The following is a 923,269-nucleotide window of genomic DNA, read 5'->3' as shown; positions in this document are numbered from 1 at the left end:
TTTAAACGTCAAAACTTCTATGAAATTATGACGTATAAATAACATTTGCACTAGTTGCATTCATTCACCAGTCAAGCCAACATGTAGATACAGGGTCAACCAAAAACGCGAGCGCAGCGAGCGCGAATTTTTTGTTGACAATATCGCAAGGCCGGGTACCGATCTACTTATCCTGAAGGATAAGTAGTTGAGCACAGACTCCAACCAATGTCCATTGTATTAAAAAGCGAGATATTTCCTTGAGCGCTGGTGGCCTAGCGGTAAGAGCGTGCGACTTTCAATCCGAAGGTCGCAGGTACAAACCCCGGCTCGTACCAATGAGTTTTTCGGAACTTATAGGTATACGAAATATCATTTGATATTTACTATTTGCTTTTCGGTGAAGGAAAAACATCGTGAGGAAGCCGGTCTAGTCCCGATAAGGCCTAGTTTACTCTCTGGGTTCGAAGGTCAGTCTGATGGCAGTCGCATTCGTAAAAACTAGTGCCTACGCAAATTCTTGGGATTAGTTGTCAATTGGACTCAAGGCTCCCATGAGCCGTGGCAAAAATTCCGGGATTACGCGAGGAAGATGATGAGTTTTCTTATTATTCCTTTGCCCAGGCCCAGTAACATGCGACAGTGCTATCTCATTTACTCCGATACAATTAGATAGTGCGCGCGTTATAGGTATTAACAGCCTCTTAAGACTGCGTCGACCGTCTAGTGGCGCCCTCATTAGTGGAATTGTGCTTTATAATAAACCAATTAATTTCTGTACCTATACATGAATCAGTATATGTAGGTGCTAGGTACATATTAATATTGTTGTCCTACTTATTCCCCAACTTTTGGTCTATGTCACATAGTTTAGTTTCATAGTACGAAGTAACATTTCGTAAGTTTCGGCCCGGCCGAAAGGTTCGGCCGTTTTTTGGCCGAAACCGAAACTACAGCCGAAACATGATTTTTTGGCCGAAACTGGCCGAAACCGAAACCGAAACCGAACCTTCGGTCGGACACTATAAATAATTTATAACAGTGATTGTCAAAGAGAATTAACCTCGTAAGGCCCAAGATCCTACAGTAGCGACCAAAAGTATTTTGACAATGATTGAGTTGAATGAGTTTTTTCAAATGAATTTTTGATAATTTAATCAATGGCTTAAAAGCTTCTTGAAAGACGTAAAAAGCTTAGTTTCATCGAATGAAAATATAAACTTGGCAACAAAAAATGACAATTTACGGGTTCAAAAGTATTTTGACACGGTTCTTTTTCACAATTTTTTTGAGAAGAAGAGAGCCGCAGAATTTAAATATTTTGGAAGTAATTACATCTGAATACTTCTCTTAATATGCCAAACATAAAGCATATTCGAACGATTTCAAGCAAGCTGGTGCGGCTGCACTTTAGAAAGATAAGTAGCAAGCTGAGGTTTCGCGGACTTTTGGTGTATCACTGCATCTGATTCGCGAAAGTCTCGCAGCGCATTAAGGTTACAAACGGCACGCGGTCTTCCTCAGGAGTCTAAAGAAGACCACGGTGAGTGGCGCTCTAGCCAGGCAGGCAGCTTCGCTTTCGCTCGCGTGCGTATACCTTACTGTATCGTCCGATATACACCTACTCTGTCGTTAAAATCACGTGTAAAATTGTAATAACGGCGAAAAAGACTATTGATTTTGGAGTGTAGTTTTATTTAGTGGGACCTAACTGTAAAATATTTTATCTGGACTACAGTCCTCTAGCATATCCATCTGTCAACTTTACTTCAAGTTCCGCCTCCAGGGGAGAGGGAGAGAAATTAGGATTAGAAATTAGCCGCCTACTGACACAGACCGAAATTCCACGCGGGCGGAGCCGCGGGCACTGCTAGTCTCTAATATTTTTCTTGTATAAGGGTTATTTTATGTACTTTTAGTCGTTTTATTTTCTTGAACCCCCGATTTACTGCTGTGAGGAAAGCCAGAGGATATGCCATTAAATATTAAGAAATGTTTTTTTTTAACCGTCTTGCCAGTTCAGCAAAAGCATTTCATTAAAGTGTCAAAATACTTTTGATCTACCTGTAGCGCAAATTATCAGTTTTAATTCTAAGTCTGTTGTTTAGTTTTAGTAATCTAAGTGGAAACGTAACAAATGAAGGGTGAATAAAATATAATCGTAACGTAATGAATAAATATATACCCTAATCATAACCATATTGAAAGAAGTTCGTTTGTCCAAATACTTTTGATCGCTACTGTACCTATAGTACTTATTCAGTTCGATGAAATTTAAATCATATCCAATTGGAACAGAGTTGCATTTGTTTTCTGTGCGTCGTTCAATTTTTATACAAAGCAAAATCAACTCTGTTTCTTACACTATAGGTTCAAATTATTGCAGTGGCAAATTTTGGATTATTCATTTGTATGGCTGGGCCTTAGGAGGTTAAAGTTTGCTGATTTTTAAACCTGCATTTTATTGGTTTACCTTTGTAACTTTCTTAATACTCGTACATGTGATGTTGCATAAGCAACATGGACATAAGTCCATGGGCGACGATGAACGCTTACCAACAGGCAGCTCATTTGCTGACTAGCACATAAAAAAAACATTTCTCGAAAAAAGATATTTATAATATTTACACATGGCCGGGATATCCCTATTATATGCCTGCCGAGTATGATATTAAACAGACAGCAAAGAAAGTATATTTTATGAACATAATCCCGGCAAATGTTATCGCGATTGAAATAATATGTATGTAAGTACTTCTCTCAAAAAATGCGAGTAAATACCTATATAAAAGTTCAAATAATGTAATGACCTAATGACAATATTTCCACGCATGTTTGGGAAAACATAATTTACTTAATAAACTAACATCATTTTAATAGGTAACAATGCTAAAAAACTAAATAGATGTCTCGACGACCCAGAACAGGTACGCCTGGCGAAGAAAGAAGAAAGAATGAAGAGAGCCGACCCCAAATGATATGGGAAAAGGCTAGGCGAAGAACAAGAATCCTAAAAATGTAATGGTTTCTGAATCAAACTATATACCTACCTACAACATAAATTGCCAATGTTGATTAATTAATTATTATTTTTTAGGTATCAAACTTTATCAAAAACGTAACATAAGTGGAAATATTGTCATTACGTTTGTAATAATAGGCTGCGAAATACCGTGTTGCGCGCGCTAAAGCGCGTCACAAGTCACAACCAAATCAACTTTCTGCCGTTATTTAATCTTTGGCCACAATAACTCCAATTTTATTGCACTTGGGCTCAGCACAAGCATGCAGAATACAAGGAAGGCACGGAGCGACGAGCGACACAGCCTCATCGTCTCAAAGCTAGCACACGACTGCCGGCCACGCCTTTTTCGAGCTAAATACGCACGAAATGTTGAAATATATTCGATTTCTTAAAAAAAAATTGATTGATTAACATTATTCTACGTTGCATTTGTAGTGTCGGTTAAAACATTTATTTTAGTTTAAAAATAACTTTAATCGAATAAACCGTTTAGTAGAAATAGGCAAAGTCAGTCGCAAAACGGCCTATCGTAATGATCCTTTATTGGAAAAATTACAAGTCACAGGAAAAAAGTCAAACGTTACAAATGTTGTACATAAAACGTAGATTCATATATATTTTTTTCATAATTTTTTGTTGAACCGTTAAGAAGATATATACTCTAGAAAGTAGGAGTTTACGGCCAAAAACGGCGCGTAGCGCCTTAACGAATTATACACGGACGAAAACGTAGGTACCTACTGTAACCTTTAGGTCAAATACTGTTGAGTGTGGCTGGCCATCACATTGGGGATGCTTACATATTGATTAGTTTTTAGACAAACACTTATTATATTTATATATGGTGTTTTTTTATGTAGAATGACAGGTAGTCTCTATGCCGGACTACTCATACGTATAGTGATTTGATTTTTGTAAATTTTAATTGGAATATCTCAAAAATATCCCTGGTTTTAAAATTAAACATACAACCTCACATACAGTCAGCATCATAATATATTCGATAACAATCCAAGTGGCCAACATCCTTTCCTACCGTCATACAACTAAAAATAAAGATCTGTTCCGATATATTTAGCAACTTTGGTTGCCACTAATTCTATGACGCTGACTGTACTTCCTACCTACCTGAAGACCTATGTAAGTGCATAACTCATACTATGAATTGGTAATTTTTTGACATAAAGTTTTTGGTTCATACGCCATTTCACTTTCAGTCAATTGGTGTGACAGAATAACAGTATATGATAAAATAATAGTGAGATTTGGTTCTACAGGTACATGATAGGTATGGAGATAATACGGACTAGGAGACAAAATGCATGGAATAAAATAAGCGTAGCAACAAAAACGTATAGAAATTCAGGCGTCCGAAAAAGTAGCCTAATAGTGACACAACTGCATAGGAAAATAAAAAAGTGGGGAAAAACGCGAATGGAAGAAAAAATATTGGGGAACAAAAATTTTGGGTAGCTATACTATACACTCAAAAAAGCGAAGCATCCCCCATTCTAACACCCCAATTTTTTTCAGAGAAAGAAAAGGCCCAAGCGTCAACGCTGCCCCGCCCCGAGCACAGAACGCCCGAGCGGGAGCGGGGTCGCCTCGCCCCTCATTCCTCCTTCTCCAAGTTCGAGGAGAAGCGGCTACGGCAGAGCGAGACGCTCAAGAAGGCTAATCTGCTCAAGTTTAGCGTGTTCAAGAAGAGCAGCACAGGTTAGTTTGAGAAAGAAAAGGCCCAAGCGTCAACGCTGCCCCGCCCCGAGCACAGAACGCCCGAGCGAGAGCGGGGTCGCCTCGCCCCTCATTCCGCTTTCTCCAAGTTTGAGGAGCAGCGGCTAAGGCAGCGTGTTCAAGAAGAGCAGCACAGGTTAGTTTGAGAAAGAAAAGGCCCAAGCGTCAACGCTGCCCCGCCCCGAGCGAGAGCGGGGTCGCCTCGCCCCTCATTCCTCTTTCTCCAAGTTTGAGGAGAAGCGGCTAAGGCAGCGTGTTCAAGAAGAGCAGCATAGGTTAGTTTTACTTACTTACTTCGTTGGCGCGATGACCCAAAATGAGTCTTGGCCTCCAACACAAGAGCAAGCCACTTTGATCGGTCCAAAGCGGTATCCCGCCAGCTTTCGCTGACGCCGAGCTCACGGAGATCTGCCTCCACTCTACTCTATCTGCATGCCTACTTGGGTCGACCAACTGGACGCCGTTGGGCAGGTTAGTTTTAGTTCCATTTCGTGCCATCACCCACACTGTTAACTGTCCATCGGTGGACGATTGTCGGTTAAGAGTTTTGCTGTTTGTACAGTCGACGTCAAAGATATGTTTACAGTTTTGCACCTAACTCCTTTGTAATAAGGCGAAAAACGTAAACATATCTTTGACGTCGACTGTACCAGAGAGCCTACCGTGAACCACGTTCGTTCGTGTCGCACTTGTAAATTCGTACGTACGAGTACGTGTGACAGGGAGGCAACATGTCGAACGTGGTCGGCGGTAGGCCGTCTGATGTTCTTAACGATTGTGCAGTCCAGAACAAGCTGTGGCTAAGCTAGTGTTGGTACTCTAGCAGGGAGCTTCACAAGATAATATACTATACGCGCGTGCGCCTATAAATATTCGAATTATCTCGATTTTCTTGGTTTCCAAACTTACTAAATAGAACTGATTAGTGATTACTTAATAAAAATGATTGTCTTAAAAATCGAAAACATAAATAATCGAGGGTAATTCCTCAATGACTGGCCACTGTTTAATAACTAGCACCTTATACTAATAATAAATTCTAGTCACCTATAAACAGAATAAGGTGGCTATAGTTATTGAAGGGTGGCCAATTATTGACACCTTATACTAAAATGAATTCTTTTTATAGGTGGATATAATTCATCTTTAGTATAAGGTGGCCAGTTCTTAAGGGGTGGCCAGTAATTGATGATTTACCGTACTTATAAAATGATCCTGACGAATTATGCAATATTTTTGAAGTCGATTAAGAAATAATTGCCTTTTTTCAGACGACCATGACGCAGCAGAAAAGCGTGTAGAGTTCAAAATCCCAACATCCGTGTTCGAAAACATGAAGCGAGATTTCCGCCAGCGATTCCCCGAGTTATACGCGCAGGCGCCGAACGTAGAGCGCGACGCACGCTCAATGGTGGACAAGCTGGTGCATGACGTCATCAAGTGTTCCGGGTTCCTGTCCGTTGATGAGCTGTCAGAGAGAGTGCAGCGACTTTACCAGGTTAGCTGTCCTTGTCTTACATGTACAAAGCGACTGTAGGAATGACAAGCGGTAATGGTGGACAAGCTGGAGCATCTCGTCATCACTACCAGGTTAGTTGCTGCAACCCATTTTGGACCCTACTTCTAGGACCCAGTTTCTACAGTACTCAGCAGCAGAAGTTGCTAAGCGGACTTAAGTTCTAGAAATAGCGTAGTAGCGTAGCGCTGTTAGGTAGAATGCCGTTGTAATTTTTTTTAAATTCCAAATTTAAAACTAATTTTGTTCTCCAAAGTAAAAACAAAGAGGCTAATTTAGACGGTGCGAGAACTCGCACGCGAGTTTCATTACATTGCGGTATTTGATCGGTCGGCTGAATTGTTGTAACCTCAATAGTCCGCAATGTAAGGTAGGTTCTCTGTGCCGGTACTATACGTTAGTAATAAAAGTTCAATGGAAAGTAGCAACAACATTTGTCTATTCTGTTTCCACGAGAAGAAACAAAGTATCTTCTGTTTCCGAAAGTAACTAGGTCTTTTAAACGTTTGTTTTGTCTTCAGCGCTACATGAAACACATGGAGGCCCACTACACGAACGTGGATTCCGAGATGAAGGAGGTGCTCATGGACTTTGTGGAGAAGCACGCCATGACATACTTACACGAGTGAGTGTTAACATTCCAAAGATTCGTCTCAAATTAGCGTTTACCCGATTGCATCCTGAAGAATCCTACTGATAAACCTTACCGTTAACTGATGACACATGAAAACACTATCAACTTGGTGCTATCGTAATATCTGAGAGTAACTTTTAAGGTAGACATTCACATTTACAAAACGCCTATTGCACGCGGCGCGTCATCGTGAACCTTGTCTTGCACGAAGGTTGATATTGGGCTGTAGCTCCACGCGTCAGTTGACTTATTATGCGTTCAAAGGGTTAAATTCTGGGATTGTATTTGTCATGTAGATGCTTGCTTTATGTTGCCAATTGCCAAGACATTCAGATATAATATCACACCTAACTTTAACCAATGAATTACTTAGCGCAGGGATTTTGGCCATGTTGCACGCAGGGATACCAGCAGTTTCGAACGCTTTATCGTGACCGGTAAAATAGAGGGAAAAGGCCTAGGGGTAGAAGTCCCAAACGATGGTCGGACCAAATAGCGGAGGAACTAAAAATACCTGTCAGCGACGCACTCCACCAAGCTACAGAACGGGACCGATGGAGACAACTAGTTGACGGAATCAAACGGAGTCACGATCCTCAGCAATGAGGGACCGATTGAGGAGAGAGAGCGCAGGGGTCGGCAAACTTTTGAGAAGAACCAATCGCAGTAAAAATCACTAGTTTTATGAACCTCAAAGAGCCGCAAACGTTGTTTTCCTTGGTCTTGATCCAAGTCCTCCAAGTGTTCATATTTTGAGTGACTAAAGAACCGCAATTGCACCTCCGAAGAGCCGCATTTGAACACGATTTTTTTCTTACTTTTCTTTTACAATGACATAATATCATGATAAATAATTATTATAGGTAATTAATGTTTATTTTTCAGTCTGCCATCGATAGTATTCTCACCCTACGGTACTGACGATGAGCGCCTAGACAGAGCACTGTCAGAAAGGATCCAACAATTAAGTTGGGTTGGAGAGAAACAACTAGAATGCCGCTTAGCGGAGCCGGCGAAATGCCGTCAACTACTCTATCGTGCTATAAATGGTTAGTATCAAGATACAAGATATTTATTGAGTAAAGTCAGTAAATAATAAATTAATAATAATAGTAGGTAGGTAGGTAGGGCAGCTTGTGGCGAGCTGTTGGGAAGTAACGATCCCACGGACCCGAGTGCTCCCGAGAGTCGGTCAGGGTCTCCGTCTCCGGCGTGTCTTCGTCGGTCGGAGTGGACCCCAAGGGGACCCGCAGGACTCTCAGCTCTGGCTTGCCTTAATTGGCCGTCCAGAGAGGAGTCGTTAGAGCTATATGCTCCAGGGGTGGAAGTGAAAGATGCATAAGACGCGAGTTGGCACAGTGGCTGTTAACAGCCACTGGGTAGAAAGCGACGCACACCTCTCGACACCCCTGAGCCGCTTACACCGATGTTGCTCCTGGTCGTCTTCGCGACGGCAGTTTCAGGGGCCCATCTAGTGCGCGGCAAGTCAACACCTGCCTCGATAACTTGTGTAAACATTGTTATGGCAGGTGTCCGTACGTCTTTGTAATAACCCAGTCTCATTGTCCACCCAAACTTCAATCCATAGGCCGGTATACTGTTCTCTTTTTCTACAATAGTCCCAATGCCTGCTTTGACCGGTTCATGGGTGTCTATTGTTGCACCTGTGAACGGGTTCCAGCAGGCGTTCTACATGACATAAAAGCTCTCCAAGGGGCCTCTACGTGTTGGATCTGTGTCCCCACGCAAGCCTATCAAAAAACCGGGATTATAGGCCCGTGATATCCAAGGAGATACAAATAATAGTAGGTAGGTTGGTACAGCATTTGCACTGTAATTTTTATATCACTTATTAATCTATAAAATAAACAACATATTTTAAGCGAAACAAATGAAGTAAACAATCAGTAGTCAAATAGGATCGCATTATAAACAAACATAAGTTGTTAAATTATTAATTCATAAAGTATGTATACATTTGTTTATAATTATTAATTATGTATAATTATAGTAGATTACTTAGGGTCAGTGCACGTTTCAACAAATTCGTCGACGCTGTCGCATGCTAAGTCAATTAACATTTTTTTAAGATTTCGGTCAAACATTATATCAGTTTTACAATTATTAGCAAGTTATACAATTTTACGCCTAAGATGCCAAGAGACTTCCGAGCCCTTGCAAGCCTGCACCCCGGGACGATTAACCGGTTTTTTCTACGGGCCTGCGAATGGGTAGCGTATCGATCCACGTTGGCCCTAACATACTTACAAGCAGTTAAAATGTAAACACTTGGAAGAGTGAGTATCTCTTTCTTTCTTGCAATTTTCCGTAAACATTTACCCACACAGGAACAACTTTATCTCGTCACATGTTACCATGGTTACGTCTGCTGGCCCACTATTTAAATCTATGGTTTTAGTTCACCATTAAGCCCGTTGTATAATAGGTCATCTACTAGGAGTACTAGGTAAGCATTACATCATTAATAGAATACACTGTTACAATTTTTGAATCGTTATCATCAAGAATCATATCAAAAGAGATCTTGTTGTCGATTGCGTCTCGACTCAATGAATTATTAGTCGTAGCGTAAAGCGTCAATAATTTTTCTTATTTTTTTAGAATTGTTGGGCATGGATAGCGCACCATCTCCAGGTGGCAAACTAGCCCGAGTCCGCCGCTGCTGCCGCCACGTGCTGGCCCTGTGCGGAGCCCCGGCCTCCGCTGACGACCTGCTGCCTGCTCTCATATTTACTGTGAGTCCATTAATTGCATGAGGTATTTTTGAGAATTTGAATGTAAGTATATATATTTGCATCATGTCTTGCTGTTGAAGCTCAGTGGTGCCCTCAACTCAATAAATTTCTAAAATTTTAATATACCATTATACTTCGAGTATTGTTTGTGTGTAGGTTTTGAAGGCGAATCCACCCCGTCTCGTGAGCAACATCAACTTCGTGACCCGGTTCTGCAACGCGCAACGTCTCATGACAGGGGAGGGGGGCTACTATTTCACCAATCTGGTAAGTATTTACCACCTTTCTCCGTGACCCGTGACTCTGTCCTCATAAAAGGTTAAACTACGTCCCAAAAAAAAGGGTATGGGTAGAAATTCGGGTGGGAAAAAATGAGATGGAAACTTTGCTACGCGGTATTAACGATTTTGGGGAAAAAATCTATACACTCCTTCTTACGCTGTGTTTTTAGTCTTTTTAGTGTGAATTCTAGAAAGTTAGATAATGCAATACTTTTCCCTCTAGTGCTGCGCGGTGTCGTTCATCGAGAACCTGACAGCGGAGTCTCTCAACATGGACAAGAAGGAGTTCGACGGCTACATGGCCATGCCGGCCTCCATCGGGGGCAGCTCATGGGTACTTAGATAATCATAACTGGTAGATTTGTAACATGGGTCCCTGGGGGCCATTTCAAAGACTCTTTTAACTATCACTCGCGCAGAAGTCTTTTTTAAATGTCCATTTGTTGAAACTTTCAACAAATGGACATTTAAATTATGCAGCTTGCTGTACCTTTCAACAGTTGAAAGGTACAGCAAGCTGCATAATTTAACTTGCGATCTTTGTAAGTATATGTATGCATGTTCGGATCAACTCTTGCTAATTTTGAACAAGCAGAAACGTCTCCGAGCGATCTTTAAATCTTGCAAGCTAAATTAGACCTACTTCCCATAGGGAACACGTCCCATGAACGTGGCCCATTTTTCGCACAATTTTTACAAGAACTCTGTGATAAAACAACGCAATCTAATTGTGTTTGGTTGAATTATCTCCGTGAGTATTAGTTGCCTGTTGAAAGAAAAGTACAGTTAGCCATAAAAACTTTGTATCAAAAATGAAAATGACAAAAAACGTATTCGTCGTCAGGCCGCGGCGCTCTCACTATCGGCTGAACTTCGCGAGGCCGAAGAGCATATGGCACTGGCGAAGAAATTACTCGCGCAGGCGCAAGAGATCGAACGGGGCGCCGACGAACTTGCAGCCAACGCTGAAACCTTCGAGGTAAGGCCTAAAGTACTTTTTTAGTTATAGAACAAAGGGGCTGTCCATAAATTACGTCATCGATTTTTGGCGATTTTTGACCCCCCCCCCCCTATAATCATCCAAAAATCATGCACCAAATGACCCCATTTCCTCCTACTTCATGCTACCGTCATCCGATGTCCAGACCCCCCCCCCCTAATTTGAAATGACGTAATTTATGAATAGCCCCAAAGAACAATCTGACGCAAATCGACCTAGTCCACAGTAAGCTCAACAAAGCGTATGTCTAGACGACGTTATATAAATATTTATCTACATACAAAACATCCATAAATCAAGAAAAAATATTTGCGATAAACACAAGTACGTATACAGGGATTAGAATCCGGAACCTCCAGCTTCGTAGACAGGATCACTACGACTTAAGGCCTCGGCGTTTTCAGCGGAACTGGGCGAGGCCGAGCTTGAACCAACGCTGACATCGAGTTAACTATAAAATATAATGAAAGCTGTAGGTAGACGCACAACTTAACCCAATTGTCTGCCAAACAACAACTAATTTGAGTGTATTTTTTTACTAAATAACTATGGTTATTTCCCTGTTTAGGTATTCATTTACGCAATATTTTTTCAAAGTGCTTCTTCGCATAAATGTATGTGTGTTGAATACGATATGACTTCCGTGTTTCGTTTAATGGTTAGGTAATTTAAAATATTGTTTATTTACAGAAAGAGATAGCGAAGAAAGTGCAAGATGTCCTCACGAAGACACCCCTCGAGATAAAACCACGTCGCACTCTCCCAAAATTCGGGAACTTTAAAACTTTCAACTCTGAGCCACTTGTCGACTTGGAGATACCATCGCCACCACAAGATAATATATCTGAAGAAACAAAAATAGAAGCTGAAGATTTAAAACAGGATACCAAAGATGTCTTGGATGGAACATCAGAACCACCAAAACAGGAAATCGTTCAACCTTTGATACAGACAGAACAAGCATCTAACTCAGAACCTGAACCGAGAGAGAAACTTAACATATTAGGCTTTGAAGAGCTGAACTCTCCTCCCAAATCGCCGCATTTAGATCAGACCTGGGACTTAAAGCAGACAAGCTCTATGGAACTCCTCACTCCTTCACCATTGGGATTCACACCATTCGACTCAAGATCTATAGACGAGTTGATGACTCCAGATGAATTCGGTTCCGAACACTTAGCCCCTGGCTTGAGCAATATCAACTATGATATAGATTTGTCTGACTTCAGCGGAGACAATAGTATCGCAGAAGATGCTCCTAAAGAGAAAGATCCTTTCAGCCCAGACATGAAGAAAGACACATTTGACCCATTTGCATCGAGAGATCCATTTAGCCCAGTACAAGAAATGTTTGATCAGTTCACTCTTTTGGACTCAAAGAATAAACCGTCTGACCCATTTGAAATGATTTCTAAAAAGGATCCATTTGCCCCTGTTCCTGCAAAAGATCCATTTAGTCCTGTGGTCAGTACAGTTACTAAGGATCCGTTCAGTGCAGGTAAGGATCCTTTCAGTGCGGGTAAGGATCCTTTCAGTCCTGTAGTCAGTACTTCTGTGACTAAAGATCCTTTTAGCCCCTTAGTCAGTGCTGCTAAGGATCCATTTAGCTCTGGTGTCAGTTCTCAAACTAAGGATCCATTTAGCCCTGATGTCAGCTCTCAATCTAAGCACCCTTTTAGCCCTGAAAATAACGCTTCTATTTTAGATGACGGTGACTCTCCAACGGCAGCTTGCCTTTTGCCCTCGCCGATGTTACCCCAAAGTAGTGGAAAGAAATCATAAATATGATTTAAGGTTATTTCTGGAATCCTTTAATCTAATTGATCATAATCAGATACTACAATGGCCAATTGGACACATGTTGTTGTAGCAGTTCTTGGCTACTTTATTACCTACATAAGAATGGAAATTAGATAATTGGTGGATTTTATAAAATATTTTGTTATTAGTACAAAATTACAAATTACTTTTTGGTGCTCCAACATAAGATTCCCTTATAATGGTTAATTTTATTTTTGAATCTTGCACACTGTGATTGTTGTGTTTAAAATTATAAATCGTTATTTATTTTTAATTTATATTATATGTTAATAAATCTAATATGAAATAAGTGATTTTATTGCAAAATTGTATTGTATGCAATATCATCATATACATATATTAAATTTGCTGATAAAATGGCACTGAATTTATTTCTCTTCAATCATAAAAATAGATAACATAGGGATCGTCAAATGCCAAACAGTAACATTTTTACTATTTTGAATTGAACCTTAAAAACTACTGTTCCAATACTGTGTACTGTTCCAACCTTAGTTACTTAAATTTTAAACAAATTCTGCATTCATATCTACTTACAAAAATTGTTATGTAAAAAAGCAGTTATGGTAAACTATTCATAATAAAAGTGGTTTGATTGAAACTAACATGTAGTTTGATTTAAAGACTAAAATGAAAACCAATAATTATGTTACAAAATGTTTATTTAAACTAGAATCTTTCGTATTTTTTACCAGGTATACCCTAAGAGATAGAAGAAAGATTAAATAATATTAAAGTATGCTACCGTCATGGCGGCATACATTGGAAAAACTTATGGAAGGGTAATCAAGTACAGAAATAGGAGTGCATTTCGGATCGTCCGTTAGCTGGCGCGGGTGCACGCACGTGGGTGGCATTGTAGGTAAAATCCGTCACGAGTCCGCGCCAGTTAGCGTTGCATCGCTAAGAGCTATTTCCCAGGATCCCGTTTTCTGTAGTATGCATGCAGGATTCCGCAAACAGAATCCTCGTGTGAAAGTTACTATATTAGCACCTATACTACTAAAACGGGATCCTGCAAAAAACCGTACCCGCAAAAAACGGGCCGTCAGTGGGAAACAGCTCTAACGCGCGAAAAATACTATTTTTCGTTAACCCGCTCCGTGCAACCGTGCCAGCTAGCGGACGCACTACAAGACAATATACCCAAATGCACCCTTAGCAATTACACTATTATTAAGTAACATGGTCTTTGTATAAATAAAGGATAAATCTAAAACAATTGATCATAACCAACCAATGCCCAGAACTGGCTACATTCCGAGTTTGAAAGTGCCAGTATTCAAGACGAGATAACCAGGTTTATTTCATTTACTTATTTTATGGTTTACTAATAAGATAGCGGGTTCATTAGTCACTGAATTCACTGAGCTTTGTGACGTCAGGTCACGATAAGTATCCAACAGTCTAATTTGAGTATTTTTGTGATATATGTAAGACTTTAGCCTGAATAAAACCTAGTACACACAGCCTAGTAGTCACATCGGCGGATGGTTTTGGTTTGTGAGGGGCGGCATCAGGATTTTTTTTTATGAAATAGGAGGCAATCAAGCAGAGGAATCCCCTGATGTTAAGCAATTACCGTCGGCCATGGACACCTACTACACTAGAGGGATTAGTGCTTCTGGGTATTTTCCGCAAATCGACAACCATTGTGTCTATTTTGCGTGAAACGAGGTAGCGCTACTCTAACCACCCCAGCTCTTCCATGAAGCCTAGCAAAATTTCAGGTTGCTAACTGCCTCTTTTAGTGTGCACGGAGTCCCTAGGTATTTGTTCCTGTATACTTACACCAGAGGGATTGCAAGTAATGCATGTGCGTTGCCAGCCTTTAAGATGGAAGTACGTACTTTTCTTGAAGGTCGTATTACTCGTATTGGTCCGGAAATATCAGGGGTGACAGTTAATTCCACAGTTTAGCTGTGAAGAAGTTTCTGGAGAAGCGCACAGTTGAGGACTGCCAACCATATAAGTGGTAAAGATGGACATTTTGTCGCGTATGTAGTATGCGTAGTGATGGCCGAAAGAAGCAGCAAGGTTTGGGAAGGGCTTGAACCCAATGAGATGCTTGGTGGTGATGAGAGGTTCTCAAGAGGATCTACTTTCTCACTTTTCTGTGGGTACCAGATTATACAATTAGAAATAGTTGATCAACCAAATAATGAACTGGGTTTGGTTATCAGTCCATGTGACCTGAGCTCAGTCAATACCAGCACTAAATTAAGGTGCTAATAGACTTGAGCATTCACTGTTTTTAAGCAGATTCGGCAAATTGATCGACAAACGCTAGTATGGTGGGTGCCCCAACTTAAGTACCCACATCGCCATACTAATTATATAGAAAAGTGCATACTTATGTTAGAGAAATGACTGTACATTCTGTTAGCGAGAATGCTCCTTACAAGTGAATGCCCAAGTGTATCAGCACCTTTTGATTCAAAAGCAACCACACAGTTATAATTGCATAGAAATTGCTCAAACCTCTTAAAATTACACTATATACAAATGATTAAATGTTAACAACACAAATAATATTTGTTCATATTTTGGAATAAAGTAATCACTTTCCCTCACTGACGAGAGGTCATAATTTGTTATAATTTATAATCTATGTTTACAAGGCGTTTCGGAAGCGTTTTGCTCCGATTAAACTTTCCACTACTTAACACTAAAGTGAACACACATATACAAAATGATAATGAAATAAAAAACATTTGGCTTATGATGTCCTATCAAATATAAACATGTCAAAGTCAGGGAACTGTAAATAATGCAAATTGCAACAAAGTATTTAATCCAGTTTGATAATTTCATACACTGTCTATACATAATTCATAAGAGATCTTTTACACTTCTATTTCACTGACATTTTAAATATAATTAGATTATTATTTATAGCCAATGAAATAAGTTTTTCTGGCAGCTTTCTATTTCTAATGTGGCAATATAAATTTTAGGCAATAGATATTGTGACATTTATGCCAAGGTTTCCATTGTCAGCAAAAAGCTGGGCCAGTGATGTATCAAAGACGAGGCAGTCAGAGTTCATGATAGCAGAGGAGACACCTTCATGTATGGAGCGCGGCATCGCCTCCCAGGTCAGCCTACGACGGTGGCCGTTCAACTCTAACCTGTATGCAAAGTTCTCTGCCTCCTTCCTAGAACCTATAAGCTGCACTATAGCAAAAAATTGCTGATGCCCGTCAAACTTCTCCTGCTTTTCCAGAACTAACATGAAGTGATGATTAAAGCAAGACTGCATCATCACCCAATCTACTGCTCCAGGAAGGTTTATGTCAGTAGCCAGAAAAACTATGTCTTCGCCTTGTAGGGTTGTGATGCTTTTGTGTGACATCATAAGGTGAGGCATCACTTGATCGAGGCCACCCTGCCATTTGCAGGAGGCCCCGGGACAGGGGCAGGAGTAGGGTCTGAACTCGCAGGCTTCCTCGTGCTCGGCCTTCTCGGTGTGCACCAGGGTCACAGTACAGCCGGTGTTGGAGTGTTTGCAGGGGAACATTACATTGCTAGCAACTTTCTCCATGGCGAGGTTGCGAATGTTGCCGAGGGGCCCGCGGCACGTCGGGCAGCACGACAGCTTGGGTCGGCAGCTCGAGCACACCAAGTGCCCGCTCTGGCACTGCAGGATGGGCGGGAGAACATAGTCGAAGCACACAGGGCATTCAAACAGCGACGCGAGGTCGGCCGACATGGCGGTGGGCACGGTGGACACGGCCAGCGCGGGCACCCCGGGCACGGCACAACTGCTAGCTCCTCCGCGCCTCTTATTCGTGCTCATGTCACCGTTACGCGCATATAAAACGTCGACCAGCGTTCACCGATCAACCGACGTATTCACGAACTAGTTTAACAACAACATAACTCACTTGTAGCCCTCCAGAGCCGATTTCTTTCGTTTGGAAGTCGCTATGAAATAAGATTCCATTACAAGTTTGGAGGCCACTGCTATTATTTTTCTTGCTTGACAGTCAATGTTACCTATTTTCCATATCTTTCAAATCACTCACATGCACATTACGAATAAAACCATGTCTTTCAGGAAGAATTTTATTTAGAAAACCGATTATTAAAGGATTACGATCGTTCTTTTGTATCAATATTATAAATGGTAGAAAAATTATATATTGTCGCACGATTCAATGACGACCAATCCAAAGAGCATATAATCACTACGTTCTAAGAGGCGGAACTCCATAGTACGTTTTTGTCAAACGGTTCGTTTTGACAGGACTTGACTGACGTATGACTGATGAGCATCTATTCATACCAACATAAAGAAAATTGTTTATAGCACAGATAAAGAAATATATTATCTATATATTTATCTATGGTTTATAGAAAGCAGTGCTGTGAAAAATCGATAATAGTGAGTTCTCGAAACGATAATAACCGACATGATAGAAAGTAGTGCTGCGAAAAATCGATAATAGTGACTTCCTAAACCGATAAAAACCGTCCTAAACTCATTCAAAACTTTTTATCGTAGAAAATAAAACACCTGTGAGTTTATTACAAACTTTATTAATTTCTTAAGTTCATACTTGGTATATACAAAAACTCATTTATTATAAATAATAAGTGTTCTAAAATGAATATAAAACTAAAATTAACTACAATTAAGATAACTGAAGCTTAAAATTTTGCGCCCTTGGTAGGGTGCCCATCACGCAGGCAGCGTTCCCGCGCTGGATTGCTATGGCCAATCTTTGCGCGAGAAAGCTGCCTGCGCGAGGATCACCTGTGGCCTCCCTTAGGAATTTACTGAGCACCTTGTGGAGTCCCCGAGCCCCCCTACCCCATGGACCTAGTGTCTCGACGCCAAAGGCTACATATTCGTAGTATGCGCCGAGACAACTATATTTATTCGCCTTGAAGAGTTCTCGGACGTCAGCCGCCGCCCCGGCCTGTTTGCTGGTGGCTAAAATGTAGGACACCGCCAGCGTATCTGCGCAGGTGGCGTCCTACACCAGCGCCCGGCCCATCCGCCAGGGGATCAACGACATCCCGTCGGGGCGTTTGCCGTCATCCCTTGCGATCTGGGGCTCCAGAGCCGCAGGGACGTCGGCGCTGACGAGCGCTCTCCTCAGGATGTCGTTGAGCGCGGCGTGACGGGATAGGCGGCCGGCGCCCGAGGAGCAGGCGAGTCCGTGGTGGCCAAGGCGATCAACAGGGGCCCCACTAGAGGCACAGCTGTGGTCCACGCATACATCGGCCCCGACCCGGAGTCCGATAGCAATTCTGAGTGTTTGGCTCGATGAAAGTGCCGTTGTTGGGTGATGGATAGGCGTGCAGCCATAACATTAGTAAAATAAAATAATTTATTTACCAATAAACTATGGTTTACATATTTACCAGGGGCCCCCGCACTAGGTGAGACCTGGGCTACATATAACCGCGAAAATCGAAGTTCGCAAATTGCGGGCATTTTTCTCTCTCACTCTAATTACACCTTCATTGGAGTAAAAGAGAAAAATCCCCGCAATTTGCGAATTACGGTTTTCGCGGTAGCCCCTCTGTATCGTAGCCTATCTCATTCTACCGCATGGCTGCGTCTCTTGGACTGGCCGGCGCTGGCCCATTGTGTACAGGGGCCTTTAGATTTGTACAGTATCTGGATTTAGTTACTTAATAGGTATAGCATGCAAGTTACAAAATTACTAAAAATTACACTTAAATATTTGCGTACATTATAAAATATTACTTAGTATAGCTTCTAGCGGTTTCCACGTAGTTAAGTGATTGAAGAAGAGTGTAGGTAAGCTTTTTGGCCTCAATAACTGATCTGTCTTCGATTTGAGATAACAATGCTTTAGCAGGACACTGTAGGTTGAAGCCTTAAGGTGGTCAAATCGTTTACCGAAGGCGGAGAAGACTTTTGGAACAGGCAGGTTAAAGATTCGGTTTTTGAGAAGCGAGACGTAACAAGTCATGAGTGTAGACGATTTGTGTGTAAGCAAAACGATACTGTGCAAAAATAACTGCCGAACAGTCAGGCCATAGCTTTAGCGTAGAGTTCAGAAGTTGGAAATCGAAAGGGTCATTGTCCAGACTCTGGAATGGACACAGCTAGGAGCCTTGCGTGGTCCCTTCCCGACGAAGTGTCAATTGGGGATTTTAGAACGGCAGTGGGGGCTAAGTTGTCCCAGGCCCTTTGCCTCTCGGGTCTAGGTGGAACATCTGGCAGTTTAGCTAGCCAGGCTTTCTTGGCCTCATCCAAGCACGCGATCTCGCAGTTTGTTATTTTAAGGATTTTACCTGCGAGATCAGACGTGCTATGGATTGAGGACAAGAATGCCGGCAGAGCAATACTCGATATTTTGCGTGTTCCTAAACCGCCAAACCTAATGGGCAAAGAATCTTGGGTCCAAGCCGGTTCATTAAAACGGACATTCAAAATCGTTTCCAGTTGTGACTTAAGGAGACTATCGATAGGTTGGACTAAACTAGCGACTTTCCAGATAGGGCAGCAATGGAGCAAGTACGTAAATTTGGGAACCAACAAACAACATTTTAAAATAGATAAGGCCGAATGGCTACTAATTTTGACTAAACGATCTGAATTAACATAAAATTTAGAAATCGATTTGGCCAAAACAGACGGAATAGCTTCATCGAAAATGAGGGAGCCGAGAAGGTGGAGATTATCCTTTGATAAGATTTTAATGTTTGGGGCTAAACTCGAAAAACTTTGAAGTACCTGGGCTGCTAAAGAGGGTTCTAAGTTTTCGGAAATGTACAATTCACATTTGTCTAAGTTAATAGTAAAAGAGTAATAATAACGGGAAAAGTTGAAGGCACGACACCTCAGGGCCCTCCTCCTACTAGATTGGTGTGCTCAAATTACGGCACCTATGCTATTAAAACTGCACGAGGCCATGCGCTTGGCGGAGAACAGAACCCTATGGAGGAACCTGGTCTTCAACAGAATGATATGATGTCACGATCCTCAGTATTGAGGGACCGACTGAAGAGGAGGGATAAGTCTGCCAGGACCGTTTTTGAGTCTCCGCTGATGGTGCCGTCGTCCAGGTACCAAACATGCAGTATGAACGTGAGACTATGAATAGCTGAATTAATGGCCAGACTGAATATATGGTATATATATATGTATATATATATACATATTTGTTCTTATTGCACAATTTGAATACTGAATGTACAAATATGCTGTACCTATGTTTTTAAACACTGAACTGTACAAAATATATTCTGGTAGAATTTACAAACGGATACACTGTACTCGTTACAAAATCTAACATGTTTTTCTAAAGATTTTTCAAAAACTAATCTTAGAATTAATATATTTAAATAGGATAAGGTAAACAAAAATATAACTGTAAAAAGGAAGTAGGAACTAACTGAATTACCGTCACACACTCAACTCAACAGTGGAAATTATATATACCTAGCTATAACTTTAAGCCGTATCAGCTGTGGACTGTGTGTGATAGTGTGTGTGTTAATTATTACGCTATGAGCTGATCCTCTGCATTAACCCCTGACGCAGAATGGCTACAGAATCACAATCTCCAAGTTAATACGCATAAAATTAAACTCATTCAGTTAAGACCCTACCAAAACGAACCCATAGATCTAACTTTAACCAAAATAATAAGTTTATGGCAAAAAAAAAAATTTTAGTACAAGCTTTTATCGCTGACTGTACTTTTATTCCACGGGCAACTAATACTCATCGAGACAATTCTATAAACCCCAAACACAATTAGGTTTCGTTGTTTTATCACAGAGTTCCTATGGCCACCTCCTGTCTCGCCTTACTTATGTATACAAATTTCCAGCTTCATTGGAAGTCGGGAAGTGGGTCAAATTTAACTTGCAAGATTTGACCCGTACAAACATAGTTACATAGTCTGTACTAAATAATATAGTGTGCATTGATACCATCAATGAAAATAGAGTGTATAGAGGCGGATTGTCAAAGTAAATTATGTAGCCACTGTACATTTACTGCCAATATCTTTCGACAGAAAATTAAAACTGTTAGAACGCCATTTGACTTTGATCCATAAGGCTGATTAAGACGGCGCGCGAAGCGTATGCGATTTTAGCTACATTGCGGACTGTTGGTTAAGTCCAATTCAACCGACCGATCGAAAACCGCAATGTAATGAAACTCGCATGCGAGTTCTCGCATTGACTAAATGAGCCCTTTTATTCTTTCACTGATATGTGTAAATTTGTTACATATTGAAATTAACGCCATCTACTCGACTGTAGGCCAAAGGTTATGGCGCCATCGCTAGAAAAGATTGCACCATACCTTTGGCTTACTCTCGAGTAGATGGTGTTAATATTAATATTTAACAAGTTTACACATATCAAATACTATTACTTATTCTGTGATATCAGTGAAAGAATAATGATCAAAGTCAAATGGCGTTCTAACAGGTTTAATCTTCTGTCGAAAGATGGCAGTAAATGTAGAGTACTGTAGCTACTTACATAATTTACCATGACAGTAACTCTCTATTTAAAATTCTCTTAGATACCATGTTTTAAAGATGGATTTAAAAAACAATTTATTTGGTTAAAGTCCTAAGCTACCTATTAGGCAGACACTTAATAAAGTAAACTCGATTTCACTTTCATGAGCTTCTTCAGCAATTCTTTCTTCGTTGTATTGTAATCTGTAACAAGTAAAATTAATTTAAATGTAACTCCGTAGAAATCTTTGGTCTCTTAAATGCATTCGTACAATGCAAACATAAGTACATCCGCGCAAAAATTAAAACATGTATGAGAACATTTTACCAAGTGGATGAAATTAGGCTTGTTTTAAGCAATGGTATGTATGCAGGCAGAGATTAAAAAGTATTATTTGGTACTATTCCGCCGTATACCTACATCCTTTAAAACGAAGATGAGATAATAATATGCTGTGCGTAAATATTAACCAATAACTTTGGAATTAATTTTCAAACTGCTGAGAGATAAACATATTTTTTTAATACGAGTAACAATACCATATTCACTTACCTAGTCTTTTGATTTGCTCGCTGCGTTTTTCGATTATCAGAAGCAAGAACTAGAGTATCCCTAGACCCGCCAGGTTGTTTGTCAGCAAAGCGGGGGCGTTTCGCTGGTATTGACGCTGAAATCAAATAATCCGCATAATTATAGAGGTACTAGCTGCTCGCCTCTTTATTAGTAGTATTAGTACCTACCTACTTAAAAATGGAGACCTATAAGCTCTAGAAACCACGGACCGGAAGACGCAGCGTGGGAAGGCCCTCTACAAGATGGAGTTGTATGGGGTCGGCGCGTGACCGGCCGCTGTGGAGATCGTTGAGGGAGTTCTTTGGCCATCAGTGGACGTCTTTCGGCTGATATGATGGATATGATGATGATGAAGCTTTCGGAAACCCGTCGCGCGAGTAACTAAAAATACGTAAATGCTCTAGCCATCCATGCAGTATCATACCATGCCCGTGCTGTCGTGAACGTATCAAGCATGGAATGTAAGTTAGTGATAAATAAGAGCTCGTCAACATAGGTAGAGTTTTTTTGATACTCCCACGTCAGCAGCAGATGTTGCTAAGCGGACGAGGTGTTCAAAATTACCTTGATACCATCTTGGTACGCACTTATTCTCTTAACAATACAAGTCGCGTTAAGATCATTTTGAACACCTGGCCCTTATAGTAAATAACCTTATAATCGGTCAAGTCCTATAAATTAAATACCTTTGTACTTAAATTACATACTTCACTGCAGGCTTCACTTATACGGACTCTACTTGTCTGGTCTAATGTATGGTTTTGAACCATAACCATTTCTTGTTCGGTGGACAAGTCGCATGCTCAATAGGCAATAGCATTAATTGAGCCAATAACATTTTTTTTCTCAATTCTACGCTTACCTTTTTCCGGTCGAATGCTTATTCCAGATTTCAGACAAGCTTGGCCTGTACTCGTAGATGCAGTAGCTGAAGTTTGTGCTGGAACATTTCACACGTTAAAATAAGTTTTAAAAATAAATTACAAACATAGGTACCAACATAAAACATTAATAGTTAGTACCTTCACTTATTTTTATTTGTCAGTCGTAGTTAGCTGTTAACCAAGCAGGTAAGACTTAGACCGTTTAAATACCTTACTTTGAACTTCTTATCTGTTTTATACCGATCTATGTTTTACCTAGTACATAATAGCTGATACTAATGACCTGCTTGAAGACATGCATATCGGCGTCCGCGTAAGAGCAAATCTCGCATACTACCGAATACCTAGTAGGTAAAGAATCCTCAAGTAAACTATTAAAAAGCATGCGAAGACCATCTCCGTATAAATCCTTAAGCGGACGCACACATTTAACCGGTTTCGATGAAACTTGCATGGGGTATGAACTTTAAGATTTTTTGCCCCGTTTCTTAATTCCCAATGATACCACACTCGTAGTTCGTAGGTACCTATCAATAAGCGAGATTATCATACTAATACGTACACGTACATAGAACGTTATGGATAAACCGGTTTTGATAAAACTTCCACTGAATAACCTACTAAGTTGAGATAAATGTACCTATGCCAAAAATAATATTTAATAGAAAAAAACCGACTTCTCAAAACAGTCTGAAATGCCATATATGTAAATTATTGGCTGGCATTTAACTGATCACCATATATAGCTAGTAATCCACTTCGTCACCTTTTTCTAGTAGCATTTCGTTTCTGTAAGGGTCGCAGTTCTTACCTAACGTAATATTAACCTTACCCACTTTTATAGTAGCATTTCGTTTCTCTAAGAAGCGCTAGTCGCCTAGCGGTAAGAGCGTGCGACTTGCAATCCGGAGGTTCGCGGGTTCAAACTCGGCTCGTACCTACCAATGAGTTTTTCGGAAATTATGTACGAAATATCATTTGATATTGACCAGTCGCTTTTAGGTGAAGGAAAAAATCGTGAGGAATCCGAACTAATCCCAATAAGACCTCGTTTACCCTCTGAGTTGGAAGATCAAATGGCAGTCGCTTTCGTAAAAACTAGTGCCTACGCCAATTCTTGGGATTAGTTGCCAAGCGGACCCCAGGCTCCCATGAGCCGTGGCAAAATTCCGGGACAACGCGAGGAAGATGATGATGATGATATAATGATGATTTCGTTTCTCTAAGGGTCACAGTTTTATCCTACCTAACCTAACCCACAAAATCGAAATCGCCAAATGTGTATTATGCGTCGTTGAAGAGTTCTGTTCTGATAATCATCAGCAGTTCCACTTCATCAAATGTGACAGTTTTTAATGTAAATGCTTGATTTTCTGATTAAAATACATAAATCTCTGTACGTATGCCTTTAAAATTTGAGGAGTTCTCTCGATTCCTCATGGATCCCATGTTCAGAACTCGAGCTTGACATAAATGTGGATTAAAAACGTGAGCTATGCGTCGTTGAAGAGTTCCGTTCTTGACCATCATCAGCAGTTCTACTTCATCAATTGTCACTTTTTTCAATGTAAATGCTTGATTTGTTGATAAAAACACAAAAATCACTATATGTATGCCTTTAATTAAAGATTTGAGGAGTACCCTCGATTCCTCATGGATCCCATCATCAGTAGGTACTCGAGCTTAACAAAAATGTGGCTTAAAACCTTAACTTGCTTAATAGTAATTTTGAAGACCTATCGAATGATGTGCTTATGTTGATATTTCTCAAGAAAAAAACAATGTTAGTTTCATACGACGACGACCGGTCTGGCCTAGTAAGTAGTGTGACCCTGCCTGTGAAACCGATCGGATCCCGGTAAGGGCATTGTATGATGAACACAAATATTTGTTCCTGAGTCATGGGTGTTTTCTATGTATATAAGTATGTATTTATCTGTATAAGTATGTAATGTATATCGTCACCTAGTACCCATAGTACATGTCAACGGTAAAAATATGGGTGTAGACAACTTACTCAAAAATATGTCCCATAGTTCTTAATTCACTGACATAAGAGTTATGGGACATATTTTTGAGATGATTTGTAAACCCATATTTTTACCGTTGACTGTACAAGCTTTGCTTGGTTTTGGGCTAGGTTGATCTGGTGTAAGATGTCCCCTAATATTTATTATTTATTAAATTTATTTACCTACCCATGGAGTGTATTTTAAACAACGTACCGAAGCATAAAGTACATCAACACCACTTAATTAACGTCCATTAATGGACGGCTGGCAGTCCTCAAGTATGAGTTTCTCCAGAAACTTCCTACCTCGCACAGACAAACTGTCGAATGAACTGCCGCGTGCGGTATTTCCGGACCGTTTCGACCTTCAAACCTTCAAGAAAAGAGGCCAGCATCGAGATTACAACCCCTACGGTGTTGCGACTGTAATGTTGCGGGTATCCATGGGCGACGGTAATCTTATCATCAGCTAGGTGATTCATGTGCTCGTTTGCCTCCTATATCATATAAGTAGGTACATATAAAAAACACAATCTTATAGTTTTGGAGTAAAATTACTGTATAAGTGTTTCTTTTTTTGCTATTTTGGCTACGGAACCCTAAAAACGTTCACAAATCGGACTATCGGTTTCGAAGAGGAACGTGGATAAACTACTTGAGATCTGTGTGAAAACTAAAATACTATTACCTAAAAGCAAAACTAGCATAATTACCATTTTCACTGTTTGATGTTGACAGAGGTACTCTGGCATGTGTAGATCTGATCTGAATCTGGTTTGCAGCTGAAATTTAAATTATGTTAAAAGAAATAAGGTAGAAGTACTAGTGCTTGACGCTCCACTAGTATTCGACATGGGCACTTTATGTCAAAATAATATAGGTTAAATTTGAACGGCGAAGATTTTTCTGTATTCAAATTTAATCTTTGTCACTTTGGCATAAAGTGCCCATGTCGAATACTAGTGCAGCGTCGAGCACTAGTACTTCTGCCTTAAGTTAACATTTTTAGATTAAGTACTATTAGGTAACTCTATACGCCGTGCACCGCAATAACGCGGTTGGGAGCGGCAATTTATCTAGATAAAAAAAGATCTTCATGGACTTTCCATGTGCGACGGTAATCGCTTATTTACCATAAGGTGATTCGTGTCCTCGTTTGCCTCCTATATAACTTATATAGAAAAGCCTATGTTTATTTTAATATCCTTATATCTTATAGTTCTTGAGTAAAATGGCTGTGATCTACGGACGGACGGGCGGACTGACCGACGGACATGACGAAACTATAACGGTTTCATTTTTGCCATTTTGGCTACGGACGGAACCCTGAAAACGATCACAATTCGGACTAACCAATTCGAAGAGAAACGTGGGTAAACTGAGGGCCTATCGCGAAACACGTTCGCCGTGTTACTTCTCTGTCGCACATACGTACGAATTTACAAGTGCGACAGAGAGGCAACACGTCGAACGTGGTTCGCGGTAGGCCCTCTGAAGTCTGTGTGAAAATACTTTTAAAGATAACTACAGGCCTATTCGGATTTCGAGATAATCACAAGATCTTGAGACGATTTAGAGATCAACTAGATCTACATTAGATATCGACTAGATGTGACTTGGATATCTAATTCATAACTTGTCGATATCGTTCAAGAGGACCTCCAGAATCGCGGAAACGTCAAATTTGACATATCTATCTTACAAATATAGTAGTATACCCTATAATGGACACGGAACCAGTAATGGGACAAAAAAACACAATTCCTCTAAAATAAGTATATAAAAGTAGTTTATAAACACTGGATATATTTTTATCATAAATAAGAGTCCTAGAGCTGATTATGTTTGAATTTTTATTAAATTCGGTTAGTTTTTAAGAAATGTGCGTCAACCCAAAAGTTGTCGTGCCACTGAAAAAAAATATCACTAAAAATTCTTAACAACTTCGCTAAGAGAGGTGAGTTAATTTATTAAATTTTAATTAATTAATACTTGATGAAAACTAGAAAGTGTTTTGTTAATTGCATTTACCATGAGATAAGGTATACAACACACTATGTTGTGACTCCACAGATGTAAAAAAATAGTGGTATTTGGCCCAATCCCATTATAGGAGCTGTAAAACTGCATACCTCCTATGATGGGACAATTGACATAATGATGCTTGCCATGCCATAATTTCATGTTTTAAACAATACCGAAGTAAAATGTAGTTACGAAATATGTCAACCAGGAGGTATTCTCGGACTTAGGATAAATTAATATCGTTTTTCCAAACTTTTATTTAACTTGCCTTGTTAGTTAGTGTGGGTCAAATCTTGGTAGCTGAATTTGACCCACTTTTCGATTTCCGATTCAGTTGAAATTTTGTGTAAGTACGTAATTAAGTATGCAAATCGGATGATAATGCAATATTATGATAACATGGACTTGATCTGATGATGGAGACAGGAGGTGGCCATGGGAACTTTATCGCAATAAACCCTAACTAATTGTGTTTGGATATATTAGAATTGTCTCGATGAATCTAATACAACAATAATTGGCTGTGGAAAGAAAAATACATTCAGCGATAAAAGCTTATACCAAAAATTGATTTTTTTGCCATAACTTATTCCCCATTTCAAAATTTTATACTGATAGAGCAATGTCCATAATAGGGGGCCCATTACTGGATTCACGTCCATTACCGGGGGCCCATTACTGGAGCTTTGGTGTCCATGACTGGAGAAAAAAAGCATAGTTTTAATTTGTTAATTATGTGGAAACTCATTGCAGTATCTTTGATACAACACGCCTAAAACATGAAAGGCGGATAGGACTTTCATCTTTTAACACGCTAAGCGGAATACCATTTACATGTACAAGGGAAATATCATAAATACTCCAAATTTCCTCTTAAATGTCCCATGACTGGTGCTGTTACTATATCTTTAAATTATCCGTATCGTAACTTGTTGAAGTCTAGTAGAAATCTAATTCATTTTCCGAATCGAGCCGCTAGAATAAATACCATTTACCTTCACTGTTCGATGTCGATGGTCTGGCATGTAAAGATGCATGGATCTGGTTTGCAGCTGAAATTTAAAATTCTGGTGAAAAATTGTTAATATTTTTAGATGATCTATTTTTTATGGGTAATCAAATATACCTACTGTTACTGTCTGTCTTTCGGGGCCCCCTGAGGATGGGGGCCCTGGGCACGAGCCCCGTGTGCCCTTATGGGAAAGACGTACTGACTTATATATTAAACCACTTATTCATAAAACTTAGCATCTACCTTAGTTAAATTTGTCCCTTTCTAACAAACACAAATGACAAAATGACGGATAAAGATAATCGATTATCAAGGGCTTAAAAGCGTTTATGAATAAAGTCATAAGAATACTGTTGTTGAAATTGAAATAAGTACCTTCAATTCAATCTCTCATAGCATAGCATACTTAGTACCTATGGATTGAAGTTTCTTGTTAGATGGACATTGTTTCCATAAAAAAAAGGTAGGTAATACTAATAAGTAATTAAAAATAATGAAATAGCTGTAAGTACCTACTCTGGACTGGAATAACCGTGATGTGCACAAAAACAGGCGAATTCGAACATACACTGAAACCAGAATAATAATTTATTTTAATCATCATTATGCATTCATTGTTAAATTTAGTCATCGTGCGTCTTGCCCGCACCAATACATGTACGGAAAAGTACGATATTTGAATGACATTAGTTAGATGTCATTATGATCCAACCTCACAAACACCCAATTATATGACAAATTGTTTACAGTACCTATATTAGGTACTTACTCAGTAAAATTCCTCCTCCTTAGAAGGTAGGTAGTGTATGCCGTTTATACATGTTTTAGGGTTCCGTACCCAAAGGGTAAAAGCGGAACCCTAATATTACTAAGACTCCGCTGTCCGTCCGTCTGTCTGTCTATCACCAGGCTGTAACTCATGAACCGTGATGAACCGTGATAGCTAGCTATATACAGTTGAAATTTTCAAAGATGATGTATTTCTGTTGCCGCTATAACAAGGAATACTAAAAACAAAATAAAATAAATATTTAGTGGGGCTCCGATATAACAAACGTGATTTTTTTGCCGTTTTTTGCATATGGGCACGGAACCCTACGTGCGCGAGTCCGACTTGCACTTGGCCGGTTTTTTAAATTATAATATTAGGTCTTGGTTCAAAGTTTGTTTGGGGTTAGCTGGATGAAGGGATAACTTCATCTTTATAATTTAAAATGTATCTGTTGCTGTGCTGGACTGTTTTAAACTTACCTACGATAAAATGTTTATTATTTACCTAATCACTTAGTGCCACTTGCACCATACCACTAACCCGGGGTTAACCGGTTAAACCATTAACCTAGTGTCAAATTGTACTGGTAACCATGGCTACTCTAGGTTGAATCAGTTAACCCCGGGTTAGTGAATGGTGCAAGTGGCCCTTAGTGGGCTACAACTAAGGCTAATTACTAATTATGGCTAATAGAAAGTTACCTTGTCTACTTGCAGCATGTTGAGGAAATTCTCATAATAATTGGTATTCCGACAGTGGAGGTGCGGAAAGATTTTTAACTTTGAATAGGCTCTTTTTAGGGTTTTGTTGTCACCTAGAAACCCTTATAGTTTCGCCATGTCTGTCTGTCCGAGGCTTTGCTCCGAGATCGTTAGTGTTAGAAAGCTGCAATTTGGCATGGGTACCTACATATATCATGCATTGCGGCAGCGATAAAATAAAAACTATAAAAATTTTTTTTTGTTCCAATAGCGTGGGGTACCGTTGGATAGGTCTTTCAAAACGAATAAGGAGACCCTTTTTTGATATAGTTAATTTTTCGGAAATAATCGCTCCAAAAGAAAAAAAATATGTGCCCACCCCTCTAACTTTTGAACCATGGGTCCAAAAAGTATGACAAAAATCGTGAAATAAAAGCTTAATAAATAATTTCAATGAAAACTATAGCAAACATGATCGGTCCAGTCGTTTTTGAGTTATTACTAAAAATCTCCTTTTTCTTAGTAAAAAGACGTACAAAGCGCTGCAAATAGGTACTCCCTGTAATTTATAATGTACCTACATGATACTTACGAATATCCCCCGTTTGGCTTATTTTGACAGAATCGTAACTACGAAACTCTACACTGAGCAATTGAGCATGGCTCGACATGTAGCTTATTTCCTGTCTTGCCAAAGTCTCTCCGTTCAAAATGATCGCCACAAACGTGACGAGCGAATCTCCTGCAACTTTTCTATGGGTAAATGAACGAGATCTTCTTTTCCAGTCTAGCTTGTCTAACCCAAGTTATACACCTGTAAGCAAAGTGGTTTTGGCTTCCTTTTCATTGTGTACTGTAAACATAATATTGAGGGACACAAATGATGCAAATTAAATCAATAAGTATTGCAAACATAAGAGGAAGATAGTAGTAGTAAGTATGTGCTTTAAAGTGATTGCGACATTTGGGTTCATGCAGGACTACTTTCAGATAACTAAAATATGAAATTGAATAACACGTAAGCTTTTATAGTAATAAAAGGTCATATTTGAAAAAGAAATGGAGATTATAGAGATTCGATGATGATAAACAACGTGGGTTGTGTCGGTCTAATAAGTACCTACCCTGTGCCCTAACTATTAGAAGAGACTTACAGGTAGCAAACATAGCAAATTCAAATAATACACCGCATAAGTAGCAAATAACATTTGAAGGAATTTATAAATTGAAATAGACGTCATCTTTGAATGCCTGGGAAGTATTTGACCAACAACTTTGATAACTAGAGACTGATGACCCCACAGTCAAACTCATTGTTGAGTTTTGCTGGGCTATGACTATTTTTAAGAATACCTCTGTATTTTATTAAATAAATAAATAACTAAATAACATTTAGGGCGAGCAATACGTGCTTGTTCCTCCTATTACGGAGTGGCGGAGACCGGATTCGAACCGGCGTCTCGGTCGGTCTTTAGCTTGTTACGCGGCTAAAATCAAAATGTTTAATAAAATAATTTGATTTGTTCCCTGGTAGTTGTATTTCGGAACTTGTAGACTTACCGCTGTTCATCCTTGAGAAATCTGGCAAAGAATTCTCCTCGAGTGATTTCTCAGACACCGCATATTACACAATATCGGTTTTGGCCGGCCATTGTACTATTTTACAACAGTACGGGTGTCTGTTTCAAATCACCACAAAACTCAGGAGAAACAAACTCAACTTTAGAAAACTGTTATTATTTTGCAAAATTTGCACACGAATTATGTCAATTTTGTATTTCAAAATGGTTGCCGCTCGTATACGCATAATGTCAAGTTGGCATTTCAACAGTGCTGCCGCCAATGCCACGCCGCTGAACTAATTATGACAAATATCTTTGCTATACGTTTGTTCGTAGTAAGAGAGTTTCTCGCCACTGGACCAATCGAATGCAGAATAAGAATTGTCAAATGACAGCAACCATGATGTCATAGATTATAGAAATATAAAATCATAGATTAATAATATACTTAAGGCCGTAACACACTATCGCACCGCACGAAGGTCATTGTGCGACGCACCGATAAGTAAGAGCGAGAAAGTTATATCGCTTTCTCGCTCTTACTAATGGTTGCTACGCACAATGACCTTGGTGCGGTGCGATAGTGTGTTACTACTATTACGTAGCTAACACACTATCGCACCGCACCAAGGTCATTGTGGGACGCACCCATAAGTAAGAGGGAGAAGGCGATATCTCTTTCTCCCTCTTACTCATGGGTGCGTCCCACAATGACCTTGGTGCGGTGCGATAGTGTGTTAGCTACTAGATGACGCCTCAGTGAGCTGTCACTGTTGCCAGGGCTATAACCGCGAAAATCGAAGTTCGCAAATTGCGGGCATTTTTCTCTGTCACTCTTATCGCGCCTTCCTTGGAGTAAAAGAGAAAGATCCCCGCAATTTGCGAATATCGGTTTTCGCGGTAGCCCCTCAGTTTTGTTTAGCCCCCATACGCACGAGAGCTTTTTCAACGCGCGTTAAAAAAGCGCTTGAATCTGTCCGCACTCTAATTTCGACTTAACGTCCAAGGCTTAAAGTCGAAAGTCCAACAACGCTTGATAAAAAGCGCCACCGCTGTCGTGTGAATAAATACACACGTATCCATTTGTGTCATTCAAACGCTTTTTTAACGCGCGTTGAAAAAGCTGTCGTGCGAATGGGGGCTAATGTACGATTAAAGCCCCCCATTCACACTCCTACCGTGTAGGCCGCCTCGTAGTCCGCCTCGTTGGGTAGGATTGTGTATGGGGGTTGCGGACTACGAGCCGTCCTACCGTTTAGCCGTTTGTAGGACGGCTAAACGGCGGACTACGAGGCGGCCTACAAGGTAGGAGTGCGAATGGGGGGCTTAACAATGTGGTCCACCTTACTGTAGCCATGTCGATAAAGTCATATCGATAAACTATCGACATTTCTTGCAATTTTAATTTTACTTCAAAGGTTTAACGATACCTAAAATTAACAAAAACGCTTTTATTTTTTATTGTGGTTATCAGATCACAATTTTATCGTCACGCCCCAGCAGGGAACCAAGGGAAAGTTCAGATATTTAATTAAAATACATAAATACCTACTAAAATATGTGAGTCGCTTAACTTCAAACTCGGGTAAATCCATCTGTCAAATTATGCGATTTTGGTATTAAGAAAAGATAATAGGGTAGATATTTGCTGAGAGGGTCGAATGGATTTACCCGAGTTTGAAGTTAAGCGACACATGTGTTCCGCAATAATTGAATTATTTTATTACATTATAATATATTAATAAAATTATCCATTAGCATTTCAATTATGTTTGTGTTTAACGAAGATATTAAAGCTTCAATTAATCGCTATTTCGTTCCGCTGTGTAGCGTTTATCGATATATAATATGATTAAAATCGACTTTTCACACCCCTAAAAGAGCACACATATACGCTTTTACGCACTCATACACAACCTGGTTCTACCAAAAAAGGCAACACTTTGATTTGAAGTTCATCTTGTCAACAGTATGGTTGTCCTTTTTCGACAAACGGCATTTTTAAAAGAGCGAGGAGAGAGAAATGATACTAGTTGCTGCGCCGTCAAAGAGAACAGAAAACGTTGGGGCCTTGCATAGATTTAATATATAAAGATCCCGTCTCAGCGAGCTGTCACTGTTGCCACTTTTGTTTAGTGTACGATTAACAATGAGGCCCACCTTGCTGTAGCCATGTCGATAAAGTCATATCGATAAACTATCGACATTTGTTGCAATTTTAATTTTACTTCAAAGGTTTAACGATACCTAAAATGAACAAAAACGCTTTTATTCTTTATTGTGGTTATCAGATCACAATTTTATCGTCACGCCCCAGCAGGGAACGAAGAGAAAGTTCAGATATTTAATTAAAATACATAAATACCTACCAAAATATGTGTTCCGCAATAATTGAATTGTTTTATTATATTCTAATATATTTATTATTCATTAGCATTTCAATTATGTTTATGTTTAACGAAGATATTGAAGCTTCAATTAATAGCTATTTCGTTCCGCTGTGTAGCGTTTATCGATATATAACATGATTAAAATCGACTTTTCACATCCCTAAAAGAGCACACATATACGCTTTTACGCAGTCATACACAGCCTGGGCGCATCAAAAAAGGCAACACTTGATTTGAAGTCCATCTTGTCAACAGTATGGTTGTCCTTTTTTGACAAACGGCATTTTTAAAAGAGCGAGGAGAGAGAAATGATACTAGTTGCTGCGCCGTCAAAGAGAACAGATAGCGTTGGGGCCTTGATCTAGAATATACCTGGATCTGGCATGAGTGGTGGGGGTAACTGACAGAACGGGATAGTATTATGTATCTTTAGCACCCTCCAGACTATGCGCGTGAATCGCGGGCGAAACCGCGAACGCGAGTGTGGAGTCGACTTCGCTGTCTGCGAAAATCGACTCCACACTCGCGTTCGCGGCTTCGCGCCGCGATTCGCGCACGAGTGTGGAGGAGGCTTTTCAGTAGGAGTAGCAGCGAAAGGACTATTATTGTTTGTCCTTGTCACAGTCTCACACTTTATTTGTTCACTTCACTTCATTTGCACGCAGTGGCACGCGTATACCACTTCTATACGATCCTACCTTCTATTTTCTATGGTTTTGTCCCTCATAGCCGGTTTAGACTCTCGTCTCGCGGCTCGGCTCGCGGCGCGTCTCGTGGCTCGCCTCGAGTGGCCTTGAATGCATGAGCCCGTCGAGCTAATGATTACACTCTCGCCTCGTGGCTCGGCTCGAGGCTCGTCTCATGGCTCGTAAGCTCGTCGAGCTAATATATTTTAAACACTAACGGCACGCCATAAGGTTTATAATCGAATGACAAGCCGAACGCGAGTGTGAACGCAAGCGCGCGTCCCGCGCGAGCCCCTTTGGCTCGTGCCCAAAAAACCGCTCCTCCACGCGAGCCAGGCGAGCGCGAGCCGAGCCACGAGACGAGCCGCGAGCCCACCGCTTACACTCGCGTCTCGTGGCGTGGCTCGCGGCTCGTCTCGTGGCTCGTGCGAGAGTCTAAACCGGCTATCACGGTGGCACGCGTATACCACTTCTATAGGATCCTACTTCTATGGGTCACATTCATTCATTTCTGACACTTGTCACACTTGCAATGCAAGATACCATGGTATAATAATATACTCCGCCTGGTACTCCATTCCGAGATTCGCGTATGACCTAACTGACACGCGCCTACGTCATCATGCTGTTTACAGGTTCTCAAACTTTGAAATGTGGGAGAATTTTAACCAACGGTGAAAATTATTTTAACGGCATTAATTTTAAGTTATTCATGTAGAAACATAGTAAAAAAAAACAAATCTAATGTATTAAATTAAACTTTATTTATCTATACAAGACAAACGTTTAAAAAACTAATTCACAGTTACACATTAATTACCAAGCTTACGACGTGAAAAGTTTGGAAAACACTGCGACTGCTGACACTGAGCGAGAAGGAAATAACAATTAACACGCGTTCGACAAGGATGACGGTCAGGGCATGAAGTTATCTAGATCCGAATTGTCAAATGTCCACAGAGCTATCCTGTGTTGCCAGTAGTATAAACAGAATAACCCGAAAGTCTGAAATTTCTTTCGTGAATCGGAAGATATTGCTAACGAGTAATTAAAAAAGATGTGTTATTGTAAAATTTAAGCTAAAATACATATAAATGAAAATTATAAAATTATAAAGAAATATTTTAACTTATTAACCATAGGTATAATGTACCCATGTAACATGTTATGTTGAAATAAAGTGGCAATGTTATTGTGACGTAATCGCGTGTCACTCTGGGAATGGAAGACCATGTTTTATTAGACCATGCAAGATACTTGTTTGTTCATGAACTCGCTGACTCGCTAGAGATGGGCGAAATGTGTCAGTAGAGGGAAAAGATTGATATATATCTTTTTACCACTGGGATATGTATCACTCTTTTATATCTTTATATCCGTGTGTATCAGTTGTCCCGCTCGTAACTGTATCGACGCTTACTGACTTTGCGTCATCTTATGAATGAGAGAGAGACAGAATTGTTATTATAACGTGGCGACATTTTCATTTTGTATCATGATGGATATAGATTGTTACATTCACAAGGAAGCTTGATTTGGTTCGTATTGTCATGCGCAAGAATATATTTGCCTAATAAAATACCTTATTGCTTTTTGTTTACATTTTATTAGATACAATGCAATTTAACTCATTAACCGAATTAATAACTTATCATTGCAATTTGCATTGCATCCTGCGCGAGCGAGAAATACTATACTATAGTATCTACTTCTCGTTCCCGCGGAATAGCGAATGACGCGTCCGAATCCGCCTGAACGACCGCTGTCGCTCGTTCGTGTTACTTCGGTCGACGCGCGACCGAGTCATCGCTTTCGCTTTAGTAAATCGTTGCCGAGGGAGTGAGCGGTACGGATATACTGATACATTCGGATTCGTAAAGACAAGAAGAGTGATTCATGAAACGAGAAAGATATATATCTTTTTTATCTATCACTCCTGAGTTACCCATCTCTATGACTCGCTCACATACACTCGTTCCTCGCGTTTGTTGTTGTTATTGCGTTTTGCATTGCACAACTTTTATACACTTTTTACAAATGCGTGTATTTACTTTTATATAAACATAGTGAATTAAGTTTTCTTAGTTTCCTAGTAATATTTAAAGCAAATATGCAGGACGAGCACCGAGCTGCGATACAAAAATGTTTCACCTCCTTGGTGGAACAGACTGACTTGGAAACAATGGTGTCTGCCCTCTATGAAAAAGGAGTGTTTTCTGAAGCCATGATCGAGCCATATAAAGTGAGTGGGATTTTGTGACTTATAATAAGATATTCTTCATAGTTTTCTGAGTAGAATAAGTGAGGTTTAAAGTGTAAATGAGTCATTAAGTTGGTATGTGACACTGACATCATCATCACACTGAATAAAACACCTTGTGGGTATTACCGGAATACCAGCAGCACTTTAGGTAGCTGTGTAAAAACATGTGCCTCCTATATCATAAAAAAAACAAAGACATACCAGTACCTACTCATTAGAAGACTTTGGATTGAACACTACTATTCTCTACTAGCTTCTGCCCGCGACTTCGGCCGCGTGGGATGATTAAAATATAAACTATCCTGATGTCCTTATTTGATTATCTCCAAACCAAATTTCATCTAAATTGGTTCAGCAGTTTAAAAATGTTGTCAATATCTAAAAACGAAAATTTATTTTAGGACATAAGCAGGGAGCCTAGACTGCGCAAACGCCAGCTCTACATGGACGTGATGCGCCGAGGACCTAATGCCTTCCGGCACCTGGTGGAAGCGCTCATGGAGACAGGTGCTTGGATAGTGGCTCGAGAACTGGATCCGGAGTTTCTACCAATGCGCAGACCTGAGCGGCTGGCTCCCAACCCACGTTAGTGCAATCTTTTTTTTCTTAAAAAGTGCAATATTTTCTTTAAATAGTAAAATAAGGTAGGTTTTGTTTTAAAATAATAAACGTTCTGTTTTAGGCCCCAAATCAAATGACAGCGAGTATGTCAGTTTAAAAATAGCAAAAAAAATGGGATCAGGAGGAACTAACACAAATACTGAACCAAGTAAGTCACTGTGTTCAAAATTACTTTGACACACTCTTATTCTCTTAATAATAAAGTCGCGTCATGATCATTTTGAACACCTCGCCTGATTAGCAACTTCTGCTGCTCACTGTACAGTGGATGGAGATATGTGTCCTTGTAGTCATTTTTTTTCTAAGGCAACTTTATTTGAGAAGCCCTGAAAGGTCCCTATTTTCCCAAAAATTACACATCCCTACCAACCAGTACATTCATTGGGTATCTAACCTATCTACACCGTGTTTTTTTTTATTTCCGTTAATTTCAAGGGTGCATTCCTGAGCTTAAATCAAGTAACTTTCTCAAAGACACTGATATTCTAATTAACTCCATTTCGGAGATAATCAAAAATTTATTTTTTCCTATAATGCCGCTACAAGCGTGTACACTTGCCTTAGGGCCGGTTTACATATTGATTAGTGTTTATAATGAGTTCATAGATTTGCTACTAAACTTAAGTACAATCTCGGTCGATCGATGTTCGAAATGACTTTGATATGTCACAGTTTTCAATTGTTTGGTTGAGTTAAATGTAATGCCCGTGTTACAACAACGCTATGTGCTACGTTTAATTACTTTCTAAACTAATTTTTTTTCTTAAAAAAAAGCAAAAAAATATTCTTTTTTTGAAAATTAACTATGCCATTTAGTTCTCTTAAACTTACTTAACCATACCCCGAAGTTAACGGAATTCAATAAAAACACGGTGTATACCGTACCTACCTACACTAGTTGCTTTGTGAGCTGGAGAACTCCCTAACACTCACAGCTCGGTCATTTTGGAAAAAAAATCAAAAATTTAATCGATAATATAGTATATAGGATAATTCGCCAGTAACTGGCCACCTGTTAGTAACTGGCCACCCTAAACTAAAAATGAATTCTATTCACCTATAAACATAATTCATTTTAGTATAAGGTGGCCAGTTATTGAAGGCTGGCCAGTTATTGAAACCTTAACTAAAATGAATTCTGTTTATAGGTGAATAGAATTAAATTTTAGTTTAGGGTGGCCAGCCATTGGCCGGTGGCCGGTTACTGGCGAATTACCCTAATTATGCAATCTGCTCATCATGAGAATTCTTGCTCGCTATTGCAAGCTCATGCAAGCCAAACCAAACACCTCTGTTCAAACGCTTGTGGTTGTTGATGCTTGTCAAGACTTGCCAAGCGTGTAAATGCAGCATTAAAGATATTTTATATTTAATACTTTAAACTCTCGCGTTTTGTACACATATTTAATTACACAAACGGGTCTACCGCAATATAATTTCATTGTTTTTACCTTAAATTCCATAATTCCGTTCTTTATTTAACCCCCCTATTCATAAAACTTTACGGGCCTGATTTAGTTAAATTATGTTTTATCCCTTTCTTACAATTACATAAGTCAAAATGACAGATAAGGACAAACGATTATTAGCTAATTGAGGTTTGTAGTGCGTTTATGAATAATGGGGCAAGTCTTTCCGTGACCACAGCTGGTGCAACTCAGCTGAAACGTCGGAATTTAACTCGGGAATTTAAGGTAAAAACAATGAAATTATATTGCGGTAGACCCGTTTGTGTAATTAAATATATATAATATTTTTCATTTTGTATTCCCACAGAGCCTCCGATACAGCCCCCGCCGATAGAACCCCCACCAACGTTACTTACGCCGCCGTATGATACCCCAGTAATTCCCAAAATTAATGTTATAAAGAGCACTAAGTTTATGGATGACAATGGAAAAGGTAAGTCTGGACCTGTCTGGTCTACCGCGAACAAGTTTTCGTCTATTTGCCTCTTTCACTCTTGCATATGTGAGTGATAGAGAGGGAGAAAATGATTGATTATTCAATGGGATTGGTAACTGTCAAAGGTTTTAATAGATGGCGCCAGCATATAATAGGTTTCTTTACATCACATTTAGTTTGGCTGCAAACTCGGCGGCACGTACGTTTCTTTTCTTAAGCCGAATAAATCTGTTTTGGACGACAGTGCCGCCGGTCGCGAGCGTCCAATTCGTGGCCTTACACTTTACTTCATTTGTACAATCAATATCTCTTTGAAAAGGACCAACGATTATCAACTATATTTTACATAAAACTGTAATTTTTTTATTCCACGTCGGTTGCAAACAAGCATACGGCCCGCCTGATGGTAAGCAGTCAGCGTACACTATGAACGCCTGCAACACCAGAGATATCAGTACTACACCTTATAAAACAAAGTCCCCCGCCGCGTCTGCTTGTGTGTATATATGTTCGCGATAAACTCAAAAAGTACTGAACGGATTGTCATGCGATTTTCAATAGAGTGATTCTTGAGGAAGGTTTAGATGTATAATTTGTTAAGGTTTTGTGTAAGTTGTGTAACCCGTGGGAAGCTAGGGCGGGTCGCTAGTTATTATTATAAACTTTAAATAAAATGGCTCATGCATGTGTTCGCAGATATAAAGCTATACCCAACCCGCGGCCGGCGGCGCGGCGTGCTAGTGGTATTCAGCTACATCGAGTTCCGTGCTCAACTGGAGACGTACCGGCGGGGAGTAGACGTGGACTGTCAGATGTTGAAGAACCTCTTCTCCGAGATCGGCTTCGAGGTTATCTCTTTCCAGAACCTTACCAGAGATGTGAGTTACTACTGCCGGCATAAAAGTCACACGCCTTACCACACCACTAGGCTACCAACCCATTTCATTTACTCATACACACACAGACGCACTATACTCTGTAATTTTAGGTACCTAATTACATACATACATACATATAATCACGCCTATTTCCCGGAGGGGTAGGCAGAGACCACGGATTTCCACTTGCTACGATCCTGACATACCTCTTTCGCTTCCTTCACTTTCATAACATTCCTCATACACGTTCGCCGGTTAAGGGTGCTCTTGACCTGGCCTTTCTTCAGGATTTCCCCGATCTGATCAGAGAAAGTCCGCCGAAGTCTACCCCTTCCAACTCCCACTTCCACTTCTCCCTTATACACTCTCTTTGTTAGCCTTCTTTCACTCATTCTTTCCACATGTCCAAACCATCTCAACATACCTTTCTCAATTTTTGTCACTACATCTACATTCAGTCCACACTTTTCCCTTAAATGAATAAAATAAAACTTACACTTACTTTTAGACCGGGAGACAGTGACACATTTTACTGGGTCATTTGTACCAGTATGGCGGTTCGTCAGGAGTCTAAGTACGTAATGAAGGAAAGAAAAACCGGACAAGTGCGAGTCGGACTCGCCCACCGAGGGTTCCGTACTTTTTAGTATTTGCTGTTATAGCGGCATCAGAAATACATCATCTGTGAAAATTTCAACTGTCTAGCAATCACGGTTCGTGAGATACAGCCTGGTGACAGACGGACGGACGGACGGACGGACGGACAGCGGAGTCTTAGTAATAGGGTCCCGAAACCCTTTGGGTACGGAACCCTAAAAATGATCGTCATAGCGCTGGTACCGGCGGCCCAATCTCGTGGGCGTTAGTCGAACGTGTCGGATAAAATACGAGTGTCGAACGATTTGTTCCACAAAAATCCTCGTATTTTCCGATAGTCCATAAAAAAGAAGTAGGCGGTAGCGTAATGCCATACTTCTCCGGTGTGACTTACAGCCCGCCATACTGAGGCGAACACATTAATTTTAAAAAAACAATTCAACCATTTGTGCCAAGCTAATTTTTGATTTGAAAGTAAACGAAATCTAGGGTAGATTGGCTCCTTAAGCCAGTTGAGGGTAGATGAAAACATTACATGATCAAAATAAAGTATGTTAAAGTGAGGTTGTTCAGTGACAGATCCAGGCGGTTTTGTATTTGGTTGGTCAACCAATAAATATTATAACTACCCGAAAATGTACAAATTGTTTGATTGCTTTTATTTAAATACCTAAAAATACAGAGTATAATACTTCTTTGTCATTGATACTAAACTAATCTATTTGTTTCAGGAAACTCTCACCCACATGAAAAACCTCCCCTTAAAAGGCGCCGAATGCGTGTTCATAGTGATCTCGTCCCACGGATACGGACGCGACGGATCCTGGGACACGGATATCCGGTGCTCCGACGGCGGGCTGATATCCGCGCACGCTGTCGTCGACCACTTCAATAACCAGAACTGTCCCGCGCTCATCGGGATACCGAAGGTGTTCATATTTCAAATGTGCCGGTAAGTGTCCTCTAATATACAGTCCCCGTTATTCATAAACGCACTATAAACCTCAATTAGCTAATAATCGTTTGTTTTTATCTGTCATTTTGATTTATGTATTTGTAAGAAAGGGATAAAACATACGTAAAATTTTATGAAAAGGGGGGATAGTCTATAATTGAGTTAAATACTCGCTGCACGCGTAGCAAGTAAAAACAGAGACAGAATGTAGTCTCCCGCAGGTAGGTGTGACAGAGAGTACACTATTCGCGTGAAGCGAGTGTTTGATTCAATTATAAAAGTTTTGATACAAACTTCAGAACTGATTGAAACTTACGCTGGCGCTATCCGTAAAATTTTTCGACCGGCCGACCAACCCTATTAATGTTAATTTCAGGGGCGAGAACCGGTACTTGGAGCTGGCGCTGGCGGAGCAGGGGGTGGGGGGAGCAGGGGGGGCGGCGCCCGCCACGGACGGCGCGCCGTACGGCTCGGGCGCGGCGCCGCGCAGCAGCCGCGCCGGCCGCCGCCGCGACCGCGTCTACTCCGACATACTCATTGCACACTCCACGTTGCCAGGCTTCGTGTCCCATCGCGACATGGACAAGGGCTCGTGGTTCATCCAGGCTCTGTGCGAGGTGTTCGCGGCCAACGCCCACGAGTGCCACGTGGTCACGCTGTTCACGCTCGTGGACAAGGCGTTGCAGGAGCGCTTCCGCGTTCAGACGTCGGTCGTCGAGAATTGGGGGTTCAACTGCAAGCTTTACTTGCATCCGGGACTCTTTGAGGACTAGTATCGTTTGTGACGACGATTGTGTTCAAAGTTGTGGACGAGGTTTGTTCAAACCTATGTTGTCGAGAATTGGGGTTGAACTGCAAGTTTATACCTGCATCCGGGAGTTTTAGAAGGATTATTCTCACGTGTGACGATGTTCGAGATCGTGAACGAGACATAGAAGAAACTTTATGTTCGAACGTTGGCCGTAGAGAATTGAGGGTTCAACTGCAAGCTGTACTTACACCCGGGAATTTATGAGGACTAATATGTGATGGTGCTCAAGGTCAAGTGCTTCCATGTGTGCTGTTTTGTGGGCAACTGGGAATTCAACTGCAAGTCGTAGGTCTTCCCCGAAAATTTAAGCGGCCGTTTGATTATATTGACGTTCGAGAACTAGAATAGTATGAATTATAGTTCGTAGGTTTCTAATAGAGCCCGACGGCTAATCCTATTGTCTATTGTTAAGTAAAACCGCATGTGCTACTTACCTGCAAAAAAGGGTCGTAATTATTCTATTTGGCACCTGAGCGCGGGCTAGGCCAACGCTCAAAAAACCAGTGTAGGTGCGCTCTCCGATAACGCGCCTTTGTTACGCATCTCGATGACACATTTTAGACTGGTTCTGTAGGGTTCGACTCGCCGGCACTCGGTAACCGAAGTACTGTACTTTTTATGCAGGTGGTTGTGGCACGTGGCACGAGTGGTTTTACTTAACAATAGACAATAGGATTAGCCGTCGGGCTCTATTAGAAACCTACGAACTATATCTCAGATGATTTTTTCGGGCTCGGACACTAATCTGTGAAACAAAAGCCTTTGTTTCTTTTAAGAGCGGTCTGCAGCACGTGACAAAGTAACTATGTCGTTTAAAAAGCAACTATTGTGATAGCATTAAGGTTCAAATTTATGTGACAGCTCATTCAGAGAACAATCAGGGTGGCCTTTTCTTTGGAGATAACAAAACGTGTTATCACCAAATGGGCTGTTTCACGAATTTGAACCATATAAATATTAAGGGAAATTTGCTTTTTAAACGGGCTTCTTCCTGTTACTTATATCAGCGCTATTAGGAGTAAGCAGTGTAACCACTGCCTAAAGGAAACAATACCTTTTGTTTAACAGATTAGGCCCCGAGCCCGAAAAATCATTCTGATATAATTCATACCATGTGAACAAGTTACAAAAACGCTCTACTTACAAACCTATGCCGTCGACAATTGCCAGAGTAGGACAATTTCGAGCTAGGTCACGTTCTGAGGACGTTATTTTCAAAGTAGGATAATTTCTTAGAACGGAGTTTCTAAGGACAATTTATAATTTTTTCTCTTGTTCTATATGTCTGTGAACACGATGTTAGTGAAATTAACTATTATATCGAAATTTTAATCTATTTTTAGACTTTATGCGTAAGTGATTAGAACAAAATGAATTATATTAGGAAATGTTTCTTTATTCTTCCAAATTGTATAAATCTGTAATATTTATTAAGTATAATGTAAAGAACGTAACATTGCCAACAAAATAATTATTTGATGTCCTTGGCCATCTTTCGTAATATCTTTTACCTGTGATAGTAGTTAGTAATAGTCGGTATAAGTTTAGTTACCATCGACTGTTGCGTTCCATAGATACTATATTTTTTTTAAATATTGTAAGTAATACATTTTCTAACTCTGAAGAATCTCAACTAAAGGACGCTTAGCTTGAGGAATCTCGTACATTGACCTGCCTGTTTCTATCTCTATCGCTCACGCGTAATTAAATTCTGTCCCGTCCATGATGACGGCGGTTATTTACACTGTGCCATAGAGAAAAAAAATACATAGAGCGCTCACTCCATACATCAGTTTTAGTACCAAAATGACTATTATTTTCGTAGTCGACACCTAGCATCGAGTAGCGGAATTATCAGTACTTCTACTTGACAATAGATGTTGCAACGAGCGAAAAATCTATGCTCAACAATTTTTAGCTACTATTATAACCGGATTAACCGGAAATCTGTTTACGACTCCTGCGTTTAATATTAGTTGTAAATTGTTGTTCAATACAATTTACGTGAGTCGCGACACTAGAGCATTCTAGTATCAAGCAGCGGTACTGATAATTCCGCTGCTCGATGCTAGACGTAGATTGCGAAAATAATAGTCGTTTTGGTACTAAAACTGATGTATGGAGTGAGCACTCTATTCTTACTATATTTCTCTATGACTAATATAACTATGCGCGTGCGATAGAGATAGGAACAGGCGGGTCAATGTACGAAGTTCCTTGTGCTGAGCGTTCTTGTGCTGAGCGGTTTTGACTCTGGCCAGCGTGTCGTCTGACAAAAAATGTGTTTATTTTTCAGCAAAAGCTTTACCTGGCAATACAATTATTATGAAATGAAACGACAACTTGAAACTGACAGATTATATGGTACGCAAAAAAGTTGCCATAAAAAAATAGCTTGTGTCGTGACTCGCTGGCCAAGATTTATTGGCACATTGGCTGTGTGTATAACTTTGACGCCCGACAGGCGTATTTTTTTTTACAGTTAATTCGTGTGTCAAATAAAATTTTATGAAATTTTGACTCGGTGCGCTGTTATCGCTTTTTTAGTTCCCCCACCACTAAGCGCACAGAATTTTACTTTTAAGCACATCAATTGTTTAAGGATAGGTAGATTAAGTTTCGATCCTCATGTGAAGAAAAAATGTTGTTTAGTCAATTGTATACCTATTAAGACATAGGTAATTCGCCAGTAACTGGCCACTGTTAGTAATTGGCCACCCTAAACTAAAAATGAATTCTATTCACCTATAAACAGAATTCATATTAGTATAAAGCGGCTAGTTATTGAATGTTGGCCAGTTACTGAAACCTTATACTAAAATGAATTCTGTTTATAGGTGAATAGAATTCATTTTTAGTTTAGGGTGGCCAATTACTAACAGTGGCCAGTTACTGGCGAATTACCCTAACACTAATATTTTTTTTAATTTAAACACGGAATTTCCTGGCTACGTGCAAGTTTCAAAGCTTGTGTTTATTGCCATGTAATTTTATTTAAGTTCTGTTTTTTTTTTTCGAATGTACGAAATTCTTATGCCGTTTTAAAGTACATATTAATATCTGGGAGACCGAGCTTTGCTCGGAAAACATATAAAAACTCAATAAAAGCGCGTTTTCGCAGAGATATGACATACCTAGATCGATTTTTCGCCCCCGAAAGCCCCCGTATAGTCAATTTCATCGAAATCGTTAGAGCCGTTTCCGAGATCCCCGAAATAAATAAATAAATATACAAGAATTGCCCGTTTAAAGGTATAAGATTTCCTATCGCTCATGGTATCCTCAGTTAGAAAACTTAGAAATATGCGAATACGAGTACTAACCTGCTAAATTAATTATACTTTTACTTTAATAATCAAAACTGTTTTGTATCTTATTGAAGTTATTGATCTGCAAATGCATTTACACGAAATCAAGTTGTGTTATACCTACTTATATTAACTTAATATAAATACATTTTAGTAATGCTGCCGAAATAAATTGTTATTTTTAGAAATTGTTTTTATTTTGTTATCTAATCTACTTCTAACAGACGTATTTTGTAAAATAAAGCGGCCAGTGTGTAGCGGGCCCCGCATAATCGAGGATTTTTCTTATTCAGCAATTTTTCTTTCTTTTCAAATATTTATCCGCCCGTTTCAAAAGTTGGGAGGAGAAGGGGCATATTTTTCAGACTTTCAAAACAAGTATTTTTAAAAGTATTCATTCATTAATAAAAAAATGTTTTAGAAACATTGAAGTAAGTAAGTAAATAGGTATTCTTTATTGTGGACCACACAGTTAAAAATACAATTAAAAGTTGAAGTTGTTTTTAAAGACGATGTTGATTTTTATTATTGAGATGTATGGATATATCAGTATACCCACTTTCTCAGTAGAAAAAAGCGCACACGGAAGTCAACACTTCGCACCTTTTGCCGCCTTCTCCTACTGACAAAGTGGCTGTGCCAGAGTATTTTTTTTTTTTTTTTTAATATTTATTTCATGACCATGGATACAAGTCCTTCAGTCGTATTCATAAACATTACATAAAAACCATAAAAATACACAATAATAGCCATAACAACATAAGATAAACTAGTACACAGAAGAATAACAATTTTATAGCAATTAGCAAACACAACTTATTTAACCTTAACTCTTTTGAAACTTAATATACAAGTAATTTATATCTGTTATGACAATGAAATATATACATTTAAATTAAATTAAATTTCTTTTACAGTATTTAAAATAAAATTGAATACTGGTATAAAATAAACAGGGTTAGATAATAAATCTTGAACGAGGCGGGGAACACTTAACGAGTTATCTTCAGCAACATCACTAATGACACTGACAAGTAACAGCCTTTGCATGGCAAACGATACACAGTCAAATATAACGTGTTTTATGTCCGCATTTTCTTTAAAACAATAAGTACACTTATCATCAGTAATAATATTCTTCCTCTTGAGATGTGCTGGGACCAAACAATGACCAAATCGCAGACGGTTTATGCACGTTATGAATTTCCTGCTGGTATATTTAAAGCGATAATACCACGGTGTTGTTGGTAAGTCTTTTTGTATATCTGCGTACCATCTTCCTTTATCCAGTACTTCTGTGTTATGTCTCCAATATTCTTTCCACATTCCCTTAGTAATAATTTTGAAGTAATGGTAATAGTCGGTAAATGGTACTTGAAAAGATTCTGTGAGGTCCAGGTCGTGGTCCCGACGAGTCGCCTGATCCACCACCTCGTTTCCTGTTATGCCACTGTGGGAGGGCACCCACAAAAATTCTACATTTTTCTGTAACTTACATAGCATATCCTTAATCTGACATATTATATAATTTTGCTTATATTCTAACGAACTATTACATAAGGCAGCTAAAACACTCTTAGAGTCACTTACAATTAGAATATTTACATTATTTACATTACTATTTACATATGTTAAAGCTTCTAGTATTGCCCAAGCTTCAGCTGTGAATATAGTACAATTACTATTGATTTTGATACATTTTGTTACTTTCATTTGTGGGTCATAATATGCAGCTTTAACATGTTCATTTTTGGAGCCATCAGTATACATAATATAGAAGTTATGTTTATCATTTAAAAATTCAAGAAAGTCGAATTTGTTTTTAATCAAGTCTAAGTGAGATTTAACATCAAAATAACTTAGTATAGTATTATATGAGTACTTATAAATTGGCCACTGGTTATTGATGTACATATTTTTTGTCACATTTTTGGTGTTCATCATTATTACGGATATTTCAGGCAAAGAACCTGTAATCAGAGTATTCGCTGAGATGTTAGCTGGCTGCGCAATTTCTACAGGGTGTAGCACTTTATCCAAGACAACATGATTCTCACAAGACAACTCCTTTAAACAAAATCTCTCAGCCAGCTGTAAACGACGCAAGGACAATGGAGGTATACAATTTTCAATTTCCATTGAATTAATGGGAGTGGTGCGCATGGCTCCACTTATAACTCTCAAACCAATGTTCTGTAACACATCCAGCTTTCTTAAAATTGTGCTACTTGCATTCATGTACGCTAGGGAACTATAGTCAAAATGGCTTCTGACTATACTCTTGTAAAGCATGTTTAATGTTTTTGGGTCGGAACCCCAGAATGTTCCTGCTAAGCTTCTCATTACATTTATGCTTTTCATAGCGTTTTGACTTATGTAGTCTATATGTTTATCAAATTTCAGTTTATCATCTATAACAACACCTAGAAATTTGTGATGATTGACAATAGGAATTACATTATTATTATAACTAATATTTACAATGGACTGTGCATATGGGTCTCTACTAATTACTAAGACTTTACTTTTATCAGGACTAACTTCTAATTTCAAAATGTTGCTGTAGTATCTTTGTAATTGAGTTAAAGCAGTGTTCATATTCTCAACAGCCATATTTAGATTTTGATTTTCACTGTATAAAAGCAAGTCATCAGCAAATTGCAATATTTTAACTCTGGATGTATTTACAAAGCTAAGGATTTGAGATGTGTACAGGTTGTATAATAAGGGTGATAAGGTTGCACCTTGCATTGTTCCTTTGTTAGCTGTTGTGGGGCCATACAGCTTATTGTTGAATTTTACATATACTGTCCTATTGTGTAAAAAACCAAAAATCCAGTTTAAAATTTTAGCAGGGAGATCTAATTGATGTAATACATAAATTAAACTTTCAATATTAACATTATCAAAGGCACCTTTTACATCTAGAAAAACACATATAACATTTGTATGACTAAGTTTAGCCTTTTTGAGGTCACTAATAAATGAAACAAAACTTTCAGTGCAGCTTTTGCCTTTTCTGAATCCAAACTGAACATCTGGTAGCTTTCCTTGAGTTTCTGCGTAGTAATCTAAACGTAACTTTAACATATTTTCAAAAAGTTTGCCTAAACATGATGACAATGAAATTGGTCTGTATGATGAAGGACTATTAACTGGTTTATTTGGCTTTAAGATGGGAATGACACATTGTGTTTTCCATGATTCTGGAATGACTAAACAATCCCATAATTTATTATAAATATGCAAAAGTATTTCTATAGCATTAGGATGCATCTTTTTAATTAACATATATGGTATATTGTCTAACCCTGGTGTTGTGTCTTTTCTACTTTTGAGTGATATAAACAGTTCATTAAGTGTAAATGGTCTATTTAGAAAAGTGTTACTTGGAGTTTCATCTGACTGATTAATGATGTTATTTAAATTATTTTTATTTAATGGAGATGAGTCTGATAATTTATCTAAAAAACTTGGCACCCATTCATCATTTAAATATCTATTGTGAGAAGAGCCAATTCTTTTAAACTTTTTCATGTATCCCCATATTCTAGAAACCGGTGTCATTCTATTAAAACTACTGCATAACTCATGCCAAGACCTCACGCGTTCCTCTTTTAATGTTCTTTTTTTCTGAGCATCAACCTTTTTGTAGTTAATAAAATTAGCAATGCTGGGTGATATTCTATACTGACTTAAAGCATCTTTAGATTTTTTTACAGCCTCAAGGCATGTTTGGTTCCACCAGGGAACAGGTTTCCTAACAACTTTCATGGATTGTTTAGACTCTAGTTTTGGAACTGTTTCTGAACGAATGTCATATAAAATATTTACAAAATTATTATACAAATTAAGAGGTTCTGTATTATCATCAATGTCTAAATGAGAAAAACAGGTTTCTGATAAATTATAATATTTGGACCAGTCTGCTCTATTATAAATATATTTTTCTTCCACAGGTCGGGCTTCATATATGGATGGCTTCACATTTACATCAACCAGAGTTGGATAGTGGTAACTGCCCATTGGGTCATCATGAACTCGCCATTCACAAAGAGGAGCTATCGTGGGACTGACAAGAGTTATATCAATTGCAGATGGATTCCTATTTGGATATTGCACTGTTGTTGGACTACCATCATTTAAAATACACAAGTCAAATTCATCAATAATATTGTATAAACTATTGCCTCTACTGTTATTTGATTGACAGCCAAATAATATGTGATGACCGTTAAAATCACCCATGATTAGACATGGCTTGGGGGTTTCAAGTAACACCTTTTTCATTTTACGAACATCAAACCTGCTACCATTGGGTGGAGAATAAACACAAAGAATGTATAATTTACCGACTGATGTTTCTATAGCTACACAGATATTCTGAATGGATTCATAAAAAGTTGTGTTTATGATACTATATTGTAAGTTTTGTTTAATAAGTATACCTACTCCATTTTTGGCATTTTTTGAAATTTTATGTATAAAGTTGTATGGGGCAAAGTTAGGAATTGTGCTTGTACTTTTGAGCCATGTTTCATTTAATAAACAAATGTCTATCTGTTGCTCTGCAAGAAATGTATTTAATAGGGCTTTCTTATGTAACAAACTTTGAATGTTAAACTGTGCTAGATGTAAAAAAGTGTCCATGATTTAATTTAATAAATTTGCTTTGAGTATTTCTTTTATTCTTGTATTATTAATTGGAGTATCACTTCTGTCGTTCCCAAGCATAACCAAAGATTTGATTAATGCATTAATGATGGTGTCGTCATTCAGTAGTTGCTCAATATTCAGGGAAGTTTGGCTTACGCCTACAGTATTATTTGGTTTGGTTATGGTTGGAAATACTTTTGGATTAGTAGTAGGTACAGGGGCTGATGGTGCAGTACTACTCACCACAGTGGCAAAACTTCGGCCGAGGTTTTCATACTTAGCTTTCTTTTCTTCCATTTTCCTTTGTTTCACAGGGCAATCTCTGGAGATCGCCAAGTGATTGCCTTTGCAATTAATGCAAGTGATTTCATCTACTTCACAATCTTTATATGAATGCTGTCCGGAACAAGCTGAACACATTTGTTCGCCTCGACAAACTCTTGCTGAGTGGTTGAATTTTAAGCATTTATAGCATTGCAGCAGTGGTGGTATATACATGTGTATGGGGTATCTGTACATTTGCATGTATGCATATTGGGGTAAAGTCGTAGCCGCAAAAGTAACAGCAATCGTAGCTATGGGTAGCAATTTGCCGTCCACTTTTCTCATAAATCTCTTAACCGAGATCACCTCCGTGTCACAGGTAATGTTTTTATAAATCTCCTCATTACTCATCTCCTTAGGCACGTAGCGTAACACGCCTGTCGTCTCTGTAAGGTGTGCTGGTACAAAAGCTTTTAACTTATGTTTGCCCAAAAAATTGTCCATTTTGAGAAAGTTATTGGCCGGTGCAGGTTTTTTAAAAGTGACGCCTACTTTATGCGCGTTCACTCGATGCACGCCGACTATTCCTTTAACATTGTCCGTGAATAGTTTAGTCAGAGCAATGGGATTCCTATTGCCCAACTTATCATTTTCCTGCGATTCTACATACACGACGCACTCTGCACTGTGATTGTCTGGGAATTGTCGCTTGTAATTAGGCTTAACAAACATTTTATAGTTCGTGCTAAGGTCCGGAGTCGCCAACTTTCGTTTCTTTCTTTCTTTCGGTTCTTTATCACCGGGGGGCTGGCCCCCGCCGGTGTTTTCACCCATTTTTATTAACACAATGTTCTATGTACACAAACTTATTATTTACACCTAAATTAAGCTAATATATACAAAGAAATCAATTTGTGAAAATCTGGGAAAATTAAATCGCCCGCTTTTTTCGACTTCCCGCCAAAAAGTCCCAGAGTATTTTTATATTAACGTAGTGTTTCCAGTTGATAAATAGTGTCAATTATATTATCCTGGCAACATTGGTCAGCAGCTGTCAGCTCTCAGCTGAGATGAACTTGTCATTGTCAGTTGGTTGAGTGTCGAAGCGCGCGCGTACGCAGGCCGTAACACAATAGATTCAAAATATACTGAAACAGTGTACGTATAATAAGAATCGGTGCAGGAGTGCCTTGGATACTGTTGTTTGCTTTTTTAGACTATTCCTCTTAGTTCAAAAGGGTGAACTGTCGTGGTGATTTACACATATGGCTGAACTACTTAACCTCGGTACGTAATTTTATTTTCATTATCAGCAAAGTTAGAATTTTTACACAAAAGTTACTCAAATTTTTAAGTTCACTGCTTAGAAAACTTTTTAGCACTGAATCTTCCTATAAACACGCATGTTTTATGATTATCTTAGAAATGAAATAGCATTCATCTTTTTCTTTGAGTTTTTGTCGAGTCTTGAAGCCGATTACGGAAAACTTTTGATTCTAATAGGCATGAATTACTTTTCTTTAGTATTTTGAGAAACATGGGATATTGCATGATGTAGATAGATACAAACTAATATTTTTACCAACGTAAAATGACGTCACGAAACTTGTTTAGCGTCATGTGCATGTGCGTCTGAAAGAAAAAGTGTAAAGTGAGATTAAGACGTGATTGTGTTCTTATTATTAGTTAAAAGTTTACATAGTTATTTCTTCATATTAAAAATGATATTAGATCATTCAATCTTTCATAAAAGTTCCATTGATCAGTATCCATATAGAGTCATGCTCTATGTAATTACAGTACATAATTAGGTCAACTTTCAAAAATTGCTATTGATCAGGAACTACTCTTTGAAAAGAGTACTAAATGGATACCAAGATTCAAGCTTTGTTTTGAGTAGGTAACTGGGTCATACACAGGCAACAGCAAGGACATAAAATACACTACAAATTCTCTTTATTGCACACCTCAAATAATACTTAATGCATGCTGTGATTGCCTGTAAGTGGGGGAGCAATAATAAATGTGCCCTCTTAGTATGTTACTTATGTTTAGTATGTAAATTGTATCTTCTGTTGGTGATCCTAATAAATAAATAAATACAGAAAATGATACAAGGAATACAACAAATCTAGAAGAGGTTATTAAGCCAAAGGGCTATTAAGTCCAATTTTCTGATTTAACCCTTTATTATCTGCTTTTAAAGATATGTACTTCTTTTCTATTAATTTGTAACATGTGTAATTAAAATTGCTTACCACTTTGCCAGTGTCCACAGCTGTTAAGTACCTATTGTCAAAAGCAGTGACTTCTTTTGTTTTCTTCCTTAGGTTGGTATTCCACCTGTACAATTTCTTTGTCCAATGTCCATTGCGTCTCACTCTCTCAATATGCAAAATGTGAGATGCAAATAGACATTGGACAGGTGAAATACCACCCTTACCTATGCCTATCCTCTAGCCGCCCATACGTCAAATCTTGCCAAGCAAAATGAAATTTTATTTTGTCAATACAAAGTTCAAATTAGAATGGAACATGAGACCTTTTTATAGGTCTCTGGGCGGCTAGAGGTTATATGAAAATCAAAATCAATTTCTAAGTCAAATTAGATTGCCTTTAGTAAAATTTAATTGCAGATATGGAGAGTGAGAATGGACCATACAATGCAGTAGGACTACAAGAAGGTTTATACCCATTAGAAGAGCAGATGAACCAGAATAGTGGTCAGAAGGAAAATTGTGCAGTGGCACTGACTGAACCTAATGAAGTGAGTGTTTTGTTATAACTTCACAGCTACAGTATATTGTTTTTTATCATTACATTTTTGTTTGAATAATATGTTTTATTTTAAAAACCATGGTAATCAAGTATGGAACTGCTGCAAGCATCATGGGCGCCTTTGCACCAGGAATAGCAAAGAGTGGTTGGTGTTTTAATTTTCTATTTTATTGTGTTACAATAAACATGTACTTATGATTATATTATAGTAGTAGTAGTAACATAACAGTTGTTAGTATTAGTAGTACTGGCTTTGGACAGAGTAGCATGGCGGTCTTTGGTGTCGGAGGCCAAGATCCACTTTGGGTTGTTGCGCCACAGCAGTAAGTGTTACGATAGTTATGTGAGCATACATTCAGACTTTAATAAGTATTTATTAACGGGTTAGTAATCATTGTTAACTTAATGTTATTCGTGAAATACTTATAACTAATTATAAATTATGTTTTAGGACGAAAGTGCAGAACAAAGACTGCTGATGCAAAAGGGGATTGAGCCTGGAGACTTGGAATATAGGGAACTTTTCAGCACGCCAGGGATCACCGATGGCCCCCTTGGTCTATGTTAGTATGTTGTTTGTTTACTGGTTTAAACCAATATTGTATTATGGAACAATAAGTCAGCTGAAAATATTTTTGTATTTTTTTAGGCGTCAATGACAATGATGTCCTTGATAGAAGTGAAGAAACTACAAATAACCAGAATCAGAATATAGAAGAAGGTAAGTTATTGAAATTGTCATCTGTGCTGTATTGTCTTATCATTATCAGACAGCATAATGTAGATATGTATTCCAGTCCAAAAACAACCTTTTTTAGAACTTCAGGTGGAAAGTCACACGCTTTTACTGCTAGGTTACCAGCACTCTCAAGTTATAAGAAATTGTATGGGAATTGGTTTGGTATAAGTATGTTAATTATTCTTTGTTATTATATCCCAGTAAATCCTTGTTATTATACCTATACCTACAAGATGTTGAAATACATTATAATATATACTTATATTTTTTATTATTTCATCATAAAATTTTATTTTTCATAGAATTCCCACCACCATTGGAGCTGACACCACTTGCAAACCCTGGAAACATAAATGTCATTAGAAGCACCAGGTTCATGGACGATTTAGGAAAAGGTAAGAGGGGTACTTAATTAATCAAAAATATTTAATTTAAATTATATAGTTGTGGTTTACTGGTAGAGAATGCCTTATGGCATTAAGTCCACCGTTTGTACTTATTATTTTATGTGCAATAAAGTATAAATAAATAAATATACTTACTATAAAATTACTAGGAACAAATTTATTTATTGTGAAACTCCCAACTATAAATATACAACATTAATAAAAACTTTATTTCAATTGTTTTGTTATAGAAATAAAGCTGTACCGGACTCGCAGCCTGCAGCACCGAGGGGCGTTAGTTTTGTTCAGCTACTCCGAGTTCACCACCGGGGAACACTTCAGGGACATTGCTAGCGACAGCGAGATGTTGATGGATCTGTTCAGGCAGATCGGCTTTAGGCTCAACCTGTCCTATGAGAACAAGACTAAACGGGTAATGCGTCCATTAATTGAGTGAGGTGTTTTTGAGTATTTTTGCCCAAACACTCCGGGCGGAGAACAGATTCCCAATATTACCAAGCTTAAAATGTTTTATCTTCACAGTAGAGTCATCGATAGTAAAAGGAGTAAAGTCTAAAATAATCGTTCCTCTGAGTATGACAGCTGAAGTATATGGCGTCGTACGCTGAAAACAGAGTTACCGCATAATGTTCGGAGCCATACCTAGCGTCATCTGCATCAAGAAGTTTTCTTATATAAGTTATAGGTAATTCAACAATCGGGCACTCTTTTGCAGGAAACATTGGACTTAATAAAGGGCCTCAAGCTAGAAGAGTTCGAGTGCGTTTTCTTCGTGGTTTCGTCCCACGGGTACGGCCGGGACGGCATGTGGGACACCGAAATCCGCTGCACGGACGGCGGGCTGATCTCTTCCCATGAAGTTGTGGACCTTTTCAACAGTGAGAACCACCCGACGCTGGACGGGGTACCTAAGGTGTTCATATTTCAGGCATGCCGGTGGGTGCAGTCTTTGTTTAGTTTTCTTACAAAGCATACTGATAAGATTTATTTCATTACCTACAATGAATCTGTTTTTGTTGATTAATTTTCGCATACCATTCATCTTTCTTAGACTCGGTTGTTGAACATAAGCTTGTTTTTTTCTCTTTCGGTGTGCACATTTCTCGCGTAACAATTCAAGGCTTCAACCGTTTATAATTTTGGAACTTCTATAACTTATCTGGAGTTAGGAGTATAATATCACTGCTTGTAACGCAATTACAAACCACGAAATGATTAGCAGTAAACCGACACAGTTTACAATATATTCGCAACGGAAGGCTATAAGTTGTTTTAAATCGACACGAGTTGCGAATTACCTTTTCGCACTTGTATTGTACAACATTTTTCAGTACATATGGCCCTTTAGTTTGTTTACATATGAACGTATTGTCCTTAATCCCGCCCTAGGGCGGTAAAGTAGCACCATATGTATACTGTAATAGTACATTACATACCTAGGGAGGTAAATTCGTAAATCCTCCAGATCGCAGGTGAGGGCCATAAATATGCGATCTGGAGCTTTTACATTTACCGCCCGTGGTTTGTATAAAGTTTTACGTCTTGCCTTGGCCAGGAAGTGAGATTTTCTTCCCGTCCCGTGGGAAGAAAATCCCACTTACGGGCCTACGGTGACGTAAATTGATTTTCGTTGTTGCCAGCGGTAAGAAATTGCCGCCGGAGCTGCAGGGAGTGATAACGGACGTCTCCAACTTTACCGAGGCTAGCGAGCCGCGTGACTCCGGCAGCCGCGGACGTAGCTACTCCGATATACTTATCGCACACTCCACCCTGCCAGGTATGAAAAGATGCCACAGTGCTTAACCCTTTAGGCGTCGTCCAAATATTACATCACACAAAATTTCGATTTTTTCGACCCAATTGATATTGGTCCATAATTTCCAATAACTATTCGCATGCATACGTACGTACTCGTAACTCCATAATGGAATTAAAGGTTCGAAGTTAAAACCCTAAACACTTGCTAAATTTCAGGTTTCGTCTCACCCCGCAACGAGGGTGACAACAGTGGCTCCTGGTACAAGCAAGCGCTGTGCTCCGTATTCGCCGCGCACGCGCACGACCACCACGTGCTCGAGCTCTTCCAACTAGTCGACGAGGCGCTCAAGCGACGTTGCCACGCCGCCACCACCACTGTCGAGAGCTGGGGCTTCAACAAGCATCTTTACTTGCATCCTGGCTTGGCTGAAGACGCCAATGGGAATCCTAAACCCATGTAAAGTTCAAAAGACCAGTTTGCTCAAGCGACGTTGCCACGCCGCCACCGTCGAGGGCTGGGGCTTCAACAAGCATCTTTACCTGCATCCTGGCTTGACTGAAGACGCCAAATAACTCTTTGGTGTTCACAAATACTTCACAATTTACTACCCAGTCATCATGCTTTGGACTACAGTCAGCATCAATAAAGCAAGGACGCTAATTACGAAGAATTTCGTACATTGTATCGCCTGTTTGTATCACAGGCACGCGCGTAATTATATTGCTTTCCTTTCTCGCCCATGACGCCGGCGGTCAGTGACACTGCGATCGGGACACCAATATAATTAAAATCGTCTAAATCGCGATGCGAGAACTTGCATGCGAGTTTCATACCATTGCGGGTTTTGATTGGTCGGTTGGATTGGACGTAGTCCACAGTCCGCAATGTAACTAAAATCGCATGCGAGTTCGCGCGCCGTCTAAATCAGCCCATGCGCGCGTCATAAATATAGGAAGACGCAGGTCAATGTACGACATTCTTCGTACTTAGCGTCCTTATTTTAGTAGCGTGAAACAATGTACCAAAAGTAGCTGCCGCCTTTTCCGAATATCTGTATATCTCGAGTATCTCGACAGTTCGCGTTCAAAAGTATCTACAACAATTTTATTGTTCTATATATAGATGTAACCACTTTTGTTAGGCTGTCAGAGAAAAATATAAAAGTGACGCTTTTTTATGCTGATTGTACACAGACAGATTTGGACAATCAAGCTCAATTTTAGTAACTAGAATATAAAAAAATATTATGATATTATTATAGTAAATTTAGAAAAATATACTTAATAAAATACCCGACTGATTAGCTTTAGCTAACGTTACCTCTATAACTCAAACATACGTAACATAAAGTTAGTAAAACTATTTGGGCTCTAGCTGTACCAAAGAAGTAATAGGCTAATAGCATACCTAAGACGTAGGTACTCGTGTCCAAAAACCTACCGTCCTATGGTGGGGTCACCTGTTGAAAATATTAAAATATTCTAAACAATCCATTAAATATAACTGTTTCTTAATTAATCAATAAAAATAATCTATTACTTACATGAGAATAACAAAACTTATAAACTATTATTAAAATTAAGTATAAACTAAATAAATTAAAACTAATAAAATAAATAAATAAAACTTACCCATCTATCTTAGATCCCCCAGATCTGTCCCCTGCGGAAGGGTACCCATAAGGCTGGTTACATTCCCACGCTGAATAGATATGCCTATTCCTTGGCCTAGGAATGAGCCAGCCCTAGGGTCACCCGTCGATGTAAGGATATAACACAAAACAACAATCGACATTACCTCAGTTAGGCATTTAAAATAACGTTATATTCCGTCTATATCGTGAAGGCTGTGTGTGTTGTGTTTCTTCGTTATTTAACACACTAGTCCCTGTGATACTAGTCGCTCTAAGTGTTGAAATCATTGTGTTGTATTCCTAATATTATTATGAAGTTGCATTGCTCACGTATTTTTGTACTTAAATTATTTTAAATCATGACAATGAATTATAAAATGTTATACTAAATTAAAAAAAAAAAATTAATGTGAAAATGTAATTTTGGACGTAGTATCTGAATCATTTGTTGTATTGATCTAATTACATATGAGTATGACTATCTAACTATATTTTATAAAAGTTGATAAGTATTCTAACAGGGCTCATTTAGACGGCGCGCGAACTCGCGTGCGATTTTAGTTACATTGCGGCCTGTTGAACTCAGCCGACTGATCAAATAACGCAATGTAATGAAACTCGCATGCGAGTTCTCGCACCGTCTAAATGAGCCCTTAAATATAGTCAAGCATTGAGGCATTCCAAAACCGGAGCACGGGGGTAATGATATTTACCAGTACCAGTCGCTTTTCGGCGAAGGAAAACATCCTGAGGAAATCGGACTATCCCCAATAAGGCCTAGTATGTCCTTTTATGCTGGAAGGTCAGATGGCAGTCACTTTAGTAAAAACTAGTTCTAGCTCCAATTTTTGCGATTACCTTGTTTTATACAATGTAACCGCGAAAGTGCTAATACTCGTAGCATAAGATTTATGACTGTAGTAACTCTTTATTCAATTAGGGTCTTAGGTTAGGGTTTTACAATGTGAGTATAAAAGTAAAATATAAAAACACTTACAAAACATAACAAAAATATATAAACACATTATAAAAAACCTAACCTAGGGTGCCGCCGGCAGCGGGGCAGGGTCCAAGCTGCCGGTGGTCAGGGCCGCAGAGTGAGGAATCGACGTACTATACGCGCCGTGTCCAAAATTACCGCCTTCTGCATCTGACCCTTGATCCAACCACCCAGCGAGAGTCTCTCTAGGTGTTGGTCGAGACTCTTCGCTATGAGACCGTTCGCTGACACGACTATAGGAACAATGATCGTCGAGTCAACATCCCACATAGCGGTTATCTCGTGGGCTAAGTCTAGGTACTTGCTGGACTTGTCCTTCTCGGCCTTCACGAGATTCTCATCATGGGGGATGGTGACGTCGACGAGCACGGTCCGGCGCTGCGATCGATCTATCAGCACGATGTCAGGCTTATTGGCTACAATAGTCCTGTCAGTGATGATAGATCGATCCCAATAGAGCGTGGCACGACCATTTTCGAGAACTGGCGCAGGTGAGTACTTGTAGTACGGCACTTCGCGGTCCACAAGGCCGTATAGGAGGGCAAGCTGCTGGTGAATAATTCTGGCTACGAGGTTATGTCTGTGCAAGTACTCGCCGTTAGCAAGATGAGAACAACCGGAGATAATATGCCTGAGTGACTCTCCGGGACGGCGGCATGCCCGACAAATGTCGACCGTACCGTCCTTCAGGATATATTTCCGATAGTTGTTCGTCATCATCACTTCGTCCGCAATTGCACAGGCAAAACCCTCGGTTTCTCCGAAGAGGTCCCCGAATCGTAACCAGTTCACCGACGCGAGCAGGTCCACATCGGGTCCCGTGAGGGCCTTGTAGAACCGCCCGTGTAGCTGCTTATCCTTCCATACCGCCTTGCGGTCCTCGGTGCTTAGTACTACAGGTTTGCGCCAGTTCTCGTTCGCCAAGGAGAGCGGCGTGAGGCCCTTGTCAGCTGCCACCACATCACAATGCATCCCACACTCGTTGTTGAGGAAATAATTCCTGAGATTGTACACCTCACGGTTGTGGAGATTTTTGGCGTTTAGAAAGCCGCGACCTCCACATTTCCGTGGGATGTACAATCTCATAACAGACGAGCGTGGGTGCAACATACGGTGAGTGGTGAGCAGCTGTCGGACCCTCCGATCCAGGGCATCCAGCTCGGTCTGAGTCCACCTTAGTATGCCAAAGGAGTATGTGAGTAGAGGCATTACCCAGGCGTTGAAGGCGCGCACTTTGTTGCCTCCTGACAAAAGACTGTTGAGTACTTTTGTGAGCCGACTGAAAAAGCGCTCCTTCACCGACCGTCTAATACCTTCTTCCTCAATACCCAACGACTGTGACATGCCAAGGTATTTATAGGTTTCTGATTCAGAGATGGATCTGAAAGACATTGTCTCAGAAAGTTGTAAATTTGTTGAATTTACAACTTTCCCCCGCTGTACATGCATAACCGCACATTTATCGACACCAAACTCCATGTTGATGGCATTACTGAAGACTTCGGTAGTTTTCAGTAGCTCCACCAAGTCTTGGCTATTTGGTGCAAATAATTTGAGATCATCCATGTACAGAAGGTGAGAAATGACTTCACCCCCTCTCCGAAGCCGGCAACCTAGTTCTAAATCCTTCAGCAAGGTACTGAGAGGATTCAGAGCTAGGCAGAACCACAGAGGACTCAGACTATCACCCTGAAATATTCCTCGCTCAATCCTTATAAAATCCTGCGGGCCAGGGCTCCCATCCCCGCCTCCTGGTTGACGAAGGACTGTGGTCCATTGCCTCATACACGCGCTTAGAAAGGCTCTTAAAGCTGTATCAACTTTATACAGCTCTAAGACCCTCTCCAGCCATGAGTGAGGCACCGAATCATAGGCCTTCTTGTAGTCAATCCAGGCTGCTGAGAGGGCCCCCCTGTTCCGCCGGATTTGTTGGCAGATGGTCATGTCTATGAGGAGGAGCTCTTTAGTACCACGGGACCCAACCCTACATCCATTTTGAGCAGAGGCCAAAATATTGTTTGCGACAATGTGCGCGTTGATTTTTGCTCTCAAAATGGATGTAAGGAGCTTGTAGAGTGTAGGCAAGCATGTGATGGGTCTGTAGTTCTTCGCTTCCGTGGTACTACCGGACTTATAGAGCAGGAAGGTGACACCAGTTGTTAAGGAAGGTGGGGGAGAACCAAGCTCGAGGGCTTGTTGAAATTGTGCTGCCAAGCAGGAGTGTGAGCATCGGAACCATTTTAGCCAGAAGTTGTGCAATCCATCCGGCCCAGGACTTTTCCAGTTCTGGGCCGTGCGAATGGCACAACTTACGTCATCGGGGCTGATGGTGACTGCCCCCATAGGTTCGATGGACTCGCACTCACGCTCGACAACACTCATCCAACTCCCCTCGGTGTGTCCGACAGGCACTGACCAGATGCTACGCCAGAAGTCATTCATGACAGTAGCCTCCGGTGGCTGCGAGTCGGACGCACGAGGGTTGGTTTCCTCCCACTTTCGGTACATCTTCCTTTGGTCACTCTGGAAAAGACGGTTCTGCTGGAATCGGTCCACACGCTCTCTGTAGCGGCGAATACGGTTTGCCCATGCATAGACTTTCTGCTTTAGAAAGTCGATGCGCTCCGTAATGTTGGCCATGTAGTCGCGGGGCCTGATATCCGTCCCCGCGAATGCCTGGTTTACAAAGCGCATTACTCGGGGGCGATTGTTGCCCCCCCTGAAGCAGATCAGCTTTGCGATAAGAGTCCTAAAAGAGCTGATACGTCGCTCGATCCGTATTTGCCATGCGGGGGCACCCCCGGCGGTCCTAGGTGCACGTTCAGAGTCCGGAAACTTGACTCGTGCAACACGGCACGCCGCGATGGCTCCGCAATACATGATCGCGTGCGTATCATCTAAATCTTTACTAGTCCGCAAATATGGCTCTAGTAAAGCGTTTAGGGCTCCCATTAGCGCTAGATTGTGTCTATTCATAGGCAAACGTGGTAATCGTGGCCTAATATTGGGTGTGGAGCGATACTGCGTAATCGCCTCATCCAAAGTCCTCCTCAGTTGCTCATTGGCTGTACTACTCACACTCTGCGCGAACTCCTCCTCGTCGGCACAGAGATCTACCCGCGGCGCCTCCGGTGCCTGGTCGGGTGCCGGCACCGGATCCGGCGATGTGGCGGGCGGGTCTCGCACCGAGGTGGAAGCTGCGCGAGTAGAGAGAGCCTCCAGGCGAAGCCGATCAAGTGTCGAGTCATCCAACCGCTTTAGCCGCTGGATGACTCGCACCTGATCCGATAGCCGTTGCGCAGTCACGTCTATGGTTGGTTCGAGGGCCTGAAACAGTGGAAGCATTCGGACACGGTACGCGCATAAGTCGGTTCCCCCCTCTGTAGCCCCATAGTAGGCGCGCATGACGTTCTCATTCATTGTTTGAGACCATCGCATGCGACGCACTACACCACCGGCAGCGGGAACCGTGGGCGGAGCATGATGTCCCGCAGGCCCCAAGCGTGCCGGCAGCGGTGGCCGCCCGCGTCGCGCTGGTGGTCGTGGCGGCGGCGGCGGCGGCCCGCACTCGTCGCTCGACTCGCTGGTATCGGGCGCAGTGGCAAATTCATCGCCCGATGACGCTTGTGAGGAGACGGACGAGACGGGCGAGGGTGGTGGGCGTGCGTTAGTTGTGATAGACGCTTGTGAGCGCGTTTTACTCCGTGTGATCATTTCCTTCTGTCATTCGATCATTCTTTGTTGGCTAGCTTTGTACATAGTTACATTTTCGCGGTCATGAATCCCTTTGCGAAGTGTCGCATTAATGTGTAGGTAACTTTTCCACAAAAAAAAATTCAATAAAAATGTAATAAAAGCCAGTAAAAAACATATTTGATCACATATAAAAGGAAAATTTAGTAAAAAACGCGTCTGACGTTGATTTATAAGATTTATGACTGTAGTAACTTATTATTAGACATTTATGAAAGTATTTTCATACACCATTTTGTATTTCTTAATTTTATAATAAACTTTAAAATTAAAAAGTTGTTTTTATTTTCCTTGGTTAAAGAGATGAGGCAGTTGACGAAATTTCGTTTTTCACGGTAGGCCATCGGCTTCTATCGCTCTCCTATAGTCGCGCGATAGAGAGGCAGATAATGAAATTTCATATTTCGCCTTCGTAGGCCATTAGGCAAAGAATACAATACCCGCTCGGCTATCTTCAGGTCTTGTTCGTCTTTGCACACGATGCGAGTAAAAGCGTTAACAGACTATCGCACCGCACCGCGACCTTGGTGCGGTGCGGAGCATTTATCGATAGTGTGTAAGCTTCCATCGCACATAATTATTATTAATAGCGGTCGGTGGGCATGCACGTCGCACCAACTGACAGGTAATAATAATACTGGTGCGCTCCGCACCAATTTCCCTAGTGTGTAAGCTGCATCGCACCGTTTGACAGCTGTCATCTTCAAATTATGACAGTGGAATAATTATTCTGGTGCGCTCCGTACCAATTTCCCTAGTGTGTAAGCTCCATCGCACCGATTGACAGCTGTCATTTTCAAATTATGACAGTGGACGGCAATGTAGCCAGCCGATGAAATAACAAAAACGCGGAAGCAGTACTTTAAAAAGACACATTTTTTAAGATTTTCATGGAAAAAGGTGCATTATATTACCTCACGCCCTTCATCTACCTCTAAAAAAGCGGAACCACATTCATTGAAATTCAATCTTAAAGGATTCCATTGCAAAAATTCATTGAAAAACACGGAAACATGGGACACTTGGCAACACTGGCGCACGTGTGCGGCAGTCTGTAAGCTAGGATCGCACCGTTTTGACGGTTCGGTGCTATAGTGTGGAAGCCCACGCCAGTACGAGCTATTCCTAGAACCGCTCCAAGGTCGCGGTGCGGTGCGATAGTCTGTTAACGCTTTAACTGAGCAGTTATAGCCGGTCAAACAAGTTTGTCAGCAGAAAAAGGCGCGAAATTCAAATTTTCTATGGGACGATAACTCTTCGCGCCTACGTTTTTTTAAATTTGCCGCTCTTTTCTACTGACGGAAATGACCGCATGTACTACTCATTACAACATTACGGCCACATTACCTATATTACTTACTTTACTCTTTGATTACGGCTAAGTTATTTTGTGTTGTATTAGGCCCCATACGCACGAGAGCTTTTTTAACGCGCGTTATAAAGCGTTTGAATGACAAATGGATAACCATTCACACGAAGGCGGTTTTTAAGCGCGGCGCTTTTTTATCGAGCACTGTTCGATTTTCAGCGTCGAGCGTTGGCCGTTAAATTGAATTGAGCATACGAATCTCCGTGTATTTGTTCCCACAAGCGTTAAAAAAGCGCCGCCGCTGCTGCCGCTTGAATCCAAAGAGGATATAACCACTACGTTTCTTGAATCCTTCCATATCCTAGTGAGTATTATATTCTTTGTTCCATACCCTAAATTCGATTGTTACGAACGACCAACGCTTCAGGCTAAGCGCGCACCACGAAGCGCGATAATTTAGTCGCAGAAATGTAACGTATGAGTTTATATGGCAGTGCGCGCATATGCGACAAAAAAATCGCAGCGATTTTAAAATTGTGATTTGTCACATTTTTCCGCGACTGCTCGCGACGCGATTGTCGCAAAGTGAATTGCAGCATACGGAGTTGTATGGCCCCGCGCGCACTGCGATAATAAAATCGCACCCGGACCTCAGTCGGCATTTCGCTCTCCAAACGTCAACATGTCGGAACCTGCTGCTGAAGACGCTAGATGTTGACCATTTAACTAGTGGCTCTGTGAGCTGTAGACCTCGCGAGCAGAGCTTGAAATAACATGGTGCTAAGAGCTTTAAATATGTATAGTAAATTAAAGAAAAACAATACGAAATTTATGTGTAAAAAAATACAAAAAGTTATAATATCCCAGCATACAATTACTGGGGATCGAACCCAGACCCTCTGTGCAAACAGAAAAAGCGAACGTTTACAAACTGAGCCAAATAGTTCATAGATGGGTTGACGAAATTTAGCTACTCCTTCTCAAATTAAAATTAGTTAAAATTAAATATCTAAATACCGCCTAAACCAGCGATAATTTTTTTCTGCATTTTTTGCTATTAACTCTGTAAACATGTTTCAAAAAGAAAAAAGTCTTATGATATCGATACGACTATTTGTTTAGGCGCCAGGTATCACGACTCCGCCATTTTTAAAAATTTCCAAAAACCGGATTGACAAAAAAAAATTATTTAGTCATAAAATTCGGTTACAAAATTTCACGAGAATCGGTTAAGAATTGCGACCTGTAGAGGAGAACATCCGGACATACGAAAGCAAAATGCCCGAGTCAAAACGTAGACCTTCGCTTCGCTTCGGTCAATTATGGAAATAGAAGATCACCTTTGTGGTATAAATACTCAAAGTCATACAGCGATCGCATATTACAGACAACGTTTCATGACAAACGACTGGTACGAAATCCATGTTGAGAATGAACAAATCGTCGACTTTTTCATCGCAGTGCGCGCAGTGAATATTCTGCGATATATTACAGCGCGATTCTAAAATCGTGTTGCAAAAACTAAAATCGTGGTGCGCGCTTGGCGTAAAGTCGAAAATCCACCAACTCTTGATAAAAAGCGCCACCGCCATCGTGTGAATAAATAAATACACATTACACATGTACATTTTGTGCCATTCAAACGCTTTTTTAACGCGCGTTGTAAAAGCGCTCGTGCGCTTATTCATTAGAGTTGGTCAAACCAATTTGGCAGTCAGTAAGAACCAGGAAAACTATACTCATCCTTTTCTTTTGGGTAGTATGTATGATTCTATGAAAGATAGTATGATTCTCTCTGTCTATGATTGAAATGAGACAGTCCTTTGACAAACATAATAGTAGTTTGTGTTACAAGGGATCAAAATGATATATTTCCTTCAAGGGCGTACATTGAATCCTGAGCGTAATGAGGGATTCAAGTGTTAACGCCCAAGAAGAAATAATTTTGATACCGTGTGACACATACTGCTTTTCACATCAACTATGAGGGAAATAAAAAAATCTTAGTGTTGACACAATCTGATGCTAAACAGATTATTTAAGCTAAAAAAATAATGTGCAAAAAAAATTAAAAATAGTGTTCTAGAACAGAAAAGTGCCACTTTGATCCCTCCTAGCAGGGAAGAAAAGTGCCACTTTGATCCCCCCTAGCAGGGAAGAAAAAGCTCATTTCCGAATAGGTGGTGTGAAAATGTTATTTTTCAGAGTGCTTTGCAATAAATCACACTTTATGAACGTGACTTTGTATGGAATTCTTGCTAAGGCGCGAAAAATTGACAACGTCAATGTCAGATTCAAGATAGCCTTCGCTCATCCATCTGTGCCTGCTGTTATTTTATTATTTATAATTTTTGTATTATTTGTGTTAAATGAGCGTTATTTTAACTATATAATTAAATAATCAGAAAATATATCGCTATGCCGGACGTAATGATATGTGGTATACCAGTGAGTTTCCCTTTTGAGCCTTACGATGTGCAAAAGGCCTACATGGAAAGAGTTATTGAAAGCTTGCAAAACAACTCCAATGCCCTCTTGGAGTCTCCAACAGGTACTGGTAAGACGTTGAGCTTATTATGCTCCTCATTAGCTTGGTTGTTAGTGAAGAAAGCCCAATTACAAATGAATGCACAACTTGGGAACTTCTCTGAACATAACGAAGCATTACGAGATTCCCTGAAACAAGGAGCAGGAAAGAAAGATAATATGACTTGGGGTATGCCGAAAATTATATACTCATCACGCACACACTCACAATTAACTCAGGCAATGCAGGAATTAAAGAGATCAAGTTACAAACATGTTAAAGCGGCAGTTTTAGGGTCAAGAGATCAAATGTGTATCCACCCGGAGGTTTCTAAAGAAACAAATAACATGAACAAAGTACATATGTGTCAGTTGAGAGTCAAATCGCGGACTTGCCATTTCTACAACAATGTTGAGACAAAGAAAGAAGATAGAGCTGTGAAGGATGATATTTTGGATATTGAAGACTTGGTTACTGTGGGAAAGAAATTAAAAGCCTGTCCTTACTATTTAGCAAAAGAGTTAAAGCAAGATGCTGATATTATATTCATGCCATATAACTATTTGCTAGACCCAAAATCTAGGAAAGCAAATGGTGTTGAACTGACAAACAATATAATTATATTAGATGAAGCTCATAATGTAGAGAAAATGTGTGAGGAGTCTGCGTCATTGCAGATTAGATCGACTGACATAGCCCTGTGTATTGAAGAGATTACTTATGTCATGAGGTCATTTGGTGATACCAATGATGAACAACTTGATGCTACCATGGACAACAATCAACCTAAAGACTTTACTTGTGATGATCTTTGTGTTATGAAAGAAATGATGCTAGCTTTTGAAAAAGCGATGGATGAAATCACTGTAGGCAATGAGGGTTCCACTTATCCTGGTGGGTTTATATTTGAACTACTAGAAAAAGCTGAGATAAAAGACCACAATCAAATGGCAGTTATAACATTGCTTGAAAATCTAATACAGTACCTATCAACTGCGAGCGCATCACCTTTTCAACGGAAAGGTGTTGGGCTACAAAAGATAGCAGATCTTTTGAATGTTGTCTTTAGTGGCACAACTCACGCTCACAAAGAAAGGGTGAAGATGTGTTATAAGGTGCATGTTCAAGTTGAAGATAAGAAAAACAACAAAAAGACAGACAGCTGGGGAGCTTTGAAGACAGCTAAAGCTAAATCCTCAGAAAGAGTTCTAAGCTACTGGTGTTTCAGCCCAGGTTTTGGTATGAAGCAGTTACTTGAGCAGAATGTAAGAAGCATCATCCTAACTAGTGGCACCTTGGCCCCACTTAAACCTCTAATATCAGAGCTTGGGATTCCAATTGGAACACAATTAGAGAATCCCCATATAATCAAAGCAAATCAGATCTGTGTCAAGATTATCGCACAGGGGCCTGACTCCACACAGCTAAATTCAAATTATCAGAACAGAGACAACCCAAAATATATTTCTTCCCTTGGACGGACGATTTTAAGTTTCACCAGAGTAGTGCCTGATGGTCTCTTGGTGTTCTTTCCTTCCTACCCCATCATGAACAAATGTCAAGAAATGTGGCAGTCAGAAGGCATATGGTCAAGTATTAATAACATAAAACCAATCTTTGTGGAGCCACAGAGGAAAGACACCTTTAATGCAATAATGAGTGATTTTTATAGCAAAATCAGTGACCCAAGCACTAGAGGGGCATGTTTCATGGCTGTTTGCAGAGGAAAGGTGTCTGAAGGCTTAGATTTTGCAGACATGAATGGTAGAGCTGTTATCATAACTGGTTTGCCTTTTCCTCCTCTAAAGGATCCAAGAATAGTCTTAAAGAAAAAGTATTTGGAAGAATTGAGGGCCACTGATAAAGACTTCTTGTCTGGAGATGAATGGTACTCTTTGGAGGCCACTAGAGCAGTCAATCAAGCTATTGGCAGAGTCATTCGGCACCAGAATGATTATGGTGCCATATTACTTTGTGACAGCAGATTTAACAGCCCTAAGCTAAAGGGGCAGTTGTCAGCATGGCTAAGAAATCACATAACTGTTTCCAATAAATTTGGAGAAACTGTAAGTGAAATCTGCAGATTTTTCAAAACTGCCGAGTCAGCTTTGCCCGCTCCTAAATTGAAACCTTTACTTCCTACTGAGGCGAATACTTTTAAAGCAAACCAAGGAAATGTTACTGGAGTTGCTTTCCCGACTACTCAAACTAGAATAGTTAGTAAAACTACTAAAAAGTCAGTCAGCCAGTACCCGAATTCAAATGAAGTGTATGCAGACTTTGCCATGGATTTTTACAAAAACGCACAATCATCTGCCTATGTCAATGAGTTCAAACCTAAAGAGACCAAGGATCTTTTCAGTGCAATTGATAGTAGCAATCAGTCGTGCACTAAAGCCGAGCCTTTAGTGACTATTCATAAAAGGAATATTGAAAGTCAGGAGGCAACAATTTTACCGCCTATGAAAAAGAAACTCAAAATTAAACCATTTGGTTTCGATGAGAACTTAATGGGTAGCAGTGGAACAGCCCTTGTTGATAGAGAACCACCTTCATCACTTATCGACTTTGTGAAAGAAATAAAAACCCTTTTACAAGCTGACCAGTACAAGCAGTTTCAGACGTCAATATCAAACTACAAGAAAGAAGGGAATTATAGCAAGTTTTTAACAGTTTTAACTAGTTTGTTAGAGAATAGGAAAATGTTTTATTTATTTAAAGGCATGAAGAGATTTTTAAAAGAGGAACATAAAGATAGTTTCCAGAAATATTGTGATAATGTGAAATTAGAGAATTTATCAAATTGACTTTTAATTTAATAAATTGTTTTTACTACCTTGGTCTACTTAATTTATCCTCAACGGGCCCAGATGGGAATACACCAGATTTCATTCTACAAAACAGGATACTTAGAGAAAAAATACTTTTTTAGTTTATATATTTCTATATTACATTAAACTAACAACTAAAATCTACCAATTTAAAAAACATTCTTTGGGGCCTCATTAATCTTATTAGCTATCTCAACAGAGTTAATCCTCAACATCGTCTGTTCAGCCCGCTGGAAGTTAATTCTCATATACTGCTTCCTCCTCTTCTTCTTGAAATGCACGCGAGTGTGCGACAGGCCTTTAGATATTACTGTAGCAGTGACATTGACCAAGCCGGGCTGTACTAGTGGTCTCCCTATTAGTGAGAAATCCTTAGTGGCCGCAAGTAACACTTTGTCTAGTTTTATCTTATCCCCGATACTTGGTGGCCAGTAACCTTCGACAACGAGCAAGTCCCCGTCTGTGACACGCCACTGTTTGCCCAGCAGATGCACAATAGCGAAGTTTCTTGAGGATTTCTGCTCTATAAGTTTGTTACATGTTGCTATGACATCTTTCTGCGTGTCAGCTGTGTTCTCTCGGGGTATTAAATTACTCACGAATCTTGATATAATGCCTCCTGAAAGGGAAAGTACTTAGAAATTTCGATACACATTTAACATAAGACGATATACTATCGTGGTGATAAAAAGGATACATTACCTTGGCTGCCAGTAAAAGCAGTTGCAAGTTTCTGCAAACCTGCCCTGATCATAGCCATAATTTTAACAATGTAATGGTCAATGTAATGTTTTAAAGAAGGAACATTTTTAACATATTTTTAACAAAACATAACCTAAAATAGCGTTTGACAATTGACATTTTTAGCGCTCCGTTCAGAAATATGACATGTATAATATTCGGTTCGATTGGAGCCAATCCAGACGGGATGATCAAATCGACTGATTTGATCAGAAAAGATATTGGCGTCAATCTCCAATTTTAGATTTATGGTGACATTTGACCGCTCTAAATTAAAAAATGCCCCCAAACGCGAATACTAGTGTCACAAATTGGTATTCTTGCGTCCGCACTTCCTTTTTATCGGTAATATCGGCATAATCGGTGGTTGAAATCGACGAGCCAAATTGGCGTTTGCGACCGCACGGCCTGATTTGATCAGACAATTTAATCAGATTGGCGAAAACTTGTCCCGACTGGATTGGGCTTAAGGCGCCGATTTCAACTGCCGATTATGACTGATATCAAACCGATATTATCGATTAAATGGAGGTGCGGACGCAAGAATAGCAATTTGTGACACTAGTATTTTCGTTTGGGGAGATTTTTGTTAATTTGTGGTTAATTTAGAGGGCCATAAATACCATAAATGATAATGATGATGGTGATTAAATTGGAGATTGACGCTGTTTAGTATTCCACCTAAATGCTATGCTAACTCTTTTGAAGTAGCGCGGCTACTGGCCGGTGACACAAAACGTCTACAAAAAACAATAACTGGCATCAGTTCAGTGCCATCCGAATCGCGAAAGAAATTATATCTTAATTTCCAATATATTCAGAAAAAACAAACTTATTAAGTGTTTCCTAGTTATTAATAAAGAAAGCCGCCAGCACCAGCAGAGGCCTCGGATCTGCCAGCAGCATACCGGAAACCACCGGTAAGCCAAGTTAGTTTCTTTTGGGTTAGTATAGCACAACCACCAATACAGTCTAGGCTTGATCAAATCGGTCGGTTTGATCATCCCGTCTGGAATCCACTTTATTTCTCACTAGAATACTTAATAGAAAACGTTTCTGTACTTATATCTGTATCTTAGGTATTTAAACAAAAGTAAACAAACAATTTGCAAATATTCGGGAAGTTATATCATTTATTGGTTAACCTGTCAGTCACTGAACCTACATTATTTTTGATCATGTAATATTTTCATCTACCCTTTTTTCTATTTTTCGATGTTGGCGGTAGGCTGTTCTTTGTTCTGTCACATTTGTGCTTGCATGCGATGTATGTTAGATGCTCTCCATCAACACTCCCTTCTCTGTAAATTGTAGCTGTCACGTGGTACCACAAATTCGATCGGACACAAGGAATCTACCAACCTAGGATTTGGCCGACCACTTTTTTTTAACTATCCTACCATACAAGTTTCATTCTATTTTTCGATGAGGTTTTTTTTGATGAATTTTGGTACTTTATTGCCATTTGCGCAAAATTTGCCAAGTTAAGCCGTGGCCGACCATGAGCTACTAAAAGTCAGCTACCCCTACAGAGTAGGTATTTTCTATTTTTTTATCAGGTAGAATTTCACGCAGTAGGCCACCGGACTACTGGCTAAGTCATCATAGGCCTTTTCGTCTATTGCAGACGATTTATGGTGTAACACCGGAGAAATATCGTTTTTGGTGGCTGAATAGACCGATGCGAGACCGACATGGTCTACCACAGGCCCGACAAGAGAAGTTTGCGGAAACCGGTACTGAGACACCTTGTCGTTTTTGGCTCTTGTCAGCGAGTGCGGCGAACCAGGTCTCATCACAAAACTTCCGACCCTCCACAACAACACGTAACACATTGGCTAATAAAGTAGGAGCAACGAATTCAATCGATTGACCAAATGCCGCGATGTATTGCAAATCTCATGTGACGTTTTGGTGAAGCCATTAGTGGATGCGGTATGAGGCCAATTCAAACTTACATTGTGACTTTAAAACAGTGGTGGGCAAATTTTCCTCATGAGGGGCCAAAACTTGGAGGAATTTCAGAGGAGGGCCAGATTTACAGCAAAAATTGATTTTTAGGGTTCCGTACCCAAAGGGTAAAACGGGACCCTATTACTAAGACTTCGCTGTCCGTCCGTCCGTCCGTCCGTCCGTCTGTCACCAGGCTGTATCTCACGAACCGTGATAGCTAGACAGTTGAAATTTTCACAGATGATGTATTTCTGTTGCCGCTATAACAACAAATACTAAAAACAGAATAAAATAAAGATTTAAATGGGGCTCCCATACAACAAACGTGATTTTTGACCAAAGTTAAGCAACGTCGGGAGTGGTCAGTACTTGGATGGGTGACCGTTTTTTTTTGCTTTTTTTTTTGTTTTTTTTTTATATGGTACGGAACCCTTCGTGCGCGAGTCCGACTCGCACTTGCCCGAATTTTTTATTATATCGCTGTTCATAATGGTCATATACACATTTTTTCGCAGGACCGCCGGCGGGCCAGATAAAATCCTTTCGCGGGCCGGACTTGGCGCGCGGGCCGTATTTGCCCACCACTGCTTTAAAATGATATAAATGATGTCAGTCGCGCATAGATTTCGCTCGTAGATACTTATCCGTACATTTGTATTGGTGCGAGCGAGACGCACGGGCGACTGACATCATTTTGATGTCGCAATGGGGAGACACTCCTGACTTCGGGCAATATCGGCTCCGTTCGGCTCAGCATTGCTCCGAGCAATTATTAGGGTTGACACAACTTGACGTCCCTTTGCGTGCACGACCACAGATAAGATAATTACTTGAATTTTGACAACCCTAAATAGTCGAAAGGGATAGTGCCGTTAGAAAGGGATATCATGATTCGACCCTGAACCGGTTGTCAAACTTCGGTATTCTAGGAAGTGTCCTTTCTGTACGGTATAGTACCTACTATTATATATTACTTATTCTGTGAGTTTGAATTAGCCTCGGTAACGTGCATAAAGTTCCATTTCATAATATGTAAAATAAAAAATTATACATCAACAGCGATTGTTTTTGTCCTCCATTTTGATCCCGTTTTAAGCGGTTAATTTGGTGGGAGTGCTTCACAGGCTTACAATGGCGCCTAGATTAAATTAATACAGACGCCATTTCGCTAAGTGGCCCAGAAGCCTAGGTTTATGAAACGCGTATCAATTGCTGCGGCGTTTATGGGCTGAGTGTATTGCGATGAGTTTCATTTTTAGGGTTCCGTACCTCAAAAGGAAAAAATGGAACCCTTATAGGATCACTCGTGCGTCTGTCTGTCTGTCTGTCTATCTGTCTGTCTATCTGTCTGTCTGTCCGTCTGTCACAGCCTATTTTCTCAGAAACTACTGGACCAATTAAGTTGAAATTTGGTACACATATGTAAATTAGTGACCCAAAGATGGACATGTAACGTAAGCAAATTAATTTTAAACATGGGGGCCACTTTTGGGAGGTAAATAAGAAAGTTATAAAATACAGTGAGTAAATGAGAAAGTTAAAAACTACCTATATCATGTTATATATAAAATGAACGAGAACATCTTGAGAATATCAAATATATTATTTTTGTAATTTTTAAATACATACGTTAGAAGTTATTTTAGTAAATAGCTAAAAAAATGACCAGCCCCCCCCCCCCCCCCTTATCTCTCTGAAACTACTGAGTCTAAAATTTTGAAAAAATACACAAAACAGTTCTTTACCTATAGATTACAGGAAAATCTATTAGAAATGTGCAGTCAAGCGTGAGTCGGACTTATTATACGAAACCTTTGGAACGCGAGTCCGACTCGCACTTGGCCAGTTTTTTTTGTTGCCATCGGTATGTTGGATTAAAAATTGGTTTAAGCGTTTCATAGACTTTCCAATTTATAAAAACAACGAACAGAGACGTAGCTTTAGAAAAAACCGGACAAGTGCGACTCGGTCTCGCCCACCGAGGGTTCCGTACTTGTTAGTATTTGTTGTTAAAGCGGCAACAGAAATACATCTGTGAAAATTTCAATCACGGTTCATGAGATATAGCCTGGTGACAGACAGACAGACGGACAGAGGGACAGTGGAGACTTAGTAATACGGTCCTGTTTTTACCCTTTGGGTACGGAACCCTAAAAAGACATGAATAAGAAAATATTATTACTTACTTATGCTGGTTTTTACATGAAGCCTACTGACAGACGGTTGGACAATAAAAATATTATTATCGCGAAATTTCTAATTTCGAGGTAAACCCTCTCTCCTCTGCTCACAAACGAGAATCAGTTGAGAAATGTGGCATGTAGAGAAGAACATCAGCCCTATTCGGATTTCGAGATAATCACAAGATCTTGAGACGATATAGAGATTAACTAGATATCGACTAGATGTGACTTGGATATCTAAGTCATAACTTGTCGAAATCGTTCAAGAGGACCTCCAGAATCGCGGAAACGTCAAATTTGACATATCTTACAAATATCTTTAAATTATCCGTATCGTAACTTGTTGAAGTCTAGTAGAAATCTAATTCATTTTCCGAATCGAGCCGCATTAAATACAATTTTCACTTATCATGCTCAAAAAGTGCACCTTTATGTCGTACGTAGACAACATAAAATCGCATTTTATGCTCTAGAGCATAAAGTAAACCCATCTATTACGACCCTTATTGACTTAGCAATAAAGTCCAAATTCTGCCATACAAAGTGCCAGCCCTGCCGGCGCGTCCCCGACCGGCGCTCTCCCGATCGGCGTGCCCCGCGCCTCCGACCGGCCCAAGAACAATTTTCTTTAGTCTTGAATAAATACGTTAAAATAACCTAAAATATTTGATTTCTTGTATATTTTCCTCGCAATCGAAGTGAAAAGCAGAGTGTACAACAAGGGCATAAATGTCAATTTTTACCCTCGTCTACTATTTTGGTCTTCGCTTCGCTCAGACCAAAAAATTGCCTCGGGTAAAAATGGGTCACTTTATGCCCTTGTTGTACAATCTACTATTATACAGCTGGACAGACATACGAAAGTATTTTTGCCCAAGATAAAATTAAAGTAAAGAGGGAACATAAATAAATAAAATATAAAATAAATAAAAATAAAAATAAAAAAGCCTTTAATCTATCATAAAACACTTTACAATTTAAAAATACTACATTAAACTTAAAAATATTGTACTGTGATTTTTGGATTATAAAACTAACTTAAAATATAATATATATATCTATATATAAAAAGAGGGAACAGATATGTAGGTATTATTTTAAATTAAAAAATATTCACCCGCTACTCGATTAACTGCGAGCTATGGACAATTAAAGTATGTACATTATGTAGAGCTATATACCGATACGTTATATTTCAGTATTAGTCGTCTATTGAAATGCTGTTGAAAGAAAAGTACAGTCAGCGATAAAAGCTTGTATCAAAAATGAAATTTTTATCACAAAACTTATTTCGATTAAATATGCCCCCTAGTACTTACGGATGTAGTGTATTTATACCACATCAGTGGAAAACAAGCACACGGCCCGCCTGATTGTAAGCAGTCACCGTAGCCTATGGACGCCTGGAACTCCAGAGGTGTTGCCGACCTTTTAAGAACCTGTACACTCCTTTTTTGAAGAACCCCAATGAATGAAGTGTATAATTATTTTCCATCGTATTTTCACGGAAACGTACGAACGTGTCTTGCTATTTCAGTCAGTCTCGGTAAAAAAGTTCAGAGGTTGACTGACGTAGCATGACAAATACGAACGTTTCCGAGAAAATACGATGGAAAACAATTATGCATTACATCAGTAAAAATATGGTTTCGTCTGTTTAGGGACCATCCGCAGCCCCACAAGTTAGTAATTGGAGCCCACTTTTGGTCGCGAAGTGAGCGCTAACCTCGTTATCGGGGGTTAAGTGGTCCTCACCTTAAATTACTGTTGCTACGCGAGCGCGGGCCAGTCCAATTCTTAACCCATTCAGCGCTAATCACGACACATATACGGCTCGATTCGGGAAATGAATTAGAGATTAACTAGATACGATATAGTAAAGATATGTGACGTTCTACGGCAAAAGGTACCTTATGGCGGCTGGCGCCGCGATTCGGGAAATGAATTAGAGATTCACTAGATATGAAATAGTAAAGATATGTGACGTTCCACGGCAAAAGGTACCTTATGGCGACTGGCGCTTACGTCGCATAGCGCCGCAATAATATTGGAGCGGTGTTAATAGTAGCGTAAGCGCCAACCGCCATAAGGTACCTTGGGACGTCACATATCTTTACTATATCGTATCTAGTTAATCTCTAATTCATTTCCCGAATCGCGCCGGTTGTTGTTTTGTCGAGTGCCAATATGTAACATAACACATGTATTACACATATGTAAGACAAGTACGAGCGATATGAACACGCGAATGATACCTAATAAATTAAATCATTTTGATAATCGGAATGAAAGCTGCCCTCCTGAGGCCTATTGCATAATAAAATACAAACTAATAATATTAGTGATTAGTGATTTTGTATGTAAAAATCACTAATAGTATTAGCTTGAAATTTATTGTGCAATCCGGCCCTGGCCCGTATTCAAACAATGAGATACGTCATATACTAGATATTGAAACGATATGGATTGGATATGTCAGTGTCAAAAGTGTCGTTTTTGTTTGAAGAAACATCAATTTTGACACTGACATATCCAATCCATATCGTTTCAATATCTAGTATTTGACGTATCTCATTGTTCGAATACGGCTGTGGATCGCTTGGCAAGCGGGTAGCGGAAGGGGCATTATAGCGCGCTACGACGCGTAGACGTGCTACGGTTGCTACGGCGTAGCCATTGATAGCTTTTTGTGTCATTCCCAGCGTCTGCTACGCGCTACGTAGCCAATAAGATGCGAAACCCCGTATGTAGCGAAAAGCGACTACGAACAGAGAACCCGCTAGCAGTAAATTATGCGTTAAAATAAATACTTAGGCCGATTCAGATTTAACGATATTGTGTACGTTTTGATTTTGTTATCAAATCAAATCGTATACCTTCCATAGATTATTACAGACCTTACAACATACGAAAATTTCCAGAGAATTTGAGTTAAAAAAAGGAAATGAAATAAAAGATGACAAGTAGGACTATCTGCCCGATTCGAACTTTATGATACGTCAATTAATAGATCTAGAAACGATATGGATTAGATGTGTCAGTGTCAAAAGTGACGTTTTTGTTTGAAGTAATGTCACATTTGAGACTGACACATCTAATCCATATCGTTTCTAGATCTATTAAGTGACGTCACAGAATAAATAATAGTACTAGGTACAGAACACTAACTCTCTAACAAAACGCGTCTGTTACGATCAGCACAGATATGGCCGCTAGGTGGCGACAGCGCCACGCGCGGCTTATGGCTTTCCCCAAAATTGGGGCGGAACGGATGTACTTTTAGCTACCTGTAGCAAACCGACGAAATCGCGGCGTGAGCCACGCCTGGTGACGTATCTTAAAGTTCGAATCGGGCCGTATTAGCTTGATTTCAGAAAAAGAAACGCATTTGTAACAACAATAAATTAAAATAGGCAGTCTTACGGTTACTTTTATAACATTAAACTGAGTTGTCTGACTAGAAACTTTTTGTAAAATGTTTATTCCACTTGAGTTTGATCCCATTTTATCGAAGCATAAACTGCTTTACTAAAGTTGCTTAAAACCTGTTCAACCCAAGTTTCAACCAATCACAGCGCGCTTACTACCATTCCATCCAATCAGAGCGGCCAGTAAAACAAACGGTGAGCGTTATCCAGGTTCCATTTTCGAAATCCAGGTCTACGTCGGTCGCCGGCCGGCCGAGAGCGTTCGGGAGAGTCCGGAGATGCTCGGGCGAGTTCGGCGGCGTCTGGGGCGCGTTGTCATGGCGACGGGCGGGCACGCGGTGCCGAGAGCGCCGCCACCGCCGCCGAAAACAAACACGGGAGCGGAGGCTCGCCGGCTGGTAGGGGAGCTTGCTTAAAAGGGCTATTTTTGTAAAACATGCTCGATGAGCATATGAAATACGCGCTTGTAACACCTCTGGAGTTGCAGGCGTCCATAGGCTACGGTGACTGTTTCCATCAGGCGGGCCGTAAGCTGGTTTGCCACCGATGTGGTATAAAAAAAAAGAGGATATCCTTAAATAGATTTTATTTACAACTATACTCTGTATCTTTAGGTATTTAAATAAAAGTAAACAAATAATTTGTACATTTTCGGGTAGTTATCATTTATTGGTTAACCAACCAAATACAAAACCGCCTGGATCTGTCACTGAACGACCTGACTTTAACCTATATTATTTGATCATGTAATGTTTTCATCTACCCTCAACTGGCTTAAGGAGCCATTTGAGGGTAGATTTTGTTTACTTTTATTTAAATACCTAAAGATACAGACTATAAGTAACAGTTTCTTAACCAATGATCCGGTTCGAAGGACCATAATATTTTACGTCATATTTCTGTCTTAATCTACTACTAAACGGAATGTTTTTTTATCATGTACATCTTTAATTTGCTAGAAACATTGGTTTTCTTACTTTTATTACATTTTTTGTGGTTGCGATTTTTCCAATTAGTTACGTTCAGCCCCAAAAGAAAGTTTACCAACCCCCATACACGGTAATCGCTGAGGTGCAAACTTGGACAATTTTCAGCACCGTGCGGCGAGGCGGGCGTCCCCGGCGCAGGGCGGGAGAGGGGCGAGGCGGTGCGCGGGGAGGGGCAGCGCCGGAGCCTGCGCGCGCACTGTTCTCGCGTCAGTCGCTGGGCGGCGGTAGCCGGCGCACGGTCGATATCGCCTGGCCATGCTGCCTGCACGCGCTTCCGCGCTGTGAAGAGACCAGAGGTCAGTGACATGTGTGTGTAACAGGGTCAACTCATCATGTGCCTTGGGGAACCTGTACCGGTTGTAATGCGAATGCTGCTTTCATAGGTACGTGGTAAGCATGGGTGTTATTGTCATGCGCTCGGCTGCTGACGAGATGTCAGCCTGAAAACGGCAGGTTAAGGAGATACTTCGCATAACCTTTTTGAGTGAAGACTTTTCCTTAAGGGTGATAAAAAGATACATAACCTCTTTAAAATCAGGATTATTTTCATACACATCACAAGCTTCGCATCAACGTAGTATTTCATATAGATGATCAATATAGCTTCAGTCATAGATTATATATACAGCACACGGCTAATCAAGAATCCATTACACACAACGTAAATGAGAAATGACTATTTGATGAAACGGTTTCCCGGAGATACATAATAAATTCAGTTCGTAGAACCTTATTTGTTTAGACTAACCTCTGGTATGTTTCTTGGAAGTGTATGGCATTATTTTGTGGGGTTTGCGCGGTTTGAGTGTCAGCTGATTGGGATGTGTGACCAGTGTGACAGATTTGACAGTTGCCCAATCGTGAAAGAGACGGTTTTAGCAGTCTTAAGAGGAAAGGGGACGTAGTCACGTGTTCACCGCTCCATGCAAACGTAGTCCCCATTAAAAAAAGTGTATGGAATTTGTTTTTTGCTCCTTACTCTATAATAAAATCATAGAAATGGTCAAACATAGAGGCATAGCTATGAATTTATCATAAAGGAATATATTATGGACTACGTGAACAGAAGATTTTGCTACTGCGAAAACCCACAATCATTGGAATTGCCTAACAGAAATGATATTTTTAAGTTATCGTATTCGGGTCTAAATTTCAAATCCTGACAAACGTACAATCGAAACTGGCCTTAATGGTTTAAGAAAAGGATGTTTCGGCTGTGCATTTGTTTTTGACTTGGCGTAGGCACTACTGTACCCCTAGACCATAGATGCCGATGCGTAATACCTACTAATTAGTAATTATATCATTAGTGCAGAAGTAACTCTGTCTGTTTGTTACCGCTTAAACAGCTGAACCGATTAAGATGAAATTTGGTATGGAGATAGTTTCAGGCCTGAGGAAAGACATAGGATAGTTTTTATCATATCAATCATCATCATCCCATATGATTAATCGGTTTGATGTCAGGTGCATGTTTTAATTGGCCTGTGTGAAAGATACTTCGCGAACTGTGTTACTCTACAATATCTAGAGCGAATAATATACAGGGTGGCCAAAAATAAGTGCATTCCCGTTGCCAGGGATGTTTTGGGATTATACTGAGCAACTTTTACTATGGGACCAACCCTGAAATCGCGAAAAAAATTTTTGCTGTTTCATACATTTTGGCCGGTCCATTTTCTATGGGAGGGTAAATTTTTTTTCGCTATTTCGAGGTTGGTCCCATAGTAAAAGTTGCTCAGTATAATCCCAAAACCTCCCTGGCAACGGCAATGCACTTATTATTTGGCCACCCTGTATAAAACAAAAACAAAGTTCATCCGGAAGTCTAAGAACTTTTATATAACTCCATTTCCTAAATTGGTCCGTTCGAGAATCGAACTTGAAACAATCTATAAATTGCAGCCAACGAAAGTGCCTCGGTCATATCAATTTCACTATGCGTCTAAAATAGACGTGTTGACACGTGGATTTCGTTCGTACAGTCCGTGAAAAAGTTTAAGCGGGCCAGTTGTCCAAAATGATCTGAACACTTTATTAAAAAGAAGTTGACGACCACGTATAGTCGCCTTTCAATAGTAGTCCTCATTTTCCTCTCTGGATATCAACATTTATTGAAAATATTTTGACACAATTTGATGTACAGTCAACTGTAAAAATATGGGTGTAGAAAACTTACTCAAAAATATGTCCCATAGTTCTTAATTCTTAATTCACTGATATAAGAGTTATGGGACATATTTTTAGACGATTTGTACACTCATATTTTTACAGCTGACTGTACCAGAAAACAGAGTACCCTCGGTTTGATATTATTCGAATTTTTTATTATTATAAGAGTTAGTTTAAAAATTTGATTGAAAATTATTTTTCGCTTTTTATTCTTTTGTTACCTGTAGGTAACCAAATAATCAAAAAAACCAGCTATGGTTAATATACATCAAAAACTGTAAACATATTTTCCATAATGTCAATATCTAGAGAGGAAAATGGGACTACGTTTGTATGAAGAAACGGTCGTCCCTTTTCCTCTTTAACTCATTTTAACATCATTTGCAGTGCAGTGTATCTTTTCCGTCGAGAAGGATTTAATGCAAAAAAGGTTAAGAATTCTTGACTAATGAGTATTCCAAAAGAGACCTTATGCATGATTTGTTAACATTTTAAAAACTCCCTGCTTGGTTAATTTTCTCTAAGTTTCTAAGTTGGTATCCGGAAAATTGAAATGTTCGTTCAGGTGTAGTGAAAAAATTAGATAAAATAATGAATATCAGAAAAACTTTTTTTCACTCCTCTTGTGCTTAAGAAAAATCTAATAACGTGTTGCTGTTTTCTTTTTGAGCAGGCTTTTCTGTAGCCTATTTTTTTCTTGTAAAATATGTAAATGGAATATTTTTGTTTAGACTACATACATAATATTTAGGTTTAAATTGTATATCCATAAGCCATTTCATAAACACGAAAGCCTAGATTGAAAGTATAGTACCTAAATTTGTACATATTACAATGCCCGCACTTAGCTTAAAATACTTCATAAATACAACTCAAACGCCAATGACTTTACGTTAAAAAAATACGCATTATCGGAAACATCTCAAACACACGATTAATCGTCCTTTATTGATTCCTTTTCAAATGGCAGAGCGGCCGACTTTTATTAATGGCCTGTTTAGTTCCGCCGCCCCGCCATAGATGGCGCCACACGACGAGATAACACGAGTATCGCCAAGTGTCATAAAGTTTCCCTTTTCGCCGCGTGCAGTTTATTTTTTATCCCTTTTATAAAAAGTGTGGGACGTAAAATAAATCAGTCTTATGGCGTTTTCGATAAAAATTGGGGCGCGATTTTCCAAACTGGTTAGTTATGTGGGAAGTGCGATTTAAGAGGAATTTCCTCCCGCGGACGCTCCGGCTGTGGAATGAGCTCCCTTCCGAGGTTTTCCCGAGGGTCTACACTCTACAGTATGGGGTTCTACAAAAAAGGAGTGTACAGGTTTTTAAAAGGTCGGCAACGCGCTTGTAACACCTCTGGAGTTGCAGGCGTCCATAGGCTACGGTGACTGCTTACCATGAGGCGGGCCGTAAGCTTGTTTGCCACCGATGTGGTATAAAAAAAAAGTCTGTCGTGATTTTTTGTAAAAAAATATTTATTACAGTACACATGGTCCTATTTTCCCGCACTAGTGCGTAAAATAACTTTTCGTGCGTATGTCAAAAGTTTAAAGGGCCATATGTACTGTAAAACGTTGTACGATACACGTGCGAATAGGTAATTCGCAACTCGTGTCGATTTAAAACACTCCCTTCGGTCGTGTTTTAATTTATCGCCACTCGTTTCGTATTTCCTCTTTTCCGCACTTGTATCGTAAATAACTATTTTAATTTAAGTTTGTGCGATTAATTATGATAGAGGCTTTATATTAAACAACATATAGTTGAATTATTATACAAGTTTAGTTTGCCTTGTAATTATGCTACCAATTATATGCTTCGTATGTCCAATCTCGATGTGTTTAATTAGCGCTAATTACATAAATTAGAATTTTGCCCTTAAGGTGAAATACAATATGTCATAGTCTGTATACCTTATGTAGATACTCTCATATACCTGAGTGCTGTGTAATATATATGTATAGCTGTGTGATGTAAAAAAAGCAAGCGATGACTTAACATTAACATTCCATTAGGATTAGCGGAACGATTGACCCATGTGTTTTTTTGTCTACATTTGCATTATTTTTATATGAGACTAGGCGGGCCCGCGGCTCCGCTCGCGTAAATGAAATAAAGAGTTTGTCTTATGTTTCGTTAATTACCGAAATTATTATGTACCTATTCAACCCTGCCAGTGTTCATAACTCTGTGATAGGGACTTCTTATTTGTAACCGTTATTTATAAATTAATTCGCAAATTTCTCAATAAATGATGTCATTTGATAAGATAAAATGATGGCAGGATTGTATTTTTTAAAATTATTATTTATTTTTATAAGCCCAGTCCAGTCAGCAAAAATGTTCATTAGATTAATTTCCGCCTTAAGACGAATTCGGACGACCACCGCCCATATATCGCCTTTTCATACAAACGTAGGTAGTCCCCATTTTCCTTTCTGGACATAACAATACTTACTACGGTGACGCAACGATCCAAAAAGAGTCCTGGGCTCCGATACCAGATCACGCCATGTTTCTCGGTCTTGCGATAGCTCTCGCCAGTCGCTATGGCCGAGGTTGAGCAGGTCTTGAGCAACGACGTCGTTTCTGCGGTACCTAGGACGTCCAATCGGGTGTCTCCCATTTCGTTGTCCCAAGTACGCTCTCTTCACGGCAAGATCCTCTCCCATTCTCTCTGTGTCCGAGCCACTGAAGCTAAGCCGCTTTGGTCTCTCCAATACCCAAATATATCGGAACACATCCTTATTTCTATGGCAACAAAGTTATATTACGATATATTTGGCTACTTTAGCCTGATCTATTTCATACTGACTGTACATTGGCTTCATGAATGTGTAGTTGCCATTAGATATATATCGTAGCCACCAAGGTCGCTCAAAAATATCTGAACATGCACTTTAAAGTTACATTATAATTTACATTGTTCAGACTTCAGATATTTGTGAATACCTCATCCACTCCGATATATCTGATGGTGACTTTCAGTAAGAAGAAAAATCTTACCTGGTCGAGTCGTATCGTATTACGCGAGAAAACAGTTTCCAAATTGATTAAGTATACCTATCTCTAAAGTCATCCCTTGAACTGATGGACTTCATATTAACGTATCCACTTTGTATTTCTGGCCTATCTCGGCAGTCCGTTCCCCGGACGAATGGCAATGTTTGCCGAAGTCGAATTTCTTTTTGACTTGATTGACTGTGAATTCAAATTGACTCCGAATAATATAACTCAAAATAAATTTAAAACAACAAAATACAAATTATTAATAATATGATAATATTAATTTGATTGATGTCATATTTGGCATAAGTCACTCGTATGGGCGTACACTAAGGTTGAGGTTGACATCACTTTTTATATTACTTCGTATAAAAACACGTAGGAATAACTGTATACCAACATGACAAACATAATTTAGATTACTTTACACCGAAACGAAACGAACCGAGAGTTGCCGAGAAATAGCCGATGTTCATCAAAATGTTCATACAATAAAGATGGTTATGAAAATTTCTTTTCCTTTTTGTAAATTAAATACGCGTCGAAAGCGGTAGTTTTTACGTTCTAGTTCTATTCCCATATTTAGATAATTGATTTGAACAGTTTTTTCTTATCATACGTGCGTCGTATTCGAGAAACGTGTCAAAAACTTTTTTAGAAATTTGTAAGGCGCCATCTCGCTTCTTCCCTCGTTTTTTATCCCGTTCTGGTTTTTCAATTTTATGATAGGATAGACTATATCAGGTAACTTCACATAAACACTTCTTTGATACTGTGAAGTATTTGAACAAATACAATAGTATTTGGAGGCCTTGGTCACTTTTTCTTAGTATATGACATTTATTTCAGTTTATAACACTTCTTTGAATTTCTTTGGTATTTTCCTCACAATATTACATTACATTAATTTATGACAGAGAATGGGTCTGTGTAGTATTACATTAATTTATGACAGAGAATGGGTCTGTGTAGATCATTATGCTTGCAGGTGCCTTCTAAGACTTCTGTTATTTATTTACCGAAATTTTATTATTATTTATTATTTGGAGCCTGGCGTGTCTCACTGCTGGGCAAAGGCTTCCCCCAGTGCTGTATCTGGCCACGCCTTCAAGGAGTTCATTTTATCCCGCCATCGCGTTCCACGGTTTGATTATTCGAATGAGTTGTGGGGCAAAATCACTAAGTGGGAACCCGAACCGAAATAAAATTGGCTAAATATTGAATAATAAAAAATACATTAAAATAATTTGTTGGTTCATCTCATAAAACTGCATAGTTGCTAGTTGTACTCTCAACTGTATAAAGCCCCTTTAAGTTGAAACTCGTAAACCTGCCTGACTTTTATCGCATCACGATTTACGAGTGCAGTAACCGTTTCCGTCACTAGAAAGACGAAAAAATCGCGGAAGCAATGGAAATTGGTTTGATAACCGCCGTTATCCTTTGTTATGGCGTGATAATTAATGCAACTTGTTGAAATATTATACAGATTTCCAGTCAGTCCTAAGAAAAGTGATAATTTAATGTTTTTTTTTGGAATTTTATGTCCTAGATGTTTTCACTTGACTTAAAGGGCTAGACTTTCAGTCAAATCTCTGAACCAAACTAGAGACAGGTAAAACATATTTACGACGGTGCCATCTATACAAACCTTTGACAGTTGCCAACCCCATTAAATAACTAGCAAAAAGCAGAGCTTTGTAAGGGCTCGCGGAGGTTTTCTATCTAAACGTACCGGACCGCGATTTTGATCCAATCCGAGGCTTATTGTTTCATGTTTGATCGAGTGGGTACGTAATAACGCAGCTTTAAGTGAGAGCAAGAAAGAAATATACTAACCGGACCCCGGTTGCTGTCCGGTACGCCTGTCTGTTACAGCTTTTACTTTGTCCTTTAAAAACGTGTCCAGATGACAAAATCAAATTGCCAATATCATCCACACGTAATATACAATTTCATAAGTGCTTATTACATCCTAAACGGCCGCCCAGTACATTTTGTAAGGAACCCAACTGGCTTTCCTACATAATGTTGGGTCAGCGAGCCAATGTTCTTGAATTTATTTTTGCGTCCACTCCACACAATTGATCGAAAAATTATCCCGTCTGGACACCTACTGGCGGTAATCACGCTGCTCCGCACATAAACTAACACACACAGTTCCACTAGGTACAGCCAGGGTCCAGCATCAGCTCTATCTTGGGTACTGCTCTTCCAAGTGCTCATTATCAGATGACCAAAACAGCTTGTGCCTATGTTGCACCAAACCTGAGTTCCACTAGCTACAGCCAGGGTTTAGCATCAGCTCTTTCTTGGGTACTAATCTCCTAAGTGCTCATCAAGACGAGTCGGATGACCAAAATAGCGTGTGCCTATGTTGCAACAAACCTGAGTTCCACTAGGTACTGCCAGGGTTCAGCATCAGCTCTATCTTGGGTACTGTTCTCCCAAGTGCTCATCATGACGAGTCGGATGTCCAAAATAGCGTGTGTCTATGTTGCATCAAACCTGATCGAGTTCCACTAGGTACAGCCAGGGTTCAGCATCAGCTCAGCCTAAGTTCTCATCAAGACGAGTTGCATGACCAAAACAGCGTGTGCCTGTGTTGTATAAAACCCGAGCTCCATTAGGCACTGTCAGGGTTCAGCATCAGCTATCTTGGGTACTGATCTACCCAGTGATCATCATGACGAGTCGGATATCCAAAACAGCGTGTGTCTATGTATGTTGCATCAAACCCGAGCTCCACTAGGTACTGCCAGGGTTCGGCATCGGCTCTATCTTGGGTACTCCTCTCCTAAGTTCTCATCAAGATGAGTCGGATGACCAAACCATAATGTGCCTTTGTTACACCAAACCTGAGTTCCACTAGGTACTGCCAGGGTTCTGGGTCAGTTTGCTGAACTGCACGCCGACGTTTCGATTGGCGTGCAGTTCCCATACAAGTTGCAGTCGGGTTGTAGTCCGTCTGTATCGGCCCTAAGTCACTGAAGTTTGCATTAATTATGCTTATCTTTATTTATAATTTTAGCAGTTCCAAGCAATAGTAATACTAAAGGCGCCATTCATTAATTACGTAAGACAATTTTTGCCAGCTTTTGACCCCCTCCCTCCCCTATGTAAGAAATAATAAGAATAGGCTGACCCCGTCCCCCTCCCACCAATATAATTTATTTTCAAAAAAATATTTTAAGAATGTTTATTTGTACCTGTACAAAGGTACTTGAGCTCGTTTAAGCTAACTCTGCACCGTGTTTGATAGCATAGAGTGTGGAAGTATTATTTTAAACGTCATAATTTCATAGGAATTTAAAAAAATATCGCATCTTTGTGATCTTACGTAAGAACTATGAAAACCCCCTCCCACCCCCTTGTAAGAAAAAAATAAGATATGTTCGACCCCCCTCCACCCCAAAATCGTCTTACGTAATAAATTAATGGCGCCAAAACTGTACCTCGAACTGAAAATACCCGATTTAAGTTTGCTAACACAACATGACTGATCATCACATCATCAGCGTCACAAAACATACGAGTAAATTGACCTCCGCAGTAAATATACAGCAAGAATAGCAAGATTGATTGTTCTAGTAGGTATTCACAAAAACTTAATGGCTAAAATGGGAATCAAACCAAGTGAAGCGAGGTGGGTTGAATCCAAAATTGTACCCACTTTGGTATTCATCGTTGTTAATGGCGTAAGCGCCATCGACATTATTGAACTTGAAAACACCACATAGGTATCGTATTGTCTGAATACCCACAACACAAGCCTTCTTGAGCTTACTGTGGCGCTTATGCAATTTGTATAAGAATCTCCAATATTTATTTATTTATTTATTACTAACGCCATCTGTTAGAGAAAGAAATAATTAACATTAGCACGAATGTTAATTCATCATTTTGCCAGCAGATGGCGCTAGTAGTAATACAAAGTGTTATTACTTTATTTTATTTTTTTAGGTTTATAAAATGATATTTTTATGTTTGATAACACATCTAGACATGAATTTAAATTACTATGTTAAATTTCAAACCTAACAGTGCAGTAGTTTTTCCGTAAAGTGTACCACAAGAATGCATAGTTCGTCGAATAGTGATAGGGCTCGCTTCGCTCGCCCTAATCAAAGTTTTTAGCGGCCTCCTAGTCTAGTCGGTAGTTAAAAAATTCAAGTTTTGGAGATTGTTGCAATTCATTAATAACTTTTAGGTGTAACTTGTCAAGGTTCGCACACTGATTGTCGGCAATCCCGTTTGAATTGATACTGATAATTATTTAATGTTAAGGTGGGGAAGACCGGCATATAAAATTTATTGCAGGGAAGACCGTCATAGGACAAGAATTCTCGTATTTGTATACGTACATCGCTGACACAGACAGAAATGAAGAGCTTCATTCCTTCTACTCTACCGAACTTCTGTAAGCGGTGTATCTGTATTTACCAATTGAGTGGGGATTTAAAAAATCTTCTCGCGTCAGAAGTGTAGGGTTAGATCCGGTGTATCTTTATTTGACGTTCAGCGCATTGTAATATGCCTACTTGAATACTTAATAAACTATCTATATCTTTACGCAAAAGTTAATAACGACGAAAGTGCTTTGAAGATGGTACACGCATTGACCTAAAAACAAAAATTCTACGATTGAGTAAAATTGCTACAAAATAAAGGATACATTAGCGAAACATTTCAGATAAACAGGCTATTTTCTCTTCAGTGTGATGAAGCATTAGACAACAGGTATAGTATAGGAGGGCCCTAAGAGCTTTGCGCAGTTAACCACGCCCCTGCAAATGTTAATGTAACTCTTTTGTACGAGTATTTTACTAACAGCACGTAACTGACCTTTGGAATTTTTGCACTCAAAATGGTAAACGGTGGAAACTAGAGACTTGTACGGCTACCACCAGTTTTGACATTGACATAACGCTCACGTTTACGTAACTTATTTTCTATGCATCTCGCTCGTACTCGCATATGCGAGCAATAGTGGAAGCGAGATGTACAGAAAGTAAATTACGTAGACGTGAGCGTTATGTCAATGTTAAAACTGATGGTAGAGGCTCTTGAGGCTTAAACTTACATTTTGATATCTAAAGGGGCCCACTGATTACCAGTTCGCCGGACGATATCAGCCTGTCAGTTAAACGCAAAATTTGACAGCTCCGAAAAACTGACAGTCTGATATCGTCCGGCGAACTGGTAATCTGTGGGCCCCTTAAATGATGTAATTTTGTTATTTCGCGTGCATCAGAATGACGTCTAAATTATGTCATTCAGTGAATGTTTTGTTAAGTTTTGTGTACTTTTAATTTAATTTGAACTTTCTGTCAAAAAGAAGTCATTAATTTGAATGAAAAATTTTTGAGGATGAATCCTTTTTCGCTAAACTACGACTCGGAAATTGATCGGTCCGGGCCGGAGCTTCCGGCGCTTCGTTTTCTATGGAAAGCACCACGTGATCAACTGATCACCGATCAGCCGTTATAGAAATGACATGTCGGACCCCTCGGCCCGGGCCCGGTCCGGTCTAGCGTCATTCATCCTTTACACGGAAGACACGCCTGACACAAACTGCCCCTAAATATACCATAACCTACACCCGAGAAGCTAAGCGTAATAATAAAATAGCAACATTCACTAAAACGGGAGATAGCGGGTTATGTCCCTTCAGCACGCGACCTGCGGGAGTACTTGCTGTAGACTAAGAGCTAGCACCGGGAAATAGTACAACGAACTCCTTCCAGTTTATAAACTGACTTGCGACCCGCGCCAGCATCGCACGGGTTACAAAAAATGGTGACACGGGTGACATGCAGACAGACAGACTCGGCGGGGGACTTTGTTTTTTAAGGTGTAGTGAAATAGATGTTAATAGGTATGCTAAAGAAAAATTGACTATTAATTTTAAACCCTCCGGTGACCGAGGCCAGTATCGAACCAAAGTACAGTAGAATTAAGATAAAAAACCAAATAAAAAAAAATACACCTTCAAATAAAATAACCCATGTTAGGTATGTTTTTTTGGCAGGAAACGGCGCAAGATCGGGAAAAGTGGCGTGCTCTCGTTTCGGAGGCCAAGACCCTCTTTGGATCGCTGAGCCATATTAGTTAGTTTAGTTAGGTATGTTTTTCGGGGCTAACTCTTAGTTCAGTTTTATTTTACGAGTTGGACGGTTCCGCCGCGGCCGTTTCGTCAATTTTAATCATTCTTCGCCTTTACAGGTTATGAGGCTGTCAGGTGGCGTTATAGTGGAATAAAATAGGTTCATGTAAAAATGTTTTAACTCCGGAGATCGAGGCTCCATTCGACTGGTTTGATAATTGCTTGAGACACGACTACCGTAATAATTATGTGCTTAAAATTATGTCCACCAAACACCACACCCCACATTACAATACCCCTGTTATAATAAATATCAATTCTTCTTCTTCTTCCTCGCGTTATCCCGGCATTTTGCCACGGCTCATGCTTGGGGTCCGCTTGAGAACTAATCCCCAGAATTGACACAGGCACTAGTTTTATAAGTAAATATCAATTAACCTTTCAAATTACAATGAAGTATTTATTAGGTTTTATGCCAAAAATGCCTTACCTACATAATTTTGGGAAACAGTTGATACTCTTCAAACTGCTAGATCGATTCTTATCAAACATAGCTAAGAACCACCGCAAGGAAACTCGCTTGATTTTAAGTAAAAACCGCATCGAAATCGGTCCGTCCACTTTGAGAGCTACAATGCCCCAGACAGACATATAAAAGAACATTGGCGTCAAAAATCACACCCCGCTTTTTCAGGGGTTAAAAAGTGTATGCGACCGTGATACTCTGATAAGTGAATATGAATGGTTGCTGTTTGCAGTCCCAATATTGTGTATAATTTAGAAATCCAATATCCTTGTGCACGGGAAGCATTCATTTCAATGTTTTGTTCAAATAAAACTAACCTTTTTGCGTTTTGCTGTTTGATTTGGTGGATATTTGTTTTTTTGTAGTTTACCATTGTGTGTACGGCATAGAGACATGAGTAAAAAGTTTAAAAAATTTGACCCAAGTATGGATTTTTTCATAGTAACGACGGCTCCGGACGGATTCCATCGCTTCTGTCATACATAATGTATATATAGGCACATTGAAAATGCGCTCCGGCGCGGCCAGACTCCAGCCGGTCGGTGGGAATCATACATTAGCCTCCTGGTTAACGGTAGCCATTTATGTGTGTCGATTCAGTCATCGTATACGCTTCACAATGCAAATTCTACGGAAGGAAACCTACCCCACGACGCCTACAAATCCCGCTAAAATAAGCTTCGCGATCTAAATCCGAGTGTCCGTAAGGCGGCCGTGACCGCACTTAAATCCCACTCAAATCTGAGCCTTAAGGCTTCCCAAGAAAGTCCAATTATGATTGGCGGGCTTTAAGGCCAAGTGTAAGCCACTATGGCCTACTATAAGCCAACGAACTGGGGACATTCGATGCAAATTTAGAGGCCGAATTTCACTGAGAGTGAATTTTAGCGAAATGAGAGTGGAGCAATGTTAAAAATAGGTTCTGGTATGGAAATTGGATTTTGATGTTGATCTGTGATACGTTTTAGATGAGCTAATATTTTTTTAATATAATATTAATAATATTCTTAAACGTTAGTTACCCCAACTTTTTTGCTTCAAGTGATAAACAATTTTTATGTATGATATAAAATCTAAGAGTAGGTATTCTTAATTAGTAAGAGATTTTACGCCGGCTTACCCTTTCACTACGTTCCAATTTGGAAAATACATTAAAAGAATACCTCGCGGTGTTCCAATATTCAAAGACATATTCAGATGTATCAAATATGAGTCTAATTTAATTTCATATTCAAGTTGTCACGCTCACACTTACCTATTACGTAATCGTATTAACAAGTATGATTCGCTAAACTAATGACGAACTGGAGATAAAATATACGTCTACCACTGGAGTAGGTAACTTGAATTACCAATCTGGATCCAATTTTTACAGTAACGCTCTTTTATATCATATTGGTAGTATTTGGTAGCAAATAAGTGTACAGTACGGCTGATGGTAAGCGGTTACAGTATCCGACGCCTGCAACTCCACAGGTGTCATATTTCCGTTGCCGGAATCTTAAAAACCGGCACTTATTATTCTCGGCCTAAAATACAAGCGAATAATAGAACCATGTTTAAGAGTACCTACCTAATGTTTTTATATCCACGATAAAAGACTGCAACAAAACTCAAATGGCAACATCGAGACGAGACGATTATACTCTACTACACAGTAAAATAAACATTTGTCTCCTATAAAATACCTAGATAAAGGACCGACTCGGCAATTTGAATATAAAACCGAAATTATTCCGATGCTCGAATTAAACTGTTCAAAGTTTATATTCCTTACAATTCTCTTAGTTTTTGTAAAACTAATAAGTGTTTTCTGGAAAAGTTTTTGCAAATTCAATCAACGTTTAGCACTTGAGATGATTATGTAAAACATACTTCGAAGTTTACTTTGCAAATTTAAGTGAGGCCAGATAAATTTTATTAAGAGAGCAAATATTATCTCTCTGACAAAAAAAGTAGATATTAAAAAGTGGTAATACTGTAGGGTCGTTCCGTTTTCTTATGTAGATTGATTTGAAAGGGACGACACTACAGTATTGCCGCTTTTTAATTTCTACCCTTTTTTGTCAAACTGTATTAAAGTTTGTCTCTCTGTGTGCTTATGGAGAGCAATACAAACTTACATTGTGACATCAGAAAGATATCTTAATGATGTCAGTGGCGCGCGCATTTCGATAGTACTTGTCCGTACATGTACCTATTGGTGCGAGAGAGACGCATGGGATGGGCGACATCATTATTTAGACATTTTTATATTGTCACTGAATATATTTTCGATTTCGAATTGCAAAGCTTCACATGAACCTCATAATCCGATGCGGAAAATCATAGGCTTACTTTATAAAACCAGTTTGCCGCAAAAATGTATTCAGAATTCGATATGTGCCTTGGGATTAGGGAGGTAAACTACTTATAGTAAAGGGCCATAAAGTTTGCACATCGGTATTTAGAAAGAGAATATTGGAGGCAACGAGAATGAAAGAGACAACGCTCTACGAAGCCGAAATTCCGATGTGCAAACTTTATGGCCCTTTACTGTACAACGAACTGAACGTTGAACTGTTGACATACTGTGATGGAGTTTGTTAGAATTGTCTCGACGGGTATTAGATAAAGATAGTTTATTATTTATTATTCAAGTAGCCATATTAAAATGCGCTTATGAACGTCAAATAAAGCTACACCGGCTAACCCTACACTTCTGCCTCGAAAAGATTTAAATCCCCCCTCAATTGGAGGAGGGATGTTGCGTATTGTAACGTAGTACATTATATTGAATCTTATATGGTAATTCTGGGATTATTTCATAATTTTAAAATAAAATACCTCTTCTCATTTCAATGATTTTAACGATGTCCCAAACAAGCTCTAGATGTATTAAATATATTAAGAACGGGTCACTCACGTATTTTAAGTCGAAAAACGCTCGACATGTTTCACTCCGTACCGAGGAGTGTCATCAGGAGCTTGTGTTCACGGTGGCGGCGGCGGTCTGCTGCTCTAGATGGTTGCATTCTGATGCACTTTTGATGCTTATCTGTGTCGGGGGAAGTAGCGGTACCAATATGGGACCCGCAAGAAACTCAGCGGGACACATCTTTTCAAAACACTACATCTTACAATTAACATGCATTAAGAGTAAATAAGAAAAAATACAATTTAAATTACTATTCGTTGACTGTTATCGAAAGAAAAGTACAGACAGCGACAAAAGTTATCAAAAATAGACTAAAATCTTCAAAACTACGTTACATAAATGACTGGAGTAACCATGACGATACAAGCCCGGCCCTCGCTGCATCTCTGACGTCACGCCGACGTCACCGCGGAACTGGGGCGCGGCGGGTGTGTGCGTGCCGTGACGTCATCGCCTGATTGAGCTGCAACGGTCACCTGCCGCTTGCATGGCAAAGTTTCATTGATTGTATTACATGTGTATAGTATAACCTTCTTATTCATGGACTTAGCAAACCTAACGATATAACTCCCGTGAGACATTTGCAATTTTTAATAATTACTCTGACATTTGTATTTATTACTTTTTAATTTAGTGTAAGTCATGTATTTTTAATTTTAATATTATTTTGTATTGTATATTTTGACATGTGTTTTTGACATTAAAGATATTGAAATTGAGACTCGTCGAACATGTTAACATTATTTTAAATGAATTACCTACTCACGTTTTATTAAGTCGAAAAAAAAACCGGGCAAGTGCGAGTCGGACTCGCGCACGAAGGGTTCCGTACCATAATGCAAAAAAAACGAAAAAAGAAGCAAAAAAAACGGTCACCCATCCAAGTACTGACCACTCCCGACGTTGCTTAACTTTGGTCAAAAATCACGTTTGTTGTATGGGAGCCCCATTTAAAGCTTTATTTTATTCTGTTTTTAGTATTTGTTGTTATAGCGGCAACAGAAATACATCATCTGTGAAAATTTCAACTGTCTAGCTATCACGGTTCGTGAGATGCAGCCTGGTGACAGACGGACGGACGGACGGACGGACGGACAGCGAAGTCTTAGTAATAGGGTCCCGTTTTACCCTTTGGGTACGGAACCCTAAAAAACAAGCGAAGGAGCATACCTCGGCAGCCTATGGTTAATAATACATCAAAATGTGTAAAAATATTTGCCATAATGCAAATAATACAGTAAAATTATACATTTTGCGTTTGCGTCAAATCCGGTAGTTCTGATTTTTTGCAGATTTGTTTATGATGTTGGCCCAATGAATAATCCAAGTTTGTGACCTCGTGCGCCGAACGCAACTTTGTCAAAAATCGAATAAACCGCAACTTTTTTTAGATTTGGGCGATTATAACCCTAAAGTACTAGTTTTTGATAGTAACTTCCTAGGCGTTCTTAAAGCAGACTAAATTTGCTACAATAAGACACTAGAATTGTCTCTGTACATCTAATATTTTCCGAGATAAAGTCTTTCAAAATGTATAATTTTTTCGAACTTGTATTCGTAGGCTAATTAAGTGCAGTGAGTATACACGTCTCAGGCGATGCCGGTTGGCACAATTGTTTCTAAGGTCAATCAAAGCTGATTTGACCCGGTAGCCCCCGGTAAGATCGTACCCCCCCCAAAACAGGGTTGACAAAGTTGCGTTCGGCGCTCGAAGTCACAAACTTGGATTATTCATTGGGCCAACATCATAAACAAGTCTGCAAAAAAAAATCAGAACTACCGGATTTGACGCAAAAGAGCCAGGTTACAAAATACGACAAAGTTACTGGATTAAAATATCCATAGAGGACAATCCACTATCCTCTTAAGCAGATATACTGAGTTACATAATACGCACACAAACAAATATTATCGGTCCGGGAGCTGACGGGGGGCTCCGACATGGCAGAATTTATCGGAAGCGCCTTTCCGATATCGGATATCGGAAGGCGCCTATGACAAAAACAGCTGCAGGAGAGTGCCATTGGCATTAAGTCCGCCTTTTTTGTGTTGTCTATCGTCTATCTATAAATACAGAGAAACACATGTTTCTTACATTTTACTTTCTTTCCGACATCCGATATCGGATCGAATAATGTGAAACACTCTTAGTCATACTTTATCTTTACTTATCTATACGTTTATTTTACACACAGTACGTCAGCATCACGAGCAGGATTTAAGGCCGTTATACACAGCTGTTGTCGTCTAGACACAGTAATCAGACTTGCGTTTCATAAGCTGTCCGGGGAATAAGATGCGACTTTGGTGCTTTATAGCTTTTAAAATTACGTTTGTATAATAAGGCGTATCTTGTGGTTCACCATAAACTTACTGTTTTTGTTTCTTTATTTATTAATATACAGTACAGGGGCCTTACCATGATGTCCTTATTGCGATTCTGTTTATCGCTAAAGGACATCATGGTAAGGCCCCAGAGCTTAAATCTGACTTTCATCTGCGTTGAATGATGATGATCAAACTATCTGCATACCTAATTTCATTGATATCGGTTCAGCGGTTAAAGCTTGAAGAGGTAACAAACAGACAAACTTTCGCATTTATATTTAATTACACAAACGGGTCTACCGCGATATATCTTCGGACCAGTGTACGGATACTGTGAGTGTTGCGTGTCGTGCCGTGGACAATAAACATTAAACTTTAACGGGTAGCTGCAATTTCTTTGTCTACCCCAAACATTTTTATAAACTAATTTCGGGTAGTTTAGTGGTGTTTTATTAATATCTCTGTTGACATTTGTTGGGACGTCAGTCTTTCCGTGACCACAGCTGGTGCAACTCAGCTGAAACGTCGGAATTAAAGGTAAAAACAATGAAATTATATCGCGGTAGACCCGTTTGTGTAATTAAATATGTGTACAAAACGCGAGAGTTTAAAGTGTTATTTCGCATTTATAATATTAGTAGCGCGACTTCGTTTGAGTGGGATGATGACGATGATGATGAGGATTGATAAAAACTACCCTATTTCCTTCCCCGGGCTTTTAACTGTATCCACACCCAATTTCATCAAAGTCGGTTCAGCGTAACAGATAGACAGAGTTACTATCACATTTAGAATATTAGTAGGGATACAAATTTTATATATGATCATACAAAATTTCACATTTATAATAGACCGATAGAGAAGGTCTCCGTTTCAGCTTGGGGCAAAAATGCTTTCTTATGTCCGGATGTTCTCCTCTACAGGTCGCAATTCACAACCGATTCTCGTGAATTTTGTGACCAGTGCCCAAAGGCTTGTAACTTGTAATACAAGCGGATGTCACTTTTGACAGCTTTTGTTAGAAAGGGACTTCCACTTGTATTACAAGTTACAAGCTTTTGATAAACGGGCCCCAGGTTCGATGATTAAATAGAATATGATTTATAGAATTTTAGTCGATTCAGATTTTGTTTTTTTTTTTTTTCAATATGGCGGAGACATACATTATTTCAGTTTTAAATTGTGCCCGCCAGGTCTACAGCTCACAGAGCCATCAGTATAAACAGTAGGTCCGATGATGTAATTAGCTAAATGACCCGTATGATGTATAGACGCTAATTTATTGGTAAATAAATTATGGCCGCTCAACCCGCGCCAAATTTAGGGGCTCATAAAACACGGTACCTTAGTAAATGTGTCTTCATTTGAGACTCGAGTCTAAGGAGAGGTAATGACCGTTAAGGTGGAGTTATTGATTGTGGAATGAGAAATATAAACTTGGAGGCCAAATCAAACTTACGTTTGACTTCAATATGATATCTAAATGATGTGATTTTGTCCTCGTTCGTCTTTGCGTCTCGCTCGCGCTAATATATGTACGGACAAGTGCGAGCGAATTGAACGCGCGAATATGGCCCGATTCGAACTTTAATATACGTCAAATATTACGCCTAGATACGATATGGATTAAATATGTCAGTGTCAAAAGTGGCGTTTCTTCAATCAATACGTCACTTTTGACACTGACATCCGACCCAAATCGTATCTAGAGCTATTTTTTTACTTATATTAAAGTCCGAATCAGGCCGTAAATGTCATGATACTCCTAACATTTGGCTCCGTACCATCATTACAAATCTAAATGACATAGCGAGCGTAGCATTCGTAGCAGCATCCGCGCGCCGTTCGTAGCGCGCTACGAATACCGTAGCCCGTAGCCGATTCACACACGCAAGGAATGTCGGGCGTTTCGCAGTTTTTTGTGCCGACGGCAGAATTGCCTGTTTTTTTTACTTTTTGGCGACTTTTGGTGTGTTTTTGCCTTGTCTGATTGCTTGGTGTGAAGTTTTTTCAGCTTGGAAAAGATTTAAAATTTTAAACCGACTATCAGGTCTATTCAAACGTACACTGACATCAGAATGACATAGTCTAACTGATGTTGAGTTATCGTGCAGTTCGCCCGTTTTTGTCAAAACGTGTATAATGCACGATAATTGAATGACATCAGTTAGATGTGATTATCATTGTACGATCTAATTGGTCTGATAGCTTTGTTCAACTTCTCAGTAAAGCTTCCTTTTTACATGGTGATTAAGTGAATAATATTGCTAATACATATCTAAGCATTCTCAGAAAAAATGTACTTACCATTTTTTTTTAAAGTCATCAACTTTTGGGCTACTCAGAATCACGAGGACTATCGCTATAAAGAGTGAAAAAAAGTGTCCAAAACAAATTGTTAGTTTTGTGACGCATTTTCATATGAATCGTCACAAAACTAACCCTCAAAATTTGTATGAAAAACGGGAGACACTATTTCGTCGGGTGACAAGCAAAAGTCACTAACTAACACCATTGAAATTATTGGACAACTAACCGTGTTACAAGTGTAATAAAGTGCATTGTTACTTAAATTTTTGATAGTACATACTTCTAATGACTTGCTTGTCACCCGACGATTTTTTTTGTTTTAATCAATGATGAAATAAAAAGTATTTTTTTTTCAGAAAACTCCCGTCTACGCTTCCTGAACACAATTTTAGACAAAAAAACCTCCTAAATCAATCAAAACACAAATCCAATTTTGCTCACATAATTTCCGAAACACATTTACAAAATACTCGGCCGTGAGGTACCAAGTATTTGATTGTAGCGGAGCAGACGGCGGCGATAAATCTTAATATAAACAATATTAGCGGGGCAGATGCCTGCTACCTGCCGGGTTAATTACCTGGTATGGAACAGGTATAAATACTCGGTAGTGTTAAGAGTATTGTAAATACCTAACTATATAAATGATTGAAGGTGAATGATTTGCAATCTACACCTCTAATCTATATAGAGCTATAAAGGATATTTGCGGAGCAGATGCCTGCTACCTGCCGGGTTAATTACCTGGTATGGAACAGGTATAAATACTCGGTAGTGTTAAGAGTATTGCAAATACCTAACTATATAAATGATTGAAGGTGAATGATTTGCAATCTACACCTCTAATCTACATAGATCTATAAAGGATATTTGCGGAGCAGATGCCTGCTACCTGCCGGGTTAATTACCTGGTATGGAACAGGTATAAATAGTTGGTAGTTTTAAAAGTATTGTAAATGTAATAGGTAATTATGTGATTTTAATATAAAAAAACCGGACAAGTGCGAGTCGGACTCGCCCACCGAGGGTTCCGTACTTTTTAGTATTTGTTGTTATAGCGGCAACAGAAATACATCATCTGTGAAAATTTCAACTGCCTAGCTATCACGGTTCATGAGATACAGCCTGGTGACAGACGGACGGACGGACAGCGGAGTCTTAGTAATAGGGTCCTGTTTTTACCCTTTGGGCACGGAACCCTAAAAACCGGCCAAGTGCGAGTCGGACACGCGCACAAAGGGTTCCGTACCATTACGCAAAAAAAGGCAGAAAAATCACGTTTGTTGTATGGGAGCCCCACTTTAATATTTATTTTATTCTGTTTTTAGTATTTGTTGTTATAGCGGCAACAGAAATACATAATCTGTAATAATTTCAACGGTCTAGCTATCACGGTTCTTGAGATACAGCCTGGTGACAGACAGACGAACAGACTGACAGACGGACAGCGGAGTCTTAGTAATAGGGTCCCATTTTTACCCTTTGGGTACGGAACCCTAAATAAAAATGATAAGAGAGCAGATGTCGACCTGCTACCTGCGGGCTTATTTACCTGGTATGGAACAGGTATAAATACTAGATAGTATTAAAAGTATTCTAAATGTAGTAGGTAATAATTATGAGATATTAATATAGTACCTATTGTAAATGTATGAAGGTTTGTGATCGTAATGTAATCAATATCGGCGCAGATGCCGACCTGCCGCTACCTGCCGGAGTACGGAACAGGTATAAGTACTAGGTAAATCGGGTTCGAAGGACCATAAGACGAGTCGTATTTATTCTTGATGTTTGATTGTACATAGTCTTAAAGCAAATGCTGATACGGTGTATTTATTTATTTATTTATTTAAACTTTATTGCACAAAGTATATACAAAAATGTACAAATGGCGGACTTAATGCCAAATGGCATTCTCTACCAGTCAACCATAGGGCCAAACAGACATCTACAATTGGTGCAGAGAGAGAAATATACCTATTCAGTGAATATAAAAAAGCAAGCTATACATATAAACTACATAAATAAATAAAATATATATAAACTACTACATATTTATACAATACATACTATAAATATAATAATGATGGATATTATTCGAACTCTTGTTTTAGCAAATGCTTACGCAACAACCGCTTAAAAGAAAACTTACTTGGAGCTTGTCTAATATTTAGATGGAGTGAATTCCAAAGACGACTAGCCTGGACGGCGAAAGAATTAGTCATAAAACCAGTACGGTGAGAAGGTATGGTCAGTTTGAGAACGCGGGAGGTACGCAGCTCACATCCTGGACGAGGAGTATCGAAGACGAATTTACTTTTGAGATATCCAGGAGCAGAAGGCTCAAACAGGATCGAAAATAGGATACAAAGGATCCGAAAGGACCTACGACGCGACGGATGGAGAGCCAGTTGAGCTGCTGGCGGTAAAAGGAGACATGATCGTATTTACGAAGTCCAAATATAAATCTAATACAGTTATTGAGTAGACGGTCTAGTTTATTGAGTGATTCCTGAGTGGCATTAGTAGTACACACATCCCCGTAATCAATTATTGGTAACACTAAGGACTGCACTAACATTTTTTTCGTGCTTACAGGCAGAAAGTTTTTAAATTTATATAGAGTTCTAAGTGTACCTGTGACCTTCCGACTTGTCTCCGAGAGCTGACCAGACCAGGAAAGGTTGGAATCTAAAACTAATCCGAGATTCTTAACCCGACTGCTCACCGGAATTACAGTATCCTCAAAAAGGATCGGAGTGTACCTACTTATTGATAACCAATTAAGTACTACGTAGAAGTAGCTATATAGTAAACTATGGCATATTTTAATTGCCTTTCCAATTAAATTCCAAACGGTTAATACTGAGCCGATAGTACAAAGCAATAACTAAAATCTATTACAACTCCACCAACATTTGATAACCTCAATGTTCACTGATTTAAACTTTCACGATTATTAAACATTATCAAACTGCACAACGGGACTTAATCGCGTATTTAAGTTTTAAGATTTACCTCCGACGTTTCGAGGACGGCGTTGTCCCCGTGGTCTCGGAGAAGACTGGCTCAAGTTGACATCAACATCTTCTAGCCGCGCGAGTTTTTCGAACTACCCGCACTTGGTCTTGTTTATCAGTTTGAACGTTTTGCGCACTAGGGATGTCACTCTGTCGACACACAACACTAACGATATTCGATTTATCGACTGTCGATATTCGTTTCCGCTTACATTTACTAATGACTGGATTCCATGTGGATGAGATCTTAAAACCCTCGTCCCGATTAAAATTGCAATGTTTTTTGATTTCAATGGCTTCCCGCACTTTTCTACTGTAGAAATGGCGATCCGTGGAGAGGATTTTAGGGTTATGCAGCTCAATCCAGTGGTTTGGTCCTGACTCCAGCAAATGCTCAGCCACCGCAGACTTGTTGACCTGACGATTTTTGACAGCTGCGATATGTTCCTTAACTCTTTCTGCTATGGTGCGCTTAGTTTCTCCGATATAGGAACTACCACAACTGCAATCTATTTTATAAACGCCAGGTGACTGGAACGGAATAACGTCCTTCGGTGACCTTAGGCTCCCTGCTACTTTGGATAAAGGTGTGTACACCGTCTTTATAGAGTACTTTCCAAGTACTGTGCCAACTTTATCCGTTACCCCTTTTACATACGGCAAAAATGCCGGCTGTCTGGAGACATCAGGACGTTTCCGCGTTGCCTTTCGTCTGGGTTGCCACTTTTTTACCTTGTACCCGTTCCTCCTTAGTACCTCCTGAATATGCGACATCTCACTCTCTAAATATTCAGGGTCACACAGATCATGTGCTCTGTTTACTAGCGAGGTAACCACCGATTGTAAGTGACGAGGATGGTGGTGGTGGTGGTTATTCCGTTCCAGTCACCTGGCGTTTATAAAATAGATTGCAGTTGTGGTAGTTCCTATATCGGAGAAACTAAGCGCACCATAGCAGAAAGAGTTAAGGAACATATCGCAGCTGTCAAAAATCGTCAGGTCAACAAGTCTGCGGTGGCTGAGCATTTGCTGGAGTCAGGACCAAACCACTGGATTGAGCTGCATAACCCTAAAATCCTCTCCACGGATCGCCATTTCTACAGTAGAAAAGTGCGGGAAGCCATTGAAATCAAAAAACATTGCAATTTTAATCGGGACGAGGGTTTTAAGATCTCATCCACATGGAATCCAGTCATTAGTAAATGTAAGCGGAAACGAATATCGACAGTCGATAAATCGAATATCGTTAGTGTTGTGTGTCGACAGAGTGACATCCCTAGTGCGCAAAACGTTCAAACTGATAAACAAGACCAAGTGCGGGTAGTTCGAAAAACTCGCGCGGCTAGAAGATGTTGATGTCAACTTGAGCCAGTCTTCTCCGAGACCACGGGGACAACGCCGTCCTCGAAACGTCGGAGGTAAATCTTAAAACTTAAATACGCGATTAAGTCCCGTTGTGCAGTTTGATAACCTCAATGTTATCAACGCTAATTCAATCCAAAATGAACTCTACCTAAAAAATATAAAGTTGAAATTACAACATAACGAGGATACGACTTAGCAAAAGTTATTAAACTCCTAATCGGTGGCGGGAAGCTCATCGAACTTTCAAATCAGACAAATGACGATGAATCGAATCGAATAAATTCCGGCGAATTAATTCTATCGGTTGATTTATATCGGAAAAGCAGTTGGGAAGTAGGCCGGTAATTGTTTATTAATTGTTTAGAGATAGCCGGTGGTATGGCGCGTGCTTGAGAACTATTTGTTTGACTTAAGAGTCGGACCTAGCCGAAATGACCATCCCCCACCTCTGAATTTACTAGCCTAAAATATTTAGCCGGAGAGCTAGCCACGGAAATAGGTATGCAATTTATAGAGCAACGAAATTCCTCTAGTTAGTGTGCCATACTATCATTATTAATTAATTCGGGCGCCTGGCAGCTGTTCAGCGGTGGGTGCGGGAGTGGATAGGCAACAAAGTGGTTGTAAAATCAATTGAAGGTGTGCAATTTATAGAGCTCTGAGTTTGGTGTGTAGCTAATAGACCAGTAGCTCTTAGACCAATTGAAAAAAAACGAACTAATGCGTCTTTTATGCTCTGTCCAGTGAGTGATCTGTGGGACCCTTAGGTCATAACGCGAGATCAGAGAGTATTAACCTCGAGTTTGCGTCGGAATACAATATGGACTTGTTTATATACAAGCAAAAATTATAAATGGCTATTTTATATTTTATTATATTTTCATTTTAAGCACGTTTCGCGGGAACCGAACATTTTACTTGAAATACGGTGCATTTAACATTTCGTGTTAAATTAAATAACGGTATTTTATTACTGTATAGTCATCAATGTCATCATATACGTACATGAGCTTATCAAATTTAAGGTAAACCGAGCACACTGGATTTGAATTAAAATTAATTTATAGCGTTCTTTAATATGTTATATGTATGTTGTAGGTATATAAAATACGAGCTTTTGCCCGCGACTTTGTCTGCGTGAAATTAGTGACAGCAGCTAAAGTAGGTATAGCGCCTGGATAATAGTAATAGCAATCATTCAATTCGCGCATTGCTTACTTCAATTATTAGGCAATTCATTAACTCTTTCAACTTTTCAACCCCCTTTGCACTCTCTTCCGGGATGATTTCCGACATAAAAACTATCCTATGTCCTTCCCCGGGACTCAAGCTATCTCTATGCCAAATTTCAACTATATCGGTTCAGCGGCTTAAGCGTGAAGAGGTAACAGACAGACAGATAGACAGACAAACAGACAAACAGACAGACAGACAGACACACTTTCGCCTTTATAATAATAATAGTATGGATTACAGAACTGTACAATACTGTATTTTTAAAGAAGTTGGTCCCATATTTATCTAATCCAGTTCTGATGATGGGGTTAGGGGTATAAGCTCAAGAAATCACCTCAGATAATTCCAACTAGGATCTCCTATTATTGTTACTGTGACAAAGTTTCAAAAACAGACTTGACAAACACTTAAAACAAAAAAAATGAACATTAATCGTTAAAAAAAACAAGTGCAGTGATATACACGCATCAGCTTTCAGCTGATAGTGTATTAAACAATATAATATAATATAATAAAGTGCGAAATTGTACAAAAATAAAATTCCCTGATCATAAGTGTGAAAGTCAGTAGGTATATAACCAAATATTATTTGTTTCTTCTCCAAAACCAAACCAAAATCTTCATTCCCAAGCTCATTGTGTATTCGCAAGTCAGATATCAGTAGATTCGCATTTCTATTTTTCCCCTTATCAATCAATCCGCGAGTCAACTTGTCTGGCAGGAGCAAAAACCAGGCCCCCGGAGACCACATTACCGTGCGTTACTTTACACGTGCGGTGATAGTGTGGCGTTCCTCAATAGTGGATAACTATAGATAGGTTACACTCATACATAAGGAATACAAAAAATACTTTCATATCTATTTCATTTCATTATCTATGAATGAATTTTGTTGATTAATTTTCATAACATTCATCTTTTTTACACTTATTGTTGAACATAAGCCTGTCTCTTTTTCTCCCACATTGGCTGTTATAAAATGTTATAACGGGTGTGGCCTGTAACACGAGCAAATAATTAAAACATAGATTGTACTCCTCAAACGGTGACACTTTTGTTCAACAACTTTTAAAAATTATGAAGTATTTAGACTCCCTATTTTTGATACAAAATAAATATTATCTTCAATGGACGCCATCGCCACGCCATATCATTGTGATTGACGTTGCTTGTCACGCCTTAAACATAACAAAATTCGCAATACATTGCGTCTTAGAATAAACTTTAAAGTGTATTATAAATCAAACCACAAGTTATTTTTAAAAGTCGCTGAACAAATGTTGGTCAGTATGAGGAGTACATAACAGCCTACAGTTTAATTTTTTGCTCATGTTACAGGCCACACCCGGTATATCGTGTGACAGGGACAACATAATAAAACACTATCAAATCTATCATGCTGTCCCTGTCAGACGATGTTATAAGTATAACATTTTATAACAGCCAATGGTGCTCCCCCATTATAGCCTGCCTAGGCCCTAGGCGCGACTAAAGAGCAACTGTACAATGTTCACAATTAAACGCTTAAATTTTGGAACGCCTATAATGTCATTGGTGTTTCTGAAAAAAGGGAGTTTAGATTGTGTTGTCTTAACCCTTTATAGGCCACTCTTAGATAATTATTATAATATGACAAAAATGAACACCTTAAAACATAATCTTTTAGTTTTTTTTCTTGTGCAGAAATTTTAAGATTTTACGAGGCGATGAGGGTTGACTGTGTATTTTTTTATCCTGAACCATGAAAGTGCTCTGTTGTGTTTGGCTTTTGACTTGATAATTAATTAAGACAGGGCCAATTATATTGCTTTTCCGCTCTCTGGCACAGTGGCATTGACCGCCGACATCACCGAAAACTTGTATCATTTATTGGTGCTTATAGCTTTTTGGAAGCAAGTCAAAGACAAATCACAGAAACTAGCATTACAAAACAGGCATTATCCCACATCGAATTGGCAACTTTATTCGTCTACAAAACTTCTTATCCTACCCGTAAATATTCGCGAAACCTATGAAGTAAAATATATCGACAATATCGGAGACCGGAGAAACTAAAATCGTTTTGCAGATACGCAAATTGAATCAATTTTTCGTACGAAATTGTATCCGCGGAGGCCCGGAACGTAAGCACTTTGGAAACGCAGGCGTGGGGCTGATTCCAATTTAACCATTTGATATGGTTTTGATTAGAGATGCAACGGATAGTTGTTTGGCCGGATACCGGATACCGGATATTCGGCCGATGGACAGGCCGAATATCCGGTATCCGACCGCCGAATATTCGGCCGGCGGAACTATACCTACATTTCGGTTTTCAGGTGCGCATTATGCAGATTTTTACCTGTTTCGCAGAGAACGTTCGCACGGACTCATTTCTAGGTTCGAAATGAGTGCGCGCGCATGTCTGTGGAATGATTAAATTGTTTTAAAATAATAACGAGTACGATTATGACCGTGACTGTTTCTTAAATCCAATTTTGTTTACTCCGAAATCAACCAATGTTACTATCCGGTATCCGGCCTAATAGTAGGTCACTATCCGGTATCCGGCCGGATATTAAAATAATGGCCGGATAGGCCGATTACCGGATAGTAACCGAATATCCGGTGCATCTCTAGTTTTGATCTTATTTTATATACGACCTTGAGTCGTGTCATCAGGACAAGATTCTGATTTAAATTTTTTGTTCTAAACAGTTATGGATTTGAACTGACATGTCAAAAGGGACATTACTGGACCAGAAGCCTAGCCGAGATAGGAATCGTACATCGACAAATGCCGATCTAAAATAAAAATGTATCGGGGTGTGGTAATAAAAGTAGTCAGCGATAAAAGCTTGTACCAAAAATGAAATTTTTGCCAAAAACATTAGTGGTCCACAGGAACAGATCATCTGCATTGTCGCCTACCACTACCAACGCCGTTATAAACAGTATTCGTAGCCAACTCGGACTTAAATCCTATTACTTTACTGCTCCGAATACAAAATACGGGTAATTCTCTTTGCGCTACAGAGCTGATAATTGCAGCTAGTCCACTGTATTCAGACTTGGTAATGAGGTTAGCGTTGAGCCGGTCCGAAATAACGTACGTTTAGTGTTGGTAAAGAATCTAGTCCTTCGAGTCTCTGCTTTAAGACTCGACACAGTTTTACCTCTTATAATTGAGCCGAAACTCGTGTTCTTTTCAACTTCTCAGAGACCAGGCCCCATAGACAACTTGCCAATCGCTAACGCTCCGTAGCGATAGAAACGCAACTGTCACTGTCGCACTAATATGGAAGAGCGATAGAGAGACACAAAGCGTTTCGTTGTCGAAGCGATAGCGATTGTAACGTTGGCTAGGCCGGCAGTACCTCTAGTGTTAATTTCATACGATAGCGTGACGTGACGTACGCGTTTGCGTTAAGTGTCATGTCGTATGGGATTTTGAGTTGGTAACGCTTGGCGCGCTGTTCAAAATCCCATACGAAAATAGACATAACGCAAACGCGAATGCTCGTCACGCTATCTAATGACATTTAACTACACTTGGGTTCCGAGTCTTTTGTGTAAAAAAATACCTCAGTCACAAAATCAACACAACTTTTGGAAACGAACTAAATTATTTTTATCGAATATTTTGATTTGTGTTTTGTAGTCACTTTTTAAGTACCACTGTATAAAATGAAATAGATTTCATATATTAAAAGAAAAAAAGACGAAGCCCTCCAGTTGTATGTTGTACCAGTGGTGAAGGCCGGATGGGACATATTTTCTATAATATTAATATCCAGACAGGAAAATGGGGCTACGTTTGTATGGTCAACCAGCCGTCCCCTTTCCTCTTAAACGCAAAATTTGCCATGTCTAAAACGGCCTTAAGGGCCACCCTACATTAGCGTCTTTTGACCGTCGGCGTCCAGTCAGCGCCATAGAAGAAGCTGCGCAGTTGCGCCAACGTTGTGTCAAGCAGCAGCCATAGTGTAAGGCCTGAGTGGACGCTCGAGTTGGGCGTGCAGCGCGGCGGGGCGTGCGGCATGCATGATAAACAAATGAAAACGTCAAGGATCGGCCTTAGTGCACGCTGCTCAAATCACTTGTGAGCTCGACGCCACGCTGCCCGCCCCGCCGAACACTCCGCTCCGAGCGTCCACCCAGGCCTTACACATAGAGTTGGTTAGACGCCATCGCTCGTGAGACGCTAGGTGGGGTGGCCCTTAAGGCCATTTTAGACATGGAAAAATTTTGCATTTGAGAGGAAAGGAGACGGCTGGCTTTCTGTCGCTATCCGACAACATTAGCTATAGTCGTACATTATAGCGCGGTAATTTACGGCAGTATATTGTTTTCAGCGCCGACTAGAGGCTGATTGATTGTTTCCGTGGCACGCGGCCAGGAGCCCGGCTTAATGGATGCGGCATCTAGGGGCGTTGTTCTGTATTAAAAATCTAAACACAGTGTCCAGCTAGGTTCTCTGTTCGTAGGCGCTTTTCGCTACATACGGTATTTCCAATGTTATTAGCTACGCTCGTAGCGCGTAGTTCGCGCTGGCACTTATGCGTAAAGGCGCCGTGGGTTCAGGTCCTTCTTTCTTCGAAGACAGCTCGCTGAGCACTGAGCGGATGGCTGCGCGTGGTTGGGATCGTCGATATCATTGTTATTGAATCGAAATTTTAGTTAGTTTTAACAAAAAAAAGGTGTATTTTAGATCTATGTTCGTGATTTTATTTCTATCGACAGAAAGTGTTTTCAAATCAATGAAGTTACTAGAGAAATGCCTCAAGATTGCTATTCATATTCTTTGGCAACGTATTATGATCTAAAAAGCGCTACGATTTTTCAAAAACTCTGCTGGCTGGATTCACTGCACTTTAAATGCCATATCCATAGACGGATAGTCTCGGTGTGGCAACAGGCGCCGACAAGGCACAATCGCTGGGCCGATCGATTTGCGGGAACATATCTAATGTGAAAGGCTCGCGGTCTTATCTCCTTAATGTACATACGTCATCAGGTCATCACCTCATACTTACGCCGTGCTGGGACTGGCTTCATCATCATCATCATCATTTTAGCCTCCTGTCGCCCACTGCTGAGCACATGCCTCACTTCGTGTACGTGTATGCTCGAATAGATGGCGCCATTTCGTGATGCACACTTATTGATCTCTTCTTTCCTTGCTGTTGTCTGTACATGTTCGTACATGTTTTGTGATCGTCACGAATTTTTTTTTTATCTTTATCTTTATCCATACCTTTGGCCTATACTCGTGTAGATGGCGTTAGCGACACCGTTTGATACCTTTTTAACAATTTAAACACATATCAGTGAAAGAACATGGGTCAAAGTCGGGTGTGTAATGATCCGTATAACAACTTTTGATATATTTTCAAAAGATATAGGTAACAACTTTTGATATAATTTCATGGTGTATAATCACTTAAGCGGTATAATGAACTTTTGATATAACAACAAAATAACTATTTTCATGGGGTATAATGCTTAATCGATATAAAAGCTATTCGATATAACGTTTACTGGATATAATGAATATTTGTTATAAGTAGTCATGGTATAATGTATTCAAATGTATAAAAATAAGTTGAGGTTATAATAAAAAAGTCGGTTCTGGCGCTTCGCCGGCCGCTACCGCGGCACGCTCGCTTCGCTCGCTCGGCTCGCGCGCTGTAGGGTCGCAGTTCTACCTAACACTCCTCCTCGCTTCGCTCGTCGTCGTACCTAACTGAGACCTGCCTTAAGTTCGAATACGTAGGTTGTTATAATAGTAGTAAATATTACAAATTATACCAGTACTACATTATGCCAACTGAGCGTTATATCGAACATAATTATATGACATATACGTTATACGCTGTTAATGTTAGATTAGAAGTCGTTATATTACAAGTTCATTATACTTGACGTTAGTTAGACTCTCTAAGAATATACCATGTATTGTTATAGCGAAAGTGCATTATGTCCCTCAATCGTTATATCGATTAAAAATATATCAAAAGTTGTTATATGGACCGTTACGCACCCGTCAAAGTCATATGGCGTTCTAAAAAAAACACTTAACCATATACATAAAAGGGATAAGTTCGCCTTTGTACTAATAATTTATGTTCTTTCATGTTTTATGTTTCTTTTTGTACAATAAAGTATTTTGCTACTACTACTACTACATATAATATACATAATTTTTTTGATATTTTTATACATTTTCATTTTTAGTTTTAATCCTATGTCGATAGATGGCTGTAAATTTACTGCGACTACAACATTTACTATGACAATAACCCTCTATACACTCTATCCTATTTGATAGTATTTATAGTATTGCCCACTGTTGTAATATTCTAATTTTCGATTCGAATGAAACTGTTAAGGGGCCCACTGATTAACAGTCCGCCGGACGGTATCGGCCTGTCAGTTGTTCGGAACTGTCAAAATTTTGTTCCGTCTGACAGGCCGATACCCTCCGGCGGACTGTTAATCAGTGGGCCCCTTTAAATAATTTCATCAGTAAGAAACACCGCGGTACCTTGCCCTTGATGCACTACTCGTATGCATTAGTATTCAGCACCGGCGCCGTCAGTTACCCGGTGTGTGGGTTCAATCTAGTTAATTAAAGCCAACTTGGCGTTCAACTACTTTATCTACTTCCTGTTTCTATCTGATACATATGAGAAAGAAGAGGAAAAACGTTTTTTTTATACTGCTCAGACTTTTATATCTGTGAAATAAATAAATAAAAATATTTTTAGACAATTACAGTCCATAGTTGTTGGTGTTAACTTACAGGCTATGTTACGTTACAGTTTACAGTACACTTACACTAAATTACACAAATACCTAATTAAAAGGGATTTTTGCCGAGGTTCAAGTTCTTAACTCTAGAAATTAGTCTATTTACAGATGTGCATAATTATGTTCCTTCGTATTTTTACGGAAACGTACAAACGTGTCATGCTATTTCAGTCAGTCTAAGTACAAAAAGTACTGAGGTGGACAGAAGTAGCATGATAAATATATGAACTTTTCCGAGAAAATCCGGACCTCGAATACACGGAAAAACCATTGCAGAGCCATCTACAGCAAACTTTAGGTGACGGTCGGAGTCGGATGTCAACAAAACATCCTCCAGACTAGCATAGTCGCGCTACCCCCTCTGCCACGCATACGGTAATTTTACTCCATGTTCGAGGCGTTGTTACCGCCGCTGTATCTGTCAATTTCCTTAATGAAATGGGTGACAGAATAAACGTCATAATCGCGGCAGCAATGCGGCTGCGGCGGCGAAAGTCACACATTTTATCAAGAAAATTGACAGATGCAGCTGCAGTTGACATTCTAACGTCACCATTTGCGCCTTTATCCAAATTTATTAAATGTCACGTCCAAAACTGTACTGTAGGGGAGACCGAGGTGAGTTGTGACAGAGGAGAGTTGTGACATCGTCGATTTTTTGGAATCTATTAACTAGAAACTAGGTCGCAACAGTGTGCGTTTGTTAGCTCGTAACTTGAACTTGACTATAAATTGACGAGAACACGTCGCCATCTGCCGTCTCAAGACATAAAACAACCATTCAATATTCCACATGCTCTTTACTGTTGACGACTTACACATTTAAAGCGCGGTTAAAACTAGCGCCGGACTGTACTGCAATTAAATTTATGACATTGCCGTTTTGTGAACGTAAAAATTCACTCTTACGGTGTGCTCTTTTGTATCTTTGGGGGTAAAAGTGGTGCTATTCGAGTGTTTTTTTATATTTTGTGACATCTCTACGATCATTCGAGTTTACGTAAACTTGTTTATTATTATTACAATGTTTTATTTAACTTGTATATAAAGTTAAATTAGACCACTTCCCATTTCGACTGTACTGAAACTTCACATATCTAGGTACTTACATATGCAAGTTGGGTGATAATGCAATATTATGGTATCATCGAGCTGAGCTGATCTAAAGGGGCCCACAGATTACCAGTTCGCCAGACGATATGAGCCTGTCAGTTAAACGCAAAAGTTCCAGGCTGATATCGTCCGGCGAACTGGTAATCTGTGGGCCCGATAATGATGGACACAAAAGGTGGCCATAGGAACTCTGTGATAAAACAATGCAACCTTATTGTGTTAGGATTTGATAGAATTGTCTCGATAAGTATATCAGTTGCCAAGAAAAGTACAGTCAGCGATAAAAGGTTGTTTCAAAAATGAAAAATTTAACAATATACTTGTTTTTATATCAAATACCACTCCGTGTCAATCAATTCATCAATACCTAAACAACTGAAAGTAGGTATTAAAGTTATCTCTTAAGTGCTCATAGATTTTGTAAGGTGAAAGGAATCTTAAAGGATGACTCACGATAGACCGGGCCGGGGCCGGGCCGGAGCTTCCAGCGCTTCGTTTTCTATGGAAAGCACCACGTGATCACCGATCAGCCGTCATAGACAATGACATATCGGACGCCTCGGCCCAGGCCCGGCCCGGTCTAACGTGAGTCATCCTTAATATTAAGTACCTATCTTTAAAATGATTAAAGATTCTGTAAGGTGAATGAAACCTTAATTCCTAATTAAATCGTTGAAAACTTTACTAGCGCAGCAAACTACTTAAACTAACTCAGTTTTAAAGGTTCAAGAAAATTATTTTGCTTAAACTCCAAACTTTTCTACTTACAATTTGAATGAGTAATACTATAAAAACGAATATGTACCGAGACTAAATGCCAAGACTGGTTTCTGAGCTTAAAAAGTATAATTCCAATCTAATATTGCGTAATATTATGTGATGTATAAGTGCATTTTCACACATAAATTACGTGTTTGTGAAACGATGTTTCATTCATTCACTCATTAAAATAAATTTTTATTCATTCAATCATTGTCATCAGAGTAGATTTTTTCTTCAAATAAAAACTACTACATACTAAGTAAAACTACTACTACTACTACTTGTACATGTAGTTAGACATGTACAAAGGTTTTTAGTCTTAACTAATCTATCTACTTATATTATATTTTGATATAACGGTGTGTTCAACATCAACTATAGGTGTAGGTACAGTCAGCAGCAGAAGTCGCTATACACTCCAGGTGCTCAAAGAGAGGTAAACGTTTAAACTGTCAAAAAGTTGTTGACTGTCATGGTAGTATTTACTTGTGAGCGCTCAAAGTGTCACAAATATCTTAACAGTCGCTATTCATTAATTTCTACACTTACAACAAGTCATTGATACCTTAGCTGTCAAAAAACCACTGGTATCTAAGCGGTCAACGTGTCAAATATATCTGAACAATATGGAAAAATAGACGTTTAAAGCATACAAGTATGGTCGAATATTGAATGAAAAATAGCCATGCTAATTTCAGGTAAAGCGTTTTGACAATCATCGAAAGCAGTACAGTCTTGTCATCACATACATCTATCTCACGTTTTGCCCTTCAATCATTTGACAGGGGCCTCTCGGTCAACTTACTGCAAACTATTTCTTTTAGCAGAATCGTCAAAACGAATGACACATAGCGAAAGCTAACTGAAGCCGAATTTAGAGCCAATTGTCAAGGCACGTTGTGGTCTCAGTAACAGGCGTTGGCTTTTCAAAGAGACCGCGGGTTCAAATCTCAGTCGCACGCACCTATAGATTACAGCTTTTTATTTTTTTTGGGTTTCATTTCTATTATTAATTTGTGTCTTCTGGTTTTATGTTAATATATGTCACATGTAGCGTATGTACGACTTTCTAACAGGACGTTGTAGGTTTGAACCCGCAGTGGGCGTTCATTAGATTACTCCTGTGCGGAATGCCATTCAATGTTTACTGCTAGCAGCTAGCTAACAATAAGTTCAAAGGTATATAATTATAACTCCGACCTTTCCGAGTGCACATTGGCACTAACAATGTTAAAAACGGTCAAAATTCATGAAAAACCTTAATTTGGCATTACCTCGAAAACCGTGGCACTTTTACTGGGGTCATGTTGAGTTGGTTTGGGTCCTCTTGGCCTGGTCTACCTCCAGTGTCACTGTGACGTGTCACTTATGGGACACCCTGTATAGAAGAGGAGGCACCGTTCTTGCGGATCATGAGTCCAACCAACAAAATAAAGAGAGAAGTCATAGTTGGATAATAATGTGTTTAACACCTTTACTGCCCGTGCTCCTCACGTGGAGCCACGGTTAGCCTCTATTACAAAGCCATAAGGTTTACATGTCAGATTGGGACAGTGAACGTGTTACGTTTCAATTCAATTATTTTCTCCTTCGTAATTTGATCGATTCGGAGCATCGTATTTTAGTACTATGTTACAGATCCCATTACGTAGCCCATTTAGATCGGTCAGTATGGGAAAATCTAAAACTATAAGACATGCACCGATCTCTTCTTAGGAACCATGTCATCGATTATAGTAACAAGAAAAACTGCATTCATTTATTAAAAAAATGTATGTAAAATATATTGAAAAAAATGGTGGTCTTTTCGAAGACTTACTAAAATAAATTAAAGGATATGAAAACAATGCATTTTATTCATTTCAGACATCATGTTTCATAGTAACATTTACTGCTACACAATCGATATCTAAATAGAAATAGTCTTAGTTTTATTTTTCAAAACGTTTGGGGTTCGATTCCCGAGCTGAGTAGGTACACATTTTTTTAAATGTATGAATGCAGTTTTTCTTGTTACTAAAATCGATGACATGGCTCCTAAGACGAGATCGGTGTATATCTTATAGTTTCAGATTTTCCCATACTGACCGATCTAAATGGGCCACCCTGTATAGTATATTTTAGTACAATAAGAGGGCTAAATAAATATATTAACATATATATGCTCTACGGTTGGGAAGAACGGCCGCCTATGACAGTTAAAATAGAAAACCGATCATTCTCGTAGAACCTACTTATTTATTGTCTAAGTTTGACACTTGACGATAAAATACTTCTTTAAGAAAGGAGGTGTCAATTCGTAGCTGCTACAGTATTTTTTTAAAAGCTAAACAGATAAAATATTGATGCTTAGTTACCATTGAAATAACAACTGCTTAGCAATTGGTGGCACCCTGGCTGGTGACGTACGTGATTGGCAGTGCGTGTAGGTATTAATGACGGCAGCTTGAATTTGAGTGCTTAGTTACCACTGGCTTTCTAACCGTTATTGTCATTGTGATTAAATAAGGGTGTAGGTGTTAAAGAAAAACTCAGAAGTTAAGATATATGTGACGAACTGAAAGCCTACGTGAAAATGACAACTTAGATGTCCTTATTTTTGTGACGATTGAAGTGTATATGTTTTCTTGGACACCTTGCCCGCTCAGGTATATCTGCTGCTGACTGTACGTGCTATAAGGACCGTGCGCTTTGGAGGCTCTGCCATCTTGTGATCTAAATCGGAAACATAAACTTGACATTTACACTGCGCCAATAAACAAGGAACTCCTGTGCTACCCCCTACAGTTCATGTCTGCTCCCTATACATCATCCCACCCCCCAATCAGTCAAGAACTCGGAACAATAAAATCGGAAAGTTTTGTATCTTGCGCGTTAATTGATAAACTTTCGCCAGCTTTTTATGGAGCGGCCCGTATTTATCTCGCCAACTTCTAAATAAGGTGCTCCGTTTTTAGATTGACAATGTTTCATGGTCATGACTTTACTGTGAACAATGCAGAATTTGCATTGGGGTGATTTGTATAGAGACAAATGTTCTGTATTTTGCAAGATACCTAACTACTTGGAGTTTGGTAAGCATCCTAAAGGGGCTTACTTTTCTATGACATGACAGGCGATTACGTGATGCTTTCCATAGAAAATGATGCGCCGGAAGCTACGGCCCGGACACGGTCCGGTCTAACATGAGTCATCCTTAACTCTTTGTGTTCACAGTGAGATATGTTTAAGGAAACGTGTATATTACCTAAGTATTTTTACCAACATACCAATACGCTGTATTTTGTGACTGTTTCTGTTTTATCTCTGTGACTAAAAAAGGTTTTCAGAGAAAGTAACATTTCTGACATTTTCGATAAAGTGGATTTGGAGTCACATAAAAACCGAGTTATTGCTCACTAACAGTAGCTATTCAATGAACTGCAACACTGATAACGGAGTTTGATATTGAATTTATTAACCTAACAGTCCAAACCAACAAGGAGGCCAATTCAAACACATGATATCTAAATGATGTCATTTTGTTCTCACTCGCCCCGATAGTACGGAAGGTACTTAAGAACGAAATGCACGCGCGAATGACCCCCGAAAACTTCAGACCGCATCGTTCCAAACCACGTACGAGTATGAATTCTTAATAATTAATTAATAAAAATAAAGTGTAAGATTTGATAAAACCTGATAAAATACTATATTTTAGGTATTTTATTGTAAAATTAAAATAATGAACTCAAAAAATACACAGATTATCACGCAAAATTAAATATTTTACTTTTAAGAATTTCTACCATAGTTGACAAATAGTACGTATCCGCACTTCGGACCGTAACTTACAAAGTTTTTTTTTTACAAAAAAAAAAAGTTGTCGATTGAAGTGTCAGTTGATGTTTGTTATTTCCATATTATTTTACTGAAATTTATTATTACGTTTTGTTTTTGTGTTTGATTGCGGTAATTAAACTTAATTGTTTGTATATATTAAGAAAACTTAAGTGCAGAGCCTCTACCATCAGTTTTAACATTGACATAACGCTCACGTCTACGTAATTTACTTTCTGTACATCTCGCTTCCACTATTGCTCGCATATGTGACTACGAGCGAGATGCATAGAAAGTAAGTTACTTAAACGTGAGCGTTATGTCAATGTCAAAACTGGTGGTAGCCGTACAGGTCTTAAGTGATGAAGAAGGATTACATTTTTCAAGTATGTTCTCACTGCTCAGGTGACAATTTTTGTGTACTACACGAGATCAAAGTTATTTACATCTCGTGCGCGTTTGAGTCCCTTACTACGCTCAAGATTCTAAATTAGATTCACTCGCTACGCTCGTGAATCTATTATAGAATCTTTCGCTTGCACGGGACTCAAAATAAGCACTCGAAGAAATATCAAACTTTGATCTCTTGTTGTACAAATAACTATATAAACCTCGCATTGACGACAGACAATAAACATGCATTATGCTTCTACCTACTAATACAAGACATTTACCGATTCTAAACACATGTCGGTTACGACATTGTGCTTATGAACTATTATTTTATGACCACGTTAATTTATGGCCATGTTTGCTTTTACAACGGCGTTGAAGTTGAAACGTTAACCGATGAGACTAAGTCGTAATGGCACAATTTTGACTTAGAACGTAAAATGTATGGGTTTGTAATCTGATGTTCGAGTTATAAACCAAGAGGCCAATTCTGACTTACATTTTGCTATCACAATGATGTCTAAATGATGTGCGAATGACAACTAGATGACATCATCTAAAGCTTATTATTGTAAATATTTTTAATTATATATATAGAGAGATTTAGGGATCGCGTTCCCAGACTGTACCTAACAGGAGCGCTTATGTGTGGTGATCTCGAACGTCTTATGTGGTTCGTCAAGTATTTGAAGTAGTATGTGCAAATAAATAACGTGTTTTCTTTTGTTTCAGGATTTTTTTACAATAATGCGGCAATCCAATGGAGTCTAGCTTAGGCAAAACTAAAGCCGGTAAGTACCTACTATTTTCACTATTTCATTTTACTATCCCACAGATTCCACAGTGCAAACTGGCTGTCAGACACATTGCCGTTTCTTTTTTTAAGTAAAAAAAAATTGTAGCCTGAAAATTAACTAGTTTCTATTTTTATAGAAATGCGAACATGAATTTTATACTAGCGTTTAGAAATAGTTTTATTTATTTTTACGGGTGAAACTACGAATGTTAGGTAAATGGAGTTTTTCGTGAACATATGTTAAATTTGAAAAGTTGCAAATTGCCAGTTACTGTTAACTATTGTTAACACATTCACTGCCCCCGACGCACATGTGCGTCCACCGTCATACAAGTTTGTTCCTAGGCCACGCCCTCTGGCAGTGAATGCGTTAAGTACTTATGTGTCGCTTAACTTCAAACTCGGGTAAATCCATTCGACCCTCTCAGCAAATCTCTACCCTATTACCTTTTCTTAATACCAAAATCGCATAATCTGACAGATGGATTTACCCGAGTTTGAATTTAAGCGACTCTTATGTTGTAAAATAAGTTTTTGGCAAAAATTTCATTTTTGGTACAAGCTTTTATCACCGACTGTACTTTTTTTTCTACAGGCAACTAATACTCATCGAGACAATTCTAAGAACCCCAAACACAATTAGGTTTCGTTGTTTTATCACAGAGTTCCTATGGCCACCTCCGGTTTCCATCATCAGATCAGCTCGATGACATCATAATATTGCATTGTCACCCGACTTACATATGTATGCAAAATTTCAGCTCAATCGGAAACCGGGAAGTGGATCAAATTTAACTTGCAAGATTTGATTACACACAGACAACGGTCAGGTGAAACTAAATAAAAGCTTGTAAAAACATTGAGTTTATACTTTATAATACTTTAGACTCTCGCGTTTTGTGCACATATTTAATAGGCTAGATGACTAATTTTCATTTATGGTATCAATCGATCAGGTTTATTTTTAGGATCAAATGTCTATATGGGACCCATTGCATTAAAGCAATACAAAAGTCAGAAATGATAGTCAAAGTCCGACAGTCGTACTTCACTCGCGAAACGCCCCGAACAAAACGATATGTGACCGTGACGTCAAGGTCACAGGGAGTCCATCTTGAAATATGAGTGGTATGAACAAAACAAGAAAATTGCGATTTTGTCGGTGAAATATTGCGTTTATGTATATAGTTTCCATACAATCTTTTTTTGGATAAAATGTGAGGAATCTAATGGTATCCTTATTATTGTCGTTTTTGGAAGTTGTGAAAAAAACTAAATAATTGAAACTTTCAGGTGCTGTACTTTTGTATTATTTCCATATATTTTTTTAATATCCACAATATTGTGATATATTGCTCATTTGCTATCTATTTTACTAGATTTTGTTGTAAAATTCAACATGTGTCATCATCCCTATTACACAACGTATATTTATTTTGTTATTTATTTAAGGCTGCTATTTAACTGATCACCAGATTTAGTAAAATTTAATACCAAAAAAATCTATTTTACCACCCTAAAATCATGAATGATCACCAAAATTATAACACCATTTTAATGTGAAATGATTACCAATTTTATTACATTTTATTGTCCTTTTAAAGGAAATGACACCAAACTAATCATTATTAACCCAAAAATAGTCAATGATTACCAAATTTCAAACCCCATTTTAATTCTTTATTCTTTATTCTTTATTCAAACACTATGTATAAGTTTACAGCTCCAGCCAAGGCACTTATACTGTTAATTAGGTACATATGTTGTCAGTATCAGTCAGTATCATAAAATTAGTAGGTACACTTATTGTATTACACACTTATCTTTATAATTGAACATACATATTATGTATTACTAAGTTACATAGAGATAAAAAAAAGAATCTGATATTAAATAACATAGGTAGAGTTTAAAAAAATCCTGATACTACGTTGTAGGGACGGCCACTTGTCTGCGAATATGTCTGCGTTTTGGACTGTAGCTATGAAGTTATTTAGTAATTCTATTGCTCGGTACGTGGGTGCGTTTGAACCGTGATAGGTGCGAACATTTGGATATGCAAAAAGGTTTCTGGCTCTACGTGCGCTACGCCCTACTGCAGCTATGTAGTTGTCTGGGGTAAAAATACGCATACGCTCCAGAACGGATGGGTTGTCAATACGATTTCTTAAAAGCAGACAATAGTGTAAGGCAAGCGTTTGCTTACGCCTTAGCTCGAGAGACTCTAACCCTACCATTCCCAATACAAAGGATGACGGAAATAAGTACGGGTAGTATCCGTAATACCTTTTGTAAAGATGTCTAGCAAATTTACGTTGGACGAGCAAATTTACGTTTAATGTGAAATGATAACCAAATTTATACATCTTGCTATCCTATTAAAGAAAATGACAACAAAATAATCATTGTAAACCCAAAAATAGTAACTGACCACCAAAATTAGAACTCCATTTTAATGTAAAATGATAACCAAATTTTTAAATCTTGCTATCCTACTAAAGCAAATGACTTCAAAATAATCATTGTAAACGCAAAAATAGTAAATGATCACAAAAATTGTAACCACATTTTAATTAAAAATGTGCAAATATTTAATATATCGTTATCCTATTAAATTAATTAATCCACTTCGTCACCTTTTTCTAGTAGCATTTTATTTCTGTAACAGTCGCAGTTCTAACCTAACCTAACCCACTTTTCTAGTAGCATTTTGTTTCTGTAAGGGTCGCAGTTCAAACCTAACCTAACCCACTTTTCTAGTAGCATTTCTTTTCTGTAAGGGTCGCAGTTCAAACCTAACCTAACCCACTTTTCTAGTAGCGTTTCGTATCTGTATGGGTAGCAGTTGAAACTTAACCTAACCTACTTTACTAGTACCATTTCGTTTCTGTAAGGGTCGCAGTGCTAACCTAACCTAACCCACTTAACTGATAGCAGTTTAACTTACTCTTCTAGTAGCATAACGAAATGCTACTAGAAAAGTAGATTAGGTTAGGTAGATATGCGGTGCGGGCAAACGAGGGGTTGAGCGGGAGGGGCTAGTAATTTTGGCATCAGTTTACTTTATTTGGTAATATGTATACATTTTTTGGTAATCATAGTGGTTTATTTAGGTGAAAATATCGCATTAATTTGGTCTTCAAGATTTGGTGATCATTAATGATTTTTGGTGATAATTCAATATATTTGGTATTTGAATACAATTTGAAGTGCAGTCGTAATTAAAATGGTGGTACTTTTGTATTTTTAGGCCTTATTTTTTTGGTGTTCAGTAATTTTTTTTGGTAAGCATGATTTTTTTATTTAGGGTACCAAAGTATTTTTTGGTGGTCATTATATTTGTAGCCTTTATTTAACATGTAAGTATAGCTGGTCAAGCAAATCTTGTCAATCTTGTTACTCAGCTGAAACGTCGGACTTTAAGGTAAGAACAATGAAATTATATCGCGGTAGACCCGTTTGTGTAATTAAATATGAGTTTATACTTTATTGACTATTACATAAAAAGTTTCTATCTTGCTAAGTAAGTAATGAACATGTCACTTTCCTATTACCAATTAATAATAACTTCTAAAAGTGAATGAATGATTTTTGTTTATACATAGGTATATACAGCTTTTTGTCTAACCTCTCCTAAACCTTTTTGAAAATCACAAAACACCAATAATTCTTCAATATTACGCTTTGAAATTATCCTCTTTTTGTACAAATGACTAGTTTTCTTACCGGCTTATTACAAAAATTACAATTTTTAGTGCACCGTACAAAACTTTGTTCACGGTGCTCTTATGGGATCACTTCGGTCTTGCAAATCGGTTAAATGCGTTTTTCTCAAAGACCGTTTGATGTAGGTACCTGAAATTTGGAATAGTTATGGCAAGTACCATCACTAACACTGTGAATAAGTCGAAACTGCTTATTTGTGATTTTAGGGGGAAATTTAGGGGGTTAGAGGGTTAGGCTGAATTATATTTTCAATTGTAAGAATCGTGTGAGGTACCATTAGAAAGCTTGCAAAAAATTGAGTCGATGGTCTGATTTTGACTTCATTTTAGAATGCAATAGTTTCGATAAAAAATGCATTTAAAGTTGCAAGTTTTCATACAAAATTTTTCACCTCTGTCCTGTCGATTTTCGGGAAAACTATAGCTAACAGGCAGCTGACCAGTCAATATCCAACTAAAACAAGTATGGAGACGGCGGGAAAATTATCAGGTTAACTCTATCTTTATTAGTTTTTAAACTGCAGCCTGATCTTTGGTTGCTTAGGGCTAGCTAACTGATGCTTACACTGGTCATTTCATATTAGGAAGTAGTTTTAGTGAGAAAGATCCTTACTTAAAACTTTGGCATTGAAATTTATGACTTATGTCTTTGATACAAAGTTTAATTCTACTTACTTACTTTTGTGAGATATTTCATTTTTTTTCTGAATAGCCTACTATAAGTATGAGAGAGTAAAAGATTTGCAAAATGCAACCTTGTAATAAAGCAAATAAGTTTAAATTTCGAACGGGCTTTCCAACCAATGGACTATCGCAGTGTGCTCAGTAAGAATCATATTTATTATTGGAGTTTATCAGTACAAATTTAAATTAAGAATTCCGTTCTTTACTGTCGTTGTGTTTTTTTTCACATTAGCGCCTATGATCTTTTATACAAAGATGTGTTATACACGTTCCAAAATTGAAGCACTCACCTCGTGTCATGTGTACGAGTTTGTCTCAGTCTGCCTGACGCAAGCGCGAAGGTGTACACCGGTTAATACTTTTCCACAAATAACGTGTATTAAGCAACAAAATGCCGACCTGCGTTATGTTGAAATGCTCAAATTATCCGCGGAAGCGCCTAAAAATTGACGGCGTCACATATCATTTGTAAGTAAAAGCTGAAATAATCCGTTTTTCTTCGGTTTAATCTTGAATTAAATAAACCCAGCCGCCATTTTCGCCGGCTGACAGAAAGAGATAAGTTTATGTTCTTATCAGCAAGAATGACAAGGACGCACCAACTGCGTACATAGATTATCATAGCAGACGACGCGTCATGGTAAGTTGCATTCATTGTTTGGTGCTTGTCGTACAAATAAGAGAAATATAAATTTCAACTTTAATATTACAGTTTTTTACTTGAACGCATTTTTTCTTGTAATTAAGTACAACAATTGGCAAATTAAACATTATTATTCGCCATATTATTGTCCGGGTCGCGTCAATTAAATAAATAGGTATATTGCTGTTTATACAAAGATTACTACAAAATTAGTATTTATTGTCAGGCATTTCATTTTCTCACACAATAACAATTATTATAACATAAAATTGTTAGTAAAATAAAGGATTTTGTTGTTATTGAGTTTGCTTTTTGTCATAATGTTTCTTACTTTACTATTGAAGAAATTGATTTGACTAGTAGTAAACTTTAATTTAAATATTAATTCTATATAATTTTATGTAAATTTGGGAAAAAAGGTGTTTGAGAACGTTTCATTACCATTAACCAATTAAACTTAACACATTCTATACCACTAAGTGCTACGGGTTACGCTCGTAGCGCGTAGCCTAGGTTTCGTCGTATGTAGCGCGTAGTCGCTACGAACAGTGTACCCGACAGTCGGGTTCTTGGTGTTGAATGTGTTAATGGGGTATTTCATACCCCGCCTAAGTAACCCACAGTGTCTCGGGTAAAGAAAAAAGTCTCAATGTGTACAATTATTATTCTATTAAAAAAAACATACCTAACAAAAGTAACAATGATAAGTATAGTATTAATATCTTTTATTTACATAACTAAATGTGAAAATATTTTACTTCGGTAACGAGTACATTACCACATAGAACTCACTGAAATGATTTGCACCTTCTGTCAAACATCTTATTCTTTGATATTTCTTTTTCTTAAAAGTTTTACGCTTCGCGCCATATTCACTGTTTGCCGTCGTGTTATGGTGGTATCATTGATTTACCAAATTCACGCGCAAGTGACAAACACTAGCCGTCTCTTTTTTACTTAGGTATTCTTTTAATTGTGCCGTCTCTTTTACGCATTTGCGTATGAAGTTGTAAACAAATTGTAACTAATGCTGCCGTGACGTTGGCAGCATTGGTTGGCATCATTTTTAGGGTTCCGTACCCAAAGGGTAAAACGGGACCCTATTACTAAGACTTCGCTGTCCGTCCGTCCGTCCGTCTGTCACCAGGCTGTATCTCACGAACCGTGATAGCTAGACAGTTGAAATTTTCACAGATGATGTATTTCTGTTGCCGCTATAACAACAAATACTTAAAACAGAATAAAGTAAAGATTTAAATGGGGCTCCCATACAACAAACGTGATTTTTGACCAAAGTTAAGCAACGTCGGGAGTGGTCAGTACTTGGATGGGTGACCGTTTTTTTTTTGCTTTTTTTTTGTTTTTTTTTTGCATTATGGTACGGAACCCTTCGTGCGCGAGTCCGACTCGCACTTGCCCGGTTTTTTTCGCTTGATATGTTAGTGTATGGCATATCTAGTATAAAAGATCATAGATTAGCGCACATAGAGTTAGTAAAGCGTATAGAGATAATAAAGTCATTTAATATTTATTAACAGCTATGGCGTCATCTACCTATAGATTTTACTGAGAGTATCTGATTCGTCGAAACAGTATTCCTTCTCATTAAGTACCATTACATTTATGTATTAATTGTATACAGTATGTATATTTTTGAACAGATCGGTGAGAGCAGCATGTTCTGTTACGAAAAAATAATTTTGGAAGACCGGGCGCAGCACGGTTGCATTTTTATCGACTATTACTATGCGCGTCCCTTTTGCACTAACATACTTGTTAGAACGTGACAGGCATGGTGACAAGCGATAAAAACGCGACCGTGCTACGCCGCCTGTATTGTATATGACAGTTAAAATTCACAGGTTTTGGAAACAAAGGTAAAGTTGACGAAATATAAAGTAAGCCGATCTTGATCAAACTTGTTTTTTTTTCAAATTAGTATAAGTATCCAAACATAAAACCACCTAGGGATGTGTCGTACGGTGCTCTGAACACCGTAGTCTTGACTTCGTGCTTGGCCAATTATTTTTTTTTGCAGCCATATCTGTATTGATGCTTGAAATGTATATATCCATATGCTTATCTAGAAGTCACCATTGCACCACTGGAGACACGTAGATCCTAGCATTTGGCTGCCCATACAATATTCCATATCGCAACCCATATAGTAATATCAATATAATTCCAAAACGTACCATGTCAATATGTTAAACCTACATACATGTGACGTTTTGGTTTCGAACTGGCGAAGTCTGTATGGCTGCAAACGGCCACGTCTTGGTACTGATCATAGTTTATTTACAATTCGAATGTGGACCAGTTTTGTACACGTTCCATCCTCACTGTTAACCGAACGTGAACCTTATTGCTAAGAGATAAGGTCTACGGCTGGTCACTTAACAGATAAATGAGAATTGCTCTGAAAGTAGTGTAATGTTTGGTGCTGCGTATGAATGAATGAAAAATATGAGTGTACGTTGCCATAGTAAGTAAGCTTCATGCATAGATAAAAATACATTTAAAATGATCAAACGTCAGCTTTTGTAATTGCAAAATGTATCCTGGAGCTGTACAACAGCGCCATCTCGTTTACATGTCAAATTAGAAGCACGAAATTTTCTTAGATTTTACGCATCTTACTTAACGCATTCACTGCCACCGACGCATATATGCGTCACCGTGACTTTCACGCTGTGCCTTTGACGCACAGACGCGTTCATAATATATAGTGACAGCAAAGTGCGGCACGGCATCTGGTGAATGTCCAGGAAAAGATGGTGGCAGTGAATGCGTTAATGTATCTTTGCTTTCAATAATGATGTGACAGATTTGGCAGTTCTTTCTTAACTCTAACTTTAAGTGATTGTTTTTGTTTATTGTTCCATAGTCCAAGAAATTTCTCTCTAAGCCTATAAACATTGAAAACGTAAATAAAGCCCGACCACACGAAAACATCACAAGCCTGTCAAACGCAGCACTCAAAGTCTCTCGCGATCATAAAAGCTGAGGTGGAATTTGATTTTGCGAGACGCTTTAAAAGCTTGGATGATTGATTGTCCCACGGGCTTTTAATTACCTGTGTAGGGTAACTTACCCCGGGTAAGGAGGGATAATATTTAATTTGGGAAGTCTTTGGATATATTTAGTAATAAAATGTGGAGAGCGCGGTTCATGGTAACACTGACACTGACACCATTCAAATTTTAGACATTTATATTGGACATAGAGCATTTAATAACCGGAGTAGACTTTAAGAGCTTACTCCTCTGCCGAAAACCTTGCACAATTGTGCATACTTATGTATGGATTGACGTTTATATCGTTGTACGTTACGTACTAATAGCCATACATTTGACGTGCTCCTCCCCCGCAAAAATCGGCAGATTGTTTTGTACAGAAAATGACAGACAAGGCGTCTCCAGTTACTAAATGGTCTAAGATATTGGATCAAGGGGCCCACAGATTATCAATTTGCCGGACGATATCAGCCTGTCAATTGTTCGGAACTGTCACCTTTTGCGTTTAACACTTTTCCAGGCATAGTAAGATATATCGGCCACATACGCGACAAAAGAATTTCAACTTTATCATTCCGATTTAAGGTTCAAATTAGATTGCACTTTCGGGAAATGTGACTTGCCTTCAAATGAATCATCAAAGCTGGATTAGTTGCAATATATTTGGATTTTTTCGGAAAACCTTGTAGATTGGTGCGGCCTGGAAAAGGGTTAACTGACAGACTGATATCGTCCGGCGAACTGGTAATCTATGGGCCCCTTTAGGGTCCGTACAAATATAGTCCTCATTTTCCTCTCTGTATATTAACATAGTTGAAAATATTTTGACACAGTTTGCTGCATATCAACCACGGCAATGCCCTTTCGCATGATTTTTTTTCGAATTTTTATTTATTATAAACCGTTAGGATTATTAAAAAATTGTATTATTTTTTTTATAATCAAAAAATAAAAAAAAACAAACAAAGGGGCATTGGTTAATTTACATCAAATTATGTTCAAATGTTTGTATGGAGAAGCGGCTGTCCCCTTTCCTTTTAAGTACAGTCACGTGCAATAATACTCTTCAAATTCCGCAAAAATATGTGACACGCTCTTCTGGCTCTACAAATAAGATCGTGTCAGATATGTTTGCGGCCTTCGAAGAGTAACATATTATTGCAGGTGACTGTACCTATACTGGTTTCCTAAAGCTTTGCAAGTCTCAAGAATAACGGCCCAGCAGACAAAGTGTCCACGTACTAATCCCCCCTCAGCTATAATCCGGCCATTTGTAAAGCATTAAACATGTAATACTGATTTGGGTCGCAATACCTCGGATTTCTGCCTTTTTAAGGTACCGTTCAAATTCAGAGTACGCCAGCGTTACTGCAACAGTATTGCAGCGCAACATTACTGCCAACTGCCGCAAATGTCAAAATTCTGGGCAGCAACATCGATTTTATTGCAAATTTAATGTCCCGAAAGTTAATGCGAATTGAAAATGTTGGCCATTAACCATTATAAATTGAACCTTAAACCGTAACGGACGATTACAGTTTACGATTCAATTTATAATGGTTAATGGCCAGCATTTTCAATTTGCATTAACTTTCGGCCAACACTGGTAGGAGATCCCACATATATGGTCGACCTTCACCAATCTGTCTGACGGAAGAAACTATGAAAATATGAAAGAAAATATGTTCCAGAACATAAATAAATAGGGTTGCTTAAAGAAATATGGTCAACGCTAATTTTAATAAATTTTTGAAAAAAAAAAAAATTTCGGAAAATTTCACCGATTTGTCTGACGAACGAAATAAGTTTCAATGGAAAGTATACAACTTGTACAACATAAATCAACGAGGTTGCCTATCTTTTTCCGGTCACTATTATGTGGTTGCCGTGTTTAAAGAGGTGATTTTATATCGATAATTGCACTCATCTGTCTGACGCTTGAATTATACATCAAAATGATGGTAATTTTATTGCAAATACAATGGTGTAGGGTTGCCTGCGAAAATCCTTCAGATACATCGGAGCTGCCGAGGTGCTCAAAAATATCTGAACAAGCACTCTAACGCCTTGACAATAGAGGCGTGTTCAGCAGATATTTGTGAGCGCCCTGGCCGCTCCGATATGTCCGACTGTACCTACTAGCAGTACCATTGGTGGATCTTATGTGTTTGATGGCTCCTCTACACGATGGGCCAGCGTCGGCCACTCCAAGGGACGCAGCCATGCGGTAGAATGAGATAGCAATATCACTTGCTCCCTCTAACGCATAAATGCGTCACTTGGAGTGGCCGGCGCTGGCCCATCGTGTAGAGGAGCCATGAAACAAGGTTTACCTATGATTCGGTCAAATTGTGTTTTTTGAAAAACTAATTATAGCCAGCCTTTTATGAATGTAGTATGATACCTTAGGGTATGGTGCTTTACGCACACTAGCGTCCCTTCCCCTGTCCCTGACGCAACCCCCCCTTTTTGCATGAAATATGTCCCGGTTCACAGTTTTTTTACATTTTTTGAGGAAAGTATACATTTTATGAAAAAAGTGTCAATGAAAGAAATAATCCTTAATATTTTTTTTATAAAAAAGGTCATATTCATTTTTTTTATATGATGCACCATATTCATGTATTAGCTTGTCAAAATTCGAAATAACATAGTTTTTACTTAGGGTTCGAAACTGATTTATTATACACGGTGTAACATGAGGAAACCGAATAATTTTAACAGCGTATTTCTGATCATATTTAGAGACAAAAATGTCCTATAAACTTTTTTGAAATTCGCCTAGTTTCAGCGTTAATACCAATAAAAAAAAACAAGTTTTTATTGTTACATAGTGCATAACGCCTTTTTAATGGCGATGTTGCTACTATGGGATTTAGTCTAAATATCCTTATTGATAGATGTCAAAAAGTGACAAGTAACACTTTGCAAAAACTAAGTTTTACGAAAAAAAAAGTAAAAATCCATTTTAAGTGACAAGTTTACCAATAGCATTTAGCTTTTTATGTACAAATACATTCAAAAAATTAAAAAAAAACCAAAAAAAAATTTTTTTTTTGCGAAATTGACCTAAACTCATATTACATCTTTTCCTTTTTTTGACATCATGTATACATTTTAGGAAAAAAATGTCAATGAAAGAAATAATCCCTTATTCAATTCTTAATAAAAAACGTTATAGGTATTCATTTTATAAGACTTATTAACTTATTATATAAGGTGTTCTCAAGAAATGCGAAAGATTTTATTTCTGAAGTCAAAAGAAGGAAAAAATGTAAGTAATATGAGTTAAGGTCAAGTTCGCCAAAAAAAATTTTTTTGTTTGTTTTTTTTTTCTATTTTTTGAATATATTTGTACATAAAAAGTAAATGTTATTGGTAAACTTGTCAGTTAAAATGGATTTTTACTTTTTTTTATTCGTAAAACTTAGTTTTTGCAAAGTGTTACTTGTCATTTTTTGACATCTATCAATAAGGATATTTAGACTACGTCCCATAGTAGCAACATCGCCATCAAAAAGGCGTTTTGCACTATGTAACAATAAAAACTTGTTTTTTTTTTTAAATTGGTATTAACTCTGAAACTAGCCGAATTTCAAAAAAGTTTATAGGACATTTTTGTCTCTAAATATGATCAGGAATACGCTGTTAAAATTATTCGGTTTCCTCGTGTTACACCGTGTATAATAAATGAGTTTCGAATCGTAAGTAAAAACTATGTTATTTCGAATTTTAACAAGCTAATACATGAATATGGTGCATCATATAAAAAAAATGAATATGACCTTTTTTATAAAAAAAATATTAAGGATTATTTCTTTCATTGACACTTTTTTCATAAAATGTATACTTTCCTCAAAAAATGTAAAAAACTGCGAACCGGGACATATTTCATGCAAAAAGGGGGGGGTTGCGTCAGGGGGAGGGGAAGGGACGCTAGTGTGCGCAAAGCACCATACCCTAAGGTATCATACTACATTCATAAAAGGCTGGCAATAATTAGTTTGTCTTCCCCATACATTAGAACACAATTTAACCGAATCACTACGCCTGCTCAACTAACAGTGGACCGAAACTCCAAAAGCGCTGTCAATTCTTTTCCCACATGCATTATCATGAGATTGATGGCCCGAGTAGCCCCCGCCTAATAGGTCTAAACTAAAATGATCAATGTGGGCAGAAAACTTGGAAAACCTCGTCTTGTTCACGACTTTCACCGAGAGCTCTTCTTACAGACCAGTATAAGAATGAGCCATTTTAAATCTTTGTAAGGACGAATTTCAATGGAAATTTTAAGAGTACATCGCCCACACTGTTAACTGTACATCGGTGGACCTTATGCTTTTTGTAATAAGGTCCACAGATGCACAGTTAGGAGTGTTGCTGTTTGTACTAACTACATAGTACATAGTTTCATTTGTTATTTTACTTTGACAATGTTTAAATAAGTATGTAAACTGATAAACTGCCTGGATGGCTAATGTATGCTGTATAGATTTAATTAATAAAAAATGCATTTTACAATGCAAACTGATTACAAGCTCTTGATAGTTTCCGCATAATGTTCGGGACCGTACGGCGCCATCTACTTTAGCTGTCAATTTTGAGGCCACAATATTATAACACTACCTACCTGGATATTACTAACTCATACTTAAGCGTCTCGGCTGTGCTGTTAGCTTATGTATGTTATTGAATAAATCTTTTGCCTTTTAATCTTTCATCTTATGATTTCGATACTTACGGCGCGATTCGGGAAATGAATTAGAGATACACTAGATATGAAATAGTAAAGATATGTGACGTTTCACGGCAAAAGGTACCATTGCCCCGGCTGAATATTGGAGCGGCATTAATAATAGAGCGTAAGCGCCAGCCGCCGTAAGGTACCTTTTGCCGTGGAACGTCACATATCTTTACTATTTCATATGTAGTGAATCTCTAATTCATTTCCCGAATCGCGCCGTTAATTCATTGTTATATATCTAGGCCAGCTTATAATAGGCACTACAGCCTCACAACACAGAGTGCGTTTGGCGAACGTCTCCGCCACGCTGTCAATAATTGATAATGGATGACGTCATTACTCGGTGATTGATGACGTCACGGTCTGTCTGCGGTGACGTTTTATTAGCACGCTGAATTTTTAATTTGGGGTCCGGTTTGTTGGGAAGATTTGTCACAAATTTGATAATACTTAGTTCTGCATTTGATATGGTTAACCACGACATATTGCTTGGAAAATTTGAGCCGTAGTGGAAGGAAAGTACTGAAACTTTTTCATTCGTATTTATTAAATAGGAAACAATTTCTTCAAACACAATGGACAGAAAATAATTATATATAATCCCACAAATCTAATACCTTGCTAACATACTCGTACATAAGGGAGTCCCACAGGGTTAAATTTTGGACGCAATATTTTAATTCTGTTATCCTGTTTTTTCTTATTTGAGTCTCGGGTACTGAAAAAAAATTATACCACCTGTAAAGGTGCAGCGTAAAAAATAGCTTTACATTCCGTTAACTTAGGGATGTCTACAGGAAAGACACGAACGAGTTTAGCATACTACAAAATGTGTATGACCCAAACGTCGTCGTCGGTTACATGTTGCAATGCATTTATTTAACCAGCCGCCAAACAACGTTCGTGTTCTCAAGAAACAAACTCGGAACAAAACCAAAATTCCTCGATATTTACTTGCACGTATATATTGTAAACGGTTTCGAGCGTTGGTTTGAAGAAAGTTATTGGACCAACCGACCCCAGTTTTGCGAATTTAATTCAAACATTAGCGAACTTGGATAATTTTATGAATTTTGGAACGTAACTTTTAGAACCTTGCGTACGGATCGAGTTCAAAAAGCAACTTTAAACTGTCGCTAATACGGCTCAAATTTGAGGGCAATTGGAACACCGGTCAGTTATACGGGCGGTGTCCAGCCAGCGTTTAGCACCTCGTTTGGGCGGCGAGCCCAACTTAGCGGCCCGCGTATCGTCAGTGACTTTCAAAAGCTCGTATCTAACTTTTTATATCTAAACAATTATCAGCCGTATTGCGGCCGATTAAGGTCCAAATTAAGAACGATCGAATGAGCGTTATAAGATGCTCTTGAAAGTTAATTTGTTTTTAAATTCGGAACAATTGCGCCGTGACCACGGGTTGGCCTGGCAATTACGAATTTCATTTGTTTTTAGAATTTGGGGGCATTGAATTAAAATGTTTATTACTTAAAAGCCTGTTTTTGGTGAGCAACTTGTCGGATTCAAAAGAAGGAAAAATCGGTCAGTTATTATTCAATAGCGCAATAGTGATCTATCGCACGCTTGTAATTCTAAGTTGAAATTCGCACTGGCTCGGAGGAGTAATTATGAAAAGCCGAGCTAAACCGAGCTTGTCAAATCGTGCCTTAAAACCAGCTAAAAGTGTCCGTCATCTTTAAGACGTTTAAACGTGTGTCCCGAACGGAATGAAAGCTATCGCGCGGGAGCTTTTCAACAATATCGCCGAGGCTTTGTGCCGTGATTAATGTGCCACCGATCCGCGGCGACACTGCAACGGGTCCTTAGTATATATTCTATACTATTACGATTGGTAAAAAGAACAACGAATTTTTATACGTTAAAAGAAGACTGTTTAGACTTGAAATTTTAAGTGTAAACAGTCGTATAAGAACTATGCTTCATTATAAAAATATAACTGAAACCTATTGTTCTTGTTGTTTTTGTCGTGACACGAGCCCTTTTTTGGGGTTTTTTAGAGCGAGCCTTTTAATTGGTCTTGAATGAGTCCTGTAATAAACGTAATCAATTTTACTAACCAAACGACAATTTGTCACAAACATCAACGCTAAATTGACTGAACGCTGTGCAAAACGTGAGGGACGTTTTGCACAGCGTTCAGTCAATTAATTACACTCACATTGGCTCTCCAGCCATGGGAATTGAGTACTTATCGCTTGCAATCCTTTGTGCAGTGATGGATGCCCCGCAGATCCGTCCGCCAACCGTAACGTTAAGTATGTAAAAACCATAATATAAGTAAAGAAAGACTGGTAACTCCATACATCAGTTTTCTTACCAAAACGCGCGTTATTTCGTAGTCGACATCTAACGTCAAGTAGTGGAACTATCAGTACCGCTACTTGACACCAGATGGCACAAGTGTCGCTACTGACGAAAAATGTACTGCTAGAACAATTTACAACTAAAAAAAGCAGAAGGAGTTGAAAATAGAGTTTCGAGTAATCCGGTTATAATATTAGCTGAAAATTGTTGAGGATTAGAGTTTTTGTTCGCCGCGACATCTATTGTCGACTAGCAGTACTGATATATTCCGCTACTTGACGCTAGATGTCGACTACGAAATAACGCACGTTACGGTAAGAAAACTGTTGTATGGAGTTACCACTCTTTCTTTACTTATATTACTCTATGGTAAAAACCTAATTCTATCTCATCTTTCTTTACTGGTTTGTTATTTACCATGCACGTGGTCGGCATGCGATTGGATTATAACCTTAAAACTCACAAACCTGATTTCAAAAGGACGAAACTTAATTGCTAAATCATGTCTGTTATGATTGTTAGCAATTAAAACCAAATTGAACTTTAAAAACCGGGCAAGTGCGAGTCGGACTCGCGCACGAAGGGTTCCGTACCATAATGCAAAAAACGGCAAAAAAAAACGGTCACCCATCCGAGTACTGACCCCGCCCGACGTTGCCTAACTTCGGTCAAAAATCACGTCTGTTGTATGGGAGCCCCACTTAAATCTTTATTTTATTCTGTTTTTAGTATTTGTTGTTATAGCGGCAACAGAAATACATGATCTGTGAAAATTTCAACTGTCTAGCTATCATGGTTCGTGAGATACAGCCTGGTGACAGACGGACGGACGGACGGACAGCGGAGTCTTAGTAATAGGGTCCCGTTTTTACTCTTTGGGTACGGAACCCTAATAAAAAAGGTCTAAGCGCCGTAGGATATGAACACTGCTAATGCGTTTTATAAAGACTGTAGCAAAGAGTAAACATGTTTACCCGTCAGCTACGGATTCGTTGAAGGAAATATGAACTATTGAAGTTTTAACCGTTTCAAAAGTTGCATCAAGATGATAAAGATGTTGAAAAGTTTTGGATGATAAATATCTCTAGTATGTCCTGCGTGTAGTCTTTTTACAAAAATATACCTAATAGTTTATTTAACAAAAATGTAGTCTTAAAGTCATTCGTTTTGACTATTTACTTTGGAATAACAGTCTGTTACATTTACATTTTAGGTGTCCAAATGTTGACCCTTTGACCATTATTTTTTTATAGCAATGAATCGAGAACTTTAACGATACGCACAGCATGAATTTTTTTTTTATGATTTTTGAGAAAGAGATGTATATATACCGGGTGTGGCCTGTAACATGAGCAAAAAATTAAACTGTAGACTGTACTCCTCGTACTGACCAACATTTGTTCAGCGACTTTTAAAAATAACTTGTGGTTTGATTTTTAATACACTTTAAAGTTTATTCTAAGACGCAATGTATTGCGAATTTTGTTATGTTTAAGCCGTGACAAGCAACGTCAATCACAATGATATGGCGTGGCGATGGCGTCCATTGAAGAAAATATTTATTTTGTATGAAAAATAGGGAGTCTAAATACTTCATAATTTTTAAAAGTTGTTGAACAAAAGTGTCACGGTTTGAGGAGTACAATCTATGTTTTAATTCTTTGCTCGTGTTACAGGCCACACCCGGTATATTATTTCGGGGTTTCCCAATTATAAGACGGCAATATGTTTGCCGCTATCAGCCAAGGGCAGTAAGTGACAAGACCGTCATGTCAGTTTGCCGGGGGAACTACGGGTGGCATGAAGTATCTAAAATGAATAAATTAAAAACCAATAGAATGATAAGAAATAATTAAACCCTTTATTTAACTTAAAAAGATTTGTTTATTCTATTTTTAATATATACTATTATATGTAGGTATTGTATATTATTTCCAAGTAGGTATTGTAATCCCACCAAAACTGTGGATAGGTTGCTAGCATGTAATAATTTGAAGTATTGAATTTCGCTATTGCTCCATATATAAATCAATAACAATAGTAGCCTAACCTTCCCTTTCCTTTAATAAACACCAGACACTTAACGGATAGTGGCAAATATATTGCCGTCTTCATTTTTTTAAATTATCAAATAACAGTTTATTTTTCTTTAAACTTTATATCGCCAAACTTGTCTCTGAAACTCGAGAATTGTGACTATCGGATAAATCCAGCAAAGAAAATTTTATTTACAAACATATTTGTTCAAATGTAGGCAATAGTTAAAAATCTAAGTTCAGGCCTAAGAATCATCATTTAACAAGGGATGGAATAACGTTTATCAGCTCTCCTTTTTTCGTAGATTGGTACGAGTATATTCTCTTATGCGAACCAAAATTTATATTAACTAACAACACGTTCATTGAGAAAAAAAATAAAATATCTCAGTGGTATGACGGCAAATATCTTGCCGTTACCCACTAAGCGCCTTTTGCACCATCCCACTAACCCGGGGTTAACCGGTTAAACCGTTAACCAAGTCTCAAATTGTACTGGTAACCATGGTAACTCCAGGCATAAATGGTTAACCCCGGGTTAGTGGGATGGTGCAAGTGGCGCTAAAGGGTTAAGTATTCCTGCAATTCGGCCGTTTTTAAAACCGTTATATTCTAGAATTTTGTTCGTTTCTAAACTTCAAATAGGTTTCTAGAAGAGATAATGCATAGGTGCGTAATTAATAGTTAGGTATATTCATCTGGTTGAGTTTAGATTATAATTTGCTTTATTTTGTTATCGGATGATGTAATTTTACTAGTTATACTACTAATACTATAATAGTAATACTTTTTTGCCAACTAATTTTGATACTTGTAGAGTTTTTAAATTTTAGGAGACAGTAATAACTACATACTTTTTAGGGTTCCGTACCCAAAAGGTAAAACGGGACCCTATTACTAAGACTTCGCTGTCCGTCCGTCCGTCCGTCCGTCCGTCTGTCTGTCACCAGGCTGTATCTCACGAACCGTGATAGCTAGACAGTTGAAATTTTCACAGATGATGTATTTCTGTTGCCGCTATAACAACAAATACTAAAAACAGAATAAAATAAAGATTTAAATGGGGCTCCCATACAACAAACGTGATTTTTGACCAAAGTTAAGCAACGTCGGGCGTGGTCAGTACTTGGATGGGTGACCGTTTTTTTTTGCATTTTATTCGTTTTTTTTTTCATTATGGTACGGAACCCTTGGTGCGCGAGTCCGCTCGCACTTGCCCGGTTTTTTTTACACAAAAGACTCGGAACCCAAGTGTAGTTAAATGTCATTAGATAGCGTGACGAGCATTCGCGTTTGCGTTATGTCTTTCGTATGGGATTTTAAACAGCGCGCCAAGCGTTACCAACTCAAAATCCGAGAAACATGACACTTAACGCAAACGCGTACGTCACGTCACGATATCGAATGAGAGGTACTGGTCTCTAAGAAGTTGAAAAGAACTCGAGTTTCGACTCAATTATAAGAGGTTTTTTTTTTTGAGTAATTGATTTGAGTCAAACGGTCCTCGCTATAGATACGGGCGGCCGTTTGCTCTTTGTTTTTATTTTAGTAAGAGCTGTATTGGTAGTGGATTGCGGTGTCTGTTTAGTGGTTTTGGACAGGTTCCCACAATAGTACGGGTGAACCTGCCCCAAGTTTTAGGTAGGGAGGTATTCGCCATGATGGGCAGCAGAACTGCTGCAAACCAGGTAAGGGTAATAACCCTCAAGAACTTCAACAAAACATAATACAGGTAATAACCTATAATATATTATAATTATGCGTGCGCGAGTCCGACTCGCACTTGCCCGGTTATTTATTATAATGTACTTATTGAGGACAAAATATATCTACATCTTTTCACATGACAACCATGGCAGAGATATATTGAGGCATAAAAATTCCTGGTTACGTGGCCAGTAAACGTTTCACGTAGATATATACATATTTTAGATATATATTTGATAAGATTACTATCTCAGAATAATCGTTTGGATCTTATCATTATTTGTGAATAACAGTAGCTCTTAAATACTATTTTAATATGAAAACTACTGATTAAGATAGTGAGTACTGAGATATTTAAATGTGTGGACACACAAGAAACCCAACCCTATTACTACTAACCCAATCTAACTTATTACGACAACACCTAATAATGTTATACGTTTTTAGATATACTTAGACTTTATTCCAGAAACATTCTAGACTAGTATTTTTTATAAGATTTTATTTTATGTTTGACGATCTTATAGTGAAATTCTTATTATTAAATTAACCATCTGTATAACAATTACAAATTTTAAAAGATTTTAATAATTATACCATTAAAGTGTCAAAAGGGGCTCTACGTGTTGGCTACGGTTCCGCGCAAGCCACCAAAATGTCTGATTCACCATCCTAGCATGTTCCTTTATGGGTAAACACATATCAATCAAACACGTGACATTTCCGTCTGTCTGTCTGTCCGTCCGAGGCTTTGCTCTGTGATCGTTAGTGCTATAAAGGTGAAATTTGGCATGGATATTTGGATTTTAAAATATGTAGCTATTGAGTACTGTAATAAGCTTTAGTTATTATATTAGTAATGAGTTTCTGCAGTAGGTAATATTTCATTCATCACATTACACATATGAGTAAAATATCATTTTGCAAATGAATTTTTTGTAAAAACATTGGCAATAAAATTCGAAAATTGGCCAACCCTACATTTCTTATACATTTACTAGGACTTTCGAGACTAAAACATTTCCATAGCAGATTCATTAAAGGATTACTTAAAAACAGCACGAAAAAGCGAATAAATCATACCTACAATAACGCAGAGTAAATTTACGAGCTATGTATAATTCCTTTTTTAAAACCTTTTTGTTGGAATAAACATATTTTTTAATTAAAATTCGGTGACCTTTTTCTGCACGGAAATTGAGCCATCGAATTATAAAAACAGAAGAGCAACTAATATTACCTGTCGTAAAATATTTGATACGGCGATTAGATTGGGATCGCGCACATATGTCATTCTGGAAATAATGCATGAAATGATATTGTCAACGGTATAGTAGGCAGATAAATATAATTACATTTTTCAGTACAATGTCGTTACAAAATAATATAATACTATAAAGCCTAGTTATATAGGTACGTCCCAACGCTAAAATGATTTACAGCAGCATGTGCTGCAACTAAATAACTGATGTCATTGTTCGTTGGCCTGTTACATTGTGACATAAAAAGGATATCTAAATATCCTGTCTTGAGAATATTGAATAATAAAATGCAGATTTTGATGTCATCTGATGATGTGAGTCGCGCGTGTATATCGCTCGTACTTGACCTTAAATGTATTGGCGCGAGTCATCAGATCAATTAGATATCATTTCGATGTCCCAATGGAACTTTGCATTGGCGTCAGGTCATTTTTGTTTGGCGTTATTACTGCTCTTGACTTTCTGATGTTGATGGTTTTGGCAGATCACCGACTGCCTACGCCAGACATTTGATGTAATGAAATAAATCCACAACCTTGGTTGCTATTTGGCTTCGAGCGCGTGTATTATAAACGAATAAATATATGACAGAAAGGCAATAATACAAATTGAAAGCTTCGTAGCCTTAGTCTACAAATTGAAAGCATAAATAGTCTTGTGAATTCTGTACATTTTCAAGTAGCTGTCATCTTATTTATTTGAGACAAACACAGACATATTTAAATAAATATAACAGGTATTTTCTTTTCACTGTTACTACTCTATCTATTTTTAAGCTTTGTGATGAAGATACAATGTTACTAAAAATTCTGTATAAAAATACCTTTATTTCTTTTTCAGGTAAGAATTTATGACAAATTAAGTCCGATTGTACTTTTCGGATCACATGTTTAAGGTAATTTTAGACGTTACCTACGACCTTATTTAACCCGAGTAAGTGGCCTTTGAGTTTGAACAGTTAAAAATATATAACATAGGAGTAGGCCCTGAGCAAGACAAAATACTCAAAAATGGAACTGCGCTCTAAACAAAATTTAGTAAGAACACAAACACAGCGTCCATCTCCTAAAACCTCTTGCACGATATTAACACGTGTCGTGCACGTAAATGCAATGCATTCGTGCATTATTGAGCACACCTGGGCGCACTGCCGTAAACAACTTTTATTCCGAATGCACGTGTCTTGTACGACCAACCCAAAGAGCCTAACCACCATTACCGTACCTAAGTAACCAGGAAGGAGTTACATAGGTCGATACAACTTTCTGCTCTTGCGCAGGGTTTATGCAGCTGTGCATTTGGGCGCTACTGACACGGTAGCAGGGAGAGTAACACTTAAGTGCGAGGTATATTTGGGACACGTAGAAAATGTCCTATGTACAGAAGGAATTGATAATTTTTTGTGCTGAATATTGCAAGTCGTTTTGTGGGTATTCGTGGCCGAAAAATGTATTTAGCGGAGTCTGCGTTCGCCGGTCCATTAATGGTATTGTGTCCTGTATAATAGTTGGTCAATTGAAATTTAAACGGTAATACATTGCTATTGAGGGTTAATGGCGGATATCCAAACGAAAAGATTTCTTAGCGAGGCAAGTGTTTCTAAATGAAGCTAGATTTGGCTTCTTGGACATTATGAATACTACGTAGGTGAATACTAGTTTTTGGATTACTCCTTTCCATGAGTTCCGACTTTTGCTACTACGAGTACCTACCTATATGACAATAAATAGATTTGTACAGTCAGCAACAAAAGTAGCGGATGAAACAATCTGCTACCCTCGAATACTTTAATAATTAAAGATAACCTATAGTTCGCGTTCAAAAGTTGCTGTCATCACAGTCTATATTTTGTACATGTACCTAGAGATAGTTATTAGAGAATGCTCATCTCTGCCCTCTCATCATACAAGAGCGTGAAGGTTATTATTACCTCTAGCCTAGCCTTTGAATTAACAACTCATCTCACAAATCTGAAATACTTTCCAATATATAAAACCTTCTCACAAAGGAATCAATCTTCCCTCTAAAACGACTGGCACGTCCGGTGTGACAGGCGCCCTCTGGCGGCTCCCAGATGAATTATGCCAGTTACCAGCACAATTCTGACAGGCCGGCAATTTTGACAGGCCCGCCAGGCCAGAAAAGTTCAGATTTCCCGCTTGGAAATAAGAGCACAAATTGCCGTCCAGTTTGATTTCTCTTTGATGTTCACACGGAATTTTACAGATGGAAGGTGCGTTTGACGTGTTTTGATTTTGAGCGTTACTCTTGTGTTGCGATGGTAGGCGGATATTTTAGGGGATATAAAGCTCTGTCCAATTTGTTACCTAGTATTCCTGGTAGCTGTCACTTCAACTACGGATTTGTAGTTACTATTTTAACTGAAATTAAATTCTAATCCTGTGATTTTTAAATTTCACCCTTGTTCCGCAATGGATGCCAAGATTAAAAAGGCATTGTATCTCCATAATAATAGAGACCATTTTTGATATTACCTGACGTTTTCTACTTTTCGGAATTACCCGAATACACGTTATTATACATATGTATAGTCTTTTACGAAATGGTATTTAATAGTTGGAAAACCCCGGAAGTTATGACCTGTGTGTCGGCGAAGCTTCTTTAATCTTATTATGGCGGGAATAGATCGCATCCATGGCTGTTCCCTTCGTTTAGCGAGATCGAGTCAAGGGCGGTTCCAAATTATAATTATTTTTCGTCAAAATCTAAATATCTACTGTTGTCCTAGACCCAGCCCAGGGCCTAGGGTCATGACCCCGACCCTCATGACCCCCCCCTGTGTCCTATAATATATATATAAAAAAAGTATTTCTGATTTCTTATACTTATAAGATCTTGCTACACGCTGCGTCTAAGGGTGCGATTACACTGGGTCGTTAAACTAAAGCAGGCGTTGAACCAAAGTACCTTTAAGGTAGCCAGGCAATCGACATTCTGTGATGCGGCATACGACCCCGAATTGACGCAGTGTACCGTATGTTAGACGGTATTAAGTATAAAATATCTGGGAGACCGAGCTTTGCTCGGAAAACATACAAAAACTCAAAAATGCGCGTTTTCCTGGAGATAAGACCTAGCTAGATCATTTTTTCGCCCCCCAAAACCCCCATATAGCATGTGTCTATCGTATGTACCATGTTACGGGTATTTAGGTAAACTATTTTGCAACTAGTCAGCATATATTATCAGATCAGTTCGACTCCTTGGCACTGAGAGATGTGGCTTCGCTCTGTATTTTCTCTCGCATATATAACGGGGAGTGCTCAGAGGAATTGTTCGGATTAATTCATGCCGCATCTTTCGGCTATCGCCAAACGCGACAACATTTCCAACTTCACTTCATGAACGTATATCTCAGGACGGGCACTAAAATGGTACTAGTTCAGCAGTGTCACTCATGAATTCGAGCCAATCGTGCAGTTTAACGCAACTAGTTGCGACCAATCGCGCGCGTGATGCGAACTCATCAACCAATCGCATTGTAGCGGTGTCACATCCATTCTTATTGCCCGTAAGGCCAGTCTTGAGATATACGTCAATGCTTTCACTTAGATGGTTGGTAGTCCTGTGCGTTTCTCCGGAAACTTCCTGCCTCGAACAGCTAAACCGTGGAATGAACTGTCGCCCGCGTTAATCTAATACTCTCTTGTGCTCAGTAGCGATGAGAATGGAACCAGGATGCATTTTATGCTCTTCGCTTCCGAGTCACAGGCCGTTCTATTTATGGAGTATTTAGCTCAGTCAACCGTACATCTTGATACTAAAGCTCACCAGGATCGCTTTCTATAAAATTGTAGTTACGTGGTTATAGTACTGGGCTATAACCGCAAAAATCGAAGTTAGTATGTAGGTAAATTTCGAGCTACTATCTCTGTACTATAGTTACGGCTTTATTAGAGTAAAAAAGAAAGATGCCCGAAATTTTCGAAGTCGAGGTTCGCGGTAGGCCATCTGTTCCTTTTTTTAGGGTGCCGTACCCAAAGGGTAAAAACCCTATTACTAAGACTCCGCTGTCCGTCTGTTTGTCTGTCTGTCCGTCTGGCTGTCTGTCTGTCACCAGACTGTATCTCATGAACAAATACTAAAAAGCACGGAACCCTCAGTGGGCGAGTCCGACTCGCACTTGTCCGGTTTTCTTATTCATGTTGTGTGGTCGTGTGTCATGACATGACTTGACATGTCAAGGTGTACGTTCGAATTGATCTCCCTCGCGTTCGTCAGATCTCGACTCATCGTAAAAACATAACTTAATTTTTGGATTTGCTGCATGTCCAATTTAAGGATGACTCATGCTAGACCGGACCGTGCACGGCTGATCGGTGATCACGTGGTGCTTTCCACAGAAAACGAATCGCTGGAAGCTCCGGCCCGGCCCCGGCCCGGTATAACGTGAGTCATCCTTTATTCTAACAATGTTTTATCCTTTATCCCCGCAAGACATTAACCTTTTTTCTCAAACGCCTTAAACTCCATAAAGTATGAACCTCGCCACTTAATGACACAAGTTTTTCTATTTAGAACTTAGGCATCGCCCTCTGTTAACTAATTCGCGAAACATTTTCATCTTCCGTGTGTCGCTAGTGTATCTTGAGCTCTAGCTCGGGAATAATTTAAAGTAATAAGAGATCACTCGTAAACTGGTTTTCCTATGCGCTATGTAATTGCGGCTATACAGAACGTAGGAAATAGTGTTGGTAGATACGAGTCTTTCGGTTCCTCGATTTTAAATAAGACTCGAGTCAGTTTGTGGTTTTAACACAAAAAAGCTTTAATCCTAGAACCGAATAGCCGTATATCCGACTCGAGGGACCATGAACAGGGTCCAAAAATGACACCACACTGTATATAACCACCACTTTATTTACTATTTACACTACTACACACTGTCAGCCATATTCGAACTTTAAGATACGTCAAATAATATATATGTCAGTGTCAAACAAGTGTCAAGAGTGAGGTTTCTACAAACAAAAACGTCACTTTTCACACTGACATATTCAATCTATATCGTTTCCATATCTATTATTTGACGTATCTTAAAGTTCGAATATGGCTGTGTATATAACGCTCACTGCTTGGACCCTATATACAGGCTGGAACATTTCTAGAGACTGAGCTGAAAGGATAGTGTTATCTAAGTGATCTACAATCGAGTTATTATAATCGTAAAGCTGAATTAAAAAGTAAAACAAAATCAGTGATAATCCTACAAAGCTATTTACATTTTAAATTGACACATGTCATGTCATTTAATAGGATCTACTTGCTAGCGTTGAAACATACAGATTTTTGCATTAATGGTTAACAAACTGTATCTCGAAAACGGTTAGAAATATTAACTTGATTAATAAGTGAAAAATAAAGTACGTAACCTAAACAATTTCCCGTTTGCGTAAAAGTTTTTCGTTCTGTTCCACCCGATATAAACCCGGAATTTTTTTAACACCGCGTTGTAGAAAATACGCGTTGGGAACAAAGTGACATCTTTTGACTCATTTGGTAATGAATTTTCTTTAACAACAAATGGCTAAATTGTGACTTTAAATGCAAAATATTACATACACGTTATTCAAAATAATTTTACAAATATTTTAGTGTTAATTGCCAACAAAAATAACCATAATAAATTTCTAAAATCGCTACTACTAACGCCATCTATCGGTGAATTAAGTCAAACTGTGAAGTACTAAAGAATTTCATACACATTAAAACATAAGGTTTGGACAACTATAAATACATTAAGTCGGTGCTCTACATTTTGTAAAAGAACATTGGAAACTATACAAACCTTGATAATCGCAAAAACCTTGATTTTGAGTAACTCCCGACGCACTCGTTGTTACAAGTGAAATTAATGTAAAATTATAAGGACCCTCTCATTTAATTTAATTTATTTATGTATTTATATATAAAGAGAAGGCCCGTAATGTTTCTCACATGATAGGATCTTGTCTTGTTTGCGCATATAAATTGATTGAAAAATAAGCCTGAGCACAAAATCGAAATAAGTAATAAATATTTATACGGAGCCCTTTGAGCGGCGTTCTAGTATTGCCACAGAAATAAATACATACAGTGTAGATATCTGACTTTTACTACAATATATGAACAGATGTGTATTTGTGCGGGTGCAAAAATGAGGATAAATACGCGTATGCTAATTTTAATTATAGGATATGAATTTAATTTGCAGGCTTATTATGGATGGCTTTATCCACGGGACAAAAAATCCGTCACTTTTTAACAGAGCGCGATTGAAAGTGATGGATACCGTTTTATCACGCTGTCACGTAGACAAGAACGACCATCATATCCGTAGGTATCTGGATAAGATATGGATCGGATCTGTCACAGTGTCAATACTTTTGTTTATGCTCGAAGATGGTTCAATAATGCAATAAAAAAAGTTTATTTAACGTACTTCTAGTAGCCGTATCGAATTAAAACTTTGCAAGTATATATAGAACAAATGATAATACAATAATTTGGTAGGTATAGAGTCTGTTCGGAAAGAGAAGAGTTGAAGAACGTATGGGTTCCCTTACATTCCACGACTCTTCTCTTGCCGCACAGACTCTAATTAGAAATTTATTTAAACAAGTTCTTTAACTAGGTTAAAGTATTTTATCAGACTGATATTTGACCGTCCCGTTATTTAAGTAATTAACACACTCGCATACTCACAATCTTGATAATGACCGATACTACTACCAAATATAATTAACTAAGCTATTGCCATCCCAACTGATAAGAAATCATGCTTTAATTTAAAAAAGTCTCAACTCGCATAATCTACATTCGAATTTCAACAGTAAGTTATAACTAATACGGCTTAAATAAAAAAAATATACTAATTTTCAAATCAGTAATCGTATTACGTATGTAGTGATTTGAATACGCTCATTGACTCCGATAATGTATGAATTATTTTTCAGTAGCTCATATCTTGGTTCATTGTGTAATGTAAAAAGTGACCTAGTTTGGAAGTCTATAGAGTTCACATTTAGATGTAGTGGGGATAGAGAAATTTGCGGTTTGGTAAGTATAAGTATTTTAATAGGTTAATCTCTAAAGAATGTGTTGTTTAGTGCCAATGTTAGTATATAAGTCATAAGATTTGTGACAAGGCATTTGCTCGAGTTGACCAAATTCCAAAATATTCGTAACAATACTAGAAACCCCAACAAATATGTGAAATATTTTCATTCAAGTTAATTTGAGTCGTAAAGGGTTCAATACAATTATAGACCGTAACCGTACCTTTCTAACCATTTATACCTATTATACGTATATAATTTATCACCAATATTTTACTCGCAGAAATTTTCCCAGCATCACTTTCATGTTATCTCTTATCAGAGACTTAAAAAAGTCTTATCGTGTTCGCACAATACGGCCATGTCAGTCGAGATAACGCATCGGCGCTGATAACTCGATAACAGTCAGTGTACTACCACTATGACCACCGTAGCTGTCGTGGTCGCCGCCGATAGCAACCTCGGTTACCAAGTCCTCAAAAAACTAACAAAAACATACAAAGGAAAAATATACTTCACTACAGAAGACGAATCTATCGGCTACAATATACTTCGCACCTTAGAGAAAAATGCTAAGAATCTACACTACTATCGCATGGACATAACTTATACGAAAAGTATTATCAACTTCAGACACTACATACAAGATCAAGACGAAAGGATAGACCTGCTGATCAACAATACGGATTATGTACAAACTGAGAAGAAGCTGTCCCATGCTGAGAAAGTGAGAAGAACGCTAAGTGTGAATTTTTATGGATACATCAATTTCGGGAAGCTGATATATCCTTTACTAGTTGAAAATGCTAAAGTAGTGAATGTGTCTGGACCAGCTGGTCTTTTAGCTACGATCGAGAATGAAGCGATTAGAAAAAGGATTAGTGATCGAAATCTTACTGAAGATGAGTTAGTAGCTGTTATTCAAGATTATGAAGAGGCGTGTAGAAGAGGCATTGAGAAAACTGAAGGCTGGGGTTTAAGCGTGCAAGCTGTAAGTAAGGTAGCTCTAAATGCCGTTACCTTTTTGCAGCATAGAGAATGGAGTAGCAAAGGAATCGTGATCAACTGTGTCAATCCTGGCAGTCTCAAAAGTAAAGACGAACGAAAATCAAGCAAGGTTTTCCAAGACGGCGCCAAGGCAATTTTATATCTAGCACTAGAAGCACCTCTATCAATAAAGGGCAATTTTGTGTGGAGCAATTACTCAGTTATAGAGTGGAACTGCGACCCTTACGTTGAAGTGACAACAGTTTGAACAGAGAACAGAGAACGGTTAAACCAGTGTTATAACAATATACCCAGTTATCGGATTTGGCCGCAGAAATTTTGCAGTTTGCGGTGAAATAGCTTCGTGCGTGATATTCCGAGATGATTCCAATTTATACATTTCTGTGTTGCAATGGTACTGAAGTATGCGAGCCACGTTTCCTCGTCTATGATAAGATGGGAATAAACTAAAAACAATAAACCGAAGCCGGTGCCTCATTTTACCTTCATTAAAATATGTTAGAATACTTAGACAGTGGGTGTACTAAATTGTGTTTTACCGCTGACCTTTCTATGGCAAATATTAGTGGGCTCTCAGAATTTGCATTTATTCGTGCTTTTAGTAGGCCATTATTTACGTTTGCCGTGGAAAGTGTACCGTTATGAATAATAATAAATATCACAGTTACCTGGCACGGGCACGTTCGTAGTTCGAACGTGCTTTAATTTGGAACTATCGCTATTATAAATGTTCAAGACTGTTTCGTTTGGGGCGCGACAAAACAAGATGACGTTAGTAAACAGTATTTTGTGTATTCAATTTTTGATTTTAGGTAAACTATTGCTATTACATATTCTATACAATTTAATTTATTAAGAGCTATAAAATAAGGTGGAGATAAAAATATATTATTGTAAGTTAAGAGTTTACTTTTTATTTAATAAATGCGTAAGCATTAGTCATTTTCTCTCATTTTAGATCTTGCACAGACAACGATTGATATCGTTGCTCATCTTATAGTTGTATAAATTGAATCAACGTATGTGCAAAATTGTTTAATAATTTTTTGGTTATTAAAAAAAATGCAAAAGTATTTATACAGACACAGACAGGTTCCGAAACTGACAAAATAAATTAAAACCCACAATATTTTTTTGTACTTACACTGATCTAACAACTCTCACAATTTTTTTTAGATAAGTACACTAAGTAGAATTCTAGTGTTGTCTTTATAAAATTTTTTGTTGTAACAAATTCATCTTTGTATCAATTTATATTTTATTTTAGCCCTGATTTCTAATAAAATACAAAAATATAACATGACTTTGCAGGCAAGTGAGGCAAGCTACAAAGTTGATCAAACTTTTTGAACCCACGAAAAATGTTTGTTATGTTATTTCTTATACAATCATATATCTAACCGATATACTCTTTCGGCTAGTAGAACTGCTACTAGTATTTCTCTGATAACTTTTTTGTTTTTATTTTTAACCAAGTCACCTCCTAAGCTAGAAATAGAAGCAAGGTGCCGCCCAATCAGCTCTCGCCGGTGGAGCTCAAAGGATTAATTGTTAGATTGCAATTTGAGGTGCCACCAGAGACGCAATCTGGGGAGATTTGCCGGGCCAATTTATTTTTCCATTGTTGGCGAGTTTGTTTCGTGGTAACCGTTGCAATCTCGCTTCGATGTCCACCAGGGTCAATTTTTATGCCAAGAGTTTCTAAAAACTAGCATACTGGAATTTGCTTCTAGTTAAGTGCAGTACGTTCAGCCAGCAGAGATTAAAAAAATCGTAGCCCTTCTTTAGATCACAATACTGTTAAAACTTAAATTAGCAATCTTGAGGACTTTCTCTAGTAATTTAATCGAAGCATGATTTCTTGACTTTCGTTCAACAGAAAAAAAATCCGCAGCCATCTCGCTCACGCTTACGCTCAGTGAGAGTGACAGAAAAATCTGTACCCACAGGACCTTAATGAACACGGGCGACTGACACAAATATCATTTTGATGTCACAATATAAGTTTGAATTGACCTCATTATGCCTTTGCAATACAGTTTTGAATTGTTAAGTAGACAAATCTTAAATACGTACATGATGTAAAGCCTGACCAGTAATATATGATTGCCATTGCCAAGAGGGCGCTGTTATTCTCATGTATAGGTTGACAGTTCCGTATAGTAGGTATGACAAAATTAGTTCCAGTGAAATTCCGCAATATGGCGCGTGATCATATATTACTGGTCAGGCTTTAACATAGACCGGGAAGTTGTGCAAAATATATAACACAATTAACTGACATTTATGGCCTGTTTACATTTTTTGTTATTAATTATAACCCCTACTTTAAGTATAATTCAATTCAATTCAATTCATCTTTATTACAGATAACAAATGATCCATATTACATTAAAATCACGAACACAGTTAAGATAATAATAAATAGGTAGGTACATTTAAAAAAATTTCAAACAATCAAATAAAAATAAAATAACAATATTAGTCAGATTAAATTAAATTAAGATATTAATTATAATATAACATAGTATAAAGGCTAAAATTCAGTCAAATCACTACATGAAGGCTATTCCAGTGTCTCGCTATGGGGGAGTCCAAACTGCTAGCGATCACGCCCAGAATGCTGTTGCTACTCTCACGTACACGGCGCATGATGGAGGCGACCCGCTTCCGAACAATAGCATGGAAGCCGTCTACTCGCGCTTCCGCAAACATGCCCGATGCGCTGCAGTACCTGGGCAGTCCCAACAGCATCCTGAGCGTGTTATTATATTGCACTCTCAGGGCACTAACTGCCCGCTGAGTATAGTTCACCCACAGGCAGCACGAATAAAAAGACTGGCAAAACGCCTTAAACAAAGTAATTTTTACTTCCTTACTGCATCGCGCAAACCTGCGGGCCAACATATTCCCCCGAACAGCCAGTGCCCTACGCTCCCTCTCAATGTCCAGGCTCCAATTTCACCACGGTGACAGGTGCGACAATTGTAAAACATCACTGTTGCTGACGTCACAGGCATCCATGGGCTACGGTTACCGCTTACCATCGGGCGGGCCGTATTCCTGTTTGCCACCATCATTGTTTTATTAAAAAAAAACTTTATTATATTGGAAATAAACAGATATTTCTCTTGCTAAGTTTATGACAATTGTCACAAGAAACACTACAATTGTCACGAAATTCCGACATATAACTCATTACCTGTCAAGAATTACCTACAATTCTTCTAAATCTTGACAATTGTCAGAAACTTCGCAAAAGAAATATCTGTTTTTTTCCGATATAATAAAGTTTTTTTAAATAATACAATGATGGTGGCAAACAGGAATACGGCCCGCCCGATGGTAAGTGGTAACCGTAGCCCATGGATGCCTGTGACGTCAGCAACAGTGATTTTACAATTGTCGCACCTGTCACCGTGGTGAAATTGGGGCCAGGTCGTCCGAGAGACACTCCGTGACCCAGTGACCCAAGTACTTAAATTTAGCGGTTCTTTTTAGTGGTACTCCATTTAACATAATATTCGGGACCATATGCACTTTAAAACCGCGCGACTGAAATACGAGTACCTCACTCTTCGTCGTGTTGTACTTAAGTCCATGAGCCACCGCGTACCTCTCACACTTGCCATGCAGCCTACTAACTGCACACGTAGAGGGCCCCAACAGCACCATATCGTCGGCATAGCTAATATTGTTCACCATTTTACCCGCCACACAACAGCCAACCCTGGTGCTACTGAGATCCCCTATCAAGGCGTTCATATACAGATTGAAGAGTCGAGGAGATGATAATCCACCCTGCCTCACTCCACACTTCAAACTGTACTCCTCCGAATAAGACAACCACCATGTTTCAATTCATTCCACAAACACGCCTCGTTTACCTGCCAACACACCGCGAGGTAAGTCAATATTCAGACTAATTGACTACATAGGTATGAGCTAGCATAGATGTTAGGAAACAAGATATACTTGGTTGGTTTAAGTGTCAATTTAGATTATCAACTGTAAAGAGCGTGTTACAATTATATTGGTTTGACATTTGAAATGTATCAGATTCGCAGGTGGTAGTCAATTAAAGTCTAACCCCCTTATTAAGATTTTTTGAGTCTTGGTTAGTTCTTCAATTTTGCATTTGTGAAATAAATTTTTACCTACCCAATTCAGAGAAAATCAAAGAAAACTGCCCTGTTTTCTCCATATCCTTAAAACGGGGTCGATAGACACAAGAAAGGGGTGAATAGAAATATTAAGTTTTAGTTGTCATAGGCATCGAATTTGGTCATTATTATGTGGATACTCTATTGGCAAATGGTATATATATCAGTTAAACAGCTATTTGACACAAAATTATTTTTTCGTGTCTTTTAACCCCCAAGGCGTGTCTTTACACCCCTTTGTTGTATCTAATCACCCCCTGTGGCGTAACTGTTCACCCCATACGCGTGTCCACTGACCCCTTTATCACGTAAATTTGCTTGTTATTGGTTTTTTACAAAAAAATGCTTTATTATAGAGAAAATTAGTGATATTATATATTATTTAGGTACTACAGATACTATATTACCAGGTTAGCTAACTTTTACTTAGTTAATTTCAAAACATTTGCCGCTAGAACAAAGTTCAGACAGGCTTCATTTCTTACCTCGGCGAAGCCTTACTTTAGAGTCAAAAAAATCTAACTTTTAGGCAGTTTGATTAAGTTCGTTTGGTATCAATGTAGAAAATAAATAGTCTACTATATACGCATTCCAAAAAATCTAGTTTTAGAGATGTACGTTTTTAAATATAACAACTTGAAAGAAAAAGTTCAAAATTTCTCTATTCACCCCGCGATTTCTGTTGACCCCGTTTTACGGTATTTGTAAGAAAGGGATAAAACATAATTTAACTAAATCAGGCCCGCAAAGCTTTATGAATAAGAGGGTAATTTGATTTGATAGCTGCTGGATGAACCCACTAGAGCTTATAGAGAGGCATCGCTTTTTTGGTACGTTGGTGTAAGGTGAAGGTGTAAGGATGTTCAGAGGAATTCACGATGTTCGGAATAGCTTTGTTTTGAGCTATTTCACAAGCGCTTTGGATACGTTTGGATGTAATATTGCTCGTATATTTCACTGTAGAGATGTGAATATAAGAGAAACTAGACCTGGGACAAGTACAGATGGAACACGACTTATTTTCTTCTTACTCTTACGTATCGTTATAATATAGTTCGTTTGTTTCGGATAGAAGTAAGTTAGAGGAAATCTTTGCAGTTAATTAGATATGGTAAAATAAATGTTAAGTGGGTACCTCAAGATTCTCAACTACCATGATTAATGATTATTCCTGATTTTAATTCTCCAAAATTTTACCGCATATAATTCCTGATCTAGAACCCCATGCTTACTTCAGCAGATTTCTTTGAATTCTAAAGTTCATCGCTATTAAACAAGTTCAACGTCCAATTCTCATTAATAATGTACATAGGTTGACAAGAATCAAAATTGTTAATAAATGCCACTTCAAATCTTGTCGATTAAGATTAAGTATCAAGTTAAATAAATGTCCAAATCCGTACCTGAGAGGCATAACACTGTAAGTCAATTTTATGTGATTTTCGGTTTTTTACAGTATCGTACATAATTTCTGATGCTATCGATAATACTACCAATTCCAAGTTTTTCAAATGCATTTTACTGTAAGTGTATAACCATAACATTTTGATGTAAGTGAAATACAGTAAAATGCTACTAGGTTCATTTTAAGGTATGTCCAGAGAGTTTACGGTTCTGAGTGCACATACACTATATTGTAAGGCATTTTACTGTATGTCCTGACTAAAACTGAATTTTTTTATATTATAATCAGTTTAAGTTGATTACATTGGTCATTTGCATTTAAACGGACTTGTTATTATTATAAAAATGATATAGCAGTAACTTATTTTTAATCTCGTTAAGGACCTTTAATATTACTGTAACTCCTCAAATTGGAAATAAGCTTAGAAGCAGAATACTAGTAGTATATAGTAGTAGTAGTAGTTCAGTAGTAGTAGTTTAGTAGTAGTTTTTTTAGTTTTATTGAATAATATATCTTATAAGTACAAAATGATAACTTGAAAGTAACACATTATAATGTCAAATATATTTTCTGTTGATTAATTTAAAAAATTGTGACATAAACCTCTTGTGTGTCATTTTATGTTGTTCGAAAATCCTTGTAACACAAATTTTGACACAAAATCGCTTCTCCTGTAAAATTCCTAAAATGACACTTACAGTGTTATGCCTCTCAGGTACGGTAATTAGTTCAAACTCGAAATAATCCATCATAATTCTTCACATAAGAGAAGACAGAAAATTGCCGGTATATGCAGTGGCGTAGCTAGGGGGGGGCGGCGGGGGCGGCCCGCCCCGGGTGTCACCCATTTGGGGGGTGACCGCGACCGTGAACATCAGTAGTGCCATCTATAAAAATTCGTAAAACTGGGGCAGATTGCACAACCGCCATTAAGGAAATAATATACAACATGCCCACGAGGAACCCGAGAGATTTTGACAGAATATTCCTGATCATATTTAAAGACTAAAATGTCCTATAAACTGTTTTGGAATTCGCCTAGTTTCATAGTCCAGTACCACCAGCATAGCAATGTACAAATTGCAGAACATTCCCAAAAAGCGGAAACGTTCTCGAGAATGTTCTCAGAACATGGAAATTATTGTTCCGCCATCTTGGATTTTTTCCAAAAAAATTTTTTTGTCATAGGTATCTAGAGGCCTCTATCTCCCGCCATGCCAAATCTCAGCGCGCTCGCACCAATATGAAAAAATAAAATAAAAAACTCGGCCATTTTGTATTTTTTTAATGCAGTTTGTTTTGTCTCGGGGCCCTCTATGACATTTGGTCGAGCACCCCCCACCTATCACGCACCGTTTAAAAGTTGCCATACAAAATAAAAGTGGCCAGTTTTCCCGCAATTGTAGTATTTTTCCAAAAAAACAATTTTTCATAGGTATTTAGGGGACCCCGAGATTCCGTGGCCAAAATTTCAGCGCGCTAGTGCAAACTTAAAAAAATAAAATAAAAAGTCGGCCATATTGAAAAAAAAAAACATAGCGGCGTCAAAAACTACCAGGGTCCCTCTATGACATTTGGTCGACCACCCCCCACCTAGGTCTGACCGTTTGGCCGGGCCGTCATACATTTTTCTGACCGGAAGCGGTAGACCAAAAGTCGGAATTTTCTGGGGGTAAGGATACTACACCTAAACTATCGTGAATATTCATGGTATAAACTACGATAAATAAATAAATTCCCGTTCTCGAGAACATTCTCATGTGGAAAGTTTCGCAACTTTGGAAAGTTTTTTTTTAATTATGTGATTATTTCTGTAATTGACAAAAAAAAGTTAAAATTATTTTTGGGTGACAGTTTTACAAATTATAGCATTTACATTTTATGTACAAAAAATCGAAAAACGAGAAATTCTCATGTGGAAAGTTTCGCAAATTTGGAAAGTTTTTTTTTTAATTGTGTGATTATTTCTGTAATTGACAAAAAAAAGTAAAAATTATTTTTGGGTGTCAGTTTTACAAATTATAGCATTTGCATTTTAAGTACAAAAAATCGAAAACAATTTTATTTTGGCGAAATTGATTTTTTTGGCCTCAGAAATGAATGGTTAAAATCTCTCGGGGTTCCTGGTATGTAACAATAATATGTTGGTGCCTCGTAGGTTTTTTTATTCAGAAAGTTTTTTTTTATTATGTGATTATTTCTGTAAATGAGAAGCTATGTCACTTTCTAATTGGGTGACACTGGACTATTTGAAATTCATTGTGAAATGGGATTTTACAGAATCTCTTTGAAATCGCGCACTTGGCAATGATGACTCGGACCTTTGGGAGGCGTGCGCGGAGCCCAGGCCAACATGTAGACCCTTATGACACTTATGAAATGTGGGTTACACCGAGCGGATGCTGTCCTTGCCCGTGTCATAGAACGCGCGCAGAGGCAACACCCGCCAGGGTGTGGAAAATGAAAGCGATGGAGTAAATTGTGAGCTATGGAATATTAAACGTAATTTTATAATTGTAAAATATGTTTAATATTTTGATTGAATTTTGGGGTGACACCCACAATTTCCGCCCCGGGTGCCACCCATGCTAGCTACGCCACTGGGTATATGGCAGACATACTAGACGATTTTAGTTACATAGTTTAGTCGTGATCCTGAATGTCAAAAATGTGTTGGTCATAATAAACAAATTTGCCCATGGGACTAACCACATCTTGAATCACACGATACTGACTTTTAATGCGTCGCGGCGCCGGCGTGTCAGTTAAAACGATTCCCTTTTTTCTACGGGTGAATTTTAAACGAGTTAAAAATAACCGTAAGCTGGCGGGGGTGAAATATTGAAAAGATGAAAGAAGTAACGTGTCGTGTAAATGTACCAGTAAAAATTGATTTGGCTGCGTTAGTGCTCCAGAGCGATGGCGCTACCATCGGTCTCTTTTACAGAATGTTCAATCGAAATATGGAAGCCAGGGGGCCGTTTTTTGAATTCTGACCGCTCGATTTCGTGTATTCCGTTCAATATTATCTTTATAGTAAGCATTTAAATTCTATTAATAGAATTGAAAACGAGTGGTCAATAACATGAAATTCCAAATGTCTATCACTCGTATTTCAAAAATTAGCATTTTCCCGTCTTCCACCGACTTTCGAGTGACGAAATCGAACGATCGAAATTCTAAGCAATTATCAGAGGCAGAAAATGAAACTAGATTTAAGTTGAATACATCCCTATAATACGCATACTCGTAATCTTTGTAAATACAGTACCTAGTAAGTTTAGCATAATTGACACTAACGAATATGTTAGTGTTAATTATGCATCATGCCCATGGTTCATATTTTATATATTACTGAATGAATTAATGCCTGAAATTAATAATCACCAGGTGGGGAGTTCGTTCACCAGACTTAGTTTCATACATGGTCGGTCATTAATTATACTAAATAGCCAATTAAAACAGAAGGAACGTAAGGACATTGTATCCTTGTCTGTTGAATGGGCTATCGAACTAAGTTCTGTAGAATTGGATCAATTTATTGTTGTCTGTGTGTACAGACCGCCATTAAGTAACTTTGAAGTTTTTAATAGCATAATGAAAACTGTGCTATTTAAAATATCGCCTTCTAAAAAACAAATTGTTTATATGCGGCGACTTCAATGTAACTATTATGGAAAAATCAACAAATAAGTTGTAGATTGTAGAATATTTTCAAATCGTGTAATCTTATCTACATTTTATGTAGCCTAATAGTGTGCCTAGTGCTACTTGTATAGATTATATTTTATAATAGAAGAATATTTTTACGGATATTATTCGTACTACCAAAAGTGTAATTAGCAATTTAGAATGAAATCACTTAGGCCAATTAATGGTATTTGAGACATTAAGGAGTTCCTATCTTAATAAAACAAATAACTTTTGTACCAGTAACCTCGGACCGCGTGTAACGAATGAAGCAAAGTCTTCGTTCGCTATAATAAGAATCATCATTAAACAATCATTCACAGTGACCAGTTGAATGCATACTTTCAACTGGTCACTGTGAATGATTGTTTAATGATGATTCTTATCGCGAACGAAGTATAGACTTTGCTTCATGAACTTGACTTTCTAATTAGGAACGATTTGATTGGTTAGGGGCGTGGCTAAGCCGGCGGGTTAATGATGGATTCACTGCATTCATAACGCTAACGAACTATAGTCCATAGTAATAGACTAGAGATGATAATGAACTTGATAACATTTGAGATGATAATGAAGAGCTGGCCTTAAACAAAAAAAAATTGGTTCTAGATTTACAATCGAGAACCCGTAGTGGCGTTCAAGTAGATTGTTTCGCATTTTTGCGTAAACACGTCGCGCGGCATTACCTGCGCTGTATTTATTGATTTATGTAAATACGCTGTGTTTATCGCTCCTCAGTTATTAAAGGTTCGCGCCAGCTAGGCCAGGAGCCGGACGGAAGAATTACAGTTGGTTTTATAGTGTGTCTTGGCCTATTCTGAGTTTTTTAAATTTCGGAAACTGAATTGATGTACTAAAGTAGTTTGTAACATTATAGTGATATTTTAGTACGTACATTGTGTCAGCAAAGTTTAATTAAAACGTGAAACGTGAATTGAAACGTAAATATATGAAATGTTTGTCAGTGGAGCATAGGCACAAATATTCATATTATTTTTCTTACGCTTGTATTATAAACCCGAAGAAAAGGATAAGTATGGTATGGTTTATTCTATTGTGACAAAACTTGGTTGTTTATCAATGTAGGTTACATTTACATAGGTTCATTCAGCTGCAAAATTACAATTCAAATGCAATCTTGCAGCTGCCTGAACATGAAATCAAACGATATAATATATGATACATTTATGCTTTTAATGCACATTATGTTGATTATAAACTTACAAATCTGCACATTATATTTAACGCAAGCAAAGAGGATAGATAGTATAGAGGGGTCCTGTCATTGTCAATTTTGTAGTCACGGTACATTTACTGCCATCTATCGACACACGATTAAAACTTAAAATAAAATTGAAAATCACTGATTTAAACTTTCACGATTATTAAACATTATCAAACTGCACAACGGGACTTAATCGCGTATTTAAGTTTTAAGATTTACCTCCGACGTTTCGAGGACGGCGTTGTCCCCGTGGTCTCGGAGCAGACTGGCTCAAGTCAAGTCAAGTCAAGCCATTGAAATCAAAAAACATTGCAATTTTAATCGGGACGAGGGTTTTAAGATCTCATCCACATGGAATCCAGTCATTAGTAATTGTAAGCGGAAACGAATATCGACAGTCGATAAATCGAATATCGTTAGTGTTGTGTGTCGACAGAGTGACATCCCTAGTGCGCAAAACCATGGTATAATAATATACTCCGCCTGGTACTCCATTCCCGTCTTTTCTAGGTCACCTAACTGACACGGGCTTACGTCATCATGCGACAGCGCTATATGATAATATGCGATAGCGCTATATATAGCGGCCATGTTGTTGTGACGTAGCCCCGTGTCACTCTGGGAATGGAAGACCATGTTTTATTAGACTATGCGCAAAACGTTCAAACTGATAAACAAGACCAAGTGCGGGTAGTTCGAAAAACTCGCGCGGCTAGAAGATGTTGATGGCAACTTGAGCCAGTCTGCTCCGAGACCACGGGGACAACGCCGTCCTCGAAACGTCGGAGGTAAATCTTAAAACTTAAATACGCGATTAAGTCCCGTTGTGCAGTTTGATAAAATTGAAAATGTATAAAATAATCAAAATATGTTTACGGATAAATGATTCTTATTTTTTATTGTTCCATACTGACCCATGTTCTTTCACTGATATGTGTTAAAATTGTTAAATACCAAACGGTGTCGTTAACGCCATCTAGCCGAGAATAGGCCAAAGGTAATGGCGCCATCTATTCGAGAATGACTTTTCCTTGGCCGTCCGAGGCACGTTTTTTTCTTAGACTTTATTTATCTTATACGGAGTTATATATATCTCTGACGCAAGCAAAGAAAAACATAATACATGTGCTACAATGTACTGAGTAAGGTTAAAGTAGTCAATCTTCCTTAAACAAAAAATCTTCAACATTGTCCTCCATTGCCCTAGTATTGTATATTACAAGGAAATCCACCAGAACAAAAACTTGTGTCGAAAACATAGCTGTAACTGGAAAGTATTATGAAACAGATAAAAATTACTGTTACATTCCAACGGACAACTTTAAAAACAATGAAGCTTTATAGTGATGGAATAGTGTCACTACGCGCCACGTTTGATTGTGAGGACAGTCCGCTTTTTTGACTCGTTAAATACAAAATTAACTTTGTATCGGTGCATGGTATCGTTTGCAAAAATAAAATTTCGTGAATATTTGCGTTTCTCGTGGTAAATAAGTGAAATTTATCTATTATTATTCTTTGTACATGTTTTCAGTTAAAAGCTATATTGAGGTTATGATGTCAGAAAGCATTCCTGAAAACATTGTCCAGCAAATATTTTCCCGTCGGTATTTGAGACGGATTGTACTGCAATTCCTATTGAATATGTATTTCACGGTATTCAACGAAGCGGCTCACTTTTTTATCTTCTCGTATTATTTTAATACACAAAAATATAAAATGCTTTTAGAGACACGTTTTATAAAAATCTTGGAAACTGTAAACGCTATTTGTCTCTCTTTTTTGATAAATATACTTAGTTAGTGCAACACAAGTAGACAAAAGTGGGGGTAAAAGTGCTTCTATTGAACTCATAATATTCTCCTAAGGCCCAAAGTCCTACCTAAAGTACTTATTCAGTTCGATGAAATTTAAATCATATTCAATTGGAACAGAGTCGCATTTGTTTTGTTTCGTTCAATTTTCAAACAAAACCAAAATCAACTTTACTTCCTGCACTAAAAGTTAAAATTTCTGTGGCAAATTATGGGTTTTTCATTTGTATGGCTGGGCCTACGAGGACAGGAAACAGGAATAACTAAATAAATACTAAATTAGCATATAGTAAAACTACTCAAAAGCTTAGCAAATACCTACAACTACATAAAATTTAGATAAATATTAAATAATTGTTGTAGATGTAGACTCTTCCATCAAACCATTCGTGAATTGGCGGACATGTTTGTACATATTTACTTATTATTTTTGAATAAGAAGAAAAACTACATAACATTAATAGTTATTACGCATCACTGAAAGGTACTACTCAGTTCGACATCTACAAAACCCTTTGTTGGATTGGTTTACACTTACCCATCATCTTTTATATATTTTTCTTAAGCATAATTTTTGGGACTTTAAGGAGGCGATGAGGTTGTAACATGGCAAACCTGCATAGTGCAGCCACCGCGCGCACTGGCTGGTTGTAAATAAAAAACTAAGCGATCGCCTGTCTTTTGTTTTAATTTTTCTCTGGAAATGTTGTTGCAAATAGCACAATTCTGATTTTATTTATTTTCATGTGACTCTATGCTTATGATTTGTGATAAAAGTTAATACGAGGGCTGTCACTGTATTTTTTTAAATCTTGACCGCTAAAGGGTTAAAAGACTATACTTTCTAGTCTACCCAACTCGGCTTGCAGCTCCTTCGTGTCTGTTTCACGAGAGCTCCTACTGTAGGTAGTTTAATTCTTTTTACACACTGAGTTAGAACGTTTTCTTTAAAGTCAGAAGATCAGAATAATCTCTTGGGACTGGCGCATGACACATGACATATATCTGAGTCTACCCTCTAATATAAGTAAGTAAATACACTTTATTGCACCACAAAAGAAAAATTCAATAACAGATTTACAATGCAAGTAAAGGTAGCAACAGGCGATCTTATCGCTGTAAGCGATTTCTTCCAGACAACCTTAGGGCAGCAGGATATAAAGAACAGAAAACTTGAAAAACAGGTAGTGCACGAATAAATTACAGGAATAAGAAGATTACACATACATATACCATTAATATACCTACATCACTACACCTTATAAAACAAAGTCCCCCGCCGCGTCTGTCTGTTTGTGTGTTTGTATATTTGTTCGCGATAAACTCAAAAACTACTGAACGCATTTTCATGGGTTTTCACCTATCAAAAAGGAAAAAGAAAGGTTTCTTGAGGAAGGTTTAGGTGTATAATTTGTTAACCCGTGCGAAGCCGGGGCTGGTCGCTAGTAATAAATAATAACCGTGGTTCAAGTACTCTACAATTCCCCCTCAACAGTCTCAACACAGGTAACGCAATATCCCATGGGCATAAAATCTCAGCTTGGAAAAAAGCATGGCCACCCTCAAAATGACCTTTATGAGCTCGTAAAATAAACGAGGGCATTCCGCGGAACCCATCGAGATGTTTACGGTGTTTCGTCAGCCTTGAGAAATCAATTTCGGGACTTATGGGGCATTGTGATGAAAATGAAAAACCGGCCAAGTGCGAGTCGGACTCGCTCACGATGGGTTCCGTACCATTACGCAAAAAACAGCAAAAAAACACGCTTGTTGTATGGGAGCCCCACTTAAATATTTATTATATTCTGTTTTTAGTATTTGTTGTTATAGCGGCAACAAAAATACATCATCTGTGAAAATTTCAATTGCCTAGCTATCACGGTTCATGAGATGCAGCCTGGTGACAGACAGACAGACGGACGGACCGACAGACGGACGGGCAGCGGAGTCTTAGTAATAGGGTCCAGTTTTTACCCTTTGGGTACGGAACCCTAAAAACCATGAAGTTTTTTTTTTAATCGTATGGCATGCATGATTTGGCAATCAGAGTTTGAGGTTGTTAAGCCAGGCAACTACGTCGGGTGTCAGGGCATCCAGATCCTCAGCTGGGCCAGGATAGGAGTGAAGAGGGCAGCGCCGTAATATGTGCTCAGTGGTTTGTTCTTCTTCGCCGCACTCGCAGAGGGGAGATTCCTTCCAACCCCACTTATGTTGGAAATAATTACAGCGGCCGTGACCTGTTCTCATCCTATTTAGACGGCACCAGGTCTTACGAGGTAGGTGAAACCCTTTTGGTTTTCTCGTCGAGTCTGAAAGATAGGGTGTGTCTTTTCCAGCCGTAGCAGTAAACCAGTCAGCTTTCCACCTATCCGAGATGTTGAAGTTGCTTAGGCCTGGTGCTATAGCACAGGGTAGGTGTCGAGAAACCAAACGTTGTGGAGGAGGGTGGCAGAACTCTTGATGTACTGGTAGCGTTGGGTTTATCAAAATCTTCTCCACTTCTCTCTTCAAAGCCTGAGCGCGTCGGAGATGAGGCGGGGCTATTTGGCTTAGTACTGGCAGCCAGTGGGCCGGAGTAGATTTAATAGTACCAGAGATGCATCGCGTGGTCTCGTTCAGCTTGACGTCCACTTTGTTGGTGTGTGCACTACCTAGCCACACTGGTGCGCAGTACTCGGTCGCAGAGTACACAAGCGCGATACCCGAAGTGCGTAAGCAATCTGCCGAAGCTCCCCAGCTGTGCCACAGAGTTTATGGAGGAGATTATTTCTCGTTGCTACCTTTTGCGAGAGCTTGGTTAGATGTTCCTTATAGGTCAGGGACCTATCCAGCGTAACACCGAGATATGTTGGGCAGGGATTGTACTTGAGTGCTTCTTTATTCAGGTATACAGATGGATGATAGCTGGCCATCTGGTTGTATAGATGAAAACAGGAGACTTCAGTCTTACTTTGGCTGGGTATAAGTCGCCACGCGCTAAAGTATACTGTCAGAGCTTGTCCGATGATAGTGTTTGGGCACCAGATTCAAAATTTTTGCTCTGTGAGATAAGTGCGATGTCATCGGCATATATAAACTTTGTAGCTTGTGTATGCGGAAGATCTGAGATGTACAAGTTGAACAACATTGGCGCTAACACCGAACCTTGAGGAAGGCCATTGTTCAACTTGCGTTTCCTGCTCTTCTTGTTTCCCAAGAAAACTTCGAAGGTGAAAGGACCTTCGAAGTTTTCTTGGGAAACAAGAAGTCAGCATGTTGGAGATGAGGTCTACTAATTCTCTGCTTGGGATTGCTGACATTAACTTATAAACCAGGCCGTGCCTCCAGACTGTGTCGTAGGCCGCCGTGAGGTCGATAAAAACCGCGGTCGATTTAAGGCGTTTTTTAAATCCGGCTTCTACAAAGTTAGTGAGAGCTAACACCTGATCGACACAGTTCCTGCCCTTCCTGAAACCGGCTTGCTCGGGCGGTGTGACAGCTTCTATATAAGGCTCAATGCGGCCTAGAAGGAGACGTTCTAGCAGCTTGTGAGAACAGCTGAGGAGAGCAATAGGTCTAAAAACCATGAAGTGGGTGGGGATTATACACCGTGGCCTCTAGTAACTCGACAGATTTTAGAAGTCGCGGGCAGAAACTAGTTTTTAACCCCCGACGCGAAAAAGAGTGTTATATGTTTGACGCCAATGTCTGTCTGTGACATAATAGCTCTCAAACGGATGGATCGATTTCGATGAAGTTTTTTTACGTGAGAGCAAGTTTCCTTGCGGTGGTTCTTAGCTACGTTTGATAAAAATCGATCCAGCAGTTTGAAGAGTATCAGCTCTTTTCCAAAAAAATTAAGGTATTTTGGTATAAAATGGTTTTTGAAGTGAAAACTTATTTAGCGGCGCTGTGCAATTTTTGTGATGGGGAAAAAATGTTAAACTCGCGACAGGTCACGTGACCATAAGATCCGTAAGACGTGAGACGGACACGTGACCTGATCGAAAAACTGTTACAATGTCATTGAGTTTTCACTTCTGCCGGCACTCCTGGAGTGCAACCCGTTGTTTTTTTTAACATATGCGTAGAGGGTTTTATTTTTTTTATTTAATAATTATTACATAGATAAATACGCACGAAGCAAAAATATTTTGCTCTTCGTAATTCTGAACATCAGTGTAAGAGCTTCATTGTCGCTTCGCTTATATCAATCGATATGTTAAATCAAGTACCTACAGGTAGGTATGTGTAAATTAGCTCATAGTTCACAGATCACTTCACTATTAAATGGAGCATATAAGACAGCTCGAATGCTTAATTAGTATCGGTGTACAACTGAGTGGACGCTCGACTGAGGCGTACAGTGCCGGTGAGTACCGACCTATACGTAGTAGGTAGCTACTCGTGTAATTTACAAAATAAATGGAAATAAACTTGAGTTTTAAAAGCAAACTTTAAGCTTTATTCGAACCTTAAAACCTAAGCTGTCCGTATCCGTATTTATATCAATTACAAGTTACGATGCATTTTAACCGACTTAAAAAAGAGGAGGTTCTTAATCCGACGGAATCTTTTTTTAAATGTAAGTATGTTCATCGATTATTCGGAGACTATTAGACCGATGTAATTTTTTCTTTATTTAAAAGTATACTAGTTAGTAAGTCCTATTATCATCAAGTTAGGGTCTGATGAAGAGATCCTGGTGGCAACGAGGGAATTCCTCTGATTTTAATATGCATACGTTGTAAGTCCCCGCTTGTTTTCTTCTCAAATACAAAAGGTTTTTATTTATTTATTATACCTATTAAAAATACCCTAGGGCCTGTTGTAGTATGTAACTGTCTATAAAAAGGCGAAGTATGCGATTGGGATAAAAAAAATCAATTGTAAGTAATCTATGGCAGATGAACGCGAATCAGTATACAGACAATAAAGTGGTACCCAGGAAGCGCACCTCGCTTCCGTTCTGCGTGGCTTTATTGGTTCCCATTGTATTTATGTATGTAGGTGTGTTCAATTGTTTTTCAGTGTTTGTGTTCGCCGGAACACAGTGTATTTGGAAATGTGAATTACTGTATTTTGGTTTACAGTCAGCATCAAAAGTAACGGATCAGACTACGTGTCAAAAGTTATCATTATCAAACTGCTTATTAATTAGTTAGACAATCAGTCTGAAACAGATACCTTTTACTTTTCATTAATAGTATACTAACTCACACCCTGGTGCTTTTTGAAGGTCCCGTTTTTCGGTTTTTTACTTATATCTCAGAAACTATGCGTCCTAGAGACATGATGTTTTCTACAAAATTAAAGCTTATTAAATTTGCTACAACTTCTACTCATCAAGTTTTTCGATATCTTGTATAGTTTTCGAGATATCCGCTCTTGAATGTTTGTAATAGGCAGTGGCAGGAAGAGGGACCATCTTGTGACTTAATAGCTTTTCGGCCTGATTTTTTTTGTGATGATGTGCCACATCATTAGTAAAGTTTATACTAAATTTCAGCTTTCACCTATTCTTATTTTTGAAGAAAAAAATAAAATAAAATAAAAATATATTCATGAATATTTTCGTTTCCATGGAACGAATTCTTTCGTGCTTTACACGTATGTACGTACGTACGTACACTTAATTAAGACCTACAATATGTCATTATAAACAAGTTAACACTTCATACAAAAAAAGAAAAAAATACATGTGTCAATATTTTTAGATATTTTTTTTATAACTTATTAAACAGACACACCTCCAATTTTTTTTACGAATAATAGCCCTTTTAATGAACTATAACATATATTGCATCTAGAGGTGGTATGGGGCTCCAGCGAAAGAAGTCTCTCTCAATGCCTACAGGTACAAGTCATTCTTCAATCATCATGAAGCCTGATATCTCTTGTCTTCCTTGTATTGGAGGTGTGTCTGTTTAATAAGTTATAAAAAAAATATTTAAAAATATTGACACATGTATTTTTTTCTTTTTTGTATGAAGTGTTAACTTGTTTATAATGACATATTGTAGGTCTTGATTAAGTGTACCATACGTGTAAAGCACGAAAGAATTCGTTCCATGGAAACGAAAATATTCATGAATAAATTTTTATTTTAAGTTATTTTTTTCTTCAAAAATATGAATAGCTGAAAGCTGAAATTTAGTATAGACCTTACTAATAATGTAGCACATCATCAAAAAAAATCAGGCTGAAAAGCTATTAAGCCACAAGATGGTCCCTCTTCCTGCCACGGCCTATTACAAACATTCAAGAGCGGATATCTCGAAAACTATACAAGATATCGAAAAACTTGATGAGTAAAACTTGTAGCAAATTTAATAAGCTTTAATTTTGTAGAAAATATCATGTCGCTAGGACGCATAGTTTCCGAGATATAAGTAAAAAACCGAAAAACGGGACCTTTAAACCCCTCCCTCCCCCCCAGCACCAGGGCTAAGGGCGGGGACTTTTGATATGTTCACCTCCTAACTACTCCAAACAAAGTTACGGAGTCAAAAATTGTGTTCCTAGTATTTCCCTCTACAACCTTTTTTGGGCATTCATTTCCTGACGTATAAACTAAAATCATCAGTTATTATAAATTATTTCTAATTCGCCATACTTCCAGTCCGTAAAATGATTGTAGTATAAGGCACTAGGGAGTAGGGACCCGCCCCGCCCCGGCTTACCCGGGTTACACAAAACTTTAACTAATTATACAAATAAGCCTTCTTCAAGATTCACTTTATTAATAGGTGAAAACCGCATGAAAATCCGTTCAGCAGGTATAATACATGTTGTACAACCAGCCACACTCTTAACTGTCCATCGGTGGACCTTATGCCTTTTGCAATAAGGTCCAGCGATGGATAGTTAACAGTGTGGGCGATGGCTATCCTATATGAAAAATTCCCGTACCACAAGGTGCACACTGCGCCTCCATAGAATTCATTATTCATTACAACGTCCAATCCACTATCCACTGGGACAGAACAGGAGTACCGCATTTGGATTTTAAAGGCGAGAGCACTTACACACACTTGGGAAGATATATTAATATAATTTTATAATAACTTTTTTATAGGACATCCTTAGACAAATTGACGTCCCACACAGTAAGCTCAAGAGGGATTACTTCGGGGAACATTTTAATATTTTAAGGTGCAGTCGGTTCAGCCAGCAGAGTTTTTGAAAAATCGTAAAGTTTTTTAAAACGGCTGCCAGAAAATATAAATATATTGAGGCTTGCCTCTAGTAACTTTTTCGATTGGAAACATTGGAAACTCTTGCTCTTCGCAGTTTTGGTACGGAACACTTTTTAGGGTTCCGTACCCAAAGGGTAAAACGGGACCTTATTACTAAGACTTCGCTGTCCGTCCGTCCGTCCGTCCGTCCGTCCGTCCGTCTGTCACCAGGCTGTATCTCACGAACCGTGATAGCTAGACAGTTGAAATTTTCACAGATGATGTATTTCTGTTGCCGCTATAACAACAAATACTAAAAACAGAATAAAATAAAGATTTAAATGGGGCTCCCATACAACAAACGTGATTTTTGACCAAAGTTAAGCAACGTCGGGAGTGGTCAGTACTTGGATGGGTGACCGTTTTTTTTTTGCTTTTTTTTCGTTTTTTTTTTGCATTATGGTACGGAACCCTTCATGCGCGAGTCCGACTCGCACTTGCCCGGTTTTTTTGAAATCCAAGGTGTTTAGGGTTGACATTGGCGTTCAAAGTTTTTAACTTGTACGCGGATGAAGTCAAAGAAATTGCGAGTAAAGGATGACTCATGAGACCGGGCCTTGTCCGGACTGGAGCTTCCGGCGTATTCTATGGAAAGCATCACGTAGCTCTGGCCCGAACAGGGCCCGGTCTAACGTGAGTCATCCTTAAAATCGCCTATTTCCCGTTGTTGCAACGCTGCAGCAGTAACCTGCAGTCACTATCCGAATGTAACCTTAACCCATAATAGCTAGTGACATGAAAATATTTAGCAACATTTATGTATAAATACAATAATAGCTAATACCTGGGTAAACTTTATATTATAGTACCTAATGAAATAGTATAAATCTCTATGGTAAATCATACATTCAGTTTGGAGGTGTAAAGACTCTCCAAGCGTCAAAATGAAAATCTATGAAATAAGAGATTCGTGTCTGGACTCATAAGCTCTGACTATATATAATAATGCTACACTCGATAAACCCCACATCCTATAAGATATAAAAAATCTACAATCAGACATTATAAGTCGATGAGGATGACTTTACAAAACCTACAGTGTGAAATTACATTAATATGCCGCTTTGGGAGGCATTAAGCACTCGTCGCGGCCATTTTTAAAACCTCGCATTAACGTTCATTAGCCTCGGAGTTGGCAAGTCTGCTACATCAACTATTCATTATTTGAACCGCTATTGAGACCAATTTAAACATACATTGCGACATCAAAAAAAAAAATATCGCGCGTGTATTTCGCTCGTACTTGTCCGGACATGTATTAGCGCTTGCGAGACGCACGGGCGGCACGGGCGATTAACATCATCATTACGATGTCACAATGTAAGTTGGAATTGGCCTTATTGTCTGCGTTCTTGGTGCTGTGGGCACGAATACTCGCAACGACATTAGGCGTGCTTGGCGACCAAAGGGTTGAAACCGTATATAATTCAGCCTAGATACGTCCCAATGATGGGCACAGGCCTCCTCTCACTCGCAAGAGGGCTTGAGCTATAGTCCCCACGCTAGCCCTATACGGATTGGGGACTTCACATACACCTTTGAATTTCTTCGCAGATGTATACAGGTTTCCTCACGATGTTTTCCTTCACCTAAGAGCAAGTGGTAAATATCAAATAATATTCCGTAGATAAGTTCCAAAAAACTCATTGGTACGAGCCAGGATTTGAACCCGCGACCTCCGGATTGAAAGTCGGACGTCGGCCACTCGACCACCACCGCTGCCAAAACCGTATTTATAAAACACATTAACTGTACAACTGCTACTACGCTACAAGGCGCCGAAGCACACTTCATCTACTATTCATTACTTGCGGTAACTTTGATTTTAGTAACTCCGTCGACACAGACTGACCAAAATTAGAGCTTACTGCAATTGAATAAGGGCTATCGATGGTCAGAGATAAATCTCTGCTAGTGCTGTGTGCCACACACCACAGGTCGTTTGTAATTCATTTCTTGAGACTATGGTTCTGTAATCAAACTGTGACTGATCGGGCGTAGTGATAGGCAGTTACAAAAGTGAAACTTTCATGTAAGTTACAGTAAGTTTAAAATGGAAAATTTATGTTAAAATTCCGTAGTTTTCAGGTGTAAATTATCTGTTTGTGTGTAATTTTAAACTTCCTGATAAACAACAACATTCTTATTATTTACCACAGCAACCACTTTAACATAATTCCTTTAAGTGTTTTATTTTGTGTATCAACGACACTGTTTTTAAATATTTTCACAAAACAGCAAAGTCTCAAAAGCATATAATCATTAGGTATAGTATACTGCAGAGGCATAAAAAAATAAAGAAAGTACTTCTTAACTTGGTCTTGAACTTCCGACCTTCGTATAACAACTGGAAACAGAAACCCCTAGGCCAAGCGGCCACCGGCCACTGACATATAGTCTCGAATTTTATAATCATAACCCGTTCTACTGACGTCAGAAGTAGCGGAGATGTGACATGAAATTAAATTAATAATTTATTCAGTAACATTTCTGTCAGAAACGTTTCTTGTCAATTATGTAATTTTCAAAAGTTGAAATACGTCACAGTTAAGGTAATATGTGAAATGTTTCAGAAATTGCCCATCGCTGGTCGGGCGGGAAAGGTAAAACACAAATGTACCGTTTTTGCCTTAAGATAAGACATATGTACGTGTTTGAATTTTCTTGTGAATATCATTAAAATAGCTATAATTAGCTTTTTAATTAGCAAAAAATCCTATTCTCTATTGTAGCTTTGACGTTAAAAATATTCACTGTAATTACTAATTGCATCAATCAAAATATACAATAAAAACAGTTGTGTAGAATTGTCAGTCTTTTAATTTAATGAAAACTGATGTAAAAATTTAATTAACTAGGTACCTCTTTCTTTTCGAGCTTAAAGTACTGGCGCACTCGGTAGGTTTTCAAGTTCATTATTCACATATAGGAAAGGAGGGGAGGCCTTTGCCCAGCAGCGGGACACTAAACTGGGCTAACAAAAAAATACACATACTTATGATCATTATTAATTAATTGATTATTTTAATTCTGTTTTATACCTACACACATAGAGGAGGGAGAGAGTTTTACACAGATTTTAATTTTTCGTTTAGTTTCTTTACATATTTCTTTCTTCTTTCCTTTACCTTCGATTTCATAATATTCCTGTTCATACCCAGATATATCAGCAGTATCAATTACTGCATCGCAAAGCACGCCCGTTTCATTACTCCCGCTAAAAACTTTCGGAAAGCCCGGCTACAAAACTTCCGTTGACAATATCTTTGAAAGCCTCCGCGATTGCAAAGTTTTGGGCTTTTTGGCTCTGTGTAGTTGTAATTAAGCTTCTAACAAGCCAAGGGCTGGATGTTTAAAGGGAGTTTCAATTCTACAACTAAGACGGCAGCTCGTTTGGAGTTCGTTTGCGATCGGTGTACGCCTTTGTTAATAAGGTTGTATTCTCCGTTTTATGTAGTTCATGGTGTTGTATAGTAAACAATGGTGAACCTTGTTTGATCAAATAAACTTTTGAAAGGTTGGTATCAAGCTAGACTTTTGACTTAACGTAATTGGAACAGTAAATAATTAATGATTATTATGAAACAAAGTTAACCTCACTAGCGTACACTCAAGAAATTGGGACAGGTTTTGCGACCGTGTGGGCCCAGAGATTGTTCGAATCTGTTGTTAGAGGGCTTGGTAATTGTCTGTTAATACATCTATTTTATTTTATAACTGACACATCACAGTGTGCCTACTTAATACAATACAAATCAAAGTATTTATTAAAATAATGCGATTCGTTCCCTAGCTTCTTACGATAGAGTCTACTTACCTACTCGTGAGGAACTATTAAACTGCTGACACTTAAAAAACACTACAATTTTGGCTGTCCCGCCGACTTGTTGCTCATTAAATTAAACTTTTAGCAGACTCATAAAATGCTTCATTACAATACATCCAATAGAAAAGGGAGCAAACAACAGAATCTAACACGCAATTAAATAGCACTTCTTAAAAATCCACGGTATGCAAACAAAATCTGAGAAGGAAGAGTAGTCGAGTTGAGAGCCAAGTTGTCAAAGAAGCTTGTTAACAAGTTTTATATGGCCGACGCTCCGCGGATGAAGTGCGCCCGGCGTAGATCATTGAAATGTACGGATGAGATAAAATATAAAAGTTCATCGGGTCGGATCGATGTGTAGTTTATGTGAGTGAACCTGGACAAGTGGACACCCTAGGTAAATGTTATTAATTACTTCGCTATTAGTACATTACGTTACAAGTTCGAAAAGAAGGAAATTCGCAACAAGTGGCGATAAATTCGACACGAGTTGCATGTGTATCGTACGTTTTACAGTATAATTAATTATGGCCCTTTAAATTTTCAATATAGGTTTTACGTAATGTGCAGACATCGGCTTTCTTATTACAATGTCACCTCGTGTGTAATAACTAATGACCAACATAACGCCCTTGTATTACAATGTACTATTTACAGTACATAATATGGTGCTACTTTTACAGTACATACCTACCTATTTAGATGAAATTTGGTATGAAGGTAGTTTGAGGCCCGGGGCCACATTTATGTTTAATTAATCATCATCATCATCATTCCACGCAGACGAAGTCGTGGACATAAGAAAGTACGCAATATAATCCGTTGGAATTGTTTTACTTCATGAATGATTATCGCGCTAACTGAAGACAGTTTTTTGTGAAATTTAAATCGGATGCCAATAATACCACTCGCGTACCTAGATAATTAGGGTTCCGTACCCAAAGGGTAAAACGGGACCCTATTACTAAGACTTCGCTGTCCGTCCGTCCGTCCGTCCGTCCGTCTGTCACCAGGCTGTATCTCACGAACCGTGATAGCTAGACAGTTGAAATTTTCACAGATGATGTATTTCTGTTGCCGCTATAACAACAAATACTAAAAACAGAATAAAATAAAGATTTAAATGGGGCTCCCATACAACAAACGTGATTTTTGACCAAAGTTAAGCAACGTCGGGAGTGGTCAGTATTTGGATGGGTGACCGTTTTTTTTTCTGCTTTTTTTTTGTTTTTTTTTTTTCATTATGGTACGGATCCCTTCGTGCGCGAGTCCGACTCGCACTTGCCCGGTTTTTTTATAACACTTTAAACTCTCGCGTTTTGTACCTACATATAATGAATGTCATTAACGGGTCTAAGGGCCAACACACATACCCACGATACGACGTCGTATCGTGAGACGACGCGACATCGTGTAACGTTACGACGTCGTATCGTGGCGCGATGCGACGTCGTGTCGCGGCACAATACGACGTCGTGTCTGAGCATTTTACGACGTCGTATCACGTTGCGGCGCCGTAACGTGGAAATCTACGATATAAATTGATTGATCCACGACACGATATCGGATCGTAGTATTAGTCGGCCACAATCAAACTACGATTCGAAAGTACCGTTAGCACAACAAATTGAGACTGACACAAAGAGAGAGAGAAAGATTTCGAAATGTGGTGTTGGTGTTGGCGGAGAATGGAAGGGATTAACGTTGGACGGAAAAAATATCAAATGATAGGGTTCTCGATAGGATTGACGAGAAAAGAAATATAATAAAGACCATCGAAAATAGGAGAGGAGTACTAATTGGACATCTGCTACGACACGACATGTTCCTAAAGAACATCATAGAAGGAAAAATAGAGGGAAAGAGAGGAAGAGGAAGTCTCGGTCTTCAATTATTTCAACCAAATAAAAGAAAAGGTTCAGGTCGTGTCATACCAGAAGGTTAAGGAGTTGGCAGAGGACCGGACGAGTTGGAGATTGCTCCACCGACCAGAGCACAGCACTTAAATATAAAGAAGAAGAAGACTCATATGTCATATGCCTTCATACTACAAGTCCAGGCACTTTTTTTCATAATGGCGTGACCATTGGGCTCGCAAGACAGCTCGCAAAGGCTCGAGTAAATAATGGAAATGACGGTAAACAGCTTTACTACCTGCATATATTTTAGTGTTAGTCTTAATACATATTATGATTTTTAGGGTTTCGTACCAAAAAGGTGGTTCTGTACAAAAAACCCTTATGACTCTGTCCGTCCGTCTATCTGTCACGTCTTTCATAACATATGAATCCATCTGTCAATAAAATAGGAATCTGGGAAAATTATTGATTAAGAATTTTCCACAAATATAGAATTATTTGTATAAAACCGTTTAATACAAGTAATTAAATATTTGTGTAGTAAATAACATTTTTGTTTTCAAAGTTTTAAATCTTCTTACCTCTTATCTTAAGTACCTACCTATTTTCATTTATCTGCACACTCTACCATAAAGGGCCACTTGCACCATCCCACTAACCCGGGGTTAAGCGGTTAAACCGTTAACCCAGTGTCAAATTATACTGGTAACCATGGTAACATTTACGGCATGTTACTACCATGACGTTAAAAATGTAAAAAACTATCGCAGTTAATCAAGATAATTATAAGGATTGCAACAGACATGTTCTTGTTTTGCTGCTATTACCTCTAAGAAGTCGCAGAAAGTTTACTTACAGTTTACGTCGCAGGTTTTTACGACACGATGTCGCAACGTTATACGGCATTGTATGGTGCTCACGATACGACGTCGTAGATTTGGGTGTCATTCTGAATCCCTAACAACGTTTGTCCTAAAGTCACTTGCCCTAACTGGTTTGTCCTAATGGGCACATGCCCTAACGATCAATTGTCATAACGATTATTTTCCATAATGTAATGGTTAGCCTAAGACTCATTTGTCCTAAGCATTTGTACCATAACTATCAAGATCCCTAATGTTTTTTACCATATTCTTCGAAATCCCTAACAATGTTTGGCATAAAATAATATGCTCTAACTGTTTTGACCTAATGGCTATTGCCCTAATTATCAATTGTCATAAAAGTTACTTTTCCTATTGATCAATTATCATAACAATTACCTTCCATAATGAATGGTAACGAACTGTTGCCACAAAAGTGGGTTAGGTTAGGTTAGAACTGTGACCCTCGCAAAAACGAACTGCTGCCACAAAAGTGGGTTAGGTTAGGTTAGAACTGCGACCATTGTAAAAACGAACTGCTGTTAAATCTAGGTTAGGTTATAAATACGATCCTTGCAAAAACGAACTGCTGCCACAAAAGTGTGTTAGGTTAGGTTAGAACTGCGATCCTTGCAAAAACGAACTGTTGCCACAAAAGTGGGTTAGGTTAGGTTAGAACTGTGACCCTCGCAAAAACGAACTGCTGCCACAAAAGTGGGTTAGGTTAGGTTAGAACTGCGACCATTGTAAAAACGAACTGCTGTTAAAACTAGGTTAGGTTAGAAATACGATCCTTGCAAAAACGAACTGCTGCCACAAAAGTGGGTTAGGTTAGGTCAGAAATGCGATCCTTGCAAAAACGAACTGTTGCCACAAAAGTGGGTTAGGTTAGGTTAGAACTGTGATCCTCGCAGAAACGAACTGCTGCCACGAAAGTGGGTTAGGTTAGGTTAGAACTGTGATCCTCACAAACACGAACTGCTGCCACAAAAGTGGGTTAGGTTAGGTTAGAACTGCGACCATTGTAAAAACGAAACGAAATAGGGAAACCAAAATTAGGGCATACGAGTGTTAGGTCAAGCAACGATAGGCTAAGTAAAATTAGGTAACATGATGGTTAGTATATATAATTTTTAGGCCTAACAATAATTAGGCAAAAAAATAATTATGCTATATAACATTAGGATAATTACTCAATATGGAAAGTGCCATTAGGGAAAAACATATTAGGACAAAAAAAATCGGCCATTCGATAATAGGGAAACCAAAATTAGGGTATACGAGTGTTAGGACAACTGATCATTATGACAAACAATATTAGGGAATACAAAAATAGGAGAAAATACTTTAGGGATTCAGATATAGATCGGTAGATTTCTACTACACGACGTCGCAACGTTACACGACGTCGTATAGTGGGTATGTGTGCCGGCCCTAAGTGTGCGGATATTGTGAGTGTCGCGTGTTGTGCCGTGGACAATAAACATTAAACAAAAACAGGTAGATCTATTTATTGGTATTTAAACTAATGTCGGGTAGTTAGTGTGGTTTATACCAATATCTCAATTGACATTTTGCTGGGACGTCAGTCTTCCGTGCCCACAGCTAGTGCTACATGACTGAAACGTCGGAAAAAGGTAAAATAATGAAATTTAATCGCGTTAGACCCGTTAATGACATTAATTAGATAATTTTAGCCTAAATTACAATACTTAACCTTTTTCTAATCAACATTCAGCCACCTGCGACCGATTAGACGGTTTAATTTATCCGTTTGATTTATCTGTTTCGTTTTTAGTTAACTGAAGTAATCAATCGCGCAGAGACAGGCCAACTCGCGATTGTCTTGGCAACTTTTACAGCACTTTGTAGTCTTAGACGGGAGGTAAGAGTAGTTGTTTGTTTTGGCTCTTGCTGTTTATTCCGTCGAAGAATTGTACACAGAAAAAAAAATGTTCACAGAAAAAATAAATAAACAAGTTACATGTACTCCTACCTTGGACTAAGATAATCTCACTAACGGTTCAAGGATGTTAAGTTATCAAAATTCAAGATTGAAACTATAAAGAAAAAATATTTATTGCTTAGATTGTATAAATGTATAATCATCATCTTCCTTGCGTTATTCCGGCATTTATAAATGTATAATATACATTTTATGTTCGTGTTTAATTTTTTATTAAAATTACAATTTTCAACGCACAGCGTAACTAAAAGCTTTTCACCTGAAATAGTTTTGACTTTGACGTTGGCAAATCCAGTCCAGATATGTATCAAATTTTATAAAAAATACCTTTTCAAATATTCAGCTATTTCCAAGTTTAGTGAAAAATGTTGTGGCACAGTAAACTTTGAATTAAAAAAAAGTAAAATAGGATTACGAAATGTTTTTTATTTGTAAAATGTTGGATTGAAAATTAAGTTAAAAATGAAATCTTCTATTTTTTTAACGCGTTCAGCGTACAGCGTAAAGCCGTACCAGCTACAGCGGTACCGCGAGTAGGCAGTAGGCAACTCATTTTGCGTCGCCGTAAGAATCAAACAGGCGTTTTGTATGAAACTGAATGCAGCAGAAATTGAGCAAACGAAATTACGCGTCTCACAACTCAAAATATTACGCTCGTCTGCCTTCACCCTAATAATTATGTTATTGGCGTTTTCAAGGATCGATTGCTTTTACTTATATTTACAAGTAAGTAATACTAAAAGCAATGTCACAGCACTCAGACTACACTTAGCCAAAACGCTCTTGTAGCGAAAACATACTAGTATAATATTTACATATCAAAATATCAAAGAACACCCCGGTCCCAATTTATCGGTCGAATTGCCGCAGCGCTCAAAGGGCCCACTTGTACTGTACTAGGCAAATAATTTGGTGGAAACATTTGATATCGATAGGTTTTAGGTCCATTGCTTTATATTTTTAATACTCTTTTACGGTTCCGTAGTCAACTATGAACCCTTATAGTTTCGCCATGTCTATCTATCTGTGCGTCCGCGGTTTTGCCCCGTGATCGTTAGTGCTAGGAACATGCACATGCTCATGGCCGAGCATGTGAGCATGTGAAGAAAAAAAGAAAAATCTTTGAATGCATTTTTGTTTCTTTTTAAAAATAAAGGAATGTCTCCTTTAAGTAAAATGAGTCAGCTTAAGGATTTAAGGTAGTTTCCCTCCAGGGCCCGACTTATCTTTCCACACTGTATAGGCGGCATCAATAAGTTGACTAGCCTTAACGTGTGATTATAGAATAAATAAGAAGTATTTAGGGACCCAAAAAGAACCTATAAACCTCACCTCACCTAATATTTCGTACCCTATAAACCTCTAATGATCATTAATGATCATCGAATTAATGATCCATTCCGATGTTTTGTAAACAAACACATCCCGTATGCATACTCGTGGAACCCGGCCAACGCATTATTATACAAATGTGATCCGCGGAAACACATCTTAGATTGATGTACGACTTACACTCGAGGACAAAATAAAGGTAGCTTCATAATGTTATAAATTACTTTTTTACGAACGGAAATAGATTTCAAATATTGTCTGTATATTTAGGTACCTATTTAAATAAAAGTAAACAAACAATATGTCTATTTTCGGGTAGTTATAACATTTATTGGTTAACCAAACAAATACAAAACCGCCTGGATCAGTCACTGAACGATCTGATTTTAACCTACATTATTTGATCATGTAATGTTTTCGTCTACCCTCAACTGGCTTAAGGAGCCATTTGAGGGTAGATTTTGTTTACTTTTATTTAAATACCTTAAGATACAGAGTATAGGTACGAAAGAAAAAGTGACCAAGGCCTGCATTCGCGGCAGATACCTCAACCACTCGGCCACCCGAGTCACAGTTGTATGGGTCGAATTTTCTCTAGTATATGGAATCCCTTAAAGGCGCTCTTTGGCCAACTATAAGGTACAAAGGTATGGTTTGTATCTCCTGGTGGTCGAGTGGTTGAGGCATCTGCTTCGAATGCAGAGGACGCTGGTTCGATCCCAGCCCTGAGCACTGGAGACTTTGGTCACTTTATCTTTTGTATATGAAATCTATTTCAATTTATAATTTATATAGGTAGTAAGTATATTTACTTGAAATCTTCTTCTTAGTCGATTTCTCATGACTGAGGGTCGCGACCACATGAGGTCGTTATTTTGTGCACCAAGGCTCTCCACTCTGCACGATTTTCCGCCTTCCTGATTTACTTGAAATAAAACAAATGAAAATATTTTCATAAAACATGATTTGGTTTGTTCCCTAGTAATACATATTTACGTCTCAAGTGCAACATACATTCCACGGCTACGAGAGTATGTGTTATTTTAGTTTATCAGCCACACTTGTTCAAGCGTCCAAGACAACAAGAGAGCCAGGCGGCCTAGGCAAGATGACGATCGCTTGCGCTTCCATATTAGTGACAGTGACAGTTGCGTTTCGTTCGATACGGAGCGTTAGCGATTGGCATGCGATTGGCAAGTGATTGGATACGGGGCCAGGATACACCAAAATGTCATCTTGCTCGAATTTCGTGGAGGTGTAGATAAAACTATAGGTAAAGATTAAAACCACAATTATAAAAAAAACAACGGGTTGCACTCCGGGAGTGCCGGCAGAAGTGAAAACTCAATGACATTGTAACAGTTACATTGTACAGTTAGTTGCGTCTTACGTCAAAATATTAATAACAGCGCCATCTAGTGCAAAATGTCTGCAGCACTGTGTATAATTGAGGTTAACGCCATCTAGCGTTATTTCGTCGCATTACTTGAAACCCCTAAGCACATGTACTAATTAAAACGAAAATATTACTTTGCTAATCCGCGAAAAGATAACGTGCTAGTCAATCAGTGCTAACCCGTTATACTTACTTGCGTATTTTTACATGCAATTAATATTCCCACCCTCCCACCGCAAAAATAAATACGCAAATAAATATAACAAACCACCACCAAAAGAATAATCCTCGACACGTGTTTCGCCTCTCTACGAGGCATCCTCAGGAGTTGTTGACGGTCTGACGCCCGGCCGGTTTCCGTTGCCGGGCGCACTAGCACTGATTGACTAGCAAGTTATCTTTTCGCGGATTAGCAAAGTAATATTTTCGTTTTAATTAATATGGATTTCCGCAAAGTAACGCCTGATTCTATTCACATGCACTAAGTAAAGTTTTTGAAAAGTTAATGTTAAATGATCTACTGGATCACTTCAACAGACATACTTTACTTACAAGCAATCAGTTTGGTTTCACAAAGGGCCGTTCCACGACCGATGCTGCTTCGGTACTTATTAAACATATTTATGATATTTGGGAAAATTCTTGTGATGCAATTGGCATATTTTGTGATCTTTCTAAAGCATTTGATTGTGTGGATCATGGAACGCTCATTTTGAAATTAGAACACTATGGTCTGTCAGTAAATGCCCTAAACTTTATGTCTTCTTACCTTAGCAACAGAACACAAACAGTTGTTGTAAACAAAACCCGGTCTAGCGGTACTGTAGTCCAATTAGGAGTGCCACAAGGTTCTATTTTGGGTCCATTCCTGTTTTTGGTTTATATAAATGATTTGCCATGTGTAGTAGAAAATCTTTGTGAAATTGTTATTTTTGCTGATGACACATCATTACTTTTTAAGGTTGATCGGAAATCTACCGATTACAGTGTAATTAACAGCACACTTGTTAATGTACTTAACTGGTTTACTATGAACAATTTGCTTCTTAATGCTAAGAAAACTAAATGCATTAGATTTTCTTTGCCGAATGTTAAACCAGTCGATACTAAGATGCTTTTGAATAATGAATGCTTAGAAACGGTAGATAAAGCACTGTTTCTTGGTTTAACATTGGACAAAAATCTACAATGCGAGTCCTCATATAAGAACACTAGCAAACAAATTAAGTTCGGCCGCTTACGCTGTGAGGAGAATTAGACAATTGACTAATGTTGAAACAGCTCGCCTTGTTTATTATAGTTATTTTCATAGTGTAATGTCATATGGTATTCTGGTTTGGGGCAAAGCAGCTGACATACAGACTATATTTGTCTTACAAAAGAGAGCCATTCGTTCTATATATAATTTAAGGGTGCGTGAATCATTAAGAGAACTTTTTAAAGAAATTAATATTTTAACTGTAGCTTCCCAATACATATATGATAGTATTATTTATGTTGTTAAGAATCTAGACTTCTTCACTAAGAATTCTGATGTCCATAACTATAATACTAGAAATAAAAACAAGCTTGCTATCAGAAAGTTTCGTGTTCGTAAAGTACAGAAGTCATTCGTTGGGCAATGCGTTCATTTTTATAACAAGTTACCTGAGGATGCTTTAAGATTACCCTTTCCAGCTCTTAAGAATTACTTAAAAAAGTCATTGATGTTGAAGGCTTATTACAGAGTCGAGGACTACTTGACAGACAAACATGCATGGTCCAAACCAGAAACTGTAATAACGACAAGTAGCAATTAAAAGCATTGTATTATGTGTAGAGTTAAAGGTGACTCAGCTCAGGTAAGAATGCACATCAAATTGTATGAAAGCATTTCATAACAATCAGTCAGATTCATATAATATGTATTCTCATTTCTTTTATTGATTTTATTTTCTTTTCCTTTTGTAAGAATTTGATATGTTTTCTGAAAGAGCTACGTTTTTGTATAAAGTTATGTACTCACTGAGTATAATTGCATGAATTCTATAGTAATTTAAATTGTATTTTTCTTAATTACTCGTAATGCATGTTAATTATAAGATGTAATAATGTTTTGAAAAGATGTGTCCCGCCGAGTTTGTTGCCGGTCCCATATTGGAATACCCTCCTCCAATTGAGGGGGGATTTAAATCTTCTCGGGGCAGAGGTGTACGGTTGGAGCCGGTAAAGGTTTATTTGACGTTCATAAGCGCATTGTAATATGCCTACTTGAATAAACTATTTTTTATCTTATCTTTTATCTTTATCATCACTGTTAGTACTCAAGTTATATTAGTACCAGTTAGAGGGAAACTCACTAGATGGCATTTAAATCACGTAACGTTCGTTACGTGTCCGTCACACGTGACGTCACGTCTTACGTCTTACGCTCGCGCGAGTTTAACATTTTTTCCCCATCACAAAAAGTGCACAGCGCCGCTAAAGAAGTTTTCACTTCAAAAAACAGTACCCACGTTTTGAATGTCAAAGCTTCAAATTTATTACTTATACAAGATATACCACGTCATCCTTTTACAACATAGGTACGCTCCCATATTTTGCCACCAAGTGTATTTTCAAACATTCGCAATCCTCGTATAGGCTGATCCTTCTTAATATTTATTTTAGCCATAAAGCACAATTTTTAGGGTTCCGTACCTCAAAAGGAAAAAACGGAACCCTTATAGGATCACTCGTGCGTCTGTCTGTCTGTCTGTCTGTCTGTCCGTCTGTCTGTCTGTCTGTCCGTCTGTCACAGCCGATTTTCTCCGGAACTACTGGACCAATCAAGTTGAAATTTGGTACACATATGTAAGTTTGTGACCCGAATACGGACATGTAACGTAAACAAATGAATTTTAAACATGGGGGCCACTTTTGGGGGGGTAAATGAAAAAATGAAAAAAAAAATTTTTCAAACTATATCATGTTACATATCAAATGAAAGAGCTTATTGTAAGGATTTCAAATATTTTTTTTTTATAATTTTCGAATCAACAGTTTAGAAGTTATTCAAGAAAATAGGCAAAAAATTTTCATTCCCCCCCCCTTATCTCCGAAACTACTAGGTCTAAAATTTTGAAAAAAATACATAAAATAGGTCTATAACTATAGATGACAGGAAAACCTATTAGAAATGTACAGTCAAGCGTGAGTCGGACTTAATTACAGTTTTTAATCCGACCCCTATGGTTTTTCACTCACGTTTCACATAAAAAATACATTGTTAACAGTGCCGGATTACTTAGAGTAGTAGTTTTCTTAGAGTAATTGGTGATAATTTTCTGATAAGATAATCATTTTAAATATTTAACGGTCTTACCTACTTACGAGTAATTGTAAGGTCAAATTAAAAATAATGTTTAAAAAAAAAGTTAAATTGAGAGCTAGCTTAAAGTTTTTTGTACTCGTCGACTTTAATGGTTGAATTAATAAAGACTTTGTAACCAATAAGCAAAACAAGCACGTGCTTAGGGCACCACGTTCAGGAGGGGCACCAAAATGCCAGGTTGAAAAAGGTGAACAAATTTTAAAATTAGGGACAGACACATCGTTTTTACCACACGATTTTTTTTAGCTGTCCAAAAGCTAATTTGCAAAAATAATGGCGCGTAATTCTTTGGGAAACAATCGGTAGCAGTAGAAGAGTCGTGATTACATGCATAGATTCGATTTCAACCCACTCTTTTGCGGTTCGGCGTTAGGTCTTATGCGAGGCCTTCTGCCTTAATTACACTTGGGCGTGGATCCAAATCCAAGCTTTCCTCTTTCGCAGCTAGGCCTACTGCCTTTCTCACACTTCGCCAATTCAATTCCAAGCTCTGCTTTCTTGCATATTTTATGCATGAAATCAACCTCGAATATCGAAGCCTAAGAAATATCGAGCCCTATGCGAAGCTAGGCTGATAGAAAACTGTCCCATCCCTTCTCTGTATGAAATCCTGGATTCGCGCCTGGTTGGGACTAAAAGTAAAATTGCGTTTGTATATCGAAAAATTTTCGCGCTCGCTTCGCTCGCGTTTTCAATAACTTTATAAGGTATGATAAAGGTGACATTCGGGTGGCGACTGCAGCAACATTACTCTGTTGCAACGTTACTGCTGCAGTACTGTCAACTTCCGTGATAAAATGATGTGACTGATTTCCATACTAAAAGTAAAAATTTACAACTGTCTATCATATTGCGTTTTTATATCGAAAAATTTCCGCGCTCGCTTCGCTCGCGTTTCTATTACTTTCTAAGCTATGATAAAGGTGACATTCGGGAGGCGACTGCAACAGCATAAGGTACTCTGTTGCAACATTACTGCTGCGGCACTGTCAATTTTCGTGATAAAATGATGTGACTGATTTCCATTCTCAGCTGTAACGCGGCAATGAACTTCTCTCAATTTACCAAAAAATCAATGTAATCTTGATGACCCGAGGGAGAGGGGGCACCTAGAAATCCTTAGGGCATCAACATATCTTAATCCGGCACTGATTTTTAAAAATTTTGTAATATACGGAACCCTTGGAACGCGAGTCCGACTCGCACTTGGCCGGTTTTTTTACGAGGACCCACCGTATTAGATACGAGTGATTTTAAGCAAATAATGTGTGGTTGTTTTATACCGGTCATCATGACTCTAATGTAGCAAAATATACGTAGTGATACTATGTGAGGTGTGCAATAAAGTGTAGTGTATTGTAGTGAGATTTATTTTTAATGAAAATGCAATTTTGTATTTGATTTACAAATATCATTTGATATTTATTTACCAGTCGCATTTCGGTGAGGAAAACGTGAGAAAACCAGACTAATCCCAATAAGTCCTAGTTTCCCGTCTGGGCTGGAGTTTCAGATGGAAGTCGCTTTCGTGAAAACTAGTTCTTACGCCAATGCTTGGGAGTTGCCAAGCGGACCCCAGGGGCCCATGAGCGGTGACAAAAAGCCTGGACAATGCGAGGAAGATGATAGTGCCTATTTCCCGGAGGGGTAGGCAGAGACCACAGATTTCCACTTGCTACGATCCTGACATACCTCTTTCGCTTCCTTCACTTTCATAACATAAATAAATACGTAACACACTGACAACAGCTAGTCTTCTCCGAGACCACGGGAACAACGCCGTCCTCAAACCTTGGAGGTAAATCTTAAAACTTAAATACGCGTTGTACAGTCACCTGCAATAATATGTTACACAATCAAGGCCGCAAAAATATCTGACACGAGCTTATTCGTAGAGCCATAAGAGCGTATCACATATTTTTGCGGCCTTCGAAGAGTAACATATTATTGCCGGTGACTGTACAATTTAATAATGAATAAATACGTAGTCATCTTAAAATACGTTTCCAAAACGCACGTCAAATATCCATTTGCCACAACAGCGTTCAAAGAACACTAAGCGCCGGCTTAGTCCATAACGTGTATACTTATAACGCGTTTGTCGGCAGTTGCGACAAACTGCGCGGACGTGGCACGTGACTGAATCGAAAAAAATATCTCTGGCCACAGAGCAGTAGGGCTAAGATGGTCGCCTTTTTATCATCTGTCACCACGCCTGTCACGTTTTAATAAATATGAAAGTGCGAAAGTGATGCATGACATGACAGGTGATAAAAATGCGACCACGATATCTGTGCTGGAAGATGGACAGAGGTTGCTTAGTAACATTTAAACCTTTCGCATTTTGGACACGTATCTATCAGTGTCAAAAGTGATGTTTTTTGGTTGAAGTAATGCCATTTTTGACAATGACAGATCGGTATCGTACTGCTGTGACTTCTTATGAGCATTGTTCGAATCGGGTCGTATTAAAACATAACAAAAACAGCATGAACATGTTTTAAAGTAGAGATTGCTTGAGTATACATGTGCCATTGGAATTAAGGTTTGTAAATATTGCGCGATTTCCATATGCAATTCGGAAACTTCTGATATTTCCCAAATGGAAACTATCTCTGCTACTTCTGAAATTTTCCTGAACTTTCCGCGAAGTTTATTAACTTATTGAAAATTTTCTGCAACTTGCACATATTATGTATCTGTCAAAAGAAAGTAGAAAAAGCGGCAAATTTAAATAATGTAGGCGCGAAGGGTTATCGTCCCATAGAAAATATGAATTTCGTTCGCGCCCTTTTCTACTGACCGGCTATACAGGGTGATTGGAAATTCGCCGTATTACTTAAAAGGGATTATTCTATGGGTCATTTGCAATGATTTAAGTCCAGTCAACCAGGGGTCAAAACTCATTGGTTTTCAAATTATTTGAGTGTTTAGTTTTTTGTTTAAAAAACCCGCCTTTCGACTAAAAAGTGGTAATTGTGAAAAAACTACTCAAATTTGGAATTTAAAAAAAGCATTCATCTAATAGCCAATAAACTACTGATTACGTGAAATAAAAAAAGGTTGCCAAAACTTTCCAAAACTTTCAAAAAAAAAAGGATTTGAAGTCACAATTTTTTGTAATATTCCCCAAACTTTGTAACATTTTAAGGCATTACTTTAAGAAAAAGTATGACACTTCGCGTAAAAAATACAGAAATGAGTTCGTCAGTTCCTCAGCTTTCCAAAAAAGTACGAATGTCGACATTACCTCTTAATTTTTAGAAAATAAAAATAATAATAGCAGAGCAGGCGGAAGACTTGACCTAGCGTATGTGATCATTAATCGGTTTGTTTGTGTCACTTTATTATCTCCATGGGCTTTATTTGTCCCTTAATCGGTTTGTTTGTGTCATTTTACTCCATGGAAAGCACCCCCACCCCTTGAAAATAAGATTAGATAAGGATACCAAAGACAAAAAATGCTTACGTAGAAACTAATTACTGTAATGACCCTTAATTAGTTTGTTTGTGTCGCCGAAGGCAACCTGACGTGACCCCTACCCCAAGAAAATAAGATAAGAAAATATTCTCAGGGTGTGCTTGACGATCTTCCATCCGTTATTAATACTACAAATATTGATTTAGAAAACATTTTAGACTGGAGTCATCGCTATGTTCTCATTGTCAATCCATCTAAAACGCAAGCAATAATTATAGGTAGTTCAAAATTAATCTCCCGAATAGATTTTTCTAATTTACCTACGATTTTATTTAACGGCACACAGATTCCTTATTCGTTTTAAGTTAAAAATTTAGGCATAATTATGGACCGTACTCTATCTTGGATTCCCCAGATCAATGAGGTTAGTAGGAAAATGTTTGCTGCTGTAGGATCCCTACGGCGGCTTCGTAACTTTCTACCGCTCGCTACCAAAATTGCGCTTGCTCATGCTCTGCTTCTCCCCATTTTAGATTATGCGGATATCAGCCATCCCGATCTTTCTGTAGAGCAACTAAATAAACTCGAACGTCTTCAAAATCTATGCATCCGGTTCATTTATGGCTTGCGAAAATATGACCACGTCTCGTATTACCGTTCGGAGCTCAAGTGGCTCCCCATACGTTTGCGACGCAATTCTCACATTCTTGCTCACCTGTACGGTATTCTCTTCAACCCCTCTACCCCTATCTACCTGAAGGAGCGTTTCAAATACCTCTCTTCTTTAAGATGCTCCCAGAACTATCTGCTTGCCCAAATTTCTTCTTCTTCTAAATTCTATAACGGTTCTTTTACCTTCCAAGCGATTCGGTTGTGGAATGCTCTGCCGTCTGAGCTAAGACATGCTAAATCGCTTCCCATTTTTAAGGCTCAACTCAAAATTCACTATCTGTCACTTCCTCAAACTCGTTAATAATTAGATTCTGTCTGTCTGTCTGATTCTGTGTTGTGTGATATATGTATGTATATATGTATTTATTTATTTATATATTTATTTATTTATATATCTCTTTGTGTAATGTATGTATTCATATTGTTATATATTTAGTTGTGCTGTTTTTTTTTTTCCTGTTCTTGCACTTCATTTATTTTTGCTACCCTTATACTTATTTCTTCCCTTCGATAATTTCTACTACCTGAAGGTTGTCTGGAAGAGATCGCTCTTTAGCGATAAGACCGCCTGTTGTTGCTTAGTTTTTTATTTATGTTAATTTGCTGTATTTAATCATGTTTTCATTGTGCACAATAAAGAATATTATTATTATACTCTTTATTCAATTAGGGTCTTAGGTTAGGGTTTTACAATGTGAGTATAAAAGTAAAATATAAAAATACTTACAAAACATAACAAAAATATATAAAAACATTATAAAAAACCTAACCTAGGGTGCCGCCGGCAGCGGGGCAGGGTCCAAGCTGCCGGTGGTCAGGGCCGCAGAGTGAGGAATCGACGTACTATACGCGCCGTGTCCAAAATTACCGCCTTCTGCATCTGACCCTTGATCCAACCACCCAGCGAGAGTCTCTCTAGGTGTTGGTCGAGACTCTTCGCTATGAGACCGTTCGCTGACACGACTATAGGAACAATGATCGTCGAGTCAACATCCCACATAGCGGTTATCTCGTGGGCTAAGTCTAGGTACTTGCTGGACTTGTCCTTCTCGGCCTTCACGAGATTCTCATCATGGGGGATGGTGACGTCGACGAGCACGGTCCGGCGCTGCGATCGATCTATCAGCACGATGTCAGGCTTATTGGCTACAATAGTCCTGTCAGTGATGATAGATCGATCCCAATAGAGCGTGGCACGACCATTTTCGAGAACTGGCGCAGGTGAGTACTTGTAGTACGGCACTTCGCGGTCCACAAGGCCGTATAGGAGGGCAAGCTGCTGGTAAATAATTCTGGCTACGAGGTTATGTCTGTGCTAGTACTCGCCGTTAGCAAGATGAGAACAACCGGAGATAATATGCCTGAGTGACTCTCCGGGACGGCGGCATGCCCGACAAATGTCGACCGTACCGTCCTTCAGGATATATCTCCGGTAGTTATTCGTCATGATAACTTCGTCCGCAATTGCACAGCCAAAACCCTCGGTTTCTCCGAAGAGGTCCCCGAATCGTAGCCAGTTCACCGACGCGGGTAGGTCTACATCGGGTCCCATGAGGGCCTTGTAGAACCGCCCGTGTAGCTGCTTATCCTTCCATACCGCCTTACGGTCCTCGGTGCTTAGTACTACAGGTTTGCGCCAGTTCTCGTTCGCCAAGGAGAGCGGCGTGAGGCCCTTGTCAGCTGCCACCACATCACGATGCATCCCACACTCGTTGTTGAGGAAATAATTCCTGAGATTGTACACCTCACGGTTGTGGAGATTTTTGGCGTTTAGAAAGCCGCGACCTCCACATTTCCGTGGGATGTACAATCTCATAACAGACGAGCGTGGGTGCAACATACGGTGTGTGGTGAGCAGCTGTCGGACCCTCCGATCCAGGGCATCCAGCTCGGTCTGAGTCCACCTTAGTATGCCAAAGGAGTATGTGAGTAGAGGCATTACCCAGGCGTTGAAGGCGCGCACTTTGTTGCCTCCTGACAAAAGACTGTTGAGTACTTTTGTGAGCCGACTGAAAAAGCACTCCTTCACCGACCGTCTAATACCCTCTTCCTCAATACCCAACGACTGTGACATACCAAGGTATTTATAGGTTTCTGATTCAGAGATGGATCTGAAAGACATTGTCTCAGAAAGTTGAAAATTTGTTGAATTTACAACTTTCCCCCGCTGTACATGCATAACCGCACATTTATCGACACCAAACTCCATGTTGATGGCATTACTGAAGACTTCGGTAGTTTTCAGTAGCTCCACCAAGTCTTGGCTATTTGGTGCAAATAATTTGAGATCATCCATGTACAGAAGGTGAGAAATGACTTCACCCCCTCTCCGAAGCCGGTAACCTAGTTCTAAATCCTTCAGCAAGGTACTGAGAGGATTCAGAGCTAGGCAGAACCACAGAGGACTCAGACTATCACCCTGAAATATTCCTCGCTCAATCCTTATAAAATCATTATTATTCTCTTTATTCATTTCTCATCTTAAGTTAGGTTATTTTATAATATGAATATAAAAGTAAAATATAAAAACACTTACAAAACAATAAAAATTAATATAAACACATTATAAAAAACCTAACCTAGGGTGCCGCCAGCAGCGGGGCAAGGCCCAAGCTACCGGTGGTCAGGGCTGCAGAGAGAGGAACCGGCGGACTATCCGCGCCGTGTCCAAGATCACCGCCTTCTGCATCTGACCCTTGATCCAACCACCTAGCGAGAGTCTCTCAAGGTGTTGGTCGAGACTCTTCGCTATTAGACCGTTTACTGAAACGACTATCGGGACGATGATCGTCGAATCAACATCCCACATGGCGGTTATCTCGTGAGCCAAGTCTAGGTACTTACTGGACTTGTCCTTCTCGGCCTTCACGAGATTCTCATCATGGGGGATGGTGATGTCAACGAGCACGGCCCGACGTTGCGATCGATCTATTATCACAATATCAGGCTTATTGGCTACAATAGTCCTGTCAGTGATGATAGATCGATCCCAATAGAGCGTGGCACGACCATTCTCGAGAACAGGCGCAGGTAAGTACTTGTAGTACGGTACTTCGCGGTCCACAAGGTCATATAGAAGAGCAAGTTGCTGGTGAATAATCCTGGCTACGAGATTATGTCTGTGCAAGTACTCGCCGTTAGCAAGATGAGAGCAACCGGAAATGATATGCCTGAGTGACTCTCCGGGACGGCGGCATGCCCGACAGATGTCGACCGTACCGTCCTTCAGGATATATTTCCGATAGTTGTTCGTCATCATCACTTCGTCCGCAATTGCACAGGCAAAACCCTCGGTTTCTCCGAAGAGGTCCCCGAATCGTAACCAGTTCACCGACGCGAGCAGGTCCACATCGGGTCCCGTGAGGGCCTTGTAGAACCGCCCGTGTAGCACCTTACTCTCCCATGCCGCCCTGCGATCCGCAGTACTTAGTACCACAGGTTTGCGCCAGTTCTCGTTTGCCAAGGAAAGCGGGGTGAGGTTCCTATCTACTGCCACCACATCACGATGCATCCCACACTCGTTGTTAAGGAAATAGTTCCTGAGATTGTACACCTCGTGGTTGTGGAGATCCTTGGCGTTTAGGAAGCCTCGGCCTCCACACTTCCGTGGGATGTACAATCTCATAACTGACGAGCGTGGGTGTAGCATGCGATGTGCGGTGAGCAGTGATCGGACCCTCCGATCCAGGGCGTCCAGCTCGGTCTGAGTCCACCTTAGTATGCCAAAGGAGTATGTGAGTAGGGGCATTACCCAGGCGTTGAAGGCGCGCACTTTGTTGCCTCCTGACAAAAGACTGTTAAGGACTTTTGTGAGCCGACTGAAAAAGCGCTCCTTCACCGACCGTCTAATACCCTCGTCCTCAATACCCAACGACTGTGACATACCAAGGTATTTATAGGTTTCTGATTCAGAGATAGATCTGAAAGACATTGTCTCAGAAAGTTGTAAATTTGTTGAATTTACAACCCTCCCCCGCTGTACATGCATAACCGCACATTTATCGACACCAAACTCCATGTGGATGGCACTACTGAAGACTTCGGTGGTTTTCAGTAGCCCCAACAAGTCTTGGCTATTTGGTGCAAATAATTTGAGGTCATCCATGTACAGAAGGTGAGAAATGACTTCACCCTCTCTCCGAAGCCGGCAACCTAGTCCCAAATCCTTCAGCAGGGTGCTGAGGGGATTCAAAGCTAGGCAGAACCACAGGGGACTCAGACTGTCGCCCTGAAAGATTCCTCGCTCAATCCTTATAAAATCCTGCGGGCCAGGGCGGTCATCCCGGCCTCCTGGTTGACGAAGGACTGTGGTCCACTGTCTCATACACGCGCTTAGGAAGGCTCTCAAAGCTGCATCAACTTTATACAGCTCTAAGACCCTCCCCAACCATGAATGAGGCACCGAATCATAGGCCTTCTTGTAGTCAATCCAAGCGGCCGAGAGGGCACCCTTATTCCGCCGGATTTGTTGGCAGATGGTCATGTCTATGAGGAGGAGCTCTTTAGTACCACGGGACCCAACCCTACATCCATTTTGAGCGGAAGCCAGAATATTGTTTGCGACAATGTGCGCGTTGATTTTTGCTCTCAAAATGGATGTAAGGAGCTTGTAGAGTGTAGGCAAGCATGTGATGGGTCTGTAGTTCTTCGCTTCCGTGGTACTACCGGACTTATAGAGCAGGAAGGTGACACCAGTTGTTAAGGAAGGTGGGAGAGAACCAAGCTCGAGGGCTTGTTGAAATTGTGCTGCCAAGCAGGAGTGCGAGCATCGGAACCACTTTAGCCAGAAGTTGTGCAATCCATCCGGCCCAGGACTTTTCCAGTTCTGGGCCGTGCGGATGGCACAACTGACGTCATCGGGGCTGATGGTGACTGCCCCCATAGGTTCGATGGACTCGCACTCACGCTCGACAACACTCATCCAACCCCCCTCGGTGTGTCCGACAGGCACCGACCAGATGCTACGCCAGAAGTCGGTCATGGCAGTAGCATCCGGCGGCTGCGTGTCGGGCGCACGAAGGTTGGCTTCCTCCCACCTTCGGTACACCTTCCTTTGGTCACTTTGAAAAAGGCGATTCTGCTGAAATCGATCCACACGCTCTCTGTAGCGGCGAATACGGTTTGCCCATGCATAGACTTTCTGCTTTAGAAAGTCGATGCGCTCTGTGACATTGGCCATGTAGTCGCAGGGCCTGATATCCGTCCCCGCGAACGCCTGGTTCACAAAGCGCATTACTCGGGGGCGATTGTTGCCCCCCCTGAAGCAGATCAGCTTTGCGATGAGAGTCCTAAACGAGCTGATACGTCGCTCGATCCGCGCTTGCCATGCAGGGACACCTCCGACGGTCCTAGGTGCACGTTCAGCGTCCGGGAACTTGATGCGAGCAACACGGCACGCCGCGATGGCTCCGCAGTACATGATCGAGTGCGTATCATCTAAATCTTTACTAGTCCGTAAATATGGCTCTAGTAAAGCGTTTAGGGCTCCCATTAGCGCTAGATTGCGTCTATTCATAGGCAAACGTGGTAATCGGGGCCTAGAGTTGGTTGTGGCGCGATACTGCGTAATCGCCTCTTCCAAAGTCCTCCTCAGTTGCTCATTAGCAGTTGTACTCACATTCTGACTCGCGAAGTCCCCCTCGTCGGTACAGAAATCAACCCGTGGCGCCCCCGGTGCCAGGTCGGGTGCGGGCACCGGATCCGGCGACGTGGCGGGCAGATCTCGCACCGAGGTGAGGTCCGCGCGAGCAGAGAGAGCCTCCTGGCGAAGCCGATCAAGTGTCGCGTCATCCAAGCGCTTTAGCCGCTGAATGACGCGCACCTGGTCCGATAATCGCTGCTCCGACACGGTGATGGTAGGTTCAAGAGCCTGAAACAGAGGCAGTATTCTCGAACGATAGGCGGACAGCTGTGTTCCCCCCTCTGTAGCCCCATAATAGGCGCGCATGACATTCTCGTTCATGTCTCGAGTCCATCTCATGCGTCGCACTATACCACCGGCAGCGGGAGCCGTGGGCGGGGCAGGATGTCCCGCAGGCCCCAAGCGTGCCGGCAGCGGTGGCCGCCCTCGTCGCGCAGGTGGTCGTGGCGGCGGCGGCGGCGGCCCGCTCTCGTCACTGGACCCGTCTGTGTCAGGCGCCGTCGCGAACTCGTCGCCTGACGACGATGTGGACGAGGACATTATTATTATTATTATTATAAGATAAGGTAACGACGACAAATGAAGCCCACGATGATACTAAAATGACACAAACAAACCGATTAAGGGACAAATAAAGCCCACGGAGATAATAAAGTGACACAAACAAACCGATTAAGGGTCACGTACGCTAGTTTAAGTCTTGCGCCTGCTCTGCTATTATTATTATTTTACAAAGTTTTAGGGAAAATGTCGACATTCGTACTTTTTTAGAAAGCTGAGGAACTGAGGAACTCATTTCTGTATTTTTTTACGTGAAATGTCATACTTTTTTTTAAAGTAATGCCTTAAAATGTTACAAAGTTTGGGGTAATTACAAAAAATTGTGACTTCAAATCCTTTGTTTTGGAAAATGTTGAAAAGTTTTGGCAACCTTTTTTTATTTCACGTAATCAGTAGTTTATTGGCTATTAGATGAACGCTTTTTTTAATTCCAAATTTAAGTAGTTTTCTCACTTTAAATTTAATATAGTTTAATTTTTGTTTTTATTTTAAGTGAGGCCGACTACAGGATTTTGTAAAAAAAGTAGTTCCCAATAGACTTAAAAAATAACTACAGCCTAAAATAGCCAATAAAGGCTGACCATTGGCGCATAGCTGACCACTAGAGCCTTTACCCTACCTCTAGAAACCGAACTAGTACTACAATTTTCACAAAAGTACACATCCGCCGATCTTAAAAATCTAAATGGCTACATTGACGACTTTTGCAAGCTGCACGGAGTAGTTACCGCCAATACTTGACCCCATTGACTTGCATGTACAATACCACGATGCTATCTAGACGGTGCACCGGCCACCTGGCCGCATGCATTTAAATCGCCTATTACCGGTATCCGGTTATAACCTCGTACCGGTTCTTGGACCGGTTACAGCTGATGTGGGGAACGGAAAAATGGAATTGGCGCTGAGTGCCGCGGGAATAATAAATGGCCGTGATTCTGCTGTTTTTATATACACTCAGAGATAACGGAATAAAAGAAATGGAATTAATGATATTTGGCGACACGGCAAAAGGATTGAGCGCACCAGAACTTAATGCTCATAACATCTACGTGTCTTATGCGTTGCGTTGCGCCATATCTTTGGCAATGTCAACAGTGTGACACATTACGCGGTTATGGCTGCGTTTCCACCATAAATATGCCAGGATGTGTATGTTAAGAACCATTAGAATATTGCCCATTAGAGCTGCGCTGAGCGAGGATAGGAAAATCATTAAATTAAAACTATTGATTCTTGAACACAGCCCTCGCTACGCATCCTCGCACATCTCTGGTAGAAACGCTGCCTTAAACACTGATGCGGATCCACACTCCGTTCCGGTGTTTGAGTGAGACAGTGCTTCGCAGGTTTACAGTGATGTCGCGCTCGCACACCAGACCCGCTTGCGAATCTGCATGCGATTTGAAGATCGCCTAAGAACAATTACCTTTTATTTATGTAGACGTGTGACGTTCATAGTTGACAAAATTAAAATTTGATCCAACGATTGTGACAACTTGACACGTTGGCGTCACCCATACGACTTGCTCAATATAGGTTCCGTAACCTATATTAAGTGGTTCACGATCGTGCGCCTGGTACCGTATCTACCTCATTTTACTTACATCTATGCCTAAGAAGCAAAATGTTTGACGTGTCTTTAATTTATTCCTGCAATTTTATTTTGCAAGTTTTGTTTTGGAGGGACGCATTATTTCTCTTTCTGACCTTCGCCTTGTTCTCCAGACTCGATAACAGAGCTTTTGATTATGTCCAACGACTACTTTAACTTTTTGAAGGTCGTTTGCTTACCAAACTACTTCAAAATTGTTTAAGTTATAACATTACAAATTCAGCGTTCACCGCTAAACCTCGATGAGTAGTCTCGAGAATTTAAAAACGCCCGAGGGACTAGTGTTGGCAAAAGTTGAGTCTTACAAGTGCTTGGCTCAGACTCGTCTTAGATTTGAACCCCCTTATATTTTTAAAACTTTACAAGCCTTGATTAGTTAATTTATGTTTTATCCCTTTCTTATAAATACATAAGTCTAAATGATAGACCAAAACAAACGTTTATGAATCATTAGACTTTCAAAGTTTGAAATCTATTTACTTGTTAAAAAGTTGAGTATTTTATAAAGTTTCGTGAACTTTCTTAAAAATATTCAAAATTATTACAATGTATACAAAGTTATTCCAATGCGGGATGTCTAAGTCTACAGTTTCTGTTTTAAAAAACACGAACAAGGTATTGAATAGCGTCGTTGGCCCTTATTACGAGTAACTAATAATAATTATTGATTTTTATATAAGATTTGGAATAAGCTAGTCCTTTAAAAAGATCGTGTCCTCTGTAAGTCGTTCGTTTAAATAAACGCATAATATCGTCACACTGAACAGAATTATAGAATCGAATTTAAACTGTCGTGAGAACATTAAGGTAATTTTACGGTTTATTAACTCACGTGTTTTAACTAGTCACACGCGCGACATCTCGCGCGCGGCTGAACATTGAACGCTACTCGCCTACTTACCCACTGTTAGTGCTTGAAAAATTGAGACCCTAGACTCTTCGAAGCATGTCGCACGAGTAACTGCAAACACGAGAGTTAAACCATTCAATTAGCTTAACCCTTTACCAGGCTAAGGCCCACTTGCACCATCGCACTAACCCGGGGTTAAGCGGTTAAACCATTAACCCAGTGTCAAATTGTACTGGTAACCATGGTAACTCCAGGTTTAACCGGTTTACCCCAGATAAGTGAATGGTGCAAGTGGCCCTAAGAGATATAAATTTCGCACATACGGCACTTCAAATATGTGCTCTGTTTTCGATGAGTAAGACTTTTTCTTCTTCCTCGCGTTATCTCGGCATTTTGCCACGGCTCATGGGAGCCTGGGGTCCGCTTGACAACTAATCCCATGATTTGACCTAGGCACTAGTTTTTACGAATGCGACTGCCATCTGACTTTCCAACCCAGAGGGAACACTAGGTCTTATTGGGATTAGTCCGGTTTCCTCACGATGCTTTCCTTCACCGAAAAGCGACTGGTAAATATCAAATGATATTTCGTAAATAAGTTCCGAAAAACTTATTGGTACCTACGAGCCGGGGTTTGAACCCGCGACCTCCAGTTTAAAAGTCGCACGCTCTTACCGCTAGGCCACCAGCGCTTTTTGCGGTGAGTAAGACTGACATTCGAATGACATTTTTGAACTGTCAGGCTGTTAAAGGGTTAATGTTAGAATTAAAGAAATAAGACTCGCAAGGCTCGATTTCTCAACACTACCCGAGACTATTTTGTGAAACAAAAACCGCGAGCGACTCGTAAAACGGAACTTTTAATCAGAAACGCATAAGACGCCCGTGGCCCACCTGAATTTTTATTAAACAGAAGGAAAGTTAGCGGAGTAATCCGGAATAACGTCGCCGGAATTGTGAATTTTGTTCCAAATGGAAATTGATAAATTATGTGTGCCGCTTTGTGCGGGAATCTAGCGCCAAATGTATACTTGAACGTCTTTAATCTTTTTGAGGCAATATTAATGAGCGTGTACGGAAATCTGATCTACATAAAGATAATGTCTGTGTGTATTGAACTGGTATTTGAGGAATTATTGCATAACGTCCGTTTTCTTGCTACAAACTGCTACCTACTTATACTTGTATCGAAAATATAATTAGAAAGAGTGAATTGGCAGGTTGCTTTTTTTTCATGGAGTTAATTTCGCGGCCCACTGGTTGATAAGTGGCTTCATATTTTTTCAAACATGTTTTTACATAAATACACCGAATTAAAAATCTTTTTTTAAACTGTCGTCAGTTTAATCTTCCTGATAGTGAATTCTACGTGAGTATAGTTAGAGTGTAATCATGTTTTTTATAATATATATGCTTTGTTTTTGAGATTTATAGTGACGTCAAAATGAAATTAGTGACATCCATTTGTGTATTGACGAACTCAGAAAGTGGCGTTCGCAGAAAGTGACTTACATCAATATGACGTCCTCACAAAGTCTAATAAATCAAAAGAAACGTCCTCAGAAAGTGACGTGACTCAAAAGTGACCTCCTAAGTGACCTTGCTTGAAAGTAACCTCCTAAGAAAGTGACCTACTCCTAAAAGGAAATTTATTTCTGAAATTCGAATGCTGCATCTGTAAAAAATACATACTTCATAAGTCACAGATTAATGTATGTACTTATACTTACAAGCAAGTGAAGCAAGTCACAAGAGCAACTGCATTAAAACGCTCGTTTAAACCATGGGAAACTCCAAGAGTTCTCAGACTCGATTCAGAGTTTAGACCCGCAGGTAAATAAATCACTGGTAACGTACGTGCATTATTAAAGTGCGGGCAAGTTTGTCACATTCGATAATTTGCAAGTTTTTCCCGCGCGGGATGTGGGTCAAGTGAGAACTGAGGGAGCTCTGTTAGGCTGGCGGTGCACGGGCACATACAATTTTAATCTCTTTAAGAGGAAAGGGGATTACCGCTTCTCTATATAAACGTAGTCTCCATTTTTCTCTCTGGATATTAACATTATCTAGTTTTCCATAAGACGAGAGTGGAGGACCCGCGCGAAATCGCCTTTTCATACAAACATAGTCCTCTTTATCCTCCCTGAATATTAACATTATTGAAAATATTTTGACACAATTTGTTGTATACCAACCACTATGCCCCTATGTTTGATTTTTTCTGATTTTTTTATTATTATGAAAGTTAGGAGAATTTAAAATTTTGTATGAAATCTGACTTTCCCTCCTAATTTTTGCTATTATCAATAAATCTAAAAAAATTCAAACATAGGGGCATAGCTATGGTTAATATACATCAAATTTTGTTAAAATATTTTCCATAATGTCAATATCCAGAGAGAAATAATATATCTTCCATGTTTTACACTAATTAACTAGGGTGCCATATATGTCCAGATAGCGAAAAAGATGTGTTGTGTGTGTTGTGTCTCTAGTTAATAATGTAAAACATGGAAGATATTTCGATTAGTTGAAATTATCCCGCAGTCGAAATTGGCCCCCTGCACCTTAATAATATATATTTTTTTTCTTGACGACGTTCTTCGTGTACCCCCAGGCTTACAACACACATTCAAATGACTGCGCAGTGTACTTACCTTTGTGAATGTGTGCAACGCAAAACACGTGTCCACGTGTGCATTGTTTGTTGTTGTGTGTGTGATATACAACAGTAAGCGGCACACTGATGTAAATCTGTGGTTAAAGTACAGTCGGTGATGAGATCAGTATCATAACTTTATACATTTTTAAAATTTCCTTATTTAGCATATCTTTATCTTCTGTAAGAATTATTGAATGGTGTTTTAGGGTGTGTAATGTTTAGTATAATTATAAAAGAACTATCATTTACTTGCCGTAATGCCACTTGGTACGTATAACGTTATATGGTATAATATAGCTAATTTTTATTATACGATTGTTTGTTATATTTTGACTTGATCTAAACCGTAATGGATATATGTACCTAATGCCTAATTCAATATATTTCTTAAATAGTATTAAAGACATGTTGTATAATACCGTTAGTTATATTACATTTTATTATAATTTAATAGTTTATACAATTTTCAATGAGTAAAAACATATTGTACAACAAACTTAATCGTGTTGTTTGTACATAAAATAATGCTGAAAGTTGCTTACTAGATTATTTTTATTTTTATATCAGTTGAGATTTTCTCCAACGTTACTGAAGAATGTGCCTTTATTCTTTATTCTTTATTCTTTATTCTTTATTCAAACACTATGTATAAGTTTACAGCTCAAGCCAAGGCACTTATACTGTTAATTAGGTACATATATGTTGTCAGTATCAGTCAGTATCATAAAATTAGTAGGTACACTTATTGTATTACACACTTATCTTTATAATTGAACATACATATTATGTATTACTAAGTTACATAGAGATAAAAAAAAGAATCTGATATTAAATAACATAGGTAGAGTTTAAAAAAATCCTGATACTACGTTGTAGGGACGGCCACTTGTCTGCGAATATGTCTGCGTTTTGGACTGTAGCTATGAAGTTATTTAGTAATTCTATTGCTCGGTACGTGGGTGCGTTTGAACCGTGATAGGTGCGAACATTTGGATATGCAAAAAGGTTTCTGGCTCTACGTGCGCTACGCCCTACTGCAGCTATGTAGTTGTCTGGGGTAAAAATACGCATACGCTCCAGAACGGATGGGTTGTCAATACGATTTCTTAAAAGCAGACAATAGTGTAAGGCAAGCGTTTGCTTACGCCTTAGCTCGAGAGACTCTAACCCTACCATTCCCAATACAAAGGATGACGGAAATAAGTATGGGTAGTATCCGTAATACCTTTTGTAAAGATGTCTAGCAAATTTACGTTGGACGCGCTCGACCATTATGGTATATTTTGCTTCCCGAGGGTCCCATGCGATAGAATTGTACTCAAGCTTGCTGCGAACATAGGCATTATAAATAATTATTGCGATTTTAGGGTCACGAAATTCAGAAGTCGTTCTAATAATGAACCCTAAAATTTTGTAGGCACTTTTGCAAATATTTATAATGTGTGAGTGCATGTTTAGCTTAGTGTCGAGTGTTAACCCTAGATCCTTTATTTCTGTTACTCGGTCAAGGGGAATGTTAGTAAGAGTATATGTCTGGAGGATATAATCTACAGACCGGCTAAAACTTATTACTTTGCACTTAGATTCATTTAGGTACAAGCGGTTTGTTTTACTCCAGCTGTCAACCATGTTGATTGTTTGTTGGAGTACCGTACAGTCGGATGGATTTACGACCGGTTGAATTATTTTAAGATCATCCGCATAAAATAGTGATTCCACGCCTGATATATTACTTGGCAGATCATTGACCATGATTAAGAAAAGAGTAGGCCCCAGAGTGCTACCTTGACTAACCCCGGAACGAGTGTAATACCTTTCAGATTGGTAAGAATTTAATTGGACATATTGTGTGCGATTCCTGAGGTAGTCAGAGAAGAAAACAAGAAGTTGAGGGGTGAAACCTAAGGCTGACAGTTTGCATAGGAGAGTATCGTTGTCAACTAAGTCGAAAGCTTTCTTGAAGTCGAAATAAACAACATCAACTTGTCGTGCAGTATCCATTTGGCGCAAAACGCTATCAAAGAAGCAAATGTGGTTGGTAGTAGTGGATCGAGAAGCGCGGAATCCATGTTGACAATCTACTAATTTACGATTTATCTGATTAAGTAAGCAGTGGTTTAGAATGGTCTCAAACACTTTTCCAAACACGGACAATACAGCAATGGGCCTGAAGTTTGTGATATCGGAGGACTTACTTATCTTAGGAATTGGGGTCACTCTTGAGACCTTCCATTGGGATGGATATACGCCCAGCTTGAGTGATAGGTTGTATCTTAGAAAAACCTAGTTCTTCTGGGGACTAGAAAAAGAAAAGTATAAATAAGCGATACTTAGTTATTACAGTCATAATACTGTAAGGTCTGTAAGCTGTTTATTGTGTCATGGAACCGTTTGAGCTGAGGGGTGCACTGATGGATTGTTTTTCTCCTGTGTGCGGTAAAAAGTTGACTGTCATCGTTTATTACATGCTTCTAAATTAAATCGGTCCTGATTAATTAGCTGATCGGCACAGTTTTTTTTCACCTCACCTATTCGGAAAAGGGCTTTTTCTTGCCTGCTAGGAGGGATCTAATTGGCACTTTTCTTCCCTACTAGGAGGGATCAAATAACTTTTCTGTTCTAGGACACTAGGATTAGGACACTAGGATTTTTGTCTTTTTGGCATACTATTTTTTTTTGCTTAAATAATGTTTTGGGACATATTAATTAGCTCATAGGTGATGTGAAAAACACTAAGTGTCACATGGTAGAAAAATTATTTCCACCTTAGGCGTTAACACTGGAAGCCCACACTATGATCAGGATTCTATTATAAAATACCTCGCTACGCCCAGGATTCAATCATATAATACTTCTCTTCGTTCAGGATTCAATATACGCCCGGCCCCAATTTCACCACGGCTACAATTGTCAGTGACATATGTCGAGCGACAATTGTCAAGCGACAGGTGACATATTACAATTTTATAAAATGTTTCTATAGAAATACTTACAAACATGACAGGCATTTTGCTACAATTGTATGTATTACAATTATGTTGTGAAACAAGAATTATGTTTTCTAGTCGACATATTTGTAGAATTGTCGGTGAATCTTGACAGGAAATGAGTTAAATGTCGGAATTTCGTGACAATTGTAGTGTTTCTTGTGACAATTGTCATAAACTTAGCAAGAGAAATATCTGTTTTTTTCCGATATAATAAAGTTTTTTTTAATAATACAATGATGGTGGCAAACAGGAATACGGCCCGCCCGATGGTAAGCGGTAACCGTAGCCCAGGATGCCTGTGACGTCAGCAACAGTGATGTTTTACAATTGTCGCACCTGTCACCGTGGTGAAATCGGGGCCAGGGCCGTAAATATGTAATTTTACTCCCTTGTGACACAATGAGCTATTTCAGCTTGCAACTAGGAGGCCAATTTTAACTTACGTACATATTGATCTCTCTCGTGTAGTGGTTCACTACGCCCACAATAAAAATTGTGTACATAAGAAATAACGTTAAATTTTAAAATCTTTAAGTGTTTTGTGACTATGACACTAACGATACTATTTTACTTGTTTCAGATTCATGTCATGCGCTGATTTCCAACGCTATGCTAACTTTACGTGAGTTATTAATTATAATATATATATTTTTTTTATTTACCTAAACGAAAATAACTAATATTTTAGATACCGATTCGACGAAAAAAAATACTAGTGTGCTAAAAATGGTAACACCGCGCGCCTGCGCGAAAACTTTCCTTAAACCTTGTAAGGTTGTAGGTACTTTGATACCCACAGAAAATAAATAGGTGTATTTAAATCAAGTTTAACTTTTTTTAATAGTCCGACGGTAACTCACAACGAAAACTTTAAAAACATATTCCAAGTTTTGAGTTAGAATGGCTTTGTGACGAAGTTCCGAGACGCGATAATTCGCTTCATTACAGTTCAGCAAGTCTATTAGTAGCTTTATTAGTGCTAGTAACCTCAGGTCTAGTCTGCTCTGGGTTCATAATACACTTGGTAATAAATATGACCACTTTGTATTGGAGCTGAAGTGATCACGGATTTTAATTTTGTGTTTAGAAATCAGTATTTGGCTCAAGAAAATGTGTGCTTCGCCATTATCCCCTGGAGCGCCCCAGAATTACCGTAGTATGGAACTTCTATACTAGTTACCAGCACACGTGTCTGTTTAGGGCGCTCCACGGGTTATAGCACACATAAATATGTCAAGGAAATTCAAACTTTCAACTTTCATTTAAAAGTCGGTTGAACAATGAAGAGGAATTAAGGACCTTTCCCCTTTTGAACTTTGAACAAAGAAACTTCCCTTTTCATCGCAACCCGCACCACTACAAGACACTAGTGACGTTCATAATTAACAAACGACAAATTCACTTCCGAAGTAGGTCAACTCACAATTTCTTTAATAAGAAAGGTCGTAAGCGCCGTAGACACTTATATGGCTTTACGACGTTTTTAAGTTGAGAATACTGTCTGCCTTGGGAGCTCATTATGATGTCTTAACCGTTAGACGCCATCTCATAATCGTCAGCCTGATTAGAACGTGTAACGGATGAATGAAATAATAATTGGGGTAGTGTTCGAAAGTGTTCATAGAGGGCGTTGAAACTAGATTTTCTGAAAGCGCTTTGAGTATTAAGTATGGTTTTCGTAAAATAATTTTCGTGTTGTAAATAATTAGTAAATAATTAACATACGTCGCACTCCAGCGGGCAGTTTGGGGGCAGGTTGGTAAGGTTACAAAAAAACAATCTTAACTGGTGCCGAGGACGCTGGCAGCATTTCCCCGCTGTATTGCGAAGCTAATACGTTGAGCGAGAAAACTGCCAGCTCTTCGGTCACCATTGAAATCGATAAGCCTTTTTGAAAGGTCTTTAAAAAGTTGTAGGGCATTAGGACCCCACGGGCCAAGGGTCTCAACCCCAAATGGCATAAAAATATACTCGGGGCCGAGACCCCTGTACTTATGGAATTTGAGCTTTTCGGCCGCTTTAGCCGCCGCACCTGCTTGGTGACTGGTTCCCGTGAGGTGGGAAGGGGCCAGAGTGTCAACGCAGGTAGCGTCCCACACTAGCACCCTTCCCAAACACCAAGGAACCAGGGACATACCGTCCGGTCTCTTGCCGTCGTCTCTAGCCATGCCAGTTGGCTCCAGTAGAGCTGGCACGTTGACGGATGCAAGAGACCTTTCTTTCTTTCTTTATTTATTCATAACAATAAAATATTGTGTTGAACATAAGCTTAAAATTAATAATTAACACTACATTAAATTAAATTACACGAAATTAAAGCTCAATTTAGTGATCCCAAGCTGGTGATATTAATGAAAGTATAAGTATATATTAAAATTCAAATTGTAATTGTTTTAATTAAAATTGTATAATGTCAAGGAATAAAATGTAAATAAAAATAAATATAATAATAATTTAAAATTGACTAACTAAGATATGAGCAAAAAATAATATCATCACTTTGGTATCGTCATAGAAAAATACAGTCACATTAAAACATAAATCAATTAAAAGACATGTATATATATAACAAACTACTATTAACAGCTATCGGCTATAAAGTCAGTTATACAATAGTACGACTTTTTTAATAGATGATTCTTGAGTCTTGCATTGAAAATTTTACTGTTTATAATTGTTTTAAATTCAGTTGGTAATTTATTGTAGAGAAAAACGGCCTGATAACTTGTGGCGTGCTTCATAACGTTAAGCCTCGGGACTACAGAATTTTTTATGTCTTTTCGCCTAGTAGACAGCCTGCTTTCTCTCTCGGTCGTGCTCTCATACTTGTGTAGGTGTTTTACTAAGTCCGTTAAAAGTACAAGTATGTAAAGACACGGTGCGGTAAGGATTCTGAGTTTGATGAAATGGTCTCTGCAAGAAGCCATTTGTGGTATGCGTACAATCGTTCTGATTGCCCTTTTTTGTAATATAAAGGCAGCATTTACATTATAGTTATAGCTGTTGCCCCATAATTTGATGCTATAACGAAGCTTTGCTTCTATAAGAGCGTGATATACCATTTTTAGTTGTGCGGTATTTATAGAATCTCGCAGACAGCGTAAGGCATAACAAGAGGAACTAATTGTATTGCTCAGTGCCTGCATTTCGTGCTTCCAGTTAAGTTGTGCGTCAATATAGACCCCCAACAATTTAACAACATCAGCTTGCATAATTTTGTTGCCGTTTAAACTTATTTCCAATCTATCCGATTTTTTTGCTGTCGCTGAAAATAGTAGGACACTGGTTTTGTTGCTGTTTAGTCTTAGATTATTTATTGCGAACCACTCATTAAAAGCTAATACTGCAGCATTCCCCCTTTCATTTAACTGCGTCATATTTTCAGCAGTTATAATAGCATTAGTGTCATCTGCGAAAACAGCTAACTTGGTATGAGGTTGTGAATTTATTATATATGGTATCAAATCGTTCATAAACAGTACAAAAAATAATGGGCCGAGTATTGAGCCTTGTGGAACTCCGCGTCTTATAGTAGCAGTCTTTGATTTGACCACTTTCTCAGTGTCTCCATCTATTGTTTTTAATTCAATGTACTGCTTCCTATTATTTAAATACGAATCTAATATCTCAAGGAATTTTCCTCTAATACCATAGTGCTCAAGTTTTTTTAGCATTATTTCATGGTCTACAGTATCGAAGGCGGAACTGAGGTCGAGAAAGATGCCAGCCACTTTCATCCTGTCATTCAGACCTGTTACCACGTCCTGAACCAAGGTGCCTATGGCCTCTCCAGTACCTACTCCTTTCTGGTATCCAAACTGTCTATCGCTTAGGACATTATGAACAATCAGATGTCTTTGCAACCTTACCTTTAATAACTTTTCAAATATTTTAGACAGCGTAGGTAATAAGGATATCGGTCTATAATTTATGGGGTCGCTACTGATGCCTTTTTTGTATATCGGCAGTACTTTCGCAACTTTTAATTGATCAGGGAAGACACCTAATTGGAAGCAGTTATTATAAAAGAGCGCCAGTGGTTCCGATAACAAATCAATGTTACCTTTAAGTACGCCTATGGGTATCTCGTCGTGTCCCGTTGAAAATTTCTGTTCCATCTTTTTCACGATCCCAAATACCTCTTGTGGGGTTACACTCTCACAACTCATGGACTGCTTCACCCTTATTGAATTCTGCCTCAGGATGTGCATAGCAGATGTAATATCAGCGGTTGAAATGCCTTTACTATGATCAAATACACTTGAGAATATTTCGGCTTGTTCTTGAGCATCTTCAACAACCTTCTCTGTTTTGAGGATTAATTTGGCATTTGACTTAGCCGTTGTCCTGTTGCTTTGTCTGTTTACAATTTTCCATAATTGTTTAGTTGAGTTGTTAGCCTTGCTTATTTCAATACTTATGGCTTTTTTCTTAGCGTATCTTACTACTCTATTATAGATAGTTAGATATCTTTTACGATATGCATCAATTGAATCAGTGGTATTGTCTTTATCTACGCTATTTAAAAAGCGTTTCATTTTACTTGAGATTTTGATGCCTGTGGAGATCCATGGTATACTAGGTTTATTTCTAACCATTTTCGTTCTCTTTTTCTTGAAACATGAGTCAAATAGGCCACTAAATTCACTCAGAAAGTTATTAACGCCAATATTATTCCAATTCTGCTGTGATAATCCTTGTCTAAAGGCAAAGTTGTTATTCATGTTCAGTATGCGGCGTTCGGTATAAATCACCGGGTCGTCTCTCTTGCCACCAGAACAATCTAATACCATTTCACAGCACAAACCTGCGTGTCCGTCAGCCAAACCATTATGATCGATCCAAGTGTTTGCTATCTTGTCTTGAGGAATATTGGTCAAAATATTGTCAATGCAAGACTCGGACTGACTTCTTTTAAAGGTAACATCTTTAATGAGAGGAATAAAATTGTAACATTTGAGCAAAGACTGAAATTCAATAGATTTTTTATCATTTTTATGAAGATCAATGTTAAAATCCCCACAAATAATACAACTCTTACCAATAGAGAAATCAAGTAACCGTTCTAATCTTTCAAGGAAATTAGCTAAATTGTTATCGCTAGGACTCCTATAACAGCAAATTATAAGGACATTAGTGTCACAGTCTTTAACACCACACACTTCAAAACTTCCTGTCTCATATAGTGACTTACAGAAGGGCAATTCTTCTGATTTTCTGCTCGAACGCACTAGAATGAGGCTGCCTCCTCTTTTTTTGTTTGTTCTAACATTGTGAGCAGCCATATTATACAATGACATATTGAAAGCAGGTACTGAATCCTTATTTAAAAAATGTTCACTAATACAAATATAATGAAGTTCGTTGGCTACAGTACTAAGATAAATCTCTAGCTCATCTTTTTTATTGGATATTCCGCAGACATTCTGATGGAACACGTTGAGGTTGCAGACATTACCTCTTAGTTTCCCAGCGGTTGCACAACTAGTGCTTGAGCTATGCCTAAAAAATCAACCACGGTATCACTTACTGCCTCTTGTGGTGTACCATTTATTTCAAAGTTATCTATTAACGAGTTCACAGTAGTACTACTGCGTTCCATACAATGTTCGTACTCGAGGCAACATTTCAAGTCATCAAAAATCCGTGATAAGCCAACATCGTTTATTAGGCCTGATCGTTTCCAAAACATTTTGAAAGTATATTCCAAATTACAGTTAGAGTCCATTAGGTATGCGTATTTATGCTGGAGAATATCCGAATATAGAATTTTGTTAAATAATTCGATTCTACTGTTAAAGAGAATGCTATTAGACTTCAACTTGTAAGTCGGCGCACAAATAACAATGTTCGTGCTTACTATACAACTAAGTTTTTCTCTAATTAGGGTTACAATGTTTTCACAATTATTTGTTTGTAAAAAATCTTTGTGCCCTATTAAGATTATACATAAGTCATCCTCGGTATAATGTTGTAATTTTTTATCTATTCCTTCTAACAAATCCGAAACTCCTCCGTGGGTGAAAAGGTGATGGCATACTTGATACTCGCCAAAAATCTTCTCCGCTGTTTTTAACACCGCATTGTCCCGGTAGCTACTCACTATACATAATTTTCGTAGTGCCGGCTTCGACGTCGGCGCGGGCTCAACCACCTGTGGCGCAAGTTCAGACACAGGCCGCGCGGGCTCAGACAGAGGCGGCTCATGTTTGTGTGTATTTAGTGAGATGCCATCTACCGGCGAGTTGCTACCATGTCCCATCCGGTTGTCTTCACGCCTCTCTTGTGCCACCGTAGCCAAGTTTCCGGTGCAATTTGAGCGATGAGTTTCAACGCGTGACAACGTGTATATTTGTGCCTCAAGGTGAGAAATTAGTTCCTTGTGCTCTTTTAACTCCGATTCTAGACTTTTTACTTGGTTTTTTAAGCTCAGTAGTTCATCCACGTCCTCAGCTTCTGTTTCCATGGTATTATTCAGCAATGAAGAGTCCGATAAAGAACTCGGCGATGTCGGTGATGTTGGAACAGAGTGTTTGCTAGCCATGTTGTGTGTCGATGTCGATCCTTGGCCAAAGTTAGGAGATTGACACAGATTTTTTAATGTTCCATTTTCTGTTTGTAGCCTTTCGATTCTTCTTTTTAGGCCGTTATTTTCGATACTTATTTCTTCAAGCTGGTGTTGGGTAGACGCTAATTCAGAAGTAATTCGGCTTATCTCTTCTTTCATTTCCAGTGCTGTTAGCACCTCGTTTACTGAGTAGTCCATACTTTTCGATAATTTTTCCTGTGACGGAGCAGCGTTTGTGGAAAGCTCAAGTTCGGATATAATTTTGGAGTCCGAATCCGCATGAGAACCCACGTGTGGTAGAGAGCAATCCTCATCGGGAAATATATTCTGTAGTGCGTTCAAGTCAACCGGCGAGGAAATAATCTCGTTTGTTGTCGAAGATATATTCTGTAGTGCGTTCAAGTCAACCGGCGAGGAAATAATATCGTTTGTTGTCGAAGATATATTCTGCAGTGCGTTCAAGTCAACCGGCGAGGAAATAATATCGTTTGTTGTCAAAGTGGTATTAGGAGAAGACTCCGCCTCCGTAATTTTGCACCCATCTTTGTCACTTGGCGTGCTTGTCCTTGGACAGCTTTCAGAAGTCTCAGAAACCAATGGTGTATGTGTGGTTTTCATAGGGGGGCTTTTTTTATTTCGAGTTCCTACTGTCTTAACTACTGCAGTCTTACTTTTGCTACTTCGAGTTGTAGCTTTGGATGCTGGTGGTAGTGTTACTTTTGTTGTATATGGAACTCTCCGAGTACATGTCTTGCATTTCCATTTGGCTCTCTTTTGGGGTTCCATCATCCTATATAGTTTTTCTGAATAACCCGCACAATCGAAGTGGAAAGACAATTCGCATCTGGAGCATAAAGCGCATGTTCCTGGTTCTATTACCAGATCGCATTTGCCACAAGTCACTGTGGATTTACGACTATCCGAGCGGGAATTATTTTTATTTATTTTCTCCATGTTATTCTCGTATTTATGTCGAAATATTAAAAAATAAAATAAAAGAAAAAATAAATAAATGAAGAAAAGTCTGAATACCACGAGAATTGAACTTAGTCTGCACGTTACATACAAATACTTAAAAACAAAAAATGCAAAAAGTTTATCCGTTCGTAAGATTCGAACCCGGTCACGCCGTTTCACAGTCTCGATCTTATGCACACAGCCATATACGCATAGTTCCTGTAGACGAAATTATGGATCGATAGGTGTCAAAGACAAATAGAAACAAAGAGCGCAAATATGCGAGATCTGGCGGCTGGGGTCAAAGTCCAAAGCAATTTAAACATTGAAACGGTCACTTTTGCTTTTTAAAGCGTTCTTATAATCGTATTCACTTCACGGTTATTGATTATATTACAGTATTTGAGTATTTTAACACTTTGGGTTCTTTCTTAAATCACTGTTTAGCTAAAAATTACACTTACAATTTGACATTGGTCAGTCTATAGTCATTTGTTAAAATTGTAACACTTATTCTTCATACTGCACTTAGATAACATTCTCACAGGTGACACGAACAACTATTTACATGTTGAGCTTATTTTATCTTCATATTGCCGGAATTTACTATTTTTAATAAATAAAAAATCGCAGAGCACTTGTTTACATGACAGCTAGCGCCATCTATTCCGCCGGATTATGTCATTCAGTGCGGCGTGTCTTGAAAAGCGGCCAGCACTTTTTTGACAGGATAGCCCGTGGTGTCCTAATTCATCGACTTCACTGCCGCAGGGGCACCTGTGTGGAGCACAGACGCGGACTCCAAGCCGAAGACAGGTCGCGATGCGGAGAGTGTCCGGCGTGAGGAAGGTTCCGGTGTTCGGTGAAGGATAAGCCCGGAGCCAATCACCGGACTCCCTCGACGCCGAAGCCAGTAGTCTGGCCCGTTCGCGGCCTGTACTACGGCTTAGGAGGGAATTCACTGAAATTTGGCACATGATGTCATCCCAGCTCCTTTGACAATTTGGATGAGTTGGGAAATCCTTGTTCGGGCAAGCACTTGACCAAGCTTTCTTAGCTTCGTCCAAGCCCGCAGTCTCATAGTTTGAGGGAAGTCCCCGTAGGATTTTACCTATGAGATTTGCGGAGCTGTGGACTGAAGACAAAAAAGCTGGCAAGGATACACTAGAAATTTTTCTGATCCCTAGCCCACCATGACGGATGGGTAGGGATGCTTGGGTCCAGGAATCGTCGCTGAGCTGAATATTGAGAATGGATTCCAAACTTGACTTAATAAGGTCATCTAAATGTAAAATAATATTTTCGAATCACCAAATAGGGCTGCAGCGAATGGCGTATGTCAATTTAGGGACAAAAAGGCAGAATTTAAGAATTGTAATTGCGTAGTGAGGACTTATTTCAAGAAGGCGGGTTGAAAAGATTTTGAATTTGGAAATTGAATTTTGTATATAGTTTGGAAAAGACTCTTCGAAAATAGGAGATCCTAGGAGGCAAAGTGACTCGTTGTTAACTGTTTTTATGTTTGGAGTTAGGGTGTTGAAGTTTTGTTCAATATTGTTGTGATTAGGGATGGAATTTGGAATGTACAGTTCGCATTTGCTAAAATTTATTTCAAGGCCGATGTTGCTAAATTCGGTCTTGATTGTGGACAGGTCGGAAGTGACAATATCTACGTCACCTCCTAGGGTTCCATCATCTAGGTACCACACGTTAAATTTAGAATTTAGTTTTTTGATGATAGGGTTAATTGCCAAAGAGAATATTGCCGGCCCGAGCGGGTCACCCTGCTGACAACCAACTTCTGAAGAAAGCACGTTTTGGCGATATGATAATTTTGTAGCATCTGCGTAGGATAGAAGGAGATAGTTGTAAATTTCGGGTATGTTATGTTTTGTTTCTGTCAGCAGGGTGTCTCTGTTTACTGAATTGAAGGCATTTTTAACATCAATTTTGATCAACAGCTCGGACGTCGTGTTAGAGAGGTAAGTGCGCAGGGAGTGTACGGCTGCTTCGCACCCCCCTTTGGTGCCAAATCCTAGTTGTATTGGTTCGAAATGAGGTTAATTTAGATATTATGTGCCGGACTGCTAATTTGGATGCGAGACGCCGAAGTGTTGTACCAACGGCTATTGGTCTCACCCCTCCGTCTTTCTTGTTTAGAGCGATAAGGTTGGCGCCGAAAAGAATGGGGACTATATCAGGGTTAATGTTTCCTGTATACATTTTATTGATTAATTTTGTTATGGAATTTAGTAGCTGTTCGCCAGCATCGCCTGTTGAATATGAAATGAGGTCTTTCAGATGTTGGGGTGAGATTCCGTCTAGGCCTGGTGCGGATCCATTTTTAAAAGAAATGATGGCCTCGAGGGTTTCTTTACTATTGATTTGAAGACATACCTGGCTAGCCGTTGGCGGGTCGAGAAAATATGGGGTTGAAGGAGCTGGAGGGTGTTTAGTCTGTAAGGCCTGAAGGGTGTTTAAAATTGAATGGATATAAAAAAAATATACCTAACTAACGTACAACTTTAGTTGCTAAGGTATTTGGAATTGCACATTACAAATACTAGGTACCAAATACTAAGTACAAATATTTTATTCTGACAACTCGAAAATTGATTTGTGAACCTTACCAATGACATGCCCGCAAAATGTCCGCTGAAGAGCGACGTATGATTAATAAAGAATATTACTATTTCTTGTTGATGGGAATAAATTAGAGAATGTTGTTTCCTTTTCATTTTTAATTTAATAGCTATTAACTGAAATATATGTCATGTATTGGCGAAGGCCAGTCAATGCCGGATTCAAACCGGCGTCTTTAGCTAACAGAGTTTGGTTATTTCCAAATTAAAAACACATTCACGCAACCCGATAAAGTTCGCAATAACCTAAACTCCAACTCAGTGCAAAACTTACCTGTGTGGCAATCAAAGACGAAATTTGGAGCTCGAGGCGCGCGCGTCCACCCGTGAACGGGCAAATATTTTAGCCCTCATTACTTGTTTACTTGGCTTCGGCGGATTTTTTGAACGTTATTTTAAGCAGCATCACGACGTTTTAAGTAAACACGCCGGATCAGTGGTTTCTGATGCAATTAGCGTTTTTCCTGCTGATTTTCTATTGCAATGAGAAATTTATTTTCATGAAAATGTTAATGTCGAAAGTGTAAACTAAGTACCTAAATATCTTGAAATATATTTCTTGAAATTTATCTAATATGAGTAGTAACGAGGAGTAGAACAAATGAGTTGCCAGACAACGGAAACAATCTTGAAAAAAATTAACAAGTTTTCAGACAATGCTACTAAGATGATGTTGATTTGTTAACATTTAATAATATGTGCCATATTTAACCAAAAGTTGTTGTCAGTTGTCAATAAGGCGCTATTTCCATATATCTCCGATTTAATGCCAACCTTATCGACAGCCGACAATGTGGTACCTCTTGGTTGAAAACGTCATATATAATTTAGATTTCGCGCCGCGCGGGGGCAGAACTGGAAATCATAACACAAAATGATATTATGTAATTTATAAACCGATAAATTATACTAATTAAAATAATAATTGCGGTCAAAGTAACAAAGTTATAGTAACCATCAAGGTATGTCCAAAATAATCTTGAATGTGGTACTTACACCTAATCAATATTTCAGCTAATTCCACTCAAATCGCTGTCGGCGGTAAGTCCGCCCCGGGGGACAGATATCCTCAGATGATGGATGTCGATGAATATATTATGCGGCGGTTAATCGATTTTGGGAAGTTTGGTAATTGTCTTAGGCGAGGATTTGTAAGTCGCATTGTGGATACAGTCTTAGTGCTGAGATGAAACGAGACGCGGCATTCGGAATTTATAAAATTGATCTCAACTATTGAGAATATTGAGATATTTATTGATGAAATAATATATGACTCTACATGTCACATTTCACTACAATCACTATACTTGTGGAGTGTAGACTGTAGCTTTTCGTGATGGGGGTTCGTTGGGAGAAGCGTAGAAACTCGCCGCTGGAACGCGCTGGCCGCTGTGCTGTCTCGAAGTCCGCTATACCTCCATTTACCGCTATATGTGTTGTGTGAAATGAAAACACATATATTTGATTTATTTACTTGGAGAGTGTTCAGGCTGGTATGAGTGAAGCTCTCTTGATGTCTCTGATATCTCTGAATAAGCCACGAAACGGCTCTGCTGGACTGGATATCATTCGATACCTCTCTATTAATAGAGAGGTATGGGAGGCCGTGCCCGCCTTTCGGCTGCGACGGCTGTGGCGGGTCGCTCCCCACCGCGTGGGGAGGTCAGTGGACGTCAATTTGTGGACGTCAGTGCTGCTGGTGTAGGCCAGCTTTTTCGCCACCGATCGTTTATCCAACCCCGCGACCCCTAGCCCGGTGATACCGTTTGAGCGGGGCCGGGCATCGGGGACGCAGGGAAGGCGACCGGCAGCTTAGGCTGGCGTGTGTGGCGTGGTGTATCCGATGAAAGTTGGGACTTGGCTTGGCTCCGCTACTGGTGTAGCAGAGCTCGGGGCAAGTCCCGGGCCCACCGTTCCGGTGGTCTGGTGGGGTGGTGTGGCGCGATGTTCTTGAGGTGCTCGTGCCCGCTGTTGTCCGCGCGGTCGTACATGGACCGCGCGAGACGCTCGATGAACTCCTCCAGGCCGCGCCACTTCAGTGTCTCGGCGAGGGATGCGTTGCTGACGTAGCGTGGACACTTGACGATGCTCCGCAGTGTGAGGGTCTCCTGACGCCTCATCTTCTCCTTGTTGGACCTGCAACGGAAAGAATGCCAGGCAGGTGAAGCGTATGTTAGTCTAGAGCGTACGTAAGCTTTGTACAGACCGAGTTTGGTCCGTACAGGAAGCTTACTACTAAAGACTGGGCGTAGACACATGCGAGCGACTTTCGCTCGGCTTACTGTGTCTCTGGTGTGGCGATCCATGTTGAGTCTCCTGTCTATGGTCACCCCCAGGTATTTCACTGTGGGCGACCATGTGAGCGGCTGACCTAGAAGGGAAGGAGGATTAGGCAATTTGATGGCTTGCCCTGTGATGAGCGCTTGCGTCTTGCCCACATTGACCGATAGTCTCCATTTGGAGAGCCAGTCAGGGAGGGCGTCAAGCGTCGGCTGGATCTTGGCGACTGCGTGCGGCATCTGGAAAGAGGAAGCAAAGTAAGCGGCGTCATCTGCGAATAGAGCTAGTTGCGCTTGCCCGACGACTGGGATGTCGTCGGTGTAGCGTACATAGCATGCGGGCGACAGGCAGCTCCCCTGGGGGACGCCTGCCTGTATCGGGCGTTCCTGTGACTGTACGCCTTCCACTTGAACGTGGAAGCGCCGGTCTGCCAGGAATGACGCGATGACTCTCACGATGCGGCGGGGGGCTGTGGACAGAGAAAGTTTATATATTAGACCTTCGTGCCAAACTCGATCAAAAGCTTTCTCCATGTCTAGGAGGACCGCGACTGTGTACTCCTTCTTGTTGAGCGACATGCCCATGTGGTGTAGGACACGGGTGAGCTGCAGCGTCGTGGAGTGTTGAGACCTGAAACCAAATTGCTCCGGCCTGGGTGACAGGTGTGGCGAGAGGTGCCGGAGCAGCAACCTCTCGAACACCTTTGATAGGTTGCATAGCAACGTGATGGGCCGGTAGTTCTCCGGCTTTCTTCTGTCCTTTCCCGGTTTGGGAAGGACTATGACCCGCCCGGTCTTCCAGATGGCGGGGAAGTGGCCCGACCGCAGGATCCCGTTGAACAGGCGCGCCACCGCCGCTAAGGTGTTTAGCGGCAGGTGGCGGAGCGCCATGTTCGGGATCTCGTCGGGGCCCGGCGCTTTCCTCGGGTTGCAGTAGCGTCTGATGGACGTCTGGACCTGTGAAGGAGAAAAGTAAAGTGGATCATCGTGTGGCTCGACTGGCACGTTGAGATAATCTCGAACGTGTTGTACGATGTCCGCTGTGTGTTGCGGGTCGGTGACGGGGTTGGGCCTGAATTGCTGCTCAAGGCTGCGAGCGAGTATTTCCGCTCTGTCCTTGGTCGCGTATTTCAGCTCCCCGTCCGTGTCGTCCTGTAGGGGCCGGATCGGCTCGGGCGTCGCGCTGAGTTGTCTGCATAACCTGTGGATAGAGGGAACACTATCAGTTATGCTGTCGATGTGGTTTTCCCAGCTTACAGCTCTGTGTTCGCTGAGTTTGTCCCTCAACAGTCGCTCAAGACGATTGAGCTCAGTCTTGACAGACTGAGCCCTAGTCCTTTGCCACTGTTTCCTGTACCAGCGCTTTTTCTCCAAAAGCGCTTGAAGCGGCCTCGGGAGTGGCGCGCGCCGGTCCGATTGCGGGATCGTGCGGCCGGCCTCGGTGAGGGCCGCCTTGATGTCCTCCGTGATTGTTGTTGCTGCTGCGTCGACCTCTTCTGCGGTCGAGATGGGACCTGTGCGGGGAGTATTTACCATGGCTTCCGAAAAAGCCTTCCAGTCGTAGCGGCGTCCGGGTCCCTTGCTGTATCTCGTCGTCGGCTGGTCTGCGATGGTCAGGAGCACCGGCCTGTGGTCGGAGGTGAGATCGTAAAATACCTGGTGCCGCATAAGGGCATTGACTCCGCGAGAAATCGCAAAGTCGATGGTGGTGCCTCTGTTGTACACATTGGCGTCGTGGTAGTGTGTGGGCTCGTATGGCCCGCCCACTACTAGATCGAGGTCCTCCACGATCTGGTAGATGGTGTTGCCCGGCAGGGAGTGGGCGGACGAGTTCCAAGCGGGGTGCTCGGCGTTGAAGTCCCCGGCCAGGATGGTCGGCACGGGGGAGTCCACCAGCAGCCGCTTGAGGTCGTCGCGCATCTCTGCCGGCCGGCAGTGTCCGCAGGGCCTGTAGATAGCAAACAGGCGCAGATTATGTCTTTGCAGTTTGAACGGCTCTGCCTTATATAGTAAAACACAAGGCCGTTTGGTACCTTCTTCAACTAGTGGGTGTATCATGCAGAGTCAGTAATGTATATTTTTGCCAATCTCGTTAATTATAAGCACGTATGAAAGGAGCATGAATCCTAGACTTATAAATAGGTACAATATTAAGCACGTATGAAAGGAGCATGAATCCTAGACTTATAACTAGATATAAAACATTCCACGCAATTCATTTGACATAATATACGAGCACAAAGTAAAACATGATATACAAAAGTAAAAATAGTAACCTAAACGTAGAGACTAATTAAACACATACATGAACCCTAATAGCTATTTACGACAGACTCCCCCACGTGTGTCAACACCGTCTTCATGCGCGGAGTAAATGGGAATAAGTCTAGAAACTGGGCGGCGGACGTCACCTGCGCGTGTGCGAACAATGGCCACTCTCACATGACCATCTGGGCCAGGAAATAGCTGGGCGATTACGCCTCTGGGCCACGTTCCTCGTGGCATGGAGCTATCCGCAATGATGACTACGTCACCTTCATGCAGTTTTCTCACGTTATGGTGAGCACCGGGCCTAGGGAGGAGGCTGGGTCGGTATTCCCGCTGCCAGCGCCTCCAAAATTGGTCGGCTAGCGTTTGCGCTGTTTTCCACGAAGAGAGCGACATAGTTGCGTCTGTGAAGACACCCAGTGGCGACATGGCACTTGATCGACCGATTAGAAAGTGATTCGGCGTCAGAGCTTCGATGTCTAAATCTGGATTCACTGGTGTCAGCGGTCTGGAATTGACTATGTGCTCTGATTCTAGCAGTAAAGTATGTAGAACTTCTTCGTGGGGTGCTCTTTCTTTCAGTACTACTTTTAATGCGGTTTTAACGCTGCCCACGAGCCGTTCCCAGGCACCGCCAGCGGAGGGGTTGCCGGGTGGAATTTTCTTCCATTTTATGGCTCGCTCGGTCAAGAAGGGCTTGAGACTGTCGGGCAGCGTGTTTTTGGCCTCTGCCAGTTCTCTTTCCGCGCCGTGGAAGTTGGTGGCGTTGTCGGAATAGAGAACTGTAGGCGTGCCGCGTCGCGCTATCATTCGGCGTAGCGACAGTATCATGGAGGATGCCGAAAGTGAGGCGGCAAGCTCCAGATGTACTGCGCGAGTCGTGAGGCATGTGTATAGTACACCCCACCTTTTCTCGCGGCGGCGGCCTATAGTTATGTGCATGGGGCCAAATAGGTCTACGGCTGCAGCGGTAAACGGCGGCTGATTCGCTTTTAGCCTTTCTGGCGGCAAGTCACCTATGGGACCTTTGATTGGCGTTCCCCTATAGGTTCTGCACCATTGGCATTTAAGTATTAGTTATATAGCGAATGCTACCGCGCAGCCCGATAATGTAGTACCTTTGTTTCAACTCGTTGATGACGGTCGCGTGGTTGCCGTGATTGTAGAGTGCATGAAAATGCTGTACTAATAACTTGACGAAATCTTCTTTCGCATGTAAAACAGGCATGTGCGTGTTTTTATCGATTCTAGCATTTAGTACGATGATTCCGTTTTTGTCAAGTTGTACAGCGATTTTGTATAGCGGAGATTTCTTCAGGAGTGGCCGCCCAGTTTCCAGAAGCTTGATTTCCTCCGGAAATGCAGCATGTTGACTCCGTCGGATTAGTAATATCTCTGCTAAATCTAAATGCCCCTTATTTATCTCTATGTCTGTTTTCTTAGCGAACAATGCGGCTTTGAAAACCTCGGCGGCAACCAGAATACTAGCGGTGGCGCGAACTAATCGTACGTTATTAATAATGAACGATCGCCACGCGGGTGCGAGTGAGACGGGTATAGGCGAGTCCCAATCGATCCCTGTCCACCAAACGAAACGTAACGTATCGCGATCTTGCTCAAATATTTCGATCTGTAAAGACTCTAACAGGTCGGGGCCAGCCAACAGCGCGCTGTTAAACGAACGTCTGTAAGCTGTGGCTGCCGTGTCCCAAACTAATCGCGTTTTCCCGCTTTGCGGCTGAAAAGTTGGGAAGTGCGCCAGAGGCCACGTCCGGGGTGCCTCGGGGGGCGGCGGCGAGTTCATTTTCTCCGCGTAACCTTTGTCAAGTAACATATGCTTTGCGTATTCGGCTTTAAGTTTCGCATCGTGGTCTAGCTTTCGTTCTAGACTGTACGGCCGTTGCAATGCTTGCGCTCGGTTATCGGGGAGTTTCTCGTCATCTGATCGCCACAGTAAGCCCGAGTGATACCTTTGCTCCCCCGGTATCCTCTCGCAGGTGGCTTCTAACAAATCTAGCGCACGTTGGCCGGGGTCGGCCCGAGGTACCTTCTGCGAAACGCTTAATGATTCTGTCTCAGAATGTCGTTTCGCAAGTTGTAAGGCCTCGTCTTCCGCGGTATTAGGCTTTACGTGCCCAACAAATTGTACCGCAGGTGCGATGCTGTCCGCAGTTTCGTGTATCGTCAAAGCCATTGCCGCGCCTTCGTCAAATAGCGCGAGGGTTTGGACGGTACCTAACGGTTCCGACACCTCTTCAGGAATGACTTTGAGACACGTCTGCGGCAGCCTAACATTGAGTACTGCAGGTGCCGCTGGGACACTATTACCGTTCGCGGATGCGGCCGCGCTTAATCCGTGTAATAGTTTATTATGTCCGGCTTCGCACTGACTCATGCCACACGCGACATATTTACATTTAAAACGCGCACGGTGACTCGCGCCTAAACATCTATAGCACAATCTAGTACCCTTTACCAAGTCCCATCGCTCAGATATAGTCGCGGCTAGAAATTTCGAACACTCGCTAACTTTGTGTTCTTTGCCGTTCTTACATATGGCGCACGCATCGCGCGAGACAGAGACAGACGATATCTCCCGCTGGGGCTTAGCTCCGGTTGACGCTGGCTTTTTTAAATTACCATCGCGGCGCTTTACTTGAGCTATAGTTGATTTACTAGTACGCGATCTATTTCCCGTATCACGTGTGTATGATTCGCGGGAATCTGACTCCGAATCCGAACTATAGTCGCGAAGGGACGCGGGGGCGCGGGACCTAGCGAGAGCGTGGCTCGATCGACTGGGCTCGCGCACAGAGGAAACCGCGTTTCGTTCATTTCGCGATCTATCATACGTATCACGGTAGAACGCGGGGTCGCGAGACCTAGAGAGAGCTTGGCTCGATCTTCTGGGTTCGCGCGCAGAGGAAACCGCGCTCACTGCATTCCGTGACCCGTTAGACGTATCACGCGTGTACGTTTCGTGGCAATCTGCCTCCGAATCAGAACTAACGTCGCGAGAGTACGCGGGGGCGCCGGACCCAGCGAGAGCGTTGCTCAATCGACTGGGTTCGCGCACAGCGTTTACCGCGTTTCGCGATCTATTAGACGTATCACGCGTGTACGTTTCGTGGTAATCTGACTCCGAATCCGAACTAACGTCGCGAAAGTACGCGGGGGCGCCGGACCCAGCGAGAGCGTTGCTCAATCGACTGGGTTCGCGCACAGCGTTTACCGCGTTTCGCGATCTATTAGACGTATCACGGTAGAACGCGGGGGGACGAGACCCAGAGAGAGCTTGGCTCGATCTTCTCGGTTCGTGCACAAAGGAAACCGCATTCACTGCATTCCGTGATCGGTTAGACGGCTTATGTCGGTTTACGCGCTTGGCCGCAGTACTAATTTCGTTAAGAAACTCGGAAATTGCTACTAACCCGGGTGATTCTACGTTAGACTGCCTGTATTTGGCCCATTCATAGCGCACTATCAGATTCAATTTATCCACGATTTTATTCACGAGCTCAGGCGCGTGCAAGTATTTCTCTTGACGCAAGGATCTAATGGTGGCGACGGCATTCGCTACATGCGCGGCGAATGAGGCTATATTCGAATTGTCTTCGGATAAACGCGGCATGCGTTTAACATTATGAATTTCCGTAAGAACAATCTCCTCAGGGTCGCCGAACTGCCGTTCCAGCGCTTCCATTATCTCGTACGGATCCTGAACTGTGTACATTATTGATTTTACGGCCGTCCGAGCTTCGCCCTTAAGTGCGCGCCTAATCCGACTGACGTTATTGACGGCACTAAACATGGGCGACGTATCTTCGAACTCTGCCCTAAATGATATCCACTCGGTGATATCTCCGCCGAATGCAGGTAATTCCGGCGGTTTATGGTACATTGGCGCGTAGGTACCGTGCGGTACCTCTAAAACGCGCGGGGGCGGTCTGCTAGCCCGGTCGGCGGCTGCACGCGGCGGCGGCTGCGCGGTCTTTTTCGGCGGCGGGAATTTAACGTTTTCTTTCGCGACCTCGTGCTGTAACCTAGCTTGTCGTTCTACCCAACTTCTAGTACGTTCTTCGACGGTCGCGTCACTGCTGCCGACAGACTGCGCCTTCAGTTGCGCAACCTGCGGCCGTAAATTTGCAGTGTCGGACCCTGTCTTAGAAGCTTCGACGGTCGCGTCACTGCCGCCGCGAGACTGCGCCTTCAATTGCGCAACCTGCAGCCGTAAATTGGCAGTGTCGGACTCGGTCTTAGCAACGGCTAGACGGGCTTTATGAACCTCGAGCTCGGCCATTAGCACGGACAATTTATTGTCGCGTTCCCTAACCGATTTGCGATTCTTTAATTCGCGATTAGACGGCGCCCGCGACGGCGGCGGCGGCGCATCGGTGTCTTTATTCACTAGCGTATTCGACCTACTACGATTTACTACGGTGGCATCTAACGTCTCCGAGTGTACCGACTCGGTTCCACCGGTAGCATTCGGGTTGCCACTGGTGCCCTTGCTCCTCGTATTAGTCTCGTTGGACGTAGTCTTACCAGACGAGGGGGTAGGGGTATCCATGTTCGGTGCGGGCGCAGGTGGGCCCTTGGTGCGTGATCGTAGGCTCCTTTCTTCCTTTTCGGACATCTTTCTGGCTGGAACCACTTCACTTAACACACGCGGGGGGTCCCTAACTTGACCTGCCTATGCCTATGACTGACCGTTGCCGTGCGCAACGTCAGTGCCCTAAGCGTGGATCCCTCGTGGCACTGAATCTCCCGCAATGGCAAAGTGCTATGCCTAGAACGTTCGAAAGCAGTGTGTGGGCATCAACCATGTGACACTTGCAACGAAAGTTGCCAGGACACGTGAGCGGAGGTGGTCCTACGACGCTGCACGGTCCGTCCGGCAAGCCGGTAAATGGGTTACGGAAAGGTATAGGGTTTGGGTCTAAACCGAAGCGAACTTCTAGGCTCAGCGCGTCCTTTATTCTTTCTTGCCGTCTGAGTCAAGCAACGTTCGCTTAAAACTCAGCGCGTACTTGTTTCTTTCTTGCTGTCTGAGTTAAGCAATGTCGCTTGAAACTCAGCGCGTACGTTTTTCTATCTTGATGTCTGAGTTAAGCTATGTCGCTTGAAACTCAGCGCGTACGTTTTTCTATCTTCATCCGGCTTCAAAAAGACCAAACTGTGGAGTGTAGACTGTAGCTTTTCGTGATGGGGGTTCGTTGGGAGAAGCGTAGAAACTCGCCGCTGGAACGCGCTGGCCGCTGTGCTGTCTCGAAGTCCGCTATACCTCCATTTACCGGTATATGTGTTGTGTGAAATGAAAACACATATATTTGATTTATTTACTTGGAGAGTGTTCAGGCTGGTATGAGTGAAGCTCTCTTGATGTCTCTGATATCTCTGAATAAGCCACGAAACGGCTCTGCCTTATATTGTAAAACACAAGGCCGTTTGGTACCTTCTTCAACTAGTGGGTGTATCATGCAGAGTCAGTAATGTATATTTTTGCCAATCTCGTTAATTATAAGCACGTATGAAAGGAGCATGAATCCTAGACTTATAAATAGGTACAATATTAAGCACGTATGAAAGGAGCATGAATCCTAGACTTATAACTAGATATAAAACATTCCACGCAATTCATTTGACATAATATACGAGCACAAAGTAAAACATGATATACAAAAGTAAAAATAGTAACCTAAACGTAGAGACTAATTAAACACATACATGAACCCTAATAGCTATTTACGACAATACTAGAATGGATTTGATTTGATTTGCTACTCAAATAGTGTGACTTGGCAAGTTTTTACCCATTCGTTTCAAGTTTCATACTTGCCAAGTCGCACTATTGAATAGCAAATAAAATAACATAACAAATCATTTAAAGCAATTGAAGAACGTTATGCATGACAGGCGCTATGGTCTAAAGGGATTTTGAAGGCTTGCGGCCGTATTTGAATAATGCTTATAAGATATCACAGCGATACGATACCGATCTGTCAGTGTCGAAAGTGACCTTTTAGGTTGGAAAAATATTGATCGAATACGGCCGTTGGTTTCCAGTTAGATCTCATTTGTTTTATTAGCTATAGATAGTTTAACACGTAGCTTATCGCACCCAATGTATTGTACGAGCGAGACTGCGTTTTATGACAAAATGATATCAAATGAATATCTTGTCCTCTCTTGCAACTCAAATGCCGCTTTAGTTTCGTATTTCATGGTGGGCGGAATGTTAGTCACAGCTGTGCTAGCTTCTCTATTGCAGGTAAAGGCTCCCATTTGTCTCTGATAGTTAATGGCATAGGAACATTTAATACCCGCAAGTTTTGCGCAGGCCTTATTGAAATTGGGAGCAGCTTAAGACTGTTAAGAGGTTATACTTGAAACTTAAAGCATTAGGCAACATATTAGGTAGGTACATTTTACCAATGCTTATATTGCTCGGTAGAATGGTACCTAATCCGTTAAGTATCATTGTTCACAGAAAAGATGCCCGTTTTTCGCAACGCATTTGACCCTTCTGTTCTAATATAATATAACCTATTGACTGTCTTAAGCTGCTACCAATTTCAATCACGCCATAAATAATACAGGTTTCAAGAAGAAGGTTTGAACATATATTCATAAATGATTGATGATATAGTCTGTTCGGAAAGAGAAGAGTCGTGGAATATGCGTAGAATGTATTGGACTATTTGGACCCCATACATTCCACGACTCTTCTCTCACAGACTCTAATTGTGGACATTTTCGGTCGTTACTATTGAACCCCTTTCGGCTCATATGATTCGTTCCGAAAGTATAGTCTGAAATAAATAAGTTTGTTTTAAGAAATGAAAATATTTTATGCAAAAATAATCTCAGGGTGTCCAGCGGAGATTTACGATTGAGATAATTTAAAGTGCGGGGAAGACGCGGGGTGGTGTTTTAGTTTCGTGAGTGTTGCGGGTTGATTAGTAACAATATCAATGGATCGCTCGCCAGCAGAGCAGCGTGCATATTATGCTATTGAGGCGTATCTAACTGGGATTTTCACAGAGCGAGCAAGGCACATATTGCATTAATTTCGGAATACGCGGAAAAGTTTAGAGGACTGTGTAATACAAATCCGCATTCATCTTTAATTGTTTATGTTTTAGTTTTTTTTTAATAAAATTTTGATATCCGAAAACTGCTGCTGGACACCCCCTACCATTCGCTTTATTCAAAATGCCATCGTTAACGAAATATGTCGAACACACCATATTTTTAAATTAAACATCTAAAACGCTTGCTCGAACACATTTGAGCAGACAGTAAACTACGCCCACAGATCACTACTAACCGCTAGATGGAGCATTTAAAAAAAAAACAACTAAGGGGCTATTCATAAATTACGTCATTTCAAATTAGGGGGGGGGGGGGTCTGGACATTGGATGACGGTAGCATGAAGTAGGAGGAAATGGGGTCATTTGAAGCATGATTTTTGGATGATTATAGGGGGGGGGGGGGGTCCAAAATCGTCAAAAATCGATGACGTAATTTATGGACAGCCCCTAAGGCGCATACGGAATTACAAGAGATACCTACAATTATGCGTCCGTTTCATCGAATAATTTATGCTACAACGTTACCATATTTGCTGACTTAAAATATTAAAAAAAAATTATATCAGTGCATCGTGCTCGCAATATAATGATTTAAGGTGCGTAATGCGTCTTCTGAAATAACATTTTTGTTCTATTTGTATGTTACTACTTTGGACTACCATGTGTGTGAAACATAAACTTAACTGTAAAGAGTGTAAAGGAGAGCAGACGGACAGACGCACATACGAAAGCATTTTTGCCCACGTTGAAACGGAAAAGTGCTTGCGCTTTGCGCCCGCTCGTTAGGGCTCATTTAGACTGTGCGAGAACTCGCATGCTAGTTTCATTAAATTGCGTTATTTGATCGGTCGGCTTGAGTTGATGTAACCTGAATGGTCCGCAATGTAACTAAAATCGCATATGAGTTCGCGCGCCGTCAAAATGTGCCCTTATATGACCATATTTCAAAATACTGAACGTGCCTTCTACTATATTCTAGTGTGAAGTAATCTACGAGCACGCCTCACACGCCCGAACGTCGCGCCGGAAGCGACGTCGGGCCCGGAAATCGAGTAGGTCACGGCAGCGCTGTTCGAAAATTTAACAATCCATCAGCTTCTTGGTAGGCTGAGATTTGATGGCACAATTGTACGTTGCGAGATTTTGGAGCCATGGGACATCTACTGGCGTTATACAATGTCGTTATTTATGATCAGTATATCACTTTGATATTTATATAGGTATAAGAAGGTTTAGGTGCTAATGCTTCTGCGACAATTTGGTTCCGGAGATCGGGTGGGTCACGGCAGAAATTGCTCGAAAATTGAACTATTTATCAGCTTTTTGGTAGGCTTCGATATAACGGCAAATTCGTACGTTGCGATATTCTGGGGCCGTAAATACGACATGTTACCTAAACGTTTGTATTTGGGGCCAAGATGGCAATTGTAACTCGTGAAATTCAATGTAAAAGTATTTTTTTGCATGAAATGAACATATGAAAATTAAAAGTCACGTGGTCATTTTAAGTTTGTATTGTTATTATTTATTAAATATATGTCGGAGGAAGCTTATGTCCAGAAATGGACGGCTTTAAGCTGATAATGAAGTTGAACATAAGTTTTTTATAGCTGCCCATCTTGGACATCTAGTCCTCTATCGTCGCCCTTGGTCTGATTGTAGCCAGTTTATTTTATTCCTAAAAGTACCTAGCTGCGCAAAAAGAAAAGTAAAATAAAACTACTAACTTTTGTTTATCTAATATTAAATTAGGTAAGTTATATTATAAGTTCAACTAAAACATGCTCATTTCTGAACGTAGACGAGATCAATTATTCAAACAAACGTCAGAAAATAAGAAACTGCTAGGTACTCTAAACATTTGTTATGGAATGAGGCAACGTTAGGTAAACTTTAAAGCTTGTTTCACACACATCCGAAATTGCGTACTTAATAATGAGTTTGTATTTTTTTACATATTTGTCACTTTCTTTTTGCGCCACTTTCCTAAATTTTGGTCAGTCAGGCCAATTAAAAAAATACACTGACATCCGAATGATATCTGAATGATGTCGCTTAGCTATCGTGCGTCTGGCTCGCGCCAATACATGTACGATCAAGTGCGATCGAAATGCACGATAACCGAATGACATCATTTAAATGTCAGTCTGATATCAATGTACGTTCGAATTGGCCTTAGTTTGTTGTCCGTCGAATTTCATTATTACTAATTGATTTCATAATCAGGGATTACGATCGTTTGTAGCTTTTGCGAAATATGGTGGTAGCAGCAAACCGTCTGCCATCGTAATATCATTAAAATTTGTTTGTAGTAAAAGCTTTACAAATTTGTGTCGACAAAAGGTGACTTTCGGGTGTCAATGCAGCTGCAATACTGTTGCGGTGTTGTTGTAGACGCCGCTGTGTCTGTCAATTTCCTTGATTTTAAAATGAGTGACGAAATGTATTTCATAATCGCGACAGTAATGCGGCAGCGAACGTCACCTTGGTCAGTTCGCCGATTGTGCGTATACTGGTTTAACATATATTTAGTGTGTAGTGGCCATAATACTTGTACAACATAAATAATATCGCAAGGAATTCTCTAGACATTGTTATCTACCCAGAGGTACGTACGTTATTTTTGTGTTTAGAGATGGAATATTATTTATTAAAACTACTATACGAGAAAATGGCGGCATAAATACATACAACAATGTTCTTTATGGATCTTGATGGTGTATGCGTTATGCGAGTAGACTGCCGGTGACAAACATAAATAACTTTTTAATTACGAAAAAAATTAATATAATTTCCTTAATGTTGAAATAAAATAATTAAAAACAAACAGTTTAATCCGCTTAGCAAGAAATGGAAGATTATTTATATTTTGTACTCAAGGTAAAAAGCGTTATACCAATCTTTTAAAAATAGCTTATAAGCTCAACAGCCAGCTTCATTATAAACTGGAATAGATGTAATACACTAAAGAAAAAGTGACAGAATCGAACAGGCGCATTCAGCTTACACGGCTAACGTTCTGACCACTAGACCACCCGGCCATAGTTCCCAAATTCTCTTATTGTATCTTTGAAAGGCTAGGCGTCTTTGACCAACTCTAAGAGCGAGCAGTACGTGCTTGCACCTCCTATACGAATCCTTTACTGGATTACGGCAGCCAGCTTTATGCTTTATTTCGTTGCTATACGCCTTTAACGCATGTCGAATAGCGACCACCTCAAAGGGCGCGGAAGCAACTCTTTCAGCCTCTCCACGGATGCGCGATCTAATAAAAGCGGCCATTGTCTAGCCTCTCGAATCGAGCACCTCGCCAGGATGTGAGTCGAGTGCTTTTTAAATACGTTACGCTATGATTTTGTGAGGGGTTTGTGAAAGGTGGTTAGAAATAAGGGCATCAGCTAGCGTGGGCGGGTGCACGGAGCGGGTTAACGAAAAATTGTATGAGCAACGCTAACTGGAGGGCTACCGCGAAAACCGAAATTCGCAAATTGCGGGGATCTTTCTCTTTTACTCCAATCAAGGCGTAATTAGAGTGACAGAGAAAGATGCCCGCAATTTGCGAACTTCGATTTTCACGGTTATAGCCCTGGCGCGGACGCGTGCGACGAATTTTAGCTACAGTGCGTGGTGCCCGCGTGCGGCCGCTCCGTGCACCCGTGCCAGCTAGCGGACGCCCTCAGGATTTATTCGAAGGAATAATAGGTGTTTGTTGATATGGCGAAGATGAAATCGTGAAATCATAAAGTCGTCAATTTCGCGACCGTGAGCGAGATGACAATGAAATTCAGCAATATACACCAAGAAATGTAATCGGCGATCACTGTGATCAGGAACCAATTTTTCTAATTCAGTCATCGATGGCGATCACATTTAACTATGGAACCAACCTCGAAATCACAAAAAAAAAATTGCCTGTTTCATACAGTAGGGCTGGTCCGATGTTGATATTTTCTATGAGAGTTTTTTTTCCGCGATTTCGCAGTTGGTTTCATAGTTAAATGTGATCGCCATCGATAACTGAATAAAAAAAATTGGTTCCTGATCACCGATTAATAATCATCGTGTATATAATATAATAGGCAAACCACTTTCAGCCAAAAATCAACAGCAAATAGGTATTGATTTTACAAACATAAAAACACGTCGTCATTAGTAGGTTAGTAAATTAAACTCAAGACAGGCCAGGGATAATTCACATACCCATATATTTTGAAATAAATATGTGCCTATATTTACATCGGTAACTCGCAGGCAAGTACCTGGACCGGCCTCCATACATTATGTTTCAAAGGAAACCCACGTCATACTAAAGGTGAATTTAGGGAATCTACAGGGTTGAATAAAATTATAGGTACTTGTAAGTATTTGCTAAAATTACTACACGCGTGTGAATCGATAGACTTAGGTATGCTATAAGCTTACTTATAAAAGAAGTACCCAGCTATCGTAACGTCCGTCTTCAGGATCAACCGTTTGCTATCCTCCGCCCGTGCGTCTCGCTGTGGCGTATAGGTCACGTTATCACCAGGCCCCAATTTCACCACAGTGACAGGTGCGACAATTGTAAAATCACTGTTGCTGACGTCACAGGCATCCATGGGCTACGGTTACCGCTTACCATCGGGCGGGCCGTATTCCTGTTTGCCACCATCATTGTATTATTTAAAAAAACTTTATTATATCGGAAAAAAACAGATATTTCTTTTGCGAAGTTTCTGACAACTGTCAAGATTTAGAAGAATTGTAGGTAATTCTTGACAGGTAATGAGGTATATGTCGGAATTTCGTGACAATTGTAGTGTTTCTTGTGACAATTGTCATAAACTTAGCAAGAGAAATATCTGTTTATTTCCGATATAATAAAGTTTTTTTTAATAAAACAATGATGGTGGCAAACAGGAATACGGCCCGCCCGATGGTAAGCGGTAACCGTAGCCCATGGATGCCTGTGACGTCAGCAACAGTGATGTTTTACAATTGTCGCACCTGTCACCGTGGTGAAATTGGAGCCAGGAGAGTTGAAGTCACGCACACAACAGCAATGTATGTACCTCATGTAGGTACCTAATTATGACAGGGAGATTTTGAAATTAACATTTTTTTATAACGATAGTTGAACCGCCAACCTCAATATAGACATAAAGTTTCTTCAGAGTTTTTTTAGCTTAATATCGCGCGCTTAAGTCACATTCATTCAATACTGTTTTTGCGATTTGTACTCCATGTAGGTGTGTGTAATCATTCACCTCATCTCTCCTGGCGATACCTATAGATAAAAGGCCAAAAATGACTCAGTATTAAAATTAAAAATACCTCTTGTTATAACGTTAAACTCCCGCCTGAAATATTTTAAATTTTCATCCCGTATCAAATTATATTATTAAATTAAGGTCGCCGAGCCCGAAGCTGGCTCTAGGGACGGATTCACTATGTTACTTTAGTATGCCACGTAATGTAACTCAATTGGATAGTAATGTTAACGTTTCTACGTTAGTTGAACTCAAGCCACAAGTAGGTAGGTGGGTAGGTACGAAGGTAATTATGTATCTCTAAAATTAAAATGCTACAAATATGGATATTTGGATATTGAGATAATTGGGGATTTTAACCGTTTTAGGAGTGTTTTCATGTGAGATAATATTGTTTGGTTTTAATAACCCGGTTAGAAATACTTAGGGCGTCCGCTAGCGGACGCGGTAGCACGAAGCGGGCGGGTTAACGAAAAATAGTATTATCAAAGTGATGTTTTTACGAAACTCGCTTTCAGCTCGTTTTATAAACCCAAACTCGTAATTTAATGCCTTTCATTATGTTCACATAAACTACTACAAGTACATATCATATAAGTGTTATTAATATTTTTCAATTAATCCTCAAGTGTGGCGCTAGCCGGTCATTTTCCATTGAAAAGTTTAAATTAAATCCCTCGGCGGTAAATGCGCTTCATAAAGTTTATGTCACAGCACGGCTCGTGTTGATAATATTGTCGTGACTCGTGACATTAACCATTTTATGAAATCATACAAACGATTAAAATTGTCTCATAATCTAAGACAAGGATAATTAAAGAATATTTACCGTAAAAACACCCAACTTTGTTTGTGGTCTAAGAGCATATAAAATATTGACGTTTCTACTGTGTGTGTAAACAGAGAACGAGTTGATATTTTAAATATTACAGAACTTTTCCATAAACTATTTTAAAACACGATTAAATATTGTTTCGCAACCATGAAACCGTTTCTAAATATGCTAAAACAGAAGGACATCTGATAAACAAAACAACAGGGATGAAAACTAACTTTTATAGCAATGTAACTTTCACCATAATGCAAACCTTTGCAACAGAGGTGAGTTTGCTCTGGCCGGCGGATAGTGTATTTGAATATTGTTAATTTCTTTTTAATTACTTTGGAACTACGTGCACTAAGTTACGCTTTGGAAATGAGCTTTTACAGTGAACGTATTGTACAGTCAGCGTCAACAGTAGCGTTATTTAAGAGCTTTTTATAAAATACATAATTAATAGTACCGTAATGTACAAAAAAAGGCTACATTTTTTTTATGGCTTAAAGTTCATTTAGACTGTGCAAAGACTTATACTTGCCGACATAAATTGTTTCAAATTCAATCGATCGATCAAATGCCGAAATGTAACTAAATTCGCATGCGAGTTCTTGAACCGTCTTTAAGATAAATAACTAGAATAAAGAAGAAGACTTGACTTGATAAAGAAGTACTTATAAACAGGCATTTTAAACAAACAACCAGAAAATATTAGCCTCTTTCCTCACTAAGTTGGGTAAAATAGTAGATCGTGTCACAAGGGCGCAAAATGTCATATTTACGGAGTGGGCGTAAATTCTAAAATAGAGGAAATTATTATGTTAAAAATATTATTTAAGCTAAAAAATAGTATGCAATAATAACAATAATAGTGTCCTAGAAAAGAAGTGTTATTTTGATCCCTCCTAGCAGGGAAGAAAAAGCCCTATTCCAAATAGGTGATGTGAAAATAAACATACTGTAAATTTTGGAGCCGATTGCGCTGTGTATGTTCGGTAGGTATTAGTTTTGCAGTTCAATCCAGTCTCAGTGACAGGCTCACTGATTGGACAATAGTGCACGGAGCGTTCGATTGATTCGTGTACAGTGACTCATAAAGTCCAGACTGGTCGTCGATCTAAATTACATTACTGTTATGTTTGAAATATTATTTCTGTATATCAAGTGCTTGGAAAAAAGCCGTATCAGACTTAGGTTACAAAATACCGAAACCGGACAAGTGCGAGTCGGACTCGCTCACCGAGGGTTCCGTACTTTTTAGTATTTGTTGTTATAGCGGCAACAGAAATCGTTATCTGTGTAAATTTCAATTTTTATGTTTTACACACTTACTAATATTGTTACAAGTTATAGTAAACAATGATAAGTTTTTAAATTTGAGTCCGTGCACTATCTTGTTATGATGAAAGTATCTACTTATGTAGATAGGTATTCACAAATTTATTTTACAGTAGATATGGTCCTATTTTCCCGCACTAGTGCGTTAAATAGCACTTTTCGTGCGTATGTCAAAAGTTTAAAGGGCCATATGTACTGTAAAACGTTGTACGATACACGTGCGAATAGGTAATTGGCAACTCGTGTCGATTTATCGCCACTCGTTTCGAATTTCCTCTTTTCCGCACTTGTATCGTAAATAACTATTTCTCAAACATACAATGAAATATTGATGTTATGTTCCTTATAATAGGCTGCGAAGTATGACGTTTCAGGTGCGGCTAGGACAAAAGGTCGTTAATGGAATTTCATACACATCTTGCAGGCTGTAGCATTACCTTCCTTCCTTTTTCTGCGTACTATATTCCAATTCCAGCAATTAGCTTTCCACGTCCGATCATTCTGACTTGCTTATTATGTCTGCGATCACATTACGATACTTCGTGAATTATATCTGAAATTTACAGACGTTAATAAGACTCTCGAAGTCCTTATCAACCCTCGGGATACATGGGAAGACTGGGACTTCTGCCTGGCTTACTTTGAGCTATTATTTCTATGACTTTCAATATGCAATGCGGCCCTAAGCCACCTCAATACATACCTTTAGGTTTTTCCAATTATTTTATGTAATCTTAGGGAAATTTCATTATTTTTAATGGTGAAAATTCCGGGATTCTTTCATTGTTTACATTTTGCAAGATGATTGACGTAACCCGTCAATCACTCTTCAACTGTTCGGATTTCACCATTAAAAAGGCTAGTCTGTATATTTTTGGCAAAGGTTATTCTAAATTTCGTTACAATTAATAACTGGTACTCAACTAATTTTAAATTTCAAATTATGTAATTCTAGTTCTTAAGTTCACCTATAAAAGCGGTACAACCGACATTCTGACAGAGTTTGTCGCCAGCTCTCTTCTGAGTAGATTCTAAATTAAGGGTCCATGCGGGGCCAAGTGAGGCCCCGCACCTTCAAGAAACCCTCCTCTTCCTGGCGTAACTTCTTAACATAAATACCACAACTATAAAATACGAACAACGTGCGCCACCTCGAAGTCGTTAAGCCTCCCAGATTTGGTGGCCCTCGCCGCGTTCCTGTGCGCGCCCTCCTTGACGCCGCGTGCCTGTGCGCGCCCTCCTTGACGCCGCGTGCCTGTGCGCGCCCTCCTTGACGCCGCGTGCCTGTGCGCACCCTCCTTGACGCCGCGCGCCTGTGCGCGCCCTCCTTGACGCCGCGTGCCTCTGCGCGCCCTCCTTGACGCCGCGTGCCTGTGCGCGCCCTCTTTGACGCCGCGCGCCTGTGCGCGCCCTGCTTGACGCCGCGCGCCTGTGCGCGCCCTGCTTGACGCCGCGCGCCTGTGCGCGCCCTCCTTGACGCCGCGCGCCTGTACGCGCCCTGCTTGACGCCTCGCGCCTGTGCGCGCCCTTCTAGTTACCACGCGCCTAAACGCGTGAACGCGTTTCTCCAGGCGCCGCATCCCGGAGCATCGGTCTACCTACTACGCTACCACCGCTACCCTGTGTTACTGGACGATCCTAAATCTCAGAAGTGCCATATTTGACCCACCCATACAAACCTGGAAAATAAACGTTACCTACCCCTGAGTCCTTACTTTTATCACTTCTCACCTTCTCCAACCTTCAACCTCCCAGCTGCTCAGTTGCGTGCTCTACCAACTCATTGGCAGAGCACGTAACGCGACAGTTTTGGCGCCCAACGGTAAATATCTTCCAGGTCTTGAGCTTTCACAAAATTCTAAATTAAAGACACCATCCGCGTCTATAAATTTTTAATCTTTCGGCATAATTTTCTTAATCTAAATTTTTCCTACTCTCTTTTACTCTATTAGTCAATATGGCACTTAGCATCTAAAAACTAAATAACTTAGGCGAGACTCTCTTTTTATCACTTTTATTTATTTATAACTTGTATTTTTTATAGTTCTTTAACTTTGTTACTAATCATATTTTTCTTTCTTCAGCCTTCTACTCGGCTCCTTCTTCTCCCCTTCCCCTTCCTCAAGCTCGCCCATCCTTCATCAATCCTCATTCTCCACGTCTTCATTTTCATCAAGTGTATGTGTGTATTCATCTTGTAAATAGTTCTCCATATTTTTGGGTGGCTTATCAGCCAGGTGCCCCTTTTCTTTTTTTTTCTCTTCATCCAGAGCGGTAGGCCAACTCTGTCAAAAAATAAGCCTCATGGTCATTTTTTTACTCTACTGTGGTAGGTCTACCCCTACCACAAACTTAAGTAGGCTCTAAACCTACTCTTTACTCGGCTCTAAACCGACTAGGGTATTTCTTGTATATATGTGAGCGGTTGACTACTCGTTAAATAAGCCATAGGTCATCTTCATCTTATCATCTTTTCCAGTGGAGCGGCTGACTACTCCCTTCTATAAAAAAGCCTAGGTCATAGCGAGGACTTCTTAGGAGTGTGCGTCATTGAATGTGAACCACATCCCCTTCCTTTGAAAGAGACTTACGAATGTGTGATTATGACAGGTGATGTATGAGTGCAGGGAAGTTCCTCGATCTTTTCATCTTCTTCTCCCATTACATCACTCATTCTCTCATCTCATTTCTTATACTCACTACGAGCTTGCTTTTCCTTTCCCTCTCGACCCTCTTCTCTGACTAACCTACTTACTTGACTTACGTACCCTTCCTACTTTCCCCCAACCTCTCTAATTTACTCTCTAAACAAAAAAAAAAAACTTTGCCTTTAATAAGACTACGTCAAAGTTTTTTTTTCCGAGGTTTTTGGGGTAATGTAGCATTACCTTCCTTCCTTTTTCTGCGTACTATATTCCAATTCCAGCAATTAGCTTTCCACGTCCGATCATTCTGACTTGCTTATTATGTCTGCGATCACATTACGATACTTCGTGAATTATATCTGAAATTTACAGACGTTAATAAGACTCTCGAAGTCCTTATCAACCCTCGGGATACATGGGAAGACTGGGACTTCTGCCTGGCTTACTTTGGGCTATTATTTCTATGACTTTCAATATGCAATGCGGCCCTAAGCCACCTCAATACATACCTTTAGGTTTTTCCAATTATTTTATGTAATCTTAGGGAAATTTCATTATTTTTAATGGTGAAAATTCCGGGATTCTTTCATTGTTTACATTTTGCAAGATGATTGACGTAACCCGTCAATCACTCTTCAACTGTTCGGATTTCACCATTAAAAAGGCTAGTCTGTATATTTTTGGCAAAGGTTATTCTAAATTTCGTTACAATTAATAACTGGTACTCAACTAATTTTAAATTTCAAATTATGTAATTCTAGTTCTTAAGTTCACCTATAAAAGCGGTACAACCGACATTCTGACAGAGTTTGTCGCCAGCTCTCTTCTGAGTAGATTCTAAATTAAGGGTCCGTGCGGGGCCAAGTGAGGCCCCGCACCTTCAAGAAACCCTCCTCTTCCTGGCGTTACTTCTTAACATAAATACCACAACTATAAAATACGAACAACGTGCGCCACCTCGAAGTCGTTAAGCCTCCCAGATTTGGTGGCCCTCGCCGCGTTCCTGTGCGCGCCCTCCTTGACGCCGCGTGCCTGTGCGCGCCCTCCTTGACGCCGCGTGCCTGTGCGCGCCCTCCTTGACGCCGCGTGCCTGTGCGCACCCTCCTTGACGCCGCGCGCCTGTGCGCGCCCTCCTTGACGCCGCGTGCCTCTGCGCGCCCTCCTTGACGCCGCGTGCCTGTGCGCGCCCTCTTTGACGCCGCGCGCCTGTGCGCGCCCTGCTTGACGCCGCGCGCCTGTGCGCGCCCTGCTTGACGCCGCGCGCCTGTGCGCGCCCTCCTTGACGCCGCGCGCCTGTACGCGCCCTGCTTGACGCCGCGCGCCTGTGCGCGCCCTGCTTGACGCCGTGCGCCTGTGTGCGCGCGCCCTCCTAGACGCCGCGCGCCTGTGCGCGCCCTTCTAGTTACCACGCGCCTAAACGCGTGAACGCGTTTCTCCAGGCGCCGCATCCCGGAGCATCGGTCTACCTACTACGCTACCACCGCTACCCTGTGTTACTGGACGATCCTAAATCTCAGAAGTGCCATATTTGACCCACCCATACAAACCTGGAAAATAAACGTTACCTACCCCTGAGTCCTTACTTTTATCACTTCTCACCTTCTCCAACCTTCAACCTCCCAGCTGCTCAGTTGCGTGCTCTACCAACTCATTGGCAGAGCACGTAACGCGACAAGGCCTAGGCCGGCAAAGTCCTCTTTTTTAATTTTCATTTCACGGATATTTGTGACACAGCATCGTGGCATTCATCCATAAAAAAAAAACTAGAGGCAGTATTTGCTTTATGGTTCGTATTGACACTCTGCCACTACGCCTATAAAAAAAAAACAAAAAAACAATGTTTGCTATAATTTGCAGTTTTATTTGTATAAAATCAACATGAACTTAATAAATAATACATTCTATAATTTTATAATTTTAAATTATAAATTTAACTACACAAATAAAAACATTTAAAATATTTCATCTAAACGTTAGCGGTAAAAAGGTCTACTCAAACACGCGTAGTTATATTTTTAACCGACTTCAATTTCATAGAAGGAGGAGGTTCTGTATTCGGTTGTGGCTATTTTTTTTTTTTCTATGTACGTTCACCGATTACTCCGACATCCGTAGTCTGATTTGAGTAATTCTTTTTTTATTTGAAAGGAGCTACACCCGAGTTGGTCCCATTTTAATTTGGTTCTGTTCTGATGATGGGATCCATGAGGAATTGAGGGAACTCCTCAATTTTTAAAGGCACATGCATGGTGTTTTGGGCGTTTTCTTAAGCAACTCGAGCATTTTCTCCCGAAAACCACCAATTTGATGAAGTAGACCTGATGATGATGATTATTTAGATGATAATGATGATGATTTCTTTAAATGTAAGTATGTTCAGCGATTACTCCGGCACCTGTGATCCGATTTGAGTAATTCTTTTTTTGTTTGGAAGAAGTTACCTCCAAGGTGTTTCCGTATTATTTTTGGTTCTGGTCTGATGATGGAATCCATGAGGAATTGAGGGAACTCCTCAATTTTTAAAGGCACGTGTTATGTGATTTTGGGGTTTTCTAAGGTAACTCGAGCATTTGCTTCCGAATACCACCAATTTGATGTACTGCAACTGTAGCCTTACCACGAGTTTGACATTGACATATTCGCTAACGTCTTATGCATCTTTTTTCTAATCGCTCCCCCATTGCTGAGGATCGTGACTCCACTTGCGCTTTATAAATTGCCTCCAACTGTTTCGGTCTGTGGCTTGATGGAGGGCGATGGTAACAGTTAGCTCCAGCTGTTCGGTCTCGCTCACACTAAGGTTAGTACGAGCGAGATGCATAGGAAGTAAGTTACACACATGCTAGCGAATATATCAATGTCAAACTCGTGGTAAGCTGGTAAGGCTACTGATCGGGGGTTAGGGTTAGGAGTTAAGGGGTCAGGGATTAAGGGGTCGGGGAATGGCGGTTGAAGGGTTGCTGGTTCAGGATCGAGGGGTTCCTGGATCAGGGGTTGATGTGCTGTGAGGTTGAGTGATCGGGGGGCTGAGGGATTGGGTCAGTGGCGGTGCGGGCGGATGGATTTCGTTGACAGGAATTATAATTTCCCAGACGGACTCGAGAAAATTCCTGATTACATATTTACTAAAGTAATAGGTACACAAATTTAGTGTTAAACATGATTTTGTTTTTTATTCATGCGTCGCGCTCTTAACAATGCGTTAAAACTAAAAATGGTAAAATAAAAACTTTTTACAAAAAAAAATAAAGCGACTTCAAAAAGGATGAAATAAAATATTATCCTTTTTGATGTCTATGCGTTACCAACTGATATGTTTGAAGTCGGTGCCAAGCCAAGTAGTAACAATACCAGTCAAAAATAATCAGCTTTATGGCTATAAATCCTATTAGAACTGTACTAACAACTATTATAAATGTGTAATGAATTCTGTCTGCCTCTTTGTCGCCTTTTCATGGCTAAACAACTGAACCGCTTTAGGTGAAATTTGTCAAGAAGGTAAATTCCTTGAATTGTTTTATATTTTGAAATGTAGTCCTCTGGATAAGGGAAATAACTCAGTCCCAATCCCACACTTGCGTGATATAGACTGCTCGAGCATTAGTAAGAAATGCTCTTTAAAAAATACGACGGCAAAAAAATGCATTTATATTTACACTAATGTGCCGACAAACATGGTACGGACTGCGCCAAAAAGGTTTGATCGTGTTCTGAGGTGTGTTCTTAGGTCCAGTCGACGTCAATGATATGTTTACACTTTTGCACCTTACTCCTTTGTAATAAGGCGAAAAGTGTAAACGTATTTTTAACGTCGACTGTACCTACAGAAAGTACGTTCATCGTTCGTCGTGTAAGGCAATCCAACGTAGGTAAATCCTTATCGAATCGCACCAAAGTCATGGTATGCTTCAAAATTTGGCTTGGCACCGACTTCAAACATATCAGTTGGTAACGCATAGACATCAAAAAGGATAATATTTTATTTCATCCTTTTTGAAGTCGGTTTATTTTTTTTTGTAAAAAGTTTTTATTTTAATTGTTATGGAGGTAAAGTTGAAAAATATTCATTCTGTTTTATTGGATTTATGGTGCGTTGTTAATTTTTTGACTTTAATATGAGTTCCGACGAAATAATGAAATTAATATTAATTGTAATCGTAGGCGTTGGAATTGGCAGCGTAAGCAGAATTGATTTTAATAACTTGCTGCCTCTGCCGCCAAGTCAAAGACGAAGTATGTATATGGTTGCTTATGGCAAGTTTTTATTTGAGAAACTAAGCAAAATGGCTTACAGTTTATTAGAAACAGTTTTGTGGCATATTTTAAATGAATGTAACTACAAATTCGTCAACACTGTGGAAATTATACTTATTTACTCCGTGCATAAAGCAACGATGTATGTGAAACATGATATCAACATGAAAGGCTATGTAAACTTATGTGACGAAAACGACAGTCAGACGGATACAAGGCGAAAACATCAAAGATACATGAAAATATACGGGTAGTAAAAATACACGACTCGTGTAAAACATACGCGTGATAATGATATAGGTACGTGTTGGTTATATTTTGGGTGTAGGTACTTTACTTTTAGTTTTTTCTATAAATAAAACTTGGGTTTCGTGGATTTTTTATTTTATCGGCGGGAAATGGGGTTGCCCGCGCTCAGACCTATCCGCCGGCCGGCCGAAGACATGTCTATATGTCTTCGGCCGGCAACCCCTTTCGTCCCGGCCTCTGTAGTAATGTACTATTATAGCATTAAATAAAGTACTTAGTATTAGAAAAAAAACCTTATATTTAAGTATTAACTAGACTGCGCAGTATAAGATAAAACACATAAAAACCTTCGTTCGTTTTCATGATAAAATCTACCAAATAATTAATTTACCAACAACGTAATCGTTAAAAGTGAAATAAAGAACTTAAGACGAGTAGGTAAAATAAAATCCCCGAAATTTGGAAATATCAAAAAAAAAAAACAAAAATTATTTATTTGTCCAACATAGGTTATAGGGTGTTACAGTTCAGTCAGTTTCACTATGTGGCGCCTTACGGCATACAAATGTTGAGAGCATGCATGTCAAAATATAATAGGTAAATACAAGTCCTTATCATCTAAAAAATCTTATATTGAGTAGTAACTCTTTCGAATCAGTAACAGTTTCAAGGCTTTTTTAAACTGGTTGAGCTCTAGCAATTGAATGTCTTGTGGTATTTTATTAAATATTCTTGGGGCCATTCCGACCACATTTTTTTGGAATAGCATCGTTTTGGGTATGACAGAATGTAATATTTTACCCCGTAATCGTGAGCTTCTAAAGTTTAAGAATAGATGGGAGTTACATTTTACAAAAACACACATTTCAAATATATATAGGCTAGGAAGAGTTAGAATCTTGAGATTTTGAAAATAAGGCTTACAGGATTCTTCAAAGCTAATACCGCACAAGGATCTTACCCACTTTTTCTGAGCTAGAAATGCCATTTCTCGGTCTGTAGAGTTGTCCCAAAAAATTATGCCGTATCTTAGAGTGGATGTTACAAAGGCATGGTAAGCGGTAAGCACTGCAGATGGGTTCACCCTTTTTCTTAAATTATACAATGCATATGACTGTTGGTTTAGTTTCTTACATATAGAGTCAATTTGATATTTCCACGTCAGCTTATCGTCTACATTCAATCCTAGAAATTTGGTCATGTCAGTCTCATGAATTCTTTGTCCCTTATAAGCTACATTTAAATTAGGTGTATAATTAGTCCGTTGTTTAAATGTCATAAGTTTTGTTTTGTCCAAATTAATTTTCAAGTTATTATTCGTCAGCCAATCTATAATTTTACTTAATGTTTTGTTTATGTCAGCCTCATAAGCATTCAAAATGTTCCCAGAGAATATAATTCATAATTCATAATTCATAATTCATAATTCGTTTATTGTCTGTAGAACATGGGTATATACAATGATGGAACATGATTTAATATGGAATCACCATGGTCTTGCCAAAAGGCGTACAAACAGTCACACTTATAACTACTTACTACTACTTAAAACATAAGTCATGCAAATGCAAATTACAATATTATTTACAAATTTATGATTTAACAGAAGCGGTCTCATATCTAATATTAATTACGGCGATAACGTTAATATTTGTCACAGAGGTACTCTTGAATGGAGTAGTAGGCTTTTTTTGATAAAAAGTCATGCAAAATTTTCTTAAAATGTTGTAGATTATTACAGTTTAAGATGGGTTTTGGGAGGTTATTATATAATTTAGGTGCCATTCCGAATACACTTTTGGAAAGTAAGGCCGTTTTGAATGGTTTTGCGTATATTTCTCCTTGATGTCTAATGCTATTAAGTTTTGTAAATTGACCTATGTTTAGTTTCACGTGTATAGCTACTTCATAGATGAAAAGGCAAGGCAAAGTTAGTATTTGATGTTTTGTGTACAGGGGTTTACAAGACTCTAAAGATTTTTCATAACATGCTGCTCTAAGACATTTCTTTTGTGATCTGAATGCTCTTTCTCTATCTGTGGAGTTTCCCCAGAATATAACTCCATACCGTAAAGTTGACGTTACATATGCGTGATACGCTGTAAGCACAGTTGCCTGATTAGCTACTTTCCTTAAGTTATATAAAGCGTAGGAGTATTGGTCTAGTTTACTACATACTATATCGATTTGATTTTTCCATGTCAATTTACTGTCTAAATGTAATCCTAAGAAGCGCGTCATTTCAGTTTCGTCAATCTGTGTATTGTGGTGCTGTCGTCAGCAAAAAGAACCATTGGATGATCAATAGCATTTGGCATATCATTGATGTAAATGAGAAACAACAGGGGACCTAGAACGCTCCCCTGTGGCACACCATAAGAAACTTCCTTTACATCTGATGAGTATGTTAGTTCCATTTTCGACGTAGGATACAGTTTATTAATTTGAGTGATTTGTTTCCTACCGCTTAAATTAGATTTTATTAAAGTTCGTTCGTATATCGTTTTTCATTTTACAAAGAAAGTCCCCTAATGTAAGGATTCGAGTCCCGCAGCTATGGAAAATCCCTACCCTTCGGACGTTGACCGAGCTCACAAGCCAATTCGAACGTCTGACATCAGAATGATATTTGAATCACGTTATTTAGCTGTCGTGCGTCTCGCCCACGCCAATACATATAACGATAGGTACGAGCGATATGCACGATAACTGAATGACATCAGTCAGACGTCATTCTGATATCAGTGTACGTTCGAATTGGCCTGTAAATAAAAAGCAAATTAGCGCAAACGAGGTATTGGCGTGACCCTGGCTATGCACAGATAGAGTTTTTGCAGTCTAGTCTAGGTTTTGTTGCGCGTGAAAATTGCTATCGTTTGAGTTGTTGTAATGTCATTGCGGTTTTGTTTGTGATGATGGATGCTTGTGCAATGCAGATGGTTTGGACAATGTGGTGGTTAAGGTGGTTCGCTTTCTATACAAAAAACAAATGCGTTATATTAAGTAATTACACACTATTACTACATAAATATGTGCGCATCTATCTACTTTCGAATGTTTATTTGCGCTAAATTGATAGTAAAACTTTGTTTTATACAGAAATCACGCAAAAAAACGTTTTATTTTTTATCAATGCAATACCAAAATAACATTTTTTGCGTGTATTTCTGTATAAAACAAAGTTTTACTATCAATTTAGCGCAAATAAACATTTGAAAGTAGATAGATGCGCACATATTTATGTAGGTAGTAATAATAGCGTGTAATTACTTAATATAACGCAATTGTTTTTTGTATGGAAAGCGAACCACCTTAAGAATATAAAATAATACTGGTACAGTCATCATCAGATCAGATATCGAAATGCGACTCTATATATCAATGCGTTAGGGTACATGTTTAGATATTTTACCTGTATATGTAGTGATTGTGACTGGACTCGGCTGGAAAGAGCCAGTGGAAGTAGCCGCTCAAGATCGTGACAAATGGAGGATTCTTCTGCGAGCCCTATGTCCCTAATGAGGGATAACAGGAATGCATCATCATCATCATGTAGTGATTGTAACGGACAGAAGAAAAATAAAACTACGGCAGTTTGAAAAACCATAGTTATGTGGTTTTAAGGTCAAGATAATGCTGAATATTTATATGACCATACAACACTCAAAATTCAAATAAATTAAGGTTGCATTTCTGGCCCACCTGTAATTTATATCAAGGATAAAAATGTCTGAAAAAATTGTCATTAGAATCACATGATCGGATATTCGCGGCATGGGCCCGGGTCACGTCACGGGCACGGCCGGAAGCAATCGCGATGCGTCGTACGCAACTTCCGTTGCGAGAGTTGCTCGGTGCCCTACCCGGTTCGAAATGTATTTCGGGAAATGGACACATAAAATACTTGATGAAATTTGCAATAAAACAGGTATTCTATGTGTGCAGTTGAATTATATTCTACTAAATTTAAAAAAAGTTTATTTTTCACGGGGTCCCTTTGTTTCCCATAAAGTTATAAGTTAAACGGCGCGATTCGGGAAATTAATTAGAGATTAACTAGATACGATATAGTAAAGATATGTGACGTTCCACGGTAAAAGGTACCTTATGGCGGCTGGCGCTTACGTCCCATAGCGCCGCAATAATATTGGAGTGGCGTTAATAATAGCGTAAGCGCCAACCGCCATAACGTACCTTTTGCTGTGGAACGTCACATATCTTTTATATTTCATATCTAGTGAATCTCTAATTCATTTCCCGAATCCCGGCACCAGCCGCCATAAGGTACCTTTTGCCGTGGAACGTCACATATCATTACTATTTCATATCTAGTGAATCTCTAATTCATTTCCCGAATCGAGCCGAGAATGTATTGTTTGCCCGCATTTTCGTCACTTTAACCTAAATATCTATATGATAACCGAAAATCGACGACGAAAATCCTGAAAAGTTTACGGTTTCAGTTTTATGACTAATGATAATCTGACAAACAATACATTATGACTTAAAACTTTATGGGAAACGAAGGGGCCCTATGAAAAACAGACTTTGTTCTTGATGCTACGTTGCATTGTTCAGGTACTGCATTGCTGCCGCAAATGTAAAAAATCCAGACAGCAACTTCAATTTTGACATTTGCGACAATCCTTTTTGTCATTTATTTATTTCACCCGATATTATGAGCGTAAGTGTGCATTCTTAAATCGACTTTCGAACAACTTTATGCTTTGTTACTGATTTCATAAACTAGACGTCATTAATTCTTGCTAATGACAACCTTTGCTAGATATTGCTAAATGTGTACAATGCCGCGACACAACTGGGTCGAGTGGCGTCGGGTATTGCGGGCCACGTGTCGCGAAATATCACGACATGACATTCAACTAGCGTACCGCGTTATACTTGTAGGAGTTGTTGTAGGTGATACGATAATTCTAGAATTCATTTGATATTAAACCTGTGTTTTAATATTCCATTTACTAAAACTATAGTTGCATTGTCCTAGTGCCTGATTCTCGAACTCAATTTCGACCAAAGTGTCACTTAAACGCCTTTCCAGTCATTGATTTCAATTAATAATTTTCATTTTAACCCATTTCAGGTCTTCAGAACGTACATTTTCTTCTGAGGTTATATTAAGTCACACAAAGTGCCTCTTGACATTCCCCTTTGTAGATTTTAGGTTTATTTATTGTTTAGTTTTTACCTAGTTATTAGACTTATTAGGCATCATGGTAATTCTTCTTATCTTATTAAAATATTTAGAGTAATATGCATGCTGTGTTCGCCTGTAATTGGTGGCGCAATCATAATTGAATAGTGTGTGTTAGTGCATATGTTGTTGTTGCCACTGTTGGTGAACCTTAAGAAAATAAAAAAAGCGTAATAAAAAAAATACTTTTTCATATAAACATGACGCCGTTTGGCATCACTAACGTATGGGGTAATTTCACTCTATCTGCTCCCACTAAGCCTGTCTATGTGTCTCTCTACCTGTCATGTGTATGTATTATGCTGCTTTTGATTCAGTCCAAAACACGAAAATAAATAACAGTCATAATTAAGTACCGTTATCATTTCGTCAATTTTCCCTAGCATTTGAAATGACCGCACTAGACCTGACCGTGGCACGTTTTCCAATCCCTCGGCTCGGGACGGGTGCTCGATTCGATTTCCGCCGCCGTGCCCCTGCTCTATCGATTGTGCAGTAAGTAATTATTGAGCGGGGAGGTATTCATATACGGTACAATTTGATCATGAGGTGGGTTGGTTGTTCAACGGACTGCTGGCTTAGATGGTAGTGACCATGAGGCTTTTTTAAAACTTACATTTTGATACCAAAAAGAATTCATTATGTTCTCATTCGCCATTATGTTATCATTTAGGTATTAAAGTGTACATCGGCATATAAAAATATATATAAATTAAATTAATCCAGCAGTTAGAGTATCAGCTCTTTTCCAAAATGGTGTAAGGCATTTTTGTCAAAAAATGGTTTACAATAATGATTAGCGTATGGGGTGTTTTTCATATTAAATTTATTAATTATTATTTATGTCGTCCTGGTACGTTTTAGAATTCCGGATAACCCAAAATATATTTTTCTCAAACATGCAATGAAATATTGATGTTATGTTCCTTATAATAGGCTGCGAAGTATGACATTTCAGGTGCGGCTAGGACAAAAGGTCGTTAATGGAATTTCATACACATCTTGCAGGCCGCAAAGTCCTCTTTTTTAATTTTCATTTCACAGATATTTGTGACACAGCATCGTGGCATTCATCCATTAAAAAAAACTAGAGGCAGTATTTGCTTTATGGTTCGTAATGACACTCTGCCACTACGCCTATAAAAAAAAAAAACAAAAAACAATGCTTGCTATAATTTGCAGTTTTATTTGTATAAAATCAATATGAACTTAATAAATAATACATTCAATAATTTTATAATTCTAAATTATAAATTTAACTATACAAATAAAAACATTTAAAATATTTCATCTAAACGTTAGCGGTAAAAAGGTCTACTCAAACACGCGTAGTTATATTTTTTAAATTGTTATGGAGGTAAAGTTGAAAAATATTCATTCTGTTTTATTGGATTTATGGTGCGTTGTTGATTTTTTGAATTTAATATGAGTTCCGACGAAATAATGAAATTAATATTAATTGTAATCGTAGGTGTTGAAATTGGCAGCGTAAGCAGAATTGATTTTAATAACTTGCTGCCTCTGCCACCAAGTCAAAGAAGAAGTATGTATATGGTTGCTTATGGCAATTTTATTATTTGAGAAACTAAGAAAAATGGCTTACAGTTTATTAGAAACAGTTTTGTGGCATATTTTAAATGAATGTAACTACAAACTCGTCAACACTGTGGAAATTATACTTATTTACTCCATGCATAAAGCAACGATGTATGTGAAACATGATATCAACATGAAAGACTATGTAAACTATGTAAACGAAAACGACAGTCAGACGGATACAAGGCGAAAAAATCAAAGATACATGAAAATATACGGGTAGTAAAAATACACGATTAGTGTAAAACATACGCGTGATAATGATATAGGTACGTGTTGGTTATATTTTGGGTGTAGTTTACTTTTAGTTTTTTCTATAAATAAAACTTGGGTTTCGTGGATTTTTTATTTTATTTATTTCATTGCATGTTTGAGAAAAGAACTATACATACCTCGGCGGGAAATGGGGTTGCCCGCGCTCAGACCTATACGGCCTCGCTTCGCTCGGCCGTCTATATGTCTTCGGCCGGCAACCCCTTTCGTCCCGGCCTCTGTAGTAATGTACTATAATCAATAAAAAAAATTACAATTAAGACTTGTTCCCGAAACTACAGTAAAATAGTCATTCGTAACTATGTTATCAATCAATCAATCAAAGAATTTATTTTCACGCTACTAAGGCCCATAGATATACCTTACAAACTAACATATATTTATACAATACCTAATAAAAATCTTAAATACTAAAAAATCATTTTTGTGACGCAGTTTTCTGTGGCGGCGTCGGCTGCCTGCCTGTGTTATATCTCTCAGTGTAATATAAGATTACAGTATGTATTTGTGTAATATATAACTTAGCCAATTATTTGTTGCACGTGTCGAGCTAATTGCGCTAAGGGCAGTGACTCGACGCAGTCACTGGACTCGATCGTTGACTTGCTCAATGCACTGGAAACGATGGATAATCAGCTTTTATAGGGGCGCTATTTAGAGGATTTACATAAATATTTCTAGCATGACTCAACATTTCGTTCAAGTAAAATATTGAAAAAGCTTTATATCTGCGGTGTATGAAATAGTAGGTAAGTTTATCACGAAAAAATGCCATGATTTTTAATATATGTTTTTAAATTAACCCTTTCTACTAAGTATGTAATACAATATAAAAATTTCAAATTATTGAGTCTGAGATCAATCCAAATTCTGAAATAACATACAGATGCTTAATACTGCCCCCATAATTTAATATATATTCCTATCAATAGAATTGAGTAATGTATTAAATGAAAGAAACTGATATTTACGTGCTGCTGTTAGAATGTGAATATTAAATATTATATTATATTATATTTGCTGTATTTAATCATGTTTTCATTGTGCACAATAAAGAATATTATTATTATTAATTTATCATCTTAAGTTAGGTTATTTTATAATATGAATATAAAAGTAAAATATAAAAACACTTACAAAACAATAAAAAATAATATAAACACATTATAAAAAACCTAACCTAGGGTGCCGCCAGCAGCGGGGCAAGGCCCAAGCTACCGGTGGTCAGGGCTGCAGAGAGAGGAACCGGCGGACTATCCGCGCCGTGTCCAAGATCACCGCCTTCTTATTATTATTATTATTATTATTAAACAATGTTTTATAAAAGAGCAAATCTTATTGACACAAGATAAAAAACCGTACAAGTGCGAGTCGGACTCGCCCACCGACGGTTCCGTACAAATTTAACTTATTTTATTTTTAATTGTTTAATTTTTACAAATTTTTAATTTCGAGATTTTTCCTGTTTTGTAGTGTATGACGTTATTACTTGCCTTTCATAGTTCTAGGCCAACGGGAAGTACCCTATAAATTTTGATGAGAGTGTCGATATATACGTATATAAAGGGCCATATCTTTTTTTACGTTAACTTTGAAGTTTGATTATTTCACAGCTTCAAGGGACCATAGACCTGAGCATGGTCTTAATTTAACTCGATATCCCCACGTGTTCCCGAGATAAAGGGTTTTGACAGACAGACAGACAGACAGACGGACGGGTGGACGAACGGACAACCTGATCCTATAAGGGTTCCGTTTTTTCTTTTTGAGATACGGAACGCTAAAAATGACACATTGCTGAATCCTTTTTCAACGTCACCACAATTTCATTGTTCATTTTATAAACCACCGTTTTCCTCGTATTGTAAACGAAAACTTAAAAGCGTAAACATCTCGAAACACCGGCCCCCATTTTATTTCCCTGAAAAACATTATTTCACCGAATCAATCGGGAAATTTGAAATTTAAATGAAAAATTACGAGCGCGAAAAATGATAACCGAAAACAAAGGGTCCGTTTGCAAACGACCCGGAGCGCCTGAATTTTAATATAGCTATCGATTTACTTATGAATAAGAGTTATTGGGAATTGGGAATGTTCAGAACGTTACGCGGGCCTGCATTACTTAAACCAATTTGGCTTTTTTAGGGTTCCGTGCCCAAAGCGTAAAAACAGGACCCTATTATTAGACTCCGCTGTCCGTCCGTCTGTCTGTCTGTCACCGGGCTGTTTCTCATGAACCGCGATAGCTAGACAGTTGACATTTTGACAGATTAGACGTATTTCTGTTGCCGCTATAACAACAAATACTAAAAACAGAATATAATTAATATTTTAGTGGGGCTTTCATACAACATTCCTGATTTTTTTGCCGTTTTTTGCGTAATACTACGGAGCCCTTCGTGAGCAAGTCCGACGCGCACTTGGCCGGTTTTTGTAGTAACTGCCCGCAAATTCCACGCATCAGGAATAAATATTCACGTTCATCACACAACAGCGTACATAACGATGATACACAATCATGTAGGTATGAAAATGAAATGAAACTGTTTAATTCAGAAAAAAAAAACCATATGTAGAATAAAACTGAACGAATTTAAATTTGGTGTTGAAACTCTAGGTCCATGGGGTCCCAGCGCGCATAAGTTGTTCGCAGAAATCGCGAAGCGTCTGGTTGACGTAACTGGTGACCGAAGAGCTGGCGGCTACCTCGCACAACGTTTCAGCATTGCGATACAGCGAGGAAATGCCGCCAGCATCCTTGGTACAATGCCTCAAGGGCCTATTTTAGATTTAAGCTAGTTATTAATTTCGTTTAGTAGTACCACTGTATATATATTGTATGTAAATAAAGATTTATTTAAAAATTAAATTAAACTAAAAATGTGCGCGCTTTTTATTGTGAATTCAATGGATATCTATAGCTCGATAAAATTGTAATTGTAATATATTACTTAAGCAAACTAATCAATTGTGAAGCCCAGTCACATTTACCTCTATGCCACACTTACCTGTATTGACGTAAAGTAGGTAATGGTTATTTTTATTTCCGATCCGAAATATCGGAGAACCAATATTTCTGTAGCCACGTACCTTTAACCATTTTTCCGCACTTGAAACTTGGAGTTAGAACTATAATAAAGTTTTCCGAGCGTCCTGCTCGGGCCAAACATCGTAAACCTCTTTATGATCACGTCAGGTAAACGAGAATTTAAAATTCTGCCACAAATCGCCGAATGGCTGGCATTAAATATACTAAATATCCACGAGACCACGACTAAAATGAAGCCAAATTCTATTTCTTTTTGATATCTTAGGAACAAATTGACTCAATGACATACCCTCTTGAGACCCAAAATCAGTTGTTTTGTTTTTGAATATGGAATTCATTCTATTTAGGTAGATTGTGGAATATGTACGCAGGGTCCTAAAATAGTTATTTGTTTTACAAGGGGGCAAAGTGGTTGTTTAACCGCTCGTGCTAATATTGATACCCGAGTAAGCGAAAGATTCCAAAATTTAACCACGAGTGTAGCGAGTGGTTCGAAAAATGGAATCTTGAGCGTTGCGAGGGTTTCAAAGCACGAGGGTTAAACAAAATTTGCCCCCGAGTGAAACACAAAATTTTTCACCACACCAACCCGAAGCAAATATTAAATGTAAAATATCAAACAAAATCAAATCCAAATGAATGTTATTAAATATTTATCATCCAAAATCATCATTTAAAAGTCAATTCTACCAGCAAGCATAACAAAAACAACTCAAAATTTGCATTTGATTACTTTGCCTCACATGTGAATAAAATGCAACTTTGCTATCAGTTTTTGAAGTACAAAGTAAGCCTTTCCGAGCTGGTGTGGTGAAAATATTATTGTTGTTTGTAGTAAATGCCTGCGATCATATATAACCATGGATACCGCCTTTAGGAACATTACCGTTCAAATTCTCGGGCCAAATTAGCACACATACAAAATTACGCCTGCATTCAAATAAGACGACGCGTTTACAGAGCCTGTAATCAAAGCTGGTAAACAAAATAAGAGTCATCTTTATTACACTAATGGTACATAGCTAAGTGTAGATGAAATGCATATAATGTCAATAACTACCAATCAGCGACATTAATCCGCTAATAACCTTCTTGCTGTACGTACTGGCCGCTGAGAGTTCGCGGTTCATATTTGATTAGAATATGACTTGGACAGGGATAGGTTTATGCCATACAGTGAAGAACCAGTCAAATAATTCACGTATAATAATTTAATGCAGATTAAAAGATAACTAGTTAAAATGTTGTTATGACATGACAGACTAACTCAACATAAGTAAATATATCATTGTTGTATAAATGTATTCCGCTATAATAAGTATTTTGTATATTTTATTATCAATCTGCATGGCAGTGCGAAGTCACGTTCAGGTATAGTCTGTCCGTTTTTCTAAGATCAAGTACGCCATAGTAAATGTATGGCGAACTTGATCTTAGAAATCGGACTGGCTATACAGTCTGCAAAATTTACATGGGTACACGAATCGGGTCAAAAATATTTGAACAGGCGGAGTCACAATAAATCCCCACTTTCAGTTCAGAATATTTTATATGTATATAGCCGGTCAAGCAAGTTTGTCAGTAGAAAAAGGTGCAAAATTAAAATTTTGTATAGGACCACAGCCGTTCGCGCGCTTAGATTTTCTAAATTTGCCGCTCTTATAATATTTTAAACTTTCGCATTTTGAACACATATTAACTCACATTATACGAAACGAAACTGATTTACGTCGGTAAATCAAGGTAATTGAATATAATTCGCGTTAGACCCGTCTATAATGTGAGTTAATATGTTTGCCGCTCTTTTCTACTGACGGAAATGGCTTGAGAGAGAACCTACATATATGTGAAAGTAGAGGGTGGATTCAAATGATCAACATTTTCAGATAATGTGTGTATTTGTTAAATTAATTCAGTGAAAGCATGATAGGAAAAATGTATCTACATATAGGAGACCGGGTATGATTATCTCACGGGTCATATCTCATGAGTAGAACATATTCTAGATATCTTGCCAGGCTTCCACTCAATTTCATGTCTCTCTAATTGGACAGCTTTTTTCCATAGTTCTCTGCGAATAGCATCTTGTGGGAATCTGAATGGAAAGTAATGTAAAATGACAATACCAAATTTGATTATTAATTTGAAATAACTTGGTAGTTTTTTTATAGCTCCATCTCATGAAATAAAAAAGGAAAATACAAATCTGTAAGAAGGAATTTATTACTACATTTATAATTATATAGAAAATACCTAAACCAAACACAAGTTAATAAAATAGTCTACTTCATTTAGCATAACACCATCTCTATTATCCTCGCAATTTAAAAAGTCGTATGTTGTTATGAAAGTCGTATGCAGTTGTTACGTTTTAGCTTAGCACGGTAGTATTGAAAACAAATCGTCATGTTTTTTCCAAATTCTACTGAAGTTATCTGTTTACTACAAGTGAAAAGTGATTCCACTGTCCTTGGTATGAACTAAAATAACTTCTGCACCACTTCACGACACATGAATATATTTTTAATTACAAAAAAACGTTGTTTTTATAAATCAATTTAGCCATTTGTCACTGACTGTCATCTCGGTGGTACTGAGATTGCCAATCGAGCAGTTTGTAAGTACCGCCTATCGCGGGGTAGTTTGCGTTGGGTCATAATTGAGCGGACAGAATACTTCCATGTATAGCATTTCGCTGGTAAATGCATGTACCGTTACTTTGCGATGGAAATACGACGTACATTCGATTTTCAAAATTTTCATCCTTGTTTATATAATTATAAAGTCAATAAAACAATCATACGATTAGGTGGCGCCGGAAATCAAATGGATTAAGTCGATAGTGACCCTGCCTATGAACCTATGAAGCAGGAGGTCCCGGGTTCAAATCCTGATAAGGGCATTTATTTGCGTATTCATCACAGATATTTTTTCCTGAGTTATATCCGTAACTCAGACATCCGTCACTACACCTTATAAAACAAAGTCCCCCGCCGTTTGTGTGTTCACGATAAACCCATAAACTACTGAACGTATTTTCTTGCGGTTTTCACTTATCAATAGAGTAGTTCTTGAGGAAGGTTTAGGTATATAATTTGTTAAAGTTTTGTGTAACCCGTGCGAAGCCGGGGTGGGTCGCCAATTCTCTATATATTTAAGTATTTATCCATATCTATCTATAATATAATTATATATAGTCGTCTAGTATCCTTAACACAAGCCTTATTTAGCTTTCTGTGGGGCTAGGTGGATTTGTGTAAGATTGCCCCATATCATATCATATCATATCAATAGTTGGCCCCTTGAGTTAGGTAGCATCGAATTGTTTGACTGCGAAGCCAGAGTTCGTGGGTTTCATTGTTGCCAGAGGCACTATTATATCACTAATATTGACGTTTCTCTTAGGGTTCAGTCTGTTTATCTTTCATCGGACTTATAACCGTTGTTTTAACATCTAAAATTTACAGTATACAGGGTGATCAATCCAAATGGGTCAGTATGGAGAAATCAGAAACTATGAGAGATAGCGAAATCTGTTCTTAGGAACCATGGCGTCGATTTTAGATTTAATAATAATGGCATTAAAAGTTTTTTTTTAACTCTCATACATAACCGGGAATCAAACCTAGTCAATACATACATACATACATATAATCACGCCTATTTCCCGGAGGGATAGGCAGAGACCACGGATTTCCACTTGCTACGATCCTGACATACATCTTTCGCTTCCTTCACTTTCATGACATTCCTCATACACGCTCGTCGGTTTAGGGTGCTCTTGACCTGGCCTTTCTTCAGGATTTCCCCGATCTGATCAATACCTAACCTAATCAATAACCTAGTCAATATTCTTTATGTAATCGAGTGTAGTATTTGTTTGTATAATTGATCCTGAAAGTATGAGGACCAAATTTTACTATGAAATCTTGTGTAAACATTTGAAATGCCTACAATTTAAATAATTTGCAAAATGTTGTCATTAATATGAATCGGTCATCGTTATGAATCATTTATCTGGATAGACCACTTATGCATATCTTATATCTGCATCGACATTATGCATTACAAATTGCGTTTATTTAAACTTAGAACGCATTCGTTCAGCGGGCGTGCCAATTATAAATTTGAAAATGGAACACTTAATAACTTTCAACAATAACAACGAAAAAACTTGCAGAATTTATACCTAACATTGTTTACAAAGACTTCGACCAGGTTCGATTCCCGGTTATGTATGAGTATAAAAAAAATGCCATTATTATTAAATCTAAAATCGACGCCATGGTTCCTAAGAACAGATTTCGCTATCTCTCATTGTTTCTGACTTCTCCATACTGACCCATTTGGATTGATCACCCAGTATATTGTATTGTTTTGTAAATTTAAATAAATTTCGTATCAGAAGCTCTACCATGAGTTCCGTGAATGGCAGTCGATAGTGAGAAAGTTAAGGAAAATGTATGGAGTAATTGTACAGTGCCTCTACCGGTCACATAAAGAACTAAAAATTTCAATTGGTACCATGAGTTACAAACGTTTTTACGTGAGTTTTCCATACGTGCCTAACTTCACACCTAAAACGCTCTCTTTCTAACTATATAATGAAAACTGAGCTAGAATTATTCTACGTAAATACTTTACGCGAACAAACGTGACAGAAGTCATCGAAAAATACTTGCGTTTCCGACATGACATTTCTGTCAACTTGTAAACACAACAAATACACAGATTTTTCACAATTATCCATGCAATTTTCAACGTAATATCTATTCATTTATAACAGTACGTGAACTTCAAGCAAAACTTTAAGGGATAAATCAATTAACACATTCAACACCAAGAACCCGACTGTCGGGTACCTACACTGTTCGTAGCGACTACGCGCTACATACGACGAAACCGTGGCTACGCGCTACGAGCGTAACCCGTAGCACTTAGTGGTATTGAATGTGTTAATAGCTCGAAAAAAACTGATTTAGTACAAAGGTAATGAGTTATACTTGACATCATATTTTCCTATTATATATTTTACTGTTACATTTGCGAAGATCACATTGCTTACGAGCAGTTTTTGATTTTAGGCAAGAACCTATGATTGAACACAACATTTCCATGAAAACCCGGATGTCATCCAGCGCTACATGCATGCAAGAAGATCGTGTTCATCGTGCGTATGCATGTAGAAGTTACATAATAAGAATTAAGGCTCAATACAAGGAGCGGTACATAGACATGTTGCTGTTTTTGTTGCTGGGTGCACATAACACATAGTAAGAACATACCGCAAGACGTATTATAATATGTACACAAGAATTCCTACGTATTTTATTAAGTATAAAATAAAACATGGGTACAAATGTTCTGTGAGTTTATTTATTTTTCTTTACTATGTATAGTTCATTTTCCAATGTTCAAGTTCTTGTGTTTGGTAGGTAAACAATCGTTTTTCATGTTAATTTGGTAACACGAAATATAAAACTTTCTTCAAAAACTTTTGGTGGTGGTTCAGAATATGAAAATTTAAATAAGGTTTAAACACATTTACTGCCAAAAACCCGCTGCGTGGGTTCATTTTGCATTGGAAATGGGGCGCTAGGCACTGAAATCATTTACTATAAAATTAAGATCGCTATTAAGGTCATACGTAGGGTCTGTGCGGGAAGAGAAGAGTCGTAGGTATAATGTATGGGCTCCCCTACATTTTGCGACTCTTCTCTTTCCGCACACTCTATTAGATAACTTAGCAGTAGGAGACGGCCGCTGTCATGATGCGGACGGAAGCGGACCATAATATAATACATACCTATTTTAATATTTTAAGATTTCTTCTCATGTGTGTACTATTTTCATCTTCGAGCAACACCGGCTTCCGACACATCGGAAGGGAGGGGCCCAAGCGATATCTTACTGTACAAATCTTTCTGCAATTTTTGGCGGGGGGAAAGGTGCACACAGTCGCACTTCACACACACTTACATACAAAATCCAATCTGTAATGACGACACGAATACATAGAAAATGACACACTTCAAAGACAAATCTTACAAACCTCGATCTCTTTTTGTGTACGGACGAGTCACAAGTGTCACAACACGCACACTAACACATTTTCGTCGAAGTGTTCTGACAGATGAGAAGTCGGATTTGTCGCTCGACCGATCCGCAATTTGTACTGGGCGAGCAAAATCAATAAATCCAACAATTACATGAGACTAAAATATAATAATTGTCTTTAAATGTAATTAAACGTATGATATGTAAAAAAATAATATACAAGTGAAATGTAACACCTTCTTTTTGTAAATTTGATGTCTCCGACCTCTTTTTACGACAAAAAACCGAGCAATTAGGCATTTTTACTGCTGCTGTGTTCACGCGCGCGTCTGGACTCGGTCTAGTGAAAAATCCGAGCGCAACTAGTTTTATTACCCGCGCTAGATCAATTGATCTTGTACCTAGGCAGAGGGGAAATAGTGCGAATGCCGCCTCCCTTCCGTGTTGCTCGAAGATTTTCATCATAGGTAATATGTAGCCAAAAGTAGCCTGTATAATCGCGCCGTATACTTTGCTTCCTATTTTTTAACACGCAATGTTATAATTTTAACTCGATTATTAATGATGTTTACGTAATTATCATATTTTCCAATTTTTTTCTTGAATATATTTTATTTTATACATAGTTTACTAACATTGATGTGTTTATTATTTTCGTAACTATGGCAACGTAAATACTTTAAAAATTGTAGAATGAAGGTTGAGTTCGTAACAAAGTGACAAAATAGGTCTTAGAGCATTTAATAACTAAAGTGGCCATTGAGTGCTCACTGTTAGGATCAGGGTTCCAAGCAGGAGAGAAAAGCTTGTTTTAACACCAAATAATGTTTATTAATCATCATACAGCAGGACTTAGACCGCATTCTACAATGGACGAAAGATTGGCTTATAACCCTCAACGCAGACAAGTGCACTGTACTTCATATTGGCAAAAATAACCCTAAGCACACATATAATATTGGCTCCAAAAGTTTACAGAGTGTTGCTTCCCAGCGCGATCTTGGTGTAGTTGTAACTAACAATCTTAAATGGGAGGAACATATTTTAGGGTTTACCAAAAAGGCAAATTCGGTTTTATACATGATCAGGAAAGCTTTTCGTTACATAGACAAGAATCTCTTTATTAAGCTATATAAGACATATGTAAGACCCTTACTGGAATATGCCTTCCAAATTTGGAATCCATATTTTAAAAAAGATATAATTCTTATTGAAAAAGTCCAAAGAAGAGCCACACAATTGGTACCGTCTCTTCGTAACCAACCATATGAAGATAGACTAAAGGAATTGGGCCTGACAACCTTGGAGCAGCGAAGGCAACGCGGTGACCTGATAGAAACGTATAAAATACTCACAGGACACTACAACGTACCCGGGTTAAGCGATATTTTTACTCGCAACATAAATGACAGACTGAGAGGACACTCTCTGAAACTGACACGGACGCAGAGTAGTAGCAACCCCAGACGACACTTCCTGTCTAACCGCGTAGTGAAAGTGTGGAACGGTTTACCCGAGTCAGTGATCAGTGCACCTTCGATAAACTCTTTTAAAAACAAACTCGATGAACACTTTCGTAGACTACAAAACACAAGTGGACATTGATGTGCACGTATCAGCTTTAAGCTGCCTGTGCATTTACATATAATAATAATAATAATCTCAAGCAAGACTACATAGTAATGGCGTCTCATACAAGAAGAAAGAACACCTACATTTGTTTTATATTGACAACCGAATAAATCAAATATCATAGTTTATACTCTTTATTTTTTTGTTGACATTAACACTTACCTCTCTGCCGAAAAACTTGCACGATTGTGCAAACTTTTGTATGGACTGACATGGCTATTTGTACGTTACGTACAAATCATGTAGAAATAGCAATACATTTGACGGTCCCCTCCACCGCAAAAATCGGCAGACTGTTTTGTAAAGAAAATGACAGCGATGACATCTCCTTTCTAAATGCTCTAAGTGGAGGGTAGAGGTAGCAGGAGATCTAAGGTCCACCACCTTGCATTTTGGAGACAAAGCAAACCGCTTGGAACAGGTGTTCCTGGGGGTGATCTGAGCTGATTAAGCCCGGTTGCCAAGAGGTTCCCCCCAGCAGGTGGGCAGGGGGGGGGGGGGGTAAAAGTGCCTCCGGCGCGCCTCACTCTAAGCTTTATATCTGCATACATCTCGCAACTATATCAAGTTTGGTGTCTTTTTCGTGTAATTCGAGGATGAAGAATTCAGTTCTGTGACTAAATTTTCACTCACCCATACAAAAAATTCGAGATATTCAAAATTAAAAAAAAACTTTTAATTTTTTTTTCGTAAATCCTCTAAAAATTTTAACTATGAGGATTTGCTCTAGAAAAAAAATACCTGTGAATAGCCCAGTTATCCTACTATACAGAATAGTAAACTTGTCAAACATTTTTTTTCATAACTCTGTTAAAAAAAAATGTTTTGTGTCGCGCGGCGTACCTGCATTGTAAGAGCGGTATGCAGCGTTTAGGATTTTTAAGTATGTTTAGATGATTTCTGATAAGTTGTTATTCTTCTGGTTGTAGATTACATTAATAAATTACTTCTGGAAGTGATATATATACAAATATAAATTAAATATATAAATAAAGATGTTGGGAAAACTTTCGCCAACAGAGTTAAGTATTATAAATGTGATAAAATTAACATTATTATTTGCATGTCTTTTCCATATCTCGGGACCATGGGGTCCCGGACCTTTGGGAGGCGTACGTGGGGACGAAGCCAACAGCGCAGAGGCCCTTTAAGGCACGTTAATCTAAAAGCAAGGGATACATGTGGTGGATACTATCCCCGAACGCACAATGTGATACATCCGGAGATGGTCCCCGCCAGGTGCAAAGACTATTACAGTGCAGCACTTTTGTGCTGCGATGGGAACTAAGGTCATGGGCTATAGATTTGAAAGTTGGATGGACTGGATAATGGGCTATGGGAGAGACTAGCCGACACCTGCCGTGACAATCAGTCTCAAAATTGTAAATGACAGGTGGTGACTCGCCAACTCATTGAGTGGGCCCCGCAATGGCCGCACGCACAGTGCGACAACAGGGCAACACTTTGGAGTGGCTGTGAGGTTGTCGAGAGGTGAGTCTGCGGTAGCCAGATCCCGGTAATCCGTTCAGCAGGCCGCCGGCGTTATGACATTTTACACTTCGAACCTGGAGCATAGGTCCCGCTCTTGCGACTCCATTCTGGCCGGCCAATCAAGGCAAGCACAGAGGCGAGGGCCAGATGACAGGGCCCTCTGGAATAGGGGTCCGCGGTGTCGTCACTCACTGTCAGCTCGCCACAAGCTGCCCCCGCGGGACATTATTATTATTATTGTGGTGTTGTGGGCCTTTGAGTGTCGCATTGACCAGCATTGATCTATTGTGACGGCCCTTTAAGTTCATTACTAATGCCCGTTGCATCCAGAAAGTTCCAGATTCTTTGGGCCGTAATGTTATGTACCTCATAGGGTTGCACTACGTGTCGCCCTAGGTAGGTACTTCTTTTTGACATTAGTAGTCCACAAGAACAGAGAATGTGCATTGCAGTCTCCTCTGACTCCTGACAGAGCCTGCATGTCGCATCTTGTTTCTTGCCAATTTGAAACATATATGTTTGTTCAACTTGCAGTGTCCAGTCAGTATTCTGGTCACCGCGCAGGTTTTGTGCCTTTTGAGTCCTAAAAGCTCCTTAGCAGTTTTGCTGTTGAACCCTTTGATCAGAGCTTTCGAGTGTTCTTGTCCTTTAACGAACTTCCACCAATCGATTGCTCTCGTTTTTTCTAAGTTGCTGAGCAGAGAATATGCATCTCGTTTTGTGCTTCCACAGAAGGGTTCTGGGCCGACCAGGGGTGTGTCTGCGCCCTTTCTAGCAAGTTCGTCCGCTTCTTCGTTTCCGTTAATGTCGGAGTGCCCTGGTACCCATCTAAGTGTAACTTTGTTGGAGTAAACCAGTGCATTTAGGTTTGTTTTACAGTTCTGGACTAGTTTTGAGTTTGACTCAAGGGATTCTAGTGCCAGCGGAGCAGCCTGGCTGTCTGAGTTGATGTAGATAAGCTGGTGTCTTAGGTTTCTATCCAGGTTGATCTCCGCACATTTGTTGACGGCGAAGACTTCTGCCTGGAAGATTGAGGCCAATGTGCCCATGCCGACGCTAGCTCTGAGCTTAGATCTCTCACCATAGATCCCACATCCTACATTATTGCCTTTCTTGGAAGCATCTGTATACCAGATGTGGCTTCCCTCTTCGACGTACATTTGGTTGTTGATCCATTTGTCTCTAGGAGGTATTTCTACTGTGTACAGTTTGGTGAGATGACATTCGGTGTGAGCGTCATCAGTGGGCATGCTAAGGGCTCTATTCGCAAAAACCCAGGCCTTTAGATTGGTTAATGCCTGAGAGCGCCATTTTGGCCTGTTTAGCGTGCATATTCTGTAGACGCACTGCTTGGCCTCCTTTTGCACCTGCAAGTGGAGTGGTATGAGGAGTAGGCGCCTGTTACTGTTAAACAAGCCGTGCGTTGCAGGCTGTTTAGAGTGTCTATTGCTGTCTTTTGGCTGGTTTTGTTACACCAGACTGCGGAGGCCGCTGTGTATAACCACATAGCAATTTGGATCTTAAGCCCCATCTTGCTCCTGCCATTCGACAGCATGACCACAAGGCCATTTTCACTTTTTGTATAATGTTTCTCAGGTGAGGGTTCCAAGTTAACTTTTGGTCAAAGGTGACCCCTAGATACTTGACCTTGAGTCTTGGTTTTGTGAGTTTATCGAGCTTCCGTTTCCTTGTGAATGGTTAAATGGCTATTACAGTCTTGCTCGGATTAATGGACAAGTCATTTTCTCTACACCATTTGAATATTGTGTTTAGAGCTCCTTGCATTAGGTTGGATATTGTGTTGAGGCAAGGGCCTTTGACGATGACTACAAGGTCGTCGGCATATCCTTGTGTATCAAAGTCTTGGCCTGACATGATTGCAAGAAGTTGGTCCACTGCTAGGGTCCATAATAGTGGGGATAAAACGCCTCCTTGTAGGCACCCTTTAGTGGTATAAAATTCATGCTCTATATATAGTATTGATGGTCAGAGTGGCTACTCTGTTTGAGAGCATGCTATGTACCCATCTGGTGGTTTCGTCTACTCCCTTTGATTTCATACCATTGAGTATGGTCTCTGTGGGCGTATTGTCGAAAGCACCTTCAACGTCAAGGAACGCACATAGAGCGGTTTGCTTTGCCTCTAGGGTTTTCTGCACCTTGTCAACCTGGTTGAAAATTATTTCGGCGACACGGCGGTTTTTGGCGCACGGCGCGATTTGGTCTATGTTTGGGGACAGATTATAGCCCCTCAGCAACAGCCATCATGCCCTGCTAACTGGGGCTGGTCCAAACAACAAGGTTATTGGGAGCCCATATGGACAAGCCTACCTGCGGCGGCTGCTGCTTGTTTAGAGCTTATTCGTTGTCGCTGCAAAACAAAATGCGCACGGAGGTGCAACTGCGTTAAAAAAAACCTAAAATGCACAGTCCCATGGGCATGTAATGGCAATTACGAACAATATAATATCTTATTTTAACCCGCATTTTTTGTCAAACATCTCCTATGTTAATTTTATCACATTTATAATACTTAACTCTATTAGCGAAAGTTTTCCCAACATCTTTATTTATATATTTCATTTATATTTGTATATATATCACGTCCAGAAGTAATTTATTAATGTAATCTACCACCAGAAGAATAACAACTTATCAGAAATCATCTAAACATACTTAAAAATCCTAAACGTTGCATACCACTCTTATAATGCAAGTACGCCGCGCGACACAAAACATTTTTTTAACAGAGTTATGAAAAAAAATGTTTGACAAGTTTACTATTCTGTATAGTAGGAGAACTGGGCTATTCACAGGTATTTTTTTTCTAGAGAAAATCCTCATAGTATACATTTTGTAGAGGATTTTCGAAAAAAAGATCTAAAGATTTTTTTTGAATTCTGAATTTTTCGAATTTTTTGTATGGGTGAGTGAAAATTTAGTCACAGAAATGAATTCTTCATCCTCGAATTATACGAAAATGACACCAAACTTGATATAGTTGCGAGATGTATGCAGATATAAAGCTTAGAGTGAGGCGCGCCGGAGGCACTTTTACCCCCCCTCCCCTGCCCACCTACTGGGGGGAACCTCTTGGCAACCGGGCTTAATCAGCTCAGGTCACCCCCAGGAACACCTGTTCCAAGCGGTTTGCTTTGTTTCCAAAATGCAAGGTCCCCTTAGAAAACGGGACCTTAGATCTCCTGCTAAGGTAAGGAATACAATCTCAATGCAATTAATTAATGAAAAAGTGTCCGTCACAAACCTTAAGAGGGAAGTATACTACCTACGTAATCGTCCATACAAAAAAAGAAAACGTTTTTCCACTTCTAAATATTTTCCATTCTCCATGATTTTAATAGTACGGTATTGACACAATGAAAAACTAGGTTTATGGGTTTTCTTTTTTTCGCTACTCTGGAGAGTTAGAACAATTATAATAGCTGACAGCGTGCCCAGCTTTTGCAAATATTCTCCCATAAAGGAGTTTTCCCATAAAGTCATAAAGGACTCTCCTTACCTCTACCCTCCATATTGCTAAGTTCAGATTTCGATAGGTAATTTACCGTTTACTCGTACTAATTATAGATGGTCAAGCAAATCTTGTCAGTAAAGGCGCGAAATTCAAATTTTATATGAGACGATATCCCTTCGCCCCTACATTTTTCAAATTTGCCGCCTTTTTTTACTGACAAGATCTGCTTGACCAAGTATAAATAATAATTAGTGCTCTTTTTTTAGCATACTTAGAAACGGACAGTATCGTTTGGAGTGGAGTGAAGTAAGGCACATAAGACCGTAAAGAAACGTAAAACGTGACACGTGACATACGGCACGTTTATTCACTGAAAGTAAGTGAAAAATACACTGCCAACTGATGGTAGAGGCTCAGGGCCGATTTTCATTTTGTTGTTGGTTTGAAAAACTTCTCATTTTAGTCGGACCAAAAAGGAAAACGAAAATTGTCCCGAAAAAAATGTATATAATTTACCGTTGAGTTACGAATGTAGGTACCAATATTTTCGTAACGTAGAGGATTTTTTAGGACATATTTAGCAAAATTACGCTTATATTGTACAGAATAGAGAACTAAATCCATCCACAACATTTTATCGAAATCTACGAAAAAATAACCGCTCACAAAACATCAGCTCATCAAATAAAACCGTAATTAGGCATACAAACAATAAAATTGTTTTCAACTGGTCGATACCAGGAGACCATAAAGCTATAACAATTAAAACAATTGGCATAACAGCTTCATGCATGAACGTGGGCGACTCCCACTGGCTCCCTCCCTCTCGAGGCAGTGGTAGGGGGTAGAGGGAGACAACTCCGTGTTCCATGTTACACATCGTTTTACATCGCTGAATTGATTTAACTCGCACTTTTACGCCATTGTGGTGCTCTTTGAACGTTTTTTGGATTTATTAACTCGATGTATGGAACGGCTCTTTTATGGGTATTGTTAATTTATTCGTTCGGTCGAGGATTATTGGCTTTTCTGCCCGATTCCAACTTTAAGATACGTTAATGAATAGATCTAGAAACGATATCGTTTCTAGATCATATGGTTTCATATGGATTACATGTGTCAGGGTCAAAAGTGACGTTACTTCAAACAAAAACGTTACGTCTATATCGTATCTATTAGCCGTAATATTTGACGTATCTTAGAGTTCGAATCGGGCCGTATATCATCATGGAGCTGAAATTTCCGAAGGATTAGTTTAAATTAGAGATGAATTATTAATATGTTGACAGCAAAAATTACATAAAATATCAATACGATTTTTACAAGACTTTGCTCGCGAATCCTGGCTCTTATTTAGCATAGAGAAATATAGTAAGACAAGAGTGCTCACTCCATACATCAGTTTTGGTACCAAAAAGACTATTATTTTCAGAGTCGACATTTAGCATCGAGTAGCGGAATTATCAGTACTGCAGTACTGCTACTACACTACTGCTACTACTACCAAGAATAAGTAAGCGTGACACTAGGTCTGCTAAGAGAATAAGATTGACACAACCGTCAGCAAAAAACTATTATGGTCGAAGAACAAAAGAATACTTGATCCCCAAAATTTATAACGAGTACCCTCTTTTACTTGAAACACCTAAATTGAACATAGGTAGATTGAAATTGAAATTTAAACAGACTTTACTACACAAATATGAAAATTTAACCTGGCTCTTAGCATAGCGAAATATAGTAAGACAAGAGTGCTCACTCCATACATCAGTTTTGGTACCAAAAAGACTATTATTTTCATAGTCGACATCAAGCATCGAGTAGCGGAATTATCAGTACTGCTACTTGACAATAGATGTAGCACCGACCGGAAAGTCTTATTGCTCAACAATTGTCAAGTTTTTTTTTTTTTTTAATTTAACAGAAAAAATACAATATTTAGTACCTTAATCTAATGTTTCGCCAAACTGTGAGACAGTTTGTTGGCGGTGCGCTCTAAACTTATCTTAAGCTAAATAGGTACACTAATTATTAAGTGACAAGTTAAGTTATCATTAAGAACATATAAATTTACCTATATGTATGTATCCTAAATCTATCTTGCGATAATCTAACATAGTACTAATAGTGACATTTCATAACACGAACGTAACAGGAAGAATTCTTATAATATTATAGCGGCACAAAGGCTTTGTTAACAAAAGAAAGTAGGTAGCTAGGTTAAATTTTCATATTTGTGTAGTAAAGTCTGTTTAAATTTCGATTTCAATCTACCTATGTTCAATTTAGGTGTTTCAAGTAAAAGAGGGTACTCGTTATAAATTTTGGGGATCAAGTATTCTTTTGTTCTTCGACCATAATAGTTTTTTGCTGACGGTTGTGTCAATCTTATTCTCTTAGCAGACCTAGTGTCACGCTTACTTATTCTTGGTAGTAGTAGCAGTAGTGTAGTAGCAGTACTGCAGTACTGATAATTACGCTACTCGATGCTAAATGTCGACTCTGAAAATAATAGTCTTTTTGGTACCAAAACTGATGTATGGAGTGAGCACTCTTGTCTTACTATATTTCTCTATGCTAAATAAGAGCCAGGATTCGCGAGCAAAGTCTTGTAAAAATCGTATTGATATTTTATGTAATTTTTGCTGTCAACATATTAATAATTCATCTCTAATTTAAACTAAACCTTCGGAAATTTCAGCTACATAATGATATACGGCCAAAACTCCATAATGATATACCAAAACTGATGTATGGAGTGAGCAATCTATGTATTTTTTGCTCTATTCTTTTAGCGTAATTGCACTACTTGTTTGATATGACATTAAAGTACGTTTAATTATCTTTACAATGATATATTTTTTGTTGACTAATAATATTATTTTTTCTAATTGTAATATTATCCGTATTAAAAGATTGTACACAATTAAACGGATTAATTCGGAAACTATTTGATTTTATTCAAATTTAATCTAATCAGTACATTGAATTTTCATATGAGGCAATTTCACAGTGTTTAGCAATAATGTATGTTTATTGCCAGTGTATATCTAGCTTAATGTCCAATATACTCTCGTGTTTAATAACTATGGTGCATTGATAATAGTGAAACGTTTGTAATAACTTTTGGACATTTACCTAACACTAGGAGTATAATGTTGCATATATTGCCACCAATTCAGTATGTAATCACATGATGAACAGGTATTACGTAAAACGGGCACATATTGCTACAACATATAGTTTGGAAATGCGCTTTGAATAGCTAATTGAAATTTTATTGCACATAGCCGATTTAATATGTTTGTGATGCAATATTGGAGTAATTTGGTTTGGAGGCGCGTAATTTGGTTGTTATTAGGTCTTAAATAATGGCCCACATGTATTATTTGACACTGTCACAACAAGCAGCTAATTCGAACTTACTACCTATTCCACTTAATTTTATTATGTTAAATGTCACATTTTTTTAATACCACGTCAGTGGCAAACAAACATAGGGCCCGCCTGAAGGCAAGCGATCACCGTAGTCTATGTACACCTGCAATTCCATGGGCGTTGTCAACCCTTTGAAAACCTGTACACTCCTTTTTTGAAGTACCCCCTGATATTATCTAGTTTATTGCAGATCCTACTTACAGATAAATAAAAATATCCTTTTATTTGAAAACAATTAATTCCTTTTCATTGGTATAAGTATGTATATCGTCGCCTAGCACCCATAGTACAAGCTTTGCTTAGTTTGGGGCTAGGTTGATCTGTGTAAGATGTCTCCTAATATTTATTTATTTATTTATTTATAAATCGTTAAAAAAATGAAGTATAAATTAATTTGCAATTAAGAGCTAGGGCGCCCTCAAAGTTAACACAAATGTAAAACGTGACAGAGGCAGTTGACCACAAACCGAGCTGCTGGCGACAGTGGGTCAGGGTCAGAAAGGGCTTGTCAAACGTACAGCCTTGTGACATGTTGTTAGCTAGCTACAGATTTACCCTTCGGACGCTGAAAGCTTCAATGCATGGCGAGAAGTGGGTAGTGGTTGGGATTCATCACTCAAATTTGTGCCTAATGCTTGGCATACATGGGCAGTTGTGGCTAGTTGGGAGATATTACAGGTTGATTTGTGCATTGGGGCAAAACAAGGAGTATATCGGTGAGCGTAGGAAGTGTTCAATTGGGTATGTCCTAATAGTAAATAATTACATAGTGTACTTAGATAGAAAGATAGGTACATAGTTAGAAAATATTAGTAACTCAGGAACAAAATATTCGTGCTAATTCACAGGTTGATGGCCTTACCGGGATTCAAAATCAAGCCCTACGGCTTAGTAAACGAAGTCACTATCAACTTGCATAAGAGACTGTAAAATGTTATAATATTTGCTTGCCGTAAACTGTGCCTACTTTGCTTCCCAGTGGGTAATTGTGCTCCAAAAGTTTTTATAAATGAAAACTACTTATATATCATGGCCTCAGTTAAGTGTTACAACATGACAGTAGTGCTGGTCTTCTTTAAATCAACATCTTCTTCTTCCTCGCGTTATCCCGGCATTTTGCCACGGCTCATGGGAGCCTGGGTCCGCTTGACAACTAATCCCAAGAATTGACGTAAGCACTAGTTTTTACGAAAGCGACTGCCATCTGACCTTCCAACCCAGAGGGGAAACTAGGCCTTATTAGGATTAGTCCGGTTTCCTCACGATGTTTTCCTTCACCGAAAAGCGACTGGTAAATATCAAATGATATTTCATACATAAGTTCCGAAAAACTCATTGGTACGAGCCGGGGTTTGAACCCGTGACCTCCGGATTGCAAGTCGCACGCTCTTACCGCTAAGCCACCAGCGCTTGTCAAAAACAACAACATACCAACTACAATATCGTCAGGTGACAACCAAAACTCGCTAATTACCAAAAAATAGTTAAACAATAATCAACCTTATTTAGGTATTAATATGGTTCACTATGGCTATTAACTTGTGGTAGTAATTAGTAAGTTTTGGTAGTCACCTGACGATATAATAATTTCAAAATTAAAATTAAAGTTCACATTTTGGGGTAAAGCGGGCACATTTTACTGTACCACTTAAGGCCAAGTTTACCTCTACATTTCCAGTATTTATATCAAAGCATAGCTGCTCGTAAGACCGCATACCTTTTTATACAGGTTTGATTTATCCAGCCTAAACCGAAACGCAGGTAGCCGGTAAAAAGCATTATTTATGACGGTTCAACGTGCTACTGGGATAGGAATCTTTTTCCGCCTTTTATGTACAAACAGCAACACTCCTCAGTGGACCTTATTACGAAAGGCATAAGGGCCATCGATGCACAGTTAACAGTGTGGGCTATGGTACCGCATTTTATTTCCTAAAAGGACATGATAATCATACACATTAGTTATTTTGTCGTCGGTTGATGTGAATAATGTTTGTTTTAACTTACATGTTTAGATACTTGATAGAAAATATTCGTCAGGTGACAACCAACACTCACTAATTACTACCACAAGTTTAGAAAATATTCGCCAGGTGACAACCAAAACTCACTAAATACTACCATAAGTTCACCGCCATAGCACGCCATAGTGAACCGTACTAGTACAAAAAACAATGTTGATTTTTGTTTAATTATTTTTTAGTAATTAGTGAGTTCTGGTTGTCACCTGACGATATGAACTAGCATTTCGTAGGTACAAAAACTAGCATAAAAAGTGGTTTTAACAAAACACATAATCTTATAAAAACATTTATCAGTCATCAAATAGAAATAAAAATTTGTTTCATAAAAACTCACGCCTTTAGATTGTACGCGTAACAAATAGATTGAATTCGAAGATACGATGGTACAGTCGCCCACACTGTTGGACAGTTAAGAGTGTTGCCGTTTGTACACACAATAAGAATAGGTACAATCATACACAACATACGTACTCCACTTAAATAGACTGTTGAACTTATATCCCTTGCCTTTATCTTTAGCGGCGCAATAAATTAGGCCTGATAGAAAAAGACTTGTATATATTTTTTACCCTTTTCCAGGCCGCGCCAATATACAAGGTTTTCCCAAAACTCCAAATATTTTCCAATTAATCCAGCTTTGCTGATTCATATTTAAAGACAGGTCACCGTTTACTGAAAGTGCAATCTAATTGGAACCTTAAATAGGAATGCTAAAGTTGAAATTCTATAGGCGCTTAATGTGGTCGATAAACCGTACTACTCGTATGCTTAGAAAAGGGTTAAACTTATGTACGTATAACACTAATTACTACAATGTTTTTTTAAACTTTAAACAATCGTGGCCAACTAATTTAGACAATATCGGTATAACGTATTAAAAGCTGAATTTCCACAACTGAATAATGTTTTAATGTAATAAGCCTGCTGTTAGTATGTTAAAGTTTTCCACAAGTACGATTACTAGGTAATTAATATTCCCGGTACGATTTTGTGTTCGCCGTATTACTTAAGCCGTCCACGTGACACACGTGGCTACCACTAAAGACATATGTAACTCCGTATAAGATGAATAAAGTCTAAGATAAAAACGTGCCTCGGAAATCAAGAAAAAGTAATTCTCGGATAGATAGCGCACACACCTCTGGCCTATGGTCGGCTAGATGGCGTTGACGACACCGTTTCATATTTAACAATTTTAACACATAGGTATCAGTGAATAAACATGGGTCAAAATGATATAAAAATAATAAAATCATTTATCCATACATATAATTTTTTTCCATAGTTTTATACGTTTTCATTTTGAGGTTTAGTCGTATGTCGATAGATGGCAGTAAATTTACTGTGACTACAAAATTTACTATGACAGGACCCCTCTATACTATCTATTCTCTTTGCTATCACTAACCTACAATGGATCATTCCACGGGCTGTCCAGTACAAACGCATTTTATTTCCTGTGTTGAGACTTTTTTTTTGGCATTTTATGTAGACGATTATTTTTCTGTGCATATTTTTGACCATTTGTCATAGAAAAGGAAACTCTTATACCTGCAAATCTTCAGAAAATTCGCGTCTGTACGGGACAAACGGTAGACAATTTCATGGAATGCTCCAATAAACTTATTGTGGGTGTAAATCTTAGAGCCTAAAATCAATTTTATATCCTTAAAATGTGAAGCTTTATTATAATTTATTATATATTATAAATTATTGCAATTTAAAATAATGGCATCTAGCTAAAATGTAATGAATATACATGTGTACTTACGAACACTTTTTTATGAATAATTGTCACTATATATATTTAATACGTTTTTTTAAATAAAAATATGAAACGAAATAGGCAGGTACCTTAAAAGTAGTTCAAGCGATGTAAGTAGTTTACACAAAATTACACATCATAAAGCATTTAACATACTTAACACGTTATAAATAAAAAATTCATAAGGAGCAAAATTACACGATACGTATATAATATACTTATGTCATTCTGATATCAGTGTACATTCGAATTGGCCGGTATGTTATGGAGTGACAAACCGCCGATCGAGATAATTCAGATACGGAATATCTAAAAACGTCACAAAACGGCCATTATTTTGTGTAAATAAAAATGAACACCATATAAACAAATAACTAAAATATAAACTCCAACTTGTAGTATACAGTGCGTCATGTTCACTTAATTCAAAATACAAAGTCGAATCTTAGCACTCGCGTGCACCGAGCGAAATTGAATCGCGTTCAACTTTTTTCACAAAATTCACTTATGTATATCTTACTATATTGCGTCGCTTTGTGAAATCAACGTGTGTTGCGAATTTTATTTGTACTACACTTGTCCGTGAAAGTTTAAAAATATCAAATAGGTCTAGGCTCGCCCCGGGAAGGGTGGGGCCGCGCGCATGCGTACGACGCTTCCACCCTGTTGTGGGGGGAAAAATACCCGGTATATCTGTATTTTCGTATGAAATCTATTACAAAAAAAAATATTTTAAGTCTTTAACTACAAATTAATAATAGTATTCATTAAATTTAAATATTTTTTTAAGGTTTTTTATTACAAAAATATCGACTGCCTCTAGCTTTAAAAGAAAAAAAAAATGCTTTTTTTTCACTTATTTGGAATTCCCACATAAAACTACTATGACCTACTGTTATTTTAGATTTTTTTGGGGTATAGTAGAAAATGGTAGAAATTTTCCCCGACTAGTAACACTCACCGCTCAAAGCAGTCGGCGGTTGGCCGCGGCGCGCGTGCCTGTGCGTCATGCCTCCCTTATGACGGACGAATCACTCGCGATGGATCGCTTCACAGTGAGTGCTTGAATCGGACATATAACTTTAGTGAGGATAATGACATATAATGTTCGATTTATGGTTTTATAGTGATCATCGGTGAGTAGTGAATTTTAAGTTAGTTTTAGTTAAGTGCGCGGTAAGTACAATTAATATTTAATGAAAAAAAGTAAGATTCTCTAGGTGTGTAAAATAAAACTTTTGTAATTGTACTTTTGTAAAAAAATATAATAAAAAAAATATTAAAAAACTAAAAAGGCAAGCGAGTTTCCGTCAAGCTAAGCTGAGAGTACTAGGACCGCAGAAAGCGTAGCAATTAACCTACGCTCTTTGCCGTAGCGGGTCTACGCGTTGCAATTAGTGCTACGCCAGCAGCAGGGTTATATAATTATGGCCGTTTAGAAGGCGCAGGAAAAATGGGACGCTGATTTAGTTGGGACTTAGTTTTAATTTTTAGTTTAGTTTTAATTACTGTTTGTGATTAATGTTTTTTTTAACTGGTATTTTAAATTTGCGTTTTATGTAGGTTTCAGGATTATTGATGTTAAAAAATTTATAAAATAGTAAATTTTTAAATTATTAGTAAATTATATTTTGGTGAAAATCATTTTATTTAACTAAAATAATGCTACATAAAAAATAACGTAAGTTTCAATTAATTTTTAATTTGGCAAAGATTAATGTTTTTTACTGGTATTTATAAATTTACGTGTTATGTTATTAATTTTGAAAATTGAATGAAATAATAGTAAAATTTTGTATTTAAGTGAAAATTATTTTATTTAAATAAAATAAAGCTACAACTAACTAACATAATTATTTAGAAAAGTACTTTTTTTGCGTGTTAAATATTTATAAACATGTTAACATATATATAAAAAGCTTAATATATTATCTTATTCAGAACCCGAAATCCCTGAATTTCAAGAAAATATGAGCTATTCAATTCTCTCACATTTGATGTAAAGTTATAATTATCCCTTTAAATGATCTTGTTTTAACAATCATTGAGAAAAGTCAAGCATAAACTTAAATAATCGGTCACATATTTTATTAAAAAACTAAATTGTTTGTTACACGATATTCATCCTTAAAACAAAAACTTGAAAAAAGAAACCTTAACAAAACCTCATTATTCAACAAAACAATCCCGGACTAATCTCCGTAGCGATTAGTGCTACGAGCGTAGCACCCTCTACGGCGTAGCACGGTAATCGCTACGAGCCTTAATTACATACGATTTTATAGCGCTTCTAAATGTCACTAACGATTACGTTAGTCGCTGTTAGTTTTGACATAACATTACACTTACACACGGGGACAAAGAAATCCATCTGTTCAAAAATTAAAATTCCATTAACATTTTTTTTTCAGTTCCATATTTATTAAAAAGGGTATTTTAATTCTCATGAATAAAAGAGAAAAGAGTTTAAAGGGATTACTTATTTTAATATATTCATTATGGCCATTGTTTCAGATTAAATTAATTACTATTTTTTCTATGAAACTAACAACGTAACCTTCATCATAGATGAGATATAATATAATGTCATAACAAATTATAAATCTTCGTCTTTTCTATCCCTAGTTTCTTGATTTCTCTTTATCAATAGAAAAAATCAAGCAGAAAAGCGGACCCTAACAAAAATATACATAATTTCTAATCACAGCACGAACATAATAATTAATAATAAAGATAGAAAAAAAACTATAACAAAAGTTAACTAGTTCACCGTCTTTGATTGAGACGTGAAAATAATAACTTAATAACTAACAATTACAAGTAATTGAAGTAAACTTACAAGTAAATTACGAACACGATAATTTGTAGTGTAATAAAGTGAACAATAAGATAATGAATATTATTCAACATTCAGAACTGGAACGGTAACGCCTTGAACGCTTAACAATGCCGTTAGTAGCATCAGCAGTTAAACGCTCACGAGCGCTAAATATCTCCTAGATTACCGTGTGTACTATACTATGGCTCTTACAATGGGTATTGTTCAATTTATTGCACTACGAATTATCTTGTTCGTAAGTGCAATAAATTATTCTGTCGAGGGACAGTAAAAACGCTCTAAGGGCCACTAGCTCGTTCCAAGGTTAGCCAACTAACTGGGAATTAACCGCTTAGGCCCACTTGCACCATCCCACTAACCCGGGGTTAACCGGTTAACCTGTACAATTTGACACTGGGGTAACGGTTAACCGCTTAGTGAGATGGTGCAAGTGGGCCTTATACAGTACAGTTTAACCCTGTATAAACGTTTAACTCCGAGCTAGTTGGCTAACCCTGGAACGCGCAAGTGGCTTTATGACTACTTACATTTTTGGCTTTTGTAGCTCAAATAAAAAAAAAAATTTTTTTTTAATTAAACAGAATCAATTAACTTATTACTAATCAGTTCGTTTGCATGAATGAACATTTTTTTTAAATACTACAGTATCCATTCAATTTAGATATAGAAAATTGGCTCTGCAATTGCGACTGATACATTTTATTAAAAATACAAAGAAATTAAATTAAATATTTGGTTTGTTAAATATTTGATCATATTACGAAATGAAAATCAGCCGACACGGACACAGACACGGTTTACGTGGTTGTAATACAAAGCCATGCCCGAAGGTGCCGTTAAAATTTTAGCAAAAAAATATAACGAACAAAAAATGTTACCAAAATTGAAACAAATTTTACTGCATTGCGTGAAAAATAAATAACGCACAGAGCATGATAAAACTGGTAAATAATGAATTTGTGAAATAATGAAAGGTATAAAATATAATAGACAGAAAAAAATTGAACTCTAATCATTTAGGTACTTTTTTTTCAGAAAAAGCGACACGCCCTAAAAAAAGTTATTCACTTTTAAAAATATACGGTACCACTTTTGTTTTGTATTAGGCGTTACGACAAAAATGGTTAGTTTTAGATAGCCTAAATTCATAAAAGTTGTAGTAGGAATTATACAATTTGAGTATAGGATTTATGTTATGTATTTCCTGTTTTTGGTTTGTGGGTAATTAATTGCTGATATATAAACATGGGAGCGGTGGTGGCCGATTGGATATGACGTCCGACTTTCAATCCGGAGGTCGCAGGTTCAAATCCTGGCTCGTAACAATGAGTTTTTCGGAACTTATGTACGAAATATAATTTGATATTTACCACTAGCTTTTCGGTGAAGGAAAACATCGTGAGGAAACCTGCATACATCTGCGAAGAAATTCAAAGGTTTATGTGAAGTCCCCAATCCGCATTGGGCTAGCGTGGGGACTATAGCCCAAGCCCTCTCGCGCATTAGAGGAGGCCTGTGCCCAGCAGTGGGACGAATATAGGCTGAAATTATTATTATTATATAAACATGCCTTGATATAAAGGTTCGTGTATAATGAGGTTAGTACTCAACAACGTTATTATATTATTTTAGACTTACTTTATGTAACTATATCCTTAGTTAATTGACATTTCTCGTCTATTAAACAAATTCCGCTTTGAACAGTATCCTTTGAAAAGCTTAATTAGTCTCCATATTCTATTAAATTGATTATTTCATAATCAATTACGCGAGCGTGTAATCCAATAACCGAAGTGACGCACTCGTCTCGTCTAAGTCACGGTGAGATGGAAACAGTGCGGTGGCATCAATCATATTATATGTGTAGTGTACATCGTGAAATGTGCCTACTTTGCTCCAAAAATTTTAAAAATAATAAAAAAAAGAACTATGTATATATATTGTAAAAAAAGAAAAATAAGCCAGTTTGAGCTCCTATTCGTTCCTCCTTTTACACCCACATATGAAGTATTCCACGATATTGTCTACCGCGATCCCGTACAAACGCAAAGTTTCAGAAGATTTACAGATATGAATTTTTTTCACCACAATGATTGTAAAAAGTGCTATTTTGGTTTGTGAAAAAATGTGCCTACTTATTTAATATACGAAAAAAATGTGTTTGTATGGGACAGCTCATGGAATGCCATACATATATACAGATAAAATATTCAAAAGATTGACAATGCACTTAATATACTGCCCAGAAAACAAACCTATAAAAAACAACAATAAAAAAAGCAATCCGCAATCCCCAACAAATCTCTGCCCACACTAGATTCCCACAAAACCTAAGCGTGCCAAATAAATCACATCCCATACTGTTCGTCGTTTTCATAACGATCTCGCGACGTAATAAAAGATGAAGGGCCGCTAATACGGCCGCTCGTAAATTGTCAACGTGGAGTGTACGGGTGAGGCTGTACGGCCTGATTCGAGCTTTAAGATACGTCAAAAATTTGCTAAAAATACGACATGGATCGGACATATGATGTTTCTTCAAACTGACATACAAAACTGATGTTTCTTCAAACAAAAATGTCACTTTTGACACTGACATATCCGATCCATATCGTAACTTTAGCAAATTTGTGACGTATCTTAAAGTTCGAATCAGGCCAATAGACGGTTTATTGCATTTGGGCCGATTTATATTTCGTTTTTTTCGTCATCGTTCGATTTTGGTGGACATATAAGTATGTTGAGTTCCATATTCTGTACAATTTAAGCGCAATTTTACTGTGTGTCTTACAAAAAAAATGCTCTGATTTACGAAAGCGTAATTATGGTATTTATGAAACTCAAACGCAGTAACGAAGTGTTGCTAAAATATGATTTTTTCATACATATCCCACAATTGAAGGGATGTTTACAAAAACAACATAACTGCTTAGAGCGGTTGACACTTTTTTAAGAACATTGTTAATCGTTTCAGGTGTCAACCAGTGTAGTCAGTTATGTTGTTTTTGTAAACATCCCTTCAATTACTCTCTCTTGACATTGTACATGTCATCTTAAAACTTAGTACAGCAGTATGTCATGTATTGGGTATTAGGACGTTTCTTACCTTACTGAAAAGTTAACCATTTATGAAAATAATCATTGGTAACCAAATGAAACACCGGACAGAAAACCTTTTATACAAAAAGTTTGAATTTGCGAGTAGGTACTCGTAGCTCGTATGGATTGAAAATATAATTTGATAAAACCAAATATTATTTATACATTTGTACGTCAACGTACTCGTTGAATAAATAAACATAAAAGGTTTATAAATAATATTATTATCTCTTTGTTTGAATACGCGAGTTGATTACTTATTCCATGAAAATATTTTTAAGCGCTATTATTCCGACTACGATTATATTCCATTAAAAGTACATAATATATTCCAGATATTTATGTGATTTATTTTAATTTTATGTAACTAACAGTCAAAAGGGGTCTAAGAATTCAACCCCTTTTTATAGCGTTGTAAGTACTTCGAAACTATCACAAACGATAATATTTTCAATTATGGGGTTGTATGTAGACTTGATCCAATATCTGCCCGGTGGAGCCCTGAAGGTTTTACGACTCCTTTTATTGCGGTACCTTATGTTTTTATCTCTTATTGTTATTAAAAAGTTTGCGAGATCTAGTGGACTGAATCGTTTCGGTAGTCGCTTGCGTGGTATAAGATTTGACAAATCATTTACTGAGTTTTTTTACATAATATTTAAGACTTAAGGCTTTCGGTTCAGTTTAAATTACCTTTAACTCTTACATATCGTTGATTGCTTTTTTAAATGACTAGGAAAAGTAAAGATTTTAGCAGTCTATGTATGTTAGTATATTTGAGCATGCTATTTCTCCTGCTTTTTGCTGACAAAGTGGGTTTGCGAGAGTATAGTTATCTATAAATTTTCCGTATAAGGGTTTAAGTTTTTTAAACGTTTTTCTTGTAACTGTGTGAAATGCGAAATGTACTGTTAAATAGGTTCGATGATTTGACATTTGATTATGTAATATTCACAAGTAGATAACTTGCGGCAGCAATTAAGGTTTAATAAATGTCATGACAATGTCATGTTTGACGTGCAACACGCTACACCCTTTATCGATCACAGTTTGGGGGCCCTCACCGAGTGATAATCGTATAATAAATGCCGACCAAGACTTAAATATCTAATGTAATGATTACGTATATTTTCTTATGTAGATTACATAGTACATATTATTATTGGGAGAATTGTAATCGAAAATCGTGAAAGTTTAAATCAATGTGAAACGGAGTGTACAGTCGACGTTACAGATATCTTTACACTTTCGCCTTATTACAAAGGAGTAAGGTCCAAAAGTGTAAACATCGTTGACGTCGACTGTACATTGTAATGCACATATGGCTTACAAGGTTGAGATACTAACAGCGACACTCAACATCTGTGCCTTATATTTATTGCAAACAAGTCTACAAATCATTAGTCAGTCGTAACGCGTATTCTGATTTTAATAGCTGGTTATGAATTTGATCCGGATTTGTTATTTATAAATATGACCAGTCAGCGTCAATAGCGGTGTTTCTGGTTGAAAAAGTGGCTCTTTTGAGACTGACAGGACCTGTTAAACCTGGACAAACTCAACAAATTCATAACCTGCGACTAAAATCATAATACGCCTCCGTGTGGCAGACTACTTCTCTATACGCATTAATGGGCCTACACTATCTAAATGATTTACTGCAAATGAGATCGAGTACCGTCATTAGATGCCTAAACCTGGTTATCGCGTGTGCGCAATATGTACGTTTACCGCAGTACCGGTATTTTGGTACCGGTACCTTAGTATTGTTGTAGTTTAGAGGAAGGTGGTGATTTTTTATTAGCTTTCTTGTAGTTTAGTGGAGGTGATTTGGATTATACATAGATTGTTTATATTGTTGGTTTTAGCTTCTTTAGTTTATATATTTAAATAGATACTACTATATTTTCCTCCTAAGTCCTCTGAATATCCAAAAAATAACGCGAAGAAATTAGTATAAAATATTTGGAAACTAATCATTGTTAAATGTACCTTCTCCAAAAGTGAATACCCACTTTATGAATGAATTCCATCCATAAAGTCGTACAAAACACACTAAAATGCTCAAATACTCAAGTCAACATAGATTTTAATACACAGACAAGGCCGGCTATCATGAATCTCTGTACCATCCTCGATGCATAAAGCGATATACAGGAGAAACGTCACGAACATGTACTTATACAGGGTGGAAAGGCACGACGATCCTTTCCGGAAATGGGAGATAGTTTAGCCTAAGCTCTATATTTTCTCCATAGAAACTATGTTAATATGGGCAACCGTTTCTAAATTATGACCTTTTAAACATCCACGCAAAAAACTACTTTGTTCTAACCCTAACACGTGACAGGGTCAATGAACTTACTTGTAAACAATCAGTATTCAACAGGAAATTATGCTAATTTGTTGCCATCTAACCATTTTTAGGTCTGCTTACAGCACGGTAAGAATCATTGCAGGATTTTCGCTTTCTTAGTGGTTCCACTTGTTCAATACTTGAATGAAATAGTTATGTTATTCCTTAATATTAATAATACTAACCACAACATTGTTTACAACGACAGTTCAAATGGTGACATTGACAACCACTCAAAAGTACGCAATCGTCTTATAAATATCTCTGGTTTCCTTGACTGATAAAAAGGTTTTAGTTTCTTAACACGTTTCACAAAATTATTTTCGAATAATTGGAAACTATCTAAAATAATTAAAAATAACAAGTAGGTTGTGTTAGTTGCACCAAATGAACTTGCAAAAATGAAATACTAAGAATAAATCAAGAATAAATACTTCTTCAATACCAAACTAACAAACCTTCTTGCGTGGTAGGAAATAGACAAGACGTCTGATGTTTGAAATTAAATTTTCATTGAACTATACTTATTGAATGTCATATTCTTCAAATAAAAATGTTAGATGCTCGTGGCTATTTAAATTTGTGGGGCTGTGTAAAAGATATGGTGTACCAAACCAAACGGAATGTGAAACTGCGGACGAAATGAGACAAAGGCTAATTGGTGCTTTCTGCGGAGGATAAATGACGAAGAGCATACACTATATCGCATGTGCATCGACATACTCGGGTACGGGCTGCGGCGGCGTTGTAATACACGGAGGTACATTTGAACACCGTATGTGAAAAGAAGATAGTATTAAATATTGGAAAAAAGTAATTATCTAAGAAAGTAATAAAATTGTTTGTAATATTTTTGCATGCATTTGATTTATTTGACATTTATGCGTCATTCATACATCATTGCGATACTGTCAACGATCGGAAAAAAGTGTAAAGTCCCGAGCTTTCCCGACGGAGATCCTTAATCTAGCCGTCATGTGCACATGCTATAGGGTTATCACCACAGTTAAAAAGTAGTATTTTTGCAATTTTTATTTTTTACTCAATTAACGATTCTTACCATTACCAATAGTCTCTGTATCACTTAAACGACCTAATACTTCCGGGAAGGATCGTCGTGCCTTTCCACCCTGTATAGTAGTCTACAAGCGAGGTGCTCTCAGGGCAGTGTTTTTAAGCGCCACCTGACGGACTGGCTTGTAGACCGGTGATACTATAGCGAAAAGGCGTACTTCGACCACACTTATACTCTGTCAAGCAATTTCCGTCAGTAGAAAAGAGCGGCAAATTAAAAATAATTAGGCGCGAAGCGTTATTGTCCAATAGAAAATCTGAATTTCGGGCCTTTTTCTACTGACAAACTTGTTTGACCGGCTATAGTTTAGTTTTAGGTCAATAGTGTTTTTTGATTAGGTGCCTCTACTCTAGGTTAGAACTAAAAGTAGTTTTATAAATTGGTAAGTATATCTTGAGCTATCATAATTAACATGTGCTTAGAAATTTATATTGAGCTCCATTGTTATGTTATTTGAATTTTGTCATTATGTACAGTCGCCATCAGATATATAGGAGCGGCCAAGGTGTTCACAATATCTGAACACGCGCTCTAACGCCCTGACAATAGAGGCGTGTTCCGATATTTGTGAGCACCTTGGCCGCTCCGATATATCTGATGGCGACTGTATTGCACGCTCCCATGCAGGCAGGATAAACAGTATGCATTATCTAATACCTTTAAACGAACAATTCTTGTTTATTTATATATTTCTCGGAAACGGCTGTAACGATTTCGATGAAATTTGCTGTATGGGGGTTTTCGGGGGCGATAAATCGATCTAGCTAGATCTTGTCTCTGGGAAAATGCGCATTTTTGTGTTTCTATATGTTTTCCGAGCAAAGCTCGGTCTCCCAGATATTAAACGATATTAAGTAACAACCAAATACTGTATCTAAGTAAATAATCATTTCTGATTTCACTTCGTTCTGTAATAATGTAGATTTTATTAAGAATGGCGGCTGAATTTCTACGGTACCATCTTCAACCGAAGTAATTTATTTCGTTTGAGAAGCTGTGTATGATCAAGAAACCTTACAATTGAAATAGAATATGAAATATTTTTACAACCAGGGGCCCGTTTCTCAGAAGCTTATAATACAAGTGGAAAGTCCCTTTCTATCATAAGCTGTCAAAAAGTCACATCCGCTTGTATTACAAGTTACAAGCTTTTGAGAAACGGGCCCCAGATACTTTGGAACATACTTAGGGGGAATCCAGTACCACTACCACCAGTTTTGACATTGACATTCACGTCTAAGTAACTACTTTCTATGCATCTCGCTCGTACTAGCATATTAGTGCAAACGAGATGTACAGAAAGTAAATTACATAGACGTGAACGTTATGTCAACGTCAAAACTGGTGGTAGCCGTACTGGAGACTTACCCAGTCCGGATGTGTATCGTTAGGTGATATTGGAGTGCTGATAAACTTTATAATTTGATTTTGACACTTTTTTAAATAAAATGGTTCAATTTTCCCACCTGGCCAAGTCTCCCAGATTTCCCCTACTTATAAAAAATTATGAAAAAGCCTATCAAACCAAAATCGTCTTCTTTTCTCAATGCCGTTAAAAATAATTATTCAAATACCAACACTAAACTTTCTTCATGGAAGGGTTTTGTGGAAAACTCCCATCCCAATCACATACATCACAAAGACCTTGTTTCAAAAAGGGCATAGTATTCCAATCGTTTTCGATGTGCAGGTGAGATTGTTTCATGCCCAAATAAAATTGTTTAAGGCGTAGATAACCTGTAAAACTCCTCCTTAAACCCATGAATATACATAGAACTCGCCGCCCGCGGGCGTATTCAAAGTTAATAACTCTGTTTATAATTTTAAACGAGCAGATTCGGGATGTGTTAAGAAATTACCAATTTTTTCTAGAAGTGCCTGTGAAAATAATATTTTTACATGAGATAAAAATTCCATAATGCTTATTTGAACAGTTTTTGATATAAGTACTTATTAGTAATACTCGAAACTGTTTAATTAGAGTTTTGAAACCGGTAAAAATAGTACACAAACATTCATAAGTAAAAAATACTTTTATTACAAATTTTGGCCAATTCCAAAATATTACAGATCTGCCATCAAAACTCGTCCCCCCATATAAAAAAGCTTGCTCACAAAACACCGCAGGTCTAAAGTACGGAAAATGTGGTTCCAGATGTCCTGGGATTTTGATACGTTATATATTTTTGCCCAGCAGTGGGATACACACATAGGCATAATAAAAAAAATAGATTTCAGTGCCCTGAACAAAAATCTCAATGAGTGCCTCCGAGTCCCTTTCAAAGTTTCAAAACAAAATCCCAGAAGTTCTTCTTCTTCTTCCTGCATTATCCCACATTATGTAGGTCGGCACAACATGTTTTTCTCTTTCATTCTTCTTTCGTCACCTCAGCCCTCACTCCTTTCTTTCTCATATCCTCTTTCACACAATTCATCCATCGTTCCGAAACATGTCGCCAATAGCGACTAAAAATTCAAGTGAGTGAAACCGTTGTCGTATAAACAATTCATCCATCGTTTTTTGGGTCTACCATCCGCTCTCCGTCCATCAATTGTATTTGTATTTGAAACTAAAACCACATTATCCACACTTTGGTCTCGGGGTCCTCTAAGAAATCTCAAGGTGTCAGTTACATTGGCCAACAGCACCTTTGCTAGGTAAGCCGCAATCACAGCGGTCAACGAATTACCTGACACGCCCTTTGTTCTTTGGGTCTCGGCTCTTAACGTGCGGTGATTGCGATTGTCTTTGACATGGCGTGTTGACATGTGAGGGCTGTGAGACGGGCGTGTTTGTAAGGACAATTATCGGTTTTGGTTTATGTAATATGTATAAGATATAAGTAAAGACATTGAGAACATATTTTTTGTGTCAATCTTGTTCAAATCGAATACTTTTGAAATAACTATTCCTTGCAATCTCACGCTGTGAAAAATAAAAACCGTTTTCTATTCCCCTGCTCTCCAGATAGTAATGACATTACACTTGTATGTAATACAAAGAAAGTAGAGCGCGTAGAAGTTTTGTATATAAAATGTTTACTCGCTCTATTTTATCTGTATTACAATTTCTTCTTCTTGTTATTATTAAGTTGCCACTACGAACGAGAGCGCGAGCATCGCGAGCACGAGAAAGCAACGAACAAGGTGGGCCTTTGATCTTGTCAAAATTGCAGAGAGATCTTCGAAGAGGGTAACGTACCGCTGGTCAATGTGGAGGTCCTAGGGGGGTAGGTCTATGTCAAACAGTAAATTTTCTCCTGAAATGATGTTCGACTTTGGTCCAAAAGTTTCTCTAGAAAATAGCAAACCTTTAAAAATGTAACACTCGCTGTTTACAAGCCCCTAGGAGGCATTTTTCGTGTCGCGCGTTACCGAAACTGTTATGTCACGGTAAGTAGCCCCGTTTCGGACACTTTGGATCCAGTCCAAGTGTCATTCCATCCAGCCAATTTGATTTGAACTCCCGCACCTTTTCCGCCACCTACGAAACCGAACGGTCTGATAAAGTCAAGTCGATGCGTGGTTCCAGTTATAGTGGTGGAGGGGGCACTTAAGACTAAGTGGGAGTGGGATGGCGTGACATATTGTATGTTTCCGTAATCGTAAATACAGAGCTAACTGTTGACAGTCTGGGAATATGTTATTTGTTCTATATGCTGGGAGCTGGGATGGACGGAAATCGACAAAGCATTTGTTATGAAAACGAAAAGGAATACCTTTGGTATAGTTTTATCCTAGCAAATTGTATAAGTAAGACCTATTTGTCTAGCGAATGAGGAGTTTTGGCCGAAAAGTGTCTAGTTCCGGCGCTTCCGCGGCCGGCTCCCTGACGCTGCGGGGTTGCGAACTGCATCGCAGCCATACAGGCCTATTCGGATTTCGAGATAATCACAAGATCTTGAGACGATTTAGAGATCAACTAGATCTACATTAGATATCGATTAGATGTGACTTGGATATCTAAGTCATAACTTGTCGAAATCGTTCAAGAGGACCTCCAGAATCGCGGAAACGTCAAATTTGACATATCTATCTTACAAATATCTTTAAATTATCCGTATCGTAACTTGTTGAAGTCTAGTAGAAATCTAACCCATTTTCCGAATCGAGCTGATAATTGTGTTTTTGTTTTAAGATGATATTTTATAATAATGTGTATGCTAGTTTTAAGGAATTTACGAGTATCTATGGGCCAATTTTTGCCTGAAAAAAAAAATACGTTTAGGTGGGACTATTATTTGAATGTAATAGTTCTATGGCTAATTATTTTTATGAATGGAAGTGTTACTTATACTTAATTACGTCTTGAAGTTGTCGAACATAGTAGTATGACTGGACTATAGTTAGGTCGGTTTACGGTATTCAATATCGCACTGGCTATAAGTAATATAAAGATAGCATATAGGTAGTGGATTATACGAAATATATAGGTACAGGGTCCGGATATATTCGCTGGTGCCCTAAAACTTCTTTAGCCATTTAAGAAAAGGCAATAATAAATTAACATTTACATAACTTAAACTTACTGTAATCTACTTTCCTTATTCATACCCACATTTACCAAGATTCACAACTATTCCTTATGCATTTTTCAGCAACAAAACCCACCACAATCCCGCAAAATTTAATCTAGACGACGCCAAACACCGTCTTACGTACAAAGGGAATATTTAAATTCAAATCCATTCCGCTTATAACCAGATCTTACCGGATGAATAGCAAACCGTATCTACATGGAAATACAAAGTCTATTATTTCTTACACAAAGGGCCGCTTTGATACAATAGAAAAAAACTTGTTTACGTTTAAGAGCGGATTGCGAATGATGGGAGGGAGCTGCAATCGTGGGATGAGGCTACAGCGGGTGTATTCAGATTGTGCTTTGACAGCAACATTTCATAGATTGTACAAATGTACAGTACGGTGGACTATGAGTACGAGTATTTTGCTTTACCTATAGAGTCTGTGCGGAAAGAGAAGAGTTGTGGAATGTAAGGGAGCCCAGACATTCTACGACTTTTCTCATTCCGCACAGCGTTTGTTTGAGTACTTGATGACTCATTGCAGAATAAATAAATACTTGACACATACCCATGAGATACACATGAGAGTGGCTGAAAGGTGGCATAAGGAGCCAAGTTCTAGTCAGGATAAACTGAAAATCAAACTAAAGTGGAACCTCGATAGCACGAATCTAACTGGAAACACCAAAAAGTCAGCGTCAACGAGTTTTCGTCTTACAGAAAGTATGGACTTTGAGAGGGTATTATAGGGTTTAAATATTCCAATTTGTACTTTAATTATATCTTCAAACCGTATATTTTTACTTTAAGCTGCTTCATTAGTCGCCTGTCATATTTTGCACTTGTAGGTACTTTGATGATTATTAAAAACGCCGTATCCTCATAAGAAAAACGGCCTTTTACGCCCTTTCTACGCGAAAACGCTGTAACCTCATGTTTGTATAAAAAGGCGTTTGGGTTTTAAGTCTTTTTATGAATGACTATTGGGGTCTGTTGATTACGCTCTTGTAACTTGGGGGCGACATCTATTTAACTTCAACTTGAGGACTGAAGCTGCCATTTTACAAGTACTTTCTTGTTAAAAAGTTGAATTTGGATTATTTTATAGATGGGAGTTTTCTGAAAAATATATAATACCATTGTATTCGCATAATGTATTTACGAAACAAATCTAAGTCCCAAGAAAATGACTGTCAATTTGCTATAATTCTCAAACGTAGCTTTAAACAATGGAATGTATTAATACCAAGTGCTAAAATTGTAAAATCACTATTTAATTCTATACTCGCCGAAATACGTAAGTAAATGCAAACGCGACGCTTTGACTTTAAAATTAATTTGGTAATGCCTAACTATATAAATAAATCCAAATACATCTCCGAGTTAAATGCTCACAACACAAACGTGTATCCCTAGAGATATCGAGATATCACATATAATACCTTTATATGTGATATCTGTGTGCTACAATAATCAAATGGCAAATCTAATTATCCTTTGAGGTTTGAAAGCTGGCCTTTAATTAAGGCAGTATGTCATTAACGATCACCCAAGTTGATCAGATGCTCATAACGCTCGAGTTGTGGCAATTAGGGAATGTCGCGAGGGATACATATTTATATCATGTGATAATCTACGAGTTATGCAATTTTTTTTATAATATTGAAGGCAAACGAACGGACGAATCAACTTATAGTAAGCAATCACCGTCGGCTAAAGACAGACACCTGCAACACGAAAGGAGCTGCAAGAATGTCACTCTAAATTTTGCGAAACTTGCGAAACAGCTCTTAAGGCCTACTTACAGAAATTTTTTTTTAATAAATCTAGGATACTGTAACTGTATATCGATTGGCAGATTGTATGCGTGTTTGCCACCGGCATTTCTGATGCAATCGATGACTTGAGGCACATTCAGAGTGTACGTACAGTCACCTGCAAATATGTTACTCTTTGAAGGCCGCAAAAACATATGACACGCTCTTATGGCGCTACAAATAAGATCGTGTTCGATACTTTTGCGGCCATCGTTGTATAACATATTATTGCAGGTGACTGTACTGCGTCGCGCGCACACTTGCTCATGTACCTAAATATATCACAAGTACCAAGAAAAGTGCTATTTTAAACGTCAAACTTCTATGAAATTATGACGTATTAATAACATTTGCACTGCGTGTGCTATCAAAATCGTTGCAGACTTTACTTGGTCTAACTCTAATTATCTGTGGAAGTTCTTGAGTGCAAAACATAATTCGCGATAAAGAATTATCCCTTGGGTTTAAAAAGTACATTATAACCACACCTTGTAACAGCTCACGAACTGCAAGTCATTTCAGTAAAGCCATGTGCAAGCCATTCTAGAATCGTTGTAAGACAAAGATTGTGGTCTTGATGCATGCAGAGTTCGTTGGCTCCACAATCAGTTTATACTGACGATGTCTTTGCGACGTGCAAACTGGTCTGTAATCGCCATCGCTTCGCCACGTTCGTCTAACCAACATAAATGTCATCTCTGGTTGCAAGTTGTTGTAAAGAATTCCTGGGTCTTGTTTTATTGGTTTTATTGTGGACTGATTGGGATTAGCAGCTGTTTCTCGCGATGTGCTGAATCGGCATCGTTTCGCATGCTCGTTTCTTATCTTCTAGCTAAAATTGCTCTACTGAGGCAACCAGAAAGGGATTACTGAGCGTTTGCCAGAGTAGATTGTGAGGTGATAGGGTTGATTTAATTTGTTGTACGTGGAGATTTAAGTACCGATTTTACTTGAATAAAGTATTAATTTTTAAAATGGAATTTAGAGATATACATATTTCGAATATTAGGTATTAGATATTTGGTCTTTTTTGTTCCTGAATGATATGTATTTTCTCTATTTATTTTTAAATTACACTTAAGTCATTGGTATTCAATATGAATCAATAACGTTGGCTTCTTGGTAAAATAGAAATAAAATTTGTAATTATTTTAAAACCTGATAGGTCCGAATAAAGCATTTAAACATTGACGTGATTCGTCTTACGTTTATTTATTTATTAATTATAACGTTTAAATTAATTATATCATATTTATTAGGTTGTAAATGTGCCAAAGAGCACATTACACTAAAAATAAATAAACTACCATCCCTTGTTTGTGTTCGATAAATAATTAAATATGGATTAGGCTAATTTCGCTGACAGCCTAAAACCGGGCCTAAACCTTTGCTTCCGGCCTACCGCCTTTTCCAAAGGATCTTAGCGAAATAGTAAAGTTAATTAAAACGTAATCTAACGGGCAAAGGTGAAACACATTCACCTAAGATAAAGGCTCTAAGAGGTTTCTAAGTCTAACCATTCATCCAAGCAGAAATACAAACAAGCTTGATTACGATTTCGCACCAAGCGAAATCAGGACGTTTGTTAAGCTTTGCGCACAGTCCAACGCTGCTCTAGTTCGCTGATCGATTCCTTTGATTAGCGGCAATGCATCGATGAATAACAAACACCGAGACGCGACTGCAGGGATTGAGCCGCGGGAATATTGCGTAGTAAGTACTTGGAGTATATCGCTCAAAGAGCTGAACATGTTCTATTTATAGAAGGGGTTTGGTATCCTCATATTGCGTGTTATTTGAGTTTTGCTGCCGTATATTTAATCTGCGCGCCGTGATCTGAGCATGTTGGCTTTATAAATATTTCAATTTTGTGTCATATAAGCCGTATACTCTACTTTATTACACGATTTTACCATGTATTTTTTCATGATATTGTGTTCCATTTAATTCTGTAGGTACAAGCGCCATGTTCGCGGTAAGTATAATACTAGGGTAACTGTTATAGTTATTGGTCACTACATATTAATTGGCCACTTCTAATAACTCAGAAAGAAACAAGCCAATTGAAGCCTTATTGAGCAAAATTGCATGTATTAACTTTCAGTGGAAACTGTTTTGGATAATGTGTTAAAATATCTTTCTTAGGCTATAAGAATTATATATGCTGTTTGTTTCCCTAATCAATAAAAAAAAAAAAAATGTTAAGAGTGGCCAATTACTATGTAGTGGCCAATAACTATAGCAGTCACCCTATTAGGGTAAGGTTAGGTGAGGTAGGAGAAAATAGTTTCTTTTGCTCGGGGCAAGGGAAACAGTACCTATAGTAGGAAAGTCCTTCTACGTAAGTATTTTACAGTAAATGTTATCTATGCATTAGTTTTATTTTTAGTACTTATTATCATTTAATTTAATTTTCAATATCTTTAAGTTTCACTAACTGTTTATTTTCCTTATAAGGGTTTCTCTTGCCTCAGTGTTTCTCTTACTCCACCTAATCTTAAAGGTATTATTAGGATGAAAATTAATATGTATATGCTATTGCAAATAGCAAATGCACACTGCTTTTTAAAGTGACAGCTTGCATTAAGGATTTTACAGTATACTGCCTGTTATTCATTAGCACAACTAAAACCTAACAACAAATAGACTTATCTTCTTTTATACAGTGGTTAATACTATTGTAGATCGTTCAATAAACCGTCGAACAACCCCATTAACCGCACTTAACGCCGGGCATTCGTTAATCTGTAATGCTTATTGTGAACGGGAGTTATAGTGGGGCAAAATAGTACTTTGGTATCGCGTTAATAAATAGAAGCTGTTGATAAAAAACATACATTCAACAACTTTTAATTTCATGCATATATGTAGATATATGTCAAGTCAAAGTCAAGTAGAGATTTTTGATTGTAATTGATTACTGTCCTGTATTACGCGACTATTGCTATCCTTGCTTCCTTGCTTCGTTCCCGTCAGTGCTGAGGGTCGTGACCTCCTGTGTGGACCACATAATTCCGGATGGCAAATTTCCAGGCCTTTCGATCTCTTGCGACATCTAAAGCATCATGATTTGCTAACCTGGTTGGACCATCGCATTGGACTGCGGCCCATTCCTCTCTTTCCTTCCACCGAACCAGTGACCATAAGTTTTTCCAGGTTGTCTCCAGTCTTTCTGGCTATGTGTCCAAAATATTCAAGAATTCTCCGGAGAGATGTGGTGGACTATGTCTATACTTAAATTAATATCTAGATTCGACTCCAAAATATTAAAATTTGAACTCAATTTCAGTGCAAAGTGCTCGCACATATTTGGTTTCCTAAAGCTCAAGGCATAATTTTACTATTGTAGTGTTCTGGTAATACTCGTAATCTGTACACACGAAGTATTAAGGCCGATTGCGAGGGCGGAGCTACGGAATTGAGATGGCGGCCTGAGGGCGTGTGCGGCGCGAGACATAAGCTGACAGTTTCTTAAGGCAAATTTAGGAACGTCATAATTATCTTAGAGCTGCCCGGATTTATTCCCAAAGATTGGCACAGACAATCCGTTTTTAAAGACGTGAATGCTAGGCTACCAGACCCCTGTTTCACCACACTGACATATTTTGACGGACATTACATCAGCAATTGACACTATGCACCTTTGTTACTTTTCGACCCAGCGATGTACAGGATGCGAAGAAAGATGATAAAATGAGAATGCGAGAAAGCAAATGCCATTTGAACTTTCAACCCAGAGAGAAAACTACGCATCCAGTGTGCTCAACAAGCCACGATATTTCACCAAGAAGTGACTGGAGTAATAACGGTTGTGAAATACACTAAATTAAGAAAAATGCAACCTTCTTTTGTTACTATGGCTCTGAATTTGTGGTATTATTTAGTGAGTTTTGTGTCACCTGACGATACATGTAATATGCCTTGAAATCCCATTGTTAAGACCTGGGTTTCGAGCCCATGAACTTAAAAGGGCTCCAGGCGAGTATCACTCTTCAGGAACCCATTAGTATGAAATGTTATTGTTCTTGCAAATAAATTTTATCCAAAATAACTATTTTGGCTCAGCGATCCAAAGAGAATCTTGGCCTCTGAAACGATGAAACGAGAGCGTGCTACCTGTCCCGATCCTGCGCAACTTCCTGCCAGTTACTGACGCGAAGCTGAAACAGATCTGCCGTCACACTTCCCAGCGATACCTGGGTCGACACACCGGACGCGGCCACCAGTCGGTCGTCCCAAGAACGCCCTCTTGACAGCCTGATCCTCTCCCATTCTTATTTTAAATTATATCCAAACCTAATAAAATCCAATCTAAATCGCAGTCCGCTCCGCTCGTCCCCCCGCTACCGTCGCCACTCGACCCGCTCTCGAGAGCCTCGTGATTATGGCGCGGCACGTGCTCTGCCCGGATTATTATGTACCGTGCCGAATTGCTTGAGGTCACTGTTTTTCACAAGAAATTGCGATTCAAGGTGTGTAGTGCTTGGGAAGTTAGATTCCTAGAAATGTGATTTTGTTTGAATTTAAACACGACACGACAGAACATGTAAATGTAGATGTAGATGTAGTGTAAGGACGCTCGGCCGAAAGCAGGCGGGCTGTCGATCGCGTGTCGCGTTCAGTCAGCCCTGGCCTCGTAGACAACATGCCAATCGCTAACGCTACGTAGCGAACGAAGCGCAACTGTCACTGTCGCACTAATATGGAAGAGTGATAGAGAGACACAAAGCGATTCGATGGCGAAGTGCAAGCGATCGTCACCTTGGCTAGGCCGCCTGTTCCCTGAAGTTCGAGCTGCAGGTTACTGTCCCGGCGGCATTCCCATACTATTCTCCTCAAATCTTCTTGTTTTCCTGCAGAACAGAAGGACATCTTTACGACAGAACATACCAACCATACCAACATTAACATTAGGCGTTAGGCTATCGTGACCGCTACTCATACGCTGTTAGTGCTTGATAATGGAGACCTAGGCTCTCCGAAACATGTCGCGCGAGTGACTAAAACTACTTTAGTAACTGTAACAGTAAATTAGCTAAGTAATTTAGCTATCAAATAGTTAACGATCGGAATACTGGGCATCGGCGAAAGTAATCGTAATTTGCGCTCGCGATGATGATTTATTTGAGTCACATTTTAAAAGAAAAAGTTAATGACATGGAATAACATTGATTTTACACTAGATAAAATGGCGCTGACAGTTTTTCTATGATGGTGTTTGAAGAGAGTCTGATTTTGATAATACCCGCAACGTACTTAAATACTTAATGTACCTATATTACCTCTAGCATCGAATAATGATCCCCATGACAGGTCATTTTCATATGAAGTAGCTGTCATATAAAATGTTTCTAGATAGACTTTGGAAGTTTAGCACATTAATTTATTTAGAAATGTGGCATTTAAGTACTAAAAATATGATAAAAACGTATTTCTCCAATTATTTTTAATTTTAATTAGCCCAACCAAATGAGACCTGAAGTTTGCTTGAAGGAACTGTCATATGGACCACAATTTTACGCGAGATAGTGCGAGTGAATTGGGTTGCGATAAAATTAAAATTTCGTCAAATGCAACGTACTCCGTCGCTAATTATCATAAAGAGTAAACACGACAATTTAATTTACCAACGTGCCCATAGACACGAACACCAAACATTTGCCCGTGAACCGAACCCACAACCTGTGCGCTTGAATACGCACGCCCGGGCTACCTAGAATATTTACCAAATATCGGGGCCTTTGTTAACGTCAAATAGTTGCGTCCATTAGGGCGGTTTAACCCGGTTGAAACTGGATGTGCTGTGATTGAATGGTGAGTCAAGATTTGGGCCAAACTAGATTAAGAAGATATATAAGCCGAATCGAACGTGCACCTGGGGCCTGATGACACTTCTACAGTCAGCAGCAGAAGTTGCTAAGCGCGCGAGGTGTTCAAAATTACCTTGACTCACCCTTATTCTCTTAACAATAAATTCGCGTCAAGATCATTTTGAACACCTCGAGCGCTTAGAAACTATTGCTGCTGACTGTACATCGACAAACGCCGAACGAACAGTAAAAATGTATGTGGCTGATAGATGCTACGAAAAGTCAAGTGACTCTTCCCATTAATTATTAAAATTTTGATTGGCGCTTTTTATCAACGATTGTCATCTTGGCTTGCCCCCTGACACCAAAATGGTGTCAGTTAGATAAAGTTCGCGTGTTCATTTCGCTCGGACTTGTCTGTACATTAATTAGCGCGAGTGAGACGCACGAACGTACGAGCGAAATGCTAGCATGAATGATAACAAAATGACATTTTTAATATCAAAATGTAAGTTCGGATTGGCCTCCTAATTGCTTGAAACTGTGATCGGTAAGCATTTGGAATGAAGCTGGTTCGGACTCGAGGGAATGTGCCAATCAATGCGACGTTAGAGCGTTTGGGGTCAAACAGCCAAAAATGGCTGCTTTTGCGGCTTTATTTATTTGTATCTATTTGGCTACTCTTTGTAATGTTTGAGATGTAAAATGCAATGGTGCTGCACAAGAGCTACTAACTCGAACTTCGCTTGGCAACGAAGGCAGTGGGCGGACAACAGATCTAGAATACAGCTGCAGCCACAGCTAGCAGTTCTTAAAGATAACTGAAGCGTGTAAAAGAGAAGATATCACATAGTTGGCGAACTGGAAAATGCATTTAGTTATATCTTGGAATATACTGATAGAAAAGCAAAGAAACGTAATTTCTTCACATATTCATAATCACATATTTAATTCTGTATTAAATATTTCCAATGACATTTGACATTATTCCGATTTCGGTCGCGCTTTTGATTTTTGACAGACAATCTTGTACATATTAGACCTGTGAGTGGACACGTTACAGCATTTACCTACGGAAATAGTTTTACCCAGTGCTTATGTGATATGTGTATGGAAGTTCTTATTTTTTTCTGCGATAGGTAATTGGTGTATCCCTTAGACTTTACTTTTGCCTAAACCTATCGAAATATTGTAATTTTTTAAATTCGTTACGATCACTACCTATCCCACTTCTGGGCTCTATTTGAATCAGGCTAAAGTGGCAAAACGTCCAACGAACTTTTGACTTAAAAGTTTTCTACCCTTGGTAAAGTTATACGGACAAACTTGTTGAAAGCGTGTATTGGTAGATAAAATCAACGCAGTCAAGAGGTTGTATGGAATAATTAATCTATGGGTACAATTAAACGTGTATATCGGATGCGGGCCGGCGTTTTTGTACCTGCCTTAACCCTTTACTGACGAGGGTTATACTAGTAGAGACAAATGCAGTAGGCAGAAGAGTTAAAGAATGGTCGTTTGAAGAAAATACTATTGATATTGTTGGAATAGCGGTAGTGTGTGACTTTGAAACCAGAGATCGTTTGTTCGAAATTTGGGCCGTAGTACTAATAAGTGTTTTTGGATATGTGCGGAATATCATTTGATATTTACCAACCGGTTATTTTTACTGGTGTCCATGGACGATAATTGTTTACCATCAGGCTAACCCCCGCCCACCTGGGGCGCATAGTGGTTGTCGCGTGTGTGGACGGACGCGGGATCCTCTCGCATATTAATATACAGCCACGAACGCAAGTGTCGTCACCAGGATACTGCTTACATAATCTGACACAGATGAAAAGGCCTATTATTAATACATCCAAACCCGCTGTACGCAGTACACACTGTGGCTAAGCCCTGGGCAGGTCGCGCGGGGCACGCTCCACGCAGATTATGTTGTCTGTCGCCGGTGCCCGGTATTCCGACAGGTATTTATTCGTTTGCGTGCGTAAAAGGTTACATCGATCGTTTTTAATTTTGGAATTCTTGTGTGCACGCTATGTTTATCCGAGTATGATTTACGGATCACCTTAAACAAGATGGAGCTTATAAAAATAAGTGCTGGGTTAAGCAGTCTAAACGCGACAGAAATGCGGCAACGAAACGCTATTTATCAAGGAATTTGACAGAGACATCGCCTGCGTCAACGCTGCTGTATTCGTGATCTGAATGTCGCCTAATGAGCCGCCCAAAAGCCTACAAAAAGGTATTTCGTTCCATTCTATTTTGAATCTATTTTTCGACAAATCAACATTTTTGCTTTTGTTTTGGCAAGTTTTAACGTGTGTGACGTGTGTGTGTTTTGAAGGCTGGAGGTTAAGACAACTCGTGGTCACCATACTTTAAGTGTTCTCTTAGGTACTGATTTAGTATGACAGCGTGATGTGTAGTAAAATAATCTGGCATGCAATATACATACTAGAGCTGTTTGCGGCGTGACATTTTATAAGTAAAATTGCATTCTTGTGTATTGACTTGACATCACATTTTGTAACTCTCCATTATGCCGTAGTCTGTGAAGTAATTTCATTCGTTCACCCTTCATTCCAGATTAAAATTTCCAAACCTTATAAATTAACCTCCTTTTTTGAATGCTTGCTGAATAAGCACTATGCTATGGTAATGCGTAATGCCACTCAGCCAATCGTGCATATGTCGGAAGTCGCGTTACTCGCGTGAGATTAGTGGCTGTAACACGAATGTTACCGTAAATTGCGTTATGTTTCCGTGACAGAACGCAACCACCGATCTGGAATAAGGCTGTGGCTTATAATATAGCGGTACATGCATTTAGAAATCGCCATGCATCACCGAAAGGATGAGTTCTTAGAAAAAAAGGATAGATATACAACTTTATTACAGTTTTGATACAAATACATCGCTGGATGATATAAAATTAACATTAACATATTAGTACTCGACGAGTTTAGACTGAGAAGAGAAAAAAAAGATAAATAAACGACGTGATTTTGGTAACAAGTTTAATAGAATTATACAAATAGATTACTTATAAGGGTTGTGCGAAAAAAAAATTCATCTTAATAAATATTTAAAATAATATATTTTATTCCCAGAAATTAACACTCGAATGATTTAACTTTCCGACCTTTATTCAGGCATCTCGTGAAACAAAATATAAAATAACAGAATCACATTTTAAGTAAGTATAACCTCAATCTCGCTGCCACAAACACCATATCTCAAAGCATAACACCACGCGAAATCTCATATTCTCGCCGCGGCTTGCTTTGATGTGCTCCTAATGAAGACACCTCATGAGCTGAAGGCGTTGGTTACGCGAAGAATCCAGTATCGGCTTTCAGAAACGGGGATTTTCGCGTGCTTTGAAAATACCCTATTTAATTAGCGGAGCATTTTCTCTAGGTTTTCCCGAGACCTTAAAAATGAGAGAACATTTTGAAGATACTTTATTAGTAACCACAAGCTTTGTGCAATGAAAGTTAACCTCCAGATAACGAGTTTAATGGAATTAGAATAAATAAACACATTCCTTTGAGTATTTTTAAGATGGTTATCTTTACTTTCAAATATTATGTAAAATATAAAACACTTCATGGCGTCTGATTATTAGTTCATCCTAAACAGAAAAAAGCTTGTAACAAAGATTATGATCACCTGTTTAGATTGTGTAATATTCTACCAGTGAATGAAAAATTCAAGTTATTTGTAGCATCTCATAATTATAGTACAAAGTCATTTCCATGTAAAACACAGAATAAAGATAAAGTGACAAGAAGAAAACCTAAACTATTTTTAGAAAATTTTACTTCCATTAATTACTATGGAAAGCGAACGTATCAATATTTTGTACCTAAAATATTTAATGCACTTCCAGAAAAACTATTTGCTAAAGAGATAAGCCCACATACCTTTAAAATAAATGTTAAAAAATATTTAATAGATACTTGCCCACAGGAGCAGTAGAGAGGGGTCAACTTATTATGGAAACATATAAAAGTGGACCCGTCTTTGCTGGCCCTGAGGCCTATAATAGAATAATTAGATTTAAATTTGCATGCTTAGTTATTAAGTTAAAATAATACAGCATATTTATAAATATTTAACTGATACAAAAATGTATATCAAGAGCTTTACTAACTGCCATCAAACTGTTTTGCAGTTTGGCAGTCCTATTTCAATGTAACACCTATGTACTGTGTCTTATGAAAATAAATAATAATAAATAAATAAATAATGATTGAGCTAAAATTTGTTAAAGAAAGCCATAACACCAAAGAGCTCATCAAAAAAGTTTATAAGACTAATTAATTGATAGATATGTACGAGATACCTAGTTAGCAGTCAAATACGTGTACCTACTGTAACATTTTGCTTATGATTGCAATTTGTACTAAATTTCATTTTTTTTTCATTTTAAAAGTAGTTACGTACTTACATAGTTAAAAATAATTCGCATGTTTTCTTACGGTCGCTGTGTTTAAGTCTTTGTTCACGTATACGTCCAAAGAGGAGTATTTGCAAAAATAGGCCGTAGAATTAAAAAAATAAAACCTTTCTTACCAGGGGTCCTAAACATGTCTGAAAAAGTAATGTACGTGCACTGAATAAACTGACGGATATTTAAAGGAAACCGAAGAAAAGTGAATAATAGATACCTATATCTTTTCAGAATATTTCTTTCAAGTGCCTTATACTTAGTTTTTGAATTTGAACTGTGTAAATGAAACATGGTAAGATTTTTTTCAAACTTTGGTAGTCCTAGTCAAGGACCAATTTGAAACACCATGCAAGTAAACATTTCTAATACTTAGAATTATACCTAGACAATTTTTATAGCATGATGGTTTTATAGTGTTAGATATATTTTTATGGTAACGTTTCAAATTGGTGCCACGACCAGGATAATCAAATTTTACACTAATTTTAAAATTTTAACTTTATACTGCGGGTGTTATGGTAACGTTACATTTTGGTGATGTAACTGTTACTAAATATACCTAATGCATTAAAGGACCATGGGCAGAAATGTCCCCACCCACCAACAGAAATGAAACATGTCTCATTTAATAGATCTTAGCAACCTGATGATTTTTTACTATGACGAGGATCGCCATATGTATGGGGTTTTCTTGGAAAACCGTGTTTTGTTTTTACATATTTTTTGCTCATTTCATTGAAAGTTTTTGTTTTTTTATTATACTAGTTGATTAATAAACAAGCATGCGGGGCTGCGTGATGGTAAACAGTCACCGCAGCCTATAGACGGATGTAACAACTCATGGTTATCACGTAATACGCATTACCGACCATGTGACGTAAAGATCTTATGCCACAATACCCAGTAATTGCACTGCCATGTCTCACCCTTCAAACCGGAACACCGCCATGAAAACATAACTGCTTAGGGACAGAAAAAAACCCCATACATAGGGCAATTCTCGTCATAGTAAAAAATCATCAGTTTGCCAAGATCTATTAAATGAGACATGTTTCATTTCTGTTGGTGGGTGGGGACAGTGCCCATACAAATTTGCCCATGGTCCTTTGAATTTAATGAGCATGCAGGTCTATCAAATTCAGATGTTTTTTAAAATATATCAATGATATTTCAAGAATCAAGAACCGTTTTTTCATGCAAAACTACATTCCATACAAGCGTATTGTGTTATAAAAAAATATATTTAAACAAGGTATATAGTTTACCACGAAATTGTCCCGCCTCAGCATAATGCACACTTAAAGTCAGCGCTGATCTTCCAGCGAGACCATTTGAAAATAAAAAGGTTAAACCATGCAATGTTACTATTGAATATAGAAATTTGATATTGGCTGATTAGACTGCTGTCATAGACAGCGCTTTAGTTTTTATGTTTAGTTACTAAACTGGCCATGTGTCGCTAGTAGTACGATGGTAGACGTTCGGTCGCTTACGTTTACTTACCGGTGTTGTTCGATATAATATATTAATTATTTACGAAAGTCTTCTTGTTTTTCTTATATCGCCAAGTGGTTATGGGCTGTCTGCTCACGCGAGTGATAGTTAAACAAAGAAATAGTTATACGGTAAAGTAAATTCAGTGAAAAAGTGCCTCGAAGAAAAAACAAAACACGGCGGCGTGTGAACAAAAATGGAGGTTACTGGAAAAGTCGAAAAATTCGATGGAACGAATTTCAAGCAATGGAAGTTTCAAATTATGTGCGCATTACGAGCGAAAGGTTTAGATATAAATGAGGTTAAGCCGGAATCGGATGCCACAAAATGGAACAAAGATGATGGGATGGCGATGTTTATCATGACATCGGCCATGCATCTTAACCAAATTGCGCTTATTGAAAATTGCGGGACCGCACTAGAAATATTGACCAAACTCGAATCTATCTATGAGCAAAAGTCTGAGCTTACGAAAATGATGATTCATGAGAGATTTTATCAATACAAAATGAGCCCTACGGATAGCATAGCTCAGCATATCGCTAAAGTTGAAAGCTTGGCCAAACAACTCAAGGAGAGTGGAGAGACAATCAGTGATACTGCAATTATGACGAAGATTTTGAGTACTCTTCCCCCGAAGTTCAGATCTTTACGTCAAGCATGGATGTCTCTTGATCCGAAGTCACAAAGTATAATAAACTTGACTGCACGTCTACTGGACGAGGAGGCGAGCTTAAATGTGGAAGAAAATGTTGAAACCGCTTTATTTGTTTCAAAACAGATAAAAAAAAAGGTTACCGCTTCTAACTCAACTCCTAGTTCAAGTAAGAAAGATTCAAGTAAGGGACAAGGGCATCGTTACCCTTGTTACAACTGTGGCGTTCGTGGTCACTTTGCAAAAGAATGTCGAGCTCCGAAGAAAAGTCAGGGAAAAGGTGACATGTTAGCCTTCAATGTTACTCACTGTGAGTGGAAAGAACCCGATGTAGATGACAAGTGGCTATTGGACAGTGGCGCTTCTGGCCATATTTCTTTCAAAAAGGAATATTTTACAGAAATACATGAGTACAGAGGTTCCCCATTGAAATTGGGCAATAAAGAAGTTGTAGAAGTTGCTGGACAGGGAGACATCTTGTTGAATAAATGGGTTGATGGTCAGTGGGAGACCAGTATCTTAAAAGGTGTTTTATATGCCCCTAAAATGCATCGAAACTTGATCTCTGAAGGTGTGATAACAAGACAAGGTTATGAAATTGTGAAAAAAGACTCTGATGCGTTTATTTATCTGGACGGTAAAAAAGTTATGTGTGCTTCCTTAAAAGGAAATAACTTATATGAAGTGAAAGTGAAGACTGTATTAAATCAGTGTAACTTAGTGCAAAAATCGGACTTGCGTACGTGGCACGAGCGTTTAGGTCACATGGACATTAAAGAAATACAGAAAATGTGCAAGAATAATGTGATAAACGGTGTGGACCTAACTAATTGTGACAGTTTTGTGTGTGAGGGTTGTGCATACGGAAAACAAGCCCGGAGACCATTCCAGAAGTCCAGCAGAGGTCCACTGCAGCCAGGTGACATGGTTTATAGTGATCTCTGTGGGCCCATGAGCGAGCCCTCAGTACAAGGTATGAAATATTTCATATTATTCAAAGATGCTGCCACAGCTTATAGACATGTGTACTTTCTTAAGAACAAGAGTGATGCTTTAGAATATTTCAAGAAGTACAATGCTATAATAAAGAATAGATTCTTGCACAGTGTGCGTGTGTTGCATACTGACAATGGCGGTGAATTTAAGAATAAAGCTTTTAAAGAATATCTGGATAAGTGAAGGCATCGTGCATGAATTGACTGCACCATACACACCAGAAATGAATGGAAGGGCCGAACGTGAGATGAGAACGATTATGCAGAATGCTCGGTCTATGCTATATGCTCGTGACATATCCCTTGATCTTTGGGCAGAAGCAGTTAGTTGTGCTGTATATATATTGAATCGCACATCTTCAAGTCAAACCCCAAATGTCACACCTTATGAACTATGGACTGATATGAAACCAAGTTTAGATCATGTAAGAGTGTTTGGATGTGTGGGTTATGTTCATGTACCAGATCAATTAAGAACGAAGCTAGAGAGTAAAAGTCGGAAATTGATGTTAGTGGGATATGAACACACAAATTACAGGATGTATAATCCAGAAACGAAAAGAGTGACTGTGTCAAGAAATGTTATATTTGATGAAAATAACACACCAAATTTTCAGAAAAGTGAAGCTGAAGTGTCACTTCGATTTGGTGATGATGCGGAGAGTGAAAATAATTCTGAACAAGTTGAGATAGAAAGGGTGGCACCAGAAGAGGCTGAGGCTGATGATGCTGTGGATACCTCTTATGATGATGCTAATGAACAGGATGAGACTTATGTGCCACCTCATGAAATTGAACAAGAAAATTTAAGCCATGACATGCCATACAACTTGAGATCCAGGAGAGATTGTAATTTTGAAGTGAATCTGTCAGGTAGTTTAGATGTACCAGTGACTTATAATGATGCTATCAACAGCCCAGAGTGTAAAGAATGGCTGAAAGCTATATCTGAAGAGCTGGAATCCCATCGTGAGAATAACACCTGGAGTTTTGTTGACCGAGAAGATCATAGAACCATAACGTCTAAATTCAACATTAAGAGAAATAAAGATGGTGAAGTAGAGAGATATAAAGCCCGCCTTTGCGCTCGTGGCTTTACACAAATTGAAGGTCTTGATTACTATGAAACTTTTTCACCAACCACCAGATATGAATCTATTAGAATATTGCTAAGCATTGCTGCTCAATTGAATTGGAATATAAGACAATTGGATGTTAAAACAGCATTCTTATATGGAGTCCTAGAAGAGGACATATTCATGGAAGTGCCTGAAGGTGTTAAAGCACCAGCACCTAATAAGATATGCAAATTGGAGAAGTCCCTCTATGGGCTGAAACAAGCGTCCAGATGCTGGAATAAGAAATTTACAGATTTTTTAGTGAAATTTGGTTTCAAACAATCACAGGCAGATAGTTGTGTTTTTGTAGGTAATTTTGAGAAAGTGAAAGCACTGTTAATCTTGTATGTTGATGACGCTCTGGTTATGTCTGAGTCTACTAGAGTTTTGGACCTGATTGTTGGCCATTTGAAGACAGGTTTTCAAATTAAAGAAATTGATTTGAACAAATATGTAGGATTAGAAATAGTCAAGAGCAATGGCGCTATCTGTGTCCATCAGAAAAGATATATCGAGCAGATAATAGGTAAGTTCAATATGAATACTGCTAATGCATGCAATACACCTGTTGATGTTAACGTGCCTATTCAAAAAAATGAAACTGAAAATGATAGGATTGACTTTCCATATCGTGAAGCTATTGGCTCGCTATTGTTCTTGGCAAATGCAACTAGGCCTGACATATGCTTTGGTGTCAATGTTTTAAGTAGATATATTAACAATCCTAGTTTGCAGCATGTAGCTCAAGTAAAAAGAATAATCAAATACCTTATAAAAACAAAAGATGTTTGTATTAGATATGAAAAGCAGTGAGACTTAGTTGGTTATTCAGACTCAGATTATGCCGGGGATTTAGACACTAGAAAGTCAACTACGGGTTACTTGTTCATGTTAAACGGTGGGCCTATTTCTTGGGCTAGTCAGAAGCAGCCCTGTGTGGCCTTATCGACATGCGAAGCTGAATTTTTGGCTGGTTGTGAAGCAGCCAAAAATCTTTTATGGCTAAAGCAGTTTTTTAAAGACATAGACTTTGACATGAATTGTACAACTTTGTGTATGGACAATCAAAGTGCTATAAAGCTGATAAATAACCCAGTGTTTCATAAGAAAAGTAAGCACATAGATGTAAAATTTAATTTCATTCGTGAGAAGGTCCAACAAAAGTTGATTGATATTAAATATGTTCCTAGTTCAGAACAACTTGCGGACATTTTTACCAAGGCTTTACCGGCTGTTCAGTTTATGAACATTAGAGATCAGATACTTTCAGTATTGTAATTTTATTTGTTTACAGTCAAGAAGTTGTTCTGTTAATGGTTTATAGTTTTGTTTTAGTTAAATATGTACTGTGAGTAATTGTACTAAATAGCATTAGCCATTTCAAATTTAGTGGGAGTATTGAATATAGAAATTTGATATTGGCTGATTAGACTGCTGTCATAGACAGCGCTTTAGTTTTTATGTTTAGTTCCTAAACTGGCCATGTGTCGCTAGTAGTACGATGGTAGACGTTCGGTCGCTTACGTTTACTTACCGGTGTTGTTCGATATAATATATTAATTATTTACGAAAGTCTTCTTGTTTTTCTTATATCGCCAAGTGTTACGATATGATGAATTGGTGCCTTGACCAGGATTATCAAATGTTATACATTAAAATTTAAAAATTTAAACCCTGCGGATGTTATCCAATTCAACGGCTATCAGTTAACGTCCGCGTTAATTGCGCGCAGGTGGCGCCCGCGCGCCTCCGAACAAATACCTCTCTATCAATCTAGCTCCGTCGGAATTGTTTTTGCAGACAACTCGAGTGGTTTGTTTACACGGATAGCGTGCATTAGAGAATTGTTTAATTAAGCTGCTAATTAACGGGAAGTAATGAGGAGTAATGGGTTAAGGTCGTGATGTCGTGATAGGATATTGTATAATATTTGACTTATATTTTGTCAAAAAAAAAAAAACAGAATAGAACTTAGCCTAGCAGTGGTGTTATACAAGGTAGTAGATATCAACAAGATAGTAGACTCATGCTTTACAAATAGAATAAAACTGCTTACTTTTCCTTTGAGTATCTACCAACTAATCTCCTTAAGGACATTGCACACAAATTACTTATACAGGTACCTGTGTTTATTTTTGTACCTGGATCGAAGATACAAATCCCGATCCCTGATAATATTAGGATTAATGATAATTAAGGCATGTAGAATATATATAGGCGAAGCGTTTGTTAACAGATACATTCATTCATCCGGTAAATCTATAATTGAATTAGCATATTTGAACCATATTTACAGTAACTAGAGTAAGATGCTTTTAAAAGTCACACACAAACGGCGATCAAGCAAATTATTCCTTATTGTTATGACCCAAGCTGCTCACCCAGCACACTTAAGATGTTGTCTTAATTACGCTCGTAATATCTGCTTTAAAAGCCAAGCCCTTTAAATTATTGTTATTCTTATATTCTTGTTTATTTTGCAACAGGGTGGTGTTGGTTTATTCGTATATTAATTATTAAACTAAGTCTCGTTAGGGAATATATGCGCGTCTGGTTTAAGCCGTGTTCTTGGTAAAATCAAACGGTTATATGTGTAAACGTCTGATGTTTATATATTACAATGTTGTGATATAAAGTGAAGACTTCAAAAAGGGCTGCTATTTTTATATAACATGTTTAAAGGACACAGGTGTGATTTAGGTTGAATACAATGACATATTTTTATTTATGTCTATGGTTTGAGTGTTCGATTGACAATTCATTCGACGGGCAATATTTGCACCTACAGTTTTTGCATTTCGTGTCGATTTAAAACACGATCGACATGAAATGCGAACTTCCTATCATTTGCACTTGTATCTTAATGTACCATTATAGGGGCACCTAATACTATATCTCATATTTTTCACATTATATTTAAGAGTAGGTATGTATAAGTATCTCAAATTTTAACAGAAAACCATCTTAAACAAGAACCATTCCTAAATGCTTAAAAACATCACATTCACTATTACATCAGCACAGTATATTCCTCGGAAATTCCACACCGTTCCCTTGCGTACAGCAAACATATTTCCACGCCAGTTATTCTTAACGAGAAAACTGCATTCTAATTAAGTAGGTAGCCGAATTCGCGTGGCTGCAGAATGCACGGGATTCATCACCGGTGTAAGGGAGAGGATACATCGCTAGAGTTAGACCAAGCTGAGTGGGCAGCGATTTTGATAGCCCAGACGGTGCAAGTGTTATTTTAAACATCAAACTTCTATGAGATTCATCATCATCATTTCAGCCTATATACGTCCCACTGCTGGGCACAGGCCTCCTCTCATGCGCGAGAGGGCTTGGGTTATAGTCCCCACGCTAGCCCAAGGCGGATTGGGGACTTCACATACACCTTTGAATTTCTTCTATGAGATTATGACGTTTAAAGAACACTTGCACCTAGGGACCCAATGCCGGTATATTTTTCATACACATAAACTGGTATTCAATTTCGGTATCACGGTTGTTTATGTGTATTTATGCACTTAATTTAGCTAATGTGAAATATTGTGAAGGAATGTGATATTTCGATTTTTAGTTATACCGGTAACGGTCCTTGCTTGCACCGTCTGGGTCTAACTCTAGCGTGCTACTATCGTTTCTAAATAAGCACAGTTAACCATTAATTCACCTTAATTGACCGAACTGTATTGGACGAAGTTGTTACGGATGCTCTTTGTTCACTTTGGACGAAATCCGAGTTGTGGATTCAGTTAATTAAAACTGAACTGTATAGGTTATACTAGTATGCCGTCGTGTTTCGAAATAATACATAACAATGTGGTCGCTGAACTTAATTACGGCTAGCAACTAATAATTACAGGCTTTTGTAGAAACTATACTGGTTTTCTGCAAATTAAATTGTACTGCATTTATTATTTGTTCAAAAAGTGGTACCGCATGTTTCCTTATTCAATTTCAAACGATTAATTTTTAAATGCACACTGCATGCGTAATAAGTTAATAACACTAATAACTGTAATAGAATTGTGCCCTAACTTATCGCGTCTCTTAACATGATGTGACACTAAATACATCATAGCATTTAATATACCTATCTAAATACATGTACTTGTAATAGATACTTATAAGTGTAGAAAGCCTCCAAAAACATACCAATCTGCACGTCATACGAACCGAAACATTCCTTTGAAATCATAACGACTGTAACTTCGTAAATAGCAGATCGTTTTTTGTTTCAATATCGCCACAGCCCCACTAAGTTCGCTACCCCATTCATTTCTCTAAATACGCGCGAATTTCAGCGCATCGTACGTGACGCCATGATATATTAGTTGTTTCATTGAACAAGGAATTTTCTTAGCGTTGACGGAAATGCTTGCTCGTGCTTTTATGTAAATGGCTGTGCAAGAGTTTTGCTGTGTCTACAATTTTGAAATATATCTTAATTTGCGTGAAGAGTTTTTGTTTATGGCGCAAGGAATATACGATGACAGTTTCAAGATGATTCTGAGTGCGGTAGCTTGGTTTGTTATAGATATTTTAAATATTACTATGAATCTAAATTTATTTTTATTACTAAATGGTCTGATTATTTAAAATGAATTTGTGACGGTTTGCTAGGAATTTGTTTGAAATTTAAAAGTTTAGCCGAGTTCACAAACATATTTACAAACCAACGTTTTTGCAATATACCTACGATTATTTATACGATCAAATTTGTCAGGGTCTTAGAGACGTGTAAATATATTTTTGCAACGTGCTAAACATCTAAATTATTATTGAAGTCAATCGATGTATGTTTATTGATTTTAGAAACTTAGCTGTGCCATTTAATATTCATTTTTAAGCTTCTAGAGATGAAGAAATTATACTTAAAACATAAACAACAATATGTAATTAGCCCGCAAGATAGTTAAGAGGCTTGAAAATAAATTCACCGCGAAACGTTTTCACAACCTCCTCAAGACAGTTACTACCTTACCTTTACCATTTAATTTAACCGTACAACATTATGAAAGGGGCAGAGCAGTTAAAAAACTTATTTATTAAGGCGGCGAGCATCGTTTGCGGAATTAAGGCGATCTTTGCATGCGACATCTTTAATAAGCTTACGGATTGTGGGGGCACTGAACGAGCGGTCTACGGGTAAATTATTAGTCGATGTTTATAATTAAATATTACTTTATTACATCTTAACAGTTGCCTTGCTTTTATGGGTGCATGTAACATGTGCAATTGTTTTGTGAGCGTCTGTGAAAAACCTTTCATGTAGGATTTTTTTAAATGTATGTTAGTAACATATATTTTAAACAAGATTTACAAGATGTAGGTACGTAATTAATAAATAGAATGTATAAAAAAAAATATCCACATGTTTAGAAGTCTGATAAAAAGTGTAACATATTTTGAATGGGTCATAAAGTCAAATCGATTGATAGCTTATAAAAATCTTCTTAGTAGCTAAGTCACGACGGTGGGACAAACGAACATATCCAAGCTTCAAAATACATTTTACCTGAAACTCAAGACCGCGTTCGGTAAATTATAGAAATAAGCCTCTATTTCATAACAAAAGGTGCTTTAAACAAAAACAAATGAACATTTCGTGGCCACAGCTCAATTCCGCAACGGAATGGAATATTTTAATCGGATTATTAAGATAAATAAGACGCAAGTGGATTGGAATTAAGCATTATTTCGTGCGTCACCGCCCTAATGCCGGACTAATTTTGTTTATTCACCAAAAGCCTCTTCGAGTTGCAGACGGGGGCCGGTTCTGTATTAATAATTTGATGTGGTTTTCACTTTATTTTGATACGACCTTGATTGTGAGCACCAATCAGCGTTAATGGCTCACGCTGAATGGTGCTGTTGAAATGCTTTCGTGTCGCCATTTAAGGCATTTCGCTTGCACTTATGAATGTGCGAGTTATTAATTGCCACGACTTAAGGTTGTATCGAAGTAAGATAAAAAATCAAATCGTGAATTCAGAATCGGCCTTGCAAACTGTTAGTGTTATAGCCGTTTATTCCATTCCATTGCCATATCATGTTTTCCGTGTTGCATAATTAAGCAGTTCCTGCTTTTCTGGGCGTAAGCGGGTACAGAGATCAAGTGTGTGTGTGTACAGTCTGTTCGGAAAGAGAAGAGTCGTGAAATGTATTGGGCCCATACATTCCACGACTACTCTTCTCTTTCCGCACAGATTCTAATATACTTTCACTGGATATAAATATCTAACCGATTGAGCTGGAAAATTAATTCTTTTATGCTATTTTATTTTTCACAATGAAACTTAACAACAAAAATTTTGCAACAAGTCGCGAATTATTATTAACCTCTACGAAGAGCCTAGTTTATGAAAACTGTATTTTTATAAAAAAATAAATAAACTGTTCAAGATAGGTATACTTGTAAGACGTGTAAAATAAGAACAAATTCTCTTAAACCTTTGAAATCTCTCTACAATCATCTTACATAAAAACGACTCAAATCACAAAAGGTTTTTAAAATACATAGTTATACTTTTTCGGAAGTAAACTTTGACCAGCCCTTGCGGAGCCACCGACACCCCCAGATCCTTTTATTCAAATGCCGAAATCTCTACAGAGTCGTACAAAGCTGCGAAAGTCAGGGCTTTTGTACCGTGTAAATTATTATTGAGGCAAAGCGGGGAACGATCGATTTAGTGAGAGATATCCAGGGATATATCTCCGGCACTGAGCCGTGGAATAAATGACCATTGTTGAAGCGGTAACTGGGTTTCACCGACTGCACCAATCCGGGAGTGTATTTTGAATTACCGTTTTGTTTAGCCAAAGCGGCAAAATCCGTCTGCGGGAAATTCCGTAAGTATATGAGCGGTTTTTCAATTAATACCTAGTACCTACACGATTGTTAACTTCATCGACCAAGCAGCGATTGTTTTTTCACTAGTCAAAAGCAGATTTGCATGCGGCACTGTTAAAACAGAAAGAATGCTCGAGGTTAACTAAGGATGTGTGTCTGGACACAGGTATTCTTATTAAATTTTTTAAGTGCCTATACAATATCCTACTGCTGGGGAAAAGCCTCTCCCTCGATCTTCGTCTCAGTTTTGAGCAATATTTTAGCAATACTTTGTGCAGAGATAATATTTTACCGAGTTTTGTTAATCATCATTTTTCTGTTATAACAGAACAGTAACTAAGAATATTCATTTTGTGCAGATAAAGATAGATTTTGCGCGTGTTAGTCCTGGTATTTCCCTGGTATTTGGAATGTTTTAGCGAAAGCTTCAACATGAATTAAAACTCTCTCAGCCGTTAAACTAACTTCTACAAGTTCTACATAGCTTACCAAACCGCAAAATTATAATGGTGTAGATACCTAGCTCAAAAACCAAGTAGTCTTGAAAGTTTGCCTTCAATAATTGAATTAAATAGGTATGACGTATTAATAACGGTAACAAAATTGTGTCAAAAAATTTAGTAAGTTATGTTTTCTTCACGGTTGAGAAAATTGACCAGATATGAAACAAGGCGAGACACAAAAGCACGACAAATAGGTATGCAAATCGTCTTGATCCTAAGTGAAGAACAGGCATAAGATGTAATGTTGAATCAGAAATTATCCAGTATCATAGACTTTTCTTAAAGCGGGCCAATCAGCATCCCGCGTCGAACAGTAACACCCAATCAGGACTCACTTTAACTCGAACATCCAGAGACATCCTACCCTCATCGCTCATGGAATTTGCGTAATTTAATAGAAAAGTTCCCGGGTTGACACCATGCAAACACCTTCTGGCTCAAATTGTAAACAAAATTACAAGTTTCGCATAACGACGCGTGTACAAACGAGACGAGACCCCGAAAAACTTGGCGACGTTGAAACAATGTTGTTAAATTATATTTTGTGGTGACACGAAGTATTTCGGTTAACAAACGTATTTGTTTTAATAAGATTTGAGTTATATGAGATTGTTGTTTTATTTAACTACGTGTTTGTTTTCACAATTAGGTACTTAGAAGAAATAATTGAATGTTATTATTGCAAGTAATCGTAAATAAATTGCTCGGCATTACTACATAATATTTTTTGGGGTAAAGGCGGACTAAAAAGGAGATGGCAGGATGACTTGGACGCATTCTACACGTAATGGTGGGAAATGACAAGCGACAGGGCTGAGTAGAGAAAAAGAGGTGGGGCGGGCATTCAAATAGGCTAGTAAAAAAGAACCTAGGTACAAACTAAACAGTAAAATGGTAAAAAAGACGAATGGTACAATAAAACTGATGCAATAAATAAAAACAGCGTGGTTGATAGTACTAGTGAAAATATGCCCACAAGTAGGACACTAGGCTTCACTCAATATTATTTATAGAAAAGAAAATAAAAAAAACGGCCTTTTCAGAGGCGGAGAATGTCCGACGCTCGTTCGCTGTGCTCAGGAATGCGTGGTTTTACTTCACATCTCGTCTTTCTTGAATGGTAAATTTTATGCTAAAAAAATATCAGTGTAGAAACACTTGCTTTATGGTTATTTTATTTGTTATCAGTGTAACTGTATCTTTGTTATCATTATAGTAGCCCAAAAATCTTTTATTACTGAAAATAAGTCTCTCGCAACGATCAAAATAACGATCCGTTTGGTTTCAAGCTAACATTGTAGACTCGATTTGCATAAATAATAAAAATAAACCAAACTGCATTCATATTTAATGCAAACTGCACCTGTCTTATAGGTACGTGAGAAGTTTTTAATAGCACGCAACTAGTAAGAATGCAGTTTTGAATAAATTGTCGAGAACAAAGGAGGCGCATATTAAATTAATTAGTTAACTCGTTAACGTGAAAGTACAGCGAAACTCTTTTCAAGTTGGTTAGTGCTTGTGAGCATTTGATCTGGGATGACGTTGTTAAAACGAAGGTACCTAAGACTATAGCCTTAATAACACTATTACTTACTGCCTTTTTTTAAATAAAGTAAAATATATCACCGCCTCAATCGAAATTTAAACTCGGAAAATTCTGGAAAATCTGTTCGCCATTCTATCACTACCACTTTTTCACCATCGCGAATTGACCCATGGTTCAAATGTTAGAGGCATGTGTCCCCTTACATTTTTTTTTCTTTCGGAGTGATTGTTTCCGAAAATATTCACTGTGCCAAAAAATTGTTGAAGTCTATTTGTTTTGAAAGGGGTGCATTACATTTATTATAATTACTTTTCATATATTATAGTTTGATATATCGTTATTTTGAATAACGTAATAAATGGCATACTACCGTAATACCTAATTAACGGAATGCTTAATGTTATTATTGGTATAATGGTCATAAGGTATATTTACACTTCGTCTAATATACATTGTCATAATTATTACATACTCTAAAGCATATTATTTGTTATAACAAGTGACATCACATAATTATTTGTGTGGCATAATAGTTGCATGACATAAATGGGTTAGGTTAGGTTGGAACTGCGACTCCGCATAAACGAATAACTACCTAACAAAAGGAGGGTTAGGTTAGGTTAGAACTTTGACCCTCCGTAGAATAAAATACTCTAGCAAAAAAGTGGTTTAGGTTAGGTTTGAACTGCGGCCCCCGCAGAACGAAAAGTTTGAAAAAATTGGTTAGGTTAGGTTAGGTTAGAACTGCGACCTCCTTAGAATAAAATAGCTAGCAAAAGCAGTAGGCTTGCGTACTAGACGTACTAGTTATAATAAGTATGTAAAACTTTACGTTATCAGTAAATGAAATAGGACAAAAAATGTTATACAATATATGTATTTATACTTGATAAAATTGTATGAAGTATTATGTTATACAAAAATATAATATAACAAATGTCATTATAAAACATGTATATTTACTATTTGAACATTATATTACATTAGGCATTATATTATTGACAGTTTAGATGAAATCACAATATAATAAAGGAAACGTATAATAAAAATTACATTATAACATACAATAATATATCAAATGGCGTTATAACAAATGTATGATAGTTTTTTTTATAATTATATTAAGCATTACACACCCTTTTGAAAGACCTAAAAAAATTGTCATCCCCACTTTACGTATAGAGATGAGACCCTAATAATATTTTTCACCACACCAGCTCGTAAAGACTTACTTTGCACTTCAAAAACTGATAGCAAAGTTGCATTTTATTCACATGTGGGGCAAAGTAGGCTCGTGGTTCAATTTTGGAATCTTTCGCTTGCTCGGGTATCAATATTAGCACGAGCGGTTAAACAACAACTTTGCCCCCTTGTAAAACAAATAACTATTTTCTAGTTATATTTTCAATTTGTCGGCATGATTGATTTAACTATATATCCGCGCCGAATTGCAGCTTTCTAGAACTAAAGATCACGGAGCAAAACCGCGAATGGACAGACGGAAATGGTGAGACTATAACGGTTAGTTTACTACGGAACCCTAAAATTAATAATTTAGTATCATTTCATATATATGTAGTGTTTCATATGCATTTAGCTTAGTGACCTATTACTAAAATAACAGTGTGTTGACGCAATACAATGACAGCATAGTTAACAGTGGTTACAACTTAAATGAGGTGCCAAACGCGGCAATCCGCTAATGGTCGCAGAGCCATCTCTTGAATAATGTAGGGAACTGGCGCTTTGTGCAGCGCCCGCGTTTTACGTAAGCGTCTAATTTGTATAATAAGTACAGTGTAGGAAAAATGGCGGCGTTAACGGAAGACTGGTTTAAATGACAGGGCAGTGGAGATTGACATTATTAGACCGGTGCAAAAATTAATTCAGTATTTTAAACAGTCACTAGCAGTATGAGCACATTTGAAGCATAAATATAACCTATTATCGATTGGGTATGAATAATGGAATAAATATGCAATTAAAAGTGGAAATTATAGACAGCCGATCGTATGGATTATATAACTTTTCTAAGGACATATCACGTCATGGCAGGGTACAGAAGAAGGGATTTGGTACTTACTTTTATTTCTAAGTGTCTAAATGTGAAGCACTGTTACTAGTAATACTCGTACATATTTCTATGATAATTTGAACGTCATTTATAAAACTAGACTTTATAAAGAACGCAGTTCCAAGTAATGTTTAATTTAGTTTTTTATCTCATTTACTGTCTGAACTGAAGTAAACTATACTAATATTTGTTTTAATAAACTATTTGTAGACACATTCTACTAAGGTTTTCTCTATTCGCAATCCCCAAATCCTTTGGATCGTTGAGAAGATTGACATAGGTAATAAATTGAAATTGTGATGATATTAGAGCACTTTGTGTCATATTCAATTTTGTAGATCTCGAAAATTGTTCACATAAAACCAATAAAGTTATATTTGTTCAACTTGTAGTACCTACAAGTGGAGAGTTGATACATATAATGTAATGAAAAAATAGCTTGAGTGCTACAAAAAATCCGATAGATTAATATTACATGTAGGTACTCGAAGACAAATATCCAGACTATTGTTTTTTTTTTGACTAAGCGTATTATATGTATATTAAGAAATTACCTTTGATCTAAATATAATAGAAATAACGTAGAGTTATACCAATACAAGTCTGCAACGATTTTGATAGCACACGCAGTGCATGTGTTATTTATACGTCATAATTTCAAAGAAGTTTCACGTTTAAAATAACACTTGCACTGCTATGCTATCAAAATCGTTGCAGACTAATCTAGGACTAACTCTATCTGAAAAATCAAATGAACGTTCCACGTTTGAATTTAAACGTACTTAATTCAATAAGTTATATATAAAAAGGGATTTATATCTTAGTTTTTTTGTTCGTATCTTGCTTTAATCACACACACACACAAATACTTTACTATTTGTTAATATAAATTAAAATGAATATTCAAACGTATTTAACTTACATTACATTTCCATCTAATTAAGATAAGGAGAATGCTTACTGGATTTAATCACCCAAAGATAATTTAATCAGTAGAAAAAGAAAATTCAATAATCTGTCCCACGCTATCTACCAGATAGGAGCCCCCAACTTTCCTGAAGGCCCTAGTCGCTTATCTAGATGGTTTCAAGAACTTTCCCGATGGCCGAATTGTCTCCCACTTTTGTTTTTACCGACACCGGAGGAAGTTTCACGTTAACTGAATATGAATTAGGAGAATCGGGTTTTTGGGTCGCGGATGTATCGATTCGGGGGACGGTATTGTTTTCGAGTTGGGATTTTATGGATGATGTCAGGTTAATCGATTTAAATAGCGGAAAAACAATAGTTTGAATGGTTTAAGTTAGTTAAGAAGCGTAAATATCGTCTGTGTTGAGTAAAAACAAAAAATCCAAGACTTATAATTATGAAAGACAACAGTGATTCAATATTAATTGTAACAGGAACTTACAAGTTTATAAATTACCACCACAATTACCCATTAAATATAAACTTTTAAATAAGAGAATGAACTCTTAGAAGAATACAGTACCGCTCTTTACACAATTTTGTATCTTATCTGAATCATAAGTAGATAAGTTATACTCATTAATTATTAAAACGAAATTACCAAATGTTAGCATTAATTTTAGAATTAACTTACCAAAGTTAGCTCATAAAATCTAAACAAAAGACGAGATAAATTCACAATTAGTAAAACTTCACTTTAAATGAGTCAATTATGATATTTCACTCGGAATAATTTTATTTCAAACCATAATTAATACATCAAAAGCAAAATATAACAAAATCAAATAATATTTGCGTGTTAGTTATCTTGATAAAAATGGACTTTAACGAGTCACGACAAAATGACGTTTTTTTGGATTTGGCAGCTCCAGGCTTTGGCTGATGTGAATTGGATTGGATGGAATAAATAAGTGGATCTGACATGCCCTTTTAAAATAACGCCAACACCAAATGTCCAAATGTTAGGAAAATAATCTAGCTGTGATCAACAACAAGCCTTCTTTGAAGATAAGTAAGGCGTTCTTAAGTTTATAATAATTAAAATTTCTAATTAAAGGACTTCCTTTCAATTTCCGTCAGTTTAGTCAGTCAGAACAATAAGACAGGAGAAGAACTCTATTGATACCATGAAACATTGTATTCGCATTGTGATATCTACATCCATATTTAAACACATAGGTACTTGAATACTGTTTTAAACTTTAGTGTCCTTTTTTAAACATTACATAAGTAGGTAACATGTTGCCAATAGCGACTAATAATCCAAGTGAGTGTAACCGTTGTGATCTAAATATTTTAAAATATGTCTCACGAAAGTTTAATTTCGATTAAGTAAAGTGAGGAATATCACCAAAAATGCCTCCTTCGTTCAACAATTCATAGGCAAAGACACCGCAATAACCACGGCTTTATCCGCGAGGGACAGGTGCAGGCTCCTTTTGTCACCTAATGAATGGCAGCGCTCGCAATCACGGTAAAACGCAGTAGAGTAACGTTCTTGATATTAGTGTCGGTAGGGAATGCAAACTGCAATGCAAAGTGATGACCAATAGCATGGTACTTAAAAATTTAGGTATTGAAATAAAAGGTTAGCTCAGGTAAAGTTTATTGCCGTCCTTTGTCTTTGTGACGGCCGCCATTTGCAAATTAAGATAATGAATCCAAAATGCATTCTAATTGGTTATCTTTATAGGAAGGCGAAGTTTAGGCTAAACAACAACCACTAATAAACTGTCCTTACTACTTATTGTTTGTCTCATTAGCTGTGTTTACCATTTTTAACCGACTTCAATTTCATAGAAGGAGGAGGTTCTGTATTCGGTTGTGGCTGTTTTTTTTTTTTTTATTTATGTTCACCGATTACTCCGAGACCCGTGGGTCGATTTGAGTAATAATTTTTTGTTCGAAAGAAGGTACTTCCAAGGTGGTCCCACATTAACTTAGTGCTGTTCTGATGATGGGATCCATGAGGAATTGAGGGAACTCCTCAATTTTTCAAAGCACATGTATGGTGATTTGGGTGTTTTCTGAAGCAACTCGAGCATTTTCTCTCGAAAAGCACCAATTTGATGAAGTGGACCTGATGATGATGATTGTTTTGATGATAATCATGACGATTTCTTAAAATGTAGGACGTTCAGCGATTACTCCGAGACCCGTGGTCCGATTTGAGCAATTCTTTTTTTGTTCGAAAGAAGGTACTTCCAAGGTGGTCCCACATTAATCTGGTGCTGTTCTGATGATGGGATCCATGAAGAATTGAGGGAACTCCTCAATTGTTAAAGGCACATGTATGGTAATTTGGGTATTGTCTTAAGCAAATCAAGCATTCCCTCTTGAAAATCACTAATTTGATAGAGTGGACCTGATGATGATGATTGTTGATGATAATAATGATGATTTTATAAATGTAGATTACTCCGAAACCCGTGGTCCGATTTGAGTAATTCTTTTACCGTTTGAACGAAGTTACCTCTAAGGTGTTCCCATAACATTGTTGGTTCTAATCTGATGACGGAATTCATAAGGAAATGAGGGAACTCCTCAATTTTTAAAGGCACGAGTATGGCGACATCGTTGTTTTCTATAGTAACTTAAGCATTTCCCCCCGAAAATCACCAATTTGATGAAGTACAACTGTAGCCCTACCAAGAGTTTGACACTACTACATATTCGCTAACGTCTTCGTAACTATCTCGTTCGCACTAATAGGATGCCAGCACGACGCATAGAAAGTAAGTTACGCACACGCTAGCGAATATGTCAGTGTAAGACTTATGGTAAGGCTACTGAGGAGTCGGGAAATGGCGGTTGAAAGGTTGGTGGTTCAGGGTCGAGGGGTTCCGTGATCAGGGGTTGAGTGATCGGGGGGTTGAGGGATTGGGGGGTTGAGGGATTGGGTCAGTGGCGGGGCGGAGAATGGATTTTGTGTTTGTGTAGTGACAGGAATAATTTCGAATTTAGTGATACGCATTATTATGCTTTTCATTCATGCGTCACACGTCACTCATAAGCTTTTAACAATGCCTTAAAACTAAAAATTTAAAAATAAAAACTTTTACAAAAAAAAAAGAAAACCGACTTTAAAAAGGATGAAATAAAATATTATCCGTTTTTAAGTATATGCGTTACCAACTGATATGTTTGAAGTCGGTGCCACGACAAATAGTAACAATACCGGTCAAAAATAATCAGGTTTATGTCTATAATTCACATTACAACTTTACTAATATTATAATGGTGAAAGTAATTCTGTCTGTCTCTTTGTCACCTTTTCGGCTAAACAACTGCCATGTAAACTGGTGAAATTTGCCATGCACGTAAAAAGTTAAAGCCCTGTAGATGGTCCTTGGATTGTTTTATATTTTGGAATCAAGTTTTCTGGATAAGAGGCGGGAAATAACTCAGTCCCAATCCCACACCAGAGTACTATGGACAGTTCGAAAATTTGTAAAAATTGCTCTTTAAAAAACATATCGGCAATCGCATTGGTTTTATACTAGTACCGACAAACATGGTACGGACTGCGCCAAGGTGGCTTGACGGTGTGTTCTTAGGTATCTACAGAAAGTATGATAATTGCTGTCGTGTGGTGTAAGGTAGGTAATCCAACGTACATACACACATACATTCTTACACGTACATTCTTATCGAGTCACCCTAAAATCATGGTATGCTTCAAATTTGGCTTGGCACCGACTTCAAACATATCAGTTGGTAACGCATATACTTAAAAACGGATAATATTTTATTTCATCCTTTTTGAAGTCGGTTTTCTTTTTTTTTTGTAAAAGTTTTTTTATTATTAATACAAAGAATCCTAAATGCATCGTAATTGGTTATCTCTATGGGAGGCGGAGTTTAGCTCGCTCGTAGGATCGAGGTAAAATTTTTCTGAAGTGGTTCACCGGACATGCCCCCGATTGTACCTATTTAAGTACTCGCGATCATGTCGACATGTCGGTTCTTTATTATACTGTCATCCAGTGTCCTGTGGCTAGTCTCCGCGGGTCTCTTTGCAAAGACAGTTTATTTTGATAAAACGAACCTGCGATATTGAGACGGGGGGCATAATTGATGGTTCGAGCCGCAATTGTGCTTTGTATGGAAATGGGGACGATATTTAAATGGCTGCCGAATTGTGCTCGAATATTGTTAGTGATAATGCTTAGTAGTAAGTTAGGAAGGGTTGGCTTACAATTGGGGCCAATGGTGACATCGGGTGACAATGGTGTAGCGGTTTATGATGTATTGTCGATAAACTGTATCTTAATATGACTGATGACTAAGATGACTTAAATCAGTTTAACAATTGTGTCTGAAACACAATTTTAAGTTGTCATTTTAGTTAAATTGTGAATTAATAATGCCGGAGGTACTATGAGGGTACGGCACGTGGCTTATTAATTCACAATTCAAGTAAAATGTCCATTGTTAAATTGACTTAAGCTTAAACCAAAGAGGAGGTTGCGTATAAAGGTGCCGATAGGTTTGAGCATTCAGTGTTTTTAAGCAGATTCGGGGAATTGTTCGACATCGCTAGTAAATTCTTTTGTTCGCAAACATGCTCATTACAAGTGAATGCTCAAGTATATCAGCATCTTAATATTAATGCTAGTGGCTTAACCTCGAATGATGTCACGGTAATGCTGCGATGATGCTAATACCGTTTATTTCTTGCGTTTCTTGGAAGTTTCTTAGGTAATAGATACTTTCAAGACAATATACCTTAATGCTTAATTTCAAGAGAAACACTGCAGGAGCAAGATATAGTGTGAAGCATTAAGCATGTTTCCCCTTACTTTTTTTCTTATGTGCAGTTTTCAACATGTCTTTAAGCTTCTGGATCTAAGTGATAACACTACACATACGCATATACTTCGTAAATTTGGTAATAAGATTTAAAATGAATTAACCCAAAACAGTCTAAACAAATACATCTTTCAAAGTTCACTATCAACTCCAAGTTATCAAACGCTCGGAACCGATTCAGTAACTTGTCCCCAAGCAAACAGTCGCCCCGTTAGTCTTGCTCGCTAATGTAATTGCAACTGAACACTTCAATCAAACTTATGCGGAGTAAACCGTGATTTAAGGACGTTGAGATATACTTACTGTACTTCGAATTGGAGCTTGAAGAGGAACGTTCTAAACTGAAGTTAAGAGAAGCTTAGTTCACAGTTAATGTACAGCAGAAACTTCTGCTATTTATATTATATATTTATTATTAAATATTTTCACACACTTGCCAATGCGCTCTAAGCCCATTTCAAACCATGTTCTTCTGTTAGAAATAATAAAGTTTTGTGCGGTACACTAACAATAATCTCACGGATAACCATTGACGGAAGACAAGGCCTCGGGCAGGGTCGCCATGTGATTGTTGGAAATCGGTTGAAACAGTAAAATTACCTGCCTGGCATAAAAGGGCATTTAATTAATTGAAACATTTAACGTATAAATACATAGGTGTAGTAGTGAGCTCAGCGTCGGCGAAAGCTGGCGTGATACCGCTCTGGACTGAGTAAAGTGGCGTGCTCTTGTGTGGAGGCCAAGACTAATTTTGGGTCATCGCGCCAGCCAAGAATGTAGTAGTAGTAACGCGTGTTACATAACATAATATACTGTATCTCTGGGAAAAGATACAAAAATCTTCTCTTCTTAATTTGCAGCCCATTTGCTACCAAATTCTGAGTGTAGCCCTCTTCTAATGCACTCCATTCTCTGCTGTCTCATACAATTCGGCGAATCATAATTTATGTCAATGTTTTCTATGAAACAGCAGATTATTTTCGCAATACAAAATCAAACATATACATAATTATATCATTGTGTCATTCATTCATTCAAAACATCTAACAGTAGAGTAGGTATATACAATATATCAGTGATACTGATCTCACTTATTTCCAAATACAATAAACTTTTTGCAGTAGGTACCTACGTTATTGTATTCAGAAACAGTCCTGTTAAAATACCTTCAAAACGTTTTGAAGTACATTCGTATAAAATGTCGGCTTAATCTGAGTACATTTTGGGGTACACTCAGACGCAGATAAGGGTGGAACTTTTTCTATAAAATATCTCGCGCAAATCTTACGGAATTAAGTCGGGGCAGTTTGAGAATCTTTTCTTTTTTACGTGGAGGTGATTTTCGTTGGGGTCATTGTTGAATGTGGCGCAAGTGATAAAAGGTTTCAGAGGTTTGGTTCTTATTTACTAAAACAAAGAAAATTTTAAAGTAACATATTTCTCATCTATTTCCCATTATATCTGTTTCCGATATGATACTGATCTGTCATCGTCAAAAGTGACATTTCTTCAACCAAAAACACTTTTGACACTGACAGATCAGTATTATATCGGAAATAGATCAAATAACTGAAACTCGAATTGGCCTGTATGTCAATTCGCACTCGTGTCATGTTCTCAGGCTAAATGTACCACATTTTCTGAAATTGATTATATCTTTGTATCAGCAACTTGTTATTAACAAATTAGTACCTTTTTTTGCTTGAATAATGGCACGTATATTGTGCTCATTTGGTTGACAAACGTAAAATGCCCTTTTGTAAGTAAATCCTATTATCACTGTAGCTGTGGCGCGTCTGGTTGTGAAAACCCGCTTCAATCTGTTCTTTAAGGCACCGCCAGGGACCGGGTACTGTCCACGCGGGTCCTATAAACTGACAATTCAATTACAAATAACGTAAGGTACGGGACGTGGAGGGACCCACCCCAAGTTTCGACATTACAATTGATTTACTGCTGTTATTCTTATACTGTGGTATTTTCGGATTTTCCTTTTAATAACATGTTTAGAAAAAAATACGTTGAGAGTATTATGATTGAAAGTAATAGAGGAAGTTTGTGGATGACAATAATATGAGGTTCTGAAAATATATTCGTCACCACAGTAGAAATGGCGTTGTATGATTACAAAAGTGTAGTTGTTTGTGTTATTGTAGTATTTTTGGAGGCGTATTATGATTGTCATCTGATTTATTGCGAAACCTAGTTTTGATTGGAAAATTCCAGTTAAAACTAGTTTTCACCAAAGCCTTACTGAAAATTAGTTTTAAATAGGGTAAACGCATTTTCACCGAGGCCATACGGAAAACTAGTTTTAACTAGGGCAAAAGCGTTTTCACTAAAAACGGGTTTTCACGGTAACATTTTTACACTGAAAATGTGATAACTCAGGCTATTTGTTGCCGTGGTTTATAATTGAGTTTCCACCTTTACCAACATACTTTTAAAAGTTTAGGCTTCACAAAGCCAATATCCTGACACAGAATTGAAATACAAGTACCATAAAAATTCATAATCGTCAAAAAAATTGTTCATCCGTCGTAATAAATCGAGGTACGATATTAAAATTCAAAATGAAATGTCTCCAACGAATTAGATTTTATTAAATACCTAGGAGTTTTTTGCGGGAAAAAGACAAATATTCGTATCCGTTGTGGAATATTGTGCGCTGTTCTTGTTTGTCAGCTTTATGTTTTGAAATGTAAACACAGTTCGAAAGTTTAATCTGCAAATGGTCGCAACGTCCTCGGTGTGTATTTGTATACGTATATAAAACAGGAATATGATTCCATGATGACGTCGCCTTCCACATACGATACCCTCGTAGCGAGCAAAACCAAATGTTACCTTGAGTCATATTTGAAGTGTCTCGGTTTCTCCAGGATCCCATTATCAGGCGATAATGGGTCCAACTTTGCCCTGTCAATAAATATCGGGTAACAAACAAAAAATCTAAGATTCTGACGAATGGGGATCTTTCTACCTTTTTATGTCGATTATAAATGAAATAAGTGCCTCAGAATTGAAGCACAATGCTGAGCTTGGGCCTTTTTGCTGCAATTAATTATTTGTTTGTACTTATTTTTTTATGTGCGTTCGCAAATAAAATACTTTTCATTCTATCTTTCTTTAAAAAAAAAGAGGTAATTACAATTCTTAAAAATCTTAGTAAAATAAAATACATTAATCTATTTTAGTGTGACGTGAGAAAACAACAAGCTTCTAGCTTTCGTAAATATATCGTGTTATTTACCAAACCTTCATTATCAGTTTTTTCTTATTTTGTAAAGAATACGGCGTAGATTTATCTCGAAAAATACTCAGTGGTACAATAATGGCGCCTGCCGCTTCAACGACACCGAACAATCGCAACCACTGATTACTTGATTAGGATCTTTTAAATGATTCTTAGTAGGTATTTCGCAATTTTAAAATTTTTCCTCTTGAAAATTTTTGTGTTATATCTTGTTAATAGGTACAAAATACATTAGGAGCGAAATAAGGAGGGTACCTACTTAAATATTTATTATGAGAATTCTATAATTAATTAATGTTTTAAGAATGTTTTTTACTTACTAACTAACTAACGAATATTGCTCAGCGACCCAAAAAAGACGGTCTTGCCCTCCGAAACGAGAACACGCCACTTTTACCGATCCTGCGCCGTAATTGATACCTAATAAAAATTTAAATACCTCATTCGGGTGATTCTGAATCACTTCCAAATATAAGTAAATTTGAAATCCATGTTATCCTGGACGTCCTCTTGCATTAGTTAGTTTTTATTTATGTCTGTCTGTAAGGCGCGATATCCAACTAAGTCCAGCTACGGCATGGTCTGCCGCGCAAAAAATGTTGATACTTAACCAAGGGATCAAATGGTGCCTTTCACCCGAGTTAAACTCACATGTGTAAAAGAAAGGAGGAAAGTAAATTACTTACATGTGTATATTATTAAAAAAAACATGACCAAGTATTTAGACTTTTATAGTATTTCTTGAGCCTACTTTAAATTAACAATTAAGGGAAAATTATCGTTATTTATGGAATGTAGAGTTAAATACCAGAATGGGAATTGTACAACAAATTCATTTAAAACCAAATTTTAATTGCTTATCGATATCGTAAAAAATAAATAATACGAACTTTTAAAGCAAAAAGCCCTAGAGCAGAAACGTATCACTTACTGCATTCTTCATAGACCTACCTTCAGAGCATGAGAAATGAAAAAGTAATAAGAAATGTTTGTCCACCAGGTGAGGGGTACGGCGGGTGTGGGCGGCGGCGCGGCGCGGGCGGGGCGGGGTCGCGCGGCATGCGGCGGCGCCCGCTGCTGCCGCTGCTGCTGCTGGCGCTGCTGCGCGCGCACGGCCTGCTCGCCGCCTCCGGAGGTCAGTGGATATTAACTGCAACTATTCACGCAGACTATATAGTCTGTATCTTTAGGTATTGAAATAAAAGTAAACAAACAATTTGTACATTTTCGGCAGTTATAACATTTATTGGTTAACCGATCAATTACATATTCGCCTGGATTAGTCACTGAAGGACCTGACTTTAACCTACATTATTTGATCATGTAATGTTTTCATCTACCTTCAACTGGTTTAAGGAGCCATTTGAGGGTAGATTTTGTTTACTTTTATTTAAATACCTAAAGATACAGAGTATAGATAATGTGTTTAAAATAAAAGAGATTACCAATCAAGCACACCAAAGAAAATCGTTTAATGGCCGATTGCATCATACGACTCGCCCTAAGTCTAGTTATTTTGACTTGCCCATCCATACTGCAATGGGTTGTTAACTCGACGTTTTTATATATGAATGGATTAGCAGATCAACCCTTGAGACTAGGTTTACTAGCATGCAACAAAACTCGAGCTTTACTGATTTTACGGTTACTAGTCCACTCCTCAAAACTAAAGCACTAAACATTTAAAGATGATGAATAAATAGATCGATCTAAATTAATGCTTTTTAATACCTGCTGTGTGCACGTTATTCTTATTTCAAATCTGTGGTTGTTAAATATAGTACACGATTATTTTGATCAAACACTTGTAACTAGGTCAAATTGACGTGCCTTGCGCTTTGCATCGGCAACACCATCGTATAATTTCTAACCTCAAATCTCTGCGGATCAGATTCTAATTGCATGGATGTCTAAGAGACTATCCCATAGTGCATTCAACTTGTTAACTAGCCCTTTAGCTGGCTTCGAACGTCTCGGAGCCTCAGTGATGTATGCCTCAACGTAATCCGGGCAAGTCGCCTTCAATTAATATAATGCCTTGTGAACTGATAGGGATTATCTCCGTCAGGCCTACGGAGGTTTCGTAGGAGGTTGCATTGCATCTTTGAGTATCTACTAGGTGATATCTACGCTATCACTTGGCTCGAGAGACTTATAAAAAAATAAAAATAAAGCGTTTATTCACAAATCTTGCTTAAAGTGTCATTCTATGGAACTTGCTAACTATGTAAACAAAGGTCACTAGTAAATTCATCATTCACAGACAATTTTAATATGGCCATTTGTTTACATAGTTAGAAAGTTCCATAAAATGACACTCTACAACTAATTACATAATTATATTCTTCTGCCAAACCACAGAGTGATAATAGCCTATTTATTTGATTTGCATAATCACTAAGTTTTACAAACGCAGCTTCCATTTTGTTTATACTTTACTACGTCCAAGTAAAATATTAACAAAATTGAGCATCAACGGTGAAGTTAGGGTTATAGTTTCGAAATGATTCCAATATTGACAAAGAGGTTTAGTTGAGATACATCACTCGGGCGACTGACGTGTCGCAAACGGTTCAACGGTCGCCTGACAGGACACGATAGGCGACTAGATCGATGCGACATTTCCTTGTCACCTGCAATAATATGTTGCATAAATATCTGAAAAATATCTGACACGATCTTATTTGTAGAGCCATAAGAGCGCGACACATATTTATGCGGCCTTCGAAGAGTAACATATTTTTGCAGCAGTATAGGATGGTCGGGCTAATCGACATGACAGTGCGACAATTTTACACAGATCGACCTAGTCAAACCGTAGGCTCAACAAGGCTAGACAGGGTTGAGTGGAGGAAGCGAGGGGAGGCCTTTGCCCAGCAGTGGGACACAAAACTAGTCTAATAAAAAAATACTTATATACATAGAAAACATCCATACTCAGGAACAAATATTTGTTATACCACACAAATAAATGCCCTTACCAGGCTTCGAAGCCAGGACCTCTCCTGCTTCGGCTAAGAGGCCGTCAAATAATAATAATAACAGTTATATTTTTAATCGCACGGTCAGTCTGATTCAATTAGTTTACCTATTCAAAATTGACTTCGAAATAATATGCTGCAAGTGCTGTGCTGTGTCTATGTATACGCTATACAAGGAGGTATAAGGTATAGGTACTTAGAGACTGTGCGGAAAGAGAAGAGTCGTGAAATGTATAGAATCCAATACATTCTACACGAGTCGTACGACCGACTCTTCTCTTTCCGCACAGACTCTACATGCTTTTAACAAAATTCCACTTCCATTCTCCATGACATATAAGTAAAAAGAATCTTTGAATAACTTAAACCGCTATCGAATAGAATCGATTATTCTTAACCGAATGTGATAAATGCTTCTTTGGGTAGTTAATGATGGTTCCACTCTCAGTTTTCTCAAACCAAATGGGAGTAAATACAATTTATTCTCAAATGCACATAAAACATTCTGATAGAATGTACGAAGGGACATATTTACTTGATTCAGGAGCGAAAATGCGACCTATTGATTTTGAAAGAAACTAAGTTAGTATCAGAAGGTAGTATGCGAGATCGATGCTCGAGTGTAGATAAGGCTTTTCGTAGATTACACTGTGTATTGCTATTCGTTATTTCTGTTCAGCGAATCAAGTTCTTGGGCGAGCCACCTTAATATGAACTTTATTAGAATATGCATAGCTATACGTTGTCTGGTCTAGTGGGTTGTGACCCTGCCTATGAAGCCGAGAGTCCCGGGTTCAAATCCTGGTAAGGGCATTTATTTGTGTGATGAGCACGAATATTTTTGTTCTTGAGTCATGGATGTATTCTGTATATTTTACATAACATCGTTGTCTAAGTATCCACAACACAAGCCTTATTTGAGCTTGATGTGGCACTTAGTCAATTTGTGTAATAATGTCCTATAATATTTAGACTTATAGTCGGGGAAAAATGGTTGGACATTTGATACGGCACGACAACTTCTATAAATCCATCATTGAAGGCGAGATAAAAGGAAAGAGAGGCAGGGGCAGACCAAGACGTAGCTACGTAGACCAAATAAAAGAAGAAGCTGGCGTCCTGCCGTATCATCAAGAGGTCAAGGATCTGGCATACGAGAGGGAGAAATGGAAAGTACTCCACCGACAAGAGGATAACTCTTAAATAGAAGAAGAAGAATATTTATTTATTATGCATAGTCAAATAGAACTTATACAGGTTGATCCTTACTGACGCTTAACAAGCACTGATACATCAGCCGGCGTTATCGCGGTGTAGTAAATGCGTTGCGGACGACGACAAATGGGGCCGACGTCCGCGCCGTACCATGTCAGCGGTTTGGGCTTAGGTGAGCTGATGGATTTGGATGACGTCAGCGCGTTCAGTTTGTACTGGAGTCTGTCTAGATCATAAAAAACGACTGCTGGAGTATAAAACATAATTAGGCCGTGAAATGCCCAACACGGTTTGTTAAGGCATTTTTCTAACTGTATCAGTTAGAAAAATGCTTTCATTACGATTCTAACTAAAAATAATGTCTTGTTGTCTTGAACGTTGATTAAACCAATAGCTATCAATTTGTATGTATTATCATATATATTCACACTTACAATGTATCTTATCGTGAAGAAATTCTTGGTTTTACTTAAAAAGTAGAGGTATTCGATTATTTCAATAAATATTTTCCACTCCGCCGTGTTCGAATTTCTGAAACCAGCAGGCAGTTTTATTGTAATCTGCAGTTTTATAACGTATAACAAATCAATGGACACCCTTTCGTAAAAAAGTTGAAAGAGATACGTCTTTTGCTTCTCAAAGTGTGTGACATAATTTAATACCATTGTAGAAAACAAATAACACCAAATTACTCTCCTAACGAACTTTTGTATTCAAACCGATCGTCCAGGCACCTTCTAAAATTCAAGGCAGTTAATTAAAAGAAAATGAAAAAATTATGAGGAAAAGTATGCAAATTAGCTCAGGAAATTATACCCTCGGATTTATTTTAGAAAAGTCCAAATAACGCTTTTTACGCGGGAGCCGTTTGAATGAAAATATTGGCCAGTAAAAGTAATTTATATACGAAAATTTAAGAATTATGTAGACAGAAAGTTTTGAAATCTTTGGCTTTATTTTATAAACAAATTTTATAGATTTATGTCACACAAAATGGAGGTTCATCCCAATACTTTTATCAAAGACATATGTAACTTCATATAAGATGAATAAAGTCTAAGGAAAAAACGTGCCTCGGAAATCAAGAAAAAGTCATTCTCGGATAGATGGCGCACACACCTTTGGCCTATGGTCGGCTAGATGGCTTGACGACACCGTTTCATATTTAACAATTTTAACACATAGATATCAGTGAATGAACATGGGTCAAAATGATATAAAAATAATAAAATCATTTGTCCATATATATACATTTTTTTGATAATTTTATACGTTTTCATTTTGAGTTTTAGTCGTGTGTCCATAACTAGATGGCAGTAAATTTACTGTGACTACAAAATTTACTATGACAGGACCCCTCTATACTATCTATTCTCTTTGCTTTTATTAACGAAATATTGTACTGTATCTCTATTTGTGTAGTTTAAGCCAGCCAACACTTACAGTCGGTTTTTTAAGTGAAATTATGTGAATAAAATCCACTGTGTATCTATCTAACACAGTAGCCATTCCTTTTCCCAAAATTTCAATCCAAGACGTGTTTGGACGTCCGCCAGGCGAGAGTGGGGGCGTGCCAAAATGGAACACAACAAAATTTGCAATGTAAGTGAAAACGTTAAAATGTTTTAATAACTTTAGCGACGACTTTACGACCTATTTGTTGGAAGGCACTTAATATAAACAAGTAGCCTTACGAGTAATGCCTTGAGCGAGTTCGTTTCTGGGAACACGCTTTCGACTCTGAAATTCTGAGCTTTTGTACGGAATTATGGGTTTACTGTTTAATGTTTGGAGTACCTGTTGACTTATGAAGCATGTCTATTTATTTTCTAGGTCGTTAAATAATCAATTATTTGAATTATAACACGCAAGTGCAGACAATTAAACGTAACCACGCCATTACATCGTTTATTAAATGGTGAATTGTTTTAATTAATTTTTTTAACTATAAGGTATTTGTAATAGGTCTTTTTGCCTGAATCAAAATTAAATAAATAAGTGCCACAGCGGACATTCTACTCTTACTTTTTATTTTTTAAATTTAATCTCCAAAACTGTTCTTTACAAGTATTTAATTTATAAGGTTCGATAAAAATAATACAGTATAATGAGTAACATAAAAAGATTAAAAACTAAAATTTATTAGGCAATAACTAAAGTTTAATCTGATTTTAATATTTTTTGGTTTTAAATGCACCGCCTACAATCTTGTTTGCTTTGCCCTAAGGTTGGCTGGAGAATGCCGCATGGTGTCATGGTATTAAATTTGCCTTTTGTTTAAGTTTTTCCTTTGTGCAATAGGGTATTTTCCTACTAGTCAAATCAGCTACTTTTTTAGAACTGTCAAAACGATTTGCTAACATGGAATTTATATGAAACATTACATCGTGACGTCACGGTCAACTCACCTACTTTTTATATTTCTATCCGATTTATTAAATAGAACTTGTGTTTAAAAACAACTCCTATCTGTGTTTGTCTAATAATTAACTGGTGCTTTATTTCATGCACGGTGTAAAATAATTTATTTTAAATACAGTATAATACCCTATTATAAATCAACATTTAATCTATTAAAACCAAATGTTTCAGTAATATAATATATGAATTCATTGTATTGTAGTACTAGTGAATTGCTTTCGTACATTAATTATTACATAAATCTAGATTAATAACCAAAAAGCCACATAATTCACTTTAATACGGAGCCTAGATGCTAAACCTAATTAAAATAATGAGCTCCAGCCCTCGCTTAGTAAAACTAGATGCCGGATTTATTCAGGGTTTTCGGGGCATATAAATTAATTGTGTATATTTTTAGTGGCCCGATATGCAGATGGGAGGGATAGGGCTTCGATACGTTGGGCTAATGGGCAATTCATAGTCCCCGGGAGCGACGGTACACGTCGGTGTAAATAAATTGCCTTGTGCTTTTAAGGATGTATGAATATATCAATTGGAATATAAACTTCGTAGGTAGGTACTTTCAATTATATATTTATTTATTTAGTTAAACTTTATTGCACAAAATATATACAATGTACAAATATGTCTGCTGTAACCAATTTTTTTTACAATAAAATGTGTATTACTTACTTTGAAAACAATAACTATTTAATATGAGGACTATGAGGAGAAATATATACGTTATTTATAAAATGTTACCAATAAGCAGATGTACATACTTTACATAAGGTTACTAATCAAGGTTCACCTTTTAGGTTTCCGTGGTCAACTGGAACTTAATTTCTCAATGACTGTTTGTATGTCGTCTGGAACTTACCTCAAAGATGACCTTTATTACCGGAAAGCTGTTATTTGCTATCATTTAAAATCTCGTAACCTAAGGGTGAAATTTTCGCTTCATTTTCGTGATAGTTTTTATATAAAATATTCTTATAAGAAAATGTTATCCCTGCATCCTAATAAAGTGGCAAAATTAATAAAAAGAAAACTAATTCAGGACGTCTCGTTCACACTCTTAGTCTCTAAAGACGCAACTCACAGCATTTTCACATTGTTTGTATAGCTTACCTGCACATTGATTATGGCGCTACAATAGCCAGGGTTCGTAAACATAAACGTACCATACGAGTAGCTGTCGCATCCATCTTCATGAAAGGCAAGTAACATCAGCGGCTTGGGCTATCCGTCGTTAGTTATTTACATCGGCTGTTCGGCACGCATAATGCGGCTTCATCAGAATGGTAATAGCCCGAGGGTGTGCATAATTATTGAGTCCATTATTTGGCAACGGTGTTGAGAAAGTGCTGTCAACATCTGACCTAAAGTATTCTTAGTCATTGGTTAAGGTAAAATAATTAAATTACCTAATAGGTAAAATTGTTAAGGTAGCACCCAGGTCTTTATGAAAATGTATTTAAATCAAATTATTTTTAGTATTAAAAAAAAAACGAGACACACTCCGCATTGTATGTTGTAACGGCTAGAAGTAAATAATACACACAGTTGAAAAAATGCATAATAACCCACTTCATGAATGGACTTTATTCATAAAGCGGGTACCTATGCACTTTTACGACTGTCTGTACATGCACCACCTGACCAGTTAGGTTCTGAACTTTTAGGATTGGCATTGGCACACTGCTATTATGATCGCGTTTAGAATAAAAAATCACCATAAAAAATATTTTCCATGAACCATTAAATAGCGGAAAACTAATTATAACCATCAACCAAAACAGTACGTAGGTAGGTACCTAGTGTAAAACAATTACTCTAACAATAGTCTATGATTTTAAAAGGCTACAAATATAATGACCACCAAAAAATACTTTGGTACCCTAAATAAAAAAATCATGCTTACCAAAAAAAATTACTGAACACCAAAAAAATAAGGCCTAAAAATACAAAAGTACCACCATTTTAATTACGACTGCACTTCAAATTGTATTCAAATACCAAATATATTGAATGATCACCAAAAATCATTAATGATCACCAAATCTTGAAGACCAAATTAATGCGATATTTTCACCTAAATAAACCACTATGATTACCAAAAAATGTATACATATTACCAAATAAAGTAAACTGATGCCAAAATTACTAGCCCCTCCCGCTTAACCCCCCGTACCCCGCACCGCATACCTACCTTACCTAATCTACTTTTCTAGTAGCATTTCGTTATGCTACTAGAAAAGTAAGTCAAACTGCTATCAGTTAAGTGGGTTAGGTTAGCACTGCGACACTTACAGAAACGAAATGGTACTAGAAAAGTAGGTTAGGTTAGGTTTGAACTGCGACCTTTACAGAAACGAAATGCTATTATAAAAGTGGGTTAGGTTAGGTTAGAACTGCGATCCTCACAGAACCGAAATGCTACTAAAAAGTGGGCTAGGTTAAGTTTCAACTGTTACCCATACAGATACGAAATGCTACTAGAAAAGTGGGTTAGGTTAGGTTTGAACTGCGACCCATACAGAAACGAAATGCTACTAGAAAAGTGGGTTAGGTTTGCTATCCTATTAAAGCAAATGACTCCAAAATAATCATTCTTCTAGAAACGAAATGCTACTAAAAAAGTGGGTTAGGTTAGGTTTGAACTGCGCCCCATACAGAACCAAACTGCTATCAGAAAAGTGGGTTAGGTTAGGTTTGAACTGCGACCCTTACAGAAACCAAATGCTACTAGAAAAATGGGTTAGGTTAGGTTTGGACTGCGACCCTTACAGAAAAGAAATGCTACTAGAAAAGTGGGTTAGGTTAGGTTTGAACTGCGACCCTTACAGAAAAGAAATGCTACTAGAAAAGTGGGTTAGGTTAGGTTTGAACTGCGAACCTTGAAGAAAAGAAATGCTACTAGAAAAGTGGGTTAGGTTAGGTTTGAACTGCGACCCTTACAGAAACCAAATGCTACTAGAAAAATGGGTTAGGTTAGGTTTGAACTGCGACCCTTACAGAAAAGAAATGCTACTAGAAAAGTGGGTTAGGTTAGGTAGAAACGAAATGCTACTAGAAAAGTGGGTTAGGTTAGGTTTGAACTGCGACTAGAGATGGGTAACTACCCGGGTAAATACCCGAGAGCGGGTATTTACCCGGTAAATACCCGATATTTACCTACCCGCGGGTAAATACGCGGGTATTTTCGTTTTTCTTCTAAATTTGATGTGTTTAATGGTATGTGAGTATAAATAAGATTAATTTAAGTATTTTTTTACAATGTTAGATAAAATGTATGTTCAAACTAATTACGAAAAGGTTGCTATGAGGTGAAGTTCGATTTTAACATATCAGTCCAATTATGAAAATCGTGTAAAATCATTCCCTGGCTTCCGGAAATGTTTTAAAATGCTTTTAATATACATTAGAAAGATGAAAATAAAGAATACTTATGAATGATAATAAAAAAAAATTGTGCAGTATCCCAACTTGTGAAGCTTATAAGTCAAACACAGTTAGTTTTAGGACAAAAATGTATATAACCTTTTTTGTAGAAAATTATGTCTACTTAAGTTTGTACATACAACACTTTTCGATATTAATGACAGATTCCAAGAAATATGAAAAAGTTCACTTTTTCCCCCCTCCCCCCAACCGCACCCCCCGCCGACCGAAGTTGGAATGTGTATTATCAACGTATAAGTACGATAATTTACTCAAGTCTAATAAAAATACTCTTATGACGGCCTTTTTTAATATTTATTAAAATTGTACTAAAAATTCCTAAGTTACAACTGCAACTGCAACTAAACCATTTCTTTTTAAATGACACACAATAATTACAGCCATTAACTCGGTTTATATCTCCACTTTAACACAAATCGACATGTGCAACAAGAAATGAATCTACCCGTCCATTTGGGTAGATACGGGTAAATACCGGGTAGATGGGTATTTACCGGGTATTTACCTGGGTGGGTAAATTGGGTAAATACCCGCGACCCATCTCTAACTGCGACCCTTACAGAAAACAAATGCTACTCGAAAAGTGGGTTAGGTTAGGTTTGAACTGCGAACCTTGCAGAAAAGAAATGCCACTAGAAAAGTGGGTTAGGTTAGGTTTGAACTGCGACCCTTGCAGAAAAGAAATGCTACTAGAAAAGTGGGTTAGGTTAGGTTAGGTTAGGTTTGAACTGCAACCCTTACAGAAACGAAATGCTACTAGAAAAGTGGGTTAGGTTAGGTTAGAACTGCGACTGTTCCAGAATTAAAAATCCTACTAGAAAAAGGTGACGAAGTGTAATAAATTTAATAGGATAACGATAATTATATTAAATATTTGCACAATTTTAATTAAAATGTGGTTACAATTTTGGTGGTCATTTACTATTTTTGGGTTTACAATGATTATTTTGGAGTCATTTGCTTTAATATGATTTAAAAATTTGGTTATAATTTTACATTAAAATGGAGTTCTAATTTTGGTGGTCATTTACTATTTTTGGGTTTACAATGATAATTTTGGTGTCATTTTCTTTAATAGGATAGCAAGATGTAAAAATTTGGTTATCATTTCACATTAAAATGGGGTTTGAAATTTGGTAATCATTTACAATTTTTGGGTTAATAATGATTAGTTTGGTGTCATTTCCTTTAAAAGGATAGTAAAATGTAATAAAATTGGTAATCATTTCACATTAAAGTGGTGTTATAATTTTGGTGATCATTCATTATTTTAGGGTGGTAAAATAGATTTTTTTGGTATTAAATTTTACTAAATCTGGTGATCAGTTAAATAGCAGCCATTTTAAAACATGTGTATTACTTTGAACATCTAGCACATAACACGATCTGAAAAGCTTTTTATTCCACCCCGCTTTTTCGAGCCGATCGCCAATTATGCTATCGATCGCTTGTTCTTTCCCGATCCATTAATCAAGTGAGTCGATGTAGGCCGCAATGGAGTGCGTCCATTACTTTATTGCATCGCAGGTGCGCGCTCGGGAGGATTCCGTGGTGCCGCGGAACATTTATCAATTTCTATCTTTGGGTGTCTGAAGCACTGCTGGCCTGATGATTTATGTGGAATTTGGTGGTGATAGGGGTGTAATAAAATAGGGTGACTTTGCTGGAGGGGTTTATAGATAATCCGAAATTAATCTATCGCTAACTATGTGCTTGACCCTTTAACGGACCAGATTAAAAAGAAACAATAATTCAGGCCTCATCGCCTCTAACTAGTCCTAAAAATTCACTATAAGAAAAAAATATGCAAAAAGATTAAACAAATACGAGTTTGAGTCCCGAGGAAGGAGAAAGGATAATTTTTTATCACGAAATTCATCATTCTACGCAGGTCCTGGTTAATAGTTAGTACCTAATTATATATTTATAAATTGCGTCTGTATGTACGAGTATCTCTAAAATGTGTATTAACCTTAGTTTTCTTTATTTCCTCAAAGTGAAATAACTCAAAGTAAAACCATTTCAATTACCGGTATAACAAATCAGAGATGGGTGCCAAACATTTCAATGCACGCACATATGTTGTGCCAATACATTTGATTTTGTACCTATTACCTCAAGCTGTGGGTAGATGGTAGCACTTTTATTGTTTGGACTATACATTCCAACAAGTGTAATAAGAGTGACGACGATAAAGAAGTGATATGATGTATGACACGATAGACGATTTGAACTCAACCATCATATACGTACTGGAGGCGCATTTAATATTCTAATAAAAAATACTTTTTTTGGTGGGTTACTATCAATTCAAATTTTCGCATTAAAAAAGAAAATAATTCGTTGAAATTAACGATTAACAAGTATAAAATACTTAACGAGTATTTTACTAAAATTGTATCCTGAATTTTGTGCTACTAACAATTGGCTGCACAATCATTGTACTTGCTGTTTAAAATTTCGTACAAGCAAAATTGACCTCCTTCCCAAATTCAACGCTTGCTTAATTATCGAGCACTGTTGGAAAATTTCCATGCTAGAATTTTGTACGTCTATTTCAGTCATTGACGACGTCCCACAGACAGCGTAATACGCCAAATTTACGGAAAAATACTCTTATATTGAGCTTATACTTATACTATTAGTACCGTGCACAAAGCCAATGAAAATCTGTGCTGTGCTACAAGCTATACGACTAAGTTGAATTATATACATATGTACGAGTACGTATATATACTATATACTCATACCTATAATAACCCCTTTAAGTTGATTTTTGTAATTTATGTAAAACTAGTGCAAAGTCGTCGTGATGCAGTCGACATGATGCAGCAGAAAGGTACATGTCTTACCAGCGATGAAATAGCGATTACAATTCCCTCGCGAAAACAGTATGCTCGTATGTGCAGGTTAAGGTCTCATATATCATATATATCATAGAATAAATAAGTTTATCGTCGATTGCTCGCTGGCTACCGAGACTTTTGGTAAGACAAAACCCGCAAAGAAATCAAGCACTAGCTCATTGCTACTCGCTTTTCGCCACTCGGAGCGCGAATAAGAGCGACGTCGGGAATATGATCTATGATTTCAGTCTTCGGGTAATATTTTGCTCTTGGGCCTAAAGTGGCCGGAGCCGTAGCCGGGCGGCGATAACGGGGCAGCCGATCGTTGGTTATGCGATTAGGGGTTGCGTTTCGCCCAAATTTAGAGCGTTATTCGTATTTATGTTTGGGTTTGGAAACACATAAAGGACTTGGTTATTTATGTGCGCCATGTTTGAACCGTCAGGATGAACATAATTAAAAATATAATTGCACATGGCAAGGTTTCTAAAAAAAGTTAAATCATTAAACTATAATTCTGTTTTAAGATTTAGAAACTTGTTGGTTTTTTTTATTTAAAATTTTAAAGTCAAGGTATTTTTTGACGTACAATTAATTACACATGTTTCGGTCAGCAAAATAATATATCATCAGCACGTGACGGTAACGAGACAGGGGTTAGTGCACGCGCTGATCCAGTTAAAACAAATTATTGTATTGCTGTAGATTCAGAATGTAGTATTACGTTTACTAGTTAATAAGAAATAAATTAGTCTAAGTTACCCGCCAAAAGTACCTTTTACTCATCCTGTCGTGGCCCTTAAGTGCGCTGATAATATTTTACTGACCGACAAACACAACATCATCGAAAATCTCCCCAAAATACCTCTTTGCACTAATCCTCGATTGACTCCTAAAATTCCTCCAACTCTACTTTACCAAACTCCCATTGTACTCCACTTCCCTTTTAATTTCAATTTGCAGTCAATAGTCTATTAAGGCAACACCTTTACTACTTCAAAATGGCTGCCTATCCGCTGCCGTTATCCCATTTGCATAATTTTTCACTTGAAATTTCAATTATTTCATAATTAACACGTTGGCAGCGCGTCCGTGTCTGCGTTAATGTGATGGCGTTGGTTACTTGAGGTTGGCGAAGTATCGAGCGAGTTACACGTGTTGAACAATGTACATTGTTTGGTGTAGTTCAAGAGTCCACGTAACTACGTAAATTATAAGTTAGTTTTATTATAAGTTGTTTTCTGAAAAGTGTATATAAAATAAAGTACATACGTTATAAAATATGGCAAATATAGCACGTAATATAATTTATGTGGGAAGGTAATTTATCGGTTAATAAGTAATATTTCACTATATGAACACAACTACTCACCCTTAAGGTGAGTTCAGGGCCTTTCCCAAACGTTTGCTGAACTATGTTCGTGATTTTTATCTTTCGAGCGAAATTTGTTTAGTCGGGTTTCGAATAAATGCCTCAAGATTGCTATTCATGTTTTTTGGCAACAGTATTAAGCGCCTTATTCTAAAAAGCGCTATACGATTTTTCAAAATCTCTGCTGGCTGAACCCACTGTGCCTTAAAGTCGATCGCTCGCACTCAGATTGTTCAAATTGAAAAGTTTGCACAAACTCCGGGATGTTATTAAAACTTGCCCCGTTGCACAATGCCGTCCACTGATAACTATTCCAGGGGAATCATAAAATTATCCACGGAACTTTACGGAGTTGATGAGGGTCTTATAAAGAATGAGGGGAAATATTTTTATGCAATTTAAACTGATAAATTTCCTTAAATAAAGTTAAAATGATAATGTCTTACAAGTACTCTACTTTTCTTATTTAAATACTGCACGCTGTATCCATGTCGATGGTATCCCAAAGTTAACCGTTTTCTACGATCCCATTCAATTATAGCTTTAAGAGGAAATACCTAATATTAATTTTATTTTATACTTCTGCCATTTTATTTCTGTTGTTCTTATTCCACAAAAATAGAAACCTACGGCCCGATTCGAACTTTAAGATACGTCAGTTAATAGATCTAGAAAAGATATAGATTAGATAATATGTCGATGTCAAATGTGACGTATCTTCAAACAACGTCACTTTTGATACTGACATATATATCTAATCCATATCGTTTCTAGTTCTATTAATTGACGTATCTTAAAGTTCGTATCGGGTAGTTAGATGTTTAAAAATATGTCGCGCGAGTGTTTGTGACAAAGTGAGTTAATCTGCCAAATTAATTTAATATTAGTACCTATGTCAGTTTAAATTTGAACATAGATCAAAATTTGCTTGAAAATATCAAACTGAATTGTTCGCTTCATTAAGCGTTATTGCGAGTCACAATCATAATCAAATTAAGTATGAAGCAATAACCGCTTATTAATTGTCAACTTAATAAGTAAGTACTTAGGTACCTTATCCTTGACTAAATTAAGTCGTCCTTGATGATTCTGTTTAAAAATCTCGTATGTTTTTAATTTGAATTCGTATTATGTAAATATGAATGACGATCATAATATAAATTCATGTAGATTAGTCTAGCATACTCGTAAATGTAATTTAATATTATGAGAATAAATATCTAAATCTAAATCTAAATGGCCAGGCTGTGGACAGACCTACTAATTACTGTAAAGTTGCTCAAATGCTTAATAATGCCTACTTACTTCAAACTATCCAAGATTGCCTCGTTAGAAAAGTGTGATTATCAACCAAACAATTGTCTAGTTTATAATCACAATTTATTTATAAAACAGTGGCGTTATATAGTTACTGCCAGGACAACACACAGTCTAAAATTCTAAACCATAGTATAGGAACTTGAAAGAAACATATAATAGTTATTTACGATACAAGTGTGAAAAATAGGAAATCCGCAACGAATGGTGATACTGATAAACTAAAACACAACCAAAGGGAGTGTTTCAAATCGACACGAGTTGCGAATTACCTATTCGCACGTGTATCGTACGTTTTACAGTACATATGGCTCTTTAAATTGTCGACATATTTTATGCACGGAAAGTGCTTATTCCCGCACTAGTGCGGGAAAGTAGCACCATATGTACTGTAAATGTTTTCAAAGTTCCAATAAGAAAGAACGTTTGAAAATGTTACCCCTGAATGGGTAAGAAAGGGGTTGTTACCTCTAAATTGATAAGAAAGGGGTTGTTACCCCTAAACGGGTAACAATCTCTAACGATGTCGCGGGTGAAAGTTAATTTCTAATACTCCTAATAGAATTAAGACACCTACGCAATTGACGCAGTGCAGAATATGACTTTGCAGTACATATGGGGCTACTTTACCGCACTAGTGCGATAATTAGCACATTACGCAACTCGAAAATTTAAAGGGCCGTATGTACTGTAAAACGTTGTAAGTACTATGTGCGAATAGGTAATTCAAACTCGTGTCGATTTAAAACAAATTCTTCGGTCGTGTTAAATTCATCGCCACTCGTTTCGGATTCCCTATTTTTCGCACTTATATCGTAATATACTATTGAAATATACCTAATTATTATGATTAGGTATGATGAAGGAAATACAACATTACTCACAAACAAGGGTTGTAGAGTCAAGTAATAATTTATTAGTCGAAAATGAAAGTGCTTTCGTATAATAATAATATTTTAGCTGCTTACTTACGACGTTTTCTCTTGGGAATATACTGATTTCAAATTTACTTTAGCCGAGTTCTTTCATATTTTCCTTGGTATTTTTTAATATTTTTTTGTGAACAGGTTCGATAATTATGTAGATTTTTTGAAGTGAAAACTTCTTTAGCGGCGCTGTGCACTTTTTGTGATTGGGAAAAAATGTTAAACTCGCGAGAGCGTAAGACGTAAGACGTAAGACGCTTCGTAAGACGGACAAGTGACCTGAAGCTCTACCATGAGTTCCGTGAATGACAGTCGATATCGTGAAAGTTAAGGAAAATGTATGGAGTAATTGTACAGCGCCTCTACCGGTTACTTAAAGAACTAAAAATTTCAATTGGTACCATGAGTTATAAACGTTTTTACGCGAGTTTTCCATACTTACCTAACTTCACACCTAAAACGCTCTCTTTCTAATTATATAATGAAAACTGAGCCAGAATTATTCTGCGTAAATACTTTACGCGAGTAAACGTGACAGATGTTATCGAAAAATACGTGCGTTTCCAATGTGACATTTCTGTCAACTTGTAAACACAACAAATACGCAGATTTTTCACGAGTATTAATGCAATTTTCAACGTAATATGTATAAATTTATAACAGTACGTGAACTTCAAGCAAAACTTTAAGGGATAAATCAATTAATAGCTCGATAAAAGGCTGATTTAGTACAAAGGTAATGAGTTATACTTGACATCATATTTTCCTATTTCTACTGCTACATTTGCGAAGATCACATTGCTTACGAGCAGTTTTTGGTTTTAGGCAAGAACGAACATTTCCATGAAAATCCGGATGGCATCATGTATGCATGCGTATGCATGTAGAAGTTACATAATAAGAATTAAGGCTCATTACAAGGAGCGGTACGATATGTTGCTGCTTTTGTTGCTGTGTGCACATAACACATAGTAAGAATACCGCAAGACCTATTATAATATGTACGCAAGAATTCCTACGTATTTTATTAAGTATTATCATCTTAAATAAAATAAAACATACAAATATTCTGTGAGTTTATTTATTTTTGTTTACTAAGTATAGTTTATTTTCCGATGTTCAAATTCTTGTGTTTGGTACCTAGGTAATCGTTTTTCATGTCAATTTGGCAACAGGAAATATAAAACTTTCTTCAAAAACTTTTGGTGGTGGTTTAGAATCTGAAAATTTAAATAAGGTTTAAACACATTTATTGCCAAAAACCCGCTGCGTGGGTTCATGTTGTATTGGAAATGGGGCGCTTGGCACTGAAATATGCTCGAGATCATTTACTATAAAATTAAGATCGCTATTAAGGTCATACGTAGGGTCTGTGCGGTAAGAGAAGAGTCGTAGGCATAATGTATGTGGGCTCCATGTGGGCTCCCCTACATTTCACAACTCTTCTCTTTCCGCACACTCTATTTGATAATGGTACTTAGCAGTAGGAGACGGCCGCTGTTATGTTGCGGACTGAAGCGGACCATAATATAATACATACCTATTTTAGTATTTTAAGATTTCTTCTCATGTGTGTACTATTTTCATCATAGGTAATAAATATGTAGCCAAAAGTAGCCTGTATAATCGCGCCATATACTTTGCTTCCTATTTTTTAACACGCAAAGTTATAATTTTAACTCGTTAATTAATGATGTTTACGTAATTATCATATTTTGCAAATTTTTTCTTGAATACAATATATTTTATTTTATACATTGTTTACTAATATTGATGTGTTTATTATTTTCGTAACTATGGTTTCGTAACAACGTCAAATCTTAAAAAATTGTACAATGAAGGTTGAGTCAGTAACAAAGTGACAAAATTGGTCTTAGATCATTTAATAACTGGAGTGGTCATTGAGTGCCTACTGTTAGGATTAGGGTTCCAAGCAGGAAAAAAAAAGCTTGTTTTAACACCAAATAATGTTTCTTAATCTCAAGCAAGACTACATAGTAATATCGTCTCATACAAGAAGAAAGTACAACTACATTTGTTTTATATTGACAACCGATCGAATAAATCAAATATCATATTCCCGATTCGGATTTTGAAATAGACATCTATTAGATATTTTTTAGACATCACCATCAAGATACTCGAAGAATAACGATATATTAGATATTTAAGATCTAACCTGTCAAATTTGACATTGGCGTGATTCTGGAGATACTCTTGAACGATTTCCTCAGGAATTCAGGATATGACTTAGAGATCCAATTCACATCTAATAGATATCTTACGCTATCTAACGTAAAAGTGACATTGGTTGCCCGAATTGCGCTGCAAAAGAGAACTAGTTGATATCTAAACTATAACGTATCTAGAATGGATCTAGTACGTGTCGTCTCTTGTGAATATCTTGAAGTTCGAATACCGCAGATAGTCTATATTCTTTATTTTTTTTGTTGACATTATTACTCACCCCTCTGCCGAAAAACTTGCACAATTGTGCAAACTTTTGTATGGACTGACATGGCTATTTGTACGTTACGTACAAATCATGTAGAAATAGCAATACATTTGACGTCCCCTCCCCCGCAAAAATCGGCAGACTGTTTTGTAAAGAAAATGACAGCGATGAAATCTCCTTTCTAAATGCTCTAAGTGGCGGGTAGAGGTAAAGGAATACAATCTCCATGTAATTAATTAATGAAAGAGTCTCCGTCAAAAACCTTAAGAAGGAAGTATACTATAGTCGCACCGATAAAAGTCTGCAGCGGATTTGATAGCCCACGCAGCTAGTGTTATTTATACGTCATAATTTCATAGAAGTTTGACGTTTAAAATGACACCTGCACTGCGTGGGCTATCAAAATCGCTGCAGACTTTTTACGGTCTGACTATACGTAATCGTCCATACAAAAAGAGAAAACGTTTTTGGGTCAATTTTCAAATAGGCATTTTTTGCTGTCCCACGGCTAAAACTCGAAGTCCATAGGACTAAAAGACTGGGTATGTATATATTTTCATTCAATGTATTATAAGCTTTAAAAATCATGCACAACTGTACCTAATATGTTATTTGTTCCTGACAAAATCGCATTTTAAGTTCCAAAAACGGCGAAATTTGCTGTTTTTCGCGTGTCCCAGGGGCGGCATAGCGCAATAAAAAAAATCATAACTTTGGATGTAGGCAACGTATGAATAAACAACTTTGTATTTTTATAAAGAGCATTTTCTAGAGAATTGATTTAATCATATTGTTAAATTAATGCGTTATTTAATAAAACAAGGGAAGCCTTTTTATCGCTGTCCCGCGAGGCACCTGTTTTGTCATGACTTAAATGTACTCCCTATAATTTTCTTTGACTATTGAGTAACGGTTAGATTAAATTTACGACGCAATAGTGCGGTTAGTTGGGCATCGTTTGACATCGAATGTAGACGCGGAAACAGTTTAATTTATTTTAAAACAGGTAAGAATCACTTTCGATATATTTTGGTACGACTGCAATGACATTTGTATGGATGTTGAAATAAAAATGTTAATTTTAAAATATTAGTTGCAAATATAGTGTTTAAATATATAGTAAAATAAATAAGTGAATCGGTTGTATTGCGTAGGAAATATCGCTAAAAAATATTATTGGCGAATGTCGCGACATTTGTATGGCGACATTTATACGGCCATTTTGACCATAAAAATGTCGATTGTGGCATACAAATGTCGACATAGTGTCATACAGATGTCGAGAAGGTGCCATACAAATGTAGTCAGGGTCTTATAAATGCAACAAACATAATAAATAGTGGCATATACATGTTGATATTGCCATATAATGTCGAAAAAATGCCTTATACATGTCAAAAGCGCCTTACAAATGGCTAAATAGTGTCATACAAATGTCGACCTTTTAACGTCCATATCTAGCTAACTATAAAAAGTACAGAGGTGCCTCCTACATTATATTTTTTATTGTTAAGAACCCTTCCTAAAACGATGATTATAAATCAGATTTTTCAAAAATAATAAATTGCCATACAAATGTCGAAAAAACACCCTCTTCAAAAATTGGCCCTTTTCCACTTCTAAATACGAGAAACTTCCATTCTCCATGATTTTTAGTACGGTATTGATACAATGAAAAACTAGGTTTATGGGTTTTCTTTTTTTCGCTACTCTGGAGAGATTTACAAAAATTATAATAGCTGACAGCGTGCCCAGTTTTTGCAAATATTCTCCCATAAAGGAGTTTTCTCATAAAGTCATAAAGGATTCTCCTTACCTCTACCCTCCATATTCACGGCTACCATCAGTATATGTTGGTATATGTAACATTACTTTCTGTGCATCTCACTTGCACTAATATGCGAGAGCGAGATGCATAGATAGTAAATTACGTAGACGCGTAGACGTGAGAAAATGTGTCAATTTTGTTATTTAGTTCTTTAAGTGAGTCCTAGAGGCGCTGTATAAAACTCCGATATAACTCTTGCTCTGTTTTTTTAGAATACTTAGAAAGGGACAGCATCGTTTGGAGTGGAGTGAAGTTAGGTACATAAGACCGTAAAGAAACGTAAAACGTGACTCACGGCACGTTTATTCACTGAAAGTAAGTGAAAAATACTCTGCCAACTGATGGTAGAGGCACTGATCGAAACACTGTTACAATGTCATTGAGTTCTACTGCCGGCACTCCCGGAGTGCAACCCGTTGTTTTTTTTTTATTGAGTCGGTTTTTGGAAAAGTTTCAAAATGTAGGAGACCTCACGAATCGTGAGGTCTATAGCTCACAGAGCCACTAGTTTATTGAGTAAATATAATTACATGTTAATTGTGTTTTTGTGCTGAAATAAAGGATTTGAATTTCAAATACCACACTGCCCGATTCGAACTTTATTAGACACACTGCCCGATTAGCGTTTTTGTTTGAAGATACATCACTTTTGACACTGACATATCTAATCCATATCGTATCTAGGCGTAATATTTGACGTATCTTAAAGTTCGAATCGGGCCGTCAGTTTTAAATGTTTTTTCAATGATAAATATGTGCTTTCATATACGTAAGGTATTCAGAGGTTGATATCCCTGTTCTATTATAAAGTCGTTTCGATTTATCCAGAAGAAACGTGTTCGTATCGCGTTTTCCATATTTATTGGTTCTTTGATGTTAAAGCTAAATGTATCGATGGAATATTCCAGGTATCTAGATTGTTTTTAGGGTTCTGTACCCAAAGGGTAAAAAGGGGACACTATTACTAAGACTCTGTCTGTCTGTCCGTCTGTCTGCCTGTCACCAGGCTGTAACTCAAGTACCGTGATAGCTAAACAGTTGAAATTATAAAAAAAGTCACAGATGTTGTAGGTACTTATTTGTGTTGCCGCTATAACAACAAATACTAAAAATAAATTAAAATAAATTTATATATATCATGAATTTAACTCCAGAGAATTAATCCACTTCATAGCAATAAAATAAATATTTAAGTGGGGCTCTCATACAACAAACGTGATTTTTTTGCCGTTTTTTGCGTAATGGTACGTTATAATCCAAATATTGTAGATATATTTTAGATGAAAAAACGACCTATTTGAACTCTAGCTTTTTTATACAGTTTAAATCAATTGATATTTCTTCAATCTTTCAAAAAGCGTATTTCTCTATTCTGTTTTGTAACTATTTGAATAGATACAGATCAATTAAGTACTGGCATAGAGCCGTCTATTCGGGATTCCTATCGGTGTCATATAGTTTTCCGACAAGGCGGGCGATTTAATCTTTAGGATTTATGTCATTTAGATCTTTTCTTGACTCGTGCATCTCGCTCGCGTCAATATATAATTATGAGCAATATGCATTGCAACTAATAACTGAAACATAACAGACTTCTATAATCTGAATGCTTGCTCGTTTAAAGATGACTCACGCTAGACCAGGCCGGGGCCGGGCCGCAGATAACGATATGTTTAAGATCTAACCTGTCAAATTTGACATTTGCGCGATTCTGGAGATAATCTTGAACGATTTCCACAGGATATGACTTAGAGATCCAATTCACATCTAATAGATATCTTACTCTATCTAACGTAAAAGTGACATTGGTTGCCCGAATTGCGCTGCAAAAGAGAACTAGTTGATATCTAAACTATAATGTATCTAGAATGGATCTAGTACGTGTCGTCTCTTGTGAATATCTTGAAGTTCGAATACGGCAGTAAGTCTAACCATAAAAGCGGCCTTACGTTGTACATACGAACTATCTTGTCTACATTATTAAATTGTACAACGGGACTTAATTGCGTACTTAAGTTAAATACGCGATTAAGTCCCGTTGTACAATTTAATAATGTGTAAAAATCGTGAATGTTTAAATCAGTGTATCTTGTCTACAATTTAACCCAGCAAGAGTAGTCCTTTACGTGAAATGTTATGCTCTCTTTATAAAAACAAAGTGGTCCTTAAGCTTACCATTTGAACTATGAACATAAATATTCAATTCTACATACAGTAGGATAGGGTTGATTTTTGAATGAAGTGGTTAGAGAAGAAAATTTTAGTGTATCATAAATGCGAGTGGCCGAAAAATGGATGAATAATCGACGTGAGATCGACTATGGTAACCACAACTTTGCTTCTTTTCTGAGACAGTGTCCATTATAGGTATTTTTTAGAGTCCGTTTCTAGTACCTACTAGCTGAATCGTATTTTTATCTCGGCTATAAATGATCCAGTAAGTTAACTGGCAGCGACATAAGTATCCTTAAAAATTCGTCTAAATTTGCGAAACAAGTACTTTTTTCTACCCGGGAAAGTTTCTCTTACCCGGGAAGCAGCGGGATCTTAGCGGGATTTTTCTGTTTTGATGAATAAATGAACGTGTTTAATTTTCCTTTGGATTCCCTACGGGACTTACAGCGTAAGAATTTGAATGTGTCTTTATGTAATTATATATGTAACCAGTCGGGTTTTTAATTCTACCTTCCAATTTAAAAGCAGGACCTTAAAAAATTAGGTGCTGATAGTACCTAACCACTTGATATAAGCATGTATTTAACTTCTTTAATTTTGTGTTCACAGTAAGATACTTTATGTATTTAAATATGTAGCTAAAATTTGGTGTTGTCTCATTGATAAATAAAAAAATATTTAACAGAAAAAATATTAAATACTGTGTTATTTTAAGGAAACCGAGAAAGATTAAGACGCTGGCCTATTTCTAGCCCCGGGCACTGTAGGCTTTGGTCACCTTTTCTTTCATATATTCGTATACAATTTATAGCAGTCGAGTCTAGGTAGGTAGATGGAGACAGTCTCCACTCTCTAGAAACGCGAGGCGTCCCACACACGAAACGACACCGTTTACGCTCGCTCGTTACGAACCGAGTATTATCCTTTATGGGCTCGGTAATGCGGAGTATAAACTGCTGGCAACTAGTGTTTTACTGGAGATCTGCGTTGCCAAAATAAAGTTCTCTTTGGAGCAGTCATAAAGCATCTTGCAAGGAAGTATCATGCTTCTTATCAGTAACTAAACCGTCACTTATTAGAACCTTCCCAATTACAATTAACCACAAAATTACACATGGAAGGAAAATAGGACAAATCAATTTCCATTTTAGTAAAAATAAGTCGTTATTTTTCATCCTCACGCAATCCTTTATCCAGCCTAATTATTTTAAAATTGAAAACTTATTAAAACCGTGTCTACTTTTATCGTAAATTAATCTACGTTTCGACGTAGGCTTCACTGACCACGACCATTGGTTTGTATTACTATAGAGAAGTCATACCAAACAATGAAATTGTCACAATATCATCCTGTACCACGCGCCCAAAGCGTCGTAAGTGTCGTAAAATTCATGGTGTTTACGCGTTTAGGTCGCGAGATTCATGCTCCGCTTCTATGGCTTGCTGTCAAAACAACAACAACTCATGGCGCAAAATACTGGTTCTTTGTGCCGGTTCTATACGTTAGTAATAATAGTTCAATGACCACGACCAGTGAAACCTGCGTCGAAACGTCGGAAATAAATGTAACAAAATAAATTCGCGATAGACCGTGTTCAAATATGTTGTAATACGTGTTCAAATCGCGAAAGTTTTAAATGTTAAATTAAAAACTTGTATCCAGTACAATTGGTTGGGTTGTAATCATTTTCTCGTTTGCTCTAGGCCTGGATTAAGAAGTTAATTCAGGACGCAATCGCTCGGCTAATGACAATTCCGACTCAGAATTTTCTAGATCTTGCCTCTGAGCAATTTAATATTTCATGACTTGTTTTACTAAGTTCAGCAGTAATTAAAAAGATGAGAAACTGAATGAAATTATAATTTCAATTAGGGGAATTGAGCGGAGAAGTTTATTTTGTCTAATATTAAACGCACATGTTACACTGAGCGCTAGAGAATACCATAGATATTATGTTTGTGTAGGGAATGCTATTTGGCATTAAGTCCGCCAGACATTGTTGTATTATTTTGTGCAATAAAGTTTAAATAATAATAATATAACACTGATGCAAGTATGAGGGTGTTTTTCAATAAGTATACTCCGCGAGGTTAACACTTAACATACTTACCTATGTCATATTTAACGACTTACTTTTTAGACCATCCACGTAATAATGAAAAATAATTAACATCCCATACAAAATTTCGAGATCTAATCAGCCATAAATGTCGTTATATATGAGAAATAAAAAGATTTCAAGATCCATAGAAAATAATCGAGTTACAACAAACACAATATTCTGTAACCTGATGCATAAACAAAATTCGTTTTCGCTTAGAAAAAGGAATTCTCCTCGTAACACAAAAGTCATTAATGTCTTCATTACAGTGGGTCTCTCATTGTGAGCATTACATTGCTCGCTCCTTGAGTGGTCTGCCGTCAGTTTCGTGTTCTGACGAGGCAGTTTGCAGCGAATGATGGATGCTCCCGTTTCTTTGAAGGATGCTTTGTAATGTTGGGGTGTGGGTTGTTTGTTGACTTTGCGTGCGTTCTCGTTATACTTATGTTGTGGGTAGACAAAGTCGGTTTAAATCAAGTTTTTGCAAGTTTTTGAAAGGTATTCAGGTCATCCGTCATATCGTCTTTTATTTCGAATATTTTTTCACAAATCGTGTAGTTTGTGTTTTAGTCGCAGCTTTTGACTACAATTTTTTTTCTATGATATGATTTCTATGTAACGACAGTGTTACCACGAACTACACTACGTTCGCACTCAAGTATGGTATTCAAGAACATACCATGAACACATTTCTAAAGTGCAAAATTTTCAACTGTAAACCAGTTTGCTTCAAAAGCCACATGTTCCTTTAATTTAGTTTGCCTACATTCACAAGCTAAAAATAACCCTCCCTAGTAAAAGAGACATCTAAGCAACATCACTCTCTTTTAACTCGGCGTCCCATGCACTCAAGGAAACCAGACGGAGCAAAGTGAATAGTGTCATAACACCCATTAAACAAGGTTTATGTTGGCTTACGCACATCTCTGGACATTATGTCCTATATGGGTGTACTCGTAATGAAAGAAGCTCTTTGGCTAGTTAGGGTTGTGTATTGTTATAGTGGGACATGAGATACACTGATATTCTAGGGCTGTTCGTGATTTACGCTAATATAGAGTTTTGTATTCTGCTGTCGTCGCTTGGGTAGTACGATCATGACTGTTATACCAAGTGCTACATTAAGTATAACTACTTATAATTATTGAGATAAATGTACCATGTTAACATTAACTATGCTAGTTTTGAGGTGGCTATGAAGTAGTTCATCGCTATAGTAAGTACTCCTATTTATGTACAGTCGCCATCAGATATATCGGAGCGGCCAAGGTGCTCACAAATATCGGAACACGCTTCTATTGTCAGGGCGTTAGAGCGCGTGTTCAGATATTGTGAACACCTTGGCCGCTCCGATATATCTGATGGCGACTGTACACAGACACACAAAGGTAGCAAGAGACAAACAATATAAATTGATTTACAAATTAGAGGTTTGTGTTTAGCACCTTTTCGGCTGATATGCCAATTTTTAATTCATTTACAAACACCTAAAATTCATCCAATCTTGTAAATTGATTAAAACGATATTGGGTTTATATTAAAGGGAATATATACTGTTAACATGCCTCTTTAATTTTACTTAAATTTGTTGTTAATCGATTATTCCAACTTTCACTAGGAAAACTATACCAAGTTAAAAGTTTTTTTTTAAACATCTAGATATGAACTTGTAAAATGTAAGTAGGTCTTCATTACAAATGACATTTCCTACCCACACATTATTATAATTATAAATATATTATGGTGAATAAAGAGGTAAATTTATTGAAACATTAAACAAATAAATATAAATATTGTATACATACTTATAAACTAAAAGTATCTAACTATTCTAAATAAATAAAAATAAATCATCCCTAAACCTAAACTACAATAAAAAAATCACCCGTAGACGCTGGCAGCATTACCTCGCTGAATTGCAATGCTTATGCGCTGTGCGAGGAAGCTGCCAGCCATTATGGTTAGATGGGGTAAGAGAAATAGGTACATGTAGGGAAACCACGTACATGTAGGGAATCCACAATGGTAACCTACTGTTTTTCTTGCAAAATAAACTATGTTTCTTACTAATAAAGTTTGTCCCTTTTTACCGTAACATCATAAAACCAATCTGAAGTAGGTACCACAGATAGGTTTTTACCCTCTTGAAAATAAATTATCCAAATAACCAGATTCACATAACCAAATCTAACTTTATAAGTACTCCAGGCTACCTTTCATAACTCAGAAAGTTTTAATCACAGAATACCTGAAGTAATTTCCATTGAAGGCTTACTCAGGCTCACTAACAAGTGGATTTCGAGTTTCTAGGTAAAGTGCTTATATTATAAATTATAAAGGGAGTAATATCAGGCTTCGTTTACGTAGCTGTATCAAATTTTAATTATATCAGTAAGGGAATATCCTTGTTTAGTTATAATTCCAGTAACGTGATATTGCTAAAATTGTTTTACGAAGAATGTGGTTGGGATAGCTAATTCTTCGATCACAGCTAACACTGGTTTAATACGAAGTTTTAAGAATTTGGTGGATAACTTACCTATTGAGATTTTTGCTTATAAAATTATATGTCAAATAACTAAACCAAAAACTATTGGCGTAATCATAGCCAACTGGGTCAACAACTGAAAAACAGGCGACTTTCCGATGGATAGCACAAAAGCGATTTGGGTACATTTTACTCATAGAAGACTTTAATCATAAATAATAAGAAGTTGAGTTGGTGGAACATCCTCTAAGGTTTAGCAACAAAATTAGGCTTTGAAGTCCATTTGTTCAGAGGAAAGATGCATAATCTTTACTCATACTAAAATGTTTTTGAAGCAATAGCAATAGAAATAAATGATCGTAACAAGTAACAATATTTTTATGCGACAACATTTCCATTATCACCACTTAAGTGGTTGGCAGTCCTCAACAGTGCTTTTCTCCAGAAACTTCCTGCCTCACACAGCTAAACTGTGGAATGGACTGTCGCCTGCGGTATTTCCCGATCAATACGACCTTCAAACCCTGAAGAAAAGAGCGTATTCCCATCTTAAAGGCTCGCAATGCAATTACAACCCCTCTGGTGTTGCGGGTGTCCATGTGCGACGATAATTGCTTACCATCAGGCGACTCGCCTGCTCGTTTGCCTCCTAACTTAAAAAAAACAGAAATCCATAATACGAGTAGTTTTCAATGTAAAAGTAGGTGAACGTCATTAGTTACAACTGTCTCCGACCTAAACAATCATTCAAAAAGATAATAAACAAAAACTAAAAGAATATCCTTCCAAGGCACAATGAAGCTGTTATAATTTTAACAGACAAGAAGGACCAGTGGACTTGACCCCTCACGTGTATGAGGGTTCTATTTGTAGGCCTTGAACACCGGGGGGTCAAGGTAGACTGGTGTTTCTCAGGCACAAGACAATGGGCGCAAACATTAATAACTTTCTTTGTTCCTACTTTACGTTTTGGAGCAAGTCACTAGAGTTTTTCGGGTTATTAAATAACGGCTATGATGGTTCTTTTGAAAGAATGCAAGGGTAAAGGGATGCAGTTTATGTTGTCAGGTCTGTTTTGTAGTCTGTATTTATGCGAGTTATTTATGCGAGAGTTAAATGAAAGAAGTGAAATAATAGAATAAATATATAGACGTAGGTATAGTTGTGTTGTGTATTAAGGGCGGTAAACAAGAATTTACGAACTCGTGTTAATTAAGCCTTCGCCTTCGGCTTTGGCTTTTAATTCACACTCGTTCGTAATATCTGTACCACCCGTGGTACACACAAAGTTTTTCATCACACTTGCGAAGAAAAAACTTTAAAGCGAAATAGGTAATTCTTAAATGCAGTGACATTTCAAACATTATCATTTTTTGTCAGATTAGCCCTGAAGGCACATACAATACATATCCAGCATTCAGTAACGATTGAAAATCTAAAATATTGTTTTAACCTTGCACGCGTTCGCTCAGCCAATGGGGACTCACCGTCTCTGAAAGGGACAGACGTGTTTCTACGCTGCTCTTGCATCTGAATTTCAAATGCGTCAATACATCTCGGTTCCCATTTTGTTCCAGGAGTGAATAATTTCCAATAACAAGTTTTTGTTTACGGTTATTATTCTTTAATGGTTAGTCTGTAGAACAAGAGGCGAGATTTTATTTTGTTACAGCTTTTGTTCTTCAGATATGAGTGGGAACTTCAAGTTGGAGAAGGTAAAATTGAAACAAATAAATGTTTTGTTTTAGAGCAAAATGTGAATAATTGTGGTTATCAATTATAAATGACACTATTAAAAATTATGTATGAAACACAGTCACAGAGTGAATTATGATCGATAACCGACAAAATTTTTGCTTGTAAATGTCATATTTGACTGGTATTCATAAAATTAAGTTTTTATTCCAAATTCGGACCGTCTAGATGTATGTCGAAACATATTTAAGAAAATCACGTATAAAATATAAAATTGTGCTTTGTTACTTTATATTGTTTTTTAACTTTGCAGACTATTACAATCTGTATTCTATATTCACGAACGGGTATTGCTTTAATGATTCCCTCTTCTGTAACGTTAGCCCATTCAATTCCATTTGTGCCATATAACTCTTTAGATTCACACAAAGCCGTAAATATGTTTACAAATTTGTACCCTCTTCCCTTGTTATTAACCTATAAATTGTTTACATGACTTTGGCGCCGAGTGTATGAAGCCTATATAGCGTGAAGCGGCAACATACGGCCTGAAAATCCGCCTTATTACGGAGCGGCTAATAAGCTATGCATCGCAGAGTCAATATGGTGCCTACGAGGCTCCTTAATAACCCGATCAATGTGGTTAGCGGATTTCACTTTCCTGTCCATTTAAAAACTAATAAGCGGGCGACTTTATTAACACTAAAATAACACAACTTATATTCATTAAAAACACTGAGAAAAAAAAACATTAAAACAAATTGAAATTGCATTAATGTTTAATGTCTTAAATTAAACAGTTCCAAATGAGCCTAATTATCGAACAAAGCAGTAAATTTTACCGTTCATACGTTACGTACGTACATACGTGTACATTTGTTGATATTGTATATAGCAGTTACCTAATCTTAATGAAATCACTTTAATGTGTGCTCGATAGATCATATTTTTTTCAGTGAAGTTGTAATAGTACCTACATTGTGTATTAAGGGCGGTAAACAAGAATTTACGAACGCATGTGTATTGAAGCCTGAAGTCGAGGGCTCAATTAACACGAGTTTGCAATTCCTGTGCCGTGGCAACACTCATCACACTTGTGAGGTAAAAATAAATAAAACTTCTGCCTTATTTCGTACGCACATTACAGGCCTAGGTCAGAATTTAGGATTTACGGCCCGCATCGCCTGCATGTAATAACACCTTTTACGAGCAAGTGTGATGAAAAATATATTTAAATAATTACTTGAAGGTAACACGAATGCTATATGCAAGGTAGCAGAAGTTACTTACTGAACAGTCGTCTGTCTTCAGAATAGTTCAGAATCATAAATTAAGATCTTTTACGAAGACAGTAAGGAAGTCTTTGTCAAATATATGCCGATCAGATCTGATTAGCCGTAAAGCTATCGTATTCGTAAGACAATTGGCGCTTGCTCTTATGACTCACCTGTAGGTAGATAAATAGATTATTAAATATGTATATATCGAATCACTCTCGGTTTTTAATGTCAAAAAATGGTCGACATTGTTTCGCCTTAAAAAGTGAAGTTTTATCAACAGCGGATTACGTTGGCTAACTGTGAACTCTCTCGCAAATGTAAATAAGTGAGATTTATTTAATTACATATATTTGAGTCTCACTGTATTTAAAAATGTAATTAATGTATATTCCTAACCCTTAAACATAATAAATTCGTCGGGGTGAAAGTGAATACCTAGTAGAGAATAGATAATTTTTAATTTGCAATTCATATTAATTTGTTCACGCTGCACTTTACCGATACGGTAAAATTTCCCGCAAAGGATTATGGTCGGGTCAACGCCCTAATTGACTGGACTACAATTACCCCTAAGCCCATCTGCCGTAACCACTGGACATTGTGCAGCCGGCGATATGGAGATTCATTTCGACGTAAGCTCTGCATTATTGCGGTTTTGCTGCAGCTTTTTTGCAGCGTCTGTGTCAATGTTGACTTTTTTTGCACCAAAAAAAGGAAAATCCGTTTCGGAGCTTTAAGTAAAAATAATATCGGTGGAGAGTTTTTGAAGCGTTGCTTTTCAGATGTTTTATTTTGCAACATGCTCTTTATGTATTTAGGAACAGTTCCATAAACCTACCGGCTCAATATAAAAAATGCACTGGAAAGTTAAGACAAAATGAGACTAAATTAGCCTCCGCATTTATATGTATGGAATAAACACATATATTTTACCCCAATCACCCTATTTCAATTGAATACCTATCCTTTTTACATAAAGAAAAGTCGCCGGGGCTCGGACATATTACAAGGGCAATCCTTTATTCAACGTCTCGGCAGACAAAATCCAAGCAAATTCCGTTCCAAATCGCAAACTCAATAAATATACCGATAAGGTAGAATGGTGAAGGTATCTGGTCCGTTGATTACGGCCGATTCTCGAACTACTCGGATAGTTGAAGTACGTGCTCGTAAGTTTGAGTATCTTGGCCCGGCGAGCGTACCTGCTAGTTTTGACTTTGAGGAACGCTGGCTACCGGAGGGTAACGTAAAGTTTTGATGACAGTTGGTCTGGTTCTAATCATTTCATCAAAAGTATAATTTTACTGATGGATATGTGTTTTTTTTCATTAGCTAAATATAGTTGAATCTGTCTGTATTGTAATAACAATAACCTCCAAAAATGTTGTTAACACGATTGGTGCAAGCGGTCATTGTCACAATTTTTTTATTAAAGGAAAAAAATGGAAAAAATTACGGTTCCGTACGGAAAAATCGGTCATTATCACGTTGTTACTGAATTCTTATTAGCAAACAGTTTATGAAAAAATTGTTAGACATATGTTCCCATGGATAGTTAGTGGTGGATAACCAAACCTGGAGCTAATTTGGCTTTCTCTTTATTCGAGAACTATACAATGTGTTCTTAGACGTTCTTCTTTTAAAATAAGTAAGTCGATGGAAATCGAGTTCTATGGACACCCCCCAGTACTGACAAAAATAACCGACTTGGTTGAACAATGCTTCTCAAAACTTTTTTGAATCTTTATGTACCTAGCTGATATACATATAAAATATTAACTAGTATACGATGTGAAAATAAAACTAGCGACCTCACTTTAAATATTCAGATATCCGGAATATCATTCAATTTAATTTCAATGCCTATTAGATAGGGACAATAAGACCTTGCCCCCGTGCAAGGCAAGCCTTTATTAGATCTCACATCTCCAGTTCCATTTCCCTCCCTCATCTCCTATTCTCAAAAGTGCCGACTCGCTGTCTGCGTCTAGGATTTACCCTAAGACCTGGTTTTCTTTTAAATTTATATTCAGTACACGCCACTTGTGGGATTCAGTGCTTTTAATGTTGAATGCGAGAGGTTCGCGTGTTGAAGTTGTGGGATTTTATTTTAAATGATAACGTTTCGGGATAGTACCGTCATGTGGGGTAACTGGGGACATTAGCTAGTTACTAATAATATAGCTAGTTGAAAAATTGACCCTAAGGCCGGTAAATCCTGAATTGAAGAGTTTAAAAAGTACAATGCTGTCACCCACGTTCATGTAACTGGGGAATATTTCCTTTATCGAATGTTTGTATGAAGATGCGTTAATAAGCGGTCGTCTACTTTCCTCTTTACTATATGGTGAGAGACTTTTATAATATTTATTAAAACCAAGCGACCGACAAAGCTTTAAAAAGAAATACAGTTGTACTATCAATTCGAGTAGGTAAACTACACCGCTATAACCTAGCCAAGTTCTCAAATCATCTAATTTTATAACCCAAGCTTATTTTAAACTCACAATTCGCCATCCAACTAGATTTTACAAAATGGCGCCCTGTTACTCTGGCATCGAGAACACTCCAGATCTCGTAAGATAACCCTTTGCTGGAGTGCCCTTCGGACTCCCGAGGCCCCTTTAAACATGCTTTTTTCCTTTACGTTGGCTATATGTTTTACAGGCGATAAATTGCCACATTGATGAGGTGAGTGCCAATTTTAGATTGGCGGTGGGGGAGACTGGGCAATTGTGAAATGTTTTCTTTTTAATTGGGATACAGAAGTGTATTTTTGGCGCCCAACGTGGGACTTGGATTTCTTACGAGCTTTCTTCTTCTTCAAACCCAAAGGATAATTTTAAAAACGCTACGCTCTTTGTAGCAGTGGTTTAACCTAGTTTCGTAGCAAATATTTATTATATCGGTGAACGTTTTTTCATAAGCCCTTTGTAGGTACTTTCAAGGAATTTAATTTCAGTACCATCTCGTACTTTGTCACAGTTACAAAAATATGAGGTCTCTAGGTACGTATCATTGTATCTCAGGTCAGATTTGATCGGACTGAAAATAATTCTGATAGTTATACAAAAAAGATTTAAGGATGCTATGAACTATTAATAAATAATTATGTTATGAAACAAGCCCGTCAACTGTCACGCCGGTCGCCTTACATTATTCATTAGCGAAGTTAAAATAACTTAGTTCGAGGGTGAAAATTAATTTATAAATTTTTCGTTAGCATATTTCTGCTTAAGTACCGTGCATAATGTTAACTGACAATTTAAAAATCTTATTGGAAATGCAAAAGGTCCACCGATGGCAAATCCAAAGTGTTGCTGTGAAGAAAGATGTTAAAGGCGAGCAGAGTAATAAACATTTATTAATTGTGTATTAATATAATGTTCATATTAGCCTACTTACTTATATCACTTAGCTACTTAGATAGTTGGCAGTCCTCAACGGCGCGTTTCTCCAGAAACTTCCTGCCTCGCACAGCTATCCTGTGGAAAGAAATGTCGCCTGCGGTATTTCCGGACAGATACGACCTTCAAACCTTCAAGAAAAGAGCGTACTCCTATCTTAAAGGCCGGCAACGAAATAACAGCCCCTCTGGTGTTGTCCATGGGTGACGGTAATCGCTTACGATCAGGCGATTAGCCTGCTCGTTTGCCTAATATTACATAAAAAAATTGGCCTATTCTTCCTTTTGTACTAGATCATTATTCAGACCCGGGCGCGTAGCCTACGTGCCAATCGTTAACGCTCCGAAGTGTATCGTGGTCATCTCACACTTCCAAACTAGTGCGACAGTGACAGTTGCGTTTCGTTCGCCACGGAGCGTTAACGATTGCACGTTGGCTACGCACCCTGTGACTCCGATATCCATCTCCAGTTCACAATTACTCCCACCGCCGCAGGGCCGACCTCGGCTTAAGACTGAAATGGACGAAAATAAGCAAACAAACGCAAGGACGTAAACAACCCTCAGACGGATCATGTATCGTGTACTTGAACCTTGATATTTGTCGGAAATATTTTGATGAGATTCTAAAAATAAATGAAGATTTCTCAATAAGCGAAAAGGACATTGTATTTTTTTGTTTTTCGGGAATATTAAATGAGATGGGTATTTATGTAACGTCAAAGTGTGCTTATTAGAACGACCGACGCTTAAAATCTCGGTATGAATAAGTGGCTTAGACAGTTATTTTAGGTTTTTATAATGCTTAACTCGTGATTGATCACTGTCAAAACTGAATACATTTGTCAAAATCTATGCACCGTAGTAAAAGTTCCAAGAGCGTACTGACTCTATCTTGCAACACAAAATTACAGCGTTCCAAAGCAATTAAACAATTAAGCAAATAATTTTTCACTCAACGCAAAACGGGCTTAAAACCGCCTTCAATTTCCAGTGGCGGCCATTGAAATTGGTGCACCGAATAATTACGTTGCTACAATTATTATTACACACCGTACCGTATTGGTAATATTGCCGGGTAATATTGCTCGGTAATATTCGGTAATGCGGTGCGATTAGTGGAATCGACGATAATTACCGACAGGTTTCAATAATGGCTCCCCATTTTGCTGTGCGCCGTGAATTTGGGTGGACCCTGTAACTTTCACCGAGGAATTTTGTTTAACTCGTTAAGTTATATCTAATATGTGTCATTATATGCAAAAATAAAAACAGGTAAAATTACATAAACATATAAAAACGAGTAATTCAAAAGTAGAGTTCGGCAGAAAACTGAGTGAAGATTATAACGGTTGTGCTTTTTAACAAAATTTTCATACAGATTAACCTTGATTCAGTTTTTGTGTTTTAATTAATAAATCACATCAAATAAGTAACAGATCAAGATAAGTTGTTACAATAGCAAGTAAATATAGAAATCATCCATTTAAAGCTAATCGACACCAATTCAACACCGTTTGTTTTAAGTACGTATCGACAGGAATGCCATTAAATAGATTTTCGTCCTCAAAATGTCGATGAGCTTTCACTGAGTTTCCATAAAATCCCCAATCACTTACCCCGAAAGCCACCTATTTGAGGCGGTACAGCTAAATTATAGATAGCACTGAAATGAGAGGAACGGGACTGAAATGAGCAAACTCATGAGTGGCGTCCAGAGGTGGAATAGTAGCTTACAGGCTACCTACCACACACAGCTAAACTCACGCACGATACAGGGGGATAGGGGGGTCGTTTTAAAAAACGCCAGCAAACTGTAATAGTTTCCTGTAAACTGCCATAGAAGTATTTGTTAGAAAGAGGGTTTCGCTTGCATTAGCGGTTACATGCCTTATTATTATTATTGAGTACCCTGCGATAGAAACTAATGATGCCAACACGATTAGCGACTGAGAGTTTGCTCGGCAGAATCAGAAAGCTGAAGCAGATGATTCGAGTTGATATTGGTTAAGGATTTCGGTTTAGGTTACATTGGTTCTCTCAAGGCCATGTGTTGTTGATGCATGCCTTGCTGCGTTACTTTCGATTGATATCATCATCATCATCATCATTTCAGCCTATATACGTCCCACTGCTGGGCACAGGCCTCCTCTCATGCGCGAGAGGGCTTGGGCTATAGTCCCCACGCTAGCCCAATGCGGATTGGAGACTTCACATACACCTTTGAATTTCTTCGCAGATGTATGCAGGTTTCCTCACGATGTTTTCCTTCACCGAAAAGCTAGTGGTAAATATCAAATGATATTTCGTACATAAGTTCCGAAAAACTCATTGGTACGAGCCAGGATTTGAACCCGCGACCTCCGGATTGAAAGTCGGACGTCATATCCACTCGGCTACCACCGCTCATTCGATTGATATATTGAAGAAAAAGATGCAAAAAGCCTTGTAACAAACCAGGAATTTAATGTAAGAACTTGGCTCACCGACGCTCGCGCAGCAATTGGAATACGCCCGGAAAATTGGCCGTCCGTTGCGGCTTCTGTTTCTGACGTTGTGCGGAAATGAATATTGCTGCACGCTTAACTTGGACATTTTTGTAATTAAATGGTAATAGATTTAGAATAAGAGTTAGGTTAGTAATAAATGCACTCGAGGGCAAAGAGGAAGCTGGCGTTTAGCTATCGCGCCACTCGGTCACGGCGTCAGCCGTCGCAATTTCTCAGTGCAATGCAATCTTGAGAGGCTAGGCGTCTTTGACCAGTAGGTACTCTAAAGGCGAGCAGTACGTGTGTGCTTGCTTGAATTAATGAATTAATAACGAAAAAAAGAATGTCAATTAATAATAAGTGTAACAAGTACTCACTTGTTCACTTATGGCTCCTTAACAAATTCTCGTTCGTGGCTCGTTGGGTGGATGACATTCGGAAGACTACGGGTCACTTCTGGATAAAATTAGCTCAGGACTGAGACAAGTGGCGTACTTTAGAGATGCCTATGCTCAGCGGTGGGCGATAAAGGGCTGATATGATGACGATGAACACAGGTTTTGTTACAAATATAAATTTCAAAAGAATCCATATAGGTTTAGCTATAAAATTGAATTCGGAAGCTAAAATATTCAAAACTATATTCGTTCACCAAAGCACGTAAAAATGCAATAAAAAATGCGTAGCTCCCCGCAGCTTTGTTGAATTTCATTGTTGGACTTTAAAAATTGTAAACTGCGCGGTGTGTGAAATAGATGTGTTGGTACAGTTAGGTACCTATACTAACATTATATTATTATGCAGACCAAATAAAAAACACTTCACACACATATTCCGCTTTTAAAATAGGATTAATGTTTACTTAAAAATTATTTTTATTACCTGTTAGCCTTTGCCCGTGATTTTGTTATTTTGAAGAATATATGTTTCTTTGTCTTTTTTAAGTTTAATTGTTAAGTCTATGAGTCTGTGTGTTAGTGTTGTTGTTGTTATGTCTATGTTAGTTATATGAGATTGTAGTAGTTAATTAGCTAGTAAGTAAATAATTGTGTATATTATAGATACTAACATTAGCCTTAAGATAAAAACTGTCACTAACACTATTGATCCAAGTTGGTCGCGAATAAATGAATTTATTTATTTTATTTATTTATGCGTAGTCAGTCAGGACATAGAGAAATATAGTAAGAATAGAGTGCTCCTCCATACATCACTTTTGGTACCAAAACGACTATTATTTTCGCAGTCGACATCTAGCATCGAGTAGCGGAATTATCAGTACCGCTACTCGATACTACAAAAGCAGAAGTCGTTTAAAATAGAATTCGGGTTAATCCGCGGTTAGCTGAAAATTGTTGAGCATAAGAATTTTCGGTCGGTGCTACATCTATTGTCAATTGACTACGAAAATAATAGTCTTTATGGTACTAAAACTGAAGTATGGAGTGAGCACTCTATGTATTTTTTTCTCTACGGTCAGGAAGCGAAGGTTTCACTTCCACCACCATTCACTTGATTTTATAACTTTTACTTGGACCTGGAACATCTTTTTTTTCATTATTATATTTCTCTTTTGCATCGACGATATTTATTATATAGGCTTCATTATTACACACATAGAAACAGAAATCCAGAATTCCCAGGGAGATCCCACAAACGCTCAAGCAAGCGATACGCGAAATTACTCTCTGAATTATTAAGAGCATATTTGAATTTGACGCATCAACTTGTCACTCAGAGCGCGGTAATCTTTTACACCCCATTTATATTTTCAACTGGCGTCATTTAGGTATTCCGTTCGACAGCCTGCGAAATACTTGTCCTTTATATTTGATTCCTAAGAAGTGAAGGATCATTAATGTTCCAGATAATTCGATGAATATCTTGGTTGCTTTGTTTTTTAAACGTTACATAGGCACAGAGTTCTGAGATGTAATTGAATGGTGTCGTCTGAATCTTGTTTTAAATCTACAGGCGTATTATTGATGGCTTTATCCGTGATAACTGACACTTTTTTACACCGCGGGATAGAAAGTGACAGATACCGTTTTATAACGCTGTCACGTAGACAAGAACGACCATCATATCCGAACTGATTACAAACCAAAGAGAATAGAGTGTATAGAGGCGGATTGTAAATTTACTGACATCTTTTGACAGAAGATTAAAACTGTTAGAACGCCATTTGACTTGGATCCTTATTATTTCACTGATATGTGTTAACTTGTTAAATATTAATATTAACGCCATCTACTCGAATGTAGGCCAAAGGTATGGTGCAATCTTTTCGAGCGATGGCGCTATAACCTTCAGCCTACTCTCGAGTAGATGGCGTTAATATTAATATTTAACAAGTTAACACATATTGAGTGAAAGAATAATGGTCAAAGTCAAATGGCATTCTAACAGTTTTAATCTTTTGTAACTACATAATTTACATATCATAACACCTTAATTTACATATCATAACACCTTAATTTACATATCATAACATTTAAAATTAATTTTGTATTAAGCAGAAATGCAAACGATGTACCACAAAGCTTAGAAGTTAATGAAAAGTGGAAAAATTCATTCTCACTCGAGACTAAATTTTACCACTGTTCATTTAGAAATAAATGAAAAACTGAAACATAATTTTTTTGTCGGTTAAATAGTTTCAATACAGCTAAAATCTATAACAGCTAAGCTATCGCCGGAGTTCCCTTCTTATTTCTCACCCACTAGCCCAGTTTTTAGCAAATACCCACAATAATATTGGCAAACGCCTTTCAGTCCGTCTATTGAACGAGCGCCATTGGCGGCGGCTTAGCGCGCACCAATGTACACACACCTTCCGTTTTGTGTGTTTACGTTGTGATAGACGCCGGCTTATATAGGTTTAAAAAAAAATAAGTTCACTTGCACGCCCATTGCAAGTTTATTTTGTTTCTTATGTCTGAACTGAGAGGTAAATATTCACCTTGATTGAGAAAAAATCAATTGTTTAATTGTTTAATTGAAAAAATACATTTAGTCAAGCCTTTGTCGATGGTTTGGCTGTAGTGCAGCTGATTTTGATTTTGTTTCACGATTTTCTTCAACCAGAAATGTCACTGTTGATAACTGGCAGACCGTATGCATAATCATTTTATAACACGATTTTTGATTCGAATAGTCCTCCAGGTTTTTGGTAATGATACTGCAATGTAGAAATTTACATAGTACCTAGCTTTTTTTAATCCATTTTATAAACCAAACGTGCGTTTGTTTCTAGACTTTTTTATACACAAATATAATCAAAATAATATCCTGGATATTGTTTAATATGAAACTTTTAATGGAAGTAAAAAGAACAACATAAAAGGATTCACACTTCACTTTTATTTTGTGTAACTTGCACCTTCATTTATTTTTAAAAGCCTTTCGTCGGCCGGCTTGCCTATGCCGTATCGAGCACAGCCTCAAATATTTTATGTCGGTATCAAATTTCCACCTCTTTGCTTGCAACAGCATACCTCCGTTACAGAATATCTTTAGATTCCACAATGCGAGCAGAGAGAATCCATTGATGCAGAAAATCACATTTTCGATACGTTTTATTGCAAAGAATATTTTTGGTCACATAATAATATTTTGCGTTGGAAATTTTGATTATTATTATGTCTTACAATACGAAGTCCGATTTAAGAAAGGTATTGTTTTAAAATAAGTGAAATGTAAAAATATGAGAAAGAAATAAAAAAAATTAATGTTTTTGAAATGTACCTATAAGCAAGTATGTGTACACAGGTTTTTGTTAAAATCAGATCAATAAAATTAGGGATACCTAATACATTAGGGGTACCTTCTTAGGTACCTACGTATTTGTTAACTAGAAGAGATCCCTCTTAGGGATAAGTTCGCTCTTGTACTACATTTATGTTCTATCTGATGTACCTTTATTCCTTAAAGCGTTTACTTACTTACATTATTTACACGACTAAAGCGGCACTTAAGTTACTTAAAGAGATAATTTAAGAAGAATTGAATAAAATTGACATCTTTAAATCGTGGATAGGGCAAAATGGACGAGATTAAGTAGGAAAGCTGACCCCACCACCATGTGGGATTGATAGCTAGGAAGAAAGAAAGATGCCTAAACGTAGATTGCTTCAAGTGTAGATTTTCAAGACCACTCACCAAAATTATTGTTATGAAGTTTTGTTATATTTATCATGGTCTAATAAAACATGGTCTTCTATTCCCAGAGTGACACGGGCCTACGTCACAATAACATTGCCACTTTATTTCAACATAACATGTTACATGGGTACATTATACCTATGGTTAATAAGTTAAAATATTTCTTTATAATTTTATAATTTTCATTTATATGTATTTTATCTTAAATTTTACAATAACACGTCATTTTTAATTATTCGTTAGCAATATTCTCCGATTCACGACAGAAATTTCAGACGTTCGGGTAATTCTGTTTACACTACTGACAACACAGGATAGCGCTGTCACATTTGACAATTTGGATCTAGATAACTTCATGCCCTGACCGTCATCCTTGTCGAACGCGTGTTAATTGTTATTTCATTCTCGCTCAGTGTCAGCAGTCGCAGTGTTTTCCAAACTTTTCACGCCGTGAGCTTGGTAATTAATGTGTAACTGTGAATTAGTTTTTCAAACGTTTGTCTTGTATAGATAAATAAAGTTTAATTTAATACATTAGATTTGTTTTATTTTACTATGTTTCTACATGAATAACTTAAAATTAATGCCGTTAACATAATTTTTACCGTTGGTTAAAATTCTCCCACATTTTAAAGTTTGAGAACCTGTCAACAGCATGATGACGTAGGCCCGTGTCAGTTAGGTCATACGCGAATCTCGGAATAGAGTACCAGGCGGAGTATATTATTATACCATGATAATTATATGGTATTACAAACTGACCAATATGTAATGAGGAATAGGGGCAAATATGGAACTCACTGGTGAACTTGGAAGATAAGAGTCAGTTTATTGATTACATATTTCTGGTTTGAAGAAAATAAACCATTATGTACTATAACGTCGACACATTTTCAATTGCATTTTTTTAAATTAAGTTTGATATAAAATATCTAAGTCAGGCAAATTTCTGTAGTCGCAGTATAATCCAGTAACTTTGTCGAATTTTGTAACCTGGCTCTTTTGCGTCAAATCCGGTAATTCTGATTTTTTGCAGACTTATTTATGATGTTGGCCCAATGAATAATACCTACCAGTTTGTGACTTCGAGCCCCGAACGCAACTACCGGATTTAACGCAATCGCGAAATGTATAAAATTACTGTAATAGTATTTAATATAAAATAAATAATAAAGACTTCGTTGATTGGCCCATATTGCCAGTTGTTGTAATCCAAGAGGAATTTTCAAAAGAAATCTGCCAATAGGTAATCCTCGAAAATTTCCCCGAAGCTGTCTTTATAAGTGGGTAAGGAACAGATGTTTGACAAATTAATGCCGAGCCGATACCGGGGCAGTTTGACGAAGGTCCCGGAATAACGTAAGTATTTATACTTTAAGTCGTTCTAGGTTCAAAGGAAAGTCCACAGGAAACTTGATGTAAAAAAAAACATAATGCATTTTTTACTTATTTAAGGACTTCATGACGGATAAATAATGCCTGTTCATTGGTTATACTAGGAAATCTCACTCACTTAATAAAATCCTAGTTAGAACTAGTTTTCACCAAGTCATTTTGCAAAAACTAGTTTGACCAGTGATTAAGTGCGTATTCATCAAGGCGATACGGAAAACTAGTTTTAACTAGGGAAAGGCGTTATCAGGTTATCACTTAAAATGACATATTCACTTTTTTACGGTAACATATTCACATGAAACCTAATACAACTCCCTAACTAAAAGAACATGCCGATACTTTTCGAGTTTTCACTTAAAACGATTTTTTTTACGGTAGCATAATATAATATATCCTTATAAGGGATCTCTTTTAGCTTATCTTGAAACAACTTAGAGGTACTAAAATATAGGTAGCTTATGTATAAATAAATAAAATAAAATAAAAATAAAATAAAAAGCCTTTATTAATATAGCTTATGTATATATAACACATATACTCGTTGTTGGTTATTTTGCGGAACAGGCTTTATTTGAAATCCAAAATCAAAATAAACCAAAATACAAACTGAACTCGAAGCCACCGAAGTAGTATCAAGTAAAATCGGATTATTCCCAATAACTTTAATGGAAGTGATGCAAAAACGGCATCCAGACGAAATCCGAACCAAATTACATTTACTTGAATTAAAGCTTAAGGCGAATTGGATGAGTGCTTATTTGCTTTTGTGATGAGTTTTTACTTGTTTTTTTACCGAAAGCTTTTGTATACATTTTGATTTGTAGGTATAATTAAATACATAAGTGGGAAAAGATACGTATTGCTATGTTTACTTCACTTAAACAACCTTATTAGAAATAGATATCTGTAGGTCCTGTAATTTAAGAATTGAATGAAACGAAGGAAGAATAGTTAGATGAGTATGAACAAAATAAATTAAAATCCCTCTTCTTCTAGTTCCAGGATATTTTATTAAGATATTTTAATATAATCTATACTTAATATACCTATTGCAATACAACTATTAAAATGATATGTTACGTAGGTATTTTTTTATATTACGTAATTCTGTATAAATTACCAGCGGCAGTAGAATAGTCGGGTTTTTGTCGTCTGTCACCATGCCTGTCACGTTCTAACAAGTATGTAAGTGCGAAAGTGACGCATGACCCGATAGGCGATAAAATGTGACCATGCTACCGCCGCTGATATACTCATCGTGCAAGAATAATTTATACTAATATTGCCTTTATATTTGTTACAGGTATGTTCTATTTAATTCAAACTGTTTGGAAAGGGTATGTTTTTTTAGCAAGCTATCGACTCATCTTGAAAGTTACTACAACAATCAACTTGATCGGATATATAAACTTTAAAATTATTGTAATGAAACATATCTTCTTTTCTTTTCATGTAAAGGGATCAAACTTCTTAAAACTAAAGTTTTGTCTGCCAATGCTTTGGCACTTCTAGACCTTTAAACTGATATCATAACAGACATTCTCTTGACGTAATGCATAATAAATATATAGGTAAACATTGCAAGTAATAAAAGTATGTATAAAGAGACGTACATATGATTGCAATGTATTCACAAATCGACGTAAAATTCCCATTCGCAAGATCACGAGATAAATCGTCCGTCTTCGATGAAAGCCGCTAAATCTTTCACTGGCAGCCTGCTTCCCAATAAATTCAAAATCAATCTAAACTGTGTGCCAACCCTGGCTTTGTAGCCATCGCTTAGTATAAGCACAAGAGTAGATTGTCAAGTAAACCATTTTAACTGTGACCCATAGTTCTTTACCAACTATACGTGATCGAAGAGCATTCTTAGACTGGTTAGACCCTCAGCTTTCGACGAGCCAGCGATCGGCAGGCGATCGAAACACGTTATTGCGATTTAGACTTTTTCGCCGACAATCCCGTCTTTACGTCTACATCTATCTCGTTCTAAATAGCGAAGCCTGTAAGGGATACAGCGATCGGTGACAGTCGAGTGGTTAGCAATAGGAGTGGTGCGGAGCACTAAATCACAAAATGTAGATTTTGTTCGTTCTTTTAGTTTAGAATTTGGATTTTATTGCGGAATGTTTATCTCATAGTAACTGCAGTAGACAGAGTATGGGACCGGGGAAACGTTTAAAATTTACTGTATACGACTTTTTAGGTAAAGAGAGCAAAGTGTCTAAGCTGAACTTTGAAATCTAGAACGTTTTCAGACTCTAGACTATACGAAGTAGGTATGAGTAAGTCATGCTCTATCCAAGCAAACTTAAAGCATCTTTATAAACTGGATTCTGTGTGATGGAGGTCATTTACTATAAAAAAGTGAGCAAAGCTTCCAGTGGCCAGGCTAGACTTATCATATATATAAAATTGAAAAACCAGAACCGGATAAAAAACGAGCGAAGAAGAGAGATGGCGCCTTACAAATTTCTAAAAAAGTTTTTGACACGTATCTCGAATACAACGCACGTATGATAAGAAAAAACTATTTAAATCTATTATCTACATATGAGAATAAAACTAGAACATAAAAACTATCGCTTTCGATGCCTATTTAATTTACAATAAGGAAAAGAAATTTTCATAACAATCTTAACTTTACGACTTCGACCATTTCTCGGCAACTCTCGGTTGCTTTCGTTTGGCGGTGCTACAGATTAGACCAAATAATCCGTAAGTTAAAGTAACCTAAATTATGTTTGTCATGTTGGTATACAGGTATTTCTGAGTTTTTTTACACGAAGTAAAATAAAAAGTGCTGCCAACCTCAACCTTAGTCCATAGCCCATACGAGTGAATTATGCCATTTATGACATAGCAATCAAATTAATATTATCGTATGATTATCGTGTTAATAATTTGTATTTTATTGTTTTAAATTTCTTTATGAGTTATTATTATTCAGATTGATTTTCATGGCTTCGGCAAACATTGTCATTCCTCCAGGGAAAGGGCTGCCGAGATGAGCCAAATATACAAAGTTATAGAATGGGAGACGAGCGTACTTGGGACAACAAAATGGGAGACGCCCGATGGCGAGAGCTATCGCAAGATCGCAAGAAACATGACGTGATCTGGTATCGCCAGGTGAGTCCTTTGGATCGTTGCGTCACCTTAGCCGTAGTAATGTTAAGATCCAGAAAGGGAAATGGGGACTACCTACGTTTGTATGAAAAGGCGATTTATGGGTGGTGGTCGTCCATATTCGTGGCTTAAAGCGGAAAAAAAGTAATCTAATGAACGTTTTTGCAACTAGGCTTACAACAATAAGTAATAATTTTATGTTAAAACAAGTTTTAAATAAATACCTACGTACGTTATAAGAAATTTTCGAATTAAGTTATCCAAATAACGGCTACCTACTTGACAAATAAGAAATCCTTATCACAGTTATAAACCCTGGCAGGGTTGAATACATAATAATGTCGGTATTTAACTAAACATAAGACGAACTCTTTATTTCATTTACGCGAGCGGAGCTGCGGGCCCGTCTAGTACTTTATAAAGTAGCATGTATCTATGACTAATACACTGATACATACAAATTTGATTTGTTCTCTAGTTGTTATACTTATACCATCTTTGTTTATAATTCCAAAGTAATCTAGATTTTAACACACTATAAAACAAACTCACTGCAAACTCCATTTAATAATATAGTAATTAATTTCTCGTTTAATCTGAACCTCGGATTTAAAATTAAGAGGCTGTAAACTGAAATTTTCATAGCTCTTATTTACGAGGTTAACCGGCGGTTAAACTCGTTCGTAGCATTAAAGTGACATAACTGTTTAAATATTAAAACTGCGCGTAACGGGGTCAAATATTATGACAAAGTTTGCGAAGTTGGGTTGCTGTACATTTGAGTTTACAAATATCTTTACAATCTTACGTTCCAAAAATATATTTACACGCTTCTAAAACACTGACAATAAGGTCGTGTAAATAATGAATATATTTTTAGAACGTTGGCTTGTAAAGATATTTATGACAACTCTACCGTACACAAATAGCGTTACAGTGGATGAAATAAATCATATTTAACTATTGACCAATATAATTATTAAAATATCTACTAACTATATGATTTTTTTTTTTTATATAACATAATTATTTTCAGTTTATTCCGCAATACATTTTTGATACGTCATGGCGATGGCTGCGCACCTTACGCATGTATATTGCTCTTGTACAATCAACTTAAAGATGGAATAATTCTATAAATGACAAGCTATACAAAAATACTAAGAATACTAATCTACCTTAACTAATTACGGAGGAAATTCTCAACATAGCCACGTCTCAGAAATAAATATTATGAGCAGTTAATAAAGGCCGTTCAGGTGGCGTCGTTAGGGCTTCATTGCTACGTCGTTACAGCGGTCCACACAAGTTTGGACCTTGGGGAACCAGGTTTGATATGATAAAGGTATTATGGGTAATAGCAGCTCGTTATATATCCGGTTTTATAACATGGCGATGATATATTAACTTTATTATATTGACGGCCCCCTAGCCCAGTCGGTAGTGACCCTGCCTACGACGCAGGAGGTCCTGGGTTCGAATCGTTCGAATAGTCTTGTTTGAAATTGGATCTCTCGATACTAGGTTTATAGAGATCCACAATCAAAAACTGGTATCTACTGAAAAATTTCAATTATATTACTCAAAATATACGTTACCAAATTCAAGGCACGCTCTGAAAAGATTCGGGAAATATTATTCGCATAATAGTATTATTGGTATGGAAAAATGACTTAAGTGCACGTATATTTGAATATCAGTTAGGTCCTTTTGTTTTGGTGGAGCAGGTGTGTCCACGGTAGATTATTCAAATATTATAAATATAATAGTTATAGGCGACTATTCGCCTCAGCTGACTAGTATCTTGAAATGTTTGATTACGCTAGTTGCTTCTGGTTTCTTTGGTCAATGTTGAGCTGTTTTTAGGGTTCCGTACGCAAAGGGTAAAAACGGGACCCTATTACTAAGACTCCGCTGTCCGTCCGTCCGTCCGTCTGTCACCAGGCTGTATCTCACGAACCGTGATAGCTAGACAGTTGAAATTTTCACAGATGATGTATTTCTGTTGCCGCTATAACAACAAATACTAAAAACAGAATAAAATAAAGATTTAAGTGGGGCTCAATACAACGAACGTGATTTTTGACCAAAGTTAAGCAACGTCGGGCGGGGTTTTTATAGATACCTAATGTCCGTACCATTAGGTATCTATAAAAACCCCGCCCGACGTTGCTTAACTTCACCCTTCGTGTGCGAGTCCGACTCGCACTTGGCCGGTTTTTTTTCTTTAGTTTTGGTTACAATTTGGCTGGGTGAGTACAAAATCACAACATGTCCCGTAAAAAAAAATGTAATAGCCCGTTGAGTTACGAGAATACCATACTTGTTTGAAATCAGTGGAATATTCATCTGGACATAAACATTTTCATTTTATCTACAAAATTTAATCGAAATCGGATGAAAAAAAAACCGGACAAAAAAAAAATCGGCCCTTATACTAATTTACTTGATAATGTAAATAATGTAAATTTACTACTTAGTAAAGAGTCGAATCGACTTTACGTCAGTCAAAAAATCAGTAGGTATGATTAAATATTATCAATACTACCATGAAACGAACGATTTAACTTTCCTTAAGTATTTTGTAATTAATTGGTACTTCTTTTCGAAATCTTAGTTCGGAAAAATATAGTTAGCTAAAAAGTAAATTTCTCAATAATATTTACTCCAAATATGCAGTGTAGATATGGAATATTGGGTCGGGATATTGGTCGGCCTATTTTTTCACATAATAATGTATTCTATTTATATAGCAAATTCCAAAAAAACACCATTAAGTCTATTTTGCCCTAATGATACCTTAATTTTACTCGCTATGGAAAATTGCTTCGTCAATTTTGGTTCTTGATATCACCCCCATTCATTGTCATTCCATCATAAAAATGTTAAAAAATATCCTTTAACCCTATTAGAGAAAATTATTAATGATTGGATCGCTCGTTTACGCGCTTTGAACAACGGGAATGACAGACCTGAACATTTTCTGGAAAAAATGTGTATTATTTAAATTCATTAGGAGTCCGGTCACGTTTTCGTCACAGCCCCCTTTTTTCCTTTGTTTACGCTATTTTTTTACGTAAAAATAAAAGCAGTATGCGTACCTCTGATTAAATAGAAATATATTTTGTATATTATAAATCGGCTCAAAATTTAATTTAATGCTCCAAAAAGGTTTTTTTTCTGTTCTCCGATGGTGCCAAATAAGCATAGGATCCATGGAGACGTAGGTATTGTAATAACAGGTTAATATATCTGAATTTGTTATGGATATATGTATTCTGCCGGTGTCAAAAGTGACATTTCTTCAAACAGATCATATATTATCCATAACAAATTCAGATCAAATTCATAAACTAATGAGACAATCAGAATGTGGCTCCATTCTAGCGAATACCATTGCTTTTGTGCGCTTGCAAATGCAGATTTTTTTAGATGAGCATTGTTGACTCTTTTTAAGTATGATGTACCTACAGATTACAGGGATGTCGCAGTCAATTTCCTTAATAAATTTGCTGTCGTGATTACAACGATTGGAATGTTCAATACGTCACTTAATTTAGTGCAGTGGTGGGCAAACTTTCTTCATGAGGGGCCAAAACTTGAAGGAATTTCAGAGGAGGGCCAGATTTACAGCAAAAATGTATTTTTATTATATTGCTGGCCATATTATTCATTTTTTTAAATGACCGGCGGCGGGCCAGATAAATCCTTTCGCGGGCCGCACCTGGCCCGCGGGCCGTACTTTGCCTACCACTGATTTAGTCAAAAGAATCGACAGTGATATCGCCCGCGTTAACGTTGCACCAGTATCAGTAACGCCTCAACTGTAATGCTGTTGTTGTTGCAAATTCCGAACATCACCTTTTAGCTTAACTGTAAGAGATCCCTCTTAGGGATAAGTTCGCCCTTGTACTACATATTTATGTTTTGTCTGATGTACCATTGTTCCTTTCTTTTCCTACAATAAAGCGTTTACTTACTTACATACTTTATACGAGGTATACGATGATTCAGTGATAACAGCTTAAAGGTTTTTTCGATACCAATCCGTTACGTCAAATTATTATTCATGAAAATCATGAATAAGATGAATAAGTATCTATTAAACATGTATTTATGTAATTAAGGATAGGTACACAATTATAATCATAAAGCAGTTTCAACCACTTAAAATGTAGGCCAAATTCACCACGGGCTCTAATCAATTTGCACAAAGTGTCAGTCCGTGTAACTCGGTTACCCTTCTGGCGAGACCGCTAATGCACCATCCAGACCGTTTAGCGAGTCTTAGTCTGTCAGTTTGAGGACACCGTTAGTGGGTCGAGTTGGTCGTGCTCGTGCATACTTGGAAATGCGTTTTTTTTATATATGTAATTGTGTAAATTGAATATTCCTTTTACCGTTATCTACCTAAACACTAATCATGCTATATTATACTGTCAACATACCAAACCGGACTCTAAGTACTTTCACATATTGACAGTCATGTCGATACCTACATCTTTTAGGATGTATATTAATTTATATATTTCGGGGATCTCGGAAACTGATGTATCGATGAAATTTGCTATATGGGGATTTTCGGGGGTGGAAAATCGATCTAGCTGCGTGTTATCTTTGGGAAAACGCGCATTTTTGAGTTTTTATACATTTTCCGGTCTCCCAGATATTGTGTTATTACATGCATTAGGGATATAAACAGACGTTCATATAAACACATGTGTATATTTTTGTATAAATATATATTTGGAGCAAACACCACATGTCTAACTCCATACGATACAATTTTGAAGTTAATTATAGATATGGCGTCTCGAGTAAATACATTAACAAACAACACCATAAACTCATTTAACCAGACTTCCCAAGGAATGAGGTGGCTAAATTACTTCACAAAATTTATATTAAGCGGGTTGCTTGACTTAATTTACTGATAAATGATGTAAAAAAATCCGATAACTGAACGATATTGCTTGCAGAAAATGCCAGTCAACCCTTCGCAGGCGAAAACTCAAACGTTTACTTTTCGCCACTTGGCCTTAGGAAAAAACAAAATTGGATTATAAAAGGCTCGGATAGAAAGAACAATCCCCCTTTTTAGGGGGGGTATTATTTTTAAAGTAACAAATTGAGATGAAAGAGTTGGCGGGTCGGAGGGCAAAGGCACAAATTACGCTTTGATTGGTTACAGTCTGTGCTTGACTCGGATTACGGGGGTATTTCGATTCTTAATTAATTCAATTCGGCACGAACGTTTTTAAAGAAGCTAATTATTGTGGAATGTTTTTGCATTGATTATAATACAATTATGAAAATTAAATAATTATTTATTCAAATAACTCTGGTGGACGGATTTAAGGTGAATTACGAAATATTAATCCATCATACTCAACATACTTATATCATAAGTAGTTATAAGTTAGAACACACACACACAACACACACATTATCCGTCACGTTAAGAAAATGCGTACAAATAATTGTCAGATTAAGTATTAAATAGCATCAATGTGGACAAAATTAATCAATTCGCAATCTAATTAACGATTTTTTTTAACTGCCCACCAAGCATCGGACCAACAAAGACGGCTAAAAGTGGTTAAATGAGACTTCACTGGTAGCAAGATATGACTCATATCATATCGACGGCGGAGTACCATAAACTCCTAACTATGTTTACTAAATGAATGAAAATGTGTAATACTAAAAATGTTAATTAGAAGTTCATGGTACTTCGCCGTCGATATCTTAATCTGATACGCTCGAGTAATTATAAAAATTCACTCTTGGGCTCCCCTACTAAAGATTACTTAAAAAAAGTATTTAATACTGTTAACGGAATAAGGTTTAATTTTAAAGCAACTTGTATTTAAAGAGAAATTATTAAACGTCAGTTAAAATTTCCACTTGTATCGTTCATAACATAAAGCTACAGAAAACCGCCACGGGCTTGAAGTTTAATAAATCTGAATATTATGCCTGCATAATTTACTGGTGCCAGAACTTTGTCTGCCACATGTGCCTCTAATTTAGATGAGAAAATTCAGTTCCCGCCAAAAATAACAGGCCAACTAGCGGTCGAACGGAGAACTGGGTTGGTATTAAAATCACTTATGGTGCAGTAGGTTCAGCCAGCAGAATTTTTGAAAAATTGTAGCGATTTTTTTCAGTTTTTAGGGTTCCGTTTTGAATATTGAGATGACATCTGTCACCGTATTCAATCTTAGAGGATATAACTAAACGGAGTAGCCGTTAACAGGCGTTCCTCTCTGTCGAAAATAGGCGGCCAATGGTCATACAACATTGTATGGACTGAGGTTTATCTGACATGGCTATTTTTACGCTACGTATACATTTGACGTGCTCCTCCTCCGCAAAAATCGGTAGACTATTTTGTACCGAAAATTACAGATATGGCGTCTCCGTTTGGTTATATCCTCTAAGTACCCAAGCTGTTTGAAAAATACTATAACTAGTGCATCGGTACTTGAAACGGAAGCGCAAATTTATATTTACTTACTTCCGCAAAGATAAACCTTAAATCCTGCCTAATCGTTGTTTGAAACTTGAAAAGTCGGCGAGTTACTTCATTAAGAATTTCGTACTTTGAGCTTTAACTACAATAGTCTGTGGAGGTTTAAAAGTCCGGAAAGTATTAAAACTAAAAACTTTACTAACTGCCGTATTCGAACTTCAAGATATTCACAAGAGACGACACGTACTAGATCCATTCTAGATACGTTATAGTTTAGATATCAACTAGTTCTCTTTTGCAGCGCAATTCGGGCAACCAAACCAATGTCACTTTTACGTTAGATAGAGTGAGATATCTATTAGATGTGAATTGGATCTCCAAGTCATATCCTGTGGAAATCGTTCAAGATTATCTCCAGAATCGCGCAAATGTCAAATTTGACAGGTTAGATCTTAAACATGTCGTTATCGTATCTTGGTGATGTCTAAAAGATGTCTAATAGATGTCTATTTCAAAATCCGAATCGGGCCCTAAGTGTAGAGTAACACAACACGATAAAAGTTAAAGAAGTAGATAAGAAAATTTATTTCGCGATTATTATTCTGACAAAAATACGGATACTATATCGATAAATGTTCTTTGCCTTATAGTAACTACCTATGTATGAAAAGTCGTACGCGGTCGGCTATTTTTTTTATTATCTCCTGAGACCCAGAACAATAGTATTGTTTTTGAGTTTGAAACCTTGCATTATTGAATAAAAATCTAAGATATTTTTATGAGTACAAAATTTTGAACACGGAGCAAGTTTTACCTATAATGGGTTTAAAAAGTCTGACGAATTAGAAAAATTAGATGAGTCTACTGGGACACTGGTAGGTAAAAGGAAAACGTAATATAAAACTTTCTAGAATATTTGCTCTGCGCATTTTTACACACCGCAAAAACGCTGGACACATTAATTAAAAACAAAAACTCCTCGACATTAAAATAAAAAGCATAGTGTTTAAGCGAAAAAATTGTAAACCCAAGAGAGTAAATTAAGTCTGCTAAAGAGTGAAATGCGCTGCCACGCTTATTAATTGTCTAGTTTAATTTTTGTTATTTGTTTTGTCTAGCTACATTATTATTTTTGATATTGTTTGTACTTACCTGTATAATACCTGATTATAGTTACCTGTATAAGGGCGTCCGATAGCTGGCGCGGGTGCATTTCGCGTGGGTGCTATTAGCTAGCCATACACGTACGGATTTGCCCGCCGGATCTGCCTGAAAGATGTGTCTGACGGGCACATCCGTCAATGTGTGGCGAGAAATAGACACAGATTTGTCCGCCAGATGTCTGTCCGCTGTCCGTACTAAAAACCAACGGATCGGGATGTGCCCGTCAGACACAGCTTTCAGGCAGATTCCTCGGGCAAATCCGTACGTGTATGGCTAGCTATTGTAGGTAAAATCCGTCGCACGCGTCCGCGCCAGTTAGCGTTGCTCATACTATTTTTCGCTAACCCGCTCACCCGCTCCGTGCAACCGCAACAGCTAGCGGACGCTTTAATTGATTGGATAATACATGCCAAATATTATAAGATTTATTGACTATCATAATTTAAATTTATATAGATTACAAGAATTCACACGAAACATTTCTCACTAGCAGAGCAAGCCAGTAAGTTAGATACAAGCACACTACCAAAGTCACCTCTCCAAGTTTCTTCCGAATTAATTGCAATTTCGTTCAAGATACAAAACAAGTATGGTTAATGGACTAAACCAGTGTTTCCTATTTGAAAGCCCTGTCATCACTTTTCATTAGATTAGACTCAGAGAGCCTACCGCGAACCACGTTAGAGGTGTTGCCTCCCTGTCACACTTACAAATTTACAAGTGCGACAGAGAGGCATTACGTCGAACGTGGCTCGCGGTAGACCCCCATATCAATCGCTGATCAGTTTGTAAAAGTTAATAAAAAGGTCACGTAAGCTTTTTACTTCAAAAGTGAATTAGTGTACAGAATTCCATTCCTGTCTTTACAAAGTTTATATAATTGGGCAACAAACTTGCCAAGCCTGAACAGGAAGGGGCTTTCGATAAAAGTCGCCGGATATCCGCTCCCGGACTCCGAATAACTAGGACCTCTCGAATGTTATTATGGAAAGGGCCCTCTGAAGGTTTCTTTTACATTTCTACATGCTTTGCCCCTCGAAATTAAATCTCCTTGTATCATATAGGAAATGTGATTTGCTATAAATTGGTTGTTTGAGAGGATATGACAGGTTGCGCTATGGGAGTAGATTATAAAGTGCTTCCGTCTCGTTTAGTCTTGCTTTGTTGGAGAGGGATCGATTATGTTTGGCATGATTTAGAACACCAACATTTTATAACAGCTAGAGTTAGATTTATGATTTCTGCGTATTCTGTATAATGCCATTAATGCCATACGATTAATTAAAATGGTGCAATAGATAAGTTAAATAGTTATCCGTATAATGCGTAAATATTCTTATTAACTAAGATACAGCAGAGATAAATATTTTTCTTAAAGTTATCAACAGTGATCATTAATTTTCCAGCAATTTTGGTGCAGCATTGTTGGTTAAAAGCATCTGTATGCCCTACTCTAGGTGGAATAGATAATTAGGGTTAATAACAGTAATATTAACCTTAACCAATCCTCTCCCTAGAAAAAAAATTAAGAAAATCCTTTATTTTTACTATGCTGCACCAAAATTGCTGGAAAATTAACGATCACTGGTTATCAACAAATAAAACGCGACAATTTAAATTAATCTAACGGTTTTAGAGTCAAACACAAGCTAAAATTAAACTAAGAACATTATCTGTAAGCTCTAGGTGCGAGCTAATTAGGAAGGCTAACATAATTTTTGCATTAAGCCTTGTCTTGTTACCTTCTACTGCACGTGTGGGCTAAGTCGTTAAAAATACGCTTGGGCGTTAAGTTTCAAGTTCCGGGCGTTATTTAAAATAGGGTATCATAATTAAAATTAAACAAATTAATAAAATTACATAAATTAGCCAATAATCAGTTAGGTATTGTATTTTTGTCATACTTTTGCGTTGTATATTGATTGTTCTGTACGCGGCATATCTCTTATATTCTTGGGTATCCGCGTAATACTGTTCGTTTCAAAACTGAACTGTACTTTTAACCATTGAGCATTGCGTATTTGTCGTGTTTATGATTAGACCCGTTTTCTTAAACTCTTCTTTAGCTCTAGGCTTATATTTTCGCAGATGCAGACTTTAGAATATGTAAAGGGCTTTCTTAAGTTTTTTTTTATCTAAATCATAAATCATTTATTTTTCGTGATAAACTTAGTGTACATACAAAAGTAAAATTAAATGCTTAATACAAACATAATTACAAATTGTTTACCACGAAATGGGCTCGCCTCAGCATAATGCTGACCCGAGAGTCGGCGATGGTCTTCCGGCGAGTCCATTTTGGTGGGCCACGAACGCAGCTGTACGGCACGGCCTCGTAGAACTGAACGCAACCACTTGCGGCTGCCAGCGCCATCTGGCCTACGGGTGTGACAAATGACAGATAACCTAAAAGGCAATGCCGTACAGACAGGGTGCTAACAATAACAATTGAGAATACTAGAAAATTTCAAGCATAAAACACATGGAATAACTGTGAAAACATTACAAATATTAAGATACAAACAAACAACATATCTATAACACATTTATCTATAACACGTTTACGTGCGGCTATATTGCTATTGAAGTTTGTATAATATTGAAGCCTCATCGAGCACCTAATGAGCCTCCATGCCAATATTAACCGCTTGAGAAACGATTTTCGGTTCAAGCATCATCGTATAGGGTAGGTACGAATATTTGTGTAGATACCTAAACCTACGTATATCAAAGAGACAATTATCTTTGATAGTATATGTAGGTATCTAAACAAGTATTGTAATATAGAGGTAAATTCTAAGAAAAAGAAGTGCCCATTAGTTTGACATTCAAAACATATGGCGCTGTACTGCATCATATGTTTTGCGTTCACTGAATCGTCAAACGTAAACTTTTGACAATCAGAGTTACCGCAAAATGTACGAACCTGTACAGCGCCATCTAGTTTACCTGTAAAATTCGAAGCACGAAATTATCTTGTTCGGAACTGTCAAAATTTTGTTCTAACTGACAGGCCGATACCGTCCGGCGGACTGTTAAACAGTGGGCCCCTTAACATCTTACTCAATCAATGTAGGTACGGTACATGTTTTAGCTGCTTTGCGGTTCTGCTCGCATGGGAATTGGCCTGTCATTTCCTCTGCACCCACGTATGGGTTGGATTTCCAAAAATAGACTAGTCTGTGGTTTAAGCTACCTACGTATGCCAAATTTGATGAAAATAAGTTCTAAAGCCCTTGCTTGCCCAAAGGTTGTGTTATACTTGCCCAAAGGTTTCTACCCCTGCGGTTCTCTACATAAGTAGTTATTATCTGTATGTTGTTTTTAGGGTTCCGTACCTCAAAAGAAAAAAAATGGAACCCTTTTAGGGTCACTGTTGTTTGTCCGTCCGTCCGTCCGCAGGATACTTCTCGTTGACCTAGAACTATGAAAGTAATATCGTCTTTCTTACACTACAAGTACAGGAAAAAATATCAAAATATGTACGTATAAATTTGTGAAAAAAAGTTTAGTTTGTACGGAACCCTCGGTGGGCGAGTCCGACTTGCACTTGTCCGGTTTTTTCTGAATACTATTTTCATTTTGTGGTGCACGATAAAGAATATTTACTTACTTATTATAGTTGGGCTATAAAAAAAGACACAAGATTATGAAGCAATATCCATGTATTTCTATTCCGTGCCCTCTCTTTGTCTGCCTGATACGACACTGCGTTTACTTTTTCTTTAAATTTTCAACGTACCTTAAGTTTTTCTTCGCATGTCCTTCTTTGCTTTAACTATAAGATGTAACATAATTATAATTACACATATAGTGTATCGCTCGACTTGCTCAATTTACACAGATACCATATCAGCAGTCAAATGCGCAGAGCGAGCGAAATCGCTCCCCCGGGCGGTTAATACGGACACAAAGGTCCATTAGTCGCTTGCTGGAGAATCGATAATAATATATTATGCAGATGATTTGATAGTCTAAGAGGTCAACGTTGTAATAACGCGTAACGGAGTGTTCTTCGAAGTGTTCAATAATTCTGTGGCGTTTATTTTCTTCAGGATAATGTTTTTTTCATTGTTATATCCTTGTGAATTGAATGAAACAAAATTTTACACATTATTTTGAAATAATGTAATTTTTTTATGAATTAACATTTTGTCAATATATTTGTATTAAATCCAAAAAACTTAATTTATAATTTGCTTCAGAAGGATATAACAAAGGTTGATCAAATGAGGTAAACATGCTAATTTGAAGTAAAACATACGAAAAAAAATGCACCGCTTTTTAAACATATTCTAGACCAACAACACTTTTAAATTAACTTAACAGAAATAATTCGGCTATGCTGTACTGTACTATATCTCACGCTTAAGCAGAACAAAAACATAAATAGAAACACCTGCTTTTATTCATATAATTCAGTCTATTTCGTATTCCACATACGCTCCAGTGGCCTTATACGATTCACATTAAGCACATCGTCCTAATTAAATGTATGAATGCCTAAAAACATGCTTAATCCTTAATCACATTCGGATTAATAAGATTTGCCGACTAAATGTAATATAATATGGGATTTTAGAGTAAGCCCTATTTTATGCCAAATTACTAGGTTGGGAGACGTGTAGGTACTTTGCTCACGACTGGAGTCTGGGAGTGACGTCAGTCAGACCCTGTTTTTAGGGTGGTATTCCACCTTTTCAATTTCATTGTCCAATGTGTATTTTGTCTCACATTTTGCTTAACGAGAGAGTGAGACGCAATGGCATCATATTGGACGGATGGAATAGGGGGCGTGCATGAACTATAGGGGGCAGTATAGGAGCCGTCAGATTTTTGGCGCGAGGCGTAAATGTGTCGTTTATGCTTCCGATGTAGCCCACAAGATGTCAGAACCTACTATGCACAAGGAAACGTACAGACGAGAACGGTAGATGGTTGCACTTGCTTTGGCCACCTTTGGCAATGTACATGTGCACATATGTTTCCGATTCAGGCCACAAGATGGCAGATCCTCCAACGCGCACGGTCCCTATACCACCCCTAGTGAGATGGCTAAATTGGAAATAAGGCTTTTGTTCAGTAAGGTGATTGATTGATTTTTTGTGCAATGTTGACAGTTTTGCCAGTTCAATTTGTAAAAGATTTTGTTATGTATTAAAGACTTTACTAATAATACCCGTCATTATAATTTGACAGCAAGTATTTCATAAAATTACATTTATTTAAATAAAAGGTTACAATAAAGTGACGCTTAATTTTTTGACTTCTCGCTTCATTTATTCATTTTTATATTGAGTAGCTGACAAGAAATGCAACTTAAGTAATAAAATATGGTAAAAACATATTTTAAATAAAGCCCAACTAAACGGGACTTGAAGGAACTGTCATAGTAGGGATCACCATTCAACGTGAGAGGTATCACACACAATTCGGCTGACTGTCGCTCAAAGGGATATTATCTTTCTGAAATTTACACTATTTTTGTAGCATGAGTATAGTATAATGAATAAAGTAGGTATACATTATTGAAATTTCCATCAAAACTTCTCTTTCCAAGACGTATTAAAGTGTTTCTTACACTGTTATTTACAAACCTACATTTTATTGACACAACGCCTTAAAGAGAAGCTGACAAAGTGCTGAATGTTTATCGAACACAAACACCCCGACTAATGGCGCCGTGCCAATTCTGTTTAGTTACTTATCGCGAAAAAAGCGTGTCAGTTAAAAACAAAAGCCTAACGGTAAACAGGCTCGCATTCGAATTTCAATATTTCTTATTCACACGCCGCGACCCGACTGCCGCGCGGCGGCGGAAACGGACGCGGCGGCTGTCGTTCGGGGCGCTGCAGTTTCCGCTACCTTTATCTGCGCTGCGCGCTACTCGTGCTTGCCATTTATTTGCAAGCCTTTTTATACTTACGTAGCCGTTAATAGTATGCGCTTTATAATTTTGTTAATTTACATTTTAAGGGCTCATATAGACGGTGCGAGAACGCGCATGCGAGTTTCATGACATTGCGGTATTTGATCGGTCGGCTGAAATGGATGTCACCTCAATAGCCCGCAATGTAACTAAAATAGCATACGAGTTCGCGCGCCGTCTAAATGAGCCCTAAGACATGGGCCTAGAGTTGAACCAAGAGAAGTCTGCAACGATTTTGATAGCACACGCAGTGCAAGTGTTATTTCTTGAGCCTGATTATGATTTAACAAGTTGTTACGGGTTTGAACTGGTTTTGAGACGATAAGACGATTTAACATTAAGTAGGTGGGTATAATATTACTATTATTTTATTAGGTTCTAATTTTTTTTTTCTATCTGGCCCCAATTTCACCACGGTGACAGGTGCGACAATTGTAAAACATCACTGTTGCTGACGTCACAGGCATCCATGGGCTACGGTTACCGCTTACCATCGGGCGGGCCGTATTCCTGTTTGTCACCATCATTGTATTATTTAAAAAAACTTTATTATATCGGAAAAAAACAGATATTTCTCTTGCTAAGTTTATGACAATTGTCACAAGAAACACGACAATTGTCACGCAATTCCGACATATAACTCATTTCCTGTCAAGATTCACCGACAATTCTACAAATATGTCGACTAGAAAAAATTATTCTTGTTTCACAATATAATTGTAATACATACAATTGTAGCAAAATGCCTGTCATGTTTGTAAGTATTTCTATAGAAAATATTTTATAAAATTGTAATATGTCACCTGTCGCTTGACAATTGTCGCTCGACATATGTCACTGACAATTGTAGCCGTGGTGAAATTGGAGCCTGGTATTAATATGCAGTAGTTATAATTGTACTTACACAGTTAACATAATTTATAATTTATGAACCTCCAGGTCTTTTTTATTGTATCTTTTGTTGCAGTACATCTTGTATTGTATTTTTGATATGTTTATATGACTGTTTGGTTTTCTCAATAAAAAAAAAAAAAAAAAAAAAAAAACAAGTTGTTACGGGTTTGAACTGGTTTTGAGACGATAAGACGATTTAACATTAAGTAGGTGGGTATAATATTACTATTATTTTATTACGTTCTAATTTATCAGCTATTAATTTAATGTATATTGTATAATTTAGAAATATTGAATTTATATTACCTAAGTTGCTAAATAAAATAAACCTACAAAACTATCATAAGATGATAACCAAACCTAGCATACTCAGACCTCAACTGTCAGGCCAATTCGAAAGTACACTGACATCAGAATTATATATGAATCATGTTATTTACATATCGTGCATCTCGCCCGCGCCAGTACACGTACGGACAAGTACGACCGAAATGCATGACAACTGAATGACATCAGTTAGATGTCATTCTGATATCAGTGTACGTTCGAATTGCCTGTGTCTCGAGGCATCGTCAGACACAAATTGACAACTGCAGACACTAATGGAAGTGCTAATGACATCCGATCGGCGCGTTAATGAAATGACGTCTTACTGACGAGCCGACACGCGTCTGAATTAATTATTCGGATTAATCTGTGACCTGGGTCATCTGTATGGGTTTTGGTTGACTGGTTTGGCAGTACAAGCAGAGGAATTTCCTCCCGCGGACGCTCCAGCTGTAGAATGAGCTCCCTTCCGAGGTTTTCCCGAGGGTCTACAGTATGGGGTTCTTCAAAAAAGGAGTGTACAGGTTTTTAAAAGGTCGGCAACGCGCATGTAACACCTCTGGAGTTGCAGGCGTCCATAGGCTACGGCGACTGCTTACCATCAGGCGGGCCGTATGCTTGTCTGCCACCGATGTGGTATAATAAAACAACAGCAACACTCTTAACTGTCCTTCGGTGGACCTTATGCCGTTTGTAATAAAGTTTACCGATGGACAGTTAACAGTGTGGGCGATGATACTGTTCACCACGACGTCGTTAAGCTTGTGATTAATATTGACAATGTCTGTTGCGGATTACATCATTTGTTAGTAGGTGACGAAGCCTGTAGCTGATCTGTTTTATCAAAATGATGTCATTTAGTTATCTCTCGTGCATTTTGCTCGTAATACTTGCCCGTACATGTATTGGCGCAAGCAAGATGCACAGGTGAATAATAACAAACAGACATCATTTTGACATCAAAATGTTCATTCGTATTGGCTTCCTGGGTCATCTGGCTGGATTGGCAGCGAGCCGTTTATCGTGTGATAAACTCAACAACGTGCCGTTTAGAAACCACGTCCTATTTCACGCATTCATCTGTTTTTTTTTTTGTATTTTGAAGTCGCTAATTTAGCATTTGTTGTTTCGTAAATTCTCTGTGGGTAACAGAAAGCGTGTATTAATATGCGTTTATACGTAGGTGTTGATAATGATATAGCATTCCACTGGAAAAAAAGAGTATACAGTAGGTACATATTTCTTTTTTGGGATATATAGGTAAATTCTAAGGTAACTAATAAACCTGATACCTACCTACTTTGTTAAAACTAATTAAGGTTCAGGAAGAGCACAAAGCAGTAAATTTGCTTACAATTAAAGAATACCTGCGTGCTGCCATGACTAATTAACCGATTAATGAACGTTCTAAATATACATGTATCTACCTATTAAACTTTATTGTACAAAAGGGCACTGATCCTACAATTTGGCTTAACATCATTAGCAATCGCTACCAGTCAAGCTTAAGGCAACGCGGACAAATTGAGCAGAGCTTGCAAATCGTTTTATTTTCAATGCCAGCCTTCCGCCCCGTCACCCCCACTAACTTTTACGTACAACTAGACCGCAGATTACGCAAGCACAATTAGGGCGGCGCGATTCCATAGATAATCAAAGGGCATAATTTTGGTCCGCGATTATGTCGAGTGGAGCCTGCAGAAGAGGTGGTCCTCAGGACCGAGGGGGCTCAAGAGCCGGTTTAATTAATGGAACCCTCCACGGACCCTCTACACGGATTTAATTGGAGGAAATTTGTTGCCGCCTTAAGTGTGTTCAGGCCTTGTAGTTATGGTCGCCAGAAGTTGACGCTCCTTCGGGCCATCTCTTTGACGTTCCAATTTCAAAAATGAGTCGCAAACAATAGCGGGTGAATCTGATTTGTCCTAAACTTGTTATCTAGATTCCCTCGCGCCTAAATCGAGTTTCGTTACGTTCTAGAATTTGATTAAACATTTACAAATTAGCGTTTTCAGTTATGTGGAGAGCTTTCGAATTATTCAGAGGACGCGGCTAATTTGAGCCCGATAAGATTCAAAGGTCTTGAAATTTGCTTAAATACTCTCCAAGGTTGGTACCAAGTTTATAATAAGGGCGCTTGTTACAAAACTTGACCGCTGTTAAATACTTGATGGCGGTTCAGCTTGTACGCGAATTCTACTCTATACATAAAGCTGTAAAGTATATTTTAGATTGTGTGCGGCGTGTCTCAAAAAAATAAAACACTAGCTCATAAATGGCGTAAATAAAATACGAGCTTAATAATTTTGTTTCTCAACTCCATATTGGGCATGGCGATAAATTCATATTTTGTGGCTTAGCGTTTCGGGAGGGCTTTGCCGTCCTATATTTGAATAAATGTCTAATAAATGTATGGTTTCGGATATTCGCTAGTACTAGGTAGAATTAATGTTGTAATAATTCTCGATTTAACGCTCGCGGTTGTCGGTGTAATGATTTCATTTCGCCGGTTGATTGTTCCCGTAATGGAGTGACGTTAATTGATTTAATGATTACAAGAGTTAATTAATCGATGTACTTCAGTTTGGACTTTATATGTTTCTGGGAAAGTTTAATTGTGTCGCTTAATTTCAAACTCGGGTAAATCCATTCGACCCTTTCAGCAAATATCTACCCTATTACCTTTTCTTAGTACCAAAATCGTATAATCTGACAGATGGATTTACCCGAGTTTGAAGTTAAGCGACTCAATTATCCACTGAACATATGCCATTATTACAATTTTAATCATTTGGAAGTTAATAAACTAGTACCTATTCATTCCAATTTAAGCCTAAACACTTCCCAACTTATATTGCATCAAAATCTCATTGGTAAAAAATAAGTTTTTGGGAAAAATTTCATTTTTGGTACAAGCTTTTATCGCTGACTGTACTTTTCTTACGACAGACAACGAATACTCATCGAGACAATTCTAAAAACCCCTAACATAATTAGGTTGCGTTGTTTCATCACAGAGTTCCTATGGCCACCTCCTGTCTCCATTATCAGATCAGTTCGACAGTACCATATTATTGTATTTTCATCAGAACTACATACAGCTGCCAATTTTCATGATGCTACGATCCTTGGAAGATGGTTAAATTAGTTACCTTAGATTCCATTACAGTTAGTTACATACAGGTCGACCCAATAAAAGCTTGTTAAAAAAAAAAAATCACCCTCTTATTTTTGATAAGATAAAGTTATAGAAATAATTGAAACGTTGTTACATACTGATCACTAGTTATGGAGATAAAAATCTAGGAGATTTCTTTATTGACAAAACAACAAAAAAGACATGAATCAGATTGAGTTCCAAATGAATTGGTCACCTAAATGCTGTCCATGGATTAGTGCCATGGTATTAAACGACGTGCCTCATTAGCTCGCCCCTTACCCAATCACATCACGTTTTTCAATCACGCATCTCGGATCCACCTCGAAATCTCGACACCGCACTACATCCCGGAATGACGGAGGGCAGCAAATCCGGGGGTTTTTCCCACGGTCATGCGTCATGGCCGGCGTCACTTTTTCCCGGGCTCGCGTCACGGTTCGGACCTGCGTCACGATTGACGGGGCTAAGCCGTTTTTGCCCGGCTATACTGCTGCTTAATTGTAATCAGATTTAGTAAGTTTTGTATGTAGTGTCTAGTTGGGGGAGTTTTTACTTTGGGATTATGATTGAAAATTTGGTGCGATATGACTATTTAAGATGTCTGTTTCAGAAAACGGTTTTATTTTACTGAGATTAAATTTAGCGTATTTAGTCTGTGAGAGCGTGTCGCATGAACACGAATATTTTGATTGAATAAAATTCAACATGATACAGGCTCTGAATAGTAAAAAAAAAAACTATCGACTGAGCATTTCAATCCGATTCATTTAGAAAATCTAGTTTACTCTTCTAAGTTGTCTCAAAGAAAAAATGAGAGCCATTTTTGCTTTCATTCAGGGAATCCTGACCTCATACGTCTTCCTAGTACTTGTATGATTACAATTCTGCAAATATTTTATCTTAATGAAGATATATCCAAAAATAACTGCCAAATGTACTACATCAAGTACTAATACTTGACCTCTCATTTCTACCGTTATTTTTGTAATATGGCAACTTTGTAACTGGCAGCTTCCTCTCACAAAGAATTAGTCTAGCGGTATATCGAGGAAATGCTGCCAGCATCTACGGAACCATGCCGCAGGGGGATATTTTTTAGTAGGTACCTACCTTATTTTATGATTTAGGTTTTAAGTTTTATAGTTTAGTTATCTATTGGAGTTGTGATAAATAAATGCAATTATCTCAAAAATATAGAAAACATAAAAATATCTGCTTCTAGATAGTACATAATTTTTGCGTATGTATTACATTGCTAACACTGAGAAACTCGTACTACTAAAGCAGTTTTAAAATTACAGGACTTAGAAGGCTGTTAGTTGTAAATATTCGACGAGTAGTTATCCTGTATTCGTTTACATTGATCCTAATATCCCACTGTTTAGTGCCTATCAACAAGTTTTATTGACCTTAAAACTTGTGTCAGTGCTCATCATAAGCTGGAGATTACGTCTTTCATCCTATTACTCAGGGAAACTGAAATTTAACTTAAATATCCTGTTTATTAAAGCCTTACGTAATGAAAAATAAATTGTATGTTAATAGTTTTCCAACTACGCTAAATGGTCGATCAATTAATAAAATACCAAAACATTCCGTAACCAGAAAGTTTTAATGACTATTTTATTAAAATTTCAATATTCGAGGTGAAAACAAACGTAAACTGGAGTTCGAAATCATTTTTATGTATAAAACATTTGCATTCTGCACGACACGAATGACTACACATTAAACACACACACGCGCACACACAATTACACGGCTTTAGCCAAAAATAAAAGGTATTCATTGCAAAAACAGGAAAAGCGCGCACGATTGAGCACGGCACATATATTAAAACAGTGTTCATTACGCATTGAGCGGCAATAACGTAGCGAATTAAGTCCTCCGACTAATGGGGGTAATGAAGACGAATGGCGTTTTCGTTCGGCGATAATGCGAATTAGTTGGTGTTAGCTACGGGGCTTGGGGCGCTGTTGAAAATATGTTTGTTTTTACAGATAAGTGCGAGTTTTGGAAGCTCGCAGCGAATTATAATTTATGCTGTTATACGCGTAATTGGGCTGGAGGCCATTATGGGCCATCGCGCCAGCCAAGTAAGTAACAGCTGTATTCGAAAAATGCTTATAAGATGTCACAGCGATGCGATACCAATCTGTCAATGTCAAAAGTGACATTTCTTCAATCAAAAACGTTACTTTTTACACTGACTGGTCGCTGTGACATCTTATGAACATTTTTCGAATACGACCGTAAGTATATTCGGTGTTGTAGGTCTGTATTTTTTTTCACGAGATTGCTGTTTGGCCTGTCTGTGGGTAATTGACAGTATTTGGTATGAGTGGTTAGTCCCACATAATATTTCTGATTTCGGCCATTTTATGTATCAATATTATTTTCAAATTTGGGTTAATTATTTATATGTTTTGTTTATCTCCTCAGATCCAATAAAAACTATAGACTTCACATGGGAAGTTTTTCATGTTTTAGTTGTTCTGAATAGGTTAGCTGAAAATTAATATTACCGTACACCGGGCGGATCGAAGTTTAATTAACTTAAAGACTAGTACGCTACATTGATTATTACTCTCGGATTGGCTGACCACTGTTTTAAATTAACGTGTTTAATCCAGTTCTACAGTTATGTAGTTAATTGTATAAACCTGCGGTACTTATACACTGTAATAGGCGTCCAACACATATACCTAGGTAACTACCTAGCAAAAAACGAAACAATGCCTAAAGGTTCACTTTTGAAGGAAAAATAGTTAATAAAATTATCTAATGGTGATTTTTAATAGCACTCCAGCAAAATAGTTTGACTGTGGGGAGTATCATTCTTAGATAACCTTTAATGCATAGGTACTTATTACGATTCATACTAAGGCTCATCATCTTCCTAGGCAGCATAAGCTTACTGTCTAGAAAACCAAAGTTGTCAGTAGAAAATCGCGGGAAATCGGAAAAACTAATTTTGAATTTGCCGCTCTTTTTCTGACAAATTCATCTGCAATACTATTTCTAGATCTACTTGTTGTCACAATAATTTTAATTATCGTTTATTCGTCGTTCTTCTTGCACAAGTAGTGCTAGTGCAACAAGTGCTTGAAAGTTCCAAAGTCGTATGGCTCGGTAAATTTTACTGCGAGCTTAGTGCGCCGTCCAGTTCGAAGGGGTTTTATCAATATCGCTACACAATTTCAATTAAGGTTAACTACGAGTATCAGGCCAATTCGAACGTGCACCTGACAGCAAACCGATATTTGAATTATATTGGAATCATGTCAGTTAGCGTTCATTTCGTTCAGACTTGCCCGCACAAGTAATATGTGTTTTTAAGACACGGCCCGATATGAACTTTAAGATACGTCTAATATTACGTTTAGATACGATATGGATTAGATATGTCAGTGTCAAAAGTGACGTTATAGTTTGAAGAAAAGTCCCTTTTGACACTGACATAATATATCTAATCCATCATTGTTGTACCTAGACCTATGACGTAGCTTAAAATTGTAATCGGGCCGACAGTCGCCTTCGTATTCATCGCAGTCGCTGTTCGTAGTCGTATTGGGTGTCCAAGGGGCGTAGTCAAGATAACAATCATACATCGAAAAGCGGCAAAAGAAAAAAAATAAAACATGATGACAGCTAGATGCTTCTAAAAGTCATGTGACTATTTCCATGCATTATTTAAGTTTCAGTTTGAGTGTTCTATCTACGATTGTCATCTTAAGGCCCCTGTACACAATGGGCCAGCGCCGGCCAGTCCAAGGGACGCAGCCATGCGGTAGAATGAGATAGCAATATCACTTGCTCCCTCTAACGCATAAATGCGTCCCCCAAACTGGCCCACGCTGGCCCATTGTGTACAGGGGCCTTTAGCTAGGCTTCCAGTGCTCCTCGGTAAGTCACCTAGTGGCCTGAGATGTGTGTGTATGTTTTATCCCTCATGGGTGCACGCTTCTAGCAACTCTAAAATGTACATCACTCGAGGGTAGAGTTGTGTCACCATAAACCTTGTCCAACTTACACAATTTTCATATTCAAAACCTGGACGAAAGGCCAAATACACACTTAGTCAACTTGTTAGTGGTGGCTTAAGAGCAACTTAAAGAACTCCACAAACAAGCACTGCCGGATATTAACCGGGCATTATGCAAACGCGGCCTTAGAATATATTTTTGTGGCAAGAAGAGACGTAGATTATCCACCCTATAGATGGAGTATTTAGGGACGGTATTGAGATTTTACAATTCGTCAAAGTTTTGATACGACCGCTTTTGTTATAATACGACCGCTAGAAGTCTCGTCATGAATTTTGAGACGACTCACATTGCGGTTGCGTTTCTATACTACTAAAATATAATATTTGCAACCGTAAATTAAAATCAACTATGATTCGAGTTAAAAATAAATATTAGCGGTTTTATAATGTAATATTTGATGTGGTATCCAACTCAGTCATTGGGTTACGGCTTGGTAGTTTACAAGATGGTATTTAAAGCGGTTATGATATTTTTTATGATATAGGAGGCAAACGTGCAGACGAGACGAATCGTTTGATACTATTCGGTTCGACTTTGAGTTGAAGCTTTTGAAATTTGACTGAGTACCGAAATCAAACGTAATATAATATATCATTTGCTAGCAATTATATGTATAAAAAAGGGAGAATATTTTATTTTATACTTTTTGAAGTAGGTAGATTTTCTACAAAAATAATTGTTACCTTCTGCGATGGTTTTTCAAACTCACCCCCTTGAAAGTTGTTATGGAATGGGACCAAAAGCTGACTTTCAGGGTGACTTAAATTGCGAATAACGGCTAAATATTCATATATAATTATACTGCACAGTCTATCGGAGATAATCCACGGCAGGGGCTTACTCGTGCCCTCAAGACGGATAAATTCCCTCCATTGTTCTTTATTGCGTTTTTTTAAAGTGAGGGGTTTATACTTGAAATTATTTCGCGGGCAAATATCAGAAGGCTTTAACGGAGCCTATTTCAGGAAGGAGGCTATATTTACATAAGTGCGCGGCCACACTGGCGATTTGCGAGCGAGTTGAAAGCGAGGCGAGCGCGCAGCGAATGCGCAACGAATTCGCCGCGATCGCGCAACGATCTCGCGTTCTAACTTGTTACACGAACAGTTCGGAAAATAATACATAATGCTAATTTAGTGGCCGTTTTAAATCTATCAAAGTAATCTCTAAAATTCCTAAAGTACTTTACGAAAAACACCAAACTACTCCTTCTTTGCCTATCCCTCTTCCCTTGTATGTCTGCACCAGGGCTGTAACCGCGAAAATCGAAGTTCGCAAATTGCGGGCATTTTTCTCTGTCACTCTTATTACGCCTTCATTGGAGTAAAAGAGAAAGATCCCCGCAATTTGCGAATATCGGTTTTCGCGGTAGCCCCTCAGGGTGCTCTGTACTGGCTTGTCTGCGTACTCAGGTTCTCTTCCCGGATCTATTTTTGCATATCTGACCACCAGGTGTGTAGTCTTTTCCTTATTAGAGTCTGTGCGGAAAGAGAAGAGTCGTGGAATGTATGGATCTAAGTGTAAGGCCTGAGTGGACGCTCGGAGCGGAGCGTTCGGCGGGGCGTGCAGCGTGGCGTCGGGCTCACAAATAATTTAAGCAGCGTGCACTAAGGCCGCTCCTATACGCTTGCATTTGTTTAACATGCACGCCGCACGCCTCGCCTCGCTGCACGGCCAACATGAGCGTCCACTCAGGCCTTACCCTAAGGATATGGCTGTACCAGCGTAGTCGACTTCCCTTTACTTTTTTCGCGTTATCCCGGTATTTTGCGACTGCTCATGGGAAATTGACGTAAGTACTAGTTTTTACGAAAGCGACTGCCATCTGACCTTTCAACCTAGAGGGGAAACTAGGCCTTATGTTTTAATGTTTTATTGGGATTAGTCCGGTTTCTTCACGATGTTTTCCTTCACTGAAAAGCAACTGGTAAATATTAAAGGACATTTCGTACATAAGTTCCGAAAAACTCATTGGTACCTACGAGCCGGGGTTTGAACCCACGACCTCCGGATTGAAAGCCGCACGCTTTTACCGCAAGGCCACCAGCGCTTCTTAAAAACACCAAACTACTAGAAATAAAAGTCTCCACTAAAACGTAGACTCTTAAAATCACATCCTACTTAAATAAAACGCCTTTTATCTGACTCCCGCCGTTTCCTCGACATTCAACGTTGATAAACGACCTTTTAACCTAGCGGACATCAAATGCAGATACCAGTTCATTCCTGGTACCTGATTTTAAAGGCCCTTAGAATCAATGGATCATTAATTTGTATTAGATGAACTATATAGCTTCTGCACGCAACTTCGTTTGCATAGAATTAATAGTATTAACCTTTTAACCCCAGTCGAAAAGCAAGTTTTATTATAAATGAAATTAGCTAGTTTTATAAATGAAAGCTGCTTTTCACCTGCCGATTATCTAGTATGCAAAAAAAAATCGGTCATAACAAATACGGAGTGGCCGGCGCGTGTGGAGAGTGGGAGACAAGGGCAACGAACAAATGGCCGGAGATCTCCGACCTGGGTAGACGACAGGTTAACACTTTCGTATAAAAACTACCCTATGTCTTTTCGCGATAAAATTCCATCTAAATTGGTACAGCAGCGGCGGTTTAAACGTGAATTCTTTGATCTTTACTTATAGTAACTGTAAATATTTGACATTTGACATTGTCTCTAGTCATTCTGACAAAAATTAAAATTACATAGAATAATAATGTAATTAATCTTAATCTTATAGTGAAAGCGATTTAAATATTTAAAAAATACGCGGTACTGTCTTATTTCATAATTTTATCGACATTGACTTTTTGTATACTTAGGTACATAGTACGTAAGTCTGACTGGTCCTCACACTTTTTAACGTCAAATAAAATGACACCCGTCAAGCCGGTGTATGACAGTAATCGTACACCCGAGACAAGAAACTCATACCGTGTAAATTAACTTAGAAACGCTTTCATATTTCATACTGGTCACATTATACTGGAGGACTTGAGAATTTGACTTGCCCGCGCGCAACTAATGATCACATATGCCAGATCTGGCTGCGAGCCAGCGAACTCAATTAATACAATAATCACCGTGACAGTACATGAACGTATTGATTTTAGCCCAGAGATAATGGAGATTGTAGGTAATCGGTGTAGCATTGTACCAATTAGAAGTTTCCGTAATTGCCGTTTTACTAATGGAAAAGTTCTCGGAAATTTAAATTTAACAAACAATGAAAACATGTCAACACTTTAATAGACTAGGCTTCATTAATTCCTTCTGCCTGTCATTAGAGAAAGTTTCCATTCAGATATTTAGTAATATTTTTTGAAAAATTCTCACATGAGTCTTTCTGAATAGAAACTTTCTTTAAATTCTCGTGTAAGTTTCCAGAAACTTCCGAGATTATTTCCTGCACTGCAGGATAGATACTGGTTAGCGTTGCAAGTTCTAATTATCCAAGTTTAGACAGTAAATCCAATAATCAGTTAGCGATCGACCGCGCGAGCGACCGGTTATGTTTCTTATTGTTAACTCACTTAACTGCGTAATTTAAACTGCTCCATTCAACTTTGAACCATATTATCTGCCCGTTACGGTCGTCCGGTAATTTGTCGTTGAGATGTCTCTCTGTAATAAGTGCGGTGAAGTTTTTAATGGTGATGGTGATGTGCCGTGTTCACAATGTGGAGGATCCTATCACTTTCGGTGCTCTGGAGTACAGGAGAACACTTATAAAAGAATGACCGCGGATAAAAAAGCAAGTTGGCGGTGTATCTCGTGCCGTCAGCCGGACAGTAATGACCCTTTAACTGAATTAGTTAAGGAGGTTAAGGGCTTCAAGACACAATTGCAAAAAATGCAAAACGGACTAGACCAGGCGAATCAAGGTATTACCAGCATTGAGGGAAAGCTCAGTTCGATGGAAACCCGGCTGGAGGATTTCAACGTGCGGCTTACCCTCACGGAAAGTAAACTTGACCATCTTCCGTCCATCGAAGTGAAATTAAAGCAGCTGGAGACTGACTTCGCATCACTAAGAGCCAATGAGCGTGACAGGGACCAGTATTGCCGACTCAATAACATTGAAATCAGTGGCGTTCCCTTTAAAAATGGCGAGAATTTGATGTCCATTCTAAGTAGTATTTCAGTCACAGTGGGTTTTGAGTTGCGAGAAACGGATGTGGACTCAATTCATCGTGTGCGCCGTTTTACGTCATCTGTGGGCGGCGGGGACCGCGCGGACCCCAGACCCCCTGCTATCATCGTTCGTTTCTGCCAGCGCCGCCGCAAGGACGAGCTGCTGGCGGCTGCGCGCGCGCGCCGTAACCTCACCAGCGCCGACGCCGGCCTATCGGGCCCAGCAGTCGCTATTTATGTGAATGAACACCTCACCGTGGTCAATAAGATGCTTCTTAGGCGGGCTCGTGACAGATAAAATGAACTGAATTTCAACTACCTATGGGTTAGACAGTGTAAAATACATATGCGCAAAAGTGATAGCTCAAAAGTATTCGTTATCAGCAATGACGACGATTTAAAGAAACTTAAATGACTATCTTCAAAGATTTTCGTTGGTTTTTCTGAGTATGTTGATATAGTGGATATTATATTATTGTTATCTTTTGTAAACTTGTGGTATCGGATACCCATAATAATCCAAGCCTGCTACTTTTGTTTCATAATGCGTAAAACTCAGTTAACTGATTTACGATCTCGATGTTTAATAAATTATAGAATGATTAGGCCATGCTGCTCGTCTGAGATAAGGATATGCCATGTACAAGTTCCAATATTTATAAACTTATATTTCCTATATAACTGTTTTTTTATTCTTCAGTCATAAGTAGTAATAACATCTCAATTTATTACCAGAACGTAAGGGGGTTGCGGACTAAATCACATGCTTTCTTATCTTGTGTTATTAATTCTAATTATGATCTAATTTGTCTATCCGAAACTTGGTTAAATCCTGACTTCTTCAGTAGTGAATACTTTGATAGCAGGTATGAAGTATACAGGCGTGATCGTGAGGGGCGCTCTACACAGCGAGGGGGCGGCGTGCTGGTGGCGGCGAGGCGCGGGCTCAGCGTGTCGCGCCGGGACGAGTGGTGCGCGGCGCAGAGGCACGAGGAGATATGGCTCACCGTGGAGCCGCGGGCCTGCGCCGGCGCCGCGCCCCACCCTTCCCGCGCCGCGCCGCCCGGCCGCCGCCGACCGGCTGGGCCGCTATTACATATAGCGTGTGTTTATTTTCCTCACAATGATAACCATATCAATTCATTACGCTGTTTTTTCGATAATGCCGCTAGGATAATGCTCGCAAATCCTGATGACATTTTTGTTTTTGTAGGAGACTATAATGTATCTCATGCCTGTTGGTCCCTATGCCCAGACTCAAATAGTCTTACTATGGAGTCCAGTGTTGACGCAACTGCAATCGTTCTTTCCGATTTTATCGCTTTGACTGGATTATGTCAATTTAATTCGTGTTATAATATAAATGGGCGAGTGCTTGATCTCGTTATGGCTAACGTAAGTTGTCAGGTTAGTGCTAGTTCATCCCCGCTTACGCCGGAGGATCCACAGCATAAGGCGTTGCATATATCTCTGGCTCTCAATTTGTTAAATTATTTACCTCAACTGAAACCTAACCATACAACTAAGCCGGTTTTCCGCCGTGGCGACTATAATTCTATCCGTAAGGAACTGTCCGAAACCGATTGGTCATGCTTACTAAATATGGATGTTGAGGGATCTGTCTCTTATTTTTATTCGGTTTTAAATAGACTTATATTAAATTATATTCCTCATAAATGTGTTAATTCGAAAAATGGGTACCCGCCATGGTTTTCCAGATCACTAATAAAGATTCGTAAACAAAAACTATCGGTACATAAGCGATGGAAAAAGTATAGAAATCCCCTTGATAAAGCGGAGTTCGCGCTCTTAAGATCCAGGGAGCATAAGATGGCTACTGAGTGTTATAAAAAATATATTTCGCTAACCGAGGACAAAATTCACAGTAATCCATCATATTTTTGGTCTTTTATGAAATCTAAATTTCCAAGTAATCTTGTACCCGATCAAATGTGTTACCTTCATGATACATCCAAGGATGGTCTCACTATAAGTAATTACTTCAATGACTTTTTCAACTCAGTTTTTGTTCCTGATCATTCCGTTTCTCCCGACTGCCTACCTGTACCTGAAGACTCACTCATAGATCTTAGTAGTATAGATGTCACAGAGGACTGTGTTTATGGGTTTTTGAAGAGAGTAAATGCTGGGAAGGGTAGTGGTACCGACATGATCCATCCTTATTTCATTATTATGTGTGCCCAAGAGTTAGCAGCACCTCTAACTCAGATTTATAAAATATCATTGTCAGGTGGTCATTTCCCAATGGTAAGGAAAAAAGCTCTGATTACGCCTATTTACAAAAGCGGGGATGCTCACCTAGTGACAAACTATAGGCCAATTAGTAAATTAAATATTTTCGCAAAAATCTTGGAAAAAATAGTTTATAACAAAATTGCAGCTGCTTTTTGCCAACATATCGCGCCCAGTCAACATGGTTTTTGCCAAGGTAGAAGTGTTGAAACGAATTTACTTACCTTTTCTGATTTTATTATTAACAAGTTATCCTCTGGCAGCCAGGTGGATGCCGTGTATACCGATTTTTCGAAGTGTTTTGATAAAATTAATCATAATAATTTGATCATGAAACTACTCGACCTCGGTATACACGGTGACCTCCTGAGGTGGATTAAATCTTATCTGTCTAATCGTAGCCAAGCTGTGGCCTTAAAAGGTTATACATCTCGTTTTCTCCCCATCCCCTCTGGAGTACCTCAGGGGTCGCACCTTGGTCCTTTATTCTTTATCTTATATATCAATGATATGGCGGCCTGTTTCCGTAGCTCTGAACACCTTATATACGCCGATGACACAAAGATTTATAAAGCTGTGTCTTCGGAAGCGGACTGCCTATTGTTGCAAAAAGATCTAGATAATTTTGTCCAATATTGCTCTAATAATCATTTGTTTTTAAACACAGAAAAATGTTTTGTTATAAGTTTTAATCGAAAACACAATCCGATAGTATATAATTATAATTTATCTGGTAATAACATAGCACGAGTCTCTTCCACTAAAGACTTAGGTGTCACTATGGACTCGCAACTAAACTTTAACGAGCATATTGATAACTTATGTAAACGTGCATATAAAAGGTTAGGAATGATTCTTCGTGTCGGACAACCGTTCAAGCGGCCAAATACTTATAAATTATTATTTTATTCTTTTGTTAGGAGTATCCTCGAATTCGGGAGTGTAATTTGGACACCTCAGTATCAAGTCCATATTGACCGTTTGGAGAGAATTCAAAACATTTTCTTAAAATCGTTAAGTTATAGAACAGGCACTTATTTTGTAAATTCTACCTTGGCCGCAAAACATTTTCGTGTACCTTCCCTTTTTAACCGTAGGATATACTTGGACGTTATGTTTTTGTTTAAAATTCTTAAAAATATTATTAATTGTCCTAATCTCCTAAGATTAGTTACTTTCAGTTGTCCGCATCACCCCTTACGCCCTCGATCGCTGTTTCATATTAGTTTTTCTGTCAAGAACTATTCCAGGCATACCTTTTTCAGACGGGTTCCTAGTTACTATAATAAACATCTCTCCGAAATAGATTGCTTTCAAAATTCGATATCTAGTCTAAAAACCATAGTTAAACGTAAGTTGTTTTAGTACCTAAGTACTGATAGCAGTTTTTTCTATCTGGTATTAATATGCAGTAGTTATAATTGTACTTACACAGTTAACATAATTTATAATTTATGAACCTCCAGGTCTTTTTTATTGTATCTTTTGTTGCAGTACATCTTGTATTGTATTTTTGATATGTTTATATGACTGTTTGGTTTTCTCAATAAATTTAAAAAAAAAAAACTCGGTTTAATTGTTTTACGAACTCTATATTTTACTGAGTAATCATCTGGGATAGTTCAGATAAAAGTTTTGGAATGTTGATAGGTATTTTAGTAAAGAAATTAAAATTTATAATTAATTTGACTGAAACTGCATTAGGAAAATGAACATGGTTTTTAATATTCTTATCTTATTATCTTTTCTAGTAGGTAAACAAGCTGAGAAACGTTTTTTAAACCATTTGCACTTTTGAATGATTCACGGTTAGTTTCACTAGACTTACTTATATCGATCGGGATATGGTCCGTGATTACCTTTTGTATTGATTTCAAGCTACCGATATTCCACATCCCGGGCGGTTTAGGTAAGTCTAGTTAAACCTTTTGGTCAATAATTGGCATAAATACTTATGTCCGTTATTTACAGTAGTTGTGACAAGCAAAGGTCATGTCTGCCATAAGTCGTATAAATATGCATATAGAAGTATTAAATTTTCTCACAAAAAAATTAAAAGTTAGCATATAACATCTTAAAACTACACCGCTAGCCCGGCCCTTAAACTAGACCATTAAAAATCCAATTTGCATAGAAAAAATATCCAGCGAATGCACTTAAAACTAAAAAAAACGCCGTTAACAATAGCAATGCAGATTGGTCTCGACTAGATAACGAGTGTCGTTAATTGTCGTTGGCGCGTCGCCAGCACCTGCATTATGGAATCAAATCAATTCTCATAGCTTTCATTAAAATTGTCAGGGTTTTTTGGCCTCGGAGAGTGGTGTGAATAAAAGATTTATATTAAAGTGGGGGATGGTGACAAAGTTGTTTTTATTTGTTTTTTATTATACTGTGTCTTTTTGGAGATACGTTGTAGATATATAAGAGAATAAATAGTATTTGATGCATGATTATTGTGAGTTTATACAAAGTGTAGTTACAATACTGTTTATAGCACACCTCGCACAGTTTACAACACATGTACAGAAACATGAACAAAGACATAGGATAGAAGTACCAACAGGTGATCTTATCACTTAAGAGCGATCGGTTAGTAGCGGAGACAAGAAAATTAGAATATGCAGTAGGTGGTGCAGATAGAGATGAAATAAAAAGTAGAACTGCATATTATCAAACAGCACAAACATTCATATCAATGAATATACATATGTGTATAAACATACATACATACATAAAAAAGTACATATTAAATAAACAAACAATTAAAAACAATGGAAGGTTTGATTCGAAGGAGTAGCTAGGTAACAGATTGTGCTACGTGCACAATCTGTTACCTAGCTACTCCTCCTATACATTTTATTGACATGAGGAATATCCCTATTACTAATAATACTAAAGATATTCCCCGAGCGTTACCCAAATGTACCATTAGGTACACGAAATGTTCCCTTTAGTACCATATTCTCACAGACCACTAGCACCCAGCTAAACCAATATACAAGTTAACGAGACAATACCTGCACAAAGTTTACATCCCTCGCTTTACGGCCATTCTTAACTCTTGATGGCCATCGTAAAGATTACGATGACAACTTACTGCGCGCGTCACAGCTCACTGCAGTTAGTTTGCTGAATTATGACCTGCCGCTGTAATATAATAGTATGTTACACTTGTATTTTGTTTTGATAATTATAGGTATTACCTTAATGAATATGACGGGCGTTACCTCTACTTGAGTTGCTATATTCTAGGTAATTTTCCTTCTTTCTGTGCGATAAAGTGTATTTGTTTTTTATTCATTTACTCTCTCTTACTTTTATTACTTATTTAGATTTCTAAGTTTATGAAAGAACGTAAAAATATTACGTTAGTTACATATATATTTTCACATATAGTGACTGCGCCGGACTAAGCTGCGGCCCGGTTTTATCCGGCAGTTGGTCTTAATGCGCCTATAAGTGGAATCATTCCGCAGCCTCTCCCGTGTCTGTTAATATTTTATAGGCATTTCCGAAATGAATGGCGGGCTTTATACGGCTCTTTGCCGGGGAAAGATGACCGTAATGCACTCGTTTTATTATGGAGTCGTTTGCGGTATTTTGTTGGGTGCAATCATGGTATAATAATATACTCCGCTTGGTACTCCATTCCGAGATTCGCGTATGACCTAACTGACACGCGCCTACGTCATCATGCTGTTTACAGGTTCTCAAACTTTGAAATGTGGGAGAATTTTAACCAACGGTGAAAATTATTTTAACGGCATTAATTTTAAGTTATTCATGTAGAAACATAGTAAAATAAAACAAATCTAATGTATTAAATTAAACTTTATTTATCTATACAAGACAAACGTTTAAAAAACTAATTCACAGTTACACATTAATTACCAAGCTTACGACGTGAAAAGTTTGGAAAACACTGCGACTGCTGACACTGAGCGAGAAGGAAATAACAATTAACACGCGTCGACAAGGATGACGGTCAGGGCATGAAGTTATCTAGATCCGAATTGTCAAATGTCCACAGCGCTATCCTGTGTTGCCAGTAGTATAAACAGAATTACCCGAAAGTCTGAAATTTCTTTCGTGAATCGGAAGATATTGCTAACGAGTAATTAAAAATGACGTGTTATTGTAAAATTTAAGCTAAAATACATATAAATGAAAATTATAAAATTATAAAGAAATATTTTAACTTATTAACCATAGGTATAATGTACCCACGTAACATGTTATGTTGAAATAAAGTGGCAATGTTATTGTGACGTAATCGCGTGTCACTCTGGGAATGGAAGACCATGTTTTATTAGACCATGGGTGCAATTTTACACTGGTTGCTTTTGATAGCTCAAATATTTTTTAAACGATGCTCACGCTAGACCGGGCCGAGGCGTCCGACTTGTCATTTTATATGAAGGCTGATCGGTGATCACGTGGTGTTTTCCATAGAAAACGAAGCGCTGAAAGCTCCGGCCCGGCTCCGGCCCGGTCTAGTGTGAGTCATCCTTAATCCTTTCACCTGAAAATCCAGATTTCTTGAATAAAACTGAAATCATTCACAGAGTTACAGGTCAATTCGAACGTGCACCTGAGATTAAACCGATATTTGAATCATAGCAGTTAGCTGTTATTCGCCCGGGCGTCTCGCTCGCACTAATACATGTACAAGAAGAGAAATTAACGCGCGAATGACAGCTAACTGGTATGATTGCAATCATTCTAATATCCGTTTTCTCTTAGTCATAGTCATAGTTTATTCATAAACAATTTTCATTGTGTTTAAAATTAATTTACATACATATACATTTTCTTATCTATATACACAAGCAAATCTTATAAGATACTTATAACAAGACATACAAAACACCAAATTAAATACACTTTAAAAAATAATAATAAATAATGAAAAAAAATCTAATTCTAATGTCATGAACAATAAATATTGAAATTAACTGTTATTAAAAGGAAAATTTAAATTAAAAACATAATTAGAACAATATAGGCAATAATATTTCATATGTAAAGCCAAAATTAATATTTATTATTCATGTCAAATATATGAATTGAAAATCTTAAAATATTTGTAGACATAATAATTGCATTAATCTAAATTTTTACTAAAATATTCCTCCACAGAGTAGTAACATTTTTCCAACAAGAAAGCATTTAACTTCTTTTTAAACAGAAAACTATTATAGATTGCCTTCATGCTAATCGGTAACAGATTGAACAGTCTAATCGCTTGATAATTTGCAGATTGTTTGACCACTGTTAGCTTGCTCGTAATAGGTTGTGGCAAATCTTTCCTCCTAGATGCAAGACGTCTCTCCTTCTGTTCTTGTGTTTCAATATCCTTGATATTTTTAACCAAATCTGTCAGAACTACTAATATATACAAACAAGGAATGGTTAGAATTTTGAATTGAATAAAGTAGGGTTTACAAGATGTTAGTTGCGGAATTCTGGCAATAATACGAATTGCTCTTTTTTGCACAACAAATGCAGCCTGGATATTATACTTATAACTGTTGCCCCAAAATTTAATACTGTAACGATACTTGGATTCAACCAGTGCATAGTATACCATTTTCAATTCAGCTAAGCGCAGTTCATCCCGAAGACTTCTGAGAGCATAGCACGATGAATTTATTGAATTAACAATCGCCGAAACCTCAGGTTTCCAGTTGAGCAAACAATCGACATTAACGCCCAGAAACCTTCCCGTTACGACTTGTTTAACTGGTTCACCTTCAAGATTTAGCTGCAGAGAATCACGAACTCTTGTTGTCGATTTAAAGAGAAGTGCATTGGTTTTTTCGCAGTTTAATTTGAGGTTATTTATCTTTAACCAGAACTGGAAAGTTTCAAGAGCATAATTTACTTTAGCATTTAGCTCTGAAATGTTGTCTGCCGATATGACAGCGTTAGTGTCATCAGCAAAAACCACTAATTTACTATCGGGTACATTGTTGTGCAAAAATGGAATCATGTCATTAATGAACAGGATGAAGAAAATGGGGCCCAGTATTGAACCCTGTGGGACTCCTTTATGTATGCTGGCTACACTCGATCTGTAGGTTTTTTCCTTATTATCTTGTGTCCAGCTTATCTCTACAAATTGTTTCCTGTTCATTAAGTATGATTGAAAAAGAGCTAATGTTTTTCCTCTGACTCCATAATGTTCTAACTTACCTAATAGTGTGGCGTGATTTACACTGTCGAAAGCTGAGCTCAAATCTAGTAGAACCCCTGCTACTTTTTTCATACTTTTTTCATACATTAACTACATTTCATACATTACTCATACGGGGTACGACGAATTTAAGATCTGTACTAGTCCAGTTTCATTAACAAACACACCCGTTAGCGGTTTAAACAAAATAAAGTTTTAGAGTTCACCCTCAATATAAAAAAAAGAGCACACACTAACACGAAATCCGAGTTTTAGTTATTTCTTTGATTACTTGTCGTCACAAACTACTAAGCTTGTCGTAAACTATCAGAACACTACACTTTTTGCACTTCCAAAAGTTGTTTCCTTATATATTTGTTTTGTACACTGCAGTTAATGTTTACTTTTACACAGATTTTTGCACAACATTTTCAGTTCGTAGTTTTGCACTTTTTATAAACTTAAAGTTAAGGATAACATTGTCACATAAGATTTGGAAGTTTCTCAATAGACTTAGCTATTTTCCGGCACTGAATTTGTTTATTTTGCATTTTAAAACAGCAAAGTTTACAGAGCTAATGCGTGCGCGTTGGCAGTAGCGCCATGTAGTTTGATATCACTGATATCAGTTCACGTTCGACATGTCATTTTTGAGTTCATTTCGCTCACTGCCCTATTCGATCTTTAAGATACGTCAAATATTACGTCTAGATACGATATGGACTAGATATATTATGCCTATCGTATCTAGCCGTAATATTTGACGTATCCCAATGTTCGAATCGGGCCGTGTGACTTGTACGTACGCACAAGAAATTGAACTGAAAAACGCGAGCGAGACGCGATTCTAATATCGGTTTGATGTCAGTGCACATTCGCATAGGACTGAAATAGTCGTTACCAATACTAATAATACTTTCTTGTTTCAGGTACGTAAACTCAGTCACAATAACGGCCATTTTGCGTAAGTAAATATGCTCATGACAACTGAACATGATGTAAATGATGATGTTGTAAGATATTTAGGTCCGTCTTAGGAAAACCGGAAGTGATAACTTATCACCACCGCAGCTTCCGGTGGCAGGGACCGGAAATATTCCTACATCAAGCGGCCTGGCCTCTATTTCACCAATGTGACAGGTCCGACAATTGTCGACATCACTGTAATGTTACTGACGTCACATGCCTCCATAGGCTACGGTAACAGCTTACCATCAGACGGGCGGTGTGGTTGTTTGCCACCAACATGTTAATTTAAAAAAACTCCACTATATCGCCAGTTAATAAGTACTTATTTTGCGAAGCTAATGACAATTGTCACAAGAAATACGACAATTGTCACGAAATTCCGACACAGAACTCATTTGCTGTCAAGAATTACCGAAAGTTCTTTGAAATCATGTGACAATTGTCATAATTATCATCATAAACATCGCAAGAGTTTTTTGCCGATATAATAAAGTTTTTTTAAATAATACAATGATGGTGACAAACAGGAATATGGCCCGCCCGATGGTAAGCGATAACCGTAGCCCATGGATGCCTGTGACGTCAGCAACAATGAGACTTGTCGAATTGTCGCACCTGTCACGTTGGTGAAATAGGGGCCTGGATGTGTTTTAGGGACAATATTGAAATAACACAGGGCCTAACACGAATCACTTCGTTCGGCTATTTGCCTCCCTATCGAATCTAATACGCAAGAATAGAGAGGCAGACGAAACTGACGGAACGAAATTTAGATTTTAGATATTTGCAATAGGTCCTCTGTATGTATATTTGAGAGGAGAGTTTATACTGTTTGTAGTACACTACGCCGTGCATAGGTGTGGGTGTTAGCAGAGCTCCCAAGATGATAAATTTTGTTATTAATGGTATCAGTCGATCTGGTTTGTTTTGAGGATCTAATGCCTATTACAAGTCAGAAATAAAATGAAAGTCAAATCCTGAAAATCGTACTTTACGCGCAAAATGCCCTTTACTTAACGGTACTTGAACTGAACGTGATGTCTTGAAGTATGGAAAACAAGAAAATTGCGATTGTGATGATCAAATATTGCGTTTAAATGTACTTACCTATATAATTGATGTAAAATCATTTTTTTATAAAATGTAAGGAGTCCAATGTTTCTAAGCTTTTAATTTAAGTGCCCATCGGATATCACTCAGTTAAGGGACGATTGAATCAAACTTCCAGAACGAATGCTTAATGAATACCCTTCGAACCCTATTATTTGTTCAATTTTGCAATATTTTCTCACTCTGTCTCACGTACACAAAATAGAAAAGGACGGAACGAGAAATTTCGGATCGATTTTGCAACCGGAATCGGCTACAGGAAATGAATTCCAAAACTTACGATACCAATTTGCTGTAAGCGGGTCGGGCCGGTACACCTTTTTGTGTTGGGTCTATTGGAGCGAGAAAGGACCTAATGTATTTTATTTCACACGCGATTACAAGGCTAATTGCTTTAGGAATACATCCTAAAAGAGCTTAAACATGGGTGGGGATTTAAGTGATGTTAGTTTTATGCGTATATATCGTCAATATATTGTTGCAAATGCAGAAATATTATTATTAAGAAAGTTATTAATTTAGGTCCGATGATGTACAGTCACCTGCAATAATATGTTACTCTTCGAAGGCCGCAAAAATATGTGACACGCTCTTATTGCTCTACAAATAAGATCGTGTCAGATATTTTTGCGGCCTTTGTTGTGTAATATATTATTGCAGGTGAATGTACCTATGCATATCCTTTTTTTATATGGTACGTATGTAATAATTTTATGGGGATGTTACACATTATATAAGTGGTTCTCTATCTAATATGTCACGTGTTTTAATCGTTGGGGGGGTACCGTAAAATTACCTATACATATTTTATAAATATGTTAAATCCTAAAAAACAAGATTAAATGACATGAATAAATTGTTGAATAAATCACACTTCACAAATCGTTGAGTACTCGTATTATGTACTTACATTTTTTATACCTCCTGTAATGTACAAAAGAATCTCGAATGAACAATGTTAATACTCAGGGCTAAAGTAACCGAATACGGTAAGCGTTTATTTTAAACGTAAAACTTTTTTACACTCCCGTCACGACAAGCCCGACAGATGAAAAGAACTCAACGACATAAATAAGAAACGTGCTCAAACGAGAAGGTATTATTAGAAACAAGAAAATCCATTATTTCGTAACGTTTGAAACGCAACCAGTCATTCTGCAGTTAACAAAGAGAAACAATTTGCACCACCATTACGGATTGAACGACTCAGAATTTAATTTGGAACTCATTTGTATGCCTTAATTATTTTGCCGAGTGGCAAAAGTTGTTTTGGCCACGGGATAATTTTGTGAGTGTAGTACAAACTGGAAGTTGGGGCCTTTAATCTAACTCGTCTTGGGTTCGTAAACATTTGTACGGTGGTTTAATGAGTAATGATTGTGCCTGGGGGTAACGTGTCGATTCAGGAAAGTGGACGACCGCTTCGCCATACAAAAGTCAAAAATATTTTAGTTTTCTTATTTTTTGTGACCGAAAAAAGTGACGGAGTGGAGTTTTTGTATGAGATGAAATTCAGTTTAATTTTTTCTCATGAAAAATATTATGTACATACAGCTGGAAAGACATACAATGATAATTATACGACTTTGTTTTATTTAGATATTTGAAAGAAGGCACAAATTTTAAAGACGTGACCGAGTGGCCAGAAACAAGACAGCGAAAAGAATTTTGGCCCACATAGGTAGTCCTCATTTTTCTCCCTTGTTATTAACATTACAGAACATATTTTTACACAATTTAATGTGTATTACCCATAGTTAATTTGAGGTTCCTCAATTTTTTTATTTATTATGTAATAGTTAAGCGGTTTAAAAAAAAAATCCAGTGAGGAAACGTTTGTATGGAGAAGCGGTCGACCACTAGGTATTCTATGTGATGGCGATTTTACATGTTTATTAAAAATTTGCATATTTACCTCGTGGAGTTTTGTAGTAATATTTTAAAGCAGCTTAATTATAGCAAGTTTAGTAATCATGTTAGATATTAAATAAATCATGAAATATCTGTTTCAAGTTTACATTTTCTAATGCTAATTAATATAGACTAGGAGCTAATTATAAAGAGAAAATATATGCATTCTTCAACCACACGACTTGGACGCTTATGTATTAAAGTAAACGTATTATTCTAGTCTATTTAACAAGTTAGGTATAAATGGTTTCCCCAATGGCAACCTGACAATAGTGTCCTTAGTCCTACTACATACTGCCTTATACATATATCTATGTGTAAGCTTTGTTAACTCATTTATAATCCCGCTCATGTAATAATGCATCTTATCCCGAATTAGTTTGAGCACAAAATTGAATAGCACACGACCAAGCTTAGCCATACGTATCACGTTCCTCAATAGAACCGTCCAACTGTCCTGGAACTAGGTGGGATCATAGAAAGCCAGGAAACGCCTGGGGCGGACAATCTAGCGTGTTGGCTTACCCCCCTTAGCTCAAAGGTAGGATCTTACTGTGGACTTAGCCCTACATATAGGTACTTTCTATGCCGTTCAGTATAATAAAGGGGACAATAGGTATTCAGCGCACGGACGTATTTTGGCGATAGTACAACGTTTTACGCTTTATGAGATAAAGGCAGTGAGTCGGCGACGAAGTAGACTGAAACAATATTTAAAGCATATTAAAAATAATGTAATATTATAATTGACGCATACGTGAAGTTGTTTTGTAAAGGTTTTTTATTTGTCCTTTTAGAATAGCTACCGGTGATTCAACAAATTTATAATAAAATAATCTGAGCTAAAAATTACAACTTATGTATATATCTGAGGCCATAAATCCCAGCTATCTTTATTTTGTATACATTTGCACAAAGCCAATACAAACTTAGGCGCGCTTATAAAAGTTAGCGTATACGCGCAGATAAAACGCTCTTTAAGCCTAGAGTCTGATAATTGGAAGCCTGTTCACTGGGGCGGCGCTGGCGCAGCGCCAGAGCATATACCGCGGTAATAATGTTGTTAACGCCACGCCAGCATATTTGTAAAGAGTTAGTAGGTATAGTTTATTGTACTGGCTTAAAAACCTCGGAAGTCAGTTCGGGAAAAGATCTGATTAAGGTTGAGTACTGCAAGGAAAAAAGGAACATGGATAACGTTGGACCAGTGTCGTGCGTCGTGGAAGTTACAAAAATGGTCGAAAGTGCTGCCAAGGTTCTATAGAGGCGTCTTTTTAGTAACGAGGCAGGAGTGGAAAAGTATGATCAGATTCTAATAAGAACCTTAAGAGGGAAGAATACTACGTACTAGTCAATACAAAAAGAGGAAATGTTTTTCCACCTCTAAATATTTTCTATTCTCCATGATTTTTTGTACGTTATTGACACAATGAAAGACTGGGTTATAATTATAAGTGTTATTTTTTTATAAAATTTACAATAAAAACGTAACCTATAAATCTAGAATATATTATGCTGAAGCGATCGACATCAAAATCAAAGTGATTTGTATTCAGTAAGTGGAAACTGTTTATATACCAGGAATGGAAATTTTACCAAAAAAGTACCTAGGATCGCAAAGCTATTCTTCCTTCTTAATGGGAAAATGACGGTTTATAAAAATGTCCATTCGAATAATTTCCTCCCGTCATAATTTTGGAACCTAGGTATAAGTTTTGAACCAGTTCTAGATTTACAAAATGTTTCACAACTATTTTAATTTTCCCTCCATAACTTATTAAAATACCAAAGTTATTTTTGGATAACATTTATTTTTCTTTGACAATTAAACCAAAGATAGTAAAAAGTCGCCGCGCCCTAAGATTTGATTAAAAAACTTGTAAGTAAGACTTGTTTGAGTTTTTTCAACGAATTCAGAATTTCTGTTGAAAGTTCAAGTAGGAATGATCGCTTTGGGAAATCATTGGGACATGGCAAAGAAGATGCTGCGACATAGTGGCAATGAGTTGGCGCCGTATAATACACATAGAAAATTCGTTGCAAATTGAATTAAAATTAAGGTGCAGTACTACACCTTAAGGTTACATTTGGATGGCGACTGCAACGAAGTATCGTTGCAACAGTTCTGCAGTTGACTTCTGAATGTAGTACAATACTGTTCAAACTACTTTCTCAATGTTGCAACAGACCTAGTACTAACACTGTTATCTAATACGTTTTTGAACACAGCTACTTGCTCTGTCTAATCTATTTTCGCTTAGCTATGTAAATAAGCAGCTAAAGTTTCTTCGAAAGACTAATATACTAAGATGTAACATTAGTCTGGTAACAATCAAAGTCGTGACATGTTAATAGCACGTCTGACATTGCTTAAGATACAACTTTATCACGAAAAAAGACTGTAGAGAGTAATTTACATACACAAATAATTAGTTCATTAAAAATTCAGGGAATGAATGCGACGTGTTTTACTGATTCTTTTTGTCATTCTTGTGAAATATCAGTCGCATTTTATCATGATATTAAAGTACAGAATGACCAGCACGTCTTGCAGTGATACGCGCGAGAAAGACACATCCACGCGACTTGATTTATCTATGAACACCCTGCAAAAATTGTTACTATAAATAACGCTTGTGCCAATACATGTACGGAGAAGTACGATCGAAATGCTCGATAACGAAATGACATTATTTAGATATCAATCTAATGTTCGAATTGGCCTGTTGGCCAAAATATACAACCATAAGTCAGTGCGTTACGATAATTAGGTACGGACGATTTCTGTATTTAATTAATCGTGACAATTTATCATCAAAATTCTCACATATTTATTCCTAGTGGGAGTATTATGAACTCAAACGCCAAATAAAGGCCAGTAAATATACCCATAATAGTATGTCATTGTGCTTAAAATGATACATGCTAACCCTCCAAGGTGCCCTCGTACATCAACACGCAGCCTCCCAATTTAGGAGAGTACCTGATACATAAGTGGATGATAAAAATTGGATGTTGTACACTCCGCGTGATCACTAGCGCTCGAGGGAAATCAGGGATTGAACCAGCCATGTATGCTTTGTCGCGCATATTATCGTTTAGGTAATATGGCTGTTACCTAAAGTTCGACGCGACGGGATTAGGATGTCTTTTATTTTTGCGCTCCAGTATGCAAATATGTTTATCTTAGGGTGAAATATGTATATTCATTATATCAGCCGAAAAACTTCAACTAGACCTGCTCTTAAACATTCTTGTGCTGTCCTCGTCTAATGATTCCTTGCGTTTATGATCAGATCGTCATTCCACTTTGTTGTGGTCTGTCTCTTGCTGTGAATATTCACAAAATCCTTGAAAAAAATGTACAAGTCTGCCAACTTTCGATCGAGTAGCAAATGCCATATGTATATACATTTATCACAAAATATTACATTATATTTATAAGAACACTATTTCTATTGCCGTGATGTATCAATTGGCATATGCGCGCGGTCGCTATAACAGTTGTCTTAACGTACCGTCAAATGGGGTTACTGGGGACGGGAGGGGTAACATTAGACAAAGGAAATATTCCACAATAATACGAACGTGACAGCATTGTACTTTTTATAATCAATGAAAAAGGGTTTACATTTAAGTACAAGTCTTCAACTAGCTAGATTAGTTCGTAGACATAAAATATGTCTAAAGTTACCCCTCTGTCTCTAGTTCCCACACACATGACGGTAAGTGAAGACATAATATTTTCATGGTAAATCATCCATAGCCTTTACCTTAGTAGGAAACCAATAATATCAAATATGATAGTCATGAATAACTAATATACTCGTATTTAGGTATAAATGACAGCGGCCCCTTTAGGTAATGATAACCAATGCAATATTAAGTAGATGACCTTACCTTATTACTCGTATTGGGCAGAAAACTGACAGGAGGGCACGGATCTTGTTATATTTTCTTAAAGGAATGGGTATAATATTTCTAATCTGATTCCCTACCTGGCTCAAAGCACTCTAACCTAATTCAATGCTCAGTTACAAATTTTATTCTTATTCCATTTTTATTTCTCCTAAAAAAGTATAAAAGTGCTGCGGTAATCCAACAAAACCTGGCCTAAGCCCGCTCTCGTAACCGTCAAAAATACCCATTTTCCGTGCAATATTTATCACGAAAAAGTGTTACCCAATTTTCTTAGATTATTTCGTGCCTCAGGGGATGAGAGGGTAAATTGAGGAATCCCTCCCTGTGATTATACCGGATCTTAGAAGCCCTTAATATTGATGGAGAGAAAAGAGATTAGCAGCAGAATCGTCTGATCAAGTTGTCGCTTGCGTGGATTGGTCCATCCGTTAGGGCTTGGTGATTGCATTTGTTTTGTTGGCTAATGCGGCCTTACGTTTTCTGAAGCATTAGCGCAAATCTGCTGTTTAGAATTTATTTTATAGGGATTTTTTCCGCAATACGAGTAAATTACGTTTACACATAGAGTACTGTTTATATACAGTCGCTAATAGCATCAATCTAGTAAAAGTGCTGCCCGTATTTTCTTTATTTGAATTGATGTTCTTTGACATATACTCGTAGCTACTGTGTACTTTCTTCAATACATTAGCGCGTTTTAGGAATACAGACAACCTTATTGGTGTGTTATAATTTTTAATAATATTTCCAGAATCGTTAGCTTTGGAGCTTTGGACATACAGAACTAGTAAAGTCGACGGCAATGATATGTTTACTGTTTTCTCCGTATCATAAAGGACAAAGATACATTGATGGAGTAAGATGCGTAAAATCTAAGATAATATCGTGCTTCAAATTTGACAGGTAAACGAGATGGCGCTGCATAGCTTCATACATTTTGCAGTTACTTTGATTGTCAAAAGTTGATGTTTGACAATTCAGTGACCGCAAAACTTATGGCGCAGTACTGCGCCATCTGTTTTGGATGTCAAAATAAGGGGCATGTTTTTTTCTTAGTCTTTACCTCTCCATTACACCAATTTTCTTTGCCAAGGAGTAAGGTGCAAAAGTGTAAACATATCTTTGACGTCCACTGTACCTATTGGAAGCTTAATTGTCCCATATGCATCGCCGCAAAAATTCACCGCATGCGATGACTCCAATCTATTTCCCCCGCAATATCATAAGGTATATTCCTCGATCCTGTTACTTGGTTAGTGTAGCGGTTTAAGAAATAAAACTTTCATTTTGCTGAGCCAACTATTGCACCGCTTGGACCTGAGAAACGGCGCACTTTGTCCATTCCCAGCCTGCCCGAACATGTCTATTACATTTAGCTATTGCATAATAAACGCTAGGGCAGCCGAGAACGTGATCTACCCAGCGAAAGACGTGAGACGACTCTCAAAGAACTCAACTTCCAGGATAATGCACTTTCAGCACATGAATGTAATAACGTAAATCACACTTTATTACCATTGCACAAAGTCCATTTTCATTTACCGGTAATTTGGAGATAAGCCGCGCCGATCCGAACGGAAAGTTTTTTTAAGGCCCGGTTTGCCAACTTTCTGGGCAATTTCAGGTTAGAGGCTCGAACATTGTCAGTTTCAGAGTGTGTGGCGGAAATAGTCAAATGGGGACCGTAATTTATGACAATTTGAAGGGAATTTGGAAAACCTCAGGTTTGGGCGTCCGGGGGTTGGTCGAGAGAAAGTTGGATGATATATTTGTAATTATTTGGTTATGGGTCGAGGACATTTCGGTTTTAGATGGAGTAGATATTTATGAAGTAAAAATATTTATGGAATATCTTAAGAGTAAAGTTTAAGGCTTTGCCTTTAGCACATTTAACCGCATGATATGCGACAGGTGAGAATAAAATTAAAGTCAACTCGTTATTATTGAGCGGAAGAGATGTCTGACGTTATCACACGCGTTTTGCATGTATATATTTGTCTTCGTTCCGGTCGAATTGCTAGTCAAAAACCTTGCAAACTATGTTATCAAAAATAAAAATACTATATTTTCCACATAACACTTAGTTGCACGTGTATTTATGTTTAACTAAGGACTATATAAAACCCCGGCCCTTGTTCGTAATACGTTAAAAGCTTTAATTAGGGAATTAATGTTTAATCCCTTTCTAAAAAGTCAAAATGGCAGATTACTTTTAGCTAATTGAGGCTTATAGAACGTTTATGAATGATAGATATATACCTACTACTCTTTTACCGTTGTCTACTTTTTAAGAAGTAACAATACGTATATTTTATTGCAAATACGTAAGTAAGTACCCCACCGATCGCCAGTTAAGAGTGTTAATAGTACCTACATGATGCTAGCGATGCGAGGCGATCGAAGTAGCTTCTAAATATTTTTCCGCTCAACAAGTTGTCTCAGCTCTATTAAACCTAACTATAAACACAAGACGTATATAAACAGGACGTATAAACAGGCTCCGTCAATCCAGGCCCCGGCCCGCAAATATTTACTCGCGTAATGGCAGTAACTCATCGAAACGAACAAACCCGCGGATATGCTTTTAAATCAGAGACTTGAGAAATGGCGAGTTTGCTGGAGCTGTGAGACGAGAAATTTTATTGATGTAGTGACATAACCATTATCTATAAGTACAGGGTGACTTCAAATTGGTAATACAAAACATTTGATTGTGGCTCAGTTAATGCCAAAAATAATACAACATTAACCACATTGTTAAAATTATCGATAATTTTCTAATAATAGGTACTGATAATTAAAGTCCTGAGTGACAGTTAGGTATTTAATGTGGTTACCCCACATTAAATACCTAACTGTCACATTGACGCGGAAGCGTTCCGGAGCGGTCGCGGAGCGGCGCGGTAGGAAGGCGGTGATGTCACATTGAGGATTGAAATGAAAGCGTTTTGATCGCGGACCCGCGTTGCAACCGCGTTGTAAGTTACCTACGGCTACGCTTCGCCTCCGATCCGCGCCAATGTGACCGCTGAGTGACTGCGACCGTGCCGCTTCCGCCCCGTGACCGCTCCGCGTCAGTTCCGCATTTGGTCGGCGTATCGAGAGCGGAATGAACGCGGTGCCGCGCTTCGGCAATGTAGCTCATAAGGTTTTGTGCAATCCCAGTTGCGCGGTACCGCGCAATCTGCGTCGGTTCCGCTACCGCGTCAACGTGACGGAGCCTTTACTTCATAAATACAGTGGCATGTGATTGATAACCAAAGAGGAAAGTGTTCATTTGAAATTCTTTAAACTTCTTTGTTAATCATTATGTTAGGGTATCCTAACATTCCTAACATAACGCCTAAAAAAAGGGATAAATTAAAACTAAAAAAAATACATACTTTTAATTATTTTAAAAGCCTAAATAAGGGGCTCTGTTTAGGGAAGATGTGTGTAAAACATTTATTTTGTATTACCAATTTGAAGTCAGCGTTGTTACCGCGCCAATACATGTACTAGCGAAATGCACGCACAAATAATATTTAATGTGCACTGACGATTCTCGTGGCGTTCGTTGTATGGGGGCTTCTGTATCACTTGACTCTGGATAAGAACTCAACCTAACAGATACTTTATTAAATTATTAATATGTCCAGTCTAAAGTTGACAGACTGAACACTTTAAAAACCGGAAAAGTGCGAGACGGCCACACCAAGGGCTCCGTACTTTTAGGGTTCCGTACCTCAAAACGAAAAAACGGAACCCTTATAGGATTACTCGTGCTTCTGTCTGTCTGTCCGACCATTCCCTCGCCCCCTTTATCTCCGAAACTACTGGGTCAAAAATTTTGAAAAAAATACACTAATTAGTTCTTTACCTACCTATAGATGACAGGAAAACCTATTAGAAATGTGCAGTCAAACGTGAGTCGGACTTAATGTACGGAACCCTTGGAACGCGAGTCCGACTCACCCTTGGCCGGTTTTTAGTATTTGCTGTTATAGCGGCAACAGTAATACATAATCTGTGAAAATTTCAACTGTCTAAGTATCACGGTTCATTATATACAGCCTGGTGACAGACAGACGGACAGACAGACAGACTGTGGAGTCTTCGTAATAGGGTCCCGTTTTTACCCTTTGGGCACGGAACCCTAATAAAGGAGAAGCTGATAGCCATCACAAAACAAAGACGTCAGCTATTCCTGTTCTGAGTTATTCTCATCACCACCAAACCACAAAGCGTCTCTCCAAGGTCAACCAGTTTATGGTTGAGCTCGGACTACACATAATTGACACGGACGATGTTACAGGTTAACCTGGTTGGGTGAAGAGTGGAGCGTTGTGAATGGATGGCATAATGAATGAAATTACGCGGCGTCACAAATGTATGGTAACGAAGCTCGCCGTAAGCGGCTCAGCCGATGCTAATGGCGGCGTTTTGCCTGCGTTTTGCGTGGTTTGAGATAACGGGTTAGTGGAGCCGCGATGAAACTTTGGCCCGTGTCGAAACAAACGTTCGACATGGAAGTTTCGTGGAGTTTATTCGTGTAGCGGTGGTATCATGTGGTAGCAATTGGCTCAGCATTCCGTGTACACTAAACTCACGTTTTCCAAAACCACTCTTGGACTTTGTAACTTGCGAGGCGTATCGCTTACAAATAATATAACCCAGGGCGCCATGGCTATGATCGGTAATCATACTCACAGTAATAGGACCTGGACGCCTAGCCAAGTTGGGTATCGTCTTGGGTCGTCCCATTCGTTTTTCGTCAAGTTCTTAAATTAGTCATATTCTGCTTTCGTCACTCATTCCACATTGAAAGCCACCGACAATTGTGACGAATGTAGAATGAGTGACGAAAGCAGAATAGGACTAATTCAAGAACTTGACGAAAAACGAATGGGACGACCCAAGACGATACCCCAAGTTGACATTCGTGATATAAAACATCAATCGAAACTTAAATAATGTACTCATACTCGCACTCATACTCATTTATTTATAATATTATTACCTATACATATAACACGTCACAATTTTATTAACATACAATAGATTATTACAGTTTACAGTTACAGATAGTGTATGTAAGTCAGAAGACTTTTCGTAGTATCTGTCATCCTTTTTTGTCGTTTGGCGTTTGTCGATGTAAGTACGATTGACATCTTGGCTAGACCTCCTGAATAGTTATGTTTTTTTCGAACTCTTTCATGTACTTTTGGGGTCAAATTAAGAGACGGTTGCACCAAACCATCTTTTACCGTTAAAACTTTAACATTGTAAATTTTATTGTATGGGAAGTTTTATAGTTCCCAGCTGAGTGACGTTGGTCAGTCCTTCGATGGTTATTTATGCAACTGGATTTTTTCATAAAACAAAAATGATAAGAGCGATTTCTATTTTAAAGCTTAATCGTCGCCTTCACGAACAAATATATATCGTTTTTACACCCCACACAAAAATACCGGTTTAACACACAAGTGCCCGTACCATGAGTGACTGTCAGTGTCAAAACTGACATATACGCTAACGTCTACGTAATTTACATTCTATACATCTCGCTCTACATTTATGCGAGTACGAGCGAGATGCATAGAAAGTAAGTTGACTTCTCGATAGCGTTTATGTCAGTGCCAAACTGGTGGCAGCCACATAGATTAATATTTCTATACAACCCCATTCAACACAGTCATAATTATGGTGCTCTTGTCCGTCGTTCCTTACAGAAGAGCCAGGAAACAATTACAACACTATATTCACCCCACAAACGCTATACTTCAGCTCAATCGCTAATAGACTGTATTGTCACTTCATATCCTTACTTCCTTATACATTGCGATCACGTCCATTCGGACCTTTGCTACCCGGCAAAAATAGAAAGAGCAGCGGAAATGCGTACTCACGTGTTACTGAATGTCTTTTGAAGTTAGCCGGGTTATTGTTAGTCTGTATTGTATCAGTTCATAACAGTGTCCTTTCTTACATAAGTAGGTACCACTATGTTATTTGACACGTTTACAACGGTTTAGTCTTGAATAGCTCGACACTATTCATAAGCTTTTTTTATTTTGGTAGCGAAATAAATACTTCTGTATCTATTTACTTATCTACATATGTCTACGTTATTTATGTCTATTGATGTATGCAGTAAAAAGTATTGTATTGAGTTGCTTATTTATTTGACTCTGTCTGTTTATTTTCAGTTTGAAATGACGCGTACCCATTAATTAAACTAACCATATACCTATTTTATTAGTGCAGTTCTATCTTTGTCTATGACTTTAAAGAATATGCAAATTTTATATTTAATGGCATTGGTATGAACGTAGCTTAATGGAACAGAGTTAAGTAGTATATTATATGGTCTGTATCACCTCTTCTATTATGTATATTATATTGTGGTATTTGAAACAGAAACACTGCTCAGACCACTTTGACAAGGACTCTGCATTGCACCTTCCAATATTTAATTTATTAATTTCCTTATTCATACAACTAAGAAAACTTTTATATTTTTTTCCCTTTCTAACAAACACACATGTCAAAATGACAGATAAGGACAAACGATTATTAAGAGCTTGTTAGACTTGACAAGCGTTCATGAATAACATAACACCAATTCGTTCGCTACTGAAAATTCTGACTTACCGATACTTAATTGTATTCTAATTGGATAAAATTAAATCCATATTCATTTGAAATACGGTCAAAATATGCAATAATAAAAATAAAAGCCCCTCGGCTATGAGGCCAGCAATAAAATCCGAACGGCATTCGACTTCCGAATAAAATAATAGCTGCTTTAAATTTCACAATTTAGAATAAGGCCTTTTCTCAAGTCCTATCTGGTACTGAGCTATCTTGATTCCAAAAAGCCGTAGTTGTACTACGTATAACGAGAGTTCCGTCTTTTAGAGGGTAGTATATTAGACGTTTCGCCGAACCGAAGCAATTTGGGTGAGATTAAAGCCGACGGCGGCCGAACGCGGCCGAGTGCGCCCGAGTGGATACGAGAGTAATTTCGCTGTTCAGCGCAAACTTTCCAATGGCCTTTATTTGTTTGTGTCTAAATACATTTATTGCAATGAAATTCAGCCATTAAAAAATATATATTACGTACTTAAAATCATGAGTGACCCGACCCACTTATTTAAGTCAAACCATACCAAGTTTATTATAAAGATTTTGGACTTGACTATTAGCTCTCTAGGGTTGTCAAATTACCATACGTGTCCATCTGGCATAATCGCAACCACCTTTACACATCTGCTCAACGATTACCACGGCCCTTTTTTATAATAACCACTATGACTGGTATTCTCCAAATATTCCAAAACGATCGTTCCTGATCACCCAAGATACCAATAACAGTCAATATGCTTTACAGCATATAACTAGACAGCATCTTTTACTACGTCAATAAAAACGAAGAATCCAGGACATTGCTCGTACAGCAAATCCTAGGGAATATTTTGATTCCATACCCTTATTACGACAACGTCCTATGTTGATCTCAGTTTCATAATAAGACAGGTCTTTAGATATAGTAAGCGCGTTTTTATTGCACGCCTATCTGGCGTTCGGGCGATCAATCAAGTGAGTAGAGTAGTACGAGTGGAATGACAAACTATTATGTGTCATAGTATTTTTTTATAAATTGAGAAATATAACATCACGTTTTTATATTGCTGTTATCGTTTACGGAAAGGGAAATCTTTTTATGCTACATGTATTATCTTGGTAACGAACTTTGTAATAATTTTGGGTAATTTTGTTGTAGTGTTTAAATTTTAGGGCTACATAATATATTGCATTTCTATAGTTTGTTTTTTGTAGCATTAGAATGAAGGTAAGCGATCTTGACATGTGTTTTAATTGAAAAACTATTACTAAATAGGTAGGTAGGTAGAATATAAATGAACGTATTACGGCTCGATTCGGAAAATGAATTAGATTTCTACTAGACTTCAACAAGTTACGATACGGATAATTTAAAGATATTTGTAAGATAGATATGTCAAATTTGACGTTTCCGCGATTCTGGAGGTCCTCTTGAACGATTTCGACAAGTTATGACTTAGATATCCAAGTCACATCTAGTCGATATCTAATGTAGATCTAGTTGATCTCTAAATCGTCTCAAGATCTTGTGATTAACTCGAAATCCGAATAGGCCTGTTAGATTCATAATTGTTACATATTTGCTATGACTTATTTTTAAAACGTGTTTTTCAATTAAGTAAAAGACACATCAAGATTGTTTACCATTTTTGGATGGATAGTGACCCTGTCTGCTAAGCCGATGGTCCTGGGTTCGAATCCCAGTAAGGGCATTTATTTGTGTGATGAACACTAATATTTGTTCCTGAGTCATGGTTGTTTTCTATGTATATAAGTATGTATTTATCTATACAAGTATGTATATCGTCGCCTAGTACCCATAGTACAAGCTTTGCTTAGTTTGGGGCTAGGTTTGATCTGTGTAAGATGTCCCCTAATATTTATTTATTTATTTATTTATTTTTCTAGTGCTAATAAAAACGAACTATATTACATATCAGACCTTTAAGTAAGGGTCAAATTCATAAAATCTGATGTAACAGTTATCTAATAATTTTTTTAGGGTCGTAGGTCGTTTAAACTTACATGTGCCGTTTCGTGTACTTTTAAAAACCTGCATTTTCTTGAGTAATAGATGAAAATTGTAAACAAAGTGACACGTTCACGTTCATGCTTTCAAGGGTATATTATTCTCTCGACAATATATTACTATATCGCTAATTTGTGTAAAAATAATTAACTCAATCTCTACACTATTAGAACCAATACCTTATTAACAATATTAATTTAGTTATACTCAAGTGATATCCGAGGAATTGTTCCTAACATAATTGTAATATCTCGAGAGGCTCTAGACTATTATGCTCTGTTGGGAATGTCTTACAAAGGGATGGGGGGATGGAGTGGGGGGGGGGGGGGGGATAAGGACTGTTGGGAGGGATTGAGGCGACGGGTACGTTTCTAAGATACATGAGTATTTGTATTTGTACAGTCAGGCGTAAATAATAGGTAAATTTCCACTGACTATCCATTTGAAAAATATTTATTTGTAGCAATTAATAAAATAAGTTTACTGTCAATAAATGCTCTTGCCCGAATTCTACTTGCGGTCCTGAGGGCCTACCGCGAACCACTTGTAAAGTACCGTGAAAGGGAGACAACACGTCGAACGTAGATGTAGCAATCCATGAACTTGTCTACCGTTAGTCCCGGACAAACGGCTTTAAATGCCGAAAAAAAAGTCGTAACACAGGAAATAAAATGCGTTTGTACGGCATTAACAACATAAACTTCTCGTAGCTATTATAAACTTAATAGGGCGCCTGTTGCTAGTCGAAATCGAATTCACACTTTTTATTCGACGTATTCGTTTGTTCAAATGGCATTACGTTAATACTTCTTACATATTAAAATGCGCAATAACCTACGAACTCTCTCTTACAAGTCCAACGGTGTGCTCCACGACTGAATAAAGCATTTTGCTAAACAATAAAAATGGCATAATTGTATAATTATATCCTCCGCATAAAAAGCCGTAACAATGAACGTGCCGGCATTTAGTAGCAATAGCAACCCGCCCGAGATCGTATCTCGTCCGATATAAATAAAGTCAGTACGGGAATTATAATTTTATTCAAATGTGACTCGTAATTGTCCGACCCTTTTTATCTGATTCTGAAATAATGGCCTTATTGTACTAAATGTGGTCACAGATCACTTACAGTTCACTTACAAATTCCATGCACTGAAGAGGGAAATAAAATGTAGGGGTGGAAGGGGCAAGGGCATGCAGCCCATACATCGTTACCATTCTTTGGAGCTCGTGTGCATTATACATAATTGTAAATACCATATCACTTTGAGGCTAATTGCAACACATTGTGACATCTAAATGATTTCAGTCGCGCGTGCATTTCGCCCGTACTTGACCGTACATGTATTGGCGCGTGCGAGACGCATGAGCGACTGACACCATTAAGATATCATTTAGATTTAAATAATATATGCTATAAAATGGTGTAGACCGCAACTGAGTAAGGCTTGCGGCGTAGTATTACTAGCACTTATGTGTGGTAAAGTCATCTATACGACGTAGTAGTCTTGGAGCATTTAATAACCGGATTCGCCTTTAAAAGCTTACCCTTCTGCCGAAAACCAATTTTGTACAATTGTGCAAACTTTTATATGAACTGACGTTTATTTGGCATGGCTATTTGTACGTTACGTACAAATCATGTACAAATAGCCATACATTTGACGTGCCCCTCCCCCGCAAAAATCGGCAGACTGTTTTGTACAGAAAATGACAGCCAAGACGTCTACAGTTACTAAATACTTAAAGAGTATAGGGGCCCGATTCGGATTTTGAAATAGACATCTATTAGACATCACCAAGATACGATAACGATATGTTTAAGATCTAACCTGTCAAATTTGACATTTGCGCGATTCTGGATTCTGGATTTGAACGATTTCCACAGGATGTGACTTAGAGATCCAATTCACATATAATAGATATCTTACTCTATCTAACGTAAAAGTGACATTGGTTGCCCGAATTGAGCTGCAAAAGAGAAATCTAAACTTGTAGTTGATATTTAAGCTATAACGTATCTAGAATGGATCTAGTACGTGTCGTCTCTTGTGAATATCTTGAAGTACGAATACGACAGTAGTAGTAGTAGCACTTATCTATGGTCACCACAAGTAAACGTTACATGTTACGGAGTCAGTGGGAGGTTTCTGGGCTTATTAATACGAGTGTTGTTGTCTTTATATGACTTTAGCGAAACAATTGTTTGTGAAATAAGCAAGCTGCCGTATAAAATGCTAAATGGGATTGTTCCCTGAACAAAAAAACGTTATTCTTGCGGATGTAGCATTTTATTTTCTTTGTAATATTTAATAAATATGTGTGAAAAACCTTTTTAAATATTGCATACGAAGTTGTCTATTTCAAAACATTTATACTTTTCATTTAAATAAGGAAAACAGTTTTATACGGACGAAATCATTATAATTAAAGAAAGCATAGGTAAAAACTTGTTTAGTTAAGTTAATTCTTCTTTTCTGTGAAAATCATAAAATTCAATAAAATCAACTACGGTTAGTTTGAAAAACTCACGCAGCTAAAAGATATTGATGTCAACTCTAGCCAGTTTTTTTCGACGCCACAAGGACAATATCCTCTTAAAACCTTAAAGTCTTATTTTTAAGCTTAATTTGACGCGATTAAGACGAATATTTATACTGGTTCAACAGAAGAGCGCTCGCGTCAGTATAACAGCCTTAATTCCGAGACTCTTGCCCCTATTTCACGTCTAAATCTCGAGCGATGCGAAAAATATGCAAACTTTTAACGTAACTCAGTGGTTTCCTTCAAAATGTCGGGGATCTACGTTTTCATGTGGGAGTTAGATTTTACGGAGTTTTTGCAGTGGTTGAGAGCGTGCTAGTTACGTCTGTCTCGTGGAAATATATTATGTACCATCGCGTACACTGTTAACTGAACCTTATTATAAAGGCGTAAGGTCCACCGATGGACAGTTAAGAGTGTTGCTGGTTGTACACATGTGGTTACTGTGTCACAGCATTCATAGAAACAGAGCTAGCATGTCGCCTTGTCAAGTTGCAAGTCCAGAACGAGCGCATCTACCTTCACTTTCTAACAGTGCTTTGTATAAAAAGGTGTGTAAAGTCAGAGGATCGGGTGCTAATTTCATCAGTCAAAGCGTCCCGGATGATTACTCGTAACGTGGTTATGAACCCCCGTGAACGTCAGCTGCCGCTCTGTTGGTGGGTTGAATAACTGCAGCCACCTAAACACGAAAAAATAAGTTCATATGCTATTATGAATGAAAATCGTCAGTCGGATGTATTGCGGTGGACAGTGGTGGGGCTAGTTTACGCTAATGGTCTTTAAAATTTGTTGTGTTTCATAACAAGAAATTTCTATATGAATATGCGTCCAGTTTATGTCAATAAAAAGTAAAATACTATTACAAATATGTATATTTATATATTATAGAAAAAGTTCTTCGATGACCCACAAATTGTGTTTCTGAAATTGAATTTCTTTTCTTTTGTTTACAGGTAAGACTAATTTGCTCGGGGAATAACCTGAAGCCTGTATGTATTATAGTAATATTTTCTTCTACATTATGAATGCTACGCTACCAACCCTGAATGATAATAGATGAAGTATTTCTCCAATTATGATCCTGCTGAAATGAAGAAATGAAGGCTCTAGTGCTGTTCTTTTCATTTTAGAATTCCTACGCTTTACCGTTGCCAAGTTATTGGGCAAAGCGTTTGGATTCTAAAACGAAATAACTGCCATGGCTACGACATGCTGCGGCTACGGATCTAAGCCTCTACGGTGCTACGGTGCTACGAAACTACGATGCTACGACAAAATTGAGGTGAAATGCTAATTCTTGAGTAGAAGATATTGCTTAAATTTTAAGTTGTAGCATTTTAGGACGTATTTGGAATTTACTTTGCGTTTGAATTTAGAATCTGATGTCTCTGTGTTTTTAACGTTTTCAGAATGATTGACTTTATTGAATCAGCTGATAGATCTAACTATTACATAGGTATATTATTTGTTTAGTTGTGTAATACCTCTTGCAGAACAATTAAATGTACTTAGGTCAGTAAAATGTTATATTTATTTTCGTGTAAACACTGCTGGTATCAAACTTTTAGCATTCCATGTTTACAATCCTATTAAATTCGAACGTATTGTCTCCATTGAATAAACAACTAAGTAGCGCCGGCAATGAAGTTTAAATTTAAATGCATTTGAATGCGCCAAATTTACTCAATTGCAGCATTTACAGCGGGACCGATTGTTAAACGGGCAGTAACTCTGGAGGCCGGTTCTGAGTCAGAACCGGTCGAAAGTTACATTTATTTTATAGGAAAGATACAAAGTTTCGAAAGAAACAACATGAATCTTTCGCCATTTTCATCTCTAGTTCTGACTCACCAATATGATATAGTTTTCATCTTATTTTGATACGACCCCGTATGAACCAACCAGCGTTAGTGGCTCACCTTGGCGGAGTCGTAAATAAAATATAAATATGAATTGATTTAATTATTTTAAAATTTTAGTATTCGTTTTTAATCTTTATATTCGATTCTGCAGCGCCTCTGGGATGTTTGCCGATGCTAGCGTAGAGGACTTTTATGCCATGGTGATGCGGATGAGGGGGAGCTCAAATAGCATCCTGAAAATGATAGCAGAGAGGTGGGACTCGGATATTCTCCGCCGATATACAGACCTACATGTCTTACGACCTAGAAAATAAGTATTTTTATTTTATTTATGTTTTAAGTTCACTAATGTAGTTTTATAAGTGTCTTGTAACTAACAATCTATGGATCTCAAGAGTTTGAAAATAAATATTTTTTTTTTTATTTTTTATTTTATTTATAATATTTTATCTTGTCCATTTTTGTTACTTAATTAAAATTTATGTTTAATTTTCGTTTTAGTTCCAAGGTTGACATTTAGTATGCTATTGTTTTAATTTATTTTCAATTTTATGTTTTGAATAATGTCAACGTCGTATCAAAATCAATATGAAAACTATATAAAATTTCTAAAACAGAATAGGCCTTATGGGCACTAACTCTGTAATACGGTTTTATTACTGGCTACCTTCAGTCCATACTTATGCTTAGGAGTACTTGTTTCAATGAAAGGTTACAGTCCATTTGACTGTCTATAGCATTTTCGAATAGGGTATTCATTATTATAATTTGTATGTGCAATTAAAATAAAATAAAACATTGCTCAATATTGAGGAATAGAATACGACGCAAGGAGGAAAACATTAATAAATACAATTTATTAATGTTTTTATAAAACTTAATTTGCTTTGATTTCATCGTGAGGAATCAAAGCAAATTGAGTTTCATAAAACTACGAATAATAAAATTTTTATATTTTTCTTTATAGATTTATTATGTTGTACTTACTTGATTCCGTGACAAGTAAAAAAAGTCAACGCAATCAAAATGTGTTTATTGACTAATGAGTGATATCACGAAGCTAAAATTTTAAAATAAATATCACTACTACTATTCAGTAGATTTCTCAAATTAATTTGATGGCAACTGTATCTAACAACCTACATGTAATAATATTGTTACGATGTATTGACAAAAGACATTCATATTTAATTACACAAACGGGTCTACCGCGATATAATTGTAGGCGATGCACGGGGCCGGAACCCCGTAGGCCCACATTCGAACCTAACTTCTTCGATAACTCAGTTGAGTGCTCTTCGGTATAGTCCTATATACTTTTACCGGCTGCAAGTCTGTGCACCCACGAAGTCCTAGCCTTCTTGCCTACTACTTTCCGGGATACTGAAGAAAACACCACTAATATTGTTATTGTCTATAATTATCGTTATCACTGAATAGAAGACATTAAGTAAGGTAAGTAAGTCTATGCGTTTTCTAATTGTGAAACTACTAAAATACCACAGCCTGTTTATAACACACTAAGTTAAGTCTATATGTAAAAACAATTAAACCTGCTTAAACCACTGAACACTTTAGAATAAACTAGAATAGAATCCAGAACTTTCCGGACAGAGTAACCCCGAAATTATTATTAATATTTACTCGCTAACCGGTGAAGATGCACTGCTGGCGCGAGCGGCGCCTCTAGTTTATATACGCAATTTTGATCCCGTATGGGTGGAAAAAATTGGGGAAAAATTAGCCAATAGTGTCCTAGATATCCATTTCCGGTGGATTTCTAGAATGTTCCAACGAACCGGGTTGGTTGCGCAGGAGCAGCCTTACTATTCTAACATACGAGTATATTTCTACTGTCTCTTTCATGCCGTAGAAGGTTCTGGAAACTAGATCAAAAAGAAATTTCTCTAACTACTAATACAGTATACCTTATTACAAGGACATAAGGTCCAGCAAATTCAACAGTGACTAGTGCATTGTTTTAATGTGATTAATTATTTATCTATAAACCTATACCTGACAATTATTGTACTAAAAGTTGTGGAAAACTAAGTATTTATATAATCTTAAAGCTGATTTAGCCGGAAATGATTTTAAATGACATAAAATGCGTTTTTTGTTAATAATTCTTAGAATATACAATGTTTTAGAAAATTACGACACTTAGGGCATTAAATATGTTATTCCACAAAAATGTATAACATTTTCATATTAATTAAAAGCCTTATTATAGAAAAAAGCGACAGTAACATAGTGGTAGTATGGCGCTGTCTCTTTCAGCGCGTCAAGGACAAAACGATTCCCTGCCGCTTCGCACGCGCAGTGACCTTGCGTTATGAACCTATTTAATGCCTTATTCTAGCCTAACTACTTACTAAACTATATCTACGATTCTATATAATAAAATGTTAACTTATTAGGTACGTAGGTACTAAAATAGTCGCTGGGTGTCCATAACATTCTCCCCTCGCTGAACACGTGGTCGCGACGTGGTCAGCCTGTCCGTACCGGGAGGACAGCCAGCTTCGTAGTGGGACGCCTGAAGACTCCGCCCTTGGTTGAGACGTCCGCCATCCGGACCCCTCCATCTGGGCCAGGATATACCGCTGTGATGATGCCTCTGGGCCACACGTTCCGTGGTAGCGTGTGGTCGACGATGATTACCAGGTCTCCTACTTGAAGTGGTCTCGCTTGGTTGGTGGGTGACTGCCGTGGGGCGAGTAGCGGCAAATACTCGCGTAGCCACCTCCGCCAGAAATGGTCGGCGAGCGCTAGTGTGGCGCGCCAGGTTCGCCGATCTGCCTCCTCGCACGGACCGGTTATGGGTAGGCCCGTGGAACCTCCAAGTAGAAAGTGAGCTGGTGTGAGTGCCTCTTCGTCTTTCGGGTCGACTGACACGTGAGTGAGAGGTCGCGCGTTGACTGTATTTTCGACCTCCGCGAGCAAAGTTCGAAGCGTCTCCTCCTTTGGTGCCCTCTCATGTAGTGTAGTTGTGAGCGCTGTCTTGACAGAGCGCACAAGCCGCTCCCATGCTCCTCCTTGGTTAGGCGCGCCGGGTGGTATGAATCGCCAGCGCAGCCCGTGTTGCAGCCCGTACTCCTGGAGCTGCGGTAGCCACTCCTCGAAGGCTCGCCGTAGCTCGATGTCGGCCGCCCGGAAGTTTGAGCCGTTGTCACTGTAGATGACTGCCGGCCATCCTCTGCGCGCTGCGAACCGCCGCAACGCCATGATTGCACTGTCCGCTGAAAGCGATGAAATAACTTCTAAATGCACAGCTCTTGTAGTTAAACAGGTAAATAGGGCCACCCATCGCTTTTCATGCCTCCTTCCTATGGTAATGTGTAATGGTCCAAACAAATCTACCGCTGAGTGGGTGAATGGCCTTTGATATGGTGTAATTCGTGCTGCTGGTAGATCACCCATAGCAGGGACCTCGGGTTTAGCCTTCCTAATTTTACACATCATGCATGCATACGCTACTTTGCGCACTGACGGCCTTAGATGTAGGATCCAATACAGTTGTCTTAGATCATTGATTACACGTTCATTGTTTGCGTGATGACTCCGCGCATGTGCTCGTAAAATAAGTAAAAATACGACCTTATTTTTGCCATCCAGTATGATAGGCCTCTTGTTCAGCCCCTGGACCGGTGCGGCGTTGATTCGTCCACGCATCCTGAGCAGTCCATCCTCCTCTAGCACCGGGTCCAGGCCGTAGAGTCGGCTGCTCGGCGGTATGGGCTCCCCTCGTGACAGCCTTAGTAGTTCGTCGGGGAAGGCTTGCTTCTGTGAGTACTGGAACAGCAGGTGCTCTGCTTTCTTCAGATGGTGTAACTGGAATGCAACATAAGCTTTATTTTTTAAGCGTTCAATAAACTGGAATATCCTTGCTGTTGCATTTAAGAGCCTGTCGTAATTCGAAAATCTATCTGGGTCAGGTATAGGGACCTTATTTATAGACGGTGCCACCTGCGTAGCGCAGCAAACCTCCTCTAGCCCTTCGGTCTCTATAGGGCGAGTGTCGCCCTCTGCCGGACGTTCTTGAGGCCATTCAGACTCCGGCCGCCTCAAAAAATCTGGTCCCTCATACCAAAGGCTATGTGCATGTACCTGACGCTTCATGTCCGGTCGACTAGCCACGTCTGCCGGGTTAACCTTGGTCGGTACCCATCTCCACTGGTGGGTTCTAGTGAGCTCTGCTATCTCGCCTAGCCTATTTGCCACATACATCGAGTAGCGTTTAGCGCCGTTTCGCACCCAATGTAGAACCGTTGAGCTGTCAGTCCACATACAGACCTTTTCAACGTCGAAACGATGATGTTTGAGTATAGTCTCCTTTAATCTTGAGCCTATAAGAGCTGCCTGTAATTCGAGCCTCGGGACGCTCAGCTGCTTCGTCGGGGAGACCTTACTCCGTCCGCCGATTAGAGTAATTACATAATCTGAATCTACCTTATATCTCCAGTACGCGACGCACGCGTAGGCCTGAGTACTTGCGTCCATGAAAATATGCAGCTGTTTCGTAGACTTCGTGTCCATTGCGAAGTAGCACCGGGGTATTCTTAAGGCCGTGACGCTGTCCATCGCCTCCAGCCAGGCGTTGAAGGCTTCTACATCCTCCGGTGGCAGCGGCTGGTCCCATTCGATTTTCTTACTCCATATTTTCTGTAATACACATTTCGGTGATATAGTATAATGCGCTAATAAGCCTAATGGGTCATATATGGACATGACAGCTGACAGCATTTCTCTCTTAGTCGGGGCTCTAAGTAGATCCTTGACCTCCTGAGGTACTCTTAACAGTTTCGTATTAAAGCCGAGTTCGTCAGTTTGCGGGTTCCAAAATAAACCTAATATTTTACTTTCCTTGTTACCCAGCTTCGCGGGTGTTTCTGCTTGCAGCTCCGCTGGTATCTGCTTGCGGAGTAGTTCGCTGTTCGAGCACCACCCGCGAAGCTGGAACCCGCCGCGCTCGTGGCACTCGGCTACTTGCAGGGAGCTGGAAACCAAAGCAGATTCATTTTCAAAACTTGCTACGAAATCATCCATGTAATGATTAGTAGTTATTTCCTCAACAGCTAATGGGAATTCCTTTGCATTATCTAGCGCATTCTTATTTCGCACACAATGTGCTAGAAACGGGCTCGAGGCTGCTCCGAAAATCATACTTTTCATTTTATAAACCTCAGGAACGCTCTTATTATTCTCTCTCCATAAAAATAACTGACTCGGCTGATCCTCCTTTCGTATCCTTATTTGCAGGAACATTTCGGCGATGTCTGCGACGACTGCGTATGGCCCTTCTCTAAACCTGTATAATATTCCTGGAAGAGACTGTAGGAGATCTGGGCCCTCTATAATGTGGTCATTCAAACTTTGACCCTTGACCTTTGCCGCAGCATCAAAAACTAATCTCAACTTGCCTGGTTTATTGACGTTATTTACTCCGAAATGTGGTAAATAAAAGGTCAAATCACTGTCCGGGCGTTCGTTAACCTTCTCAGCATAACCTTTATCTACCAGATTTTTTATTTGAGCCTTATATGCCTCCGCATACATCTCGTCTCGTTTCATTTTTCTCTCAGTTGAATGAAGCCTCCTTACTGCATTGGTGTAGCTTGGCGGCATCGTTGTGTCGTCCTTACGCCACAGCTGACCGACCTCGTACCTATTTGATTCAATTTTCTTACATGTCTGGTTGAAGATCTCAATCGCACGTTGCTCTGCCGGGTTACTTTTATTTAAATTTTTTATACCTAATGAATCCATCTCGAAATGCGACTTTACTAAGTCGTGCAGCTCGACCTCCTCCTCTGTATGGCAGTGCAGTGCTGAGTATTCTTCTTCTTCGGCAAGTAGTCGCATGAAGTGGGCAGGTGTAGTTCCGTAGACCACCCATCCTAGACGACAGCGTACTAAAGCAGGCTCGGTGTCGTCACCTACTCGCACCTCCTCTGGAATAGTTAAATACCAATGATCAGACCCTATTAATAGTCTAGGCCTCACTGTGCCATCATAGCAGGCGTCCTTTTTAAAATCAACGATATGCTTGCAGTTCATAACGTCATCGCGTATTGTTTGCTTGCGTAGTCCTAGATACTCTACTGTTTTAAACGTGACCTCGTAGGCTGGCAGGTTACGACCTCTGACCTTCGCTTTAACCCGGCGACTAAATTGATTCCCAGACTTCATATCTAAAACGCCATTCACATTCAGGGGAATCTGTGGACCTGTGATGCCGGCTTCCTCCATTAATGATTGTTCTGCCAGTGAAATCGAGCTTCCATCGTCTAAAAGGGCGTATGTATTGATCGTCTTCAGCGGGCCCTCGACGATTATCGGAATTACCTTTAGTAGAACCGCTGTACTTTGCTCCTGATCCGGTGTAGTGTTAAGTACTGTTGTTGTCGTTGTCTGCTCGCTATCAGTCGTACCACACGCCTCTGTGCTCGGCTCTATGCGAGGGGGACAAGGAGAGCGAGGCGGGGGCGGTGCTTGAAATCCCGCCGTTTTAGACTTTGTTTCATTACTATGAAGCAGCTTATGATGGACATAGCGACAGCCGGTCACGCCGCAGCCCTTCGCCTGGCATTGATCACGGCTGTGTCTCCTTTCTAGGCATTTGAAACATACCTGATTTCCCTGTGCCCACTCTAGACGTTCTCCTATGGACATACCTAGCATTTTCTTGCAAACACTAATTCTGTGTACTCCGCCGCAGCACAAACAAACCTCTACTGATTTCACCTCTGTTATGTTATAGCTTTTCTCGGGGGGCTTGTGCATCAGTGATTGAGTTTGAACCTTATTATTATAATTTCTACTGTACTTGTAATCGTGTCGCGGCGCCTGAGTCTCTCGTGGCGACGCGTATTGTCGCGACGGCTGCTCGCGCTGCACAGTAGGCCTCCTAAAACTCGACTTCACGTGGCTAAACTGCAGCTCTATGTCGCTTTCCTCGATTAGAAACTTTGATAAGAGTGTTAGCTCAGTTTTGCCTTTACTCATGTTTTGAGCGGCGTACGAGCACCATTTTGACCTCAGATGTGGGCTTAGCCTTTCAGTTACCTCTCTAATAAGGAGCGGGTTATCTCCGTAGTTCTTCTTGTCCACATGTATTAAGGTACTTACAATGTTTGCAACCTTTGTAGCAAAATTATTTAAATCAAGGGCGCTCGTTCCGACGTTCGGCAATCTCCGCAGTTCCTCTAAAGCTCTGTCTATAATTAGATCGTTTCGCCCGAAGTTTTTCTGTAGTATTCTAATAATTAAGTCAGGCTCTGACGCCGTAGCCAACAGGTGATGTACACAGGCGCGTGCCTCCCCTCGTAATGCATTACGGAGACGCGCCATATTTTCGTAGTCACTGAATTCGTACCTTTTTGTTGTTTCCTCGTACGCCTTGAAGAATATCTGCCACTCGCTCGTGTCACCGCTAAAATAAGGGAGCTCGTATACCTGTTTTGGCGGCTTAGGGCGTTTAAGCTCTTTTAGTTGATCGGCGAGGGCTTGAAATGCTGCAGCGGCGTCGCTCATAAACGCCGGGTTGTTCATTGCGCGCTCCTCCTGTTCTTTCTTCACCCGTGGTGTAGACGTGTAGGCCGCCTGCCTCGACTGAGCCGGCTGTGGCTCGCGGGCATAGGCGGACGTGTCCTCGCGCTCGCCCTGATGGGGCGCAAGGTCAAAGTACCTATTATAATGCACTCGCGGTTGATTACGAACTTCACTGATAGCTTTAAAAGTTTCTGAACGCGACGGCCCTACGTCTCGTTCGTACCGGCGCGGTGGCGACTCATCCGGGAGTCCCTGTCTAACCTTTCTTGATTCTAGCCAAGCGTCTATTCTATTAACAGTTTCTAACGGCCTATTCACTTTGTCCGACACTCGCGGTTCATCCACTAAACTGTCACTCGACGACGACCTGCCTAACTGTTCGAGTCTTTTTAATAATCGTTCGTCTTCCGCGGCTCGATTTGCTAACAACGTTTTAATTTGATCTATTTCCGCACGCTTAGCGCTCGACCGCTGCGAGTGTAACGACGGCGTGTTGCTCCCGTCTCGACCGTCGGTCGCGTCGCCGGTGGGATGCGCGGGAAGGGATGCGTCGCCGCTCGGCGGAACTCTGCTGGCGTCGACGACGGTTGAAGCCGCGGCCGTCTCTTTCTTGCGCTTGCTCGGTTGCCGCACCGCAACCTTACGAACCTTTGGTATTGCGCCGGTCTTCTTAAATTTGAAGGAATGTGATCTCGGTGAATATGTAGCGGTAGTATTGACGATCGCCTTGATTTCTGCCGGCTGCAATGTAGCTCCGCCGACGGCCTCTGTAACCTCCTGTACGTTACGGTCCACAATAGTACGGTCTCCCTGCTCGGGATCGAGATTTTGTTGACTCTCCTCCGCGTTACGCTTTGACTGCGACCGCGTAGTCATATGACCTAATAATTTGTCCATTTTTAAAACTATCACGAAAGTCAATCAACTAATACACAGGGAGCCTAATTAGTAACGAGCGTAAGTATCGATCGCGACGAAATAATGTCCACGTGTTTTGAAACCTCCTCGCGAAACGAACACGACGTAAACCTAAAAATCACTACGACCCTACGTAGTAATATGCCTCCTAGCCTATTTTACGCGTGATTCGACCGCACTGAATTTATTGTTCAAATAAATCGCTCGCGAACACTTCTCACTTCGGCGACCGATATCTTGCACGACGTTATTCGTGGGGCCCTCCTCCTGAAGCTGCCGGTCTTGATCCGGCTCGAAGGACCACGCAATGTAGGCGATGCACGGGGCCGGAACCCCGTAGGCCCACATTCGAACCTAACTTCTTCGATAACTCAGTTGAGTGCTCTTCGGTATAGTCCTATATACTTTTACCGGCTGCAAGTCTGTGCACCCACGAAGTCCTAGCCTTCTTGCCTACTACTTTCCGGGATACTGAAGAAAACACCACTAATATTGTTATTGTCTATAATTATCGTTATCACTGAATAGAAGACATTAAGTAAGGTAAGTAAGTCTATGCGTTTTCTAATTGTGAAACTACTAAAATACCACAGCCTGTTTATAACACACTAAGTTAAGTCTATATGTAAAAACAATTAAACCTGCTTAAACCACTGAACACTTTAGAATAAACTAGAATAGAATCCAGAACTTTCCGGACAGAGTAACCCCGAAATTATTATTAATATTTACTCGCTAACCGGTGAAGATGCACTGCTGGCGCGAGCGGCGCCTCTAGTTTATATACGCAATTTTGATCCCGTATGGGTGGAAAAAATTGGGGAAAAATTAGCCAATAGTGTCCTAGATATCCATTTCCGGTGGATTTCTAGAATGTTCCAACGAACCGGGTTGGTTGCGCAGGAGCAGCCTTACTATTCTAACATACGAGTATATTTCTACTGTCTCTTTCATGCCGTAGAAGGTTCTGGAAACTAGATCAAAAAGAAATTTCTCTAACTACTAATACAGTATACCTTATTACAAGGACATAAGGTCCAGCAAATTCAACAGTGACTAGTGCATTGTTTTAATGTGATTAATTATTTATCTATAAACCTATACCTGACAATTATTGTACTAAAAGTTGTGGAAAACTAAGTATTTATATAATCTTAAAGCTGATTTAGCCGGAAATGATTTTAAATGACATAAAATGCGTTTTTTGTTAATAATTCTTAGAATATACAATGTTTTAGAAAATTACGACACTTAGGGCATTAAATATGTTATTCCACAAAAATGTATAACATTTTCATATTAATTAAAAGCCTTATTATAGAAAAAAGCGACAGTAACATAGTGGTAGTATGGCGCTGTCTCTTTCAGCGCGTCAAGGACAAAACGATTCCCTGCCGCTTCGCACGCGCAGTGACCTTGCGTTATGAACCTATTTAATGCCTTATTCTAGCCTAACTACTTACTAAACTATATCTACGATTCTATATAATAAAATGTTAACTTATTAGGTACGTAGGTACTAAAATAGTCGCTGGGTGTCCGTAACAATAATTTCATTATTTTTACCTTTAATTAAAGTGTTATAAAAGACATTCAAACTATTATATGGCTTCTCCTGTAGTTGCACTCAACATTGCCTTTACTATACTCCCAAAACTTAATAAAGGTTGTAAAAGAAGTTGTATCCGATACCTAGCGAAGAATAAATCAGACAGTATGATATTCCTGTTGAATATTGAGCCATGGCGATTAGATTTCACAAGACAATTAGTTAAAATCTTGAAGTTATAGGTTTTATTCAATATTTTGAATTATAAAGAATTGTTTATTATTCTAAACTAAACTAAACTACGAATTAAATATAAAAAACCTTAACCAAATCTCAAGTCAAATCATACAGTAGGTACCTAAGTTACCATTTCAAAAGCAAAACAATTGCTCCTGGAAGTCAAGGGGATATATATTTATATTTAGTACGCCGGAGATACACAATAAGTAAGTGTCAAATCAATATCAAATCTATATGGATTTTTGAAGTACCACACATTTTATATGCAAGAAACAAATGATCGATCTATACTATTTTCTATGCAGTTCATGGTTTAAAAAAACAAATTAAGATAGGTAATCCTTTTAAGAGATGGGAAGGAGTCAGAATTTGAGTAAACCGGCAGACTTGGCGGCGGCGAACTGATCTAGTGTTTGCTCGAGCGTTACACCTGGCTCCAATTTCACCACGGTGACAGGTGCGACAATTGTAAAACATCACTGTTGCTGACGTCACAGGCATCCATGGGCTACGGTTACCGCTTACCATCGGGCGGGCCGTATTCCTGTTTGCCACCATCATTGTTTTATTAAAAAAAACTTTATTATATCGGAAAAAACAGATATTTCTCTTGCTAAGTTTATGACAATTGTCACAAGAAACACTACAATTGTCACGAAATTCCGACATAACTCATTACCTGTCAAGAATTACCTACAATTCTTCTAAATCTTGACAATTGTCAGAAACCTCGCAAAATAAATATCTGTTTTTTTTCCGATATAATAAAGTTTTTTTTAATAAAACAATGATGGTGGCAAACAGGAATACGGCCCGCCCGATGGTAAGCGGTAACCGTAGCCCATGGATGCCTGTGACGTCAGCAACAGTGATAGTTTACAATTGTCGCACCTGTCACCGTGGTGAAATTGGAGCCTGATTGTTTTTGTCGACAAAGTTGCAAGATATTACTCGTAGGTACTGTTATGATTTGACAAGATTTTTTAATACCTCTAGTTGTTATAGTTTTTAGAATTTATCTTTCACTTTTATAATTTATAATTGGAAACAGTAATTTGCCGTTTGTTTACGTATATTTTATTAGCAGTGCTGGTATAGACTAATTAAGTAATTACTGTAAACAGATTCCGTAAACAAGTATGTCCTTTATTTTTATAAAATCGATCTCGAGTCTTCAAATATAAACATTTCGTTAGTAGGCCTAAAAAGTTGTTTTATTATGTTTACTGCTATTTAAATAGAGTTTCGAATGAGAAAAGTTTTAACGATGGCTAATTTTATATAGCCAAGTTAGACGAATCAAAAGTTTTGTGGAAAACAACCTTTTTATGTATTCTTAAAGTATTTTCTGGTTCTGTTTACAAAAAGCTATTCAGGGTAATTGCATCGATGTAGTTATTATACCTCTTGCATCAAATGATGGTCCCTATGAATATTCTAATATATATGGAATAGCTGTCATGTACAATGTTCGTAGTCTGTTTTTAGAAGTTCAGCACATTCATTAATTTAGTAATTTAACATTTATAATGTTAATATACAAGGAGCTGCCAAGGGTTAAATTGTACAGTGCACCCATTGTACCTACTTTTACGTTGACAACTGACGGCCCGATTCGAACTGTAAGATACGTCAAATATTACGTATATACGATATGGATTAGATGTCAGTGCCAAAAGTGACGTTTTTGGTTGAAGAAACGTCAGTTTTGACATTCTGATATCAATGCTGAATTATTTTGTATCAATATTTTTTTTTTAGATGAGTTTGGATTTCTCGATCCCCATTTTATGAGCTCAGAGTGTAGAGACGTACGATCTAGTTTATTCCACATATTTGTAAAATATCTAGTACCCACAATTCTCTTTAAACGTTTCTTTATTCAAACGAGATACTCGAGCGCAGCTAAATCACTCTCAAGATAAAAATGTCTGGTAACTACGATTTAAATGCATTAGCTGTTCACATTCGCTTTTTGAACGAGCTACTAAACGAAGAACCAAATAAAATGGTTGCAATTATATACTATACTACTATGAAGAAACTATTTTGCGTTTGCGCAACGGCAGATATTTCATTTTAAAACAGGATTCATCAATCCTTAACGATATGAACACTAAAAAGACTTTGATCACCGCACGATGAAAGCACTCAAATCCCCTGAAGATGAATGCCCGTTACAATTGTAATTACGAATATAAGTTACCCGTTCTATTTTACAAGCATTTGATTAACTTTCTACTATGTATGTAACTATGTTTGTGTGGGTCAAATCTTGCAAGAATATGACCCACTTCCCGGTTTCTGATGAAACTGAAAATTTGCATACACTTGTAAATCGGGTGACAAATGTGACATTATGGTACCGTCGAGCTGATCTGATGCTGGAGACAGGAGGTGGCCATGGGATTCTGTGATAAAATAACGCAACCTAATTGTATTTGGGGTTTTTAGAATTGTCTCGATGAGTATTAGTTGACTGAGGAAAGAAAAGTACAGTCAGCGATAAAAGCTTGTACCAAAAATGAAATTTTTGCCAAAAACTTGTTATTTATTTCAATTTCAGCATGACTTACGATAGTTTACATAAACTTATGCAACTATATTGCTTTTCTGCCCGTGATTGCGAGGAGCTGTGCTAGAGCATAAACTCCAACTTTACGATCTCTTTTAGCGGAAATTAACGCGCATCAAATGATTTATGGAGTCGACGAACTACATTACAAAGTTAAAAGACATATTTTAGTGCGAAATGTTTTGTTTCGTTTCCTTCATTCCCATTTTCCTCCTGCAACTCCCCCTGCATGTCCCGGGTTCGAATCCTGGTAAGGGCATTTATTTGTGTGTTCATCACAAATATTTGTTCCTGAGTTACGGATGTTTTCTATGTATATAAGTATTTATATATATATATATATATATTATATGTATCGTCGTCTATTACCCACAACACAAGCCTTATTGAGCTTACTGTGGGACTAGGTCGATCTGTGTAAAATTGTCCTATAATGTTTATTTATTTCATTTAACTCCTGCATCATTATGCAGGAGTAAGACTGTCTTACCTCTCGATTTAAGAAGTTACTATATTATTTTGAGTTAATTAAGTAATATTTGTCCATGTATTAATATTATACTGTGAAATTATTTTAAAGTTATTACAATTTCGTAACAGCACAGTTTGCATTTCACAAAACGCTGGATATCACGAATTGACAATCACACGCCGAATTTAAAACCCTTTTACGTAATAAAACTATGAACAATACAAATCCAAATGTCGATATTGAAGTCGCATTGTATTCCCGGAACGTATCATTTCCGACAAACGGTCATTATATTTCTGTACCATAAATCTGAAAGGTCATATAAGGTTTAACTGGCCACTCTAAACTAAAAATGAATTCTATTCACCTATAAAAAGAATTCATTTTAGTATCAGATGGCTAGTTATTGTTCAACCTTATACTAAAATGAATTCTGTTTATAGGTGAATAGAATTCATTTTTAGTTTAGGGTGACCAGTTTTGCATTAGCATGTGGCCAGTACTTAATTGATGATTTACCCTACGTATTATTATATTAACAAATTTCGTGAAATAGCTGCTAGGTTCCCAATGGTGGTATGAATTCGTTGAACATACGAGTATTCAGCATTCATCCCAAATTCTGAGTCAGATAGTTTCATCCGAATGCCATTGGGTATAAAAACCGCACCAAATCAGTAGACAGCCCGTCATATAGATTCTGGGCTACAACAATGCTCGTAACATTGGTCGTATGTATCGGTAAAATGTTTAGGGCATCCATTGGAGTCCTGAGGTATATTTTTGCCGTATCTAGTACCATTGTTGTGCGGCCCTCTATAATCCCCTCTGATTGGGGGATCAGGGGATATCCGCGCGGACAACTACCAATTGCGATATTTTTCAAGGTAGTGATTTATTTTGCTACATTTTATTTCAGTTTCGTAACGTACTGTGAACGGTAGCTTTGATGTTAAGTAAATGTATAATGTAAACTGTGATAGTCAATTTTATTTTAGGAATTAAAGAGGTAGATTTAGTTTTTTCACCTTATGTATTGATTCAAATTTACGTCCGTTTTTTATTTTTATAATTTTTTTTTTATTATTTAATTAAATTATAATTTACTTCATATTGCCTTCGGGTACATTGTTGGTATTTGTTTGTAATTCCATGATTTCTATCATAATTAATTGATTAATTATTTTATTTTATTTATTTCAGGATCACCTACGGATAATTATAGGTATTATTTGATAAAATAATCTATATTTACCCAGTTAATTATTTTATGTATTTTCCTATTTTTAATTTTCCGATTATTCCATTATGACATTTATGACACGCAATTTCAAGTAAATAAACATAGGTAACAATGTTGCTATGATGTGTAAGATCTCAGACAATTTTATATCCCCTACTTTAGAGGGTCGTAAGTGAAAATTTAATTGCTCTTATGTAGGAATTACAGCTAGGTACATTCCTAGTTACTTTGTGTCTATTGAATGAATGAATGAATGAAACCTATACCTTAATATATTTCTGTTAGACATTTACGTGAATAATATATTATGTAAAGATATTTCCCTTATTAAACTTTTGTCTTCAACAAAAAAAAAGAATATTATTTGTCTTAAATAAGATAGGTACCTATTAAGTGCTACAGAACTCTGTTACAATATTTTAATTATTTTCCGTACCATTTACAAACTAATTTTTTAAATGTATTTCAAGTATAACAAAAAGTAGTCGTTCTAACAATTTCATTCTAACAAGGAGTCATAAAAATAATTAAAAGAGTCTCTTTTAATTATTTTTATGACTCTGAGCAATCTGCAATACGATATTAAAATTTCCTTTTTATACTCAAACCGATGTCAAACGGATTAGTTCCAAATAAAAACACAAGACTCATAATCCACCGTTACCACTGTCTCGCTCTGCCCCCATAAAGTCCAAAAGAGACATTAAATGTAGGACAATAAAGTTTATTGCCGTTTACTTTGTGAAGGAATGTTTTTTCTCGATGGATACAAAATGCTACAAACGAGTGGTTTTTTTACGATTTTATAGCTGTTTGTCTCGTTCTTTGTCTTTGTGGGCTTATTAGTCTTTACTACTTATTTATGAACACATAAATTTGTTTCATAACCCACATTGGACTAGACCTCGAGTGGTACGTCGACGTCAAAAATATGTTTACATTTTTCGCCTTATTACAAAGGAATAAGGTATAAAAGTGTAAACATATTTTTGACGTCGACTGATACCATAACGTAGTTGACTGTCTTGGACTTTATTGTACAGAACCCCGTAGTGTAAATTTAATTCGATGGCGTGACGTGACTTACGCGTTTGCGTTAAGTCTCATCTTGTATGGGATTTTGAACAGCGCGCCAAGCGGGACGTTCGGGAACCCAAAATCCAAAAACCGGGCAAGTGCGAGTCGGACTCGCGCACCAAGGGTTCCGTACCATAATGCAAAAAAAAAACGGAACTTTGGTCAAAAATCACGTTTGTTGTATGGGAGCCCCATTTAAATCTTTATTTTATTCTGTTTTTAGTATTTGTTGATATAGCGGCAACAGAAATACATCATCTGTGAAAATTTCAACTGTCTAGCTATCACGGTTCGTGAGATACAGCCTGGTGACAGACAGACGGACGGACGGACGGACGGACGGACGGTCGGACGGACGGACGGACGGACGGACGGACAGCGAAGTCTTAGTAATAGGGTCCCGTTTTACCCTTTGGGTACGGAACCCTAAAAATGATACTGCAATAGTTTCACTTTGAAATACCATTCGAAAGACGTATGAGCTTGAAAGAATCAGTCGTCGATATCCATCAATTGTTGCTAGTTGATTAAATATGAGCTCTGTATTTATGAGGATATGTTTCGTTTTTCCTTGCAGTAGTTTTATTTTATTTCACAATGTCCTTTGTAAGGTTCATATCGGATTATTTTCAGCTACTCACTGTTTGGAAGATTTGATCGCTTTGAGTTTTTTGCTCCGTTCGAATCTTCTTTGAAGTGGAGAAGTATTTTTGAGGTTACATAGGTATATATTGATAGAAAAAAAATGCTAGCATTGACTTCAAATAAACATGAATAGACAGAAACATTACCTAAAAAGTATTCATTCGGGTGATGTAGGAAATAATTACTGAAACTTCTTAAACAAAGTCATTCAGTAATAAAAATATTAAATACACGTATAACATATTATATAATTCTGTTTTTAGGATTTTATAACATGGATGGTATATGAGAAGGTGGCCTAGAGCGGATAAGGTAACGGAGAAGGCCTAAAAGTTTTAGTTTTTCTTCGATTTTACGAACGAATTTCATTCCATTCGACAGAAAAGTTATCGTATTTTAATATGAGTCAAAAATATTGTGTTATTAGTACCTATCTAATCATTATTTATTAAAAAAGGACACTCCAAAACGCCGTTTAGAATCGTCTCCTCTATATACGATTATCTTCCAGTAACTAGGTAGTCGATATGTTTGTAAGTAGTTATGACTCATCAAACAAACACTTGTATTTGCAACTGGTGTGTAGCATTTAACTGTTAGTATGTTATTTCGGTCCAATAACTGCTTTTTGTAATCTCTGTTTTTTTTTTACAATGGCTAAATGTTACACAAAAATCATCCCATGCAAATAATAATGAGCAAGAAAAATGAACAAAAGCATTCAGTTATTAAAGCTCAATGTTTGATTTGACAAACCGTCCAAATACGGCCTCGGGTCGCGGCTAATATAATTTTTATATCATACCTTCGTAACGTGTGACACTTTATTACAATTCGCAAAATAAATTGCGCTTCGTGGGAGATAAATAAAAAAATCGTATACCCGGGTCTGATATACGGGGCTGTTTTGATCCGTGTTATATTAACGACGATGGCGGAGCGTGTCTTGTTACTGAATACATGTGACGTTTTCGCGGGTACGTTGTAAATCTTAAGTGACAGTTTTATTTTTTCAGTTGAGGAAATTGGGGCTTTGATAATACTAGTTTTGAATGATAGGATAACAATAAGAGGGTTGTTTTGCCTAGTGCCTTTATAGTGTTGCTGTCCTATGTTTATTAAAACTTATCAATTAGATAAAATTCTGACATCGTTACGTTACTTTGATAGAATTTACCTTCTGCGTTAACTGTGTCAGTTTTCCAATTTTCACATTGATGTTCTAAAGGTTACTAGATGATTTCAATGAAAATTGATTAATAAGTGAATCATCATCATGTGATGTTTAATCATGAGACAAAAACGCAAAAATTTAATGTTACTGGTACTGTACACACATTTTGATTATTTTACTGGACCGGACGGAAATTGTAGCATCCTAATAAACGAGGCATTATTTTTATTTATAATGCTATTAGCATCGAACAGTCATAAAATAGATAGCCGTAAAATGTCCATTATCTCCCAAGGGCCGGAAGACCGGAAAAGTTTTAATAGGTCCCACTTCATAACCAATTTTGCATGACACCTGGACATAAAACTGCAACTTACCAATAAGCCGGGCATTATTTATTTATCTCACGCCATTAGACGTGCAGGCAATAACGCACGTGGCCGTAAAACGTCTATTACCTGCTGCTCCCGCGGGCCGCTTTATCTAAAGCAATCGCGCGTTACCCCATAATCGAATGCCGTAAAGCGATAGTATATCGGTAATACCATAATACCGGTACGGCATTAACACCTAAGGTTAGGTTCATTTAATGATAGTTGTTGGTGCGTCTAACTTAGATAGAGTATCGATTAACCAATTTAATTAAAGGGAAATAGGGTGTTATAAAATATGTAGGTGTGATATACCCAAATAATATAGACCGGTACCGTAAACCGGGGTGAAAACAATTTTCAACTTCAAGGACGATTTTCACCAATAATCCAAATGACATACATTACGACATTATTTTTTAATCTTGTTTACTACTTCAATTTTGCATTTGTGAAATAAAATTTTAAGAAATGTGACAAGCATGTGAAATATATTTATTTATGTTCAATTATGAATATGAAGCAATTAGACATGAGCTCATCTTCCGTCGTTTATTTTATCAATTCAGTTCCTTTCAGTGACTACCCCTCGTTTATTTATGCTTTATGCTCCTGCAAAAGACATCTTCAGGATAAAACATTTAATAATATTTCAACCCTTAGACACAACTTTGTTTCATCGTTCAAGCGGAAGCTTGAATTCAAAGGGATCTCTATCGTGGTAATCCGGCGAATCAGGTGAAGTGAAATTATCTTACTTCACTTCACAAATGAGCGGTCTTATGGATTTAAAGCTTTTAATTGGAACTTGAATGCGTAGTATAATTTGGGTAAATCGGCTTGGTAAAATTAGGTACTTACTACTTAATGTTGAAATGGGGAACAAAAGAGATGACATTGCTGTGAGGTTTATGTGAGAGAATTTAAAACTGGAGGTCTTGTTGGACTTCTGACCCAGTATCATTATCATCACCACTAAATATAGATACAATTTACTCCTCTTCTTCCTAGCGTTTGTCCCGGCTTATTGCCACGGCTAATGGAAACCTGGTATCCGCTTGGCAACTAATCCCAATAATTGGCATAGGCACTAGTTTTTTCGCTGTCTGTCGTAAACTGAAGACATTTATGTCTTGTAGTGTCATGTCGAATTTGAATTTAAAATGTCGGTCGTTTCAAATGTGTATGTCGGGCACCCAGTCAGTCAGTATATGTCAGGCGACCATGGAGGTTAGAAGCCCCGACAAAGAGTGAATAATTCGTTTCACACGAACAAATTCCATTGCGTATCTTGAGCTCTGCTCTCAAGCTTTAAACACACAGTACTTGCTTTACTGGCAAAGGTTTCCGAGCATTTCTCCGCATGAGTTCCATAGAGACATAAAGCCTTTCGAGTTCACAGGGTGCAGTTTTTGTGCATCGCTCGTTTAGTCGCATTAACCGTCTGTTTACGATTCTGTTATTCTCTATTTTAATGTAGTTGCGACTGGGGTGCACTCGTGTATGTAAGGTCTTAATAAATGTAGTGTTTTAGAAACTTTAAACGGGCTTTATGGCTGACGCTTGCAGCGTTTTTACTTGTTCCGTTGAGTATATAAATGCGCGCGCTGTATGAAAGTTTATTTTTAGAGAAACATTTTTAAACCAGAATTTTGTTTGCGAGAGGTTTTGGTAGTCACTTGAGGATGAGAGATTTTGTTTAGAGATGCAACGGATAGTTGTTTGGCTGGATACCGGATACCGGATGTTCGGCCTGACCATCGGCCGAATATTCGGTATCCGGCCGCTGAATATTCTGCCGGCAGAACTATACCTACATTTCGGTTTATCAGGTACGCATTGTGCAGGTTTTTACCTGTTTCGTAGTGAACGTTCGCGCGGACTTTTTTTTAGGTTCGAAATGAGTGCGCGTGCAAGTGAGTGGAATGTTTAAATTGTTTTAGAATAATAAACGAGTACGATTTATGACCGTAACTGTTTCTTAAATCCAATTTGTTTACTCCGAAATCTAGCAAAGTTACTATCCGGTATCCGGCCGCATAGTAGGTCACTATCAGGTATCTGACCGGATATTAAAATAAGGGCCGGATAGGCCGGATACCGGATAGTAAGTGAATATCCGGTGCATCTAAAATTTTTGTTTTTCGCTTTTAGCTCAACATGAGGCTTTTTAGACCAACTTTTTTTATATAAACATAATTATACCTTTCTACATATTAACTCACATTTATAGACGGGTCTAACGCGAATTTTATTCAATTACCTTGAACCCGTCTATAAATGTGAGTTAATATGTGTTCAAAACGCGAAAGCTTAAAATATTATATACCTTTCTACTTACCTACATTTTACTTGTCAAAAAGAAGATTGTATTTCTATAAAAAAAAAAAAACAAAATTAATATCACACTAAAAACACGACACGAAGTTAATAGACCGGGAGATAGTGACACATTTTACTGGGTCATTTGTACCAGTATGGCGGTTCGTCAGGGGTCTAAGCATGTAATGAAGGAAAGAAAATGCTATGACCATAGCGCTGGTACCGGCGGCCCAATCGCGTGGGCGTTAGTCGAACGTGTCGGATAAAATACGAGTGTCGAACGATTTGTACCACAAAAATCCTCGTATTATTCGATAGTCCATAAAAAAGAAGTAGGCGGTAGCGTAATGCCATACTTCTCCGGTGTGACTTACAGCCCGCCATACTGAGGCGAACACGTTAATTAAAAAAAAACAATTCAACCATTTGTACCAAGCTAATTTTTGCACAGGTGATCATTGTCGAGCAGCCATTCATGGACATCACCATGCCATACTTTTCGGATGGTTCCAAATGGCCGCCATACCGCCGCAAAGGAGTTAATTTTTTTTTATTGCTAAACGATTTGTACCACCTTGTAATTTTTTTTCAAGACTTTCTGTGTGATCATAAATGGAAATTTCATAATGCCATACCTGTAGGAGGTGGCAAATGTGTACAATTATTTTTTTTTATTTCAAGTATGGTGCCCCTTTCTCCCCCTATTAGAAGTATGGCAAATATAATAATGGTCACATTGCATCATATAATTTCCAAAAATCCAAATGCCATACTGGTACAAATCGTCAATTTATTTTTTATTTTTTAAGTCTTGGCTTAAGTCTCACAGTCGTCCGCCCCGTAGTTATAATCCGGAATAATTTATTTTTAGGTATAATTGTATCCAATCAAACAGAATATGATGATGCCATGCTGTAAAAAATTATTTTACGTATTGTATAGTCGTATTTTTGAAACGTGTCGATTAAATAAGTTTTTCAAGTATGGCAGCACTTTTTCCCCCTACTATAAGTATGGCAATTATAATAACGGTCACATTTTATCAAATACTCTCCAAAAATTTAAATGCAATACCGGTACAAATCGTTTAGCAAAAAAAAAAATTAACTTCCTTGCGGCGGTATGGCGGGCATTTGGAACCATCCGAAAAGTATGGCATGGTGATGTCCATGAATGGCTGCTCGACAATGATCACCTGTGCAAAAATTAGCTTGGTACAAATGGTTGAATTGTTTTTTTTTAATTAACGTGTTCGCCTCAGTATGGCGGGCTGTAAGTCACACCGGAGAAGTATGGCATTACGCTACCGCCTACTTCTTTTTTATGGACTATCGAATAATACGAGGATTTTTGTGGTACAAATCGTTCGACACTCGTATTTTATCCGACACGTTCGACTAACGCCCACGCGATTGGGCCGCCGGTACCAGCGCTATGGTCATAGCATTTTCTTTCCTTCATTACATGCTTAGACTCCTGACGAACCGCCATACTGGTACAAATGACCCAGTAAAATGTGTCACTATCTCCCGGTCTATAAGTTGATTATGAAGCCTTCACAGCATCATCCTCGTCGATAACTCTCTCAAATCTTGTCTAAGTAACATGTTGCACATATCTAAAACAGCTCAAGCGTCTTTGTATCCTAAGATATTTACCCTCTTTTAGATTAGATTGGTTTCTGGCCAGCTGCCAATCCTCTTTCAATCACTAGTTCATGTGATAACGCTTCTTACGATCCTCTGATCCAACTTGGCAGGACACTCAGCATATCCGAAAACCTGAGGAAATATAAACCTTACGATAAAGGAATAAACACCAAATTTCATTGCCTAAGAGTTGTTGACACTGCCCATAATCTAATCATGGAGTTTAGATGCTGTTTTAATTATTTTGACGTTAGGAAGTTTGGAGTTGTTATTAAAATGATTTTCTCGACAGTGTTTTTGTTTTGGTTTATAGCTGTTTATGGATCACGGGGTCAGGATGAAGTTTTTTATGTTTATGCATTAATTTAAGCCGCTTGCAAAGTTGTATAATATTTTCTTAATTATCGTTATGGACTTTTTCTGTAACATTAGCTACGTGAACTCAGTCGTAGAATCTTAGATCATATAAAATATCTCAAAGACAAAAGAATAATGTTGTTTATCTATACTAAAGTTCAAAACCACGACCGTTGTAGTCACCACCAAGCCCATCAAAGTCGGCGAAAATTACAAACAAAAACATAAGAAACCTTTTTTTGTATAAAACCTCGTCCAAGACACACCCCAATCACCAACAACTAACCCAGCACTATCCGTATCAAGCAAACATTTCAATAACATCAGCGTTACTTGGTGCCGCAGAAAATTTCAATCTACGTTGACAAAAGCAGTGAAGTTGGAGCTCCGCCAAGTTCTGAGAGCGCGCCTTTTGTCCCGCCCGGCAATCAGCGGAACCGAGTTAAAATGTAGGTTGTATGCTTTGATGAGGATGTGCGGGATGTGATTGAGCAGGTGACAGTTTTTTTGGGACTTGGCTGGCATCCCTTTGTGCATTTCTGTCCAGTCTGATTTCGAGTCCAGACTGTAGGTACCTAGCTCAATTGTGCTCTGTGTTAGGTCCAAAAATATACTTTTTTTTGTTAGGTGCTAAGACCCGAACGTACTTGGACCTTGTTTTCATTTGATCAGGAGCGGTATTGAAATATGTAAACAAAAAGTTTTAAATTCCTTTTTAAAAATACAAGGGTAGATAAAATAATTTTTGCCCGGGATGGTAAAATCATTTGATAATATTTCACCAAAATTCTTTCATGTATTCTACAAAATGGTTATCACCCGTCTGTTCAGATAAGATCTTATCATATCATTGGGATGATGGAGGGTTATCGAGCACGGCAACAATAGGCAGGTCAGAACAACAGAAGGGTTCACCCTCATTTTGTGCAAACATCATTCTGACTATGACCCAAATAATACGGTTACTCTTCTCACCTCTTATGATCACCTGGTACCAGCATTGTAGAATTTTTTTCGTTTACCATGCGAACCAAATAAAATTAGAATTACATTTTTCGGTAAACTTTAATCACTTCAACAAATTTGAGATATGCCAGTTGACAAAAAAAAGACAGACTTTATATGACTTCAATGGTCCTGAGTTTCACATTTACCAAGTAGGTACTCTGTGAGGGCCCATTCAAATTTACATTTTAACTTCAAACGATATTTAAATGATGTATTTTTGTTGTCATTTGCTCGTGCGTCTCGCTCGCGCCTATACAGTATACGCGTACGGACAAGTACGAGCGAAATGAACGCGCGAATGATAACTAGATGGCATCATTAAGATAACATTATTCTGATGTCAAAGTTTAGTTAGAATTGGCCTCTATTATTGTCACACCCAGACGCCCATGTTTCAATTTTCTAATCTTGCTTATTTATGCATTTATACGATTCGAGATGTACAAACCTTATTATTTAAGATTAACTTAAAATTACTTTTGAAAGTGTCTTTAGAGCATTAAATTCGGTTTCGGACCTTAATAGATAAACGCTGCCTTAATCCTGAGGGGCACCACTGAACCCTTTGGTCAGTAGTCGTTCAAGCGTCATTTGGACCTCAAAGTGTGGCCAAACTTAATACAGATGTATATTTTGAGTTACTGATTAATGTAGCTTTGGAATGTTCTACAAGGTATTTGAAATACGGTCGTTTAAAATCATATACCTAATTATTATTCATATCATGTTTTTTCAAGTAAGTACAAAATGCACATTTTTTTAACAAAAATGTTCTACACTATATCCACTCACATGCTGTAGTTGCAAGCTGTCACCCTTATTTTCACATAATAATAGAGGTCACTGAAACATATCAATCATGTGAGTGGGTATAATAATATCTGGATTAAAAAATAATAACATAATATAATACAGGGCATCTCACATTTTAAAAGGGTGTTATTTAAACGATAACGAAAAAAATATACTATCCTAACCTAAAAATTAAGGTATTTTTTGAGGGACGATTTTTTTGGCTTTAAATATTATTTATTATTTATAAATGAAAAATATTGTGGCTGTTGTTCTCGGCTCGGGTATTGAGTTCGAAATTTAGTTGAGCAGTTGAATTTCAAACATTTTTCTTTAATGGAAATTTTAGATTTGCTTGATTCTTAAGGTGTACTTACTTACTATGAATTATTATAGTCATAGCTCATCCGGTTCGAAGTATAATTTGATACATACATAATTATTTTGACCTCAGAATGCCTACATATGTGACCCCGCCGCTTATTGTGTTAAAGTTTCCTCATTCTATTGGCAATCAGGTCAATTAGGGAAGTGATTTCCTGTATTGTCCCGAGTTCTGGGTGTGACGGGTACCCGGATGTCTTGTCAGGCCACTATTATACAAGACATCCTATTTCGGCTCGATAATTACTTTCGTTGGCAATTTACTGAATAGAGGCCATTGACTCTGCCTTGAATAAATAATAGTGCTACTTGCTAAGTCTATGTAAGATATACCAAAATTTATCACATTCGCAATGATAGACATTTATTTTACTTAAATCAGTTAAATAAAAAACATTTCCATAAAATTCGTGTTAAATACGTGACGGTAAATTTATGTTTGCCTTCTATACAGGATGTAACAATCATTAGTGGGGATCTGTTTAAGGGCATATTCGGTACCGTGTTCTGCTGTTCTGATTCGGAAAAAATAGAAGAAAAAAAATTTTTACGTGAAAAATTTTTGGCCTTTGTATGGAGGGGGAGGGTTGGCCGAGTTGGACGACCTGCCCCATAAAAACAATTGTTTTCGCATCAGAAAATATTCTTCTACTTTTTCCTAATCAGAACACAATTAACTAGGTACTGGTACAAAATTTGTATAATGCTACTCCCAATGAAATTTTTGTATTTTCATTTCCAAGACCTACTAAGTAAATACTTAAATAAAATATTTGCGGTCCATATAATTTACGATCATAGTGGCTATCTTCGCCTGATGTTTGAAACTACCCTCATTTATTGGCTTTAAAATATTTTGTTGGCGATTTATGACTTATGGGATACCAGTAAATTTATAAGCGCACCATTTTCCAATATAAGTTATATGGATCCATTTCGCATCTTGGGCGATATATCTTTCGGTATTAGCGGGTGAAGAATATGTGTTGCCTTAATAAAATAACAGTATCATTCTTATTTGGATGACGTTATGTTTTATGTAGTTAAAAGTACTTTTAAAAGTTGATACAATTTTAGAAAGTTTACTGGGAAAGGGTGAATAGGAAAGTATGGTCTAATGTTTATGGTCTCATGGTGGAAGCCACCTAAAAGGCATCTGTTCAACAATGAAGTGTTATAGCCGTTATAGACATATGCTAAATAGGTATTCTAAGTCATGGCTTGAACTGGAAATACTAATAACCTTTGTTTATTTTCTTGCACATTTAAGAACTAATTTCTAAATGTCATTAAAATAAGATAAGGGTGTCCACCCAACCTTCTTCTTGATAGCCATGCATCTTATACTTTTATATAGGTATTTAGTTAACTTTCATTCATATTTGACCATGACCTTGGCTTAAAGGAAAAATAGATTTGTTATTTGGTTCGCACAAATTGTTATTTGAGTAGGCTCTTTTAGTTTTCTGTTTTTGAGAACGCTTCCCATCTAAACGTAACAAGAAGCAAATTTTGTGCCGCCTCAAATAACAAATTAAATAAATTGTCCTTTAAAATACCAAACCTTTATCAAACGTTCCAGCGACATCGTTGTAAAAGATCAGCTTGTTTTTACAAGATGTTTTGTTATCTTTTTCGATACCGGTCGTAAAATTTCCCTCGATGGCTCTCAGGGCAAAACACAGCCCTTGGCTCACAAGGGTTGTAAAATCATGCGAATATTATCGGTACTTTACGTCAAAAGAGTTTCATTTGGGCTTGTCATATCCATGCCTAATGAATGAATACATAAAAAGGGAAAGGCGGTGCATTGTAGTATTTCAGCAATTCAAAAATGAACCCTGAAATAGAGAGATACGGTACAATTTAAGAGCGTGAGTTACACAACATGGTTTTATAAAAAAGGAAAGCGTGCATAAAATTTTGGGTAATATAACGTAATATAATGTTGTATACCAATGGCTATACAGACAATTTGAAAAAAGTAATAATGCAAACTCACTTTTGTAGTTTTTACCTTTTAGCCTTTGGGTATCGGAGACAATAGAATTAGAATACCATGGTTTCCAGTATAGTTTGACACTGGGTTAACGGTTTAACCGCTTTATCCCGGGTCAGTGGGATGCTGCAAGTGTTCCTTTAGTGGCATTAAATTCTTTAAATTCTATCTATAGCTTCGTACATTTGATTTTAAATACCTATATATTTTTTAATTAAATGTATAAAACCAGGCGATGTAGTTGGATGAAGTGATGAACTGTCTGAAAACTTGTGAATAAGGTTAATGAGACCTTTGTTCTATTTTGATTTATTTAGTTGGTTTGGCTTATGTGGCTAGAATACATTTGATAAGTTCTTATTTGATGAGCAACAACAAAAGGCAGCTGATAAAACAGTAGTCAGCTTATTAACATTAAAGGATGCTTCACCCACTTCCTCACATATCTCATGTGCCAAACGAACTCAGCAAAATATAATATCCATTAGATCCCGTCAATGGAGCGAGCGTAATGTGAAATTGATTTACTCTGCGACCTCCGACATGACCCCTGTTATTACTTATACGTCAGAAGACAGTTGAATGACAGAGGGGGTTATGTGCGTAAATTATTCAGATGACATCTTTGTTCGTGTGTTTCGTTCTTTAATGATAGGGGAAGTTTGGTGTAAGCTTTGGAGCAAACCTACTTTTAGTTTTATTCCGCAGTCTAAAGATCTGTCAAAAATAATCTTAAGTCTGGAAAATATTACTGTTTACGATAAGATTTCCTGTTTTAGCACTGCCTTATCATGAAATACGAAACTTAGGCAAATGAACCGGTAACAATAGTTTCTTTAATGGTTGAACTCTGTATTTCTTAAAATACATTACCTTCAATGTATTTTTTTTTCAGATATTTACTTTACTTTTTAAGAAGACTGTACAGAACTGGAGAAAACAGAATCTTAGTTTATAAGATTGAAAAAAATTACATTACATTTTAAGAAATACAGAGTCCCTTTCATTTTTTTTGGAACTTTTCAAGAGGTGTAAATCTAATAATAAGCATATATAATCACTGATATAATCATACGATGCATTGCTGACAACTCTTATCCCAGTTTGTTATCACAGTGTAGCATTAATATTTACACACAGTATAATCTCCAGATTACCCAGAACATTCCAGAAGCCCGTAAAGAGGCCTCAAGGTTTCGCCGGCTAAGCATTTTGCGGCTAGGCTGGAAAGCGCACTCCGAGACGAGCGCTGGCATACAGCCAAGGCTGTCAATTCGAGTTTGTTTTTTAGAGCAGAAACCTTCTTGCGGTAGTGCTGTGCAGCTCGTGCGTTCGAGGAGACTATAATACTTGCTTACACAAAAGAATTTGAATACGGGTTTCGCTTACATGACTAGATAAACTCTTTTTTTTACAGTATATCGGGTGGAAAAGAACGAGGGAGTTTTATACAAACGAGGAATTGTTTAGGCTAATAAGTACTTTATTTTTCAGTTATTAATCACGATAATATTTTTGTAGAGTTTTCACTGATATAAAAATATTTCATTTAATGATTTAGTTTTACATTTTAATCCAGCTTTACGTTACTCGATTGTAGATTACTTAGATGACACTATCCTTTCAGTTCAGTCCCTAGAAATGTTCCACCCTGTATATTATTGTACCGTTGTACCTACGCATGATGAATGAATAAGCGGTGCAATGGTGGCCTAGCGGTAAGAGCGTGCGACTTTCAATCCGAAGGTCATGGGTTCAAACCCCGGCTCGTACCAATGAGTTTTTTGGAACTTATGTACGAAATAATTATCAGTTGATATTTACGACTCGCATTTCGGTGAAGGAAACATCGTGAGGAAACCGGGCTAATTCCAATAAAGCCCATGGTCTAATAAAACATGGTCTTTTATTCCCAGAGTGACACGGGCCTACGTCACAATAACATTGCCACTTTATTTCAACATAACATGTTACATGGGTACATTATACCTATGGTTAATAAGTTAAAATATTTCTTTATAATTTTATAATTTTCATTTATATGTATTTTATCTTAAATTTTACAATAACACGTCATTTTTAATTATTCGTTAGCAATATCTTCCGATTCACGATAGAAATTTCAGACGTTCGGGTAATTCTGTTTACATTACTGGCAACACAGGATAGCGCTGTCACATTTGACAATTCGGATCTAGATAACTTCATGCCCTGACCGTCATCCTTGTCGAACGCGTGTTAATTGTTATTTCCTTCTCGCTCAGTGTCAGCAGTCGCAGTGTTTTCCAAACTTTTCACGTCGTAAGCTTGGTAATTAATGTGTAACTGTGAATTAGTTTTTCAAACGTTTCTCTTGTATATATAAATAAAGTTTAATTTAATACATTAGATTTGTTTTATTTTACTATGTTTCTACATGAATAACTTAAAATTAATGCCGTTAAAATAATTTTCACCTTTGGTTAAAATTCTCCCACATTTTAAAGTTTGAGAACCTGTAAACAGCATGATGACGTAGGCCCGTGTCAGTTAGGTCATACGCGAATCTCGGAATAGAGTACCAGGCGGAGTATATTATTATACCATGATAAAGTCTAGTTTCCCCTCTGGGTTGGAAGGTCAGATAGCAGTCGCTTCCGTAAAAACTAGTGCCCACGCCAATTCATGGGATTAGTTGCCAAGCGGACCCAAGGCTCCCATGAGCCGTGACAAAATGCCGGGATAACGCGAGGAAGAAGAACACCTCTACGCATGATGAACGTTTTTATTATTTTTATTTGTTCAGTGTAGTAGCAGCATTTTAAAGTAGTTTTGGCCCCAGAAAGAGATACAATAAGTACTTACATAACATTATCCATAATATAGAATAAAACCGGACAAGTGCGAGTTGGACTCGACAACGAGGGTTCCGTACTTTTTAGTATTTTTTTGTTATAGCGGCAACAGAAATACATCATCTGTGAAAATTGTCTGTCTGTCTATAGCTATCACGGTTCATGAGATACAGCCTGGTGAGAGACAGACGGACAGTGGAGTCTTAGTAATAGGGTCCCGTTTTTACCCTTTGGGCGCAGAACCCTAAAAAGCATCTCTGTTAGTTAATTAGATTTTACTTCGATGTAGCAAAAGTATGTCAAGTGTTAGATTAAGCCAGCCGAAATTTATCAAATAGGTACCTACAACTGTATATACCACTTTATTTTAGTAAAAGAACAATTATGTTTGACAATAAGCATCAGCATAGTCTAATAAAACATGGTCTTCTATTCCCAGAGTGACACGGGCCTACGTCACAATAACATGGCCGCTATATATAGCGCTATCGCATATTATCATATAGCGCTGTCGAATGATGACGTAGGCTTGTGTCAGTTAGGTGACCTAGAAAAGACGGGAATGGAGTACCAGGCGGAGTATATTATTATACCATGAGCATCAGCATCAATAAAACTAAATTAAATGTAACAACAAGACATACGAGGGTCGCACTGAAATATTCGGGAATGGGACACTTAGAAATAACATAATAGAAACAGGCATATAATTTATAAAAATGTAACTCTTTATAAAACTTTTAAGGTATATTCCATTTGGTTGTCATTTGTATTTAAGAATTACTGGCAATTTGAAAATTGTATGTCGAACATTATTTGAATTTTTGGCCAAGTGATTTTTCGGATCATATTTTTAAACGGTTTTCAATATGCCCTCAGCGAACAAATAAAAGTTACAATGGGCTTCTGTTATTTTTTTATGAACTAGAGTTCATCGTACGCTCGTTTGCAGTTAAAATTAAATATGAAAGTCACTTTCATTTTATCCCATGGGTGATCTTAAAGAAGCATGTCATTCCAAAGCGACGTCAAAAATTAAAATCGCATTTGTGCTGTTAATTAAAAAGACTGCCAAAAAAGTTGCATATCGGCAGATTTCGACATTCCTAAATATTCATATGACAACAGTAAAAAAATCTTTTATATATATATATATGTAAAAAAAACTTCAATTCCGTTGGCTACTCCACGAATTTCATACAAAACCACTAAGGCCCCAAAATCGCCATACAAAAAGGACTTTGGGATTATGAGCCGTGTGCATTACAGAATGATTACTTTCAAAAGAAAATTTATATGCGTGGTCAGTTTGAGTTTAAGTATGTATTAAAATAAAGATTGACCGTCTAGATGCGACAGTTTTCTCTATTCCCGACATTTTCAGTGCAACCCTCGTATTAACAAAAAACAACGAAGTTAAATGGAATAAATCGATATTACTCGTTAAACAATTCTAATTACGGTTTAAATCGTAAAGTTAAAGCAATCGACTGAAAAAATCCACAAGTGCAAACGCCCGTAAAATTTCAAAACTTTTAATTGTATTACTCGTAATCCGATAAAAATATTGAACTCGTCATAAACAATGGAATATTTGTAGTCGGGTAATAATGTTCAAACTTTTCCGGAAAATACGATAACGAAGTTATCACAATGATGGGGATATGCATACGGCTCCGGTGTGTGAGGGATACAGGGCTATGGCTGTCTCACTCGCACACCGCATCTAATGCTAAGACCGTCTTATACCACAGTCGCCGAATAGGCCTTCGAACGTACACTGACATTAGAATGATGTCATTCGGTTATCGTGCCGTCTCGCTCGCGCCAATACATGTACGGTACAATACAATACATGTACATACAAGTATGATGTCGAATACAGTGTACGTTCGAATTTGCCTCAAAGGCTGACCACCCACGTACACGTGGGTGTTCTACACAATTTATTTAGGATTCAGGCGCTGAGTGTTGCAAAGGTTTCGAGGTATATTCTGAAAGTGTACTCTGAATACAATTTGATTTTTTAGAAGTGATTAAGTACAGGTTGATTTAAAAGTTAATGAGATGTAGTCACATTTATTACAATCGAAAGCGATCTAAATTATATTAACAAGGGACTAAGTATATTTGTTTAGGGAAATGTTTGTTACAACTTCTGCTAACTTGTTACTAAATGATTAAATAATTAGTATTTAATAACAGTAAACATTGGTTTTTGTTACGTTATTAACTTACTATACCTACTTGATAATTCACGTAGTAATCCAGTCTTCATGGCTGCCCTGTAATGCAGCCGCAACTCAAATTATGCCTTCACATTATATTATTATTATCTTGTGCTAAAATCAAAGTCCCAGAATATCTCCCCTAGCACCACGTTCGCTCGTGTGAACTGGCAGGAATCCAGATCTGCATTTAAGGCTGTATTTTCCACAAGTCTTATGATAAATTAGTTTTCTCTTAACAAGCGCATTTCGGGTCTTTTGGATGTTGCTAAACTAATTAGTTAGCAGCTCTTGGCATGGCTTAATTTGGGGATTAATTTAAATGTATTTTCAGCGAGGCGATATGGTAATGTCCCTTTATTAAGCGCGCTTATCTTGGTGAGACGGCGTTTTAGCAAACTAATATCTTTGTCAAAGGAATTCTTACTCGTAAGTCCTAAGCTAAATATTTGAGGTAAAATGACTAATGATTCTAATGAAATATCTATATCGTTGAACAGTCACCTGCAATAATATCTTACATAACGAAGGCCGCACAAATATCTGACACGATCTTATTTGTAGAGCCATAAGAGCGTGTCACATATTTTTGCGGCCTTCGAAGAGTAACATATTATTCAAGGTGAGTGAACCAATGTTTTTACCCATATCTTAATATGTTTCTGGTATATCCTGCTAATGCTAAAATAAAGTTGTTTGGTTCACGTGAAACACAAAGTAGCTGTATGAAAAAGTAATTAGACATTAAATTATCTTCCAACTGCACACTTTTCTTTTTTACTAGCTCAGTTTTCTGAACTAAATAATATTACCTATGTAGTTTGGGGCAACTTTCCTTAGGTACTACTAGCGACACGCCCCAGCTTTGTACGGGTTAACAAATACACCTAAACCTTCCTCAAGAATCATTCTATTGATAGGTAAAAACCGCATGAAAATCCGTTCAGTAGTTTTTGAGTTTATCGCGAACATGAAAACACACAAACACAAACAGACTGACGCGGCGGGGAATTTATGAGGTGTAGTGATAAATACTGAAACGTACCTGAAAAGCGTATTTTATAGCGTGTTTCTTGTTTCCTTTTAAAAACATTTATCACTACACCTTATAAAACAAAATCCCCCGCCGCGTCTGTCTGTTTGTGTGTTTGTATGTTTGTTCCGTACAAAGCGGTGCGGGTCGCTAGTATATTTATATAATTTGTTAGCCTCAAATTACTTAAAAGATACGAGGCTTGCTCTATCATTTTAAAATGTAATTTAATACTATATTTATATATTTTTTCAAGAATTTTGTCCATCGACTCTCAAAAATATCACGTTCCAAACCTGTGAATTCCTTTTTCAATCAATTTCAATATAAACAATTTGTACGCACGAGCGCTCACGCAAATATAATAACGCCAAGGAATACACGGAATCCGTGCGATTGGAATATGATGAAACGCAATATTGTTCACGATTCCTGCTATAGCCTCGAAAGATTCTGATGTCTTGTGGACTTAGTATGTAATATGACCAGGCAATATAATTTACTTGATCAGTGCAAAAAGAGTTATGTAAATAAATAAATAAAATATTATAGGACATTCTTACACAGATTGACCAAGTCCCACAGTAAGCTCAAGAAGGCTTGTGTTGTGGGTACTCAGACAACGATATATATAATATATAATACTTAAATACATAGAAAGCAACCATGACTCAGGAACAAATATCTGTGTCATCACACAAATAAATGCCCTTACTGGGATTCGAACCCAGGACCATCGGCTTCACAGGCAGGGTCACTACCCATTAGGCCAGAGCGGTCGCAATGCAATTGGTGGAGTAAAGTTCATTTTAAGAACTGAACTAGAACGCAAACTTATAAGTAACAATGCTTTTTCACCCCCAATCTGGCATAAGGAATATTACATACCTACTTTTATTTATTAAGATTTAGGAGGTGAACGAGAAGGCGACGCCTTGGGAATCGCCTGATGGTAAGCAATAACCGTCGCCCATGGACACCCGGAACACCAGAAGGGTTATAAGTGCGTTGCCGGCCTTTGAGATGGATGTACGCTCTTTCTTTGAAGGTCGTAACGGTCCGGAAATACCGCAGATGAAGTTAATTCCACAGTTTAGCAGTGCGAGGCAGGAAGTTTCTAGACACGCACAGTTCAGGACAGGCCATCTAAGTGGTGAAGATGGAAATGTTATAAATAAATATTAGATACATGGATCGAAATAATTCCTACACCTTACACAATAGATAATACATTAACATCATTGCAAGCAGGGTCAATTAGGTTAAAACGGACGTTAAGTATAAAGTCTATAGTTCTAATCAGAAATTTTAATAATATAAATTCAAAACGCAGTTAGGTTACTCGGTCAAAAGTATACAACGTCTACATATATAATATAATTTAGCCTATACACGTCCCACTGCTGGGCACAGGCCTCCTCTCATGTGCGAGAGGGCTTGGGCTATAGTCCCCACGCTAGCCCAAAATGCCGATTAGGGTCTTCACATACACCTTTGAATTTCTTCGCAGATGCAGGTTTCCTCTCGATGGTATTATATTATACAATGATATTTCGTACATAAGTTCCGAAAAACCTATTGGTACGAGCCAGGATTCGAACCAGCGACATCCGGATTGAAAGTCGAACGTCATATCCACTCGGCCACCACACATACAACTTCTATAACTTTAAATAAATAAATAGATGAGTAACGACTGTAATAAACACATTCTTTGTAACTTCTTCGGATTCTTCATAAACAATTGCTTCAAAATATTCTCGATAAAGTTTCACAACTCCAATTTCCAAATAATGTCAGTGTTTAAATTGTTTCATTCAATATTCGATGAACAAACAGTTTTGAACAAATCTTCAAACTCAGCGAAATGGTTTATTTACCTACGAATTTGCCTAATAATTCCAGACTAAGCAATAAAAATAACCAACAAAGCATATTAGGGAGGTAAAAAACTGGATGTATCTTCGGATCATATCTCATTCGAATTAATAATACTGGCATTTTTCCAGCGAATGATAAAAAAATGCCGAGCGGCCCAGCTGCCAAGGTATATGTACTTATATTATATCCTCCTATTGTACCATTCGTATTGTACACGTTGACCAGAATGTTGAGGCCTTCCCCATGCTCTGGGAGATATGTGTTTATAAATCATTTTGGGAAGCACCGCGGCTACAAGTATGCTGGTGAATGGTGGATTGTGGGCACACCATCAGTTTCTTCATTACGGTACGAAAGAAAAATGCTTCTTGTCACAAATAATGTCATTTTTACCGTCCATGTTTGTCTTGTGTACAATCTGAATTGAACAAGAATTTGTCTACAAATATTATTTATAATCTATATTACTCAAGACGTTTCGTGAATAGGATGACAGCTATTCAATCAAATCTTGATGAATATTTCTATTAAATAAAATTTTCAAAAAAATAATAGCTAATGAAAAAACTAAAAAATATCGACCATTTCATACTTCAACACTTATTACATTTCATAATAATATACATATCCTTAATAAACTTTCAACTTTCTCACGAGTTCATAAACGGCATTATCAAAACAATTTTCATCTTCACCCAGCTCGATCGGCATTCCTCATTGTTAGTAGGTATGTTGTGTGCTAGGAATGTCTCATTACCAGTACAATAAAGAACCTACATCTTACAAGTCAAACAATAGAGCACTGCACATTGGGCAGATTTCACTCTATATCTCTTTCCTCTATTTACTATCTATTTTCGTCCTCAGTTTCGCCTTTTAGGTCGGAAGTACTATTGTGTTTTACGATTGGTTCTTGTATAGTGATGGTTGTATTTTTTCTACATGTGTTCTTTTGCTTGAGTTGCTTTAAAAGAGTTCTTGTTAATGTCTATAGCTCTTTAATCTTGTGCAATTTTAAATTCTTCTGTCGTAGAAAAACTTATTGCACATTTTCGTACTTAGATGTCTCCTGAATTTGCAGTATTTACAATTATGTTAAAAATATCAAATTCTTTCAGGGTCACAAAGAATATTTATACAATTTAAGGGATTTTACAAGAAATAATATAAATACCTTCTGAATCATAAACTGAAATCTTGCACAAAAATTCCACAAAAACCTGCTAACTAAATAGTGTTTCACACACTGCTTTTGAGCGAAAGAGAAAAAGCACCAAATTAGCGCTCATAAAAAATAGCACACACTCAAAGAGACTGCACGTTTCTCTTTGCTTAACAAAATCGCAAACAAACGTACAATAAAGAGTACAGTAAAGTAAAAAATATACATCTTTTCCGTTTTCTGCGCCACGCTGAATTCCCAGCACTGTAGCATTGCAAATATTTTTCAATAGCGCTGAATTCTCCCGATAGAGTCCACAATGCGACTCTAAAAACAAATCTCTTAAGGAAACAGTTTCAACTGAGGTTCATCCAAGTATATTTCGCTTCGAAAGGCTGTGGGATCCCCAGCGCATTGTATAAATGACAGAAAACAATCGGTCACCGTCCAAACAAAGGAATCGTTCTTAGGCATCGGTATTGTTTACAATCTTGATCGATTACGTCTTATTGCGGAGTCGTAAGCGTTAAATTCGTTTACTGGCCAGCTGACCAGAGTGAATTTGCCTCTCATAAATATGTAGACGATCGGTTGAGTCGGTTATTGTTTAGTTAATGGTCGCAGGAGTAATGGCGTGGAAACGGTTTGCGTATTTGCTTTTTTCTCGATGTTTTGTATACACAGCCTTTTTGGACGGGACTGTTTTATTAACATTACGCTTATGATAATCGGTTAATGGAGTCCTCACTGGATTATGGCTGAAAGCGTTTGTTTTTAGCCTGTTTGCTAGTCCTGATTCACTTTATGTTATTTGTTTTTTTTGCATCGTTGTTGTTCAGAATTGAATAATGTTCCAGTTTTATTATTGATGGATATATACCGGCGGCCATGGATAGAATAGTTATATACTAGTTTCACTCCAATCAATAAAACAAACTAGTAACGAATTCTGATTGAAATGATATTGTTAAAAAATATATGCCCGTTGCATATGTACATTGTGTTTTGATTTCTACTTTTTGACAAACTGACTTCAAAAAAGGAAGGATTAATCAATTCAACCATTATTTTTCTCAATATATTTTATATTTACTTGTTTTGTGAATTGCCAAATAGCCTTGACATTTTTTCAACTACCTTAGTAAGTTTTGGACTATTTGATCATTGCACTCAAAAGAGCAAATTCAGATTAGGTCGTTATCTACCTCTGTAAAACCGAGAAAACGTCTAATAATAAATAGGTATAAAATATCAAAAATCGCTCACGCCAAGATCACGCACACCTACGCAAACCCTATTCCTATATGATTAAAAAAAGCTGGTCGCGAATTGTAAACTCAAAGTTGAGGCCTCACGTCCTTACCACGAACTTGTTCCAGTTTAAGAATCGGCGCTCTCATAAAATTCCTGTCTTCATTAAACTTGGTCGCGGCACCACGAACTTCTGTTGGGCTTCCAACAAATCCAACTTTTAAACGTGTCGGGGGTCTATCATTAAAACAGTTGGGAAGTTACGTGATTTCGTTGAGTTTTTCTCTCGAGGCGTAGGTTTTCCTCGATTAGCCGGCCTTCATGAGCTAAACGTTTATATTTTTTTTTAATAAACGCCTGTACGATATGACGATTGCACACGATTGTACATCGTCTTTCGTGTCGTGCGACCTCTCGCACACATCCTAAGTACATCCTTAGTAGAAAGTGACAGCTACGTTATATGCAACAAAAGAAATACATTCTTAGACCCACTGGCTTCAATAATTACTCCGACTAATAAATATCCAAATTTTCATATTTTCATTTGCTGCCACAAGACCAGACATACCACAACGCATATCAGTCGCGTCAAATCCTTATCTTGACTTTTTGATAAATCAGTAATCTGTTATTTACATAATCACTATTCAGTCATAATTCTAGAATGTAAACATATCAAACTGATACCTAAATAAATAAACACAAATTTAACTCATAAGTTTGCCATTATGTAATTTTTACAGGATTTTCCTTGTTCAGGTAGAAGTTATTAAAAGCCTTACTTTATAAGATATTATTAACCTTATGTTAAATGTATGACTATGTTTTTTTCTGAATAAAGATTTTATTATTTTATGTAAAGTTAAAAAACAGCGCAAATTTGAATCACAGCCAAAGAAATGGAATGAAAAACTAACGGTTGGAAATACCTTATATTACTTCATCCCTCACTGTTCCTGGACTGAGATTTGAATGAAAAATTCATGAAAACAGCCTCCGCCCAACGCATATTTTAGAACTCTTACTTTTCCAATTTATTCCAGTTTACAGAATGAATTATTATGGTGGTCTAGCGGTAAGAGCGTGCGACTTGCAATTCGGAGGTCGCGGGTTCAAACCCCGGCTCATACTAATGAGTTTTTCGAAACTTTTAGAAAAGGACTTTATACAAACTCTCTAAAAGGCTGTACCCGTTTTCATATCTCTCTCATAGGTATTTAAAGTAACTATTTTAATATTTACCTTTAAGTATATACTTGATAAAATCAGGCGCATATCCCTGTATTATCAAGAATGAATTACATGCCACTCAAAGATATGTCTATGGTTTTGCACCTTACTCCTTTGTAATAAGCAACAAATTTAAATGTATCCTTGAGGTCACCTGTACCTACCAGTCGACTTTCATAAAGACTTATGTAAGTCTCCTCATGACATGAGTTTATTCTTGACATAACAGCGGTACCTACTAGTATTGTTTACTGATTATTCTTAATGATACTATTATATTTTTCTTTCTTGACGTGTAAAATGACTTTACAAATAAATGGATATGAGTATGAGTACTATGTGGTCATAATTTCCTAAATACATTTTGTTCAAGTAGGTACAGAAAGTGAGATTAATTTACCGTAGTTTTCAAATCCCTAAAACCACAACTATTTTCACACAAAATCAAACCGTGTTTAAACTGCAAGGTGTCAATATCACCTGTGAAAATAAAACAAGCAAGCTATATCAACCAAAAAGTCGATTTCCACGGAAAACACGCTCTGAATTGGGTGTCAAGTGCAGATCGCTTCAAATGCACTTGAGCGATAAAAAAATCCCCATTTTCATGTTGCGAATGTCGCGAATTTTTCCCGCGAACGTTTGACGATTTCCGAATTGGAAAGGTTCCTTTTGATTTACATAAACACAGCGACAGATTGGTCCGGCTTCTAACTAGGATATCCGGTTTTGGGATCGAACAATCAAGGACGAAGTTATAACCGGCTGGCACTTGTTTGGCTTATAAATAAGGAAGTTGCCGCCCCGTTTGAGAATATAATTACGTACGTATAATAAATAATGTTTTGTGATACAACAATCATGAGATTTCAGTCATTGTTATTTTGTAGTTGCACAGGACATTTTGTAAAACATAAAAAATCAGAAAAGTTGATCTAGATGCGTTTGCAAACATTGACACTATTTTTTTTTAACCTGATGCTAATAGCAATGACTTGGAGAAAAGTAAAGGCCAATTATACTGTAAAAGGATGTTCTTAACTTAAACTAGGTACCTACATATTAAACATTCTGTAGGCACACTAAGTCTGATCTTGGAAAAAAAAACGTAAATTTAGTAGACTCGTATAGATAAATCAGAATCAACTAGAGTTTAATAAAATATTTTAATTGATTCAGAAGTACCTTGAGGCTGCCCACCGAATTCTAAACGACCCAAACACACTCCACCAACGTGACGATGCAAATCTGTTGTCCACAAGTAATTTAAAGACACTCCCGAGCCACGTAATTAATTACCGACCCGAAAAAAAAGGTCGAAAGTTAGGTCTAAAACCGCGAGCCTCTCATTACGGTGTCCCAAGAAAAACCGGTTCCGGTCATTTCACGCGAAGTTTAATACGACCCGGATTACCGCTGGCGACCGGGTGCGCTTTGGCTAACTTCATCCGGTTTTTTAATCGGTTTTTTAATGTACGCCCGTCACTATGAGAGCACTTTTTTTAATTATTGAGTTAAGCGATCGGAAAATGAAATTCGCTGTGCTTTACGGTCGAATGGAAATTATTAAAAATGCAAATTTTTAATTTGGATCTCCGTCATATTACGCTAAATGAAATCTTGCAAGGATTTTTCAATATTTTAACGTGCTGATCGGTTACTTTAGTCTTTTCATCTTATTATTAGTGACGCAGCCTTCCTAACTATTAACTAGGTACAATTGAAGAGGCTATAATAATTGGAAGGACCTATTTTCCCTTTAACCCCTGGAGCGCCCCAGAATTACCGTAGTATGGAACTCCTATACTAGTTACCAGCACACGTGTCTGTTTAGGGCGCTCCATGGGTTAAAATATATTATAATTCGCCATTGTTAATGTTTTGCCGGGAAGTGTTACGAGTACAATGAATTTGAATTTAATATCTTGCTTGGCTTACTATAAATAATGTTAAATTATCTAAATTCAATAGTATCCTTTTAGAAACAAAACATTTAATAAGATAAAGTATATTAGTACTTAATATTTTTCTTCGCTATGTCTGTAGGTATTCTACTACTTTTATCGCTAACGTCATCAATACATCAATTACGATGATCAATTGTGAACGAGCTCACAAAACCGTCCAGTGAAAACGCAGAACATAGTTAACGTCTGAAATATTTCACACCCCCATTTTACGCTCCCGAATGCTACCTATTTTAACAAACAAACCTACGCGTGTTAAGGAAAAATAACAAACAATAATCCGACGTGAACTGGCGAGAATTGCTCCATAAAAAACACTTGGCGAACTATTAGGTGTGCGAACGACTACATTCATTCATTCATTCGTTCACGTTATAAATTTCATGACTAAAGCGCGGTTTTGGGGCGAATTGTGTAGCCACGAAAAGTGCAGGTGCAAAGCGTCTTGGCAATAGAACTTGATTTGAATTGAGTCGACAGCTCACAGCAGCTTACATTAACATTAAAAAAAAAATTTTTTTTGGAAATACTGTTTTGTAATGAAATATGTAGGTATATTTTTTTAATTCGCTCTTGATTTATTTAAGATTGTAATGGAAATATTTCTTGTCTACAGCACACTAGTTTTCAAGCCTCAATGAATTTATGTAGCTTTTAAATTTAACGTCCCTTTCCTTTATTACTACTCCAGCTTTTCTATAAGAATTGACACGTATTCTACAGATTACATCAGCAACTCATTTATAAAAATCAATGAAGATGCAATTTGTACCCCTCCTTCTTATATACGTAAACGAATAGAAAGCTCTTGATAGTTAAACTCATAAGAATTCAGATGACTACGTAGAAATAAAAAAACTATAGTAAAGAATTCAAACCAAACATTTAATTCTCTTTTGATATACTTCTACTCTTGTGTATACAAACATTTCACTAGAACCTACCTACCTACTAGTAGTACTAGTATACTAAACAAACTTCTAAGTTATATTCAAGAAATGAAATTGACATATTCCATCCATCACGTCCCAACTAAATCCCACTGTGTTACACTCAATTATCGGAAATCGTAAACCGCTTAGTTCGCTATAGGAGCCGCGGTGAATGCAATTTATCTTGTAACATTATGCAAGCGGGCACTTTAACAAATGATGTGCCCGTTTGTGTTATTCTCTAAGCTCTTCAATTGAACGGGCTAGACGATTTAGTATATCTTATCTACTTGAAATAAAAACAAATTAATTTGTTCTAATACTTCTAATAGTATTGATATACTATTAGAAGTATTAGAACAAATTAACTTGTTTGTGTTTGATTATTTTTTGTTGTGGCAGCGCCATCTCTCACGCTAGCTCAGTATCACTTAAGATGATCTAGTTAGAAGGTCGAACCATGCTGTTCTAGATGACAGGGGGCGCCATAAGCCTTAAGTAAAAAGTGCATATACTTGGAAAAATTCGACCTACGCCGCTGTGGCCCGGTGGCCAAATGGCACAGGCACCTGCCACGATAGCAGAGGACGCTGGTTCGATTCCAGCCTGGGGCACTGGAGGCCTTGGTCACTTTTTCTTAGTATATGACATTTATTTCAGGTAGTATATCTTGTTTACAATAACTTATTTTCACTATTATGTATCTTGGCATTTTCAGCAAAAGTGTACCGTATACTTTTTTTCCTTTTAGGTTATTCATACTCAAAATCAGGAGGACTATCAGTTTTAAAAGTTAAAAAGTGTCCGCAAAAAATCGTCCGTCACAAAACTGACGCCCAACATTTGTATGAAAAACTGTGGACACATTTTTCTTTGCTAAATCAATAGTCATCGTGATTCTGACTCTAATCAACCCAAGACGTAAAAGTAAATGTTCGAAAAATATGTACATATTTTTCTGAAAATCCCCAACTAATCAGCTGTTCGACTTTGGAATTCTCTGCCTCTTGACCTAAGGTGCGCTCAGTCTCCTAACTCTTTTAAGAGACTACTTAAACTCCATTTCTTATCTCTTCCTTAATACTTTTATCTGGTTACTCTTTATCTATGGCTGGCACTGCTATATTATATTATATAATATAATATATGTATGTATATAAAGTATGTATATGTATTGTTTATGTACTTTTATTTTGTTTATTTTTATTTGCATGGTAATTTGTCTGTTTTCGATGTATTTAGTGATAGGTTTCTTTCATTGCATTTGCAACACCTACTGACATATGTAAATTTATTAATTTCCGCTACCCAAAGGTTGTCTGGAAGAGATCGCTTTTTAGCGATAAGACCGCCTGTTGTTTACCTCTGCTTGTATTTCTGTTTTCTTTTGTATTGTCTTCTTTTATTGAGGTGTGCAATAAAGAGTATTTGTATTGTATTGTAATCGTATAATTTTATTATTTTAGGCTCGTTAGCATCATCTTGATAAGCAGTTGACGTATACTACTTACAGTAAAGTTAAACGAAGAGATACTAAAATCAGAAGGAAAAATCATGATATCTTGAAATGAAATTATAATAATGAAATATTTATTTATTAATTGCATGTAAAAATACGCAAGTAAGTATACCTAACGGGTTAGCACTGATTGACTAGCACATTATCTTTTCGCGGATTAGCAAAGTAATATTTTGGTTTTAATGTATTTATTTGTCAGAATAATGGTTGTTTGAATGATGATTTCGATTAATAATAGTGTACCTAGGTACTAGATTATCGTTGTTGCTCAAATTTTATCTTATAATGTAACTTGTTATTAGAACGATTCCGCTGTTTTACTGGCCACACGCTCCAGCCAGAGCGTGCCATCGTCTTGTTAGCCCGCGCGCTCACGCAATCGCGTGTCCGACTATTTGATTAGCAGCCATCGCCGATTCAATGGCTCGATGATACCATATTCTATTTTCAAATGGATTCGCGCTGCAATTGTTTAAGTTTTATCTTATAAAGGTTAGTCTAGTTTTGTATTAAATATCTTTGAAATAGGGGATATTACTGCAATGTTCTGCCGCCAGAGTGCAGCACTACCGACTCTAGTAAATTCATAGACTAACTTATACATACTGTGCCTTAAACTGTTTTTTGACAAGTTTTCACTGACAATAAAATATGACAATGATGCATCAAGGCGGTTTGTTAACAAGGGCCTACCGGTAAACGCGAAAATCGAAATTTAGTTATCTGCCTCTTTATCGCTCGAATATGCAAGAGGAGAGGTAGAGGAGAGGTAGAAACCGAACTTTCGATTGTCGTGTTTCAGGTAGACCATTTGATTGACGTAATGACGCATGATGTGTCATTGATGTTTGTTTACTGTATGTGCTCTAGTCGTGCCACCTACGCAGAGCTTTGCCTAATATTCCCTATTGATATAATCTAATACAACAGTAACGGTACATATAGGTAAAATATAGGTACTGTCTATATATTTTTTTTTGGTTGTTCTCGGACTAGTTTAACTACCTACTACCACCTTAGCGGCCCGATTCGAACTCTATGATACGTCAAATATTAGATAGATATGTCAATGTCAAAAGTGACGTTTTTGTTTCAATAAATGTCACTTTTGACACTGACATATCTAATCCATATCGTATCTAGACGTAATATTTGACGTATCTTAAAATTCGAATCGGGCCGTAAGAACTACAGTAGGTATTAAGTTATAATTCATTTTAGAGGTGTCAGGTATAAAAATATCATAAAGCTCTTCTGAAAGCAAATGAAGGAAAACTATTTTTATTTCATTTAATGGATGTGATTCTTTCTGCTATTTTACAATCTATTTCGAGTCTGCCCCTTTGCGTAATAATCCTGTTATTTAATTATGGAAATTTCCAATATCCATTAGGGAAAAAAATGAAAAACAGTCCCACGCCCCACGAACGTAGGTCGCGTATAAAAAGTTTGAAATAGTCTCATTAGCGACGACATAACGACTTTTTTCTAATTAATCCGATAGTCACTAATTACATTTGATCAAATTAAAAAAATACTTCACTTTCTTAGATCACTCCCAGATAGCTTTCTGTTTAATGAGTACCGCCTGTTTCACCGTGCTCAAAGAAAAGAGCTTATCTCCATACTGAAATTGAGGCGCGTATGCCCTATCGCTCGGCGTATTGACTTTTTACGTTGGAAAGCTTTGCGAAATTGAACCTCGATTGGTTTTTAATAAGGTTTTTATTAAGAATCCGTAAACTGATGAATAATTTGAATCGGATCTAGCTCAAGTCTTTGTTCGTTCGTTATTGAGGATAAAATTTATGTCCCTAATCTGTGTTTGGGAAAAACATAAAGATGTAATCTGAATATATATATTCGGTATTTATTTCAAGCAGTCAAATATCTTAAAACTTTTGTCTACAAATTGAAAGCAGGTAGTCTACTTAAATAATTTTACTAAGTATTGTGTGAAACGTGAATATGACTAAAAACTAATAATATCTACCTATTTGAGACAAAAACACGAAGCTTTCTTTTAATACCTACTCTCTAAGTTGCTGAAATCGCTTATCTAATTAGCAAAGTTTCGCCTTTTCGCGCCTGGGGTCCTAAAAAAATTTAATCACTATAAGGCTATCTGAAAACACGACCTACTAACAGATATTAGGCTGTCCGATTTAGATTTCTGCTTCTCGAGTGAAACTAAAAAAATACAAAGCAAGAATGTCTATCAATCAGCCGACCTCAACTTGACAGACGCGCACTCAGTTCGAAAATCAAGTTACGTTGTCCAATATTGATACAATTGTAACAACAACGAACCCTATATAACCTCAGAAGCTATTCTGATTCTTTCAAAAATAGGATTTATGCTGCTCGTAATAAGGTTGAGAAGAATTTGGAACGATAACTGTATGGGGGCAGAGGAAGGGAAGTAATTTCATTTCGCGACGATACTTTTTCGACCGGATCTTTGACGGAAGGTCGATTCTAATGGCTGCACAGAATTCAATGTTGCTACTGTTGCTGTTACGGTCATGTGGAAATTATTGACAAAGTGATTTATTTTGATAGATGAAGGCAGACTCGGATTTGGCAAAGTGCAAGACGTCGGATACGTCATTACCAAACTTAAATGGAGCTGGGCGGGACATGTTGCCAGGCAGAGTGATGGCAGGTGGGCCAAAATGTTAACGGAATGGTGGCCACTTACATACGAAAGGAGTGCCTGGCGTACGTTGGCTCGTTGGGTGGACAAATTCGGAAGATTGCGGGTCACTTCTGTATGAGATTGGCTCAGGACTGGGATAAGTGGCCTACTCGAAGAGAGGCCTATGCTCAGTAGAGGGCGATAAAAGGCTAATATGATGATGATGATGAGACTTGGATGAATATTCATAGCGTTTACTAAATTACAACTCAAAATTATATTGAATGTGATGTTGTAAAATTCTGCTCGTAACTTTATTAAATAAATAGCGGCGCGATTCGGGAAATGAATTAGACATGCACTAGATATGAAATAGTAAAGATATGTGACGTTCTACGGCAAAAAGTACCATTGCCCCGGCTGAATATTGGAGCGGCGTTAATAATAGCGTAAACGCCAGCCACCATAAGGTACTTTTTGCCGTGGAACGTCACATATCTTGACTATTTCATATCTAGTGAACCTCTAAATCAGTTCCCGAATCGCGCCGTAAATCTCTAATTGTGAAATGATATGACCCTATAATACCTAGTAGGTACGCCGTTTTAACATTTTAACCGGTTAGGTTTTGAATGTGATTCAACATCATGTCTGTTCTTACTTTTCCGATTTAGATGATCTGGAGAGTCCGGAAGTATCTATCAAGTTAGACTGGAAGATTATCTGGGACAAAATCTCTTCGGAAATCTATACATAAGAAATATACTTACTGATAAACAACAGACCGGTATTTTGTAACATTTACTTAACTTTTGTAATATATTTTCTATAATTTATGCTACGAGCTTTCCCTATATTTTTTGACTAAAATCATCATTAATTCCTTTATAAGTTTTATCTAGTTTTCAATATAAAACCACTAAACATACATGAGTATTCTATAACTGTCGGTATTCGAGCTCCATCAGCTCCACTCTCTAGTAACCCGCGCTGAAGTCACGTAGTTAAATTTAATTAATAATTTTAACGCGGCTGACGTGCGCGATGCTGACGCAAATTCTGATTTGATTCCGGTGCACATGACGTGGGTAAAAACGAGTTTTACTGCGCAAAGAGAGGAGTTTAAAATGGACGGCTTACTGGTATTCGTATATGTATAGTTTAAAAGGATATAGGTGAACGGCCCGTGTTTAATATAGTGTATATATTTAATTGTTGAATAACCATTTAGGCGAGTCGTCGGAGAAATCTTAAAAAAGGCATAAGTCCTCTCGCACTGGACTTCTCTTGGATCATATGATAAAGACTACACCAAGAGAGTTGCACCCAGAAATATGAAGTCCAATGGTTATTTTTCAGATTATTGTAGTAGGTAAGTAGGTAAAATCGAAATATGTTTTTTAATCATAAAACGGCGTGCGTGTTCTCACTGACCGCCTGAATTTGCTGCTGAGCAGGTAACAAATCATCCCTTACCCTATTGGGAAATTTTCCTCATCGAGCCCATACCCGAGGTGTATCACGTTGTCCAATTTAATTAGGGGTATATATCATATTTTGCTGGGTATTTTATGCCCTAGTTAAGGTATGGAATTGTAATTAGGTTAATCATAAATATTAAACACATCTTTTTCACAAAACTTAAACTTTTTTTCAACAAATTTTTAACAACGGGTCCATTTGCCCTATTTAAATTCAATTCGCTTTTGTTTAGAATCACTTTCTACATTTGAATCCGTACTAGGTCTAATTTTTAAAGCTGCTTGTGTACAGATTGTCTTCATTCATTGTTAAGGTCTTTTGCGATAGTTAATGTGATTAACTATATAAAGTTGTTTATTACCTATACAACTTTTCTGGTGTACTGACCTATTGTTTGGCTGGTTTCCTAGATCTTAATTGATTTCACTGGTAAACTAAGTGGAGCCATGAAATTTGTAATTTCATCGCTACTGACAATTAAATTACAAGCAGATCGTGTGACCGCAAACTGTCGACGCGTACATGCAGCCAGATTAACAGACAAATTCATTATTTGGATTAACGGAAAATATTGCATTAACGCAAAAAGAACAATGAATTGCTCGCAGGTTTGTTATTTGCGGGTAATATTAATGCAATTCAAAGGCTTTTAAATTCCATCCGCACACAGCCCCACGTTGGGCGCCATTTTTTATATTTGCACATAATTAATAAAATGACGTACACGAAAATGCGACCGCGAACAAAAAGGCAGCTGTCACTGTCGCATTATGTAACTCGTTTATTAAAACATGTGAGTTACGTATCAACTTAGGTATATTGGTAAGTAAGCATAGGGCACTCGTAATTATAAACCACATTTTTTAAATTATCTTTTTGTTGGTACGTCACGACAGGGCTTAAGATAAAGTCACAAGTAACAGACTAATCACCCCTATACTAAGTTTAGAAGGAACACCTAAAATATCCATTTTCCTCTATACTTTGCATAACTATTTAATTTAAAATGCTCGACTGATTTACTCAGCTCAGCATTATATATTTTTGCGTTTGAAAAAAATAAAAAGATTTATTGTGGTAGTATCAAAAAAGTAATGTATTAAACTAAACAGGCACCAAAACATTTTCAAAAGCATTGCAGACGAATGTATAAAGGATTACTTGTATTTGGCGATATTATCCCTAAAGCTCCTTAACATATCTGTCGAGGCTTAAGTTAGACCTTTGGAAGACGACAAACATTTTGTTATTGGAGACAGTGTTAGATGTAATACTGTTTACTTTCCTGACAATAAAATCAACTCCGGACTCGATACATATAGATAGAATGTACATTGAATGAATGCACAAAAAAATTATGATGCCCGGATGGCCACGGTCGTAATTATGTCAACAGCCGATAGACCCGGATATGAAATGACAAAAGACGTATCGGGTGACACGATGTGATGGAATCTACGGGTTTACCCGAGTTTTAGGGTTCCGTTGATACGTAGAAACAGTTTATTTTCTGCAAGACCGTTGAATTAATTTCGTTGACAAGAGACATGCGTAGGGCAAATAGTGATAGAAGTGAAAAAAAAAAGAAAAAAAACAGCTCTTTGTCCATCTTTCGACGTTACTTTTTTTTATCGCTCATGTATTAGTCCTTGAAAGGTATCTAAAAATGTATTAATACTCTTAATTGTCATCTATGTCCTTAAGAATTATTGAACCTTTGCCTAGATTTCTTACCTAAACCACTTGCATAATTATGTAATTATCGATACGAACGAGTGCTATATGTCTATAGCTGTAAATGCCACCATTATGGACCTGCAGAACCTTTCCGACATCACGTTCCCTCTTAACGCATAACGTACGTTATCGCCGTGCGAGCGACAACGTGTCAATATTGGATGATTTTTGTTCCTCGTCGTAAAAAGGAACAGCGCTTTGTTTGGTTCTATATTTATATAGCGGTGGATTAAACATGCCGTGCCTTGTGTAGGCGTGTCGGGGTAACTAATAGTCTTTTACGGAAATGTGGCAGGTGTATAGACTAAGAGGCAATAATGTATGGCCTTCAGTCGTATTATGTTTAAATCTTTTTTTGTCATTTGTAGTGGTTAACCTTATACTACGTGACTTGTTGTTTAATTAATATTATTGTTTGGCTGTATTTAGATCAGTTACTCTGAAATATTACTGACCAGGTATTCTTCTAAGCAACAATCAACGCAGCGAGAATAGCGAGATAATGACACCAAATTCGCATAATACATCTCACTTTTTTTTTAATTTACCCAGGCAAACGTTAAATTTATTCCTCGACCAACTTTTACGTAAAACGAGCAACACTTTAAAAAAAATCCCATTTCGGGAACGACCCGTCAAAATTCATAAAATATGACTCAAGCGCGGGAGAGCGGAAGAAATCCGGCACCATTACTCTGATTGTTGCCGTATTATGTAAGAGATATTTTTTTGCATACTGGCGCTTTAGACGCCTGATGACATTTAGAAATGTAAATGTACTTGTTAAATTAAATATAATGAGCTTTAGTAAAAGCTGTTTATTATATTATGATATAACAAATCAAGGGTAAGTTGATATGAAGGTAAGGCATAATTCGTTTTTTATTAAAGGTAAATAGATTTTCCATGATTCTATTTTTCATTTATTGCGAATATAGTCACTCGTACAAATATGTATATCTTTAATCGAATTTAAACTGTTGTGAGACATACTAACATTGAATAATTTTACGGTTTAGACTCACTTGTTTTTAGTCACTCGCGCGACATGTTTCGGAGAGCCTAGGTCTCCTTTCTCAAGCACTAACAATGCGAGCAGCGTTCACGACGGCCGTGTATCGCGTACTGCAGCTCGCCGCGTCGCACGCTGCGCGCGCGCCGAGAAAACAGGTTGGGGGAGGTCTTCCGCTGTTATTGTAGGCGGGCATAGTGGTGTGTTTGGGCTTGGGTCACCTAACACTTGTAGCGATACACAGCACACCGGAACCACAGCGCACACACAGCGGCAGCACAGTGGAAGACCTCCCCCAACCTGTTTTCTCGGCGCGCGCGCAGCGTGCGACGCGGCGGGCTGCAGTAGGCGATACACGGCCGTCGTGAACGCTGCTCGCACTGTTAGTGCTTGAGAAAGGAGACCTAGGCTCTCCGAAACATGTCGCGCGAGTGACTAAAAACAAGTGAGTCTAAACCGTAAAATTATTCAATGTATATCTTTCATATATATTTTAATAATGTGTAGTTTCTGGTAACTTAGGTATTGATTTTATATTAAGACTTAAGAGACTTTTAGGTTTATGAAGTATGCCTGACCTAGACCATAAGCTATCTTTCATCATGCATGCATGCATGGTACTATTGCCAAAATAGAATACCTCTCATAATATTACTATCGAAAAAAATTGCACAACTAAAACACCTAACTGCAATTTGAAATGACAAATAGTTTTTGAAAACAAAACTGCGCCATTAACATGAATAGTTAAACAAATGCTTAAAAGTGTTAACAACGTTGTAGAGAAAATGTATGGTTTTAGCATAATGCGAACTGAATACAAAATGTCAGTTTTGCATGTTCGCGTAATTGCAAAACCTAATGTGAACGTCACGTCACACAATGTAATAACTCACTCACTGTAAACTACTAACTAGTTATGGTAATGCATTTATAAGCTGCTGTATAACATGATGTTCAAATTATGCTGACCATTTTTTCTTCAGTAACTTATAAACAGTTTACATAAATTAAAGTTGCAATTCTAAAACAGAAATGACTTTACGTAGTAACTAAATTATCTACCTCCAGGATGGCATTAAAAATCACCCAAGTCAACTTAAATCCTTTACAAGCGAAGCTAGATGAATACTAAAATATCTCACCGAGATAACTGTAGCTCAGCAAACTTAAGAAATTCAAAATGCAGTGCAAAACTTAGCTATACCAAGATTCTTAAAACGGTCCTTAAGCTTGAGTGAGTTCAAAAGATCTTAACGCTGATTTCAAATAATTACAACGAGGTTATATGGTGCTTAGTGCTCAGTAAATCGTTCGGGTGGATTATTCCCGAGGCAATTGCCAGGGCAGGTCGAGCAGGAAGTCCCATTACTGCAGGACACGGGAAGTGATTTAGAACGGGTATAGTGGCGCCCAAACGTGGGGCCAGCATGCGCTCTGGGATGCATGCTGATTAATTAACTGAAGATATATATTTTTTCGTTTTTCGTTATTTTTTATTTTTTTATTTTATTATATTGTAATGTTTTAATATTAATTAAAATACATAAGAATGAAAATTAACCTACAAGAATATTTGTTTTATAATTTACTTTATATTATCAAGTAATGTGTGTAGTGGTTTGAGTTTAATGAAACTTAAATAATTTTAACTGAACTTATTATGGCAATGCAGCGTTGTCATAATTTTACTAAGCACATCGAACGCCAAGTCAATTTATAGGTAAGTTATCCAAAGTAATTTGTAGTTAGATTACTTTTTTAAAGTTGTTGTTTCATTAAAGTCAGTGCACGTGTTACGGGTACGTCGACGATAATAAATGTTTACTTATATTATTATACTTGTATTATAACGGTTCGGAACAAATTCGAGGCTTAAAATTTGTTAATGTCTTAGTGGCGCCCAACTTGGGTCTACTGTCGAAACAAATTAATTTTAGCTTAACGCTAAGGTGAACGGATGAACATTTATTGCATATTATATCAATAGTAAGTAAGTAGTAATTTAAATTGGTATAGATAAATTTGTTTAAAACATTTAAGGAACAATTAAATATTTTAATCCATAATTACAACATGTCCAAAAAATAAAATAATTAAAAACAAAGAAGTGGCCGGTGGCCGAGTGGATATGACTTCCGACTTTCGATCCGGAGGTCGCGAGTTCAAATCCTGGACTCGTACCAATGAGTTTTTCGGAACGTATGTACGAAATATCATTTGATATTTACCACTAGCTTTTCGGTGAAGGAAAACATCTTGAGGAAACCTGCATACATCTGCGAAGAAATTCAAAGGTGTATGTGAAGTCCCCAATCCGCATTGGGCTAGCGTGGGGACTATAGCCCAAGCCCTCTCGCGCCTGAGAGGAGGCCTGTGCCGGCTGTGCCCAGCAGTGGGACGTTGGCCGATTATTATATATTAAAAACAATTAAATTGGACAAAAACTTTATGTATTTGCAAATTATAAAGGAAAATTTATTTTATACACTTACAAAAACGTGAAATTATTAAAATTATTCCATAATGGTGCTGTAATTTTCATCAACAGTTTACTGTAGGTGTAGACATTCCTAAACGTAACTATAGGAGTACTTAAGAAAAGCATCGTTGACCTCGATGCTATCTGTATCAATAAAAAACAAAAAGCCCTTATAATTGTCATCTTTGACGTTAAAGAAACTGGAGTCTTCACAGAAACAATTATACACCAAACGTCTAAACAAAGAAAAGTACTCAGGTAGTTAGAAAACTTTAAATAAAATTAATCAACTCAAACAACGTTGTAAATGTCTCATTATACATTCGGTTTCAGTGAACTTTTCCTCGGAGGAGGAAAAATCAACATTCTAGAAACTGTGGAGATACAAAGCCCTCGTTGTTTGGGGCGTGGTGTCACGGAGGGGCAGTTTCTTAAAATTGTTTTTTTTCCTCCCGAGTGGTCCTAATTAAAATTAATTGCATTCCCGTTTAGGAGTTAATTTGGAGACGCCGTCGGAATATTAGTGTATTAAATGAAGATGCAGTGGATTGAGATCGCGTGTAATTAGCTCATTTAATTTATTTTTTAAGTTTGAGGAGAAGTGCTTCGGATATTTTAGTAGCGGAAAGAGGTAAAGTTCCTTTTAAGTAATTAGATGGAAATGTAAGGGTAGTTGGTCCTACAAGTAGGGCACAAAAAATAATTACAGTATAATTTGGGTTTTCACGATGTTTTGAAGTGCAGGGTTCTGTAGACGCAATTTCTAAATTACAAAATATTTATTTATTTATTTAAAATAACTAAATTAAATTAAATGTATAAACCAGATACCATTGACAAACATGCTAGTATTTAATCAACGTATTTACATAAAACGACATACCTAATACAAATTTACATAAAATCTCGAATAAAGAAGGTACATAAAAAACCACGTTAAAATCAAGAAAAACAGAACAGCAGTATTTCATAGAGCAGTTCAATTTGGCTAGGAGCATAAATTTGTCTAGTTTGACAAAGTGGCATCTTATCGGGAATCTCATCGTAATTGGCCGGCGCGGCGGCCGCGGTAGCACCCTGTCGCTGTTAATGTGTCACGCTCCATAGTTTTAATAAGTGTTGGGAGTTTGTTAAGAATTTGCCGAGTTGGTGAAAAATATTGCCAGTTGTTTCTATGCCTTGGAATTTTATATTGATGCGTTGTTGTTCATTGTATAATATTGACTTGAAACTTGCACTGTTAAGTTTATTTAGAAAAATACTTATTTTATGCAGTTAAGGCCCAAAAGCAGAACGTGCATAAAACTTGCTGTATGCCAAAATAATGTACAAAGATAAGAATTCGAGTTAGTATCAGAGATTGTGATATAAATATAATGTTAACATAAGATCTTGTTACCATAATAAAATTGATGCAAATTATGTTTTTATGTTTTTGTTATTAATATTTTATAACATCATATTCCTTGCGTTGTCCTGGCTTTTTGCTCATGGGAACCTGGGGTCCGCTTAGCAACTAATTCCGGACAAATGCCTTAACCTTGTCTTTGATACGATAATTATCTAACAAATTTGAACCTTTACAATACAGTACCGGCGATTATTTTAAGCATTCGAGATAGCAATCGTATCTCAAAATTGAATCTAAATTAAACAATTCAACTACTGAAATTGCGTTCGAAAGCTCTGTACCTTCAACTACTAGATAACGAAATTAACAAGAACGTTCAAAGGTGGCAAGGCGGGGTTTGAGTGCCCGTTTTAGCCGTCAATTTCCGTTCGATAGTTCGGAGTGTGCCCGGAGTCCACCCTAGTTGGGTTGGATCAATGGTTTTGTAAAGGCTTGCGTTGGACATACTGTTTGTAAGATTAAATGCTCAATTGTCAAATCTTTGAATATACTGCTTTGAAGAGCACTGCTAGCCTAACAGTAAGAGCGTGCGAATTTCAATCAGGAAGATGCAGGTTCAAATCTTGAGTTTTTCAGAGTACTATACTAACCAGTTTTTTTACGTACTATACCAGTCGCTTTTCGGTGAAGGAAAACCGGAAACCGGACTAATCCCAATAAGAGCTAGTTTCCCCTGGGTTGGAAGGTCAGATGGCAGTCACTTTCGTAAAAACTAGTGCCTACCCCAATTTAAGGGCTTCGTTGCCAAGTGGACCCCAGGCTCCCATTTGCCGTTCAAAAAGCTGGGACAATGCAAGGAAAATGATGATATATTTATACTTCTTTATTATAACAAGAGGATATTGTATATTATAAAACAAAAGCAATATTTTTCGTCAATGTTAATATTTATATATTTATAATATTATTGCATTACAATAGTATTAACAATAATATTCTATATTTAACGCAAAAATTCTCCAGAACCGTGAGGTGTACAATCTCAGGAATTATTTCCTCAACAACGAGTGTGGGATGCATCGTGATGTGGTGGCAGCTGACAGGGGCCTCACGCCGCTCTCCTTGGCGAACGAACGAGAACTGGCGCAAACCTGTAGTACTAAGCACCGAGGACCGCAAGGCGGTATGGAAGGATAAGCAGCTACACGGGCGGTTCTACAAGGCCCTCATGGGGCCCGATGTAGACCTACCCGCGTCGGTGAACTGGCTACGATTCGGGGATCTCTTCGGAGAAACCGAGGGTTTTGCCTGTGCAATTGCGGACGAAGTTATCATGACGAATAACTACCGGAGATATATCCTGAAGGACGGTACGGTCGACATTTGTCGGGCATGCCGCCGTCCCGGAGAGTCACTCAGGCATATTATCTCCGGTTGTTCTCATCTTGCTAACGGCGAGTACTTGCACAGACATAATCTCGTAGCCAGAATTATTCACCAGCAGCTTGCCCTCCTATACGGCGGGTTATTCCCACTAGATACCACCAAGTTCTTACCAGTGGTAACTACTGGGAATTTTTTTCCCACCTTTTACCACTGGTAACTACTGGGAAAAAAAATTCCCACTAGTTACCACCAACTCGCCTTGGTGGTAACTACTGAGAATTTTTATTCCCAGTAGTTACCACTGGTAAAAGGTGGGAATTTTTTTTCCCAGTAGTTACCACCAAAATATTGTTAGAATTCAATACTAATAAAAACAGTATAAATAGTATAGTTTAAATGTAGCGTGCTGTAATAAATAATTATGTGTCAGTTAGTGATTCAGTAAACTGCTTTAAAAGTGGTCAAAAATATTAAAACAGTTTTACCGATATAAGTGTAAAAACTAAAATAGAAGAGTCTCATTCTAGTTAAGTAGAAATTAACTTATTATCCGGATTAAATTTATCTTATTACCTAACAAATAGTACCTGATGCCCCTCTGTTAGAGTGTTATTACCATCCCGCTAGAGTGGGTGATTAAGCAATCGAGCCAACCAGCGTAACATGACCGAGCGATGTACTACCCGAGCGTAATTGGAATGCGAGCCTTGGCTGGTTAGTCCGAGCAGTCAGCCCATCCGAAGCGCGCCCTAAGCGGTTTTAATAACAACCATGCCCTGTAGTTATTTATATAGCCTGACTACAAATTATGAATACCTACATATTCCAGCTCTGCGTCGTGTTATAATAGAACGAAATGAATTAGCTGTAAATAATAAAACGAAATCAGTTCTGTCGGTTTTTGACTGATTTGTTTGTTCGTTTGTATAAATATGTAATTCAATTTACAGTTATGTAATAAGATAATTTAATCCGGATAATAGTTGAGTGTCCTCAGAGCATAAAAAGGTCAACCACGGCGTTGCATGAACAAGAGATTTCCTTTGGCAGGATTGGTCCTTAGGACCCAAGGATGGAATTAAGAAGTGGAGCCATCCAGATTATTGATGCAAGTGGGGGGTGGGGGGGGGTTTTAAGCGTCGGCGACGTCTGATGTTAATAATTGTTTAAGTTTAGGTTCTATGTCAAGTTTAGTATCATTTTATATAAATCAAAAATGTAGACATAGATTTACATCTAAATCGGTTTAGCCGTTATTGATTCCCCATACAATCTTACACCTTCCTTTTCACTTTCAAGAGATTTTTTTTAAATAAAAACTATCCTATGTTCTTCCCCGGGACTCAAAATATCTCTATACCAAATTGTATCTAAATCGGTTCAGCGGTTATTGGATCCCCATACAAATTTCCACCTCCCTTTTCACACCCTTAAAGGATGATTTTTGAGATTTAAAGTAGGCTATGTAATCCCTGGAACTCAAACTATCTCTGTACCAAATTTTAACTAAATTGGTTTAGCGGTTTTTTTTAATATTTTATGTGTTTTTACTTCTGAATGGTGTCATTATGATATCAGAAATGAATTCGGCATCCCCGATTTATACGAAAACGATACCAAACTTGGCCTAGTAGCTTAAATGATATAGATATCAAGATCAAGTTGAGGCCCCCCCCCCCCCCCCCCCCCTAAAAATTTACATCCAAAATCTCGGTGGCTCCACTTCTTAAATCCATCCTTGAGTCCTAAGGACCAATTCTGCCAAAGGAGATCTCTTGTTCACGCAACGCCGTATTTTAGGCCCAGCACCATCCGCTATTAATTTGTACTTAACTAAAATGAGACTCTTCTATTTTAGTTTTTACACTTATACCTTACACTTAATATTTTTGATCACTTTTAGAGCAGTTTATTGAATCACTAACTGACATATAATTATTTATTACAGCACGCTACATTTATACTATACTATTTATACTGTTTTTATTAGTATTGAATTCTAACAATATTTTGGTGGTAACTACTGGGAAAAGAAATTCCCACCTTTTACCAGTGGTACCACCAAGGCGAGTTGGTGGTAACTAGTGGGAATTTTTTATCCCAGTAGTTACCAGTGGTAAAAGGTGGGAAAAAAATTCCCAGTAGTTACCACTGGTAAGAACTTGGTGGTAACTAGTGGGAATAACCCTATACGGCCTTGTAGACCGTGAAGTGCCGTACTACAAGTACTCACCTGCACCAGTTCTCGAAAATGGTCGTGCCACGCTCTATTGGGATCGATCTATCATCACTGACAGGACTATTGTTGCCAATAAGCCTGACATCGTACTGATAGACCGATCGCAGCGCCGGACTGTGCTCGTCGACGTCACCATCCCCCATGATGAGAATCTCGTGAAGGCCGAGAAGGACAAGTCCAGAAAGTACCTAGACTTAGCTCATGAGATTACCGCCATGTGGGATGTTGACTCGACGATCATTGTTCCGATAGTCGTGTCAGCGAACGGTCTCATAGCGAAGAGTCTCGACCAACACCTAGAGAGACTCTCGCTGGGTGGTTGGATCAAGGGTCAGATGCAGAAGGCGGTAATTTTGGACACGGCGCGTATAGTACGTCGGTTCCTCACTCTGCGGCCCTGACCACCGGTAGCTTGGGCCCTGCCCCGCTGCCGGCGGCACCCTAGGTTAGGTTTTTTATAATGTGTTTATATGTATTTTTTATTGTTTTGTAAGTGTTTTTATATTTTACTTTTATATTCATATTATAAAAATACCTAACTTAAGACGAAAAATAAATAAAGAGAATAATAATAAATAAATATTGGGGACATCTTACACAGATCAACCTAGCCCCAAACTAAGCAAAGCTTGTACTATGGGTGTTGTACTAGGCGACGATATACATACTTATATAGATAAATACATACTTATATACATAGAAAACACCCATGACTCAGGAACAAATATTAGTGTTCATCACACAAATAAATGCCCTTACTGGGATTCGAACCCAGGACCATCGGCTTCGCGGGCAGGGTCACTACCCACTAGGCCGGACCGGTCGTCGTCGGGTCGATGTTGGCAAACGAAATAAAATTTACCTTCTCACAGTATTTTGGCAAAACTATGCTCAGCGAAACTATATGTACCTACCTATATGTTTGCTATAAGATAAACCCCCTTCAAAATTAATAAGTACTTGAAACTTTCCCGCGTCCCCCTTACAAGGCACGTACAGTGAGCAACAAATATAGTACTCCAAACAAATCACCCAGATTGATCTACATAAGACTCTATTGTAAAAAGCATAAGGTTTCTATACGTATTTTAAGCATGTAATATTGCTTCGCTACTTTTGTCGCTCATCGTACGAGCTCGTACAATATTTGTAAAGTAAGCAAGACAAAAAGCTCTTATTGTGCTATAAAAGGTTACGATGCCGTTCCGGTATCATTATTGTTTAAAGGGCAAAGTCGGTAGTAATAACATTATTATTATGTCTCATATATGATAATAGGAAATGGGAGGGACGTCAAGCACGAACGTTGTTATTATTACTTTAGTTAAGTGAATTTATTAATAGTAAAAAGTGTCCATAACTACTTGAGTCCTGCTCTGCTTTTGACGGTATCCTAGATTAGAGTTCCGTACCAACTTCAAAGATGTAGCAAACTGTTAATCTTTATAGATAAATAAAAGATAATTAATTAATTGCGTTGACAGGTTAAAGGATAAATGCAGGTCCACAATATATAGGAACTTATTCACAAAGAACAAGAATAACTTTGTATTATGGATCCGATTTTCTATCAGGTGGAAAATGGAAAAATTCCCCAGTTGGATAGCTCAAGATTCAAGCGAGATGAAATTAAGTTAGTAGTTCCCTACCTCAGTAAACTCATTAAGTATGTTACGCAGTTCTCAAAATATACTTAAACAAGTAAAATTTTTAGCCTTATTCTCAAATAAATTAAGTAAAATGCTCCCCACTGTGCTCTTACAGTTTTTATATATGACAACCATAATTATAACCTCATTTAAGTGTTACAATATGATACTATTTAGTGATGGTCTACTTTAAATCGGCATTCGCGGTATCGCATGGAGCTGGTTCCAAAGCTACCTTACAAACCGGAAGCAGTGAGTAAGACTCGGCACTTTAGTCAGTGATTCAGCCCCGATAACCTTCGGTGTGCCACAGGGAAGCGTCCTCGGTCCCACTCTATTTCTGATCTACCTCAATGACTTAATCTCTCTACCCGTCAGTCAGGCAGAAATTATCTGCTACGCAGACGACACTGCTCTGCTGTTTCACGATGTCTCCTGGGCTCGTTGCTTCGCGGTAGCAGAGACAGGTTTGACTGTGATTGCCAAGTGGCTCGCTGACAACCTGCTTTCACTTAATATTTCAAAAACAAAATACTTATGTTTTTCATAAAACGGCCTCTTCTGCCCCTAGCTCGCGACCAGATCTCAAGCTTTCTTGTGGCAGTGCAGAGGATGACCCAGCTATTCACTCGAGTAGAGTTTTCGATGTGGTTAGTAACTGTACCACCGTAAAGTACCTAGGCATTACGCTTGATGAAAATCTTAATTTCAAAAAGCACATCGAATTGTTGTCTGCTAGAGTCCGAAAGGTTGTATTCATTATGAAGCTGCTACGAAATTCTGCTATGAGGGAGTTGCTTAAGCTTGTATACACTTCGATTTGTGAATCCATCCTATCATACTGCATTGGTGTGTGGGGTGGCTCCACTAGCTCTGCACTACTGCCTCTCGAAAGGGCCCAAAGGTTTGTGCTCAAGGTCATGCTCGGGAAACCCGGGTTGTTTCCGACTGTTTCCCTTTATAAAGACGCGGATGTTCTTAGTGTCAGGCAATTATTAATCCTACGAGTTGCAACTCACGTGCATCAAAAAACTATAAACTCTGAAGAATATATTACCCTAATTCGTAATCGAGTCTTTAGAATTCCTACGCCCATCGTAAAAACCACATTCGCGAGGCGTTTTCCTAACTTCCTGCATCCGTATATTTACAATTCAGTAGTAAAGGCATGCAACATATCCGAAAAGTCTCCTCTTGAAGCAAAATTCATAATTAAGAACTGGTTGAAAGATCTTAACTATACCATTTTTTCATTCCTTTTTTCTTTGTTTGAATTTCATAATTTCCTTAATTATTAGTTTATTAGATTAGTTTCTTCTTAACCTTTTGCTTACAAATTGAAAGCTCGTCTGCCACGTCACAGGCATAGCCTAGTGTGGGGCCACAGGATATATACATATATATATATATTGTCAACAAGGTTATTTCAAATAAATATATAAATATAATATATATATATATATATATATATATATATATATATATATATATATATATATATATATATATATATATATATATATATATATATTATCAGCCTACTTATATATTATTATATTAGCCTATAATTTTGGAGCAAAGTACCTACTTTGCTCCAAGCGTAAAATGTACCTACATTTTACGGTACTTACAAAACAACGACGTACCAGAACCTTACACTCCAAAACACGCACACTTATAAAACAAAATTAAACCTCAGCACTTTGGTCTGGCAATACTAACGAGGCAATCATAACAACAATGGTATCCCGCTGAATGTGACGTCACCAGTACAACCCTTATTGCTTAATTTGGGCGCTGGTAATTATTTTTTGTTACGGGTTTTTTGCGTTGGTAATGATCTTCTTTGCGACCGCGCGATTCTGATAGTCATGCTTTAATTTCCTCCAGCTTGCAGGTATTTGTTTAGTTAAGTAAACTTACTTCGGCAAAGTATTGATAGGCAAGATTTACTTAGATATGAAAGATTTACTTGCTTACAATTTGAGGTTTTAAGAGCTTATTACTTCATTGAGAGGTTTTGATGACTTGGGTTTAATTCTAAATTATGTTGATAATAGTTCAAAATATTTTTTTTATAACTCTACAATTTATCACAACAAGGGCTCAGAAGGTAAACTTACCTAGGTACCAAAGAAAAGAAAGTGACTAATAGTCACATAAGTCTGGCTGTCAGTTGTAACGGAACCCATTCTGATAAATAAACAATGAAACAAAAATACGCTTCTTAAGTTGCTGGTACCTTGCCCCGGGAGACTCAGGAGACTAAGATGTACAGTGAGCATCAATAGTAGCGGATGAAACAACGCGCCGAAAGTATCTGCCACCCTCTAATAAGTCTAATACTTTTCCAAATTGTACCTAGTATTATCTCTAAAGTTCGCGTTCAAAAGTATGAACCACAGCCTAATAGATTTACATATAGAGCCATATCTTGAGAAGCACTGGTGGCCTAGCCGTAAGAGCGTGCGACTTGCAATCCGGAGGTCGCGGGTTCAAACCCCGGCGCGTACCACTGAGTTTTGTACGAAATATCATTTGATATTTACCAGTCGCTTTACGGTGAAGGAAAACATCGTGAGGAAACCGGACTAATTCCAATAAGGCCTAGTTTCCCCTCTGGGTTGGAAGGTCAGATGGCAGTCGCTTTCGTTAAAACTAGTGTCTACGTCAATTCTTGGAATTAGTTGTAAAGCGAGACTCCAGGCTCCCATGAGCTGTGGCAAAATGCCGGGATAACGCGAGGAAGAAGAAGATAGAGCCACATCTCTTTTTTGTGAAGCTATTCGAGAATGGTAGGTACTTTTGACGCATAGTCGAATACGCTACTACGATGCAAACTGTATAGTCGCCAGATATAGTATAGGCTGTATAGTGTCAGATATATCGGAAAGGCCAAGGAGTTCACAATATCTCAACGCGCACTCTAACGCCTTTACAATAGAGGCGTGTTCAGATATTCGTGAGCACCTTGGCCGCTCCGATATATCTAATGGCAACTGTACTAAGAAAAGGTCAATTATTAATTCATTTCGTTTGTTTGTTACAGAAGCTGATTACACACTGGACGATTCATTTTGGAATGAAGAAAGCCCAGTCGGTAAGTACCTACTGTAATATACAAATGAACAAAGCCTTTAAAGTGCAAATTCAGATGTTTTTGAGCACCTTGGCCGCTTAGATTTAACTATCTGACTGTGTCTGAAGTTAACTTATAAATGAATAAATAATTAAGCGCGCTATAGCTCCGGCTATAGTCCTTACTCTGGCCCAATGCGGGGTTGGGAACTTCACATACACCTTTGAATTTATTCGCGGATATATGCAGATTTCCTAACGATGTTTTCCTTCACCGTATAGCTAGTGGTCAATATTAAATTGTATTCCGCACATAAGTTCCAAAAAACTCATTGACCGGTATATTATACGAGCCAGTATTTTGAACCTCCGGATTCAAAGTCGGCTCAGCCACCGCTGCATAAGTTATAATGAAAAAAAAACAGTGGTATCGGAATTTAGATGAAAATGATGAAGTAATAAGAAACTATTTAGAAAATTCTAAAAGAAACAACTTGGTCCTTTATTAAATAACATAATGTTTTGTGTTATGTCGCCTGCAAAGTAATATTGGTACCTAGCTCAGCGCTCAAATTGTTCATTATGACTTATCCAACTACCCAATATTCTAAATTTAGAGCTAATATCACAAAATTAAGGAACCGGCTGCCGTCTGGGCGATATCTCGTGCGTATAATGTGATTCTTGAAAAATTCACTGACTCGTTACACAAAATCATCTGAAATGCGAAATTTCCAGACAACGTCTCTCATTCCCGTCCTATGCTAAACTAGCATAAGTATGGCCTTGAGATTCATAACAACTATGCGCGATAAGAGATCTCACTTGACACTGGTTCTTGTGAAGGTATGACGTGGGTGGGATGGAAAATAACGAGCCAGACACCGTTCCTCAGGGAGGGAGGAAAGTACGCTATAACCATTTCGAAGGCTAAGTCGTCTGTCGTTGTTGTTGTTGATATTTCTTCATATTTCGCATAGCTTAGAAGTAATGAGCATTTTACGCAATATGATGTTAATAATGTAGTAAATAGTTATCAGAATCGGTATCGTCGTATAATGATATCGTCAAGGAAAAATAGGAGGAAAATATTCATAATGTAGTTGCCAGGTGATGAAGACTTACTTAAGCGAACACGTGTAATAAATGATCTTATAAAATAAGATTAAGGTGCAACTGTAAAGTTGCTTCAATCTGAAAATATATTTCTTAAAATACGGAAACAAATTATTTTTACAAATAATATAAATTTCTGAATTCTAACAGATGAGATGAACTACAAAAAATACCTGCATGAATCACAGTTTTAGATTAAAATCTAGTTAAATAAGTAAAACATTTTCTAATAAACAATTTCAAAACAAAACATAACTTCCCTGAATATACCAACGCCAAACGAATTCACCAATAGTCAGTAGCCCATCAAAACCGCTTCAAACGGGGGCTGTATTCCAAAAACTTGCAGAGTACAGGCCAGAGTTTGATTCAGGCAACTTTGATCTCAACATTCTTTACAACGGCGTGATCTGAGACCACACATATTTTGGTTCACTTGATTCAAAATTTTCGCCTGTGGTTGATACAAATTTGGAACAACCCGTGCAGGTTAGGAGAAAACTAGTTTGGCGCCTTTGATGTGGGCGCAAGGAATTTAGATTCATAGGTACGGGTTCAGAATTATAATGAAAAGGAATGCTTTTTATGATTCGGGAAGTTCTACACGTGGAACACGTTTTATCTCGAAATACACGGCGAGAAAAATGTAATTCTTCAAGCCCACTAATGAAATAACACGAGCGAGACCTGTTCACAATATATGTACATTTTTATTACTTAAGTATATAATACAATTTCAAAAGCTTATAAATATGAAAATTGACATTTGGTACTTACCAAATAAATATGCAAGCTCCTTTATTAGTTACGAAGACTAGGTAGGTACTTGTAAACACTATACATGTATAAATATTTATCAAGGAAAATTAGTGGTTCACCGCACATCATTCTGTGGAGTAAAAACTTATTTTTTGAAAATGTTGATTTATAGTAGGTAAAACTACAAGAGTATATTATTTTGTTTATCGTCGTATTTATGCTCCTTAGATATCACGGGCCTATAAATCCCGGTCTTTTTTTGATAGGCTTGCGTGGGGATATAGATCCAACACGTAGAGAGAGCCTTTGGAGAGCTTTAATGTCATGTATTTATGCTTATTATTATGCTTAGTTATATACAAATGTTTACGGACACCCCCTCAGCGTTTATCACGTTCACAAAATGTCACCATATCAGAGAATGTCACGTACGCTAAAATGTTGTGTTCGCGACCCCTGACGGTGTCATGCTGTGTCATGTGTGTGTGGTGGTGTTGGTACTTTTGTCACTGTAAGTGTCAGTCAGCTGGTTGTTTACTGCTGATGTTAGAGCTAAAACGGCTGCTGTTGGAAATCACTGGTTCATGTTTATATTTAAAATATTTACACTTCTAATATGTGGGTTTGGTGACAAAAATTATGAGTTTTCGATTTTTTTTTTGCGATTTTTTGCCAAACTTGCGTAACTATAACAATTTAAAATGAAACAAGTTATGGTCACTTTATTTAAAGCACAGTTTGACTGCTATTAAAACAATTGTGGAATGTTCCACATCTTTAAATTTCTCTATGCCATGCCTAAACACTTTTATGTGGCTGCATATTTGTAGACGGAGTGAAACTACGTAATCGTGTGTAAAAATGCCCTAATACTCGTACGGTCACAGACTTTCATTGTTGATCCATTTAGGGTTCAAGCTAATTTGGTTGTCATACTAACTGTATGAAATGTCCAATGTAAAGTGAACCCTAAATGGCTCACATATCCGATATGACATGAACGAAAAGTAACGTAAACCTATTCCGCTGCCTTACTATTATGTTGATACGTTCTTACTACAATACCTATTTACTTAGTGTTATTTTCAGCGCTATCTTGTTCATTTACGTGATACACCGTACTGGAAATGTAATTCTCAAACATGTAATCTTAAATTCAATACACAAATTGACCTGGCAAAATACGAGCGCTAACTGAGAATCTGCACAAATAGTCCCAAGCGCCGCGGCACATTTGTCGACATACGCCATTTTGAAAAGGGAATTCGCTTCCATCTTCCGTAGCTCAATCGTTTTTACGATAGCATTTGGCATAAATCGCGAGGTGAGCGATGTCGTTTACATGCGACGTGTAGTCGTGTATACACGACACGTACGCAAACAAGTTGTAGATTAAATAGGTACAGCCTTTGACGTGACAGCGCGTATTGATCCGCTTTTCCTAAAATTGTGGCAGGGCTTAGTGAATATCTAATTGTTTACTCAAACGTTCCAGAGAAAGTTCGTAATAAGGAACGCAGGCTTCGTCAAGTGCTTACAAAAACAAATCAGCTACTTAGACATCAGCTACTTAGATTGTGCTTAAGTAAATTGAAATGTCGGAACGAATCTCAGAATGCGTACAAAATTTTTAAAAATAATAATTAAAAGATCGTTTGTTTGGAGTTGGTGCTCCATTAGATCAGTTGGGAAAGTTTGTATGAGACGTGTATTGTGTATACCAACCAGTACGTATGTAAATAAGATGTCGTTAATAGTACGTATAAAATATATTTTCAACTGTATATAGATTTCTTCCCATAATTGGTTATTCACTAATTAACGAATAATTATCAAGTGATAACGAAGTCGTACATAATTCCTGCGATATTCCTTGACACGAGCCCGGGTTTGAACCAATATTCTCCGATTTGAAAGCCGCCTTACCGCTTATCTACGAGCACTTCCATACTATAACTCCTACATTAAGATATTACGCGAACGAAATAAACAGGCGTATTCCGCGTTATCACAATCGAAACACGGCAGTTCGACTCGCCTCCGGCATTTACATACCAATGCATGTAAATTCTTACATTCATACACGCGACCACGCGCCCGAGGGACGTGACTCGTCTGCAAATCGATTTCGAATCGATTTGGCGCCGGAATAAGGACGTATGACGATTGAATAGGCGATTTCAGTGGAATGAATTTATTTGAGTGATGGATTAATTCTCGTTATGGGTGGTTGAGGGTTTTAAGTCAAGTACGCGGGGTGTGAGTAATTTCATGATACGTGTTCATGTGTAAGTAGATCAAGAACACTCATGCTGGGATGTGCGAGATGTGATGACAATAAGCATACAAATGAGAAGAAGAACAGTCAGCAATAAAACTGTGTTACATTTTTTTGACAGAGCTTGTTTTAATAATAATTAATTGGAAGAGATAAAGCCGGAAAGTGGACTCAGGTCCGAAATAATAGTTGAAGATGCAACCGAGACACGTAAAGAAAAATCATCAACTGTCTAAAACGCGATCCATGATTCTGGATAGGTATTAGTAGCTCTGTGAGCTGCAGACCTCGCAAGCATAACTTAAAATTGAATAAATGTATGGCTTAGCCATTTTGATAAATTAAAAAAAACTGAATAGACAAAAAAAATTTTTAATCATCGAACCTGCTCACAAAATTTCACGAGAATCGTTTAAGAATGTAGAGGACATCCGGACATACGAATGTATTTTTTCCAAGGCTGAAACGAAGACCTTCGCTAACGTTAAAAAAAAGTTACTTTATACAGATATCTAAATGTGTTTATTGCTTGTTTGTGTTATAGTGGTTGTATACCTGAGGTGTGTGTAAACATGTCAGTTTACCGAACTCCAATCGCGATCGCTACAGCGGTGATGTTTTGATATAAATATTGTGAACGGACGGGCTTGTATCTCGGATATAATATGTATAGTGTATGTTTTCTTTTGAGGAGTATATTATAATTATATATACCTATACATTCTTTTATTGTTATATTTCTATTCATGTTTATTTGTAGCAATGTGTTTGTGTATTCAAAACTTGCATTTTATTAATTTTAGTGATTGAATACTTTTGTTTTTGTTTGTCATTCAAAGTTACTTCTTCTACTCATTTCATCAATGGTTAACAGGAACAAATCCCATACAGGGATAAATTCGTCTTTGTTGTATATAATTTACTGTGTTTCTCTTGTTTTTATTTGTATGTACAATAAAGCATATACCTACATACATACATTACATGTAATGTATGTATACGCTCAAACTGTGGAATGTAAATAACTATGATGAGAGTTTAACTTTAATATAACATGAGCTATATTTTATATTACAATAACGACTGGAATAGGTGCGCTCGTAGATCAGTTGGGAAAATGACTTTTTGCCATCATCGTCATAACATAGCAACATTTTGTTACTTTAATACTTTTTAAATCGTAACAGCGTCATAAAATACCGAACAAAACGAACTGGCACTAAAACCGGGCTTCAGAATAAATGAACAATAATCCCGGTTAAGTATTCAATTGTAGTGCTAATTTGCTATAAATTTAGTGTCTACAATGACGTAAATATTTACGTGGACTTAGGTCATTCTGTTTCTAAAATAAGTCTTAGAAAGTCCAATTCACTGGCAAACTTGAGTTTTACGATCGTCTAGCCAATCAGACTTGAAATATTCGATAGGTATCTTAATTCGTGGATTTTTTATCGTATTAATTCCCACTTGTTCTATAAAAAATTTCGATATACTTAATACAAGATTTTTTTTTATTCACATTTGTTATTCAAATGGATTCATTTTCAATTCTACCTAACAATTCGAAACAAAATATTGGAATTCATGAAACGGGAATAGGAGCGCTTTTTATATTTAAATATCTGGGAGACAGAGCTTTGCTCGGAAAACATATAAAAACTAAAAAATGCGCGTTTTCCCAGAGATAAGACCTCGCTAGATCGATTTTTCACCTCCGAAAACCCCAACTCACTGTATTTCCGAACAAAAGCGCCATTTACATAAAAGCTATACATATTTTCAAAGTTTCATTGTCATTTTCATTGTCTTTTCATTTCTGTATTCTGCGATATAGGTAACGCATATGCATATAATTGTACCCTATCAGCTCACAATCCGCAGATAACCCACGACGTAACGACGTAAAATTTTACGCCTCAAATTTATGGGATTAATAAACGATTTCAGCTTACGATTATCGTGGAAGTCTTGCGCCCACACGTAGCCTGGGGAAATATATTTGCCAATATGGCTCCTCGTGGTGGTGGAAGGTGAAATATTATTGTCATAAGGCACCGAGGTAACGAGTTCTACCGTTATAGGTGATTCGTTAAAGCGCTGTCCGAATGGCCGTTTGTCCAACATGCTTAAAGAGCAGAAGTAATCGATGAGCGATGTATTTTACGATATTAAGATCCAGTGTATTTTACGATATTAAGATCCAGTGTATTTTGCGATATTAAGATCCAGTGTATTTTACGATATTAAGATATATTTAATTTACTTTTAACTTTTGTGTAATATAAAATATCAGAGTTATGACTTAAATAAAACAAAAATATAAGTAGTAGCAAGTATTAGTCAAATACAAATACTTTATTAATAATGCCAAGTTACATGTCGGTCAATCCATAGTTCGTGATCAGCAACGCAGGCTTCATCAAATTTGCCAAGGACCAGGTGGACCAGATTCGATCCGATCTTAAAATAGGTAAATGAATTAATTACATATAAACTATCCGAGCACACAGATACAAACGGACATGACGAATCTGTAAGGGCTCTCATCTATAGTTTATAGTCTGCTAAGTTACATTCAATATGCAAACTTAACCTCTAGCCGCCCATACGTCAAACCTTGCCAAGCAAAATGAAAGTTTATTTTGTCAACACGAAGTTCAAAATAAAACGGAACAAGAGACCTTTTTATAGGTCTCTGGGCGGCTAGAGGTTAAATAAACGGAACTTCGTTTTTCCGTGAATTTAACGCAAAGTATAACGGCATGAATTTGATAGCCCTAGCTGCCCTATGTGCCCTTTTATTAGTGTACATATATCACGGCGCACAAAGGGGCTGTAGTGCGCCTGGCCCTTGACCACTCACTTTGTTTCACGTGAAAGGGCTGAATGCCACCCCTTCCTGGTTACTGTACTGTAGGTAGGGTAGTGTAGGGATATGATGGTTTCGCTTTTTATTGTGAGCCGTATCATACGTGACTTTCAATTATGTGATAGAATTAGAACGTTACGGTCATATCATAGACCTGGTTGGGTTTTTCTAAAAGTCGGTATAGAAATGGATCACCTAATTTACTAACATTAGTCTTAAGTTTTGATATGAAACACAAATAGCGAAAATCCCTCAATATTTGGCTTAAAGGGCCCGCATCCGGGCCATAACTGTTAAAAAACCCCGGTGTAACTCAAATGTGCTCGGTAGATATTCGGAATAACACAGCTGTAGCTAAGATTTTATGCACGTACGATTTTTAAGGCTTTGATGTGCATTGGATCGATTATAGTTAACAAAGGAAGGGTGCAGCGTGGACGTCTTTGGCTTGCATTTATCAGCCTTTTAGTTGGCATGCGTAGGTACATAAACATTTTGTGGGAGAATTAATAATCAGGTAAAATAAAAAAGCAATGATGTTCATCATACAGCGTCTTTATATTCGCCAGGATTTATCTTTTTGATTTTTTTCCGTCTTTTTGTCTTTAAAACACTTTCCTGAAAAATTTGAGATAGAGATTCGGGAAATGAATTAGAGATGCACTAGATATGAAATAGTAAAGATATGTGACGTTCTACGGCAAAAGGTACCATTACCTCGGCTGAATATTGAAGCGGCGTTAATAATAGCGTAAGCGCCAGCTGCCATAAGGTACCTTTTGCCGTCGAACGTCACATATCTTTACTATTTCATATCTAGTGAATCTCGAATACATTTCCCGAATCGCGCCGTAGGTAAATTTCTATTCATGAAATCAGCTAAATGTTTTATATAATCAAAATCAAAATCAATCAAATCAAAATTATACTTTATTCATGTAGGCCTAGCAACAAGGTCTTATGAATCGTAATTAATCTTAATCTATAATCTAATCGATCTATGAAAAAAAAAACCTGTTATATTTTCGTCATCATAAAATTAAATGATTAGAGAGCCTTACGGAAGGACTATGCAACTCATTTCATGGAATAAAACTTCGCTTTAGCGCTCGTAAAACCACAACCGCAGAATAAAGACAAAGAAGTAGGTACAATTTAGTTCCACTAAAACTGATCTCCATCTTAAACTTGAGTTTTTCCAGCAACATTTTTAACGCACCATTTTATTGCGTTCTCAAGTAATGAGCTAATAACCCGAGCATTTTACGATGAGCATTCTTTATTGCTGGCCAGAACAAGGCTGTTTACTTTTCAACTCGGCAGGATTAACGGTTTTTACGCCGACTTTACGCAGAGTTTGAGTTTTGTATTGCGGTGTCAAAGTTTCGGCGTAAATCTCGCTTTTGTTTCGGGTTATTAATTACAAAAGTAATGAGTGAGGTTGGTAAGTAATTTTTTTTTGGATAAAAAATGTTGGAAAAAAATGCCGTTATAAAACTTTTGTAGGCACCTACGTCCTCTCATTAGGTTCAGATATCCTTAACCAATTGTCTTTCGTTGATAACAGTTGTGTTAACCTATCAGGCTATCTCAATTTGAACAATTCTGCAAAATATATGGATCAATTCTTATAGTATTTTGTGCAACAGTTACATAATAAGCAAATATAAAAAACATCCTGCTCAACCTGGTCTTGGAGTTCACTAGATAATAGATATCATTATATTTATGTCTAAATGTGTACTGTTTAATGATTTTCTTTTAACATCTGATCAATAGAAATTGCTCAATATGACTGAAAAACATCCACTATTAACTGGGACGTCAGTTAGCCGCGACCACGACCAGTGAAACCTGAGTCGAAACGTCGGTAAATAAAGGTAATAAAATAAATTCGCGGTAGACCCTTCTATAATAATTGTGAGTTAATATGTGTTCAAAACGCGAAAGTTTTTAAATACCTATTATATCCACTATTAAACCTTCAACATTTAAAGCTAGTTAATACCAACAGCACTGATCTTCTAGTCTAGTGCATGCATCCCGACACGGCCGGGTCGTGTCACGTCCGGGGCGTGACACGACGACGGTTTTTCATGTCGCGGCTGTGTTCCTGTCACGTATGTTTTAATACTTTTATGTAACGATGTTGGAAATAGTTTGTGCCTCGTTGTGGATGTGTTATAAATAAGCAAAGCTTGAGGGGCGAAAAACAGTACAGTAGTATCCAGAAAAATGACAGCTGTTTGAATAGATATTGTTTTATTAAGACAGGTAAAATGTACTACACACTTATATTATTGAGTTGTAGTTTCTTGTTTGTTAGTAAGTATAGGTACATGATTCTGATCTTTGTATTAACTTTTAATTTATAATTCGTAATTTTGCAAACCCCTTCTATCTGAAAAGTTCTTTATGGCGTTATTGATAAACGCGTTACTGGCCTGAATTAGCTATGAATCGTTTGTCTTTATCTGTCATTCTGACTTATGTATTAGTAAGAAAAGGATAAAACATAATTTAACTGAATCTGGCCCGTAAAGTTTATTAATAAGGGCGCCCCATTTCCAATACGAAATGAACACACCTAGCGTGGTCCCACTTCTCATCAGTGAATGTGAGCCTGTGTGGTTGTTACACAACTTTTGCAAGTCTAACACCTTGCGTCCAAATACAACATTTAGCAACATAATTAACAGCTACAACTTCTCTAAAATTCTATACAAAATTAAACAGATGTAACCGCCTTACATTACTCATAAACTATTTTATTTAAACAGAGTTTCAAGCGCAATTAGCAAGACGGTAGTATAGTCGTATCATCGAGAGCGTGGAATTGCATATGTAGTATTGTTTGTTTACAGGCATTCTATATTTGAATTTTCTATTTTCTTGTACTATCAGCATACAACCACTACAAATGCAATTCCATCTTCTCGATAATTCAACTATAACCGCCATGCGTTTCTCATGGAGTTAGGCTTTTTAGTTTAAAGCGTAGAAGAAGAAGGTATAAACTGACATGTTAATCCTATGTAGATAGTCTGTTTTGTTCTAAGTCTAAGCTCGTTAATTAATTCCCGTTGTCCTTTGTCCCGCGTGATGTCATTAATAATGGCGTTCATCAAAACTCGGCAACAAAACCTATTGTATTGGGGTTTAATGTGGATGGTGGAAAGTAGCGGACTCATTGTGGTGTCCTATGGTTTCAGTTTTAGTGGAATACTATGGTTTTATCTAGAGATACTTGTATTAGAATAGAATATAATAGAATAGATTTTATTCGTAAGCACAAACAAACGAGACAATACATAATATAAAAGAAAACACAAAATAAGATTAAAGTGCCACGAAATGGCCCCATCTCAGCATGTTGCTGGTGGCTTCTAGCAACATGCTGGCAGCAGCAGTGGTGGTATTACATTGAGGAGTAGCTGAAGATGCTATTTATATAATGAATTACAAATTTGACAATAGAATATATCTTCTTCCTTATAAAGATCTCTTTTGGAATGTATTTTTGGCCTTATATTCTCAATCGATGTAAGAAAATCAAAGCGTTGTACCAATTTAATAGAATTATAATTAAATCTAAAAAAACGCAAACATATATTATATTACAATGTAATCGATCTTACAATGGCGTATGCATAATGGTATTAAAGTTGTAATTAGTATTTGCTCACTGAATTATATAACTGATACGTTGAGAGAAAAAGCTTCCATTTTGAAAGACATATTTTGAAGTGTAATATATATTTATTTGTCACTACAACTCCTTTAAATTATCTGCTCTACATATAGTGCATGACCAGAAAACATACAATTCTTAACAAATTCTTAAATACACCAAGTGCTATTAAAACTGCCCATAGCTATTTCATATTAACACACGAGGCATGGTATAATGTGCCGATATGCACGGCCCACTGACACCTTTGTCCAGACGTGTACACCCGTGAACTCGCAAATTACCTGTTCAATTTAATTGACTGACAGTGTATAATTAAAAGAGCATGTGTGACGGGGGACCGGGGGGACAAAAGAGTTCATAGGATAACATCGTTCAAATTGGAAAAGCTTATAAAAATTCAAGATATTTAAAGGGGACGCGAGTTTGTAATTTTTCGTGCTAAAAAATTGTGATGCTTTATGGCGTAATTTGCTTTATGACAAAATTATAGCCATTTACAAAAACCTGATAATATTAATTGCTTGATTTTTAATAGAATGAGCGTCGATAAGTATTTTATGGCTTTTTAAAATTTTCATACAAAACGGATATTGCGACGAAACACATTTGCCTACAACAGATATGCAATTATTTTTGGATTCATGCAAATAAATTTCTAATCATACAGGAGGTATGTTCAAGATACAAAAGTGGTTAGTTTAGTACGAAAATTGAACTGGCCACTTTATGGCATTAATACTAGAGCATTTTTAATCTATTATATTCTGTGAAATATTATTCTGTATAAGTATAGGTATTTATTTATTTATATCATAAGAAAGAATACAAATAACTTAAAACAGAGATGCGCCACAGAAACCTATAAAGGGGCCCACTGATTAACTGTCCGCCGGACGGTATCGGCCTGTCAGTTATTCGGAACTGTCAAAATTTTGTTCTAACTGACAGGCCGATACCGGCCGGCGGGCTGTTAATCAGTGGGCCCCTTTAAAGGTAATGAGTAGTGCAAATGCATCACTTCGCTCAAACTGCATGTTTAATTAATTAATTATAGGTATTGTACTGTAATCTGGGAGGCTCGGAAAACATATAAAAACTCAAAAATTCACGTTTTCCCAGAGATAAAACCTAGCTAGATCGATTTATCGCCCCCGAAAACCTCCATATAGCAATTTGCTATCGACAAGTCGTAAATTTAGCTTCCTCACTCCATTTTACACTCTAAAACCCTAAAACATGATACACACAAGTTTCACTCGGCAAACCTTCAAAGGAAAACTTCTCTATAACTTGCAAAGCGAAGACTTAGTTTAACTCACTCTATTTAAAAGTTAAAACCGCGGGCGACAGGCAAGCTGTTGTCTAAAGTGTTTATTAAGAAAATCTTAGGTCCCTGTTCGGAAACACTTTAATATAAACTTGGCGTAAAACTATTTTGAGCGGAGTGAGCTCGTGTCATGATTTTAAAGGATTTGTTTGAATTTCAGTCTTTGACAAACAGAACGGAGTCGCGGAGCGTTACAACCGTGAAATATTTTGTTACGATTTTGTATATTTTTGGAGCGCGCCATTCTCGGCATCAAGCTCCAATGAGATCGAGTTAGGAACGTCCAGATTCGACCCCGCACTAAAGGGGCCCACTGATTAACAGTCCGCCGGACGGTATCGGCCTATCAGTTAGAACAAAATTTTGACAGTTCCGAACAACTGACAGGCCGATACCGTCCGGCGGACTGTTAATCAGTGGGCCCCTTAAGGTGCAAGGGCGTACATATTACGTCATTACCAAACTAAAATGGAGATATGCGGGACATGTTGCTAGGCAAGAAAATGGCTGGTGGATCAAAATGTTAACGAAATGGTGGCCAAATGTAATAGAAATATTTTTATACAATTTTCTATCGTGGCTAAATGTCGGATGGGTTCTGTGCCTTCGACTTAACCTGTCAAAAAATACAATATGGCGGACGAATGTCTGAAATGTCATGGTATTTAAGATTAATTTCGCTTGTTGTGTGTAAGAATATTGAAAACTCGAGTCTTTAATTCATGACAGCCGCAGGTTATCTATTTATAGACTCTATTTTGCAATATTTCCCTCCCCCTCTCGTTGCACAATGTTGTATAAACGGGTATACGCGATACATTTCATTTCAATTGTTGGATGATGAAACATTTCTTCGATCCTTTAATTTTATCCATGGCATTACACTAGTTACATATTTTCATAATTCAACCCTCCACGCGGTCGTGCCGCGCGGATGACACCTGAATTATGCATCAGCCTGCATTTAACCTGCGTGCATGCGATACCGGTACGCGGTGTTATTCATACCACTACCGATGTGGTACCGGTAATTTCTATTTGCATATCTTCGCTGCTGCAGTTTCGGGGTTAATTTTAATATGGTGTTTGCGTTCCGTGCTAAATATGTTGAGGGATTCAGTTGATTCGTGTCAGGTGGAATGTCTACTTTATAATAAGTATTTGAATTAATTTTTAATATGATCCACAGAAATTTAAATCAATTGATAGGTATTATGTTCCTAATAGCAAAAGCACGCATATGCGTTTTAATGGATACTAAATAAAAACTGATTGCTCTGAAAAAAAAACTCCCTAAAATCCACAAAACTAACAGCGCGATTCGGGAAATGAATTAGAGATTCACCAGATATGACATAATAAAGATATGTGACGTTCCATGGCAAAGGGTACCATTGCCCCGGATGAATATTGGACCGGCGTTAATTATAAGCGTAAGCTGCTGGCTGCCATAGAACGTCACATATCTTTACTATTTCATATCTAGTGAATCTCTAATTCGTTTTCCGAATCGCGCCGTAAGTACCTATACATAATACCTGAAAGCTATTCATAGATTTAGAAAGAAAATGAGTGCCAAACTTGAGAAAATTAAGGCAACAACTAGTAAACTTTATAGTTGTATTTTATGCATAGAAATATTTATAGTATTCTAATTATTTAGTCGTATGGCACAAGTAGATAACATATAATTAAATTAAGGCAATCAATTAGAATTTAATAATTACAACAACATAATTATAAAGTCATATACATATTCAGTGTGTTCGGCTTAAGTTGTATTGTAAGATGAAGCACGTCAGTCCAGGGTTATATTTGGAATTTTATTATAAATATTCATTTAATAATAACTCCGAAAAAGAACCGGTATAAAATGAGCAAAATTTTTTACACCGTAAAAAATATGTTACATCTTCTGCTTGATAAGTGATCTTTACCAGTCCCTTTGATCCGATATTGAATAATAAAATGAAATAAACCTTTTTCATAAAGTGCAACCGGCATTACGAATTCAGGCTCCATCGCTGGGCCCAATCGCCGTCCGTGCCAACTCTCGTTACGGGCTGAACGGTTTAACAGTTCATTTTTCATCTCATTTTAACACGGCTTTTTAGTGTTAGGTTGAACTGCATATAGGTATTACACAATATATCAGGAATATTAGGACAAGTATCACAGCAAAAATCCATTGTCATTCGTAAACTCCTAAAAATGAAATTGCAATGTAGCTTGATTGTCAAATTTTCAACATCGGATACGAGATTTTCTAATGTCTTGGTACTTACTTATTTATTACTACGTCACGTCAAAGTAATGTCTTTTTTTGGGTAAATATAGCGTCTAGTATCCATAAAAAGTACCTAAAACAGGTTCTTCTATAAAGAAGTGCATGCGAACCATAAGGTTCGAAACATGCTGAGTTACTAAGTGACCTACAAAACATGAGTGACATTAACTAATAATATACGGTTTACTTAACTCACGTATTTTTAGTCTCTAGCGTGACATGTTTCGGAAAGTTAAGTCTATTTTCAAGCACTACTAGTTCATGAGTAGTATTCACGATGGCCGCGCACATCGTCATAGACATGGCGGACATGTCGCGCCAGTAACCAAAAATACCTACGTGAGTTAATTAATTAGCTAGTTAAAGTAAGTACCTATTTTAATAACAAATCTTCCGTGAGGCACAGACATATTAAATATATTAAAAACGGGTCACTCACGTATTTTAAGTCGAAAAACGCTCGACAAAAAGTAAAGTAAAAGTAAGTACCTATGCCTCACGACATTTAAAAATCTATTATTGACATTTTAATTAATTTTAATATCACTCTGGAAGAAACGTTTTAATTATATTATATTGTAACAAACTGTGCTTGTTATCCTAAATAACAAGTACACTCAAAAGGGTAACTCTGACACAGAGACGTCTGACTTCACTCCCAGATTGTTAGTAGTTGAAATTTTAAATTGCTCAAGTCGACAGTTGAGGCATCCGAGCACTTTCAAAGAGTTGTGACTTGCTACCTTGAAGTTCTGAAGTCTTGAATAACGTAAGATTTAGGTAGGTACTTGAAGTATCTTGTCAAGTCTTTTATAGTGTTTGCAAGCACTTTAAATGTTGAAGTTGTACTAGGCAAATTCTGTTTTGACTATTTATTTATTTTGTTCTTGGAATGGTGTAGTACCTAACATTCAAGTTGATTCTTTACTATGCGTTACGTCCAGTTGAGTTTTATATCTTATTTCGTAAAATATCCTAATAAAATATTTTTCAGTTTTATTAAATCATATTTAAAATACAAAATATCTATTTAAAATATATTTCGAGAAAAAATATATAATTTGTAATTAAACGTAATAATACATATGACGACCTTACCGTCCATTTGTCGGGCATGCCGCCGTCCCGGAGAGTCACTCAGGCATATCATTTCCGGTTGTTCTCATCTTGCTAACGGCGAGTACTTGCACAGACATAATCTCGTAGCCAGGATTATTCACCAGCAACTTGCTCTTCTATATGGCCTGTGGACCGCGAAGTACCGTACTACAAGTACTTACCTGCGCCTGTTCTCGAGAATGGTCGTGCCACGCTCTATTGGGATCGATCTATCATCACTGATAGGACTATTGTAGCCAATAAGCCTGATATTGTAATATAATAGATCGATCGCAACGTCGGGCCGTGCTCGTTGACATCGCCATCCCCCATGATGAGAATCTCGTGAAGGCCGAGAAGGACAAGTCCAGTAAGTACCTAGACTTGGCTCACGAGATAACCGCCATGTGGGATGTTGATTCGACGATAATTGTCCCGATAGTCGTTTCAGTGAACGGTCTAATAGCGAAGAGTCTCGACCAACATCTTGAGAGACTCTCGCTTGGTGGTCGGATCAAGGGTCAGATGCAGAAGGCGGTAATCTTGGACACGGCGCGGATAGTACGTCGGTTCCTCTCTCTGCAGCCCTGACCACCGGTAGCTTGGGCCTTGCCCCGCGGTTTTTTATAATGTGTTTATATGTATTTTTATTGTTTTGTAAGTGTTTTTATATTTTACTTTTATATTCATATTATAAAAACCCTAGCCTAAGAAGGATGATGAATAAAGAGAATACATATGAAAAAACTAACACGATAATGCCATTATACGTTAATTATACGCGATACAATCCGTTAATATAGTTGTAACTATCGCTGTAATCGAACCCTGGGAGACTACCACGCCAAGTAATGCTGGGTCAGATAGCGGACGTAAAAAGACCTGTAGGGCGCCCAACTCTACGGTTTAAGGACTCATGTAAGCGTGACATGGACAGTTTTGGCATTCGGACCGAGGGCTGGGAGAAACGCGCCGAAATGAGACCGGAGTGGCGTCATGACATTCAAGTCGGAACTTCTAAGCATGACGATGACTGGCTGGAGAACCTTAAGCGGAAAAGTCTTCGTCGTGCTCTACCACCGCATGCGGACTCGCGTTTTGTGTGCGATCGATGTGGCAAGAAATGCCGCGCTGCTATAGGACTTTATAGCCATCAACGGCGATGCGAGATCCCATAAACATACAAGCGCCGCAACAAACATCTACAACAGATGATGTGGCCAATGATGATGTAATCGAAGACAGTATTAACACGGAAAGTTCAATAAAGGAATATTTCAGTTTAAAATTACAAAAACAAAATATAAGTTAAGTAATAATATCTGGTAGACCGAGCTTTGCTCGGAAAACATATAAAAACTCAAAAATGTGCGTTTTCCCAGAGATAAGACCTATAGTCTACTCAAGAAACTGAAAACGGTGAAAAGTAGAGATACTACTCCTAAAAATATGTGTAATATGATATAACATTAGATTCGTAATGATGTGTAGAAAAATGTACTCGAAGCGTGTATTATTGAGCACACATAAAATATCAAAACTTATAAACAAAAAAGGGGGAAAAAAGTAGATATTTTTTATTTCCCCAATATCTCAAAAAGTATTAATATTAAAGAGGAGAACATTTTCAATCAAACATTCCATACTTCCAGAACTGTATATCCATTATTTGTATTTTTATTCAACGCTGAACACAGCCCTCCTCGCCTCATTTTCGGGAAACGCTCGCGGCGTGAAAAAGCGAGTATGTAACATTAAATATTATTTTAAAGGTATTAAATGTTCATTGAAAATGTGAAAAAAATGGTGTATTTAAACCATGTCAGAAAATTTATCTTAAAGTAATTTTTTCAACAAGTTAGGCAATTAACAAAATTTCTCGAACTTCCTTTTTATTGAAAAGTAAAAAAAAATGTTATAATAACTATCGTCAAATTTTTTCGCTTATTGGAGTTCTTCTCATATATGTATATGCTTAGTAAGATCACGTTATAAAAGTTCTGAATAAAATAATACCTTTGCTCGTTTAAATGTATTAATATATTATTAGATAAGTTAATTCTAATGTTGTTTTGCCTATGTAAGAGATATTTAAATATATTCAAAACAAAATAAAGTCCGTAACATACGTTTATCAGCTCAGAATGAATATCAGATCTCTCTACCAGACAATGATTGACGCCAAACATTCCCCAAGCTTATTGTTTGTTCCTGTAACATCAATGGAAATCAATCTCAAATTATACATGACGGTAAACAAAGACGAAAAATACCATTAACGTAAGCGAATACGTCAAAATAAGCCCGAGACGCATTCCAAACCACTACCTTAACTTAAAGCTATGACCAGTATAAGCGCTCCCTGCGATTAAGCAAAGCTGTTACGGATCTCGAGGTCTCATTACATTGGTAGTTTTGAGAACTCGATTCTCCCGCGCTCGTAAATCGGTGGCAACACCGCCTGGAGTCTCGTTTACGTTTAATGGAACAATGCATCATTCGCCGGGAGCGGCACTAGGCGTTCTCGCTAGGAGCGAGTCGCGATTCGGGCGAGAAACAGAGCGTGAGTAACGCAGCGCGCAATCCAGACACAGATGGAAGCAGATGTACTAGTTCGATGCACAAGTGACAGAGACGGTGATTTTTTTCAATTTTCCTTTATTTATAAGCCACGTGGTAGCGTTTGCAGACGATTCTGCTTAATACAACATTAAACTAGTTCGATGGATGAATGGATGGATGGTAGTTGGATGGATGATGTGTTTAGTTGGATGATGGATGCAAATCAAACAGTTACCCGATCGAATAGACATGGTTTGTTAGTTTGTGCAGTCGCTATCAGATATATCGGAGCGCCTGAGTTGCTCAAAAATATCTGAACATGCACTCTAACGCCATGATGATTGATAAGTGATATTGAAATAATGTGAATCCAGCTATTATATGGCAATAATGACAACGGTACGGGCTCAAACACTGTCAAAGACACAGGTTCCATTTCAATAAGGTTTGTTTTTTTGTAAATATTTATTTAACAGTCTTGTGCAATTTGAAAACTTATTTTTCGTTTGTCTCCAAAAAATATAATATTAAATCAACATGTGCCACCTCTCCGATGATTTTTACAAAACTTAAGTCAAATGGAAAATTACTACATAGTTAACTACGTGTATTTTGACAAAAACTACAGCCAAGCAAAATATATATCACTTGTTATGTAAATAAACATCGCTACCCTCATCAAAACTGGTACTGAAGCATCTGCCGCCATCGGTTGTGTAGATAATACCGCAGTCATTGTGACCGTAACTGGAGCGCGTAGCAGCCGCCTCTGACTCCCGTGGACTATTTAGAAAACCTCATCTTCGTCTGTACTGAAGCATCTGTCTTCAGCTGTGCCGGTAATAGTTAAGGTTAACGCAAACTTGTCTATTTATATTGAATTGTTACACTTTTTTTCAAAGGCAAATGTCATGAAACTCATGAAAATATCACACGGAAACTAGATTATATTTGCAAGGGCAGACTCTATTTAAGCAGAACCTTATTCATATTAATATTCCTTTATTCATAAAATTACAAATTATTAGTTTAAGGTTGGCTTAATAGAAAAAAACCAGAGGGCCAGAGGGCCTACCGCGAACCACGTTCGACGTATTCCCTCTCTGTCGCACTTGTAAATTCGTACGTAAGTGTGACGTCGTTCGCGGTAGACCCTAGGTTTACCGAAATGATGATGTTCTATAACTTAATATTCAATTTCAAGCACTCAAGACCCTGAGTTGGTTTTGCAAAGTTCGTCAGTCCAAGTCCTAATCTTGTGCTGATACCATTGCCTACCGCCCGTAGACAGCGCTTTACAAAGACGGCCAAGCCAATTCGAACGTACACTGACATACATACCGTACATGTATTCGCACGGGTGAGACGCAGGAATGATGGGACAGCCTGTTGCTACCTTTAGGTACTTACATTGTAAATCTCTTCTGAATGTTTTATATGTGGAGCAGTAAATCATATTTACTTACTTACATGCATAATAGGAATAATACAACTCTACCTACAGTGACCTAAAGACCCTTATTCATTAGTACATTACGATACAAGTGTGAAAAGTAGGAAATTGACAACGAGTGGCGATAAATTGAAACACGGCCGAAGGGAGACCGAAGGGACGGGCCTGATTTAGTCAAATTATAGTTTTATCCCTTTCTTACAAATACTTAAGTGAAAATTACAGATAAAAAAAACCGGACAAGTGCGAGTCGGACTCGCCCACCGAGGGTTCCGTACTTTTTAGTATTTGTTGTTATAGCGGCAACAGAAATACATCATCTGTGAAAATTTCAACTGCCTAACTATCACGGTTCATGAGATACAGCCTGGTGACAGACGGACGGACAGCGGAGTCTTAGTAATAGGGTCCCGTTTTTACCCTTTGGGTACGTAACCCTAACAAACGATTCATAGTTAATTTAGGCCAGTAAAGGGGCCCACTGATTACCAGTCCGCCGGACGATATCAGCCTGTCAGTTGACCGCAAAAGGCCACACACTAAACAGTTCTCTGTCAGTTTTCGGCCTGACGACTTACACGAACCGATAGTGTGTGGCCGCCTGACGATTCCAGTCAGCGCCGACAGATATCCGCCGGACAGTCCGTGGCCTCGAGTCCAGTCAAACACACATCATGAGGTAGCCGGCCGGCGATCGACACACGTTACAGCATTAGTAAATTCTACTTTATTCCTAGTACTTAAGAGTTCATAGTCCCTAAAATAAGCATACGACTTTTTGTCTTCGAACATCACGGATCCAATACTTAATTTATGACGCTGATATTTGCTTGTAATTTCATACACAATTTTAAGGCCAGTAGACCTTATTAACCTTAAATACGGTAGGGCTTCTGTCAAATTGAAATAGAATCAGTAAAAAAAAACAGATATGTACGTTAGTAAAATTCAACTTTAATTCCAGTAGTTAGAGTTCATAGTTGGTTCATAGGCATCATTTTAATTTTAAGGCATGAATACAACAATGCGAAGGTTGCATAGTATCTAGTTTGTCAAGACTTTTCTTTATTTATCATGTTGTTACCTCGCAACTGTTGTTTACTGTCAGTCAAAAATAAATGTAATAGAGAGAATTATAACATAAACCTTATTTTTTTCTCTATTAATTTTAAATGTGACATGTTATTATAGTATTTGCATGGCTTATATATTTGAAAATACAGACTTGATTATTGATTGCTGGAAGAGTAAGTAACCGAGTAAAAAAGGAGCAAACATTGAAAGATTCAAATAGGGAAATTAGCGTCCCAATATAACAACACTGGTTAAAATTTTAATAGTTCTCAAGACAACGCCTGGAGGTATACCTTCGATGGCGTTCACGGCAGCTAGCAATGAAAAGACTAGCTATTGTGCGTTTTGATTCCGCTATAAAGACACGTGGTAGAAACACTAGCGCAAGTATGGAGGTACCTGCTTAGACAAGAGATAAGACCTACGCTTGAAATTCTTCAGCTACAAGTGGGATCCGAATTATGACATCATTAATTCATTCCGTTTTAAGTTAAGAGAATATCTGGAGCAAACTGTGTTCGGAGTTACAGAGCGTGGCGTGGCGATATTACCTACCCGAAATTCTCGTAATATGTGACAATTATTACAAAAACAGGATATGGAGTCACAAGCTGCAAGCGGTGGATTCAACATACTTTTACTTACACCGGCTCTTATTTAGGTACTATCTATGTATACCAAATTGAAAGAAATGAAAATACTTTACTGTTATGTTTTTGTTATATTCATTCTACTCTTTTAAACCTTTTCTACATAATATTAGGTCTACTTGGCCGTTACCCGAGTGACCCAAGCCCGAGATAGCTCGAGGCATTTAGTGTTCCGCTCGCATCGTTATATTTTACAGAGGTTGTTTGTCTGTTTTTAGGATTCCGTATTCAACTACCCTATAGGAACCCTTATAGTTTCGCAACCCTTGTAGTTTTTACTATATATTTAATATATCATTAATTCTTCTTCGGCGGGAACGGACTCGATTAGATGCATAGTCTGCATCAAAAGTACGTCGCGGGGACGGTAATTTGTGTTTTGGGAAAGTATCCTATGAAACTCAGTGACACATTCATCCTCGATGTAATCATTCGCAAGTATATACGAAAAGCGAGCCATTGTATTCGACAACAACCTAGTGCGTTTGCGTAACCACATTGACACATAACACGTCACGTCAATCACATGGCCTACCGCGAAACAAGAAAATCGAAATTTCGTTATCTAATCTCTCTATCACTCTTGCATATTCGAGCGATAAAGAGGCAGATAACTAAATTTCGATTTTCGCGTTTACCGGTAGGCCCTTGTTAACAAACCGCCTTGATGCATCAATGTCATATTTTATTGTCTGTGAAAACTTGTCAAAAACAGTTTAAGGCACAGTATGTATAAGTTAGTCTATGAATTTACTGAGTCGGTAGTGCTGCACTCTGGCGGCAGAACATTTCAGTAATATCCCCTTTTAACCAGGTTTCACTATAGTAGTCAAAAATATGTTTACATTTTTTGCCTTATTACAAAGGAATAAGGTCCAAAAGTGTAAACATTATCTTTGACGTCGACTGTCCATTTTGATGAAAAAATTAAACTACTTGAAAAACATGAAACTGAAGATTCTCGACTGACAGCAGATGACGGCCAACAGGCCACCGGCCGGCTATCTGATAATGTGTGTGTAAATTGGCCTGCAGGCCACGGACTGTCCGGCAGATATCTGTCGACGCTGACCGGAATCGACGAGCCGTAGTTCGAATAGCCGTCAGTCCAAAATCTGAAGTAGAACTGTTAATGTGTGGCCTTTTGCGATCAACTGACAGGCTGATATCGTCCGGCGAACTGTCAATTTGTAGGGACCTGTTAAAATTATATCAGACTATTGCCGGCGGACGGCCGTACGGTGGGAAACTGACGACTCGTCTGTAGTCGCAGAGGTGGCAGCAGACCATTGCCGGCCGGCAATAATCGCTTATGTTTGTGGACGTTATTGGTCTAGGACGGCAGGCCGCCCGATAAGGCCAGAGACTGCAGGCGGACTGGTAATCAGTGGGCCCCTTAACGCGTTTATGAATAACGCCATAAGTCATCTGTAAGTATGCTACATCTAGCAGTCCGCGATCTGTAACAGAAACTCAAACGATAGGATTAGTCCGGCTCGCAGACAAATTCGGTTTGGGGACACCTCCCTTGTAATGGAGATAGTGGCCGTCCAAATAATAAAGGGGAAGTAATTATAGAGTGAGATAGTGGGTCAAAACGGGTATGAAACGCTTGGTGTAAAATTAATGTTACCTAATTATGTTAAAAGGTATGGCGTTGGAGCTTTAATATTATATTAACTATTTTATTTTCATGTTCATAATAAATAATAATCATAATCTACATATGTACCTATATACGTCCCTCTTCTCAGCTCATGCTTCTTCCCAAAAAACAAAAAGGATTATGAAACTGAAACACAATTAAAAAAAATATCAGTACGAATTAAAACAAAAATATTACTTTGTTAATCCGCGAAATAATAACGTTCTAATCGATCAGTGGTAACCCGTTATAATTAGGTACTTGTTACTTACTATTGCTTCTTTTTTTCATGCAAGTAAGAATGTATTAATTATTTTACATTTATCGTTAGGTACAAGTTTGAACACACGACGTGGCTTAATTCAAATCCCGTTTTGGACGCAAAATGCCCAAAGCTCAGTAACAAACACTTCTAGAGTTAGACCAAGTAAAGTGCAGCCTGCAGTTTTGATAGCCCACGCAGTGCAAGTGTTATTTATACGTCGTAATTTCATAGACGTTTGACGTTTAAAATAACACTGTCACTGCGTGAGCTATCAAAATCGCTGCAGAGTTTTCTTGGTCTAACTCTAAATACATTTACCTTAATTTGATTTGCATGCTATACAGTTGCAGTCATATCCAATTAGGCTAATTCTTAGTTTAAAACGTATTCATGGAATCATCCTTTGTAAGCCGAGCTGAGCTGATCACAATGGGCGACTCTCCCCAGTTAATTGCGCTTGGAATAATTTCTGTGAATGGGAAACATTGGATAGATTATTGTGATATGTTAGAATTGAAAAGCTCTTTTGTCAGGTCTTATTAGTTTCAATCTTATAAAGTTATAAACCTAATCCGGTCGCCTTGGAAGTCTGAAAAGCAATTTAAATCAAATTATTTTGAGGAATATAGGTATTAGAATCTTACATGACTAGATACTAATTCGAGATAGTAAAATACTAAAAGACGAAAGAAAGGATACTTAAAAAGAGAGAGAAAAACATAAAAACTAACAAAGAATGGCCGCGTTACTTTTTACCTGAAGAGTTATATTATATCTAAAAGATATGTAAACTTTAGGTCTACAAAAAGGGAAAGAAAACACAGGACCTGTACCTGTTTACTTTCACTAGACAATGTAATATGCATCATCAAAATCGCTTCACATTTAGTTGTAAACGAACAACGTTTCCAAGTGTCACTGCCGCGCGGCGCTCAACACGGACCCGTGTTTACAAAGGAATTTTAATTCATTTATGAAACGCGCATTTTCCGACCCTGCTTAACCGACTTCACACCGGCCTATAGGCACATTCAGATTTTAAAAACAGAACTGATACCTAGGTATCTGATAGCTGGTATCTGATAGCTTCCCACAGTTTCTCATATATCATGGACGTTAACCATTTGAATTCCTTCCTCCCAGATTCGGAATATTCGGATACTAAAATAATGTGTACGATTTTTCGTTCCATGACGTCATGTTTTTAGGATAGACTTTTAGTGCTTGATGCAGTGGAATGTTTAAGATACAATATAAAATATCTCTCACATTTAAATATGATACAAATCCATATATATTATGATTCAAAACGGGAGAAACTTAAAAATGATTTCAGAAAAACTGTTTGGATAACTGAATGATTTCGGTTTGACAACATTCGCATTTCGTATTCTCGTACCTACTTATATTATAATAATGTGACGTCAAAATACTGTGAATTTTTATACTTTGTATAATCCTTTTGTTATATTGGTATATAATTTCAAACACCTATGAATTGACGGGAGTTTAAGTTGATTACTTTCAACTCGGCTTACGGCCGAATAAGTGTTGTTTTCACTGTTCACTAATATTAGCCCAAACTATAATGATGTTGGTTTTATTTTGCATAATTTTGTATTCTGAATTTTAGAAGTACTAATTTGGTGAGTGGTTAGTTGAATTAACAACAAGTGACGTTTTTGGTTGAAGAAACGTCACTTTTGACACTGATATATATAATCCATATCGTATTAGACGTAATATTTGACGTATCTTAAAGTTCGAATCGGACTGAGGGTTTCGTAATAATTACAATTTTTTTCTGAATTTCTCTTGCATATATATAACAGTTTATAGGTGAATATTACAGGTGTTGCCTACCCAACACATTTTTACCTACTCTTACCTATACCTAGGCTATATATATAGAGCTCAATAAAAATATGAAACATGTGAATGTATAAAGATAATTTTAGGAGTAAAACAGCGCCAATTAGGTCGCGTTGTAACCTAGCAACTGAGCTACCTATTTTATTGCGGTTTGATTGGTTTAATGTACAAAATTGTAATTAAATTAGTACGAAGAATAAAAAAGAAATTCAGAATAAATTATATAAGTGTTCACCTCGTTTTATCAGTAGGAAAATATCTTTTATTTTGTCAAAGGAATAACAATTACACCTAACAACGCTTGATGACATACCAATATCGGGCAAACTCAATGAAAAGCCTCTTCGACCTGCCAATCAAAATTAATTGCGTGAGCAAAGTGATGCTAAATTAATTTTGATCATAGACATAATCCAATATTGATGTAGGTACCAGGAAACGTCGTAAAAATATCGAGTGGCGAGAAAATTACTCGTGGCTTGTAATAGAAACATTTTAATTAGGTGTGCTGGAGATCTTATTAGTAGTTTGGTGTTGGTGAGACGTGAACCTATTGAACCCTTTTTTGAGACTTAACTCATTGTTTTAGCATCCAGACATCCAATTAAGTTTTTAACTGCTCAGATTTCATGTCTTTCTATTAGAACTTAGAAGACTCAAAAATAATCGCAATAATAATGACGATGCATTGTCGTCACATATTCCAAATTGATGACGCAGTAATTTATAACAATATAACTACAACGGTTGTCAAAACAGTAAATCACTTAATAAGCGAGAAACATTAATAATTTTAGTAGGTACCTATAAACATTTTAACATAAATGACAAAATCCGCTAGTAAATATAGTTATTACAATGAGCAGCTCAAAAAAAAAAAAAAAACTTTAATGAAAACTCGAAATATTACTAAACTTACTAAAAATTATGTTAATTATATTTTTTTCAATCGAAGAACTAATACCGAAAACCGAGACAACTTCTCCAAATTTAGATACCTAAGACGCACGTTGTTACCAACTGTAGTTCTATTTGTATTTGACGGGATTGTGATTTTTGGCCGGCGCGTGTTTCGCTGCGAGCGTTAACGAGACTAAGATATATTTCTTTTTTAATTAAGCTTGGCGTTCGTTTGTCGAATGTTTTTGACGTGAATGGGGTCACGGGGAGTTTCGTTTCTTTCATCTTTCTACTCTAGAAGCCATTGGTAGTGTTTAGCCCAGCCTAGTAATTTTCCGTGATTCCATCTTACTAATAGCATCACTCTTAACTGGCTATCGGTCGAACTTATGACGTTTTTACAATATGTACAACTTGTTTATGACATTATATTACAAACTCCTACCTTTTGTATCACAAATGATTACCGAGGCTAAACGTAATTTTTCTTATCAAACTGGCTGCTAATTACCGTTTGCCGAATTATAGGTACCGAATTTCAACACAAATTGTTTTCCACCGTTTTTTGTTAAACTGAAGTAGGTGAAATATCATGTAAAACCCGACAATTCACCATTAATCTGTCACAAAAGAATTGTGTGGCGAATTAAATTATATTAACAAACATCTTGTAGGCGGCGGAACGTGCGAACCTTTTTGCTGCGCGCGTACTGGCAGCCTGGCCGGCACGGATGCCGCTGTCAGCGCGCGTCTTTTGCTTATATTTATGTAGTTTTTTCTCGTCAATGAGCAAATGTAATAAAATAACAGAGAATGTAAATTTGTATATATTCTCTGTTATTTTTCGTGTGTTTGTGTATATAAGTATTATTAAAAAATAAAAAAATAAATTTCAACTGTCTATTTCAGTAAAAAAGAGTCACATTATAATATTAAACTTAACTAGGTACTAATCTTAACTTTAAAAGATTTTTTGAGTTAAGGAGTCTTATTTTATATATTATATACTGTACAGCTAAAGTTTTACGTGGTTTTATTCATCATCATCAGCGGCCCGACAGCCGTATCAAATAACACAAACCATAAAAATATAATTTTATTTACCAAACTTAATATTACACCGGAAATATTTTCAAGAATAAATTCCAAGCTTCAATTGTAACAAAGAAGTTTATTACTCCACAGTGGCACGTTCACGACTCGCGATATTAATGGTGACGTTTATTGTGAATGCAAATTCTGAGAAAACTGAGTCGAAAAGTGCGACTTTGAATGTGAAATAAATCAAAAGTTGAGTAAGTGATTCTGTGACACAATGATACTCGTACAATGTAAAAGCAAAATGTTTAGTAGTTAACTATGGTATCGTCTTGGGTCGTCCCATTCGTTTTTCGTCAAGTTCTTAAATTAGTCCTATTCTGCTTTCGTCACTCATTCTACATTGAAAGCCACCGACGATTGTGACGATTGTAGAATGAGTGACGAAAGCAGAATAGGACTAATTTAAGAACTTGACGAAAAACGAATGGGACGACCCAAGACGATACCTTAACTATTTAGATGAATCGATGCTTCAGATTAAGCTGGGCCTTTGAAATATCGATTTCTACAAAAAAATTTGGAAAAATTCACACAACAATAATGTAATAACAGTATCAAGACGTCCATTATACTTACTGTAATTCTACAACTTTTCTTACAAGCTTTTAAAGAAAGAAAAAGTTTTGCAAGTTTGCTTGGCCCTAAAAATGAGTGTATTAAGTCTTTGTTTGGTAGATGAGCAGTTTAACAGTAGAAACATGGTCTAATAAAACATGGTCTTCTATTCCCAGAGTGACACAGGCCTACGTCACAATAACATGGCCGCTATATATAGCGCTATCGCATATTATCATATAGCGCTGTCGCATGATGACGTAGGCTTTTGTGTCAGTTAGGTGAGCTAGAAAAGACGGGAATAGAGTAAGTACCAGGCGGAGTATATTATTATACCATGAGTAGAAAAAAGTGTAGGTACCTATAGATTTTCAGACTATAAATTGTTCGAATGACATTCCCAAAGTTGTAAGTAACTCATATCGTCTATTGTATGCTTTTCTACTACTGTCATGTTATTAATAAATCTGTAGGCTCTAGTTTCGCATACTGTTTTTACCGCGAAACGGAAGAGTTTCGTCAGAAACGTGTCAAAAGTATTCACTGGCCTCAATCGCATCAAAAATTGCATTGTCCTCCCACAACAGGCCACCATAAGCTGCGTTTAACGCGCTAAGCCGATTGAAACACGTCGACATCGAATGCAAGCTCACACTCGTGGGTTTCGACGATTCGGGACGATTTTACCACACCCACCTGTACGGAGATGATAGTCGGACTCACAGACATACCTGTCACATATTTATCAAAAGTGCGACCAAAGTCAGAATGATGTCAAGTGTCAATGGAAATATTCATTTATAAAGTGTATTCATCCCAAATTGTCCTATTATTTCTCGAAGACATTATCACACTTTTTTTCTGGAATTACACAATAATCTGAATATAAAATGTTATTGTATACTTATAGAAACTCACAAAGTATTGAAATCAAACAAATAACCACTGAAAAATATAGTAACTGATAACATTTTCATCGCCTCACCTCAATCACCTCAGAAACATCTGACATTACGATATCTAGATTGTCTATTAATCGTATTGTTGGAATGACACTTTGACGTCACGTTTGTTTACATGATACACGTAAGGATGAATACACTTTACACCAAAATAATATAAGAAAATTGCAGATCTTTATATTTCAAATTCAATGTTTAACTTGGAGGTACGAGTACGATTAGGTATTTTCCCTTTTCCTAGATGTTCTTGAGCGGTTTATTTTATTTTGCTTAAATTACAACTATTGAATATCGCCCGAGGACTTCCATCTTCCAACAAATCCCGTACATAGTCTTTAAATTTTCAGAGAAACTTCTCAAATCTAAATAGAATAATATTATAATAATTCCAAAGTTATGATCAACAAGCAAACAAATTATGTTTCGGACTCAGTTTAGGTATCTTTGGTTCATTTAAAGTTTGTTCTTAAATAATTCCGACCGTGCCAACTTATTTCTAACTCTAAGAAATGCGGAGTTGCACGAAATTGTTTTGTGTTTGAGATAACGCTCAGTTGAAAAAGGTTTATGCGTTTGTTTTTCAGCTGAGTAAAAAAATACATTTTGTTGGGATTATTTATGATGTTTCCACGTATTAATTCACAGTAATATCCATTTTTACTGTTCACCGGTTGTAAAATCATTATCTCAAAAATAAATTTAACCATTGATGGTGCCAATCTATTTTTCGACGCTAAATTGGTTTAAAAAAGAGAAACGAGGATGACCGCTTTTCCGCTGTAATCTTTAAAAAATATTTCATCAGCAGTGATCGTTAATTTTCCAGCAATTTTGGTGCAGCATAGTAAAATAAAGGATTTTCTTCAATGTTTTTCTAGGGAGAGGATTGGTGAAGGTTAATATTACTGTTATTAACCCTAATTATCTATTCCACCTAGAGTAGGGCATACAGATGCTTTTAACCAACAATGCTGCACCAAAATTGCTGGAAAATTAACGATCACTGGTCATCAGGTATTCCAAGAAACAAAAAATTAACACAGACTTTTGTTTAATTCCCAGTCAGCTGGAACCATTAAAATCTGTGGGTTTTAATCATCCTAACCTACCAATTTTTTGTCGACAGGTGAAGTCGAGCGGCTGCTACGCGAGTACCGACAGAACCAGGAGCTAGTGCGGAACATCGGTGCCCACTACTATCAGATCATCTACCCAGTGCAGCTGCGTCATCACGAGAAGATGGGCATTTCCACGCGCGAGGTCAACGCGCAGAAGGTGAGATTGGTCTTATGTTTTACTATCGGTATCTCTAAACTAAAATCATCGCCAAAACCGAAAGGTGTTCTATCTTTGTAGGGATTACGTAGAAAACGGCTCGCCAAGATAATAATCGTTTATAGAAAAGGCCAATAGAAACGTAAATTGTCACGTGATTTTCCGTAGGGTCTATCATCCCCATACCTACATTTTTTCTTTCGTTTGGCTTGGCTTGGCTTTCCGCTCAATGTATGATTGCCATAATGACTCGCAAATAAAGGTTTTGTTATTGTATTTTTTCGTAAATAACATTTTAAATATTGTGGTTTCGTCTTGATCTAGGTAGAAACAATACAATTTAAAACTCTTTAGATCTCTCGCTTTTAGCAGCTTAGCAGAAAACATTTATTCTTGGCATATAAAGTGAAAAACGAGATCAAAGATGGATAAACATAAAGCTATATATCTAATAGTCCCGCCTCATCATGAAAAACTAATTTAGGTCAACCTAAAAAACTCTATGCTTAATAGCACGTTAACTTCAATCCTCAGTTCCTTAATGCTCCTTCGATTTAGCCATTTAAATTTCTGCATGCAATTTCAATAGCAACACCATAAACCTATCTTATTCCTTACGAGTCCCGGGTTCACGAAACTCGTTATGTTCCCTGGCTAGCAAGTAATGGCACCAGTTTCGGTAAAAGTGTTCGTAGCGACGCGATATTTAATGATTAATGTACCACTCGCGGGACAACGCACGGCTCGTAAGGGGCGAACTTTGTTTTCGACGCTGGTACGTGATGAAAGGCTGTATTAAAATTGTTTTTGTGTGACGTTTTTATAAGCTTTATTGTTTCGTGTGACGTTTTTATAAGCTTGATTGTGAGTTGCAAGTATCTTATGAATGAAAATAGATACTAATTTGTTATGTCATCAATCCACGATAATGTACCTCATGTAGTTTGTAGATAAGGTACCTACTTATTCTGTTTTTTTTTTAAACACTTTTGAAATAAACAACGGAGTGCCAGTCTCAATGCAGAGTTTCATGTTCTATACGAAACGGTGGTGGTAGTTTTTTGAAATTTTAAAATCATAAACCATACACTTTGAGGTCTTAACATAAGTTTTCATCATACTTAGATACTGTAAAAGACTAACAAGTAATATTACGATTTACCGCCATATAGTTATTTATTTTAGAATTATTTATATCCGAAACATACGCACGAATTACGGTTTTATTTTAATAGTTAATTTCGTTATATTGTTCTAAATAAAACACAATTCAGTTACATTATTTCTTACTCATCTAAAATTCGCTTGAGAACAAATGTTAATATTTTTAAACCGTTACACTTTATGAAACGAATGTCCAAAACTAATAATGCCCATCTTTCAAACAGCGTAGGTACTTTAAAAGAACAATTTTCGTATCGCTCTAACAGACAATAATAATAGAGGTAATTTACGGAATGCTGCAAAACAAAAAGAAAACGCTATGATTAATAGCACATAGTTCCCAGTGGACAAGTGACGTGTTAGTAACACAAACATAAGAAAAAAGATGTAAGTACCAGTGAGAATATATGGAGTTACGACATTTTAGCCAAGTGCTGTATGTGACATGTTATATGGCCGTACTGTGTCTTGTTTTGGTACACGTGGTAGGCATTTTTTTAAAGTTTTATTGTGTAGGTTACGCTCCTATTTTGTTATGAATTTGGTAACATACATAAAATATTAGTAACTCGCTTTGCAAGTTTTTAAGTGCATTTAAAAACGTTGTCACACTTAAATGATCATGCATGCTCTTTTCTCGATACTTATGCCTACAATTCATAGAGCTATATTTTATTCACAACTATCTTCTTTATTCTATCATGTTAAAAAAAAAAAAACACAAATAGGTCTGAGCGCGGGCAACCCCATTTCCCGCCGAGGTATGTATAGTGCTTTTCTCAAACATGCAATGAAATAAATAAAATAAAAAATCCACGAAACCCAAGTTTTACTTATAGAAAAAACTAAAAGTAAACTACACCCAAAATATAACCAACACGTACCTATATCATTATCACGCGTATGTTTTACACGAGTCGTGTATTTTTACTAACCGTATATTTTCATGTATCTTTGATTTTTTCGCCTTGTATCCGTCTGACTGTTGTTTTCGTCACAATCATAAGTTTACATAGTCTTTCATGTTGATATCATGTTTCACATACATCGTTGCTTTATGCATGGAGTAAATAAGTATAATTTCCACAGTGTTGACGAATTTGTAGTTACATTCATTTAAAATATGCCACAAAACTGTTTCTAATAAACTGTAAGCCATTTTTCTTAGTTACTCAAATAATAAAATTGCCATAAGCAACCATATACATACTTCGTCTTTGACTTGGCGGCAGAGGCAGCAAGTTATTAAAATCAATTCTGCTTACGCTGCCAATTCCAACACCTACGATTACAATTAATATTAATTTCATTATTTCGTCGGAACTCATATTAAAGTCAAAAAATCAACAATGCACCATAAATCCAATAAAACAGAATGAATATTTTTCAACTTTACCTCCATAACAATTTAAAAAATATAACTACGCGTGTTTGAGTAGACCTTTTTACCGCTAACGTTTAGATTAAATATTTTAAATGTTTTTATTTGTGTAGTTAAATTTATAATTTAAAATTATAAAATTATAGAATGTATTATTTATTAAGTTCATGTTGATTTTATACGAATAAAACTGCAAATTATAGCAAACATTGTTTTTTTTTTTTATAGGCATAGTGGCAGAGTGTCATTATACGAACCATAAAGCAAATACTGCCTCTAGTTTTTTTTTATGGATGAATGCCACGATGCTGTGTCACAAATATCTGTGAAATAAAAATTAAAAAAGAGGACTTTGCCGGCCTAGGCCTGCAAGATGTGTATGAAATTCCATTAACGACCTTTTGTCCTAGCCGCACCTGAAACGTCATACTTCGCAGCCTATTATAAGGAACATAACATCAATATTTTATTGCATATTTGAGAAAAAATATTTTTGTGGCGTTCCATGCCTAAGCCACATTTGACTTGTTCCCTAAGTCCTATAGGTTTTGTTATACATTTATAATTGTTTCTCCGTTACTTACCATCCTCTTGTGGTGTAACAGCATCCCGCATTCCTCTCAAAACATCCAGAAGCCAATTAAACTTGGTTGGAAGTTCGATCGACCCAGGTATCGAAGTAATTACGCCCTTTGGATGGATTCTCTTTGGATTAGCATAGATTTGGTTTTAAAAAGTTTTGGGGTGGGTACTTAGTATTCGTGCTTACAAAGAAATCAATGGGGCCGGTAAATTTAACGAATGTAGGTATATTAGCCTAACAACAGCGAGAAAATGCTGCCGGCATCTTTGTTTTCAATATTTGGCCATTTCATGATTTATTTTAGGTTAAAATAGTTTTTTTAGATAGATATATCAATAAGTAATTCAATTTAAATTTTTATTCAACCTTTTAAATATTGTGTTTGTGTGTAAAAATATCATAACGACTAATACATTCATATAAAAGTTTGTAAACCCTTGGAACGACCTTTTAATTTAATTGTATTCATTCGGCATTAGGTATTCTGTCTAAATTCCTTGTTAGGGTCCCGTACCCGCAGTGTGTAAAGTGTGTTAAGCAGAACCTATAGTACTAAAGAAAGTGTTAAGTCTGCTGAATATCTGTTACTTTAATTTGACATAGTTATTGAGGAAATGACACGTTAGAGCAAAATGTCCTCAGACTATACACATGTTATTATAGCCTATAAATTTTTTACCTACCTATAACCTCGTAAGACCCACCATAACCATATAATTATGTAAATTGAAAAGAATTTCATTTGTTTAAAAAAGCGATGAAACAAAAGAAATGTTACTTTATTTGGTTCATGAAAAGTTCAAATTAGATTGCATGAATATGTACATCGTAATGTACATTTAGACTCAGGAGGATAAATAAAACCCAATCGTACACTAATTGTCCAGTTGGACTTTTCTTATCTATTCCAATGCGACTCCTCGTTTAAAATTGTAATGGAATTTAAGACAGACTTCAGACCCAGCCTAATCTAAAAAAGGTTTTAAGCCTACCAAAGCCAATTTCTTTGTGCAAACACGTCAGCATCGGATCAATCGATAATCAACTTTATTACTACAATAATATAAGCCTTAATTGGTTACGCCAGATTGCTGGGTGTGTTTTTGACACGGGGTGAGAGGGGGGCTTGTCGTCTAAAACAAAGGCGTCACCGGGATATTACATGAAAATCGTTTCCTTTTGATGTTGGGGAAATTTCGTTTTTCTAGCGTCTGGTACCTACAGTTATTGCGCTATGGATTGTCTGTTTGCGATATTGCGAAACGTTCATACAACATCAAAGGTTTATAGGAAATGTAAACGTTCGGACGTCGATGTAGGATTGATATTGCATTGTCAGGGAAACGGTTATTGTGATTGTGTTTTTGAATAGGAAAAACGACTGGTGTTTTCCTGATGTTGAAATATGATTTTGGTCTCAAAGTATACATATTTGAGGTTTTTTCCTACACATATAAAGTCTTCAAGCAAGCTTCAATGCTTTCCTTTTACTCACCGTAAAAGAAGGCTCAGCAAATCCTACAATACAAAATTAAATAAATTTTATTGCAAGTATCATTGTCATCGAATTTATTTTAGTGCTTCAAAATAGCTCAACTCAGATCGCCTTTCGAAGGCAAATTTAACTGATTTCATTGAACTATTAGTACACAGTAATGATAGAAAACAGTTGAAGTTATATTTACTGGCAGTACAGCTACGTCAAAATATTTTAAATCGGCCTCTTAAGTCATCATCATCATCATCATCTCAGCCATAAGACGTCCACTGCTGAACATAGGCCTCCTCCTTCTGAACATAGGCCTCCCCCTTAAAAAAAACCGGTTATCTTTGTTAGTAATGACAGATTTTCACCGACAACACTCGTTAATCTCACCTACATACATACTTACCTACGTACATTTTCCGGCATAATCAAACAATATAAATTGTGTTTGTAACAAATTGAACGTTAACAAAAAAAATCATGGCGGCTTCTCCAGGGGGATATGTTTCGGCGCAATCAACGCGACGCCAGGCGTGGTCAAACAGACTATACTCGATTGCGAATCTAAATGTGTTTATATGATGCATATTGCTGTTTATTCTGACGTGTGGGGCATCCGTTTTGTAGATTTTTACAAGGAAAAAGGTAAAACAGAGAGTCGAGTTCGAAATTTAATTAGGTTTTGGAAGTCGTTAATAATAAAATTACGTTTGAAATTTGAATAGATTCAAATTGACTTTCGGTAATTGGTACACATTTTGAAATGAGATAAGATTTGGGACTGTAAAATAAATATTTTCTTGACATTGATTCTTTCATTATCCACTTCTTAACTGTTTAAGGACTGGGTTCCATCCGATTATTCATAAAATTTTACAAACCTCAATAATAGGGAATATTAGGCAAAGCTCTGCGTAGGTGGCACCTTTGTGGCACATACAGTAAACAAACCACATTGACACATCACACGTCACGTCAATCACATGGCCTACCGCGAAACAAGAAAATCGAAATTTCGTTATCTAATCTCTCTATCACTCTTGCATATTCGAGCGATAAAAAGGCAGATAACTAAATTTCGATTTTCGCGTTTACCGGTAGGCCCTTGTTAACAAACCGCCTTGATGCATCAATGTCATATTTTATTGTCTGTGAAAACTTGTCAAAAAACAGTTTAAGGCACAGTATGTATAAGTTAGTCTATGAATTTACTGAGTCGGTAGTGCTGCACTCTGGTGGCAGAACATTGCAGTAATATCCCCTATTAGTAAATGTTTTGAAGTAATAATGACGCCATTCAACTATATCTTAATCAAAACAGGATGGATTGACACAATGTAAAAAAAGTGCGATTTCAATGTAGTGACACTAAAAAGTTTCATACATTCAACAAAACTGCCACAGCTCTAAACAGTTTACAGCTTTCCTTATCTTTCTATATATCGACTTCGTGACTTCACTTCGATTCACAGTGTAACAGAAACCAATCAAGATTTATAGGAGTATATCCTCAAATATACATTTGGTGCAGTGAGATTTGATCGCAATGTATTTGTAGCACCCACGAGTTTGGTATAACATTCTGCTGAATGGGTGTCGTACGTTACCAGTTCAAAAACTCTGTACATTGATATAAGTTAAAACTATTAACATATGAAACTGCTGTTAACACATACAAAATTGTACATATGAATATAAGACATGTATGTATCACACTGAATTTGAATCTTACTGAACAGACAATAAAAAAAATAAAACACTTATTTTTCCTATTTAAATGATTTAGTGGGAAAAAATAATTGATACATATTGAAAAAAGTAAAAATGATGAGTTGTCTTTTAAAAAAATCGTTTCCCTGACAAGTTTACAAAAATAATACTTACCTAACTGTGAGTTAGTGAACCAAACTCATAAGCATACGTGTGCTAACTCGGGGCACGAACACTACAGTGGTGTTTAAGTACTAAGTACGTAAGTTGATGCTCGATATTAGACATGATATTGAACTTCTTTACAGTAATAGAGGATATTCAATTATTCAATGAGTAAATCATAAATTTACATTAATAAACTTTAACTATGTTTATAGTATCCGTGCCCCGAGTTAGCATACGTATGCTCATAAGATACTAATCTCTACCGACATTATCATGAAATAGTTAGCTTTGGTTAGGTTAGCAGCCATTGATAGCCATGCCCCGTATAGGATGCCTGTCCCAGCTTCAATCGAAGTGCCACAACTAATAGCAGCATCGCGTGCGGTCTACCATAAGCAGGGTGTTCCCAACCGTACACAGCTAGTAATTGCTACTCGAAACACATGCTGCTACACAGGATGATCCAATTATTTGCATAGCTTTAGAGCGGAAAGGCGTATGTGAAGCATTTCGTTACAAGCTGACGTTAAGCGCTATTAGGGTTACAAGATGTTTGATGATCGGAATAAACATGGCGGATTTGAATAAAGATTGACTGAGTGACAATCTAAAGTTAAAACTATAATTTAAGTTCTGGACAAAAGCGAGTCGTAATATAATTAAGACGGGGGCTTACGCAGAATTGTAATTTTGAATTGATTTTTTACATATTTCAATTAAGGGCAAATGCCATTATAAAAATCACAAGGAAACTACACTATATTTGCAAGGGCAGACTCCAACCAAAACTAATTAATTTATTAATTTAATTAAATTCAAATGAAATTAGCTGTATCTAAATCTGGCGTCCACTATAAAGTAATTAATTACTCCTTAAAGCTACCAACTCCTTAGTAAAGCTAAAATGTATGCAGAAACTACGCTATGGTAACCAACTCTTGCAATGGGACGAGGATAAGTTAATTCACTAATCTGTAATTGAAACGACCGGCGCTTACCAGAGCGTTTATGTGGTTACCCAACTTTCTGCCGTCTTGGGCTTAGATTAAAGAATACTTACAGATATGCCACTTTTGAAACTGTAGCCTACCATTAAGCTTCGTTAGTTACAAAAATGTAAAAATAAATTAAAGTTATTTCGTTGAATCATTATCACAGCGAACTCACAATGGTCTTAAGTACCATACCACTTAAGTTTTCCAAAAAACGAAACGTCAGAAAAATTCTACCTAACTACCAAACCTGCTCACAAAATTTCACGAGAATTGGTTGAGAAATGCGACCTGTGGAGAACCTCCGGACATACGAAAGCAATTTGCCCAAGCGGATAAGAAAATCTACGCTAGCGCTAGGTCAAAAAGTTCTTGAATTGGCTTGGCCTCCGATTACCAATTTTATTAATGACCATTTTTTCGAGCCAACAGCGTGGTGGGTAAACTATAATTACAAGTTTTAGTTTTATTTCTTTATTGTCATTGTGGCTTGCAGGGGCAAACTGGTAAAACAAATCCTAATGCGAATTGATGGATTTTTCCGTTTTTGTTTTCAGTGGCGCTTCTGCTATAATGGATACAATCTGTGTCTCCGATTAGTTCATCTCCTTGTAAACCGAGTTTCAGTGGCAAAACTTTACCGTGTAAATCGGCTTAAGATTAGAATAGTACTATTTTCAACTGCTCGATTCTAGAAAGTTCGTGGTTATTATTATTGGGAGCGGAGTTTTGATGGCGTTTTCGAGCTACGTTGGCAATGTTCCGTGATTTGGTTTTTATTGGTTACGTACGATTGCGGGAGTAACCCTCTTATTGTCGGATGGAAACGGTTTTGTTTCAAGAAAAGTTTTTTTTTTAAGTTGAAACGTAGACAGAGAGAGGCATTTAGAAAATGTGTATTTCCTGGACAGATCTTAGAATCGATCATTTCACGATATCATTTAATTGCCGGTTGGCCACATCATGAAAAAGTCAAACCTGACCTAAGCGTAATAGGGTACAGCTATTGGCCACTCTTAACAATAAGGCTTCAATTGACTTGCGACTTTCTGATTGGTTAGGAGTGACCAATTATTATGTAGTGGCAAATAACTATAGCAGCCACCCTATCATGAAGTGATCATTTCTACAATGGCATGTGCGTTAATAAGCTTGAACAAATGTATGTTACAATTACTAAATCTTTTTAGAGCTACGTACAAAACTTTGTTCACGGAGCTCTTTTGGGATCAGGATCACTTCGGTCTTGCAAATCGGTTAAATGTGTTTTTTCATCCTGGTTTTAACTAATTTCTGTTTTCCTTTCAGGGACGCGGCTATGGTTCAGACTACCAACAGGGCACACGTTCGCGTGCTAGGGTAAGTTTTACACTAATATGTAATTAGTAATTATATATAATTAAGGTACCTAAGTATAATTATTATACTCTTACACTCTACTATTTTATTTATTTCGGTTTTTAAGTGATGATACTGAATGATACATACTTAGAAGCGTTAATTTGTATTAGATTTGTATTTTACAGTTAGTATTTTTTGTTTGTAGTAGCTTTTTGTTAGTAGCTGTTGAAATTGAAATACATGTCATGATCACTAAAAGTTTCACTTAATAGTTTAGAAGCATTTCCATAAAAAGGAAAATATGTCTATCTAAACAAACTACAAATACCCTAATATAGTTAGCCTACTGAAGTAGCCTATTTAGAGCCGTAAATAGCCAGCCTTTAATCATCCCCCTTAATTAAGGCGATGTTGCCAGCAATCTCAATTTGCTATGTAAAACGGTTACATGCGCCCCTGTGTCGGGGAAAATTGCTCTTTGTTTTTGTCCGTGTACAGTCGACGTCAGATATAATTATAGTCTGGCAAACTAAATTTGTCAGTAAATAAGAAGAAGAAAAAAACTATCTCATACATTTTCTTTTGAGTGCTAATTAGTACTAGCGTAAAACAAAGACAGTATGATCCTCTCTGTCTATGTTTGAAATGAGACAGTCCCTGGCCAATCAATATGTTGCACTTTTGCACCTTCCCTTATAAAAATGTCAAACATGTAAACACATATTTCTCGTCGACTGTACAAAAATCGACCCGAGCAAGTGAATGATTCTAAAACTGAGCAATGAGTGTAACGAGTGGTTAAAAAATAGATTGCGAGTCTTTCAAGGCACGAATGACATTCGATAAAACCACCGACGAAAACCGAATAACTCACTTTATTCAAATTTACAGTTTACCCTATTCAATAATGGTGTTAAAATTTCATGGTTTCAAAAGCCAAGTATCCAAATTACTTAATTTACAATATTAATATACACGGACGACTTTACTTTCCTACCTACTTAAAACTCTTACTTCAAATGCGTATTCTTAACATTAAGTCACGGCACATACATGCTCATATTTAATTGATGTCCCAGTTAACATCGCGGTAGGTACAAATCTTACTGTAATTATTGTAATTAACGTCTACTTGCCAAAACACCACAACTGGTCTTAAAGCTTTTAACGACCTCGTATCAAATTATGACGCAGATTTTATTCCAAACCCGTCCGAGTTGTAAATCCCACCTGGCAACGGCCAAACGTATACGCCACCCTACATACTTCATCTGGCCTCATACGCCCCAGCTGCTTCTAACTAATCACAAACCAAATTCCACTTTAACACCCAGAGAATAGTACTTAGTATTGTTCGTGCGGGCCCACCCGTTTAATATTCGCATAAGGAGAGACTAGTTATACGCTCGAATTAATGTGTCTCCAAAGAAGCAAACACATTTCGTTAGCACACGACCGTTTTGCGATGTCGTCTAATACGTTGGTGGTGCGGATGCACGCTCAGTTATTGAATTTGGCCGGGTTGTAGGGAGCAATATGGCAGGATTCGCTTAGTATTCGAACGCACACTGGCTGTTTAAGCTGTCGCCTCAAGCCTCGTAGCAAGCAATTTCTGGGACACTGTATAGACCAAAGTTATATGCAAATTTGTGCTGTGTACACAAGGCATGATTAGACAATATAGAGTCGATGTAAGGCGAAGATACGTGATCCAACTTTATTAAATAGCGAACGTTTACGATGTTACTTGGGAGGTGGAATATTTTAAAAAAGAAATAGAGCAACACATCTCGTTGCAGAGGTTTATTAAACAAACCGCTCATCGTGTTTTACGCGAGTTCATTAACGTGAGAAAAGTTGCAGAGTTTTCTCACTTGGAAACTGGAGTGCTTTTTTACTTCAACACTTTTCTTCCATTATGAACTAAATATATTCGTCATATAGCAAGAAAATATGGTGGCAACCCCGAAAAGCTCCTTGTCACCGGAAAAGTGGATGGAAAAAGGCCTGGACGTGGCCGCAGTCTAAGGGCCCGATTCGGATTTTGAAATAGACATCTACTAGATATCTTTTAGACGTCACCAAGATACGATAACGATATGTTTAAGATCTAACCTGTCAAATTGGCATTTATGCGATTCTGGAGATACTCTTGAACGATTTCCACAAGATATGACTTAGAGATCCAATTCACATCTAATAGATATCTAACACTATCTGACGTAAAAGTGACACTGGTTGCCCGAATTGAGCTGCAAAAGAGAACTAGATGAAATCTAAACTATAACGTATCCAGAATGGATCTAGTACGTGTCGTCTCTTGTGAATATCTTGAAGTTCGAATACGGCAGTTATACGTTGGCAGGACCTCCGCACCGCTCTTGACTCCACAGTTCACATGGCTCTCCACACCGCCAAAGACAGAAATAGTTGGAGAAAGATCGTGAGAGAGAAAGTGATACAAAAGGGAGGTCACGACCCTCAATATTGAGGAATACGACGCAAGGAGAAGGAGGGAGATACTACTCGCAAAGACATCTATAGATGTCTTAGATTGTATTACCTGATAATGACAATGAAACGCAAAAATCCTTTAAAAATGATTATTATCACAGATTCATCCAACACTACTAAGTCATCACACACTCACGAAGGCCCCGGGGCCCTCCGCGCTGCCCCCGCTTAATTACAGCCTACGTGATCGAGGTCGAACCTTACCCTAATTATTTCAGCCTCTGCGTTTTCCTCTTCTGCAAAAACGGAGGATTCCGTAGTGATAACATGGTGGGAAGTTTTGACACTTGATGTTTTGAAGATCTGTAAGTTTGCCGTACTTTGGAGTTTTTGAAGGGTTTTGGGTGTCATCATTATTTCATAATGTTCAGTAACATGTCGAAATGAGGTACAGATGTAGTGCATACCTCATTATTTTCCATCGTATTTTCTCGGAAACGTTCGTATTTGTCATGCTACTTCAGTCAACCAGTACTAATATTTGTACCTAGACTGACTGAAATAGCAAGACGCACGTTCGTACGTTCTGTAAGTAGGTTTGACGTTAAGGTGGTGCTTTGTGAAGTACACTTCCAAAACATACACATGTACATACAAACATAGACTGATAAAATTATAGTCGATGGCAATTTAATTTATTTTACTGGCTAATATCTATTTTTCTCTGTTCTCGGTGAGCTAAATAAGCTATAAAAAACCACCTCTATCAGCTATGCACAACGGACTCCTAGATAATATTTTTCGATCCTTAAGATAAAATAGAGATTCTAATAGTTACCGATGGACCCCTAAAAAGGGGGAATTCAATCATAGGGCCTGTATGACGTGTATCACGATCAGGCTTCGAGTGCTCTAACATAAGCCATTCACTCGATTTGTATATAATGGAATAACTAATAAAATAATAAGGTTCGACAATTCGATATCGTGATATGAATGGTACGAAATTATCTGTCGTTCCTGCGTTGGACGGGTAAATGTTGTTGATTTGTGGACTCCCGGTGTGCTGGATGAATTGTTTATTTGTAAAATTACGATGGTAATTGTGCCTTTGACAATTTGTGACATCATATAGCATAATATATTTTTCATCTAACTACTAGCGCTTCTATTGAAAATATATATAATACTAGACGGGCCCGCAGCTCCGCTCGCGTAAATGAAATAAAGAGTGTGTCAACCCTGCCAGGGTTCATAACGGTGATAGGGATTTCTTATTTGTACCCGTTATTAGGATAACTTAATACGCAAAATATCTGAAAAAAATTATGTGAGTTGATAAAAGGCAAAATTATACTTTTTCATCTACGTAGTTATTTATTTAAAACTCGTTTCAACATAAAATTATTATTTATTTTTATAAGCCTAATTGCAAAAACGTTCATTAGATTAATTTCCGCCTTAAGACGAATATGGCCGACCACCGCCCATAAATCGCCTTTTGGTACAAATGTACGTACTCCCCATTTCCCTTTCTGAATACTAACATTACTTACTACGGTTATGTGAATCCTGGCCTCCGAGAAAAGACAAAACAAAACACACCATGTTTCTCGGTCTTGCGATAACTCTCGCCAGTCCCCATGGCCGAGGATAAGCAGATCTCGAGCAACTACGTCGTTCCAGCGGTAGGAACCTATGACGTCCAATTGGGCGTCTCCCATTTCGTTGTCCCAAGTACGCTCTCGTCACGGCACGATCCTCTCCCATTCTCTCTAAATGTCCGAGCCAATGTAAGCTTAGCCACTTTTGTCTCTCAGTATTCCGCCAGTATATCGGAAGACATCCTTATTTCTATGGCATCAGAGTTATATTACGATATTTGGCCGACTGCTGACTGTACGTTTGCTTATTTTCACCAGGTCGTTTCGCTCAAAAATATCTGAACATGCACTTAAAAACCTACATTATACCTTGCTATCAACATTAATTGTATTTTTGGCCCATCTCGGCAGCCCGGTCCCCGGACGAATTTGTTTGCCGAAGCTGTGAAAGTAAATCTGAATAACATAACTCAAAAAGAAATTTAAAACAACAAAATACAAATTACTATTGATATTGATAAGTCATTATCAGTCATTATATGGCATGTCACTCGTATGGGCATAAACTAAGGTAAATTAAGGTTGAGGTTGACAACACTTTTTTTTTTACTTCGAGTAAAAAAGGCCGAAATCACTGCATACCAACATAACAAACATAATTTTGGTTATTTGAAGTTCGAAACGAAACCAACCGAGAGTTTCCGAAAATAGCCGATAGTCGTAAAATGAAGAATGTTATGAAAATTTCTTTTGCTTATTGTAAATTAAATACGCATCGAAAGCGATAGTTTTTATGCTCTAGTTATATTCTCATACTTAGATAATAGATTAGAACAGTTTTTTCTTATCATACGTGCGTCGTATTCGAGAAACGTGTCAAAAACTTTTTTAGAAATTTGTAAGGCGCCATCTCGCTTCTTCCCTCGTTTTTTATCCCGTTCTGGTTTTTCAATTTTATATATATGATTCCTTCTACGCTGTGGCGGATATATAAATCGCTCGACGTTTTATCCCGATTTGCAGGTAATTCGCTCCCATCTCGTATTTATAAAGTTTGTTTAGAGAAAGTATTTCAACGTACTGGGAAGTGGGAACGGGATCTCGGTTAGAACGGTAAGGGAACGTTGAAATGGAAACGTTATGTGGATCCAATCGGGATGTTTGTATTGTTGCAGTTTGCGGAGTGGTAATTATAGCTCTGGCGTGGAATGATAAACATAAACATTATTTAATTTTGTAGACATTGTTTGGAGGTTTAACTCACTATTTTATTTAGTAATGTAACATTTAAGTACCCAATAGAAATACGCATACCTAAACGTATTTCTTCAATTTTTTTTTAATTGAGCCCAAAATGATACTTGAAGTGACTGTCAAAAGGACATTCGACGCGAGGGGTATTATAGTTAGTTTTTCTTAATCTTTCATCATATTTATCGTAAATTTTCAGCGTGTTCTCATTATGTAAGTAATGGTGGAAATAAATCCAATGAACATCAGTGGACGAATATAATTGTCGGTGTCTTTTATGAGGTCGTCAAAACTTTAAGTCTTGTAAAAAATTAATACGTAAAATAAAACTCTTCTTCTTCTACATATCTTATAAACAAATATTTATAACTTTGTAACATTATACAAACGGGTCTTCAAGTTTTTTTGTTGAAAAGTACAATGTATTTTTGATGACAGACTTAGTTTTAGCAGTAGGTATATTTTATTACACAAATATTTGCCTGTAATAATAATGATGTGTACGACGTCTAAAATGTTTTCCTTTTCCTCTTTAAAAAGTGCTCGATATGTTAAATCATATGTATAATTGTATATCAGTATTTGCTCGTATATGTCGAGCTATTGTCAAGTGAAAAACGTGACTGACCCTTACAAATACATTCAATATATCTAAATCTCACCAAATTTTGGTATGTAAAAGGTTAACAAAATCCAAACACGTTTAAAAAACCCCAAATCCTGCGGCAAACTGCCGGGACAGGAACCCGTGCTAATACGTCGATTACATTGTGTAACCGAGCGCGAGGCGACCGTTACGCGGACCTCTTTACTGTCCCCGAGTGTAATGCCCTAGAGACCTTTGACAGATTGCTAGATGCACTGACTTGTATATGTCGGCGGCCGATTGTAAAATCAGGCAGATAATGAAATTCCTTTCGTTGGAACGTGAAAATTATTATCTCGTTCCTCGAGTCAACGGAGCCCTGCGGGCAGCCTGCGGGGGGAAGCAACCTAAAGGGGCCCACTGATTATCAGTCCGCCGGACGATATCGGCCTGTCATTTAGAACAAAAAGATGACAGCTCCGAACAACTGACAGGCCGATATCGTCCGGCGGATTGGTAATCAGTGGGCCCCTTAACGATCCTATTTTACCAATCTATTGATTTAATGTGACTCGTCAAAACATTACTCAGGAATTGTATACGGTCAAAACTCTCACAGCTTAACTGTGGAAATGAACTGCCGCCCGCGGTATCTCCGGACCGTTACAATCTTCAAACCTTCAAGAAAAGTGCTTACTCCCATCTTAAAAACCGGTAACCCCCTGATGCTGCGGGTGTCCATGGGCGTCGATGATTGCTTAACATAAGGCGATTTATCTGCTTGTTTGCCTCATATATCATAAAAAAAACATGACATACCTACATATTCTTCTCTCAACGTATGGGTCAGATGTAATAACACCTCCCTGAATAATACCAAATAAAATAGAGGTTTCGCACTTTATACGTGTACTAAAAAAATAGGTACGATTACTTATCTATAAATCTTCACAAATAAAACGAACAGAGCTTCTTTTATCCAGAATTATTGGAAAAAGCTTCAATTATAGTTCATCCAAATAAGCAATCTCTCAGTCTGCTTCACTAGAAGGATTCAATCTTGGTAGACAAGGTCGTAGGTTCAACGAGGGCATGGTACAGATGGAAATCTGACGCTAGCACAGATCACTTACACTAGATTAAACATTAGCACACCTGCATGTCTATACGCCTCGCGTCGAATGATGGACCATGTGACAGTTCCTTCTAGTTCTTTCGGTTGAGCTTACTTTAAAAAATAATTGATAAAAATTTTAACTTATTACTATTGTTATAATATTACATTTCTTCTGAATTATTTACTGTGATAGACTTAAAAAAAAAAGTCTACAAACATTTTACGTGACAGCTACTCTATATAAAAATAAACTGTCATAAGGACGATTATTCAACGCGAGTGGTATAGCAAGTTTAGCCGCGACTGGCAACAACTCTATATTTGTCATGTTACTCTTGATGTCACGTATCTAGATAAGTTCTTGATCCAGTTGCACCAACCATAATAGATGGACTGATTAACGTCATTCAGCAAAGAACTATGAAACTTTCCATACAATCCCCCATAAAATTTCATACAATTACATTATTGGGGAACGCTCTAAAATGTGTACTCTTTTCGAAGTACTCTATGCACAATCCAGATGGAAATCAGGCACCAGATACCTACTTCCATTCGATTTTCAGTAAACAGATGTAGGTATTTGATTTAGCTTCTTTGACATTTGCAAGATGATATTGTTTTTGTGTCACGTAGTCAAGGGTGGAGGTTATACTAAGCAATGACGTATGTTACATAAAGTGACTACCATGGTATAATAATATACTCCGCCTGGTACTCTATTCCCGTCTTTTCTAGGTCACCTAACTGAAACAAGCCTACGTCATCATGCGACAGCGCTATATGATAATATGCGATAGCGCTATATATAGCGGCCATGTTATTGTGACGTAGGCCTGTGTCACTCTGGGAATAGAAGACCATGTTTTATTAGACCATGGTGACTACGAACAGCTAGAGGACCTAGGGGTTTTAATTCAAATACTGAGACTTGGAACCTACAAAAACTGCCGCCGAGAATATTATATATGATTACTATTTTCATGCCGTAACTAAATAACGTTCTGCCTCTTGAAACCCAGATTTGTATTGTAGTTAAATTTCTAACCTATTTCTATTCAAAAGAAGTTCAAAATATTTTTTTTTTTTTTTATAATTAAGTATCTCTCTCTGATGCACTTTTTACGCGCAGTATCGCTGCTAAACTAGTTATCGTGATAGTAAACAGATTTTTTATCTATTTCATTTACTTGTATACCTAAAGCCCAATGTCCTTATACAAGGACAAAATCAAATCTAATTTTGAACTATAATAGAATAAAGGAAGGTTACAAATTCAAAACTGCAGAAATGACTCTGGACTTAGGAGGTTTGCACTATCCCGCAACCCTTCATGTGCCGATTGGCAATCCCGCTTATAATTGTCGAATGCCCAGATTGCAAGCCCCAGCAATTAGGCGACCAAATTGCGTTGGGCCCCTGTTGCGCCGGTTTTTCAAGGCGAGGCCCCAAAGCCCGCCATAATTGATTGTAATGGAAGATAAAATTGCGTTTCCTATTTGGACTGTGTGTTTGTACAGTGCCAAATTGAAGTAACGTGCTTTGGTGGGAAAACGGTGGAAAATAACGAGGTTGATGTGGGTAGGAATATTCGTTTTCAGAAAATATTTTTAGGTGTTTTCATTAAGGGGACGAAGTCACGTGTCTGGTTCTCTGTCCCTGTCCCTGAGGTCTTTATAAAGGATTTAATTCAAACCGAATTTTGAATTCAAATGGAATACAAAAAGGGTCCATATCCAAAACTGCAATAATGAATTGGGGAGTCAGGATGCTATACAAAAGTAGTTTCCATTTTCCTCTATGAGTATTAACATTATAGAAAATATTTTTCCGCAATTTGATGTATTTTAACGACAGCTTGTTAGATTTTTTTCCATTTTTCAATTATTATAAGAGTTAGCGAGATTTAAAGAAAATAGAGCGAGTAGAAGGGTAACATACAAAACTTCTACTCGCTCTTATCTTATTTTCTTTGTATAACAAATTTTAGCAACGAAAACTAGCGCACTGTCCGGTTGTTGTGAAGATTTGTGTAGATATAGTAACCCTCACCATGAGTACGCGGCCTTAAACACACTGCGTGAACTTAAACGCAGTGTATCTCGCTTGCACCAATGTGAGTACAAGGGAGAGTTTACGCAGTCGCTAGCGAATATGTCAGTGTCAAACTCGTGATCAGGATACATTATGTGCCTACATCCAACGATTCTTTGTAATCTTGATGAAGTTGCGTTTTCTGATAATATTTGCGATGATATAAGTTAAGAAGCCCCACATTTTAAAATGACATGATTAAATTATTTGAAACTTGGCATGAACATTTACGTAACATGTGTATCTATATGTGTACCCGTACCATGAGTAGTGTCAATACTGACATATACGCTAACGTCTACATGAAAAAAAGTACGAGCGAGATGCATAGAAAATAAGTTACGTTCACGCTAGCGTTTACGTCAGTGCCAAACTGATGGTAGCCGTACTTTACTGCAGTAGAAGTAATTTGACACATAATTACAACGAACAAATGAATTTATAATTTCCATTTATACAGCTCCCAAGTTTCATGTTATTGACACAGCGCCTCAATGAAGGTTACATTTTTGCCCCTAAAATAGATTGAATGTCACTCAAAACCCTTCGATATCGAAGCTCAAAGACTTCTAATTAGCGGGGCTCGTGGATGAAGTGTTATTTCCTATCGCTTGCCGAGTTTGCACAAAAGAAAATGTTTATGTTGGATTTTGGACCTCGTGACATTCAACCACAGACGAAATGTACCCGTAGTATACATTTCATTCGAAAGCGTGACGTGACGTACGCGTTAAGTGTCATTTTGTATGGGGTTTTGAGTATCCAAAACGTCCCGCTTGGCGCGCTGTTCAAAATCCCATACAAAACGCGAACGTTTGTCTAGCTATTGAATGAAATGAACACAAGGGGTTCTGAATTAAGAATAAAATCAACAGTTTGGGTAATCATTTTCAGAGTCAAGCGTAGATTTGATCATTTTATTTCTTAATGAAAATTGCACGGTATTTTACAAATGTCACAATTAATGTATTTAAAAACATGAATTCTCAAAAAGATCGTTGAAGTGCACAAAATTATAATAATACAGCAATTTTGTCATTAAATATCGGGTCGTGCGAACTCAAACAACTCAAAATTTAAGAATAAACTTATATTTTCAAAAAACACAGCAAAATTACACTGTCATTGTGCGTCCGAAATCAGCCTCCCCGAATCCCCAGTTACAATTTAAAATCTGCCCGTAGCGTTTTGCTATCCCTTTCATACGATACTCGGCATCATACTCTCTCATTCACACATCGTTCATTCAACAGTTTATTCTCCCACTCACTCGTTCACTCCTTACGTTTTAATCCAGGCATCCTACATATATTTTTGTAGGTATAAATATCATTTAGAAGACCATGTTATACATATTTATATCCTAACATGCATTGTACACAATCAGACAATCACACACAAGCAAAACTGAAGTATACCAAATGACGACATTGCGGTAATAATGTTATTTTCCTGGAAATAAAGATGTCCTCGATTGACCCTCGTGATGAATTGCGTACGGACTGCAAATAAATAATATAAACTCGTCATATATTTCAGCTAGCCCGCCTACTGTACTATGTTGACGAAATGTTCTGTATTTATTATTATGGGCCCGATTCGGATTTTGAAATAGACATCTATTAGATATGTTTTAGACATCACCAAGATACGATAACGATATGTTTAAGATCTAACCTGTCAAATTGGACATTTGCGCGATTCTGGAGATACTCTTGAACGATTTCCACAGGATATGACTTAGAGATCCAATTCACATCTAATAGATATCTTACTCTATCTAACGTAAAAGTGACATTGGTTGCCCGAATTGCGCTGCAAACAAGAACTAGTTGATATCTATACTATAACGTATCTAGAATGGATCTAGTACGTGTCGTCTCTTGTGAATATCTTGAAGTTCGAATACGTTTGTCAGTGTCTTCTACGAAGTTATCCTGTAGCCGCCCAGAGGCCTATAAAAAGGTTTCCCGTTCCATTCTAATTTGAATTCCTTTTGACGTCTGGGCGGCAAGAGGTAATTTATTATATTAAAATTATATTGCAAAACATTAAATGGAGAAGGGAGGTAAAATTATTTTTCAATTTATTAACATGATTTATCATTGTTTTTTTTTTTTATTGTAAATTGTTTCGACCAACATACTTGTCTGAATTTCAAGGGAATCTTGACGCAAAAAAGTTCCAGAGCCGTTACTTTAAACCATTCATTGTTGTTACTTTAATACATGTTACCGTAAAACCCCGTTTTAGAGAAAATGCTTTTCTCATTAGGTACAAACTTACCTAGTCCCCATTTGGCTCTCTGGATATTACCTAACATTATAGAAAATTATTTTAAAACTTAGGAGCTTTTTAAAATTTGGGTGAAATTTGGTTATTGCCAATCAAAGGAAAATAGGTATGGCTAATATACAATACAACAAATTTTGTAAGTAAAAATATTTTCCATAATGTGCCTACATTACAAAAAAAAATATCAGTAAAATTTTTTGACAACCCTACCCAAAAAGCTACGTTAGTTAACATAAACCGCTGTAATGCTATTCTAAGCAAATGTCGCTCGGCATACATCTCTGTCAGCCTAATGGCAGCCGACGACCGTTAGAGGGGGACGACGACGTTTATAGATGCTTCATAATCAGAATTGTGATTATTCACATTCTGGTAACTGTATTACTGTTTATCATGTCTGACTTGAGTAGGGTTAGCAATTTCAGTGTATTTACTTTAATCAATATAATGTCATCATCATCATCATCTCAGCCATAAGACGTCCACTGCTGAACGTAGGCCTCCCCCATATCAATATAATGTATTTGTACACCGAGACAAAATTGCATGGCCACATTATTAATGTATTTTATTCACATTGTGTCCATGTACTATTACAGCTCGCCGTACCTACAACCTACCTAGGTATTTACGTAGGTAGAAAGTTTTATCTAAGAAGCTTATGAATACGTACAAATAAAGGGTAATTACACAAAAGGCCCTTCAAATATTAAAATAAGTAAAAAGTTAATAACAATTTAACAAATCGTGTGTTTTTAGTAAATGGGTTACTTGTAGCAAAAAGAATAGATAGTATAGAGGGGTCCTGTCATTGTAAATTTTGTAGTCACTGATATGTAAATTTACTGCCATCTATCGACACACGACTATAACTCAAAATGAAAACGTATAAAGTTATCAAAAAATGTATATATATGGATAAATGATTTTATTATTTTTATATCATTTTGATCCATGTTCATTCACTGATATCTATGTGTTAAGATTGTTAAATATGAAACGGTGTCGTCACGCCATCTAGCCGAGGATAGGCTAAAGGTGTGTGCGGCATCTATTCGAGAATGACTTTTACTTGAATTCCGAGGCACGTTTTTTCCTTAGACTTTATTCGTCTTATACGAAGTTACATATGTCTTTGCTTGTAGTAAAAGCTATAAGACTAAATGTGACGTTTTCAACTAAAAAGTACCACATTGTCGGTTGTCGATAGGATTAATTTCAAATTAAAGCTTTATGGAAATAGCGTCTTATTGACAACCGACAATAAAGGGGCCCACTGATTAACAGTCCGCCGGACGGTAAAGGCTTGTCAGTTGTTCGGAACTGTCAAAATTTTGTTCTGACAGGCCGATACCGTCCGGCGGACTGTTAATCAATGGGCCCCTTAATTGCCCTTTTGGTTTAAAATGACACAAATAAAGACGTTTAACAAATGCGTGGGAATGTAAAGTAAGACAAAGAAATGGAAAAGATTGGATAACATATTTACTGAGTTACATTCCTTAAATATCTTCGTGGAATTTACTCTTCCGTGGGCGGTAGGAGGTCGTATTTAATGTAAAAACCTCGATTCTAAGACTCAGGGCCCGATTCGGATTTTGAAATAGACATCTATTAGATAACTTTTAGACATCACCAAGATACGATAACGATATGTTAAGATCTAACCTGTCAAATTTGACATTTGCGCGATTCTGGAGATACTCTTGAACGATTTCCACAGGATATGACTTAGAGATCCAATTCACATCTAATAGATATCTTACTCTATCTAACGTAAACGTGACATTGGTTGCCCGAATTGCGCTGCAAAAGATAACTAGTTGATATCTAAACTATAACGTATCTAGAATGGATCTAGTACGAGTCGTCTCTTGTGAATATCTTGAAGTTCGAATACGGCAGTCAATTTATTTTCTATGCCTACGACGACGGAACCTCCGTACTCTTTGATTAAATCTACCAATCATATAAGACTGTGTACAGTGTGTACTGGCAAAGAGAATAGATAGTATAGAGGGGTCCTGTCATAGTAAATTTTATAGTCACAGTAAATTTACTGCCATCTATCGACACACGACTAAAACTCAAAATGAAAACGTATAAAATTATCAAATAATGTATATATATGGATAAATTATTTTATTATTTTTATATCATTTTGACCCATGTTCATTCACTGATATCTATGTGTTAAAATTGCTAAATATGAAACGGCGTCGTCACGCCATCTAGCCGACCATAGGCCAAAGGTGTGTGCGCCATCTATCCGAGAATGACTTTTTCTTGATTTCCGAGGCACGTTTTTTCCTTAGACTTTATTCATCTTATACGAAGTATTGCATGAACATCATACTAATTGTGGTAGGAATCACGGTTCCACTACAAAAGTCAAACGGTCAAACTGCAAAAGTGCACTTCACTGCACTGGACTGGTACCAAAGGCAACCAATTATGGCCGCTGACAACGTACAACTGTATCGGTTAGCACTAAATAACCTTCCGTTTGTCACTGTACAGGCTCTGTGTTCCTATTGCATATATGCGATCGCGGCGAATTGAGGACCAGGGACCAACTGTCAGCTAACTAAAGTATGTACGATGTACGAGAGTAAGTATGTACGAGAGCTGGCCGCTCGCATAAAAGAAACAATGGCTTTTGTTTAAAAGAGTAGGGTCTTAGGCGTAAAAATCATATTATGAGAAAATTCATACAATACCTATATAGGCTTATTACAGAGGGCTACCTGCCAGACAAACATGCATGGTCGAAGTCCAAACCAGAAACTATACCTAACAAAACCGAGTAGCGATTAAATCATTGTCCAGGAGACTATGTTCAGGTTGATTACGTAAATTGTATTTTTTAAGTTAGTGTTGTTTTGTCATGTTGTGTCCCGCCGAGTTTCTTGCCGGTCCCATATTGGGATACCCTCCCCCAATTTAAGAGGGATTTAAATCTTCTCGGACAGAGGTGTAGGGTTAGAGCCGGCGTTGCTTTAGCTGATCTTACGGCTACGTGACACCTGTTACGAGTTTAACATTTTTTCCCCATCACAAGAAGTGCACAGCGCCGCTACAGAAGTTTTCACTTCAAATATCTTTATCTCTAAAACGTTGTTATATTAGGTAAGTACCCACAATTTTCGACCTACTTACGGTTTTTGGTGTTCAAAAGCCTTAAGTTAGAATGTACTGGAGATTACTATAGTTTGCCTAGAGGCAGACAACTCGGTCGTGAACACAAAGCTATCGGAATGACACCGTAGCAGGCGCGTCGATGATTTGTGCGCTACACGGCTCATTTTTCACCCGCCCCGCCATCGCTAAATCACGCTGACAGCTCGGTCCAACTATCGGACTCACCCTTAACTACAGCTCAAGCCAAATTCAATCCCAATAACTTTAAGATAGAGACTAGTTTTCATTAGCGGCGACGGCGGTGGTTGCGTCATTTAATAGTGTCCTAAATAGTGATTTATTATTTGTTTATTGACATGTTTTTAAACTTGTTTGAAAAATTGTGGTTTGCGAATGTTTTTGTTTTATTGAAAGCGCTTTGCCGATAATGTTAATTTATGCTGAATTTTTCGTACTTTTAATTTTTCTTGCACCTATTACGACTTGTTCTTTGTTTAGCCCGAGGGTTAACTGGTAGAGAATGCCTTCTGGCATTAAGTTCGCCTTTTGTACAATTTTTACTGTGAAATATAGTTTAAATAAATAAATAAATGTTAGGGGCCCGATTCGGATTTTGAAATAGACATCTATTAGACATCTTTTAGACATCACCAAGATACGATAACGATATGTTTAAGATCTAACCTGTCAAATTTGACATTTGCGCGATTCTGGAGATACTGTTGAACGATTTCCACAGGATATGACTTAGAGATCAAATTCACATCTAATAGATATCTTACTCTATCTAACGTAAAAGTGACATTGGTTGCCCGAATTCCGCTGCAAAAGAGAACTAGTTGATATCTAAACTATAACGTATCTAGAATGGATCTAGTACGTGTCGTGTCTTGTGAATATCTTGAAGTTCGAATACGGCAGTAGGTTAAATGAAGTCGAACTCATAAATAACAATGGATGAAAATGTCTCTCTTAAATGACTGTAAAAGGCTTTGGATTTAGAAAATAGAGAAAGGAAAATGAATAATTTGTATATTTGGGGAAGACCAACCTGACACAGCGCACGACGTACAGACACGCTCCGTGATTGTCGCGCCATTTAGGGTTCTAGCTAAATTGGACACTCCATAGCGTAAGTATTGAACAACTAATTTAGCTAGGACTCTAAATGGCTCAATAATCGCGGAGCGTGACGGTAAACCAAAGAACTTTAAACAAAAGCGCTTGAAAAGCATACTGAATTAGACACATCTAATATAGGGGTTAAATATAATGACCACCAAAAATACTTTGATACTCTAAGCTCTCTTACCAACCAAAAAATTAAGTCACAAATTACAATAGTTGTAGCTGTTTTAGTAGACTGCACTGCAATTTCGCATTCAAATGGAGTTTTAATGGTTTTAAAGGTGATCATTTGCTATATTAGGCAGTAAAAAGTGTTTATCTGACGTTATATTTTACTATATCTGGTGATAAGTTAAACGTAAGCCTCTAATACAGGAGGTAGAATAGGCTATGTGAAACACACATGACACAAATATCCTGTTAATTCCCCCCTAACCGCCGCGCGGGATGGTTAATGAATTTAAAATTAACGCTCATTATATTGCGGCCGCGGCCACTCCAAAGCACTGGATAAATACACTTTAATGAATATCAAAAAACAATTTTGCCGTTGGAAACAATTTCCCGTGTTATTTTGTAGTTATTTGACGGGAAATGAGCTTTGTCGAATGCATGACAATGGGTCAATGGTATTCAATATAAAATCGATTTTGAGTTGCCATTTTGTAGCGATTTAGCGATTGTGTAGCAATTCTGATGATGTACAGTAGCGAAAAATAGTCTATCATATTTTTTCAGATGATAATAAATAATTCAATACCTACACAAGTAAAAATAAACCCCTACAAATATTATAAATGCGAAAGTAACCCTGTATATCGGTTACCTCTTCACGTTAAAACCGCTGAACAGATTTAGGTGAAATTTTGTACGAAGATAGGTTAAGGCCCAGGACATAATAGTTCATGGGTTTACTAATATGTGGCCGAAAATTGTATGCCAAGTTATCACTTCCCAAACTATTTTTCCCATAGTATCATTTGGCAAAACTATCAGATGGCAAACCAATGTTTCGCATATATAACATGTCGCTAATGATTATTTACAATATTATTGTATGGCATAATATTTAGTTGGTCATGTTTCAAAATGTCTTTTATTGTTATGTCGAATGTATTGATAGGCATAAATAATTTTTCGCCTAATATTGTGAATAACCTACCTATCTCTGTGAGCAGTTTCGTTTTACGGGCCATAAAAAAAATAACCCTAACCTACCTATCTCTGGGAGCAGTTTCGTTTTACGGGTCATAAAAAAAACCATAACCTACCTATCTCTGGGAGCAGTTTCGTTTTTAGGGTTATAAAAAAATAACCTTAACCTACCTATATCTCTGGGAGCAGTTTTGTTTTTAGGGTCTAAAAAAAAATAACCCTAACCTACCTATCTCTGGGAGCTGTTTTGTTTTTAGGGTTATAAAAAAAAAATAACGCTAACCTACCCATGGTATAATAATATACTCCGCCTGGTACTCCATTCCCGTCTTTTCTAGGTCACCTAACTGACACGCGCCTACGTCATCATGCGACAGCGCTATATGATAATATGCGATAGCGCTATATATAGCGGCCATGTTGTTGTGACGTAGCCCCGTGTCACTCTGGGAATGGAAGACCATGTTTTATTAGACTATGAACCTACCTATCTCTGGGAACAGTTTCGTTTTACGGGTCTTAAAAAAATGCTAAATATAATTGTGATCAAATAAAAAGTATGCAAAGTTTCAATTTGGGCAAACATTATTTAACAATAAATAGTTAGGTATAATAAAACATTTGCTTAGTGACTATTTTTCTAAATAAATGGTGGTAAAATGAACATCTGCTAAGTAAAATTGTGATCAAATAAAAATGATGCTAAATAATAATATGCTAAGCATTGGTTTGCCAACTAAAAGTACTGCAATAAGTTGGTTGGGAAGTGAAATTAGGCGAAAAATATTTCGGCGAGATGGCAGTACACCTAGTTCATGTCAATTATCATCATCATCTTTATTCATCAGCAAACGAATTCACAAGCAGAAGCCAGTAGGTACTTTTATATTTTCAAATCATATCCTGGTTAACGAACGAAAGTCCAAAAACATTATATCAGAATATCATTTGAATTATAAATGTCGTTCCATCCATAAAGTTTTATTGACGCCAAACTAATAAAGCCAGCAAATAAACAAAATAATATAGTCACAACCTGTATTTATATTTTCATCTCTGTTCTTAAGCTCCAAATTTAAATAAACCGACATTACATACAGCCTAAATCTCCTAATACACGCACTGTTATATACGCATTGAAAACAGCACACGTACCTAGTATTCTTGCTGAAGCACTCCCTTCACTCAGACTAAGTTATATTTATTTGTGCTCAACGCGGCAATGGGAACGAAAAGATTCTCGCAAATTCCAACCCATTATTTGCAGTGTTTTGCCCACGACCCCCACTTTGCGCCTTGAACCCCCCCTTGTATTACATAGATTCACATCAGTACGAAGTGTGGGAGGCCTATATTTCTGGAATAATCTTATGATGAGAGGCTAAGTGCCTGTTTGTCCTGTCCTCTTGTCGCATAAGTATTGGGCCTATTTTTGCTGTTCCGTCTTGGAAATATTTATTTGTTTTACAAGGGGGCAAAGTTGTTGTTTAACCGCTCGTGCTAATATTGATACCCAAGCAAGCGAAAGATTCCAAAATTGAACCACGAGCATAGCGAGTGGTTCGAAAAATGGAATCTTGAGCGTTGCGAGGGTTTCAAAGCACGAGGGTTAAACAAAATTTGCCCCCTAGTGAAACACAAATTTTTTCACCACACCAACCGGAGGCAAATATCAAACAAAATCAAACCAAATTAAATCCAAATGAATGTTATTAAATATTTATCATCCAAAATCATCATTTAATAGTCAATTCTACCAGCAAACATAAGAAAACAACTCAAAATTTTCATTTGATTACTTTGCCTCACATGTGTATAAAATGCAACTTTGCTATCAGTGCCAGTTTTTGAAGTGCAAAGTAAGGCTTTCCGAGCTGGTGTGGTGAAAAATAAATAAATATACCTGACTAGATATTACATAATGTTCGGAAGAAATTTAAGTCAAAAATACTACAAACATCTGCATATAAACATCAATTCAAAATTAATAAAGGATTCTTAATTTTATATATTGTAATAGGAGTTACGATAAAACTGTTTTTATGGAATGTCGTTACAGATTGAAACTACAGAAAAGTTCTACTCATACTTTTATTTATTACGACTGATGAAGAAACGAGATCAAAACCCCATAAAGGATTAAAATCCCAAGCCAGTTCTAAATTACTGGACAAAGTTGTTGATTGACAAAGGTCTGACCCTAAATTTTAGTTACAAGTTTCCGTTATGGTGGCATGTTCCTTGTAACCAGAACGGTTTGCTTAACTCTAGTATAGTAACGGTATGCTTTGGTAACTTTCAGATGTACTTAGATATATATTAAGGTAAGCTTTTCAGCTTGCATTGCTGCAGAAAATGGCAAATTGAGAACGTGGTCATTGAAGTTGTAATTTCCTGCAGCAATATGCTGCAGAGTAACTGAACAATGCTGCAGGTACCTAATGAATTTATATCACGAAAATTGATATAAAAATTACCCATTGCCCGCCGAAGCGTAGGTGTAAATGAAACACCAGACTTACAATAGTTATTCGATTGAGTTTTGATTAAATGTTCATTTATTTATTTTATTCAGTGCGAGGTAAATCTCAAAATAACTCTAGCTCAACATTAGGAAACCGAAGCCGGTTTTTGTCATATTTCCCGGTATTTTGCAAAATTTTCAACTGATATAATGTAGGTATATTGCATCGCTGTTCACACAGTATCTACTGCGTTCGTGTACTACATCGCATTACCATACACGCTTCAGTATTTTTAAGAGCAAATGTACCTAAATAAAGCTACGCTGGATACGGACTGGCGACGCCTGACGAGGTTTCCGTATGTAAATACGGAAATTTGTACATGTAAATGTACAAATATTACACATCGTTATTTCACGTACTGTTAGTTTCTACAAGATTTATTGTATAGTTTAGTCTTGTGCTTACTTTATAGTGCGTGAAGGCTTTTGGTTTTCTTGTACCTTGGTTTGCTTGAAATACGAGGTCTGAGTCCAGCAAGCAGAATGTAAGATATTTAGTGTAGAAATAGTAGGTCAAAATTAAGTAGGTAGTATTAAGCCAAAATTGTTATCATATGGATCATTGATCTGCAATAAATGATTCTTTTTATATCGGGCCCTCCTTATATTCCTGGAAAGAAACAGTCTCAAATTATTGCCAAGGAGAATAACCTAGTTTACTAAAAACGCGTAAGACCGACTTCAAAAAGGATAAAATAAAATAATATCTCTTTTACATGTCCTAGCAACCCAAGTAACATTTTAGTCCTATAATTTTAGTTTTTATCGCTAAAAGCTTGTATAGACGTCGTATTAAGGTTTCAGAGATGACCACCTGTCGTATAAAAGCGCTTGGCAACACCTTTTTGCTCTATAGGCTTATACAGCTAATATATTCTATAAGCAATTGATGTAAAGGTTTACTTCATCATTTTATAGAGCCGTTACAGGCGTGTACTACAGGTTCAAATATAATCACTATAGAGCAACATTACTGTATAATAGTATTTGGAATCACTTTTATGCAACTAATTTGCGCCATTAAGGTTCCCTGCCAAGCCGCTATAGTTTTGTGTTTTAACAGTGACAAAAACCCAACTATACAACGATTTTAGGATGTAGTGGCTTTAGAGATGACTGCTATAGTACATAATACTTTAGTAGTTTGCGCTATTAAGGTTCCCTGCAAGCCGCTATAGTTTTGTGTTTAAACAGTGACAAAAACCCAACTATACAACGATTATAGGATATAGTGGCTTTAGAGATCACTGCTATAGTACATAATACTTTAGTAGTCATATGAACACTATTATAGAACTGTTTTGCTATATAGTAGCGTTTTTGGGACATATTTATAGCGTTAAAAAGCGCTTTAGTAGTTTTTAAATCCCTATTATATCTCATCGCTGTAAACGTCACAATGACTCTTTTATATCACAAAACTGTTGGAAGTATAGTGGTTTTGTTTTTTCTTTTAAAAGACAACAGCGTTATAGCTGAGTTTTTATGTCTTTTATAAACCGAGTTAGATACATAAAGGTAGAAAACGACTACTTGTAAATGATCAATTTGATCTGTAATGGCTACTTATATCTTGCTTATATAAGTTCAGGCCTAAGCCACATAATGTGGTTCCGTACAAAATATTTTTATATTTTAATGAATTGATAAAAAAGACCCCAGTGATATTAGTGATTGTAGGTGAGATTTATCATCAATGATTTAATACAAGCATAAAATCGTGACGGTTTAGATATTTATCGATATCCATTATTAGCACATTTTTTTTACCAATCACATTGAAAAAGGAAACAACAGTAATGACTACATCTAAATTAAAAAAAAAATCCTATATCTTTCTAAAGAGTTTGTAGGTGCAACTGGGTCACAGCAAAATTCTTTTGGAACCCTAATTTTAATTATCATGGCGGTGAATATTTCGTCGTAAGTTCTATAGTTAGCCTATAAAAGCGTCGGATTTACTTCTTGGCTGTATAGTAGTAACTATGGTGAATATCATAATATTTTATTAAATTATTTTATTAAAAACATAAATAAATCGAGGGGGCATTTAAAATTCCTCATTAACCTAATACTATTCTAACGGTAAAACTTCCGTCCCATATACTTTTTGCACTAAGGACCGAATTATTCGACATCTAAATGGCGCATATTAATATAACGTCTTTATTTATCACCATTTTACTTAGTACCGTTTATGTGAAGTAAACACACAACAAAACCACTGACAACAGTTGATGGAAAACTTGATAGCAAATTTCGTAGTAAAGGAACTATGAATTCTACAATAGTATAAAAAAGCACTATAATAGAATTTCAAATACTACTATAGTATAAAACAAGCACTATAATGGAATCTCAAATGCTACTATAGTATAAATTAACACTATAATGGCGTTACTGACAACAAATTAGCACAAAAGTGATCATCACATCACTTTTATAGACCTAAAACGTCACGACTGACACTGCTACAGGTCTACTATATCACTGAATGGCACATAAGATGCGCCATTTCGGCTTTATACAATCTTCTTAGGTCTTTTATAGGACCTTAGGTGGTATTTGGGAAACGTTCTATCGACTACTATAGAACCACAAATTGTTACTTGGGAACTGATATTTCTGAAGAGTTCCCTCAATTCCTCATAAAAATCATCATCAGAACTGGAACTTGATAAAAATGTTTCTTAGGACCTTACTTACTTAATCAACATTTACCCGCCAAAGATATATTATCACTCACTCCACCGCTATCCCTAAAGAATACAAGAAAAGTCATAGTACCTACCTTACAATTAGTGTGAAAAAAAAAGAGATTAATTTCAAAAAAATCTGTAGGTATATGCAATTTTTCTTCTTAATAAAAACACAAAAAATTACCAACTTAATAATGGTTGACTGGTAGAGAATGCCTTGCGGCATTAAGTCCGCCATTTGTATTATCATCTATTGTGTAATAAAGATTAATAATTAAATAGGTAATAAAAAAATTTTTTCAGCCTTTGATACCTCAATGTTTTAAAATAATTCCCCTGTAGGTGTAGGGCCCAATTAATAATTAATTTTCCTAATTATTCTTCCTAATATAGGTTTACAAGAAATTAACCGTATTATTTTCATTATAATCAGCTTATTATACATCTAAATACACCCTTTCCACTCTTAAAAATAATACTTTTCGACTTAGTCTTTCTAATCAGAAAAATAACATTATTATCGTCGAAAAACTCGCGGAACAGAAGACAATCTTCCGACCGATAAACTTTGCAATCGGAATTGAGAATCAATCAAAAACCAACTCACGCGTCAACTACTTAAGTCTCTTTGTCAAATGGCAGTCGTCGTGTATGCCAAAGTCTCCGAAAAAAGCCATGTTACCAAGTAAAGTAAAGAGATCGGGAACATAGATGTTTAAAAGGGCAGAATGGAAAGCGAGGCAGGTGTGTTGAAACACGGGAACGCATTCGAGCATTCTCTCTTCGATGTCCGCTCGAATGGTTCTGTCCTTATTGGAAAAATATAGAGAAATAGGGACGGCGCTATCGATCCGTGCTTGTTCGAGTGGAAATATGTATATCGTACGGTGTAATAATGTATAAATAATGTATGTAATAATAAATCAGTTTGAACGGTTCGTTTGTCACTTGTTTATAAATATGCTGCAAGTAGTTATACTTGTGTTTGATTTATTTTTGTTCTCTCTTTCGTCCTTTCTTTGCATATAGGTATGTATATTTCTTTAGAAAATTATTTAAGGCAATAAAACCGATGTTTCGTTAAGTATTATCCATATTCTTTACAATAAAACATTTTAAGAACTTTCTATTAAAATATGTATTTTAATTTGTGTTATTTCAAGTAGACACACTACTATTTAAATTACAAACCGATATAAATCTAATATACGAAGGAAAAAATGACCGGGGCCTCCAGTGTCCAAGGCTGGAATCGAACCCGCGTCCTCCGTTAACGCGACATATGCCTAAACCGCTCGGCCACTCGGTGGCCTGGGTTGAAATTTCCAAGTATAATATGACAATTTCCTGAGCGCTTGTGGCGCCCCCTAGCCATCCCTAAGGTACAACAATATGGTTCGACCTCCTAGCCGAATCAACTCAGGTGATTTTCGGGCTAGCGAAGAGAGATGGCGCTGCCATTAATACTCTAAGAACAAATTAAATTACTTTCTATGAAAATATTTTTCCTTCCCCTATGACATTTATTTCGGATTGTAATAAAAGATCTTTCTAAGGTTTTGCAAATTCCTTTTTGATAGTAAGTCATAAAAATGCTTAATTTTATAATATTATAACTAATTATAGTTACAAACCACACCAAAATGCTCAAAATGCTGCTACAAACATTTTCCGATCCGATGCACGTGCCCCACTAACCGCTCGAGAGACAGATATCGAATCCGATAACGAATAGCGCCGAATCGAACACGACTAGAAATCGAATGTTCACGCCGATTGTTCCCAATTCGAACGCGCCTCGAATAACGGTCTGCTTAACTAGACCCGCTAATGCTACCAAATCAGACGAAATACGACTTTATGACTTACTGCGTAAAGCATAGTGTAACTGCAGAACGTTTTATACTCGTTTCGTTGAGCCGCCGATAGACCGAATAAAAGTTAGTCACAAAAGTGATTAGTATTTGTCTTAACTAAAATTCGATTTGGAAAGGTAGCCTTGGCGTAAATAACATTTTTCCGTCTTTTTTTTACGGGTTTCATGGGTGCTTTCACGGGCGAGCCGGTAGAAAAGTCGTTAATACTGCATTTGTGTGGATTAGGCAAGTAGGTACTGTAGCAGCTGTAGCTACATAAGCATCACAGTACTAGTTTTTGTTTTGAATACTTGGACAGACAAAATATTTACGTAAACACCGCAAGAACCCTTTCAAAAAGCATAAAAAAACTATTCAAACAGACCCAAGAGTTTACCCGAAAACATTAGCCGAATAAGGTTTAAATCAATTCAGGGAGCTGATTTAAGTGCGTCCCTAACCCATGTACAGGGTAAGGTGCTTTGGGATAATTCCGACAGTCACAAGTTATGAATTATAAAACCGAAATAAATGTCACATACGAAGAAAAGGTGACCAGCGCTTCCAGTGCTCAGGGCTGGACTGGAATCGAACCAGGTGGCTAAGCCAATCTGCCACCCGGGCCACGGCGACATGGGTCGCATTTTACCAAGTAGGTATGCAATTTCCTAAGGGCTTATGGCGCCCCCTGACCTTGAAATAACAAAAATTTAAATTTCAAACAAATAATAAAATTTAAGTACCTAATGAATTCTTTAACTTATCTACGCTACTTGAATATACTATTCAAAAAGAACACGGAATATAGAAAATACTCGTATTTTATTAAAATTTCGTAACCCTGCGAGCTGCAACGGGATAATTCCGATATTTCAAACAACACCAAACCACACATCGGATTGGTAAACTTGTATTTATAATAAACGATACAGTCTTTATAGAACAATTTTAATCAGATCGACCTAGTCCCACATTAAGCTCAGTAAGGCTTGTTTTGTGGGTACTATTCGACGATATATAGTTAGATATAAATACTAATATACATAGGAAACATCCATAAATCAGACAAAGAAAGCAAGTGATTTGGGAGATATTTTGAAATTTCCCCAAATTACCCCAACGCACTTCACCCTACCCTGCCCGTGCCCGGGCGTGCACGGGTCGAAACTGCGATCTTTTTAATTAGTAGAAGAGGCACCACGCAAGGCCGCGCCATTGTTGACTCGCCGAGAGCGAGGTTCTGGTATAAAAATAGGTTGGGCGTTTTGTTCTGAGCCGTATTATGTGTTAAGCAGGCCAATTCACACTTAATTTTGACATCAACATGATTTTTAAATGATTTGCTCGTGCGTCTCGCTCGCGTTGGTGCCGACAAGTAGGAGCGAAATGCACGCGCGATTTACAACTAAATGACATCATTTAGATATCAATTTGATGTCAACGTTTATAGTCTGCCGATTTGTAGCTGACCCCGAACTGCTAATCCTTTGTCTATTGTTAAGTAAAACCGCACGTGCTACTTACCTGCAAAAAAAAAGGGTCTTAATTATTCTAATTGGCCAGTCCAACGCTCAAAAAACTAGTGTAGGTGCGCTGATTTTGTTACGCATCTGGATGACACATTGTAGACTGGTTCGACTCGCCAGCACTCAGTAACCGTAGAGAACTACACGACCCTTTTTTTTACAGGCACGTGCGGTTTTACTTAATAATAGACAAAGGATTAGCGGCTCGGGGCCAGTTACCAATCGACAGACAATACGTTCCAATGGGACTCCAGATAATTGTCCCCCGAGGTCCATATTATAAATAAAATTGGCCAAGACCATGTCAGGTGTCAGGCCATGTTCAGTGTAGGGTCCCGTAGTTACCCGTCCGTCACAATAAACTTTGAATGGGTGCTATTAGTAAGAATCATGTACAATTGTACAAGCAAAAGGGAGTGCCTACACAGCGCTTTGTACGTACGTCTTTTTACTATGAACGGATTTTTTTGCGATAGGTAACTCAAAAACGGCTTAACTGATCATCTTCTCTATAGTTTTAATTGAATGTGAAACTTTCTATTGAAACAATAGTTACAAGGAGGTTACGAGTATATTAAGAGATGCATTTTATATACCCTAAGACACTCGTCCATGTTTTGCCTATCTAAATAATATAGGTAATTCAGAAGCATAAAGACTATTAATGTATCCACAAATTTCACCCTAAAGCGCATTACAACACGCCTTATTAAATTCTCAATCTTAACCACTCTACAATACAGTCCAAAACAAAAGACTCTCCCATCGACCCGATTCTTTTTTGTTTTCAACGACGCGACAGCACAAACAACTTACTAAGTTCCTTCTTCCTTCCCTCGAAAGGAATTCTTCGGGAGTTCGTTCCGAGACAATAGAATCTAAATTGTACAGTCGGCAACATCCGGTACACTTAGACGTAATAAATTGCTCTTGTTCTAATGCATGTACTCCAGGGGAAGTGGGTAAGAGGTCACGTTAACTGTACTAACAGAGCACTTTGGGGATTGTTTCCTTGTTCAAAAATAGTTTCGCACTTCTATTTTTGTACTTAGCGACAGATGTAAGTATAGATTTGAGATAAATGCGAAAAAATTGTCATTATGCAGGTGTATGTATTATTTTGAGTATATCATTTTAATAGGTAGCACCTCATAATTGCATTACCTCTAGCCGCCCACGAATCAACACTTGCTAAGACCAAAATAAAGATTCAAAATACAATGGAATGGAAGGCCTTTTTATTGGTATCTGGGCAGCTAGAGTATGATGGCTATATAAAATCGGAGATGGCGGGACGAGCTTGACACCTTTGACAAACATAAGACTTCACAGGATAGGGATATGTGCAAGAAAAAGAGGTAAAATGCACGTTTTTGAAAACGTATAAATTCAATGACCATAACTACGAGAAATACTTACACGGTGAATCCATCTCTCGTTATTCCAAAACCTGCCTTTACTCTATTTCTAGATTGAATACCGTTCCATATTCAAATTGTTCAAACGAAAAACAAATGAACACCCAACGTCTGCCGCATAAAATAGTGTGTTCCCGTCCCGGCCCCGACAGTATATATTGTTTACGTGTAAAATACACATCGCGTTAATCTGAGCGGAGATTTGTGTACGCTTTCCGGCGATGCGTCTTCTCGAAACATGGTTAGCGTCTCTGGTTATTTTTTTCGGCCTTGCCCGGAAAGTAAATAGTTTGGCAAGTATGTGGAGGTATATGTTGTTCAGACGATGTCGCGAGCTTGATGGATGATAATAGAAAAATGAGCTCGTGGACCGGTGAACGGTGGAAAAGAAAATTAATAATCAAACCAAGTTTAGTTGGTATGATAAATGAGAAAAACTGTTATAAAAGTTATAACTTGTATTACAATTTACAGTCGGTAGCAGTTAATTTTCTTTTAGATCTACCTACCTACAAATATGAAACACATTTTTAATAACGACGCTTTTCTCATTCCCATTCAAGTCTGTTTTCATTGGTCGGGAATAATATTTATACTGTATGTTATTTCTGGTTACTATTTCTCGGCCTGTCCGGGAACATACCTTTTCTTCTATTAATGAAATAAAAACAAGCTTTAAAGGTAGACGTCCACAGTGTGTGTGTGACTTTCTATACGAAGAACACTAAAATGCGTTGCGTGCGATGCGTCTGATGCCTGCGATGCGATGTGGACGTCTAGCTTAAAACATGGTCGGAAACGAAGGAAAACTCCGATAACTGTATAAAATTTGTGCCTTGTTATTGACGCTTTAACCTTTCCGGGTGCCGAAAGCTAAGTTATTGTTATGCCTTTTGGTACGGTCAAGGTAGTGAAATTAATATTATCCATCCCATACCTATTTCAATGAAGACCCACGATATAATAGATTAACCCTGAAACGGAGCATATATTTTATACGGATGGCGCGTTAGGGCCACTTGTACCATCACACTAACCCGGGGTTAACCGTTAAACCTGCAGTTACTGTAACCAACTGTTTGCAACCTTTACAGCCTTCTTTAATCTGTGACTGGTTAGACACGATATTTAAATGTAGAATATCAGCCCGCTGTCAAATAGAACGCAGTGCGGAATTGGCATTCGATCCGAGGCAGCCATCTAGTATAGATGTTTATTTAATTGTAAATCAGCTAAAAATAAAATAGAGAAAGTGATCTTCGTATTTTCCATGCCCTCAGCGCCTCCCAATAGGTCGCCCTCTTTACATGGTGGAGGCGCGAGTGGCCATACGCAGCCCCCAACTTCGACTCCACCACCGATGAACATCAGCTGCTGATAAATTTTATATATTTTTTTTCTTGTTAAATAAAAATTCGCCTTGTTTTTCTATTTTGACGTTAGGCGAATTTGCTAACAGCTGTCAGACATATAGGTGTCATCTAGTAATGGCCAGAGGCAATTAGCTGTGAGGAAATTCAAAAATAAGGGGGTCTAGATCTCGTCGTGGGTTTGGTTTTTTATCCTTTTTCCAAACCAAGCCCACATCTGACCTATTTGCGAGGATCTCAGCCATAGGCATGACCTACGTAGAAGGTCGTAGATGTTGGCTCCTTGTATAAGGCCGACTTTAGCGAAGGGGTGTTAGGAAAAAAAATTGTAGGGTTTGGATCTAGGTAGGGCCAATCGGTAGTTAGGATAGAGTAGGATAGGGCGTAGTTTTGTGAAAGATAGCTGCCTCTTTCACCCGAGGAGGCGAGATATGTAAAGGTTTGCAACCTTTACAGCCTTCTTTAATCTGTGACTAGTTAGACACGATATTTAAATTTAGAATATCAGCCCGCTGTCAAATAGAACGCAGTGCGGAATTGGCATTCGATCCGAGGCAGCCATCTAGTATAGATGTTTATTTAATTGTAAATCAGCTAAAAATAAAATAGAGAAAGTGATCTTCGTATTTTCCATGCCCTCAGCGTCCTCCCAATAGGTCGCCCTCTTTACATTACCATGGTTACCAGTACAATTTGACACTGGGTTAATGGTTTACCGGTTAACCCCGGGTTAGTAGCATGCTGCAAGTGGCACTTAGACTATCAAGCTAATTCGAACGTAATACACTGACTTTAGGATGATATTTGAATCATGTTATTTAGTTATATCGTGCTTAACGCCCGCGTCAATACAATACATGTACGGACAAGTACGAACAAAATGCACGATAACAAGCATGGTTCAAATATAATTCTGATGTCAGTGTACCTACTTTCGAATTGACCTGTTAAACTATCTCTGAAAAGCCTGTTAAATGATCCCATTGATAACAAAAGAGCTTAGAGCATTTAGTAACTGGTGACGTCATCGCTGTCATTTGCTTTACGAAACAGTCTGCCGATTTTTGCGAGGGAGGGGACGTCAAATGTATTTCTACATCTACATGATTTGTACGTAACGTACAAATAGGCATGTCAGTCCATACAAAAGTTTGCACAATTGCATGTGCAAGTTTTTCGGCAGAGGGGTAAGCGGTAAGCTCTTAAAGGCGACTCCAGTTATTAAATGCTCTAAGCAAAAGAGAGATACAAAGAGAGATATGTACAACAAAAAGAGAGAGACAACTTGCAGAATTCTCGTTATGACCCAGTTTATTTCTATACCTCATGATTTCCAAATGTACCTACTAATACAATAAGGACCGATATAAACCCTCTTCTCAACCTTGCATGTGAAACCCCTCAAAAAGTAAATGGAACCAATACATAATATTCCTTTCATGTGCTCAATCCAATCGTAGGAATAATTTCGGCCCTGGATAGTATTAAATCGGTAAAAAGAACCGCCATCGGACTTAATTTTATTTCGTTTATTTGGCATTTTTTGGGGGGAATTCTCCGGGCGCTCTATTCGAGGCATTTGGAAGGGCAAGGCTAAAGAGGTATTTGGGGTGTAAATAATGACGAAATGAAATAAAACGTACTTGTTTTATTTTGTTTTGGTCTGCTGACGTGGCTTTTATACAAATATATCTGAAGTTTAGTCGCTTTAAAAAAATAGTTGTTAAGTTGATAAACAACCGCTCTTTTTCAATCTGAATCGTGTGAATATTGATCAATAAATAAAAACATTTATTTTCAGGCAACGAAGCCCCATAGATATGTAGACACACCGTACAGACTAACATACATACAATAATTGTTTGAATAAGTTGCTAAGATACCAATACCAATCATTTATTCTCATATTTGACAGTTATATATGTATATTCTACGATGAACTACTGTTACCTAGTTTGCGTTTGTAATAGCGCCATCTCTTAGGAAATTTGGATACTAAACTATATCGGCTCGAACATACTCCCGCCTAAATGACAGAATGTCATTTTTTAATAAAATAAAATAAACATCACTAAAGTTACTAAAAACAAAAAGTCTTCTCTTTGATAGCTCGTGTGTATACTGTCTTCACTTCCACCTTTCTTTTACTCGATTTAGAAACTCGAACTGCCAGGGCTTCCAGAGACAAATTCTCAAATTTGGAAGGTGGAGGCTATTAGAGGATTGTCTAATGACCATGAATCGGATGTTAGATGAACTTCGAATCTTCCTCTCTCTTTGTCTTACTCTTTGTTTTCTCTCGCACATAACAATCTCAGTAGACCTCCAGCGGTTTGACGCTATCTCTTCTTTTATGACTCCTTTCTCGTATAACTCTTCTACTTCGATCTCTTCTGCTGTTAGCTCTTCATCTATTGTCTCTAGCTCCCAGAATCTCTTTAGCATATGGTTCAACTCGACATTTAAATGCATACTAATGAATGGTTTCTCTTCTCGCTCTTGTTCTGTTCCGACTGTGACTTTTCCTGATATAATCCATCCCAAATGTGTTTGTAAAGCTATGGGAGAGCCTGGAACGCCTTTGATCAGACCAGGCTGTATCATCTCGTTGTAAACTTCTACTCCCAATAGAATATCTATAGAACTTGGTTGGTGGTAAGTCGGATCAGCTAGTTGTAAGTCTCTTAGGTGAACCCAGTTGTCGATGGTTAGTTTCTCTGAAGGCATGATGTTTGTGACCCGCTTTACTATGTAGGTTGTTATACTCATTTTCTTTTCAGGATTATGACGTGATGAAATCTCGATATCTGCAGCAAATCGGATGGGTGTACTCATTTGACCAAGACCCGATACGTTTCCGTTTACACGTTTTCTCTTTAGTCCCATAGTTTGAGCTGCAGACTCGTTCAGGAAAGACTCTTGAGAACATGGATCCAACAAGGCTCTTAGTACGAATTCTCTTCCTTGATGGTTCGTCACGTTAATTTGTGCTGTAGATAACAATCCTGTCATTCTTCCTGTTGTTAGGTGGGCAACTATCTCTCTCTTATTTTTCATGTCTTGCTTTGGTTCTTGTTTAGATTCTCTCTCTCGCTTGAAATCTTTGCTTTCTCTCTCTTGTTTTGTTTCTTCTTTGTGCTCTTTCTCTTTGGATTGGTACGTATTGTTGTGCAACAGTGTGTGATGTCTTCTTCCGCACTTTTGACATGAAAACTTGCTCTTACAGAAGCGGACAGCATGAGCATAGATTAGGCAGTTAAAGCAGAGTTGTTGGTTTTGAATGAACTCTGTTTTCTTTTCTAGTGTTAGCTCTTGGAACTCTTTGCATTGGTTCAAATGATGGTTTAGCTTGCAAAAACCACACTTGATGGCTGGTGACACGTGAAATGACTTAGACTCGACAGTGACGTTAGGTTCTCTCTGGGTGCTTCGGTAGGTACTCTTCATGTTCATGTTCGTTGTTTGGCTAGGTTGTATCATCTCTAAAACTCGGAATCTCTTTGCTAAAAACTTGTTGAACATGATCATTGTAGGTAACTCTGTGAGGTTCAGGTTACTTGCTTCTTCCTCCCACTCTTTATGTGTCTCGGCGTCTAACTTCTCAACAATGATGTGTATAATAAGTGTATCCCATGAACTTGTATTAATGTTTTGTACTTTCAGCTTATTAAGACACTCCATAGTTGTATCTAATATCTCTCGAATCGCTTTAGCAGTGCCCGTGTGAATTTTCTTTTGATTCATCAACTTGCTCAAGATGGAATTAACTATAACTCTCTTGTTGTTGTACCTGTTCTGCAGCGTGAGCCATGCCAATTCGTAGTTTGTTTCAGTGACGGCTAGATGATCCAACAGTTGAGCAGGTTCTCCAGACAAGTAGCTTTTTAAATAATGCATCTTTTGGACGCTGCTCAAGTTCTGTTTGTTGTGGATGAGTGACGTAAACATGTCGTAAAACGAAGTCCAATCTTGGTAGTTACCGGTAAACTTCGCTATATCTATTTTCGGTAGCTTCACGTCATCCCTGGTTGTGCTTGGTGTTGGATTAGTGCTGCTCGTGCAACCCGTCGTCGAACTCTCAAGCATATCTGTCATCTCTGCTTTTAAATCTAGGAACATTTCCTCGCATGCTGAACATACATCGTCTTTGAAATATTCGTACTTCGCTTTGTCTGACGATGTTGATATTTTTATCAAGGCTCGATTGTTTTCTACGAACTGACTAAAATATTGTTCTATGGATTCTTTTCGCGTCTTGATGTACCCTCTTGTTAATCTCGCTTTTGGTGTTTTCTTGAAGTTCGCTTGCGCTTTGAGAATTAATCCACAAATATTTTCTTGCTCGGCTAATAAACCAGGTAATTCTTGAGACATTTTGAGATAACTATTCTTTAAAACTATGAAAATTCACACCGAAATCATGATTGTTTTATTTGACATGAAAAAAATTTTGACGTGTTCTATTCTTCTATTTGTGAAATCTTATTTTTTCCAACTCAATAAATTCTAATCTTGTAAATAGCACTGATTTATAGCGGCGAATTTTCTGAGTTTACTCGTAGGTCTTAACATATATTTTATTTATCTTATCTTCGCGAAATCTTTAATTTTAATTTTGTAATTTTGATGACAATTTTGACTGACTGACGGCTTCTTGAAATATTTCTAAATGTTCTAAGTCACTGACACTTAAGTTCAATATTAGGTTCTATTGTACTGTAATTAAAGTTCACTTTTGAATGCACTGTCTATGTCACTTAAGTCACTTCACTTCTCAACTCGAAGGACCACTTTGTTTGAATAAGTTGCTAAGATACCAATACCAATCATTTATTCTCATATTTGACAGTTATATATGTATATTCTACGATGAACTACTGTTACCTAGTTTGCGTTTGTAATAGCGCCATCTCTTAGGAAATTTGGATACTAAACTATATCGGCTCGAACAATAATTATAATCTAATAAACTATAAATAGTTTTTGCGACACAACAGTCTTGCTGCGTCACATGTTTTGGTGTAGTATTCGTCATATTCCTACCTAACAGCCGAAATATGACCCCGCCCGCGAAATCAACTACCTAAATATAATTAACTAACGTAAAATGATTCGTGTTTTTATTACCTGTCAACATAGCCGAGATATATTTTTTTTTAAATATGTAATAATAAACAGATGATAAAAGTACAACTTTATCCGTACTTCATAACAACAACAAGCACGAGTACTGAAAAATAGACAATTCCACGATTCAAAATAATACTAGCTAGTCAATCGCCGTCTCCAGCAATTCAAAGTAACATAGCGAGACGAAACTACCTTTAGAAAGACGTAAGTATCGCTATTGCTTACCAAAGATTCGTCCTTTTGCGTAGAAGCGAAACTATCGCGACAATTTGTAAAGAGTTTCTTGGATATCGTCTTGTTAGTCCTTTGTGCAGTTAAACAAGAGAATTTGTGCTTCGGCAACAGTTTTATTAAGAATTTAATTAATTATTTGGCAGTCGATTTAAAGACGGAAAATTAAATGAATGAGCTGGGGTGTCGATAATTAAGAATGGTACTTACAGTGAAAATAGTATCCTACGAGTAGGTACTATACAATTTGACTAAGATATGTTCCGGAATTTCTGTTTGAAATATTAAAGTAACACTGATAAAACCGGAACGTATAGGTTTTTCTTTGACTTTTATTTTAGCAGCCAGTGATGTCCTTAGTCCCAAAAACACGTTGACAACAAATTTTACTGCGGCATATTGTAGATAACTTTAACCAACGTTTGCGTTTGTGTATCAAAGCCAAATTAAAATATTTTGAAGATAATAATGTTGTATTTTAGTTATTTATTTACGTATTATGGGTATTTTCACTCCCTACTCACCCAAGCGGTAGATCTATGGGGCACAGCAGCTGACCGTGATAAAGCATTCAAAATGCAGAAGCGCGCCATAAGAATAATAACACGTAAACCTTACGACCACCCCGCGAAAGACCTGTTCAAGGACTCAAAAATACTTACACTGCCGGGAGTTTACATCTTGAATGCATGTAAGTACGTGCGAGCCAACTTACACAACTTCGACACGACTCACGCACACAGCAGTACGTCTACCATCAGTTTTTACATTGACATATACGCTGACGTCTACGTAAATTACTTTCTATGCATCTCGCTCGTACTCGCATATTAGTGCAAGCGAGATGTACAGAAAGTAAATTACGTAGACGTGAGCGTTATGTCAATGTCAAAACTGATGGTAGAGGCTCAGGAGCACTCGCAGGCGTATTCTCTTATTAATTCCTAGGTGTAGACTCACGGAAGTCTTTCGGTGTCATGGGGGCCAAACTATACAACGCACTACCGCTAGAAATAACGGAAGTACAGCGCGATAGATTGTTTGCAAACAAACTTAAAGTATTATTAACCGACCTCGCTTCTTATAATATTGATGAATTCGTCGACAGCTATTGCTGACCCAAAATAAACATTTCAAATGACCTAAGTCAAAACTACCGAAAAGTACCTAATTAAGTAAATATAAGAATAGTTATGTTAAAATATCGAAATGTAAAATGTAATTATCTTTATATACTATAATATTAAAATGTAAATACTTAATTGACATGTAAAATGTAATATTTTATCAATAAAGAAATGAATGAATGAATGAATTAAAAAAGGCGGTAAGAAAACCTTTCCTAAAAAAACATATTAACTTGTATACTTAATACCACTCCAATCCATTATAAAATAGCCACCTAATAGGTTTAGGTACTATTAAAGATTCAGATATTAACCCTTCCGAGATTAAATCGATGACCTATTTCACAATAGGCTATCACCAATTGTTTAAAACTCAATCATATTTTTAGTACAATTGGTCATCATTTCGAATGGCACGTTTGGACATACATACGTAGTGATATGATATGAACTATAATAATATATGAATCCTAGTATAATTATGGGTGCTGAGGAGGGTTGCTGTCAATACACGTTTAGGGGTCAGGGGACGAGGGTCTCTAATTCAATAAACATCGTCGCGGGTCTAAATTAGTGCGGTGTTCATGATTTTACAAGCGTTTTGGGAGATCTTTGGTGATATTTTTTGTTGCCTGACGAAGGGAAGGATAATGTATTTTTAGATCATTTTTAACAGTTTTGAATGATTCACGGTTAGTTTCACTAGACTCAGTTACTCGTGAACAAGATGTACCTGTCGCAGTCAAAAGTGTGAACTGGTCAAAAGAACTTTTAACCGACAAAAACAGGCAAAACTGCTTTTGACTGTGCATGTTGGTCAAAAGTAGTTTTACCTGAAAATCATTGGTTAATAGTAATTGTGACTTAACAGTCATCAGTCAAAAGTACTCGCAGAAATAGGTAGGTTAGGGTTTTTTTTTTTTGCTACGCCCTAAAAACGAAACTGTTCCCAGAGATAGGTAGGTTAGGGTTATTTTTTTTGCTACGCCCTAAAAACGAAACTGCTGCCAGAAATAGGTATGATTTTCAGGTAAAACTACTTTTGACCAACATGCTCAGTCAAAAGCAGTTTTGCCTGTTTTTGTCGGTTAAAAGTTCTTTTGACCAGTTCACACTTTTGACTGCAACATACCTATGTAACTGCGTCGAAATATCGGGTGCTCGAAAACAATACAAAAGGTAATCACGGTTCATATCCCGGGCGATATAAGTCTAGTTCTTTTTTCTTTGTTATTCTATCTTTTCTTTTGTGACGAGGTCACGACTGCCATCTGAATGTCACAATTACCATTTTAACAACAACAACTAACAGGCCAATTCGAACGTACACTGACATCAGAATGATATTTGAATCATGTTATTTAGTGCATTTCGTTTGTTCTTGTCCATGCATGTATTAACGCGGGCGAGATGCACGATAACTAATGATTCAAATATCATTCTGATGACAGAGTACATTCGAATTGGCCTGTAAGGGGTTTACGCTGTAGGGATTTGTAGTTATTGGTCATTTGGCAAAGGTGGGTAGCATCATACTCGCATACAATAAACCAGTATCTGCTGGGTGCCCCTGTTTGATTCACGACTCCCAAACTGCGTAGGTACCTTGACACGGCGCAGCCGGTAGGATACAAGATGTATAGCCGCTTGTAATTTACCATTGTATTTTGACATACACTGCTATTGTTTTTAGTAAAGGCTGGGTTAAGTTTTATTAAATAATTAAGTACAGATTAACAGAACTGATGTAGTGCCTAAGTGTTATTTGTCATGCTAATTCAGTCAATGTCAGTATTATTTATACCGAGACTGACTGAAATAGCAAGACACGTTCGTAAGTTTCCGTGAAAATACGATGGCAAATAATTATGCACTACAACTGCATTATAACCTTGACATCTCATTTCTACAGTCAAAAGTCAACGAACACTCGACAAGTCTGTCAATCAGCGTTCTACAAAGTTGTTCAATAATTCCCTTTCATCTTTTAACGACAAAATCCGGGAACACATTTTAATCGACAATTTGCATCGTCCTCGCCTCGGGCGGCGCATTATTAAATTGCAACGGCGTACGATAATCCGACACCGAATACCCCCCTCCACACTGAATGGGGGGTATTCGTGATTGCATTACGTGTCATCACGTGAGACGTTTTAACGGAATATCGAAAATAATCGTATATGATTTCGTTCGACGTTAATATTTTAAATTATATTTTGTGCCGTATTTTTTTAATACAATCACATAAATTGCTCATGTGTCGTAACATAAGTTGCTCCACCACATGCAATATGGCAACCCATTCAAGGCGGTTTACTTATTATACCTGATGCAAGTAATGACAATTCAGATTGCCTCATAATAAACTATAGCGACTCGGCGGCTTCGCACGGGTTAACAAATTCACTTAACAAACCTTCCTCTGGAATCAATCTATTGATAGGTGAAAACCACATGAAAATCCAGTCAGTAGTTTTTGAGTTTATCGCGAACAAACATACAAACACTCAAACATACAAACAGACAGAATTTGTTTTATAAGGTGTAGTGATAAATAATAAATAAATGAAACAAATAATAAATGCAGGTAGTGTTCCGCATAAGGTACAGAGTACAGAGTAGGTAACTGACTTTTATTGCCCGACTCGCATGTGATATCGCTGTGATATTGGTTACAAAATAACAAAAAACGCAACACTGCAACCGGCTTCAGAAAGCGTTACTTAACTTCTTTAACCTCTGAAAGGTCTTGCAAAGTCCATTCCGCTTCTCATAATCTCAATAAGCCATTAGTAATAATAGTAATACTCGAACCAATCGGAACCACTCTTAAAACGTCACACTCATAACATTTTCACCTAATTTTGTTACTTATCAATATGCATTTTAGACCATATTACATGCGTTCAAAGGCGCGTTTTAGCTTAAACTTTGCCGATTTCCTTGTTCTTTCATGCATTTGAAAATAAGTTCGACATCCCTTTGTTTCCTTTGAGTTTTTGCTTTGTTTCGTTCAAAGAAACGCGGGTAAGTGTAGGATTACCTCATTACGTCGGGGTTATAACCTGCGTCCGTATTTGTACTTATTTATAAATCAAAGAAATAATTTTACTTTGACGTCGTTATAGCGTAATTTTGAGAAAACACGGCGAAATATGATAATTTAATTGGTACAAGTAATTAGGGCATGTTGAGGCGAATTTTATTTGTTTTAAAATAATGGAGTTAAATGACATAAAATCAGTCTCATGGCATAGAGAATTATGTACTTATTTCTCTATAGGTAGGTACTCATGGCCGCATAAGCGCTTTTTTTAATTTGCCATACACTAATTGGTTTAAGTCATATGTAGTTATAGGGATTTGGAGGAATATGCCTGCGATGACCAACATGATATTCGTAATTTCACAAACTGTCAAAAATAATGTTGTATTTCGAAGTCTATTGAAACGTAGAGATACCGTAGATAGATAAGTAGTAGAGAATAACCAACCAATGCTGTAAAAAGTACACTTCAAATCTAAATTGGTTAGTAGTTTTGATGTTACACACATACTGTTAATTATCATACGATTCCTTTTCTGTTTCGCTTTAGCCATCAGGTATAAAACAAAATATTCAATTCTGACTCTGCAAATGAATGGTAGGAATTTTCTATTTTGACTTCCAAACCCAATCCATTTCTTACACATTGTCATCTTTAAAAGGAAATTAAAACGCTTAACGAACTCCCGTTTCGAAGTCGCTTAGCACCGTCAATGGCTCCACTCAAGCGTGTATTCTAAAAGCTAGCGTGGGTGATTCAAGATTATAAGCAAACCACTATAGCACGATCGGTGATCGGTGAAAAACTATACGTAGGTAGGTAAGTACAAGTACAGGTATACTGGTTTGAGTGTTATACTCGCCTATGTTGAGTTAGCAATGGGAATGAGCCTCAGAAATGCTCAGCCGCGCAACACGGGGCTAAGTGAAGCGGCAAAAATCAATCCTCAATGTCAACTCCCGTAATTATGTTTGCTTGCTCCTAAATGTAAGTCAAATGAAATAAAATTTTCACTCGAACGCACCCCCAAAGGCGAGTATAAACTGACCTATTTTCTTGGTCCTTTGCAAATATGAGGTAGGACCCTTTTTGGGTACAAATTCGGTTTGTTTGACCGTTATCAGTACGGTCTGTTACTTTGGTTCACTGGGTACATAAATGTGAAGTGTCAATTTATAAAGTGACACGAAATGGTTGTATGTTTGGACGGTTTTACGCTCCGTTTCATGCGTGTAATACTTACTAATCCAATTTGCGCAAGGGATATCTCGAGCTTTGAAGCTGTTGGTCTTTTTCTAATAGAGTCCTAAACAAAATGAAGGAAGATAGACTGTGCGGAAAGAGAAGAGTCGTGGAATGGATGGGGCCCAATACATTCCACGACTCTTCTCTTTCCGATCAGACTCTAATAATACTGTAATATAGATATATTGGTTTGAAGTACGTAATCATAATTAGGGGCAACAAAGTGGGTTATTTTGGTACGTAAGAACCGGGTAAATTCTCAATTTTCTCCATCATAATAGCAATGTGACGTATCCTTGAAAGTAATAGTAGTTTATGTGACTGATACATAATGAAAGGCATCAAAACTCGAGTGTGGGTTTATGAAACGAACTTAGTGAGTTTCATAATAGTATCACACGAGTGTTTTAATGCCTAATTATGTACAGTTACATACACTGCTTTATCTACACACATACTATAAACTTTCTAAGTATGATATCACTAACCTCATATTACAGCCGACATTGGGGCAGTTTGCTCTCTGGCGGAACTCGCGGATATGAAGTGACGTCTTCGAAATATCTTTTCGCAGATTTTACACGAAACTTTTGTTATAGTTACTTTAAAAATAATAAAACAAATTATTTTTTACTAACAACCTAATTAAAAGATACACTGTACGTCAAATGGCGGCAAATGAAAACTTCTTTCACGCACGTCACGCATCCGTAGTTTTTTTTTAATTCAGAGACAAACTAGAGTCGGGGTCGATTGCCATATCGCTCGATACCAACTAACATGCGAGATTTGTCAATATTGTATGCAATTGTCATTTGATTTTGAAAAAAAACGTCATCTCGACCGACATTAGAATAGGGGTCAAATCAAATTACTTTTTTTTTCAGAGTTGTTCGAAATTTGAATGCATTACCAAATCGATTTTGATATGGTAATGAAGCTATTACAACATTTTCACAGATTAAGAAATTTGCTGTAACAAAACAGTTTATCGTAATGTGGGCCATTATTTACGGATTTTGAAGGCATCATAGAGGGTTTATGATATGTGTATATGATATAAACAATATGTGATATGTGATATAAACAATATTAATTAAGGGTGTCAGTTGTTTTATCACCTATTTTTAAACCTCTTTGATTTATTCCATTGCAACTGTAACTGTCTCATATCTGACATTGACAGTTGAGATTTTGCAATAACACAAAATTACATCGAATAATAATATAGTTAATTTTATTGATAAAGCCATTGCAATATTTAAAAATCACATTTCAGTATCGTCCTACATCATAATTTTATCGACATCGACTTAAAGTAAGATTCACTTGTACTTGCAATTTTCAAACGTCAAATCAAATTGCATCCGTCAAACTGAGGTATGAAGTTGATAATTATTATGGTGTGCATAAATGTTTTCCATCGTATTTTCACGGAAATATTCGTATTTGTTTCAGTCAGTCTCGGTGACTGACTGAAATATTTAGCACGACCCGTTCGTACGTTTCCGTGAAAGTACGATTTTTTTTCCATCCATTCTAAAACATTGGAATGAACGTATTCACGTATACATTAATACTGTATAAGTACATTAAGTATTCCTAGCTATTAGACTCTTAAAAGAGGTGCACTAAACAAATAAAAGCCTCTACACACAACGGTTCTACGTATAGTCTCATTAACGTATTTACCTGCGGGTGGAGCGTGCATTTTTAAGTGCACGGAAGTGAATGTTTTCCTTGAGCATTCTTTTTATTTGCGACTAAATAAATTATTCTCTTATACCTATAGTACGAGAAATTCTAATGAAAATTTTATATGATTTTCTGACGATAATACAAAGTGTTTATACAAATATTTTGTGACATAATTGTTTACAAATCAAAGTTATTTTAAGAGTACACCACATCGTACTTTAAACTATGTAAGCAACATTAAATGCCTCAAAATGTACACCAAGAGATACACATTAATTGCAATTGCTTATTCGCTACGTCATGTTACAGTATCTTCGCATAAACACCGAAATTATTATAGGTACTTGCTAATTCTGATTTAAAAAATCTATTATTGATATAGATAAATGATATTATTTTTATTATAAATAATCTTTATCAGTTTATATTCTTTTATAGATAATTTTTTCATAGAGCATGCATACACGAACGTTAACAAAAGTAAAACATGAAATTTAGATTAATAAAATTCGATATAACATAAGTTTTAATAGGGACTCATGAGGGCGATTCTAACTTTATAATCTGGGTGTTAAACTGTTTCATAACTGTCAAATCAAATCAATCAAATCTTACGGTTTACCCTGGTTAATCTGGTTACCCAGAGTTTGAAGTTTAAATGGCCCTCCTGGTTAATTTTGTATTAAGCAGAAACTTAAGCATACGATACCAGACCTGCTCAGCTAGCATGAGTTGCGTTCTCGCGCGCGAGTCCATACATTTAACGCGACTTCAGTATGGACTAGCGCGCGAGAACGCAACTCATGCTAGCCAGGCTGAATGCTTAGAAATAAAGGAAAAGTGGAAAAACACCCACCGTCTTCAATGACACTCGAACTCGCGAATCTGGATCACTAGCCCATCGCCACCTGCCTACTGAGCTACCTACCGAGACCTACCCGATGACTTTCTAAGCGCTCTCCAGGTATTTACGATTAATAATACTGAAGAAACTAACGATGTTTTTATTTTGTTACAGACTGGCAAACACTTTCATCGGACTTCCCTCCTCATCAAAGCTTTCAACCATAAGTTCAGATTAGACCTCGAGCTTAACACGTGAGTACAATAGATTTAAATGCTGTGAGATTTCCATTTTAAAACATACTTAGTCAGGGTCAAGCGCTACCCTACCTTTAATACAAGCGTAATTGTGATGTCTACCCCCAACTTTTTCATAGATTTTTCATCACTTAGTTAAAGCTGACGAAATATAAAGTGAGCTGATCTTGTTCAAACTTGTTCGAGAAATCGGCTCACTTCAATATTTCGTCAACCTTACACAAATCTCTGTTGTGACATTTTGTTGAGACATCACGATATCAGTTATCCGAGACTACACCGTGTAGGTACCTAAACGGCTTCGAAACGTCGGAAATAAAGGTAACAAAATAAATTCCCGATTGATCCCGTAAAATATTTATGTTTTGATCTGTGTTCAAAACGCGAAAGTTGTAAATGTTAATAGTGTATCTTTTTGTTTTTTTTATGTCATTTATGAAATTGCGGTTAAACTGAAGAAACCTGGAATATATTAAATCTTGTACTGAGCACTGGATGCGTATTATGAATGGCTTTATTCACTTGAGAAACTTCTAAAGACTTCTAGGTCATTTTTCACATGTTTTATCCGATTAATACAAAAAACAAAAAAGGATCGCAAAAGGAAAACTATTATTTGCAATTCTACCAGGCGAAGGCTAAATATACTCGTACTCGCATTTTCATATATCAGAAACCGCTGAAACGAGTGAAAACAATGTATTACCACATATAGAAATATCGGCCAAAAAGCCCATAGATTATTCCATCGTCCAGGGAAAAATGAAATTAAGGCGTATTGAGTTAATATGTCGTTGAGACGTTTTTCCCTTGAAGATGTATTCGGAGAATTACTCTCCAGACCGTATCCAGGCCGTGTTATTGGGAAGGGATATTATGATCCCCAGGATCGCAATATTCGACAGTGCACGGTAGCACACAGAGTGTAAACAGTGGAGTTCAATAGAAATGGTAAATAATGTTAACAAAGGATCTATATCTGAATCCCTAAAATCTTTTCTCCTATCTTTGCATTCCCTAATATTGTTTGTCATAATGATCAGATGTCCTAACGCGCGTATTCCCTAATTTTGGTTTCCCTATTATCGAATGGGCAATTTTTTTTTGTCCTAATATCTTTTTCCCTAATGACACTTTCCATATTGAGTATTTATCCTAATGTTATGTAGCATAATTCTTTTTTTGCCTAATTATTGTTAGGCCTAAAAATTATATATCCTAAACATCATGTTACCTAATTTCACTTAGCCTATCGTTGCTTGACCTAACACTCGTATGCCCTAATTTTGATTTCCCTATTGCGTTTCGTTTTTACAATGGTCGCAGTTCTAACCTAACCTAACCCACTTTTGTGGCAGCAGTTCGTTTTTGCGAGGATCACAGTTCTAACCTAACCTAACCCACTTTTGTGGCAACATTTCGTTTTTACAATGGTCGCAGTTCTAACCTAACCTAACCCACTTTTGTGGCAGCAGTTCGTTTTTGCGAGGGTCATGGTTCTAACCTAACCTAACCCACTTTTGTGGCAACAGTTCGTTACCATTCATTATGGAAAGTAATTGTTATGATAATTGATCAATAGGAAAAGTAACTGTTATGACGATTGATCATTAGGGTAATAGCCATTAGGTCAAAACAGTTAGAACATGTTATTTTATGCCAAACATTGTTAGGAATTTCGAAGAATATGGTAAAAAATATTTGGGATCTTGATAGTTATGGTACAAATGCTTAGGGCAAATGAGTCTTAGGCTAACCATTACATTATGGAAAATAATCGTTATGACAATTGATCGTTAGGGCATGTGCCCATTAGGACAAACCAGTTAGGGCAAGTGACTTTAGGACAAACGTTGTTAGGGATTCAGAATGACACCCTTAACAAATATGACACATTTTGTTAGCATTTGATGTATAACCTAAAAGCCTGACGATGGTTGTTTTTATTGAAATATTAATAATTAAGATATATTTTGACTATTAATTGATGTAAATAAAAGATTTAAGTATATATGTTGATAAAACCATGGTTGTCCACAAAAACTGCGAGATTTCGAAGAACTGGAGGTACCTAAATTGGTTTTTGTTTACATTATTTGCCATTTCTATTGAACACCACTTTACGTCCAAATTAAATAGGTTAACGGCTAATTGAAACCATCATCGTTAAAACAATAGCCACTGCATGTTATCTGGTTTATCCATCTGTAGGATTTGCAGTTTAAACCGAGTACGAAATTCCCAATCGATTTAACATAAATATTTCAAGCCCCGCAAGTTGCGTATAAATACTCAAAAGCCATTAAACATAAATTGCAAAATGCAAATTATGTTGTACTAAAAACAATTAAAAAAATAGTCTGCCAAAAAACATACCTAATAATCAAACTTCTTTTATGTATGTATCTAGCTGAATTTAAAAGGAAATCTAGTAGGTAGTTAAACAAAAACCAATACAAATCTAAAAGCTTCACTTGTTTTTTTATACATCCTACTGATATTGTTTTACTGCATCGGTATCGAGACATGTGTTATGGATTCGTTCAAAAACCTCCTAACACAACGCTCTCTGTTTTTTCGTAAAGGAACACGATATTTATTGCCTCGTGATATTTATTAAATCTACGCAAGATCTTTTTATTCGGTTCACAAGTTTCATCTTACCGTATGATATCATCTTCATCTTTTATCGGTTATTGAGGAAAAACAAACATTATTTGCATTATATTTGCTTTCAATCAGATTTGCTTTGACGGCTCTAATGATCTATTTACAATTTAGTTATACGCAGTAAGCAAACCAGTTTTGACATTGGAAATGTCTTTTCGTTCGCTCCAGTATAGGCTCCGATTTCACGAAAAAGTGCGATCCCCTTATATCTCGGAAAGTTGTGAAGATATGATATTAAAAAATAGGCTCAAAAGACGCATAATCACGAGAGCTATAAGGTGCAAAAATAATTATTCGAGAAAGTCAAAAACAAAAAAAGTTATGGTCGAAATAGTGAAAATAAAATTAATTTTTTTCCGAATTTTTGATTTTGGTGCTCGATAATTTGGAAACGAAGAATGATATCAAAAATTTGAGAAAAACGGCTCTGGACAATTTAGTCAGCTACGATTTGAGCCTAAAACAAAGACGATCGGGTTAAGGGTTTGCCCTGTAGCCTAACCTTTAAATAGTCAAAAAGTCAGAACGACATTTTTCACATGACATTTATGACTTCATGTTTCGCAGAGTTCGTTATCGGTGTTTGTTGTGAAATGGGAGAGGGAGAGGGAGAGGGAGAGGGAGAGGGAGAGGGAGAGGGAGAGGGAGAGGGAGAGGGAGAGGGAGAGGGAGAGGGAGAGGGAGAGGGAGAGGGAGAGGGAGAGGGAGAGGGAGAGGGAGAGGGAGAGGGAGAGGGAGAGGGAGAGGGAGAGGGAGAGGGAGAGGGAGAGGGAGAGGGAGAGGGAGAGGGAGAGGGAGAGGGAGAGGGAGAGGGAGAGGGAGAGGGAGAGGGAGAGGGAGAGGGAGAGGGAGAGGGAGAGGGAGAGGGAGAGGGAGAGGGAGAGGGAGAGGGAGAGGGAGAGGGAGAGGGAGAGGGAGAGGGAGAGGGAGAGGGAGAGGGAGAGGGAGAGGGAGAGGGAGAGGGAGAGGGAGAGGGAGAGGGAGAGGGAGAGGGAGAGGGAGAGGGAGAGGGAGAGGGAGAGGGAGAGGGAGAGGGAGAGGGAGAGGGAGAGGGAGAGGGAGAGGGAGAGGGAGAGGGAGAGGGAGAGGGAGAGGGAGAGGGAGAGGGAGAGGGAGAGGGAGAGGGAGAGGGAGAGGGAGAGGGAGAGGGAGAGGGAGAGGGAGAGGGAGAGGGAGAGGGAGAGGGAGAGGGAGAGGGAGAGGGAGAGGGAGAGGGAGAGGGAGAGGGAGAGGGAGAGGGAGAGGGAGAGGGAGAGGGAGAGGGAGAGGGAGAGGGAGAGGGAGAGGGAGAGGGAGAGGGAGAGGGAGAGGGAGAGGGAGAGGGAGAGGGAGAGGGAGAGGGAGAGGGAGAGGGAGAGGGAGAGGGAGAGGGAGAGGGAGAGGGAGAGGGAGAGGGAGAGGGAGAGGGAGAGGGAGAGGGAGAGGGAGAGGGAGAGGGAGAGGGAGAGGGAGAGGGAGAGGGAGAGGGAGAGGGAGAGGGAGAGGGAGAGGGAGAGGGAGAGGGAGAGGGAGAGGGAGAGGGAGAGGGAGAGGGAGAGGGAGAGGGAGAGGGAGAGGGAGAGGGAGAGGGAGAGGCTGCTAGCAATACATGAAATGAAATGAAATGAAATGAAATGATAGCTGATGCTGAACCCTGGCAGTACCTAGTGGAGCTCGGGTTTAATACAACATAAGTACACGCTGTTTTGGTCATCGGACTCGTCTCGATGAGCACTTAGGAGAGTAGTACCCAAGATAGAGCTGATGCTGAACCCTCGCTGTACCTAAAGGAACTCAGGTTTGTTGCAACATAGACACACGCTGTTTTGGTCATCCGACTCGTCTTGATGAGCACTTAGGAGAGTAGTACCCAAGATAGAGCTGATGCTGAACCCTGGTTGTACCTAGCGGAACTCAGATTTGGTGCAACATAGGCACACGCTGTTTTGGACACCCGATTCGTCATGATGAGCATTACCCAAGATAGCTGATGCTGAACCCTGGTAGTACCTATTGGAACTCAGGTTTGGTGCAACATAGACAAACGCTGTTATGGTCATCTCTCGTCGCGTCAAACTGCTGTCAAGAAAAATACATATCTTGCAGCAAACGGGCCGCTGCCGATCAAGACTCTAGTGACGATAACGGCGATGTGGCTACCACTTCTCGAGTTGACTACGGATTTGCCGTGTAATAATTTTCTTGTACTTTGAACATTAATATATCCTGCTTATTAATCGAAAAATGAAATATGTACCTATACTTATGCGCCACGGCGACAATTATTCAAACTTCGATCCGCGTGTGGAAATTTTGCAATTTGTTTGTTCACATGCGTTATGTCCAGGATACTTGTGTTAGTCTAAGAATAAAATAATTATCATTCAACGTTGTAGTTTTATTTTGTAACTTTTTCCTTATCCAGACTTTCTCGTCGCTCAGCGACAATATTTTTTCGAATTCCGTAGAGTCATTTCCAATGTGCTCGATAGTCGTGTGAGGCACGAAATCTGTGAATTTTTTTTTGTATTTTTACTTACGTACCCACTCGTAATCTTATTTTAATATTGTTGTTATAATGTTAACTTCACAATAAGTTCCCACCCCAAGTGTTAATAATTCTTTCTACGCGTATTCATTCGCGACCAAGTCTACATAATACAGGGAGCAGCAGAAGTTTTTAAGTAGTATAGGTGTTCAAAATGAACTAAACACAACGAAACTGTCAATAGAATAATAGCACGCGCCCATTTATTACCTTTTTTCATTATGTGACTAGAGATCGAACATTTGAAACATTAAAAATAATTCTTAAAATTCATGAGAATTTTTTTTCATATCGTCAGTAAAAAAACATTAAATTTTGCTTTCAAAACGTTCTAATTTTAATAAAAGAACGATTTTATACCATGATTGTGCTTTCAACCGTTAAATAATCTAAGGGATATCACTTGTTCGTTCTTTCATCTTCAAAGGTTTCGTTGAGGGAGTTATAATTTGGACCGATCCGTCTTTTCGTTTACGCGATTAGGTGTAAATTGTATGTCGAAGGACCTTCAAATATTAATTTCTCTAGACACTTGTAATACTAGTAAAGTTTCGTATTTAACTGTCACAAAGGTATCTGGGACTAATTTGACAATAACGTGACGCAGATAATTAAGTGAAAAGTGATGTTTTAGTAAAGTCCTCTCGATTGTGTTCTAGTTAGACATTAGTTTGAAATGTCTTAAAAGGATCTACCCTGCGAGAAGAATAGGTTGCTGAGCTTCGGAACCTAGCGAAGGCCGAAGGCCGAGCTCCGCGTAGGGCCGAAGGCGCGGAGCGTCCCTTACGAGTTCCCAAGCACGCGAGGCCGAAGGCCGAGCTGCGGGAATGAAGTGCTCGCATGCGGATCTTTGGTCATAAAATATGAACTCAAACTCACAAAATAAATTGTTATTCTTAATTTTTCCTTAGCTGTTATCGATGTATTCTATAGAACAGCTTATATTTTACGAGATTAACGGGTTGGTACAGTGACCTTCAATAATATGTTACACAACGAAGGCCGCAAAAATATCTGACACGATCTTATTTGTAGAGCCATAAGAGCGTGTCACATATTATTGCGGCCTCCGAAGAGTAACATATTGCAGGTGACTGTACTGTACCCTGTAGTGAAATTTGACCTTCGTATCTACTTCGCAGAGTTTTGATAAACATCGAAAAAGCAACCTGTATCTAACTTTATACGTGATAATAACGTTTGGAAAAATTTCGAAGGTGAGCGTTTTCCAATAAAAGTGTACCTACATTTCATTCATGTCTTCAAAATATTGACTTCTTGGGCTCATTTTACTCAGAATCATTTGTACATTCACGCCTCATACATGAAAAAATGTGTCCCAAAATTTTGTATGAAATTTTTTTTTTCCAGTGCGTCACGTTCATACAAATAAAAAAAAAAGAATCCGACGATCTGGAAAGGAAATCTTTGGGCACATTTTTTCATGTATGAGGCGTGAATGTACAAATGATTCTGAGTAAAATGAGCCCAATAAGTCAATATTTTGAATACATGAATGAAATGTACACTTTTTTTGCAAAACGCTCAGTTACCGAATTTCTACGAAAACGAACGGCCGCACTTGCTTCCGCACAATATGAATTGTCCATAAAAACCATGTACCAATGGCCTCAAAAATTTGTTATTCAAATTTGTACCCTCTGTCAAACTTACAAGGTCTATTTCAAGAGTAATAGATTTTTGTGGTTTCCGTTCGTATTGGACGTTCCCCAGAGCGTTGAAATTCACTGGCAACAGAATCTGAGAGCAGAAAAACATAGGTACGGGGCTTTAAAAGAAGCATAACATTTCTGTTTTACAGAGCGCTGTGTTAGTAAAGGTTCCGTAGTCAATGTACTGAAATATTTTAGATACCGTAAGGTTAGTCGTACTTACTACAATGTGTCGTAAAAGGACTCTTATATAGTCAAATTACTATGTATATATTTGGTTTTGTGTGACTTTTTTGTCTTATGGAAATAAGTATTTGTGATATTTCAATCAGTTTGAGTCCCGGGGAAGGACATAGGATAGTTTTTATCCCGGAAATCATCTTTTAGGAGGGTGAAAAGCGGGGAGGAAGTGAGATAATTGATGCATCGCCTGATAAATGATGTTAGCGTGTGCTCAAATTGAATGATTGCCATAACGCCCATAACACTTTACCTAAGCGTTATAGTTGTTTCTCGAATAAGGAAGTTTGTATGGCGAATCAATAAAAAGGAGATTAAATAAAAAATAAGCTACCCACTAATTCCTCGCAGACGAAGTCGCGGGCAAAAGCGAGCATTTCATATTTATCAAAGATAGACCGTCGCAGGAACCCAAAATATTTGATTGGCATACAAAGCGTAGCTTGTTTACAGCACATACGCCAGTGACTTTGTGCACCTCTTTTAATGTAGTTGCCGCCTGTCGCGCGCCCCGATAGGAGGAAAACGTGACGACGGGTGCACATCTGAAAATAAATAGGCGGGTTTTTACTTAGAGGCCGATTCAAACTTACATTGTGACACCTAAATGATGTCAGTCGCCCTTGCGTGTTGTTGGCGCCAATACATGTACGGGCGAAATGTACGCGTGAGTGACATCATTTAGATATTGATGTCACAATGTAAGGTTGAATTGGCTTCTTAGAGCTTTACTTAGAATAAGGATTACACATGTTGAATTTATAACAAAATCTGGTTAAATAGATAGAAAATGAGCAATTTATCACAATAAATTGGACAAATACCTCAAATAATCTAAATTTTCTAATTAAAACTCCAAAAGTGAAAAAAAGATGGTACCATTCGATTCCTTACATTGTAGTTAAAAATATATATAAACGCAATTATTTCATCGTCAAAATCGCAATTTTTACCTCTTATTTACTACTTATAGTTACTAATAATTATTATGTAAAGGTACCTGCTAACAACTTCTTAACTATTCTAGTTTGGCAAGAGATGATAAGTTTAAAACGTATTTGATAGTACTAATTAATTGTTTAAAATAGCAAAAATAAATCATCAAAAGCAATGTTTTCTACATAAGAGTACATTCCTTCAACAGAGCAGCTGTAAGCAGACAATCATCTCAAAAATAATTGACACAATTCTCGCTCACAATTCGTTGAGTTGGGAACAGCTTAGAATTTGAGCTGCGAGTCGGAAAATCGTGGCCAAGGGAAATCGGCGCTTTTGTCGTGTACGACACAATCGAATGAGTGCCGAATTGATTTGCGTCAAGAGTAGTCGGGGAATGTGTAGTGGAATTTAAATGTTATAGATTTTGACTAATGAGAGGTTCTCAGCGAAAATATAAGCGCAAAAGGATCTACGAATGTTGCAGCTACGATTCACAAATCTATCATAATTTTGGTAACTATAGACAGATTAATTACCCAGCAAGGCATAATTCAAGAAGTTCTAAACATTTTTTAACGCTTAGCGCATAGTTCTACCGGTTACCGGTGCATATGGATACATGCAACTTCAGGGGTGTCACATACGCGTTACAGAGACATTAAGCACCTTTTCATTCCTTTTTTATTTCCTAATCTTGATAACTTGAAATATTTATAATTTTAAAACCAAAGATATAGACCAATTTGTTACATTATCTTATCTGTATTTAAAAGATTAAACTTCGGTATTCTCAAATTTATGAAAAAGAACAACCATGTGTCTAAAATTGAATCAAAACATAACACTTTATCACCCCAAACCGCTCCCACTAAGCATTGTGACGTTTCTCTGCCAAAAAAATCTCAAACCGGTGATAATATTTCACGCCACTTTATTTATTATTTCCTCAACGTCCTTCGTAGGTTCTGGGACATTACCGCCGAGGAAGACCGTAAATTACCTACGTACTCCTTCAGGGCCCGAGAATTATATGATATCCTGCCATTCCTGGCTCGCAAGGGCAAGTTGGTAAGGAATGCTCAAGGGGGAAAATTATAGGATGACAAACGTCTGTGCGGTGGCGTGATGGCGCAAACGGTCGGCCGTAATGGGTAATTCGAAATTACGTAGTCTTTATTCATAATGTATTTGACAAAAGCGCGCATAGAGATGTTTCTTTTAAAGTGGCAGTGCTGCAATTGTAATTGTTTGACTCCAAACATATTATTTATTTTCAACATTTCCGGCTCTAATAAATGGCTCCCCTCCGCCCTCTTTAACTTCCGAACTTAAAAAAAAAAATTAAGCTTAATAAATGATTAGAACGTGATCGGATGACCCATTAACAGTTATTTCTAAAAACCTCTTCTTATTAAAATAACGTAAGTGCCGGGAAAGATACGCCCTTTTGCTGATATAGCTTTTTATATCGTATGACGGTACGGAACCCTCCATTATAAGTGGCTCGACATACACATGGCTGGTTTTTTAAACTTGCGAGCAATAACCTCCATTGTAATGCAAAAAATAAACATAACACTAGTTTCAAAGAAAGAAAATGCTCTGAATGTCAAAAAAGCAAGGACATCCCTGTAGGATTATTTACATGGGCGGGAGGGTTTATTGAGCTGTATTGTTTTTCAATCGGCGGTCCCCTAGGCCGTGACGTCACTGGCATAAACAAAATGGTGGCGGTGCGGTTTGCGCGCGAAATCGATGGCTCGCTTGAGGGTTAAGTGTTTTTTATGCAAAACTTCGTGCACGTACGCGTTGGTTTTTTTTTGTGGAAAAGGCTCCAGTTTGTTGCTTTTTATTTTAATTTTGCGTTTGAAATAATTTTGGTTGGATTTGTGCGCTCTTTTTTATGAGGGACCTTTTTAATTCTTATTTAAGCTTTAGATTACGACAGTCCGTCAATATAATAGATTCATAAACAGGCATAGAAATTTATGTGGCTCAAAAAAAAATCCTACTGACTTTATAACGATATTAGGGTAAAATTAAATTGAGTTTACTTGTTAATATCACAATTTGAATACGTACTATACGTAGGTAACATTTTTCATACATTTCAAATTGCTAATAGGAAGTATTTTTACATTTTCATGAATCACGTACATTTCCAGATAGTTCCACAGCATAGTAAATTTATTTACGCTTCACAATTTATATTCTATTATAAAATATTTTCCAATAAAACAAATGAAGTATTAAATATCCTGAATCATCTCGCGTTCGTTAGTGCAAACATTTATTAATGACCGAAATAATTAAATGCATTCAATCATTTTGTTCAGTATTTTCACAAAACCCTGTCAAAATGATGGATGAGTGAATGAACGAAGTATGTAGACAGGTGAGGTGTTGTGCTTCCAGGTGGTAATATATTAAATAATAAATGTATGCTATTGGATAATTATTATACAAATCTACTTAGTCTTAGAATTGACCATACTTGTATTGCAGATGATAGACAATAATGCACAAATGTATTCTATTGTTCTATAAATATAAATACTAGTTAGACATAAAAAATAAGTAGGTACCATCGCCCAAACAAACAAACAAACAAACAAAATTTACTTTATTCATGTAGGCCTAGCAACAAGCTCTTATGAATCGTAATTAATCTTAATCTAATTATCAGAGCAATTTATTGATGTTAATATTATTCCATAATAAAATTGGATTATTATACATATCAAATTTAACACTAAAAATTTCACAAAAGGATCGTCAAACATTAAAAAGATTGTATAAAAAAATACTAGTCTAGAATTTCTAGAATAAAATCTAAATGTCAAAAAAAAAAAAGCATAAGTGACAAAAGAAGTAGATAGTATTACATCGGAATATCCATTTCCTCATCAATAATCAAATATACCTAATAAATAAATAATCCTTTCGAATAACAATTAATCCCACGTTGTAATATCATTCATGTAGTCTTGTGTGGTATAATAAGCTTTAGAAATAAGTTTACGCTTTACATAATTCTTAAATTTATTAATAGATAATTCAGTAATATGGTTTGGAAGTTTATTATAAAATCTTACACAATTACCCATGAATGATTTTTTAATTTTATGGAGCCGAGTGAAGGGCACTGCGAGCTTATGTTTATTTCTAGTATTAATATTATGAATTTCACAATTTTTCCTAAAATTTACAATATTTTTATGTACTTACATACAGAATATTCTCATAAATGTATTGACAGTGCACTGTCATTATGTCAATTTCCTTAAATTTATCTCTAAGTGAGTCTCTATGGTTCATTTTGTATATTGCTCGAATAGCCCTCTTCTGCTGAACAAAAATGGTATTTATCTCTGAAGCCCAACACTGTTAACTGTGCATCGGTGGACCTCACGCCTTTTGTAATAAGGTCCACCGATGTACCTACAGTTAGGAGTGTTGCTGTTTGTACAAAAATATTGTTCCGGGTTTAATTAAATTCTAAAATATTATGAGATTTGTAAAGTTTGTGACGAACTACTAGCCAATTGCAATTTTTATTCACATGTATAAATATTTTTAACTGTTACTTGATTACAATAATATTAAATGAGTACCTACCTAATGAAAGTAAATATTTATATATTGATTTAAACTAACACGATTTTCACTCATAGTTTTATAAGTACGAGTAACACGGGACTTAATCGCTCCTTAAGCGGTCGGGGGGGTTCGGGATTTAAGCGATTAACTGCCCGATTCGAACTTTAAGATACGTCAATTAATAGATCTAGAAACGATATGGATTAGATGTGTCAGTGTCAAAAGTGACGTTTTTGTTTGAAGAAACGTCACATTTGACACTGAAATATCTAATCCATATCGTTTCTAGATCTATCAATTGACGTGTCTTAAAGTTCGATCGGGCCGCCAGTCCCGTGTTAGTTATAAAAGTATGTGTAAAAATTCATGTTCAGTTAAAAATAAAACGGTAAACCACGCGTCTGAAACTGAATACAATTATCGTTTAAAACTACTAAGTATGCCATAATTTAATATAACTGCAATACGATATGAGCAATAAAACTGCCTGGATAATCCTCATTAAAATATTAAAACGAAAGCTGCAACGAAACGTGAGTTAACGCGTGTTTTATTAGTTTTGGAACGAAACATATTTCATATTTGGAACTACATTATCTTCCGTGGAACAGGAATTGTAATTAAGTTAATATTAATAAAGTTTAATGAGATCAGGTTTCGTGGAGGGCAAATTGAATTTTGCGCCCGAGAAGAATGCTTTGATAAATAAATATCGGATTCACAAAACAAAACAAATTAATTGTGTCCGTTTTGTCAGGGGCATCTATTGATTTTCTTGACATTATTTGACTTTTACTTTGAGCTGAGCCAGGATATTAGTCGAATAAATGTTACAGATTACATATTAAGAATTACCTTTACCAAAGACATATGTAACTTCGTATAAGACGAATAAAGTCTAAGGAAAAAACGTGCCTCGGAATTCAAGCAAAAGTCATTCTCGAATAGATGGCGCACACACCTTTAGCCTATCCTCGGCTAGATGGCGTGACGACACCGTTTCATATTTAACAATTTTAACACATGGATATCAGTGAATGAACAGGGATCAAAATGATATAAAAATAATAAAATCATTTATCCATATATATACATTTTTTGATAACTTTATACGTTTTCATTTTGAGTTTTAGTCGTGTGTCGATAGATGGCAGTAAATTTACAGTGACTACAAAATTTACAATGACAGGACCCCTCTATACTATCTATTCTTTTTGCCTTTACGTAACTACCTACCTACATATTTATATTATTAGTATTTAATTCACGTGTCAATATCAAACTAATTTTTGAATCAGTGGTTTAACCTCTCGTGTGCCGTGATAATTTTTTTCTAATATTTTCCTCGTAACTACGCGGATCCGCGCTCCGGCATACGACGGCTTAAAGTTCAAAGGTACTCGTCATGTTTTCGATCTTAATGTGTGTAGGAGTTGTTAGGTAAACACAACTATACTTAAATATGAAATAATGAAGAAAAAACCTGGAAATCGTCTTTGTAAGCTTCTCTTCTCCGGTACTTTTGTCGCATTCATTGAAATGAATAACGATGTAGCGAAATATTAAAACAACCGAACCGATGATACCAATATTAATAAAAAGTAAAACTCTGGTTATTGTATCGTGTAAGCGTGCAAAAATTACTACCCCTTTAAATGCAAATGCGGTCATTTATTTAATTTTCCACTTTTGCATTGCTTTTGCGCGACAGAAGATAAAATCGCGTTTTATCGCCAGAATTAACATAATTGCCGCGTTATACCCATTCGATCTTTTTGCTAATTTCAATTCCGTGATCTGGGATTACTTTAGTTCGTCTCCGCTTCGTTTGATGCCAATTTATTGTTTTCAATTATTTATATGGGATCACAAACGGTTGAAATATTTATGATAAGTAGTTTAGTTCATTTAGTCGGAAATAACGTTTTGGGATTTTTTAAAGTAGGTAGACAAGTTTAAACGAAATATTGTTTTCTGAGAAACTTCTTTCAACTAAGTATACAACTCTTCTAACAATAATTTGAATATTTTGGTAATATATGATATAAAACAGTAAGGTGGGGTGAGTTAGTTGTATGTTTCTAGTAAATCTAACTAAAGCAATATTGTTTAAAGCTCGTATTGTATCATAATTTCGTATTTTTTGTATATACATTACAAAATCTGCACATTACTTAGGTATACTTAATACTTTAGCTCAGCGACCCAAAATGAGACGGCCTCCGACACAAGACAGCGCCACTTTTCTCGATCCTGTGCGACTTCATTGCGACTACATATATTATTTTAATATAGATGTGATTATAATGAGTAGGTACCTTAGAAGTTATGAGGGAACAGATGTACATACATAGGTACATACATTATTCATACATACGTACTCATAACTTTATACCTCACACCCATCTTTTATTTTGCCTTAGTCGGGTGAAAACAATTTCACATTTTGCCAAGTGATTTGATATAGGTAATGTGGAGGTAATATTTGAAACTAAGCCTAGTCATACATTCTACAAACCATCAACATGGAAACTAAAACTGATCGTCAAACTATTAGTTAATCCGCTCAAATGTTGTATGGACCGCAAATGGAGGCCACAACGCTATCTGTACCGAGCGGTACGCTGAATCCGGAGCCACCGTTAACCGTGTTTCGTGTGGCGCAAGTGTTGTGCAAATTCAGTTAAATGCACATATTCAAGTTACACTTTCAAACAACAAAACTAGGTTTGCAGAGTGTGTCCTAGAACACTACCTTGTGGTACTCCGAAAGTATTAAGGTGTAGCTTGTGCGCGTAATACCTACCTACACAGTTAAAAGATTTTTTTGTGACATAAGAGCCAGTTGCATCTTTTACAATAAAAGATCCTTTACGTCAAGATGTTATCTATAACGTTTAAGGACCCATAACCAGTCAAAAGCTATCGACATCACTGTGTTTTAATAACCTTATTATTTTTCATTTCTCATGCTCTGAAAGTAGCTCATTGTTTACTCGTATCTATGAAGCGAGTTCAGTTTGATATGTTTCGACTTCAGGGAGTTTTACTTTTCAAGTATGTTTATTTACTTTTTACGATTAGCAATTTTGATTTGAAGTTTAATTTCCATACAGACTTGTGTTCACAGTTACATTTCTAACCTCTGATATCATGATTATTTTATTTCAAGTTATGTGCCAGGTATTATTTAGATGTAGGTAGTTAGTTACTAATTTTATATAGGTAACGGTAGCAAACAGCACACTTGTGCCACACGCTAACCGCAGACTTTAATCCCGGTTCCAACGTCCGATTGCGACCGGCCACACCTGCAAGTGGAAAGGAATCATCGACATTTGTGCTGCCAATGGAACCCTTCCGCGAATGTTTGTCAAATTGTCTCTGTCACTCAAGTCTCAACACTGATGCGTTCGGTTTGTTGGCGAACTTCAATGATTCATAAAGTCTCGAACGTACATTTTACATCAAACGTATGTCTAAATTATGTTATTTAGTTATCATTCGCTTGTGCATTTCACTCGTACTTGTCCTTATATGTATAATTGGCGCCGACACGCACGGACGAATGATAAGAAAAAGATATATTAATGTTTTATTTTATAATAGTAACAAAATAATCAATTAATACCTACATACTCCTTAGTAATTACGCATAATACGTCGCACTGATGTAATGATCGAATGGAACATAATGTTTTCGGTAGCCTATTTATTATAAACAGACTTGTTACCAATTAGAAAAAAAATATGATAATATATTATTCTACGTACTAAAACTGATTGTTTGTATTAAGAAAAAGTTTTTGATGGACGTTGTTAGGTATTATAAGTAAATTAATTGTTGATTTAAACTTTCACGATTATTAAACATTATCAAACTGCACAACGGGACTTAATCGCGTATTTAAGTTTTAAGATTTACCTCCGACGTTTCGAGGACGGCGTTGTCCCCGTGGTCTCGGAGAAGACTGGCTCAAGTTGACATCAACATCTTCTAGCCGCGCGAGTTTTTCGAACTACCCGCACTTGGTCTTGTTTATCAGTTTGAACGTTTTGCGCACTAGGGATGTCACTCTGTCGACACACAACACTAACGATATTCGATTTATCGACTGTCGATATTCGTTTCCGCTTACATTTACTAATGACTGGATTCCATGTGGATGAGATCTTAAAACCCTCGTCCCGATTAAAATTGCAATGTTTTTTGATTTCAATGGCTTCCCGCACTTTTCTACTGTAGAAATGGCGATCCGTGGAGAGGATTTTAGGGTTATGCAGCTCAATCCAGTGGTTTGGTCCTGACTCCAGCAAATGCTCAGCCACCGCAGACTTGTTGACCTGACGATTTTTGACAGCTGCGATATGTTCCTTAACTCTTTCTGCTATGGTGCGCTTAGTTTCTCCGATATAGGAACTACCACAACTGCAATCTATCTTATAAACGCCAGGTGACTGGAACGGAATAACGTCCTTCGGTGACCTTAGGCTCCCTGCTACTTTGGATAAAGGTGTGTACACCGTCTTTATAGAGTACTTCCCAAGTACTGTGCCAACTTTATCCGTTACCCCTTTTACATACGGCAAAAATGCCGGCTGTCTGGAGACATCAGGACGTTTCCGCGTTGCCTTTCGTCTGGGTTGCCACTTTTTTACCTTGTACCCGTTCCTCCTTAGTACCTCCTGAATATGCGACATCTCACTCTCTAAATATTCAGGGTCACACAGATCATGTGCTCTGTTTACTAGCGAGGTAACCACCGATTGTAAGTGACGAGGATGGTGGTGAGAAAGGGCGTTCAAATACCTGTCAGTGTGTGTAGGTTTCCTATAAACAGTATGAGTTAGGGTTCCATCCACTCGACCAATCACTTTCACGTCCAAAAACGGCAAACTGCGCTGTGATTCCAATTCATACGTGAACTTCGTCTTCGGATGAATTGAATTTAGATATCGGAGTAGTTGCTCCACCTCCTGCTTCCCACCCTTCATAATACAGAAAACATCATCCACATAGCGCTTCCACAACTTCACCGCCCAAGGCTGCAAGTTTATACTGGCTTCGATATGCTCCATCCAGATATTTGCCAAAACCGGTGCTACAGGGCTACCCATGGCTACCCCATCAATCTGGAGGTAATGCTTTCCACAATACAAAAAGTAGCTTCCTTCCAAGCAGTTCCTCAGCAACACCATTACTGACTCCGATATACCCTCATCGCTCAGTTTCCTTCTGACTACTTCTAGACATTCTTTAACGGGAACATTGGTGAAGAGCGACTCAACGTCAAAGCTCACCATTACCTCATCTGGTTCCAGCGTTATTCCCTTGAGAATATCTATAAAGTGACGAGAGTCCTTCACAAAAGACGACGTACTACCCACAAGCGGCTGCAACACCGACGCAACATGCTTTGCAAGATCGTAAGTGGGAGAAGAGATTTGACTCACGATAGGCCGCAAAGGCACATTCCTTTTATGTACTTTTGGCAATCCGTACAGTTTAGGTGGCAGTACGATCTTGGGTTTGTACAACCGATCGAACACGTCTTCTTCGAACAACTCCCTGTTGTCTTTGATGACAGCCCTAATGCGACGAGAGACCCTAGCCGTAGGGTTGTACGAAACAGGCTTGTATACGAGACTGTCATCCAGTAAGTGCCGTATTTTGCTGTCATAATCCGTTGAGTCCATCACTACAGTGGCGTTTCCCTTGTCAGCCTTAAGACGTAAAGCGACGCGGAAGAGTTAAGACAGGATGTTGCCGTTATTCTAAGGAAAGCCAAACTTCCAAAGAGTAATACCACTGCGGAGGAGCGGTCAGCCCTTAGGGATCTAAAGGAAAATGAGGACATCCTGGTTCTTAAGGCTGACAAGGGAAACGCCACTGTAGTGATGGACTCAACGGATTATGACAGCAAAATACGGCACTTACTGGATGACAGTCTCGTATACAAGCCTGTTTCGTACAACCCTACGGCTAGGGTCTCTCGTCGCATTAGGGCTGTCATCAAAGACAACAGGGAGTTGTTCGAAGAAGACGTGTTCGATCGGTTGTACAAACCCAAGATCGTACTGCCACCTAAACTGTACGGATTGCCAAAAGTACATAAAAGGAATGTGCCTTTGCGGCCTATCGTGAGTCAAATCTCTTCTCCCACTTACGATCTTGCAAAGCATGTTGCGTCGGTGTTGCAGCCGCTTGTGGGTAGTACGTCGTCTTTTGTGAAGGACTCTCGTCACTTTATAGATATTCTCAAGGGAATAACGCTGGAACCAGATGAGGTAATGGTGAGCTTTGACGTTGAGTCGCTCTTCACCAATGTTCCCGTTAAAGAATGTCTAGAAGTAGTCAGAAGGAAACTGAGCGATGAGGGTATATCGGAGTCAGTAATGGTGTTGCTGAGGAACTGCTTGGAAGGAAGCTACTTTTTGTATTGTGGAAAGCATTACCTCCAGATTGATGGGGTAGCCATGGGTAGCCCTTAGAGATGGGTAGGGGTGAGTAAATACTGAGTATTTACTCGGTATTTACTCAAAGCACCCGATAAATACCCGTATTTACTCATTTAGGTGGGTAAAAACGATTTCTTATAAAATATTCAAAAAGTGAGATTTAATAACATAATTGTCTTTTATTGAGGAGTGCTAACGTGTATTAACAATATCTATAAAATAAAAAGCATATAGGACGCTTAATTTAGGAAAAAAAGGTAATTATTAGTGAGAGGCAAATTGTGATAATGCATAGTTAACAATTATGTTTTAAATAAGAAGGTATTTACTTTAAAAATATGGTACTTAAATTCTATCGATGTTCTAGATAACTGCATGTCGCGCAAAAGTGCGTGTTTACGCGGCACTTACGACCTTTTATTAAGGGTTTTTTGAAGAAAACTCAAAAATGGCTCAACCGATGATGTTCATAATATTGTTTTTTGTACTCTATTATACGGCTAATCTCCCGATATGTTTTCATATTTTTTCTGAACTTTGGTTTGAAAGTTATAGAGAGATAAACATTATTTTGACCTTTCGAAACGGTTTATTTCCAAAAATATTCAATTTATACAAAAATGTTCTTAGAAACATTCCAGTTATTTTTAAAGACCCATTTAATGATGTGCAACACGTTGGTGGTTTCTGAGATTTTTTTTTGTGACAATTAGTTACATGTATGGAGTGCCCCTCTTAAAAATACATTTCTTACAATTTTGAGTACTTAATCCAGTAGCAGCTTACAAAATACACCTATATTTCAAATTTATATGCCCCTTTCAGCACTCTAAATAGTTTATACCCACCAATTTGGGTATAAATGAGTAAATACGGGTATATTGAGTAAATACTGAGTATTTACTCGGTATTTACCCGTGAGTATTTACTCACTACCCATCTCTAGTAGCCCTGTAGCACCGGTTTTGGCAAATATCTGGATGGAGCATATCGAAGCCAGTATAAACTTGCAGCCTTGGGCGGTGAAGTTGTGGAAGCGCTATGTGGATGATGTTTTCTGTATTATGAAGGGTGGGAAGCAGGAGGTGGAGCAACTACTCCGATATCTAAATTCAATTCATCCGAAGACGAAGTTCACGTATGAATTGGAATCACAGCGCAGTTTGCCGTTTTTGGACGTGAAAGTGATTGGTCGAGTGGATGGAACCCTAACTCATACTGTTTATAGGAAACCTACACACACTGACAGGTATTTGAACGCCCTTTCTCACCACCATCCTCGTCACTTACAATCGGTGGTTACCTCGCTAGTAAACAGAGCACATGATCTGTGTGACCCTGAATATTTAGAGAGTGAGATGTCGCATATTCAGGAGGTACTAAGGAGGAACGGGTACAAGGTAAAAAAGTGGCAACCCAGACGAAAGGCAACGCGGAAACGTCCTGATGTCTCCAGACAGCCGGCATTTTTGCCGTATGTAAAAGGGGGTAACGGATAAAGTTGGCACAGTACTTGGGAAGTACTCTATAAAGACGGTGTACACACCTTTATCCAAAGTAGCAGGGAGCCTAAGGTCACCGAAGGACGTTATTCCGTTCCAGTCACCTGGCGTTTATAAGATAGATTGCAGTTGTGGTAGTTCCTATATCGGAGAAACTAAGCGCACCATAGCAGAAAGAGTTAAGGAACATATCGCAGCTGTCAAAAATCGTCAGGTCAACAAGTCTGCGGTGGCTGAGCATTTGCTGGAGTCAGGACCAAACCACTGGATTGAGCTGCATAACCCTAAAATCCTCTCCACGGATCGCCATTTCTACAGTAGAAAAGTGCGGGAAGCCATTGAAATCAAAAATCATTGCAATTTTAATCGGGACGAGGGTTTTAAGATCTCATCCACATGGAATCCAGTCATTAGTAAATGTAAGCGGAAACGAATATCGACAGTCGATAAATCGAATATCGTTAGTGTTGTGTGTCGACAGAGTGACATCCCTAGTGCGCAAAACGTTCAAACTGATAAACAAGACCAAGTGCGGGTAGTTCGAAAAACTCGCGCGGCTAGAAGATGTTGATGTCAACTTGAGCCAGTCTTCTCCGAGACCACGGGGACAACGCCGTCCTCGAAACGTCGGAGGTAAATCTTAAAACTTAAATACGCGATTAAGTCCCGTTGTGCAGTTTGATAATGTTTAATAATCGTGAAAGTTTAAATCAGTGTTTTGCAAACCGGTACGGGCCGGAATTAGCAAATAAAATAAAATGTCTGGGATATTTGCGTAGGAAACGAGTGCGAATAATAACGTCGTTGTCATTTTTAATTAAGTGTCGCGATTCGGACTTACTACCTACGTGTGTTAGGATAAAACCGCGTAGGGACTTACCGTTTTCTGCAAATATTCTAAGGGCTGCTAGCATCCGTCTTTTAAAACTGCTAATAAGAAACAATTATTCAGACTTGAACAAAGTGCAGTGTGAGTTGTACGAGGTGCATTGTATGTGTAGTGCAGTGTTGTCACGTGATGATTTTGATTTACTCGATCGGATAACCTTTGAACAAGCGGATCGTATTTCTAAGTCTAGTAGTGATGTGCATGATAAGAAATATGACAGACTGCTTTATCGATATGGGAGAAACGTGAGTACAAGTGATCATCATGGGGACAAAACTACCACCACAGTTGTGAATTTATCGAGTGCTACACTGGATAATGCAACTGTTAGCGTACTGGAAAAAGGCTTAAATTTTGCAATGACGCCTAAGAGGGTTCCGTATGAGACTGTGATCTGTGGTGTTGAGGAGGCTATAGCGCGTAACAAGGTGCCGTCGTGCGACGCGGAAGAGTTAAGACAGGATGTTGCCGTTATTCTAAGGAAAGCCAAACTTCCAAAGAGTAATACCACTGCGGAGGAGCGGTCAGCCCTTAGGGATCTAAAGGAAAATGAGGACATCCTGGTTCTTAAGGCTGACAAGGGAAACGCCACTGTAGTGATGGACTCAACGGATTATGACAGCAAAATACGGCACTTACTGGATGACAGTCTCGTATACAAGCCTGTTTCGTACAACCCTACGGCTAGGGTCTCTCGTCGCATTAGGGCTGTCATCAAAGACAACAGGGAGTTGTTCGAAGAAGACGTGTTCGATCGGTTGTACAAACCCAAGATCGTACTGCCACCTAAACTGTACGGATTGCCAAAAGTACATAAAAGGAATGTGCCTTTGCGGCCTATCGTGAGTCAAATCTCTTCTCCCACTTACGATCTTGCAAAGCATGTTGCGTCGGTGTTGCAGCCGCTTGTGGGTAGTACGTCGTCTTTTGTGAAGGACTCTCGTCACTTTATAGATATTCTCAAGGGAATAACGCTGGAACCAGATGAGGTAATGGTGAGCTTTGACGTTGAGTCGCTCTTCACCAATGTTCCCGTTAAAGAATGTCTAGAAGTAGTCAGAAGGAAACTGAGCGATGAGGGTATATCGGAGTCAGTAATGGTGTTGCTGAGGAACTGCTTGGAAGGAAGCTACTTTTTGTATTGTGGAAAGCATTACCTCCAGATTGATGGGGTAGCCATGGGTAGCCCTGTAGCACCGGTTTTGGCAAATATCTGGATGGAGCATATCGAAGCCAGTATAAACTTGCAGCCTTGGGCGGTGAAGTTGTGGAAGCGCTATGTGGATGATGTTTTCTGTATTATGAAGGGTGGGAAGCAGGAGGTGGAGCAACTACTCCGATATCTAAATTCAATTCATCCGAAGACGAAGTTCACGTATGAATTGGAATCACAGCGCAGTTTGCCGTTTTTGGACGTGAAAGTGATTGGTCGAGTGGATGGAACCCTAACTCATACTGTTTATAGGAAACCTACACACACTGACAGGTATTTGAACGCCCTTTCTCACCACCATCCTCGTCACTTACAATCGGTGGTTACCTCGCTAGTAAACAGAGCACATGATCTGTGTGACCCTGAATATTTAGAGAGTGAGATGTCGCATATTCAGGAGGTACTAAGGAGGAACGGGTACAAGGTAAAAAAGTGGCAACCCAGACGAAAGGCAACGCGGAAACGTCCTGATGTCTCCAGACAGCCGGCATTTTTGCCGTATGTAAAAGGGGTAACGGATAAAGTTGGCACAGTACTTGGGAAGTACTCTATAAAGACGGTGTACACACCTTTATCCAAAGTAGCAGGGAGCCTAAGGTCACCGAAGGACGTTATTCCGTTCCAGTCACCTGGCGTTTATAAGATAGATTGCAGTTGTGGTAGTTCCTATATCGGAGAAACTAAGCGCACCATAGCAGAAAGAGTTAAGGAACATATCGCAGCTGTCAAAAATCGTCAGGTCAACAAGTCTGCGGTGGCTGAGCATTTGCTGGAGTCAGGACCAAACCACTGGATTGAGCTGCATAACCCTAAAATCCTCTCCACGGATCGCCATTTCTACAGTAGAAAAGTGCGGGAAGCCATTGAAATCAAAAAACATTGCAATTTTAATCGGGACGAGGGTTTTAAGATCTCATCCACATGGAATCCAGTCATTAGTAAATGTAAGCGGAAACGAATATCGACAGTCGATAAATCGAATATCGTTAGTGTTGTGTGTCGACAGAGTGACATCCCTAGTGCGCAAAACGTTCAAACTGATAAACAAGACCAAGTGCGGGTAGTTCGAAAAACTCGCGCGGCTAGAAGATGTTGATGTCAACTTGAGCCAGTCTTCTCCGAGACCACGGGGACAACGCCGTCCTCGAAACGTCGGAGGTAAATCTTAAAACTTAAATACGCGATTAAGTCCCGTTGTGCAGTTTGATAAATTAATTGTTATTTTTAAAAGTTAAAAACGCTACCTAGGTACTCTCTGTAATTTGACATCTTAAAATTTAAATTCATAACTCTTACTACATCGTGTACCAAAAAAATATAGAATAATAAAGTCAAGCCAGTCAGAAAGCGATATTTTGAACACAATGGCGCAAAAGTATATCGATAACAGTGACAGTTATCGCTTACATTGGCATTGCCACCGAAGGGTCAGCTTCAAAAGAACTGGCGCTCAATGCAAAAGAATGAAGCACTCAACGCGAAAGAATTGAATTGTGAAACATTTTTGTTGAATGCGCGAAATATTGTTGTCAGATTCGGTTAGTGGATTTTTTCTTCGGATTTTGTAAATGTCTTGTGTTTATTAGCTAAATTCCAAGCCTACTCAAGTGCCTAATTAAATTAAATTAATGAAATCAGCTTTAATATGTGGTATTATCTATGAAAAGGGACCTTATTGTCGATGGCGCTTACGACACTAACATCGATGAGCACTAAACGTAGTAGTTTAAAATTGGTGATTCTGGCCCATTTTAGTTATTTTGATTTCCAATTTAGCAATTAAGTTTCTTTGATTACCACCACCATATTTACAGACTTTTACAAGGATTTCATGCATTATTTTCTAGTATGTATAAGTCCTTGAACTACGTTATTGCTTGTCAGAAACACGACGGCTCATTATTTTCTCGATAGAATCTTAAGTTGAAAACATGCCTAACACTGTCTTTATTTCCTTATGTTAGAAGTACTAGGACGAAAATGTATATGAAACTTACTTCAGTCGATAGCTTTTAAGTAAATCTTCATTATTGCTTGTCCTTTTATCGATACGTTAATTTTTTCATTCATCATTTGATGAATTCAACATTTTGCCTACTAAATTACACCCTACGCGGCAATACCTTGCGCCTATTCCTCACGCCAGTACGCCCGTGACCACTGTCAGCGTCGGACCTGTGCTAGTTTAGCGGACGTTTCATAAAATGGGTAATCACAGTATAAATATGCAAATATGTTATACACACAATGTTTTTCAACATACTTACGAAGAAAAGCAAAATAATTCTTAAATACGGTGACATTTCAGACATTCGTCCGTCATATTGTCATTTTATAACAAGTTGGGCAGCAAAGGCACACACCCATCTAACCAATCCGGAATTCAGTCACGATTGATAAATTGTGTAAACATATTTTAAAAGGCTATAAAATTAATCAAATTGAATAATTTAGACTGGTCACATTTTTGTAAAAATCGATTTCTACTGGCAAAACATATTACTTTTTGGCAACCGGGTTTTTTAACCTAATTAGACCCTGCTGAATCCGAATTTGCCGGTTGCTTGATCGAATTCTTGACTGGAAGTGAGATATGTGATATTAAAGGTCCCTTTTTTTAGTTTTTCGTAAATAACTCGTAAACGGTGGCCAATATAAAAAAAATGAACTAATAATCTACACAAAATTTTCAATAAAAAAGATTCAGTACATTTTTAGCAGGGATCAATATTTAAAAAGATAATAAAGAGGGAAAGTTAATTATAATAAATTCTAAGGTTCCTTGTTTTTATTTTTTCGTTAATAATTTGAAAAGTATGACTCATAGCAAAAACAAATCTTACACATAAATCATCATCATCATCATCATCTCAGCCATAAGACGTCCACTGCTGAACATAGGCCTCCCCCTTGGACCTCCATACGTGCCGGTTGGAAGCGACCCGCATCCAGCGTCTTCCGGCGACCTTAACAAGATCGTCTGTCCATCTTGTGGGTGGACGTCCTACGCTGCGCTTGCTAGTCCGTGGTCTCTACTCGAGCACATTTCGACCCCATCGGCCATCTTCTCTGCGTGCAATGTGGCCTGCCCATTGCCACTTCAGCTTGCTAATCCGGTGGGCTATGTCGGTGACTTTAGTTCGTCTACGGATCTCTTAATTTCTGATTCGATCACGTAGAGAAACTCCGAGCATAGCCCTCTCCATAGCTCGTTGAGCGACTTTGAGTTTTGAGATGAGGCCGGTAGTGAAAGACCAGTTTCGGAGCCGTAAGTCATCACTGGTAACACACATTGATTAAAGACTTTCGTCTTGAGGCACTGAGGTATGTCGGACGAAAAGACATTACGTAGTTTCCCGAACGCTGCCCAACCGAGTTGGATTCGGCGGTTGACCTCTTTCTCGAAGTTGGACCTACCTAATTGGACTACTTGTCCTAGGTAGATGTACGAGTCAACAACTTCGAGTACCGAGTTCCCAACAGAGACTGGGATGGGCACAACATTGGCATTTGACATAAGTTTCGTCTTGTCCATGTTCATTTTCAAGCCCACCCGTTGTGAAACTCGGTTGAGGTCATCGAGCATCATGCTGAGTTCCTCCATCGACTTTGCCATGACTACGATATCGTCGGCAAACCGAAGGTGAGTGATGTATTCGCCGTTGATGTTGATGCCAAGTCCTTCCCATTCCAGGAGCTTGAAGGCGTCTTCCATTACGGCAGTAAACAGTTTCGGAGAGATAACGTCTCCCTGCCTTACGCCTCTTTGCAATGGAATCGCCCTCGTGCTCTGCTCCTGTACTCGGACCGACATGGTGGCGTTATTATACAAACACTTCAACACTTCGATGTACCGATAGTCAATATGGCATCGCTGAAGAGACAAGCACCGCCCATGTTTTCACCGAATCGAAGGCTTTCTCATAGTCCACAAACGCTAAGCATAATGGCAAGTTATACTCTTCGGTCTTCTGTATAACTTGCAGCAGCGTATGGATGTGGTCTATGGTACTATAGCCTTTTCGGAAACCGGCTTGTTCGGGAGGCTGGAAGTCATCAAGTCTGTGTTCGAGACGGTTCGTGATGACCCTTGAAAACAGCTTATAGACATGGCTCAGAAGCGTGATGGGTCTGTAGTTCTTCAATAGGTTGTTATCACCTTTTTTGAAGAACAACACCACCTCGCCTCTATTCCATGTTTCAGGCGTTATGCCCTCGGACAAGGCGGAATTAAAGAGCTTCTGGAGGACTTTAAGTACCGGTGTTCCACCCGCTCTCAGAAGCTCTGAAGTGATTTCGTCTTTGCCCGGCGCCTTGTTGTTCTTAAGCTGCTTCAGGGCCATCCTAATCTCGTACAGACTGATGTCCGGGATATCTTCGGTATAATGTCGGGACAGCTTGGCTCTTGGACCTCCTACCAAGCTGTCAACGGGCTTTGCGATCGAAGTGTATAACTGTCCATAGAACCTCTCGATCTCACCTAAAACCTCCGCTTTGCTCGACGCTATGCTGCCATCTTCCCGTTTCAGCTTTGTCAGCTGGCTTTGCCCAATAGACCCTTGCTTTGCTTGCGTTGCTTTGTCCTTTGCGAACACTTTGGAGCCTTGGTTTCGCTCAATAGTCTCTTTAATACGGTTAGTATTAAAGAGACGCAGATCATGTCGCAAGGACTTAGATATACGTCTATTGAGCTGCCTATATGACTCCGCGTCATCGGGAGACTGCAACTGTAGCGAGCGTCGTTCAGCCATGAGGTTTAAGGTTTGCTCGGTCAATTTCTGAGGTCTATCTTTACGGCGGGGTCTAAAAAACTTAGACCCTACTGTGTGGACAGTTTCCACTAGCCCGTCGTTGATTTCTTCCACTGAAGCCAAGTTCTCTAGGCAAGCAAAGCGGTTACAGAGCTCGAGTTGAAAGCTTTCGGGGTTTTGAACATGGGCTCGAGTAGGTCGGAGCGTAGACTTCATCAGGCTGGACCTTTCAAGTTTAATATTGATATTCAGTGTGCCTCTTACGATTCGGTGATCACTACCGGTCTTTACCCTGTTGATCACACATAAATAATAAACATAAAATTTCCTACAAGAAACATGTAGAACACTTTTCGCTAGGATCAATATTTAAAAAGACAAAGCAGCCGGTAAGTTAATTACAATCAATTTTAAAGTCCCTTTTTAGTTTTTTGTAAATAACTCGTAAACGGTGTCCCATAGCAAAATAGGTTTTATGAATAAATAATCTACATAAAATTTCCTGCAAAAAACATCTGAACACTTTTCTCTAGGATCAATATTTAAAACGATATTAAAGGAAGAAAGTTCATTACAATCAATTCACATGTCACTTTTTTTAGTTTTTAGGCTCCCGTACCTCAAAAGGAAAAAACGGAACCCTTATAGGATCACTCGTGCGACTGTCTGTCTGTCTGTCCGTCTGTCACAGCCCATTTTCTTCAAAAGTACTGGACCAATTAATTTGAAATTTGGTACACACATGTAAATTCGTGACCCAAAGACGGACATCTTACGTAAACAAATGAATTTTAAACATGTAGGCCACTTTTTAGCCAAGGGGGGTTAGTTAACATTAAGAACCTATTTTGCTATGGGCCACCGTTTACGAGTCATTTACGAAAAACTTAAAATAGGGACCTGGAAATTGATTATAATTAACTTACCCCCTTTAATACCTCATTAAATATTGATCGTAGCGAAAAAGTGTACAAAACCTTTTTTGTGGACAATTTTATGTTCAATATTTACGTATAATATTTTTTACAACTGCCCCCGTTGCAACCGTTTACGAGTTATTTACGAAAAAAAAAGCGACCTGTGAACTGAATGTGATTAACTTTCTTCCTTTAATATCGTTTTAAATATGGATCCTAGAGAAAAGTGTTCAGATGTTTTTTGCAGAAAATTTAATGGAGATTATTTATTCATAAAAACCTATTGTGCTATGGGACACCGTTTACGAGTTATTTACAAAAAACTAAAAAGGGACTTTAAAATTGATTATAATTGACTTACCGGATGCTTTGTCTTTTTAAATATTGATCCTAGCGAAAAGTGTTCTACATGTTTCTTGTAGGAAATTTTATGTTTATTATTTGTGTAAAATTTGTTTTTGCTATGAGTCATACTTTTCAAATTATTAACGAAAAAATAAAAACAAGGAACCTTAGAATTTATTATAATTAACTTTCCCTCTTTATTATCTTTTTAAATATTGATCCCTGCTAAAAATGTACTAAATCTTTTTTTATTGAAAGTGTTGTGTCGATTATTAACGTTTAACATTTTTTTTTTATTGGCCACCGTTTACGAGTTATTTACGAAAAACTAAAAAATAGACCTTCAAAAATTGATTATAATTAACTTTCCCGCCTTAATATCTCTTTGAATATTGATCCTAGCGAACAATTGTACGGAATCTTTCTTGTAGGCAATTTTATGCAGATTACTTATGTTTAAGAAAATTTTTGCTATTATTTACGAAAAACTAAAAAAAAGGGACCTTTAATATCAACTATCTCACTTCCAGTCAAGAATTCGATCAATCAACCGGCAATTTCGGATTCAGCGGGGTCTAATTAGGTTAAAAAACCCGGTTGCCCGGTTAATATGTTTTGCCAGTCGAAATCGATTTTTACAAAAACATGATCAGTCAAGTATACACTCATATTGTATACATATAATTAATAATTATTTAGGTACACTCACCGACCTCACCGTCTTACCTACCATTTTTAGGGTTCCCTACCCAAAGGGTAAAACGGAACCCTATTAGTAAGACTCCGCTGTCCGTCCGTTCGTCCGTCCGTCTGTCAGCAGGCTGTATCTCACGAACCGTGATAGCTAGACAGTTGAAATTTTCACAGATGATGTATTTCTGTTGCCGCTATAACAACAAATACTAAAAAGTACGGAACCCTCAGTGGGCTCAGTGGGCGAGTCCGACTCGCGCTTGTCCGGTTTTTAATTTCATTAAGTACTCATCAAAATTCGAATTTACTAATAAATCTTTTTCAATATGAATTGCCGAACTAAAAATCCCGGAACTGACGATTCAGAATACCGATGTCGTCAGAATAAGGACGTAGACGTGCTGCGCGGGAATGGTGCGGTGCGCCGCGCGGGGCGCCCGCCTGCCCGTTCTACCACTCGTCTGCTTCACCCCCTTGAAAACGTAAAACTCGAGTATAAGAGCGCCTTAAATATTCTATACACTTTTTCGCTAGGATCAATCTTCTTCTCCTTCAACCTAGCGTTTTAGCTAAGCGTCCGGTCTTCAGCATCCTCTGGTGTGAGTAGATTTTAAGTAGATTACTTATGTATCAGAACATTTTTTGGTACAGGCCACCGTTTACGAGTTATTTACAAAAAATATTAACAATTGATCATATTTAACTTTTTACCTTAAATATTTTTTTAAATACTGATCCTAGCGAAAAAGTGTATAGAATATTTAATGTAGACAATTTTACGCAGATTACTTATGTATCAGAACATTTTTGCTACAGGTCACCGTTTACGAGTTATTTATAAAAAACTACAAAGGGACCTTTAAACCCGATGACTGATAAGTTCATCAGCGTCACATAACATAAATTGACCTCCGCATTGGATAGACAGCAACTTTGAATGTTCCAGTAATCAAAGAAATTTAATTGCTAAATTGGAAATCAAAATAACTAAACTGGGCCAGAATCCCCAATTTTAAACTACTACGTTTTGTGCTCATCGATGTTAGTGTCGTAAGCGCCATCGACAATAAGGTCCCTTTTCATAGATAATACCACATATGGAAACAGTGAAAATCCGTTTAAAAATATTCTTAATAAATTTTTATTAATTGTTTTTTTTTTACATACAAAAGTATGTCGTTAGAATCGTATTCGAAAACTAGGTAAAGATTTGCTTAGAATTCTTAGTTAAGAAACGGAATCAGTTCACATAATATAACTATTCATACTATTTCAGGATATTTTCTCCGTATTTTAACTTTGCTGATTGAATATCAGTCATATTTTATTGTTGTAACCTACATTATTGAAGCAGATGGCGGCACGATCTTGACGTCTTTAAAGATTGGCCAAATATTGCTATGGCAATATTTGGCCAATCTTCTATGGAACGAGACGCGTGGAGGAAAGAGAGGGAGGCTTTGCCCAGCATTGGGACAAAATAGGCTAATAAATAATAATAACATTATTATAAGGTCCACTTACACCATCCTGGGTTAGCCACTAACACGGATTTAACCGTTAACACAGGGTTAAATTGTACTGGTAAGTCTGGGTTTAACCGGTTAGCTCCGAGTTAGTGGCTAACCCTGGATAGCGCTAGTGGTACTAAGCAAAATATTGACTCGTTTACGTTTCTTGCCAATTCGCCAAAATAGATTTCATACTCGTACGTACGTAGGTATTCCCATAGCGGTGCCTGTCGCAACATTATTACCTAGTACATTATTCAGTCAATCTGATTTTCTATCAGAATGTATATTTAACACATCGGCAGGTCTCATTGTTTATTTAAATACATAGAAAAAGAAAGAAAGCAAAATATAAACACGCTTACGTCCCACTGGAACACGAAGCTGCAAGAACATTAAGTAATTAATGAGTCCGTGCTAAAGCTTCATTTAAATCAGTCTTAGGATTAAATAGCTGGAAGTTAAAAAAAAACACAAATTCGGTAGTAAGCTCCAGCCAGTCGAAGCGATGGAAAAAGTTCCTGGCCGTTTTCTTTTAGCGGCCTCTAAAACTTCGAGATACGTACTAGTTTTGGTTTATTTCCAAAGGTTTCTGGACCAAGCTGGTTCATATATATCAAGCTTGTTTTTCGTTACTATATAAACCTTTTAATATTTTCACAAATTGAAGACTGTGCAATGTTGTTCATTAGAATTTAGATTAAAATGATTAGGTATTACCTAAGGATCTATATCCTAAGGATATATTGGCTCAGCTCATCAATAGTGGCGCCACAGCTACATCTGTGAAAGTCATTGGTTTATGATTAAAATTCATTCTGTGATTGTCTTTCCGTTTTCTTAGGTAAACGTTATAAATTGTTATAAACTATCCGCCATATATTTAATTATAATTTTAGTGTCTTGTGTGCCAGAAATGATTAGAGTTACCTCTGGCTGTCTATCTCAACTTTTAATTAACGAAGTTTCGTACTAATAGAGTTTGTAAAGGTATGTAATGAACAATTTGTACTGAAGAGGTATTATAATTACTCAAGTTTAGAAGCACGTATTTTTAACATCCATAATCATTCGACGAAAGCACGATGGTTAATTATAATTACACATATTGTCATTTTTACTATCAATAATTGCATGTTACCAAAACATGACAAATGGCATTTGTGTCCCACTTAATTATTCAAGCACATGCGTTATTTTTGTAACATAATCAACAAGTAAAAATTTAAAGCACTTCTTTTGTCATGAGTAATGTTATTGTAAACATTATTCGCCTCAAACTTTTCCCTTTATTTATTTACGCAACCTTATAATTAAGAATTTTTTTTCAAGATGGCCGACTTAGTGATATTGGCAGTGGGAAGCGCTCAGTCGCCCGTCACTGGCATTGAATAATGGAAACCTTTCAATCGATTCCTCCGTATTTGAAACCCAGCACCCGCCTTGTTGTTTTTATAATTCAGTTATTTTTCATAGCGACTACTGATTACCTAATAATGTTTTATCGCAAAAAAAGATTGCTTTTATAAATTTATTGCTTGTATCCCCTTTTATTTTTGTCAATTTCATTCGTTATCTATATTTATAGTCCCTGATGAATTTATTTTGGCTTCATCGTATTAATAAATTAAAAGTTTTCATTTATTTTTTATTTTTCTATCCTGCACCTAACAACCGCTTCTTTTTGGCCCAGTGGTTGACTGATAGAGTATGCCTTAACGAATTAAGTCCGCCATTTCGTCGGGTGACAAGCAAACTTCACTAACTAACATCATTGAAGTTATTGGACAATAAACCGTGTTACAAGTGTAATAAAGTGCATTGTTACTTTAATTTTTTGATAGTACTTAGTGAGTTTTGCTTGTCACCCGACGATTTGTACTTATAATTTTATGTGCAATAAAGTTTATTCATCACGTTAGATGCTTGAGTGCTTTCCTTTTTTTAGTCTCTTCAAAATTGTACCTACTACAATGCTACACAATTTCCTTTATTGCATAAAACGAAATGATATCTGCAACGTTAGCAAATACTATCACAAAAAAGGAGGTCACTGCGTAATCTCATTTTATTCGCTCATTCTCTTTCGCACTCGTGGTATGAAACAACGAAGCGATAGAGATAGCACGATTGTAATTTCGATTTGAATCTTCGCAGTATTGGCCCCACGTTGGGCGCCAAATATCATTAGGTGAAACTCGGATCTCCTCAGATTAGAAGATTCGATTTACTTCCGTAAGATATACGAGTGTGAGCCTATCTCGATAACTCTGAGCTTGGGTTATATTTTAAGTCTACAAATAAAGGTAGTGATTCATACTCGTAGTTTTCTTCTAGACATGATACCTATTAATTTCGTATAAACTTGTAATAATTAATAATATTGTTTTGAAACTCAATTTCCTCCTAAAGGATGACTCACGCTAGACAAGGCCGGGGCCGGCCCGGGGCTTCCGGCGCTTTGTTTCTTATAGAAAGCACCAGGTGATCACCGATCAGCCATCATAGAAAATTACGTGTCGGACGCCTCGGGCCGAGCCCGGGCCGGTAATACGAATACGAATATTTTTTCACAGTCATAATTCATTCTTCTTTACAATACATTCGGAGAATCGCATTGTTGGACCTGTTCTGATGTTTTATGAATTGCTATTTTTAGCAGAAGATTTATGAATTGCTTTGTTTATATCATGTTCTTGTATTTACTATACGTATTTATGTTTCATTCATTAATCATCCAAGGCCCTTATTACGACCGAAGGTTGGCCTTAAGATCCATAATTCCGCTAAAATAGGAACAAATCCCATCAGTTCGCAATCAGCGAGCTCGCAGTGGGTCGTCAAACATTGTTACAATAATCCGGTACCGCGGGCGTCTTTTTGGGTCCCTCGTCGATTTCACGCATCGCCGCTCCACCAGAGACGAGGATTTTTCACGTTTTTTTTTTACTTTTCAGAAGTCTAGTGGAAGCGAAAAAGTAAAATCATTAGTGTAGGAAGGTTTTTTGATGGGATGTGCGCCTGGACGGTGAGGTTTAAGGGGGATAGGTGACTTTTACGGGTAGTGAGAATCGAGTATGACTATAGAATATAGAATATACTATATCTGTAAACATTTCATTATAATAGACCTATGTGATAATGAAATTGAGATATTGTATGAAAGAATCAAGCAAGTTACTAATATTCTCAACAAAAAGCACCTTTCAAAATAACTCCAAATTTATATTGTATATTATCATATATGCCTAGAACAGTTCTGATCTATGCTCAAACTGTAAACTAATGGGAAAAGAAAGCAACGCTAGACGACGTAAAAGATAAAAGTAGTTTCTACAACTACCTATTCTCAAATCAAGACTGTAAACATTGTAACAGTTTCGGCCCTATTCGAATAATGCTTATAAGATATCACAGGGATATGACACCGATCTGTCAGTGTCAAAAGTTTATGATTGAAGAAATGACAATTTTGACACTGACACATCGATACCGTATTGCTGTGACATCATAGAAGCATTGCTCGAATTGGGCCGAAAATTGTACCAGTTTATCGTACGATAGTGACGTCTTGCGATTTTCGAAACTATCAAGTTGTAACACGTTCCAGTAAGTATTCCCTCGGGAGCGAGTTAGCAACTTGAGCGAGCGTGCGAGTTCACGGCGATATTAATGGCTCGATTTTATACTGAGTACAAGCAACATTTCTAGGAGACAAGCCACAGTGGATGGATAGCAACAGTATACTGTTTGTTTAGAGTTTAACTAGACAATATACCAAGGCAGGATTACGAGTAATGCTTAGTTTAAATTACATTAAAATAAATACGCAGACACCCTCTGAACATTACCCACCCGATTACACTACCTTAAGTATTTAATATTTGGTAAGCAAGAATGATAATCAAAATACATACATTTATTGTACTGACACAGGACAAAAGTGCGATAAGAAAAAAAAACTTCAGTACAATTTTTTTATTAAATTCAGTCATTGATCCAATCAATCTCTATAGATTCAGTCTATATTTAGATCCGAAATGGATCTAGTGAGACATGTTTTTCTAATTTGGTCTAAATTTAATGTTGATACTACTGTGTCTATGGGGAAAATACTTAGTATACAGTTAATTTTATATAAATATATATTACCGAGGGATCTGGAGAGCAGAAGAATGTTTTCAGAGTAATGAGATAAAAGGTAAAACGCGCGCGATGGCCGTTTCTTCCGTCGCAAGATTCGCACGGCGCGCCATATCTTTTGCCGCCTTTCAACTTCCCGGCTTTAAGTTCTCTTAAAAAATCTCATCGTCTTTCTGGTTACTTTGCGTTACCATTTCCAAAGCTATCTATTCACTGTTCTTAGAACCGACACTCGGAACAGACGCAACCGTCACGCCACGCCGCGTGTGATATACGCCGCTCGTTGCGCTAAAAGTCTTGTCTTTCATGATTTAATACCACCTCGAGCGGGCATTATACCTGGCCTCCCGTACCCATCACTCACCAAGCACTCGCTTTAGGAAAACTAGCACAAGCTTGACCTAAACCACCGTTACTACTGTACGCAGACATAGATCACTTTGAAACTGGTTAAATTTGAGGGGATGCAGAGCGATGTTAGAGCACACGTGTAGGCGATTTCTTTTATTCCGATGTTACATTAAGTTTGTGGGTTATAATAAAGAATTCACAGTGCCAAGTGGATAAAGGTGCTACTAAATATATAGGCACTTTATCTGAACGTGACAGACGTTATATTCACAGCGATAAATGACATGAATAATCATTGGGGGTAGGAAAATTTGGGAAGTATAAATTTAACCGATTGTCTTGAAACGGTTATTCGTGAAAAAAGGATCAAAGGATAAAACTTAGATAAAACAGTTTTTGTTGAATGGATACCGTCTGACCAGGCTAACTCTGCGAGCCATTTTCGATGACTAACTGTGGCAATGTCATTATAAATGTCAAATTTTAATGAAAATATTACTTTTATTAGATGTAAACTTAACTTATATTGACTCTACTCAGTTCATAATATACTGTATCTTGTTAAAATGTTCTCGACACATTAATTTAATAATTATATTTCATGTGCTAAAGTTTGTTTTCAGACTCACCCAAGAGTAATAAGATTATAGTTCTTGAATTACTCAGAATACCTTGATAATATCATTAGCCCGTAACTGACTGAGCATTTTAGCGTCGTGGTTGCGAAATTAATCGCTTTTGCCATAAGATGGGATGATAAACCATTTCGTAACACGTCATTTTCATACCTTGTTTCAGTTAATGAGTTTCTAGTATTTGATTACTTTCGTTGATTAAAAATTATATGATACGAGTAATGAACATGTTTTAATGAAAGTTACATAGAGAGCGGTTTAAATATGGTCGACGTTTTTTTACTGTGGCATATTGTTGATAATTTTAACAAACACTGCGTTTGTGTATCAACCGTAAATTAAAAAACGCTAAAGGAGCATATATTGAAGATTAATTACGTTTTGTTTTAAATTAATGATTGTAGTTTAAGGGTCGGTCGGTTGCAGCAAACCGTCTGTCACCGTTAAAGCGCTCGCGAATTTTTTTGTATGGGAAATGTCATAATTCGCGGCTGTTTGACGTTAATCAGTCTGTTAAGTGTGGTTGGTGCAACTGGGCCTTAATCTTAATGATAAATAAACATGTTCAATGTATTTTTTGGCCAGTACGTACTTATTCAATCAAAGCTGCCATTTTTACAAAGCTAATGTCGTATTTTATATATTACACAGCATTTTCAATGCTAAAGATCGTATTTAGTTTAAAATGTTAGATATTGGCTCTTCCACGTGTGTCTATTTTATTTATATAGCAATAGGTTTTTACAATTGTTTGCTCTAGTTGCTTTGTGAGGCCGATACAATAACTATTTTTGGTGAAAACAAATATAGAAAGCGACATATTGCAAATACCTAATATATAAAAGCTCATTTTTCCCTACAGGACTCTTTTGACCTTTGACTGAAGCATGCCACTCACCCGTGTTGCTTGCCTGCGAAATATGGAAAGGAAATCTCGTTCGTATCAGGATTTGGGTTCAGTCAAACATGAACCTTACGGATTATACTCTAGGTTGAAAATCAAACAGTAACCAAAGATACGAGTTTCTAAAAGGGACCTTATGTGTGGTTGACCTGTTTTCACGTTGTTGAGTTGCTTGTTAGTTGTACGTTAGGATTATTTACTTCTATAAACTAATATAATATAATTTATAGTTGAATAAGGTGGGATAAATAGACATTTAGTCATGCGTCATGCATAGAGGGGCCCACATGTTACCAGTTCGCCGGACGATATCAGCCTGTCAGTTAAACGCAAAATTTTACAGCTCCGAACAACTGACAGGCTGATATCGTCCGGCAAACTGGTAATCTGTGGGCCCCTTTAGATTCATAGCCATACCTACCCAATGTGGTTCAGTGAAGGGGGTATGGACAAATCACCGCTGTGCGGTCATTTTGTAATGAAATAGCTGACACGGCTCATGCTGAGTCCGTTCCTTTTGTTACGCATGCCAATTGTTAATGCTATTTTTTGGTGACACATCTTATTATCTGTATGGCAATAAATGGTATTCTTTATAAAAGATCATACTTGTTGCTAAATATTGTATCTTAATCGTAAAATGCGGTTCGAACTTGCTGCTTAAGTGAACCCTCTGATATTGTATTTTCTTAACGAAGATTTCTAGTGGCTGTTGTAGCACCGGTTTAATTTGCTTTTGTTTTTCTCTAAACTTCACCAACGCGGCAAGGTAAATTATTCTTTGCAAATTATTTGAGGAATCACAGTTTACCTAGTATCTTATCAGTTTACAGTTTAACCAAAATTATGCCCAAAATACGAATACAAGTCTAAAGACCATTAAATCTAACGTCACTGTTATAGCGGTGTACCGTGCTACATAATAAATCGACTACAAAGACAAACAACGCACGAACATTTACCCAGTCTCAACATAAATTAACTTGTTAATGTACCTGGGTGACATGCCAAACTTGACATCTCGGCTAATCATTTTAGTTTGAAGGTTAACCGTAACAATTACAGTTTGTTTGACGTGAGCTTGGAGACGCGTGAGGTGAAAGTGTGTAAATAAAATGGCGGGGAAAGAATTGGTTCTAGTAATTGTATTGTCAATCATAGTAAAAAGTTTAAGTTACTTTTTGAGTATACTGAAAACTTTAATGGATTTTTTGCTGCTACTAAAAGGGTCGATGTCTGTGATGTTTTGTTTTAAGCGACATATTTAAAACAACCTGTAGACTTACGCCTTTTTTGCATAATACGATTTTTTATTTATTTATTTAGAACACAAACAGTCATATATAAACATGTTACATATGTTGTACACAATATAAAAAACTACGAGATGGTATAAATAGACGGAAGTACATTGAAACACATTACCTATTAATAAAATAAAAAGCTAGGTAAAATAAACGTAGTAGTTCAAGAATACATTAAACTAGTGATGTACCGACTATTGATTTGGCCGACTAGCCGACTAGCCGACTAATCGGCGCTAGGATGGCCGATTAGTCGGCCGACTAGTCGGCTAGTCGGCCGGATCATTAGTTTTGTCTAAGTTCGGTTCAGATGCACTTAAAAAATCGGGCAAGTGCGAGTCGGACTCGCGCACGAAGGGTTCCGTACCATATAAAAAAAAAAACAAAAAAAAAAGCAAAAAAAAAACGGTCACCCATCCAAGTACTGACCACTCCCGACGTTGCTTAACTTTGGTCAAAAATCACGTTTGTTGTATGGGAGCCCCATTTAAATCTTTATTTTATTCTGTTTTAGTATTTGTTGTTATAGCGGCAACAGAAATACATCATCTGTGAAAATTTCAACTGTCTAGCTATCACGGTTCGTGAGATACAGCCTGGTGACAGACGGACGGACGGACGGACGGACGGACGGACAGCGAAGTCTTAGTAATAGGGTCCCGTTTTACCCTTTGGGTACGGAACCCTAAAAACAACCGTTCTACCCCTTTCGTCACGCTATTCGTCATATTATAATTATTATAAATAGTAATGCTGAAAAATAAAATCAATAAATAAATCCTAAGATTATTTTCATACGACGACCGGACTATCGGACAAGAAAGTGACCAAGCGGTCAATAATTCGAACAAAAGTTTTCGTAAGCACCCTAAATATGAATTTGGGTAAAATAAGTGAAAAGCTTATGGTAAATTTTTGCTGTTAATTTTTTTTTGCCCCGTTTTTCTGTCACTTTTAAATTGCCGACTAATCGGCCATTTTTGCCGACTAGTCGCCGACTAATCGCCGACTACAAATGAGGCCGGATAGACTGGCTTTCCCGACTAGTCGGCGACTAGTCGGTACATCCCTACATTAAACTAATTATACAATTACGGACAAAACGGGCCACGCTGGTTGGTTTTATTGTGATGAATCAATTTATTTAAATATAGTAAGCTCAGTTAAGCTTGTGCTGTTGGTACGAGACGACGATAAAGTTATGTATACAATCTTATATACATAGCAAACCACTAATAATAACTCAGGAATAAATACATGCCCTCATCACGATTCGAACCCAGGACCTCCTGCTTCGTAGGCAGCTGCTGAGTAGGCTAGGACTGCTTTTTAAATTTCATTGTTGAGTTTAGGTTGAAAATTGGTAGGTTTTTCATTGCAACTTACGGCGTTTCTTTACTAAACCAATACAATAGCAACGCAGATATTCTAACTAGCCGAATGCCGATACGGAGGGAAGCCATGCGTCAACGACGTGCCTTTGGCTGCTGAACCAAATGGCATACTCAGCATTGCACATGCAACGGGTTAACTGTTCGAGTTAGAGAGGCTACAATATTCAGATTCAGTTCCTATTAATTTGCATTTGTCCCTAATCAAATCACTACGTTAAAACATAATAATCTTTGAGTGTTTTTGGCAAATAACAACCCATTTTTCAAGCAGATTTATTTTATAAGTGCGAAGGAAGACATGCTACCCCATTTTTATTGATCTCCAAACTGCGCTACATAAACCGCAAATTCTCAGGTATGCCAATTTATTAAATATATGTCGTTTATTAAGTATAAATATAATGTAAATAAAAGCCGTTCGTAAAATCAAAACGCTTACTACGTACCCGCATATGTTACGCAATAATGGCGCGGCGGTAAGGTTCCATAACGCAACACAAAACCTCACCTGAGCACTCATTAATTTTATTTCATACATTATTGTTAATGGTCATTCCGTGTTCAACATTTCCGCGGTCCGTATCATTCATTCCATCCGTCCCAGAATATCGTGCAGAACTCTTATTTTATACCCAACAATCCCCGAGCTCTGATTGGTCGCGAAAACACAACGTCACGATCTAACACTCCTATTGGCTGATTACGATCATAAGCGCGTGATGCTGTAAAATTAACAAGCTTTTTGCGAACAAAGCCATTTTTGTTTACGACGGTTTTGACGTTACAAAAAGCGAATTTGCCACGTCACAAACAGCTCTTAACTTACGTGCTCAAAGCTTCTAAACATAGTAGAACATAATAATTCCCTGCATTAATTAGGCTGAGTCTTGTTTAGGTCGGTGGTGAACACGCCCCGCTAAAGTTGTCGTGATTAACGATCCGGCAGCTAACTTGCAATACATACCTAGCAAATTATAATAATATGAAAACGTCACTCCCATAGAGACTGACTAGCGCTGCGACTTTTAAAATAAATTCAAACCTCAAATAAATAACGTTGACCTATTTTACACTGAAAATACTTCACCATTCATTATGGAAATTATTAAAGACAAAATTTTAGAAAACATTTCCTCCCTTTATTATAATAGACATGACCTGAGTGGATTAACGGAAAAGAGGAAAGCAAAATTCACCGAATCTATTAGCATAACAACATGTCACTCTTCAACAAAATTCAAAATAGATTACGCCCTAACGAACCTTATTACTTCAAACTTTGATTGCATACGAAATTAAAACACGGTCTGTTCCAATTTCAAACTTCTCGTTTTGTCCATGGCATTTTTTTTAGTTTTGCCTCGTTTGCGTATGGTTAACATTATTAAATGCAGTACGGAGCGTAATATTGGGTTCTTTTGCTGAGTCTGTGCTCGGTACGTTCCGTTTTCCGCTGTAGAGTACTCTGTTATTATTCGTGTTTTGTGCAGTGAGTTTATGATTTCGCTCGGATGCTACCGTGTGTAGTACCTTGTTTGTGCGCTGGGAGCGTTCCATTGTACGCGGGTAGATGCCGTTGAGGTAGTTTGTTACGGTTTTGCTAATGATGAGGTGGTTTTAAATTAAAATAAGTCGGAACTGGCACTAAATTACTATTATACATTTCATTTTATTTCCACTTCCATTTCACGTGTAACAGATATTTTTACTGTAAATCTAGCCAGGCAAACGTAGGTAACGAAATTTCTTTGATTAATGTAATGAATACGAGTAGTTAATTAATAAAATACTTGTTTGATCCGGAACGTAGATGGTCAGGGATAAATTGATAATCACAGTTGGTTTGACTTTAAAGTGGGCTGGTCGAGAGGGACGTCACTCAGCGTGGAAGTAACACAGGTTCACTGAACCATACGACTTAATGTGATTGGGGTTAAAACCATTATATCGATGAAGATGAATATACAGAGATTCATAGGTATCAAAAGGATTTATAACATCTGTGTGGAAGCGCATATCAAACAGAGAAATATAATTTTTTTTCACCAGTTGGTTGGTTTTCTCTTCGATTCAAGACTTAACCAGTTTTAATTTCGAGATCTTTTAAATTATAGGTAAATATACTTATTGGTATTGAGGCTGCCTTTTCACGGAGGCGTAGATGAGTAGAAATAAGAGGAAACGTGCGAGAATAAAGCAATAGCATGGTTGTCTTCTCCGCTCCCATGAATTACAACCACTACTAGTTATGGGTTAATTCCCGCACGTCTTCTCTTAATCTCCGCTCATCTCTACCACCACCAGTGAAAAGGCAGACTTAGGTTCAATTTTTTTTAAAGAAGGAAATATCAAAAATCTTTGCATTTTCAAATCAAAGTTGGACACTCTCACTAAGTCTCTGCAAAATAGGCTTGACTTCATGTAAATTTAAAGACGAATTCAACAATATTATAACTTCATATTATTCATATGTTTAACGATGTTACAGCAAGCGACATACATAACATACATGCATAATATATAATGTTTAATTATACCACGTTATACAACGCGTTGGACTAGTGTATAATAACTAGCAGTGAATATGAACAGTTCTCAATAATATTGTTATGCAAGTTACTCTGTACCAATAACAAGTCAATTCTCAAACGTGTCCTAGTACCCAATCTATACGTGTGTAATAACAGTAATCATTAATTCTGTTACAAGAAACATACAATTTGAACCTTGGTACATCCACATAAGGTCCGCATGTTTACGAGTCTTAGACTCCGGGGGTCAGTAATGTCAGTATCATGTGCTATTTGCTCACAGTTTATGTTTAGGGTGGTTAGCCAAGGCGTCGGTTTCAGAGATTAGCTCCAACGACAAACACCCTGTATAATTGTGTTTGTGGTTGGTTCGTGATTACATGTGTATTGTGAAGCTAATTGGTTTGAGTGGAGCAAGTAGTGGCACAGATATGTAAGTAAATAATAGTAACTAACTCAAATAACCCAAGTTTGACAGCGATTCAGGGACGAATTACATTATCCCTTTCTAATGTATGGTACTATCCCTTTCGGCTATTTAGAGCTGTAAAAATTCAAGTCATTATCTTATCTATGGTCGTGCACGCAAAAGGACGTCAAGTGGTGCCAACTCTAATAATTGCTCGGAGCAATGCTGAGTCGAGCGGAGCCGACTTTGCCCGAAGTGAGGAGTGGCTGTCTCCCCACTGGTAGTGGGTCGATGTATAATATCGTCGCTATACTTACTCAACCTCATATCTGCAACAATCATTTGATGGAAATGTCGCTTTTCTTTCATTCGGAATACGGGTGTTTTTGTCATCAAATGAGTGTTGCAGATACGAGGTTGAGTAAGTATAGCGGCGATATGTTTCATGAATCTTGTTGCCATAGTTACATCTTTCAGACTTTTTTGCTCAAGGGCCTATTTTACATTTAAGCTAGTTATTAATTTAGTTTAGTATTCGTACAGTTACTGTAATACCTCTGTATATTATATGTTATGTAAATAAATGATTTATAAAATACCTTGTGGAGACTCACGCTAAATTGACCGTTTCACATAATTATAACCACCTTTTATTAAATTAAACTGTTCAATGATCATTCAAACACAAAACCGCACTCGTTAAGTTCAGTCCAGAATTGAAATTCAATTAATTAATTGGCAATACAGTCTACTTATAATTGTATTGATTGAAGCAGTAGCCAATCGGTGAAGCGTGTGGCTACCGATCCGGAGGTCTTGAGGTTAAACCCTGGATTGTAACCGGTTCCTCGAAATTATCCCATTTTAACTTTACCAATTGACCTCATTTTGGATATACTTTAAAGCTAAATATATTTTCAAATAAATGGCTTTACCAGGATTCGAACCCGGGACCTCGGCCTCGTGCTTCGTAAGCAGACCGACTAGGCTAACGCCGTTATACTCGTAATTATAAGCTCAGCAAGTGATTAGTTTATAGTCACACGTGCGTTAAAAGAAATAATACCACTAATTTCTATCAACTCCCGTAATGCCCACATCCCATATTCCCATATCCTTAACTAAAATTTCCACTTCAAATTTTACAACATCAAACGCGTCATACGTCGTTCTGCGTGACTGCGTTATTAGCGGGCGTCACGCATCGGCGCGTCATTTTGACGCGTCACCGACTCGTCTTTGACGCGTGTCTGTAGGGTACTGGTGCGGTTGGCTTTTATATCTGGATCGTAAAAGTACAAGTAAGTACTTAACAGTGTGAATAGAAATGGTGGGACAAGGAATAAGTTAGTTGCCGTTTCTCGAATTTTATAACATATGATTGATAAGGCAGTGGCCCTGTCTACGAAGCAGGAGGACCCGGGTTCGAATCTTGGTAACTGCATTTATTTGTGTGTTTATCACATTTTTTTCCTGAGTTAAATTAACTCAAAAAATAATTATAATAAATGTTAGTACTGGTACCTGAATAATACAAGTCTCTTAAAGTCATAATTAAATTGCTTCTTCCTTTCCTCCGACAACCCACGGCAACTCAGTAGCACTATTTCTATAAAATATCTCAAAAGGCAAGCTTTATTGACAATCCAATTAACTTGCATTGTCTCCCGGATACTCCAGGAATGTCTCTATGATGTCGTATCCGGAATGCCAATAACTGACCGATATTTTCAAGGTTCCATTTACCCGGGCTCTGAAACTGCGAAACATATTGAAAGTTTCTGCCCGCGGCTATGAAAATATTGAAATATGTTGTTGAATAGGTTTTTGGGTCTAATTTGGTAAGCTTAATAACACAGTGGAGTGGACAAATACCTACTCTGGGTTAATTTCTTTTTAATTTGATATAAGAGTCAAACGAGCAGACGAACCGCCTGATGGTAAGCAATTACCGTCGCATATGGATACCTGCAATACCATAGTCTAATAAAACATGGTCTTCTCTTCCCAGAGTGCCACAAGCCTACGTTACAATAACGGTATCGTCTTGGGTCGTCCCATTCGTTTTTCGTCAAGTTCTTAAATTAGTCCTATTCTGCTTTCGTCACTCATTCTACATTCGTCACAATCGTCGGTGGCTTTCAATGTACAATGAGTGACGAAAGCAGAATAGGACTAATTTAAGAACTTGACGAAAAACGAATGGGACGACCCAAGACGATACCACAATAACATTGCCACTTTATATAGCGCTATCGCATATTATTATATAGCGCTGTCGCATGATGACGTAGACTAGTGTCAGTCACGTGGTCGGAAGAGAGTACCAGGCGGAGTAAATTATTATAACCATGTGCAATACCAGGAGATTCGCAAATACGTTGCTTTAAGCGTTGCCGGCCTTTAAAATAGGAGTTACGCTCTTTTCTCGAATATTTGAAGGTCATATCGGTCCAAAACTACTGGGAGGGAAATTTCATTCCACAGTTTAGCTGTGTGAGGCAAGGCTCGGAACCGGTTTATTCTTCATACAAAAATACCGGTATTATTACGTATTACACACACACACATACGTATAGGTACATGATTCAGTCCTACGGAAAGAGCATAAAATAATTAAAATTATTGGGCTACTCTGGGATTTAAAAAAAACCGCTTCCGAGCCCTGGTGGGAGGTAGGAAGTTTCTGAAGCCCTACCGGGAAAAACTAAAATCGAAGTTTCTTTTTCTGCCTCTCCATCGCTCGAATATGCAAGAGCGGTATTAGGCTCTCTGGAGAAACGCACAGTTGAGGACTGCCAACCTATCAATCAATCAATCAATTCAATGTGTTGGCGTATGATGAGCGTGTTATTGACATGACAATTACAGGATGAAGCATCTTTCTCACTCTAACACGTATAAAAGTGGCGCTTGCTTTAGAATGCCGATATAGCGTCGATATCTGCGTCACGCGCCCGTGACCTCACTTTTTACCATAGGATTAACCTGAAATCCAAGGGAAAACTACGGTTTAGGTGTTTCAAGTAAAACAGCCAATTTTTTTCTTTTTATACCACTTTGGTGACAAACAAGCATACGGCCTGCCTGATGGTAAGCAGTCACCGTAACCTATCGACGCCTGCAACTCCAGCTACCTTAAACAATTAATCCCTGGTGTGATGAAAAAAAGTAACCCCGAAGGTAGGTACGGTCAATTTCAATATCATTTCGTACCTTGTCACAGTGACAATAGTGTGATCCCTAGCGACTTTCATATTGATGGTCACTGTGACAAAGTATGAAATGGTACTGAAATTATTTTTTCACCTCAGCAGCTCGAACAAGGGTACTTTGCTTCTTAAAAACAGTGAGCAAAATGCGATTTTGCTCACTAAGTCATTTTGTCTCACTCAGTGAGCAAAATCGCATTTTGCTCACCGAGTGAGACAACATGAGTGAGCAAAATCGCATTTTGCTCACTGAGTGAGACATGTCATTCAAGAGATCTTTATAGTCAAATGTCATTTCAACATGCGGGGTCTAATACAAGTTCGATATACTTGGGTTCTATTATCTCTGTCCCTCTAGGTATGTTCTCACTGCTTAGGGTGAAAAATTTTGTGTACTACACGAGATCAAAGTTATTTACATCTCGTGCGCTTTTGAATCCCTTACTACGCTCAAGATTCTAAATTAGATTCACTCGCTACGCTCGTGAATCTATTATAGAATCTTTCGCTTGCACGGGACTCAAAATAAGCACTCGATGAAATATCAAACTTTGATCTCTTGTTGTACAAATAACTATTTTTGACTGTAAGAACCTCCAAATTGCACAATGTTACTTAAAGTCGATTATATGTTCATCTCTTTAGTCTATACAAACAAAAGCCTATCGCCTAATGGCTTTCCAGTTCAAAACAATCCTTTTAAATTATTGGGTCAGCCTGAACTCCAACTATACGGGTCGCTCCGCTCTGACCCTGTTTTCAACACTTGCCGAGGGAAAGAAAGTTCAAAACTGAGGTAACCAATGTTGTTGAGACCTTGGGATCTATGAAATTATAAAATAGATGCCATTTCGATTGCGTTATGTGCCAGTAACGTAATACGATGGGCATGCATAGCAAGCACTACCATATCTGAATCTGACACGTCATTCAATAAATTATGCCGACTGTACACACCCGTCGAGAGACCCAAGACAGGCCGAGAACGGGTATGTGTACACACTGCTGCCTACTCGCCTCTCCTCACCCGTCTCGGATTGGGTCGGTTTTCTGTCGAGCCTTGTGTGTACAACCGGCATTACAATTCACGTGCACGTGTGTGTGCAATTTTTTCGTAATTACAAACACGGAAGAGAAAATTATACGAAACACCATGTTATGTATTTGATCTGGATTAGACATGGACATGAGATTAAAAACCTGTTATTAAATACAATCAGAATACGCCTCTTTGTCCATCCTCGTCTCGTGCCACCCAATGTACATTAGGATGTACGCTCCATTTCGATAAAATATATAATTTTAAACAAATGAAATTCAACCCAATTGAAGGGATGTTTACAAAAACAACATAACTGCTTAGAGCGGTTGACACTTTTTTAAGAACATTGTTAATCGTTTCAGGTGTCAACCAGTGTAGTCAGTTATGTTGTTTTTGTAAACATCCCTTCAATTAGAAATACAACTAGATTCAAGCTTCCTTAGCTATAATTTTGTATGGTGGGTGGCACGAGGCTATTATTCTGTTCTTGACTGTTCCTCGGTACGCGTTTAGAATCACAGCTGTGAACTGTGACATTTAAAAGCTTGTGGCGAGCTTCTAGACTGCACTCTTGTTTACAACCTACGTGTAGAGGAAAGTAGTCATTATGGTACTTTGTCGTTGAAATGTTAAAAAGCTGCAGCCTGTAAATGCCAAATAAATTCCCGTTGAGAAGAACTAAGAGCCTAAATTACTGAAATGAAATAAAATATTTTTATTGGGATAAACATGGTATACAAAAGATAGTACAAGAGATCGCTTTTTAGGGATAAGACCGCCTGTTGTTTAACCTCTTCTTCCTGTATTATTTGTATTGTTTTCTGTACTGAGGTGTGCAATAAAGAGTATTTGTATTGTATTGTACAGTATATTTACATCGACCGGGATATGAACCGTGATTACCTTTTGTATTGTTTTCGAGCTCCCGATATTTCGACGCAGTTACTCGTACACACAAATCTTCATCATCATAATAAATATATCATCGAAATATCGGGAGCTTGAAAAGAATACAAAAGGTAATCACGGTTCATATCCCGGTCGATATAAGTCTTGTAAAACTAACCGTGAATCATTCAAAACTGTTATAGTACATTATTACTACGAAATCGGATGTTTTTTTAGGTAAATAACGAAAAAACTACCAGTAAATTATTAATAAAAAGCCACTTAGTGATGATGTTCGTGTGTCGATCATTTATCATCTTCCTGCAATGATAAATTACTCGCGTCATAAATATATATGTACATGTAAATAATGACTTGGTTCATTTTGCTGTATTATTGATCAAAGGAGATCAATGACTAATACTTTAAGTGTACGAGGAGAATTCACAAGCTTTACAAATCTAAATATTTGTTCTCAAGTGTACCTAAATTAATATACAACGCCAAGAATTTCGTAGTATTATTCAACATTCTGACATAATTATTGATTGTGACATTCCTTACATTAAAAAAAAAACATCGTATAGCAACTAAAATATACATAAACGCAATATTTCACCGCCAAAATCGCAATTTTCTTGTTTTCCATACTTCAAGACGGCTTCAACTCGATTGTGACGTGTGTTAATGCAATGGGTCCCACATCGTTATTTGATCCTCAAAACAAACTAGATCATCTGATATCATAAATAAAAACTTGTCACCTACCCTATTGTTTACCGTATTTTAGTGACACAAATTCCATTTGCAAACAGATTCTAATAAGTCTGTGATGGCTCTTATTTTCAGTGGACAGATCTGATGCCATGTAATAATATACCGGTAAATTTTAGTACTCAAGATTAATGATTTCCATGATAACAATCAATAACTTCCAATAAGCCTAAAAGGTCTTTATTTCCCTCCCAAAGCAATCAATATTAACCCACTAAAGCACAAAACAGCACTTTGCTCATCCCTAGCAATGTTATTCAGACGCCTTCCACACTCTCATTATAAGCTCCTTATTTGAATTGGAAATGGGTTGATTATCATATTAGGTGGTGACCTGGCAGTGGAATTAACATGGATTCCTGAGCAGGTAGTCTCTTACGAAAATAATCTGAGGGCCGTGTGTAATGGTATACGCGGCGGTGAGAAATTAAGCTAATCTAGTGTCCAGATTATGCGCAGTACTGAGTAATTAACATACAAACGAGTATAGAAGTTTAGAGAATAAATCAATCATGTTATAGGACATTCTTACACAAATTACTAAGACACACAGTAAGCTCAAAAATTTTCGTTTAATTTTTTTAATTGTTATTAGAGTTAGGTTAGGTTAGTTTTAAATTAAAATACTGCAAGTATGAAATTTGTTATTGCTTCCTAAAATTTTACAAAAATAAAATATAAATTGAAAAAAATCAAATGAAAGGGCATAGCTATGGTTAATATACAAAAAAATTATCCTTCCGGCCGATTTCGACCACTTCGACTCCTAGTTAGTTCGGCGCTCGTGCGCCCGAATATAGCTGACGTAGCCGATCTTTAAGGTGAACCCCCGCGCACACTGAGGGCACGTGAGAACACCAGCCACATAGTGGTAGTGAATGGAAGCAGGCTGGCGTGCTTTCAGCTCATCGCGTTTAGCGTCGAGGTCAACTTTACGTTGCTCCTCGAAATCGCGCCCTTTGTCATGCACCAGCCTGCGTCACTCTGGACGCTGTGCTGCAAAACCTTCCTACTGAGAGGGCTCGATGTTGCATCTTTTCATGTGCCGTTTCTAAACATCTTTGTATCGGAGGAGTTGCTCGCCAAGTTTCCGCTTACCCTCCTCCTCCTCTTAATATACAATAAATTGCGTAAACATATTTTCCATAATGTCAATATCCAAGGAGGAAAATGAGGACTATGTTTGTATGGAGAAGCGGTCGTCCACTATCCTCTTAATGTCATGTCAAACTGTACTTAGTTACTACACTGTGTTACACGAAAAACTTTGAGCATCCAATCGTGAAGCGTAAAATTGTCTGCTTTGATCGAGTTACATGACATCACGGGTCTAACATGCAATTATACACAGCGTTCTATTGGAAAACCTACCTTACTTCATGAACTATTAAGGTCGCTTTTGCAAAAACGATACATACAGCCAATGACTATTTTGATCCCTGAACTGTCTAGAACCCATGTCCTTTATATTGTGATGCATTTGAGCATTTAACACAAATCGGCTCACAAGGTACATAGGTCCTCAATATGGTGGACGGACGAATAAAATTGCAAGTAACTGTTGATTGACGGCAGGCTATGCGATCTACTGCTGGATAGAGTGCCCTATAGGCTATTATATAGGTGACGTTCGAATTTCAACTACAGCTGTTACTGTGGCAACGTCGTTGCTGCCGCCGCTGTATCTGTCGTTTTTCTTGATAAAATTAATGACGTTCGCCGCCGCATTGCTGCCGCGATTATGACGTTCGTTTCGACACTAATTTTATCAAATTGACAGATACGTCGGCGGCAACAATGACGCTGCAACGGTAATGCAGCTGCAGTTGACATCCGAACGTCGCCTTTAGCTGATTACGTCTAGTGACTATCTAAAATATGTCTAGCAACTGTCAACACCATTGCTTCACCTTCATCTCACGTAAAACGAATCGTGATAAAATCAAGCGTTCCATATGCCAAATTTAGAAGCACAAGCTATATCTCACCAGCTCCCATATTTACCTACGTACCACAGCATAATCTCCGTTCTGTGTTCATAAAATTTAAATTCCATATATTATAAGAGCCAGCACATACGAACAACAAGCGAACAAGTATTAGGGCGTTTCACACGTGCGAGTTATTGGGATGTTCGTAGCTTTCAAACTTGTAAGCTTTCCTTGTGTTCCCATCGCTGTCGCGAGCCTGGGCGAGTTGAGTTCTTGAACCGACCATTTAAAGGTGACCTAGGGATCTCAAACAACTATTTGTGATTGAAGATCACGCTTTCTTAGTCGATCAACGCCTTCGATTGTGTAAGCAATTAGAATGTCTTCCCTGTTCAAAGTCTTTATGTGACGTACGTTAAGCCCCAATAAGAAGGTTATTCATGTAAAACATTGTGCAATGTAGGTACCTACATAAGTTTGATTGGTCTTTTTTTAAGACGGTATGTTAATGTGAATAAGTTTTAAATAATTAGTAAATATTTTTTAATTGAAAGAAAAACAGACGAAATAACTTTTGTACAATCAATTTATACAGATTACATGCATAGGTGAATATATAAAAATATAAGGTGTACCTATTCGTATAGGTACATGAGCATTTCTCAAAAAGTTTGTACATCATGCACACTGATTTAAACTTTCACGATTATTAAACATTATCAAACTACACAACGGGACTTAATCGCGTATTTAAGTTTTAAGATTTACCTCCGACGTTTCGAGGACGGCGTTGTCCCCGTGGTCTCGGAGAAGACTGGCTCAAGTTAAAGAAGTCAAGGTAGAAGATGTTGATGTCAACTTGAGCCAGTCTTCTCCGAGACCACGGGGACAACGCCGTCCTCGAAACGTCGGAGGTAAATCTTAAAACTTAAGTACGCGATTAAGTCCCGTTGTGTAGTTTGATAAGTTTGTACATTTCGATCACATCTTAGATTTCTATAAAAATTGGTATGCTGGTAAAGTACATGAAGCTGAACAATTTCCACCATAATTATTTCCCAAAATGTCGCAGAAAGTTTCTATGAAACATTCCTTTTTGTTACCAAATGTGTAAGGAAATCTGGTTACAAAAAAGGAATGTTTCATAGAAAGTTTCTGGGACATTTTGGGAAATATGGTGGAAGTTGTTCAGCTTCATGTACTTTACCAGCATACCAATTTTTATAGAAATCTAAGATGTGATCGAAATGTACAAACTTTTTGAGAAATGCTCACACAATATATATACTAAACAGTAAACACATAGTACGCATAATCATTATGTTCCGAGCAGTGAGCACACATCAGCCTAACTAAAAACCTCATAACTATTGAAACAGGATCACACAAATACAAATCCGCACTATGACGTCCATGCAACGTTAGACAATGAGAGCCGTCAAGTTTACAAATCCTGACACAGCCGAATAACAACTTTAACTGGTAATTAATACGGATCGTTTTACAGCGGCATATACGCATAATGTATTCATGAACACGCCAGAGGGCGCTAAAAGCACTATAAATGAGCTAAAGCTATTTGATTTGAGGCAGAAGCTGAAGCGGGTGGGGTAGCGATTATGGGTCAAACACATTTCTGAAAAAAGCCACTTCTGTCGAACAAACATCAAGAGTATAGGACAGCTTATGCGTTGTCAGCATTCAACTCCTATATCAAGTAAGTACCTATATTACGTTTTTCTTGTGTGAGAAGTATTCCTATTATTACTCGCCATTTAAATGTTTAGACCAGCCATTTTAATACATTTTTGACACAAAATGTACTAGTTGTAATTACATGTGATACAAAATAGACTTCATACAATACATTTTTGTATGTCAAGTTTTCCTTAAAAGTCGCCATTACCAAACCCAATACCTACATAAGTAGGTACCTACCTAATACCTACCTAATACCATTGGACACCGAAGCTTGCCTTTAACTCACTTAAATCACAAATCTTCAACTTCAAAATAATAATAGCTGAAGTCGACTGTTGAAAACACGATGTGTTTTTAGCTTGAGGTTTAGCCTGGTTACTACTTTCCCGCGTTAAGCCTTCACTTGAACCACCGAAAACCGCTGGTTGCTTGTCGAATATGATTACTAAACCCCATTGTTTTCAGAACAGCGTTAGTTTGGCCCCCATTTTCCATAATAACCTCTGCATCTGCGGTAATAGGACTGAATCATTGTGAGAGGACGCCATTCAACGCTGTATTAATTCAAGTCTATGGAATATTTCAGTGTTGCAAAATGAGTCGTGGTAAATAAATAACTCAATTTAAAATATAAAGCAACTGATATCAATCGATTAAATGCTATATCTGTCAGCTGAAAGACAAGATATAAATTTCACCGTAAAAACCTGTTTTTAGTTAAAACGGGTTTTCACTAGTTAAAACTAGTTTTCCGTAAGGCCTCGCTGAAAATCCTTATCCAAAATTAATTCGAGATAAAATTAGTTTTGACAATAGGCCAATCAAATTAGCTTTTTTCCAGGAATTAATTCCCAGCAAGCTGGAAATTGGCCTAAAGGGATTAGGGAAAAATCGTTATCACTACCGACTTTACATTAATTTTACCTAGAAAAAAAAAATTGTTGCGTAACGTGCATCGTCTAGTAAAAACTAGTTTTCTCTGAAATACATTTTTAAACCATTAAACAAAACTAGTTGTCTCTAAAGAAATTTATTGCAATGTAACCATTGTGTAAAAATTGTGTTCAAAGTTTTTAATTTTTAAACCATCCTGATCTTCAAGTAACTTAGTAATTTAAAATCAAATTTCCACGTTAACGTTACTGAAAAAAGCATTTCGTCCTAGGGCTAGGTTTATCTTCCCATAAAACAAAAACGGTGAAAGCACCGAAAAGCATGATCGATTTACAAACCTTTTAGCAAATTACTGACGTGGCACAGATAACGAACAGAGGAGTGCATTCCGTTTTGGAATATACAATTTTGTTTTGATATTAATTTAATTATACAACTATCTCCCTTTCAATTTACTACTCAAAATCAAACGTATTATCATCACTTTTTTTAACACGTCACAGTACAGAGATACGAATCCATAGAGTGTCTATAGTTAAGGTAAACGAATATTCCGAATTTTCCGGAACGGATCTCAATGCCGCCCGAGGGGTTAACTGATCGTTGAGTAGTGATTTATTTTTATACCAAGTCGATGGCAAACAAGCTTACTGCCGACCATAGTAAGGGTAGCAGTATATGGATGCCTTCAACTTCGGATATAGCCGTTAGCTACAATACTACAATACTTTTAACACAACACTACAACAACACACAACAACAACACACAAGACAATATTTTACAACAACAACAACAATACAACACAACAACAACACAAAACATTTTAAGAACCATATTTTATAGTTCCTCGGGAAAACCTCAGCAGTTGATTCCATAACCCTTCAAGTGGCGCCAGCGAAAAGGCGAAAAGTAGTCAAGTGGCGTCGCGGATTTGCGCAAAAGCAGTCACGTGGCGGGGCCCCGATGGGTGGTCAGCGCAGATTAAGAGAATTTTACAAAATTGTCGAGTTAAGCTCTTCTAGGTTTGAAAGTCTACTAAATCACATATCGTTCCAATCAGCGTTAAATACGCTATTTGAATATAGCAATTAAATTATAATAATGTTTATACATTTGGCCAGACCTCATGAAACTTCGGAAGAATGTCAGTTTTCCAGTTTCATTAACCACTCACTGGTGGCCGACAGTTTACCGGTTATCGCATCGACCCGTGAGTGGTGGGCCGCCAGTTTACTGCTTTTCGATCCTATAATTAAATGTAAAAAATCCCTTGATATTCCTTTACGTGAATGCACAAGAAAAACGGAGCTTCACAATAGCAGGCCACTAAGCTCGATATGACGACCACACTACCGTGATCACTCGGTCAAGAAGCCATATCAAAGAAGAAGAGAAACCTCAATGCATCTCGCTCGCACTTATACGTGTATCGGTGCAATTCGGATCAAATATCACATTTTAAAAACCTGAATTCGCCACAAGGGCTTATAAATGGCTGAAAATAGCTCTAAAGCCCAAACTTTCCGCAGGCAACAAATTATAACAAAACTGTTTGTTGGCTGAATTTAAGTAATAGCGGATTTCGGATTTCTCGCCAAAATTTAATTTTAGAAACGCCCGACGTTTTGTACAATACAATTTAATAAGATTTGTTCTCAATTCGAGCTTTATTAGGATATTCAGAAGATATATCATATAATATTGTTTAATTTCTTTGTCATGAAAAAGAATTTAAGTGTGTTACATTGTAAATTATACCTATTTGTTGGATCCAAAATATTAATCGGCAAATAACATTCGTCTTAATTTTAGTGGAAGCGTGTGAATATTAGTTATAACAAAAATTAAATATATTTCAATTGATTATTCCTCTTGGTTTGCAAAGAAATAAATTTAACACTAAAGTAACAATAATATTTTACCGTCAAAACAAAATCCATTCTTCAAGACGGGATCTCAGTGACAGTGACGTCACGGTCACTCCCCGTATTGTTGGAGCGTTTCAGTAGAGTATAATTGCCAGATTTACTATCTTGTCTGATTTTTGTATTGTTTTAATGCCATGGGTCCCATATTATACACATTTTGTCCTCAAAAAATTAAACCTGATTAACCTTCGAGCAACACCGGCTTCCGACATGTCGGAAGGGAGGAGCCCAAGCGATATCTTACCGTAAAAATCATTCTGCCATTTTTTCGGGGGAAGCGAGCACACAGTCGCACTTCTCACTCACTACATACAAAAACCAATCTGTAATGACGACACAAATACATAGAAAATGACACACGACAAATACAAATCTTGCACACCTCGATCTCTTTTTGTGTACGGACGAGTCACATCACGCACCGCCATAGGTACAGTTTGTACCTATGCTTCGGCAGAGGGGAAAAAAATATTACGAATGCCGTCTCCCTTCCCGGTGTTGCTCGAAGTGATCAACTGATACTATGACAACAACTTGTCATCTAGCGTATTTATTAGGTCTATGTTATTCAAATACTAACTTTTTTTCATTTGTCCACAGGCAACTGCTAGCACCTAACCTGAAACAAACACACTTCCTGTCCAACGGCGTTGAAACTGAAATAAGACAAGTAAGTTATTTAACTATTGTGTAGATATGGCATAAAACTTAACAAGTCCCTACAAAAATTTATGATTCCTTATTTAATAGTTTCATTGTTAGTACATACGGGTTGACTTCAAATTGGTAATACAAAATCAATGTTTTACATACATTTTCCCTAAACTAAGCCCCTCAATTAATTGTCATGCTTTTAAAATAATGAAAAGTAGTTTTTTTTTTAGTTTTAATTTATCACATTTTTTAGGCTTCAACATACAAAGAAGTTTATAGAATTTCAAATTAACACTTTCCTCTTTGGTTATCAATCACCTGCCACAGTATTTACTTATGAAACGTGTTTTGATTAGTAACTGTATATTACTTAAGTTCAGTACACTTGCTAAATTAATGAGGGCTCTTCGTGGTGTATCCCCATTTGTCCCCGCCGGGTGCATGGCGTCGGGCACGTCACGTGGGCGAGGATTTCATTTAGGTTTGCAGATGTGAACACATGAAAATACCATATAAAAATGTATTCACATATTTTATATTTTTATTTATAAGGTATTTTTCTCCTGACGCCATCTCATATTTGACATAACATAGGAATATATTCCTCAGTGTTTCCTAACTTTATATACTATACTTGCATTGTATATTTTATACAAAACTTTCATTCCTATTAAACTATAACAGTAAATGCACAAGTCTTTAAAACAATTTCACCTTTTACCTTCCACACGGGATACTTACAAGAGTGAGTCTCCACATAGCAGTATCGTAAAGCGCCATCTAGCGCGATTTATGCAGAAACTTTTAATCGTGGGCAACAAAACTCTTGCACCGAGATTAAGTGCTGTAAATAGATTGCTTCCCGGCAAAGTGGAAAGAAAACTGCAGTTTAGATAAAATACTATGAGCGTCTGCGTGAACCTCTAGCCGTTAGTGGGGTTGTACAGATTTTATAACCTCACTAGTTTACAAGAACACTGAACTTAGCTAGAACCTTGTTGTTGAAAGGTTCTTCGGCATATTATTTCTAATAATCCACAAAAAAACACTAAAATATTTGTGATAAAATATAAATGAATGAATAGGAACAAAATATTATTTATTACTTTAGAGTTTAGAGGCTGGCCCAAAAATACGTTGACAATTTTTTTAAAGAACATTTTTCCTTTAGTACTTATACACGTCTTTTACATTATTTAATAAAAAAAAACAAAACTGCATTTTTTTTACTGAAACATAACGTAGGATAGGTATTATCTTCCAAATATTCTCCTTCAGCTTTGATACACAAACGCAAACGTTTGTTAAAATTATCATCAATATTGGAAGTCTAAGGTGGAGGCCTTTGCCCAGCAGTACACTACACTATAATATAAGCTCTTAAAAAAATTAATTAATATGCACAGTAAGAAATCTTTGTCAAGATAACTATTTTTGGGCCAACCTGTAATGGTAGCTTTATCTGTTACTGTTAACATAAAAGAATAATGAAATGTTTACGGATTAAAGTAAAATGTTTTTCAACTTAAAAAATCCGTAGGTACCTATAAGTAGAGTTAGACCAAGATAAGTCTGCGACGATTTAATAGCACACGCCGTGCAAGTATTATAAAACGTCATTTTATTATGAAATTATTATAAATAACACTTGCACTGCGTATGCTATCAAAATCGTTGCAGACTTATCTTGGTCTAACTCTACCTAATTTAATCCTCCCAAAATACTGCAAGTTGCTCTTTTAAAATTTGGGGTGTTCCACACAACTTTCCCTTTAGAACTAGATAACAATCTACATATAAAGTTTTGAACTTACATAAAGAAATCTATAATATTGAAATTCGCACGGGTAAGTGCTTGAAAGTTGAAACATTATTCATGCAAAATGTAAATACGCACAGCACGGCGTGGTAAAGAAAATTGCACAAAGAACTGGCGGAGCTCAAACATAACATGCATATTTACTCAAGGAACTAGCTGTTTGCAATAAAATTCAAAATGCTTCGTTGATCACTTACTTCACCAGTAGATTGAGCATTTAAAACAACCCGCGTTTGTATACCTCTCGCGTCAAATGACGGTCCGTATGACAGTCCTTACAAGTCTCATTTGCTTGGGATTCATTTAAAAAATAATTTAAGATATATATTTTACCGTATTTGTATTACTACAATAATACATTTGAAAATAAATTAATGTACTAAACTTCTAAAACATCTACGCTATTTAAAAAATGAACTGTCATAGGGACTATAATTATTCGACATGAGAGGTAATAGTAAGCGCATTATCTTCGCTCCCATAGTAATTAAGTATAGGAGCGCAAACGCTCAGTTCAGTTGCATGTTCATGTTTAAATTAAAGAGTACATCAAAAATGGTTTAACAGTAATTTTGAGCTGTTTAAGTATACCTACAACTCCTACAAGTGAGTGAGATGCAACGCATCGGTGCGGTGGTATAGAACTTTATTAGTATGCCTCCTGATCACCTCGAGTTTTCGTATAGGTTTCATAATGCGGGATTTATAGGAGGTAGTCTATTCGCTTGGCATAACTTGCAATATCGGAGTAATGGAGAAATATGGACTGAGCATAGGCGGACCTGACACTGTTAGTAAGAATAATAGTGTAGTGATTGCTTTGAAATTGAAATTAAGCGGTAACTATATAATTTATTTAATTTTTACTACACACAAAAACACACACACACACACACAGCAGTAGGACACAAAATAGGCTACTCAACAAATTATTGATACACTATCAGTATATATTGCGTATAAATATTACAGGGTGGCCTAAAACATGTTGATTGTTTTTTACTACGTCATATTGATGATCATTTTATCAATTGATTTGATCTCAGCTTATTTTAATATGAATTTTCAGTTCAATTCCTATTATTCGGAAGTAGATCCAATTTAGATTGCAAGATTTGACTTGAACGTACATAAATACATTGCAAATTAAATTATAATAGTTTGTAAAAATTGCGGCTGCTGCCGACTTTAATAAAAGTGATTCGTAATGATACAAACATGCAAATAGGGATACAAATGATAAATGACATGCAAAACTAAAATAATATGCACCATCAAAGGCGTAGCCAAGTTCTCGATTCAGCCGCACGTCCATTTATTTTTATTACATATTTCATTTAGCTCAAACGTCATTTTCTCATGTTAAAACGTGTAGGAAGATTCAATATTTGTTTACGTATGTAAACATTATTTATGGGGTTCCTTGATTGAATACGAAGCGTCAAAGACTGAGAAAATATACATACGGGAAATATGAATATACGTACATACTTATAATACATAAGAATAAGTATACAATTACTTAATCCTTAAGACAGCCCTAGAAATAGCGAATCATAGTGGCAACGCCAATTGCCCTGTCATTACTACAGGATTCTTTTTTTTTTGTCTTATGGTAGACATAGTTTTTCATTCAAAAAACAACTTAATTCATAAATCAAAACTAAGTGCAGCTCAGAATTGACATACCTACCTTTAGGTACACCATAAATTTGGTGGGGTTATAATAATAAATAGAAACTATAAGGCAATAGATATTATAGTAGGGAAAATAAACAGTTAGAGATATTAAAAAAAACCGGCCAATTGCGAGTCGGACACGCGCACGAAGGGTTCCGTACCATTACGCAAAAAACTGCAGTAAAATCACGTTTGTTGTATGGGAGCCCCACTTAGATATATATTTTATTTTATTTTTAGTATTTGTTGTTATAGTGGCAACAGAAATACATCATCTGTGAACATTTCAACTGTCTAGTATTACGGTTCATGAGATATAGCTTGGTGACAGACAGACGGACGGACGGACGGATGGACAGACGAATAGCGGAGTCTTAGTAATAGTTTTTACCCGTTGGGTACGGAACCCTAAAACGAAATTCTTACTAAAAATCAAATGAGTGCATTATTCATAAAATAAACTTAACAATAATAAAAATGCTTACGCAGAAGGACTTTTCTCATACGATTTCTCTTGCCCCGAGAAAAAGTAAGTAAGTTTCTCTTACCCCTTTTTATTTGTATTTGACATTTATTTCAGATCAGCATTTTCGCATCTTATCGTACCTTTCTGCGCGCCTGCCTTTATTAATTATAATTAGTAATTACGCCCTAAAATTTATAAGGCAATAAAAATACCGGTTAATACGGCGACCATTCAAAAGCGTGTAATTAAAATTATACGAGGATCCTTCTCTTATTACTTGTATACATTTTCCATTCGACAGTATAATTATTTTGTACTCAAGTACGTTGGAATTCAATATATTTGTCCCTACTTTTGATTAGAACCTTCCATCGAGTTTCGTAGAAATGTTTCTAATTTATCTTAGGGATCGTCTGTGATTATTCCTTTTTGGAGATTTAAAATTAACTTTCAAACAGCAATTAAATATGAATACAGTCATATTGATTGCAAGTTGTTTTTGCCTATGAAAATTAAAATCAAAGACTATATACAGAAAAGCTTTTCCACATCCGTATATATTTATTAGTTAGGTAATATAATAATTATTATTTCCCATATATTTAGTTACATTTTAAATTTCTCATCTTTTTCTAATGACAAATTGTTTTGGTAGATTACATACTGTAAACATTAATAAGAAAAGCTAAAACTTTGTTTAGTTATTTAGATACGTATATTTATTTTTCGCAATATCTCTGGTAATGCGACTACATAAAAAGCTTCATTTCCAAAGCTTTAAAAACAATTCCCGGATTATAAGATACTTAAAAAAAAAACTTATTTCGAATAGGAATATTCACCAGTTCACTTAACAGTCTTGTTAAATGTGCTTCAGTAAAAACGGTTACAGTCAAAGTGTCCTCATCTCCGTTTTCAACACATTTATTTCTCACAACATTGTATTGTGAAGTCTCTAGTGTGGCGGATGTTTTCGCCGTCATGCTGCGAACTTGGTCCATTTTATTCAGTGCACATTTTCTTAGTTATATGAAGTAGCTATACTTGAATGTTTTTCGATAAAAATGAACGGTGATACAATTTTAGCTTTACGTGAACGTAGGTTGAAAGAATAGTCGCTAAAAATTTAAATTCCGTGAATGTGATCGTTTTTTTTTATTTACACATTTAGGAGAGCTTTCAAGCAATTACTGTACACCGATAGTCTTGTTTAAGTATAGCAACTAGTGTGGCATTCTGTAGTTATAGTATAATTGCATCAATTATTTCACCGATGAATATCTATAGATCCATAAAAGTTATCGGTCATCAATGTTGAACTGCTATTGATGGAAATATTGCTTACTCTGTTCGTCGGATATTTCATATTATATTTAACGCATACTTATAAATATCCCGATAAAAATCAATTTAATTTCTAAGGTATCTATGTTTTAACATTCGTTAGATAAAGTGTTCAGTGCAAGTTCACGTTAGCCACATAAGAAGCAAATGTGTGAACTCGCCTTTAACACTAATCAATAATGTAAACAGGCCTTTAGTTATGAACACTTGCAACTCCCAACGATTTTTATTACAGAAGGAGTAACGAAAAAATAATAAAGACTAAGTGACTTTAATATGTATATAGTCCCACGATCCCAAACGAGGAGCCGAGACGGTAGACCTCGATAACCTGGACTCCTTTTTGAGAGGCTGGCCAGATATCTAAATACAGACGAGTGGAAAAAGAGGGGGGAGGCCTTTGCCCAGCAGTGGGACACAGTGGGCTCTCAATAATAATAATAATTAACAACTGTAGATAACAAATGTTGTAAACATACTCGTACCTATAACTTCGAATATAAAATCTCAAAGCAGTAACAAGGGCACAGGAGCGAAGAGATTGCCTCCTTTCCCGCATCTTTGAAGTTTTATCGATAGACCGTGTGTGGACCAGAATCGGCTAATCTCGCCCCCGACTGTCACAGAAAATGGGGTTACATTTCATATCAATTCCAGTGAGGGATGTTGTGTTTGCAAGCGTGGTATCTTACCCTAACTTTGTATATTTTAAAGGCTTTTTTTAAGTCGCAAAGTCCTAGTAATGATACACACATTAAAAAAACATCATCTAAAAAAATTAAAACACCGTGTAGGAAGGTAGGTATATTAAGAATAAGTATGAACGATGTAATTAATGGTCAATAATTTTTAAATTTAATGGAGTTCTGCAATCTGGAATGTGTAAAAGATTTCGTGATAGTTGCAATATACTCTCTAGTCAAAAATGCCCATTATCCTTAATTATACAAATTAACTTAAAGGTTAATCATTAACCGTTTCCGAAGAACGCTTACACCCGACGATGTCTGTCAACAACAAAACTAAGTAGCAATAAAAATAAGTAGCATCCTGAAATAATGCGTACTTGTCCTAAGATTAAGTTTGACTATGATTGATTTTTAACGATAACATGTAAAGCCTAAAATCGTTGACTGAGGAAGCAGATATTTAACGTACAATTTAGGCCGATGAAACTGTATATCTAATTTCTTAAACAAATTCGATCAAACCAATCTTAAACAGATTTCACTCAAAGTTAAACGACACCTGGTACTCAAACCTTAATTCAATTTTTCATAAACCTTCACCCGAACCTAAAACGTATCCAATAATTAAAAGTTTATCCATCGCTCATTGCAGACCTGTCGTCCTGTCCTCCGGCCAATCATTCCGGACGTCGATAGAACTTGGCCAATTCATCAGCAAGACAATTAAAGTGTTGAGAAGGTCCTAATTGAGTTTCGTGGAAATTTTCGTATCAGAACTTGGCTTAAGAACTCCCCGATTAAGACGGCCGATGCGCTGGTCTGATTGTTTTTCAATAACTCCGCGATTATGGGCTTTAACTGGGATTATTGCAGCCAAGTTTGGGACGATCGAGATGCGAGTTTCATTAGGTTGATTGTCTTTTCGGTTCGCTGTGGCTGGTCCTTTCGGTATGCTTGAGATACGTTTTGGAGAATTTGCTTACATGATTATAATATACCTACGCGATGGGGTCGAGAACTGTTAATTTGGTTACTGAGTAAACGCTCGGCCTCCAGAGATTGCAACCAAAAGATCTAATCTTTCACCAAAGAAGGTAAACGGAACTTTTTAAGTTGATGTACCCACTTTTCGTTTAACTTTTTGTATGACCTCGCATAACTTTTTACAGGATCTTTATTCAGTGAATTCACAGAAAACCGCGTTTTCTGTGATTCATTTCTTATTGAAAATATTATTCCCAAATTCATTCTCCAAGAGGACTATTACAGTTATTAAAATTTACTAATGTGCTATAACATAACCGAAACAAAAGTGGTAGGTAGGTACTTGTTACAGTAGGTCAAACCCTACCCTACCTGCTTCTAAAGCAGATCGATTGCGACAACTTTAATTAAACCCGCTAAGTCTGCCGGTTTTAATTGCAAGCCCACAGTCTTTTTGCAAACAAAATGATGGTCCAGATTAAAAGTTTTATTCTCAAAGTAACTGCAGTGCGGCAGCGGTTGTCCATTTTTTTAGTCCGGTGTTTTGTAAGGTTTCGTTCTGCGAATCCAGAGATTGGAACTTTACGCTATAATTCTACGAAAATGTGTCAAAATTGTTACCGATCACCGTACAAGGTCGATGCCGTTGAACATGTTCAATATTTTGAAAAATATGTTGTAGTTACACCAACATGATAAATAAATAAAATAAAAAATAAAATAAAGCATTTTATCCGAGTTATAGTTAGACCATCATATTTTGATTGAAAAACATTTACAAAAAAGCCTTGTTTACGAATTACAACGTGAACACGTCATTAAAATTTATAAATAAACTATGATTTAATTCGTTTTAAGTAGATAATTATGGCGTTATTCATAAACACGTTACTGTCCTGAATCAGCTATGAATCGTTTGTCTTTATCTGTCATTATGGACCATGGACTTATTCCTAAACTGACACCTTATGTAACATGATGACGAACTAAATTATGTCATATGTATTTGTAAGAAAGGGAAAAAACATAATTTAACTAGATCAGGCCCGTAAAGTTTCATGAATAAGGGGGTTAATTTATATTTGCCAAAGTTCATCCTCCTAAATCTCTAAATAATTTTTGTAATTTTAAATTCGGAATATTACCTAGTTCCGTAAGAATTTAAAATTCAATATGAAATTGTTATTTTAAAAGGATATTGGGATTAAGGAGGCGAAAGTTGACTTAAATGGTCACTACAATTGGCGGTCGCTGAAACTTTGGCAACTCTTTGTTATTCTCATTAAAATTTGTTCTTATACACATGTTTGAGTAACAACGTGAAATTCCCACTGAAATTGAACACCCGCCGTTGTTGAACTTGAGAGAAACATATCATACATCTCCTATCAATATCTACGAAATTAATAGCAATATCTACGAAAGAGAAAATATCTACATTTAACTTGATAAGTTATGACTCGACTAATCCCAACACTCAAAAACCTAAAATTTCCTGCAAAAAAACTCCCAAAAGAAATTAAGACATTAACCAATGTCCTTGCAATTTTTCATCATCAGCGGCATTTCCGCGACAGCGATCCAATCAGCCCATTTCTACCTTATGTCATAGATAACAAGGGTGATTTTAGGGTGTTTAGAATCGGCGTATTCGCCGATATGATCCGGCGTCGTGTTAAATTGAGGTTCCCGTACAGCGATAGGGAAATGGGATCTGTGCAATCGCGTAAGCCAATCGCCATTTAATCCTGGACGATGAAATGAGAAATGTTTTCAATTTAGAAAACATACAGAATAAAAACGTTTGGAAAAACAATATGCTATTGTGTCGGGTGAAGGCGTTTCGTTGTGAGTTTTATTTAATTTTAATTATGGGTCTTTTGTTGTTTACCGTCATTTCCTCGATTTCAAAATATTGTTAACCAATAAATTAAAATTTACTGCATTGAAAGTGGTCTTTTTGTATTCTGTGGCATTATTGTGTAGGTATTCATATTTATGATGTCAGTAGGTACAGTTTTTTACAGACCTTTGTCTTACTTTAGTGTTTTAACGCTTTATGATTAAAATGCATTTGAATTTATTATGTTTCTAAATGTTTCTTATAAAACTTTTCAACACGTGTATAGCCAGCGATCGGAGTTTTTTTATGACATTAATTATTCGTCAACCTACAGATAAAATAAAATAAAATAAAAAAAATAAAAAAGCCTTTATTCTACCATAAATATGAATTTTCAATAACATTACAATAATAACTAAGTGATTTCATAGTAAATAAACTGTCAATATTGTCATATAATTTCATGCATTTCATGTCAATCTTAATAATTATTTTTAGTTAATACGTATTTATGGAAGTCGCCTCTGCGGCGTAGGCCTCCCCCAGTCTCCTCCACTCTTCTCTGTCCCTAGCCAACCTACAGATATGAATGCAATTCTATAGAAGTTATTTGCATACCACGAAATGAACAGAGTAATAAAATAACTATAATAAATAAATCAACTTTATCCATTGAATACATTTTGGGCAAATAGTTATTTATACTGCTATATTTGTAACCGATCGTTAATTTTGTTTTATGTCATTGATATTTATTTTTATATCAAAATGGGAACGATATTTATTGTTTTATTTAAAAATGTATAATGCTTTACCAGACCAATACAGATCCAGTTGGTATACAAAGGCAAAAAATATGTATTGTACACGTCAGTACAAAATAATACCTAGCGAATAGTCTTGATAAGTTAACCCTTTATAGGGCACTCTTAGATATTATACGGCGAAAGTGACCACCCTATAAACGTCTTCTTTTTGTATTTTATTCTTATGCAGTACATTTCGGTGTTTCGATCCCCTTACAGCGCTCGTTGTCAACTGAGATGGGAGTTTTATTTGAAGAAGTTAAAATCAACCTGTTTACTGAAAGGTGTATTATACGAAGCGTATATGTGAGAACATAGAACATTCAGAAAAAATGGACTCTCATAAATTTCTCTGGTCTCTTCATCTGCTTTGCATGGGCCGAAAAACAACTGCCAACACCGATATCGGAGGCGAGTATACAAATCGACGTATTCGCTTCCGAGGGTGGGTCTGAAATAAATTGCCGCGTTACGAACCACGGTCGGGGGGCGAGGTGAGGAAATTCAAATTGGATTGAAGGAAGTTTAGATTGGATTGAATTTTCTCGCCACCTTGTTTAATTTAGTAAGGGCGAGGCTGATGCACGGCTCTTGTATGAAGGTTACTTTGGGATTTCTTTTGAGCCAATTAAACTGTGATTTATGGCGGGGCAAACAACTTTTTGACACAAATCCTAATAAGAATTTACATTTCTTTGAGTTGAATATGTCTACCTTATGCGTCCGGAGATATGAGCTAAAATTGCTACTGCCTGAATTTCTAGCTACGTAGAGGGAACCCGAAAAATGTAAGGCGAGGCGACTTGAATACATTCTGTAAAGAGTAGTCAAAACTACAATGAATGGGGTCAAGGGGAGAACAAAGGCCTTTTTCCTAGTATTAGGGGGACACTAAAAAAGGGGGGCGGGGGTTGGGGTAAAAAAGAGATTCTAAAGTTTCGTAGCAAGTATTTATTTATTTATTTGCATAATAATGTACATTAAGTACATTACACAGATGGATCGCAAAGTAAGAGGCACTGGTACCTTTGTAGGGCATAGCAAAAATATTAAAATTGTCTTCAATCTTAATTCATTTTGAATTTAGTCACTAAATTCATCTTAAAAAAACCTTCTTGCAATGTTAGTGACTTTGGAATTTAGCTGTAATGAGCTAGTACAGTGTATCTTTATTATTCTATCCATGTAAACCATTTCATGTAAGTAGGTTATATTTTGAACATCTAATTTTTTGTATCAAGCTCAAATTTCGTTCAAGATATTCTAGATCAGAATTTGAACGGATACGGATCTCGATATTCCCTTGCGACCTATAATTGGGTCACTCCGACCGTATACTAAAAAGCAGTATGCCACTTGAGACTCGCGAGAGATACGATATTTTGGTATCAGTGCTACACCGTCCTGAGCGGTTATCTATCACTTTCAAGCACATCATTTCTGCAACCAATGTAATCTTGGATTCTAATGACGCCTAGTTGATATGGTAGTAAAGGTCTTGCTTAGACTGGATAGTTTGCAATACGCCATAATACCCTATAGTGACTCTGATAGCGGGGAGTTGTTGAATCTATTCTAAAATGGCGGCGTACATGAATGTATGTAACGTGTTGCCTCTGGCTTGTTGGCGAATAGTGGTCGTGTTATTCCTATTTCGAAATTGTGTAATCCTTAACGTTGCTTTGAGAAACATATATTAGGCAAGCCATGTTTTGATCGATATGTATTTAAGATACATTAGATTAAACGCATATTTAAAAAAAACTGATTCAGGAAAACTTAACCAAAATTTTGAAAACGGCCCATTAAAATCTGTTTGTTACATTTAGCCTGTTTTTGTGTCCCACTGCTGGGCCACCCACCATCCTCTTTTAGGTGGTATGCCTTTACCCTGCGGGCGCAGCATGGTTCCATTTTTATCGCCTGTCACTATGCCCGTCACATTCGCACTTACAATACTTACATACTTGTTGGAACGTGACCCGTGCTACCGCCGCTGGTGACCGTTTGTGGTGTTCCGTGTCACTTAGTAGCCATTTTGGCCAACCTTTACTAATAGAAATAAAAATAAATTATTCCTTTTCTATGAGCTGGCTATGTAAATGTTAAGACTTGGGAAAATCTCAGATATTTTCAGCAAAAAAACCGTTCCTTAGAAATAAAATAAAATACGTGATTTATTACATCCACTTGTGTCAAGTTGTGCCAGATTGAGAGTCATTATACAGCCACTACATGACGTAATCACATAGCTCTGAAGCCGGCTAAGTGCCGCCTACAATACGTTTTAATTATGACATCAAAAGACGCTGACTCCCAGCCTTTTTGATATCAGTATAAAAGCCTAAGGAAACACGCTCCTTTTGTCGAGTAATACATAAGGCCTTACATGAATTTCAGCTATGTACGTGTTTATGTAGGTAATATCACTATGTATATTATGCAGACAATGAGTACGTTTTGTATAGAAATTGTGTACGAAATATCCATTTCATTCGCTTGTATTTACAGCAAAATTTAACGAAAGTTACCTATTTAGAAAAGTAATTCCATTTTCAATGTAGATAGATAAACCCAACATTGTAAATAGAAAACCAACGTCGTAATATGGAGTAAGTGTATGATTTACATACTCGTAAGTATATCAATTTCGAGTATCGCCCTTATTATACTTCATAACGGGATTTAGGTAACCCAAAACAATAATTAAAATAATATTGTTTATGCCACCAAAGAGACCTCAGTTAATCTCAATCTACAACAAAACCATATGAATTGCCTAACAAATTCGCTTTAATATTGTTGTCAGTTACATTATTGATAGGATGTAGTGCTCTTACAGAATAGTAGATTGTACAACAAGGGCATAAAGTGACCCATTTTTACCCGAGGCAATTTTTTGGTCTGAGCGAAGCGAAGACCAAGATAGTAGACGAGGGTAAAAGTGGACATTTATGCCCTTGTTGTACACTCTGCTTTTCACTTCGATTGCGAGGAAAATAAAATTATATTTTTCACGGCAATTTACACCACGAAATTGTCGTAAAGCGAAAGAACATAAAAAATAACCAATTCCCGCGAACTAACTTTTTAATTTTTTTTTTTAAATTTTTAACATGTGATCAGAGTTTCAGACGCTTGGTTTTCTGCCAAGTCAAACATTTCGGAGCATTTTTGAACGATAATCGACTCCTATAGTTGGTCAAGCAGATCTTGTCAGTAGAAAAAGGCGGCAAATTTGAAAAATGTAGGCGCGAAAGGATATCGTCTCATAGAAAATTTGAATTTCGCGCCTTTTTCTACTGACAAGTTTTGCTTGACTATCTATATTTTATGTGATTTACTAAATTTAATGACAGAAAATACGGATTTCTAATAAATTGTAGCAAAAATAAAATAATATAACAAGTTTCGTCATCTACACAATTTTATTGCTTAGTAAAATTGTGCAATATGTTTTAACTGTTTGGCTGTTGAGACCGATTACCTTAGTCTTAGAAGAAAATTTTACTTTTATGTTCTAGAGCATAAAATGCGATTTTATGTCGTCTACGCACGACATAAAGGTGCACTTTTTGAGCATGAGAAGTGAAAAAATAATTATATTCCTCCATCTTTACTTGACATGTTTTATTAATAAATTCCATTGAAATGGTTCAAGAACTTGCATGCAATTATCGTTACTGTAAAGGTTTGCAACCTTTACAGCTTTTTGGTCAGTGACTGGCAGCATGGAACGGGTGTGCGGATTGGTATTCCATAAGAGGCAGAGTAGATGATTTATGTAACCTAGCTAACCTATGAGAAAATAATAGGTATATAATAATACTACCAATTTGTGTTTAATCATCTTCCACATCCTCCCTACTAGGTTCGTATCCCTTTACATAGCGGTATATGGTCGATCGACTGTATTCATTCTACTATGTACTATGTATAGAATATTCCATGCAAGTTTTGCAAGAGGGCCTAATTCTACTGGTGTCTTTGTTTTACTCTATCGTGTAAAGCGGCCATCCTTTATTCCCGCATCAGGCATTAAGCATGCCGGACAAACAGATGGACGGAGCTTAATTACGAGCGTGGCTGGCTTGTTCCTACGAGAGGAAACAGTGCTTCATGAACGAATGAATGTATATTTATTTACATTAAACATGGAGTCATCTGCAAATAATATTTTGCACAAGGAAACACGTAAAAGTTCTATTTGTTCTTTAAAAACATGTCAGGAATTTTCGTGCGCTTAGTTTGTAAACATAGATTTAGATTTAGATATTTATTCTCATAATATGAAATTACATCATAAATTATGCTAGACTAATCTACATGAATTTATATTATGAACAAAACTTCCGTGAGACACAGACATATTAAATATATTAAAAAAACGACACCTGCTCCTGATGACACTCCTCGGTACGGAGCGAAACATGTCGAGCGTTATTCGACTTAAAATACGTGAGTAACCCGTTTTTAATATATTTAATTTATATTATGATCGTCATTCATATTTACATAATATTATTTAATAGATATTAGGTATAAATTAAAATATACTTAAAAACATATGATTGCAAATGATTTTAAATTAGATATTTAAAAATGGGTAACTGTTAATAAAGTATATTAAAATAATTTGGGTTAGTAATAAAAATAAAAATGCTTCCGCTAGATTGCGTAGTTATTATGCATTTTTTTTAAATCTTAATGCATATTTTTAGATTCGTTTTAATGTAAAGTGCTTAGTTTTGTAAAAATATGCAGCTCAAGTTATTAAGCCATCATCAAAAACCGATATGTTTAAGTTTATAAACCGATATAAAATAGTCAGAGACATTTTATCATTTTAGGTAGTCGTAATAGCCAATGGGAATAATCACTTTTTACCCTCATTTCCCAAATTTCAATTCGGACAAGCACATAACAATTAAAACATAAAATTTTACTCTTATTGCCACCACGAATCCTCAACCGCTTAAAGATTATCTAAACTCGTGATATTTTCCATTAATTTAAAGAATTTGTTTGTTTTGGACGAAGCATATTGCGGATTTGCATTTGTGGCCACCTGACGAAGCCTGCGTTGTGGATATCCTTACTGAAAATTTGATCATATTTGTTATTGTCTAAATAAAATGATAAAGTATATTTAAAGAATGGTTCTTCACTTTTATAACATTGTAAGCCTTCTCCATTTTTCATCTGAAGCGTCCGTTCCTAATTATATCCTCACTGTCGTCTTACCGAGATGACCGCGTATTCCTCCAGTATCACGGGCGCATAGTCGTACCTCTACGCCGCTGAGGGGAATCAGTATTAAGTAGATAATCTCTCTCTCTCTCTTTAACCTCTTCTTTTCTGTATTCTTTGTATTGTTTTCTGTAATGAGGTGTGCAATAAAGAGTATTTGTATATTTTCATAAGTATTTGTATAACTTCAAGCTCTAGATTATTTTTATTTAAGAGTATATCTCTTGTCGGTGCGTTTCACACAATTCAATTTCCTTCAACTCTTGGTATGTACGAATCTTCATCGGTCCGTTCCCTTTCCAGGACGCTATTCAGAACTTACCTACCTCTATAATTCCTCCTCCTCTATAATTCCTTCGCTCCTGAAGTTTTCAGGAACTTAGAGGATTTAAAAAAATGATATCTTCAACATTTTTATAATTATTTGGAGCATATAGACCGGGAGATAGTGACACATTTTACTGGGTCATTTGTACCAGTATGGCGGTTCGTCAGGGGTCTAAGTACGTAAAGAACGAAATAAAAATGATGGTCATAGCGCTGGTACCGGCGGCCCAATCGCGTGGGCGTTAGTCGAACGTGTCGGATAAAATACGAGTGTCGAACGATTTGTTCCACAAAAATCCTCGTATTATTCGATAGTCCATAAAAAAGAAGTAGACGGTAGCGTAATGCCATACTTCTCCGGTGTGACTTACAGCCCGCCATACTGAGGCGAACACATTCATTAAAAAAAAACAATTCAATCATTTGTGCCAAGCTAATTTTTGCACAGGTGATCATCGTCGAGCAGCCATTCATGGACATCACCATGCCATACTTTTCGGATGGTTCCAAATGGCCGCCATACCCGCCGCAAAGGAGTTAATTTTTTTTTATTGCTAAACGATTTGTACCATCTTGTAATTTTTTTTCAAGACTTTCTGTGTGATCATAAATGGAAATCTCATAATGCCATACCTGTAGGAGGTGGCAAATGTGTACAATATTTTTTTTTTATTTCAAGTATGGTGCCCCTTTTTCCCCCTATTAGAAGTATGGCAAATATAATAATGGTCACATTGCACCATATAATTTCCAAAAATCCAAATGCCATACTGGTACAAATCGTCAAAAAATTGTTTTTTTTGTTTTAAGTCTTGGCTTAAGTCTCACAGTCGTCCGCCCCGTAGTTATAATCTGAAATATATTTTTTTAGGTACAATTGTATCCAAACAAACAGAATATGATGATATGACAAACTGAAATTATTTTACGTATACATAGTCGTATTTTTGAAACGTGTCGATTAAATAAGTTTTTCAAGTATGGCAGCACTTTATCCCCCTACTATAAGTATGACAATTATAATAACGGTCACATTTTATCAAATACTTTCCAAAAATTTAAATGCAATACTGGTACAAATCGTTTAACAAAAAAAAAAATTAACTCCCTTGCGGCCATTTGGAACCGTCCGAAGAGTATGGCATGGTGATGTCCATGAATGGCTGCTCGACGATGATCACCTGTGCAAAAATTAGCTTGGCACAAATGGTTGAATTGTTTTTTTTTAATTAATGTGTTCGCCTCAGTATGGCGGGCTGTAAGTCACACCGGAGAAGTATGGCATTACGCTACCGCCTACTTCTTTTTTATGGACTATCGGAAAATACGAGGATTTTTGTGGAACAAATCGTTCGACACTCGTATTTTATCCGACACGTTCGACTAACGCCCACGCGATTGGGCCGCCGGTACCAGCGCTATGACCATCATTTTTCTTTCCTTCATTACATGCTTAGACCCCTGACGAACCGCCATACTGGTACAAATGACCCAGTAAAATGTGTCACTATCTCCCGGTCTAATAGTGCCCCGTTTGGCCGAGCGCAATGTATGAATGGCCTTGATGTGCCGCTCGTTGCGCCGCCGGTCGCGTGCGTCCAGTCCGTGGCCTTATGTGACGCGCAAGTTGAGTGAGACGAGAGTCTTAATTTATTTAATTATACAACGGGACTTAATCGCGTATTTCATGTATATGTTTGTACATGTATGTATGAAATGTGTAAAAATCGTGAAAGTTTAAATCAGAGTCTTTAGTTTAAAGTGAATAAGCGCATGTTTCCTATTTTCTGTTTGTACGACTACCTTTGGGTCAAACATAAAACTGTGTTCACGTCTTTCCTGTAGATATACCCAAAAGTTAGGGGCTATAAAGGTTAATTTTCTTATCCACATGAAAAGGTGTTATTTTTATTTGGATAAGTATAATTAAATCAGTACCTACCTACATTACATGTCCACATGCTGTTAACTATTGCCCACAGGAGAGAAAAATGTACAATTATGACGACCACACAAGTTTTCTCTCCTGTGGACAATAGTTAACAGCTTGTAGGCATGTAGGTAATGATTTTAGCATATTTATTCTAATAAAGGGAGTATATTTTCATGTGGATAAGGGTTAAATAAGAAAATTAACCTATACATCCCTTAACTTTTGGGTATGTCTACAGAAAAGACGTGAAGACAGTTTTGTATTTGACTCCTATACATTTGACTCGCATATTCCCTTGAAGCGATTAGAACAACATCAGGATGTCTCATGCATCGCTGCTTCATTTTTCAAACCCGGCACTGCCCGGTGATGAAAAGTAATTTCACTTTTTCCCGGACATTTATTAATTTTGCACGCTTGCTGTGATACAGATTGGTAATTGGGGGATGTTGTCAAGTTGAATTTTATTGAAGTTGTACGGATTAAGAAATATTTTTACCTTCCACTGTTTTTTAATAAAGTTGTTAGAAAATTAATTAAAAAAGTCTCATCGTACATATATCCTATCCTTCTTTTACTAGATAGTATAAAGTTATTAACTACTTTATTACGAGCTATTTTCATCATAGTAATAGATCAAATGAATAAATAACATACTACGTACTTTACATATGTTATAATTATATTATATTAAATTGTATATCAACCACATCCGATGCAATAAACTTAACAACTAATTAACTTTTAAATTAAGTATGTTTGTATTTTACTTGTTGCTAGGCCTACTTGAATATATATATTTTGAGTATGAGGCAGACCGAAAAGGAGATGGCGAGACGATTTAGATGCATTCTACTCCAAATGGTGGGAAAATGCTGATGACAGGGTCGAGTGGAGAAAACGAGGGAAGGCCTTTGCTCAGCAGTGGGATTCCAAGGTAGGCTAATAAAAAAAATTAGTTTGAATAGTTCAAACTGTCAAAATCCACCATCCGATTAAATATCACGAGTAAGTGGTTTTTGAAATCGACCCTTACTGTTTACAATTGATAAATGCAGTATATCGAATACGATTGCACGTATTCACCTCACCTCACTGCTAACCACAAAACTGGAGTCAAGCACACAAACAGCAATATTGTATTACTAATAGTAAGTATCTGGACAGTAACAAAGTAACTAGATATTCATGTTCCGAACCCAATACGTATAATATTAACGAAATTCAGCGAAGCGACATTCTCGCACCGATGAACAGCCCCTCAATATTTAGATGAAAAACCTATCAAAGGAGTACAAATAGTATCATATTGAAGTACTAGGAAATCCAACCTTTTTCCTTTAGATTTGAGGTTGAAAATTGAGGAAGCGTTATTGTAATATGAGACATAAAAGTTTTGACGATGGTGTGTTTCTAATGAATTACTTTTACACGCATTCATGCACTTAGTTAGGGTAAACATTTTACAAATTGAAATGTCGAAATGACCTTTAGAAAAAAAAAACAAAGTTGAAATTTAATTTACAAAGATTAGAAATGTAATTTACAAAGATTATTATTGTTTTGGCGTTACACAATATTATGTAGGCATGTCTGTTATTTAAATAAGATTCTGATCTAAAAACCTTACTAAAATTAAATTATAGGCAGGTATATACTTAAATGAGCCAAGTACTGATCCTTTCGGAGCTTTTTGACACTTTACGTGATAATCGAATTTAAACTGTTGTGAGACATACTAACATTGAATAATTTTACGGTTTAGACTCACTTGTTTTTAGTCACTCTCGCGACATGTTTCGCAGAGCCTAGGTCTCCTTTCTCAAGCACTAACAGTGCGAGCAGCGTTCACGACGGCCGAGTATCGCGTACTGCGGCTCGCCGCGTCGCACGCGCGCCGAGAAAACAGGTTGGGGGAGGTCTTCCGCTGTTATTGTAGGCGGGCATAGTGGTGTGTTTGGGCTTGGGTCACCTAACACTTGTAGCGATACACAGCACGAACTCACTATGTCCACTACACTGTCACAACACTCACTGGTGTTCTGCTGAAGAAGCACAGGCTTCCATGCTGGCGGCACAGCCCAGCCGCTATCCCGCGATCCCGATTGACTGTTAGTGCTTGAGAAAGGAGACCTAATTAAAACCAAAATATTACTTTGCTAATCCGCGAAAAGATAACGTGCTAGTCAATCAGTGCTAACCCGTTATACTTACTTGCGTATTTATACATGCAATTAATATTCCCACCCTCCCACCGCAAAAATAAATACGCAAATAAATATAACAAACCACCACCAAAAGAATAAACCTCGACACGTGTTTCGCCTCTCTACGAGGCATCCTCAGGAGTTGTTGACGGTCTGACGCCCGGCAACGGAATGACCTGTCTAGAATGGTCGGCCATATTTATACCTTGACCACTCCCCCTACCGTGCAAGTGTGAGTGAGATAGAAAAATTCGTAATAACGGCGATGACGCAACATTCAATTGTTCGTTAAGAATCATGCCCCTATTGTTGTACCTAATTATTTCCAGTTGTTCCAGAACACCCAAACGCAATCCCTTTTCGCAAACATGTAAAATATCAAAAGAATGATTCTCAGATAAAGTGTGACCTGTATCTAATAAGTGCTTTGCAAAATTGGACTTCTCTGGATGGTTATGTCTATATGACGCAACATGCTCTTTATACCTAGTAGTGAAACTACGGCCCGTTTGCCCCACATACACTTTATTGCAATCGTCACAGGTAAGCTTATAAACTCCAGACTTTTTCCCATTCTCGATTTTATCTTTGCCATTGCAAAGCTTTGAGTGCAAAGTATTATTTGTCTTAAAGGCCACAGGAATGTCGTTAGACTTCAAAATTTTGTAAATTGCATCAGACAACTTGCCAACATAAGTTATGCTCGCTTTATATTTTTTTAATCGGTTCAGAGGATCGTGCCGCATACAACATAGTGTTGACCATACTATTCCGCTTTTTCCTGATGATACCATCCACAACAGACTTATCGTAACCATTCGAAACTGCTAAGTGATAAATATTATTTAATTCAATCTGATAGTGTTCATCAGAAAGAGGCACAGTCAACATTCTATGCACATAACAATGAAAAGCAGCCAACTTATACTGCCACGGATGCGTGGAAGAAGCCGGGATAACTGTATCGGTATGTGTAGGCTTACGGTAAATTTTGAACTGATGCCTGTTGTTTACTTTAGTGATTGTTAAATCTAGAAAATTCAATGAGTTGTCTTGCTCTAGTTCCTTTTTAAACTTAATTTTTGGATGCTTACCATTAATTTCAGCAATAAATGCATCCAGCAGGCCCATACTACCCGTCCAACAAATAATCAAATCATCCACGTATCTAAACCTCCTCCTCCTGTCCTGTGACGATTGCAATAAAGTGTATGTGGGGCAAACGGGCCGTAGTTTCACTACTAGGTATAAAGAGCATGTTGCGTCATATAGACATAACCATCCAGAGAAGTCCAATTTTGCAAAGCACTTATTAGATACAGGTCACACTTTATCTGAGAATCATTCTTTTGATATTTTACATGTTTGCGAAAAGGGATTGCGTTTGGGTGTTCTGGAACAACTGGAAATAATTAGGTAGCTTTTTAGCTTGGCCACCATTTTTAATAATTTTGACTTGATGGTTCTGTTATTTTAGTATAACAAGAAAAACAAAGAAATTTAATTTCTCTTCTCTTCGTCGTATAGGTTATAAATTCTCAAATGGTTTTTATAAGTCGCTCAAAAAAGTATTCCCCACGACAGACTAATCAACGTCCCCAGCAATAACATTATGCCTCGAAAAATTCTCGGTAATAAATTTACGTCGTAACAATTCGGTGCTCATTAATCACTCGAGTGTGTTCTTCTATAGCGTCATTATGTCCTGTCGCGTTAAAATTGTTAAAGTTTTTAAACGACTATTAAAAGCTATGGAGTAAATCACTTATTAATGTCACCAGTGCAATTAGTTACGAGTATTGTTTTTTTATGGTAGTCAATGGAAAATAAGTTTATTCCTGGGCGATGAGATGACGCATAATTTTATTTAAGAGCTGGCTGTGAAAGCGTATGAAATTATTGTCACATAAGATGTAATTTCGCGCACTTTCTAACGATTTTACATAAATAATGTGTAACCATTTGCATAAATCACATAAACTTTTATAATATTATGTCATTTTAATTTATGAGCTAAATTTACATTACAAAAACATCGGTACTTCATGCGTTTTGAGTTCTTTCTTTCAGTGGTAACTTTCTTTCATTTGATGCTTAAGTGTGCAGTCACATGCAATAATATCTTGCACACGGATGGGCAAAAATATCTAGCTGACTATATCTATTTATAGGGCGCATGTTATTGGTAGGGCGCAAACAGCGTGAGTCCGATTTAGATTTTGATATCTGAAATAGGGCTCGCGGTAGCGTCCGGGTTTCGTGTACCCGTCTCCGGGGCCCCGTTTTCGTGTTACACGAAACCGGATTTGTGGCCCGTTCGGAACGGTTAATTAGGGTCCGTGTAATTAAGATCCGTGTACCCGCGTTACCCGTGTGTCCGGATCCACGGATACAAGGGTCCGGCCCGTTCTCGACGTATAGTGACGATCGGACGCGTTCTTTATAAGAGCGAAGAATATAAAGTTTATAACGAACAACAACACATTACCAATAACAAGCAATACGAAAAAAAAACAGAACAACAACAACTAGTTCCCGAGCCGAACGCAAATCCGGAGCCGAACGCACTACACGGACACGGACTTTGACGTGTTCGTGTAGTTCGGACGCTTAGCACCGCCGGGGCTAAGAACACGGACGCACGGGTTGGCGTGTAGCACGGATATCGGGAGCCGTAATCTGAAACCAGTTTCAAAAAACCTGCTGTTCCATAGATACATTTTACATATGATGCGCCTAAATATTATGAGATATTCAGATTTCTTTTTTTTGCGTTTTGGGTGTTCGCCCCATAGTAATTTTATTTTATTTTCTTATGTACCTGTGGCTATAAACAATTCCTATTCTTATTCTATTATAGTAAAAGTTGTTCAGTATGACCTACATATTCACCCCTCAGAATATGATCAGACATAACAAAATCACTTCGTATGATTGCACGCTTCGTTTTGTAAGATATTACAGGTGAGAGTACATATTATCACATGTTGTAGGCAACTACACAATTGTTATCCCTTAACTCGATACCTAAAACAACAGTTATCGTCCGTACAGTTCACACATGATCGCGCCCGTTCACATGTGGATGGTTACCGTTTTATCTGCTCACAGCTTTCTGGAGAATATATGAAACGAAACACCTTGAGAAATATTTGCTATATTTATAGTACTTCGAAGGACGTGCGATAGTAACTGGTAAAGCCTTTATTTAGGCAAGGATAAAGGAATATTCATAAAAAAGTGTAAAATATTGTAGCGCTGTCCGGCATCGTATATAAAACGTACTAACTATGGCAGCGCACATAGCTATCTACTTCAGCTGTCTAAACTCCAGCTACATTATTTAACCTTTTGACCGCCAAAGACGTCAACTGACACGCCCAATATAAGCCTTCGTGTATTCCAACAAGGTTCACGATGAGATGCGTTCAAAAAGTTAAAGATCGCTATTTAGCTATTAAGACCGACTGCGTCTGTTGTCTGTCTCTTTCTCTTGTCTTTAATCAATTGTTTCTTTAACCTGTATCTTTTACTGAGGTGTGTCAATAAAGAGTATTATTTTAAATCTCAAACTTCCATGAAATTATGACGTATTAAATAACACTTGCACTGCGTGTGCTATCAAAATCGTTGCAGACTTATCAAGATAAGTCTACAACGATTACCAAGGTCTAACTCTATTGTACCATCGCCCACACTGTTACCTTGTACATCGGTGGACCTTATGCCTCTTGTAATAAGGTCCACCGATGTACAGTTAGGAGTGTTGCTGGTTGTAATGTTGGGTGCAAAACATTTATGAATAAACAAGTTTCTAACGTTTTTGAAGTGATAACTTCTTTAGCGGCGCTGAGCACTTTTGGAGGTGTGGAAAAAATGATAAACTCGAGACAGCGTAACGCGTAACGCGTAACGCGCTGACGTCATGTGTGACGGACAATGTTATTCACCAAAGAACTTTAGTCATAACGTATCATAATCAGGTCAATTATTTAAAACTGGACTTTTATATTAAGCAATAAAGCTCAATGTGCTAATATTGTACGGGCTGAAATACGAGGATCTCACAGTTACATAACTTTATATCACTCCAATATAATTCAATAAAGCTACATCTTGATGAAATCGCTAATAAAAGTGAACTCTAGTACTGGTGAATAAAACTCAAAATATATTTAGATGCGAGGTCTGCAAGGTAACTTTACAAGTTCTATTCGCCAGCAATTTCGGAATTAAAGTTTTTCAATAGAAAGGAGGATGGGTCAATTATACATAGTGTTGCAGACATTTTGGACTAGTCATTGAGTTTTCACTTCTGTCGGCACTCCCGGAGAGCAACCCGTTGTTTTTTTTTTTCTGAGTAACTGAAGGCGCTTTTACAAAAACCTATTTGCCAACGAAGAAAACACAACACAGTACCTACATGTTTACATGTTTATACCCATATCCCCTTATTAACCTTTGGTATGCTTAGCAGCAGATCTGCTTCATATATATTCAACTTAAACATTAATTTATTATGATTGCTATATAAATGACAAATGTTTGACAGGAGCATACGAAAGGTTAAAACGCTAGACGACTGCGCTACGTTAGACACGGATATACAAATGAGGATAATCACCAAATAATTTGATCACAAAAACGACCACGGTGGAAACCCGAAAAATGGCCCAAATATCATTGTCCATTGACAACTTCCCTGTATCCTCTTCATCTTTACAACGGAACAAATGGAAAAACCTTTACAATTTCTTGCGAGCCCGATGGCTGGTCTTTCATTCGTTCATTCGTGCCATTCGCTCACTCCCCATAATTGGCGGTGCCGCAGAACGAAAAAAAAAGAACGCAACCTAATTGCGAGCCGGGCTTTTAGGCTAAGGCCAGGAAATGGGCGGTTTACATGAATCTAGTATTAAACTGGATTGGGCATGAGTGGTGGCAGTAACTGACAGAATGGGATAGTCTTACGTATCTTTCAGTAGAAGTAGCAGAGAAAGCGCTATTATAATTATTGTTTGTCCTTGTCACAGTCTCACATATTTTTTGTTCCCCACCGTTTTTTTTAGTTTGGATTATGGTGGGCAACAAATAAATTCGACCAATCATAGTGACGCATTGCGTATGTTTTGTCCCTCACGGAGGCACGCGTATACCACTTCTATAGGATCCTACCTTCTATGGCGGTTTAGAAAGGTGTCAGAAATAGCGGAATGAAACTAAACTGGAATCAAAGCAAGTAAACTAAATATATACAGGCCAAAATTGTGGCAAATGTGGTCATCCGTCAAATGAGTGTACAGTCAAGTGTAAAAATATGTGTGCCCTCATCATACTCAAAAATACGTCCCATAGCTCTTATGTCAGCAAATTAAGAACTACCTATGGGATGTATTTTTGAGAAACTTGAATGCACCCACCCATTTTTTTACATTTAACTGCACAAAATTCACTTTCTTTAAACTTCAATAATAGGTATTTTGACTGTACCTACAATTGGTTAAAATGGATTTAATTCTAATAGCAGGTAGGTACTCAGTGAATCTTGCGCGCATCAATAAGTGCGGGGGAGATAACGTAACCGGCTCCAAGTGCATTTCACGAGCACCGATCAGCTCGAGAGATAGTTTTGAGGAGGAGAGAAACCCCAACTATCATACATAAAAATCAAAATACCCTTCGCGTTGTCACGCAAATACTTATTTAATATTTTTTTAGCCGTAGCTACTACTGTGTTTATTTTCAATCCTGTTTTCCGCTCTTTCTCTGGCCCGCCATTGCGTCTCCGTAAAAGGACGATACTTGTGAATGACAAATTAGACCTTGCCGAGCGCAGAATTGCGCCCTCAGAATATTTTATTGAATTTCGTAATTTTTTAACGTAGCCCTGTCCCGTTTATTATTACCAATGAATAGATCTAGGGTCTTATTATATAGAGGTAAGGTTTTGTCTCCAGACCCTGGTTTAATAATAAAGGGACGATTTTATGTTATGCTGACACAAAACAGATCAGAATTTTATTCTGCAGGGATAATATTTTTGAGGTATATTCGTGAGATGTTTTTTTATTAATGATCTGGGTTGGAAGCAATATCGAACTGTTTTGTTAAGAGCCCGCGATTCGTTTCAGTGTAGTTAATTTTCAGATGAAGAATGTTTGTACTGTGGTATTTATTTATAAAATACAACATTTTAAATGAACGTGTGTAATATATTTACGAGTATCTTGTTCCTAGTCAATCCAGTCCAAGTATTGAAAAATACCATTTGGAGCCTGTCTAATCATCCTAACGATATACGACAAATACGTACATCATTGCTCCATACATACGTCATTAAAGTTCATTTGTTACAAGGAGACCAATTAAAACGTACAATTTGATATTAAAATTATATCTCAATAATGTGATTTAATTAGGTATCATTCACACGTGCATTACGCCCGTACTTATCCGTGCATGTATTATATTGGTGCAAGCCAGACGCACGGGCGAAAAACAATGACATCATTTTGATTAGTGAATAGAATCAGGCGTTATTAATTATAACCAAAATATTACTTTGCTAATCCGCGAAAAGTTAACGTGCTAGTCATTCAGTGCTAACCCGTTATACCTACTTGCGTATTTTTTACATGCAATTAATGTTCCCACCCTGGAGCACCGCAAAAAGAAATACGCAAATAAATATATTATAACAAACCACCACCAAAAGAACAATACTCACTAAATACCTATAATAAATGAGTATAGGCCTGATGACTAATTTTGAAATCCCTTTTAATATTGTCGGTACACTTGTACTGGTTCCGAAAAACAATATTTCAGCTATACTCTTAAGATTTAACATAAATAATTGCATTTTATTGTAGCTAGTTTAAACTTTGCGCGAAAACGCCTCGCACGCCATTTGTGACGTCATAAATTACTTGGTGGTAGTGTGGTAGATATTGTTTACATACTTACAGTTACGAATTTTGCCTTGAACCTGAGTGATATTGTTAATTGAGCACCATATATTACGATTAGGGTGATAAATACATTACAAAAATTAATCACAATAACTCATTTTATACAAAAACTCTGACATGGTTGCAATTTAAGATTAATTATTTAGATACATATACATTTTTAGTCAAAATACCGTAGCGCCGGTTTTACTTTTTCATTTTTCTGGTTACGACAGCCAACGTGGCAATGATAGTTCCATTCAGCCATATAATTTAAAAAGTTTTTTGGTGAAAATTAAAAATTAAATTATTTACCGTTTTATTTATAAAATAACAAATAAATATTTACTTTATATCGTGTAATAATATCTTTTGGACGTAATAAATGTTTAGTGGCGAAATATTTTTTTTTTTGAACCTCCAAACTCTTTGGTGAAGACATATGAATTACGGTAAATGACGTTGTCTATGCTGCTCTAAGAAATATGCAATGGATTGATGACGTCACTTCTTAGATCGCTTCTGATTGGTGTTTCAGGGAAAATGGCCGATTGGAGAATTTTGTACTTTTATTTTATTGAATGTATTAGTAATCCTTCAGTTTATAATGAGATTGGGCCATTTTTTAGAATCATATTAACATATATGTTTCTTTGAAACGATTATTTCAATGATTCTTTGTTACTGTCATCAGGCCTATTGTCCTTTTGGTGGTGGTTTGTTATATTTATTTCCGTATTCCTTTTTGCGGTGGGAAGGTGGGAACATTAATTGCATGTATAAATACGCAAGTACGTATACCGGGTTAGCACTGATTGACTAGCACGTTATCTTTTCGCGGATTAGCAAAGTAATATTTTGGTTTTATTAATTTTGATGTTAAAATGTAAGTTAGAATTAGCCTCAAGATCTAAGGTAGGTATCTAAGTTGCAAACCGTAAAGTTTCCTTTCCCACTAAAACCTATATCCGTCACCTTGTCTGAATATTATCGCCTAGTTTTCTACGAATCTTCTTATCTAAACACACAAATGCTCACACAAAATATAATTCGTTGTTCACAGGAAATCGAACACTGCTACTACCACGGCACAGTGAAAGACTACCCGGGCGCATCGGCGGCGTTCCACACTTGCAACGGCGTATCTGGCGTCATACACATCGGGAACGAGACTTTCGTCATACACCCGTTCTACGGAGGAGATCTCTCGGTCAGTGCCGTAGCAATAAGAGCTTTATTATAATTATATTTACTGGCGATATTCCTGTGAACGTAATCACATCGGTAGTTCGATTACAAAATATCTTAAAACCTTATAGTTGAATGGTTTTACACTTGCAACGGCGTATCTGGCGTCATACACATCGGGAACGAGACTTTCGTCATACACCCGTTATACGGAGGAGATCTCTCGGCCAGTGCCGTAGCAATAAGAGCTTTATTATAATTATATTTACTGGCGATATTCCTTTGAACGTAATCACATCGGTAGTTCGATTGCAAAATATCTTAAAACCTTATAGTTGAATGGTTTTACACTTGTAATGGCGTTTCTGGCGTCATACACATCGGGAACGAGACTTTCGTCATACACCCGTTCTACGGAGGAGATCTCTCGGCCAGTGCCGTAGCAATAAGAGCTTTATTATAATTATATTTACTGGCGACATTCCTTTGAACGTAATCACATCGGTAGTTCGATTGCAAAATATCTTAAAACCTTATAGTTGAATGGTTTTACACTTGCAACGGCGTATCTGGCGTCATACACATCGGGAACGAGAGTTTTGTGATTTATCTCTTCTACGGAGGAGATTTTTCGGTCAGTGCCGTAGCATAAGAGCTTTATTATGATATATTGATTTGAACGTAATCACATCGGTAGTTCGATTGTAAAATGACTTAAAACTCCATCACTCCAGGGTTTTACACTTGAAATGGCGTTTCTGGCGTCAGTGCCTACAGTGCCGTAGTAATAAGAGTTTTATTATGATTGGCGGATAGTCGTTTTTTCTAAAAGCTTACAAAGCTTAGCTTAATTACATCGAGAAAACGCAACTCGTGCTGTGGCGTCTCCGTCGTCAAACACATAAGAAACGAAACGTTTTTCATATACATTACCTATAATTTCCCGTTTTTTTTTCGTGTCTTAGTACCAATAAGAATTCTTGCAGTCTATTCCTTTTAGCGTTCCATTTAACCCTAACGGAACCCTTTTGCTAACAGAACCCAGAAAAGACATGCTCTTTATCACATAATTATTGATACTTATATACTCGTATTTACAATTTTAAATAATAACATGACTACAACAGAAGTAAAAGTCAAACCCTAAATGACGGCTTTATAAATTAATTAAACCTAGAGTTAAAACAAATTGAAGTTTAAACTAAAGCCTACCATCCGTTACTGTCTTTCCAAATCACAGTGCCCATTTGTTAATTACCCACCAAAATGTTGCCTAAAATCCCGGAATAAGCCGATATCAACTAATTAACGTGGCCTGTTATAAATCAAAGGGTTATAAATGTATTTTTCCGCCTGTAAGCCGTATATCATGGGCCTTTGGGTTAATTAAGTTAGCCAGTAAAACACGTGCGTACAGTCGGGAATGAAAGTTACTAAGTGGAAATGTTCAAAATTGTCTTTACATTTGTACGTATACACTAATCATTTTGATTTCTTTTCTCGCTTAAAATATTTTGCTGCATAAGCAGCAGAAATTGCTTAGATGGCCAGAGCAGTGGGAAAACCTACCATAGATGACAATCGTTGATAGTGAACGCCAATCGAAACTTTAATAATCTATGGAAATAGTCATATAACTTTTCGTAGAATCTGTCATCCCGATACATTTTTACTTTTCGTTTGGCCAAAGAAAATAGAGTGTATAGAGGCGAATTGTCAAATTAAATTATGTAGCCACTGTAAATTTACTGCCATCTTTCGACAAACGATTAAAACCGCTAGAACGCCATTTGACTTTGATCATTATTCTTTCACTGAATTGATATGTGTTGACTTGTTATATATGTATTACTACGCCATCTACTCGGCACTAGGCCAAAGGTACGGTGCAATGTTTTCGAGCTATGGCGCCATGACCTTCAGGCTACTCTCGAGTAGATAGATTTACTCTTATGTTTTGGCGTTTGTCGATGTACCATTGTCATCTTGGCTATTAATAGGTCCTCTGGTATTCAAAGTGATCTTTAGAAGAAGCACGTTCTTGTGTTTTCCGCCATAAAGTAGGTACATAAGATAGATTTTATCAGTCATCAATTCATCGTCATAATCATTATCAATCGTTCGATTCAATTTCGATTCAAATTTTGCTCAGGAAGCTTGAACTGTCGGGTATTCGCGGTACGGCACTCCAATGGTTTAAAAGATATCTAACAAATCGTAGCCAATGTTTAAAGGTTGGGTGCCTTGGTCAGCTCTCAGAGAAATATTCCTCATGGGGTTCCACAGGGAAGCATTCTCGGTCCAACGCTATTCTTGATTTATATCAATGATTTAAAAGACATTTTCATAGGCGCCGTAATTATCTGTTATGCAGACGACACTGCCCTCATTTTTCACGAATCGTCTTGGGAAAAATGTTTCGCAGCTACCGAGAGGGGGCTCGCTATAGTAACTAACTGGCTTGCAAATAATTTACTTACTTTAAATGTCGCAAAAACCAAATATCTTTGTTTTCATAAGACTGCAGCTTCATATCCAAGCCACCGCCCTGAAATTAAATTAGTGACAGACCCCTCATCTAGTGGCCCGGGGAGTACGAATAACAATAGTGTCAATAACTGCCGCACAATAAAATACTTAGGCGTTACCCTTGACGAAAAACTTAATTTTAAAGCCCATATAAATTCCGTGTCCGCTAGGGTTAGAAAGTTAATATATATTATTTATTTATTTATTTATTGATCAAATAAGTAACACAGCATTACAGTAAAACCAAGGCACTGTGAAACTACAAATTAAAAAAACAAGGAGACAAAGATAACAATAGACACAAAAATTATATACAAATTAAACATTGGATTTGGGCGACGACGTAACAGCGTGGCTCCGTAGCGTCGTCTGACTCGGCGTAGGATTTGGCAGGTTGCCCCGGAACCGCCGAAACACCACACCTTTCGGCCAGAAGTCTGCGCTTGCGATGGTGTCCTGCAACGGCCGCGGCACGCGCACCACAAATGAACTGAAGTGCACATAGTGACGCGACTGTAGCTGGTGCACGCTCAGCGTGTAGCCAGTCTTCCGGCGGACGTACTCCACCACCTCGTCGGCCCCGGCGGAGTAATGTAGGCGAGACACGTAGAGCGCCTCACTAGGTGTCGCAACTCGTAGGCCAGAATTAACCGGCTCCGCAGTGCCACACAGAGTCTTACGAGGCGCCCTGCGCGCCTTGCGTTTCCTTTCCACCAGTGTGAATCCCTCCTTATCCACATCTGTGCGGGAGGACTTCTCCTTAATCGGAGCCCGTGTTTCATATCCCTTAGTAGGTGCGATGACCCGGTTAGCTGCGACAGGCTGACCGGCGACGTCAGCATATGCACGCTGACGTGACGTCGAGGTGATTATGAAACTACTCAGAAACGCTGCCGGTAAAGATATACTTACATTAGTATACAGAGCCATTTGCCAACCAGTGGTCGCGTACTGTATCACAGTTTGGGGAGGAGCTGCTAGCTCGTACCTTATAACCAAAGAGCTCAACGTTTTATCCTAAAAGTAATGCTTAGAAAGCCTCGGCGATTCCCTACTGCTTCTCTGTATAAAGAGTGGAAGGTATAGGCAACTTATGTTTCAAAGGGTTACTCTCATGGTACATTGAAATACCATTGCTTCCCAAAACTATCCATACCTGTTAACCAGAAGAGGGTACAAAATTCCTGTTCCGAGCACCAATACCATTTTTGCAAAACGTTTCCCCAGTCACCTCCTTCCATATATATACAATGTGGTCATAAAATATTGTGACATTAACAACGCATCCCTGCCCGAAGCCAAGAGAAAGTTAGTTTAATGTGTGTAATATGCTTAAAATACTACGGACAAGTGTTATCTCAATTTATCTTCTACAATTTATTGTAATTTTTAAGGTGAAAAACTCACTATATGAAACATAAACATTGACTGTTATCTTATACTAAATAAATCGTGAGGACGCAATTTAGTGCCTTAAAGTGATTTTATAGTGATTATTAAACAGCGCGAATCTTTCTGCCATTCATAGAATAAAAATAAACAGTGTAATCTATAAGTTCACAAAAACTCCTGTGCATGGGTAGATTTCGATGCATAAAAATTACGTGACATCACATGAAGTCTCTTTACTCTCACCATATAACTAATTTCGGCCTATACGTCAAGACTGCATATGGCCTAATGGAAACGTCGTATGCTTACTGATCAAGTGGTGCATGGATCGATCCCCAGGAGCGGCGCAACTTTTTGTATTTTAATTATTTACATAAAATATTAAAATGTCTTCTAAAGTAAAGATCTGTGTTAAGTGTGAAACGGAGATTAAATCTAAAGATTATTTAAAGTGCAAACTGTGTCAGAATTACTATGACGTCACATGCACTGCAAATGTAAGCCAAAAACGATTCGATCTTATGACAAAATACAACAAAAGCTGCTGGACTTGCCACAAGTGCCACAATCAAAGTCCGAATGTTGCAAAAAAGAACACACATAATATCGCAAGCTCTAGTAAAGTAACAGCAAAAAAATCACCCGACAAAATAGCGCCTAAGAGAAGTAAACAAGTGCAGAAAAGTTCAGCTCCAGTTAAATCTCCGAATGCAATAGAATGTCCTAAAGCAGTTGAAACTCCGAAATCAAATTATTCTCCTCAGTCAGTTGAATCTTCTGAATCAGTTGAATCCCCAACAACATTATTGGAATCAGACTCCGAAGAATATACTGGCGATGATACCGTGCTGAGTCTGCCCAATATCTCGACAACCGAAGACTTGCAGGTACTAGAACTTAAAGCTGAAATAACAAATTTAAAAACACAGTTGGCCAGTGCCCACGCTGAAATAGACAGTTTAAACTCTACAATATCTGAAATCACGAAAAAACTAGAGAATAAAGAAAAAACAATAGAGCTTTATAAACAGGTATTGGGTGATAGTAGGCATCCACAGAAAATTACGCCGAGAAAGAAATTGGCCACGACTAAAAGCACAGCTCAACAGACTGCCGATACTCTGTTTAGCTGTACACCTCGTGAACCATCAACTTACGCTGACAGTGACAAAAATAATGAACGTGATATCCCAGAATCAATGTTACATCAAGTTAGTCCCAGTACTAGTACTAAGAGTCCTTCCAGCAACCTAGAGACGTCAGAAAAACACAATAGCCCCTCCACTGGTGCTACTACCCACTCGAGTACACCAGAGACGACAGGAAAACAACATCATTCTGATTGTAACACTGGAAAAAAAAGTCATCTAGAGGCGGCACAAGCTTCTCTAAACACCGAGCCAGAAAAACGCAAAGTATTAATTTTTTCAAGCACTAAAAGCGTATTCATAAGAAGATATTTGCAAAGACACCTTGGTGATTCTCACATCGTCACAGCTTATACAAAACCGGACGCTTCTACTGACAAGCTGCTGGAATGCTGTCTATCCCTATGCAAAGACTTTACTAAACATGATTATGTTATTATTCTAAGTGGAAGTAATGATAAGAGTATTATGAAATTACAAGCGTCCCTATATTATTACATAGAAAAATTGACTCATACTAATATTCTTCTTAGTGATTTTAAATCTTATGAAAGCGACATAAGAATACGTGACATATTCAAAATGTTATGCAATGAATTCAAAGAATATTCTTATTTTATTAATGCCCTTCATGCACCATTTTATAGTTTTAAGCTAAAGCTGTGTCTTTCTCTGTTAAACCGCATTAATAGTTTAAATTATAAATACGATTATTACACATTTAAAGAAATACCAAAATTTCATAACCAAACAACACCTGCTTCTGGTGAGGTTGAAAGTGCGGAATCGAATAGCAATCTTTTTCGTCCCCTTTGTGAACAAAGATTTTGAAGTCAGGGAATCAGTTGCACGATACAGAATAATGCACCAAAACATTGCCAGCATTCTTGCTAAAAAAGACATTTTGGAAATTGTATTATCTGAACTCAAAGATTTAGGAACACATCCTGATATTATCTGTTTAAGTGAAACATTTGTAAAATCTGGTGATGAGGGTAACATACTATTTATGGATTACAATTTAGCTTCATCTTACTCTAGGAATAGTAAGAGAGGAGGAGTTTGTATTTTAATTAAAAAGGAGATGGATTTTGAAGTCGTCAACTTAATGAATGAAATAAACGAAAGCAATGTCTTCGAATGTTGCGGAATTTATATTTCATTTCTTAATATGGTCCTTATAAATACACATCAAATTTGAATACTTTTTTTGCTAAACTAGAGCATTTACTACATATTTTGTCGAAAAAATATTATAAAAAGAAATTGGTACTAATGGGAGACCTTAACATAAATATATTAAATCGAAATCATTGCTCAGATCAGCTTTTGTCTATCGCAGAGAACTATAATCTATTTAGCCATATTAATGTACCGACCAGAGGTTTGAATTGTATCGACCACATCTTTAGTAACCTTAAAAACGCAACGGGCAGTGTCCTACCGCTGGCACTATCCGATCATGACACTGCACAAATGCTAACAGTTGATGTTAATAAAAAACCTTTACCACTAAAGTATGTAACCATCATGAAAAGGGATTATTCTGAGTCTAACATTGAAACTTTCCGGAGGGCTTTAGGCGCCCTTTCATTTTCAGAGGTCTACAATGAGCCTGATCTTAATAAAAGTTTTATGTATTTTTATGACACTATAGACCTTTTTTACAAATTATGCTTTCCTACTATTAAGGTCAAAGTGCATGTGAATAAAAAACGGAAATGGATAACTAAAGGCTTAAAACTGAGTACAAAAACTAAAAGAAAGCTTCGGTTACAATACTACACACAGAGGACCACTGAAAATAAAAATAAATACATGTCATATTCACGACTATTAAGAAAATGTATAGTAAATGCACAAAAAACTACAAACAGGAAATATGTGATCAATAGCAAAAATATTTGCAAAGCATCCTGGGATGTAATAAAAGATCAAACAGGCAAACCTATCAACAATCAATACATAGAAAGCATTGAGCATAATGGTTTGAATATTACGGATCCATCTAGTATAGCAACTATCTTTAACAACTATTTTATAGAAACAACAAACAAACTTAACAACACACCTTATGTAACATTGATGGAAAACCACAAAGTTCCTAACTCTATTTTCCTAATGCCATTGGAGGAATATGAGGTTCTAAATCTTATCACCTCGTTAAATAAAACTAATGCTGAGGGATATGATGGAATTGCAACAAAGGTAATAAAAAAATGTAAACTTCAAATTGTCTCAGTACTAACGTATTTAATAAATTTTTCATTGCTTTCTGGTACATTTCCTGATAATTTAAAGAAGTCAATCGTAAAGCCATTGTATAAAAAAGGTAATAGAAACGACATTAAAAATTACCGACCTATCACACTTGTACCTATCTTTTCAAAGATTTTAGAGAAAGCTATGTACAAAAGACTGATAAACTTTCTTAACAAATTTAATGTTATAACAAACGATCAATATGGCTTCCAAAAACATAAGTCTACCACACTTGCAGCTTTTAATCTGGTTCGTGAGATTGTAACTAATTGTAATGATAAGGTACCAACCACAGCTTTATTCTTTGATATGTCAAAGGCGTTTGACTTTGTATCACATAACTTACTTCTAAAAAAACTGGAACATTACGGCATTAGAGGGCTGGCTTTAAATTGGATAAGATCTTACTTAGAAGATAGAATGCAACGTGTAGAAATAAAAAGAGTAAACAATAGGAACGTAACAGAAGTATTTACTTCTGAATATTCTACTAATAAATATGGAGTGCCCCAGGGAAGCATCCTTGGGCCTCTGCTATTTCTATTATATGTTAACGACCTTCCTGACATCACACATCATAAATGTATTTTATTCGCCGATGACATTTCAATTATAGTATCAAGTAATCAATCAGAAACTCAAGCAAATCACGAATTTGACATAAATAGTGCAATAGAATGTGTAGTAAAGTGGCTTGAAGGAAACAATCTCCAAGTTAATTTGGAAAAAAACAACGTATTTACGTTTTAATCAATCTAGTCAATCTATAATTATAAGCTACAATGGACATTTATTACAAGAACGTGACATAGTAAAATTTTTAGGAATACATTTAGATAATAAGCTAAACTGGAATGGACATATTGAGACTGTATGCGCAAGACTGAATAGATTTGTTTTTGTCCTTAATAGATTGCGTAGAACATCTGATCACAGAACTGCCATGGCTGCCTATTACGGATATGTCGAATCAATTCTCAGATATGGACTCACGGTCTGGGGTAATGGGATAGATATTATAAGAGTACTGCGATCCCAAAAAAAATGTATTCGTGCAATCTGTGGTATTAGCCCTCTCGAGTCATGTAGGCCGATGTTTCTCAAGCTTAAAGTCCTGCCATTTCCTTGCCTGTATGTTTTTGAAGTAGCCAAATTTGTTAAACAACACCCTGAATTATTTATTACAGCTAGTGACATATACCCTAGAAATACTAGAAATGGTGAACGACTTGTAGTTGGAATGCAAAAAAAAACTGCTATTTTTAACAAAAACTGCCCTGCTATGTGTGTAGAAATATTTAATAAGTTGCCACCTGACATTAAATGCTTGCCAATGAATAAATTTAAGAAAACCCTACATGAGTGGCTGTTAAATAAAATGTTTTATTCACTTCACGATTATTTCAATGATATATTGTAGTACATAATGTATATAATGTAATAAATACTTAGCTTAAGAAATACAACAAATATTTGCATGCTGTTTGTGGACGGTTGAATTAGGAGGAACTTTATGTATATATAACAACTGTAATCTGACCCTATTCACGCAAATAAATAATTTATGATTTATGATTTATGATTTATGAAAACTTTTCAACTGGTTAAATAGTCTAAACTACCATGAAACTGAGCAAAGAGTGAAACGAGTTGTCTAAATTCTACACATAATAAAATTACTTTTTTCAGGCTCGCTCATACAGGTACTAAATCACATCAGACACAAACACTTCACATCATACTCACACACACATGACACACATCACGACTTTCTAGTACACACTTGAAATTGTAAATATAATATAAAAATTGTATTTGTTAGTAATAGTATGTCTTAGTTTTTACATGCATTTCATTTAGAATATATTTTTTTCTTCGCATACAATATATACATATATACCTGAGAGACTTTAGTTTAGAGGATACCCCAAAAGCTCATGAACTTACTTAGTAATTCTAATCTGTAGAGCGGTCACCACGACACAGGCCTAGCCTAGTGTGGAATCACTGAGCTAGTTATGTAATTTTATCTTCTTTCGTTTAATAAACGATTTTTTTTTATTACTCGCTAACGAAGTCGCGGGGAAACGCTAGTTTATACATTTAGTACGGCTATCATTAGATGACATTTGACGTTTACGCCACGGCTGCGTGTTCTCGATAGCAGTCCGTCTCGTTTGCACTGATATTGATATTCAGGCCTATTCGGATTTCGAGATAATCACAAGATCTTGAGACGATTTAGAGATCTACATTAGATATCGACTAGATGTGACTTGGATATCTAAGTCATAACTGGTCGAAATCGTTCAAGAGGACCTCCAGAATCGCGGAAACGTCAAATTTGACATATCTTTCTTACAAATATCTTTAAATTATCCGTATCGTAACTTGTTGAAGTCTAGTAGAAATCTAATTCATTTTCCGAATCGAGCCGATTGTTGCGATCAAGTTCATCACGTAGTCGCTAGCGTGAACGCCAAATGCTTACAACTTACAGTACAGTAGTGCTCGTACAGTACAGTTACATAAATATATTATGCTGACGGTGAAAGTCAGAATATTCAATTCAGTTGTATTGGGATCATTTTACTGCTCGTAATTATAAAATGATCTAGTTAGGCATGAATTTAACGGTTAACATTAATTTACTTGTTTGACGATTCTGACATGGAAACGCTAACCGAACTCCATATGTTAGTGAATTAGAATCTCTCTGCCCTATTCCAACTTTAAGATACGTCAATTAATAGATCTCGAAACGATATGGATTAGATGTGTCAGTGTCAAAAGTGTTGTTTTTGTTTGAAGAAACGTCACATTTGACACTGATATATCTATTTCATATATTTTTTGGATCTATTAACTGACGTATCTTAAAGTTGGAATTGGGCCGTCTGTGTTTCATGTCATTACTTAGTATATTCGAGTTTAATCCAAAACGGACTTCTGTCCTTCTGGTTCTGAACAACATAATCATTAAGGCACAAAATTGAGTACAACAGATGATAATTTTAGTGTTGTACTGAAATTACATATGTGATTAAAGGGCACTGACGGACGTGTAACTAGATGATACTATAAACTGAAATAAATGTCATATACTAAGAAAAAGTGACCAAGGCCTCTAGTGCCCCAGGCTGGAATCGAACCAGCGTCCTCTGCTATCGCGGCAGATGCCTAAGCCACTCGGCCACCGGGTCACAGCGGCATAGGTCAAATTTTCCAAGTATATGCACTTCTTAATGAAGGCTTATGGCGCCCCCTAGCCATCTCTAAGGTAGAACAGTATGGTTCGGACCTTCTAACTGGATCACCCATGTGATACCGAGTTAGCCAGAGAGATGGCGCTGCCATCAATACTAAAGTATTAGAACAAATTAAATTATTTCTCAAAAATATTTTAATTTGTTTTTATCAAGTAGAAACACTACTATATAAATTATAAATTGAAATAAATGTCATATACTAAGAAAAAGTGACCAAGGCCTCTAGTGCCCCAGGCTGGAATCGAACCAGCGTCCTCTGCTATCTACTTGATAAAAACAAATTAAAATATTTTTCAGATAAAATTTAATTTGTTCAAATACTTTAGTAGATGATACTAGCTGAAAATAATTAAGCCTCTGGTTGTTACTTTGGCGTTTGAAACACTGGTGAAACATAGGTTATCCACATTAGACAATAAATTAAATAACTTATTATGAGAATATTTTAATATGTGTTATTTAAACTAGAAACACTACTATGCAATAAATTAAAAACTGAAATAAATGTCATATACGAAAAAAAAATGGGAAGATGCAGAGGACGCCGCAAGTCCTTAATGAATTGCATATATGTACCTACTTACTGTAAGTACTATAAATGGGAGTACCTACACGCTCTTTTCTTCAGGGTTTGAACGTCGTATCGGTCCGGAAATACTGTGGGCGACAGTATATTCCACGGCTTAGCTGTGCGAGGCAGGAAGTTTCTGGAGAAACGCACTGTTGAGGACTGCCCACCATCTAAGTAATGAAGATGGAAAGGTTGTCGCGTAGAGCGATGGTGGAAAGAAGCGACACGGGCGGGGCAAGAAAAATTATTCCTTGCATCAATTCCTACAGCTCCAAAAGCTTTTTCTAATCAATATATAGGGTTAACAGATGCCCACGGTGCGATACTCCCGAGTGCCGTAATTGAGCTCTTCAGGAAATTAATGACCCTAGGGGCCCGATTCGGATTTTGAAATAGATATCTATTAGATATCTTTTAGACATCACCAAGATACGATTACGATATGTTTAAGATCTAACCTGTCAAATATGACATTTGCGCGATTCTGGAGATACTCTTGAACGATTTCCTCAGGATATGACTTAGAGATCCAATTCACATCTAATAGATATCTTACGCTATCTAACGTAAAAGTGACATTGGTTGCCCGAATTGCGCTGCAAAAGAGAACTAGTTGATATCTAACTCCGTTGTTAAAATTAGCTGTATTTAACTATCGCTAATTTTCTAATAAAACATATAATTAAAGTCCCGAAGTGTGGTTACCCCACATTAAATACCTAACTGTCATACCTGTCACTCGATGTTATCAATGTAAGTTAATAATTATCAATATCACTGAGTGACACTCGTGTAAAGGCCAGTGCAGACGGGCGGGGGAATTATGGTGACAACCGCTCTAAATTAAAAAGAATGCTCCTATAAAAATAAAATAAAAATAAAAGAGCCATTTATTCCTTAATATCGCTACAATATAAAAAGAGAATTATCGGGTAGGAATGCATGCATTATTTACATTTTGCTATAATTCTTAAATAATTTACATATAAAAATACATTCTAAACATTTGAATTTATTATTTAATTTGATTGAAATATAATTTGATTAACTTAATAAAATTTAATTGTCAATTTGATATATAAATTAAGTCTAAGATATTAAGGACCTCTCTCGAGTATAGGCCTCCAACTCCTTCCATTTATCTCTTATTTTGCCTGTTTCCATCCATTGTTGTCCTGCTATTTTAATAATTTCATCTGACCACCTTTCTAGTGGTTTTCCTTGCCTTCGTTTTCCCGCTGGACCCGGCCCCTAAACGGCCTTAATACTATAATTAATTAATACTATCGTCACAAATTAGTATTATTAGTATTTTATCGGTCATAATCTTACAATGGAATAAAAGGGGAATCGGCAAGCCAACCACACAACCTGATTTGATCAGACAACTTAACCAGATTGGCGCAAAACTGTTCCCGTCTGGACTGACCTTTAGCTGTTTAGTTTTAAGTACCCTGATACAGTCGACGTCAAAGATAATTATGTTTACGTTTTTCGCCTTATTACAAAGAAGTAAGGTGCAAAAGTGTAAACTTATCTTTGAAGTCGACTGTACAATCTGTGGTAAATAATAAGCGAATTAATTTAAATTAAATCATTTATTAATGTATTTTGTGACGCAAGTAAAAATGTGACATGCACATGACTTACCCTTAAAACTACTCTCTATAGCTAACAAGGCAGTGGCCATATATGTACCACGTAGCACCATTTTTAACGGGCAGTGGGCATATAAAAACCACCGGGGTTTTTTTATTGAATTAATGATAATAAAAATAAAACGAGTAAGGTTTACTCGGGTAATTCCGAATGTCGAAAACTGACGGACAATTCCGAAAGAGACTTTTATTATGATGGAATTAAGGGTGATTTTCATCTGAATTTCGGAATTATCCGACATTCGGTAATACCCGAATACACCTTAATTACTTTTCTTTTAACGCTATTAGCTACCCAAATCAGTAATCAAAAGTAAAAAATGCGTCAGGCCTGTTTAAGGGTTAAGATGTGTTGAAAATGACCACCGCTTTTCTGGACACATAAGAGTCTGAATCATATGATTACTCTTGAGATTCTTCGTAAATTCATTGGTTTTCACATAATTGAACGCCTCAATTAAGTATCTTTTGGCGAAGTTCATCGAGGATATTTGGTTCCCGTGCGTACACTCTCCTTTTAATTTCGCCCTACAAAGGAAGTCGAGTCGGCCATGCGAAGATCGGGACTTCGAGGCGGCAATGCGACTGGGCCGTTGCGTCCAATCCATCTGCCAGGGAACTCTTGGTCCAAATGATATCGCACACTTAGAGCTAACTGTGCTGGTGCACCATCTTGCTGGAAATGGAGATTCTCCAAATTTTGCTCCGGCACCTTTTGTAGCAAAATCGGTAACACGTTTCACAGGAATTGTTTTATTTAAAAATTTATTGCAAAATCAAAATCTTGCGGAAAATCTAATTTTCGATTGCCAAGTGACAATTACTAATCAAAACACGTTTACTTCATAAATACTGTAACAGGTGATTGATAACCAAAGAGGAAAGTGTTCTTTTGAAATTATTTAACCTTCTTTGTTAATCATTATGTTAGGATGACCATGTGAAAATGAGATAAATAAAAAAGGCATAAAAATATACTTTTGATTATTTTAAAAGCATGAGACTTAATTGTGGGACTTAATTAAGGGAAGATGTATCTAAAACATTGATTTTGTATTACCAATTTGAAGTCACCCTGTATATTATGTAACCTAACACTTATAATGAATAAACAATTTTTTTTTTATTCTTATACAAGGTTGCCCATTTAGATGGGAAAATTTGAATTTTTTTTTAGTTTTAAAGAATCATGTAAAAGTGCAAACAAGTATTAAACGATACATTTTTTACTTCCTTCTTTATTTTTCACTTCTTCCTTATTTAAATTTGGCTGCTATTTAACTGATCACCAGATTTAGTAAAATTTAATACCAAAAAAATCTATTTTACCACCCTAAAATCATGAATGATCACCAAAATTATAACACCATTTTAATGTGAAATGATTACCAATTTTATTACATTTTACTATCCTTTTAAAGGAAATGACACCAAACTAATCATTATTAACCCAAAAATAGTCAATGATTACCAAATTTCAAACCCCATTTTAATGTGAAATGATAACTAAATGTTTACATCTTGCTATCCTATTAAAGAAAATGACACCAAAATAATAATTGTAAACCCAAAAATAGTAAATGACCACCAAAATTAGAACTCCATTTTAATGTAAAATGATAACCAAATTTTTAATTCTTGCTATCCTATTAAAGCAAATGGCTCCAAAATAATTATTGTAAACGCAAAAATAGTAAATGATCACAAAAATTGTAACCACATTTTAATTAAAAATGTGCAAACATTTAATATATCGTTATCCTATTAAATTAATTAATCCACTTCGTCACCTTTTTCTAGTAGCATTTTATTTCTGCAAGGGTCGCAGTTCAAACCTAACCTAACCCACTTTTCTAGTAATATTTCGTTTCTGTATGGGTCGCAGTTCAAACCTAACCTAACCCACTTTTCTAGTAGCATTTCTTTTCTGTAAGGGTCGCAGTTCAAACCTAACCTAACTCACTTTTCTAGTAGCGTTTCGTATCTGTATGGGTAGCAGTTGAAACTTAACCTAACCTACTTTTCTAGTACCATTTCGTTTCTGTAAGGGTCGCAGTGCTAACCTAACCTAACCCACGTAACTGATAACAGTTTAACTTACTTTTCTAGTAGCATAACGAAATGCTACTAGAAAAGTAGATTAGGTTAGGTAGGTATGCGGTGCGGGCTACGGGGGGTTGAGCGGGAGGGGCTAGTAATTTTGGCATCAGTTTACTTTATTTGGTAATATGTATACATTTTTTGGTAATCATAGTGGTTTATTTAGGTGAAAATATCGCATTAATTTGGTCTTCAAGATTTGGTGATCATTAATGATTTTTGGTGATCATTCAATATATGTATTTGGTATTTGAATACAATTTGAAGTGCAGTCGTAATTAAAGTGGTGGTACTTTTGTATTTTTAGGCCTTATTTTTTTGGTGTTCAGTAATTTTTTTTGGTAAGCATGATTTTTTTATTTAGGGTACCAAAGTATTTTTTGGTGGTCATTATATTTGTAGCCTTTAAATTTGTACAATAACCATCGGAAAATCGTAACATTTGGGTAGGGTAGGATTGTTAGGTAGGGCACTCTACAGTAGGCAGGCAGGTTTTATGTAAAATACCATTGCTTTTACCAAAAAAATTCTGATTCTGATGTTAAGTTTTATTTAATTAGCATTTATTAATAATTCTTGCTACTATTGCTGCAGCCGCTGTCTCACTCACAGCGAGTGTGGCGACACTAGGAGACTCATCCCGATCATAATTCTTGCTACTATTACCGCAGCCGCTGTCTGGCTCACAGCGTATGCGGCGACAGTAGGAGACTCATCCCGATCATAATTCTCGCTACTATTGCCGCAGCCGTTGTCTCACTCACAGCGAAAGTGGCGACAGTAGGAGACTCATCCCGATCATAATTCTCGCTACTATTGCCGCAGCCGCTGTCTCATGGTCATGGTCATGGTCAAATTCATGGTCTTCCTTTTATTTTTGACACTATGTTATATAGCAAAAATTAATCTTTATGATGAAGCCTTTCGATCGGTATGATAAAGCTACGGGGTATGGTTATATTATATTTATTTATTTTTTCTCGTGTAGCGGGTTCGATTCCCGGTTCAACCATGTAATTATTTAAAAATCTTTGAATGCAGTTTAAATTGTTTTTTTAATTAAAATAATGTCTTCTTTCAGTAAAATATCCTATCTACAATATTTAAGGTACTTTTCCTTGATGTCCCATAGTCTTGGGACATCCTAGATATTAAAATTAATTATATAAAATGCAATGCAGATGTCAGCAATAGGACGTAGGAGCTAAGTAAAACCGCTGGAAGGTATCGTAATCTTTTATTTTCCTAAACCAGCCCAATTTTCTTCTGGAAATTGATTTTTCGCATAATGCGAAGTATACCTTTCCATCATATTTCCTGTAAAAAAATATTGGTTATTTGTGCAACAAATAGCCCTAGCCTGCCTAGCTAGTTATAGGTAAAATTTCCTGTTTTTTTTTTACTTGACTTGGGGTTTTTACCTCTGAGTGGTCTCAGAGGTGTTGAGGGTTTGTCGCTGGTTCGCTTCACCTAGCCTAGCCGAGCATACTCCAGCAAGAAACCCAGCTTAGTAGGCCCGACGTATATATATATATATCGTACCGATTCTCATGGTTTTAACACAATTTCCAACGTTTTTTGGCATACCGCTAGCTAGTGCTAGCGGTATGCCAAACGGTACGGTAGTGGTAGTGGTAGCGCTACAGTGTGATATTGAGGTAACCACCATATGATAAAGACTTACTTTATATCGAACTTGCAGTCGTCGGGTCTGAGCATGATTCCCATATGTCATTGTTCAGCGTAATCATTTTTATTCATATCGTCGCTAAACTTCTGGTAGCCCACCTCGTGAATCGTCTCCTCTAGAACAGATCACCTCAAGATGATTTTCTAATAAGCATGTTTACAGTTACTGACCCACTGCGGACCCCTGATAAATATGCTACGGACCTCTAAGGGGTCCGTGGACCCCACTTTAACCCTGGCATAAAGGATGACTCACGCTAGAAGGGGCCGGGTCCGACACTTCAGACGCGACGGCGTCAGAAGGCGGGTATATAATGTTTCTCGAGCGTATGTATGCCCTACGCACTATGCACACCATACAGTCCAAACGGCTGGACGCTTATTGACATATGAGGAGTCGTTAAATTTGTCAGAATTGTGGTCGTGACAATAGGCAATTTTTTTTTAAATGGAGCTCACAAATGAAATCGCGTTTTTTTTTACCATAGCAATATGTGTATTAAATAAAAGCTAGTGAAAATGCCATTTCAAAAATATATGTATCAAAAACTAAATAATATTTATTTAGTTATTTTTACTAAGCATTCGGTTTATTAGTTTCTATAATTTACAGCTAGTCTATAGAATTTCATAGAAAACGAAGTGTCGCAAGCCTCGCCCCGGACCCCGCCCGTTCTAGCGTGAGTAATCCTTAAGGGTTCCTTTTTTACCACTTTGGTCTTCTTCTTCCAGGTCCAGGTTTCGGACGCGTACAAAAAGATCGAGAAAACAAACCTCTTTATTACGGAAACCTAAAAATTGTAGGATTATTATGGTTATATTGGGTGGCACTTACTATCGCTAGTTTGAAACAGATCCGTATTTTTAACCCGCGTGTAGTCAGTCCAGAAGCCGTCGCCCTTCACCCCTTCTGTTATATCCGCGACGATATTGTGCTCCTCCTCAAAATTCAAACAATTTATAAATTAGGTGTTCTACGAGTAATACCTAGTCAGTACAGTGCCATCATATTAGTGTCATGAAAAATACTTAGGTAGCAACATTTATAAATACAAAAGCCACTTACTAGCATTATCTAAGCCGATACTACGAGGGTTCGAAAATACGACGAAACGTGCCGAGAAAAGATATGCACTGCCTTTTGCCGTTTGTCTCGTCTTGACGGGGACACGGCCGTGCCCACATATCCTACATTTTCTACATTACAGCTATCTAGTAGGTACCGATAAATATTTATTCATGAAATACATGACAGCAATAGGTATTGATTTGCTTTGATTTTGTTTGATATTTTACAGTTAGGTACCCAGTATTTTCCTTGTGTTGGTGTGGTGAAAAATTTTGTTTTACTCGGTGGCAAAATTTGTTTAACCCTCAAAAATCAAAAAATATACTTTATTCATGTAGGCCTAGCAACAAGCTCTTATGGCTCCGAAACCTGGACCTGGAAGAAGAAGACCAAAGTGGTAGAAAAGGAACCCTTAAGGATTACTCACGCTAGAACGGGCGGGGTCAGGGGCGAGGCTTGCGACAATTCGTTTTCTATGAAATTCTATAGACTAGCTGTAAATTATAGAAACTAATAAACCGAATGCTTAGTAAAAATAACTAAATAAATATTATTTAGTTTTTGATACATATATTTTTGAAATTTTTGGCATTTTCACTAGCTTTTATTTAATACACATATTGCTATGGTAAAAAAAACGCGATTTCATTTGTGAGCTCCATTTAAAAAAAATATTACCTATTGTCACGACCACAATTCTGACAAATTTAACGACTCCTCATATGTCAATAAGCGTCCAGCCGTTTGGACTGTATGGTGTGCATAGTGCGTAGGGCATACATACGCTCGAGAAACATTATATACCCGCCTTCTGACGCCGTCGCGTCTGAAGTGTCGGACCTGGCCCCTTCTAGCGTGAGTCATCCTTTATGCCAGGGTTAAAGTGGGGTCCACGGACCCCTTAGAGGTCCGTAGCATATTTATCAGGGGTCCGCAGTGGGTCAGTAACTGTAAACATGCTTATTAGAAAATCATCTTGAGGTGATCTGTTCTAGAGGAGACGATTCACGAGGTGGGCTACCAGAAGTTTAGCGACGATATGAATAAAAATGATTACGCTGAACAATGACATATGGGAATCATGCTCAGACCCGACGACTGCAAGTTCGATATAAAGTAAGTCTTTATCATATGGTGGTTACCTCAATATCACACTGTAGCGCTACCACTACCACTACCGTACCGTTTGGCATACCGCTAGCACTAGCTAGCGGTATGCCAAAAAACGCTGGAAATTGTGTTAAAAGCATGAAAATCGGTACGATATATATATATACGTCGGGCCTACTAAGCTGGGTTTCTTGCTGGAGTATGCTCGGCTAGGCTAGGTGAAGCGAACCAACGACAAACCCTCAACACCTCTGAGACCACTCAGAGGTAAAAACCCCAAGTCAAGTAAAAAAAAACAGGAAATTTTACCTATAACTAGCTAGGCAGGCTAGGGCTATTTGTTGCACAAATAACCAATATTTTTTTACAGGAAATATAACGGAAAGGTATACTTCGCATTATGCGAAAAATCAATTTCCATGGAGAAAATTGGGCTGGTTTAGGAAAATAAAAGATTACGATACCTTCCAGCGGTTTTACTTAGCTCATACGTCCTATTGCTGACATCTGCATTGCATTTTATATAATTAATTTTAATATCCAGGATGTCCCAAGACTATGGGACATCAAGGAAAAGTACCTTAAATATTGTAGATAGGATATTTTACTGAAAGAAGACATTATTTTAATAAAAAAAAACATCTTAAACTGCATTCAAAGATTTTTAAATAATTACATGGTTGAACCGGGAATCGAACCCGCTACACGAGAAAAAATAAATAAATATAATATAACCATACCCCGTAGCTTTATCATACCGATCGAAAGGCTTCATCATAAAGATTAATTTTTGCTATATAACATAGTGTCAAAAATAAAAGGAAGACCATGAATTTGACCATGACCATGACCATGAGACAGCGGCTGCGGCAATAGTAGCGAGAATTATGATCGGGATAGTCTCCTACTGTCGCCACTTTCGCTGTGAGTGAGACAACGGCTGCGGCAATAGTAGCGAGAATTATGATCGGGATGAGTCTCCTACTGTCGCCGCATACGCTGTGAGCCAGACAGCGGCTGCGGTAATAGTAGCAAGAATTATGATCGGGATGAGTCTCCTAGTGTCGCCACACTCGCTGTGAGTGAGACAGCGGCTGCAGCAATAGTAGCGAGAATTATTAATAAATGCTAATTAAATAAAACTTAACATCAGAATCAGAAATTTTTTGGTAAAAGCAATGGTATTTTACATAAAACCTGCCTGCCTACTGTAGAGTGCCCTACCTAACAATCCTACCCTACCCAAATGTTCCGATTTTCCGATGGTTATTGTACAAGTTTAAATAAGGAAGAAGTGAAAAATAAAGAAGGAAGTAAAAAATGTATCCTTTAATACTTGTTTGCACTTTTACATGATTCTTTAAAACTAAAAAAAAAAGTACTAGGCGTATTACATATCTAGAGCAGTAAAGTGAGACATGTGTCAGATCACACCAAATTCAAACTAAAATGTGATCTGATATGTTCTTATTTACTGCATGGCCGAGGTGTGTATACTATTTTTCTGTTCGACGGAGCCGGAAGGCTTCGTTTAGGCCTTTAGGGTGTAAAGGTGACGTTTTCCGGCCGGAAAACAGAAAAATACATCACTTACCTACCTGTCTTCTGAAAATAAAGGAGATGGCAAAATGAAGTGTACCATTAGCTGAGCCATAGTAGCGAGAATTATGATCGGGATGAGTCTCCTACTGTCGCCACACTCGCTGTGAGTGAGACAGCGGCTGCGGCAATAGTAGCGAGAATTATGATCGGGATGAGTCTCCTACTGTCACCACACTCGCTGTGAGTGAGACAGCGGCTGCGGCAATAGTAGCGAGAATTATGATCGGGATGAGTCTCCTACTGTCGCCACACTCGCTGTGAGTGAGACAGCGGCTGCGGCAATAGTAGCGAAAATTATGATCGGGATGAGTCTCCTACTATCGCCACATCACTCGCTGTGAGTGAGACAGCGGCTGCGGCAATAGTAGCGAGAATTATGATCGGGATGAGTCTCCTACTGTCGCCACATCACTCGCTGTGAGTGAGACAGCGGCTGCGGCAATAGTAGCGAGAATTATGATCGGGATGAGTCTCCTACTGTCGCCACACTCGCTGTGAGTGAGGCAGCGGCTGTGGCAATAGTAGCGAGAATTATGATCGGGATGAGTCTCCTACTGTCGCCACACTCGCTGTGAGCCAGACAGCGGCTGCGGCAATAGTAGCGAGAATTATGATCGGGATGAGTCTCCTACTGTCGCCACATCACTCGCTGTGAGTGAGACAGCGGCTGCGGAAATAGTAGCGAGAATTATGATCGGGATGAGTCTCCTACTGTCGCCACACTCCCTGTGAGTGAGGCAGCGGCTGTGGCAATAGTAGCGAGAATTATGATCGGGATGAGTCTCCTACTGACAGCGGCTGCGGCAATAGTAGCGAGAATTATGATCGGGATGAGTCTCCTACTGTCGCCACACTCGCTGTGAGTGAGACAGCGGCTGCGGCAATAGTAGCGAGAATTATGATCGGGATGAGTCTCCTACTGTCGCCACACTCGCTGTGAGTGAGACAGCGGCTGCGGCAATAGTAGCGAGAATTATGATCGGGATGAGTCTCCTACTGTCGCCACACTCGCTGTGAGTGAGACAGCGGCTGCGGCAATAGTAGCGAGAATTATGATCGGGATGAGTCTCCTACTGTCGCCACACTCGCTGTGAGTGAGACAGCGGCTGCGGCAATAGTAGCGAGAATTATGATCGGGATGAGTCTCCTACTGTCGCCACACTCGCTGTGAGTGAGACAACGGCTGCGGCAATAGTAGCGAGAATTATGAATAAATGCTAATTAAATAAAACTTAACATCAGAATCAGATTTTTTTTTGGTAAAAGCAATGGTATTTTACATAAACCCTGCCTGCCTACTGTAGAGTGCCCTACCTAACAATCCTACCCTACCCAAAAGTTCCGATTTTCCGATGGTTATTGTACAAATTTAAATAAGGAAGTGCAAAAATGTATCATTTAATACTTGTTTGCACTTTTACATGATTCTTAAAAACTAAAATAAATAGTCTTAATACTAGGCGTATTAAATATCTCGAGCAGTAAAGTGAGACATGTGTCAGATCACACCAAATTCAAACTAAAATGTGATCTGATATTTTCTTATTTACTGCATGGCCGAGGTGTGTATACTATTTTTCTGTTCGACGGAGCCGGAAGGCGGCAACTTCGCTTAGCCCTTCAGGGTGTAAAGGTGACGTTTTCCGGCCGGAAAACAGAAAAATACATCACTTACCTACCTGTCTTCTGAAAATAAAAGAGATGGCAAAACGAAGTGTACCATTAGTATAAAAACAGTATTTTGTATAATACATGTAGGTACAGTTAGACCAAGAAAAGTTTGCAGCGATTTTGATAGCCCACGCAGTGCAAGTGTTATTTATACGTCATAATTTCATAGAAGTTTGACGTTTAAAATAACACTTGCACTGCGTGGACTATCAAAATCGCTGCAAACTTTTCTAACTCTATGTATATATTAAAAACACACGCTGTATACAACGTACTGCTTTAATAGGTGGGTTTGCTGTTACTGTGGCTCCCACGACATCATAAAAGCTAAAAAAGTCAAGTTAATAACAAAAAAATATTTTCATGTAGGTAAGTATCTGAAAATAAAATATTAGTTAGTTGATATCGGTAATATCTTCCGGCCGTCGACTTTCGGCCATTCTTACTCTCCTATTACTTATGTACAAATGATGCTTGGTAGGCAGCACTTGCATATAGGTACCAGTATTGTAATTACTAAAAATAATTGCATTTGAATTGAATTAATTGGATTTATAATTGGATTTGGATTGGATTAAAATCCACAATACCTATTCAATCACAAAATCAATAAAAGTTTGGTTTATTATTTAATCAAAAAATAAATTAAAATTATCGTTAAACTGCCATTTTCAATTAGATACGAAGTCCTTATATTATTTTATTTTTTTCAAAAATGGAAGGCAAAGTCGACTTTGTCGTTTAAAAAATAGGTCGCGAAGCGCGTAGTTTATGGTCAGTCAAAAATTAAAAAGTTAAAAACATTGCAGTCTCGATTTTGGGACTGCAATGTTGCATAGAAATTCCATTATTTGTCGAGTTCCAAACTTTTTAAAAGTTGAAATGGCCATATCAAATGAAGGCACAGGCCCATTAAACAGCCAAACAGATGATTAGTACCGCGACTATTTAGCTGTCTCAAATAGGTTGGCGTATTTTCGGCAGAAAAATACACTTCTATTTTTTTATTAAAAAAATAAAAAGGCGGCAAAGCTAATTTTTTCAATTGTTTCTATTTTTTTCTGTGAAAATATATACGTAAGAACGTTGCTTTTGTAAAATATTTCTATGATATTTATATTTCTTGCACCATTTTTGAGAAAAGCACTATATATGACTCGGCTGGAAGGCTACTTGCTGACTTCGGATTCAATTAAACGGACTCCCAAGGTCGTCCGTTTAAAACGAATCCTCAGCCTGCAAGTAGCTACTTCCGAGCCTCGACAATAATGTACTATTAATCATGTAAGCCATAATTAGAAATAGATAGCTATTAGCTACCTGCATATAACATAACGTAGAAATAAGGTTAGAACCTTAGAACCATAGATACTTTGATGAGTTAGAACTCATTAAAGTATCTATGGCACTGACTTGAGGTTTATATTTGGATGAATCATCTTTTTCTTGTCTCTCGTTGTCATGGTTACGGTCACCTGGGTTACTTTTGAAACCCTGGTTTTATAGTATTTGGGCGTTTTCAGAAATAAATATCGAAAACCCGATTCTCACAGATCCCGGTGTTTTTGGGTTCTTTCAACTCAGAATCACTAGCATATTCAATTATGATGATAAAATAAAGTGTCCCAAAAATTTGTATGAAAATTGTACATTCCACTACGTCACGGACATACAAGTGAAAATTTTTCCCATACTAAAACGTGACGTAATGGAATGGACATTTTGGGTCATCTTTTTTTAATGGTGGGATGGAGAATGCTGTCGATTCTGAGTAGAATGAGCCCAAGAACGTCCAGATGTGAAAGAATGAGGTTTTCAATATTTATTTCTGAAAACGCCCATTTAACCCTTCGTCTGCAAAAGTCTATCCCACCAAAAACATTTCATGAAAAGTTATGACGTGTTATTTTGCAATCATAGGATTCATAGGTCATACTAAATACGAGTCATTTTATATTCAGACATTATTACTGGAGCAGTAGGGTTCAGGTTGCGATCATGCGATGCGCGTGAATTGTTCGCGGCTTCGTACTCTAGTGACGTAGAACCGGCCGATAGTCGTTCGACAATTTCACGTGTTGTCACAAAGTCACCGTAGCACCATGGTAAACAGAGCGGCTACTGTGCAGAGGGCCGGCGGATCGAATCCCGGTATCTGATATCTTTTTTCTTTATTTTTAAGGCATTTTAACTTATTTATAGTAATGACATGCAATTGTATCGTCATTCCAGATCATGTTTCGAAGAGATTCATACGTGCGGTTGTTACTTTAAAATCATTTACCCGCCATAGTAACACAAATAAAAATAGAAATTGAAATAGAAATGCAGTTAAAAGTGATAGAGTCAGACCGAGATAAGTCTGCAGCAATTTTGATAGCCCACAAGTGCAAGTGTAATTTCAAACGTCAAACTTCAATGAAATAATGACGTGTATATAACACTTGCACTGCGTGGGCTATCAAAATCGCTGCAGAATTTTCTTGGTCTAACTCTATTACAGAAATCTTGTTTTGTTTTATTTCTAAATTTGTGATCGACTAGAACAGCGGTCGGCAACAAGCGGCCCGCGGGCGGCATGCGGCCCGCGAACCTCTCACTTGCGGCCCGCGAGCCTCCCTGGCTATTTTGCATGTAATATTGACAAACGACAATTAATATTGACAAACGACAATGTCTGATAAAGTCATAAATATTCACCAAGTGCGGCCCGCGTCAACTTCGGTAACTACTATTTGGCCCTTGGATGCTAAAAGGTTGCCGACCGCTGGACTAGAACAACAAGGGTAAATTCTAGTATTATAAGCACATCATTTTAGTTGTTTCGCATTAATTTCTGTAGTCTGGAAAGGAAGAAAGTACGCGCGGCACCAACAGTTGTCTTTAGCAACTGATAACAATACCCTATTTACCCTCAATTCTCTTAATTCTAAAACCAATCCATTCTCTTCAATCTTAAAGCAACCCATTAAGGCTCACAATCAAATGATTCGTTAGTAAAATTAAGTACACATTAACATAACCTCAAATTCATCCGCACATTCATAAGTACGGGTTTATGGTTCAAATTCACTCAAATCGGCGGCAAAATAGAGAAGACAATGGTGACAATTGGCTATTAATCTTACCCGACATCCAGGATTGTTATTGCCAACACTTACTAAGCGCTAGAACATCATGAGAATGAGCTCCGACTATGAATAGTTCTCACGTATCTTGAGATCACAGTAAAGTGGTCAGCTTGAGCAGTCGACTCGCTTGTGTTAGGAATACATGGTTCCTTTTGTTTGCGAGGGGGCCATAGGATAGATAAGGACTATTGTTTGCGGGCCCATGTCCATAGTACGACTAAGACGGGTGGATTAAAAATATGAATTATCTGTGGAAATGATAATTTGTTTTAGTTTGAATGGGAATTTTACCTTGTGTTTGGTGAGAATTCATGGTTTTCGTATTTATTTTCATTGTGATAAGGTTCCAAGTAGCAAAACTCAAAATTGGTTGACTGTTTACTGGTTTATGACTGACATATATACAACTCATAGCCTTAGACCTTTCAATGTAGGACCTTGAAATTTGATACTTTTATTTTATTAAGCTCCATTAGATTTTTTTGAATTCGAGATAAGTTCAAATTGGGTTTTAAGTTTTAACAAGTTCCAGACATACAACGCACAATATCGCGGGCACAATATAAAAACTCTAAATTTAAATTAAAAACTCCTGATTAAATGAAAACAGCACCATTTGGTGCTATATTTTCGTGTCATGAAACAGCCTTTCAAGCATTGACATATCTAGGGACTGGCCTTACGGGCAATAATAATGAGGCATGATAGGGGCCAGTAGAGTGGTGTGACACCGGTACAACGCAATTTGGTTGATGAGTTCGCATCACGCTCGCGATTGGTTGATGATTTCGCATCACGCGCGCTATTGGTCGCAATCGCAACTAGTTGCGTTAGACTGCATGATTGGCTGGAATTCGTGAGTAACGTCGCTGAACTAGTACCACTTTTAGTGCCCGTAGGGCCAGTCCATAGATATATACGTCAATGCTTTCAAGTATGAAAAACTGACAAAATTTTAAAACTTCATTAAAATTCTTGAAAAACTTGAGTCAAACAATGTATAAAATCATTTTAGATTTAGGCCTAGTTGCACCAACCACATTTTACAGACTGATTAACGTCAAACAGCAGGGAAGTATGAAATTTCCCATACAAATAAATTTAGCGAACGCTTTAACGGTGACGGACAGTTTGGTGCAACCGACCCTTAGACTACACATAGTACACATCATGCCCGCAGGGATACCAAACATGTATAATTATACTTGACACATGCACATAACGAGCAAACACGACGTCTGTCCGTCCGTCTACGGGTAAAGACATTTGTCACGACGAGATAATCCTAGGCATACCCTTAGGCTGCAATTACACTGGGGAAATTAAAATTAAACAATAACTGATATGTACATATTTTTTTGCTTTTCATTACTTTGTTAAGCATGATTTGCTATTGTAATATAATCAAAACAAAAAATATATTTTATACCGACATAGATCAAAATTTATCCAACCACGTTTAGGCCACTTATTCAATTGTAATACCATGTTTTCGCGCAATAAAGGCACATAACGCATGTTCAAACTTGTTTTCGAATTTAAAACAATTTTCATTAAACAGATACGTCTACAAACGAAACTACACATTTTTAAATAAAAAAGAAAAATTAAAAAACATCACCATTTCGGCAAGTTTCGAACTTGAGACCTTTTCAAACACCAGTCCAACACGCTCTTAACCAACTGACGGGGCTACTGAAAGTTTAACAGAAACGTGCGAATTTTAACCGAAAGGATTTGAAGATTATACAACTCAATCCGAAATCCAATAATTTGTTCATATTTAAAAAAATATGTAAAAAGCTTGAAAAACTGTCGTATTAAATCAATGATATGTTTTTATGTAAAAAAAAAAACTATGCAGTTGGACAAGTACGTCTTGTTGAAAAACTGGCACATTTTTTTCTCACATTTTCCAAAACGCTAAATGTTTAAAAAAGTACATAAAAGAAACCCTGACACCTAGGTGATTCCTACGCTTTGATATCTAGTATAAAAACAAGTTTAGGACTTTTTGAGTTTCTTGTCCATCAGCCGAGTTTAGTGGTAAACCTTTAAATTACATATAATTCACAGTGTAACCTAATCTTTACCTCCTGCGCGAACTCAAATTATGTCAGAGAAAAGGCATGTGACTGTAGAATTTGTAACATGGGTTCGTTTAGGTACTGCCTCGCGAGATTTTGTCTCCATGGACGAAATATCTAAAACGCTAAAACTGAAATAATTCCGTATCAGGCACACTTAACGACCTTAAGTCGTATTACTTAAAAAAAATGAATTTCAATCATTTTTTATAGGTCAATTTTACACATATATCAACCTAGTCCCACGGTAAGGTTGTGTTGTTAGTACTAGACGACGAAAAACTTTCTAAGTAATGATTAAAAAAAACAGATTATTATCAATACCAAAATATATATCTAGTGCACTAACAGATTAAAACCAAACAAACACAAATTACATTTTGACAGCTATATAACTAGATTACACCATCAAGGATTCTAATGAAGTATATGACGTCACATTACCATAACGACTTGCCATGGTTCCAAACAACAGATCACACGGTAATTGCCCTCTAGATGGAGCATTTAGGACTCGCGCTCACCATGCATGAGGTGCCGTCTAATGGGATATCTGGATACAGTGGGTTAAGATTAGACATTTTTTTTACTAAGTTCATAGTAAACAAATCAAATTTGGGAACAAATCAAATTATTTTTGTCAAATATTTTGATGTGTTTTTAATGTAGTCACACTATTGTAATAAATTATAAACTGAAATAGATGTCATACATTAATGAAAACGTGACGAAACCCATCAGTGGTGAAGGAGTTATGAAGCACATACCGTTCGCCCTTAGAGTTGGTCAAAGACGCCTAGTCTTTCTAAGATGGCATATAGTCGAGAAATTGGGACCGGTTCCACCGTGGCGAGGTGAGCTAGAGGTTCATGGCGTTAGCACAATAGCTTCAACCCTGGAGGGCTTCGTCACTTTTTCTTTAGTAATAAAATATAACATCTGTTTCAGTTTATAACTTTATTATCAGACATAGAAGTTTTTGTGGCAAAAACGAGTGTTTGAGAAAATGAAACATCGATAAATCTGTTATCGATAAGTCATAGATTAAAATTTAAAATATGTAAGTAACTTTTACTTGCTGTAGGTAAGTTACCGAGAAATTTCAATAATGCAAATCAATTACAAAGCCGTACATATAATTTCTTTATTACATATATTTAGTACTTAAAAAATAAAACGTAAACTGCAGTATACAGTACCAAAAGAATAGGAAACTACCAATATATCAAAAGAGAAGAAGATATCGAACGTGTTGTATATTTCGCGGTAGCTATCTTCTTATAAAATGTAATCAATATCTAAGTACTTATAACGTTAAGGTAAGTATATAACATCGATAACAGATATGTCGATATTTCATTCTGTAAATCACTTTATTTTGCCACAAAAACTTCTATGTCTGTTTATTATCTAGTATAAAACAATGATACTTCAATGTTATTATTTAAGCTATAATTGTATTATTTTTTAGTGAGGTGTGACAGTAAAGAGTATCTAAGTATCTATTTATTTCAAATAAAACTTGCGGCTCCTTTAGTATTTAATATGTGTCAGAGCTATTAAGTATCTATTGGAGGTAGTCCCTGCATACACCGAAGCGTAACGAAATTACAATTCGTACCACGCTGTAATTAACTGTAATTCACTGTAATCGCTGTAATTCGCCGGCTTAATGCCAATTTATGACACGTAAATGTAAACAAATGTATGAGAAATTTTGAGAGCAAGAAGCTAATGTGAGATTTATACTAATATTATGAGGTTTTATGGGCGAATAAATATGTACAACTTGCAGCATCATTCGTCTTGAATTTATTAATGTTAAATTTGGTACTTGCAATCTTTTATTACTGTAAAATGTGTCTACTTTTCTCCCCACTGGGTAATTGTGCTCCAACAGTTTTTTTTTTATATATGGAAACTATATCACAACCATATTTATCACAATTTTATTTTAAGTGAATATGATAGTAGCGATGGTCTACTTTAAATCGACATATTTATATAATCATTCATACCTGCCATAATATACTGATTGTATAATATAAATTGAATTTCGAATATACTGCCTGCCAGCTGCAGCAATGTGATCATTAATGTAATTTTTTTACGAAAATATGTGTTTATAATGACACTCCCTGTTCTATTCAAATCGATGCAAAGTTATCTTAGACGGACTCTACATATAGAATATAGATATACCCATTAGATTTTCGTATGTGTTCAAAGCGATAGTTTTAAAATATTGTATCCATTTTCGTTCACTTGACTATATTTCATTCACTTGAATATATTAAAAACGGGTCACTCACGTATGTTAAGTCGAAAAACGCTCGACATGTTGTTTTTCGACTTAAAATGCGTGAGTGACCCGTTTTTAATATATTTAATATGTCTGTGTCTCACGGAAATTTCGTTATTAACATTCTCCTTTTATATTAGTCGGTGGCGCCCAAAAACTAACGTTTACTCGTACATAAAGTATGAGCAAGCGTTGCCAAGATTTATAGCATGTCACATGCTTATGATATATTAATTGTTTGTCGTGTAGTAAATATTTCTTCGAAGATAGATGGCGCTTTGTTCAATCCGATTCTAGTTAGCAACTTTGGCGATTTTGGGAGATTGATGTATTTATGATCAAGTTAATAATTAAAATAAATTAATAAGTTAATATTATAAGGGCAATCTTACACAAATCGACTTAGTCCCACAGTAACTTCAAAAGGCTTGTGTTATTTACTAGACGACTATATATATAAATTATATAAAGCATAGGTATATACAGGGTGGAAAGGCACGACGATCCTTCCCGGAAGTATTAGGTCGTTTAAGTGATACAGAGACTATTGGTAATGGTAAGAATCGTTAATTGAGTAAAAAATAAAAATTGCAAAAATACTACTTTTTAACTGTGGTGATAACCCTATAGCATGTGCACATGACGGCTAGATTAAGGATCTCCGTCGGGAAAGCTCGGGACTTTACACTTTTTTCCGATCGTAGACAGTATCGCAATGATGTATGAATGACGCATAAATGTCAAATAAATCAAATGCATGCAAAAATATTACAAACAATTTTATTACTTTCTTAGATAATTACTTTTTTCCAATATTTAATACTATCTTCTTTTCACATACGGTGTTCAAATGTACCTCCGTGTATTACAACGCCGCCGCAGCCCGTACCCGAGTATGTCGATGCACATGCGATATAGTGTATGCTCTTCGTCATTTATCCTCCGCAGAAAGCACCAATTAGCCTTTGTCTCATTTCGTCCGCAGTTTCACATTCCGTTTGGTTTGGTACACCATATCTTTTACACAGCCCCACAAATTTAAATAGCCACGAGCATCTAACATTTTTATTTGAAGAATATGACATTCAATAAGTATAGTTCAATGAAAATTTAATTTCAAACATCAGACGTCTTGTCTATTTCCTACCACGCAAGAAGGTTTGTTAGTTTGGTATTGAAGAAGTATTTATTCTTGATTTATTCTTAGTATTTAATTTTTGCAAGTTCATTTGGTGCAACTAACACAACCTACTTGTTATTTTTAATTATTTTAGATAGTTTCCAATTATTCGAAAATAATTTTGTGAAACGTGTTAAGAAACTAAAACCTTTTTATCAGTCAAGGAAACCAGAGATATTTATAAGACGATTGCGTACTTTTGAGTGGTTGTCAATGTCACCATTTGAACTGTCGTTGTAAACAATGTTGTGGTTAGTATTATTAATATTAAGGAATAACATAACTATTTCATTCAAGTATTGAACAAGTGGAACCACTAAGAAAGTCCTGCAATGATTCTTACCGTGCTGTAAGCAGACCTAAAAATGGTTAGATGGCAACAAATTAGCATAATTTCCTGTCGAATACTGATTGTTTACAAGTAAGTTCATTGACCCTGTCACCTGTTAGGGTTAGAACAAAGTAGTTTTTTGCGTGGATGTTTAAAAGGTCATAATTTAGAAACGGTTGCCCATATTAACATAGTTTCTATGGAGAAAATATAGAGCTTAGGCTAAACTATCTCCCATTTCCGGAAAGGATCGTCGTGCCTTTCCACCCTGTATACTGTATGCATATAAAACATCAATAACTGGGAAACAAATATTTGTGATAAGCACATAAATAAATAGCCTTGCCTTGCCAGGTTCGAACCCGGGACCTCCTGATTCGTAGGCAGGGTCACTATTAGGCTAGGAGATCGTTTTAAATCAAGCGCAATCTCTTAATAAAAAACTACTAACATCTAGCTTATTAAAAATGATTTTTTTTTCTAATAATAATACTGCCCTGGACAATTAGCGGGTATCTCAAATAAAAATGGAACGCAATCATGTACATAGTTACCTACCTTAAATTATTTATCAGAAAATTCCATTTTGTTCGATTCGAATTCGAATTCGACAGAATTGCAAGAAACATTTCAAAATAAATAATTCCATCTAATTCAAACTCTTTCTTCGGAAACAAAAGACGGCCAGTCCCCGAAATTGAAAAAGTCGCAACAAAAAGTTCCAAATTCAATTTTTATTTAACCCAATCAGAGTACATTTGAAGACGAGATTAAACATTTTAGGCTTCCAAATACATTCTGAATGCTTACTAACTTTAGGCAAACCATTTTAAAATGACCCTTATTAGCGTAACGAATGTACGTATTTCTAGCCCAATAGTTACGCAGGTTCTCAAGACACGATGTAGATGGGGTAATAACGCCCAATGCTACCAACTTGGAGATAACGCCCATCGGAGTTGGGATAAGTTCCGCTGTATATGGGTGCTTACAACTTCTCGTCATGGATGCTACTAAGGTTTCTAGATCATCGATTAGTATAAGGGAATTATTTAGTCGATATAATAAATATACTCGTAGCGCGATGTCCATAGAGGGGCATTGGATATGTGTTAAGTTTGTAAAGGGGGAAATTTAAGCTTTCGTGGGCCCAAATGTTCATAATATTATTTCACTTGTATCAACTGTCAAATAACTAAGTAATGTGATCGTTTACCAGCTGTTGCTGTCAAGAAAAAAAAAACCAAGAGTCAATTTCAACGCATTTATAATTCATTTTGATCCACCTAGAAACCTATTTGTTGTAGAATTGTCGCTATATAATATAATCATTTAAGATACCGGTAAACTCCTTTCCTTTCTTGTCACGCTCAAAAAAATCTAAACATACTTCTATTATGAAAGGAAGACACCATAATATGTTCAGAGATCTTTGAACTCCTTCGCCGATGTGATATATCTTTATAGAAACTGTAACTTAAGTGATTAGCGATCGAGTTCTATCACCACAATCGAGTTACCTTAGTACCAACTGAACCAACTTAGCTAAAAGCAGTTGAAAGTGCCAGTCACTCGCACGCTGATTAATATTGAAACCATAATGACTAGTGTTTTTGTCGGTCCGTCTGCCTCTGCCTCTCTAGGTTAATTGCGCTTTCCAATAATGTTAGTGTCTTTAAGCTCTTAAGTGTATTAACCACTAGCCAACCCTTAGGGCTAACCTACACGCACGTGTAATATGCCCCTTGTCAAAATGAGGCTTTTCCCAGTAATTTGTGGGTCAATTGTTAATTTCTTCGCGAGTACTATATGTCCGATAGTTTGTGATGCATTTTCACATACATTTTGTATGGACTGTCACTAAACTGACACAAAAAAATTGTATGAAAAACTGGTGAAGATGTTTTTTGATATTTTTTTTTAATCAGGTACTCAAAAGTTACTTATAATGTTGTACATGATTGCAATGATTAATGATTAAATGATTAAAGTTGTTGAAAACTTCCCCGTTCGTAAAGTTGCAAAATAAGTTATATATATTTTCCTAATAAATATAAAGCAAAACTTGACCTAATTATAGTGTTATAATTTATTAAAAATAATTAGCAGATTTCATCAACATAAACACAAACATCATTTAAAGTTACTTATAATGTAATCCAAGACCATAAAGACCATAAATCATTTATTTGATCAAAATCCAAAAAAAAACCAAAATCCAAATCCAAATTCAAATTATTCTCATATACCACAATTGGACATGAATTTTAACTTACATTTTCTTACGATTATTGCCTCTCGTATCGACAAACAATCTCCTCGTTATTTTACGATTCTAGCATTTAGAGAGCTTTAACGATGTTTTCCTTCCACTGCTTGTTTTTCGCTTTACAATTTACCGCTTTAGAGCTGAAAGGCAGATCTAAGAAGTAGGAAAGCGTTTTTGTCGTGGCGAAGCCATTAGCGCCACCCGCTAAAATCGTGAATTGAACAATTACTGTGCGAACATGTTTGCTAACATTAATCATGGGTTTTGGAAGGTTTGGATATCACGTAATTAAATAAATGTTACACAAAACTTTGGGAAGGTTTGGGTTCTATAGGAAAATCGCGTAATTATGGGGTTCGAACCCAGATAATATTAGACTAGAAGATGACAAGATCAGGGTTCGCAAACCATTTCCGTGGAGTTGTTATAATATATTTTTTAACATTGCTACTATTTTTGAGATTAAAAAAAAACAGTTAACATATTCATAACGCCATATGTTATTTGTAAAATTTATCCCTTATGATAATCCTCTTAAAATCTAGGTTAGGTAACGGACCCATTAATGGGTATTATTTTATACACATCAAACTGGTATACCTAAGTAAGTATGGCGAAAAGCTGTTTGTGTGTTTGTTTGTGCATACAAATGAATATTCTCATTTTCATGTTTATTTGTACCTTCATGTATTGCGCAATAAAGATTAAAATAAATAAATATATAAAATTTCTTACAAACTGACGTGTTTTCATTGCTTTCCAATTTTTAACTTGACGTACAAAATCTTGGAATAAAATGCTTACACCATCTCTGACCATGGCCCTTTTCCTATACCCAAACCCATGTATTTATTCCATTGTACATTACATAATCTCTCAGAATATAAGCAGATAAAGAACATCTCATCCTTCAAATCTCAGTAATACGGACCGAATGAAAACCGCGATGATTTGCATATCGAGAACAATCGACATCATCCCGAGTATTTCTCGAATCTGAGTAATTCTCCAATTCGAGTCGACAGCTAGGGCTATTATTTCCGACGCGTAATGCGTATCGCCTCATTCAAACCAGGAGGTAATTTAATAGGGAATATTACGCGAAAATCCATCACAATTTGAGGGTCTACCGCGAAACAAGAAAATGAAAATTACGTTATCTAACCTCTCTACCACTCTTGCTTATTCGAGCGATAAAGAGGCAGATAATTTAATTTCGATTTTTGCGTTTCCCGGTAGGTCCTTTGTAAACAAACCGCCTTGATCAATGTCATATTTAATTATCTTTGAAAACTTGTCAACAGTTTAAGGCAGAGTAAATATAAGTTACTCTATGTGTAAGGCCTGAGTGGACGCTCGGAGCGGAGCGTTCGGCGGGGCGTGCAGCGGGGCGGGCGAGCGTGAGATAGAGCGTCCAAAGACTGGCCTCAGTGCACGCTCACCGCTCGTGTGAATCGGACGCATCCACCATGACGTTGATGTCAGACGACTTTCTTGACTTCTTTTTAGAAGAGAATTTAAGGTCGACAAAACAAGGTCGTAGTGAAGCAAAGAAGATAGTTTGGAGAGTTTTCCACTTTATACGAAACCTTAAGATGCAATGAAGGCAAATTCCGTGAATAGACAAGAATGACTGTGACCACATTTGACTACATATTGAAGAAAATGAGCCAATATTAAGACTACGTAGTATCAATTTCCATGCTGCAGATTTATTACTTCAGCACATTATTTGTTCGCTCGACATGACTGCACGCTCTTATCATCGCTGCAAAACTCAAACGAGTTTGAATCTGCCCGCGACGCCCCGCCCGACGCTGCATAGCCCGCAAACTTGCCCGCTCGACATTTACCACGTACAGCGTCGACTCAGGACACTAGTATGAGCTTCATTTGTTTGACATGCACGCCGTACGCCTCGCTCCGCTGCACGCCCAACTCGAGCGTCTACTCAGGCCTTACACATGGATGTGTAATGGTTTACGATAGGCGCTAGTGCTGCACTCTGGCGGCAGAATATTGCAGTATTAGCCCCTATTTCGGTTTGTCGACGATATCGTAGTCATGGCAAAGTCGATGGAGGAATTCAGCATGATGCTCGATGACCTCAACCGAGTTTCACAACGGGTAGGCTTGAAAATGAACATGGACAAGACGAAACTTATGTCAAATGCCAATGTTGTGCCCATCCCAGTCTCTGTTGGGAACTCGGTACTCGAAGTTGTTGACTCGTACATCTACCTAGGACAAGTAGTCCAATTAGGTAGGTCCAACTTCGAGAAAAAGGGCAACCGCCGAATCCAACTCGGTTGGGCAGCGTTCGGGAAACTACGTAATGTCTTTTCGTCCGACATACCTCAGTGCCTCAAGACGAAAGTCTATAATCAATGTGTGTTACCAGTGATGACTTACGGCTCCGAAACGTGGTCTTTCACTATCGGCCTCATCTCAAAACTCAAAGTCGCTCAACGAGCTATGGAGAGGGCGATGCTCGGAGTTTCTCTACGTTATCGAATCAGAAATTAGGAGATCCGTAGACGAACTAAAGTCACCGACATAGCCCACCGGATTAGCAAGCTGAAGTGGCAATGGGCAGGCCACACACGCAGAGAAGATGGCCGATGGGGTCGAAAAGTGCTCGAGTGAAGACCATGGACTCCACCCACAAGATGTACAGATGACCTTGTTAAGGTCGCCGGAAGACGCTGGATGCGGGTCGCTTCCAACCGGTACGTATGGAGGTCCAAGGGGGAGGCCTATGTTCAGCAGTGGACGTCTTATGGCTGCGATGATGATGATGATGATGACCCCCTATTTAAAAATTACAGCGCCGTTTATATGATATGATAAGAACTCAATGCAACTCGTTCGTGCTTACATTCTGGCGCGCGAGTTTCATTCTAGGTCATGTTAGTATTATTGTGCATCTCCGTCGCGCATATTAATGTTCGTATTATTGATATTTGGTTGATATTGATATTTATTTAGGGATAATTTTGCAGCAATAACAAATAAAAGAACAATTTATAAAGGTTTGATATACAAGAAACATAATTAATAACAAATTAAGTTGGATTTTCAACTCCAAATGTGCCTCTAGTAAAACCGCGAAGTTGAGATGAGATCCGTAATATATTTTACAAAAGAGATATTTCGTACAGAATACTTACTATCAGCTGTCTAACTAAGTCAATGTTTGACAGCCGAACGTTTTTTACTACTTGTTATTTCTACTCAGGATCATGATCTTTTCGTTCCTTCTATGATAAATGAAGTGAGAGAGAGATTCTTTATAAATTTCTAAATTTGTGTAAGTGTACGTAGTGTGTAACTACAAGTAAAATATCCGATTAGATTAAAAAACGTAGGGGATCAGACATTAGTGGTTTGCCAGAGTAAATTGCTATGTATGCGATGACAACTACTCCTGATTGGATTAAGTGCCGCGACTGACGTAAGAGGTGTCATATCGAATTGTATGCCGGATTATTTCAACTATTCGACTCAAGCCGCTCAAGTGTTCGGGTTTTCGGATTTAACGCGTATAAACTAAATTGAATTCTATAAATCGGGGAAAAATTGTAGGAGATGAAATCTTTATTCCTTTTTTCATTTACTGCTGTAAAAAAAATTTAAGATAATGTTTTATCTTATATTATCAGTATTTCAGTCTATCTATGCTAAATTAATATTACTTATGTAGATTGTCTTCTTCTTCTTCCTCGCGTTATCCCGGCATTTTGCCACGGCTCATGGGAGCCTGGGGTCCGCTTGACAACTAATCCCATGATTTGACGTAGGCACTAGCTTTTACGAAAGCGACTGCCATCTGACCTTCCAACCCAGAGGGGAAACTAGGCCTTATTGGGATTAGTCCGGTTTCCTCACGATGTTTTCCTTCACCGAAAAGCGACTGGCAAATATCAAATCACATTTCGTACATAAGTTCTGAAAAACTCATTGGTACGAGCCGGGGTTCGAAACCGCGACCTCCGGATTGAAAGTCGCACGCTCTTACCGCTAGGCCACCAGCGCTTCTCTTATGTAGATTGTGCTACAATACTTTTATATTGTGACCGTTCTCTAAATAAACAAAAAATGCTTTTTCATTGAAAACGTAAACATAATGAATTAATTATGCATCTGCCAAAATGTGTAAATAACCAATATTATTTTTCAATTTTGAGGTTATTCCCTAGTATTAAGAATCAAGAATCTTTTATTCATGGCAAACTACTCGTACATTTCATACACGCCTGTATTGTGTGACAAATACTTAAAATGTACCTATTTAGACAAGGTGGTCCCGCCTCAGCATAATGCTAACCCTAAAGTCAGCGCTGATCTTCCGGTATATTTAGACAAGGTGGTCCCGCCTCAGCATAATGCTAACCCTAAAGTCAGCGCTGATCTTCCGGTATATTTAGACAAGGTGGTCCCGCCTCAGCATAATGCTAACTCTAAAGTCAGCGCTGATCTTCCGGTATATTTAGACAAGGTGGTCCCGCCTCAGCATAATGCTAACCCTAAAGTCAGCGCTGATCTTCCGGTATATTTAGATAAGGTGGTCCCGCCTCAGCATAATGCTAACCCTAAAGTCAGCGCTGATCTTCCGGTATATTTAGACAAGGTGGTCCCGCCTCAGCATAATGCTAACCCTAAAGTCAGCGCTGATCTTCCAGTATATTTAGACAAGGTGGTCCCGCCTCAGCATAATGCTAACCCTAAAGTCAGCGCTGATCTTCCAGTATATTTAGACAAGGTGGTCCCGCCTCAGCATAATGCTAACCCTAAAGTCAGCGCTGATCTTCCAGTATATTTAGACAAGGTGGTCCCGCCTCAGCATAATGCTAACCCTAAAGTCAGCGCTGATCTTCCAGTATATTTAGACAAGGTGGTCCCGCCTCAGCATAATGCTAACCCTAAAGTCAGCGCTGATCTTCCAGTTTATTTAGACAAGGTGGTCCCGCCTCAGCATAATGCTAACCCTAAAGTCAGCGCTGATCTTCCAGTATATTTAGACAAGGTGGTCCCGCCTCAGCATAATGCTAACCCTAAAGTCAGCGCTGATCTTCCGGTATATTTAGACAAGGTGGTCCCGCCTCAGCATAATGCTAACCCTAAAGTCAGCGCTGATCTTCCGGTATATTTAGACAAGGTGGTCCCGCCTCAGCATAATGCTAACCCTAAAGTCAGCGCTGATCTTCCAGTATATTTAGACAAGGTGGTCCCGCCTCAGCATAATGCTAACCCTAAAGTCAGCGCTGATCTTCCAGTATATTTAGACAAGGTGGTCCCGCCTCAGCATAATGCTAACCCTAAAGTCAGCGCTGATCTTCCAGTATATTTAGACAAGGTGGTCCCGCCTCAGCATAATGCTAACCCTAAAGTCAGCGCTGATCTTCCAGTATATTTAGACAAGGTGGTCCCGCCTCAGCATAATGCTAACCCTAAAGTCAGCGCTGATCTTCCGGTATAATAAGTACTTACTAGCTTCAATGTTTTTTGTTATAGTAGAAAGAGATCTATTTATAATACAATAACTTACAGCAAAATACATATTTTTAACACAGCTGAACGCACTCAAAACTTAACCTTTTCTCTTTTTCCATTCCGCTCCAAAACTACATTCACCGCATTTTATAATCCTCCCGAATTCCACAAAGAAACTAATTTCACAAATATTTTATTCCCTGACACAGGACTGATCCTCTTACTATACTTAATCTGCTTGTGGACAAAACACTAACACACTGTATATACGGATAAAGAGATACGTACACTTGTATGTGGAGAAAGATTTTGAGTACCTATACAGGGTGATAACCATAGCCCACTTTTTCGGGGGCAAAAGCGTAACTAGTGCTAGTGACTAATCAAATATTGACTTAAGTGTAATAGATATCCATGAACAATGATAATTGTCAGAAAACAATTTATACCCATTCAACCACCATCATTATCATCATCATCATTATTTAGATTGTAAAAAAAGTATAAATAATTTATTGCAATATAAATTTGCAACGATATCAAACTAAAAAATAAGACCTCCGTCAGGGCGGGAGCTGCGGCTACAACCGCTGAACAGAACAAGCGGCGCAAATATGCTGTCCTCGGCGAGGGCTACATATTTGCGCCGTTTGGCGTAGAGACTCTGGGACCGTGGGGGCTTAGCGCAAAAAGTTTCTTTAAGGAAATGTCCCAGCGCCTCATTGACACCTCAGGTGACCGGAGGGCTGGCAGCTACCTCGGCCAGAGGATAAGCCTGGCCATCCAAAAAGGTAACGCTGCCAGCCTTCTGGGCACCATTACGCATGAAGGTGACCTGGGGAGTATTATTTACTTATAAGTTTTGTTTAAGATTTGGTTTATTTTAGTTTTAATTTTAACGCTTAGTTTCTTTTTTTCTCCATTTTGTTTGTTATTAATTAATAATTTTATTCATGTAGTAAAAATAAGCATGTCAATATAATTTAGAATTGTACACTACACTTTTTAAATGTGGAAATTTTTATGTTATTTCTACTCAGAATCACGAGCTCTTTTACAATTAAAAAAGTTTAGTTTACAAGTTTTCATAAAATACCCCAAAAAATGAACTGATACAAATTAAAGTAAAATTGTAACACTGAAGGATTTATTCAATTTCCAAAGCCATCCTGTATATGAACGCACACATACATGATACATATTATATTGTTCATTTAAGTTCATGTGTGTGGAGGATTTAGGATAGCGCGCCCGTTTTGTTAACATTGTAAGTATCGCAAGCTCGTATCTCTCTGATACATTATATTTCTATTTTATATGTGCCATAGAAAAGCGTGTACCCTATGTACGTATAACATGTTGCCACGCCCTTGTAGGGTCCATGCTGTACTCATTTAAACTTATAACATTTTTATATGTAGAGTCGAGTTCTATTTACAAGCCAACGTTCTGAAAATATACACGCCTCTAAGACACTGACTATAAGGTCGTAATAGCAATTACGTCAATTAAATAAAGTAATAATTATACTGAATCTGACCTTGAACTACCACTATATTTTAATCTAACATAGCACAACAATATTCTAAGGGAACTTGTAGATGTATATCGTAACATTCACGACAAATTACCGAAATATCTGCGACTCAACCCTGCAATCACCCTCACACTTTTAAAAGGTAATAAGACGGTATAATGCTCGTACACTAACGACTTTTTCGTTTTAAAGTATATCCGTGGACGCGTGACTAAAATTAAGGAATAATTTTAACGGAAACTGCCGTCGGTTTTAGTTTAGATTGCGATTAATCCAATGGAAATAATGATATTAAAATTATTTTAAACGGGTCACTCACGTATTATTTTAAGTCGAATAGCTCGACATGTTTCGATCCATTTTCGAGGATCCTCTTCACGGAGCAACGACTCGCCGTCATTGGTACAGATGTTTAATGCAATGAAGCTGATAGATTTAGATTTAGATTTATTTATTTCATAATATGAAATTACAATATAAATTATTTTACACTAATCTATACGAATTTATATTATGATCGTCAAGTAGGAAAATAACAATTGATTATAATTATACAAATGTCAAGCAATACACAATTTAAAAACCATTATAAGCAATTAATTAATTAACTAAGTTTTTTTTAACAATGTCAAATAATATACAATGAAAAAACAATCTCAATACAGTAAGCATGGATATCTCATAATGATCGATATTTGATATCAAATATAGTATAGAATTTTTAATTTTTATGCCTTTTGATATCATAAAGATTTCATATTTCAAAGGCAAAATGCGTCTCCTATTCAATGAAATCACATCAAATCTAAATTCAATCATACCTACATTTATTTTAATGTAGGTATGATTGAATTACTAGCAGGCCTATTCGGATTTCGAGATAATCACAAGATCTTGAGACGATTTAGAGATCAACTAGATCTACATTAGATATCGACTAGATGTGACTTGGATATCTAAGTCATAACTTGTCGAAATCGTTCAAGAGGACCTCCAGAATCGCGAAAACGTCAAATCTGACATATCTATATCTTACAAATATCTTTAAATTATCCGTATCGTAACTTGTTGAAGTCTAGTAGAAATCTAATTCATTTTCCGAATCGAGCCGTTAGAGATCCAATTCACATCTAATAGATATATCTTACGCTATCTAACGTAAAAGTGACATTGGTTCCGGAACTGCGCTGCATAAGAGATCTAGTTGATATCTAAACTATAACGTATCTAGAATGGATCTAGTAGGTGTCGTCTCTTGTGAATATCTTGAAGTTCGAATACGGCAGTTAGTATTAAATTCGTAGCTCCGCATTCACAGTACATCGGCTACGAAGTTTCGTAGCTCGTAGCTCGCTACGCGGCTCGTAGCCGTGGCGTAATGAATAGTGTGTCTGTGTCAGGCTGAATCGATAGTTGGGAATGGCAACTCATCCTGCTTGCGGGCGCAGTGTGGTATGGTGCTGGCAGACTGATTTTTATTATTTATAAAAAAAAAATATAATCAGAATCAGAATATATATATATATATATATATATATATATATATATATATATATATATATATATATACATAATAATTATTACATAAAATATAAACTTATGCATGATATTTCATAACCGAATGGATTCTGAAAATAATCACTGTCCTGTTGTCCTGCCACTTTATCTGGTATAGTTGGTAGTGACCCTAATTACGAGTATGCGGCTGATGATCCAAGTGCGACATAAAATAGTAGAAATTAAATAAAATGGAACTAAAAAAAATCCATACTAAATTGTTGCCATGTTTAAGCATTTTACGTCAAAAATGTTACGGTTACGTAGGAAGTGGTGCCCTCAATCATTTTCTACAGTTTATTGTCGGACTATACTTGACGGCTGTATTCAAACAATGCTTCTAAGAGATGACTGCGGTATGATAACAATCTGTCAGTGTCAAAAGTGACATTTCTTCAACCGGAAACGTCACTTTTGACACTGACAGATTGGTATCGTACCGCATTCATCTCTTAGAAGCATTGTTCGAATTGAGCCGTGAATTATCAAACTGCTATCCCTATTTGTAAATAAATGTTTTCGATAACAAGCTTTTAGATTGATATTGTTGAAACGCGACACCGCTCAATCAAGTTACAATAAACATTAATGGACAAAACCATTTAAACTTCCAAATCTGTATCAGTTTTCGTCCTTCTATTATTTGTTTTGCTGACAAAATAATGTAATTAAATTTCTTTAATGAGTTTTCTGACATTTAAGTAAAATTCACAAGTTCTTTCATTGTCGAATTACAGCAAATACAATGTGTACTTTTGACCGGCTTCGCTGTGTTTTGTTTACTGTGTTACATTATTATTTCTGTACTCTACACTCTTTCATTGTTCTTTGGATTAGGTAACCAATTTAGTTGACTGGTAGTGAATACCTATCGCGTGTTATTAAGTCCGTCTTTAAAAACGGAATTATTTACTATGCAAAAAAGTTAAAATAAAAAAAAACTTATAAGCATGAATTTTCCTTAAAATTACTAATACAAAATAAAATGCCAACAAGCCTAATATGAGCATCGCCAGTTACATACAACACCGCAGCCAACCCGTTCTCTGTCCGCCTTTAGATCTTTATCAATCAATTATCTAGATTCAACGATAGCGCATCCAAAGCTACAGGACTCTTCCCCTCCCCCCACCCCGTCTAATACAGGCGAAAGAGGGGGCGAACCAGAATGTTAGAGGGATCAAGCTATGGTGGTTACTGTAGTGATGTGGTGTTTTGTCGACTCAATATTAGGTTACAATCTCCTTTGATACATATATACTCCGATTGATAATTTACATGCAGTGTCATAAAGGTACACATTTGGGCCCCTTATCTCAAGGAGGCGTATTATAGATATAATTAGATCTGAGCCTCTACCATCAGTTTTAACATTGACATAACGCTCACGTCTACGTAATTTACTTTCTGTACATCTCGCTTCCACTATTGCTCGCATATGCGAGTACGAGCGAGATGCATAGAAAGTAAGTTACTTAAACGTGAGCGTTATGTCAATGTCAAAACTGGTGGTAGCCGTACTGGGTTCGTTATGGATATGATACGTATGTCAGTGTCAATAGCATAGACTGGGAATCCTCTAGACCGAGTTTAGAGCAATTATTTCATGCAACCGATGATGCCAAAAATGCGGGGGTGCGAGGGACGAGGTGAGCGAAGTCCCGTGCCGTGATTGGTCCGTTCAAAGACACGGACGTCACACAAAGACACTTTCGACTCGAACATGGAGTAAAATTACCGTATGCGTGGCAGAGGGGGTAGCGCGACTATGCTAAGTCTGGAGGATGTTTTGTCTGTGGTCAATAGTGACGTACCTCGTTGAAGAAATTACTTTTGACACTGACCTGAATTCATAACCTGTGATTAAAATCAGCATATGGCTCTAGAACTCCGTTCTTAGACTCTAATAATTTTGTTGCGACTTGAGTGTTTATGAATTTGTTAGAGATATACCTGAGACTAGAAATTCCAATCCATTTTGTATGATATTTTGAAAAGAACTTTTTAGTTGTTAAATTGAGTTATTTCTAAAGTACCTACTAGACTCGTTTGACTCAAATTCTCACTACAGTTAAACCTTTGTTGTTATACTTAAATGCTGCTAAAGCGAAATTCAGGGCTTAGTCACAAAATAAATAATAGTAGTAAGAAGGTCCACTCTCTAACAAAACGCGTCTGTTACGACAGGCGGTGTGCGGCAACGAATACTGTTAAGGGGCCCACTGATTAACAGTCCGCCGGACGGTAACGGCCTGTCAGTTAGAACAAAATTTTGACAGTTCCGAACAACTGACAGGCCGATACCGTCCGGCGGACTGTTAATCAGTGGGCCCCTTAAGACACCAAAATTGGTGTGGGCCGCATGTCCTTGTAGCGACGCGACGAAATCGCGGAGTGAGCCACGCCTGGCTTCGTCCTAACTAGTGATCGTTATCAACGTGCTGTATTGGTAGCAAAGTATGGTTGACAAAAAAACAAATACGCAAGCTTGTATTTTAAACATTATACATTTCACAAATTATGAGATTTATATACATATTTATAATCACTTATCCAAATTATACTGAATAAACGACTTAAATTTGTTCAACAGATTTGGCTGTCAGTCGTTCACGTTGATGGAAAAAATCATTTTTTTAATAGCTAAATGACCTTTCTACGTTAACAGAAGTCACAGGAAGGTTAATTTAAGTCTCTAAAATATTGCACGCAACTATAGTTGTATTTTTATGACATTAAATGTCATTTGACGCACATTTTTTTTTTAAATATATTAGGGCGGAAAAGGTTTTATACCGTCTAGAGGTGTAATCCTAAGATAAGTATTTATTTTATAGTTAAGAACAAAAGTGAATATTCAAATGTATTTGTTTTTTCTGCCAACCATACCTTTTGCTACGAAAAGTGCACGTTGATAACGATCACTAGCTTCGAGCAACACGGAAGGGAGGCGGCATTCGCACTATTTCCCCTCTGCCGAGGTACAAGATTAGCGCGTCAATCTAATCTAGCGCGGGTAATAAAACTAGTTGCACTTGGATTTTTCACTAGACCGAGTCCAGACGCGCGCGTGAACACTGCTGCACAAAAATGGCTGTTTGTTCGGTTTTTTGTTATAAAAAGAGGTCGGGGACATCAAATTTACAAAAAGAAAGTGTTACATTTCACATGTAATATTTTTTTTTTCATATCATACGTTTAATAACATTCAAACACAATTATTATATTTTAGTCTCATGTAATTGTTGGATTTATCGATTTTGCTCGCTCAGTACAAATTGCGGATCGGTCGAGCGACAAATCCGACTTCTCATCTCTCAGAATACAATAACATACTTCAACGAAAATGTGTTAGTGTGCGTGTTGTGACACTTGTCACTCGTCCGTACACAAAAAGAGATCGAGGTTTGCAAGATTTGTCTTTGACGTGTGTCATTTTCTACGTATTTGTGTCGTCATTACAGATTGGATTTTGTATGTAAGTGTGTGAGAAGTGCGACTGTGTGCACCTTTCCTCCCGCGAAAAATGGCAGAAAGATTTGTACGGTGAGATATCGCTTGGGCCCCTCCCTTCCGATGTGTCGGAAGCCGGTGTTGCTCGAAGATCACTAGTCCTAACACTAAAGTTAGTGGGTACGGTCCTTTTTGACCTATCAACAACAGAAGGTTATATTTTTGAACTAGTCTTGATACAACCTTGACGATTGACTTGGTGATAGGAGCCCATCTCACGCACGACTTTCACTTCATTTCGCATGCACCAATCAGCGTGAGCGTTCTTCAAGGTCATGTCAAAATAAAATCAGAACCGTAACATGTTGTTAAATCTGAATTGGGCTCCAGGCCCCTATTTCACCACGGTGACAGGTGCGACAATTGTCGACATCACTGTTACTGACGTCACAAGCTTCCATAGACTACGCCGTAATCTTGTGACAATTGTCATTAGCTTCGCAATATAAGTACTTGTTTATTGGCGATATAATGGAGCTTTCTTTAAATTAATATGTTGGTGGCAAACAGGAATACGGCCCGCCCGATGGTAAGCGGTAGCCGTAGCCCGTGGATGCCTGTGACGTCAGCAACAGTGACATTTGTCGAATTGTCGCACCTGTCGCCGTGGTGAAATAGGGGCCTGGTCTTTAAATTAAGGGCTGATGTAGACGGCGCGCGAACTCGCATGCGATTTTAGTTACATTGCGGACTGTTGGTTACGTCCAATTCAACCGACCGATCAAAACCCGCAACGAAATGAAACTCTCATGCGAGTTCGCGCATCGTCTAAATGAGCCCCAAAGCAGCGTTCGATAAGAGATTGCTTGCCAGTATATAAGCCTGCATTTGGGCAACCAGGCAACCGCCGATGTTTAATATGGAGAGTGGCAGCAAAAGGCTAAACCCGGAGTTTAAGCCTCATTTAGACGGTGCAAGAACTTGCATGCAATTTCCGTTACGTTGCGTTTACCTCGTATATCAATAAAAAAACGAAAAAAAAGTGGAAATATTCACAGTCTCTGAATATTTACTTGGAAGTCCGGTAGCCGTTTAAGAAGTGTAACACTCTTACGGTAGATGTCACTAGGGCCTCCTTAAGACGAAACAGGAGCTGAGTTTCAAATATTTTAGGTAAATATATATATATTTTATTTATTTATGTAGTTTATATGTATAGTTTGCTTTTTTTATATTCACTGAATAGGTATATTTCTCTCTCTGCACCAATTGTAGATGTCTGTTTGGCCCTATGGTTGACTGGTAGAGAATGCCATTTGGCATTAAGTCCGCCATTTGTACATTTTTGTATATACTTTGTGCAATAAAGTTTAAATAAATAAATAAATATACCCGTCTCGCTAACGGAAGCGGCACCTAAAATTAGTGCGATAAGGACAAGGCGAAAAATCCTGCGTAAAAATCTCAAAAATCGAGGTTTCGTACTCCTCTGTTTCCTCCTCCAAAACTTAACCAATCGTAACCAAATTTGGAAATCTAAATGATTATGAAATTATCTGTGTCGGACCGTTTTGCTTTTTGACTAATTGATATCAGTTTTGAATGCCACGCCTCTCATTGCGGCATAGTCAATTAGGCCATTTTGGCCATTTTTGAAGGGCTCTAGCGCCTTAAAAAACAAAAATAGCAATAAAAGCAAAACGGTCCGACACAGATATTGACAATATTAATCAGTGTTGAAAAAATCATTGCTCTAGCTTCAAAAACCACGGAGGAAAACGAGGAGTACATTTGTATGGAGAAATGACCACTCCCGTTGGCTCTTAAGGCTCATACATGGTGGAAATATTTGCTGTATTGGGTACGGTCTTGGTAGCTCAGATGGCAAAGCACTGGGCTAGCGATCTAGTGGTCGTGGGTTCAAGTCCGACCCAAGAAGTAAATATTTCCATTTTTAATTTGTTTCTAAGCTTAATGGCACCGTTCTGCCTGATACAAAATTAATTTAATAAAAACCGGCCAAGTGCCAGTCAGACTCGTGCACGAAAGGTTCCGCACCATTACGCAATAACGGTAAAAAAATCACGATTGCTGTATGGGAGCCCCCCTTAAATATATTTGATTATTGATGAGGAAATGGATATTCCGATGTAATACTATCTACTTCTTTTGTTACTTATGCTTTTTTTTTGACATTTAGATTTTATTCTAGAAATTCTAGACTAGTATTTTTTTATACAATCTTTTTAATGTTTGAAGATCCTTTTGTGAAATTCTTAGTGTTAAATTTGATATGTATAATAATCCAATTTTATTATGGAATAATATTAACATCAATGAATTGCTCTGATAATTAGATAAAGATTAATTACGATTCATAAGAGCTTGTTGCTAGGCCTACATGAATAAAGTATATTTTGATTTTGATTTCTTTTTTGATTTATTTTGTTTTGTTTTTAGTATTTGTTGTTATAACAGAAATACATTGTCTGTGAAAATTTCAACTGTCTAGCTATCACGGTTCATGAGTTACAGCCTGGTGGCAGACAGACGTACGGACGGACAGCGGAGTCTTAGTAATAGGGTCCCGTTTTTACCCTTTGGGTACGAAACCCTAAAAAAACGACTAAAGAATCGATATCGATAGATCGTCGAAAGTTATCGACACTTCCATCCGTATTGTCCCCTCACTAGCAGACTTCTTCGCGATAAGCCACCGTCCATTGTCTCCGTGATTTGTGGCTGATAACGCCGGCCGCTCCTTTTGTGCGATAACACATCGATTTTTGATCCAACCCTTATTTATTCAGGGCTTTAGGCTGCGTTCCAGTTGCGTGCTGGGTGGCAAATAAAATAGAATTGGAACTCATATAATGCCCGGTACACAGCCGTTCCAGTAGCATAATTATCGTAGCTTTTAAAGTTCGACAAAAACTAAATTGTAAATTTTAGACTTACGAGTATCAAAATAATTCAAGATTTGAAGAAATTTGAAACAGTGCAGTTACAACGACCGACTAGAACGCGCCAAATTAAATCGAATCAAATCATCACGCATTTTGAACCCAAAGAAACCATCTCAGATTACATTGTACCGCGACTCAAAAATATTAAAATTCGCAGAAAAACTTTCAAACAATGCCCAACAGTTAACAAGTGGCAAAAACGTTTCCAATAAGCTGACAACGGAATTGCCGCAAAAAGGATAATCCTGAAATCCACCCTTTACTGCCATCCGTGATTTTCATTGTGACTGAAACGCTTTGGGGGCTCGTTAACGGGAAAAAAATGCCTAATTTGTAGACTCGTTATATTTTTGACGACGGTCTGTCATCGGTTAATTGCCTTCGTTGTGTTATATCATATTGTTGGAGCTCGATTTCGGTTGTCTTAATTTAAAATCTGTTACTAAATTTGGATAAGTACCTACTCGTAACTTAGAAAAAATCTTGCTGCTATTTAAAGGTACTGCGGCGTCATTGTTGCCGCCGCTGTATCTCTAAATTTCCTTTATAAAATGAGTGGAATGAACGTCATTATCATGGCAGTATGTAAGTAAATATGTATAAAATATTATCTTATCTTATCCTCCTAAGTCCCTGCGTACAAATTTTTGTACATATTCCAAATTTTATTTTGTACTTTTATTGTGTAACTAAGGGTTCCAATTTCAAAAACAAAACAATTGCTTCTGGGTCTCCGGAGCTTATGTGTCCTCTCTTAGTGTATTTAAAAAAAAATTGCTTAATATTTTCTAGGATATATATGTATACGTAGCACATATTCCTCTCAGAGTACTTAACTATCAATATATTCGGTCTGATTTGAAAATGTATATAATAAAACTTTGTCAATATCGGCACATTCAGAATTCAGGCTATCTACCTTGCTTCGCACGATCCAGTGTAAATATATGTAAACAATTTTGAATTCTATTCCCCAGACATAAGTTTCTAAATGTATAGTTATTTTTAGACATGGCAACTCATCGCGTGTAAATCCCCCGGTCCCCCAGCAATTTTCACAAATTTGTTCGGTTGAGTTTTCCTCTTCGATGTACGGGGATTGTGCCACAGACTACCTATTAGAAGCTGCATTATCAAATGTGTATACCTGTCGCGTCGAAAGATGGTCCCTATGACAGTTCCTGTAGTCTCATTTGGGCTTCATTTATAAAATAATTGACGAAATATGGTTTTACAGTATTTTTATTTGTTACTTTTCCAAATAAAATAGGGACTTCTAAAAAATGGCTGCAAGCATATAAAATTGAATTGTCATGGGGAACATAATTCGACGCGAGAGTTACCTATAGGTCGAGGCGGTATTACCACACTTAGGCGCTTTTCTGCGAAAAAAGTCCTTCCCCGCAAGCTTCATCGCTTATTTTAAGGTTTTTTCTTTTCACACAGTTCCATGTGTGGAGATGAGGGCCCGTTGTCGCAAATGTGGACGCAGTTGAAATAAATTGTGATCTACTAAATTCTTATTGGGAGAGTTGCCATGAGGTGTCATATATGATCTAGTAGTAGGTGATCTGGGGCTTTTACAGACTAAAAAAATCTGGAACGAGTTGGTTGTGGAGTTACGGGATTTTGGTTTTTAATTAGTTTAATGGTGAAAGTAATCTTTTAGATATTAATTTTGAAGTACAAATAGCTATAATACCAGCCAGTAAAATAAGTGAAAGTGAAAACTGTACTGATTATTTAGAAGACTCAAAAAACTGTAACATTTCATCTCAACTTAATTCTATTATAATATATACTCACAGCGCATCAATATAAGTACGTGTAAAAACTACATAATTATGATGTCAAAATGAAATCAATTGTGATGTTCTAATTGTGTTCCTAAGATTAGAATTTATTTGATGACACAATAACCTTAGAGAAGTTGCCGGCGTAAGCGGCTAAAAGAAATATTTTACTACGTTATATTGTCCTTGGAAGATGGCCCATATCAAGTGCTTATAAATATAACCACAAAAATGCATGTTTGTTTAATTTATTTGTCATAAAACTAGGATGTAAAGAGTGACCCAGGCAAATATATGGCAACGAGTGTAAAGAAAAAATTGATTCACCCATTTGTATGGTAAAGAGTGCAGTCAGATGTATCTTCTAACCCGCCCGCGGATCCGTCAGCGTACCACCGCCCACACTGTTAACTGTACATCGATGGACCTTATGCCTTTTGCAATAAGGTCCACCGATGTACAGTTAGGGGTGTTGGTGTTTGTACTACTATCTGCGCGGACATTAAATAAATTGGTTCCGTAGGCCGCTAAGCCTGCACTCGACGTAATGACGCGCTGACAGATCCGATGGGATGCTGAAATATGTGCTGACATTTAGCAATGGATATACTTGTGTTCAGTATTCGTGCAGTACCTGAAAACTCAGTTGGCGTTACTAAATTTATAAAACGTGTAAAAATTCAATATAAAAACTACAATCGACACAGTTGTAAAAAGAAATGAAATACAGATGTAGTGTACATAATTGTTTTCCATCGTATTTTTTCGGAAACGTTCGTATTTGTCACGCTACTTCAGTCAACCTCAGTACATTTTGTACCGAGAGTACCGAGACTGACTGATATAGTAAGTAAGTAACCTTCGTACGTTTCCGTGTAAATACGATTTAAAATAACTATGCACTACATCTGCAATCGCATTTGTAATTTGCGTTACCTCAAATTGGTTGTATAAACATAATTTCTATTTGATATACAAGTAAATTATCAAATACAATAAAAGATATAAAACTAAAATAAACCCCTATAACGATAAAAATGGTAAGTCGGACGTATTTAACAACTTATTAGTTTATTATAAGGTCAGATCGCCGTTGGGTGAAGAAGCTAATGATATTAATAAAGTCCTTAATTATTATCGATATTTCCAAAAAAAAATTGTTAGTAAGCGACCAGTTTTGTAGCCATACGGTTAAATAAATTGCAAATACATTAAGCAAGCGTATCACCACTCAAATCAAATCATTTAAATATTTAGGCAGCATAATTACTAGTGACTCCAGATGTACACAGGATATTACTACCAGAATAGCGATGGCTAAAAAAGCTTTTAACACAAAAAGTGCCTATTTAAAGCTCGAATATCAAGCAATATACGAAAGAGGCTCATAAAAGTGTACATCTGGAGCATAGCACTGTACGGAAGCAAAACGTGGACAATGAGGCAACGTGATAGAGAAAGGCTGGAGGCTTTTGAGATGTGGTGCTGGCGTCGAATGGCAAAGGTCAGTTGGACGGAGAAGAAAACAAACGAAGAGGTCTTACGCATGGTAGGAGAGAAGAGGAGTTTGTTGAGAACCATTGAAAACAGAAGAGGAAAGATGCTTGGACACCTGTTACCACACGACGAATTTATCAAAAATATCATTGAAGGGAGAGTTGCAACGAGGCGGAGGGGGAGACCAAGGAGAACGTACATAGATCAAGTAAAGGAAAAGCTCAACGTCGTGTCGTATCAGGCTCTCAAGGAGAAGGCAGAGGACCGACATGAATGGAAATCGCTCCACCGACAAGAGTCTAACTCTTAAATAAATGATGATGATGATCACCACTCATGATTTGTACGTGAAGTTTAACGAAACTACGAGATTTAAAGGCGATAGTCAATAGTCATACATTAAGTATAACTTCAAACACATTTAAATGATGTATTTCTGAATACGTAACCACTTTGCTAAACAAATTTTAACCCCGCGCTCCGTGCGTCGCGATAGTACCATCGGCAGAGAAATAATTTCGGGATTAGCTAATCATCATCATATGACGAAAGATGTACCTATTTGCTGTATACGATTTGCTCAAGGATCTGCAATGACCGACCGTGATTAAAAAAAAACTCTAACTTTGGCTTAACTTAGGTAGTGTTGACACTAACTACTAAGTTGCCTAACCACTGTGTATTACAATAAATCTCATTACCGAGTATATGATGTATATAAAAGTATGTATATCGTCGCCTAGCACTCAGTACAAGCTTTGCTTAGTTTGGGGCTAGGCAATGACCTTTTATTTATGTAGACGTGTGACGTTCATAGTTGACAAAACTAAAATTTGATCCAAGGATTTTGACAACTTGACAGATTGGCGTCACCCATACGTCTAACTAAATATAGGTTCCGGAACCTATATTTAATGGCTCACGATCGTGCGCCTGGTACCATATCTACGGGCTAGGTTGGTCTGCGTAAGATGTCGCCTTATATTTAAATTTAATTTCACGGGGCATCTTCTCTTGCTGACCCTGCACGAGGTAAGCCTCGTGTTTACCGTTACGTTAATCGAATCTCTGATCGAAATCGAGAAACTATTTAATTCGAAAAGGAAATTAGATCGGGCCGAATGTAAGAATATTTGATTTGAATTTGCTTCCCCAAGTGTGATTTGTTGATTCGGTTGTGTTGAAATTATTAAGGTAAACATCTTGATAAAGTTTCGTGACGTTTATGTTATGTGTAATGGCATTTGCATTATTGAATATTAACATTTGTATTTGTTATCTATGTTTTTTTTTTTCAAATACACCTATACAGGGTGAAATTATAATCACCAGCCATACTCTGCGTAGTGATTTTATAGGTCATACTGAACAACTTTTAGTATGGGACGAACGCCGAAAACGCGAAAAATTTGGCCATAGAAATCAGCGGCATCACAACAGCTGGAATGTATGAAACGGCTAAATTTTCTTGTATTTGGATTTAGTTTAGGATTATTTCCATGTAAAAATAAACTACGTTAGTATTAGCATTAAACATTTAGTGAATACCACCAGACAGGCTAAAATTTTAAAATCTAACGTACCTTTACCACGACCACCGCTCGGTATTATTTTAAATAAATTTCTTAATTTGAAAGCGTATGGGTCTTTAATTTAAATTCTCCAACCTTCATTGGCATTTTTTTAACTTAAACATTATTTTTGTATAAACAGGAGAGAGAACAAAAAAATTGTCTGACTAGACGAGAACATAAAATATGTACCTACATCCAAAATCGTACTTAGTCGAGTTTTGAACTTTGAATAGATCCCCGAACGTACCCGAAACTCACCGAAAGCCCCCAAAAGTTGGCGGCTAACGAGCCGTTTAAATTTTTACCCCGGACTGATTGTTTCCCGGCCTATGGTAATTTACAACTTCATTGGGGTAATTCTCGTTTGGGTTTTTATTGGTCGAGTTTGCTTTGCTGTTAATGTGTTAGGTACAGTGTGTGTTTTAATAATATTGTGGTAAATAACCGCATAACGAACCTAACTTATGAGGTTGTAAAGAAGCATATTATGTTTTGACTACTGCTTATCGAGAAGAGAGTGGTACTAGAGTTAGACCAAGAAAAGTCTGCAGCGCTTTTGATAGCCCACGCAGTGCAACTGTTATTTTAAACGCCCACTTCTATGAAATTATGACGTATAAATAATACTTGCACTGCGTGGCCTATCAAAATCGCTGCAGACTTTTCTTGGTCTAACTCTACTCAAATTGAAATGCTCCGCATTTATTATGTCTTTTACTGGTAAGATTTGAAATCTAATGGCGTTCCATTTTGTTTAGAGTCACCAGTTCTTGATATATGCATATAGCTTGATATAAGCTGGGAGAATGGTAAATATAGACGGTCAAGAAAATCTTGTCAGTAAAAAAAGGCGCGAACTTTCAAATTTTCTATGGGACGATATCCCTTCGCGCCTACATTTTTCAAATTTGCCGCCTTTTTCTACTGACAAGATCTTCTTGACCAAGTATAGTACCTACTATGACTAGGTACTACTTACATAGAATAAAATTAACAGTACATTTCTAGTTCATTACGTACAATAATCCGTATATAACCAAAAGATTAACTCCACAGTAGAAACATGATAGGTACCAGTACGGCTACCACCAGTTTTGACATTGACATAACGCTCACGTTTACGTAACTTACTTTCTATGCATCTCGCTCGTACTCGCATATGCGAGCAATAGTGCAAGCGAGATGTACAGAAAGTAAATTACGTAGACGTGAGCGTTATGTCAATGTTAAAACTGATGGTAGAGGCTCTGTTCAGCGCTATAGCTCATGCAGTGCATCCATTAAATTCGTCGCTCGCAGTATAATCCTGCTGGAATCGCATTATATCGGCATAGCATGCTCTTTGCTACCCACTTAGCAATACAAACAACGGGGCTCAAATATCGTACTGGATGCATAGTGGGTAGATAATGAACAGTAGGTATACGATAGGCTCGCAGTAGCGATGCCCGCTTGGGCAGGTTCTTGTGTGGCGACCGCGTACCGGATGACGCAACGAGACTCCTAACAATAAGTCAGTAATAAGTAGTCGTAGTTATTTTTATTTATTTTTATTTATTTAAAATTTAAATCAGGCAACAAGGCCCATATTACAAATACCTACAGACTAACATACATATATATATTATAAACTTAAAAACTAAACACTATTTATGCGACAAAACGGCGTGGCTCCGTTGAATCGGCTGTTCTTGTGTCGGATTCGGCAGTTTGCCCCGGAACCTCCGAAACACGACACCTTTCGGCCAGAAGTCGGCGCACTCGATGGTCTCCTGCAGCGGTCGCGGCACGCGCACCACAAAAGAGTTGAAGTAGTGGCGCGATCGAAGCTGGAACACCATCAGCGAGTAACCGGTCTTCTGGTGTACGTACTCCACCACTTCAGCAGCCGTGGCGGTGTAGTGCATGCGCGACACACATAGCGCCTTACTCGATGTAGCAACCCGCAAGCCAGAGTTAGCCGGTTCGGCGGTACCACACAGAGTCTTACGAGGCGGCGTGCGCGCCTTCTTCTTTCTTGATACCAGTGTGAAATCCTCCTCATCCACACCGGCAACATCCCAGCTTCTTCTTGGGAGCCCCTCGCTCTTCAGTACCCTTTACATGGTTTCGATGAGACTTTCGGACCGGCGACGACATCCGCGTAAACACGATGACGTGATTTGGAGGAGGCGGGGAGTCCTTGGAGGGGGGGGGGGGGTTATCCTTGGGAGTGGCCTACGTCTAGCAATGGACGCTTTTCAGCTGTTGTGATTCTCCGTATTTAATTATTATTGAATGAAATAAACCAAAGTCGCTTCTTTAGACCAATTTTAACTTACTGAGGTGAAGTTACTAATGTACCAACGACATGTGCTTGTGATATATTATTTATATTGATTGGGTTTCTTGTGGTATTTGTATTGTGGTGTCTTTTGTATTTTACTTAATATTGAGATAAGTAAAGTAATTACCTATGTGATGTTTATAGTTATTGTGTCAAATCCGATGAAGTGCTCAAAACATAATATGAAGTATTCCTCGATCTATTATATTACTAACCACGTTTCTAACTATAAAATTTGCACGTCGTACTGTCTCAAATCTGACTGCAGTTAACACCCACTTCGAATATAGCTAATGTAAATTAGTTTCACAACTAGCCGAGGCCAGTGTTCGGATTAGAAGTGTTCTCGTAGTTGCTTGTTTCGACTTATGCGGATAAATTATCATACTGTTTTGATAATGGCTACTGCCGTTTGGGAAATGGCAATGTTAACAAAATACATAGTAACTTGAGTTGGATAAATAGAATAGAAATTTGTGTGGATAGAAATTTGGTAGTTCATTTCCTACAAGAGGGGTCGCAAACTTTTATGGCGAGGGCCACACTGGTAGTTTAGGAAGTTAAGGTTCTCTTAAAACCAAATATCTTTTAGTTGAGCTTAATTTAAAAAATAATGTAAGATATGTGACGTTCCTAATCAAAAGGTACCACTTAGTCGCTTATCATAACAACGATATTTGCTTGCTTTTTGTTACGAATAATCTATCAGATCGTCCTAATGGTAAGCGACAAAGTGGTGCCTTTTGATTGAGAACGTGACATTTCTTAAATTAAGATCTACTAAAAGATATTTGTAGGAACTGTCTTAAGGAACATCATTTGACGCGAGACGCATAGGCAAATCTTTTTAACTAGGTACCTCCCAAACAGTGCCATCCAGAACTTTAACTACATGTTTACTCGGCATTCATTCAATTCCGAGCCACCGCACTATCCCAAGATATCTGCAGTCGTAAATCTTTTAAAAAAGAAAAACAACTTAGATAGCGGGCAATTACTTGGGTAGAGATGGCCTGAAATGGCCGGGTAGGCCATAAATGGCCTCTCGATACATATGGCCTATCTTGGTCGTTAGTGGGGTGTATTTTTTCTTGAAAGTTTGGGGCGCATTCTGTTGTTTAGACAGAAGATTTACTAACGTTTAGATTGTCTTGGTAAATAACAATTGACAGTTGCGAATTAGTAGGACAGGGCAGAGCTGAAAAGTATATATAGGTATTAATAACAATGCCTAAGTACTATTAAAATTGAGACTTTGATTTCTAAATTAGGCCCTTATACCAGCGGATCTTTTATCCCCACACGACTAACCGAATACTTGCCTAGAATGAAGTATGAGCGAGAAGGCATCAGGCTCAAACTTTAAATTCTAAACAAGATAATAATTCCATCCGACCTTCAAAGAGACTTATTTAAAACTATTGTATTTGTTGGATCAGGCTCCAATTTCACCACGGTGATAGGTGCGACAATTGTAAAACATCACTGTTGCTGACGTCACAGGCATCCATGGGCTACGGTTACCGCTTACCATCGGGCAGGCCGTATTCCTGTTTGCCACCATCATTGTTTTATTTTAAAAAACCTTATTATATCGAAAAAAAAACAGATATTTCACTCGCTTAGTTTATGACAATTGTCACAAGGAACACTACAATTGTCACGAAATTCCGACATATAACTCATTACCTGTCAAGAATTACCTACAATTCTTCTAAATCTTGACAATTGTCAGAAACTTCGCAAAAGAAATATCTGTTTTTTTCCGATATAATAAAGTTTTTTTTAATAAAACTATGATGGTGGCAAACAGGAATACGGGCCGCCCGATGGTAAGTGGTAACCGTAGCCCATGGATGCCTGTGACGTCAGCAACAGTGATTTTACAATTGTCGCACCTGTCACCGAGGTGAAATTGGGGCCTGGTTGGTTTCTTTATAATATCTTCCTTTACCGTAAGCCTAGGGTTACCTACACATAATAGGTACATAAATATGTATATAGATATCGAATTCAAAAGAAACTCTTCGCATCAAGATCAAACTCACGAATTGATTTGAAAATACGGGTACAACTGCTTAAAATACTACCGGTAGGTAGGTTTAATAATAGGAAAAAAAAACGATTTCATAAAACAGTTTGAAATGTCATTCAAATTATTTACGATCATAAACAACAAAAAATAAAACGTTCAACCGAATTGAGAACCTCCTCTTTTTAGAGTTTTGTGATTGGTTTAAAAGTTAGATACGCAAAAAAAAAACCTACATATGCAAGTCCCAAATTTCATAAATTGGAGCATATTTTATACCCCAGTCAAAAAGGCCTCAAGTCCCATATACAATTAGGCATGTTACGTCATTCTCACATGGAGGGTATACCTGCGCGGAAGCAGGGTTCTCATTTCCTCAATAAATCTCGTCGGATTGAATTAATGCATACGCCCTGAGACATCCGTCCAATGATTTACCTGCTGAGTTTTCAGATGATATTAATAGGCCTATCAAATACGGGGCTTGGATTTCTCTGTGTACATCGGCCTGATTTGAACTTTAAAATACGTTTCGCATGCAAGTTCTTAAATCGTCTAAATGGGGCTTTATTGGGGTGTGCAATGAAGACTATTTGTATTTTACCATTTATCCACGTCCCTTTTAACAGTTTAGCTATAAAACAAAGACTTCTAACAAGGTGACACAGCATTACACAAAGCTGCAGACGCACTCATTCTCAGCTCATAAGCGCCGACGTTGCAATCTCCGTAAAAGTTTAGTTGTTAAATTTTATCTCGCACGCTCCATTGCCGCGTAAATAGCGGGATGGCCGTAAAATACGGTTAATTCAGTGGAAGATATGCAAGTCTTTTTGGTATGGTAATAGCGGTTCCCGAGACAAGGCTATAACCGCGAAAATTGAAGTTCTTAAATTTCGAGCAACTACCTCTGTCACTCTAATAACGCCTTAAATGGACTATAGGAGGCAGATGTTCGAAATTTGCTAACTTCGGTGTTCACGGCGGTAGGCCCTCAAGTTTGAAGATGTTGGTAGATGGCGCTGCTTGTCAAGGTGATTATTGGAGATAGCTTATAGATGCCACCCGGTCTTGCTTGTCTTTTCTAATGTGAAGAATAGAAGTCACTCCAAGTTTTTGTTTTAACCCAATAAAGATTCTTAAAAGGAAACGCTGGTTTTATGTGTATTATTTTTTTTAGGGTTCCGTACCCAAAGGGTAAAACGGGACCCTATTACTAAGACTTCGCTGTCCGTCCGTCCGTCCGTCCGTCCGTCCGTCCGTCCGTCCGTCTGTCACCAGGCTGTATCTCACGAACCGTGATAGCTAGACAGTTGAAATTTTCACAGATGATGTATTTCTGTTGCCGCTATAACAACAAATACTAAAAACAGAATAAAATAAAGATTTAAATGGGGCTCCCATACAACAAACGTGATTTTTGACCAAAGTTAAGCAACGTCGGGAGTGGTCAGTACTTGGATGGGTGACCGTTTTTTTTTTGCTTTTTTTTTCGTTTTTTTTTTGCATTATGGTACGGAACCCTTCGTACGCGAGTCCGACTCGCACTTGCCCGGTTTTTTCATCAAAATTGCTTGCGAAATGAGGTGAAAGTAGTGTCAAAACCCATTGGAAACCACAAAAAAAAACAACGGGTTGCACTCCGGGAGTGCCGGCAGAAGTGAAAACTCAATGACATTGTAACAGTTTTTCGATCAGGGCACGTATCCGTTTTACGACTTACGAATCTTACGGTCACGTGACCTCTCGCCAGTTTCGGTCTTCGCGATGGGCAAATTGGCCTGAAATAAAGAATTTTATTATTATTATTATTTAAACATTTTTTCCCCATCACAAAAAGTGCACAGCGCCGCTAAAGAAGTTTTCACTTCAAAAATTGTTAAATTAGAATTGACCTCTTTAATCTCGATATCTTCGCAGTCAATTCGGTTGAAAGAATTATTTCAAGGGTCAGTTACTCCATTGATTGGACTAGTGTCATCGTAAAATACTCGGGATCGGATTACAATCGCTTGCCAATAAGCGAGTTAAACATACACGCAAACCAGTATAATAGAGTTCTCCGATTAGTCATAATTGTCACGGATCTCGAGCTCATATAACACTGGTGTAATCAAAACTTGGACTCATCCGCGCTTACGTTAACGATGTGAATACTAGACCCACGTCGTAATGACAGGAACCCACATAAACTACGCCTGCGATGGTCGAGATAAAACCTCATAAAATCAGAAACAAATTCCCGACCGGTAAATTGTGGACACATGTTTACCTTGGTGGGCCATAGTAAATTTGGCTGATTCACGGGGCAAATTGAGACAAAGAGAGGAGAATTCATAAATCTCATGGATGCTCTAGTTTTTATTGTATTTTATAATAAAAACGAATGCTGAAATATCTCCTGTTTTATCGATACCAAGCCTGAGCCTAATGGGGAAAATCGAACTGAAATAAATTGACATTTTTGGGGAGGTCAATTTGAACATATGAATTGATGTGAACTAACTTTTAAGTTTATTTTTATTTATTTATTGAACACAATGTAAGCTTACAGTTACAGACCAAATCACTTACACGCTAACATATACATTGTCAAAATAGTAACAATTAAAAACATACAAAAATATAAATACATGCGCATAAAAATGTCAAACAAATTAAAACTTATACCAGTGGGGAGACACTCCTAACTTCGGGCAAACTCGGCTCCGTTCGGCTCAGCATTGCTCCGAGCAATTATTAGGGTTGACACAACTTGACGTCCCTTTGCGTGCACAACCAGAGATAAGATAATTACTTGAATTTTGACAACCCTAAATAGCCGAAAGGGATAGTGCCATAAGTTAGAAAGAGATATCACGATTCGACCCTAAATCGCTGTCAAACTTCGGTTTTGTAGGAAGTGTCCTTTCTGTACGGTAGTATTATTACTTATTCTGTGTTTATACTGCCGTCGTCCCTGGCCGGGTTTTTTAACATGCCTTACTCCCTCAAAAATTTAGCAAACCTCTGTTAAAATAAATGTCTCTTTCTACAAATGTCAAAATGACAGAGACAAACGCTTGACAACGGCTTGTTAGATTTGAACGACCTTTGTTAGATTTGTATGTTTATCAAAATCTAATAAATACATAAACATATCTGAACGATGCTCAAATGCCTCAGATTGCTACAAGTTGGATCGCATAGCGTCAATTTTTCAGTCAGTTTTACAAAGAAAAACGGGTTACATGATCTTATGTGAAAAAGTTCTGAAAGGCTGGCTAATTCTAACGTAAATTTACATGAGAATGATAATATTTGAATCGTGTTATTTAGTTATCGTGCGCTTTGCTCGTATAATTTGCCCGTTTCGAATATCATTCTGAAGTCATACTACGTGTGAATTTGCCTGAAGGTCGAACCTAACATATGCCACATACCTTGATAATGATTTACAACGCGAAGGGTAACAAAAGCCGACCCTAGGGACAAGTTTGCAAATAAATTTTGGCTGTAACAATATACGTCTGCGCGTAATTTTAATATGCTGTAGAATAGGCCAATAAATTAATTTACCTTTACAAATTAGCGTGGAGCGAAGTATCCTGGGTGTCCGAAGATCTGACAGGGTGAGAAACACAGAGCTTCGCTCCAAAACCCGAGTCGTTGATGTTGGGGTGAAGACCGCCAGGCTAAAGTGGGACTGGGCTGGACATGTCTGCCGGATGCATGATGACAGATGGGCCAAAATAGCCACTAGCTGGCATCCCCAGGGTAGTCGAGGCAGAGGCAGACCGAGAAAGAGATGGCGGGACGACCTGGATGCATTCCAGCGGGATTGGCGGGATCTTGCTCAGCACAGGGAGGATTGGAAAGGGAGATGGGAGGCCTTTCCCCAGCAGTGGGACACACACATAGGCTAATAAATAAAAATAAAAAAAAATTGCGTTAGGCCAGAGAGTTTGTTCGTAATATACACCTACAGGTATATTTTTAGTAACTCAAAATATTAATTAAATTGTAAATATGACATGTCAAATTTTGGATTCGATTAGTTCGTGAAACCACACAGCGATGTCCCTGTTATAGGCATCGCACTCTGTGGTGGACACTTTAAATCTTTGATCACTCTTCTACATTAGTTGTCAATGACATATCATGTGATAAGCTACTTAAAGTACTTAATAAGGTATTTTAAATACGGACTGTTTAACTATGGAACCCTAATAAGCAGTGTTATAACACTTATGTCACGAGTTTTCCCCCCAGCAAAACTAATTTCACCAACAGTAGATAAGCTCGTGTTTTTACACGTGTGAACAATAGCCATTAATCTCAAACTCTAGAACAATGTTATCCAATCATAACGCTATAAATACTGACCACGTGTCCTGTTAGCTTTCGTGTTGCCAGAACATTATTCAGAATGTCAGGAATATATTTGCTGAATACTATATAGTATCTGTATTTGAGCAAACCCAAGATGTGCCATGATAACAGTAATCAATATTCATGAAAATGCAAAATATAAAACAAAGTAATAAGAGTTGTAGGCCGCCCATAGTGGAAGCGACGATCCATAACTTAAATAAAACCGGGCAAGTGCGAGTCGGACTCGCGCTCGAAGGGTTCCGTACCATAATGCAAAAAAAAAAAAAACGAAAAAAAAGCAAAAAAAAAACGGTCACCCATCCAAGTACTGACCACTCCCGACGTTGCTTAACTTTGGTCAAAAATCACGTTTGTTGTATGGGAGCCCCATTTAAATCTTTATTTTATTCTGTTTTTAGTATTTGTTGTTATAGCGGCAACAGAAATACATCATCTGTGAAAATTTCAACTGTCTAGATATCACGGTTCGTGAGATACAGCCTGGTGACAGACGGACGGACGGACGGACGGACGGACGGACAGCGAAGTCTTAGTAATAGGGTCCCGTTTTACCCTTTGGGTACGGAACCCTAAAAAAAGACTAATAAAAAACTCAAGATCGGCTCTTACAGCCGATTTTTTTTTTGTCTAATAAATTATTACGTTAGATTTCCATTTTATTTAGTAGATAGATAGACTTCCCTAATCTGTACAATACAAGCGCAATTTCACCGTTTGACCTAAAAACCTTCCATTGGGTTACGAACAAGTATGGTATTTTAGTAACTCAACGGAAAATTATATACATTTTTTCGGGACAAGTTGGAATTTCGTGACCCCGTCCAGAATGAGGAGCTCAGTCAAGTTCCAACCGCGTTAACAATATTTTTATCAAGAATAATACAAAATTTAATGGTTAAGGTTTGCTAAGTTTTATAAATAAGCAATAGCTAACAAACATTATTGCTTTCTTTCGACGAATGCCGAGTAAACACAATTTTTCGTTTGTTTTATTTGCTTTCGCCTTATAAATATACGATTTGTGGTCAACGTTGCAATAACAACCCAAGTTATAAGTTATTTGCGGCCATTTGTCAAAACTGTCGACGTCGACGCGGAAATGTTTAGGAAAAGGAAGAATTATCTAATACCTATGTAGTTACATAATTCGTCATAAAAATTGTACTTATAGTTTCTAAAACCGTTGTAACTATGAGACATTGAACGCATGAATTAATTAAACATAAACGTTGTAAGATGAATAAATGTATATGTCGAAAATTACTTCTTCAATACAAGCTGTGCTGTACGTTCAAGCCGGGTGTACTTTTTTTGCAAGATCCTTAGAAGATTTCTAGCAAAAAAGTCATTCAATCATGACTCCACAGACTCCACAGTTCCACACGTATTGCTTGTGCCCTTGTTACCCAAAATACTCAACCCTACTAACAATAAAAATAAGTACAAAACGAACAGGCGTGATCATAAATCGACTGTCATTTGTCTTCAAACAGGGAAGTCTTATAAAAGTTCTCAAAACACAACCCTTAGTCCCTTCACGAATAAAAAAATAAACAATTCAAACTGTTTCACCCGAACGCGCTCTCTTCGCGCTAAATAAAGTATTATTTTAAAGGTTTAGTAAGAGACATAAGTCGTTCTTTACCGAAACGTAATATCCCCATTTACTTGAAGTATGCCCCAATAAATAGTGGATGTACCCGCTTCATTTCACGAATACCTACTGAACCTTCATGTGTTCCAAAGAACAAGGCCAAATTCACTTTTAAAAATCTTGTTACATAAGTCCTTTCACAAAAGCTACAAAATGTTTGCAGTAAAAAGATTCGGTCAGGAAGGATTATAATTCTTGTTAGGATATCTTTATTGAAGATTTAGAGTTATTTATAGAGTGATTTAGGCATCTAATGCCGTTTTTTAAGAGTGTACCCAGCTGCGTGTGTGTCACTGGAAAAATACTGGATTAATTAATGGTTACGGCTTCTTGGGAGAACAGTTTTTATCTCCTCCTTGAGATAACGGCCTTAATCTGAATACATGAAATATAGGCCTCAGGCTGCGTTTCCACCAAAGCTGTGCGAGGATGCGTAGCGAGGGATGTGTTTGTCATGAACCAATAGAAACACTTCATTTACCTATCTTCACTCTTAGCTTTCGCTCCTACACTAGGCATTACCTGTCCCGTAGGCCGTAGGTAAGGTAAAATTCATGTTCTTCTACTTTATAAAATAGTGATCATACTTATTAATTTTGTCCCAACCAGCATAATATATGAACGTCCAAAGCCACCCGGCATTTGACAACTGAAGCACGCTAGGATGCCATTAATTTTGGCCGCAGTTCCCAACTCGGACAAAGATGCACAAAGCGCCAAGTCAAATAAAACCGCATGGGGAGTGCTTGCATTGGGCCAACTGTTATTAAAGACTGCAGAGCGTTTGTCTCAGTGAAGTTGTATAAAGTACATATACATATTACGCACAGATATTATTTCAATTTCAATTAAGGTGAATGTGGATAAGACCGGCGTGATTTTTGGTAGGGAAGACCGTCATATGGCATGAACTGTACGTCGCTCAGACACGGACAGAAAGAAAGAGCTGTGCTCCCTCTGCCCGGCCGATATCTACATGTACCTACGTTTAAAATGGCCTCCTGTGCTTAACTAGCGTTGCTATACGAATAACGCACTGGCGACAATATTTCAGGCTGTCAAGCGGCCGGCATTACCCAACAATGCCGCGCTAACAATGTAACCGTATAAAAACACAATTGATTGATGATTTGGCCGTTATGTGATAGAGGCTGCTGACACTTTTTTGGTATATTTAATCGGTTTATGTCTTAGTCTCCATAAAATTGATGGTAAATGCAAAAAGTGATGAAAAGTGCTTGACTGAAAAGCAAAACAGTGAAGTACATATTTTGTTGCTAAGACCCTCAATCATAGCCGCTTTAGCCCCTTATCTTAGCACCTGTCCAGTTAAGAAACTAACTCGCATTATAACAACAAACATAAGGTACAATATTATCCCAATCTTTATTTATCTAGCAATAATACTGAGACATTTCACCTAAGTACCTACTCTGGATTCTGTGCGCAAACAGATCGTACCCATACCATAACGGGTTGTTTATTGTTTATAGAAAACACATCTTTGAAATAAACCACACAATTCCTCGAATTGACAATGCAATCCCAACACAGAAATTCCATTTTCATTGACAGCGAGTAGGACCCCTTCACGTGATTTTACTCAAAGCGTATTAAACTCTGCTAGCATCAAAATAGGGTTTAATATAGCATGCCAGAAATTATGAAAGGATTCCTGGTTTAATGTCCCGTACGAAATGAGACTTTATATTTAAGCTGGCAAAGTGCATTTTGATCCTGATGCAGAGCCAGGTGTGAAAGGACCGCTAAACGTGTGCCAATCTTTGAAGCAATATAAAATATGTGGAGTTTGAAAATAAAATTTGTGCGCTGGCTTCTTTTAAAGTAGAAAAATAAATTCTAAGCAGCTAGTATTATTTCCTGGAAAGCTGGACATAATATTTTGAAAATGCAGCTCTAAAATGAAAAGTTCTGATTTAAATTCATCCTCGTACGTTTCTAACAAAAGTGGATGTTTTCTTCGTAGTTCATAAATAAACTTCGAAGTAAAAATATATGAACAATATATAATAATATATTGGTATATAACAAGCAAGAAGAAATGATGTAATCAGTGTGAGCATTACTACCTGCATCACAAAAAAAAACAACGGGTTGCACTCCGGGAGTGCCGGCAGAAGTGAAAACTAAATGACATTGTAACAGTTTTTCGATCAGGTCACGTGTCCGTCTTACGAATTTTCAATCTGTCGAATCTGTCGGTCACGTGACCTGTCGCGAGTTTAACATTTTTTCCCCATCACAAAAAGTGCACAGCGCCGCTAAAGAAGTTTTCATTTCAAAAATTACTGCATTCTGTATAGATTCCATGTCGGACCTAGAAGTACCTAAGCTGTGCATGTTTATTTAAAGCACCGATCATACTTCCGCCATTTGATTTCGGTCGTATTTTTACCGGTACACCAACAACTTTTATTCACAGATGCAGACGATACCTTAATTTGCTTTGTGTTATGTGGGCATCAAGTTTGACTTCAATCAATTCTGTTTAAATTATGCTTCTAATAATTATCATCAATGTCCGACGCAATGATTTCCATCAGGTATTTGACAACAAAGTTTCTCGTACAATCGAGGCAATTTACCGCCAAAATAATGAGATTCAGCGTACGCAGCGCGTGCTGTATCTTTCTAATTTATTTGACGTTCGGATTAGTGGCTGTATTTTCCCGTGCATTTTCGATTTGTCAGGCGTCGTGATAACCGAATTCATTTGGACACTGGAAAAATACGGCTGTTTTGAAGACTGTTATCTGATTCTGCCTTGTTTTAACGTTGGTGTTTTATTATACATGCATTAAACGTTTATTACGATAACGGTTTTCATTTTATTGGCGTACTTGCACCTTAATTGTGACAATAAAATTTAGTGTCGCCATCAAATACATTAAGTACAGTAGGGAAATGTGGTGGTAACCCCTTGACAACGGAGTTATGGCCAAAGTTTGTGTTTAATATACGATCAGATATATTCGATTATAGATATAGGATATTATATATACTCGATATTATATATACGCGAATTAAAAGTACTGTTACTTGTCTATCGTAAAATTTCACTAGTGGGAATGCGATGGTTGAATACCTACTTGGAACTATGTATCTAATTATTACAAAATAGTTGATGAAATTTAATTTCCACCGGTTCGACATACAACTTGGTCAAGAGATTGGTGCAAATAACCATTTTGTCAACCATACGCAGACATATGCAGCTATTTAGTTGTACACTTACAAATCTTATTTTAATTCTTTGTTACGATTCATTGTTAGCATTTTGTCTTTTTTATAATAAATACTCCACTCTACCCTCGTGTTTGTATTTTCCGACCAATCCGGATAGAATGCGTCCAAGTCGTCGCACCACCTCCATTAGTTAGTTATATTATAAGATAATTTTAACTAGGTAGGTACCTGATAATACTCCGGTAATAACTAATAAATGTTATAGCACGGGGAACAAAATATCTCATTACCCTGGCAGTTGAGCACGGCTTCCCTGGCTTCGTGATAATTTGAAGCCGTGAGCCGAGCGATCGCGAGATCAGAATTAATTCTAGCAACAGGTATCGGGTTTACTTGATAAGTTTACTTTAGTATTTTATGGATCTTTTAGGTTCGCAAAAGGTCTAGTATTTTTTTGAAATACATTTACGTTTTATACATTTCACCAAGGTCACTAAAGATTATGTTAAAGTTCTTAGCCTCAAATATGGTTCCATAGGCAAGTGGATATGCATGGTATTACAGTTAGGTAGCAACTAACGAATTTAGTTTACATTTACTTTTTTACTTTAGTTTATATCCTTTCTTCCTTCTATTTTAGGCCCCAAAGGACACCAGTAAAAGCTACATGCATACTAAGTAGGTATCATACTTTCTGTTAAATAAGTCCATAAGTACCCATATTTCTTCTTAGCAAAAAAAATCCATACTGTATCCATGCTTTTAGGTTCTTCATATTATATTTATAAAAAAAGCAGTAGCTGCAGAAAATCTACAATTGTGTGTAACATACCTACACTTGTTTACATTAATGTTACTATATAAATATTTTAATAAATAATCACTAGTTAATAAACCAACATTGTATTACTCTAGAATTATACCTGAATAAACTAACATCTACTAAAAAAACAAACACTTAATTTAGTTTAGATTAATTTACAACAAAACTGGTACCGTTTTGTTCTCAATGCATTGTCGACGCTATTGTTACCTTATTTATTGTTGTCACACATATACGAATAATAGTAAATTGTATTCAATATACCACATGACCCGCCAACCCGAGGGCATCAAATATTAACCCCCCGCCTGATTTATTACGAGACTCACGTAAGACGTGAATGCGGTCTTTGTGTTCAACCCTTCCGACGCTGAATAAACCGATGAGGTCTAATGGACTTGACTTAATCATTGACGTTTCGTGTTTATGTGAAGTCCAAAAATTTTTTATGAGGCACATCTACTTATATAATTTGATGTGTCTAATATAGTAACTATAAATAAAAATTATAAATACCAACACGTATCGGAGTAATGTACATAAATCAATCACATTTAAAACACGTGCAATTGGAACTAGAACAAAAACCTCCTCCGACATAGTTTTGGCATTTATCAAAATTCTTTAACATCAGCTAGGTACGTTCTTTAGTGACGGTTTCGAACTAGTGACAATAATTTTAAAATTAAGTAGGTACATAAAATTTGCCCGATGCTGGATGGAAAATCTATGTAAATACAATAATCCAATCCGTCTGATCGTAAATAATATAAAACGTATATGAGAACCACACAACAAGCTAATAATATAATACAAGTATGAATCCCCTTTGTTATCGCGTGAAACTCAAGGAGTCTAAGAAGCGGCAATATTTCCTCTCCTAACACCCCAACCCATATATCTTCGCGGTTATCTTTTAAAAAAGATTAATTATTAAAAAAAAACAGTCTATTACGGGAGTCCCTTAACGTTTAAGGAAGCGTGGCTAACTCATAAATATTGTGATAAATGTGGCCTTAAAACTGATGATAAAGGCCGGTAAATTAGAGGGAGAAGTGTAAATGACTGCAGCGTTTATCACGCCATTTTTTCCTATTTTGTAACTTGATGGTGGCAAATATGCATAGTAACGGACTTATACCAAGAGAAACAGTTTTCAATTGAGGTAAATAGATCATACGATCCACACGCATGTACATTTTGCCAATGTATATACTAGCACAATCGGATTAGGACTAACCTCGAAATCTCTAGGACAGTCCTGAAATTTGATATTAACGTAATTTGTATGTCTTTCCAATCACGGAATAATGGTGTTCTGGACATTTACAAGGCATGCACGGAGCAGAAGCCAACACGTAGCTGCCCTTGTAACACTTTAATGAAATGTAAGGGGTACACCGAGCGGATACTGCCCTTGCCCGTGTCATGGGACGCCCGCAGAAGCAGCACCCGCCAGCGTGTAAGGAGTATTGAGAGTTGATGGAATCTAAAATGAACACAAAGCTATTGGGTTAAAGCGTATTGGACGAACTACTGAGCTTTGGGATAAAAAGCCGGCTGCCTGCCTAATAAAATGGTATACAATTTTATTTCCGACAGACGGTATCATCAATTTTATTATTATATTTTACGTTTCTGAAAACGCTTACGGTAAAATTTTAAGTTCCATTTAGCTATTTAGCTTGCTCAGCAAGCATTTAAAGCAGCTTCTTTTGTTTTGTTTTGCCAGAAATGAAAGCAGTTTATCCCATTTAGAAGAGTTATTTGTAACTACAGAATTCAACGAGAAACTAAAAGTTATTCAGCACCGCATTCAGTAAAAAGAACTGGCCAAGCATTCACATTTGCGCAACAATGTCTCCCAGCCAGTTTTTAATATTTTAGTGTGGTCAAAGACCGGTTAACTTTACGAAATAGATACGATCTCGCACTCCTTTTTTTCCAATATTTTTTATACAAATGTAATATATCCTCATTCTGACGTATCACGTAGTGCATCTTGCATGTACAATTGTACAGTCGCTATTAGATATATCGAAGCGGCCAAGATGCTCAAAATTATCTGAATACGCACTCTAAGGCATTCTGTTCTGTTCTGTCTGATATTTGCGAGCGCCTTGACCGCTTCCATATATATGATGGCAACTGTTACTTATTTTACGACATTGGTGCGAGCGAAATGCGATTCGTAGAATACTTTTTGTACACGTACATAGATTACGTAGGCCTCGTAAAAGTGGCGCCCAACGTGGGGCCAATGAAACATAATTTTGCTTTGAATGCAGATCGAAAAGATAGAAAAATGCTGTGCGGTTTTGCTATAAAATATCAGCGCAGCAATGCGCAACAACGCTTGGCTCTATTGATATTGCTGGTTTTACTTTATGCAATCAACCGCGAGTTTTTTACGCCGTTTTTACAATTTTTCCATTGTAGTTCAACGGATGTGAAATTGGATTGTGCCGTTTAAATTTTAATTGGCGGTTTATTTAATACATGACCAATTGCCCTAGTTTGTTACTCGACATTGTCACAAATAATGTTATCTCTAATTAAATATTTTTCATATAGTTATTAATTAGTCATTATTTGCATGTAAGTTAGCTTAATTAGTTTAGTTAAAGTAGTATACAATCTTAATTAACTTGTATAGTAAAATTATACCATCTCATGTACTCGTATTATAGCACCACCTAGTTGTTAATTCTTTTTGCTACTACTGTCTCACCACAGTCCTCACGACACAGGCTCGACCTAGTGTGAGGGCTACTGCTAATCTAACTGTATGTAACGTGTGTATTATACATGTATAATTACCTACTTTTGTCAATCTTGCTTGTTCTACTTGTTAATAAAGAAATTTTGTATTTGTATTTTGTATTTGTAAATCAAAATTTAAAAAAACATACATAAAAGACAGGATTTGACACGACTACTAATAATATTTATTTGAACCAACGAAAAACGTGTTTTCTGAATCGTACAAATTAGAATTAATTTTATGAAAATATAGCAAAATGATTCTAAGTGTTTCGAAACAATAAGAAAGAAAACTGTTGTGTGTTGAAAAGAAAATATATTTTCGAACATTGTATTTCTGTTAAGTATAAAAAACCGGCCAAGTGCGAGTCGGACTCGCAAACGAAGGGTTCCGTACGATTATCTATGCTTAACTTCGGTCAAAAATCACGTTTGTTGTATGGGAGCCCCACTTAAATCTTTATTATATATCTGTTTTTAGTATTTGTTGTTATAGCGGCAACAGAAATACATCATCTGTGAAAATTTCAGCTGTCTAGCTATCACAGATCACGAGATACAGCCTGGTGACAGACGGACGGACGGACGGACGGACGGACGGACGGACGGACGGACGGACAGCGGAATCTTAGTAATAGGGTCCCGTTTTTGCCCTTTGGGTACGGAACCCTAAAAATCAAATACATCAAAAAGGGTTTAAATGCGATGCATTAGAACGGCACATTTTAGTTAAATTCTTTGTAAAACATCTCATGTTTACCTTTTGAGTAGGTACCTAAAGTCAATATTCAGTTTGAATTTACCAACAAAGTTTCACTAATCAAATCCGTAAATTCAAAAACAAGACAATACATTTTCAATAAATTGTATCCTTTGTGATATAAAGGCGTACATGAGATTAATATAGTAAAGTGTGGTGTATCTTTGTCTTACTATTAAGCCTCAGCTTCATAATAAAACAGCGCAGAATATTAAGTTCAAAGAAAGTTGAAAGAAAGTATTTCGTTTAAAGTTTTAAGATTCTTCAGTTATCTTGTGAATTAACTGTGGAAATGCAAAATTCGTGCTCTTTTTGTGATAAAGATTAAAATGAGCTAAATTCATAACTGGTTCGGTTTCAACGTTATTTATTCTTTTGAGAGAATCATTTGACCTTAAATTAGGTTTTCCCTGTAATGACTGCCACATGAATTTATAATGTTATCATTCTATTAAAACCTTGGTGGACACTAGACGTTTATAATAGGCATAATCCCAGTGTTATTGTTATTATGTCTGGAGTAGTGTCCAGCAGAGTGTTAACTGAGAGAGATATTTATTTAAAAATGATCTACAATCTAAAATGGTGTAACAATGTGCCAAATCGCTCATCTAGTTTTTAGAAGATGTCGTATTTTTTAATGTAACTGTAGTATAATACATAGGAAACAAAAAGAAATAAGAGCCTGTACCTGAAAATTCCAAAACGTAGTTTTTGATATATCTACAGTTAAACTGCAAATAATTTAAGTTCTGAACAACATATTTTAAGTATCAGCTATTTAATTTTAAATTCGAATGCTCAGCAGCATTCACTAAAAGGTTACTTAAAACAAGTTGCTCGGCAACCTAAAGTTATTTGAGCGTTCGTTTAGTGCTAATTAGTTTAGTTCCCGGGTCAGCCGCTAATAATGAATGTTAGGTCAAACTTGGCCAGGCCGGACTCGGGTAAGGACACGCTTTGGAACGGGCAGCAAATGTTTCTTTAGTTTGGCGCCCAACGACGTTCACCCAAAACAATGTAACGTATTTGCCCCAGTGCTGGACGTTGTCTTAGTCGTTGCCACATTCAACCTTTATTCCAACACCTTTATGTATTTAGATAGGAAAATAAAAGTGACATGAGAATATTGTCAAATCAAAATCTCACTTAGTTCTTAAACATATGAGATCAAAGTTTTTAGTGTATACCTGGTTATTTTAACGTGTAGATATATCTATAGCTCATTTGTAAAATACACTTTGAATTAAAGTAAACAAAATACTAACAGCAAAACCCTTTCACCATAGTTAGACTGTATATCGTTGCAATAAGATTAACAAATGGACAGTTTATCCAAAGTGTCAACGATCGTCCATGCGTACCATACGTTATCGCTTTCGCTGTCCGCTCTGGTCCACATCATTACTATAGGTGTCCGTACGTTGGCAACTCTAATCCGGAATGCAAGCAAGAACTATTTGTGCAGTTAAACGGATAGTTTCCCCGGTCTTAGTTAACGGCGGGCGAGGCTTGATTGTGTGGATGTGTCAGTGTGGGGCTAGTTACCTCTTTTATAATTAAGTTAAGAAGCCCTGTGAGCTTTATAGAAAGACTTTTTAAGAAAATAAAGAAATTTTCGAGGTAACTCGCGCTTTTGGCTTTTCCCCACTACTTACTCCAAATGATTGTCGGAAAATTACTGTTGCATCTTGTTTCTTAGCCTGTCAACTCTCACCGTCGCAAAACAAGTAACCATCAAAACCGCTTGAGTGTTAGAGATTTTTCCAATTTTAAAGTGCAGGGTATTGAGGGGGGAGGGATGAAAATGCCAGTAATGAATGTAGAGGTAGATAGGTAGTAGGTACATTATTTATGATGTCATATGTGCAATTGTGCATTCAAGTTTTTATATGTATAATATATTATGATTGCTATAAATGTCAGTAAATTTTGCTCGCACTAATAGGCATAGTGGTAGTAGAGGTACAAACAGCAAAACTCGCTATGCTATCGGACTGGCTAGGCAGAAACTATCCATCGGTGGATCTTATGCCTTTTGTAATAAGGTTTACGAACTGCCAGTTAACAGTGTGGGCGATGGTACTGTGATAATCAATGAATTTCATATTTATACAAACTCAATGCTAGTGAGTTCGTTTTTATACACCCTGTATTTGAAATTCCATTGAACGCTTAGATACTATAAGATAATTATATACCTACAGTGATTAAGAATTATAATGTCAAAATGGTCATCTATTTTTTATATTGGCTTAAAGAGCGTTTCACTCCTGGGTCAAGGTCTTCCCTCTTTTCCGCCATTTAGTCTCATATATTTATTATTGCTAAAATTATGCTAAATTTAACATGAATTCAAATAAATTCAGAATCATAATTATAAAATCCAACATACACTAGCCCAACACAATAACATTTTACGGTCCAACATAACTCGGACCAACATAATTTGCATGCATGTTCGTCCGTTCAAATATTTCTACAACAACCCTTCAGGGCCCTATGATGTTGTGAGTGGGGTTCATAACAAATTCAACTGGTTGTTTAGTTAATTTAGACTGTATGATAAGTGAAAAGAGTTGAAAATATATTGACGGTTGTTATTTTATTATGCAATTTATGTAGTTGATAACATACTTTGTCTAACTTGCTGGACTTTATTAGAACTGTACATAGGTACGTAAAATTTGAAATTGACCTCCTCGTAATTTGTACATACTTATGTTGTGTTATGAATATATACCTAAGTACTTACCTTTTTATCTATCTACCTACCTACCTTATTTTTTACTGAAAATAAACAAAAAAATATTACAACAGAAATAATACTAAATTAACTAAACTATCCATAATATTATACACATATTTACAAGTAAAAAATGGGGGCTAGGTCGGCGCCGGATGGTAGAGTGCCCAGAAGGCTGGTTGCATTGCCATGCTGTATGGCAATGCAACCAGCTGGGCAAGGAAAGAACCAGCCCTCTGGTCACCTGTAACATCATTAATCATCATATTCTGGTTGCCTTTGAACTTGATTATTTACTTTTTTACTCTTAGTAAAGGTTAATAGTATACTTAGATATACTTAACTTGACTTAACTCAACTCAACATTAATCATGTTGTGTCAGTGACTATGCACTCATTTTACAGAATAGTCATATAGACACAACCTTTTTAAAGTATGTACAACATGATTAATGTTGAGTCCGGTGCCTAATAACTAAAGCAAATTATCCAAAACGTCAGCTTCACATCAATTGAATTAAAGTAACACGCTTACTCCGTGTTACTAAAAACGGTCACGAACCACTTCGGCAACTGACCATTTTAAGTCAGACCCCTGATTGCGAACGTTAGCTGTGAATATCGGGGTCATATTATATCGGGGAATAGCTTTAAAGTGAGGAATATAAGTACTAAAAGCAACCTTATGTCTTTCCATTATGGTTTACAAATGTTCTGTTAACAGTGTTTTGTAAATACCTTGCTTAGTTCCCTGGAGTCCGCGGTGGCTTGACATTTTAAATAGTTTAATATATCTAATTATCCTTTTAGTGAATAAACCGGCACTTTATTATTTTAGTCGAGTCCTTTCTACATGCGAGTGATTAAATTATGACTGTCTGTAGGGCTGGCAAAAGGATATTTTAATACAGAAACAGAAAGCGGCTGTCGGCGATTTATTAAATGTAGTGCCAGAAAAATACTAGGCTTCTTTTTCAACTGCCTAGCCATTCTGCAAAGTTAATATACATTTTAGGACAAGCCCTAAGCCCTAATCGTTTTCATACATTTCGGGTGATGTTAGTGTTGTCCTTGAAACAGGGAAAAAAGGGTCTAGCGGGCTAAGGAAGGAGAAGTGGTCCCTGTGACGAATATCGGATTTTTATAATGTCATTTGTTAGCTATCTTATAATATAGAAACACCTTAACTTTCAGCCCCCTATCCTGAACCGTCACCGAGATAATGTCAAAAACGTCATTTTATGGACACATTTTTCAAAGTCGTTTTTCTCCTGAACTATATAAGGTAATGTCAACGAAAGCGTTTAGCTATCAAAGGCGTCTTTCATTCTGAAGGAGATTGTTTTGTTTAAATGAGGTTTAATTTCGTTGCCTAGCAACAGAGAGTGTTTATGTCAAAAAAGGTTACTCAACTACTGCAAGTGCTGCAACTAAGATAACATTTAATTTTTTTTAAGTATGTTGCACCAATTATATTGAATTGATTTTTCGCATGGTAGTAGCTAATACTATTTGCAGTTTATGTGATTTATTCCATATGTGTACAAATACTTATTGAAAAGAGCTGTCAAAAAAATCTCTGACATTTTAATAATTATTTTTTCAGGGAATTCAATATTTAAAAATATTTGAGTTGTACTCCTACTCATTCTTTGTAGCTATGATTTGGTTTGATTGCTCTACCTGATATAGTTCAGAAGAAAAACGACTTTGAAAAATGTGTCCATAAAATGACGTTTTTGACATTAAGTATCTCGGTGACGGTTCAAGATAGGGGACTGAAAGTTAAGGTGTTTCTATACTCATACTCATACTCATTTATTTATAATATAATTACATATTACACGTCAAAAATGGAAATTAAATTAGATAAATTAAGTTACAATTATTGTCATTATGTTACAATTACATTATTATTACAGTTTTGGTTGGTATACCTAAATAAAAGTGTCAAATATTATTACAATTGTGATGATAGTGTTAATTAAATTTGTTTCATAAAAAATATTATCTAAAATGTCAACTTGATTGTAAATTATAAAAGTATATTATAAGATAGCCAACAAATGACATTATAAAAATCCGATATTCGTCACAGGGGCCACTTCTCCTTCCTTAGCCTGCTAGACCTTTTATTCGTAGGTGTAGAGGTGATCTAATAATGGAAATTGTTCAGTGTGATCTACACTTTCACCTCGCAGAATGTGGTTACATGTTGATTGTTGTATTTACCATTAAATATGTAACATTTGAATGTTACAAGTTGCCTCAAATCCCAGCGAGGCACCTGTCAAACTGAGTGTCGATTGGTGCGGGAGTAACTAGTGCGGGGATTTCGGCGCCCAAGGGACGCCATGTAATTATGATGGCCGGCGTATTCGGAAACGAAAAATCTATACTAATAAAGTATGAATGAAATGTTATGTAATATCAGATGAAGTCCACAAAAAAGTAAAAAACACCTTGAAATCTAACTCGTGCAATTTTAATTAAAACTAGAAAGGGCATTATAATAATATAGCCTTTAGCCGCCCCGTATCAAAACTTACCAAGGCCCAAGATAAACGCAATTTAGATTTGTCAAAATAAAGCTCCAAAATAGAATGAAATGGGAGACCTTTTTATAGGTCTTTGGGCGGCAAGAGGATACGTAAGCGAAGAAATATTTGAACAAGCACTCGATATAGCGGTATTCAGCTATTTGTGGCCTTGTCCGCATCTGAAGGCGGCTATTCGGTGCCCCGGGGATACGATGTAATTAACATGGCTGGTACCCGGGCTCCTGGGTTCATAAAGCCGGGCAATCTGTCGCCGACCTTGGAGCAGATATAGTCTGGACGGATACGAAGTTTAAATAGTGTTACAAAACTAATTTACCTTTAAAATCAAAATTATAAGAATAGAATAACTGGACTTTTCCAACCTTGACTAACTTTTAGGGTTCCGTACCTCAAAAGGAAAAAACGGAACCCTTATAGGATCACTCGTGCGTCTGTCTGTCTGTCTGTCCGACCATCCCCCCTTTTTTATCTCCGAAACTACTGGGTCTAAAATTTTGAAAAAAATTAACGAAATAGTTCTTTATCTCCTTTGTTATTCACGGGACAATTTTTAAACCTCCCAAAACTATAAAACTAAATTAACACATCTATAATGCATCCAGCATAACCCCTGGATTAAGAGCAAGCTTAGCACCTGTATACCATGGAAATAAATCCACTATGGAAATAGGGTTAAACCGCGCGCTGTGTGTGACCAAAATCACAATCAATTATTATGATTTACCGCTAGTCTGGAATATAGAGAGTATTAATGACAGGTGGATATGCGTAGTCATGGTCAATTAGATATGATATTCATTTTCTATTTGAATGGTTAGCGTAGCTGCGTTTTAAGCTTAAGTATTTAAACAATATTGAACTGCTTTAACTTGATTCCTGACCCACTGTGAAACCTTTTCACATTTACGACATCATTGGCATTACATTCCTCTTCTCACTTTCTCACTTCCAAGGGATCCTTCAAAGGGATCAGTTTGCCTTTTTACTTAGCTTGTCCGAATTGTATCTTTGTATGTATTTTTGTACAACCGTGACAATTTGGTGCTCTCGTTAAAGGATTTCGTGTGAGAGACACCGGCTGGTTGACATCGGTGTTAGGTGCATTATGCATTCCCTGCGAGGCGCCCGCTAAATACATTCAATGCGATGCGGTGCAAATACCAGCGTTTTATTACTTGTCTAATATTCCTCGTTTTAGCTGGCTAGGTTGCTTAATGTTAGGTTAGATTAGATCACATCGAAATCACAAGATTACATCGATATTCTCACGCTCTTAGAAGTTAAACGTGGGTCCATGTGCATGAACCATCAGTACAGAAATAATATTTACTTAAAACACCTATATGTGTAGGTATATTATATAATTTATATACATACATCGTCGTTTAGTACCCACAACATAAGCTCATTGTGGGACTAGATCGATTTGTGTGAAATTGTCCTTTAATATTTATTTATTTATCTAAGATATTACTAAAACTGGCATGTACATTACCTAAAATTTTTTAACAACTTTTTGACTTACTTACATTTAGTCATATCATTCGATATGATGTTCTCGAACCTACCTAGATTTGATACCTATTTGATACATTTAAAGAAAAATACCTACTTGGAACGTTGGGTTTTGAGTTTGATAAGCAAACCTTCAAAATAACTAATGGTATCTCAACTTCTTGCCGCCACTGTTACTTGCCTAACGATGAACCCCTCCAAAAGCGCACGGTCGATTATAGCTAGCCCCCGGCGACGGATGACCTAACCGCTGCTAACTTGTTTATGGATACACTTTCGATAACAGCCTTCAGCCAAATCTCCTCGATAACCATAACTTTGAAACCGTAAATGGTAAAATAATGCTTTTGCTTTATTATTGCTAAGTTTGATTAGATTATGTTAATAGAAGATGCTTGCTATTTGTTCTTAGAAGAGTTTGAATGCCTTATTTTTATGTTGTTTTAATAACCAGAAAGAGTAATTGTTAACAAATATTATTTTTAAAGACCGCCTGATGTCTACAAAGTTAATAATATTTCATATTCATATTAGACATACAAACATCTGAACACGCCTCTATTGTCAAGGTGTGAGAGTGCATGTTCAGATATCTTTGAGTATCTCGCCCGCTCCGATATTTATGATGGCGACTGTACAGTAAAAATAAATAAAAGTCCTACTGTAGGATCTACAAGAAACTTAGTTTCATATTAGCTACTTCATTTGACGCATCTACTAAAATATCCAAAAGTTATTCCACTATTTCACTTTTAAACACTACATCCACCCTTTACACTAACCGCCATAAAAGTCCCAATCTTTATTGCAATTGCAAGTTCCGATTGGCCAATCCCGATCTAGATACCGATCCCGCCCGAACCCAACTTGCTCGGATCCGAGCTTTGTCATTGTCACTATGACGGATTGGCCTCATTCCGTCCCGGACGAAGGTTCCCACCTAGATTTTAAGGTGATTTAGTCTACATTCGAGCGTAATCCTTGCCAGAGATATATAGCCTTCAATGGCAGGGAAGTGATTTTGAATAGTCAAAGATATTCGGGAGTCGTTGCCTGATTTATGTAGGAGAACGGTGTTTTGAGATGTGTTTAAGGAGTTTGGGTTTTGGATAGGAACGCTGGAGGTGAGGTGTTTTATGGTGCATGGTGTGGAAGTTTTGTCCATAACTTTAGTAGGTAGGTACAAGTTGGCCTTAAGCCAAGTAGCTATATCATCGGCATATCAGCGCTGGAAGTCGCCAGCCACATGCTGAGACGACGCCATTTTGTGGCACTTTTTTCTTTGTATGTTTTTGTCATTTTAAGTATATGTAATTTGACTATCAAGAAATTTAAATTCGTTAACGTACATTATTATGTTTTTCGGAAAAGAATGATGCTTTTAAAAATCATGAAATTTACGCAGTAAATAATTCAGTACTACATAAAAGCTGATAGAGCATTTGAAAAAAGGCAATACTGTCGTGCATTTAAGCAGTACAACGAAGTTTTTTACTTTTTTAATCAGTCTTTCTACACTTTGCTGTCTATTTGTATAGTACTCCTTTTTTCAGAGATCGCTTAATGAAACATTTTGTTCCGCACCCATTTCCATTCGTACCAACTTCCATATTCCATATTGTAACTGACAAATAAACAAATGCATTAAGGCGCTCTTATACTCGAGTTTTACGTTTTCAAGGGGGTGAAGCAGACGCGTGGTAGATCGGGCAGGCGGGCGCCCCGCGCGACGCACCGCACCATTCCCGCGCAGCACGTCTACGTCCTTATTCTGACGACATCGGTATTCTGAATTGTCAGTTCCGAGATTTTTTCCGGCAATTAATATTGAATAAGATTTATTGCTCGCGGAATCGTCCCGAAACCTGCAATCCATGATAGATGGTCTCCAAAATGCAAGCAAACAAGTAGGACTGGAGATGAATATAAATAAAACAAAAACCATGACCAACTCAAAACAAATAGATATCATTGTAGACAACAAACCATTAGACTATGTTGAAAGCTATATATACTTAGGAAAGCAGATTGGTTTCAACAACAAGAACAATGAACTAGAAGTTGACAGAAGAATCAAAAATACATGGAACAAATATTGGTCTTATAAAGAAATATTTAAAAGTAGCATGCCAATAACTCTTAAAAAGAAGGCTATGGACACCTGCCTCATCCCCAGCTTAACATATGCTTGCCAGACATGGAAGTTCACAGAAAAAATAAAAAATAAAATTATTACTTGCCAGAGGGGAATGGAACGAAGCATGTTGAACATAAAAAAGATACAAAAGATAAGACATAGTAAAATAAAAGCAACAATAAAAGCAATAGATGCTCTAGAACACGCTAGAAAGCTAAAATGGAGATGGGCTGGACATGTGGCTCGCCTTAAAGACCACAGATGGACAGCCATAGTCACGAACTGGAAAGGCCCAGACGGTAAGCGCCGAAAAGGCAAACCAAACATGCGCTGGGAGGAAGACATGAAAAGAATTGCTGGTCCAAATTGGAAAAGAATAGCACAAGACCGTGAAAAATGGATATCTTTGGAAGAGGCCTTCACCTAACGGGTTCCTACAAATTAAATCAACAAAAATATATTAACAAACTTATGTATAACAAAGGAAATAAAAGGCTTTTTATTTTTATTTTTTTATTTATTTATTAAGATTTATTAGCAAATTCGAATTTTGATGAGTACTTAATGAAATTAAAAATGGTAGGTAAGACGGTGAGTGTAAATAATTATTAATTATATACAATATAAGTGTATACCGCGACAAACTGAGAATCTAATCAAATGATACCAAATTATTATGAGACAAAAAATAGTACTTACTAATAGACATTAAAAATGTAATAGAGCTAGACCAAGAAAAATCTGCAACGATTTTGATTGCACACGCAGTGCAAGTGTTATTTTAAACGTCAATCTTCTATGAAATTATGAATAACACTTGCACTGCCTATGCTATCAAAATCGTGCAACGACTTGGTCTAACTCTAGCAGTCAATTTCGGGCAAGTAGGTAGTGAAAATAAGGAAGAATACTAGCAAAGCTAAGATAATTTGTGGGACTATTGAGTTATGCATAGCTCCAATAAGTACATAAAATTAGCTGTCTTCCCAAGAAAGAATTATAACAATTTATAACTCTAACTGTAATACTTACTATTTTTCTAATTTTGAATTGACGAGTAAAAGTCAAGCATTTAAAGATTGTAATGACAAAAAACACTTCTACTTCGACATTCGAGTTAGTTAATAGCTCAAGAAAATAAAAAAAATCTGCGGAAATAAGTCGTATAATTTTGAAAATTGGCACAGTTATACCTTGTGGTGTCCAGATAACCATACTTAATGTCCTCGAGCTTAGCGGGTGTGCTGTGGGTGTAGGGGGGAGGGGGGTTGAAGGTCCCTTTTTTTAGTTTTTCGTAAATAACTCGTAAATGGTGGCCAATATAAAAAAATCTTGTTAAACGTTAATAATCTACACAAAATTTTGTACAAAAAAGATTCAGTACACTTTTAGCAGGGATCAATATTTAAAAAGATAATAAAGAGAGAAAGTTAATTATATTAAATTCTAAGGTTCCTTGTTTTTATTTTTTCGCTAATAATTTGAAAAGTATGACTCATAGCAAAAAAAATCTTATACATAAATAATAAACATAAAATTTCCTACAAGAAACATGTAGGACACTTTTCGCTAGGATCAATATTAAAAAAAACCGGGCAAGTGCGAGTCGGACTCGCGCACGAAGGGTTCCGTACCATAATGCAAAAAAAAAACGGAAAAAATGCAAAAAGAAAACGGTCACCCATTCAAGTACTGACCACGCCCGACGTTGCTTAACTTTGGTCAAAAATCACGTTTGCTGTATGGGAGCCCCACTTAAATCTTTATTTTATTCTGTTTTTAGTATTTGTTGTTATAGCGGCAACAGAAATACATCATCTGTGAAAAGTTCAACTGTCTAGCTATCACGGTTCGTGAGATACAGCCTGGTGACAGACGGACGGACGGACGGACGGACGGACGGACAGCGAAGTCTTAGTAATAGGGTCCCGTTTTACCCTTTGGGTACGGAACCCTAAAAAGACAAAGCAGCGGGTAAGTTATTATTTATGTCTAAGATTTTTTTTGCAATGAGTCATACTTTTCAAATTATTAACGAAAAAATACAAACAAGGAAGCTTAGAATTTATTATAATTAACTTTCCTTCTTTATTATCTTTTTAAATATTGATCCCTGCGAAAAGTGTACTGAATCTTATTTGTACAAAATGTTGTGTAGATTATTAACGTTTTACAACATTTTTTGATATTGGCCACCGTTTACGAGTTATTTACGAAAAACTAAAAAACGGGACCTTAGAAGTGATTATAATTGAATTTCCCGCGTTAATATCTCTTTGAATATTGATCCTAGCAAAAAATTGAACAAATCTTTCTTGTAGGCAATTTTATGCAGATTACTTATGTAATAGAATATGTTTTGCTATGCGCCACCGTTTAAGAGTTATTTACGAAAAACTAAAAAAAGGGTCCTTTAATATCAAATATCTCACTTCCGGTCAAGAATTCGATCAAGCAACCGGCAAATTCGGATTCAGCGGGGTCTAATTAGGTTAAAAAACCCGGTTGCCAAAAAGTAATACGATTTGCCAGTAGAAATCGATATTATGAAAAATATGACCAGTCTAAAATATTTGAATCCTGTATATCTATGTTTAAAAATTATTCAATTTGATTAATTTTATAGCCTTTTAAAATATGTTTACACAATTTATCAATCGTGACTGAATTCCGGATTGGTTAGATGGGTGTGTGCCTTTGCTGCCCAACTTGTTATAAAATGACAATATGACGGACGAATGTCTGAAATGTCACCGTATTTAAGAATTATTTTGCTTTTCTTCGTAAGCATGTTGAAAAACATTGTGTGTATAACATATTTGCATATTTATACTGTGATTACCCATTTTATGAAACGTCCGCTAAACTAGCATAGGTCCGACGCCGACAGTGGTCACGGGCGTACTGGCGTGAGGAATGGGCGCAAGGTATTGCCGCGTAGGGTGTAATTTAGTAAGCAAAATGTTGAATTCATCAAATGATGAATGAAAACATTAACGTTTCGATAAAAGGACAAGCAATAATGAAGATTTACTTAAAAGCTATCGACTGAAGTAAGTTTCATATACATTTTCGTCGTAGTACTTCTGACATAAGGAAATAAAGACAGTGTTAGGCATGTTTTCAACTTAAGATTCTATCGAGAAAATTATGAGCCGTCGTGTTTCTGACAAGCAATAACGTAGTTCAAGGACTGAAGTTATACATACTAGAAAATAATGCATGAAATCCTTGTAAAAGTCTGTAAATATGGTGACAAAAAAGCGCATTTTACTACACACCGCGCCTTAACAAATTGAAGGCGATGTCAGTTAAGGTGCCTTGGGTTCAGAGAGCGTTTATGAACAATCGTACCGCTTTTTTTGAATCACAATACGGTTGCCAAAAAGTTTATTAGAAATCTTGAGGATTTTCTCTCTCTAGTGACTTCATCTATACGAATCCTGATTTGTTGACTTTCGCTCGGTAGAAATAAATCACAGTCTACCTAAATTTATCCAGGGAGGAAAATAGGGTCAAATTTTGAATGGTGAATCGGTAATTCCCCTGTCCTCTTTAAGTGTTGCTTAGCACATGTGGTTCACATTAGGAGAAAATGCATTCAGTACTGTCGTAAATAAACCGCAGGTGCCCAGCTAAGACTGGTGCTCCCTAAATTACATCTACTATCTCACGATTGCAGAGATAAATCATGAGAATTGGCGAAATTTCGAACGCAAACTTTGGAAATGGTTTCAATTGGTGAAAGCTAGCGTTTGTAAAAACATGTTTGTAGAAATATTTTATTGGACTTACATTTTTACTAGAATACTATTTGGATGCCTACTTACCCTATCTAGGTAATTTATACTTACTTAATTTTTCAAATCTATTAGGTGATTCGTCTGCCCATTTGTCTCCTATATCTTAAATAAATTACTACGAGGTGACATGGCATATTAAGGGGCCAACAGGTTACCAGTTCGCCGGACGATATCATCCTGTCAATTAAACGCAAAAGGTGACAGTTGCGAATAACTGACAGGCTGATATCGTCCGGCGAACTGGTAATCTGTGGGCCCCTTTACAGTAAACGCATAATATGCTAATCGATTTCAGCACTCGTCGTGGTCACATCAGTGTAGTAAATAATTCCATTCGCCGAGCTCCTTAAACTTACTTGGTGCAGTAAATTGGTAACTTTGACAAGATTCAACTTTGCACACACGAGTAACTTCAGGAACTATATCATAAGGGTCACAACAAGAGTTTACGTGTCCACACATATTTATTAAGTTTGGAGACTCGCAAGTCCCGGACCCGCCCAGTGTGGAGAATGCATAAGGAGCGTAAGGACTTTCCATATTGAGCAACCAAACTTTTGGCGCACAATGAGTACCTAGTATGTGTTATACTTATGCTGTGCCGTCATTTCTAACTGCTTAAAATTTCAATTTAAACACATACTGGGTGCATAGCTAATTTCATAAGCTTTTAATTAACTTGGACATTTTTGTGTTATTTCTACTCGGAATCACAAGCTCTTTCAATTCTTAAAAAAAAGAAATAAAATAAAAAAATAGTTAGGAGAAAAAAGTATCCTAAGATTTTTATTTCCATTTTTAATGGACGAATTCAAAAATGTATGGACATGTTGAGACAGTTTTTCTCCTATTAGGATAAAAAAAATGTGATTTTAAGCACAGTAGAAATAACATAACAATAAGGGAATATTCCGCAAAACTCTGCCTAGGGGGCAACACTAGCACACACAGTAAACAAACCACCTTGATGCATCAATGTCTTTTTTATTGTCGTTTTAATGTCGTGACAAATAATCTGTGAAAATTTGTCAAAAGACTGTTTAAGGCATATCCCGATTAGAACTTTAAGATACGTCAAATATTACGACAAGATATGATATGGATTAAATGTATCAGTGTCAAAAGTGACGCTTTTGTTTGAAGAAACCGATAGTACCTATATATAAGTTACTCTATGGTTTACGGTTTGTACTAATGCTGCCTCTGGTGGCAAAACATTGCAGTATTACTTCTTATTCCCAAATTAAAAAAAGCGTAGTGTATAACTTTATATAAAATGGTATTCTGTTCTAGAATTAATACTCTCAACCGCTCTCTGGATTCTCCGGTTCAAGCGACGCAATATTGTCTTCTGTTTTTACCGTCGCATTGGAAGCACATAAATTGCCGCACTTTAAAGAAACTGCACTCGATTTGTTAAACTCCGACCGACCGTTATGTATGGCTGGTTTGAATTTTTATTGAATTCGCTCTTTTTAACTCTGCTGTATAAATGAATAATGTATCAAATGTATTTTATTGGTTTATTATGGTTACATGTTCACGTGTTAAAATGCACATAGTTTATCATCAGACATTAGATTTTAGGGGACAAAATTATATGACGGGTAGGGAGTATACAAAGCAAAACTTGGAACGATCACTACTATGTGCGAAAAGCATCGATAAATTGAGTTTATCAATATATTATATGTTAATATACAATCAATTGTGTAAATGCATTATCCAGGGAGGGAAATCGGGACTACGTTTGTATGGAGAAACGGTCATCGACTATATTTTTAAGGATATCGAGGTCACTTTTACAGTATTTCTTTCGACAATTTGATGCGCTCGCAACAGCGATGGCAACTTTCCGTCAGAATGGAACAGCAAATGCTGCAATTCCGTATATTCGCGAGTCTGTAATTTAGCGAACTGCTGGAACTAACGAGTAGGTATGCTAAGCATGGCCGGGTTTGAAATCTAATGCTCTCTTTAACCGACTTTTTAAAGGAAATCAGTAGGGTACTTCTTAAGATACACATACATTTTCGCAGATGATATAAATGTCAACACAGCTGGTATTGCAAGCGTCTATAGGCAACGGTCTCCGATTATCATACCATACCAGTTCATTAGCTAGGACTCATCATTCAATAAGAAAGGCTCGACTGATTAAGGTAATAATAATAAATATCATTTTGATGTCATAATGTAAGATATAAGATTGAATTGGACTCTATTCTATACATATTTGTTAAAGCACCTCGCATAAGATTCAATTCGCGCGAGGAAATTAATCTAATCGTCACACATTTCGCATGATACGTCCATACGCGATTTGAATGCAGAGCTGGTTCGCGAACTAGTGGTTATGCTAATTGCACAGTCCATTCGCTGCACTTGCTTACATTGCATTCGAAGTTGCACGGATCACGGGAACGCGAACAAGAGGAGTGGACTCAACATTCAAATTTTGTAATATAAACTTGTTAGGGGAAACTATTGTCCTGGTTCAGTCCTGGTCCTGTTGGTTGAAGGAAAACGTGAGGAAAGCGGACTAATCCAATAAAGCCTAGTTTCCGCTGGGTTGGAAAATCAGATGGCAGTCGCTTTAGTAAAAACTAGTGCCTACGTCAATTGCAATCGGGCTAACGGCTCCCACGAGCTCGGAATAACGCAAGGAAGATGATGATGATGACTTATTGTACTATCATATTCAACTAATAAATTTTATTGGAAAATGAGGATAAAAATGAACACTGTATAGTTAACTCTGACTAGACCGTACTCAAACTGATGTAGTTACAGAAATTTGTCTTTAATTTCACATTTTTAAAATATGATTTGTGTAGAACGCCTTGTTAAAAATAAAAATATTTTGTTTATAAAATAAAACACTTTGAAATAAAGCAAATCAGCCATATTTATCTCACAAACGCAGTAAGAACTTGTATAAAAAGTTCTAAACAAAGTAACATTGCTTTAAATATATTTTTGGCTCAAACAAGGTATTTAAAGACTAGGTAGAAAAGGATGTGGTAAGCACTCAACTCTCAAACTATTTCTATATAAATAGTTTAGTTATGTATAGTTATATAATTACAACTAGATAACTATGGCAATTAGACTAGCACCTGTATTCGGACCGCTCGAACTTGCGCCGCAGATATTGTTCCACGTTACGTGTTTACTCGAATCACAGAAACTTGCATTGTTACTCAACTTGTCTCATTTTGGCCCGCTGCTGCTACAGAGCCAGAAAACAAGCACAATTAGTACAGTCGCTTGCAATAATATATAGCACAAAGAGGGGCCGCAAAATATCTGACATAAATTGAAGACGATATTGGTCGAACGCTTCTCCATACAAACTGAACATTCGGCCTGATTCGAAGTTCAAATTCCTGTTTTTTTAAACTTACTTATAACTCTTGTAATAATCTTGTAAAAAATCCAATAATTCAAACAAAGGGGCACAGCTGTGGTTAATTTTTAACAAGCTTTTATTAGGTCGACCTGTATGTAACTAACTGTAATGGAATCTAAGGTAACTAATTTAACCATCTTCCAAGGATCGTAGCGTCATGAAAATTGGCAGCTGTATGTAGTTCTGATGACAATCCAATAATAATTATGGTACTGACGAACTGATCTGATGATGGAGACAGGAGGTGGCCATAGGAACTCTGTGGTGAAACAACGCAACCTAATTGTGTTAGGGGTTTTTAGAATTGTCTCGATGAGTATTAGTTGTCTGTCGTAAGAAAAGTACAGTCAGCGATAAAAGCTTGTACCAAAAATGAAATTTTTGCCAAAAACTTATTATCAAGTTAGAATGTGTAAAAATTTTTTCTTTAATTAATGTTAATATTCAGAAAGGAAAATGGCGACTATTACATTTATATGGCGAAGCGGTTTCGTGATTTCGTGTTCTTTCCTCCTACTACTAGATTTATGTGTAATCTATTTTTGCACGCTTTGTGGTGGCAATATAATAATTACTATTCCGCTTAACTCAGAACATTAGGTACCTAATATAGCTATGAATTTCTAAGGAATTGTATAGTGTTTATGATGTAACGTCAGAGCGGTCGGACACGCGTTGTTGTTTTATATACTCATACAGCTTATATTGGGCTAAATGCAGTTAAACACACAGTGAAATTAAATAATAAAATTTATAGGAAATAATAATGTATGTTATTTCTTGCAGATTGTGTTATTTACCTATGATCATGAAGCTCTCCTGACCGATTTCGGCCACAGCGACTGTGTGCAATTTTTAACTCGTAGACAATTTTTAACTCGTGTTATTAGAGTGTAGCTGATCCACTCTCTGGTGCGCCCTTAAGTGGCTCACGTACCCTATTTTCTTGCTAAATACTCGAGCGCATTTTTTTTGCCTATAACAGTTATTCAGCTCTATTTCGTTTCAACTCGTCGTAGTACGGGAAGTAGTGTCATAAGGTGCAAATTTTGGTATCGGATGAATTCACTTAACACAGATGTAATATAACTATGTAAAGCTAAGCTAATTGAGCCCGGTAGACATCCGCCACCCCCTGGCAGGTAGGCAGGGGGGGCAGTCAAAGTAATTTGTAATGGATTCAGGCTTTCAACTCCTTTTTAACCCCGTTAGAGGATGAATTTTTAAAAACGCTGAAATTAGTTTTCTTTTATTCTAATAATAATACATGCATATACAAAGTTTCAAGCCCCACACTCGTAAAACAATTTGATCTCCATACAAATTTTCGACCCCTATTTCGCCACCTTAGGGAACGAATTTTCAAAAACGCTGAAATTAGTTTTCTTGTATTTCAATAATATATCTTTTAACGAAGTTTGATATTGCTAGCTTAAAATAAAACATGAACCCCATACAAACTTTCATCCCCTTTTTAACCCCCTTAGGGGCTGAATTTTTCAAAATCGCTTCTTATTTCTTGTACACATTATAAATGTAAGCTGGTTTGCAAATTTCAACTTTCTAGCATTTGTAGTTTTGGCTGATAATATTAGGTCATTACCTATGAAATTGGCGTTTTGTTCGGAGAATTTCAACGAAACACGAATTTCCATACAATTAATTTTGCGGATATTTTTTTGATGGCTAATTCAAACCAAACAAAATTTTTCCAGTAATTTTTGACACCTTTAAGGTATGTTTTCAATATCTCCATTTCTTGAAAATTGGTACCATTAGAAAAATATAAGTAATTTTAATACTCGAACCGACAGCACATGAAAAGACCTATTTTCAAGGCTTAATTCTGAACACTTAACAATAAAAAATAACAATTAATTGCTGTCAAGCAGTTTGGCGAAATCATATTGTAGTTTTATTGTAATTGTGTATGTACTTTTGTAAAAAAAAAAAAACTAGGATCAGACTTATATCTATGAACAAAAACGCCAATTTCATAGGTAAGGACCTAATAGTAATAGTTGAATAAAAAAAATAGCAACCGATTTTGATTTGAGGGTCAATATTTAAATTTTTTTCTATTAAACTGTACATTAAATGTCTCGAAAATGAATTCCTCATGCCCGATTTATCTGGAAATGATACCAAACTCTAGGTGGTAGGTAAATAGAAGCCGATATGATATGTGTAACTTTGTATGCCCCCTGCCTACCCACCAGGGGGTGGCGAATGGCTACCAGGCTGGATTGGCTTAGCTTTACGTATACTACATCTGTGCCAAGTGAATTCATCCGATACCAAAATTTGCACGTCCCATACATTGGGTGACACTACTTCCCTCACTATCGACGGAAAGGCGTCGTTAGAATTTGTTTATCTACACGAAAAACTCCTTTTTAAACACCCAACCGGAAAACCTTTAATAAAATCATTTCCCCGTAGCTCTCAAATATATTCCAATATAACGAGAAAAACTCTGCAATGTCCACTCAACGCACTTTATATAACTCTTCAATCAGCATAGCAATAAGCAGCGAAATAAATCTTAAACGTTTCGGGCGACGGGGAAACTCACAAATTTCAAATGCCTCAGAAAATCCTACGTATTTCACACGCCTCCACTACGCCCGGATCAACCTAAAGTCAACTCTAACAGGACGAAGTAAGAACCAGGTGATGCGCAAATATATCTTTGGCAGCATCCGCCAGAGGCGTCTTATACGAAATACAATATTAAGGGAATAATATTTCTTCATAAATCGTCGTAGGTGCACCGCATTCGTGCCGAGGTTAGAGGGTATAAAAGTAAATTCATATACACTTACGGTCCATGGATGGCTAACGTTAGTGCCGTTAAGGAGCCAATGAAACTAAACCGGCATTGTATTAAAAATATGAATCATACCCGTCGGTTGAATGGGTCGTATAAAATAAATAATAGTTGCAGTGTTGCAGGGTGTTTTCATGTTATAAGAGGCGAGATAAAAGCTCAGTAATATAGCGTTAAAATGATTAGTCTCTCTTCCTCTCACATTCAATTATTCATCTCAGTATATCTTAGTTGCATACTAAAGAAACCCGGTCTAATCCAAAATTTCTCTATGCCATTTTTAAAGTGAAACTTTTATTCTATTGCCCCTAATATTTTGGACTGTCTATCAGTTGTCGCATTACATAATTACAGCATTAGTAACATTCTACTTTATTTCTAGTACTTAGAGTTCATATTTCATCTACTTCATTAACTTAAATTCAAACTGAACGCAACTTCATTGTTAACAGAATAAGAACTGGATCATTTTGAACACATCACTCGCTAAACTACTACTGCTGAAGGCGTATCCTGACTAGTCAATTTTTCGCCAATTTGATTAAATTGCCCGATCGAATCAAGACGTGCGGATGCAAACGCCAATTTGGCTCGCCGCTTTCAACCGCCGATAATGACCGATAAAATGAGGTGCGGACGCAAGAATACCATGACGCCAGTATTTTAGTTCTGGGGCATTTTATCAATTTAGAGGGCTCTAATATCACCATAAATCTAAAATTGGAGATTGACGCCAATTTCATTTATGATCAAATCGACCGATCCGAGTCCCGTCTGGATACCGCTTGACTTTACTTTCAACCTCGTAACCTCTACAATTATAACCACAACTACATCGATTAAGATCCTCCTGACCGCGCCTGGTTTCGACAGCCAATCTCAGCTTGATGTCAAAATGGCTGCCATTCCCGGTTGGCTATTAAAATCAAAGTGAAGACTCTGTCTAAATAACAGGGTGTATTATGGATGTACAACGCAATCTCGTTGCACTGTCAAGATGGTGTAGGTTGGCGAGTGAAACTGGTTACAATCTTTACTGGTTTGCCCTAAGGTTGACTGGTAGAGAATGCCTCATGGTATTAAGTTCGCCTTTTGTACACTAAGTTTTTCTTTTGTACTATTAAGTGTAAATAAATACATACATTTAATAACATAGTATGAAAATGTTAAATTCAGTGGAAATAAAAACAGTATTTGAACCGAAATCAGTCAGTCAGTCTCTAGCGTATTCCCACGTGAAGTGTACAGCTAGCACTAGAGCCTCTACCATCAGTTTTAACATTGACATAACGCTCACGTCTACGTAATTTACTTTCTGTACATCTCGCTTGCACTATTGCTCGCATGTGCGAGTACGAGCGAGATGCATAGAAAGTATGTTACGTAGACGTGAGCGTATATGTCAATGTCAAAACTGATGGTAGACGTACAGTTTGTCACTGAAATAAACGCTAGCATGTACGTAGCTTACTTTCTACGCATCTCGCTTATACTGACATATTGGTGCGAGCGACGTCGTATAGAAAGTAAATCACGCAGACGTTAGAGTATATTACCTAATGCTTATATATTTTGTAAATAAACAATAAACAATATTATGTCAGTGTTGACACTGTCAGGGACTCGTGGTACGGGTAGGTACTTAAGTCGACTTAACATCTGTCCATTCACGGTTGCGGTGACCGCTCTGTCTAGAACACACAAACCATACTGCTGAGAGCAATGCGACACTTCAGCTTAAACATGTAGGTAGTAGGTACAACTAAAACTGCTAGAGGCGTATTCTGACTGTAATAACAGGTTATGAATATGATCTGGATTTAGCATGAATATGATCTGGCAGTGTTAAAACCAACATTTATTCAACCAAAATCGTAAATATCTATAAGCTCTATATGCGCCCACAATCGTAACATTATCAATGTCAAAACCATAACAAACTGTGAAATTAGAATACTGTAGCTGTATTTACATGTCACGATTTAATAGCTTCAAAGCTATTGTTCAATCTTTTTACGATACGAATTCAACAATCGCTCACGCAAATTGGTGCAAGGGAAAGCACTGCGAGGCGTTTAAAAGTAGTTTCAAAACAATATCAAAACTTAAACAAATTTAAAAATCAGAATAGTGCTCCTAGCCAACTCCCAGTAGGGTGGCCATCGATCGGCCAGGACTGTCCCGTTTCATGCGTCACAGATATTAATGAGTGCACAAACAGCGCGGAAACTTTTATAGCGTTATTCAATTTTTATATAGCGACTAGCTTTGTTTTAAGCTGCAACCTGTTGCTTGGCAAATGCACTAAAAAAAATACTACGTATGTTTATGAGACGATAAAAAAAATGACTTGTACTTACGAATAAATTGTACTTCTTCAGTCGAGTGAAAGTAATCAATAGAGATTGTTTTGTACTAATTTACTGGTTACCGAAGCGAACATTGCAGAGGCAATTTAAGAAAAGTTTCATGCCATATGGTATCTTTCTATTCTAATTAACAAATTAAGATATATTGCATCAAATAACCCTGTTTTCAATATTATTGTTCATCTGTGGTCATTAGAATTAGAATGTGTATTATTATTGAATTTGTATGGCAATAGGCACGACAAAGTTGGTACTGAAATATTTATTTAACATATTATTGTAACTTACCTGTGTTGAACAAATAAGCTATTACATAGAATCTCTATTGTTCAACTACAGCCTAACCCCCCTTATTCATAAAACTTTACGGGCCTGATTTATTTAAATAATGTTTTATCCCTTTCTCACAAATACATAAGTCAAAATGACAGATAAGGATAAACGATTATTAGCTAATTGAGGTTTGTAGCGCGTTTATGAATAAGGGGGTTAGCTTTTATGACAACAAAGCAAAAATATCTTCCAACCGCCTGTTAACACTCGAACAAAAAACCCTGACCCGTACGGTGCAGCGGTGAGAAATATCCAATTTACCGCGTTTGCCCTCTAAATTGACGCCATTTTTTATTACGACCCGCCATGTTGCGCAGTGCTGCCACCGCAGCGGTTTTTTTTAGAAAAAATCCGCGCGACCCGACATGGAATTAAATCCAAGCCGTCTACGACAGAAAGGTGCATGCACGTATTAATTTGTTAGTTTTGACGGAAGAGAATGTAAACAAATATTAGGTACTTATTTGTAACTTTATAACTCCTATTTTTTTGTATAAATACTGTAACAAAAATGTCAATAATCTGCTGACGACTTACCTATAGCATATACTTAGCTGTATATTAAATAGTTAAGTTATTTATATTTTATTTATGAAACACATCTCACCTACAAATCCAATGTACCCTGGTGACCCTCTGGACTTAATAGCGTTTAGTGATAACGCAGCCCAATGGGTGAAGAACCTGACCCATAATGAATGCCATACGAATAAATAAATAAATTTAAAAAAAGCAAGTATGTATTAAGCTTTATCGCACACCTGAAAAGGTACGCATATCAGACTTAATGCCTCATGACATTCTTTACCAGGCAACCGTAGAGCCAACCAGAAAAATGTCAAGCAGCCATATTCGAAGTTTAAGATACGTCAAATAATAGATATGGAAACGATATGGATCGGATATGTCAGTGTCAAAAAAGTGTCAAAAGTGAGGTTTCTACAAACAAAAACGTCATTTTTGACACTTGTTTGACACTGACATATCCGATCTATATAGTTTCCATATCTATTATTTGACGTATCTTAAAGTTCGCATATGGCTGAAGGTGGGTGCAGTAAGAAGCGTTCAGAAATGTGAAACATATAATTAAGAACCATAAGTACTAAATTGCAAACAAGAATTACAAATATATTATGTACCTACTTATTACGATTAACTTCTGTCCAAATATACCTAAATACGTATAAGTAGTGTATCGTTTCTTAACCCATAAAAGTGTAGAGCTTAGTTTGGGACAAAGTCGATTTGTACAAGATTGTCCCAGATATTTATTATTATCCACATTCTAGTAACACAGAAGGACATCAATTCAGAAACCCTGTATAACTTGACACCTACACTCATAAAAAACTATCCGAAAATAAAGCTCAAGATTTACTGGTTGTAACAATTTACGAATTGAACTACTAACATACTCGTATAGGTACTGAATGGAACCCATTGGCTCTCAACTCACGTTCAAGACGTATTTTATTGCATCATTAAGCCCGAACATGTCGCGCTCAGTCCATCAATGTAGCCAATCGAATGTGTTGGCCGTGTTGTCCATACAAGTTTAAACAAGTTTAAAGAACTGTGAGACAGGACGTGAGCGAAGGCACTTTAGTTAGGTGCTGGCTGTAATTAGTAATGGTTTTTTTGAGGAAACACGACTGTATTCCTCATCGTATATCTTTCCTTGTTGAATCGTGATGAAAGTGTTCACCCTACTAAAAGTCAGGCAAAGTATTGCAACCCCTCTGGTGGTGCAGGTTGCGTAAAGCAATCCCACTCAAAAAAAAAGGTGTCCATTGGGCCACAGTAATTGCTTACTATCAGCCGATTCTTCTGCTGGTTTGCCTCATATCATCATTCGCTTGCCCTTTGCCATTCACTTGGTTTCGACACAGCATGTCTTTTTCTTCTATACCTCTCTGTCGCCCGTCATCTCATCATTCACTTGCGTTCGTTTCATAAATATCATCTGGTATGCCTCCTATATCATAAAACATAGATCTACTTGATCTTTCTTTATTTAGCAACTATCAATACTCGTTACAAACAATTATACAGAGGGCACCCTCTAGTGACCTTATCACGATATACGTTTGTAAATAAGTGAATAAGTACGTCAATTTGTGTAATTCGTAGACTGGAAGTAATGCGAACAGATTAACAGCAGTAATGTAGCTTTTGTACTGTTTAATATAGTATTTTATACAATCGTGATATAATAGAGAGTTTTTCAGTCGAGTACCGTGTTTAGGCAACGAAGCTTGCTGAGTTGCCTAAGGAAGGTACGAGATTGAAAAGCCTGATTATATCACTATTGTATACAATACTTTTTCTACGAGTCAACAAAAATAATACTTTAAACTAGTATAATCATAGGTACAAACAAACCAAAAGTATACAGCTAAGATTCGCAAGCAGCCTCGATACCTTCATACGACCCGGCCGCCGCGCCCCACGGCAGGTTGGTCAACGACACCTTCTCGTAACTCATGAGAGTCATGAGGCCCTGGTACTTGCTCCGCGCTAAATTCAATTTTTATACGGTTGTTTTCTCGATTTTGGTCACCGTAGCCTATGGAGACTAACAAGCAACACTAAGGCCCACTTGCACCATTCCACTAACCCGGGGTTAACCGATTAAACCTGGAGTTGCCATGGTTACCCATACAATTTGACACTAGGTTAACGGTTTAACCGCTTAACCCCGGGTTAGTGGGATGGTGCAAGTGAGCCTAAGTGGTATTCGTAGTCTATGGATGTTGCTATTTTTAGGATGTCACATGCGCGTTTCTGACTTATGAACCAATTATTTCTACTGTATAACCTAAAATAATTAATTAGAGCTATGGTTTTGTTTCGTCCTCTTGATCGCGGCGAGCTGTGATTGGTCAATTTCATTATAGTTGACTAAACTGTATCGAAATGAATATTATAGTTGAGTTGGGAGCCCATACATTAAAAATACCCAATTGCAGTTTGGTATAAGAAATCTTAATTCAAGAATTACAGTCGACTAGTAGAAAATAGTACATTACTACAGAGGCCGGGACGAAAGGGGTTGCCGGCCGAAGACATATAGACGGATAGGTCTGAGCGCGGGCAACCCCATTTCCCGCCGAGGTATGTATAGTGCTTTTCTCAAACATGCAATGAAATAAATATAATAAAAAATCCACGAAACCCAAGTTTTATTTATAGAAAAAACTAAAAGTAAAGTACACCCAAAATATAACCAACACGTACCTATATCATTATCACGCGTATGTGTTACACGAGTCGTGTATTTTTACTACCCGTATATTTTCATGTATCTTTGATTTTTTCGCCTTGTATCCGTCTGACTGTCGTTTTCGTCACATAAGTTTACATAGTCTTTCATGTTGATATCATGTTTCACATACATCGTTGTTTTATGCACGGAGTAAATAAGTATAATTTCCACAGTGTTGACGAATTTGTAGTTACATTCATTTAAAATATGCCACAAAACTGTTTCTAATAAACTGTAAGCCATTTTTCTTAGTTTCTCAAATAATAAAATTGCCATAAGTAACCATATACATACTTCGTCTTTGACTTGGCGGCAGAGGCAGCAAGTTATTAAAATCAATTCTGCTTACGCTGCCAATTCCAACGCCTACGATTACAATTAATATTAATTTCATTATTTCATCGGAACTCATATTAAAGTCAAAAAATTAACAACGCACCATAAATCCAATAAAACAGAATGAATATTTTTCAACTTTACCTCCATAACAATTTAAAAAATATAACTACGCGTGTTTGAGTAGACCTTTTTACCGCTAACGTTTAGATGAAATATTTTAAATGTTTTTATTTGTGTAGTTAAATTTATAATTTAAAATTATAGAATGTATTATTTATTAAGTTCATGTTGATTTTATACAAATAAAACTGCAAATTATAGCAAACATTGTTTTTTGTTTTTTTTTATAGGCGTAGTGGCAGAGTGTCATTACGAACCATAAAGCAACTACTGCCTCTAGTTTTTTTTAATGGATGAATGCCACGATGCTGTGTCACAAATATCTGTGAAATGAAAATTAAAAAAGAGGACTTTGCCGGCCTAGGCCTGCAAGATGTGTATGAAATTCCATTAACGACCTTTTGTCCTAGCCGCACCTGAAACGTCATACTTCGCAGCCTATTATAAGGAACATAACATCAATATTTCATTGCATGTTTGAGAAAAAGCTTTTTAGTATTCATTGATCATTTAATTATGGTTCGTTTGCTATAGTTGTTGCTTTAAGAGGGTTAAAAAAGATTAAAATGTAATTTAGGTAGGTACAGAAATAAAAATAAAAATATTATTTGGGGACACACTCGCGCCAATAGGTAGGTACATGTACGGACGGAAGTACAAGCGAAATGCACGACAACCAAATGACATCATTTAGATTTCATTCTGAGCTGTAACCGCGAAAATCGAAGTTCGCAAATTGCGGGCATCTTTCTCTATCACTCTTATTACGCCTTCATTGGAGCAAAAGAGAAAGATCCCCGCAATTAGCGAATTTCGGTTTTCGCGGTAGCCCCTCTGCCTAGCAGCTTATCTGTATAGTATTCTGTTATCTGTGATTGACACTACCCACCTACTAATAAATAGATTTCGAGGGCTTATCAAGGTCGGCTGAAGAAAATTTGCAATCGGTTCCGAGCTCTATCTCATATTCGATAAGATTCATTTTGCTATTGATACTTTATAAGAAATCCAAGAACAGTTTATTCACTCTGAACAGTTTAATAGTTTTGGGGAATTTTAAAATTAATGAGCGTGAACTTTTGCAGTTTCGGCGCAACTCTATCCATTAGTGTTGCAAAGTTGCAAGTCTCTGCTTTAATTTAATCAGTGAAGCCCTTGCTCAAGGTGAAGTACTTGTATACCTAGACCGATTTAAGGTGAATACATTACCCTGAGTCCCTGAGGCCCTTATAAAGGATTTAATCGAAATCGACTTTTGAATTAAAATTTAATACAAGAAGGTTCCAAATTCAAAACTGGACATGCGAGGTTACTAAATGGACATACGATTCTATCAAGAAAATTGAAACGAAAAGTTTTTGTCAAAAGTTTCTTTTTGATACAAGCTTTTATCGCTTGTCTTTCAAGTTATCACTTTTCTCTCAACAGACAACAAAAATACAGTTCTAACAAACCTCAACATAGTGAGGGTGCGTTGCTTTATCAAGGATGTAAAGATGACGTTCGGTTTCCGAACGCAGCTGCACTGCGGCAGTATTGCAGCGCGACAATATTACTAGCTTAAATGTATTCTAAAAACCCCAAACACAATTAGGTTGCGTTGTTTTATCACAGAGTACCTATGGCAAACTCCTGTCTCCATCATCAAATCAGCTCGAATGTACCATCATATTATTTTCTAGGTAGCTTCTTGTATAATAAGTTTAATTCGTTCCTAAACATTTATGGCCTTAATAAATACACCTGCAAACAGACATTGACAGAATATTTATTGAGCAAATCATACATAGACACTGAAATTCTTTTGCATCCTATGACATAACTATTACTGTTTCAATTTAGTGTACTTTAAAAAAGACGCGCACACACACACACACGCACGCACACACACATACACACACACACACACACACACACACACACACACACACACACACACACACACACACACACACACACACACACACACACACACACACACACACACACACACACACACACACACACACACACACACACACACACACACACACACACACACACACACACACACACACACACACACACACACATTTGCTATCTTTATAGTTAACTTCTAATATTTCCTCATTGTTATAGATTTTGAATAACTTTCTTAACAATATACATGTAAAGTACATAGAGACAAATGGAAGGTAGCGGGTACTTATAGCACAGGTCTATACCTAATTTAAGTACCAACGAAAGATCTTAGACAGATATACCTATGTAACACAACTTATGAAATTATGTATGAATGTAACCTTTTGAGCTTAATAAACTTTATCCTATCTTATCCTATATTGCATTGTCACCCGACTTACATATGCATGCAAATTTTCAGATTAATCGGAAACCGGGAAATGGGTCAAATTTAACTTGCAAGATTTGACCCGTACAAACATAGTTATATACACACGTAGGTACATTGCAAGTTAAATAAAAGCTAGTAAAAACGATGTCACTACCCGGGCTTTTGACATTTGCGGCATTAATGCAGTCGGCAATAATATAGTTTTTGACGAACCGCGATTTCTCAGTTCACGGCAAACTATATCTACCACGGAAATTCTTGTAGTCAGTAGAGACAGTAAAAAAACAACCTTATCTTCTACGATTTAAAGTCCATTTCCACCCGTTAACACTATGATTCGCCTTGTTTCAGCAGAAGCACCCCCATGTCATCTTCGAGGCGCGAACGAAGGCGAACAAGGGTTGTGCCAACAAGCTAGAATACCGCCCGAAGAGCCGCCGGACCAAACATGTCTCGTTCGTCGAGACGCCGATGGCTGATGACCCCATTGCTGTCGTGTAAGTATACATAATAACTATTAACAAAAAATAACCGACTTAACAAAACTGTTATTAAACCCAATCTGGAAAAGAACGCCTATCACGTAAGACCGTCGACTAGCTTGTCGTTGCTTCAAACTCATGCGTTTGTACACATACTCTATTTACAGAAGGTCGGTACAGAAGGAGCGAAGTTCTACCTTTCTAACTGTGTCTGATCAAAGTATGTATGTTTACAAATACGAGAAATCTTGTCCTATGACGGTATTCCTAACGAAAAAAAATTTGTGTGCCGGTCTTATGCTTAAACAACGTTATTTTCTCAAAAGAAATTGTACATTTCACTTCATGAGAATATATACTTACGTCGTAAAGCAGTGAGCATCGCAAGTTATACAAAACAAACAAAAACCAAAAACAATAACAAATTAAATTAAATTAAGACTTTTTTGTCACAATAACAAGTAATAGCAGGTAGAAATATAAAAGTCCAGAAACTTACACATAAAATGCAGAAATTAACTTGCATTTTAAAGAATATCAATTAGGTAATATATGTTAAAAACAGAACGAATCTTAAATTATCTACTCTTTAAGTTCTAAATGGTTAACATGTTGCCATGCAATGCTGATGATAAGGTTAATGTGGTCTTACCCACATTAACCTTATCATCAGCATTTTTACTAGGTCCAGCCTTCTTCGAGAAAAATATTTAATGTGTTTACACAAACATAATGAAGAATCATCGATCAAGTTCAGTAGCCATGACGACAATATTTGTGTTATGTGTTCGTTTTCGTATTTTAACAAGTAGGTACTCATAGTAGCCCCAGTATATATTATGAATATAAAAAGATTTACATAAATAACTGTGTAAGTACCGAATAGTAAAGTAAACTAAACCCGTATGGAAACAAAGTTTCACCCAACCTTTTAAATTAAAATATACACAACATGTCGCAAGACTCTAAACCTGCATCTTAACCGCTCATTTTAAATTCCATTAAAAAATCATGCATGAGTACCGCAAGTAAACTTTTAATACAATTTAACAATTCCGAACTTGTACCCGAAGCTTCCACTTCAGCAAACAAACAATATATCAGAATAGTTTGTGAAAAAAACGTAAAAATGGCGCTGGAACCCGACTAGTTACGATATTAAATCACGGACTTGTCCCGGCAACTTTTGAATAATGCAGTGTAAGTTTGAGGCAAAAAGTCCGGTTTTATTCTGAGATGCCGTGAACGTTGTAAGTTTACTGCATAGATCACTTTTGCACGCTAGATGTAGCATATATATAGTCCTCCACATCGGTTTCGATGACGGCGACCTCAGCAATTACGGATTACGCCTATTATGGGCCCGAATGTGGCAGGCCAGGCCGAACTTGGTCTTAAACACTCTTTTGCAGGCGTTATAATAGAGTTGGCCAGATGCGTTTTAGGTATACGCGTAAAGTGTAAATGATAAAATGACTTAGCAACAGTTTTGTAGTTCGTAAGAAATAATAAGCAACTTGTTTTTAATTTGGACATACCCACATGTTTATAAGAACATACTTATACAACTTCACTATAAGCATGTTCGTAATACCTATTTCTATATGTAATGTCTCGTAAATGACATGTTCTAGTTTTAATTTGTTAATAACCTGCATGCTCACTCATATTTTATTATTTATCTTGTATTTTCTCTATTTAAGTGAAATGTTAAATTTCAATTTGAGAAAAAAAAATTCTTTAACCACAATCTATCGGAGGACATCTATGTTTTACTGCAAGAGGGTTGCAACATAAAGTGCGGTGTTCACGTTTCCAGGAAAAGTGTATACGGTGCTTGCGCGTATTCATTCTTGGTTTCAACTTACCGACATTTCTATAAAAACTTTCTTTTCGCTTAAGTCCTGAGTTAAAGTTGAATAAGTAGTGTTTAAAATCTAAAATTAATTAATTTAATAATAAATTTAAGAGTAAAACGAACTCATTAGTTATAAATACTACAAAAATATTATTATATTCTAATTGAAAAGATGAAGCAAAAACGTCCGTAGATGTTTCACTCGGTGGCAAAGTTTGTTTAACTTACGTCCCTTGAATCCCTCTCAAAGCTCAACCTTCCACTGGAATATTTTGCTTGCTAGGGTATCAATCAATATTAGCACGAAGTGCTAAACAACAACTTTGTCTCCTTGTACGAGTAAGACAAATATCTATTTCCCGTTACCAACCATCAAAACGTCTAATCATCATCAACATTTGCGCCATTTATGAAACAAATCATTCTAATAGCGATTCATATCACCAATCAAACGTCAAGGGAAAGAAATCCACATCCGCGATACAACCGGCAGGTCATTACGACTGAGCCCGGGCCAATCCGACACTTTCTACTACACTTACACAACCTCCTATCTCTAAAACGCCATTTAAGCTAAAAACAGTCTTACGTAGCTCGAAATAGAGGTGATTTTCGGTTACAAGGATAAGTAAGGTAAGGTATTCCTGTAAGGAATAAATGTTTTTCGCCATAAATCATCCGGTCGCACCCAATTTGTCGATACGAACTGATGAAAAGGCCTTAAGGGGCCTTAAGCCCTCAATATACAGAATTCGTATCCCACCGTCAGCTTTGCGGTGTTCAATCTGGTTTGAGGTTATTATTTTATTTCATTTATTTTCATGTACATTATAATAAATAATAATTAAGGTGTTAAAAATTCAGGAAGTCAGTCCATGACGTCCTGTGAGGGCATACAAAAATAAATTATTTGTGGAGTTTGAAGGCGAAGATAGGACTTGGTATAAGTACTTAGGTGAAGTAATAGGGGAAAATCCTTATTGGAATCTTAATCCACACTCCGGAATTGGAAATTGTTATATTTCTCCGAAATGAAAAATTAGCTTTTCGGTCCTGATTTCATTGTTCAGTTTGTTTTCAAAAGTAAAAAATAGGGTGGAAATAGGGTGGTTTTATGTCACAAATTTAATATAAATTGGTTGAATCACGATGATGCCTCATATACATATTAGTCATATGAAGCATCATTCTAGGTAGGTACAATCTACATCCATTTTACCAACCCATACAATATTATGGAAGAAATTTCTATCTTGGGTTTTTCTAAGATCCAACCCTCATCTCTCAATCCGTAACTTGCACCAAAGTTCAGCGGCATTACGTTAAATTTCTCCTTTTTAACCAATCCACGAACCGATCGCCTCGCAGGCAGATCGGCCTCTTAACTCCCCAATCTCGTATCAGATGATTACATTAGCCTAAAAGCAACCTTTCCAAGAACAAGATAAAGTTCGAATTCGGAATTTGAGAAAATTATATACGATGATCGGAGAGTGAGCCGGTTAGATAAGAAAGCGCTTTATCCTTCCCATTTCACTTTGATGCCCTCTGGGGACATTACAATGACGCCTTTGACGTAGAAACTGTCGTTCTAAGCTAATGATTTTATTTCGGAACGTTAATGAGAACCCGTCTTTTAGTAGGGTTCATTAAAAAAGATAATAGGAGAGAAGGTCGGGCGTGGTGCCCTTTAATAATGAGAGACATTTGCTTTCAGCCATCCTAGCAAAATTTTAGGTGATAAATATCAAAATTATATATTATATTCTTATACATATCTATTTATGAAACACAAGTGGGTAGAGACATATAAAAACATATAAATAATAGAAATTGTCGCAAGTCATGATCGGGTGCCCAGAAGGTTGGCCGCATTGAACCTCTAGATATCCGCTGAGCGAAATACAGGCCAGCCCTCTGATAGGTATATTGTGTTCACTGTAAAACGCAGATACCTACTCATAAAAATGAAGTATAGGATAGTATTCTTGGTTAAAATATTCAGTATTACAATAGTCTGCCGTTATTGTTCGTACACACATAGTTTTTGACCACAAAATGTCTTTGTTATAATCTCAAAGCAACCAAAAAATTCAAGACTTAGATCTAGATACAATGCAGCTTCAAGATCTTATACAAAAACTTGAAATCATAAGTCAAAAGACAAAATCAAACAGTGAGATGGAATCCCTGATTTAGCTTTACATTTAACGTCGCTAAATAATTCTCAGAAATCACCCAATAAGCAAATATTCTAAAGTTAGACTCAATTAGATCAGATTATCAGACGCCCTTTCGCCCCCGACTGATCACATTGGCAAATATTTAGTGAAAGGTTGAATTGTGGTCGAGATTCAGATGAATTCTGTTATATTTTCAGTCCGTGGGGATGATAAAAAATTCAAACGGATATAAGGAAGGGATTGACAATTTACTTGGGTCAAATTATTTTCGTTATCTTATTATCTGTCCCTAAAAATGTCATAGTTTCGGGTTATTTGTGTATATATACACACGTGTATAATATATAAATATGCGACGAACGGTGCCTAATTTTTATTATAAAAATTGAATTAAATTAGTACCATCGCCCACACTGTTAACTGTCCATCGGCGGTTATTCCTTTCTTAATGAGGTCCAACGACGTAATAGTTAAAAGTGTTGCTGTTTGTACTAGTAGAAAATTAGTAATAGGGACAAATTAAGTGTTTTCAAGATGAGTAGAATAAGATGCATATATTATGTTCAACTGTAATGCATTCAAAATGATAGAAATTAAGACTTAACCTTTGAAACATACTTACAGATTTCTTGGGCCGTTTAATGAGCAGCCCAAATCCACAGAAAAATTATATGTAATTTGACACCGGAAAACGTTTGTAAAACCAACTCAGGGGAGGAAATGTAAAATTGTGTTTCTTTATCCACCACTGTTGGTTTGACAGTGACGATTCGACTTCAAAAATGTACTGCGGCAGACAGGATAATTGTGTGGCCTTCCTTTTCTTTGATTCTGGATAAATTTATAAATGGATTTCTGCCATTGTTTGATGTAACTGGATTTGATAAATGTATATTAATGTTTTTAAAGCTAGTACGCACGATCCTGCTGGACTTGCTTATTTGGATCTGCAATTACATGGCTGCAACTGGTCCATGAGGTTTAAGTTCGTTCACAAAATAATGTGCAACAACATTATTGTGCACGTAATTTTACCAAGCACACTTATCAACTTTATTGCTTCGACCCGTAGGCACGACTTGTAACAAAGTTTTGTATTTGCGTGCGTTCAGCCCGCAGAATTTTTGAATCATAATACGGTTTTAAAAAAGATGAACAGTAATCTTAAGACCTTTCTCTAGTTACGTCACTGATTCGAAACCTGATTGAACAACTTTCGCAAAATAGAAAATAAATCACGAAGATAGGTCTGAAACGCACCATTAAAATTTTGTTAAACAACACATTTTCCTTTTTAATTGTTCAAAATAACAGAGCGCGTTTTAGATATACGATATACCCCACAGGAAGCCCCCCCAAATATCCCAGTGACTTACAACCGATCAATTACACGTAAATAACGTTAGAGGCGGTTCCGACATGTTTCTGACTGCCGTCACTCCTCAGATGTTATTTCGATTGCGTACACTTGCCCCAGGTAATCCAGGGTAAGCGTGATCCGACATCATGTATAGTTTTTACGGGTGGGATTAAGTAAAATATTACAACTCGTATGAGGCTGTTTGGGCATCTATCAAGCTCTGTGTGTGGATCAAATGATTTTATAAATGCAATCAACTGCTTAATATTAAAAGTAAAATAGATGATGAGGAAGAGGAATAGATGAGAATATTTAGAATCAAAGTTCTGGGAACGTTAGCCGCCATTATACGCCCAATCCTTGACAGTTCAAACGGGATCCTAATTTATTGACCTTCTACTATATGTTTGTTGATTATTAAGTAACGTCATCAACATGGCAGCTGGCGTTTTCGCACATAAATTAAAATTGTGGAATTTTATAGCCGCTTAATCTGCCGACATTGATTTAAAAAAACAACAGCAAACAATCAAAACAGTCACATTTAAGAAATAATAAAAATACCTCATACATCCGTGTATAACCATCCTCTCATCCTTAACATACTGATTAGTTTGATAGATAGCTCGTTTCTGAATTCTCTCAGAATAATAATACTGATAAATACCCACGAATCACGCGATTCGGGCACCTCCGCCGCTCCTCGGGAGCGCTCGGGCAAAAATAGTCCCAAAAGGGATTAAATCTGCTGAATAAATTATCCGGGCGTTTGCTTTTTCCGAACGAGATTGTCTAAACAAATGTGCCGTGGCATCGGGCGGTGGAAAAACGGATTTTAGTTAATCCGCTGCTGTTTGGGCAGTCAAGGAGAAGACGATTTTTGAAAATTTCATTTGGGATTTTCTTCCGTCTCCTGCCGGCCAATGAAAATGTAACAATTTAAAGCTTGTGATTTATACACAACCACTAGAGATTAAAGAAGAAAAAATAAATAATTAAAATAAAAAATTATTATAAATTTCGCGTTAGACCCGTCTATAAATGTGAGTTAATAATGTGTTCAAAACGCGAAAGTTTTAAATATTATATTAAAGAAGAAATTCAACTGAAATAATTATCACAAACCTAAAGGGGCCCACTGATCAGCTGGGGCTGACTGAACAGTCCGCTGGATGGTATGGCCTGTCAGTTAGAAGAAAATTTTGACAGTTTCAAACAACTGACAGGCCGATACCGTCCGGCGGACTGTTAATCAGTGGACCCCTTTAGATACAAAGCGTAAAATAATACCAAGGGCACAGTTTGAGAAGTGATTCTAAACAGGTATTTAAATTCCTATTAAAATTTTTAAAATAGTTTTGAACTGGTTCGCTTGACACGATTTCTCTGTTTAAGATGGAAGCAACACCCACTTACTAAGAATATTGGATTGAAACCGGAGTTGAACCTTTGAGCGAAGCGCGGAGAGTCATTTAATATAATTCTGCATTCCAAATTTGATCTTAACACTTGAGTTACTGATTTCTAAATTAGTTTTCCTTCTATTGTTTAACGAAACTTTCTGATGATGTTTCTTTTATACTCTCATGAATTCTTATCATCTTTGGTTGTATAGATTACGAATAGAACTCCATTTAGACGGTCCAAGAACTTGATTGCAGTATTCGATACATTGATAACTACAGAGTAGGTACAATGAATTCAGTCGATCGACCAAACACCGAAATGTAACGAAAATCGCATGCAAGTTCTTGAACCGTCTAAATGGGGCTTAAGTTTCGCAGTTGTATTCATTACTGAATTTAGAACTAAGCGTGTCATAATTGCCACACCCGCCTCAATGCACCGCCCGCCATACCCGAAGAATATACTTTATATATTTTAAAGGTTAAAATAAAACTCTCCTTTCACGAGACATATAGTAGAAAATGGATCGTTTGATAGAAATTTCATCTCAGAGAAAGCTATTTTCTGATACATTTTCTTTGATGGATATCTAAAAGGACAGCTTTAGAAGCTAGCATACAATTTATTTAACAGTTTTATGTTTTTTTTTGTAATATATTACTGAAGACCTTTGAACAAGTAATCAAATGACAACCCACATGATATCTATACTCTAATAGGTGCTCAACTGTTCCAATATAATTTGTCTATGCTAATGTAATGTGCTATTATTGTTGTTATAATTGTTGCTGTTATAAGTATTGTTATTGCTTTTAGTCTAAGTTTCGTGACGCATTGGTTTTATATTTAAACATTTTTATCAATAAAATAAAATAGTGGCACATGAAGTGGAGATAGTTTATTTTATTAAAACTTCAGCCAATGTTCATAATGCTGTCTAATCTAAAACACTTATGTCAACATTATAAAATGTAAGTAGAGCAACGATGATACGCAACAGAATCAATGTATCGTCACAAGCACATATTTATAAAAATACTCATTTTCACCCAATGACATGAATGAAAAAGTGTATACATACATATTTATGACCGCGACTGTGCACCCACAGTTTGGCGGAACGCGAAACTTTTTTAATAACTCATGATGTTTCGTCGGTAAATAGTTCCTAGCATTATTCCCGATTCTCGCTCTAGTATAGACCAAACCAATATTAGCTGACCTCACGTCACGTAACTACCATGCGAGATTGGAGACCAAACTTAAACTAGTAGAGTTGGTTCGGATAAGCAATTGACATAACAGAACAATCCCAACTTGCCTGCACCATAGTTCAATAGAACATAGTCATATGTGCAATATACTATTAAATAGTTATAGCTCTTTCTGTGACATTGTAGTGAACTGGGGCGTGCGTTGTTCTGAGAATTAATACATAATAACGTGTGCATTGGAGTTTTGGAGGTTCAAATAGGTAATGTCAATATGCTGAGCTAATATGGGGTAATCAAAAGATCTGAATGGATAGAACGCGTTTCAAATTAACCGCTGTTCTTTAATACTTTGTCAGTGAATCAATAATAATTAGGAAAAATATTTTGAGAAAACGTGTGATGAAATCTAGTCATCCGCATTAAGCGGGAAGACTTTGCCCTAAACTTTTATGTAAGGTCTATGCCTAGGCAATGGAATGTATCATGATGCTGACTCTGGTTATGATGGTTTTACTCTCAAAATTACTCAAGTTTCTTATGAGAATGAAACAAACACCGAAAACATTAAAATTTTGTCGTCTTGGATACTAACTAGCGATACAGGTCCAAGTTCTGATTGAGATTATTAAATCCTTATTTTTCCTCTTGCAGAGAAAGAACGCCCCGCTCAAAGGAGGGCGACTGGCGGTGGTGGAAAGACGCCGGTCTTCGGGAGCTGAAGCGACGCAGAAGAGACGTTCGAGAGACAACGAAGTACATAGAGACGGCGCTCGTGATCGACCGCGCGATGTTCGAGCGACGGAACGGCAGCACGCGCTCAGAAGTCGTGCATGACGCCATACAGGTCGCCAACATCGCTGATTTAGTGAGTATTATAAACTCCTCTTATGTTTCGAGTGTCCATGGGTGATGGTGATTGCTTACCATCAGATGATTTGACTGCTCGTTTGCCTCCTACATCATAAAAAACACACATTAAATTTCCAAATGTCTCAAGGAACCTTACAACTCCCAAACGCCTCATTATACTCGTCCACCTCACAAAAACCCCGTCACCTAGGTTTTATAACGTTGTTACAGACTTGATCGATGGCTGGCGCGACGCCACGACCTTGCGACTTCGAGTGGACTTTGTTCACGAACAATTGACTTGTTATTGGTACTTGAGTGCCGTGACAGTGGCTTTTTCTAGTGCTCTTTTCGTGCCAGATTTAGGGCACGTGAAATCTTATTTCACTGATACTTTAAAAAGGACAGATTCAAATCGAGTTAGAACTATTATTGATATCTATGATTGGCATAGCTATGATTAACACTCATCAAATGGTATATTGTCAATGTCTGCAGAGGAAAATGGGAACTACGTTTCGGGGAAGCTGTCTTTCACCGTCCTTTTAAGAAGGCATAGAAAGATTCCTTGTTGTGTTACTTAGCTACCAAGCAAAAACATAATATCGTTTCTAAGAGCTTAATTCAGCTCTTAACCATTTAGAAAGGGTTCATCTAAAAGCCAACTTGTCCAGGCATGCCATTAAGCCCTCCTATTCCACGGCTAGAATGTAACCTAAACTATAAAGATGACTTTTTACAACCTCAAACTGTCATCGCACACATTACGTGCAAGATTCTATGTCCAGGGCTCTATTGGAGCCTCTCACTATCCCAGTCATATCTTGCGCAATTCTCTCATCGAAAAGGTTACCTTAACGTGTACAAAATAGGGTTGATGTTTCGAAATATTGTAAGGGGAGATATGATGTTTATAGTGTAAGCGCTCGATTTGCAGTGAACACATAACCGTTGGGATGAGCGTTAAGGCCGGGGTCACAATTGCTTCTGCGTATGGGATGGAAAAAGTTTAGTGCCTGCCGATGGGAGAGGATAGGCAGCGGTTTTCCATTCCTTTATACAAATGTGGTATGCTTTAAATTTTGGACATGTATTCTTCAACCCTAATAATTTAACTTCTCTTACGTCTTTTTTACTTCGTTACTATGTAGTTAAACATTGCAATTTTATAGTTAATCCTACATAATTTATTGCTTGCTGCTGGCAAAGTTGAATTATGCTACAGGAAAGCTTCGTGGGCGTTGAGCTTATATAAGGCCACGCTCAAAATTAAAAATTGGAATCGTAATTTAAATTCAATAGCAGAGAAGATTTTTGACTTTTACTTGCTCGATAATAAAAATTAGCACTCGCAGTAAAAATCAATACTCGCTTGCTGTATTTTTTTAGCAGAAATGAGACGAAATTTAACAGAATGACCAAGTGTTTTACGTTATTTTACCAACCCTTATTTCAAATGTTCCAAGACCTTGCCCAAAAATGTGCAAAGAGTCACAATCCACCTGAAGCTGCTACCGACGTGGCTCTCTTCTTCAGCTGCCACAAATGCTGGTCCCTCATCGGCTTATACAGCCACGTGAGACGTTGTCCCTTACATACAGACGCTGCATAAATTATCTGTCAAGATTTTACACGCCTCATGATGATGATTTCGATTTTTTTTTTCCATGGTGGATTATTTATAAACCGTACTCCCAGAAACCTTAAAAAAAGGGATAAAAAAAAGTACATTCACCCAAAACATCACCAGTGACACTTAGGGACAAACAAACGGCGACTTATTCTAATCCGGCTCGGCATTACGAAGGACCATTTTATTTTGACGTGTAAGGATGATGTTTGCACACCTAAAACAATAGCACATGATGAATTGTTTTATGTAAATTTAGATGAAGGCAGACGGTGGTAAATGGGGATTTGTGAGATTAGTGTATTTATATAGTGTTGCCATTATTATGGCAAGTTACCATAATGTACTGTGTGCCGGTCAAGGATAAACACAATCATATTTTAGATGTAACAGAAGTAATTCATTCGCATCGACATTAATTGGATTGATGGTCACTTTTTGCGATTATAATGTAGTCGCTTTAATGATGTTTTTTGATTAAACAATATGTTGTTCTTAAATACATCATTTTGTTATGTTTCCGTTTTTCTATGACATCTTTAAGTTAGGCAATGTAGGTTAGGCATATTCGGGTGATTTCGTCAATTGGATAATCCCGAAAATCACATCAAAATCTCTCAAACTCCGTTCACTCCGTTGTAACAAAAGTCCCTTTTCACAACTATCCGCCACTTTTTTTAGTGTTTTTCCCTTTCGGAACTACCCGACTACACAATATCGACGTTAGTAAATTATAAAATGGGGCGAAAAAGTGCACACCTAACTCTGTGAAATAGGAGTGTTTCTGCAATTCGAATTTCGAATCAGTCGTATGTTATGACAGGCCAGGAAATCATGTGTCTGTCTCAAACCGCATGGTTAATCAGGCCCGAAGCTCCAGTGCAAAAGCTAATTGCATGCTAATTCCAGTCATTTTGTCTCTCGACTGTGAATTTTACGGTTAGGAATGTAGTTGCGTAGTGTTTTACTGGTTTGAAGTATAGAAGCTTGGGAATTAACCCAGGCAACCCTTTATACGGCACATTACTTATACATTTTATGTACAGTCGCCATCAGATATATCGGAGCGGCCAAGGTGCTCACAAATATCGGAACACGCCTCTATTGTCAGGGCGTTAGAGCGCGTGTTCAGATATTGTGAACACCTTGGCCGCTCCTATATATCTTATGGCGACTGTATATGGCAAAAATGATCAGCCTATAACATCATCCTTTTGTTATTTTTTTCTTATTCTGAATTTTTAGGACTTTAAGGAGGCGATGAGGCTTGGATCGTGTAATTTTTTTTATATTCACCGTTAGAGGGTTAAAACATTTAGTTTTGAGTTGAGGGTAGGTATTTAACATAGTTTTGTTATTATTTCTTTACTTTTTTTACTTAAATTAGTTTATTATCTATGTAGGTACATATAATCTTAGTGCGTGAAACAAACATAGTTCTTAAGATACCTATCATATAATGTATACATGTAGGTATTTCATAAGTTGACAAACACATCGAAAAAATATTACGTCGGTTGAGGGTAGAGTGTAATAGATGAAGGAAGTTGCCCTAAAAAGGAGGCTATTCACAATCCTCAGTCCCTTGGGACCTCAGGGAAATAAAGATATCTTTGCAAAGGCCTTCCGTCTCTGGTCTATACCTTGAATTGTCGACTAATGGCGAGTTCGCGTGTTCCGTTTCCCGTATACTGTGCATTTTTTGCCACTCCTGTAGTTTATCTGGACTATATCCTTAATAAATGGAAGGGTAACGGGAATAGGTCGCTTCTTTGAAATAAGTAATAAAAAAGTGTTAGATGGAACTATTGTGTGGCTTGTATGCAAGAATATGGATAGAGTTGAGTTTTTAATGTGTTAAGTTGCTGTTTTCTATTAACCGGATTAATTTCTGGATGATTGAGGTTGGATTAAATGTTCATTGTTGTCGCGTAAGATGAAGTTGTCTTGTCAGTGAAGAAAACATCGAGAAGAAACCTGCATACATCATCGAAGAGATTAGAAGGTGTATGTAATTGTAAAGTCCCCGACCATGGTAAGCCCAAGCCCAAACCCTTCAATTGTAATTATATATTTCATAATCATAATCGTAATCATAATCTTTATTGTTTGTGAGAAATGGGTTACATTGCCAGTAATTACTACTGTAACAATATTTCACGGACTCACCAAGACTCTACCTTTACAGGTGTACAAACAAATATTTCCTATCATTTGTTATGTAGGTAACACATAACAAATGATGTCAAGTATTAATACAATCATAAATCACAATCTTAAAGTCTTATTAACAACTCATGCAATAACAAAACAAAATAAAATAAAATAAATATAAAGTCGAAGTCATACACAATCAAATCCCATTAAATCATTATTTAAAAATGCATAAATACTATAAAAACATCTCTGTATTAGCCAAGCATGGACTTTTGAAATTATACAAGAAGTCTTGTATTTATGGATCTCCTAAAATTTAATTTATGTCCTAGAAAATCTACTTTATTGAATGTAAATATGACGAAGAAATAATTACTTATATACTCCGATCAATCATTTGTCCATTCAATAAAGATGTCAAGACTCGGTCGTTACTCCCAAAACTTGATTACGGTTATTTTTGCAGAAAATAAGCCAAAATATGCCCTTCATATAAATTCTACCAACGCCGAACACTTAATTTCCGACCCAGACGCCTTTAGTTTCTTATATATTTAAGAGGAAAACCCAAACGTTATTCAGTAGAACCCGTACAACTGTGACTTGTATACCGTAAATCACTATAACATTGCCCTTTCAACATAACTTTGCCCACCGCGTCACAGTTCAGTACAAGCGAAATAACTTATAACATTGCCCTTTCAAAATAACTTTTAACGACAGTTATGACATTTGTATATTACTATATAGACTACATTTCTCATTGTTGAAAATAATTTAGACACCTATATTGCTAATTATAACAATTAATTATATTTATATAATTTGGATTGTGTTTACAGGTATATGCACATTAATATACTAGACAAATACTAGCACTTATATGATAAAAAATGACATGTAACAATTGTTATCAATAAATTTTTCATTTTCATTTTCATTTTCATTCATTTTCATTTTCATTTTCATATGTTGAAAGAGCAATGTTATAGTGTTTTACGGTACCTAATTATTTCAATACTTATGACATAATTTCGTAATTATGACAGGAACGTAATCGGTTTCATAGGCAGGGTCACTACCGACTCATGCTTTAAACTCAGATTTCAAAGATAATAATAAATATAGGTACCAAAACATGGATAATACATTAGATGCGGGCACCGCTGCCGCAGCACAATCCTTAATAGTCTACAAACATCCATGACACACGTTTATAGCTGCTTCTATGATCACAATAAAGACTAATGCCACGCACTGCAACTTATTTGACTAGAGATGTTCCGAACATGTGCCAAACTTTCTACATTATCTCCGCTTGATTATGGGTTGCCTGTCAGAATTTCGCCCGTTATCTGACAAAGTTTTGTGCCAATGCCCTTAAATTGTGTAAGTAATCGAGGTGTACATTATTTTCAACATCAAAGGGATTGTAATAAGAGTATAATAATGAATGGTTAAAGGTGGCGGGATCAAAGAAATGGAGAACAAAACGTGAGTGAGCTGCTTGAAGAAATTATATTGTCGACAGAGACGCAAACCATGTCAAGTATATTCACTTGGAGCCAGAATATCAATTGACTAAAAAATTTTTTCGATAAGCAATAATCAAGGGCAATTGACTTGAATGAACTCTTAACTTTAAAATGTATTTTATAATGACCATGCTGACGTAGGCGAGAAAACCGCTAGGCTCAAATGGGACTGGGCCGATCACGTCTACCGCATGCATCAAGAGAGGTGGGCTAGCTTAGCCACCAAGTGGATGCCGGTAGAGGGACGTGGACGCGGCAGGCCCAAACGGATATGACGGGATGACCTGGACAGCTTCGTGTACAACTGGCCGGAGGAAACACCAAATCGGGAGTCGTGGAAATTAAGGGGAGAGGCCTTTGCGCAGAGGCTAGGAAAAAATGCGCCTTCTAATTCTTTTAATTTTTCTACCGTTTCCTTCATTTCAGATTCTCTATGTGATTCATACGTATCGTAATAACTAGAGCTCGCGAGAATCCTCAGGAACACGTTTTTCAGATTTAAATGTATTTTTTTTTTACATATTGCTATTTGGTGAGGGTCAATCGGTCCTCGCTAGGAGTACGGGTGGCCGATTGCCTTTAAGTTTATATTATTTATTGAATGATTTTAAATTATCTATTATGTATTTTGTATAAGTACCTTAGAAAAGAGTTGAGGGCTTATCCCTCTTTTCTGATTCTGATTTAAGGATATAAATAAGGATACAAGTATAGTGTGGCACACGCGGGTATGTGTAGCTAGGCTTGATTGACATACATTTGCCACTTGCGTTTAAAGGCAAATGTAATGAAATGATGAAATATTTAAATCCTCGAGCACGGAGACAGCCTTATTGCACAAAAATTCTGTATTTATGAAATTCGGTTGTTGGTCGAGCACACCCTTGCTCTGTAGGTATATGTGTGATGTGATTTAGATAACACATCCTAATATTGTATCTTTCTTTCTTTCCCAGTATTTCCGGACCCTAAACACGCGGGTATCCCTTGTCTACATCGAGTCGTGGCAGGGCGGGGACCAGGCGGACATAGAACGCAAGCAGGACATCACACGCGCCATACTTAAGTTCAACGATTATACGTCGAGAAAGCTCTTCAAGATTGAAAAGGACACCACGCAGCTTCTCACGTAAGTTTACTATATAGATAGTCCATCGTTGGTATATTTAATAAAGGACATTAGGTCGTAAATATTTAGGACATTACGGACGTCATACTTAACTATGACTATGGCTTTACGTCGAGGAAGCTCTTCAAGATTTAGAAGGACACTACACACTGACTTTAGTATCGTTCTTATATATTCCACAAAATACACAGAACGCGCCATTTGTGTACTTCAGCTAGTTTGTGGTACGACTTCTGATCGAAGGTTGTATTCCGGTGGTTCCGGGGGAACAAATCCTGTACCTAATCTGACGAGGCAACAGAAAACTATTGTGTCATTAAAGTGATATTTTTAACTTTAGCTGTTTGATTATTTCAACTCAAGTGACACATCAACATCACGCACGTCACTTAAGTTCAACGGCTATATTTAACGCTCGATAGCTAACAGGAACTTATTACGCGAGTACAAAGAAGACAAGAAACAGAAATGTGTCTATGTCACGTGTCACGAGTATACTTGTTTAATGTTTACGTCAAGAACACCCTGAAAGTAACTTCCAAAGAATCATGGGCTCTTCTAATTAATTTACTCCCTGTTAACAGCAGTACCTCAATTGTTTCTACTTAACTAAAATTAATTACGTTTGATTCGTCTTCCAAGTTCAGAACAAACAATTTCATTCCTATTGGAAATTGTTCAAACTCCGTCAACTAGGGGTTGCTACTTGTACGCATGTCGAGGTTATTGAAGGAAACTTGAAGAAGGCGCGCTCACGAGGAAATATTCTTATCGAGTTTACTTAGAACCTTTTCTTTGCGATTATGACGTTGTGCTGATAGAGTTATTCGGAAACACTTCGGAAACTTTCACAAATCATCATTTGGAAAAATCTTTCAAATATAAGTGCCATCTGAACCGAGTGCAACAGCGTTTAAACTTGGTACCTACTAGTCCTTCTAAATAGCATCCTTACATTATTTATCTTTTGAATCGCGACAGATAAAAAGTATATCTGTCTTCCAACACCAAATAAGTTTTGGCAGCTGTCACTATCTGTTTCAACGGCAAGAGAAAAAAGTCGCTGACGATAATCGACATTGACATATCATTCCTTCACTTTATTTAATTTGTCCTCTGATCCGCTCCTTTAACGCGAGCCGAATCTAACCACTATCTATTCGAGCGAAAAAATCTTTTGAACAAATTGCGTTATACCCGTGAATTTATTTAACGCCGAACACCTTATTCCCCGAATCTGCTTACCAAACCCTTTTCACTTTGAGGCAAAGAAATTGCAAGATAGACAAGAACCAAGCTCGCGCTAAACAGCTCGAAATTAATCTCGAAAACGAAACGAGTAGAGTTTAATTCGGGCGATAAACGAATCTGCTTGCCAGATGAAAGGAGCTTTGCCAGTTTCACAAATTATGAAACGGATGCATTTGCAATTTGAACTGAGGGAGTTGTAAATTAAGGTCGACTTTTCGATGTTAGATGATTTGAAACTTTAGGCAGGGAATCGGGGATAATTTATCGTGTATCTGCGCTGTCAGGACGCTTATCGCACTAATTTTCACAAATTCGGAGTTAGATATGTGATGTCGATAAAAGCTTCCGACACTGAGGGGAAGTGGCGTCATAATTTAGAACGATTTAGTCGATATCGGGCTGAGGCACCTGACCCTGGGCTATTACGATTATTCCTCTTGCTCACTGAGCGAATCAACTTAAGGAAACCATTGAAAGTCTGAAATTCGGATCCGTAACAAAACAGCGAGATGAAAAATCGTCCTTATACTGGTTCTTCTAAACAATGCGCTTATTACGCGACTGGTAATAATAGCTTTGCCCTGATAGATGCGCTGTCGTAGTATTGTGAGGGTCCCGATGGGCGTGTTCAGGTCGCATCCATCTCGCGATCCGGAACGAGTCGATACGAAAACTTTACGGATAATCCGGAAACATTTTTTGTGACAAATCCGTATATAAATGTGACAACGAATCCTTCTGTTGTTCTACGAAAGTATCTCACGTCCCAACTACTAGATTGCTGCCATGAAAAGTTATGGGTTGAATCTCGTAAAATGACAACTCATGTTAATTCGAGATTGTCTTTTAAATTGGCGACTTTATAAAGACATCACGTTTGAGATAACAATACGTTGCCGACGTTGGAAATTAAGATACCGTGTCTTTATAGCTGTAACTTTACGGACTGTTTTAACTCCCACTTTAAAACAAAACAATGTATAATTATATTAATTACATGTTCAAATATTCTTGACCTTTACGCGTCAGGGCGACACAAAACAAGGCAATACGAATCTTCAGACCGGCTTATTTAACGGTTGTAGCGTCCTACTTATCATATCCTAAAGCATGATATTTCAAAAACATTATAACTATTTCTCCTACTCATGCCTCTTTCCCATTTACTACATACTACATCCTAAGGAAGGCCAGGGACTATGTTGCTGCTTAGGAGCTAGTTCTATGAGTTGGTGTAGGTGCTACTGCTAGTTTAAAGATTATAGACCGTGTTAATATTAGTCAATCAATATATTTATATATATTCTGTCAGTGAATATATTATGTGTGTGTGTGTGTGTGTGTTGTTCCTCAATATGTTTTCCTTCGCCGAAAGGCTACAAAATCGGACTCTAGTGTAAATTAAATCCCGTATCAGACTCGTTAACCGCTTAATTAGACTTGCAAACATAACCCCGCATGCAGCCTGCAATATTGAGATGTATTCAAACACGTGTAACTCTAAATACAAACAAGAGCTGAGCTGCGATCCGGTGTAGTCTGCAAATAAACGGCACAATCTGATTAACCCCCCGTCTGAACTCTACGTTTACGATTCCTAGCCTTCAAAAGATAAACGACCAATAAACATTGATAGACTTATCCGCATACAACCTTTTTCTTCTCAACGTATGTGTTCCATCAGGACAATAAGTTCACGTTGTAAATTGAACCTTATGCAGGTGCCATTTAGGTTTATGCTGTGATGGATCTTGTGCTCTGCAACCTGAAGAAATCGAGAGACGGTTGGACCGTATGATCCTATGTTTAAGCTTAGTCATTTCTCTTCTAGAAGAGTTATAGGTTGCGTTTTTGGGATTCGTTTTCAAACAGTGGTATTGTATTGCTTTTATAGATACATTTTGGGGGCCTGTTTAAGGGTATATTGGAAGGGATTTTTGGAGTTTTCTTGTTGGAGTACACGATGGATTAAAGATCTGTTACCGTGACTCATATCAATGTACCTATTAGAAAAGTTTTTATAGCTTTAGAATGCTTGAACTAGAAATCTCAATCAGCGTTTAAAGCGCGTGGTTGGGTTATTTAAATGCGATAAACGCAACGTTGAACGCATTCGTTTACCGCGTAAAACAATGAAGTGCATTGCCTTTAACGTTGCGTTCATCGCATAAAACAACCGCGCGCTTAAAAATTACAAAAGTAATATATTTGTAATAAATAAATATGTTTTATATTACCTTCACCTTGCATTAATTATAACTACCATGAATTATCATGATTATAAACCAGCAACTGTATATCATAATTACACATCGGTAACTCGTGGCATTTAGGTAGCACTTAAAAGATTAGTTTAATTAATGGCTACAAATATAATGACCACCAAAAAATACTTTGGTACCCTAAATAAAAAAATCATGCTAACCAAAAAAAATTACTGAACACCAAAAAAATAAGGCCTAAAATTACAAAAGTACCACCGTTTTAATTACGACTGCACTTCAAATTGTATTCGAATACCAAATATATTGAATGATCACCAAAAATCATTAATGATCACCAAATCTTGAAGACCAAATTAATGCGATATTTTCACCTAAATAAACCACTATGATTACCAAAAAATTTATACATATCACCAAATAAAGTAAAATGATGCCAAAATTACTAGCCCCTCCCGCTCAACCCCCCGTACCCCGCACCGCATACCTACCTAACCTAGGTTTGAACTCCTATCAGTTAAGTGGGCGAGGTTAGCACTGCGACCCTTACAGAAACGAAATGCTACTAGAAAAGTGGGTTAGGTTAGGTTTGAACTGCGACCCTTACGCTGTCCGAAAGCAGAAGGCAAACAAGGCAAAGAAGCGGGGACGGATAACAGAGGAAACTGTCATAACAGAAGAACCCGCACCAGCAGGTTCAAGGTCAGATATTGCAATAGGTGAAGCACTCTCCGACGGAGCGAAATCCACGCCTGAAAAGCCTGCCAGCTGCCCTTTGATACATGTCCCACAGGAAGGTGTAAAAAATACTGACCTAGAAGGAGACTCTGTCCTGTTTTGTGACAAGGACGTCTTGTCAAACACACCCTCCGATGGAGTTCAAAGTCGTAATGGTACCGCAAGGGTGTCCGGGGGTGGCAGCCATCCTGGCAGCGACGACCGTGGACACAGACGTGGTAGCAGAGTCAACGGACACACAGTGGGTCGAGCGGGCGCCGAAGGTGGCATTTGCCGCGGCACGGCTCCGCCCGGCACAACTCTCTTATCTGCCGCGGAGCGTCTGCAACAACTGCATCTGTGCTACGTCCAGGAGGGTACTACAGCGGAGCAAGTACGTGAGCATCTGAACACTATCTGCGAAAGTGATGTGTGTACGGTTGAATCCCTTAAGCCCCGTGGGAACTATTCGTCTTTTAAACTTGGAGTGCCCACAAAGTTCTCCGAGCTGGTGCTGTCAGCTAATAACTGGGCCGAAGGAATTTGTATTAAATATTGGCGACAGAACTTTCGTTCGGGCCGGGGGAACAGCCGCATCAGCGGCCCGCCCCCGGCATAAAAAACTTTCGTTTTATTATCAAAATGTTCGGGGATTGCGATCGAAAACAGATATGTTTTTTATGAATGTTAGCCAGTGTGGTTGTGACATTATTGCGTTAACGGAAACATTCTTGACAAGCTCTGTTAGCGACGGCGAGCTTTTCCCCAGTGGGTGGCGAGTCGCGCGCCGAGACCGTGCGGGCGACGCTGGCTGGGGCGGAGTGCTGCTGGCTATACGGGAGCCATATTCCATGCGTGTTCTCCATGATATCGATGGGCTTACGCTGGACATGGAATTGTTGTTTGCTATTGTTACTTTTAAGAATATTCAATTTTTATGTTGTGTTGTATATTTGCCGCCAAGCTATAATGCCGAACAATATTTGAATGTTTTGACATGTATTGAAAATGTAGTATGTATGTATCCTGACCTGTGTTTTATAATGTTCGGTGATTTTAATCTTAATTCGTGTAGTACTAATGTAAAATCTGATTTTGACATTTTCTGTAATTTTTGTAAGCTGACTCAGTATAACAACATTGTGAATGAACTTGGAGGTATGTTGGATCTCGTGCTGAGTGATCTGGATGGGAATAGAGTCACGGTGTACGCGGGAGTTGATGAAATGTTAGTTCCTATGGATGCATACCACCCGCCACTTATGGTTTCAGCCACACTGCCGTGCGGCATACGTTCGCCGCTGCCGATGGTGGCACCGTGCCCGCGCGCTAGTTCCTGTCCAGACTGGGACTGGCGTAAGGCAGACTATGAATCACTGTATTTGGCCCTTTCTGCTACTGATTGGACCGATCTCTTAGACGCCAATAATGTCGATATTGCTGCTGAAATGTTCTATACCAAACTTTACTCCTGCATCAATAGTTTTGTTCCCCTAAAAAAACGCCCTAGATACCATTCCAAATACGTTTATCCAAAATGGTACACTAAAGAGATTATACATTACATCAAACTCAAATATTTCCATTTGAAGCGATTCAGGAGTGAGGGCAAAGATTTCAATAGACATTTGTTTAAATATTATAGAGCGCACGTGAAATACTTAATTGATAAAACTTATAAGCAACACATAATTAATCTCCAAAATAGTATTGTGAATTGTCCGGCAAAGTTTTGGGATTACGTTAAGGACAAAAAAAGGGAACGACATCACGGTGATGACTCTTTTCGTTTTGATGGTGAGATAGTGAGTGGGCAGGGTGCTGCGGATGCCTTCGCTAAGTACTTCAGCTCAGTGTTTCAACAGGACAAGCCATGCCTTGACGCTGCAGCGGCGGCGCGTGTAGCTTACTCCTCGAGCGACTCAAGGTCGATCTCAATTCCCTTTGTTTGTGAGACTGACTTCATGATGGCTATTAAGTGCCTTAAACCTCGCTCATCTGGAGGGCCAGATGGTATCCCTGTATTTTTGGCTAAAGATTGTGCCTCTGCCTTAATGATTCCTTTGTTGCACTTGTACAACCTTTCATTAAATCAATCCAGATACCCAAATTGTTGGAAAACCACCAGAGTTACGCCAGTTCCTAAGGGAGGTCCGGACACTGATGTTACCTCTTTTAGACCCATAGCAGTTCTACCAGTGTTCGGAAAAGTCTTCGAAATGGTACTTAACCGCCATATAAGTCGTCAGGTGGCTGATTGTCTGCACCCAAGCCAGCACGGTTTCCGTAAGTCCCGGTCTACAACAACTAATCTCGTAGCTCTCGCTGACTATGTCTGCAAAGAGATGGATGAGGGACGCCAGGTTGATGCTGCTTACTTCGATTTCAGGAAGGCCTTCGACCTGGTCGATAACGACATTCTGTTGGGGAAACTAGCGCTAGCTGGTTTTACGCCGAAACTTTTAAAATTCTTCGCGAGTTACATGTCCAACCGGCAACAGTATGTCAGGGTGAGCGGCTTTGAATCAAAGGATTACTATACCCGGTCTGGAGTAAGTCAGGGCAGTACTCTGGGGCCTACGCTGTTTCTCCTTATGGTGAATGATTTGCCTGACGTAGCTCGCACTGCTAAATGCCTCCTTTTTGCTGATGACCTGAAGCTGTTCCGAGGTATCAGTAGTGTGCCTGACAGTGTGGCTCTGCAGGCTGATATTGATGCTGCAGCTGAGTGGAGTGTGTTAAATCGGCTACCTTTTAATGTAAATAAGTGTAAGGTGATAACTTTCTCACGCAAACGTTCGCCACTCCTAACTCAATACAGTTTAGCTGATGTCACCCTGGAGAGAGTTAGCGAAATCCGCGACTTAGGCTTAATTCTTGTGGATAAATTTGACTTTCACACACATGTCATTAATATTAGTAAACAGGCTAGTAAAATTTTAGGATTTGTTATGCGGATATGTAAACAGTTTCATGTTGGAGTGGCTAAAGTTCTATATAACGCATATGTGCGCAGCAAATTAGAGTACGGTGCTATTGTCTGGGATCCTTACGAAGACAAGTACTCTCTAATGTTGGAGAGAATACAGCGCAAATTTGCTCGCTGGTTATATAAAAAAGCCTATGGGTACTATCCATACCTCTATCCCTCCATCTTTGTCTCGGGGATGGTCGGGCAGGATACGCTTGAACTGAGGAGGAAATTCTTACTCTTAGTTCACTATCTCTCGGTCGTTCATCATCGAGTCGACAGCCCAGAGGTGTTGGAGAGGATGGGATTGGTAGTTCCTAAGAGGATACCCCAAGATGTGGACGGAGCGGTAGCGCCGCGCCGCTGGCCATGCCTGTTGCAGCGGCCTTCCGCTCGCACATGCTACGCGAGGCACGCTCCTACCTCTCGCGCTTTATGGAGCCTACATTCAATGCTCGCTCAGTACGCAGATGCCGACATGTTCGCTAATAGTTTAGCATACCTATGCAATACTGCTAGACTCTTTCTCAATTCTAAATATTGTAAGTTATTGACTGAATTGTAAATTTTATCTTTGTCGACATTATATAAATCTAAAATATTGTACCTAATTAATTGACCGAATTTGTAAATTTTATCTTCCTTGACATTTTATCTGTTTGCATGTTTTTTGGAATGTTTCTGACATGTATATATTTTTCTAGTGTGTAAGTGAATTGGTGTAGTACTGTAAGCTTGCACTTTATTAAATAAATAAATATAAAATATATAAAAATATAAATACAGAAAAGAAATGCTCCTAGAAAAGTGGGTTAGGTTAGGTTTGAACTGCGACCCTTACAGAAAAGAAATGCTACTAGAAAAGTGGGTTAGGTTAGGTTTGAACTGCGACCCTTACAGAAAAGAAATGCTACTAGAAAAGTGGGTTAGGTTAGGTTTGAACTGCGACCCATACAGAAACGAAATTCTACTAGAAAAGTGGGTTAGGTTAGGTTAGAAAAAGGTGACGAAGTGGATTAATTAATTTAATAGGATAACGATATATTAAATATTTGCACATTTTTAATTAAAATGTGGTTAACATTTTGATGGTCATTAGGTACTATTTTTGGGTTTACAATTATTATTTTGGAGTCATTTGCTTTAATAGGATAGCAAGATTTAAGAATTTGGTTCTAATTTTACATTAAAATGGAGTTCTAATTTTGGTGGTCATTTACTATTTTTGGGTTTACAATGATTATTTTGGTGTCATTTTATTTAATAGGATAGCAAGATGTAAAAATTTGGTTATCATTTCACATTAAAATGGGGTTTGAAATTTGGTAATCATTTACAGTTTTTGGGTTAATAATGATTAGTTTGGTGTCATTTCCTTTAATAGGATAGTAAAATGTAATAAAATTGGTAATCATTTCACATTAAAATGGTGTTATAATTTTGGTGATCATTCATTATTTTAGGGTGGTAAAGTAGATTTTTTTGGTATTACATTTTACTAAATCTGGTGATCAGTTAAATAGCAGCCTTAATTAATTTCCCTTTTTTTAGTGGTTTCTTTTTCTCGACTCGCATAGGAAGAACATTGTCACATCACTAGTCTGTGCCTGCTACCTAAATGCCACGAGTTACCGATGTGTGCTCATCACTAATCTTTTAAGTGCTACCTAAATGCCACGAGTTACCGATGTGTAATCATAATTATCGTTATACTAAAGAATCGTTCGCAATTTCATAGCAAACGCTTTTATAATAATTATCAAAACAGTGTTGACAACTTCGCCGGCACCTGAATCAGCAATTCCCGGTACTATATCAAACAGCAAGTTCAGAACTCGGTATCTTTGTTATAATTTCGCCCGTTTGTCGCTACTTGTTAGGGAACTTCGCCGTCGACTCTTTTAAATAGACCCCTGTTGTGATTTAGTTGGAGTCCGGAGTTTGTTTATGTTCGGAGTTTAGTTACAAACTGATGGCATGGCTGTGCGGGTGTCACCCTATTTCACAGACAGAAATTTCATAAAATATCGTTTCTCAGAAATTATTTCATATATTATTTGGTTCATATACTTTCGGTTCCAATATTATTGTTTCATAGACTATTTACTTGGTTGAAACATATTTCACAGAAATTCAGTTGAATGTATATTACTATCAAACTTTTTAAATTTAGAAACTTATCAAACAGTAGAATTATGTTTCGTGTATTCTTGTTTCGTAGACACAGATTTCATAGATTGTTGTTTCATAGGAACTTTGTAATATAATATTTAGTTCGAGTATTTTCTTTTCAAATATTATTATTTCAGAACTTATGCACTTTATTTAATTTTTTTTTCAAAAACTCAATGCAAAGAATTGTAATATTAGAACTGCGACCCTCGCAGAAAAAACTGTTGCCAGAAAAGTAGGTTAGGTTAGGTTAGAACTGCGACCCCTGCGGAAACAAACTGTTGCTAGAAAAATAGGTTAGGTTAGGTTAGAACTGCGATCCCCGCAGAAAAAAACTGTTGCCAGAAAAGTAGGTTAGGTTAGGTTAGAACTGCAACCCCTGCGGAAACAAACTGTTGCCAGAAAAGTAGGTTAGGTTAGGTTAGAACTGCGACCCCCGCAGAAAAAAACTGTTGCTAGAAAAGTAGGTTAGGTTAGAACTTCGACCACCGCAGAAACAAACTGTTACTAGTAAAGTAGGTTAGGTTAGAACTGCGACCCCTGCGGAAACAAACTGATGCGAGAAAAGTAGGTTAGGTTAGGTTAGAACTGCGACCCCTGTGGAAACAAACTGTTGCCAGAAAAGTAGACTAGGTTAGGTTAGAACTGCGACCCCCACAGAAACAAACTGTTGCCAGAAAGGTAGGTTAGGTTAGAACTGCGACCCTTGCGGAAACAAACTGTTGCCAGAAAAGTAGGTTACTTTAGGTTAGAACTGCGACCCCCGCAGAAACAAACTGTAGCTAGAAAAGTAGGTTAGGTTCGGTTAGGGTAACAAAGATCTATGATTTAATTTTTGACAAAGTAAGTATTGAGTTACTGAGCCTTCTATGAAATGAAAATATTAAGTTTAATAAAATGTGAAACAATATTCTATGAATATGCAGGCTTGGAAACAAGTTTTATATAAACTTAATATTATAAGGAATAATAATATATGACCTTAAATTTATGACATGAATTTCGAAATATAAATTTTCTGAACTATAAAAAATCTACAAGTACAGCTTCTACAATATAAGTGCACTGGAAGTTGATCATTCTATTAAATGATAATATGAGAAACATTTTCTATGAAGCACAATTCTACGAAAATGTAGTATATGAAACAACGTACAACCTGGCTGTGCGAGGTATATTGTCTAAATCTTAAAAACAGACGCGATACAGGCATGGCTGTTAAAATTATTTATGATGCTGATAAGCAAAAATGTGTCAACCCACATTCATTTTGCAATAAGATGTCAACTCAAAAAAATTACGCTAAAAGTTGTCATTTTATTACAAAATTGATGTGGGTTGACACATTATTGCTAAACAGCATCCGTTTGTAGTATTGTCTGGATTTGAAAGTTTATACGCGATAATGGGTGAAGAGATAAAAGGTAGATTTTTGCTAACTACCGAGTTGGATTTAAAATTATTTTTATACGGGGTAATCACCCATTATTTACTCAAATAAACGCTCGACATATTTCCATCCAATTTTCAAACATCTTCATATCGCTCTACCAGTAAAAGCGGTGCAGGCGTTGCTCCTAGATGCAGATCCTCGAAAATTGGATCGAAACATGTCGACCGTTTATTCGACTACATAATACGTGGTAACCCATTTAAAATAAGAATATAATAAAAAAATATATATAATAATAATACGATATAGAATAAGGCCGGAGCCCCACTGCTGCGCACGCTACATCCACGGCCCACGTTTTAATACAAACCGTAGGCAAGCCCACGAAATTTTGTATAGGAACGTGGGTCGTGTACGTACATAGCGTGCGCAGCAGTGGGGCTCCGGCCTAACATCGTATTTATTGACCGGAGCGTAGCGAAGGTCTACGTTTCGACTGGAGCATTTTGCTTTTGTATGTCCGGATGTTCTCCTCTACAGGTCGCAATTCTTAACCGAATCTCGTGAAATTTTGTGACTGGATTCTATGTCTAAATAAAATTTTATTGTCCGTCCGGTTTTTTCAATTTTTTTAAAATGGCGGAGTCGTGATAGCTCGCGCCTAAACAAATAGTGGTATCGGTACCATACGAGTGTTTTCTTTTTGAGATATGTTTATAGATTAAATGGCCAAAAATTCAGAAAATTTATTTCGCTGGTTTTGGAGGTATTGAGATATTTAATTTTAACTAATTTTAATTTGAGAAGGAGTAGCTAAATTTCGTCAACCCATCTGAGAACTATTTGGCTCAGTTTGTAAACGTTCGCTTTTTCTGTTTGCACAGAGGGTCTGGGTTCGATCCCCAGTAATTGTATGCTGGGATATTATAACTTTTTGTATTTTTTTACACATAAATTTCGTATTGTTTTTTTTTTTAATTTACTATATTTAAAGCTCTTAGCACCATGTTATTTAAAGCTCTGCTCGCGAGGTCTACAGCTCACAGAGCCACTAGTTTATATTTCAGTATCTATTTCTGCATTTGCGAAGCAAGTGCTTCCGCCCCCGTCCCGCCCGTGACGTCACAACAATGACGCGTCGAAAACTTCGGCCATTCTTCATGAGCTCACGCCCCTTTGTTGCTTTATTTCGCGTGTGTTTTGTTTGATGTGACGTCGTTATAGTCACAATGGGATAACACGCGTGTTTGCATCCGGTGACCTTGAAAGTTAAAGGGGAGCATCAAGTCAAACGCTTAATTGGAGTTTCAACTCTTACAGACTGAGGTGCTCAAAATACACTGTATTGCTTTATAATTTATATATTATTTAAGTAAATTTATAAACGAGATTTAAATATTCGATTAAAAATCGATTTTTTTTCTAGAATAATTAACTGAGGTTTACCTACAGATGGGGTAAGACAAAGGGGGATGAAGTCGTGTGACCGCTTTTTCATATAGATGTAGTCCGCATTTTCCTCCCCTGAATATCAACCTTCTAAAAAATATTTTTATGCAATTTGATTCTATTTTTAGTAGGGATAATAGAGATAATCATAACGACACTCTCAAAGAAGAGAAATTAACTCTTGTCGACGTTTAAGTTTTCGTATACTTAGGTCATACTGTTCTCAAATTATGCGCTGTGCAAGTTCAAAATTGTTTGCTTCGTTGCCGTATCGTACGCAGTTAGTTCATTTGCCGTCAATTCTGCGTTCCTCTGTCTAAAGTTATCGCGTAATTTAAGTGTGCGCGAGCTTGTCTGCTTCGAGTAAACACTACCTCATATGTTGGGTAGATATATTATCTTCTCAACTAGCAGTGTGCTACATTACTTGTTTTTTTTTTGCCTTGTCTCCACTACCCTAAGGTTGTCTGGAAGAGATCGCTATTTAGCGATTAGACTGCCTGTTGTCTACCACAGTGTAAGTTATGCTTAATGTGTATGTCATGGGGGCCGATTTTTGAATTTCCAGCGCTCGATTTCGTAACTCGAAAATCGGTGGAAAACGGCGAAATGCTAATTTTTGAAATACGAGCGATAGAAATTGGGAATCGAGTGGTGTTGACCACTCGATTTCAATTCTATTAGTAGAATTTAAATGCCTAGCAGTGGAGATATTATTGAATGAAATACACAAAATCGAGCGGTCGAAATTCAAAAATCGGCCCCCTGTTCTTTTTCATATTGGTGAGCAATAAATTTTTATTGTATTGTATTGTGTGCTAAAAGGGTTTAAAAAAAATACTAAGTTCCCAAAATTTAATTCTTGGTCTTTTTCCTGCTCGTTTATTGGCAAACATTTTTAAAATTAGTTTCGATTTCTATGACACTTGAAATAGAGGCTAATAAGTGCTCTAAATTCTTAATGAAACAGTCGTCAACAGTTAAAAACATTCAGTAATAATCCCTAAACTGAACGGGAACTATCTAAGTGGAAATTTGTATGAAAATTTTCTATATGAAGTGCCCCAATAAAAATACATGTTTTATTTATTTTAAGTTTTAAACTAAGTAGCGTAGTGGCTCACAAAATACCTACACCTTTGTTCCAAATTTCAATACAACTATAGCTTATATTATTATAAGTTCAGGAGCTAATGATATGCCTAGATCTCATATGCAGAGTTCGCTGCACTTTGTTAGTTTTAGTCTGTATTTGTATGCTAATTAAGTTCGGAGTTGCATGGCAAGTGTAAGGAACTTCTGTCTTTACTTTATTTCGGCAGTAACTGTTCTGATACATTGTTGCAATATTCATATAACTTGCAAAGTTTCGTTAGTTAAAATGAATTTCTTACTAGGTACCTACTCGTACATGAAAATGTCAAATTAAGTTTCAGGAGCATCAGTTTGTGTCTGAGATATAAACGTAAATTGAGTCGCTTAACTTCAAACTCGGGTAAATCCATCTGTCAGATTATGCGATTTTGGTATTAAGAAAAGGTAATAGGGTAGATATTTGCTGAGAGGGCCGAATGGATTTACCCGAGTTCGAAGTTAAGCGACTCAATTCTAAGTAGGTAAACAATTTTTGGATGTTGCCTCTGAAGACAATTGGGCCTTGCGTTCGTGAATAGCTTGTTGTCAGACTCCTAATTAAATAGCAAACTCCTAAATATTGGTCACTTTTTACACAAAACACCTCAAATTAATTTACCAATATGTAATGGTCAGTTACACAAAACACCTCAAATTAATTTACCAATATGTAATGGTCAGTATACTTATAGTCGAAATTTCTAATCATGAAACGCCTAATGGCCATTATACCATTAGATCTTTAAATTTTTAATTAATAATTTCAATAGTTACCACTGTGTTCTGCTCTAGAGTTAACAGATAGGTGGGACGACGAGCAAAGCGAGGAGGAGGGTGTTAGGTTGACTGTGTAATGACCAAACAAAATATTTTAAAAGAACTTCATTTTTGAATTAAAAGATAGCCGTTTTCTTTTTTAAATATGCTTCATTTAAATGGTCTCCAATATAATAAATCAGTTGGCAAATAAATACTTGGTACCTGTCTAAAAATAATCAAAAGCTGTAACGGCATTAAAATACAACTCATATTGATATATTTTAAGGCTCCGTTTTTGTTGCCAAACTAATAATTTTAGTACCCATTTCAATTTTTTTAATCTACCCAAATTCGATTAATTAGTTGACCGGTTAAATACGTGCCATTAAACAGCTCCTAATCGATGCCAATTCGAACGTACACTGACATCAGAATGATATTTGAATGTGTCATGCATCTGGCTCGCACCAATAGGTCCTACATGTAACGACAAGTCAAGGCGAAATGCAGGATAACTGAATGACATAATTTAGAAGTCATTATGATATCAGTGTACCTACGTTCGAATTGGCCTGATTGTCGTTTATGGCAAAATATAAAACTCTGTGCTTCCTTCCTCCTCGCGTTGTCCCGGCATTTTGCCACAGCTCATGGGAGCCTGGGGTCCGTTTGACAACTAATCCTAAGAATTGGCATAGGCACTAGTTTTTACGAAAGCGACTGCCATCTGACCTTCCAACCCAGAGGGTAAACTAGGCCTTATTGGGATTAGTCCGGTTTCCTCACGATGTATTCCTTCACCGAAAAGCGACTGGTAAATATCAAATGATATTTCGTACATAAGTTCCGAATAACTCATTGGTACGAGCCAGGGTTTGAACCCGCGACCTCCAGATTGCAAGTCGCACGCTCTTACCGCTAGGCCACCAGCGCTTTTTGAGTAATATTATGTAAGTTTTTTTTATTGATATAAAAAAAACTTACACAATATTACTCAAAATTCTCATTTTTCTTTAATTAAATCCCCACTACCTTCGTACACACAATTAAAAAACACTCCAATCCTCGAAACACTCGAAAAAAATCCAGCAAATCATTTCCGTGACTCCAAGAATTAGGGACAACAAACGGCGTAGGTAAATACGGTCCTTAAACATCCATTGAATCCACTAAACGGGTCTAATGACACCCTCGGGGCCGCGCGGGCCAAACAAACCACTTTCGTGCCAGCCTGTACTTCCATCAAAAATTAAAAGGCCATATTTAATTTGCCGAACCATATTAAAAAGGACGTGGGCTAAACAGCTTAACGGTGGAGTAATGGGCCTATGGAGCTGATAATGTAGCCGGCTTTTGGGATGCCATTTTACACGTGTACATTTTGTATTTCATTAAATCGCTCATATACCTTAATTAATTGAAAGTAAACGGACGGTCATCTGCACTGAGTTCGAATAAGCTGATTTTATACGTAATATTATTATCAGATCCACGTGTTTGCCAGAAACGTCAATAAGTTATTAAAACGAAGTTAGGAGTCAATTCGTCATGCTTTCACGACATGAACCTGGATCAACTTTCTACGATATCATTCATTTCGCGGTACCGTAGGCCATATTGTGAAATAAAATCCAGGGAGGCTATCCTAAATAACAATTGAATGAGGGTTTTCAATAATGGATGATAACAGCCGATGCTTGGTGCCCTTACAATCGCCTCGTCAAAGTTGCTCTAGTTTTCTCATAATCTATACCTCTCCTCTCTCTCTGGCGTCCAATGACAGTTCCTCAAATCTCTTTTGGTTGGGCTTAATTAAAAAAAAAATCGTGACAAATATGTTTTACCGTATTTTTATTAAGTACTTAAATGTTACATTTCTAAATAAGTTAGTGAGTTTAACTTCCAAAAAATATCTAAAAGCATTTTACTTGACAGCTACTTCATATAAAAATGAACTGTCTATAGGGACCATCATTCGACGCGAGAGGTACACATATACATACACTAAAAGTAGTAGGTGGCAAGATAAAGTTAGGTTATAGATACAACTTTACCTCAGTCTTGTTACCTGTTCGATATTCAAGATATTCTCGTCAGGTTTGCTCCGCGCATAAATTCAGTCCGGACGTCGGTCGTAAGTTCGATTGCTCGTCTTAGATTTCTCCCGGGGTTAACAGTTCTCAAATGGCCACTGTTCTCTATAGTAGTGCATGCGTTGGGGTTGAGTCTAAAAAGGTCAATTCAAAGTTACATTTGACATGTAAATTATATCTGAGTGATGCTATTTTGTTCTCACTCGCCTTAATACATGTACGGACAAGTTCGAGTAAAATTCACGCGCGAATGATGACTAAATGACACAATTTAGATATCATTTTGGTGTCCGTGTACGTTCGAATCGGCCTCCTGTGACTTGTGTATTATGTATCTATTAGAATAATATAATTAGGTCACGTCACAACTTTTGTCAAACACGTTGCATACCTATACCTATAGTCTGTATCTTTAGATATTTAAATAAAAGTAAAAAAACAATTAGTACATTTTCGGGTAGTTATAACATTTATTGGTTAACCAACCAAATACAAAACCGCCTGGATCAGTCACTGAACGACTTGACTTTAACCTACATTATTTGATCATGTAATGTTTTCATCTACCCTCAACTGGCTTAAGGAGCCATTTGAGGGTAGATTTTGTTTACTTTTATTTAAATACCTAAAGATACAGAGTATACTCATAATCCGTCGCATATTTACATACGGCTATTGGTACTCGTACGGTCAAGAAATTTAATTTCAGTACCTGGCGGCTTAGCACGGTCGCGTTTTTATCCCTTGTCACCATGCCTGCCACGTTCTAACAAGTGTGTAAGTGCGAAAGGGACGCGCATAGTGATAGTCGATAAAAATGGAACCGTGCTGAGCCCGCAGGTCATTTCGTACCTTGTCACAGTGACGAGCATGCGTCCCTAGCGACTTTCATATTGATTGTCACTGTGGTACCATCGAGTTGATCTGATGATGAACACAGGCGGTAGCCGTAGGAAATCTGTGATAAAATAACGCAACCTAATTGTATTTGAGTTGCCTGTTGAAAGAAAAGTACAGTCAGCAATAAAAGCTTTTATCAAAAATGGAGTTTTTGACAAAAACTTATTCTTTTCCAGTGGCCTGTCATTCCCCGGTGGAGAGTCCGGCATCTCTGTACCAGATACGGTGTGCACGCCCAAGTCCGTGGGTATCTCCGTCGACACCAACACGTATGAGCCGCATCTGCTCGCCGGAACGATGGCGCATATGATCGGACATAACATCGGTAAGTGAAGTCTCTTGGTATCCGCGTCACGTTTCTATTAAATATATGTAACATATTTACTTATAAGAAGTTTTGAGCAATCCTTAAAATTATTTATCAATGTAGGTTTTACTATGACTCCCGTACGACTTTTAATTTGATAAGGGTAGCCATGTACCATCATGCTCCGCGATTGTTGCGCCATTTAGGGTCCTAGCTAAATTGGTTATTTAAAACTTACGCTATAGAATTTCCAATTTAGCAAGGACCCTTAATGGCATAACAATCCCGTGACTGTACCTATCTGTTACCATTCTAAGATACAGGAATACATTTTTTTTTCTTTATGGCATCAGGTAAATATAATTAAACGTTACCCCATACGGTTACCAGATAAATCCAGTAATCGAGCCTATCTCAAGCAGAATCAATAACTAACTACATTAACTACCAATACAACGACGATCACTTATTCCTTCCACCTCTCAAAGGTTATTTATTCACCTTCCTTCACAGGAATGGGTCACGATGACGGCCGCGAGCAGTGCTTCTGCCGGGACTGGCATGGCTGCATCATGGCGCAGACCATCGTAGGCCTCGACCACGTACAGCCTTATAAGTTCTCCGACTGCTCAAAGAACGACTACATCAACGAGCTCCGGATAGGCCAGGGGTTGTGTCTGCTGAACAAACCTAATGAGGTACGTGTATCATGGCTCAAATCATCTAGGGTCGGATCACGTGAAGTCTTAGAAGTTCTCCGACTGCTTGAAGAACAATTGCAGCAATGAGCTCCGGATACGCCAGGGGCTGTGTCTGATGAATAAACCTAATGAGGTCCATGGTCCACGGTACATCATGGCTCGTGCTCGATTGTACGGTGAGATCCTCAACAAGTTCTCCGACTGCTCGGGCCAGGGACTGTCGCAGTCCAGGACAATCTAGGATCCGGAATCTCGTGTAGAACAACTTTATAATTTATTATTAGATGGGATAGGAAATGTATTCCATAAAGATATAACTATCCTATGCCCACTAAGCTAGCACAATGTAAGGGACTAAAAGGTCAGACAGGTTGATTTCGCATTTATAAGTAATACTAGTATGAATAGAAGTATCGTTAAATTTTTACCCGACCAAAACGCGTCCGAGTAAAATGTCAGTGTTCAATTTATCACCCTCAAAAGAAACTCCCATCTCGTAACAGTTTTGAATGATTCAAGGTTAGTTTCACTAGACTTATATACAAATACAATACAAGACAACAACACAAAAGGTAATCACGGTTCATATCCTGGTCGATATAGTACTATCTCGTAATCGAACACTTCGCAACAAATTCTTTGTATTTACACGTAATCAAAGGAGTTGAATTACTTTCCAAATTGACTTCGACGTCGAATGAAATCGTGTCTGTTTTATTTATTCCGTTCAGGCGCGCTCAGAATCAGCTTGTCACCTGCACGAAACGAAGTTCGATGTTCCCATTCGAACATTACGGCATAGTTCAAATGCAAAACAGAATTTCCACGACGAAAATTAATCAGTACTCCAGTATTGTTTGTCGCTGAACGCTCCTTGCGGCCCACTCCTTTAATAAAAGTTATGGTAATACAGACTGGGCGTACAGAATTATCTCTTCGTTTGCGAATATATAATAACAGGAGCGCGCGTCCGGGTGGTTTATTGGAATAAATTTACATATCGCCCGATGATAATGTTTCGCCCCCACTCAGGCTTCGATTTGGCAGGTTTACATATTTATCGAGAGATGATTGTGTCGGTTGGTGAGGCTTTATTTTTCTACATTTCCATTGTAAGTAACGTTTCGGGTCAAGCTTGGATGCGATTGGCTTAAAAAAGTGAAGATAGTGTAAAATAAAGTAACTTATCGAGCATTTTTTTCTGCCAGGCTGTGTAAATGAAACCGAAACACACATTTCAGGGATATTGAATTCGAAACTAGATATGATTTCAATTTATGGAACGAATTTTGTTCATCATATTCGAAACTAGATATGATGAACAAAGACAATGGTAGATTTCTGGTCTGCTAGTGATTTTATCAACAAGAAAAATTATCTGTTATCTGTGGCGACTAATGCCCGATTCCAACAGATATTCGTAAAAGAAAGGGACAACGACAAAGGGACAATGATCAATATTAAATTGGTTTTCTCTTTCGCCAGCTAATCGTCCACCGCCAATGCGGCAACGGCCGGATCGACGAGGGTGAAGAGTGCGACTGCGGGGGCATCGACGAGTGCCAAAAGACCAACCCCTGCTGTGACCCCATCACCTGCCGGCTGACCAAAGAGGCGCAGTGCGCTTCGGGAGAGTGTTGTGAACAGTGCCAAGTGAGTTTTAATCGAATTTAAACTGTCGTGAGTCATAATATTAAGCTAATTTTACGGTGTAACTGATTCATACTCATATACATACAAGTATTCGTTAGCAATTAAATATTAATTCTACATTTTTTGACAGTTGAAACCACGCGGCGTGACTTGCCGCGATGCCGCCAACGAGTGTGACCTGGAAGAAACGTGTACAGGCCTGACTGGTGTATGTCCCCCTGATGGGTACAGGAAGAATGGAGAACTATGCGAAGAAGGTACACGTTATTTTAACTATAAAACTCCCATGAGACTAGAACATATTATTAAAAGTATTTTAAACGAAAACAAACGAGAGAAACCCGTTTAAAATAATTTTAATAAGGTACACGTTATTTAAACAGAGCTGCTCAAGATTTCAAAATAAAGTTAGCTCGTGTCGTTCTGTGCTAAATGCCCGCAAGCGGAGAAGAAAGGGAGGAAAAAAAGAGGAGAACCGACCTTCTATAATATTATTGGAGAATGGGCAGCCAAAGACGCTAGTACTTATAAAATCTGCTAGTAGGTATTTACTATCTAGCATTAAAATATCATTTTGATATCAAAAATTGAATAGGTTTCACTGTCTAGACAGTGTTGATGATGAAAGAATTCCAACATTTTAATAATCATTCTCCATTCACTTTACTAACCTGAACAACTTACCCAGGCAAGGGCTACTGCTTCGCGGGCACCTGCCCCACCCTGTCCACGCAGTGCGCCAACATCTGGGGCCCGGGCACCACGGGCGCCGACAAGGAGTGCTTCGAGCAGTTCAACTCCAAGGGCGCCGTGACGGGGCATTGCGGGAAGGACAGCAATGGATACATCAAGTGTGAGATGGAGTAAGTTGATTGGTTATCATTGGTGATTCTGCGATGCTTTTTATAGTCAATAGCTCTGATTGTAGCAGATCACTTTTACAGTCTGAAAAGTCTATTTTAAATTAAAATGAATAAGTAAGTATTACATTTTAGGAAATTCTACTTATTACGCATATCGACTAAACCCCACGATAAGCTCAATAAGATTTGTGTTGTCGGTACTTAGACAACGATATATTTTGTTTATTTATTTAAAAACAGAAAATACCCATGAGTCAGGAAAGAGTATCTATTGTTTCCCAAATAGTTTTAAGTCATAATATATTGTTTGTCCGAATTTTCGTTAGTCATAATTGGTTTTTCTCAGAAACGCGTAACAGTTCAGGATTGCCATAAAACAAACCTAACCTAACCTATCTATAGAATAACCTTACGAAAATCTTGAAAATTTAACGATTTCTGTTTTATGACTAACAATAATATGACAAGTTATACATTATGACTTAAAACTTTATGGGAAACAAAGGGACCCCGTCAGGAAATATCCGTGCTCATCACACAAATACATGCCCTTACCTTATACCGGGATTCGCACCATGTGCTTCTTACTCAGGGTCACTAGCGACTGTCCAGATATAACGTCTAAAGTTACGTAATTTTTTATAGAAAAGGAGAGTAACCATTTCTTATTGAATCGAAACTTAACTCTTTCATGGAAACAGTTGTAATAACTTCATACCCTTGTTCCTAAACTGAGGAATTGACTAACAACTTGTCATTTTTCTACACAGGAACGTCAAATGTGGTTCACTGCAGTGTCAACTAGGGAACCGATATCCCGTGGTGCAAGGCATGGACGAGTACTACACAAGGACAGTTATTACCATCAAGGGCACTGAATATGAGTGCAAGTGAGTACCTATTATACATTATGGCCGAAGTGCCTTCTTTAGACGGCATGACTCATGTTTAACGGCATTTTGATACCTTATTAGGCTATATATATCGCAAAAAAGGTACTTCAATTTGTATAAACATTCTAACATGCCAAGTACTTATATTAAGATACTTATTAATATCCCCAAGATAACTTACCTAAAAACTCAAGTTCGAGAAATATCAACCAATGTAACTCTTAAACAAAACTTTCAGAGCTACGACCGGCCTGCCCGACCACCCTGAAATCAGCCCGCTGGGTCTGGTGAGCGACGGCACCCCGTGCGGCGACAACCTCGTCTGCGTCAACCAGACTTGCACCTCCATCTTCCCGTATATCGACCATACCAAGTGCCCCAGCGGGCATAACAACAACGAATGCTCCGGGAAAGGGGTAAGTTTCATCTTAAAGAGCAACTATATCTAACTATCTGTACTAATCCTGGTCACGGCATCCCGTCGACAAGAGATTTGGTGGCTTCCTCGCTCAAAGCACTAGTATATATTGCTTTTGAACGAACGAATGCTGCTTAGTGATAAGCAGATAGATAGATGGTGGTAGAGGTGGTTTGTATATTAGTTTAATACTTTTATAAACGACCACACTTAGAAGATCTTTCAAAATCTTTCGGTAATAAGTGGAATCAGTATACTTAATGAATTAAGTTGATTCCTGTCCCAAATGAATATTCCGTAACCACTTTTGTTCTGGATATGAACGCCGTATTTAATCATCCATAACCTTCCTCATCCCAGCGGAAGATTCTGTTTTAACAATTTAAATACAAATACAAATGCGTTTATTTCATTACTTTTTACATAAGTTCTTAGGTATAGTATAAGGGTTAGGTAGGTAATTAGTCCATCTTAGGTATAAGGAGTAAGTAGGTAAGTATTAATCTAAACATTGTGCAACAAATTGTGTAAGTAATGAAAAAGGTGCGGGTACAGCTTGCTGAATTTAAACCCGCCCTTGGTCAGCTAATTGGAATGGTATTAAGATTAAATAATATTTAAATTATTAAATTCACATAAAAACAAAACATTAGTATTTAACAATAGTTTCCTTACGGGGTACTTAATACAGAAACATTATTTAATAGCATATGTTTCGTGTGGTTAGTATTTACCTAAAAGCTAACTTTATGAACGCATCCCTCACGGGGCTGGTCACGTGTATATTCTCAAACTCTTTTTGATATGGTTTCCACCTTGTTTTGACACGACCTTGTAAGCGATTGTCATTTTGGCTACGCGGCCAGGAGTTGCCTCATGGCATTCCGCTCGCACTTATTGGTGCGCGTGAGATACCTGATAACACGACCCAAGGTCGTATCAAATTGATAAAAACAGCATCGGCTTTCCAGTCTTCATTCGTCTGAAACTGTTTAACGCTTTTGTTTCTCGGATACCGGACGGTATGGAATATTTAATTGTGAAATTTCCCTGTTTACGATTCGAAATATTTTTCATTAAAGCTCCTCGAAACGTCGGGTATCCGGATGATCGCGTGAGAAGAGATTTGCATTAATAAAACTATGGTGGAATACGGGATTGTTGAGAAGTAATGTTTCCGTTTTGCTGCTTTAAGTCGACTAATTATTATTAGACACATTTTTAACTGAGATATATAGGTATTTAAAAAGCTTGAAAGCCTAAAACATGTTTCGGTAATATTTCTTCAGCGTACATAAGGTAGTGTTGACCACCATCGTCAGATTTTTTTTCTAATATATGGATACAAAAGTCTACAAAAGCAAGTCAAACGCATATTATGTTCAAATTATAATGAACAAGATTATCGTAATGAGAAGGGAGGCATAAAGTGTTTCAAGTTTCAATCCTCACGACTCGACGTGTCCTAAATATATATATTGGGTCTGGATAGCCACTTACTTGATTGGAAAAATATGAATTAAGCCTTTATTTTAAACAAATTTATACTTTATACTTTGAACCTAAAGCTTATTTTACCTTGTCTTCCGCCCCGCTACAGTTTAGTTACAAAAAGAGAGTTTTTACTTTATAATAGTTTGAGTGCCGGCGGAGGCCGGTGTTATTAAATTTTTGCATTCAAACGTCTCGGTAACGAAGTTCCGTGCGATTGATGTGCATTGTTTGATGCGACATGTTAAAACTTCCATGAAACTGATACACGTACCTAACTGATAAACTTGTAAAGACCGATTAGAAGCCACTATTATACAGAATATTTGAAGAGCCAACTCGAACGTGCCCACGACGAATTACGTCGAAAACAAAATGGCCGCGTAACTCAGAAATCATTCCGTCTATTACTTCACCGTCTGTGGTGAAATTATGAATAATCTTTTTCGCTATCTGGACATATATGGCACTCTAGTTAATAATGTAAAACATGAATAGTACATTATTGTCGAGGCTCGGAAGTAGCTACTTGCAGTCTGAGGATTCGTTTTAAACGGACGACCTTGGGAGTCCGTTTAATTGAATCCGAAGCCAGCAAGTAGCCTTCCAGCCGAGTCATATATAGTGCTTTTCTCAAAAATGGTGCAAGAAATATAAATATCATAGAAATATTTTACAAAAGCAACTTTCTTACGTATATATTTTCACAAAAAAAAGTAGAAACAATTGAAAAAATTTGCTTTGCCGCCTTTTTATTTTTTTAATAAAAAAATAGAAGTGTATTTTTCTGCCGAAAATACGTCAACCTATTTGAGACAGCTAAATAGTCGCGGTACTAATCATCTGTTTGGCTGTTTAATGGGCCTGTGCCTTCATTTGATATGGCCATTTGAACTTTTAAAAAGTTTGGAACTCGACAAATAATGGAATTTGTATGCAACATTGCAGTCCCAAAATCGAGACTGCAATGTTTTTAACTTTTTAATTTTTGACTGACCATAAACTACGCGCTTCGCGACCTATTTTTTAAACGGCAAAGTCGACTTTGCCGTCCATTTTTGAGAAAAGATATTTTGATAAGTTTAAATTTCCCGCAGTCGAGATTGTCCCCCAGTGTATCTTTTTTTGTTTGTGTGCAGTGTTAAGAAAAGTAAAATATTCATGTTGTATTCTTATAATACAAATCTATTACCTACCTAAAAAACGCTCCTTTAATAACCTATTTAATGTTACCTACGCATTCGAACCCGGACAGTACAGTCAATGTTCAAAATGATCTTGACGCGACTATTGTTAAGAGTATTTATAAGAGCGTGTCAAGGTAATTTTGAACACCTCGCCCGCTTAGCAACTTCTGCTGCTGACTGTACGCCCCTCCCGTTTATTCCCAATTGTAAACAAGGTCCACTTCGTTGCTATTCGTTCCCCATAACAAGGAATAATCCGGGCCCGCAACCCGCCGCCCCGTGTATAATTGGGACGCCTGTCCGTACGTCACTAATTATAAGTTGGGCTTCCTTTTTCCTTGTACGTCGTGGGCCATAACATAAGCGATGTGCGAATGACAGAGAATTACGTGAAATCATAATGGCTATAGACAATATTGGCGATACGTACGGCTACCATGAGTTGACACTTGACGTCTACGCTAGCGGCTGCGTGAACTCGATTCTTACTCGCACTGATGTATTGGTGCGAGGAGAGTACGGCCTATGTGACGACTAGAGTGACGCTCGCCGGGGTAAGCGTTCATGATAAGGTGCAGTGCGTTCAGCCAGTAGAGTTTTTGAAAAATTGTCGCGCTTTCTTAGATCATAATACAATTATCAAAAAATATATATAGCAATCTTGAAGCTTTTCTCTAGTAACTTCAGTGATTCGAAACCTGATTAAACAACGTTCGTCCCATAGAAAACAACCTGTAGCTAATATGTAACATGAAAATTGACAAAAAAGACAACAAACAAAATCGTATTCTCGTCACTTGCAACTCCTAATTCCGCTCGGACTTAGGCCCCATTCGCACGACAGCTTAAAAAGCGTTGCGTTAAAACCCGACGTTGGCGCTTTTTTACCGTTTCCAATATTTGTGTTCATATGAACGCTTAAAAATCACTTGTGAGTCGTACTGCTACGTACGCATCTCAGCAAAGCCATACTTTATTTGCTATTACGACGTATTATTTGAATATAGCTTGAATATTTCAGGAATTTGTAAGCATAAGTTGACATTTTTAAGGTGAAACTAATAATAATCTTGACGATTGACACCAAAAATTGACACTTGACAGCCAACTGACAGCAGCGCCGGCGCTTTTTCAACGCTTGTGAGAACAGGTACACGGATTTCCGTATGGTCTATTCAATTTGACGCCAACGCTCAACGCCGAAAATCGAACAGTGCTCGATAAAAAAGCGTCGCGCTTAAAAACCGCCTTCGTGTGAATACATACATGGTTATCCATTTGTGTCATTCAAACGCTTTTTTAACGCGCGTTGAAAAAGCTGCCGTGCGAACGGAGCCTTACACTTTGATAATTAGCATCGCACACCGAATTCCTAACAAATGCCGCCTTAATATGAATAATTAATTAATTAACTTTGTTTTAATGAAAATGGAGTTTGGCATAAATTCCGTAATTTTATACACTGTGTTTTTCTTTAATTCAATTTCAAGTGTATATTTCGGAGCATAAAATACGTTAATTTCTCAAAGACCTATTCTGATTAACTTCATTTTGAATATAATCAATAATTTGTTATTATCTAATAAGGCCCTTACGAGCGTGTAGGCGGAGCTATGAGGTTCGCGAGATCTACAGCTCACAGAGCGACTAGTTTTACTGTGTAGTAAAAACAATCAACATTAACACGAGAATTATGGTTATAAAGATAATACAAAAAATATATAAAAATAAATATATTTAATTAAAATAAAATAAAAAACATAATTTTCTTATAGAGGTAATATAATCAAATACTGTCTGAAGATGCATAGATTGTAGAAAATATCTACTAGTAAGATAAATATCACGAGCATATTATTCATTTTTTTGTAGCTATCGTGAAATGAAGTGGAAAATTCCAAGCCTCCTCGCGAACCCTACTTCCCTGAAAACTTTAACTCTCAACAACTCGCTACCAACGGTTTCAGACCCCTGTTTCATCCGTCAAAGCACAAATTACAGGGAACTCAAACTTTTCCCGTAGCACATATCGTCAACCTTTTTGTAACTGAACGCGAAATCGACTTGCCGAGCCGTGTAGCATGTGCAGGGACGGGCAACTCTCGGTCGCAAACTCGATTGCGAGCTTCAAATTCTGTTACGATCCTACGCTGATGGAATCATAGTAGGTACGGCTTAGCATTGCAGGGACCCTATTTGCATATGGATAAAGGTTTCCTTCTATTTGTAGACAAACATTTCGTGGAATGTTTCATATCGTAGAAAACTCATATTCTGTTATGTTATTTTCGAAATGGTTCCTATATAAAAAAGTTAGTTAGTTATAAAGTGACGTCACGATTTGTGCATTGTGTACGATTTTAAAACTTTGACTGTCGTTTCTGAATTTAGTATTGCTTTAATGCAATGGGTTCCAGACAGACATATGATCCTCAAAACAAACGGGATCGACTGATACTATTAAAACCGGCCAAGTGTGAGTCGGACTCGCACACGAAGGGTTCCGTACCATTATCTATAAAAACGGTCACCCATCCAATTACTGACCCCGCCCGACGTTGCTTAACTTCGGTCAAAAATTACGTTTGTTGTATGGGAGCCCCACTTAAATCTTTATTTTATTCAGTTTTTATTATTTGTTCTTATAGCGGCAACAGAAATACATCATCTGTGAAAATTTCAGCTGTCTAGCTATCGCAGATCACGAGATACAGCCTGGTGACAGACGGACGGACGGACGGACGGACAGCGGAGTCTTAGTAGGGTCCCGTTTTACCCTTTGGGTACGGAACCCTAAAAACTAATCACCACCATGAACTATTTCAGTCCACGACTTATAAATCCGTTATTACGTTTGTTAAATCAGCCTACAATTCACCTAAGAATATGAAGTATGCGCGTGGTTTTACTTCAAATGTACTTGACCTAATTCGCCGCCGTATTTCTTTTTAGGTCATTCCTCCTTCCTTTGATACAGTAGTAAGTACAAACTGCACAGAAATGCGATATGCACCTATTATGTGAGTATAATAGTTAGGTAATAAATAAATAAATACTATAGGACGATTTTACACAGATCGACGACGGAACACGCAACGGAAAACCGCCCCCCAACCGTAACCGTTGCCGGGCGTCAGATCGTCTAAGATGCCTCGTAGCTCATAGAGAGGCGAAAGACGTGTCGAGTATTGTTCTTTTGGTGGTGGTTTGTTTTATTTATTTGCGTATTTATTTTTGCGGGGTGAGGGTGGGAACATTAATTGCATGTAAAAAATAGGCAAGCAAGTATAACGGGTTAGCTTTGATTGACTAGCACGTTATCTTTTCGCAAAGTGATATTTTGGTTTATATAATATGGATTTCCGCAAAGTAACGCCTGATACTATTCATTAATAATTTCCCTTACCAGGATTCTAAACCGGGACCTTCTGCTTCGTAGGCAGGGTCACTATCGACTGGGCTAGGAGGCCGGTGCAGGATGTTTCATTATGTCTGACCATGCTTTGCGATCTATTTGTTCCTTATTAACACACAACAATGTAGTAGGTACTTTTTTTTCAGAAATCGTCACATACTTAGGGCATACTGAAAATTCCTGGACTGGCCACTTAGAAAAAATTAGTCTTATATATAAGAAGACTTATTTCAGAAATCCAGAAACTTTCAGTGTGGCCCACGTATTATACTTTACATATCAAAAGCTATTTGAATAATTTATCTACTGAATACGACTTCTATTGAACTATTTAAAGTATTAAATCATAGCAGTGATATAATCATGGAAACTAAAGACAATTCTAACTTAATTCATATTAGGTATGGACTTAGAACTTCGCACCGCTCGTATGCATTTAAATAGTAGTAGTTAGACGAACTCTCACTCAATACGATTGCCAATCTCCCAGTATAAGGAAATAGCAGCCACAAATTGTGACAGCAGCTGTAGCGTAGATGTCGTATACGTTTGTCCAAAACTATCTCATAGAGCTGACCTGCTATGTTTAAATTAAATTATGATTACAGTATGAGATTAATTCCATTGGAAAAAAAATTCTAGGGGGAAAACCCGAGTTTCCTCAATATTACATACCCCAGAAATTATATAACGCCCAGATATTTACCTACTTTGTTAACTACCTCAAAATGACCATCTATCAGTCATTTAAAACAATCCTCTTTAAATTTAATACCTGAATCAATATATTCCATGTTTGCCACTACATTCGCCTGAGGACCATTCCCCCGGCCCATTTATAGTAAAATGAAGGAACTTAGTATGAACGTATATGATAGTTAAGGCCTTTTGTGTTTGAGATATATAGTTTGACGAGCTAGCTAAACTTGCGCGCCATCAATTGCCTAACTCTCTCCGGCATAATCCTATGCCACAGTCAATTATGTTCTAACAGTACTGATATATACTGACCACATCACCACAGCGTTCAATAGACTATAATATTGTTAAGATGCTGAGTCTTGAGCATTTACTTGTTATGAGCATTATCGCGAACAGAATGTATAGCGTTCTTCAAACAATTCGCCGAATCTGCTTAAAAACTGCGTATGTTCAACATTCTGCTCGAGTATATCAGCACCTTCAGGGAAATGGACACAGTTTATATAGGAAATGAAGCTACAATCTATTTGGTTTTTATAATAATTTCATTGCAACCCTCTATTAAAATTATCTGAGCGCTCAACGACTCAAAAATCTAGTCAAATAAGTACCGCTTAATATGGTGTCGTAGGTGGGTATTTTACTTTATTTTTTTAGCTTTAATTTAACTTACATTTTACATTTCAACAAACATATTGATTTCTCCTTTTTTATTGTGGGACGTACCACAACCTATATATGTGACTTTGATGTGACTAACCTAACCTTGATATGTGAGATTCCGCAGTCAATTATTTCATTGTGATAGACATCTGTATATAAGTATATATTATTTTCTTATATCGTAGTCTAACGAAACTGTTCTATATATGCATATAGTTTTAGATTTTATTTGTCTTACTGTCTCTCAACTAGCCACTGCGGCGTCGCTAGTTCAATTTGTAATAGTTTAATCTGATGCGATTCGATTCAGTCAGCGGATTAGTGCCTATGTCATAGAGTTAGTTTCTATTCTCGATATTAAAAGCTAAGTTAGGCGTGCTAGGAAAACTTAGGTCTTGAATTGAGTAAGCGAATCGGAATTTATTGCCTCTAACTTTTTGTGTTCGAAAAGTCGTTAAGACTAAAGTGGCGGATCTGCGCGTAATCGCCTTTTCATACAAACGTAGCAAAGATAATAGATAGTATAGAGGGGTCCTGTCATAGTAAATTTTGTAGTCACAGTAAATTTACTGCCATCTATCGACACACGACTAAAACTCAAAATGAAAACGTATAAAATTATCAAAAAAATGTATATATATGGATAAATGATTTTATTATTTTTATATCACTTTGACCTATGTTCATTCACTGATATATATGTGTTAAAATTGTTAAATATGAAACGGTGTCGTCACGCCATCTAGCCGAGTATAGGCTAAAGGTGTGTGCGCCATCTATCCGAGAATGACTTTTTCTTGATTTCCGAGGCACGTTTTTTCCTTAGACTTTATTCATCTTATACGAATTAAGTTACATAATAATATGTCTTTGAAACGTAGTAAAATATTTTGACACAATTTGTTGTAGGTATATCAACCACAGCTACCCCTACGTTTAATTTTTTTCGAATTTTTAATCCTAAGAGTTAGGAGCATTTAAAAAATTTTATGTAATGTGTTTTTCTCTCCTAATTTTTACCCTAATCAAAAAATCGAAAAAAGTTAAACGTAGGGGCATTAGTTATGGTTATTATTCGTCCAATTATATAAAAATATTTTCCATAATGTCAATATCCAGGGAGGAAAATCGGGACTGCGTTTGTATGGAGAAACAGCCTTTCCTCTTAAGGTGCACTTAGTTTAGGTCCTTGCTCGCTGAGCGTTGGTGCTAAATATACATCTCTGATATAATAATGATAACTTTTTGACATTGCGGTCAAGTTCTAAGATTTATAAATCTTGTGTTGTACCGTTATCAACAAATATTCAGAAAGCAAAATCATAAATTCTTAATAAGGTTCTTATACAATTCTCTCTGGCAAATATCTAATGATTTATTGATAAGTTATTGTTTAGGTCGATGTCTGAGTGGGCGAAATCCGAAATTAATAAAAACAGTAGGGAGGAACTTAAGAAATGTTGAGTGAGGGCAGAATCTCATTAACCTATCGAAGAATCTGGAGAGAGTTTCTTGGGTAAATTAATTGTTTATTTCAAGAATAATGAATAAATACTGTACTGGTGGATCTTAATACAAAATCGTATTGTAATGCCTATAACTCCCGGATAAGGCGAAATAGATAATCAATACCAACCCGACACAGACAAAGTAACTAGGGTCATCTAAATTATGTCTATAACCGCAGTCCATTCAGAAACGAGAATTCAACACCATTACAATGTTAATCACTAAATCACCTTATAAAACAAAGTCCCCCGCCGTGTTCTAATGTTGTTTACTGGAAATCTGGCATTACCCCGAGGGAAGGTGTACTTTGGAAGAAGTACGGCTTACCCCACCGTTGGACGCCGCTGCTTCAAAAATGCGTTTTCAATATAATTTCAATAGGCCAAATGGACGATCGAAAATAAGGCCCCGTTGTCGGATTATCGCCCGGATTGCTATGGACTTTCGGCCCTAGTGGTCAAACAAAGTTTAATTGAAAGGGTTCCAGCCGTTTATTATAAAGTACTTACGTCTGTTTGCGGGCCGGCAATGTTTGTTTTTGGCTGCTTTTGTTATTTCTAATTAGCAGTTGTGATTAGGTACTTAATCGTAATATTATGTACTAGCGTTTTTCCGGTAAGTATGTTTATTTGATACTTCAACGGCCTACCCACATGACAAATATAAATCTAAGCATGACGCCTAAAAAAACAATAGGTATGTTAATTGTGCATGGATAATTCACTAACAATTTTATGTAATTTTTTTATGTAATTGAGTGAACTTTTGTTATATCTTCTTGAGAAATAAAGATTCATTCTTAAACCTGAAAAACCAATTCAACAATCCTGTGTTTCCGAGCATATAAATAAAAAGCTAAAAGCAACAAGCCCCCTAACATATTATGTTTTGTATGTTTTCACATCACAGCTTTGTTTGTCCTCGAATAACGAACTCGTAACAACCAGACTGCCGGAAATTGAAAATCCGACCTATACGAAAACTTTTTATGTACCTACCTATTAAACATCGATAACTTTTCTAAACTCATATGTAATCCAATCTTGTCAATACATATTTTACTTTACCGTTACAGATTAAAGTTTATTTTTCATCGATTCTATGTTTAGTGAACGGATGATGGATATGAGGGCCGATATTAATTGCTTAAGCGTACAGTTTCGTTTTAATTCGGGAGGTTAACCAATTACGTTCAATCATATATGCTCCATATGATTGAACGTAATTGGTTGTTAATAAAGAAGTGAAAAGCGTACACAAATACCCTTTGGTTCAACATGAGATTTAGGTATATTATCCAGTATACAGGGTAATATTAGCTGTGTTTGAAGATAAGACGTAAAGTGTCAATAAAAGAGCGTACTCCCGCTATCCATAAGCTAACGCCATCTTAAGATGGAACAGGAGCTGAGTTTTAAATATTTTAGGTAAATAATACCCGTCTCGCTAACGGAAGCGGCACCTAAAAGTAGTGCGATAAGGACAAGGCGAAAAATCCTGCGTAAAAATCTCAAAAATCGAGGTTTCATACTCCTCTGTTTCCTCCTCCAAAACTTAACCAATCGTAACCAAATTTGGAAATCTAAATGACTATGAAATTATCTGTGTCGGACCGTTTTGCTTTTGTGGCTAATTGATATCAGTTTTGAATGCCACGTCTCTCATTGCGGCATAGTCAATTAGGCCATTTTGGCCATTTTTGAAGGGCTCTAGCGCCTTAAAAAACAAAAATATCAAAAAAAGCATAACGGTCCGACACAGATATTGACAATATTAATCTGTGTTGAAAAAATCATTGCTCTAGCTTCAAAAACCACGGAGGAAAACGAGGAGTACGTTTGTATGGAGAAATGACCACTCCCGTTGGCTCTTAAAGGTCGGCAAGGCATCAAAGTCATGTCTGTTGCACCGTATGGCTACAGCTATGGTCCAAAACCAACTTTTTTGTATGACGTATTATTTGAATGACTAAAATAAGTACTCTGACAAAACCAAAACAACATTTAGTACTGGTGTTGTGGGCAGGGGCCAAATTCGACATGGACAACCTATCAGATTTGGCATCCATGTCAAATCAACAGTTGATTTTATTGCATATTGATTCTATCAAGTGTTGATTCTATCAACTGTGGATAATATCATTTGGTACAACCAAAACTCAACTCTAAACTCGTAGCGGTTCGGTTTGGTTTGGTCGTCACCAAACTGTAGATTGCTAATGTCAAATTACGTATTCGAAAACTTATGATTTTTTCCCACATCAACAGGAGATCAACACGATACGTCAAACGTTGCTTGTCGAATAGGGGTCCTGATCATAGATATTGATCATTTCGTGAAATGCCACTTTTCCATGATGTGGCCAACCGATCATTTCATGAAATGATTGGCACATCATGAAATGAACAATTCTAAGATATGTACACAACTTTGATCAAAACCAGTGATCGCTATGGTTTTACAAGACGTAAAATATTACGTAGGTAAGTAATGAGTCGTTTTACGGTTCACTCTTTTCGACACTCGCCGAACAGCCGTTATGTTTAGATCCCGAATACTTGACTGGCATGTACTAAAATGGCAAGAATAAAAGAAAGACCTTCAACTTCATTCCCCATCTAAACTCCCCCTCGTCTCCATTCCAGATCTGCTCGAATGCGAACAAGTGCGTCTGCAGCCGCGGCTGGACCGGTCCAGACTGCTCGCAGCCGGATGCCCTGCCCCCCACCCCCACCGCCTGGGTTCCCGACAACGCCACCAAGGCCGCCTACAACATGACCAAGAAGGAAACACCGTATGGTGAGTCGATGCCGGTTACAGATACGACAGAAGTTAGGTTAGGATCTATCTTAAAGTGCAGCTTAGAGGAACGGTCTGTCTTATCTCTGTTTTTACAAGATTTTATTTAATTTGCCCGATTAGTATGTAGGTAAGTAGGTATGTATGTTAGTTTGTTAGTGTGGGTCAAATCTTGGAAGCTAAATCCGACCCACTTCCCAATTTCTGATTGAGCTGAAAGTTTGCCTACAATATTATGATGACATTATGGAGCTGATCTGATGATGGAGACAGGAGTTGGCCATGGGAACTCTGTGATAAAACAACGCAAACTAGTTGTCTTTGGGGTTGTTAGAATTCTTAATGTGTATTATAGTGTAAATAACATTATTTGCGGTATTTGACGTCTGTCACTCACAACAGCAATACTACGTAAAATGTTTTGCACATCGAAATCACAAAGGAAAACAACTGCACTGCGAACGTTTACGTTCTACGTCTTTTTTTTTTAATTTTAGGGTTGGCCGGACTCCACCGTTATGAATCGGTAGTCGTCTAAGTAAATCGATATGAATTTTTCATTTTTCTTTTAATAAAAATAAGGAAAAGGTGGATAATTAACTGTAAATATGGATATATTTATCGTCACTTAACAGACAACAAATTTGACACCGAAATAACATAAATAAACTTTAAAATAGATCACCAGTTAGTTTCAATTTTGACAATGGGTGCGACCTACTCGGTCGGTGTATTAAATACACCGACCGACCGGTAGCTTGCGGGAAAACCATATAATTCTAGCTTTATTTAAATCTCAAATAAAAATTCATTATACGTCACAATTCGATACCTCAGTCTACGTGCCATCCAATCGTAATCGCTTGCTGTGACAATCGATTTGCGTTAGTTACATCTCTATATACGTCAGTCATAATGTGTCAAATACCGCAAATAATGTTATTTACACTATAGTTACACATTTGCCCTGCCTAAGTCCATAAGGTGCAAATGTACAGTTCAGCGATATTAAAATCTGGAATGAAAAAGCAGAGCTTAAAGGATGACTCACGCTAGACCGGGCCGGGACCGGACCGGAGCTTCTTCGCTTCGTTTTCTATGGAAAGCACTACGTGATCATCGATCATTGGCATCTTGACAGATGATTGTTGCAGCGACAAGTTATTATTATTTTATTAAGAAGAAGAGGTCTGTGCGCCGTCGGATATCGGAGGTGCGGCACATATTTCATCGATCAGCCGTCATAGAAAATGACATGTCGGACGCCTCGGCTCGGGCGCCGCCCGGTCTAGCGTGAGTCATCCTTAAGAGTGTGGAATCACCACCATAAACGTAAACTTACATAAGGAAATGGGCAATGAGTATTCGATGGTAATTATCTATTTTACCAAATAGCTCCGTCCTCTATGCTATACAGAAAGATATATTTAATTAGGATGGTACTCTTAGGAAGCAAATTAAAATATTTTATGAAAATATTTTAATTTGTGTCATATAGATACACTACGTACTATATAAGTTATAAACTGAAATAGATGTACTTGCCCTTGAGGAATTGCATATACTTGAGAAATATTGACCCGTGTGGCCAAGCGGTCCAGGCATCTGCCGCGAATGCACCGGACGCTGTTTCTATTTCAGCCCTGGGCACTAGAGACCTTGGTCACTCTTTCTTTCATATATGTGACGATGATGACATCTGTTTCAGTTTAGAAAGGTATTCATAGGTACTGACACGCAATTTTATGTTTTTTTTTTGTGTTTAATAAAAAATAACACTTTTTAACACAGATTAAAATGTCTCTCATATTTCAGAAATCTGAGGATCAGATCATGCTTCAATCCAAATTATTTAGCCATTTACATTAGCAATAATGTTATGTTATTTGCGTTTTGGTAACCTACAAATAATATGACATGACAATCAGAAACAAGTTACAATTATGTACGAATTGGATTACCCATTTGTTTACAAAATTACTGAGTCATGTTTCCAAGACAGAAATCTTCAATTTCATGAGTAACTTTAATTTGTATGACTAACTTTTATGATTCCAGGTGTCTTTGTATGTGTTAATATTCCCCCTACTAACATAATCTACTGTTAACTTGAATTGGCCGCAAAAATCCGAGCACTGCTTTCAAAATCCAAAATCACGTTAATTCAAATATAACTCACATTCTATCCTCAAAGGAAATTAGCCGGGTTCTGACGCTATCACGTGACGTCAAATAAAATGACGCTATAGCGTTTAGAAATGAAAATTTCTGCAAAACACAATGTCTACATGACATTCGTATTTACAATTTTAGCCTTGCTTAGCTGCGGGAGTTACAAAATGACGAATTTTAAGCAGAATTTGATTTTTTTTTTCATTCTATTTGGAATCACAAATATAATGAACAAAAAGTTTCAAGCCCTGGTAGAAATTTGTAATTTTCTAATTCCACTATAGCGCTAAAACATAAACCTCAGCAAATAATGCTGCTACACGAAACAAAATACTAACATACTTAGCTTTACAATGTGTTGTCAGCAAAATCTCAATATACATATATATAACGTGTGGTAGAATTGAGAGCACTGCTCGGAGGGCCTCGGGCGGCGCCGGCGCCCTAACGCGCGGGACCCCTTTTCCAGGTGAGCACGCGGCTAATAAGATGAGCACCATGAACATGGTGATATTGTTGCTCGCGGTCGTGCTCTCAGTGTTCGTGGGGTTCGCGTGGATGGCGTACTGCTTCAGGTAACGGCCGGTAACTCGGTGTTGTCGCACTGTCTGTCGCTCGTGCCTGTCCTGTCGTGTCGTTTCGTGTGTTGTCGCCGGCGCCGCCCCGGCACGCGTAGGCCCAGCCCGTTCGCACGGATTGGAGAGCGTTTTAGCGGAGCCGTTGGTGCTAGCTGTGATATTAGGTAACACTGGCATTTCTAAAACATAAACAGACTGTCATATTCGAATCTTAAACTGTTTCAAGTAGTTATTTTATCATATTATGAAATCTTTTATTGGATCAGTATTGCTTACCGGATCCGTAACTCTGTCGTTTAACACTGATGTCACTAAGTAAAAATGGGTCCGCTAAAAACACTCTCGTAAACAGTATCTGTGTGAACGGGTTCTGACTCCCTTTTCTTTGGGCGCAGAGAACTACCACGGCTCGAACACGGTGTTCCTCGTGGCGGTGCTAATGTCTGTGGTAGGGGGGGTATTCATAGTATTTGCCCTGAGCGCTCTCTGCTACAGGTCAGTCGTAGTACACAAAAACTTCTCCCTGTGCCTAAGGTTAGTGAGCAGAAAACAGACCAAAGGTAGTCTTTAAGAAGAAGTTTAAATCGTCACCTTCGTATACTTGTATGTTTATTTTAGAAGTTAGCGTTGGTGTATCTGTTGGTTTTTACATCGGCAAGGTTTTTTTTGTTTATTTTTGGACAGTTTTTATGTCATTTACGTTGTGGTCGTAGAGCTAGAGTTGGCGGGTGGCGCGTCGAGGCGGCGCGGCCGCGGCCGCTGTCGGCGCGCCACAACTGCATTTGATCTGTGGTTCTGTGTCCGCGCCGGCGGCCGGACCGCGTCCGTCACGCGCACGCGCCGACTCGCGCGCACACACACGCGACACACACACACATGCATCGCCGAGCGAGGTCACGCCGTCCGGCCGCCTCGCTGCATGCCGACAAGGCTTTCCTCGTTGTACTCGAGCGACACCTTCTCGACTCAAACCCTTAAGATTCTGGGCTCTTGGATGTATGCATTGGCTTATGTGAACTGTGACTCGTTTTCGTTTCCTTTCTTGGTCGCGATCGCGTCTATATCTTCCTATGTCAGAACCGTCACCTAGTACCGCATTAACCGTATTGCACTCATGTGTTGAACAACCGCAGTTACAGAGACTGGTCACAAGCGTGACGTCCCTGCGAAGGATGGTAAGTGGCAGGTAACTATCGTACCGCCACGCAAGGTATGTAGTATGTACCATTCGGTAACCACTAACATAGACAACTCATCTATTAGACCTGTCATGTTAAGGAATGAATACTTAAGTGATAATAGGCCGTACTAGATGGCGCTTACTCGGCACAATATATTTTGTGGTCCAGTAAAAGAACCAGAAAATATTCAGCACCGTATCAGCGCTATCTAATAGCTTTTGTTATCACAGCAAATCTACTCCTTGGCGTAACACATCTACAAGTTGAGTTGTCTGTGTCACTAACAAACGGACTGTAGAACAATTGGCGAAGATATAGAACGCTCGACTCCAATGTCACCAACCACTACCACTACCACTAAAATCTATAACTATTTGCACGAGAAGCGAATGTGCGATGCACGGATTCTTCTTTCAAGCAGCTGTCTATCTAGTTAGAAACGCCTAATGTTACTATAAGGAACCGATAGGCTGTTTCCGGTAAAAATGCTTCAACATCTTTAAAATCATAAGAAGACATTCAAAAACTAAGTTTGCATGCATGAGGCATTTCATCCATTCATTCAGTCTTAATTTTACTGGAAGGAACCTATACATCTAAGCTAAGATCAATCTCTTGAATATCTGTTTCCATGAAACATCAATTCCCATGAGGAATGAAACGAAAAATTTAATTTAATCCAAATCAAAAATTCTCAATTTTTCGAAATATCCAAAAGCACCAGTTTTGCGCAAATCAAAAATAAAAGACACATGGCGAGGAACTGGACATGATACACACACAAACAAACATAAAATCGATACGACCAATTCTGATGTTAACCGGAACCTTCGACCTGATCAACTCCTGTTCCTCCCTGTATTCGATTCGATTAAAAATTTGAACTTCGGAAATTCACTCCCGTTCGCTTTTGGTCAGTAGCTTCGTAATTGTATCTTCGTATCTTGTAAACGTAATCGATTGATCTGAGTGTGCGTTCCACGCCGCGCCCGCATCAGGAAAAAGAGCACCATGCCGAAGTACGACCCGCCCTACGTGAAGAAACCCATCGCGAAGAGTTTCGGCGCCGGCTCCACCACCAGCAACAACTCTCAGGAAGACATCTCTTTAGAAGGCGGGAAGATGCACTCCTTCAACAATACCTTCAGGTAATCCCTTCTCCTTGGAACTTCTTTTATTCTGTTGAAAATTCTATTTGTTTCTTCTGATTATGTTGAAAACTGTCTTTCATTGTAATCCCATTTTACCAGAGATTTCTTTTAGAAAACTTTGGTAGTATCATCATTATTTTGTATCCGTTTTTTTAATCTCGTTTCCTCTTTTTATCGGGTCTGGCCTCGAACAGAAATCTCCTAAGGTACGTCGAAAGCTTGACGCGAGGTAGTCTTGAAAGCGTCGCACCGCTCTGCAAAGTTTTTCTTGCGCACAAACATCGCTTTTATTACATACGCTTATGTGCCAAAATGCTTTGGTGAAAACTGCAGAGCTGATCGAAAACGCTGTAATGGATTTTCCGTGTGTTCCTAGTGACAGAGCACAATCACACAGGCGTTCAGTGACATGCTTTGTTTCCAATCCTTATTTAGATCAATTTGTTTTACAATCTCTAGATTTTGGATTCTTGTTTGATTTTAGTCCACCTAAGGTTTGGTTTTGCACATTATGAATAGACATCACTGCCATGTAGCGCTTGGCCTGCTTGTCGTCAAGTGCCGAAAAAAGTTTTGAATAGACTAGAGTGTGACCCACGCTATCAACAGAGCTAATAAAATTCTGGCACATTTAGAGAAACATTTTTGGGGTACCTATTTGAGAATTAAGATAAATATAAAACTTTGAAGCAATTTCACGAGTGTAATTTTTGCCCTCTTTAGCCGAGGTGACTCCCAGCGAGTAATCTTCAGACACGGGAATCACATGTCGGGGCCTGGCAATACTAGTAGATATCCGTAAGTATCTACTCCTCAAAATCTATGGGACAGTCTGACAAATCGATTTAATTGAGGTATACAAGTTTTCTGCTAAGTCAATATAATAAAATACTTTAAAAGATAATGAAAATACTTACTTCGAATCCAAACTACCAATCAAATAAATAAAAACACAGCGCAGTCAAGAAACGGTTTTACTTAGCATGATTGATTCCATTTAACATCTGAAAATAAGCAATAACCATGACTACATTTACATTTCAGTCATTAATAAAGTTCTGTTCTTTAAATAGATTTTTGGTGCATTATTCAAATCTCAATTTGTTTAAAAAAATCAATAAAAATGGGTCTTAGTCTGCGTGAATAGTATTTTATCATGATCCCTGCTTTTATTTGCGTAGACTTCAGTCACCATCATCGTACATGCCCAAACCATCGGGGCATGCTTTCATTTTATTGATGACAGTTCATTTAATAGCTATAGTACTAGGTTTTGGCGGAGTGAACATAATCCCTAGACCCCTGCGCAATTAGCTACGGTGAAATATGTTCTGCTTGTCGAATGGTCGGATACATTGCAATATTTTGTCTGTTACAGAGATCATAAACAAATGAAACGTGTTCATTCGGGTAGTGAGGACGAGCCTACGCATTCAGGTAATTCAAAAGTGTATCAGTCATAAATACGTATAAGATCTAGTAAATTGTTAATAAATTTTCATTGAACATCTAAATGACGAAAGCAATTGTCGACATATCATTCTCCTGAAAATCGTAGTTCAAGACCAAAAAAAGTAAGACAATGTTGCCACTGCAATAAATTTTTACATAAATACAAGACGCGCTAGTGAAAAGTGGCAACATTGTCTTACTGTTTTTGGTCTTGAACTACGATTTTCAGTTTATGGTTCCTGAAATGAGACATGGTGGAAAGAGGTTTTTGTTTATTTTTCCGAAAATAACTCAATGTTTCATTCCGTATTACTTCGAAATGGGAATTCAACGTTCTCTGAATCATCAAAATTAAACGGTTGTAGATTAACTTTGAGGAGGTTAACAACTGCCATCTGATTGTTACATTGAGTCTTTATTTTAGATTTAATTCATTCCTTTCCGTCTCTTTCCAGGCGAAGAGGACATCGCCTTCATCGACGTGCAAACCAACTCGATGGCGAAGGTGCCCGAGAAGGGAATACTAAAGAAGCACGCGTACGGGGCGGTGGACGGGAAGGACAAGTGGGGAGACGACAGTCAGAGCGAGCACCTGGAGGCGGGCTCGCAGTCCGACGGCCAGGAGCCGGCTGGCGCGGTGGCCGATATGGAGTATAAGTTTAAGGTAACTGAGAATATTGATATATTGATTGTGATTACCATGGCACTCGTATGACCGTCAAAGCAAAGTCTCAGCATTCGATGCTGCTGAGTTTTCGTAAAAGCCCTTTCTTATTTAGTCTATACCTAGTCTATAGGATCACAAAATCAATCAATTGAAACCAAACTAAGTACGTTGAATAAAATTGTCTCAGTAGTTTTAAGTTAAATGATACCTAATCTTCCTTAAGCTTTGCCGTAGTAACTGGTTAAAAAAAGAAAGCATCAAAAAGTTAAAAATAAACTTTCCATGAATGCGGCAGTGCACCACTATAAATTTAAGCAATATAAGATACGTTACCTATTCCTAAATCTCATGAACGACGCATGTTTCCAGGATTTGAACGGCTACCACGAAGGTATCATCGTGGCGCTAAAGACTGCAGCAGCGCAACGCGCCAGCGCCGGGGGCTCCGCCGTCGGCTCCGGCGACCTGCGCGCGCTACAAGAATACGAATACAAGCGCGAGCGCGCATCCAGCGCGGAAAAGATCCACGAAGCGGAACTCAGGAGACAGAGAGGAGGCGAAGAAGAGGAGGACGACGCGCCGTCTTGTGGGCCCATTAGGATCAGGAATTTGGAAGATTTGATTAGGCAGCTGGAGCACCACTCGAGCAGGCACATGAGTCCGTCGGGCTCCGAGGATATAAGGATGTCGGAGACTGAGGCTGATAGGCATTATAGGATCGAGCCTGGAGAAGTGCCAGCGTAAGTTTTTTTAAATTAAATTTTACGTGCGAGGTTCTAGATTTAACATCCGCTTCCGCTTATACGTTGATTACACTGTAAATTAAAATCCCTTTTAGGCGCCGCTAAATCGAATACGCAGTGATTAATAACTGTGCGGCATAAATATATACTGTCTAAGTACTCTAATGAGTAGAGTACTAACATACATACAATAGTTCGCGCATGAACTCAATATAAGTATCGTTTTCGTTCGGATTCTACCAACTGCGCCAAGTACCTAAAGGTAGGTTTATGTTATTTTAGCACGATCACTGCGCTTATTAGTGGCCAACATACGTTGCATCGGGTTTTTCGACCCTTTGCTTTGCTATGAGGCTGTAAGGTAGCATGTACCTAAAGAAAAATACGTATCAATCAATTTTCAAAGAGACATCCGCTACGCAACCGACGACCCGCTTCTTTCTTTACTTATTATTTACGAGCCTATAGTGTCCCACAACTTGGCAATAACCTCCCCCTCTTCTTCCACTTATCCCAGTTTTGTTTTGACTTACATCTGGCTAGTATCTCAAAAAGGAGTCCAAGTTATCCCGCCATCGCCAATGAAGTCTGCCGGATCCCCGGTTTGACTCACTGGGCGACTACTCCGTGGTTATCTTGGCCCCCGAGTCATGCAGGAGACATGACTAACCCGGTCCCCATTTTAACTTCAAGGTACATGTAATATTTGAGTCTTACTCATTGCAGTAACCGCTGCCGCGGCCGGATTCCCGGCGAGGAGGAGTCCCGCTTCGGCTACCCGCGCTTCCGCGGCAGCGGGCGGCACCACGCGCCGCTGTTCCCGGGCCACATGCACCCGCACAGCCCGCACGCGCGCGCGCCGCCCGACGACGACGCGCTCTACGAGACGGCGGACGCGGAGCGGCTAAGGGACGCGCCCGATAGTGAGAGGTGAGTGCGCTTTGCCGCTTGAAGCAGTTTTTTACTTGTTGTCGATTTATTTTTATAGGTAAGTGTTTCATCCTGCCTTGCCAGCCTTTAAGATATCCCATCTTAAAGGCTGGCAACGCACTTACAAGCCCTCTGGTGTTGCGGGTATCTATAAGCGACGGTAATCGCTTATCGTCAGGCGATTCGTCTGCTCGTTTGCCGTCCATATCATTAAAAAAATACAGAATAAGTTTCATATTCTGTACAATATAATCGAAATTTCACCAGTATGTTTTCCTCTAACTTCCAAAATCGTATGGTATTTCTGTAGCTCAAACTACATACCATTTCATTCCGCCGAAAATGAGATCTTCGAACCGACTAAACTTTATCTAAATATAACTAATATTTATGTTAATTTTAATTTTATATCAGTTTAAATTTAATAGCAGTAAAAATTGACAGCAAATAAAAAATTGGGCAACTTAGGCTTCCCATAGATAAAGTTTATGCCAGAGGCTAGTGAACATAATGGCAAAGTCCATACAACGCCTCGTGTCTTATCATTGTTATACGATAGGTGGCGCTATTTACTATTCTTGCATAAGAAAACTTACTGCTATTTATAGTTATGAAATTATAAAACATAAGAGTTGATTCCTGAGAGGTGTTAGAAACACACAAATATACAAAGCATAATAAAAGCATTTAAGAAGCTGAACTTGTTTGATACTTATTGCCTATAGTGAGCTCTCTGAGAGGATTCAAAAAGTGAAAATTATGTGGCCAAAACACAGTGACATGTTTTTCCTGATATTGAGCTGTAAAACTGACCATATGTATAATCTATTTATGGGAAACCTAAGTTTAAACAACTGAGTTACACTCGAATAATACACATCGCTCAAGCTTTGCATTTGGCTTTTTTTCCATTCCAAAAATTTTATTATAAAAATTTTGCCCCGTAAATTCATAGAGTCGATTGGCCTTAAAATCCAAATTATATATTAATACAGTTTAAAGAATAAAGTAGATATTAATAGAGTTATTTTATTGCATATCTAATTTTATTGTACACACCATATTAATAACACATCATAAACACGACATTACGCGGGCTCCAGGGTCTGGATAATATGTGATTAGTAACGCTTTAAACCTATCACCAAAATTATAATGAGATTAATCTCGAATTTCAATTTAAAACAAAATAGAGCCGGGAGCCCGCGTCCACAGCCAACACACGCCTCGACTCTCCGTTCCTCTTCTCTATCATTTTCTAGTGATGAATTTATTCAAGCTCAACAACAGTTAGCCCGGTGGGCGAGTGAAGACGCGGTGCCGGCGGCGGCGCGAGACAGGGAGAGAGAATACTTCCCGTCGCCCCCCGGCAGTTCCAGCAGCGACGCGACTATCCGGCGCCCGCTGGCGCCCGGCGCGAGTGGCGCCCCGGGCGCCCCGGGCGGCCCGGCGCCGTCCGCGACACCCGCGTCGTCCTCCTTCCCCGAGTACAAGCACTGACCGCGCGCTGCCGCTGCCGCGCCACCGAGCTGTGACCGCGCGCACGCATTCTAAACCTTTTAGACGTAGTGGTACGAGGTAGTCGCCTGCGCGGCGCCCCGGGCGCCAACCCGAGCGTTGGCGATTTCGCGAAGCTCGATCCCAGCGTTTTAGCGTCGATGAGATAACCCTGTTGAATTTAAATGTTCGGAAAAGTACTCTATCCGAGTCAAATTTAAGGCAAAATCTATTACACCACATTTTTTGATAAAAACTTGTCTATCCTTTACCATAATAATAATTACTAAATGTCTATGTCTATCGAACATAAATCGACTGAACATAACAAAAGACGAAAACTCAGATCAGAACATTTTAAATTCGAGAAAATGGTTAGGGTTATCTTTTTGACGCATATTAATGACCAAATGTGAGTGTAGGTTAGAGCGTCATTATTTGAGATACCTAAGGAATTTTGTATTCAGACTGCCAACGGTGGTACAGATTTTAAAAGTTCGATATTTGACGATATGTTGAATCACTACAATTTGGTATGTAAGAAAATATTAAATTTGAGAGATTAATGTTCCGTGAATACTGTGAATAAGTGAGTCTTATAGTTTAGTCATATATCGTTTAGCTTTACTGAAATGTAGTAGGCGCAATACTACTACAACCAATACTGCCAGTAAGTAAGTGAGACTTATTTGATGTGTGAAGTGGAAAAATGTGTGTCAGAAATGACCCAGTAATCTATCGTTATTCCGTATTTGAGTTCTAATGTCTGATGAGGACAATTAGAATTCCAACATTATGAAATTTACATAATATTAAGTTGTGAAGGGCGTTCATGTTAATTCGAGCCTTGTATCTATTTTTTTATTGTAATAAATTACTATTCACCGAAGCTCGCGTATGAGAGTAAGTAATTAAAATTAATTAATATTAAATTTTCCTATTTTATAAAGTAACCAATGAAAAGTGGTCTATAAGGTAAGCAATATCACCAGCTCCACAGGGTACAAGGAACATAAACGCATTACGCTAAAAAAGCCAACACTATTCAGTTTTAAAGTTTCTGAATGCTCACTTTGTAAAAAAAATATTGTGTGGCACTGGTATTACTACCTCTAGCTGTACAAAGTCAAAATAAATCGGAGTAAAAATAGATAACTGATGAATTGCTAGTCCTTCGATTAGGATAAGTCGTGTGTGTCTATTTTAATCTTCATGAAATCGCCAACTCTCGTACTAGCCCCGCGGCGTGGCGCCGGGCGTTATCAATTATTGTATGCACTGGGTTCCAACAACGCGGGTGCCTAAGACGCCTGGCGGTTGGACCCCACAGGCGCCACGGTGCGGGCCGCGAAGGCGCCCGCGGCGGCCCCGCGTACGCCTTAGGCTAATTCGATGTAACATGTTGCACTGTTAGGGTAATCACGTTACGAATAGTTAACCGTTAGAACACAATAATATTTCACACGTAGCTAATGAAATAAATGAATAGCGAATGAATGTAGGAGGCGCAGCGCAGCGCCATTCCGCTGTGAATACGTATGTAGTTATTGTTAGAAAATCGTGTACATATACTGAAGTATGAAGTATTAAATGCACATTTATTATGATTGACTGACTATAGGAAAATTAGATTAAACTGTTGAATGTAAGTTGAATGAAGCGCGCCGCGCTCTTCTGTCGCAGTAACTGTTACGTTAAAATGTTTAATAATTATATTTGTTCTATTAATATGATACGCTTTATAACTCTTATCTCTGTTTGTAGCGGGGCTAGGGCGCGGGGCGCGAGTGCTAGACCTAAGCGTAAGTTAGAGTAAGCTCGTCGTTTTATGGTAGTATAAGAGCTGTGCGGTGTCGAGGTCCCGCGAGGCGTGGAGCTCGCGTTCGATCTTCCGACCGTCGGAGCTCAAGTAGCTTTGATTTAGATAGGCTATTAACAAATTGAACACTTATTATTAAGCGAAGCTTTAATGTAACGTGTGTTAGTTTGAAGGATGTCGATATTCGATGCAGAAGGCGAGCTCAACGTCTGGCCCGATGGCGATGCGTTTCTTGGTTAGCCTAAGTTAAATAAGTTGTGAAGAGTGCTTGTCAGACTTGCTCAGCGTGTGTCGAGTATCGAAGTGGGCGAAGAGCAACCGTCCCGGAGTCACCCCGGTGTGACACCGCCACGGTATCATTACAGTTTAAACTCTCTGATCAACCCTGCGCGTACAGTATTCCACGTAAGTATCAAAACACTGTAGTCCTTGCAACGGCAGGGTCGCCATGATGCCGTGGTCGGTGTGACGCCTCTCCGAACACGCCCCACTTCACACTGCGTCATTTGTTACATCGCGTTTAAGGAATTTTAAACTAAGCAACATAACACCAATATCAAAATCAAAGTTCAAATTCCTTTTTTATACTCTGTTGTTTAAATTGACATGGCAGATTCGTAAATAAACTTATTATACTTACTCTCTCTCTCTCTCTCTCTTTTCTTTTTTACTTGTGTTATATTTTAATGAGAAATTTTAAAATATCCAAATGTAAGTTTATTGGTATCCTAATTGTGTGCTTGAACAATATGTAGGTAATATTTAGTTAGTTATACGCAATATTGGGGAAAACAGATAAATAACAAAAATTAGGAATGCGTATTTTATTTTGCACAACTTATCCATGCTATAATCAATGTAATGTACTACAGTCAGCAGCAGAAGTTGCTAAGCGGGCGAGGTGTTCAAAATTACCTTGACACGCTCTTATTCTCTTAATAATAAAGTCGCGTCCAGATAATTTTGAACACCTCGCCCGCTTAGCAACTTCTGCTGCTGACTGTACTTTATTATTTGTGACATTAGAGATTACCTATACCTCTCGCGTGAAATGATGATCCCTATGACAATTCATTTTATACGGTTTATTAGGTTTACCTACTGATTTATCTCAAATTAGTCATGCGCCATGCGTTAGCCATGTCAACCGAACTTGGATAGTCTAAGTTGTCAAAGTAAGAATATTTAAACAAATTCTAGTTAAACAAACAACACAACCAGAGATCTCGTACCGTGCACATATTCTAGACGTAATAAACGTACGCATATTCTAAAACTTAATGTGAATTATAAAAGTTATCCCATTTTATCAGAAATATCTATTATTATTGTATTAAATAAACGAATTTATGCAGTTTAACCTGAAAGATATGTACGATAAAATGTGTTATAGTTTCGCGTTTATTTTATTGTAAACAAATTTAGAGAGTTATCGTTTCATTCGCGATTACGCTAGGTTAGGTGGCCCGGCCACGACATAACTCATAGTCTACAAGTAAAGTATTATAATAATAGACGAGGAGTGTCGGCTATTATCATTCCGACTCGATGAACACCGGGCTGAGCTCGAGCGGCGAACTCAGGACGCCATTTTGGAGCCTTTACGTTCGCACAAAAGAAACCCTTAACCTAACCCCGTCTGTGTCAACGTCCTTTATTCCTGGGCTCGCCGCTTCCCGCGCCGGATTACCAATATTTTACAAAATATTTGTTGTACTTTAAGTTAGTCTAAATAGTTACTATGAACACGTACAGGGTAGATGTTATTGCAATACTCTGTAGCTGGGTGTTGCACTCGCCCGCGCGGCGTGAGTCGACGTCATTTACTCATAAATACAAGAAAATGCTCAATTATTGTGTCCACGAAATGCTCTAATGGCCACCCTAGTTCGTGTCCGTCGACATCGCGCCGCGCACGTGAAATGTACGCCGAACCAGACGGAGTCCTTTTTAAATATCCTATCTTTTTTCAGCTACAATCCGATCTTTATAATGTTTCAACGTCGGCAAAGCGTACAAGCGAGTGCGCGATCCAGTAGGCGTCCCGAGCGCGCGTTCATAAACCTGCAAGCCAGTCTGTGCGATCCTCCTGGCACTTGCTACATCGGTGTAGAGTCGAAAGTCGTACAGACTAGTTTGTACGCGTAGGCCTAATCGTCAATTGCGGACGCGCCAGATACGCCATTGCTCACGGCAGTGTTCTGCTCGTCGCGAATCATTGCAACGGCTCGGGAAGAACCACTATCGCTAAGCCTCACTCATATCTGTAACTATCTTAGAACGCGGCATACTTGAATTGTGACTAGTTATGCTAGATACGTGTAAGGACGTGTTATGTAAAAAATGGAATGTTATTTTTCAGTGTTTATAGAGTTAGAGTTAGGAGCTCTGAAAAATGACATCGTTTCACCCACACTGCTGCGTATTGTAGTGCACGAATTTGGTCGCAAAAATTGCCACCTTATAGCCACCCTAACAGTGCGACAGAATAATTAAGTTTAACATTGTATAATGTATTGCACTATAAATTGTAAATTTAAAAATGGAGGTAATTGCTCAAAATGTGTACCGATTGCAATGGTTCGCGTAGCCTGAGGCCGCGCCCTAACTAAATAATTAGTATGTTAAACTTAAGTGATATTATGTAATATAAAAATACGAATTTTAAACGAAAAACGTTGAAACGTCATTTTCTGTTTGGTTTTGTCCTTGTAAATATATTTGCTATATGATTTACTAAATGAATGTAACATATTATTAACAAGAAAAAATAGATGAAACAACAATTTTTCTGATTGTTTTATTGCATCCTTTCGAAAAAGATAAAGAAAGTACAAGAATATGATATCATAATAATGCTACTAGCTAAATACTTGCAAACACTTTCACACACTGCTGTTATTAGTTTAGGTACATTCATATTCAATCTACACTTTCAAAGCTCTCCTTGACATAGTCACTCCGTACCTACGGTAGATATTCAGTAGAGATGCTGAAGATATAAATTTTATTTACTGGCTATTATTACACCCACAACACAAGGGTAGTCCAAGAATTAGCTAAAGTTGGTTTATTTTGTAGTTAAATCTTAAAATGCGTAGTTAAACCATATCTTGGCTACTTTAATACTCGAAGTCTAGTTACCGAGCTTTCATTATTTATAATAACTAATTACCAAGATCAAAACTGCCACTAGATCGCCTGATACGAAATTTAGCAAACGCATCTTTCTCAGGATCAAAAGAACCGAGCTTTTCGCACTGAGCCGCCGCGGCGGCCTGCTGCACCTGCTCTCCGTACGCCTTCACGTCGTCTCTCTTCAACTCCACCATGTACTTCCTCGACTCCATAATCACCACTGCGTCGTCTCTAGCCATAGACCATACACTTGGCTTCACCCGAGGCAGCATGTTATGCCCTAAAAATACCCCATGGAACAGACCTTGGAACTGTGGCTTGTGAGGGTAATGGTCCAAAGCGGAGAGAGACAAGAAATGCACTTTAGCGTAATCCACATTAATGTAAGTGTCGCGATCTTCACGGAGGAGTAAAGGTGCTTCAGGACTGCCTTGAGATATCTTCGCATCGAGCTCGCTTAACACCACCATTCCTAAATCTTTCTGAGTATCCAGGTTCATCATACTAGCGTCGAATTTCTCTCGATTCTCCACCTCATATAACATGCGCATGAGGTTGCGCTCCGATACGTCAGTTGCACGTTTGTAATTTACTCCGTGGGAGGATTTCAGCATGTCCTTGTCTTCACAGTCTAAGCCGTAAGCTACGTATGGCGAAGCCACCATGTCACCGAGATATCCTCGATGTAGATATCTGTCCCCGCATTTATAAACACCAGCGGACAAAGTAACATTTGGTCTGCATACTTCAGTCTCCAGCCATGTAAATGCTATCCCGTGCTCTCTAAAATGCTTGTACTCTTGGAAACATATTTGGCTAGCTATCTCTTTCAAACGCATGTGGTAGTCCCAATCGTACACTCCCACTCTACTATCATATCTAAGCCCCAAGGAGTTTCTCAGTCGGTGTTCCCATAACTCGCAAGCGTTGAATTGGTTTGTATTGCCTGTCGTCCAAAAATTGAGTAGGTTTTCCATGTAATCGCGTTCACGATATTTCATTTGCTCGATTGAAATGCATGGTAGTATGCAGTTCATAAATTCTGGGTTTGTGACCATGCCAACGAGTTGACGTGCTTTAGCGATGATGTACCTTGAAGTCGGTGGGCGTAGCAGCATATTCCCATACACTTCGAGGAACCGTCTTGTTTTTTCCAGTAAACCGCATCTTGTAGTTTTCTCCAAAGCTAGCGACATCAGTAGTAACTGCCTGGCAACTATCTCAGGGCACCCGTCGACGACAAAGAGGTTCATGTAGCGTCGCTCATGTCTGTAAGCTTGAGAGATGGTTTTGATGAGGTGTCTTGCATCGCAACCTCCAATGACCAAGAAATTTAGCTCGTAAGCGCTTTTATCTCCTTGGTTCAAGTATTCCTCTTGCAAATCGAGCGCTGGACTGAGTCCCCAGAACATTTTTCCGAGACTTTGTAAACGTGTGTTGCTTTGATCGCTGGTGAAGGAATATTGTCAATGTCATAGCGACGTAAACAACAAGAGGCGACGGAGCGCAGGTTTCGAGGGGGTTGTCATGGCAACAGATTATTTATACTCGTTGCCGCTCGAGTAGCGGCCAGTGCAGTCGACTAATTAATAGATAACCTTTGAAGTTAATGAGGTTTATTGATTTATCCAAGTAAGTGTGATATTACACAGGTAGGTATGATAGCAAATATAGGTCGACGTACCTAATTATAAGTATTATAACTACCTACACCTATTTAGCTTATTATGAACTAACTAATAGAATAGAATAGAATAGGTTTTTATTCGTAAACACACAGACAATAGACATACATAGAAAAAACAGTGAAAAATAAAGTGTCACGAAATGGTCCCATCTCAGCATGTTGCTGGCGACTTCCAGCGCTGATCTTCCAATGAGACCATCAAGTGAGAAATAATCACGGAAGGTAACAGACAAAAAATAAAATAAAGAAACATAAAGGAAAGGAACATAAAATAAACCGAAAAATAGATTACACACATTTTAGATTTTAGATAATAGTGGGTCAACATTGGTAATTACAAATACTAGGTCCTGATATGCCGAGGGAAAGTTTCCAAAATTGCTTAATTTACAGAGAAGAAATTCAGAAGTTCTAACGTTTTTCCTCCTGGCTCGTATCGTACCAATAAGTTTTTCGGAACTTATATACGAAATATCATTTGATATTTATCACTAGCTTGTCGGTGAAGGAAAACACCGTGAGGAAACCTGCATACATTTGCGAAGAAATTCAAAGGTTTATGTGAAGTCCTCAATCCGCTTTGGGTTAGCGTGGGGACTATATCCCAAACCCTCTCGCGCATGAGAGGAGGCCTGTGCCCAACAGTGGGACGTATATAGGCTGAATTATTATTATTTTATTATTATTTCTAACGCTTTTCTTCTTCTTCTTTAACGGTCTCGTAGCCTAACTAGTCGGTAGTGACCCTCTTTCCGGAGCAGGAGGTCCTGCGTTCGAATCCTGGTAAGTTTGACACAAACATTTGTACATGAGTTAGGGATGTTTTGATTGATTTGTATGTATAAATATAGTATTTATATATGTAGTTATAACTATAAATTATATACCGTCGTCTAGTACCCAAAACTCAGGCCTTATTGTTAGTTTGGGATTAGGTCACGATTAGGTCGAGCTGTGTAAAATCTTCCTATACCTAATATTTTTTTAGTATATTTTTGTGTGTGGTATTTTGCGTGTATACATACATATGTATCTACATTATAGTTGAATCATCGAGAGCGTGGAATTGCATATGTAGTAGTATTGTTTGTTTACAGGCATTCTATATTTGAATTTTCTATTTTCTTGTACTATCAGCATACAACCACTACAAATGCAATTCCATCTTCTCGATAATTCAACTATACTAAAATCGAAACTTTCTTCATTTCTTGTGAAATATTCCAGCAACTCCCAATAACTTTCCCATCTGTTGAGAACGAAATACCTCTACTTCATAATCGAATAATAAAATTATTGAAATACAATAAGAGTTCATGTAAAAAATATTTTAATAATAATTTCACAAATTCATGCTTAATACAAAAATCAGCTTAGTAGGTACTTATCATATGTACTTATTTTACTCACTACATTCATACATAGGTACAGTTTCTTACATTTTAACGTGGTTTATTTTAAGCTATAGGTTTATTAAATTATCAGCTTATCAACGATGCGTTTTGCGTTGATACGTTGTATACAGTTATCTCTGGACTGATAAAATCCGCGTCATATCCTATTTTTTGACTAGAAATATCGCTTAAACCATCTTTATTACTGGTGTCTTCATCATTTCTTTGTACTTCTTCATCTTTTAGTAACGATTTGTTAGAATGCAAGGAGTTTCTCGAAGTAGTACCAGATATTGATTTTTGTTTTGTATTATTTTCTTCATCATCTCTCTCTATTATATCAAATATGCCTTCAACGCTCTTAAATATTTCATCTTCACTAAAATTATCGTGCGATTTGGCAGTAATATATGAATCTATGCTATCCTTACTATTATAATGCGAATCTTCAATAACTGCTGAATCAGATGCCACATTATACCCTACTGCTTTACTATCACTTGAATCGCTCACTAAAGAAGTAACGTTAGTCCGCGATGAGTTGGGTTCTATAAATGGAGCCTGTTCAGGTTCATTACTAATATTGGCATTTCTACTTGTTATCAACGAAGAGCTAACTTGTGCCTTAGTCTTCTTCTTTATACGTAATTTATTGAGCCACATACCTCTAGTTTTGGTATTAATTATTATGAAAAATATAAACAAAACAAATCCTTGATAACTTGTTGTTAGTGTGAAAAGATATGCAGCAACAATATTGTAGGCAAACAAGCCAAAAACCCAAGGTAACCCGAATAGAAATACTAGTAAACAACTTACAGATGCACGTCGAAGCATTTCGCTTGAATCGCCATGTTTTTGTACCTTTTTTGTTCCAAATACAGAACGAAGTATCAAAGCAAAAAGGATCCAATTTGATATCACTACTATAGCGATTGGAGCGTAGACTGTCAACCACAGAGCTAAGCCTGATGGGTAACAAAATGCTCCTGTAGGTGTATGGTCTTCAAATCTTTTTGTATAAGACCGTGGCGCCACAATTACAAGCATAACAACTATAATTAAAGGGAAAAACCACGAGAAAGCTGAAGCTTTTAACAATCTTCGTCTAGGGTCTGTCGCGAATATCAAAACTAATTTTCTATAAGAAATAACAGCGGCTACTAACATCCAACAAAACGATGCTAAAACAGCATAATGCAAAATAATTCCCACTGTCATACAAAACGAGTTGTAATCTTCAAATTTAGAGAAGACAATAATAAGAAAACTGATTACGTTTATCAACAGGGCTACAGTTAATTGTATCCAGATCTTATTATTAAAATCGCTTCTCCACGATCGAAACATCATAGCAGTTAGAACAATCATTAGCAGTCCAAAGAGTGACAAGAAACAACCCATTAGGGAAAGTATTTCTAAAATAGTTTCATTTTCTTCTGAAAAAACTTCTTTCGGGATGAGGACTTCAGCAAAGTGGGTGAGATGTGTACAGCGACAGGTATCCAGCAAGCCGGTTGGGGACTTGATGAAGGTGCAGCCCTCTTGTGACCAGTAGCCAGTGTCGTTCTCAGCGAAGTGCCAGTAGGCACAAGTGCGGGACATGTTTCGGGCCGGTTTGTATATTGATGGTTTCAAATGGATGTCTATCACCTGAAAATTATAATTTTAATAATTACTAAATAAGATTTAACTATCTGTTAATGTTAGTGTACTTATGAAATCTTAGGGAATCTTATGAAATATAGGTAATTTATACTACCTTCAACAAATTTTGGTGAGATGTTATGATTACAGTATGAGTCATACTCAGATTTACTGCTTACAATGTTCATTTGTTTTTTTTGTACCCAAAATTTAAGATCCAGATATTAGGCTCAAGTATCCTTAACTTTCCGGTATAAGTAAGTGGGGCATATTACAACCGAAATAGAAAAATAAAGCCTGCCAATTATCTTATTTGTACTTTTCCAGTAAAAAATATGTGACTGAAACAACTGAAAATTACACCAGTGTTTATAGCTCTTACCTCTCCATCTGCCATCTGCGTGAAATTCTCCACGCTGACACTGATAATCTTGCTATTGACGACATATTGCTCGCTATCTTGCCGTACAAACGCGCGATCTGAGCGGAATACCACGAAGCTGATGCGACGGGAGGAATCCGCCAGAGATGCTGGAAGATTTACCGCTGCTTCGGTATCGTCACTGCTGAGAGTGGATGGATCCAGTTCATCTGGAAAATAGAGTAATTATTTTTAACTTACTAGTTCAGACGTGTGGTTTATAAGCGGTGTTTGTTTTTTTTTTTGTGACAAAATACTCGTACTAATTTTGATGAAGAATTTGCCTTTGCGTTAAGGGCCAGCGTCGACTAGTTCCTTAATGTATGTGGGATCCCAAATAATGGAAAATGATCACTTTTTTTGCTAAGTCACCTACGTTAGGCTTTGGCAGGCGTGACTCACTCCGCGATTTCGTCGCTTTGCAACAGGTAGCTACAAGTACATGCGTCCCACACCAATTTTGGTGGGTAGCCATAAGCCGCGCGTGGCGCTGTCGCCACCTAGCGGTCATATCTGTCCTAATCGTAACAGACGCGTTTTGTTAGAGAGTGAATCTGCTGTACCTAGTACTATTATTTATTCTGTGGCTTTGGGAGCCTGTTATGAAGTTCTCACTTCTAATATATCTATAACTCCCTTGGCCTAAGCCAAATATTCGGATTCGGTTTTCTTCCCATACAATGTGACGCTGGCCAGACCGCCTGGGGAGACCGAGGTAATGATTTTAGTCTTGAAAATAATGGTAAGACGCAGTACCCAGTAGAACTTGAAACCCTTCATCAGTAGAACCATCGACTATTTTGAGCCCCCGTACAGGCCGCTCAGGCGCAGAATCAGCCATAACCACTGCCACGTTAAGGCGCGCCGTCGCAACGGCCGCCGAGCCGTTAAGATCGGCGCGTGCGCCGAGGGTGTCGAGGGCGGTTAGCACGGTGCAGGGGAATTCTAGAGATGTGTCATTTGTTGCTAAAAGATCGTCCATCTGGAAAGTCAATTTCTAGGATTAACTTCAAGCCATAACGTAAGGTCATTTATTTACCTATCTAAAAGTCAGGACTAGGCACTGATTTCGATTCATTTATCATGAGAAAAACCTTTGCATTTCTTCGTAGAGAAATACTATTCCCATGATACCTACTTTCTCAACAAAAGACAAAAATGTTTGGTCCGCAGGTTCAAGAAATTTATTTTTCAATCAGTTACCCATCACCACCAGTGTTTACTAGTAGGTACATAATGTCCCCCCCTATAATATTCTATAATATTTATTAGCGACATGTGTCCATATTTCATTGTTTTGTAAACGCGCCATTCAATAGTAAAATTATCAATAATATTTTAATATAGGTACCTGATCAAAAGCATTCGACACATCCTTCATGGTCACAACGGCAGACTCGTTGCTCAATAATTTGTCCAGGCCCTCGATCATTTCACTCAATTCCTCTTCTGGCTATAAAATACATAATACAAACACTAACTAATACAAATTATAGGTCTCTTCAGCAAAAAAAATCGAAGACAAAACAAAAACAAATACCTACGAAAGAACAATAAGACTTAGAAAAGCTAGGTTTTCATAAGATTTTGCACGCGAAGATAAAATTTCAAGACAGTGTACCGAGCGAAGAAATAAAAACTCCTCTTACATTAGACTTATATCGACCGGGATATAGACCGTGATTACCTATTGCATTCTTTTCGAGCTCTCGATATTTCAACAAAGTTACATACATCTTGTTCACGGGTAACTGAAGATAACGGGTGGGTGACTGGGTGTCTAAGTTGTGTTAACCGCGCTCTCTAGTGATACTAATCGTGAATCATTCTGTTCTCCTACATGTCTCTTATTGATTGATTACTTACCGATGTAGGAGTTTCTGGTAGTTTAATCGCTGAATCATTCAGGTAATCCTCATTCATGCTTCCTCCCTTCTCGTCTGTATCGTTTACTTCATTTATCACATCATCAGTGATATCATCGTCACAGTCAGTGCAGCTATCCTCAGGGTCAACTGATCCATTTCCATCCTACTTAAAAAAGATTAATCAAAAGTTGATGGTTGACTAATTAAGAGATCTGTATGAAGAACAATAAATAATAATTGAGTATAATTCTCAACTCTTTATGTAAAAATTTAAGTAGGTATATTTTATTTAATAAATGATACCGTTAATTAACCAATTCCTTGTCTAGTACTTATAAATTACCAAAGTAAAGTGCTATACTGTAATGAAATTTTAATTGGCCCTGCAATTGATGATAGTTACTTCAGCCCCTAAACCAAATCTAGAGCATTATCAGTAATTATGTCAGTTTAATTTTGTAAGTAGATTGTAAGATTTTTGTATTGTATATATTGAATGATAAAAATTAAATTAATTGTTGTTGAAGAATTTGGAGAACGATATCATCTACCTACTGTTTTACTGCATACAAGGAAGTTTTGTGTGCACTAACTGTAATTTTATGTAGCAAGTAAAATGTTGACATCATGAGATGAGTCTTACCAGGTCCTTACCAGGTCTACATTATTATTGTGAATTAAATAGAGCGCGTTTAATTACTATACAGTATAGAGATTTGATCATAATGATTAAGTAAATGAATTACAAATATTTGTTAGAAAAATAACTCTAAAAATAATGGACCCTTTCAGAAAAAAGTTTTGCATTTTTAGGTTATTTCTACTCAGAATTAATTGTATAAAAAAGAAGAAATGGTTTCCGAAAAATTCAGATTCGCACTTTTCCATACATTTTGTGACCTATCTGGGCTATCGGAGTCGAAATAGCCCAATAGGTGTTAGTTAAAAAAAATTATATGTCAACACATCTTTCTGAAAACCCCCTATTAAATAGGAAACTCACTTCTATATCCCTTGGTGTTGTATATTCCGTATCAATTATTAAACTATCATCTCCATCTATTTCAGGCCTTATTGTAGACAAATCTTGTATGTGGACAGCATCATCAGAAACGTCACCACCCTTTACAGGTTCTAGTGGTGGTTTAAATGGTGGTGGTCCTTTCCATGGTGGCCGGTGAGGTCGGTATCTATCATCAGCTTCTACACTTATTACAGCAGCTATAATATGTAAGATAACTATGGTAGTGTTAAGTTGGTGGAATTTGAAAGTTTTGTTTCTCTTTGGCTGATGTGAGTAGTGCATTGTGACTGAATAAAATCTGATCTTCCTGGACAGTATCTGAAATTGTAAAATATGATTGTATGTCAAATTTATTTAATACAAAAACATAAGGGAACCAATACTATGAGTTCTCTTACCGCGCAGGCTCTAATGGTTACTCAACTTATAAAAACGATAAATGACTAATATCCTTAATATTAGTAATTTATTTGTGTGTATTTGCATAAGAACTAGTATCTCAATAAACGTAATTTATTTCTTATCAGAATTTGTTTTGGTAAGAAAAACACAAATTAATGTCAATGAGATTGAAATTTATCAACACTCAAACCAATATAAAAGTCCGTATTAAGCTCACTGCACGGGCTTTGAAGAGACAAAGTGAAGTGCCACTATGAACGTCATCATTTTATAAGAATATGACGTTTATGGTGACACTTCCATATTCTATTACTTCAAAGTCTGTGCTGAGTTAAGGTGACAGTCCATTTCCAACGACAGCAGCACTACCGTTCATTTTACTATGAACATTGACAATAACACCGACGCGTTTGTACTAGTAGTGCAGCTGCGGTCAGAAATGGAATGTTACCCTTAGCTTGGTCCAATATAACAACGGATTTATACTTATCAGTGACTGATGAAGTGAAGTGGATAATTCGATCCATTAGTGTATCATGTTATCTCCTCGCTTGTGCCGCAGATTAACATATAGTTACGTTAAATATTTATTGGATTAGTAAAATACATTACCAATATGATATTATCCTGCCGTAGCCAATGAAAGGGGAAAACCGCTTACCACCGCTTAGTAGAGGCTTAGTATGAATGTCTAAGTTTGTGTTTTGTCTTGGTTTGATGTTGAATCATACAAGTTAAATAAAGTATGAAGTGGGATATGGTACTATTTATTCCGCTATTTCATATTTTTATAGCTTTAGATATTGGCACTAATTTAGCCACAGGTATAACAGGTATTACCTATTTGAAATGAAATGATGTACCTATTGTCATCAGTCATTACCTTGACCATGGATGCTATAGTATCGATGATACAGTGGACCAACAGAAATGTAAATCATAACCCTCCTTTTGCGTTGCCGTAGTTGGGTAATAAAATTACATACCTATCCATCAACATGCTTAAATCATAAACTTTGGCTTTACCTTAGTCGATATAGTTATAAAAACTTAACGCCAGTAGTTCGGCTATAATTTAAAAGAAAATAACTTACAGTTGATTCTAATGTTAAGTTACAAGAAACACAACATAGAATTTCAATCACAAATTATTTTATAACACAGTCTACACGTGCACAATCACCAAACACAACTTAATAGTAACCTTAGGTTTTTCACTAGCTAACTCATCTTTCACGCTAAGTCTGACGCACTAACTCATTCAAATACTGACAATATTCCAATGACATTTACGAAACAATGTGAAATACAATAACATCACACCTGATAAATTACATTAAATTACCAAAGTAATTATTATGCTATTAACAGAATAACTGTTATTAAACTTATTAACTAAATTCTTACTGTGAATCATTTGTTCTTCGCACACCCACTTATTGCTATCACCTTCGAACACTGTCGTATCAGTTATCTGGTCTTATCTAATTCGTAGAGTCGACATAATCAGTGCTCGTTAGGGTTCTCTTAAAATTAACCACGGAACTTTGGAAAATAAATAATAATAATATTACCTATGCGTGAGGTTAAGGCACACACACACACACACACACGCGCGCGCACACACACACGCGCGCGCGCACACACGCACGCACACACACACACACACACACACACACACACACACACACACCTTTTCAGTGACGTTTATGTTTTAAAATAATAAAATTCTTATTCTATCTTATTTTTTCTCTACATTTTTTGGTCAGTTTCGCCATTTTGCTTTTTTTTTATCGCACGTGACGCACATCATTAATTAAAATCAATCCGTTTTGTAGCTAGGAGGGAACATAGGGACGGACGGATACATAACGCTCTTTTCGCCGCAACCGGGTAGTGAAACTCGCTCAGATATGACACTTAATACCGAGTTATTTTGAGATCCAGGAGATTCACTAAATAAATAAAATGAGACCCAACGACACCAAAGCAATACCTATATATTTCGGCTAATTTGTAGATACAGTCACAGATGATGATTGTAATATCAATAATTTTAAATTCATACGAGTATGAATTCATATATCGTGCAGTGTGACGTGTTGTGTATTTTTGTTAAGGTGCAATTACTAAACTTGAGTCATCCTTCATATGCGTTTTTGCGATCACAAAAAGATAATACCCTACTTTATTCATATTTACAAATTGTTGTAAGTTGGTTATTCCCAAAATATACGTCACATTTTACTACTATACACTGAATCTTTCACGTTTTTTTTTGTTATTTTAATGCGGCGCATGCGCCTAATGAATTATGATGTCAGGTCAATGAGTCGTGACCCAATATAAATAAATATTTGAGCCCCAAATTAAAACTATGCTTGTGCTGTGTATCTTATCTAGTTTCGGGAGCCTTTGTTCTTGCAATGCCCCCTTAAGAATGATCCTCCAACTATATGTATTCAAGAGATACTAGGACTACAAGGCTACGATATACAAATTATACATATGTAAATAATTACGGCGGATTTGTAGTCTTTTCTACCCTAGGCCATGAAGTACCAGCCGCCCCTTACCTACTCATTTTTTTGTCACGATTGGCCGTCCCTATTATAGATCTTAGGGCAAATCCGCCACTGGACAAATCTGTATTGCTACGCTACTACAACTGCAGGGTCTAGGTACATTTAGGTAGTAGTAGGTATAATTAAGTAGGATTTAATAAATAAAACACTATTAAAATAAATGGTACAACTTTATTCCAATTACAACATTAAATGCCTCAATTCTTACACCTAACCATTAATATTATAGTTTAAATAAATATTTCCGTATATTCTAATAGTTTGTTCTGTCTGTACAATCCATTTCTCTTACATTTAAAAGTTTAAAACTAATGTTTACAAAAATGTGTATTTACAAGAAACTTTTCCCTTGATATTGATGAAAATACTGAATAGGTAATTGCATTTAATACCTAACAACTAACACGAATTCTAATTATAAATAGTTTAATATTTGGTAACTCTTTGCTGCTAATGAAGAAAATTTAAAACAAGTGAAAGTTACGAAAATGAAACAGCTAAAACCATTTTCAGACTAGATTAAGACTTATATGAAATGTTTCTATATCCTACATACTAGTACATACCTACAATACATACATCCAAACAATTAAGGTTACATATGCAAGGTTGTCTTGTCGTACGTGAATGCAATAACGCGTGTCGAGCGTGTCACATTCTATAATAATTTTAAAATTTTAGGAAAACCGGAAAAAACCGCCATTGCTACCTAAATTCGAACTCTCAACCTGTCCAATCACTCTTGGACTCTTTGCAGTCTCTTTTTGAAAAAAATTACCGCGGTCGAGAAACTTCCACCCCAGCCCATTGTTAAAAACATTACCCGTGTTCCACACGGTCGCGACGGCTGCGGGTTCGACATAGTTATAGGAAGTTTTTGCTTCAATTTTCTCTTTATTGAAAAACTAATTTCGTTAAAAGATGGCCCTGTTGAATTAACCTTGTGACCTATGTCAATTGGCTAATGGTTTCAATCACACTTCCTTAAGGCGAATGACGTAAAAGTCAAAGAAATAAGACTAATACTGAAGTCACTTACAATCTAGAATTTACACGAATACAAGTCGATCGAGTTAATATTTCGAGACGATACATCTTATAGTTAACTTTCAAAGGAAAAAGTTACCAAAAGAAGATTTTGGATACGCAGAGGTAGGACAGGAACTGGCAAGGACCTCTAAAGATAACTTCTGTAAATGTCTCATCTCTGTCAAGAAAACCTGGATTCATCAGGAGAAGAGAGAGACCTAGGCTTGGAGGCGTTAGCTTCAATAGTGGCAGGAGTAGACCGTCCTTTCCTCCACTCCGAGGCAGAGTTCTGGCTCTTATTATTGGTATAAGTCGACGATGTGACCGGTATCTTCTGGGTCTGCTTGATTTTAAGCTTGTTCAACCACAGATCTCTAGTCTTTTTATTCCCCAACACGAAGAAAATAAAGAGAACGAAACCTTGGAAAGTCGCAGTCAACGTGAAAAGATACGCCGCGACAATGTTTGAAGCAAATAAACCGAAAATCCAGGGTAAACCGAATAGGAAGACCAAGAGACAGCTGACCGAAGCGCATCTTAAGGCTTCATTAGAATCACCGTGTCTCTGGATCCTTCTAGAAGCAAACACGGAACGAACTATCAGAACAAATAGCATCCAGTTTGCGAGTAACATGATAGCTATGGGCGCGTAGACCGTCAACCAAAGTCCAAGTCCGGATGGATAGCAGAAACTTGAACTGGGCGACATCTCCTCAAACTGACCTGAATAGGCATGTGGACTAGCGGCAAGAAGTATTCCTACTATAGCGCATGGAGTCCCCCACGAAAATGCCGAAGCTCTCAACAACTTATGAGACGCATCCCTAGTGAAAACTAAAACCAGTCTCCTGTATGACAAAACAGCTGCCACAAGCATCCAGCAAAACGATGCTAGAACGGAATAATGCAACAAGACACCAAGTAACAAACATGTAACGTCGTAGTGATCGAAATGGGCGAACACTACAACTAAGAAACAGACTATTAGAATGAAGATTGCAATGCAGAGTTGCAACCAAATCTTATTACTGAAGTCTCTTCTCCAGGACCTGAATATAGCTGCTGTTATACCAACGCAAAGTAACCCAAAGATAGATAGAACACATCCTACGATGGAAAGGACTTCTAAAACCGCCTCGTTTCGCTCTGAGAAGACAGTCTTAGGTACCAGGACCTCAGCGAAGTGGGTAAGGTGATCGCAGCGGCAGGTATCCAGCTGGCCGGATTGGGAGGACGGGATGAAAGTGCAGCCATCTTCTGACCAGTAGCCGGAGTCGTCGTCGAGGAAGTGCCAGTAGGCGCAGCTGCGGGTTTGGTTACGTTCAAGGTCGCCTGCTAATGGTCGAAGATGGATATCTATTACCTGAAATGAGAATTGGGAACAGTAAAGGTTTTTGTATTGTAGTGACTATGAGCTATGAGTTTATATTATAGTAAAATAAACGCAAAATCAAAATTTTTACAGCTAAAGTGACAAAGTAAGAGATATAGTGTAAGTCAGAAGATGAAGGAAATGAAATAGACGGGAAGTGGGGAGAAGAAAATGAGAAACAGAAATCGAAAGTGCAAAAAGGAGTGATCCTAGAGAGATAGAAGATAACTTACTTCCCCATCAGCAAACTGGGTGAGGTCTTCAATCTTGATGCTAAGGACTCTGCTATTGACAGAATAGAGCCCATGGCTAGACATGAAGGCGCGGTCATTTCGGAACACAACGAAGCTGATGCGACGGGATGAGTTGTTGACTGATTCTGGAAGGTGAACGACTGCCTCGCTCTCATCGACGTATAAGTGGGTGGCGTTTACTTCTTCTGTAATTTGGAAAAACACAAAGTTGAGCTAGTTCCGATCTTAGAGAATCTGCTTATAGCTTCAGTATTTTTAGTATAACGTGTAGATCACATATCTACAAATACCGAATACATAATTATGTATTAAATTCTCATTCATTTTTATTATCGGTTGCGTCGTTCAAGGAGAGGTTAAAGAAACTATGGTTATCTGATGATCTGACTGATTAATTTGTCTATATTTCTATTGTATAGTTGCTTTATATCGTTCTAATTCTTTCCAATTTTTAGTGTATTTTCCCCATTCCTTTTTGTGTAATATATGTATGTTTATCCTATAAATTTGTATTTGTATCCTTTATCTTTCTGGTACCTTGTTGTACATTTTGCTGCATTTGTCACCCTCTTTTCACTTTCTCCTCTCATCTACTCAAAGGTTAACTGGAAGAGATCCCTCAAAGGGATAAGTTCGCCTTTGTACTTCTTACTAATTGTATGTTATTTTTAATATGTATTTTTGTACAATAAAGAGTTTACTACTACTACTACTACTACTACTACTTAACACATCGACAAATAACAGAAAATAGCATCACACTAATTAATACAGTTGTGAGCAACTTGGCGTTATTCAACTTTTTTTGCCACCATTTTATTTTGGCAGCAAATATGACAGAAATTTGCTACAACTGCTGATTTTCTACATGGCATTAATTAGTTAGAGGTTTCTGCATAAACTCACTTCAAACAATCTCAAACATGACAGTACAAAACACCTCATTCCAATCTTCAGTCCCTTTACTGGATTCGCATAGGCAATAAACATGGGGATGTGGATGGCAAACCTTCGAAACGAACTTACCGGAAATAATCTCGAAAGCATCAGCAGAGAACACCTCACCCCCAGTACCCTGGGCAGCTATCCTGAGTCCTTTCACCGGACTCTCCGGACTCGAGTCAGCCATAAGCATAGCTATGTTGTTGGCAATGGCCTGCGCTTGATGGGAACCATTGAGGTCGACTCTGGCGGCCAGTTCATCAACTAGGTGAAGCAGTTGACCGGGGATCTCTAATTCATCTTCCATATCCAGGAGTGCATCCACCTGAAATATAAAGATACTTAAATATAGTTTTAAAATCAGATTTCTAATCATTTTGATTCCAGTGAATATTACAAGAAAACAATAGTGAGCTTCATTTATACAGTATGTAAATGAACGAAAAGCATATATATAACCCGGCAATATTTAGATCAGAAATATGAGTTTGATGCCTATTCCATTTAAATCCTAACAAAAAAAATGTAACACCTATTATTTTGTGACCCAAAGGGTACTTTTTTTATATATTGATGTTTTGTTTGTTTAGTATTTTTTGTTTTCCTGTTTTGTTCTTTTATTATTTGTTTTTTTGGTTTTGTTGTTGTTATTTAGGGTTCTTATTTTATGATCTTGTAAAAGACATCACCTAAAATGTCAAACGACAGATAGGCTTCAGTTACTACATATTTAAAATTACCTGCTCAACAGCGTCGCTGGCGGTGTCCATCATAATGGAAATGGTGTCATTGTTGATTATTGCTTCCAAGTCTTGCAACACTTGCTGTAGCTGTTCTTCCTGGAAATCGTATAGAAAATATTTTGGCATTAGAAACGTGAATTGTATCTACTTTCAATTACAATTAAAGATATTCTTTATTTATTTATTTAAACTTTAATACACAATAGAAATAAGTACAAATGGCGAAATTGATGCCTTAAGGCATTCTCTAAGCATTAAGGTACCGTTTGTAGAATGTCATGTTGTCCTTTCCCAGTCCCTTCTCTAAAAGCGAAAGGGAGGACTTACTCAATAGAAGTTAGTTCTTAAAGTTATGTGCTATCAAAATCGTTGCAGACTTTTCTTCTGTCTAGTTATAGTGCATACGTAATTTCGCAATTTGGGACTTTTTGCGAGTAGGTCATTATGCACACTATGTACCTTGAAAAACTTCAAAACTTCAAAATAGTTATAAGTAGATAAGATATTATTCGATTTTTTCAAAATTTAATAAGCTTTGCAGAGCGAGATAGTTATATTTTACATGCAATTTGATCATGCAAGACAGGCGAATGTAGAACATGTAAACCAAATGTCAAAAAACAAAATAAAAAAAAAACACTGCAATGATTATGGTTGAAATATTAAAATTAAAATCTATTCACCACAACTGACATGAATGAAATGTAAGAACTATTGAGTGGGTGAATTCAGCTGCAGGTAACCTAGCTAATATGTCTATATGATGGTGCACAGTCGCCATCAGTTATATGGGAGCAGCTAAGGCGCTCACAAATATCTGCAAACGCGTATAGGTCAATAGTATACCAACACCGCTAGGTGCATGGTAGGTAGGTAGGTGCTAGGTGGTAGTAGTAGGGTAGTAGTAGTATGGGTATAGGTATGTATTATAAAAAAAAAAAATAAAAAAAAAAAAAATAAAAAAAAAAAAAAAAAAATATCAAGGCGTTAAAGTGCTTGTTCAAATATTTTGTGCACCTTTGCCGCGCCGATGTATCTGATGGCAACTCTTCAAATCTGGATAATGTTATTGTTATTGGACTTATTTCATTGCATTATTTTTATCTTCTCTAAGATATTGTCCGATCCGATTTTTTGTACATTTATTACCGTTTTTTTGTCTTGAATGCAAATCTTTAGATCAACATTTTTCAGTACATCTGGGAAAGCTGATTCACCTTTGAGGTCAATTCAAACTTACATTATGACATCAAAATGATATCTAAATAATACACTATTGTCATCATTCGCCCGTTTACACACGGTACGAGTGAAACGCATGCGCGAGTAATAACTAAGGCCAAGCGCGCACCACGACTTTTTGTCGCGCGATAATTTAGTCGCAGAAATGTAACGTATGTGTTTATATGGCAGTGCGCGCATATGCGACAAAAAAATCGCAGCGATTTTAAAATTGTGATTTGTCACATTTTTCCGCGACTGCTCGCGACGCGATTGTCGCAAAGTGAATTGCAGCATACGGAGCTGTATGGCCCCGCGCGCACTGCGATTATAAAATCGCACCCCGGACCTCAGTCGGCATTTGGCTCTCCAAGCGTCAACATATCGGAACCTGCTTCTCCAATGGAACCACAAGATGAGACGCTTGATGTTGACCGTTTAATTATGGAAATAGAAGGAGATCACCTTTGTGTCTATAAGAAGACACGTTTCACGACAAGCGACAGGTACGAAATCCATGTTGAGAATGAACAAATCGTCGACTTTTTCATCGCAGTGCGCGCAGTGGATTTTCTGCGATATATTACAGCGCGATTCTAAAATCGTGTCGCAAAAATTAAAATCGTGGTGCGCGCTTGGCCTAAATGATAAAATCAGATATTATTTTGATGTCAAATGTACATTCGAATTGGCCCTTTTCTCTTACCGGTAGTAGAGGTCGTTCAGTAGTAGTAGTAGTAGTAGTAGTCGGTTCAGGTGCCGACGGTTCAGGTGTAGTGGAGGGTGGCCGTGGGATGAACGTTGGAAGGACAGGTCTGGCAGTAGACACCTGTTCTGTAGTAGCCACTTCCTCCGTAGTCACTTCATTACTATATGATGTGGTTAGTTCTGTAGGTTCCGTGGTTGTGATTTCTTCGGTACAGCGGGTGCTTTGGGTGGATTCGAGACTGTCGTCCTGATTTCTCTCCATGACATCGCTAAGCTATAATTGTTTGGCTATTGTTAGTGGGCATGATGGATAATGGTAGCTTTTAATAAAACTGGAGTGTTGTAGAAAATAGATCTTATAGCGATATTTTATAGACATGTATGTATAATCAAATGCAACACATGTTTAAAACACTTTTTGTGTAGGGACTATCCAAGAGAATAAGACAAAATATTGTATACTTCAATAAGGCCCAAATGTATATTTGATCAAAATTCTACAATATGTTTAAAAAAAATCTGCCCTTGGTGTCAGGCCCTTGTGGTTTTGTAACGAACTATCTAAAACACTCCTGAAGTATTAAAAGGCATTTTGTTAAATAGCATGTATCCTGCATTGTATGTTTTGGCAGTGAGTTTGCCATGCAAAGCAATATTAATAGGAATATTAATATTTGTTATGGCAGTTCCATTTTTATTTTAAACCGATATGATTGATTTATCCGATATGATTGATTTATGCATGCGTTGCATTAGTTATTTCTCATAATATTGGTGACAATCACAGGCGGCTTGGGCGATGACAAACTGAACGTCTTCGGACTAGTGTTGGTAAGAACTCGAGTCCACTGACTCTGAATTTGAAGAACGGCGCTTAAAAATATTCTGAGTCTTTTAAGTCCCGAGTCGAGTCCTTTGTTGAGTCTTTTTTAACAGCAACTCAAAAGGACTCGAGTCTCCGAATAAAGACTCCGTCAACAATTTTACAGGTTTTTCCTAAATAACAATTAGGCGTTATAGTCGCAAATAGAAATTAGGCGTTATTGTATGATTTGTGTACCTAATTCACGAATTTTGCATAAAGACATTGCGTTATGATTTTTGTTGTAGAAAAAATCAAGTGTTCTCTGAAAGACTCAAGTCTCTACAAAAGACTCGGCAAGTTGAAAAGAACTCGAGTTTAGACTTAATTATAAAAGTCTCAAAAACTGAGTCGAGTCTTGAAGCAGAGGATTGAAAGGACTCGAGTCTTAACCAACACTACCTCGGACTGAGCATTTTAAAACTGAGCGGGTAAGTAACACACTTGTGTGTGCGGGTGCACTGGTTTAGAATAATACTCACAACTGTAGTAGTTTTCGGCTCAGCTGTCGGCATGAAAACAGTAATATTAGTATCCTTGGTGGTGACGGTCCTTGACGGCATAGAGCAGTCGTCGGCTTGGGTGATGACGAACGAGACGCCGGTGTTGAAGTCTCCTGTGCAGGTGTGGTTGCGACAGCCGGTTGTGATCACGGACTGGCCTGGAAAACGATAGATAGACAGTCAGGCATGGAAATTATCTTTGGGTTTTGAAAACACAGAGTGATTAAAATTAAATGCATACAAAAACTACCTATGCCTTTTATTTTTATACAATGAGAAATTATCACGAAAAAATGATAGCCTCTGACATTCTGGCTGATATCAGGAGACGGAGAGCCTAAAAATTTTTCGCGTTTTCGGGATTTGTTCCATAGTAAAAGGTATCAGTAGGTAGGTAGGTAGGGTCAGTAGGTAGGTATGATCTATATATTGACCCCGCAAAATTTAGGTAAAGATTAGAAAAAACTCTCCATATGTGCGATGGTTTACAAACTTGTACAAGTCAATACATACACAAGGCAGCCAGCCTAAGATGGTCAAGAATTTACCGTCTGTCATCGTGGTTGTCACATTTTAACATGAACTTATGACATCTATGTAAGTACGAGTGTGGCACATAACATAGATATATAATAAGGGAAAGTAGGGATGTACCGACTAGTCGCCGACTAGTCGGGAAAGCCGACTATCCGGCCACATTTGTAGTCGGCGATTAGTCGGCGACTAGTCGGCAAAAATGGCCGATTAGTCGGCACTTTATTAGTGAAAGAAAACGGAAAAACAAGAAATCAACAGTCAATATTTGCCATATGTTTTATGTATATTTTACCAAAATACCTATTCAGGGTGCAGACGAAAACATTTGTTCATAATAATTGACCGTTTGATCGTTATCGTATGGTGGGCTGGTGTTTTCCTCTACAGGTCGATCTCAACTGATTCTCGTGTAATTTCATGGCCAAGTTCTATAGTTAAATCATTTTATTATTATTCAGTTTTTGTTTTTTTTTTAATGGTGGAGCCACGGGGAACTGTTAATATTATTGCAAAATTTAGAGACTTATAAACAGGGCACGTTGCTCGTAAAGACGCTGACCACAGGGAATGGGTTCTTAACTGGCGACTACGTACGGGAAATAGAGCCTTGGAAATACCTCCTACAAGTTGTACTGACGGTCTGCTCAGGATCGCAAAATAAAAAAAAAACAGAAATTGAACGAGGATTCTTGTGATAGGTCTGTGAACCTGTAGAGAATACCTTTTATCCAAGCTAATATGATGAATAGCGCAACCAAAGGAGCAAATCTATTGTTTTTCACCTGAAATTATACGAAACTAATGATCTGGCCGACTAGCCGACTAGTCGGCCGACTAATCGGCCAATCGAGCGCCGATTAGTCGGCTAGTCGGCTAGTCGGCCAAATCAATAGTCGGTGCATCACTAAGGGAAAGCTTTCGCACAGTGATAAAAGACATAATTATATAATTGTTGATATTTTTTTCTTTTGATAGTTTTTCATAAAAAAATTGCCTACCGTATGCGGCCAGTGGATATTTTTTTACGTGACCGAGCAACGTCGCACGTCACGCACGTGAGTAGTCCTTTACGTACAAGGCTTGCAATGAGTTCAAGTTCAAGGTCTAAAAGTAAACCATGATGAGGTTCATTTAAAAGTCAATATTTTCATGAGATCATAACACATATCATTTGCGTAGTATCTGAGTGCGGAATATAAAGTGCCTGCCTAAAGGTAATTAAAACACAGCGAGAATGACAAATTATTAAAGCGAAAAAATGTTGTAAAAAGAATATGAATGCTAATGGTGCCTACAGTCGTTAGACCTTAAATGGGAAACTGAAGATACCGTCATTAGTGATATACACTTCGGAATAAGTCCTTATATTGACCCTGAGTTACGGATGTTTTCTATGTATATAATTTATATGTAATTATATAATAAATATATCGTCGTCTAGTACCCACAACACAAGCCTTATTGAGCTTACCGTCAGACTAGGGCGATCTGTGTAAAATTGTCCTATAATATTTATTTATTTATATAAGAACCCTATATATATGTAGGCCCTTGTACTTATATTTAGAGTAACCAATGTTAAATGTGTGCACAACGTTTAACGTTAAATATTTGTTGGAATTTTTGGTACAAAATGCTTTTTACTCGTTGAAAGAATTTTTAGAATTGCCGCGTATTTATAAAGTTTAGTAAGTATAAGGTCGTAACTTTACTATTTTTGCATGCTGCATGATAGGTCATAAGAATCTAGTCATTAGGTAATACTCATTTCTAAGCCCATTCAGGCTGGATCTGTTGAATAAAAAATGTTTTATTACGTTCCTACATCTGTATTGTACCGCATTCAAGAAATAAATAAGTTATGATTATGATGATTATGAACACTCTTAAACTTAAATATTCCATTTATGCTCATTTAGCTTGACACAGATAAACAAATTAGATTTAAGCGCTGATCTCTCCTTACAAGCCATACCTAGGTATGATAAATAGCACTTAATCAAGATCTAGAGCGTTAATTGGCGAGTAAACAAAACAAGTAGGTAATGAGCACGAATATTTCACTTTGTCAGCTACTTTATAACTCATATTATTATGTATTGGATGAACAAAATATGGTGCGACATGGGTTAAATAATAAGTTTTAGGCTCAATTTTATGCTCGATTTTTAGAGTTCCGTACCCAAAGGGTAAAAACGGGACCCTATTACTAAGACTCCACTATCCGTCCGTCCGTCTGTCTGTCTGTCACCAGGCTGTATCACATGAACTGTGACAGTTGAAATTTTCACTATCACAATAAAAAAATACGGAACCCTCGGTGGGCGAGTCCGACTCGCACTTGTCCAGTTTTTTTAAATATCTTACGTAGGTTCACAATTCGATTCGCTGCTATGGTCGCTCCCGAGATATAAAAATATTTTATAAAATATTCGTATACTTAATAAGAGCATTAAATTTATTGAAACATTAAACAAATAAATATAAATATTGTATAAAAACTTATAAACATAAAAAGTAGCTAACTTAACTGCGCATTTTTAACAGCGCTTTTCATATTTTTAATGTTTGTGCAAATATTGTTACAAATTTTTGAGTTAGTGTTTTACTTACTTACAAATTATCCTTATTAGATATAATTTGTATTAGCTTTATTCACATGTGGTTGCGATAGTGCGTAATCTTAGCATAAGTAGTACCCGTTAGTTTAGTATTATGTCACTACCTGTGAGTTCCTATAATTGGCTTCCTGTATCTACTATAATTTCTATGTTAATGTCATGGCTGTGGGTCCTCCAAATGAATGAAATAAAAAAAATAAAAATCTATTTTCGTGATTTTTGCTATCGAGCGAAAGTCAAAAAATTAGGGTCTACAAGATTGCTATTGAAATTTTTGGCAACCGTATGTGATTCAAAAAGCGCTATGATTTTAAAAAACTGCTGGTCTGTACTGCGCCTTAAGAGTGATAGAGAGGTAGATAATATAATTTTGCTCCGCATCTGACCCTTGGTGCTCTGAACTTGATACTCGGAACTCGATGAGATAATTTGGCGCAATTACCAAGTCCATGCTGCAAGTATTATAATTGGATGAGTTTCATGTTTGCAACACAAATAATATTTTTCATCGCACTTGCTCGTAAATGATATGTTATTACATTTTTAAACGTAGGCGACGTGTTAATTTCACACTCGTTCTTAAATTCTTGTTTACCGCCCTATACAATGTGCCATTAGTCCTACCTTTCAAATGTTCCGCGTGAACGCCATATAGATTCGTCAAAATTACTATACATATTTACAGAAAAAAGCCAATCAACCGGGCCGTGTCTTTTACCATTGTTTTAAAAAATATTAGTCATGTCGTAGTACGTAAATTCCAAGATGTAAAGATAGTTTAAGTATCTAGTACAATTTAAATGTAGCTCTATCAAACATGTAGCTCTATCAGACGATCTAATCTATAGCCGATAAACTAAGAAAACATAATGTGAAGAACCCGATAAATAGTTCGATATGATTTGAGATAAGTACCTAACAGTTAGGTAAATAGTAAATTTTTAACCAAGTTACGTTTACATTGCAGTCAACAATTCATCTTTAAATATTTAATCATTATATCCCCATTGTATAAAATACTATTGAATGATATCTCACCTAACGCCACTCGTTTAATCCCTGGCAACCCATCACCAGCACAGAAGAACGCCGGTCTCATGTACATCACCTCCAAACCTTCCCAGTACCCTGGAGGCACGACCTTCATCGTCGGATTCAACTGCACATGAAGCAATACAGTCCTTCCATCCAAAAACAATCTCTTTATCTTCACCATATATATAACATCAGTCTCTTTAAAAGATCCTTCACCAGAATCATCTCCAGTAGATCTTTTGTAACTTTGAAGGAGTCCCTCAGCCTCATGGCCATTGGTGGTGGTGATCTCTCCAAATCTTTCCACGTACTTGGTTCTGTAGTAGATGTATTCTTTGACTTTTCTCTCCCAGACTCTGTATTGCTTGTCGATGTTTTCGAATCGGTACCTTCCTCTCAGTCTTATTTTGATAGCGTAGAGGTTCTCAACGTGTTTCTCCCGGACGAAGAGCACCTGACAACGAAAAGTACAAAGAAATATTGGAAGTAAATTCCGAAATTAGACATATTACAATATATAACCTTTCCAATTAATAACTACAAATACAACTGCTGCAGTGAACTTAGAAATTCTTGCATCACTAAAATAAGACCTTATAGAGTGGCAAAATCATTTTTAGTTTTCCTTCAAAGCTCTTTATTTTGATATCATAGTACTTGTTATCTTTCAGAGTGATCTATCTAATGCATTTTGATTCGTTCACACTATCCTATTAGTATATCTTTATTAGATTACCTTATTGGACTGGGACACCCGGAAGTTTCTAGAATCCCTGTGAATACACCAGTACATGCCGTCAGATACGGTCTTGAGTCTGTACTTGTTGTCGTCGAGGGCTATCTTACTGATGTTGGTCGGGGAATATAAGATGGCGTCGGTGTAGCAGTGGATGTTGGACTCGTCGACTGAGTCATTTACGGAAAGGATAACATGGTCTCTGAAATAATAAAGAACTAATAATTTGTGGTACCTAAATAAACGCTGCTCTCTTGACACATAGACAAGCTAAGATGCTTATGCTTTCTTGTGTGCATTGAGCTGCAGTACCATCTTTACTATAAGGGCACACGGGGCCCGTGCCCAGGGCCCCCATCGTCAGGGGGCCCCGAAGGACAGACAGTAGCAGTATATTTGAATACCCATAGTAAATAGAGGATCATAGTAGAAAAATGTTAGTTTAATTCGAGTTTAATTCCAAAAGGGCCCGAAATTCTTATGTGCCCCAGGGCCCCAGCATAGTTTAAGACGGCCCTGCCGACAGCATCATCGACGAGACAGCAATATAATTATACGCGTGCGATAGAAATAAGAAATGACGTGCCAATGTACCAAATTCCCCGTACTCTGGTAAACAGTGATTTATAAATGTCCATGCACATTTCCCCAGCATGGGAAAGGTAATAAGGAGATAACAGGTGATCGATCTGTGTAAGCAATCTGAACTCTACACGATATTGTGATTAACGTATCACTGGAGTGCTGTAACTACCACTGATGTAATGTTTTTCTGGCTTATGAAACTAAAAATTTGTAGTAATATGTTTATCAATTTATATGTAGTCCTTCATTGTTCGTTCACGCAAAAGATCTCACTTATTATAGAACCTGTATGAAAAGGCACAATTATCGTTTACCATGAAGCTAATTTTACTGTTTAACTCACGCATTTTTAGTGCGATATACTTCGGAGAGCCTAGGTCTCCATTTTCAAGCTCTAGTGCGTGAGCACGAGCAGCGGCCGCGTTAGCCGCGCACCGCGGAGACCTAGGCTCTTCGAAACATGGTGCGCGAGTGACTAAAAATACGTGAGTTAAACCGTAAAATTAGTTTAATATTAGTATGACTCACGACAGTTTAAATTCGATTATCGTCAAAACGTTTTCTAACTGTACCTTTTATCCAAAAAATATAAACAGGTACATATACTCAGTTAAAAATAAATAAAGTTCAGTATACACAGATGATACGGATGATATACATTTAACTTACCCTTCAACAGTAAGGTTTAAGCTGACATTCCTCAGATGTATTGACCTCTCGCAGATGACATCCATGAATATGTATGTGCTGTTGACTAGATGCCAGGCGTTGTCTCGTAACGCCAACAATGAATTGTTACTCAGATATTCATCTACCTCTAAACTCAGACTTTCTGAGTCAGGTACCTGAAAATATTTTTAAAATAGGTAAATGACACTGAAGGCAATAGAGAAATAATATGAAAATTATTATAAAAAGGAAATCCACATATATCTGCCAGGAAGCTGTGTTATGTCTAATGTATCATCACGCTCCGCGTTTCTTGCGCCATTTAGGGTCCTGGCTAAATTGGATGTTCAATACTTACGCTATAGAATTTCCAATTCAGCAAGAACCCTAAATGGCATAACAATACCGTGTGGTGACTGTACTTAAACTAGGCCAGTGTGATGTGATGTGCCAGACCTATCTAATCCTTTAAAAGTTTATGCCCAGCCCCAAGTATTACACTAACTCCATTATTAGTCTAATGGAGTTAGATGAGGCAGTTTCCTAGGGATTTGTCAATATTTGTATAGGTAAGCCTTACATATATTTCATGAACACTTACTTTATCAAGCTTAGAATAAATTTGAAAGTGGAAAAATTACTGTCTTGGGTGAAACTTGAACTCACGGTCTTTAGATAGATACTCCAGCGCTCTGCCATCTGAGCCACCAAGACCTCATCCATAGCCAGCAAATCCTTCCACCATATGGGTCTAGGGAACCCTAGCAACATCTACCTTAAGAGCGTTACATTTCTTAAACGGCAACTTACTTTATCATTACCATCTTCATCGATAACCCATCTCAATTCATCCCCTGCCGTCGCCTCCACGCCCAAAGGATCAGTCCAGTCTGTCTTGTTAATATGGAGCAAAGGATTATTGGCATAACGCCACCCTCGATGTAGGAGCGACCCTCCTCGCTTAGAACATAATATTTGAGCTTGGCTCCAACTTGCTCTAACCTTTCCACCTTTCACTGTAACGGGAGTCAGGCAAGTAGCCTTTGGACTCCAAAACCTATAATAATCAGTCAGTTCTTCGCATTTTGATAACGTATCTTCATAGGGTTCTACCATGCAGTATCTATAATGCTTCTCAGTGCATCTTACAGCTGTGAAATTGTTAACAGGATGTATCACTACACACAGCTCTTCGTCTATACCTAAAGAAGGGTTATACTTCACGTCATAAGTACTGGTTAAAACTTTTCCGATTGACGGAGAGAAAGACCAATCTATGAAAGGACCTCCCGGGTATAACGATTTATGCCCGGACCATAGTTCTACGTTAGGTTTTGTGATGTTAAGACTATGGTATAGCTCTGATGTGTAGAGGTTTCCCGCGCAGTCTTCGAAGATATCTTTAAAAGCTTCGGAGCCTTTCAGTCGGTAACAGATTGGCTTTTCATAACCTGTGTAAGCCAGGTCAAAGCCTATTGGGCAGATGGGTGTATCTGTTTCTTTCTTCGCTTCTCCTAAGGTTATGCTTAAGCATATTAAGAGGGATATGGCTAAAACGGTGTCCCGATGCGGCGGCGGCATCTGAAACAACAAAATAGCGAATGTTTGATGTTCCCGCGTTATCTAATCGTGTTAACGAGGACAGATATCTGCAATCAAGCACTTAACGTATTCCAGTAATTTGTTTTGATTATGGGAAAACGGAAAGTTTGTTATGGCGCAATTAAGCTGCGAGCTTTCTAGGTTTTCACCGCATCAGATAATGTTTGTTGCCTAGCAAACTTATACTTTGATTCGGCGACCATCACAGCAGGGTGCGCAACCCAGTATAAAGGATAACTCACACTACAACGGTCCGGGACACTTCAGTTTTCACATGATCACCGATCATCTGTCGTAGAAAAGGAAGTGTCGGAAGCCTAGTCCCGGGCGCTGACCGTTCTAGCGTGAGTTATCCTTAAGGCTACATGCATTAAAAATATTGTCTGGGATACAACAGATGTCAGGGTTTTTTAGAAACGAATCTCACGGGAAGTTTAATCGATTGACATATTCCAAAAAATTCATGCATATGTAGAATTGCACCCTTAGTTTCCGAAAGTTGCTGTGCTCTATGTATTAAAATAAAATATTAGAGAAACATAATTTTGCTTTAGCATATAAAATAAAAAAGAAAAGAACAACTGGACTCTTACTCACAGCTCTGTATACCACTTAACTAACTTTAGCATTGTTTAAATAACATATTTAATGTTTCCTCATATTTTTAAGAGTATAATAATCCAGTGTGAAGATGTTTTTAGACTTTATACGACAATCAAGTATATCAACGGTAATTTCGAAAAACATCTCTTAATGATCTTTCAAATATAAAGTTACATAATTGCGGGACAGAATTCAGTTGAATCAATATTTATCAAACATTGTAGGTACTCATTACCTACAAGTAACAAAGGACAGGCGATACGTGTTTTCATCGTCATTTTACTATTCACTATTCAGAAACGTGATATATTTCGTGGAACTCACAATTCGCGCGATTCTCGTACAATCACTATATTCGCCCGATATTCGGTTACGATAACTAACAGGCCTATTCGGATTTCGAGATAATCACAAGATCTTGAGACGATTTAGAGATCAACTAGATCTACATTAGATATTGACTAGATGTGACTTGGATATCTAAGTCATAACTTGTCGAAATCGTTCAAGAGGACCTCCAGAATCGCGGAAACGTCAAATTTGACATATCTATCTTACAAATATCTTTAAATTATCCGTATCGTAACTTGTTGAAGTCTAGTAGAACTCTAATTCATTTTCCGAATCGAGCCGTAAGATTCTTTCCACGAGCGCAAAATTCCAATATTTTATTGAATTGCTAACTTATGGCCCCTCTCTTACAGGTACTTCATAGTCTAATAAAACATGGTCTTCTCTTCCCAGAGTGACACAAGCCTACGTCAAATAACATTGCCACTTTGTATAGCGCTATTGCATATTATCATATAGCGCTGTCGCATGATGACGTAGGCTTGTGTCAGTCACGTGGTCGGAAGAGAGTACCAGGCGGAGTATATTATTATACCATCAGGTACTTGGTTATTTGTTACGCGTGCACAGAAAAAAAAAACAAATTTTAGAAACAAGAACCAGATAGAGTCAGACCAAGCTAATTGAAACAAATAATATTGCTTTATTCATGATCTTTTTTTACGATTTGTGTGAGTGGGAAAAGAAGATGTTTTGAATTTAATACATAATTCAACAACGGCGCTATATCAGTGAGGAACCGACCGAGTGAACAAATTAGAGCCAAACCTTTGTCAAAATAGCTGCTAAAAAGTCCGACCTTGCTCGGGGTTAGTGATTGGCAATGGTCTAATTAGTTTCTTTCTAGTTTATAATAGGTTTCTTTAGTGTGACGTCAGGTGTATTCGGGTAATCACTGCCGAATATTGAAAACATTCAGACGTGATTCGTGAATCAGCTCTACCGGCAAGAGACTAGTTTTTAGGGTTCCGTACCCAAAGGGTAAAACGGGACCCTATTACTAAGACTCCGCTGTCCGTCCGTCCGTCCGTCTGTCACCAGGCTGTATCTCACGAACCGTGATAGCTAGACAGTTGAAATTTTCACAGATGATGTATTTCTGTTGCCGCTATAACAACAAATACTAAAAACAGAATAAAATAAAGATTTAAGTGGGGCTCCCATACAACAAACGTGATTTTTGACCGAAGTTAAGCAACGTCGGGCGGGGTCAGTACTTGGATGGGTGACCGTTTTTTTTTGCCGTTTTTTGCATTATGGTATCCGTACCCTTCGTGCGCGAGTCCGACTCGCACTTGCCCAGTTTTTTTTAATACATGATGATGTTGTTGTGATTCGGTACAACCCGAACCGAATACATCTTATACCGAACATAGTTTACCGAACTTTATAGGTATAAAGTCTTACAAAATCTGGGTCCTAAATGCATACTTTTAACGATTTGATAACCGTGTGACATTTTAAAAACGCCTAGGCTTTTCACTTCTTAGTGCAATATTTTTTACTATTTTTAGTGTTTTTTTCCTGTGAGTGCGGATTTGCCTAAGAAGCTGGAGATCCGGGGTATGAATTCCGTCTATGAATTGGTATAAATCCTCGTCTCGTACCCACATCACGAGTATTTATGAGCTTACTGCAGGACTAGGTATAATATTTTCTCACTACCTTTTTCTTGATTAGGATAGAATATTAACCAATGTCGAATATCCAAAAAAACAGTCGGTTATATGAATCAATTAGCATCACAAAACCTTTACCTTTTTCACGTTCACGTTACTAAACAATGCACGAAACGCCAGTCCAGCGCTTTGACTGCGACCATGTCTATTTACGACTCTGCCCCGTGGGCATAAAGTTTATTATCGCGTGTGTCAAGCCAGAAGTTCAGCTGGGTGTGACGAGCCTTGGGTTTGGACCTGTAAAAAATAAAACTTTGTTAGGCTTGCCGGATAAGGAAAAGGAAAATTGATTAAGTGTTGCAAATGTAATTGAGATCCTATTTACGACACGTCTTCAGATGTTTTTTTTTATAACCAGTATTAGTGTATGTGGCAGTGACGCAAAATAAATAATATTATTTCAAAATTTTAAGTACTTAAATCGCTTAAATTATTCCGAGAAACAACATTTAAAATACTTAAACTTTTATAAATGAAAAGTCAAAAACTATTCACAATTAGGATGTTACATAGCATAAATTTAAATTATTATTTGTTTTACCTATACCTATATATATTACACTAGCGACCCGCCCGATATGATAACCGCATGATAATCCGTTCACTAGCTTTTTAATTTATCGCGAACATACATACACACAAACAGACAGACGCGGCGGGAACTTTGTTTTAAAAGGTGTGATCATAAACTCTAAAAAAACAAAGTAAATTAGGGGCCGAGGGTTACTAGAGTTGAACCATAGCTCGGTTCAACTCCTCTCCATGGCATTTGCAATAACAAAGTGTAACAATTCATTATTAATGTCGTTTTATTATGACACTCCCTCACTTTGTTTGTAAAGTTATGGAAATCCGACTATGGTCTTTGAAGTTGACTAAGTATATTTGAACTTTTAAGGTATCTTTATAGGATGTTGTAAAAAAACTCCCGTTTTCTGTAATGGCTTTCGCTTCTTGTACTTTTTAGCGGAAGGTATTTTGCCAAAGACGAATTTTTAAGATATATCAGATATATAACGTGAATGTTCGATATTTTTAGTGTTGACCGTACAAAGGATACGCAAACTTCAAACGAGTGAGAGACGGATACACAGACGGATAAAACCGGCTGTTTACAAGTAGTCGGGAGCCGAGGAATGCTGTCAATCATACATCACCATCAGTTATTGGAAATGTACGTTTTTATTGAGCTGTTCTTGGTATTTGTTGACGTATGTAACTGACAAAAATTGTTGGAATCAATTAGGAAATGCGACAAGAATGTGGTGTTACTAAAAAGTGTAAATACCGTCAATACGGTCAAATCTGTCATACGGAAAATTCCGCAGGTACAAATGTATGTACCTATAAATTAAACTGTTACCAAGACATAAAGATAAAATACTAAACTCGTGCTCCGTACTGAGATTGTGAAAAACAGAGCACTTATTGTTATTCAATTTCACTACCTAGTAGAGTTAGTTACTAATAATGCGTGCCTTTGAAACTGCAAAGATAGTCTAATTTATATTCTTGGTATTAGGATGGAACGCATAAAATATATTTCCTAGTACATAAATCTTACGACTAATAAATAAGATATTAATAAACAAGATAAATGATCCGCATTATACTTGTATACTTGGGTAGATAATATACCATATTTATTTATATACATGTATGCATATTTGTATATATTATGTAGGTTTATATTGCTATTATTTTAAATAAATTAATTAATTAATGTATGAGATCGGCAAGTAAATTTTATATTAAAGGAAAAAATTCAAAAATGTACGCTTCCGGCAGGACTTGAACCAATAGCCACCACCACCACCAGACCACCATACCATACCAAATACCAGACGTATCTGCATGTTTAAAAATTGATCGGCAAGTAAGTTTACAATAAAGAAACAATAGGTACCTACTGTCGTATCTACGTTTCATTTTCAATATTTTTATATTTATGTATTCATATTTAGAAAGAGCAAATTAAAAGACCCGTTTTGTATAGAATTTTACCTACAAATTAAGGTAAATAAACCCGGTAATAAAGAAGTTCAGAGGAAACGATTAATCATGGCGTGATCAAGTGCAATCGATCTGTAACAATCAGCAACGATCGTTGCTACCTATACTTATGAAGCAATTAAATTGTACAAGCTAAACAAAAGGTACGTTTTCATAAAAAAACGTTTTTCTGTAACTTTTCATGGCAAAGGAACTCCTTGCTAAATATACATATTTCAATGAAATTGGTTTAGATGGAAAACAGGCGTTGAAATGAAAGTTGGTTCCGGGAATAAAAACCCTTAATTTGAAATCGGTCTAAAAATTTATTTAAATGAAAAAATGTTTTCATGCGTTTCTAAAGACTTTTATTTTATTTTAGATAAAGGTTTCTTCTCAGAGTCCATAGCAATCGTGATATGATTAAATTAGAATAACTGACACTATCTTATCGCCCGTTGACTCACAGCACAGACGATAAGAAAACAAAAAATTGTTGGATAAATGTTACGCCTCGGTTTTCGCGATTGCGGTTCGACGTTTTTAAAGATTTCTCACAATACCTAATATAAACTAGGTTCATGAGCTCTATCCTATTAGAATTATTGTCCCTACTAATATTATAAATGCGATAGTAACTATCTGTCTGTCTGTTGCCTCTTCACGCTTAAGCCCCTAAACCGATTTAGACGAAATTGGTATGCAGCTAGTTTGAGTTTCGCGGAAGGAATAGGATAGTTTAAGCTTGAAGAGTTAACAGATAGAATGAGTTCCTTTCACACTTATGAGTATAATATTAGTAGGGCGTATAATACGAATAGGTACATAATATATGTCTTTAATCCTTTAGGTACTAATTAGGTACAGATAGAATAGAATAGAATAGAATAGAAAGTCATTTATTCGATAAAGCACACATACACAGGACAAAGAGATGAAAAACAATGAAAAAGAATAGGATAACAACAACAATGCAAAGACAGCAGACAGAAATTATATACACACAGACAGAAAAATGAATTACACTTGAGTCCAGCAATGTGTGCAGCAAGGAAAAGGCTTTGACTCAGCATATTGTCGCAATTTGCAAGCGAGGCAAAATTGCAACGCTGTTTATTCTGCCAAGGCCTGATCAGATCATACAATCGGTATCTTTTTAGACTTAAGCTAGAAATAGATACCCAATGCCATTGATCGCAAGTATCGCAACATTATAGCGTGCCTATCGCTAATCCGTCAACCATCAATTGCATTCCCAGCACATTCCAAGAAGTAAGCGTGATCGTTCACATCGTGACAAATGTGTTCTGTATTTCCAATTATGTTTCTTTCTCGGAACCTATGTCAAGGGAATAGGGTATAAAATTGTATAAATATACAAATATGTACTGTAACAGTTTTTCGCTGTGACAAATTATCTGAAGATATATAGCACCAACTAGAATATCTTGTATTAGCGCACTAAGAACTCCATTTAGTATAGGTACCTAAACTTGATCTTGAAAAATCTAATTTTGATTTGATATTACTCGCAGTGCATATCGCTCTATACTTATTAAGAGTAAAGGGGACAACCACTTCTCCATACAAACGTAGTCCCCATTTTCCTCTATGGATCATTATGGAAAATATTATTGCATAATTTGATATTAAAAAATCTAAAAAAAACGAAAAGAAATCAATTCGATTATCTTTTTTAGATTTTTTGATTATTATAAAAATTAGGAGCGAAATACAAAATCCATACAAATTTTTAAATGCTCCTACTTTTTTTTTATTTAATTAACCATTCGAAATAAATCAAACGATCCTAGAGCATAGCTGTGGTGTCAAAATATTTTCGATACTGTCGTTAATATCCTGAGAGGACTACGATAGTATGAAAAGGGGATTTGGCCCGGCCGTCACTTTCGTTTATTGGTGCAAACGAGATGTACTGCAAGTTATATAAAATTAAAATTAGTCTCTCTAACTCGAAATGTCGCTTCTTGTAGGTATTTGTCCGCGCGTGCTCGTTCGCCAATAGGTACTATTTAGTTACACAACCGTGTCAATAGCATCCGTGTGAGGTTAAAGATGACTTTACAGTTACTAAGTACCACTTCACCATTTTATCTTTATGGTTATTCCTGGGCCAGTGGTTTATATCGGCTAGCAAGCCGGGATAATTTCTTAAATTTGACGACCAGTATGGCCGTGAGTAGTGATCCTGCCTATGTAGCCGCGATGGTCCTGTATCGATGGTAAGGGCATTTGGGTGTTTTCTATGTATTTAAGTAGGTATGTATTTATCTATATATCTACGTATGTATAATGTATATCGTCGCCTAGTTCCCATACAAGCTCTGCTTTGTTTGGGGCTAGGTCGATCGGTGTATGTGGTTGTCCCCAAATATCTATCTATTTATTGATTTACCCTGCGGTAGAGCGCAGGAGCGCCATTTATTAGGCAATGGTCTTTAATTGATATTAGAGCTGTAGCATAAAGAATACACACTTGATACCTCCCATACATGTCTCAGACTCATTTTATCATTGATTGTTATCTACAGGGGCATTGGCTTTTTCTAGGCGCGTCAGCTGGGTGCAGCGAATGACGAACTCATCGCCAATTAACTTGCCCGTCTACTCAGTTTTACGGTTATGTGATGCGGCTGCGTCACTATCTGTCACAGTCATCTTATCAATAAGGATATCTTGTAGTCTATTCCAACGTAGAGTCACTTTCGACAATTTAATGAATATTTTATGGACGCTCCGGCTGTGGAATGAGCGTCCGTCCGACGTTTCTCGAGGGGCTACGGTATGAAATGAGTGTAATGTTAGTAACCAACTTTCCAACACTCACAGTACCTATTAAATATATTTCATAACTAGATACGTTTTGCTTCGAGTATAGTAAGTTGAGCATTTGAGCAACTTAAAACAAAAGTAAGTATTCAGATACATTTGTTATTTATGTGAAATTATATTCACAAATAAAATTCACAATATAAGTTGCTTACAAAGGCGCAAATTCGACTAAGCTGGATTTTTGTTGTCCCTTTGTTTTTATGCAGAAAGTAAGAAAAATCTATAAATATAAACATGTTCATGTAAAGTCACAAAGTTACTACCTACTTACATACATTAAATGCTATTCAAGAAAACATTCCAGATTATACTATTATTACCATTCACTAAGCAAATTGACATTGAAATCATATTCATATACATATGCCTGCATTGTTTGCTATTTGATGATTCATACCATAGCGAAATTGTTTATCAAATAAGTAGGTAATTCAGAGTAAACACAGCGTTTATCAGGCGACCCCATGTTTGCTTGGCGTCACGTTCTGTAGTTGACAACATGATTGTAATGATAGTTCTAGGTACTATTTTGCAGTTCTTAAAAGGAATTTGATGTAGGTAGTAAATTAAAGTAGTATTTTTCCATAGCTTACCGATTACGATTAGGTACCTACTGTGCACATTACTAAACTCTTATACTAAAGTACTCGCTGCTATTCGCTCGTCCGTTACTACTTCTAATCGGGTAGGTCACATGGCAGTCGGTTTGGTAAAAACTAGTGCGTACGCTCTCGGGATTATTTGCTAAGCGGATTCCAGGTTACCATGAGCTGTGGCAAAAAGCCAGGGCAACGTGAGGAAGATGATGAATCTAAAGGACTATCTGTATACTTAGTGATTAAACGAACTTACCTGTAAGTGAAGTTCGATCACAATTATATGACCGACTTCCTTCGAAGCAATTAGGTTTACTATTTGTAGCTGGTTATCATTTCTAAATGAGTTGACGCCATCGTACAAGCATTTAGCATACTGCGCATACATATTCATCTCACTACAGGCAGTGGGCATAGGTAGAGTGCATTGAGCAATACTAAGGTCAAAGTAATTGTAGGTGTCAATTTTGGATTACTCATAGCGTGTACATATTTGAACAGTTTGACAATGATAACCTTTTAGTGACTTTATTAAACTCGAGGAGTATTTATATATGTTGGGTACGTAACTATGTAAGGGACGTACATGGGTATAACATCTCTAAGCATTCAACCAAAAAAGGATATAGCTCATATTTTATTCAAGAATCACGTAGGAAACAGGTAATATCAAGCCTTTTTAAGAATATGTCTTTATCTACGTAGACGTCTATTACAGAACGTATATGTATAAATAGTACATTACGATACAAGTGCGAAAAGTAGGAAATTCGCAACGAGTGGCGATAAATTGAAACACGACCGAAGGAAGTCTTTTAAATCGTCACGAGTTGCGAATTACCTTTTCGCACGTGTATTGTACAACGTTTTACAGTACATATGGCCCTTTAAATTTTTGACATAGTCACGTATTGTCCTTAATCCCGCCCTAGGGCGGTAAAGTAGCACCATATGTACTGTAAAGATTTTTGTGAACTCGACTGTACACTTGGTCGAATAATTGTCCTATTGAAGTAAACGTCTAATAATCAAGGAAACAGCTTCAAAGACCATTCAATTATCAGAACTTCACCACAAAGTGTTCGTGTTAAAACATAGGAAGTGCATTTTCAGTCGCACTTAACATTGTTGTGGCATAGTTAGCGCATTGTATGTTGTTATGGAACGCTATCAATGTATAGTCTGGAAAGGCCATCTACACAACAGCAGTAGACCTTTTTTTGTTTTTTTTTTTATGCAGTAAAATCATTTATTTACATACAATATACATATATACAGTGGTACTACTAAACGAAATTAATAACTAGCTTAAATCTAAAATAGGCCCTTGAGGCATTGTACCAAGGATGCTGGCGGCATTTCCTCGCTGTATCGATCGCAACGCTGATACGTTGTGCGAGGTAGCCACCAGCTCTTCGGTCACCAGTTACGTCAACCAGACGCTTCGCGATTTCTGCGAACAACTTATGCGCGCTGGGACCCCATGGACATAGAGTTTCAACTTTAGACCTTTATAATTTAGAAATCTTTTTTCCATAATTTTGGGTTTTGGTTCATAAGAGCTGTCGATAGATTTGTACTGAGCTGTCAAAATCTCATAACATCCGCGCCAGCTTTCGTGAATCTATCTATACCCTCACCATGAGGTTAACGCAGCCTTAAACGCTTTTAATAATTGCTTAACATAGCGGATTTTTCTCGTAATTTCAGATTTGGAATAAATTTACAAAATAAATTATGTAAGAGGTACATCGTATTAATACGAAAGGTACCTAATAAGTTCATTAATCGAGATAAACGCACACGTTAATAACAACCATGGCAATAAACAGGATGTTGAAGAGATTCCATAGGACAATGCTCCGGCAATTTACCTTGTTTGGTGCAAGTTGATCGTGAGTTTCATAAGATAACCATGAATGTCACTTGTCACTTGATAATTAGAAATAACAAACATACTGTTAGACTTAGTGGCCAATTCGAACGTACACTGACATCAGAATTTGTATGAATGATTTGATGTAGTTATCGTGCGTCTCGCTCGCGACAATACATTGTACGCACAAGTACCTACGAGCAAAATGCACGATAAATAAATATCATAATTTATATTTGATTTTGATGTTAATTAGTGTAGGTTCGAAGTTTTAATCATCATCAATTAAGAGGGGACTGAGGCAAAATTGTAGTTTTTAGGGTTCCGTACCCAAAGGGTAAAAACGGGACCCTATTACTAAGACTCCGCTGTCCGTCATTCCGTCCGTCTGTCTGTCTGTCACCAGGCTGTAACTCGAGAACCATGATAGCAAGACAGTTGACATTTTCACAGATTGTATTTCTGTTGCCGCTATAACAACAAATACTAAAAACAGAATATAATAAATATTTAAATGGGGTTATTCTCATTCAATAAACGTGATTTTTTCCGTTTTTTGCGTAATGGTACGGAACCCCTCGTGCGCGAGGCCGACTCGTACTTGGCCGGTTTTTTTTAATTAGGTATATTTACTTTTGCTTGTGTGGGATTTGTACCTATCTTATGACGGCACGGGACCCCTCAATTATTCGTGATCCGACATGCACATTGCCGGTTTTTTCCTGTCTTGTGTTATCATAAGTTTATGTCTGTAAATATGTGTACACTCATAACAAGAATACCCCATTAAATAAATCCCTTGTTCAGATTCAGCCATTTTTTAATCAAAATAGGCCAACATATAAATAAATTGCATAAGGGTATATGTAATAAAATATTATGGGAAAACCACAAGTAAATTGCAAATACTGCAGAGTTTATATGTAGTCAATACTACAGACATGATGGCGATGTTATTATATTAACAGAGAGCAGTAATCATTAAGACAGCACTAAGATTTAAGACATACAACATACAATACATATAGTACATAGAGATCAGTAGCGGCGGCTTCATACAACCCGATTCCCACCGGCTTGCCTAAAATTTATTGCTACATATATATCCATAACGAAAACACTACGTATTACCTTGTAATCGATAACACGATTTACTAAAGCTTCACTATTGATTAAATTTCAACTAATCATAGCGGGCGCGCGGGCGACTAAGTTTAAGCTTGAGTATTCATTCATGAGCCACCACACACATACGAAAACTCACGCACACGCTCATATAGTTCGCTAAAGAAAGTCCGCGTATTTACGCATCAAAATAACACGGTTTTGTATCGAGTTATTCATTTAAATAAAAACCTTAAACGTAACATGATAAGGTTTATATTGGAAAAATGCACGCACACAGTCAAAGTCCGCGAGTGGCGTAAGTGCGTACAGCACCACAAGTACCACAACGGTGTCTGCTTCATTTGAATTTAAACCTTAAATACAAATAGGTAAGATTTATATTGGAGTGTAATGTTTCACAATTTTGAATCGAGTCGCGTTTGCCGCTCGTGTGGTTAATGTTGCCGTACCAAAACATTGAATTGAATTAATGGGTAATTTTTTTTTTGTATTTTGCTATCATTAATACCAAATTTTCTAAAAACCTTTAAAAAAAGAAATTTTATTACAAAATCTAAGAATATTATGGAGTCGCAAGTTTAGTTAAGGTAATTTGATAACGAGGGTTTCTTCAAAGAAAGTACTGTTTATAAATTTGTAGTAATAGGTTTTGGAAGTCCGTAGGTCGTGGGTGAAAATGGAATAATATTATGACAACACTTCCGTTCCGGTTATTGCCAAGATTTGTTGTTATTGTTGTTTTTATTAGAGTTTTATAGGTTTTAATGAGATTTTACTTAGTTGTGTGCATATATTTATATATAAAGACTAAAGCAGTGAATTTTTGAGTGTTATTAGTGTTGCGTATTGTTCGTGCAGGTGTTTCAAGGTCAGTCCTTGTTTTTAACAAGCTTTTATTAGGTCGATCTGTATGTAACTAATGTAATGGAATCTAAGGTAACTAATTTAAACATCTTCCAAGGATCGTAGCGTCATGAAAATTGGCAGCTGTATGTAGTTCTGCTGACAATACAATAATATCATACTGTCGAACTGATCTGATGATGGAGACAGGAGGTCGCCATAAGAACTCTGTGATGAAACAACGCAACCTAATTGTGTTAGGGGTTTTTAGAATTGTCTCGATGAGTATTAGTTGTCTGTCGTAAGAAAAGTATAGTCAGCGATAAAAGCTTGTACCAAAAATGAAATTTTAGTTAAACTTATTAGTTAGGATTGTTAGGAATTTAGGAGTAGGAATTCGCTTTTGTCATACACGACATACACTGTTTATGTGACGTCAGTGATGACAAGTATGGCAAAGGTGGTTATACACTAACTGCAAAAGAACGAACTCAAGGACACACCTAGCGCTTTACTTTACCTTCGCTTATCATGAAAAAATAAGTACATAATGTAGGTGTTTCATGTAGGTGTTTTTTTTTTGCTCCGAGTTGTCTAGCGAAAAATTCCACGCGCCGCCACTGATAGAGATATGAACTTAGCAAAAAATGTTTCTCATCTTGTTTCGTCGGATTCCAATTGATTTCAATTGGACCGTTCCGGTAAATTAAGTTTAAATTAGGAAATGGTGAACACAGTAAAATTTAAAATTACACGAAAAAAAAGAATTGAATTTAAATACATTGAGTGTGAGAGGCTGTTTCTTTAGGGACATATACTATGTCCAAGTGTCAGAGAGGCTAGGTGTCTTGTCCATTGTAAATTAGTACGAATGTAATGATTCCCTGATGTCAGAAAGTCCAGATGTAACAAAACATTCAATTTATCTCATTAAAAGTAGTTAATGGACAGAAACACATTTTATTAGCAGTCTTTATTATTTACTTATCAAGTTGTCACTGGCATTGTGTCTAGACACTCGCACCGATAAACAAGGCAATTCGTTATGTATATAGTAGAAGGATAGTAATTTTCTGACTAAAATGTTGTGTTTGTATTGTACCTACACTACACCTACAGTCGCACTCTTTTGTATGATCGTATCTTGACAAGAAACTGAGTGGACACTTTTCAGTGACGCTAAAAAACTATTTTAGAAATGGTCCTGATTCTTATACAACATACAAGATACACGGTATGCGCCGACAAATCACCCAGTAATAATTCTGATCGCCATATCACATTTAATGTATTGTTTAGGATGAATTATACCTCGCGTTTGGGAGTTGGTCCCTATATTAAAAGTTGTTTAGTACAACCAACATCCTACTTGTCACAAGGTAAAAAAAACTTCCTTACCCTAAAAATGTTAGGGTTCTGCTAATATCAATACGTAATATATTTATAAATTTTACAATCCAATCGCGATACGTCATTAGATTCGTATAAACCCGGCTTGTTGATAAAACGCAGAACAGTACATTTTATTGTTTCAACGACATTGGTTTTTCTCGTGATCTTTTTCTGTGGTTACGCTCCGTAAATTTATTGATAGAAGGTTAACTACGTACTACTGTTGCTGAACGTTCGTATTCTGAATTCCTTTGGTGTTTCTTAACTGTGTGTTTAATTAAAATTTAAAATAATCTAATTCGTTTAAAATATGAAATTAATTACAATGCGCGTGACACTTAACGCAAACGCGTACGTCACGTCACGCTCGCTATCGAATGAAATACTCGTATACTCAATACTCAATGACTGACTGTATGAAAGCAACTAATAGGAAGAATAGTTTAGTCTTGACGACCGGTCTGGTCTAGTGGATAGTGACCCTGTCTGCTAAGCCGATGGTCCTGGGTTCGAATCCCAGTAAGGGCATTTATTTGTGTGATGAACACTAATATTTGTTCCTGAGTCATGGTTGTTTTCTATGTATATAAGTATGTATTTATCTATACAAGTATGTATATCGTCGCCTAGCACCCATAGTATAAGCTTTGCTTAGTTTGGGGCTAGGTTTGATCTGTGTAAGATGTCCCCTAATATTTATTTATTTATTTATTTATTTTATTTATTTATAGGTTCCTAGTGTTTCGTTCTACTATAGTATAATCAAGTCTAGATCTTTCTCAGAATTCACGGAATTCCTAGCTTCGCTTTGTAACAATCACGTTGTCAATGGAGCAAGAAATCATTGTCTGGCATTGTCCACTTATAATTATGGGTTGCCGTCAATCGTGGAATAAAAACTTCAATTTGCAACTAATTGAACTTTGTACTATTTTAATTGTATGTCTGTGAATGGATTCTTTTGAAAGTCAGTCAGTCATTTCGAATCTTATGAACTCGTGTTGGCGATGGAGTATTCCCACGGATATAGGAATCTGGTCCTTTCTTTCAATGAGCCCTTTTTAAGCTGTTTTACACCTTATCTTTGGATACTGACTTGGCGTTGGCTCTCCTACGTTTCCTCACGTTTTGGTCAATGTCGGATCCAACCACCAACATTAAAATAATACCTTATGCTTGAATGTACTACGGCTTTGTTCACTGGCATGCTTTATTTAAAAATGTATATGCATTCTATAAAAATATACCGTAAAATGGGGTGAGTTGGCGCAAAACTGACATTCAAACCTCGATAACATTTTATTTTTACATATGCAAACTGAATGGTGTATATAATGTATATAAGTGTTCCGGACGTTTGTATTTTAGTTTTTATTTTATTTTGGGTAGTTCCATTTCATAACTTTGACGATAAACAGGAAAACCCACCTCACCCCGTAGTCCCTCGTATTTGGGATGAGTTGGGTTTTCATACAAAGGTGATTTTGGAAGATTGTTGGATCGTTTTTTTTTTATTATGAGTATTACTATAGCTCCATTTTAAATTGGAATACATTATTTTTGTAGCAGTAGCCTTAAAAACCCATCTCACCCCCCTTTCAATCCTTCTCTCCCCATTCATAACCCAACTCTCCCCGCGAACCCTACTCACCCCATTTTACGGTATTAAATAAAGAAAAAACTAATAAAATTTCTTCCAACTGTGCATAAAACCGTTAACAGGTTTTACAGGTTTATACATATTATGTATTAAGATTGTCAGGACAAAATATCTAATAAGCATCTGTTCATAGACTGTAGAAAAATAAGTAGCGTGCTATCGTATTTCCGAGCTTTCACTTCCTGGAGCGATAACAAATATTATACTTAGGTAACAATCATAACAATGCAAAATAATTTGGTGTGAACATGTTTTTAATAATATACGTAAAATAAAACTTAGTTTCCCAGGCTGGTTCACACGTTACGTTTATTAGGAAATATACTTCCTGTTGGTACTACAATATTGTGTTTTCTCATAACTTCGTTGATATATAATACGAAGACAATAAGCCACTGGTTATTTACCTTCGTGTATGAAAACTTACTTCTTGAAATGTTTTCATATTTACCATCAGGAGTAGTATTTAAAAAGAACCGAGCGACCACGGCTTAGGGGCTATTCATAAATTACGTAATTTCAAATTAGGGGGGGGGGGTCTGGACATCGGATGATGGTAGCATGAAGTAGGAGGAAATGGGGTCATTTGAAGCATGATTTTTGGATGATTATAGGGGGGGGGGGGTCCAAAATCGTCAAAAATCGATGACGTAATTTATGGACAGCCCCTTAGAGATTTTTGAAGTGAAAACTTCTTTAGCGGCGCTGAGCACTTTTTGTGAAGGGGAAAAGTTAAACTCGCGAGAGCGTAAGACATAAGACGTGACGTCACGTGTGACGGAGACTGTTACAAAGTCATTGAGTTTTTCTTTTTTGATTTAAATGCCATCTAGTGAGTTTCCCTCAAACTGGTACTAATATAACTCTAGTACTCACAGTGATGTGCTTAGGGGTTTCAAGTAATGCGACGAAATAACGCTAGATGGCGTTAACCTCAATTATATTACATAGTGCTGCAGACATTTTGTCATTGAGTTTTCACTTCTGCCGGCACTCGCGGAGTGCAACCCGTTGTTTTTTTTTAATTTAATTAATTTTAAATTTAAGTGTTTTTATTATGTTTTACCTATCGTTGTATTTATAAATAAAAGCAAAAGGATAAATTAGATCTGCTCTACTTCTGTTCCCCAGGGGATTATTTTATTTATACATATTAGCAAAATTTAAGTCTGGCGGTTCAAAGGCCGCGAGCGTTCTAGGTTCCATTCCAGAGAAGGATAGCTTTGGAGAGATATTTTATATTTATTACTTAGTTTTAGTTTTAGGTGTTGTGTCAGTATTGTTTAAAAATATTTACCTGTCATATTAATTGATTGTAAATGAATAAATTACAGTAAAAATTAATGATAGCATATAATTGAGATATTGCTCGTAAATATTTGTGTTGATTAGAAAATACACTAGTACATCGATATGCATGTCCGTGTGATAAGAATAGATCATAGGCGCCAACGCCGACTTTTATTTATGTTGGCGCGAATCGTAACCTCCGATCGAATGATACAAAACAACGGAGTACCTAAGCTTTATTTGAATATCTATGCTTAATTGAAAAAAGGTATGAAAACAACGTCGGTATTGTTGAAGGATTAAAAGAGCCTCTGAATGAAATGAAAGTGTGCTCGTATTCACGGGGAAATGCGTCATGTGTAGCAAACCTGATGTGATGACGTGCGACTTTAAGCAATTTTATATAAGTTTTATGCAATTAGGTAAAAATATCAGCTTATAGATGTTTGCATGTACAGTGTCTAAAGCAATTAAATAGTTTTAAAACTTAACTGTACTTACTGTATTACGTGGCTAAGATGTTAAATATTTAACGAATTTAAATTTTATTCATATTCGCTCACACGCGGCTTTTAGAAAACACTTGAAACGTATTTGAGTCAACACTCTTACACTCTACCTCTGTCATAAGAGCACTTGAGAAAACCTAAGATATACCTACTCGTAATTTATCTTTATTGAAGCCACAAGACTTCTACGATAAGTGTATTGTGTTGAAGTTCTATTGGCATTATCGTAAGAAATATAATTACTACGAAACAAATCATAATAAGATTAGGTAATAAGTGTGTAATAATTAATAGGCCAGTGGGCGACGGAAGCTTTTAAGAGATTTCATATTATAAGTACTAGAGAAGATTCGACCCATACTGCCGTGACTCGGGTGGCCGCGTGGTGGAGGCATCTGCTGCGAATGCAGAGGACGCTTGTTCAATCCCAGCCCAGGGCTGGGCAGGGCAGAGCCCAGGCTCTGGAGACCTTTGTAACTTTTTCTTTCGTAGGTCTATGACATCTATTTCAGTTTAGAAACCTGCTTAAATCTTGTGAATCTTCATTTGATTTAAATGCTGCAGTAACTATTTACAAATCAATTGCGTTTATCGTTTATAATATTTGCGTTTAAAGAATCACAGATCCACTGTATGGGTTTTTTCAATACGTATTTTTGTCTGCAAATGTACGCATGAATATCAATATCATTATTCGTCTAACCAACTAGCTTTTTAATATAGGTAATTATGAAAATAATCCGCGAAAGCTGTTTGCGAGAGATAATTTTATTTTCAATTAAATACCAAACGGGCCACCCAAGAAAATCAATGGCGTGTTTAATTTTTATACCAAACGGATACGCGTGGGCACCACGCCAATAAGGTAAAAAACACGATACTAAGACGTTTAGCGGGATTTTATTGACATTTTAGCAAGAACCAGACTCGAAGGGAGCTTTGATTGAAAATGGGGCTGGCGCATGTATTTCGCTTTAACTACATGAAAATGACTCGAGTTTAAACTATTGCGAGACATATGTGTTTTTAGTTACTCACACGACATGTTTCGGAGAGCCTAGGTCTCCATTATCAAGCACTAACAGTGCATGAGGGAGTAAACTTACATTGCTACATCAAAATGATATCTAAATGATGTCAGTCGCCCGTGCGACTCGCTCCCGTCAATACATTGTCATGTATAGTCTGACAAAAAAAAATTAAATAAAAAGTGGCAATATTGTAGTGGCGTCCCGTTTTCTATAGATTGATTTGAAAGGGATGACACTACAGTATTTCCACTTTTTAATTTCTACTCTTTTTTGTCGGTCTAAACGGACAATACGAGCGCCATTGACATGATTTTTATGTCACAATGTAAGTTCGAATCGGCCTCTTACATGCTTAATTAATTTCCACAATGAAATTCCAACGAATTCCTAAGACAAAGTAAAAGCAAATGCATATTCATGTACACGCGTGACTGGTTTAAAAGCAAAAAGTGTATGCTCCGTCAATACTTAGAGAGACAGTCATTATGAACGTTGTAATTATACGTGATATATTGAATCACCCGACAAACTATCTTCTCGAAATTCCACTCGGTGGAAATATGTCTGAAGATATTTCATTAGAAAAATAAAATAAAATTTATAAATAAAGAGTGACGTAAGAACTGAATTTCAATGAATACTTTATTTATATATTTAGGCCCTTATTCATAAAACTTTACGGGCCTGATTTAGTTAGATTATGTTTTATCCCTTTCTTACAAATACATAAGTCAAAATGACAGATAAGGACAAACGATTATTAGCTAATTGAGGTTTGTAGCGCGTTTATGAATTTATAAGGGGGTTAGTGTCTGAAAGCCGAGATTCAGGAAAACAAACATCGGATAATGATTTATATAGGGAAAAACGTACACTGTAGAGACCCATGTAATAACGAGTTTCAATCCTATATTAAAATATTAAGTATGTTACTAAAACTTAATAGGTGGTATGGTATGATGATCAATCAAAATGGAACAGTACAGGAAAATCAGAAACTGAAATAGGTGTTGCTATATTAAACTAAAATATAACTATAGATGTTGTTACCAATAGGAATGATGACACATGTTGAATTTTATAACAAAATCTAGTGAAATAGAACTGAACAATTTATCACAATAAATTAGGCACTTAAAAATATCCATATACAATATGTATACGAATCGCTTCTGGATGAGATTAGCTCAGGACCGGGACAAATGGCGTACTAGAAGAGAGGCCTATTCTCAGCAGTGGGCTATAAAGGGTTGATATGATGATGATGATATATTTTTAAGTGTCAAGTAAGCAACATTTTTGTCAAAGTCGAGTGCTGATCATGGGTTCCACGAGAAATTGACGGAACTCATCAAATCTTATAAGCATTCTTATAGCGATTTTTTTTTCATCTAAAAACAAATCATTTGCATATATTTTGGTGAAATGGAACTGCTGAACCATAATTAATGAATTAGCATAAACAGACGCAACCATACGTCAGTTATTTATTTTTATGCTGATAAATAGAATAAGTTTATATTCTCTCTTATCAGTTTGTTATCAGAATTAATTTTACGGTCGACGTCACTAAGAAAACAATCCGTTTCCGGTGAAACCTAAAGAATTATAATGTTGTATTTAGCATGACACATGTTTAAAAAAAATTACCTAATAGGAGAAAGGAAATTAATTACTACTGAATATTTTGTCATGTCGTAAACATGTTTTTATTTGTGTTATAATTGCATAAATGAAAACTGTTTCCAATAAAAAGTGCCTTAATACTTCATAGAAATAACTTGACAACATACTTTGAAATGTCATCATTTTATAGTCTTCATTAACAGTTCAGGACGGCTACCGTGAAAATCGAAAATCGTCAATTGCGGGCATTTTTCTCTGTCACTCTAATTACGCCTTCATTGGAGTAAAAGAGAAAGATCCCCGCATTTTGCGAATTTCTGTTTTCGCGGTAGCCCCTCAGTTCAGACCACCAAATGACAGGTACTACAAGGTACCTGCCAAAAAGATACAAAAATAAAATATAAAAAATACCCAGACCCAGACCACTTTCTAAATATGTGCCTATAATACTTAAAGATTGGTCCAGCGATCTACGAGAAATGGAATAAAAAAATACATTAAAAAACATCGATTCCGAATTCCCGACGTAATGATAACTTTCTACAAAATTTAAAAGTCGGCTAAAAACTTGGCACAGCAATCCAATGGAAAATCTTATCCAAAACGGATCTTTATATTTAACATAAACAAGGAAGGTCACCGTTAATAGTACCTACTTCCTTCCTAAATTTAATTAATTAGCAATTGTTTCCCACATCTAAAGAGAGTACAGTCATTCGCAGTTATATAACTTAAGAGGATAGTGGATGGCCGCTTCTCCATACAAACCTAGTCCCCATTTCCCTCTCTGGATTAACCGTATGGAAAATATTTTACACAACTTGATGTAGGTATATTAAGCATAGCCAATTATTTTATTGCATGGAATTTGTTTTTCCCTCTGAAGTCCTAACTCTTATAGGTAATAAAAATAATAAAAAAGTATATTTCGTCTCAAAAGTTTGCCGACCCCTGCACTAAGTCTAAGTACCTAGTTATTGCTTTGAACTGTGCCTACATATTGTCAAGCCTCACGGCCACGCGAGGAAATTAAGATTTTTTACCGTGATTAACTAACCGCGACTGCTAAGTATACTCCGTTTTCATTTTTAAACAAAGTTGACCAACAGAGATGACCATTGTTCACAAAGATGTTTATTATTAAGTTTCTGGAAGGGTTTCGTCGAATTATCTGATAGGTTTATATACGCATGCGTATAATTTGACGCATTTTCCAATGTTATTCGTAAAAACTAGAAAAAGCATTAGGTACTAATGAGATGGTTATTTTGACATCATTGAAAGTTTTTGGTGTTCAAAAGAACACATCAGTATTTCTAAAATCGTGTAATTCTTTACATGCCGTAGGTATACCTAATATTTAACTATTATTCTATCGTTTTTAATTCGGTGCGTGCTAACCCTTCTCGCCCCAATTCGACACGCATTCAAGCTATAAAACAATTAAACCCATACCGTATGAGTCGCCAGGGTAGTCATGATATTTTACCCAATGAAATCAACCTTACGGCTCACTGTAGCAGCACAGAAGGTGGTAAACAAGCGTATAGGTCTCGCCATTTAGAGAGCGACAGCATGCAAAAGGTAATTTTTTTTATCGAGAAATTAATGCAGTTATGCAGTCGACTGCAGCACTATTTCAGCACGACATTAAAAGATAGTGTCGACTGCATTACTGCCGAAAATGTCAAAATCGATGTTGATGCCCATATTTTTGACTCTTCCTGCAGTATTGCAGTCGACACTTCGACAGTAACATCGCGCTGCAATACTGCAGCAGTAATGATGGTGCAGTTTTAATCCAAACGTCACCTTAAAATGGGACAGTCGAATTTTCATTAAGTGCATATAGTACAATACCCGCGGAATATAAAAACAAGAAATTGGACTGTATTCTATTACATCCAATGTATACCTAAATATTAAATTACATAAAAAAAATATACAGTGGTTCTACTAAACTAAATTAATAACTAGCTTAAATCTAAAATAAGCCCTTAAGGCAAAACAAGAAAAAAATTGTATACATGCAATAATATACGTGTTTTTTTTTTTTTGTTTCGACGGGAACCCTAACAAAGCTGGCCATTTAACAAATGAGTGTTCGTAATGGGCTGGGCGCGCTCAGGGCCACTGGATTTATTACAATTTACCAAATCTAATGAATCCTCTTTAAAATTACATTACCGTGGTCTTTAGCACGATACATTTGACTCGTATACGAATGCGGTGGAGTTCACAAACATCTTTACGAGCTAACGTTCCAAAAATATATTTACACGCCTCTAAAGACACTGACATAAGAGCGGTACGAGTAAAATATAGCGTGCTAAAGACCACAGAAATGTAATTTTAAAGAAGATTCATTAGTTTTGGTGAATTTGAGAAATTGGGATGTATTTATTGCTCTACAGCCCGACACGACACAACAGATTAAGTATGGACTAATTAGGCCATGGATGGAAAGTACCAATTCTATAATATTATTATATATATTTCCATAATAGCAACATATAGCCTCCTGAGACCCAGAAGCAATGGTTTTGTTTTTGACAGGGATCGGATACCGGTATTTTTTGTATTGGAACGAAAACGGTATTTTTCCGTTCTTTGTTAATTATTTAATTTCTAATTGGGCAATCTAATTATACGAAGTCTTAGGTCGTTACCTAAAAACACGACTGAGTCCTACATTTTGAGTTTAAAATAATCCGAAAAATATGGTTATTCTTAAGTTTTTGCAAAAAACCGATTCCGATCCCTGGTTTTTGAATCTGGAACCATTAGTTAAACAATAAAAGTTCAGAATAGTTTGTGGAACATGTACAAAATGTTGTACGCAGGGTCCCAGGAGGCTAGAGCTCATCTATACATCAAACATCAACATCAAACATCAACATTTATTCAGCAAATAGGCCACAAGGGCACTTTTACACGTCATCATTGAATTTACATATAAGCAAAAATAATAACATCAACAATTTTATAAAATAAAACTAACAATTCAATCTAACGTATTACAATTACTAAGAGATGTATATGGTCTCTTAATGTCGAATTACATAAAAAATACAGATACAAAACACAAAAAAAAATCTATAATATTTAGAGGTGTAAATGTCTCTAGGTGTCAGAACTATAAGATTATATAGTTTATCAAGTTATCCTTAGAGATGTATAGGGTCTCCAAGAGTCAATATCCTGTATAATTAATACATTCATTAAGAGAAAAGAAACATACGAGAGCAGAATGAGGCGTCTCACTGTAATTAATTAATAAAAATAAAGTTACTAAGTATAATAGCTTGTGTTAGCTTAAACAGACCAGTCTCCACAAACAGCACCCGTTCACGAGTATGACGCGTATCTCAGCCATCGCCTCCCTCAACCTTCATTCGGGAAAGTGGCGACCCGATCAACGACGCCACCGTAAGTAAAGACTTTTAAGCGAGCATGACATGTTCAAGCTTCCGGCCTATAATAATATTAAAATAGTAATAACATGTAACAGTAAGACACGGCATTTTGTGCTCGTATGTTACATAAAAAGACAGTATAGCTTCACATAATTACTAGCCTAAGTTGACTTAGAGATGTAAAGGTCTCTAAGTGTCAGAAACATTAAAAATATAGGTATGTACAATCAAAAATAAAAATAAAATAAATAAATAAATACTTAGAGATGTATAAGGTCTCCAAGTGTCCAAAACTAAAATTAAATTAAACAATTTAATCAAGCGAGAACATCATTGTCTCATGTGTCAATTCTACTGGACACTAGCATATTTAATTCACAATGTAAAAAAAAACAATATTTATTTAGCTCTTATTATACTAATGAAATTAAGCTACCTGCTTAAAGGCATCTCTATCGTTTATAAAATCATTTACAGTGTAGTACGCCCTACTTAACAAGGAGCGCTTAATGTGCGACTTAAATTTGTGAAGTGGTAAATTCACTACATCAGTGGGGACTTTGTTATAAAAACGTGTACAGTTCCCGACGAAAGACGTACTAACCTTACGGAGGCGGTGGGCGGGCACAGCAAGCTTATGTTTGTTTCTAGTGTTATAGTTATGGATATCACTGTTAACCTTGAATTCGTGGATGTTTTTCCGAACATACATAATATTCTCTAGTATGTATTGAGATGCAACGGTAAGAATGTTAACTTCTTTGAATTTCTCTCTTAGGGATACTCGAGCGCCCAGTCCATAGATGGAACGTACAGCTCGTTTTTGCAGCACAAATATTGTCTGAATATCTGCCGCTTTTCCCCACAACAGAATTCCATAAGACATAACACTATGGAAGTAACTAAAGTATACCAGCCTGGCCGTCTCTACGTTTGTTAGCTGTTTGATTCTCCTCACTGCATAGGCTGCTGAACTAAGTTTTCCGGCTAGAGTGCCTATATGTGCATGCCATTGCAGTTTGGAGTCTAGAGTGACTCCCAGGAAAACAGTTCGATCCTCAAATTCCAGCGTATCATCTTTTATTTTAATCTTGCTGTTATTTACCTGCTTGACGTTAGGTAGCGTAAACTTGATGCATTTGGTTTTCTTGGCGTTCAAAAGCAAATTGTTTGCCGTAAACCAGTTTACTATGGTTGATAGCGCGTCATTAATGCTCTCGAAGCTATTTTCCTTTCTGTCCACTTTAAATATAAGGGAAGTGTCATCTGCAAATAACACTATATCATGTCTATCTTGCACAACTTTTGGTAAGTCATTAATGTATACCAAAAACAGGAAGGGACCAAGAATTGAACCTTGAGGCACTCCGAGGGCTACCGGGGACCCCGCCGATTGAGTTCCATTAATAACTACTCGCTGAGTTCTATCCTAAAGGTACGATGAGACCAGGTCAAGGGCACTAGCTTTTATCCCATAGCGGCTTAATTTTCTCTTTAAATTTTCGTGATCAACGCAATCAAATGCCTTTGACAGATCACAGAAAATTCCAACAGCATCTTGACCTTTTTCCCAGGCATCAAAGATGTGTTTTAGAAGTACCGCACCGGCGTCAGTAGTTGATCGACCTTTGGTGAAACCAAATTGATTGCTATCAAGCAGTTTGTTTCTGTTGAAATGTGACAATAGTTGAATTAGAATAAGTTTCTCGAACACTTTGCTTAATGCCGGTAGTATTGAAATCGGTCTAAAGTTCGTGGGATCTGTTCTTGTTCCTGATTTAAACAGAGGGATAATTTTGCTATGTTTCATAATATCTGGATAAATTCCAGCATCAATGCATCTGTTGAAAATCTCAGCTAAGTATGGTGTAATTGACTCAATAATGGAATCTAATACTTTGACAGACAGGCCCCAAAGATCTTCTGTTTTCTTTAAATTTAAAGACCTAAAAGTCTTAAGAACTATATTCGGAGAGATATACGAAAATTTGAAGATTTCTGTACATTCTGCCACATTTGTCTTCAAAATTTCTTATTCTTATTATTATATTCCCAGCTACTCTGTTTTCATTTTCACACAATAATTCACAATTATAATGGTAATGGGCTAATTAAACCTGCTACGGGTCATGCTCTAACGGTCATAAGTTCCGTCTTCAAACATTAATCGAAAAAGAGTAGGATTTAGTTCGATATCGGTGTTACTTAAGTCCTTTTGTGTTTGGAAAAGGCTTGTGAACTTTTACGCGGGTAATTATGGGAACGTAACGTGGAAGCTCACAAACAAATGAGCATAAACAAAATACTGTTATTCATAAATATAGTTGTGTTAGTTTATATTCTTTGTATTCGTTTTAAATACACATAGGGTAACTAAAGCTAAAGTAAAGTATAAGCGTATAAGGTTCCAATAACTGGCCAGCCTTCAATAACGAGCCACCTTATATGTACTAAAATGAATTCTGTTTATAGGTGAATAGAATTTATTTTTAGTTTAGGGTGGCCAGTTACTAACATGTGGCCAGTTACTGGCGAATTACCCTACGACTGATCGGGTGCCCTGGGCTCTATAAATAAATGAATGTTTGGGGACAATTGTTGTTAGATTAATGTTTTAAAATTCATACCTACATCTACATAGTGATGAAAACACAAATACGAGTATGCCCTTACCGGGATCCGAACCCCCGGCTCCCGGAACTCGGGGCTTCGATAAACCTATTTGATGGCCACTGTACAGTCACCTGCAATAATATGTTACACAACGAAGGCCGCATAAGTAGCTGACACGAACGACACGATCTTGTTTGTAGAGCTACAAGAGCGTGTTAATAATTTTTGCGGCCTTCGAAGAGTAACATATTATTGCAGGTGACTGTACCTACATCTATGTATTCTATAGTATTTTTCAAACAGCATGGGTACGGTGATGGGTTGACACAACGGGACAGAGAGCGATTGGAGGCCTTTGAAATGTGGTGTTGGCGGAGGATGCTAAGGATTAGCTGGACAGAAAGAAAGACGAAAGAAGAGGTCCTGAGCATGGTAGGAGAGAAGAGATGCCTGTTAGACACAGTAGCTAACAAAAGGGGCAAGATGGTTGGCCACCTGATACGACACGACAGATTCTTTTTAAACATCCTGGAGGGCAAGATTGAGGGGAAAAGACGCAGAGGAAGGCCCAGGCTCACATATCTCAGCCAAATAAAAGATAGAGTTTCTGTCGTGTCATACGAGGGAGTTAAAAGGCTGGCACAGCAAAAAGAAAAGTGGCGATTACTCCACCGACAGGAGCATAGCTCTTAAATACTGATGATGATGGGTACGGTGACAGTATTACGCAAAATAGTATTGATATGGCATCTGTCACCATACCCACGCTGTTTGATAAAGAATACATTATTATGTCAGGTACAGATACTTAGCCGATCCCTATCGAAAATCAGAATAATGCTAAGATGACGAACTCCTTTGAGTTCGTAAACATAGGTTTTCCACCGCGATTTGTTCAGATTGTTCCCCTCTAATTAACTCCCTAGTGTTAACAAACAAGCTAAATAACCATTTGATAACGATAAGGTTTATTGCAGACACGTCACGGCTACGTGGGCAATCGCGAACGTAGATATAGGTAGCGGCTGGGCGTCAATATTTTCGAAATGATTATTTATTTATTAGGTACTATACTGGGTCAAGCAGATCTTGTCATATATTTGATTATTGATGAGGAAATGGATATTCCGATGTATGTACTTCTTTTTTGTTATGTTTTTTTTTGACATTTAGATTTTATTTTAGAAATTCTGGACTAGTATTTTTTTACAATTTTTTTTATGTTTGACGATCCTTTTGTGAAATTCTTAGTGTTAAATTTGATCTGTATAATAATCCAATGTTATTATGGCATAATATTAACATCAATAAATTGCTCTGATAATTAGATTAAGATAATATGTACTAACTATTCGTAAGTGCTTGTTCCTAGGCCTACATGAATAAAGTATATTTTGACTTTGACTTTGAATAGAACTCGGCTTCCTCCCGCTTACCTAATTTTACTTATCCTCGTGAACGATGTGATGTTACTTGTTACTCCTCAAACGATAAAACTTCTCGAACGCAGAAAGCGTCAAGAGCGTCAACTTTCGGCACGCGGTGCTGTACAAAGTTGCCGATATCTGGCTCCGTCGAACAGAAATACAGTACCTATACTCCTATATTACATTTCGGCCAAAAATAAGAAACTTGTTTGTCTTCCTGATTTAAGTACAAGGGGGTGCCCGAGCCTCCCGACTGCCCAATGGTCCCCTATACTTCCCCTAATTGACGCTACCTTTAAACATAACAAAACTTACAATACATTGCTTCTTAGAATAAACTTTAAAGTGTAAAAAAATCGCACAAATTTTGGTCAGTTAATTTTCGGAGTACAAAGCCTATAGTTTAATTGTATTGCTCCTGTTACAGGGCCCACCCGGTATATCGTCGTCTAGTACCCACAGTTTTGTACTCATTTTGTACTAACTTAAAATTAATTTACCATAATTTGTTATGGTCGATTGACCAGTATTTATTTATATTCCATAGGGTAGGCAATTTTTTCTCAATTTAGGTATTGGTCTAATAGTAAAAGTAGTTCATTTCTTAAAGTATATTTCAAGAACGAACATATTTTACCGTCATGCGGCGAGCGTGATGGGCTCCTTTGCATCTGGAGAGGCGCCTGGCGTATTTTGTGAATAGTTTTTGTGCTTGTAGTTAGTTTAGAGTTTGGTTTAAATTTAGGCTAAGATTTTTGTAATAGTTAAGTAGGTAATATTAGATTTTAGATTATGTATCGCTGTTCGTTTTATCTTGTTAAGTAAGTAAGTTATATTTTTTTATACAATAAGTAATTCATAAAGTGGTTTCATTTTACTACACTTTAAATTATTTAATCAAGTATATTGAGGGTCTTAGAAAGCATTATAATTTTATTAGACACAATCCTCTGAAAATAGTTATAACAGGTTATTTCTTTATTTAAGAAACAAACAGTCGTTTTTACAAACAAGATTACAAAAAAATAGTTTAAATGTAGCTTACCGTAAATTTCACTGCCGATAAATCACACATGTGAACACTCCTTAAACCATTAAAAAACACAATACATTCCCAAAACTTAACACCGGATCACACAGCTACACTTTGCGAAAACTTTTAAATATCGAAATTCGTTATTTATTTTCTCGCCAAGCGCAATATATGCGACGTGCGCTCAAGACGGCGCGTACCACAAACTAGGTATTAAACTTTTTGCGCGGGAACATAAGCCGGCCGAAAGCGGCAGCACATACAGCCAAGAAGTTTGTAAAATATAGCGAACGTTTTCACTAGGTTGTGTAATAATGCGTAAGATTACTTGATTTGTTAACACAGGCATTGTTTTGTTTGATTAGAAGCTGTTATTAATGTCGTGTTAACATTAACGTGATGTCAAAATATTTGTGGTGGTGTAGTGAACACAAAACGCTTATTAAGAGTTACACGAACCCACCGCCATAAAGCCGCTCCCATAATACATACGATGGAAGTTACGCTTTCAGTTTAAAACGACATGCTCAAATTAAATGAAACTTGACATGAACATTTACGTAATATCCATGTCTGGAACTAGCTTTCGTTGCTATAATTTGTTATACAAAGAAAATAGAGTGAGTAGGGATTTTGTAAGTAAGTTGGTATGTAAAAGTTATATTCGCTCTAATTTCTTTGTAGAGACCAAGCCAAGTTGACAGCGATTTTGATAGCCCAGACTGTGCCACACTTCTATGAAATTATGACGTTTATATAACACTTGCGCAGTCTCTGCTATCATAATCGCTGCCAACTTAGCTTGGTCCAACTTTAATACAATTTCATTTAAGTTGTAATACCTAGAGAATATTCTAGTTGTCTTAGGTAATCTCTATTACCACGGTATTGCAATAAGACCTAGATTCACTACTCCAAATGCTTATCAAGTATTATTTTATTTGCAGCTTGCGTGAAATACCCGCAATCTACTCTCAATAGCATCTCTTGATAAACGCATTGGGCAAATACAGAAAGTTTGTGAAAGTATGTACCTACTCACCTCACATATGTATGTGTAGGTACCTATATATCTCCCGTGATAAAAATATTTGAAGTTGATAAACTGATAAGTCACCGTCTAAAATTATCGGTGTGACAATAACCACACTCCGACATCTTTGTTGTTTTTAAGTACCTAGGTAGATATGTTGTTGTAAGTACAGTCAGCATTGAAACCAACGAATCAGCCGGCCTAGACAAGGTGTCAATCGCTATCGCTTCGACAACTAAACGCTTTGTGTCTCTCTATCACTCTTTTATATTAGTGCGACAGTGACAGTTGCGTTTCGATCGCTAAGGAGCGTAAGCGTTTGGCATGTTGGCTACGCGGCCAGACTACGAGTCAAAAGCTATTAGCCATCTACCATTTTCTAATAGCCTGTACCATTTTCTAAAAAAATGGTATAAGTCCCTGTATGAAGAACAAGGCTGTGCTGTGGCTGTGACCGATTACCTACTTTAGATATATGAGTGTAGTCAAAAGTTAATTGATTCCATTGTGTTACGATAACTAAACCATTTCTATTTAAGTTATATTATGCATGAAAGTGTTTCTGCGTATGCTATAGACTTTATATGTGTATGAATTAAGTACATACATATTACATGATTAATTTTCCTAACACAAATGAATCAATTAACTTAAACCTAATCACAGCTTATTATTAATTACTCTTAATTACGTACTATTTTTTTGCAATTCACTCATACCTTTATTGGAATAGAAATCCAGGATGGCAGGTGGGTACTTGTCGAGCATTGTTTCTGACTGTACTTAATTATAAATTCAAATGTTTTATTTAGATGCCACCGAAAACGTGCACGATAAATTTCTCCTATCGGACAGTCTGCCCTCCTAACGAAAAGTGCAATAACTCGAGTTTTGGGTCAAGTTGAGTTATATACATATTCGCGTTGAGCATAACGAGTTCTATATTTTCTTCTTAGACAGTTTTAAGGTATCTGTAACGTAAACATGTTTTTTATTAATCAAAACTGCAATATCTGAGGCAATGACTTGTGATTTACTTATGAAGAACGACATAACTGTAGTTATCGCTCTTATGCTTAGTAAAATTGTGATAACAAATGTTAGTCCAATAACTAATCATAAACGCAATAAGTGAAGTTGTTACACTTATGTTTAGGATTGTCAAAATTTTAATGATAAGTTTATTTAATAACAGTGACGTCATGGAAATACCTAATAAAATAAATGTAATTAAACGAATAGGACGAAGGACTCTTTGGGGAGTATGAGTAGTTTTTAAGTATAGTAACTAGTCATTTACTGTGTTTAACTCTCTAGTCGAGCTTTCTACTACTTTCCTGACGTCTGAAGAAATATCACAAGTATCTCTATATTGGTTTTCTTTTTAAAATTCGTTTAGCAAATGCAATACGGGTAAGTAAACAAGTTTAATCGGAGAACCTATCTGGCTTAAACTAATTTAAAAGCGGCTTACGTAATACAAGAAGGCATCAAGAAGGTCTTAATGCCTATAATCCTACCTTAAACCTGTCCCCTGGGTACAGTCAGAAGCAGAAGTTGCTAAGCGGGCCAGGTGTTCAAAATGAACTTGATGCGACTTTATTGTTAAGAGAATAAGAGCGTGTCAAGGTAATTATGAACACCTCGCCCGCTTAGCAACTTCTGCTTCTGACTGTACGTGTACAAGCGAGATGCATAGAAAGTGTCACGTTCTCGAAAGCTTTTATGTCAGTGCTGTAACTAATTAATATACCTCTACCTTAACTACTGATGTGCCTAAGGAAACTTTCCAAAATTGCGAAATGTTTCGGAAATTTAACGTAAAAAAATCGGAAAATTTCTTACATTTTTGTATGAGAATTGAAACTTTCCAATTTAAAATTTATATTTCCCATATTTCCTAGTGAAAGTTTCATGAAATTTCCGACAATTTATAGAATGTTATGGAAACTTTCCGCAACATGCACATCTGTAACCTTAACTATAAAGCCCCCTCCAGACTATGTGCATGAATCGCGGCGCGACGTCGCGGAGCGAACATATCGCGAAGTTGACGTATGAATCCACACTCGCACACTTCACGGCGATTTCGCAGTTTGGTTTGCGGCAATATGGCAGAAAAGCATCAGCTGATCGAGTTTAACTGTTAGTTATCCATGGCATCATACGTGATTTAGCTGTTTTTCCATTTTGTTTTATTGTAAACCCGTAAAATATAGCTGCTTAATATAATATAATCATAATATAATTAATATTTATCTTGCCATAGAGGAGCCAAAATATTGTGTAATGTGGAGTCTGCAAGTTCGCGCTTCGCGTCTCCTTTGACGCGGGCCGAAATACCGACAAAAAACGGAGAACAAGGCGCGAAGGCGTGAACAATCTGCGAAATCGACGCCACACGCATTCGCGGCTTCGCCCGCGATTCACGCGCATAGTCTGGAGGGGGCTTAAGATAATTTCATAAAACTAACCGGTATCGAGTTAAGTACCTTTTATAAATTCGTAAATTTATACAAAGATAAAATTATCAACGATTGCGAACAATTGCGAAAGGTTTATGGAACAATAGGGAGTATTACTGCAATGTTCTGCCGCCAGAGTGCAACACTGATTTGTTTAGTAAACCATAGAGTAACTTATATAATATACTAGGCCCATACTAGGCCTTAAATAGTTTTTTGACAAGTTTTCACTATGACATTGATGCATCAAGGCGGTTTGTTTACAGGTGGCCTACTGCGAAACGCGAAAATCGAAATTTCGTTATCTGCCTCTCTATCGATCGAATAGGCAAGAGTGATAGAGAAGCAGAGGGCCTACCGCGAACCACGTTCGACGTTTTGCCTCCCTGTCACACTTACGTACGAATGTACAAGTGCGACAAAGAGGCAACACGTCGAACGTGGTTCGCGGTAGGCCCTCAGAAACAGAGGGGCGCCGGGCTACCGCGAAAACCGAAATTCGCAGATTGCGGGGATCTTTCTCTTTTACTCCAATGAAGGCGTAATAAGAGTGACAGAGAAAGATGCCCGCAATTTGCGAACTTCGATTTTCGCGGTTATAGCCCAGAACTTTCGATTGTCGTGTTTCACGGTAGGCCATATGATTGAGCAAGTGATGCCCTCTACAGGCAGAGTTTTGCGTAATATTCCCTATTTACAGGAGGGCCGGTGTACCATGGACACACCATGGATTTCTATCTGAGGCCGGACTGAGTTTTCCTTTAACGGTGTTGTGAAAACTGCTGTTAGGATGCTAACTAGGGTGGTAGCTTCCGTTGACCGGCCTGACCGGCCTCCCTACAAAGTGTCCGGCGACCGCGTAGTGGTAATAACCGCTATAGCTTTTGTGAATAGTTCCGTCCATTGTGTAAACTGTCGCCGCACGCGCATGCCTTTGCGCACGCGAGTCATGGTAATCTGCAGTTACTCCAGTCAATAGAGCCACTACCACTATCCGTCACAATCTGGGGGGTCTACCGCGAAACAAGATCTCTCTATCACTCTTGCTTATTCGAGCGATAAAGAGGTAGATAACTAAATTTCGATTTTCGCGTTTCCCGGTAGGCCCTTGTTAACAAATCGCCTTGATGCATCAATGTCATATTTTATTGTCTGTGAAAACTTGTCAAAAAACAGTTTAAGGCACAGTGTGTATAAGTTACTCTATGGCTTACTAGAGCTAGTGCTGCACTTTGGCGGCAGAACATTGCAGTAATACCCCCTATTAGGAAAGGTGCTCGACGATGTGAATGACACAACCACACAATTACACACACACACACTTTCCCGAATGAAGGTTCAGGGTTGAGGGAGGCGATGGCTGAGATACGCGTCATAGATAAGTACGCGTCATAAAGACGATTTTTAAACTACCTCAAAGCCAAATATGTGGCTTTCCACATAAAAGGGTCCAATACAGAAAGAAAATATCAACATAAATTCTAATAGAAACGTCCTTATTGCAGATGAAGCATAAAGTACGCTTCTACGCTGGAAAGCCACATATAATCTTGTCAGGCTTTAGTTTCCAACGACCATGTATCGTTCCTTTTAAGTATATCGTGACTACTGTTCTTTGATTTTTAGCTTAGGTACATAGAAAAATAATAGACTGCTAGCAACTCTCAGCAACTGCTAGTAAACCTGTCTCTCGAGAAATTGTCCTCACTGACTGGACTAGATAACGTGACGGTCACGCGTGGCGTGTCGCGTCAAATTTCCTACTCACAGGTTGAGCAGGGACACTTAACAGCATTTCCTAGCAAATTGCTCAGTTTAGACAACGATGCGTGACGATACTTTTCCTAACGATCGGGCGAAATTTTAGTGCTGATGACGTGAACCCACACATAGGATGATTACAAATAGCTTCTTCGTGAACTACGAGCGAGTCGAGCGGCTGAGGCTGGTCACCGATGGGTCACCGGAGGCGACCAGCAAGAAGAAGCTACGGAGCCGAATGTTAGTGGCCGTGCTTCGTCACGCGAGGGCGGAAGGGCTGCTCTTCCGCAGCGCTGGAGCCACCCAGATCCAAAAGGCCTCCCTCGCCCCTCGCGCCTTGAATAAGTACGTCCATAGAAAAAAAAATACATAGATTGTTCACTCCATACATACACTCAGTTTTGGTACCAAAAAGACTATTATTTTTATAGTCGACATCTAGCATCGAGTACCGGAAAGTCTAATGCTCAACAACATTTAATTTAGACTTTCCGGTCGGTGCTACATCTATTGTCACTTGACAGTTCTACTACGGCTATTACTTAAAGTACTGATAATTCCGCTACTCGATGCTAGATGTGGACTATGAAAATAATAGTCTTTTTGGTACCAAACGATGTATGGAGTAGGGAATGCAAATCGGTTATTTTCGGTTATTTTTTGTATGGAAATTATCGGTTATTAACCGAAACCGCGGTTATTTCCATACAAAAAATAACCGATTTGCATTCCCTAGTATGGAGTGAGCACTCTTGTCTTACTATATTTCTCTATGGTCCCACGAACTCCAGATTTGATGGACACCCAGCGTTTTTCATTGTTTAAATTATGGAAAGTAGAGGTAAGGAAAACAATCAACAATCAAACAAACAAAAGATAGCTCTCCTTTACTTCTTTGCTTCTACACTCCATAGTTTAAATGGTTTTGATGTGCAGCGCCACGCGTACGAACTAATTCCACCAAGATTCCGCGGCAAATTGCAAACGGCGCTGTTAATGTCATAATAAGATTAATAAGATAATATTTTATTCATTTAAAACTTATGCTAATTTGATTGATACAATGGTAAGTAATTATACAATTTATACTTGTATACTAGTACATTCATGGATTCAACTTAAAATAGGTAAAGATCAAGTTAAGAACAACCGAACAATACCTACCTAAACTAAGTAAACATTTACTTGTATCTTAGGTACCTTTGCACTTTTTGTAGGTCAATGTATAAGGGCCAGTTGCACCAACCACATTTGACAGACTGATCAACGTCAGCCGGCGCGCCCCGGCGCTTTACTATGAAACTTTCCATACATAAAAATTTAGCGAACTCTTTAACGATACGAACAGTTTGGTGCAACCGACCCTAAGTGGGGAAGTGGGATAATCATAAAGTATTTTTCTCAAAAATGGACGGCAAAGTCGACGTTGCCGTATAAAAATTTGGTCGCGAAGTGCGGAGTTTATGGTCAGTCAAAAATTAAAAAGTTAAAAACATTGCAGTCTCGATTTTGGGACTGCAATGTTGCATACAAATTCCATTATTTGTCGAGTTCCAAACTTTTTAAAAGTTTAAATGGCCATATCAAATGAAGGCACAGGCCCATTAAACAGCCAAACAGATGATTAGTAATAATTATTATAATGTTGGTATCGCGACTATTTAGCTGCCTCAAATAGCTTGGCGTATTTTCGGCAGAAAAATACACTTCTATTTTAAAATTTAAAAAATAAAAAGGCGGCAAAGCAAACTTTTTCAATTGTTTCTACTTTTTTCTGTGAAAATATATATGTAAGAACGTTGCTTCTGTAAAATATTCCTATTATATTTATATTTGTTGCACCATTTTTGAGAAAAGCACTATATATGACTCGGCTGGAAGGCTACTTGCTGGCTTCGGATTCAATTAAACGGACTCCCAAGGTCGTCCGTTTAAAACGAATCCTCAGCCTGCAAGTAGCTACTTCCGAGCCTCGACAATAATGTACTATTACAAAATGCGGACTTTTTACAATTATTTTATTTTACAATTTGGCTTTGGCAATTTGTATAACGTTTCACCTTTAGTTTCACGTTTGTAAAATGACGACGCCGTTTCTAAGGTTAAGGCCATATTTTCGAGCGATTTGGCGATAGCGCCATACCTCTGGCCTATAATCGACGAGATGGCGACACCTTTTAATATTTGACAAATTTAACACATATAGATGGTCAAGCAAATCTTGTCAGTAGAAAAAGGCGCGAAATTCAAATTTTCTATGAGACGATATCCCTTCGCGCCTACATTTTTCAAATTTGCCGCCTTATTCTACTGACAAGATCTGCTTGACCAACTATATATATCGGTGAAAGAACAAGGATCAAAGCCAAATGGCGTTCTAAAAGTTTTAATTCTTCGACAGGTGGCAGTCAATTTACTGCGACTACAAAATTTACTTTAAAGTCTCCTCCACACTCGTGCGCGAATCGCGGCGCGAAGCCACGAACGCGAGTATGGAGTCGATTTTCGCAGACAGCGAAATCGACTCCACACTCGCGTTCGCGGCTTCGCCCGCGATTCACGCGCATAGTCTGGAGGGGGCTTAACAATACGCTCGATTCGCGGACGAGTGTGGAGCGGGCTTTCGTTATTTACATTTTTCAACTCAGACCTAGCATCTTGGATTTTTTGCCAGTAAGGCTGTTCCAGTCATAAGTAAAGCCGCTTGATAATGGGGTTGGCCGGTGGAAGTTTTTAGCAGATGGCGCCATCATAGCTTGCCCCGTCAATCCCTAGAATTGTGTCAAATTTTTGTTTTTTTAATACCCTGGATGCCAGCTCTTTAAGCCAAATCTCATAGAAAAAGGGGCAAGCTATGATGGCGCCATCTAGGCAAACCTTTGACAGTTGCCAACCCCATTCTATATTCCGGACACTGCCAGTTCTCTATGTCCATTTTGATGTAAATCAAAATGATGTAAATTTTATACATCAGCGTAAAGCTATCAATCTAAATGTAACAAAATTGTAACATCTCCACTTTCAGGATATATTTAGCCCCCATTCGCACGACAGCTTTTTCAACGCGCGTTAAAAAAGCGCTTGAATCTGTCCGTACTCTAAATTCGATTTAACGACCAAGGCTTAAAGTCGAAAATCCAACAACGCTTGATAAAAAGCGCCACCGCTGTCGTGTGAATACATACATGGGTCTCCATTTGTGTCATTCAAACGCTTTTTTAACGCGCGTTGAAAAAGCTGCCGAATGAATGGGGCCTTACAGAATAAAGTGAGTTAAAAAAATATCGATATTCATTAAAGCAGTGTGTAGCAAACTTTACTTTGAAAAAATATATTTTTGATACTCTGTGGTACACCGTTTGACAGTTCTACCCATTTTCACCGCATGAAGACGTGTGTGGATTTTAGTGAATGTGCATAGAAAATGGCAGATTCCGAGGTAATTTCAATTTACATGTGCTTATTAATCAAGTAATACAATACTTCGGATCTTCACCTATAACTTTGTTAACAGGTTCAAAAGAAATTGAAGGACATATCCTTTAAAATCCAGACCGCAAGTTTGAAGGGTCGTCGTGAAGTAGTGAAGGAAATTCAGGATGTTTTATCAACAGAAGGTTTGTAGAAACAACATACCACATTCTTAACATCCTCAAACACCACATTCATAAATTACTTTTTTAAAAACATCATAAAGTATTGACGTTTTAGGTTGTGGTTGGCGGAGCTTATTGATCTAGTATTCTATTTTCGTAGCTTGTAAGTTGCAAGTTAACGCAGTATATGTAAATAACTTGCTTGCACTAAACTCGCAGATGTTATTATGCAATGGGCAACAAGTGGCTGGAATCATTTTTAATGTTAAATTGATGTTTATTTGTTCAGTTGTGTTTAAAAATATTATTCAATTGAAGAAACATGCATTGTAACTTTTTTCTTGGTAATTAGGCATCACAGAGCCAGCAGTCCGCTATGTCTGCCGAGTGCTCATGCTCACGCTACACCGGTACCGGGATTCCACCTCCCAGTCCTACGTAAAGAGTTTGCTCGCCTACCTAGCTTCTAATCACCGGGAATGGACTCTGAGAAGCTTGCTGCCTGTGCTCCTGGAGGTCTCGGAGCAACTGAGGAATACTGCTTCATCGTAAGTTGTGTTATTTATCTACATTGTAATCTAGCCACCCAGAGCTCTATAAAAAGGTCTCCCATAGATCTTTTAATCTTTGTTTTGGCATATCGAAATTTACATTTGCCTTGGCAAGTTTTGGGATGAGTATGACTGTTAATATCTGCTCCATAGCTCACTATAATCTTACCATGTGAAGAAGCCTACTAACTAACTGCAAATTTAATATTGGAAATAAAAACACAGGTCAGTAAAACAGATAACCAAATCTGAGCATAAACTTTTCACCTCATTTAGACTTTTACGGACGGATTTATTTAAGGACATAATACTTTATAGTAGTCAAATTTTTAAATTTTGTTTATCATCATAAACCTTGTATTGTTTAGTAAAAGCACATGTCAGAGCGGGCTGTATGCACTGCGCTGGTCCACTGTGCTGGTGGAAGGGGCACTCAAAGGCACAGAAGAGGATGGAGTGGACTACCCTTCCCTGGTGCTGGCGCAGGCCAACCTGCTGGCAGTTGTCATCGCTGGCGGAGATAAGAGGCAGAATGACAAGGCTTTCTCTAAGGTATCTATTGGATAAAAAGCTCTTAGCTGCTATTTATTTTTCAATACAAAGTCACGTCAAACCCTCACTTACCTTCTTTCTAATGCTAAAAAAATTAAGTATAGTAAGTAGTACTAAGAAACTGTCATTTGTTCAAGTAATCACAGTTTTTCGCCATGGGCGCTATAATGCTCATAGCACGAGCACTCTAAAGGCGCGTCTCGATATTGCGCGGCGGCCGCGCGAGCAATGTTCGACCGCGGCAAACCTGTATTTTGGCTCGCGAGCCAATTTCGGCACCTTCTTGAACTTATGCGCGGCGGCCGCGCGCGGCAGGCGATCCGACGATCGACCACATTATATCACAAAAATTAATTATTCGGAACGAAGTATAGCCAAATAGAAAAATGATCTGTTGCGATAATCACTACATTTACTGTTCCATAGAAACTGTTTAGTGCCCTATAATTCAATTAAAGTACGACACTTTTCATTATCCATGTGCGGCCGCGCGAGCCAACTGAAATATATACGCACCCGTCCCAACTGCGCGCGAACATTTCTTTGCCGCGCGTCGAAACACCGACACTGAATGGTTCTATGCGCGGCGCGTGGCTCGCGCGCCAATGATCGAGTTGGCGCGCGCGGCAGCCCGGTATCCATTGCGCGCGGCTGCCGCGCGAGCCAATGTTCGATAGCTTGCTCTTTCCACAGCTGCATACATCCTGGTTGGCCATTGGCAGCAAGCTAGCCAAGTGGCCCGAGGTCCTGTTATCTCAAGCGTCAGAAAGCGGCCCACACATCACCGTAGCCTTCTCGGCCCTTTGCCGCCACGCCGCGCTCACTGGGGACACCACGCTTGTCATACCACATAAGGTATATTTGCATAGCAAAATTTCGAATATAATTCAAACATTTCAGTGAGACAATACGTTTCAGTATGCCACTAAGAGGGAACACTAAAACACATTATTTGAAAGTGCCAAGTGGCAAGTTTGGGTTCGAAAATTGGCCGCCATTGTCACACCCACCCACCAAAAACATTTCATGTAAAATTGGCAACCAAGACTCACTAGCTTTTACCCCTCAGCCCTAACTTTACTAATCCTATGCCAATCACCACACAGGTTTGAATATGAGACAAACCTATCCGAGAAAAGTAGGTAGTGCCCTGCCTTTCATTTGTTCATCTTGGCGAGATTTAAAAAAAAAACTATAGTCCATTTCATGTGCGGCTAAGGCTCCCCTTATACTACACCACATCCTAAATAAAAGTGTTTACTATTATATGATCCTGATCCATCCTACTAGAATAAGTGAAAACTTTTTCCCCAGGCCAAAATGCTAGAAAGCTTCACCAAAAGCCTGATCAGCGTAAAAGCCCGGCCCAACGCCGCCTACATCGCTGGCTGCACCGACCTACTCCACCTATTGGATCACTCCGAAGTCTATGAAACACTTCTACCAGCTCTACATAAGGGCATGCTGCGAAGCCCGGAGACCATCATAGAGGCTGTAGGCGAGGTCTTTGCTAATCTGAATGTGGATTTGGATGGGATAGCAGTTGATATTGGGAAGAATTTGATTGGTAAGTGCAGGTTCAAATATATCGACCTATATTAACTACCTGTCTCCAAAATGCTACGACTGATATAGATGCGGTTTAGTGTACGACCTCTGAGTTAAGCGTAGGGATTTGAATCTTCAGACAGTCTTATATTATTTTTATAATTTATCCATATCAAAATTAAAACTTTTACATTATTTCCCCAGTGAATGTGCACTCAAAGGACGAGTGGGTGCGCGGCGAAGCCCTACGCGCGCTCGAGCGTCTCGCACAACGCTGCTCCGATCCGAAGGCTGCTGAAGACCTGCTCAAACATGCATTTGCGGAGTATCACGGGGCCAGCGGAAAATTGACTTCCAGCGAGGACAAAATTGCAGTACTCAATGTGAGTTTAAAGTTACGATATTCGAGAATGCTTTATTTGTACGGGTATTATTCTCGATGCTCTATGAAGGCTCGATGTGTACGCACGTCGACACACACGCACCCGGTGTGCACAGGCCTTTTGCTGTACAACTGTGTGCTTTTGTTTTCAGGGCGTGTCCACACTAACAGCGCTCAACGTGCCCGCGGCCACACGAAGCACCCTGCTAAAGTCGGCTTGTGCCGGTCTAGCGCGCGTGTTAGAGAGTGAATCTCATGAGAGGACGCTGGTAGCCGCTCTGGACGCAGCACAAGCTTGGGCGCGGAGCGCAGAGCCGCCACTACCGGTGCCGCTGTTGGACCTATACACGGTACTTGTCCTTTTTCCTACATAAACTTCTCCTGCATAAAATATCCTACATAAAAAAATAGATTACTGTATGGTTTAGGATGGTTTAACTGTGTCGATGATGGTCCAGTCAGCAGCTAATAGTGACAGATGGTTGGCAGTCCTCAACTGTGCGTTTCTCCAGAAACTTCCTGCCTCGCACAGCCAAACTGTGGAATGAACTGTCGCCAGCGGTATTTCCGGACCGATACGACCTACAAACCTTCAAGAAAAGAGCGTACTCCCATCTTAAAGGCCGGCAACGCGCTTGCAACCCTTCTGGTGTTGCGGGTGTCCATGGGCGGCGGTAATCGCTTACCATCAGGTGATCCGTATGCTCGTTTGCCTCCTATTTCATAAAAAAAAAAAAAAAAAAAAAAAAAACTATGCCCAAATGTATTGCAACCCACGTATTTACGTATTTATAAATAAGAGAATATAAGAATAAAAATGTGTTTCGATATATTTCACTGTGTTACTGACTTGATACATAGTAACTTGTATATTTTTAGCACTTAAAGTTCATACTTGACGCAAATTTAGATTTGTTTGGTTTGATTTTCATACAATATCAATAACATCAGGAAATATTTGGGTACCTGTATTGATTGTGTTTACATATCTCTTATTTGATTTGTATTTTTTGTGTGAATTGAAATGTATTTTTTGTATTCAGAAAATTCAGTCATCCAAGAACGCGACAGTAGGCGTGCGAGTAGCTAGCCTGTGTCTACTGGCGCGCGCACTGCGCTGCGCCGCGGCTTCACCTGCGCAGGAGCAGACTCTACGACCACCGCTAGTTCAGGCTGTCGCTAAGGCAGCTCAGCAACCGCTACAGGTATAGATAACACCTAGACACACTTCTATTATGAAACTAAAAATAAAAAACATACTGAAATCGTTTATGAACTCTCCGACACGGCCATCCTGATATTTGACTCGTCCGCGTGTGATCCGGTATATCTCAATGTTGGTAAAAAAAGTACGGTCAGCTAAGAACGCGACAGTTGGCGTGCGAGTAAGTGCCTTCTCGCGCGCACTTGCCGCGCTGCGGCTTCCAACTGCGTAAGAACAAGCTTTACGACCACCGCTAGTACAGGCAGTGGCTAGGCAACTCATCAACCGCTACAGGTATGTTTTAACTTGGTGTGCATTTAGAAATGTAATATAAGGATGGCCGAGTCGGAAAATAGTTTAGTCTTTTTTGCAACACGGCCATCCTGACATTTAAAACGTCCATGTGTAAAACGGTGCACGATACCTCAATGTATTAATTGTTCCAGCACCCGGTAGTCCACGAGGGCGCATGCGCGATGCTGGCACTAGTTCTCCTGGATTCAGCGCGTGAACTTCCTTCACAACCATCGTGGGTAGCGCTCACACATCCAGACAAACACGTGCTACTACATGACCGAGCGCTCACTGCCGCCGCTGATGACGGTAAGCACATTTACTTCGTAAGAAATTAGTCGTTGTAATAGTAATCACTTTATTGTACACAACACAGATTTACATAAAATTTACAGAAATAAAGGTACAAAGGCGTACTAAATGTTATGGTATAGTCTTACACTAAACGACCTAGCTCCATAGTAAGCTTCGAAGCTCCAAACTTTCTTCTGAGCGTATCACATTTATCCAGGCAATCAGCGATAAACTATTTACGAAATGTTAAAAAGATTTGTTACTGTGAAATAAATACGCATTCTGTGACCTTACAATGAATCGACTTCATAATCATTGAAACACTTTCATTGATCAAAAACAGCCCTATTATGTGGTTTTTAGAACTACGTGTTTTTAAACTTGATTGCAATATTGTGGAAATTCTAACTAAATGATATTCTTTTCACCAATATTTGCCGTTTTGCAAGCATCATACAAGCTGTACAATCTTTTCTACAATCACTTTAGAAGTTCAAAGCCTTTATAAATGTTCTTTTAGAGTCTCGGATATAGAAACGGGTTTAGATAGCTTGTGTGTTGTTAACCCTCTGAACGCCACGCATATCGTACGCGGCGCGTCATCGAGAACATGGTATAATAATAATAATAATATACTCCCCCTGGTACTCTCTTCCCGTCTTTTCGTGGTCACGTGACTGACACAAGCCTACGTCATCATGCGACAGCGCTATATGATAATATGCGATAGCGCTATATAAAGTGGCAATGTTATTGTGACGTAGGCTTGTGTCACTCTAGGAAGAGAAGACCATGTTTTATTAGACTATGATCGAGAACCTTGTTGGAATGCTGAATGTTGATATTGGACTGTAGCCGATTGCGATGACGTCTTTGGCCATAGAGGATATAACCAAACGGAGACGCCATGTCGGTACAAAATAGTCTGCCGATTTTTGCGGGGGAGGGGGCACGTCAAATGTATACGTAACGTAAAAAAAAATAGCCATGTCAGATAAACGTCAGTCCATACAATGTGTATGACCATTGGCCGCCTATTTTCGACATAGGGGAACGCCTGTTAATGGCTACTACGTTTGGTTATATCTTCTAAATCTTTGGCGGTCAAAGGGTTTGGTTTTTTAGGGTTCCGTACCTCAAAAGAAAAAAACGGAATCCTTATAGGATCACTCGTGCGTCTGTCTGTCTGTCCGACCATTCCCCCCCTTTATCTCTGAAACTACTGGGTCTAAAATTTTGAAAAAAATACACAATAGAACTTTACCTATAGATGACAGGAAAACCTATTAGAAATGTGCAGTCAAGCGTGAGTCGGACTTATGTACGGAACCCTTGGAACGCGAGTCCGACTCGCACTTGACCGGTTTTTTTTTTACTTATTAAACCGTATAGTGTGCTACATAATTCCGCTATAACATTTACCCCTTTATAGTCCTAATGCAGGTGGTGCTGCTATGCAGGACCGTATTGGAGCACTACCCCACTATCTCAACCGACCAGCACTCCCCCATCTACCGCGCCTTAACCATCATGCTGCTCTCACCTGTCAAATCAGTCCGTACCCTCGCTTTAGAAGAAGTGAAAAGTCTATTAGCTAAAGAAGACAGGGCGTTGATGGCGAGATACTTGGTGTTGAAGTTAACTGAAGTGTTGGAGGAGGGGAAGTTTGGTGGGAAAGAGAAGTCGCCGGAGGAGAAAGGGGCGGATGTTACGGGGAAGATGGTTTTGGATGCGGTGCAGGCGCTTTGTTCGTTTAGAGGTGAGTGACATTTTCTAGTAAATTCAAGTATTCTAATTAAACATTAGCCGCATTCGAGATTGAACCATAATGTTAAAGGTAAAACAGTCCAATTTTAAATGTGTAGAGCTATTGACACTGTTATGCGGTTATATATCTTTTGTCAATAGGGAATATTACGCAAAACTGCGAACGGGGAGCTGCAGTTTGGTGGCAGAACATTGCAGTAATACTGCCTATACCATAACAGTTCCATTTAAGAGTGCGGCGAATCATGCCAAAAATCTTGAAATTATAACTGGCAAGATTTGTATGCGAGAGAGATTTATCGCGCGTACATTTACCAAATTTACCGCCTTTATCTACTGACAAAGTTGGCTTGCTAGAGTTTTATAATGTAACCTAGGGACCACCCTATTAACTGGTGTTCCATCTATCCAATGTCATTGCGACTCACTCTCTCATTAAGCAAAATATGAGCCAAAATGAGTAAATGTTTACTCGCAGGTTACTCGGAACAAGACGCGCAACTACTCGCCATCGACGCGTTACGCGCCAGCCATCACCCTCTAGCCGTGGCCGTTAACAAGCGTGCATGGGGTCGCACCGTTCGATATTTGAAACTGGACCCCAAGGCGCTGGTCGGATTGTATGCTAATAATCTGAAGAATTCTTATGTTTGCGGATACACGCCGAGCGAGGTTAGTATTTTACATTTTTGTTTGCTTGCTTTTTATAAGCTTTTATTTAACTTGCCCTGTGAGTATGTATGTATGTAACTCTAGTTTGTTAGTGTGGGTCAAATCTTGGAAGCTTAATTTTACTCACTTCCCGATTTCCGATAGAGTTGAAATTCTGCATACATATGTAAATCGGATGACATATATGACAATGCATTATGATGATATGGAGCTGATCTGATGATGGAGACTGGAGGTGGCTATGGGAACTCTGTGATAAAACAACGCAAACTAATTGTGTTTCGGGGCCTGATGAGTATTAATTGTGGAAAAAAAAGTACAGTCGTCAGCGATAAAAGCTTGTACCAAAAACGAAATTTTAGCCAAAAACTTATTATTTACTAGACGGGCCCGCAGCTCCGCTCGCGTAAATGAAATAAAGAGTGTGTCAACCCTGCCAGGGTTCATAACGGTGATAGGGATTTCTTATTTGTACCCGTTATTTGGATAACTTAATACGCAAAATATCTGAAAAAAAATATCGTCGTTGAGAATGCCAAATCCGTTATGTGCACGATTTTTGATTGACAAATAGTTACCTAGCAACAAAATACATAAGGTATTAATTAATTTGATTAAAATCGCGCACATACCGTATTTGGCATTCTCAACGACGATATGTGATTTGATAAAAGGCAAAATTATACTTTTTCATCTACGTAGTTATTTATTTAAAACTCGTTTCAACATAAAATTATTATTTATTTTTATAAGCCTAATTGCAAAAACGTTCATTAGATTAATATCCGCCTTAAGACGAATATGGACGACCACCGCCCATAAATCGCCTTTTGGTACAAACATACGTACTCCCCATTTCCCTTTCTGAATACTAACATTACTTACTACGGTTATGTGAATCCTGGCCTCCGAGAAAAGACAAAACAAAACACACCATGTTTCTCGGTCTTGCGATAGCTCTCGCCAGTCCCCATGGCCGAGGATAAGCAGATCTCGAGCAACTACGTCGTTCCAGCGGTACCTACCTATGACGTCCAATTGGGCGTCTCCCATTTCGTTGTCCCAAGTACGCTCTCGTCACGGCACGATCCTCTCCCATTCTCTCTAAATGTCCGAGCCAATGTAAGCTTAGCCACTTTTGTCTCTCAGTATTCCGCCAGTATATCGGAACACATCCTTACTTCTATAGCAACAGAGTTATATTACGATATTTGGCCGACTGCTGACTGTACGTTTGCTTATTTTCACCAGGTCGTTTCGCTCAAAAATATCTGAACATGCACTTAAATTTTATCTACCTACATTATAACTTGCTATCAACTTTGTATTTTTGGCCCATCTCGGCAGCCCGGTCCCCGGACGAATTTGTTTGCCGAAGCTGTGAAAGTAAATCTGAATAACATAACTCAAAAAGAAATTTAAAACAACAAAATACAAATTACTATTGATATTGATAAGTCATTATCAGTCATTATATGGCATGTCACTCGTATGGGCATAAACTAAGGTAAAAGGTTGAGGTTGACAGCACTTTTTATTTTACTTCGAGTAAAAAAGGCCGAAATCACTGCATACCAACATAACAAACATAATTTTGGTTATTTGAAGTACGAAACGAAACCAACCGAGAGTTTCCGAAAATAGCCGATAGTCGTAAAATGAAGAATGTTATGAAAATTTATTTTGCTTATTGTAAATTAAATACGCATCGAAAGCGATAGTTTTTATGCTCTAGTTATATTCTCATACTTAGATAATAGATTAGAACAGTTTTTTCTTATCATACGTGCGTCGTATTTGAGAAACGTGTCAAAAACTTTTTTAGAAATTTGTAAGGCGCCATCTTGCTTCTTCTCTCGTTTTTTATCCCGTTCTGGTTTTTCAATTTTATATATATGATAAGGAGTAAAGTGTTTATTGTTATAAACCTGGAAGTACGAGGATTTTTTTTAAATAACAGCATTTGCTCTCAGAAATCCGTTCAATTTGGAACTGCTGATGATCATAAAGTGAACTCTGCTCTTTTTAGGGTTCCGTACCCAAAGGGTAAAAACGGGACCCTATTACTAAGACTTTGCGTAATGGTACGGAACCCTTCGGTCTTGTCCGGTTTTTACTAAATATTTCTATACCATCAATATTTTCCCCAGACTCTGTCAAACGTGGTCTCAACACTATCATCGTGGAGCACAGACGTGGCCGGCGCGGCAGTGTCGACAGCACTCAGAGCTTTGCAAGATCCCGCACTACTGCGAGTGACCCGACATGAGTACTTCACCTATCTGACGAGAGAGGGCGAGCTGTATGACAAGAGCTGCGTACCCGGGTAAGCTAGAACAAGATTTATATAAACGGATCCCACTATTTTTGATACTCCTTGTATTTTACTACTAATCGTTGATAAAATCCGCGGAATTCATGGAGTATTAATTGGAATATATTTGCAGAAACGAAGACAACAACGCCATGAACCTGAAGCGTGAAAGCAAAGCGTACAGTTATAAAGAGCAACTCGAGGAACTGCAGTTGCGCCGCGAGCTAGAGGACAAACGCAGGAAGGAGGGCAAACTCAAAGAGGTAATATCGACCATAAGACAAAGACACAAGGTCCACTTTTCGAAAAGGTTTTTACCGCTGGTCTACTTATGTTCAGTGTATTTATGTTCAGTGTAGACTGTATAGTATTGTTGGTAGTAACACGTTCATTGTTTTTTCGGATTTTTGATTGTAGTTTTCTCTTTATAGACCACACATGACATTTTCGTTTAAGCCAAACCTTGGAAGCGACATTCGATTTAGCATATCTAGTACATAAAAAGTCATACTTGATTTTTATTTTTCAAAAACTTATTTCTTTTATAGGCCCCTCTATCGGCGAAACAGAAGGAGGCTATAAAGGCACAACTGGCTAAGGAGAGTGCTATACGGGAGAGATTAACTTCTGTAAGTAAATATTTAGTGGTATGTCTTTATATTGTGCCCGTATTTTTTTGGGATTCTGTACAAAATGTGATAGATTTAAAACGTGAGTTCCCTTCGGCCTTTCATAAGAGTATTATTTATTCCTTACTGGATACTAGTTACGAACGATAAATCGGAATACCTCCACATGAAGCGGTACAGGGACAGTCGCACCCAAAGACAGAACCTACTTGTGGGTGAAAACACTTACAAAGGAGTGTCCAACTTTAAATACCTTGGGTGCACTGTCCCGGATACACATACAAGGGAGGACGAAATCAACATCCGAACTCAAAACGCTTTACGCTGCAGTGCTGCGCTCCATAAGGTTTTGGTATCCAAGCTTCTTAGCAGACGTATTAAGCTGCGGATCTACAAGACCGTGATCCGCCCCATTCTGATATATGGGTGTGACGCTTGGACACTAACACTCAAGGAGGAGAACAGCCTTTTAGTCACAGAACGTAAGGTGTTAAGGAAGATTCTGGGACCCGTCAAAACAGACGATAGCAGTTGGAGGATCCGAAAGAATGCCGAAATAGAACATCTGATACCCGAGCCGAATATAATAGGTGAGACCAAAGCGCATCGTCTCCGCTGGCTTGGCCATCTCGAAAGGATGGGTGAAGATCGGGCAGCCAAAAGGGCCTGCTTGGGTCGACCAACTGGGCGCCGTCCTGTTGGTCGTCCTAAATACCGTTGGGCAGATAGAGTGGAGGCAGATCTCCGTGAGCTCGGCGTCGGCGAAAGCTGGCGGGATACCGCTCTGGACCGATCAAAGTGGCGTGCTCTTGTGTTGGAGGCCAAGACTCATTTTGGGTCACCGCGCCAACCAAGTACCTAAGTAAGTAAGTAAGTATTTAAACTTTTAAAAAGTTTGGAACTCGACAGATAATGGGATTTGTATGCAACATTGCATTCCCAAAATCGAGACTGCAACGTTATTAACTTTTAAATTTTTGACTGACCATAAACTCCGCACTTCGCGACCTATTTTTTATACGACAGAGTCAACTTTGCCGCCCATTTGTGAGAAAATTTTATTTACTTGTATTTTTTTAGCTAAATAGCCAAGTAGAAATCGCCGTCCGTCTGCTAGAGGCGGTAGGCGCGGGATCGGTGCACGCGGTGTGCCTGCACGCGCGGCGCGTGGTGCCGGCGCTGCTGGGCGCGCTGCGCTCGCCGCTGGGCGCCGCGCCCGCGCTGCTGGCGCACCGCGCGCTGCCGCTGCTGCCGCCCGCGCTCAACGACCAAGTGCACGCGCTCACTGTCAGGTATGACACTAGGGATCGGATACGTCGCGTGTGTACATAATACCCGCCCCACTGAGCGCCGCGCCGGCCCGACAGGTATGACAGATATAGTACACCAAAGGCTACAGTAGCGACCAGCCGTGAACATAACATTAACTGACCTCGGTCTAGATGCCAGTGGGCGGGTATTGATAGATTAAACTCGTTCAAAAGAACGCCTAGTCATCGTCCTTTCCGAAATTTAATAAATCATTTCCAGACTCCACAAACCTCAATGCGACCTGGACCCAGCGTGGGAGGAAGAGGACTTGGACAAGGCGACAATCCGAACTATAAACTTAATACACGAGATCACCGTGGGAACCAAGGAACAGCCGGGAAAGCCGCTCAACGCTCCAGGCTTCTGTTATGTGTTCCCGCTGCTTAAAATTGGTGAGTTTTATCATTATTTTTAGTAAAACAGAATTTTTTGTTTAGAAATCAACATAAAATCAACTCTATTTCCTATATTTTAAGTACAAATTATGGATTTTGTTCTTGTATGGCCAGCTATATAAGGCCCAGGCCAACCTCCCAAAGGTTAATAAAAGACATTTCTACTTAGAATCTGGGTTCTGGTTTTTATAAATTTTTGTATTTTCACGTAATTTGTTGTGCTTAACACTTTACATTATACATACATCGGCTGAAATGGGAATTGCGAACTTTGCGCTTCTAAACGGCCTTGCTTCAATCGATAGCCGGCGATTTATTTTTGTCCCGCTTTGTAATCCAGTTGCTAACCTCCCTCATTGGTGTTTCTCCCTAAATGGCTCCGACAAAAGATAGCACCATGCTGTTTACTGTATTGTAATCTTTACTATTGTTTCAGGAATGTCAGTAAACGCAGTCCGAGCCAATGAAAAAGCGATGCTAGCGGGGCTGGCGATAGTGACCACGCACGCGGCGTTGCGCGGCACCTCGCCGCTGCTGCAGCCCGCCCTGTTCCCCACCGATCACATGTTCAGGACGCTAGTGGAGCTTGTCGGTAAGAAATGAACTAGAATAACTCTCATCATCATCATAACAGCCTTTTATCGCCCACTGCTGAGCATAGACCTCTCTTCAAGTACGCCACTTATCCCGGTCCTGAGCCAATCTCATCCAGAAGTGACTCGCAATCTTTCGAATGTCGTCCACCTAACGAGCCAACGGACGCCAGGTACTCCTTTCGTCTGTAAGCGGCCACCAATCCGTTAACAATTTGACCCACTTTTATTACACCTATGAATTTTATTTTAACCAATCAAAACTTTTATGAAGCACTCATAACATTTTTTATTATGAGGGAAATTGTGTATATTCAAAGCTTATTGAATCCTGGGTAATATTCAATGCGGGTGGGATATATTTATGGAGAAGGGATAACTGTCGCACCCCCATGGCTCAGTAATTTGGAAAAATTTAACCAACTGTCACAAAAAAAATACGGAGCACGAACAAGATGCCTCTAGATCCGCAGAACTAACTGTATTATCCTTACAACTAGGGGTTGCAAAAAAAATCACTAAAGCTCGGTTTTCCCTGGATAGCGGTGCCGTCATTTAGCGGCCGTCTTCATACAAAATAATACGGCTAAACATGGATGTCGTAGTATTTTGTATGGAGACGGCCGCTATATTACGGCACCGCTATCCTAGGAAACAAGAGCTTAAGGGTGGTCCTAAAAAGTAGTCTCATGTCAAGAGTTTACTTTCATAACGTACCAAAGTTATGAAATAAAAACACTGCTGTAAAGCGTCCCATTAAGGATCGAAGCGCATTACAATGTTGTGTCAAACTTAAAATCTTTATGCATTTCAGGAAGCACAAGCGGACGCGTCCAAACAGCGTGTACTGTAGCGTTATTAGAAACTGGTGACATGGCGTCACGAGCACCGATCACACACGAAGATGTCGTTTGTTTACTGGCAGGTTTACAGAACCCGCTAGAGGTGAGCATTCAAATTCAAATACGTTTTTCAAATCTTCAAGGTTTATATTAACATCTGACATTAAAAACTATGCTTTATCGCATCTGAATAAGATTCTTTTTCGCAGGTTGTCCGTGACGCAGCGCTAAGAACGCTCCTCCGTATAGCGACGCGCTTACCTCCGCTATTTGAGGACAAGGATCAGGCTCTAGAAATTAGCAAACGGCTGCTGGTCGCTACTTTTGACATCGCTGAAGACAATAAGTAAGTTGAACTACTTACATCTTGGCTAGCTCGCATATGACATTTATGCATTCGATTTTCTATTTTGTTATAATGATCATAAAGTTGATATTAGAAGGAACTATACGATTTAAATAATAGCGAATCTTGAAATATTCACCGATTTTTGGTAGGAACTCGCGAGTCTTTGATTTTACTAGAATTCTGGTTGTAACTAACATAAAGGTTCTAGTTAGAACTTTGATAATGGGGTTGGCAACTGTCAAAGGTATGCATAGATAGCGCCATCATAGCTTGCCCCTTTCTCTAGTTTTGTTCTATGAAATTTGGCTTAAAGGCATCGAGGCTATATTATTTGAAAAACAAAAAACAAGAATTTGACATAATTCTAGGGATTGACAGGGCAAGATATGCTGGCGCCATCTGTAAAATACTTCGACCGGCCAACCGAATTCAAGTAATATTATATCAACAGGAAGCTAGCCGAAGAGCTATGGGCAGCCGTCCCGGAAGCAGAAGAATGGACCACTCGAGGAGAAATGTTCCCGCTATTATTAGTCGAAGTCCAACATCCAGCCGAGCCCGTTCAGCGTGCCGCCGCCGCTGCCTTAGCTCATCTTGTTAGTGTGTCTGCGTCAAAAGAGGACGGAGCATCGGAGCAGAAAGAGAAAGAGACAGGTACTGTACCATACACTTGCATGACATCGGAAAATTTTGCCAAAGGGCCAAAGCTTAAAACAAGTTATAATTTGGTGGCCCATGAGGGGGAACACATGTAAAAATGTTCTCACCTTTATTTTCTATTGTTCGTTCAACACGTTCGTAATATATTAGGTACATATGTTAGTGTAAGTTGGTTAATAAACAACAAATGAAAGTATTCCATAAATGTGAAATACTCAATTTTTTGTAACATAGGTAGCAGGATTATTAGAAACATTTGTATTTCATGGGTAGTAAAATCAATTGACATCTTCCAAAAATTATGCATCTTCTAGCTAATTCCGCAATTCCGTTGTAGGACACCAGATGCAGCCCATGACACGCGCAGAGGTGTTGCGCGCGCTCCAGGACATTTACTCTGAGAAGTTACCGGTACGTTTTTTAAGAAACTTATTAATGCCATACAGTTGCTTTTGATAACAATCATTAATCAATGGGACATCAAAAGAGAACCTATCCCGAAAAACGAATCTAATAAAGTAGTTTAAGATTTTTTTTTTTCATATATTTTTATATGGATTTTAGATCTTAATTTAAAATTATATACGTAAAGAAAAGACAACCCCATCCCAAACCTTCATCTTGTGCATTTTATTTGAAAAATCCCTCGATTTCTCCTGAATCAATAAAATTCCGGACAGTATCAAACTTGAACCAAGTGACATATTATTTAAAAATAAATTAAAAGACATGTTAATTCATAAATGCTACTACTCACTTGAGGAGTTCTTAAATGATGAAAGGCTGGCGGAGTAAAATAGCACAAATACTTGATTATACATTTTAACCTTATTTATTTATTGTGACACTGAATTTTAAATTATTGCATGAAATGTTTTTCTATTTTCGGGGTCATCCATTAATTACGTCACACGAATTTCTAGGTTTTTTGACCCCTCCCCCCCCCCCCTTGTCACATTTGGTCACATTTGGCAAACCCCTCCCCCCTAGTGTGACGTCACATTTTTTCTACGAAATCGCCAAATCGAATTAAGTAAGTACCTAAGTATTATTAATATTTTATCAAAATATTTTTGACGATATAAATATTAGTAATTTTATAACCCAAAACTGCTTAGGAAAGAAAATTAAAAGAATAAAAACGATTATCGTTTTAAGAACTTGTTATTTAAATGTACAGCGAATAAAATAATTAAAAAAAAATTTTCGGTTACTGATGAAGTTAAAGTGACGTCACAAAGTTTGTGTCTCCCCCCTCCCCCATGTCACAATATGTCACATTTTCTTGACCCCCTCCCTCCCCCTAAACGTGTGACGTAATTAATGGATGACCCCTTCTTTTAAAAACTTAATGTATGGACTGTTGTTATTTTTTAAATTTTAATTTTTAATTTTAATTTATTTTTATTCTTTATTGACTTTTACAATGTTACTTTCTTCTTATACACTAATTATACGATAGATATAATTATTATGATGAAATGTTTTAATAGGTATTAGCTAGTAAGTTAAATATTGTGTGCCCTAACAGGGTGTCATGAATTGGCCAACTTAACTGTAAGATCTTATAATGTAATTTATGTTCATGACTACGCAATAAATGAAATATGAAATATGAAATGAACCTGGGAATGTCGCTGGGAAAACGGGTATCATGCATAAAAGACTAACAATTATTTCGGCAAATCCCGCGCCCCCTCCTTTTTGAATCCACTTAATTAATTCTAACCCCATTGATGTTCACAGATGATCCCCGCCAAACTCGACCAGTTCGGTCACGTAGTGGAAGAAGCGGTAGACGAGTGGGGCGCCCGCCGCGGCATCGGTCTCGCCCTGCTCGCCCTGGCGCCACACCTACGAGCCCACGACGTTCCTGACGCTATGCGGTTCTTCGTCGAACGCGGGCTCGGCGACAGGGCGGAGAAGGTTCGAGCGGAGATGCTCAACGCTGCTATGGCTATTGTTGAACTACACGGCAAGGTTAGTGCACTAAACAATTATCAATCAGCGTCAGGCTCGCCTTGCTGACAATAGGGCCACATTTACTTGCGCATGACGTTCCTGGTGCTACGGTACAGCACTCGGGGCACACTTACTCTGCGGTTCTTTGCAGAACGTGGTCTCGGAGACGAGCGGGGAAAGTGAGAGAAGAGTAGATTAATGCTGATATATCGTTTGTTTAACAAAATGACAAGGTTACACAAATTTGGGTACATGTCAAATCATTTTTAGGGTTCCGTACCCAAAGGGTAAAAACGAGCCTATTACTAAGACTCCGCTGTCCGTCCGTCCGTCCGCCCGTCTGTCACCAGGCTGTATCTCATGAACCGTGATAGCTAGGCAATTGAAATTTTCACAGATGATGTATTTCTGTTGCCGCTATAACAACAAATACTAAAAAGTACGGAACCCTCGGTGGGCGAGTCCGACTCGCACTTGTCCGGTTTTTTATCAAATGTTTTTGGTGAAGGATGGATCCGGCTTTCACCACTTCGTCACTTTTTCTTTAATGTATGACATCTATTTCAGTTTATAATTTTTTTGTTAATCTTACAAGATAGAAAATGTTTTACCGTCTTTTTGTATTTTTTTCGCTCTATTAGGCGCAAACAAGGCTTGAACCCTTGGGTAATAATATGTACCCAATGAAATGATATACACGGTGTAACACGAGTAAACCGAATAATTGTAACAGCGTATTCCTGATCATATTTAGAGACAAAAAATGTCCTATAAACTTTTTCTTAAAAACGCCTAGTTTTTAGAGATAATTATTAATTTAAAAATAAACAAGTTTTTGTTGTTACATAATGTAAAAGGCTTTTTTGATGGTAATGTTGCTGCTATGGGACATAGTCTAAATATCCTTATTGATAGATGTCAAAAAGTGACAAGTACCACTGCAAAAAGAAGGTATTGCGAAAAAAAAATGTAAAAATGAATTTTAAGTAACAAGTTCACCAATAACATTTATTTTTTATGTACAAATACATTCAAAAAATTGAAGAAAAACAAAACAAAAAAAAATTTTTTTTTGGCAAAATTGACCTAAACTCATATTACATTTCGTCGTTGCTCTTACCAAATCTGATATGTGCGAGATTTTAATCAAATGAATTAATAATACCTTATGTATTTTGTTGCTAGGTGACTATTTGTCAATCAAAAATCGAGCACATATCAGCTTTGGAAAGCGCAACGACGATTTTTTCCTTCTTTTGACCTCAGAAATGCGTGGTTAAAATTATTCGGTTTCCTCATGTTACACCGTGTATAAAAAACATGTCAGCTATCGTCTAGAATTCTAGATGATTGAAATCAATAATAGGGTATTTGACTACTATAGTTCGTTTTTTTAGCATTAGAAAGAACTTAAAAGAAGGTAAGCGATCTAAACATGTCTTTTAATTGAAAAACGCTTTTTAAAAATCAGTAACTATTACTTATGAAAGCAGAAGAATATAAATGATCGTATTAGATTCATAATTGTTACATATTTGCCGTAACGTATTTTTAAAATGTGTTTTTCAATTAAAAGACTCGTCAAGATTGTTTACCTTATTTCTAATGCTAAAAAAACGAAGTATAGTCAAATCAGTATCTTTTTTCGAACTGTCAAAACGATTTTGCCGCTGTGAAATTTATATGAAACACTAGCATGTGACGTCACAATCAAATTACCTACTCTTTATAGTTTTATACGGGTTTTAAAATAGATATTGTGTCTAATAATAACTGCGGTCTACGTTTATCTATTAATCTTCTTGTGCTTTATTTCATGCATGGTGTAAAATAATTTATTTTAAATACAGTCAAATACCCTATTGTATATTGACATTGTTAATGAAATTAAGGTCAATAAACAGAGAATAACGGTTTACCATTGAGTACCACACGTATTTTGCCATCTTGTTTTGACCAACATTGCTAATTTAGTGTAATCAAAAGACCAACACGGATTCGATTAAACATTACGATAATATACGCTATTATTAACTTATCGATATCTACACCTATCTACATTAAGCCAACGATTTAATAAACAAATCGGAATAGGTAGAGACTTTTAATGGTTTATTGGTTATACAAAAATGAGCTATTTAAGTATGCCTATATGCATTTTATGCGATTAAATCCCTTTAAAACGCTTCCCTTTCGGACGACTTTTAAGCGCGTAGACCCCTAATGACGATCCCTTTATAAAGTTTCGAACGGGGTATAACCGCTTAAACCCCTTTGTGACGCGGCCCTTTCAAACGATTATTATGAGCAATTAACCCTTTTCCGGGCATAGCACGATTTATTATCTTACGCGTCAATATAATTTCAACCTTAGCAATCCGAAAGTTTAAATCAAATTTGACTTCCGGCAATTGTGACTTGTCTTTAAATGAATTATCAAAACTGGATTAATTGGAATATATTTGGATTTTTTGGGTGAACCTTGTAGATTTGTGCGACCTAGAAAAGGGTTAAACCTCTTTATGACCCTTCCATTTTGAACGACTTATTTTAACCATAAAACCCCTTTATGCCGCTTCCCTTTCGAACGAATCATTTATCTTTGACTTGCTTTGCTTATCGATAGCATGGTATAATAATATACTCCGCCTGGTACTCCATTCCGAGATTCGCGTATGACCTAACTGACACGCGCCTACGTCATCATGCTGTTTACAGGTTCTCAAACTTTGAAATGTGGGAGAATTTTAACCAACGGTGAAAATTATTTTAACGGCATTAATTTTAAGTTATTTATGTAGAAACATAGTAAAATAAAACAAATCTAATGTATTAAATTAAACTTTATTTATCTATACAAGACAAACGTTTAAAAAACTAATTCACAGTTACACATTAATTACCAAGCTTACGACGTGAAAAGTTTGGAAAACACTGCGACTGCTGACACTGAGCGAGAAGGAAATAACAATTAACACGCGTTCGACAAGGATGACGGTCAGGGCATGAAGTTATCTAGACCCGAATTGTCAAATGTCCACAGCGCTATCCTGTGTTGCCAGTAGTATAAACAGAATTACCCGAAAGTCTGAAATTTCTTTCGTGAATCGGAAGATATTGCTAACGAGTAATTAAAAATGACGTGTTATTGTAAAATTTAAGCTAAAATACATATAAATGAAAATTATAAAATTATAAAGAAATATTTTAACTTATTAACCATAGGTATAATGTACCCATGTAAGATGTTATGTTGAAATAAAGTGGCAATGTTATTGTGACGTAATCGCGTGTCACTCTGGGAATGGAAGACCATGTTTTATTAGACCATGATCGATAGCAGGTTTATCGATGTTTCATTTTGTAAATCCCGAGTTTGCTAGAAAAAGCTCAAGGTATAATATAAACGTCTTGGATTTCGGTCCCAGATTCTAAAACTGTAAGTGAACAAGCAGTCTTGTAATATCTGGATTAGACCAGTTTCAGTATACTACCGCCATGACAGGTACCTACTTGAAATAATTTTTCCAATCACTATAGTAAATCATAATAATGCGATTATGAAAATATATATTCACTACGCAATAAGTATATTATTATTAATTTAATCTTCGAAAACAATCAATAATATCAATTTGTCACGTAATTAATCACGGAAATGCCGATTTATATCAATTGCAAAATACGTTTTAAACCTGCTATGACGTCATTTATACATCCATCAAAAACCTTATCTTGCAATCACACAAATTAGTTGCCAACCTGAAACCTTGGCATTGCCAATCTATAATTAATATCGTCCGTAATAGTACATCGTAGGGGGTTAAGTGAAATATTGTACGAGAGTCTAATATGTTGAATTAAAGACTCGAGTAACAATATTCTTACCCCGGGAGTTACACGCAATGTTTTTCATCACACTTGCGATGAAAAAATTAAATTTTAAGCTAAATCATTCTTAAATACGGTGACATTTCAAACATTCTTCCTCCATATTGTCTTGTTTTAGCAGGTTAAGATTCGTAAGCACAGACCCATTGAAAATTATTATTTTAAACAGCTATTAAATTAATCAAATTAAATATTTTTAAACATACACATAAAAAAGTATTTTCAAAGTAAAACCTACTTGGTTTGACACATTCTGGAGTGAAACATATCGAGCGTTTTTCGACTTAAAATACGTGAGTGGCCCGTTCTTAATATATTTAATATTCTTAATATAATTAAGAAAAGCTATAACTCACGAGTGAGTTAAGTATAGAGTCAGACCAAGAATAGTCTGCAGCGGATTTGATAGCCCACGCAGTGCTAGTCTATGAAATAATGACGTATAAATGACACTTGCACTGCGTGGGCTATCAAATCCGCTGCAGACTTTTTTTGGTCCGACTCTAGCAATTTTTTCAGAATCCTTAACTCCCGCGGAAACAATATAGGCATTTGTCCTTCAGTACACCTGCATGAAATAAGACCTTTTCGAGCAAGTGTGATGAAAAAAAAAACAACGGGTTGCACTCCGGGAGTGCCGACAGTAGAGAAAACTTAATGACTAGTCCAAAATGTCTGCAGCACTATGTATGATTGACTCATCCTCCTTTCTATTGAAAAACTTTAGTTCCGAAATTGCTGATCAGTGAGCTTGTTTAAAATTCGAAATTCTAATTTGTAGCGTTAATTGTTTAAAATTCAAATAGAAATTGTAAAGTTACCTTGCAGACCTCGCATCTAAATATATTTGGTCATGATAAGTATTTGAGTTTGAGTTAAATTCACCAGTACTAGAGTTCACTTTCATTAGCGATTTCATCAAGATGTAGCTTTATTGAATTATATTTGAGTGATATAAAGTTAGAATGTAGCTGTGAGATCCTCGTATTTCAACCCGTAAAAGATTAGAACCTTTTTCATGTAATGTCATTGAAATTTTCTTTATTGATGTAAATGCATAGATGTAAGTAAATTGAGGTAGATATGGTACCAGGCGCACGATTGTGAGCCATTAAATATAGGTTCCGGAACCTATATTTATGGCTGGCGTATGGGTGACGCCAACCTGTCAAGCTGTCAAAATCGTTGGATCAATTTTTAATTTTGTCAACTATGAACGTCACACGTCTACATAAATAATAAAAGGTCATTGTTTAAATGCCATCTAAATGAGTGGCCATCTAAACATTACGGTCACGTGACACGTGGTACACATGACGTCAGCGCGTTACGCGTTACGCTGTCTCGAGTTTATCATTTTTTCCCCACCTCAAAAAGTGCCCAGCGCCGCTAAAGAAGTTTTCACTTCAAAAAAACAATCGAGTCTAATAACAGCTTCGTCTAAGAAACCTAAAAATGATTTAAAGAGTTATAGCGCATATTGTTTACTGTTCCTATCATTTATTTAGTGAAGAGTGACGTTCGGACTTTTAAGATCGATAGACGTAAGAATCATAAAAATCGGGCCACATAGGTTACATACGAACCCCGCTGCAGTGGGGTTCGTCTAGTTATACACAAATATTTTGGTTATTCTAATAAATTTTACACGTGTAGATCAAACGACTCAGTAAATGGGAACCATAATAGTAGTGTTTAATCAAGTTTATATTGATCGTATAATAACATTGCATGAGACTAATATTGTTGAAAAAATTGACTTAAAAAAAAGTTCAAATCATGTCGTCACCTCCTACAGCTTTTCTACATGCAGAACGTACTAAAGGATCCCTCGAGGATCCGTTATTGGACCGCTTCCTTTTTATCACTACACCTTATAAAACAAAGTCCCCCGCCGCATCTGTCTGTTTGTGTGTTTGTATTCTTTGTATGTTTGTTCGCGATCAACTCATAAACTGCTGAACGGATTTTCATGCGGTTTTCACCTATCAATAGAGTGATTCTTGAGGAAGGTTTAGGTGTATAATTTATTAACCAGTGCGAAGCACGTAAAGGGCGGGTCGCTAGTAACATATATAATATTCTGCAGATATAAGGTCTCACATTATGGCGACGCGACTGCCGTGGATGAGGGATTCAACTCTCGTAGTTTCCGTTATGTCGCTTCCAAATGTCCGAATATAATTCCACCGCCTGGAACCGTAAGGAACCTGCAAAGTACAAATTTGTAGTTTTAAGCAGGGATATTGCGTGCAGTTTTTTGGACATCCGCGGATGCAGGTGCGGATGCGGATACGGATGTCAAGTTTAGGTACTTAAAAAACCGTCAAATAATACATATTTAGCAATATTTCTTAAAAAAAACGAAACGTTTAGTATTTTAGCAAGAATATATGTGCGTTATAGACATAGATATTAATAAACAGTAACTTGGCTGACTTTTCTGGATCTAGACGATTTCGTTATAGGTAATGACAAAATTAACTAGCCCTTACGCCGCCGCTAAGACTTGTTCGACATCCGCATCCGCATAAGCTCCGCATAGATTTTATGCGGATGCGGATGCAGATGCGGATTTTGAAAATAATGCGGAAGGTCCGCGGTTGCGGATGAGAATATTCGCAACATCCCTGGTTTTAAGTCTATGCTCAGCCACCAACTTAACCAAGAAACCTGCAGACACGATACAACCTACTTGTAGTTTTTGATTGTACTTATGCTGCTTTACTTACCACTTTGCTTATGTTATGCCCTGTCACACTTTTTTCTGATTCGCTATCTACTGATTACCTAGTGTTAGTAATTTTAATGTTGTTTTTCACCTTCCATTGTCTGTAAGGTTTTACTAAGTGTGTAGGGTTAGTCCTGCTCACGTCTCAAGAATCACGTTTTATGTAAACATGGTAGATGTTTCATAAAACTTTACGAGCCTGATTTAGTTAAATTATGTTATATCCCTTTCTTACAAATATACAAGTCAAAATAACAGATAAAGACAAACGATTATTAGCTAATTGAGGTTTGTAGCGCGTTTATGAATCAAGAGAAGGTGTTTACATAAAACGTCCTTGGACAGTGCAAACCTAAATGTCCTTCCGTCTTGCGTTTCGACGTGTTTTGTTTGTCGAGGTGCAGTGATTACTGATATGCTTATTGTTATTGATGTCATTATCGATCAATCAATGCCTGATTGTTCGATACATGCGCACTTGATTCGTACTCGTACATGATGCACTGAGCGAAATAAAACTGGCCAAATGCGAGTCCTGAAGGTTCCGTACCATCACGCATTTTTTAAATATCTTCTTCTTCTTTTCCCTGCCCTTTTCCCACGTTATGTGGGGTCGGCACAACATGTTTTTCTCTTCCATTCTCATCTGTCTTTCGTCACATCAGCACTGACTCCAATACAAATATATTTATTTTCCAAATTGACATGACATGAAACCTTAGTAATTAAATTAAATTAAAATTAACTATAGAATATGTACAACAGCTTCTTAGAACAAACAATAGCCCTCACACTAGGTCGAGCCTGTGTCGTGAGGACTGTGGGGCATTGAACCTAAGATTTACCAACAAGATGCGTAGGATACAGGTCTGATACTTAAAAGTAAAATAATACTAATTATATCAAAGATTACTAAACACAGAGAAGAAAGAAATGTGTACCGATATGCTCCGGGTTTGTGTGTGTGTGTGTGGATGTGTGTGTGTGTGTGAGTGTGTGAAAGAGAGTGATCCTGTGTAAGCGGTGCATTATTGCAAGGGTTTTAGTATGTATTCGGTGGCCTATTAGGAAAGAGAGATTAACCATTTCTTAAGGGTGTACAGCAGTTCTTTGAGAGACAATGTTTGGACGTGGAAAGCTTTTAATAATTGGTTATAAATATATGGATGTAGAAACTGTGGGTAGCGTCGCGAGTAAGATGTTTTTGTCAAACTTTGTGGGACACGAAAAACCCTTTTGCGTTGTAATGCTGCGTATGTGGGGGAGTTAAGAGTGAGTTTGTGCATCAGCATGGCGACTCTGCAGACAAATAATTGACGAACTGAAAGTAATTGGGTTTCGAGGAAAGTTGGTCTGTAGGATGTTGGCAGGGCTTTTTGTACGTTACCTTGAGAACAGCTCTTTGTGCCCTTTCCAACCCGAGCATCGTGGTGGTACCAGCTCCGCCCCATACTGATATACAATACCCCAGTATAGACTGACATAAGGCAATGTAGACTTGACGCAGGACTCGGTTATCAGCGGAATTCCGAAGTAGGCGCATAACATAAATCAATTTTCTTACTCGCTGTGAAAGTGAACCTATGTGTTGCTTAAATGAGAAGTGCTGATCAACTTCAACACCCAAATACCGAATGCAATTCGTTCGGCTGATCGAATCGCAGGCGTCATTCGATCATAGACCAGCAGCACACTTGACATGAAGGGCCGTGACTAGCCTTGGCTCAGAAGCTTTGGTTTTGTGAAAACAAATATATTTGGTTTTCTTTAGGTTCAGAGAGAGGAGATTATTGTCTAGCCAGCGTTTCATATCGGACATACCCACTTCAGCTTTCCGCAGAGTATCGATCCAGGATTTCCCGTAGAAGATAGCCACTGTATCAATAGATACGCAATTTTAACAATATATATATTATATATTAGTATAGTATTTAGTTTGATATTTCTTCGAGTGCTTATTTTGAGTCCCGTGCAAGCGAAATATTCTATAATAGCTCCTGCCTTCGTATTCGTCTGCGGAATGATGATAATATGTAATTGATAAAAAATATCCTATGTTCTTCCTCGGATCTCAAACTACCTGCACATCTAATTTCATCTAAATTGGTTCAGCTGTTGATTCTGGGTGCAGTGGGCAATTCGTGTGGCATATCTCTAATATTATATTAAATGTGACCCGCATTCTGATAATTCCGATCGTGTGATAACACAACTGTATCCTGATTACTGAATTATCTGTAAATTGAGGTGCTAAATGATTGCCGCTATCTATATATAGATCCGCTGCTTTTGACTGAATCTATTGCCTCTCACACGACCCCAAGCAAAGGACGATGGCTCTTGAAATCGCGGCTGCCATTACACTCGGCATTACCAGTTTGGTTCTACTGGTCTATCTATATTTGACCCGGAACTATTCTTATTGGAAGAAGCGTGGCATAGCCGGTCCTGAGCCGGTGCCAGTTTTTGGTAACTTAAAAGACACGGCACTGAGAAGAACTACCTTCAATGAGCTTTTTAAGAATTTTTACGACTCCTACCCTGAAAGCAAAGTGGTCGGAATCTACCGCGCCTGGCACCCCACCATCGTGGTCAGGGACTTGGACGTGCTCAAGCACGTGATGATTAGGGAGTTCGACAACTTCTCAGACCGTGGCTTCAGCTTCAGCAACAAGGGCCTCGGCTTCAACCTCTTCAACGCCGAAAGCGACGACTGGCGGGTACTACGCACTCGGCTCTCCCCCATGTTCACTACTGGAAAACTCAAGAACATGCTCTACTTGATCACTGAACGCGCTGACAAGTTTCTGGACTTCCTCGGCCCGGCTGTGGAGAAATCCCCAGAACAGAACGTCCACACCCTTGTACAAAGATTCACTATCGCCAACATTGGTGCCTGCGCGTTCGGCATTGACATCGACATAAACGACGTGGACAACGTCTTCGATACTTTAGACAATCTCATATTCACTACCAACTACACTATCGAATTGGAAACTATGTATCCCGGCATCCTAAAGAAGTTTGACATGTCCTTCTGGCCTAAAGCCATCAAGGACTTCTTCTACGGACTTGTGAACGATATACTACGCGAGCGCAACGGTCAGGCGTCCAACAGAAAAGATTTTATGGACTTGATGTTGGAGCTGAGAAACGCGGGCGAGATTCATGGAGTGAAGCGACATGAAGACGATAAAGACAGGACACTTCAGATCACTGATGATGTTATGGCTGCGCAGGCGTTTGTCTTCTACGCGGCCGGTTATGAAACCAGCGCAACCACCATGGGCTTTCTACTACACGAACTAGCCATGCATCCTGAGATACAAGACCGAGTTGCCGCCGAAATCAACCAGGTTCTCCAGAAGCACGGTGAAAAAGTTACATACGACTGCATCAAAGATATGACTTACTTGGAACAGGTGTTCAATGAGACACTGCGGATGTATCCAGTAGTGGACCCAATCCCTCGGCTCGCGATGAGTCGCGTGGAACTCCCTGATACTGGAGTGACAGTGGAGAAGGGTATGGGTGTCCTGGTGTCCGTGAGTGGCATCCACTATGACCCTAAATACTGGTCCAATCCTACAGAGTTCAACCCTGATCGGTTTTTGCCGGAAAACTCAATGGATAGACATCCGTGCGCATTCCTGCCTTTCGGACTCGGACCAAGAAATTGTATAGGTGAGTTACATTTTATTTATCCTTTAAATTTTTTGTTACTATTTGCGTAAAGATTCAAACACTCTTTAATAAACTAACGCTAATCGATTCGCGTCAAACACCCTTCTGTGGACAAAACAACAGAAGTTAACGACCTAGGTACATATACACGGTGGCAAAAAAATAACTGCATTCCCGTTGCCAGCGAAAAAAAATTTGGCTGTTTCATACATTTTGGCTGGTCTTTTTCTATGGGAGGGTAAATATTTTTTCGCGATTTCGGGGTTGGTCCCATAGTAAAAGTAGCGCAGTATAATCCCAAAACCTCCCTGGCAACGGGAAAGCACTTATTTTTTGGCCGCCCTGTATATATACCTATCTCCTTACTAATCCTACCACATTTTTCCAGGCATGCGTTTCGCGCAAGTGCAGTCTAAGGTGTGCCTAGTGAAGCTGCTGCAGCGATACCGCGTGGAGCCGTGCGCGCTCACACGAAGGCGGCTGGAGTATGATCCCGATCGATTCGTCTTGAGGTCGAGGCACGGGTTGCCTTTGAGAGTTGTGCCGCGGGCGCATCAGGCAACGCTTTAGAGGGAATCAGTTACAATACGCAAATTCATCGATTGTATTGTTGTTAATCTCTGTTAAGAAAGTTGGGTCTGAATATACTGATAAATGTCAGAGTCTTCTAAATTTTACTATTATTATGTTTTATTTTAATCTTGACAGATCTGTGACTGAGTACCTACACATAATATGTATAGCTTTATTGTTGGTAGGTATCTTTAAATGTAATGAATATACTTACATACCTTTTCCCGATGGGTTATTTATTTACTAACCTAATTGAACCTTGCATTTTTATACCTCCCACCGACAAACATTTATTCTTAAGAGTCACACGAACCTAGCCACCGTTAAACAATCGAAGTTTCGCTCTCATTTAAAATGACATGAAACATGTCTATGTCTGGTATTAGTTTCCGTTGCTAGAAATTGTAATGCAAAGAAAACAAAGAATATGTAAATTTAAAAGTGGAATATTTACTGTTTGATTAACTCTTTAACCATTTGACATTCCTTTGTAGTCATTCGATTTTGAACCATAATTCTTAAAGTAGAGATGCGTTTTTGTTTTAATTATGATGGCAAGTATGTTGCCGGTATGGACTAAAAGGTTAATACTTGAACTCACGTCTACTGGATCACTAGCCCAGCGCTCTGCCATCTGAGCTACCAAGACAGTCTTGGATCAGGATCCATGGACAGCAAATATTTCTACCATATGGGGCTTTAGGGAGGCACCCTAGCGACATCTACCGTAAGAGTGTTATACACTTCTTAAACGGCTACCGGAGTTCCAAGTCACATTGGAAATTCACCAGTTACGATGTGAAATCCCATAAACATCTCGAAAGCAGAAACATCTGCGAACGATGCTAGGTATTAATAATTTTAATTAAATTAATGAGTTTTTCACATTGTTGATTGATAACGCCCTCTAATACCTAATCAAACATAAATCTTTAATTGACAGTATCATATCTTACGATACAGATGTCCCGAGCATGATACCGAACTTATTATCATAATTATATGTTATCAAGTTGCCATATAATTTACCGATACGTACATACATACATATTGGGCTAGGTCACCCATGTTATGGTTATTTATTATTTAGGTATTAGTTTTAGTTTTGTAGGTAGTTTTAATTTTAGGTTACCATTTACTTGATAATATTTTTCTGTTCTTAATGAGCTTTCTATTGTTGTTAAGCTAAAACTTACGCGTAATACTAAAAAGTTTACCCTAAAGAAACCCTTTTCCAGGCATAATACGATTTATGAACCACATGCGCGTCAATAGAATTTCAACTTTAGCATTCCAATTTAAGGTTCAAATTAGAGTGCACTTTCTGGAATTGTGACATAAGTTAATATGAGTCATCAAAGCTGGATTGATTGGAATCTATTTGTATTTTTTCGTAAAGTTGTTATCTGTATGGAATATTTTGTTGTTATTGCGTTTTATTTTGCACGCGTAATTAGCGGTTTGGTTTAAAAAAAAGATAACAATGGCATTCATCGGCAGGTAATCTCTCAAGTGAATTCCGACATTTTAAAACCGTACGACTATAGTATTTGAGCAAGAATATAGGTGCGTTATATTTAATAAATACTAACTTGGCCAACTTTTCTGGATCTAGACGATTTCGTGTACGCGCCGGGAGATAGATAATGACGAAATTACCTAGCAACATACGCCGCCGCTAAGACGTTCCTGTACCGACTTGTTCGACATCCGCATCCGCATTAAGCTCCGCATCGATTTAATGCGGATGCGGAATTGGAAAATAAAGCGGAAGTTCCGCCGTTGCGGATGCGAATATTCGCAACAGCCGTGCCACCTATGCAGATATCCCTACTTATATTATAAATGCGAATGTAACTGTCTGTTGGTTACCTCTTTACCGCTAGGCTGAACCGATTTAGACGAACACAACACAAACAATATCCTCTAACAAACAAACGCACATATCTGATAATTAGCTTAAGATAATATATATCGGCACTACTTTGAAAAAATCTCGTATCTCACACTGCTAATACTCAAAGTTGAAAGGCAGTAACTCTGTGTGTATCCTATACATAGACACCATATTTTTCTTTTGCCGATTATGTAATAACAACTTGTACCATTCATAAATGCTTGTTGCTAGGCCTGCATGAATAAAGTATATTTGATTGATTGATTAATAACAAACTAAACGTTAGTATTTTCTGTGGACATTACAAATCGTTAAGATTTGGATACATTTTGCTTATTATAGAAATTTGAAGAAGTACGTAGATGGTTTTTACATGCCCATAAGAATAAAGTACGAATCTTTCATATGTGTGTGGTGGTCAAAAATACCACGGGCTCAAACCTCGGTTGTGCTGTGTAGAGCAAAACAAATCTTTCACGAAAAAAATGCTAAAAGATGAGTAAAACTTCGGTCAGGATCCTTAATCATACCAGTGGGGAGACACTCCTGACTTCGAGCAAACTCGGCTCCGTTCGGCTCAGCATTGCTGCGAGCAATTATTCTTGACGTCCCTTTGCGTGCACGACCACAGATAAGATAATAACTTGAATATTGACAACTTTATATAGCCGAAAGGGATTGTGCCAAACTGACGCTGTCAAACTTCGGTTTTGTAGGAAGTGTCCTTTCTGTACGGTAGTACTCTATTATTTATTCTGTGATCATACTAAAGTCACAGTGTAAAAAGTATCAGTGGTCTGAGTCTTTAGCGTGTACCGAGCTACTAACAATGGCGATGACAGCGATGTATGCAGCTCGGGTGCGCGTGACCCCTCCCCCCCTCGTCGAATAACTGTATAGACTGTGCTAAAGTATTTTTGATCAAAATAAAATTATAGACATTTGTCGAAACAATTGTCAATACACGGGTAATACTGAAAGCTTATATAATGAGCCACTTGCCACTTAGAGAAACTGTCAGTGAAAGAAAACATTTATTGTTCAGAAAATTCTTAAAGGGATTCTGTATAGTATAACTGATTCACAGAGGGTTTAATGTAGAGTGTAGACTCAGTACTCGATTCCAAATCACAAGACGAGTGATATTGACAGTTGTTGTTTGTCTGCAGGAAACGCTCGGCAGTCAGCTCCCTGTGTTCGAGAACTTCTTGGACAAGGCTCCAAAGTCTGGCGGCTACGATGCGGTGCGGCAAAGTGTGGTGCTGCTGGTCGGCTCGCTGGCGCGCCACCTCGAACCTGATGATGCACGGATCAAGCCTATCACCTTGAGACTCATAGCCGCACTGTCAACCCCAAGCCAGCAGGTGAGGATTTTGAACTTATGGCGCAAAACATGTTACAAGACTATCTTTATCGGCGGCAGGGTCGCCATGTAAGGTGAGAGTTTGAAGTTGAGTGGAAATTGGTTGGGCTTGAATTATGCTTTTTACTGATGACCAAGTGGTTCTTATTATCGTGTACACTGCACACAATCAAGTCCATCACACAATTTACACCAAGTCTGTAGTTGAGGATTACTACTTTGAGACCGCTTAATTGCTAAGAAAGATCACTTCATACTTTGATGAATGCCTTAGTAAAGAGGTAAGTTGATTTGCTAAAATCTCTTTATGTATGCATCGCAACTAGAGAGGAAGAGGGCATGATACCTCTCGCAAAATGCGTAGCTGATCTTGTATTTAATATGTTTTTGGAGGAGTACAATGTGTGTGTGCTTACTTGGTTTAGCGAATATGGCATTAAAATAAACCAGGGTTAGGGATTGCAATCCGGTCCGGCGGATCCGGTAATCCGGCCGGATCCGACACTTTTTTTAAGATACCGGATCCGGAAAAATTCACCGGATCCGGTCTTGGATCCGGTAAAGTGAATCAAAGCGCTAAAATATAAAATAACAGCTTAGACACTGCTAAAATTTAAAAGTTCTCGCCAATATTCGAATGTTCTCGCTCGCAAACAGCAACACAACATTCAACTTGTTTGTTAGTTGACGCCAGTCTTCTAGCCGACGAAATATGTGTCGTCGTAGCGTTGAGATTTCCGTGCACCGTAAGTACTGGATTGGTTTATATTAAATTTATTGTGTAGTTACATTGTAATTGAATGTACATGTTCTTTCGTTTTATTTTGTACAAACCATTATAGGCCAGTTATAATAAGTGTTACCTGCATTTAAAATATAATGAATAAATATTTATAAAACTTCATTCAGCACTTCAGCAGTAAAGTTAAATGTTTTGTCGAATTAAAAGTAATTAGAGGAATATATGTTGACTCTTGATGACCAGTCTGACCTAGTGGGTAGTGACCCTGCCTGTGAAGCCGCGATCCTAGGTTCGAATCCCGGTAAGGGCATTTATTTGTGTGAAGAGCACAGACATTTGTCTCTGAGTCATGGTTGTTTTCTATGTATTTAAGTATTTGTATATTATATATATCGTTGTCTGAGTACCAACAACACAAGCTTTCTTGAGCTTACCGTGGGGCTTAGTCAATTTGTGTAAAAATGTCCTATAATATTAATTGATTATTGTTATTATTTATATGTTATTTTGTTATTATTTATTATGCTTCTAAATAAAGCGGGAAAATGTAGTAGTAGTAGTAAACACTTTATTGCACAAAGTAAATACATATAACACAGAGAGAATACAGTAAATTTGTACAAAGGCGAACTTATCCCGTTAAAAATGTTAAATGTTTCATGTGAATAAATGTTTTAATGTATATTTTCATTGATTTTGTTTTGCTCAAAATAAAATGGTTGAATTGAAAGCACCTTTTTGTGGGAAATCGGGATTGGGCTATAGATATTTTAAGAGAAAAAGATTTCATTTGTGAAACTGATTATTGTAACAAGACTTAAATAAATAAATAATAAATAAATATTACTTGACTTCTTACACAGATTGACAAAGTCTCACAGTAAGCTCAAGAAGGCTTGTGTTGCGGGTACTCAGACAACGATATACATAGAAAACAACCAAGACTCAGGAACAAATATCTGTGTCATCAGGTCATCACACAAATAAATGCCCTTACTGGGATTCGAACCCAGGACCATCGGCTTCACAGGCAGGGTCACTACCCACTAGGCCAGACCGGTCGTCAAAACTTAGTGGTTAGTGGTTAAGACTTATTGGTAAAGTAATAAAAACGTTGATTTTTGAAATTTAAAACAGCCGTTTTATTAATCCATAAAAAATATCCTTAAGTTCGCATAATATAACGCTAGAAAACATAATAAAATACGTGACTTGATGAATTTTTTATCCGCAATACCAATCCGGCCGGATCCGGCCGGATTCAAAACCAGACCGGATTGCAATCCCTAACCAGGGTTTAGTCACCTAGTTTTTTATTACTAAAAATTATTATACCCCTACTCCATGTTCTCAGGTCCAAGAGTCAGTGAGCAACTGTCTCCCTCACCTGGTATGCTCGCCCGCGCTCGAGGGAGAAATTCCCGCCATCATGAACAAACTCATGAAGCAACTCCTCACCGCCGAGAAGTACGGAGACAGGAAGGTATGTCCGACTTATTATTGTTACCGAGATGAAGTCTTTGATACCTTATTAGGGTTCCATAGGCAGGAGTAGAAAAGTTTTACTTTATTTTTGATATTGTTACAAACGTCTCACGTTACACAAGCACATGTGACATACGTTCCTGATATACGATCTAGTAAGCATGTGTGTTTAACTGTTTATGTATTTTTTTACTGTGAATCATGAATCATGACTATCATGAGCGCCCTAGGAAGGCAGGAGGTGGCCATGTGAACTCTGTGATAATACAAAGCAAACGAATTGAGTTTTTGTTGTTTGAATTGTCCTGATGAGTATTGAGTCTGTGGAAAGAAAAGTACAGTCACCGATAAAAGCTTGTGCCAAAAATTTAATTTATGCCAAAAACTTATTTTATTTGTACAGGGAGCAGCATACGGCATCGCCGGCATCATCAAAGGCCTCGGCATCCTCTCGCTGAAGCAGCTCGATGTGATGGGGAAACTTACCGAGGCCATTCAGGAGAAGAAGAATTACAAGTACAGGGAAGGTAGGAATGAAATGTACCTAATTAATAAATAATAATAAAAATACACGGCCTTTAGAGACTCATCAATGAATAACTTTGAACTTGTCCACAGGCGCTCTATTCGGCTTTGAAATGCTCTGTTACAAACTTGGACGTCTCTTCGAGCCTTACATAGTCCACGTGCTCCCTCACCTGTTGCTGTGCTTCGGCGATAGCTCGCAATACGTTCGCGCCGCCGCCGACGACACAGCGAAACTGATCATGAGCAAACTGAGCGCTCACGGCGTCAAGTTGGTGTTACCGTCGCTGTTACAAGCACTGAATGACGATAACTGGAGGACTAAAGCCGGTAAGTAGTGTTTTATCAAACTCTGATGCCTCTTCGAGCCTTACATGGTCCACGTGCTTCCTCACCTGTTGCTCTGCTTCGGCGATAGTTCGCAATACGTTCGCTCCACCGCCGACGACACAGCGAAACTGATCATGAGCAAACTGAGCGCTCACGGCGTCAAGTTGGTGTTACCGTTGCTGTTCCAAGCACTGAATGATGATAACTGGAGGACTAAAGCCGGTAAGTAGTGTTTTATCAAACTCTGATGCCTCTTCGAGCCTTACATGGTCCACGTGCTTCCTCACCTGTTGCTCTGCTTCGGCGATAGTTCGCAATACGTTCGCTCCACCGCCGACGACACAGCGAAACTGATCATGAGCAAACTGAGCGCTCACGGCGTCAAGTTGGTGTTACCGTTGCTGTTCCAAGCACTGAATGATGATAACTGGAGGACTAAAGCCGGTAAGTAGTGTTTTATCAAACTCTGATGCCTCTTCGAGCCTTACATGGTCCACGTGCTTCCTCACCTGTTGCTCTGCTTCGGCGATAGTTCGCAATACGTTCGCGCCGCCGCCGACGACACAGCGAAACTGATCATGAGCAAACTGAGCGCTCACGGCGTCAAGTTGGTGTTACCGTCGCTGTTACAAGCACTGAATGACGATAACTGGAGGACTAAAGCCGGTAAGTAGTGTTTTATCAAACTCTGGTGCCTCTTCGAGCCGTACATAGTCCACGTTCTACCCCACCTTTTGCTCTGCTTCGGCGATAGCTCGCAATATGTTCGCGCCGCCGCCGACGACACAGCGAAACTGATCATGAGCAAACTGAGCGCTCACGGCGTCAAGTTGGTGTTACCGTTGCTGTTCCAAGCACTGAATGATGATAACTGGAGGACTAAAGCCGGTAAGTAGTGTTTTATCAAACTCTGGTGCCTCTTCGAGCCGTACATAGTCCACGTTCTACCCCACCTTTTGCTCTGCTTCGGCGATAGCTCGCAATATGTTCGCGCCGCCGCCGACGACACAGCGAAACTGATCATGAGCAAACTGAGCGCTCACGGCATCAAGTTGGTGTTACCGTCGCTGTTGCGCTGAATGATGATAACTGGCGGACTAAGACCGGTAAGTGAATTTCTACGTCTGTCATCATCTCAGCAAACTCAGCCGAATTTTCGAGCGGTTAAGTGTGTTGTTGTAACTGTGTATCTTCTGCTGTTTCATACCAAGCCTTTTGTGGTCGACTTTTCGCCAATTTGAAACAGGAAAAATTAACCATACCTAGCCTATATAATTCAATTGTAATTGTAATTATAGACTACGGAATGGTGTTCAGTAACTTTAATTATGTCTGATTTAAAGTATGATCAAACGGCTAGTTGAGACCAGAACTATTGATTATTAAGGACAAGCATTTTCATAGGAATTTTATTGATGCATTAGAACAGCCTTATTTTTTTTTTAATTACAGGATCAATCGAACTGCTCGGCGCTATGGCGTACTGCGCGCCGAAACAGCTATCCTCATGCTTGCCTTCCATCGTGCCGAGACTGATAGAGGTGTTATCAGATTCGCACATGAGGGTGCAGGGCGCAGGCGCGGAGGCGCTCAAGGTCATCGGATCTGTCATCAGGAACCCTGAGATCCAAGGTAACGCGACACAACTCTCATTTTTTAGGGTTCCGTACCCAAAGGGTTATAACTATTACTAACCAGTACTAAGACTCCGCAATCCGTCTGTCTGTCTGTCTTTCACCAGGTTGTACCTCATGAACCGTGATAGCTAGGCAGTTGAAATTTTCACACGTGATGTATTTCTGTTGCCGCTAAACAACAAATACTAAAAACAGAATATAATAAATATTTAAGTGGGGCTCCCATACAACGTGATTTTTTGCCGTTTTTTGCGTAATGGTACGAAACCCTTCGTGCGCGAGTTCGACTCGCACTTGTCTAGTTTTTATTTTTCATTTATCATCTGTCATGCTTACCATCTATCATCTCAAGATTGATCAAAGCTATTTATATTCATCACGACGAGTGTCGCGCGCAATACTTTGTTTCCATGGCTGACTACTGTCAGTCAGGAAATCGTGTCGGCACAAAATCACTTCCGCCTCCCAAAGTCGAAATATCGCATCACGCGTTTTATTAAAACAACGCTTGGGAGCAACTGGGGCATTTCGATGTACTGGGAGTAGACAGGGCAAGCCAACAAACAATCGCACTCAACTGTTCGTTTTTCTTCCAGCAATTGTACCGGTCCTTTTACAAGCGCTCCAAGATCCCTCAAACAAGACCTCCGCCTGCCTCCAAACTCTCCTCGACACCAAATTCGTGCACTTCATCGATGCGCCTTCCCTCGCTCTGATCATGCCGGTCGTCCAACGAGCGTTCCTCGACCGAAGCACGGAGACAAGGAAAATGGCGGCGCAGATTATTGGGAATATGTACTCGTTGACCGACCAGAAGGATCTGATGCCGTATCTGCCTAATATTATGCCGGGATTGAAGAGTTCACTGTTGGATCCTGTACCTGAGGTCAGTATTGTTAATGACAAGGTTGAATTGGGAAACTATTTATAGTCTGTGTAAGGATGTCTGTCCAATTTCTTGATCCAATGTGTATTTGCGTCTCACATTTTGCTTAGTGAGAGAGTGAGACGCAATGCACATAGGACCGAGAAATAGGACAGATGGAATACTATCCTAAGGTAACTGTGCACCGACAAAGTGTGCCCACTATAAACGAATTTGTTTAGTAGCGTTAGACAGCGATAGCTTTGAAAGGAATATTACTATGAACTATGGAATATTGCATGGCTAGAACTCTCACAATATCTGGTTAAGTCTTTGAAAGTCTCTTTGATTTCATTGATGGAACTCAAAATAGCAAGAATAGCTCTTTAAACGGTCAATAAAATAGGTCTTTGAACGGCACCCAGCTATACTATTTAATCCCTACAATATATTTCCAGGTCCGTTCCGTATCCGCGCGCGCACTAGGCGCCATGGTGAAGGGCATGGGCGAGAGCAGCTTCGAGGAACTCCTCCCTTGGCTGATGCACACCCTCACCTCGGAGTCCAGCTCGGTGGACCGCAGCGGCGCAGCCCAGGGGCTCAGCGAGGTGGTGGCCGGCCTGGGGGTCCACAAGCTGCACAAGATCATGCCGGGTTAGTATCCAATCCAGGGGAACTGCTGATGAACCTTGGAGACCACCTCAGTGGATGCAGAGGCGTCGGGCAGGGGCTTACCGTCCTTGTATGTCTAGTCTAGTATTATGATACTATTGCAGCTTTCGCAGTGATATGTTTTTTTTTGTTGGTGCTGCTATTCAATTGTTGTATAAGTACATTAGTGTTAATATTGAAGCTATAAAATTACCAATCCAATATACTGCGGTCCACGGGCCATTTTGGGCATAAGCTCACATATCTGGCCATAAATTAAAACTTTCTATTTCCCCCACAGACATAATCGCAACAGCGGAGCGCACCGACATCGCCCCGCACGTGAAAGACGGCTACATCATGATGTTCATCTACATGCCCGGCGCCTTCACCGACGAATTCACCCCCTATATCGGCCAAATCATCAACCCCATACTCAAAGCCTTAGCCGACGAAAACGAATACGTCAGAGAAACAGCCTTAAAGGCCGGACAAAGAATTGTTACCCTATACGCCGAAAGTGCTATAACTTTACTGTTACCTGAGCTAGAAAAAGGCCTATTCGACGACAATTGGCGTATTAGATACAGCTCGGTACAACTACTAGGAGACTTGTTATACCGTGTATCGGGTGTCAGTGGTAAGATGAGTACGGAAACGGCGTCGGAGGACGATAATTTCGGTACGGAGCAGTCTCATAAGGCGATTATGTCTGCCCTTGGCAATGAGAGAAGGAATAGAGTATTGGCTGGGTTGTATATGGGCAGGAGTGATGTGGCGTTGATGGTCCGACAAGCGGCGCTGCATGTGTGGAAGGTTAGTTGGAAATTAGACCTTAATACCAAGCTGTTATGTGTTATTTTTGATGATAATTTCTGTACAGTGCGGTGGCAATGTATGTAAAAGTAAGAGAGACTTTTTTTCTAGAACCGCTTTTGAATTTTAATTCCTTGGAATAACTACAGATTTTCAGATTAACCCTTTACGTTGCGCAGGTGGTTGTGACCAACACACCGAAGACGCTGCGCGAGATCCTCCCAACCCTGTTCGGGCTACTGCTGGGCTGCCTCGCTTCCACCAGTTACGACAAGCGTCAGGTCGCCGCGAGGACCTTAGGAGACCTCGTGCGCAAGGTAAGCTATCAGTAATACTTCTCTCTCTCTTCCTTGCAATCATCCTCAATCCCCGTCTGATTGGGTATGCCTTCCTTGTCTTCTATTCCTCGTAAGCTCAGTACTTTGCAAAGTTTTGAGAATGACGTATGAGGAACATATGAAATAACACAGGCTGGTAAAAATAGTGTGGAGTTTAAATTTGGATTTAAGCAAGAATCTGGACGCAGATGGGGCAGCAATCGACTTCTATGTGTACGACTTCCACACATCCAAATTGTTGACTGGAGTTTTTAGCATTATCGCATTAATAACACTCCAATATTTTACGAGACAATTTTTTCAGTTGGGTGAACGCGTCCTCCCCGAGATCGTACCCATCCTCGAACGGGGCCTCAAATCCGATCGCCCAGACCAGCGCCAGGGCGTTTGCATTGGCTTAGGAGAAATCTTGGCTTCCACGTCAAGAGACGCTGTACTGTCGTTCGCCGATGGATTAGTGCCTACTGTGAGAACTGCTCTAAGGGACCCGCTGCCTGAAGTGCGATTAGCGGCTGCTAGGACTTTTGACAGGTTAGTATTTAAAAAATAAGTGTAATAAAACTCGGCCATCCTGCTTGATACAGGTCCCCATTTATCAACTTGGGATTGTAGCGTCTTCATCACGTGACGCCCTAATAATTTTCACTAACGCTTCAGAAGCTACGAGAAGTGTGACTAGCGGCTGCTAGAATCTTCGACAGGTTAGTTTTATAAAGAAAGATATACTCCGACTCGGCCATCCTGCTTTGCACACGTCTTCGTAGGTTTAGGAGAGATCTTGGCTTCTACGTCACGTGATGCTGGTGGAGTTTGTGCCTACTGCGAGAACCCCTCTTAGGGACCCGCTACCGGAAGTGCAACTCGGTCATCCTGCTTGTCACATATTACGCATTGGATTAGTTTTTCAACTTTTCTTCCAACAACGCTAAGGCCCCGCGACCTGAAATGCGATTAGCGGCTGTTCCAACAACTTGCTACAACTTGTGACAGGTTATTTCTATAAAGAAATAACTTTATCTCGATTCTGCCATTCTGCTTGGCACTCGCCTGCATTGGCTTGGATTTTCGCAATGACGCTGCGTGATAATATTTGATGATTTTTTTTTTTCAGTTTACACGCGACGATCGGTAATAAGGCACTAGATGACATTTTGCCTCAAATGTTGGAAGGGCTTAATGATCCCGATCCGGCGGTCGCGGAGGCCACTCTAGACGGCTTGAAGCAGGTACATTTTTTTTTAATGTATCATTTCCGTTTTGTCTATATTATTCGAATGACGATCGTTACCATAGAACAAAACGTTGCATATTCACTGGAATATGTGTCTTTTATTTTTTTTATGAATTAACCTCCACGACATTCGTTTAGGTGATGGCGATAAAATCCCGCGCAGTGCTGCCCTACCTCGTCCCAGTCCTGACGTCGGGCACGGCGGACACGCGCGCGCTGTCGGCGCTGGCGGCGGCGGCGGGCGGCGCGCTGGCGCGGCACCTGCCGCGCGTGCTGCCCGCGCTGCTGCAGGCGCTGCAGGCCGCGCGCGGCACCATCGCCGAGGCCAAAGAGCTCGACCACTGCAGGAACGCGCTGCTGCCCGTCACCGACGCGCAGGGCGTCAGATGGTAAGCTAATCTGTTCATATAACGCAACCTACGAATCGAACAGAGTTAAACGGAAATCAAAACCCAATCTCAATATTTATTTGCCGCCTAGACACTCGGTGCTCAATTAAAATCTGGGTGCCCCGATGTTTTAGCGTCCGTGTAAATAACTGAAATTCTCAATTCACGTAAACTCTAATCTAAATCGAATATACTAATACAAGTGAAACTGAACATTTTGTTTTTTGATCTTCCGTCCTCGAATATTTCCTCATCCTCTAAATGAATTTTGGAGGAAGGTTTTTAAAACAATGATACTTGAAGCTCGTCTATTTACGTCTAAATATATTGGTTTAATTATAAGTATGCGTTCCCCAAATAGCCTAGGTTCAGTCAATGATGCTTTTCCTCTACAACTTACTAAACCACTTTCTTCGCAGCATAATCGACATGCTTCTCGAAGCCATCCGCACCAGCGAGGGCGACAAGCGCCGCGCCGCCGCCTCCCTCCTCTGCGCCTACGTCACGCACACACGCGCAGACCTCACGCCATACGTCCCCCAACTACTCCGAGGACTCATCCTACTCTTCGCTGAAACTGACCGAGACGTCCTGCAAATGGCTTGGGAAGCGCTCACAGCGCTAACTAAAACGTTGGACGCGGAGAGACAGATAGCCCATGTGGCGGATATAAGGCAAGCTGTGAGATATGCGGCTTCGGATCTGAAGGGAGAACTGCTGCCTGGTTTCTGCTTACCTAAGGTAAATATTCCAGTTTGACTATACATACAGGCCTTAAAAGGCAGTCCGCTAGCCTTACGTACAACTACTGCAAAGACTCATTACTCTTCGCCGAAACCGACCGAGATGTGCATTTGGAGGACCAAATGCCCTGGGAGGCATTCACAAAGACGTTGGAGGCGGATAAACGGATAGCGCATGTCTGTACTGATCTTTTGCTTTATTAAAAACATCACAATTCAACACCACTTTATGAGTCACACTAAAACATTTTAAGCCTTCGAACGCCGTCCCTATCACATGCGGCGCGTAACCGTGAACCGTAATGCATGAAGCTTGATATTGAGCTATAGCCGCGCGCGTCAATTGACGGTTTTAGCGGTCAAAGGGTTAATGGAACAAAATTCGTAGCCCTCAAGGGCCTTATTAGCTTACCAAAGCGCTAATTTAACAATAATACCAATAAAAACCATATAACACCCCACTTTACAGGGCATAGCACCAATCCTGCCCCTCTTCCGCGAGTCCATCCTCAACGGTCTACCCGAAGACAAGGAAGCTGCCGCGCTCATGTTGGGAGAAGTCATCACGTTAACCTCAGCGGCGGCCATCCAGCCCTCCGTCGTGCATATTACTGGACCGCTCATTCGTATCCTGGGTGACAGGTTCAATGCCAGTGTCAAGGCAGCTGTACTCGAGACTCTGGCTTCGTTACTCTCAAAGGTATGCTGTCACTATACAATACAAATACTCTAAACACACACACATGCATCACTATCACAGGCATTATATGTCATCAAATAAGCACTTACACATTGCACTGGAAATATTAATAAAATAATTGATTAGGTCGTTCCTGAGTGTTAATGTTATTTTATTTTTAGGTTGGCGTAATGCTGAAGCAGTTCTTACCACAACTCCAAACGACCTTCCTAAAGGCGCTGAACGACCAATCGCGCCCAGTCCGTATAAAGGCCGGCCTTGCGCTCGCTCAACTAGTACGGATACATACACGCGCCGATCCGCTCTTCGTTGAGATGCACAACGGCATCAAGAATGCCGACGACCCCGCTATTAGAGAAACTATGCTGCAGGCTCTAAGGAGCATCATTACAGGTAAACTAAATCCTTTCCTAAAGGCACTCAATCCTGCTCAACCAGTATAAAAGCTAGGCTGGCGCTAAATCAACTAGTACGGCTACATACACGCGCCGATCTGATCTTAATTTCATAATTTTAATTTCATAATTTATTTAATCATTGCTTTTATGGGTTTTACAAGGAGTTAAAATATTTACATGTTCCAAACATAAACCCCGTTGGGGCACAGCAATATACATAAAGACTTAAAAACTAATACTTAAAAACTAATACTTAAAAACTAGTACTTAAAAACTAGCACACACTAGCAATTAACATAATTAAGACTTGTAATTAAGATACTCCTTTATATTGTAAAATGAGTTTTCAACCAGAAACTTTTTTAGCTTGTTGAAGAATGTTGAATCTTTCTCTATATGTTTTAGTTCTAACGGTATGTTGTTATATACTGTGACTGCCATATGGTAAGGACCGGAGTTTACTATTTTTAGATTTGTGAAAGTGCATACTAATTTATTTCTTTTCCGCAGATTTTGATTCCGTGGAAAGTTATCTCTTGTTCGCTCAAATAAATGTTTTTGTTTTTTAACTAATTTACACAATTCAAAAATGTACAGTGAAGTTAACGTTAATATTCTTCGTAGAGATGCACAACTAGCTGCTTTGTTACTGCACACCGTTGTATGGGGACCTTGCACTTTAAGACTATGCGCTGAAACTTGGCACAGTTGATTCTTAGCTGGTCTTGAGCAGATACAGACCGGGAGCCGTCGAGAGCCACCTCTCATTTAGTGAGGGGGGAGGGGGAAAGTTCGACGCTGCCGCGCTTCACTTGGAGCAACATTTCTCTAAAACTATACCTATTAGGGAATGTAATATATCATTTTCGGATAAATTAAGGATGAGGAATCTAGTTTTGGAACAAAAACAATGCACTTTCTAACAAAAAAAAAGCATAAAGTAGAAAAGACTAAAAAACGTATTATTGATTTTTTCATAATTACCAATTTTTTTTTAAAGTGTAGCAGGAATCTGAAAACAAAAAATACGGCCGTAAAGCTACACTTATTACGTTTAAGAAAATATATAGTTTAGTATACAAAACTGTTGATAAATGGGAGATAAAAAATAATATTAAGCGTGGGTCAGAGTGATCTCAATACAAAATATTATGAATGTGGGAAAGTTACTTATAATTTGTTCTACAATCGTTTATTTTTCTTGTTTTTCGTAAATAACTCGTAAACTGTAGCCCACAGCAAAAAAATATCTTTTACGTAAATAATCTGTTTCAGATTTCTTATAAAATAAGTACTACTGTTTTTCGGTACCATCAATATTAAAAAAAATATTGAAGGGAGAAAATAAATACTTAGGTCCCCTTTTTTAGTCATTCGTAAATAACTCGTAAACGAAGGCCAATAGCAAAAAAATTTTTAGTACATGAATAATTTACATAAAATTTCCTACAAAAAAGGTCATTCGAACTTTTTCGCTAGGATCAATATTAAAAACGATATTAAAGAGAGAAAATAAATTCTAAGGTCCCCTTTTTAAATATTGATCCTAGCGAAAAAGTTTGAATAACCTTTTTTGTAGGAAATTTTATGCTAATTATTCTTGTGTTAAAATATTTTTTGCTATTGGACATCCTTTACGAGTTATTTACGAATGACTAAAAAAGAGGACCTTAGTATTTATTTTCTCTCTTCAATATTTTTTTTAATATTGACCTTAGCGAAAAAAAGGAGCACTTATTTTATAAGAAATCTGAAACAGATTATTTACGTAAAAGATATTTTTTTGCTGTGGGCCACCATTGTAGAACAAATTATAACCCTTCGAGTGGCATTGTCCTCCTTGAGGTCTCTACGGTAAGTGGCGGTGGCCGCGAGACGGACAGACATAACAAGCCGGTTGAGTGGCACAGCCATTTTGGAAAAATATACGTCAAGTGGCGGGGCCTCAATGGGTGATCATCGCGAATTTGGCGCGTGTTAGAAATATGACCGTTTTCCAAAAAAAATGTATGAATGATATATATAAACTATATATCACTGAATTCGGCATAAAATGGGTTATTTGATTGTATACCAATGAATTCTATTATATTTATGTGAATTATGTTAGACTTGTTCTAATCTCATATTACCAATTTTTTTCTACTTTCATGTAAAAATAGGTATAATTACGAAATAAAACAATTGATTGTAGAAAAAGCAGTCTTTATGACAAAACAATACATTTAACATGATGCACACAGTTTATTTCACTTTTTATCAGTGCGTATTCCGTTTGAATGTTCGCGGCTCGACGACGGTCGGCGCGTAATGGGCGAGGTGGGGCAGGAACATCACGTCATTTCTAACAAACTTTGTTTTACGCGGGAATTCGACCGTTAGGGAATACCATCCTTGTTTATTGACGAATGCATCTTGCAAGAGTGAGCAAGCAAGGCACAGTTTTAACGGTTTTATTTTAGGCGCGAAATGCAGCGTCGCACAGATGCCGCGAGACGGTCTCTGCCAATTACGGGCTTGTTATGACCGAACCTTCTCGCGGCCTCTGCCACGCAGAGGCATATTTAAAAAAATGGCCGCGCCATTTGTCCTACCGTTCAACCGGAGGTGCTGCCACCCGAAGGGTTAATTAAGTAACTTTCCCACATTCATAATATTTTGTATTGAGATCACTCTGGCCCACGCTTAATATTATTTTTTATCTCCCATTTATCAACAGTTTTGTATAACAAACTATATATTTTCTTAAACGTAATAAGTGTAGCTTTACAACTATATTTTTTGTTTTCAGATTCCTACTACACTTAAAAAAAAATTGGTAATTATGAAAAAATCCAAGATTCGTTTTTTTGTCTTTTCTACTTTATGTTTTTTTTTTGTTAGAAAGTGCATTGTTTTGGTTCCAAAAAAAAATTCCTCATCCTTAATTTAACCGAAAATGATATATCACATGCCCTAATAGGTACAGTTTTAGAGAAATGTTGCTCCAAGTGAAGCGCGGCGGCGTCGAACTTCCCCCCCTCCCCCCCACTAAATGAGACGTGGCTCTCGAGGTCTCCCGGTCTATATCTGCTCATGACCAGCTAAGAATCAACTGTGCCAAGTTTCAGCGCATACTCACAAAGTGCAAGGTGTCGTGCACTAACAAACTAGCTAAACGGCTTCAAGAATGCTGATGTCCCCTCTATTAGAGAAACTATGTTACAGACTAAATTTTAGAATACATAATTTAACCCATTGAACGCCACGCCTATCGTGCGCGGTGCGTCATCGTGAACCATGTCGTAATGCACGAAGGCTGATATTGGGCTGAAGCCGCGCGCGTCAATTGACGTCGTTGGCGGTCCGATGGTTAAGCATTGTTTCTTGAACTTTGTGATTTAAGTAACAGAAGAGAATGCTACTGTTGCCTTTTTTTATACGAACAAAACCTCAAAAACAATTATGATTTATTTTTAGGTGGAGGCGACAAGATGTCCGAGCAACTAGCACTAAGCGTCCTAGCAACCCTAACAAGCCCGGCCCTATTGGCCCACCCGGACGACCCGCCCCGCGGCGCGGTCGGCGGCTGTCTCGGCGCGCTGCTACACTGTCTCCCTCCCACGCATAGAGATGCGGCCTTATTGCATCATGTGTTAGCTGGAGGGAACACTACGATCACGGAAGCGGATTGGATGCTAGCTCATGGGAGGTCTTGTGCGCTTTTCGTCGCCTTAAAAGAGACGCCTGAGGTTCGTAGTAATCTAGTCTTACTTTGCATTATATACCAGTTTAACATATAGCATCAAACCATCATGTGTTAGCTAGAAGGAGTACAACTATACAGGAAGCGATTTGGAGGTTAGCGCATGGAAGCGTGTGCGCATTTCGTCACTTTCAAGCGCCTGAGGTTTAAAATATAGTAGACTTATTTTCAATATATAGATATTTGTTACATAATTTAATATGTTCTTTGGAGACTACACTCTAACCAACGTAGATTAAAGAAGACTACTTAGGTACATTATTTTAACAAGACGATGTGTATTTTTTTGCTGAAACCCCAATTAGAAAATTGTAACGAACTGATATTAAATCATGTGATACGAGTAGAAGCCGTCTGCCCGATTACATCTTTCGAATAACTCTTAGAAGTTGTAATACAACTCAACAGGCTGATATTTCACAACACGTCAGGTAACTTGTCCAATCACATTGAAACATCTTCATCGATGACTATATTAACGCACTGCTATATTCACAGGTAGTTTACACAGAACAATTCGAAGAGAAGATAGAAAAGGCACTCTTAGGATATCTAGCCAGTGACAAAGTACCCATCGCATGCAACGGTCTCCGCGGGATGGGGTACCTGATGAAGCATCTCCTAGAACATGATCGCGCACCACCACAAGTCATACTCACACAGTTCGTCAGGGTAAGTACGAGTTGTTTTTGATGCGAGTAAGTTCCTATAGCAACTGTCTTCGCATGCGGTACGAGTATGAAGCATCTCCTAGAACATGATCGCGCACCACCACAAGTCATACTCACACAGTTCGTCAGGGTAAGTGCGAGTTGTTTTTGATGCGAGTAATATAAAGTTACCATAGCAACGGTCTACCTTATGAAGCATCTACTAGAACATGGTCGCGCACCACCACAAGTCATACTCACACAGTTCGTCAGGGTAAGTACGAGTTGTTTTTGATGCGAGTAAGTTCCTATAGCAACTGTCTTCGCATGAGGGAAGGAGTATGAAGCATTTACTATAACATGATCGCTCACCACCACAAGTCATACTCACACAGTTCGTCAGGGTAAGGGCGAGTTGTTTTTGATGCGAGTAATATAAAGTTACCATAGCAATGGTCTACCTTATGAAGCATCTACTAGAACATGGTCGCGCACCACCACAAGTCATACTCACACAGTTCGTCAGGGTAAGTACGAGTTGTTTTTGATGCGAGTAAGTTCCTATAGCAACTGTCTTCGCATGAGGGAAGGAGTATGAAGCATTTACTATAACATGATCGCACACCACCACAAGTCATACTCACACAGTTCGTCAGGGTAAGTGCGAGTTGTTTTTGATGCGAGTAATATAAAGTTACCATAGCAACGGTCTACCTTATGAAGCATCTACTAGAACATGGTCGCGCACCACCACAAGTCATACTCACACAGTTCGTCAGGGTAAGTGCGAGTTGTTTTTGATGCGAGTAATATAAAGTTACCATAGCAACGGTCTACCTTATGAAGCATCTACTAGAACATGGTCGCGCACCACCACAAGTCATACTCACACAGTTCGTCAGGGTAAGTACGAGTTGTTTTTGATGCGAGTAAGTTCCTATAGCAACTGTCTTCGCATGAGGGAAGGAGTATGAAGCATTTACTATAACATGATCGCACACCACCACAAGTCATACTCACACAGTTCGTCAGGGTAAGTGCGAGTTGTTTTTGATGCGAGTAATATAAAGTTACCATAGCAACGGTCTACCTTATGAAGCATCTACTAGAACATGGTCGCGCACCACCACAAGTCATACTCACACAGTTCGTCAGGGTAAGTGCGAGTTGTTTTTGATGCGAGTAATATAAAGTTACCATAGCAACGGTCTACCTTATGAAGCATCTACTAGAACATGGTCGCGCACCACCACAAGTCATACTCACACAGTTCGTCAGGGTAAGTACGAGTTGTTTTTGATGCGAGTAAGTTCCTATAGCAACTGTCTTCGCATGCGGTACGAGTATGAAGCATTTACTATAACATGATCGCACACCACCACAAGCCATACTCACACAGTTCGTCAGGGTAAGTACGAGTTGTTTCTGATGCGAGTGAGATATAAAGTTACCATAGCAACGGTCTTCGCACTGGGTACCTTATGAAGCATCTACTGGAACATGATCGCGCACCACGACAAGCTATACTCACACAGTTTGTCAGGGTGAGTACACTAACCCCCTTATTCATAAACGCGCTACAAGCCTCAATTTGCTAATAATCGTTTGTCTTTTTCTGTCATTTTGACTTATGTATTTGTAAGAAAGGGATAAAACATAATTTAACTAAATCATGCCCATAAAGTTTTATGAATAAGGGGGTGAATGTTTTTTTCCCAAAAAGTCTGGCAAGGTTGACTTAGCTTCGCTGGACTCTTAAGTAGGAATAGGAAGTGGATTTCCACTACAACAATAATCCATCTTCAGTTTAAATACCATAAAAGAGTGGAGTTTTGAGTGGTTTTTAATGCGAGTAAGATAGACAAGGTCTACATAGCAACGGTCTTATTCTACGAAACCCATTTTTTTATTCAAGTGATCGTCATAGGCCCTCAGAATCTGCAAGATGACACATATGGGGAGACACCCCAAAGCGAATCTGATACGAGTTTAGATACTTTACTTAATTTTTATGCCCAAAATTTTATTTTCGTAATTTAACGTGAAGAAAAGCTATGTGAATTTTATTTTAATACGTTATTGGAATCGCGAACTGTTATGATAATAAACGTCTTGAAAGATACATTATGATACATGAGAGGAAGTTATGGTTCACATCGTTATCCATTGTCATGGTTGTATAAACACAGTCCATACATAATTATTTAAACGATAAACGTATATGTTCTAGAAATTTATATTCAATTGCTGTTTCTCTTAGATGTCTTATAAACACATTCGCTGGTGAATTTACTTATATTCATGATAACACTGCTGCACCGCAATATCTATAGCGCTCCTTCAAAGCCATTAGCTATCCAGTAGACTTATCGGAATACGATTTATTATTTGACAATGCCTTATTAGTCGATATATTTATAGTATTGTTCGTTAAGGTGAAGCCAGCGGCGTAAGTAACTAACATAAGAGTTCGAAAAATTAACTTCATAACTTGAGAAAAAATCAAATCATTGTTTCTTTAGTACCTATTAAGGACACTATTTAAGTTTCATATTAACTACATTAAAACTGAAATATGTATAGTTAGAACAAGATAAGTCTGCAACGATTTTAGTAGCACACGCAGTGCAAGTGATATTTTAAAAGTGTCAAACTTCTATGAAATTATGACGTATAAATAACACTTGCACTGCGTGTGCTATCAAAATCGTTGGAGACTTATCTTGGCCTAACTATATAGTTGTCATTCTATGTTATTTAAAGATTGTATATCCAACAATATGGGCCTGAGTGGGTGCCGCTTTAATAGTACATTATTGTCGAGGTTCGGAAGTAGCTACTTGCAGGCTGAGGATTCATTTTAAACGGACGACCTTGGGAATCCGTTTAATTGAATCCGAAGCCAGCAAGTAGCCTTCCAGCCGAGTCATATATAGTGCTTTTTTCAAAAATGGTGCAAGAAATATAAATATCATAGAAATATTTTACAAAAGCAACGTTCTTACGTATATATTTTCACAGAAAAAAGTAGAAACAATTGAAAACATTAGCTTTGCCGCCTTTTTATTTTTTTAATAAAAAAATAGAAGTGTATTTTTCTGCCGAAAATACGCCAACCTATTTGAGACAGCTAAATAGTCGCGGTACTAATCATCTTTTTGGCTGTTTAATGGGCCTGTGCCTTCATTTGATATGGCCATTTCAACTTTTAAAAAGTTTGGAACTCGACAAATAATGGAATTTGTATGCAACATTGCAGTCCCAAAATCGAGACTGCAATGTTTTTAACTTTTTAATTTTTGACTGACCATAAACTACGCGCTTCGCGACGTATTTTTTAAACGGCAAAGTCGACTTTGCCGTCCATTTTTGAGAACATGTAATATACTCGTCTTGTCTGCGTAGAGCATGAACCACAGCAACAACGAGGTGAAGCAACTGATGGCGCGCGCCAGCACCATGCTCGGGCGCTCCGGCGCGCTGCGCGGCTCCAAGGGCCCCGACGTGCTGCGGCCGCTGCTGCCGGCCCTGGTCAACGGGACCAAGGAGAAGAATACGTATGTCCGCGCGAACGCGGAGCTCGCGCTGCGCGCTGTGCTGTGTCTGCAGAACGACGAGAGCTTCCACAAGGTGGGTGTTATATAACCGTCGTATCATTTAACCTTTTGACCCCCATAGACGGCTGTGGCCGTCATCGGAAAGTCTTGCCAAGGAGCTTCGCCAATGCAATAGAGACTTACGCGGGACTCCGTAAAGTTCAATTTCGCGTAAATAATCGCGAACGCCTGGCGTCCGGGGCACGTCATATTCCTTCGCCGCGTGGCTTTCAAAAGGTTATAGTAGATTGTACAACAAGGGCATAAAGTGACCCATTTTTACCCGAGGCAATTTTTTGGTCTGAGCGAAGCGAAGACCAAAATAGTAGACGAGGGTAAAAATGGACATTTATGCCCTTGTTGTACACTCTGCTTTTCACTTCGATTGCGAGGAAAATATACAAAAAATCAAATATTTTAGGTTATTTTAACGTATTTATTCAAGACTAAAGAAAATTGTTCTTGGACCGAATGGGCCGGTCGGGGGCGCGCCGGCAGGGCTGGCAGTTTGTATGGCAGAATTTGGACTTTATTGCTAAGTCAATAAGGGTCGTAATAGATGATTTTACTTTATGCTCTAGAGCATAAAATGCGATTTTATGTCGTCTACGCACGACATAAAGGTGCACTTTTTGAGCATGAGAAGTGAAAAAAGGATTTACATCTCGGTTCGACTACGTTATTTACGTCATTTGTCAGTAATGCCAACATTACAGAAATCAATACACTTAACTAATTTGTGTAAATGAGATAGTGCTTTCTTTCGGCCCATTTTCTCTAGTTCCCTATGATTAACTGACTTGCTCAGCTCAATTATGATTAGCAAAAAAATAAACAGTACTATCCGGAGGGGTATAAATGATATAATCAAATTACTAAAACATTTCTTTTTTACAGCAATGCCTGTCCCTCCTCGAGGAAGGCGCTCGCGAAGCGCTCAGCGACGTAGTAGCTCGCGTGCTGCGCCGCGCGCTGCAAGACGGCCGGGATGAAGATCTCGACGTCACGCTGCTCACCTGAGCACCGCTGTATCTGTCATACTCTAATATACTGTATCTACCACGAGGACTTTCATTCAACTCCCTGTTGACCCTTTACTGCCTGTCCCTGCTGGAAGGCGCTCAGCGACGTGGTGGCCCGCGTGCTGCAAGACGGCCGCGGCGTCACGCTCCTCACCTGAGCACTACTGTGTCTGTCAGCTAATCTAATACTGTATCTACCATGAGGCCTTTCATTTACTAACTTTGACACGTCCGGACCTCTCCTTAGCCTCGCCACTCGCACGCACGTACAAAGTACAGAGTAGGTAGGTCTAAAGTCACGAATCTGTTAATTTAGATCACTGCTTTATACTTTATAGTCACCGATTGCCCTGTCCCTGCTTGTGTACCGGAAGGAACACTACTTCAACCCAAGGGCAAACAACGGATGCGAGTTTAACTAAATCAGATTGGTAAGTAGGTACTATATAAGTAGATTGACCCTTGAGCTTCCCACGACACCCACTACGCTACATTATGAATGAAATCAATACATTTTTCGTTGAACTCTATTTCGTAGGTAATAAGGGTCACGGACTGTGACCATACAGCTAACTACACCATACGATACAAACGCAATAGCTCCGCCGTTAGGTACTAAAAATAACTGTATTCAAAATGTCTTTATAAACTTTATAGCCGGTTATGATCAATTTAGTGTGCCCGAGTTATTTTCAATGAGGCATTCGATTAATGATGATATGGAGAGTGGAATATATTTTTTATGGCTATAGCCTAGCCCAGGTGGTAAATATGGAATTGATCATATTTTTTTTACAAGTGCACTGATTTAAACAAACGCGATTTTTACTAATTTAAATTGAAACGGGACTTAATTGAGTGCACTAACTTTTAATATTTGGCCTGACGTTTCGAACGTCACATTATGTTCACAGGCAGGCCCCACAGGCTGTAAACAAGTCCCGGTCCTATATTTTTTTTAAAAAGGTAGATATGACGTCAAATTACTATTTTCTAATATGAGTACATAGGTAGGTAGCGACAACATTATACGGTTTTGCTTATCAATTTATGTATACATAGGTATTTAGTTTTATGTTTAGCGTAGCGTAGCGTTGATAGTTTTACGGCTTAAAATTAAAACAAATTATTGTGGTAACTGAGTGTGGCATCTGTACTGTCATGTCTAAAAATATTGATACGGGCGAAATGCAAAAATATCATTTATGGGCAATAAGGTTGTGTATACATATTTTGGCACTTAGTATCGACATTTTTAGATGTGACTGTCCTATGTAGTAGTTAACTTTGCTATACCTAATTAGTGAAACCCTAAATTATGTTGCTGTGAATTACAGTTATGGTAATAAAGTTGTTATAAGCTACCTACTGATTATTGTGAATTGTAAAGAATCTTGGTTGAAAATTGTTTAAAAAACAAGCCATGCTGAAACTGTATACTTCATTAAACAAGCAAAATGTACCAAAAATAAAGTTTTCCTTAAGGAAAATATTAAAATTATTCCTCAAACTTAAGTTGACAGAATATTTGGATTACTACTCGTAATATACCTATACTTTAATCATTCATAAATTAATGATTAAGTAATATGTTATATTGGAGATGGGTGTCCCCGCTCATTTAGCTTACCTCGTCGAAAACCTATACGCAGAAAGTACTGCAAGGGTTCGCATCGAGAGTGCTACATCGAGTCAGTTTAAACCGGAGAGAGGTGTGAGACAGGGCTGCATATTGTCACCAAAGCTCTTTAACATCTACGGTGAATATATCCTGCGCAAGGCCACAGAAAACTGGACCGGAGGCATTTCGATTGGCGGTAGGAAGATCTCCAACCTACGATATGCCGACGACACTACACTTTTGGCTTCTGACGAGAGTGAGATGAACCTGTTGTTCCGACGAATAGAAGCAGAGAGCAGCAAGCTGGGACTGCACGTCAACCTGGCCAAAACAAAGCTGATGTTTGTCCACAGGGATAACTCACCCCTCCGTACTCTCGAACTTCAGGACCTAGAGTGCGTCGATAGCTTCACCTACCTGGGCTCACTCATAACGAGTGATGGGAGGCAAGGATATCGTCCGGAGGATCCAGATGGCTAAGGGAGCGATGAGCCAGTTAGACAAGATTTGGAGGGATCGTGCTATCCAGAGGAGCACAAAGATCAGACTAGTGCGATCCCTAGTATTCTCGATCTTTATGTATAGCTCAGAGACCTGGACTATCCGAGCCAAAATGAAAAGTCGCATCGATGCCTTCGAAATGTGGTGTTGGCGTCGACTTCTGCGAATACCTTGGACTGCAAAGCGTACGAACCAGTCCATTCTAGAAGAGCTACGCATAAACCGCCGGCTGTCGACCATATGTCAAGACTGCATCCTTGCATATTTTGGCCACCTCTCACGACGTTCTCCTGATAGCCTAGAAATGACGACTATGACGGGCAAAGTTGAGGGCCAGAGGACTCGCGGCAGACCACCCGCTAAATGGAGCGCACAAGTCACTACACTGCTGCATCTACATCTGCAGGAAGCCGTACATATGGCGGGTGACAGAAGCCTATGGAAGAGACTGGTCAGCAACATTAGGACATGATGTCACGATCCTCAGCATTGAGGGAACAACTGATGATGATGAATATATTATATTGATGGTGGTAATCATTAATTAATAATGGTAATATGCCCTAATATCAGTTACCTTCTAATTCCTAATAATGGCAATTCAATAATCTTTTCAGGCATGTAAATGATTTGAAACATAACAATAATTCAAGCAAACAAATGACATCAGCTAGGTATATAAAAAATCTCCAATTACAGGCCTGAAAATTTGTTTGGATGCCTTATCTATGCACTCCATAGCACTCATAGTGTCATGTTACATGATAAGATAAGGCTCCAATTCAAGCAATTGTAATTTATTACCAGACATTGTCATCTACACAAAACAATAAAATGAAATACTTTGAAATATTGTGAAAAGCTGTTTATTATTTTACAATTCTAGCTTTGTCAGTGGCCATGAAACACTGTAATAGCAGACAAGATTCCTCTTAATTACAGATATTAGGTACACTTATATAAACTAAACACAAATTTGTACTAGTAGTAGAAGACTATTTTCATCATAATAGGCAAATTTAGCTACAAGTTAATACTAAACATTGCTTCATATACCATTTTCACACATGGAATGTAGTAAAACTTACAGCACATATTACAATCTAGCTTTTTACCTTATTAGTTTGGGTATTAATTATGAATCCATTTTTATATGACCTTCAATCGTAACTTTATTACACCCATGTGGGCCTAAAATGACAAACTAAAACTCCGATTTCTTTTGTTTCTTTACGAACCCTCTTTCCTCAAGTAACTGGTTACACTCCTTGCGATCCAGGTGGGAGAGCGGCAGCCTCTCCAATTCGTGGTCGTTCTCGCCAAGTAGCACCACCTCAGGCGCCGCGCCAGTGATGAACTTCACTTCTACTTGTTCATACAGGGGCGCGTCTTCCATCACGAACTGCTTCACTTGAGGAAGCCGGTTCAACGAGCATCCACGACACGTCTGCAAAAAAACACCCATCAATACCCCTCCAAATATACTGAATCATGTAATAACTACAAATTAGGAGGCGTTTACCTCTATCCTGGCCCCTACGATGTTCGATTGGTCGTAAGCAGATGCTAATGCTAGTACTACACAGAATACTGCTAGTGTTTTCATTCTGATAGGATAACTTTTGCAGTTGACGAAATATACACCGGTTAATTACGGCGGGTAAATAAGTTTTAAACACTAGCAAACTAATTTACCCCTCGACCTGCTAACTCGGACTGAGCTGAAGTGATTCAAGTGACAAATAGGATATGACAGCCAAACCAAGGGCCCAACGTTTTCTGTTCTCTTTCACGTCGCAGCAACTAGTATCATTTCTCTCTCCTCGCTCTTTTAAAAATGCCGTTTGTCAAAAAAGGACAACCATACTGTTGACAAGGTGGACTTCAAATCAAGTGTTGCCTTTCTTGATGCGCCCAGACTGTGTATGTGTGCGTAAAAGCGTATATGTGTGCTCTTTTAGGGATGTGAAAAGTCGATTTTAATCATGTTATATATCGATAAACGCTACACAGCGGAACGAAATAGCGATTAATTGAAGCTTCAATATCTTCGTTAAACATAAACATAATTGAAATGCTAATGGATAATGAATATATTATAATATAATAATATAATTCAATTATTGCGGAACACCTATTTTAGGACGTATTCATGTATTTTAATTAAATATCTGAACTTTCCCTTGGTTCCCTGCTGGGGCGTGACTATAAAATTGTGATCTGATAACCACAATAAAGAATAAAAGCGTTTTTGGTAATTTTAGGTATCGTTAAGCCTTTGAAGTAAAATTAAAATTGCAAGAAATGTCGATAGTTTATCGATATGACTTTATCGACATGGCTACAGCAACGTGGGCCTCATTGTTAATCGTACACTAAACAAAAGTGGCAACAGTGACAGCTCGCTGAGACACCGTCTCTATATATTATAAGTCTATGAGCCAAACAGTATAATAATATATGTATTATTATTATATCTATGATATGTATAGTAAATGACAGCAAGTGACATTGACGTTAATGCGAAGTGAACTAACTGACCAAGGCCCCAACGCTGTCTGTTCTCTTTGACGGCGCAGCGACTTCAAATCAAGTGTTGCCTTTCTTGATGCGCCCAGGCTGTGTATGTGTGCGTAAAAGCGTATATGTGTGCTATTTTAAGGATGTAAAAAGTCGATTTTAATCATGTTATATATCGATAAACGCTACACAGCAGAACGAAATAGCGATTAATTGAAGCTTCAATATCTTCGTTAAACATAAACATAATTGAAATGCTAATGGATAATGAATATATTATAATATAATAAAATAATTCAATTATTGCGGAACACCTATTTAGTAGGTATTTAAACTTGGTCAAGCAGATCTTGTCAGTAGAAAAAGGCGGCAAATTTGAAAAATGTAGGCGCGAAGGGATATCGTCCCATAGAAAATTTGAATTTCGCGCCTTTTTTTACTGACCAGATTTGCTTGACCAGCTATATGTATTTTAATTAAACATCTGAACTTTCCCTTGGTTCCCTGCTGGGGCGTGACTATAAAATTGTGATCTGATAACCACAATAAAGAATAAAAGCGTTTTTGTTCATTTTAGGTATCGTTAAACCTTTGAAGTAAAATTAAAATTGCAAGAAATGTCTATAGTTTATCGATATGACTTTATCGACATGGCTACAGCAAGGTGGGCCACATTGTTAATCGTACACTAAACAAAAGTGGTCCCACTGACAGCTCGCTTGGAAGGTATCTCCAGGCTGACGCAACTAGGAACAAAAAATGGTTTTGTATGGACTATAGTGACCTAGCCATAGCAAAAAAAAAACAAAATAAAACGTCAGTGCTATTCATCTGTCATGTCAACTGTCAGCCACATAGCTTTGTTGCTTGTCATGGCGGTTCGTAGATTTTACTTACGTATTTCTTGCAATTTCTTTTTTCAAAGCCTTCGTTATTTTCCAAAACAGTCAAACGTGATAAGAACATACAGTGAGTCTATAGATTTTGTTTAAATGCCACCGAAAACTAAGTTGTTTCAGTGCGAAATATGTGGAAATTGATACATTCGCGAAAATCGCAAAAAAGGAAGTTTATGGCATAATTTCCATTAGATGAAGACCGGTAAGTATTGCTTTAGATACTTTTAGCCTTATTTTGGTGTAGCAGGCAATAAACACATCGACAATTAGATATTTCATATCCACTTTCATTGTGAACTAGGGATGTACTACAAGTATCGATACGAAGTATCGATATCGACTGCAGCCTAATTTTTTATCAATGTAAATAGTAAATAAAATAAAATGAGTGAATTTCCTGGTAACTTGCATACAACATGACTAATTATTTCTCCGAATATTTTTAGTGGAAAATTATCTATCATCTGTGTATTAATGGAATGGACATTATATTATATATTTTTGGAATCTAGTAATAGGGCATATTACTGCAATGTTCTGCCGCCAAAGTGTAGCACTACCGACTCTAGAAAATTCATAGACTAACTTATACATACTCTGCCTTAAACTGTTTTTTGACAAATTTTCACAGACTATAAATTATGACATTGATGCATCAAGGCGGTTTGTTAACAAGGCCCTAAGTACTGGTAAACGCGAGAATAGAAATTTAGTTATCTGCCTTTTTATCGCTCGAATATGCAAGAGTGATAGAGAGGATAACGAAATTTCGGTTTTCTTGTTTCGCGGTAGACCCCCAGATTATGATAGATAGTGGTAGTGGCGCTACCTACGCAGAGTTTTGCGTTATATTCTCTATTATTTAAGATTTTAACCTAAAATATAAGAAAAAGTATGTGTCTCTGTTTTAATTATTAAATGTTTTCAGATGCAGGCAGTGGCGCAAATAAGTTGTAAAGGAAGACTTAATTTTATTATTCAAGAATATTATATATAGAAAACAAAATCATTTAATCAAGTGAACACACATTTTCCTCTGTTACCTGTGGACCGTCGGACCGTCGGGATGTATTTTAAATTAATTATATTAAATTATTAAAAAAAAATCATTTTACATATTTTTATTTAGACAAATAAAAATCGTGTTCACATTTAAGTCCAACCATGTATTAGTCCACTAAAAGTCCACACTATATATAACATACGACTTAAATGTGGACTCGATTCTAACCTGATTTCTAGTACGAAATTTGTTGACAGGGGCCCATGTTTCAACCCTCCCCAATTTATCGATATCGATAAAATACGCAAGCGTGTGGCATACTACGCTATTTAAGTCTGTCATGTTGGTACTATTGTTCTTTGACAGTTCTGTGTCATACATGTTGGTGATGATTGGAACACCAAACATACACACAAGACTAATCAAATCGCTAGTATGGAAGTCCCGTCTCTTAAAACGTAGTGATTATATTCTCTTTGGTCCCGTCTCTTAAAACGTAGTGATTATATTCTCTTTGGGTATCTCTGTATATTATAAATCTATGGAACTGACCGATGAATGGCGAATGGAAACTTGGAAGTTTGTCACATTCATAGGCGCATCACACGTTTTTACATAAAACTTGAACAGCTTTGGCTAAAAACTCATGATAAACTCCTAGATCAGAGGGGCTACCGCGAAAACAGAAATTCGCAAATTGCGGGGATCTTTCTCTTTTACTCCAATGAAGG

General features: G+C 37.8%; 14 protein-coding genes and 3 long non-coding RNA genes across 30 annotated transcripts in view; 9 read left to right on the top strand and 8 right to left on the bottom strand.

The window, feature by feature from the left end:
* The window catches only part of LOC134792618 (rab5 GDP/GTP exchange factor), a 17,940-nt gene extending 4,970 nt beyond the window's left edge, over positions 1 to 12,970 (top strand). The window contains exons 2-10 of one of the 2 annotated variants that reach the window (XM_063763862.1): positions 4,538 to 4,720; positions 6,010 to 6,236; positions 6,776 to 6,879; positions 7,774 to 7,937; positions 9,511 to 9,644; positions 9,801 to 9,911; positions 10,149 to 10,259; positions 10,770 to 10,904; positions 11,616 to 12,970. In XM_063763862.1, coding sequence (XP_063619932.1) covers positions 4,538 to 4,720; positions 6,010 to 6,236; positions 6,776 to 6,879; positions 7,774 to 7,937; positions 9,511 to 9,644; positions 9,801 to 9,911; positions 10,149 to 10,259; positions 10,770 to 10,904; positions 11,616 to 12,707 — 2,261 coding nt within the window. In that variant the 3' untranslated portion in view covers positions 12,708 to 12,970. The remainder of the gene's footprint in view (positions 1 to 4,537; positions 4,721 to 6,009; positions 6,237 to 6,775; positions 6,880 to 7,773; positions 7,938 to 9,510; positions 9,645 to 9,800; positions 9,912 to 10,148; positions 10,260 to 10,769; positions 10,905 to 11,615) is intronic. The other variant, XM_063763863.1, reaches the window with a different exon arrangement.
* A 420-nt stretch (positions 12,971 to 13,390) lies between these two features.
* On the bottom strand, positions 13,391 to 16,916 carry LOC134792631 (E3 ubiquitin-protein ligase SIAH1A-like). The gene has a single exon (XM_063763882.1). The coding sequence runs from the start codon at positions 16,543 to 16,545 to the stop codon at positions 15,700 to 15,702; it is 846 nt and encodes a 281-aa protein (XP_063619952.1). The 5' UTR covers positions 16,546 to 16,916; the 3' UTR covers positions 13,391 to 15,699.
* Positions 16,917 to 22,654: 5,738 nt separating this feature from the next.
* On the bottom strand, positions 22,655 to 27,811 carry LOC134793191 (uncharacterized). Its single transcript, XR_010144503.1, has 3 exons — positions 27,701 to 27,811; positions 25,394 to 25,462; positions 22,655 to 22,725 (listed from the first exon to the last, which is right to left on the bottom strand). It is a non-coding gene; the product is annotated as an uncharacterized LOC134793191 (long non-coding RNA).
* An 8,997-nt stretch (positions 27,812 to 36,808) lies between these two features.
* Positions 36,809 to 42,108, top strand: LOC134792632 (caspase Dronc-like). The gene is made up of 5 exons (XM_063763883.1): positions 36,809 to 36,872; positions 38,516 to 38,614; positions 39,314 to 39,495; positions 40,824 to 41,044; positions 41,424 to 42,108. The coding sequence occupies exons 2-5, from the start codon at positions 38,596 to 38,598 to the stop codon at positions 41,818 to 41,820; spliced, it is 819 nt and encodes a 272-aa protein (XP_063619953.1). The 5' UTR covers positions 36,809 to 36,872; positions 38,516 to 38,595; the 3' UTR covers positions 41,821 to 42,108.
* Positions 42,109 to 46,160: 4,052 nt separating this feature from the next.
* LOC134792612 (uncharacterized) lies at positions 46,161 to 49,846 on the top strand. The gene is made up of 3 exons (XR_010144466.1): positions 46,161 to 46,413; positions 47,128 to 47,283; positions 49,126 to 49,846. It is a non-coding gene; the product is annotated as an uncharacterized LOC134792612 (long non-coding RNA).
* Positions 49,847 to 53,909: 4,063 nt separating this feature from the next.
* Positions 53,910 to 58,313, top strand: LOC134792633 (caspase Dronc-like). Its single transcript, XM_063763885.1, has 5 exons — positions 53,910 to 53,998; positions 54,241 to 54,422; positions 54,726 to 54,946; positions 55,651 to 55,787; positions 55,985 to 58,313. The coding sequence occupies exons 1-5, from the start codon at positions 53,980 to 53,982 to the stop codon at positions 56,227 to 56,229; spliced, it is 804 nt and encodes a 267-aa protein (XP_063619955.1). The 5' UTR covers positions 53,910 to 53,979; the 3' UTR covers positions 56,230 to 58,313.
* A 7,469-nt stretch (positions 58,314 to 65,782) lies between these two features.
* Positions 65,783 to 68,826, top strand: LOC134792611 (regulator of telomere elongation helicase 1 homolog). The gene has a single exon (XM_063763844.1). The coding sequence runs from the start codon at positions 65,883 to 65,885 to the stop codon at positions 68,796 to 68,798; it is 2,916 nt and encodes a 971-aa protein (XP_063619914.1). The 5' UTR covers positions 65,783 to 65,882; the 3' UTR covers positions 68,799 to 68,826.
* A 97-nt stretch (positions 68,827 to 68,923) lies between these two features.
* LOC134792636 (large ribosomal subunit protein bL21m) lies at positions 68,924 to 224,190 on the bottom strand. Of its 2 annotated transcripts, XM_063763889.1 has the most exons (3): positions 224,184 to 224,190; positions 69,525 to 69,583; positions 68,924 to 69,441 (listed from the first exon to the last, which is right to left on the bottom strand). In XM_063763889.1, exons 2-3 carry the CDS (start codon positions 69,580 to 69,582, stop codon positions 68,972 to 68,974), a joined length of 528 nt encoding a protein of 175 aa, XP_063619959.1. In that variant the 5' UTR covers position 69,583; positions 224,184 to 224,190; the 3' UTR covers positions 68,924 to 68,971. The 2 variants fall into 2 exon arrangements, with proteins under 2 accessions (XP_063619959.1, XP_063619958.1); XM_063763888.1 differs by lacking the exon at positions 224,184 to 224,190 and having other exon boundaries at positions 68,929 to 69,441; positions 69,525 to 69,652.
* Positions 78,238 to 800,163, top strand: LOC134792614 (disintegrin and metalloproteinase domain-containing protein 11). Of its 11 annotated transcripts, none has more exons than XM_063763848.1 (30): positions 78,238 to 78,412; positions 116,714 to 116,772; positions 198,087 to 198,128; positions 315,150 to 315,284; positions 476,203 to 476,253; positions 505,828 to 505,976; positions 514,769 to 514,819; positions 556,522 to 556,601; positions 611,176 to 611,245; positions 638,591 to 638,737; positions 738,014 to 738,156; positions 746,815 to 747,028; positions 753,291 to 753,463; positions 770,701 to 770,849; positions 771,345 to 771,529; positions 773,018 to 773,185; positions 773,316 to 773,442; positions 773,874 to 774,048; positions 774,819 to 774,938; positions 775,180 to 775,357; positions 786,972 to 787,125; positions 790,271 to 790,409; positions 792,055 to 792,204; positions 792,402 to 792,413; positions 792,931 to 793,005; positions 793,586 to 793,644; positions 794,115 to 794,323; positions 794,696 to 795,066; positions 795,796 to 795,999; positions 797,262 to 800,163. In XM_063763848.1, the coding sequence occupies exons 2-30, from the start codon at positions 116,742 to 116,744 to the stop codon at positions 797,497 to 797,499; spliced, it is 3,999 nt and encodes a 1,332-aa protein (XP_063619918.1). In that variant the 5' UTR covers positions 78,238 to 78,412; positions 116,714 to 116,741; the 3' UTR covers positions 797,500 to 800,163. The 11 variants fall into 11 exon arrangements, with proteins under 11 accessions (XP_063619918.1, XP_063619917.1, XP_063619919.1 ...); XM_063763847.1 differs by having other exon boundaries at positions 78,238 to 78,499; XM_063763851.1 differs by having other exon boundaries at positions 78,239 to 78,499; positions 790,271 to 790,370.
* On the top strand, positions 144,231 to 145,451 carry LOC134793190 (uncharacterized). Its single transcript, XM_063764773.1, has one exon. The coding sequence runs from the start codon at positions 144,400 to 144,402 to the stop codon at positions 145,231 to 145,233; it is 834 nt and encodes a 277-aa protein (XP_063620843.1). The 5' UTR covers positions 144,231 to 144,399; the 3' UTR covers positions 145,234 to 145,451.
* Positions 228,588 to 229,991, bottom strand: LOC134793189 (uncharacterized). Its single transcript, XR_010144502.1, has 3 exons — positions 229,874 to 229,991; positions 229,608 to 229,723; positions 228,588 to 229,004 (listed from the first exon to the last, which is right to left on the bottom strand). It is a non-coding gene; the product is annotated as an uncharacterized LOC134793189 (long non-coding RNA).
* Positions 800,164 to 801,921: 1,758 nt separating the features above from the next.
* LOC134792610 (dynein axonemal assembly factor 3 homolog) lies at positions 801,922 to 804,100 on the bottom strand. The gene has a single exon (XM_063763843.1). It carries the CDS (start codon positions 803,863 to 803,865, stop codon positions 802,483 to 802,485), a length of 1,383 nt encoding a protein of 460 aa, XP_063619913.1. The 5' UTR covers positions 803,866 to 804,100; the 3' UTR covers positions 801,922 to 802,482.
* Positions 804,101 to 805,614: 1,514 nt separating this feature from the next.
* On the bottom strand, positions 805,615 to 809,622 carry LOC134792609 (adhesion G-protein coupled receptor G2-like). The gene is made up of 5 exons (XM_063763842.1): positions 809,469 to 809,622; positions 808,954 to 809,055; positions 808,359 to 808,584; positions 807,564 to 807,772; positions 805,615 to 807,187 (listed from the first exon to the last, which is right to left on the bottom strand). Exons 1-5 carry the CDS (start codon positions 809,523 to 809,525, stop codon positions 805,622 to 805,624), a joined length of 2,160 nt encoding a protein of 719 aa, XP_063619912.1. The 5' UTR covers positions 809,526 to 809,622; the 3' UTR covers positions 805,615 to 805,621.
* A 4,010-nt stretch (positions 809,623 to 813,632) lies between these two features.
* Positions 813,633 to 856,986, bottom strand: LOC134792616 (adhesion G-protein coupled receptor G6-like). Of its 2 annotated transcripts, XM_063763858.1 has the most exons (12): positions 856,831 to 856,983; positions 831,612 to 831,770; positions 828,109 to 828,879; positions 827,299 to 827,474; positions 826,045 to 826,246; positions 825,312 to 825,762; positions 821,095 to 821,273; positions 819,749 to 820,024; positions 817,819 to 817,917; positions 817,163 to 817,403; positions 816,116 to 816,321; positions 813,633 to 815,873 (listed from the first exon to the last, which is right to left on the bottom strand). In XM_063763858.1, the coding sequence occupies exons 3-12, from the start codon at positions 828,877 to 828,879 to the stop codon at positions 814,692 to 814,694; spliced, it is 3,783 nt and encodes a 1,260-aa protein (XP_063619928.1). In that variant the 5' UTR covers positions 831,612 to 831,770; positions 856,831 to 856,983; the 3' UTR covers positions 813,633 to 814,691. The 2 variants fall into 2 exon arrangements, with proteins under 2 accessions (XP_063619928.1, XP_063619930.1); XM_063763860.1 differs by lacking the exon at positions 819,749 to 820,024 and having other exon boundaries at positions 856,831 to 856,986.
* An 8,441-nt stretch (positions 856,987 to 865,427) lies between these two features.
* LOC134792637 (stalled ribosome sensor GCN1) lies at positions 865,428 to 916,034 on the top strand. The gene is made up of 42 exons (XM_063763890.1): positions 865,428 to 865,516; positions 865,592 to 865,694; positions 866,026 to 866,221; positions 866,593 to 866,776; positions 867,470 to 867,631; positions 868,091 to 868,343; positions 868,529 to 868,707; positions 868,859 to 869,056; positions 869,750 to 869,911; positions 870,357 to 870,513; positions 871,931 to 872,257; positions 872,744 to 872,937; positions 875,088 to 875,263; positions 875,385 to 875,514; positions 875,800 to 875,880; positions 876,961 to 877,172; positions 877,411 to 877,583; positions 878,023 to 878,178; positions 878,994 to 879,124; positions 879,231 to 879,367; positions 879,822 to 880,024; positions 880,368 to 880,441; positions 881,777 to 882,010; positions 895,938 to 896,132; positions 898,228 to 898,356; positions 898,762 to 898,885; positions 898,977 to 899,213; positions 900,666 to 900,845; positions 901,447 to 901,736; positions 902,174 to 902,369; positions 902,668 to 903,182; positions 903,362 to 903,499; positions 903,825 to 904,051; positions 904,632 to 904,746; positions 904,890 to 905,140; positions 905,560 to 905,881; positions 906,353 to 906,583; positions 906,745 to 906,976; positions 910,441 to 910,712; positions 911,225 to 911,398; positions 914,782 to 915,006; positions 915,870 to 916,034. The coding sequence occupies exons 1-42, from the start codon at positions 865,502 to 865,504 to the stop codon at positions 915,990 to 915,992; spliced, it is 8,013 nt and encodes a 2,670-aa protein (XP_063619960.1). The 5' UTR covers positions 865,428 to 865,501; the 3' UTR covers positions 915,993 to 916,034.
* LOC134793038 (cytochrome P450 6B5-like) lies at positions 890,916 to 892,868 on the top strand. Its single transcript, XM_063764562.1, has 2 exons — positions 890,916 to 892,298; positions 892,687 to 892,868. Exons 1-2 carry the CDS (start codon positions 890,948 to 890,950, stop codon positions 892,866 to 892,868), a joined length of 1,533 nt encoding a protein of 510 aa, XP_063620632.1. The 5' UTR covers positions 890,916 to 890,947.
* Positions 916,035 to 918,966: 2,932 nt separating the features above from the next.
* LOC134793188 (selenoprotein M-like) lies at positions 918,967 to 919,838 on the bottom strand. Its single transcript, XM_063764772.1, has 2 exons — positions 919,639 to 919,838; positions 918,967 to 919,563 (listed from the first exon to the last, which is right to left on the bottom strand). Exons 1-2 carry the CDS (start codon positions 919,720 to 919,722, stop codon positions 919,321 to 919,323), a joined length of 327 nt encoding a protein of 108 aa, XP_063620842.1. The 5' UTR covers positions 919,723 to 919,838; the 3' UTR covers positions 918,967 to 919,320.
* Between the last annotated feature and the right edge of the window lie 3,431 nt (positions 919,839 to 923,269).

The sequence above is a fragment of the Cydia splendana genome, chromosome 8 (genome assembly GCF_910591565.1).
Source record: "Cydia splendana chromosome 8, ilCydSple1.2, whole genome shotgun sequence".
In the NCBI taxonomy this organism is placed as follows: domain Eukaryota; kingdom Metazoa; phylum Arthropoda; class Insecta; order Lepidoptera; family Tortricidae; genus Cydia; species Cydia splendana.
The sequence above is the reverse complement of the archived record's forward strand: the minus strand, read 5'-3'. Positions and strand labels throughout refer to the sequence as shown.

Coding starts and splice junctions, on each gene's coding strand:
- LOC134792631 (XM_063763882.1), bottom strand. CDS start 16,545: ATGAGCACGAATAAGAGGCGCGGAGGAGCTAGCAGTTGTGCCGTGCCC.
- LOC134792632 (XM_063763883.1), top strand. Junction 39,496..40,823: donor TCCAGAACCTTACCAGAGAT/GTGAGTTACTAC, acceptor TATTTGTTTCAG/GAAACTCTCACCCACATGAA. Junction 41,045..41,423: donor TTCATATTTCAAATGTGCCG/GTAAGTGTCCTC, acceptor TGTTAATTTCAG/GGGCGAGAACCGGTACTTGG.
- LOC134792633 (XM_063763885.1), top strand. Junction 54,947..55,650: donor TTCATATTTCAGGCATGCCG/GTGGGTGCAGTC, acceptor CGTTGTTGCCAG/CGGTAAGAAATTGCCGCCGG. Junction 55,788..55,984: donor CGCACACTCCACCCTGCCAG/GTATGAAAAGAT, acceptor GCTAAATTTCAG/GTTTCGTCTCACCCCGCAAC.
- LOC134792611 (XM_063763844.1), top strand. CDS start 65,883: ATGCCGGACGTAATGATATGTGGTATACCAGTGAGTTTCCCTTTTGAG.
- LOC134792636 (XM_063763889.1), bottom strand. CDS start 69,582: ATGGCTATGATCAGGGCAGGTTTGCAGAAACTTGCAACTGCTTTTACT. Junction 69,442..69,524: donor TGCTTTTACTGGCAGCCAAG/GTAATGTATCCT, acceptor TTTCCCTTTCAG/GAGGCATTATATCAAGATTC.
- LOC134792614 (XM_063763848.1), top strand. CDS start 116,742: ATGGAGTCTAGCTTAGGCAAAACTAAAGCCG. Junction 505,977..514,768: donor GCGAGGTCAACGCGCAGAAG/GTGAGATTGGTC, acceptor TTTTCCTTTCAG/GGACGCGGCTATGGTTCAGA. Junction 774,049..774,818: donor TACATCAAGTGTGAGATGGA/GTAAGTTGATTG, acceptor TTTTCTACACAG/GAACGTCAAATGTGGTTCAC.
- LOC134793190 (XM_063764773.1), top strand. CDS start 144,400: ATGACCACCGTAGCTGTCGTGGTCGCCGCCGATAGCAACCTCGGTTAC.
- LOC134792610 (XM_063763843.1), bottom strand. CDS start 803,865: ATGTTCTGGGGACTCAGTCCAGCGCTCGATTTGCAAGAGGAATACTTG.
- LOC134792609 (XM_063763842.1), bottom strand. CDS start 809,525: ATGAATGAGGATTACCTGAATGATTCAGCGATTAAACTACCAGAAACT. Junction 809,056..809,468: donor TACCAGAAACTCCTACATCG/GTAAGTAATCAA, acceptor TGTATTTTATAG/CCAGAAGAGGAATTGAGTGA. Junction 807,188..807,563: donor CGCAGATGGCAGATGGAGAG/GTAAGAGCTATA, acceptor TATAATTTTCAG/GTGATAGACATCCATTTGAA.
- LOC134792616 (XM_063763858.1), bottom strand. CDS start 828,879: ATGCCGCCGCCGCATCGGGACACCGTTTTAGCCATATCCCTCTTAATA. Junction 827,475..828,108: donor ATGAAGATGGTAATGATAAA/GTAAGTTGCCGT, acceptor AAATATTTTCAG/GTACCTGACTCAGAAAGTCT. Junction 815,874..816,115: donor CCCAGTTTGCTGATGGGGAA/GTAAGTTATCTT, acceptor TTCTCATTTCAG/GTAATAGATATCCATCTTCG.
- LOC134792637 (XM_063763890.1), top strand. Junction 877,173..877,410: donor GTGCACGCGCTCACTGTCAG/GTATGACACTAG, acceptor AATCATTTCCAG/ACTCCACAAACCTCAATGCG. Junction 880,442..881,776: donor TTTACTCTGAGAAGTTACCG/GTACGTTTTTTA, acceptor TGATGTTCACAG/ATGATCCCCGCCAAACTCGA.
- LOC134793038 (XM_063764562.1), top strand. CDS start 890,948: ATGGCTCTTGAAATCGCGGCTGCCATTACACTCGGCATTACCAGTTTG. Junction 892,299..892,686: donor CGGACCAAGAAATTGTATAG/GTGAGTTACATT, acceptor ACATTTTTCCAG/GCATGCGTTTCGCGCAAGTG.
- LOC134793188 (XM_063764772.1), bottom strand. CDS start 919,722: ATGAAAACACTAGCAGTATTCTGTGTAGTACTAGCATTAGCATCTGCT. Junction 919,564..919,638: donor TCGTAGGGGCCAGGATAGAG/GTAAACGCCTCC, acceptor GTTTTTTTGCAG/ACGTGTCGTGGATGCTCGTT.